The 1,139,806-nt window shown below is 40.8% G+C and overlaps 13 protein-coding genes, 2 long non-coding RNA genes, 1 other non-coding gene and 1 pseudogene across 34 annotated transcripts in view; 11 read left to right on the forward strand and 6 right to left on the reverse strand.

Annotated features, from left to right (window-relative positions):
- Positions 1-24,462: 24,462 nt before the first annotated feature.
- Cabs1 (calcium binding protein, spermatid associated 1) lies at positions 24,463-25,641 on the forward strand. The gene has a single exon (XM_021627310.1). It carries the CDS (start codon positions 24,463-24,465, stop codon positions 25,639-25,641), a length of 1,179 nt encoding a protein of 392 aa, XP_021482985.1.
- Positions 25,642-60,846: 35,205 nt separating this feature from the next.
- Positions 60,847-66,811, forward strand: LOC110540551 (submaxillary gland androgen-regulated protein 3A-like). The gene is made up of 3 exons (XM_021627308.2): positions 60,847-60,947; positions 63,044-63,109; positions 66,425-66,811. The coding sequence occupies exons 2-3, from the start codon at positions 63,056-63,058 to the stop codon at positions 66,704-66,706; spliced, it is 336 nt and encodes a 111-aa protein (XP_021482983.2). The 5' UTR covers positions 60,847-60,947; positions 63,044-63,055; the 3' UTR covers positions 66,707-66,811.
- Positions 66,812-104,145: 37,334 nt separating this feature from the next.
- On the forward strand, positions 104,146-104,252 carry LOC132653432 (U6 spliceosomal RNA). The gene has a single exon (XR_009591171.1). It is a non-coding gene; the product is annotated as a U6 spliceosomal RNA (small nuclear RNA).
- Positions 104,253-216,834: 112,582 nt separating this feature from the next.
- Amtn (amelotin) lies at positions 216,835-228,238 on the forward strand. The gene is made up of 9 exons (XM_021629277.2): positions 216,835-216,922; positions 217,027-217,095; positions 218,871-218,957; positions 220,482-220,547; positions 222,004-222,090; positions 223,736-223,771; positions 225,114-225,140; positions 227,289-227,562; positions 228,004-228,238. Exons 2-9 carry the CDS (start codon positions 217,042-217,044, stop codon positions 228,012-228,014), a joined length of 642 nt encoding a protein of 213 aa, XP_021484952.2. The 5' UTR covers positions 216,835-216,922; positions 217,027-217,041; the 3' UTR covers positions 228,015-228,238.
- A 29,612-nt stretch (positions 228,239-257,850) lies between these two features.
- Positions 257,851-270,403, forward strand: Ambn (ameloblastin). Of its 2 annotated transcripts, none has more exons than XM_021629462.2 (11): positions 257,851-257,969; positions 258,764-258,832; positions 260,324-260,389; positions 261,868-261,915; positions 262,623-262,733; positions 264,072-264,311; positions 265,571-265,609; positions 265,843-265,902; positions 266,006-266,050; positions 266,455-266,499; positions 269,317-270,403. In XM_021629462.2, the coding sequence occupies exons 1-11, from the start codon at positions 257,955-257,957 to the stop codon at positions 269,851-269,853; spliced, it is 1,275 nt and encodes a 424-aa protein (XP_021485137.1). In that variant the 5' UTR covers positions 257,851-257,954; the 3' UTR covers positions 269,854-270,403. The 2 variants fall into 2 exon arrangements, with proteins under 2 accessions (XP_021485137.1, XP_021485139.1); XM_021629464.1 differs by having other exon boundaries at positions 264,117-264,311.
- An 18,733-nt stretch (positions 270,404-289,136) lies between these two features.
- On the forward strand, positions 289,137-307,966 carry Enam (enamelin). 2 transcript variants are annotated; one of them, XM_060378737.1, is made up of 9 exons: positions 289,137-289,190; positions 290,270-290,338; positions 290,445-290,495; positions 293,264-293,305; positions 295,266-295,538; positions 296,483-296,545; positions 301,785-301,835; positions 304,568-305,196; positions 305,296-307,966. In XM_060378737.1, the coding sequence occupies exons 1-9, from the start codon at positions 289,137-289,139 to the stop codon at positions 307,964-307,966; spliced, it is 3,903 nt and encodes a 1,300-aa protein (XP_060234720.1). The 2 variants fall into 2 exon arrangements, with proteins under 2 accessions (XP_060234720.1, XP_060234721.1); XM_060378738.1 differs by having other exon boundaries at positions 290,451-290,495; positions 304,568-305,216; positions 305,769-307,966.
- Positions 307,967-320,402: 12,436 nt separating this feature from the next.
- Positions 320,403-328,817, reverse strand: Jchain (joining chain of multimeric IgA and IgM). Its single transcript, XM_060380901.1, has 4 exons — positions 328,662-328,817; positions 325,322-325,442; positions 322,275-322,355; positions 320,403-321,306 (listed from the first exon to the last, which is right to left on the reverse strand). Exons 1-4 carry the CDS (start codon positions 328,723-328,725, stop codon positions 321,093-321,095), a joined length of 480 nt encoding a protein of 159 aa, XP_060236884.1. The 5' UTR covers positions 328,726-328,817; the 3' UTR covers positions 320,403-321,092.
- An 11,451-nt stretch (positions 328,818-340,268) lies between these two features.
- Positions 340,269-344,757, reverse strand: LOC132653193 (uncharacterized). The gene is made up of 2 exons (XR_009590953.1): positions 344,412-344,757; positions 340,269-344,097 (listed from the first exon to the last, which is right to left on the reverse strand). It is a non-coding gene; the product is annotated as an uncharacterized LOC132653193 (long non-coding RNA).
- A 7-nt stretch (positions 344,758-344,764) lies between these two features.
- Positions 344,765-346,427, forward strand: Utp3 (UTP3 small subunit processome component). The gene has a single exon (XM_060380902.1). It carries the CDS (start codon positions 344,947-344,949, stop codon positions 346,363-346,365), a length of 1,419 nt encoding a protein of 472 aa, XP_060236885.1. The 5' UTR covers positions 344,765-344,946; the 3' UTR covers positions 346,366-346,427.
- An 8,903-nt stretch (positions 346,428-355,330) lies between these two features.
- On the forward strand, positions 355,331-425,423 carry Rufy3 (RUN and FYVE domain containing 3). Of its 8 annotated transcripts, XM_060380904.1 has the most exons (19): positions 368,012-368,889; positions 386,076-386,129; positions 394,298-394,471; positions 396,245-396,362; positions 397,159-397,260; positions 399,974-400,097; positions 403,334-403,395; positions 404,534-404,599; positions 406,102-406,171; positions 407,424-407,516; positions 408,900-408,983; positions 411,069-411,236; positions 411,682-411,779; positions 415,872-415,991; positions 417,110-417,206; positions 418,686-418,750; positions 420,552-420,579; positions 421,551-421,619; positions 424,150-425,423. In XM_060380904.1, exons 1-19 carry the CDS (start codon positions 368,712-368,714, stop codon positions 424,291-424,293), a joined length of 1,914 nt encoding a protein of 637 aa, XP_060236887.1. In that variant the 5' UTR covers positions 368,012-368,711; the 3' UTR covers positions 424,294-425,423. The 8 variants fall into 8 exon arrangements, 7 of the variants coding, with proteins under 7 accessions (XP_060236886.1, XP_060236889.1, XP_060236890.1 ...); XM_060380903.1 differs by lacking the exons at positions 368,012-368,889; positions 386,076-386,129 and adding an exon at positions 355,331-355,803; XM_060380905.1 differs by lacking the exon at positions 386,076-386,129 and having other exon boundaries at positions 368,015-368,889.
- A 6,031-nt stretch (positions 425,424-431,454) lies between these two features.
- Positions 431,455-444,940, reverse strand: Grsf1 (G-rich RNA sequence binding factor 1). Of its 3 annotated transcripts, none has more exons than XM_021628528.2 (10): positions 444,593-444,940; positions 442,551-442,707; positions 441,331-441,486; positions 440,377-440,520; positions 439,539-439,674; positions 437,014-437,195; positions 435,587-435,708; positions 434,651-434,786; positions 434,137-434,213; positions 431,455-432,681 (listed from the first exon to the last, which is right to left on the reverse strand). In XM_021628528.2, the coding sequence occupies exons 1-9, from the start codon at positions 444,938-444,940 to the stop codon at positions 434,164-434,166; spliced, it is 1,431 nt and encodes a 476-aa protein (XP_021484203.1). In that variant the 3' UTR covers positions 431,455-432,681; positions 434,137-434,163. The 3 variants fall into 3 exon arrangements, with proteins under 3 accessions (XP_021484203.1, XP_021484204.1, XP_060236893.1); XM_021628529.2 differs by lacking the exon at positions 444,593-444,940 and adding an exon at positions 444,351-444,493; XM_060380910.1 differs by lacking the exon at positions 444,593-444,940 and adding an exon at positions 442,879-442,899.
- A 41,107-nt stretch (positions 444,941-486,047) lies between these two features.
- Mob1b (MOB kinase activator 1B) lies at positions 486,048-513,065 on the forward strand. Its single transcript, XM_021626915.2, has 6 exons — positions 486,048-486,275; positions 494,387-494,553; positions 496,037-496,130; positions 500,750-500,883; positions 504,461-504,624; positions 507,315-513,065. The coding sequence occupies exons 1-6, from the start codon at positions 486,262-486,264 to the stop codon at positions 507,390-507,392; spliced, it is 651 nt and encodes a 216-aa protein (XP_021482590.1). The 5' UTR covers positions 486,048-486,261; the 3' UTR covers positions 507,393-513,065.
- A 360-nt stretch (positions 513,066-513,425) lies between these two features.
- LOC110540093 (large ribosomal subunit protein eL42-like) lies at positions 513,426-516,748 on the reverse strand (annotated as a pseudogene).
- Positions 516,749-516,827: 79 nt separating this feature from the next.
- Positions 516,828-539,612, forward strand: Dck (deoxycytidine kinase). 2 transcript variants are annotated; one of them, XM_060380912.1, is made up of 7 exons: positions 516,828-517,160; positions 522,550-522,665; positions 529,335-529,528; positions 530,621-530,768; positions 533,073-533,188; positions 534,544-534,634; positions 537,551-539,612. In XM_060380912.1, the coding sequence occupies exons 1-7, from the start codon at positions 517,070-517,072 to the stop codon at positions 537,575-537,577; spliced, it is 783 nt and encodes a 260-aa protein (XP_060236895.1). In that variant the 5' UTR covers positions 516,828-517,069; the 3' UTR covers positions 537,578-539,612. The 2 variants fall into 2 exon arrangements, with proteins under 2 accessions (XP_060236895.1, XP_060236896.1); XM_060380913.1 differs by lacking the exon at positions 516,828-517,160 and adding an exon at positions 518,146-518,218.
- An 8,832-nt stretch (positions 539,613-548,444) lies between these two features.
- On the forward strand, positions 548,445-974,960 carry Slc4a4 (solute carrier family 4 member 4). 7 transcript variants are annotated; one of them, XM_060381236.1, is made up of 27 exons: positions 548,445-548,461; positions 569,717-569,779; positions 675,413-675,486; positions 696,241-696,420; positions 765,068-765,203; positions 773,981-774,141; positions 781,559-781,738; positions 793,941-794,036; positions 823,359-823,435; positions 852,979-853,136; positions 861,418-861,505; positions 864,421-864,575; positions 865,185-865,298; positions 867,729-867,903; positions 882,334-882,467; positions 888,363-888,634; positions 901,908-901,978; positions 912,020-912,211; positions 936,780-936,893; positions 939,660-939,821; positions 949,811-949,989; positions 951,124-951,196; positions 958,623-958,691; positions 961,418-961,591; positions 963,954-964,115; positions 970,014-970,093; positions 970,750-974,960. In XM_060381236.1, the coding sequence occupies exons 2-27, from the start codon at positions 569,766-569,768 to the stop codon at positions 970,853-970,855; spliced, it is 3,396 nt and encodes a 1,131-aa protein (XP_060237219.1). In that variant the 5' UTR covers positions 548,445-548,461; positions 569,717-569,765; the 3' UTR covers positions 970,856-974,960. The 7 variants fall into 7 exon arrangements, with proteins under 7 accessions (XP_060237219.1, XP_060237220.1, XP_060237221.1 ...); XM_060381237.1 differs by lacking the exons at positions 548,445-548,461; positions 569,717-569,779 and adding an exon at positions 632,701-633,208; XM_060381238.1 differs by lacking the exons at positions 548,445-548,461; positions 569,717-569,779 and adding an exon at positions 967,663-967,759.
- On the reverse strand, positions 629,765-632,588 carry LOC132653241 (uncharacterized). The gene is made up of 3 exons (XR_009591021.1): positions 631,035-632,588; positions 630,400-630,518; positions 629,765-630,101 (listed from the first exon to the last, which is right to left on the reverse strand). It is a non-coding gene; the product is annotated as an uncharacterized LOC132653241 (long non-coding RNA).
- Positions 974,961-1,109,888: 134,928 nt separating the features above from the next.
- Positions 1,109,889-1,139,806, reverse strand: part of Gc (GC vitamin D binding protein) — a 31,202-nt gene continuing 1,284 nt past the window's right edge. The window contains exons 2-13 of the mRNA XM_021653867.2: positions 1,129,064-1,129,133; positions 1,128,026-1,128,158; positions 1,125,044-1,125,255; positions 1,123,092-1,123,224; positions 1,122,693-1,122,787; positions 1,120,353-1,120,482; positions 1,119,105-1,119,307; positions 1,117,257-1,117,386; positions 1,116,566-1,116,663; positions 1,114,065-1,114,197; positions 1,111,941-1,112,000; positions 1,109,889-1,110,038 (exon numbers count right to left, since the gene is read on the reverse strand). Coding sequence (XP_021509542.1) covers positions 1,111,965-1,112,000; positions 1,114,065-1,114,197; positions 1,116,566-1,116,663; positions 1,117,257-1,117,386; positions 1,119,105-1,119,307; positions 1,120,353-1,120,482; positions 1,122,693-1,122,787; positions 1,123,092-1,123,224; positions 1,125,044-1,125,255; positions 1,128,026-1,128,158; positions 1,129,064-1,129,133 — 1,373 coding nt within the window. The 3' untranslated portion in view covers positions 1,109,889-1,110,038; positions 1,111,941-1,111,964. The remainder of the gene's footprint in view (positions 1,110,039-1,111,940; positions 1,112,001-1,114,064; positions 1,114,198-1,116,565; positions 1,116,664-1,117,256; positions 1,117,387-1,119,104; positions 1,119,308-1,120,352; positions 1,120,483-1,122,692; positions 1,122,788-1,123,091; positions 1,123,225-1,125,043; positions 1,125,256-1,128,025; positions 1,128,159-1,129,063; positions 1,129,134-1,139,806) is intronic.

Genomic DNA, 1,139,806 nt, shown 5'->3' on the forward strand with positions numbered 1-1,139,806 from the left:
GAGTTGTGTAGGTGTTGTTTTCAACAATGAGGCTTTACTGTCAGTTTGTGGAGAGCAACCTACAACCTTGGCAACAGCCTGGGTTGCCACATACCATATTTCTGTTTCTGGGACAGAGATACCTCACTCACGCTCCACTTGTCTAGCTCCACTTGTGTTTACTTGCAAATATCATGATTTTATTTTTTTAACAGCTAAGTAATGCCCCATTGTGTAAATATATTAACTTTTTTTTACATATTCTTCTGCTGAGGGACACATAGTTCGTTTCCAATGTTAGATTATTAACAGCAGCAAGGAACATGGTATCTGTGGGAAGGTGAAGCATCCTTTAGAAATATACTCAAAAGTGGTACGGCTTGATGTTGGAGAAGATCAATTTCCACCTTTCTGAGGAGCACTGATTTCCACAGCAGTTGTGAAAGTTTACAGTCTCATCAGCAATAGAGGAGTGGTTCCTTCACTCCACATCCTCATCAGCATGAGTTGTCATTTGTTTTATTGATTTTAGATATTTTTATGAGTGTAAATGAAAGTTCAAAGTAGTTTGATTTGCATTTCTCTGATGGCTAAGGATGCTTAATATTTCCTTAATTGGGTTGTCTTCTTGATATCTAGTGGGGTTTTTGTTTTAGTTTTAGTTATTTATATATTTTGGATATTACACTCTACGGGATGTGTTGTCAGTAAAAATCTTTTCTCTTTCTGAAGGTTGCTGCCTTTTCCTAAAGATGGTGTCCTTACGAGCTCCCATTTATTAACTGCTGACCTTAGTGTCTGTGCTAACCACGTTCTGTTCAGAAAGTATTTTCCTGTGTCAATGCATTCAAGGTTATTTCCCACTTTCTCTTCTATCAGGTTCAGTTTATCTTGTTTTAAATTAAAGTCTTTGATCTACTTGAAGTTAAACTTTATGAAGGATGATATGAATAGATATATTTGTATTCTTCTACATGCAGCCATCCAGTTTGACCAACACCGTTTTTTTACGGTGCTATCTTTTTTCCAATGTGTGCTTCTAGCTTCTTTATCAAAATTTAGGTATCAACAGGTGTGTGGGTTTATGCCTGCATCTTTGATTTTTATTCCATTGATCAACATGTCTGTTTTTGTGCCAATGACAAGCTGTTTTTATTACTACAGCTCTGTAGTACAATTTGAGGTCAGGAATTGTGATACCTCTAGAAGCCCTTTTATTATTCAGCTTACTTTTATGGCATGAAGGTTCCCAGGAAATGTCTACTGGAGTTAGGATCTGGGAAAATAGGATGAGTGGGGAGGAAGAGTGGAGCAAACCTGGGTGATCTGCTGGAGATGGGGGTAGAGAGGAGGGAAAGGCAGATGATCTTCTACAGAGCTGGGGATAAGACTGCGGGGGGTTGAATTTGGAAGAGAGAAGGGATAGGCAAAGATCTGCCATTAGACTACTTGCTTCCCTGCCTAGAGTAAACCTGTGCATTTCCAGGGAAGGTCTTCTGAAACTGGAAGCTGAGATAAAACAATGGACGTAGGGAAGTAAGTTTGAGAAGAAAGTTCTGTGTGAACCACGAGAGGTGGGGAGAGAGAGGCAGGGGACAGGAGGCTGCAACAGGTGGCCTGCTCTAAAGCTGGAGATGAGACGGGAACTAAACTTGGAGGAGAGGAACATGAAGTGAGGATCTGAAGTCAGCCTACCTGCTTCCCAGGCAGGAGTGTTCATGCTTCTTTCTAGTGCATAGATACAGACATCTGTACTATTAGCACAAAGGTATAAAGACCTTTTATGCACTTGGACCTCCTTGGTTAAACGGATTTATGCCTTATTACATGTAAAATTTATAAAGGCAGAAATCTCCCTGTAGAGGCCAGGTCTTGAGGGCAAGAGGGGAGCTTTAAAGGTTGAATACAGAAACCAGTTATCTATGGATTCAAGTCACATTGAAATTTCCATCTTGTTTCTGAAAGCAGCCAGCTTAGCTTGACAGGTAGTGTATGCAGTTGGGTGGTATCTACTCAAAAACCAAGCTGGAGAGAAAAAGAGAACTAATTTACAGTGTCCTGTGCTATGCTGGGTCCCGCGTGGATTGATCCTGGAAACCTGACTGAGACAATGAGGGAATGAAGAAATGGCAGACACTGAAGAAACAACAGAAAACATACAGAAAAGCTGGGGCTGGCTGGGCTATGCTCACTCTATTAAAGGGCACCTACTATGCAACCCAGAAACATGGCAAGTTTATTTTGCACAGCACTAAGAAGAAGGGTTAGCTGAACTCTGTTGGGAGACTATAGAACAGCAATCCTAACTTGTAAAAGTTCTAGAGGAACAAGCTGGGGTTGTTTCTGGTCCAAGTTTTGCCATCTCCATGGATCAGAAGTATCAGGGTCCTTGACAATGTTTTGCTTCACCCACTCCTCACAGTCCTGCCTGCTATAAATTCCACTTTGCTTCTGTTTCTACCTAACTGAAAGTGGTATAACAATGCAATTTCTCCCAATGTTCTCTATAAGGTGAGGCTGGAGCAAGATCGTGAAAAGTGTCAAGGAACAACAGGGACATAGATAAACATCTCCAGTTCTTTTTCACCATTTAGAAACCAGGGAAACAGTTGTTTAGTACCATGTCAGCGTGAGGAAGGATATGTATAATATTGTCAAACTGAGTGAGATTGCTATTCCATAACTGCTAATTCCATGCTCATTCATTTCTGTGAACCACTTGAATGTGTCAAGCTTGTTTTGGAAGTTTTCATAAAGATTTTCTGAGCTACCAGTAGCTGCTATTTGAACCTTACATGGAGAGTATGTACTAAAGTCTATAATGTTGCCTTATGTCTTATATGTAACATGATGTTTCAGGTTGTTCCATGGTTAAAAAAAAAAAGTCATAGTTCCTCCTAAACAAAATGGTAGATCATTTCCTGAAACAAGAATGAGAAAACTAAAGTAATTGATTAATTATCTCATTTGGTCATATCTTCTCTTTTCCTGTAGTTCAGTGAGAGTCAGAAGTCATGGGAACAGGTAATAGAAAATGAAATCAACAGCCAACCCCTCCAAAGCTCTACTTCCAAGATATTGCAAAGCAAATTTCAATCTACACAGCGTGGCAAACATCGTTCATCCTTATCTCATGACTCTGCCTCCTCACCTATCAAGAGATTCTCCCAAAGGGTTTCCTCATCGCTCTTCAATGCTAAAAACTCAGAGAATTTCTTTTCTAAGGTTGGTACACAGATTAAAAATGAGGCTCAGAAGTGGTCTTCAAAGCTTAGGAACTTAGGAAGAAAGAAAAGATCAGATGACTCTAGACCTGCTAATAGACAGTTAAAGCAACCTATGATTAGATCAGCTCCTCAAATATCTGTTCCTAGAAAGAAATCTTTAGAAACCTCAGGAAGACTCTCATCTAGGTCATCCAAAGCACAACCATCTAAGTCCAAACAGAAGAGACTGAAGCAAAAGAAAAATCAGGTACGTGGTACAAAGGCTATAAAAAAGAAACTCAAAAAAAATAAATCATCCCTAAAACAACAACGACGTAGGTCCAGAAAAGAGAAACGAAAGCAAAGGAAAAAGCAGAGAGCTTCTAGACGGGCTATAAAGAAACATCTTAGAAAGACTAAGTCTAAACTGTCACTTCTGAACATACAAACTTCATCTGTAATAAAGAAGTTAGGCAGACCCAAAACCAGATACACCAAACATGACATGAAGAACACACTTAAAACCTTTGAAGAAGCGAAAAAACTACTTTCCTTAACAGAGAAATTGTTCAATGCCTCTATCGGTGAACAAGCAACACCTACTAAAAAATGTCTGACATCACCTAACCCAAAGATTTCTAGTACCAGAGCAAGTACTACTACTACTAAGAGGTCAAGCACAACCCCAGTGATTGCCACTACCACCTTAGTGGCATCAACCACTAACTCAGCACCAGAGACTACATCCATAGAGCCTCCAGGAGAATCCACGTACCAAGGGACTGTTCCCAATCCCACAACTTCCATGGACACAGTGACCACCAGTGCATCTGATTCTACCACACAGGACTTAGAACCTGAAGCAAGTACCAAAGATAGTGCTGCCACCCCAGCCGGGAATGATTCTACCACTGAAGCTGCCACTCAAACTTCAACAAGCACAAACACCACACTTTCTGTCACTGCTACCACCAAAGCTACAGTCACCACCTCTGTGCTTACTGGAGCCACAAATGAAACACGTTTCACTACTCTAGCGATGGATGCTACCACCAGTGGTAGCACATGGTCATCAGGTAGCACAGCCAGATCTCTTTCTCCTGCCATTACGGATATATCTGGAACTTCTCCCATTGTTCCTGTTGGTTCTGCCACAAATGCATTACAAGGCACCACAAGTGCACCAAATTCTACTAGTAGTGCATCTGTCACAGTCACAAATGCTTCTGCCAAATCAGTGACTACAGCAGTCACTCAAACAGCAAATAACACAAACAATTAAACCACAACACAAGTGCATGTGAGAACCACCAAGACAGCAACTGGCACAGCTCCTGTAGCTTTCACTATGTGTGGCGTTATCAATAGGCCTGGTTCCACTACCCCAAAGACAAACTCCGCATCCACAGTTACCACCAGCTGCTGAATCTGTGACCACAACACCTTAGAGAGCTATTGTCACAACCTCTGCAACAGACACAAATACCAGTGTGGCTAAAACTTCCCCTAGAGATACAAATGCTGCTGCCAGCACAACCCTTGTGGGCGAATGCAAACATCTGGGCAAATGCAAATTATCTCATGCAAAGGAAATAGATGAAGAAATCTAGTAGTGTTCTATGTGTCCTCAAACACTTTGAATCATTTCTGGTTACTAATAAGACTACATTTGACTTTGCATTTTATAAAGATCCATTACTCTGATTTTACATTCAAAGATGTAGGAGTGTCAGATAAGTTTGATTGCAGAATGCATGGTGACAAAATCAAGACTAGAATCCGCAGGTCTTAATACCTAAATCAGGTTTCAGGGTTTAAGAAAGGTGATCCCAGAAATGGCTGAATAGATTGCTGAAGCATAATCACTTAGTTTCTTCTTAAAAGAGTAATCACTGAGCTCTACCTACCATTTCAGAAACAATACTTTGAAGCCCTTGGAGATGGATCAACAAAGAAAACATTTGTCCCACAAGCATGAGGACTAAAATTTAGATCTCCAACACTCGCAAACAAGTTGGGCAGGTATAATGGTCCACCAACAATCTAAACATCATGGTGGCAAAGACAGGGGATTCCAGTGGCATATTGGCTGGCCAAATTGGCAAGACCTGAGCTCAATTGAGAGACCTCAGTTGAGACTCTCAATCAAGGAAGATGACACCTGACAGCAACCTTAGCTCTACAAACATTTATACATTTGCACACCCCCACAGATATGAGCCCACATATATACATGCATATGCACCATACATGTATGTACACACACACACACACATACATATATACACAGACAGACAGACAGATGCGCATACCTTATACTTTTCAACAATATTCCCATAGATAGGTGTTACCTGATGAGCTGCTAAATATAATAAGACTTAGGCTCTGGGTCTTCTGGGGAACTTCAGACAGAAAAATGCTTTTGTGTATATAAGCTCAAACACAAGAATGAGAAATTCACAGTAAAGGAATTGTAAAGTAGTTACTCTAGACAACTTTAATAAGAATTAGACCAAAGTTAATGTCAGATAGAAATGATGATGTGTAATTATTAATAAAGCAAATCCATGCAGAAGAAAATACAATCTAGGAAAATTTGAAGACTCAAGATACAATATAGTGAAGATCTACTCATTATAGACCCATAGTGTAAAGCTCTGAGATAGAACTACAGATGTGGCTTAGCAGTAGAGCACGTCCCAGGCAGGCATGAGGCTCTAGTTTCAATCTTAACATTAGAAAGATAAAAAAAAATTAAACTATTAAGATTAAGCTAGCAGCTCTACAACTATTCCAAAAGAGTATTACCATAAAATGTATCCACAAATTTTATTTAAGGTTTTGTGGTTGTTACTGCTATGTGGATATAGTATTCAAGATAGTAATCATCCTGGACAAGGCCTTTGATATGATGAGGTAGATGTTATATTCTATTTAGGCTATATTCTAAATATAAAACATGAGAAAGTATGATTTACTCTAACAGAATCATCCATGACCAGGAAGGTAGAGGGCCTCTTGGGGGCTAGACAGAACAGAATCCATAAGAAATAGAAGAAATAGACAATAGCAAGACTGAAACACTGCCTTAATGATTATGGTACTGTGACCTACTCTGATCATGTTTATGTCCTAAAATTTCTCTACATTTAATTGCCCACATAATGTTTGCCGATGTCGCTTCAAGAATGTATTGCCATCTTGCTGCAGAGTGAAATCATTCCAGAAATCCTGCTTCTTTCAGCCACTCACTTTCTAAATGTATTCGCTTTTACTTCCTCAGCTTCTGTTCAATAAATCATTTTAAATCATGTTTTTTCTTACATTATATTTATGTGTGTGTGTTTCTGTGGGTGTGTGTATATACATACGCACACACACAAGTATACCCCATAATTCAGGAATGGAGGGCAAAGGCCAGATGACCCCAAAATACCATGTAAGACTTCTCTTCGAAGCCTTTTCCCTGCAGTTTTTCCCCATCTCCATTGTCATATGTGGCCAACGGGTTGCTCGGTCTTCATATGGGGTACCTGGCAAGTGGAAGGGGGGATTCTAACATGGACTATATTGTCTTGCACAATGACTAGCATACCACAATCCAGGTGGAGTCATTGGTGCCCAATTTATTTTTCTAAAGACCTTAGGGTCACCGCTAGGAGCTGGGGTCTCTGTCATAGTAAGCTTTTTGTTGTTGTTTTTTTTTTTTTAATTAAACATTTAAATGCCATATTCAGCAGATTTCTGATGTGTCCAAAGACCATCTATTTTTTAAGTATAGCTGAGCCAAACTGAGTTTATACTTGGTCACCCATCCTGGGTTTAATCATGAATGCATTAATCAAAAGCCTAGATAAAGCTTAATCTTATAATGAACTGCATCAGTCCTTAGTATGACTTCATTATAAATATGCTTTTGAACACACTAAAAGATTTGATCATCTATAAGGTGACTGACCATCAGCTTGATTTCTTATTTATCCTCAACAGTCTATAATAATTTAGTTATTTTTATTTAAGTTTAAAAACAAATAGAGAAGGCCAAATAAAGCTCATATTGATAATCAATCATGCTCATAAGGGTAGTCATTAATATTCCAAAGAATACAATCATACAAACCAACAACCAACCCGTGTGTCTCAAACATCTGTAACATTCCAGAATAAAATGACAATTGCTGAACTGAAGTTCATTCAGCATCAAGATCTCTGAATATAAGACTGAAAACTTCCTTGGTTATCAAAGAAACATAAGTTAACTATATGACCCAGTTTATTAAAAAAAAAATAAACTAAGCAGTTCTAATAATGCTAGTAAAAACAAAGAGGTCAAACATATATCCTTAGCTTGAATAGACCACATAAGCCAGTGGTTTTTATTTTCCTTTTAATGTTGTAACTTTTTGTACATATCTCTGTTGTTGGGAGAGTTGCCAGGATTTAGTAATATTTGCAACCTCTACCAAGTATACAAGATTGATATGTAAGACCAATTGTTCTGTCAAGCATTTGTGTGCTTCTAGGGAACACAAAGAAACACAAAGCTGGCAGAATGCTTCAGTGTCCTAGGGAGCACCATGGTTTTTCAGCAATTGAGACACACATAATGCCCCAGGAGCCATGGACTCTAACCTGAAAAGCCTAATACATCTGTTTCTCCAGGCAGCTAGAGCAGACCAATCCCATGCTTCCCTGTGGTTTTCTTCCTTTATTTTTAATTTCAGGATATGCTAGTCAATCTTTAACGCATATATACAATATTTTTAAGGCTGTTATGCTTCCCAGGAAAGCCAATAACAAAATTATTTGAAATATTCCTACAGACCATAGTTTAGAAGTCCAACTAGAAACAGAAAATAATGATCAATATGATTTTTGCTAGGTTTTAATGTGATGATGACGAAGGCTGATTCATCTAACTTTGAGTGTTCAATAGTTACTATTTTGGCATGTAGAACCTGAACATCATAGTCAAATTGTTATATAAGCATCTTTGCCTAAGAAACAATAGAATCATGAACAGGGACATCCAAGTCCTAAAATATATTGACCTAAACATGAATATTATTCTCTTCCCAGTTAACAAAGTTAAGCATAGGAAGATCAGGCATGTAAGTCCAACATGCTTCAGAGGTAGTTTTTGTTTATTTATCTATTTCTCATGACCATATATTAATAAAGGCATTTATCCAAAGTATCTTTGGAGGCCAGTTTCTTGGCTTGGTCCATGCTACTTGTTGTTCAGAATGGCTCCAATCCTAAGTTACAAGTTTAAGTTAACTTTTTGTTATAGATTTTTAACCATATCAACTTATAATTTATAAGTCAGTAACCTATGACCAAGATATACAGAACATAGTAAATTCATACATTTAAGGCCAGTCAGAAACAAACATGTAATGGTCATATGTATATTAATATATTTACAACAGACTACTTTTTTCTTTCCCCAGCTGTAATTTTGAGGGAGGAGCACCTTGCTACTTCTTGAATCCAACTGTCATGGGCATAGAGTCTTTGTAGCAGGACTAGCTTCTTTCCCAGAGAAGCTGAGAAGCTGCTGGTACCTATTTAAGAGCTGCCTGTACAGATCAGGCAGCTCTGGACTTGCTGGCTGCTTGATCCAGGAGAAAGACAGGGCCTTCTCTAGCTGTGCTAGACTCCTGGCTGCAGGTACAGGACTTGAAATGAGTTAAAACTAAGTCAAGGGTTAACCAACCAGCAAACGAAGTTTGGCCCTTTTCCCAGAATATGAAGTACAGAGCAGCAATCATGCAGTTAAACGAAACTAAGATACAGACTGACAGGCTCAGACAGACCCAGAACCAGAACCATATGTTCCCCGAAAGGGAACCAGAGAGGGGCTGGAACATCTTCAGACCTCCTCAGACCCCAGAAGTTTTGCCTCATCCAGCTCTCCTCTTTTGGGTCTCAGATTGGTGCTGGTACAGTAAAACAGATTTCCAAAACACAGAATGGAGGTACTCAAAACAGGTTACAAGTTACGGATTTGAGCGCCCTCTAGGTTGGGATGGAAGCCAAGAAAACTCATTTCAGATACAGAAGCCTAAAATGAAAGCTTTATTTCATGAGCTCAGGAAGGTGGCCAGTTTGAGATAAGAACCTCGTCCAGCTGGAGAATTCGATACTACGATGGAGCAGCTGAGAGTGGCCATTGTCATGGTAAATTCTACCAGAGTGGACGCAGGACTAGCCACAGGATTATCATCATGGATTGCTGCAGCCATGAATCATCTGAAGGAATGGGCAGGCATGGGAGCGTTAGCAGGCCTTCTGGTGTTGGTCTCCTTGGTTTGCCTGTGGTATATATGCAAGATTAGAGTCTCACAACAGTGTAATGCAGCCATGACCCTTCAGGCCTTTACAGCCATTGAAGCAGGACAGTCTCCCCAAGCATGGTTGGCTACCATAAAAAGCCAAAATGTTACGCTCAGGATGGGAGGCTAAGCACTGCACTCAGGGTCAGCCACTTTGGACCCAGAGAAGAGCATGTCTGATTGCATGCGGGTTGATGCCCCAGGTCCCGCCTCTGAGAGAAAGGTATCGGGTGGGTCTGATGCTCTTTGGGTGGATGACACCTAAATGAACATCAGTACAAAGTCCCAATTTATTTCTAATATCAGAGATCAGACCTCTACTCTTGCCTGATGTGTCCAAAACAAAAAGGGGGAACTGTAGAGAGCTGCGTAATGCCGCGCCTGAAAGATGGAGCTGGTTTCTGCCTTCCACCTTCCCGATGGTGAGTGCTCTCTGTCACAAACAACTCCACATTTGGCTAAGGCTGGGGATCTGGCTTGCTTCCATGTATGTGGACCTATCTGCATTGCCCACGTGGCATGCTGAGGTTGGCTACCCAGAGGCTATTTAAAGTGGGCTGGCTTTACCCAGGGTCAGATGATTGTTCAAGGTTCCTGAATAAACTGCATTGAAAAAAAAAAAGAAAATTTGAACACAGGGAACTTCCCAGAGACACATACTCCAACCAAGGTCTATTTTTGGAGATAACCCAGAACCCCTGCACAGATGTAGCCCAGGGCAGTTCAGAGTCCAATTGGGTTACATAGTAATGTGAAGAGGGACTGCCTCTGACATAATCTGATTGGCCTGCTCTTTGATCACCTGCCCCTGGGGGGGAGCAGCCTTACCAGGCCATAGTAGAGGACAATGCAGCCACTTTTGATGTGAACTGATGGACTAAGATCAGAAAGGAGAGGAGAACCTCTCCTATCAGTGGACTTGGGGAGTGGCATGCATGCAGAGGGAGGAGGGAGGGTGGGATTGTGAGGGGAGGAGGGAGGGCCTTATAGGGGGATGCAGAATGAATAAAGTGTAATTGAAGAAAAAATTAAAAAAAAAATTTAAGAACCTTAAATGACTTTCAAAAGTGGAGGAAAACATGGAGTTAGTCAATTTACATGGAGCATGTCTCGCCCCTGGGGGCAATGGTCTCCTGAACCTACTCAGACCTCGGACACCATCACTGCTAGTTCTAGAACTGATGCAAGATGTTCCAACGAGGGGGTTAAGGCTTCTCATAATATTTCCTATAAGCCCACACCTGTTTGTTTATATCCCCCATTTTTATTCATTATTAGCCAGATAGAGCCAAGTAATTGTGGTGATGATACTTGCTTTTTTGCCCAATGCTGGAATGCTAGTGAATTTAGGTATGCCCTGGTTACTCGCATGCCTCACTGGGTGCCTGTGCCCGTTGATGCCCCTCACGCTATGACTCTCTTCAGACAGAAAAGGGATCTTGGAACTACAGCTGCCACTGTTACTGCCTTCTCATTGGCGGCTGTTGGAGCTACCACCATGGCATTAGCCATGAGTCATACTGTGCAGACTGCTCAGACCCTGAATAATCTTTTAGCCAATGTAGCTCATGCCTTAGATGTACAAAAAGGAATTAATGCTCAACTAAAAGGAGGCTTGATGGTGCTCAATCAGAGGATTGACCTCGTGCAGGAACAAATTGATACCCTATGGCAAATGGCTCAACCGGGCTTTCAATGAAAGTATGCTGGACTTTGTGTCACTAGCATACAACATGAGAATTTTTCCTGTGCTGCAAATCTATCTAAACAATTGTCTAGCTATATTTTAGGTAATTGGACTGGAGAATTCAATACTACGATACAGCAGCTGAGACTGGCCATTATCACAGTAAATTCTACCAGAGTGGACACAGGACTAGCCACAGGATTATCACCATGGATTGCTGCAGCCATGAATCATCTAAAGGAATGGGCAGGCATTAGCAGGCCTTCTGGTGTTGGTCTCCTTGGTTTGCCTGTGGTATATATGCAAGATTAGAGTCTCACAACAGTGTAATGCAGCCATGACCCTTCAGGCCTTTACAGCCATTGAAGCAGGACAGTCTCCCCAAGCATGGTTGGCTACCATAAAAAGCCAAAATGTTACGCTCAGGATGGGAGGCTAAGCACTGCACTCAGGGTCAGCCACTTTGGACCCAGAGAAGAGCATGTCTGATTGCATGCGGGTTGATGCCCCAGGTCCCGCCTCTGAGAGAAAGGTATCGGGTGGGTCTGATGCTCTTTGGGTGGATGACACCTAAATGAACATCAGTACAAAGTCCCAATTTATTTCTAATATCAGAGATCAGACCTCTACTCTTGCCTGATGTGTCCAAAACAAAAAGGGGGAACTGTAGAGAGCTGCGTAATGCCGCGCCTGAAAGATGGAGCTGGTTTCTGCCTTCCACCTTCCCGATGGTGAGTGCTCTCTGTCACAAACAACTCCACATTTGGCTAAGGCTGGGGATCTGGCTTGCTTCCATGTATGTGGACCTATCTGCATTGTCCACGTGGCACGCTGGGGTTGGCTACCCAGAGGCTATTTAAGCGGTGGCCTGGCTTTCCCCAGGGTCAGATGATTGTTCAAGGTTCCTGAATAAACTGCATTGAAAAAAAAAAAAAAAAAAGAACCTCGTCCAGGTCCAGTTTCTCTTTTCTGAGTCACCAAAGATCTAGACCTTACCAAGAACAAACCAAGAAATCAAGAAAAAACAAGATACAAAAAAAAACAAAAAACAAAAAAAACCTGACCTTTAATTTTATTGGTTCTACCATCAGGGGACTTTGCAGAGTGTCCACTTAACAAAGTATACACAGTTTGAGAAATAAAACTTTAGAGACATAATCACTGGGAGGCAGAGCCCACTTTCACCCTTTAATCAAGATAGAGACTAAAAATGGGGGGGTATACAATTATGCTATGTTAAAAGCTGAAGCAGGTCTCAACATTTTTTTGTATTTTATTTATTATTTTTATATTAATTACAGTTTATTTACTTTGTATCACAGCTGTAGCCCCCTCCCTCATTCCCTCCCAATCCCACCCTACCTCTGTCATCTCCTTCCTGCCCTCTCTAAGTCCTCTCTAGGTCCTCCTCCCCTTGCATCTGACCCTAGCTTATCAGGTCTCTTCAGGGCTGGCTGCAATATCCTCTTCTGTAGCCTAGTGAGGTTGCTCTTCCCGGGGGAGGGGGAGGGGCAGGGGCAAAGAGCTCGCCATTGAGTTCATGTCTGAGACAGTCCCTGTTTCCCTAACTAGGGAACCCACTCGGATACTGAGCTGCGATGGGCTCTGTCTGGGCAGGGGTTCTAGGTTATATCCACACTTGGTCCTTGGTTGGAGAAACAGTCTCATAAAAGACCCCTGTGCCCTGATATACGAGGTCCTTGTAGAGCTCCTGTCCTCTCCAGATCATAGGAACTCCTCCTTCTTTCATATGATTCCCTTCACTCTGCCCAAGGTTTGGTTATGAGTCACAGCATCTGCTTTGATAAACTGCTAGGTAGAGTCCTTCAAGGGCCCTCTGTGGTAGGCCCCGTCCTGTTACTTGTTTTCTCCTATTTCCAATGTCCATCCCATTTGTCTTTCTAAGTGAGGATTGATCATCTTACCCCAGGTCCTTTTTCTTGTTTATCTTTTTTAGGTGTACAGATTTTAGTACATTTATCATATCTTATAGGTCTAATACCCACTTATAATGAATATATACCCTGTGTGTCTTTCTTCTTCTGGAATACCTCACTCAAGACGATCTTTTCTAGGTCCCACTACTTGCCTGCAAATTTCATGATTTCCTTGTTTTTAATTGCTGAGTAGTATTCCATTGTGTAAAAGTACCACAATTTCTGTATTCATTCCTCCGTTGAGGGACATCTCGGTTGTTTCCAGGTTCTGGCTATTACAAATAAACTGCTACAAACATGGTTGAGCAAATGTCCTTGTTGTGTGCTTGAGCATCGTTTGGATATAGGCCTAGTAGTGATATAGTTGGATCTTGAGGAAGGACTATTCCTAATTGTCTGAGAAAACGCCAAATTGATTTCCAAAGTGGTTGTACAAATTTACATTCCAACCAGCAATGGAAGAGAGTTCCCCTTTCTCCACAACCTCTCCAGCATGTGTTGTCACTTGAATTTCTGATCTTAGCCATTCTGATGGGTGTCAGGTGAAATCTCAGGGTTGTTTTGATTTGCATCTCTCTGATGGAGGTCTCAACATTTTAAACATTTTTTCAGAAATTGAGCTAATCATAATCCTGCTCTTAGGAAAACAACAGTCTATAAAGTCTATTAAAGCATGAAAACTAGTAAATGATAGTACTCCTAAAATGCCACTAAATTTTGTCAAGGTCAGGAAAAGGAACAATTTTTAAAAAGGAAAGTGGCACTGGAAGCCAGAGAGTTGGTGTTTTAAAGAGTTCATAGTGTTTAAAAGTTGAGCTTTGCCTCTTTAAATTTGGAGATAGCCTCACTCTGTGTCTGCACCATGAAATTAAAAACCAGAAGGCACTCCCTTTTCTTTCTTTTGTTTTGGGATTAGCTCAGAAGCAATCTCTTAGACTTGACCCACAGCCCTGCTGCCCTGCCACACCACGCCCCACCACACCACACCACACCACACCACACCACACCCACCACACCCAATCTGTCATCCACCCTCCTTCCCAATAACAAAACCCAAGGGCCTCTGTTTCTTCTTCGAATTTACACTTTCTCAGTCTAGATTCCTCTTCGTGAGTTGAAGCCAGAAGTAGCTGAGGAAAAGGAAAAAATTAAAAATTAAAAAAAGGGAGTCTTTATAAGGTAAATACTGAATAAATCCAAACTTTTAAATCAATTATTTCTTCAAACATCCTCTTTTTCTGGTAACCCTTTTGTATAGGCTTTAACTCTGATTGAATATAGATTCCTTAATTTCTATCTAAGCGGTCTCTAAAAAGAAAATGCAACAAATAAATTTAAGATATTAACATGAAAATAAGTGTGAATTTATAAAGTGAGGATCTCCCTGAAGTATTTTGGTGAAAATGTGTTTGCAAGCCATACGCTTGACTCCTTGATATTTTTTTCTATAAAGATACAGAAACAGACAAAATCTCTTCCTCTCTTTGGCTAGAGGGTGTTCATCACAGCACTATACTCCCACACTGTCATTTCTGTCAAAGGACCAAAAGTACTTATGCATGTCCATGCTATTAAACATATATCTTACCTAATGTCAATAACAGTACAATATACATAAATTATTTCTGTGTTGGAGTTTGTTTGTTTTTGTTTTGGTGGTGGTGATGTACTTTTTTTATGTATTTTTTTTTATTAAAGGTGTATACCACCATCTCCTGACATATTTCTGATATTTTTAAGTTTCTGTTTATATATAAAACAACTCAATGGGAACTTCATTGCAGGGAGTTACTAGCAAGACGAGATGAATATCTTGATCCTGACTGTGACCACCCTGAGTTTTGTGATTTCCTTTCCAGTAAGTTTTATTTCAGTATTTAATATAACATTATTTTTTAAAACTAAAAATTGATGAGGGAAAATGAGCTTAGATTATAGGTTATCTTAAGAAAAATTTGTAAATAAAACATCATTGTCTCCTGTGCCAATGAATTCCAGGGTCTTCTCCACTTTTTCTTCTAACAAGTTTAGTGTATCGGGTTTTATGTTGAGGTCTTTGATCCACTTGTACTTTGGTTTTGTGCAGGGTGATAAATATAGATATATTTTCATATTTCTACATGTAGACATCCAGTTAAACCATTTATTGAAGATGCTATCTTTCTTCTATTGTGTGGTTTTGGTTTATTTGTCAAAATCAATTATCCATACGTGTGTGGGTGCATTTCTGGGTATTCATTTGATTACATTGATCCACCAGACTATTTCTATGCCATTACCACACAATTTTTTATTAGTTTCTCTTCAGTACAGCTTGAGATCAGAGAAGGAGATTGAGAGACCAAAAGATTAAAAATTAGCAGTTATTATTAATTAAGGCCTGAACTAGGTCCTTGAAGAAGTCCAGTAATGCCCTGAGGGGAAGGACCGCCTTACTGCATTCTTTCCCCACCCACTAGAGATACAGTTGCTAGGAAACTGGACCATCCCCCTAAGGAAGGACACCAGATCATTAATGGCCTGGGAACCTTCCTAAAACCAATCAATTCAAAATGTAGCATTTTGACCAATAAGAGCTTGCCAGGCAGGAATTGCCCCTGCCTTGGGCATGCTGGGATGGACCAGAATCTTTAACTCACCCAACTAACCTGGGCACGGTGCACTCAGCTCCCACCGCTTCGGTGGTGGGGGGTGTGGGCCCAAGCTGCAGCTTGTAATTTACAATAAAAAGAACCTCTTGTATTTACAGCAGAGTCTAGTTATTTTTGAACTGGGCAAAACACCCCAAAAGACCAGGAATAACTGCCAAAGAGGTGGGAGCTGAGCTCACTGCGCCCAGGGTTCGTGAACTGGGCAGAACAAATCCAACCTTTAGATCTATTATTAAGAAAAAAAGAATTTACATGGTAACCTTAAGGAAAATTTTGTCATTTTGAATCTTAAACTATCTCAGAAAGTGGCTAAACAATAGGAGTTGCTATCCTGGCTTTTATTATGTAAATTAGGCTGATCTGGAATTCAGAGATCTGCCTGTTTCTTTTAACTTTGTGTTGGGGTTAAATGCATATGCCCTCACTAACTTGTTCAAATATTTCTCAAACCACTATCATTGTAACTCAAAGCCTTTAAATAAAAGTCAAACAAAGAGACAAGAAAATTTTAAGTTTGGGTCAGTTGTGTCAATTTAGGTTGTCACAAGCAAAGCCCAGTTGGTTATTTTTTGGAATTTAGTTTTTTCAGTGAATTGGTTGACCCTTACCAGAAAGAGCTGACAAGTATCTTGCAACCAGAGAGCTTTGAATTTTAGCCGTTATTGATCTAATTTTTATTAGGAAGAGTGCCCTTTTTATTGTCTGTAACTTAGTGTTTCATTCCTTGGCTTTGCCCCCATTTTCTACTTGAACTTTCTCAGAGAAGGCATGGAGAAGAGCCATCACCATTAAACATATTGCAACCAGATCCATGACTATGACAAGCAAAACAAAGCCAAAAAGGATTAAAACACCCTCTGCCATGGCATTTTTATTTTAGATGCAGTTTAGGCCACGCTCTGTATAGAGAGGTCTGTCTGCCTCCAGTTCCTTTCTTTCCCACTATGGCTGCTGAGCTGAGCTGAGTCAGTCACAGTACAAGGAAGACATGCTCCTGCATCCCTCCTGTTAGACTGTAAGGCAGACAGTTTTCTTATTGTTAAGTCTTAGGTCTGCACACAGTAGGCTGTCTTTTGCTCCTGGGCCTCTTTAAGAATAATTGACCTGGGAGTTTTTAGGTTTTATATTTGGGTTGTATCACTGGGAGTTTATTCCTCCCACCAAATTATGACAAAGTATGATTTAAAGGGATACTTAGATTAGTTGGGCACCATTTGTTGTGGTGCATATTGATATTTACTATCAATATGTCTTTTAGTTAAGCAGCAGTTATTCCTAAACAGCTGTATAACCAAATCACCACACAGAGACTAGGATTTATTTAATTAACCTATAGCACAATGCTGAGCAACAGTTATACCATCCTAAACCTCCAAGCCTGCATACTTTCCTACCATTCAGATTTAACCCATTATAATTGCTTTTAGTCATGTCTTAGGTCCAGTTCATTTCTCCAGGTGGTTCCAAGACCTCTCCTGCCGATTCTCCCTTCTCCTTTCTTGCTTCCTTCCTCTTCCTCCTCTCTCCAGACCAGGATGTCCCTTCCTATATTTTCCATCGTACAGCATTGGCTAGTTAATTGTTTAATTGACAATATAAAGAACAAATGGTGGCATGTTTACACAAACTTGAGACAGGTGATGGTTAGAATAAACATCACAAAGCAATGTTGGGATTGAAACCAGGTAGTGGGGGAGAAAAATCAGCATTTGAATGAACAAGGGTAAATTCCCAAAAAAGATACCAGCAACCCCAACTGTCCTAGGGATGCCAATTGTGTCCACAGGGGAGCCAATGGGATCCACTGTCTGGCTGCTGGAGGGGAGATTCCCCAGACCTGGGGTTAAGCCCTCACTGCCTGGGCTTGCAAAAGTGCAGGGGGTTCGCAGTTCACCACTCCCAGACCGTGGAGATGTCCAAGGTTGGCCTGGGTCTAATCTGCCTAGCTCACAGGTTGTCTCCTGTATCCCCAGAAGCCTCAAAGTTCCTGCTCCATCTCCAAATACCAGTTTAGGAGTTGCTGCTCCAAGCACTCCAGTTCAGGAATTTCGGACCCGCTGCCCCTCAGATACGGTGCGCACTGGTCCCCGCCATCTTAGAGCCCCGATGGTACTTAATTCTAACAACAACTTCTCCTCAAAGAGATATTTTGTATTTTAACCTAATTAACAAGAAAACGATAAAGATACAAACAGAGACTTTCAGAATGATGTTTTATTTGATAGAATCAGTGCTGTGTATTGATATTTTTTTAGTAAAGTATCTACAAGAGAAATGTCACCAAAAAATATTGAATTTCTTTTCCTTCAGTATAATGGGAAGCAGGAAATACACAGTCAGACAAACCAACCTTTTCCTGCTAATCCACCTTTATACAAGACTATGGCAAGTAACACCTCACCCACACCAAAAACAGAAGAAAATTCACCCTCTTTTGAGGAAGATGCAACACTGAACTATGAAACTGATCTCCAAAAAAAAAGGAAAACATTAAATCAGAAGAGGAAGAAACACTTGAGGAAGAAAACATCAGAGATTACATTTCTGTTATACCCATGAAAGGTGATTTTGTTCTTAAAGAAAACATTCTGGCTGACACACATTATTCGACTAATGCTAGTGTGTATGACACTACAGCTTCCAGAGGGATCATCAAAACCAGGGCCGGCCAACCTGTTTTTGAAATTCTTGAAAATGCAGTCTCAAAACCTCTGCTTGGAAAATTTAATCCTGAAGTTCAAGGAAAAATGATTGCAACAAACAGTAATCATGACTCCAACAATGATGAACATTTTTGTGATAATCCCTACACAAAGATGGAGGAAAACATCCCAAACACTTATAGCTTTACCCCAGAAACAATGCCTACCTTTATAAGAAGAGATTCCAGCTTTCCAATGAAAGATAATATAAATGTTGATAAAGCTAGGAAGAGCATAAGCTAAACAAACTTAATAGCATTTTTAAATCTGCTAAATGTCACCAAAACACCACCAAACGCCACCATTATGTCTTCTGACGTCCCTGCCTTTAAATCTAAGGAAGGCAATGGCAGCAATACCACTGCTGTTCCTACTGGAGAAGATATCTGGCACATAAGACTAAAGTCTTTTTTAATCCCCAATCAGAAAATATTGAGAACTGCAGTTTCTCTAGGTGACAGTGACATGTTATCTGATACAGCAGTGATGTCAGAGGTATCAGAACCAACAGCAGAACGCTTGACTTCAATTGACCAGAACTGGGAAGTTATTAATGAGCCAAGTGTTGCTAAGCCCTTCTCCCAAGTCTCCCCTGTTCCCAGAGAGGAACCTATAACTTTTACAGAAAAAAATAATAAATGCAGCTAACATTCTCACCACTGAAAATGGAGACATCAGCAATGAAACTCAAAGCATGGCCCTCTTACCTAATATAGCCCCCCAAATAGCAACCTACACAAAAAGAGAGATAAATGAAGCTACTGAGTTTGTAAGTCATTATATCCAACAAACATATCTCAGTCAGTCTGCAAAGGAAAGTGCCATCTCAGGATCTGAGGCTAGTACATCTTTCAGTAGTGACAAGGCTGTCATGGAAGAGAAATTCTACACTTTTGAAAATAATAAAAAAATTGACTCAAAAGAGTTAAATACAACTAAAGCTACTCTATTCCTTCCCAAACTGGTAGTTGCTTCTGCTAAACAGAAAAGACTAAAACGTTCAAAAGAAACATTTTATCCTGGTTTCACTATGAGTACAGCAATGCTAATAAAGATTCAGGCCAATAACATGAAGCTGCCAACCACAAACTCTTATCTAGCTGATAGTTTTCTTAAGAATGTTAATCACCCTAATTTCAACTCCTCAAACCGAATTTTTATTCATTTTCATTTCCTTCTCAGAAGAATGTAGATGACATTTCTTGTTGGGAAAAGACCTCAGTATATTGTACTGAGGACAGTGATTGTGAATGTGATTCAGATAATTATGTCTTTGAATTAATATGTAAAGCAAAAAATTTCTTTATTAAAATGAGCGTACTTAGATATTCCCCTAAAGACACATAGATACCATACATAGCAGACCATGGCTGATGCTTTAGGTGTGCTATCGAAAGCCACGCCTTCAGTGATACAAACCAAAAGTGCTAGTAAGCTGTAGCTCCTCAAGAGGAAAACAAAAATGTTAATTATGATTCTGTGGCCCTCCAGGAACTGATGACTGTGACAGTACGAAAGATCGGAGATCCACTGTTTGTTTCCTAACTGATAGAAGTCAGAATTTTCCTTCTGTTTTTGCTTGTTTGTTTCTTTGTTACAAAACAGACTTTGGAGAAACTACAACAAATGTTAACGGTAACATGCAATTCTTTCTGAAAACTCACAGGATCCATTTTTCTTGTTTTCAGACACAGAATCACACTGGATACTTTTAATCATGCTTTCAAAAATAGTCATAACATCATAGCTTTCTTAGGAAATCCAAAGTGGCTAATACTTTATGCCCACAAAGTAAATACTTCTGTCTCCAATAAATCTGATTTCACTGAAAATCTAATACACAATGTTTCTCCTTCAGTTATGCTTTTCATTGATTTTTATAAAAAAACAAACTTTTTAATCAATACAGATGTTAATTCCTTTTTTATGAGAGATATCTTTCATTAATTCAAAGGTCTGTCCTCTCAATAAGAACAATGGTAACATTGACCATTCTTCTATAATCAGAAAATGCCAGGACTCTAAGGAATAGATGCAATCTATTTCCTAAAACTCCCATTGTAACTACTAACGAACTACTGGAGAAGTAGCTTTATATTTTAAAAGTTAAAAGCCTACACCACTTGACATATTAATACCAGAAGCATCAAAGCCTGTTTTCAGATCCAGTTTACTTAATTGTAATTGTCTAAACAAGAAAAAAAAATGCTATACATCAAATAATCTTAAAAGTTTTCCCCTTAGTCTACCCTGTTTCCCAAGCTGATGCCACTGGCTCTTCTAACAATAATGCTGATATTGAACCTAATGTATTTTCTGCTGCTGTTGTCTTGGACAAGCGGTTTGGTACTGATTTGGTTTGGTACTGATTTTCTAGCCATCATAAGTCAAAAGCAAAGAAAAACTTCATCAAGTTTTCTATTTTCTTTTTTTTTCTTTTTTTCACCTAGAGAACATGATGAACAAAATTCCTGTTATAACATAAGACACAATAAAGCTTCTACAGGGGAAGACACAAATACTGAATGTGAAGTATGTCGTTTATAGATGCAAATGTAATAGAAATGATAGTTATCTAAATGGAAGCAAAACCTCTATAAAATGTTGAGTCCATATCTTGAGAATAAAAACATTATTGCTAATGATAACTCAGTCAATAAAAATCCTATCAGTGCCTCTATAATTTAAGCTTTCATTTTCAAGAATTTGTGCCAGCTAGGTCTGTTCCTCATGAAACCAACTCCATGAGAAGAGTCACACCTCCTAGTAAAGAATCTTCATTTTACCCATGAGATAGTAGAAGATTCTCAGAAGGAATTTAACATAGCCAATCTTAAAAGAGAAAGTACTGAATTTCATGTACCGGGAAGTAAGAATATCATCCACGAACTCACTGTTGAGAAAGAAAACCTATGACTAGCTTTTAAGAAATCACTTCTGTACTGTAAGATAACAAAGACTTTGGAGGAAGACACGTATTAAGAGATTACATTCATCAGTTACAGAGAAAGACAATTACTTCAAATAGCTACACTGCTTCAGTGTATAAAGAGCTTATACATTTTATACAAGAAAAATGACATTTTTCTTGTGAACAAAGAAACAGTGATGCCTGAGAACAGCACATCCTTCCTGATACATGTGCCCCATATTCCAATTACTGAGTGAAAAGAGAACAAAAACATAGATGTTAGCAGACAATGCTCCAACTGGGATGGCTTTCCTAGTGTCTCTGAAGATGGGAATTGTTTTCTGAGTAAAGAAGACATTGAGCATCCATTTGGCAATTCTATATGGATGATAATTGATTCAGTTAAAGTTAGTAACTAAGATGCATGTAATGGTACATGCCTTTGATCCCGTCACTCACTTGGAAGGCAGAGGCAGGTGGATTTCTGTGAGTTTAATAACAGCCTGGTCTACATAGTGATTTTTAGAACAGCCGGAACTACATAGTGAGAGCCTGTCTTCAGAAAATAAATAAACAAAATGCAAAAAATTAGAAACTCATTTTTTTCTTTGCTGAGTCAAAAATGTATAAACTCCTTATAAACAGGAATTCTGTTGTCTAGTTGAGATCCTGTTTGTTGACCAGCTATTTGAAAACTGTACGTGCAATATCCCCTGATAGTTTTCAAGATAATCTCTGCATAAATGAAGTCTCAAAAATGGCCATCATTATGCTGTCCACCTTCCCAAAGTTTCAAAGTGTATCATCCTAAGAAACTATAAATATGCCTTCCTAGGAACTCATTAAGAGTACTCCCATTTTTGCTAACATATTCCATTTTTCACAGAAGAAAAAAATTTAATTATGAACCCAAAGAAGTTACTACTTAGAATACATAAACACTGGGCAAAATACCTCAAAATTCAAGCTAGTAAAAGAAACACATGCACTAAGCAAGCTTTGCCAAAATAAGACTTGATATAAGATATAACCTGAAAACGTTTCAAAGATCAAGTATGGATCAAATATGGATTCCAACTATGACATGGTTGTTATTAATATAAGATAAAATTAATGTATAGTCGTTAAGTCTGTCCTTAAGTTAGGTAATATCTGTGATGCCAATGATCTATAAAGAGAGAATCCTGTATTACCTGAAAAACAAAGATAGTCAATTTCAAGACTGTCAAAATTCACCAAGTACTCTGTGAACTTTGACGGATAATACACAGGAGAAAGTGCTCTTTCAAAATGAAAGGCTTGGAAGGTATGATTAATGACAATAACACTTACTTTTTAAGAGAAATGAGGGTGTACAATCAGTGTGACTATCTCACAACAACCCTTTTAACAGAATGGTTGGTGTGACTACAAAAACATTTCTGCAAATTAAATGCTTTTTGAATTTAGTATCAATGAAGATGGACTCTTGTCTTCATCTGGCATACTAGCTCATGAAAGAATATTTTCTACATGCTTCCAATTTTGTTCTGCACACAAATATTACATCATATAAGACTGTTATCAGTGTTCTCTTCCCTCTTTCTTTCTCTCTCTCTCTTGCTTGCTCACTCTCTTGCTTGCTTGCTCACTTTGACTTTGTATATGCAAAGAAAAAAAACAAAACCCAAAACAAATATTTTTCTCCAAAAGGGATCTGAGGTCTTCTCTGTATACTATACCTTATCCTGAGTTTAGACTCCCTCACAAACACTGAATGATTAGTAGATATTTAAAAACCCTTTCATTAAATGAGCCAATTCAGAGGATGACTTTATTCTGTGTCTTCCTCTAATTGATAATATTTCTATTTAAAAACAAATAACCCGAATTTAAACTATCTTACGACTTCTTTCTCTGCAACACTGACAACATTCCCTATATCAACAAAGACCCTGGCGTGTGGTATGGAATAAGCACCTATAATCCTCTCACTAATGAGGCCAAGGCAGGAAGATCAGAATTCAAGGACAACCCAGGCTATATGGACAGCCTCTGTCTCAATCGGTCAGCAACAACAAAAACACAAGAAAAAAGATAAGAACCACTTTCAAAAACAGCAGTGACAACCTCCTGAAGTACAAAAGAATTTCTGGAGAAATTATTCATGTTTTTAAAATGTGTACTGTCAAAACTATTCTTGTGTGTCTATAGAGCCTGGTATCATATCTATGCCATGCCAATTAACTGAGAGGAAGCTGTGAGCTCTGTGTCCACAGTTGATGCAAAAATTATTTTGTCCTTGGATTTAGACAAACACTCAAGCTAATACCCTAGAAGTTTTTCACAATTAATGTGTGTGAGTCTGAAACTTCTATTTTCTCTGATCCATGGGACAAGAGACTGGACTTTAAATGTTGACATTGACTTTCTCTCCCCTTAATCTAATACGATAAACATTAAAGTCAATTGTGCCATGATAATTTTTTCCTCTCAAAAGAAAAGAACTGACTAGTCTCTGCTACATAATTAGCTTCTTTATTTTTGTTTACTGTCAAAGCACTTTTAAATTTAGATATTTAAGCACTATGAATCTCAGAGAAGAGCATAAAACACACCATCACTTACTTGTAAAATAGTTTATTTCAAAAAGATGCTGATAGCTTTTAATCATTCAGAGTTTCCATCACTGACCACACTAAACCACAAAGTACCAAGCTTGAGTATGTCTGTGTCAAAGGGCATGAGCTCCGTGTCAGAAGGCATGTATTTGTAAGCAGAGATATGGTAAATCCCAGGTTTTCTAAAACTAAAATATTTAGCATGGATTTTTATTTTATGATCAGAGCCCCACATCCTTTCTTTTAATGTTAATATTCATTCTAATACATGCCCAATGATAGCCAAGAGACAGCCCCCAAGCTGAGCCCTTGTCATTACCTGGGTGATTGATGTAACAATCCCCATGATGACCAGTGCTTTAGTCACTGTACTGATCACTACTCACCAACCCAGGGATGCCACTAAGCCCAGAGGGAAGACCTGTGAGAGCGCTCAGTGTCCCTGTGCCCCATGGCTGATGATGGATCACCGAAAATTTATTCTCATCCCCCAAGAGAGAGCACTAAGACGCCAACAGAAGCAGATATTTTCTTTGGGGCTGACACTACCATTCCTAAATCAGAAACAACTATTACTTCTGAGGGAGACCACATCACTTCCGTGAATGACTGTACACCAGATGGTGATTTCTCAGCTACAGCCAACAAGCTCACACCTACAAAGGAAAAATTCAAATTAGAAGATGATATTGAGGCCAGTCTGAAGTCAACCACTCTTCCAGAGAAAGAAACGACTCCTCCAACTGAAACTACAAACTCCAAACCTAAGGAGTTGATTACTGAAAATTTCATTCCAGTGAAAACTGGAAACATCTCATCCCCAGTTGGTACTGTTTCTTTACTAGATTTTTCCAGTAACATGACAAAAGAAGACATCTATTCACCTACCATTGACACAGGAGACAAAGAAGTCCTATCCACTACTGAGCTCTCTGGCACAATAGAGGAAAGCGCTGTTGATGCAGAGGACACCTCTGCACTTCCAGATGAAAACACCAAAACTGAGGTTAGTTCCTCAATCAGTTCTTTCTTACCTGACAATGGAGCTGCCCAGGACATTGACTCCATTAGCCCTGAGTCTGAAATCTCTCCCCCTACTGAGAAAGAGGTCACCACCACCCCAGATATAACCAAAGTTGCAGAAGAGAACGTAACTGAAATTGACTTGATTGTTTCAGAAGATAGCCCCAAAGCTGTGACTAAATTAAGTGACTCAGAAGAGGAAAAATTTATCACTGTGTTTGAACTTACTAACTCTGCTGAAAAAGCCAAAGATATCCCAGAAGATACTTTAACTGATGAGGAATCGGCTGATGGAGTTGATACTTGGATGGAGAAAGAGAATGCAAATGAGGCAGAGTCCCATTCTGTTTTGCTTACTGCTGTTGAATCCAGATATGACTTCATTGTACCTGCCTTAGAAACCGATAGTGTCTTGCAGGAGCCAGATGATAAAACAGAAGGAGATTTGCCTGAAAATGATACAACAGACTTAGTAAAGGAGATCACAGAGGAATTTCCTTCAGCGACCTCTGTGGTAGATACCCCTAAACTCAAGGAGGATCTTTCTACTACTGACTCCGGCATCTTCAAACTGCTAAAGGAAGATCCGGATGAACTTATGATGTAAAACCAGCCACCTAGAACAGCACAATGGATTAAAAGATAGTCTTAATGTCTAAGAAGCCACTCAACAAGAAAAATCTTTAAAAGAAAAAACAGAAAAAAGAACGTGGGATTTAAGGTAAGTATTAGATATAGAGAATACAGATGCTCATAGACAGAGGTCACACAGCAAAATATATTCACTGGTAATTTTAAAACCAATAATCTCAATGTTTCCTAGGTATCACAGTTTTAGTTATGTAACGACTCACTTAAAAGATTCCATACTAGATTTTAGGGCAATGAATAGGGCAAGCAGTAAAGAAGCCCATTTCTTGCAATGTTTAATGATATGTTAATCCCAAATATTATAATTTAGTGAAATTAAGGACATAAAGAAAATCAAGTAACATCTAAAAATTTTTGAAGCCTTAAAAAGTTTTCTGAAACTCTTACTCTAAACATTTTCTTCTTAATATCACAAATGTGATTCTCTTCAGTTATAATATATATATTTGAAACCCTCATGAACAATTCAAGCTTCCTTGCAATTATTTAACATCCATGTGCAACATAAGAAATCAGACATACTTCTTGTCTCATATTTGATGCTATCTAAAACAAAATTTTAGTTTTATATATGTATTCAGTTGAAAAATAATACATAAATATGAACTCATATAATATTCTTCCTGTTAAGATTTATATCCTGAATTTTCTGTCATTTCTTTCAGATCTTAAACGCTGAATATTGTACTCTTCTTAGGCTGTTGGATAGCAATTCAAGGATTCATATCTCCATTCTTTTCTGATAGACTTTTCAAGTGTTTCTGTTGTCACTGTGCTGATTCTCCTCAATAAATCATTCTGGCAGCAACTGATTTACTGTGTGTGTGATATATTTGATATTCTGGTACAGAAAGTTATACAAGAAAAATTAAGATTTGTTGCTTAAACAAAAATAGAAATAGATCTTTTATAAAAAATCCATAATTTTCCTGATAAGCTAAGGTCAGATCAAAGGGGAGGAAGTACTCCCCTATCAGTGGACTTGGAAAGCAGTAGGGAGAAGATGAGGGAGAAAAGGTGAGATTGGGAGGGAATGAGGGAGCAGGATACAGCTGGGATACAAAGTTATTAAACTGTAACTAATATTAAAAAAATAAAAATTTAATTTAAAAAATCCATAATTTCATTTTAATAAAAGTAAAGAAATTAAAACAAGCCAAAACTGCATAAATAGCAAATATCATACCTGAGAGGGGGCATTTAAATAGACTTTGGCCTAGGATAAATAATACTGTGTTTAAACAAAAAAAAAACATTAAAATACAAACATTTAATATAAGACAAAGAATACTTGAGGTTATGGCTGTCATGATTACTTTCTCTCAAACAATCATGTACCTGGGGAAAAAATAAATTGGAATACTGTTTAAAATATATTCTAAAACTTGAAAAAAATTATATTTCCCCAAATGAGGTCATAAATCCAAATAAGTATAAAACAACAAAATATAAAATGAAAGATTAACATATTTGACACAATGAATAGTCAAAAGTATATAAAAAAATAATTAATATATAATCCCAAACAAATAACTTGAAGAAAATTGCATTATATTTTGGCAACAAAAAGAGTATTATCCTTGTTATGTAAGTAGTTCCCAAAGAGAAACACCCAGGAAGTCTCACCAACGTGACTGCCAAAGCATGAACTGCAACAAGAATCACAGCAGGAGACATTTCTGAGTGGACAGGAAAAGCCCACCATGAGGCCTCAACCCTACACAAAGAACTACAGGCAACTAAATGCTGAGGGGGGAGAAATGATCTTCCCCATGGAAGAGCACACCAGTTGGTTGTACCATACCAAATGGTCACCCCTGTTAACACACAATTATACAGACTGAGCTGGGTGTATTTAGGAATATATATGTATGTACCTATACATGTAGGTCTGTAACAATGAAAAAGAGCACATGAATTTGAATGAGAGTAAAAAGAAAAAAAAAAAAGTATGTAAGAGGGTTTGACAGAAGAAAGGGCAGGGTGAATTATTTTCAAAAATAAGAAAAATACAGGCCCTCCTATACTGGCAACACTTTAGAGCTGGCACTAGTGGAAGGGGTGCCAGGAGATCTGCCCCAGGGCAAGAGTGTGGCCTCACCACCCCTCTGTGGTGAGGTGGGGGGCGGCAGGGAGCTAACGCACTTTGTCACCTGCAGTAGTCAAAGAGCTGGGCCTGCACCTCTCCTGAGCAACGCAGTAGAGCTGGCCATGATAGTGAAGGCACAGGTGAGCTGGCCTAACCCCTAACAGACAGCAGTTCATGAAAGAATGGCCCTTGCAGCTTGACTGGACAGCACAGTGGAGCTAGCTCTAGAGGCATGGGTGTTGGTGGGCTGGTCGTGGGGGCAGGAAAGGAGGAGAGCTGACCCTGCCTGTGGTTCATGGCAGCATTGGGTGACCTAGCTACAGCAGTGCTGGAGAACTTGTGCTGATGGTGTGGATAAGGGAGAGTTGGCTCACTGACCAGCTTAGCTACTAGCCAGGCCCAGATCCAGGGCTCTGAGTTGGTGCACCTCAAAATCTATAGCATCTGTAAAGGGTTGGGATGAAACCGTATGAAAGGGCCAGTCCTGCTGATCCAAAGCTGCAGGAACTCCATGTCACAGGGCAAGGACAGGATAACCGGGGAGGAGTCCTGATGAGGATCCAATATTGATGTCACAGAACCCAGAGACCTAAATCAGACCAGCGGCACACTGCAATGAACATTTGCAGTGAAGATGTGTAGACAGAGGGGTATGCTGTGGACTACACTGGGACGTACTACAGCTTCCACAGTGAGATGTTCTCTGTGCTGGTTTTTGGTGTGTGTGTGTGTGTGTGTGTGTGTGTGTGTGTGTGTGTGTGTTTTATTTTCGGGGTGTTGCAAGGGTGAAGGGCAGATATGAGGGAACAAGAAGATGAGCGGCGGAGCGGGACTGGGGTGAAACTCACGGAGAATTAACAAAGTGTTTTAAAAACTGAAAAAAAATGTTATTGCATACTATGTTTAAGCATCTGACAACTGACCATTTGAAGGCGTGTGAAGCACCTGCTGCACAGGTATGAAGATATGAGCTCAGATTTCCAGCACCCATGTAAAAAGCCAATAATGTTTGTGTGCCCAGTACTAGGGCAGGGGAGAGAGGGCATGCACAGGCAGATGTCTGGATAGCCACTTAACCAACTGGTAAGCTCCAGATTCCCTGAGAGGCCCTGTCTAAGAGAGTCTGCTAAGCAGTAGGCCGCTTTCTATGAGTTCTAGAGCTGCTTTGCTGTTCCCCTTGCAAGGTTCCCAACACTCTTAAGTATGTACTATGTGCTAGGTACCTAGGTTTGGGTCTTTGCTGTCATGGAATTTACTTTCTATGGAGTGAGGCTTGGAATTCAGAAGACCACGTGGGTTGTAGGCAGAGGAAGACATTGTAAGGACCATGTCTCATACTGAGTTCGGATGCTCTCTTTATGACAGAGGGGAATCATGGACTTTAGAGATGAGTGCTTAGGGGCATAATTAATTACTAGAATGCAAGACCAAGTGAGACTGAGTTACAAGAAAACTTAAACAGGGGATTGGCAGTTCAAATAGAGGATGACAGTTGTGCATGCTTAGCTGGTGAGATTAGTCATTGCTCAAATAGTTCATAAGACTAAACATGGGCTTTGGTGTCATACCATGTCTGCAGAGGTGGGCTTTGGCAGTTACTACCATGGTTTCCTTAGACCAATGGCCAATTGCAGTTGTTCAAAGGTGTCTTGTGAAGTGTGAACGCTCAATAGATATGCCATACTCTCCTGTTTCATACAGTTTGGAATCAAATCTCTGTTTCATTCTTTGTTTTCTTTTTTGTTTTTTTGAGACTGGGTTTCTCTGTGCAGTGAACTAGGCTGGCCTCAAACTCAGAGATCCACCTGCCTCTGCCTCCTGAGTGCTGGGATTAGAAGCATGTTCTACATGCCTGGCTCTCTTTCATTCTTTAATCCCCAATTTGTTTCTCTCTCCCTGTCTCACCTGTTGCTTTATCTTCCTGAGAAGTGTTTAAGACCACACATCTTATAGACTTCCAATAAAGTTTCAGAGTGAGGGGAAACTTTTCTTTGAAGTAGAAACTTCCTCATCAGTGTCATTATGAAGACCTAAAGTGAGTTAAAAGTCATGCCTGTCCTGTAATAAAAGCTCTATAATTGTCCTATCTGTCAACATCTGACTTAAAATTAGAATTTCAACAGTGAAAATATATAAGGCAGTTAGAGCAAGCCTAGCTATTTTGTGTGGTGTGTGTTTGTATGAACTAGTTCATGTGTGTGCACATATGTATGCATGTGCACACAGATATGTATGTATGCGTGTGTGTTACATGTGAAGTTAGAGAAGTTTGGAAAAGAATACATAAGAGAAGCTAAAAAAAGAGAAGTTAAATAAAGAGAAGAAGCTTATTGGAATCTGCCTGCTGGACTCTGTCTTACTTCCTCATCAAGTGTAAGTATGTGTGATCTTTTTCTCTTCTTCTTCTTTTTTTTTTTTTCTTCTTACATGCTTTGCCAATACCAGTGAACATCTCACGCTAGAGCTAACAGCCTAGCCCACACTTACCATAATAGGTAGAAGCCCATGCCAGGAAGCTACCAGCACTAGCTGACACCAGCAATTTAATTCTGGCCCCTCAGTTTGCCACTCTCAGGGGAAGCCAAGGTTTGTAACTATCAATTATGCCCTGAAAAATTACCCTCAGAAAAAGTCCTTTGGGTCAACATCCAGCAGCCGGTTCTACACTCCGCATGAGTCTCCCCAGTTGAATATTGAAGCTGGTCTTCAATATAACAGAGGGTTGTGAATGAGGAAATGAGAATTTGGGTCCCCATAAAATTAACACTGTTGTAATAGATAATTGACCTCTACCATTTTTCATTGAGTTTCTAGCTCCTATCTGCTATAAAATTAACTGTCATATATTTCTGTGGTCATACAGCCCTTCTTTTTTCACACATGTGCACACATTTATGATTTAAGTGAGGTAGACACCACTTGTAACTCCAGCAGTGAGGCAGAGAAAGAGACTACAAAAAGCAGGAGCACAAATACCTAGGAGAGACACTGAATGCTTTTTGTACTGCTGATATGTTATTTTGACTGCATCACGAATCACAAGCGTAACAGATATCTACATTGAAGTTGAGAGGGGAATGGCCCTCTCTCATTTTTACCCTACTTGGGATTCTCTCAATGAAAGACAATATCTGCAGAGATGCTCAGTACAGGAACTGGGGATTCATTCACCTTCCTCCTTTGTCTCATTTTGCATACCCAGCAAATCTGAATTTTTTTTGTTATATAAAATGTTTTTACCTAGAGAGATGGCTCAATGGTTAAGAGCACCGCCTGCTCTTCCAGAGGACCCAGGATCAACTCCTGGCACCCACACTGCAGCTCACAGCTCTCTGTGACCCTAATTCCAAAGGATCTGACACACTCTTCACACTAATGCCCATAAAATAAAACTAAATAAATTATTTTGAAAAAAAAAAAGGATTAAGTCTTGAAAATAAAAATATCTTTACATTTTAAAGACCATAGGAATTAATCTGTCCCCATTCCTATAAACTTTTTAAATCCCAAGATTTTTTTTTTTCAATGCAGTTTATTCAGGAACCTTGAACAATCATCTGACCCTGGGGAAAGCCAGCCCACAGCTTAAATAGCCTCTGGGTAGCCAACCCCAGCATGCCTATCAAGTAATGTGACATTTTATAATGTGATTTGATGATTTTACATCCATTTCTGTGCCAGAGTAAACTCTGTAGAGAAGCAACACACTAAAATACAATGAGACAGAGAAAGACAGAGACAGACACACACTGAAAGAGAGGAAGAGACTATCTAGAAATCCAAGTAAGAGCTGTTGCTGCAGAATTGAGTCTAAAGTCTATAGGGACTGCCAATAAGTAAGAAATTGACAGAGTTCTAGTTCTGTATTATAGTCTGTGTTACAATTCCTTTCTTCTAGAAACTTTATTTTTATCCTTAAACCCATCCACATTATGATGTTCATCCTAGTTAAACACTTTGTAAATGATAATCAATCATTTTAAAAAGTCTTCATAGTAACCTAGGGGCCACTATTTAGCAAAACAATAGACTACTTGACACATAAAATTAATCCCACACCATATATAGATAGAGTTAAAATGTCATATATAGCTACTGGTTCATACACGTGAGCTAATTTCACTGGCACTAATGCACTGACTGGCTGATAATGACAGAGAGCCTACAATTTATTCACTATAAACGATAATTATCTCAACAGAAGTTAAACACACTTAAGATATCTTGGTCCAAGGGAAAGAACTGTGCACACCAACATAAGGTTCGAAGGCTGGATTCTGCAAATGCCTAGTCATTCATTGTACCAAGTCACAGTCACTTCAAATGCAGAAAGTCCGTACAAAGCCATGTCTGGGATGACATCTCAGTTCCATATTAGATTGTTCTCATCCCGGTGACCTTTTAAGAAGTGTTTTAAAGCTATGCATAAATTCAAAAGCTAACAGTGGAGGAGACACTCTGTCTAGTAGCCTCCATCTCACCTTTCAGATAAACAGTATGATGGTTCTTCCCTATGCTCTGATTCTTTATAGTCTGCAGTGATGCCAAGCGGATATGCTCTTCTTGAACAAAAGGCATAGAACCTCTGTCATCCACCAGGAGACCTTCCAGGAAAATGTTTCTGCTGATGATTGACATCTCCATGAAATTAATATGTACTAACATCAAAGGTCAAACATCAAAGAGAACAAAGGTCAAACTCTCTCAAAGGCTCTCGTTTCGTATTATTCAATACCTAGCACATGTTTGTGAGCAGGATGTAAAAGTCTATTATAAGGGATAATTATGAATCAAGTTGTAAAGAGGTTGTGGAGATAATTGCTATCATTATTTTTCTCACTTTTTTTTCCTGTCAATAAAAAAAGCCAACTGCCCTACAAATTAGTACAACTGCCCTACAAATCTAGACCTAATGAATATTCAGGTATTTAACTCTGGCAAAAAGAAGCGTGCTACATTGGGGTTTTGGGGTCCACAGTAGCACACACCCTTTTACATGCCTGAGGGGAGCCTGGAATGCCCTGGAATGTCAATAATGTTAAAGCTAGAGTAATTTTATAACCCTGAAAACTAATTATGAAAAATTGTTTTACCTTGAAAAGCTAAAGATGCACAGCTAAGAGGTGAGCATTGTTACATATTCCCTGATGGCTCACAGTCCGCATTACCATGCTCTCTCTTTTTTATATATAAATTTATTTTTTTTAAATTTATAAATCCCTTCTCTCCTCCAGGTCCCACTCTCCCATCCTCTTCCCTCATTCCCTCCCCTAGTCCACAGAAAGAGGGAGCCCTCCTCCCCTACCATCTGGCCTTAGCCTATCAAGTCTCATCAGGAATGCCTGCATCCTCTTCTTCTGTAGCCTGGCAAGGCTGCTTCTCCTGATGGAAGTGATCACGAAGCAGACAACAGAGTCCATGTCAGAGTCAGCCCCTGCTCCCCTCAGGCATGTAAAAGGGTGTGTGCTACTGTGGACCCCAAAACCCCAATGTAGCACGCTTCTTTTTGCCAGAGTTAAATACCTGAATATTCATTATGTCTAGATTTGTAGGGCAGTTGTACTAATTACTGTTTTGCAGTAAAATATTAAGAAAATATCTCCAATGAGAGAAAGGGATTGACCAATGTCCAGTGTTTAAATTACCATCAACAAGGCTCACATTTTCTGGTACACACGCATAATAAGAAAGAAAAAGACAAAGGTCAACTATACCACTCCCTGTGTTGCAGGAAATAATTTGGATTAGCCTGGAAGCAAATGGTAAAATAATAATTAAAATAATATTTTGCCTAGCAATATAGAAGGGATAAAAGAGAAAAGAAACCCTTCATTAGGCAAGCATAGCCTGTCTTCTTTCTGAAGCCTCCAGACTGCAGACACTGGGGAAGCTGACACAACTGGCCAAGAGGGAAACAGAACTACTTGGTAAGTTGTCATTCTTTCACATTTCAGAGGCTTCGCAGTCAGCCTTTTTTAGACTTTGATTATATCTAGTTTATAAATAATAAAAAATACTGTAAAATGTCAAACCTTGCTTTCTATAAGGTTTTAAGGTCATCAATTTCATTTTATTTTATTTATTTTTTAATATTCGTTACAGTTTGTTAACTTTGTATCCCTGCTGTATCCCACTCTCTCTTTCCCTCCCACCCTCATCTCCTCCCTGCCCCTTTCCAAGTCCACTGATGAGGGAGAACCTCCTCCCCTTCCATCTGATGATACTGGTTTATCAGGTGTCCTCCTCTGTGGCCTAGCAAGGCTGCTTCTCCCGGGGGTGGGGGGAAAGAGATCAAAGAGCCTGCCATCGAGTTCATGTCAGAAACAGTCCCTGTTCCCCTTATTAGGGTACCCACTTGGATACTGAGCTACTTGGATCTGAGCAGGGGCTTTAGGTTGCATCCATACATGGTCCTTGTTTGGAGAAAGAGTCTCATAAAAGACCCCTGTGCCCAGATATATTTGGTCCTTGTGGCGCTCCTGTCCTCTCCATGTCATATTAACTCCCCCCCCATTTTTTCTTTTTTTTTTTTTTTTTTTTTTTTTTTTTTGGTTCCCTGCATTCTGCCAGAGGTTTGGTTATGAGTCTTAATTTCTGTTTTGATACACTGCTAGGTAGAGTCTTTCAGAGGCCCTCTGTGGTAGGCTCCCGTCCTGTTACTTGTTTGCTCCTACATCCAATGTCCATCCCATTTGTCTTTCTAAGTGAGGATTGATAATTGTACCCTGGGACCTCTTTCTTGTTTATCTTCTTTAGGTGGATAAATTTTAGTATATTTATCCTATCTTATAGGACTATATGAATGAGTATATACCATGTGTGTCTCTCTGCTCCTGGGATACCTCACTCAGGATGATCATTTCTAGGTCCCACCATTTGCCTGCTAATTTTATGATTTCCTCATTTTTAATTGCTGAGTAGTATTCCATTGTGTAAAAGTACCACAATTTCTGTATCCATTCCTCAACTGAGGGACATCTGGATTGTTTCCAGGTTCTGGCTATATAAATAAAGCTGCTACAAACATGGTTGAGGAAATGTCCTTGTTGTGTACTTGAGCCTCTTTTGGGTATATACCTAGCAGTGGTATAGCTGGATCTTGAGGTAGCGCTATTCCTAATTGTCTGAGAAAGCACCAGACTGATTTCCAAAGTGGTTGTACAAGTTTGCATTCCCACCAGCAGTGGAGGAGGGTTCCCCTTTCTCCACAACCTCTCCAGCATGTGTTGTCACTTGAGTTTTTGATCTTAGCCATTCTGGTGGGTGTCAGGTGAAATCTCAGGGTCGTTTTGATTTGCATTTCCCTAATGGCTAATGACGTTGAGCATCTCTTTAAGTGTTTCTCTGCCATTCTGTATTCCTCTACTGAGAATTCTCTGTTTAGCTCTGTACCCCATTTTTTAATTGGATTCCTTGATTTGCTGCTTTTTAACTTTTTTAGGGACACACCTCAACAAGTTGTCACCTATAAATTGTATTCACTTTTGTTAAATAATAATAGAGATGAACACTGCTTGCTGTCTGGAATGTGAAGAAACTTTCATATGAGCTTTAAAGACATGAGCTAACATTTTACATTTTTTTCCTATAAAAATTAAAATGTTCTTGCTGACAGTACAGTGTTTCTAAGTTATACAAGAAATCATTGGGTTTGCTCCTTTTTAATCAGTTAATTGCTTCCATTCTTTTTACCTTGTTTATTATAAAAATAAAAAAGCAAGGAAATAGCAAATTATGTCTCATATTTTACTTGCTACTACAACTGTTTCACATAATACAGGATCACTCATTAATTGAGTTTTCTGTTGTTCTTGGAGCATTCAAATCTGACCATTCCACAAGATAATCACTTCATTTTAAAAGTTATAAAAATCACCCTCTGATAAATTTGGTAACTTGACTAGGATATGATAACTCAGCCAACTTTTGTCAGGAGGCTTTCCCTCATAATTACAAAGACATAACCAATAGAATAAAGTCACTGTTAAAAGTTCATTGTTTTTTGTTTTTGTTTTGTTTTGTTTTGTTTTTTTCCCCCAGTAAAGTTGTTCTAACATAAATGTTAGAAGTTTCTTTTGTCACTTTTTGCCTTTAGGAAAAGAATTGACTAAGTAAATGCTGGCAAAAACAAAAAAGGTTGATTCGTAAGAAGTGCCTTGTGTGGTTATGAAATTAGGAAGTATATTATATATTTTATAACAAGCTTTAAATAACTACATTTGGAAAATTGCAGAGTTTTTGTATTTGGCTAGGTTAAGAGAATCTCAGAATCATGATCATAATGGAAATTAAAACTTTCAAAAGTACATGTAGACAGTAAATGTAAGAGAGGTAGCAGAATGAGCACAAACCTTTCATATTTTTAACTTTACATATAGTCTTCAGATACAAACTAACAGAATTTTGTTTAGTGATTTAAGTATATACAAAAAATGGAGGCTGAAGGTAATTTCAATGGAATTTTCATAACGCTTTGTGTTTAAATTATTAAATCAACCAAAGACTACAAAATTTTTACAACAAAAAAAATTGATACCAATCATTCCTCAAGCCACATGTTTTCATGTTTGTTTATACTTTCCTTTCTTATACTCAGAAAAGTCAAGCACAGTGTGTTAGTGAGACATTTAATGCTGCGTTTTTAAAATTTCTAAAAATAGGGGCACACAACCATCAGTGCTCCCATTTTTCCCATTCCAGTGCTGGAATGAATGTCTTTGGGGTTTTTCCATTTGGGTAATGTGCTGACACTAAGATGTTTAGGTTACGGTTGAAAGTGTGAAGTGTTCCTCCTGGATCCTGTCATCAGCTTTGCAAGACTACTTCAACAGAAACAGACCTTCGGTGACAGAATGCCTACATTACCACATTTCCTCACATTCCCTGCTTGCTTACTTAAGGAATCTCTTTCAAATAACTGTCTAGTAACTACAAAATCATAGCTCCAAGGATTAATTCAATATGTGAATTGCGGACAATAAAACAAGAGACTTTTTTCTAGGTTTTCCATACACTGGTTTGTTTTTTTTTTTTTTAATTCCCAATTCTTGAATTTTTCTTATTTAACTTAGACTCAATATTTTTTTTACAAGTTGATAAATTCATTTTATATGATAAATGTATATAGGCTGTAGGTATGCCAATTAGACATAAATGACTTTTTCTTTGGCTAATATTATACAGCTAGTACATTTGTATTTGTCTCATTGCCAATGACTTGAATCCTTCTGTCTTGTCCTAGGGGACTCTTCAACAAGATGAAGGCTCTGTTTGTTGTCATCTTGACCTTGAATGCTTGCTTATCAGTAAGTGTAGAATACATACTCTCCTGCTACTCATCACAAAGTCCACATACAGCTTGTTGAATCCACAGATGGTTAATTTCTGTCTAATGACCTCATTTAAGCTTCGCTCCAGGCTTTCTGTCACCGTGAGAACGCAAATGTAATGTTTTCCACTTTGTCTCAAATATGAGTGGTTTCTTGAATTCTAAAGGTGTGTAAGCATAACACTATAGTGTTTAAAATTCTAAATAGGGTATGCAGACAGATTCTACTTCTCCAACAGAACTCCTACATAAAATTTAGTCCCTGTAGTTTCTTCAAAAGGAGAAATGTTGAAGACCAGGGAGATAACTCATCAGTGAATACTCTGCCTCACAAGCATGCGGGCCCCAGTTTAGATGCTCAGAACCCATATAACATGCCAGAAGGAGCAGCACACTCCTGTAATCCCAGTTCTGTAAGAGGGGGAGTGGAAGTGGAAGGTTCCTGGCACTCCATTGCCGGATGGCTCTGCCTAAATGAGACGTTTCCAGGCTATTGAGAGACCCTGTCTCAAACAAAAGGTGAAAGACACCAGACAACTAACATGAGAAATCATCCTCTGATACTAGTGCACATTACACACACATGCACCCTCTGGATTACCCATGCACATGGGCATAGATACATGCACACAAATATACTAGTTAATTAAATTCTTAAAGGAAACACCATAAGATTGTAAGCTATGAAATATTTTCATGTGGATCAACTAAGCAAAGAAACTCTAGGTGTGATAATAATTCCCTAACCATGGAGATGTCCTTAGAATCCTATAAGAGTTTTAGATTTGTTTACCCAAATACCATTACCTAATCAACTTATGGTATCGTAAAAATGAAAGATGCTGTTATAGTTCAGGCCATATAAAGCCAAAATGGAGTCCTTTATTAGCCATCAATTAAGAGCAGGCTCTGGCCTTAAAGAACTCTTAACATGAAAGCTCAGGGGTACCTGTGTATGAAAGGAAAAAGAAACCACAATGACATTATTGTAGGCTGTAGTCTGGGGAAGCCGGTAACTTGTTTTGGTTCTACATCTGGCCATTGTCAGGATCCAGAAAAATCTCAAATGTAGAGGCGATGAGACTGCTCAGAGGACTGGGGCTGAAAAGCAGAGTTAGGTCAAAGTAGAATCAGAGCAAGAAGAAGGCAATATATGGTGTTAGTTTGGTTACTTCAGCACCTCATTTAAGATTTACTGCTGCAAATACAACCCGACAAAGAACCACACTCCACTGCAGCTTCTGGAACACCGATTAATGGTAACTTCAACGGTTGTGGAGAGGTAGCAATGTTACAGGTCCAGAGCCTAATTACAACTTATCTTGGTCCTCTTTGGCCCCCTTCACAGCTATTATTTGTATATTCTGTGTATGGCTAAGTGGTAAAACCTTTTGGAACATACTAACAATCAAAAGGCTGATATCATCAGATAGCCTCTCTGGCCATAAGAAAGAGTTCACGTTTACTGTACTCTGACCACCTGTGGTTTCCACCAACTTATCATTTGAAAAGTGCTTCTAGATCTGTAACTTTCTTTGTTTTGTCACCATAAAAACTTTATGACATTTTTTTGCCACATGAGAACCTGTAATTTGGAGCAACTCGAATCTGTGACTACTGGCTATGACTACTCATATGTAGCCCAAAAATAAACTATCTCTTGTCCCCTTTGAGATGAGGGGTGTTGGATTGACAGTTTCATGAACTGTAGGCCTTCTCCACGGAAGGCATATTCCTCTGTGGCTCTGTGTTACAATGCAGCAATGGCTGTTTCCCATCCTCTGAGGGACCCTCTTTTGGAGCTTCTTTGGATTTCTGACAGGTTGCCTTTCGAATGAGCTAGTGAACCTATTGCTTCAATAACAGCCTCTAGGCTTAGCACATGAGTGGATGGGACACAGGATAAAAGGTCACCAAATCTAACACCACCTAGACCAGTGGTTCTCAACCTGTGGGCTGAGACCCCTATGGTAAACCTCTATCTCCAGAAATATTTACATTATGATCCATAACAGCAGAAAATTACAGTTAAGAAACAGAAAAAAAAATCTTTTATGGTTGGGGGTCACCACAACATGAAGAAATGTATTAAAGGCTCACAGTCTTAGGAAGGTGGAGAACCACTAACCCTGAAACTATAGAAAACTTCCCATCATACCTGTGTGACTGTGCAAGCAGACCCCTCCCACTCTAGAAGACCCAGTTAATCAGCTCGTGCTTGGAGAATGACCTGTCTACCCTTTCACCTGGCAACGGTTCTCTCAAGTTTAATGATGACATAAAAAAGACTGTATTCTGTTATGTGAGCAGTAATGCAAACATGTTTACACCCTCATAGAACACTCTCATGTTATGCACACTTATCTAATTTTATATTTGTTTCTATCTCAATTTAGCCTGCTGACGCACGCAGAAGAATAAACAAAAGAGTAAGTTTCATACTTCTGCTTTTCTTTCACATTTTCAATCATAATAGAAACCCAATATTGATAAGGAGTCGATACATACAAATATTTTCTATTATTTTCAATCAAAAAATTAAGGCAGAAAGCCAAAGAATCACATAGATATCAACATCTGGGCACCAGATGTTTTGTAACAAAAGTCTTACCTCCAGTTGGTCTTTGTGGAAATAGTTCTTTATCTACAATAGCAGTGAGACATGATTAGGTCTGTAAAATTATATCCATCCTTGAGTACCAAAACCTGCCTATGTTTCTTTGATGTATAGGTGTCTCTCTTTATAAATTGATGAGAAACAATTCCTGTGAACTTAAAATATGTATCCTACTTTCTCTTTTCATTCAATGATTCATTTCTCTTCTTCATTCCAGAAGAAGGAAAGAGTCATCTGGATTTTTCAAATCCTATGTTAACTCTGCCATTTCTAAATCACACAGCATTCACACAGCAGGAGGTGAACTGCACTGACTCTGTGGGACCTGCAAATATTTACCATGGTGTACTGCCACACCCATTCCTATTTTCCCCACCCCTAGATAATAAAGAAGCTCTACGGTACAAAATAAAAACTTTTCTAGATTCAGGCTTTCTAATCGAAGCTGTCTGACTGCTTAGAAGAAATAAAATAATAATTATAAATCCAGATGGAAAGTTCATGACAATTTTGACAACTTCCTTCTCTATTTTACTTTCCTTTTTTCCATTTCTTAAATCTGTCATCTTGTTATTTTAAAAGCATATGAATTCTGAGGAATGATCAGATATTTTACTTTATAAGAGTCCTCAGTTTCCAATCATAAAGTTAGATAGATTATGAAAAATATGTTTCTAGCAATTATTCCACAGCTACCCTAGAATCAGCTTTTCTGACAACATCTTCCAACAGTTGGAAGCATGGAGATGAGCAGGTGCAGAATATGTAGTCTTCATGACTCATTTAACTTGATTGCACCTTGTTGCCTTTGGTTTACTATAATCAAGATTGATAAAAATCTTGAAAAATAAAAGTCATTAGGATTTGAGAACAGCAGTGACATAATTTAGTTCTCTTACATTTTGCCAAAAATCATAATTCAAAGCCATATGAGGTAAGCACAGCATTCCATTAATTACTGAATCAAGTTAGAATAACTACATAAAGTTAGAAGTAATTGTTAAAGGCTGATTCCAGTTTATGAATCCCATCCTGACCAAAACTATTGTTGATTTTTGTTTTGTTCTGTTTGTATTCTTTCTCTCTGAGGCTTACTCACATTTCTAAAAAGAAATTTAAATCATCTAAATCCCAGTCTTCTGAAAATCTAAAAGCTAAAGAGAAGTAAAATCTAAAAGCTAAAGAGAAAATATCTGGGAACTCTAAAGCAGCTAACCATTTGGCCCATGCTTCCTTTCCTCATGGTTCCCAGTTAATTCCATTCCCCAAACTGCCAACCAGCAACCATCTCCCTCATGGAAGACCTCAGTCCTCTCTCGGAAGCATGAAGTACTGTTCTTCACATCTAGGCTCACAGTATAGACCACTATTTGGTCGTTTTCCCTTTGCCGTACTTCATCACCGAGTGGAGCAACATTGCAAATCATCCACTTCTGTTCCTCCAACTACGGTTACCATCACACCTGCTTCCACTACTTCTGTCAGCAAAAATACAGATGCTGACTCCATCACTCCTCCTGATGCTCCCACAAATGCTGTGGCAGCTGAGAACATCTCAAGTACCAAGAATAATGATACCTCATCTGAGGCAGATGAAAGCACCCCATCTGCTTCAAACAGCACCACCCCAACTGCTACAGGTGACAGAAGCACACATGTGACAGATACTGCCGCCCCAACTGCTGCAGGCGACACTACCACACGTGCTGCAGATACTGCCGCCCCAACTGCTGCAGGCGACACTACCACACGTGCTGCAGATAGTGCTGCTCCAACTGCTGCAGGCGACACTACCACACGTGCTGCAGATAGTGCCGCTCCAACTGCTGCAGGCCACAGTACCACAAACACTGCAGATACTGCCGCCCCAACTGCTGCAGGCGACACTACCACACGTGCTGCAGATACTGCCGCCCCAACTGCTGCAGGCGACACTACCACACGTGCTGCAGATAGTGCTGCTCCAACTGCTGCAGGCGACAGTACCACACGTGCTGCAGATAGTGCCGCTCCAACTGCTGCAGGCCACAGTACCACAAACACTGCAGATACTGCCGCCCCAACTGCTGCAGGCGACACTACCACACGTGCTGCAGATAGTGCCGCCCCAACTGCTGCAGGCGACAGTACTCCAAATGCTACGGATGTTAGCAGTCCTGCAACGACTGGCAACACTACAGCCAAGTAGGCTTTACAATTGTCTGAGATGACAAATATGCCAAAATACAAGGCATGGCAAACCAAGGTAAAACAATTTCTAATGTGTTTTCTAACTAAATGAGTGCATGCATACACAGAAACGTGTGTGTGTGTGTGTGTGTGTGTGTGTGTGTGTGTGCACGCGTGCCTGTGGGACAAGAGATTACTTGGCACAATCAATGCAAAGAATAGGATACAGTTAATAGGCGTGTTATCTGAATTAGAGGCTCTTACTCCCCTTTGTATTTAAAGAACTCTAGTTAAGCTCCTAGCAGTTTCTGTCCCATCTATAATGTACTGCTGGTTGGTTCCCACAGAAGGAATGAACAGAAGATTCAATGTGTGTGTGTGTGTGTGTGTGTGTGTGTGTGTGTGTGTTTTAACATTCTGTCCCCAATACTAAAATATACTTTTTTTTTAAATCTTACTTTTAATCAAACCTTTAGCAAATTGGTTACTTTGCACTACAAAGTTCATCAAATTTTTAATGTGTGCATTGTGCAAAGATGATGTTTTTCTCACACCTACTGAACTCTAAGAAGGCAAAAAAATAGTGTGAAAGATTTTAGGAAATATTACTGATTGAGAGCATAAATAGTGGCAAAATAAAAACCCGTGGAAACTAATGCAGCGTGACAGGATCTTTCAGAAGGAGTACTCAGAAGAAGGACAACACCATATATAGCACTTATTTCTGGGTACAGAGTTTCTACCTTCTAAATATCCATGGAAATATTTAGCCCCATTGTATAAGATGAAATTCATATTGATACAGTTCAGCACCAGCAACAGTCAGATAAAGTGCATTATATTAAGTCTAATTAATTATTCAAAATGATCTCATGAGCTAGATATCTTTGGGTCCCACTTTAACAATGAGAAAACTGAAGCTGAGAGAATTGTTGTGATGTTTTAAAGATCACAGTCTTAAATAACAGACCAGTCTCCAAACTCATTTGCACTTAACAGCAGTGTTCCAGCTTTGTATACTCTACTCTGCATTTAACTATTTTAAATCAATTAGAGAAACACTCACATATTTTTGAATAATGTTTTGAATAATGTAATTTCATTTTGTTTTGTTTCCACAGATTCTGAATATCAACATACTGCAATCACCATTCATGAATTATGATTACACAAAATATGGGAATGTGGATGGAATCGTGTCATTTCCTCTTTAGCCTTGTTTTGAAAATAACTCAATTGGCACATTTGATCACATGTATTTAGACACCTTTGTTCTCCTAGAGAACCTCAATATAATCAGCATGCTAATATACTATGTTAAGATTCAGATGATTCTACACACACGGATGTATTTGTAAGATGCTAGGAAGCCGTTAAATCACCCTCTGATACAGAACACTGATAACGTAGACAAAATGAAAAAATTCAGGTACACATTAAAAGGCTTATACATGCATATCAATGATTTATATTTATATAACAATTAAAACGTATATAAAACATAACTATATGAGTCTTGTTGTTTTGGAATCGATGGACAGTTTATTCAAGGACTTTCCAACAATACCTAACTCAAATCTCTTAAAGTGGCATGCTATGTGGCTATGTGACTATACATCTCTTCTCATACATTTCAAATTCTTACTAGACTACTTCTTAATAATAATTTCTATTTTTGTACAATTATCAATTCATTTTCACCCTTCTCCTCAGTATTGCCAAAGCTTCCCATATGCCCTTCCTCTGTCTCTTTGAAATTCATGGCCTCTTTTCTCATTAACTTTTGTTACGTATATTCCTAAATATACAAATACAATATCCTCAGTCCGTGTAATCTAACTTGTATGCATGCAATCTTAAGATTGACCATTTGGGACTGGTTATCCAATCGGGAGGCTCTTCCCTGGACAAAACTCTTTGCCCGCTCTCAGCCGTCCTTAGTTGTCTGTAGCTCTCTGTCTAGGAGTGAGGCTTCATGAGCTTTCACCTTCCATGTTAAAATGACTTGATATCATCCTTTCCCAGGTCTTTTTTAGACAGCCATGTTGGTGAATGCCATGAGTAGAACTTCTCTGATATTTCTAAGAGTCCCAATCTCTTCTTTCTTCTTCCTTTTTCCCAATGATCCCTGAGTCTTAGGCATAGGAGTTGTGCTGTATATGTTTCAGATGGGACTGGGAAACTCATAGCCTATTGTTCTCTGCATTTTGATCCATTTGGTTTTCTGTAATGTTCTCCATCAGCTGAAAAGAGAAATTTCTTTGAGGGGAGGTGAGAACTGCACTTATATATGTGTAGAGCAATAAATATTAAACATGTAGTTGGGGATTACTGTGATTTGATAAGGTGATTGTTGTAGGTTCTCCTCCAAGATCCTGACTTTTCTACCCTCGGGTAGTTGGCTAGATTTCCAGTCTGAGGCATTATTGCCCTCTTGTGAGTGGGCCTTATAAGTCCAAGTAGACGACTCTTGGTTACAAAGTATGTTTAGCACTATTGTACAGTCTGAGTTACCGTGGCTTGTTAATCATTGTTGTGGTTCATAGGCATCTTAGCTAGGTAAGACTGTTGGTTGCTCCCCTTCCTTAGAAGCTTGGACACCACTATGAAAGCTAGTCCCCAGGGAGTAAGCTCTCAGGTCACATCATTTTTAAAATCTAACATAGAATAAGTACTTTGAGAATAAATGTGCTGCTACTCAGAGGATAAAGACAAGAAGAAAGTCTTTGTCTAAATACTTAAAAATCTACAACTCTAGAACCCACAGAAACAGAATGTGCAGATGTGCAGAGTTGGTTGTATATAAAATTATCATCATGATAATAGCTACAATGAAGAGGTACAAATGCACCAGTGCTTTCTAATATATCATAATCTAAAAGGGTATGTGTATTTAAATTTATAGAGAAGAGTGCTAACTTTCTTCAGGTCCACATACATTCTCTTTACGACTATGTTAAATGCTATTTCTTCATTTGAAGTGATATTTTTCAAGAACTACTTAAAACTTTGTACTACTTGCTCTGTAGATCATTTTTATAGGTATTTCAGAGCAACCAATATGATAAGGTAGTGTATATACCCCATGGTAAAATACTTTGTAACCCTGTGCAAGGCCTTAGGTTCCAATCTCAAGTACTTCTGAAACAATTCACACAAATGATTTCACAAAGTTCCTTCAGTTCCAAGAACATAGCAATCTAAATACATTACTAATTTACTACTCCTCAAAGGTCATTAACAAAGACAGAAATAAGACAGTCAAAAGTAAATAACTATAAGTAATTTTATAAAAGAAACGATGGATAAATTTTTGTAAAATACCAAGCAATAATGATCAGAAAAAGCAAATAATTTTCTATTAAGAGAACAAATATGTAGAAAGGCATGGTGGCACACACCTGTAATCTCAGCAACTGGGGAGGCAGAGGCTGGCAGATCTCTATGAGTTTAAGGCCAGCCTGGTCTAAAAAGCAAATCCAGAACAGCCAAGGCAGGAACCCTGGAGAGAGAGAGAGAACAAATACTTATGGTTAAACTATTATGAAAAACTCTAAAAGGCAAATAATCACAATGTTTTGGTATTAATGAGTTGTTGAGAGCCATTCCATATAGTTTATTTTTAATTACTTGGTTGTAGCATTCCTGAACTCTGAGCAACTATGAGACCTGCAGAAGAACTGTATAAAATTAGGCTTAGCTACCATCAGAGAAGGAAAAACCTTCTCAATAGGTGCTACCAATGGTTAAAAGGAGATGGAGAAACATTTCCCCCAATGATACAGCCTTTAGCAAGTTGCTCCCACTCATGCTCCTGTAGGCATCCCTAATTCAACCCGTTAAAGCAACAGAAAAATAGTCATGGGTGAGAATATTTTAAAACTTCTCCTAAAAGACTATAAAGAAAATGGTTTAAGGTCCTGATGAGACCTAATAGGCTAAGGTCAGATGGAAGGGGAGGAGGACCTCCTTTATCAGTGGATTGGGGAAGGGTCATGAGTAGAGAAAAGGGAGGAAAGGTCAGATTGGGAGGGGACAAGTGAGGGGGCTACATCTGGGATATAAAGTGACTAAACTGTAATTAATAAAAAATAAGTAAATTTTTAAAAAAGTAAAAACGATGTATTTTATTCACTGTTTGACAATTTTATACAACGTATTTTGAACATATTTAACACCCATTACTCCTCATAAATATTCCTAGGTCTGCCTTCACTTTTCTACCACACAACCTAATGTCCTCTTTTTTTTATTATTATTATTATCATTATTATTATTTATTACAATTTATTCACTTTGTATACTGACTGTAGCTTCCTCCCTCATCTCCTCTCAGTCCCACCTTCCCTCCCTCTTGTCACCCCATGTCCCTCTCCTAGTCCACTGATAGGGGAGGTCCTCCTCCCCTACTATCTGATCCTAGCCTATTAAGTCTCTTCAAGACTGGCTGCATCATCATTCTCTGTGGCTACCACTATCAAAATAAATTTTATTGATACCTTTGCCCTATCTTAAGTGCTACCATTATTCTAGGCAACATCATAGCCCAATAAAACCTACCTACTAACTTTCCTCCATCTCTTCACCTCAAATGATCTTTACTGCCAGTGTACATCTGTACACAGATATAAACTCATCACCCAGCCATAAACCCATATGGCAATACATACCCAGCATATTATATTCACAGATATATCACTTGGTATTATCAATATAGTAATCATTCAAACATAAGATACCTAATTTCTTAAACAATATCTACCAATGCTTATATAATTTCCCCTCCTGTATATCTTGGATTTTATAGTTTGTCAATTCAAATACTAGCTAGCCAACATTTTCAATTTATTTTTCATTTTTTACTCTAATATCCCATAAAACCAGTAAAAAATATCCCAATGATTGCCAGAAACAATTGCTTCCTCAAACAAACAAACAAACAAACAAACAAAAAAACCTACCTTATGCTGCTGAAAACAGCATACAACTTTAGTTAAACCACATAATTCAGGTCCCCACACGTTCATCTCTGCATAGCAATCTAAATGTGTTCTCTGGTTTCTCAAATTTTATTCATGCACATATTCTCCATTTAACAAAACCCTAAGCTCATCTCATCCTCTTGACATTGAGATATTTGCAATGATTCCTACTAATTATTATAGCAGAACTTCCAACTGTTGCTATCTAACCCTGTCCAGTTTACCTTAGAATTCCCATTTGTGTGGTTCATTCATACCACTGTTGTCTACATCCACCCTTCAGTATAAAATAGTCTTCCATCCATTTCCTACTAGCTCAAGGACAGCTTAGTAGAGGGAAGTTTCAGGTAAAGGAAAGTTTAGATCTGGGTGTGGTGGTACTGTTACACCCAGTTCGCAAGCCCCCAAAAGATCTACAGGAATTGACTCCATTGCAAAACACATGAGGGTCTTTTTATTGTAAATTACAAGCTTCAGCTTGAGCCCACAACACCCACCGCCATAGCTGTGGGAGCTGAGCACCCTGGGCCCAGGTTACTTGTGTGATTTAAAGATTCTGGTCCCTCCCAGTATGCCCAAGGCAGGGGTGATTCCTGCCTGGCAAGCATCTATTGGCCAAAATGCTACATTTTTAATTGATTGGCTAAAGGAAGGTCCCCAGACCATAATGACCTGGTGTCCCTCCCTAGGGGAATGAGCCAGTTTCCTAGCAACCGTTATCTCTAGTGGGTGGGGAAAGAATGCAGTAAGGCAGTCCTTCCCCTCAGGGCATTACTGGACTTCTCCACCCACCTACTTCAAGTCTTAATAATAGCTGCTAATTTATCTTTTAGTCTCTCAGTACATGCCTTTAATTCCAGCACTCAGGAGACAGAGATATGCAGATCTCTTGAGTTCTATTTAGTTCTGTTCAGGCAGTTTGGTTGAGTCGATGAGTTGAATTCATAGCAGTTCATTTTGGTAAATTCAGAAGCAGTTTTACCAGGAGAATTTTACAGAGACAAGTTGAAGAGAGAACAGGCTAAAGACAGGTGAAGTCAGAATGAACCAGAATGAGGAGAACCAGAAAGATTAGAACAGGTTGCCGACATTAATATGAAGCCAGTCAGAACAATTCAGTTAGAGGCCAAGAGAGAAAACAGTTTGAATCAGTCAGCTAGGAGAGGAGTTTGAGCCAAGATAGCTGAGTTGAACCAGCCAGCCAGAGTTCAGAAAGAGCTAGAAACGGTGAGGTTATTCAGCAGTAAGTCTTAGAGGCTGAAAATGTTCTAGGCCTAGATTATATTGTAAAATGGCTAGAAACTTCCTAACTAGGCCTAGGTTAGCAGGCAAAGGCTATAAGCCTCTGGGACACAACTACAGCTGGAAAATAAAAATGATCACCAATCATACCTAGATATGAACCATGAAAGCTTCTATAATGTCTTGTCTCTCAAGACATGCTAACTGATGCAATAGTTATGAAGCATGAAGTTATAGGCATGAAGGTCATGGGAGTAACCCAACCACATCTTAATTAGACAAGATGAAACCCTGGAACCTTTAATGTGTCACCTATCGATTACTAAACGGGTCACAGACCCAAAGTGAGAACCCACTACTATTGTTCTGCTAAAAAGGTACATAATATTAAAATAACTTTTAATGAATTATCCATAATTAAGTCTTCTCTCATACTCATTGGAGAAGTTCCTGTTTGTAGTAGATGATGAGTAACACAGAGACTCACAACTGGCTGAAATGAGAAAACTAGAGACTGTGGAATGGTTAGCCCAAAATGGAACATCTGTATCACATATCCTCCTCCCAAGGCTTGGAGTTCTGATTACAGAAGAGGTGGTAGAAACAGGTTAAGAGCCAGGACAGTAAATGACTACAAAGGAACAGTGTCTTCCTGGCAGAGTAGGGCAGCTACACATATGAACTCACAGCTTCTAGGACAGCATGCACAAGACCTGTGCAAGCTTATTACAGAAAAGGTCCCATAATGGAAAGGGAATATGATCACTAAGTCTCAACCCTAGATGAAGACCTATTGACAACTAATAGTGTTGAAGGAGGAAGGGTCAGTTTTATTTTACCATACCCCAATGGAAGGCTACACTTCCGAGTATATATAGGAAACAGAAATTGGACTTAATGGGTAAAATAAAAGATGGAGATAAAATGTTGTCTGTACAAGAAAGGGGAGGTGGATCTGGGAAGCAATGATGAAGGAGTAAATGTGATTAAAATACATTGTACGAAATTTACCATTTCTAGAAGTTTTTTGCCCAATTTAGGGGATCTCTAATGTACATCATACCATCTGTAAATATGAATAGTTTGATTGCTTTCACTATTTGGATGCTTTAATTTTCTTCTCTTACCTTACTGTTCCAGCTAGTGTTTTAAGTGCAATATTAAAAAAAAAAAGTGGGAATAGTGGACATCTTTGTCTCATTCATGACTTCTGTGGGATTTCTTCAAGCTTTTCTCCATTTAGTATGATATTGGCCATGAGTTTTTCATATATAGCTTTCATTATATTGAGGTATGTCTGCTAAAATACTACATTCTCTGGGACATTTGTCATAAAGCTATGCTGGGTTTTGTCAAAGTTTTTTTTTCTGTATTCATTAAAATAAGCATGTAATTTTTTTGTCTTTTGATCCATTTATGTGGTTTATTATGCTTACCGACTTGTACATATTGAATCATCCATGTACTTCAGGGAGAAAGCTAACTTGGCCATGGTGGATAATCTTTCTGAATTATGTCTCTAATCCATTTGCAAATATTTTATAAAACATTGTTGAATCTGTACTCATCAAGGATACTAGCCCATGGTTTTGTTTTTATTGTGACTTTACCTGACACTGGCTTCATAAAATGAAGCCCTGTCTCTTTTTATCTTTCTGAATAGTTTAAGAATGATTAGCTGTAGGTCTTTAAAGTCTCATAAAATTCTGCTATAAATCTAAGTGGCCCTGAAATATTTATTTTTAGCTATAAAGCTTTTTATTACTTCTTCAATCTCATTGTTATGGCTCTGCTTAGGCTGTTAAATTTATTTAATTTTGGTGTTTGTCTGAATCTAGAAATCCACCCATTTCTTGCAGATTTTCCAGCTTAAAGGAGTACAGGTTTTTAAAAATGTTTCTTATCTCTTGTAATGTTTCTCTGACCATTTATTAATCTGTTATTTTGGATCCTCACTTTTCTTTTGGTTAGTTGGACCAAGGGTCTGTCAATCTTGTTTATCGTCTCAAAGAACCCATTCTTAGATTTGTTAATTCTTTATATTGTTTTCTTTGTTTCTATTTCATTGACTTCTGTTATGGTTTATATTATTTCTTGCCATTAACTGGGCTTAAATTTGGTTTGTTTTTGTTTTACCAAATTTTTGAGTTACATCATAAAGTCATGTATTTGTGCTCTTCTGATTTTTAATGTAGATCTTAAAGGTATAAATTTCTCTCATAGGACCACTTTCAGTGTGTTCTAAAAGCATTGTTCTGCTCTGTTTTCATTTTTACTTAGTACCAAGTAATCTTTCATTTTTTCAGTAATGAGTTGTTTAATCTTTATGAGTTTGCATATTTACTAGATATATCTTTGCTGTCAATAATAAGTTTTATTAAATTGTCACATAGGATACAGGAAAAGATTTCAAGCTACCTGAATTTGTAAACATTTGAGTTTTTGTCTCAGGATATGGTCAATTTTTGGAAACTTGCACATGCCAACAAATAGAATGTGCATTCGTTGTTTGTGTATTATATTCCATAGATATCTGTTAAGTCCGTTGTATGCATTATATCACTTACTTCTTATGTTTCTTTATTTTGTTGAGATGACCTACATATTTTGAAAAAGTGGGATATTGGCATCATGTACTATTAGTGGATTGATGTTAATCTCTGTTTAAATTGAGTAAATTTTTTTTTAATGAACTTGAGGTCCCAAATATATATTTGGTGCATATATTTTTTAGGATAATGATGTCTTTGTGGCTAACTGTTCCGTTGATTAGAATGAAGCACTATTCTTAATCTCTTCTGATTAGTTTTAGTTTGACATCTGTTTTATCATATACTAAGATAATGACAGAAGCTTGCTTCTTAGTCTCATTTGATTGAAGTACTTTTGTCTATTCTTTAACTTTTGTCCATCTAAAGCAATGCTCATTGTAAAACTAAGAAGTAAATTTTTTTAAACAGTGATCCTCTCAGTTCATGAGATAATCTCCCTTATTCCTTTGGTTTTTTTAAGATAAGATTTTTTTTTTTCTGTGTTATAGCCCTGGGTGACTTGGAACTCACTTTGTAGAGCAGGCTGGCCCAGAATTCACAGAGATCCACCTGCTTAGGCCTCCCAAGTACTAGGAATAAAGGTGTGTACCACCATGTCCAGCTAAAATGTATTTCTTGTAAACAATAAATAGATGGATTTTGTTTCTTGATTCCTTCAGTCAGCCTGTCTTTTGATTGGAAAATCGAAGCCATTGATATGTAAAGTTATTGTTAACATTTAAAGTATGTGTTAATTGTGGTCATCATGTTGATTTTGATCTTGTGTTTTCTGTGTTCCTTTGTGTTTTAAAAAATCATGGTTTTGTTACCATAGTCTCGTTGGTAGCCTCATTCATTTCTTCAGCCTGAAATATTGTTCCTTGTATTTTTTTAAGGTTGGTTTGTTGGGTATACATTTGTAAAATTTATTTATTCACTTTACATCTCAATTATAGCTCCCACCTTCCCTCCCTCTTCCCCTTTCCTTCCTTCCTCTTTTCCTCTCCTTCCTCTCTTAGTCCTCAGAAAGGGAATCCCCTCTTACCCACCAACTCCAGCTCACCCTCTTCTCCTGTGGCCTGGCAAGGTAGTCCCACCAGGCAGTTGAGATTAAAAAGCAGGCAACAGCAATGTAGCTCATGCCTTAGTTGTACATAAAGGAATTAATGCTCAACTAAAAGGAAGCTTGATGGTGTTCAATCAGAGGATTGACCTCTTGCAGGAGCAAATTGATACCCTATGGCAAATCGCTCAACTTGGCTGTCAATGAAAATATGCTGGACTTTGAGTCACTAGCATATAACATGAGAATTTTTTCTGTGCTGCAAATCTGTCTAAACAATTGTCGAGCTATATTTTAGGTAATTGGACTGGAGAATTCGATACTACGATGGAGCAGCTGAGAGTGGCCATTATCACAGTAAATTCTACCAGAGTGGACGCAGGACTAGCCACAGGATTATCATCATGGATTGCTGCAGCCATGAATCATCTGAAGGAATGGGCAGGCATGGGAGCGTTAGCAGGCCTTCTGGTGTTGGTCTCCTTGGTTTGCCTGTGGTATATATGCAAGATTAGAGTCTCACAACAGTGTGATGCAGCCATGATCATTCAGGCCTTTACAGCCATTGAAGCAGGACATTCTCCCCAGCATGGTTGGATACCATAAAAAGCTAAAATGTTATGCTCAGGATGCGAGGCTAAGCACTGCACTCAGGGTCAGCCACTTTGGACCCAGAGAAGAGCATGTCTGATTGCATGCGGGTTGATACCCCAGGTCCCGCCTCTGAGAAAAAGGTATTGGACGGGTCTGATGCTCTTTGGGTGGATGACACCTAAATGAACATCGGTACAAAGTCCCAATTTATTTCTAATATCAGAGATCAGACCTCTACTCTTGCCTGATGCGTCTAAAACAAAAAGGGGGAACTGTAGAGAGCTGCGGAATGCTATGCCTTAAAGATGGAGCTGGTTTCTGCCTTCCACCTTCCCGATGGTGAGTGCTCTCTGTCACAAACAATTCCACATTTGGCTAAGGCTGAGGATCTGGCTTGCTTCCATGTATGTGGACCTATCTGCATTGCCCACGTGGCACGCCTGGGTTGGCTACCCAGAGGCTATTTAAGCTGTGGGCTGGCTTTCTCTGGTGTCCGAGGATTGTTCAAGGTTCCTGAATAAACTGCATTGAAAAAAAAAAAAAAAGAAGCAGGCAACAGAGTCAGTGTCAAGAGACAGCCCCCATTACACTACTAAGGAACCCACATGAAACCTGAACTTCCCATAGGTTATTTGTGTAGGGAGCCTAGGTCCAGTCCATGCATGGTCCTTGGGTGCTTCAGTCTCCATATACCCCTCTGGGGCCTAGTTAGTTGGCTCTGTTAGTCTTCTTGTGGAGCTCCTGTCATCCTCCAGGTCCTTTTATTCTCCACCCAACTCTTCCACAAGACTTCTTACGTTTCAACCAACATTTGGTTCTGAGTCTCAGCATCTGTTTAGATCTGCTGCTGGGTGGAGCCTCTCAGAGGACAGGTATGCTAGGCTCCTATCTACAAGCATAGCAGAGGATCATTAATACTGTCAAGGGTTGACTCACTCCCATGGTGTGGGTCTCAGGCTGGCAGGCATTGGTTGGGCATTCCCTTGGTCTCTGCTCTAAGACAGGTTTCTGGAAGGATATGGGGTGACTAGCTGAGATTCCTGGTAGCAGGGGTCATGCAGACTGAAGAAAACACCCTCTATATGGAGCTCCTGTCCCCTCCAGGTCTTTCTATCTCCCCCTTCTTTCATGAGATTCTCTGCATTCTGCCCAAAGTTTGGTTATAAGCCTTAGCATCTGCTTTGATACCCTGCTGAAAAGACTCTTTCAGAAGCCCTCTGTGGTAGGCTCCTTTCTTGTTCTCTGTTTTCTCCCTCTTCCGAGTTCCAACCTGCTTGCCTTTCTGAGTGAGGATTGTTCATATTACCCAGGGTCCTTCTTCTTGCTTAACTTCTTTAGGTGTACAGATTTCAGTATGTTTATCCTATATTATATATCTAATATCCACTTAAAAGTGAGTATATACCATTTGTGTCTTTCTGCTCCTGGGATACCTCACTCAGGATGATCTTTTCTAGATTCTACTATTTGTCTGCTAATTTCATGATTTCCTTGTTTTTAATTGCTGAGTAGTATCCCATTGTGTAAGTGTACCACAATTTCTGTATCCATTCCTCAGATGAAGGACATATGGGTTGTTTCCATTTCTTGCTATTATGAATAAAGCTGCTACAAACATGGTTGAGCAAATGTCTTTGTTGTGTACTTGAGCATATATTGGATATACACCTAGGAGTGGTATAGCTGGATCTTGAGGTATCACTATTCTTAATTGTCTGAGAAAGTGCCACAGAATCAAAAAATCTGGGCCCAGGGTTTTTTTTTTCTGAAACTGATACTCCAACCACGGACCATGAATGGAGATAACCTAGAACCCCTGCTCAGATCTAGCCCATGGCAGCTCAGTATCCAAGTGGGTACCCTAGTAAGGGGAACAGGGACTGTCTCTGACATGAAGCCAGTGGCTGGCTCTTTGATCACCTCCCCCTGAAGGAGGAGCAGCCTTACCAGGCCACAGAGGAAGACAATGCAGCCAGTCCTGATAAGACCTGATAGGCTAGGGTGTGGTCTTCCCCTATCAGTGGACTAGGGGAGGTGCATCAGAGGAGAAGAGAGTAGGACTGGGAAGGGACAAGGGAGGGGGCTGCAGAGGACATATAAAGTGAATAAATTATAATAAATAATAAAGAAAAAAAGTCTGTTGCCTGGAGATCATCGAGGTAATTATCATTGGCCAACATTTCTACAAAAGGAATGAGAGCTACATTTATATATAAAGACTTAGAACTAACTGGCAATCATAATGACACCACCAGTTTACACACCCAAGTGGTCAGGGGAAATCCTACGTAATTCCACCAAATTAAGAGTTACAAGAGACCAATGGCTGCTGAAAGGAGGAGAATCTGTCTCCTGAAGGAAGAAGCATTCACATAGGCTGTCCAATCCCAAGCATTCATCTCTGGGCACATGTATTTATGAGAAATACTAAACAGACTCAGTAGGTTATATATATATATATGTATATATATATATATATACACATGAATGTATGTACATAGACACATACATGAGTGAACTTTTAACAAAAATTAGCAAAAAGAGCATAAATGTTGAAGCAGAGACACAGGCATTAGAAAGGGGAATAAGAGGGCAAACACAATAGACATCAAAAGCAGGAAAAGACAGGCAACAGGACAGGAGCCTACAGAGGGCCTCTGAAAGACTTTACTGATTGCTGTATCGAACCAGAGGCTGAGACTCATAGCCAAACTTTGAGCAGAATGCATGGAATTTTATGAAAGAAGGGGAGATAGAAAGACCTGGAGGGGACTGGAGCTCCAAAAGGAGACCAACAGAATGAAAAACTGGGACCAGGAGCCCCTGCAGAGACTGATACCCCAACCAAGGAGCATGCATAAAGAGGACCCAAAACCCCTGCTCAGATGTAGCCCATAGACTCAGTCTCCAAGTGGGGTACCTAGTAAGGGGAACAGGAACTTTCTCTGGCATGAACTCATGGGCAGGCTCTCTGATCACCTCTCCCCTGGGGGAGGGGTGTAGCCTTGCCAGGCCACAGAGGAAGACAATGCAGTCAGTTCAAATGAGACCTGATAGGCTAGGGTCAAAGAGAAGGGGAGGAGGACCTCCCCTATCAGTGGACTAGTGGAAGGGCATAAAGGGAGAAGAGGAAGGGAAAGTGGAATTGGGAAGGAAATTGGGGGGCACAGCCAGGACACAAAGTGAATTAAAAAAAAATAATTTTTTAATTTATTACAATTTATTCACTTTGTATCCCAGCTGTAGTCCTCATGTCCTCCCTCTCTCTTCTCTTATGCCCCATTCCCCAGTCCACTGATAGGGGAGGTCCTCCTCCCCTTCCCTCTGACCCTAGCCTATCAGGTCTTACCAGGACTGGTTGCATTGTCTTCTTCTGTGGCCTGGCAAGGCTGCCCCCCCATCAGGGGGAGGTGATCAAAGAGCCAGCCACTGACTTCATGTCAGAGAGAGTCCCTGTTCCCATTACTAGGGAACCCACTTGGAGACTGAGCTGCCATGGGCTACATCTGTGTAGGGGTTCTAGATTATTTCCATTCATGGTCCTTGGTTGTAGTGTCAGTCTCAGAATAGACCCCTGTGCCCAGATTTCTTTGTTCTGTTACTCTCCTTGTGGAGCTCAAGTAAGAAGAATAAAAAAAGAAAGAAAGAAATTCAAGACAATTTATAATAATAAAAAAAGGCAAGTGAGAGGGGTAGGCATGATGTACATGTAAGGGTTCATTATGAAATTCTCAAAAAAAAGGTTATTAAATAAAAATTAAGATAAATCCAGGAATACAACCTGAGAGAGAATTGAATTTGTTTGGTTTATATAACAGGATTAAAGAGACATTGTATATTTGTTTATATTCATGAACTTGGAACATTGAAGGTATACTCAAAGACCACTTTTCTGTTAGATATAAAGTATTTTGCTTCCTGTCTGAACATAAATGGGGATTTTTCTTATAGCTTTCAGTAGGAAGGAACTATGGCTCTCATAAACAGTTACTATGATTATACTTTGTTGATAATATGAATTTTTATCAGATTCATTGTCCTCTTCACTTTGGCTGCTTGAAAACTGCAGGCTAAATTTGTAATTAACATGCCAAGGGTTTTGAGCTTTTCATTATAGGAACCTTGCAGCATTTCTGCACCAGAAGTCAGAGGTGTTTGTTGACTCCAATCTGCAAGCCGCATCACTAACCACATCTTACAATGCTGGACCTTTACACTTCACTCACTGGGATCTTTCCAGCATTCCACAAAATTTTTTAAAGAATTCTGTAACTTCCAAAGCATCATAAATATTTAGGAAGGCATTAATCTAGAAACTAATTCATATTTATGAAAAATAAAATATAATCACATGTATAATTTTCTTATCAAAAATAATAGTGTTTGCTTCTACATTTCAACAGAAATAAGTATAATTCCACAGGGCAACAGATGTCAAGTATCAAATGTCACTTTATTGCTAGGTTTAATTTTGTTAACCTACTACGTTAGGGAAATATTCCCACCTATTACGTAAGTCTCTGTCTTAGCAATAACATGAATCTACTGCCCTTTGGATTTCCTATGGCAAGAGACAACAGCGCTACGAAAGCATTTTTCTAGAGAATATTAGGTCCAATCTTTGAAAGCCATGAATTAACTAAAGATAACCTTGAGTGATCATTTCTGTGTCTTGGTAGACATGTGTTTGCAGGTTTTGGTTTGTTTTTCTATTTGTTTGCTGTGTGTGTGTGTGTGTGTGTGTGTGTGTGTGTGTGTGTGTGTGTATGCTGCTCCAATACTTTTCTACTTGCAGCCCTATCAGAAATTATATGTCTTTATGTCTTGACAGAGTTGATCTGCTTTTCTTCAGAAGCAATGATCCATTACAGTGTACCTCACACCTGACTTAAAACACTTGGCTGACAACTCCATTAACATCAGAAGTAAAAGAGGCATTGATCCTGCAAAAGACCAAACTGTCAGAGGAAAGGTGTTTTCAGTGTTAACTCTGACACGGAATCATCCTCAGTGATATTTAGGCTTGGGGCTTCTCAGTAGCAGGTAAAAATGATGGTTTGCAAACCAATAACAGGAATTTTTATACTTCCTTATATTGTTAAAATCTTTTGAAAGTCACTGACACTCCAACAGCACAAACACTAAAATCAATAATTTATAACTAACATCCACTTGTGTTTATTCATGTAAAATCTGTGATTCTGAGAAGATTTTTCAGCTCTAAGCATCCATTCACATTTGGATGTAGCTACAACTGTTTTGTATCTTACATTCACTAGATAGATACTAAATGAAAGAAGAAAATGACAGCTGTAGGGAGAAGGAGATAAACTCAATGGCACATTTTTCGAAAGAAGAGATTGAGACAGTGAGACAGGAAAGGATGTTACATAATATCCATACAACCCACCTGATACAGGTTAGCCCCAGGAATTTTGAAGGAAAATTCACTTAATCTCTGCAAGTTACTATACTCCTACAAGATATATGGCACTTACTTCTATTTGAAAGGAGACAGGGAGAGCGTGTAAAGGTTCCAAACTTGAAGTGAGCAGACTTATCAACACCTGGATTAACCAAAAATACAAAGTTGTACTTTTCACTCAGTTTTTAAGTACAAATACTTCAGCAAAAGTCCTCCCTAATTAAAAGCTTCATTTCATCAAATTTTCATTTAAATTCCTCAAGTTACTAATGGAAAGTATTACATAAACTTTGAAACACAACGTGCTGTAGCTCTTCCCTTAAAATTTTTCTTATAAGGGCCTTTTAATGAATTTAAGCAAGCAGGAGGGGAGGCTCTTCCAAGAAGAGAAAATACAATGTATTGTTATGGAGACACAAAGGAGAAACTGGAATAGTGGAATTAAATAGGAAAGAGGATGAAAGAGGAAAAAGGAGGGACTCTAGGAAGGAACAACTAATATGAAAGGATATTTAAAAGCCATATAGAAGCCAGCACACACATATAAAATACACACACATATGAAAGTAAACTAAATGGAGTCACCAAATAACAGGGAAGACAATGCCTGTCTGCAGGTTTTGTGCCATTTAGTAAAACCTCCAGTGCAAGTATTGGGTTACATCTTGATGGGTTGTTGACCAAAGAGCCCTAGGGAAACATCCAAACATCAAGGGCTATTTCCAAAGCTATGGTTACTCCCCACAACCTGTTATCAAGGTCCTATTGCTGAAGAAAACATTTAAACAAGTCATCAAAAACAGGGAGGTCGAGCTGCTACCTAACTAGAAGTTCTGCCCCTACTTACAAGCATTTAAGGTATTGGAAGTTACTTTGTGTGCTGCTAAAGAAAAAACGAAACTTATCAACATCTCCTAGCTACAAATACTGGGACTTATAGGAGAGATTTACCTGCAAAATATATTGGTGCCATTGTGGTAAAAATGTTATGGAAGTAAACAAGCACTTTCTGACTAGATTTGAGGCCCGCTACATTAGACAGAACCCATACATGACACTGCTTTATTGGTCAAGAACCTGTGATTAGATAGGGCATGATCCAAAGGAAAAACCTACTATTATTATTCTGACAAAAGAAAATAGCAATAAAAAGATTTCTAATGACATACTGATATACTAATATTCAAGTGCCTCACTCAGACCTCATCAGAAAAGCTTCCTCTTGCAGTAGATTCTCAAACAGTGACCCATAATTGGACAATGTGCAAAGAATGAGGGACTTTGTAGCCCTCAACCCTAAGTAAGATCTCTTCATCAAAGCCCTCTTGTCAAGACTCAGAGAGCCATGCAGAAAAGACTGTAAGAGCCAGGGATTGATGACTCCAAGAAAACAGAGTCTTCCAGACAGAACAGGGCTGACACACATATGAACTCAAGGCAACACAGGCAAGGCCTACACCGACAGGTCCAAGCCCAATGTAGTTTTTGCACCGAGAAGGGGAAGTTGACACAGGCTCCCGTCCCTAGTCCCTAACCAGTATCTGCAATTAATACCTGATGGGAAAAAAACGTTTTCTCCAATGGTGGCTCACTGGGAATATAAGCCACACTTCATGGAATGCCCAATTCCCGGGAGTATACTGAAAACACATAACTAACTCAATGGAATTTTGTAGACTTTTGTCTCATTTTACTTTATTTGGGCTTTTTTTTTTCTGTCTGTCTGCCAGGTCTTTTACCTGTTTTGTTTTTGTTTTTGTTTGAGGGGGTGTCTACTTTTTGTTGTTATTGTTGATTTTTGTTTTTTTTTTTTTTTGGTTTAAAGATAGACAAAGAGCATAAAGTTGAGTGGATAGGGAAGTACAGAGAATCCAGGAGGAAATGAGGAAGGGGAAAATAAATAAATAAAAAGTAAATTTCTTAGGATAATCATACACCAAACAGATAAAATGTGAAATTCAAGAAACTACATGAGATTTCTGACTTTCTGATCTCTCTGACCAGTAGAATTATATTTCCTGCTCTTCCAAGTATTTAAGTAAAAATCTCAAATCAAGCACCGTCTGTGTGTGTGTGTGTGTGTGTGTGTGTGTGTGTGTTTGACTGATTCTTTAAAATTATTTGTTCAGCTCAGTTTGGTGGCACAGCGCTGCAATTATGGCCACTTAGAAGGCATCGTGAAAGAGCACCTAGAACAATGATTCTCAACCTGTGGGTCACAAACCCTTGGGGTCACATATCAGGTATCCTGCATATCAAATATTTATATTGGGACTCATAACAGCAACAAAATTACAGTTATGAAGTAGCAACAAAACAATTTATGGTTGGGGGTCACCATAGCATGAGGAACTGTATTAGGAAGGGGCAGAACCTAGACTAAAGATGATTTGCCTGAGCAACTTAATGACAAACAAACAAACAAAAAATTAAATCCAGTGGAAATAGTTCGTCCCAGACATAAACAAAAAATGGCTCTACTGAGTCAACAGTGTGTAAATGTGAGAATAAAGCATGGGACCACATATGTAGAAGCTTGTAAGTTGAAAATTACACAACTTCATTATTTCAGACTGAAACTTAAAAATGAAATCAAGATTATCTAAGCAAACAAGTCATTTATTTTAAATATCAAAGATGTTATTAGCATAGTGCCTTGTGTGTGTGCATGTGTGTGTTATTCAACATCTAGTGAACAGTGGTTTTTAATTCTCAGTCTCATTACTAAATTCTCTCAAGATCATGAGAAAAAAAATTCAACTCTAATTATTTCTACTTTGCACAAAGCATTTATTTTTGAAGTGAAATATGAAATACAATGAGATTAGCACATAATAAAAGATGTTGTATAAAAATAATCAGAATAAACAATTGATTTCATTTTCTTGAAATAGAGAATGTGCATCAGAGGTCCCCATGTATTTTTCTGAAACAAAAGAACATTTTGTCACCGTACAGCTTCCTAAGGAAGTGTCAAACACTTAGTGACTGATATGTTTGGAAATAAAAAGAATGAAGGAACACACTGCCAAATTGGCAAGGATGTTCCCTGTCCGTAAAGCATCAGCTGAAGTTGTTTTATCTTCCAACATGTGTTCCTTTGTTGCCAATGAAATTATATCACAATGTATATAAGAGCTGAGAGTTCTGGTCCTTCATCTTCCACGACTCAAAATTAACTGACCGGAGTGCTTCTGACCAGCAGATCAATCTGCTAAGAAGGTAGGTACCTAGAAATATGAAGCCCTTTAACTTGATAATAAATTTTGCCTGGCTTTCAAAGATAGCATTTTTAAAATTTTATCTATTTATTCACTTTACATCCTGATCGCAGACCCCCCCCTTCTCTCCTTCCAGTCTTTCCTCGCACACCCCTCCTCTAAGGGGAAGGTCCCCTATGGGTACCAACCAGGCACATTAAGTTGCTGCAGAACTAGGTGCATCCTCTCCCACTGAGGCCAGACAAGGCAGCCCAGTTAGGGGAATGAGATCCAAAGGAGGTATCAGAATCAAAGAGGGTCCCAGCTCTAGTTGTCAAGAGCCACATGAAAACCAAGCTGCATACATGTGTGCAGGGGGCCCAGGACCAGTCCATGCATGCTCCTTGGTTGGTGGTTCAGTCTCTGTGAGCCCCCATGGGCCTAGGTTAGTTGACTCTGTAGGTCTTCTTGTGGAGTCTTTGACCTCTCCAGCTTCCTCAATTGTTTCGGTAACTCTTCCATAGTATTCCCCAAGCTACGTCTATTGTTTGGCTGTGGGTCTCCATATCTGTTTCCCTCAGCTGCTAGGTGAAGCCTCTCAGAGGAGTTAAGCTAGGCTCCTGTCTACAAGCACAGCAGAGTAACATTAACAGTGTCAGGGATTGGTTCTCTCCCATGGGATGGGTCTCAAATAAAACCAGAGTCCTTGGTTGGCCATTCCCTTAGTCTTTGTTTCATCTTTGTCCTTGCACATCTTGTCAGCAGAACAGATTTTAGGTTGAAAGTTTTGTGGGTGGGTTAGTGTCCTTATCCTTCCACTGAGAGTTCTGCCTGGCTATAGGAGATGGCCACTTCAGGCTCCATATCCCCCACTGCTAGGAATCTCAGCTAGGGTGACCCCATAGACTACCAAGGGGCCTCCAATTCCACATCTCTGGCAAATTCCAGAGATGACCTCCACCTCTGATTTCCCTTCTGGAGATAGAATTTTAATGGGATGTTTAAGCAAATTACTGCAAGAGTAAGTGCCTACAAGAAATTATAAAATGTTTTATAAAAATGAAAACTTTATCAAGTAACATAAAAGTATTCATGTTGATCACCTAGGATTCTGAGTCCACAATTCCGTTTTCTTCTTCCTGTCCCTTAAGGGTCCTTAAAATTCATAATGATGACCTACTCTCAGATGTACTCTGAAAGAGACTTATTCTAAATTATATATTTATCACTAATTTTAATTGTTTTTAAGCTTCATATGAACTATATCTTAGTAAAAACCAATAAGTTACATTTGCTCATAATATATAGTGAAAAACTGTTGCTAATATTCTTTCAAGGTTTGCATTGTTTAGCTGCTACATTTAAGCTATCAACAAAGTTGACTGTAGGAGCTGACAGGCCACTAACGTGCAGTGGGATGAAAGAAGGATTCAGGCAATCTGGCTGCAGAAATTTGTCACAAGCTCTGAGACAACTAAAAAGAAAATAGACCTAAATAATTCTGTTTTCTTCTGTCCTAATTATTGATGGAACATAGCTGGATGTTGGAAAGCAGATTTGAGAACATTCATTGTGGACTGAAATGACCTAGTGTAGTGTTAACTCTAGTCTATATATCAAGTTATGCTTTGATCTTTGTGTCTAATGGGAAGATGTCTTCTTCATTTATCATGTGTCATGAGAAATTAAGTATGATCAACTTAAAGTGGAAATATCTCTACAACAGCTTACAGAAACTTGTTGCTATAGAACTGTTATATTTAAGTAAAACAAAATGTGCAAACAAAACAAATGCCCATTTCAAAATGATGACTGTTAAGCCAAAAGCTTGACTTTCAAAATTTTCTGTTGCTCAGACTCTTTAAAGACAATTATGTGGCATTTTATCTGCATCAGCTCACAAATTAAAAAAATGAAAACTAGCCCAATAGTTTACATCAAGTTTTATGAGGTGACCATACTACCCCACTAATACTGAGTCCAAGATAAGGTTTATAAAATTACTTTAAGATACAATGTACTACATATATACAGTGTATTGGGACATGTTCCAAATAATGCAATTTCTTTTTTTTTTTTTTTTTAAGATGTTAACCAGCCATCATGCTTACTTTTCAGGGGCTACCAAAGATGAAACCACTGTATTTGATCTTCAGCCTTTGGGTTCTAGCAGGATGTTTCCTGGTAAGTATCAACTATCCCTACCACATACCTTCATATTCTCTTGTGAACTTTTATGTAGGACTTTTTAGCATTATTTATCTGTATTTCCAAATACATAGAAGTTGTGAGTTATTGCTGGAACACCAATCTAGTTCTTTAATTTCTACTTTAAAATTCTGCTTTAATGTAATAGCCACAGACATTGGAATAAACTGTTAAGAAAATGATAGATATACCCAAGAAAGTTTACTGCTGCCTCATACGCAGATCAGTATCAGGATGGCCAAAGGATAACAATGTTCAGCTAATTCTTTAGTTTCATCAAGAATAAAATTAATGTGAGTTATTTTCAACACATTATCCCTAGGTAGTTAAAAATAAAATTCTGGACAAAATTTGCATGCAAAGTGTTCAACCTTAGAAATGGAGCCTCTTATATTTAATGTCTCCCATGATTCAATGAACAAATAAAGATAGAGCACCAGTGCCACAGATGTGTCTTGAAATAATACATTTCACCGATAATATAAATAAGAGTTATACTGGTATGTTGGAGGCAAGAGCCAAACAGGAATGTAACGGGACATGAGGAGTGAATATAGCAAACATGACTGGCATTCACTGTGGGGTCACAAGAAAGGAAAGAGGAAAGAGTCAAAGCCAGCAGCATAAAGATGCTAGAGAGAAAAAAAAGTTATAATGATACAAATAAGAAGAGATGAGAGCTGTTGATAACAGGATAGACCAAGGGGCAGGTGCAAAGCTGTGGAAGGGTATTTGGTGAATTGACATAGGTGCGGTCAATTTCTAAATGATATGTGCTAGTAAAATGAAGTGGCATACAGTTAAAGTGAGTAAAAGAAAAGAAAAAACAAAAACAGAGCCACATCCTTAGGAAAATCTCTGAAACCCTCAGACTTTGCAGGCTGCATGGCCTAGACTGGGGAGTTCACTTCTAGCTGCTGCGACCTCTTGGTGAAGTAATAGGAGAACCATGTGCAGGTAAACATGGGGCTCAGGATGAGGTAGAAAACTCAGAAAAGGAAAGTTGGTGTCGACGTGGAATGTTATAAGCCTCTACAAAATTGGAGAGGGCTGACCAAAGGACCTTGAGAAGATTACAAACCAGTGCTGAAGGCCTTAAAGGTCTGAACATACAGAGCCTATGGCATCTTCTACTATTGTTCATGAATTGAACGTGAGGGGACAGCCTAAAATTTGGAATTGGAAAGGGCAATGGTTCAGATGAACAAATTAGAGAAAGAAGTCAACGAATAAGTGAATGAATCTGTGTCCCATCAGACCACCAGCCCCAGGCTAGCTTGACTTAGGATTTGCAGCATGGGCCTAAGAGCACATACTTTCCCTCTGGTTGGCATGGCCCCTGTGTTTTATGTCATCCAACCTCATTGCAAAGACTGCCCTGTCACTGAAGCAATTCTTAACCTTTCATCTCTCTAAAACTAAGCACTCCAACTGCCTGATGCATTTGTTTCCTGCAACACTTCTCAGCTATTTTTTTTTTTTTATTTTTAGAGTTGTACCTTCAGAAAATCGCTTAACTAAGTGTTAGCATAGCAAGCAAAGCACTTAGAGTTCAGTGAGTACTGTCCCAAGCTTTGCAAGCACTGCCTAGACATCTGGACAATATTAAATAGCTCACAACCGGTGAAGTTATGAAAAGGGCTCAGGCATGATGGACAATATGGCACAACAAATCCGAAGACTTCAGGGTGTGGAAACATGTATGACTGTCATTTTCCCAAGGTGGAAAGAGTTTTACTTTCTCATGCAGTCAGTACCTGGCAGAGGCAGAACTCCAACCACAGCCTTTACACTACAGAGACCACAACTCTTCTCCATTTGGCCTATACTTGCACCACCTTGTACTGTATCTACTCAGGCTTCAGAGTCACATTAAACATCTGAACCTCCCTCTACTGCTACACTAACTTATTCCTAAAAGCACAAACACTGTAACATGTTTTGAAATTTATTGGAATTAAAACCTAGAAGAATCCTATACTCTCGAGTGATGAAGACATTTCCCAGTCCTGTAGGGCAGCAACGTAGATTCAGGATTGATTTCAGTGACCATGCCTATAAAAGACAAGCTTAAGATTTTGTTCATGATATTTTCCTTCTATTCAGTACCATCTAACTTTTCATTTAGAACCTAAATGTGCAGAACAAAAGAGAAACACTTTCTTTGATTGACATTGAGGATTTGTGACTCAGAAGCATGTAACAGTTTTCTGTTGCTACATAATAAATTATCACAATTAGGACTTTAAGACACATGTTTATTATAGCATCGTCTACACTTGGCTTAGTCATGTTCTTTTCTCAATTATCTCACAAACAAGAAAGAGCAGCCTGAATGAATGTCCATTCTCATCTCAAGGTTATTCTTTCTACAGTTCCCAGAATTACATACCTGTATTGCAGTGTTGAATGGCCCTGACTTTATTAATACTTAATTAACATAAAGTAACAGGTTTCAGTTGGGATTTTTTTTATTGAGGGGGTTTTCTTTTTGAGTCTTGGCTGTCCCTGACTCACTTTGTAAACCCAGCTGGCCTTGAATTCATAGAGATGCGCCTGCCTCTACCTCTGCCTCTGCCTCCCTGAGTGCTAGGATTACAGATATGCACCACCATGCCTGGCTTCAGTGTGAAATTTTTATACTTCATTTGGATGGCTTTTCCTTTACTCCATACTAGCCTCCCCACACCCAGATCCCTATTTGCCTTTTCTACACTGGACTCTTTTGTACTCAGTATTATTCCTTCTTTTTTGTTCTATTTTATTCTCAACATTCTCCATTAAAGTTTATTTTCCAACTTTATTAAATAAAATATAATTTCCAAAACACATACAGAACAAGAAAATGTAGTAAGTACAGTAACCCATCCTCAGAAAACAAATACCATGTATATTCTCTCCCATCCTAGAGGCTAACACATCAACATGTGTATCAAGGTCAGGGTACATACGAGTAAAGACTGGGAACTAGTGAGGGGCCTTGAGCTGAGTCCTTGGCCATGAGCCAACCCTGGTCATGAGCCAGATGCCACTCTGATCTAATAATAGTCCAGTCCAGTACAGAGACGCTTGTTATAAGTCAATAGACCATGTGCTGCAGCATGAAATCTCTAAATTCTCCTCACTGTGAAATTTGCTTTAAAAGACATATCTTATAAAGCCAGACCAACAAATGTTGGGAGAATAAGACTTTTAGGAGCCATCTTAAAATTCTGCCTAGACCAGAAAGAGTATGTGCTGCTTGCCTTTGGTATACCTAACTTAAACTTGTTTGTTTTCATTCTCTCACAGTTCAGTGAGTGTCACAGAGCCCACGGAAGACCAAACCATGGAAGACCGCCTCCTCCTCCTCACCCTCCCTTTTTCCCACCACACCGTCCCCCCCCTTGTATACCTGTAGTTCCACCTCCACATCCCAGACCTCCAAGCAACGCTACCACTCCACCTCCTCCCCCAGTACCAACAAATACACCAGCTCCCAGTGTCTCCGTAACTACTGCTACTGCCTCAAATTCCAGTGATGCTTTTCAGAACTTTTTGGAAATGATAAGATCTTTATTGCAGTCAGGATGAAATACTCCAAAGCACTGTGAAATTAGAGGAGAAATAACCTTTAAAAGGCTTAAGAAACAACATTTTCCCAAGCATTACACAAAATGAAAATAAAAAAGAACGTGAGCAGCATTATAAAGGATCTACTGTTTTCATCATAGTGACTACCGTGACATCTACTGTGTTAAGAGAATAAAATGAATCCTTCCAGAAACCTAACCTGGTACCATAAGGCAAAATGGTCATTAGGGGAAACACAAACCACAGGTTGTAATGTACAATCATGAAAACAGATGAATAGATAGTAAGATGCCCTCTTGAGTGTCAGACATCAAATAATTACAAATCACAGAACATGTTAGCATATGTTAAAAGTATTCCTCCACACAGCATGTTCCTGATTCTTTGTGGGAAAGGTGTCATCATTATATTTGACCTCACGAGGATTCTGAATCAATGGATTCAACCAAACATGTGTGGGAAATACTCAAAAAATATATAGAATGTATGCTGAGCATATGTTTCCAGCCATGATACCTTTAATAAGTCATACCAGGCATATTACACAACGTTCATATTATCATGAACATTATAACTAATCCAGAGTTTATTTAACATGTGCAGGAAGACTACACAAGTTAAATGCAAATTGCACATCATTTTAGAAGGAATATTTGAACATTCGCAAATTATACTATCACAATGGCCCTAGAATGACACCCCCAAAGTTTCGAAGGGTTGATTGTACTTATAAGTAAACTTTCAATTCTGAAGATGCATCTTCCAAGAAAATCGATGAGATAGATAGGGGACTATATTGGAATATTATTGATTTTTGTTGTGTTCTGTTTGTATTCTGTCTCTGAAGCCTATTCCCATTTCTGAAGAGAATTTTAAATCATCTAAATCCACACCTCATGAAAATCTAAATGCTATGGGAAGCAAGTGAACCAGAAAGTGTCTGAGAATTCTAAAGCCAAAAACTACTTAGCCTCAGCCATTAACTGCTTCCTGTTCTTATGCAAACATGAATCCAGTCCTTCACTCTTAGGCTCACATCTTAGATCCCCTTTCAGTCCTCCATTTCTCTTTTGCCTCCTTTCCTCCCCAACCACTCAAGCAACCAACTGTGGAAACCATCCAGACCTAGACAACCCTCTGAAAACCTGGTAGACACTTTCCATTCCTCCAACTATAGTTGCCATAACAACTGCTTCCATTTTTTTCTGTCAGCAAATGTACAGATGCCAACTCCATCACTCCTCCTAGCATCCTTCAGCCTGATGCATCATAATCACTGTGGCAGATGAGACTCTCTCAACTACCAAAGATGACTACCCCATCTGAGGCAGAAGACAATACTCCATTTGCTTCAGATAACATCACCCCAACTTCGGTAGACAATAGTACTCCATCTGTTACAACTGCCACACATATTACCTAACCAACTTCTACTGGTGAAAGCATTCCAAGGAATACAGATTTTATCACTCCTGCTGTCAATGGCAGCACTGCAAACTGTCTAAGCTGGTCAACATTCCAGAGTACAAGTAGACAACACAAACCATGGTTTAAAAGAAAACAAATTTCAAAATATTATCTAACTAGGTGTATGCATGCATGAATGGGTAGATGTGTGTGAGAGGCCTGTGTATGTATGCATGTGTGAATGTGTGCTTGTGTCATAGGAGTTTCCTTGGTACTATCAATAAGAAGAATAACAGACAGTTCATATAAATATTATCTATTTAGAAGCTATTACTATCCTTTGTATCTGATCAATTCTAGTCTTTAAAATTCATGGACACTTTTTCTGCATTAATTGTTGTTATGTACATAATTGTATGTGCACAAATAATTAAGGATTATATGAACATTAACTTTTTATATTTATGTAACAATTACATTGAATATAAAATATAACTATATAAATCATTTGTTGTTTCAGGATCAATAGAATGTTCATTCCATGACAACCCAATGATACATTACTCCATAGATTCAAATCTTTTACAGAATCATGTTACGTGACTATAAAATTATATATATATATATATATATATATGTACATACATATATTGAAATATATTTCAAAATTTTGCTAGACCACTTTTTAATAATAACTTTTTATTTTGTGCAATCATAATAACCTCATTTTCACCCTTCCTTTGACCCCTGCCAAAGCCTCCCATATGCCCTTCCTCCCTATGAAATTTGTGGCCTTTGTTCTCATTAGCTGCTGTTACACATATTCCTAAATATAAATACAGCCTCCTCAGTCTGTGTAATGTTACTTGAATTCACGTGATCTCCAGGCTGACAATTTAGCATTGGTTAACCAGTTGAGGTTTTTCCTTAGACAAAACTCTTTGCCCACTCTCAGCAGTCCTTTGTTGTCTGTAGTTCTCTGTCTAGGATCGAGGCTTCATGAGCTTTCCCTGTTCCATGTTAACACAACTATTGATGTCATCTTTTCCCAGGTCTTGTTTAGACAGCCTTGTTGATGAAACTTCATGATTATACCTTCTATGATATTTCTAAGAGACCCAATCTCATAAAAAATGTCCTGTTCCTCTGGCTCTTACATTATTTTTTTCTCTGTTTTTGCAATGATCCCTGAGTCTTACATCTAGGAGATGTGCTGCATATGTTTCAACTGGGACTGAACAACACACAATCTCTTGTTATCTTCATTTTGATCCATTTTGTTTTCTTCAATGCGCTCCATCAGCTGAAAGGAGAAATTTCTTTGCGGAGGGGTGAGAACTGCACTTATCTGTGTGTAAAGAAATAAATATTAAGCATGTAGTCGGGGATTACTGTGGTTTACTAAGGTGGTGGTCGTAGGTTCTCCTCTAAGATCCCAACCTCTCTAGCTTTGGGTAGTTGACTAGATTTCCAGTCCCAGGTATGACTGCCCTCTTGTGAGTGGGCCTTAAGTCCAAGTAGACAGCTCTTGGTTCCCAAGGTATGCTTAGCACTATTTTGTCCTTAGAGTTACAATGACTTGCTATTCATTGTTGTGGCTCATAGGCATCATAGCTGGGTAAGACTGTTGGTTTCTCCCCTCCCTTGGAAGCTTGCATGTCATTCTTGGGTACTACAAAAGCTATCCCCAAGGAGGAAGCCCTCAGGTAACATAATTTTTAAAACCTAACATAGAATAAGTACTGTGAGAGTAAATGTGCTGTTATGCAGAGGATAAAGACAAGAAGATATTCTTTCTAATGTCTGGGGCCAGCCCTGGCTATGGCCAGGTCCCACAGAGGAGATAAGAAGTCACTCAGGGAAGAGTTAGTCAGGCACAAGGATTGGGTATTCTTGCATCCTGACTGAATGACAATAAGAGTGCTCCTTTTATATATAATTTATTCACTTTATATCCAGATTATAGCCCCCTCCCTCAATTCCTTGTGTTCTAACCCTCCCTTCCTCTTTCCTTCTTTATTCCTCCCCTGGTCCACAGAAAGGGGGAGCCCTTCTGCCCTAGCATCTGACCCTTGCCTATCAAGTCTCATCAGTACTGCCTGTATCCTCTTTCTCTGTGGCCCGGCAAGGCTTGATACCCCAGGGGGAAGGGATCAAAGAGCAGGCTCCAGAGTCCATGTCAGAGACAATCCCTGCTCCCCTTACTAGGGAACATCCATGAAGACTGAACTACCTATCAGCTACATCTGAACAGGAAGTCTAGGTCCTCTCCATGCATGGTCTTTGGTTGGTGCATCAGTCTTTGCAGGAGCACCTGAGCCCAGATTTGTGAAGTTTGCAGGCAAATAGATAGAACTAGAAAAGATCATCCTGAGTGAGGCAACCCAGAACCAGAAAGACACGCATGGTATATACTCACTTATAAGTGGATATTAGCCATATAATACAGAATAAGCATACTAAAATCTACAGACCTAAAGAAGTTAAATAGCAAAGAGGTCCCTAGGGAAGATGCTTAATTCTCATTCAGAGGGGCAAATGGAAAAAATACCAAAAGGTGTTAAAGAGAGGTATGTTGGTATAATGTTCTTTTGAAATGTATACACCTTACCCTTGTTCATTCAAATGCTGATTTCTCTCCCCACTCTCTGGTTTCAATCCAGACATTGCATTGTGATACTTATTCTAAGTATCACCTGTCTCAACTTTGGGTAAACATGTCAAAATAAAACAACCAGCCACAATGTTGAGCAATCGAGAGGAAGGAGTAGGTGGGAGAAGGAAGGAGCGAGAGGACAGAAAAGAGTGGGAGGTGGAGGAGGAGGCAGAGACTGAGAGAGCAGATGCAGGAGAAGAGGTCTTGAAATGACATGGAGAATGAACCAGACCTAAGATTTCACAAAAAAAAAAAAAAAAAAAAAAAAAAAAAAAAAAAACACCAAGTATAATGGGTGAATCTAAATGTTAGGAAACTATGAGGGCATGGAGGTTTAGGATGGAGTAACTATTACTGAGTTTTAGGTTAACTAAATAAATTATACTTTCTGTGTAGTGATTTGGTTATACAGCTCTTTATCATTAACAGCAGCTTTACTAAAAGGTATAACAATAGTAAATATTAATCACCACCTACAACAGAGGTAAAAGGACTGGAGTCTGCCATCGTTGGCCTCTGAAAAACTCCACCCGGCAAGGGGATCTAAGCAGATGCTGAGACTCACAGCCAAACTTTGGGCAGAGCACAGAGAGTCTTATAGAAGAGTGGGGGCATAGAAAGACCCAGAAGGGACAGGAGCTCCATAAGGAAACCAACAAAGTACTTCTTTATTTATACAGAACTCAATAGACAGGAATAGATGCATGTTGTTCCAAAACATAGATTATATCATTTTGTCACTGGGCAGGTGTTTTAACTTTCTCTTGGTCATAAGTTTAGTGATCATTGATAAACCATGAAGAAACAGAATCATCATCAACCCCACAACCCAACTTTTAAAAATCTTGTGATTTCAAAGGCATTAGACAGAAAGAAAATCTTCAAGCCAGCCTGTACAGATTATCATGTCCCAAGCAGTGTATTATCAACTTTTAATGGTCAGACTGCTAATTGTCATTGGGCCCAAGAAAAAAACCTTCAGGCCAAGGCTACTATTATTTTATTTAATTTCTGGCATAATACACTATTTAAATTTTAAATATTTGTAGAATTTATTTATATTTCTAAACTTGGTATTCTTTTGTTCCTTGGTCATACAACACCACAGTGGCCCTGAAGGAGCTAAGTTTTCTAGGAAATGGGGGGAGGGTCTTAGTACTTTGTCCATCAGCATAAGAAAGAGGCTTTTAGCCATTTCCTGGGACTTATCCTGGACTGGGGACCTGGAGACCAGCACAGGTCAGGGAGTAGCAGTTCTTGGCCTGTGCTATTTTCTGGGACAACCTCTATCTATGGCCTCCAAGACAAGCATGGATCAGGGAGCAGCAGTTCCCAGGCCTGCACCATTCCAAGAGGACTGAGGCCATCAGTAGGAAAGTAGACCATGAGCTCTACCTACAAACCCAGAGACCTATTACTATCAGAGACCATCAGGCCTGCTAATAACAGAGTCAACCAAATAGCTAGAGGTCAGCATAAGAATACCAGCAACAGGACCATAGGATAACACCAAAACCTAGCTATCCTACCACACCAAGGCTTGAGGATCCTATCACACCAGAAGCACAAGAAAATTATCTTAAATATGAGTTTATGAAAATGATAGAGGCTTTAAAAAAACAAACTAAATACCTTTGAAAGACTGCCAGGAGCCTATCTAGACGGGGAGACCCCGCTTCCCAAGGAACAGCGAGACCAGCCTTCGGATGCAAGCCGCAAGAGGTTTATTTTGATACACGGGTACCCGGGGCGACCAAGCCTATCGGAGGACTTGCGCGCCTCTCGGTTAGGGTGACGGGTTTTTATAGGGCTCGGGAGCAGGAGGCGCGGTTACAGAAGCGAGAAGCAGTTACAGGGTTCTGATTGGGTGGTTTGAACAAAGCCGTAGTTAAGTCACGTACCCAGAACAGGGAAGGCGGGAAGGCAGATTGTGAGCAGGGTCACGTACCCACCCGGAACCGGAAGGCAGGAAAGAATGCAGCGAGGTAGCTATCCCCTCAGGGAACTTACCGCTACACTGCGCCTACTCTACATAGTGTTAACGATCGCTGCTATCTTTTGGTCTTTCATTTCCCCCTTTCCAATGATCATTTGAAGACCCAATCTTGGGTCTTCCAGATATGACCCCTTGTATCTTATAGATTATTTTTTATAATGGGATCTGGGGTCCCTTCAGGGTGGATATAGGGGTAGTAAGCCAAGGAGATTACAGGATCTCTCGAGGCTTTTAGCCCAGTTGCTGCAATATTAGTGTCCATTTCAGCTAAGCAGATGTCCAAGACAATAGCTAATGCCAGGGAGCCCCTTTTGACTTAGCATTTCAGCCTGCTAGGGGGGATTTGGGCGTAGATCCGTCTTCTGGAACTTCTTCGAGCTGACCATTGGACCGTAGGCATCAGGGGCTAGGAAGGCTGAAATGCCAGTCAAAGGCTGGGCAATGGGGAAGTCCCAAGCATCTGGTTCGTTGATCCACCCGAAGAGGCAGGGAGCAATCATGTCAGTTTCCAGGAAGTCCAGATCTCAGCTTGCAGTCCACAGCTGATCCCGGACAGAGTTAAACAGGTGAAGATCTGCTGAGACAAATTCAGACTGGAGACAGGAGTTAAAATTTGTCTATTAAATGGGAAAGATCAAGGAAAATCTCATCTGCAATCCTTTTGAGCTATGCCAGATCCAGGTCACATCCCTGAAACTCATGTGAAATTTTAGTACACAAAACGAAATAGACATAATTTTAAATACTCAGAAAAGTAACATATCAGCAAATCAAACATTTTGAGAGGAACAGGTAAAACTGCATCCCACTGAATGAGTATCAGTTAGCTGTTTGTTTTATAACCTTTATACACAACCTAAGTGTGTCCACAGTAACATTTTTTTTCTTCTGTGGGCATAGCTGTTTGTAATTAGTCACGAATGAAGCTTGGCTATTTTTATACACTCAGCATATACTTTTAGTTTTCACTTTTACTTTATGTTTACACTGGAAAGTTAGGCAGAAATACATTACTGGCTTTTAGTGCTAAACCCTGGATGCTTGGACTTTCCTTAACAAAGCAACTAGAAGGAATAGGTTTAGGACATTTCTGTGTCAAAATCTACCCCAGAAATGGCAGATATTAAGAATACCATACTAAAAGCTATGACTTTTGGGTCAGATACACACATTAAACAGATGTTTTTAAAATAACGAGAAGCACCTTTAGTCTATCTTTAGAAGCCAACAAAGGAAATTAAAATCTTAACCTGGTGACTGAATAATAAGCAGTTATTGCTCCATCAACTTATCAGAACTCTATTGATCAATGTCAACACTCTGAACTTTTAAAAGCACAACAGTAGCAAAGGGGAGAGAAATTTAAAATATTTCCCATTTTTAATCTGCTTTAAAATATTTCTCTTTATAACTTATAATTATATACCTAAAAAAACTACTTAGACTCTCCAATCTTTTGTATTTATCAACCCTGAAACATTTTTTTAACTAATAACACTCTAGATTTTTACAACCTAAACTCCTATATTCTCAGACCCTATATAAGCTCCACTTATTTATCTTAAGACATGAGTCCTGTGAGCAAGGCAAACCTGTCTTTTTTTCTAAATAAGGTATCTAGTACTCTGTGGTTCTAGCTAATGAGCTGATCAATGAGCTAATAGTCGATCTAATTGTCTTTTCTCTAGCTGCAAAGCTACCGTAAGCTTAGCATAGCCGTCAAGGTGTTCAGAGACCTGAGAAGGATAAATTATAAGCTAAATAAATTCCAATCCATGTGCCAATCAAAATGACAGGGATGACTAGTTAGCCCATTACCTAGGCAGTGTCCCTGGCTCCTGTGTTTCAGCATCCTGAACAGACGCAGTTCTGCCAGGCACATAAGATGAGAGACTGTTTCTGTGGAGAAAGAAACGAGAGAATGGCCTCACCTTGCCCTTAGCAACGTGAAACATTGACTCCAGGTGTCCACAGTTTTGGCTGGGCCTTAGCAGTGGGCCAGTTGAGGCAATATTGCCCAGTGGTTAGCATACCACAATCCAGAGTAGCATTCATCTGTCGTTGTGCCCAAATCTTCTCGGAGACCTTGGGGGACCTACTGCCAGGATTGCGGGACTTCCTGTCACAATAAGCTTACACATGTTAAAATGCCTAATTCAGATTTCTGACAAGCTTGAGGGCCAGCATATCCGAGTTACTCTGTTTTTATCATCTGCTCTAAACTCTGTCCTATAAAACAGAATGCTATGATCTCTGATTCTAGCATATTTTCGAGATGCATATCCTAGAAGTATATATTTTAAGACAAATAGACAAGAGACTAGGTAAGGCTCAACTGCAGTATTTAGCATGACTTTAAATCTGTTCTTTCTGAACTAAAATCAAAGCAAACCTTTTAATCGGATAAAGTTTATAGAGAGGCTAGCTAATCTTGCTGCTCCTACCACTTGCATTAAAATTGAACAGTAAAAAGCTTTGCATTTAGCACTAATGACTAAACATATCTCCGGACCAGCATGGCGGCTGGCCACGTGTAACCGAACTGAGCTGGAAGTCTCAAACAAATATGGCAGCCAAACTACAGCTTTATGAGCTCTCCATTGCTGAACCATCATGGCGGCTGGCCATGTGCTAGCATTAGCACAGGCTGTGACTGACAATACCAAACATGGCCATTAGGTGCTGATGATACAGCAAACACTTCGGAGCTTCCATAATCCCCCACAACTAAAAGTTCCCAGTAATCGAACAAGCTTTAGAACCAACTGCATAACAGAACAATTTTAAACTGTAATTATTTTAGCCATACCAAACCTATCAGCTAGAATTTTTCTTAAAAGAGCATAAAAAAACATTTTGTAATGAGGAATCACCAGCCTTTTAAATGAAGTATAACATTTTAAAATACAGTTTTTCTTTAAATCATATTAACTCTCTGGCTTTTTTATAACACATCCACTAACCTTCTGCGACATGCTATATACATTCAGATTTCTAGCTTTTCTTTTCTGGCTTAACCAGACATGCTTACTTTTTTGCTCTCGCTCTCTTTCTTGCTTTTCAGAAAAACTCTCACTAAAATCCTTTCCATTCTGACATGATCCTGCTGAAGCCCAGAGTCTACGTACGATTTGCTTTTTATAGGCAAAGCAAAAGCAAGTTACATTACTATAAAGAGGAGTTCTGAAACTGCCAATTTTTTTTTTAAGATAATTTTCCTGCATCTGATAACATAAAGGTAACAACCAAACTCTAAGGAACTTAGAACAAGCTTTAAGGAACTTGGTGAAACTTCCCCTTTTCTTTGTCTCAAGATAAAGAACAGGGTGTAAACATGTTTTTTATAAACAAAGCAGCTTATCAAACAAACAGCTCTCCATAAGATACATTTCAAAAACTGCAATTTTCCCAGTCATTGTCATACCCAAATGTCTGATAAACTTTAAACAATTTTTAAAACCCGTTTTTGCGATATTAAAACAAAGTACCCCTTTTGTAGAAGTCACAAGGCATAAACATAATCTTTAAAATTAAAACCAGATTTTAAAACCAGAATTTACCAGTGCAAGCAATTTTTAAAACCAATACCAATTTAAAATAAGCTATCCTTTTAACCTAGAAGGAAATGAGAATTATTTGACCAAGTTTTTTTTTTTTATCCATACCAAGATGGCGGTTACATTATAAAATCACATGGTGAAGTCAAGATGGCGGCGAGACACTGAGACACTTTAGACCACGTGGCAGCCTATACAATATGCGCTTATGGATCTAATAAGGCGCATAGGCACACATTTTAAACAAATTTCGTAAGGCCTTTCAGAACAGAAAACAAAAGGTAGACAGACAAACAACACTCACTACACTTATGACAAAAATCAAGCAGACAGCAGACAACACAAACCGCGCGGTACGAGATCAGCGCCAAAGCGAACACAAACATTCAGATGGAGACCTTGTCGGAGGTCCGGTTCCTCCGTCTCCCAGATGAAGCACGTAGCCTTCTCTCAGGGGCGTCGCCCCAAAGAGTCCCACTCGGCTCGTGTTTCCAGACAGAAGGGAACCCAAGAAGGGTTACCCTTACCAGGCACTCCTGAGACGTCTCCCAGGAGGCACGGAATAGAAGTACGAGCCCGTCGGCTCCTTCTAGTTTCCGTCTGATACAGATGACCTGGCCAAGTCCAGACCACAGGGGGACTCGAACCCCCTGGAAACGAACTCACACAAAGACAGACCGTTTAACACAACGATACACAAGACTCACAGAACAAAAAGCCGGCAGATCTTACCTCCCGATGCTGGGTCGGTGGTCCCTGGGCGGGGGTCTCAGATCTCGGTGGGACCTCCAAATGAAAGACTGCCATGAGCCTATCTAGACGGGGAGACCCCGCTTCCCAAGGAACAGCGAGACCAGCCTTCGGATGCAAGCCGCAAGAGGTTTATTTTGATACACGGGTACCCGGGGCGACCAAGCCTATCGGAGGACTTGCGCGCCTCTCGGTTAGGGTGACGGGTTTTTATAGGGCTCGGGAGCAGGAGGCGCGGTTACAGAAGCGAGAAGCAGTTACAGGGTTCTGATTGGGTGGTTTGAACAAAGCCGTAGTTAAGTCACGTACCCAGAACAGGGAAGGCGGGAAGGCAGATTGTGAGCAGGGTCACGTACCCACCCGGAACCGGAAGGCAGGAAAGAATGCAGCGAGGTAGCTATCCCCTCAGGGAACTTACCGCTACACTGCGCCTACTCTACATAGTGTTAACGATCGCTGCTATCTTTTGGTCTTTCACCTTAAAGAACTACAGGGAAAAAAACACAGCTAAACGAGTGAATTGAATAAATCCCTTAAAAAAACACAGAAAAATACAATCAAACAGGTGAAGGAACTAAGTAAATCTCTTAAATAAATTCAAGAAAATACAAGCAAACACAAGAAGGAATTAAATAAAAACTGTCCAGGACCTAAAAATAGAAATAGAAGCAATAAAGAAAACACAATCCAAAACAATCCTGGATATGGAAAACCTAGGGTAGAAAATATAGACATAAGCATCAAGAACAGAATACAAGAGATGAAAATAAGAATCTCAGGTGTAGAAGATACAAATGAAGAAGTAGATACATCAGTAAAAGAAAATGTTAAATCTAAAAGGTTTTTGACACAAAACATTCAAGAAATCTGGGACAATATGAACACACCAAACCTAAGGATAATAGGAATAAAAGAAGAAAAAGACTTCAAACTCAAAGGCCCAGAAAATATTTTCAACAAAATCATGGAGGAAAACTTCCCCAACCTAAAGAAAGAAATGCCTGTAAATATAAAAGAACCAGAAACAAAAATAAAAATAAATAAATAAAAATAAATAAATAAATTCTCCTGTCACATAACATGAAAACCCCAAATATACAAGAAAGAATATTAAAAAAACCACAAACGAAAAGGACCAAGTCACATATAAAGGCAAAGCTATCAGAATTATACCTCACTCCTCAACAGAAACTATGAAAGCCAGAAGGGCCTGGTCAGATTTCATGCAGACACTAAGAGAGCACAGACATCAAACCAGACTCCTAAACCCAGCAAAACTTTCAATCACCATAAATGGAGAAAACAAGATGTTCCATGACATAACCAAGTCTAAATAGTACCTAGCCACAAAACCAGACCTACAGGAGATACTGGAAGGAAAACTCCAACCCAAGGAGGCTCACTACACCCAGGAAAGCACAGGAAACAAATAACCTTACAGCTACAAAGCCAAAAGAAAGGAAGCACACACACACACATACACACACACATACACACACACACTGCCTCCACCAACATCAAAAAAAAAACAGGAAGTAACACCAACTGGTCATTAATATCTCTCAACATCAATGGCTTCAACTTCCCAATAAAAAGGCACAGGCCAACAGAATAGCTCTTGCATACAAGAAACACATCTCAGTAATAATTTTAGACATTAACTCAGAATAAAGGGCTTGAAAAAGGTTTTTCAAGCAAACAGATATAAGAAGCAAGCTGGAGTAGCTATTCTAATATCTAATAAAATAGATTTTCTACCAAAATTAATCCACAGAGATAAGGAAGGACATTTCATACTCACCAAAGTAAAAATCGATCAAGATGACATCTCAGTTCTGAACAAATATGCCCTAAATGCAAGGGCACACACATTTGTAAAAGAAACATTACTAAAGCTTAAAGCACACATTGAACCCCACATGTTAGTAGTAGGAGACTTCAACACACCTCTCTCACCAATGGATAGATCATTGAAATGGAAACAAAACAGAGAAATAAGGCAACTAACCAATGTTACAAGTGAATTGGACCTAATAGATATCTACAAAACATTCCATCCGAATACAAAACAATATACTTTCTTCTCAGTATCTCATATAACCTTCTCCAAAATTGACCACATACTCAGACACAAAGCAAGCCCAAACAAAATACAAGAAAATTGAAATAAAACCTTGTATTCTATCAGACCACCATGGATTAAAGCAAGCTTTCAACAATAGAAATACCTAAAAACAATAGAATGCCTAAAAATTCATGGAAACTGAACAACTTTCTACTTAATGACCACTGGGTCAGTCAGGAAACAAAGAAAGACTTTCTAGAATTCAAGGAAAATTAAGGTACAAACTTAATGGGACACAATGAAAGCAGTTCTAGGAGAAAAGTTCATAGAGCTGCCTTCATAAAGAAAGTGCAGAGAGCTCATACTAACAACTTAAAAGCTCTCCTGAAAGCTCTAGAAAAACAGAAGCAAATACAACCAAGAGGAGTTGACAGCAGGAAATAATCAAACTCAGGGCTGAAATCAATAATCTAGAAACAAAGACAGAGCTTTTGTTCTTTGTTTTGTTTTTTCTTTTTTTTTTTTAGAAAATCAACAACATAAGCAAACCCTTATCCAAACTAACTAAAACAAAGGAGAGTATCCAAACTGATAAAATAAAAAATGAAAAGGAAGATATAACAACAGACACCAAGGAAATCCAAAGAATCGTTAGCTCTTACTTCAAAAACTTGTATGCCACAAAATTGAAAAATCTAAATGAAATGGACAATTTTCTTGATAGATACCACTTACTAAAGTGGAATCTTTGGTAAAAACAAAACAAAACAAAACAAAACAAAAAAAAAAACATCTTCACCCAATGTTGCTGGTCTAACTGGATGTCTGCATGTAGAAAAATGCAGTCCCTTATCAATGACCCTGACATAAAACCAGAAACTCTAAACCTATCAGAATACAAAGTGTGGGGATGGGGAAGTCTAGAACTCACTGGCATATGAAACAACTTCCTGAACAGAACACCAACAGCACAGGCTGTGAGGTGAGGTCAACAATTAATAAATGGGATCTCATGAAACTGAGAAGCTTCTGTAAGTCAAAGACACTGTCAACAGAACAAAATGACAGCCAACAGATTGGGAAAAGATCTTCACCAACCCTATATCAGACAGAGGGCTAATGTCTAAAATATGCAAAGGACTTAAGAAACACCAACAAATCAAATAATCAAATTTAAAAGTGAGGTATAGAGCTAAACTGAGAATTCACAACAGGAGAATCCAAAATAGCTGAGAAGCACTTAAAGAAATGTTCAATGTCCTTAGCCATCAGAGAAAAACAAACCAAAATGACTCTAAGATCCAATCTTATACCAGTCGTAATGGTTAAGATTGAAAACTTGAGTGGCAACACATAATGGAGAGGATGTTGAGAAAAGGGAACACTCCTCCATTGCTGGTGGGATCACAAACTTGTACAACCTTTCTGGAAATCAATCTGTCCCTTTTTCAGAAATTTGGGAATAATTCTACCTCAAGACCCAGCTATACCACTCCTGGGCATATACCCCAAAGATGCTCCACTACACAACAAGGCCATTTGCTCAAATATGGTCATTGTGGCTTTATTCATAATAGCCAAAAACTGGAAACAACATAGATGTCCCTCAACTGAAGAATGGATACGGAAATTGTGGTACATTTACACAATGGAATACTACTCAGCTTTTAAAAATAAACAAATCATGGAATTCTCAGGCAAATGGATGGAACTAGAAACAATCATCCTGAGTAAGGTAACCCAGACCCAGAAAAATGCACATGATATGTGTTCATTTATACCCAGATATTATAAACCTATAGTACAGGATAACCTTACTAAAATCCACAGACCCATAAAAGCTAAGTAACAAGGAGGGCCCAAAGGAGGGTGCAGGAATGTCACTCAAAAGGGGAAATAGCAGAAGTGGAGGTAGAGAGAGAAATGGGCAAGAGATGGAATGGAGAGGGAAACAGTTGTGTGGATCAGATGTGGGAGGAATGGGGATGTGAGGTGAGAGGGCTGGAAACAAGAAGGGAAACTGGAAGGAGAGGCCATCTCTTTGTCAAACTAGAGACCTGTCATGGGGTAAGCTCCTGGAAAAATGTGGGTGTGACTCTAGCTGAGACTCCTAATGGGGTGGGGAGCACATGAAGACTGAAGTGACTACCTCCTAGCCAGGCAGGACTAGTGGAAGGAGGGGAACAACAACCCACTGACAAAACCTGTGATCCAAAATCTACTCTGCCTATAAGAAGTGTAGTGATAACAGGGGAACAAAAATTGAGAGTCCAACAGATAATTGGCCCAACCTGACACATACCCCATAGGAGAAAGCCAGTCCCTGACACTATTAATGATAATGTGCTATACTTGCTGATAGGAACCTAACCTGACTGTCATCTGGGAGGTTCCAGCCAGCACTGGATCTAGACAGATGCTGGGACTTGCAGCCAAGGATGACATGGAGCTCCAGGGGTCCTGTGGAAGTGTTGGGGGGGGGGAATGGAAGGATATGATGAGGTCAAGGAACCTCACCAGAAGACCAACAGAGAAAACTAACCCACTCCCATGGGGGCTTTCAGAGACTGAGACATCAACTAAGGAGCATACATGATGTAGACATAGGCCTCCTGCACACACGGAGCCTATGGGTGGCTTGGTATTCATGTTGGTTGCCTGGCTAACCCACATGGAGGTAGGTGTTGTTTCTAACATGGACTCCAGTGCCTGGTTTTGGATCACTTTTCCTTGGCAGGGCTGCTTTGCATGGCCTCATGGAATTAAGATATGCTCAGTCCTGATGTGACTTGATGTGCTGGGGAAGGTTGATACAGGGGGACTGAGGCTCCCATTTTCTGGAGTTAAAGATAGAGAGGAAGAGGAAGCAGGGAAGGGGAGGACTGGAAGGAGGGAAGGGAGAGGCACCTATGGATCAAACATAAATAAGCTGAAATAAAGGAAAGAAAGAAAGAAAGAAAGAAAGAAAGAAAGAAAGAAAGAAAGAAAGAAAGAGGGAGGAAGAAAGAGGGAGGGAGGGAGGGAGGGAGGGAGGGAGGGAGGGAGGGAGGGAAGGAAAAAAACAAAGAAATAAAGAAAATTCCCCAATTCTAAAATTAAAAAAAAATTAAAAGGAAGCTTTTAATTTGATCTGCTGCCAACTACTCTAGCCCACTAAATTTTTCTTACCTTTCAAAGTTTACTTTGTTCTGAATATCTTGTTCCTCAGGAAGTGCAGGAGCAGATGTTCCAAGAGCATCTTGGAGGCAGAGCCTTATAAGAAGATCTCTGGCATCTTTATTTGAGTCACAACCTCCAGGGCAAAAAATACGACCTTCAAGTAGGGCCATAAAATAAAAGCATAAGGGGCAATATACTGAAAACTTTCCTGGAAAAGCTTAGAAGAACTCATAGAAGAAGACATAAATGATTCATAAGAAATTTCCCATCAATCCAATACCCTCAAGTTTTACAAATATCAAAAGTCCCCCAAGCATGCAACATGTGGAGTTCAAGACCAAAAGTGAAAGACAGCATGACAGCAATTGCATCATTCAGCTCAGCTTTGCTGGATTTTTGTCAAGCAACTGTGTTGGCTTTATGACTTTTCCTGTTCCCATTAGATATGACTGTGCCAATCTAAATTTATACAGTCCTCAACTTTGGAACCCATGGAGACAAAACCTAAAGATGTGCAGAGTTTGTTGTACATAAAATTAACATCATAATACAGTAAAGAGGTACAAATGTACTGTTTGTTAAGGTGACCCACAAATATTGTATTTACTGGCTATGAAAAAGTGTGTTCCAATGTTTTCAATTGTTTATTGAGTCAGCATCAAGCTAGCAAGATATGTAAATGGTTGTCACCCCCTCAACTGCTCAAAATGAATGGGGCAAGCTGCTTGTGGGGAAGGTCATGTAACCCACAAAGCCAACTGGCTGCCTAAGGAGTTAGGCTTTTTTAATAATAAAATATATAATAATATATAATATACAAATAATAAATAAAAATAATAAAAAATAATAAAAAGTCCACTGACTGGAGCCAGGACAGAAAGTCTTGGCAGACAGAAACAGAAGGAAGACAGAAAGAAGGACAGGGTTGAGAACTAGGCAGTGAGAACCATGAAGGGAGACACAAAGGCAATGGAGGAGTTGGATTAAGATAGAGGATAGCTGAGATACTGCCCAAGAAAAAGGCCAACAGCCATAAAATATATAGATGTCTTTTTGTCTTTGCTTTTAAACCTTAAGAGGGATCCCTGAAAGCCCTGTAAAAATTCCTGCTCTTGAATCTGCATACATTCTCTTTATGTAGGTATGTAGAAAGAACATAATCAAAATATTTTGGTATCTATGAGTTATTAAGAGAATTTCATAATTTTTTGATTATGTGGCTGTGGCATTCTTGAAATCTCAGCGACTACGTTTACCTGCAGAAGACTGTAAAACATTGAGCCTAAAAGCATTCTTTCACAGAGGAGGGAGAAGCTAAGTAGGTACCACACCTTCCTTAAAATCTAAAAGAACTTAATAGGTGATGGAATATAGAAAAACATTTCTTTCAATGATATAGTGACCAGCAAGTTGCTCATGCCCTATTAGCTCATATAAGTCATGTCCTATTCATGCTACACTAAGCATTACCAATCTTCAAGACACATACACATACAAACATAGTCATAAAATAGAGGTGAGACTAACTGGGAAACAATATATGAATCTTGGAAGAGGAGGAAGGAATACACAGAGTTATAGGGAGTAAATGTGGAAAATACACCATATGAACTCATAAAAAATTCAGTGAAATTATTCCTGTTATACTCATAGACCTATGCCTATCCCATTTGTCATCAGAGGGGCTTCCTCCAACAGCTGATGAAAGCTGAAGCAGAGACCCACAGTCAAATATTCAGCAGAGCTCAGGAAACTCCATAGAAGAGAGGGGAGAAAGGTTGTAGGAGCCAGAGGGGTTGAGATAACATGGCCCACAGAATTAGTTAATCAGAGCTGATTATGGACCACAGAGACTAAACTGGCAATCACAGACCTATCATCGGTCTGACCTATGGTCTTGTGGTTGTTTACCTTGGAAGGTTTGTGGGAATCCTGCCAGAGGAAGTGGGGGTGTCTCTGATGCTTTTGCCTGCCTGGCTTTTGGGACCCTATTCCTCCTACTGGATTGCCTCTTCCAGCCTTGAGATGAGGGTTTGTTGTAGCGTTCTTTTTTTAAAACTCCACTTTATTTGGGGTATTTAGGTCTCAGAGTCCCTTCCAATTTCCTAACCCAACGCAGAAGAGAAAAGGTTAGTGGGGAGAGAGGGCCCCTTTACTTCTCTGGGCTGTTTAGGTTCAAAGGAACTTTGGGGGATTATACCAATCTCCCTCAACAGCAAACGCAGCAGGCAGTCTCCTTCAAGCCACTGTGCCTGAAGCATTTCTCTCCCTCTGTCTGTCTGCTCCAAACTGCTTCCATCTCTCTGGTCTTTCCAAACTGCTACACACCACATGCCTCCACTCCATGTGATGGCTTCTCTGCTCTCAAATCTATATGCTCAGAGTCCTAGACCACACCCTTCTTCTTTACCAACACGCAAAAGCCACACCCCACATGACACAATTAACTGTAGTGGACAAACTAAAGCTCAAACTATAATCCCACACTTGGGATATTTACGTATCATAACTAAGTTTAAAAAGGACCCAGAACTTCCATTACAGCTTGTGCCTAGTCTTATTGCATCTTTTAATGCCCAGTTTCATTGATATCCCTGAGAGGCCGGCTATTTCCTCAAAGAAAAATGCGGAGCAGTAAATCTGAGCAAGATGAGAGAAAATAAGAAAAGAAGGGTAGAGGAAGGAGAACAGAACTAGAGAGAGGAAAACATCATGAAAAAGAGAATGACAGATAAGAGTTGATTCATGAGAAAAACACACATAAAGCAAATAAACAGTACAATAGTTACAAGTGAGGAAAGAAAAAACTTCTAAAAATCCATGGAAAATATGGTTAAGGATGTTTAAGTCATTAAAGGAAAGAGAAGAAATCTATAATAATCAAGGGTCAATGACCAAGTAACAAATGTGACATTGCGGAGAAATTTTAATCCAGCAACATGGCTGTTCTGGCAAGGGATCACATCCAAAGACATTCTAGATCTATATGATCTGCTCAGAATGCACACACACCCACAGTAGAAAATTTTAATCCCTAACAATGAAGGTAGAGTTAGTTGGTAGAAGGAAGTAGCCATGTGTGAAAGTGACATCTAATTGAGGGACTAACAAAGTGATAACTCAGAGAAACATTTCACAGAGTCAGAAATAAGATGTTCCCAACTCTCACTAGAACAGCACAGGAGAGAGAGGCAGAAGGAGCAGCATAAGGAGAAAAGTGGTGTGTGTGTGTGTGTGTGTGTGTGTGTGTGTGTGTGTGTGTGACAGTTTTACAGGACAGTTTTACAGACATGGGTTGCAGCGAGAACAAGGTAGACACAGGTGAAGACAGAACAAGCTAGAGAATGGGAAAGAGACAAAAGATTTAAAACATATTGCTAGAATTAATTTGAGGCCAGGCTGGGTAAATCAGTCAGAAGCTGAGGGAAGTCAGTTTGAATCAATCAGCTGAAGAGGAGTTGGGGCAGAACAAATGAGTTGAATCAGCCAGGAGTTCAAAAAGGTGCTAGAAATGGTGAGTTTATTCAGCAGTAAGTCTCAGAGGTTGAAACATTCTAGGCCTAGGTTAGCAGATGGAGGCTGGAAGCTGAATCCTTCAGTGTTCAGGTTTGTGAAGATTAGATTGTACAGAGGATAGGAGCTTTCAGGACTAAGCCTATGAGTAGAGAGAACAGAGAAAATAAATGCTCTAGGCTCAGCCAATGCTGTGTAACCATACAGCTTGGGAACAGCTCTCTTCTCACTCCATCATTGGAGGAAATAACATTTACTTGACATACCAAGATACTTACAGAGACAGCCTGATGATTTCAGGTTATCAAATAAAAAGCACAGTTATTTGTTTGTTGATTGATTGATTTAAATTTGGGGGGGATTTTTTGTTTTGGTTTGGTTTTTGGTTTTTTGAGACAAGGTTTTTCTGCTCCTAGCTATCCCAGAATTTACTCTGCAGACCACGCAGGCCTCTAACTCTGAGATCCACCTGCCTCTGCATCCCAAGTGCTGAGACTAAAGATGTGCACCATCACCATGGTTTGGCTCCAAAAGCATAATTTTTATCACAGTAAATTAACAGAATTATATCTACTAAAAAGGGAAAGGTTAATGATTACAATTTAAGGAATTTTTTTCTTTTGATAGGTTATTCTAAATGATTCTTTTAGAATTACATTGAGTGTATTGGGACCAACTACTCTCCATAAACTCTTCTCAATCTACCCTCACCTTTTTGTCTCCCAACTCAATATCTTCTTTTTTATTTATAAATCACCCATTAAGCCTCATTTGCACTGTACAGATACTCCAGGGTGTGGGGTCATCCACTGGAGCATGGTCAATCTACTGGATGCCACATCCTTAAAGAAAATGAAATTTCCATCCCCTGAAAACACCAGGTGTCCATACTTCCTCAGCCAGGAATTGACTTGACACTTCTTCAAATCAAAGGGAAAAAGAAGACAGTCCTATTTGAAGTGGAAGTTTCAGGTTCTTCGGAAACTCATTTGTGTCTTGTGACTACGTTTTTTTTTTTTAATTGGCTCCCAAGTGTAGGATGTAGGAATGTCTTTCCCCTGTGAAAAACAGGCCCCTGAGGGAAAAAAAAAAAACCCAGAAACAGGAAAGTGATGTTGGTCAGCTGAACCCTCCCCTCCTCCCGAGAGGAACATGGATTTTGTGAGCTGCAAAACATCCTCCTGTGAACTTTGAGAAGGGATAAATAGAAACCCACAGACAGTCAGACAATGCTTTCTGCATCTCTTAACCTTTTGCTTCGCAAGGGCTGCATAAGTTGATGCTCTTGGCAGAGAAGCACTCCAGAGAATTGCTCATTGTGCTGTGACAGCGTTTTGCTATTTCAAAGGAGTTCCCCCAACCCACTGTTGTTGAGGTTAAATCTGCCATGGACAAGTTTGGCTTGGAAGAGCTGATAATGCAGGTGAAGTTTGGCCTGGAGGTTGGAAACACCTTGGGCTGAATGAAATCAGGAGGACAAGGGGGAGTAAGCTACACATACAGGATGTGTGTCCCAGTACAAATCTAGCTGGTGAGAGAGGCTGGATGTTACACAGAAGGTGCCAGTGAGTTTGGTATAGGCAAGGTAGGTTCTTAAAAATCATAGATTTGTTACATATATGAGTTGGCAGAATGAAATTTAGGACCTGGGCTAGATCTGGTGAGCTGGAAAGGTCACATAGAGAGGGTGGTCAAAACCTCACTTGGCTAGACATTAAATAAGAATCCAGAACCATTTTTGCTTCTCTTATTGAAAATATATTCTAGACTATATTAAATTACATCCTGATTATAGTTTTCCTTCCATCTACTCCTCTTAGTTTCTCCTTATCTCCTAAAACACAAATGACACCAATTCTGTCTCTTAGAAAAGAATAGGCTGCTACATGACAAAAGAAAATAAAGAAAAATGTCATATCAAAGTTATATAAAATTGTCATCTTCTGGAACCCTGTAAGGTGGCCTAGACTATGGGTATCTTTCTGAATGCACAACTGCCAATTTTTTAACTCCAATGGGCCACATAAGGAGTTTGAACACCTTGATGTTCTTTTCTGTAATGTGGCTTTTCTAAGGCCTCAAGGGTCATTTTTCTAATAGTGATTAGACAAATATAAGAGTATAGGGCTCAGTGCTCATGCTTTAAACCTAAGATTAAAACCTAAGATCTGTGGGATCCTTATGGCTTAGACATTTTCCTTTCCCACAGAAACACTCCAACTATGTGTGAAAGAATCAGACTAACTTTGTAACCTATGTTTCTTTAACTGCCTTATAACTTATATTTTCAAGTTTAAGGCCCATGTCAATTAAAGCCTCTTAGTGTTTCTCCAGAGAACTGAGGAATGTAAAAGTTCCTGACATTAGCCATCTGTCAGGGCAGAGATAAGGAAGAGAACAAGCAGAGATCTCTACTAAATGGAGAGAAAATCACAGGCTGGCACCTGTGAGATGAACTTTGTTTGCAAACTGGGCCAAATGGGCCCAATCCTTCTCCTGAATAGCTCCTGACCTTTGATCCAAAGCCTGTAACCCCCACTCCTCAAAAAAGACAAGGGATGAGTTAATCACTTGCCCACCTTTAACTGTGGCTATATCTTATATGGCAGGAAATTCCAAACTGACATGAAGAGCAGATATTTAAGACAGGGCTGACCAGACCTAAGGGTGCCCAGAACCAACCAATTATTTTAAAAGTTAAATACCTCATCCAATCCTGAATCGCCAAGATCACAACTCCAGGAGATTCCTGTGCTTTGTCTTTTAAAAACCCAAAGCCTTTGTCTCCTGGGGCCACTCCTTGCTGACCAGCATGGGTGACCCCATTGTGCAATGGTCAAATAAACAAACCTCTTGTGATTTTGCATCGATGATTAGTTTCCTGGGTTCTCTTCATACCTTCTTATATTTAAGCTCATGCTGGGCCTAACACGTGTACATTGGTTACTCCAAATTGAGCAATGTCTCAGGTTTTGTGGCTGGGGATATAGAGCTGCAGGGAATGATGGAGATGACCTGATCTAGCTACCTAGAGAGAGGCATTCAGGATAGGTTTTTGACCTTTGAGTCCCAAGCTTCTGGGGAACTCTGTACCCTTCATTTTTCTAAGTAACTGATGCTCTCCCTCAGGCAGTAAAGTATTTAGTGTTTCTCTCTGTCCCTATGAAGTCAACAAAGCAGGTAGAAGGTTGGCAGAACAATTAGTCTTAGACCTTAATCTTGTTTACACTGCATGGCTTGCAAATGTCATTCTATCAGGGCAACCTTAATGGATTCTGTTTTGATAAGAATAAAAAGTCTGATTTTTAAAATAAACTTGACTCAGCCTTAGTCTTTCTGACACACCTCCAACCCAACTGGTTTTAATTTGCACAAATGATATTTGGAGACCCTATTGGCTACATCTGTGTTGGGGTCCTAGGTACAGTTCACACATGGTCCTTGGTTGGTGCTACAGTCCTCTGTGGGTCCCCATTGGCACAGGCTAGTTGGGTCTGTTGGTCTTGTGAAGCTGCTGTCCACTCTGGGTCCTTCTATTTTTACCCCAAGTCTTCCACAAGGCTTCTTGTGCTTACCCCAGTCTTTGGCTGTGAGTCTCAGCATCTGTTCTGTTCCTTTGCTAGGTAAATCCTCTCAGAAGACAGCTAGGCTCTGTTTCCTTCTGCAAACAAAGAAGAGTGTATACTTGTTAACGTAAAGGGTTGGCTCTCTCCCATGGGGTGGGTCTCAGGTTGGGCCAGGGATTGGTTGGGCATTCCCTCCATCTCTGCTTCTTGTTTATACCTGCACATCTTTTAGGCAGGGTGAATTTTGGGTGGAAGTTTTTTTGTTGTTGTTTTGTTTCTCTTTTTTCTTTATTTCATTTCTTACAATTTATTCACTTTGTATCCTGGTTATTGCCCCCTCCCTCCCCTCTTCCCAATCCCTCTCTCACTGCCTCCCTCTTCTCCCCTTATGCCACTTGCCTAGTCCACTTATAATGGAGGTCCTCCTCCCCTTCACTTTGACAATAGCCTATCAGGTATCATTAGGACTGATTGTGTTGTCTTCCTCTGCAGGCTGGCAAGGCTTCAGCTTCCAGGGAGAGGTGATCAGAGAGGCTGCCATGTGGTTATTAGAGATATAATATAGAATAAGCATACTAAAATCTATACTAAAGAAGCTAAACAACAAGGAAGATCCTAGGGAAGATACTCAATCCTCATTCAGAAGGACATATATGATAGACATCTGAAGCAGGAGAAGATAGGGTAGATGTTGTTGTGGGTGGTTTGGTGTTCTACCACCCTCAACTAGGAGTCATGTCTATTTAGAGGGTGGCCTCTTCAGTCTGCATCACCCCCACTACTAAGGGTCTCAGCTAAAGTCACCACTGGAGCCTATCCTGTTGGAGGTCTCCAGCTTGTCTCAGACACACCACCTCACACAGTTTCTCTTCTCTCTGCAAACACTCTGTTCCCACTGCCCCTCCACACCCCCTTCTCCCCATATCTGATCCCCACACTTGTTTCTCCACCCTCTTGTCCCTCTGTACTCCCTCTCCTTTCCTATTCTGTCTTTTCAACTACTTCCCCTTGTGAGTGAATTTGAAGCATCCACCCCTGGGCCTTCCTTGGTACTTAGCTTCATTTGGTCTATGAATTGAATTATGGTAATCCTGTACTATACGGTTAATATCCACAAAGAGTAAGACAATACTATCTGCATCTCCATCTTTTCGCTTTGCAAGGGTTGCATCCTTTGATGGTCTTGGCAAAGAAACAATCCAAACAACTGTTGATGCTGCTTTGGCAGATTTTGCTGTTTCAGAGGAGTTTTTGATGCACTTTGTTCAGACTTGTGCCATTTAGGAAAAGTTTAGCCATTTCTACCGAATCGTTCTACTGCTACTGACACAGGTTGTGAGAGCTGCTTGCAGCTGACTAGACTGCTGGCTTCCTGGCTACTGAGTTGGGTACTCTCCTTAGGACCCATAGACCCTAATGAGCACAAAGTAGAGAAAAGAGTTCTACAACTCCTTTCCTGTCTAATCTTTTACCTAATGTCCAGGGGTTGGAAGCCAGGTAAAGGTGTTTAAGAACTTTAAATAAAGTAGATGTTTGAAAAACATATGACTACATCTCTTGGCTTGCCATGGCCTATGTGCAATAAAAGTCCAGTTATCCACTTGCACCTCCCTTATAGAGCATACATTCTGTATGTTCTCTGCTATACCCATTGATGTATAACTTAGATAACATCTTAACTTCTGGGAAAAGTGTGTCCTTTCACATTATTATCAGCCTTGGAAGTGCAATGTTCTTGATCCTTTGATTGGAGAAATATAATATGAAACGTAAAGTCAAGAGTAGAAAAATTGAAACCTGGAATTCCATAATGCATGCCTTTTATTTTCCTTCATGCTACAATATCTGTATGTTTAAATAGGCACTGGAAGGATAGGATACTCTTTTTTTGCCTTTTAATTAGTTTTATTATAAAACTATATCATCACATTAGCAAACACAGAGAAGGAACTCCCATAATCTCAAATCTTAAATACAACTGTTACCACTTCAATGTGGCTTCTATAGGCTTTTCCCACATAGGAATTTTGTTTTCAAATTAGGCTCATATTCCATAAGTGATTTCCTATCCTGCTTTCTTCTTTTTTAAATTTTTATTTTTTTAATAGTAATCACAAGTTATTTACTTTGTATCCCAACAATAGGCCCCTCCCTGACTCCCTCCCATTCCCACCCTTTTTCCCTCATCTCCTCCCTCTCCACTGATAGGGGAGGACCTCCTCCCCCTCCATCTGACCTTAGCTTATCAGGTATCTTCAGGACTGGCTGCAATGTCCTCCTCTGTAAGAGTCTAAAACTTGCTAACATTTGCACATGATAAGAGAGCAGGTGTTTTATAGAAGTTTCCTTCAAGATCCAAATCTTATGTCTTGCAGGAGACTTCCTAAGACCTAAGATGCTAGAAAAAAAGGTAAAATAACAGGATTATCCGAAATGACATGAAACATTATATACTACAGGAAACTCCCTCAGCTGAAAAGGAAAAAAAACTGAAAGGCATCATGAAGCCCCTTCGCCATTCCTCCAAAATAACTAAACACGCTAGATGCCTCAGGTATCTTACTGTTTTCACTATGATATGCCAAGTGCATTCTCTTTCCTGGACTTGTCTATTTGGTGTCCCATGTGCCGCCTGTACCTGTGTGGGTGTGACTTTCCTTAGTCTGGGTATTTTCTCTTCTATCATCTGGTTGCAGATCTGGTCTATGGTAGTGAGTTAGTATTCATCTCCTTCATCTATGTCTATAGTTCCGACAGCTGATCTTTTCATGGTCTGCCACATTTTCTGTATGTTACTTTTCTGCGACTTATTCTTTGTTTAATTGGTTGGGATCCTCTGTTTTATTTGTGACTTTTGATACTGTATTTATTCTCCTTGCTCCATTCTCTTTGTAAGCAGCTGAGAGTGGTCATTGTCATGGTAAATTCTACCAGAGTGGATGCAGGACTAGCCACAGGATTATCATCATGGATTGCTGCAGCCATGAATCATCTGAAGGAATGGGCGGGCATGGGAGCGTTAGCAGGCCTTCTGGTGTTGGTCACCTTGGTTTGCCTGTGGTATATATGCAAGATTAGAGTCTCACAACAGTGTAATGCAGCCATGACCCTTCAGGCCTTTACAGCCATTGAAGCAGGACAGTCTCCCCAAGCATGGTTGGCTACCATAAAAAGCCAAAATGTTACGCTCAGGATGCGAGGCTAAGCACTGCACTCAGGGTCAGCCACTTTGGACCCAGAGAAGAGCATGTCTGATTGCATGCGGGTTGATGCCCCAGGTCCCGCCTCTGAGAAAAAGGTATCAGACGGGTCTGATGCTCTCTGGGTGGATGACACCTAAATGAACATCAGTACAAAGTCCCAATTTATTTCTAATATCAGAGATCAGACCTCTACTCTTGCCTGATGTGTCCAAAACAAAAAGGGGGAACTGTAGAGAGCTGCGTAATGCCGCGCCTGAAAGATGGAGCTGGTTTCTGCCTTCCACCTTCCCGATGGTGAGTGCTCTCTGTCACAAACAACTCCACATTTGGCTAAGGCTGAGGATCTGGCTTGCTTCCATGTATGTGGACCTATCTGCATTGCCCACGTGGCATGCTGAGGTTGGCTACCCAGAGGCTATTTAAAGTGAGCTGGCTTTACCCAGGGTCAGATGATTGTTCAAGGTTCCTGAATAAACTGCATTGAAAAAAATAAAGAAAGAAAGAAAATAAAAAAAATAAAAAAGAGTTAAGATAAGGGTTTGAACTAGTCTCTAGAAAGTAAATTGGCTTTTAGTGGAAAAAAATATTCCCTCCTATTTTAAATTCTAAAGACTTCATTTATATTTGTATGTCTCCTGACTCTCTAGTGTATATCATCTAAAATGTGTTTCCTGATGTATATTATGTAACTTTTCTTAATAATCTAATCCTTTTTGTTTTTTTTCTTTTTTTTAAATTTAATTTAATTTTATTTTTTATTATTAGTTACATTTTATTAACTATGTATCACAGCTGTATCCGGTTCCCTTATTCCCTCCCAATCCCACCCTTGCTCCCTCATCTCCTCCCTGCCCCTTTCCAAGTCCACTGATTGGGGAGGACCTCCTTCCCTTTCATCTGACTCTGTTTTATCAGGTATCTTCAGGACTGGCTGCAAAGTCCTCCTCTGTGGCCTAGCTGGACTGCTCCTCCCTTGAGGGGTGGGGTAGTCAAAGAGCCTGCCATTGAGTTGCTGTCAGAAATAGTCCCTATTATACTGTATTTGGAGTACTATGAAGGATTACACATATATTATTTAAATAGGTAATACTACAGTCTAATTTACTTTTCCTTAGTTGAAGAGTCCTATCTTCATTCCTGTTCATTTATTAGCTAGAAACTAGAAAAGGCTTACGTTCTTCAACTACAATTTTTGATCTTTTATTAAATGTTTTAAGTCGATTTTGTACATTCTGTCTTCATTCTTGTTACATCTTCACTGCTTCCTTTGTTAGCTGCGAAATTGCTTGCTTTAAAAGTATTCATATATCCTTTATAGAAACATTTATAAAGTACAAATGTTTCATAACCAAATATACACTAACTTAGAAATACTTTCTAAGGTTTTTTCAATGATGGTTCCTGAAACAAATCTTGCCTCTGGATAAGACATTTTAAACATAATTTATTAATTGAGTGGCTTCAGTTGTTTATTATCTGCATAGAGTCATTCGTACAAAACAGCAATGACTATGACAATACTGAGTTATATTATTACATTTTCAAAGTTTATGTTTCAAAAACATTTTTGACAGAAGTATCACTAAATTAATAACTTTGCAAAGGAAAATGATCTTCTTATGTGGGTCACCTCTGTGTTCATCTTCTGTGTTTTATCTGTGCCATAGTGTTCCTCTATTATAATCCCCTGTTCTCTTACTTATGTATCGAGCAGTATCTGTAATATATACATACATAGAAAAAGAAATCATGCTCTCATTGTGTAGCACCATTCTTCTTTATATCAGTTAAAAGATGTATAAAATAGCTGTCACAGTATTTCCTGAGTAATTATTGGACACAGGGAAGCTGATCACTCTCCTACTCACATATACAATGTGATGCTCAGGCTGTGTCACCGGCTCTCAAAAGCCAACCTTCCTATTGTCTTGTAATTAATGTCACATCACTTTAATTGGATGTTCTACTTGTAAGCTTCCTGGATTAAGATTTGTATTGCTATGTTAATTAGCTTTAGTTACCAAGGATGATCTGTGCAACCAAGAACCAGAATTGCCATTCCAGAATCTCACTGTAATAACACTGGCATGAGGTAGTCTCTCTTGGAGACTATCCAAGCAGTTTTAATTATCGAAGTGTTTAAAAGATCATGTTAGAAGACAGTTTTAGCAGCGAGGCAGACAGTTGCACAGCATCGGTATTCAGATACACATTGTGGAGAGGTTTTAGTGTGATTCCATCATCATTTGTCATGTACTTAAATGTGCCACATAGTTTGTTGTGCTAAGTGCTTGGGGGCAGCATCTTTCTGTACATGGGCTTGAATTCTTTGAGAAATCATACTCACAGAAAGAATCACTGAAGAATAACTTAAGGTGTTCCCAGAACAGTTTCACATGAAGGTTCAAAAAAAATACTTAAGAGAAACATATCAAGGAAATGTGTTTGTACAGAATTATGGCTTTAAATGACATTTTTCCAGGTGTCAATATTTTAATTCTCAGAGGGTCATTTTTTCATGGAATATAATAAAGCTTTTATTTGGGAGCAATTAACTCAATGTTTCTACTTAAATTGGAACAATAAAACGGAGATGAAATTTGAAAAAAAAAAAGAATTTTCTTTGAGTTCTTTTATTGAAATTTTGGAGTTTTCAATTCATTCTTCATTTCAGCTTGAGTCCTCTTCAACCTTTCTATCTCCATATTAAATTCTGTTCTCAAGTACTGAACTGCCTTTGTCATTTCCAAGTTTTCTTGGGCATTGCTGAGGATTCATTCTCCTTAAACTCTTTCTCCTGTTTCTTTCTCTTTCCATAAAACTCTGAATCCTTTGATGATACTTGTGATTGCTTACTTAAATTCTATGTCCTGGAATTCTTGCAGGTAATTATCATTGGCAAAAATGTCTAAAAGACTAATAGGTTTTAGAACACAGATACTGGCTTGATTTTTCATAATGTGTTTTTTTTTGTGATCAGATCTGGACATGTGAAATTCTTTAATGTTGTTGTTAAGGCTAAATTTGCCATGGACAAGGTTGGCTAGAAGAGGTGATGTGCAAGTGGAATTTGGCCTAGATACTGGAAACAGCTTGGGCTGAGTGACATCAGGTACACAAGGGGGAGTAGGCCACACAAAAAGGATTTCTGTCCCACTACAAATCTAGCTGGTGAGAGAGGTTCAATGTCACACAAAAGGTGCCAGTGAGTTTGGTATAGACAAGGCAGGCTTTTATAGACTCATTGAGATTGGTTACAGCATAGATGGGTGAGCAAAATAAAATTTAGGACCTGAACGAGATCTGGTGATTTGAGAAGAGCACATAGGCTGGACAAAAACTCACTTGGCTAGACTATAAATATGAATCCAGAATCATTTTGTTCCTTTTATTGAAAGCATTTCCTGAATTTATTAAATCTCATCCTGATTATAGTTTACCCTCCCTCTACTCCTCATAGTTTCTCCTTACCTCCTAGCATTCCAACTCAAGCCATTTCTGACTATTATTAGAAAAGAACAGGCTTCTACATGACAAAAAGAAATATAAAAATATAAAGAAAACTATCATATCGAAGTTAAGTAAACTTGTGATCTTCTGGAACGCTGTAAGTTGGCCTTGACTGTGGGTACCTTTCTGAATGCACAACTGCCAATTTTTTAACTCCAATGGGCTACATAAGTAGTATAAACACCAAAATGTTCTTTTCTGTAATGTGGCTTTTATAAGGCCTCAAGGGTCATTTTTCTAATAGTGATTAGACAAATATAAGAATAGAGGACTCAGTGCTCATACTTTAAACCTAAGATTGAAACCTAAGATCTGTGGGATCCTTATGGCTTAGACATTTTCCTTTCTCACAGAAACACTCCAACTATGTGTACATTGATTACCCCAAATTGAGTAGTGGCTCTGGTTTTGTGGCTGGTGATTTAGAGCTGCAGGGAATGATGGAGATGACCTGATCTAGCTACCTAAACAGAGGCATTCAGGATAGGTTTTTGACCTTTGAGTCCCAAGCTTCTGGGGAACTCTGTACCCTTCATTTTCTAAGTAACTGATGCTCTCCCTCAGGCAGTAAAGTATTTAGTGTTTCTCTCTGTCCCTTAGAAGTAAGCAAAGCAGGTAGAAGGCTGGCAGAACAATTAGTCTTAGACCTTAATCTTGTTTACACTGCATGGCTTGAAAATGTCATTCTATCAGGGCAACCTTAATGGATTCTGTTTTGATAACAACAAAAAGTCTGATTTTTAAAATAAACTTGGCTCAGCCTTAGTCTTTCTGACACACCTCCAACCCAACTGGTTTTAATTTGCACAAATGATATTTGGATACCCTATTGGCTATATCTGTGTATGGGTCAGAGCTCAAGTCCATGAGTGGTCCTTGAATGATGCTACAGTCTTTTTGGGCCCCCATTTGCCCAGGTTAATTGGGTCTGTTGTTCTTCTTGTGAACCTGCTGTCCACTCTGGGTCTTTCCATATTTTCCCCAAGTCTTCCACAAGGCTTCTTGTGCTTCCCCCAGTCTTTGGCTGTGAGTCTCAGCATCTGTTTTGATCCTTTACTGGGTAAATCTTCTCCAAAGACAGCTATGCTCTGTTTCCTTCTGCAAACAAAGAAGAGTATATACTTGTTAACTTAAGGGGCTGGCTCTCTCCCATGGGGTGGGTCTCAGGTTGGGCCAGTGATTGGTTGGGCATTCCCTCCATCTCTGCTCCTTGTTTATACCTGCACATCTTGCAGGCAAGGTAAATTTTGGGTGGAAGTTTTGTGGGTGGGTAGCTGTTCTACCTCCCTCTACTAGAACTCATGTCCAGTTAGAGAGTGGCCTCTTCAGTCTCCATCACACCCACTAGTAAGGGTCTCAGCTACAGTCACCCCCACGGCCTCCCTGGAGCCTATCCTGTTGGAGGTCTCCAGCTTGTTCCAGACATGCCACCTCACACAATTTCTCTTCTTTCTACAAGCATTCCAAGCACTCTGTCGTCCAGCACCCATACTCCCCACAATGCCCTCTGTGGTAGATTCTTGTCTTGGTCCTTATTTTCACCTTTGTGATCCTCTGTGATAGTTCTTATATAGATAAATTAACAATTTGTGTATTGTTTACTACTTTTAGCCTTGTAGGTAGAAAGATCTATACATTTAATTCTGCAGATCACTGCTGGTGGTCATAGTCATTAATGTATGCTTATTTACTGCATTACATTATCATAGTCCCAAGGACCTGGAGGTTTTTTGTTTTGTTTGTTTTTGCTTGTTGTTTTAAATTTCTCTGCACAGTTTTCTTTGGTGGCCCAAAATTAAAATCATGGCTACTCAAAAGGCATTGTTAGTTCAGTGACAACCTACACTATTGAAGAAGTTCAGCCTGAGCTGCAAAAATAAAACAAACAAACAACAACAACAAAAGCATTAAGCCCAGTGGAAAATACAATCCTCAGGGTTAATTCCCCAGCAATAAACAAAGCAATCAAAGAAGTGTAAATGTGAGGCCACATGTATAGAAACATGCAATTCATAATTATAATACAACTTTTTTATTTCAGATAAAACATAAAAATGAAATCCAGATTATGTAAGCAGACAAGTCATTTTAGAAATCGTTGGTGTTATTAGCATGGTACATTGCGTGTGTGTGTGTGTGTGTGTTATTTAATAACATGTATTCAATAATGATTTTTAATTATTCTTCTCAATTTTGCTACTAAATTCTCTCAAGAGCACCAGAGAATTCAATTTTTAAATTATTTATACCTCCCACATGACATTTAATTTTTAAGATAAAATAGGAAGTTTGAGGCTAACACATAATAAAGACTGCCTGTGAAAACAATCAGAATAAACTATTCTGATTAAATAAACTATTTGCTTGTTTTTCATAAAATAGAGCATGTACACCACAGACCCCACTTTATTTTTCTGAAACAAAAGCATAAAGTAAGAGGTTTCTCTGTTTCCATTTGGGTGGATTTTCCTCTACCCACACATGCCTCCCTCGACCCTGCTCCTTGTCCACACTTTCCCTCACTGGACTTTGTTGTATTCAGTATTATTCATTCCTTTTGTTCTATTTTATTCTCAACATTCTTCCTTAAATTTAATTTTCCAACCTTAAAGCAAGTAAAATATGAAAATTTCAGAAACACGGATGTAACTAGAAAATGTAGTGAGAATGGTAACTCATGTTCAGAAAACATATGCCATGTATTCTCTATCACATCCTAGATGCTAACTCTTCAACATGTACATCTACATCAGGGTAAATTTGGGTAAAGACAGGACACTAGAAAGGGGCCATGAAATGTGTTGCTGTATTTTGCTAGCCTTGAACCAGCAGCCACTGTGGTCTAATATAGCCTAACGGCCATAACTTTCTGTTTTTATATAATGGAATTTATATAACAGACTGTTTGCTGCAACGTGAAATCTCAATTTTAATGTTTTCTATCTCCAGCCTTACAGAATTTGTTTTAAAATATGTATATATGCCTGATAAACTCGGGCCAGCAAATGTTTTGGAAGAGTAGGACATTTAGGAGCCATTTTAAAATTCTACCTAGGCCAGAAAATGTATATGCTGATACTCTTTGAAATATTAAATTTAAAATTGATTACTCTCTTTCTACCATAGTCCAGTGAAGGCCAAAGAGGCCTCAGAAGACAACAATATCCTAGAGTATGGATTTCTCCTTTCCCTCCCTCTGCTGGTGGAGCTGTTAATATACCCTTCAGTATTCTTCAAATTTTATTCAACCATACCATCTAATGAATCCTCTCTTGACCTCAGTACACGCAAAGACACACAGGTTACAATATCACCATAACTTCTGCTTCTGCCTCAGATCCCAGTGGTACTCTACTGAAGTTTTGCCAAAGATTAAATTTTACTTTGGCAATAAGAATCAGATATCCCAACGCACTGAAATGTTTGCAGAAATGATCTTTAAAAGCTTAAGAAACATTCCTTTCCCAAGCATTAAACAAAATGAAAATTAAAACCTGAGCATCATTATAAACCATCTACTATTGTCAACATAGTGACTACCATGCCATCTACTGTGTTACTTGAATGAAATTAATCCTTCCAGAAATCCAGCCTTACACCATGAGCCAAAGTGGCCATTGGTGGAAATTCAATACTGGAGCTTATAATATACAATCATGAAAATAAATGAATAGATAATAAGATGTCCTCTTGAGTGCCACCAATCAAAAAATTACAAATCACAGAACATGTTACTATATATTAAAAGTATTCCTCCACACAGCACATTCCTGAAATTTTATGGTAAAGATGTCATCATTATATTTAACCCCACTAGGATTCTGGATCCTTGCACAAAAATACTCCAAAAATATATTTCATGTGTATTGAGAAAATTCTTTACTGCCATGATTCCTTCAATAACCCATAGCACCTACATTACACAGTATTCATATTAGCCCTAGACCAGTGTCACAAGGCTACAATAGCACAATTGTGTTTATAACTAAATTTTCATACAAACTTTTAATTCTGAAGAAGAGGATCTTCCAAGAAAATCAATTTGACATTGAATACATATATTTGAATATTAATTGATTTTGAGTGGATTCTATTTTATCTCAGAAGCCTACTCCCATTTTGGAAGAAAAATTTAAATCATCTAAATCCACACATCATAAAAATCTAAATGCTATGAGGAAACAAGTGAACCAGAAAGTGTCTGGGAACTCTACAGCCAAAAACTACTTAAGCCTCAGCCACTAACTGCTTCCAGTTCTCATTAAAACATGAATCTAGTCCTTCACTCTTAGGCTCACATCTTAGACACCCTTCCAGACCTCCTCCTCCTCCTTCTCCTCCTCCTCCTCCTCCTCCTCCTCCTCCTCCTCCTTCTCCTTCTCCCTTTTCTCTTCTTCTTCTTCTTCCCCAGCTACTCAGGAAACCAACCCTGCAAAACATCCAGATCTAGATAACCCTCTGAAAATGTGGTAGCCACATCTTCTCCTCCAACTATAGTTGCTATAACAGCTGCTTCCATTTCTTCTGTCAGCAAATGTACAGATGCTAATTCCATCACTCCTCCTAGCAACCTTCAGCCTGAGGCATCACAATCACTGTGGCAGATGAGACTCTCTCAACTACCAAAGATAATACTACTCCTGAGGCTGGAAACAGTACCCCATATGCTTCAGATAACATCACCCAGCTTCTGCAGATGACAGTACTCCAACTGCTATAAGTGACAACATTACAACTGCTACACATATTGCCTTAAAAAATGCTACAGGTGACAGAATTCCAAAGAGTACAAATGTATCACTCCTGCTCTCAATGGCAGCACTGCAACCAACTAAGCTTCCCAACTGTCAAAGATGGTCAATGTAGTCCCTGAGCTGTGGACCACAAGAGCTGTCAAAGCAGCAACGCCTTCTTCCTACCTCTTCTTCAGGCTGTGCTGTAGCCACAGGAGCTGTCAAAATGGTAGCATCTGTCAAAATGGTAGTTCCTATCATGTCAGTGACAACTCTTCAGACCTTTGCAATCTTCAGATGCCACCACAGGAGCTGTCCTTAGTGTCTGCACCTTCTTTCCTGCCTCAGCCTACTGCCATAATGGGATGTCACCACTTGAGTTGTCCATAGTGCAGCATCTCCTCTCCAGTTTCTCTGAATGGCTCCCAGTGACAGTGCCTCAACCAAAGCCACCTGAGGCTGGAAAGGTCTTCCCATCTTAACCCATGGGTTCAGTTCTGGGAAAAGGGGGTCAAAATAAGCCACCAGTCCATGATCAGAAAAACCTACCAATTCCAGAGCTTAAAAAAAAAACAAAAACAAAAACAAAAAACCTCACCAATCACTGGGCATTTAAATTGCTTTAAAGCATGCCTTTAATTCCAGTACTCAGGGAGGCAGAAGCAGACAGGTTGCTATGAATTCAAGGCCAGCAGGACAACAAAAGCTACACAAAAAAAGCTCTGCCTTAAGAAAACAAAACAAAACAGAACAAAAAACAAACAAAAACAAAACAAAAACAAAACCCACCAATCCCTGAGTTCCCAAGCCCAAGAATTGAAATCCCACCAGTACCCATTCTAAAAATCTCTGCCCTGAAAACCTCTGCCCCCTAAGAAATCCTATATAAAGCCTGTTTGTATTCAGTTCTTTATTTTCCTCTCCTTGTCGCAGGGGTAGCCAACTCTAGGTCCACCCTCCTCTCCCAGAATTTTTCCCTACAATAAATCTCTTTTAAGATAGTTGCTGCCTGCTGTGACTCTCTCACTGGAAGGAGCCAAGAAGCAATGAAGAAAAGAAAAGCAAAGAAATGAAGTGACACTGAAGCTTCTGAGCTCCTTACCTCAGCTGGGAATACCCTCCACTGGGAGCTGCAATGCCTCTGTTGGTGAGGCCTCCTCTCAGAACTCTATGGCTCCTGGGCTCCTGTATCTCAGGATGTGACCCAGCCCGCAGGTCTGTCAATGGAGACCCTGAATGGGGGAGTGGGAAAGGAAAGGGACAAGAGACGCAAGAAATGAAGACCAAGACAATTTCTCTGATCAAGGTCTTAGTTTATTCGAATTTTTCATACAACTTTATAGGCAGGGAGGAAGGAATGTAATTACCTTTGGCAGGGTTACTAAGTTACTAAGAATCACAGGATGACCCACCAGAGGAGTCACAAGATGTGCTAATAATGGTTGCTTGGAAAGTTCCTCAGAAGTGTTACTTGGGAAGCCCTGAGGGAGAGGAGGATTTAAGGTATTTCAGGAAGATGATCTTATCGAAAATCCCAGGTCAGCCAGAAATGCACTATTGTATCCAAGCAGTAGGCCATTAAGCCAGGTCAGGCCAGATGCCAAGAATTCTGGGGGCAGCAAGATGCCAGAAGACCCCCCCCACAAGGATGTCCTCCCATTGGGACACCTTCCCATTCAGAGCTGTGTAGTTCTTGTCCCCCATGTTTCAGGATGCTCTACCATTGGGATACCTTCCTGCCTCTGACCTGTTTGGTTCCTGGGTTTCCCAGTACCAGGATACCCTTCCATCTGAGAAGGCAGGCCAACAGTTGATATAGCAAAGTACAAGAAGACAAGGCAAGCCATAGTTAAAAGAAAAAAAAAACTATTTTCAAAGTATTTTCTAACTAGATGTATTCATCTATACACACATGTGTTTGAGGTGTGAGTGTGTGTGCTCATGTGCTTGTATGACAAGACTTTTCTTGACACAATCAATGAGAAGAATAAAAAACAGTTCACAATATATTACCTAAGTTAAGAGCTCTTATTACACTTCATAATAGAGAAATTCTAGTCTATAAAATTTATGGCCACTTTTTCATTAACTAGTTTTGTAAATAATTGTACATTCACATATAATTACAGATTATATAAACATATCAGTATTTATATTTATATGTTAATTACATAATATAATTATAGGAATCATTTGTTGTTTTGGGGGAAGTGCTCTCAACATTGAAGACCCTGTGCTGTAGGTCTACCAGTGGAGCCCAGGCAAACAATTGCTGGAGCTCAGACAGATCTGAATACCAGGAGGACAGTATGACAGGCCTGTAGGCCACTGAGGTATTCAGGGCACCTGCACATGCACATTGTGCCTGCTAACAGTACCAGCACCTCCCCCTGTGCTTAAACTCCACCCTTCCAGGCATCTACATGCTCTAGTACCCTGTCCCTCAAGGCACAGTTACATGCATACAACCTTGCTTGCACACATGTGCCTGCAACCTTAGCTACAGCTGAAACACCAACATCCACTCTCAAACCAGTGGACCTCTCTCAACTTCCTGAAGAATACATCAGACACCAGAAACAGATGGACCCAGTCTAAAGTACAGACTCCAGGAACAAATAGCAAAGGTTACAAATAAGCAGATGGTAGAAGTCGGTGTAAGAACACATCCAACAAAAAGAAGGAAATCAAGGCTTCACCAGCAACCCCCAATATCAATGGATATTTTAATTATTTTGGAAACACAGGAAAATTATTTTAAAGCTGTGCTTATCAAGTTATGTGAGGCACATAAAGAGGAAGAGAACAAAGCTCTCAAAGAAATAGCCACACAAATAAAAGCAAATAAAGTGGAAATGAACAAAGCTCTCAAAGAAATACAGGCAAATATAGCCACACAAATAGAGGCACATAAGGAGGAAAAGAACAAAAAATTAGAGGTCATTATGGAAAGACAGGAATCCATATTCAAACAGATGAAGGAAATGGCACAAGACATGAAAATAGAATTAGAATCAATAAAGAAAACGTAAATAGAGAAAACCCTGGAGCTGGGGAACTTAGACAAAAGATCAAGAATCACAAAGAAAAGCATTACCAACAAAATACAAGAGGTGGAAGAGAGAATCTCAGGCACTGAAGATACAATTGCAGAAATTGATACATCTCTCAAAGAAAAAGTAAAATTGGAAAAGTTCCAAACACGAAACATCCAAGACATCAAGGACACAATGAAAAGATGAAATCTAAGAATAATAGGAATAGACAAAAAAGAAGATTCCAGGTTCCAAGGTCCAGAAAATATTTTCAAGAAAATCATAGAAGGTGCTCGCTTCGGCAGCACATATACTAAAATTGGAACGATACAGAGAAGATTAGCATGGCCCCTGTGCAAGGATGACACGCAAATTCGTGAAGCGTTCCATATTTTTGAAGAGGGACTGCCTCTGACATAATCTGATTGGCCTGCTCTTTGATCACCTCCCTCTGGGGGGGGGGAGCAGCCTTACCAGGCCACAGTAGAGGACAATACAGCCACTTTTGATGTGAACTGACAGACTAAGATCAGAAAGGAGAGGAGAACCTCCCCTATTAGTGGACTTGGGGAGTGGCATGCAAGCAGAGGGAGGAGGGAGGGTGGGATTGGGAGGAAAGGAGGGAGGGGCTTATGGGGAGATGCAGAATGAATAAAGTGTAATTGATGAAAAATTTAAGAAAAAAGGGAAAAAAATAATTTAAGAACCTTAAATGACTTTCAAAATTGGAGGAAAACATGGAGTTAGTCAATTGGCATGGAGCATGTCTCGCCCCTGGGGGCAATGGTCTCCTGAACCTACTCAGACCTCGGACACCACCACTGCTAGTTCTAGAACTGACACAGGATGTTCCAACGAGGGGTTAAGGCTTCTCATAATATTTCCTATAAGCCCACACCTGTTTGTCTATATCCCCCATTTTTATTCATTATTAGCCAGATAGAGCCAAGTAATTGTGGTAATGATACTTGCTTTTTTGCCCAATGCTGGAATGCTAGTAAATTTAGGTATGCCCTGGTTACTCGCATGCCTCACTGGGTGCCTGTGCCCATTGATTTCCCTCATGCTATGACTCTCTTCAGACAGAAAAGGGATCTTGGAACTACAGCCACCATTGTTACTACCATCTCATTGACGGCTGTTGGAGCTACCACCAGGGCATTAGCCATGAGTCATACTGGGCAGACTGCTCAGACCCTGAATAATCATTTAGCCAATGTAGCTCATGCCTTAGTTGTACATAAAGGAATTAATGCTCAACTAAAAGGAAGCTTGATGGTGTTCAATCAGAGGATTGACCTCTTGCAGGAGCAAATTGATACCCTATGGCAAATCGCTCAACCTGGCTGTCAATGAAAGTATGCTGGACTTTGTGTCACTAGCATACAACATGAGAATTTTTCCTGTGCTGCAAATCTGTCTAAACAATTGTCGAGCTATATTTTAGGTAATTGGACTGGAGAATTCGATACTACGATGGAGCAGCTGAGAGTGGCCATTGTCACAGTAAATTCTACCAGAGTGGACGCAGGACTAGCCACAGGATTATCAACATGGATTGCTGCAGCCATGAATCATCTGAAGGAATGGGCGCGCATGGGAGTGTTAGCAGGCCTTCTGGTGTTGGTCTCCTTGGTTTGCCTGTGGTATATATGCAAGATTAGAGTCTCACAACAGTGTGATGCAGCCATGATCATTCAGGCCTTTACAGCCATTGAAGCAGGACATTCTCCCCAAGCATGGTTGGATACCATAAAAAGCTAAAATGATACGCTCAGGATGCGAGGCTAAGCACTGCACTCAGGGTCAGCCGCTTTGGACCCAGAGAAGAGCATGTCTGATTGCATGCGGGTTGATGCCCCAGGTCCCGCCTCTGAGAAAAAAGTATCGGACGGTCTGATGCTCTTTGGGTGGATGACACCTAAATGAACATCTGTACAAAGTCCCAATTTATTTCTAATATCAGAGATCAGACCTCTACTCTTGCCTGATGCGTCTAAAACAAAAAGGGGGAACTGTAGAGAGCTGCGGAATGCTATGCCTTAAAGATGGTGCTGGTTTCTGCCTTCCACCTTCCCGATGGTGAGTGCTCTCTGTCACGAACAACTCCACATTTGGCTAAGGCCAAGGATCTGGCTTGCTTCCATGTATGTGGACCTATCTGCATTGCCCCCGTGGCACGCCTGGGTTGGCTACCCAGAGGCTATTTAAGCTGTGGGCTGGCTTTCTCCGGTGTCCGAGGATTGTTCAATGTTCCTGAATAAACTGCACTGAAAAAAAAAAAAAAAAGAAAATCATAGAAGAAAATTTGCCCAACATAAAGAAAGAACTGTCCTGAAACATATAGGAGGATTACAGAACACTAAATAGACTAGACCAGAAAAGAAACTCTTCATGTCACATAGTAGTCAACACACTAAATCTACAGAAAAAAAAATATTAAAAGCAGCAAGGGAAAAAGGCCTAGTAATAAATAAAGTTAGACCTATCAGAATCACACCAGACTTTCCAACAGAAACTATGGAAACCGGAAGGGCCTGGGCAAATGTCATGCAGCCTCTAAGAGACCACAGATGACAACCCAGACTACTATACCCAGCAAAGCTTTTAATCAACATAGACGGAGAAAACAAAATATTCCATGACAAAACTAAACTGATACAATATCTACACAGCGTACCAACCTTACCGAAGATACTAGAAAGAAAACTCCAATCCAACAAAATCAACTACACCCAAGAAAACACAAGATATAGATAACTTTACAATAAAAAATTAAAAGAAAACAATTAATAGAAATAAAATAAAACTACCAACTGCATAATAAAAGGAACTAACATTCATTGGTCCCTATGATCTAATAATATAATGGACTCAACTCTCTAATAAAAAGACACGGACCTAAAGAATGATTGTGGAAACAGGATCCAACATTATGCTGCATCCAAGAAACACAAATCTGCAAAAAGATAAACACTACCTCAGAGTAAAGGGCTGGAAAGATGTTTTTCAAGCAAATGGACCCAGAAAACAAGCTGGGGTAGCTATTCTAATATCTAATAAAATAGACTTTCAACCAAAATTAATCAAAAAAGAAGAGGAAGGACATTTCATTCTCATCAAAGGAAAAATCCATCAGGAGGACATCACAATTCTGAACATCTATGTCCCAAATAAAAGAGCACCTGATTTATAAATCAAACATTATTAAAGCTTAAATCACACATCGATCTCAACACCTTAATAGTGGGAAACTTCAGCACTCCACTCTCACCAAGGGACAGATCATTTAAAAAAGAAGCTAAATAGGGAAATAATGGCACTTAGAGAAGTTCTAAATCAAATGGACCTAATAGATGTCTACAGAACTTATTACCCAAACTCAAAAGAGTATCCCTTCTTTCCAGCACCTCTGGAATCTTCTAAAAAATTGATCATATAATTAGACACAAAGCAAGCCTCAACAGACACAAGAAGATCAAAATAATCCCTTGTATCCTATCAGACCATCATATCATAAAACAGGACCTCAAGGACAACAGAAATAACAAAAAATCTACATACACATGAAAACTAAATGACAGCTTGGTCAGGGAAGAAATGAAAAAAGAAATTAGAGACTTCCTAAAATTCAATGAAAATGAAGACACAACTTACCCAAACTTATGGGACACAATGAAAGCAGTGCAAAGTGGAAAGTTCATAGCACTAAGTGCCCCAGAAAGAAGTCTGAGACATCTCATATGAGCAAATAGCAGCATACGTAGGAGCCTTAGGGAAAAGAAGAAGAAGCAGACACACCCAAGAGGAGTAGAAGACTGGAAATAATAAACTCAGAGCTGAAATCAGTGAATTAGAAACAAAAACAAACAAACAAACGAAAAATTCAAAGAATCAATGAGACCAAGAACTGGTTCTTTGAGAAAATCAAGATAGACAAACCCTTAGCCAAACTAAGTAAAAGGCAGAGAGAAACTATACAAATCAGCAGAATCAGAATTGAAAAGGGGGACATAACAACAGACACTGAGGAAATCCAAACAATCATTAGGACTGACTACAAAAGCCTATATGCCACAAAATCTGAAAATCTAAATGAAATGGACAATTTTCTTGGAAAATTCCATTTACAAAAATTAAATCAAGATCAGGTAAATAGATTAAATAGTCCCATATTCCCCAAGGAAATAGAAGCAGTCATCAAAAGTCTCCCTTCCCAAAAAAGCCAAGGCTAGATGGTTTTAGTACAGAATTCTACAAGACCTTTAAAGAAGGGCTAACTCCAATTTTTTTCAAACTATTCCATAAAATAGAAACAGAAGGAACATTACCAAACTCATAGTATGAAGCCACAGTCATCTTGATACCTAAACCACACAAAGACCCAATAAAAAAAAAGAGAGAACTTCAGACCTATCTCTTATGAACATTGATGCAAAAATACTCAATAAAATACTTGCAAACTGAATCCAAGAACACATAAAAGATGTCATCCACCATGACCAAGTAGGCTTCATCCCAGGCATGCAAAGGTGGTTCAGTATATGGAAATCCATCAATGTCATCCACTATATAAACAAACTGAAGGAGAAAAACCACATAATCATCTTAGATAACAAAAATGCATTTGACAAAATCCAACACCCATTCATGTTTAAAGTCTTGGAGAGATAAAGGATACAAGGCACATACCTAAACATAGTAAAGACAATATACAGCAAGCCTATAGCCAACATCAAATTAAACAGAGAAAAATTTCAATCAGTCCCACTGAAATCAGGGGCAAGGCAAAGCTGCCCACTCTCTCTATATTTCTTCAGCATAGTACTTGAAGTCCTAGCCAGAGCAATAAGACAACTAAAGAAGATCAAGGAGATATAAATTTGAAAGGAAGAAGTCAAAGTATCACTATTTGCAGATGACATAACAGTGTACATGAGTGATCCCAAAAATTCAATGACAGAACTCCTTTAGCTGATAAACACTTTCAGCAAAGTGGCTGGATACAAAATTAACTAAAAAAAAAAAAAAATCAGAAGACCTCTTGTATACCAAAGACAAAGAGGCTGAGAAAGAAATTATGGAAACTATACCCTTCACAATACCCACGAAGGACATAAAGTGCCTTGATGTGAGTCTAACCAAGCAAGTGAAAATCCTGTTTGAAAAAAACTCCAACCCTCTGAAGAAAGAAATTGAAGAAGATATCAAAAGATACAAACATCCTCCATGCTCATGGATCCATAGGATTAATAGTGAAAATGGTCATCCTGCCAAAAGCAATCTACAGATTCAATGCAATTCCCACCAAAATATCAACACAATTCTTTCCATACCTTGAAAGAAAAATTCTCAACTTCACATGGAATAACAAGAAACCCAGAATCGCTAAAACAACCCTCTACAATAAAAGATCTTCTGGAGGTATGTCCATCCCTGATCTCAAACTGTACTACAGAACAATAGTAATAAAAACTGCATGGTACTGGCATAGAAATAGAATGGTGTATCAATGGACTCCACTTTGAATAAAAGATCCAGAAATAAACCCACACACCTATGGATACTTGATTTTTTACAAAGAAGCCAAAACCATACAATGGAAAAAAGACAGCATCTTCAAAAATTGGTGCTGGTGTAACTGGATGTCTACATGCAGAAAAATGCAAATATGTGCATACTTATCACCCTGCACAAAACTAAAGTCTAAGTGGATCAAAGACCTCAACATAAAACCAGACAGACTAAACCTGTTAGAAGAAAAAGTGGGGAAGAACCTAGAAATTAATGGCACAGGAAACAACTTCCTGAACAGAACACCAACAGGCTCTAAGATCAACAATTAATAAATGGGACCTCATGAAAATGAAAAGCTTCTGTAAAGCAAAGGACACTGCCATCAGAACAAAACAACAGCCTACAGATTGGGAAAGGATCTTCACCAACCCTATATCTGACAAGGGGCTGATATACAGAATATATAAACAACTCAAGAAGTTTCAAAGCAACAAATCAAGAATTCTAATTGAAAAATGGGGTACAGAGCTAAACAGAGAATTCTCAATAGAGGAATATTGAATGGCAGAGATATACTTAAATGCTCAATGTCCTTAGTAATCAGGGAAATGTAAATTAAAATGACCCTGAGATTTCCTCTTACACCCATCACAATGGCTAAGATAAAAAACACAAGTGACAATACATGCTGGAGAGGAGATGTGGAGAAAGTGGAACCCTTGTCCATTGCTGGTGGAAATGTAAATTTGTACAGCCACTTTGGAAATCAACCTGGTGTTTTCTCAGACAATTAGGAATAGTGCTACCCCAATATCCAGCTTTAGCTCTCCCAGGCATATATCCAAAATACACTCAAGTATACAACAAGGGTATTTGATCAACCATGCTCGCAAGAGCTTTATTTGTAATAGCCAAAATCTGGAAACAACCCAGATGTCCTTCAACTGAGGAATGGATACAGAAATTGTGCTACATTTGTACAGTGGAATGCTATTCAGCAATCATGGACATGGAAATCATGAAATTTACAGGCAAATGGTGGGAACTAGAAAAGATCATCCTGAGTGAGGTATCCCAGAAGGTGAAAGACACACATGGTATATACTCACTTATAAGTGGATTTTAGAAATGTAATATAGGATAATCATACTAAAATATGTACACCTCAAGAAGGTAATCAAAAGGAAGAACCTGGGTAAGATGCTCAATCCTCATTCAGAAAGACAAATGGGATATACAATGGAAGAGGGTTAAAACAGGGAACAAGGCAGGAACCTACCACAGAGGGCCTCTGAAAGACTCTATCCAGCAGGGTATTAAGGCAGCTGCTGATAGTCATAGCCAAACTTTGGGCAGAGTTCAGGGAATCTTATGAAAAAGCGGGAAGAAAGAAAGACCTGGAAAAGACAGGAGCTCCACAAGGAGAGCAGCATAACCAAAAAACTATGCCCAGGGGTCTTTGCAGAGACTGATACTCCAACGAAGGACCATGCAGCTACCATGGGCTACCATGGCAGCTCAGTCTCCAAGTGGGTACCCTAGTAATGGGAACAGGGACTGTCTCTGATATGGACTCAGTGTTTAGCTCTTTGATGACCTCACCCTGAGAGAAGAGCAGCCTTACCAGGCCATAGAGGAAAACAATGCAGCCATTCTTGATGAGACCTGATAGGCTAGGGTCAGAGAAAAGGGGAGGAAAACCTCCCCCATCAGTAGACTTGGGGAGGGGTATGGGAGGAGACAAGGTAGTGAGGGTGGGATTGGGAGGTGATGAGGAAGGGGACTACAGCTGTGACACAAAGCAAATAAACTGTAATTAATCAAAAAATAATTATTTTTAAAAGTATTGGTAAATTTATGTAAATATACAAACAATAGTAGTTACTATAAGCATTGCCAAATCTTTAAGATACACACAGACACACAGAGACATGATATAGAGATGAGAGTAGCTAAGAAAAAGATAGGGATCTTAAAAGAAGAGGAGGGAATAGACAGAATTATAAGGGGAAATGTGAAAACTACACCATATAAACTTACGGAAAATTCAAATGATTTCTAATGGTATTTGACTATACTCATAGACCTAGACCTATCCCAATTGTCGTCAGAGGGGCTTCCTCCAACAGCTGATGAAAGCTGAAGCAGAGACCCACAGCCAAATATTTGGCAGAGCTCAGAAACTCCATAGAAGAGAGGAAAGAAAGGTTGTAGGAGCCAGAGGGGTTGAGATAACATGGTGTGAAGAATTGATTAAGCAGGGCTGATAGGGGCTCACAGAGACTAAAGTGGAAATCACGGAACCATTATAGGTCTGACCGATTTCCTTGGAAGGTCTGCAGGATCCTACCAGAGGGAGTGGAGTAGTCTCTGATTCTCTTGCCTGCTCTTGGGATCCCAGGAGAACATGGCCCACAGAATCAAGTTAGAAAGGCTGATAGGGGCTCAAAGGGACTCAAGTGGCAATCATGGAGCCATCATGGGTCTGACCTATGTTCTGGTGGTTGTTTACCATGGAAGGTTTGTGGGAATCCTACCAGTGGGTGTGGGGTTGTCTCTGACTCTTCTGCCTCCTCTTGGGACCCTATTCCTCCTCCTGAGTTGTCTTATGCAGCTTTGATATGAGGGTTTATTGCATCTTTAATGCTGTGTTTGGTTGATATCCCTGGGAGTCCTGTTCTATTCTGAAGGGAAATGGGGAACAGTGTATCTGAGCAAAAAGAGAAAACAAAAGAAGGGTAGGGGAGGAGAGCAGAACTAGAGAGAGAAAACCCCGGGGAAAATGCTGGAGCCCTCCAGCATTTCAATACAAGAAAGAGTTCTTGGAACTGCCAAACTTGTTTTTTAAAACTACTTCCCTATATGGTCCATGGTCACACAAAAAAGTTTTAAGGAACTTGGTGAAACTTCCTCTTTTCTCTTTCTCCAGGTGAAGGCCAGGGTGAAAACATGTTTTCCAATAAATAACAAAGCAGCTTGACAAAGAAGCAGCTCTCCACAGTAAAAGAGAATGACAGATAAAAATTGTCTCATGAGAAAAACACACACAAACTGGACAAACAGGACAATAGTCACGGGTGACAGAAGGAAAGACTTCGAAGAGTCCATGGAGAAAATAGTTTATGGATGTATAAATCAGTAAAGGAAAGAGAAGAAAACTCTAATAAGGGTCAATGAACAAATAACAAGAATGTGACCATGTAGAGGAATTTTAAAGCAGCAGCATGGCTGCTCTGGCAAGGGATCACATCCAAAGACCTTCTAGGTCTATATGATCTGGCCAAAATACCAACACTCCCTTAGTACACAGTGAAGGTAGAGCTAGTTGATAGAAGGAAATAGCCATGTTTGAAAGTAGCATTTAATTGAGGGGCAGACACAGTGATAAATCAGAGAAAATTTTGATAGAGTGAACCAGAAATTAGATATGCCCAACTCTCATTAAATAGCATAGAAAAGAGGGAGTACTTAAAAGCAGCATAGGAAGAAAAGTGGTGTGTGTGTGTTTTCTGTGTGTATATTTGTGTGTGTGGCAATTTTACGAGAACAGTTTTAAAGAGACAGGTTGCAGAGAGAACAACATAACACAGGTGAAGACAGAAAAAACTAGAGAATGAGAAGAAGTCAAATGATTTAAAGCATATTGCCAGAATTAACTTGAAGCCAGGCTGGGTAAATCAGGCAGAAGCTGGGAGAAATCAGTTTGAATTAATCAGCTGGAGAGGAGTTGGAGCAGAACAGCAGAGTTGAATCCACAAGGAGTTCAGAAAGTGCTAGAAATGGTGAGTTTATTCAGCAGTAAGTCTCAGAGGTTGAAACATTCTAGGCCTAGGTTAGTAGATGAAGGCTGGAAGCTGAAGCTTTCAGTGTTCAGCTTTGTGAAGATTAGATTGTACAGAGGATAGGAGCTTTCAGGACTAAGCCTATGAGTATATAGAACAGAGAAAATAAATGCTCTGGGCTCAGCCAATGCTGGATAATCATGCAGCTTAGGAAGAGCTATCTTCACACTCCATCATCAGAGGAAATAAAAACATTTACATGACACACTAAAGAGACTAACAGAAACAGCCTGATAACTTCAAGGTATAAAATCAAAATCATATTTATTTATTCATTATTTATTTAATTATTTATTTTTTTTAATTTTTTTTTTTTTTTTAGACAATGTTTTTTTAGTGCGAACTATCCCGGAACTTACTATGCAGACCACTCAGGCCTCAAACTCAGAGATCCACCTGCCTCTGCCTCTCAAGTGCTGAGAATAAAGATGTGCACCACCACCATGGCTTGGCAACAAAAGCATAAATTTTATCACAGTAAATAAAAAAGGAATTATATCTACTAAACAGGGAAAGGTTAATGATTACATTTTAAGCTTTTTTTTTCTTTTGATGCAATATTCTTAATGATTCTTACTGATTTCATACAGTGTATTTGGAGCAACTACTCTACATAAACTCTTCTAAATCTACCCTCAACTTTTTGTCTCCCAACTCAATGTCTTCTTTTTTGTTTTTAAATCACCCATTAAGCCTCACTTCTACTGGACAGATACCCCAGGGTGTGGGGTCATCCATTGGAGCACGGTCAATCTATAGGAAGCCACATCCTAAAAGAAAACAGAATTTCCATCCCCTGAAAAATCCAGCTGTCCATACTTCCTCAGCCAGGATCTGGCAAACAATAACATTGTGTAAGGTAATAACAAATAAAATGTCATCCCAGAGGGTACTTCAAATGTAATAGCCTCATTGTAAGATATAAATAGGCTTCTCTCAGTTGAAAGCTGTTGACTTGACGTTTCTTCAAATCAAAGAGCAAGAGGAAGATGGTCTATTTTGAAGGGGAAGTTTCAGGTTTCTTTGGAAACTCAGTCGTATCATATGACTATGTTTGTTTTTTTTTTTTTAAATTGGGTCCCAAGTGTAGGATGTGGGAATGTTTTTCTCCTGTGAAAAACAGGCCCCTGAGAAAACAACCCCCAGAAGAAGGCAAGTGATGTCGGTCAGCTGAACCCTCACTCCCTCCCAAGAGGAGTATGGATTTTGTGAGCTGCAAAACTCCTCCTGTGGACTTTGAGAAGGATTAAATAGAAGCCCACAGACAGTCTGAAAATGTTTTCTGCACCTCTATCCTTTTGCTTTGCAAGGGCTGCATAAGTTGAAGCTCTTGACAAAGAAGCACTCCAGAGAACGGCTCATTGTGCTTTGGTGGAGTTTACTCTTTCAAAGAAGTTCCCCAAACCCACTGTTGATGAGGCTAAATCTGCCATATACAAGGCTGGGCTAGAAGAGGTGATGTGCAGGTGAAGTTTGACCTAGAGGATAGAAACAGCTTGGGTTAAATGAAGTCACGGGGTGGGTCTCAGTTTGGGCCAGAGATTGGTTGGACATTCCCTCCATCTCTGCTCCATGTTTATATCTACACATCTTATAGGAAGGAAGAATTTGGGGTTGAAGTGTTGTGGGTGGGTTAGTGTTCTACCTCCCTCCGCTAGGAGTAGTCTAGTTAGAGGGTAGCCTCTTCAGTCTCCATTACACACACTACTAAGGGTCTCAGCTAGAGTCACCCCCACAGCCTCCCTGGAGATTACACTATTGGATGTCTCTAGCTTGCCTCAGACACACCACCTCAGACAGTTTCTCTTCTCTCTGCAAGCAACTGTCCTCCAGAGACCTTATTCCCCCAATGCCCCGTTCTCCCCTTATCTGTTCCCCAGCCTTGCTTCCCCACCCTAGAGTCACTCTGTACTCCTCCTATCCTATTCTATCTTTTCAACTACTTCCCCTTCTGAGTGAAATTCAAGCAAACTCCCTTGGGCCCTCCTTGTTACTTAGTTTCTTTTGGTCTGATGAAGTAGGGTCAGCCCATCCTGTATGGCTAATATCCAACTATAAGTGAGTACATACACTCTGTGTATATTTTTTGTGAGCTGCAAAACCTCCTCCTGTGGACTTTGTGAGGGGTTAAATAGAAGCCCACAGACAGTGAGAATATGTTGTCCGCATCTCTATCCTTTCGCTTTTCAAAGGTTGCAGCTTTTGATGGTCTTGGCAGAGAAACACTCAAAAGAACATTCATGCTGCTTTGGTAGATTTTGCGGTTTCAGAGGAGTTTTTCCTGCACTTTGGTCAGACTTGTGCCATTTAGGAAAAGTCTAACCATTTCTACCGAATCATTCTACTGCTACTGACACAGGTTGTGACAGCTGCTTGCAGCTGACTAGACTGTTGGCTTCCTGGCTACTAAGTTTGATAATCCCCTTAGGACACATAGACTCTAATGAACACAAAGTAGATTTAAAAAAAAAAGTCTAAAGCTCCTTTTCCTACTAATTTCCTACCTAATGTCCAGGGATTGGAAGCCAGGTAAAGGCATTTAAGAACCTTAAATAAAGTAGGTGTTTGAAAAATAGAAGCCTACACCTCTTGGCTTGCCATAGCCTACCTGCAATAAAAAACCCAGTTATCCATTTGCACCTCCCTTATAGAGTATACATTTTATATGTGCTTTGCTATACCCATTGATGTATAACTTAGATAACATCTCTAACTCTGGGAAAAGTGTGTCCCTTCACATCATTATCAGCCTTGGATGTGTATTGATCTTGATCCTTTTTTTTTTTTTCAATGCAGTTTATTCAGGAACCTTGAACAATCATCTGACCCTGAGGAAAGCCAGCCCACAGCTTAAATAGCCTCTGGGTAGCCAACCCAGGCGTGCCACGTGGACAATGCAGATAGGTCCACATACATGGAAGCAAGCCAGATCCTCAGCCTTAGCCAAATGTGGAATTGTTTGTGACAGAGAGCACTCACCATCGGGAAGGTGGAAGGCAGAAACCAGCTCCATCTTTAAGGCACAGCATTCCGCAGCTCTCTACAGTTCCCCCTTTTTGTTTTAGACGCATCAGGCAAGAGTAGAGGTCTGATCTCTGATATTAGAAATAAATTGGGACTTTGTACCGCTGTTCATTTAGGTGTCATCCACCCAAAGAGCATCAGACCCGTCCGATACCTTTTTCTCAGAGGAGGGACCTGGGGTATCAACCCGCATGCAATCAGACATGCTCTTCTCTGGGTCCAAAGTGGCTGACCCTGAGTGCAGTGCTTAGCCTCGCATCCTGAGCGTAACATTTTAGCTTTTTATGGTATCCAACCATGCTTGGGGAGAATGTCCTGCTTCAATGGCTGTAAAGGCCTGAATGATCATGGCTGCATCACACTGTTGTGAGACTCTAATCTTGCATATATACCACAGGCAAACCAAGGAGACCAACACCAGAAGGCCTGCTAACGCTCCCATGCGCGCCCATTCCTTCAGATGATTCATGGCTGCAGAAATCCATGATGATAATCCTGTGGCTAGTCCTGCGTCCACTCTGGTAGAATTTACTGTGACAATGGCCACTCTCAGCTGCTCCATCGTAGTATCAAATTCTCCAGTCCAATTACCTAAAATATAGCTCGACAATTGTTTAGACAGATTTGCAGCACAGGAAAAAGTCTCATGTTATATGCTAGTGACTCAAAGTCCAGCATATTTTCATTGACAGCCAAGTTGAGCGATTTGCCATAGGGTATCAATTTGCTCCTGCACGAGGTCAATCCTCTGATTGAACACCATCAAGCTTCCTTTTAGTTGAGCATTAATTCCTTTATGTACAACTAAGGCATGAGCTACATTGGCTAAATGATTATTCAGGGTCTGAGCAGTCTGCCCAGTATGACTCATGGCTAATGCCCCGGTAAAAAAAAGGGAAAAAAATAATTTAAGAACCTTAAATGACTTTCAAAAGTGGAGGAAAACATGGAGTTAGTCAATTGGCATGGAGCATGTCTCGCCCCTGGGGGCAATGGTCTCCTGAACCTACTCAGACCTCGGACACCACCACTGCTAGTTCTAGAACTGACGCAGGATGTTTCAACGAGGGGGTTAAGGCTTCTCATAATATTTCCTATAAGCCCACACCTGTTTGTCTATATCCCCCATTTTTATTCATTATTAGCCAGATAGAGCCAAGTAATTGTGGTAATGATACTTGCTTTTTTGCCCAATGCTGGAATGCTAGTAAATTTAGGTATGCCCTGGTTACTCGCATGCCTCACTGGGTGCCTGAGCCCGTTAATGCCCCTCACGCTATGACTCTTTTCAGACAGAAAAGGGATCTTGGAACTACAGCCACCATTGTTACTACCATCTCATTGGCGGCTGTTGGATCTTGATCCTTTGACTGGAGAAATATCACATGAAATGTGAAGTAAAGAATAGAAAAATTGAAACCTGGAATTCCATAATGCATGCCTTTTATTTTCATTATGCTACAAGATCTGTACATTTAAATAGGCTTTGGGAGGATAGGATACTCTTAAGAGGCTGAAACATGCTAACATTTGCACATAAGAAAGTAGTTGTTTCATAGCAGTTTCCTTCAAGATTCAAATCTCATGTCTTACAGGGGACTTTCTTAAGACCTAAGATGATAGAAAAAAGGTGAAATGACAGGATTGTATGAAATGAGGTGAAACATTATATCCTGCAGAAAACTTCTTTCACCTCAAGAAGAAAACAACTCAAAGGCTTCAGAAAAACACACCCCAAATAACCAAACCCACTAGATGCCTCTGGTATCTTAGTGTTTTCACTATAACATGCCAAGAGCATTTTCTTTTCTGGACTTGTCTACTTGGTGTCCCGTGTGCTGCCTGTATCTGTGCGGGTATGACTTTCCTTCTTTTAGGTATGTTTTCTTCTATGATCTGGTTAATCTGGTCTATGGCAGTGAGGTCATATTCTTCTCCATCATCTATGCCTATGGTTCTAACATTTGGTCTTTCATGGTCTGCCAATTTTCTGTATGTTCCTTTTCTCTGGTTTTTAAAATATTCATTATTTATTTGTTTAGAATCCTTTGTTTTAAATGTTTCTCCTGATACTAAAGTTTTTCTGCTTAATCCATTCTGCTTGTAAGGATTTCCTTAGTTCTTTTATTGAACTTTTGGGGTCTTCAATTTCTTCTTCATTTCAGCTTGAGTGCCCTTCAATGTTTCTATCTCCGTATTAAATTCTGTTCTCAAGAACTGAACTGTCTCTGTCATTTCCATATTTTCTTGGAAATCACTGACTATTTATCTTCTTGAAGTTCTTTCTCCTGTTCCTCTCTTCGTAAAACTCTATGAATCCCTTGATGATACTTATGATTGCTTCCTTAAATTCTATGTCCTGGAATTCATGTAGGTAGTTATCATAAGGAAAAAATTTCTAAAAGACTAATAGATTTCAGAACATAATGTGTGTATTTGTGTGATCAGACCTGAACATGTGAACATTTTTGTTGTTGAGGCTAACTCTTCCATGGACAAGTTTGCTAGAAGAGGTGATGTGCAGGTGGAGTTACGCCTAGAGGTTGGAAACAGCTTGGCCGGAATGAAGTCAGGTGTAGAAGGGGGAGTGGGCTGCACATAAAAGATGTATGTCCCAGTACAAATCTAACTGGTGAGAGTGGTTGGATGTCACACAAGAGGTGCCAATGAGTTTGGATAGGCAAGGCAGGTTCTTATAGAATCATAGAGATTGGTTACAGCATCGATGTGTGAGCAGAATAAAATTTAGGACGTGGGCTAGATCTGGTGAGCTGGGAAGGGCACATAAAGAGATTGGGCAAAACCTCACTTGGCTAGACTATAACTAAGAATCCAGAATCTTTTTGTTCCTTTTATTGAAAATATTTCCTGAGCTTATCAAATTATATCCTGATTATAGTTTTCCTCCCTCTACTCCTCTTAGTTTCTCTTTACCTCCTAACATCCCAGCCCACTCCATTTCTGTCTCCTATTAGAAAAGAACAGGCTTCTAAGAGATAACCAGACATGTCAAATGAAAATATAATAGAATAAAGAAAAACTACCATATCAAAATTAAATAAAATTATGTTCTTCTAGATCCCTGTAAGGTGGCATACCTTTCTGAATACCCAGATGCTAATTATTTAACACCAATAACCTGCATGCAGAGTTTGAACACCTCAAAGTTTCTTTTCTGAATTGTGCCTTTTCTAAGGCCTCCTGTTTCTGCTAATTCTTTAGGTGTATGTGAGAGTACAGGACACTGTGCTTACACTTGAAATCTAATTTTTTCTCTGGGATTCTCTTGGCTTAACCATTTTCCTTTTCCTCAGAAACACTCCAAATATGTGTACATTGATTACATGAAATTCATCAATGTTTCATGTTTTAGGCGAGTGGATATGGACCTGCAGGGAGTGATGGAGATGGCCCTGTCTAGCTGACTAAAGAGGCATGCTTCACAGGTTTTTTAAGTGTTTGTTCTAGACTCCTGGGGCACTGTGTGCCCTTCATTTTCTAAGAAGCTGAGGCTCTCCCTTAGGCAGTGAAGTATTTTTTGTTTTTCTGTGTCCCTTAGAAGTCAATAATGCATGTGGAAGGTAGGCAGAACAATTAGTCTTAGACACTAACCTGTGTACACTGTATGGCTTGCAAATGCCATTCTGTCATGGCAACTGCCAATATATTCTGTTTTAATAAGTGTGTGAATGTTTGATTTATTTTTAAAATAAGCTTGTGTCAGCTTCACTGAGACACTTTCAGCCCAGCTGGCTTTAATTTGAACCATGGATATTGGGAGACTCTGGTAGGTTAAGTAAGGGCTGGTGCTTACTTACCCACATCAAAATTTCAGTGTCAACAGTTGTAAAGCCCTGTGACCCTAGACGGTTCCTAAACTTTGGGCTTCAATTTCCTTCTCCATAAAGTCACAAAAATAGCATCTGCTTCTTAGGGTGATTATGAGACAGAAATTTACCTTTAAGCTTGACCTCAGACAGAGATCACCTCTTAGGTTGACCTATAGGTTTTTCCTGTCTGCCCCACCTTTCCTAGGGTTATAAGCATAAAACACAACATATGGCATTTTTATGCAGGTTCTGGGAATCAGACTCAGGTCCTCATAACTTATAAGACAAACACTCTACGTACTAAGCTATTGCCCTAACTCTGCTGATTTTTAACTTATAGTCAACAAAACTAGCACTTAACCTACCTCAAAAGTTGCTGAGACTCTGGAGTACCAAGTGCCCAAAATAACTTTTTTATCAGAGTTAGGTCTCCTCACTACACCAACCTGTCTTTTATAAAGTAGCAATGATTAAAATCCCAGGATTTCCTATCAGGAAACACCTGTCATTGCAGGAATGTACATATCACTGTTCAGCTTCACCCATTAATATGTGCTTGAGATAAAATGGTTTTAATTGTTCTATTCCACATTCTACCTAAACACTCAATTTATTAGAGATATTTTTCAGAACCTCGGTTCTCTGTTGAATGAAAATTTTGATAAGATGAACTTAAGTGTCCATTTTTGTTATTTCAAGGCTGAAGTTTGGTCTAATTGTAACCACCATCCTATTGGCTATAAAGTCATGTTAAAATAGAAGTTAAAGATAACAAATATGAAAACTGGCCCAAGTCTTTTGTTACCTATTTCAAGCCAATACCTCCAAGTTTTGATAAGATCATTATGAAAAACAGTTTATTACTGAATGATACTGCTAAATTTTACTCGTAGTGAGCTGGAACTGATTATGTTGGTGGGATGGAGAGGACAGGCTAGTAGTTTTCAAGTAATAGATGACAGCTTGTACTGCTGCTACAAGGCATGTACTTATTACCTCCTCATTCAGAAGTAGTTGCTCCTTTTATGTGATGTAACAAAACTATACCACTAAACATTAATTGCAGTGTTTTTGTTTTGTTTTATTTTGTTTCTTTGCTTTGATAAATCAGTCTAGTGTTGTGAAGTCAAATGTGATAAAGTCTTATCAAATCAAAAGTGTAAGATGTATTCAAACTGTGCTCTGAAATGGGTGTTTGATGACCAGAAGGTGGGGGCCAACAGAAAAATTATTTCTCGGCGACCATGAAAACTCCTGAAGGTCCCATCACATTACCCGATATTCAAACCTATTTCTTATATTATTTATTTTCCTTCTTTTATCTCACCTCACCATCCCTGTACATTCCTGAAGCCTACTGTTGGATGTTTATGACTGATGTAAGATTCATCCGTACAATCCTTTCCAATATGGTACAACTTAGAACACTTTAAACTTTTTGAAAGAGCAACATGATCTGGAGAGTGTGAGCTTCTATCACTGCAAACTCAGCATCAAAGGAATCTCCCTGTGTCTCTTTTCCCTTATTTTCCACTTACAGCTTCTATAATTTCAACCAAAAGATCCTCTCTGATGGTTCTTATATAGATAAATTAACAAGTTGTGTATTGTTTACTACTTTCAGTCTTTTAGGTAGAAAGATGTTTGGGTTTGACTCTGCAGAACTCTGCTGATGGTCACAGTCATTAATGTATGCTTATTAATTGTGTTATATTACCATATACCCAAGTACCTGGAGGTTTTTTGTTTTGTTTGTTTTTGCTTGGTGGTTTGTATTTATATCCTTTAAAAATTCTCTGCACAGTTCACTTTGGTGGCACAAAATTAAAATCAAGGCTACTCAGGAGGCATTGTTAGTTCACTGACAACCTACACTACTGAGGAAGTTCTGCCAGAGCTGCAAAACTAAAACAACAAGTAAACAAACAAACAAAAATACAGTAAGCCCAGTGGAAAATACAATCCCCAGTGTTCATTCCCCAGCAATAAACAAAGCAATCAAAGAAGTGTAAATGTGAAAATAATGTATGAGGCCACATGTGTGGAAACATACAACTTCAAAATTATAATACAACTTTATAATTTCAGATAAAACATAAAAATGAAGTTCAGATAATGTAAGCAGACAGGTCATTTATTTTAGAAATTGTCGGTGTTATTAGCATGGTACACTATTTATGTGTGTGTGTATGTGTGTGTGTGTGTTATTTAGTAACATGTGTTCAATAATGATTTTTAATTATTCTTCTCAATCTTGCTACTAAATCCTCTCAAGAGCATTTAAGGGAATTCAATTTTTTAATTATTTGTACTTCCCACATGACATTTAATTTTTAAGATAAAGTAGGAAATTTAAAGCTAACACATAATAAAGACTGCCTGTGAAAATAATCAGAATGAACTATTTGCTTGTTTTTCATAAAATAGAGAATGTGCATCACAGATCCCACTATTTTTCTGAAACAAAAGCACATTTTGGATCACTGTACAGCTTCCTAAGGAAGCCTTCAAACACTTGATGCCTGAGTATATTTGGAAATGAAAAGAATGCAGGAACACACTGCCAAATTGGCAAGGATGCTTCCTGTCTGCAAAACATTAACAGAAGTTGTTTTATCATCCAAGTTGTGTTTCTTTATTGACAATAAAATTATATTACAACGTACATAAGAGGTAGAAGCTAACATATATAAGATCTGATCCTTCATCTTCCACCACTCAAACAAAACCGACCAGGGTGCTTCTGACCAGAAGATTAATCAGCTAGGGAGAAGCTGCTCCAAGGTAGGTACTTGGAAATGTGAAGCCCTTTAACTTGATAGTAAATTTTGCCCAGCTTTAGAAGATAGCATTTTAATGAGCTGTTTAGAGGATATTCTTTTTCATCACCGCAAGAATAAGCACCTACAAGAAATTGTAAGTCATAAAATGTATTATATTTTGAAAAATTTAGCAATTCACAGAAAAGCATTCATGTTGATCACTTAGGATGCTGAGTCCATCAAAGTCCACAATTCCCTTTTCTCCTTCCTATTCCCTATGAGTCCTTCACATTCATAATGATGGATTACTCTCAGATGTACTGTGAAAGAGAATTATCCTGAAGTATATGTTTACAATTTATTTCACTTGTTTTTAAGCTCCATATGAAATATATTTCAGGAAAAATCAATACATCACATTTGCTCATAATATCTAGTGAAAACTTGTTGCTAAATCAACTATTTCACAAATGACCAAGTATTAATATATCAAACATATATCTACATAAGCCCATTATTACAGAACAAAAGGTACAAGGGGAAATATCCATTTAAAAATAATTACTGTCGAGCCAATAGCTTTACTTTGAAACCTTCTGTTGCTCAGATTCTCCATAAACAAATACATGGCATTTTCTCCTGCATCAGCTCATTAGTCAAAACCAAAAACTGGCCCCATCCTTTCACAGTCAAATGTTATGAGCTGATGATACTGCCTTATCCCACTAATACACAGTCTAAGAAAATGTTAGGTGAGTTATTTTAAGATGCACAAGACTATAAATACATCATGTATTGAAACATGTTCCTAATAATGACATTTCATTGATTTTAATGATGCTAATGAGCCATTGTGCTTATTTTCAGAGGATTCCAAAGATGAAACCACTGTACTTGGTCTTTGGCCTTTGGGTTCTTACAGGATGTTTCCGGGTAAGTATCATTGATCTCTACCATACTGGGATATTCTCTTGTTAACTTTTACTTCAGCACTTGTATTTCTAGTTACCTGCATTTCCTGAGATATAAAAGTTGCAAGTTTTGCTCAAACACCATTCCAGTATTTAATTTCCACTTTAACATTCTGGTTGAACTGAAGTCATAAAAGGCTGATGATAGCCATGTTGGAAGCTCAGATCTATGACTTTATGCAGATTTTATTATGCAGATGCATCAGGTGTGTTTCCATACTCTAGCAACTGCATTGGGAGCTCTTCCTGACCTGATCTGAAAGCTGATTTTCATCAATTTCACTCCTCTGAATACAAGACAAAATGAGTCATTATTATGCGACTCATGTTTGTATTGTCTAAGCAATCTTTTTATAAAATTCATTTACAAAGCATTCTAATCCTACAAGCAGTTGAGTGCAATAGTATAAGTTGAAATATGTCTTTCCATGAGTTAGTTGCATGAGACTCAAGATGATTAATACTTGCTGCCTAAACTTAGGAAAGAATATTCTTACCATATGAGCAGAGAAATGGACAATCATCTCTTGAGTATTTGTTATATGTAATTTTCAGATGTCTCTATGTATTAGCTCATTTAACCCATAAAGCTAATCTGACAAAGAGACTATTATTATAGATTAAGATATAAACTTATATTCAATGAATTTATGTATTAACTATATTGTATTGAACCATAAATGAAAAATAATACCTGCAAAACCCTCACCCCAGACAGAATGGCTTTTCTTCCAAGAACAATCTCTTCATTATAATTAAATCCATTATATCAAATCATAAGTGAGATAAGATTCAGTCACAACAAGTGGATTAAAGCATTAAGAGAAGGATAGATATGTCCAAGAAAGTTTATCAATATATAATATTCAGATCAATATCAGGACATCCTTAGTAAACACAGGAATTTTCAGCTAATTCTTTAGTTGCTATAAGAATGATGTGAAATGCTTTCTCAAAAACAAGAATTTTTTTGGCAACCAAAATTAAAATCCTGTTCGCACACAGGACAACCAGCCTGTGAACTAGAACCCTTTTTTCTAATGCCTGCCATGATTCAATGAACTCCTAAAGAGAGAGAGAGAGAGCACTACTCCTAGAGATGGTCTAGAAATGGAGGTACGCTGGCTGGTGGAGAAAGAGACAAAAAGAACCATGATGGGACATGAGGAATGAATTTGGCAAATATGATAGACCTTTAGTGTGGAGTTGCAATGAATGAGAGAGGTGACAATAAAAGCCAGCAGTGTAAAGATGCTAGAGAGCAAGATTTTTAGAAGAGAAAATGATTTTGATTGATGTTAATTAATTTTCTGAGGAATGTTTTTAACTCTGCACTCTTTAAGGAAGAAGCAAAAATAGAGATGGTGAGTTCAAGCAAAAGAGTCCTTATAATGATGCAATTAATCATAATAGATTCAATATGTTGAAAAGGCTAAACAGAATTCAGGGAGCCGTTGCAAAGCTGTGGGATGAATAGAACATGGGTGTTGTCATTTTCTAAGTGATAGTAGTTAAATGCATACAATTACAGTGAGTAAAAGGAAAGAAACAGCATAGTTCTTGGAAACACAATGGAGAGGTTATTCTCTGAAATTATCAGTGACTTTGCAGGCTGCCTGGACTAGACTGGGAAGTACATTTCTACATGCTGCAACCTCTCTGTGAGGTAAAAGGTAAACATGGGGCTCAGTCTTTCAGAGGCCCCCTATGGAAGGCTCCTGTCCTGTTCACTGTCTTCCCCTACTTCCAATGACTATCCTGTTTGCCCTTCTGAATGAGGATTAAACCTCTTCCCAGCGTCCTCCTTGCTGTCTAGCTTCTTTGGGGCTGTAGATTTTAGTATGTTTATCCTATATTATATGGCTGATATCCACTTATGAGTGAGTACAGGGAGCTTCTAAAAGACTCTACCCACCAGGATATTGAAGCAGAGGCTGAGACTCATAGACAAACTGTGGGCAGAGTGCAGGGAATCTTATGGAAGAAGGGGGATATAGAAAGACCTGAAAGAGACAGGAGCTCCATAAGGAGACCAACAAAGCCAAAAAAAAAAAAAAATCTAGGCTCAGAGGTCCTTCAGAGACTGATGAATCAACCAAGGACCATGCATGGAGAGGAACTAGACCCCTTCTCAGATGTAACCCATGGGCAGCTGAGTCTCCATGGGTTCCACTCCATGGACTCAGTGGCCGGCTCTTTGATCACCTCCCTTTGGTGAGGTGGCCTAACTAGGCTACAGAGAAAGAGGATCTAGACAGTACTGGTAAGACCTGATAGACTAGGGGAGGGAAGAGGGAGAGAGGATGGGACCAAGAGGAACTGAGGGAGGTGGCTACAGCCAGGATACAAAGTGAATAAATTGTAATAAATAATAATAATAATAATAAAAATTCTTAAAGAATTTTAAAAAACATAGGGACTCGGGGTGAGGTAAAACAGGTTCCCTAGTAAGAGGAGCAGGGGCCATCTCTGACATGAACTCTGTGGCAGGCACTCTGATCACCTCCCCCTGGGGAGTGCAGCCTTGCCAGGCCACAGAGAAAGATGATGCAGCCAGCCCTGGTGAGCCCTGATAGGCTATGGTGAGATTGAAGAGGAGGAGGACTTGCCCTATCAGGAGACTAGGGTAAGGGATATAGGGATAAAGATGGAGGGTAGTTGGGAATGGGAATAGACAAGAGAAGAAGGGAGAGGGCTACAAAGTGAATACATTTAAATAAATAAATAAACAAACAAACTTAGAAAATTATAGTTGGTGTCAAAGTGGAATGTTATAAGCCTCTACAAAATTGGAGAGGGCTGACCAAAGGAACTTGAGAGGATTACAAAGCAGTGCTGAAGGCCTCAAAGGTCTAAACATACAGAGCCTATGGCATCTTCTACAATTGTTCATGAAATTGAACTTGAGGGGACAGGTTTTTTGCGTAAACCTAAAATTTGGAATTGGAAAAGGCAATGGGTCAGATGAACAAATTAGAGAAAGAAGTCAACGAATAGTGAATGAATCTGTGTCCCATCAGACCACCAGCCCCAGGCTAGCTTGAGTTAGGATTTGCAGCATGGGCCTAAGAGCACATACTTTCCCTCTGGTTGGCATGGCCCCTTGTGTTTTATGTCATCCAGCCTCATTTCAAAGACTGCCCTGTCACTGAAGCAATTCTTAACCTTTCGTCTCTCTAAAACTAAGCACTCCAACTGCCTGATGCATTTGATTCCTGCAACACTTCTCAGCTTTTTTTAATTTTTATTTTTAGTGTTGTTCCTTGGTAAAATCACTAAACTAGGTATTAGCATAGCAAACAAAGCACTTAAAGTTCAGTGAGTGCTGTCCCAAGCTCTGCAAGCACTGCCTAGGCATCTGGACAATATTAAATAGCTCACAGCCAGTGAGGTTATGAAAAGGGCTCAGGCATGATGAACAATATGGCACAACAAATTCGAAGACTCCAAGGTGTGGAAACATGTATGACTGTCATTTTCTCAAGGTGGAAAGAGTTTTACTTTCTCATGCAGTCAGTACCTGGCAGAGGCAGAACTCCAACCACAGCCTTTACACTACAGAGACCACAACTCTTCTCCATTTGGCCTATACTTGCACCACCTTGTACTGTATCTACTCAGGCTTCAGAGTCACATTAAACATCTGAACCTCCCTCTACTGCTACACTAACTTATTCCTAAAAGCACAAACACTGTAACATGTTTTGAAATTTATTGGAATTAAAACCTAGAAGAATCCTAAACTCTTGAGTGATGAAGACATTTCCCAATCCTGTAGGGCAACTTTTTCTATTCAGGACTGATTTCAGTGACCATGTCTAGTAGAAGCAAAGCCTACGATTTTGTTTATGAGACACAGGAGTGGCCATATCTGGTGTAGAAGGAGCTCAGCGACTATGGAGCTAGTGTGTGGCCATGCCCCTGCCTCCAAGTTGCTAGAGTTTGTGTTTCCCAGGTGACAGGAGGGATCTCAGGTGCTAGGGATGCACGGTTTCAGCCAACAGCCACTTGCCTCCCCAAGGATGTCTCCTGGGTCTCAGGGATGTAAGGTTCTAGGCTCTGGCCACCCAGACCCTTCCAAAGGAACGTTCCCAGGCTTTATGGACATAGTCCCAGCTTTGATCACAATTCTACCCGTCTCCCTGAGGAGACGGGCTGGACAACAGGATCACACAGGGTATCTTTCCAAGATGGTGGCGACCAGCACACACAGTGTCTGATTAGCAGGAGCTCAATGACTGCTGAGCAAACAAGTGGCCGTGCTGCTGATTCTAAAATGAGAGCATCTTTGTTACCCTGGCGAGAGGAGGGATCTAGGCTGCAGGTAGGCATGGTTCCAGCTTCCCATCCCCAGCTCTACCAGCCTTCATCAGGCGACCTGCTTGTCCTTAAGATCATACAAGTTAGAGAGCTCCACCCCTACCCCTGTCTCAATCCCCTGCCTATCGTTCCCACTGAGACACAGCCAGGAAAGGGGAGCTAGAGGCTATTCGCCAGGACCCAGTCTCCAGCCCACATTCCCAGCCACCACCCTGAGGAGGGCTACCATCAGACACAAGCCACATTGAGCCTCTGGCTTATTGCTCCTCATGCATGCTCAAGAAGCCCAGTGGGAACCAGGAACAACCAGCTAATGCCAGATACAACCAGATGTCTAAAGGCCAAGATAAGCAGACCATCAACAGAATCCGGGGCAATAGCCATTCAAAACCCAGTCATCCTACTACAGTAAGCCCTGGATATCCTAACACAGTTAAAACACAAGAAAATGACCCTAAATCTATGCTCATGAATATGATAGAGCTCTTTAAAGAGCAAACAAATAAATCTCTTGAAGAAATACAGAAAAAAAAAAAAGAAACAATCAAGCAGAGCGAGGGCTTTCAAAAGGAAATGAATAAATCACTTAGAGAAATGCAGGAAAATAAAATTAAACAGGTGAGGAAATTAAAATGATTCAGGACCTGAAAAAATGGAAATAGAAAAAATATAAAAAACACAGAGAAAATCCTGGAGATGGAAAACTTAGGGAAGAGAACAAGGAATTAAGGTCACCCACAGAATATAAAAGATAGAGAAGAGAATCTCAGGCACGAAAGATACAAGCAGTTATTTCTTTTTTTTTTTTTATCCATTGAGGTTTACTCTGTGACAGACTCTATGGTTAATTTTGGAGAAGGTTCTGTGCGGTACTGAAAAGAACATATATTCTTTTGTGTTTTGGTGAAAAGTTCTGTAGATATTCATTAGGTCATTGACATATGTTAATTATTTTTCAGTGTAATTTCTGTTTCAATGACTGTCTGTTGGTGAGAGTGGGGTGTTGAAATCTCCCACTATTAATATGTGGGGACTGATTTGTGATTTAAGCTGTGGTAATGTTTCTTTTACAAATGGGTCCCCTTATATTTGGGACATGAGATATTCAGAATTGAGATGTCCTCTTGGTGAAGTTTTCCTTTGATGGGTATGAAGCATCCTTCTCCATCTCTTTTGATTAATGTTGGTTGAAAGTCTCTTATCAGATGAGGAAGGAGGGGGCTATGATTGGAATATAAAGTCAATAACTAATAAAAAATATTTTGCACCATAGTACTTTCTTTCTATTCAATACTATCTAAGCTTTCATTTAGAGCCTGTAATCTCCGAACAAATGGGAAGCATTTTCTTTGATTGTCTTTCAGGACTTTTGACTTAGAAGCATGAAACAGTTTTCTGTTGCTACATAATAAATTAGCACAAATTAGGACTTTGAGAGACATTTATCACAGCACCCTCTACACTTGGCTTGGTGGTGTTCTCAAGTGTCTTACAAGGCAGAAGAGGAACCCAGAAGGCTTGTCCATCCTTATCTCAAGGTCATCCCTTTCACAGTTCACAGAATTCCATCCCTGTATTGCAGTGCTAAATGGCCTCGGCTTGTTTATCAATATTTAATTGACACAAAGTACAATGTTTCTCTGTGGGAATTCCATATTCCATTTGGGTAAATTTTTTCCTACACCACACATGTCTCCCCCGCTTTCCAGCTCCCTGTTCACGCTCTCCAACACTGCACCCTTTTATATTCAGTATCATTTCTTCATCTTGTTCTACTTCATTCTCAACATTCTGCATTATTTTTCCAACTTTAAATAAAACAAAATATGAAAAATGTCAGAAACACAGATGGGAACTAGAAAAGGCAGTAAGCTCAGTAACCCATGCTCAGCAAACAAATACCGTGTATTCTCTCCCACATCCCAGATGCTAACTCTTCAACATGTGTATCAAGGTCAGAGTAAATATGGGTAAAGAACATGACAGAAGAAAGGGTTCATGAGATGAGTCCACCAGATGCCACTCTGATCTACTATAGGCTGTCATAATTTTCTCTCCAGTACAGAGAAGCTTTAGTAAAAGTGAGTAGATTTTTGCTACAACATAAAAAAATCTCTAACTTCTTCTGTCCCCAGCATTACGAAATTTATTTAAAAAAATTTATAAACTCAGGCCAGCAAATATCTTAAAGAGTAGGACTTTCAGGAGCCATCTTAAAATTATATCTAGCCCAGAAACTGTATATGCTGATAATTCTCTTTTAAAAATCTAATTTAATTTTTTTTAATGTTTTTCACTCTCCCCTAGTCAGGTGAGTGTCACAGAAGACCCAGAGGACTACATGATCCTAGCGGACTTTCTCCTCCTGTTTCACCTCAGAGCAATCCTTCCACTGAACACCCCCTCAGCGTACAAGCAAATAGAACACCAGCTGCCAATTTCTCCCTGACTGCTGACACTGATACTTCCAGGGGCCTTTGGCAAGGAATAAGTTCAATTGACGGTATTAATGAAGCATTACAAGCCGTTCTGGAAATTTTGAATATATAATCTTTAAAAGCGTAAGAAACAATCCCTTCCCAAGCATTATAAAAATTAAAAATAAAAAGCTGAGCCGCATGATAAAGCATCTGCTGTTGTCATTGGAGTGACTACCGCACCATCTACTGTGTAAGAGGAATAGGATTAATCCTTCCAGAAACCTAACCTTGTGCTATCAATCAAAATGGTCATTCAGGGATATACAATACCAGAGCCAGTAATGTACAATCATAAAAATGAATAGATAAATAAGCTTGTTGTTCCCGATTCACGACACCCCAAAAAACCACCAGGAGTTGAGTCCACTGCAAAACACATGAGGATTTTTTATTACAAGATAGAGCTTGGGATCACACCCTCACCAACACACTGGTTGAGAGTAGAGCGCCATGCTCAGCGTAGGTAGGTGATTTAAGGGTCCCAGTCCTATTTGCTCAACCACGTTCACAGAAGCTTTATTTATATTAGCCAGAAGCTGGAAACAATCCAGATGACCCTCAGCTGAGGAATGGATACAGAAATTGTGGTACATTTACACAATGGAATACTACTCAGCAATTAAAAACAAGGAAATCATGAAATTTGCAGGCAAATGGTGGGATCTAGAAAAGATCATCCTGAGTGAGGTAACCCAGAAGCAGAAAGACACATGGTATATACTCACTTATATGTGAATATTAGACATATAATATAAGATAATCATACCAAAATCTGTACACCTAAGGAAACTAAGCAAAAAGAAGAACCCTGGGTAAGATGCTCAATCTTAATTCAGAAAGGCAAATGGGATAGAAATCAGAAAAGAATAAAAACCTGGAATAGGCCAGGAGCCTACCAAAGAGGGCCTCCGAAAGATTCTACCCAGCAGGGTATTAAAGCAGATGCTGAGACTTACAGCCAGACTTTGAGCAGAGTGTAAGGAATCTTATGAAAGAAGCAGGAGCTAGAAAGACCTGGAGGGGACAGGAGTTCCACAAGGAGAGCAACAGAACCAAAACATCTGGGCACAGGGGTGTTTTCCGAGACAGATATTCCAACCAAGGACTATGCATGGAGATAATCTAGAACCCCTGCACAGATGTAGCCCATGACAGTTCAGTCTCCAAGTGGGTTCCTTAGTAAGGGGAATAGGGGCTGTCTCTGACATGAGCTCAGTGTCTGGATCTTTGACCACCTCCCCCTGAGGGAAGGGAGAGGGCAACCTTACCAGGCCACAGAGGAAAACAATGCAGACAGTCCTGATGAGAACTGATAGGATAGGATCAGATGGAAGGGGAGAAGGACCCCCCCCCATCAGTGGACTGGGGAAGGGGCATGGGAAGAGAAGAGAGAGGGAGGGCAGGATTAGGAGGGGACAAGGGAGGGGGCTACAGCTGAGGTACAAAGTGAATAAATTGTTATAAATAAATGGCCAACCTTTGGGCAGAGTGCAGGGAATCTTATGAAAGAAGTGGGAAATAGTAAGATGTAGAGAGGACAGGAACTCCACAAGGAGAGCAACAGAACCAAAAACTCTGAACACATGGGGTCTTTCCTGATACTGATACTCCAACCAAGTACCAAGCATGAAGATAACCTAGGACCCCTGCACGAATGAGCCCATGGCAGTTCAGTGTCCAAGTGGGTTCCATAGTCATGGGAACAGGGACTGTCTCTGACATGAACTGATTGGCCTGCTCTTTAATCACCTCCCCCTGAGGGGGAAGCAGCCTTACCAGGCCACAGAGGAAGACAATGCAACCACTCCTGATGAGACCTAATAGACTAGGATCAGGAGGAAGGAAAAGAAGACCTCCCTATCAGTGGACTTGGGGAGGGGCATGCATGCAGAAGGGGAAGGAAGAGAAAGATTGAGAGGGGAGGAGCAACAGGGAGGATACAAAGTGGATGAAGTGTAATTAATAAAAATTTTAAATATATATATTTAAATATTTATATATATAAACATTATAAATTATAATATTATTAAAAATTATATTATATTATTAAATATTAATATTTAATATTAAATATTATTAAAAATTATAATATTAAAAATATTATAAATATATATAAATATTATATATATATAAATATATATATATATTTAAATAAGAAAGTCCTAGTCCCTCCCAGGATACCCAAACCCCAGGGAATTCCAGCCTGGCAAGCGTCTATCGATTGAAACACAAAAGGGGATATTGCATTTTAAACTGATTGGCTGTAGGAAGGCCCCCAAACCATTAAAGGTCTGGCTTCTCTTGTTTGGCTGTCCTAGGGGAAAGGTGCAATCTGGGCTCATTTCCTAGTAACTGTATCTCTAGTCTGCAGGAAAAGAATGCAGGATGTAAGGATGGTTCCTCCCAGCAGGTGGTTGAACATGTCTCCACCTGTCTGGACTTTGTTCAGGCTTATGCTTTAAACTTTAATCCAATAACCCAAAAAACTAATTTCTTTGGTCTCTCAAGATGATCTTTTGAGTGTCATCTGTTAAATAATTGCAAATCGCAAAATATGTTAGTATGTATTAAAAGTATTTCTCCACACAGGAAGAATTTTATGCATAAATTTTATGCATAAGGTATCATCATTATATTTGACCTCACCAGGTTTCTGAATCAATGGATTCAACCAAACATGTGTGGAAAATGCTCAAAAAACATATTGAATGTGTATTGAACATGTTCTTTTTGTTATGATTCGTTCAATTACCCATAACATCTATATTACACAGCATTCACGTTATCATGTGAATTGTAGCCAATCCAGAGATTATTTAACATGCGTAGGAAGAATACATAAGTTAAATGCAAATTGCACATAATTTTAAATGGAGTGTTTGAACATCCACATACTCAAACTATAGCACACACAATGGCCCTAGAAAGAGTCCCACAGAGTTATCAAGGGAGGATTGTACTTACAAGTAAACTTTCATACAAGCTTTTGAGAGAACCAGGCCTGACTCCCCCCGACACATATACCCCAAAAGCCACCAGTCCCAGAAACTAGGTCATAGGTCACCAATTCTAGAAAGAAGACAATCATTTCCTTACCCAAGGAATAGCCTGGAGAAAACCCAGTAATATTTAACCATCACCCCCAGGAATCAGTGAATACCTGAAATTTACCCAGGTGTTCTTTACAATAGGATGAGTTAAACAATTACAGTTTGGCTTCACCCTCCCGGGAAATAATTTCCTCCAGACCTGATATTTATTAAATGTCAGTTAATCACAAAACTACCAAGCTAGAATTTCCCAAACCTTTCTATAACCATAAATATAAACCCTTCTCCCCCTGAGCTCAGAGCTCTGTTCTAAACCACTGAATTGGTGATGGTGTGGGCCCAAGCTTGAGTTTATAATAAAAAGACCCTACTGTGTGTGCATCAGAATCGGCTTCCTTGTGGTCTTTAGGGTCCCTAGACTTAAGCATAACACTTCCAATTCTGAAGAGACATCTTCCAAGAAAATCAATGAGATAGGGGAATATATTGGAATATAGTTGATTTTTGTTGGGTTCTGTTTGTATTCTCTCTCTGAAGCCTACTCATCTAGGATGGCTAGATTTCTAGTCCCAGACATGATTGCCCTCTTGTCCAACTAGACAGCTCTTGGTTACCAAAGTATGTGTAGCATTGTTGCACACTGAGTTACAATGCCACACTAATCACTGTTGTAGTGCTTAGACATGTTATCTGCGTAAGACCATTAATGGCTCCTTTTCCTTAGAAGCTTGCATGTCACCCTGTGGTACCACAAAAGCTCATCCCTGGGGAGGAAGCTCTCAGGTCACATCATCTTCAAAACCTAACACAGAATAAGTACTGTGAGAATAAATGTGTTCTTATGTAGAGAAATAATGACAAGAAGAAAGTCTTTGAATGTTTTCAGCCCTCAAGTTGGAACCCACAGACACAGAGTCTTCACGTCCAGAGTCGGTTGTATATAAAATTATCATCATGATAATAGCTACAATGAAGAGGTACGAATGTACTCTTTGTTGAGGTGACCTACTAATATTGTACTTACTGGCTATGAAAAAGTGTGTCCCTGTGTTTTCAATGGTAAATTGAACCAATACAAGGCCATCAGGATATGTAAATAATTGTCTCTCCCCAACCTGTTCAATAAAAAAAAGCAAGCTGCCTATGGGGAAGGTCATAGAGCCCCCAAAGCCAACTGGTGAGTCAGGAGTGTGGCTTTTTGAATAATAAAAGACTGGTGGCCTGCAGAACCTCTGGGCAGACAGAAGCCAAAGGAGGGCAGAAGGAAGAGAGAACAGAGATATAAAGTAGGCAGTAAGAACCACATAGAGAGACATAATAATGGCTGCAGAGAAGTCAAGTTATTGGTTAGCTAAGATACTGCCGAAGCAAAAGCCAACAGCCTTAAACTATATAGATGTCTTCATGTTTTTGTTATTAAACTTCAAGCAGGATACCCGAAAGCCCTTTTATACCCAGTTCGTGAGACCCCCAAAGACCACCAGGAATTGACTCCATTGCAAAACACATGAGGATTTATTTAATAGCCAGGGTTGCAAAACTTTCTGTGGAAGCAGGAGAAGAATGCAGTTGAGTGGTCTAGGGGAAGAAGGTTTTTAAAGGGAAAAACCACAAGCAGTGGGTTACATACCTAGGCATTACATGATTGTGTAAGGGAAATTGACTTTTGAAATGATTGGTTTACTTTAGGTGCCAAGTCCATAAATGGTTCTGGCCTGGCCATCTGGGCTGGTTTCCTAGCAACTGTATCTCTAGTGAGCAGGAAAAGAATGCAGTAAGGCTAGTCCCTCCCTGCAGGTGGCTGGACATGCCTCTACCTGGCTGGCCTTCATTCAAGCCTGTGCTCCAAACCCCAAACGAATACCCCCAAAAAAACAATTTGCAATTCTTTGGCATCTCAGCTCCAGAATAATTCTTGACCTCTGGGATATCGTAATATAAAAGGGCATATGTTTTTAAATCATAGGAAGAAAAGTATTATCTTTCTTCAGGTCTACTACATACACTCTTTTTATGATTATTTCTAACACTATTTCTTCACAGAAAGTGATATTTTCTGAAGATTACGTAAATAAAACTCTGTATGCTTGCTCTGTGGATCATTTTCTCTAAAGTTATTTTAGAGCAACCAATATACATTTGCTAAGGCTGTTCATATATCTGTAGACATAAAGTTATCGTCAAATTCAAATGCTGATTCCTGTACCTCCCCTATCTGGTTACAATTCTTGTTCTGAGAATCTTCTGTCTCAATGTTGTAAAACACTGTTCCCCAGTTGTCCCCTGGTATGCCAAAAAAGCAGCTTACAGCCAATCACTGGGTAGGGGAGAGAACAGGGCTAGACTTCCTGGCAGACAGGGGAGAAGGGGCTAGAGAAGAAAGTAGGAAAAGAGTCTCAGTTATTAGTGTGATTTAAGAAAAGAGTGGAATGTAAGGCTTCCCCTCTTCTGTGACAGAATGTTTTTAGGCTCAACTTTTTACAGGGTTCCTGCAGGTAATCGTAGTTGCCACGATTGCAAGAATGCCAAAGCCACGTAATCAAAAAATATAAAATTACTCTTAATAGCTCATTGATTCCAAAAATTTGATTTTATGCTTCTTGGTTTATCTGCAACAATTTCCCCACAAGTGAAGTTTAAATCTAATTAGAATTTTTCTTCTAATAAAATATTGTTTGCATTCTTTGCTCAATACATCTTGAACCTTTATATAAATTTTCCATTCTTTCTTTTTCTTTTCTTTCTTTCTTTTTTTTAGTTTCTTACTGTTATTTCGAGTTTATTGCCAGTTTTTGTCTTTGTTATTTGAGCTACTGACAAATAATGAATGAATAATGCATACCTATTTCTATGTTCCTAGCTCTTAGAACCAAAGGAATTTTGTGAAACCATTAGTATAACTTGTTTCATAAGTACAGGGTATTGAAACCTATGGCATTTCACATGGTTGGAAAATGTGATACCATTGGGTATATGTTATGGTTATTTTTATAAGACCGTGTTTGTTTCTCTTAGTTTCTCTCTTAACCTTTCTATCACACAAATAATTGAGACTCTTTTATATTCATTTAATTATAAGCTTCCCAACACAAGAACTGAGAAGTCATTACTATATTCTTAACCCTCTAATTTAATCTGGTTTCCTCCCAGCGTACATCCCAGAAATACTTGTACTTTGCAGCTCCTATGCTTCTCCTTTTTCTTCTGATGTCTCTTGGGCCTCTTCCATGGCTAAACCTCCTACTTCCTTCTCCAGCACCCTCATTTTCTTTTATTCTATGAGAGCTGCACTTCCCAATAGGCCCTTGCAGGAAAGGACACTCTCAAGCAGCTGAAACATGTTACAAATCTGGTAGCACAGGATAGGAAAGTCAGTGTTGCATAGCACTTTTCTTCAATAACAAAATCTTACATCTTGCAGGGGAGTTTTTTTAATACCCAAGATGCTAGGAATGTTTTTCTAAGGGGAGGCAAAATGTTACATCCTGCAGGAAACTTCTCTAAGCTCAAGAAGAAAACAACTCAAAAGCTTTAGGAAGCCCCTAGAAATGACGAAACACATGACAACGTCAGTTGTCCTAGACATGCCAAGTGTGCTCTCTTTCTCGGACTGGTCTGTTTTGGTGTCCTGTTGTGCGGCCTGTATCTGTGTGTGTGTGACTTTCCTTAGTTTGGGTATGTTCTCTTCTATGATCTGGTTACAGATACAGTGTAGGTCAGTGAGGTGGTATTCTTTTCCATCATCTATGCCTATAGTTCTGATGTTTGGTCTTTTCATGGTCTGCCACATTTTCAGTATGTTCCTTTTGTGTGAGTTTTAAAAATATTATTTATTTGGTTGAGATCCTCTACTGTACCTTTGACTCCTGTCTCTTTTTTTCTGCCCGATCCATTTTATTTGTAAGGCTTTCCTTTGAGTTCTTTCATTGGAATGTTGGGTTTTTTTCAATTTCATCTTCATTTAAACCTGAATCCCCTTCAGCATTTCTATCTCTTTATTGAATTCTGTTCTCAAGTACTGAAATGTCTGTGTCATGTCCATGTTCCTTGGGCATCGATGAGGTTCTCCTTCTGTCTCCTTGATTTCTTCGTTATTATTGCTGTTGTTGTTGTTTACAGTTTATTCACTTTGTATTCCACTTGTAGCACCCTCCCTTATCTTCTCCCAGTCCCACACTCCCTCCCTCATCTTCCCCTATCCCTCCACCCTAGTCCACTGTTAGGGGAAGTCCCCCCTACTGTCTGACCCTAGCCTGTCAGGTCCCATCAGGACTGCCTGCATCCTCTTCCTCTGTGGGATGGCTAGGTTGCCCCAACAGGAAAAGTGATCAAGGAGCAGGCAACTGAGTTCATGTCTCTTCTCCCTTGCTAGGAGAACCACATGGAAACTGAGCTGTCTATGGGCTACATCTGAGCAAGGGGTCTAGGTCTTCCCTATGCGTGGTCTTTGATTGATGCATCAGTCGCTGCAGTCACCCCCTTGGGCCCAGCTTTTTTTTTTTTTTTTTTTTTTTTTTTTTTGGCTCTGTTGGTCTCCTTGTGGGGCTCCTGTCTCCTCTGGGTCCTTCTATCTCCACCTTCTTCCAAAAGACTCCCTGTGCTCTGTCCAAAGTTTGGCTGTGAGTCTCTACATCTGCTTCAATCCCCTGCTGGGTGAATTTAGAGGACATCTGTGGTAGGCTTCCATCCTGTTCCCTCTCTTCTACTGCTTCCGGTATCTATCCTGTTTTCCATTCTGAATGAAAATTAAGCATCTTCTCTACGGTTCCTCTTTTTTGTTTAGCTTCTTTAGAACTATAGATTTTAATATGTTTATCCTATATTATATAGCTAATATCTACTTCTAAGTTAGTATATATCATGTGTGTCTTTCTGCTTCTGGGTTACCCCACTCAGGATGATCTTTTCTAGTTCCCACAATTTGCCTGCATATTTCATGATTTCCTTGTTTTTATTTGCTGAGTAATATTCCATTGTGTAAATGTACCACAATTTCTATATCCATTCCTCAACTGAGGGACATCTGGATTGTTTCCAGCTTCTGGCTACTACAAATAAAGCTGCTACAAATATGGTTGAGTAAATGTCCTTGCTGTATACTTGAGCATATTTTGGATATATGCTTAGGAGTGCTATAGCTGGATCTTGAGGTAGCATGATTCCCAATTGTCTGAGAAAGCACCAGAATGATTTCCAAAGTGGTTGTACACGTTTACATTCCCACCAGCAATGGAGGAGGGTTCCCCTTTCTCAGGGTCGTTTTGATTTGCATTTCCCTGATGACTAAGGATGTTGAACATTTCCTTAAGTGTTTCTCTGCCATTCGATGTTCCTCTATTAAGAATTTTCTGTTTAGCTCTATATCCCATTTTTTATTGGATTACTTGGTTTTTGGTGTTTAATTTCTTGGGTTCTTTCTATATTTGGATATAGCCCTCTGCCAGATGTAGGGATGGTAAGATCTTTTTCCAGTCTGTAGGCTCTCATTTTGTTCTGTTGACTATTTCCTTTATTTTTCAGAAGCTTTTCAGTTTCATGAGGTCCCATTTATTGGTTGTTGATCTTAGAACCTGAGCTTAAGGTGTTCTGTTCAGAAAGTTGTCTCCTGTGCCAATGTTTCTCTTTGATTTCATTGTGCTATTTCTTTGTGCCTTTTTTAATACTTGGAATCGTTTGATGATACTTATGGTTGTTTATTTAAATTTTGTGCTCTGGAGATCATCTAGGTAATTTTCATTGGTGAGCATTTCTACAGGACTGATAGATTTTAGGGCAGAGATACTGGCTTGATTTTTCATATTTGTGTTTTTGTGATGATAACTGGACATGTGCACTTTTTTGTTTTTCCTAAATTTGATATAAATAGAAGAGGTGGGCTAGAAGACATGATGTGCAGGTGAGTTTGACCTAGAGGTTGGAAACAGCATGGGAAGCAGGCTTCAAATGCAGGATGTGTGTCCCAATTCAAATCTCACAGGTTAGAGAGGTCGATTGTGGCACAAGAGGGGTCTATGATTTTGGTATAGGCAAAGTAGGCCCTTGCAGATGCATTGTAAGACCTGGGGGTCTCACAGCTCAGGAGTTCAATCGCGCCCTTCCCAGAAACTCCCCCAGACCAAGACTCGTTGCAAAAGCAAGAGGTTTATTAACCATTGTACAATGGGGTCACCCCTGCTGGTCAGCAAAGAATGGCACCGGGAGACAAAGGCCTTTAGGTTTTTAAAAGAAAAATTGCGGGAGATTTGAAGTTCTAGTTTTGGCAATTTAGGATTGGATGAGGAAGCTATAAAGTAAGATAATTGGTTAGTCTTAGGAGCTTGGCCAGTCCTGCCAAGTGTGGATGCAGCTGCAATTGAAGGTGGGGGTGGTTAGCTCATCCTTGAAGATTAGGGCTGCAGGATCTTGGCTGGAGGTCAAAAGCTACTCAGAAGAAGTCTAGGTTTGTTGCTAAGAAACGCTATCTCAAGGACAAGGGTCTGGTCCTTCTTTTGCTGAGTGAAGGTCATTGCTTGCTTGCCCTTTTTTTTTTTTATATCTGTCCTCACAGATAGGGTCACATTCCTTCACTCTCTGGAAAGGTACTAAGAGGCTTTAGCTTAACCTGGACCTAAAACTCAAAACTATAGGCTTTAGAAGACATATAGGTTACAAAGTTAGCCTAACCCTTTCAGCATAAAGAGTTGTTGCAGCACAGATGGGTGGGCAGAAAAGGATGTAGGCTAGATCTGCTGTGTTGGGCAGAAACTCACTTGTCGAGTTTCTCAATAAGAATCCAAAATCTTTCTTGTTCCTTCTTTTGAAAGATTTTTTTCTTTATACACTATATCCTGATTATAATTTGCCCTTTCTATACTGCTCCTAGTCCCCCCTTCATTCCTTCCTCTCTCCTTCCCCTCCAGATCCACTCACTTTTGTCTCTTATTAGAGAACAACTGTCTTCAGAGAAATAACCAATATAACAAAACAAAATATGATAGATAAAGCAAAAAATATAAGTGTCATTATGGCTTCCTGGGCTTCTTGGAAGTTGGCCTAGACTGTGGGTAACTTTCTGAATGCCCAGTTACCAATAATTTAACACCAATAGGCTACATAAGGAGTTTAAAGACCTCAATTTTTTTTTCTGAAATGTGCCTTTTCTAAGGCTTCATGGGTCATGTTTCTCCTAATCATTTAGGTGTATGTGAGAGTATAGGACCCAGTTCTCACTTTAAGTTGTTCAGTGGGATCTTTTTTGCTTAGAAATTCCTCTTTTTCTCAGAAACCTTCCAAATGTACTCCAAAAATTAGCAGTGTCTCATGTTTTGTGTGGGGGTGGATATAGACCTGCGGGCAATTGTGGAGATGGTCTGATCTAGCTGCCTGGGAAGGCATGCCCCATAAGTTTTTAAGTTTGAGTCCCAGAATCCTGGGGCACTGTGTGCCCTTCATTTTCTAAGAAACTGAGGCTCTCCCTCAGGCAGTGAACTACTTCATGCCTCTCTGTGTCCCTTAGAAGTCAATGATGCATGTGGAAGATTGGCAGAACACTTAGTCTTAGACATCTTGTGCAGCCCGTAGGGCTTGCAACTCTCCTTATATCATGGCAACTCCAACATATTTTTTGTTGTGATCAGTGTATGAAAACTTTGATATTTTTAAAGTAAACTTGTCTCAGCCTAAGTCTTACTGAAACACCTCCAACCCAGCTGATTTTAATTTGCACCAACCATATTTGGAGAACTTTTGTAGGTTAAGTAAGGGCTGGCACTTACCTAGACCCAGATTAGGATTTCAGTGTCAACAGTTATAAAGCCCCGTGACCAGAGCCAGTTCTTAAACATTGGGCTTCAGTTTCCTTCTCCATAAAGTCACAAATAGAGCACTTGCTTCCACGGGTGAATGTGAGACAGAAATTTTCTTGTAACCTTGGCATATGACAGAGCTCACGTATTAGGTTGGCCTGAGTGATCAGCAAACTATAGGGTTGTGCTGTCTGCTTCACTAATGCTTTGGTTATAAGGCATAAAACACAACATGTGGCACCTTTCTGAAGGAATCAGGTTCAGGTCATCATACTTACAAGGCAAGCACTTCGCATACTAAGCTAGTGCCCTAACTCTTTGCTGAGTTTTAAACAAAGCTAGCACTTAACCTACCTCAAAAGTTGGTGAAACTCTGGAACACTAAGTGCCCAAAATAAAATTTTTATCAGAGTTAGGTCTCCTCACTACACCAACCTGTCTTTTATAAAGTAGCAATGATTAAAATGCCAGGATTTCCTAGTTGGAAACACCTGTCATTGCAGGCATGTACATATCACTGTTCACCTTCACCCATTAATACATGCTTGAGATAAAGTGGTTTTGATTGTTCTAGTCTTCATTCTACCTAAACACCCAATTTACTGAAGACATTTTTGCAGACCATGGTCCTCTCTTTAATGAAAATTTTGGTGAGAGAAACTTAAATGTCCATTTTTGTTATTTGAAGGCTAAAGTTTGAGAAATGTCTAATTGTAACCACAGTCCTATCGGCTATAAATTAATGTTAAAATAAATTGAAGTTACAGATAACAAATACTTGAGGAAAACTGGTCCAAGTCTTTGGTTACCTATTTCAAGTCCAATACCTCCAAGTTTGATAAGATCATTATGAAAAACACTTTATTATTGAACACTACCTCTAATTTTGCTCTTGGTGAGTTGGAGCTGATTATTTTCATGGAACAGAGAGAACGTGCTAGTAGTTTTCAAGTAGTAAACTACAGCTTGTACTGCTGATCCAAGGCATGTACTTATTACTTCCTCATTCAGAATTAGTTGCTCTATTTCCTTGAAGTAACAAGAAAATACCATTGAATGTTTATTGCTGTGCTCTTGCTTTGCTTGTTTCTTTGTTTTGCTAAATCAGTCTTCTGTTGTTAACTCAAATGTGATAAATTCTTATCAAATCTAAAGTGTAAAATGTATTCAAACTGTGCTCTGAAATGGGTGTTTGATGACCAGAAGGTGGTAGCCTACCAGAAAAGTATTTCTGAGAAATTTTAAAAGTAGGATCCTGAGAATCCCATTATATTCCCCAATATTCAAACCTATTTCTTCTTCTTTTTTTTCCTTTTTTAGCTCACCCCACCATCCTTGTATATTCCTAAAACCTACTGTTGGATGTTTATGACTGATGAAAAATTCATCCCATCTTTCCAATATGGGACAATTTAGAACACCTTAAAGTTTCTAAAAGAGCAATGTGATGAGTATAGTTTGAACTACTCTCACTGTTAGGGTCTGGAGCTTGCTGAAGAAAACGCCCAGATTCAAATAGTGTACAAACAGCAAAGAGCATTTTATTCTGCAGAAATCCAATGTGCCAGGGTCCCTGCCTATGCAAAACAAAATGTGAAGAACCCCGAATTGAGCTCACAGGTTTCTTTTAAAGGTACTCAGAGGGAATTTCAGGGTAGGTTAGGCAATCTTCAGTATGATTGGAGCATTCAAACTTATAAGCGTGGGGAAAAAAAAAGAACAGGCAACTTTTGAGTTGGTCAGCAAACTCTTGATCTTGTCATGAGTTAAGCAACCTTATCTTACCTGTCAGAAGGTCAGGCATCCTCTGATTGGCTGTGCATTTTCTGTGGTTTTTCCAGTAAATGTTAACTCACTTCAGGAAGTAGAAACTTAGGCCTGCTCTTTTTGACAGAGAACTGAGGCCTGTCATGGAGTAAGTCCAGACATTATGTTAGATTATAGTGGGGTCTCAAATGGGGCTTTTGTCAGGCCCAACTAAGAGCCTAATTACCAGGTAAGCATAGAAAGAAGACTCGGAAGCCGGATAGATGCAAACTGCAAGAGGTTTATTCAGACCATCGTGAAGTGGGGCTGCCCTACATGCAAGCAAGAGACAGCACCGAGAGACAAAAGCTTCCGGTTTTTTAAAGAAAAAAAACGGCTTGGCAACATTGGATTGGGTAGGGTAGTTGACTTTTAAAACGATTGGTCTATTTTAGGCACCAGGTCTGGCCCAGCCCTCTGGAGGATATCTGATCATGAGCAACACCTGAAATGTCCTGGGAAGGGGGAGCGATTAGCACGTACCCAGGACCACAGTCATGTTGCCCCACACTTGGAATGTCCTGCTATGTGACTCTGGTCATAAACCAGGGGCCATCTGGGTCAGTTGCTAGGTAATGGTATCTCACAATTGCAGGCCTGGTTACTCTACTGCAACAGGGTAAAGACCTTTAGTCAGTTGCTGGGCGATGATACCTCGCAAATACTGGCCTGGTCACTCTTTATACAGGATGAGCCTGCGGATCTGTCTCACATTGCCCACTCTCCCTTTTGTCCGTGTCCTTCTGCCTTCTACTGAAAGAACTAAATTTAACATGGGGTATAAAATTCATAAAGAAACCTGTAAATCTAGCTTGCTAATTTCAATTGGAGTCTCAAATCACAACAACTGCAGCATAAAAAGGGTCTCACCTGTGCCTCATGGCTGCTCAAAAGGCATGGTTAGTTAAAAGACCACCTACACTATTGAGGAAGTTCAGCCTGAGCTGAAAAAATAAGACAAAAACAAACGAAAGCATTAAGCCCGGTTGAAAATTGCCAGGCCACAGAGGAGGACATTGCAGCCAGTCCTGATGAGACCTGAGAAGCTAGGGTCAGATGGAAGGGGAGGAGGACCTCCCCTATCAGTGGACTTAGAGAGGAGCATGGGAGGAAATGAGGGCAGGAGGGTGGGATTGGGAGGGAATGAAAGAGGGGGCTACAGCTGGGACACAAAGTGAATAAAAAGTAACTAATGTAAAAACAATTAAAATTTGATAAAAAAAAAAGAAAATATAATGCCTCGGATTCATTTCCCAGCACTAAACAAAAACTGCTCTACTAAGTTAAACTTGTGTAAATGTGAAAATAATTCATGAGACTAGATGGTTGGAAACTTGCAGGTTCAAAATTATAATACTTATTTTAAATTATTAAAATATAATAATTATTTTAGATTAAAATTATCTTAGCAGACAAGTCATTTATTTTAGAAAGTGTGGATATTATTAGCATAGTACCCTATGAGTGTGTGTGTGTGTGTTATTTAGTAATATGTATTCAATAGTGATTTTTAATCTTGTTCTAATTCCTGTTACCGTATTCTCTCAAAATCACGAGAATTCAATTTTTAAGTAAAGATTTCAAACACTTCCTACAACATAACCTTTATTTGTAAGATAAAATAGGAAATATGTGAATAACAAATAATAAAAGATGATCCATAAAATAATCAAAATAAACAATTCATTTCTTTTGCTTAAAATAGAGAATGTACCCCACAGGTCCCACCTTCTTTTCTGAAGCAAAACATAGTTTGGCTCACTGTACAGCTTCCTAAAAAGCTTCGAACACTTTCTGAATGACTATATTTGAAAATGAAAAGAATGAAGGAACACACTGCCAAATTGGCAAGGGTGTTTCCTGTCTGGAAAGCATCAACCTAAGTTGTTTTTATCTTCCGACTTCTGCTTCTTTATTGCCAGCAGAACTATATAACAACATATACAAGAGCTGAATATTCTGGTCCTTTATCTTCCACCATCCAAAATTAACTGACCAGAGGATGTCTGACCAGCAGATTAACCAGCTAAGCTGCAGTTGCTCCAAGGTAGGTACCTAGAAATATGAAGCCATTTAACTTCTTTCAGAGATAGCGTTTTATTGGGCTGTTTGTAGGATATTCTTTTTCATCGGTGCAAAAATAAGTGCCTACAAAAAACTGTAAGTAATAAAATGTATTGCCTTTTAAAAACTTTATCAAGTAGCAGAAAAGTATTCATGTTGGTCACTTAGGATCCTGAGTCCGCCCAAAGTCCACAATTCCGTTTTCTCCTTCCTGTACCGTATGGTTCCTTAGCATTCATAACAAAGGGCTACTCTCACATGTACTCTGAAAGAGAATTATTCTAAAGTAGATGTTTACAACTAATTTTAATTGTTTTAAAGCTTCATATGAACTATATCTTAGTAAAAACCAATGCGTTACATTTGCTCATAATATCTAGTGAAAATCTGTTGCTAAGATTCTTTCAAGGTTTGCATCCTTTGGCTGCCACATTAAGACATCAACAGAGTTGACTGTAGGGGCTGACAGGCCACTGTGTGGGATGAAAGAAGAGCTCGGGCAATCTGGCTCCAGAAATTTACCACAAACTTGGAGACAACTTAAAGGAAAACAGTAACTAAACAGTTCTGTTTTGTTCTGTCCTGATTATTGATGGAACATAGATAGATGTTAGAAAATAGATTTTAGAGCACTCATTGTGAACTAAAATGACTTAATATAATGCAAATCTAGTATAATTAATAAATGATTTTTGTCCTTTAATTGTATATAATAGGAACACTTCTTCCTTATCTTCTAGGTGTCATGAGAAATTAAAGTTATCACATCTGACCAAGTTAAAGTGATAATATATCAAACATCTATCGACAGAAGCCTGTTATTACAGAACAAAATTCACAAAGAAAAATTCCATCTCAAAATAATTAGAGTTGAAACAATAGCTTTACTTTGAAATCTACTGTTGCTCAGACGCTCCATAAATAAATATGTGGTATTTTCTCCTGCATCAGCTCACACATCAAAAGTAAAAACTAGCCCCATCATTTTACAGTCAAATGTTATAGGCTGACCATTCTATCTCACTAATACGGAGTCTAAAAAAAGGTTAGGTGACTTATTTTAAGATGCAATACACAATAAATATACCATGTATTGGGACATGTTCTTAATAATGCTATTTCATTTTTTTTGAATGATGCTAATAAGCCATTGTGCTTACTTTCAGTGGTTATCAAAAATAAAACCAATGAATTTGGTCTTGGGCCTTTGAATACTTATAGGATGTTTCCTGTTAAGTATCATTAAGCCCTGCCGCATACCTTAATATTCTCTTAACTTTTATGTCAGGCTTTTTATCCTTAGTTATTCCCATTTTTTAATATATAGAATCTGCAATTTGTTGCTGAAATGCCATTTTAGTGTTATAATTTCCACTTTGAAATTCTGGTTTAATTTAATAGTCACAGAATACTAATGGTGGCCATATTGGAATCTCAGATCTGTAATCTTAAACAGATTCAATTATACTGATAAATCATGTGTGTTTCCATATTCCAGAAATTTTACAAGGAGCTTCTTCTTGCCCTGATCTTAGGGCTAATCTTTAACACTTTTATGTCCTCCAAATAAAGAGAAAATGAGCTATTATTTTAAAGACTAATGTATGGATTATCTAAACATTTTTTTCCTTTTAAAATTAATTTAGAGAGTATTCTAATCCTATAAACAGTTTGATGGAATAGTATAAGTTGGAATAACTCTTTCCATGAGTCATTACATTAAACTCAAAATGATTAACAATTGCTGCCTTTGCACAGTCTCCATGTGGGTACCCTAGTAAGGGGATCAAGGGCTGTCTCTGACATGGACTCTCTTGCCTGCTCTTTGATCACTTCCTTCTGGTGGGGATGCCTTGCTGGTCCACAGAGGAAGAGGCAGTCCTAACGAGATTCCACAGGCTGGGATCAGATGGTAAGAGAGGAGGGCTCCCCCTTTCTGAGGAATAAAGAAGGGAGATGGAAGAGAGAGGGAAGGAGGATGGGACCTGGAGTTGATGAGAGAGGGACTACAATTGGGATAGAAAGTGGATACATTACAAAAAATAATTTTAAATTAAAAAATAAAAATGAGCTGTCACTAGGGAAAAAGGCAATTGCTGCTTTCAATTATGAAAAAAAATTCTTTGCAAATAAGCAGAGAAATAGCCCACCATCTGAGTATTTATTAAATGTAATTTTCAGATGTGTGTATATTATCTCATTTAACCCAAAAGGAAATCTGAAAAAGAGACTGTTACTAAAGAATAAGATACAAATATATATCCAATGGATCTGTGTATTAGCTGTAACGTATTGAACCATAAATGAAAAATGTTTTCTCCAGTCTTATATCCCCAGACAGAATGGCTTTTCTTCCTAGGACAATCTTTTCATTATATTTAAATCCATTATCTTAAATCACAAGTGAGCTAGGATGAAATCATAACAAGTTGACTAATGCATTTAAAATGATAGATATATCCAAGAAAGTTCATCAACACATAATATTCAGATCAATATCAGGAAGTCCTTAGAAAACATAGGAATTTTCAGCTAATTCTTTAGTGGCATCAACTATAAAAATAACGTGAAGTATTTTCCCAACACCAAGAATTTATTTTTTGACATTTAAATTTGAAATCCTGAATTTGCAGCCAGGGTGATCAGCCCATGAAATGGGACACCTTCTATCTAATGTCTACCACTGAACTATCAATGAGCTACTAAAGTTGGAGAGAACACCACTCCTCTAGGTGGGTCTAGAAACACCCTATTTCAGTAAGAAAATCAATAAAAGAGTTATATTGGGTGGTGGAAGCAAGAGAAAATAAGAAATGTGCAGAGACATGAGGAGTGAATTTGGCAAATTTGACTGACCTTTAGCACGGAGTTGCTTCAGGTGCTTCAGTATGGAAAGAAAGAGGGAAGAGTAAAAGCCAACAGTGTAAAGACGATAGAGAGCAAGATTTTTAAGATAAGAAACTATTTTAATTGATGTTCATTTTCTGAGGAATGTCTTTAATCTTTGCACACTTCAGTTAAGGGAGAAGCAAAAATACAATGATGCGTTCAAATAAAAAAATATAATGATACAAATAAGAAAAGATTAGCGATGTTGAGAACACACTAAACAGAATTCATGGGGCAGATGAAAAGCTGTGGTATTGGGTGATTGGATGTAGGTGTGATCATCTTTTTGTTGTTGTTGTTTTTTGTTTTTTCAATGCAGTTTATTCAGGAGTGATCATCTTCTAAATGAAATGTGTTAGTTAAATGAAGTGACATACAGCTACAGGAGGAAAGGGTGGGGGGAGCCAAGTTATTCAGAAAACATTGGAGAAGTTCTCTGAAACCATCAGTGACTTTGCAGGCTGCTTGGCCTAGACTGGGGAGTTCACTTCTACCTGCTGTGAGCTCTTGGTGAAGTAATAGGAGAACCATGTGCAGGTAAACATGGGGCTCAGGATGAGGTAGAAAACTCAGAAAAGGAAAGTTGGTGTCGACGTGGAATGTTATAAGCCTCTACAAAATTGGAGAGGGATGACAAAAAAGGATTAGGAGGAAGTGCCAAAGGGCATAAAGGTCTGACCATACAGAGCTATGACATCTACTATTGTTCATGAAGTTGAATTTGAGGGGACAAGTTTTTAGGGTAAGCCTAAAATTTGGAATTGGAAAGGGCAATGGGTCATATGAACAAATTAGAGAAAGAAGTCAACGAATAGTGAATGAATCTGTGTCCCATCAGACCACCAGCCCCAAGCTAGCTTGAGTTAGGATTTGCAGCATGGGCCTAACAGCACATACTTTCCCTCTGGTTGGCATGGCCCCTGTGTTTTATGTCATCCAGCCTCATTGCAAAGACTGCCCTGTCACTGGAACAATTCTTTGATTGTCTTTCAGGATTTTTGACTTAGCAACATGTAACAGTTTTCTGTTGGTACATAATAAATTACCACAAATTAGGACTTTAAGAAGCATGTTTATCATAGTATCATCTACACTTAGCATGGTCATGTTCTCTTCTTAATTGCCTCACAAGGCAGAAAGAGCAGCCTGAATGAATGTCTATCCTCATCTTAAGGTCATCCTTCTCACGGTTTCCAGAATTACATACCTATATTGAAGTGTTGAACTGCCCTGACTTTTTTATTTATGTTCAATCAACATCAAGTAACAGGTTTTGGTGTGGGACTTTGATATTCCACTTGGATGGATTTTCTCCTACGACACACTTATCTCTTCCCACCTATATCCACATCCCTCTCTCCCACATTAGACTCTTTTTCACTCAGTATTATTCCTTCTTCCTTGTTCTATTTTATTCACAACATTCTCCCTTAAATTTCATTTTCCAACTTTAAAGGAAGTAAAATATGAAAATTTCAGAAACACAGATGGAACTAGAAAATGTAGTGAGAATGTTCAGAAAACAAATACTATGTATTCTTTCTCACATCCTAGATTCTCACTCTTCAACATGTACATCTAGGTCAGGGCAAATATGAGTAAAAACTAGAACACTGGAAAGGGGCCATGAGTACCTGATTTTTTGCTGTCCACAAGCCAGAGGCCACTCTGATCTAATATAGTCTAATTGCCATAACTTTCTCTCCAGTACAGAAAAGCTTTATTAGAAGTCAAGATATTTCTGCTGCAACAAGGAATCTCTAACTTCTCTGTCTCCACCATTATAAAATTTGTTTTTAATAAACATATTTAATAAAGTCAGGCCAACAAATGTTGAGAGAGTAGGACTTTCAGGAGCCATCTTAAAATTCTACTTAGCCCAGAAAGTATATGTGCTGATACTTGTCTTGAAATATGGAATTTAAAATTGTTTCTTTTCTTTCTTCCACAGCCCAGTAAGTGTCAAAAAGGACCCAAAGGACAACCTTATCCTAAAGGACTATCTCTGCCCACTCCTCCTGTTCTCCTCCCCTTCTGACTCTCCATGGTCCAGAATTTTATTGAACAATTTATTCCTCCTCTCAGTAGTCTAGAAATTAGTCAAACATCCTTTCTCCCTCTATTTGTTGTTGTTGTCATCGTCATCGTCATGTGATGACAATACCTCCACATCCCAGACCTCCAAACAACCCTTCCCCCCACCCCCACCCCCAATATAAGCAAATACAACACCAGCTGCCAATATCTTTCTAACTACTGCCTCAAATTCTACTGTTGCTTTACTGAACTGGTGGCAAATATTAAATTTCCTTTGGCAGTGAGGATGAAATATTCCAAAGCACTGTGAAATTAAAGGAGAAATAATGTTTAAAGGCTTAAGAAATAACCCTTTCCCAAGCATTATACAAAATAAAAAAAAAAAACCTGAGCAGCATTATAAATCATCTACTGTTTTCATCATAGCAACTACCATGCCATCTACTGTGTTACTTGAATGAAATTAATCTTTCCAGAAACCTAACCTTGCACCATAAGTCAAAGAGATACAATACTGGAGCTTGTGATGTACAATCATGAAGATGCATGAATAGATAATACCACGTCCTCTCAAGTGTCACCTGTCAAATAATTACAAATCATAGAACATGTTAGTATATACTAAAGTATTCCTCTCCTATGTGAATTCTGCACCCACGGATTCAACCAACCTTGTCCGTTTCTGTCATTATTAATAACCTATAGCAGCTGTATTCACACAGCATTCATATTATCATTCAAACCATAGTCAACCTGGAGAATGTTTTATGTGCACAGAAAGACTGTATAAGTTAAACGCAAATTGGACATCATTTTTATTGTAGCACTTGAAAATCCACCAATTATAGCACATACAAATGCCCTAATACCATTCCCCCAAGTTTACCAAGAGACATTTGTACTTGCAACCAAATTTTCACATAAACTTTCAATTCTCAAGAAGAACATCTTCTATGAAAATCAGAATGAGATAGGCAGCATATATTAGAATTTGATGTTATGGAGTATTTTCCAACATAATAAAATGATGATGATAGATGCTTTCAGACACACCAGTGACAAAGTAATGGCTGAGAATTATCCACTTTCTATTGTTTCTATCATTTGAAAACTTAAGAAAAAGAATTTTATTATGACTACAAAGCCAATGGATTTATTGCAGCATGAAATCTCTCTTATTTTTTTACTAAATAATTTGAGGAAACTGACCTCACATTGCCATAAAAACAAACACATAATCAAAAGTTTTCTATGCGTGTTCCATACTCTAATTCCGCAGACAACTGTTGGAAAACTTATCATGATTCTTGCATGGTCTGTGCTAGTACCTAAGAGACAGTAGTAATGAAGGCATCACACCTGCCCTAATGGAGCCAGAACTCAATCTTCATGAGAACAGTGACACTGAATGCCTCAGACACACATAAATGAAACATGAGGCTTGAGTCATTCCTGAAAAATTAAAGTGCAGGAAGAGATACAGACATGGAAAGGAGGTATTGTGCACAAGCTAATCAGTGAAAAACTTCTCCATTCCTATGAATTTTGAGGACCACCTAAAGAATGTCAACAAGGATGTCCTTTTCACGAAGAGATAATTCAAAGCAAGGGATCATACAAAAAGGTCTGAAACAGCTAGACATTTTAAGAGAAGTAGAATCCTAAGGATGCTGATATTGGTCCAGCAAGGGGCTATATAATAAAAGGGACTTGATTTTGAACATCAACTACCTATGATGAGACAAAGTGAAGGGTAGACAGGAATTCTACCATGTGCCTATAATCCACACTTTGGGGAGAATGGGCAGGAAGATCACAAATTTGAAGGTAACCAAAATTTGAAACCCTGTCTCAAAAAGGGAAAGTGTAAATTTTATCAAGTGTCTTGGTGAGAGAGAATGGCTTAGGCCAGGATAACATCAGTAGACACAGGAAGAACTGGTGAAATCTAGAACATAGCTTCCCAAGCCCCAAAATCCAAAACTATTTGACAAAGTGTTAAATCTGGGATATGAAGACTAGAATCTAGAATCACTCTGAAAATGTCTTAAACAACCATGTTAACAATCATTTCATTTAGTTTGAGGGAAAAACCCAATAAGCCTCAGAGCTCAAGAATGCAGAATATTTTAAGTTCTGCATTTGGATATGTTAAGATTGAAATTCCCATTTTATTTCTGTGTTATTTATTTCGTGTGGTAGGATAACATATTATCATTAACTTAACGCCTTACAAGACTTGCTGTATCTCATAATTCTTTAGATCAGATGTCTCTGCTGTAGCATGAACTGGTTCTGCTTGAGTTCCCAAGGCAGAAAAAATCATAAGGGTGTTCCTGGGTTCCTTCCTAGCTGAAAGCTGTGGGCATCATCATTTTGAACTGCATTTGTCTCTCCCACACATCTGACCAAGACTTCAGCCCCACCTCTGACTATAGCCAAACAAATGTACCAGTTTCTGAAATTTTCAATTCCTAATGACTTTTTAACAAAAATAGTCTAGAGTAAATGAAGTTTAATATTTCAAGTAGATACTTTGAGTCAGCGCAGTTATTGGGAATGACAATGTCTAAAGAATTGCTATGGGAGTATTCATGATAAGAAAATAATGTTGGATTTTAAGTTCCTACGCTGGAGGTGAGAAAGGAAAAGGTACTAAGAAGCAATGGTGTTGTATAAATAATTTACAGTGAAGCGAAAGTCACTTAAAGTAACGAATGTAGAGGCAATGCAGAAGGCCCATGTAATTATATGTCAATTAAAATAATAGCAAAGAATACACCTTTAAATTATTTGCTTTACAACTCATTGAGTGTCTGGGATATTTTGCTTGCTATCTTAAGCCTGGATTTGTTACCATTTAATAGCTCTTCTTTGTTAATATCGAGAATATATAAAGAAGCGAAGAAGTTAAACACCAACAAACAAAGTAATTCAATTAAAAATGGGGTACACAGATAAACGGAGAATTCTCAATAGAGGAACATTGAATGGCAAAGAAACACTTAAAGAAATGCTCAGTGTCCTTAGTCGTCGGGCAGATGCATCAAAACAACCCTGAGATTTCACCTTAGAGCCATCAGAATAGCTACGATCAAAAACTCAAGTGATAACACATGCTGGAGAGGATGTGGAGAAAGAGGAACCCTACTCCATTGCTGGTGGAAATGTAAACTTGTATAACCACTTTAGAAATCAATCTGGTGTTTTCTCAGGAATAGCGCTACCTCAAGATCAAACCATACCACTCCTAGGCACATATCCAAAAGATGCTCAACTATACAACAAGGACATTTGCTCAACCATGTTTGTAGCAGCTTTATTTGTAATAGCCAGAAGCTGGAAACAATGCAGATGTCCCTCAGTTGAAGAATGAATACAGAAATTGTGGTACATTTATACAATGGAATACTATTCAGCAATTAAAAACAAGAAAATCATGAAATTTGCGGAGAAATGGTGAAACCTAGAAAAGATCATCCTGAGTGAGCTATCCCAGAAGCAGAAAGACATACATGGTATATACTCACTTATAAGTAGATGTTAGACATATAATATAAGATAAACATCCTAAAATCTGTATACCTAAAAAAGCTAAGCAAGCTCTGGTCTCTGCATTCATATAATCATTTTTTTAATATTTTTATGATTCTTTGTGAATTTTATATCATGCATCAAAATCCCAGTCACCAGAGTTTGAAGTTAGGTACCTCTCTCCATTCTACTCCACTTTAGTCTGTTTTGAGACAGAACCCTTCAGTGAACTTGTAGCTCAGGGAATGTGGCCAACTGAATGATCAGAAATCTCCCCAAATTCTTCTACCTTTTCTTTTTCCTTTGTCTCATTTTTTGTTTCTATTTAATTATAATTATTACATCACTTTTTGATTCCCTTTTCTCTATCCAAAACCTACTCAAATACCCTTCTACACTCTATTTCAAAATTCATAGACTTTTTCATTAATTATTATTTCATGCATGTATGAAATGCATGTATATATAAATATATTCCTAAATATAACCCATTGAGTCCATATAATGTTACTTGTAAGTATGTTTTCAGGGTTGATTCTTTGGTTTTGGTTTTCTTAACACAAATGTGGTATTCTGTACCTGGCCTTTTATATGCGTATGGGGGATTTCACCGAAGGTCTAAAGGTATGTCAAAGTTAGGTGGTATGACTCTAATAGGCATTTAAACTGTGATTTATTTAAACTCTAATATTCATTTAAATGTTAATCAAGAAGCTGATTAACAATCCCAGTTGTGTGTATGCATATCTATATATAAATAAAAAATATTTCTCATCAAAAAAAAAAAAAAAAAAGCTAAGCAAGAACGAGGACTCTAGGTAAAATGCTCAATCCTCATTCAGAAAGGCAAAGAGGATGGACATCAGAAGAGGAGGAAAACAGGAAACAGTACAGAAGCCTACCACAGAGGGCCTCTAAAAGACTCTGCTCTGCAGAGTATCAAAGCAGATGCTGAGAGTCATAGCCAAACTTTGGCTAGTGTGCAGGGAAACTTATGAAAGAAGGGGGAGATAGAAAGACCTGCAGGGGACAGGAGCTCAACAAGGAGACCAACAGAACCAAAAAATCTGGACACGGGTCTTTTCTGAGACTGATATTCCAACCAAGGACCATGAATGGAGAACCTCTGCACAGATGTAGCCAATGGCTACATCTTGATTTCCAAAGTGGAAATCAAGTTTACATTCCCACCAGCAGTGGAGGAGGGTTCCCCTTTCTCCACATCTTCTCCAGCATGTGTTGTCACTTGAGTTTTTGATCTTAGCCATTCTGATGGGTATAAAGTAAAACCTCAGGGTTGTTTTGATTTGCATTTGCCTGATGACTAAGGACACTGAAATTTTATTTAAGTGTTTCTCTGCCATTTGATATCTCTCTATTGAGAATTCTCTATTTGTGTACCCCATTTTTTAATTGGATTACTTCATTTGTTGGTGTTTAACTTCTTCAGCTCTTTATATATTCTGGATATTAGCCCTCTGTCAGATATAGGGATGGTGAAAAATCTTTCCCACTCTGTAGGTTGTCATTTTGTTCTAACAGTCCTTTGCTTTACAGAAGCTTTTCAGTTTTATGAGGTCCCATTTATTGATTGTTGATCTTTTAGCCTGTGCTGTTGGTGTTCTGTTCAGGAAGTTGTCTCCTGTGCCAATGAGGTCAAAGCTCTTCCCCACATTGTCTTCTAACAGGTCTAGTGTGTCTGGTTTTATGTTGAGGTCTTTGATCCACTTAGATGGCTTTTGTTTTTAATATAAGTGTGGTTCTGCCTGCTTCCGACATTCTAATCTTTTGTTGCCTGTGACCCATGAAGAAATTATTTCAATTCTGACAGTGTCCATCCCTATGTCCTTCCCAATCAGTGATCCATACAATGATAAGTCACTTTAAAACATTTGGCTAAAAATGTAGCTAGTCATCAAAACAATGTAGACGCCAAGCACAAAGAACGGCTGTTTATCTTTTCAATAAAATGGAAGGCTCTTTATCTTTTTAATGAAGTGGGTGTTTTACTAGAGGACATACTGTTCAGGACATGCCCAGTGTTGGCTTAGAATGTCATGGAAACCTACAGCCAGGCTGTGCAAAATAATCTGCAAGCCAGAAACTGTGCTGGTGTCCCAGATGCCACCTTTCCATTAGCAAAGCGCCAGCAAGTCAAGAGAAGTGTGGTAACTGAAGGTCAATACTAACTCAATTCTTTCCCACAATAGTACCATCATTTTAAAGAGCTTGTTATGATGTCTCAGGAGATAAGTCTCCATGAGGTGCAGAGAATGGTCTACCACCTGGTGGGGCTGAACAAACTGTAGCCATTGGAGAACAAAGTCAAACACTCAGCAAAGAGGGTATTTTCTCCCAAGTGAGCAGACTGCATCACACACGCTTATGTCTCTTTACTACCTGGATTTCTTTTAAACATAAAGTTGTGCAACATACTAAGAGCTCTAGATGTGATTAAAATTGGATTGTGCTCCTTTTCTGTAACTACCCCCTTTTCTAGGCTACTGTGCATTGTACCCATTCATCTTGTTCAGATAATGAAAATACCAAGTGTTTGACATTTATTGTGCTTAAAAGTTCAGCTGTTCATTATTTACAAAAAAAAGTTTGCATTAATCCCTATATTATCCATTTTGGGGGTTCAAATGAGTGTGCAGAGTACCTTTAAATAAAATTACACCTCTAGGAAAGTAATACAAATAATAAACAATAAAACATCTTTTCTCGCTTTTTTTAAATACCCCACAACAAAGCATTTCCACTATTTTCAATGCTCCTTTTTTCCCAATCTTCAAAATTCTTCCTCCAAATTAAATGTTTTCACAAAATAAACAAGCCATAGTGTATAAATGTCAGTCCTGATACATAAATCTAGACATGTGGAAACTTCACACTCGACATCACATTCTAATAGAGCACAAATAAAAATTTAACTTGTAAATCTTGGGCTGTTTGTAAAAATTACTTTTTCAAACTCTTCTGGGATGGGGCTTGAGAATGAAATATTACAAATACCTCCCCCCAAACCACGGCAATGCCCACTCACACACAAACCCCTTGCACTGCACTGTGCTACCAGCTGGACAGCCCTTGGATCACAGTGCCATGGGTGAAGTTGCCAAAGTGGAAGCTGCAACTATCCCTTCTTTGTTTCAGTAAACATTCTCAATACAGCTTATAGTCCATCAATCTCTCTCTCCGGAAGCTAGGAATCCGGGGAGTTGTATTTAAAAAGGGATGTGTTCTACAAAAGTTCTCTCTCTTCTCAAATTTTCAAACTGTAGCCACCCAAACTGGGAATTTGGCAAAAGTAAGCTTAAGCAACAGTTTAGTGTTCGAAAGGAGAATCTTCTACCCAGGTGAGTCCTTACAAATATATAAGTACTTTTTTTTACTTTACAGTTCTGACTTTTGCTCTTATTCTCAAGCTTATTATTCTTACGACTGTTAAAAGAAAGAACCATGCTACCTCAAAATCACAAGTGTATTCTAACGACAAAGCATTGTGGGTGGTAGAGCATACTGAATTTTGATAATTTATAGAGGGAGAGAGGATATCAAAACCTCGCTAACTGTATCATGCACACCAATTTTGCAGTCTGTTCATTTCTCTGCTGATGTATTTTGATGGTCTCTACGCTAAATCACAAGTTAGAAAAACTTTAAAGATAGACACGAAGGAATATTTACATCACTGCTGTTTCTGTTTGAGTTAAATTTCTTATGTATTTCTAAGCTAATTTTAAGGTAGCACATTAGCAGTTTAAGGAGGCAAGACCAGCTGCTGCATCTTGGACATCTCTCCCTATGCTACTGAGGGCACAGAGGCCCCAAGAGCCCTTGTCAACATAATATTGGTAGTTGAGTTTTGAATTCCCAGAATCATTCCCACAATACTAGGATACATTCTGAAATTATTGTCAAATGTTACATACAGCCCTTTCTAATTCACACTCTGGTTAGTCATAAACACCTTCTGAGAATCATTTGAAATAAAGGCATATGAGAGCAGCAATCATTCAATAGACTGATTTAACAATCAGAGTGGTGATAATAATAATACAATAACGTTACTGAGATGTTATTTTTCACAATAACCTAGTCACATTGACAACATATAGACTCAAATATACAGCAATATAGTTTCAAGTAAACATTCCCTAAGTACAAACTAACAGCTATTACATCCCAAAATACTTGCATTAAATGTAACAAGGGTCGTCTTGATATTGATTTGCTTGAGAACAGTCCTTTTTCAATCATTATGAGTTATATTACAAAAAAATAAAGCAAGTACCATCCTGTTACACAAAGTCACAAACATAAAAACATTCTTGTATGTATACATTGTTATCTTCTCCAAAATGCCTGAGCATTTTGGTACTAGCATCACATTACATGACTAGGGTCAGAATGTCTTTTAAGTTTTCATTTTAAATTAGGAAAAATGCTATTAATTGACTTGACTAACTGCGGTGATCACGGACCTTCTTTCAGGAGCAACATTACAGAATGAAAAGGGAAACTGCCCTCTTCTGCCTGTTGGTTATTACTTTATATTGTTTGGTAAGTTCCCCCGGCGCCAAATATCCTTGATTCACTTATTGTTAATCAAAACTTCAAAAAACGTCTTCTTTATTTTTTCCATTTTTACTAGCAACAGCCTTTAACATGGTGTCAGGCTACTGCTCTCTGTGGACTCACTTTGAATTCTTTTTCTGTTTCATGAATGTATATAGATTATCAGATCAGGGACTATGGGATGAAAGGAAAAATGAGTGGTAATGAACAAGATAGGCCAAGTAAAGTTGGAAGGAACACTCCAGCTCTTGTCTAGAAATATCTCTTCTTTCTTTATTTTTTAATAGTTCAACTTACACTTCCTGGATGTTTTGAGACTACAGTAATGGTAAAATAAATAATTGAAATGGTAAAATAAATAATTTCTGATACCTTAAAATATGCTGGTTATAGTTAAAACATTCTTATTTATTTATTTATTTATTTATTTATTTATTTATTTGAGTAAAAAAAATAGAAACAAAAATCATTCACTTAATAAGGAAAGCACCTTACTGACTGAACTTTCTCCTCAGCACTGTCAATCACTTAATAAACAGTGCCAATTCAAACTTTTGAAACTTGGGTTAAGCTCTGCAAAACAAAAAAAGATACACTCCAAACACATAAGTAGAATGAGTGGCAGGTGCTAATGAAAACACAACCAAAAACATTAGTTGAGTTATATGAATCTCAGAGAACATTTCCTTAGCAAATGTTGGCATGAGCTGGAGTGTAGAGAAAAGAAGACCGAATTTTGAAGGCTGAGAGTTTGTTTTGCAGGATAGTGACTACTGACAAAGTATTGTGCACTGAGCCTAGGGCAAGGTAACATAGAGACTTTATTGTTGATTTTCAAAATGGAGATCTTTATAGATTCTTCATTCCACACTCTCTACCTAAGACAAATATTTCAGTGTCAGTCTGTATTACACAGTAGACAAACACATACCAAGTGCAGTCATATGAGCAAGCAGCACATGTTTTAAGATTTTCTGTGACAGTCACATGACTAAACAATTTTTTCTACATTCAGATTAAGTTAAAGTAGAAGAGTGTTTTATTCCATAAGACAGCTTTCTCAGAAATATTTTATTTACTATGAAAAACACACATCTGTGGACACTCTCTCAGACCTGAGGATACAAAGCAAGGCAACAGAGCAAGGCTGCATAGGTTTCTTATGTATACTGGAATCTGAGACTATTTGAATAAATTTTCCTAAAATTACGTTTTTATATTATGGAGTTACAGTTGCATAAAGCATAATAAGATATCTCTCAATATAGTTCAACTGAAAGCAATATATCAAATGAAAAATCAAAGTAAATGACTGCCAAATTTATTCTGCCAAAGTAAACTACATTTTGGTAGCATTCCTGAAAACATGAGTTGCATTACTAAATTTTGTTTGAGCTTCCAAAATGTTAACAGATCACAAATCAAATTGCCACAGACTACTAAATGGAAAAGCAAGGCATCCTGAAACACAGTTTCCCCAGAGTGTCGTCCAGATATCATAATAGAGAAAATGACAGTATTGTTTCTCTTTCTACCGCTGTCTGTTCCATGTTGTAGACAAACAGCCTCTGAGGAGCCTGGCACAGAGCATCAGTCTTGTGATTCAGAACGTGTATCTTTAATTATTTTCATCTTTAATTAGCATACAAAGGGACAGGTTTCCTTAAAACACTTACATTGTGTATTTTTACTCTGGAAACCCAAGCTACAAAACAAATACTACTTAAGAGCATGTGTTTCTAGTCTGAAAGATTATAGAACTCTGTTACACAAAAATCAAATTGTTCTATGTATTTAAAAGAATGAATTTAGAAAACGATTTTTTCATACGACAGTAACATTCTTTAATAAATAAAAATCCCAACACACAACTTTTAAAATCACTCTAGCAGCAATATCGTGTATTCATAGCTTCATGGGAAAGGGTCTCAGATGTCTGCACTTGTTAAGGTAAATCTTTGCCCCATGAGGAAATGCTGTTAGCCAAAAGTCATAACATAATCATCTTGACTCTTAGCCTAATAAACGAACTTAACTAAACTTAGCATTAAGAACATTCAACATAGCACAGAAGGCTATCTTTATGAGATCAGAGCTAGCTAGGATTTATAAAGTTCACATTTGTATATTTGCAATGTGTCATGGATATATAGGGTCATTATACACTTCACAAGAAATCCTAGCCAGGTGAGCCTTTTAAATGTTCTAATAGATGGCAGAGAGCTGGACCACAGATAACCTAAACTGGATAGAAGAAATGAGTGACTGAATCATTGTGCAATTGGTTCCCAAAGTTAAAAAACACCTTACAGATTCCTCTGTGCTATCATGGGAGAAACAGAGTATGAGAAATTCATATGGAGGTAGATTAAAAGAATGTGCTCAGTCCTGATGCAACTTGATGTGCTGGGATTTGGTGGGGGGGAGGGGGGCTCTCCCTTTCTGAGAGTAAGGATGGGGGAGGGGGAGAGGAAGGGAAGGTGGAACTTGGATGAGAGGAAAGAGGGGCCTACAATTGGGATATAAAGTGAACAAATAAATTAATTAAAAAATCTAGATTTCTTTATAGTCATACTATAGGATGGACTCTTCTCCAGTGTCAGTACTATTTGGATTCCCAATGACATGCAATTTCAGTCTCTGAAAATGGTAATAAACTGTGATCAGGGTTCAAAATTTATAGACACAAATGAAAACATCAAAACTCTAAGACTGTGTCATTAAACATTTTCCTAGTAAAAAACAATTAATTAATTTAAAAAAAAGAACCTGACATAAAGGTCAATAATACCAAGGATAATGAGTGTTACCCCCTGTGCTCATGAAATGGATAATGAATAATAACATTTGCCCAAATCCGAATCATATGAAAGAAGGGGGAGTTAGTATGACCTAGAGGGGACAAGAGCCCCATGAGGACCAAATATATCAGGGCACAGGGGTCTTTTATGAGACTGTTTCTCCAACCAAGGACCATGTATGGAGATAACCTAGAACCCCTGCTCAGATGTAGCCCATGGTAGTTCAGTATCCAAGGGGGTTACCTAGTAAGGGAGACAAGAATTATTTCTGACATAAACTCAATGACTGGTTCATTGAGCTTCCTCCCCACCCCGCCCCGAGGGAGGAGCAGCCTTGCTAGGCCACAGAGGAGGACATTGCAGCCAGTCCTGAAGATACCTGATAAACTAGGGTCAGATGAAAGGGGAAGAGGACCTCCCCTATCAGTGGACTCAGAAGTGGGCAGGGAGGAGATGAGGAAGGGAGGGTGGGATTGGGAGGGAAAGAATGAGGAGGCTACAGCTGGGATACAAGTGAATGACTTATGATTAAAATAAAAATAAATAAATAAATCAATAAAAACATTTGCCCAAATCCACCATCTCTAATGCAGACAACTCTTAGTTTGCAGCCCTCTCTCTTCACTAATATTCTGACCATTTTTCATTCCCAAAAACAAGAAATAGAAGCTTTAAAAAATAAAGTTTAAAGAAGTGGAGTATAATTGAAATAGAATATAGAATGAGCTATGTTTAAGAAAAAAAAAAAAAAGCCAGGCAGTGGTGGGAGCACATGATTTTAAGTTCAACACTAGGGAGGCAGAGCAGGTGGATCTCTGTGAGTTCAAGAGTTCAAGGCAGCCTGGTTCACAGAGTAAGTTCAGAACAGCCAGGGCTACACTTTAGTGAAACTCTGTCTTTAAAAAAAAAAAAAATTAATGAGGATTAAGCCCCTACTCTAGGGTCCTCCTTGCTATTTAGCTTCTTTAGGACTATAGATTAAGTATGTTTATCCTATATTATACAGCTCATATCCACTTATTAGTGAGTATATACTCTATCTGTCTTTCTGCTTCCGGGATACCTCACTCAGGATGATCTTTTCTAGTTTCCACCATTTGCCTGCAAATTTCATGATTTCCTTTGTTTTTAATTGCTGAGTAGTAGTCCATTGTGTAAATGTACCACAATTTCTGTATCTATTTCTCAGTTGAGGGACATCTAGGCTGTTTCCAGATTCTGGCAATTATAAATAAAACTGCTATGAACGTAGTTGAGCAAATGTCCTTATTGTATAGTTGAACATCTCTCAGCTATATGACCAGGAGTGGTAAAGCTACACTTTAAGGGAAGGGCAAACAGGAGAGGCATTGGAAGCAGAAGACAGGGAACAGGACAGGAGCCTACCACAGAGGGCCTTTGAAAGACTCTACCCAGCAGAATATCGAAGCAGATGCTGAGACTCACCGCCAAACTTTGGGCAGAGTGCAGGGAATCTTATGGAAGAAGAGGGAGATAGAAAGACCTGGAGGGGACAGGAGCTCCACAAGGAAACCAACAAAGCCAAAAAATCTGGGTCCAGGGGGACCTGTACAAACCAATGAATCAACCAAGGACATGCATGGAGAAGACCTAGACCCTCTGCTCAGATGTAGCCCATAGACAGCTCAGTCTCCATGTGGATCTCCTAATAAGGGGAGCAGGGATTGTCTCAGACATGGACTCAGTGGCCAGCTCTTTGATCAGCTCCCCCTGGCAGAGTTCTTAGGCCACAGAGAAGATGATCCAGACAGTCCCGATGAGACCTAATAAACCAGGATCAAATAGTAGGGAAGGAGGACCTCCCCTATCAGTGGACTAGGGAAGAAGCATGGGGAAGGGGGTGGGACCAGAAGATAGGGGAGGGGGCTACAGTCAGGATACAAAGTGAATAAATTGTATATAATAATAAATATTTTTTTAAAAGAATAAGAAAATCCCTTAGTATTCTGAACTAAACAAACAACCTAGTACTTAAACAACCTAGGCTATACAATATTTCTCAAGATTCTATGAATTCAATATATGCTAATAAAAATATTTTATTAAAAATGCTTTATGAACTTGCAAACCTCTGATAATCATCAGGGACTAGATTTATTTTTACTGGAATATTTTGTTTGTAATGGTATCTAATGACCCTTTGTCTCTTGTGGTATAAGTTTTAATGTTTTATTCAGCTCTAATTTTGTTCACCAGGGGGTTTCTTCTTAATGAGTATAGCTAATAGTGTGTCAGCCTTGTTTATAGACACAAAACAACTTTTTGCTTCATTGACCGTGTCTACATTTTTGTCTCATTCATTGATGCTCTCCTCTGTATGCATTTCCATCTTTCTACTAATGGGTTCAGTGTCCTCTTGCCTCTCTTGGTCCTTGATAACATATGTTTATCTTGTGTTTCTATTTTCACTTGTTTCAAGAAACATATTAATTTCCCTTTGATTTCTTCAATGAATTATCACTTGGTATATTGCATATTAAGTCTTGGTGAAGCTGAAAGTTTTGAAGTTTCTTTTATTATTTAACCCTATTATTGCAAAGTAGTAGTAAATAAACTGTGCAGTTCCCATTTAAGTATTTAGTAATGTGTGTGTGTGTGCGTGTGTGTGTGTGTGTGTGTGTGTGTGTGTGTTTAACGGGTTAAAAGGTAATGAATTTTAAAAAGAGCAAGAAAGTACATAATAGAGGATTTAGAAGGAAGGAAAAGAAATGCAAAATGACATAATTATCATCACAACAAATAAAAGAAAATTTTAAGGTAAGTATATATAATTATTATGTGTTGATTTTAAATGTAATAAAAATACTTATAAAGCATAGTTATATATAATAAAATAAAAGTTTATAATGTTCTATAGCACAGAGGTTACTGAATTCATAATAACCAAGTATATATTTAATGAATAACTAAAAGTGAGGAGCACAAACACTCCAAAACCAAAATAATGACAAGAGATAGATACCCAAATTACCTTTTTTGATCAATTTAAGTATTGAGGTACAGCCCATATTCCACAATATATTCTATATATGCAAATTCATAGGCATATACCTTGAGTTCATCAAAAATTCTTATATGTTTAATATGAAAATGTTAAGTATCCTTAGTTGACCATTATACACTATATACATGTATAGAATTATCATACTTTATTCCTTATTTCCACAGCCTGCTGAAAGTAAAAAAAGATATCCATACAACAGAAAATATAATCGAGATGGTTTCTCTTTTCCACTGCAAGGAAGAATTCGACATGATCGACCTTTTCAACGTCGATGGCAATGCCCTCCAGGAACTTCTCCGAGGTTTCACATATTCTTCGGTTACTCCGGTATTCGCAGATGCTTTCCTAACAAAAACAAAATAGAAACACCTTCTACCACTACAGTCCCAACCACCACTCCTCCCACAAAAACAGACACACCAGCACCAACCACCAAGCCTCTAGCACCAACTACCACCCCTCCCACAAAAGTATCCACATCAGCACCAACCACCAAGCCTCCACCACCAACCACCAAGCCTCCAGCACCAACTACTACCCCTCCCACAAAAGCAGCCACATCAGCACCAACTACCAAGCCTCCAGCAACAACCACCAAGCCTCCAGCACCAACTACCACCCCTTCCACAAAAGCAGACACACCAGCACCAACCACCACGCCTCCAGTACCAACCACCAAGCCTCCAGCACCAACTACCGCCCCTTCCACAAAAGCAGACACACCAGCACCAACCACCAAGCCTCCAGTACCAACCACCAAGCCTCCAGCACCAACTACCGCCCCTTCCACAAAAGCAGACACACCAGCACCAACCACCAAGCCTCCAGTACCAACCACCAAGCCTCCAGCACCAACTACCGCCCCTTCCACAAAAGCAGACACACCAGCACCAACCACCAAGCCTCCAGTACCAACCACCAAGCCTCCAGCACCAACTACCGCCCCTTCCACAAAAGCAGACACACCAGCACCAACCACGGCCTCCTCTACTGGACCTAAAACTTCACCTCAGCCTACTTCATCAACTGCCATACCTACACCTACCAAGCCTGCTACCAGCTCTTCCTCTACTACATTATCCACGACTACCACCAGAGCTACAGCAATCATGAATATTATCAGAGAGTTTTTTAGCGGGCTTTCGAATCTATTTAATCGTCAGAATAAATAGGCCTCAATGATGATTTTTTAAAATAATCAATCTAATCTAATTAGAAAATCAAACAAATAAAATCAATTTGAGCAAAGAAATGCATCTCTTGATGTCATGATGACTACCATACCACCCTATGTTTTATCACCTATCAACGGCTGAACAGGTTTCCTAAAAAAATCAGGGATCTTTTGTATGTATACACAGATGTGTGCATATATCTATTTTAAGTTGAATGAACTTAACTAAAAAGAAAAAATTACAAGAGCTATTGAGGTATTCAGTCTTGATCCAATGAAGGAGGTAAGTACGTAGGCATGGCGGGGCAAAGGGAGAAAATATAAAAATGAAATAAAACAAAGCCTAAATGAAAAGCAGAGGGGGACACGATCCTATAAGACTGTGTGTTGCACACAGATATAACTAATACTAAATAATATGGCTCACAGCAATGAGAAAGAAGACAGAGCTTCTACCACCAGCCCATGTAATTTATCTGAAAAACCTGAATAAAAACTCGCAGGCAAGGAAGGCCAAGTGTCATAGTTTGTATGCCATCCTCCCAGAATACAGAACGAACTGGAGAAGCAGGCAGTTGAATTGTTAGCATAAGTGAATATCATATGGACAAATAAGCAGTCAAGAAAAAAATACAAATGCTCTTCCACTTCTTGCGTAGAAAAGGTCAGTGATAAGGGGAAAAAAAATAAGTGATATATTTTATTGACATTTCCAAGAAGATTTATATAGCTTAGGAAAAACCAGATAATGAAAATGTAAGTAAATAATGTAAATTAAAAGAAAGAAAACTCCACAACATAAGTTTACTTAAATATAAATAATACATAAGCATGCAAATATAAATGCAAATAAATTGGAAATGGAGTATATTTTTATAGTTTTAATGGTGCTGTCTTGATAATATCATAATTTATAAATATAAAACACAAGAGCAGAGAGAGAAAATTAATTAAAAAAATCTTTCCTAAGTGCTAAAGAAATGATGTGGCCATCACAATATCTGAGTATAAAACAGATAAGAAAATAAATGTTGGAGGGGGCATTCCTGTAATCCCAGCACTCAGGGAGGCAGGGGCAGGCACATCTCTGTGAATTTGAGGCCAGCCTGGTCTACAAAGTGAGTCCAGGACAGCCAAGGCTACACAGAGAAACTCAAAAAACTAAAAACTAAACAAACAAACAAAGAAGAACCAAAAAAACAAAAACAGAGCACACAGGGCAGAGGAGGCACCTTTCTGTATCGCCCACAGTGCCTGTCTCTGGACTTCAGGCAGCTCGACGGAGAGAAAGATAATCTCCATTTGAGCCAAAAAGGAAATGGACACAGGACTCTGCCTTTTCCTCCGATCTTAAACCTGCCACATACCCAGTACCAGAACCCAAATTGGTATTCAGAGTAAGTTTCCAGACCTACCCTGCCTCTAAGCCAGTACTCATAGCTTTAGATCGGTACAGTGAACTTGATCTCAGCTTAGTACGACACCTGGACTAACTTCCGCAGCCCTGGATCCCTGAAAAAATGCTTAGCAGCAGCCCCTGTTACAAACTGCCGCTCGCTCAAGCAGATCCATGCAAGCAGAGCCAGGGCCACGGCCTAACCAGCTGCTGGGTCAGGCACTAGGGAAACCCGAGGGTTGGATCACACCAGATAGCCTGCTCAGAATCTCTGCATGTTTGAGTGTTAGGAGTCTTTTGAGGTGCTCCGAAAGCCCCACATATGACCAAGGAAGTATTGGAAACTGACAGTTTCTAAGGAAGGGAGAGTCAGTTTCCTTCAGTGATGTCACCTCTCAGAGGCTACTCATGATGAAGTAAACGGTCCTACATCCATGCTCATACAGGAAGCACCAAGTGGACTCACTGTGATTTTAAAAACAAATTAAAATAAAATAGCACATGAGCTTCGGAAAGAAAAGTTAGGAGGAGGCAAAGAAGGGGTTTGATCAAAATCCATCATATACAGACAGGCGACTTCCAAACAATAAAAACGCGTGAGTTTTTCTCACATTGAACTGGTCGGAGAAGGCTGGAAGAAGTACCCGCTTCTTCAGATGTGCAAACTACCAGTTCAGGACACAGGATCACGGATACATAGCAGATCAAGAGAGGAGTTGGGGTTGCCCAGTCATCAGATATGCCTGACATGCCACAATATTTTAGACCTTTATTTTTAATAATTTCTATTTTAAATTTTCATATTTGTGAGTTACAACATAATTGAATAACAGAATTATTCAAATTTATTCAAAATATTATAATAACATAATTATTCAATTATGTTTAAACTTCCCATTAAATTATTTAATTCAATACATATATAATGACCAATGCACATTGGTAACAATTTGTTCCCCTAAACATTACAATATATTATGGAGCCGAGGTGTACTGCAGTCTATTTCCTGAGCTCCACTGTAAGGCCCACAACTCTGCCTTGCATCCCAGGGATGTCTGGAGGACCCCAGGAACATCCATGTGCATGTGGGGCACAGCCAGCAGAGCGGAGCAGCAGGCTGTTTGCTGAGCTCCATCACTTGCCTTGAGGAGGCCTGCTGGGCCCCATGAACCTCCAGGCTTGCCAGAACCCAGGCAAATCCAGGTTGGACATCCCTGCACCCTGTGTGCCAGTTCTCTGCCTACTGGGCCTATCTGGCACAGCCAGCAGAGATGAGCTGCATGCTCATGAGCTGCTGTCTCCCAAGGCCTATTACCCAACTTTCCAAAGAGGGCCCCAGGGATATCCAGCTTAGACATCTCCTCCCCAGTTCCCTGCCTGCCTGGACCACCTGGGGCATATGCAGCAGAGATGAGTAGAGGGTTGTTTGCTGAGCTCCATCTTCAGGCCCAAGGCTCTGCTTGCCTCCCCAAGGACCCCTGCCGGGATCAGGAACATCCACCAAACACCAGGGATAACCATATGGCTAAAGGCCGGCTTTAGAACACAATCAACTAGAGCCAGGACAATATGGCACCACCAAAGCCTAGCTATCCTCCTACAACAAGCTCTGGATATCCTAGCACAACTGAAGCACAAGAAGATGAACGTAAACCAAACCTTATATAGATGATAGAGGCCTTTAAACAGAAAAATTAATAAATCCCTTAAAGAAAACCAGTAAAATACAATCAAACAAGTAAAGGAAATGAGTAAAACTGTTCAAGACTTGAAAATGGAAATAAAAGTAATAAAGAAGACACAAACTGGGGCAATTCTGAAGATGGAAAACCTAGGGAAAGGAACAGGAACTATGGATGAAAGCATCACCAACAGAATACAAGTGATGGAAGAGACTCTCAGTAATAGAAGATACGATTGAAGAAATCAATATATCGGTCAAATAAAATGTTAAATCTAAATGTTCCTGACTCAAGTATTCAAGAAATCTGGAACACTATGAAAAGACCAAACCTAAGAATAATAAGAATAGAAGTAGAAAAAAGACTCCCAGATCCTAGGCCCAGAATATATTTTCAACAAAATCATAAAAGAAAACTTCCCTAACCTAAAAAAAAAAAGATGCCTATAAACATACAAGAGGCTTACAGAACACCAAATAGATTAGGCCAAAAATAAAATTCCTCCTGCTAAGTAATAATCAAAACCCTAAATTTACAGAGCAAAGAAAAATATTAAAAGTAGCAAGGAAAAAGGCCAAGTAGCATACAAAGGCAGACCTATCAGAATTACACCTGACTTCTCAACAGAGACTCTAAAAGCCAGAAAGACCTGGGCAGATATATTGCAGCCTTTAAAGACCACAAATGTCAGCACTACTATAACTAGCAAAACTTTCAATCACCATCGATGGAGAAAGCAAGATATTCCATGACAAAACCAAATTTAAACACTATCTATTCATAAATCTAGCCCTACTGAAGATGCTGGAAAGAAAGCTCCATCCCAAGGAGCTTAACTACACCCAGGCAGACAGGGGCAGTAAAAATTCCACACCAGAAAAAGCAGAAGGGAAGCATGCACACACACACACACACACACACACACACAAAACCATCACATCAAATTTACAGGAATCAACAATCATAGTTCATTAATATCTCTCAACATCAATGACTCAATTCCCCAATAAACAAACTCGGGCTAACAGAACAAATGCAAAAGTAAGATCCATCATTCTGCTGCATACAAAAAACATACCTCAGCAACAAAGATTAACATTACCTTAGAGTAAAGAGATGGATAAAGGTTTTCTAAACAAATGAACCCAAGAAACAAGCTGAAGCAGCCATTCTCACATCCAAAAAATAGACTTCCAACCAAAATTAATCAAAAGAGATGGAGAAGGACACGGCAATTCATACTCAGCAAAGGAAAAATCCACCAAGATGATGTCTCAATTCTGAACTTCTATGCCCCAAGTACAAAAGCAACCACAATTCATACAAGAAACATTAGTAAAGCTTACATCACACAGTGAACTCCACACATTAATAGTAGGAGACTTCAATACTCCACTCTCACCAACAGGCAGGTCATTGAGGCAGAAACTAAACAGAGAAATAATGAAACTAATCGAGGTCAAGGAAGCTCATGAGTCTAATCTGGGCCTCCTGCATATACACTATGGCTGTATAACTTGGTGTTCTTGTGGGACTCCTAAGAGGGTGCAGGGACTATCTCCTATTCTTTTGCCTACTTTTGGGACCCTTTCTCTCATACTGAGTTGCCTTATATGATAGATAACATCTAGTCTTTCTGCAACTTGATATGCCATGTTTGGTTGATATCCCCAGGAGGCCTGTCCTTTTCTGAAGGGAAAGGAGGGAAGGTGAATCTGGGAGGGGAGGAGAGGAGAGGTCCAGGGTTCAGGAGAGGCAGGACTGGAAGAAGAGTAGGAAGGGAAGGCTGTGGTCAGAATGTAATATACGAGAGAAAAGGGAGGGAAGAAGGGAGGGTGAGGAAAGAAGGAGGGAACTCTGAGAATCTCTGGATCAGATTGTAATATGCCCAAACATTTACTGCTTTCCCAGTGTTTGGAAAAAATTTAATCCAGGTGTGACTGGACATCTCTTGAAATCCTATCAATTTTTCAGTTATTTACAAATATCACTAAGAGGATAGTACCTTAATGTGATTTGAAAGTGTTTGTAATGAAATGCTGTGTTCAGAAGAACTGATTCACATCAATACAAATTCTACTCCACAATCAATTTTAACTATGTAATGAGCATACCACAAATGTCAATTTTTAGAAGCAAATATACTCAATGCTACTTCAAATGATCCCACTCACTTTCAGGTGCTTCCAAGGCAACACCTATAGCCTTCTTTCTTAAAGGCACAGTCACAAACCCTGCAAATTACCTAACTTTTCACTATAAGAAAGATGCTGCTCTATTTTTTTAGACACAAACCTGAGACTCAAAGAAAAATATTACATGGTTACTAAGTTGAGAAACAGGAATCGAACTCAAAGCTGATAACTTCTGTGCTCACTTTTAAAAAAACAAATATGTAAGGAAACAAACTCTCTAGAAATGGAATCATAACAAAAAATTATACTCTGGGTTAACAATTTTAATGGTATAAATTACCAAATTATGAATACAAAGAGGAAAGTTGTTTTTATATTTCTTTCTAACAATAATTGGACTCATTGTTCAAACTTTCAGTGTCACTGAGAAAGAAAGATTCAGGTGTCAACTCTATGTTGGTATAATGCTTTGTTTTATTTTTTTTTAATGTATACACCTTACCCTTGTTCATTCAAATACTGATTTCTCCCCCCACACACACACACACCCAACACTCTGATTTCAAACTGATATTGCATTGTGATACTCATTCTAAGCATCCTGTCTCTTGTGTAAACAGGACAAGATAAAGCAACTAGACACAATGTTGAGCAGGGAGGAGCCAGAGGATAGAAAAGAGGGGAGGAGCTAGAAGGCAGGAAATGAGTGGGAGGAGAAGGGGGGAGAGGAGAGGTAGGAGAGAGAGCTGGAGGAGAGATCTTGGAGAACGTGGAGCATGAACCAGACCTAAGATTTCACAAAAAGCAAGTATAATGTGGGAAATCTAAATGTTAGGAAACTGAGGGCTTGGAGGTTTAGGAGGGAGTAAATATTGCACAGCATTGTGTTCTAGGTTAACTAAAAGCCCAGTCTCTGTGTGGTGATTTGGTTATACAGCTGTTTAAGAATAACAGCAAGCTTTACTACAAGATAAACCAATAGTAAATATTAATAACCTCTTACAACAACTCTATAATGAATAAATCTAGAGAGAGCATATAACAAATAGTAAACAATTGGGTCTCAGCTAAAAAGAAGTAACTATGAATGTTTTCTGACTAAACCAGGATTTTTTAAAATATGGACTGAACTTTACTAATATTATTAAAGATTGTTTCTATTGTGTTATAAAACATTCTATACATAAATTCTAAAATACTTTTACGTTACTTTTCATAATTTCTATAATCCATATTAAATTATTTCAACAAGACAATCTACTGGGCACATACAGTAAACTATAAACAAATGTGAAATCTAGGGTTGCAGCTGTTAGCTGCTTACTCTACTACTTTCTTCCCTGAATGGCATGTGAAAATATTTAAATAAAGCTAAAATTTTATAAAATTTTCCCTTTAGAAGGTTCAAAGTTCATTTCCCAGCTCAAGAGCAACTATTTATTACTAGCTTTTGACACTGTGCTATTTTTTTAATCTTCTGCCCTTTGCCAAGTTGTAATGATTGACACAGAGAAACAGTGCCCTTCTACTCTAAATGTCAGGGGCAATCACTCGGCTTACTTTGAAAGACCACAGGAAGGACAGAACATCTGTTCCTGCTTGGAAGACTTGGGCCTGGTTTGCTTAGACCTGCATAAGTGTTAACAGACACTATCATCCTTCTCATTGATCACATATGTTATTCATTGAGAACCTCCTGCTGTCACTATGTTCATCAGGAAGAAAGTGATACACACACACAAAAAAAAAAATGTGTCCCATAAATTAGGGTATGTTGTACCTTCATTTTCATTGAATTCTAGGAAGTCTTTAATTTATTTCTTTATTTCTTCCTTGACCCAGCTGTCATTGGGTAGCAAGTAGTTCGGTTTCCATGTGCATGTCGGCTTTTTGTTATTTCCATTGTTGTTGAGGTCCAGCTTTAGTCCATGGTGGTCAGATAGAATACAAGGGATTATTTCAATCTTCTTGTATCTGTTGAGGCTTGCTTTGTCATTGAAGCCCCTGCTCTGCAGATCCAACTGAGGAGTTAAGGTAGATAACGCCATAAATTGCACTGTGACCATCACCAGCGCCTACTACATATACAGTGCATGCCCCAGAAACCCATTAGAAGCCTGCAAGGCAGAGCCCCTCCCACACACTCAAGGGTTCAATGTTCTCTATCACTCTGTCCCTCTAGGCACACTTCCTTGCACACTTTTTGAGGCCACGGGACCTTTCTCAGCTTCCTGAAGAACTCTCCAGATGCCGAAAGAGACAGTACCAGTCTGAACTGCAGTATCCAGAAACAACCAGGGAAGGTTTCAGATAAGTCAATGGCCAGGGGTAGGCGAAAGAACACATCCAACATAAATCAGGACATCATGACTTCATCAGCAACCCCCAAAATTGACGGATACTGCAATTCATCAGAAGCACAGGAAAATGACTTTAAAGCTATGCTTACCCAATTATTTGAGGCTCATCAAGAGGAAACAAACAATTCTCTCAGAGCAATAGCCATGCAAATTCAGACAGTTAAAGAGGAAATGAACAAATCTATTAAAGATTTGGACAGTCAATTGGAGGCAAAGAAAGAGGAAATGATTAAAGAAACAAAGGCAAATATAGTCAAAAAAAATAGAGGCACAAGTAGAGATACAATTAGTGGCATATAGAGAGGAAATGAACAAAAAACTAGAGACCATCGTAGAGAGACAGGAATCCACATTCAAACAGATGAAGGAAATGGTTCAAGGCATGAAAACAGAATTAGAATTAATGAAGAAAACACAAATTGAGAAAACCCTGGAGCTGGAGAACTTGAAGAAAAGATCAGGAACCACAAAGGTAAGCATCACAAACAGAATACAAGAGATGGAAGAGAGAACCTCTGGAGCTGAAGATACACTTGCAGAAACTGATACTTCTCTCAAAGAAAAAGTAAAATCAGAAAAGTCCCAAACACAAAATATCCAAGAAATCAAGGAAGCCATGAAAAGACAAAATCTAAGAATAATAGGAATTGATAAAAAAAGAAGACTCCAGGCTCCAAGGTCCAGAAAATATATTCAAGAAAATCATAGAAAAAAATTCTCCCAAATTAAAGAAAGAGATGCCCATAAATATACAAGGGGCCTACAGAACACCAAATAGACTAGACCAGAAAAGAAACACATCATGTCACATCACAGTCAAAACACTAAATCTACAGAACAAAGAAAAGATATTAAAAGCAGCAAGGGAAAAAGGCCAAGTAACATATGAAGGTAGACCTATCAGAATCACACCGGATGTCTCATCAGAAACTATGAAAGCCAGAAGGGCCTGGGCAAGTATCATGGAGACTCTAAGAGATCACAAATGTCAACCCAGAATATTATACCCTGCAAAGCTTTCAATCAACATAGATGGAGAAAACAAAATATTCCATGACAAAACTAAATTTACACAATATCTACATGGCAAACCAACCCTACAGAAGATACTAGAAGGAAAACTCCAATCCAACGAAAACAAATTCACCCAAGAAAACAGGGCATACAGATAATATCCCAACAAAAATGAAAAGAAAACAAGCAATGAAACAGGGTAAGATCACTGACACCATTACAAAAGGAACTAACATGCATTGGTCACTATTATCTATCAATATCAATGGACTCAACTCACCAATAAAAAGACACAGGCTAAAAGAATGGTTGCAGCGTAATGCAGCCATGATCATTCAGGCCTTTAAAGCCATTGAAGCAGGACAGTCTCCCCAAGCATGGTTGGCTACCATAAAAAGCTAAAATGTTACGCTCAGGATGTGAGGCTAAGCACTGCACTCAGGGTCAGCCACTTTCGACCCAGAGAATAGCAAGTCTGATTGCATGCGGGTTGATGCCCCAGGTCCTGCCTCTGAGAAAAAGGTATCGGACGGGTCTGATGTTCTTTGGGTGGATGACACCTAAATGAACATCAGTACAAAGTCCCAATTTATTTCTAATATCAGAGATCAGACCTCTACTCTTGCCTGATGTGTCTAAAACAAAAAGGGGGAACTGTAGAGAGCTGCGGAATGCCGCGCCTTAAAGATGGAGCTGGTTTCCGCCTTCCACCTTCCCGATGGTGAGTGCTCTCTGTCACAAACAACTCCACATTTGGCTAAGGCTGAGGATCTGGCTTGCTTCCATGTATGTGGACCTATCTGCATTGCCCACGTGGCACGCCTGGGTTGGCTACCCAGAGGCTATTTAAGCTGTGGGCTGGCTTTCCCCAGGGTCAGATGATTGTTCAAGGTTCGGAATAAACTGCATTAAAAAAAAAAAAAGAATGGTTGCAGAAACAGGATCCAACATTCTGTTGCATCCAAGAAACACACCTATGCAACAAAGATAAACACTACCTCAGAGTAAAGGGCTGGAAAAATGTTTTTCAAGCAAATGGTTCCAAAAAACAAGCTGCAGTAGCCATCCTAATATCTAATAAAATAGACTTTCATCCAAAGTTAATCAAAAAAGATAAGGAGGGCCACTATATTCTCATCAAAGAAAAAATCCACCAAGAGGACATCACAATCTTGAATATCTATGCCCCAAATACAAGAGCACCTACATTCATAATTGAAACATTATTAAAGCTTAAATCATACATTGATCCTAATACCTTAATAGTGGGAGACTTCAACACCCACTCTCATCAAGGGAAAGATCAACTAGACAGACACCAAATAGGGAAATAAAAGCACTCACAGAATCCCTAAATCAAATGGACCTAATAGACGTCTACAGATCTTTTCACCCAAACTCAAAAGAGTACACCTTCTTTCCAGCACTGCATGGAACCTTCTCCAAAATAGACCATATAATGGGTCACAAAGCAAGCCTCAACAGATACAAAAGGATTGAAATAATCCCTTGTATACTATCTGACCACCATGGACTAAAGCTGGACATCAACAACAACAGAAACAACAAAAAGCCAACACGCACATGGAAACTGAACAACTTACTACTCAGTGACAGCTGGGTTGAGGAAGAAGTAAAGAAAGAAATTAAAGACTTCCTAGAATTCAATGAAAATGAAGGCACAACATACACAAATTTATGGGACACATTGAAAACAATGCTCAGAGGAAAATTTATAGCAATAAGTGCCTGCAAGAAGAAATTCATAACATCACATACAAACAACTTAATGGCCCAACTGAAAACCCTAGAAAAAAAAGAAGCAGATACACCCAAGAGGAGCAGATGGCTGGAAATAATCAAACTCAGGGCTGAAATTAATCAATTAGAAACAAATAAAACTATTCAAAGAATCAATGAAACAAAAAGCTGGTTCTTTGAGAAAATCAACAAGATAGACAAATCCTTAGCCAAACTAATAAAAAGCAGAGAGAAACTATCCAAATTAGCAAAATCAGAAATGAAAAGGGGGACATAACTACAGAAACTGAGGAAATCCAAACAATTATTAGTTCAAACTACAAAAGCCTATATGTCACAAAATTTGAAAATCTAAATGAAATGGATAATTTTCTTGACAGATTCCATCTATCAAAATTAAGTCAAGATCATGTAGAAAGACTGAATAGCCCTATATCTCTCAAGGAAATTGAAGCAGTCATTAACAGTCTCCCCTCCAAAAAAAGCCCTGGGCCAGATGGCTTCAGCACAGAATTCTGCAAGACCTTCAAAGAAGTGCTAACACCAATTCTCCTCAAACTATTCCACAAAATAGAAACAGAAGGAACACTACCAAACTCATTCTATGAAGCCACAGTCACCTTGATACCTAAACCACACAAAGACCCAAAAAAAAGAGAACTTCAGACCTATCTCTCTTATGAACATTGATGCAAAAATACTCAATAAAATACTTGCAAACTGAATCCAAGAACACATCAAAGATATCCACCACGACCAAGTAGGCTTCATCCCAGGCATGCAAGTGAGGTTCAATATACAGAAATCCATCAATGTAATCCACCACATAAACAAACTGAAGGAGAAAAACCACATGATCATCTCCTTAGATGCCGAAAAAGCATTTGACAAAGTCCAACACCCATTCATGTTTAAAGTCTTGGAGAGATCAGAGATACAAGGCACATACGTAAACATAGTAAAGGCAATATACAGCAAGCCTATAGCCAACATCAAACTCAATGGAGAGAAACTTAAATCAATCCCACTGAAATCAGGGACAAGACAAGGCTGCTCACACTCTCCATATCTCTTCAACATAGTACTTGAAGTCCTAGCCAGAGCAATAAGACAACTAAAGGAGATCAAGGGGATACAAATCGGAAAGGAAGAGGTCAAAGTGTCACTATTTGCAGATGATATGATAGTATACATAAGCGACCCCAAAAATTCAACCAGAGAACTCCTTCAGCTGATAAACACCTTCAGCAAAGTGGCAGGATACAAAATCAACTCAAAAAAATCAGAAGCCCTCCTGTATACCAAAGACAAAAACGCTGAGAAAGAAATTGGGGAAACAACACCCTTCACAATAGCCACTAATAACATAAAGTAACTTGGTGTGACTCTAACCAAGCAAGTGAAAGACCTGTTTGAGAAAAACTTCAAGCCTCAGAAGAAAGAAATTGAAGAAGATATCAGAAGATGGAAAGATCTCCCGTGCTCATGGATTGGTAGGATTAACATTGTGAAAATGGCCATCCTGCCAAAAGCAATCTACAGATTCAATGCAATTCCCATCAAAATACCAACTCAATTCTTTACAGACCTTGAAAAAAAGATTCTCAGCTTTATATGGAGAAACAAAAAACCCAGAATCTCCAAAATGATCCTGTACAACAACAGATCATCTGGAGGTATCTCCATCCTCCACGATCTCAAGCTGTACTACAGGGCAATAGTAATAAAAACTGCATGGTATTGGCATAGAAACAGAAAGAAGGATCAATGGAATTGCATAGAAGACCCAGAAATAAACCCACACACCTAAGAATACTCGATTTTTGACAAAGAAGCCAAATCCATTCAATGGAAAAAAGACAGCATCTTCAACAAATGGTGCTGCACCAACTGGATGTCTACATGCAGAAAAATGAAAATAGATCCATATTTATCATCCTGCACAAAACTAAAGTCAAAGTGGATCAAGGACCTCAACATAAAACCAGATACTCTAAATCAGTTGGAAAAAAAAAGTGGGGAACAGCCTAGAACTCATTGGTACAGGAGACAATTTCCTGAACAGAACACCAACAGCACAGGCTCTAAGAGCAACAATCAATAAATGGGACCTCATGAAACTGAAAAGATTCTATAAAGCAAAAGACACCGTCATCAAAACAAAACGACTGCCTACAGATTGGAAAAGAATCTTCACCAACCCTTTATCTGACAGAGGGCTAATATCCAGTATATATAAAGAACTAAAGAAGCAGAAAAGCAACAAACCAAGTAATCCAATTAAACAATGGGGAACAGAACTAAACAGAGAATTCTCGATAGAGGAACATCGAATGGCAGAGAAACACTTAAAGAAATGCTCAACCTCATTAGCCATTAGGGAAATGCAAATCAAAATGACCCTGAGATTTCACCTTACACCCATCAGAATGGCCAAGATCAAAAACTCAAGTGACAACACATGCTGGAGAGGTTGTGGTGAAAGGGGAACCCTCCTTTCTTGCTGGTGGGAATGTAAACTGGTACAACCACTTTGGAAGTCAATCTGACGCTTTCTCAGACAATTAGGAATGGTGCTTCCTCAAGACCCAGCTATACCACTGCTAGGTATATACTCAAAATTTGCTCAAGTACACAACAAGGACATTTGCTCAACCATGTTTTTAGCAGCTTTATTCGTCATAGCCAGAACCTGGAAACAAGCCAGATGTCCATCAATGGAGCAATGGATACAGAAATTGTGGTATTTTTACACAATGGAATGCTACTCAGCAATCAAAAAGGAGGAAATCATGAAATTTGCAGGCAAATGGTGGGATCTAGAAAAGATCATTCTGAGTGAAGTATTCCAGAAGGAGAAAGACAAACATGGTATATACTCACTTATATTAACCTTCAAGATATGATAAACATAATGAAACCTATACACCTAAAGAAGATAAACAAGAGAGCAGACACGGGGTAAGATGATCAATCCTCACTTAGAAAGACAAATTGGATGTGCATTGAAAGTATGACAGGAGTCTACCGCAGAAGGCATCTGAACAACTCTACAAAACAGTGTTTCAAAGCAGATACTAAGACTCATAACCAAACCTTCAGCAGAGTGCAGGGAGTCAGTATGACATGGAAAGGATAGGAGCTCCACAAGGACCAAATATATCTGGGCACAGGGTCTTTTCTGAGACTGACACTCCACCAAGGACCATCTATGGATATAACCTAGAACCTTTGCTCGGATGTAGCCCGTGGTAGCTCAGTAACCAATTGGTTTCCCATAGTAAGGGGAACAAGGACTATTTCTAACAGGAATTCAATGGAAGGCTCTTTGACCTCCCCACCCCCCAAGGGAGGAGCAGTCCTGCTAGGCCACAGAGGAGGACTTTGCAGCCAGTCCTGAAGAGACCTGATAAAACAGGGTCAGATGAAAGGGGAGGAGGGACTCCCCAATCAGTGGACTTGGAAAGGGGCAAGGAGGAGATGAGGGAGGGAGGGTGGGATTAGGAGGGAATGAGGGAGTGGAATACAGAGTTAATAAAATGTAACTAATAATAAAAAAATTAAATTAAAAATGAATAAATAAATAAATAAAAACTAATTTCCAACTCAAAAAATTACAGCTATTCTTTCTTTATCTCTGAAAGTAAATTCTTTGAAAAAGGTGATCTTATCTTAAATCTAGTAAGTTTCCTAATTTGACAAAGCTTGATAATAAAGATATAAAAACGCAGACACTTTCTAGTGCTGTCTATCCCTCTGCTTCCAGGTACCATCATAAAAGGATCATCTGAAGGCAGGTAATTGGATTGAACATCCTAAGAAGTCCCACATAGCACCAGGTGGGTGAGTATTTGGGATGTAGTCTCATGTAAACCAAACCACTCTCAAGTCATAGCCATGGTGAAGGAAGGAAGAGTAGGACTTGTTTTAATGGTTACTATCCTCTTAAGAAAGTATCTTCCCTCTCCCCTCTCTTCTCTCTACTTTTCCTCTATCTCTTCCTCTTTCTCTCTCTTTCTGTGTGTGTGTTTCTGTGTGTGTGTATGTGTGTGGTGTGTTTGTGGTGTGTGTTTTCTCCCCATGTGAGCAGAGGCCAGCGGTCAAACTTGGATTTTGTTCCACTCTGTCTTTCATGTTGGTGCTGTTGTGTTTGGCTTTGGATTGGCTTGGTTTTGTTTGGGGACAAAGTCCCTCACTGGCCCTGAATATTTCTGACCAGGCTGCTAGTCTAATCAGTAAAACCATGTCTCATGAGAAACCAGTCTCATCTCCTCAGTACTGGAACTAAAAGATCATGTCACCAGGTCTGGCTTTTTGGATAAGTGCTGGGAATGGGACTCAGATCAGGTCCTTATGCTTGCACAGTGCTGAATGAGTCATCTTCCCAGTACACTTTCTTATTGCTAAGCTTCCTCAGATTATGACTTATGTAGGCAGTGTTTATTGTTTAGCAAAAATTCTTATGCTTTCATTAAATAATATTTGGCTGTCCTTCACTGATTCCTTTCTGGAGGAACACACTTAAGGCTTGAAGTAATTGTGTTGATTGCTGATGAATAACAATGTAAGACAAAGTTTCAAACCATCAGTCTCTCAACCATTAATCCTAACAAAATAAGTCATTTGCCAAACTCCATCCTTTTCTAGCATCTAATAGGCCACTTTCCTGATTTCCCCAGAACCCAACAGAGCAAGAAAGATGAAAGCAATGCCACTGATTGCAGGCATGTGTATCCTAAGTGCTTATTTCCCAGTAAGTTCCCACTTTATCTGTCAGTTACCAATATTTAGTGTGTATGTCTAATTGAGATTTCCAAAGTTTTCAGGGCTAGAAAAAGTAAAGCGAAAGCAAAGGTGAGAAGATGTTGACCAAGATGTTCAGTTACAGTTAGATAGGAAAAGCTCTGCTGTGCCCAAGGGTGACTGTCGATAAGCATTATGGACAATGAGTTTCACAAAGCTAGTGAACATCTTAAATGTTGCCATTATTACACAAAATACACATCTGTGGGTATCATGTGGTACCCTATTGCTATGTCTGAGTCTATGTTTTTATGTAACTGTTAAAATGAAATTACCTTTAAAAATTATAACAGGCAAAAAAATTATAATAAGTAATCTCTAGATACTACAGAGAAAACATACAGCTCATGACAATATGTATCATATATGTATTATATAAAAGGACCAATCAGAAAGCTATAGCAGTGGTCAATATAAACTCAAAGGGTTATGGAGATGTATACAAAACTGCCATTGCTTAAAAGAGAATGGTGGTTCCCCTTTCTCCGAATCCTCTCCAGCATGTGTTATCATTTGAGTTTTTGATCTTAGCCATTTTTATTGGTGCAAGATGGAATATCAGAGTTGTTTTGATTTGCATTTCCGCGGTGACTAAGGACATTGAGCATTTCTTTAAGTGTTTCTCCATCATTCGATATTCCTCTTTTGAGAATTTTCTGCTTAACTCTGTACCCCATTTCTTAATTGGATTATTTCATTTGTTGGTTTCTAATTTCTTAAGTTCTTTATATATTCTGGATATTAGCCCTCTTTTGGATGTAGGGTTGTAGAATATCTTTTCCCAAACTGTAGGCTGTCATTTTGGAGAAAGAAGAACCCTCCTCCATTGCTGGTGAGAGTGCAAACTTGCACAACCACTTTGGAAATCAATCTGGAAATCAACCTCAAAAATTTGGGAATAGCACTACCTCAATATCATGCTATAACACTCCTGGGCATATACCCGAAAAATGAACCACCATTCAACAAGGAAATTCCCTCCACTATGTTCATAGCAGCTTTATTTGTAATAGGCAGAATCTGGAAACAACCTAGATGTCCCTTATGGAGGAATGCATCCAGAAACAAGTTTGAGAAGTCTCATACAAATAAGCTAATGGCACACCTAAAAACCCTGTGGGGCGGGGAGAAGCAGACCCACCCTAGAGGAGTAGACCATTGGAAATAGTCAAATTCAGAGCTGAAATCAATAAATTAGAAAGAAAGAAAACAATTCCAAGAATCAATGAGACCAAGAACTGGTTCTTTGAGAAAATCAACAAGATAGACAAACCCTTAGCCAAACTAACTAAAAGGGAGAGAGAAACTATCCAAATCAGCAAAATCAGAAATGAAAAGGGGAATGTAGCAACAGACACTGAGGAAATCCAAACAATCATTGGGTCTTATTACAAAAGTCTATATACCACAAAATTTGAAAATCTAAATGAAATGGTCAATTTTTCTTGATAGATCCCATTTACCAAAATTAAATCAACATCAGGTAAATATATTAAACAGTCCTATATTGACCAAGGAAATAGAAGCAGTCATGAAAAGTCTCCCTTCCAAAATAAGCACAGGGCCAGATGGTTTTGGCACATAATTCCACCAGACCTTCAAAGGAGAGCTAATTCCAATTCTCTTCAAATTATTAAACAAAATAGAAACATAAGGAATATTATCAAACTCATTTTATGAAGCCGCAGTCATCTTGATATCAAAAACCCAACAAAATAGAGAACTTCAAACCTATCTCTCTTATGAACATTGATGCAAAAATACTCAACAAAATATTTGCAAACCAAATGCAAGAACACATAAAAGATTTCATACACCATGACCAAGTAAGCTTCATCCCAGGCATGCAAGTGTGGTTCAATATACAGAAATCCATCAATGTAATCCACTATATATAAACAAACTGAAGGAGAAAAACAACATGATCATCTCCTTACATGCCAAAAAAGCACTTGACAAAATCCAACACCCATTCATGTTTAAAGTTTGGAGAGATCAGGGATACAAGGCACATACCTAAACATAGTAAAGGCAATATACAGCAATCCTATAGCCAACATCAAACTAAACAGAGAGAAACTTAAGTCAATCCTGCTGAAATCAGGGACAAGACAAGGCTACCCACTGTCTCCATATCTCTTCAACATAGTACTTGAAGTCCTAGCCAAAGTAAAAAGACAACTAAAGGAGATCAAGGGAACACAAATCAGAAAAGAAGAAATCAACCCACATACCAGCTCACAACCACTGGTAACCCCAATCCCAGGGGATCCAATGCCTTCACCAGACATCAGAGAACACATATGTAACAAATATTTACATAAAGGCAAAACACTCAAGCATAAAGCATAAAATAAGAATAAATAAATCTTTTAAAAATTCATATTTCTGTCACTTTCTAAGTTTTTATGATATCTTATAAAATATGAAATGTATATGAAAGAAAAAGTGGTTATGCATGAGAACGTCAAGGTTATTTTAATGTAGATGATGCTTTCCAAAATACAATAGTGTAAATCAATTAATAAAATTATTTTATAAATACCTTAAAAAATCAAAGTATCACTATTTGCAGATGATATGATAGTATACATGAGCGACCCCAAAAATTCAACCAGAGAACTCCTTCAGCAAGTAAACACCTTCAGCAAAGTGGCAGGATAAAAAATCAACTCAAAAAAAAAATCAGAAGCCCTCCTGTATAAGAAAGACAAAAGGGCTGAGAAAGAAATTAAGGAAACTACACCCTTCATAATAGCCACTAATAACATAAAGTACCTTGATGTGACTCTAACCAAGCAAGTGAAAGACCTGCTTGAAAAAACCTCAAGTCTCTGAAGAAAGAAATTGAAGAAGATATCAGAAGATGGCAAGATCTCCCGTGCTCATGGATTGGTAAGATTAACATAGTGAAAATGACCCTCCTGCCAAAAGCAATCTACAGATTCAATGCAATTCCCATCAAAACCAACACAATTCTTTACGGAGTTTGAAAGAAAAATTCTCAGTATCATATGGAAAAAAAAAAAAAAAACAGAACTGCTAAAACAATCTTGTTGAACAACAGATGGTATGGAAGTATCGCCAACCCTGATCTCAAGCTGTACTACAGAGCAATAGTAATAAAAACTTCATGGTACTGGCATAGAAACAGAATGTTGATCAATGGAATCGAACCGAAGACCAAAAAATCAACCCACATACCTACAAATATTTGATTTTTGACAAAGAAGCCAAAACCATACAATGGAAAAAAGACATCTTCAACAAATGGTGCTGGTCTAACTGAATGTTTGCATGTAGAAAAATGCAAATAGATCCATACTTATCACCCTGCACAAAACTAAAGTCCAAGTAGATCAAAAACCTCAACACAAAACCAGGCACACTGTTAGAAGAAAAAGTGGGGAAGAGCCTTGAACTCATTGGCACAGGAGACAACTTCCTGAACAGAACATCAACAGCATAGACTCTAAGATCAACAATCAATAAATGGGACCTCATGAAACTGAAAAGCTTCTGTAAAGCAAAGGACACCATCATCAAAACAAAGCGACTGCCTACAGAGTGGGAAGGATCTTCACCAGCCCTATATCTGACAGAGGGCTAATATCCAAAATATACAACGAACTCAAGAAGTTAAACAGCAACAAATCAAGCAATCCAATTGAAAAATGAGATACAGAGCTAAACAGATTTCTCAATAGAGGAATATCGAATGGCAGAGAAACACTTAAAGAAATGCTCAACATCCTTAGTCATCAGGGAAATGCAAATGAAAATGATCCTGAGATTTCACCTTATACCCATCAGAATGGCTAAGATCAAAAATTCAAGTGACAACACATGCTGGAGAGGATGTGGAGAAAGGGGAACCCTCCTCCATTGCTGGTGGGAATGTAAATTTGTAAAACCACTTTGGAAATCAATCTGGTGCTTTCTCAGGTAATTCGGAATAGTGCTACCTCAAGATCCAGCTATACCACTCCTAGGCATATATCCAAAATATGTTCAAATACACAATAAGGACATTTGCTAAACTACATTCATATCAGCTTTATTTGTAGTAGCCAGAAGCTAGAAATGACCCATGTGTCCTTCAATTGAGGAATAGATACAGAAATTGTGGTACATTTACACAATGGAATACTACTCAGCAAATAAAAACAACGAAATCATGAAACTTGCAAGCAAATGGTGAGATCTAGAAAAGATTATCCTGAGTGAGGTATCCCAGAAGCAGAAAGACACACATAGTATATACTCACTCATAAGTGGATATTAGACATATAATATAGGATAAACAAACTAAAATCTCTACACCTAAAGAAGCTAAGCAAGCAGGAGGACCCTAGATAAGATGATCAATCCTCACTCAGAAAGGAAAACAGATGGACATAGGAAGAGGGAGGAAACAGGAAACAGGGCAGGAGCCTATCACACAGGGCCTCTGAAAGACTCTACCAGCAGGATATCAAAGTAGATGTTGAGATTCATAGCCAAACTCTGGGCAGAGTGCAGGGAATCTTAGGTAAGAAGTGGGAGATAGACCCGGAGGGGACAGGAGCTTTTCAGTAAAGAATAGACAGAAAAAAAAAGTCTGCTGCCACGCCATGACTGCCGTTTCTTTGTGAGAATAAGCAGCAACAGTCACAGGGTAAAGTTCCTTACTAACAAGACACTATTCTGTCAGAGCTGGGCATGTGCTGGTGACCCACACAGCACGTGGAAGGCACCATCCTTTGACTCCGGCCCTCCTGAGAAAGCCATAGGACAGCAACTAGCCTGCAACTGTCTTCATCCTCATTTGACCTATGCTTGAGAAGTCATATCTACAGCCCCATAAAGGTAAGTTTGGGGGGGGTGAGTTTTTTAATTCAATTTTAACTTTTTTGTGTGCGTATTTTGTGAAAATCACAACTTAAAAATGACTGTAAGACATGCCCTGCCCAGCGCTTCCCATTTCCTCACAGAAAGGTCAAAAAGTGGTCTAATTAGTGTACAGACCGCATCTGCACCAAAAGGAACAATGTATGAGGGGTGCCGTCGGGTACAGAGCGGGAAGGGTGAGCACGCAGCGCCCCTCTTAGAGATGAAAGTGTGCAAAACGGGAAAAGACTTCGCAAGTGAGCGTCATCTGAACGAATGAGGCTCCTGTGGGATCAGAAAAGCTTTTCCGGAGGCGAGAAGCCAACGTTTTCACATTTTTAGAAAAAGAAGTGTTTTGATGTCAGTGAAAATGAGGTAAAATATCCCAACCATAAATTTACCAAAATCTTTACACACTATTTAACGAAGTAACGTAAGTACCTGCTTATGTGGTGGATTTATTTTCAATTCACAATGTCTAAGTTTTTGTAACTAAAGAATAATTTCATCATTTTTCTTTTCCCTTTCCTCCATCCAGCCTACCTCATATACCCCACACATTGCTCCCAAATTCATTCTTTTTCTTCAATTGTTATACACACACACACACACACTGAGAGAGACATTTAAACATATAAATACAATCTTCTCATTCCATGTAATGTTATATATATGATGTTATATATATAATGTTATGTGTATATATATATATATGATGTTATGTATATATAGAGAGAGAGTCATTTCACAAGATGAGTCCTCTGTGAGCATGAGAGATAATGATGTGTGATCCATGTGAGTATGAAATATGACTATCTAACCATTTTTAGGGTGTAACAAGAAAGGATGAAAGCATCAACCCTGACCCCTGCACTTTGGCTTCTGAGTTCTGGCTTCTTGGTAAGAACTGTCAGTCACAATGAGTGACTCAGACTATCTTTGCAGATTCAAACCTTTTTGTCATCTGCAAGCTTTCAAAATACTAGACATTTAACAGTCCATGCATCGAGCTGGCACTACACAGGTTGGTGTTGCTTTTGTAACATTTTAATAGCCTAGCCTACCAATCTCTCTCCTCAAGAAGCAAACTCGCTGATGCTCAGAAAACATGACCTTTCTTTTTTTTATTAATTACACTTTATTCACTTTGTATCCCCCATAAGCCCCTCCCTCCTCCCCTTCGGATCCCACCCTCCCTCCCTCTTCTTCATGCATGCCCTTCCCCAAGTCCACTGATAGGGGAGGTCCTCTTCTCCTTCCTTCTGATGTTAGTCTATCAGATCACATCAGAAGATGCATTGTCATCTGTGTGGCCTGGTAAGGCTGCCCCCCCCCTCAGGGGGAGGTGATCAAAGAACAGGCCAATCAGATTATGTCAGAGGCAGTCCCTCTTCCCATTACTATGGAACCTACTTGGACACTGAACTGTCATGTGCTACATCTGTGCAGGGGCTCTAGGTTATCTCCATGACTTTCTTTGAGACTGGCTAACCCCATTCCATCCCTCCTCTCATGACCCTAGATGATATTAGATGACAAAAATGTTTCACTGGCCAGAGGTGGTCTCTGAAAGCTCAGGCTAAGTCAAAAAGCTATTACTAAAGGGCCACTGACCGTAATGTTATTATTTTTAAATAAAATTTGCACTGCGATTTCCATTTTTCTTGCCCTTCTTTATTTATTTAAGAGTTTTATAAAAATTGCTTTCTCCTTAATTTTCAATCTATTCACGTATTTCAGTGTCCACAGATAATTACGTTGGTTTATTCTGAGGCTGGACAGGGTTTCCACATTGAATAGTACTTAATGGGTTAATGCTTCACATCCTTTACCTGCATCATCCTAATGTCTAGTCTTTCTGAGATCTGCATCCTCATTGTTAACATAAACTTATAAAGCTTCTTCAGAGGGGCTAGTCAATAATTCATTGTTGATAATTCTATATTCATTTACTTTCCATCTCCACAAGGAGCAAATGTTTGAGACAAGCTACCATAAAAATGTGGGCCACTTCACACTAGTAAGTTACATACAATTTCATTAAAAAATAACATTTTAAAAACAAGGAAATCCAGTTAGACCAGCACCATTTGTTGAAGATGCTATCTTTTTTCCATTGTATGGTTTTGGCGTCTTTGTCAAAGATCAGGTGTCCATAAGTGTGTGGGTTTATTTCTGGGTCCTCTGTTCGGTTCCATTGATCCACCATTCTGTCATTGACGGCTGTTGGAGCTACCACCAGGGCATTAGCCATGAGTAATACTGGGCAGACTGCTCAGACCCTGAATAATCATTTAGCCAATGTAGCTCATGCCTTAGTTGTACATAAAGGAATTAATGCTCAACTAAAAGGAAGCTTGATGGTGTTCAATCAGAGGATTGACCTCTTGCAGGAGCAAATTGATACCCTATGGCAAATCGCTCAACCTGGCTGTCAATGAAAGTATGCTGGACTTTGTGTCACTAGCATACAACATGAGAATTTTTCCTGTGCTGCAAATCTGTCTAAACAATTGTCGAGCTATATTTTAGGTAATTGGACTGGAGAATTCGATACTACGATGGAGCAGCTGAGAGTGGCCATTGTCACAGTAAATTCTACCAGAGTGGACGCAGGACTAGCCACAGGATTATCAACATGGATTGCTGCAGCCATGAATCATCTGAAGGAATGGGCGGGCATGGGAGTGTTAGCAGGCCTTCTGGTGTTGGTCTCCTTGGTTTGCCTGTGGTATATATGCAAGATTAGAGTCTCACAACAGTGTGATGCAGCCATGATCATTCAGGCCTTTACAGCCATTGAAGCAGGACATTCTCCCCAAGCATGGTTGGATACCATAAAAAGCTAAAATGATAAGCTCAGGATGCGAGGCTAAGCACTGCACTCAGGGTCAGCCACTTTGGACCCAGAGAAGAGCATGTCTGATTGCATGCGGGTTGATGCCCCAGGTCCCGCCTCTGAGAAAAAGGTATCGGACGGGTCTGATGCTCTTTGGGTGGATGACACCTAAATGAACATCTGTACAAAGTCCCAATTTATTTCTAATATCAGAGATCAGACCTCTACTCTTGCCTGATGCATCTAAAACAAAAAGGGGGAACTGTAGAGAGCTGCGGAATGCTATGCCTTAAAGATGGAGCTGGTTTCCGCCTTCCACCTTCCCGATGGTGAGTGCTCTCTGTCACGAACAACTCCACATTTGGCTAAGGCCGAGGATCTGGCTTGCTTCCATGTATGTGGACCTATCTGCATTGCCCCCGTGGCACGCCTGGGTTGGCTACCCAGAGGCTATTTAAGCTGTGGGCTGGCTTTCCCCGGGGTCCGAGGATTGTTCAATGTTCCTGAATAAACTGCATTGAAAAAAAAAAAAAAAAAAACAAGGAAATCATGACATTTGCAGGTAAATGGTGGGATCTGGAAAATATCATCCTGAGTGAGCTATCCCAGAAGCAGAGAGACACACACGGTATATACTCACTCATATAGACATATAATATAGGATAAACCTACTAAAATCTGTACAGCTAATCTGTCTAGAGGAAGGACTCTTGCTAAAATCCTCAATCCCTATCCAGAAAGGCAAAGAGGATGGACATCAGAAGAAGGCAAAAAGAGGAAACAAGTTAGGAGCCTGACACAGAGGACCTCTGAAAGGCTCCGCCCTGCAGACTATCAATGCAGATGCTGAGACTTATGAGTAACTTTCAGGCAGAATGCAGGAAATCTTATGAAAGAAGTGGGAAACAGTAAGATCTGGAGAGGACAGGAACTCCACAAGGAGAGAAACAGAACCAAAAAATCTGAGCACAGGGGTCTTTCCTGAGACTGATACTCCAACCAAGGACCATGCATGGAGATAACCTAAGACACTTGCACAGATGTAGCCCATGGCAGTTCAGTATCCAGGTGGGTTCCATTGTCATAGGAACAGGGACTGCCTCTGATATGAACTGATTGGCCTGTTCTTTAATTACCTCGTCCTAAGGGGGAAGCAGCATTACCAGGCCACAGAAGAAGACAATGCAGCCACTCCTGATGAGACCTAATTGACTAGGATCAGAAGGAAGGAAAAGAAGACCTCCCCTATCAGTGGACTTGGGGAGGGGCATGCATGCAGAGGGTGGAGGAAGGGAGGGATTGGGATGGAAGGAGGGAGGGAACCACAGGGGGGATACAAAGTGAATAAAGTGTAATTAATAAAGAATTTTTAAAAATAACATTTTAGAACTAAAGAAAGCAAGTGAGGCAAATAAATGGCTTTCTGGCTCTAAAGAAAATGTCACCAACATGTTAAGAAGGCCAAAGGATCACAAAAAGGTGTAAAACATATATAACAATTGAAGTTGTCAGAATTCTACAAATCGGCCAACCTAAGTTCACAATGAAAAAATTCTGCACCGATGTAGCCCACGGCAGCTCAGTTCCCAAGTAAGGGAAACAAGGGCTGTCTTTGACATGAGCTCAGTGGCCTGCTCTTTGATCACCTTCTCCTGAGTGGGGAGCAGCCTTACCATGCCACAGAGGAAGACAATGCAGCCAGTCCTGATGAGACCTGATAGGTTAAGGTCAGAGGAAAGAGGAGGAGGACCTCCCCATCAGTGGGAGGGGCATGGGAGGAGATGAGGGAAAGAGGGCTGGATGGGGAGGTGACAAGGAAGAGGGCTACAGCTAGGATACAAAATGAATAAACTGTAATTAAATAAAAAAATAGATAAATTTTTAATGGCAAAAAATTCTCAGCAGTATCACCAAATGCTAGAAACATCCTAATGGTCCACAATAATAGAACCGATGAATTTGGGCTAGTTTTCTAGAAGAGACTAGTTACTCAACAGTGATAGTAAAAAAATGTTACAGTTACATGAAGCAGTATGAATTGTGTTACAAACAACATTGAGCAAAAGAAGGCAAACACATAGCAAAATATAATACTTGATTGTGTTTACATGAAACTTACAAAGAGTTCTGTAAGTCAGGGTAGTGCTTAACTTAGAAAAAAGTAGGGACTTGGAAAGGTGTAAAACAGCCTTCCAGGGTGATGGCAAAGTTCTGTATCTTTGTCAGTGCAGTGGCTACACATGTATTCTCCTTCTTCACTCATTTAAATATGTATTCTGTTTTGTATAATCTTATAACATCTCACCAAAACATATGATATTCTCGTTTAGGTGTTTTGTTTTATTTAAATACCAATAACACTTTTGAATAAATATATATATATTTATTTTTACTTTTTTACAGGTAAGTGCAATAAGAAAACAGTACCTGGTACCCATTCAAAGAATGACTGGGCCAGCTGCTTTTCCCCCTCTCTCAAAACAGTCTATTCACAAAAGCAAGGCAGCCCCTCTTCCTACCCTGCCACACAAAGCTATGATACCAAAACATCCAACTTACCAAGAAAAGAAGATAGGCCAAAACAATTTCATCAACATAGAAAATTCCGTAATAAATTATTTCTAACTCCATTTCCATATCATGTGATTTTTCTGCCTCAAGTAGCCTTTCAAAGTCAATTTTTAAAAACACTTGAGAAACAATTCTCACCTCTTTCCTGCCTGATCAAGTCACTACTCGCCTTCAGCAGAAGCCCACCAGCGCTCTACTTACCAATAAAACTATTGCAGAAGTTCCGCAGTCATCAAGGAACCTCAAACATCCTCTGCACCCCAGAAAGTCTATGTGATGAACACCAAAGCAAGAACTATGCAGATGATGACGTCTGAACACCATCCAGCTGCAGTCTTTGAGCCTGACGTTGAACCAATAACCAACGCGGAATTTAAAGTTACCACACAGAGACCTCGCATATCCGAAGCCATCGCTGCCACCGCCTGAGGACAAGCATCTCAGGACACGACGGTCCAACCAGGAAATGCCACTGTGGGGCTAGAAGCAAAACACTCCTAAACTGTAAATCCGGCCACGGTCAAACAAACCACAGCTGCTCCCTCTCACACTGCCTCTGCTGCAACAGACACAGCCCTGCCTCGGAGGGCTTCAGCAACTCACTACAGAGAGGCAGCATCATACCTCAGTTGTGAAACATCATCTTCTGAAGCACTGGCTCATGAATTAAAGTCCTATTTCCTTTCCCAAACTAAAGCGCTACCACTAAAATTCATAGAATCAAGCGAGCCTTCAGTAGGAATTATCTAAAAGATCAAGACGCCAACTGCAATTTCTTCTCCTACTACCCCTGGCAGATCCAATCATAAATGTTAAGTGTCCGAACTACCAAAAGGGCTAAGTCAGAAATCTGTATTCCCAAGAGAGGATGAGCACCTCTTTGCTTGCTATCAGTCCTGTTTTCCATTCAATGTCATCAGCAATCAACACTGAATAAGTGTTTTCAGAAAACCACATATAATTCTCTACTAAAAAAAATTTTGAGCTGCCAGGTGGTGGTGGCACACACCTCTGACCACAGCACTCAGGAGGCAGAGACAGGCAGATCTCTGAGTTCAAGTCCAGCTTGATACATAGTAGATTCCAGGACGGCCAGGGCTCAAAAAAAAAAAAAAAAAAATTTAATAAAAATAAATAAATAAATAATTGTTGAGCTAGATTTCAGAACTACAATTTTAATGTTATCAGTTAGGAATGTGATTCCAACCCTGACACACAGGAATTTCTGAGCATGAGGTGCTCCAAAGCCTTCTGAATTTTTGGAATGATCTATTTGTTTGGCTTGAACATTGAAAATGGTATAGTCACAGGTAAATGTAATTTTCACCTCTTATCAAAGAAACCTCTCTTTGCAACAGATAGAAACCATCACATAAAACAACCAATCAGAAAGCAGAAAGGAAATCATGTAATGCTCAGTGCAAGCTGATACCTCTATAGCACAACGCCTCCATTAAAGGCTCAGTGATCATTGCAGAAGAGACAGAAAAATCGTGCAAACCAGAGAAAGAAAACATTTTCTGTGAGAATGTGTCTCCTAGAAATGTTGGAAACTACAACCATGAAAGCACATTTGCTCAACAATGTTCATAGCAACTTTATTCATAATAGCCAGAAGCTGGAAACAACCCAGATGTCCCTCAACTGAAAAACGGATACTGAAATTGTGGTGCACTTACACAATGGAATACCACTCAGCAATTAAAAACAAGGAAATCATGAAACTTGCAGGCAAATAGTGGGGCCTAGAAAAGATCATCCTGAGTGAGGTATTCCAGAAGCAAAAAGACATATGGTATATACTCACTTATAAGTGGATATCAGACATAGAATATAGGATAAACATAGTAAAATCTGTACACCTAAGGAAGCTAGGCAAGAAGGAAGACCCTAGGTAAGATGATCAATCCTCACTCGGAAAGGCAAACAGGATAGACATCGTAACAGGAAGAAAACAGGAAACAGGACAGGAGCCTACCACAGAGGTCCTCTGAAAGACTCTATTCAGAAGGATATCAAAGCAGATGCTGAGATTCATAGCCAAACTTTGGGCAGAGTGCAGGGAATCTTATGAAAGAAGAGGGAGATAGAAAGACCTGGAGGGGACAGGAGCTCCACAAGGAGAACAACAGAAATCTGGACCCAGGGTCTTTTCTGAGACTGATATTCCACCCAAGGACCATTCATGGAGATAATCTAGAACCCTGCACAGATGTAGCCCATGGCAGCTCAGTGTCCCAAGTGGGTACCCTAGTAAGGGAAACAGGGACTGTCTCTGACATGAACGACATGAACTCAGTGGCCGGCTCTTTGATCACCTCCCCTAAGAGGGGAGCAACCTTACCAGGCCACAGAGGAAGACAATGCAGCCAGTCCTGATGAGACCTGATAGACTAGAGTCAGAAGGAAGGGAAGGAGGACCTCCCCATCAGTGGACTTGGAGAGGGGCCTGGGAGGAGATGAATGAGGGAGGACAGGATTGGGAGGGAATGAGGGAGGGGGCTACAGCTGGATACAAAGTGAATAACCTGTAATTAATATAAAATAATAATAATAAATTAAAAAAAAGAAATTTCATCAAATATATCCTGAACGAAGACAACAACAGACCTACAGAAGAAATACCCTGGCCCCATGAGGGCTCACAGAGACTGACTCACCAAAGAGCATGCGTGGCTGGACCTAGATACCTTCACATGTGTAGCAGATGTGCAGCCTGTTCTTCACATGGGTTCCCTAACATTTGGAGCGGGGGATGTCTCTGACTCTGTTGCTTGCCTTTGGATCCCTCCTGTCCCTCAGTGAGACAGGAATTATTTAGTCTTACTGAGACTTGATGTGCCTGGGTGGGTTGGTCTATTTGCCTGTAAATTTCAGAATTTTGTTTTTCCTTCCAACTGAACTGAATGCCATTATGCATACGTACCACATTTTCATTATCCATTCTTCAGCTGGAGGACATTTCAGTAGTTTCCATTCCCTGGCTACTGGGGGCAGAAGACAACAAACATGTCTGAGCAAGTAGCTGTGGAGTAAGATGTTTTGTCTTTGGTGCTTTTCTTTAGCTGTGTGATTCTAACTTTTAAGATGAAGTCTGTTCACTGTTGAAACTATAGCAACAGGGATCCCAGGGAAAAGAAGTTTAAAGATGACAATGCCAGTTCAGAAGAAAATGAGTTGTACCAACCCGTCCCCCTTTACTACAGAATATTAACTCACCAAACAGTGCCTGGCATACAGAAGGAGCTCGATAAATACATTCCTCAATTGGTGAATGTAATCAGTTAACATTTATTAAGATCAACCCTTCAAGAAACCGATGGCTCCAATTAGGAAAACTATGGCTTAACATTGGCGCCCTCTAGTGTTCATTATTCTGAATCGCAGCATGTGTCAAGTTGGTTTTGGTTTGGCAGGGTTATGCTAGTTTTTGCTTAGTTAGTTGCCTAGTTAGTGGTTGGATCGGTTGGTTGGTTGGTTGGTTGGTTGGTTGGTTGGTTGGTTGGTTGGTTGGTTGGTTGGTTGGTTGGTTGGTTGGTTGACTAGTTTAATGGCTAATTTTTCAGACATTTTCCTTAAAATCTGAAACCCTGGAGTTCAGACGCTATGGTAAGAGTCATACTGCACCACAGTTTAAGTTGGAAATTAAGTGCTTTAATCAATTTTTTTTCAAGCATTCTATCTCATTAATGTGTAGGAGCTTTCAGAAAGAATGTCAAAAATGCTAAAACAGAAAGAGTCACCCGCAATAGCCTTAAACAAGAGAGAAAAGACAGTATCTATTGAAACATAACCTCTGAGGAAATATGCCTTTCTGGAGGCTGAAGAAGATCCCCCAGATCCCCAGTCTCCCACAGTGAGCAAATCTGAAAGCTACCTGGGACAAACCGTCTGTAACATTAGTAGTGGGCCACGGAGAGGAAGGAACAGGGAGAAGAGTCATGCACATCTGCTCTAGACAAACGCTCTTCCATGCGGCAACTTCCAGAGTATCCTTACAACACTCAGACTTTTTACCTATATTCCCCACGTCATACTGGGCACAGTATTCACCGCTGATTGGTCCATTTTATTCCTCCATTGAATTATTCTTGTACAAGGGGAGGATATATTTCATATTTATTGCCTGGGAACAAAAAATCCTTCGTAAGAAAGCACTGCTCATTCTTTTTTTTTTTTTTTAATTTATTTATTTATTTTTTTATATCATTTTTTTATTTATTTTATTTTTTTTATCAGTTACATTTTATTAACTCTGTATCCCAGCCGTGTCCCGATCCCTCATTCCCTCCCAGTCCCTCCCTCCCTCCCTCCCTCATCTCCACCGTGCCCCTTTCCAAGTCCACTGATGGGGGGGACCTCCTCCCCATTCATCTGATCCTGTTTTATCAGGTATCTTCAGGACTGGCTGCAAAGCCCTCCTCTGTGGCCTAACAGGACTGCTCCTCCCTTCGGGGGTGGGGAGACCAAAGAGCCAGTCATCGAGTTCCTGTTAGAAATAGTTCCTGTTCCCCTCACTTTGGGAAACCAATTGGTTACTGAGCTACCACAGGCTACATCTGAGTGGAGGTTCTAGGTTATATCCATACATGGTCCTTGGTTGAATGTCAGTCTCAGAAAAGACCCTGTGCCCAGATATATTTGGTCCTTGTGGAGCTCCTATCCTTTCCCCATCAGGCTAACTCCCCTTCTTTCTTATGATTCCCTGTACTCTGCCAAAGGTTTGGTCATGAGTCTTTGCTTTGAAAACACTGCTAGTTAGAGTCTTTCAGATGCGCTCAGTAGACTCCTGTCATACGTTCAATGCACATCCCATCTGTCTTTCTAAACGAGGATTGATCATCTTACCCCATGTCCGCTCAATTGATTATCTTTTTTAGGTGTATAGATTTCATTATGTTTATCATATCTTATAGGTCTATATAAGTGAGTATATCCCATGTTTGTCTTTCTCCTTCTGGGATATTTCACTCAGAATGATCTTTTCTAGATCCCACCATTTGCCTGCAAATTTCATGATTTCCTCCTTTTTGATTGCTGAGTAGTATTCCATTGTATAAAAATACCACAATTTCTGTACCCATTCCACCGTTGATGGACATCTGGGTTGTTTCCAGGTTCTGGCTATTACAAATAGAGCTGCTATAAACATGGTTGAGCAAGTGTCCTTTTTGTGTACTTGAACAAACTTTGGGTATATACCTAGCAGTGGTATAGCTGGGTCTGGAGGAAGCACTATTCCTATTTGTCTTAGAAAGCGCCAGATAGCTTTCCAGAGTGGTTGTACCAGTTTACATTCCCACCAGCAGTGGAGCAGGGTTCCCCTTTCTCCACAACCTCTCCAGCATGTGTTATCGCTTGAGTTTTTCATCTTGGCCATTCTGATGGGTGTAAGGTGATATCTCAGGGTCGTTTTGATTTGCATTTCCCTGATGGCTAAAGAGGATGAGCATTTCTTTAAGTGTTTTTCTGCCATTCGATATTCCTCTGTCGAGAATTCTCTGTTTAGCTCTGTTCCCCATTTTTTAATTGGATTACTTGGATTGCTGCTTTTCAGCTTCTTTAGTTCTTTGTATATACTGGATATTAGTCCTCTGTCAGATAAAGGGTTAGTGAAGATTCTTTCCCAATCTGTAGGCAGTCGTTTTGTTTTGATGACGGTATCCAGCACTGCTCATTCTTGAAGCCACTTTTTGAGCATGCAAAGATGACCTTGGGGGTTAATCCCGGCAGCAGTCTGCGTTGTCAGTAAAAAGAGGCAAAGAGAGCTGTGCAGATTAATATGCCAAAAACCCTAAGTTATTGCTAACAGCTTAAAAGAGGAAGAAAGCATAAACTTGGAGTTAGGTTATACAAAGTGATAACTAGCCGGCCACATCTCAGCGGTCCATATTGACTTGTGGTTTCTGCTCTAAGACACAAGAATCTGTAATATATGGATGCCTGGTATTAAAATGGCTGGTGATGCTGACATCTTTTAACCAACACATGTTTATAACTCAGGTTCACAAACCTGGGAACCCAACTGGCTCTGGGCACAGGAAAGAGAGAAGCTCTTTCAGCTACCATGAAAAAAAAGCAACATTTTATTACTTAATTGTGCTTCCATACCTTCCAAGAGGCCGGGTCACCACCAGGCAGGACCTGCACACTTGTCCACTGGAAGATCTGAGACTCCTTGGCCTCCAGGTGGAAAAGGATGAAGCAAGCGATCCCGAGTGAGCGTGAAACGAGGTCCGTGTCACAAGATCTTCGGTCCAGTTGGGGGTTGCGGGAAAATGAGATTTTTCTCCTAAATGTTACTGCTCTTTCAGCTGGGATGCCAGTACCAGGCCAGGTGGTAGCAGGGCTCTCGGGGCTTCAGAAATTGAGCCAGGCAGCAAGGAGGGCCTAACCTGACTTAGAAGAATCAGGAGGCTGATTGAGGAACAGGCAGCTAGCTCCCACAGAGGGGAACAGCAAAAGCTGCCTGCAACCAGGCAAGGCTCTAGCGGTGACCTTGGCGGCTCTGCTGAAACTGCCTAGCCGGAAGTCAAGTTCTTCAGCCAGTCTCAGACGTCCTTCGGTGAAGATAGTGATCGCCGTGTTATTTCATCTGAAGACTTACAAACCTCGGGCTGTCTGGACCAGATGGCTTCAGCGCAGAATTCTACAAGACCTTCAAAGAAGTGCTAACTCCAATTCTCCTCAAGCTATTCCACAAAATAGAAACAAAAGGAACACTACCAAACTCATTCTATGAAGCCACAGTCACCTTAATACCTAAACCACACAAAGACCAAACAAAAAAAGAGAACTTTAGGCCTATCTCTCTTATGAACATTGACGCAAAAATACTCAATAAAATACTTGCAAACCGAATCCAAGAACACATCAAAGATATCATCCACCATGACCAAGTAGGCTTCATCCCAGGCATGCAAGGGTGGTTCAACATACGGAAATCCATCAATGTAATCCACTACATAAACAAACTGAAGGAGAAAAACCACATGATCATCTCCTTAGACGCCGAAAAAGCATTTGACAAAGTCCAACACCCATTCATGTTTAAAGTCTTGGAGAGATCAGGGATACAAGGCACATACCTAAACATAGTAAAGGCAATATATAGCAAGCCTATAGCTAACATCAAACTCAATGGAGAGAAACTTAAACCAATCCCACTGAAATCAGGGACAAGACAAGGCTGTCCATTGTCCCCATATCTCTTCAACATAGTACCTGAAGTCCTAGCCAGAGCAATAAGACAACTAAAGGAGATCAAGGGGATACAAATTGGAAAGGAAGAGGTCAAAGTGTCACTATTTGCAGATGATATGATAGTATACATGAGCGACCCCAAAAATTCAACCAGAGAACTCCTTCAGCTGATAAACACCTTCAGCAAAGTGGCAGGATACAAAATTAACTCAAAAAAATCAGAAGCCCTCCTATATACCAAAGACAAAAAGGCTGAGAAAGAAATTAGGGAAACAACACCCTTCACAATAGCCACTAATAACATAAAGTACCTTGGTGTGACCCTAACCAAGCAAGTGAAAGACCTGTTTGAGAAAAACTTCAAGTCTCTGAAGAAAGAAATTGAAGAAGATATCAGAAGATGGAAAGATCTCCCGTGCTCATGGATTGGTAGGATTAACATTGTGAAAATGGCCATACTGCCAAAAGCAATCTACAGATTCAATGCAATTCCCATCAAAATACCAACTCAATTCTTTACAGACCTTGAAAAAAAGGTTTTTGTTTCATATGGAGAAACAAAAAACCCAGAATCTCCAAAACGATCCTGTACAACAACAGATCATCTGGAGGTATCTCCATTCCTGATCTCAAGCTGTACTACAGGGCAACAGTAATAAAAACTGCATGGTACTGGCATAGAAACAGAAAGGAGGATCAATGGAACCGCATAGAAGACCCAGAAATAAATCCACACACCTATGAATACTCGATATTCGACAAAGAAGCCAATTCCATTCAATGGAAAAAAGACAGCATCTTCAACAAATGGTGCTGGACCAACTGGATGTCTACATGCAGAAAAATGAAAATAGATCCATATTTATCACCCTGCACAAAACTAAAGTCAAAGTGGATCAAGGACCTCAACATAAAACCAGATACCCTAAATCAATTGGAAAAAAAAGTGGGTAACAGCCTAGAACTCATTGGCACAGGAGACAACTTCCTGAACAGAACACCAACAGCACAGGCTCTAAGAGCAACAATCAATAAATGGGACCTCATGAAACTGAAAAGTTTCTGTAAAGCAAAGGATACCGTCATCAAAACAAAACGACTGCCTACAGATTGGGAAAGAATCTTCACTAACCCTTTATCTGACAGAGGACTAATATCCAGTATATACAAAGAACTAAAGAAGCTGAAAAGCAGCAATCCAAGTAATCCAATTAAAAAATGGGGAACAGAGCTAAACAGAGAATTCTCGACAGAGGAATATCGAATGGCAGAAAAACACTTAAAGAAATGCTCATCCTCTTTAGCCATCAGGGAAATGCAAATCAAAACGACCCTGAGATATCACCTTACACCCATCAGAATGGCCAAGATGAAAAACTCAAGCGATAACACATGCTGGAGAGGTTGTGGAGAAAGGGGAACCCTGCTCCACTGCTGGTGGGAATGTAAACTGGTACAACCACTCTGGAAAGCTATCTGGCGCTTTCTAAGACAAATAGGAATAGTGCTTCCTCCAGACCCAGCTATACCACTGCTAGGTATATACCCAAAGTTTGTTCAAGTACACAAAAAGGACACTTGCTCAACCATGTTTATAGCAGCTCTATTTGTAATAGCCAGAACCTGGAAACAACCCAGATGTCCATCAACGGTGGAATGGGTACAGAAATTGTGGTATTTTTATACAATGGAATACTACTCAGCAATCAAAAAGGAGGAAATCATGAAATTTGCAGGCAAATGGTGGGATCTAGAAAAGATCATTCTGAGTGAAATATCCCAGAAGGAGAAAGACAAACATGGGATATACTCACTTATATAGACCTATAAGATATGATAAACATAATGAAATCTATACACCTAAAAAAGATAATCAATTGAGCGGACATGGGGTAAGATGATCAATCCTCGTTTAGAAAGACAGATGGGATGTGCATTGAACGTATGACAGGAGTCTACTGAGCGCATCTGAAAGACTCTAACTAGCAGTGTTTTCAAAGCAAAGACTCATGACCAAACCTTTGGCAGAGTACAGGGAATCATAAGAAAGAAGGGGAGTTAGCCTGATGGGGAAAGGATAGGAGCTCCACAAGGACCAAATATATCTGGGCACAGGGTCTTTTCTGAGACTGACATTCAACCAAGGACCATGTATGGATATAACCTAGAACCTCCACTCAGATGTAGCCTGTGGTAGCTCAGTAACCAATTGGTTTCCCAAAGTGAGGGGAACAGGAACTATTTCTAACAGGAACTCGATGACTGGCTCTTTGGTCTCCCCACCCCCGAAGGGAGGAGCAGTCCTGTTAGGCCACAGAGGAGGGCTTTGCAGCCAGTCCTGAAGATACCTGATAAAACAGGATCAGATGAATGGGGAGGAGGTCCCCCCCATCAGTGGACTTGGAAAGGGGCACGGTGGAGATGAGGGAGGGAGGGAGGGAGGGACTGGGAGGGAATGAGGGATCGGGACACGGCTGGGATACAGAGTTAATAAAATGTAACTGATAAAAAAAAATAAAATATAAAAAAAAAAAAAAAAAAAAAAAAAACCTCGGGCTGTGGAAAGTAGTTTTGAGGATGAATGTGTCTGATTGGCTGGGACTTAGGATGCTGGCAATGCTCTATTTGATGGGGAAAGATAACAGATGACTTTCTGCTTCCTGGACAGCTCACCCAGGATGATCCTTTCCAGTTCCCACCATTTACCTGCAAATTTCATGATTTCCTTGTTTTTCATTGCTGAGTAATATTCCATTGTGTAGATGTACCACAATTTCTGTATCCATTCTTCAGTTGAGGGGCATCTGGGACATCTGGGTTGTTTCAAGCTTCTGGATATTACAAATAAAGCTGCTACAAACATGGTTGAGCAAATGTCCTTATTGTGTACTTGAGCATCTTTTAGATATATGCCCAGGAGTGGTATAGCTGGATCTTGAGGAAGCGCTACTCTGAGTTGTCTGAGAAAGTGCCAGATTGATTTCCAGAGTGATTGTACCAGTTTACATTCCCACCAGCAGTGGAGGAGGGTTCCCCTTTCTCCACAACCTCTCCAGCATGTGTTGTCTCTTGAGTTTTTGATCTTAGCCATTCTGGTGGGTGTAAGGTGAAATCTCAGGGTCATTTTGATTTGCATTTCCCTGATGGCTAATGACATTGAGCATTTCTTTAAGTGTCTCTCTGCCATTCAATATTCCTCTATCGAGAATTCTCTGTTTAGCACTGTTCCCCAATTTTTAGCACGGTATATACTCACTCATATAGACATATAATATAGGATAAACCTACTAAAATCTGTACACCTAAAGAAACTAATCTAGAGGGAGGACTCTGGCTAAAATGCTCAATCTCCATCCCGAAAGGCAAAGAGGATGGACATCAGAAGAAGAAAACAGGAAACAAGTTAGGAGCATCCCACAGAGGGCCTCTGAAAGGCTCTGCCCTGCAGACTATCAAAGAAGATGTTGAGACTTATGGCCAAACTTTGGGCAGAATGCAGGGAATCTTATGAAAGAAGTGGGACACAGTAAGATCTGGAGAGGACAGGAACTCCACAAGGAGAGAAACAGAACCAGAAAATTTGAGCACAGGGGTCTTTCCTGAGACTCATACTCCAACCAAGTACCATGCATGGAGATAAACTAGAATCCCTGCACAGATATAGCCCATGGCAGTTCAGTGTCCAAGTGGGTTCCATAGTAATGGGAAAAGGGACTGCTTCTGACATGAATTGATTGGCCTACTCTTTGATCACTTACCCCTGAGAGGGGAGCAGCCTTACCAGGCCACAGAGGAAGACAATGCAGCCACTCCTGATGAGACCTAACAGACTAGGATCAGAAGGAAGAAAAAGAAACCTTCCCCTACCAGTGGATTTGGGGTGGGGCATGCGTGGAGAAGAGGGAGGGAAGGAGGGATGGGAATGGAGGTGGGAGGGAACTAGAGGGGGGATACTAAGTAAATAAAGTGTAATTAAAAATAAAATAAAAAGTTTAAAAAAAGTTAAAAAAAAAGATAACAGATGACAGACAAGCTCTGACCACCTGTAGCCACCTGGGGGTTGTGTCACCTGCTCCTGAGGTAGACACAGAAACAAGGAGGGGGCTTTGTCCCACACCTATCATTCTCAGGATGAGATTTTAAATCCTAAGTTTGAGGTCTCTGGGGTTTGAACATGCTCCATCTCCCTACTCCCATGCCAACTCCCCTGGAGGCACAAGAGAAGCATGTTCTTCCATAAACAGCAATGGACAATCTGCTTAATTTTGTCTCAGATCTCAAAGACAAAATTGACAGTAAGCACCATGAGGAAGCAAGAATCATACTAGGTCTCAAGAGATGTACACTCCTCAACTATAACATGAGAAGGAAGCCTATTTTCTATATGAAAAACAAAATGGTAGCAATATTTCAGAATTTAACTAAATATCTGACTACTAGATAGCAAGGCAGAGATTTAAGTGCAGATGTTTCTAACGCCAACGATCACTCAACTTCATGCATTCACTTGACAGTATTTATCACGTGTCCATTGCATGCCAGGCCCCAGGACAGCATTAAAAGAGACAAAGTCACACTTTTGTGAACCGTGCACACTCATCAAGACAGCTGTCAGGTACTCAATAAGCAATACATAAGCTTTTTATAAGAAGTGAGCACCACAAGGAAATGAACATGATGATGTGATGGAAAGTGACAGAGATCACTCCATGGGCACTAGAATGTTCTGAAAGGACCTTTCAAGAGATTATCTCTTGTAAGGAATGAAAGGGAAGCAGCCAGACAAACCAGTAGCCAAGAATTTCAAACAGAAGAAAAACCTGGGTCAAAGGATCTGCTATGTTTAAAGGAACAAGAAAAAAAAAAAGATGGGGACCAGGGACATTGTAGGACACTGGTATGGAGGCACTCAATTGGATTAAATGAAGGATTTTGTAGACCCTAATGAGCTTAAATTTTCCTCAAAGTGAGACCAAAAGCCATTAGTCATTCTAAGTGGTGTAAGATGTAACTGACCATTTTATGCTGGGATCCGGTTAAAAATGAACTGCAAGGAAATCTGACTGGAAGCAGGGGATTAGCTTAAAGACTATTAAAAGAAACGCTGCTCAGATAATGTAAAACCAGGAGGCAGAAGAAAGAGTTGGGAGACTAAAATGAAAACTGCTGCAGCAATCCACATGGGACCAACAGAGCCTGAGATTATTAGATCAGTGGTGAACAGTGAGGGACAATGTTTTCACCCAAACTTGGGAGACAGCTGGCAATGTCTAGAGACATTTTTGGTTGTCACACCTAGAGGCAAATAGTGTGTTTCTGGTGGGTAAAGACTTGAGTTGTTGCCATATCCCACAACACACAAGAGGGTTTTCCTGCAATAAAGAAAAAAAAGGAAGGGATTGGTAAGAGGATAAGAAAGAAGAGGAGGAGGAAGAAAAGGAAGGGAGAATAGACAAGAATGGAAAGAAGGAGAAGAGGAAAAAAGAAGGGGATATAGGGAGACAGGAAGAGAAAGGAGGGAAAGGGGACAAGAAAAGGGAAAGGAAGGTGTGATCCATAAACTCAATAACTAAATGAGACTAGAGGAGGAAAAAAATAATCAAAACAAATGTTGGGGGAGTGAGATATTTGAGTTGTATTTTAGAAGTAGTGCTGACAGGACATGCCAAGGCCTGTAAGATGAATTCAAAAAAGCAGAGCTGAGATGGACGTCTGACTTTAGACAGTTGAAAGAATGGTAGTGCCACCTACCAAATGGTGAAATTCTGAGGGGGGAAGTTAGGCTGTTGGAAAATGGACTGGAATCAAGAATTGGGTTTGGATATCGTGTTGAAGATGAGTTGTTAGATACTCAAGTAGAGATGTGAGGTAGACCATTATGTGTGAACACTTTTAATTGATAGGATCTACCTTGGCAAGACTAGACTTGAGGTGATGAAAATTTGAACTTTATGTTGTTATGCCAGGATCAATAGAGAAGTAGGACCCTGAGCCCTGAGTGAGCAGTGTTTTTAAAGGGAAAGACTGCAAGGAAGGGGTTTCCATGACAGCAAGCAGGGGGATACATGTTTCCATGACAGCAAGCAGGGGGGGTTCATGCCTTGATGTTACAGAATTGAATAAAAGCCATATGGGCAAGGTGACCTTTTACATAATCACAATTGCCATTCTTCTAAACTACATCTGGAATGCTGGGGAGAATTTTCCCAACCAATTCTCATTGATTATTGCCAGGGAAATTGTCTCTATTTTTTATTAAACATTTGTTCTGTGATATTTCCTGGAGGCTGTTGCTAGGAGAGCTAACTTTGTTTTCTGCCAGGTGCACAGTCTGTGATATTTCCTGGTACCTGAGTTCAGCTCCTAGTCAAGATGGCTCCTCATTTCAAAATGGAGTCACCCAGGCTAAATTAAACTCTTCAATGTATATATTTTGAACTGATTGAGATCACAGAGGAAGAGATCCTAGAAAAGAGATGTCAAGAAGTAACAAGGAAGGGAATGAAAAAGATACCAATGAAAGAAAGAGCAAAAGATGAAACAGTGCCCAGCTGGAGTAAAGGCAGCTAGTATCATGGATGCCAGAAGAGAAGAGGGTTGTATTTCAAAAAAAAGAAACACTAATTAATTATTTAAAAAAAAAAATGGCTTCCAGGGAGATCCAACATGGTGACACCGAGCACCCACTGTATCTGAGTATCAGGACTGTAGTGACTGGAAAGCAATAGAGAGCTGTACTTCAGACATCTGTGTTTCTCATCTAACCTGTGGCCCACAGGTTAGAGGGACCAGTAGTTCCAGCCTCTGGTCTACCCAGCTATTCCAGCCAGGGAAAGCTCCCAGATTCCAGAAACTCCCGGATCCAGCCCCTGCCCACCTGGCTATCATCACCTTCCTGAGGAAAACTCTTGGGTTCCAGAGGCACATGGTTCCAGCCTCTGGCTACCGAACCCCCTGAATACAGGGAAACAGTTCCAGCCTCCAGACTTTGGCTCTACCAGTCTCCTGAATTAACCTGCTAGACCTCAGGAGCATACAGAATCTCACTCCATAATAGCAGCACCCAGCCCACACAAAAGAGACAGCGTGAGCTCAGAGACCATGGAAAAGCAGCAAGTGGCAGGGCTGCTAACTCCAGGAGTTCCTCTGGGAAGAAGAGGAATCCTAGGTTCCTGAGGAAACCTGCCAATCCTAAGGATCATACAGGATAGACACCCTTACTGCAATCCACTGCCTGTGGATCTAATTGGGACAAAGCCACTTGAGGAGGACTGTGGGCTATTCCCTAAGACCCAGCAGCCAATCCACAACCCCAACCACCATCCGAGGAGGGATGCTCCAGGAACATCCCAGTCCCCAGTGAAGGGCTCTTTCCACACCCTGGAGATATCCAGCCAATACCAGAGACAATCAGATGGTTGGAGGCCAGCATAAGAACACAATCAACAAAAACCAAGCCAATATGGCACCTCCAAAACCGTTATCCCACTTCAAGCATTCTTGAATACCCTAATACAACTGAAACATGAGAAAATGACCTTAAATGTATGTTTTTGAAGATGACAGAGGTATTTAAAGAGGAAACAAATCCCTTTTTTAAAAAAATACAGGAAAATGCAATTAAAAATATGGCTGCCATAAGCTGAAGAGGAAGAAAACCAAGACACACCCATCAGCTCTGCCAATGTGGAGGTCATCAGTGACCATCAAAGCTCCTTCTCTTGTAAAAGCAGCTTTAGAGTCATGATGGGAAATGAAGCCATTGTAAAATGACTGAGAGGTGTCAGTCACAGAGAGAAAATGCAGGGTTCTTGAAATGGAAGTAAAAAAGGAATTCAGCCCCTTGAGAGAAATACAGAGTCAGTAGGGTTTGGGTTTTGTCTCAGAATATAAAGCACGTTGGTACCCAGAAAAAGTCTTCCAGCAACAACAAAAAAGGTGAACAAAAGGTAAGTCCTTTCAAATGTGGGAAAGAACAGAGCAAAGGTGTAAAGGTTGTAATTTACTAAGAGTAAGGACACCTCATCTATTAAGATAAGAACAAGTGTATATGGAAAGAGGCCGAGGCCTGGTGCTGGTGGTGCAATCCTTTAATCTCAGCACTTGGGAGACAGAGGCAGGTAGATCTCTCTATTTTCTTTTTTTCCCCCAATGGATCTTTTTTAATTTTTTATTTATTACAATTTATTTACTTTGTATCCAAGCTGTAGCCCCCTCCACCATCTCCTCCCAATTCCACCCTTTCTCCCTCGTCCCCTCCCATGCCCCTTCCCCAATCCACTGATACAGGAGGTCCTCCTCCCCTTCCATCTGACCCTAGCCTATCAGGTCTCATCAGGACTGGCTGCATGGTCTTCCTCTATGGTAAGGCTTTCCCCAACTCAAGGGGAGGTGATCAAAGAGCCGGCCACTGAGTTCATGTCACAGACAGTCCCTGTTCCCCTTACTAGGGTGACCATTTGGAGACTGAGTTACCATGGGCTACATCTAGGTTATCTCCATGCATGGTCCTTGGTTGGAGTATCAGTCTCTGTAAAGAGCCCTGGGCAGAGAGTTTTTTGGTTCTGTTGCTCTCCTTGTGGCGCTCCTGTCCCTTCCAGGTCTTTCTCTCTCCCCCCTCTTTCATAAGATTCCCTGAACTCTACCCAAAGTTTGGCTATGACTGTCAGCAGCTGCCTTAATACCCTGCTGGATAGAGTCTTTCAGAGGCCCTCTGTGGTAGGCTCCTGTCCTGTTTCCTGTTTTCACCTTCTTCCATTGTCTATCTATCCCATTTGTCTTTCTGAATGAGGATTGAGCATCTTACCCAGGGTCCTTCTTCTTGCTTAGCTTCTCTAGATACACAGATTTTAGTATGTTTATCCTATATTATATGTCTGATATCCACTTACAAGTGAGTATATACCATGTGTGTCTTTCTGTTTCTGGGATACCTCATTCAGGATGATCATTTCTAGATCCCACCATTTGCCTGCAAATTTCATGATTTCCTTGTTTTTAATTGCTGAGTAATAGTCCATTGTGTAAATGTACCACAATTTCTGTATCCATTCCTCTGTTGAGGGACATCTGTGTTGTTTCCAGGTTCTGGCTATTACAAATAAAGCTGCTACAAACATGGTTGAGCAAATGTCCTTGTTGTGTACTTGAGTATCTTTTGGATATATGCCGATGAGTGGTATAGCTGGATCTCGAAGTAGCACTATTTCTAATTATCTGAGAAAGAGCCAGATTGATTTCCAAAGTGGTTGTACAAGTTTACATTCCCACTGGTAGTGGAGGGGGGTTCCCCTTTCTCCACAACCTCTCCAGCATTTTTTGTCACTGGAGGTTTGATCTTAGCCATTCTGATGGATGTAAGGTGAAATCTCAGGGTCGTTTTGATTTCCATTTCCCTGGTGACTAAGGATATTGACCATTTCTTTAAGTGTTTTTCTGCCATTCGATATTCCTCTATTGAGAATTTTCTGTTTAGCTCTGAACCCCATTCTTAATTGGATTATTTGATTTGTTGCTGTTTAACTTCTTAAGTTCTTTATACATTCTACATATTAGCCCTCTGTCAGATATAGGGCTGGTAAAGATCCTTTCCCACTCTGTAGGCTGTTGTTTTGAAAAAGAAAAAAGAAAAAAAAAAAAAAAACAACTTCAAGTCTCTGAAGAAAGAAATTGAAGAAGATACCAAAAGATGGAAAGATCTCCCATGCTCATGGCTTGGCAGGATTAACATTGTAAAAATGGCCATCTTACCAAAAGCAATCTACAGATTCAATGCAATTCCCATCAAACTACCAACACAATTCTTTCCAGACCTTGAGAGAAAAATTCTCAACTTCACATGGAATAACAAGAAACCCAGAATTGCTAAAACAATCCTTTACAATAAAAGATCTTCTGGACATTTCTCCATCCCTGATCTCAAGCTGTACTACAGAGACACAGTAATAAAAACTGCATGGTACTGACATAGAAACAGGCTGTTTGATCAATGGAATCAAATAGAAAACCCAGAAATAAACCCATACACTTATGGACACCTGATTTTTGACAAAGATGCCAAAACCATACAATGGAAAAAAGATAGCATCTTCAACAAATGGTGCTGGTCTAACTTGAAATCTACATGTAGAAAAATGCAAATAGATCCATACTTATCACCCTGCACAAAAATAAAGTCTAAGTGGCTCAAAGACCTCAACATAAAACCAGCCACACTAAATCTGTTAGAAGAAAAAATGGGGAAGAGCCTTGAACTGATTGGCACAGGAGAGCACTTCCTGAACATAACACCAACAGCACAGCCTCTAAGATCAACAATCAATGAACGGGACCTCATGAAACTGAAAAGCTTCTGTAAAGCAAAGGACACTGTCATCAAGTAGATCTCTTGAGTCTTGAGTTTGAGGCCAACCTGGTCTACAGAGTGAGTTCTAGGAGAGCCAAGGCTACACCTAAATAAATAAATAAATAAACAGGTGGATGGATAGATAGATAGATAGATAGATAGATAGATAGATAGATAGATAGATAGATAGATAGATAAGAGAAGAGGATGACAATGACAAAGACAAGAGAGCCCTCTTACTAATAGCTTTTTCTCCCTCGATATTGCCTCAATTAAGGGAGGCAAGGACATGCATGAGCTAAAGGAACAAAAAGAAGATATTTGAAGAGAAGCAAGCCCTAAAAAGGGGTTCTTAGCCTGTTGCAGTGGTACCGTAAAGTTTTGATTTTCTTAACAAAACTACTTGCTCAGGGTCTGAAGCACTAAAGTCTTCCCACTGGAACCACAGCTGTCTAAGCACTGTCTTCGCGGCCTACTCTGAAGATGGCTGGAGACGACCATGCAACAAAGCAACTGGAATTACTGGAAGTGCTTGCCCAGACCACTAATCTCATGTTAGCACAGTCACTTACTCACAAGGTCTACATGATGTATTTTTCAGTCTCTTTCTCTTTTCTCCCTGCTCCTACTAAATGAATTTGTCTAATAGTTTAAAGAGTAAAAGGAAGATATACAATTGTTTCTTCATACCTAAAAAAGCGACTGCTCCTGTGCCCAATATTTTGCCTTTATTCCTGTTGTGGTGCCACAGTCAAAACCCATTGCCTCCATTTCAGCTCTTCATCCAAAAGCATCCTTCCTTCCCAGGACATTTGTTCCAGCAGACGCCTCGATGAGCCTTTCTTCTGTTGCTACTCCCCTTTTGGAGGTTCCCGATAATTATAAAAATGATGCATTCTAGCATCTTTAAGTTTCAAAGGAAGAAAAAGGGTGGAGCAGAAAGAGGGAAAGAAAGGAAATAAAATACAAAAAATAAAATACAAATAAAATACAAAAAAAAAGAAAGAAGCTATGCACCCCTTTTAGACAGCATTCAGCCTCACCACACAGATTTATTTCTAAGTGAAGTCTGATGTTGCTGCTAACATGATTTACCTGTGTTCACTGACTTACCTTCCGTTCACTTCTCACCATACTCTGATTCTGTTTTCATCCTCATGATTCTAGAATCATACCTATTCGGCTACTAAGTGGTCACATTTCAGTTATCATGCCTGACTTCTGAGAAACTCTGTGCTTTGATCTTTAGTTATCTTTACTTTCATATATGGTTGATATATTTACAACATTTGTCCCCCTCCCTTCCCTCCTCACAACTCCTCTTGCATTCTTTTTCAAATGCATGCCCCCTTTTGAAATACATATATATATATATGAAACAATGATTATATATAGTTACATGCATGAATGTAAGAGGCAGAGGACCCAGTTGTCTGCTGCTGCTGTCTTTTGTTGCTCCTGAACATATGGCTCCTTTACACTGTGTAAAGCTCCCCTCGCTGTGTGTCCCCTCAGTCTCTGCTCTTTCTCAATCTGTTGTAGTCTGCCTCTATACGCATTCCAAAATATTATTCTACTCAATAATGAATCATCTATTTTCACCTCCAATCAGTTGGTATCTTGTAGCCTATTGGATGAGTCTAAGAGCTGGAGAGGTGGCTCAGAAGTAAAGAATCTTTGTTGCTCCTGCACAGGACCCAGATTCAATTTCCAGCACCCACATGGTGGTTCACAACCATCCACAACTAGATTTCCAGGAGATTCAAAGCCCTCGTTTTTACTTCCTCAGGCATTCACCTAGTGTACAGACATACACTCAGGCAAAACATTCATACACATGAAATTAAAAAAATAATAAATCTTAACAACTGTAAGACTGGTGCTTGTACTCAAAAACATTCACATATAGTCAGTTAAGAATACCATCTACCAGATAAGTTCATAAAAATTTCGGCATTACATAATGCCATCTTTAAAATTATCTGATGGCCCCAAACATACAATTCTAAAAATCAACAAGACCCATGGACAAATTCCAGAATGTTTTTTCTTTTTATCTCTTCTGTACAAACCCACACCTGTATTCAACATTTTTAATGAAATTATTTTAGATTTATTTATTTATTTATTACAACTTATTCATTTTGTATCCTGGCTATATTTCCTTCCATCTCCGCCCATTCCCACGCACCCTCCCCATCTCTCCCTATGTACTTTTCCTAGCCCCCCAATAGGGAGCTAGGGAAAAAAGAGAAAACAATTTATTAATGGTTAGAACACAATTTATTAATGAAAACTGGAAGCATATTAACATATTTATTCAGTGTGACTAATTTTGACCAGTGATGAATATATAAGGTTATACTTTATCTTTCTTCCCACATGTGAAATTCGCTAATTGAAGGGATGATAAAGCATTTAATTGCAGGCTTATTGCAAACAGTTCTCAGAGGGTTCCCAGTTCCTAAGCAATAGGGCCATGGAAGTTCCCATGCAAGAGATGTGCATGTGGGCAAAGAGAAGTGTGTGGAGAGAGAGAGAAAGAGAGAGAGCAAGAAAGAGAGAGAACACACAGAGAGAAAACAGAAAGACAGAAGAAACACAGAAAGAAAGAAAGAAAGAAAGAAAGAAAGAAAGAAAGAAAGAAAGAAAGAAAGAAAGAAAGAAAGAAAGAAAGAAAGAGGGAGAGAAGAAAAGCATATAGAAGAAAACGAAATATCTGGCTCTATAGTGAAGAGCCTCTAAGAGGTCCATTCTACTAAACTGGAAAGTTAAGGGTAGAGGTGGGGTATGCCAGCCATGCCCTTTAGAGGGTGGGGACTGAGGGATGCTGGGAGAACCTGGAAGCCAGATCCCCTTCTGTCAACCTCAGCAGCTTGTCTTGGGTGTGAAGTACAACATATGGTAACTAATTCATCCTTTAGGCCTGAGATGCACACAACTAAGTAATCTCACCAAGCCATGTAATGAGAATTTTCTGCCTGTAAATTCCTCCCCCATTCTCAGCTTATTTCTCACCAGTAAGGTGTTCACATAATGACATAATGTTATTGAGCAGAAAAATCTCATCTAGGGGAACAGGTCTTTTCCACCAATGAGATTCCCGAGGAAATTAGAACTTCATGGAGTCCACTGATTTACCTAAGTAAGATATAGCTTCTCTGTGTCTACTCAGCTGTGGTGGGTCAATTCTCCAGTTCTTCCAATCTTTCTTTGTCTTCGCAGATATGTGTATATGTCAGTCAGAATACCATGCAGGCCGCCACTTGGTGGTCTCAAATTGGACCTTACATCTCCTCTGTCCCCATTCTGTCATGCCTGTAACCTCTCTGCCTGGCAGGAATAAGGATATTCTGAATAAACATTCCTAGATCTCACTTAGGTAAGTAGATGTATTCAAGATTTTTATTCCTAGGCTCTCATTCTAAAATATAAGCCATTGCTTCAGCTTTCATTGCCCTGCCACCGCAACTTCAAAACCACTTCTGCACCGCCATACTTGAACTCCAGATCTAACTGTAACATTCCACACCATAACATTCTAGTGACTGGCACTTACAATTCTGAGATGAGATAATCTCCCCAAAGTTAGATGTCCCTGCATCTAACTTTGAAATCACAGGGTCTCCTATGCCAACACAGAACCCCATCCTGGCCTACTGTTTGATTTTGAAACTAGGTATTTTTCTGATTAATTTCACAAAACTGAAAGTCACATCCATGACTGTCCACTGTTTCCTCATACCAGCAAAGCATCTTTTATCCTTTCCTTCAGAGTCTTTTCTTTAAGAACATAACCCTTTTTATTTATTTTTAATTTTTATTATTAGTTACATTTTATTAACTCTGTATCCCAGCTGTATCCCGCTCCCTCATTCCCTCCCAAGCCCTCCCTCCCTCCCTCATCTTCTCCCTGCCCCTTTCCAAGTCCACTGATTGGGGAGGACCTCCTTCCCTTTCATCTGACCCTGTTTGATCAGATATCTTCAGGTCTGGCTGCAAAGTCCTCCTCTGTGGCCTAGCAGGACTGTTCCTCCCTTGGGGGGTGAAGAGGTCAATGGCAGGCTCCTTCAGATTCTTGATTTGCCTTCTCTCTTCAAGACACCCTTTTCTGTTTTGAAAAACATGTGTGTTTGTTTTTGTTGTTTGGGCTTATAATTGATGTCTACTACTAAGTTGAAATTTTTTATTAATAGAGTATAACATTATTCTCTAACAGAGTATAATATAATAGAATTATAATGTAACAGTATAATATAACAATATTATACTCTATCAAGCTGAAGGCCACTGCATGTGGAAAGTTGATAAAAACATATTCAAAATTCTGTGCATCACCTATAACCAAGGGCTAACTTTCCTGGCCAAGATAAACTCTGAACAAAACATCAAGTAGTTAAAAAAAAATAGATCCATAGTTTTCTTCTGTTAAGTAGAATTTTAGATAAACAATTCCATTCCTAGTCAAGCCTCCACCCAACTACTTCATGGAAAACTATTTCTATTTCACATTTCTAAGCATATCTCCTACTCTGTTCTGGGATCCTATGAATTGGTCAAATATTTTTTCCTATTTTTATAAATGTAGAAACAGAAACAGGTGTATATTCATTCAGTTCAAGTCATTAATTAAAATCTGTCACGTACAAGAACTGTGTCTGGAGATACAGAGACTATAACAGTTGATGAAGACTCAGAGTGTTCCTTAAATCTAATATCTCAAAACAATAAAAAAAAAATGTATCTGTGAAAGTAGAATGAAGTAAGCAAGTCATAAATTCCAATAGGACCTCAGAAAAGGAATAGACTGACTCAAATAAGGAGAACAAAGACTGCCTTTATAAAGGTGCTAGAATCAAGGAGGATATTTGATGATAAGTGAAAGAAATGAGGAGGAGGAGGACTCCAAGCAGAGGAGGTATCATAAGCAAATGCAACAATATGAGATGAATCTGCACTCCAGCTGTTTGTTGATCTCTCGTGATACATCCGTTGTATGGTTCTTCAATATTTGCTGGGTTTCCTACACGAATATAGGATGTGTTTTGTCCTAATCACTTGGTTACCATAGTACCTACGACAGGTTCAACTTGTTTCTGCTTAGTAGATATCATTGTACTTATAGTATATTAAGATATCCTTGGTGTGATTTCCAAATATTAATGGATTTAACTTGTTAAATCACCATAATCAATAGGATTCATGCATCTAGCTAGCATCCTTTTGACACTGACAAAATGAGAAAAAGAGGATTTCCAGTCTTTCTTATGTTTTCATTGCTGAACTCTTGGACTGGGTTTGCTCAACAGTATCTTGGATAGTTCCAGCTTTTCCTGAATGTGTTGAGTATGGTAGAGTTGAAGAGATAATACATTTCTTGACTGAAAATTCCTACAGATGTTCAGAGATTGCACAAACCACAAGAGAATTCCATCAAGTTTCCTTTAAATCAGAGAATTACCTTATGTCGTCATCATTATGCTCTCAAGTCCCTGTCACTGTCTGGTATGCATTATAGTCATTGTTGTATATGTATTTTTCTAAGAAAATGGTATATAGACTGAAAGGGTTCAAAGAGTCCATAACCCATAAAACTAAAACCAATAAAAAAAAGTATCACGAAGTGCCTAGACCTTCAAGGTTAAAAGATGTCACTTGCAGTTCATAAACCTTTTAATGAAGCCTGATACCCTAAGTAATTTCAGAAACAAAATTATCTACCTGATGCACCTTGCTTTTGTACAATTTAGAAATTTTCCCCTTTCATACTATGTACTAGATACCCAACTCTGTAATTACATTGTTGGAGGTTATCTACTTTCAGACTTAAATTTTCTCGTCTAAGAAATTACTCAGCCCTCATAATGTTGCTTGCCTTTTTTTAGTCTAATCCTACTGTCTACTCGGTTTCCTAGCTAGGGCATGTCTCGTTTCAGCTTGGGGTTGGAGATATGTCTGAAACATGTAATGCCCTCATTGTGAGGTCCCTGAGTCACCTGAGCCCCAGACAGAAGCAGTGACTCAAATGAATGTCCTCTTCACTGGAGCCATACTCTAGACTGGAAATAGAACACAGGTTTTCCCGCCTAATCCCAGAGATAGCAATGGCATGAAATCCAATTTTTTCTCCGCACAAAAACAGTTAAAAATGACCTTCAGTTTATCCTAAAATAAAACCTAGGAAAAGTAGAACAAGCAGTGTCAGAGGGTCTATCATATGCTATGAAGCTGCTTGAAATCCTACCAACAAAATATAAGTTCCATAAAGGCAGGGATTTTTCTGCCTAGAAACTGAAACAATGTTCATGAATACAGAATGAATATGTTAAATGGTGAGCTGGAAAAAATAAATTAAGGAGGGCTGAAGAGCTGGCTTAGTGATGACGATCACTGACTTCTCTTCCAGAAAACCCAGGTTTTAGTCCCAACATACACAAGGTGGCTCACAATCACTCCAATGCCAGAGGATCCAATTCCCTCTTCTACTGGCCTCTGCTACTGGCACCAGCTATACACAGGGTACACAAAGATGCAGAAAAATATCCATGTACAATTTTTAGGAGCTTTATACAAATTGAACTAAAAACAAAAAGATGAACTTGCCAAGGAAAGGTTATAAGAACAAGAAGTTGCTTCAAGGGCCAGCCAAATGGCTCATCAGATAAAGGCACTTACTGCCAGTGCACACAGGAACACACACACACCACAAATAAAGAAGAAGAAGAAGAAAAAGAAGAAGAAGAAGAAGAAGAAGAAGAAGAAGAAGAAGAAGAAGAAGAAGAAGAAGAAAAAGAAGAAGAAGAAGAAGAAGAAGAAGAAGAAGAAGAAGAAGAAGAAAAAAAAGAAGAAGAAGAAGAAGAAGAAGAAGAAGAAGAAGAAGAAGAAGAAGAAGAAGAAGAAGAAGAAGAAGAAGAAGAGTTTCTCTTCATGTCCTGCAACATTTATAATCCATTAGTTCTGTGTAAACTTTTTCATGCCTACATTGTCTCACTCATCATGTTTCTTCTCCAAATCCATTTAGTGTATTCTATCTCTCTCCCCTTTGTGTGTGTGTGCACATGTGTGTCTATGTCTGTGTTCATACGGGTGGGTGCACGTGTGCACACGAATATGCATACTTGTGTGTGCACAGTCATGTGGAGATCCAAATTTGGTGTAGGATGACATTCTCCATGACTCTCCACCCTATTTCTGAAGACATGATTTCTCACTGAACCTGGAGCTGACCAATTTGCTAGACTATAGGCTAAGAAGCCGCATGGATCAGCCCCCAACTGCTCTAGGGTTCCGGATAAAAGCAGCTGTGCCCAGCTTTTATGTCAGTGCTGGTGAGCCAAACTCAGACCCTCATGCAGACATTTTACCCACTGAGCTATCTTCTTACCCCCTCCCCTTGCTTTTTGATGAACTTCTTTCCATCCTTCAAAACTCATCTCAAAGGTGACCTCCTCCCTAAAGCTGTGCCCAAAAAAAGCTTTTCTTCACACATGTGCGCACTCCTATTGTTGAACTCTCTATACATGTTATTAATGTTAGCCTCCTATACAGTGTTTCTCCATGGCGACCAGATTATCTGCCTGTCAGCAGTCAGCAGTAGAGGAGCAGAAACGTTTCAGGGAAATGCTTCATCATCTCAGCCAATGTTTCCATCAATAGAAGCCCCATGCTGAAGAACAGACAACACTGAATGTCATGTGGTCTTTGGTATAAAATTCTGGCAGGCAGATCCAACCCTGGCAGCTTGTAGACAGGTGTGAGCTGTACAGCTCGTAAAAAAAAAAAAAAAAAAAAAAAAAAAAAAGAAAAAAAAAAAAACCTCACTATATTCCTGTCTTTGGCTTATGTCATCTCATCTTTTTCATTATTTAAAAACAAACAAATTATTCAATTCCTAGAGGCATTTTTTCATATTCATTGCAATTGTAGATGTTTGTATCTTTTTAATATTCCCCAAAGTAACACCTACATATGCAAGAAATGTCTTATAAGAATATTCATTGTAACATGTTCATAATTTACAAATACAGTGATAATAGATTATCTATACATCAAAAAGAAAGTTTAAACATTAAACGAACAATTTAACCATTAATAAATAAAATTAATCTTTGTGCACTGACACATAAAGTTCATTGTTGATCCAGGAAGCATATTAAGTTTTAAAGAAATATACGTAATAGACTTTATTTTCATAAAGTATACAGAAAGCCCCATTTTTTTTGCTTACTCTTATATGATAAAAGAAGTAAACCAAGAAATATTTTGCCAAAGAGTTGGAAGTAAAGACAATTGTCATTTTTTTTCTGTCTGCACTTTTTAAAATTATACAGGTATGTCTACCTAAAGTACCTTCAGACTGTAGACATTGGGTAATACAATGTCTGCAGCTAATAAACCACCTAATGAAGTGTTGGGGAATGAAACCGAATGATTTCACAGACAGTTTAGCCCTGATTGGTCTCTTAAGTTGTCTGTCTCCTGCAGCTGAGCTTAAATTCCATCTACAAACACAAATCAGCAAAAGATAAACTTTGCACCAGCGTAAAGTGGAGAAGTCATCCGGATTTTGAGTATCATTTTGCCTGGTAGCATAAAGGTAACATTACTTGACCAGATTGTAAGCAAAATGGTCACTGTTAAATGTCATCTTCTCTCAAAGGTTAAAGAAAGTGAAAGAGTAACACAATTTTGTTCTTATAGGCAGCAAATTGGAACATGAAGACTACGATTCTGCTGTTTTGTCTTCTAGGATCGACTTGGTCGTTGCCCGTAAGTGCGATGTGTTTACTTTATGAACTGACCAGCCTCAGCCCCGGCCTCCTTTAAAGGCATTTCTCTCTTCATGCCTTTCAACAAAACCACTCTGCTCTGTGACCCATTTTTTTGAGCTTCCCAGTTTAACTTTCCAAAGTAAAAGATGGTAAACTAATAAAGTGTTAGTGCGAATTTCAATATTTTGCATTTTGAAATGCATCCACTTTATCATGGAAAAAAATTTCAATTGTTTTGGAAAAGCAATAGAGAAGACATGAGAGGCAGAGTGAATAACTATTCTATTTTCCAAAACAAAATTAAGATTTTCTTGGGGACTAATTACTTGCTCGTGACTAAAAGGGTAAACTATACTTTCTGATTTTTCTATGTGATAGACAATGCATCTAAGTTAGATAGGCTCTCAGCTATAAAACTGTAATGTGTGTTATAAAACAGTGAATTCTTTTTTTTACTTAACACATAGCATTGCAAAATATTTGAAATGGGGGAAGAGGAAGAGTGTTCATCCTTACTTCAGTTGTCCTAAATTATTTTGTAGACATAGAGATGGGATATTTTATCTGTGAATGGACTTTTCTCTGATCAAGATGCTTAAGATATATAAAAAAAATAGATTTACTATGAAAGAAGGACAAGAGCTCACAGTGCCACGTAGCACTTGCATACTCCCTCTGTTCGATCAACAGAGACTCCTTAGAAACTCTCTGGATAGCAGACTGTGATAAGAACAAAAAGAGGGGATAAGGGTCCCCCATGGAATCCGCAGTGACTACACTTATCAAATCATTATTTAGACAAAGCTTAGATTGTAAAAATTTCTGCGAAAAAAAGAATGAATAGGGAGGATGAAACAAAATAGAAATGACCAGCACATTATTAGGAAGTCCTCAGTACAGACAATATCTTTTAAAAAAAAAAGCCAAAATAAAGAGCAAATAACCCTAAAATGGCCGAAGAACTAGTAGCACTGGAGGAATACCCTTCCTGCCCTCTGGGATGCATCCATCAGCAAGTGCATTCTGGGGTCAGGCCGGAAGGAAGGGTTTATTGTATTCAGGAACTAGGATCACCGCAGAGGTCCTAGTACTGACTCTGACGCTCACCAGATGACCTTGTGAAGGTCTTTTCTTACCTAAAAGAAAAATGCACACAAGCAGATTGCTGGAATTGCAAGGGCATTTTCACCCTTAAGTTTAACAAAGCTTAATATACAGTAAATACTCTGACCAGGAAAGAGACTGAATTTCCATTCCATGATTGACATGTCATATGCAAGGCAAAAGTGGAAAACCTAAAAAGGAAGGAAGGAAGGAAGGAAGGAAGGAAGGAAGGAAGGAAGGAAGAAAGAAAGAAAGAAAGAAAGAAAGAAAGAAAGAAAGAAAGAAAGAAAGAAAGAAAGAGCAGGACTCATGGAGTTTTAATCCAAATATCGCAAGGGGGGAGCAAATTGCATACAACTAAGACTCAGGGTATAACACAAGTCCTGACAAAGGAGTGAACCAGCTGCAGTAAATAAATGGGGGCCAGGGACAACCAGTGGGGCCCCCTGTGTCCTGGCTTACCTTCCTCTTCTTCAACCTCTGGCAATTGCCCGGTCTGATTCTGTCTCCTGACAACCATAAAATATTTGAGGACTTAAAACTGCTCCAGAAGACGTGGAGTCAGAATTCATAGTGCTGTTCAGGGAACGGCCTGTTGCCTTCTGGATATAAATGGATCCAAAACCTCAAGCACATTCCTCTCACTTTATCAAATATTTACATTCACAGAAGCAGCTTAGCCCTGCTTTGGGACTTCCTCCAACAAAACCGACTCCAGATCAGGTGACACTACTAACCCAACAGCAACAAAATCAGGTAAGCTCCCAAAAATGGCAGGGGTTTATAAACCAGGAAAGGAAGCATGTTAAGACTGATGAATTTCTAAAAAGTCAAGATTTGCACAGTCTCGTATCTGAAGAGGCTTTTTCTTTGGGAGAAACAACAAAAGAAAGCCAAAGGACTTGCTTTTACATTTAAATGAAGAAAGCAAAACAGCCTCATTTCCCCCTCCCCCCTTGAATATGAGTTAAATGAGCAGGAATTTGGTTTAACAACTAAATCTAAACAGCTTTGAAAAGTGGATGGTATCACCAGTTTACAAAACTGTGACACTTAGTGTGGTTTGCAAACAAACAAACAAAAAAGACAGGCTAGGAGGTGCATAGAAAAATAACTATGGCTTTTCTCATGGCTCTCTCACTCTCTTCAGGGCCCCTGCTGTGTCTGTGCGTGCGTGTGTGTGTGTGTGTGTGTGTATGTGTGTGTGTGTGTGTGTGTGTCTGTCTGTCTGTCTGTCTGTCTGTGTCTTCATGTGTGTATATCTGTATGTGTATGTGTCACCATATGTCCAGGTGTCTGTGTGTCTGTATATGTCCGTGTGTCTGTGCATCTGTGTGGGGGAAGGAGTGTGTGTGTCCCGTGTGGTATGCATGTGTATGAATGTGTGGAGACCAGAGGTTGACATTAGATGTCTGCCTCTGTTACTTTCTTCTTCTATTGACAAGCCTGGCAGGCCAGTGAGCTCTTGAGATCCTGCTTTTCCTCCCCCAGCACTGGAATTACACATGCAGCTCTTTACCAGGGACCCCATGCTTGCACAGCTCAGGCTGTATCCACTGAGGTCTCCCTCAGTCCCCACATAGTTTTCTTAAGTCTCATCACTGCCAATGAACTGATGGGTTGCCTATGAACTGATGGGTTGCCGATGAACTGTGATGGGTTGCTGATGAACTGATGGTTTGCCGATGAACTGATTGTTGCCGTAAAGCCTGTTTATTCAAGGCATATTTAAATAACCTTGAAAACTATGTTATCTTTTAGCTTCTGTGTTTCCCACCCCTCCAACTCCTACTTTGCTATAAAGGACCCTGCCTTGCCTTCATCTAGACTCTGAAATATTTGTCAATAGTATTATAAGTGCAAGCTATCTCTTTAGTTATTGGACATTGCAAATCATTCAAGTTGAATCAATCTAACTCCTTAAAGAACCTGTAGCTTATACTATTCGATACATTCTTTAGAGAGAAAAATATAAAACTGGATGTGCAAAATTGAGTACTAAGACAAAATATTATAACTAAATAATAATCATAAATAAATCACCTGATAAATACCACAAACTTGGTATACAGCTAAGCCATCCAAAACAACACAGGAAACCCTGAGGCCTCCTGTAGACAATTCAAGGGTAGTGAAAGGGCCTGAATCTTTGCCTTCACTGATTTTAGTGGCAAATGTACATCTGTGAGAGCAGTATTAACTACCTAAGACTGTCTTCCATTGACACTGTAACAAAAACAGATGACCTCTTGTCTAACGCCCAGTTTCAATGCCCTGCAGGTTTTCCCTTCCATAAATCTAATACCATTAACACAGATGCTCGCTCTGGGATCAGACCTGCAACTGGTAAGTACTCTTTTACATCACCCCGCTCCCTTTTGTTTAATAAATAGGGCACCTGATGTTTAAACACGGAGGAGAGTCAAGACCATAGAGCAACGTCTATCCACAAGCGCATGCGCACATGCACTCACTGGCAGTGGGCTGGAAGAAGAGCAAGAGAAAATTGTTGAGTCAGGAGGCACTCAACAATTCTTTGAAATTTTTCCTGACGATTCCCTCTAGACAACTGACCTCATTCTTACCATTAATGTCCAGATCCTGAAATCGCCTCTCTAAGATCCCTGCCCTAGTTTCTGAACCAGACCTTCCTTGATGTCCCCTGCTAGACCCACGTGTCTCATAAACACTATGATTGCGATTGTCACCTGCTATGGTGATGAGAAAACACAGCTAGTTCTTCTCTCTGCTCACAGAACGTCTGGAAAGACCCACCTGTTTGGACAAGAAAAAAATGTTTCCCTCCCAATTCTGCCCAGTGTTCACATTTAAATATACTATTAATCAGTGTTCTGGACTAGGTATTTTATTCTGTGTCTCACAGCCTTGTCTGGAAGTACCTAGGAAATAATTCATTTCATAAGAGGGGAAAAAGGAATCAGAAATTGTCCAAGAACCATTTTGTAGCCAGAGGTGGGGGGAGGAGGATTATCTCAATGACCTTGGAGATGCCAAAGAAAAAAAATTTAATTCCTGGGGGAGGGGTAACAAGATGGCTCAGTGTGTAAACGCACTTGCAACAAAGGCCCTGAAGCCAGAGTTTGAAGCCCCGAAACCACATGAAGGTGGAAGGACAGAGCAGACACCAGCAGTTGTCCCTGACCTCCACAAACACAAACACGTACAGTGGCATGAGAGCATACAGACACTGCTATTTTTTGTTATTTTTTTTTAAGCTTAATGTAGAAGCTTGAGAGATAGCTCGGTGGTTAAGAGTACTTGAAGAGGGCTTGTATTGGCGTAATGTAGAGAGGATTCCATTCTGCACTTATAGAGGACCTGCCATTCAGTTCCCTACACCCACATAGTTCAGCTCACAACTTCCTCTAACTCCAGCTCCAGGGGTCCAGTGCCATCTTCTGTCCTACTTAGACACCTTCAGTCTCTTTCTCTCTCTCTCTCTCTCTCTCTCTCTCTCTCTCTCTCTCTCTCTCTCTCACACACACACACACACACACACATAACCTGACACACACACGCATGCATATGTGACACACATGCTTGCATGTAATTAAATACAAAGAAATCTTTGGAAAAACCAATGTAGCAGTTAGTCATGGACCTTGCTGTGCTAGGAAATTAAACAAGTATCTTCATTTCATCTCTGTGATTAATTACACACAGAGAACTTATGTAGGAAATTCTTCCTTTAAACGTATTTTTGCCTTTGATAAATATGTTTTAGGGTCCTAGGCGTTCAAACTGAAAGAAACATAACGAAAATCTTCTTTGATGCCCACAGTTCCACCCTGCTGCTGTAGCCCACGGTGCACAGACTCTGCCTTTCACACTGGGGCCGCTGAATGGACAGCCTCAGCCGCAACCCCAGGTAAACTGAGGAAAGGCTTCCCGAACTCTGAGGGCATCATCTCTCAGCTGAAGCCGCAGGGATGAAGGAGCCTATTTCAAAGTCCTTGGAAAAAATACGCAAATGATTTGCAGATGTTCTTTCTGCTAAACATAAAACAGCAGGAACTGCTTCCATGCCTGAAAGATTCACTTATAAGGTTGTTTTTCATAACTAACTGGATAGTATTCTCCTATATATTTAACTCCTTATGATGGAAAATCAAGTTTGTTTGGTTTTTTTGTTTTGTTTTCAAATTTCTGGCTTCTAAAGTCATGTTATACTGACATCCTTATAACTAATTGTATTGCTGTGTTGAGGAATGTTTCTTGTGAATGCATTCTTAGACTTTTGGGAAAGTATTTTAATAGCAAAACATATTATACATAACAATTGGCCATTATGACAGTCTTGTACATGCATAGGAAGTATTTTAATCATATAATTTCCTTCCATTACGTTCTGTTGTCCCCTCCTCATCCTCCTCCCACTGATTGCCTTTCTCGTCCCATCTAGTCTCTCTTCTTTCACGTGTGTGTGTGTGTGTGTGTGTGTGTGTGTGTGTTTATGTGTGTGTGTGTGTGTGTGTGCATGAAAAACAGTGTGCTTGATTAGGTTAGCTTACAGAATCGCAGGTGAGACATGATTTATAGGAACATGAGTGACCAACCAGTGGCTATGTGACTGGAGAAAATGTCTAACCCAGCGATCATTAACTGTACATAGATCCTCTATAAACAGGCCCCACCCCTGTCTGTGACAGAATGTTGACAGGTCCAATTTTATGCCGGACTTGTGCAGGTAATCACAGCTGCTGAGAGTTCAGAAGTGTGACAGCCAGATTCTCCCCATGGACAGAACTGCACAGCACTCTGTCCCTTCCTCCAACCCCTATATTCTTTCTGCCGCATTGCTACGGTTTCCCCTGAGGCTTGAAAAGGGCAGGCTAGGTGGCCCATTTCGGGCTGAGGATCCAATCGTCTTTTTTTTTTTCATAACTTAGATCAGTTATGAGTCCCTACCATAGCCTCTGCCCGTTGCCAAAAATAGAAACACCTCTGACCAAAGATGGTAACAGATTAATTTGGTGTCCTCCAAAATCCTGCCTATCGCTCCCTCACCCACGATGACAGTTAGTTGGGTCTGTTCCTGCTGCTTTAGCTGCTGTTATATTTTGCTGCTGGTAAACAAGAAGGTGGCTGGCTTTTCTAGAAAGATGTGTACTTGTCATTGTTGGCCTGACAGGCATTACTGTGTGCCACTGTGCCTGCTGAATGGGAAAAGAATAAGGTGGAGAGCCCATAAGATTCAAATCTTTCAGCGTGGTACATACCAAGTTAAAGGTCAATTTTGATGATATTTTTTCCAGACTATGAATTTTCTATTTTTCATAAATAAAAATAAAATTGTAAGTTTTTTTTTTCAGAGAGGTAGAGAATATCACACCACACCAAATCTTCCTCCATTTCAGCCAGCAACTGATAACACTAACCCCACCATCAGCACCTCTCACCTACCTGGAAGATCTCCACTGTGGCTGCGGGTTGCTGAGCAAGTGTAACCCATAATCCCCCATGCACACCCAGGATTATATTTTAACAGTGGTTTCTGTCCCTTTGTTTTTCAGATGTTACCCATTATTGTGGCACAGCTTGGAACTCAGGTAAGACCATCGCTAAACAGACTGTGATTTTCAATCACCCATGGGCAAAATATATCTCGTGTCCCAATTCACCAATCAGGCACCAGGAGTCTAACTCGCTTTGCACTGAGTGAGCACTGAGAATAGAAAGATGGAATTTACCTGGGCCTGGCTGGCTGGCAGATGCAGTCAGTTCTAAGTTCTTCGCAGTACCATTTCAGTTAACAATGGCACAGTGTCTCGTAGAACTCACGATTAACATCCACTCTAGAAATAAGTGACGTATAGTTGCTCATCTAGCCACACCCCCAGTAAACAAAGCAGCTGGTCACCCCTTGAACTACACTGCCGAGAAAGAGACAACTTCATGGGATGAGTATGATGACTTGTGATGTGGGGGGTTATTTTATCTACTTTAGCCACAAGGGTTCATCCCTAAATGTTCAACTCCTTTTCTTCCTCTTCCTATTTGCTTTTACAAAAGTTACTCTTGAGTTCACTGATAAAATCATCAAGGGCCAAGATCAGTGTCAGCATCAGATGGTGGCTTCATTCCTAAAATCAGAGGCAAATGTTAGAATAAAGTCCCTCAGAATCCTTAGTGTCTAAACAGGCCTGTGGATATTAGGCCATCCTTGAGTTTGCAATCCTTCTGCCTCAGCCTTCCCAGTGCTGGGATTACAGGAGAATGACATTCCCCACACCCACTCCTACCAGCTATTTCTTCCACTTCTAAGCGTATATCAAGAAAAAAAAAAGTCTGAAGTGCAGCAAAGACTTAAGTAAAACATACTCATCAGATATTTGTGGTATATAAAAATACAGCTAAACCTTAAACCAAAAAGAAAAATTATGTAAGCTACAACATAACCAAAAATAAATGCTACAGACATTTAAGATTACAGTTATTTCCATTTTGAGGTGAGACAACTAAGGGGTTGTTATAAAATAATAAGAGAAAAAGAAAGACAAACAACAGTATAAATAAAGGTTTCTATTACATGAAGAATAAATTTGTAGAAAACACCTAGAAAGACCATCATATGTGAATCATAGGATTGTTTTTTTGGTTGCTTTCTATATTCTCTAGGCTCCTTCCAATGTATATCTATCACTTAATAATATATATAATTTTCAAATAAAGGTAAGTTACATTATTCAATAATAAACATGAGCAGTCCTATGTCACATGCTGACATGAGTTTTGTGGTATAAATACCAGACCATTTAATAGATCATTGAAAGTAAAAACCTTTCCTTATACTACTTCAAAGTATTTAAAGTTTTTGAGTTATGTTATATACATTACATTGAATATATTGAAATTTTCTCTAATTGCTTCTGTTTATCATTTTGCTTTTAGGGCACTCTCCTGAGCTCAGAGGAACTGGTAAAAAGAAAACCTTTCCAGTCACTAACATTTTTAAGTTCTTCTCACAGTGTTCTCTGTCCTTCCAATTGGTTTTTTTTTTACAACCCCATCTCCTACATTCCGTACAATGTGCTGTGCATTTTCATACCTCCTTGAATTTGATTCTTCCTTCTCAGCTAAAAATTCTGTCATCTTTGTTCTAATATTTTCCATTAACTTTACTTTGCATTAGCTTTGTATATATTGCTAACAGATGCAGCATTCACCCAGAGGGCCATTGAACACTTTTAAACTTTATTTTTTATTGACTTTTAAACCTTTTGCTGGAGGTTATATACTATTCTACAGATGCAAACATAGATTAATATAATATTGAGTCTGCAGAAAGGATTAAATCTGCTGTGCTTTCCATTTTATAAGCTTTTTTCCCTACATCCTGGCAGTGATGAATGAATTGTTTCCTATAAGCACAAATAATTGAAGAACAGGAATTAAAATTCTTATTCCTGTCACTCATAATTTCTATGCAATAATGTACAGGTCAAGTTTAGAAACATCTATTTGGATTGTGTGATATCCAAACATAACAACAGAAATAAGGACTTGAGACAGGGTCATAGAACACAGTTTTTATATTATAAAAGGCATGCATATTATATTTGCTATACTCCCCTAAATAACGCTCCAGTCATGAATCAGCATCTCCTTTGCCAACACTGACAGATGAACATACACATTGTCCTGAGATGGGGGCATTTCACATCACATGCTTTAACAGACCTCTCTCTTACTCTACAAAGTACATGAAGGAGCTGTACAGATAAACTGAGGCTCAGCGAGCTTAAGTGAGCTAAGTGTCAAAGGCAACAAAAAAAGGTAGATTCTGATCCACAGCCACGTGTTCTATTGTAATAGTAGTTTTCAAATAATTCTTGTTTAGTTCAATCCATGGTAATAATGAAATGTTCATACAGCCCAGCATACACACATGGTTTCACAAAACAATGCTTGCTCTTATATGGAATGTGTTCTGATAACTTACAGTCTTCTCTGTTAAATCATAACTTCATATTTGAAAACATATGCCATGATCCTCAGCTTGGAATGTTCTGCATGGTAATCTGCCTTCCTCTCCTTGCTGAGATCTAGCTCTGCCTTCAGGAACTCTTAAGTCTAAGACAAAGCTTCCCTAGCTAGGGTCTCGGCCCTCGAATCACCGCAGGATGACTTTGAGAATTAGCTTAAATTCATATCACCAGGCTCTGCCCAGACCTCAAACCTAACCATGGAAATGTGAAAAATATGTGTTCCTTCAGTACTTTCAAGTACAGGCAGCTCGAAAACACAGAGATGCCTTTGGAAAGGACGCTGAAGGAAACTTAAAGGGACTCAAGCCATGAAGGCCATGTCTGGTTAATCAACTTTCATTGATTTTTCCATTAACGTGTAGTCTCCCTTTTTTTATATAGGAAAAAGAGAGGTTGCCTTTTAGATCAAGGATAGAGATAGAGCTTGTCAATATTTTGTGGATTTTCTAGCTACCACAATCTCCAGACATGCCTAATTGTCTTTTTGTTACGTGCATTCTGATTCCCTTTTTTATTAATTATTTATTACAGTTTATTCACCTTGTATCCCTGCTATGTCCCACTCCCTCACCTCCTCCAATCCCTCTCTCCTTCCCTCTTCTCCTCCTCTGACCCTCCCCTAGTCCACTGATAAAGGAGGACCTTCTATCTGGCCCTAGACCATCAGGCCTCATCAGGACTGGCTGCACCATCTTCCTCTGTGGCCTGGAAAGGCTGCACCCCGCAGGGGGAGGTGACCAGAGAGCCTGTCACTGAGTTCATGTCAGAGACAGCCCCTGCTCCCCTCACTAGGGAACCCACACTGATTCCCTTTTTAAGAAAAGGGAGCCCAGCACCAAACCCCAACACTGAAACCAGCATCAGACTTGGTGCTGACAGTGCACATTTCTGATGAATCCCTGGTCTTCGTGATTTTCGTTGACTTTAGCCTCTCTCCTCTGCCACTCCTATACCAACCTGCTGTCCTCCAAGTTGGAGGAGTGAGGGGGTCTAGTTTGGATAGCCTTATTAAAACGAGTTCTTTTTTTTTTTTTTTTTTTTTTTTTTACTTTGTTTTCTGTTTCCTTCCCTTTTCCAGCCACTGGCCTCACAAATCTTCACAGGCCTCCTTCTCCACCCCTTGTTCCCGGGAGGCATTCCCCCCTCCATTCAGGCCGGGGCCAAAGCAGACGCGCAGAAAGGAGCCCTTCCTGCAGGACAGGCAGGAGCAAGCCCTGCCAACCAGGGAACCACCCCGGGCCACGTCACCACTCCCGGGGTCACAGATGACGATGACTATGAAATGAGCACCCCTGCAGGCATGCGAAGGGCCACACAAACCACGGAGGGAACCACTATTGACCCACCAAATCGTAAGTTCAGAACATGCTCATCACCGAGAAAGTAACCTGCAGAGTGGCAGAGCGGAGTTCCGTGCCTTGCTCTGACAAATGCAGACCTCAGTAGTGGCAAGGGGCCTTCCTCATTTGCGAGCATCAACACGCATGAAGAAATAGTTTTACTAGGCTACCAATCCAATGGTAATAACCCTAGCAGACTACGCTGATAGAACATCCACTACACACACACACACACACACACACACACACACACACACATGCCTGCACCTGGAATAGTAACCAACTTAGAATGAACTTCAGAATTTCTTATATTCTTGCATAACATTGCAAGAAGCCACTGATAATAGTCTGAAATCAGCACCGTGAATAAACCACCTGTCTGCATTCCAGTTACCTAATGTGTAAGCACAGTAAGCTTTCAGCTGCATCTAACGGTCACTTTGTGTCTTCCAGGAACTCGGTGAGCTGTTTCAGATCCCCCCAGCTACACCACATCACATTTGGAGGTCACATGTGAATCGCCTTCAACATGACAGAAATGACTGAGACACAGTGAAAGGTCTTGGGAGGTGTAAACTCTTAGTTTACCTAAAACTTTTCTTGAAATTTCAGGAGATACATACTGAATGAAAACAATTCCGACTTCAAAAGAATTTTTCGTTAAATAGATCGATTTGTCTTTGAAATACTTTACTATGCCACTTCTGACCTGGAGGATGTGTGTATTAAAATATATTTTGAAAACTGACTTTTCTCTTCTTTGGGGCTGGAGAAAAGTTGGATGAGCTCAGAAACTGCATTACCTCAGCACACCCCCATGACTTTAAGCCTGGAACTTCCCTTGGAAGTGGGAAGGGTTTCCACCAAAGGAAAGGACAGATAACAATGTGGAGATAAACTCCACATTCCCAGCTACCTGGAAACATGCTCGTGAAGAAACACAGTTTAACTTTTAATAAGTAAATTATTTCTGATAATTCGTGGCAAACAATAGAAACCAGCCCGTGAACAGCTTTAGAGTGAGAGCCAGGTTTGTGGCATTCGGTGTTTAGTATGGGATAGCTGTAGGAAACAGCATTGTAAAAGCAACTACTCAGTCAGACCAATGTGATGCTCTCATCTTATCCTTATCCACCTAAAAGGCAGAAGTTAGTCTGGTTAAATTTATAACCCGACCACTGCAGTTCAGCAGAGTTAAAATAGAGCCCTCCCCTTCCCCACTCCACCTCACCCCACCCCACACATCAGGCTAACGGCATTTTTCAGTGTGTGTATCTGGTCCCATCCCTATACAATTGACCTAAATATACACCTGGCATTCCATACCAGGTCCTTCAGGGGTTAAGGATTTGTCACTCAGTGTTTCATATCTATAGCATCTCACAGGCACGCATATAAATTGTCACCTTTGTGTGGTCAAACTTTCAAAAAAAAAAGGCCAGCAAGAAGAATGACTTTAGTCTTGACAGCTCCTCATGTTTGATGTATGAAAAGATATTATGACTCATCTGCTCCTGGATTTCATGTTAGACATTTTCACAGTGTAAGATTCAGAGGAGTACAATTACAAAGTAAAACATTTGAATATTATTATAAAAATAGATTTACTTTGCCAATACACCCAAAGGATCTCAGAGACCTTCCAGCAATTGAAGGTTGAGTCACTTCTGTTTACTTTAATCCTCTTCCCGTTTACATATATTGATCTTCACACACAGAAATCTCACGTTTCTTTCACTGTTACACTGTTTGACTTAACAAAGTACTTCTGGTAAAAATCAATTTCACTCAACCCACACCAAAAAATTTAAAATTGTAATAAGCCTAATTATAAATGCTGCATATCAAATATATTCCTGAGTGGAATGACATCCCTGATAAATGAGGCATCAGTGAAAACGGAAACCTGTGCAACCAATTTTGCCATCTGATAACTGGTACCATTTTTCTTAGACTAGTCTCTGGCTTCAAATGTTTAGACATTTTTTTTCTTCTTCCCTTAATATTATAAATTCCTACTGTCAGTAAGCTCCATAAAATGCAGTCACATTGTGACTTTGACCTTTAACTTGGTGCAAGAACATACTGAGTGACAATTGGAGCATTCCTAGAAGCTATTTCTAAATGGGACAATTAGGAATAACCATTCACAAACCATAGGAAAATACTCCACTAAGCCCAACTAAATATATCCACAAATTTAATTTTCCTTAGGTATATCCAAAAATACCTATGACCACGTCAAAACCATCTGATACAAGTCATCGTAAGACAGAGAAAACTCAAGAGAGTTCAAGGCCAGTCTGGCCAACTTAGTTAAACCTTCTCACAGTAAAAACATAAAAAGGACTGGGGGCAGGTGGAAGCTAGCGAGAATGGTTCAGTGGTTAAAGTGCTTGCCATGCAAATACAGTGCCAGGTTTCAGATTCCCAGAATTCAGTATGAAATGCTGGTGGGCACAGTGGCCTCCTGGAATTCGTCTCAGAAGGTTCCCCAGAGCAAGATGAATACCAAGGCTTGCCCTGTGGGAAAGCTCTGGGTTTAGTTAAGAGATCACACCTCATTGAATATGAAGGAAAACCAATCAACAATGATTCCCAATAACTTTAAGCTTCTACGTGCATATGAACATCCACCCACACATGCAAAAAAATGCGTACATACACGAGAGAGAGAGAGAGAGAGAGAGAGAGAGAGAGATGGCAAAAAAAAATGCATAGACACAAAAACAACTGAAAAGATGGAGATGGGCTGGGTATTTAATTCAATCAAGTTCAATCCTCAGTATGGAATAAAACAGATATCTTTTGCAAAAAGTACAAAATATAGGCTCTTGTGGGTTCATTACTAGCGTCATCTTAAGGCTGTGGAAGGGGTTCTATCAGTGAAATTCAATCTTCACTAAAGTTTAATGTTGTGTTTTATTTTATACTCACTCTATTATGGCCTCTTTAAATGGCAAGGTCACACTAGTGCATCTTGTTTTCTAACTGACGAATTCAGCTTAAAGTTTCAAACAAAGGGAAATAGTATAAGTTCTGTGTAAGAAGTATAAAGTATCTTGACAACCCTGAATTATAATTTACATCTAATTTCACTAGAGCCATCAAAATTTGAACAAGGTAGTAAATGTAAACATCAAGAGAAATATTAATAAAATGTAATGCCAGCCTCATACATAATTTTAAAATTCCTAGTAAACACATGAAAAAGGTAAAAACAAGTAAATGAAATTCATTTCACTAATAATATTTTATTTAAGATAACTAAAATATAATAAACATTTAAAACAAACTTACTGATGGCTCACTTGCCTCTTTTTATGCTGCTAAATCTTTGAAATCTAATATGTATTCCTGTTTAAGCTACATTTCAAATTCTTAAAGACAACTTGCAGACAGGCAGCACCATATTGGAGAGCAGGAATCCAAACTTAAGGAAAGAATAACCATGGCTAATATGAAACATAAAAATGCTTGTGAAAACCACAAAACTTTAATAGAAGAAGTTAAAAAGTCATATAAATCACCAATGAGATATTTCATATATACTGGGTAAAACTCATCATTGTCAAGACATTGAATCTACAGATTCAATGCCATCTTATCTAGAACCCCAGTAAAATACTCTTTATATCAAGCCAGAAGTTAATGTGTATAACATACAACACGAGATGTGAACCCTAATGCAAAATACGTCATGCAGCTAACAGTGACATATTGATATTGGATCATCAATTGCATCACATGAACTGCACTGATACAAGCAGCGGATGATGGGATGACCTGTGCTGGGAAGAGAAAAGGGTAACTGATAACTGTCTACACTTTGTCCTCTATTTTTCTGTAAACTCACAACTGCTTTTTAAAAGTCTTCTGATTTTTTTTTAAACCCATACAAAAACCACAAATGGTGAGCATTTCAAAATAATTTGCCTCACATTTGCCAGTCGCTATGATTTGCTGGAAATTCCCTCCCCCTGGTGGTGCTGAGGCAGTAAAACTACAAGCGGCTCACTGAGCAGAGCTCGGAAGAAGCTGTCCCAACCCTGAGACCCAACAGTACTGAGAACAAACTAAATCTCAACTCTGACAGTCATCCAAAAAGCAAGCGTGGACCGAAGTAGTCATGACGGAAGATGATTAAGGGTGACCTGTGGGAGAAACCAGTGTCCCCACATATTGTAGGATTTGCTTTCAATTCCCTTAACATAATCTTAGCTGTTTAAAGCAAAATATAATTTTACTTATCTATACTTCATAGGGGTTTTTAAATATTTAATTAAATTTTAAATATTTTTTCTTCTCATTTTCTTCATAGGGTTTTGCCTGCTATCGATCGAGAGGTTCTAGGATGCTCACTGGCACTGCTGGGCCCAATATCTAATCGTTCTCTGAAACTCGGTCCCTATCGTCCCATCTGGGACTTGGCGGCTAATTCTGACAGAGAACCTCCCCACAGAGTGCCTGACTCCACCCTATGACAAATAAGAAGTGACTATTTCATAAGGATAAAGACTAACCACAAATCAAGTGTGAATGGTCCCCTCCTCTCTGAGAGGAAAAGCAAGGTGGCAAGGTAGGTAAAGGCACCTGGTACCAGTCCTGATGACATGAGTTCAGTCTCTGAGCGACACGTGGTAGAAGGAAAAACAGACTCCTGCAAACTGTTCTCTATTTCCGTACATGTGCTACACATGACGTGTGAGCCACACATATACACACACATACACACATACACACACAACCAACCAATAAATAAAAATGTAAGTGCAGTGTGCATGTGTGCGCACACTAAATTCCAAAAATATTCTAGTCATTCTTCCTACTTTATGATGTTTAGCTGTGGACCATTTCCACTAACACTTATATGTGAGTGCTTGGTCCCTGACCGGTGGTGATGGTTTGGGAGGTTTGTGGAACCTTCTGGACATGAGGATATTGGGTGCTGTGGGTTGGCCCTGAGAATTTTGGGCCATCTCTGCTACTAGTCCATTTCTGTTTCCTAATCTATCCCAGTGTGATCAGCTACAAGCTCCTTCCTCAGCAGCCATGATTGCCTGTATCTCCTCAAGTTATGAGGAAATTTGACTTTCCCTGTCAATTGCTCCTGTGGGTCCTCAGCCACAGCAATGAGAGAAGTAACTGTTACACTCCGCTTATGTTGAAAGTTTTCACTAGAAAACTAAAATATCACAGCGTTGCTATAAAGAATATGCACTATCATCTCCACTTTTAAATCCTTCTTGATTTTTCCTTTTGTGTATATGTGTGTGAGGTGCCAGAGAAGTAGGTCAGGGGTCCTGCTGGATCACTCTCCGAATTATCCCCCGTGTGACAGGGTTCCACACTGGACCTGAAGCTCGGCTGCCTCTGCCTCCTGAGCGCTGGATTAAAGGCACATGTGCTTCGTCTGGCTGCTAAAAGTTACTATATTTTCACCAGCATCTCCACAAGCCTTCCTAGGACCTGCAATATTTTTTAAGCTGCTGCGGCATAGTGAGCAGTAAGTCTTAGGTGAGTCACCAATTAACTATTAAGACTATTTCTTAATACAGAAGTAAATAAAAACAATCATTTAAAAGTCCAAGAAATAGAATTAGTGACCCAAGCCCCATCAGGTATGTGTTACTGCCATGTAGCCTTGGACGACTATTTTCTCAAACAACTTTAGTAATTGCATTCTAAAACACTTTATTGATTAGCCACACTTACCAATTTCCTGACATAGCTAAAGAACTTTTTTTAATTAGAAATCTCTATTTGTTTGAACATATCCAAATAGGAGTTGGAATTTCCTGTTACTTTGTTTTTTGCTTTTGGGTTTTTTTGTTTTTTGTTTTTTGTTTTTGTTGTTGTTTTGTTTTGTTTTTGTTTTTGTTTTTTTTGTTTGGTTTGGCGTGGTTTAGTTTGGTTTGGTTTAGTTTGGGGGGCGTTTTGTTTTTCTCCTTCTCCCTACCCCAAAACTCAGATTGATACAAGGATTTGATTTTTTTCCTTCATCCTTCTCCACTGCTCCAACATAAGTAGCCGGGGTGATAGTAAAAGTGCTAGTTTTTCAGAATAATGACTGAATACAGTGGAAAATCTGGCCAACTTACAAGCCCTCCCCTCCCAGGATAATCAGCCCTGGCCCAGGGGATACCAGATGGTAATAATAGACCTGATCTGGGTGTGGAAGGAGGAATTTAGCAAACATGGAGAACATTTAAATCCACAGGGAACTTTATTCCTCCTACCTGTATGAAGTAAGATTTATAGACAAACGCTCTTGTCTTGATGGAGGGTGGGCCGATGCCTGTCTGTGCGTGGAACTTATGAGGATGAGTGGAGGCAACTGTGCCCTCAGGAGTTTTGTGGGTGCTGCGAGCACCTACAGCTGCTGGAAGACTGTTTAGTAGCGCAGCCTCCTCTCACCTGCTTCCGCTCGTGGAGTGTCGACCGAGGAGATCCCACATACCGTGATAAGTACCAGCACACCTTTTTTTTAATCGCTACTCAAATCAGACTTTGTGTCAGCAAGCTTTGCCTGGTTAATTACCAATCATTTTCTCAAGTCCACACCCTGTCTGCCCCACACTATAACTGCGCCTCGTTTGCTTTTCAAAGGAATGTCTCACCAGACCATCTGAAACTGGTTATTCCGTCTGCAGAAGCATGCTCAGGGAAGCTTCACAGTGCTCAGCAAGCAGCTGCCACAGGGGCCTGCTGAGCATCGCCAGTGCACACCCTCATATCTGATCAAACCTCCGTCTTTAAGCCTTTATAACATGGGCCACATTTAACATGTGTCTACACTTCAACACATTATTCTACATGATTTAAAACTAAAACCAAGGAAAAAAACCACATCCACACATGACATGTTGAGAAATGAAATCATCTCCCTCATGCTCCTTTTTCTGTAATTTCTGTTTGTGTTAATCATCCTACCACAGTTCATAACCCCAAGGCTCGTCACCATCAGGAGCCTTTATCCTGCCCTCTTGCCCTCATGATCACATACAGTCAGATGCGAACTCTGTGTCTACTTCCACTGGCATTAGCTATTTGTAGACTACTTGTCAACCTCTCTAACACACTTTAAGAATGTGATGACCTTGGCTATTTATTGCTCATTGCATCACAAATAGTACTGTATGCGTGTGTACATGCACACAGTTAATAAAAAAACATCTATTTTTTAAAGGGAAACGAACAGTAGTATCACATTATTAACTAATCTACAACTTTCAACCAGGCGTTCCCGGTTTCCTTCCACTTTTGGTTGCAACATTTTTTTTTTTAACATCCTCTAGTGTGAAAGCCTTTTGCTTTTTCTTGCCCGGTGTGTGTGTGTGTGTGTGTGTGTGTGTGTGTGTGTGTGTGTATACAGGCCAGAAATAAATGTTATAAATCATCTTCAACCATTTTCTACACTGTCTTTTTTTAATTAATTAAACTTGCTCTTTGAGAACTTTCTGACGATGACTCCATTTGCCCAACAACTGACAAGTGGGACCTCATAAAACTCAACAGCTTTGGTACAGATAAGGAAATAATCCCTTGAGTGAATGAGAAATAAATACAGTGGGAAAAAGCATTTGACAGCTACACATAGGACAGAAAATTAATATCCCGAATATTCAAAATACTCAAAAAACTAAACTCAAGAAAACAAAAGAAGGGCTAGAGAGATGGCTCAGTTGTTAAGAGCACATGCTTTTTCAGAGGACCACGGTTCTAATAAATCATATATACATACATATACATGGATCAAGTGTACCAGACCCCACTTTAGGGTTAGAGATACATAAAAGCATGCTTTCTATTTTTATTGTTTCGGTTTAGTTTTTGTTTGTTTGTTTTATGTAAATACTAGGGATCCAAAGTCAGGTCTTCACTCTTATGCAAGAGGTCCTTGACTGACTGAGCCATTTTCTCAGCAACAACATTTTTTTCTGTTTTGTTTTTCTTGATTTTAAGTTTTTATGCCTATATTTCTCTTTGAATAAGACCATTAATAATTTGTTACAAATATCTAAGGTTGAAAAAATATTCATAGCCTATTAGAACAACCAAAAACCTACCCAACCCCCTTTAAAGGAAATGGAATGCTTTTCTCCTAAGGTTGTTCCTTGTTGGTTTTGAGATGAAGAAATCATAATATAGAATAAACATACTAAAATCTATACTCCTAAAGAAGCTAAACAACAAGGAAGACCCTGGGGAAGATATTCAATCTTCACTCAGAAGAACAAATGTGATAGACATCCGAAGCAGGAGAGGACAGGGAACAGGACAGGAGCCTACCACAGACAGCCTCTGAAAGACTCCACTGTTTTTTTGTTGGTGGTGGTAGTGTTTTTTAAGTGACCTTTACAGTTTGGAAGAGTATTGGCTAAGCATTTTAAAAGCTATCCCTCAAGAGGTTTTTCTGATAATTTCACACTATAAGTAACTGTAGATTTTGAGGAAGATAAACAGCAGTAATGTTCCTCAGTGTTGTCTATATGTCTTGTTACTGATGACATTGAAATGGTGTCTTATGGGTTTCTCTTGCACATATTTACTATTTTTTCCCTTTGGAATAAATATTGGGGGTGATGATATTAAATTATGCAAATATCCTGTTTATCCATTAAATTTTGACAACTAATTTTGAAATTCAGCCATGGAGCTTGAAAACTGTACCATTCTAAGGATGATTTCCTCTTCTTCTCATTCATTCTATAGTTGAAAAATCTTCTCTGAGAAAAAAGTTGTCTCTTTTCCTACAGGTAAAAATCTTTTAATTGTCACCAATAGCAATTATTATCAATTACCTTTGTAGCTTATGACACAAGTGTCCTACCTTACAGGACATGAAACATATCAACATATGAGAGTTCTGTATCTTCCACTGTGAATTGGCGATTCCTGAAGCAGCCCTGTCTGAGTCATCAGTTAGCAGCCCCTCAACTATAATCCATGAAACTTGTATATAAACTGCAAGCTCCCTTGCATAAAAATTTTTCATAGCATCAGTGCAAAATGATAAACAGAAAAGGCATCAAGTGCACAGACAGGCAGAAGACACCTAGAGGCTCGCCAACTCACATGGGGCACCACTAGCAAGTATGTGGTGGAGAGATGAGAGAAAGGGAAGCAGAAAGATGTGTGCGCTATGAGGAGAGGTGGGGAACAGCCTGATGTGCTGCCAACTGAGGCCATGGTGACATCCCAGTGCGGCCACAGAAAGCCATGTTTGGGTCCACGGCACTGAGGCAGTGAGGGAAGGGAGTGTGGGTTGTCTGTGTTGATTTTGTTGGCGATGTTACCACCAAAGACCAGGTTCCTCATCTAGGCTGCAGCCTGGGGCCATGTTGATGTGCAGAGCTGCGCATGAGAGCTGGCCTCTCACCATCTGTGAGAGGTGAGAGAGTGTGGAGAGTGGCCCAGACCTCAGCAGGGTGGTGCTGAAGAGCTGGCCCAATGGCAGATGTGCAGGAGAGCGGATCTTGTTCTTTGCCAGCTGCCGCAAGCCAAAGAGCTGAGCTGGTCCTGCTGTTTGCCTGAGCAAAGAAGGAGAGGTGGCCCTGGTGTCACGGGTGCAGGAGAGCTGGCAGGCTGACCACCTCAGCTAAAACCCAGGCCCTGATCCAGAGCTTTGAGCTGGCCCACCCCAACATCTACCCCATCTATGAACTGCTGGAGTGTGTTAAGGGGACAGTCCTGCAGGATCTCCTTGACACAGGGCAACAACAAGAAAGCCAAGAGGAGTCCTGGTGATGATACAGTATTGCTAGTGCATCAGAAGCCTGAAGCCAGAGGCCTCAAACCAAACCAATGACACATCGCAATGAACATTTGCAAGGAAAGCTGCTTGAGCAAAAGGGTGTCCTGTGAGACACACCGCAGCTTCCACAACAAGATGTTTCTTTTGTTTTGTTTTGTTTTGTTTTGTTTTGTTTTGTTTTGTTTTGTGGGTGAGGTTGCAAAGGCAAAGAAGAGATATGGAGGGATGGAGAGATGAGTGTGATAAGTGTGCATGATGTGAAATTCACAAAAAAATCAATAAAAAGTTTTTTTAAGGTCTTTAAATTTTTTTAATTAATAAATAAATTTTTAAGCAAACAAATAAATAAATGATCTATGTCTAAATCCCATTCCAGAGCAACGAAATCAAAATCCTTAAGGGTATAACCTACTAATAACTATTTGAGACCAAAACATATAATGAACATTTTGTTGAACAAAGCTGATTATATAATTAATGAACTACATAACTATTAAAAATATAACCGGAAAATATGATAGAATGTCAATATTAAGTAATCATAAAACTATTGGATTTAATATCATTAATTCAACAGCTTATTATTGCCAGTATGTACTAGTCTAACAGATACATGATATAATTTAGTAAATAATTTTAAGTACATTCATTGAGAAGCTTACATTCCACATTTTATGTATCTAAACATAAAAATAGATATTTCCAAATTTAAGTCTAAGTTGGTTCTGAGTAATCTTTATTTGCTCTCTTAAATATTTCTAGAGTTCTTTATGTCACAAGCAAATAAAAATGGCTGTATTTTCATCTAATGTATTACTCACATGGTATAAAACTAGCACTACAGAATCAATATTTTATTTAAAGACATAAAGCAAGGCCTCTTGCCAGGCTCTGTTTTCTCCCCTTTCTGACAGTTGGATTTCTCTAGCAATTGCTTTCGCCCTGGGTGTCTTTCTTCTTTCATTTTCCTTCTTTTTCCTTCTTTTTCCCTCACCCCCCCCCCTTTAATTCAAAAGTGGACCTTGGACTCCCCCTGTTGGCCAGAAGTAGCAAACATCTGAACAGTAGGAGGCCAGGAGAAATCATCACCCCAGACATTCCGCCTCTGCCTCCACTTCAGTCTCTCCCTCCATCAAAAGACGTTTACCATATCCATGTTATATGACATTATCATGCAAAAGAAATAAAATGTAATCCTTTCTCTTGAGATGCTCTATAGTTTTCTTCACGAAAAATAAATTTCTTGACACTATACCTTAAAAAAAAGAAAAAGGAGCAACTCTCTGCCAAGAAAGGGCATGTGGTATGTTTTCATACTGGATGGTGAAAATACTTTCTGTAGCCGTGAACAACAGGGAAGACTTTTCCAGGACACTTTCTGCAAAGTACCGTGATAGTTGACCATAAACTACTACAGTCTGTATACAGTAAAAGACCTGACAGTAAAGGAGAAAACTGATCCAAAGTTTAAGTCACAGATAAAATGTGATCTATTGTCCCAGGAAAAATCAGGCAAATTCGTATTTTTATCTTAGACATGGCGAGGGTTCGTATCATTACAAGACTACAAGATTTCCCTGGACAGAAATCCTAGCAGATTCTCTAGTCTCTTAGGTCGTTCGTTCCATAAACAGACCAGCGGTGACCTGTTTGACTCGAACAACAAGCTTGTGTCCTGGGAATGACATCCCTAAAGAGAACACTCACTTCTGACTGGTTTTCATTCAGACTCAGCTCAGTGTGGCGAGCACAATGACAGGAAAGCGTCGCCAGGGGCCTCTGAGCTTCTATCACTACACTTGTACTCAGGGCAGGTGCTGTTTTAGCAAAACTTAGAGACACTGTTAGCGTTCTTTGATATTCATAAAAAGTGCAGCATCCTCGTCATATTTTATTAATAATCCTCTCGGCTTAAATTTGTGACATAAGGAATCAGTTGTGAAAATCACATTTTGAAGTAATTTGTAACTGCCTATTGTCTTTGACCTCACATCTTCTACCTTTTTGATCCTATAATTCCCACATCTAACACAAAATTTCTCTTTACTGCTCTTGCTTTGTCCCACAGCTCTCCAGCCTCCTGATGACTGTCAAAACAGAGGCTCTCCATGGTTCTCTTAGGTCCAAGGGTCAGAAGAGTGCACCTCAAAGTGTGGTTTCAAAGTAAAAGCTGCTCTCTGGACTACCCTGTCTCATCCCCCATCCCACAGAACACAGGGGATTACTTAAACACATGCTCGTGAATAAGACCCAGCTCTTCGCAAGAATTCCTTACTTCCTCATTTTCGCATTTCAACAATCTATAATTTGTCTAGACATGGTGTTCTTACAGGTAAGGTCATGTTCCCCTTTCATCACGCGGAGACAGTTCTGACCTGCCATTACTGACTCTAGCAACGGTTGGTTTGTTGGTTCTTTTCCTAGTCTCTGCTGCACCTCTGATCTTTCAGCAGAGTTAGTAATTTGCTTCTTGATTCTGTCTAGCTTGGTTAAGTGAAAACATCTGACTAGGACTTTGACCACCTGCTGCCCAAGCATTATGGATTGAAATATGCATTTTATTGCACCTTTCATTCTCTTCTACACTGTACTAAGGACATTGTATCTTTATGGAATATAATTTAGTTTTGTAATATATGTACAAGTAAATTATACTAAAATTTAGTTTCAGGGAAAAAAAATGTTATGAAATGTTATAAAAACAGTGACTTTGGGTCTAAAAGGAACAATTTTTTTTCACTATTTTTCCCATCTTTATTCAGCCTCAGACTTCCTCCCTCTTCTCTGACCTGTGATCCAATCTTTGACCCAAGGTTTATTTCGGAGGCTTTCCCAGTAGTTTTCCATTTAGTCCTGTCTATGAAGAGCTCCTCTCTGAAAGGTCCTGAGAAGGTCTCTAAGAAACATGGCTCTAGCTGCTGTAGTTATCAACACTTAACTTCACACTTTGAACTACCACCACTGATTACCAGTGAGTGTATGCGTAATTATCTACCCAACTGTGCTGTATGTTTCTAGAAGCAAATTATTTGTCATGATCTTATGCTGCACTTTACATAAAGTTAGTTCTCAATAGATTCTGGTTGAATAAATTAACTATTTTTTTCCCATTTACTTTACATCCTGATCGGAATTTTCTCTCTCTCCTCTCTTCCCAGTTCTTCCCTCTCACTTCCTTTCCTCCTATACCACCCTCCCTTCCTCCTCAGAGAAGAGGAGACCTACCATGGATATTGACCTGACTTGGCTATCAAGATATTGAGGGACTGGGAACACCTTCTTATATTGAAGCTAGACTAGGCCATCCAGTTAGGGAAAAGGGATCCAAAGGCATTCAGAGTCAGAGACAGCCCCTGCTCCTGTTGTTAGTGGGCCCACATAAGGACCAAGCTGTTCTCTGTTACATATGTATACAGGCTCCATCCCATGCATGCTCTCTGGTTAGTGGTTTGGTCTCTGTAATTCTCTGGAGGCCCAGGTTGATCCTATAGGTTTTCTTGTGGTGTCCTTGACCTCTCTGGCTCCTATGCTCCACCATACCACAAGGACACTTTCTCAACTCGTTCACAGCGGCTTCAAATGCAATAGCCAGAAACCGGACACAACTTAGATGACCCTCAACTGAGGAATGGATAAAGAAAATGTGGTACATTTACACAATTACTTGACTGCTCAAAACAATGACATCATGAAATATGCAGGCAAATGCATGGAACTAGAAAAGATCATCCTGAGTGAGGTAACCCAGACCAAAAAGACAAACATGGTATGTGCTCACTTAAGGGTCGGTGTTAGCTGTAAAGTGCAGGACAACCATGCTACAATCCACAGACCCAAAGAAGCTAAGTAACAAGGAGGGTCCAAGGAAGGATGTTTAAATCTCCCTGAAAATCAGAAATAAAATAGACATCTGGAGTGGAGGGAGGGAGTGAAAAGGATGGGAAAGGGAATAGGGATAGGAACAGGAGTGTGGGAAGGATGGAAGGAGAAAGAACTGGGAGAGGGAACTGGAGTAGTGTGGGGGAGGGAGAGGGAACTGGAATAGTGTGGGGAAGGGGGTATCTCTAGGACAAGGTAGAAAGCTAGGACAATGGAAATTCTCAAGAACCTATGAGGATGACCCTAGCTAAAACTCCAGTCATAGGGGATATGGAACATAAAATGGTCACCTCCTGTAACCAGGCAAGATTTCCAATGGAGGGATGGGGGTATTTTTTCCTGCCTATTAGAGGTGCAGGGATAAAGACAGAGCAAAAAGGGAGTAGATGGCCAACCAATGTCTGTCCCAACTTCAATCCCATCCCATGAGAGAGAGCCCACCCCTAACACTTTTAATGACATTCTGCTGTACTTGCAGGCAGGAGCCTAGCATAACTGTCATCAGAGAGGCTCCACCCAGCAGCTGATGGAAACAGGTGCAGAGACCCACAAACATTAGGCCGAGCTTGGGGAATCTTATGGAAGAGGGGGAAGGAGGATTAAAGGAGCCAGAGAGTGAATTAACTTTTGAGCTTTATATGGTGGTGTGGTTCTTAACACATATGTTTACTGTAACACCTGATAGACCAAACATATGATCTTTTTACATACATGACTCTCAAACACTGGTAGCTCCCTGAGGAAGGGACCGTGCTTGTTCACCTTTGTAACAGCAGCATCTGGGCAGATGACTTGTCAATGGAAGCCATCCAGAGGGTGTTAAAAATGACTAGACGAATGCATTAAATTCATGAGGGAGAGTCTCATGTAACTATGGTTAGTATGAATCAACTCAATGGTAACGAATGCAATTAAATCACTGCAAACAGGAAACCTTAGGAAAGACGTTCCCAGAAGTTTATCATCTGATTCACACCACCCTTTTATTCTGACCTCATGTCTGGCATTCTATCCTCTTCAGAAAAGTCTTCCACTGGAATTCTTTTGAAGGGGTCTGAAAGAAAACATTTTTTTTTTAAGAGATTGATTCCACTCTGAGATTAGCAGGATCTTATTTTTATTATGTTTTATTATTTTTATTATGTTATTTATTTTGTGTGTATGTAGCATTGGTAGGTGGGTAGGTTGGTGTACCGATGTCACAAAGTGAGATTGAAGGTCAGAGGACAACTCGGAGGAAAATCATTCTCTCCTTCTACCATGTAGGTTCTGGAGAGTAAACTCAGGTTGTCATGCTTGGCCTTTTCCTGCTGAAGCATCTCACCAACCAGAGGTTTTATTCTTCTTTGAAACAAAGAGGAATTATAGATTCAGGGGATAGATTAGTTAAATTTGAAAACGTTCATAAATGTCTAAAGGAGTTTATTCGAATTCATTTTACCATATAAACATTACCAAAACATCAGCACATATTATAGTTCAAATTATACCTAATGTTTTTATTTTAAAAATAAAGTAAGTTCTTACAGAATTTTTGAAAAAGGCATTAAATAAATTAAACAAAAAGAACATAACAAAACTCATTATTGTATATATTTAACATATGCTACTAAAAGCAAAAAAACCACAAAGAATGAATATATATGAAAACACTACAATTACTGCATATGCTAATTTTAAAGCTGATAACTAAACAAAATACAATTCTGATAAAAAGAAAAAACAAGTATTCCAAATTGTCACCTCCTGTAACCTCCAATGGCTAGCTCTGTCTATAACCTGAATGGGTACCAGGCTGCGGAATTATTCTAGACAAGTCTTTAGGAATGTTCCTTGGTTGGAGTATGAGTCTCTGGGAAGTTCCCTGTGTTCAAATTTTCTTGTTCTGTTGCTCTCCTTGTGGAGTTCCTGTCCTCTCCAGCTCTTGCTATTTCCCACTTCTTACATAAAATTCCATTCACTCTGCCTGACAGTTGGCCATCAGGCTCAGCATCTGCTTTGATAGTCTGCAGGGCAGAGGCTTTCAGAGGCCCTCTGTGGCAGGTTCCTAGGTTAGGACTATTCATGGAGATAACCTAGAACCCCTGCACAGATGTAGCCCATGGCAGTTCAGTGTCCAAGTGGGTTACATAGTAATGGGAAGAGGGACTGCCTCTAACATAATCTGATTGGCCTGCTCTTTGATCACCTCCCCCGGAGGGGGGAGCAGCCTTACCAGGCCACAGAAGAAGACAATGCAGCCACTCCTGATGTGATCTGATAGACTAAGATCAGAAGGAAGAAGAGGAGGACCTCCCATATCAGTGGACTTGGGAAGGAGCATGCATTCAGGAAGGGGAGGAAGGGTGGGATCGGGAGGGGAGGAGAGAGGGGCTTATGGGGGGATACAAAATGAATAAAGTGTAATTAATAATAATAATTAAAAAAAAGAAAAAAAGAATGTTCCTGGATAGAATAAGATTAAAAGTTAAATCAGCTTACTGAGTAAGGCCAAATACCTTACCCTTCCTGCAAGGGTATTTGCAAGAAGCCCCAAGTTGAGCAAAACAGTCAGCCATCTGAAATGTCTCTTCCCCTGTGTATAAGATGTGGCATTAGATTCCCCCAGCCTCACCTCGCCCTTCAGATTTCACTGAAATATCAGCTCTGTGGGGTTTCAAGCTTGCCTGCATAGGAATTAGAACTAACTACACCATTAATTCTCCAGGCCAGCTTCAGATCTTCAGACTCATCAGCCTCCTCTTCAGCATATGAGCCAATTCTTTAAAACGAACTTTGGTATATATCTATACGTCCTATTTGTTCTTTCTCTCTGGAAAACCCTGGCTAAAGTGACGAATTACAGAGACCATCATTGGTAACGTGTAGCCAAATGTCAGTTCCTAGGAGCTTCTCCAAGTGATCCAAAGCATTTTTAAGTATGTTTCAATGTGCAGAATATGCAAATGTTTGAAGTTAAAGAATCCTATGTGTCCAGGACTAGTGGCAAGTCCATCCCTATCTTGACTTGTGTGTAGCCCTGATGTAAGCTACATGCTGACCTTTGCAATCTAAACAGTCTGTGTGTTTGCAGAGAACTGTGTGGTTATGGCTTGGCATCCGGCGTAGGTCTTTCTGCAGTGAGACACCATGAGTAGATGAGTACTCTGACTAGGAAGAGAACTGCCTGAACATTACAAATTAACAAAATAATAGTTTGAATAAAATTCCTTTTCAGATGCAGTTGTCTCAAGAAGCTTGTTTGAGACAACTCAAGAAGATTGGCAAACAATCATAACCCTTATCTGGAAGTTTTAAATGCCTGCCAGACCCATTTTCCTGGTAGAAGGTATCACAAGCATGTCTCATACTACCTTACCCAGCCTCCTTGGCAATAATGGGATGGACTAGGGATATTTTCTCTAGCCAGTAGTCTATGGGCTGCTGGGCTGCTCTAGTTCAAAAACTCTGCTGAAGACTGGCTTCTTTTAAGGAATGTGACCAGTTAAATGCTGAATCAGCCACACATTTCCTCTCAGGAAATTCAAATCAGAATTTTAGGGGGAAAAATGGTTTTGTATGACAAAACTTTCCCTCGGAAGGTTCAATATACATATCCACTCACTGCAGATAGGGAGTCCAGGACCGACCAAAGTACAGAGAGCACCAGAGAGCCCCACTTGGTAAGCCAGTGAGTTTTATTGGGGTTATTTACAGAAGTATTGGTTTGCTTACAGAAGCAGAAGCAACTCAAAGACAGTTGCATTACCAAAGCCCACTTTAGCATGGGTGACAGAGCACAAAAGCTAAGACTCTGGCACACACTGCATAGCCTGGAAGTTGTGCAACAGGCTGGAGAGTTTCTTTTCCAATCAACTGGATCTGTAGGTCTAGACCTCTTCCAGGCAGCTCAGTTGGCTTCTGCTTCTTCTGAGTGGCCTGGCTGGTCTGTTTATTGCTTATTCTGAGGGTTGGGGAGGGCTTTATAAATCCAGTCAGCTTCAGGGACTTCCTAAAGTGATTCTGATTTGTTTTCCTTCTGTCTTCCAGTGTTCCCTACAGGATGGAATGTTTCAATCTCAGAGGAAACTGCAACACAACATCCGGTGATAAGTGTGTCTTCCTAAGGGCAGCTGCCGTGATAGGGTATAATCGCCATACATGCCGAGACTTGAAGCTGAGGGCAAATAACACGGCAACTGCAAGGTCGAGGCCAACACCCTGCCTCTGCGAGGCCTGGGAGTACATTTGTCCCAATTTCATTCCCATTAACTAAGAACCTTAGTTTGTGCTTATGGTTTCCACCCAGAAAAGGTAGGTCACATACAACAGGCATGGCATAGATAAACCAGGTAGATAAATATGCAGAACATTTGGCCTCTTAAAAATAGCAATTGATTCCTAACTTTGGTCATATTTACCATTCAGGGCAGACACTGTTCAACAGAATTTTGATATCAAAAATGAAATAAAGCATGCCACATTCACAAGATACACCTGTCACATTGTAAAAGCTTGTTACTTTGGAGCTAGGGACATAGTTCAGTCAGTAAAGTATCTGTGTTCCAAGTGTGAAGAGCTAATTTCTGTGCCCAACATTCACATAAGAAACCAGACATATTGCCACATGCTTGTAATCCCAGCATAGAGGAGGTGGAAATAAATTGATCTCTGGAACTTGCTAGGGAGCCAGCCTAGTAAAATCAGTGAGTTCCAGGATCCAGTAAGAGATCTTGTCTCAAAACATGGTGAACAACTCCTGAAGAATGACATCTGAGGCTGAAGCTGATAGATGATAGATAGGGAGAGAGAGAGAGAGAGAGAGAGAGAGATGGATGGTAGATATTTAGATAGATAGATAGATAGATAGATAGATAGATAGTACATGAAACAAATATATGATAGATAGATGAGAGGTAGATAGAAAGTAAGTACATGGATAAATATATAAACAGATAATAGATTGATTAAATAGGTAGATATAAATAATTTCTAAATTTTGAAATTTTTATATTTTTTTACAATATTTATTTATAGGAATTATATGAAACTACTTACCCAATTTACATTTCTAATTTCTTAGCACACTTTTATCTCATAATAGTAAAATGTTTCTCTAAAACTAACTGGTCTCACAGCTGACTCATGACAACCCTAAGTCTTAAAGTATGCTGACTCTTGTGGTTTGCTTTCTGCTAATGAGTCACTGAATTAAAGGAACCCATTTCTGGGTATTTCTGACCCATATTTTCCCTGGATAATTACCTCCTACAGACACCTTCAGACATTGCCCGTCAGACAAAAATGCATAGTGGGAAAATATGATTTTCTCCAACCTGATCTAGGTCTCTAATCAGAGACTGCCAATTCTGAGTAACTCTTCAAAGTCTGAGTATACTTGTCGCTGGTGCTCAACTCACTGAACTAAGAAAAGAACTCAGAGACTATCCTCAGTCAATACAAACAGGAAGCACCACAACATGTTAAAGCACACGAAAGTCTCAAAGGATGTGATGCTATATTTGCAGAACCAAATTCAAATCTCATTTCCTGTTTAGGGAACATAGGAATAGGAAAGAGTGTATACAAATTTTGAGAGTATATATTAATTTTGAAGCCCAACTAAGGTGGATTCAAATTCTGGCATGGTATGACATTCTTACCTTAACTCTCTGAGTGTGTGTGATTGTCCCTAATGACTGAGACATCAATAGTATGAAAGTGAAATTACTTGACAATAAAAATGTTACTTGTTATTATTTAGCAGGCATCGAATAAAAGATTACTTTCTTGTTTCCATTCCAACTTCTTGTGGAATGGAAAGATTCATCAATTGATATACTTAATTAATATACAAATTTAATAGACAATATGTTTGATTATATAAGATACTTGATTAACTATATTAATCCCTATCTATGACAAGCACCGAAGATAACGAAAGTAAATGAGTTCTCTGACTCTGTGGCATTCACCTCTCAGGCTGTGCTAGACCAATCTTAAATATAATTTCCTAATGTCTGTTCTACAGAACACCAGTTCCACAGCTCGATAAGGGTTTTTTAAGAAAACTAAGTTTGAGGGAGAGTTTTCAAAATTTCATTACTGTGAGGATTTTAGAAACAGAGGTGTTCTTGGAGACATAAAATATCGAACTTATATCTGATCATGAACCTGTTCTCGCTTTGGGGTAGGTCAGCATATGCTTCACACAGAACAGATCTAGAGTCTAATGAGAAACTCTCCCGTGCCGCATTTCTGAAATCCACTGGGGGAGGGGAGGCAGGGTTTCTTCCCCAACAGCCACACTGCGTTAGTAGGTCAGCCATGGTCACTGAGCCCAAACTGAACTGGAAATCTGATTCTGCGACTCACCTGCCTCGCTTGGGCAGGCTGCAAAAGCTATTTTATCCTCATTACTCAATAAGGCTCATAACAATACCAGCTTCTTAAAGTTCTTGTGAGGAGTAAGTTCACAGGAAGGAAGGTGCACAGTCTAGTCTGAAGGTAGAGCTTACTAGACAGTCTCCCCCTCCCCATTCTAGGCTGGATTTTATTACATCCTGGAACGTACAACCAGTCAGAGATAAATACATCCCGCTTGCCTACAGAGCAAATGAGTGTGCTCCTCTCTGTCTGTATTTCCTCTGTTATTTTGCTTGCAGTTTTGTGGTCTCTGCACGTCTGTGTTTCGGCCGTAAATGCTGAGAAGACAGAAGGCAAGAAACAGGAATAAGAAATGCTGCCTGCCTTCTGAGAATTCTTATCTCTCTATATACATCACCTGGGTTAAAGGGACACTTTTTCAACGTGCACCAAGCATTACCATATACTATCTAATTGGGAGAAGCTCTCTAATCCCATCCAGGGTCTTAATGTTAAAGAAATTCGAAGAAAACAGGGATAAAGTTCTGATGGTGGTACAGTGTCTGAGAGTCATCATAATGAGTCTTGGGTCAATATTGTAACCCATGTCTATAAGAAATAGCTCAATATTAAAAAAAAAAGTTCAACTTTGATAGTTAAACCCAGATTTCCTCCTATGAGCTATATGCCTTAAAGCAAACTACTTAATCCTATTCAACTCACTTTCTTCATGTACAAAACTTAAATAACATTATTTGTCTGAAGAGTCAGTTGTAAGTAAGGATCAGATAAAATACAAAACCAAGGCTAGGAATATAGAAAAGACCATAAATAAAATGCAATAATGTTCATGTATATTTGAATACGAACATCAAATTTATACTATAGCTTAAAATCTACCATGTCAAGAAAAGCAAAGGAAGCAAATAATGAGATCAATCTGGCTGAAGAAAAAAAAAAAAAAAAAAACTACATTTGACGCATCTACTATATGAGAAATTAGTGTGAAATTCAAAGCCTTTTCATGGAGGCATATTCGCTTATACTTATTTAAATATTTCCCAAAAAAATTATAACAGGGGCTAGCAAGATTGCTCAACAAGTAAAGGTACTTGTTAGCAAGCTTACAACCTTAAGTTCAATACCCAGAATCCAAATGGTTGAAGGAGAAAACTGACTCCTGCAACTGTTCCTCTGACCTATATTTATGCACTTATAGAGGACAGGTACATACACACATGTACACAGAAATACTAAATAGATGTAAACATTTTATTAATTAAATAAAAGTGGTTGAGGTGATAATTTCTTTAGTAACGCAGTCAGGTATTGTAGTCACTTTTAGGAGCACAGGCAGAGGGGTGTTTGCTAGAGTCCAGATGTATCAAAGCAGTTGCTTCTTGAAAAGCCGGCCTCAACATAGACAAGTCAGGACTCAGAAACAGTGTTTTCAGGGTACAGCAGGAAAGCTGCATATATGAACTCCTAGAGTTAGTGGCAGCATGCACCCCACCTGTGAAGGCTCAAAGATAAAGCAAATCCTACAATGGAAAAGGGAGTAAATATAAAATTCCACCCCTCAGCTAATGTACTATTGGCAATTGCTAGCTTCTGGGAGAGAAGTTTTTGTCTAAAAGCATAAAACACCTGAGAAATTGACCATAATCCAGTAAAAGGCCATAGGTCCAAGAATATTTGGGTAGTACAAGTTGGCCTTGATGGAGGCAAATGACTAAAAAACAATGGGTGAAGAGGGAAAGGGGGTGAACCTAGGAGTAGTTAGGGGAGGGAGAGTCAATCCAATCAAAATTTATTTTATGGAATGTTCAAAGAACTAATAAAAATATGAGATAGCACTGTGATGCAATGAAATACAATGATTCATTAAAGATTATACTGAATGTCTACATTTAAAAACCGGGGCAGCTGTTACTAGCTGTCATAAGGTTCTTTTAGATCTAACCAACTTTCTGGATCTCAAGATCCAGCTTTACCACTCTTGAGCATGTAACAAAAGACTCTACATTCTACTGCTACAGATACTTGTTCAACCATGTTCATTGTTGCTCTGTTCATAATAGCCAGAAATTGGAAGCAGACTAGATGCCTGTCAACAAATGAATGGATTTTTTAAAAAAGCAGTACATTTATAAAATGGAATATTGCTCAGCTGTAAAAAGAAGAGGAAGAGAACTCATGAAATTTGCATGTAAATGAACTGAGCTAGAAACAAATAGTCTGAGTGAACTAACAACAGATCCAAAAACTGTGTTTGCATTCCTTTATATGTGGATGTCAGCTGTTAAGACCTTCAAAAAGCATGCTACAATCTATATAACCACAGAGGCTAGGTACAGAGCTAGAAATTAGCAGGGAGGGATGGATATCCCTAGTAAGAGAAACAGAATATACAGTTATAGATGGATGTTGAAGAGACTAGAATAGGAGAATCAAATGGAGGCTGGAATGGGAGGATCAAATAAAGAGAGAAGGGGAACAATATACCAGGAGGAACAGCTAAAACCAAGAGCCATTTGAGGGGTATATGGAAACCTAATACAGTAGAAGCTTTCTAATTATATATTATATATATGGAATCACCAAGTAACAGTAGAGACAAAGCCCCAACTAGTCATGTCTCACCACCTGATAAGGCCTCCAGTTCCAAGAAGAGGTTATAGTCAATGTAGCTATTGGCCAACAAGGCCAGTGGGAAGTCCCAAACAACTCAGACCATTGCCACAGATATTGATTCTTCTCAATAAATTGATGCTAAGGCCCAATCATTGAAGACAACACACATATATAACTCCTTGAACATGAAGAAGTCGAGCTGGTGAATGCATACAGCATTCACTCCCCTGACATGTTCATAGGACCAGAGGGTACTCTGTATTCTACCACAGGAAAAGGGTCAATACCAACCCAACTACAAACTTTTTCTCATTAATTAATTAAGTTAATTTATGTCCCAATTGGAGCTTTCCCTCCCTTCTTTCTTCCTAGTCTTTCCCTCTTATCTCACCTCCCCCTATACCTCCTCCCCTCAGAGAAGAGGAGACCTCCATGGATATCAACCTGCCTTGGCATATCACATTGCACATCTTCTATTGAAGCTAGGCAAGGCCATCTAGTTAAGGAAAAAGGATTTACACCATGGTGCCTTGCCTACATTGTATGCTGGTGCAATACAGGCACAGATCTCATGGGAGTAAACAACCAATATCTGATTTGATTTAAGAGCTAGAACCCATCCCCAACATTGCTTAGGTGACCAAGAACCTGTTAGTAAACAGGCCAGGATATTAAGAGAAAACCAAATATTCCTGTTCTGCTAAAGAAACACAGCAATATAATGACTGACTCCTAAGGACATTCTGTTATACTCATAGACCAGGGCCTTGCTCAGCCATTATCAGAGAGGCTTCCTCCTTCCGTAGATGGGAACAAATACAGAAAGACACAACTGTATAGTGTCCAGAGAGTCAGAGACTTTAAAACACTCAATTCCCAATGGGATGCCGCCATTAAATCCTTCTCTGCAGAAGAGGAGGCAGAAAGAATGTCAGAACCTGTGGGGATGGAAGATACTAAAGAAACAAGGCCTTGGAAATACAACAGCTCTTATGCACACGAGAATTCACAGAGAGTGTGTCAGCATGTACAGGGCCTGCACGGGGCTGGTCCTGATGGGGTTTCAGCACTGAAAACTGAGGTGAACATGAGCCCCCATTCTTAACCCAGAAGCTGTCTCCAGTTGATAACCAAGCACTAGTAAAGCAAAAGTTAGATTTCTCCAATGGAGTCTCACCAGGTTTACAAACCACACTTAGAAGTAGGCCCCGTGCCCAGTAGTAGATGGCCAACACAGAGCAAACTCAGTGATACTCAGGGGGATTTTGATTCATCATGCTTTGTCTGGGCTTTTTTTTTTTTTTAACTTTTTGCCTATATATCATGGTTTTCAATTTTCTGTTTTTACGAGATTTCCGTGTTTGTGCATGCGTGTGTGTGTGTGTGTCTGTGTCTGTGTGACTTTCTTGTGCTTTCTCTGTGGTTTTGTCTGTTTGATTTGTCCTGTTTGGTTTGTTTTTAATTTCATCTTATTTTTTACATGCCTATTTCATCTCTAAAGAGAAAGAGAGAAGAGAAGGTATGGCTTTGCGTGGGTGGGGAAGTGAGGAGGACTGGAAGGAGCCGGGGAAGGAGAAACTGATCAGAATACATTGTATGAAAAAAAAGTCTATTTTCAGCTGAGCAAGGTGGTGCATGCCTGTAATCCCAGCACTCTGGGAAGCAGAGGCAGGTGAATCACTTTGAGTTTGAGGCTAGCCTTGTTGACAAAGCAAGTCCAGGATAGCCAAGTCTACACAGAGAAACACTGTCTCAAAAAAGAAAAAAAAAAAAACCAGTCTATTTTCAATAAAAAAGAAAGAAATTAAAATTTCCTTATAACTAAATGAAAATAAAAACAAAACACACAAAGCCTCTGGGACAATTAAAAGCAATCCTAAAAAGGTAAATTTATAGTTCTAAGTATCCAAATTCTACTAAAATCTGTACACCTAAAGAAGCTAATCAAGAAGGAGGACCCTAGGTAAGATGCTCAATCCTCATTCAGAAAGGCAAAGAGGATGGACATCAGAAGGGGAAGAAAACAAGGAACAGGACAGGAACCTACTACAAAGGGCCTCTGAAAGACTCAACCCTGCAGAGTTTCAAAGCTGATGCTGAGACTCATAGGCAAACTTTGGGCAGAGTGCAGGGAATCTTATGAAAGAAGCGGGAGATAGAAATACCTGGAGGAGACAGGAGCTCCACAAGGACAGCAACAGAACCAAAATATCTGGGCACAGAGGTCTTTTCTAAGACTGATACTCCAACCAAGGACCATTCATGGAGAAAACCAAGAACTCCTGCACAGATGTAATCCATGGCAGCTCAGTGTCCAAGTGGGTTCCCTAGTAATGGGAACAGAGATTGTCTCTGACATAAACCGATTGGCCTACTCTTTGATCACCTCCCCCTCGAGGGGTGCAGCCATACCAGGCCACAGAGGAAGACAATGCAGCCACTCCTGATGAGACCTGATAGACTAGGATCAGATGGAAGTGGAGGAGGACCTCCCCTATCAGTGGACTGAGGGAGGGGCATGGCTGGAGAAGAGGGAGGGAGGATGGGATTGGGAGGGGAAGAGAGAGGAAGCTACAGGTGGGATACAAAGTGAATAAACTGTAATTAATAAAAATATTATAAAATAAACAAGATTGACTTACTCCTGTTTGAATTTAACTAAAAAATAAAAAGTAATCTCAAGTTAATACAATTTAGAGATGAACAAGGAAACAAAAGCAAAGAAATTCAGAAAGTTTCAAAGGAATATGTTGAAAACCTATTCTCCACCTGAAAATAAACACACACACAACAAAACTACAACATTATGTGAAGTGAGCAGGCTACAGTTGGGAATATGTATGTATGTGCATATACATATATGCATGTAATAACAATTAGTGGAAAAGAAGAGGCCATGAACTTAGAGGAGAGTGGAGAAGGGTATAAATGAGGGCTTAAAGGGAGGAAAGGGAAAGGAAGGGAAGGAAGAAATCTTGTAATTATATTACAATTACAATTTTTGAATATAATTCAAAAATTAAAGAACTATAGTCAATTAAACTAGAAAACCTGAAATAAGTGAATAAATACCTCGATACATTTGAATAAGCAAAATAAACCACAAAGAAAAAAAATGACTTAAACAGACCCATAACAAATAGGATTTTAAAAGTAACAAAAAGTCTCCTAACCAAAACAAAAAACAAAAAACAAAAAAAAAAAAAAAAACAGATGAAGCCCTGATGGAGTCACAGCAGGCATTGCCAAGGTTTTCAAAGAAAATCTGCAACCACTACTTCTCAAATTATTCCAAAAAAAAAAAAAAAAGTAAAAATGGAAGGAGCAGTTCCAACTGTCATGAAACCAATATCACGTGCATATCATAGCAGGTAAAGACAGAACCAAAGTGAGAGAGCAAAGGGCCACTGTCTCTTCAGAACGCAGATTCAAAATCTTTCAACAAATAATTGCAAACTTAATGCAGGCATATATATATCAAAATATCACACAACACAAACAAATTGGTTTTATCCCAGAGGTGCAAGAAAGTTGCTCATACATAAGTTGGTAAATATAATAAGCAATATAAATTGTGTTAATCACATGATCATCTTTACAGATACAAAAAAATGCGTTTATAAAATCCAACAAGACTTAATGATAAGAGTCCTAGAGAAACAGGACTGCAAGGATCATACCTAAACATAATAAAGGTTATATATGATAAACCTAAAGCCAAAGTCATCTGAGGGAGGGAAAAAAAAACTTCAAAAAAATGGTGCTGGAAAAACCAAATGACCACATGTAGAAGAATGAAACTAGATTCACAGTATCATCCTTGATGAATGAATCACAAATCTCAACATGAAATCTTATAGTCTGAAATCACTAGAAACGAACATAGAAAGTTCCCTACAAAACACTGGCACATGAAAGGACTTTCTCAAAGGGATTCTATTTGATCAATAATTAATGCCAACAATTGACAAATGGAGCTACATAAAACTAAAATGTTTCTGTACATCAAGGAAAACAATCAGGTGAAGAGAAAGCCCACAGAGTGGGAAAGAATCTTTGGTAGTTATATACTCAATAGAAAATTACTGTCTAGAATGTACAAAACTCTTAAAAAGAATCAAGAAAATCAACTGTCCAGCTCACCCAAAAAATGAGTTATAGATCTAAACAAAAGATTCAGAAAAAGGAGGAGGAAGAGGAAGAGGAGGAAGAGAGAAGAGAAACAAAGAAAAGACAAGAGGAAAGAAAAACAAATGATACATGTTCTCCCTTAGTTTTGGATCTTAGATACAAATTTTTAAGTTTATGTGTATAGTTTGGTGTAACCATATAAGTCTGGAAAGTAGAAATAAACCATTGGGGATGGGGAGAAGAGAGAGCTCTAAGGAGGAGGATAATAAGACAGGGGCTATGAAGTGAGCATGGGGCCTACCTAGCTGTAAATCCGAGAAACAGCATCACAGAGTTAGAGAGACAGATACAGAATTGTTTTGAAGAAAAAAGAGAGAAAGAGAGAGACAAGAAAAAAATAATACTTTAATTTTGCTGTTTATTCTCCTCAGGTAACTGGTTTCTTGGTGGCTTATTGACTCTTTCTGCTAACCTAGGCCTAGTCCTGGATGCTTCTAGCCTCTGTACTACCCAACCTAGGCCTAGAATGTTTTCAGCCTCTGAGACTTACTGCTGAATAAGTTCACCCTTTCTTTTTCTTACTGAGCTCTTGGCTGGTTGGTTCAACTCAGCTGTTCTGGCTCAAAGTCCTCTCTCTGAGGACTTATTCCATCTAGCCTCTCTCTGCATTGCTCTGTTTGGCCTCAAACTAACTCCAGCAATCTGCTCTAATCTCTTGGCTCCTTCTCATTCTCTGGCTCATTCAGTCTCCACCTGAGTTCTCTCTCTCTCTCTCTGCAACTCATCTCTCTATTACTATCCCAGTAAAACTGCCTCCTCCTTCTCCCTTTCCTCCTCCCCCTTTTTCTTCCTCTCCCCTTCTCCTTCCTCTCCCTCTCCTTCTCTGTTTCCTTTACCTCCTCTCCCTTCCCCTCCCCCTTTCTCTCTCTTTCTCTCTCTCTCTCTCTCTCTCTCTCTCTCTCTCTCACACACACACACACACACACACACATTGCCACTTAAGTATCCTCCCTTCCCTCTCTCCTCTTTTAGGAGATGGGTGTACCCTATTCTGTCAAGCTTTTCTCTGATTCGTCGCTCTTTCTATGAGTGCTTCCTTTTACAAACTAACTTTACCTTCTTTGGGATTAAAGGTGTGTACCACCACGCCTGGACCTAAGCTTTTCTTTATCGGAAACTTGCTCTATGCCAGGATTGCCATGAACTCAGATCTTCTTGCCTCTGTCTCCTGGATTAAAGGCACGTTTGCATTCCAGCCAGACACACAGACCTAGAAGGTCTTTGAATGTGATCTCTTGCCAGAACAGCCACATTCTCAATCAACACTCCTCTACAATATTTGATTTGTAACTATTCATAATTTCTTCCCCCAATTCCCCACATCCCCCTCTCAACTTTCATACATATATGCATATATAGATGTATATATAAAATGTGTGTGTGTTCACACATGCAAGGGTGTGGGTCATCCACCAAAGCATGGGCAACCTACCTGTGGGTACAACGCCAAAGAAAAATGACTATCTCTCTACAGCTGCCAGCAACTACCAATAGCTCCTGAGGGAGGGGTGAAGTCCTCATGAGCCACCCCACATCCATACTGAAAATCTGACCACTTGATCTTGTGCATCCAACCAAAGCTGCTGAGGATTCATGAGTGCAATGGCCACGTCATGTGCAGAAGGCAGTCTTTCACAGTGCTTCTCAACATTCTCTGGCTCTTACATTCTTTCTACCTCTTGTTCCATGATTCTCCCTGGGCCTTGGCAGGACACGGGGACTGATATCAATGCCCCATCTAGGGCTGAGCACTCACAGTTGCTTATTTTCATCACTTTGACCAGTATAAGAATCTGTATGAGCTACTACAGAAGGAAACACCCCTGTCAAAGGCTGAAATACCCTGTATCTACAGGTATAAACACAAATATTTCAAATGCAGTTTGACAGCAGGACAATTTAGCAAAATAACAATAGTAAGCTCCCTTCTAGGGCCTGTGACATCCAAAGCCAGGGGCTTTTGACTAGGTTTACAGACATAGGCATGAATTGTCTCCTATGGTCAAGGCATCAAATCCAATCACAAAGCCATCAGTTGTCCGATCGCAGTTATGCCACTAATACTCCAAGGAGCACTTCTTGCCTGGCAAGCACTTGGGGGTTCAGTACTGGATAAGTAGTTTTTTTTTGTTTTTGTTTGTTTGTTTTTTCATTCAGAGGTCTGAATGCCACCTTTTAGCATTATGAAAGCTGGACGACAGAGAGGTAGATTCCTGGTCGGCTTGAGACTAACCTCTCTATGTCCTACAATCAAAACCTGTAGTGGTGTCTTCAGTGATGGGATCCTACTATCTATTTATGATGAGCAACCAAAGAGTAGTAGCTCTGTGGAGTTTCTTGTAGGGTGTGTCCCATGCTACGCTCTAAGGTTTTCACCTAACAGTCTATGTCTTTGGGGAGCAGCATTGAGCTTCTTAAATAACATTATTTGAAGCTATTAGGTCTGCAGTTGAGTGTGAAGACATCTTTCTCCCAAAATACCAGCTTCCTCGATGTTCCCTGTAATTGGCACAATCTCTACTCTCCTAAAGCATATACTGAGTCATCCCTTCTTCATAAAGTAGTCTTAAATGGTTATCCCACGTATAAAATCACACCTTAGGAGAGCAGAAAAAAATGTTAAGCAGCTGGTGTTCTGTCTACATCTGTCTATATTCTGTCATATCATTCTTATCTGCTCATGGAGGGAAACCTATCCATGTTGACGCTGACTTTTTAAGTGACCCAAAGATACCTTATTAATCTGGTTTGATAATGATGCCTGGTAACTGACTCTCTAAAGAGGAGGGGTTGAGTTGTGATCTTAGATTTGTTTGGTTCCAGTAGAATATTCTAATTTTTTTTTCTTTCCCCACAGAGAACATGTACCAAAATTTTTCTGTAATTCTTGCAGAGGAGCCAACTTAAATTTCTTCTTTTTTTGGTTTAATGGTCATCTCTAGTCAATTATCCTGAGATGAAAACACCTAGGAAATTCTGAAAGAAAGAAAAAAAAATTTTCAGCATCTGGTCAACATTTTCATCTTCCCTTTCAAACCCTAGAAGGTAATTTAGTGTTTCATCCTAGGGTATGCAAGTTGGTGGGGTGAGGTGAGGATGAAGATTACTTTTACCACAGTAAACATGAGGGTCAAAATTTTAAGAATGCTGGCATTGGGTCACTAGCTTTATCTACAGATAAACCCTTATACAAAACAGATAATGACTTGTTTTCTACCTATTTTACATATATTTCCCAAAGCTCACCAAAATGATTGTCTTCAAAGCCCATGTCCATTATCCCTTTACTGTCTTCCCTGCAATCAGTTCTCTGAATAAATACAGGGGCTGAGTTACAATTTAAAATAATGAGACCCTACAGGCCCAATGTCCTCACATGCAGTACAAGGGTGTGGACTAATTAGCGGGAGCATGGGTTTTTTTTCCCCCTACATTTGCTTCACTTTGATTGGTGGATTGGTGCTTTAAATAAGGGTTTCTGATCTTTCCAGAATGAGAGACACAGAGAGAGCCCCAGGCACAGTCCAGAAAAAAAAAATTAATTTTCTTCTCTTAGAACTGTTTTGATTGGCATCATCAGGCCTGGGAGCACAAGTGAATGTCAGCATCTAAGGTAAAATGTGATTTTTATCATTTCCATGTGTTTGCTGTAAATTCTCTTTTCCTATCTCCAGATAACCTTTACAAAGAAAAGCTATCTTCCTTTATCACAAGGTGCTGAATAATAGCTTATTTCAACCATTAGAATGTTCCAGAAAATGTAACAATAACACTCAGCTAAGAAAATAAACTTATTGTACAACTGTTTAAAAATAGGTTTGTGACTATTAGTGACAGTGCCTAATTTATAATAGAATAGCACATCTATTGATCAGTGCTGCATTCATGCTAGAGTTGGGGGGCCTTTTGACCTTACAAAATACATCTTCAGAGTATTCATTGTTAGGAAGGAAAATCATTAATATCAAAGCAGATAAATATATTCAGCTTTAATTTGAAAGCTGAACATTTTGACATGATATTCTGATACAATCCTAGGTTGTATTTCAGACATTTTCCAGATTTTATCTGAATTTAAACAAAGAATAAAATTCTGTGAATGGAGGTTGCTAGATTATGTTATGAAGCAAAGCACAGCAATTTAAAGAATATTCCTGGAGCTCGTTCTGAAGTGTTCATTCAGATTGCAGCTTCATATAAATAAGTGCTCAGAAGTGTATTTTTAACTGCTCATCATTTCATCCTGGGAACCAGTTGGTTAGCAATATTTTGCTTTTATTAAGTTTTGGGGTTTTTACTTAAACCTGATTGTCTTAGAAGAACAGACACTCAGCCTTGGAAATGTACTTTGACCATTACTAATGCAATTCCGCCTGATGTTAATATTCCGACCCACCTGTGTTTTAGATTCCACTTTTCAAAATGAAGGGCTTGATCCTGTTCCTGTCCCTAGTGAAAATGAGCCTCGCCGTGCCGGTAAGTCTGTCCCACCGGGTTCTACCAGGCTCCTGCATCTGACAAAAGCAACCCTGGGGAAGTCTCTGTCTGAGGGGTTCAGGCTTGATTTAATCCAGTGTGTAGCTCCTGGTGCATCAAAAGTTGCAGTGGCCAGATGTCAGTTGTCTAACAGCAGCGAGGCAAACATAATTGTTCTACTCCAGACAATATTTTAGAATATTTCAAAGACAACTTTTACGTCTCACATCAACTCACGCAGACCAAGACCCTGTAGCGTAAATAAAAGAAGAAAAGAGTTACAATATCAGCACTAGGTATATGAGAATGTTCATGAAATCAAGGGTTCTCAAACCCAATTTTCTGGTACGCAAGATAGCTCAGAACTGATCCCGCACTTGGGAAGCTGGAAGCCTTGTGAATTATAAGCTAGCCTTGGCTACGTAACAAGTTCAAAGCCAGTCTGAGCTACTTACCAAAACCTTGTCTGAAATAAATATTTTTTTTTATTTTAAATTTAAGAGTCTAATTTCCCTAAATTCTACTCTCCAGTCTCCAGTTTCCACCCACCTTCAGACACTGGTATTTGTGCTTATTAACATATGAAAAATTAAAAAAATGTTTAGAAATAAAAGTATTTTATATTTTCAAAATGCTATTTGTAAATATACTTATGCTTGACAATAGCACAGTACTTAGTACTAGAATACTTTGAGGAAAACTATCCATTGCGTGGTCTAAAAAATTTAATGTATATTTTTATTATTTTTACTTATACATATGTGTGTGTGCCTGTTTGTGTGCACACATGAGTGCAGGCACCCAAGGAGGTCAGAGGCATAAAATGCCCTGGAGCTGGCATTACAGATGGTGGTGGGCCACCTGCCATGGATGCTGAGAACCAAACCCTGGTCCGCTGGAAGAAAAACAGGTGCTCTCAACTGCTAAGCCATCTGTCCATCCCATGATCTAAAATATTAAACACGGATCTGTGAACTTACGACCAAAGTAATCCTTAAATAACGGCACAGAGGGCTGGCTAAAGCCTTCTGAACGAGAGGCAGGATGGGTTCTGCACATGACTTCTCAATGTATAACCTCATACAATAGCCCGTAAACCAGAAGCACGGACAGTTATAAAAAGCACAAAAGAAAAATCAGCTCATAATTGTCCCCTTTGCTTTTTACATGTGATCATATGAAAGACTGTAAAGTACTCTTGTGTTTTGTTCTCTTGTTTTATTTCTCATTGTAAATGCATTCCCTCTTACAGCAACATAGTATTAAGATGGACACAAAAAAATTGATGTGGGAGCAAAATTACTAACTATAACAATTCCTCCAGACGATTTTAATTCTTCATTCTAGCCAAAAACCCAAGTCATTTGAGTGGTTAACCAATATGGTAGCCTCTCTGCTGGACGCACTCTTCTGCACTGACCTCTTACTCCAAATACACATTTAGAGAAGAGTCACAGCAAAGAACTAAAGATTGTTCATATTTCTACTTAGGCATTTCCTCAACAACCTGGGGCTCAAGGCATGGCACCTCCTGGTATGGCTAGTTTGAGCCTTGAGGTATGTATCATCAGAGCCATTATGTGTGTGTATATATGTGTGTGTGTGTGTGTGTTATGTAAAGTTATATTTATAAATTCATATATATATACATATAATTTCTATACTGGTATATCCTGATTGTACATAGATCTGATGTATTGTTTCTTACCCTGCCTAGCCCAGAAAACTTAAACTATCATTCTGAGAAACTGTTTAAATGCTGATGACATTTACTACAACTTTATCTCATGAGTCTACTTTAGTTTTAAACTCTGAGATATTTTAAGTTTTAGGTCATTTTTATGTGAATCAAAGCAACATTAACAAATAATCCTTACTGTAGTATATGTACATTAATTAACTATTGTACCTGTTGAAACACATTATTCTATAGTTGGAAACAACCTACATTCAGCTCTGCCACTTATATCTTAGATGGTAAAGTTCTCATGAAACAAATATACTTGTACAAAGTCTTGCTGCTTAAAAAAGTCCCACTATTAACATTATTTTATAATTAACATTATTCTATAATTGTTCCTATAAAGATCCCATAAATAAATTTGGAAGTGTAAATTTAGAAAACCGCAGTAAAATAGGAAGATTTTACAACGAGAAAGCGAACAGAACCACAGATAACTGTCCCAAGTTCTCACACGGCCCTGCAAGATTTCATCCAAGAGAGCCATCAGTGCGCATATGGGCCCATGACATTTCACACGGAGGCTAGCTTCACTGAGCTCTTCCCCCCCCCCCCGAGCCTTTAGCTCAAATTCAACGCAAGCAACATTAGTCTTCTCCCATTTAAAAAGCAAATGTAGGCCAGGTATGGTAGAACTCATCTTGTAATGCCAACATCGAGAGAGGCGGAGGTGGGGAGGATCATGAATTGGAGCCCAACCTGGATCCATCTCACACACACACACACACACAAAACAGTGGGGCTGGAAATGGAAATGTACTTTCTCTAGAAACAGCGGCGCTCTTGGCGATCCACCTAGATAGCACTTCCTACAGTGTTTAATAGCTATCATTTTGAGGTCTTTTTTTCCCCGGGGGAAAAGGAAGTGAGGGTTTATTTGTATTGTCTATTTTTCCAAATTCTTTTTCAAGCTAAATTTGTAAAAATAATTAAAGTAAAATGATTTAAATGAGGGAAAAGGAAGGAGCTTGAAAAGGCAGTATTCTCACAACTGTCTCTGCTGTTGTATTTGAATAAGATGTTTTCCTAAGTCTCAATGTGACACCGATTAACTAGTATTTTTCCTGTTCATTAATGGCAAGAAGGAAGCTCACTGCTTTCAGACTGGCCATGGCAATGGCAAAGCTACACTTTACATTTCTTCCCTTCAGTGATAATATAATTCTATGATTTGTGTCTATTTTAGCTTTACTCAAGATTTGTATCAATGCTGTTGAATAGCATGAGATATCAGTTGTGTCAGAGGGTCATCTAACATATGTTAGAACACTAATCTACTTTTTTTAAATCATAGACAATGAGACAGTTGGGAAGCCTGCAGGGACTCAACGCACTTTCTCAGGTAACCGTAGGAGATGAGTGAGATCTTCATGAAGACTTTTATTTTCAAAAATTTATTTCAAAATTTATTTATTTATGGTTGGTGGCTTTGACAGCAGTAGTACCATGATGTTACAACATCTATTTATTAATAGGTAATACCTAAATATTGAGAGAAGAAATGAGTGGTTAAGAAAGCCTGAAACAAAATAAAGTGTGCTAGCCCAAGCACAGGGCACCCACTCTGTAACCCCAGTCACTGGGAGACTGGGGCAGGAAGAATGCTGTAAGCTCAGAGCCAGCCTGAGCTACATTGTCAGTCTCAAAAAAACAAATTCTAATAATAACGATGTGTGGTGTCAGAGAAAAATTAAAACCATATTTCCTGTACTTAGAAGACTGAAGCAGAAAGGTCCCAGTCTAGGGACATGGTATAGTATAACCCTGTCACAAGACACCAACAAAATAAACCTTCAATATACGTGCTGAATCTCCTCAAGTAAGACAAAATCCTTTCTTACACTAATGATTTTGTTAAGTGGCCCCAAACACAAATTGCCAAAACGCTAAATCTCAAACAAGCTTACGGTAGGTTGTGACATGACCCAGAACATAAATCAGTTTTGTTGGAAGGGAGGGGTGACTTACCTGGTTTACATAAACCAGCATCACTTTTGCTTTTTGTCTCGGAACACTAAAACTTATGTGTGCTTTCTTTCTCCCTGTCAGTATTCGAGACTTGGCTTCGGAAAAGCACTTAATACCTTATGGTTGCACGGACTCCTCCCGCCACATAGTTCTTTCCCGTGGATAAGACCATCGGAACATGAAACCCAACAGGTAAGCTCATTACAGCCATGTGTTCAAACTTCAAGCTTTAAGATCTTTTCCTACTTTTCTTCCTGAAATTGATACCTAATAGCAGCAAATGCAAATTAGATACCAACAAAAAAAAAATTCCCCTAGTACCAAACAAATCAACTATCTATAACTGGTGTTACTTAAGGATTTCTTTAAATTTTAAAGTAAATTTGAATATTTATTTCACATAGCCTCTGAAATAAGAGGTCTACGTAAGAATGTCAGAAATGACAATAAACAACCTCGAAAGACAAACCGTGCTGCACTGCGCAATTTTCACTTTAATCAAAATTTCCTAAATAATTACCTAAAGACTAATTTCAAATGACAATAATCATCCTGATTGAAAACACCGCGAGCCAACTAGAAACCAATAAATACATCGAGCTGTCAACTGTCATTTATTAGAGTCCTAATAAGAATGCTATCCAAACTGTGGTTTGGGAGTAAAAAATCAGAACATTTTTGAATGGCTCAAGGAGACTTCAAAAGGCTCGTGGGACATCAAATCTGATGGGACATATTTCAAGGTGTTGATGGCAAGGCAGAAGTGATGGATGCGCTAGGATTTGATACAAGGGCAATGGCTGAAGACAAGAAGCAGAGTCAAGTCAGTATGAGAATTCCATATGAGATTTCCATACCTGGTCCAGGAATATGCTAGTAACCTACAAGCAATATGCAGCCAATCCGAGGTAGTTTCTAAAATAGCAAACAGAAAACCACGTGGTGGTTTAACGGTTGCTTTTAATTCTACGTGGACTTCCAAAACAGCATTATCTACAAGGCCACACTGATCATATAAAATTTGCTCTTAGTGGCCACTGCTCCACTTGATTGCTTCCAAAGCAGATCTCTGATGAAAGCATTTAAGTATTTTAACTACTGTCTTGATTAAATTACACACTGGGCACTTATTAGTAGCAATATTCATATGTTAAATAGGAGGGATATAAAGATATATAAGATACTGTTCTCTGCCAGTTGACTTAGGGAAAAGTTTTTTGACAAATTCTTATAGTCCAGAAAGGAAGTGGTGAATAAAGACACACACAGGTAGTGGTGGTTACCCAGAGGAGGGAATGAGTCACTCCATCAAAAAGCTCAGGTACGTAGCTTTCCACACCCCAACCAAGGCAGAGGGGTAAGTGCATTTGAAACTTTCTTGAGTACATTGCCTCTACCTCCTGCGCAAACTCTACTTCAAGAACCCTTCCTTCCAAACAGCAAGCATCCAAGCACTTTGCTGTAGAAATTCTAGCCACCATGGTTCAATGAACCATCTCTTCCTGACGTTCTTTTCAAATTTCTCTACAGTATGAATATTCTTTGCCTGTGCATCCCCCACCTCTCCCATCACAGCCATCCCTGCAGCCTCACCAGCCAGGAATGAAACCCTTCCTCCAGCCTACTGCTCCAACCGGTGTCCAGGGCACACCCCAGAAGCCAGGGCCTCAGCCTCCAATGCACCCTGGACAGCTGCCCTTGCAGGAAGGAGAACTGACAGCAGCAGATGAGCCGCAGGTGGTGCCATCAGAGAATCCACCAACAGCTGAGGTAATTTTTGGAGGTCCCCTTGAGGCAATTCTTTGAGGTCCCCCTGAGGTAATTCTTTGAAGTCAGATCAGGATCGCCCACTAACACAATGAAAGAAAAAACAACTGGCGGGATATGTTTAAATAATCCCTTCTCTTGGGCCTAATATACTAAAACATGAATGCTTTATTAATATTCTTTCATGAAACATAAGTATCCATTTCTATTTTTTTGCCATCAGAGACACTAGATTCCAAAAGATCTGTATCTCTCAACTTCGCTTGATGGAACCTTCCCTGGGGAATGGGAAATAGCTCAGAGAAGTCGAGGCCCACTACCTTGGGTTTTTCAGTGTTGGTAATAGTACAGTACAGTGACTGTGTCCTCTGCATAGCAAGTAGGATATTACATTATTATCTCTCTGCAGATAAAATACAGCTACGTGGTTCTGTAAAGAACAATGGATAGAAAAGGGAAGGTGCTACGTAACTATCAGTACTATGTAGCAGGCATTCATATCCCTTATATCATCCTGACTGAAATCCTGGAAAGATGAACATTATGAGCCTTTTTAAGCCTAAGAAGATGCTGGGCTTGAAACACACCTTTACTCCCAGTACTACAGAGGCAAAGGCAAGAGGATCTTTGAGTTGAAAGTTAGCCTGATTGGGGAGGTCCTCCTCCCCCTTCCCTCTGACCCTAGCCTATCAGGTCTCATCAGGACTGGCTGCATTATCTTCCTCTATGGCCTGGCAAGGCTGTATCCCTCAGTGGGAGGTGATCAAAGAGCCAGCCACTGAGTTCATGTCAGATTTAGCCCCTGATCCCCTTATTAGGGAACCCACTTGGAAACTGAGCAGCTTATGGGCTTCCTCTGAGCAAGGGGTCTAGGTCCTCTCCATATATGGTCCTTGGTTGGAGTATCAGTCTCTGCAGGCTCCCCTGGGCCCAGGTATTTTGGCTCTGTTGGAGGGGTACTAGGGAAAGAGCATAGGGGGAGAAGACAGAGGGTGGGTAGGACTAGGAGGAGAGGAGGGAGGGGGCTAGAGCAGGGATACAATGTGAATGAATTGTAATTAATTAATTAATTTAAAGAAGAAGATATTAAAAAAGAAAGTTATCCTGGTCTACAGAGTAAATTCCAGGAAAGCCAAGCGTACACGGAGAAACCCTGTCTCATATATATATTTTTAACTGCTTTATTGTAATTATAAGCAAGACAAGTGAGTACTCAGTTTGCCTGCTCTGACTGATAGTTTCAATATTTTCTTATGATACAGGTCCCAATAATGGATTTCGCTGATCCGCAATTCCCAACAGTAAGTATAAACCTCAATAAGGTACCTCTATATTTCAAAGAGTTTGAATGACTTTTTTTTTTTATTTTCTTACTTACCTGTGGTTGTAGAGTGTTTCTGATTTCCTTTTTCTTAAATATTAAGCACTAATTTTTCACACTAATCGATTAAAAAATGTCTCTGGGGCTCTTAAACGTGATGGCAGTGGAGCCCTGCCTGTGCCAGTTGACTCTTCTGCTTTCTGCCTCTTAAAGATGTTCCAGATAGCCCGCTCCATCTCTCGGGGGCCAGTGACACACAGCAAAGCCGCGGCTGTAAGTATCTGCTTCCAGCTCCCACTTCTGTGTTTGAGACTTACATAAATGGCTTATCTTGGGAAGATTCACTTTTTTTTTATAACTATTTTGTTCTGCTCAGTTTTACCCAGGAATGTTTTACATGTCTTATGGAGCAAACCAGCTGGTAAGTCTATATTCTGTAAAACGCACCAGTTAGATATCAGCATCATCTTGAGGGCTGAAGTCACAGAACCCATACCTAACACGAGATATTCCAAATGAATATTCCCTAAACACCTACAGTCATGATTTAAATAGTAAGGTGGCAAGCTTCTCTACCTGCATATTCTAGACACACACACACACACACACACACACACACAAATGTATTAAAGAGAAAGTTAATTTTAAATCTGTCAAACTGGCTCTGTTCACTCAATAATGAGTCAGGTCTCTGCTGTGCCTCTGGACACAGCACTGCCAAGTCTTAAGGAAATACTAACTGGCTTTTGGCTTTGTCTTGAGTTGATAAGAGAGTCACAGAATGCTGCTGACTCACACAGTGACACTCTGTTTCCTTTTGAACAGAATGCTCCTGCCAGAGTTAGCTTCCTGAGCTCAGAAGAAATGCCTGTGAGTACTACCTTCTAACTTCTTAAAACAATGGCCAGGGACGACCATTATGTCTGCAAGAGGCAATGACTATAAAAGTATGTGATGGAGAGTCTGGAGAGTTGGAGAAGAGCACTGGCTGCTCTTCCAGAATACCCAGGTTCAATTCCAACACCCACATGGCAGCTCACAGCTGTCTGTGACCCCTGTTGAAGGAGATCCGTCACCCTCACACAGACATACATGCAGTCAAAACACCAATGTGCATAAAATAAAGATAAATGTACCTGAAGGATTATAGACTCAGATTGTTCTACTCCAAAGCTGAAAGCTTGATTCAGAAGCAGTATCAAAAGATTTATAGGGCTAAGAATGATGGTGATGCATAGAATCCAAATCCTCAGGACATAGAGGGAGCAGGATCACAAAGAGTTTAAGGCCAGGCTTGACTGTATGAGACCCTGTCTCAAAAGATTTGTTGTTGTTTTTTATCATATTTTCCAATCATTTGTTCCTGAGTGATGGCCATATTTTCACCTAGGGTGCAACAACTTCTTGTTGACGTTCTCTGGTTGGTTGTTTGGTTGGTTGGTTTTTGAGACAGGGTTTCTCTGTGTAGCCTTGGCTGTCCTAGATTCATTTTGTAGACCAGGCTGGCCTCGAACTCACAGAGATCTGCTTGCCTCTGCCTCCCTCAGTGTTGGGATTACAGGTGTGTGCCACTGAGCTCAGCTTTGTGCCACTTCTTGTATGTGAGCAGAAGTCACCTCTCCTCAAAGAGAAGTCAGCATGATGAGATGCAAACACTTCAAAGTACAAAAGATATGTGGTTCAGACAGACATCCCATGCCTTTTAGGACTATTTAGCTTCCCCAAAAAATAGGGCAAAAAGTAACCCAAAGTAATTCAGCTCATAAAACTAAAAGACCAAAAAGGGAAAAGTTGAATTTAAGTTTTGATTATTATAGAGCATTTTAGGCCAATGAGAGTATATTATAAACCAGTGAAAGCCTACTGTTTTGTTACTGTTGGTACATATAAAAATTGTCAGATTTGAGATCAATAAGCTCACATAACTTGACCTTTTCTCCCAGAAATGTCAACTAGTTACATCTGTTAGGGTGTAAAATGAAACTAATGCTATAGCAAGTTAACAATTCGTTGCCAATGGCATAGCCTACTGAATTAACAAATGTACACACAGGCTTCCACTAAAATAAGACTGCTATCTCACCATTTGTTAGTGCCTTCTGTGTGCCAAAAACACAGAACATGCTATGAGGCTTAATGATCTCATGAGTTGGAAGACAGACACTGTGAAAATAATGTCAAATTCATGGGACAAGGGTAACAACCATGTTATTAGAAGAAAAGAGGAAGGAAAGTAAGACAGCCCAGCCCAGGGGTGGGTCACAGGGCCATCTCTAGAGATGTTATGAGACCGTGTAAAAAGCCAAGAAGAGTGGAAGGAGAGAGGATTTTATTTACATAATACCAACACAGCTGGCTAAAAGTAAACTCCTAAAATAAATACTAATTACCATTTTATTAACGTAAGTATATTTTTCCTCGTTCTCAAAAGATTTTGTGATTGTTTATGAAAAAAGCACAATAAATATAGTGGGAAAACTAAAAGTGAGATTTGAAATGAATCAAAACAGTGAGGAAATCACACAACTCTGCTCAAATACAAATAGTCCTAGACTTTGGTTTCCATAGTTGTGACAGCAAAAAAAAAAAACATGCCGAGTTCTAGAATTCTATATGTCCATGGGAAGTGGGGTATTTTGTGACTCCTGAGAAATCAGTCTTTTTCTTATACTTTATTTTTTTAAAATCTAAGGAAAAAAAGAAGGAAGGGGAGAACGGGAGGAGAAAGAAAGGGATGGAGAGAGAAGGGAGGAAAGGAAAGAGGGGAAAGAAAGAGGAGGGAGAGGGAAAGATGGAAGATAAGGGAAGGAGAGGAAGAGAGAGGTGAGGGGAAGAAGAGAGAAGACCAAAGGAAGAAAGGAGAGGAAAAAAGAAGGCAAGGAGAGGAAGATAGGGCAGAAGGGAAGGAAGGGAGGGAAACAGAGGAGGGTGGAAAAAAAGAGAGGGAAGGAAGGGAAGAGAAGGGAGGGGAAGGAAAGGAAAGGAAAGGAAAGGAAAGGAAAGGAAAGGAAAGGAAAGGAAAGGAAAGGAAAGGAAAGGAAAGGAAAGGAAAGGAAAGGAAAGAAGGAAAGGAAAGGAAAGGAAAGGAAAGGAAAGGAAAGGAAAGGAAAGGAAAGGAAAGGAAAGGAAAGGAAAGGAAAGGAAAGGAAAGGAAAGGAAAGGAAAGGAAAGGAAAGGAAAGGAAAGGAAAGGAAAAGGGAAAAGGGGGAGGGGAAAAGGAAAGGGTATGAGAGAGAAGAGAAGGGGGAAAGGAAAACTAGGAGGGGATGAGGAAGGAGAGAGAGAAAAGAAGAGAGGAGAATGGAAGGCTTAAATTCATACGTAGAGCTGTATTTGAGGGATACTGAAAAATGGCATGACAAGATCCCCAGAGCATTCCTCCTCAACTAAGACAGTTATGGACCCCACGGTTTGTTTTACGGCACCCTTCTTAACGGCTTGCTGTTTTCATAGTAGTGGTAGATACCTACCTGCCTTTCCTGCAAATGGCCTTTCTCTACCCAGATCAGTGCAGGATCCTCTCCCCTCTATTTCAAAGCTGGTTCTGTAAGAAGTGTGCTTTCACAGAGCAGTCAGCAGACTCCCTGTTTTGTTAGTGTTCATAGCTTCTCAGGGAACATAACCAGGTACAGTTGCATGGAATGAATAATTACACAGTTGTGTCATTGATGGATGTTTATTTTCCAGGGAGAAAGAGGAAGTCCCATGGCCTATGGAAGTATGTTCCCAGGATTTGGAGGCTTCAGGCAAACCCTTAGGGGACTGAATCAGAATTCACCCAAGGGCGGAGATTTTACTGTGGAAGTAGACTCTCCAGTGTCTGTAACCAAAGGCCCTGAGAAGGGAGAGGGTCCAGAAGGCTCTCCGCTGCAAGAAGCCAACCCAGCCAAGCGGGAAAACCCAGCCCTTCTTTCACAAATGGCACCCGGTGCCCATGCAGGACTTCTCGCTTTCCCCAATGACCACATCCCCAGCATGGCAAGGGGTCCTGCGGGGCAAAGGCAGAGGCTCCTCGGAGTCACCCCTGCAGCTGCTGACCCACTCATCACCCCTGAACTAGCAGAAGTTTATGAAACCTATGCTGCCGACGTGACCACACCCCTGGGTGTGGGAGAAGCCACCATGGATAGCACCATGTCCCCAGACACTCAGCAGCCACTCATGCCTGGAAACAAAGCGCACCAGCCCCAGGCGCACAACGCATGGCGTTTCCAGGAGCCCTGACAACCTTGAGATAGCAGCTACTTTGTGTGTGCACAAGCTTTCCAGCTCTGTCCCCATAGCGTACCTTGTTGCTGAAACACTACCCTTCCACGGTGAAGGTATTAAGAGCGCTAAGCATGTATTAATAAATACAAGTGGCTAGAAATAGCGTAGGTCCCTTCTTGCTTCCATTCTTACTGAAATAAAACGTATTAACTGTCTTCGTGATTTAGAAATACTATTAACGTTATCAGAGCAAGTCTGAGGCTCAGCACTTCATGGCCTAGCATATAGCTGTCTTAGGCATTGTAGGATTTCTCTTACTAGCATGACATCATTATACCCAGGAAATGTGACACTGCTTCTTTCCCTAAGCCAAAGCACTTAGTTTCAGAATTCTAAAGAATTTCAGTTAAGCCTTATTAAATGGTGATTGGTGGCGAACCCTGACTGCTATTACTGAATTTCATATATTGGATTTAAACATTCTTATTTGTAGAATATTTTATTTAATCTAGGAAAAGAAAAGGCAATTGGCCTATTTTAAATAAAGGATTTTTCTCACTGAAAATGTCAGGAATTATATGCTTATTATTCATATGTATTTAAATAGCTAAGAAAAGCATACTCACCCCTTGTTTGCTACTGGTTAACTTATTTAATTTATTTTATCCAAAGTTCTCTGAAAGGTCTACCTAAGTCGTAAGCACCGTGCAAGGCATCAGGTTTATGGTTCCACCCTTCAAATATTAGAACGGACACAACTGACCGATATCACAATAATAACAAAACAGCCAGTTTAAGGCAAGCTCCATTGCTGTGTATATATTATCTCACAATGCTGCAAAAAATAAAAATATGCTCAGACATGAGAAGACCAAGCCCTGGTGCTGTGGAGAAGATGCTTCTGAGGGCCAGCTGATGGCTCAGCAAGCAAAGACACATAACATTGGGTTTCATCCCCAGGGACCCAAACAGTGGATGAAGAGAAGTGACTCCAAAAAGTTGTTCTCTGACTTCCACGTGTGTACCATGGCACATGTGCACATGTATGCATGTGCACACACACATACGCACACACACAAAATGCTCCTTTTTAAATTAGAGAGCGTGAGGCTTCTAGTCCAACCGAAGTGATATGAGAGGAGCAATGAAGGAGCAGCTGTGTCTCCTTATATAAAGTAATATAAAGTAACATAAATGTTTTCAGAATGGTGCCTCCAAGAGCAAAAAACACAAGAGTCGTGTAGAAAAGAGATACCATGGGGAAGGGGGATACAGAAAACAGCACGGGCTGATAACCAGGGCTAGCTGTGTATCCATCAGAGTAGTCTGCCCAAATTAGGAAACTGTGAATCCAGTTCTGGGCATCGCTGAAAATGAGCCTCCTGCTCCTCTCTTCCCAAGTCTCCTAAGGTTCCCAGCCCAGGTTTTAGACTCTACCCCATCCCCGGATGAACGGTTAAGGATATGATCAGAGAAATTGGTGCCTGAGATGTTTTCTAAATTACAACACATCAGAAATGTTAAGGAGCCTATTGCAACAACTTACTGCCACTCCCACTTCAGGCAGGGCTCTGTTCTCCCAAGCTTCAGAGACTAGGGTGGGAAAGAAGCAGAAAATAAAAATGAAGTTTACCTCTCAGTGACTGGTAAAGGTACAAGGGATGGAGAGTGACTTCCATGGTGGCTCACAGAAGACACTCACTGAGACATAACCTTAACATTGAAGACAATAAAGAAAGCATAAAAAGACATAATTATATCTGAATCACATTCTTGACATGAAACATGAAATTAAATTCATGAAATATCAGATGTTCTTGATTCCAGTAACAGTGTCACTACCTACATCACAGGGTTAATGTCAGGAATGAGCTAAACACGCAGGTGAATTACTGAATCACCTCATTTTCTTCTTTTCCAACTGACCCATTTGATTGAAAGAGACAGCAGTAACAGCCAGAAGATGGATGGCTACAATTACCTGATGGATTGTTGCTTTTACATCCACACTGGACACAAAGCCCTTCCGCTCCTTCTTTGTCATTTATAGCCCTTGGGAGACCATATATACTGTAAATATCAGGTCATGGCCCTGTGCTTAGATTCTCAGTCTACCTACAGTGAAGGAAATTCTTGGATTTTGGCAGAATTATAACTGTTCTACAGGCTACATTTTTTTTTAATAGTTTGGCCATTTGACAGCAAGTCTTTTTTCATTATGAGCTTTTTCTGATGTTTAATTTAAATCTACTCTTGTGTTTTTCACTGTTGGATGTTAACTGTGGTTTAGGAAATAAAGATCTAAAGAAACAAACAAAAAAAAAAAGAGAAGAGAGTGTGAGGAGTATTTAGCACCAGTTTCTTCCTAAGGAGAAACTGCAGGTCATATAGCAGGTGGTGTCTCTTGTAAAGAGAAATCGCAGGCAATACTCCCTCCCCAGCAAGGGAGTTGCTAACAATGGTGTCCATAGATTGCTAGAGTCCTAATCTACTTGTGGTTCCCTTAACACATTTTCACAAATAAACTCAATAATAAACTCCACTCAATTTTCTAAAAAAAAAAATATCAGGTCATGGGTTCAAAGCTGGCCTCTGCAATTAGTATGCAAGGTGCTTAATAGTGGTAATATCGAAATCAATATTGGTAGGAAAAATATGCTGTTGAGCACTTCAGTGTCCTTACTCTTTCCACATAGTCATTTCAAACATTGACATGGTGCAAACAACAGAATAGCCATGGAAAAAGGTTAAACATCACTTGAAAGACATGCCATCTTAATTATTGAGTTTCATCTTTTCTCTCTACCAGGCATTTAAATGAGAAACAGATGTCCATCTTGACAGGCCTATTCACAGACTCACCTCACCACTTTTCTTTCAATTTTCTTTCAGTTTCCAAATTCCCAACCAGGAGACCAGTCTGAACCTTCCTGGATCAATATAATCCTGAATCTCAGATCATCTCCCTTGTCACACAAAATAGACCACAAGACACACCATTTAAGTGAGTTCAGTTCCCTGACAGTGTGTTTCCAGCTGACACCAAAACACTGTACAGAAACTTGTGAACACTCTCTCCTCTCATAAGCTGCTCACAGGCAGACTAGTCACATAGCTGATCCCTCTGAACTGGGATACATTTCACAATGAAAGACAGTGCCATTGACAGTTAAGCTAGGCAACAGGGGTAAACCAGTATTGCCTAAAGTAACCCTCAACATCTGGCTATTCTGACAAGGAATCCTTGTGATGACAGACCCATGGAAAGCTACAAGAGTTAAAAAGGAACAAGACTGTGGAAACCTGAGCCTGTTGATTCTGAAGTCTACCTGTGCTCTCCAGACCTGCTGCCATATTTCTCACTTTCACTGATATTCTTTGTGTCCTGTTTTACAGTTCAATGAATACCTATACCACATAGTCCAAGACAAGGAATTCAAATGACATAATCACTTAACCACACACAGAAAAGCACTTTGTCAGGCTGGAGAAGTGGATCAGTAGTTAAGAGCTCTGGCTGTTCTTTCAAAGGACTTGGGTTCAATTCCCAGCACCCATGTGGCAACTCGCAGCTGTCTAGAACTCCAGTTCTAGACAGACACCCTCATACAAACATACAGACAAAACAATGCACATAAAATAAAATAAATAATTTTAAAAAATCAAGTTATACACTTTTAAGTGTGTTTTAAGAAAGAGAGAGAGAGAGAGAGAGAAATGCTACACCCTCTCCAGCATCGTCAGTGTAGCATATCAATAGATGTGCTACTAGATGAGAGATACGTTTCCCTCGGGAATAGGCTCCCTGGAGGTCACTGGCAATGTGTTCCCCCTGGCCACCTAAACCAAAAAGACGTATTCTGAGAGTCCCATGCTTCCTCGGTTGCAGGATTGATGAGCTTTTTTGCTGTTTCTCTATGATTATCGGAACAGCACAATTAACTATTCAAGGAAACACATTTCTGATAGATTACTAAAAGCTTTAGCAAAAAAAGGTGGAAGGAAAATAAAATTTTAGGAGAGGTAATAAATCAGATTCAGTATCAGGAATTGCTTGTGGAAAAACCAAACATTGTAGGTAATAAAGGGGCAAGAGTTTTAGGTCTTTCTAAAGAAAATATTTAATCAAGATCTGTCAAGCTGAATGTTCTGGGTATTCTCTCTGCAGTAAAACTACTACAAAACCATTACCAAGCACAGGTGTTTATGATGAGGCAGAAAGAAGATAGGCAAACATAGGAGGTCAGAAGGTTTTATATTATACTATGAGTTTTAGCTCAAGCATCCTATCTCTAAAGGAAGATTGTAAATCCTTAGCAAGACAAACAGGAGGAATTCTCCTCAGTGCTTATCTCTAGGGAGGGTTGTAAATCTTTAGCCGACTTGGCTTGGAGGGCAATGACAGCCCCTGGCCTTCTCACTAATTAGTAACAATAAAACTGCATAAATAGTCACGAATTTAAAGTTTTGTATTTGCTTTGATTAAAAGCTTTTAGGCCAAGATTTTTTGTAGACACTGCTTTATATCAGGTTGCCCTTTCAGTTAAAATGTAAACTTTGTTTTGTTGGTAAAAGTCTGAATGTTCCGGGAAGTATGTCAACTTCAAGGTCCTTCTTTATGTAATCACTATGGAAGTGTTAGCTTGACTTCAGTAAATCGCAGCAGATTCAAACACTCTCTGGTGTGCGCGTCTGTCTGTCAAATCTGCCTAACCTGTGTCTACCTAATATCCAAACCTCTAATTTCCCCGTGGTTGTGGGACCCCGGCTGGATTGGTCCATGGCAGAGAAAGAAGAAAAAAGAAAGGAAGGAAGGAAGGAAGGAGGGAGGGAGGGAGGGAGGGAGGAAAGGAAGGAAGGAAGGAAGGAAGGAAGGAAGGAAGGAAGGAAGGAAGGAAGGAAGGAAGGAAGGAAGGAAGGAAGGAAAGAAGGAAAGAGGAATGGGGTTACTTTCCACAAGGAAACCCTTAAGATTGTATGCCTCTATGCTCTTGCCAGGGCTGGCCACAATTCCCACATTGCTCTAGATACTTCCAATATATTGAAGTCTTCTGTGTCCCAATATCTATGTGATAAGAGAACTTATTTTATAGGGTCCCCTTTCTTCTCTATATCTGACTCCAGTGCTTAGCCTTCTGAGATACACTGTATGTCTTTATGATGTCCAGGTGCCACAAGACTGCTTTCTTCCTCAAGGTGAGCATAAGAAACCGCAGCTTGCTGACACCCTCAGCTATCCCAGCATGCCTCAGAGCACTAGATTCTTGGAAATGTGATTGTCCCATGAACTTCTGCAGGGTTACATTCTACCTGAAGCTTGCTACTTCCTGTTAATTGAAAGTTGTAGTGCTGACTTCAATGTTCTAGGCAATCACAGTGCCTTATAAAGTATAAATAAACAAGGATTTTTTAGGACCGTACTAGGACTGTATTTGAACAGACAGCTAAACAGTTTATCTAGTCCTAGGGTGAATCACAAACTACTATTGATTGGGGGGGGGGTTGTTTTGTTTTGTTTTTCAAGACAGAGTTTCTCTGTATAACTCTGGCTGTCCTGGAACTCACTCTGTAGACTAGGCTGGTCTTGAGCTCTGCCTCCCAAGTGCTGGGAGTGTCACCACCCAGCTGCTCTTGTTTTTTAAAAGCAATTTGATTCCAACTTCTCAGCTGAACAACATAGAAAGAGTTTGCCAGATCAATAGCTACATATCAAGTTCCACAGTGGAAAGAAATATGAAACTACTAACACTACTTGAATAAGCTCACTTTAAAACGCCATGACAACCCAAGCAGGCGAACTAAATGTAAAGACAATGGTGCACCCCATCTGTCAGCAATTCTAATCTCTACTATCCTCTACAAGGAATGCTGAAGGAATGAAGTTCCAGAAGCTTCCTTCCAGCTGATCCTTCATCATCAGGTTTCACGTGGCTGGTGTAGGAAGCATGGAAGAATTCTACTCATGAGCAAGGATAACTATTAATACGACATACTGAGACTGAGGAAGTAGTTGTATGATAGAGTCATTGAACCTGCTGTTAGATAGATGTGGAACAAGATCCCATGGCTCGCCTGACCTCTAGGAGCATTGATTAGTAAACAACCAGTGATTTTTAGATTCTAAACCACTATATCATAGTTCCCCGGAAGTCTGAAGTCTCTAAATCTCTCTCTTCATTCACGACACACAATATGGTCTCCCCAGAAAAATGCCACAAGTACTTTCACTGAAAGCTTAAGGAAACAAATGGCATACAGGCGGCCATATTGCAAGATCATGCCCCACAGGGTTCTGGTATCATACTAACTAGGGAGCTCCAGATCTAGGAGCCAAAATAAGAGAACATGAATCCCTCTATAATAAGTTGAGTTAGGTTCAAGAATCCTAGAATGATTTAATAATTTTTATAGTTTTTTTGAGATTATAATTATATCATTTCCTCCATCCCTTTCCTTCCCAAGATCCCTGTTCTCTTTCAAATGCATGGCCTCTTTCCTTTAACTGTTGATGTGTGTATGTGTGTATGTTTGTGTGTGTGTGTGTGTGTGTGTGTGTGTGTGTGTGTGTGTTTCTGAATACGTAAGTAAAATCTGCTCAGTCTGTATGACGTTACCTGTATGTTCTCAGGGCTGACCCTTATGGTATTGGATAACCAGTCAGTGTTCTCTCTCCTGGGTGAGACTATTCCTCCCACACCCAGCATTCCTTAGCTGCCTGTAGTTCTCTGTCTGAGGCTGAGGTCTTGTGAGCCTCCCCCATCCACGTTAGCATGTCTGTTGATATCATTGTTGTTCAGATCATGGTCAGGCAACCATGCTGGTAAGGCTTCATGGGTGGAGCTCCTGACACTTCTATGAGCAAACTCCCTGTTAGCATGGATCTTACAGTCTTTCTGCCCCTCGTCTGCAATAATCCCTGAGCCTCAGGCGCAGAGGTTGTATTGTGGATGGGACTAGGTTCCACAACTCTGCATTTTGATCACTTACGGTTTCTTTGTAATCATCCCACTCTGTTGCAGAGACGTCCCCTTGATGAGGGGTGAGAACTGCATTTCTTCAGCTAGACCCTGGACAGTTATATCAGTCCTGGAATTCTGATGTGGAGCAACAACTTACCAAAATATCTATCTACAAAATAACCATCTACTTTTTTTGCTGGGGCTCTGTGACCATCTAGTATCATCACAAAACTTCTGCTATCCTTGTTAGAACACCCTGATCAGCATTATATCCTATACTTCATTGTGGTCATAGTTTCATCTCTGTGTCTGAGAGAAACACTGCTGCCTATCTGCTGTTCCTAACACTTATTTTTCCCACTGAACATTCAAAGCAGCTGCTTACATTACATTTGCTCATGGAGAATAGAACCATGGAGCTCATTTCTAACACCTTCAAAGAAGAGTGTTTTCAACGATCTTCTGGGGGGTGGGGGAAAAAACAGGGTGAATCCAGACTGGTAAATATAGTATCCCATTACACAAGCCCCTGGTATAGCACACCTACACAAAGGCAATTTCTAAGCAACACATAAACAGCATTATTTAACTTATACATGGTGTTTTTCCATTTACAGATGCAAAAAAAAAGAGGCATCTTTTAAGTTTTGTTTTTTAAGTGTTTAGATAAAAGAAAATTACAGCAAGTAAGTAGGACTAGTTGTCACAAACATAAATCATCTTGGGGAAAACAAAAATTTAATCCCACCAGGATTAGAACAGAGCATTCAAGCATATGTTTTCTCAAGATGCTAATGAAAGTTGTGAATGAATGACCTCACTCAAAAACTAAATGAGAAAAAGACACAAGATTCTGTATACAATTGCTCTCATTACTCTCATGACTTAAAGTCCATCCTTGGCTCTAAGGTTTAAAACGTTTAATATGATTGTTTAAACATCTAGCAGTATGATATACCCCATGTATGGTATGCTTGGGATGAAATATCCAAACTGGCCCAGATTAAGTGCGTCAATTTCATTAGAAATTAGAGTATTCTCTTTACGAAAACAAGTCTGGAGAACATGAATGCTATGAGCTTCAAACGGGCTCCTCTTTGGTTCAAAACCACCCAGCACTAAGCCCGCATGATAATTATTCACATCACTCAGAAGGCTGAGGAGGGAGGACAAACCCACCATGCACTACTGCAAGGCCGTGCCAAAAAAAAAAAAAAAAAAAAAAAAAAAAAAAAAACTATTCTACACTGAAAGGTTGCATCCTGTAGACAGCACGGCAGCCAGTCAAATGACATCTACAAACAGCCAGGGCTCCATCTGGTAAAGAGAGACCAAACTAGAAGTTTAGGTGGTTGCTTTCTTCCATAATAATCAGAGACAGGGAAGGCGGGAGAAGCAACAGTAGGCACAGCCCACAGAAGCCAGACATTAGAAACAAAAATTTCTAGCCTGAGATGGTCATTATAAAGCTGTTTGCCATAACGCCTTTGCTGATGCCTTCAGCTCACTCCCTCTGAACTTTCATCTTTCCTCCAGGCTCAGCAGCTTTCTACACAGAGATTCATCTAACAACCAGTTTGAAAATGACTTAAAGACAAGCTGTAGTGAGCACAGTGAAGGAAATAACTGTGGGCTGCCCGCGGTAGATGGGCATTTACATTCTAATTTATTCACAAGACAGAAATGTATGGGTGTCAAGGGTATGTTTTGGGAAAACTAACATTAAAAAGGTCAAACCTGGAGTTACATGTCTAGCACATTTTAGACATCATTTCTAATGGCTTTCTCCAGACATGAAACAAGGATAGATTCCCAAAGGACAGAAACAGGAGACTGTCTAGATGGCTCAGTACTGTTACTGCTCCTCACACAAGGAAAACGGAAGAGAAAGGGGTGGACGGGGGGAAAAAAATAGAGAGAAAGGAGGAGGAAAGGAAAGAATAGAAGGAGGGGAAGGGAGAGAAGTGGAAGAATCTAGAATGAAAAACTGATTATCTGGGCCCTCTAAGACTTTCCTTACCTACCTAATGCCTAAATAATGCCATTACTTACTTTCAAGCCAAGTTTAAAAAAAAAAAAAAAAAACTATAGTTCTCCTTTTAACAGCAGATTTGGGAATATTTTTGTCTCTTTTTTTTTCATCAGTTTTGTATTGTCTGTGTCAAGCGTGGTTTTGTGGAGCTGCCATGTTGTTCTAAGGATTGAAGGATGTTGCCTGTATTACTGTTTTAGAAAATGTGTTTGTTCAAAATGTGTTTGTTCAATAGAGATTCTAAAGACTACCATGTACCACACACTATTCTAGGCACTAGAAAGCAGTAACAAACAGAATACGGTATCTGTAGTACAATATCAGGCAGTGATAACCTTTATAGAAAAACTAAAGTAGAATGAGAGAAGGGGAAGGAATGTTAAGGTGAATGAAGAAAATTCACTGAGGAGCTGATATTTGAATATAATGATTTCAAAACAGAAATCCCTGAAATCCCTAGCAAACTTGTTAAACACACACATTTTTTTTAATGAATGCTAAATATGCTAAATAAAAACTTCCTCATGATTGTATCCAGAAAAACAATTAAATGCCAGAGAAATACTTAGGTATCTCTGACCTAAGTATTTCCAGTCTAGTATCTGTCCTAACTCCTGTCACCTCCTGAAGCACCTTCTTGGCTATGTGTTAGTACCAATGGGAGAAAAAAAAATCAGGCAACTTAACCTTGACTCCAACCTGATCTCATTATAACTTAAAAATATTCCTTTGGATGCAAACACTTTTAAGCAGGAATATATGAGTAGTTTAAGTCCCAATTCTGCTCTTCTTGGCTGGTGCCACTCTTTCTGTGCCACAGCTTCCATATCTAAAAACAAAATACTATTATAACTCAGTGCGGATCCAGCTTGCTGATGAAGTACTTACCAAGCACATATAAGGCCCTCTCTGGGGAAAAACAAAAACCTTAAACCAAATTTTATATTTAAGATTATCCTGATATGGTAACTCATACCTCTAAATCCCACAGCTGAAAAGCCGGAGGCAGGAGTATCAAGAATTCAAGGTCAGCCTTGAATATGACAATGAGTCCAGCTACGTGGGACTTTCTCTCAAAAAACAATAATAGGTAATAGGTAATAGGTAATAGCAGAACCCAGTATCCAGAATTGACTAATCAAACTCAACACTTAAGGGACTTACAACAGTGATCTATACATATTAAGAACTCATCAGATAACAGGAATGACTGTGAGTGTTTTATTTTGGAAGATTTTTGGTGTTGCTTTGTTTTGTTTTCTTTGAGACAGTCCCATTCTGTAGCCCTGACTGGCCTAAAAGTCGCTATATAGACCTAACTGGCCTCAAACTCACAGAGATCCACCTGCCTCTACCTCCTAAGTGCTGGGACTATAGGAGTTTACCGTCACACCTGGATATAACTATAGATTTTAAAGGTACTAATACATACAATGTCTTCTGTTTCACTTGTAAAAATATTCTTTACGCACTATCTGGGTTTAAAAGTCATTCTCACAGTGCATACTCTCCTTTGATGGCAAAGATACCATTGGTTATATTCACATCATTCTCCCAAGCCCTAGAACAGCTCAACAAATTAATTATTTAAGCACACATTTCCCATGGGCTTTGGATAAAAATCAAAAGCTAGTAAAACTTTTGCCAGTAAAATCTGCCAATGCACGCTGACTTAATTAAGGCTGTAACTTAAAACTCACAGTCTGTTCTCACAGAGAGAAGCTTATGCCACCACTAGCCTGTTTTTGTTTTTTTGTTTTTTGTGGGTTTTTTTTTTTTTAGGACTGCAGATAATTCCCTACTTCGTGCTTCCATAATCACCTACCATAGGAAAAAAATTCAGTTACTTTGATGCAGGTGAGCTATATTTGCTCAGCTGAGACATTTTTGTCACCTACCAAACCTAGGCCCTCTGAAGCCACTAGAGAAAATGGGCATTATGATCAATGTTCCCAGCAAGATTAGGACATACTGCCTGTGGACACACAGAGGACAGAAAGAAGGGCTCTGCCAGCAGGGAAGAGGAAATGTTCCACAGTGAAGAGAATTTTTAGCCTAGCCCTTAAAAGCGTGAAGAATTGTTCCAAGCAGAAGATTTAGGAGGGAAGTTACAAGTTCATAAACAACCCATACAGATGGGCAAATATGTGGAAACGTCTGAGGAACCCCGGAAGGGAGAGCAGAACACTTTGACACATATGTCAGACGTTAGGAGGGACCATGTGGTGGTGCATTGGTAGGACAGGAGAAGGTGACAGCGAGCTTACAAAGCCACCTAAGGTGTGTGCAGTGCGTGCTATACCTCCCAGTGGAACACCAGGGAGATTACAGGATCGTTTTGGGAGTGGGGGAAAGACACATGAAGATGGGACGGGATAGTGGAAACGTGAACCCGGTTATGACCATCATTTGTGTCTTTGTCTTTTTTCTTGTCTTTTTAAAAAATGTTTTTGTGAATTGCACATGAGTACTGTGTCTACAACATTTGGAATCAGAAGGCTCATCCCTGGAGAAAATGGATTCTCCCTCACTTGATGGCCATTGCTTCGTCGAGTGGAGGGACCTTGCGAAATCTCCCCCTCCACATCCGCACGTCAACTAGTGTGGTTGTTGTAGCAGGTCCTGTTTGGGCAGCCAGACCGCTACCCAGTGTCAGGGGTGAACTTTCCCTGTCATGTCCAGACGCATCTCAGTCCTCTGGCTCTTACAGTCTTCCGTGGTGTTCCCTGAGCCTCAGGGGTGGAGGCTGTGTTGTAGATGACCCAGTGTGGAACTGGGTATATTATAATCACTGATTCTCTGTGTTTGCATAGTTGTACATCTGCCTCCATCTGGGAAAAAAAAAAAAACTGCTTTGATGAGGGGATAAGAGCTACATTTATCTGTGAGTATAAGGATAATTATTTAGGATCTAGTTAGAGATTTTACCAGTTTAAGAAAGTGGCAGTAGCTGCTGCTCCTCTATAGTCTATGACCTCTTCAGACATGGGTAGTTGGTTAGGTCTACAGTACTAAGTATGGATTTCTTCCTATTGAACAAGCTTTAAGTCCAGTTAAACACCTGTTTATTGTTCCCCCCAAGAGATAAGTGCCACTCTTATGCCATAGGAGATATATTTCGTGGTCAGTCATTGTGTTCTGTAGAATTCGTATGTGGGTAGTCCTATTGATTTTCTTCTCCCTTGGCAGGTTATATAACACCTTCAGCTACGATGAGAGTTTGGACCCAGGCTGGCCTACATAGTGGGTTTCAGGCCAGCAATGAGGACATTGTGAGACCCTGTATATATATATTTCAGACTTAGTTCCTTTATCTACTCAAGAAGAAAATTTGATTGCCTTGTTTTACCTAAATACACACTTATTTCTTGATCACCTACTATGCCCCAGCGCTAAAGATATAGCAATAAGTATGACGAGCAAGTTTCCCTGCCTTTACAGAGCTTCCATTGTGGTTTAAAAAAAATTTAAATTATAAAATTTTGGGGAGTTGGAGATGCCTGAGATGGAGAAAATAAATTCAGGGAGGGAGAATAGGAGGGACCTGCAACAAAGAAGCACTCGCGTGAAGAACTGACAGTCTTAGGACAGAAGCCGGTCTGGCATGCTCCATGTAAAGCACGGAGGCCTATGTGGCTGGAACAGAGACAGAATCTAGTTTAGGGCTGGAGACCAGAAGGATAGGATCGGATCACATCTGGGCCTGTGGGACTACAAGCCCTGGTTTCAAGTCAGGCTGCGACGAGGAACCCCTGGAAGAGAGCTGTGGTCCAGCTTACACTTCAATGTATCATGAACCGCTGACTCGAAAAGATGCTGGAAAGGGGTAAGAAACAAAGACAATAGTAATGCTATTCTGTTGGCCCACAGCGGGGTGGAGACGTGTAACAGGGTCTCCTTCTGCGTCTGTCTTTATGATGGAGCTGACAGGACCACCTGAGAATGAAAACAGGGTTAAGGACTACCCCAAGCATATGGAGCTGGAGGAACGAGGACATGATTCTATAAGACTCAATTTTTGTCTTTCTTCATGGTAGAATTTACTACTTATTTAGAAACAAGTTTTGTAAAACCTAAAAGTATTTACTGTCTTTTAAAGCATCTCCTGTCTTCAGAAAGCCTTACAGTAAAGAAAAGATAACGGGAAGAAAAAAAAAAGCCTGTCTTAAAAATCCTACTGAAAGTAGCCAGGCACGGTGGCACACGCCTGTAATAATTCCGCCCTCGGGGAAGCAGAGACAGGCGGCTCTCTGAGTTTGAGGCCAGTTTGGTCTACAAGGCAAGTCCAAGACAGGCAAGGCTACACAGAGAAACCCTGTCTCTAAAAAAAAATAAAACCAAACAAACAAACCAACCTACGGAAGATGCCGCTGAAGAGTCGGCTCAGCAGTTAAGAGCACTGGCTGCTCTCAGAAGACCCCAGTTTGGGTCTGGCGCTCCCTCCAATGCCACAGACCACACACCCTCTTCTGGCTTCCTCCAGTACCCACACGCACTTGTGATACTCTTCTACAGACACATACACATAAATAAAGAAAAAAAACACCCAAAGAAAAATGCTCATTTTTTAAAGTCTCCATCTTTTTCCAGTTACTTATCCTTTGATCTTTCAATTGTGTCCCTCTGTGTCTTGTAAACGGGCAGATGGGGAATCGCTGGTGCCATTCTGAGCCTCAGAACAATCTTGTCACCAGAGGAAGACCCGAGACATGCGCAGAAATGGAAACCCCTTGCTGGTGGCACTTGAAGCGCCTAACCCTTGTGTCTGCATTTGCATAGGCCTGCGATGAAGGTTTCAGACCAAGCAAGAAATGGCAGCTGATAGTTCTCGGGGCAAATCCATTCCCTGTGAGTCCTGACCTCTATGCCTCTGAAACATACAGCACCTCAGCTTCTGCTTATTGCTCAGCTGTGAGGGAGGTACGAGTATGTCTGGTCTATAAAATTTTGGAGTCAAACATACTTAGTGGAGGTGGATTTATGACAGCCATTCTCTGTGAATGGATGAATCAGTTTTGATGCACACTAGTATAGTACAAAATCCATAAACAGGCTTGTAAATGGTCCTGGAATATAGGCGGGAGCTTGGAGTGTATGTGTCCTTTGAATATAGACAGTCTGTGGAATACTAACATTTCTGGGGAAAAAAAGTGATTAGGTGTTGTCTGGGAAGAGATGACGTTAAAAGACTAAATGAGCGCTGGCCTACTCAATCATCTAGTCTGCTCTAACTGTTCATTTAGAAGTTGATTCGTCTTGCCTGCCACACAACATACCCTCAATACTGAGAGCGTAGTCTTTTGCAGTCAAGAAAAGCAAGGCTCTTCACTTTTTCAGTTGCCATTGGGTTTTGAACATTCTTAATTCATGTCAGTATCTAGAACTGAGATTGTACAAACCCATTTCATGCAAGTTCACAGCCCACTTCGTTTTTGTCTAGAAGATCTTTATACAACACTGGGGCTTGTGTCTTGATGCCACTCATAAAAACATGCACACTGTGTATATTTGGTATATACGTACAGACATACAGAGAAAGAAACACACAGAGAGAGAAATGGTTAAGGGCAAGCAGATCTGATCCAAATCCCTATTCCAGGACTTAGCCTTTAACTTCATTAAGATTGCATTTTTTTCAACACTAACATGTTGTTGGGAGATCACAGTGCATTTCTGGCAGTGTTTTTATGAATACTAAATAGGGTATGTAAGGCACTAAGCCATGCCTAAGACACAGTACAAAAAGTATTCTTATACATCCCAAGCTGCTTGCACTATGAGAGAGGAGCATTTGGGGACATTTATTGTCACTTCTTTCTGTTTTCAATTAAAAGTTTTATATTTCTGCTCTCAAAACAGTTTATTAGACAGCTCAGAGTTAGCAATGGAAATGAACCTCATGTAAATAGAAGGCAGCACAAAGATCTCATGAAAATCCTCCACAGTTAGTTAGCATGGCTAATTTTTTTCCACTTCCATGTTCCCTCACTATTCTTCTAGAGTCAAATAGTGCTGCAATGGCCATGGGCACTTTGAGGAAGCTGAGCTGGGGATGTGTAGTATGAGTTTAATAAAACATACTTTTGTGATTTTCAGTACACAGTTGAAATGCTGCTATCTGTCTTCATGCAGGAAAGGCTTCCAGAGGTGTTATTCAATTGGCATGTGACCCAAAGATACAGTGAGCTGACACTCTAAACTCGAGAAGTAAAGACGGAGTGAGACTTCAAGTGTCCAGATCACAGCCCATTCCAGACATTGGAAAAAGTGTTCTGTTTTTTATGGTATTTGTACTACTTGTCACTCACTTCCTTAAAGCTTGCTACAGTTTTTTCTTATCAAAAAATGTATCCAAAATAAATAAAAATATATTACCAAAAACATTATTTAGTTTCTCACATAGCTTTTTGTTCTTTTCCTCAAAGAGATATCTTTGTTTTACTAGTTTAGAACTCACATGCCCTATGGCCACTGTTCATCCAAGTATCAAATACAGTTCTAGTTTCCTATTAATTGGGGTGAATGGGAAACACTCGATGGCACAGATTCTTACACCAACTGAGTAAATAAATGACAACAAAGGTATGGAAAGTGATCAAGTGTGTTATTTCCATAATGAGATGGCAGCATAAGCACCCCTGTGAACTGTAAGGAGTAAATACCCGATCCATGTGAACGCTCCCTGAGCCAACTGCTGCTTTTGGCGCTCAGTACAGCCAGCCTCATGTCCTGTGACCTTAGCCCTTGGGATACATTGTCTCCTCAGGACAGAGAGAGAATACGGCAGACACACTGACCTTCTGAAAGCTGATCGTGAATATATATACATAAAAGAGTTGATTGCCTAGATCTCCATGGAGTAACCACTACCTTTGAGGGCGGTCTGAATAAATGACTACCCTCCAGCAGTCAGGCCCTGGGCCATGTCCTCCTTGTGAACCAAATGCTGAATTTAGATAGGGCAAAATCTGAAATGCTATGCAGATCCTTGCTGTCCTTTTAACGGTTTCTTCTTGTGATAGTAGTAGATGTGGTTGATTCTATTTGCTTTTTTGCTTGTTTGCCTTGTTTGTTGGTTGAGATAGAATTTCACTGTCTAGCCAAGTCTGGCTTCAAACTCATGATATTCCTTCTTCATCATCCACATTAGTGCTGACAGAACAGATACGCACCGTCGTGCCCAGGTGTTATTCTTGTTTTGATGAATAAGTAATCGTGGTAAGGCGACATATTACTCAAAGAAAATTTAATGTGTCAGTGGTTGGTAATAAAGCAGCTATTGAGAAACCTATAACATAATAATAATGATGAAATATTTATTTACACATGATATTTATTTAAACTGGTATTAAAATTTATCTCAAACTCTCAGGAAATACTTAAAAGTTTACTTTCTCTCATTTTACAAAAGAGGAAACTGAGAATTAAGAAGATTAAATAACTTGACCAGGCTTTAAGGCATAAAAATTGTAGAAACCAGAATTTGAACCTAATGCCAAGTAAATTTCCCATCCTAAGACACTGTGAATACAGTGGGCACCTAAGCCAGGGCTTTGCATGACAATGTTGTAACTGTTTGGAGAATAAAAAGAATTATAAAATAACAAGTAATTCATTACCACGGAGTATATGGAAAAAAGTCACAGCCTGGTCCCAAAGTATTTTATACAGTTAAACACATTTTTATGTTTCTTCTGGAGGAAGGGGGATTTTTTTTATTTAATTTTATTTCTTTATTATTAGTTACATTTTATTAACTCTGTATCCCAGCTGTATCCCGCTCCCTCATTCCCTCTCAATCCCACCCTCCCTCCCTCATCTCCTTCTTGCCCCTTTCCAAGTCCACTGATAGGGGAGGTCCTCCTCCCCTTTCATCTGACCCTGTTTTATCAGGTATCTTCAGGACTGGCTGCAAAGTCCTCCTCTGTGGCCTAGCAGGACTGCTTTTCCCTTGGGGGGTGGGGAGGTCAAAGAGTCTTCCATTGAGTTCCTGTCAGAAATAGTTCCCCTTACCATGGGAAACCAATTAGGGATGTTTTGAAGAAAAAAAAAATTATGGACTTTTGCGATCAACACCCAACATTGTAGCACAGAGAACTAATACAAACAAAGTAAACTGTGGTAATTTAGTAGCAACACCTAGTAACCAAAGCATCTATAAAAAGCAAGATTTCTCATCCTGGGTTCAGAATCTAGGCATTTATATCTCCATAGGCTTTTCCTCCTGAGCTAGAACACATCTTCAAAGGCTGGAGAGCAGTAAGGTAAATGGAGAAAGCGATCGAGAGCGGAGTTTGGTGGCAACTCCCAGGAGGCTATCTGCTAAGGCTGAAATAAAGTGTCCAGATTCCATGGAAAGCACAGGCAGAGCTCAGGGCTGTCAATACCAGGTGTCATACTCCATCCCACTGGCCCTAAGTGACCAACTTCTTGCAAATTCATGTCACTGTAAACCCAGTGTTTTACTTGCTACTCAATTGCCATAGAATCAGACAAAGGCAGCCTGACACTTTGCTGACTGCCTTTATCCGAGACACCTTTGCAAATCTTGTGTACATACAGGTTGAAAATATTTTGAATTTACTTAAATACTGTTATTCTAACACTGTCTTATTCTTTGTAGTACTGAACTTTGGATTAGGGTTCCTGAAAACTGTAATGTTGTGTGAGACATTGAAACACTGTGCTTCTTATGCCTTGGAAGAATAGTACACATGCAAAGGGGTGGACAGAGACATTTAAAGTAGGAGACAGTCTTTGGCAGCAAACCCAGTCCTCTGTTTTTAAAAGCCAGCGGTAAACCAAGCAAGCTCACCATGGCACGCATGTTCTTTCAGGAAGACGTAAAAGGACCAGGTCAATCTAGAATGCAAAGCTTGCTCTTGTCAGTAGAAAGCAAAATTGGTGAAGTCTTTATTATGAAAAGTCAGTCTGCATAAAAAAATAATACTAATCACAACTCCTAGTAAATTTCTTGACTACATTCTGTCCAAACTTGTGTCATCATAAGCATCTGAGAGTTATTTGCCATTCTGGCCAGCTCCTCTAAAATTCTAAATCCCTAATGACTAAGCTACATTTCATTTTACGACAGGAACTATAACCTAGGCTTCTATATAATACACATCAAGTAAGTAAGCTTGTTATAGATATAACATTCCAGTTTAATTACATATTAACCACATATCAACTAGATCTATGCTATTCCAAAACCTTTTGATGGTGGCCAGTGATTTATGTCAGTAGCATATAGCTAATAGTCACTTTTGTTCCCAAAATATATTTGTATAAATGAAGTTTCTATACTTCAAAGGCCAAATTCACAAGGAAAGCACCTTCTAAATCTTACTGCTGTAAGCTTGTTTTTCTGAGCTGTTATTATAGATAATAAGAGACTTCATTCCTCAGCTTCTATAATAACACATTATAAATTTTGCACTGGATTTTTTTTTTCACTTTAAACTCTCGTGATGGCAAAACCATTTTCCTCAAAGCTGATTGGTTGCACATGTCTACAACAGTGCTTAAATGTGACCCTGCTATGAAGCCTCCTGACAAGGAGGGACCTTTTTATGTTAAGTCTTTTGGGTACTGAACATGACACCTTCTTGAAGAATTTTTGTTTTATTATTAAGAAATAAACGTGTCTTGCTCCTTGGCTCTTTCTGGCTTCAGCAGTTTGTAGTCATTTCTACCGTAGGCTATTAAGAACATATTTCAAAGACAGGTTAACAAGGGTTCAAGTTTACTTTTTATATAGTGCAGCTTCTAAGTGGCGTTGGGTGAGTATCAAAGATTAACAACATATGCTGTATAGTGCCAAATATTGACCTTGTTTATAGATGTTTGTTAACTTTCCTATCATATTCCGTGATATTTCTAAATCACTCTTGTAGACTAATCTTTTGATAAGAGTTCCAGCTCCTTGGTTCACTTGGTGTTTGTTTCTCTTGTAGGTTCTCTTCCAAACCACTCTGACCTCCTTTAACCCTGTACTTTGTACCTTTTCCCATGAAGAAGTCTTGTCAACAATGCACTAGAGGTGTCTCAGAATACGACGCCTATCTCATTTTCTCTCTGATTTAGCTCTCATCCTAATCCTAAAGCACCGAAGACTAAACTCGATTTTGAGGACCCTCTCATAAGGGTATGGTTGGATAAAATGATTAATATGACATGGGCTGCCTTTGGAGGTGATGCTTTGCTATTTGTTTCATTTATTTGCTTGCTTTCCAAATTTGAGTTTTCTCTCATGCAAAAATCCTTATTTTTTTCCCCAAAAGGCTTATGAACGTTTGGGCGAAAACATGTTGCTGCTTCAGTGCAGAGATACAGCCTCTCTTCCGAAGCCATGCAACCTGGTGAGTGTGCCACTGACTTGTCTAGTCTCTGCTCTTTCAAACTATAAGCTTCATTAAGTGTGCTTGAGAGGACCAGACCTCATTTAAATATGTAAAATAATGTGGAGGGTGAAAAAATTTACACCACTGTCCTTCAGAGCAGCCAGTAGTCTTATCTTCAAGCAAAAAAAAAAAATCGTTGGCTGTTGTTCAGTTATGTTTAGAGATAAAAGGACATTAAAACATCATCCAACATAATTTGACAGTTTAGCAAAAAAGGAAGACACTATATACACACAAAATAAACGGAGATGTCTCCTTTCCTGAGTGTACAAAATCTAGACTCACTGTGACTCCACTAAAAGATAGAATGGGTAAGGGAGTGAGATGGACACCCAGAGCTTCCCAAAAGCCTTGATCCACAATGTCACAGACATTTAGAAAGGAGACCCTCTACCCACACTCTCTTTTTACTTCCTCGTGGCTTTCTAACCGACACTGAACATGCTAGCCTCACCAGTTACTTTTCTAAGGAAGAGACAAGATGTACATTTCTGTCTCTCCATTCTTAATGTTCCCTGACAAGCCCTTGAGCAAGCACGCATCTTAGAGGTCAACTCATAACAGTAACAGATATAGAGGAAAAGAGGGAAAATAACAGTGAAAGTTTACAATTTATTTAATTAGAACATTAACTAATTTCTATATACTGCAACGTTAAAGATAGTAGCTTAGAAAACTTTTAAGTCCTGATTTTTGAAGTATACATTCATTGAAACTGAAGGTATGTAAGATGGATGTGGCTGAGCCTTACTATGTCTTTCTAAACCAACTTGGCTGACAAACACTGAGAATGATAAATACTAAGGCTTTTCAGGTTATAAACTATCTCCCCCCATTCCCACCCACCCCCGTCTTTCCTTCTTAATCTGACTTTGGTCAATAGTGTCTGCTGCCTAACACAAGATCTCAGTAGAGTCCCTTTCCATTTCTGAACTCTGCCTGATGGAAAAGTAAAGAGGCTAGCACATACGCTAACTGTAGAGTGCCCAAAGCACATTCATTTTGCTGTCCCAAGATAATATTGTTTTATATTCTAGGTACCAAATGTAAAAATGAAGATTCTCCTTGTGTTTCTGGGTTTGCTTGGTAGCTCTGCTGCCATGCCAGTGAGTACTTACTTTTACACTGTCCCTTTCCTTTGTGTCCTGTTGTCGCATGACTCGGGAACAGCTGACAGATTATTTCACCTAAGTCTTTGCATCTCTCTCTCAGTTCCAGATGCCGATGCCCCGAATGCCTGGATTTAGCAGTAAAAGTGAAGAGGTATGTATTATCCTCTACACTGGAGGAGACGTGTACCAGGGTCCTAACAAGGTCATGAAAAAGAGACTATTGGTATTTTGTTTTTAAGAAAATAAAATTTCTTATGAATAGACAAAGGAAGGTGAAGTTGAAAGTCTTGCGTTCAAATCAAAGCAAAAATTTTCTCCCCCACGAGCCTACTAATGTGTTTGAGTGACGATTTATGTTATAATTTCGTTGTTAGCTTTGGGGCCAGCTTTGTTCACTAGTAAAGAGCCATTTATTTGTAACTGGAGTGTAAGAAAGTGTTTCTCTTTAACATAATTCAACCTAGTTATCATTAGTCAAACTCTGTGTACATTAGAAACAAGAATCTTTGTATATTTGTTCGGATGTTTTGTTTTGTTTTGTTTTGTTTTGTTTTGTTTTGGAGACACGGTCTCTCTATTATGTTGCCCTGGCTGTCCTGGAACTCTAGTTTATTTATTTATTTATTTATAAATTACTGTTTATTCACTTTGTATTAAAGCTGTAGCCCCCTCCCTCATCCTCTCCCAATCCTACCCTTCTTTCCTCATCTCCTCCCATGCCCCTCTCCAAGTCCACTGATAAGGGGAGGTCCTCTTCCCCTTCCATCTGAACCTAGCTTATCAGGACTGGCTGCATTGTCTTCCTCTGTGTAAGGCTGCATCCACCTCGGAGGGGTGGGGGGAGGGGTGGTCAAAGAGACAGTCCCTGTTCCCACTAAAAGGGAACTGACTTGGAGACTGAGCTGCCATGGGCTACATCTGTGCAGGAGTTCTAGGTTATCTCCATGCACAGCCCTTGGTTGGAGTATCAGTCTCAGAAAAGACCCCTGTGCCCAGATTTTTTGGTTCTGTTGCTCTTCTTGTGTGACTCCTGTCCCCTCCAAGTCTTTCTATCGCCTCCTTCTTTCGTAAGATTCCCTGCACACTGCCCAAAGTTTGGCTATGACTCTCAGCATCTGCTTTGATACCCTGGTGGGTACTCTTTCAGAGATCCTCTGTGGTAGGCTCCTGTCCTGTTCCCTGTTTTCTCCCTCTTCCAGTGTCCATCCTGTTTGTCTTTCTGAGTGAGAACTGAGCATCTTACCCAGGGTCCTTCTTCTTGCTTAGCTTCTTTGGGTGTACAGGTTTTAGTATATTTATCCTATATTATATGTCTAGTATCAACTTATAAGTGAGTATGTACCATGTGTGTCTTTCTGCTTCTAGGATACCTCACTCAGGATAATCTTTTCTAATTCCCACCATTTGCCTGCAAATTTCATGATTTTCTTGTTTTTAATTGCTGAGTAGTATTCCGTTGTGTAAATATACCAAAATTTTTGTATCCATTCCTCCATTGAGGGACACCTGGGTTGTTTCCAGATTCTGGCTATTACAAATAAAGCTACTATGAACATGGTTGAGCAAATGTCCTTGTATACTTGAGCATATTTTGTATATATGCCTAGGAGTGGTATAAGGAGTGGATCTTGAGGAAGCACTATTCCTAATTGTCTGAGAAAGCGTCAGATTAATTTCTAAAGTGGTTGTGCAAGTTTACATTCCCACCAGCAATGGAGGAGGGTTCCCCTTTCTCCGTATCCTCTCCGGCATGTGTTGTCACTTGAGTTTTTATCTTAGCCATTCTAATGGCTATAAGGTGAAATCTCAGGGTTGTTTTGATTTGCTTTCCTTCTTAGTCTGACTTTGGTAATTATTGTCTGCTATTTAACATAAAATTACAGTAGAATATGCTTATGTTCTTGAGCACTGCCTGGTTAAAAAAAAAAAAGTAAGCAAACTAGTACCTAACTGTATAGTTAGGAAGACTAAGCTAGTCTTGAATTCACAGATCCACCTGCCTCTGAAAGTGCAGGGATTAGAGGTGTGCCAGAGAAACAGGTATCATTTTACCATAGAATTATCTTGATCTCAAATCCTGAATTCTAAATAAAAAGAACATTCAAAATATTCAAAGTAAAATATATTTATTTGTTTTCTATATTGATCTTCAAGGTAAAATATATTTACTTTCTGTTATTCTATATTGAGTCAATAGGAAGTCTGACTTCAAATTCAGAAACTCGGGGGATTGCTCAGTTGGTAAAGAGCTTGTTGTACAAGCATGAAAACTTGTAGTCTGATCCAAAAAGAACCCAAGTTTGGTGACACTCCCTTACAATCCCAACACTGGGGAGTGCAGGCAGGAGGATTCATGGAGCTCCCTGACCAGCCAGTGAGGAAGGAAGCCCCAAAATCAGGAAGCCACAGATACCCATGAAACTGTCTCAAAACAGAAGGCAGATAGCTCCTACAGAGCAACATCTAAGATGTCGGCTTCCATATGCACACAGACCAACACATATACAAACCTGTGCATAAGGGGCTAGAGAGATAGCTCAGGGGTTAAGAGCACTGGATGTTCTTCCAGAAAATAGAGATTTGATTCCCCACCCACATAATTGTCTGTGACCCCAGTGGCAGGAAGTCTTACACCCTCTTCTGGCTTCCGTGGACATGAGACACACACCGCAATGTCAAGATATACATGCAGGCAAACACTCACACACATTAATTAAATGTTTACAACTTTTAAAAACTGTACATATAAAAAAATTATGTACTCTAGAATTTAATGAATACAAATTTTAAACTCATATATTAATTGCCAAATTATGACTGTTGTGCTTCCAGACCCTAAATTCATTTCTTATGCTTTGTGACTTAGTTGGATTAAAGCTTTTCATTTTATGCCACATTAATAAATTTCTTTCATTTCAGATGATGCGATACAATCAATTCAACTTCATGAATGCCCCACCCGTAAGTTTTCTTATACTGCTTCTGAAACTTTCTTATTTATACCTGGAATCTGTGGTATGTTTTTCTTAGCTCACAGCAATGATAATCACCATTCACGTGTCTTTGTTAAAAGATAACCATTACAATAGTTTCGAGAAGAAAAATCATATCACTTGTCCCTACTGACAAACATTCTCCTTATTCATTTCTATTGTTTTTGTTTCTTCTACAAATGAACATCATCTAAATAATTACAAATAATCTTTGTGTCTTAGAAAACTTGGTTATGACCAAAGTTTATAGCTTTTTCCACAAGAAATAACAAGAGTAGTATAATAAATACTATTGGAGAAATGAATTCTATTTGTGTTATCTTAAACAACACTATCATTATGAACCTTTTTTTTCCCACCGGAGTGAACATGGGTTATTTTTGTGGTTGTATGCTAACTTTTAGAGCAAACTAAACCAGGAACATCAGCTGATCTTCTGACAAAATTGTGTAATAGCCCAAAAGTACATATCACTTTTCACTTTTGTGGCATTATTACAGACTTCATCAATTTTGTCTTAATCCTTTCCATTCTGTAATCATCTCTTAAAGTCTTTAACTAGAGTCATCATTTTCAATGTTCTCCTTCTAAACTTCTGGTTGGTCCAACTTCACTTGCTGTTTTAATGTTTGTCTATGAGTTGAAATTTTCACCAACACAAAATACTGCATGTGTTTCATGTGTTACTGCATGTGTTTGTTTGCTGTTTGGTTGGTTTGGGAAGGTCATTTTGGTGTTGGTTGTTTTGTTCTCCTTTCTCTCTACCTGGCCTTATATATAGCAAGTCACATGAGTTTTGAATTTGGCATAATTTTCCATAAAAATCTGTACACTTAGAAAAACCTAAGATTCTTGAGCTAGCTGTGGTAGTAAACCCCCCAAATCTCCACACTCTGCATCTCAGAGGCAGGAAGGCTGCTGTGTGTGTGTGTGTGTGTGTGTGTGCGCACAGTACATGTGCATGTGCATGAAGGTCAGAGAACAACTCAGGGCATCAGTCCTTGCCTTCCACCCTCTTGACACAGTGTCTTTCTTTGTTGCCTGCACTAAATATAGCAGGCAAGCGGGCCCAGAAGCCTCCAGGGATTCTCTTGTCTCCATCTCCCATCTCACCATAGGAGCTCTGGGGTTATCCGTCACTCTATTGTGCCCAACTTTGCATGCATGGTTTCCTGTGATCCAAACTTGAGTTCTCACATTTGAACGGCAAGCACTTTTCCCACTAAGCCGTTCTCCAGTCCGTCAAGTTCTTAAAATTGTTTATTGAAGTTTGCCTTTCATTAGCTTGACAGGTTTTCTAGAAAACTGAAGTCTCACTCAGTAAGACAAAATATGGTGCAGTTTTCATTAATGATCTTAGAATCCAATTCTACTGGACTTTTAAGCTTCTTTTTAATTTAATTTTATTTTTATTAATTACAGTTTATTCACTTTGTATCCCAGCTGTAACTGCCCATCCCCTCCCAATCCCACCCTCTCTCTTCTTCTCCTATGCCCCTCCCCCCGTCCACTGATAAAGGAGGTCCTCCTCCCCTTCCATCTGACCCTAGCTTATCAGATCTTCCTCTGTGGCCTTTAAAGGCTGCTCCTCCCTCAGGCAGAGTTGATCAAAGAGCCAGCCCCTGAGTTCATGTCAGAGACAGTCCCTGTTCCTATTACAATGGAACCCACTTGGAGACTGAGCTGCCATGGGCTACATCTGTGCAGGGGTGCTAGATTATGTCCATGAATGGTCCTTGTTTGGAATCTCAGTGTCAGAAAAGACCCCTGTGCCCAGATTTTTTGGTTCTGTTGCTCTCCTTGTGGAGCTCCTGTCCCCTCCAGGTGGGGTCCCCTCCAGGTGGGGTTTTGGAAGCTTTCATTTAGAAGACGGGAAAAGTCTGGACCCCAGCCCTCAATCGCCGTTACTGCTTCCGCTCCTCTTTCAGATGATGCACATGGGCCCATATGGAAACGGTTTACCGATGCCTCCGCACATGCCTCCGCCCTACCCTCCATACCACATGCCCATGTGGCCGCCGCCAGTACCCAATGGATGGCAGCAACCCCCAATGCCCAATTTCCCGAGCAAGACGGATCAAACCCAGGAGACCGCCAAACCCAACCAGACCAATCCACAAGAGCCACAGCCACAAAAGCAGCCTGTAAAGGAACCACCAAATGAAGCAGCCCGGGCCAAAGAGGAAGCTCAGCCACCTCAGGTGAGGCTTGACTAGGAAGCTTCCAGACCAGAGGCACAAACATGCCTTAAAACAGTTTTGGAGGTCCATTTCTTTCCGGCATGTGTACTTCCTCCACAATTCAGCACAGGTGTTGTTGTGTAAGGATATGATATTTAATTATGACTTACCCAGCAGGTCAACTTCAACTTTATTTAGTTCAAAAGTACACAAATATTGTTGCCTTAAAGATCCTTTTAAAACACAGAATCAAGCTGTGGGTTATGGAATATCCCTATAATTCCAGCAACAGAAAGGCTGATGTGGGATCATGAGTATAAGGCCACCATGGCTATGCGGTGAGATACTCTTCAAAAATAAATAAAATGTGATGAGAGTCTCATGACTACCAGAAGAGTCAGGAAAGGAAAGCCAAGCTCTAAGCCCACCTTCATTGGTCACACCATGTTGAGACTTGTTTCCCCATGAGTGAATTAAAGGCTTCTAAATCATTTCCAGACTTGTGCTTAGATGACATGTAACATTCTTCTGGAACTGCCGCTACTTTCGGTACTCCCAGGTGGCTCAAGCACAGTCATAACATACGGCAAGATGAGGCACAAACGGTTTCTCAGGATCTCCTGCTATGTAGAACTTCAGGAATGATGGCTTTTGGTTCTTTATTATAATACAATTATACATATAGGCAACACAAAAGTGAATGAAAGGGCACTCCTGGATTTGAAACTTGGCTTCAGTCATTCTGCCATTTGCGGCAACTAACTTCTCTAAACCTCAGCTTCTCAAGCAAAATGGAAATAATAATAGGGCATGGTTGTCTGAGGTCTGAAGGACTTTCAGAGAGATTTGATGCAAACAAAAGTATAAGCATTCCCTAGTTATCAATTGATAAATACTTATCAATTTCTTTCTTTTCTCATTTTCAATCTCACTGCCAAATAACTCTAACCTGTCTTTCTTCCTAGCCATTCCCACCATTTGGCAATGGGCTTTACCCCTATCCACAACCCCCATGGCCAGATCCACAGGTAAGAATTTCTTATGCTGTAAATTAAAAATAATATTAGCCTGTAAGACTAATACAAGTTCATATACTGACAGTAAAAAGTACAAAACAAAATCAAGTTAGTAATTATTCAGAAAAAGTGATTAAAAAACTAAATATATTTTTATTCATACCAGTTGGCAATGTGAACAGAGCCTAGATCACCACTAATAACATGAGTTAACAAATTAATTTTAAGTGGTTGTGCTATAATACCCTCACATAAGAGATTAAAATATCTTCAGTGAATATCATAATTTAATACAATAGTGAAGCTGACACAAAACAGAGTTTAAAACTAAGAAGCAAGCTATGATTAGATTATAATCTCTCCATCACATCTTTTTTCTAACAGATATGTCATAAGGAATTTTGCAGAATAACACATGCTTTCTCAGAGTTCTTAAAGTTTAAAACTAATAACATGAAATATAATTTTTAGCTTATTTGAATTAAGAGAACAGTAAAGTCAGTGGTTCTCAACCTTCCTAATCCTTTAATACACTTCATGTTGTGGTGACCTCCAACCATAAAATTATTTTCATTGCTGTTTCATTGTAGATGGTTCTGAGCCACCATGTGGTTGCTAGGAATTGAACTTGGGACTTTTGGAAGATTGGCCGGTGCTCTTAACCTCCGAGCCACCTCTCCAGCCCTCATTGCTAGTTCATAACTGTAATTTTGCTGTTGTTATGAATTATAACATAGATATAACATAGATTTCCCAGTGGTCTTAGGCAACTCCTGCAAAAGGGCCATTCAACCCCCTCCCCAAGGTTGTGGCCCACAGGTTGAAAACCACTGAGTAAAGGCAAGCTGTTGAAAACTTCATGAGTTCATCAAGAAGTACTCAATGACTGTTTGTTTGACTATGAAAAAGGTTTTTCCTGCTTACTATTCTCTGACCAAGAAGGTCTGAAACAAGAAATTATTTACTCTTTACTTTAGTTTGGTTTTTTTTTTTTTCCTTAAAAGGGTGGCTTTTCTTTTAATTGGTCACACTAAAGTAAAGAAACATAGGCAGTTCCAGGTAAACGATTTTAAAAGCAACATGATTTTGGTGTTAAAATGACTACTAATCTCATCTTCATTGACCTGAAAAGAAACAAAAACTTCTTTTCAAACCCTGGCTACTTTGTAAACATCCCTGAGCTTTCATTTCTTTAAATTTAATGTACTATTGTTTTTTAAACTTTTGACATTCCTATACAAAATAACGGTTTCATTATAGCACTTCCTGTGTTTGTGTGTTCCTGTTTTATGTGTGTTTGTGTAGGTATGTGTACATGTGCATGCCTATGTCTGTGTATGTATGTGGAGGCCAGAGGATGATGTCAATCACTCTCCACCTTATTTTTGAGGCAGGATCTCTCACTGAATCGAGAGTTGTCTTTGGCAAGGCTGGCTGGCAACCAGCTCCAGGGATCTGCCTATTTTAGAATAACACATGCACACCACCTCACCCAGTTTTTTTGTAAGGGGAGGGTACTGATAATCTGAACTTGGGTCCTCAGGCTTGCATGGAAAGCACTTTAACAACTGAGCTCTCTTCTCAGCTCCCTCAGAAAAGCACTTCCATATATGTATGCATTTTACCTTTCTTCTTATTCCTCCTCCTCACCAACTGCTTTCTCTTCCTGACTCCTCTCTTGCTGATCACCTGACTTGCTCCTTAAAGTTCCTACTTTTGGTTTCATGACACATATATTTCATTATCCCCCCCCCCCTTTGGTTCCTTTAATATATATTCATTCACTCTCATGGTCCCTCTTCTACTTTACTGAGCTGCATGTATGCGCACACACACACATCTAGAACCCACACATACAAGAAAATGTGGAGTTTTTCTTTTTAAGTCTCGCTTATTTTGCTTAACATAATGATCTCCAGTTATATCCATTTTCCTGAAAATGTAATTATCTCATTTTTGTTTATGGCTGGTTAAAATTCATTGTGTAAATGTACATTTCTTTAGCCATTCATCCAATAATGGATGTTTAGGTAGATTCCACTTGCCAGTCCTTATGAATATGTTCAAGTATCTCTATGATGTGTTGACTTAAGAACCCTGCAGATATAAGCGCAGCAATGGAACCCTGAGTCAAACAGATAGCTCCATTTTTAGTTTTGTGTGAAACTTCCACACTAACATCCATAGTGGCTGCAACACCCTGTATTCACCTGCAGTTTCTTTCTTTGTTACAATTTATTCACTTTGTATCCCAGCTGTGGTCCCTTGTCTTCTCCCAGTCCCACCAACCCTAACTCTTCTCCTCCTATGCTCCTCCCCTAGTCCACTCATAGGGGAGGTCTTCCTCCCCTTCTATCCAAGCCTAGCCTATCAGTCTCATCAGAACTGGCTGCATTGTCTTCCTCTGTGGCCTGGTAAGGCTTCTCCCCACCCTCAGGGGAAAGTGATCAAAGAGCCAGACACTGAGTTCATGTCAGAAACAGCCCCTGTTCCCCTTATTAGGGAACCCACTTGGATACTGAACTGCCATGGGCTACATCTGTGCAAGAGTTCTAGGTTATCTCCACGAATGGGTTCTTGGTTGAAGTATTGATCTCTGCAAAGACCCCTGGACCCAGATTTTTTTGGCTCTGTTGCTCTCCTTGTGGGGCTCCTGTCCCCTCCAGGTCTTTCTGTCTCCCCCTTCTTTCATAAGATTCCCTGCACTCTGCTCAAAGTTTGGTTATGAGTCTCAGCATCTGCTTCGATACCCTGCTGGGTGGAGTCTTTCAGGGACCCTCTGTGGTAGGCTCCTGTCCTGTTCCCTGTTTTCTCCTGCTTCCAGTGTCTGCCCCATTTGCCTTTCTGAATGAGAATTGAGCAACTTCCTTCTTGCTTAGCCTCTTTAAGTGTACAGATTTTAGTATGCTTATCCTATATTCTAATATCCACTTTTAAGTGAGTGAGTATATATCATGTGTGTCTCTCTGCTTCTGGGTTAACTCACTCAGGAATAGTGTTACCTCAAGATCCAGCTATCCCACTCTTAGGCATATATCCAAAAGATGCTCAACTATAGAACAAGGACATTTGCTCAACCATATTCGTAGCAGCTTTATTTGTAACAGCCAGAATCTGGAAACAACCCAGGTGTTCCTCAACTGAGGAATGGATACAGAAATTGTGGTACATTTACACAATGGAATACTACCCAGCAATCAAAAACAAGGGAATTATGAAATCCATTGCAGGCAAATGGATAGAACTAGAAAAGCTCACCTGCAGTTTCTAAGATTCCTCTTTCCCCACATCCTTGACAGCATTTCTTAGCATTTGTTTGCTGAAATTATAACCATTCTGACTACACTGAGATAGAATCAAATTAATTTTAATTTATAATTCTAATTAATTAATAAATCATAAGTCAATAAATTATTCATTTTTATTCATAGATTGATTTTAATTTGTAATTAAGAACGTTCAATAGTTTCATAAATGTTTATTGTGAATAACTGTCTCTCCACTGCTTTAGATCCCTTACTATTTCCTTTACTGTTCAATTTTTACAGTTCTTTCTATATTCTTAAATATAGATGGCAATGATTCCTTTCCACTCTGTAGGCTGTCTCTGTATCTTTGATGTAAAAAAAAATCTTTAATGCCACACAATCCTCCCATTTCTCGATTCTTGGGAGTCTTTACTGGGCTCTTGGAGTCTCTGTCAGAAAATTCTTACTAGGGCTGCATCTTGAAGTGTTTTATCTGTGTTTTCCTTTACTAGTTTCCAAATCTAGGTCTTATATTTAACCTTTCAATCCACTTTGAGTTGGTTTTTGTGTAAGATGAGCGATAGATGCACATTTAGTTTAATCCTTCTATAGGTGGATACAGGTTTCCCATCACCATTTGCTAAAGAGGCTGTCTTTTTTCTAATGTATTTGTTTGACACCTTTGTGGAAAATTAGGTGTTTTCAGCTCTGTGGGTTTAATTCTGGGTTTGATTTTCTATTCCACTAGCCAAAATGTCTGTTTTTGTGCAAATGTCATACTTGCTTTGTTACTATAGCTCTGTACTATACAGAGGAGTATCAGGTATTGTGATATCACCAGAATTTCTCTTTCTGGTTAGAATTCTTCTAGTTATTTGAGTCCTTCGTGCTTTTACATAAATTTAAGAAATTTTTTCCTATTTCTGTAAAGGAAATAACTGTAATTTTCATGTTGATTGAGTTAAGTATATAGATCACTTTCAGTAATATGATAATTTTTTATAATCTTGAGTTTGATAAATCCATGTACATGGGAAGTCTTTACTTCTTTGGGTAAGCATTCAAGTTTAGTTAGAAAAAAACACAAATGTACACAAAGCATGTTAAATATAGCATCACTGTTTAATCTCGTATTGTTGTGTGTTCTAATATAGTTGAAGCCCACTATCACTTTAATAGTAATATCTCTATCTTTCTCTCTTCCCCCTCTCCTCCTTCTCTCCGCCACCCCAAAGGAGATAGTGCGGTAAGGTGATTGCTAAGGCATATGGGAATTTTTAGTAAGATAACCTAGGATCCTCTTGAGGCCTTATAAAAAATAGCACTCACTAATGGATCATAAGCATCAGTAGGTAGGCAGTAAGCCTAATGACTCAGGAGCACAAAGTCCAGAGAACAGACATAACATTACTAAGGAAACGACTACACACACCTCCATTTGTGTGAGCAAACGTCATCACAGAAGGTGGTCTCCAGGGCTGAGGAGAGAATTCGGAGGACAAAGTGCTTGCTATACAAGCATAAAGACTTGAGCTCAGATTCCCCAGCACCTACCCAGTGCTGAGAAGAGGTGAGAGGGGAATCCCAGTGCTCAGCTGCTCTAGCCAACCAGTGAGCGCAGATTCAATAAGAGATCCTATCTCAAAAATGTGAAGGAAGAAAGATGAAGACATTCAACACCAGCCTCTGGCCTCCACACACGTGCACACGCACGCACACACACACACACACACACACACACACACACACACACGTTTCCATGAGCACATGCGCAGACACACATGCCCACACACCCATATGCACACATCTAACCGGGTTTAATTGTGCACATCTGAAATCCCAGCACTCAGAATGCTGAGGCAGGAAGATTGCCATGAACTCAAGGCCAGGCCATATACATAATGACACTGATACAAAGCAAAACCTTGTCTTAAAAAAAAAGAATGAATGAAAAGAATGGAAAGCGCTTTCTTCCTGTGTTCATTGTGCTTTTCATCTTTCAGAGGGGACCACCGCCAGCATTTGGACGTCCAAAGTTCAGCAATGAAGAAGGAGTAAGTAGGAGTCACTCTATCACCACACATGGGGTTTACAGTCTATCCGCTGCTGTCATTTAACCCAGTGTCTCAGAACTTAAACTTCTTTAACTCAGGTTCCTAAGAATTTTTCAAGTGAAATAAAATCAAGCCAGTAATCTAAGTAAGTTTGCTACATTGTTGGGCATGGCAGAGCATGCCTATAAGTCTCAGCCCAGTGCACAGATGTATGGCCTTGTGTCTAAACCTAGCACCATTTGAACAGGGTATAATTTCCACTACCTGTATTGAAAAATTGCTCACATATTCGCTGTGAAAACTATTCGGCTCTTTGCAAAGTTAATAGTGAACTCTAGACAGTAAAAACACAAAGAAATAAATTAAAGTCCTCTTAGAATATTCCCTTCACAGGAAATCTAAATATTCCAAATACTGAGAAAAAAATTAATTCTTCCTGTTGGGTTACAGGATATACTGGACCAAACCCAAGTCTTAAAATTATCACATCATTTTTACTATACTCCAGGAAAGTAATCAAATATACCCAACCAATTCTTAGTATAGCAACAAGACTGTGTCACTGAATAAACTATTCTAGTGGTTGTGAATCCACTCCTGGACTTTGCTTACTCTTTAGCCTTAAATATGTGATATGCACTCAGTGAAAGCAGAAATCAATACTTTTGCCAGAGAAAAAAGGAACAAGATGTTATTAAAGTAATGATAGTGAAAATTTTTATTTCAGTGATATCGTAGGGAGCTTTAAAATATCACTATAAAATACCCAAATAAGAGTGATTCAGATCATTGTAAACAACCTCACCTAGAAACTAGAACTTCATAAACAACATTAGCAAATAACAGAATGATCCAGGCTAACTAAGCATTAAATCTGTAGCCTCTTGGGAATACTGTTCAATTCCCTGTGTGAAAATAGAAGCATTTTCTCACCTGCCTATTTCATCATCTCTATCCCCAAATGAGAATAAAACTATTTTCCCCTCTATTTTATTTGTTTTCAAAGAAAAACTAAGGCTGGGGATATAGCTCACTGGTAGAAGACTTAACAATTAAGTAATTGAAAATTAATAAGCATTTCTTACTGCTGTAGAAAACTTGAATATCAAAAACAATATTTTTACTCAAAAATTTCACAAGGGGGAATCAAAAATAAGGAGCTAAAATTTGCTGCAATGATGATCACAGCAGACTGGTGAGGACACCAGGAGATCCAGCACTGCTAAGGAAAGTCAGAGCGCAGCCGTGAGGCTCAAGCTGGGTCTTGAAGGATAAGCCATGTGTACTGGGAGGGGTGAGTGTGAAGGCAGAAAGTCGTTAGATAGGAAGGAAGCCACGTGCAAAGACACAGACATAACGGCAGATGTCCTTTGTAAACACAGCAAGTTTAAGGAAAAGGAAAACATATTAAATGTCAAAGGCCATGGCTCAGATGATTGTAAAAATTTTAACATTTTTATTAAAAGATATAGCATTGGGAACAAAGTTTCGGATATGAAGAAATATATTATATTTATCCTCATTTGACTTTCCTGACAAATTGTGCAGACTATTCTATTACTGTTATTATTATCTCCATATTACAAGTGAACAAAATGAACTGAGTCAATAGTCAGAGCACTAAAAGTGGTAGAAAGGAACTGCCCGCCACAGCAGTCTGGCCTCAAGACATGCTGCTTTCTACGTTTTGATAAAGAACTTAGAGTTTATCCTCTAAGGTAAAGGCGATTTTAAGCACACATAAAGAGGGAAACCTTGTAATTCTCAGAAATCTATCCCTAGTTTCCATTACTCCTTTTGCAAAAACAAAAGAAAATCGGGGTGGGAGGAATAAGATTACAGCATACAGTAGTCAGAGAGGAAGCAACCGCAAAGGCTTGGGAGTAGTAGACATAAAAGACAGGAGAGGGATGAGAAGTTTAGATGCAATGATTGTTGTTGGTAATTAATCATCTGGGGAAATGAGAAAGAGAGAGCAACTGGAGGAACTGAGTTTGAAGGTAGTAACTGTTCCTTAGATACTCAATACTGGAGAATGACGTTTATGAGATGAACCCAGTTATGGGTGCCTTCAGTTGGAAGAGTCTACAGCCTACTGACTGGACCTTGGGAGAGAACTGTGGGACAGGCTTTTGCCTTTGCGAGGTAAAAGCATGCATCCATATCCAAAGTTCTTACATGCAACTGATTCCTCAACAACAGGTGTGTAAAATGAGAGCGCAGAAATGAGGATGAAAAACCATGAAATCAAAAAGCAAAAACTGCAAATCCAGATGCTATCCTACTGGTAATCGCAGCACTCTGAAGGCAAAGGCGAGGGGATCACTGGAGGTTTAGAGCTAGACTGATCTGCACAGCAAGTTACGGGCCAGCCAGGGTTATATGCCAAAACTCTGTCTCAAAGAGTAACTAGACCATTTTAATAACTATAAACGTCAACCTGGATATGGTGGCTCACATGTGTAACCTCAGTGTTCAGGAGGTTAATGCATGGGAGTTTCACGAGTTCAAAGCCTAAGCGACAGAGTAAGACTGTGAGAGCCTAGATCAAAAAAGTGTTTTAAGCCTGAGGTTCAGGATGTGGGCCTAAAGGCTAGAGAGAACACTCAGCTCGCAGAGAGGGAAAGGTGTAGGCTGCGGCGGCAAGAGAAGCCCGCGCGCGAGCTGTGCCTGTTACACTAAGCAACTCCAAGCAACAGAGTAATTCTCCGTTTCTGACTTCTTTCTTACAGAACCCTTACTATGCATATTTTGGATATCATGGCTTTGGGGGTCGTCCTTATTATTCAGAAGAGATGTTTGAAGATTATGAAAAGCCCAAAGAAAAAGATCCTCCTAAACCAGAGGACCCACCCCCGGACGACCCACCCCCTGAGGCCTCCACTAACTCAACTGTGGCTGAGGCTAACGCCACTCAATCAATTCCCGGAGGGAGTCAAGGCGGAAATGACACTAGCCCAATAGGAAACAGGGGCCCTGGGCCGAATGCTGGAAACAGCCCTACAGTTCAAAATGGTGTCTTCCCTCTCCCTAAAGTTAATGTTTCGGGACAGGGAGTAACGAGAAACCAAATTCCATGGAGACCAAGTCAGCCAAATATTTATGAGAATTATCCTTATCCGAATACGCGAAATTATCCTGCAGGACGACAATGGCAAACCACTGGTACCCAGGGGCCCAGACAGAATAAACCTGGTCACCGAAATCCACAAGTCCAAAGGGGTCCCCAGTGGAATTCCTTTGCTTGGGAAGGCAAAGAAGCTACTCATCCAGGAAATCCAACTTATCACAAACCTTCCCCTCCTACTTCTAGAGGTAATTATCCCAGCTATGCAGGAAATCCAGTAAATTTTGGAAGAAAATTACCGGAGCCAAAAAATCCCTTTGTAGGAACCAATCCAGCTTCAAATAATCCCTTTGTGGGAACCAATCCGGCCTCAAATAAACCCTTTGTGGGAACCAATCCGGCAGCAAATAAACCCTTTGTGGGAACCAATCCGGCAGCAAATAAACCCTTTGTGGGAACCAATTCGGCCTCAAATAAACCCTTTGTGGGAACCAATCCAGCAGCAAATAAACCCTTTGTGGGAACCAATCCGGCCTCAAATAAACCCTTTGTGGGAACCAATCCGGCAGCAAAGAAACCCTTTGTGGGAACCAATCCGGCAGCAAATAAACCCTTTGTGGGAACCAATCCGGCAGCAAATAAACCCTTTGTGGGAACCAATCCAGCAGCAAATAAACCATCTATAGGAACCAATCCCGCAGCAAATAAGCCATTTGTGAGACACAACGCAGCCTCAAATAAGCCATTTGTGGGGGCCAATGCAGCCTCAAATAAACCATTTTTGAGAAACAACGCAGCCTCAAATAAACCATTTGTGGGGGCCAATGCAGCCTCAAATAAGCCATTTGTGAGAAACAACGCAGCCTCAAATAAACCATTTGTGGGAACCAATGTGGCCTCAGTGGGTCTTAAACAGGTTACTGTTAGCCACAATGTGAAAACCCAAAACCCAAAGGAAAAGTCACTAGGTCAGAAAGAAAGAACAGTCAATCCTACAAAAGATACAGCCAGCCACTGGAGAGGCTCTCAACAATATGGAATTAACAAGCCAAATTATAATTTGCCTCACCCTGAGGGTAGCATGGTAGGGCCAAATTTTAATTTGTTTGATCAGCAAGAAAACTCCTACTTTCCAAAAGGAGATTCTAGAAGAACACCAAGTCAAAATATACAAATCCAAAGCCAGAATTTGCCCAAAGGAATTGCTTTGGAGCCAAAAAGAACCCCATTTGAATCGGAAACTAAGAAGCCTGAATTAAAGCACAGTACACACCAGCCTGCATACCCTAAGAAAATCCCATCTCCTGCAAGAAAACATTTTCCTGCTGAAAGAAATACCTGGAATCGCCAAGTAATCCCTCCACCATTAAAGAAAAATCATAGGAGGCAACAAAAAAATTTACTTCATCCTTCCTATGGCTCCAGAGGAAACATTTTTTACCATGAATATAACAATCCTTATCCTAATGAAAACTCACCATACATTAGACAAAATGCATGGGATAAGAGGGTTGGCTCTCCCCATATTGTGGGGCAACCAGAACATCCACAGTACCCCATGAATTCTCTAGACCAGAAGGAGACAGAGCAGTACAATGAAGAGGACCCAATTGATCCAAATGAAGATGAATCTTTTCCAGGACAAAGTAGATGGGGTGATGATGAGCTGAACTTCAAAGGAAATCCAACAGTTCGGCAGTATGAAGGTGAGCAATACACCTCAACCCTACCAAAGGAGTATCTTCCCTATTCCTTGAGTAATCCACCAAAACCCAGGGAAGATTTTCCTTACAGTGAATTCTATCCCTGGAACCCACATGAAACTTTTCCAATATATAATCCAGGTCCTACTATAGCCCCGCCTGTGGATCCTGGGAGTTTTTATGTTAATAATGCCATAGGACAAGAAGAAAGCACTCTCTTTCCTTCCTGGAACTCCTGGGACCACAGGAATCAAGCACAGAGGCAGAAGGAAAGTGAACCATATCTCAACAGAAATGTCTGGGATCAGTCAATAAATTTACATAACTCTAATATACCAAACCATCCTTATTCCACTAATTCCCCTGCCGGATTTCCAAAAGACCCAACATGGCTTGAAGGTGAGAATTTGTACTATGATTTGCAAACTACTGGCTTAAGTCCACCAGAGAGAGAACAGTTGGCTTTCCCAGACCTCATTCCTCAAAGTTACCCATCAGGCCAAAACGATGCACACTTATTTCACCAAAATCAGAGAGGTTCCTGCTGTATTGGCGGCTCCACGGGACATAAAGACAATGTGCTGGCCCTACAAGACTACGTGTCGTCCTACGGTCTTGCGCCAAGGGAGAACCAGGAAACCAGTCCTGTGTATACAGAAAACAGCTATACCAAGTATGCAAGACCTAACATCTCCCCAACAAGCATCCTACCGAGTCAAAGAAACATCTCAGAGAACAAACTAACTGCGGAGAGCCCAGACCCAAGTCCTTTTGGAGATGGTTTGCCTAGTCTGAAGGAAAACACACCACACTCTGGAAAGAACCAACTGGAGACAGGACTTGTGGCCTTTCCTGAAGCCAGCTCTTCTCAGCCAAAAAATGTACCCTGTCTTAAAAGTGACCTTGGAGGAGATCGGAGGGATATTCTCAAACAATTTTTTGAAGGCAGCCAGCTCAGTGAAAGAACTGCTGACCTTACTCCTGAACAGCTCGTTATTGGGATCCCTGATAAAGGCTCTGGCCCAGACAGCATAAAAAGTGAAGTCCAAGGAAATGAGGGTGAGATGCAGCAGCAAAGACCACCTACCATCCTGAAAGTACCATGCTTTAACTCCAAATTAGCAAAATTTCACTCTTCTAGCACTGGACCACCAACTAACACTGGAAAACAAAGCCTACTTAATGGTGCTCTCCCTATACCTACTGAAAATCCGAACAAATTGGTTGGGTTAGCTACTAGGGAACAAATTAAAAGTATAAATGTTGACCAACTTAATGCAGATGAACGCATTACCTTTGAATCTTTTCAAGAAACCAGTCCACAGGACCAAATACAAGGCTGCTTACTGCTTCAGGCTTAGGGATCACTTCAACTGAGCATTCTTGGGGGACAAAAAGACTAGCAATCCTATGTCAATGGTTCTGTAACTTTGTTCCGCGAGACTCGATTATCTGACCTTCTTAATGATCCCTAAATTTTTTACCCTCCCGAAAGTAGAAATAGCGGCCCAGGTAGAGTTCATGAGATTGGGCCTCCGGGGCTGGCTGGATCCAGCACTGTAACAAATTACTGCACACTTAAGAAAAAGCATGAAGGCCATGATCATTCCTGCCTTGAAACTTGGAAGCACTTCGTCTGATTGTCTGAGTTAGTTCCCTCTTTCTTGTTAACTTCCCCTTTTTCTCTCAGATTACTTATGATGTTGTCTGGTTCTGCACATCTAGCAGGCTCCTGAGTTTTCCATTTTATGCAGAGGCCTGCCCGCCAGTGCAGTCCTGTGCACTGTATGCCGCTTCTCCCTGTATGTTGTTTCTGTCTGTCCTGTTTCCTAGTTTAGACTCTCTTCGGCATTTTTCTTCCACTGTCTCCTCAATTACATTATTTGCTCCCTTCTTTCTCCTTCTGCCTTCCCTTCCTCCTTCCTTCCCTACTGAGCTTTCAGTGTTTCTTCACCAGCCTCAGTTCATCACTTTTCACATTCCTCACCACTGACAGCTCATTCCTCCTGTTTGACACCTCATTTATGTGTTTCTTTCCTTCCAATTTTCTGTTCTGTCCCCCCATTGTGTTACTTTGATCTTTTACCAAAATTAATCTTTCCTCTCTGACTTTTTCTCTTAAATTTCTCTTTTCTCCCCTACTTTATATGCTATTTTCATGCTTTAAGATTGATACATCACCTTCACTCAGTTTGAATCTACGCTGTGAATTCTACTCTCTATTTTTCTCAGCCAAACCCTCACTGAAGATAACGCATCTGAAATAGCTGCTTTTGTTGTTACTTTTCTTATGACCCTCCACATGGATAGCCTAGATAAAAGAGCAGATTCTAGGAAGATGAAAGACAGGCTACTTACCAGATCCAGGAAAGTGGGAAATGAAGAAGAGAAGAAACTGTTGCTCTGGGATCAAGCATCTAGAAAAAGAATGACTAAAGCTTGCTTTACCCTGTCATCAATTTGATTTCCATGATCTGCAGAGGACATTTCTACAAACATGACCTTATGCAAATAAAACATTCAATGTTTAGTTTTCTTTACTAGTTCAATATAAATTACTGTAGCACTATATATTATTACTATCATGCTTCTGTTTCATGTCCTTGTAGATTTTTCACAGACACAACTTCCAGGTATCTTGATTAAATAGTGTAAATTATTTTGTAAAGTAGATGTTTCTATATCATCTTGCTTAGAATATATTTGAGTTTTATTGATATTATTTTTACTGTTATTAAAGGCATTTTGTTTGGCCTGTCATCTGGATATTGCCTGTTTTGAGTCTGGGGTAAAATTTCTCTAAATTATCTATAAAGTTACTTTCTATTACTAAGGAGTTTCTTAGAGAAATTTTCCTGTGATGGATTTTTATATGACCTCAGAAATTTGGTGAAACCCTCCTGAGAATTAACCTTTCCCTTGAATCTAGTACAATGTCTTACCAACAGGAGATTCCCAATAAAAGTTTACTGCTTGGCTGGCTTTTGCTTGCCTTCATAAGCACTCACTGTGCCATACACTCTTCCTGTGGGAGTGTGAGGTCACAGCTTTCCAGCCTCGTGTGCAGCAGCCTCATGTGGTGGTGTGTGCACCACCACAGACTGTCCTACCCACTGACAGCTTCAGCGCCTCTCCACCAGTTTTACACCTTAACCATGTGTTAAAAGCCGCTGGCTGATTACTTTCCCCAAGATTTCAATGTAAATACTTTCACTACAAAATGTTCACTTTGTGCTTCACCGTAATCAATGGGTAGCACAGTTGTCATGCCAAGACTGATGAGTCCAAGGCACAGGGGTAGAAGTACTTGCCAAATCAGAGCTGGCACTGCGCAGAAACACAGTGGGCAAGCTCTCACACCCAGAGTTCCATCCATGAAAAGGAGTGATATGGTTCTATTATAGCAGTTAAGAGAGGTTGCCTGAGCTTGTTCCCTGGGCCATTCACGTTGGGTCGCACAGAGTTTGAGATGGCAGCTAGAGGTAACAAGCTATTTTGAGATAGTCAATTTTATATAACATCATTTGCCTGCTTGGGGTGAGGCTCCAGTGACCATTAGGAATGAGGCCCTGATATAAGGTGTTGTACGTTGCTGGGACTAGCTCTAAGCAGTAATGATCTGCCAAGTGAGTACTCTGCTCTTTAGGGGGCTTTGGTTTTTGCTTTTTTGTGGGGTTTTTTATTTAATTTTTTTATTGCTTTCTGGTGGCGGTAGTGGCATTTCATTTTTTTCCGCTTTGGTTTTGGCCATTTTGTCTCTATAAATACATTGGCACATCTACATCTATGAGATATTGTTACTGTCATCTGTAATGCAAAGTGTAAGAAGCACAGTGCGATGAAAAACAAATCTTTTAAACTTGAGAACAAAATAAAAAGATCAAAAACGTTCCTGTAGAAGGTGATGCTTCCTCCTATGAGCACAGGGATGCTTCCATGGGCCTGCCTAATACACATGAGTTTCTTGCATGAAATATCTTGCTCCCTCTGCCTAAGTTGTTCATAAAGCTTTTGAAGTTTAAAGTTAAGAGGCACATAGTAAAGGTTTTGATGACAACAAAGACCTTGCTTCTAACACCTCCACCCTGCAACTGTGGCCCACTTCTATAGTGAACAACTATGGCGCCCGCTGCTGACTCTCACCTAGCTAGGTACAGCCTAGGATGTCCTCAGACAATAACTTACCCAGGAGAAAAGCGCATCTGAAGGTTACAGTAACAAGAGATAGCCCAGAAGTCATACACACCGTGTGTCATAGCATCTCTGGGGACACAGGCTAGTTCTCTGGGGAAATCATGGGCCCCTGAAGCTAGAGATGGTGAAGCAGGATGATGAGGTACAGAGTCCAGCTGAGCTTCTGGAAATTTAGCCTGGCAGGCATTGCTGTGGAGACTCCTCCTCCGGGGTTCTAGAGTAACTGAAGATGTAGACAACACATTTAAATTTGGCCACTCAAACCAGAGGCACAAATTTAATACTTTTGTTTTGTTTTGTTTGTGTTCGTTTTGTTTTTTGAGAGAAGGATTCTCTGTGTAACAGCCCCGGCTGTCCTGGAACTCACTTTGTAAGCTGGCCTGGCCTCAAGCTTAGAGATCCACGTAACTCTGCGTCCAGAGCTGGAATTAAGGGTGTGTGCCCACCATGTCCAACTATTTACTACATCTTTAAAGAGAATGATGAGCTACTTTTATTGTTAATTTAGGCATTCCTATTCATTCCTCTTGTCTCATTTAACCCAGTTTCGGTTACTGTCTTCAAAATATAATTTTTCTTGTACTCATAAAACCAAAAGTCATTTCTAAGAGCCAAAGACAGAGCCAAAAATGTTGGACTTAAAACAGACAGGTCTGTTTTTACTTCATAAAACCTTAAAGGTTTCGCTGTGACTCAGGCCAACGGTTAGCCCCCAGAGGAAACTGAAATTGATAGAAAATAATCACTATTTACCAAAGGATATAACATTTGGTTTAACCCATCTGTATATCCTTCCCTCTCTGCCTCACCCTACTCCATCATAACCATTTGCTCTCTCTTTGAACACAGAGTTCACTCAATTTTGAAACACGAATCAGCTGATAGCAAGCAAAAGATGTGCTAGCAGAAGAGAAGACCCCAAAAGAAGCAAGGAACAAGCTAAGCTGTAATCTGATGCAGAGAGAAATGTTCAGTGAATAAGGCTATGCCCAATACCCCACCCCTGCACCACCCTGGTCAAGACCTTCTACTTTCCTAGAGCCTCATTTCACCACCACCACCACCACCACCACCACCCACCCACCCACCCACCCACCCCAGCACCCAGTAGCATGCACAAGAAGGGGCAGGATTATTACAGCTCCCTAATGCTTCTTCCTCTTCTCTGCCTTACATAACTCTAAAAGGTTCTAACTCTCCAAGTGTGAAAACCCTACTTGGTTAACATCTTTCCCAAGACGATCCCACCCCTAATGTCTCCAGCTTCCCTTATGGCTCACAGTGCATCTCATCTCTTACCTGGCTATATCTGTAATATATCGTGTGCATAGTTTTTCCTGTTAGTTTTGACTGTAGGAGAAATAGAAAAATTCCTAGAAAGTAAAATTAGCTGTTATTCTTTAATATATATCCTTCAAAGCAACTGGCACTTGGACTGGGCAAAGTAAATGCTTCAAAAACATCACTTTCCCTTTAAATGCTTGTGTAAGTACATAGAAATAAATAATTTCCAAAAAAAGATTATATTTTCCAGCTAATAATAATCAGCATTTTCTAAAATATATATAAATATATATACTAGTTACAGAAATTTTGAAAAAAGATGCAAAGTAAAAGAAAACAAAAAATATCACATTTTGACGTATTTCTATCAAATCTTTTGTCATGTGTGGATGTACAAAATATGTTGAAAAGGTCATTCTTTTATGTGATATCCTCCATTTTTCTCTTGTTGTATAATCAATTTCTGCGAAATTAAAATATTTAAAATTCATTTTTTTGTCTATAAAGTATTGTGAAGTATATCATTGTGATAGTTCTTTCATTGAAATAACAAAACACCCAACAAACACAGTTTATAGGGGCCAGCAAGATTGCTCAAAGAGTAAAAGTTACTTGCTGCCAAGCCTGGAAGCTTTGGTATGAATCTCAGGGTCCACATGTTAGAAGGAGAGAAATGACTCCTGCAAGTTTTCATCTGACCTCCAAACATGTACCATGGCACGTATATACACAGATACACACACACACACACACACACACACACACACACCAATAAATAAAAAAAATAACTTACAAGTAGAATGAGTTGAGCAGAAGGTAGACTATCAGAACTTGAAGCTTAAGTAGACACTCTAGAGGGAATATGCAAAGATTTTGAATTTTTTAAGCAAATGACAGGAATATGTAGAAAATGTGGAACATCTTCTAAAGACCAAGTTTTAAATTATAGTAATAAATCAGGGAGAAGAACCTCAGAACAGTGTCAGAGATCAGATTTTTAACAAGAACAGAGAATGGCACATCCATTCAGATATAAGAGGAACACAAACCCCCAACTAGACAAAACCAGAAAAGAAACACCGCATGGAATAACACAGTTAAAACATTTAGTAAACATTGCAAAGAGCAAAATATTCAAAGGTTCAAAAAAATACAAATGATATATGAAGAAAAACCTATCAGAATAGATTTTTAGAGGAAACTCTAAAAGCCAGAAGAGCCTGGAACAATACATCCCAGTTTCTAAAAGACACGACTACTGTACCCAGCAAGACTACCCACGAGAGTTGAAGGAGAAAAAAAAATCCCATGTTACAAACATCCTAAAAATTCATATCTAACCAAAAGAAAAGAAAACAAAACAAAACCTTAAACAAAATACTAGAAGAATACTTTGGGCTGAAGAGAAGGATAAGCAGAGAGCCAAGACTCAGGAGAAGAAACAAATGAAATAAAGCTCAACCAAGAACACAAACTGAACCACCCCTTCAAGTCTGGGATGCAGCCTACTTAGTCATGGTGGATGATATCTTTTATGTGCTCTTGGATAAGGTTTGCAAGTATTTTATTGAGCACTTTTGCACAATGTTCTTAAAAGAGATAGGTCTGAAGTTCTCTTTCTTTGTTGGGTCTTTGTGTAGTTTAGGTATCAAGGTGACTGTGGCTTCATAGATTGAGTTTGGTAATGTTCCTTCTGTTTCTATTTTGTGAAACAGTTTGGAGAGAATTGGAGTTAGCTCTTCTTTGAAGGTCTGGTAGAATTCTATGCTGCAACCATCTGGCCCTGGGCTTTTTTTGGAAGGGAGACTTTTGATGACTGCTTCTATTTCCTTGGGTGATATTGGACTATGTTATCTACTTACCTGATCTTGATTTAATTTTGGTAAATGGAATCTATCAAGAAAATTGTCCATTTAATTTAGATTTTCAAATTTTGTGGCATATAGGCTTTTGTAGTAAGACCTAATGATTGTTTGGATTTCCTCAGTGTCTGTCATTATGTCCCCCTTTTCTCTTCTGATTATGCTGATTTGGATAGTTTCTCTCTGCCTTTTAGTTAGTTTGGCTAAAGATGTGTCCATTTTGTTGATTTTCTCAAAGAACAGGAAGAGGGAGAAAACAGGGAACAGGACAGGAGCCTACCACACAGGGTCTCTGAAAGACTCTACCCAGCAGGGTATCAAAGCAGATGCTGAGACTAATAGCCAAACTTTGGGCAGAATGCAGGGAATCTTATGAAAGAAGGGGGAGACAGAAAGACCTGGAGGGGACAGGAGATCCACAACAGAACCAAAAACTCTGGGCACAGGGGTCTTTTCTGAGACTGATACTCCAACCAAGGACCATGCATGGAGATAATCTAGAACCCCTGCACAGATGTAGCCCATGGCAGCTCAGTCTTCAAGTGGGTTTCCTAAGAATGGAAGGAGAGACTGTCTCTGACATGAACTCAGTGTCTGGCTCTTTGATCACTTCCCCCTGAAGGGGAGCAGTCTTATTAGGCCACAGAGGAAGACAATGTAGCCAGTCCTGATGAGACCTGATAGGCTAGGGTCAGATGGAAGGGAAGGAGGACCTCCCCTATCAGTGGACTTAGGGAGGGGCCAAGGAAGGAGACTACACCTGGGATACAAAGTGAATAAACTGAAATTAATAAAAAAATAATAATTTTTTAAATGATTGCAGTTGTCTTAGGGTTACTACTGCTATGATGAAACACAATGACCAAAGCAACTTGGGGAGAAAAGGATTTCTTTGACTTACACTTCCATATCACTGTTCATCATCAAAGGAAGTCAGGATAGGAATTCAAACAGGGCAAGAACCTCGAGGCAGAAGCCGATGTAGAGCCATGAAGGGGTGCTTACTGGCATGCTCCCCATGGCTTTCTCAGCCTACTTTCTTATAGAACCCATGACCAACACAAGGTCTGGGCCTTCTCTAGTCAGTCACTAAGAAAATGTCTCACAAGCTTACCTAAAGCCTGACCTTATGGAGGGATTTTCTCAATTAAGGTGCCACTTTCCTATGGCTCTAGCCTGTGTCAAGTAGCTATAAAACCACCCAGCACAGCTGTTGGCATAATGTTACTATTTACTCAAATGTTAATTGTCTGTCCCACTACCGGGTTTCAGTCCTGACATGGCATTGCAACGTTTATTCTAAATATCTCCTGTATCGAGTCTGGGTAAGATGCCCATCATTTGTTTTCTCTTCTGCTAACCAGCCAATGCTGAACAATAGAAAATGTAGGGTAGGACATCTGGGTCAAAGAGGGAAGGAAGTAGGGGATTGTGACACGAGAGGACCAGGAAGCATCAGCAGAAATGATCCGGAACTAAGAGATTAATAAAAATGCAAATATGATAGGGAATTTGCCTGAGAGGAAGCTAGACTAGCTTAGAGGTTTAGGATGGAGTAATTATTGGTCAGTATTGTGCTAATTAAATAATCATGGTCTCCATGTGTCATTACCTGAGTAAACAGCTAGCTAAAGATAAGCTACCACAGCACTAAATTTATGATTTCTATCACATTAATAGTCACTCTACACACAGCAATCTACACACACTGTTTAACAATAGCCTCAACTCTCTAGTCAGAAGACAGCATGAAGTTTAATGAATTAAGAAACTAAATATATCTCTCTGTTGTTACAAGAAATTCATCTTAGCTTTAAAAATGGTCACCAACTTAAATTGAAAGGATGGAAAAAATTCCAAACAAATGGAATCAGGAAGCAAGATGGCATTGCCATCCTACTGTCTGACAAATCAGACCTAAAACTAAAACTAATGAGAAGATACAAAGAAAGGCACTTCATTCTAATTCAGGGATCAATTAATCAACAATAGGTAACAAAACCAAACATAAATGCACCAAACTTTTATTCACCCAATTCATTATGGAATTTAAGCTACAGCCAATTTAAAGCCAATAATAGTAGTGACTTTAACACCTCACTTTCTCCAATAGATAGGTCATCTGGACAAAAAGTAAACAGAGAAACTTCAAAATTAAATGACATCTTATATCTTACAGATGTCTACAGAATATTCTACCCAAATACCAAAGAACAGACATTCTACTAGCAGCTCATGAAAGCTTCTCTAAAATATATCATATGCTGGACACGAAATGTACCTTAGCAAATACAAAAAAAAATCAATAATCCCATATATACTACCTGTCCACTGTGCTATAGAAGTTAAAATTGACAGCAAAGTAAGTATAAAGCTTCATAAAGATTGCACAAACCATTATTCAGTGATGAACAGATCAAGGAATAAATCAAGAAAGCAATCAAAATACTCCTGGAGCTAAGTGAAAATTTAATTACAACACAGCAGAACCTCTAGGACACACTTAAAAGCAGTTCTAAGAGGGAAGTTTATAACCCTAAAGGCCTACATTAAAGAAATCAAAAATAGTATAAATAAATGAATTATGACACAATTCAAGAATTTATAAAAACAAGAAAAAACAAATCCAACCACAGTAGATGGCAAGAAATAATAATTTATTTATTTTTCATCATGAGTATATTGTGCATTTTTGTGTGTTGAGGACCTGCAGAAGCCAGAGACATCAGACCCCCTGGAGCTACAAGCCGTTGTGAGTCAGCTGATATGTGCGCTGGGAATAAAACTCAGATCCTCTTTAAGAGTAATAATGCAGCCAGGCAGTGTCACACACCTGTAATCCCAGCACAGGGGTCATCTCTGTGAGTTTGAGGCCAGCCTGATCTACAAAGCAGGTCCAGGACAGTCAAGGCTACACACAGAAACCCTGTCTTGAAAAACCAAAAGCAAACAAACAAAAAAAGTACTAATGTATTCTAACTACTGAGCCATCTTTCCAGCCCCACAAAAAATGATCTTTTTTATTAAATTTTTATGTTTTATAGTAATCACAGTTTATTCACTTTGTATCCCAGCTGTAGCATCCTCCCTCCTTCCCTCCCAATTCTATCCTCCCTCCCTCATCTCCTCCTATGCCTCTCTCCAATGATCTCTTAACTGTGCCAAAAAAAAAAAAAAAAAAAGTCAAATACTTCCAACATGCAATGGCACAGAATTCCTGCTCTAAAAGTGAGGAATGGAAGCACAGCAAGAAAGACTGAACCAAAGTGAAAATCCCAGAAGGGTAACTCGAAATCCTACAGCTGCATGTCTAGCATCTGAGCCTTTTGGTAACATCATCTGGGCTTCAGCACTGTTCAGCAGCACCACTGCTACAGCTTTACCATACTATCATGCCGACTCCACTCTGTGCATTCAACTTCCCTTAATGGACATCCCAAGATCCTGGCATCTTCGACATCCGGAGGTCTCCATTGCTACTAGGGTGTCGCCTTCACAGCTTCTAAGACTCAAGGAAATGGCGCAGGCCTCCATGACTCTGTAGTCCCTACATTTTGGGTTGCCTGCAAATCCTGATCCATATATACAGTGCTGCCGGGTTCTGGTGCCTGGTTGGATGTAGTTTGGTCCCCTTCTTTTATAGTTGTAGTGACCTCTATGTATCTTGGAGGCTGACCCTAGGGAGTTGTTTTCAAGAGACAGCCCTTCAGCTGTATTCTTGGCTTAACTGTCTCCTTTCAAATGAATTTACATTTCACAAGGTGGAGCCTTTGATGGTCAGGGCCATGCTCTCACTATACCTTTCCTATTGTCCCAGTGCAAAGTGTCAGGTCTCCCCTTAGTTGTGCTAACTCTCTAACAGTTAGAGCTGCTTTCTTTATTCTTTGTCACCAACTTTATAAACTTTCTCGTACTCCTTTCCTTGACAAAAAAAAAAAAAAAATACACATTTTTTTCATAGCTTTCTGTCCATTAGATATTCTTTTGTTTTGTTTTTTGGTTTAGTCTTGTGTTTGAGACAGGGTTTCATGTAGCCTTGGCTGTCCTGGACTTGATTTGTAGAACAGGCTGGCCTTGAACTCAGAGATCTGCCTGCCTCTGCCTCCCTGAGTAGTGGGATTACAGGCCTGTGCCATCACACCCAGCTCCACTAGATATTCTTGCTCACTGTGAACCTGGATAAAAAACACTAGTCAGTAAGTAAGCCACAGCCTAAATGATATGCTTGCTTGAAATTTCCTCTACCCATCAACTTAGTCTATTATTTTTTAATTCAACCCCATTCATATGCCAGTGCATTCTTCCAAGGCACTGGCAGAATGCACCACATTCTATTCTAAAATGCAGCATGAATAAACTCTATACCAGTTCTCAACAAAGGCTTTCCCCCTGAAATCTCATGAGAGAGGAACACACTGTTGACATTTCTCTTGGCAGTCTGATCTTCTCACCCCACCCCAGAGTAATCTATTACTTTCTCTGTACAGCATTCAAGACTTCTCTAGCCTGTAGCTCCAAACGCTTCCACATTTCTCCTGCTGATCAGTTCCAAAGGCCTCTAGATCACGGACTCAGAGTTATCACAGCCACAGCCCCGCTACTCAGTACCAATATTTTTGTATCTGTTATTTTTTGGTGCTCTGACAAAAGCAGTTTACTGGGTTCACAGTTTGAAAGCGCAGGCTTTCCTGGCAGGAAGAGCATGAGTCACGCTGCCTCTGCATTCAGGAGGCAGAGGACTATGAATGCTGCTGCTCAGCTTGTCTTTACTCAGTCTCTACGGTTCCACCCCATGGAACGAAGCCGCCCACATTAGCAACGCCCTCATAAACCTGCCTAGAGATTTGCCTCCTGGTGATTCTAGGTCCTATCAATTTGACAGTATTAAGAATCACAGCAATGGGCCAGGTGGTGGTGCATGCCTTTAATCCCAGTACTTGGGAGGCAGAGGCAGGTGAATTCAAATCCAGCCTGGTCTACAAAGCGAGTTCCAGAACAGCCAGAGCTTCACATAAAGAAACCCTGCCTTGAAGAAACAAACAAACACCAAAAAAAAAAAAAAAAAAAAAAAAAAAGACAGCAATTTAAGGAAGGAAGCTCATTCGTGGCTTGAGGGAGTACAGTCCATAGCAGTGGGGTGTTGTGGCAGTTACACTGTTTTTTACCAAAATAGCTAACCTAGGTGACATATAAGCACAGACATATATAAGAATATATCCTTGTTTTCATGGACACATACTAAATAAATGTAATCTTCAAAAACTTTAGGTGTGCTATCAGTAAAATGAAGATAGAAAAACTCTTTTCACAATTCTATGAAGGTTAAAAAATGCATATTAAAAACTCCTAGTCATTTTACTCCGTATCCAACCACTAGGTGGAAGTAGAGGCTCATGATGTTAGTGCTACTTGGAACTTGGGAATTTGTAAGAGCTTCCTACCCAAAAGCTACTTAATCAGCATCTTTGGGGGAGGAATTTAGTAATCTACTTTCCTAAATCCTTTGGGTTATTCTCTGAAGTTAAGAACCACAACACATATCTGTATTTTTCACTCTTTGTTCGCAGAGAGAAAGAGTCAAAAGAAAATTCACACACAGTAACAACTATAATGTACTGACTGTTGCTATCTATTATGACCACTATACTAAATGAAATATAAACACATATTCATATAAAGGATGTATCATCATTCTTATAAAAAATCTATGAGATAGTTATAATTCCATTTAAAAAAAAAGAAATGATCTTAAATTTAGTTACCTTGTCTGATCTTAATTCAGCCACTTAAGAATTCTGAATTTCAACTTGGGCCATTAGAATTACCTACTAAAAAATATACACTGCTACCATACAGGAAAGGCCTGGAGAGTCCACCCCACTTTTCTCGGGTCAGAAGTATCTACATGTCAGCCTCTGAAACAGCAGTTACTTTCCGTAGCACCCATAGATAGATATGTCATTTGGCCATGGCTTTATGCCATGAGGTTTCTTGTATGCGACCAGTTTGTACTTTGAAATAACCCTACCATTTAAGTGGAAGCTTTCTACTTAGATGAAGCTGGATAAAGTCTGTGGAGTTTGGTTTGGTTTTGTTTTGTTTTGTTTTGTTTTGTTTTGTTTTGTTTTGTTTTGTTTTTGAAAGGGCATATTTTGGTTTTTTATGTTTGCAGTGCTGGACATCATATTCAAGGCCTTAGGCATAATAAGCAAGCCACCTACCATGCCATACACCTCCTGCTTCCAAAAGGTGCTATGTGCTATGGACCCTGCCTTTGTAATTAATTTTAAGTGTAAAATGACAAATATTTCTCAAATATGTAGTTGTATAAGCTTAGGGAAGAATATATTATTACATCATACTTACAAACTGTTTTCCAATAATAAACTGTATTTAATTTACATATAAGAAGGTTAAACACAAGCAAAATTTTCCAATGAATTATTTCACACAGGTGTATGCTTATGAATCTATTTAATTGTTCACACTGTGCTAGAGAATACATATTTTGGATGACAAATTGCATTCAATTAAGCTGCAACACACAAGATTCCCCTAAGAATTTCATACAATAATCTGTCAAAAAAGTTATCCAAAAAATCTAATGCCAAGTCTTTTGTGTCCTATCAAAAAACATTTTTCACCTGTGCATCAAATCATATCACTTTCAGCAAACTTGTTTCATAAATGTTAGTAAATAATCCCGAAATGTGTCCTTTGTAACTTCTAGTGACGATATACAACTGCCCTGTGTTTAGTGGTATGTTTTCTCTACACAGTGAGATATTAAAGAAGAGTACAAAATGTGCAAAAGCTCAGCTCTCCACAGCGACATAAGAAAGAAAAAGGATTTAATTTACTTACTCTTGGAATTTTACTTTTTCTCCCCTTGCTTATGATTTTAAACACTAGAAAATGAACTCTTAAATTTGCATGTTTGGGTGGGCATGAGGATTTAATACTTAGAATTGAGAAAGAATTATATAATAATGGCAGTAGTGATGATATTCTAACTATTGAAAGGGAATGTTCGTTTTATACCATCCAAAATAAATCCTGGTTTAATTCTTTAGCAGGGAGTATAGTTTCTGGGTCTAAATGAAGAGCTTCCAAAGACAAAGAGCTGCGTAGTGAGCAGTGACTCAAACTAGTCAGGGTAGCAAGAATCGGGGGTCAAGGCTGTTTTCACCATTTTGGTCTCACCATGATACCTAAGTGGGACCATGGTTGTGTAGCACTTGTTTCTGTCATACGTGTAGCATGTCTCTGGAACAGCACTGTCTTCGTTGCAGATATTGCTCTGGGTGGCAGTAACAATGTGATCACCCAGCTCCACCTCCACAGGATCGCATTTCTTACAGCTGAAAAAAAAAAAAATAATGTGTGTTAGAAACCCATCAGCAAATGTTACCTCAACATACAAGTCACTATAAATGTCCACCTCATCTGTTAGTTCTTGCAGCTGTACCCTATAATAAATGATCATTCTTTCCAGACCTAATCATCTGCACCACAAGGCATACTTTACAAAATTCTTTATCTTCCATTTATAAAAGTAGATGAAAGTAAGCAATGTAATTAAAGATATGATGATACAATCATCTTACCTATATGGTACACCGGCTTCCAATGTGTTAGTTTATCATTAGCTGCAAACTTGTTTCAATAAATTCAGTTTTAGTGACAATAAATACATATATTTATATGTAGATATACATGTACATAGATATTTATTTAGGGAAAACAGTGTCTCACTGTGTTGCTCATGCTGGCCTGGAACCATCAGTACTCTTATTCCTGCACCATCCTCTTGAGGGAAGTTTGGGGGGTTTTTTTGGTTTGGTTTTTCAAGACAGTGTTTCTCTATGTAACTCTGGTTGTCCTGAAATTCACTCTGTAAAGCAGGATAGCCTCAAACTCAAAGACTGTCTGACTCTGTTCTCTGAGTTCTGGGACTAAATGCATGCTCCACCCATGTCCAGTAAGAGAATTTTTTTAAAACTATTTAACATCGGATTTTATCATCTCCAAAGAAACACATGCATGCTAAAAGCTAAATGCTACTTATTTAAATGTTGAGATAAATTGGCCCCTTCTGTATAAATGACAGTAATTTCTTCTTTAGAATAAATTTATCACTACTATCTTTCTGTGACCAAGTTTTATGAAGTTTTGGTACCTAATCATTAATCTAAGAATTACTGTATTCAAAAGGTCTGATATTACTCAATGTTTATAACCCAATGTGTTTTCAGAAATATTATTATTAACAAAGTTAATTAAAGCTTATTAACTTCAATATATACATAAGTATGAAGGAAATTCTTACAGGTCTGACAAATGGTACACAAATTTCGTTCTCACTGGAGAATTAGGATCCGAAATATTCTCCCTGTTGTTCAGAGGGACACTAGAAAGAAAGAAAACAGTAAAATAATTAATACAAATATTGCTGTTTCTGTTAGTAGAAGTCTTGATAGATTAGTATTTACTATTTAATTAGAACAGTAATTATCATGACTTTGCTCAGTTGTAACCATTACTCAGGTTTTACAGTAATTTGTTAAAAATCAGTTTCTTGCTTATAGACTAGTTTTTTCCTAGGCTATATAGAAACACATGTGTGGTGTGTAGGTTTTAGTTGCTTGTAGAATGAACAGATGAAGAGATATATGTTTAAAGATGTGTACATGATAAATTATAATGTTTATTTATTTGTCTTACTGTGTTGGTGGTTTGTCTGTCTATGTGTCAGTGTGCACCATACTTATGCAATTTCTTTGGGGATGTTCTATTTTATGGTTTTTTGGGAAGGGAATTTTTGTCTGTGTTTGAGAGTAAGTTTTACTGTGTTTTGTTCTTTTGTTTTAAGGGATTGTTTAGTTTAGTTTTATTTGTTTGAGTATTGAGATAGTGTTTTATATAGCTCAGGTTTGCTTCAAACTTACTTTGTAGCAAAGGATGACATTGAACTCCTGACTCTTCTGTCTGTATCCCCCAAATGTTGATACTACTCATGTGTGTAATCATCTCCAGTTCAGCACATAATTACACAGTTTATATTGTATTCCCAGTACTAACCCTCAATACTGACTATTCACATTTGTTTGTTTGTTTGTCTATAAATAAAGACTTTGAATAAATAAATTTATCTCTTGTTTGATTTGATTATAAAGGCTCTTAGGATGTTAGAAAAGTTTTAGCATTTATTTATTTGTTACATGTATATGTTGATAGTTAGTGTGTTCATGCCACAGAACATGTGTGGAGGTTAGAGGCTAACTTGCAGGAGTTAGTCCTCTCCTTCCACGTGCAGTGTCCTGGAGATCAAATATGCAAGTTGTCAGGCTTTGCAGCAAACACCTTTATGCACTGAGCCACCTTGTTAACTCCAGAAAAGGCTTTAAATAATGGGAATGACAGGGAAATAAATATAAGAATCTACTGTGAGCCAAATACTGTTCTTATATAAATTATTATATTATATAGGCAGAGCCCCAAATGTGTGTGTGTGTGTGTGTGTGTGTAATATCCTTTTTTCACAGCTCAGTAAGGTTCAAATTAGGTAAGAAAGTTCCATAAAGCCACCCCATTACAGTAAGTGATAGAGTTAGAAATGATGCCATAATGACACAGCAATGGCAATATACTTTCAGAAAAAAAAATCAGGAAACATCAAGAAAAGTGTCATGAAGTAACGAGATTATTTGATTTCAGTGAACAATACAAGTAAGAGATGAATTAGAAAATCATGGAAGCAATTGAAATAATTTTTCTCCTGGAGATTCAAATGTAAGTGGTTCTTCAATATTGTTTATGTGCAGTATCATGGACTAGCTCTCTCCAATTACATGTCTGAGAGAATCTATAACTTAGAGTTCTGTGGGCAGGGTCTAAGTGAAAAACTTTGTCTCAACGTCTGTAAAATTTCCTCAGCTTGTTAAACAAAACACAACTTTCTTTAAATCATGATTGAATCTCATTAAAGGTGTTACATGTCAAAAGTAGGTTAAAAATGTTCCATTTAAACAAGGCAGCTGCTTTCAAGACCCTTAAAGGGAACTGTTTCAGAAAGCCTTCTATAGGAGTCAACAACTAAATTTAGACACACAGACTGAGGAAGAAATAGCCAATTGGAAAGAGGTGTCAAAAAGAATTCTTGAACAGAAAACCCAGTCGATGTAAAAACAGAAAAGGTAGAAAACACTGAATGTGGGGAAATAAAGGCACACTGCAGGACACCTGGGTTGTTTGTTTTTCACACAGAGGAAACACAAGAAACAATCTTGAGAGTTATGCTAAGCTTTGTAGGGAGGCAGGACACATTTGTAATACATACTGATAACAATATTGAATAAAGCAAGCACCAAGAGCATTTTTTTTTCAAAACAATGATATAGTTAGTTATTATTAGTTAGTTAATAATCTCAATGATATAGTGAGTTAAGTTATTATTAGTTAATAATCTTGTTAAAATATGTGACAGGACCCATACAACATTAAAAACAATAAAAATTCTCAATTTTTTTACAATATCCTATAAAGTAGGCTCATTTTTTCCTCTATTTAAATCTGAGAAATTTTACGTTTGCAGTGAACAAATAATTTGATTATTTTTAAGAATACACAGTTATAAACTGATGCAGCCAGATCCTGAAACAAAAATATTTGAACATCATACTTTTCCCACTGACAGCTGGAATTGACTGCTATGTTCTTTTCCTACGAGAGGTATCAGATTGGAGAAAACTATTAAGGTGGGACTATTTAGCAAGAAAAACTTGTCACTAATTGGATCAAGTAAAAATTTTATTTTTCAAGTATTATCAGTATTCTTGATATTAAGAGCTACCAAGTATATAAGTCTGGGCTATATGTTAATAAAATTAATAGCTCTGAGTCCAGCTTATGAGTAGGAAATCAATTCATCAATTTTAATGTCTGTCTTTATGAAGACAAGTAAAATAGTCAATGTTTAATAAATAGAACAAGAGTAGAGTGTTTACTGTTATGTGCAGTTGCAGTTAAAGCTGATTAAGAATAGCTGAGAGTTCTGATTCAAACTGAAATCTCTGCATATAAACTAAATAGAAGCCTCTGGTTCCTTCTGTGTCTGCCCTCAACTTCTCTAAAATTTGCTCAGCTTGTTAACAAAACTCAACTTCATTTAAGCCATGATCCAATCTCATTAAAGATGTTCCACGTCAAAAGTGGGTTAAAGATGCTCCATTTAAACAAGGCAGCCGCTTTCAAGACCCCTGCCTGCTACAGAGAGCTGCTTTGGACAAACTTGCATCGTTGCCTTTAAAAATAAAAGAGTTTAATAAGACAAAGCATCTGCTTATAACAGAGAAAAGAAATGTGAATGCCACATACACAATTCGGATATTTCTCTCCACAATGTCTTCACTGGGATCCTCGGCGGATCGGATGACCCTGGAAGTAACTCGGGTACACATGCATTTGTTGTCAGCAAGAACGGTCTTTCCATCATCACCTTGGGTGTCAGAGGTAAAACATATCATGAAAAAGGAAAATAAAAGACTGTTTCCTTGGAATCATGGCATAGGCCTGCAATCCCCAGGCTTGGAAAATTCAGAAGGGAGAAGAAGAAATTCAAGGCCTACCTAGACTACCTACTAAAATTCCAGAACAGCCTGCATTATATAAAGAGATATTGTGTATGTATTAAGATGAGTGAATTTGTCTTCTTTACCTGAAGATATCAGACAGATGTAACCAGGCTGTCTGACAGTCACTAAACAGCTATGGCTGGTCCTGAACTCTCCACCCCGGCTTCTCCTCCTGAGGACTGAGTACCAGGAGGGCACCACCGTTCCTGGATCAAAAACTTTAATTTTTATTGTTCATCAGTCCAAGTCTTTCTATTTGTTTTCTTTTCAAATATAAGAGAACAAAGACAATCTAAATAACATCTAAAAGGAATTTTCTTTTTCTTCATTGGAAAAACTAAAGAGAAGCTAGACTGAAAGAATTCTGACATATCTAATGCTTTTAATTTTTTGTGACATCACCTAGTAAAAATGAGTGATAAACACCAAAATGAAGGGTAAAACACAAATCGAGACTATCCCTCAACCAAAGCAATCACCTGAAAGGGAACAATATGAAGCTTCAGTCTGTATAAACCCACTGGAAACACTGAGTCCCTCCCAGAACTCTCATTTCGTCTTGTGAAAACTTGTGTCCTTTAAATTGTATTGGAAGAAGCATCTTTTCAAGACTATGTTATTTTTGTAAGATTTTATATTCTCCACAAGAACTTTCCCAAACTATCTATATTGTTTATTATGATAATAATCACGGTACACAGATTCAACCAAAAAAACTAACAGGAGCTATATTAATATTTCTTAGAAAAACTCTATTAAAGGGCAGAGTTATATCAATGTAAAGTACTGCCTGCAAAGTTTTGCTGAAACAACAATTTAGAAAATATTGTTAGGCATAAGTTCAACTTAATGTACAATGTTACTACAGAGAAAAATTAATAAATGTCTAGGTATGTATTAGAGCTTTAACTCTGAGAATCAATTTTCACTGTCTGATCTGTGTATCACACAGAGAGAGTGAGTAAATGTTACAAAGAATAAACAAAGAAAATTCTAATTATCTGAAATTGACTAAATAAATGATAATTTAAGGGCCAGTAATAGGGTTATCTTATAGTTCTAGTTAAATAATAATGATGTGCAATATGTCTTTCCCCATAAACTCTAGGTAAACAACCTTTAAAATTTCCCTTATTGAGTTTCAACAAAAAAACTCATGAATAATTAGTACAGTCAAACTATAAAGGTTAAAGGATCAGAACATTTATCATTCTTCTCGGAGACCTAATTATTACTGAAGATTAGCTCACAAAACAGAGAAAACTTTACTGCATTAGTTCTGTCTTAATGATAATAACCATTACATTTTAAGTACAAAGTGAATAAATTGTAATAAATAATAAAAATAAAAAGTGAAAACCCAGCACAAAAAAAGATTGTTGTTATTGCACTTGTGTTTGAAGAACAATGTATTAGTGTGCTATTATTCATAAATTCTTAATAAACAATTTGCTACAAGTCTGCATAGTGCTGGGGAATATCGGATATAAAGATTTATAAGATATAAAGCTTATTAATGTTCTAAAAAGAGTAAAATAATTCAAATAGTATTCTCTTCCTTATATCTGTGTTCATAACTCTTAAATGCTTTTCTAAATGAAATCTACATGAGCATGTAAAGTCTGATAAAAAAAAATGCACATTAAGAGTCAAGAAAATAATTTAAATAGGAAGTATTTAAAAGAAAATAGCCATACTCTATAAGGGATATTTATGTCCTTTCTAGAAACATAAGAAGAGATCATCATTAGTATTCATATATTTTTTAAAATTAGGCAGTCTAATATATCTCCCAGAAAATACACAAATATGTTTGATTTACCAAGACCTAGACTGTAATATTTTCTTCCTAAAAATAAGCACTTTTCCTGACCAATTATTTCATTTAAAAGCATTCGAGAAGTGGTAGGTGCACAATAAAGTGTTTATTAACTTTGAGTTAAAACAAACAGAATCACATAGCACTGCACTGTGGCTATGGTTGCAATGGGTTCACTAAAAGGTGGCTCCTCGATACAGGCAATACCAGACAGCAGTTAGGAATGCAGGCCATACAGTCAAACTACCCAGGTTCTACCTACCACTTGCTCCTGTGTGCGCTTGGGTAAGTTATTTCACCTCAGTGTCAAGTGTTTCAACTTGTGGGAAATAACAATAGGAATATGAAGAAATGGGGATTGCGAACATTGAGAGGGCTATCAAAGGTAAAGCTCTTAGCAAAGTACCAAAACACACAGTTCAATAGAGATATCTGGGCAGTTACGATGGCACATACTTGTAATCCCAATATTGGGGAGGCTGAGGCAGAGGAATTTGAAGTTTGAGAGCAACCTGGTTTACATAGTGAGATCCTGCCTCAAAAACCAGAAGACAGAGAATAGCTGATTTATATATAGTTAAATCTATTTTATATAGATATGCCTATAGATATAAATATGTTTGTAACAAGTGTTTATATACATTTGTTTTGTTACTAGTATTTCATATTACTTTAAATATCATTTTTAAAATGTACATGTTATTAATAAAATATAAAGTGATTACTCTTAATACATCTCTGTTTGGAAAAAAGAATATACTTCTCTATTTAGAATATGTCCCTTAATAAAGTTGTCTGGAAGATGAAAAAACAAAATAACAGAAAAAACATCATGGAAAGCACTAAACATTTTTAAAGGGTCATAATGTAAGAAAATTGTTGAAATTGATTCCATTTCCCTGGGGAGATAAAATCAAAATATATTCTATATCATAATTACCATAGTTATTACTTAGCTTCTCTAGAATACATAGAGACCCAAGCAGAGGGCTATTGAGGTTTAAAGTTGTGCATGGAAATTTTTAAGTGTGGCTACATATAGCTCCCTCAAACTATTTGTTTTCTTATGCTATAGGCTGAAGTAGCCAAACAGAAGAAAAAAAGAACAGAGAATGCAATGAGCCCTGTCTGTGTATATACCACTGCCTAATAAGGTCAGAAGTAACTGTCTAGCTAAAGAATAAGTTTAAGTCTTTAGGCCTGAAACACATGTCTGTTCTATATTTTCCCTTTTATCTGGCTTTATTGTTTAGGTACCACCTACCTGTTACAAGAAGAGCCTTAACAAAAACGGCCAGGACTCCCCAGAAAACCAAGTGGGTCTTCATCTTGTCTTCACTTTTGAAACACTGAAGTCAAAAGTGAGGGCCAAGGTGTGTGTGTCTATAAGGAATGTGCAAATGATGCTGCTTCTGCTTTCTTAAAATAACACCCCGGGCACCAGAGGAGCTGCAAGCAGTCACAACCATGGTTTAGGTTTGAGCTGTATGCTACATTGGGTAGGAGCACATGGTTCATATTTAAGTGTTTCCTTTTAATCTAAAGTTTTCCTGCAAAGCTGGAATTTGATGAATCATCTGTGTTTTGCACTTAGGGAATAGCAGTGTATGAACCCCGACACTAACAAGAATGTCAAGTCAGGACCCTGCTGAGAATGATTAAATATGAGTTTTCAACTTCCTCATCTACATATAGTCTTATCAGTCTTCAAAACAAATATCTGACATTTTTCATGGCTGGCATAATAAATAAAGGAAAAGAGAAGAAAAGGAGCAATGAAGGGACAGAAGTAACAAAGGCCTTTCAGGTTCTTAGTTGTATTCTATATCAGTTTCTCTACTAGTGTTTAATTAAACAAATTATCATATTTAAGCATCGTGTGTTTACCACTTTCAGTTATTTCATAAGTTCAGAAACATAAGAAGAATTTGAAACTGACAGACTTGACCTAATGCTACATTTTGCTCTAATAGGACTGAGGCCGACGTTCTGCTTTTCTGCCTAGTGATTCCTTCCAAAGCCATGCACTAAAACATTTTTTGTGTGTATGTTGTCTCAACAGAAAAATCAGTTGCTGAAGTATTTGGCCTCTTTTTTTTTTAATTAATTATTGTCAGATGTAAAAAGATAAAAAGAAACCTAAGTTTTGGGGTAGAGTAACTCCTACCCCACATCCAACATCCTAGAATCTCCTGTCTTAGAAACAGGATGAGTACATTTGTATGTAATAATACCAAGTATGTATTATCTTGGTTCTTATCTCTAATTCTCTAAGAGTCTCCTAAAATTTTAAGAGATAATAAACAGTAGTTCAGGCTCAGAAGTAGGCAGCCTAAAAGTAGGAGGTGACAGATATGAAACCCTATCACATAATTACATTTCATCAAAGAATCTGTAGTAAGGGTCCAGAGTGAGGGCTCAATTGTTAAGAACACTGGCTGCTCTTTCAGAGGTCCCAGGTTCAATTCCCAGCATCCACATGGCAGCTCTCAACTGTCTGTAACTCCAGTTCCAGAGGATCTGGTTACCTTCTTGCAACCTCCACGAGCTCCAAACAGACATGTGGTGCACAGACATAAATACAGACAAAAACCTAAACACATAAAATAATTGTTAAAATGTTTAAAAAGAATCTTTAGTAAAAGTCCAGCAAAACAAAGTGTCTGGAATTAGAGCAAATGATGCCACTACATCATCAAAGTGCATCCTCATTTTAAATACTAGTCAATAGAACTTAGAAATTACTTAGGTTATGAAAATCAGTTCTCCTGGTTCTGAGGTGGTAGTTCATGCCTGTAACTCAGTGGTCAGAAGGCTGAGGTAGAAGGATCATGAGTTCAAGGCAAGCCTGCTTCTGCAGTAAGACCCTGACTCCAGAAGAAAAAAAAAAAAAAAAGAAAGGGGGAAAAGAGAGGGAAAGTGGGGAGTGAGGGCATTACCAGAATCAGAGAAGCAATTTTATCTGTCAGAAAAGCAAATATGTCTAAAAAGACATTTGCGGTAACTATGGAAATCAAAATAAGCATCAACCCCTTTACCGTTACCTACCCCAACTGTAGTTTCTAAATGAATCACTTAGTCTGTAACACATAGACAGGGAATACGAATGAGAATGAATTGGTGGTTAGGATACAGAAGAAAAAATCATGAGTTCAAGGCCATCCTTGGCTACATAGCAAATCTAAGGGCAGCCTGGGCTACATGGGACCTTGGCTCCCTCTTCCCCCCCAAGAAGTAAAAGGATAGTGTAAGTCACTAATTTCTTGAATATGTACTCAAGTCTCAACTGCCTCCCTCAAGCAACTCAGATACACCCCTGGAGTAAAAGAATATTTGCTCAAATCTTTTGTATTAAAGCAAAAAACATATTTGTGGTTACTAACATAGAGGAAAGCTCTGTATTTGGTCTTTCCATCTCTTCATCCAATGGCTTTTTTATTTTCTTAATCTTGTAACTAGTGTTTCTGTTGTGTATAAACTATGTATCTAACTGTAAATGTGATTCTGTGCTATACTTTTGCCACTGGAAGGGAGCGGCTTGGGCTGGCAATATAGGGTCTGAGATGAGTATTTGCCTGTGTAGTTTAGGGATCATCCACCTAGCATCACTTGAAGTATTAATTAGAATGGGATTTCCTGGTTACACTGAGCCAACTTATGGAGATATGGCCTAAGAATATGTGTTTTCAAAAGGTACCCAATTTGATGTGCTTTAAAGTTTAAAAAGTGGTGGATAATAAGCCTATAGCAGAATGGGCAACCGCATTAAGTATTTATGAAAGAGCCCAAGGTTAACAAAGATTAAACTTTTAAAATAAATAGTATCACACTGAAAACAAGTTAACTAAACTGTTGTTTGATTTCCCCAGGGAGGTTGCTGTTGTTTTGAAATAGGGTCTTTCTATGTAATGCTAGCTGGCCCTAGTGCTCACTATGTAGCCTGAGGTGTCCTTGAACTCTGAGTAATCCTCCTACCTCAGCTTCCCAAGTGCTGGAGTTATGGGGCCTATGCCATCACATTTGGCTTCTCCACATTTAATACTTTAAGTTTGGATTTGAGTGTGAGATTTGGCCATGGTCCCTAAGCATTGTCTTGCTAAGCTCAGACCAACATTACAATCTTTTTGAATCACTCTTTTACAGGCAAGCACATTAGTTTTTTCTCTCAATTTCACAATATTTGCAAATATGACACAGCTTTAAATTTCACTTAAATTATTAAGAAACATACGGAACTTATGGGGTAGTTCTGGGAGAGTTTTCTAAGATATACCTCTAAAGTCCTATCTATAACCCATTAATAAGTACATCTGTATGTATCAACGCATCTCAAGTGAGGTCATACATCTATACAACCACAAATACTGAAATTTTGTGTCTTCATTGCTGTTGCTGTTGTTGGAGACAGGGTCTCACATTGCATCCCAACTGGACTAAACTGTGTTGTATCTGAGCTTCAACTCCAGCCTCAACCTCAGAAGTGCTGGGCTTACAAGCATGAGCCATCCCAGCCAGCATCAGACCAAAATTTCCCTTACATCCATAAACAGTGAGTACTTAGCAATATTCTCTATCCCTCCTTTAGCCTCTATCTTCAGTACCTTTTCTCCCTGTGAAGGCCTCCTCTTACATAAACGGATCTTTGATAGCAGCCTGGCATTCTGCCACTTAACCACTTTAAAGAGGTGATATGTTAATAGCCTTCTTGGCTGCAAGTCTAAGCTAGAGCAGAAATCTCTTGATTTTCTTTATAATGGATAATGTTCTAAGTTTAGCGTAATGCTTCATATTTCCCACTTGTCCAACAATTGGAAGTGGAAAACACATTTCAATAATTAATAAAATTTTCCAACCTACCACAACAAATAGAAAAACAAGAAAGGCTCCATTAAATCTTGAACTAAATATCAATCTATAAATTTCAAGTAACCTAACAATCTTTTAGATTTTAGAAGTAACTTCTGGGGCTGGAGAGAAGGCTGTTCTTGCAGGACCTGAGTTCACTTCCCAGCATCCACATGGCAGCTAACAGCCATCTGTACCAGGGAATTTGACTCCCTTTCCTGGCTTTTTTGAGTACACAGCACACACATGGTACATACATATGCATGCAGACAAACACCTATATACATTAAAAAAAAATAAATCCCTCTTAAAAAATAACTTAACATTCCCAAAAATGCTACAAAAGTTACAATACATATGTAAACCCCTTAACATATTTGATAGTACCTTTGGTATTATCATAAAGGATACATGAAGTAAGAGAAAATAATTCTTCAAATTCGCTAAAAAAAAATATCTTCTTTCACTTTATCATCAAAATCAGTAACTGAGGTCAGAGGGCCTCGGATCCCCTGAAACCATAGTAACAGATGGTGTGAGCCACCATGCAGGTGCTGGGAATAGAGCCTGGGTCCCCTGGGTCCTCTGGGTCCCCTGCAAGAACAAGTGCTCTTATCTAGTAAGTCACCTCTCCTGCACAAGGCATGGACATTTTGAAGGTACCATTATTCTGCCTCATTAAACAAACAAACAAACAAACAAAAACACTGCTCCAAGAAAAGAAAAAGCAAGTTTAAGGCATTTGATGGGGAGGGCATGGACTGTGCAGGTGGAGGAGCAAGGAAGGAAACCCCCTAGATGCAGCAGAGTGAGGAGGAAAATGTAAATGACACATATGCTTCATTATAAGAGAAATGATAACAATCATTTTATTTGCTATTATTACCGTGTGTGCATAACTGTGTAAGCGCAGTCATGTGTGCCACAGAGCACATGTGGAGGTCGGAAGACATTTGGGAGCCAGTTCTGCCCTTCACTGTGAAAGATCAACTCAGAGGTTAGGCTTGTGTCCTAAGTTTCTCTACACATGAAGCCATCTCACTGAAAAACTTTTTTTCTCCTATTTAAATTGTGCAAGTTTTTCTAGGCATAGTGGCTCACTCCTATAATCCCAGTTCTTTTCAAGATAGAAGTAGAAAGATACTGAATTTGAGGTCATTTTTCAGCTACATAGTAACTTAGGACACAAGAGATCTTGTCTCATAAAAGAAAAAACAAAACAAAAATAAAGAAAATAAATAAAAATATATTCTAATTTGGAATTTTGTTTGTTTGCTTCTTTGTAGAGATGGGGTCTCATATATCCCAGGCTAGCCTCAAACATATTATGGAGATGAGGCTTGCTCTGAACTCCTGACTTCCCTGCCTCCAGCTCTGAAGTGCTGGAAGCACAGGCACACGGCACACACTCAGCTCTAATCTGGATTTTAGAATCAGCCTCGGGGATTCTAAAAATAAAGATGGAACCTGTGCCTGACTTCCAATTCATTTTACCTCATAGTACCAAAATCCTAAACACTCATTCTTTCCACATTTGTACGAAGAAATATCTTCTAATTGGCATTTTTAGCCTGAAATATTTCGGATTTTGCATGCAGAGATTAATCAATTTTGGTGTTTAATCAATCACAGTATTTGTCAAATTTGTATTTAGCTATTGGAAAGCAAAATCTTAAATTTAAAAATAATTCAAAATATAAGGAATAAACTTTAATACAAAATGTTTCTAAAAATTAAAACAACCAAAAAAACTGAATTCATTTTTTCCAAAAGCTTTCCACAGACTCTTAGGGCAGGTTTGTGGTTAAATGTTTATAAGGAGAGTCACACCTGGGCTGTGGTCTGTTCTTAAATAAACTTGCACCTGCAGTGGCTTTTCACAGAACTGCTACAGACATGTGCATGCTGGTTGACTGGCACCACCCAAAGCTTATTCTCACCCACAGGTCTCAATCTACAAGTGACCTGCTTTCAAACTTCATTTGAGGAAAAAAACAGAAAAGAAAGAAATAAGCTTAAGAGTTCATGGTCATTTTTCTGGAGACACAATAGCAAAGAAGGTCCCAAGAGAATCCCTCCAACAACAATAGGTTGCTTTTAGACCATCAACCCCAGGAGTCTGCTCTAGCTGTGCTTTAGGGAAACGTATCAAGTGTTTGGAGTGGAGGCTGCAACTATAGGCAAATACGGCTTCTTTCCTTTTCTGTAATATACGATTTGCTATTTGCTGTTTTAGAATCCTCTTTTAGTCTATCAGTTCCTTACCAGAAATTTATCTTTTTCCCACACAATCTTTATCAAAAATCCAAAATTACTTTAAATTAATCCTAGCAAGTCACTACTTAATTCAAGTCACCATTTACTCTTAAAATAAATTGCAATAAACTCCACTTGTGTCCCCACATTATCTTTTATATAGATTAGCATATTACTTTTTTAAGTCATTTTCTTCATATGTATATTCCTCTCATATTACCAAATGCTTCCTTGAAGAGTGGGGTTCTTAAAGAGCAGTATCAAATGGCATATGTAAAAAGAATATGAAGAGAAACCAAACAGGAGCCATAGGGCTGGGTATAGCTCGGTGAGTTGTACGACCATAAACACACAGGTAAACATATACACACAAGGGTACACACATGCACACACACATACATACACATACACATATACACTGCACACACACATACATACACATGCACACATACACCACACACACATACATACACATGCACACACCCACATACCCATGAGCCCACACATGCATACACATATATACATGCAGCAGGCTTATTTGAGAAAAGAGCCAGACTCACTTCTGTAATTCTGGTTCTCAGGAGACTACAGTAGGAACATTGTCGGAGTCTGAAGACAACTGAGTTAGTGTGAGAACCTCGAACAATGGTTCTCAACCTGTGGGTCATGACCCCCTAATCACAGTGGTCATATATCAGATATCCTGCATATCAGATATTTATGATTCATAACAATAGCAAAATTACATTTATGAAGTAGCAACAAAAACAATTTTATTGTTGGTAGTCACCACAACATGAAGAACTGTATTAAAGGGATGCAGCATTAGGAAGGTTGAGAACCAATGCCCTAGAGAGATGGAGAGAATAGGTCAGAAAACACATTTTTTCCTTGTTCTAATTATCTTATCAGTGTTTTACTTTGCATCATTATCATACTAAATATGTTTTTCTTAAGAATAAAGGAAAAAGAATAATATATGAGGAATAACCAGTTATTTAAAAAAATGCCAGATCAGGGTTGGCTCACTCAGTAAAAGCACTTGCCCTGTAAGCACAAGCACCTGAATTTGATGTCCAGAACCCGTGTAAACCTTCAGGTGTACTGGCAGTGCTTATAATCTCGATGCTGAGGACGTAGGAAGAGGAGGGCCTGGGCTTCGCATGGGCCAGTGTGGCCTAGTTGGTGAGCTCTGGACCAATGAGAGACAGAGGCCCTATCTCAAAGGATATGGACCACTCTCCTGAGGATGTCCCTCCAGCCTCCACAAACACATATGTGCATGCTATTGCACCCCTAACACACTCTTCTCCCCACATGAGCATACATACTCACATAACACAGAAAAATATGTAACAGATTCAACTGTAAAGATGTGTTGAAAAACATCTTAATTTTCATAATAATCAAAAGCAAGGGCTCTATAATCACATATTGTCTAGATTCAGTAGAAGTTTGGAAAGCTATTTAAAATTTATCTTCCTGGGCTAAGGGTATACCAACTTGTATGCACAAGGCCCCAAGTTTGATCTCTAGCACTGAAAAATAAAACTAAAAAAAAATCTACTCCTTGGTTTCATTTATAAAACAAGCATGTCTGAGGGATACATGTCATTAAAACTGATGATAATAAGTATAAACTACCTATAATATGACTGAAATGTAACAGCAGCTGACTCTTTTGGCATTTATTAACGTTAGTGAAAGACAGCCTTTTTTATTCAGATCAACATGAATGCTAAATATGCCCGTGTCCTGTTCTTTAGAACCTGTGAATAAGCTACATTGCACAGCAGTAGGGAACTTAGGTTGCAGCTGGAATTAAGACAGGCCAGAAGCATACCACAGAGGGCCTCTGAAAGACTCTACCCAGCAGGGTATCAAAGCAGATGCTGAGACTCATAGCCAAACTTTGGGCAGAGTGCAGGGGATCTTATGGGAAAAGGGAGAGACAGAAAGACCTGGAGGGGACAGGAGCTCCACAAGGAGAGCAATAGATCCAAAATATCTGGGCACAGAGGGCTTTCCTGAGACTGATACTCCAACCAAGGACCATGCATGGAGAAGACCTAGACCCGCCTGCTCAGAGGAAGCCCATAAGTTGCTCATTTTCCAAGTGGGTTCCCTAGTAAGGGAAACAGGGGCTGGCTCTTTGATCACCTCCCCCTGATGGGGGAGCAGCCTTACCAGGCCACAGAGGAAGACAATGCAGCCAGTCCTAATGAGACCTGATAGGCTAGGGTCAGAGAGAAGGGGAAGAGAACACCCCCATTAGTGGACTTGAGGAAGGGCACAAGAGGAGATGAGGGAGGGAGAGTGGGATTGGGAGGGGACAAGGGGAGGGGTTACAGCTGGAATACAAAGTGAATAAACTCTAATTAATAAAATAAATTTTAAAAAAAGAAAAATTATATATGCAAAAAAAAAAAAAGATTGCTAAGATCCTACATCACTGACTGAAATTAAAGGAAGGAGCCATGGGCTGGGGAATGTGACAGCACTGTCTCTAGAGCTCAGAAAGGCTTGGAAACAGACTCTCCCCTAGAGACTCCAGAAAAAGCAAAGCCCTCTCAACATCTTGATTTTGATCCAAAGAGGCCACACTAGGCCTCCTAAAGAAACAGTATTTGGTCTTGAGCTGTTGCAGTCCAGATGGTCTGCAGTTCCTTTCTCAGGCACAAACCCTAACCCAGATGTGGGCACACGATGGGAAAACTGCAGGCACTGAGGCCTGGGTGGATTGTCTCCTAAGGCAACACAAGGCCACAGGGCAGGGGAGTGCAGAAGCGGCAATTTGAATAAAGTGATTAAGGGACTGCTCAAGCCCTGCTTGCTATGCCATCTCTACTAACCAGCTAAACAGCAAATAAACAGCAGTCAGAAAAATAAAAGTTATTCATTGCTGAAGTGAACCCAGAGACCTGTGTCTCTGTCTACATTTGTCCTTTGCAGGTCCCTGTGTTGTCCATACCTCTGCTGGCTGCAGTATTATGCCACAAAGTTTGTGGTAATTATTATAGCACCAATAAGAGATCAATAGCTCCATCTTTGGGACTCATAATTTCCTAGTGTAATTGGATCGGACACATATTTTCATTTAAAATAATTTCTCTTTAGGACAAACTAAAACAGTGACAGAGTTGCTAGCAGTAAGGCCAAAACTGCTTTCTTGGTCTTTAAAGCAAATGGCTTTTGGTTCAGACTTTCTTTCATTAAATATACATTAAATGCATTTACTCTGTAAGGGAATGAAATACGACCTTCAACCGAATGTAAATACAGCCTAGTGGGTAATAATGATATTTTCACAATGGTGGAAGCAGTACAGCTTTGTGGGTAGGGGAATAGTTCAAACTATAAAAGGCCTCACAGAGGATAATATTGAGAAATAAGTAGAAATCAAGTAGAGGGACAAATACAGTCTAGGTATAGACTGTGATACCATCAACAAATTGGGAGTTCAAAGAACCCATGACCACTCAAGGAAATAAATTTCAGGATGTCAGTAGGAAGCCAGAGACTCCATCTACACTTATTTCAACATATATATCTTTGAATAAGACAATTCTGTGGAATACTAAAATATTCTTCAAGAGTATAAATTTGGATTTCACACAGATGATCATAATGTATATTGATTGCCAAGTTCAATTATCAATAACTACATTTTCAGCACAATATCAGAATATTATTAGGTATTTACTCACATCTAAAAGTAAACACTTAGGTATTCCATTCATTGTTATTTTTAATGTGTCCTGTGACACTAACTATACTAGTTAGCAGTCATAGTATGAAAGAATGCTCTAATATAGCAATCAGGATAAACAAACGTGCATTGAAAGAAAAAATTTACAGGAACTAGACATTTTTTATTTTTAGAAATAAATAGTTTTGTTCTTATTCTGTGTGATTAAAAAATATATATATTTCAGGAGTCTGTTCTCTCCTTCCACAAAGTTAGTCCTGAGGGGCTGGAATCCAAGCTGACAGCAGGTATCTGCCTGGTAAGCCCCTCAAAGGCCTTAAATAGACAATTCTATCAGGGCACAGTAGGACACCTGTGAAGCATATGAAAGATCTTGGATTCAACCTCCAGCACCACAGGGGGGAAAAAAGCTAAATAAATACATGCACAATTTTATCTTATTGAAGAACAAAAATAAATAAATAAAACTTCCCAGAATTAACTAAGGGAACAACAGACCAATCTCTGAATTATATCCTCAAATTACACTTTGTGGGGTTTGCCTGTATTGTAAGCATAGCTACATTTATGATTTCCAAGACAGCCAAACAAAACTAGAGAACAGCATCCTAGCCGATGCCCACGATTGTTCACGTTTGTCATCATATTGGGCATCGCTGATGGGTCTCCGAGTATTCTCAGTCATTTATCCTGAAGGTTCCAGTTTTTCCAGACAAACTGTCCTGGGGTTTCTCATGAATGATACAAGGCAGACCAGGAAACAATACAGTAGTTCAGAAATCCAAGTGGAAAAACAAGAGGTAGATAAAGGAAGGCACTGTGTTTTAAGCTGAGGACAAAGGACTTGCTTATTTTGTTTGTTGTTTGCAAAGAATGAGAAAAAAGATCAGGAGATAGAGCATAGTTGATGGAGTGCTTGTCTAGCATGGAATTAACCTGGGTTCATTCCCTAGCACCCCATAAGACTGTAAACCTTCACAGTCACCTTCAGCTATCTGGAGAGTATGGGGCCATCTTAGGCTACATATGATTCTGTCTCAAAAAAAAAAAAAAAATCAAAGCAGCATTTCATTTTGTCATTCAGGCAACCAAACCTACTACTTTTAAGATGTAAGCTTGGAAACTTTCAATATTTATCACACATTGCCATGGAAGTTTCATATATTTTACTTCCACTTCATGTCTAGGTTTTTGTGACTTAAAATAGATACAGACCTTATTTGCAAACCGTTTCTATCATCATTAGTCTCAGAATAAGCGGTTTCTAACAGAAAACAGAAAACAGTGGAAACTATACTTTACCTCTTCCATTTTCTCTTACACCTAAAAATAATCTTTTTTTTTGACCAAAAATAGTGAGCTGTGTGATCTTGCTTTGTCTCAATAAATTGGCAGTTATTAACACTAATAATTCACTTTCTTTTATTCCCATATCAAATTATTATTATTATTACATCATTAAAGTAAACAAAAACTACTTCTGACAACTTCAGTCATCTGAAACAAGTCTATAATTTTGGGATATAATTAAATACTCATTCAACTATTATCTTAAATTCATAAACCCATATTTAATATTTCCTCATTCAAATATAAATTACTACAAAAATTAAAAATCTATACTGCTGGGCATGACAGTAAATATTTTTAATCCCTACACCCCAGAGATTAAGGCAGGATCACAAATTCAAGGCCAGCCTGGGCTACACAATGACAAAATCTCAAAAAAAAAACATCAATGTGGTGTCAGAAACCCGTAATACCAGTACTCAGAAGATAAGAGTTGGATGAGGAATACAAAGCCAGTCCAGGAAACGTAACAAGTTCCAGACCAGCCAGGGCTGCACAAGCCTCTGTCTCCAAACACAAAAGCAAATATGCAAAGAAAAAAGTTGATGGAGGTATGACCCATTGTTTTAGAGCACTTGCTGCTCTTCCAAAGGACCCAGGTTTGATTCCCCGCACACACCCAGGGTGGCTCACAAACATCTATAATCTATAACTCCAGTTCTAGAGCATCCAACGCCCCTTTCTAGACATCACAGAGAACCAGGCAAAAGATTCATACATATAAAGTAATTTAATATATCTAAAAGAAGAATAAAATGAGAAAAACAAAGACATGACAAAGCCTGGTACATAAATTACTCATAATGTTATGTATCGTTATTATTACTTCACTTGTCCAGTAAGAAATAGTCTGGGAATGGGACAACAGTTTCAAAACTGTTGGAATCTAGACTCCTGAATGCCGTTCATAGAACCCTATGCTCTGGAAAAAAAAAAACAAAACAAAACAAAAAACTGTAAATGTCTTATAAAGCAAAAAAGGAGTTCTCTTGTTAACTCCTGAATCAAACATCACAGTAATACATATTCAAGGCAATGACAAATTGTAGTTGTCACAAATACAAAAGTGAAAAATCAAATATCAGACTAGCACAATGGCTTAGCAGGAAAGGCAACTGACAACCTGAGTTAAAACCCTGGAGCCCATATGCCATGGTGCACACCTACACACACAGAATAAATGATGTTTTTTCCATTTAAAGAAAAAACCAAGTGTATTTTAATAGTTGCTCATTTTCTTTGGACTCATGTTTTTCTTTTTAGTTGACTAAAGCTTATGTTCCCTAGTATCACTTAAGTCAACCTATATTTTCATTTTTATTTTGAGATAAAATAAAAATATTTTATTCATATTTACATTTTTTTTTTTTTTTAGATAGAGTCTGGCCCTATAAGCCAAGATGGCCTAGAACTTATAGTATGAAAAAGGATGTTCTTAAAAATCAAAATCCTCCTGCCTCAGCCCATGTTTTAAGATTATAGTATTTCTGGCAGAAATACACTATTCTTGTAAAAAAGTGCTCAATTAAGTGGTAAGTAATCCTAATATAAGATTTAGAAAAATGTATAACAGGCTGGGTGGTGAGGCACTCAGGCATCAGGGGCAGGCAGATCTCTCTAACCCTAACCCTAAATCTGACGCCAGTCTGGTCTACAGAGTGAGTTCCAGGACAGCCAAGGCTACACAGAGAAACCCTGTCTCAAAAAATAAAAAAACTTAAGTGGAACTACTGGAACTGAAGAAATTAATTAAAAGCTATTCTTTATTAAAAGAAGCTAAATGATATTAATCTAGTCATTCCCATTTAAAATGTTTGAAATAGTTTTTAACTTAAGCATAATATATGCATTTTCATCAAAATATCACTAATACTATTTCACATACTTTGAAATAAAAATTAACAGAACACACAATAATTTCACAGTAAGTAGAAATTTTAATACAGTATAATTATAGCCCAAGTTTAAATATGTCTTCACAAATACTTTCAAAACAAAAGGGTCTTTAGATGATCTCTCGGGCCTTTAATCTCTCAGTGTTGCATGTCAGTGACCCATCTGAGTGTCTTGCACCCGATGATGGGCTGTGAGGTCTTTTCTATCTGATGACACACTCCCTGTCTGCTCAGTTTGCCTTCCAATCTACTGTAGCATAAACTGTCAGTCACAGCCCACAGGCTGTTGACATTTGCTACTAGCAGAGCCCACAAGCAGTTGATACTGCAATCTTCTAAAGCTGACTCTCAAGGGTACCACTCAGTTTTTTCTCCATTCTCCTTAATAGTCTATGGTCATTTTGCCTTTTAAAAGGAAAACTTAAGATTCAAATATGAGGTTTATGCTTATCATCTGAACATGGGTTTCCAACCACATCCTATTTGTTAAATTATATTTTCTAGCTAAGTGTTGGTGGCTCACACCTGTAATCTCAGCACTGGTGAGGAGGCAGATGCAGGCAGATACCTGTGAGTTGAAGGACTGCTACTTTTAAAACAAAATCCCAAATGTTCAATTTTACCAATAAAGACTCAGGAGCCACATGCTGAGGTGTAAACCTGGTAGATCACGAGGCAGAGAGAGCACTCAACAGAACTTCCCACTCAGCTGATGTCCCAGAAGGAAGACCTTCTCTGTGCTGTCTTTAAAACCCTCCAAATTGAATGTCCCTCTTTTCTACTTCCTGTGTCTCTCTATTCTCCAAACTTCCTCTCACTCTCTATGCTTTTTTCCCATGTTCACTTCCTGTCAACTGATAACTTCTGCCTCTTGACCTAGGGTTAATTTTTTTTAATCCTATTTGCAGAAAGCTCTTGAATTAAAAGTGTGTGCTAGGGCTGTGCCATACCACAACCACCTGTTTCCAATAAACAGGAAGTTCTTGAATTAAAAGTGTGTGCTAGGGCTGAGCTACACCACAAGTAGAAACAGGTTTTCTCAGTACACAATTTCAGGGTTCACAGTGTGACCAAATATCCTGCAACAGAGGCCAGCCTGTTTTACAGAGCTAGTTCCAGCACAGCCAAGGGTACAGAAAGAAATGCTACTTTCTAAAATCGTGTAAGAGCTTTTAAAGGTTTCGGATAGACTTGGGCACGCACTGAAGGTACTGTGTACTTTAAAATACTGGTTTTCTGAAAGATGTATTAATGTTCTCATTTTGAAAGAAGAACATTTTATTACAGAATCTAAAACTATCATTTTAGGATAATGTAAGGCCTGTATAATGCTCAAATCTATATGGACATCAGCTAGCTTACAAGAAATCAACTCTAGTATGCACACGCATTTTTTTAAAACTATACATATTAGAGGGGCTGATAACAACTGGGGAGCCCTGGCTTGGGAGTTTCTGGCCCCGATTTTTCTAGCTGGCTTCCTAGCAGAATTGCCTGCAAGCACCTATTTCCACACGTGTTAAACTTCAGTTGGAACTGATGGTTGCTGAATTCATTCCAGTTCAGTTTATGTCTCAGAGATGCTTGCGTTTGTATACATCACTCACCAAGCTTTATAATAGCACCTAAGATGCAGTCAAATATACTTTGTATACATAGTCATTACATATTGAACATTCCTCTGTACCAAACTCAGGAAAAAAAAAAAAAACTAGAGAATTTTTAAAGTAACTTAAGCTGTTTTCAGTACAGCACAAATCCCTTAAATTTGGGCAGAAATACTCAACCCCCAATCCCTTCTTTTAAAACATGTTCTAACCGGGAACATATCGAATAGCTATTCATCTACGCTCAACCAGAGAACAAAGACCGCCCTTCTCCATCTGGGAAGGTTGTCTTCTTCAACCTGCTGTGACACCCTGCTTCGGGGAAAGATGCCAGTGGAGCAGTGAGGAAGGATACATAAACCTAGCCAGCCTGATAAGCAGAATCAACCCTAGCGATGAATGGAGTAACAGTAACAGGCAGAACACCTTCGGGTCCTTAAATACTTTTATGACCATGTGTGCACTTGGCTTTGGTTTCGTTAGGGTTGCGTTTGTTGTTGCTGATTTGTCTTATAAGAAAAGGCCTCATGTTGTGTGCATCATCACGACGACTTTGTATATATCCTTTTAAATATGGAAGCTGGCACAGAAAAGGACAGACGTTTGAGATGGCTTTAGCCGGTAAAGGAGCTTTCTGCTACTCCTGACAGGAGTTCGATCCTCCAGACCCACATGGTGGAAGACGACTATTCGCCCGCCAGCATTCTTATTTTAAAGACAGATATAAAACCCACGTTGGGTTTCCAGCACTGAAGGCAGGCTAACAACGACAGTGAGAGCCAGTCACTTCTCCCATTTGACGAGTTCTGTTTGGTGTAGCCGTGCACCGCCCACTGGCCGGTGACAAGATCTCCAAGCGGGAAAATCGTCTATTTTGGCCACGGTCTCTCTTTATGAGCATAAAACGCTGCCCGGCGTGGATGGCGCTTGATCAACCGTGTGTGAAACACAGCCCTCTACTGCGATCCGATGCTATACACAGGGGCCTGTCCTTTAACGGGCTCAGCCTTGACAGCTTCAAGGTGTTTCCCAAAACGTCTAAAAAAAAAAAAAAAAGAAAAAGAAAAACGAAGCTTTTCCAGCAGAATGAAACTGAGATCCCTTCCCGGCAGCTTCGACTCCCCGTCCCCTTCCTTCCCCCGCAGTGCGCCCTGGGGCTCTGCCTCCCATCACAGCCCTCGGGTCGCCAGGAGGCACAGACTCCCGTCGGGTGGTCCCAGGGCCGCGCGGGGTCTACGGTAGCAACCGCCGGGCTGTAAACCCCGCACTCGGGAGGCCGAGGCTAGCCTGGAAAACACGGCGAGACCCGGCTTCAAAAGTCAAGACAGGAGAGAAAAGTAAAATTAAAAGACCTGACTAGCTCCCGTCCGGACGAGCGGAGAACACCCACCGCGCAGTGGGACACTCGTTAGCGTAGCTCAGCCAGGCCCGGCGGCCGTGCTGGGACCTAGCGTTTCTGCGCCCTCTGTCGGCCGCGGGCTGCTTCGCGGCGTGGACGGGATTCCGGCTCCCTGTCCGAGCTCGCGAGAGGAAACCCGGAAGTGGCCGCAAAAGGCTCGGCGGAACGCAACGTCCGCGGCCGTGTTTCTACCCGGAAAGATTTTAAATTCTCCGGAACCGACTAGCTTTAGAAAAGGCACAGCGGGACTAGCTTTTCCGGGGAGGGAGGCGTTAAGCGGAAGTTCGGGCTCCCACGCTTTGCGCAGAGCACCCTGGGAGCGGAAGGAAACGGGCCTTTCAGACGCGGATCCGGTATTCGCAGACTAGCGTGCCGCGCAGCCTGGTGGTGTTGAGAGCGCACGCTTGCTGGATTTGGCGTTTCTGCGAGGAGGTCCGAAGAAGCAGAGATCGCGGCGTCGCCGGGGAAGCCGGGACGGCTGGTGAGCCATGGTGAAGAGATCCCGGCGACGTGGAGCGGCCCAGTGGGCAGCCGTGCGGGCCGGGGCAGGTCGCACCGCCACGGACGAAAATGAGGACGATTTAGGGTTGCCGCCCTCTCCAGGGGACTCCAGCTACTACCAAGATCAGGTAGATGAGTTCCATGAAGCGCGATCTCGGGCAGCCCTTGCTCAGGGCTGGAACGAAGTCGAGAGTGGGGAGGAGGATGGAGATGAGGAGGAAGAGGTGCTAGCCCTGGATATTGATGATGGAAGCAATGAAGAGAGTTCGGAGGAGGAGGAAGAGGCGGAAGATGGCGATGATGATGATGATGGCGGGAGCTCCGTGCAGAGTGAGGCCGAGGCCTCTATGGATCCTAGCTTGTCTTGGGGTCAGAGGAAAAGGCTTTATTATGATACGGACTATGGTTCCAAATCCCGAGGCCGTCAGAGTCAGCAAGAAGTAGAAGAGGAGGAAAGAGAGGAAGAGGAGGAGGCACAGTTAATTCAGCGGCGCCTGGCCCAAGCCCTGCAAGAGGATGATTTTGGAGTTGCTTGGGTAGAGGCCTTCGCAAAACCGGTGCCCCAGGTGGATGAAGCTGAGACTCAGGTCGTGAAGGATTTGGCTAAAATCTCGGTAAAAGAGAAGCTGAAAATGCTGAAAAAAGAATCACCAGAGCTCTTAGAGCTGATTGAAGACCTCAAAGTTAAGTTGACAGAAGTGAAGGATGAGTTAGAACCGTTGTTACAGTTGGTGGAGGAAGGGGTCATTCCACCTGGAAAAGGAAGCCAATACCTGAAGACTAAATATAACCTCTATTTGAACTACTGCGCAAACATTAGTTTTTATTTGATATTAAAAGCTAGGAGAGCTCCTGCACATGGACACCCTGTTATAGAAAGGCTGGTTACCTACAGAAATCTGATCAACGACCTGTCCGTTGTGGATCAGAAACTGTCCTCCGAAATCCGTCACCTACTCACAGTCAAGGATGGTGCTGTAAAGAAAGGACTGAATCCAAAAGAAAAATTAACCAAAACCAAGGCAAAGTCTGTGAAACAGGCTGCTGCTACTGCTGATCTGTCTGAGGACCCTGATTTTGATGAAGCTGCACTCCAATACTATAAGGAAATGGAAGATGGGCAAAAGTTAAAAAGAAAGAAGGAAGAAAATAGTGCCGAGGAGCAGGCTCTCGAAGATCAAAATGCAAAGAGAGCCATTACCTACCAGATTGCTAAAAATAGGGGACTTACACCTAGAAGAAAGAAGATTGATAGAAATCCCAGAGTTAAACATAGGGAAAAGTTCAGAAGAGCCAAAATTCGAAGACGAGGCCAGGTTCGTGAAGTTCGTAGAGAAGAGCAGCGCTATAGTGGTGAACTATCTGGCATTCGTGCTGGAGTTAAAAAGAGCATTAAGCTTAAGTAAAGTTCCTCTTTGGCCTAGTTTTTGGCAATTACTTTAGATCAATAAAAGGGTTTTTAATTAAAGTGACTGTGTTTGTATGTAATGCCCATTTTTATTTTAAGTTTAAAGTTTGTCAACAGGGAAATGGGGTTGTTGGTTTGGATTTGTTGGTCTTTTGTACTGGACTGGGTGCTAGGAATGTGAGCCTGGAACCTGTGCATAACTAGCAAAGCACTCTTAACAGTGAGCTCTGTCCCCAGCCCTGGGTTACTGCTTTTTTTTTCTGCCCGTTAACATCTAAGAATTGTTGAGGGAAAATACCATGTTGGAGTATTCCAATATTTTAGCAAATTTTGGCCTAGAAAGATTTCCCACCTAGCTGTGCAGTGTTTATAAGTTTTCGTGTGAAAAGACTGTGCCTTTGACAGTCCTGGTGTTTTGTTTTGTTTTGTTTTGTTTTGTTTTGTTTTTTTAACTAGCCTGCAAAAGGGACCTGACAGATTTCAGTCACAATTATAATTCTTGAGGCATATATCCTGCCTCAATTTATGTATGTGGGCTTGATGTTAAAATGGACTTAATATATCTGTGGTAAAAGCAGCTTTGGTTAAGTGTGACAAAATGGAAAAGATGCATTAATTACACCAACTGTATTTTTAATAATCTTTTTTATGGTAAATAAGGTAGAAATGCCCTATCCCTCTGCTGATGATTCACTGTGGTTGCTGTTTGTGCTGATTCTCAGTTTGCTGAGGATTTAAGGTTACACTTACTCTATGCAATTGTCTCACAATCCTTAAGTAACAAAGGTGGAGTGGTTATCTTAATATGGATGAAGAGACTGCAGTTCTTAAAGAGCTGATTCAGTGGGTTAGAGTCCTTGTTCTGCAAACACATAGACCTGAGTTTGAACCCCAATAGCAACAGAAACAAGGCTATTTGTGCCTGTAACCTCAGTTTTGGGGATAAGAGACAGGTTGGTCCTATAATTCACTGGCTGGCATAGCCAAAAGCAAGCTTCCAGCTCAGTGAGGGACCCATCAAGGCAGTGAAGCAGAGAAGAATAGAGGGTATCCTGCTCAGGTCTCCACATGCATGCATTTCACTGCCCTGTTATCCACATTTTGGTGTTTTGTGCATATTCGGGACAAAGAATTAACATTTTCAAAATCACAAAGCTCTTAAGCATCACAAGCAGGATTTCATCCCAGCCGTGCTAGCTTCAGAGCTTAACTCCTTTTCAGATAAAGTAGAAAAGCATATGTTTCCTGGATGAATTTTGTGTAAACTAATTTAGTTTCATTTTCATCTCTCAAGAGAACCATGTTTAAGAGCAGACTATTAGACCACTTGAATTCCAAACCAAAATTTTTTTTTTTTTAGTAGTTAGGACTTTAGACAAATAACTTGGTATCTCTGTGCCTCAGTTTTTTTTGGGTTTTTTGTTGTTTGTTTTGTTTATTGGGGGGTGAGGGTTTTTTTTTTGTTGTTGTTTGTTTAAAATAACAATGAGGCCTAAGGATGTAGTTCAGTATAGTGCCTAGAATGCATGGAGGCCTTGAGTTCAGGCCTGCATACTTCATAAGGTGGATATGGTGGAGCACGCATATAATCCCAACACTTGAGGTGGAACTATCAAGATTAGAAGTGGTTCAGGGATAGTCGACAGCTCAAGTCCAGCATGCCTCAAAACAAAAAGACCATTGCCTAAGAGTAGTGCCTCGTTTGGAGAGCTACTATGAGGATTAAGTGAACTAATACATGAAACTATTCAGAATATCTGTTACATAGGTGTCACCTAGTGAGTGTTGGGTTATCAGAAGTTAATAGCCTACATGGGGCCCTGTCTTCACAGAATGGTTCAAGGCTAGCTAGGGTGTATGTTTAAAATTTAATTATACATAGGTACATGGTCAAACACCATTAGGAGATTGGCCTCCGGTTAGATGAGTTTCTATCCACTTTTACCACAGCATGTGTCTGGTCTGTTTCACCTTTTCCTCAAACATTGTCACAGCCGTTTAAGTAACTTAAGTGACAGGTCATGGTTAGGTACTGTTTTGAGAGGTGGGACTTAAGAGAGGCTGTCCTTGAACTTGGTCTGTAGATGACACCGTAACGACGTCCCTGGACCATGAAGTTTCTTCAACTAAAATGCCTAGTCTATTGGTAAATTTACAGTGTGTGTTATTTAGCCAGCACTGTGAACCCCAGGTGTTCGAGTTTTAACCTGCACTCCAGGAAATTCTGATTCAGGTGGGACACTGCAAAATCCTAGGCTGAGCACTCTGCATTAAGTTTCTGCCAGCTTGTAACATTAGGCAGACGTTGAACTACAGGAATGAGGCAAGAAACTAAAACTGGATAGTCCTAGAGAATGTTCCAGAGACAATGGAGGCCTTTTCTAGTTTTGTTTTGTTTTTTCCTTTAGAACCACAGGATAGAAGTAATCACAGTTTTTACCTTGTCAGTAGTAGTTCAGTGTCATGGAACCAGAGGCCCCTGGAATTTGGTAAAACAAAGTGGTAGCTCAGTGGCAGAGTGCTTTTCTAGAAGTGCAATCAACCAAGAACTCCAAGACAACCACCATAGAACATGAAGGGCTGGGCATGGCAGCACTTGGGAGGCTGGGGCAGGAGGATTGCCGTTAGTTCAAGACTAGTACTAGTCATAAAGCCAGACCCTATATTGAAGGCCTAGGTGGTGGTGCACTCCTTTAATCCCAGCGCTCAGGAGGCAGAGGAAGGTGAATCGAAGTTCACGGCCAGACTGGTCTAAAGAGAATCCCAGGACAGCCAGGGCTACAGATAGAAACCATGACTCAAAAAACAAAACGAAAAGTTAGAAATACTATCAGAATGTACCTTTTATTCTGGGTTAATAGATAACTAAGGTAGTTTTGTGCTGTGGGTACATGAGGGGGTTACTCAAATCAAAAACAAATTCTTTTGTACTGAGTAGATAGACCTTAAAAATGGGAGTAAAAGCTGAATTATTCCTTAAATCTCAAGAATTTTAACATGTTTTAGAAGAAAGGAGTCTGAGAAAGAAAAGAAACTTTTTGTATATTACAAAATGGAAAAATAATAAAGATGTCAACTTTGGCAGAAACAATTATCATAAAAGTAATTGACTACTTATAAAAGATTCTGTTGGGCCTCAAAAGGTGGGAGGGAGCATAAAACCCCTCTAGGTTGGAATAGGAGAAAAGGTATGTATCTGTTGGGGTAAAATCCCGGGATTTAAATTCTTTTAAATTAAGTTGGGAGTAATAGGGATAGCAACCACAGAAATGCCAAGCATGTTAGGCCAAAGGCAAGAATAGGAAGCAAGGTGGGAGGTCGTGGAGAGGTAAGGAGGGGTTAAGTCACACAAGCACACCCTTACTAGTTACGCAATTACTAGCTGCTTAAAGGGCTTAGGTTATATTCCTGATTGGAGAAGCCAACCAAAGTTGCTGGGAAAGTATGCTGGCCCTGTGTAACAGAGGATTGAAGCCAGAGGCAGGGAAACCAGCTATATGAGTCCTTCACAATAATGCTGGCATGTAAAGATTTAAATTAAGGCACAGGACAAGTGAAACCATAGGCGAGAAATTCAGAAAAGAAAATGGAGAGCATGAGAATTAAGCAAGATAAAGTTACCAACCAAACATGCAGCCTCAGCAACAATAAGATGGGAGGTTGAGATAGGGCTGCCATGAATCCCAGGCCTGGGTACATAGTTCCAAGCCAGCTACCACAATCACCACCACCCCAAAAGATACTAAATGCTATGCACCAAATACAGAAAGCTCAGTTAAGGCAAAGCTCTGAATTCTACAGAATTCTGTTCTCCATAGAATACCCAAGGAAGACAATTTTACTGCTAATAATTAACTTCATAGAGATATCAGCAGGGCAGTGGTGGCATGTGCCTTTAATTCTAGCACTGGGAAGGCAGAGGCAGGACGATCTCTGAGTTCTGACTACCAGGACAGCCAGAGCTACACAGAGAAACCCTGTCTCAAAAATAACAAAAGAAGAAAGATAAGACCATCAAAGTAACAATTCAACAAGCTTTATTTTTATTATAAAATTAATATTAACTAGTCATGGGCACATTGATAATTCTAGCACTTGGAGACTGGGAAAGAAGGGCTGCCAGAAGTTTGAGGCCAGCCTGAACTAACCAGTGAGTTCCAGGAAGCCAGGGTTACATAGGCCGTTTCTCAAACAGTTTTAGCAAAAAAATCATTAAAAAGTAACATACCTTTTCAAAACTTTTAGACTGGCAATACAGAAAAGAAGAAAGCTATATCCATGTTTTTACCACCCAAATAAAACTAGCATTTATATTTAAGACAATATATAATAAGCAACAGATAGCACAATTTTCTAATATTTTTATACTAAGTATTTTAGAAGAATAAAGTTAGTGGAAGCCATCAAAATCAGTAATTAAGAAGTAAAGAACTAGATATATTATTTTCAGATATGGCCTCATATAACCCCAGACAGTTTCAAAGAAGCCTAGCTGGTCTTTAGCTAACCTTCCTTTGACTACCTCCTGAGTGCTCAGATTACAGGCCTATACTGCCACACTCCAGTAAGGACTGGGTTCTCTGGAGCTTTCAAATTTGAGACATATTAACTGACACAAATTTCTGCATTAAAACAAGTTTAACATGAAGTATTATATTGACGAGATTGCTTTCAAGTAAGACTTTATCAAATTACCACATAATGCTACACAGATAATTCAAGAAAATTATTATTTTAGAATCTCAATCTAGCAGACTGTTGAAGTTCACACCTTTAATCTCGGTATTCAAGAAGCTGAGGCATGTGCAGCTCTGTGGGTTCCAGGCCAGCCTGGTCTACCTATCAAGTTCCAGGACAGGCAAGGCTGTCTATAATAGAGAACCTGTCTTGAAAAATAAAGCAACAACAACAGTATGGGGAGATGTAAAGTAATAATTTATATAGTTAATCCAAAAGTGTTACTAACTTGAGGATTTCAATTTGCTTCTTAAAATATCTCCTCTTTGATTTTTAACATAAAAATAGAATAATTTATGTATTATGCTGAAAGATTATCAACTCTCCTCAAGTGCTGGCTTTTCTGACTCTCAGAATAAGAAGCTTATACTACTAAAAATACACTATCATCCATGGCATTAATCTCTAAAAGGCTTTATATACTGTATTATATAGATCTATTCTGAAGATCACCAGAGTATTTGAAACTCAAACATGGATGACTAGAACTGCGGATAAAATTGAAAGGCACTTTTCTGCTTTATTTCACAAAAAAAACAAAACAAAAAACAGAGCTAGATTCTTAATTACAGTGACAGTAAGCAGTAAGTCTCAGAGGTCCTTGTCACCTTTTAAAAGTGCAGGGAGTTGTTCTGTACACTTTCCAGAAGGAACATGTTCAAGCTTGTTTTTATAATCTTGGCCTCTGTAATTGTGTGTAGCAGCTGAATCAGCCCATTACGTAGATCACTAACGCTAATGCAGAGCTATGATTATATTATTGATCAAAAACATAAAAGCATATGAAAACTGAGGACTTGGAGTACCATCCACCTTGAGACAAAAAGTCCATAAATAGCCTTGCCTATACACTTTAAAAGACTCATATTTCAGCTGATTCCTTGTATTCATTATGCTGTCATTTTAATTAGTGGTAGCAAAACATAAATAGAGTTGCTATTAAAAGCAGAGAAGCACAAAAACCAATTCAATGCAAGACTCCGCAGCAGGTCACTGTTTTTCAGGTTAACAATAAAAAAAAAAGCTGGCATTTAAACTAGACGGCATTTCTTGTCTTTCTTTATACAGACGGTTATAAACAATACACGTCTTTCACAGGGCTGTCACTTGCCTTTTCCTTACTTAGTAGATGATGCTGTATGGTATTTCATGCTTGATTTTTGGAGAGGACTTTTATTCAGAACATGTCTGTTCTGGCAAGAGATCACATCCAAAAACCTTCTAGGTCTGTGTGATCTAGCAGGAATGGAGACACACTGAGCAGTGGTTTTTTAATCCCATGAAACAGAGGCAAGTAGATCTGAGTTCAAGATCTGGTATATAGAACAAGTATCAAGTAAAGAAAAGCTTAGATCCAAGTGTGGTGGTACACATCTTTAATCTCAAACAATGAAAGAAAAGTTAGTTTGTAGAAGGAAGCAGCCATGTTTGAAAGTGAAGTCTAATTGAGTAGCAAAGATTTGACAGAAAGGGTATGCCCAACTCTCACAAGGAGAGAAAAGGGAAGCTATTTAAGGGAGCTGCAGAGAATGAGAGAGAGTAAGGAGGCAGTTTTACTGAGAGAGTTTTACAGAGAAAGGTTGGAGAGAGAATGAGCCAGAGAATGAGAATGAGCCAGGAGACAGAAGATTAGAACAAATTGTTGGAGTTAGTTTGAGGTCAAGCAGAGCAATTCTGAGGCGGAGAGAAATGCCAGATTGAGTAAATCAGCTGGGAGAGGAGTTTGAGCCAGAACAGTTAAGTTGAACCAGCTAGCCAGATTTCATAAAGAACTAGAAAGGATGAGCTTACTGAGCTTAATTAAATAAGTCTCAGAGGCTGAAAACATTCTAGGCCTAGATTAGATTGTATTGAGGCTAGAAGCTTCCAGGACTAAGCCTAGGTTAGCAGACGGAGGCAGTAAGCCCCCAAGATGACAACTCGGGACAATAAAAGTCACTTTAACAGAATTTGGTCACTCTCCTGGTTGATTACTCGTCTTCTTAACTATCATTTGTGAAATTTCTGTTCTTCTACCTAGAGACTTGCATGTTTGTTTGTTTGCTTGCTTATGACAGGAGCTCCCTGTGCTGCTAAAGTTAGTCTCACTCCATCATGATCCTCCCACCTGCTAAAATGGCAGGTGTTTGCTGTCATCTGCCCCTGATATGCTACTGAAACATTGTAAAGCACCTTTGGGATGTGATCTGACTAAAATATGATTCTTAAAGAGTTTCTGCATGAAAAAAACAAGAAGCCCAGCTAAGGCACAGGCATTGGTTTTTCCTCTTTAATAGAATTTCCAATTTTTAGGAGGCAAATGTCTGTTTGTTTGTTTTTTAAATCAAGATTCTCACCTTCATCAAACGATTCAAATGGGTTATATTGGTGCATGTTTGTAATCGCAGGCCCTGGATCAAGAGCATTATTAGTTTGTGACCAAACCTGTGCTCACACCACACACACACACACACACACACACACACACACACCTCAGCCTTCTTTTTAATTAAAAAACAAACAAACAAAACAACAATAACAACAACAAAAACTCAACAAGAGGCTGGAGAGATGGATCATCAGCTAAAAGTTCTTGGCACTCATTTGTGAGTTGGGAAGCTCACAACTGTCTCTGACCAGGGGATGGGATACTGTCTTGTGGCCTCCTGGGCACATAAATTACATACAAACACAGACACAGACAGGCATATAAATTAAGTGAATAAATAATACATATTTTTAAAAACTCCAGATCATCTTGTGATGGAAACTCTCTTCCAACTCATCTTGCATTCGATTTTTCATAAAGTTACCTGTTGTCGCTAGGCTTGAGCCATCTGTGACCTGAGCACTCTGGAGGTAGGCAAATCTCTGTGAGTTCAAGCTCAGCCTGGTCTAAGTAGTGAATGACAGGTGAGACCTGTCTCAAGACCAACAAAAAAGGAAAATAACATGCTGTTTTGTTAAAACAACATACAGCTATTAACTTTTTCAAACTCTGTGTTACACTGTGCTGTAAAGGATCCTTAGACTTATTTACCCTTTACATCTCTATGAATAATTTTACAGAAGAGGGCAAATAACTTAGGCAGGACAAAGATGAACAGGTCAAGGAAATACCAGAAACTTAAAAGCTACTAGTTAATTCCCTAAGGGTGTTTAGAGTTAGCTCCTTGTAAACACTCCCTTTTGTAATGTTCCCTGTTATAAAAACTTGAACACTGGCATTAGAAGCCACATGATAATTTCTAGTGGTAACTCAAGAACGATTTACGGAAAGCAAAAATATTTTCTTTCTGAAAACGTTAAGGGAAGGGTGGGGGGTACTTAAAGGAGATGGTAGCAAGTGTACAAAATTTAGAGACTGATTTTTGATTGAGTTGGCATTAGCATTTTGACACTCAAAGCTAATCAGGAGGCAATCCACAAGAAAGAGGAACAGTGAGTCTAGCCTGTAAATCCCACCCTTTGGAAGCTGAGGCAGGAACCTCAAAGCGAGCCTAATTTGGGCTTCAAGTGAGCCCACCCACCCCTGGAATCGAAAACAAAACAAAAACAAAAAACTAGTAATTTTACTTTGGACACTTACTGAGTCAAATATTTGAAATAAAATAATAGTGCTTAACTTACTAGCAAAACACAAGCACCACTACGAAGGGGAAAACCATCAATCCGTAATAGACCAGTGCTGTACACGACCCACGCTCACCGGGAGTCCTGGAAAAACCCGGGAACCTTGAGTTGAGAGCAAACACATGGGTTTCTAAATCGCCCTCACGAAATGGAACAAAACCCGGTGGGAAGAATGTCGTCTCCTCTAGTTATATCGTGTATCTAAAGTTCCAGAATCAAAACCTTGAGGCAACGGTTGAAGGTCTAGTGGGTGAACAGCACATTAAGAGTTTAATACCTAGAGCGGGTCGGGGGCGGAGGGGAAAGGGGTGTCTCTGCGCCTGTCGCTCGCCCCGGGGAGTTGGCGGTTACCCACGGAAAACGCCGCGCCTGACCTGCAGGGTCGAGCAGGCAGTGTGACGGCGGAGCAGGCCCAGCGCACCGTCGGCCCCGGGGTCCCGAGCGGTCCGCGAGCCGCCGCCGAGCGGGAAGGCAGGCGCGGAGCGGCCGAGCGGGACGCTGCCCGCTAGGGGCGCCGAGCCGCGGCGGGGGGCGGCGAGAGGGGCGGAGGCCGGAGGCGGGGGCGGACAGGCCGCGCCGTCGGGCGGGGCGGTCCTCGGCAGGCCGGGCCCCGGCGGGGCGGGCGGAACGCGGCGCGGAGAGCGGCGGCGGCGGCGGCGGCGGCGCGGGCACGACGGGGCACCGGATCTTCGCCGTGAGCCTCGGGCTCGGGCCTGGAGAGGCGGCGGCGGCGGCGGCGCCGCGAAGCCACGAGCGAGAGGGATGGCCGAGTCGCCGCCGCCCGGCGCGGCTGCTCAAAGTTGCGGCGGGGACCCGGCGAGGGGCGGGGAGCGGAGACCCGAGGAGCCGGAGGAGCCGAGCGGTGCTGCCGCCTGCGGAGGGGCCCGGGAGGACGAGGCGGGGCCCTCGGAGCCGGACTCGCCGGTGGCCGCCCCCTTCTTCCTGCTGTACCCGGGCGATGGAGCCGCGGGCTTTGCAGCGCGCCCGCCGCCGCAGCGCGCCTGGAGGACCCCGCCGTCGCCCGGCTCCCCGCTGCCCTTCCTGCTGCTGAGCTACCCGAGCGGCGGCGGCGGCGGCGCCAAGCACCGTGAGTGTCGGGGACCGGGACGCCGCCGGGACCGGCTCGGCGGGCCGGGGGTGGGGTCCGCGCGCGGGGGCTGGGGGCGGGGAGGCCGGTGACCGTGCCCCTCGGTGCTGTCCAGCTCCCGGCCGCCCCAGGCCGCGGCCCCACCGGCGCGCTCGCCCCTCGGCCTCCACGTGCTGGGGCCGAGGCGTCCCCTGGCGCCGGCCGGCGGCGCCGCCGCGCACTGGCGTCCTTCCCGGAGGAACCGCGGAGCTGGCGTCCGGGACCGGCTGACGCGCCCCCACCGGTTCCCAGCCGCGGTCGCCAAGTAGGTGTGGCTGCCTCGTCGCCGCCCTGAGGCCTCGGCCCGGCGAGGGGAAGGTCTTTAGGAGCGTTCCCCAAGCCCATAAGTGAGAGTCATAAACCCCGAATCCCCCCAAAGTGAGAAAAGAAATGGTCCCTAGATGCGTGAGAGGAAGGGCAGGGAAAGTGTGGCTTGGCTAGGGCACCTCCCAGTGTTCTCTTTTGTCAGGAAAGGTGCTTCCAAGCCTTAAAGGCATGGCCACTCTCTAGCCCCCTAAATGCAGGGAACCCTCAATGCTCTTTTAGGCAACAAATATTTATTGCTGCTGGCCATGAGCTGGTCAATAAGAGTAGAAAAGAAAAGGGCTGAAATGGGAGGATGGTTTGGAAAGACAAGACCTTACAGTATGAAAATGTGGCTGACAACTCACAGGATGGTGTAAATACCAAAGACCTTGGTATAGTTAGGAGTTGTGAAATGGGAGGAAAAGTTGCCTGGGCTAAGTGAGGCCCCCTTCCCTCCTTAATTTTTAAAGCTCAACAGTGCAGATCTTGATGTGACGGCTCTCAGCTGCCAAGAACTGACTTGGCGATTTCTGCCTCCCCATCCAACCCCGTGGAAAAGATAAACATTTGTTGAATGTCCCCTATGTGTACATGCACCATGGCTGTCGCGGCTACCAAGTCTCCGTGAGCGTAATAGAGTACCCCGTTTTCAGATGAGGAAGTTGAAGATTAGACTAATTATATGATTTGCTTTCAGTAACCGTTTAGGAGAATTGAACGTGACCCAGCTTCCTTGTCTTCCATGATGGTGCTCTTTAATCAAACATCAGAGGTCCAAAACTGAGGTGGTGATTGTCAGGTTAGCAGCAAGGAACAACTAGATTCAGTCAGTGCAAGCCAGTGTTACCTCTCTTCTAACCTAAAAAGTGGTCCTCGGTGGACCTGGCTGAGTCTTAGAAAAACATTTTGTTTGAGTTCTGTGCTCTAATCTCCAGATAATGAGAGTTCTGATAGGAATCCTTTTGTGTGGCAGAGGGAGTAAAGATAAGAAAATTCTCCATGCTGAATACTTTTCATTTTCAAAGGAATTGGCTTTCTTTGTGCAGCTTGTTTTTTGTTCCCTTTCTATGTCTGTGTATTTTGCTTGTTATAACCACATCACTATAGAATGAAGGAAACACTCTTTTAACAGTTCTCCATGCAACAATTGTACATGATGTGACATAAATTTTCCTTCACCTGTTGGCTAGTATCAGTTGTAGGTATTATTTGAATTCCACTTAATTTGTTTCTTTCTGCTCGGTTAAGATTGACTTTATTTCTTTTTAAAGAATTAATAGAAATTTGGAGCTCAGTATGACCGTGATAGGAATGGAAGATTTAAGTTCCTGGGGTTGAACCTTGCACGTGCTGGGCAAGCTGTCTGCCACCTCGTCATGAGGGGGATGTTCTTCTGTGGCTTTAGCATACTAGCGCGTATATGGAGTGGCTTGTTAGCATATAAACATCTTAGAATTAACTCGTTTCTGAAGTAGTTCAAGATATATGACGTTTGACTCCCTCCTCTGTTTTTACAATCTAGTAGTTACTGCATTCTAGCAAAAACATCCAGGCTATATTATACAATATATATATATATATATATATATATATATATATATATATATATATATTTAAGCCAGTGTCTCACCATGTGGTTCTGTAGCTTTGGCTTTCCTGGAACTCTCTGACCTAGAGCTCACAGAGATCCACCTGTCTCTGCCTCCCAAGTTCTGGGATTACACCTTACTTTTTAATTACATATGTGGGTGTGTAGGTGAATGCCGTTGCCCACAGAGGCCAGAGGCATTGGATCCTCCTGGAGTTACAGACGGCTGTGAGCTGCCTCATATAGGTGGGTCCCTAACAATTGGAGTTGGGGCCATCTCTGACACTGTTGCCTTCCTTTGGATCCCTTTCCCCCAGCTGATCTGCCTTGTCTGGGCTCAGTGGGACCGGGAATATGCTTAGTCCTGCTGAGACTTGTGGTGCCAGGGTGGGTTGGTACTCATGAGGGGGCCTCCTCTTCTCTGAGAAAAAGAGGAGGGGAGGATGGTACTGGGAGAAGAGGAGGGAGGGGACTTCAATTAGGCTGTAAAGTGATTAAATAAGTTAATGAAAATAAAATATAAATTTAAAAAATGTATGCATTTTTGAGCCTGTCTGTGGTAGCTCACACCTTTAATTCCAGCACTTGAGAGGCAGAGGCAGACAGATCTCTGAGTTTGAGGCCAGCCTGCTCAGCAGTGTGAGTTCCAGTATAGCCAGGGCTACACAGAGAAATCCTATCTCAATAAACAAAAAGAACAACAAAAATTATGTTTAAGATGATGCCAGACAAAGAATCCGTATCTTGTTATTTTTCTTCCAATTACAGCAGTATATAAAGTATGTCTCACTGACAAAGAAGGTACTTTTTTCCTGTTTTTGTGTGTGTGCCTGTTTAGAGATTGAAAAAGAGATGGAAGAGGAATAAAAGGTAGTGCGAAGGGGAGAATCTCAAAAAAGACAGGGTCATTATGACTATCCATTTCAAAGAATATCCAACAGTGAGGACCGTGGTTGACTCCTGATGTGCTGAGGATGACACATGGAGATGAACTTGATTCTCTTCCATGCACTTGCAAATCCACAACGTGTAGGGAAATTCTAGGTTCACAATATCCCGGAGTGAGAGTTTAAGTGCAGCAAACCAATGTTGTGCTTACAGTTTCATGTACATATGCAAATTTTAGATAGATAAGTTTGTCTTCTATGAATATCTGTTATCTCTTCCTTCTCTTTTTTTATAAGATTTATTTGTTTTTATTTTAAGTGTATGAGTGTCCTGCCTGTATTATATCTGCACCATATATATGTGTGGTGCCCAAAGAGTCCAGAAAAGGACATTGGATCCTCTGGAACTGGAGTTACAGATTGTTGTGAACTGCCATATGGGAGCTAAGAATCAAGCCTGGGTCCTCTGCAAGAGCAGCCAGTGCTCTGAGCTGATGAGCCATCTCTCTAGCCTCATTTCTTGTTTTTTAACTGCTCATAGTCATTTTAAAATATATACCCTAATTAGGAGTTGAGTATGTGTTAATTGGCTATAATTCAAATCTGCTGTATACTTTTCTACATTTTTAAAGAATAAAAGTACTTTGTTTTATAATGACAGAATCATCTGCCTAAACCAGGGGTTTTAGAGGAACAGTCAACTCATTAGAACATGCATTTTTTTCTTGCTCATTTTTGGAAACAGGTTGATTTGTGACTTATTTTGTTGTGTTGAATTTTTGTAGACAGTGTCTCTTGTAGCCCACCTGGCTTGAACTTGACCCATTCCTGTCTGTTCCTCTTCCTTGAATGCTGGGGTTGTCTACAGGCATGTGCTCCCATGCCTGGCTGGGACCTTTTCAAGAATGGCTTCTTAAGAGTTCATTGTAGATTAACGTCCTGGTGGCAGTACTGTGATTTATTATTTCATTAGTTTTCAACTGTGTTAACAAAGCAAAGGAAAACTGTTTTCTGATCCATTAAATGCCATTTGGTGACATGGCATACCAAAGAGGGAAACTGAGTCCACTAGAGAACGGGTTCAACCCTTAGGAAAGTAGTGTGCCTGTGGCCCCTGTCCACACATACTGAAATGATTTGGGATATCCTGAACTTTTGAGGAAGGCAGCTAAACTAAGCCCCATTTCCTTCCTCTCCACCAGACTGCTGCTTGCCCTCTGAATGCTGCGCGTGCCTCTAGTTGTCTAAGTTGTAGCAGTCTGTCTTCCCAGACAGTCCCTCCTCCTCTCTTCTGCCTCTTCCTTTCCCTACTCTTTTCGTGTTGCTTACCAGTAAGGAGGTGTTTTAGAGTTACAGAGCCGTGTTACCGAGAGTGTATTTAATGATAATGACATGCGTTTGTAAGACAGGAGCCTGTTGTGCATTACAGCTGCCTTCAACTCACAGTCCAATTGCCTTATCCTTCTCAGTGCTGGGGTTACAGGCACGCACCACTATGTCATTTACCATGGCTATTTTTGAATAGTTATGGAAAGGTCCATAGGCTTTCTAAAACTTTCCAGGGCCACTGAGTAGGGAGGCATTCCTCTTGGGAAAGCCCATCAACAACTCCCTGGCTCGAATCTTGTTTGGTACCAAGTGGACTGGACACTCATCATATGTCGGAGATGGGACATACTGGGGATGGGGCAGACGTGGGATAGTTTGAAAGAACAGAGTGGGATCCTTTCAAGTGCACAAGAAAAAAGGAGATTGGTAGGACAAGAGGCATGGGAAAGCAGAAGTCATTTAGAATGTGATTCTTCTAACTTTAGAATCTTTAGGGGCTCTCCACAGATGTCTCTACTTCTGCTGTCTCATTTACAATGTTAATACTTGGTGAAATTCCCACCCATCGCTCTTCCTTCCTCACAACTTGAGACCATCACAGCATACCCTTTACTCACATCTCTTAGCTTTCTTCTGAGTCATTCTCAGAAACATCTATCCTTACAAATCTTACGTCATGAAGAGAGTCATGTTTTGTGTTCCGAGCACTCTCAAAAGCAGAAGCACTTAATGTAATGGCGATGGCGGACACCACTCTCTACTTGCTCCGTGCCAAGTGCCCTGCTAGCATTTTATTTAGTTCTGAAGTAGCTAACCTTGCTTCCCGTTTGCTAGTAAAGAAATGGACAAAGGCAGAGGAAGGTGGAGCTCTGTGAGTTCACGGCCAACCTGGTCTATAGAGAGAGTTTCAAGCCAGGCAAGGCTTCATAGTGAGACTGTCTCAAGAGAGAGAGAGAAGAGGGGAGGATGAACAGCAGACAAGTTAATTGAGCAATGTTGCTCATTTTCTGGGTGGGTAGACACAGGACCCCTGAGGATGTTCTGCTTCCGGAACCTTTCCTTCCCTTCTGCATCCGAATCATGGCCTAGGCTGGGCATGTCTTTTCCTCTAGAGTTTCTTCTCCATTCACTAAAACCCATATCTGCTAAGAATGAATGAATGAATGAGTGAGTGAATGAATGAATGAATTTCATAAGTCATAAATTTCATAGAATAGTTCTATCAAATTTTACACACACACATATGTATATGAATAATACTGACTAGTCCACATGGGAGAGGGTCTTTGGAGCTTGAACACCCGTGGTTGTTTCTTGTATTCCTCACTATTTCTTCACTATTTCCAGTAGCTAACATGCGCTGTACTTGCCCTGTCCATGTTAAATACCAAATCTTAAATATACGGGAAGAGGTACTTTGGGAAGCCATGATGGGAGGATCATAAGAAGAGGTGAGCCTAGGCCACACAGCAAGACCCTTTAAACAGGAAGGGAGGAAGGGAAAACCTGTTGGCCTCTTGTTTCTTAATACATATATTTAGTTTAATTTTGTAGAACTGAAAAAATATATAAGGTTGAATTTTTAAAACAGTGGGAAAACACCATTTTATGTACATAGAGTGCTTTGACGTTACATTTCTATACCACTAAGCATCTATTGAGACTGGTATTCAGTAGGTACTATTTTGAGCAACATTATAAATAATATGCAAAACAGGTGACTTTCTTCTCATGGGGCTCTGCTCTCTGCAAAGCTGGTAATATACTTTCATTTTAGAGCTGAGCAAATTGAGGTGAGGGAAGGACACATTTCCCAAAGACGTTTAGTGGAGAGCTGTTGATGGCTCTGTCTGTAAGCCAGCGCTTGCTGCCAATGAGCCGTGAAGCCAGTTCTGCATCCCAAGATAGAAGTTATTTCTGGTCTGAAGCCGGTTAATTTTAATAAGTAAAGATGAGACATTGCAGTCCTCTGGTGGTATTTGCTTCTGACAATCATGATAACTCAGCTTCCTGGGCATAATCATTCTGTAACTACTTATTGTCATGGTTGGCTAATATCTACAAATTGATGAGCCTGCCAAGTGTGTAAACCTCAGATTGAAGAAATCTGTCGACTTCAGACAAACCTAGTAGATTTTGGTTATGGGAAGAAAGATATTCAGAGGGAGTGGGCCATGTGAAATAATCATGATCTTGGCCAGTGTTGGCCTGATGATAACTAGTTAAAGGTACTCTTTCATGCCAATAGTCAATAGTGAAATAGGAAAACATTTTTCTTGAGTTGTGAAGCCATAAGCCCAGAAAGAAGTGTTAGGAAACAGAATTTTGTGAACATCTGCAAACTGATTTAGTTGCATATATTGACCATTTTTAAGAAGCCATTATGTGCAAATTAAGGAAAAACAGGAATCAGCTTACTTAAGAGTGAGAACCAGGGCTCAGTTGAGAGAGGGCAGGATTCGCAGGCACAAAGCCCTGGGCTCATCCCCAGCACAGTGTAAAGCGGCCACGGCATTGCATACCTTGAGCCTCAGAACTTGCTAGGTGGTGGCCAGAGGATTAGAAGTTCCGGGTTATTCTCAGCTATGTAGTGAGTTCAAGGCCACCTTGAAATACTTGCCCCTGCCTCCAGGGGAAGAGGGACAGCCTGGGGTTGTAGTTCAGTGGTGAAGTGCTGCCGCTCAAGCACGAGGACTCAGTTTTGATTCTCCAGAGTCCATGCAGAGAACAAAACAAAACTGGGTGTGGTAACACTTGCTGTAAGTACTGGAGAGAGATAGGTGGCTCCCTGGGGCTTCTGTCTAGCCAGCCTAGCCTGTTTGGTCAGCTTCGGGCCAAATGAGAGACCCTGTTTCAAACTAGGTGAATGGCACCTTGGGAACAACACCCAAGGTTGACCTTGGGCCTCCATACAGACATTCATTGTTTGGGGCTGTAGAGATGGTCAGTAAATTTGCCTTATAAGGGCAAGGATCTAAATTCAATACCTTGTAAAACAGCTGGGTCTGGCGGGGAGACTGAGACAGGTGATTCCTGGGGCTTGCTGATAAACTCCAGGCCAATGAGGTATACACACACACACACACACACACACACACACACACACGCACTACATACACATCTAGTAAAAATATAATATTGCATAAAAGGCTTGGGAACTATATCATGAAGCCCTTTTTATAAAGTTCATCAGAACCAAAACTAAATATATTGTTTAGTCATTCATGTATTTGTGATCCTATTTTTGAAGTAAGGTGATAATTTCTTTCTTAAAAAACAATGTCTCATGTAGCTCAGGCTGTCCTCAAATTTACTGTGCATGTTTTGGTCCTCCTGCTTGGGATTTTATGCATATGCCACCACACCTGGCTCTAGGGTAATAGTACACAGAATTGAGAAGAGTCTCAAATGGAAGGAAAGCAAGGACTGGAGAGATGGCTTAGGTGATAAGAGCACTGGCAGCTCTTGCAGAGGACATGGGTTTGGTTCCCAGCACCCACAAGGCAGCTCACAACCATCTGTAACTCTTAGTTCCTGGCATTTGATACCCTTTCCTGACCTCCTCAGAAACCAGGAACAAATGTGCCCACAGCATAGATGCATGCAAGCAAAACACTTATACACATAAAACAAATAAACATCTGAAAAGGAAAGGTTGAGAGCGGTTACTATTGCAGTTATTTCTGAAAAGCAAAGACAGTTCAGAAGTTAGAGGGAGTATGTAAATACTCCATTTCTCCAGTTGAGCAATGGTTTCATAGATACTGGTTTATTCTTTGCACAATTAAAATTGTACAGTGAAGTGGTTCTTTTTTCCCTCAGTTTTTTGACACAGGGTTTCACTGTGTAGCCCTGGCTGTCCTGGAACTCACTCTGTAGAGCAGGCTGGCCTCCAACTCACAGAGATCCTCCTGCCTCTGTCTCCCAAGTGCTGGGATTAAAGGTGTGCACCACCACTGTCTGGTTCAAGAAGTGGTTTTTAAGGGTCTGTAGCGTACCATTTTAGAAGATGATACACCATTTACCTTTTTCCTAGTTCTGGATGTATCTTATATTCTTAACCTCGATGTCTACCTGAGTAAAGGAGACCACGGTGAGGTGCTTTCCAGCTCTCTTTCAAGGGTGCTAGCAAAGGGAACCAAGCGGGACCTCCATCGTGGTGCCTGTGGCGTTTGGGTTAGTCCTTGCCACCACATAACCAGAAAAAATGGGCCCTGGGTTCTCTGTTTCTCAGAAAAATTCCATTTATGAAAAAACTGAGCTAAGAATGTAAGTTGAGGGGACAAGGTGAGGTGGCCAGATGGAAGAAATGGTTTGTGAGACTTTAGGGCATAAACTGAAAAGACTGATTTTTAAAAAGTCCTCCTCAGACACAGGAATTGAAGCTCATGTTTAGGTCTTTTGAAGGGCCTTACGTGAGCACTGAAGCTGCAGAGTGTTAAAGAGAACACAGCTTGGACGTCACCTAGAGAGCACAGTGTGGAGTAACAGATTGGCTACCTGGCCATTGCATATTCCTAGGCCATTTCCTTGAGTGTATGAGGCGATGCCAGTGTCTGCTTTACTGTGTGTTTAGGATGGCTCCATGTGGCATTTGGCAAGTCCCTAACAGAAAGCATAAACTCAGTGAATGACATCATCGCATTGAGTAACTTTTTCATACTATACAAGCAGGGGCATTGGATCTAACAAATGAGTCTTTGTCTCAGCATAGCTGCGTGTGAGTGTGAACCACGGTCTATTTTAAGAGACGTGTAACGTTCGACTGAGATGTGCGTCGTTAGCCTTGACTCACTCAGTGTGGAAAATCAGGTAGAACACAGTCCACAGTGTTTTGAGATCCACTCCCTTCGCCCTTCGCACAGCCACCTTACCAATATACACAGTCATTGACAAACAGGTTCAAATGAGAAAAAATAGTTCAATACAGCTTATATTTAGTGTATACATGTGATTTGTCTTTTTTCCTTTTGTGATGGTGGGACTGAACTTAGTACCTTGTGCATGCTAGGGCAGCCACCTACCATTGCTAAGTCCATTCAGAAGTCAAGATGTGTATGTCTTATGGATGGCTTCATTTTTTATGTAAAGCTAATATATGTACATATTAGTAAAGATCAAATATAAATCAGCACATTGAAATATTTAGAAGTGTTTTTGTTTGTTTTGGTTTTTCGAGACAGGGTTTCTCTGTGTAGCCTTGGCTGTTGTGGACTCACTTTATAGATCATGCTGGCCTCATACTCACAGGGATCTGCCCGCCTCTCCCTCCCCAAGAGCTGGGGTCCCACCTCACCGGGCTAGAAGTGTTTTTATTAACTTCTGTAAGCAGCACTGCTTTGTGATAATTTCATTGCTTATAAACAATGAGCAGTTGTGATGATGACTCAGTGACGGTTATCTGATGGGCAAGTGCAACTCATGCCGAAGGTGAGGGTACTCTCGCCCAGCTGCAGTCCTTGTGTTTGAAATCACTCCCATCCTGTCACAGGCTAACAGGTAGGGAGCAGGTTTTCTCTCCCTGCCAGAGGCTGTCCTTGCATTTGGCTCCCTCTCTGTGACCTCTAGCTGAACAGAACAGGCTTGGGAGGGACCAGAAGGGATCTTAGCTTCTTGCTCAGTAGCCTAAGCCCTAAGCGGTCCTCCTATGCAGACTTGTCAACAGTTGAGATCTCCTCGTGCATAGTAAAGGCTGACTGGTGAAAAGGTAGAATGCCACAGTTGTGACCAGTCTGAACAAAGGTTCAGTATTTGTCCCTTAGCCACAATTTCTTTTTTGAGGCTCACGTATTTGAAGTCAAATATAGTCTGAAAACATTTAGTTGAAAATTCCAGAACTGAGCAATTCATTACTTTTCAATTGCTCACCATTCTAACTGGTGTTCTGAAACTTTCTGCTCCTGAGCTGAGGAATGGATCTCTTTGTCTAGCGTATCCACGCTGTAGGTGCTAATGCTCCCATTGGCAGGTCAGCTGCCCAGGGTTCAGTTCTCATTATGCTGTCATCTAATACTATGTCACAAAGCCTCCATAATCCATCTTAGCAGGCACTGTTATCATCTCCTATCCCTGCAAGAAAAGACGTAAGTTCAGGGAAATAATGTGAGTTCAGGGTGTGTAGGTGTGTGGGCTAGCACACATGTGAGCATATGGAGGCTGTGGGAGGCATTTTTCCACTAGAGTGGCCTATCTTGGCTTTTGAGACAGTTTCTCCTTGGCCTAGAGTTCAGCATTTAAGCTAAACTGATTGCCCAGCAAACCCCAGGAATTTTCCTGTCTCTGTCTCCCTAGCGCTGCGCCCCAGGCCCAGCTGTTTTACTCTGCTGCAGTTGCATTCAGGTCCTTGTGCTTTCAAGTCAAGCGCTTCCCTGCCTGACTCATCTCCACAGCACAAGGTGTCTGAGGGGTGGGGGATATAGCTCAGCTGGTAGAATGCTTTCCTAGCAGTGCACAAGGTCTGGACTAGGTCTCTGGTAAAACATAAACCAGATGTAGTGGGAAAACTTATAATTTTAGCACTTGGGAGATGTGGGCAAGAGGATCAACAGATTAAGGTTATCTTCAGCTATGTAGGGGTTCAAGGCCATCCTGTGCTGTGCTCAGCTATGTAGAACCCTGTCTCCGAAAAAAAAAAAAAAAAGGTTTTTTTTGCAGCAAGCCACATTCATTTAACCCGTAGTACAAAATATCATGGTTCTATTTTATAGTTAGCTACTGATCTCTCTTTGTTGTTGGCTTGTTTTCCGAGACTGGGTTTCTTTGTGTAGCCATATTTGTTGTAGAATTTGCTGTGTAGATAAGGCTGGCCTCCATCTCAGGGATCCACCTCATGTCTGCATCCGGAGGGCTAGGATTAAAGGCACATGCCGCCATACCCAGCAGGTGTCGATCTATTAACTCTGTCTCATTTATACATTAAATTCTCATATGTATGTACAGTATAAAGAAGCAGCTACCCTTGGTTTCAAACATGTACTGGCAAACGTGGGATGTATTCCCTGCAGATAGTGGGGTACTCTGTATTGATCCCTAGACAGACACAAAGCATCCAAATTGCTATTTGTTCTGTGATTTTCAGTTGGAGATTATGTTGTTATTATTGTCCTGGATCCCTTTCTCTCCTCCACCCCCCCTCACCTATCTTTCTTTAAGGTAGGACCTCATGTAGCCTAGGCTGGGCTGCTGGTCGCCAACTTGCCATGTAGCTGAGGATACCCTTAACTTTATTACAGGCTCACCATGCCTAGCCCTGGCTGTCTGGGTTAGATTTTATGAAGAAGTATATTTCTCCTTTAAACTGAAATCCTTAAATAATAACAAAACAAAAAAATTTTTTTCTATCACTGAACATTTTAAAAAGTGTTTTGTTTTTGTTTTTGTTTTTTCGTCACTCAGAAAGCTGCTTCCTGTCTTTGTGTGGTCAGGGCATATATATTACCATTCATGAATTGTATGCATGTGCTCGAACACTGACTGATCTAAGAGAATTTAATGATGTGTCTTCAGTGCATTCCAGAATAGGAAGGTTTTTTGTTGTTGTTGTTGTTGTTTTAAGTATAACATGGTTTTAACTTCTTTAGAAATATATTTCATGCTATGGCAGAAGCTTGGTAAATATAGCAATACCAAAAGGGAAAAGCAGTTGCCATTGATCAGGAAGGATTTTACTTTTTTAGGTTTCTGGTGTATTTTCGTTTGTTTGTGTTTTCCTGTTTTGTCTTAAAAAGTTAGTATTTTGAAAAGGCAAATTATAAATGCCTGAGAATAAGATGCTTAGATTAAAAGCCTGTTTCAGCTTTTTCTAAAATGTCACCTTTTGTAAAGAATTCCGATAGCTCAATGTACAAGGATAGAAGTGACTTGTGTGGTTGGGAAATTATTCTGATTGTTTCTTATCAGAGTATTGTTGCCCTCTTAGTCCACCCTTCTGTCCCGGAGTGTGGAGAATTGATGAGGATCTGTGCATTGTGTTAGGTCTGCTCATAGTTTGACTAGCACAGTCTGGCAGTGGGTTGTGCAGGATGAGAGAGAGCAGCCTAATTGCTCTTCCTGCATCAGCAGCATCTAGAAAGCATCCTGGGAATTGCTTGCCCGGTGCTCAGAGCAGCTGGTCACATGAGCCTGAATTTTCAGTTCAGTTCATTAGTCAGCCATTTTGGTCAACACCCTGCTTACTGCGCACAGCCAATCCTGTTAGAACTCAGCATCCCGGCTCGTCAGATGGTCCTGGAGTGATTTCTGCTGCTCAGATTTTTTCGAGATAAATTGAAAAGAGAGGCTGATTTTTCTTTCATTTCTTTTTTTCTTTTGTATTTTTTTTTTCTGCACAAAGGAGGACTTTTTGTTTTTTCACTATTCATGCCAAGACCAATTTTTGAAAGACAGCTAAGGCAGGATTGGGTGTGTAGGATTTAAGCTTCTAGATAGCCCGGCTGGAATAAAGGAAAAGGAAGATAAAGGAGAGGCCGCTGGGAGAGGACAGCACCATCCAATTTTGCTGTTAGGAATTGCCAGTAAAAAGAGATACTGTAGAATTGTTTATTTTGAGCAGCTTGTTCTGGAAGGCACCTTTCTTTTCTTTTTTCTCTCTCTTTTTTTTTTTTAACCTCTCGAATCCCATTTTCTAAAAGCTTTATTTAAGAGCTTGGGGTTTGGGGTTTTTGGTGCAGAGATCTTATTTGTGTGTGTGTGTGTGTGTGTGTGTGTGTGTGTGTGTGTGTGTGTTTGGTGTAGTGTGGTGTGGTCCCAGCTGAGTCATCATGTCGGCCCTGACGCCTCCGACTGATATGCCAACCCCCACCACTGACAAGATCACACAGGCTGCTATGGAGACCATCTACCTTTGCAAATTCCGAGTGTCTATGGATGGAGAGTGGCTCTGCCTTCGAGAGCTGGATGACATTTCCCTCACACCTGACCCAGAGCCAACCCACGAAGGTATGGTCAGATCCCGGCTGCTAACGCTCATCGGCAGCATCCTCATTGTTGTAGGGACTGGGAGGGTCGGGGTGGGGGGAAGACCCTCTTGGTTTTTATTACTGTCTACATTCAGCGTCCTTGCACCCGCACCCCTTGTCTCTGCTTACTGAGGAAAAGACTTTTTTTCCTACCCCCTGAGGTCTCCTTTCTTGAGATGCTTGTGTTTTGTTACAGTTCTTTGTCTCAAAGCCCTTCAAAGGGAACATTTGAGGTCATTTAAACATCAGTTCCTAACCAATAGGGAAAGAGCTATCAATTGTGTTCCTACTTTAAAATATTATGGAAATTGTAATTATTCCTAACAGTAAATCAAGAAATCACAACTCTACAGTAATGGCATATAACAAATACCGTGGAAGAATTAGAGGAGTGCCCTGTCAACTGGACATTGTTAAACAGGCTATGGTACTCAGGAAATATTTGAAAAGTTACTCTTTTTAAATACTACTAACTGGAAAAGCAGTTTTAAATTTGGCACTTAAGAAATATAGACTTTTAAAAACGCATGTCTTATAGAGGTTAAACATTATAAGTATGGTCATTCCTGTGCATGGAATCTATGAGCCATTGTTTTTTATAAATGTATAGTGTGTGTGTGTGTGTGTGTGTGTGTGTATTTATTTATTTATTTATTTATTTATTTATATACTTGTGTTTACAGTTACAACTAATCTTTGTGAATTCTTCACTTTTTCTAAGAACAATTCCTAAGTTGTAAGGTGTTATTACAATTAAATTACAATTAATTATTACAATTATTACAATTAAATTAATACTTCTTAATTTCCCTGATGTTAGGCTGCAAATATAATAGCTTCTCAGCTTGTTGCTTGCACTTCTTCAAGAAACAAAGCTAAGAACACTAGGATGCAAGAAGAAAACCTTTATGAACATCTGCCTGGTACTTCAGCATACCTGCAGGACAGGTGGTTGTACATAGGTTGGAGTTAGGAAAAGTGACTCCACGCCCTCTCTGGTGCTGCAGTCCTGCCATGACTCAGAGTTACTCAACTATGTGTGATAAGGACTTGTTCTTTCCAGTCAGATTTGAGAAAGTTTTAGGGAGCACAAACATCACAACACAAAAGCAGTCATTTTGTATGTTTCATACAAACAGTGTTGTAGTGGGTTTAAAGATGTTTGGATCTGTTAGGTTGACTTGGTCAGGTGAGCATCTTCCTTTAGCTACATTGCAGACTGTGCACAAAGGTTAGAGGCCATTAGCTGAAATCTGTACAATGCCAGTATTGTTTACACGATCTCCAAAGCTTTGGCAATCTTCAGGGAAGAAAATTTCAGTTGGAAAAGGCTACCAAGAAGTCTTTCAGCTAGTGCTTTTGGCATATTTTATTTGAAAGAGAATCGCCATTCATTTTGAAAGTCATACTACTTTAGTTATACAATCTAGTTTCCCAGTTTTCTAAAGATAATCTTTAATACTTTTTGTACTTTGAGTATGTGTTTGCCTCCTGTGTAGGAGTTCTGTGGTGAGCACAAGTTTTCTGTTGGTTGGAGTAAACACTCATTACCATTTGCAGTCTTCCTTGAGAAATGTGGTCCTGCAGACACGAGCATGAAGGCAAGGAGGGAGAGTGTGAGAGTACAGACTCGTGGCATACCCTGTGAAGTAGGAAGTCAGGCCCTCTATCACTTATAGAGGATGTAGAACTTAGTAAGACCCTAACAGTATATTGGGGCATTTTGCCTTAAATTAGGTGAGAGAAACAATTATTTCACATGAATTTTTTTTTTTTAAGTACAAGGCCAGGGAAGCATGAGTATAATGTTTTAGACAACCAGGAGGTACTCCATGGCAGGGTTGTTTTCTTGGTCCATGGACCGTATCTAAACAGCCATTTAGATCCAAGAGGTGTCTTTAATCTTGAGACCGTTGACAAGTCAACTGTGTGCTCAGTGATTATATGAGTAACTGACAGACTGGTACTCCTGCTGCCTAAACTGTTTCCGAGTTGATTTATGCAGAAAAGGTCTGACCATTCAAATCCTAACGACCCTTCACTTTCACAAAAGAAAGTGGGCAGGATTGCTCTCTCGAGATGATGTGGTCTCCAAGTCTTATTTTCTGAATCAGTTCTTATACTTTACCATGAGGCCACCATGTAGAAAGGCCTGTCTGCCCACTGCAAGGCTTTGAGAACAAACGCTCTGATTCCTCATCTCTGTGCTTGTTGGCATTCGATATGATCCTTCATTCTTGGTTGTCCTCTCCTTAAGAACTAAAAACTAATTCAGTGGTCAGAACAGAGGGCTGAGTCTACTGGAAAAGAGTGGGAAGGGCCAGAGACGCTTCATGATATAAGGTTGAGACATAGCTAAATGATCACCATATGGTGAGGCAGGGCTTCTCAAAGACCTGGCATTCTGAGCTGTCCCTTGCCAGGGAAGAGCAGGTGTAAGGAGCCTGCAGGGCCATGTGGCACAGCAGGGTGTGAGGCCGGAAGGATAACACACTAGCACGGGGCACTGGGCTTGACTCTAGTGAAAGCTGCCGTAGCTTCATACCTAGGAAAAAATGAACTGAGCACAGAGTGAACACTCTTGTAGCAATGCTGGGGGTGGACCAGGAAGATAAAAGCTCTCCAGGAACCCTAGCCATGACTGTTAAAAGGGTGCATGTGAGAGATCACAATTCCAGACTCAAGTAGTGAAGGGTGGACACAGAGGGAAGGAAGCTGAGAGGTAGAGCTCACCTGCCGGCTAACTAGCTTCTGCAGTGGAGGATGAAAATGACACAGGGCCTGGGAGACTGCCCAGCTTTTTATCTTCACGTCTTGAGTTACTTTCACCACTAAAGAATGCAAAAATAAGACAGCGTTTGATCTCTGGTGCTAATAGACTGTGGCGAACAAAGCAAGATTATCATACCATCAGTTTAACCTTCCAGCCAACCCCACAAAACAGTGGCTCAAGTTGACTCTTTGCTAGTTATTATCCTGCCATATAAACTCTTGATCCTCCTGTCTCCACCTCTCAAGTGCTTTGATTGCATATGTGTGCTGATTTAGAAACACACCACACTGCCATTGAACAAACTATCGGAAATATTCTTTGGTTGTTTTTTTTTTTAAGTTTCTGGAAGCATAGTAGAAGTTCAGAGTAGGGCTAGAGAGATGGCTCAATGGTTAAGAGCACTGGGTGCTCTTCCAGAGAACCCTGGTTCAATCAGATGTACATGCAGGCAAAATACCAATAAATATAAAATAAAAATAAATTATATATAAAAATTCAAAGCTTCTAAAACTGTCGCGCCCTGCATGCCATGGGTCTGGAAACCTGACTGTGGCAGCGAGGACATAAGGACAGGCACAGGCACGGAGACGCTGGGCCCAGTGCTGCGTGCGCTTCCTCCAGTGCAGTGGCAGCAACTACTGCAGCAGTCTGGAACCTCAGCTGTGTATGTGTGCAGCAGAGAGAAAGGAGTTAGTCTCTGTAGGAGGTGTCTGTAGATGAGCAATCTCAAGCTGTAAACATCCAGAAAGCTGCAGTGGCAAGTTTTTGTGCACACTGATCAGTCATTTGTAAACACCAGACAAAGGCCTTCCCAGTCTCGAGCTGAGCCTATGTCAGACAACACACTTTAACTCAGGGCTTCCTCGGCCCCATCCATGAAGACCGTGTCCTTAGTTTTCACAGGAGTGGAAGCAAAAAGCTTTTACGCATGCTTATAGTAATTTAGAAATTATGTCATGTCTGAGACAAGGTGATATGTTTGCAATTATGTGTGCCTCTTTGCGCTGGATTTCTTGAAGCAGCATTCTTGAAACAAGTTTGTGTACTTGCTCCAGAACCAAAAAAAAAAAACAAGAAACAAAACTGTTTTCAGAAACTCTAGTAAGTGGCACACATGAAGGACAGGGTAGGTTATTGCTGTCATATTTCCAAGTGTTAACAACAACTTGGCTATGGTTGTGACCCCATTTATAATCAGGATACCTCATTGGTTACCTAGCTGACAATACATGTTTACAAATCTCTTGGTATATTAAAGAGAATCTTTAAAGAGTGAAGTCCAGAGCCTTTGTGTTTTATCTGTTATTAACTTAATTTTAGGTTAAAAGTCTGAAGTAGTATCTATTTCAAGAAGGAAAATGGTATGTTTAGGTCCATTGCTCTTATTTGTAAAATGTTGAGTTTTGGCTAGATATGTGATCTCACTGAAATCTCTAAATTGTTCTTAAACTAAATATCCAGTTTCTTAAGCTCATGTTCCCTGTACTTCCACATTCCTACCTTCTAGCATTTTGGAGATATTTGTATGGTTTTGATGGCTAATAAGTTTGTTTTTTTAATTCCTCAATTTAGAGTTGGAGAGAGGGCCTGAGGGCAAAGCGTTTACTGCAGAAAGCATGAGGACCTGGGTTCAGACACCCAGGTAAGAAGGGTGTGGTGACACAGACATGAAATCCCAGCACTGGGAGAACAGCAGCAGAGGAGGATTCTGGGGGCTCTGGCCAGCTGGTCTAGTGAATAATAAGGTGGAAAGCTACTGAGGATGACCCTGGATGTCAGTATCTGGCTTCCATGCTCACACATGTGCACAAGTGTATACATACATACATACATATACCACATGCATAATGGCATGCTCATACACAGAAGTTTAGGGGCTAGGTGTGGTGGCACACATCTGAAATGTCAGCTCCTTGATAGTCTGAGGCAAGATGATTAAACCTAGATTAATCCTGACTGCATTCCACGTCCCTGGCTCAAAAATAGTTAAATGATAGGTAAGTGAACCTGTTATCCCGAAATGTCTAGAGGTTGGTTAACCCTCTCAGAGACAGGCAATCCATCATTGAATAGACTGTCAGTTTACTGTAGTTAAAAAAAAAATGCATAAACTCTTTAGGTTGGAAGGTTTTGTGTTGTTGTTGTTTTGTTTATTTATTTTCAAAGACTGACTCTTACTGTGCATCCTGGGCTACCCTGGTCACTAGCTACCCTACCCTGGCCCCAACCTCCTCAGCACTGGGATTGCAGGGTTATTGACTTAAAACCCCCTTCTCAAATACAGATAGCAAGAAACATACTATGAAGGGACTGTTTATTAATTAATTAATTTATTTATTTATTTATTTATTTATTTATTTCAAAGTAGGGTCTCACTATGTAGTCCTAGCTGTCATGGGAGGAATTACATTTTTTAGGACATGTTGAGAAGTGAGCCTCTGACTTAGGGTTGTTGTACAGAGTTGTGTCTGATGGCACAGCATGCAGAGGCCTTGGCCTTGCTGGCCAGATCTGTACAGGTGAGTGGAGAGAAATAGCAGTGGTGAGCCCAGGACTTCAGACCAGAGTGTGTGTGTTTGTCTGTTAGTTTGTTGTTAGTGCTGGGCATCCCCTGAGGCAAAGTTTAGTCCTTGGGGCTAAACGTCACTGTGCTCTCCCAGACCTCATAATCACAGTGAAGGTGAGGAACATTGAAGATATCAGAGGCTCCTGAGAAGCAAGTGTGAACTGCTAGGCTGTCCAAGGACAGGCCTGTTTTCTTAGAAGCTGGAAGGTGGGATTCAAGCCCAGACAGCACTATGATTGATGACATTGCCCAAAAGACAGTATAAGTGCAGACCTGGAATAAAGAGTCTCTACCAGGGGAAACATACTGCTGGGCTGATCTCAAGGTGAGTGAGAAGGGTTTGTCATCAAGGACTGTACGACAAGTACCAAGATCTCCCTGTTGACATTAGGTATTTCCTGGTTTGTTGTTGTTGTTGTTTGGTTTGGTTTGGTTTCTTTGTTTTTTTTCCAAGACAGGGTTTCTCTGTGTAGCCCTGGTTGTCCTGGACTCACTCTGTAGACAAGGCTGGCCTCGAACTCAGAGAGATCCTCCACTACTCAGCAACATTAGGTATCAGTGTATGTGAACATAGCCCCTCTTGCCAGGGAATCACATGTGTTTTTAATGAAAAAGCACATATCCCAGAGTGTATTTTATAGGAAGAAGGCATCAGATCTTCTAGAACTGGAGTCATGGGTGGATGTGAGCTACCTATGGGTTCCAGGAACGGAACCGGAGTCCTCTGCCAAAACAGCCAGTACCCCAGCTATGGAGCCATCCCTTCAGCCCTACTGCTCTTATGATAAAATAGTACTAGAGTACCTTCCCTCTGACTGTTTCTGGTGTTTAAAGATTCATTTATGTACTTATGTGTATGTTTGTGAACCTGAGTAACTTTATGTGCACTCTGTGTACACTCACAGGAATCCATGAGACACAAAAGAGAGAGTGTGTCACATCTCTGGAAACTAGAGTTACAGGTAGCTGTGCGGTCATGTGGCTGCTGGGAGGCAGACCTGCGTCCTCTGCAAGAGCAGGGAGTGCTCTTAACTGTTTAGCCATCTTTTCAGCCCCCAAGGCAAAAAAATTACATTACATGTGTATTACAGTATTCTGGCTTGTGGTAGCAGAACCTCAAAAGGCACTTAATATAGTGTAAGAGAAAAACAGTGTAAATGTGCAGAACATCTCTATAACGAGCACTGAATACTGTTGTGAGAGAATATTTGGTAGAATAATGCTTGGAATATAATTTGTAGCTTCACACTTTTTATAATATATCACAATTATCCTATTATAGTATAGTATACATTATAGTATATTATTATAATTCTGTGACTATGTGTAGTTTATAAATTAACCTTTATTGTAGTTGTGTATGTATAGGAAGGTGCACGGTATTTAGAGAGGAAAACATAATATTCAAAGTGGGTTGATTACAGATTTGAGCGTCCATTGGCTTATCAGAACAGCTCTCCCATGGAAAAGAGAGAGCCCTGTATGTAGAGCACTCTCACTCCCAAACAGCACAATATGTACTTTTGTGAAGGCTTTAAAGAACATTCTGGAAAGTAAACCCCATTCTAAGCCTTAAAACAAGTTACATTCATTTGCTGTGTGTATTCAAACAAACTGCCACAGAGCTGTTACCCTAATGCAACAGAAGTTTATTCTGTACCAGTTTATGGATGCCAGATGTCAGAAACCTTTGTTTCTAAGCTAAGACTAAGGCTGCTCTTTCCAAGAGGCTTGGGAGAGTTCATTCCTTGTGCACTGGTACCTGCACTGGCCGCATCCCTTATGAGTTCATCACATGAATGACTGCCTTTATGTTCATTGCTTCTTTTCCATTTGTACCTTCTGTTACAAGGGCATATATGATTGAATTTTCCAAGGAAATCACAGAGTCCTTAACTTAAGTCCAGCTATAGAAACTACTTCCAGAGAAAATAGCATTTATATGCTCCAGAGAGTAAGACATGAATATCTTTAGGAGCCTTTTTTTTTTAACTTATCACAAAGTATCAGTGAACAGTAAACTCTTAAAATAATACAAAGTATATTTTATTTTTAATAAAAAGCTTAAATTTATAGTCAGATAAACATGAAAAAATACACATTTGGTAGCTAAAAACACAGGTTTCTAAGTAGCCATTAGTCAAAGAAGTCACAAGCAAAAATATCTCAGGCTGAATGGATATGAAAGCACAACATTTCAGAATTAGAAATTTGTAGGTTTAAGTTCTTGTATTTGAAAAGAAAGTTCAAAAAAAGCTTTTTACATAAACATTCTCAAAAAGTAGCAAGAAAATTGGGTGAAGTTACACACCTGTGACTTCCAAGAATGACTGTGAAAGAGCTTGTGCCCTTCATGTGCCATAGACACCTGTGCCATCACCACAGTTTTTAATACAAAAATATACATAAACATGCAAAAGAATATAAAAATTTATTTTCTCTAGGTAGTGAAATTGCAAGAGACTTCTATACTTTTTCTACTTCATTACACCTTCCAAGCCTTCTATATAGTCAACAATATGTGTAGTCTTCTAATCCAGAAATCTTTTCTTCCTTTGTTTTTTTGAGACAGGTTTCTCTGTATAACAGAGCCCTGGCTGTCCTGGACTCGCTTTATAGACTAGTCTGGCCTTGAACCCACAGAGATCCACCTGCCCCTGACTCCTGAGTTTTGGAATTGAAGGCATACGCCACCATGCCTGGCCTAAAAATCACGTTTTAAAAAAGGTCCTTTTATCATTTTAAAATATATTTAAATGACTATATATTTATGGGTGCATGTGCATCCAAGTGCACTTCCTTGAGGAATTCAGAAGAGGTGTCAGAACTACAGCTGGAGATATAGGCAGCTTCAAGCCACCTCTTATGGGGCCTGGGAACAGAACTCAGTTCCTCTGCAAGAGCGATACCTGCTCTGCACTCCAAGCCATCTCTCTAACCCAGAAAATTACACCCCCCCCAACAAAATATGTATGAAAACTTGGGCACTCATTCATCTCACTTGACCCCAATACTTCCTGTGGGAGGAGTCTCGTGAACACACGAGCAGGGACAGTAGCCCCAAATCTTATTTTATGTGTGTGAGTGTGGTGTCTACATGTATGTCTGTGCACCTCATGGGTGCAGTGTGCAGGGAGGCCAGATGAGGACATCAGATCATCTAGAACTAGAATTATAGCCAGTTGTGAAGCCACCATGTGGGGGCTAGGAGTAAACCTGGGTCCTCTGGAAAAACAGCCCGTGCTCTTAACCATGAAGTCATCTTTCCATCCTCAGATGTCTAGTACTTTTTTCGGTGTTTCTGTTAAAAGTTGCAATGTTGTGTTTCTTGGCTGCTGTATCCGTGAGCATGTCACTGCCATTCTGCATGCCAGCACACAGTAACCCAGGGTGTCCAGACCTAGATGCATTCAGCACAGCATTTCCTTCCTTCCCTTAACTTTTCTGGGGGCAGGAACATCTCATGTAACCCAAGCCAGCCTCAGAGTTGCCTGGCAGGGGAAGTCCTTTCTCTTTTGACCCATCCTCCCCATCATCCCAAGTGCTGGCATTATAGAAGCCTCCAGTCTGGGCTCACCGTTTTCCTGAGTATTCAGATCGTAACACTCGGGGGCTGGACGATGGCTCAGTGGGCGAGGTGCTTGCTTTGTGAGCCTGGGGCCCAGTCTGGGCCCCCAGAACTCGTGTTCTACCTGGGTGCGAGGGTAGGCATCTAATGCCAGCACTGGAAGAGCCAAGACAAGAGGATGGATAGATAGAGCTCGCTCCATCATTCTAGTAGAAACAGAAAAGTACAGTTCAGTAAGAGTCATTGTCTTAGAAAAGAAGGTGGAAAGCCGTAGAGGCCATCGCTCTGTCTTAGGTACACACACAAACATGAAAACAAAACCTGAGTCAGTGAAATCCTTTTTTACAGGTCCTTGTTCTCTGCGTTCGCAGTGACACACATGCAAAACACATTTTCTTTTCTTTTCTCTCTCATATACACACATTATCTCTCTCTTCCTTTCTCTCTCACTCTCTCTCCCTTCTCTCTCTCCCTCCCTCTCTCCCTCTCCCCCTCCTTCCTTCTTTCCCTCTCTCTCCATTTGCAATCAGCCCCAGTGGCAGTTAGTCTTAGATTATGGTCAGGTTCTCAGAGTTGTGATTATGTGAGCACAAGGCAGTCTTTATGAACTGCATGCAAGAAGACCAGGGGCAAAGTGCTCTCTGGGCAAGGTTCATCTTTTCTTGTTGCTTTGCCAGGAGAGCAGTGTGACTGGCCACCCTCCTAGGTGAGTTCTACTGTCCTGGCCTGTGGGATTCTGTAAAATCCTAAGTCTGTTAGAGAAATGGTAGTAGCTTTTACTTGTGCTGCTGTGGGCTGGGGAGATGGCTCGGAGGTTAAGAGCACTGATTGTTCTTCGAGAGGTCCTGAGTTCAATTCCCAGCAACTATTCTCGAATTACTCTAGGAGGGCCTGTTGTAGGGAGGTCAGCTCCTGCCCTGCTGTCTGCTGGGTCAGTTTTCCTCGTCAGGGACAGACCTTCTGTATTAATCTCTAATTCAGGCCCTAAAAATATAGTGTTTGGGTTGTTGGTTTTTGTTCAGTTGGTTGTTTTGTTTTGTAACAGGGCCAGGTCATGTTCTTCTGCCTCCACCTACAAAGGGATTACAGGAGTGTTTATATACCATGATGCTTGCTACCAGTGTGTCTTTAAAAACGTTTATTTCCTCTGTGTGTGTGTGTGTCTGTCTATCTGTGTATCTATCCATCTGGCTGGCTGGCTATGTGAGTGTATGTAATGTGTCTGGGCATGCACGGAACATAGAAGAGGATATCAGCTCTCAGAGACATTGGGGGCCACCAGGCTTCTTGCATGGACGCTGGGATCTGACCTCCAGTCTTCATGATTGCTCTAACCCATGGAGCCATCTCACCCACCCCAGGCCGAACCCCTGTGCCTTTGTGATGGAATGGAAAAGCCCACATGAGCCCTTCTTTGGATTGTCAGCTTCATTGTCACAAATGACTGAAGCCATCCACTCTAAACTTGGAAATAGGAATCATTTTTTAATTTTTCTAGCAGTGATGGCGCGTGGATGAAATTTAGTTTTATCCAGATTGCCAGGTTCCCAAGTCCTGGCTGGGAAAAGAGCGCAGTGGTTGAGTGTCCGCCCGTCCACTCTGCCCTTCAGTTTCATTTCTTTTTGACAAGGGCAGAGTTGATTTGCGTTTTTGTACTGAGGGATCAAACTGAGGGTCCCACGGCAATCCCATCAGCAGGCACTCTACCACTGAGCTGCATCCCTGGCAGAGAGCTTTTCTCATATGGTTTACTTAGCCCCTGCTAATTGCTGTGACTGTCAGGAAGTGTTGGGGAAGCTCTCTGCTGCCCAGGGGTAGCCTTGAACTTGGCATTCCCCAGTATGAGTAGCCTTCTGAGTACCTTTCAAATGAATGATTCCATTATATTGTGTATGTGCATGTGTGTGTTTGTTTGTGTGCGAGTATGCATGTGTGTGTATATATGTGTGTAGAATGTATGTTTGTACACAGTATGTGTAGAATGTGCACACATAATGAGGCCAGAGGTGAACCTCACTTGTCTTCCACTATCTTCTCTCCGTCTTTCCTTTGGAGAGACAAGTTCTCTCTGAACCAGGCACACAGATTGGCTGGACCGTCTGGCCAGCAGGCTCCACCCCAAAACTAGGCTTACAGACACAGATGACCGTGAGTTTCCGGGTCTATACCTCACACTTGCATTCCAGGCCTTTTCCCCAGTGAACCGTCTACCCAACTCCCAGTTTTTGTTGGTTACTGTTCTAAAGAACAAATAGGATTCTATGAGCTAGAACATATATGTAGATAAATGAAACTGTTCCTAAACAATTGTTTATATTTCACCATAATTAAATATTTCAAAAATGCACATTTCTGTGTCAATGTGTTATAAGTAATGGAATTTTAAAAATTGGAATGCTTTTAATATTGTTATGTATGTGTATTTTAATTGAAACAATGTTGTTGGTTATAGAAATGATGTATTTGTATTGTATAAAAGACACAGACTACAAAAAAGAAACCTCATAAAATAAAAGGTAACAAAATGTACCTCAGGTTCTCTCTAGATGCTCTTTTGAGCGTGCATGTCCAGCATTTGCATACACAGTCACAGTGCATAAATCTAAGCTCTTCGCCTGTATCACCTTTATGTTTCCCCCGAAGTATCTTTCCACATCAGCAAATACAAAACTATGCCTGCTCTAGTGATGCCAAACTGTAATTCCAGCTGCTCAGAAGGCTGGAGCAGGGGGAATCAAAGGTTCTGGGCCTGTGTAGGCTACAGAGGCCAGCCTTGGCAATTGAATGAGCGCCTGTCTCAAAATTTAAAAGAACAAAATTTAAGGGGTGGATCTGGGCAAATAACCCTTGCCTATCACGTGCAAGGCCCTGGGCTTAGTCCCCAGTATGGCTAATGATAAATGACCCAGCCACTCCTTTAGAATCTGTAGTAGACTGCACGTGCCGTGGTTTGTTTGTTTGGTCATTGCTGTATTGCAGATAGTTGAGTTGTTCTCAGTTTTCTAATGTGGTTTGGTTATCTGTCAGCGCAGCATGAACATTTTACCAGTTTTCATTTTTAGAAGCAAAATTTCTGAGCCAACCAACAATGTTTGAATCTTTAAAAATCCCTATCAGGATGCTTTAAACATGTAAATGTTTATTTTAAACTGGCTATCATAGTGTATTCCTTGTGTTTCCAGCACTGGGGAGGTTGAGGCAGGAAGAAACAAGTTACAGTCCCTGCTTATATGTAATATATATATTTAGAGAGAGAATCTTATGTAGCCCAGGCTGACCTCAAAGTCACTACATCATGGCGGATGTTTTTGATTCCTGATCGTCCTGTCTCTGCTTCCTGGTGCTGGTATGATAGATGTGGGCTACTCCATGCAGCTTGTAAGACTTATCTTTAAAGACAACAGAGCGCAATTACAATCTTTAATAATCTGCTATAGTGAAATTTTGTATGGGCTACTTCTTTAAAACTTGATTTTGTTGTTGTGTTATATCGCCAGTAACTTGTCTTTCCTCTCTCGGTAGCAAAATAAGGGCTTTTCAAATGATATAGTGGTAGTTTCATTCGCTAGGTTGTTGTCTTAGTTACTTTTCTATTGCTGTGATCAAACACCAAGACCAATATAACGTAAAGAAGGAAGGGTTTATTTGGGATTACAGTTTCAATAGGAAAAGAGTCCATCACTATTGTGGCAGAGAATGGGCAGCAGGCAGGCAGGCAGGCAGCAGCTGAGAGCTCGTGTATTAAACCACAAGCAAGAGGCAAAGAGAGCAAACTTCATAGCAAGGTGACTTTTGAAAGCTCAAAGCCTGTACCTCGGTGACACATTTCCTCCATGCCTCCTAGGCCTCCCCATACAATGTTAGCAGCTGGGGACCAAGTATTCACATGCCCTAGACTATTGGGGAACATGCCATTCAAACCACCACAGTTGTTTAGCATCTGCAAATGAGATAATAATACTTTTAGCTTCGCTTTTCATTTTTAAATGCCAACACAGCCTCAAATACAAGAGTTTTACGATTCCTTATGCTATGAAAAATTGCACATTAGACCCCATTTTGTTTATGTATATGTGCATGTATGCATACCACACATGTCACAGTTTACATACAGAAGTCGGGACTTGGTTCTTTTCTTCTGGGTCTTCGTGTCAAGGCTGGTGCTCCTGTATCAACGCATGCTGCCGCTGCTTTACTGTGTAGCTTAGGGACAAGCAGCTCACCATGCTTCCTGATTAAATATTCCCAGGGCTACATAATTAGCTGCATTATGCCTCGCCCATGAAAGAGAAGCCAGGAAGAGTTCAGTCAGCTGTGCTTCCTAATTCAGGGTCCTTACACAGTTGTAGCCTTACTGCTTGATTAACACAGTCTTTGCTCATACGCGCCTTCAAAATACAGGCCATTCAGATGCCTCCACACATAAAGGCCCTCGTCTCCAAGCCCGACAACCTGAGTTCGAGACCCACATGGTGGAAGGAGAGAACTGATTTCAGCAAGTTGTCCTCTGACTTCTACATGTATGCCATGACACATGCACTCACATGTGAGCACATGCACACACACACATCGCTTGCACTGGTACACGTGCATGTACACACACACATACAAATAAATTAATAAGAATATTATGGGTTTGGCAGGATGGCTCAGTAGGCAAAAGCAATGGCCAGGCAGGTCCTGAGGCCTGAGTTCAATCCCTAGAAGGCAAGAGTGAACTCCACAGAGTGGCCCCTGACTGCAGTGTCCATCCACACACACATATGTCATACTCACAATAGTAATAAATACCAATGATGTTAAAATGAGATTACTCAGTCCTATTAAGTGTTAAACATACAATCTAAGTGTTTGAGCTCAGTCATATGGCACTACCCAGGCCATGCGAACACTGACTTTCCTTCTGGTCAGCCTTAGAATGGAGCTGAAGCTGTTTAGCCAGAGAAGTTTCTGCAGCTCCGCTTCTCATGCTTAACATTTTCACTGTATGCCTGATGAGTTATGCATCTGTAGCAAATTCTTGTTGCTCTTTTGAGACTGGGTCTCCCTGTGCAGTCTCGGCTATCCTGAAACTCACTGTGTAGACAAGGCCAGCCATAAGCTCACACAGATCCAAGGACCTCTGTGCTGGGATTAAAGGCATGCCCCACCATACCCAGGCTATAGCAAAAAGTTAAGCCAGACCTGCCTACAGTGTTAGCTAGGAGGAAAAAAAACAATATCCTGGATCAGCTTTGGGTAAGAAAACGTTTATAACATACATGGAGCAGGGGTGTCAAGGCAGTGTAAACTGGTTCAAGCAGGAGCCTAGAAAAAGTAGCTGAAGCCTAGGCCATGGAGGAACACTGCTTCTGGGCTTGTGCCCTTGGCTTGCTCAGCTGCTTTCATATGTAGCTCAGGGCCACCTGCCCAGGAGTGTCATCTCCATAGTGGCCTGGGTCCTCCCACATCAGTCTTTAATCAAGATAATGCCCACAGGCCAGGCCTGAAGGCCAGTCTGATGGGGACACATCCATAACTGAGCCCCCTCTTTCAGGGTACTCTAGTTTGTGTCAAGCTGACAACAACTAACCAATGCAGACTGACACAGTTGTTCTCGCTATTTGTAAATGTGCATTTTCTTGTTACATTTTGTTAATGTGGTTGTTTAAAGCAGATGGAATATACTTGAGGCAAGAATGTACTTTCTTTAGAAAAATGAAGTGTTAGCAAAGAGGCAGGTCTTGTCTGTCCACTTCTTAAATTTAATGTATGGAATATTGCTATTGTTTTAATAATCTGAACATGTTCTAGAAGGTACAACTGAAAATATTTTATAAGAATGAGCATGGTGGCTCACACCTTTAATCCTATAACTGGGGAGGCAGAAACAGGTGGATCTCTGAGTTTGAGACCAGCCTGGTCTACATAGTAAGACCCAAAACAAAACTATTTTATAAAATTTTCATCAGAGTTTGGGTTATAGAAGAATATCTTATCTGCTTTTCTTTTGGGATGGAGTGCATGCTAGCCACATCCTAGCCCATTGTCTATTCTGAGTAAAGAGAAGTAAAAGTGAGGCAGCTCCTGACTTCCATGAGGAAGACACTTCTTGCTGGGTTGTAGTACCCACATACAGTTTTTAAAGAACTGAGCATGATGCTGTATTTCTAAAATTCAACCCCATAATCCTAGCACTCAAATAACTGAGGCAGAAGGGTTGTCCTGATGCCAGCCTGAACTACGGAGTGTTCCAGGCCAGCCTGGGATGGCAGAAACTGCTCTCCTTTGGACACACTGAAAGAGACATCAAACAGGCCCTTGGTGGACACTGCATTCCTACCTAGACATTTCATTTCCAGATCTTCTGCACGTGTTTTGGAGTTTTGCCTTCCAAAGGAGAGATTTAGTTTTATTAGGTGACAGCTATATTTTTTGTGACTAAAAGGGAAGATGGGATATTCATCCTGTTGACCGGCAAGATTCCATAATGAATCTGTAGAACAGTAATGTGAATGAACGGTTGAAAGCACATTTGTTTGAATGGGGCCTTCCGTGGTGTACGGCGGCAACACTAACACAGTCAAAGTGTAATAAGTAGAACAACATACTCAAATGTATCCGCACATACATGTTTTAGTCCCAGCTTACCATGAAATCATAGGAGTGATGTTGGAAGAGTACTTTTCTTTTTTTTTTTTTTTTTTTTTTTTCTGGATGAGATACTTTTTTTTAATGGACCTTTGCTATGGTTTTTAAAAGTCTTTCAGCACTAGAGAGATAGCTCAGGGGTTAAGAGCACTTGCTGCTCTTCCAGAGGACCCGAGTTTGGCTCCCAGCACCCACATCTGTAACTCCAGCTCCAGGACTCTGACACCCTCTTCACTAATGCAGGCACCAGCACATGTGGCATAAACACACAGAGACACAGACACATACACATAAATGAAAGTATTTAGAGAGAACAAACTCCTGGAAGCCTGAAGTAATTTTCCTGAACTCATTTGGTAATAAGCCATGCCTTTTACTTACTTGAGGCTGTATTAGACTTCATTATTTAATATGAATAGCCACTCATGTCTTGAAGAAACATTAATGTGGTTGTGGGGCGCTGCCCAACACCTTCCTAGGGCTTCATGATGAAGGTCATCTGACTTTATAGATTTTAGGTGCCTTATTTAATGTGTCTTCTGAATAGCGTTTTCTTTGTTCTGTGAGCAGGAATTACAAATTGTGCTTAGCTCTTTTAGGAAAAAAATCAATTATTTTCATTGAGATTTGTCCTTACCCTAAAAAAAAAAAAAAAAATTCTCAGGCTTTCAGCCTTTGCTGTAGTAAATAAAAGAAATGAGTGTTGGGGAATATAATATTATTTACTATTAGCCCTATGATTATCGAGGCAGTATCATCTAACCCACTATCACAATAGTAAGACACAGACACCGGTTAGAGTTTATAATTGCCTTATTTACCTTGGGCCGGGCAGACATTCCTACTTACACTGTGTGAATCACCTCACCATCCATCTCCCAGCCCCCATCCAATGCCATCCTCCTTAACCATCCTATCTTCCATCCATAATCTTATAAAAAGTTGCATTTATTCTTCATCTGGGCCTTTTCACGCCATTATTGGAGTCCCTCCTCCTGGCCCCATGTGGTTTCTTCTCCAGCTTAAGTCATTCTGGTGTCCTCTTCCTTCCTCTCTTTCCCGTTCCTCTGTTCCTGTGATTCTCCTCAAAAGCCCAGGAACCCTAGACATGCCTACCCCATTCTGCCCTGCCCAGGTATAGGCTGTTTAATCAACCAATCAGATATGTCTTAGGCAGGTTTACACGAACAAGGATGGTATCCAGCGGCAGTAACCAGATCTTCAGGGCGAGTAATTAGCATTAGACCAACCTCCAACAGGCCTTAGTGCTGTGATCAAAGTGCTGAGTCGTGTTTATGTGGCATACACGTAGTCCTCAGAGTCAACAGTTGGCTTTTAAGAGGAGGTCCATGTTGCTTGTTGAGGATATAAGCCTACTTGTTTCTTTCCATTGGGAACCTTGAAGCAGAGCTGACTTAACTTTGAAGCATTCAGTAATCACAGTAACACCTGTGCCTCCTTGGTCCCGTTCCCAGCCCCTTTTCACTGCTAATCTTTGTTAAACGAAAGAATCCCAGGCCATTTCCCATTCAGTTGCCCCTTGGGAAATCTTATTTTTAATCGCACTTTCCTTTCTTGGCTTGCATGACATTTTATCTTTCTTTTCCTTTCTTTTTGCCGTTTGCAAAGACTCTTGGGAGGATTTGACAGATTTGGTGGAGCAAGTACGTGGTGATACAGAAGGTGCGTGCCACACCAGCATCTTTCAGCTCTTTCTGTTCTGTTTCCTTTTCTTTTCCTTTTTTTTTTTTTCTTTTTTAATTTTCTAACCACCTTTCAATTGTCTTCCATAAGAAGGAGTGTCAGATTTGGGTGTATGTTTCATGGCGATAACTGACAAGTCCCTGTGCTTGGCTGCAAGCAATACAGCGTTCCTGTGTATATACAGCACTCCTTAGGATGTTTGTCAAAACATTTAAAAGGGACATTATTTTTTTAAAACACACAAAGGGTAATATTGTAAGATTACATCAGGTTTTTCAATGGCTTGTTTTTAAATTTACTTATGTATTTGTGGATTTCATAGCAGTCAAATTTTACAGCAATTTCTGAAAATTATTAAGAACCCAGGTCAGTTGGTTTTTTTGTTTTGTTTTGTTTTTGTTTTTTTGAGTGTTGGATCGCTAGTGTCTTTGTCTTAATGGTATGCATCAAGATGATAAAAATTACACATCACTGCCTCTTGAATCTCTTTAGTTTTTCCTAATGACAGCTTTATTGAGATGTAATTCACACACCAGGTAAAGACTACCATTTTACAATACACAAAGTGATTTCATGAATGCATTCACAAAGCTTTCATCACCACCGTCTGATTCTGTGTTTTCATCTCCCTAAAAAGAAACCTTCTCCCCATTATCCACCACTCACTCACTGTTCCTTCTGCCTCCTGTCTCCTAGTCTCCTTTTGTCTTTGTAGGCTTGCCTATCCTGGATATTCCATGTAAACACTGATGAAGTATGTGTCTTTCTATTCATGGTTTCTCTCGGCATGTTTTCAAGATCCATCAATGTCCTGGCTGGAAAACATTCTACTGTATGGACATAATGTGTTTTGTCTAGCATTATGTTGATGGATATTTGACATGTTACCACTTTGGGGCTAATTGTAAGGAATGTTTGTGTGAAAACACGAAATGTGTCCATACTGTTTCATATTGGGAAAATAGCCTGAAATAGAACTCTAGATGAAATGGTATTTCAGCAGTTCTGTGTATGAGTCTTTTGCTTGGAAGAATGCCTTTACACCACAGGTATGCCTGATGCCCACAGAGTCCAGAAAAGGGCATCATGAGGAGGTTGTGAGCCACCATATGGGTGCTGAGACTCTAACCCAGGTCCTCTGGAAGAACAGTCAGGGCTCTTAACCAGTTGAGCCAAGTCTCCAGCCCAGATCGTAATATTTTTGAGAAATGTCAGACTAAATGTCAGTCTAAAGCATCTGCACCATTTTACATTCCTACCAGCAGTGCCCAAGGTTTTAATTTACAGAAGCTGGAGGTGTCAGGTTCCCTGGAGCTGGAGTTGTAGGTGGAGTTATGAAGTGCTTGATGTGGGAGCTGGGAATCAAACTTGGGTCCTCTGCAAGAGCGCTGTGTTACCCACTGAACCATCTCTCCAGCCCCAGAGGTTGGATGGTTTGTTTGTTTCTTTGCTTGCTTGCTTTAAGAATTCTTCTGCATGTAGCTATATCTTAGAACCATTTGATCACTAGTGTCCCATTATTTCTGGACTTGGGTTCCATTTCATGGATCTACATATCTGTCTTGAGACGCAGTTCCTCACAGTCTTGATACCCATGGCTCTGTAATCAGTATGAGTTCTCCAATATTGTCTTCCTTTTTCAATATTATTTTGACTCTACTGAGTCCCTTGTATTCCTCTGTGAGTATTTTAGGATAAGCTTGCCAATTTCTGTAAATGAGAGAGCTGGGCTTTTGGTGGATTTGAATCTGTATTAACTCAAGGAGTATTACCATCATATAATTAAGTCTTCAAATTCATTGACATGGGATGTCTGTTTATTTTGATACTTTAAACTTTCACTGTCACATTATGTTTTCAGTGCACAAAAAACTTGCACCTCATTTGTCAACTTATTTCTAAGTATTTTCTTTCTGGCACCATATAAGTGAAATCATCTTTTTAATGTCATTTTTAAGCTGTTCATTGCTAATTTGGTTCCTTCTCATCTACAAGGAGTGTATTCCAGATCCACAGTTGATTCTTGAAACTGCAGCAGAATAAAGGCCATATGCAGTATTATTTTTATATACTTCTCAAGAGAAACATTCAGTTCATTATTAGGCAGAATGAGAGATTAACAATAATAATAAGTAACAATCATAACAATATAGTTTAGTAATGATTATATAGACATGACCTTATCTGCTTATGATACTGAAGTGCAACCATGGCATATTTTTCTTTCCTTATAATGCTGAGAATGTTCACCTTTTCACATGATGAAAGAACCTTACAATAGACTATCTCTTTGCATATCTAAATTTCCAGCATCACTACTCTTGCATATTTAGGACATTATTAAATAATGGCCATTAATAAATAATAGACACTTTGAGACTACAGCTAAGGCAGCTTCTAAGTGACTGACAGGCATGTAGCTTGTATGGCATAGAGATGCCCGGACAAAGGAGTGATTCATTTTTCATTGTGGGAAAGAAAGGATTTCCATTATACTGCATAGGAGGAAAACATGCAGTTTAAAACTTATTAGTTGTTTCTTTCTGGACTTTTCCATTTAATGTTTTTAGAACAAAATATTAATTGCAGAAAGCAATACCCCAGAGAAGAGACTGCTGTATAAGTCTGTATTGATCTTGTATCTTGCAGCCTTGTCAACTGTGTTTACTAGCTAATACTTCTTGTTTGTGTATGGATTCATTGGGATTTTTTAAATCTATAACATCATATTGTCTGAAAATATTTTGCCTCTTCCTTCTAATCTAGATGCCTTTTGTTTGGTTGTTATTGTTTTGTAGTTGCCCTGGCTAAACTCTCCTCTACAGCGTTGTTTAGAGATGTTAGGAGTGGCCATGTGTGTGTTGTTCCTGTTCACTAGAGAAGTCTTCAGCCCCCTTCATGTGTTGTGTTAGATAGTTTTTCCTGGCTGCCTTTTACCAGATTAAAGAAATTCTCTTCCCAGTTTGTTACATAGAAAATTAAACGTTGTTGGATATGTCAGCTGCTTTGTCTGCATCTGTTGAAATTGTAGTTTTTACTAATTTGGTGTATTGCATTGATTGACTTATATACATTGAACAAACCTTGCACTCTGGTGTAAATTGTATTAGCTGTGTTAATGGTCGTTTCTGTGTGTTGCCGGTATTACGTTGAGGCTCTTTGTGTCTGCATTCAGAAGGAATATTATAGTGTAGGCCTTGTTTGTTTGCTTCAAGGAAATACTGATCTGGTAAGTTGGGAAGCTCCATCTTCTATTTTTGGAATAGTCTGTGAAAGATTGATGTTAATTCTTTAAATGATTGATTAACTTCAACAATGAGGCCATTAGTTTCTGGTCTTCTCTCTGTGGGATTTGGTTTTTGCTTTATTACTAATTTAGTACCTTTGCTTGCTACATCTCTACTCATGTTTTCTGTTTGTTGGTTTTAATGGTTTGTATTTTTGTAGGAAATCACCTGTCTTACCTGTTATCTAGTACATCAACATACGCTTTTCCTTTATAATTTTGCTTGTTTCTATATGGACCATGGGCCCAGTGTCTCAAATCTCTCCTTTTTTTTTTTTTTTTTTTTGGTTTCAGTCATTTGACTCTTGTGTTGGTCCATGGATAAAATGTTTGTCAGTGTTTCTCCTTATTGTCGTTTTAGGGAAATGAGGGATTTTCTGGGATCACGGTGTAATAAGGGACAGAGCTCCTCAGGGCAGGGAGGCCTGGTAGCTAGAGTGGGAGTCGGTCACATTGCCTCTGCAGTAAAGAAGCTGTGGTTTTGAGTCAGGGTATTGCCAGGTAGCCCAGGCTGACCTCAGGCGCATGGTCTTCTAGCCTCATTCCCTTGGGCACTGGGATTACAGGCATGGATCAGTATTTCTAGCTTTAATATTGTTGGTCTTTATCAAAGATTCAGCTTTGAGTTTCATTGACTTTTCTTAAGTTTTGGGTTTTGTTTGTTTTCCCTCCATTATTTAGTTAATTCTTCTGTACTTAATTTCATTCATTCTGCTTTCTGGTGATAATGTCATATATATTATATATATTATGTCATTTATCATATCATATCATATTCATGTTACTTGCCTTTCTGGAATCATGGAGTTTTGACATGCTAGAGACAGAAGAATCATGTCAGTCAGTGTCTCTGAAACTTGAATGCATAAGCAGATTGCTAGGTGTTTCACTTCCTGGTGAAAGTACAAAACCTGATTCACTAGAACCACTGGGCCTCAGATCTCCGCTCCTGACAGCTTCCCTGTAGTCTGGTGCTGATGCTCCAGAACCACAGAGTTCATGGTATTTGATGTCAGAATAAGTTGCAGGGTTTTCTGAAGGGGGACATGGCCATTTCTCTCTGTTCCATGTATCTTTCCAGGCCGGTTCCCAAAGAGCCAATATCACAGTGTATCGTGGGGATGCTAACAAGGGAAGATAGCACTAAAGGTGAATGGATTTATGACTAAATGTTTTCAACCAGCCACTTTAACAGAGAAAGATCAGTGCTGGGTGAGCGCGTCCTCACTCCTGCTGAGTGCAGACATATGTGATATCATATAGCATTATGGAGAGCATACGGGTGGGACTGTAAATAACCAGGTTATCTTTGGGGCACAACACTGTGACTTTTTAAGTGATGAAGACAAATACAAAGTAGCACTCTTCATGCTAACCCTAACCCCCGCCCACAGGGTATTACAGCAATTTGCCTGCCCATGCCTCCTAAGCTCTGAGATCAAAGGTGTGTACCACACTGCACCTCACCTGTTTGTTTTTGTTGCAGTGTTACTGTTTTTATAACCCACCAAGAACAGTTAGTGCCACCCATCTATGTAAGGGTGTGTGACCATCCATTAGAACTTGGGAATCCTACTAGTGGCCACACCTTCAAAAGAGGATGAATTCCCTCCATCCCCAAAGCAGTTATCAACCACAGGTAGTGCCTCAGTCAGGGGTGGGAAGAGCGCTTTGCTCAGGTCTCAGGCAGGTGATCGCAGCTGCTGTGAGTTCGTGAGTGGCACGCTGTGTCATGTTCAGAAGTCAGCATGCACCACGCTCCTCTCTATCCTCTGGTGCTTATATTTCCACCTCGTCTTCCCAGATGTTCCCCTGGGCCTCGGTGGCGGTGGTGTTAATTTATTTTTTATTAGTGTATCAAGCATCAGATTTCCTTACGGCTTTTTTTAATACATCATTAGTTTTGGTTTACCCTCTCCCACTCCTTCCTGTCCTTCAGCTGCCTGCCCCTCCTCACTTAAACCTTTCCACCTCCAGTATTCCCCCTCCCACTTTCATAGCACAAGCATTCTACTGTCCTCCCCAGCTTAAAGAATTTTTCCCCTTTAATGGGCCCCTTTCTGGTTTCCTGATCTTTATTTCTACTCACTCCCACAGAAATGCGTATACACAGAAATTAACAGCTTAGGTCTGCCTTTGAGAGAGAACGTGTTTGTTTTTCAAAGCCCAAGTTACTTCCCTTAATATAATATTTTCTAGTTCTACCCCTTTCCTGCACATTTAATAACCTGTCTCTCTTTTTGGCTGAATAAAGTTACATGGTGTATATGTACAACATTTCCATTGTCCATTTAGGAGTTGCTGGGCATCTAGACTGGTTGCATTTCCTTGTCATTGTGAATAGTTATATTTCCTTGCCATTGTGAATAGCACAAAAATGCATAGCACAAGTTGACCTACAGGGAACAAGGAGAGATACCCCTCTCCTTGGAGAGAAAATGGCTGAGCAGTCAAGAGTACTGATTGCTCTTCCAGGGGACTCAGGTTCAATTCCCAGGACCTACATGGCAGCTCACAACCATCTGTAACTCCAGTGCTAGGGGATACCATGCCCTCTTCTGGCCTCTGAGGACACCAGGCACACACACAGACCATATGGTACGAAGATACACATGTGCATGCAGAACACCCCTATACATAAAAAAGAGAAATATCTCAAGGTAGCCTCAAAACATTTGTCAATATACTAGAAATAAGTAATGGTAGTATAGGCCAATTTTTACTTTCATATACAGTTTTTCTCTAAAATATTACCTAAGCCAAGTACAGAGGCGTGCATCTGATGTCCTAGCTGCTGAGGAAGCAGAAACATGAGGGTTGTGAAAGCAAGACTAGCCTGGTCTATGTAATAAGACACTGTCTCTAAAATAATTACTCAGGTGATTACAATATTACCTAAGAGAGCAGTACAAGAAATCAGGATTTTCATACTTAGGTCTGTGAATCTGTCAGTCTCTACAGTTAATGTAAATTGGCTTAAGATTTGGTCATTTTTGCTTTATTTACTTAATATGAAGACAGATATAAATGAAAACTTTGTATGACAAGATAGTCTGCTTTGTGTTGTTTAATTATAAGTGTAGTTTTAGCAGGCCTTTGGCCTTCTGGAGCAAGGATAAAATGTTTCATGGAGCTCTGGGCAGCTTTTACTTCATTACACAAATTTGCTGTGTGCTGATGATTAGGATATACACGCACAGGTTACATACACATAGCTTTCACGGCAAATCCAAGCACTGTTATATCCCTGCTCTGTCACTTGATCAGAAGAGGAAGTGGGAGGGCTGACACTAGCTTGTGCCCCCAACAGGCACCGCATGTGTGCCGGGTACTCACATGCAGGCAGAACACACATTCAAACGAAAATACATAGATCTTAAAGAAAAGGGGGAGTTCTTCACCAGGAGTAATGAGATGGTGAGTATGAGATAATCATGTTAGGACTGGAGGGTCAGGGTCATCTGTACTCGTCAGTTCGTTTAGAAGTAGATTGTAGCGGGGGAAGAACACAGGGTTGGAACTGAGTGAAGGCACTCCAGGCTCTGTCTGGTTCTGTCATTGGTCAGTGTGCTGTGGACCAGATGCATAGCTCATACAAGAAGCAAGTAAGCCCACAGTTGGATCTGTTTGGTGGCACGTGACTATAATCCCAGCATTGGAGGCTGAGGCTTAGGGTTGTTATTAGTTCTAGTGAAACCTTGTCCCTCAAAGAGGAAAAAAAAAAGGATCACACCTGTGAGAAAGACACAGTTCCCGGATCTTCTGTGTTCTGTTAAACAGACCGTGGTCCTGGGCCCCTATTTTCAATGAGAGTCACACACTGTGTGCTTATTGTTGAAATTTGGGGAGTTAATTTCTTCTGCCATATTGTATCAATAGCTTGTAATATGTTTGTGAACTTATAGTGATTGTCTTAGAGTTACTGTTGCTGTGATGAAACGCATTGACCAAAAGCATCTTGGGGAGGGAAAAAGGATATATTTGGGTTATATATCCTGAATCAGAGTCTATCGAGGGAAGCCAAGGCAGGAATTCAAACCAGGCAGGCAGGAGCTGATGCAGAGGCCATGCAGGAACGTTGGTTACTGGCTTGCCCCTCATGGGTTGGTTGGCCTGCTTTCTTACAGCTTCCAGGGGCAGCAGTCCAGGGGTGAGAGCACCTGCAGCCGGCTGGGCCCTTCCCAGCCAGCCACTAAGAAAATACCCTCCCAGGTTGCCTACAGCCCAGTCTTCTGGAGACATTTTCTCACTAGAGGTTCCCTCCTCGGAGGTGACTCCAGCTTGTGCCAAATAGGCATAAAAACGAGCAAGCACAGTAGTGGTTGGTATTAATGCCAGTAGAGTAAATAGTGTGCTCCAGTAGTTTGTAAAAGCACTCTCTCCTTCTCCCCACCTTGGTTCTCTCTTGAGCACACCATACACTATCAGACAGAGGTGTAGTGAGAAGAGCAGCTAAGCCGGGTGCCAGTGACACACACCTGTAATCCCAGCACTCGGGGAGACAGAGGCAGGCAGATCTCTGTGAGTTCGAGGCCAGCCTGGTCTATAAAGCAAGCCCAGGACAGCCAAGTCTACATAGAGAAACCGTGTCTCAGGAAAAAAAAAGAAAAAAAGACTTATGGGTTGATAAAATAATTAAAATTTGCTTTTAAAAGGATTAAACAGGAAAACTAACATCTTTTTCCACAGCAAGTACATGGCCAGGAAGAATACATCCAAAAATAATAGCTTGGCGCCACTTCTTTGGTGCCTGACAGGCCGCCAACAACCTTACTTACCATTGTTTATGGCATCAGTGCAGTGAAGTTATCCTGTCCTGGGGCGTACTCTCCCACTAAGCAAGCTCATCTCTTCCCTGCAGATCCTAATTATCTCATGGCTAACGAACGCATGAACCTGATGAACATGGCAAAGCTGAGTATCAAGGGCTTGATTGAGTCGGCTTTGAACTTGGGACGGACCCTGGACTCCGACTACGCTCCTCTCCAGCAGTTCTTCGTGGTGATGGAGCACTGCCTGAAACACGGCTTGAAAGGTGGGCTGTGGTCTCACAGAGCAGGTTTGTGGGCTGTGGTCTCACAGAGCAGGTGTGCCTAGCAGTGCCTAGCAGAGAGGAAGCTTCTTCCATGGAGGCAAACAATAAAAATCTTGGGTGAATAGTATTAATGGGCTTGGCATGGTGGCTCGATCTTTAACCCCAGCATTCAGGAGACAGAGGTAGGCAGATTTCTGTGTTCAGGACTATAGAGCAAGTTTCATGCCAGCCAGGGCTACATAGTAAAAAGCCCTATCTTAAAAAACAGTTAAAAAAATAAATATTAAAAAATGGTGGAAATAGGAGTAGAATTTTAAGTGACTTAAAGGACTTAAAGTACATAAAAGTACAGTTGTTAGAGTGGGAAGGGCTTTCATAAATAAGCAAATCTAGATGGCCACTCTGATTGACAGGGAAATAGACCCACCTAGAACAAACTAGTTAGCCGCCTTAATCACAGGTTGGGGCAGATCAGGCTCTGTACTCAGGTTTCCCCTCTCTTCTCACTTAATCAGCTTTGGGATAGGTCCTGGTCTAAGTCATCTTTGTTTCCTTCCTTTCAGTATTCAGTTTTTCTTTCTTTCTTTCTTTCTTTTCTTTTTTTTTTTTTTTTTTTTTTTTTTTTACTGTTAATAAGTTTTAACTTTATTTTAGCAAGCATGACAAATTGATACACAGTTCAGTCATATTTGGAAGAACATTTGAGTAGCATACTTTTAGTTTTGTTGTTGTAGATACCTTTCTGAAAAGAGATTTATGAAAATCTCTTTTTTTCAAAGAAAATAAATTTTTGGTAGACGTTGTAACCAAATTAATAACATGGCCCAAAAATACTTAAGGCTTTGGCTATAACCTGATATTCCACTATGTACCTAAAGAACAATGTAACGAACCTTTGTATGTCTTTATTTCTTATATATCAGTTTTTCATTTGGCTGTTTTCTTCACTAAAACTGCATGGTTTTAAGTATCAACTCATTAAATATTATTATAGGGCTAGATCACAAATTCTAATTTAATTTTCTTTTTATGTACATGGGTGTTCGGCCTGCATGTATGCCTGTGTACCCTGTTTGTGCCTGGTGCCCATGGAGGCCAGAAAAAGGCATCAGATCCCCTAGAACTGTAGTTACAGGCTGCCGTGTGGGTGCTGGGAATTGATCCTGGGCATTCTAGAAGAACAGCTCAGAGCTGCTGAGCCATCTCTCTAGCCCGGAACACAAATTCCTCTTAAAAAAGGAAAAAAAACTGAGTCATGGAAGTACAGAATTTTTTTTCATAAAAATTTTATCTATTATATAACATTATATGGTGTATACACATGTGTATATCTCAATGGAACACTTGTATGGGTGTGTGAAGGTCAGGGACTGATATTGAGTGTCTTTCTCCATTGTAGTTATTAGAAAAGGGTCTTTGGCTGAAACTGGAGCTCACTGTCTTAGCTGATTTAGCTAGGTAACTTGCCCGAGATTTTCTGTCTCAGTCTCCTTGTGCTGGGATCATGGGCCAGCCACCACACCCTCTTGATCTTCATATGGGTTTTAGGGATCCAAAGTCTGCTCCCACTTGTGTGGCAAACACTTTATTCATGGAGCCATCTCCAGCCTGCATGAAAATAATTTTTAAACTAATAACCTAGGATTGGATACCTAAAAAGAATGAGAGAGAGAGAGAGAGAGAGAACACCTACAAGCATTTTTATGTGTATGTAGTAGGGGAGTATTTATGTTGTGAAGAAAATTAAAATACTCTTTTGTTTCATTGCCTTAGCCAAGAAAACTTTTCTTGGACAAAATAAATCCTTCTGGGGTCCCCTAGAACTGGTAGAAAAGCTTGTTCCCGAAGCTGCAGAGATAACAGCAAGTGTCAAGGACCTCCCAGGACTCAAGTAAGTCTCAGGTTAAGTTCCCTTTCTCTCTTTGAAGAGTGGTGCTCACGATAACGTGCACATTTTGGTAACAATCCAGACTCTTAATGTTGTTATGGGCGGACTCCGAGGAACTGGCTTGTGTTCTTGTAAGAAGTGTGTGCTCTTGAACAGGGCCTTACCAAGAGAGGTTGTCTTCATGGTAGGAATACCAGACATCTCCTTTTTATTACAAAGTCAAGGGAGACTCTGCAAGCCTTAAGAAATTTGACCTAGGGAGATGTTATGCCTGGCTTGATTTGGGGAAAACAGCTGTATTCCGTAGGGTTTTTAGAGCCAAGATTATGTGATCCTCAGAAACATGGCCTGCCTTCAAATTTGACCAGAGAGAGAGAGAGAGAAAGAGAGAGAGAGCTTAGCCTGCCATGGGAAACTGGTGGGGTGCTAATTGAATGAAGGCTTATATTGCCTGTGTCCTTCAGAGTGTCCAGTTTCTTACATAGTCCACTCTCAACTTCGGCTTCTTCAAATACTGAACCGATGGGACATTTCCAGGTGGGCCAAAGAGTGCTCTGGTCTTCAGACTACGGCACATATACTTACTAATGCAAATACAAGAGTATTTGTCCTGAATACCCAAGTCTCGTGTCCCACACACAGTCACAGGATAGGTGCAAGGATAGGTGGGGAATCTCAAGAAAGGCCTTTGTGTTAGCACTGTAGACCACTGGAAGGAGCATGTGCATCTGCCCCCACTGGTCCGCGCCCTGCTGCCTTTGCCTGTGTTCTTAGTCATTCGGTTTCTGTGTTCTTGTAGGACACCAGTTGGCAGAGGAAGAGCCTGGCTTCGTTTGGCGTTAATGCAAAAGAAGCTTTCTGAGTATATGAAAGCTTTGATCAATAAGAAGGAACTTCTCAGGTATGAACACAAGGTGAACTTTCTTCTTGATATGTTCTGCCCATATCATACATAGTCAAATCGTAGAAACTTGCCATTGGTGCATATCAGGAACACACCTCACACACTCACTCCTAATCTCAAAAGGGTTTTGTATACAATATATGTTCTCTGTGGCTATGGCCATATGTAGTTCTTTGTAGGGCAGACCAAAACTTAGCACCACCAGGAAACAAGGAAGGTGTATGACCCCACAGCCTGTCCACAAGCTCAACAGGACAAGAAGTTGACATTCATTTTGTATGTACCATGAGAAGACATTCATAGGGATCCTGAGTTGCCTAGGCTGCATAGCAAAGCCTTGTCCACAAAAACAAACAGATACAACCATAACATTAAAAATAAAATGCAGTCCATAGAAGAAGATGTTTGGTTTAGGTTTTTGTTTTTTTGACTCAGGGTTTTTCTGTGTAGCTCTAGCTGTCCTAGTACTCACTCTGTAGACCAGACGGGCCTCAAACTTGGAGATCCACCTGCCTCTACCTTTTGGGTGCTGGGATTAATGGCATGCACCACCACCACCACCTGGGGAAGGAGATGTTTATAGTAGTAATTATTACACAGATATCTTATATACCTGTTCAACAAAGAATGTATTTAAAGAATTCTACTGGTGAGAATAGTGGTTCATGCCTTTAATCCTAGCACTTGAAGATAGAGAAAGGATGTCTGTGAGTTCAAGGCCAGCCTGGTCTACATAGCAGGTTCTGAGACAGCCAGGACTAGGTAGAAAGACCATGACTCAAAATAACAACAACAACAACAACAATAATAATAATTCTAAAGTAAAAAATAAATACAAACTGACATGAAAATAGACAAAAGAATTTAAGATTCAAAAAGGAAAAATTTAAGTAACTAGTAAACATAGAAAATGATATATAACTTCAACAGACATCATAACAGTACATATTAAAACAAGGTGCAAGGGCCAGCATGATGGCACAGTGGGAAAAGTCACTTGCTCATAGACTAATACCCAGAGTTTAAGCCCCAGAACCCCTGTGGTAGACAGGACCAGTTCCTGCAGATCATCTTCTGACATTCATCCGCGCACGCGCGCGCACACACACACACACACACACACACACACACACACACACACACATAACTGTAGTAAGGCCATCTGCAGGAGTGCTGCAAGTTCCAGGCCAATCAGGCTTGCATCGGGAGATTCCATCTCAAAAAACAAATAATATTAATTGTTAGTGAGGATGTGAAGTAACTTTGCTGATGGGAAAGTTAATTGGTACAGAAAATTTAAATAACCATTTGGTGGTATCTGTGAAAGATGATCATAAGCCCTTCTCATGCATCTTTTGATGTAGTGACCTAGTTTCCATATCCAATAGAAATGCAGTATGTCCAATATAATAAGCACATGAACAAAAATGTTCATAGGTTTGTTTGTAATAGCCACAAATGTGTCTATTACACGGTTAATCGCAGTATATCTTACAATACAGTGATCATAGTTAAAATATCCAACATAAACACATTATGTTCAACAAAAAACATGAACAAAAATTTTCATAGAGGGAAGCAAGGTAGCTCAGTGGTTAGGTTAAGGTGCTGGCCACCAAGCGTGAAGACATGAGTTCCATCCCTGGGATGCACGTGGTAGAAAGAAAGGCCTGACCTCTGCAAGCAGCCCCCTCACTTCCACAGCCTCAGATATAAACAGCAACATGGATCCTATTGCATATAATATTAGACTAATCAGTCATAAAAATACATGTGTAATACATGAAGCTCAGAAACATGAATAAAACCTTATCTTTCCTGATAGAAAAGAGACTACCCTTAGCCAGGTACAGTTGAGTAGTAAGAAACAAGTAGAAAGAGGCCTGAGGTGGCATCTGAATCTCTGATGTAAGTTGCTTACTCTGAGTGCTGGCTTAATCGATGTTCTTTTTATGAAAATACATCTGATGGCTGGATGTGGTGGGACATGCCTGTGATTCCAAGACATAGGAGCTAGCCTTCTTTGCAGGAGAAGCAAGAATTCAAAGTCACCTTCAGCTGCTTAATAGTTTAAGGCTAGCCTGGACTACACAAGAATCTGTCTCAAAACGTGTGTGTGTGTGTGTGTGTGGTGTAGCCACATATATATAAATAAAAGTGTATTGTATATATACATATATATAAAACAATTTGAACTTTCATGTATTTATTCACTCATTAAAGAAATGTGCTTAAAAATATAATTCAAAGAAAAACATGTTTAAAAAGAATGTTTTAAAAAGATGCATGAGCTGGGGGGTGGGGTGGTGCATGTCTTTAATCCCAGCACTCAAGAGGCAGAGGCAAGTGGATCTTTGTGAGTTCAAGGCCAGCCTGGTCTGCAGAGTACATTCCAGGACAGCCAAGGCTATACACAGAGAAACCCTGTCTTGGGGAAAGAAAAAAAAAAATGGTTCAAAGCTTACAGCACTGCCCTGCCGTGCAGCATGAACACAGTCAGTCAGTGGAGTCCGTGTACCAGCCTCAACCACAGAAGCTCCAGAACCTACAGGGTTTGCTCATGAGCCTGTTACGGAAAATGTCTACTTATGAAAGTACCTTCAGAGAGTTCCATGCTCAGCGACGAGGCGAGAGGTTTTCTTCTTGCCTCAAGTCTTACTGGGGTATCAAGGTTCTTATTGTAACAGCGCTCTGTGGGTTTCTGTCGCAGTGAGTTCTATGAAGCCAATGCCCTCATGATGGAAGAAGAAGGAGCTATTATTGCTGGTCTGCTGGTGGGTCTGAACGTCATTGATGCCAACTTCTGCATGAAAGGAGAAGACCTGGACTCTCAGGTTGGGAAGACTCAGCAGCCAAGGGGGTCTCCTGGCTGCTCTGCCTGGGTTGATTAGATCACAGCAGTGAAGTCAGACTGCATTGTGAGCGCTGTAAACAGGGTGTCATATGCCTTCCCACTCTGCACACTTAGACCTCGACAGAGAAAAAAGCTCTAAGTGTGTGACTGGGTATGGTGAAGCACAAAAGGGAACCAGCCTTGAGTAGAATATATATGTAGGCCCTAGGCTCTAGGCTATTCAAATTATGAATGTTCAGTACTCCTTCAGGTCCGAGCCCCAGGTTACGCTTTGAACAATTTAAATAGAGCTAGGAGGCTGGAAGTCTGGCCACTTGGGCAGATGGGAGATCTACACAGCACAGATATTGCCTGAATATTTAACCACAGCAGTGTTATTTCCAAATAGCTGTTCATGATGAGCCCAGGTTCATCTTGTCCACCTATCAGAATTATGCTTTACCTGGTAAGAGCACAGGGGACTTAACGACAAGCCCAGATTTAAGGTGGTTGTGACCCTCTGCCTTTCCCTGACCCCTTCAAGGCCTAGAGGAAGCTTGTAAATCAAGGTTGTCTCCTTTTGTTGTGGAAGTGGAGCCTAATTAGAGATCAAGCTTGGTAAACAAACAGTAGTAAAACTCTCTGATCAACCCTAACCTTCAATCATGACACACAGTTTTCTTTCTCAGTTTCTAACAAGCCCAGGTAGTACATTACTATCTTCCAGTCATATTGGAGGCAGAACCCGTTTAGATAAATTCTATATTCTATATTTCCTAAGCAAATTTATTAGTAAATCCTTCATAACATCAGTCCTACCTACTGCTTCAGGTTCCTCCTGCATCTCAGTATGAATGTAAAAAAGTCAGATATTTGTCTTCAAGTTTTTGCCTTGGCTGTCCTTTCTTTAGTATAAGGCTGCATATTAACAGCCAGGGTAGCATAGTAGTTCATAGTGACAGCCTTACCCCAGCTACCTAGTTTCAAAGCGTGTCTTTCTTATTTCTAGCTGGATATATCTTGTAGTTAGTTTTTTTTTCTTCCTGTGTGTGTTCATGCTTTCCTTTTCTTAATATATACAGATAAAAAAAGAGTACTTATTATGAACAGTAAAGGAGTCTGTAAACACAGTCCTTTGATCAGGGCCACGCTTCAGTTAATTGCCCAATAATACAGCTGTTTTCCCTTGGACTTCTCACCCCTTATGTAGGCAATCATGTGACGAGTTGGTTTCACTTTACTCAGGGAAATTAGGAAAGAAAATGTTGTTTGATTTGGATTTTTTAAAAGCATTAAGAGGTGTAATAAAGTGGCTGATGTGAAAAATGAAGAGATCTCTCAAAGAAAGTTGAAACAGACACCAAAATGTTGGCAGTGGTCATTTGGGGGGTGGTTTTAGATTGTATTTTAAATTGCTTTTTCTCTGATTTTGTGAAATGCACATAAGGGAATAGGTTTTGAAGGGGATAGGTTTTATTTTTTTGATTATAGCTATAACTTTTTATTATTTTTGAGATTATAGTATAATTGTATCATTTGCCCTTTTCTTTCCTCCCTCTAGACCCTCTATTAACTCCTTCCTTGATCTCTTTCAAATTTATAGCCTCCCTTTTAAATTGTTGCTCATATATATATATATATATACACTCATAAATATATATATATACATACATATATATATAATGTGCTCAGTCTGTGTAATGTTATTTGTATGTATGTTTTCAGGGCTGCCCTTTTGATACTGGATAATCAGTTGGTGTGTTCTTTCCTGGAAAGACTGTTTGGCTGCGGTTCTTTGTGTGGGCTGGGCCTGTTGGGCTTCCACCTGTCCACTTTAACATATCTTTTGTGGCTGTCCTTGTTTAGCTCAGGTTTAGTCACATAGATGAGACTTCATGGGTGTAGCTTCTGACTAAAGCTTTCTAAACTATAAAACTAAATAGATGACAAATGAGGACATGACATGCTGACAAAGATGGGGGAAGGCAGAAGGGTGCATGTGAGGTGAAAGTGCAGAGTAAGCTGCAGGGGTGAAATGGCATAAGAGAGGAAGCAAGGGAAGGAGCAGGGCACCGAGAAGTATGTACTGAAACCCAGTTCTTCGCAAGCTTGTAGAAACTAAGTTTAAAATAATTCTTAAAATAACTTCTATAAGCTGGACGTGGTAGCACATGCCTGTAATCCCAGCACTCAGGAGGCAGAGGCAGGAGGATATCTATGAGTTTGAGGCCAGCCTGGTCTTCAAAGCAAGTCTAGGACAGCCAAGGCTACACAGAGAAACCCTGCCTTGAAAAACCTAAATAAATAAACAAATAAATAAGAACAATAACTTCTCTATCTTTTAAAAAGTTATTCCTAGAAGAACATAAAAAGGTAGTAGCAGAATGCCTCAAAAAGGCAAAAAAATTTAAACCTTATTCTTTATGCTCAGTAATCTGAGGGCTGACATGAATTGTCTTCTCTTTTTTCTTATTTTTGTTGCTGTTGCTGCTGCTGCTACTGCTGGCAGTGGTGGTGGTGGCAATGTATGGTGCTGAGCACGGAAGTAAGAGTTTGTAAGGATCAGAAACCAGGGGAAGGGGGTGAGTGGTGATGGAGCCCACACAGAATCCCAGGAATCAGACTCAAGGATGCAGATCTAACTTTATTATCCAGTGTAACAGCCTTTAAATGATTGAAAGGCCAATCAGACCATCCCATGCTAGCCTCAAGCACCAGTTACAATCTGTCAGGTTGGTGAGACTATAAGGAAATGTGGGAGTTGGGGAAGGAGGGGGAGGAAGGTGACCTAAGAAGGCTTCCATAAAGAAGAAGAAAGCACTCACCATGCTAGCCTTGGATCCATTTTGAGACCTCACTAGTGTGCTAGGAGTCCCTAGTGGATCAACACTGTGTGCCATGGAGCAGGATCTTTCGAGGAGTCATAGGAGTGGCTAACGCTGCCCTCACCATTCCCTATGGGCCTCCAAAAGGCCTACCTGGACATTCCCCACAAGAGCTTGCACCTGGGAGGGGAATGCTCTGCTGGTGAGCCACACCCTCAGCCCCTATGACTTACCCTGGCTCTTCTACTTCCTCCCTTACCATATACTCACAGGACAATCTTAAATGTTCATCGTAAACTCCTGGTGAATGTTGTGGTTATGTTATTTTTTTTGAGTGCCTAGAAAGCAACTTTGTTTATGTCTTCAGAGAAGTACTAAATTCTCTATTAATTTCTGAAAATTCTCTCTGCAGGTTGGAGTTATAGATTTTTCAATGTATCTAAAAGATGGAAACAGCAGTAAAGGTAGTGAAGGGTATGTATGAAGAAATTAAGTTTCTTCTTTCTCTGATACAGCAAATTTGGGGCGAGGGTACTTTACAGCAATATTGCCTTAGCAGAAGACTTTTTGATTATATAACTTTAATAAAGTATTGACAAAAATATCTGATTATTGCGCATAGGATTAAAAAGATTTCTAAATGAGCGTGGTAATGCACACCTGTAATCCTAGCACTCTGGGAGGCAGAGGCAGGTGGATCTCTGTGAGTTTGAGGCCAGTTTGGTCTACAGAGTGAGTCCAAGACAGCTAGGCCTACACAGAGAACCCCTGTATCAATAAATAAATAAATAAATAAATAAATAAGGATTTCTAGGTAATAATTTTCCTGCTAGGTATAAAGATTTATAAAGTCAATCCAACTCTCCACATTGTTTTGTCCTTATTTTTTTTATATGGTCTCATACTATAGCCCAGATTGTCCTAGGGCTCACTATGTAGATCAAGCTAAACTTGAAGCTGAGGCTTTCCACTTGCCTCTACTTCTCAGCTATACAACAAAGGTGTGAAATCATCACACCAGCCAGTTCTCCATAGCTTGAAATAGGTCTTGAACATATAGACAATCTTGGCGTTGCTATGCCACACCCACATCCTACCCTGGGAGGCTGGGCCTGGAAGATTAGAAACTCACAATAAGAAAGAGGCAGGTCATCATGGTGCATGCCTTTAATCCCAGCACTCAACAGGCATCCAGTCCCACCAGGGATGCATACTGAGACCCTGTCTTAAAAAAAAAAAAAAAAAACTGGGACTGGTGAGATGGCCCAGTGGATAAGAACACTGTCTGCACTTCCAGAGGACATGAGTTCCTTCCCCAGCACCCATAGAGCAGCTCAAAACCATCCGGAACTCCAGTTCCAGGAGACATGAGGGCCCTGCACACATGTGGTACTTAAAATAGCTTGATCCTCATGAAAGCCTTAATAATATAGGTTCTTTTCCCCCACTTTTAAGCCACAGAATCTTGCTTGTTGATACGTCAAGATGATGATGTACCAAGTGTGACTTCTGATTCCATGTCTGTGCCCCAGTGCTCTCATCCTCTATGAAGGGCTGGGATGGGAGATGATATTCCTATCACTTATCTTACTTCCATTATTTTTCCCTCCAGGGATGGACAGATTACCGCAATTCTAGACCAGAAGAACTACGTAGAAGAACTCAATAGACATCTGAAGTAAGAATGAATACAATTCTTTTATTGGGGGTTTACTGATTGAGAAAGGAAACATAAAACAGTGAGCAGTAAGGACTCGCTCAGTCAGTATTCACTAAATGCATAGAAAATTCCTGTTTGCCGATCACAGAATTAAGTAGTGGAGGACAATAAAAGATTATCATGAAATTGTAACTCTAGAGGTTAAATAAGTATATTCAGTTAAGAATTATAAAACATTTGGTGTGTATGTTTTATATTGGCCATGGATAAAGCTACCTTCTACATTACTGAGCTTGGGTAAACTATCTATCTACCTATCTATTGTTGTTGTTGTTGTTATTATTATTATTATTATTGGGTTTTGGTTTTTAGTTTTTTTAAGGCAAGGTTTCTCTGTGTTTCTTTGGCTGTCCTGGACTCCCTTTGTAAACCAGGCTGGCCTGGAACTCACAGAGATCCCCCTTCCTCTGCCTCCTGAGTGCTGGGATTACAGGTGTGCACCATGCCAGTCATGGTTCATTATTTTAATGTTTTAACTGTCTTTCTTGTCCCCTTGCATTTGTCCCTTACACACTAATTGATACAGTAACTTCCTCTCTCTTTGCTTTCACTACCAGGTATTTCAAACTCTCCAGAATTACTTTGATATTCTTGTGTTAAAATCAGCTTAATAATTTTAGAAGAATAATTAACATTAACATAGCCATTAACTATTATCTTGTTTATAGCCTATAGAAGTTTTATAAATTCTGTTATTAAAAGCCATTAACCAACACCAACACCCCTCTTTCTCTTGAGACAGGATTTTACTATGTATCATTGGCTGGCCTGGAACTTGCTCTGTAGACTAGGCTGGCAGCTGGCTTTGAACTCATGAGGATCCACTTGCCTCTTCCTCCAAGTGCTGGGATTAAGGGTGTGTGCCACCATCGTGGCATAAAACCTAATTCTCAATTTACTTATAATGTAGTTATAAGCTTCTATAGTTACAGAGGCAAAGTACAGTATGCTTTGCAGGTCTTTGTTCTCATTGATAAAAATAAGTTTGAAATGGACTGGGGACTGGAGAAATGGCTCAACAGTTTTGAGCTCTAACTCTTCTAGAGGAGCCAGGTTCAGTTCTCAGCACCCAAATGAGGACTCACAACCATTTGTAACTCGAGTCCTAGAGGCTCTGATGCCTTCTAGCTTCTGCAGGCACAAGCACACACATGGTAAACATATATTTATACAGACATAAAGACATACGGTAAAACACCAGCAGCAAGCTGCAGATGATGACAGCTGCTAAACTGAGGAGGGGAACATTACATCTATAACACTATACAAGTAAAAAGCTAAAAGCTAAATTATATAGAATGCATGCGTGAATAATCACAAACTCATTCTGTGTAATTAATATGTACTAGTTAAACCTTAAAAGGTTGGTATAGAACGGTGTGATGGGGGTTAGGAAGGCAAATATAGGTTATTGTTTCATTTTTCAAAAGCAACTATTACGGTTTTTTTCTCCTTAATAGTGCTACTGTAAACAACCTTCAGACAAAAGTAGATTTGTTAGAAAAATCCAACACGAAATTGACAGAGGAGGTAAGTGTTTGGAAATTATTTGACCTATAAAATTTAATTATATATATTAGAGAAGCCAATCACTCCTATTACCTTGGACATGAAGGGTCTGACTTTTCAGATAAGAACTCCTATAAGAAATAACTTCTGACTGTGTGGTCAGGACCTCATTTTCCCAGTTGGATTATATAGCTGTTCTATATAATATATAAAGTTAGTATATTATAACATATTTATTGTTGTATAATTATATTAGTATAACAACAAATTAATATATAGCTAATTAAGTGTTCTTTGTGCGAGCAGTCTGTCTGGATGAGCCTGGAGGAAGTATTTAATATACATCATGGTACTCAGAATTCAGTAAGGACTTTGACCACTATTGATGTGGTACAACTAGACAACACACAGACACCCTTTTCAGACAGAGAGTTCTCTGGAGCACTGATCTGGGTTCCAAGCTGGCCAGCTCCTGACCCTACATCCTGTTTGCTCTTGAGCATGGTCAGCACGCCAGTGACCCCTGTTTCTGTGCTATGCTATGTACCATCATGTGCTTCTGAGTAAGCACGGCTTCCCCACTGGCAAATGAGCATACTTATACTTCCTCTTCCTGCTCCACAGTTACACTGAAGATTAGGGAAGAAGGTAAACGTGAAAGCTCTTAAAACAGTCTGTAGAATTAGAAGAGAAACTTAACCTCATGTTTGACATCTGATGAGTAGACTGAATCTGTAGCTTAGCCTGTATAGATGTTTTCATCAAGATCTGAAGTGCAGTGATCCATATTGCGAAGCTCATTTGATGTTTCTAATTGTCCTGTTAGGTACAGTGAGATAAACTTGGTTTAAATAAATTCAATGTACTAATCAGGAATATGCTAATTAGTTTTTCATCAGAACAAAGATAGATAGATAGATAGATAGATAGATAGATAGATAGATAGATAGATAGATAGATAGAATATATAGTTTGTATCTTTTTTGAAACAGGGTCTTTTTTTTAGCCCACTCTGTCCTTAAACTTAAAATCCTCCTACCTTGCCTCCTAAGTGAAGGAATTACCTATAAAAGGTCTTTTGGAGGATTCATAAGATGACCCCATGACAGGAAGTGAACATTTTATTAAACCCTTGTTTAGACAAGGATAGCTTCTTTTAGCCAAAGATGCCTAAGAATATTTCAGCCTGAAAATTATGTCTTAGCAGATCATAAATTATTCTACTTAACAAAAGAATAAAAGGGTTTTGGTCTTGTTTTATTTTGGTCAACAGCTTGCTGTTGCCAACAACAGAATTATTACCTTACAAGAAGAAATGGAACGAGTTAAAGAAGAAAGCTCCTATCTACTGGAATCCAGTCGGAAGGTAAATCCTCAGTGGATTGTAAGGAGTTTGTGGGGAGGACTCTGGCTGGGTCCTGGCCAGTGGCACGGTTCAAGCTCACTCTACCGGGAACAGGGTATAGCTCACAGACTCTCGACCTTTGAACTGTGGCAGCTGCTTAGCCTCGCCACTGCTTACATTTGTTTTAGAGAGTTGGAAAGGCTAACTCAAGCTCTTGTGTGTATGCAGTCAAGGTCTGTACTGTGTTTAGTGGTTAAACTTAATAATGGAGCTAGAGCAATGGCTCGGGTTAAGAGAGTTGTTGCTCTTCCAGAAGAACTGGGTTCAATTCTCAGCTCCCACAGGGCAACTCACTGCTGTCTGTAACTGCAGCTCTAGATGATCCAATTTCCTCTTCTTCCCTCTGGGGGCACAAGGTGCACATGTGGGAACAGATAAACACGCAGGTAGAACATTCATATACATAAAATAACTTTAACTGTTCATTAAAAAACCGTTATTTTATACTATATTACTCCTTAAAATTGAGTAGCCTTGTTAGCAGTAGTCACTGGGAAAGAGTTGCATGCAAATGAGTTTTCTAGATAACTTAATACCTTCAAAGACCAGGCTTTTTTATTGGTTTGTTTATGTTTTATTTTTTCAAGACAGGGTTTCTCTGTATAGCCCTGGCTGTCCTGGAACTCACTATGTAGACCAAGTTGCCCTTGAACTCACAGAGTCCTGCTTTGCCTGTGCCTCCTAACTGCTGGAATTAAAGCCTGGACCAGCACTACCCAGCCAAGTACCAAGCTTTTTATACAGTGTAGTTTTGAAAACCTATTTTATATTGCTCAGTGCTTACTTTTTGTTTTTGTTATTGGTATTCTTTGAGACAGAATCTCACTGTGTGACCCATATTTACCTCAGACTCTTGCCTCTGCCTCCCAAGTGGCAGGATTAAAGACAGGTCCCACTATCTCCAGGTTTATGAGGTGTTAGGGATTGATTGCAAGGCTTCATGCAAGCCAAAGCAGCACTCTGCTGCCTGCACTGTGTCTCATTCCCTTGTTTTATCTGTTTGTTTCAGTGGGTGGGTTTTTGTTTCTGTTTTTAGACAGTGCCTTAGTCTGTGACCCAAGCTGGCCTCAGACTTTTCAGCTGTCTTTTGTCTCAGCCTCCAAGTACTAAGACTACAGGCCTGAGCCACCACACATAGCTATGATAGTATTTTCCAAGACTGATTTGGGGAACTTCCACCACCGATCTTGGTAACTCACTTTAGGGTTGTAAGTAAAGATACAGAAAAGTTCCAATTCAACATAAACTTTTAAATATACTCACCTTGAGTTTCTTTTTTGTATTTACTAATTTGGTAGATAGTCTTTAAATCCTTAAATATCTACTCTTACGTATCTTTTCAAGGGTCCTAAGCAAGACAGAACTGCAGAAGGGCAAGCGCTGAGTGAAGCAAGAAAGCATTTAAAGGAGGAGACACAGCTACGGCTGGTAAGCTTCCTTACGTTCTACTAGCTAGGCCACAAGGTCTGGACTCTCAGTGGCACTCCCCTATGTTTTTACAAATCCTGTAAAACTATTTCTTGACCCTGCCCACATACACTTTTTGAGACAGGGTCTCAATGTGTGGCTCTGACTGACCTAGAACTTGCGGAGATCTGCCTTCTTTTGCCTCTCCAGTGCTGGGATTAAAGCTGTACACCACCATGCCCAGCTCCTTTGAACCTGTGTTCCTTACAAAGCTTTCTGAAATCGCTTTCTGAGTATTATCAACAACAATTTTGTTAGTCCTTCCCTTTCACTTTTACGGTTTAGATGGCAGGAACACTGGCTGACCTCAAACTTGCAATCCTCCTGCCTGTGGTCTTCGGAGATCAGGTGTGTGCTATGATATTCTGCTGGGCTTAACTATGCAGGCCTTATACTCAGACTTCTCTTCTGCAGATATTGAGGTATTTCCCCAGAGGTCACTGTCCTTTCACCTTGTGAATCATAGGTCAGAGTGTGGCACCTTTTTTTTTTTTTTTTTTTTTTTTTTTTTCTTTTGGTTCTTTTTTGACACAGGGTTTCTCTGTGCATCCTTGGCTGTTTTGGAATCACTGTGTTCCAGGCTAGCCTCGAACTCTGCCTGCCTCAGCCTCCTGATTACTGGGATTAAAGGCATGTGCCACCACTGCCTGGATAATTATACTTTTTTATTTAATTTATACTTATTGATTACAGTTTATTCACTTTGTATCCCAGCTATAGCCCCCTCCTTCATTCCCTCCCAGTCCCACCTTCCCTCCCTCATCTCATCCCATGACCCTCCCCAAATCCACTGGTAAGGGAGGTCCTCCTCCCCTTCCCTCTGACCCTAGCCTTTCAGATCTCATCAGGACTGGCTGCATTGTCTTCCTCTGTGGCCTGGTAAGGCTGCACCCCCTTCAGGGGAGGAGAATTACACTTTCAATTTTAGTTTTTATTTCTGAATTTATTCTTTTTCTTAGATATAAATGGAAAAATTATCCAGTATTATTAAACTATAGATGCATGTGTAGATATGTGTATACACAGCTCATAAATTATAAATGTATTTATAATGATTTCTAAAAAGGAATACTGTTCCCATAATAGATTATTAATATTAGTATATTAGTAATCCCTAGTAGTAATGTATTTACATCTCCTGAAAGTCAGATAATATGAAAAACCACAGAATCCCATTATAAGCTCTGCAGTGTCTCTAAAAATGTGAAAAGTTGAAAGTGAGGGATGCTTTAATTTGTACTAAGAAGTTTCTTTAAGTTAAGAGTACATGGCAGAAACTCAGGATTTCTGAAAACACCTTCTTAATGTGCTTAAAAGAACTAATATTTACTCTATATGTGTGTAAAAATTAGTTATTAAAATGTTTCCCGTGAGAACTATTCTAGGGCTGGGTGCGGTGGTGCACACCTGCAATCCCAGCACTCGGGGAGGCAGAGGCAGGTGGATCTCTGTAAGTTCAAGGCCAGCCCGGTCTACAAAGCAAGTCCAGGACAGCCAAAGCTATACAGAGAAACCCTGTCTCAAAACAAAACAAAAAGTATCCTAGGAATAAGGTCAGCATGAGATAGCATCAACCATTTTTACCATAACTATTTAAAGAGGGGACATACAATACAAAACTTGAAAGTTGTCATGTGTAGTATCACATTTTAAGAGACAGGAAACTAAGTAAGACGATCCAAGGTGTGCACTGGGCATGACCTGAATACAGAAAAATTCCAGTCAATGTGCCTGCTAAATAATGCTTCTGTGATTATGGTAAAACCAAAGAGTTTCATAATCAGTGATAAAATTCCACTCGGCCATATTGGCCGTTCCCAAAAACTGACCTCCAGGGACCCAGAGCATCTCAGCTAATATCAAGAACAGCCAAGCAAACTTTCCTCTTCTTAATCCTAATAGTTATTATTGATGTCTCTTAAAAATTTAGTCTTCTGTCAAAAAAGTCAACTATCTTTTCTTGTGAAATGTATGGCATTTACTTAATTGAGGAAAGAGTGCAAGCAGGTTTTTTTGTTTTGTTTTTGTTTTTTGCCTTTGGGGCAGGATGTTGAAAAGGAGCTGGAGCTCCAGATAAGCATGAGACAGGAGATGGAACTGGCTATGAAGATGCTGGAGAAGGATGTCTGTGAGAAGCAGGATGCCCTGGTGTCCCTGCGGCAGCAGCTGGATGATCTCCGGGCTCTCAAGCATGAACTTGCCTTTAAGCTGCAGGTAGGGGGACAACAGGGTAGACTCCCTGGCTCTCGGAACTCCTGTTGCTACCCTGAAGCTCTCTTGGTCTACAGACTCACTTTCACGGTCCAGGAGAAAGCGTCACAGCTCCCTATGAAGCCAGCTGCTCACAAACTCAGACTGCTCAAATACTCAGACTGTCCTAAAATTCACTGCTATTCTTGAAAATCATGGCCACCTTTTACATAGTAAAGGGAGAATCAAATTCCTTCTCTTCTCTTTTTTTCTTTTTCAAGCATCTGTGCTGGCTAGTTTTAGGTACAAGCCTTCCTTCGTGACCTCTGCTTCAACTCCTGCTTCTTGGCTTTCTTTTTCTACTTGGAAATTAACTGATAAACAAGTATAGAGCACTTCTATTTATTTTCTGTTTGCCATTATGATCAAAAACATGCACTATAAATAATTTATAATTCTTTTCTAACAGAGTTCAGACCTAGGAGTAAAACAAAAAAGTGAATTAAACAGTCGCTTGGAAGAAAAGACCAATCAGATGGCTGCCACCATTAAACAACTGGAGCAAAGGTAAAAGTGCTGTTTCGTAATGTCTTAGTACTGAAGTATTGAGAATATGTTCAGCAAATAAAAACAGAGGAAATTTACCCAACTTAAATCAGATATGTTGTTTAAATTTTATCAGTGTGTGTTCCACAATGTTCTGAAACACTGTCAGGAGTGGCCTACATAACAGACAGGCTAGCAGGGAAGGAATCTCAGATCCCTCCACCCCAAAACAGGAAACTACAGGCACCGAGCACCAGCTGGGAGAGGGAGAGATAGTCTTCCCCAGGGATGAGCCCCCTAACTGGGTAATGCCAGGAGGTCAGTTCTAAAAGCATGCACATATGAGCAACACAAAACAGACTTAGCAGTGTGTGGTATGTGTGTATGTGTGTGTGTGTAAGAAAAAGAGACAATGAGTTTGAGAGGGAGTAAGGGGGACACAGAGGCTAGAGGGAGCAGAAGAAAGGCAATAAACTATGTAACTATGTAATTATATTTTAATTGATTTTTTTAAGTTAAAAATGCTCTGTATTTAGTCAGTTTCGGGCTAGATTTGGTTAAAGGGTGAGACCATCTCTAAATAGATAGTGTTTGTAATTGTATAGTTTTGTTACTAGTCTTTAACTATTTTTATACTGGGTGAGGCAGCGATTCTGAGAAAGGCAGATGTCCTCCAAGAATCAGTCCTGGCTTTCTCCTTCACCTTTCACTTTCTCTAATGTACCCTTCTGTCTTTCTCCTGAAGAGGTGTGTGGCTTCCACTAACACCTGCAGGTGGAGTCTGTAGTTCTCACCCGCAAGACCTTACCCAACAGTACCTGCAGTCCTCCCCAAATATGTCTTGTGACATCCTGTTTCTTCTTACATCTGTAGCAAAAGAGAAATGTTTGCGGCATCACAGTGCAGCGCAGCGCAGCACCCACAATTATCTGACATTCCTGTCATTTCTCTGACACCTCCTCACCACCCTGCTAAGACCTTAGCAAAGCTAAGCCACCTTGGCCATGCTTGCCATGCTTTCCATCCCTCACTGTGCTGATAGCTCCACCAGTTATGAAAGCTCCTTTCCTGTTCCCTTCTTCAAATGAATTTTTTACACAAAGGTTCAGATGCCATCGCCTGACATTAGCTTCCTCTGATGCCCGCTAGAAATACTGCCCTGGCATTTCTCACTATGCACCTCACCTTGTAGTCTGTATAAGTGTCTTATCTTCTGAGAGTGTAAGCTCCTTGCATATCTGTCACTGTGCTTGAATGTACATGGCATCAATTGACATATGAATGAATGAATGAATGAATGAATGAATGAATGAATGAGATGGATGACTTCCTTCAGTGATTCTTCACTAAGGAGGAGTGTCATGAACAGCAGAGCATATTCATGTTACTACTAAAGTTAGTTGCAAACTTGTGATGTTGAAACCTTTGGAAATATTGACACTGCTCTGACTGATAGACGAAGGCCGATCTATTTACAGAGCAGATTATTCAACTGCTTGTTCATAGAGCTTACATGTTTATCACTTAATAAACATATTCATAAGTTGTGCTTTTGGAATGTTTGACACTGTTCGTCAGTGAGTTTTGACTTGGCATTTAAGGTCAGCAGAGCTAAAATAATGACTTGTCTGACTTATTTTCTTACTATCTTTGTTTTCTATGTATCCACTTTCTCATTACCCTCCTAATTCATTTTTATTTTTATTTTATTAAGTGAAAAAGATTTGGTGAAACAGGCAAAGACCTTAAATAGTGCAGCAAATAAACTGATCCCAAAACATCATTAGACATTTTGCAGTTGATCAACTCACAAGTCTGATACTACAGATTAACTATAGGGAGAAATCTGAAATTCCTACATTTAAGCTCTGATCCTATATAAAATATCACCAAAAGTTGACCCAGAATTTGTAGGACTTTACATACATAGTGGGCTTTATAGGTTGGGTTTTGTTGTTGCTGCTGCTGTTGTGTTCTCCCCGAGTTAGAATTTTTCGTATGGGTCCCTCATTAAATACCAAATAAACTTTGAGAAATATTTCTGAGTTGAACAGTAAATCAAGAGACCATTCCTAGGAAGCTGGGGAATGGAAGCACTGTACACGTGTGTGCTTGACAGTGACCATACGGTAGGAGCACCTGTGTCCCCACCTGTGAGCCTGCTCTCGGCAGTGTAGTGGTGACCCAGGACTCTCTAAAACAGCTCTGTCTCTTAGGTCATGGCCCCTTTTCTTTTGCCTTGTGTAGGTTTAATCCCTAGCCCAAGATAAGTACTTACTCTTTCATTACAGTTCTATTCCCAGTGACCAAGATTGCTTGCAATTTATTTTTGCCTTAGTGATTTTGGACCAAAAAAAAAAAAAAAAAAAAAAGCAGCATCTTTGCATTTCTTTAAAGTACTTAGAAACAAAAGTAGTGATTAGGTAACTCTTAATATCACAGTGTGGAAGCTTGAGAAACCCTCTTAACGTGTGTCATCTTCTACCTCTGCCCTTCTCTGTCATTCTACTTACTACTGAGGTAGCTCAAGGAGAACTTAGTACAAATACGATTTTCAAATCTCCCCTGCATTTCCTACTGAAATACTGAAGCCACAGTGCAGTCATGAGTCATGACTTCCTGCCCATCACCCTCACCCAGAACACTTACCCAAGAGCTTCTATCACTTATTCTGTAATGGGAATTTGCTAAAGGTTCTGGGAAACTAACCTAGTTACTAAAAAAAACATTTCCAATGAGAAATAAATAAAACACTGGCATTATTGTTTAGTATCAAAATAAAAATCCTCAATAGATAGTCACAAGCAATACTAGCAGGGCTTGTTTTTCTAAGTGACCACAGATTTAATCCTTTTTAGGCTCTACATTGTAAATAATCTTATAAATACTTTGATTTAAAAAAAAACAACTATTTTTGATTTGGGGAGGCAGGCTTTTATATACATGAGCCTTTACTCCATCCAGCTATTGGCACAATGCCCAGGGTCTTTTTCCATAGTTTCTGTCACTCCTCCTGGCATGCTATGTAGCATCGCCCGTGCTAAGGGAGAGGCAAAGATAATCCCTTTGCTTTCTGCTCTTCAAATTCTTTACCTTCTTGGCACAGCAGAATGAAGAGTATAGCAGAGTTCATGTGTTTCTGTGGGTCCTCAAAGGGCCCGTGTTAGAGGCAACTTCATGGTCGATCCTGTGCCCTTGAACTCATTTTAATTCTTATAATTTTGCACCTGTATAAATAAAGCTCCTACTGCATTCTGCTGTTCATCAGCCTTTTATGGTGATGAGTTGCCTTTTACATGAACATCTAAAAAGAATAATCAAATGAATAAAAGTTAGATTTACACATAGCATGCCTCTAAATTCTATTATAGAAAGCCTCAAATATTTTACCTTCAAAAACATGGTTCTCTATAGGTGCAAAGTTATAAGACATTTAGAAGAAAGCATCCGTGAGAATCTTCCAAAGATATGGTCAGGAGCCTTACGAACCCCAGTGCTGAGTTCTTCGTCTGCTTGGTCACACACCACCTGATAGGGATGGAAAGGAGAGAGACAGCCGGACTCTCACAGAGGCTTGTCCTTGTGGAATAATGTGAAGCCTGGGCAAGGCTTGCTATAGAATGTCCTCCAGCTTCCTGTGGTTCAGGGGAAGGATCAGGAAATCGTGAAAACCCCACGTGAGAAGGCAGCTGTGCCTGCATGCTCCAGCTGTATGTGGAAGACAGAAGGATGAAGTACCAGAGTGTTAGGAAAGAAAGACAGTGGCGTTGTCGTGAATAACTGTACTTGAGGGTGGCTCTGGATATGGATTTCCAAAAAGTGATGTCTTGTTGTTGATCATCTAATGGCTGTAAACTGTAGTACTAGAATAAAAAAAAAAAAATAGAAAATCAGCTTTTCCTCTGCCTGATTCACCTTCATCTTGCTTTTCTTTAGAATTTGTTTCTTCTCCATCTTTTTCCCCACCATATTTTCTCCCTGTGTCCTGCATTTTTCCCCTCTGTCTCACCATCCCTTCTTCCTTGGGTTATTTTATTTTGTGTTTGTGAACTTGGTCTTCCTCCCCACCATGGCTTTTGTTTTTTATCACAAGTTCGTATGGCTCACATCCAGATTACGCCAGGCTGAGCGAGGCCGCCAGTCTGCCGAGTTGGACAACCGGCTCTTCAAACAGGACTTTGGAGACAAGATCAACAGTCTGCAGCTGGAAGTGGAGGCACTCACCAGGCAGCGGTGAACAGGGGCAGCTTGACCAGCAGGGCGGTGGTGGTGGGCACCGTGGGAGCTGAGCAGCAAGGAGGGAGTCAGCTCTCAGGCCGCCTTGGCTTGGTCTTCCCAGTGTCCCTTATAAATAGTTGGGACTCCAAAAGCTTCACATGTATGAATAGTTCTGAAATCCACTGAGCGTCCTCGTGGTTAGATGATTAAGAACTGGCTGCTGGACACGGTGATGCAGGCCTAAAAATCTCAGCTGAGACAGGAGGAGCCTGAAGCCAGCTTGAGCTGCATTCCACATAGTGACACTCCTGTCTTCAAAAACTAAAACAAAAAGAGGATTAGAGTCCAAGTTCTCAAATATATAGTAACTAATATCTAACACAATTGTATGTTATGGTAATTTAATGTCTCCTGAATTCCTACAGTGTGTGCTATTCTTCACAACACTTTACACACTGATGTTCCTAAGGTCTTAACATTAATCCTTTTAATAGGTGACGTCATTCCTACTTTCAGGTGGAATGACAGCTTAGACGAGTTCAGTATGTCTCAGTTCACACTGTTAAGCTTATAAGTGGCTACACTGTCTCTGACTAAACCCTAAGTACTCTCTTAGGCCATCCCTCAAGGCACTGTGGTACCTACGACACTGACTGCAACTAAAGAAACATGGCTGTAAAGCAGGAAGCCACCAAGGTCTTGGCTTGGGGTATGTGGGAACTAAGTATATAACTATAGAGAACAGCCAGATAATATGAAACAGAAACGCAATGCCTGTCCTCTTGTGGCATATCTTACTGCAAACTCAAAAACCCTGCCGTTCAGTTGTAGGAAGTGTGTCGTCAGGTAACTGCCACTCCTCAGGAAGAGTTAGTGTAAAGTGACTGACTACTGGCACTGGCTGCTCCCTGCTTGCCGCGTTGCCATAGAAAGAGCGAGCATGTTTTATATCTCAGAGCATCACTAGTTTACGGTGTTCCAGTGCCTCACAGCTTGGTTGTCCAGATATTTCTGGTAACTTTCTCAGGCATTAAAACTTAATTGCTGAGCTTTAAGGGAAAGGTTTGGCATTCTTTAGAATATGTGAATACAGAAATCAGAATTTTCATCCTTTTCTTCTCTCACCTAACCAGGACTCAGCTTGAGTTAGAACTGAAACAAGAAAAGGAGAAGAGGTCACAAAACAAGGGCACCCCAGGGAAGGGGGCCCAGAAGCCAGAGTCCCGCATGGTAATGTGTGCTCACTTGCTTTATTCCACCCACATTTTAGGGGCTAGCTTGAAGGGTCCCTCGGGTCTTTCACAGTCCACATGCTTCGTTGCTGTGGTGCACAGTATGCAGACAGCAAAGCATGCTGCTTGGATGGAGGAGAAGGTGACCCTGAGCTCACCCCTAAGATTTATATTGTCAACTTGCTGCATTCTTTTTTGAATTATTTAGTAAAACTATTATATCGTAATAAACATGTATTTCTTGTAGTCCTGATACTTGTACAAGTATCCCTCCTAGCCTTAAGTTCCCCCTCAACAGAATTGCCTCAGCTGTGGATTTGTTTCTTTGGGGCCTTTTAATTTCATGTGGATTTCAGTGTGAATATAAGCACGTAGCTTCTTTTGAGAGCTAGAATTACGGAAGGGAGCGTTGTGTAGAATGGTAAAGGGATAGAATGGAACTTTGTGTATGACAGGCTTAAAAGGTCTCTAGCACCTGCAGGGACAGGGACAGCCTCTGGAACTGATGCAATCTAAAAAGCCCAACACACTTCTCTCTTCTTTTTAGAGAAGCAAGTGCCTCTGTGTGTAGTGCCTCGTAATGTGGGACTTAACTTTTGTAGTTTCTACAGAACAAGCTGTTAATTTGCTGCAGAGTAAAAAGAATGGTGACTAGACGTGAAGATGCAGCACACACTGCTGTTGGGGAAGTGCGGAGACCCACCGTGCAGTGCACTCTTCACTGCTGAATCGTGTGCACGGAAACCTGAAGGACGGAGGAGGCCGGCCTGCCGTGCTGTCCTTTCCCAGGCTGGCCTAATTTTCTTAGCCTTCACTTGCCCCGACCAGGGCTTCTCGGAGGGTGTTTTCCTGACCCCTCTTGTGTGATACTTGAGTGGTCTAAGGACTTAGTCTGCTTTCAGAAGCAGGTGGGCTGCTGTTCAAAGCAGGCAGTAGGATACACACACACACATACACACACACACACACACACACACACACACCCCAAAAGTTGACCTAAAAACTACCAAAGCTGCCTTACCAGCCTGGGTCTATTGCCCGTGCAAGCAGGAAACTCACTGAATACAGGCTGGAGTCACAGGGGTGGGGCAGCTACATGCGTGTCCAGTCAACCACACATCCAGCTGAATAGGCTATGCTGGCTTTGGCCAGCTTTTGAGAGAAAATCCGGATAGAGATACTTTCCCAAGAATCAGCTTACCTTGAGCCCTTTGAAGAGGCCATTCCTTTGGATTTTATTTGAATTTCAGAAAATAAAAGAAATGCTCCAGAAAGAACTAATTCTAAACTGTCTGATTTAGTAACTACTTGGTGGGTACAGTATGCAGAAACTGGTTTTAAAGTTCTTTCTCCAAAAGAGAGAAAAAAATCAAGATGCTCTCTTTCTTCCCAAGCTGAGACATACAGAAGAACCTGTGATGTCCTCACTGTTTAGAACTATGAATAATTAATTAATTGAGCTATTCTCTTTTCACAGGATGGGAAGCACAAAATTCAAGAGGAAAATGTTAAACTGAAGAAGCCGCTGGAAGAAAGCCACAGGTGTTTGTAATGCACGTTGAGCTATAAAGTCATTTGGGGGTGGCGGGAGGGCAGCGCCTAATGGACAGACAGTGACTTGTGAAGTAGGAAGACAGCTAAAGGGCAAGTTAGTAGATACTAAACCAAATAGCAAGCCAGCCAAGTCACAAGAGGGCCAGGCAGCCTGTCCTCTGACTCTTCCTCCATTATTCCTGAACTTCAGTTATCACTTGAAGAAATTATTTCTCAGCTGAGTGTACTACCTCACACCTGTAGTCCCAGCCCTTGGATGGGTGAAGTGGTAGGATATGAGGATATGAACATGTGATACCAGTACACATATGTGTGTGTGTGAGAGAGAGAGATGCCGTGTGTGTGTGTATTCCTCTCATCTTTTTTGAATTAGGATCTCAACTCGCCTTCATTCCTGTTTTTTAACTTTCATCTGATCTGCTTACAATGAAAACCATAGGCTTGTTAGGCACTAATGGTACACACTTTTAATCCCAGCAAAAAGGAAAAATCCCAGAAAAAAGGAAAAAAAAAATCCCAGTAAAAAGAATGGTGACTAGAAGTGAAGATGCAGCACACACTGCTGTTGGAGAAGTGCAGAGACCCACCGTGCAGTGAGGAGGCCTGCCTGCCGTGCTGTACTTTCCCAGGCTGGCCTAATTTTCTTAGCCAGAGAGGCAGAGGCAGGTGGATCTCTGTGAGTTGCAGGCCAGCCTGATCAACAGAGCAAGTTCCAGGAGAGCCAAGGCTACACAAAGAAACCCTATCTGGAAAAACCAAAAAAAAAAGAAAAAAGAAAAAAAAAGGCATAGGCACTAACTTTTACCAGTAATTTTAGCATGTTAGAAATAAAGCGTTATATAATGCTGTTGCATACAAAACAAAGAAAGTTCAACTATATAGCATTCTAGAAAAGTAGAGCCATAGAAATTCACTGTTTGCCAGTTCTAGGGGTTCAGGACTAGCCCCATGCTGACCGACACCAGACTCAGACTGATGGAAGTTTATTGAATGCTGAACAAAAACTGACAGGTCAGGGCCATAATCTGGACCCGGAAGCCAGATTATTATGTTGTTCTGCTCCTAAGGCAAGTCTTTTTTTCTCACACATACACACACACACAAAAAAAAAAAAAAAAAAAACGGTAACTAGGTAACAAAACTGTAACCAGGTGTAGGTAACAAGAGGCAGCTAGGTATCCAGCTGTAGGAAGCAACCATTTTGACTAGCTAGACAAAGTATTTCTAGGTGACCTTTAACTTGATTGGTTCCGCAGCTGGGGGACTTCATAGAGTGTCCGCATAACAAAGCATATAAAGTTTAAGAAGTGAAACCATAGAGACTTAATCAAAATGGATTTTATATGGCCATCTCGTGACTTACTCCTTTACTTCCTTGATTAGTTTCCGAAAGCTTCCATTTTAAGAACATTTGAGGAAGGTAGACAAATACATAGCGTATGATAATGGGTATATTCCTATAATGTCAGATATAGTAAAGCTTAAAAAATGTATGGTTAATGAGCCTTTGGAATTTTACAGGTTGTAAGACAAATGCTATTTTCTAGGTAATAAAAAGGAAAGGTAAAATATAACTCAAAATATTATTTGTGAATCAGAACTGTGTTGGATACCAAGGATCAGATAGTCTAGTAAAAGATTTAACCCAAATGTCCAGAATCTTGGAGGTCAGTTAATAATTACGCTGTTGTGAGCAAGTGAAAGGAGGAGCATTGCTTGGTCAACTGTCCTGAGCTGCCGAAAGGGCTGCAGAGGTGATATGTGTTACCCTTTGTATTCTCTACTGCAGGCTGCTGATCCACCCTGCAGGAGAACAGGTAAGGAAGACCCCTGTTTTAAATCGGCCTGCACACAGCTTGAGTGTGCCATGGCTAACCAGGACCAAGGTAACATGGGAGGAAGACAAGTGACACAGCCCTCTGCGTGGCATCTTCTTAACAATCCCGCACGCACTCTCATGTGTTGGAAAACAGATGTTTGATGGGTTCTTGGTGGTTAAAAAAAATGCAAATTATATCCAGTTTGTAAATGGGAATCATAATGTGGCTGCGGGGTCGCAGAGCAGCTCAGAGCACTCTGCTTAGTACACTGACTGAGCTCCCAGCGATTCTTAGTTTCAGTGTGTCGTCACCTCTGATGAACCAGCATCAAAGAATGCTCACTACACCTCTCATTTTCCTTACATAAAATAGGAAAGAAAAGATTTTTGATCACTTTTTTTAAGTATTTTTATTTTATTTTATGTGTACTAGTGTTCTGCTTGTCTGTGTGTCTGTGTACCACATGCATGCCTGGTGCCCATGGAAGCCCGAAGAGGGTGTTGGATCCACTGGAACCGGAGTTACAGACAGTTGTGACCTATCATGTGGGTGCTGGGAATCAACCCTAGGTTCTCTGGAAGAGCAGCTGGTTCAGTTAACAGCTGAGCATTCTCTCCAGCCCTTTCTGATCACTTTTGAACTTTTTTTTTTACTTCTAACCTAGAGAAATGAGTATAAAACACCTCACAACTACAGTATGTACCCCATGAGGAAGACAGGTACTGCTATGTCTAGGTCACCTTATGAGGTTTAAAATGAAGCCAGTGTTTTTATGCTGAGTGGAGTAATGGAACAAGGATGGGGCCATGCATGCTTGAGTTTTCTTGTTATAAATAAAATTCAGTCAGGATATAATGCAATTTGTTTCTTCACCTTCAGTGTGTAGTCTGGTTTTAGTGGCTAAAAATGTTGCGAAAGCATTCATGTTCCTTGTGCTTGAGGAGTTAATGACCTACTGTGTGTCTTAGGGTCAGCCTGCAGTCGCTGCAAAGCCGCAGGTGTGTCAGCTGTGCCAGGAAGATGACAGCCTGACCAAGGTGAGTACTTCTTCACAGAGATGGCCCGCAGTGCCAGCGTAAGGAAAACTTAGCTGTGTAGAACACAACATGCTTCTCCTGGTGCCTGGAGTGGGCTAGAAAACCAAGGGGCAAGCATTGTCAGGCATGCACTCTGCAAAAGAAACGCACACAAGTTCACACACAATTTAAAACACGGAAGTACAGTGTTTGTTGAGCACATAGTCAGGTTGTTTGTTTTTACTTTTTTATTTATACTGTGTGTGAGGAAGGGGAGGGGTAGGAGAGAGGAACATTAGTGCGCATGCATGATGCACCTGTGGAAGTCGGAGGACAGCTTTGAGGGCTGTTTCCTCGGTTTTTCACTTTAAGCCCCTTTCCCTGCAGAACCATCTCAGTGGACCCTTGTTTTGGTCTTGAGCCCTGGTCTCCTGTGTGATCCAGATGGCCTGGGACCTGTGTAGCCTGGACTATCACCAAACTTGTACTCCTTCTGTGTATACCTCAGGTGCTGAAGCTGATATACACCATATCTGTCTGTTTTGTGTTGATGGATTCCAGCCCCCAGCGTACACCAGACAAATGCTCTCCCCTGAGCTACACAGCTCAGTACTGCACAATGTATTATCCCTGTTCCCGGTGCTGGAGCATGCTAACAGCAGACTGCTGCACTCAAGTCCTCCTCTAAGGCTCATGCTCCTTCCAGGCTGCTGTGCGCTGGAAGAGAGTGACAAGCTCTCCCACTAGGCCCCTTTCCTATGGGCTTTTGCTGGTTTGCTGTCACAGTAGTGTTGGGATTCAGGAATAACCCAAATTGACCACTTGAATTCCAGGCTCAGATTGATAGAAGTTTGTTGAACACTTAGCAAAGTCTGTCCTGTCATGGACACAGTCTAGATTCAGAAATCATGACTGTGACCCAGAGCCATTCCAGGTGAGGTTTTAAAGGAAAAAAGACATAACCAAGCAGGAAGAATTAAGTCTATTCCAGGTACATTGTGCCTAGGAAGCTAGACAGAGCATTTTAAGCTGATTGGCTAGGATAAAGAGTAGGGGCACTGGGGGACTTTCCATTTCCCCCACCGTTCTGGGAGAAAGGAACATGGCAAGGTATTGTGATTTTGCTTAAGTTGAATATACATTTATCATCAGTTCAAGCAGAACATTCAACAAGTATTGAATTGTAAGTTAAAGGATATTCCTATGTCAGGGAGGCAGAGCCTGAGAACCTGAACTTAGTTTCACCATATGATCAAAATGGAGACTAAAGACAAAATGGCTTCAGTTATGCTAAAGACAAAAGCAGGTGTCAACAGAAGAGCTACACTTAGGCTAAAAATTAAAGTAGGTCTCAACAGAGGGCCTATAGTTATGCAAAAAGTTAAAGCAGGCCTCAATCGGTAGATGAAGTGAAAGACTAGATCAGAAAAGAAAACATTGTCTTTGATGGCAGGACTGGACAGTAGTATCCATCAGCATCAATATGGTGCCCAGAGATGCCCAAGAGGTGTTGTGTTCAAAGGAACTAATGAGTACTTGAAGAATTACAAGAAATGTGCCCAAATTCTGGGTTACATCACGCTGAATCTTAACAAAATTGCAGTATGCTCTAGCCTTAGAACTGCAGGACCAGGTAGCAAATGAACTGCCTTTATATAGTAGGAAATTCACGAATGTTCCGAAACAAGAAACTGCTAAATTCATCAGCCTTCCCTTTCTCATTAAAGGAAAGCTCTCCGACTTTCAAATAAAAATGACAAACCTATGCCAACAATCCTAGCACTTGAAAGACTGAGGCAGGGAGATTCAAAGTTCAAGCCTTCTCCATTACACAGTGAAGCGCTGTCATAAAAAGCAGCCAGGTATGATAGTGTACACCTTTCATCCCAGCATTCCAGAGGCAGAAGTAGGTAGGTCTCTGAGGTCAAGGCCAGCAAAGGCTATGTGGTATGAGCCTGCTCAAAAACAAAAGGGCTTTCCATGCACTCTTCAAATAAAAGCGTTTCACAGAAGCTATTCTTTGAAGCCTTATGCAGAGCTGCCTGTGTGACCCTGTGGCAGTTGCCCTGGTGGCACTGTAGCAACATACTGCTCGGCTGCTGAAGGGTCAGCATGTTTGTAGAAATTGGCTTCCCTGGAAACAAGACGAAGGTAGCAGGACAGAAGTTGTGCTTGGGAGCATCTGAGAGGCACACTAAGCTCATCAGTGCTCTGGGAACTGAGTTGATAATGTTCAGCACATTTTAAACCTTGGCTTCTCCAGACCATTGCTGGCTCGCTACCTTCTTCTGAGTCTCAGCATGCTCAGATATTTGCTAGATTTTAGAATTAGCCTGCCTGAAAGGGACTGTAGAGATCAAAAGTATGAAGAGTACTCCGGAGACAGAACACTCTTGGGTTTAGATTCTTTCATCGCTGACCTCAGGCTCCCCTGTGAACGTGTGGTCAGGGCCGTTTGTTACACAGCAGCCATTCCATACTTGCCTATGCGTTGAACAATTCTATATTTGACCCTTGCCGTTCTTAGTTTGTTCTTGTGGTCCTCTTACAGAGCGTGTGCACAAACTGCAGAGGAACCTTCTGTAATGCCTGCATGATGAATGAACTGCCTCTTCCTTCAAGCATCAAGCCTGAAAGAGTGTGTAATCCTTGTCACGAGCAGCTGATGAGACAGTATTCCACCAGCCCGTCCTAAGACTGGAGGCCAACAGCAGGCCAGCCACTCCCATGTGTGAGATGCAAGATCCCCTGGAGCCCACCATCTTAGAGCCAGCTATAGTTGGTAGGAAAGATAGAAGTAAACCAGGTCGATGTCCATGGGGAAGTCAGTGCTTGGACCTTTGCTCATCTTCTCTAATGAGTGTACAAATAAAGCCGCTGAGCCTTTCTCTTCAACACCTAAACAAGCCCATTCTGGAGAGTTTATAAGCCTGTCTTTGGGCTTTTTTACTTTTATGATGTGATAGTGCTGGGCTGTAGCTGAGTGGAGAAGCCTTGTCTAGCAAGTGTGAAGCCCCTCCTACCACAGTGTCCCTGCCAAAAACAAACGTTATATTTGCATCCTGAGGGGTAACACGAATGTTAATGTAGATAAAAAGAACAAGTGTTACTTGCCCAGGTGCTGCTGGACACAAGTTTCCTCTTGGCTTCACTACCTACCTCTTTAACCTACCAAGCTGTGAACGCAATCTCAGGGAAAGAAACTAAGAGTAATATAAATTCTGAATGTATTAATCACAATATTATAATGCGTTATGACTTCAGGACCAAGCTTTTAAATTTTTTTTGGTCTTACCTACAAGAGTTTTCTTTGTGTGAGCAAGAATATCTGTTGTTTCCCACATAACAGCCCCAGAAGTAAGTGTCTGCTCTTTCAGAATCCCCCTCTTCACACATACACACAGAGCAAACATCTCTCCTGCCCAGCCCCCACAGAAGATGAAAGTGAAGCTGAGCCAGCTACACTTGCCATCAGCTCTGATTTGCTGATGAAGAGAAGTCCTTATTCTGAAGTACAGACCAGCACCCCAGGCAGGGCTCTTGAACAGTATTCAAACATCTCTTCGTAACAATCCCTCCAGGGGAAAGTGGGGTGCACTGAACAAGAGATGGGAAGGAATGCTTTAATTACTATGATTATGTTGTGTATCTGGATTATTTGATTCCAATTAAGACTTTCGAAAACATGATTCGATGCAGGTTTGGAGTTCTAGGGTAAACCCTGAAAAGGGTTAAAGCCTGGGAAAGGCATTATTTCAGAAGTCTGACCTGCTAGTAAAGCTGAAGTTTAAGAGTATTAGGGGGAAATAAAATTAGTAATTCTAACCTATTGTGTTGGTTGTCATTTCTCTTTTTAAAAAAGTAAAACTTTTTCTGTGAGCGAGTGTGTTGCCTATGTCTATGTTGAGCACCATGTGCATGCAGTGCCCAGGCAAGCCAGAGGAGGGCGCCATCTCCCCTGAAGCCAGAGTTGGAGGCACTGGCACAGTTGGATGCTGGGAACCACACCGCAGTCCTCTGAAAGAGCTGCTAAAGCCGCTAGTGCTCTTGACCATGGAGCCTCCACCTTTTTCTTTTTTCAAAATAATGTTATGTGATTCTTTGTTCATGTTGTTTTTGGTCACCTACAGGAGCCAACATTTTTAGGCACTATGTATGTGAGGGCAAAATTATCAAAAGTTCTAATTAGTTTTAAATTAAGGAGGCAGCTGCACAGCACAAAGTGTAAATATTTAGGAGTGTGGTCATTTTGCCTTTTTAAACTGCTCCAAAGATTTGAGGCTATTATTTTGCACCCCCACCCCAAAAGCTAGGAACAATCACTCAAAAGTAATTATCCCTAGAGTATCTTCCTTAAAAATTGCTTCTTAACCTTTAACAGCAGCATTAACCAAATGAAGGTGAGATTAACTAGAGGCAAGCAGTTACTCTACTGTTACACAGTGACAGCTACAGGATGAAACGAAGACATGCTGTTTTCATAGGCTAAAAACATAACCCCTAAACACTGCAGAAGCCAGGCCCTGAATCCAGCACTGAAAGCCTGAGGCAAAGGGATCACAATTCATAAGAAGTTCCTTTAAATAAAATCCATAAATTGAACTATTCTGCATAAAAGTTTTGGAAATTTGTTTTCCAAATGTAAAAGTATTCTGAGTATTCAAGTATTCCTTGAACTCCCTAATCAACTCTACAGTTGACTGGTTACTACAGTAACCAGGTTAAAATGATAACGCATAAAGCACAGAGAGCTTAGAAATGAGCCTTTAAAAAGAAAAAAGAAATGAGCCTTTAAACACAAGGTCAGATTACCTCTGACAAGGTGCCAAGACCACTCACTTGGCAATGATTTTCTAGATATGACATAAAGCACAGACAACAAAAGAAAACCAGCAGAAATCAAGAACCGTATGTTCAGTTGAGCATGTGGTGCTTTGGTAGAATCTCAGCAAGGAGGAGGCGAGCGATCACGGGCAAGCCTAGAAGACGCCCAAACAGAAAATAAGTGCAAGCTACCCAGTGTGCTAGCTAGTCATCTGAGAGGGGGGAACTGAGAAAATGCCCATGTAGGACTGGCCTGTAGGGCATTTTCTCAGTGATTGAGACGGGAGGCCCCACCCATTGTCAGTGGTGCTGGCCCTGGGCTAGAGGTCCTGAGTGCTGTAAGAAAGGTTGAATGACCCAGTAAGCAGCAATTCCCCATGGCCTCCCTGGCCTAGTCCCTGCCCTAACTGCTTTTAGTGATGAACTGGTATATGGGAGTGTGAGGGAAATGAACCCATTCCTCTCCAAGTTGCTTTCTTGTAAAGGATGGGTATCCAGAATTCATGTTGTAAATGAGAAAAGTGAAGAAACCTACTTGAAAAGACATTTCTCACAAAGAAGATACACAGATGTTTGGTAAGCATGTGAAATATCAGTAACAGAGGTACAAATCAAACCCCAGTAAAATACCACTCACCCAAGATCTCCTTAGCCTCTTGTCTTCCTCCTCCTCCTCCTCCCTCCTCCGGCTCTGTTTTTAGGTTGGTTTGTTTTTCGAGACACAGTATCACTGTGCAGCCCTGTCTAAAGGCATGTACCACGTCCACAGTCACAAACTTTTGAAGTTTGCCTGTAGACATCAAATTATGATTGCTGCCCCCATCTGCTTGTTACACTGGGAATAACCTTATACCTTCCTGGAAATTTTTCTGCCAGGTAACATTTTAAGGCTGTCTTGGTGATCCTGTAGCCCTGAGCCCAGCCATATTCCAGTGTTTACCATGCTCCCCCACTTCATGCCTGTACCACGAAGTGTCTTCACAATCACTTCATTGAGATGTCCTGGTGCTGATTCAAAACCCAGAAACAATAAAAGGGGTAATGAAAGAATTAAGTCATTGGCCCCAGTGATGATGGCACACACTTCAAATCTCAGCACTAAGAAAGTAAAAACAAGATGACGGATCTGAGGCCAGCTCAGTGAGATCCTTCTCAAAAACATTCACAACAAAGGTGCATTCTGCTGATATCACAGAGAACAAAACTGAGCAAAAGGTAGTTATTAAGACATAACTCGGCAGGGCTGTGGTGCTGCACACCATTGATCCCAGCACTCGGGAGGCAGAGGCAGGCAGATCTCTGAGTTGAAGGCCAGCCTGGTCTAGAGAGTGAGTTCTAGGATAGCCAGTTTCTTTTAAAACCCTGTTTTAAAAGAAAAAAAAGCCCAAACTCAAAAAAAACTTGGCAATAAAAATCGGGTAACCAGAAAACTCAGGAGAATGTACAGATGAGTAGACTCGTCTTCAAAGAAAAATGAGCAGATGGGAAAACCCTATCAAAAAATACAGGTTGGTATGAACTCAGACCATGGCAGCATGCACTTGGCCTGCACGGATCTAAGCCACTTGGCGTCCTAGTGTTGAGAGTGGAGGTAGATTCAAGGCCCCATCCCCAACCCAGAAGCTCTCTCCAAGTGATAGCCACTTGCTGTCACAGGAAAAATTAATATCTTCCAATGGAGTCTCCCTGGGTAGACAAACCACATTTGGAGGGGCCTCAGCAGTAGATGGCCACCACCAAATGAACTTAATGGTATTTTTGGAGTTCTGGTAACTTACACCTGTAAGGAGAGTGACTGTCCACAGTGAAGATCTGTTTTAAGAGAAAAATGAGGGAAAGCTAAGACATTTCACAGAAAAAGAAACGGGAGTATTTGCTGTTTTTCAGATCTTTTGAGACAGGGTGTCTCCTTGTAACCATGGCTGTCCTGCAACTCTGTAGACCAGGCTGGCTGAAATCTCACAGAGACCCACCTGCCTCTGCCTCCACAGCGCTGGATTAAAGGTGTGCGCAATCACTGCCCACGTTAGTTTTTGTTAAAGAGCTGGAAGTTTTTAACTGTGAAGGAACGCTGGCACGTAACAGCATATTTTCTAAACATCAAGACTTGCAGAAATTGCAGCCTGTTGGCAGGTCTGCTGTGGTGCGTGGGAGCAGATCCTAATTTGAGGTGTGCACTCAAGTGCACGTTACCTCAGCACCTAGCCCACAGAGAAATGTACATCTATACCAATGACACGTGTGCACAAGGTAATTCATCTCAGCATGTTTAACACGGGAAGCAACTTAAACGTGTTCATCAGTACAGGGCATACACCTGTATTATACAACGTGGAGAAAAATGAGATGTTTTTTTTAATATAGATACAAAATAATCAGGCTGGTGAGATGTCTCAGCAGGTAAAAGCACTTGCTGACAAACCTGACAACCTGAGCTCAATACCAGGACTCAACATAGGAGGGGCCAACTCCTCAAAGTTGTCTTCTGACATACACACACACCATCATACGTGGATCACACACACAAACACACAAGTAACTTCTATCTTTAGGTTAGCTAAGCAGGCAAAAAAGTCACAGTATTATGTATACTAATAATTTATAATTTTAAATGAACCATGTGTCTAATATTCACTTATAGTTAAAAATCAGTGTTGGCGTAAGAAGCAGATGACCAGGGCCTGAGAACTGTGTGGCTAGTGCATTAATGGGAGTATACCCTTTACTGCTATTTCCTTTTTCAGAAAATCCACCATTCTCCTCATACCATGCAGCCTTTACATCGAAATCTTCCTATCACCTAACCACCAGTAAAAATCAATTTTAAACTTTGGCAAAAGATCTAAAACAGAGACTTCCACAATGACGATATAGAGGCAGGAAGTATATACAAAGATGTGTAATGCCATTATTGAACTGGAATTCAGACAGAAACACTAAAGACCCTAATAGAAAAGCTAAAACCCAAAAATAACACTACCAAACACCAAGGAAATGGAGCGGCAGGAACCCATTCACCAAGGTGGGAGCCCAGCCGTGCAGCCAGGTTTCCTTAAAAAGAACCCTCTCCCGGCCAGCACACCCCACAGCACTCATCCCAAGCTGACAGCATGTCTGCACAAACCACACAACTCATAGCCACATTATTCCCTAGAATAACAGCTGGAAGCTTATGAAAACACTTTCTCATCTAAAATCAGGGAGCAGGAAGTATTCAGACATTAGTTCTATTTGTCAAAAGCCTCCGAAACTTGATCTTGCCTTACCCATTCTCAGCTATTTTCACAATGTAGTGTTTAAATCTCCAGGTGATACCTGCTGAAGACTGCCGAGGGCAGAGGATGCAAACAGCAACGCTATCCTGACCAGGAAGCTGGGTCATGGCATGTCACCCACAGGCAGTGGCTTCCGCTTCCTCTCCCCACAGCGCAGCTGTCTGTCCCTTCCCAAGTGGCAAACGCTTCAGCATCTCAGCCACAGGACACTCAGCTTCAGTCTTTTCCAACACTTCAGTTTTTCTCCCTTGCAGCTCCTTTGTCAGACTGCCATATGCCATATCGGGTTTTTCTTTAAAAAGTTTGGGGAGCAAGATTTCACGTATGTAGCCCAGGTTGGCCTCTAACTCCTCGGCTTTCTTAGTGTTGGGGTTATAAATATGACCATCATGCCTAACTCCACTACCCCTTATGACAGCTCTACAACAAATACAAGAAATTCCAAACTAATGCAGGAAATCCATTACTGATGCCTGTGAATAGCAAATCAGATCTCGAGAAATAGATATGCCTCAACTCAAAATAAAAGTAAAAAGTAAATGAACTTTTATTCAACTATGTGATTCTTTCCCAGTAACTACACTTGCTCTATCAGCAAACAGTAATTCAGTGGCCTGTTACGAGAAATCCTGAAGTGAGAATGTGAGTTTTTAATTTCCCAGTGTTAGACTTGCTATGTTCAGGGAATTCAGCCCCCACCGAGGCAAGATATATCCCTTCAAGCTTACCCAACACACAACACTTAATGTTTTTCCTCTCATTCTTTTCCCAGAGATGGATAAATGAAACTCACTAACTGAAAATAAACTCAAATAAATAAATTCTTCAACAAGCCCAATTCCATCAGGCCCTGCAGATCTTTCCCACAGCAAACTGGAGACCAGCTGTAAAAGACAGAAAGCTCACACCCTAATAGATACATAACTCTAGACACAAGTTCTTACGGTCTGGTCAACCTCTTATGAAAACATCTCCATGTGAGCCGTATACTGTAAAGCTTGGTAACCCATGGACTGCTTTGTTTTTGAGACAGTCTCAACTACATGGCCCTGGTCGGCCCAGAACTCAACATGTAGACCATTCTGGCCTCAAATTGGATTTTTGGGCTGGAGAGATGGCTCAGAGGCTCAGAGCATCTTCCAGAGGTCCTGAGTTCAATTCCCAGCATCCACATGGTGGGTCAAGTTTAGATTTTCCCACCTTCCAATGTGCTGGGATTAAAACCTTATATGCTACCACACCTAACTCTAAGCCACTTTATTTTTTAATTTTTTAGATTTATTTTAAATGCTCTACGTGCATATACATCTGCAAGCCAGAAGAGGGCAGTAGAGAGTGTAGATGGTTGTGAGCCAACATGTGGTTGTGAGGACTTGAACTCAGGACCTCTGCAAGAGTAGACAAGAGCTCTAACCAGAGCCATCTCTCCAGCCACCACCACCTTTTTATAACTTATTTATATTTTATGTATATTGGTGTTCTGACTCCATGTATGTCTGTGTGAGGGTGTCAGATCATCTGGAATTTGAATTATAGACAGTTGTGAGCTTCCATATGGGTGCTGGGAATTGAACCGGTTCTTTTAATTGAACAGCCACTGCTCTTATCTGCTGAGCCATCTCTCCAACCCCCTTACTGATTTTTTTTAACACACCTGAAAACCATTTCATATTATTACATCAAAACTAGATATAATAAAAAATAAACTTAGTTGACTTGTATATTCTACTAAAAAACACTCTCAGGTAATACCCAACTTGAAACAAACATTCATTTATTGTCTACAGGACAGCAATCTTGCCCCTTAGCTGGTAATCAAAGATGGCTATGTACTAAGTGATACACATTTCTTCCAGGTTATCACATCTGAAAGTTCAGAAAATTCAATCTTGAGAATGAGACTTACTATTTCTTGGTGGCAGCTGTCACCCTGAGGATAGGAACAAGGTAAAGAAAATATACAGAACTTTGATTCTTCTACACAGGTATACATAAAGTTAAGTTTATTAATGACTATTTTTGAAGCCAGCCATTTTACCCAATATTTAAATAACAAGCTATTTATTATTAAAGCAGAAAGTACTGTCACAATGTGACAGAAATACAGCTCTATCCATAAATCCTTCACACAATTAATTGCTAGTTTTATTTAAGCAAGGCACCCCTACTTGTTCTAAAATATGGGATGGCTACCCCACTGGAAAGCAAATGAGGAGACTTAGATTGATTTATTCTGTTTTGTTTTACTATCTAAGCTGGTTGAATTCAAGTGAAGCTATTAATGTCTTTACCAGTCTGGACTGCTTTGATATGTCACAATTTCAAACCTAACAATAGCCTTAAGATTTGTCTAAAACCAAAAAAAGGTGAATGAAGCCTATACTTCCAAGACTTAGACAGGCACCAACGTTAAATGCCTTTAGGTCAAGGCTTAAGGAGACAAAGTGTTTCTAAAGACAAATCTGTCGAGTGATCACTTATACTCACTAACCTGTGGGTTTTTTGTTTTAATTTTTACCCCTAATTAATCAAATACAGATAAAATAAACTATTTGACCAAATCAGACTGGCTTATTAACATTCTGAAACCTTCCATTGCTTTGGTGAGTGTTTGGTAAAATACACCATTAATTTATTCCATGAGAATTTTCATATGTGGTGCTCTCAACCAGGGGCAAAAACAAGCGGGAAGAAGGATCTAAAGAGCAGCACTGAATGGAAACACCATCTTAGAGCTGTGATATAGCCCCTATGACAGAAAACCAAATTATATAAACCAGACTTTCTCAATCAGATCCTGGACTGTTTAAGCAGAATTTTAAATTTGTAGCTTATTTCATAATCCTAAGATGAATCTTTCTCAGTCTAAACACAGCACTATCTAATATGCTCAGATCCTTTCTCCAGCAGTTGCTGCCAATCAACTGGATCTTTATATCCCACGTCCCAGAGAGATGTGCAAATGAGATGCTTCCTGCTTCATCCTGAAAATAAGAAACAAAATGACTGCAATGCAATATACTGAAATATAGCATGGAAGAAATAAAGCACTTTACATTTACATAAGGGAACAAACATCAAGAAATTTAGCAAAATGTTAATTTAAACATGTCATGTATGTCTCTCTCTTTTTTGGTTGTCTGTTTTGGTTTTTTGTGGCAGGGTTTCTCTGTGCAGTTCTGGCTGTCCCGTAACTCTATAGGCCAGGCTGGCCCCATACTCAGAGATCCCTCTGCCTCTGCCTCTCAGGTGCTAGGATTAAAGCCATGTGCCACCACAGCCTAGCTCGTCATACGCTGACTAAGACAGAAACTTTTTTTTTTTTTTTTTACAGGCAGGTACAGTGTACATGCCTGTAATCACCAGCACTTAGGACATTGAGTTAAGAGGATTAAATTCAAGGATAGTTGGGGCTGTATAACACAAACTCTTTTTGAAAAAGCCGAAAAGAAACAATAGACACCAAAAAAAAAAAGATATGAGAAAAAAAAAAAATCAAACAGTGGCAATTAACTCTGAATCACGGATAGCCCATGTTAAATACAGCACTCACCCCTCAGAGAAGCTTTTACAGGAGACAGACTATTAGTGGGACCCACAACTGGCAAAATGCAAAGAATAAATGAGTGTGTCATCGGCCCATACACAGGTACAACACAACCCCACACCTATGGCTCAGAGAGCATCTCTGAGTGTGGGTGGGAAAAGGACAGGGCCAGAGGTTCAGCACACTGCTACAACAGTGCCTTCTGGACACAGGTGGGAGGCTGCAGACATGAAAGCCCAGGACGGGGTTGCCTACATGAGACCTTCAGGGTGACAACACAGACAGGGACATCTCCACCCTAGGTCAAGAGCTACAGGCAATCAATCGCTGCTGAAAGGGAGAATCAGCTTTCTGACACTCAGACAAAATATCCAATCCCAAATGCTCAGCTCTAAGCAAATACACACACAGACAACACTAAAGGGACTCAGCAGTGAGGGGGTGGGGGGAGGCGTGCACGTGTGTGTATGCTACTGATATGAGAGGAAGGGGGAGGAAGGGTAGGAATAATGTAAATATAGCACTCAAGTGTGAAATTTAAAAACTGTGTGTGTTTATATTATGTATCTTTCAACTGATGAAACATTTTAAAGGGAAGAACAGCTAATGTAGAATGCATTTTCTATGTGTTATGATTATAGCTGTTAAAGTAAATGTCACAATTAAGTTTCAGCACAGGGTATGATGTGAGGAATTATTTAAAAAAAAAAGATTTTATATAGAGATGATGCTTAAAGCCACTACACAATCACAATTTACTTTTCAGAAATTTTTTATATTGATAATTCACTAATCATTAATTTGGTCTTTAGTAAAGAGAATGGTTTCTTATAGAATAACAATTATTGAGTTTATTATTAATTAAAGTTTTTCACAGTTGTAGCTTAGTTACCTTATTATCTGGGGGTCTGTTGAAGTCTTATTTTCCTTTAGGACATGAATTTAGGAACAGCTCAATATACCTATGTTCTGAATATAAAGAAAAAGTTAGTTTTGCAAGTTTGAAAAAGATTAAAGCCCTTTTGTTACACTTCAGACAGCAACAGAAAGCCTTTCACCCTTCCTTAATTAACTAAAAACAAAGCAAAGTGTGCAGTCCCACACCTGCAACTCTGGTGCACAGGAGCCTGAGGAACGACAGCCCTGAGTCTAGACTACAGAGTCAGACTGCCAAGCTAAAAAACATATATAAAATTAAAACACTAAAACAGGTAAACAAAAAGAAAAACTAAATAGAAATATGCAAAATTATCAGAAGATAAATTTTGATAGTTTTTCCTTTTTTTTTACATTCACGTTAGCAGTACTAAAAGAATGTAATTGCCAAAGGAAAAATTCTAGGCTGATTCCCAAACAAATGAAAGAGCAAAGCACCGAGGCAGGAAAGAAGCAGTGGTCATACTTACGAACATGGGACCTATCCTTGAGCATAGCTGCAACAGCGTCCTCGTGGGTTTCAAAGTGCACGTCAGCTTCTCCAGTGGCCTTCCCACTAGAGCTGTATTCCATGGTGATCCTCACAGGCTTCAGGGGAGCAAAGAACTAAACGAAGCCAACCAAAACAAACAACTGAATTATGAACTGAAATTTGTTTATCACTGTTCTCTGCTAGTAATACACAATGGGTCAAGATGCTGGAAAAATGGCCTGTGAGGTAAATTAACCACCAAAGCCAATACCTGGGTCAGTCCCTAGGACCCACATGGTAGAAGGAGAAGTCAGATGTGGTTAGGTGACTGATCTCCATATACATGCCATGGTACACCCGACCCTGCCACCCCACCCCAAAATTCCACATAATAGTTTTTAAAAGATGTTGCCAAGTGGCAGCAAGCCAAAATTCCCAGTCAACCTAGAGAAGTCATTATTCCACAGACTCTGTGGCTAAGCTAGTTGTAGGTTAGCTGTCTGCAGTGCACGTTCCACCTGTGACGGGAGTATCAGGACACTGAATGTCAAGGAAAATGCAAGAGCTGCTGTCCTGGCACCCAAGTGCCTACACTAAGCGTACATGATTGAACCAACTCGCTCTGTTACTACACCTATGCCTCATTACTGCCTCTGATGTTCTTCTCTTTAAATTACAATAATACAAAGGCTTTTTTGAAGAAAGAGGGTCTAACTACACAGCCCAAGCTGGCCTCAACCTCCTGGGCTCCCACACCAGTCCTGTGACAGCCATACCCTGCACCTACAGAAGACAGAGCAAGCCCCTCCCTTCAGGAGATGCTGGCTAGCAAAGGGCACTGCAGAAATAGTGCTTTCCCCAACATTTATTAAATTAATACAAGTCCTATTTTACACTGCTCAAACCTATCAAAATGAAGCTTACTACCACGCACATTTATAATGTCTTGGGCATTGGCTTGGAAAGGCAATCCTCTCATATGAACAAAATGCAATGACGACGTAGTTCCAAAATCAACAGCCTCTGGAAGTTTTTCTGACATCTCTTTAGGCAATTCTGAGAAAGAACAAAAAGAGACACTGTCAAGGACACAAAAGCTTCCAGAGCTATTAGCAGATTATAATTAGATATGACCTTTAAAGCAAAGTCCTCATTCATCTTGAACCAGCGCACAAGGGCTTTAAAGGTCAAAACCTAAAATTTCTGCTCCTTAACAGCCATCACCTGAACAACCATTAAAAGCACTTAGGAACTCAAACCACTCCCAAATGAAGAATTTATCTCATGTGACAAGAAGATAAAATGGTCATTAATTAAATTGTAAGAGAAGAGAAACTCAGATAAAAATTACCATTAATCAAATTGTAAAACAGGAGAAACACTCAGATGTAGGTACTAAAAACAAAAAATAGCAAACATGATGAAAGGATAATCCCAGAGCACTGGAGTTAGATATGAAAGAAAACTAAATCCAGAGACAAAAAAAAAAAAAAAAAAAAAAAAAAAATTCCTTATCCAAGATTTCCACTCTCTATCCAAATCATTTCCCACTTTAGCTTAAACATTGACATTTTACTCTGGTTTGTTGCATTTGTACCACCCAGCCTTTGAGACAGTCCACAAAATGGCCAGGATAAAAGAGGAACAAAGGGTGCTGGGGTGACTGCTCAGTGGTTAAGAGCTGATGGCTCTTCCACCCCCAACACCCCCAACAGACAGGCTGGCTCACAACCGACTGTAACTCCCTTCCAGGGGATCTCATGGCCTCTTCTGGCCTCTGAAGGTACCACGTGACACACGGGGCTACACACACACAAACACAAATAAGTAATAATAATATTCTAGCAGAAGATCAGAGTTAAGTTCCCAGCACCCATATCAGGAGGCTCACAATTGCTTTTAACTCCAGCTCTAGGGAAGTCTTTTGGCCTCCATTAAGTGCTAGCACAATGTAGACACACATACATCAACTAAAAATTTTAAAATAGTAATTTAAAATCTAACAGCTGTCAGTCAAGCTTGTCCAGTTAGTAAAGGCACCCACTGCCAACTCTGACAACCTAAGTCCTATTCCTGGGTCACCTTGGGGACAGAACCAACTCTGGAAGTTGTCCTCTGACCTCCACACAGGAGCATGGCCACATGGATTCATACAGATAGACACACAAATTACATGCAATTTTTTTTAAAAACATGATTAATTAAACCTTTGTGTATAAACAAAGTACATTCTACACTTGTGTTCAATCTTTAACTAAACCCCCTGGTTCTGAATCTCACAATTTGACATAAGCTAGCCATGAAAACAGTTTAACAAAAGCTAAACATATAAGGCAATCTTCAGAAGAGGCAGGACCTCACCTAGCTCTTTATCACTTTCAAATGCTGTCATAGGCCGAATATCCTCATTTATTTCATGTTCCTCAAATACCACTTCTGGCTCAGTTATATATTTCGTGGAAGAAGATAACATTTTCTTTCCCTTATGAGATCCAACATGTGTTCGAACTTCATTCCTTCTGCTTGGGAATATCTCTATGTATCTAAAACAAAGTAAAACGAAAAGGCACACACGGTATAAAGTAACTTTACAGTTAACTTAAAATAATAATTAGATATGTGTGATAAGAGAGATGGCTCAGCAGTTAAGAGCACTTGCTGCTTTTCCAGGGGGCTATTGTTCATTCCCAGCACCCTAATGTGGCACGTCCCAACCATCTTTAACTCCAGCACAACGGACTCAAACATCCTTTCTGGAGTACTGGGGCACCTGCACACATGTGCAAACAAACACACCAAACAATCCTTTAAAAGAGTTACAATAATCACGTATGTATTATATTTTCACAGCTTATAAAACATGGATATCCAAAGATAAGATATTAGAAAGAATAAAAAAAAATCCATCTATACATTAGCTTATGAGAAAATGCTTCCATCAGGTCAACACACTAAATTTAGTCATTAAAACTTTTGCCCCCAAAATATCAAGCCAGTGAGTAAGCACTAAACCTGCTGAGTCATCCCTCCATACCCAGGATGTAATTTTTTTTTTTTATACCCACCCTAAACTGTTCTTACAGCACTCATGTGTAGGGTTAAGGGCTGGATCCCAAAACCTCACCACACTGCATTTTTAAGCATCTAAAACTTGGAACTAAATAAGCCTACTCTTTTATAAAGTTAGACAACCTAAATATTTCTTATACTAATGAGAAGACTAATACAAAGCTGCTTTTCTTTTCACAAATAACAACCTCAAGGGCTTACAGTTCTGTTTTGCATAGGCAAATCTATACAAAGCACTAAAACCTAGAAGAAATAACTTCTCTGGAATTTAACTAAGTGGCTAATGAGAAATTCAAGAACGATCATAAATACTATCAGGCTCAGTGGTATTCACCCATCATCCAGCATTTGGGGAGGAAAAAGGAAGATCAGGGGTCACTGAGATAGCCCAGTGGATAAAAGGCAGTTGCTGCCAAGCCTGCTGGTGTGGTTCTGATCTCCAGAACACACGGGGTGGAATAAGAGAACCAGCTTTTCCATGTTGTCCAAGTTGTCCTCTGACTCCACAGACAAACTTTGGCACATGTGTGTACACGTTATGTTCACACACATAAGAAATAATAAAATTTCTTCAAGTTAATGCAAATTCAAGGCCAGCAAGGGTTACATAGTAAGTAAATAAGAATGAGTACAGCTCTTTTGACCTTCCTGGGTACTCTGCACACAGATAAGCACGTGAGCAAAGCATAGGTAAATCTAGAAGCAGTTTTAAAGAACACAGCAAAACACTGATTTAGAAGTATGCATTTTGGAGCCAGTGTGTGGTGGTGCACGCCTTTAATTCCAGCATGTAGGAGGCAAAGGCAAACAGATCTCTGTACGTCCGAGGCCAGCCTGGTCTACAAAGTGGGCTCCAGGACAGCCAGAGCTACACAGAGAAATCATGTCTCGAAAACACAAACAAACATACATACATACAAACACACACAGTATGCATTTTTACTAGATCTCCAAAAATGAAGCTTAAACATACATCTCCTACCTCATTACACACTCTCTCATGATATGAGAGTTTCACATGAAACTCTGAACAAGACAACTGACCTGAATTCTTCAAAAGCCAATCACATTTTTAAAGGATGGGGCTAGGGAGAAGGCTTAGATGGCTAAATGCTTGTTGCACATGCATGAGGATCTAAGTTCAGATCCCCAGCGTCCATGTGAAAGCCAGAGGTGGTGACACTCAGGGAGAAGGCAGGTGGACTAAGGGCTTGCTAGCCATCAGTCTAGCTAATCTTCAAGGCCTGGGTTCTGAGCCACCCATCCAAGTAAGGTGGAGAGACTGAGGGAGATACAATGTTAACTTCTGGCATCCAGCCTCCATGTGAACAAGTACACCTCCAACATGCACACACATGAATACACCACACACAAACACATAAAACGAAGATGGACTAAACACGAGGGGGGATGTGCTCTAGATTAATAAAATTAGTGACATATCAAATGAACTGTATGAATTGCTTAGAGTCTGGTTCACACAAGTCAGTTATAAAAATATTTTTGTTACAGATGGGAAAACGTGATTATGGGCAGCTATTATGGGTGCTAATTTTATTATATGTAACAATATTGTGATTATGAAAGAAAATTTCTTTAAAAGCACATACTAAGAAACAAATACAACTACACTTGGACTTTCCAGGACTACCTTCCACTTAGCACTCTCACTCAACATATCGAGAAATGTATTCAAGTGATGAGCATTTAGCAGCTCACTGTGGTACCCTGGTGTTCCAGGTCTGGATAACCTGACTGCAGCAGTCCCGTGCGCCTATCCAAAGGCCTGACACCCTAGCTAAGAGCTGCCCACTCACCGGTTACCAATCTCTTCCCTGTGTTTTAGAAGCGCCTGGCTGGCCATTTCTGGTTCTTCAAACTGTACATAGGCTTCCCCTGTTTTCCTTCGCCCTCTATAGTCCATCACGAAGGTAATGTCTACTATGTTCAGTCCTAGAATACAAGAAAATTTACCAATTAGTGCTGCCAACATGAGCGTCCTTCACTGCTGTTAACACCTTCACTCATGCACTATGAATTTTAGATAAGTATGCCAGCTTCAAAGCTGAACATACTTAAGAAAATACAACCATTATGTAACCAAAAATCCCAACACTTGTCAGGCAAGGGCAGGATACGAATAAATGCAAGGTCAGCCTCTGCTTTACAGTATATGTGAAGCCTGGGGGTTTTTCCTCAGTCTTTTTTTTGGGGGGGGTGGAGGGAGAACCACTGGTTATATCTTAGGAGACACTATTTAAACAAGCAAAGTGACTGACAGGCTATTTTGCAGCTGGAAGTTAGATACTGCTTTTTCTTCCTCCTCCTCGCCTGGTGCTGGGATGATAGGTGTGTACCACCATACACAGATGACGTGGTACTGGGATCTAATACAAGGCTTTGTGAATACTAGCCTTCCAGCAACTACATCCCCAGCCCAGATGGTTTTAAATCATGTAATTACTGTTTTGGACAAATGTGACCACTATTTTAAGAAAACAGTTTCTTCATCATTAAACAAACGTCATGAAACTGTTTTGAAAGATGACACCCCTAAAGACCTGTCTGAAAGACCGAAACGTGTCAAAGCTACAAAAGGAAGGATAATGATGGGACAGAGACTGTGAGTCCAAACAAGAGATAACTGCCAACCACCTGCAAAGAAGTCTACAATGTCCTTCTCATTGCAGCTGTAAGGAAGTCCCCGGAGACGAACCACACCGTCATTTACCACAGGGGAGGGCTTGACCTGCAGGTTCTTCATTAAGGCATCCACATCTTCATTGTTTATCTCATATACTACAAACAAAAGGCATAAAAATGGTTTAAAATTTATTCGACAAAGAAAACCACCTGTAAAAAACAGAACAAAACACAATGTTGCTTGAATTCAAACATTCATAGTCTTAATCCTCAATAGTTTCTGTCAAGAATGTAAGAGGTAATACTTACTGAACATTTACTGTACTCCAGGCATAACCTATGTAATCCTTACAACTTTAAGACACACTTGGGCAATACTTTCATTCTATAGATTTAGAAACCGAGACTGAGTATGAAAGGTGGTTCAGCAGTTCCATGCGTGCTGGAGCCCACAACAGAAGGAGACCCAACTTCCTAGGGTTGTCCTTTGGTAGTCCCTGGTGGAGCCTACCACACATATCATTATACCCACACACACTCCCACACGCGCACACACATACTCAAAAAACTACTTAAAAAGAAAAAGAAACACAGCAGAATTGAAGAGATGCCTAATGGCTCATACTCTTCTTCCAAGAGGACCCAAGTTTGGTTCCCAGAAACTACATGAGGTAGCTTGTGCTCACTGCAGCTGCAAGGGACACGACACCCCACCACCCTCAGGGTACATGTACATTCCACACATTGCCACACACACACACACATGCATGCTCCACTTTCACAACATGTAAGATAATGCCTAACGTTTTGTTTGAAGAATGTTATGATGAACCTAACTCTAAGAATAAGCTAATTAACTCTTCAAGATGTGTAACATACTTACTCTATCACTGTTAAAGATTATGTGACAACTGCCTTGAAAGTGTAAAGACTAAAGGCCAGAAGTCGGCCCCTGAGCTCACACACCTTCGACATACCGCTGCCCCATGTACATCCGGTGCTTTTCTAAGGCCTTCTGGACATCCTCCTCGGACTCCATCTCAATTAAGGCATCGCCCCTCCGTTTCCCATCTCTATTTAGGAGGAAATGTATTCCATTCTTACTGTTTCGGATTTTGCAGTCTAAAAACATGATTAAAGTCATTTAAATCAAGTCAAAGTTTTGTCTCAATTTTACAACACAATAACAATGCAATTTTCCAACAATGCAGGAACAAACATGTCTACCAAATTCTTAATATTTTCAAACAATATATTTTTTTTTTATCATATTCTTTCCTCTCCCCCAATTCCTCCCAGATTCTTTATAGGAACCCAGTCACTGAAACCATCCAAATGCTATGAAGGTGTCAAGAGTCTAAAAATGCTCCAAGTAAAAAAGTGTTACAAGCCTTTAATCCCAGCACTCTAGAAGCAGAGGTAGCCAGATCACTGAGTTTGAGGCCAGCCTGGTCTACATAGTGAGTTTCAAGACAGGCAGGGATACACAGAGAAACTCTGCCTCAGGTGTGGGGAGAGGGGAGTGCATTAAAAACAAAAAAGTAAACCAAGCACAGAAGCGCACCATTTCCAACCATTAAACAGCAGCTCAGGTTTATTCTTAATCATAGTCCTTTAAAAATATATCCATAAAATACTTCCTACAAAAATAATCTAACTTCCCACCGCCTTTCCTTAAGCCAAGACGATTTTATACTGCCCATTTCCAAAACCGAGAGGCAAGGGGCGAGTGGCCTCACAAATGTCTGACTCAGATGAGGCCATGTTTACGGTAGTTGAGACATTCACTTTAAGAGGAAGATTTAAAATTACAGCCAGATAGCAGCCATAAAAACTGACCGCACACTGGGAAATCTCCCAAACATATTAAGAGACCCCAGTGCAGCTGGTCTTCTAAATGTATGGCATCAACAGCTGCTCCTCCACATTTTCCCACGGACAGGTCTGACCTTTGGTTATGCACACAGTAAAACTTGAGTGTTAACTGGTTTCACACTCTGTAGTTTTAGCATGACTAACATTTGTTATATTGCTCTATTCAGCCTTCAAATTTGTGGGCAATACATGTGGCACCCACAGTGGTGCATGGTATGTATGAAAAGGTAATCAGCCAGAATGGGACCATTCCTCACTCTCGAGTTGGCTCCCACTGAACTGGCTTCTTTAAAACACACGTTAAGGTATACCTGAGAAAAAGTTAAGAACGTCTTCCACAGTGCAGGACCAAGGCAGTCCCTGAGCGCGAATGAGATAGACATCATCCACCTCCTCGCCTAACTTGGACGGGCTCAACTCGTACTCAGGTAGTGGAGGCAGGTCCTCTAGGTAGGTAGTTTTGGACTCCTTTCAAGAAAAAAGAATGGTAGAAATAATTGAGAACCTGCTTAGAAAAAATGCTTACATCATTAACAGATGCCTTCCATTATCTCAGGGGGGAAACACACTTCTCCGTCCCGTCCTTTCTTTTTGGTTGGAGATCGACGCTTCATGTGGCCCAGGCTGCCCCCAACTCACCATCATCTCCTGCCACAGCCTCCCTTGTGCTGGCTATCAGCCTGCCACAGCAGCATAGCTTTAAGTTTGTATTTCGTATCCTTAGGCAGTACTCAGGAATATTCTGGTGGTACTGGCACTAACGTGGTCAAGTGCACTAAAGGCAGTCCTGCCTTGCAAGCACTGAAGGCCATACAGTGACAAATGTACCGCTTAAGCAAGTACTGTTGACTGACAATTCTTAAGGGCCCCAAACACACAACAGGCCACATCAAACATCATCTCAAAGCACTATCTGGAACAAGATGCTGTAAGTGTTACAATCAAAACACAAATACTGTAAATTAAAAAAAAAAAAAAACGGGAAAAAAGAAAAAGAAATGAGATGGCCTTGAAAAAGACATAAAAGATAGGACATTACAATCTCAGAGGTGAGGGGGAGTAATAGCATCTGAAAAATGGCAGTCCCGTTTGTCTAAATTAGACGGTAAAAATAAGAGCTAAAGACCAGCTGGCCAAAGGAAGTGGGTACCATGCAGTAGCTAACGGCCTGTGTGTTGGGCCCAATGAAAGGATCCTTCACTTGGCAGGCAAAGGAAGTTAATAAAAAGACACCGGGAGGTGGATAAACGCCTTGAACAGGTGACTAAGGGAAAGAGCATTAAAGGCAAAGGTGGCAGTGAGAGGCGGCAGCACATGCCTCAAAACACTGACTGCTACTTTCCCTGTTCTCCCAGAATCCCATAAACATCTCAGACTTCTACAGAAAAGTATTGGGCCGGGATTCAAAATCAATTAGCTCAGCGACTAGCAGACATCAGCCATGCAGACGAACGACCCAGATATCACTAATTCAAGCAGGCGCAAAACAGAACAGAGATCAACATGGCCTAAGGCATCAGGGGGTAGGTAGACAGACCAAAAGCGTGCGGACACTTCCCGGATGCCACGTAAGACGCAGAAGAGAGGAAAAAGCTTCACACACAGAGGACAAAAATATTTGCAACGTGAATCCTTAAAGTGTCTTTCTTAAAAAGACGGGAAACGGCAGAGAAAGAGGCCGTGGACTCGCAAGCGGACGCCCCCCGCCCCCCCCCCAACACACGTTCTCTTGCAATTTCCCACGGTCCCCCCACCACCACCACCGCTGTCCGCCTCCGCGGGGGACCGGACGCCCGAAAGGTCCTTCTGTCAAGGCGACCGGACTCGCAGAGGTGACCTTCAGGCAGGTGGACGAGAGTGAGGGGGCGAGCGGGGGGCCGTTCCCAGGCTAGCCCATGCGCCCGCGGGGCTGCACGTCGGTGGCCGGCCGAGGAGGCCCGAGCCGGGCCGGGCCTAGCGCTCGCAACGCGCAGCCGGCCCCGACCTTCCGCGGGCTCCGGCCCCTCGGCTTCACCTCCAGCGGGCGGGAGGCTGGGGCGGGGGGACGGACGGACGGACGAGGGGTGATGGTGGGGGTGTCGGCGGGACCCTCCCCCCCAAAAAAAACCTACCATGGGCCCGGCGGGGAACAAGGCCTCAACATTCACCCCAGCCACACTTACACTGCCCAACCGCCCAGCCTCGGAGGGAACAAAACAAGGAGAAGAGCCGGGGCCCGGGAGAGCGTCCCTTGTTCCCGTGCCCAATAGGAGGACGGAGCGGGAGGGAGGCGGGGGTGCGGCGCGTGCCACGGATCCCCGGGCGCGCCCTCGAGGCGCACGCGGACGGGCGCGGGCGCGCGGCCGCCACCTACCTGGCCGTAGCCCCGCGCGAGGCCCGCGGCGGGCGCCAGCGATCGCGGCAGGAGCCGCGGGGCGCGCAGGGCCGAGTAGGACGCGGCGGCGGCGGCGGCGGCGGAGGGCCGGGCGGGGACGGGACCCGCCAGCCTCCCGGCGGCCGCGGGCCCGAGCTGCAGGCCCCGCGTCTGGGAAGCGGCGGCCCCGAGGAGCAGCAGCAGGCGGCGGCGGCCGGAGACGCCCGACGGGAAGGCGCCCGCGGCCGAGTAGAAGGGCAGGCAGGCGGCGCCGGTCCGCCGGCAGCTGCTGCAGTTGCAGCCGCAGCCCCGGAGCAGCGCCCCCAGCACCCAGCGCGTCCCGGCCATGGGCTCCGGAGGCGGCGCGGGACCCGGAGGTGGCCGCTGTGGCGCGAGCCGAGGGGAAGTGGAATCCAGGGCGGGGGAGGAGACAACCAGGCACATGCGCCGCGCGCACCGGGGGCCGGGACCAGTGTGGAGGCGGAGGAGAGCGAGCGGCTCCGCCCGTCTCCGCCCTGGGGGCGGGGCCGCCTGGCCGGTAAGCGGGCTGAGCGGACAACCTGAGGGACTCTTAGCGTGGAAGCCTTTCCAGCCTCTCCTGCTCAGGGCTCTGCTGAGGTCTGCGGGCCCCGGGGGCGGGAGGATGCTTCCGGAAGGGATGTGGTACCTAACTCCAGAATGTGTCGGGACGATGCTAAGGGGGCATTGGTACCCTCGACCTCGAAATAACTGCAGAAGGGCAGCTTTGTTTTGAACCGAAGCACTGATTTTACGTCCTGTGTGTGTGAAAACATGTATTAGGTGTAATATACATTATAAAGCCTTCCTTAATGAGGCGGTATAGTCACGAGTGGACGTGCAGGGATTGGCAAATAAATAATGAGTGGTTGTGCAGTTTTCCCCCCTGTGGCCAGGACCTGTTAGAGGCAAAAAAATAAAAATAAAATAAAAAGATAAAGACAAACGGAAGTTCTTAGAAAAAAAAATGAGGGGCTGGAGACATGGCTCAGAGGTTAAGAGCAGTGGCTGTTGTACCAGAGGTCCTGAGTTCAATTCCCAGCAACCACATGGTGGCTCATAACCATCTATAATGAGATCCTGTGCCCTCTTCTGGCATGTAGGTGTACATGCAGGCAGAATAATCTATACATAATAAATAAATAAACCTTTAAAAAAAAATGAAAGAGAGGCTGATAGTGGCGGGGGGGTGTCTTTAAAACTGGGGTGTAGCTTGGTGTCAGGGCAATCATCTAGATCGTCCCAACCTTCTCGTGGGGTTAGGGAGACCAATAAAAAGCTCTCTGTCATGGAAATTTTTAACATATTTCAAACTTTTCGAAATTCAACTCTTGTTCAATTTCCAGAAGTAAAGAAATCGTCTGGATTTTTTCAGTGTTTCAATTTTGCCCCAGTGCCAGCTCTGAAACATTTACTTCTAAAGTGAAGTGTGTAATGTCAGTCAGCCTATGCTATTCATGGTAAAACAATACGGACTTTTTAATTGTTTTTATTTAAATGTATGTGTGTGCCCACGGAGACTAGACAAGGGCATTGGATTCCCCAGCACTAGAGTTAGAGCCAGTTGTAAGCCAGCATTCAGGTGGTGGGAATGGAACCTGGGTCCACTGAAAGAGCAGCCAGTGAGTGCTCTTGACCGGTAAGCCATCTCTCCCTCCACAGTGCAGACTTTCTAAAGGTAACATGGTTACATTTCAGATATTTAAGATTTTTGTGTTGAAACTTTGGCTTGTTTACCCTGGACTACTTTTAGATAAAGAAAGCTAAGTATTTCCCGGGTGAAAACATATGTCTGCCCCGGAAGATAGAACAGAAAACCTGATTGGTTTGTTCCTTTTATACCTGAACTTTGGAGAGAAGAGGCTCTTCCTTCCTGACGTCATCTGTGAGACGGAAATCCTAAGGCAGTGGTTCTCAGCCTTACTAACTCTGCAACCCTTTAACACAGTTCCCTATGTTATGGTGACCCCCAACCATAAATAATTTCGTTGCTACTTCACAACTGTAACTTTGCTACTGTTATGAATCGGAAAGTTAGTATTTTCTGGTGGTCTTAGTTGACCCCTGTGAAAGAGTCATTCGATGGGGGGGGAGGGGTACAGGTTGAGAACCACTGTCCTAGAGGTTTGTCTGCTGCCTTCTTCTTTTCTTTCTTTCTTTTTCTGTTTGTCAGGCTGAAGGCTGAAGATGCCTCCCAAGCCCTAGGTAAGAAATCTGCCACTGAGCTGTGTATCCCCAGCCAGGTTCTAGCAAATGTTTCTTTTTTCGTATTGCACCTATGCATTTATTGTGTATGGGGGAGGGTGCCATGGCCCGTCCAGGCTTCTGCTCCCTCCTTCCACGTGGGTCATCAGCTTGGAACTCTGTAGTCAGGTTTAGCAGCCAATGCTCTAGGCACTGAGCTTAACAGCCCCTGTTGCACTTTTCTTTAGAGAGAGAGAGAGAGAAAAAAAAAAAAAAAAACAGGTTATGCCTCCATGCAGATTATCACCCAGAGCACAGGCGAATAGTGTCCCTGAGGATTCTGTTTTCATTGTTTTCCCCTTTCTGTGTGTATGTGTGAGCCTGGGAAGGCCAGGGGTCAGCTTCAGGTGTCTTTGTCTTATTTTGGACAGGGTCTCTCACTGAGCCTGGGGTGCTCCCTCTCCCCCGACTTGGCTGCCCAGTGAGACTCCCCAGATGTGTCTCTACCCCAGCAGCACTGGGGTCATGGATGTACACTAATGTACCTGGCTTTTACCCTGGTGCTAGAGATCTGAACCCAGGTCACCATCTTTACATAGCACTTATACCTACTGACCCATCAAACCAACTCCTCTTTTTTTTTTAATAGTTGCAGCAATTATTCAAAATTACTAAAACCCAAAATTCCTAAAATACATGGAGCAACAACTTGTAGCTTTTTTGTTTTTTATGTATTTATGTATTTATTGTTTGGTATGTCTCTTTTTGAGACAGGGCCTCATTGTGTAGCCCTGGCTGTCCTGGAACTCACTAAGTAGACCAGGGCTGACCTCCAACTCACAGAGATCTCCTGCCTCTGCCTCCCAGTTGCTGGGATTAAGGTTATGTGCCATTACACCCAGGCTACCTTTTAGCTTTTAATCAGGAATAAAAAAGATTCAAGTAGAAAAGTTTTTTTTACTTAGAGGAAGTTGAGAGGATTATAAAGGAGGAAAGTAGCTGGAGAATTATTCATTTGTCTAACAAGCATGAACTCAGTTCTTTTTCCGTTCCACATATACTACTATATGTGCCTTGTACATTTAGAGCCGGCTTCCAAGGTGAAACATAATGTTTACATGGGTTTATGTCTAGATTAACAGAGAAAACAGCAAGTTTTGTAAATTCAAACTAATAACATTTTGGAACACCAGACTTTAAAAATTGTGGCACGTTCTTTTAATCCCAACACTTGGTATGCAGAAGCAGGAGATCTTTGTGAGCTGAAGGCCAGCCTGGATGACATAGCAGGTTGTGGGCCAACCAGAGCAGCCACAGAGCAATGCTGTTTCAAAAACAAAGAAATACATTATTTTAAACTTCACTATTAATGGCCCTCAAGCGTGTGTGCGCACACACACACACACACACACACACATCAAACACTCTTAATTCCTGGGACATCTCTACAGCCCATAGTAATCTTTTTCAAAATTGTTCGTGATAAAATGACCAGAACAAAGCTGAGATGAAGAAATGAAGATGAAAGACCCAAAAAGGTGGTTTGTAGACAAAGGGATAAAGCAATCCAAGAAGTATAGGTCAAAAAGCTGAGTTCCGGCTGGGTTAAACTTGATGCTATTGAAGTAATGCTGTTAAGGGGTTAGTTGGTGCAGATTAAGTAACCTGGAGAAGCTGGGCAGGCTTGATGTAGGATGAGTCCCAAGGAAGGTGAAAAGATGGGCCTCAAAGCTCAGGTGCCAAGATAATCCTTAAACAGAGAGCGCTGCCATCAACTCTAGCAGTTAATCATAAAACACTGTTTTCTGGCTCTGCTGTACCAACCTCTTAGGCATAGCACTGGCAGATAGCTACTCCTTAGCTACTTTGCAGGTAAAGCTAGTCTAAATTGATGGGAATACTAGTTGAGGGAGAGAAAGGAGAAAAACAGTGAAGCCCTCACAGCTCCGTGGAACACTTTAGGATAGGGGGGATTGGGAGGGATGGGGTGAGATGGAATGAGGTGAGGTAGGGGCAGTGGGAGGTGGGGTAGAGGTTGGGGAGATACCAGAAGGGGATAATTGCTTTGGAACTCTCCACTTTATTGTCTGTGCCCTTCCACTCTGAGAGGTGAGCATGCTTTTCCTCTGATGTGTAATGAACCCGAGTTCATCTCAAAGAACCCCCCCCATACACAACTCTGTTTGCATTTGAAAGAAACTAAAAGCCCCTTGCCACAGAAGCCCGAGCAGCAAGGCTGGGGTGGCAAAAGGAAAAGGATTGAAGTCAAGCACCATAAAGAAATGGTGCCCATCTGTGTAACCTTGGGGTGAGGTGCTAGGCAACGTCCAAGATTAAAGGAAGTTTATTGTGGTGAATGGATGCAAAACAGCGTTAAGAATTGAGGCTACCAGTTATTTCCAGGAAAAGACAAAGACGGCATTTGTCACCACCATCACTCTCCCCCTCCCCCGCCTCTTTTATCTGAGAGAAAACCTGAGCCTTTCTCAACCTGTGGGTCTTGACCCCTTTAGGGAGTCAGATAGCCATTTCACAGGGGTCACATAAGACTACCGGAAAACACAGGCATTTACATTTCGATTCACAACAGTAGCAAAATAGCAGTTATGGAGTAGCACCAAAAATAATTTTATGGTCGGGGTCACCACATGTATTGAATACACAACTGGATCAAAGGGTCGCAACATCAGGCAGGTTGAGAACCGCTGCTCTCAGATTCATCTCTGCTGCGGTGGGGTGACTCCACTCTCCCACTCTCCCACAGATCCCTTCAGCAAAGGAATAAAATGCACTTACTAAGGACTGAAGTCTGACGAACTAGTACATTTCCAGATACTGACACATCCCTGCTTGTGAAAAGTGAACCAGGCCTCTGGGAAAGACAGCAGATGACTGCCTATTTGAATGAAATGTTCTGTCAAGGAAGAATAACGTGAACAAAAAGTAAAAACAGATAGTTCATGTTTTGTTTTGTTTTCAATTACAGTTGGGGGAGGTCAGAGGGCAGCCTGCCAGAGTCAGTTCTCTTTCTGCACTCCGTGGCCCTCAGGGCTCAGCAGACAGTTTCCTAGTGAGGCCTCTCAGCTGCCCCATAGCTTTTCTTCTGGAGCCTGGGACTTGTTACGCAGTCACCAAAACTGAAATCCCTGCAAATGCTGAATCTGCTAATATGTGAAGTGCAGTCTGGGGATACTTAGAAAATAGAGTGATGGGGGTGTGATGTCTTCTAGCCCTGTGCACGAAAGCAGGGTGGGAGAGACGTTCGCTGTTCCGCTTCTGAGCAGTTATGTCTCCTGTTTCTCCCAGAATGCCAAACAGTAGTTTATAACTTTCTCCCCCCAGATACGAAATGTAGAGGAACTATGAACTCTTGCTCAATGGGCACCGTTCTCAATAATCAATACTATGTAGATAAGATATAAACAGGTTAAAAAAAAAAAAACAGTGAAACTGTGCAAAGTGTATCTGCACACATGCAAGTGTTTGCACACACTGTTCATGTCTACCTCAGCTTACTCTAGTGCCACCCAGTCCTAGAGAGATGCCGTTCCTGTTCTGTTGTGTATCCCTCTCAGGATGGCCTTGCAGTGTTTCTTCAGGTGCAGATTTGGTGATTCCTCTGTAAGGATGCAGACAAGTTTTGCACCTGCTGTGAAAGGGCCTGCTGAAGCTGCTGTGTGCCTAAACTGAAACGGAAAATGAAAGGGAAGCAAAATAATTAAGTGAGAGAGATCTTGTGTTAGACAGAACAGAGGACACTGAGGAAAACATGCAGCCGAAATCTGAAACACACACACACACACACACACACACACACACACACGCAGTAAATCCGTGAGTACATCTGGGAGAATGTTCTCCCTCATCAGCAATAACCTAGAATTTAACCTTAAGGTTGGTGCTTTCTTTTTCCGTATAACTTGCTCCCAAGGACAATTTATTTTTCTCAAGAAAGGAGCTGCTGTAAATCCCTTTATGGCAAGCTAAAATATACACAAATATTATAGCAGAGATGGAAGGAAGAAACATAAAAATAAAGCACAAGACTTTAAAATCAGAGATTTTATACCATATCAGATGTGATAAGTCTGCATCACATCTAGCTTTGTGACTTTGATCAAGTAATTGCGCTCTTTCTCTCTCTGTCTCCGTCTCTGTCTCTGTCTCTCTCTCTCTCTCCCTCTCTCTCTCTCTCTCGTTTCTGTTTTCCTAAGTTACAGAAGCTACCCTGGAGAGTGATGAGTGTGCCTCTCACACGGGAAGACCTGGTAACTGATGACTCTCATTCTGTCATTTTCTTAGCTGCTGTCAAATGGTAATGGCAGTGGTTTTATCCCCTTTCCCTCCAATTCCATCTCAATGTTGACTTGTTGATAATCTATCTTGACTCTGAAAGAGTATAAGGCAGCTGCTGTAAAAAGAAAAGAGATTTTCTTTGAAACAAGTTCTATGGAAAAAAAGGAACAGTCAAGCTTAAGTTATGCTTAAGCTGTTAACATATCCAGCATGTGGCGCAGGATATATGTGTGTCCACAGGATGGCAGGACACAGTAGGCTCTGGGGGTTGAATTGGTTTGGCTTTGGTTTTTTGAGACAGGATTTCACTCTTGCTCACCCACTTCAGCTTTCTGAGTGCTGTTATCACAGATCTGCACCACCATACTTAGCAGAATGACGGATTATCTCTAATATCTCTAGCCAAAAAAAAAAAAAAAAAAAAAAATGCAAACAGCCAGTGGGAAATTTGGCTCTGGAGAGGACATTTTTCTAATGAATATAGAAACATGATATACACTGTAAAATTTTCATTCCTTTACACGGGTGTCTGTGTGAGTGTATGCCAGTGCTCTCAGAGGTCAGAAGAGAGCATCGCATTTCCTAGAGTTACAGTCAGCTGTGAACTGTCTGGCATGGGTGCTAGAAACCAAACCTGGGTCCTCTCCAAGAGCAGCAAGCACTCTTAACCACTGAGCCATCTCTTCAGCCCCAACAACTATGTTTTGGAATAATCTTCCTATGTAGTTTTAACTGTGTTTGTAGGCCCCTTTTATAACAAACACTAGAAGCAGGAGGAAGAATACTTACAGCAATTTGACAAAAGCCTTACCTTTACGTCATAGGCTAGCATGCGACATGATCTGTTATATAACTCCACTATGCTTAGTTGAAGTCATTTTCACATTAGTTCATTACTCTCTCTGCTCTATTAGGGGAAATGGAGCAGCTGCACGGGTGCTACTGCGAGTCCTTAACCCCGGGCAGATGCAAGGCAATTGCTCCACCACAGAGCTACACCTTCAGCCTTTCTACCTGCTACAATAGCCCCAATTTAATCTAGATTTGGAGATGGGATCAGCTGGAATTCACAGGCCTAGCTTCTAGGTTTTGTTTCTTTGTTCACTGTTTTTTATGTGGGTTTGTTTGGTTGGTTTGAGGCAGGGTCTAACTCTGTAGCTCTGGCTGGCCTGAAACTAGCTCTGTAGGCCAGGCAGGCCTCGAACACTCTACATACATCAGGTTGGCCTGGCCGTCACAGAGATCCACCTGCCTCTGCTTTCTGAGTGCTGGCACTAAAGGCATGTGCCGCCACACCTGGCTAGGTTGATCTCTGCTTGTTTTGGTTTTGTGAACGTAAAATAGTTGGGAGCCTACGTTATCATAAGACCTGTCCTCAGCAACTTTCAATGAAGTCAGTTGTATTCCCCATCCATGACACTCCTTATACAGAGTGGATACGGCCTGACGTTCTAGGGTTCTGTCCATTAAGTGTGTACACTGGGGGTATTTCAATAGTCTGCCTTGTGGAGGTATGATCTGGCCCTTTGTAGTATCCCACACAGGCTTCTGTTGTTTTTGCCATTCACTGAAATTCTGTTACAGATGGTGAATCTGACCTAATCCTTTTTAACGACTATCTATTCTGAAATAACTCCTTCCAGAAATGACAATGCACACACTTTTTGTGGTAGAGCAGCAGTTCCCAACCCTTTGGGAGTTAAACAGCCCTTTTGTAGGAATTGCCTAAGACCATTGGAAAACACAGGTATTTACATAACGATTTATAACCCTAGCAAAATTACAGTTATGAAGTAGCAACAAAAGTGATGTTAGGGTTGGGAGTCACCACGACATGAGGAACTGTATTAAAGGGTCACAGCATTAGGAAGGTTGAGAACCACTGTACTAGGCAAATTTGTAAATGAAAATAGTGCTTTTGTTGCAGGTTCTTACAGTCTTGTATGGAAAACAGATAGGAAGTCAGCTGCAAAAGAATGCAATTAGTAATTAGTTGTTGTAATAAAGTTTCCTTAGGACGCCATTGGACTTCAAAGAAACAGCATTTCACATGCTTATGAAATGGAAGATGACAAGAAGCTGACTTCAAAGTTGGATTGTAAAGAAATAAAGATTAACAAAATAAAGGAGAGACCTGGGCTATTCAAAGCCCCCACCCCCACCCCATGAAAGAGAGCCTGAAGAAGTCAGTGAATTTCAAATGGTTTATAGCAGGATTAGGGACTGACTAGTAGAGGTAGGAAAATTAAAGGGCCTCCTGCATGGGCGTGAGCTTGTTTTCTTTGTAGCATTGGGCATCACACCCAGGGCCTTGTTGACGTTGGGTAAGTGATCTGCGACAGCAGGCCATCTTCAGCCTCTATGTTTAAAGCACTTGAACTTTATCTGGAAGAAGATGGGTTACATTTTGAAAGTGAAACAAACATATATTTAGGTAATGGAGGTAATGGATTAGAGGAAGGACTGTAGAAAGATAAGAGACCAGAGGTAGTCAGGGGGCTGAAGCAGTAACTCTCAGGGGAAAGCAGATACTGGACCAGGAGAGTGATTTCAAAAGCTGTATAGGCTGTCTCTGGAAAATCAGCATCCTGAAAGGAGCCTCCTCTAAGTGCTTGGACAACCTGGCCTCCCAGGTAGAGCAGCCAGCAGATGTGTTAGTGGGAAAGCTTTCTTTACTCCTTCCTCCCACAAATGGAAAAAAAGAAAAAGGTTCTTTTAGCAAAGTCATGAGATTATAAAGTCTTTGGGAAAGAAAAAGCAATAAAGATTATTGAAAGATTCTAATCTAAGCTTAATCCCCTTTACAGCACTCTTGCCCAATAGTGACCCAGTCCATGTAGAACAAAAGCAATAGGAGCAAACCTGTATTCCCTAAGAAAAACTTGAGAGTTTTTCTGTAATGAAGTTGAGGGAGCGGAGGAGAAGGGAGTGGAAAGGAGAGGAAAGGACAGGAGAGGAGAGGGTTTATTCATTAAGACTTGCAAGTCAAGTTCTCAGACGCTGTCTAGATTTTTCCATTGCTGTCATTTTCACTCTCATCAAATTTATGTCTGCATAGTGAAGCATGATTGTAAATGTAGGACAGATTTTACAGGAGGTGAAAGGAAGCTATTCCCTAAGGCATTTGTGGGGCGGGGGAACAAACCCTTTCTCCCTTCAGCCCCTCCTTACTCTAACCTCCTGTACCTCTCAAATCCACAATTAGCATTTCTGAAGAAATGGCACATTAAGTCACATTAAGGTGTTAATGACCCATCACATAGCCTTCATCCTGGCATTGGTGACCCCAGGAAGTACAGAACAACCAGCAAAAGCCCCAAAAAAGAAAAGAGAACACCCAGATTCCTAGTGACTGGCACAGGGGGCTTAGCTAAATGCATCAGGACCTAGAGTTTGTTCAAAATGCTATATGTAGGATTTCTTTTATTATTTTGTCTCGGTAAATCCAGGGTAGGTTACGAGGGGATTTTTGTCATGTAGGTAAACTTAGGAACTGTTAACTGTGGGGCCTCACCAACAAACACCTCAAGGACTCCACTTCCCACAGACACAGGAAGTTAGTGTCTTCGGGCTGCATACAGCCATCTTTGTTCATACCCAGCAATGTCATGCTGAAGTCTGTGAGGGAGATATTATGGTTAAAAAAAAAAAAAGGCACATTAGATATCTGATGAGATGTGTGGCTGACATTCAAAGTTTCTGAGTATACTTCACCAGTGTGTGTGTGTGTGTGTGTGTGTGTGTGTGTGTGTGTGCGTGTAATATGTAGTATATGTACTTGTTACTGTCTCTATGCAGGTGTAGAGGTCAGCTGCAGGGGAGCTGACATTTGTGGATATCCTTAAACAAGTCTGAGGATTAGGAAGGGGCTTTTGAACCTGTTGCCTGGTGGCAGTGTTCTGAATAGTCAAGATGAATATGAGGAATGAAAATAAATAAATATATATATATATTTATTGTTGTTATTGTTGTTTTCAATACAGGTTTTCTCCCTGTAGCCTTGGCTGACCTGGACTCACTTTGTAGACCAGGCTAGCCTCAAATTCACAGAGACCTGCCTGCCTCTGCCTCCCTAAGTGCTGGGATTAAAGAAAGGTGTGGGCCACCATACTCATTAATTTTTTAATTAAATACTAAATGCTCATTAATAAGTCAGTGGCTATAGAATGTGCTAATCAGCTGCCTATATAAAATACTATTACAATCTGAATATTTAGTATTACACAGTTTATAAAAATGCTTAATGTAAGAGCTCAGATATGAATTCAAGAAAATGATCAAGTTCTTTTATTGTTATTTTCCCCAAGGTCCCAACTGGCCAGTTGTGTGGCATTATGTAGTTCCTTCTGGCCAGTGAGACTTAGCTCTTCAAAGTCAGCTATGCAGCACTTTAGCTACAGCCCTTTGCTACAACGTAAATATTCATTCTTCTCATGCTTTACGTTAGAGCATGCTGTATGAACCAGGCGGTGGTGACACACACCTTTAATTTCAGCTCTTGGGAGGTAGAGGCAGGCAGATCTCTAAGTTCGAGGCCAGCCTGGTCTACAGAGTGAGTTCCAGGACAGCCAGAGCTGCACAGAGAAACCATGTCTCAAAAAGAACAGCAGCAAGAACAAAAGCATGCTATGTGTTTATATGTTTATGGTCCCGATTACAAAGTCCAGTCCCCAACTTTGTCATCACTAATAGGACAAGATAACTGTAATTTCTACTGTACACAAGATAATTTATAATAGTGTCAGCAGTATTCTAGGCAGATTGTGTATATTGAATCAGTGCAAGCCTTTTAATTTTCTCTACATTTGGTGAGCGTGTGTGTGTGTGTGTGTGTGTGTGTGTGTGACATAAAGAGGATGATTTACAGGAGTGCCTTCTCTCCTTCCACTATGTTTGTCCTGAAGATTGAACTCAGGTCGTCAGGTTTGGATGTAAGTGCCTTTGCCTGCTGCGCCTTCTCCTGGCCCCTACATATAAGCTTTTCTATTACAGGAAACACAGGCGTAGAAGAAGCTGACTTAATGCAGACGCCACTGGACAAGTTCTGAGTGGGTACATTTTGTAGAATATTTGATCTCTTCAATGCGTCCATGTCAGGAAGGCATAGTGGAGGTGGGAGGCCAGCAATCTAGATTTAAAGAAAACCAGAATATCCCACCTACGCTGTTTCAGTGTGGACTTTGGCCACTTGTTTGCACCCAGAACACAGCAGGGAAAGGCTGGCTGAAAACAGGGAGCAGCCCTCAGCACCTACATCAGCACTGTCTCCCCTGCGTCCCACCCTCCAGCAGCTCACCTTATGTGTGTGCTTTGTACACTGTGTCCTCTCCGGGGCTTTCCTGGGACCACAAGATGCTGGGTGCCCATGTGTTTGAAGCCCAGAAATACAGTATTGCTCGTGGCAGAAATCTTTGGTCAATAGGAAATAACAAGCACATGAATTCCTTCTTGTTCCATCATGGGCTTTCCTTCAAAAAAACAAAAACAAAACAAAACAAAACAAAAAGTTTGTTCATCCAACCTCCCAGAAGATGGCCCCAAAGGAACAAGCAATCAGTCACCCTTGATAAAAGAAGTAGCGTGAACACATTAACATTAAGCTCCGCACTTTGCAGAAATAGAAAAGGGAACCTGGATAGTGAGACGCCATGTACTAGAGGCTGGAAAAAGGCAAACTCATTGGGAAAACTTTCTCCAAATAAAGAGAGCATGCGGATGACGTGCTTCAACACCACCACTGAAGAAAAAGATTTTCCTGGTTTCGCTGAGTCAGCTCTGGGAGACTGCTCCAGTCATGGTCCAAAGCTACCACCTAAACCTCAGGCCCGGTTTTGAAGGAGACAGCACCACTGAGGTTTTCAACAAGATTTTAAAGAAAAACTGAAGAACCCGGGCAGTCTGTAGCAGGGTCAAGAAGACCCCGAACAGCCTTGTGCATAAAACTGCAAAGTGATGCCTAACTTGTAAAGCGGACCCCGGAGCGCGGAAGAGAAGCCACAGGAGCTACCGGTGCTACCGGTGGGCAGGACCGCAGGGTGACGCAAGTCCATTAAACATGTACAGGATGACGTCGTGTGCGTCTGGTCTAAGAGGCGGAGCTTCAGAATTCAGTGTTCCCCTTGCTGGGTTTTGGTCTAGCTGCTGCCTGGTCTTTTGTTGCTTGGCTTCTGTTCCCCGTTGAGGGTGGGAATGTTTACCCTGGGCCGTTGCGTGTTGGGGGTATGTAGCTTGTTTCCTGTTTTCATAGGGTATCATGGTTAAGGTTTTTGCCTAAGGTTTTAGAAGAGGCTTTGAACCTGGAGGTTTTGAACAGTTTAGTGACAGCCCTGCCCCCTTTAAGCTTTGCTTGGTTTTGAATTATGGGTAGATGTATGTGTCTGTGCACGTGTGAGTGCAGGTGCCCAGGTAGTCTAGAAGAGGGCGTGGGATCCCTCGGGCTGCACTTGTAAGGGTTGTGAGCCACTTGAGGTGGGTGCTGGGAACTGAACTCAGGTGCTCAGCAAGAGCAGACGCGCTCTTGATAACTGAGCCATCTCTCCAGCCCACAGATTTTGCTTAAAAAAAAAAAAAAAAAGCCTCCCCCCATTCGGGGAGGCAGAGGCAGGTGGATCTCTGTGAGTTCAAGGCCAGCCTAGTCTACAAAGCCAGTCCAGGAAAGCCAGGGCTGCACAGCGAAACCAAGTCTCAAAACAAAAAACAAAAAGAAAATGGAAACAAGACAAAGAAATTCACCCAGTCGGGGTTCGCTCTTAGCATTTGGTATATATGTGAATTATTTTACAGTGTAAACTTGTCATAACAAGATCTTTTTTAAATAGGAGAGACATTTCACTGAATAGGCCAGAGATAGACAGTTCTGGGCTAGCAAGAAAGTTCCACCATATTCAATATACGGTTCTTGTCTCTGGGCCTAGCTTGTTTTGCTTTTGCATCTCTGCCTGAGCATAGGGAAGAACATGTAAGTAAAAGGGTCGTATTTTGGTTTGTTTGTTTTGCTTTGCTTTTTGAGACAGAGAGTCTCATTATGCAGTTCATGGTAAAAGCTAATTTCTTTTAGGAAAATATCTAATGGTGACAGAAATAATTTCTGCTTATTCCATTGGCCAGAACTGAAGACAGCTAGCTCCAGATGGCTGTAATTAGTCAGGTTAGGGGCACAGCAAAAATTCCCATGCCGTTATGAAACAGCTTAATTATCATGAGTCTGAGCTTGAGAAATTTAGAATTGCACAGAAGAGTCCATCAGAGCTGGGGGAGGGGGAGGGAGAGGTCAGAGGTAGAGATTTGACCAGTTTATATAAAGTCCAGAGTTTGACCTCCAGCACACACACACACCACACACACAGAGTTATACAAGCTTTCTTGTATATTGATTACACTTACAGTCTACAGTTTCTAAGTCTTGATGACTCGTAGCATGGAAAGCATGGCGCCACTCATGGTAATGAGGGTATGTGATGGAGCTTCTTCACATGGCCATTGGACAGGAGGAATGGTACTAGAACCAGGCCCTAGGCCTAACATCCAAAAGCACTCCCAAACTGCGCTGCTCCCACCATCCAGACTCCACCTCCAAAAGGTTCCGCCTCACTACCTCGTAATTTTGTGCCTTTTTTTTTTCTGTCTCTCTCTGAATTTAATAACTCACTGGATCCAACTTGTGCTTCCCCTATACCCGTAGATGGGGACCACCTGTGGAAGTATGGCTTACCTTGCAAGGGTCACGACCTTAAAGAAAATGAAATTTTCCTCCCCAAGAAGCCAGCAGAGGTCAATAGTGCTTCAGAGGTAAGGACTCATGAGCCCCCTCCCCGTCCAGGACAGAGTGTTGACTGGCTTCATCTTGTGCAGGTTTTGTGCAGCAGCTACAGTTGGTGTGAGTTCATGCGTGTAGAGGTCCCGTTATGCCCAGAAATTAGTTTTCAATCCTCTTCACCGTCTGGCTCCTACAGTCTTTCTGCTCCCTCTTCTGTGGTGGTCTCTGAGGGGGGTGTGTGTGTGTGGGCATTGATCGTTGATAATATGTGTCACACTTATGGCTGAACATTGCGCCAGCACTCATTCTCTATAATTCGGCTGGTTGTGATTTTTCTGTATTAACCACCATTCACTGCACAAAGAAACTTCTCACACCAAAGCAACTTACAGGAGAAAGGGACAGTGTCTCTTATCTCCACCCAACTGCATATGTCTCTGTCACCTCTCTGTTATATAAAACAGACAGACAAACAAAAATATTCCTAGACATTGTTAATCTCTCCAGGAAGCAGAAGAAGAAGAAGAAGAAGAAGAAGAAGAAGAAGAAGAAGAAGAAGAAGAAGAAGAAGAAGAAGCAGCAAACAAAACCTACAAACTACCTTATTTAGAGAACTACTGATTAAAGGAAAATTTTAGAAAAAAATTCTAGTTTGAGAAAATAAACACCTAAAAATATTATGAGAAAACCTGAAGTTGGAAAATTTGTTCTAAGTAAAAGCTATTTGAAAAGTAACTCTAAAAATAAGAATTTACTGTTTATATATGGTTATTAACATACTCAAAGTTTCTTATCAAAACTAAAAGTATTCAAACTTTCAAGTGCAGGGCAGATAAATACATGGAATTCATTTTAATTTTTTCACCTCTATTTCCTTCTTTAATGCTGTTTTAAGAAAAAAAAAAAAAAAACCTCTGTGGAGATGGTGCAGCAGTTAGGAACATTCACTGCTGTTCCGGAGGGTCCAGGTTCAGTTCCCAGCACCCACATGTGGCTCACAAGCTTCTGTAACTCCAATTCCAGGTGATCCAATATCCTCTTCAGGCCTCTTTGGGCGCTGCACACAAATAGTGTACTGACACGCTCTCAAGAAAATAACTCATAAACATAAAAATAACATCTCCAAAATTTTAATTAAAATAAAATAACATTTTAATGTATTATTTTTTGTTTTATGTGTATTGGGCCTTTGTATGCATGTGTGCCTGAAGTTATTCAAGGTCAACAGTGAGTGCTCAGCCCCAGTTTATTCAGGCTTGCCTCTGGAGTTCATTAGCTACTGTAGATGGAAGCTGAAAATCACCTTGTTGACAAATACATAGTTCTAAGGTATCTTTTCTTGGAAGGCCCCTTTTTAAAGAGCAACAGTTCTATTTAGCCACACCATTCAGAAAGGGGTTATTATAGCAATGCTCATAGAACAATGAGAAGAAAATTATCAAAGAAATGCTAAAACCAATGCCTTGCTAAAGCCAAAATTGTCTCACATAGATTTGGTAAATTATCTTAGCTAGACTCAAGGCTACTTTGGAGAACTTAACCGGAGTTCAGAGTTCAACTACTGTGCTCTACCCTCACCTGCTTTAGTTACATTAGGTGTTTTTCCTTTTTTTTTTTTTTCTGTCCTGTTACCAACTGGAAAGTTATTTTGGCATCCGTCATTAAAACTGCCAGAATGATAGAGATGAATGGCTGATTGAGAACTCATAATTTGGGGGAGGGGAGCATCAGAGATAACTGACCAGCTTGTAGGGAGACTGCTTTTGGTCTCTGTGACAAATGTTTTTCAAAATCAATGTGAATCATTTCACACTACATTATTCATTCTGAAAAAACACAACATTGATTTAAATAAAGGAGGAACCATCATACAGAAATATCAGTGCTCCGCATCAGGGCGTGTTGCCACAAACCTGTGGTCCCAGCAGCCATGAGGCTGAATCTAAAGGATGCAGAGTATCCGTTTAACAAGAGCTTGTCTTAAAATAAGACAAAAATGATGCTATGATTAAAACATAAATTGTCCCTTTTTTAACCTTCTCTTATATAGCTGCTGTCAACCATGTCAATAATTCCTTTCTACTTTCTACGTTTTGAACAAAGTATCTCTTGTTACTTTGTAAGCAAAACAAACAACAGATTTCATGCAATCCCTAACAGGGCTGGAATTTTTTTAATTGTTTTAGTTTTTTAAGAAAGAAGGAAAAAGAAAACACTGGTAAGGATGAAAGAACAGGAATTCTTCTAGGCTGCTGGTGGGAAAGTGAACTGGTCCAGCCTCTTTGGAAATCATCATGAATGTTTATCAAAACAACTAAAATAGACTCGATGACCCAACCGTGCCTTTGCTGCGTATATACACAAAGCCCAACTCAACACTCCACAGAGATATGTTTGCCCTGATGCTTCCTGCTGGGAAGCTCGCAGCAGCTGGGAAGCTCAGGCAACGTAGATGTCCATCGATAGATAAAGTAGATAAAGAAAACGCCTGCTTTAGACACAATCAAATTTTATGGCCTGGGGGGGATAAAGAAAAATGAAATGTTGACATTTGCAAAAATATGGGTAAAACTAGAGATCATTATACTCAGCAACATAAACCCAACTTGGGACAACAAACACCCTCTGTTTCCTTCCATGTGGACCCTACCTTTTAATTTATGATGCAGATAATATATAAGTACACATCCATATGCGTTCGTCTGTTCGTGCTTGCGTGCATGCGTGTGGGGGGGGGTTGTGTGTGTGTATTTTTATCTTCTTTTTCAGGGCATCATACCTGCTAGATAGGTAAATGTTCTATCATTGAATTACTTCCTGATTCTGGAGAGAATTTTCAATAATCTTAATATTCTCCCTACCCCAAGACGGGGTTTCTCTCTGTAGCCATGACTGTCCTGGACTCACTTTGTAGACCAGGCTGGCCTCGAACTCACAGAGATCCTCCTGCTTCTGCCTCCCTGAGCACTGGGATTAAAGGGTTGCGACACCACACCCAGCTAATAATCTTACTGGGAAAAAAATCCTTTTCAAATTCAACATAATTCTAGAATCCATAAAGGTATTCAAAGCAGTTATCAATAAATTTGATATATTGTTAATGATGTGACGGGGAGTCCTTGCAGGTATCATACAGGGAAGCCAACTGTGCAAAAGGGAAAGAATGAAAACCCAGGGAAGACTAGCTTGTCAACTTGGATCAGACTTCAGGGAGTCTGAAGTAAAGTGGCTTATTTCCAATATATTTAAGCCCACTATTATTTGGGGAGGGGGGGAAGCTTCCTGGTATAATAGAATCCCTGGTGCACAAGGAAGCTTAATTGCATTGTAAACTCAATCCAGGGTAGTGTCATTTTTTTCCAAGAATATGGGCTCTAGAGATAGGCTACCTATCCTGGCTTAAGGGCCTAAGGGTCTGGCCTGGTCTTGGCCATACAGATAAGTGCATGTAGCACAGAGGACATTTGGCTATTAGCCACCTCTAGTGCTGGTTGTGGGAGCCTGGGGGATCCTCTGGCCATAAGGGTCATTTAGGTTACTAGGTATCTCTGGCCCTGATTGGAGGAGCTTGATATGGCCTGGCCCAACAGATAACGCAGGTCACCTGGCTGTTAATCACTTTCCAGTCTAAGCTTTCTGCATGGGAGAACAGGTTTTTCATCTTTCCCCATTAGAAAGACAATCCCGTGCATTTACCACTGCTGTTGTCTCTGAAGATCTGTGAGCACAAGGACCTTGGTACCAGGCTCCCAACAACAATGAAGAACATTAATTACAGAATTTTGTGCGCGTGCGTACCTGCTTACGTGTGCATAGGCATGACTGTGGTACCCGTGTGCATGTGTTGACATCTGTGTCTTCCTCAAGTCACTGTCTGCTGTATTTTAGGAGACAGGCTGTCAATTGGACTACTCTGACTAGACATGATATACTGAGTCGCTATGCTTGCTCTAGTTAAACTCCTCCCCCACTTCCCCACCCCCAATGTCTTCAGTGGTGTGGCCACTGGTAAGTAACCTATGCTCCAGTGCGTAGCTGTATGCCTGGGCTCAGCTATACTGCTCTGGTAAATACAACAAGTATTTAAGAAGAAAATAAAAAGCAAAGCAAGGCATGAAAGTGGTGGGAGAGGGGCAACTGAAGGGGAAGGAAGAAAGGGTAGGAAAACAAGTATCAAAATGCACAGACTGAGCTATCTCCTTAGCCCACTAATAGAATTTTAAAATCTACAAATTGGAAGAAATACTTGCAGCATTTTCAGGCTTAGCACTTATTTCTTTGGTACATAAGACACTCATAATCCAGTAAGTAGAAGACCACAATGTAGGTACTAGCTTTTCAAACACTTATTTATTTGGGGTTCCTTAAAGCTTGTACCTCCCTTCCAACCCTCCAACCCCAGGTAGAGGAAAAAGAAGGTTGTAAGGGAAAGGGATGTAGCCCTCTTCTTCCTGCTGGGTAGGGTCATAGGCTTCTTTGGGGGGGGGCAATACCAATATTCGTTGTCAGGAAGTTCAGAAGTCCAGATAGCCAACAAGTGCGGCAAACAGCCCTCCTTCATCTCCTCCAAGCCACTGCACTTTCTTCTTCATACTTATACCCCTCAAAGTCCTCAGATTTCAATTAATTCCAGCTGGCCAAGACCTCGCCTAGCACGAGACAATTAACGGGTGTGGACAAACTAAAATCCCCCACTTGAGATTATAACAATTTTGTTTACATATCAGAAACCAAAACGTCCACAATACCATAAGGCAACTTTTAAAACATAGCCAAAGTGTATAAACAGGATATTACCCAGCTGCTAAGTTATTAGGCAGAGCTGTAGAGACTGATTTCATTTGTTTGTTTGCTCTGGTTACTTTGTGACAAATCTTACTGTGTAGCCCTGGGTGAACTCAGTTCTCCGGCCTCAGTCTCCCAATTGATGAGGTTACAAGCACGAGGAACTCACACATGGCCTACCAACTCATCTTTTAGACATGACACTACGATAATGAACAAGTTATGGGTCTGGGAGGGTTCATGGGACCCTACCCCCTACCTGGGGAACTACTGGCTGTTGATGCATGCTGGGGGAGAAGTCACTGTCTTTGATGAGTCTCCAAAGCTCTGGTGGATAGTTTTGCATCCTAGCTCATTTACACCATCCTGGTCACACTCAGTGGGTCGCAAGACAAAATAAGGAACAAAATAATAGGACATGGAAGTGAGAAAAGGATTTGTAGGGAGGAAGGTGTGTTGATGTGAGTGGGAAGGGGTTGAGAAATGGTCGTGCGTAAATGTGACCAGAATACATTATATGCTTGCATGATAATTGTCAAGTCATACATTTAATTTTAAAAATTAAAAATTCTTATTCTAAGCAATAAAATAATCCATTAAAGTGGTTCAGTATAAAGTTAGTATGTAAGAAGCAATTCATCTAGCACCACTGTGTTAAACACTGAAAAGTATGGATATTCTCCATTATGCAAGAAAGCAGGAGAAGCTGGGTATAGTGTCAGATGCCTGTAATCCCAGCACTCCGGGAGGCAGCAGCTGGTGGATCTCTCTGAGTTCGATGCCAGCTTGGTCTACAAAGTGAGTCCAGGACAGCCAAGGCTACACAGGGAAACCCTGTCTTAAAAGAAAGAAAAAGCAGGAGAACTATTTTGCAGGGAGGGAAAACAGAAGAATTCAGGTTAATTCTTTTCCAATAAGTTCCTACTGACATCATTTTGGCAATTTTATAGCCATCTTCGGTGCATCAAGAAGTCTAGTCATGGGTCTGGAGAGATGGCTCAGAGGTTATGAACACTGTCTGCTCTACTGAGTTCAATTCCCAGCAACCACATGGTGGCTCACAACCATCTATACTGAGAACTAGTGCCCTCTTTTGGCATGCAGGTGTACAAGGAGGTATAACACTGTATACATAATAAATAAATAAATCTTAAAAAAAAAAGTCTTTCCATATCTAATTTGATCCTTTCTACCATGTGCTAAGGACCATTCATCATGGGAGAAATGATTTCACCAGTTTCACCTGCCCAATGTTTTAATAGGTTTTCTCACTGCCTGTTTAAAATTCTGTATTGGTTGCTTTGTTTTATGCCTGTTTATTATGTAGTACCTCTTTCCACTACGCTGTGCCTGGTGTTGGGAGGATTCAGTATGATCTTCTGAAGAGAAAAGAAGGATCCTCCTGCCCGGGCACTGGCTCTGGAAACAGAGGAAGCTGGAGCCCAGCAACACTTAGATCTAGTCACAGAAATATCCCTCAGAGTGGGGCAGAGCTTCAGTGACTAAAACATGCCTATTGTTCTTTGTGGTTTTTAACTGGAAGGAGTCCTCTGGTTTCTATCTCATCTTCAAGTCTTGCCCTCAGATTCCTGCTGATCTTGTGAGTGTCCACAAGGCTCTCTCTCTCACACACTCTCTCTCTCTCTCTCTGTCTGTCTTTGTAGATATAGAGAGATAGATTGAGCTCATATATGTACACACACAGAGACATGCACAAAGACACATTTGTTTCTATTTTTTGTTTGTTTTTCTTTTCTCTCTTTTGGTTTTGTTGCTGTTGTTGTTGTTTGAGACATGGTTTCTCTGTGTAGTCCTGGCTGTCCTGTAACTCACTCTGTAGACCAGACTGGCCTCGAACTCACAAAGATTTGCCTGCCTCTCCCTCCGGAGAACTGGTGTTAAAGGCTTGCACCATTATGCCAGGCCCCACATTCCCATTTCTTGCAAACAAAAGCTCTAACTCCTTTAAGCCAGCTTATTTTCTTAATTGTTTCTCTTTTCCATGTCATCCTCAGTTCTCACCTGTGTTCATCATCATTTCCCAAACCTGCTGACATGGCCTGGAAGTCCCCTCTAGGACTAATGTTGAAATTTCATTCCACTGTAACAGAATTAAGAGGTGGAACCTTTAAGGAGCGATTAGGTAAGGAGTCTCTGCCCTTTTGCATGGAGTAATGTACTGGTAGGGGCGAGTCCCTGAGAGAAAGGACAGGTTTAGCTGCATTTCTTCTCTGCCCCAAATGACTTCACTTGTCCTTCTGCTGCGATATGAACGTCCCAGGCCATGGGAATGTAAGCTAAATAAGCTCCTATTGTTTATAAGTTACCCAGCCTGGAGCATTCTGTCATAGCAGCAGAAAACACTCTCCATACCCATCCAGAACACAATCTGGCCCACAGAAAGAAGCAAATGCTTTCTGAATGTTACATATTTATTATTTGTTTGCGCACACGCACTTGAGTGCCACAGCACTTGCTTGGAGGTCAGAGGACAGCTGTGGTAGTCAGCTCTCCCCTTTCATGATGTGGACCGTGGCTTTGAGGACAACCTCCTTTCCTGCTGGGACATCTCACTGGCCCGTTTTTTCAAAAAAAGAAAACAGCTTTTTTATTAGTTGTGTGTGTGTGCATGGGTGTGATTCTTTAATTTTAAATATTTTATATGTTCTTTGACAATTTCATGCATATATACAATGTATCTTGGCCATATCTGCCCCCATTCTCCTTTCTGAACTTTGAATAACCACAGAAATCAACTATAATTCCTGCACATCATTTCTTCATCCTACTTTCTTTCCTTCTCTGATCTACAATCATAGTATTTATAGGATTGTATTTAAAGTATGTCATAAAACGAAGCATCCTTAAACATGCCAGGCCAACAAGGTCTAGACTAGCAGAGAGCACACCAAGTAAATGTTTGTTTAGTAAATGAGTGAGTTAATTTAATACAGTTTTGATCACTTAAGATCATTTTGATACTTTCTTTCAACTTTTTTCTGTCTCATCGATGATGTATAAAAATATACTGACTTGTTGAGAGGGCCAAAGAGATAATTCAGTGTTTAAGGGCACCTGCTACTCTTCCAGGAAACCAAGGTTTCTTTTGCATCACCCACATGGTGGCTTACAACTGTCTATAGCTCTAGTTCCAAGAGATCTGACACTGTACACAGAAAATAATCTTTATTTTTAAATATTTTTTTATTTTATTTTTATATTAATCACAGGTTATTCAGCTTGTATCCCAGCTGTAGCCCCCTTCCTCATTCCCTCCCTCATCTCCTCCCTGCCCCTTTCCAAGTCCACTGATAGGGGAGGTCCTCCTCCCCTTCTTTCTGACCGTAGCTTATCAGTTGTCTTTAGGACTGGCTGCCATGTGAAAATAATCTTTAAAATTTTAAATATAAAAATTATTTAAAATATATTGAATATATAACATGATTTTATATATTCTTACAGAGTTTTTCTGTTGTAGTCACATGTGAAAAATTAAAGTAATGGCTTCCAGAGGGATTAAACAGCTTTCCTAGGTTGACATAATGTATATTAATAATTAAATTAATGAAGAAAAACTAACATGAATTAAACATTTCCTATGTTTAAGCACTGTTTTGTTTTGCTTTGGTTTGTTTTTTGCTTGGCTGTGTTTGATTTACCACCACGATAGGAATGCCATTATTGTCTCTATTTTGTGGTCAGGGAAACTAGGGTCGCCAGTGAGTACCAGTAAAGCAGATGTCTGAGTAAGCTTGTGGGAATGGAATCAGTGTTCCAATCATTCTGCCATAGTTCATACCATCACTACGGCAGCTGTGGCGAAAATACCTGAAGAAACAACTTACAGGAAGAATGGTGCAGCTTGGAAGGTCAGAGTTTCAGTCTGTCACGTGGGGAAGGCTGTCACCGGGGTTCAAGGTAGCAGGAGTACAGGGCAGGAAGCAGAGCGCTTCTGAACCGGAAACAAACCTAAGCTTCATTCCCACGGAGGTTTCCAGCAGCCAGCCCCACCCACAGCCTTCAAAACCGTGCCATACGCTGGGGCCTCTGCATGCAAAACACGAGCCATTCAGATTGAAATCGGAAGAACCCCTTACTTTTTCTTGGTGTCTTGTTTCTTGGTCTCGGTACCGTGGATTAGACGCGGGGCTTCATGCATGCTAGCCAAGCACTCTGCAGAGGAACTTCTATCTGTAGATAGTGTCTCTCTAAGCTGCCCAGGTTGCCCTTGAACATGGGAACCTGTGTTAGGTGGCGCAAGTAGCTGGGATTCCAGGCATGCATACCCTACCAGGTCAGTTCTGTTTCAATCTCTCGGGCCAATAGGCTATTGCATGTTTATATGCTATGTTCTTCCTAGCATGCTGCTCTCTTACTGCTGCTACTTCTTACATGTGCTAGAAAACAAACAAATAACGTGTTTGTATTGTGTCTACATTGGGAGAAAACAAACTAGTATCTGTGGGCTCAAAATATCTATAGGGATTTTTTTCGCCCATTTACGTCTTCATTCTCTAACATATTGTTAAGTAGAGGCCCCATGGCCCATGCAAATGTCTTTTCTTACATAACTTCACTTGTGTCAACTTGTGTTAGCCCAAGCAGTTGACCAGAAAACAAGATTATCTGAATAATGAGAAAGTATTGGGACCCCCTGAGAGTGGTAACAATTTATTGTCACAGTGTTCTCAGCCCTTGGTTTTACCCAGCTGAGGCAAAAAAAGACAAAGGCACTGGCTAGTTCCACAAGCCTTCCATGGACTGTCCTGTTCAATGTTTAATGGCCGAAATGGCAAATGGTTATCGTCATGGTTTGCTTTTCGTTGCTATGGTAAAATATCGATCAAAACCAATGTAGAGAGGAAAGGGTTTATTTCCACTTCGGGGTTAGAGTCCATTACTGAAGGAAGCTGGGGCAGGGCCCCAACGCAGGAATCTGGAGTCGAGAACTGCTGGCTGGTTGCTCAGCTACAGTTTTTATACATCCCAGGAACACTTGCCTGCGGATTTCACAGCCCACAGGGGCCTGAGCTCTCTCTCCCACGTCTATTAGCACTTAAGGAAAATGCCTCCCAAATGAGGTCACATGTCAGTCTGAACTAGGTAATTGATTCCTCAGTTGAGTTCCCTCTTCCCAGGTGACTGGGTGGTGACAGTCTGAAGAAGACTACCACAGACACGCTCTGCTCAAGGAAGCAGAACTCACGACTTAAGACAAGCTGCTGAATTCCAGAGCACTCGCCGCCGGCTTGTCCTTCCTTGTCAATGTACCTGTCTTTACCGAACCTTACTTCTCAACATTTATCCATGACTATGTGTGGAACACTTGAAAGTTCAAGGTTGCTTACACTTCTGTCTGGAGAGAAATGCTTGCTCACTCATCCAGTCAGCACACCGATGACTTCTGATGCATGGATACCCATGTAGTGTCAGGAGACTGACTTCATTTACATCCCGTGCTAACCCACTGAACACTTAGAGTATGTCCCTGTAGGTACAAGACAGACAACACAACCAAACATAGTTTGTTCCATCATCTTTGGTATGTAGTCTCTTTATATAGCCAGCTTTTTTTTTCTATACAGTTTTGAGATTATAACATAATGGCATCATTTCTCCTTTCCTTTCTTCCCTCCAACCTATCCCATATCCCAAATTCATGCCTCTTTTCCTCTAATTATTGTTATATATACGTGATATATATTCCTAAATATAAAACTACAACTTGCTCAGTCCATATACTATTACTTGTATTTATATGTCTTCAGCGTTGGCCATTTGGTATTGAATAACCAACTGGTGTGCTCTTTCCTGGGGAAGACTATTTCTCATATCTCTCAGTGTTCCTTAACTGCCTGTAGTTCTCTGTCTAGGGTTGAGGCCTTGTGAGCTTTCTCTATAAAACCAGCTTTTATTTTTAAATTCAAAACCTCAGGTTATCACAAAGCATTGTGAATTGTCTGTGTGTGTGTGTGTGTGTGTGTGTGGTAGTGGGAACTGAACATAGGTCCTCACATATGTCCTATAGTCATACTATGGATGACCCATAGTCCCAATTCTGCATTATAAAATTTGCATACCACTGTGTGCGATAGCGCATGCCTCTAGTCCCAGCACTTGGGAGGCAGAGGCAGGTGAATCTCTGTGAGTTTAAGGCTAGCCTGGTCTACAAATCGACAGCCAGGATTACACACAGAGAAACTCTGTCTGGAAAAAAAAAAACAAAAAACAAAAAACAAGCCAAACCAAAACAAGATAAGATAAAAATAAAATTTACATATCAATATCAGATTTCCCAAAATATACTTTCTCAAAAATAAGAGGCCAGATACAGTAGTTGAATACTATTAGTACTACTAAAAATGAGAACTATTTGGAGGGAAAAAAAGAGAACACTGGGATGGGAAAGGGGAGAGTTGTGGAGGATGAATATGAGCTTCATACAACGACATAAAAATATCAGAGCAAACCCCTTCATTTTGTAATTTGTATTCCAACTAAAATGGAGAACGCTACTACTGGAATAAAAATTAAAGACAATATTTATTATTTTTGTGTTTCTCTGTGTTTATAGAGACAGGTGTGTGTGAGTTCCCAAGGAGGCCAGAGAGGGTGTCAGATCCCTGGACCTGGAGTTACAGATGGTTGTGATCCCAGCTCTGATGTAGGTGCTGGGAATCAAACTCAGGTCCTCTAGAAGAGTAGCCAGTGCTCTTAACCACTGAGCCATACCTTAGACTTCATGAGTATGACATTAGTTTCTTATTAGTGGCATAAAAAAAAATACCACACACTCATATCCTAAAACAGCTCAAATGTATTATCTCACAGTTCTGGAGAAATGTGACTGAAATTGTGCAGCAATGGAACTGCCTGTGCTAAAATCCAGACTTTCTCAGGGCTATGCTCCACCTAGGGCATCTGGGAGAGGTGCCCTCGCTTGTGGCCTCCTGCCTTCTTCACCTCAAGGCTCCATTCTTCCACCCGCAAAGTAACGCACTGCCGAGCTACACATGCCAAAATCATGGTGTGCCTTTAGCTTTTGTCTTTATAAATGTTTTCCTTATAGAAGGAAAAAAAGAAGAGCATGTCAGGAGTCTGCCAGTAAGCAATTTGGAAAGCTGTGCTATTGCATCTTAAGAAAATAGCCTGGATTAGTAGGAGTGGAGGCTATTTGGATCTGCCCGGGACAAAAAGAATTACCAATTTCATAGCCTGTGTAATACCCCGAGCTCCACTGAATGAACAGTGAGGCGACACAGCTTTTAGTTTGTCTTTAGAAGAACAAAATTGCTGAAATCTGTGCAAGGTGGTACATGCTTGTAATCCTAGGACTCAGGAGGCTGAAGCAGGATTGTGACTTTGAGCCCAAATCTGTGCTACGTAGGATGTTTCAGGATAGCCTGGCCAACACAGGCAGGCAACATCAAACAGCACAGAAACTGTAATGAGAAATTATTTTAAAAGATACTCTTTCGATCATTAAAAAAAATTAAAATAACATATTCTTTGTCTATGTGTTTGTTTCTTGTTGGGGACAGTATGTTATGTAGTTAGTCTAAGCTGGCCTTGAACTTCTAACATATCTGAGAATAAACTTGAGCTCCTGATCTTTGTGCTTTTCCATCTCCCAAGTACTGGGATGACAGGCAGATGCCACCATTCTATTTAATTCACTTTTCTTTTCTTTTTTTCAAGACAGGGTTTCTCCGTGCAGCCTTTGCTGTCCTGGACTCACTTTGTAGATCTGACTGCCTTTTTCTCCCAAGTGCTGGGATTACAGGTGGTGTGCTACTGCACCTGGTGTTTAATTCGCTTTTCTATGTTGTAAGGATGAAATATTTACTTTACATTCTCATGATTTTATGCTTGGAGTGTCTGTTTCTTGCCTAGGACAGAAGCACAGATGATAAAGGATATCTGCTTGGAACTAAAACATTGCTATGTCAAGCAAGCCAAATGCTCTCAATAGACGATTGAAGTGGAGTGGGAAAAGTTCCTGCCAGCTTTCATTATTCATTACTCTGGATGCTCTGCCACACGATACTTGAAAGTTCTTGAACTTTGGCCAGGGGGAAACAGCAGAGCCGATTCATTTGGTATCATTCTGATGTGGAGAACAGATTTTCAGACCTGGGATCCAGATCAGCAGACGATGTGGAGGAAAGGATTCACAGAGCGGAATTCCCTCTCTGTCCCTATCACCAGGCACAAAGGCCACCGAAAGGGAACTCCGTATTGTCTGTTTTACAGTAGTTATTAGATTTATTAGAGGTGAGCAAGGGGACTCTCAAACTTAAGAGTCCTGGAATACAATATAGTAACTGTGCTGGATATTTTACATCAACTTGACACATCTGAGAAGGAATCTCAAGAAAATGCCTCTACAATGAAGGGAAGAAGGGAAGCCTGTAGGACATTTTCTTAATTAATGATTGATGGGGAAGGGTGCCCATTGTGGGTAGTGCCACCCCTGGGCTGCTCATCTTGGGTTCTATAAGAAAGCAGGCTGAGCAAGCCACGAGGAACCAGCCAGTAAGGAGCACCGATCCATGGCCTCTGCATCAGCTCCTTTGTAGGCATACTGTTTTGGGCTACTTTATTAGGCTCTTTTCTCTACAACCCTTCTCCAACTCAGTCCCTTCTAACTCCCCAACACTAGGTAGGAGAGAAAGTAGGTTAGAGGGGAAAGGGAGCATAGACCTCTTTAGACTACTTCCTGCTGATTGGGGCATTGAGTTCCTTGGAGAAAGTCCAGTATTCCTAGTCAGAATATCCCCAGCCAGCAATCAGCAATTTAGCAATACTAAATGCAGCAGTAGGAACCAGCAGCAGGAGGGGAAGCAGCTGCTGCCAGAGGCCCTCTTGGGTTCTTGCATTTATACCCTCTCAAGAGTCCCCAGAATTCAAAACGTAAACTATCTGCAGCTGGCAAAAAATCATACCCCTTCCTAGAGCACGAGACAAATCATAGCGGCTGTGGACAATCTAAAGCAGCCCCGTATTTCACACCTGGGATTTAAAACAAAAGCATAGTCACATAACAGTACTGGGTTTTTTAAAGAAAACAAAAATTCTTGCACTCCTGTCCTCCCGCATCAATCACTAATTTAAAAAATGCCCTACAGACTTGCTTGCCTGCAGCCAGATTTAATGGAGGCATTTTCTCAATTGAGGCTTCCTCCTCTCAGATGACAGTAGCTTGTGCCAAGTTGACATAAAACTAACCCACACATGTCTCCTGGAACTGGAGTTAGAGACCGTTGTGAGCTGTCATATAGGTGCTGAAGACTGATCTCAGGTCCTCTGGAAGAACAGCGAGTGCTCCTAAATGCTAAGCCACATCTGCAGCCACCATATTTTCATAGAAACCAGTTTCATTGGAGTTAGCTTACACAATCAGTAATCTTCCTCCCAGAAACCACAGATTGCCAAATGAACAGGCTAGTGTCAGGTGTGGGATACCTTTCTTTGAGTTGGTGGTGAGGGGTGACCCAAAGATACCCTTCCTAAAACAATACAGTTCACTGCTGTCGCTTAGTTGTGCATAAGAATTAGATGGCAAGACCCCATAGCTAAAGACACCAACTACTTTGGTGCCAGGACATAAAGGAATCAAGCTGGCATGGACCAGAAAGTTTCCTTGCTGTTGCTTAGCTTTTATAGTACTGGAAAGTGCGATGCAAGCTGCTTGGGCTGGTGTGTGTGTGTGTGTGGGTGGGTGGATGGGTGGGTGGGGCGGCTAGTCATCAACATTCTTACCCGGCTGTGAACCATGTAGATTACAATAGTGACTATTGTGGCCAGATATGCCTTTGGGTCCAATAGTGGCATGAATGCTACTAAGGTAACCAACCACTTTCTGGTTGCATTTTAAGGCTCCCTCAACAGGAGAAAACACATGCCTGTCACTGTAAATCTGGCCAAGAAACCATAGCTGAGGACCTCACAAGTGTCAAGGGTAAGCTTTAGACTACTATTGCTATCTTATCATTATGGTATCCGAGGTATGACAAAAATGATGCCAGAGTTTAATTTGTAGAACCTACACTAAAGAAACAGACATAGTTATCAATCTTCCGTCTAAATTTGTATCTACCAGTCCATTTGGGCAGCTCTCACGCTTCATCAGAGAAGTTTCTTTTGGGCAGTAGGTGGTGGTTAAGGCAGAATCCCACAGCTAATCTAAGTACAGGGACCATGTGTCAATGTGCTCAGCCGCAAACAGGGCATCTCTGTCCCCACCACACGTGCAGCTCTGGAGCATTGCACAAGAGGGGTTAGAAAGACTCTAAGAACCAGAAGGTAGAGAGAATGGAAGAAAACAGTGTCTTCTGGGCACAACAGGACCGCTGCACTCACAGACTCCAGCAATGTGGTTGCCTGCACAGTATCCACACAGTCAACATTCCAGCATGGAGGAAGAATGGTTTTCTGAGCCCCCACCCCTGACTGAGACACTATTGACAGTTTTTTACTGGCGTAGCTCCTGATAGGTCAACCACGCTCCAATGAGTGACCCGTGAGTATGCGGGCAGCACACATTGGACTTTCTTTTTTTAAAGGGGGACTAGAGAGATGATTCACTGGTTTAGGCACTGGCTGCTTTTTCAGAGAATCTCGGTCTGACTCCCAGCAACCACATGGTGGATCACAATTGTCTGTAACTTTAGTTCTGGGGTTTCTGATAAGCTGCTCTGGGCTTTCAGGGCAACAGGCATCTTAGTACACAGACATACATGCAAGCAAAACACCCATACACATAAAATTAAACTTAATTAAATTAAATTTAAGAAAGATACAAAGTTGGTAGGTAGGAGGAGGCAAGGAAAATGAATCCAAAAGGAGTTAGTGGTAGTATAAAATTATATATTCGATATAAATTATGTTATATAATATATATTTTATATAATATTATGTATAAAATTACATATATAAATATATGTGTTTTTCTTTTTTTCTTTTTGAGACAGTCTCACACTATGTAGCCATGGCTGGCTTGAATTCAGTATGTAGTCCAGGCTGGCCTTGAACTCACAGAGAGCTACTTGTCTTTACATCCCAAGTGCTGGCATTAAAGGCATGCACCACCCATGCCTGGCTAAGAAATATTTGTTGAGGGCTGAAGAGAGGCACGAATGAGGACCTGGAGCTGAAGAAATGACACAGTGGTTATGAATATCTGTTGTATTTGCAGAGACCTACTTAGGTTTGGTGTACAGTACCCACATCAGACCATAACTCCAGCTCCAGGAGTGCCAGCACCCCTCTTCTGGCCTCCCACGGGCCCTTCACTCATGTACACCCACACCCACACACACCCCCCACACAAATAAAAATAGCATCTTCTTTTTTTTTTTAAACGAAGCCTGAGTTTAATTTGCAGGACCCACTAAAATAAATAAAAATAAAAAAATAAATAAAAGGAGGGAAGAGGAAGAACTGAGCACTGGGAAATTGGATGTGGAACTTTGGAGTTACTGGCCAATTGGTAGTTCCAGGCCAGTGAGAGATGTTGTCTAAAGTAAAAATAAATAGAATGTAGATGGCATCTTAGGTATCATAACCAGTGACGTGTGTGTGTGTGTCCAACTTCTACACGAATGTATTCCAGCCTCTACATGAGTGTGTACACATGTGTGCTGACCTGTGCCCACATATGTACCTGGACACAGAAAAGAAATAGTTGTTGACTGAGAGTTCACATTGTACATGATTGTGGTGGGCAGTGTTTTCTTTGCCTATACATGGTTTTGCATTTTACTTTCTTGAAATACCATCTGTGTAGCCCAAGCTGGCTTTGAACTCAATTCTCCTGGCCCAGTGGGTAAAGCACTTACACGGAAACAGGAGGACTTGACCAAGCTTGGCTATCCAGCACCTACAGGAAAAGCTGGCTGTGCTCACTTGTTTGTAATTAGAGCACTGAGGAGTTGGAGGTAGGTAGATCCCTAGGGCACGCTGGTCCAGTCTAATCACTGAGTTCCCGATTCAGTAAGAGATCTTGTCTCAGAAACTAAGGTTGAGTGCATCTGGGAAAGGCACGTGATGCTGATGTCTGCTCTCTGTATGCAGCTGTTTTGCCCCCAATACAGACAAATAAAAAGCCGAGGTTAGAGAGATGGCTCAGCTGTTAAGAGCACTTTCTTGCTGATCTTGTCAGAGACCCAGGTTCACTTCTCTCCCCCACACCCCCAAGATCAGCTAACTCACAACGCCTGTAACTCCATTTCCAGGAAACCCTACATGGTCTTCTGACCTCTGTAAGTATGTTGTGCACATAACACTCAGGCAAATACACATAGGTATAAATTAAAAATAACAAATAAAAAAATTAAAAAGATGTTTTGGTTTATGATGTGTAAACCTGATTTTGTTATAATCCCAGTGGGGGAATTTTAGTTTGTCCACACCTGTTAACTGTCTCATGCAGGGTAAGGTCTTGGCCAGCTGGAATTAGTTAAATTCTGAGGACTTTGAGGGGTATACATTTGATAGCCCAGAGAGGGAAAAAGGGCAGTGGCTTTGAGGGAGACAGAGGAGGACTAATTCCTGAACTTGCTGGTTTGCTGGTTACCTGGGCTTCTGGATTTCCTGATGACAAATACTAGGATTGCCCCCAAAAGAATCCTATGGCCCTACCCAGCAGGAAGTAGTAAAGAGGACTATGTCCCCTTTCCCTTACAACCTTCTTTCCCCCCTACCTGGAGTTAGGGGTTTGGAACGGAGGTATAAACTTTAAGGAAACCCCAAGAAAGTAGTGTTTGAAAAACTAGCGCCAACAGAAAAAGGAAAGAGAAAATTGAAAAAAATAATTGCTTTTTTTTTTTTTCCTCCTAGATCCTTCTCATATTAACGCAATCCCTTGTCCCATCTGGGTACCTATAGTCCTGGGTTTAGAGTCCTGTTATGAGGGATCATTGTGCATTGCGGTGACTTCTCTGTGTACCAGTTTCTGAAGATAGGAATGTTTATTGAGATGGTAATGCTGTGTCTCTCTCTCATGACCTCACTGTCAGGTGGTTATTGGCTTATGGTAGGAGTCTGTTAAGAGTCTGCAGGAGATTCTCCAGCAGGGCCACAGTAAGGTCGAAGCTCTCCAAGTGAATCACTACAAGGTTTGCTGCTTCTTCTTCTTCTTCTTCTTCTTCTTCTTCTTCTTCTTCTTCTTCTTCTTCTTCTTCTTTTAATGTTATTGCTTCTTTGTGAATTTCACAACATGCACCCCAATCCCCCTCATCTCCCTGTCCTTCCATGTCCCTCCTCCACCCTTGTGACCTTCCCCCGACCAAAGAAAACAAACAAACCCATCTCACTATAGAAGCTGCAGTGTTTCACCATGTCATATATACCCTTTTACTTCCTGGAGGGGCTGTCTGACTCCTGAGTGCTGCAACTGGCAAGGGGCGAGGCCTTTTTTGTTTTTTAATATAGGGTTTTGCTGTGTGATCTAGGCCTTAAACTTCTAATTCTCCTGCCGTAGCTCTGGAAGGCCAGGATCATAGGTGTATGCCATCATGCCTTCTGAAATGAAATGATTAGTGGGTAAACATAGACTATGGCATCTAAATTACAGAAATTTGAAAACACATTACAGTTCAAATGGGGGGGGTTCTTGGTAGGTGTTTTGATCCCATGGCATCCTCAGGCATAGTAATAGCTGGGAAGGATTTCTTCTGAGGCAAAGGGGAAAAAAAAGTTTGACTCTGTGTGATCAGATTCTTACAGGGGCAGGGCAGGCTAATTGCATTGTATAAGGTGGAATGAATATCATGTCTCCAGCTCCGAGAGGATTATAGCCTGCTCAGGTTGCTATAGTTATGACTATGACAACTAAAGAAAACACGCAGAGATGCCAAGAAGCAGGTGTAGCAATGGCCACTGGTGAGAGAAAACAAATGGCCAAGACGAGGGAGGGTCTGGGGTCCGTGGATTCCAGCAGTCTTCCAGGCAAGGATTCAAAACCGTATGCAAAGATGAATTCCTTCCTTTTCTTTCCTCCACTCCTCCTTTCTCCTCTCCCCTCCCCCCTCCTCTTCCCCTTCTGCCTCCTCTCCTCTTTCTTTTTCTCCTCCCTCTCTCTTCTTTGGCCTGGAACTCACTCTATAGCCTAGGCTCACAGCAACAATTCTCTTGTCTTTGTCTCCGGAAGGTTCCACATATCATTATTTAAATTTAGACAAACCCTTAAGCTCTCATAACTGATTCATTCACCCAGGGGTTGCTTTCTGCTATTCTGAGGTAGAGAACCGAACAGGAGGAACCAGCATCCACATAGGGCAGCAGCTCTGAGGACAAGTGCCGTTCTGCTCAGCCAACTTTAAACGTTCATGGTGCAGATGAAAGCAGCAGCTGCTGGTTCCCGGAGTATTTTTAAGTGGCACCCGGTTGGGATGTTCTTTGTGTCTATATATGGTCCTTCAGGCTACAGGACCTCGAGGAGATGATGGGCTTAAAAACACAGCCTCCTTGAAATGCCATCCTATCTCTTGATCTGTGACCCGTGCTATCAGCAGCCTCCTCTCTGCTGCATTTTTAACAAGGTTAAAAGTTAAGCACTCTCTGGCAAACTCAGCTGTGACTCCTCCATCCCCCACACTGTTTTCCAGGCATTTCTGAGAACCAAGGAGAGACTTGTTTAGTCTTCAGTTTCAAGCTGCTTAGTTACCGTGTCTTGTGCACACCAGGCAAACAAACTGTAGGAGTGGACTGGATTGAAGTAGGAAGCGAACCTAGCCGAATGAGTCCCCTGAGCCCATGTGTTATATGTAGCAAACCACATCACAGCTGGTAGAGTTAATTTTAGACTGCAGACCTTGCCAACAGCCTGCCCATTTGTGAAAGGTAACATTGAATAACTTTGGAAGTTACTGCTTTCCCATCTTGTGGGGAAGAGAATTGTGGGCAATGCTAAACTTTTTGACAGAGAAATAAAATTCAACATTTACTGAAAATGTACAAGGTTCATTTTACCTTACATTTTAAGGACGTGTGTGTGTGTGTGTGTGTGTGTGTGTGTGTGTGTGTGTGTCTGGTGTGTGTGTGGGCTGGTGTGGTGGTATGTATGCCACAGTGCGTGTGCTACATTGTGAGTGTGGAAGTCAGGGGAAAAAAAACCTTTAGGAGTTCTCTTCCTCAACCAGCTGGGTTCTGGGGATCAGGCTCAGGTCAGCAGGTTTCCTCACCCACCCAGTGATCTTGATAACTTTTTCCTTCCTGTTGTTGGGGATTGATCTGGGGCTTGGCCTTAACACTGAGTACAATTCCAGCTCACACGAAAGCTCTTGTAGCTTTTGTCCTATGGATGGAGAGTCTCAAAGTTACTCTAAAAATAACATGTCCTAAAAGATCTCATGAAGCTGACTCGTGTGTATGTGTGTGTGTTTGCGGGTGGGTGGGTGTCGGGGAGATTCGTGGAATCAATTTCCCTGTTGTGCTTCAAAACACTGTAACATGAACATGAGTTTCACTTTTTATTAAGTTACACTGTTTTTAAATGCAGCAGTATTTTTTTTTCCTCTGTGTTGCCTTGGCTGTCCTGGGCTCATTTGTAGAGCAGGCTCTTCTCACAGAAATCCACCTGCTTCTGCCTCCCAAGTGCTGGGATTCCAGGCATGGGCCACCTTGCCTGGTTTGCAGCAGTTATTTAAATGTGAGAAGTAGATTCATAGTATCCAGTCTTTTTAGGGGATTAAAGCCAGGGCCTGCCATGCTGGGCAAGCCCTCTACCACTCTGAATACAGGATCCAATACTCTGATCACCAAAACAAGAGACATCCTTTGTTTGAGAAAGGGGCTCACTATGTAGCTTTAGCTGGCCTGGTACACACAGAAATCCACCAGCCCCTGCCTCCAGAGTGCTAGATTAAAGGTGTGTTCCACCATACCTTGCAAGAGATACCCTTTAAATACAAACACAAACTTTTCCCTCAGGGTTTATTCCTAATCATTCCTATATACTTATATTTACCGTGAGACAAGCAATGTTTTCCATATTCTCCCCCATCTTTTTCACAGAAGCCCCTCATTGACAATAAATGCTTATAAAGTGGGCAAACATGGTTTGTCTTTTTTTTTAAAGATTATAAAATTTATTGTAATTCGATTTTCAATGTACCAATGAAGACATTTTACCTTTCCATATTAAAAAATAGTATTTGTCCCTAGTGCATAGTGTCTTAATCTCTAAAATCTAGCCATTTTATGCACAGACCCCATCAGCAAAGAAAGAACAACTTCACATAAAAGTATTTTATTATGGCTGTGATCAAGAGAAGGTTTATTTTCTTTCATCTTCAACAATGACATTTGAATAAGTTTTTCTTCTGCCTTACCATGTTTTTGATAAAGGCATCAAGAAACGCCAGCCTTTCATGCTTCATTCTTCATGAGTGTGTACATGTGTGTGCACATGCTTGCCTGTGTGTGCACGTGTGGAGGCCCCACGTAAACACTGCTGTTTTGTTAGCCTCCTCCTCTCCTCACTTTTTGAGACAGGGTCTCCCACTGATTTGGGAGCCAGCCATTTTAGCTGGATTGGCTAGAAAGCCAGCAAGCCCCTGGAATCTTCCTGCTTTCCCTCTGACCCCAGTGTTTTGGAGACAGACGGTGACCAGTGTGCCTGTGTTTGTTTTTCTGTTATTTGTTTGCTCGTTGTTGTTTTGAGACAGGGGCTCATCATGTAGCAATGGCCTGAGACCATCACAGAGATCTGCCTGTCTCTGCCCTGTGAGTTCTGGGGTTAAAAGGTGTGCACCACTATGCTCAGCTATATTTGGCTTTTTATGTGGGTGCTGGGCATCAAAATCAGGTCTCAACACAGAGTCACGTTGAATTGCTGGCTCTAAGAAGTAGAATTGTGTAACATGGCAAGATTAACTTAGAATATACTCATTTTAATTGAGTCTATTTGAGAGGTGGTGAAAAGGGAGAAGTGGAATTTCCTAAGTTCAGATTGTACTTAGTAGCTGGGCTCTTGAGCAAGTTACCGACTCTTTCCTTGTTTATAAAAAGGGGAGAACAACACATAATGTCAACCTCATGAAACATTATGAGCCATAAATAAAAAATAAATAATAAATAAAATGTGTGAAGATTTAAAGTGACTCATAGAAATATTAGATAAATGGTTAGTGCAAAAAACAGTATTATGTAATGAACTAATTAGATGGAATAATTACCATATCTATCTAAATATTATACAATCAAAACATTCCTGTAGGACACAGTGCATCTTATCCAGTTACTAAGGCTTTTTCACTAGACATCTATTTTCAGAATCACTGTTTAGATACCCATTCTACCAGAAGCAGATCACATTTCTGAATCAAAAGGGAGGAGTGACTCAAGGATTTTTAAGAATTTGGGCTGGGGCAAGCATTTCTTCCCTCTGACATTAGTAGTGTCTGCTTTTAGTTTTAGAGTTGAAAAGCTATCTTTAAATAGAAGCAGAAAGAAAGCTGACTTCTGTGGGGTGTTAGTTCGTAAAGCATTATTATTTCTAGCAACTTTATGAAAATACCTTTTATTTATTCATTGACAAGTCGCATCTGTATATAATATATCATGGTCATAGCTACCTCCAATTTCTTCCTAATCCCCCTGGACACTCACCCACCCCACATCTCCTTCCCACTTTCCTGACTTCTCATCCTCCAGCTTTTAAATCCTCTCCATTCTTTCTTCCTTGTTTTTTGAACTGTGTGTGTAAAAATAAAAAAGGGCCTTTCCCACACCCATTCTAGCTCCCAAATAATGACACAAAGACCTATTACATTTATTAATAAGCTTTAAAGCACTATAACTGGGCAGATACTCATCTATTCTAACCCGACTGTGCTGGTCTGGACTATTTCCCAGCTGTGTCGCATTACCTGCCATCTAGCCTCGCCCTGGCTGCTCCTGCTCGGTGCTTGTCCTCATGGCGACCTTCTCCTTCTCCTCTTTCCTTCTCTCAACTTTCTCTCCTATCCAGCTATTGGCTGTTCAACTCTTTATTAACCAATCAGAGCTGATGGAGAACATTTTTTTACATGTTGGGACAGGAGATTTTTTAATAGTGACAATGCCCATGTCTGGACTGCAACCAGATCTCTAGGCATAGAAGTCAGCATCTGAATACACAGTGCACAAAACCATCCCAACAGTGTGTGTGTGTGTGTGTGTGTGTGTGTGTGTTGAGTTGTTATAGATGTCTTACTTGGGCTGAGCTTTTACCAGTCTCCCCCACTTTTTTTTTTCTAGCACCTTAACCAGTTATGAGTTGCTAACTGCTTCCCACTGACAAGACTGAGAGCAGTGCTGTGGGTATAAACATAATTCAGCCTCACTGGGATGTTAGCAAGTATTTTGTCACAGTAATGGAAGGCTGACTACCAGTTTCTCCTTCAGTGCCTTTCTTTTCTTTTGTTGAAGGAATGAGGTCCAGCACGGTTTCCCTACAAACTGAATTTTGCTGATTTCATGTGGTATAATTTTATGTTTTTATTTTTATTTTACTTTATTTTTATTTGTTAACCAATCCTTTTCTCACCTGTATCTATTATGAGTTGGTAAATCAGATCTAGAGGTTTGATGAGATTCTGTTTCTATTTTGGGAAAAGAGCTAAAGAAAGAAGAAACAGATGTTTAAAGGCGACCCTTTGTTTGGTCTATTTTTACCTGGCCTGTTTTCCTATCTAAACCTCCTTCTGAGACTTTGAAAGTTGAGCATTTGCTGAAGACTCCTGCTCGTGTTTGGGGTTCAGACTTCTCCCAGGCATCACAGGGAGGCCAAAACATGACCTGGGTGCCTACCAGATATCTCAAAATGGACAGGTTCAAGTGGAGCCTTAGGTTGTACCCGCCAGTCTGTGGCCCACCTCTCCTCTATCACCAATGGTGGTACTACTTGCTAATCACCCAATGAAAAGCCAGAGCCGTCTTTGACTACTTTTTTCCACTAACCTCTACCACCAGTTCCAGCTGCCCCTGGGTTTGCTTCACCTCTCTTTCCTTATTTCTATGAATAATAACACCGTAAATAAAATATCAGTTACTGAGAAGCGACTGGACAGTTTTAGAAGTCTACAGGCTCAGAAATGCTGATACCTGCAGTGCCTTTCCCACAAGCAATGCAGACATCATAGTAAATGCTCATCAGGGTCAGGAGCTGATTGTGAGAGGCGTACTGATTTATTCTATTAACCTGTGGCCTTCTGTGTATGCTTACTATTTTAAAATATTCCGATTAAATTTACATTATCATTTACATCGTACTTACTGACTTCTCAGTGCTCTTGGATTAAAATCCAAATGTCAGACTGGAGAATCCAAGGGTCTCTTTGAGGACTAACAGCCCCTGACTGCCTTCCACCCTAATGTCCACCCTCACCTGATGGCACTCTTCTCCTTGCATACTCTTCTTCTTCTCTACAGCCTGACAGAATAACTTTTTTTTTTTTTAAATCTAAACCTTGAGGACTAGAGAGAAGGTCCAGCAGTTCAGGGCCCTTGCTACTCCTGTTCCCAGCACTCATATCAGGTAGCTGACAATCAGCTGCAACTACAATTCCAAGGATCAGATGTCCGCTTTTGAGCTGTGAGGGCACCAGCATACACGTGATACATACATACTCATACACGTAAATAAAACCAATACAAAATCAAAAACAGCAGGTCTGGGGAGATGAGTTAGTAGTTAAATGCCACTTACCAGCAAGTGTGAGGACTTGAGTTCAGAGCCCCGGAACACAGGTAAGTGCCAGGTAGGCATGATATTCCCTGTGGCTCAGAAGACCTGCTGGGATTCCCATAGCAAGCTGGTTAGATTGGTTAGTGAGCTCTCGGTTCAGCTGAGAGACCCTACTTCACCAAATAAGGTGGAGCACAATTGAGGAAGACTCCCCAAAACAGCCTTGTGACTCTACACATACGAGCATCCAGACATACGCTGGCCTACACACACACACACACACACACACACACACACACAAACGCACACAAACACAAAATTAAAATCGTCAGGGTATTCAAACCCCAGAATAGAAAAGGAAATTTTAGAAAGTGGAATTAAATATGTACCGTTAAAGGAGAAATTGTCATTAAAAAATATCTATTCAAAAGCAATTCTCTTTGATTTCAAAATTCCCAGTATTTCCACTATACTAAAGACTTTCATGTAACAGTCATTGTTTAATTTAAAGTCTAACTTTGCAGAGTTATATTCTGTATTATGAACAGGACCTTTCTCTGATTTTTAGGACCAATGTGTTTAGGTTTTCTCAGATGCCAATTCAAGGAGGCATTTCCAGTGGGGTGATAGAGCAGTACTCAGCAGTTATGCTCGAACAGTCTTTCTTTGGTTGGTATTTTTTCTGACTCTGAGGGATAGGATGTATAGAAATCATGTCAAACCACAAGCACGGCCACCTAAATCAAATCAAGGAAGCAGGTAAGAGCTGTGTGCCAGGATTTAGAAGGATGCCTCTGGCATGATAGGGCTTTAGAACTGAAAAGTTTCATAAAGATCATGTAATAGCCAGGCAGTGGTGGCACATACCTTTACTCCCAGCACTCGGAAGGCAGAGGCAGGTGGAGCTCTGAGTTGGAGGCCAGCCTGTTCTACAGAGGAAGTTCTAGGAAAGCCAGAGCTACACAGAAAAACCCTATTTCAAAAAACAAAAACAAAACAGACAAAAACCCAGACCAAAACAACCAACCAAACAAAAGATCACGTGATAATCCAAAGCTTTATTGTTCCGAGTGTCTGGCTATACAGTCCTAGGTAGGACTCACATTCACTATTTTCCTGCTTCTGCAGCCATTTTTTTTTTCTAAGAACACAGCCCTCTCTGGCTGCCAGGACCACAGTTAAAAGCGGTAGATACTGAGGCTCTGATGTGCCGCTTCAACTTTGCATTCTCAAATACTTTCTAACCTCTTGAGGCAAAATCTTCCTTTTGGAAGACCTTAATGGGATTATAAACTGGATGGTAGTATTATATCAAGATTTGAACACAAGGCCTTACATTACTGACCTATTGTTTTTATTACAGTATGTCATTTTTATTTTTTAACCAATCCTTTTCTCACCTGTATCTATTATGAGTTGATAAATCAGTTGTTTTTGAGATAGTGTCTCACTATGTATCTCTGGTTGGCCTGGAATTCAGTATGTAGACCAGGCTGGCTTCGGACTCATACACCCGCCTACCTCTGCCTCTCCAGTTCTGGGACTGAGGACATATACCACTGCATCTGGGCCTCTTATCTTCTGAGGCTGTCTCTTCAAATTATTATTTGCTGTTCCCAGGATAACACAAGGTTGTTTTCTATGCATCTAGTTTTTAAAAACTACCTAACCAACACAGCAGACAACTGGTATATAAGTGAAATAGGATAAATTTAATATTTGCATCACCTGCAAGTGTCTTATGTCTTTTGGAACGGAAAGCTCAAGTTTGGTTAACGTCTGCACATTGTTTCATTTTAAATTTCTTGAAAACTTGTATAGCCAATGGCCAGAGTAAAAGAATACCACTGTCTCCTACGTTTAAAAAGGGTGAACCTTATTTTCCCATCTAAGTTGTGTCCTACTGTAAAAAGCCCAGTACTTCCCACCCCCATCCCAGACCTTATCTTCCTGTGCAGTCCTCGCTTACTTCAAGCTTGTGATCCTTCTGCCTCAATCTCTGAGCTGCAGGGATTCCAGCAAGCACCACGTCGCACAACAGCAACCATTCTTTCTTATTCATTTGTGCATATGTGTGGAAGTCAGAGGACAACTTGTGGGAACTTGTTCTCTGTACCATGTGGGTTCCAGGCTATCAGGCTTGGTGGCTAAGCCATCCGGGGAGCCGCCTGCCATTCTTACATATAAAGCTTTGCCCTCAGCCTCCAAAGCATGTGAAAATTAAAGTTCCTCCAAGTGCGAGGCTGACAACTGGTTAATTCCTAGGACCATGGACAATCAGCTTCCCTGCCACTCTGGGGCTCATGATGTACTGACCTCAGCTCTCCTTGGCTCCCTCAGTTTCCCTAGCTGCTGTCCCCAAGTCATTCCAAGAAGGGGGGGGGATGTATCCTTGTTTATAAAAGTGGGCATAGAGGGACTGTTGACGTAGCTCAGTTTGTGGAATGCTTGTCTAAATGCAAGCGCACAAAGGGAGTTCTCTCGGACTGCGATTCCTTCCCTCACTACAAGACCCAGGCATCCTGGAATGGAACTCCACCTCCTTCCTAGGCTCCGAACACAGCCGGGCAGCTCCGAAGGCCGGGCCACGACCTCGGGCAAACTCCCGTAGATGGGAGGTCGGAGTGGGCTGCCGGGGTGACCCGACGGTGATCCCGAGGTGGGCTGGGCGCCCGCGCTCTCGCGAGACTTCGCTGCGGCGGGGCGCGGAGCCGCGGAGGACGCTGCGGCGGGCGGTGCTTTCTGGGCTGCCGGGTTTCCACTGCGCGGAGCTCGCAGAGTCCGGTTCTCCAACTTCCGCCGCTCTGCCCGCCGAAGCCGAGGAGCGAGGCCGAGCAAGTCGCCGCCGCCCCGCTGCCGGGGCGCGTCCTCCTCCCTCCCTTCCTCGCCTTTCCTCCGACTCGAGCCGGTCGCCCCGGGCTTCGCTCTGCCGAGCCCGCAGCCCGCAGCGCGGCCGACATGAGCTTCTTGTTGTAAGTAACCCGGCCGCGCCGGCTTTGTTCCGAGGCCCCGTCCTCCGTGTGCCGCCCGGCCCTGCCTCCCCGTCCTCCCGGGGCCCTGTCCTTCTCCTGGTGCTGCCCGGCCCTGCCTCCCTGTCCTGCTGGTGCTGCCCGGCCTCTCCCTCTGTTCCCTGTGTGCTGCCCGTGCCGTAGCCCCCAGTGTCCATGCCCACATTTCTCTACCCGGCTTAGTTTTCGCTCCTCGGTCGGTCGGTCGGTTGGTCTCTGTCTGTCTGTCTGTTTCTGTCTCTGTCGATGTTGACATAGGTGTGTGTGTGTGTTTGTGTGTGTTTGCAAGCTCACCTCCCACTCGTGGGTGGGCGTGTGTATTTTCAAGCTTACATTCCACCCTCCCGACTGGCATCCAACGCTTGCCACCCCCCTCCTGGCTCGGTGTCAGATGCCCGTTGCTGTTTCTGAACGCCAAGCGTAGGAAGATGGGTTGGCAGTCCCGGACCCCTTTAACATCTTCGTTAGGTCCTAGGGTTGAGAAATTGAGAGCCGAGTTCCGTAGAGATAACTTCAAAACCGGACCGCTTGCAGGCCTGGATCCCCTGGTGACAGCCTGCCGACTTCAGCACCCCACTTCTTACAGTGCTTTCTTGATTTGTAGGGCTCATATTTTGTCAATCACTCTCCAGATAGGATTTGGGTAATGTGTCCTGGTTAATGTAGCTCCGCGAGGCTGTTTTGCCAATCATTTTTTTAACACCAACTTTAGCCTTACTTTTAGTGCTGGTCATTATTTTATTTATCATTTATTTCCGACCAGTTTGAGGTGGAGGTGGGGGTCGGGGTAGAAAAGTGGGACAGCAAGAGTATGGAATTAACAGACAAACTTTAGGTCCCCGAGGTTACACCTGAAGAGTAACTTTTTTGAACGATTTCTTATAATTCACTCAAGTGTTTAGAAAGCTAGTTTAAAACAAGATTAAAAAACAGACTCGTAAAGGCTGTAATCTACCTCATCTGCTCTTTTACTGTGGAGCAAACGGCATTTAGCGATTCCTTTCTGTTCAGATTTCTCTTTCCCTTCTCCAAGTTTTAGGCATTACATTGGTAGCACCCTTATTTTCACATGCTCGTATATAGGATGCCATTTCTTTCTAGGTTGTTTAGACAAAGCTTAACTATCGTGAAAGGCTTACCCTGGACTGGCTTTTCTCCTAGGCCCAAGGTCTGGCTTGTGTCAACCTGCCTGACACCTTTGAACTTGTGCATGTATTCTAGGGCTGATTCTGAGTTTGTCAGTGGTAGATGAGAAACTTGGTGGTTTATACAGTAAGTTGTTTCATATTTTACCTTTAACCAACACACCTAAGCAACTCCCATGCTTAGTGTAATTTTACGTTGCTTATATTCTCGTCTCATGGATTTAAAAGCTGTAAAGTAGCTGTAACGTGGATGGCTGCTTCTGACAGGCCTGTGTCTCGGAACTCATAAGCTAAAGTGGTCGAAATGTAGGACAGCCATATTTGGCCGAAACTTGGTGATGTTTGGAAAGGTTCTAGTACTGTTTTCTGAATACATATATACTAGCGTCCTGCTTTTAGGTGGCGTGGTATTAGGTGCAGATAAGAGGTAGATTAGACAATATTGCTGTAACTAATGTGAGCATCTAGAGGGTTTGTACTGTTTGGTGAACATTTTTATTTTTTATTTATTTTTATTTTTAATGTACATTGGTGTTCTGCTGAATGTATGTCTGTGTGAGGGTGTCTGTTGCTCTGGAACTGGAGTTATAAACAGTTATGAGCTGCCGTGTGGGTGCTGGGAATTGAACCCAGGTCTTCTGGGAGAACAGCCATCTCTCCAGTCCCGCCCTCTCCCCCAGGGGAACGATTTTTTTAGCAAGGTCACAAATAGAAGAAGTTAATACACTCTCAACAGGTTTTGCCCATCAGTTTAATAGTCCAAAAAAGTTAATCTGGAGGGAAGTTAATCTGGTGGCACATACCTTTAATCCCAGTACTTGGGAGGCAGAGTCAGGTAGATTTCTGTGAGTTCAAGTTAAGCCTGGTCTACTTAGAGGGTTACAGGCCAGCCCAGGGTAATAGTGAAACCCTGTCTATAAAACAAACAAAATTTAATCCAGCAAATTTTATTTGATGATTTCTTGAGTATTATACAGGGGAAGCAGAAAAAGAAAGAAAAATTGAGTTAAAAACAGATATTTTCTGGTTCTTGGAACCTGTTTGGGAAGGCTGTTGTAGAGAAAAAGCAGAGGAAAGAGGGTAGCGAGAGATAGGATTAAAACATGATGAGTCATGTCTGAGAAGGAAAGCCTAATTGATGAAAAACCCCACAACTTTCCTGTGCTCCAGCACAGTGCAGACATTGAGTATCACGTATGATAAGATGGACAAGCTTCCTGCTCAGTGGAACTTAAGTTTCAGGCAGTGACCACAGTATTAAATGTCAGAAATCCCTTAGTATGGGAGAAGTGGGTGGGGAAGGAGGTGGTTGGGGTGATCCTGGTAGGTGAACAGTCTTCCGCAGTGATAACCTTTGGGTAACTTTTGCACAGATGCTCAGGATATGCTTTCCTCACCTTACGTGAAAAGGCTGGCTAAACTGTGGTGGTGCTTCGCACTGCGTGTCTGCAGATTAGACTGAACCCCCAGATGCCGATTATAGGAAGTTACATTAGCTTTGTAGACTCAAGTCCTTAAGTGCCTATGTGGCGATGTGGCTACTCCAGAGACAGTAGAAGGTATATCAGAGTCATCTCTAATGGGCATAGTACACTCCTGGAGTCCTAAAGCCAAGGAAGCATTTTGTTTTGAGGTTTCAAGGAGATTTATGAAAAAAATTTGGGTGATATTTAATGAAAGGTTAGTAAGAGTTTTCTAAGAAAGAAAGGGAACTAGTACATTTTACTTCTCAGTAAATGGGCTTTTTTCAGTAAGAGCCTGTTGCTTATTTTACTGGAGGAATAAAATCACAATTACCAGGTTAGGATTGCTGGTTCCATCCTTGGAACACAGGTCTCTTTACTTAACAGTTTGGTCCCCCTCCCTTGATATTTTATATATGAAAATGCAGAGAAATTAGGATAAACGTGATTCTTGTAATCATCAAAAAGTATGTTGAGTGTTCTCTTTGTTTCTAGCTTTTTAAAATTCTTTTGAGAAATAATGAAAAAATGAAAGTATAATTTCGTAACGTAAAGCTTTTTGATGGAGATAAAGCAAAGCAGTTAACTGGAACAAAGGTGTTTGGGAATGTGAATGAATATAAGTCAGTCTATAAAACAAACAAAATTTAATCCAAAATTTTATATTATTTATATATAGGCGAAACAAAAATGGTTTGGGAATGGAAGAAAGAAAGGAAGAAAATACGTATTAATTACTATGCTGGGTACCTTCCATTTTTCTTTTGTAACAGAAAAGAGACCCAGCTTTTCTTTTTGTTTGTTTTGTTTTTTGTTTATTTATGTGACCCTGGCTGTCCTGGAATTTACTGTGTAGACCAGGCTGGCCTTGAACTCAGAGAACCACCTGCCCCTGGCTCCTGAGTATTCTATCAGTGCCTTAAATCCTCAGCCTGTATAACATGTATTTTTTAAAAGGTGGTTTTCAAGTCGGATCTGTTTTCCAGAACAATCAGTGATAGCAGGTATTCTGCATGTATTTGTAGAATCCTTTCCTAAGGTTCCCCCACTAACACAGAGAGAAGACAAAGGAGAAACTTTAAAACAATATTATAACTCATTCTTACGTTAGTATTAAAATAGTTTCCTGGAGATATTACAAAACAAGAAAAGAAAGAAAATTCCTGGTGGGCATGCTGGTGCGTGTCTGTAATCTCTGGGAAGCAGGAGGATTGTCAGTTTGAGGTCACCCAGTGGTGTAATGGTGAGACCCTGCCTCAAAAAGTCAAAGAGTATAATTTACAACTAGAACTTCTCAGGTAACCATAGTATGTATTTTGGGTTATGACTTTGTAAATAGTTTCCGTCACATCACACAGATTGATAATTTATGACTGGTAAACAAATCCTTCCCATACATAGACAGGCTCTTCATGTGTCAGTTTCTTAGTGATGGTGCATAGACTTTTGAACCAATGAAATGGCTGAGCTGGTTAAGGGTGTGCATGCAAGCCGGATGAGCAGAGTTTGACAAGAGTCTCTATTAAGGGTTTCTCCACCCCATAATTGCATTGTCCTGGAAGCAGCCCTTTAGCAAATTAGCCTTTCAGGGGATACTGTCCATGTTCAAACTATAGCACTAATGAGCATAAGATCATTTTTATAATATCTCTAATTCGATAGTAAGCTGTAAAAATTACAGAAAAAATTTAATTAGAACCTTAGCAATCATTATAGCAATAATTAAGTATTATAACAACAATTACAAATTATAGCTGTAAAATCTTTTCATTTGCTGAATTGTTTCACATTTTATTTTAGTCAGGCATGGTGGTATAAACCTTTAATCTCAGTACTCGGGAAGCAGAGGCAGGTGGATCACTGAGTTGGAAGCTAACTGGTCTGCAGAGTGAGTTCCAGGATAAACAGGTTACACAGAAACCCTGCCTTGAAAGCAAAAACCAAACAAACAAAAAATTTTATTTTAAAAGTTTCCATCTTTGGAAAGACTGCACAGTGTTTCTAGATGTTCCTCATCTAGAGAGCCCATCAGTAACTTTAACTTCTTAGAGTAACACACACACACACACACACACAGTTCTATGTCTGCAGTATTTTCTCAACCCCCTGTATTGCTGGAGATCAAACCCAGTGGTTAATCAAGAAGCTCAATTACGAGCCCCATAGTTTTCTAACTAAAATATTTCTTCAGTCTTCATTGATTACTATTGGAGGTTGGCCTAGTGCTATGTATTCTGATGTTAATTTTTGACCCCCAAGATCTTGACCCTGCTCAGAGGAGCACTTTCTCATGTACACCTGTCCTTGTGTAAACCTTGCTCCACCTAATTTAAAGCTGATTGTTTAATAAAAAATGCCGACGCTTGGAATTTGGCAGAGGAAAGGGGGGAAGAGTTTGGGGTCCACAGGCCTTGGTGGAGGGACCACGAGATGAGAAGGAGATGACAGGATCGGAGGAGAAGGCAACGCAATGGACTGGCTCCATGGGTTAGCATGGGAAAGGAGCACATGGCTGGATCAGCGTGAATGGAGGAGATGGAGAACATTAATTAGTATTTTGGGACCGTGGATGGGAGGTCGCTCGAGATAGGGTTTGGGAGGTAACGTCAGTTTAGAGAGTTAATATCTTCAGTGCCCCAGATAAAGTTTCTTTTATAAAGGACAACAGGTTCTATGTCTTTGTTAGAATGATACTGGGTTAGAAAATGCCGCTGAAATGGTTATACCTAATAACAAACATTTATTAGGCTCTACCTTTTAAATTTAGCATAACACATGACCTTTACCATTTTTGTAGAATATCCCTTTCAGTTTCTCTGATGTTTGCCTGCCTCTGTTTCCTGATAGGATTAAAGGTGTGTGCCAGCACCACCTGGCTATTACTGGTGGTTTTAATTTTGGTGTTTTAAATTGCCTACCTGTAAATGTTTTTATTTCCTCAGATGAGAAGATGAGATGAGAGCTGTACCCAAGCTTTACAAATACATAGCTTGGGCTGAGCCCCCAACATTTCATCTAATATCCCCTAGGCCTAGGCCTGGAAGCTTCTAGCCTCTACACAATCTAATCTTTAGCCTGGACCTTGAAGGCTTTAGCTTGCAGCCTCTATCTGCTTAACCTAGGCCTAGAATGTTTCAGCCTCTGAGACTTACTGCTGAATAGCTCACCCTTTTCTAGTTCTTTCAGAACTCTGGCTGGCTGGTTGAACTCAGCTGTTCTGGCTTAAACTCTTCTCCAAGCTGACTGATTCAAACTAGCTTCTCTCTGAATTGCTGTGCTTGAAAAACTCCCTCTGAACTCTACTAACTGAACTGCACAAACTGACCTACACTTAAGTGTACTGTACCCCCAAACTCTACTGTACTGTCTCCCTGAACCCTCTTGCTCTTCTGTGCTGCTCTTAAGTAGCTTCTCTTTCCTGTCTTTTCTTGTGAGGGTCCTATCTGACTCATTCTGGCAAATCTATCTGATTTATCACTTCGTCTGCCCCGCAAGTAGATATTATTGTTTGTGTTTAAAGGTGTATACTAAATTCCAGCCAGATGAATTAAAGGTGTCCTGTGTCTGTATTCCAGCCAGTGGGGAAAAAAGCTTGTACTAAACGCATGTCCATATTCCAGCTGGGTCACACAAGCCATATTACTGGATTAAAATTCCTTATCAGAATCCTCCACTGTTGTCTTACCTTTTTGTTCCTCATAATTAACATTTTGTGAAGTATTTTGATTCTATGTAACTGGTTCAGTCTCCATTCCAGCTTGTTGTAGCTTGTTATCTAAATTCTTATTATTTTTAAAAGATTCATTTATGTATATGAATATTCTGTCTATGCACACCAGAACCAGGAATCAGATTTCATTACAGATGGTTATGAGCCACCAAGTGGGTGCTGGGAATTGAACTCAGGACCTCTGGAAGAGAAGCCAGTGCTCTTAACTGCCAAGCCATCTTTCCAGCCCCATCTAAATTATTTTTATAATAATTGCAAGAGTTCTAATTCTCTCATCACTTGCAAATTTACTTAAGTTTCATTGTAAGGAAAACTCAGCCAGTTTTAAGATATGGATGTTTTGTTCATCTAAAGGTGATAATTGAAATACGATCACCAAGGTATAGCTGCATGCATATTAGAAGGTGAGACCTGTGGGAGATGTAGTGCTGTTATGGCAGGTGTGAGCAGCCTTGCTTGTCTCTTACCACACAGCCTGTCTGCCACTTCCGTTACTACTGAGCTGTTCCTAATGTATTCACTGTAAGATAATACGGGGATGATACAGGCTGGGGAGGTGGCCTTATGGTTAAGAGTGTGAGGACCTGATTTGAAATCCCCAGCAGTCCCAGTAAACACCTAGCGGAGAAGTGTGGAAATGACTGGAACTCTCTAGCTAGCCTGCCTAGGCGATGATGCAGTGATTGAAGAGGACACTCCAAATCCTCCTGTGGTCCCTGCACATGCACAGCTATACACACATGTTCACAAGCACACATACACCATGTATACACAAACACAAGATAATCTAGATAAATGGATTCTTAATGTTCTTCAGTTAGGATCTGAAACTACTATCACTAACTTTGGAGCTCAGATTGTCCCAGTTTTCATTAGTGAAAACCCTATTCATGCTGGTTTCTGTGTCCTTTTCACTTATGCTGATCTCATTTTTGAAATACATCCAGACTTTTTGACACAGGATGTATTTGAGCATTTCAGTCATACTAACTACCTGCTTAAACCAGAATTCTATGTTAAGATTGATTGGAAATGTGTCTTATCATTGTGTATAGAACATTTAGCTTCCTTTCACCTGGCTCTAGGATTTTTCTGTTTTATTGATATAAAAGTGTGTCTACATCTTATAAGAGAAAATACTTCTGTATTAAAATGAAAAGCAGGGTTGAATAAGAAGTAAAAATAAAGCCTGGAGGTTGTCACACATGTCTTTAATTCTACCCTCAGGCAGAGGCAGACAGATCTCTGAATTTGAGGCCGCCCTGGTCTATAAGGAGAGTTCCGGGACAGCCAGGGCTATACAGAGAATCCCTGTCTCAAAAACAAACCAAAAAAAAAAACCAAAAAACCAAAAAACCAAAATAGAATTATTAATATTTATTATGGAAGTGCTTTTTTTTTTTTTTTTGGTAGATTCTAGTCTATAATCCAGAGTGATTAGTTTACTGTGGAGAGCTGGATTAGTTGCAGCTGAAAGTTCTTTAGCTCCTCCTGAGTTAAATTAGAGAACATAGAGGAATTTTTTATTTATTTTGGGTGGATATCATAGTCAAAACAGTAAGTATGTTATTGCTAGGATTAATGTAGCTAGTACAGTTTAGGTTTGGGGGTTGTAATTCCTATTTTTTGTTATTTAATATGACTTACTTAATGCAGAAATAAAATACAGATTTCATTGACAGTATTTATTTAAATAATCAAGTATTCTGCCCCTTTCCCTTCTTTTTTTCTTCATAGTGGTAGTCGCTCTTCTAAAACTTTTAAACCAAAGAAGAACATCCCAGAGGGGTCTCACCAGTATGAGCTCTTAAAGCACGCAGAGGCCACACTTGGCAGTGGCAACCTCCGGATGGCTGTCATGCTCCCTGAGGGAGAGGATCTAAACGAGTGGGTTGCAGTTAACAGTAAGTAGCCCTTCTGTTTCTCGGCAGACAATATAGTGATGATGCCACAGCCAGTCTTTGTTATTTTATGAAATGTCAATAGAATGTTACTGTCACACTTTCTTAATTATGTGATTAATTATTATGATATGCTTATAGTTTTGGACTACAACAGATCTGTTATTAAAAATAAAATGGTTTGTGTTTTTCATTTTATTGGTGAGAGCCATCTTACCTATAAGGTATCTCAAAGATAATCAGAATAAATTGGCCATGTATATGTACATTATTATAGGGTTTTGCTGTGTAGCCCTGGCTGGTATAGAACTCATGGTAGATTAGGCTGGTCTTCAATTTAGAGAGATCCACCTGCCTCCCAATTGCTGGGATTAAAGGTGTGTGCTAACATGCCCTGCTCTGCTTGGCCTTTCCTGTCCCCTCCTGTCCCCTCCTGTCCCCTCCTATCTCCTCCTATCCCCTCCTATCCTCTCCTATCCCCTCCTATCCCCTCCTATCCCCTCCTATCCCCTCCTATCCTCTCCTATCCCCTCCTATCCTCTCCTATCCCCTCCTGTCCCCTCCTATCCCCTCCTATCCCCTCCTATCCTCTCCTATCCCCTCCTATCCCCTCCCTGTCTGCTCTTCTCTCTTCTTCCTTTTAGCACTTGTTTGTGTGTTTGTACCTTTGAGAACTCAGTTATTAATTTATTTAGTTATTTGAATGTTTATATATTTATTTGTGTGTGTGTTTGTGCATGTACATGTGTGTGGGTGGGTGCACATGCCACATCAACTATGTGAGTCCTGGGGATTGAACTCAGGTTGTCAGGCTTGGTGGCAGGAATGCTTACCCACTGAGTCATTTTGCCAGCATGTGTATACTAGTTAAATATTAAGAATGGCTGTGTAGAACCCTGTGTTGTAGAGCACAAGATATTGTCTTAAGTATAGAAGCAGACAGTTCCTTTCTGTCTGTATTTTCTCTGTTGCTATAACAGTGTCTGTGAATTGGAATAGCAGCTGATGTCCTCTGGCCATTGCATACACACACAGACACTTTCAATGTGTTGGGTATTCTTGGCTTTTTACAATTTGAAGTAAGTTTTTAGCTGGGGGGGTGGCTTTAGAATGACAACCCATTATTTAAATTTGTGATTTCATTATTACCAACATTTTCTCATAGAATTTTATTATTATCTAGAAACTTTTTTTGTGAGGGGGCATTTTAAATTATTACATTTTCTGGTGTGTTGTCTTTTCTTACTCACATATAGTTCTTTGTATATTTTATATATGCATTTTTATGAGGGTTGCCAATAATTTTTAACACTGTCTTCTTTCTCTTTACTACCAGCTCCTAATTTTAGTATACTCAACAGTTGAGGCTTTGGTGTGAGCTTTCCACCTGCTTTTGTAGGGAAGAGGAACCTGGGATTCTTAAATAGTCAGTGTGATTTCTTTTTTTAATATTTTATTTTACTTATAACAGACATTTGCTTTGCAGCTGTGGATTTTTTCAATCAAATCAATATGCTTTATGGAACCATCACAGACTTCTGTACAGAGGAGAGCTGTCCGGTGATGTCAGCTGGACCAAAGTAAGATTCAGTTAATGATCAGTTTTCCTTGTCACTGTCACTCTTCGATGAGAAGGAAGTGCCTGGCCATGCATCAGGCCTGTGCCTGATCCACTTGTTTCCGCCTTGCCTTCCAGCTGCTTCCTGCCTTTCCTCTCCTTACACCCTATCTTTCCCCATCCACCTGAACCAGCTTCCTGGAAACTCCTTGCCAGTCACTCTGTTTCTTCTGGAAAGTTGCCTCATATATTCTTCTTGGACATTTTTCTTTTTTTTTTTCTTCTCTTTCTTCCTTTTGTAATTCCTTCCTCCCTCCCTCCCTCCCTCCCTCCCTCCCTCCCTCCCTCCCTCCCTCCCTTCCTTCCTTCCTTTCTTTCTTTTTCTCTCTTTCTCCCTTTCTTTTTTTTTTAACCTTATGTTAATATTTTAAAATGTCTCACCCTTGTTACAGACCCAGCTGAAAATTTCTTTCCTGTTGGAACTGCCTAGGATTCTTTAGTGTAGATGTGCTCTTTCTGTTTAAGTTTTTATTTTGAAAGGATTGTTGTTAATTTGTGCGTGCGTGTGTGTGTGTGTGTGTGCGTGTGTGTGTGTGCGTGTGTGCGTGTGTGTGTGTGCGTGTGTGCGCGCGCGCAAGTGCCCACAGTGGCCAGAGATGTCCTGCAGCTGCCTGAAGTTGGAGCTTATCTTGGGTCCTTTGAAAGAGCTTTGCATGCTCCATGCAGCTGAGGCATCTCTCCAGCCCTAGTGGTTTTACTTTTATAATGATTATATTTTCATTATGTTGTGTTTATCCTGTGATACTGTGTGTGTATATGTGTTCATGTGCGCATGTATCAAATCTGGGGTTTCAAGTATGCCACTCAAATTCTTTTTTTGTTTGATTTTGGTTTTTCAATATAGGGTTTCTCTGTGTAGCCTTGGCTGTGTGGACCATGCTGGCCTTGAACTCATAGAGATCTACCTGTGTGCTCCCTGAGTGCTGGGATCATAGGTGTGTGTCACAGTGCCCGGCTTAGATCTTTTCTGTTAGAATTGTATATGGTGATTTTCTCTTCTCAAGGAACTCCTTATGTTGGAGAACTGCCCTTTATGGAACTTTTGTTGTTGCTTTTTGAGATAGTTTCGATGAAGCTGGATTGGTCCTGGAACTCCCTATGTAGACCAGGCTGGCCTTGGGCTCACAGAGATAGATCAGCCTGCCTCTGTCCTCCCCAGTTCTGGAATTAACTACTATTCCCGAACCTCTGTAGATTTTTAATTGAATTGCCTTTCTTTATTAAATTTGTTTTTAAATTATTTAACTATCCTTTGGCTAAATATTGTGGTTTAGACACAGAATAGTGTCTTAGTTTTATCAAGTTTCTTACTGTAAAAGGGCATTGGAGAAATGAAATTTCCTTTTATTACATAATTCTTATTGGTGTTATTGGTGTTCAGATGTTTTAATTTCATGTTAAAATGGATGGTTTTAATTTTACTATACATCCTTTATCTGCTTTGGGGAAAACGTAGTTCTGCTTTCTAAAAAAGCAGATTCCTCTGTAGCACATTGCCTGCCCACTTGCTCCTCTGTCTCTCTTTCCTTTGAAAAATAAGACTTCGTCTTACCTATGTGACCCAGGTAGGCAGTAGACTAGAATTTTCCTGAGTCTGCTTCCTCTGTTAGGGTCGTAGCTGTGCTCACTGTGCCCAGCTCTTTTTGTTAGGGCATTTCAGCCTGTCACGGTGGTGAAGGTATGGAGATAGGTTGACGCTAGGCCGCGAGAGCTTACAGAGGATCCTTAGTGAGATCCTTACTAAAGGATCAGGAAGGATACTGGAGGATCAGAAGGCAAGACAGCTCTCACTGTAACCTTCAAGGTCAGTCCCCAGTGGTATACCAGCACCTGCTTGTAAAGGTTCCACAGTCAGCCCACACCTAAGCCTGTGGTGCGGCTCGAACTAAAACCATATCTTGATCTTAAATTATAAACATAACAAAGAAAAGATCAGGAAGTGGAGCGAGGTGGCACACACTTATAATTCCAGCAAGGGGGTTGGGAGACAGGCTGATCTCTGTGAGTTCAAGGCCAGTCTGGTTCACAAAGTGAGTCTAGGATAGCCAAGGCTACACAGGCTTTTCCTGTCTTGGGAAAAAAAAAAAAAAAAAAAGAAAAAATTAGAATCTTAGGTTTAAGCAAGATACAGTTGTTTCATTTTTTTGCGAGTGTTAGGATACTGACAGTTGAGATTATTTTTAAAGCTTCAGGACCCTGTATATGAATCTTTGATTTACTATGTTTGCTTTTGGTTTTTACATGTGGAAGTGAATGAACACCTGAGAATATACCAAGTTAACAAACATGACTGTGAAGAAAGACTTTCAAATGTCTTACCGTAGAGAAAGAATATGCATGCCTTTTGTTTCCTTTTTTAAAATACATTTTTATTTTATGTGCATTGGTGTTTTGACTACATGTATGTCTGTGTGAGGTACAGGTCCTCTCTAATTAGACTTACAGATAGTTGTGAACTGTCATGTGGGTGCCGACAGTTGAATCCAGACCCTCTGAAAGAGCAGCCAGTGCTCTTAACCACTGCCCCTTTCTCCAGCTCATCCTTTTTCTTCTTAAAGATTCATGTACTTGTTTATTATTTTATGTACATGTGTGCACCATGTGCATAAAGAAGCCCCCAGAGGCCAGAAGAGGGTATCAGATCCCCTAGAGCTAGAGTTACGGGTAGCTGCGAATTGCCATGTGAGTGCTGGAAACTGAACCCCGGTCCTTTGTAGGAGCAATAAGCACACATAACTGGTGAGTCACCTCTCCAGCCCGAAGTTCATGTTTTTTAAGTGAAAAGTAAAGAAGGTAAGGCCTAGTTACAGCCCCCATCTGTCAAGATGGTCATAGAAGAATAAACAGGCTTAAAATTGCACTGAGTATTTAAACTTTATAACAGAAAATTCTTGACTGTGAAAGTGATTAATCCCAGCAGGGTACCAGTTAGGTGCTTGGGAATGTCTTCTTTTTGAGATTTCACACTGCATTTGATGGTCTTCTCTGCTAAAAAATGATAAGGCTGTGGTTCTACACACATTTATCAGGGCATATCGCTGCTTGGGGTAGTTCTGGGTTATTATTAAGGTGTGGATTTGATAAATGGAAAGCATCCTCATCTATATATTGAAGATTACTATTTTTTTTTCTGTTATATTTCTATTTCCTTTGTTAGGCTAACTGGTCTATTCTTCTTTGAGGTCAAACTCTGCAGAAAAGGTTAAAAACAGTTGATTAAAAAAAGTGAAGTAGCCGAAGAAATGGAAACTAAAAATCTAAATGACAATTCAGTTTATAGATTTCTATATTTTGGAATTTTAGCTATATACTTAGTTCTTTAGAGCTATGTTGATGGACATGTCTATTGTACAGTTTGTAAGGAAAGTCTTATTATCTTAAAAATAAGGGTTTGTGTGTGTGTGTGTGTGAGAGAGAGTGAGAGAAAGAGAGAGAGAATATGAAGTGGATTGTTTAAGAAAATGACTTGAGGGTTTGGCCTGAATACAAATCAAGTAGCTTGTTTTACATTTGCATTTATAGGTTGATCTTTCAAGGGTTAGTTGTTCACTTTAGACAGGCAGTTCATACACATTTTTACTTATACATTTATGGGCATAAATTCTGCTAATCTTGTTTTTCAGAGTAGTGGAAGTGCATTTCATTTTAGTGTTCCTTGTCCTTGACCTTGTGTTTCTCACATGATAGTTGCATATTAGATGTTTTTTAAATCAAAGGGATGTCAATGTCCAAAAGATGAGCACTTTTGAGTTGCAAGTTTCCTTTTAGAGTGTATTAATTCCTCATCCAAAAGTACTATTTTTTAAATGTAGGAGTGCTCAGTCTGCATGTACACCTGCATGTCAGAAGAGGGCATCAGATCCCTTTATAGATGGTCTTGAACCAGCATGTGGTTGCTGGGAATTGAACTCAGGACCTCTGGAAGAGCAGCCGCCAGTGTTCTTAACTGTTGAGCTATCTCAGCCGCCCACTGAACCATTTTTATTTATATTAGTTTTACTTTGACTTTTCTGTTTTCTATATACTTAACCCCAAATTTAAAGCTCCCAGGTAAAAAGAATTGCTCTGCATTTTATGTAAGGAAGAAAAACAACTGTGAAGTTCAAAGAATGCCATCATAGAACAGAGAAGTAAGTTCTCCTGCTTCAACAATATATATTATTCTACTCTGTATTAGAGAGTTCTTTAAGAAAATGTAGGGGTTGCGCATGGTAGCCCATGCTTTAACCCCAGCATTTGGGACACAGAGACAGTGGATCCGGTTCAAGCCAGCCTGGATTACATAGTGATAGACTGTTTTTAAAATAAATAAATAAATAAAAGGAAAAAAGAAAAAAAGGAAAAGAGAAAATCAGACAGGTGAGGAAAACATCTAAATAGAAGATGAGTTTGATGTGATTCCTTAGGTTGGATTGTGGTAAATGGAAAACAGGCTACTGATAATTGAAAAGTGTGCACTTACTTGAAGAACAGATTGTTTAGAACATGTTTGTATATCATTTTATATGTACATATAAATGTATGTATGTGCACGTTTATACCTCTCTTTTGATGTTCGCTGTTTTCTATCTTTCCATTCAGATATGAGTATCACTGGGCAGATGGAACAAACATAAAAAAGCCCATTAAGTGCTCTGCACCAAAGTATATTGATTACCTGATGACTTGGGTTCAGGACCAGCTGGATGATGAGACATTATTTCCATCAAAAATTGGTAAAATTATTTTGTGTAATGGGATAAATTATGGACTACGGAATTTTACGTTTCTGCAGTTGCTCTGTCCCTTCCTGCCCTACCCAGGAGTAGTTCCATGGGACTGTGTTGATGAGCTTGTGTGTCAGGCAGTTTCTAAAAAGCACAGGAGCTTGTTAGCCCAGTCATGACAAAAGCAAGCTGTCTCATGGAAATTGATTTTTTCTTACTCTTGCCTGAAGTGTTTTAATTGAAAGGTTAGATTGTAGAAAATAAGTGATCTACTTCTTGACTTAATTTATTATTTGCTAAAATTTTTGTGATATTTCAGATTAAAATATTACTAACATTATAATCAAAGAAGGTTTTTAAAAAATGTTTTATTTATTATTTATGCAGTATTCTGTATGTACGTATGCCAGCAGGCCAGAAGAGGGCACCAGATCTTATTATTGATGGTTATGGGCCACCATGTGGTTGTTGGGAATTGAACTCAGGACCTTTGGAAGAACAGCCAGTTCTCTTAACCTCTGAGCCATCTCTCCAGTCCCCAAAGAAGGTTTTTTTTGTGTGTGTTTGGGTATATTTGAGTTATTTATCTCTCCCTTCCCCTCAACCAGACAGGGTTTTTCTATGTAGCTCTGGCTGTCCTAGAACTCACTTTCTAGAGCAGGCTCGCTGAACTCACAGGGATCCACCTGCCTCTGCCTCCTTAGTACTGAGATCAAAGGCATGTACCACCAAGCCTAGCTCCTTTTTTTACATTAAAATAAATAAATAAATAAGGAACTGTAAACAGGTAGTAGTTTTCCTTCTCCGTAGAAAGTCCCACATGGAAGTTTACTATTCTGGAGCCACAGCAGGTTACCACATCAATCAAAACATTTCTAATTTTATGCATTTCAAGAGCATTCTTGTGTCCCTTTCACACTAAATTTATTAAGGATACTTCCTTGTATTTTTAGGTGATGAACAAATGAGGTCATACTATAGGAAGGTAATAGAATCTGGTCTACCTTATAAGAAAAGGTAATGGATAATAAGACAGCCAGTGACACTTGACACACGTTTATTTTCTCTTCCTCCTGTTTGTATGGCTTGTATATAATATGTTTATGATAAAGAAGAGTGTGATTTTTTTATGGCTCATAAAATTATTCTTAAAAGCTGGGCGTGGTGGTACACACCTTTAATCCCAGCAAGTGGGAGGCAAAGACAGGCAAAACCCTGTGAATTTGAGGCTAGCCTAGTCTACAAAGCCAGTTTCAGGACAGCCGGGGCCACGCACAGAGGAACTCTTGTCTCGAACAAACCAGAAAAATAAAAATTATTTTTGAAGAGTTGCTTTGTTCTTCTGTTTTAAGGTAGGGTCTCCCTCTGTAGCTCAGGCTGGCACCAAACCAGTGGTAATCCTGGCTGAGCCTGCTGGGTGTGGCTCCAGAGAAGCACTGCCATAGGTCACATCGATTTTGAAATCAAGATGTGAGGAAAAAACAGACTTGAGGGTTTGGCCTGAGTGATTTGTTCGGCATACTTGTTTTTAAAGATAGATCTATCAAGTCTAATGTGTAGCAATTAGACAGTTCGTATGTGGTTTTACCTTTTTAAAATACTTGCAGCTATGATTTCTGAAAAAAATGGTTTAACAGTTTACCCCTAGAGTATTGTTAAATAACTTTTGGCTGACATTGTATGCTTTCAGTAGAGCATTGATCTCTGAAATCTTAGGTCTTCTTGGATCTTAGGTCTTGTTTGTGTTTTTCAGGTTTTCTAGTAAAGAGACCGTTGCTAATTGTTTTCATGCAGTGCTGTGTCCTGTTAGTCTCTGTAGTCCAGAATATGTGGACTTCAGTCTTTTTTCATCTATCATGACTTTGATATTTTAGAATGTCCTTTGGTTGTGGTGTGTTTGTTTCCTTGTGCTTTTTATTGGTGTAAAATGGGCAATAGAGTATGTCACTAAGGCAGTAGTACCAGTGTTTGGTTATCTTGCCAACATTTAGAATACAGCATTTTGTCTTCTTCCTTTTTAAAAATGTACTTAACAACTGTTGTGTTTATGTATGTGTGTGCATGTGTGTGTCTCGGGTCAACTTTGTGAAACCTGTTTCCTTCTTCACCCTTACAAGCTTTCTGGGAAGTAAATGCAGGTTACTGGACTCACCTAATAAGTGCTTTTACTTGCTAACTGTCTTGGCCCAGATTTTTTTTTTTTCAAGACAGGTTTTTCTCTGAGTGTCCTGGGTATCCTGGGCTCACTTTGCTTGATCTTACAGTGATCATCTGCCTCTGCTTCCCTGGTGCAGGGATTAAAGGTGGGCACCACCATGCCTGGAGTGGCCCAGATTGGTATTAAAAATTTTAAAGTTGTATATATTTGTTATATAGTATGATCCCAGTGTATGTATATACATACAGCTTTTACAGTAAAACAACTTGCATCATGTTACAGATCATGTTACACTTAAGCCATTTTATTTTGTTGTGAAAGCAGCTATAAATACCCAACTAATAAAAATTATAGTGGTGTTAAATGGGCAATAGTATTCAATAATATTTATTCAATAGTCTTATAATATTCAATATAATTTCTTACTAATTTTATTCTCATACTTTATATTGTATCTTTAGAGTTGACTATCCTGTATCTTTGCTATAGATCTATTTCTGACCTACATTATCTCATATCCTGCCCCCTTACCTTGGTAACCATGGTTTTATTCTCTATGTATTTCATCTTCTTTTTCACTCAAAATATAAGTAAGATCAAAGAATAGTTTTTTTGGGGGTCTGGTATGCATTTAGGATAATATCCTTCCAAGTGCAGATCTCATATTTATTTTTCTTTTTGCTTTGCGACAGGGTCTTGCTATGAATCTTAGGCTAGTCTTGAACTCACTGTCACCCTGCCTCAGCCTCTGAGGTCCTGAAATTGCTGATACATGTCACTATACCTGGATCAGAATCTCCTTAAGGCCAAGTGTCTGTGTGTGTGTGTCCATGTCCATGTCCGTGTCCGTGTCCGTGTTTGTGTATCAGTCTCTGTGTGTGTGTCTGTATGTTTGTGTGTCTGATATATTAAAAGCATTTTAAGCATAAATGAAATGGTTAATACAGTATTTATGTTAGCAGATAATTGTGTAGTGCTTACTGTTAACAAACCTCACAACCTGGGTGTGACTTTAGCTTCCCTACCTCTTAGGTATTTATTTGTAAAGTGGCAGTATGTTAAAGGTTCAGTATGCCGTAAAGAAGACTCATTCTAGCAGGGCGTGGGTGCATGCCTATAATCCCTGCACTCCGGAGGCAGAGCCGGGTAGATCTCTGAGTTGGAGGCCATGCTGGTCTACAGAGTGAGTTTCAGGTCAGCCAGGACTACACAGAGAAACCCTGTCTCGAATGACAAAAAGAAAAACAAACAAAAAGACCAAAGAAGAATCATTCATATTTAAAAGATGCTTTGGAGTTTACTTTCAGTATGTGCTTTCATTATTTACTTTCATTGATTATTTCACAATTTCATGATGGTGTACGATGACAAATCATGCTGCTCTGTGCTCTTTTCTTACTAACATAGGGATGGTTATCTCTTTACTAGGTGTTCCATTCCCGAAGAATTTCATGTCAGTGGCAAAAACAATACTTAAACGACTCTTTAGAGTTTATGCTCACATTTATCATCAACATTTTGACCCTGTTATCCAGCTTCAGGAGGAAGCACATCTCAATACATCTTTCAAGCACTTTATTTTTTTTGTTCAGGTAGGTTGGCTTATGAGGCTTTGTGCTTCGTGTTTATTTTTAGGATTTTGTGAATATACGAAATAAATGTTGCATATACACTGTCAGGACATAACTTATCATCTCTCTGTAGTCAGCATTCTGTTTTACACTCTCCGTAATGACAATGACAAGCCTCATTAGTCTCCCAGTTGATGGTAGGCAAGCCTAAAACAGTTCTAAGATGCCTTGCCTTGATTGGACCGCTTTAATGTCCTGGCCCTGTAAAGGGGCTACATAAGAAACCTGAATAGTGAGTCAGGTATTTGCCTATAATCTTGGCCTTGAGGATGAAGCCTAAGGATTATGACTTCAAAGCCAGCCTGCTACTTTGTAACCTCAGGCTGTTGTGGGCCATAAGATCCTGTCTCAAAAAAACAAACAGAAAATGGATAGACAACATTCAAAACCAACAGAAGCAAACAACAAACAGAAGCCACCCAAAGTAGGGAAAAAATGGAATTTGAATCTGAACTAAAATTGGGGGGGCATGTCATGAACTTGGTCTCAGATATTTTAGCATTCTTTCCCTAAACCTCTGCTGTAAGAAAAATCTCTGATTGTTATTAGTAAATTTTTTTCTGGACATATGCTTTGAATATCACATCCTTGTTTCCCATTTCTTTATAAAACCATTTTCTAAGTAGTTTTAAAGCTAATGACTCTCCGTCATGTGCGAGGAAGAAAAGGGTCAGAGTGATCTAGAGGTTCCTTTGAGTTGGAACTGGACTTGTTAGTTGATTTCCCCTTTCCTTCATCCTCAGAGAGCTGGCCTTAGAAATGTAGACTAATAGGTTGGTGGTCCCTACACACAACCCTGGTACTCTGGAGGCTGAGGCAGTAGAATCAGGAGTTGAAGGCCAGCCTGGTTTACGCATCAGTACTTTGTCTCAAACAAACAAGGAAAGAAAAACCACGTATGAATGTATTTTTATTTAATTTTCTAATTAGAGAAATAATAAAGTTGGAAATAGATGAGTCAACTAGTTTGATTCCTGCTTCTGTAGAGATTATAAGACAAAGATGGTGGTTGGAAGAAAGCAATTTTACTTTGTGTTGTTTTTCTTTGTGAGCATAAGTTTATAAATGTTGTCTTTACTTTTCACTGAAGTGTCCATTTTCATTAATACATACTCCTTACATTAAAGTCACACTTCTTTTAAAATATCTGTGAAAACCCATTTTAAGAGGTTGTAACTTTCTAAAACTTTCTTGGGGAGTTATTTGACAATTTCATCTACAGACCTATAGCACGAAAGCCCACTTTATTGTAAGATTTTTAGGTAGCAGACTATGATTGCCAAAGTTTAGCCTTTGCTAGTTCAGGAATATACTCTTCCTCTAGAAGTATTAGTTTTACTTTACTCTGTAGCCATAAAGTATACAGTGTGCCGTGTGCTAGCAAATAGTGCGGCATCAGGTTAGAGCATTTTGTACATTTTGCCCTACTAGCAACACTCTTTGATTAAGAAGACCACTTGTTTGGGCCTTTGGATTTAGATAAATCTTTCTATGACCCCAAACAGTCTAGACTTTACAGGGCTAACAACATACTTGTCCATGCAGTCTATCTCATGCAATTAAATGTGATCCCAGAATTCCCTATCCACATGCTCTCAGAGAGAGCATTGATGTTTATTTTTTGGAGACCAGGTCACATCTCCACTAGGTGTAACTTCAGGCATGAGTACCGAGATGGTAGCTGCATGTTAGAGGTATGTGGACATCATTCGTTCATGCCAGCCAACTTTTCTTTAATGATTTGTATGAGTCCCTTTTGCAGGGAGAAGGTGGGGTTGGAAAAACAGAAGGTTAACTGAGGGCCAGGACCCAGAGCTGGCCCTCCTCATTGACATCTGCATTCTAGTGTAGAATCCTGAGAGGTTTTCAGAATTCTAAATCGGGGTTTGCTTTTCTGCTCACTCTGAAGATTTGTCAAGGCAGGAAGATAGGACATCCATTATTTAAGGGTGTTACTTTAAGTGCAATACAAAAATGTAGGCATGTGGAATGTATTCCCATATGTTTTGCCCAGACTCCATTGACCCGAGGAGTAGGCTTGTAATATGGTGGCTAATGTTCTTCAGAAGTTCTATTGTAGTGCTTGGCATATGATAGGTGCTAATGATGGATTACATTGAAAGTTGAGAATAGTCTATCATACAGAAGGTTGGAAGTATATGAGACCTTAATTGAGTTTTTAAAAAAAATTTAGGTCAGGATAAATAATTTAAAAAGTCATTTTTAAAAGATATAGTATCTTACTTCTTGGCACAGTTTGAAGTATCCTGACTTCTTAATTTTTTCATGGTAAAATCTTTTTCTTTGCAGTGATATCAGATCTCCATTTGATTGACATATTTCAGTGCCACCCACTGCATTCTTTTCAAGAGGAAGCAACAGCTCTCACTTACTGACCGGTAGTTTGTCCATGAATAGTTAACACAGTTACTACATTTAGTCTCCACAAATATTTCATGAGATGTGTGTGTGTGTTGAATATTTTAAATGTGAAATCATAGCATTAAGGGAAGTTAGGTGATTTCCTTATGCTCATGAACAGTTTCTTAAAAAATGAAGTTTCCTTTTACTTACTCCAGAAGGTAATATCCAGTAATGTTCATGGTAATCTGCTTTGGAATTAGATGTAAATAATGTTCTGCTGTTTGTAGGAGTTCAACCTGATTGACAGAAGAGAACTTGCACCACTCCAAGAGCTGATTGAAAAACTCACCTCAAAGGACAGATAAAAGGATGAAAAGCTGTGCAAATCTTCCTCAATTGGAGCTGTGTGGAGTATATTTGGGTGTTGTATTTCGTTTTTATCTAGATTGTTTCTGTTCTAGGTTTGGGGGCTTGCTTGGGTTCCCTTTTCTCTTCTGAATATATAAAATCATACTCTGCTACTGGAGGAGGCCAAAAACCATTCTCTGTTGTTGAAAGGGCAGGTTTTGTCTTAGTGGAGTACAGTGTTTTTTATATCTTATTTTTATTAGCCTAGTTTTGGTTATTTGAGGACTTTCTATGATACTGTACGCTGGAAACAAGTAATAACTGACTGAAATGCTGACGGATTGGATACTGCGTTGTGTCAATTGTGGCCCACTTTCAAGTCCCTAAAAAAGACTTCGTGTTTTTAAGTGCCTTGATAGGCTCACTTCTGAGGTGCAAAGCACAGATACAGGACTGAACAGAGCTAGAAACAATATTAGAATTTCTCTCTAGGGCACTTACTTGTGCATGTTGTAAAGTAATCTGTTATAAAAGCCATAATTTACTCAAATTGATGATGTCCAGCTTTTACTACATTGAAAAAAAAACATAATTTGTAAAGTTGTGCATGTAGAATATCAATGTAAAACAACAAAAGTTATTTCTTAATTATTTTTGACATAATTTGTAAAGGTGTGCATGTAGAACATAAATGTAAAACAACAAAATTCTTAATTATTTTTGATATTGACTAATATATTCTGTTCAACAGATGTTTAAAGTTCTACAAGCAGGTCTTTTTCCATCTCTTAATATCTGTGATATTGAAACGTGAGGATGTTGAAATGCAATAGTTATTGCATTTCGGCTTCTTTCTACATGTAAGTGCACTGTAAGTGTAAAACTTCAGGTTATATATAAAATTGCCATCTTCAGAAAGGATGCTGAACTGTGAGGCTTTCTAGCAATTGCCAAATGAGCCTAAGTGCAGAGTCCCCTTGTACTTCACAGAGGAAAGGTAAATGGGAACGGTGGCTGCAGGCATTAGTTTGTTTGGGAAATTAGAGAAAGGATTAAGGTGTGGGAGTCGTATTCTAGAAAGTCCTGTTTTAAAACCCTGGAATGGAATGTGTCTATTACTTATAAACAGAGTCTTGGAGACTTCCTTTTAGAAATCAGCTTCCATGAGAAGTTAAAAATGAATAGTTTTAGGTACAGACATTAAACATGGAATTTAACAACTATTTGGGGAAATTAATCACTTTTTAGCATTTCCATTCAGTGAATGGAGCTAGTATTTGCCTGTCATTTTAAATGATATACTACCTTGATTATTGGTGCAGATTGAAGCATCCTGACTTCTTAATTTTTCACTGTGAAATATTTTTTCTTTTCATTGATTCCAAGTAATGAAAATGCTAGCTTGGTAGTTAGTGACAAAGTTTAGTTGACACAACATTCTGTTCTTTTATCATTATCAATTATAAGTTCAGGATTTGGTTTTTAGAATAACTATTGAGATTTGCGCCCTTTCAGTTTTGTTCTTGAGAAATACTCCTTTTCAACTCTGAGTATTAATTTTGTCAGTGTGGATAAATCTGTTTCCCTCAATTTTTTCATATTCTCTCTCTTGTTAGAGACACGTACTTTTCTCCTAGTAAATTAGAAATGCTTTCTCTGAATTTTTATGCAAATACTTAGTAGAAAAGAGTATAAAGATTAAGTAAATTTGGTTTTGTCATTAATAAGTGGACAGTGAGACAATTGAATGCCCTTGCGATTGTGATCACTAGGAACTGCCTTTTTCTCCATTTCCTTTCTGTAATGGCAGTTACTTACCAAGTACCAATTAAAAAAGGAACAAAAGAGCTTGGAAAAGGTAACATGGGCATTTATTAGTGATGCTTATTTATGAACTGACAGCCAGCTGATTTTCTTAAAATTATATTTTACTATCTAAATAGATAATGCCAATCAATATAGGTTGCTTCAGAATCCTGATGTTTGAGTCCTCTCTGTACAGGAAGTGAAACACTAATTAACTTATTGAAATAGTCTTCCATAGTATATTTGACTTCATACCCTGTAACAAGTGGCTTTCATAGCAGCAGCATGTGGAGAGAGGAGTGAGAGGTTGTTTCAGGTCTTTTAAGCCTTACATATAGTATGTTCTCAAAATGGAAAACTATCCTAGAAATTAGTGCTTGGTAGAAGGACATATCTTCTCACTGTATGTAGATAGGAGCTTATTTTCACTGTGCCAGAATCTCAGGTGCTTCGGTTTCAAGTATTTGCTCAGTTTTGGGGAAATAAGGAAATACATGTGGATGTACATGTGAGGAAGAGTGGGAGTTCTGGGGAAAGGCCTGGTAATTGTAAACAGGAGTAGATGGCTGTAAGTAAAAAGATACGCACCAGAACACAGAGAAAGTCAGTTCAACAAAAATTGGCTTTGAGAGTAAGATGCTCTTTTATATAAGGATCAGAGCTTGATTGTGCAGGAGAGCTTGCTTATAAGTGTTATCTGTTTTCAGATTGGTTAATTTATAAATAAGTAAGATAATTATCCCCTTTATCCCCCCACCCATTTTTATTTTATTTTTACTCTGTAGCCATGGCTAGCCTGGAACTTAATATGTAGACCAGATTGGCCTTAACCTCTAAGAGATCTGCATGCCTCAGCACCCCCACTTGCTGAGATTAATGGTTTGCTGCCTACCCCATTTTTTTATACAGTTATAAAAGTTCAAGTTGTTTTTCATCTTTCTTTCATAAGCTTTCCCATACAATTGAATGTAGTAAGTTATCATTATATTGTTACTCACAGTGCTTTGGTTAAATGTGGATATGATGAAGAAAGACTTAGGAATTAGGTAGTAAAGAGAAACTGAGGAATGACTTGTTTGCCCTTAGCCGTAGGTAGTGCTGCAGGCCTTGTTCATTTGCTGACCTGGTTCTTCCAACTTCCATAAAAGCCATGCAGTTAGACCGCCTCTGACAGAAAGCTTGTGTGTTTTGGTGGGTGGCTGTGGAGCCCTGTGTACCTTAAAATGAAAGACTTTTAGGTTGTTGCTTCTTTTTAATTGTTTTGTTAGTCATTGTAAATTCTAAATGGTTAACATAAAGTGTATTACGTAGCAGAGTATATTTTTAATGTGTATTTCAGACTGAATTACTACCTGTATTATCAGAATGGACGAAGCACTACAATCTCTTATCAGAAAATAGAAATATGGGTATTTATATTTTGCATATTTAATCACTAGATTCCATTTTATGTAATGAGCATTTTCCTTGCTTTTGGGGAAAATAGCAAAACAACAGATTTCTTTTATAACTTTGTCTACACCCTCTCCGAGAGGTTTTGCTAACCACTGAAATGGTAGATTATGTGAGATGCAGATTTCTAAGTTGTTGAACTTTCTTTTAAAATGAATGAGTATGTACATTACCATCCAAGTGAGAGGTAACTGTCAGAGCAGTTCTCTTTAGAGCACTGTTTATTTCAGCTATTTTTAGAACCTTGTGGGTCCTTTGAGAATTGGCTATGACTGTGTAAGAAGAACCAATTTTTTATTGCACAAAACCAATTTTTGAAGCTTAGTAGAACCTATATTAACTACAGAAACAAAACAGTATGGAACGCAAGAGACGATTTTAGGCTCTAATCTGTGGAGAAGAGGACTACAGACATTATTAACGGCATTGCGGAAGAGAAGACTAGGTTCATGATGTCTATTTAAACACAAAATAGAATTTCAAAACCCAGAATTTTGTTTTTATTTTTTTATAATTTGCATTATATTTTTTGCCTCCTTTTTCTTCAAAACTTTTGAGTTGTGTAGGATGTTTTGATTGAGAGGATAGATGGAACAGTGGATCCAGTACTTAAACAGCAGTTTAAAGACACAAAACCTTTATTTATCTCCATTGTTTTCCATTTATTTTGAACAGGCTTTCCTTTCAATTTGACATTAATGAAAGACGAGGTTGATATACAGGAAAATTGGTATGAATTTTATTAAATTTGCCAAGTTTTAGCATACATATCATGAATAGCATTTAAAATTATTTAAGTATTCAACACAGATCATTTATAACATTAAATTCTGATTGTCTTTTGAAAATATTCCAGACCAAAAGTTTATTTTTAATTTGGAATGTGACTGCATCCTAGGAAGACATCTTATTTTGGAACTGTCTTGAGCTATTAAAATGCATGTTAGGTGTAAGCTCAGCTCAGTCTTCAAGCATCCTTCCTAATGTACGTAGAGTGTCAGGGTTTTGCCATAATGCTGAGATGGACCACAGGAGCTCCTGTTACCAGTGGGACTATATGTGAGGTGATAAATGATTGATTAGAGGTCTGTTTCTAGATCTTATAGCAAAGTTCATTGTTAACAAACATGCAACAAAATTCTGAATGCAAATAACTTGAATTTTTAAGGCTTTCTTAAGTTATTCTGTAAGAATTCATTTGGACAATATGATTGCTCCCTGTCTACCACTCATATTGTATTTATTTGTATCTGACAGAAGAGAAAGAATACAGATTAAAATATTGGGCCCTCAGTGTGGTAGGAATTCTTCCCTTCCGCCCCCTCTTCCTTCCTCCCTCTTTTCTCTCTTGCATATAGTGCTACAGTAGAAAAATTTGGAATAAATTTTTCAGACATGCGGTAAGCAAAATCACTGGCCTTTACAGAGTTGTATATTTCCACTAATGTCTGTGTCGTATGCGCACACACCTACCTGCTCACATGCACTCACGGCTGATTTTACTGTTCATCGTGGTTAGAGACTCTGCAGCACTGTAGACAGACAGGTTTTCTCTTGTCTGGTTGACAGGTTCGTTATGTCACCAAAGTTGCAATTATTGGTGATGTAATGTGACAACTTTTTAATTTTTTCTTTCATTATTATTTCTGTAGGTGGATATTTCTTCTAGTTTTGCATAAATTATTTGTTTCTCAAACAGATGTATTGGTTGTAAAATAGATTAGTACATTTTCATTTGAGAACACTTTTCTTCTTAAATTGTCCTTCAGAAATGACTATTTTTAGGGAAAATAGTTTTTTACAGCTACTAAATTATATTTGTTATTTTTGTACATGTATAACCAGGGTGGTGAAATCACGAATATTTTAGGGAATACTTTTGTTATATTTGATTTTTTCCTATACATTTAAGTTATTACTTAAAACTATTGGTAGAAATGGTGTCATGAAGACAGCAAATATAAGGAACACTTAAAGTTGGAATAGAAATATTTCTGAAGATGGAAATCAGAAATACTGCCGGTGCCAAGTAATGGAAGCAGAATGGCAGCATTCGAGTTGTGCAATTGCTTAAGATACGCACGGAGACATGAGTCTGTTCTTGTGAAGGGGATAGGCTCTCTAGGAAGGTAGTTAGATGGGACAAAAATGGCCTAAAATATGAAATGCAACGTAGGCGCCATATTGTAAATTGTGCCAAGATTATGCAAAGTGTAGTTATTGATCAAAGCTTAATTGCTTCACTATTACTATTTTAAAGGAAATACTGAGTGTCAGAAAATCTGTAATATGGTTTTTTGAGAGATGTAAATAATGTGTACAGTCTTATATGTGGTGGAATGGGAAGTATTTAAATTCTAGGTTTTTTCTTTTAGAAGAAAATGTTTATAAGGAAAAAAAAACCCTAATAAATAGTTATGTTTGGCCATCAATCCTGACTTTGTATTACTGTTTATTTTTACTATAGGTATTTCTACACTGAACACATTCCAAAGCAGAAGTACACAGAATGTATTAAACCTTTCACAGTTTGGTAGGCATTACCTCTGTAATTCTCCCATCACTGGTAGTCACCGTCTGCGTACCTTACACACTAGAAAACTAAGCTGCAGTGTGCAGTCAGCACCCGGTTCTTAGAGAACTAAGGTTCAGGAGTCGGCTTTAGGGCTTAGAGGCTCTCATATGCCTGCACTTTAAAGCTTTCTTTCTGTCTCTCTCCCTTCTTTGGTTTCTTCTTTCCTTCCTTCCTTAACAAAAGCTCATGATTTTATTGTCTTCATAACCAAATTGCCTTAGAACTTGATCCCTTGGCCTTTTCTCTTCTTATCGCTGCCCAGTTCAAAACACTTGCATCTCTTAATAGCCAGCATTCTCTTAGATCTGCAGTTGGGCTCAACACATTCAAGTCTCAGCACAATCTTCTTTGTAGTTTTAGCTTTTTTGCAGAAAACAGGTGTAGTCTGCCCACCATAGCCACTCTGTTTCCTGTTGTAACGCCACTTCCCCTGGGCATACAAAGAATCCTTGCTCTTTTTGTACTGTGTCAGTTGTGGGGCTGGTGCTTGCTACATTTCTTGCAGAATGTCCAACAAGTTTTAGGAATGTTCACTATGGTCAGGCCAGCGATACCAGCTCAGAAAGCTAATGTTTTCTTTAGTGTTTAATATTACAGTGAAAGAAAAAACAACAGCGGAAAAAAAAACAGTGAAAAAAAAAAAGAAACAACAGCGGGCCTTTCAACTGAACTAAAAATGACCTATTTATTATAAATTATGAAATCATATTAATATACAATATTAGAGGATAGTTTATCCTAACTGATGTTGTAAGAGAAAATGTGTATTCTACAGTGTTATCAAAGTCTTACCATTTATGTTAGAGGCATTGTGCTTAGATCTTAATGGCTGTAGTTACCAGTCACTAATGGTGCACTGCCACACTACTCAGGGGACACTTAGGTGTGTGCAAGTGCACTCATGTCAGTAGACGGAGGCCAGAGGTCAGGCTCCAGTACTGTTACATGATTCTGTGTATGTGTGTGTGCCTGAGTGTACCTATGTGTACCATGTGCATGCAGGAGCCTATGGAGGTCAGAAGAGGCATTGGAACCCCTAAAACTTAGTAATAGATAGTTGTGAGCTGCCATGTACAAGCTGGGATTCGAACCTGGATCCTCTGCAAGGGCAGCCAGTACTCTTAACCCATGAGCCATTTCTCCAGCCTCTTAATTGAAAAAAAAAATACATTTTTTTTCTTTTTGTTTGTTTAGTTTTTCTAGATAGGGTTTCTCTGTGTAGCTTTTCTCTGGAACTTGCTCTGTAGACCAAGCTGGGCTGAAACTCACAGAGATCTGCCTGCCTCTGCCACCTGAGTACTGGGATTAAAGGGGTGCACCACCACAGCCTGCTAAAAATATATATTTTTCATAGAGTATATTCTGATTATGGCTTCCCTTCCCTCCAACTCCTCCCCATCCACCCAAATCCGCAGCCTTTCTCTCATCAGGATACAATCAGACATCTACAAATAGTAATGAAACAAAGCAAGAAAGAAACAAACCAGAATAGGTTGAAGCAAACAAACTACCAGGAGAAAAAGAACCAAAGAAGAGGCACAAGAAATGCATAGAGACCCAGAGACACACAGTAGCACACAGAGAAATCCCCTAAGAATACAATACTGGAAACCATAAGATACACAAAAGGAAGACCAGTAAGGGGGAGGAAGAAATGAACGAAAATAAATAAAATTGATTACCCAGACAAAACATTATGAACCAAGGAATCTCCAGAAATGCCACTGAACTTACTTTGTGTTGGCCATCTACTGCTGGGCATGGGATCTGTTCTTAGGAGTGGTTTGTAACCCTGGTGAGACTCAATCAGAGGAAACTAATTTTTCATTTGCAAGCAGTTATCAATTGGAGATAATTCCTGGGCTAGAGATGGAGTCGCTTCTTCTAGCTCTAGGACCCTAACTGGCTTAAATGCATGCAGGGAGGGAATGCACATGCTGCCACACTGTTTGAATTCATAACATGTTGGTCCTGCTGTGTTTGGAAGATGTTTTTTACTTCCCGGCCCCAAGCACCCACAAGACACAAGAGGCTCCAAATATATTTTCAGATACCTAGGACATATAGCTAGAGTCTTCTCTGACTAGCTCATAACTTAACCCATTTATTCTAATCTGCCACATGGCTGGTTACCTGTGCTCAGGCATGATGCATCTGTCCTCACATCTTGCTGGCTACATCTCCCATGTATGGCTCTATCCAGAATCCTTTCTTGTCTACTGGATGTCTTACCTTCTATTTCCTGCCTAAGCTATAAGCCATCATGTTTACTATGGATGTGCTACATCCATGAAATACACAAGATAATTCTCTTTACAAGAAAGCCTCGTTTCCTTGGTATCCTCTATCACTTCTGGCTCTTACACTCCTTTTGCCTCCTTTTCCACAAGGTTCCCTGAGCCTCGCTCTATGGGAGGTGTTTGATGGAGACATCCCATTTAAAGTTGAGTATTCATTCCAAGGTCTCTCACTCTGCACTTTGTTCTTTTGGTGGTTTCTGTGTTTGTTCCCATCTTCTGCAGGAGGAAGCATCTCTGATTCTGGTCAAATGAGACACTGGCCAATGGGTACAGCAGAATGTCATTAGGAGCCATTTAATTGCTAAGTTCCTTTAGCAGAACAGTATTTGGATTTCCCCTAGGTCCATGGCCTGTCTAGTCTCAGGACATCCAAGCAGTCAGGTATGGGCTCCATCATATGGTGTAGGCCTTAGATCCATTCAGTCCATGGTCTCTCTCTTTAATTTCTGCTCTTCATTTTGTAAAAGTAAGTAAGTCTCTATTTTTTCACTTCTAGGTCTGTTTTTAGGACATATTTGACATTTGGTCAAATGATAGTTACAAGCTAAAAAATAGCCCCTTAGTTTTTGTAGATAATTTGAATTTAACCTCCAGATTGGGTAATCTGTTTTACTAGGTCTTTAATCCGACTAAAAATAAACTGCATCTTTCTCTAGCTCAGGCTTCTAGATGAATGCATGTGTGTGTGTATACGGAGTACATCTGTATATAGACATAAGTATATGACGTTAAAAATTAATCACGAGTTAGGTGGACATGCAATGTTAATCACAGCCATGCTGATAAACAAGTGGAGAGCTCTGTCTTGCGTGGCTTGATACCTAGTTTTCCGTCTCATTTCCCTGGCCTGTCTTTAAACCGGTAGCCACTCCTTCCTTCTTGTCATTTCCGGCACTTCCTGTCATTCTGGGCAGTACCAATGATCCAGGATTCGCACTGGATCATTGGTTAACCAAAGGTAGCTCAAGACCTTGAAGGACAGCTACACGTTTCCTCTGGGAGACAACTTGATGAGGCTCTAACGTTTGAATTTAGCCCGACGGGGTCCCAAGGGCTCGTTCTGCAAAGCCCGCCCCCACCATCTCCGAGCGCGGAGCTCTTCGCGCAGGCCCCGCCCCTTTCCCTCGAATGAGCTCATCACGCAAGCCCCGCCCCTCCTTCCATTTATGGCACAAGCCCCGCCTCCGCCGCCCCGCGGCTGCACGCGCAAAGTCCGCTCCTCGCTCTCAATGGAGCTCATCGCGCAAGCCCCGCCCCTGCCTCCCCACGGCTTCCCGCAAAGCCCCGCCCTCCCTGGCTTCGCCTTGCAAGCCCGGGCCGCTACCTTCCGCTCCCGGCCCCCTTGCCGCCCTGGAGGAACCACTCACGGAGCAAGTCCCGCAGGCGAGGCAGAGGCGTGGAGGGTGGGAGTCGTGGTCACCAGGGACGCCAGGGCGTGGCCGCTCCTCAGGCCCGCCCAGCCGCCTGCGCCTTCGCGCGCCAAAGTCAAAGCGCAGGTCCCGCCGGCGGGAGACCGACCCTGCAAGCCCGGGCCACCCGCGCCGCCGCCAGCCAGCCAGCCATGGCCACCCCGCCCAAGAGGTTCTGCCCTTCCCTCTCGACCAGCTCCGAGGGAACCCGCATCAAGAAGATCTCCATCGAGGGGAACATCGGTAAGGCGCCCCCGCCCCGCTGCCCGTGCCTCCGCGTCCGCTCTCCGCCTCCCTGCCCGCGCCGGCGCGGTGGCTCGCCTGGCCCGGCGCCAGCCGGGGCTTTGTGAGGAGCGCTCTGGGCCACGGCACCCTCTTTGTTGGGGACTTCCAAAGGGGCGCTGTCCGTGCATGCTGCTTTTCTTGAGGTGTAACTGAGGTAAACGAAACCCTTTGTAGGTGTGCTCTTGGGCTAGGTTTCGACGAGAACAGTTTCGTCATCTCCATCTCCAGTCCCCTTCTGCTGCTTTTCTCCCTTCCCGTTCTCTTACAAGCCCTGGCATGCTTCCTTTTAATCTCTGCAAGTTTTGTTCTTCCAGAACCTGAGTGTCTGGGTCTTCTGTGTCTTGTTTGGTTTACCGGAGTGCTTTGAAGACTCACTCATGCTGTTTTTTTCTGTAGTGCTTTTTATTTTGAGATATCTGTTTGGTTTTTTGAGACTGGCGTTCTATGTAGTTATGGCTTTCTTTTAACTCACTATGTAGACCAGGCTGGCCTTGAACTAATATCTTAGGGATCCGCCTGCCTCTGCCTCTGAGGGCCGGGATTAAAAGAGTGCACCTCCACACTTGGCCCACTATAGTACTTTAAAAAACATTGTTAAGTATTTTATTGAGCGGTATATACACCGTCTATTCCACGGTTGTGGACATTTGGGTTGGCATTTGTAGCAATTCCTAAGACTAACGACAGACATACAAGGGAAGTAGTTTTTAATGATTTTGATAGTGTGGAATTTTTTAGTCCCTTTCCCACATACAGGTAAACCCTAAGTTATGGCTCAAAGACCATTAGCGTTTCTGTCCTTGACCCTAATGGAGGGTAAGCTACACTGTGCATGTCATTTTGCAAGGTGAACATGAACCCCCATTCTTTTACATTTCCTACTGCAGGAGACCAACTGACATTTCCTGTTTTGATACAGCTGTTATGTTTTGGGCTGCAGGTTGAGTACTGACTACTCATGTATGCAGCAGATGTTTTCATTTCTACCACATTCAAAGCACTGTCTCTTTATGAAGGTAAGCAGATGTCAGACTCGAGCAAGAGCAGAGCTGAAACACAGGCAAGTGGGCTTGTTTCACTTGCTCCACACTTAAAACAGGTCAGTGGAAGAGATCTTCGTTTCTTTCAAGTTCTGTGAGATGTCATGCTTATTAGTAAGAATCCTCCTAGCCTCTTAGTGGGTAAAAATGACTGTATGTGTCAGGGGAAGTGGCACATGCCTTTAATCCCAACAGAGGCAGGGGGATCTCTGTGAGTTCCAGGACAGCCTGGTCTACAAAGAGAGTTTCAGGATAGCCAGGGCTACAGAGAGAAATGAAACCCTGTCTCGAAAAACTAAAAAAAGGTGACCACATGCAATGATGAGAGAAAGTTCTCAGTAAAGTCATCTTTGAGGTAGGCTCCAAAGGACACCTCCTTGGATCAGAACCAATGGATTATCTCCCTTCTCTCAAACCCAGGTAGGCAACATACACCTAGACATTGCCTTCCTGCAGGCCTCCTGTAAACTTCCCAGGACTGCAAAATGGGCCACTCCATCTTCAGTTGACCTTCTTCCAGAGCTGTCTTTCTACAGATAAATCCAATTGTGTTTTTTAATGCCTAAATTTCCACCCTGACCCCCCCTATTGAACTAAGAAGAGCTGGACAATAATGGCTTGCATTTACACAGTATTAGGAAAAATTCATTACCAGCATTTACAAGAATTGAGATTTCCCTTAAGCATCTATGTCTTTGACAAAACAATGACAACAGCAAAATGAAGATTTAGCCTCATAGACTTACAGCTCTGTTGGAGGAACTGCCATTAAGTATGTTCTTGTCATTTGTTGTCTTTCCTACAGGGCGGCTTTCAGCTGCCTATTGCTCTTGTATGGTTGTTTACATCACCTTCCTTTTTTGTCAGGTCCAAATAACCTGTTACTGTAAAAAAATGGTGCAGTCTGTGAAGACTGGTTTGTGATTCTTATGTTCGTCCTGAAATTTTAAGTCTGCTTGCTCATTTTTAGTTGAGTAGTTTTGTAACCTTTTTTCTCATGTTCTGTGTGAGCTATTCCCATTGGTTATTATTCCCAGCTATTGGTTAGATTTATGGAGGCTTCATGGGTCCATTTCAGTGTGTTCAGAATGACATTTGGTTTGGTGACACTTGCCAAACATTAAGAATTCTGTTAGTTAACCATGACTTTTGGTTGTTGTTTGTGTTTTGTTTGAGACAGGGTTTCACTATGTAGTCCTGACCGGCCTGGAACTCACTGTGGAGACCAGGCTGGCCTCAGACTCACAGGATTCTACCTGCTTTAGAGTGTTTGGGATCAAAGCCTTGGGCCACTACCTCTCTTGCCATGACTTATAAAACTATTAGTAGGTGTCCGTGCTTCTTGTTGTCTTTCACGTTCATAGAATATTAGTTTGTTAGCTCTTTCCCAGCTCTGCTTTCCCTCCAAAAAGTTGGGGAAGGAACTGGGTAGTGACTGACTACCCAGTTGTAGGGGAACTACAACTGATGATTAATCAGCTTGAGGTAAGATTAACATTTACAATTTTACAGTGTGACTGTGCGAGCTTTTTCTGGGTGTAGTCAATGTCAGAAGCAGGCTTACTATGTTAGCCTTATGTGCTTTTAGACTCTCGACCAGCCTGAGATACTTTAGTGTGTTTCCTGTTCTCTCTCTACCTAAGCCAGTGAACGATGACCATTTAAATCTTTCTTCTCATTGTGGTACTGTCTGTAAACTGAAGTCTTTCCACACAAAGTTTTGGTCACCAGTGACCTGGCCACAAACTCAGTAGCTACCCAGTTTGTCTTCACATTTATTTCTTCTCTGATTTGGATGTAATGCACTTTCATGGCTTGCTTTTCACCTGCCCTGGTCTGTCAGCTTGTTGATCTCTTCGCTCTGCTCTATGCAAAAGTCCTTAAAGTCCTTCCTGATCCCCTCCTTGTGTGCTTCTGCAAGTCAAAGGTAAGTTCTTTTGTGCCAACCTTAAGCCCATTTTATAAGGAAGAGGACACTTGGCAAATATATTAAAGCTATATAGTTGTGTGTGTGTGTGTAGTAAGAGGTTGAGGAAGAAAGAACATGATTCTGGCCAGCCGTGCCTTATATAACCACATGTGGTGGCTTCTGATAGAAGGGTGTGGAGGTCATTAGAAGTACTGCTACACCCTGTGATACACACTGATACTAAAATGGGGACTATAGTATGTCCTAATTACACATAAGCTACTTTTGCTTTATTTCCCTAGATATTTCAGAAACTAGTGAACGACTGGAAAAAGTAAAGCATATCTTGTCTATTTTTTTTTTAAGTGTTTCATAGAGAACACAGAACCATAAAGGTGAGGCAGATTTCTACAGCTGTTAGTCCTAGGAAGTGCTTTGCAAGACTTAAAATAATTTCTCTCAGCTATAGGTTTATTAGGGCTCGATAGTCACCATCTCTTAAGCATTGGGTTCATGTTGATTTTATAGTTATTTCTTTTTTTAAAAAAGATTTATTTTTTGTATATGAGTGCTCTATCTTTATGTACATCTGCATGCAGGAAGAGCATTAGATCCCATTATAGATGGTTATGAGCTGCCATGTGGTCGCTGGGAATTGAACTCAGGACATCTGGAAGGAAGAACAGACAGTGCTCTTAACCTCTGAGCCATCTCTCCAGTTGTACAGTTAGTTCTTAATTGGCTTACTTCTTTTTTTTTTTTTTTTTTTTTTTTGCATTTTTGCATTTTTCGTGCCAGGGTTTCTCTCTGTAGCCCTGGCTGTTCTGGAACTTGCTCTGTAGACCAAGCTGGCTTCAAACTCAGAGATACACCTGCTGCTGCCTCCCAGTGGCTAAGATCAAAGATGTGCACCACCGCACTGGATTATTGGTGCCTTTTGTTGTTGTATTGGGGTCTCTAGGCTCCTTTTTCCCTCCTTTTTTTTTTTTTTTAATTGGATATTGGTTTTTTTTCTAATTGGGTATTATTTTTGAGTGGGTAGGGAGGTATGGTCTTGCTTTGTAGCCCAGGCTGCCTTAGCACTCACTATGTAGGTCAGTTTGAACTTGAACTCACAGTAATCCTGCTGCCTAAGCCTTCCAAGTGCTGGGTTATAGGTCTGTGTAACCACATATCCAGGTCACACCTGTATTTTGTTTTGGGAGACAGTGTCTCACTGTGTAGCCCAGGCTGGCCTGGAGTTCAGAATCCTTTACCTTTCGTCTGCTGAAGGCTGGAGTTACAAGTGTGGGCCACGAGCTCTTCAGACTGAGAAAGTCGAGGTAGGAAGGAAGGGAGGTTTTGAAAATACAAAAAATCAGAGGGCCTCTGAAAGGCTCTGCCCTGCAGACTATCAAAGCAGACGCTGAGACTTATGGCCAACTGTTGGGCAGAGTGCATGGAATCGTATGAAAGAAGAGGGGAATCTGAGATCTGGAGAAGACAGGAACTCCACTAGGAGAGCAACAGAACCAGAAAATTTGAACACAGGGGTCTTTCCAGAGACTCATACTCCAACCAAGTACCATGCATGGAGATAAGCTAAAACCCCTGCACAGATGTAGCCCATGGCAGTTCAGTGGTTCCATAGCAATGGGAACAGGAACTGCCTCTGACATGAACTGATTGCCCTGCTCTTTTTTTATCACCTCCCCCTGAGGGGGGAGCATCCTTACCAGGCCACAGAAGATGACAGTGCAGCTACTCCTGATGAGATCTGATAGGCTAAGATCAGAAGGAAGGAGAGGAGGACCTCCCCTATCAGTGGACTTGGGGAGGGGCATGAGTGAAGAAGGAGGAGGAATGGTGGGGTCCGGAGGGGAGGAGGGAGGAGCTTATGGGGGGGATACAAAGTGAATAAAATGTAATTAATAAAAGTTAAAAAAAAAAAAAACCCACAGCCAGACCAAAAAAAAAAAAAAAAAAAAGCAAAACAAAAGATTGCAGGAACTGTCAGTTTACTGGTCATCTTAATGGCCCCCTTCACAATCTAGTCTTTCTGTGTTATGAAGAACCAAGGTCAGGGACTTGTCCCAAACCTCACAACTGCCTGAAAGTTCTTTTTCTAATTGTTTGGTTAAGGAAAGCTTGGCTAGAAGTCACTTTTTTTTTTTTCCTCTTAACATTGCTTAACCTTGACCAGGTTTTTAATTCTTTTGGTAAACTGAAAAATAATAACAAATTTGTTCTATTGGCTAGAGACCATCTTTAAGTTGTAATTTATATAAAAGATGAAGAGAAAGGGCTTAGTGTTTCTGTATCTGTTGCTCACTATTAAGCTCGTAAAAGCTGGTGACCATTGCTTATGTTTTGCTTTTTTAACATGTTTTCTTAATTCTGTCTTTCTGTTTTACAACAGCTGCCGGGAAGTCAACCTTTGTGAATATCCTGAAACAAGTTTGTGAGGATTGGGAAGTGGTTCCCGAGCCCGTCGCCAGATGGTGCAATGTTCAGAACACTCAGGATGAATTTGAGGTATGCAGGAAAATTTAAGTGAGTACAGTAGAAACTCCTTAGGGCTGAAGATGGCTCCGCAGGTAAGAGCACACGATGTTCTCCAGGACCCTGTCTGTGGCAGCTCGTAACTGTCTGTACTCTAGTACGAGGGGTTCCGACACCCTCTTCTGATCTCTGGGTACCCAGGACATATATGTGCACAGACAATTCAGGGAAAACACCTATACATTATTCATAAAGAAATAAACCCATGCATTATGAATGAATGAATGGATGATTCTTTAGGTTAGAGAAGCAGTGTGTAGTGTCTCTTGGACACCCCTCCCCCAACCTTTCCAGCAAAACTTTCAAGTCTACCTGTGTGTGTAAAAATTCACCGAGCTGTATATTTAAGCATTTTGCGCTGTCATATCTAAGTTTTAAAAAGTTTAAAAACTGGAAGTAACTTAAAAACCTAATTATAGATTAAAAATTTTGAGCTATTTTTAAATGAAAACAAGAAAACCCAAACCGTCAGTAATTGAATTTTATTATTCTTTTCAGCCCTTTGTCACATGGAAACCCATTTATCTCTCGTTTCTTTGTACTATACCAGATTGCTTTCTTACAGAATCCTGAAACATCCAATCAGTCACTAATTAAGAAAATGTCCTACAGGCTTGCCCACAGCCACAAACTTTCATTCTCCACAAACTTTCATTTTAGACATTTCCTTTTAGTAGACCTTTTCAATACCTAAATTCCGTTTGTTCATAGTGGAAGTAATGGTTGTGTGTGATAATGATTGCTAAGAGTTTTCATTTCGGGAGAAGTGAAATTGAAAGTAGAGAAGATGGAAAGGCCAGCTAGAAACTTGTTCAGTCTGAAACAAGTTGAAAAAAATTATAGTTACTGATGTGAGGATTTCTGGGAATTATTAGATATTTAAAATGTAAATCATATTATAGAAGGAAAATCAGTAGCAAGGAACTCTGCAGCCTTTGTGGATTGTCCTAACTAGGGTTGCTATTGCTGTTGGGAAGCACCTTGGCCAGTAGGAACGCTGGAAGGAAAAGGCTTGTTTTGCTTACACTTCCACAGCACTGTTCATCACCTAAGGAAGTCAGCGCAGGAACTCAAGCAGAGCAGGATCACAGAGGCAGGAGCTGATGCAGAGGCCATGGATGGGTGCTACTTACTGGCTTGCTCATGGCTTGCGCAGATTGCTTTCTTAGAGAATCCAGAACCACCCCATCAATCGATAATTAAGAAAATGCCCTACAGGCTTGCCTACAGCCAGATCTAATGAAGGCATTTTCTAAATCAAGGCTTCCTCATATAACTGTAGCTTGTGTCAAGTTGACATAAAACTAGCTCACACAGGGATATATGTGACTTTTTTTTTTTTTTTTTGTTTTTGGTTCATCTAGATATAAGGTTTTGATAACTAAACTTGTTTTCTCACACTTTTATTTGCAAAGCTTAGTTAACTTTAAGCCAGGGGCACAACTAAATATATACCAGTTCCTTGAATTTCAAGTACTAAATTTTAACGGGACATCTCCCCATATGGAACTCATTGTCTTAAATTTTTATGTATGAGTCGAAGGCTATGGTCTTCTCTACTTTAGGGTTCACAAAATATGGGAAACAGTATTACGTGGATAATAGGAAACATGAAGTATTAAGTAGGGGATAGCTTCTCTGTATGTTTGGGTATTGTTTTCTCTTCCCAACCCCATATTACTAAACTCCAAAAGAGGGCGTTTTAAGAGCTGGTATGTAGTCCAATAGTAGGTCACTTGTCTTGCCTGCTTTAGCAAGGGCTTGGGTTTAAACCCTAGCACTGCAAAAAAGAATGCAAAAGCAAAATGGGTTTTACTCTACATGGAGCGCTTCTCCAACTGATTTTTGATCCGTTCTTTGCAGTGATAGTATGAATTACCCACTGTCTAAATCTTAGCTATCTTAGAACGCTGTCAGCAGTGAGAAACGGACCGTGTGGAGACCCGTCTGGCCAGTCCTCCCTTAGATTTTGTATTTCTTTTTGGAGGTTGGAGAGTTGGAAGAACCTGGCCATTAGTGCCTTTCCTCTCTTCCCTTAGTAACTAAATGTGTGCTTAGCGTACTCTGTTCTAGCTGTTTTAAGTTTTTTCTTTCCCTGCCATCTAGTGGCTGAAATGTTACTATGCTACCGATAGGCTACCCCCAGCCTTGTCAAACAAGACATGGTAAAGCACAAAGATTCTATGGTTTCCTTCCTCATTGCCTAAATTCTGGGGCAAAAGTGATTTTGAAAACCAGCTGATGATTATGAATCTTTGTTTTAAAGACATTTGAAATGGTAGGTTACTCTCTTTGGTGGTTTACACGATTGAGTCCAAAGCTTTGATGTACTTGCTTCATATGTATTATTGTGAATGATCGTTTTGTGTTTCTGTTTGTTTTGGCTCTGGCTACATTTCATATAGCTGAGGCTGGTCCTGACCTTCTCATCCTTTTCTGCCTCCTAAGTGCTAAGATTATAACAGTGTGCTATAATTTACACTACACTTTACACCTTAAAGGTGGAGGCCTGACAAGGTACCTCAGCAGACAGAAGCATTTGCCACAGTCAGCTAACAACCTGACTCTTCCTGGAGCCTAAAAAAAGTCAGCTGTCAGGGTATGCACCTGAAAGCCAGCATTTCTAGGATGAGGTGGGAAGGCAGACGGGGTCAGCTGGCATCTTATGGGCCATAGTATGTGGTGCTGCAGATAGAGCAAGTGACCACTCCTCAAAAAACACAGCAGGAGAGACCCAGCTTCTGAGAGTTGTCCTCTGACCTCCGTACAGACTCTTGAACACACACGTACTTTTAGGCAGACAAAACATTTAAGGGTTTAGAACATAGTGCTTTGAAGTTATATGTACACCTAGTAGAATGGCTCAGTTAAGCTAATTTGCATGCATTATCAATACTTTGCTCTCATTTAAAACGTCTTGCCTTTGAGAATCCACTTAGAAATTAGAAGCTGAGGGAAAAGATGTAAAATACATGTTTCATTTACTGATGAAACAGCAGCATAGTTTTCTGTTTTATTTTTATACTTTTACTTATAATATCAATAATCTGTACTTTCTACAAAATAGTGAAGTCATAATAAAAGTGACAGTCTAAGTTATGTAGAAAACAATGAAAATTATCCACAATTACATTATCTTTTATGTTCTATAGGTAATTTGCTATGTTTAGTTTTAGTGAGAGGGTATTTAATTTTTTTCTTTTCTTTGTGTATATGCATTTTTGTTTGCATAATTGTTTGCCATGTATGCATGAAGTGCCTGAAGATGCTTGAGGAGGGAATTGGAACCTCTTGGAGCTGGCGTTATGGGTGGTTTTCAGCTGCCAGGTAGGAGCTGGGAACCCATCCCCGGTCTTCTGCAAGAGCAGCAAGTGTTCTTAACCACTTAGCCATCTTTCCGGCCCTTAACTGTCCTTTGTAAGTGGTAAATGGACAAATTCTGTCACATATTTTTGCTTCAGTTTCAGTTTGCACATTTATATTTTTAGAACTGTTTGATAATCACCATAATTAGATGATGACTAAAAGTGTGCTTGTTGAGAAAAGCAAATTTAAAAAGTATTTTTTGTTAATTTTTTTGTCATAGTAAAAAAATTAGAAAATTTGCTTGTTACGAACTTTTTAAGTGCACAGTATAATAGTAGGTATTTATATAGTTGTAAAACCGATCTCTTGAACCATTGCATCTGTGAAAACTAAACTATCAGTTAGTTTCCTCAGATTCTGGTAAACTGCTGCTGTGTTTGCTGTATCTGCGAGCACGCTTCACATCCCTGAAGAGTTTTGAAGGTTGTAGGTCCGAACGGAAGTTCAAAGTGAGTGGCTGTTGAAGGGATAAGGGAGTCCCTAGAGCATCCCGAGTTTTCAGCCACCATCAGTCTGCAGGATTTCTGTAGGTGAAGGTTTCCCATTAGATTTCAGTTACTCCTCAGAACCATTGTCCTTCCCATTGTCTCCATGCATTTCTTCTACAATATGTCAAAAGCATTAACCAAAAAAGATTCACATACTGCATTTTCTTAGTGTTTGTTTACATTTTAATCTGTTGGTTCCCTCTCTCCTCTTCCAGTTTATTTACCAGTACAGTTGAGACTATATAAATAAATACATATATATATATATATATTTGCCTCATTTTGTTTTTGACTGAGTGTATCTTTGTAGTAAAATTTAGTATGTCTCACTTCTCCTATTCCTTTTAACCTTTTAGGTAAGTCATCAGAGGTTTGATTAGATTTATTTCCGATTATTTTTAATATGATTCTTTGTTTATATTTTTGTTTACTGTTACATCTGGATGTCTTTTTTAAGTTTAAAGTCAGTAGGGGTCTGTGAGATGCCTTAGGGGCGAAGGAGTTTCCCATGAAGCCTGACTACCTCAGTTCAGTTCCCAGAACCCGTGTCCTGGGAGGAGAGAACTGACCTTCCAAGTGGTCTTCTGACCTCCCCATGCCATGATATGTCTCGTAAATACACAGTAAATGAAGAAGTGCAGTAAAATACAAATAAAGAAACCAAACAGATCAGTTACTGCAGGTGTTTTAGCCTTATTCATGCAGTAAGAGTCAGGCACACTTGCTTGTGCCAGGGACTTGGGGCCAACCTGGACGGTTGTCTTGAGAAAGGAAGAAAAAAAGAAATCCCTATTTGTTTTCTCAACACCTCTTAATATCATAATGTAGAAAGTAAATGAATTCTAAATGCCATTTGCAATTCCTATTTAAAATGAAGGAATTTTAACCTAATTTCTTATTTTGTGCATTTTTTACTCAATGGTGAAAATATTGGTCCTAACAATATCACTATTGTAAGTTTGGAGCATGATTCTGTTCTGTCATATTACAAGATTGTAGCCCTGGCTGCCCTGGAACTCACTCTGTAGACCAGGTTGGCCTTGAACTCACAGAGGTCCTCCTGCCTCTGTCTCCCAAGTGCTGGGAGCTTGTACTGCCCAGCTTGTAAAATGTTTTTTTATGTTTTGTTGTTTTTTTTTTTTTTTAATTTTTATGATGTGAAAACATGGACCTGTAGTAGATGTATTTTGATTTTTTTCCCTGCAGGCTGGAGAAATATGCTGACACTCCCTTGTTCTGGATAGCAGCAGTGAAATCAAAGTGGCTCAGAAAATCAGAAGTTCACCACAGTGTACTATGCTTTTAAGCTATGATGTGTTTTCACTTCTTGATTTCAGTTTAGGATATGTTTAGGACGAAAGCCCCACTGTAAGTGGAGGAACACCCTGAAGTTAGATCTCTAGAAAGTGGGGAATGATGAGAGCTGATAAACAGCGTATCTATGTCACCTGAGAAAGGCATATGTGACTCTGCTGTAGCGGACTGTTTTAGAGATTCCTTCATTTTATGTTTATGAGTGTTTTGCCTGTGTGTAGGTATGTGCACCATGTGTGTGCACGTATGTGCACCATGTGTGTGCTTGGTGCCGGCAGTGGTCAGAAGAGGGTATCAGATTCCCTGAAAGGAGGTACAGTGAGCTGCCATGTGGGTGCTGGGAACTGAACCCGCATCCTCTGCAAGAGAAGTAAGTGTGCTTAACCAGTGAGCCATTGTTCCAGCCCCCAGTGTAGCTGATTTAAAAAAATATATATATGTGTGTATGTGCACATAGGTTAGACACAGTAGTGTGGAGGTCAGAGGACAACTTTTTGGAGTTCGTGTTTTTCCACCTTTGCGTGGGTTCCAAGGGTCAAACTTGGTGTCATAGGGGCCTGAGTGGCCACACTTCCTCTGAGCTTTTGAGCCTGTAGCTGATTATTTTGAGAAGAAAATATAAGTACAATAAACACTTTTTTTTTCATCTTAGAAAAGAATACATGAATCTGAATATGTTTATTTAGCCTTTAAGTATTGACAATTTCTTCTGTAGATTGTCAGTCACCTGTGAGAAGGATCTAAGGATTCTTTTAGACATTAGATAACGTAGGACATTTGCTAGAAAAGAGTGAGCAGAAGGAACTTCATTGTCTTAATTTGCTAATAATTATATGTTTACTTATGAAATGTCTATATTTTTAAAAGATTTGTTTATTTTTCTCACATGTGTGTGGGTGTTTTGCCTATGTATGCCTGTACCACATGCAGTGCCCATGACGCAAGTAGAGGGTGTTACATATTTTAGATTGGAATTACAGTTTTGATTTTTATTTTTTTTGGGAAGGTTTTGTTTTGTTTGTTTGGTTTTGGTTTTTTGAGACAGGGTTTCTTTATGTAGCCCTAATAGATCAGGCTGGCCTTGAACTCACAGAGATCCTTCTGTCTCTGGGATTAAAGGCATGTGCTTCTATTGCCTGGTTTTGAATAACAGTTTTTAGTTACCATGTGGATGCTGGGAACCAAACCTGTGTTCTCTGCAAGAAAAGAGCAAGTGCTCTTAACTACAGGGCCATTTTTTCCAGCAACTTTCCCCTCATTTCTCTTTCTGAACATCTTAAAAACTGAAAGGAGATGAGCACATGCGTAGCACTTGGGAGGCAGAGGCAGGTGGATGTCTGTGAGTTCCAGGACAGCAGAGCTACATATTGAGACCTTTTCTCAAGAGAACACAAAACAAAACAAAAAAAGGTAAAGTAACTCTTTTGGCAGTTATATTGTTTTCTCGTTTGTTTCTCTTGCCAATTTAAAATAGGAATTGACAACGTCTCAGAAAAGTGGTGGGAATGTTCTTCAAATGATGTATGAGAAACCTGAGCGGTGGTCTTTTACATTTCAAGCATATGCCTGTCTCAGTCGGATCCGAGCCCAGCTTGCCTCTCTCAGCGGCAAGCTCAAAGATGCAGAGAAGCCTGTGTTGTTTTTTGAGCGATCTGTGTATAGTGACAGGTATGCAAATAGCTTATATTTGGCTTTTGGAGTTTATAACCAGACACTTTCTTCTTATTTCCTGGTAATCAAATTAGAGGCTGAGCTGGAGGTGTTAGATAGAAAGTGACATTTAAAAGTAACTTTAGCGTTGACATTAGGACAGGGACTGGAGAATGAGATGGTCATCTAATTCGACTTTCCAAAGAAATCCTTCCTTCCTTCCTTCCTTCCTTCCTTCCTTCCTTCCTTCCTTCCTTCCTTTCTCCTTCCTTCCTTCCTTCCTTCCTTCCTTCCTTCCTTCCTTCCTTTCTCCTTCCTTCCTTCCTTCCTTCCTTCCTTCCTTCCTTCCTTCCTTCCCATCCCTTTAAAATCCTCATCTGTTCAGTTTAGATCTGGATTTATATCCTCGACTCTCAACTAGGAAAAGGAGATTAAAAATTGAATATTTCTGAAAGTGTTTTAGAATTTTCCTGTTTATACAAGGAGCCTTTTCACCTTCACAGTTATTGCAGTATAGGTGGTTGGAAAGATTTTGACCTTACGATCCCTTTCCTTTAATTGTTGACCAGTCTAAAGAAGTTTGTCATTTGCTACATATGCTATTAGTATTTAAGTTTGAGAATCAATATATAAACAATATACAAATATAAAATTAGAGAATCAATAATAAACATACATTGTATTAACATAGGTATAACCTGCTAAAAATTTTTTAAAACAAAAATACAGTTAGAAGGGTAGCCTTACATTTTAAAGTTCTTTAATGCCTGACTCAGTAACAGTGGGTTTTCACTCATGCTTGTGTGTTTATGTTATGTGTATATATATATATATATATATATATATGTGTGTGTGTGTGTGTTTTGAGTGAATTACAGTAGTATGTGAGGTAAACTTGCTTCTCATAGAACTGGAAGGAGATTGGGTAATTCCAGGGCTCCTTAGCTAGCATTTTGAAAGCTACTGGCAAAGAATACATTTCCTATACATTTTGTGTGTCCTTTTCAAGATATGCGGTGATTTAGGGGCATATTTTATGCCCATTCTTGTTCCTGTTCTGTGTGTCTGTGTATGAAAGGATGCATCTGCTGACAAAAGATTCTCTTTCAGGTATATTTTTGCCTCTAATTTGTATGAATCTGACTGCATGAATGAAACAGAGTGGACAATATATCAAGACTGGCATGACTGGATGAATAGCCAGTTTGGCCAAAGCCTTGAACTGGACGGAATAATTTATCTTCGTGCTACTCCAGAGGTGAGACCAATAAACAGTTTGTTTGTGCCACTGAAACTTTAAAGTAATATCAGAACACAAGAGGGACGTAGTAATGGCAGTTTAAAACCAGTTTCCAAGCTGGAGAGCTATCTCAGTGGATAAGATAACTGGCTGCTCTTCCAGAAGATACAAATTCAATTCCCAGTTGTCACATGGTGGCTCACAAGCATCTGTGACTCCAGTTCCAGGGAATCTGATGCCCTCTTCTGGCCTCTGTGGGCACTGCGTATGTGGGTTGGCCAGACATACTTGTAGCCATACATGCATACACATAAAAACAAATAAATAAAATCAACTGTCCAGCTCCTTCCCTGGAATCTCACAGCAGTACAGATTTTCTCAGCAAACTAGGAACCTAGATGTGTTGAGTTTGGTCTTCTTTGCCCTTCACCAGTCTTGTTTTATTTTTCTAATTCCTAACTTACTCAGATTCTCATATTCCCTTGGAGCGAGAATAAAAAACTTGCTAAAGCACCTTCTAAAACATAGGCTTAATGAAGTGGGGCTTTGCATAGGGATTTTAGCTGTTGTTGGATTTTAGGGCCAGAAGTTCTGGGGACACAATTGAAACAGAATAGATGCTTGCTTTATTAATAGCACAACTGCTGAGGTTCACTTTAAGAAACCTTTTATGGTTACTTGTGACTTTGTACAAATGGAGAGCGGCACACTTGCAAAGAGACTCAGAGATCTTGTCATCTTCAGCTAAGGGAGAACCCCTGGAAATAGGCCTTGTGTTAGGTAAATTTCTCTTCTATTTATGTGCTATATTACATAATGAATCCAGAAAGGTCAAGTCAGCTAGATCTGACTGGCTAAATCCTCTATTCCTGTCCTTTCCCCCTTTCCCTCCTCTCCTAACTTTTACCATGTCCTCATTTTCAAAATCATGGCCTCTTACCTCTTTAATTATTAGTTTTGCATATATGTGTATATATAAATTAATAAAGACAGCCTGTTGAGTCCCTTCAGTTACTCCTGTGAATAGAAGTTTAGGGTTGGCTGCTCGGGTTTGGATAACCCATCACCCCACTTGTCCCTGGAGATGATGGCTTCTCTCTGCCTCAGCATCTTATTGTTTGAGACAAGATCTCTGAACTGGAAGCTCACTGGTTGGCTAGAATGCCTGGCCACCCAGCCCGGAGGATGTGCCTACTTCGTCCCTTCTCCCCGATGGTGTGTGTGTGTGTTGAGCACCGACGTTAGGTCCTCCTGCTACGTGGTTAGCACTTTACTGACTGAGCCCCAGTCTCTCATTTATGGCATCTGTTTTGTTTTGTTCTGTTTTGTTTTGATACAAGCTCTCTCTGTGTAGTTCTGATTGTCCTGGAACTCACTACATAGATTGGGCTGGCCTCTAACTCCTAGAGGTCTGCCTGCCTCTGCCCCCCTGGCTGCTGCTATATAAATGTGTGTGCACATTTATATCTCTTAATTAAAGATTATTGAAAAACGACTCATAGCAGGCCGTGGCAGTTTACGCGCTGCCGTAGCTCACGATTGTTATTTGTTGGAGGTTCCTCTTCGCTTCCTTTCTTCAGCGCTGGGGACTGATCCGGGACCTTGTACACGGCAGACAGGTGCTTCGCCACAGAGCACAGTGTGGCGGATCTTACATCTGAGCGTCTGTGCCCTCCCACAGATTGTATGAACTTTCATCTGTATGATACTGTTAGAGAAAAATGATGTAGAGTCCCACGGTCCAGTGTGGCTGTTGAAGTTTATGTACAGTTGGAAAATTCTCTTCCTTGGTGACCATATTAGCCGTGCTTCAGGTGCTGGAGCCGCAGTGGCTGGTGGTGGCTCTGCTCAGTAGTACAAATAGAGGACAGATGTAAAGCACCTTGTGTTCTTTTAGGTCATGGCAGTTGAGAGCTTCTGCCCAGTGATGAGTCGTTCTTACAGGATGGGGCACAGATAGAACACAGACATAAGCATGTTTGCTTAACAACCAATTAGGATGGATAGAATGACACACTAAGTTATTTTCTAAAAGCAAAGTAGGTAAATATTTAATGAACTATTAACTCCCCCCACACATCCTTCTCTTGTACTGAAATTAGTGTATTTCATGTGTGGAGACTGATTTATTTTTCAAAGTTCTGCTTAATTTAGAACTACCATCTGGCAAAAATAAGGCAATTAGAGGGAAAATTAACTATTTCAGTTTTCTGGAAGAAATAAGTACAGGTTTTTGGCTAATGTAAAGACAGCAGAAGATAACGTTTTCACAGCAGCAGACACAAATAGTTACCTGACTTTTTTCTTACTGCTTGCTTTCAGAAATGCTTAAACAGAATATATTTACGAGGAAGAAATGAAGAACAAGGCATTCCTCTCGAATATTTAGAGAAACTTCACTATAAACATGAAAGCTGGCTCCTTCATCGAACTCTGAAGTAAGACTTTCTCATGCTGCTTGCTGTCCATTGTGATATCTTTTATCTAGACATGAGCAGAAACATGTACAAATGCTTATTTTTATCCATGTGCTTGTTCATATTTCCAAGACACTTGTTTGAGATCTTGTAACTGGTTTATTCTAATGGTGTTTTTACTTAAATGGTAAAGTAAGTGTGTCTGTGTTGTTAAGATACACTTAGAAATAATTTAAGGTGCTGTAGTCTGATGTTATATACTGTTTTAGTTTTTATACTTCTAGTTATACATTATTAGCCTTAGTCCAAAAATATTAAATGTGAACTATCAGAGAGAATTCATAAATTTAAAATTGTTTGCTAAGATGATCATACCTCTCTCTAGTCCTGTTTCCTGGGAGGCCTGAGCTCAGAGGCTTGAGACCATCCTAGACAAAATGGCCTTCCATTCTGAGTAGTGTCGAAACACTGTGTTGTCCAGCTCTATGCGTGCCACCCAGGAGTGTCCAGGAGATGAGTGGTCCTTTTGTCCAGTTCGTCTAGGTGCCTACAGGACACGCTCTATCATTCGTTTCATAGCTTTCCTGTTTTGAGAGCAGCCGTCACCATCTGGCAGTGTTATCACCAGGGCCTCCCTTGCCTTGGTAGTGCTTCTGAAGTGCTAGAGTACCGCGTGACACCGGCAGCTTTATGCCAAAGAGAAGCCATGATACGCTTTAAGTGGGAAAAGGAAAATTCTCAACCCGAGGAAAGGGAAAGGCAGTGTTGAGGTGGAAAGCGCATTTGTTTGTATATGTATGTGTGTAAGAGAAAAACATAGTTTCCATAGAGCACATGCCACCTGTGATTTCAGACTGGAGACCTTGGGATGCCCTCCCCCACCCCAGGGCTAAGGGGAGCTACTGGGATATATTTTAAATCTGTGTCTTCAGTCAGATTTGGGAGGTAGAAGCCTAGTCAGTGGCATGAACCAGCTCTTGGACAGTAGCTAACTGCATAGCCCCTTGAGGCTCCGAATGGCTTTCTGTTCGTTTTCTATCTTTTGGCAGTGCTGGGAGCAGAGCCCACTGCCTTAGACATGCTGGGCAAGCGCTCTACGACTAGGCTCTACCAGTAGCTTTCTCATCGCTAAGTTGTGAGACCTCCTCCTCATGTTTTCTGCTTCCGAGGAATGACACACCATAACGGCTAGTTTTACGTAGTCCGTACCTGAGATTGTTGTAAATCTGCATGTAAAGTGGAGACTGCCAGCTGTGTCAGCGCAGGAGAACATTAAGATAAAATGATTGGCAATATTTTGAGTGTTAAACGATGGAAGTTTCTAGTATTTCCCCTTGATTTAGTGCTTTTCTGATTCTGTTCGTCTTCCAAAACAGAACCAACTTCGATTATCTCCAAGAGGTGCCCGTCCTCACGCTGGATGTTAATGAAGACTTTAAAGACAAACATGAAAGTCTGGTTGAAAAGGTTGGTTTAGAAAAAAGCTAGTGTTTGTTTTATCTTGTCTAAGACAGTTCTGTTAATTTGTGAAAACAGCTTACAGAGAAGCTTCTATAAAATTACATTGAGAGGGCTTGGCGTATATTTTTGGGTTCAGATGTTTCTAGGCATTCATGAAACCCTGGGTTTGAGCCCCAAGATCACACACACACACACAAAAGAAAAAGAAAAAAGGAAAGTTACTTAAGAAACTAAAATCTGAGCTGGGTGTGGTGGTACACACCTGTAATTCCCCCCACTTGGGGAGGTGGAGGCAGGCAGATCACTGAGTTCGAGGCCAGCCTGGTCTACAAAGCGAGTCCAGGACAGCCAAGGCTACACAGAGAAATCCTGTCTCGAAACAACCTCCCCCCGCCAAGAAAAAGAAGAAACTTAAAATCTGTAGAAAACTTTAGACTGTTTAAGATTGAGTCCTAGTTTTGAATTCTAGCTCTGACCTGAGCTAAAATCATCTTTATATTTTCTTTCCTTTTCTAGAAGGTAGGGCAATTGCAGCATTATGTTTTTTCTCATTCTTTTTTTTTCTGTTTTGTCCCAATTTTTCCTTCACATATCATCAATATGTAGATTTTTTAATATAAACTGCTTAGAAAACTAGTTTATCTTTTTCGAGGAATTCCTTATGGAGGGTGTTTAAAGTTAGGTTTAAAGTTGTAGTCTCATTCATTTTCAGCTGACGTTTGGAAATTAGGCAGTGCTAATTTAAATCTTTGTTGGAGACCATGTCAAGGATGAATTGGCTTTATCCTAATCATTGAGTCATTATATTAACAAAGGTTAATTTAATCCTCAGATAATTGAGTTGATCATTATCTGAGTGAGTAATGTCATTTATACATATATAAAGGAGAGACTTACTGATGAGCATTAAGATGGTAACAGGAAGAATTGTATAATAAATATCCACATTAATTAACTTGGTGATTTCATGTCTAAAGGAAACCACATATTTGTTTAGATTTGAGAGAAACTTAGGGGCTATTTTTTTTTTTTTTTTACTTCATGAAATGTCTGGATGTTTACTATAATAAAATCCTGACTGTATCTCAAAAAAATGAAAACCTCAACATTTGAAACCCTTTACAGTATATGGTTAGTTTCCCTGTCTTATAAAATAATACATGTGTGAAAAATCCAAGTGACTTACTATTTATGATATTAAAACATAAGGCAGAATTAACTTACAGTACTTTTAAAATAAAATTAGTAGTAGATGTAACAACACCAAATACCAATTTAACCAAACCTATAAAACCACTTTCTTTTTTTTGTTTTGAGACAGGGTTTCTCTGTGTAGCTCTGGCTGTCCTGGAACTCACTCAGTAGACCAGGTTGGCCTCAAACTCAGAGATCTGCCTGCCTCTGCCTCCTGAATGTTGGGATTAAAGGCATGTGCCACTACTGCCCGGAAAAAAAATTTTTTTTAAAGCTTTATTTATTTATTTTATGTAGATGTGTGTTTTGCCTGTATGTCTACACACTAGAAGAGGGCATTGGTTCCCATGGGTCTACAGTAGTTCAAGATGGTTGTAAGCTGCTGTAAGAATTGAACCCAGGACCTCTGGAAGAACAGCCAGTGTTCTTAACTGCTGAGCCATCTCTCTAGTCCCTATTAAAATTTAGTTTATTTTTTAATGTGTACAAGTGTTTTTTCTGCGAGCATATAAGTGCACCACAGGTGTGCAGTGCTCCCAGATGCCAGAAGATGTCAGCTTCCTGGAACTGGAGTTCTGGTGGTTGTGAGCTGTCGTGTGGGTGCTGGGAATCAACCTGGGTCTGCTGCAAGAGCAGCCAGTGCTCCTAAGCACCGAGTCATCTCTCCAGCACCACATTTCTTAGCTTTAAAGAAACACTTTCCTTTCTTAGACCTGGAACCATTCCACATTATTCTTTTCAAAATTCATAATCCTGGAATTTGGGGCAGTATTTTTTTTTTTTTTTTTTTTTTTTAGATTTATTTAATGTTTATGAGTACTCTTATCTGCATGTACACCTACATGCCAGAAGAGGGCACCAGATCACATTACAGATGTTTGTGAGCCACCATGTAGTTGCTAGGAATTGAACTCAGGACTTCTGGAAGAGCGGATCTCTTAACCACTGAGCCATCTCTCCAGTCCTTGGGGGAGTATTTGTACAAGGCACCAATCTTTATCTTCTAAGGAGAACTTTGTAGTTTAGAGTGGAGAATGAAAGTCTTGCACTGTAGTCTTCATTTGTTGGTAGGTTTATTCAGAACTTACACAGCTTTGCCTGTACACTAACATTCCAGAAATTTATGCCTTGGGACTAGAGTGATGGCTCAGCAGTTAAGAGCACTAACTAGCTCATCTTCAGAGGAGTCTGATTCCCAGCACCTATATGGTGACATACAACTGGCTGATGAAACTCCAGTTTCAGGGACTCTGACACCCTCTTTTTGACACCTTCTCCTGGCACCAGGCATGCAGACAGAATATTCTCACATAAAAATATTAAATAAAAAGAAATTTATGCCTTAATACTGAAGATTTATATGTTTGAATTGCAGGGGTGTTTATTATCTCATAAATAGCAGTATTAAAGCTATCCATATCATTGATCAGTGTTATTTATTTAAATGTACATATGTATATAAACATAGAGATCATAAAACTAGTGTTACAGGTCTTTTAGAATTGCATCAATCTTTTCTAATCGTATCCGCTTAAATGTAAATTAATAATTTTAGGCTGTTCATCCTGCCACTGAAATACTTAGTCTTTGTTTTGAAAATAAACTACTGTGGCATTGTGATAGCTATTTATAAAGTTGAGGTGTTCTGCTCTGTGCTCTTAAATGAATATGAGTATTAGATATCAGATTAATTGAAGGAATTGTATTAATTTATCTTTCTTCCTTCAGGTCAAAGAATTTTTGTGTACTCTGTGATTGCACAGGAGACTACTAGCAACAAAGTGTTTCCAGATACTTGAGTTTTGTGTGTCCTCATAGCTTGTCCGAAAATCTTGACAAGTTCAAGTTTTTAAACCATTTTTGTTTTAAGGAAAAAAAAAACCCTTTCTTTATATATATATATTTTATTTAATGTTTCAGGATCTTCTGTAAAACTGTGTCCCTGCTACTTCCTCCACTTCTGTTCTTCCAACAGTTTTAAATCAGAGGTGTTTATCTCTCCTAACAGGAGGTCTGGGGTACATGACTAGAGTCCGGAAAGTGAGTGTCTAAACTATTGTAAAAGGCCCTGCCTTATTCTGCCTTCTCAGTTGTTACCCTGCTCAGGTTAACATGGTTTCACTGTGCCTCTGGCTTTACTGGTACCAGTTCCTTAAGTGGATACCCTGCTGTTAAGTGTAAAGGGCATGTGTCTTCTGGACGCCAGTACACCTGTCACAGGCTGAGAAGGGAGTCTGGGGAGTCCCTAGCATAGTGCTGCTGAAGCGCTCCTTTTGTTTTTCTTCCTGTTCCCTTTGGGGATGCTGGAGATGGAAGCCAGGCCCTTTCATGCTAGGGAAGCTCTCTGCAGTACCTGTCCCCAGCCCCTGAGGTTTAGTTTTCATCAGGTGCCCCTCCCTCCAGCCCACCTAATGTTGGAGGTAAGGCCACGTCAGCATCACCACATGATGTTCTTAGTGTGTCTGTGGGCCTCCGTACAGGAGGTGGTTAAAGTCAGTTCCCAGCCTGGTAACAGTACAGCTGCTTTATGCATCACCCGATCTTTACCTGTTTCTTCATCTGTGATGAGTGCTCTATTTACCTGAAATTTTGGACTAGAAGAAATCTCTATATTTAAGAGGTACCTAAGAAGTGTATTATGTACAAGACTGCATTAAGATAGCCACTGCTCTTCTCAGACTACAGTTAAAATGCTTCTTTAAATTATGATTTTTCTTTTTTCTTTTTTTCAAGACAGGGTCTCTACATAGCCCTGGCTGTTCTGGATCTCACTGTGTAGACCAGGCTGGCCTGGCCTCGAACTCACAGAGATCCACCCACCTCTGCCTCACTTCCCACACTCGGTGGAAGCATCACCATCCCAAACTCTGATACTCTGATTTCTTTGAAATCCTTTGAGGTGCGAGTGCAGTTTTTTTATGTAAAATGATGATAGAACATGACAAGGTTCTCCATTCTCTCCCCCCTTCCCCCATTGGTGCTGTATTAATAATGAGTAGTCTCTCTTTAGCTTTATCTGTGGCGAGACATTGTGATAAACCAAGCCAAGGGGGAACATTTTAGCTTTTCGGTCTGTTCGGTGCGCATCTCCCCATCTGCTGAACATGTCTGCTTTCTATCTGGATTTATCAGGAAGTTTGCTAACTTAAGATTGAAGGTCACACGTTTCACTGTGAAAGGGCCATGATCATGCTTTGCCTCCTGGTTTGCTTTGCTTTGTTGGATTTTCCTTAATTTTTTCGTACTCACAGAAATTATTGATGAAACAATTTTGCTTTATGTTATAGTGTATCGTGGAAATGTTACAATTTTTGTTGAACTAGGAACTAAAATTAACAAACACAGGGAGCCTTAACGCTCCCATTAATAATGCACGTCTCTAAACTACTTTCATGTTTAGCTGTAAAAATTTGCTTGGATTTATCCTAGGCCTATATATAATTAAATAAGTACTTTTTTTTATTGCCTTTTTTCCTCCCACTGGAGTTAAGTTAAAATGTGTGTTGTTTTTACCGAGTAATTAACCTTTCTATTTCACATTAGGAAAAATGTATAATTTCTTGAAAAGAACGCGTTTATCTTGAAGCTATAATTTTCCTTTCTAAAATGTTATCTTTTACTTTGGGCTTCTTCTTCAGAGATGTTAATTCACTGTTAACCGCTACAGTAGCACTGATCTTTGAAATGGGGACTCAAGTCTGTAACAACCATAAATAAATTGTCTTGTGTTATATCTGACTTTTTATTTTTGTTTGAAATAAAGTTGCCCACTGAAATATTTGTCAATAAATGAATTAAAATTTCTTGGGCTATAGGGGGAGAGTTTAAATTTTCTTAACGAGAAATCATCAGGTTATTTTCTAGGAATTTTATGGCTTTGCCCTTTCCATTTGGATCCATTTCATGAAACTTTAGGTTTGTATGTGGATTTGTGTGTGTGTGTGTGTGTGTGTGTGTGCGTGTGCCTGTATGCCTGCTCCAGCACTGTTTCTGTTTCCTTGTATTGGCTTCCGCTTTGTTTTCTAAGATCAAATGATTATCTTTATCCAAACCTTTTCCTGGGCTCTTTATTCTGTTTGGTTGATGTATTTATTTTTTGTCAACACTGTTTTGATTATTTATTGTGGTTTTATAGTAATTCAGTTAACTAGTGTCAGTCTTCCGATTTGTCTGTTTACAAGGCTTTGCCTTCCAGCCAGGCTGTCCTGGAACTCATAGTCCTGGGCCAGTGTCCTCAGTGCCGGGTTAGAGCTGGGTTTAGTTTCTTCCTTTTAGTGTTGCGTTGGGCATTTGCCTCCCTGTGAAACATTAGACTCGGTTTGTCAATAGCCACAAAAGAACATGCTGTCGGTATTAATTGGCATTTTGTTTGGTCTGTAGAACAAGTTGGGAAGCTCTGACAAGCTGAGTACTCTGGGGTTCTTGGTTGTTGTTTTACTGTTGGTGAGCATGGATATCATTTATTTAGTTCACTGACACCTTTCTTCAAAGTTGTGTTGTTTTCTTCACGTAGACCTTGTATTTATGTTACCCTTAAGTGGTAATGCATTTTGTTGTATTTACTTTACATTCTGCAAGATTGTTGTATTACTTATTCTAGATTTTTGTTGTTTCTGTTATTTTTTTTTCAAAAATATTTATTCTTTATTTTATTTTATGTGCATTGGCATTTTGCCTGTGTGTATCTATGTGAGGGTATCGGGTCCCTAGGGACTGGAGTTACAGACAGTTGTTAGCTATCATATGGATGCTGGGAATGTGAATGTGGGTCCTCTGGAAGAGCAGCTACTGTTCTTAGCCTCTGAGCCATCTCTCCAGCCCCTGTTTCTGTTAGTTTTCAACATGAAGGATCTTGCCAGCTGTGGACAGACTCTATAGACTCTATCATTTTTTTTTTTTCCAATGACGATACCTTTTCTTTTTTTTGTTTTATTACATTACGTAGCACTTTGGGTGTGATGGTGGAAACAAGCCTTGGTAAAAGGAGATTGTTGAGCCTTTTCCCTGATCTTACCAGGGGAGCATTAGTTTCTTGCCATTAATGTAATATTAACTTGCAGCTTTAACAAAAAAGGAAGGAAATTCATCTGTGATAGCCTGTATAACCCTGGAGGACACTCTGCTAAGTAAAATAATTTAGTTAAAGAAGGATAACTACCATGTGATCTCCTTCATACAGAATCTAAAGCATTATCTGGATAATGAAGTAGTAGACAAAGGGTACAAAATTTGGTGAGGAGGAACAAGTTTTGTGAGACGTGTCACAACATGGTGACGAGAGTTAACGTATTCTTAAAAAAAAAACCTTATTTTCTCATAAATTACATCTGACCAGAGTTTTCCCTCCCTCTATCTGCTGGCTATTTCCTGAACCCCCCTTTTAATTTTAATTGTATAATTGTATGTATTTAATGATATATATTATATATTTTAATTACATATATTTGTTTTTAAAGTGTATGTGTGTGAGTGTGTGTTCCTAAATGTGTATTGGTGTTCCATGTGCGTGTAGGTTTTTGAGAAGACCAGAAGAGGGCATCTGACTTCCTGGAACTGGAGTTACAGGCAGCTGTGAGCTGCCAGATTGGATGCTGGGAGCTGAACATGGGTCCGGGGAACTAAACTAGGTCCTCTGGAAGAGCAACAAGTGCTCAAAACTGCTGAGCCATTTCTCCAGCCCCAAAAATGTATTTTAAATACTAAGTAAATGGTGTTTTCAACCACCAAATTGATGTTTGAGGTGATAAGAATATATAATAATAACAAAATTATACTTCAGGAGTAAGTATATATATATATATGTATAAACATATGTATATATATATATATATAAAATACTTAAACTTCAGTAGTTTCCTCCCCAGTGCTGCTATTACAAATCTTGGTGTTTGTTTAGTTTTACCCCGGGTTCTAGGGATCAGAATAATGTCCTCCAGGCAAGGATAGGACTTTACTGACTGAGTTATCGCGTTAACTTGATGGCTCATCTAGGTTGTCAGTGTAATATACTAGGGCATTGGTAAAGGGCACTTCTGGTGTGCCTCTGAGGATATTTATAGAAAGAATTATAATTTTAAAAAGTTTATTATTCTTGTTACTGTTTTTTTAAGACAGGATTTCTCTTTGTAGCTCTGGCCGTTCTGGAACTCAGTATGTAAACCAGGCTGGCCTTGAACTCACAGAGGTCTGCCTGCCAAGTACTGAGATTAAAGGTGTATGCCACCACCCACCGGGTTAAAGATTTATTTTAAACTACGTGTATCTATAAAAGTTTTGAGTGTGGGTATTTAGTAAACACCATCATTAAGAATGTGAATAAGCCGGGCGTGCTGTCGCACGTCTGTAATCCCAGTAGCTGGGGAGGCAGAGACAGGCAGATCTGTGAGTTCAAGGCCAGCCCGATCTACAAAGTGAGTCCAGGACAGAACCCACTGAAAATGAGATGTGCCAATGAAGAATTAAAAAAAATATATATATACTGTGCTTTTATGTTCTGGTTCCTGATTTTTGTTTTTAATGGGTTTTCTCTGTGTGTGTGAGTGTGTATCTCAGTGTGCATGTGCTTCTTGTGCTTTTTCGTTGTTTGGCCTTGCCCCCCGCCATTTGTTTCGTTCTGTTCTTGCTTCCTTTTTTTAGTTACCTATTTGTTTTCTAAAGAGAAAGAAGGTGTGGAGCTGGGTGGGTAGAGGATGTGGGGAGGATCCGGGAAGAGATGAGGGATCTCATGGAAAGCCCATGATCAGAATATATTGTATGAAAGAAAATTTACTTTCCGTAAAAAGAAAGAAATGCCACCAATATAGAAAATCATCAAATTTACAAGATACATAGAAAAAAGGTACTTGAAGAAAATCAGAATGAGATGTAAATTTATATGGCAAGTGTTGGAACAGCACCTATTAAAAAAAAAAAACAAAAAACAGAACAACAACAAAACCACTGCCAGACATCAAAAGGATATTTAGTCCTTGGTGTAACGGGGTGATTTAATACCAAGAATAACTTTGCATTACTGGAGCACAGAAACCTTCAAACAGCCAAGGGAACCTAAGCGAAACCATATTGGAACCAAAATAAGACGTAAGGAAAACGTGTCAGGATATCGGCACAGGTGGATTATTTTAGATAAGACTTCATAGAAAAAACAAGAATTGAAACCTGGAGCGGGTCTCTGTGCTCTCTGCCTGCTGCTTATGGTTTGAAACATGAGCTCCCAAGAAAGTCCTGATGTCATACTTTTCGCTTTGAATCATGGATTCTAATCCTCTAGAACTGTAAGCCCAATTAAATGTTTTATTTATTAAAGATTTATTTTGAAAACTTGTATGCCTGCAGTTTTGTGGGTGTGTGCACAAACATGCAGTTTCCCGGGGAGGCGAGAAGAGGGCAGCAGATTCCTGGAGCTGGAGTTACAGATAGCTGTAAACTGCCTGCTTCCTTGAGGGTGTTGATTGAACGCTGGCCCTCTACTTGAGCAGTATGTGTTCTTAGTGTTGGGCCATTTCTCCAGTCCCTCCTGAGGAGGTTATTTAAAGAGGAGAAAACTCTGTCTCGGGTGTGGGCAGCACCATCTCGTTTGCTAAGCTTTGAATGGAATAAAAGGGAGAAGGAAGCCCTCTAATGCAGAATTCTCTCAGCTCCTGCCTTCCATGATGGCAGTATGTGTCTACCATGCCCTCATTCTCAGCCAATGGGCTGAAAATACAGGTCAAAGGAAAATCTTGAGTTGTTTTGCTCAAGTAGTTTGTCATGGAGACCAGGCCTGTCTAACACAGATGGGGGCTCAAGGTAGCCCATGCTGGCTGGAACCATTCTGTACTGGCTTCCTTGGTGATGTGAGGATTGTAGTCATGCCCTATCATGTCCAACTCTTGTATTTTTTAGCAAGGCAGATAGATATTTTTGCATTCCTTTTTAGAAGATAGAGTAAAATAAAAGTAACTCCCAATGCCTATACACTTATATTTGTTTTTCTTTTTTTAAGTATGTTTTTGTAAACTAAAGAAACCATTTTTTCTTACTTGGTTAAAAGATTACTATGATAATGAATCCACTCTTCCTGTTGAGATAAAGGGGACAGTGCAGGGGACACCTGGGTAAAAGGTCATGCAATAGGGACTGAAAGGAAAGTAAACCTTTTGATAATGTGAGTTTTTTTCCTTGCTGTCTTGTAGTTTTTATTTTCTTTTTCTCCTGGTTAGCTTGAGCTGTGAACCTGACACCGCCAGAGTAATCTGAGGAGGTTTCAGGTAGCTTTGCCTTGACCTGCTTGGCCTGTGGGCCATTTTCCTGATTGCCAATTGATGTAGAAGGGTTTGGGCCACTGTGGGCGGTGCTACCACTGGGTAGGAAGCCCGGAAGCAGCAGAACAGAGTTCCTGCCTCAATGACGGTTTGTAACCTGGAGTGTACTCCAACCAAAACTCCTCAAGTTGCTTTTGGTCATGGTGTTCATTACAGCAGCAGAAAGCAAACCGGGACAGCTGAACAAGCTGGTTATGATAAGGAAGAGAGGGGAGACATTTCTAAGTTAGTGAGCCCTAAATATTTACCAAAGAACGTTAATCTAGACAATTATAAGTAGAACAGTGGTGTCTACTGTAAATCCAGCCACATCCTTGCATATCACCGCTACACATTCTCATGTGTGTTCATACAGTAAATGCCCAGACTACATTTGTATATGCTTGGTATCCTGGGCAGTCTTGTTTTAGATTCACAGGCCAAAAATAATGTTTTTATATTAAAATTTAGTTATTAGCAAAATTTCTTGACGTTTAAACGAAAGATACCCTGTGCCTAACTTAAACTGAAAGTTTAGTAAGGTAGAGTTTGAGTATATCATTATTTTCCTACTGGTTTATGATTTCAGATTTAAAGAAATTACTTCCTACTTCATAAGGACAGTGAAGGCAAGCAGTTCTTGCTCAGTTGATAAAGTGCCGGTTGGGTGACCCTGAGAGCCTGCCTGAGTTCGGACCCACAGCTGCCACTGTGGGCCTTAACCCGAGCACTTGGGGGTAGGAGAGATGGGTGCTTCTTCAGAGCTTGCTAGCCGGCCAGTTTAGTTCATTAGTGAGCTCCAAATTCAACAAGAGATTTAACTCTGCCCCCCCCCCCCAAAAAAATAGAGTGACGAAAAAAGGTACCCAGTGTCACCTTCTGGCCTCTATGTGTGTGCATACACACATGCACACACAGGCACACACCAATAGAATATGTCCTTTAAAAGAATGTAATGATTGAAGCAATAAGAAAATGGCTCCACAGTCCTGCTGGGCCACAGAGGAGGACTTTGCAGCCAGTCCTGAAGATAAAACAGGGTCAGATGAAAGGGGAGGAGGTCCCCCCCATCAGTGGACTTGGAAAGGGGCAGGAAGGAGATGAGGGAGGAAGGGTGAGATTGGGAGGGAATGAGGGAGCGGGATACAGCTGGGACACAGAGTTAACAAAATGTAACTAATAATAAAAAATAAATAAAATTAAATTAAAAAAAAGAACTCTAAGACAGGACTTATAGAAGAAACACTGTAAGGTTCTTTTGGTATCCTGGAAATAGTTTTTGGCTTATAGTACTGAACTGCTCAGAAAAATAAAAACATCATTCAAACAAACAAACAATAAAAAAAAAAAAGAAAGAAAGAAAGAAAGAAAATGGCTCCAGCTCACAAAATGCAGAGGAACCGCCATCCAGCCTCAGGTTCTTGTATCTGCTGAGAAGCATTGTTCTATTCTTACCAACCTAAGATCATTTTATAGATCCAGTTCCATGCACCACTTGTTCATCTGTTTGCTTGTTTGTTTATTCATTTTGAGCAGGGGTGTCACCACATAGCCCAGTTTGCTGTATAACTCACAGCCCTTTAGCTTATCCTGTGCTCAGGATACAGGTGTATGCCACCGTGGTCTGGCTCTTCTAGAACATTTTTTTCCCGCCTAGTCCATTTCACTGTGTTGCTTACGGTGGCCTCGAACTCCTGGGCTGAGCCCACGTACTTGAGGTGTGCGTCAGGCCTAGCTTTGTAGAGCTTACGCATTGGCAGAGTAGCGTTTCCTCCACAAAGCGCGCGAGTGTTAGAGTGCTAGCATGTGGTTTTTGATGTATTGGGGGCTTAGCCTAAATCGTTCATGAGTCTGACATTTCACCCTTTGCATTTAACCTGAAGTTTCTTTTCTAGTTGTTTTTTTGTTTGTTTGTTTGTTTGTTTGTTTGTTTTTCTCTTCCGTTTTTGTTGATCAGCCGCCAGTAGTTGCAGCTTTTCCTTTCTGAATTATGGAGATTTAAGGAAACCCTTCCCTCTCTCCAGCCTCTCCTACCCACTTCCTGCTGAGTATCACACCCAGAGCCTCACGCTTGCTTGGCAAGTGCTATCTAACCACCAAATTATACCCCAACCTTGGAGCACAGGCTTGCCTCAGACTCCTAGTCCTCCTTTGGTGTTTTGAATGAGAATGGTACCTAGTGGGTGGAACCGTTGTTTTTTTTTTGGGGGGGGGGGGGAAGGATTAGGAGGCGTGGCTTTAGGGGAGGAGGTGTGTCACTGGTGGGTTTTGAGGTTTTCCCCGTGTCACGCCCAGTCTCTCCCTCCCCTTCTCTGCCTCTGACTGCCCCTCCATAGGGGTGTAGCTGTCAGCTGCTCCTCCAGCACTTTGCCTGCCCGCCTGCTGCCATGCTTCCTGCCATGCCGCTCATGGACTCGCCCTCTGAAACCATATGCAAGCCCCCAAAGAAACGCTTTCTTTTGTAAGTTGCCTTGGCCCTGGAGCCTCTCCGCAGCAGTAGAACAGTGATTAAGACACCTCCTCGGCCTCCTGAGTGTCCCTGTCACATGTGCCTTCACACCCAGACTCATTATTTCTTAAACCTGCGTAATATGACTAGCAGGTGACAATGCACTAAGGCACAGACACCACTAAGTACACTTGATAAATTACTTGCTCGCTCTCTCTTCCCATAAATCCTGGAGTTAAAACTGTACTCCAGTGAAATCATAATTCATTCTTATGAAGGACCTTACGAGTGGCCGTTCAGATACTAAAACTTTAAAATGTTCAATCTTTTTTTAATTTTAAAGTATTATTTTATTTAGGAAGTTTGTATAAAAAATGCCATCTTAGATTTTATCTGAGAATTTTTTAAAATGAAAAATGTTTTAAAAAGTCAGAATATTGCAGACATTTCTACCTCCTCTTCTGCTTCCTGCACATTGCCACAGATAACTCTCTAGGCAATCCTCTCTCCTGCTTTGGTTCTGGCTAACACTGGAATCTTCCCATTTGCTTCTACTACATTGCTTTCAAAGTTGAAGCAAGTTTTGTTTGTTTGTTTGTTTGTTTACATATATTGCAGTATTTGGATTTAGTATAGGAACTTAGTACATTTGAAAATCAGGGGAAAGAATTCTGACAAGGTTATATTGCTATTTTATTTCAGACAATGAGAAGATTTTATTGCTTCCTCAGAAGTCACTTCTTAAAGTTTTTATTGCAAGCATGAACAGAAAGAGGAAAGGAGGACGAGCAGTAAGAATCCCACAACTGCATGGACGTAACTACATAACGTCTTAAATCCTAAATACCATTTTATCTTAACATCTTTAGGGAGATAGTGTGTCTGTGTGTATCTGTGTGTGTGTGTGGTGTGTGTGTGTGTGTGTGTGTGTGTGTGTAACAAATGTAGAATTTAAAGACAGCTCTCTGTGCCTTGGCCAAGCTTTGAATTCTGTGAGCTTCAGTTTCCTTACCTGTGGCAATAGAGCCTTTCCAACCTACAGGCTATTTTAAAGAGCAGATAGCATAAAATCTGTGAAAGGCTTTTGTTTATTAGGATACACACCAATATGATACACACCAGTGTTAATAGTTATTGTTCAGAAAGCTCCAAGAAAGAGAAATAAAATGTTAAAGACAGCTCATGATTCCCAACTTGTGTTTTTTTTTTTTTTTTTTCTTCAATAACAGATGGGAACTGGGCATGAAACAGCAGTAGGGCCTGGGAGACAGCTCAGCCATGAAAGTAGAGGGGGCTCAGCCTGACAGCCCAAGTTCAATGCAGAATTTGTGTGAAAGGCTAAATGTGCAATCCTGGTATTCCTACAGTGAGGCAGACAGGAGAACCGCCTGGAAGCCATGGACCAGTTAGCATGGAGCATGGACGTGACCCAAATTAGAACCCACATAAAGGTGGAAGGAGAGAACTGACTCCTAGGGTCGTCCTCTGACCTCCATACACACACACACACACACACACACACACACACACACACACACACACAAAGGCAGAAACAATAACTGCTATGGTTTTCCTTACTCTAATTTTTCCCAAATGACCTCTTCATACAGAAGAAACATAAATGTGTTTGTGTTGCAATAATTTTGAGCAAGAATGGTTCCTAACTTAAGAAAAGAGAGGTGGGGTGGGGAGCAAGGGGATGGCATGTTTGTTGGCCATGGCCTGCTGATTTTAGATTGGCTAGGAGTCGCTGCTTGGCTGCCTTTCCCCATCTCATTTGGCAGCTCTTGAGCCTGCATCTTTCAGAAGATACAAGGAGCTTCAAAGGTGGGAAGGTGGATTTCTTTGATTTTTCCAGGCATCACTGCAGAAAAGGCATCCCTACAAACCATTTGAAGGACACAGGCTGTAAGTAAAACCATAGGTGTTTTTATTGAGTGTAGTGGACATACACAGCAGGAAGACATGGTATATTTCTACCTTTCTGCCTTAACTGGGAATGGCCAAATGATGAACCTTCTTGACTTGATTTTCATGTGTTATCGAGGGAAATAAATTTAAAGAAATATGAAGATACTTTACATTTAACAGTTCTAATATTGCATGTGTCATTATCATCTTTCATGATCAAATACATAGAGAGAAAGGGAAACACCATGAATGCCATGCAAGGAATGCCTAAGGTCCAATTTTAGGATTAATGTGTTAAGTTAGATGAATTCAAGCTAAATAAACAGAAGGTAAATAGAGAAATCTAATAACCACCTATTTGCATAAAGAGCTAATATAGCACTGATCAATTTTATTTGTAGTTTATAAAAAATGCTTTGAAATATTTTTCTTATAAGCCAAAATATCTATTACCTGCTTTTTTTCCACCAAGTCAGTGGTGCTATTTGCCTATGTTGTTTTATTATTTCACTATTTTCCCATACTAATTTTTCTTCCCTGAAAAATGGTCATATTACCATAGCTGAAGAATTTTATTATACAAGTTAATTAAAGTTCAATGCTCAATATTTTTATTATAGTTAATAATATCTGGTATTTTAATATGCACACACATTTGTTAATTTAAAACCAGTCCTAATTTAAGCTCTATAATTATTTTAAATAATTGTGCATTTAAGCTTTCTCCAAATTGGTAATTTTCTTTCTCCTTCTAAAGGGTTTGAAAAGCCTCACTCTATAAGCTTAATCTTCAGTGTAGTAAAACCATTAGGTGCAAAATATCATCACTTTATTTAAATTTGTTATCAAGAATTCAGTGACATATAGAGACATAATCTATATATAAAGGATATATAAAAGAAAAACTTAAAATGATGTCAAAGCAAAGATATACTTTCAGGTGTACTTGCTTGTAAAGAGAATACAGGGACCATTTATGAAGTATTTTATTTCTTAAAGCACCTTTATATATTTTGTCATTTAGTCCTTAAATATTTCCTCCTCAGCTAATAAAAATACATGATCTGTTCTGTCTGTGTGTGTGATGACATATAGTATTAGGTCTTTAAATATTGGTTTGACAGAAAATGAATTTCATGCAACTGTTTATACTGCCTAATGTGCAAATAACAGTCTCAAGTTATAGTGGCATTTTTATATTGGTTCTCATCATGATCTTTCCGTATTTGATCTTCAGTTACATTGGTTAACCAATCGTTCAAGTAACATTTAACTACATGTTGTTCCTGTTTAATTGGGCTTTAAGATCGTGGTAGGTATGGGTGGCCTTTGTCCACCATCTAGTCCATTGTTATCATCAGGGTATCGCTGGACGGGATTGGGAGTTTGTACTGTGAATAACCAGAGGTTTGGATTTGACTGATGGATACAATTTATGCTTGACTATGGTAGGATTTTGGCTGAAGACAAGAAGGTGTTCCTTTAGTTGCTATTGTCAGGTGAAAGGCTGTGTGTCATGATACTTATGGTCAAGGGCAAAACCAGAAAGATCTATAGGAGAGTATGCTGTATTTCCAGAACAAGGGTATGTCTTGGTGGATATTTTGAGGTAGTCTTTGGCGAACATAATCTCTCCCAATTCTGGGCCTTTCCTGACCTCCTGTGCTTCATTTGCTGACTCACTCAGTTTTCAACTATAATTTTCTTTAAGAAACTCCTATGGGAACAGCCTAAGGCCGAATGAGATGCCTCTCTTCTGAGTTATCACAGGGCCAAAATACTTCCCTTCTTGACATACATTATAAAATTGTGCTGTAATGGCTTCTTTTTTCATTGTTGTGTTTATTTTATTTGTATCTGTATGTTTCCTACTAGATTAAAAACTGCGTGAAGATGGGAGTCGCATGCTTTGCTCGCCACTTTACTGCGAGTCACTGACTGGAAATAAGCGTTTGTTCAATACATGAATGAAAAATGAATAAGGAGAAAGCAGAAAACTGAAAATAATCGTCGTTTACAGAGTGTCTGTTAAGTGACTTGGCCTTCATAGATGTTAATATTTAATCCTTGTAACAATCTAGAAGCGGTGACTGAGGTTCAAAGGACTTAACCTGGTGAAAACAGTGCTGCTTTGATTTGTTTGAACCAGGGTCTCAGAAAGCCTTTGTCTTTCCACTGGAAACACTGCCTCCCTCACCTCTTTACCTGTGTGAGTTGTTACAGGCCGAAAACCGCTTTTATTCTTAGTAATAGACTTCTAAGCTAGGCGTTGTCCCCTGATTTAGATCCAGATTTTAAATTAGATAACCTAGGTGCAAGGAGAGGACTCACCTTTTGCAACACTGAGAGGAAAAAAGTTTTAAAGTAACTAAGAGTCTTTAAGTATAGAAATAACCTCAGAAAGATATATTTCAGAAGGACTGGAATAATTTCTGTGGTGTTTTGTGTGTGTGTGTGTGTGTGTGTGTGTGTGTGTGTATGTGTGTGATTTTTCCTCCAGTAAAGTTTATAGCAAACTTGGGAATAGTTGCTCTTAATACTATCAAGTTCTTTTTTTCCCTGTGTTGTCTGATTATTGCGTACTTTCTTATCGCTCTGAACTCATTCAGAAGCCTGTCCACAGGGTGGATTTGGGACAGGGTGGTACTGTAGCACGGATTTGATACGTGTCCTTCTGCTTCGCTGTTGGCGCTCCTCAAAGCCCTTTGTTTACTAGCAACTTGGCTTTCCTATACTCCTTGAACTGCAGCTTCTGGCAGGAGGTGCTTAATGGGTTTCCCCCAGAGGTCACTGACTTAGGCGGCTGTTGGCCTGTGATTTTCCTCTGCTCTTTACCCTCCCACCCAGTCTACTTCTGTTGAGAGGGGAGGGGCCTGGCTTCTGATGTCAGTGAGGTGTGTCTGCTTTTGACTGAAACCAGCACACTTGGCCTGAAAAGGAATATAAGTGTATATTCTAAGTGATGTCATCCTGGTCTGACAGCTGCTTTAATATTTAAACATCACTGGTGTATAGGACAATCCTAACACAAACTCATAAAAAATTATTTTTTTTTCTAATTTCAAAAATGTGCTCCAAGCAGATTTCAGTTTCCTGAAACCACAATTAACCAAAATTTTATTATAATTTCTTACCATAATGTTAGACTTAAATGCCAATTGCAAATTTAAGAATAAATTGCTCTAAATCAAATACAGTCCTCACATACATCTCGGTCATTGCTTACTTTGTTCTGTGTCTTGGTGTTCTGCAAATGTTTGACGAAGCCACAGTTCATTATTGACTTTTCTTTGATCTTCCCACGAGTTAAAAATATTTGTGTTTCTGCTTTCCTTGTGACTTTGCATTTGTGTTGTCTGGCGTTGGAATTTTGTGAGCTTGTGGGGGAGAAAGAGAGAGGAATGTGGATAATGTAGGCCCAAGTAGGTTGCAGTTGAATAATAATAATAATAAAAATTGTTGGCTGGCTTTTTAAAGGTTGACATATAACTTGTGTGAAGATTGTGAATTTAAGCTGAGATCATTGATACATGCCTAAAATCACAGCACTTGGAGGCAAAGGCACAAGGATCTATTGTTGATGCCACAAAAAAAACCAAAACAAAACATGAAATAAAAGACTGAGTGTAGAGCAGATTTTACACACACACACACACACACACACACACACACACACACACACGATCACTCAGCAGAAGATAGTATCAGAAAGGTACCCAAGGCATCTTCCCAGGGACCCTGCACTGCCAAGAACAGCTATTATGATGATTTTTTTCTTTTTTGTCACTATAACTTGATTTTGTTAGGATTGCCATTTTTTTCTGAATTAACATTTTAAAGATCACATTTACTTATTTATTTTGGAGCTGGGTGGGGTACATAAGTACCCCAGCATGTGTGGGGGTCAGAGGACAACTTGTGGGAGTTCTCTTCTTCCACCACCTGGGTCCTGGGGATCAAACTCAGTTGAGGCATCTCACGGGCCATCCTTTTGTATTAAACAAACAAACAAAATTAGCTACACAAAAATAACAGGTTTATTATTATGATATTTTAAGACATGTACATCATTCATAGCTGATTTCTGCTGATCATTTGTTCATTTCCTTCCTGAGGTAGGCTATTGTGACTTACACTTCGGCTTTCTTTTTTTTTTTAAAGTTGTGCATATTTATTCAGTTCTTTCTTTCTTTCTTTCTTTCTTTCTTTCTTTCTTTCTTTCTTTCTTTCTTTCTTTCTTTCTTATAATTTATTCACTTTACCTCCCTATTGTAGCCTCCTCCCTCATTTCTTTCTGGTCCCACCCTCCCTTCCTCATCCCTCCCATCCCTCTCCCCTAGACCACAGAAAGAGGGAGCCCTCCTCCCCTACTATCTGAACCTAGCCTATCAGGTCTCATCAGGACTGCCTGGATCCTCTTCCTCTGTGGCTTGGCAAGGCCACCCTGCCAGGGGGAGGTGATCAAAGAGCAGACAACAAAGTCCATGGCAGAGACAGCTCCTGATACCCTTACTAGGGAACCCACAGGGGGACTGAGTTGCACCTCTGCTACATCTGAGTGGGGGGTCTAGGTCTTCTCCCTGCATGGTCCTTGGTTGATGCATCAGTCTCTGCAGGGGGGGGGGGCAGTTTTGTTGGCTTTGTTGGTCTCTTTGTGGAGCTCCTATCCCCTCCTGGTCCTTCTATCCCCTGATTCCCTGTACTCTGCTCAAAGTTTGGTTTTTAAATGTTTTGTTCCAAAAGTGACATATAACTTTTTTTTTTTTAATTGGGCAAAGTAAGTTGCATGGCCAATCACCCGTGCAAAGGGACGTTCAATACTTTTCTGAACCCACATAGAGGAAGATTCGCATTTAAGCAGACTAACACGGAAGAGGGATTCTGACTTGCAAGTTTGATTTCTAGGAATATAATGAGGTAGATATTTGGGTTCCCCATTGTACTAAAAAGCAACCAACATCGTGACTAGAATGTAAAACAATTAATGAATGTTTAACCAACCAACCGACCGACCGACCAAAAAACCCAGTCAATTGAGAATGAATGATGATGGGACGATAGAGATGAGTTACTCAGAACTGCCTTTGAACTTTGGTGATGAAGGAGAGACTGAGGACAAAGTTATGAGAAGGATGCAGAAACCGTTATTTAAAAAAATCCTGTCCATGCTCATGAAGGGTTCTCCTTTGTTGTCTCAGTGAGTCAATAAGTTTCAGGTGTTCTGTAAATAGGTAAATAATGGAAAAATTTGACGAAGAAATTAGATGAGTGAAGATGGATAGAGGCACATTGTATGCATGTATAAAACTTAAAGAATGATTAAAAACATTAAAATAACTGGTGTATGTTTTTAAAATTTTGTAGAATGATAGCGATGAAGACCTAGATTTTAATGTTCTCACCTAACAATTTAAGAAACAGGATTTCTTTATTTCCATAGTTTGGGGTTATTAGTAAAGGCATTTCAATAAACATTAATCGTAAAAATTTTAAATGCTACTTTCTGTACTATTGAATAAGCACCATATACATATATCCTAAAGTAGAAAATCTGTAAATGGACGTAATATAACATGAACCAGCTCTTTTTAATTTCCTGGTCATTGTTGCCTTCCCTGAAGCAGTTGCTGCCACCATTAGTGGTGTTACCTTAGGGTGGTGCCTCTCCTGAAACGCGTTAGGATGTACCTTCCCACACAGACACGTAGAAAGGATGCCCGGTGAAAATCTGTGTTGGCACGAAGGACATGGCATAAAAGCCTCTCATGGAGGCTCCTGTTAATTGTTTCAAAGCCTCTTTACAAGTCACTTTTCCTCACTGTTGTGGAATGCCATCTTTACTTAAAACCAAAATTCCCTCTTCTATCTATTTCTTTAAAAAAGTTAAATACTGGACACATCCCTGTGCAGGCAGCATGCTGTGCCTGTGGAGGTCGGAGGACAAGGTACAGAGTTCCGGTCTCTCCTCTACCACGAGGGTGCTGGGGAACTGAACTCAAGTCAGCAGGCTTGGCAGCCAAAGCCGTTACCCACTGCGTCATCATGCGTGACCCTTTTGCCATTACACCTAATTTCATATATTTACTGAGTGTATTGGTTACAGTTTTCTTCAGAATTAAAGAGATTAAAAAGCTATATAGTAAGAGTGTCTCTGCCCCTCTGAGTGTGTGTGAGCGTGTGCATGCAATGTGCATGTATATTGCATGCATACCTATGTATAGCTGCCATGTTTGGAGCGCGGGGGATAATGTACAGTGTTTTCGTTCTGTCGCTCTCTGACGTCTCTTGAGATAAGGAGTCTCACTGACCCAGGGGCTGCCAATTTTTGGTAAGGATGGTGCCAGAAATCCCAGGAGAAAGTCCTAGTTCTGTCCCAGTACAGAGGCTAAAGTTACAAGCTTCATGCCTGGCTTTGTTGCTGTGGGTGGTGGTGCTAGGGGTTCAGCAAGCACTCTTCTTCCCTAGCCACCTATCCAGTACGCATCTTTAAATCCCCTCAGAGGGGGTTGTAGAGAGAGATGCCTTAGCCAGTCAGAGTGCTTTCTGCTTCTGCAGAGGACAGGAGGCCACCCACACTCCATGTATGCGTAATAAGAACATAATCTTTAAGCTCCCCGCAGGGAAGCTATTATTAGTAAGGAAATGAAGTCACGACCTGAAGGGATGTCTTACACATTCGAGTGTTTCAAATATTTGATCAAATATGACTTTCCATGAGGATTTATTTACTCTGTTTCTGTGTAGAATTATGCCCCACTCCTTTCCTGGCTCATTTTCCCTCTATAACAGCTATCAGCATTTCACAACTTGTCTGTTTAGCTGGTCTGTTTTTATAGTGCATATGCAACTCGCTTCTGGTAGGTAAGCTCATTAGAGCAGGAGTCTTACCCTTTGAGGTCTTACTGCATCTTTAGCCTAAAATTATACCTTATACATAAATTACATAAAATATGCAGTTATCAACATCACACATTAAACAAAACCTCAGTACTTTATGGGTAAAATTTTCCCAAGATGATGTAAGAAAGGTGCCTTAGTAGATTTAAATGGAGGACAAGAGTGAATGATCTAAAGCCCTTGGTGGATGCTAAGCAATTATGATCTAACACTAAAATCTCTGTTACCTGTCATCTGTTCTGCTATAGTGATAGACCACATCTGCGACTCTTCACAACTCAGATGGGGGATAAGGACCCAGGAGGCAGTGGCTCTCCAGAGGAGAGCAGGCCGGAAGTTAACAGTTAAAGGATGCACTGGTAGAATTCCCACGTGTTCCCCCGACTAGCATCTGTTTCGAAAAACAAAGTATTTTTCATGTGTTTACAGAAGTGACCGCAGAAGTATTTCACTAGAAAGAGAATTCCCTAGAATATGAGCCCTGTGGAACAGCCTTCATATTGTTGAAAACAGAGCCTCTTTGTACCTAATTTACTATCAAAATGCGCCATTGTGGAGACACTGGCTAACCTTGTTCCCAAAAGTTTTAGGCTCGGGATGTAGCAGCGATTATTTAAATGATGAGAAGAAAGAAAGGAGGGAGAGAAGTTGGAAGAGGAAGACAAAAGGAGAGGGAGGGAGAAGAAGAGATAAAGAAGGAGAGCGAGGGAGGAAAACAAGCTGTTTTGGAGACTTCTCCCAGTTCTTGACTGGGAAAGGAGGTCCTGCTGAAAATGCGGGCCCTGCAGGAGGAACTCATTCCATGCTGACACAATTATTGCAAGAGAGGGCCTGATCTCAACCCGGAGGACTTGCAACCAGGCTGCAGAAGGAAAAATCTGGGGATGTCTTGCTAGTAGCACCCCTAGTGTTTGTGTTGTTCCTAGCCCATGATTGGGCAGCATTTAGACCAGATTCCTCTTCACCCAACGAGCAAACTGGAGCTTACTGCATTTAGACAGAATGTCCGTCTGCTATTAGCAATGTTTTTTGGATAAAAATGGCAGTAGCCACATGTTTTGGTCTTACTGTGGATTTTGCAATCTGGTTCACCAGGACTCAGCTCTTCTTTTCTTGCAACTGTCAGGTCTGTTGGCATATTCTGCTCCTTCTGCTTCATGCAAGGTGAATAAAGGACTCCCACACCAAGGCAAAGGAAATGTGATTTCATCCTTTGTCTTTCTTTTCATTCAGACATAAGACGGTACTTTAAGATCCTTTATAACCTCCAGCCTCATTTCTTACTGCCTGTCTCCTCCTACTTAATGACTCTTAATTTCTTCCAACAAAACTAGATTATTGACAGTTTTCTGTACATTCACAGGCAAAAAGAAATATCTGTCAAGTATGTCAAATGAGTAAATGCATATTATTAAGAAAAAGCAGCACGGATATCTTTGTTAACCAAATGTGTATCAAGCATGGATGTCCAAATAGGCTAGGTGTTTTCATTCCATTGCTTGGAAAAATCTGAGATCCTAGAAACTATAAGAAAATGAGAAATATGTCCTGTATAGAAAATATAGCACTTGCCAAAAAGAGTCAGAGTAAGGGGTATTGTGGTATGGAGTTTTGACAATATGTTTTGGTCCTTCAAAGTGTGTTAAATTATTTTAAATATACTTTTAGAATTCACTTATGAAATTTTTATTTCCTTCTTTAAAAAGAGTTATTTTGTTATTGTATATGTGTGTTCCTGTGTGCTTGTGTGTTATTTGTGTGCACCATGTGCATGCATGTGCCCCTGGAAGCCAGCAAGAGCCTTGTGTAACCTGGAACTGTAGTCACAGGCGGCTGTAAGCCACCTGAGGTAGGTGCTCTGGGAACCAGACCCGGGTCCTCAGCAGTGAGTGTCCCTAACCACTGACCCATCTCTCCAGCTCCTTCTCCTTGTTCTCTTAAAACAAACAAACAAAAACCATATATAATTGTGTATATTCCTATGTGTGTGTGTGAGAGAGAGAGTGTGTGAATGCTGTATGTGTGTGTGCCCATGGAGGCTGTGTGTGTGTGTGTGTGTGTGTGTGTGTGTGTGCGCGCGCTCGTGCCCATGGAGGCTGTGTGTGTGTGTGTGTGTGTGTGTGTGTGTGTGTGTGTGCGCGCGCTCGTGCCCATGGAGGCTAGCAGAGAGGACTGGAGCCCTTGGAGCTGAAGTACAGGCAGAACATGGGCTCTGTGAACTGAACTCAGGATCTCTGGAAAAGCAGCAGAGAGCACAGTCTACCCTCAGTGACCCATAGATCAATTTTTTTTTTTGGTAACATAACAGTTGTACATGTTTGTACGTTTGTGGGGCATGATGTCCTAATTCAAAACATGTCTGTATTGTGTAATGTTCAAATCAGGGAAATCACGTCAAATGGGATGTTTACCATTTCTTTGTATTGGTAATCTTCCTTTCTTCTGGTCCTTAATAAAATATACTGTAAGTGAGATATAATGGCATATGTCCACAATGCCAGAATTTGGAATGGGAAGCAGAAGAATTAGGAGTTCAAGGCCAGCCTTGGATACGTAGCAAGGCTGAGAACATCCTGGGCCACAGGAGGCTGTCTTAAAAAACCAAACAAGCAAACAAACCAAGCAAAGCATAAATTGTGAACTGCAGCCACCACCTTGTGTTGTGAGGGGGTAGAGTCCATTCCTCTTATCTAACTGCATTTAGAAGCCTAACCTCCCAACCTTTCTTTTTTCTCCCCTCCCCTCCTACTGTTCCTAACGGCCAGTGGTCACTGAAAGTGACTGACTCAGGTGACTCTAACGGTACGGATGTAAGTTAGTATGGCCATTTGGAAAGCACTTGAGGTTTCTTTAAAATCTCAAAATAGAAGTACCACATGATCCACATCCAAAGAAAATTAAATAAATAAATAGATACAGAAGCTCCCATTGTTATCCTAGAACTATTTACAATATTCAAACTATGGAATCAGTCAAGGTATCCACTGATAAATCAGTAATTAAAGAATATAATAGATATACATATATATATAAATAATTTTTATATATGGTTTTACATATGTATGTATGTTTAGATATACGTGTGTGTGCTTGCGCGCACGCGTGCGCGCACACACACACACACACACAGTGGAACATTATTTGGCAATTAAAATGAAATTCTTTCATTTGTTGCATGTGTGAAACTGAAAGATACCAGAGTAAGTAAATCAGATACAGAAAGACAAACACTGTGTTCTAACTCCTACGTGGACATGTTATTTATTTTCCAGACATTAGGTAAATTTTCCCCTCTGAAAAATACAGAGTTAGATAACAAGCGTTATCCTGCAAGTTGCTCCGAGCTTTTAGAAGATCTTTTACGCTGAGTAAGCTGCTTAGACATCTCCACAGTTTGTAGGGGGAAAGGATAGAGGTGGCTCCTAGAGGTGGGTGATCAGTTTGAGCAGGCAGTGCTAGAGCGCAGCAGAGGGTACAGGAAAGGTTGGAGAACATATTTCACAGACATCAAATAAGACTTGAAATGCTACCTTAAAACCTGAATGGTGAAATAAAATAAGATGAATTACTTTGACTTAATAAAAATAAAAAGAAACACACTTCTGTGCTTTTGTCGAAATACGAAAATGTTTTTATTTTGCTATTTTTGAAATAATTTTTTTTCATACAGTATATTCAGGTCGTGGTTTCACCTCCCTCATCTCCTCCCAGATCTTCCCCATCTCTCAACCCATTTATCTCTATGCGTTCTTTCTCTCTCTCTTTAGAAAAAAACAGGCCACTAGAAAATAAACAAAAAAGAATCAAACAAGGCAAACAGACAAATAGAAAACAACAACAACAAAGAAAACAGGAAAAACACATCCACCCACAGAGGCGCGCATATATACACACACAGACACAAACACACAAAATCCAAAATAACACAAAATTGGAAACTATAATAGTTAAGCAAAAGATAAGTAAGGTTTAAAAATGTCCAAACAAAGCATTCTGAGAGAAAACGCCTCCAAAAATTCCACTGAGTTCATTTCGTGTTGGTCGTCTGCTGTTGGACATGGGGAGTCCCTTAAGTGTGGTTTGTATACATAGTACTGCTTCTTTGGAGAAAACTCATTTTTCCTTTGCAGGCAGTTGTCAGTTGGGGATAGCTTCCGGGTTAAGGCTGGGGGTTCATTTCCACTTCCCCTCTCAGTGCTGGGACCCCACCTGGCTTGGACTTGGACTGGCGCTGTACATGCTGCCATGGTCTCTGTGAACACATATCTACCCCAGTCCTGTTGTGTCTGGAAGGCACGGTTTCTTTGGTGTCCTCCGTCCCCACTGGCTCTCACTGTCTTACCACCTCTTCTGTACAGTTCCCTGAGCGCCGAGAGGAAGCCCCAGTAAGGGCTGTCTGTTCCAAGCTTGCTCACTTCCTGTCTGGCTGTGGGTCCCCTCGCCTGTAGGAGGGAGCTTCTCTGATGCTTTCCGAGCAAGGCACTGACCTTGTCATCATGGGCTATTTTACAGCCATGTCCTTGAGCATAACAATAGTATTTGGATTTCCACCAGGTCCATGGTCTATCTCATCTCAGCTTCTTGGCCACTCAAGCAGGGTCAGGGATGGGCTCCATCTCACGGAGTGTGCCTTCATCCTAATCAGATATTTGTTGGTTACTCTCAGAACTTTTATGCCACTATCGCATCAGTGTGTCACGCAGGCAGATCAGTCACCAGTGTTTATTGGTTTATGTTCCTTGTACACAGACATGGGTCTTATAAAGACGTTTTTATAAAATTGTGTCATATATTTTGATTGTATTTACCCCATACTCTCTTCTCACCCACTCCATTTCCTGCTATGTCCATCCCTTCATCCCCTCAGACAGTTTCAGACCTCTTTTTATGATGAGTTTACACAGATGATTTGATATGTCTATATAAAGTCAGGTCTACAAATGAGAGAAAACAAAAAAAAATACTTGGGTTTGACTCGTTTTGCTTAATGTGACTATCTCAAGCTGCATCAATTTTCCTGTAAATAACATCTTTTCACTCTTTTGTTGCTGAATAAAACTCCACACGTATTTCCTCATTTGTCTGTAGTTGGACATTTAGGATGATTCTACAATCAGCCATTGTGCAATTGCTGCTACAAACATGGACGTGCAGGCATCTCCCCTAGGACTCTCCTATCTTCCCTCTTGATGTTAGAACAGAGTGGATTGCCATGTTTGTTGAACTTGCCCGTTAGCATTTCTGATGTAAAGCCATCTCAAAGATCTCTCATGTCTGTCACCCCAGAAACATGGCCTCTGGCTTTGCCGAAAGAAGTTGATGAATTGCCATGCTCCCTCTCAGTGGCACAGGGAATGTAGATACTGCTTCCTGTGCGTTCAGTGCCAACGCCCAGGGATGAGTCCAAGTACTTGATGCTTTTGACCCTGATATTTTCATGTACTCCATGTTATTAGCATGGCATTCGTCCTGGGGGCTGCAGTCTTCAGGGCCACCTAATGCCTGTGTGTGCTATGTCCTCCATGCTCAGGCCTGTGCCATCAAAGCAGGGCTCGTGAACCTCATACGACATTCCATACACTCAATGGGTTGTCCCATGTGGATAATGGGCACATTCATGTGCTCCACATTAAAGCTGGTGCTGGCAGAATCTATCTATCCGATGGTCTGACCCATATGCTCAGTGTTAGAGGCGCTGCAGTCAGCGCTGGAGCCCATGTACCTGACTGGGCCTGTGTGGTCCCAGGCAATCCACTGTACTTGATCCATGCCTTGGTCTAGACCTCATCCATCCATTTCATGCCAGCACCCCTAATGTGGTTATTGCCAAAGTCTATCCTCTGGATTCTGGGTTGCTGTATCTGCCTGTCCATCTTCCCTGCTCTGTCATTATCTCTCCTTGTTTCAGATTCCTCTCTGTTCAAGGGCTTGCCAAAGCTTGGAGAAATTTCCATCTTATTTCTGGCAATGTCTCTCACATCCTTCACCCACAACACACTCCATCTTGTTATCTAGCCCAAGCTCATCCAAACAGCCCTCATACTGTCAAGAGCACCATTTTAAGGTCTTTCCATATCCTCAGTTTATTTATTCTAAACCCCATGCTATCCATTCTTGTTTCTGCATGTTGCCCTTACCACGTGCAGGCAGTTTGAACCAACAGGCTGCCCCTTGCCTAGTGCCCCACCCCCGCCTCCCATTCCTAACCAAAGGCCGGTGCCAACAAGCCCATAGGAAGTTGCTGTGGACATTCAGGAGGGGAAATAAAATCATCCTATCTTAGGGTCCGCTCATCCTCTGTGATGTACATTGGTGTATCAACTAGCAGTTGGCTATTAAATGTAGATACATAGTGTGCACAGCTGTAGTGGACTCTTCAAAAGTCACAGTTCCTATTTCTATGACTTTTCCATCTTTCAGAATATCTCCTAGGGCCACCATACCAACCATTTAAGGACTTGCTCAGTTTCTTTCAGAACAGCTTCATGATCTGAATCTGCTGCAGATCCCATCCTTCCAGTCCCTCCAGCCTCTTGTGCTGCTTTCTTGTCATGTTCCCTGGCAGAATGTTCTTTCACTCTAGTGTTCTTCCATTCTGACACTACGTGCTTAGACCTTCAACAGCTCTGCTGATGCCTTCCTCAATCGTGAATTCCAGAATATACATCCCTTTGAATTTCTTCCAGCATCTACTAGAGAATTTCTTCCATGCATGCTACTTCTCTGAGGCTTTCTTTAATCGGCATTTAGAAAGTCACTGCCATTTGACATCATGAGAAGTTTGTTTTGCCTGTATGTATATCTCACATGTGCCTGGGGTCGGTGGAGGTCAGAAGAGGGTGTTGGATCCCTCGGAACCAGATTTACAGATTGTTATTAGCTCTGGCATGGGCGCTGGGAATCAAACCCGAGTCCTCTGCAGAGCAGCACTCTTAACTGCTGAGCCACCTCTCCAGCCCAAGACCTGAATGTTTTAATTAGCCTGGCATGTGGCTGAAACCAGCTGTCTTCTCATTCTATGTTTTTTCTCCTTTCTTTTCTCCTTCTGAGTAGGTTGCACTTTACCCTTGAAGCCAAAGCTTGGGTACCACTCAGCATGCTCCATGCCTTCAATTTGGGGCCTTCCTGGCCACCATCTCTATCACCTCTGTAGACCTTTGCAGCCATATTTTCCATGTCTGGGTTTTGTCTTCTGTAACAATTTCACACCGAGGTGTGAAATTATGACATGATGTTTACTCTTTGATTATGCATGGGTGCGTCTATGGTAAGGCTGAGAGTCTCTGAGTCATCCCAGGGAGCCAGAAAACATTTTACTGTCCACTAGCCAAAATATCCCGTGACCGTCATTCCTTGTGAGACTCCTCCTGGGGAAGAAAGGACAGTTGAGGACTTTTAATGGAGCCAAACTCTCCTCCTGCAAGCTTAGCATTTATCTTCCTCAGCCGCGTACAAAGGACACACACAACTGAGTAAGAAAACCTATGTCTGATGGAAAGAACATGGCCATTATTGCTTTGAATGTACGGCATCCTACTTCATTCAAAATTTCATAGTCAGGATGACTGTCAAGTGTAGTTAGATCCTCAAATACTGTGATAATAGGGTTTGAATTACTGGAAGGAAATGCTTCAGTTTCTTTATGGCTCACTTTTCATGAAGACCAGGATGCCAATAAGTTATCCGTGGTCACCGTCTGGAGGCAGACAGCCCTGTGCATAGCCAAGCATTTACTGGCTGCAGGAAGAAAGGAAATGTAAGGATTATGGGACTGTGGCATTCACAGCAGAAAAATGCCGAAAATATGCTGCACACTGCAGCAACACCCCTCTCTGGAGGGACCAACATACTGACCAGCCCTTCAGAGGCCACTGACCTCCCAGTGGGAGAGTCTTGTTAATCCCTTAGTGTCTCCGAGGGCAGGCCTAGCAGGATCCTGTTGCCAGGGATTGAAGATAGCTGTTACCTTGACAGCAGCAGCACAGCATGCACGCGTCTCTCCTGGTCCCCATGTGATCCTTGACTGTGACGCTTCCATGTTTACACCTGTGCGCGACTCAGGAAGACAGCCCATGTGTCCCCTATGCCCTCGTCAGGAGACGGGTGCTGAGTCAGCCGGGTCAGCTTGCACTGGCCCTCTGCTGCCCTTCCAGAGCTCAGCTGATGGGAGCTCCTCAGCCAGTGGGGGCTCTTTCAGGGAAGACAGCATAATCCCTGATATGGACGAGAAGCCCGGTAAGTGAGGTGCACCTGCGTCTAAGCCGAGTGGGTCACTGAGTGCTGCCCGGAGTGAAAGGGTGAGGATTTTCAGGCTCCTCGCTGCTGGACGGCTCTCAACAGTGCCTCAAAAACGATGACAGGTGACCCCCACCCCCCGCCCTGCCATTGTCATTCTGGTTATTTTGTCCTTATTTATATTCAAATAAGTTGGAGATTGCTTGCGCTAATGGATTTACTGATCAGCGCGGGAGCAGTTTAAGGCCAGCTCTGGGGTCAAACAGTGAGGTCACTGCCCAGCTCCTCCTGACCTCACCTGGATTTAAGAGCTTAGTAGTTCCTGCTCTGAGCGGCCTGTCACTCCCCTTTTATACTTTTTATCTGCAGAATAAAATCCTAGTTACGTCACAAAGTTCCTCTTAAAACCAGGCTGGAGTATGACACGCTTATCATTGGTTATAGTTAAAGACATTGTTATAGCATATTCGTAAGTTGATCATGGGTCGTTTGCAGTTTCTAGAACAACCTCCCTCTCCATCCCTTTCTTCACTATAAACTCTCCAGGAGTCCATTATCTTAGAAGGATATAAGTATGTTGGGAAAATGATATACTTCAAACGTGTATTTATTTTGTTATGTTCTTTTCTACCTTTGAAGTTCTGAGTCTTTCACAAACACTATTGTTCACAGCAGCAAAGAGCCATGATTTGAGCATCTTGGCCTCTCCCACCCTGAGAGCACAAACACAGCGGTGTCTAGCTTGCTCAGGTCTCTGCCCACTGAGAGTTTTCTCCCCCGTCCTGTTTGTGGAAATTCTAACAAATTGCTTTTGTTCATCCACACCGAGCCTGTTCCGCGGCTCACCACTTGTCCCTTCGCAAACCCAGAGGACACAGTTGCCAACTCTGCAGCTGCAGATTTCAGAGGAAGGTTGCTCACTGCCCGGCTGAGCCCCAGTGCTGCTGCAGCTCCTGTCTCAGGCATCTCAAGGAGCCATGCTTCAGCAAAGCGAGAAAAGGATGTTTCTTTTTTCTAGCTTCTGACGATAAAGGGTCCCAGGACAGGATTTGTTAGCCTTAAAGCACAGCATGCAGCAGCTGCTGCTGAGTGGTATACATCGCTCCTAGCTACAGCATGAGGTAGCCCGGTGCCAGTCCGGTTAGAATTCTGATCTTGGAGTCGTTTCAGTCTAGGAAACTTGGACTTTGCTACTGCCAGCCCTATCTCTTGGGCCACTTTTTGTGTTTGTAAACAACATTGTTTCTTCCTTTCTGTGGGCAGTGGGAAAGCTTGTGTCCTAAATGTTGTAGGTTCAGACACACGGAGCTCAAACATACTGCTGGAACGCCCAGCCACTACCTTTACTGCCTCTAACCCTTAGATCCTCTGGCTGAATTTGCTACACCAGACTCTGTGCTCCCTTGGATAAATGTTCTCTTATTGCTCTTTATCTGTAGCTTATTTGGAATTTCTCCAGTGAATCAGAGAGAACCACATGTATGTAAAACAAAATTGGGGTTAGATTTAATTATTTTCTCAGGATGATTTGCAGTCTCAAGGAATCTAAATTTATTCCAATAGATGATATCTGATAGCTGGGATCCAGGGATATGGGTCCTTCTAGTCTTCTTATGTGGGTTTGTTTAACTCTCAGCTCCAACCTAGCTTGACACTTGCTGCTAGTTGCCACAGCTCAAGCTTCACACACTCTATTTGCAAATGGATCCCTTCATCTGTAAGGACATCTCATTCCTTCACCATCTCCCTTCTCCCACTCTCATCAATATCTTCAATATCTCTTTTCCCCTACCTAGACTGCTGACAACAGCCACCACACTGCACCTCCTTCACAAAGTGAGTGGACAGTGGTGAGCATGGAGGACTCTACTGCCAGCCTCTTTCCATGCTCTGTTTCTTTTCCTCAGTGAGCATGAATGTTTGTGTGTATATATGTATGATCTATCTATCTATCTATCTATCTATCTATCTATCTATCTATCTATGCATCTATTTATCTCCATTAAACATCAGAGACATTGCATTGAAAGAAAACACGTTGAAAGAAAACTTCCAAGAAATTCATGCCCTATAAATACCACCTATATCTAATAAAAGGAAGCTTTTTAATGTCTTTCCTTAGTATTTTTATTTTTAAGATTTATTTGTTTTAGTTTAGATGTTTGAATGGAACTGTAGTTATGGATGCTTGTGAGCCACCACGTGGGTGGTGAGAAGTGAATTCAGGTCTTCTGCCAGAGCAGCCAGTGCTCTTAACCATGCACCATCTCCCTGGGCCATCCTTAATATTTTTAAATTAACAATGTTCTTTGTTTACTTATTAGAGCCATAACTCTCTAATTGCCCTATGAATAATGATTCATCCCCTAATGTGGACTTTCCCCCACCCATCAGTGCTTTAATATGTTTTACCTGAGTGGGTATATCCATAGTAAGCACCATTATTTCATGCAGTTAAAACTTAAATGCATGGTATCATTCATACATACTCCAACAACATACTCCAACTTGATTTCTCCATTCAAACTTTAAGTTTTTTTTGATGTTCACATGTTAAATTAATCCATCCATTTACAACTCCTATCAGGACTGTGTTTGACAAGGGGCATGGCTCAGTGGGGACAGCACTCGCTGCTCAAACCTGAGCACTTGAGTTTGGATCCCTGGAATCTCGTGTAAAGTCAGACATAGCAGCAACATCTATAACTTCAGTGTCCCTACAACCACATGAGAGATAGAGACAGAGTGTCCCCAGAGCCCCCAGCTCAGCCAGCCTGGCACTCACACCAGAGAACAAAGACCTTGTCTCAAGCAAGGTGAAAAACAAAGCACAGAGGTGGACTCCTGATCTCTACATAGGCTCTGTGGCACGCATGGATTGCTCATACCTGCACACCCCCATAAACCAGAGACTTAGAAAAAGAGATTACACTCCAAGAAATATATCCGTTTTCAGTGATAAGCCAGATAGATAACTTTAAGTTCTCTTCCCTTGGAACCTTTGCTTTATTACCTCTTTAAAAAGTTACGTTATTAGTTACTGATTCTGATCACTCCATGGTTCGATTCTTTGGCTCTGATGTTGAAGGAAATGAATTGATATTTGAAATAAAAGCCACAGCAGCTTAGGGAGACAGAGGGCACAGTTATGAGCTCTGAAATAATGACTGAAGAGAAGATTTTTAAAAAATGGGTTGATAAAGATGTAGTGCTTAGGGACAGCAATGGTATGGGGCTTAGGGATAAGAATGTGAACCCACCACTCTTTTCCAGATGCACAGATTTCTCTCTAACCCCTAAACAATAACAACAACAAACCAACTCTGAGTCTCTGGGGGTGGGGCATGATCAAAATATATGATATAAAAATTTTAAATAAAAAATTCTCTCTCTGAGTCTCGAGTTTTTAATGTAGAGTCTATAGAGTCACCCTGAGTGCTGAGCGAAATAATTGTGTAAGGCTTATCCTGCAATGCCAGGCATATGGAAAGCATCTTTGTTATGACAAATAGATCTTAGCTTAGTGGAAGGCACACTCCTGCACATGGATCTACTTTTGTCTCCACTGACCTTCCACTCCTGTGTATGTGTGTGTTCAAGAAAAGAAGGGAAGGGGACTGCTGGAAATTATCTAGCTCCTGTTTCACAAGCCAGCTGGACTTCTTGATGTACTGAGATTTCTGTATTAGTTCAAGGGAATTGTGCATTCTACATTAGTTAGCATCTCCTAAGGTCATGATTAATAATGGGCTGTAAGGATTACCCTGAAATATAATGTATAAGAATAAATCGAATGATTCCCCTGACATTCAATACAATTTAAACCAGTCTGTTCATATGCCTGTTTTACTGTACCTGAGGCCTTCATGAGGTCTCTTCAGTCTCTATGTAAAGAACCAAGTCTTTATTCAAACCCCAAATACTTAGCTGGGTATGGCATTGGACTGCGTTTAAGCCCAGCACTCAGGAGGAAGAAGCAAGATCTCTGAGTTCCAGGCCACCAGCACAGCAAGCCCTTGGCTAGACAAAGTTGCATAGAGGTACCCTATCTCAAGCAAATAAACAGACAGACAGTCAGACAATAAAAAGTTCCCCTAAATGGAAGACCTTTAGCAAGTGAAAGTTTATGTGCATAAATAAAGGATGGGGGACAGTTATTAGTTGCAGTGGGAGGACTTCGTAGCTTGAGGGATTTAGTGGCTTCATTTTCATTCTTGTAAAAACTGTTTCATACTTTATTTCATATTATTACTTAGTTAGACAGACATAGATGCAACTGAAAGAGATAATGCTTGTTTCTTGCTAGTAAAGCACTTGGGATGAAGGCAGAATGATATGACCTAAAGTAGAAGCTCCTCAGAGTAGCTTCCCCCAAGCTTGAGAAAAATAGCATTAGAGATTGTTTATTTTGAATGATTCTACTAAGACAAAATAGTTACTGTGATAATCGTAGCCAGCAATACAGGAAGAAGTGGGGCCAAGCGAGAATGCTGAAAACAAGGGAATCTACACAGCAGACTGTTCCCATTGAGGAAAGAGTTTCAAAGCCTCTAAAATGCATTAATCCTGCAGATGAACTGAGGGGGCTGTGTTGGTTAAGGTCCAAATTCTCACGTAGGCAGCAGAGAGGCCATGGCCCGCTCATAGGATGATTCTCCGAGTATTCTCAGTTTCATTTCTTTCACAGAAACAGAACTATAAAGAGGTAGGCTTTGGGAAATATAGCATACCCCTTTCTTCTAATACCAGCTTTGTGATTATTCCTATATTTATATACAGCATGTAGACTTCTCCTAAATATATCTGTAATAAAGACTAAGCAACATGAACTTTGCTTCTCTTCCTTCCTTCCTTCCTTCCTTCTTTCCTTCCTTCCTTCCTTCCTTCCTTCCTTCCTTCCTTCCTTCCTTCCTTCCTCTCTCTCTCTCTCTCTCTCTCTCTCTCTCTCTCTCTCTTTCTTTCAACTGCACTTGCACAGTAGTATTTTGTGTCTTTGGGGACCATTAGTGGACTGACTGTATGTGGAACTACCTAGCATTGTTGCAAGAGAAACTTTTATTCAGGGATACAGGATATTGCAAGTTTCAGCTGAAACTCTGGCAAGGACATTCCAAATATAATTTCTGGTCAAACAGTCATTTTAAGTATCAATTATTTTTATAGAGTTGAAATACTCATGGTTGATGGGTTTCAGCAGGTTTGTATTTTATGATCTCTATACATTTTTCTTATAGTAAAACTTCCATTTTGACAAATGTGAAAATGGTTATTTGTATTTCTACATTTTTAGTAGAGACATTTATAGACTTTTTTTCTTTTGAGACAGGATCTTCCAAAGACCAGGCTAGCCTTTACCTCACTGTGTAGCCAAGGCTAGCTTTGAACTCTCCATCCTGCTAGCTCTGCTTTCTAAGTGCTGGGACTGCCAGGATGTACCACATGCCCAGCTCATTTGCAGACTCTCACAAGGAGAGGTTTGCAGAGACAAATCTCCCATACATTTTCATTTCATTCTTCCTCTTTAGGAAGGAGAAGAGGGAACAAGAGGAGGTAATAGACCATATGCCATCAGACAGATAGATGAGGGAGCAGGAGACCTGTAAAAGCAAGTTTGGGGACAAGGAAATATGGTGGAGAAGCAAGTTAAAAACAAAGTGTAATGATCTGTATATATATGAAAATGTCACCATTAAACCCATTGCTTTGTATGCTAACTAAAAATTAAAATGATAACTAAGATATTTTCATTCATTAGTTAATTTTTTGCAGCAGGGTCTCACTATGCAGACAGACAGGGTCTGTCCTGGAGCTCGCTATGTGGACCAGGTTGGCCTCAACTCACAGAGATCCTCTAGCCTCTGCTGAGTGTTGGTATTAAAGGCGTGCTCTTCTATACCAAGCTAAAATCTTTGATTTTCAGATCTTTTTTTTTTTTCCTCGTGAATGGGAACTTGTGCACTAAACTACATTAGCCACAAAAGCAGAGGAAATCAGGAAATAGACTCCTGAGACTAGAACCTGGGAACGGAAGGAGGGCGAGACTGCGATCTAGATTTAAGTATCCCTGAAAGATCTTCAGGTTGTTTGAAGTACCTCACACCATTATCCTTCTGTCCACAGGTCTCCACAGTTGCTTTGTGACCTCCTCTGGCTGCAAACCTGAGCACCAATGCTTGACCTATTGTAAGTAAGAAAGTTCTACGCGACAGTCTTGCTTTTTGAGTGCCCCCCCCCTTTGTCTTTACTTAAGGAAGATTTAAACCATAAGCAGGTGGAAACAAAAGCAGCTTTTGTGTTTATAAGCAAGTGCACCACCCTGGTTCGGAACTGGTAAGCAGTGCCAGTCTCCTTCTGTTCATTCAAGCTCCCAGAATCTCTTTGTGATGCTGCTGGGTGTTCAGGAAGTCATCTAGGTTCCCTGAAGATGATCATGGACATAGTAGTACAGGGATGCGTTATGTATGTACCAACTCCCCTTGGAGGTTTGATACAAAAGTCTCTACCTCATCCGTTATACGCACACTCCTAGTTGGTCTTACAGTGGTTTGTCATTTGTGTATCTTATCGAAATTTAGTCCAAATATGATAGTTTTTCATCCCCAAATAGGAAAAAAAAACTGGAGAGAAGTAATGAGACACCATTTGGGATTGTTGGCAATTTTAAATGTTCAAAAACCAAAATCACACAAGCGAGGGAACAGTGAGCCCCGTCCTGCTGACTAGATGATCTACCCAGCAGTTGGTGCTGGCACCAAACTATTAGCCAGACTGGTCAAAAAAAAAAAAAAAAAAAAAAAAAAAAAAACAAACCAAAACAAAAAAACCCACCACACAGGTGCTGGCAACTGTTCTCCGTGGGAAAAAGATCTGAAATGTATCTCTCATTATACTTTTCAGTACACAGATTTTCCTAGTAGATTTTTCATTATAAGAAAAATCCCAGGATAGGACATTACAAGGAAAGACAGGATTGGAGCCAAGTCTCTCGAGATGTGGTGGGAGTTTTTCCATCTCAGGTTGGGGGAGTTGGAGAATCAAATCCTCTATTAACAGGGTGTCTCGTCTGGCCTGCATCTGTGCACACTGGTTCGCCTATTGATGGTTAGTTAGCCAGAGTGGGCTGGGTAGGTCCTCGCAGTAGCTGTAAGATCTTGTGTGGTGTGGGACTGGCATGCCTGAATCCTCTCCCAGACAGGATGGGGCATATACAGCTATTCCGGCCAGCACACTATCAACAGGGCACATGCTTTCCATGCTGCAGAAAATGGCTTTCATGGATACTTGCATGCCGTTCTACAATGCTATGATATCCAAGGCTGCTTTTATGACTTTATAGATGGTGTTCATTTCCTAGCCTGCCTCTTACCTTTCTGGGTTTCAGTTCTTTGTAGGTGTAAGGAGAAGAAATGTTGTGGATTCCACCATGCTAGTGGGCTATTAACCACACACAGCGTGGTTGGCAGCATTCTCTAGGTCTTGTTTTATTTTTAAACTTATATATTGCATAGCAAATTTAGGGGATGACAGGAAGCTGAGTGTTCTGTGCTAAAGTCGGTGTCCAGTTGGTGTGAGAGTCCTCATTTTCCCAGGCCCAGGGCTTTTTCTTTTCCCACAGTCTTCAATGAAGTTCCTCAGAGCTGAGCTGTACATTAATTAGCTTTGTTCTGTTGACCTTTATTTTGTATATAGCCACAGTGTTCAACAGACAGGTTGAAAGTTAAACAGTGATTATTGTTTAACTAAGGGATTTGGGCATTTTTCCCCCCTTCAATTGTTGTCTAGTCTGATCCTTTTGAGCTGTTTTGACTCACTGCATGAGCACAAGCATTTCAGAATGCTATGAGCCTCTGTTGAGAAGGGCTTCCCAAATATTTATGGTGCACTTTTGGAACTGGGAAAACTTGAACCTCTTCCACATAGGGCTTGCAAAGGCATTTGGTATTTACTCTTTGATGAGATGCAAGAACCAGCGAACAGCAGGTACAGCCTCACATCCTGGAAAAGATCAATGACGAAGCATTTGATCACAGAGGAGCAAAAATGAGCTTTAGGGGGCGATGCTAAAAGCCAGATGGCCCTGTAGGGTCTGCCAAGATGCCCGGAGGCCCTGAGATAGCTAAGCCAACAAACAGACTCTTCTCTGCCTGTTACACAAGCAGGACTTGGTTATGACTCCAGGATTAAGAAAAGGTGGGACTTGCAAATTAGCTGCTTCCTAGTCATGGCTGGAGGTGAGATTTCTCTGTCTGCTGCCTTTCGTTTATCGGCTCAATTGTCCATTGACTGTAAACTTTGAATGGTGTTTAAAGTTCACTGGCTGCCCTCCATTATTTAATTACTTAACAGGGGTCTGGTGAGTGCTGGGTACCACGTCACAGCCGGATATATGACAGAGAACAAAATGAAGCTATCTCTCACCCTCGTCTAATGTGGGGAAAAAACAAACAAACAAACAAACAAACAAAGAGTGAGTAGTTACAATAATAATGCATAACAGAACTTTAAAAGACAAGATGCCATTGAATTTATAGTTGCACACAGCAAGGGAAGCTTATTACAACCAAGATGCCAGAGAAGGGCACTGTGGGCTATGCACAGGTGTGAGAAGGTACAAGGCTGAGGGACAGAGGAGAAATTTGAAGTGATTCAAGGAAAGAGTCCACTTAATAAAATGGCTTGGCGGAGAGTGTGAGGTTGAAATGTTGCCACATGTGAGTGACTGGAGGAGACAGTGGAAATGAAGATGAGAAGGAGGTCTTGGGAGATTCCTGTCACTTTTTCTTTCTTCCTGTACCATAGGCTACAAGGTAAGCTTCAGAGATGCAAGGCAATGGCTTTGATGAATCCATATATGAAAATTTGGCAAAATAAAGCATTCCCCTGGATGTGAAAAATAGTTTTCTGCAAATGCAGTGCAGGAATCGGTAACTTCTAGAGGGTTGGGTCAGACTTGGGGACTGTTCTCTCCTACAGTGTGACTGGAGGGTGAAGTGGGGAAATGCAGTGAGAGATCAGGAGATGAGAGAAGCAGCTAGGGTGATGTGGATGGTGTGTGCTCACAGTGAAGACCTGAAATAGAAACCTGGAAAGCACTGACACTGTCCAGACAGAGAGCAGAAGAGCTGCAAGGATGGGTGAGGAGAGGCCCTACAGAGAAGAACTAGTGACTGTGGTACGCTAGAAATGAAAGAAAGTTAACAACAGCAAAAATCCATGATGAACAAAACATCATAAATTTAAGTAAATGGTATCAGAATTCATTCCTTCCTACCTCCCCCCACTTTCTTTTTTGAGACAGTATTTCTCTGTGTAGCCCTGGCTGTCCTGGAACTCATTCTGTAGACCAGGTTGGCCTCGAACTCCTGCCTCTGCCTCCCGAGTGCTGGGATTAACTTTCCAATGTGGCTGACAGGAGATTGTTACACAGTCTTATTTAGCGGTCATATCTTTAAAGCAATCACTAGCAGCAACCCAGGCTGAAATGTCAGTCAAGAAAAGGGCTAAAATGAGTTCACTGGTTGTAGGAACAGGCTTTTTGTCACTGAGTCTTTTGATAAATCAGAACAGAAGTTAACTTACAGAATCTGCAAACATAATCACCACCTCTAAAATGCTGTCTATTTTTTTGTCTTAGACAACGAATAAGTCAAATACATATTTGCATTCTTTCAAATTTTTATTCTAACAAAATGTGCTTAACATGAAATTTGACATCTTAATCATTTTAAGGGCAAAGTTTGAGGATGTTAAATAAATTTATATTATTGTACGGTGATCACGATCTCAGAATTCTCTTAACCCTTACAAAACAGGCTCTACACATTAAAGTCTTTCACAGACTTACACCATCTCTGTGTGACATTAGGACAGCCGTTCTTTTTAGAAACCATCTATTTATTCGCATGTGCACACATATATGTGTGCCTGGGAATGTGGGCCACACACTGGAGTTAGTTCTCAGTCCACTCTGTGAGACCCCAGGCTAGAATTCAGGTCATCCAAGGCAAGAGCGCTTCCCTGCTGAGCCGTCTCCCTGGCCCATTTTCTTCTTTTTTCTCTTCGGTTACCATTTGCTTGCACTAGGTATTTTGGGATCTTTGAATATACAGAGAGTTTCTTGTACAGGGCACAACTGGGAATCATAGAACAACTTTTGAAAGTTGGTCCTCCCATCTGCCTTGTGAGGCAGGGTCTCTATTGTTCTGCTGTGCAGTGTCCGCCAGGCTTCCTGGCACCTTTGGGAAACTCTTCGGTGTTGTTGCGCAACCCTGAGATCACGGATACTACTGCGTCAGGCTTTTATGTGGGCTGTGGGCACTGCACGCAGGTCATCAGTCTTACCTACCAGCACTTCTACCCACTGAGCCGTCCGTCTCCCCAGCTGTGGTAAACTGGATTTCTGATGAGAAACAGTCTGATAATTTTTTTGAGGCTTCCTTGTCCTTTGAAGGTGTGGTTGCACAGTGTCTCAGTGTGGAGTTTGGGAGTTCATTCTACTTGGAGCTTGTTAAACCTCTTGGATGTTTGTAATGAAGGCTTTTATTTTATTTTATTTTATTTTTTTTACCAAATTTAAGGAATTACAAATTTCCATTTCTGTTGCATTTTCTTTCTTTCTCTGTCTCTTTCTCTGTCCATTGGTCTGCTTGATCATATCTCACAGGTCCCCATGCTCTTTTCTATTTGTTCAATCATTTTTTTTTTCTGCTTAGACTTAACTTTTATCACCTGTCTTAATTTTGAATTCATAGATTTTGTTTTCTTCCTGTTCAACTCTGTTGGGAAATTTCTTCTGTAAATTGTTCATTCCAGCCCTTTTGGTTCAAGATTTCATTCTCGATTGTTCTGAGGTTTTTCTTTCTCCTTACTGACACTTCTGTTATTTTCCTGATGTCTCTGTGTCTTGCTTTCATTGTCCTTGAGACAGTTGTGTTTTTGTGTTCTAGGGGTCCTAGAGTTCAAGCCAGATCTATACCTGACACACGCTGGCCAAACAGTCTAACACCGAGCTTCACTCTCTAACCTAAAGCAACTTTTAAAATGCCCCTGTCAGATTTGTCCTCATGTCGTTGCTGTTGCTTTTCTTTTAACATAGCATATTTTCCTGTTTCTTTCTGTGCTTTGTGTTTTGTTCTTGTTGAAACACGGATGTTTGAGATAATATTGTGGCATCTCTAAGAAAAGTCAGATTTGTTTTGCCCTTCTCCTGAATTGGCTGAATTTATTTTATTTTAAAGACTAAATCTCACTGTGTAGTTTAATCTGGCCTCAAACTCATTCCGTAGACGAGGCTGACCTTGAACTCGTGGTTCTCCTGTCGGCTTCCTAAGTGCTATTGTTAAAGGCATGTGCTACATGGCAGTACAGCTTGTCTCTGTGCTTGGAGTCAGTCTGAGCTGTAAACTTCTGGTCTCTTCTGAACCTGCCCCTCCCCTAGGCATATGTGATGATTTTATTAGTTACTTCACTTTTTGCAGAGACAAAGCAACCTTTGGGAGGAGGGTTTATTTTAGTTCATGTTTTGAGGGTATGGTACATGTAGGTAGAGATGTCAGGAAGACCAGTAGCCAGTCACAGTGCATGCTCTGCCAGGAAGCTGAGAGAAACAAATGCGAGTGACCCCAGTCCACAGACTGGTATCACTTAATCCTAGGGAGGGGAGGGTCTTTGTACCGCAGCCAGCCAGACTTCCTTGGAAGTGAGGTTTGTTCTCTAGGCAATTACAATCTTGTCAAGTTGACAATCAAGATTAACTGTCACCAGCCCAACCCTTATCAACATGACATCCTAGTGCATCACTTTTAAATCATAATAATCTACTCTTTATCATGCCCCCATAATCTTTAAAAGTCTAAACACTGTTCAAAACTCCAAAGTCTAATGTCTCTTCTAAAATTCAAAAAAACATCATAAATGTGAGCCCCTGGGAAATCAAAGCCAAACACATTGATTGTAACAGCAATATTCACTTTCCATCACAGACACGGTTCTTTTTTATTTTAACATTTATTTATTTATTTATTTATTTATTTATTTTACAATTTACTTATTGTAAATACCAATTATAGCCCCCTCCCTCATCTTCTCCCACCCAACTCTCCCTCCCTTTCCCCCCATCCCCTTCCCCTAGTCCACTGAAAGGGGGAGTTCTCCTCCCCTGCCATCTGCCCTTAGCTTATCAAGTCTCATCAGGACTGCCTGGATCCACTTCTTCTGTGGCCTGGCAATGCTACATCGAAAGTGATCAAAGAGCAGGCAACCGAGTTCATGTCAGAGAAAGCCCCTGTTCCCCTTACTTGGGCACTCATGTGGAGTTTGAGCTGCCATGGGCTACATCTGGGCAGGAGGTCTAGGTCCTTTCTATGAATGGTCCTTGCATATCTAAATGGTCAGCAGAAGGTGGGGAAGGAGCAGGGATGCCCCAGCCTTTCAGAGCCTCAGGAAACCTTCCAGAGAGGTGGAAGGCTTGATACAATGAAAGAAGATTTAACAACAATGGCAGCTGTTTCTTTGCTGGGTTTTCTGAGACTAGAAGCATGAACCAATGATCAGAGGAGATTTCTGGAACTTGGAGGACCTTGCCTCTGGGAACGCATGCACAGCTGCGTGCTAGCAGATGGGTGTGAGGAGGACAGGCCGGGCTGGGATTGGTCAGAATTGATAACAGTTTAATCACCCAGCCCTGGAAGCTGCAAAGCTTAACCAACTGGAGCTCCAGCACTGATACATCACTCATCCTGGTGCAACTATTATTTGGGGAAGAAAGGATACTGATGCCTCTCACTCAGTTTCCAAGACTTCTCTCATCACTGTGCGCTTTAAGCTTCACAGCATCCTTCGTGTTAGTAGGTGCTAGGTATAATTGCTACATAAAATGGTGTTTACTGTAGAAAAGGTCAACTGGATTTGTGTGTTTGTATGTGGTTGGCTCTGTTTGGGAGACACTAGATTCTTTTAAAACAATTGGGTTCCCGATAGGCTTTTCAGTTCGAAGTACTGCCATTATCCAATTTTATGTACAAGAACACCCTCACTCAGGTTCCTTTCTAATGAAGGGATCTCTCTCCATTCCTTCTCAAGTGCTCCAGCCTTTTATTCTCAGATTTAATCTCCTAACCATGACTAGAATACTTCAGAAGTTTGGAAGTATTTGGATAGCAGAGGCAACAAAGTATTTGGGAGGTTAAGGAAGGGGAAATATTTAAAGTCTGTCTGGGCTACAGCATGAGTTCAGGGCCAGCTGGGTAACTAGTGAGAACTATGATAGAAAATTAAAAAAAAAAAGAGAATAAAAAGGCCGAGGATATAGCTCAGTGGAAGGACACTTGTCTACCATGTGGAAGGTCTTGGTCTTGGTCCCCAGAACACACACACACACACACACACACACACACACGCATGTAAAAGTTTAGAAGTAACTTTTTTTTATGTCCCATCAGCATGGAATTCTAAATCACCTCTCAGTGTGTAAAGAGATAAACTGTATTTACAACATTAAAAACTTCTCATTTATACTTTGTGAACTCAGCCTCTTTCTGTAGGATGCCCAGTGGCCTTGGGTGGCCTTGCACAATGCAGTTTTTAGCACTGTCAACTCTGTAACCTAGAAAACCCCTCAGTACCGAGAGAAATCTGGGCAACAATTCACCCTATTTGGCCCAGAAACCTTCACTTCTTTTTAAAAGTCACATCATGCTTCTGTCTGAGGGTGCCTGCTAATTTTGCACATTCATCAGAAGTAAATTTCTTAACATCCATGGACTGTTGGCAGTTTCAAGTAAGAAGGGAGTTGAGAGAGCTCGCTCTACAGGCACCTCATTTTACAGATGAATAAAAACCCCAATTGCATTGGCAAGATGACACTGTCTTCTTCCACCCTGGCTGCCGTGGTACTGAGTTTCTGTAATGTCTTCAAACAGCTCCTTTCCCCTAATGAAAAACAAAACATAACATTGGGAGATCAGCTACAGTAACAGGGAAGAGTAGCAGTTAGTTTGAAACTGTCCAATAATCCTTTTTCTAATGCCTCTATTTGCGTCAGAGGCATCTTAACTTCCCTTGTGTCTGAAGTTCTGCGTCTCTCATGAATTGCTTGTATTATCTGAGTGTGAAAATAAATATGGTCAGGTTAATTAGCTTGAATTTTAATAAGATCCCAAAGTAATTTTACACAATGTCTCCTGAAGAAAAAGAAGTTAAACTTGATGATGGCAATGAGGGGATAAAACAGAAGCTATTCGTGAAGGAAAGTAAACATAGCAATGGGAGAAAGACAGTGGGCAGATTATATATGACGTATCAAAATGGGTTTCTTCTTAGAATCACACAATCACATGTTGTCTCCGAAGGAGGTCAAAGTTTTGATTCTCAAAAACAGACTGACCTTCAGGGCTCACTAAACTTCAGACACCTGGATCTCATACTTAGCGACTGAATCAACAGAATCAATAGGAACTCCATTCTGGAAATGTGTGTTTTCAAAAAACTTCCGAGGTGATACTTCCGAGGCATTTGTTCAATGGAGTGATGTCTAGGTGCCACAGACCTGGGCTTTTTCAAACAGAAGAGTCTTTAATTGTGTTAAGTACGTGTATGAGGGTGTTGATCAGCAGACAGATTTGTACACAGGATTGTAGCCACCCACAGAGTCCAGAGGCATCAGCTGGACTTGCAGACAGGCCTGAGCCACCTGATGTGGATGCCGGGAACTGAGCCTGAAAGAGCAGCAAGTGCTCTTTTTTTTTTTTTTTTTCAATGCAGTTTATTCAGGAACATTGAACAATCCTCAGACCCCGGGGAAAGCCAGCCCACAGCTTAAATAGCCTGGGTAGCCAACCCAGGCGTGCCACGGGGGCAATGCAGATAGGTCCACATACATGGAAGCAAGCCAGATCCTCGGCCTAAGCCAAATGTGGAGTTGTTCGTGACAGAGAGCACTCACCATCGGGAAGGTGGAAGGCGGAAACCAGCTCCATCTTTAAGGCATAGCATTCCGCAGCTCTCTACAGTTCCCCCTTTTTGTTTTAGACGCATCAGGCAAGAGTAGAGGTCTGATCTCTGATATTAGAAATAAATTGGGACTTTGTACAGATGTTCATTTAGGTGTCATCCACCCAAAGAGCATCAGACCCGTCCGATACCTTTTTCTCAGAGGCGGGACCTGGGGCATCAACCCGCATGCAATCAGACATGCTCTTCTCTGGGTCCAAAGCGGCTGACCCTGAGTGCAGTGCTTAGCCTCGCATCCTGAGCGTATCATTTTAGCTTTTTATGGTATCCAACCATGCTTGGGGAGAATGTCCTGCTTCAATGGCTGTAAAGGCCTGAATGATCATGGCTGCATCACACTGTTGTGAGACTCTAATCTTGCATATATACCACAGGCAAACCAAGGAGACCAACACCAGAAGGCCTGCTAACACTCCCATGCCCGCCCATTCCTTCAGATGATTCATGGCTGCAGCAATCCATGTTGATAATCCTGTGGCTAGTCCTGCGTCCACTCTGGTAGAATTTACTGTGACAATGGCCACTCTCAGCTGCTCCATCGTAGTATCGAATTCTCCAGTCCAATTACCTAAAATATAGCTCGACAATTGTTTAGACAGATTTGCAGCACAGGAAAAATTCTCATGTTGTATGCTAGTGACACAAAGTCCAGCATACTTTCATTGACAGCCAGGTTGAGCGATTTGCCATAGGGTATCAATTTGCTCCTGCACGAGGTCAATCCTCTGATTGGACACCATCAAGCTTCCTTTTAGTTGAGCATTAATTCCTTTATGTACAACTAAGGCATGAGCTACATTGGCTAAATGATTATTCAGGGTCTGAGCAGTCTGCCCAGTATGACTCATGGCTAATGCCCTGGTGGTAGCTCCAACAGCCGTCAATGAGATGGTAGTAACAATGGTGGCTGTAACCACTGAGCCTTTCTTCTTTCCGCCAAGGAAACTGCACAGAAATAGCAATTTCTCAGACCCTTTTGTTTTCATTTGGTTGGTTTTGTTTTTTTTGAGTCAGGGTTTTCCCTGTCTAGCCTTGGCTGTCCTTGACTTGCTTTATAGACCAGGCTGTCCTTGAATTCACAGAGATCTCCCTGCCTCTGACTCCCAGAGTGCTGAGGCTGCAAGTGTGTGCCACCACGTCCAGGCTTTTTTTTTTTGTTGTTGTTGTTTTTACAATGTTAGGGACCATGGTTGTTACTTTGAAGAGGACATTATTTGAAGAAAGCAGAAGTTTACTAATAGAAAATATGAGAAATGAATATTTTTACACTGAAATTTTGTTTTGAAGTTCTAGTTCAAGGTTCTGAGAGAAAACCCGATCTGCACATATGAGGGTGAATTCCTTCAGAGGGCAGCGGTCACGTATAAGACAACCTGGGCACTCTACACTTGAGCATAATAAAGGCAGCGACAGCTGCTAGAATCTTCCCAGAGTCCAGCGTTTGCCAATCTGAATCTGACTTGGACTGTCTCCCCCAAAACGGATGGAGAAGAAATGGCTGCTTGTCTGTAATGGAAACACTTCTTATTAAGTGTGTGTTTGTGTGATAATGTACACATATCTGTGTACCTTGAAAGATCCTCTGGGAAACTAGTACAGGTCCCCAGGTTCTTAATTAGCAGAGTGGATTCCCCAGCTCCTTTACCTAATGCTGTAGCAGAAGATGTGCTTGGAAATTAATTGGACAAACTGTAAAACCAGAATCCTGACCACTTGTGGTCATTAAAAATCCCAGGGTACTTTCAACATGGCAGGTGGAGTTCTGGACAAATTCCAGCTCTGATAATTAAATTATGTTCTGCCCAGCCTCCTTGTACACTTCCCATTGGACTCTGTTCCCTGTCAATCTTTAATTGCAGTAGATCTGTGTATTCACAGAGAACCAATAGATGCCTACAGGACAGTGAAAAATCACATCTGGGCGAGAAAGTGAGAGGAACCGCATTAGTGGTTGGAAGGCACATTTTTGTACAAAAAAAAAAAAAAAAGAAAAAAATTGTTGGAGTGGTCTCTGAAGCTACATGGTTCTACTCCTGAAAAATTAAAACAAATAAACATTCTAGTACATAATAAAAAGTGTATGCCTTCTAACCTTAGGGGAAAAAATATCTGTGTTAGCCTGGGTTGAACTCTAGATCTTCTTGTCTTAGCACAGGGATTACAAGGCATGTGCCACCATACTGGGCCCAACAGGTTTTGGCCTGATCCTTTTATGTAAGATGGCATTCTGTAATAACTGCTGCTACAAAGAGCATAGACAAACTTTATTATCAGACCAACATTATATGTTCAAGGAAAACACACACACACACACAGATGAAGTGACTAACCCTAGTCCCTGCCCCTAGAAGCAGGACTGATGACACTGAGATGCACTGAGAATCTGTTGCAGGATTTGAGATCTGATCAGAATTTGCCTTCATGTGACTCATTATAAATAATAAATCTCATTTTAAAATTAGATTACTTGGTTTGTTGGTATTTAACTTTCTGAGTTCTTTAGATATTCTGGATATTAGCCCCCTGTCAGATGTTGGGTTGGTGAAGATCTTTTCCCAGTCTGTAGGCTGTCATTTTGTTCTGATGACAGTGTCCTTTGCTTTACAGAAGCTTTTCAGTTGCAGGAGGTTCCATGTGTTGATTGTTGATCTTAGAGCCTGAGTTCTTAGTATTCTGTTCAATAAGTTGTCACCTGTAGCAACGAGTTCAAGGCTCTTCTCTACTTTTTCTTCTGATAGATTTAGTGTATCTGATTTTATGTTGAGGTCTTTGATCCACTTGGACCTTACTTTTTGCAGGGTGATAAGTTTGGATCTATTTGCATTTTTCTACATGTGGACATCCAGTTAGACCAGCAAGATGCTGTCTTTGTTTCCATTGTATGGTTTTGGCTTCTTTGTCAAAAATAAGGTGTCCATAGGTGTGTGGGTTAATTTCTGGGTCTTCAATTTGATTCCATTGATCCTCCAGTCTATTTCTATGCCAGTATCATGCTGTTTTTTATTACTGTTGCTTTATAGTACAATTTGACATCAGGGATAGAGATACCTCCAGAACAGAGAATTCTCAATAGAGGACTATCAAATGGTAGAGAGAAACTTAAAGAAATGCTCAATGTCTTCAGTCATCAGGGAAAGGCAAAGCAAAACAACTCTAAGATTCCATCTTACACCCATCAGAATGGCTAAGATCAAAAACTCAAGTGACAACACATGCTGGAGAGGATGTGGAGAAAGGGGAACCCTACTCCATTGCTGGTGGGAATGTAAACTTGTACAACCACTTTGGAAATCAGTTTGGTACTTTCTCAGAAAACTGGGAATAGTGCTACCTCAAGACCCAGCTATACTACTCCTGGACATATAACTGAAAGATACTCAACCATACAACAAGGACATTTGCTCAACTATGTTTATAACAGCTTTAATCTGGAAACAACCTAGATGTCCCTTAACTGAAGAATGGATAAAGAAATGGTGGTGCATTTATACAATGGAATATTACTCCACTATTAAAAACAAGGAAATCATGAAATTTGTAGGCAAATGCATGGAACTAGAAAAAAAAATCCTCTTGAGTGAGGTAACCCAGAAGCAGAAAGACACACACAGTATATACTCACTTAGAAGTGGATATTAGCCATATAACATAGGATAAACATTCTAAAATCTACAGACCTATAAAAGATAAACAACAAGGAAGACCCTAGGGAAGATGCTTAATTCTCATTCAGAAGAGAAGCAAAAGAAGAGAGGGAACTAGATGTAAGCCTACAATAGATGTTCTCTAAAAGACTGCACCCAGCAGGAGATTGAAGCAGATGCAGAGACTCACAGCCAAACTTTGGACAGAGTGCAGGGAGTCTTATGGAAGAAGGGGAATATAGAAGGATAAGGAGGGGACCAGAGCCCTACAAAGAGAGCAACAAAGCCAAAAAAAAAAAAAAAAAAAAAAAAAAAAAAAAAAAGCTGGGCCCAGGGGGGACTGCAGAGACTGATATATAAACCAAAGTAGCCCATAGTCAACTCAGTCTCCATGTGGGTTCCCTACTAAGGGGAGAAGAGACAATTTCTGACATGAACTCAGTTGTCTGCTCTTGGTCACTTTTCCCTGAAGGGGTGACCTAGCCAGCACACAGAGGAAGAGGATCCAGGCAGTTCTGATGAGACCTGATAGGCTATGGTCAGACAGTAGAAAAGGAGGACTTCCCCTATCAGTGGACTAGGGAAGAGGGATAGGGAAGGAAGAAGAAAGGACGGTGGGATCGGGAGGAGATGAGGGAGGAGCTACAACCAGGAAACAAAGTGAATAAATTGTGAAAAAAATAATAAAAGAAAAAATAAATAATCAATCTCTTTTTTTAAGGATGGTTGTTCCAAGGTAAGGAAGTTTTGGGTAGGGGAAGAATATGCTTTAATGTGACCATTTTATTTTGTCACAAGTTTTTTGATAAAGACATTCAGAAAATTCTTTTAATTGTGGTTACTTATGGCATAGAGCATGACGTTACAGACACATACAGTAAAATGGTCACTGAGCTGAGCTGAGTGAACGTAACTCTCATCTCACGTAGTCAACCATTTCTCCTGCAGCAAAGAACATCTGTAACTTCCTAATTTCACAAATCTCCTAAGTGTAATACACTATTTCTAATTATATCCAAATAGTGTATACTAAGGCTTTTGGTTTGTTTATCACACATATTTTCTACTTTCTATCTTTTGGCTAAATGTCTTGTTTTCATCCAGGCAGGAATGGCCACTGTTTTACTCTCCCTCTGTATATATGACTTAAAAAAGATTCCACGTATAAATAAGCTGAAATGAGAATTTCTGATAGCAATGGGGAAAGGTTTCATCATATTTTGCTCTGTTCACAGTTCAAAGGGTACAGACATATTTTAAAGTTTTAATTATTTAAACTATGCAAGTTTAAATAATATTTAAATATCATTTAGTATTTAAATAATAATCAAAAATAGTTAATATTTAAAAACAACAAAAGTAATTTTTAACAGCTGTGTCTAAAAACTAGCCGGTAATGTCTTGACATGGCTCACTGGTGCCTATTGATACAAGCAAGCTACAAGCATTGGGTATATTTCTTTCTGATGGGCTTGGGGGGTGATAAGACACAGGGAAATCTTCATTTCTTACTCCACGAGGAAGAAATACAATTAAACATGTTAAGTGAAAAACGTCCCATTAAAAAAAGAGATTTTTTTTTTTTTATGTTACCACTGAATTAGTGATGTTGCGGGGGTATTGGAAGCTAAGTAGGCAAGTTAGAGATTTTATTTGCTTTTTAACACAAAGTATGTTCTGACATATTAAAAAAAATTAGCAAAAGTGAAGTACTTCAGTGTTGAAAAGTCATTTTAAATACCATACACATTTTAAAAAGCAATGACGTGGTTGCGGGTTGGATTCTCAGTTTTTCAACCTCAGTCTTCTGGTCTGTCAAAAAGAATGACCTAGCTCATCCGGGGATTTTAAAATGAAGTTACTTTGCTCATCTGAATTCCTTTTAAAGTGTGGATACTAAAGACTTCGCTGAGCTTTGAAGAACAGGGTCCCCTGAGAGCCGGGGGAGGTGTTTCCGCCCTGAGCGTGTCTCCTTTGCTCTGTTCTTCTGGTTGGCTCCTTGGAATCGGTTTTTGGCACTTCCGTATTTTAATTAGTCACCCGAATCCCATATGTTTGTGCACACTGCTTCCGTTTCCAGTATGCAGTATGTTTATCTGACAGGCTGTGACACTGCAGCTCCCTGTTTTCCCAGCGGACGCGCGCAGTCTGGTGATTGGGTATGCCGGAGCGTCTCACACTCCCAACACCCACGCAAACCCAAGGTGTTAAGGAACACCTTGCAAATTCACACATATTTATTTTATGTGAATTGGCGTGTTGGGTCTCCGGGAGCTGGAGTTACAGTTGTGAGTGGCCATGTAGCTGCTGGCAACTGAACCCAGGTGAACCCAGGTCCTCTGGAAGAACAGCCAGTTCTCTTAACTACTGAGCTATCTCGCCAGTCCCTATTTTTAAAGATTTTAAATTCTGTTTAGGTATGTATATATGTATGCATGTATGTATGTATGTATGTATGTGTGTATGTATGTTTGGTTTTTTCGAGACAGGGTTTCTCTGTGTAGTGTTGGCTGTCCTGGACTCCCTTTGTAGACCAGGCTGGCCTCCAACTCACAGTGATTTGCCTGCCTCTGCCTCCTGAGTGCTGGGATTACAGGGTGCGCCACCGCGCCGGGTACATTTTATTTTATTTTTATGTTTATATGTGTTTGCCTGTGTGAGTTTATGTGTACCGCGTGCATGCAGGAGCCCGTGGAAGCCAGAAGAGGGGCTCGGATCCCCTGGAACTGAAGGCATTCCTAAGTGGTTGTGAGCCTCCTCATACGGGTTCTGGGAACGGAACCTCGGTCCTCTGCAAGAGCAGTGTAAACTTCTAACTGCTGAGCCATCTCTGCAGCCCTGATTGCTTCTGTTTCTGAGGCAGGTTCCTACTGTAGCCCTGGCTCGCCTGGAACTCATAACGGTCCTCTTCCTTCAGCCTTCTGAGAGCTCAGCTTTGGTTATGGGTTTACTGATTATATGGTTTCTGGCATGGACAAACATCTTAAAAACATTTCAGCAAGAGAGAATAAAAAAATAGTGTCTTAGTTTGGGATTCATTGCTGTGAAAAGACCATGAAAAAGGCAACTGTAACAAAGGAAAACATTTAATTGGGGCTGGCTTACAGTTTCAGAGGTTTAGTTCATTACCATCGTGGTGGGAAACATGGCCACGTGCAGGCAGACTTGGTGCTGGAGAGAGAGATGCTCTTAATCTGTGTAGGAATCTGTGTGCCTCACCGGGATTAGCTTGAAAATAGGAGCCCTCAAAGCCCGCCCCCACAATGACGCACCTCCTCCAACAAGGCCACACCTACAAGGCCACACCTACTCCAACAGACCACACCTACTCCAACAGGCCACACCCTCTCCAACAAAGCCATACCTACTAATGGTGCCATTCCCTATGGTCGAGCATTCAAACACAGAAGTCTAAGGGGTCATTCCTGGTTAAACCACCACAAAGAGTAACTGTAGGTGCAAGAGAACAGTAAGTCCAAGCGTTTATTCTTACCACAGTTACCTTGTGTGTGATCCATGGTGCAAAACAATGGCAATGTGAGTCATCAGAGCTGACAAAAACTTTGCCAAAATTTTTCAAAATTACTGACATGCCCATTTGAACCATGAATTTCACATCCTATTTAACAGCAGATTTCACTGTGGATGTGCATTGTGTTTGAAACAAGTTGGTATCAGGGCACTGAATTAGCAGAACATTTAGAAGACAGATTCATGTTTTGTGATTCTTGAAACCTTGTTTAAGAGAAAAAAAAAATTACAAAGCAGAATATACAAAATCAGGCCAACATTTTTACTCACCCTGAAAAAAGAAATCACTACATGTTAGTCATGTTTTACATATATTTGTGTGTGTGTATATGTGTGTCATGGTGCATGTGTGGAGTAAGCCAACTTGTGGGAGTCAGTTCTCGCCTTCCACCCTTAAAGTTCTGGGGATGGAAATCAGGTAGTGAAGCTGGTGGCAAGTGCCATCATCCACTAAAGCATCTCCCTGGCCCATAGTTTGTTTGTATGCTTCTCTGTGTAACAACTCTGGCTGTCCTGGAACTTTCTTTATAGACCAGGCTGTCCTTGAACTCACAGAGATCTGCCTTCCAAGTGTTGGGATTAAAAGCATGTGCCACCACACCTGGCCTCCGTAGTCACTTTTGAAAATCAGGAAATTTCATAAATGATGCAAGAGTTGAAAAATAATAATTTTGCAAGCCAATTGCTGATACATATCTACAATGTCATTTTCAAGTACTTTTAGCTGCATCTCTTGATTATCTTTTTATATAACAACTGTTTTGAACATTTTTTTTTAAAGATAGAAAGGTAACTCATACTTTCTTCAGGATAGTTGATTAAAGTTTGTTTTTTATTACTGAAAATATTTTGCTACTGATAACATTATGCAGGTTTTTAGAATCATTGTCAAGTTTTGAAAAATTCCTTTGGTTTTTTTCATACATTGCATTTTGTCATACATTTGTCCATATACAGGATTTGTCCATACATTTTATCGTGCAAGGGTGAACTTAATTTCTCTTCAAACTAACAGGACTGAGTAATCTGAGAAAACTGAAGTGTATTCAAGAATTAACGTTGCTGTAGTGACCTACATAATTGTGTAATCTAATTAATATTATGAGTTACTGATGAATTTTGACTCACCAATAAATATGTGTAGGAATTCTGTCATAGGAACATATGTCCTTTGTTTGCTTTGTTTTGGTGGTGGCTGTTTCATGTGTTATATTATCTAGACATATCGGATCTCATCTCAGGATATGGGAACAGGCCAAGAAGTTCTCTGATAAGTTAGGGTACATAAAATATGTGATAGTGAGCACACACACAGTCATTGGTTGTATATTGCAAGAGGTTTGTGCTTTAGAAGCAGAGGGATGGTAAAAAATTCTATTTCACACGATAATGATAATGATAACGATAGCGTACGGTTTGGTTAAAACACACTGGTGGGCATACTTTCAAGCAGAAACAAATCCCCCACTTGTGATTAAAAATATTAATTTTTTGAGATTATACTATAATCATATAATTTCTCTCTTCTCTTTGCTTCCTCTAAACCCTTCCAAACACTCCTTCTTGCTCTTTTTCCAATTCACGACCTCTTTTAAAATTAATTATTGTTAACACATACATAGGTCTATATGATGTATATGTAGATGTAGAGAGTTTCCTACTGACCATCACCAGGTCTCATAGATCCAAACCTTGCTTCCGCCCCACTTCCACACTCATTTTTACGTGTCACACTCGCATGAGACACGACCTTCAGAAAGAACCTTCCTGGTTAACTGGAGTTGACTGAGACGGTAAAGGACCCGCCTCTTTGGCCAGCCTGCACTATTTCCAGCCCTTCAAACACATTTTTGTGAGTGTCTTTTATCCATTGAGGAAACTGCGCTCCAGTTTCTGAATTGGAATGCTCTCTCTTCTGTTGTTTTACTCAGTTTTCTCCACCTCCCAGGCTCCGTATCCGTTTACTTACTATCAGTATGCTCTAGGGTCTATGGCAGATCACACTTTAATACATTTATTTTCTTTGCTGTATTATTTCTTTTATATATAATGTATCTCAGCTTTACAGTTTCTGGAAACCAAAGCCCTTTTTGATACTTTTGTATGCCAGGCTAAGCCTGAGTCTATGAGAATATGAGATCTTCTGTGAATACTTGGGAGATCAATACCTTTTTTGGAGAAAAGTCAAGTTGAGGGAGATATCTTTGGAGTTCACAGAACCCTCTGTGGGAGGAGGGTGTGTCAAGCAGTTACAATGACAGGGCTTTACCCCCTCAGTGACACAGTGGGAGAACATTCTCCCCTTACACATTTCTCTTATGCTGAAAATGCTATTTCTTGATGAATATCATGTAAGTGTTCTACACTAGCCTCCTAAACTATGACAGTAAAGGGAACGAATGACATTCCTTGGAGTTGCAATGCAATTAACACATTCCCCTTTGCAAACTAGATAACTCTGTCTTCTCATCCTCTTGCTTTCAGCCTTATTCATCATAAGACCATGCTTGCTAGGAATAGTGGAGAGAAGGGATTGTCTGCCTGTCTTCTGCTAGCTTGGCACTTCTGTGCAAAGGAAACAAATCAACAAAAAGAATACTTTTTTTTTTTTTAATATCTTTCTGGTCGCTCTTTTCCTCCAAAGATGATGGTTCTTTTTTTAACAGCAGAGGTCCTCCTTGCTCAGGAAGTCTCCGGGATCCAAGAACTTCTCATCCTAAAAGCAAGAGCTAGTAAAGGCACCGTGTGACTTAAACAGATGATTACAAAACCATTGTCTGTGCTGTAACTGGCTTTATGATGTCTTTTCATCTCAACACCTGCCAACATCTCAGGGAAAGGCTCAGAAGAAGCAGCATTGTGCCTGGAATTACTATGTGGAAGTGTATGCAAATTTCTTGGGTGAGAGATAAGAAGGAACCCGTGCATTAGAGAAACGCTATACTAATCTAAGTGTGTTACTGACCATGTTGTAATTCCAGGCAAGGTGATACCTGATCCAGAGACAGGAGAGACACTGGACGCTGGTAAGACATGATGGCTCTGGTTTGTTCTGTTTGAATGGCAGGGAGTAGAAAGAACGAAAGCCTACACTAATCTGAGCATGGCTAGGGTCCTAAGCCCATGGGATCAGGACGAATTCTGCTCATGCCACCCACCTTTTCCCATCTGTATCTATCACCCACTGTGTTATCAACCACTCCAGATGGAGCTCCCCGTGCACTGTTAATTATTATTATTATTTTTAATCTTTTCACCCATGATGTCTCCAAGTCTTCTGGCACTGCAACTGTCTTTGTTGGAAAGAGATGATAGGCTTAGTTGAAATGGTGATGGTGGCACTTGCTTTGTGAGCTCCCAGGAGCGATGCGAATACTATTTAAGTTTAAAAAAAAAATAATAATTATGTCCTGACACTTTGCAAAAGTAAATTTCTTTGTAATTAGTTGTAGTGTTTCAGACTGCTTTGAAATTCACCAGGGTTCTTCCTTTGAACGAGGAGAAAAGATTCAGCCTGTTTCCCTTGTTTTAGGATGCTTGCGGATAAAAAGGCACTATAGAAATGTAAGCTATTATTAATCCGCCCCTTCTCCAGACACATGTCGACGGGGCTCGAAAATGTGTTTCAGCTGACGGTGAGAATCAGCTCGAAGGAAGCTGCAAAATTATTTTTAAATTTCCCCAAATCGTCGTCTACTTCTATGGTAACGGAAGCAGCATCCTGAGTTGGTTTTCATACTCGCTGCAGCTTCGACTGGACACGATGCCGCCCCTTGGACAGTAGTTGATGCTTTTGTCAAAGTGTTATATACAGCCAGGGCAGGGGTAGGTTAGGATCTGCCTGATGCAGAGGGACAGACAGTACAGCTGTCTTAGAGCATGGAGTTCTCGCAAGAGCTTGATAACTGTGACCTAACATCTGTAGCACCAGGCGAAAGCCAGCAGGTCCTTTCCGGGTCTGCCACCTTATCAGCTCCCCTTAGCTGGAATTGTCTCAGTAACGTTACTTTTACAGCTAGGCTTGACAGACCCTAAGTAATCCGCAAATCATAGCTTCTGCTACTTTTTGCCCTCTGGCACGCACATTCCTGTGTAGATTACTGCATCTGTAAGACAGAGAAATGGCTCAGGCCGCCACAGTGAGGATGCGGGGATGTGTAAGTGGGGAATGCACCAGGCTGATATCCCTTGAATATCAAAGGGACAATAGAACGTTTTCGTTACGGTACGGAGATGAGTGATTTTTTTTAAGTTCTTTGTCTTCCTAGCCCTGGAAGACATGGAAGAGCCTTAGGACAGTGGCAAGTGATCCAACTTGTGTCCCGTTTCCTGACTAGATTAGCCACGTGCTTGTTATGGGTTCTCTTCAGCACCCGGTGGTTCAAACAGCAATCACTCATTTGAGTATGATCAAATGAGTTGGCTCTTACACAGCACATGAGTATGACTCTGTCTTGTGTGTTGCTAATTTCTGAGATGGCTCATGTCTCAGGAGTTGGTACTCTGCTGGAGCAGGCAGCCAAGGACACTCAGCTGGCAGAGTTTCTAAGTCCTTCTCCATGTGGTCTCTTAATGGGACTCCTCTGAGTTTCCCCACAGCAAGGAGGTATAGAGAAGTTACGTTTCTTATATTATGGACACTATTTCCCAGAGTCCAGAAGTTGAAGGCGGTTGGACTTTGTTTTAGGCTTTGCCTTAAAACTAGAATGGTACCATTTCTGTCAGGGAAAAGACGCAGCTCAACTTCAGGATTCAGGCTACACGAAGATGAGAGGACCAGGAAGTGTGCTGTACTGGGTATGTTCAATTGGCTCCCTAACTCTCATGGATGTCCCTGCCCTCACACCAACACAGAAACCGCATTGCTTAAACTTCCTCCTGCCAGACTTGGCCCTCTTGACACCTACAGAATGCCTAGCCCTGCCTGTTGGTATGTTATTGATCTCCCCCATGACGTTTTCAGGAGATTGCCTCCCCCACCGCCCGGCCCTCCTTATATTTCCACTTCTCAAACAAAGACCTGAATGCATCTCAGGGTGTGGACACATGTCAAGGTGTTTGGGAGACCGGCGAGACATAGGCACGATTCATCTCTGAAAGTAGATTTCACTTGAAAGTACAGGTTAAAGGGTTCGCATTCCCATTGCAATCTTTTTTTTTTTTTTTTTTTTTTTAATATAAAGGCTTTTTCTCTACATAAGCTAATGTGAATATGTTCTTGGCTGAAGTGTGGCATTCTACTGAAACTTAGTGTGGTGTTCCCCCATGTTACCACAGGCTGCTCTTCGTTACCAGAAACTTTCCTTTAGTCTGGTTTCTCCTGCTACCCAGACAGGCCCAGGTTAGGCTTCATCATGACATGACCCAGAACACGCTATCTGTTCACACTGATTGCTGTTCAGACCAGGTCTCCCGCCAAGGGGGACCGCCACTTGGTGAAGGAAGAGCACCTGCACACTTTACATCTGCGTCTTCTTTGTGGGACCCAGAAAGTGTTCTAAACATTACGACCAGCACCCGCGATTTCCTGCTGTGTTCCTCCCTCACTGATTGTCCTAGCCTCTCAGTCTCATGGATACGACAGAAGATTGCTTTGACTAGCAGCCCAGAAGCTGCAGCTTTCCCCTGCTCTTGCTGTTTGCGGGGCCCAGGTGCCCTAGCTCTGCTGCTGGCAGTGTAAGCAACATCTTAACTCCATTCCTTGTTTTTTAATTTTTGTGAAGTCTAAGGTTGCACTGTCCCCAGAGTTGAGTCAGTAATGGTGGGCCCTAGTCTCACTTCCCAGATCGGGATGACTGTGTCTAGACAGTCATCTAGACACAGTCGAGATGTGGCGGTAACTTTAGACAGGGCCTTAGGAATAAATGCTACTGGGCCTTACCACCTCTGTGTGCACACATAGTGTCTGCACACACACTAGGGCATTCAGCTTGAAAACCAGGATGATGGAGCCCTTTCCTGAGCAGGAGATACGTGTTAGGACACCACGGTAGGAACTTCCTAGGGGATCACAGTTTCTGTGAGTCCACTTCTGAGTTCCAGGGAACCCTAAAGCCAACATAGAAAACTAAGATTGTTCTTTAATGCTTCTAGAATCTTGGCCTGATGAGGTTCATGGTATCTATGTATTCTCTTTTTATTGATTCTTTAATTGACAAAATTAAATGTTATATAGTTATGTTATAACCATATAACTATATAACTCTAACTATATAACTATATAACATTTTGTTATATATATAACTATATAACTATATAACATTTTGTTATATATATAACTATAACTATATATAACTATATATATAACTATATAACATTTATATATATATAACTATATAACTATATAACATTTTATATATAACTATATAACATTTTATATAGTTATATAGTTATATAGTTATACATAGTTATATAGTTACTGAATGCATCATGAGGTTTTGAAATAGGCAGATTGAATGTTTATAATGTCTGTAAAGATATGTATTGATTGTGGAATGGCTAAATCAAATTAACTGACATAAATAACACATCCTCTGACACAGGAACAGTTTTAAATCCTTAGCAATTTTCTTTTCTTTTTTCAGGGTTTTTCTGTGTAGCCTTGGCTGTCCTCGACTCACTTTGCAGACCAGGCTGGCCTCAGACTCACAGAGTTCCTCCCTGAGTGCTGGGACTGCAAGTGTGTGCCTCTGCATGTGCCTCCTTCTCAGCAATTTTCAAGGGTGCATACTTTTAGGTTAACTATAGTCACTATGCTGCACAGTAGCTCTCTAGTACTTATTCCTCCCGCCTAACAGAATCGCCCTTTGACCAGCCTCTCCTCCCTCTCCCTTCTACCCCTGCCCCAGCTCTAGCTCTAGGTAACTCCTATTCTATTCATTGATTCCACAATTTCACGATTCCTAGTATGATATAAGCATCTCATCCTACTTTAATCCAGTCTTACCTAGACTGAGTCCCACAGGTTAATACAGTAGGTATCTACTTTGTGGTGTTGAGGTATTGAGGCTCACGTAGTCTCCTCAAAGAACAGGGTGATTTTGACATAACAGAGACTATCTGCACTTTTGATGTCATTTTGGTTAAAATCTCAAACCTAGTATTTCTTTCTAGTGGTTCATGGAGCTGCAGAGGCAGACTTGCGGGGTCCATAAGATTCTGAAGTTTCTTTGTAGTCTTGTCCCTATGGATGTGCAGCCTTAGGTTGGTCCTTAAGGTCCTTAAACCTTTTGTGAACACAGGCTCAGATATTCATTGCAAACCCCATTTTAATGCTTCAGTGTTAGTCTCATCCCAGGTCCTTTGACTGGGATCTCTGTGCTATAGAACTCAGGGCTGAGCACACCTTTGATGGACCCAGAGACCAACAACTGGTTCCAAGTCCACTGTGGCTAGTGCATAGGTAAATGCTTCGGCCTCAACTTGTCTGTGGTATTGTGTGCTTTCCTCTGAGAGACAGCCAGAAGGTCACTGGCCACTTGGAATAGATCAGAGCAGAGCTCTATCTTCAGAATAAAGAAGCAGGGAAGACTAAAGGAGCCACAGGCAAGGTTGGCAGTGTAGGGAAAGACTCATGTTTCTTGTGGATTAAAGGCGAAGGACTACTTCTGTGAGAAGTTTCACTTGCAAAACAACTTTATGGACTCAGCCCTAATTCTTTAGCCGAAGAACTTGGCTCCTCACACCCAGATATGCTCCTTTTGCTGATAATGGGAACATACTAAAAAGTTCTTGTTAGAGTTTCAGAAGGAATGTGGCATGGATATACTTGCCAAACCCATTTTTTTTTTCTTTAATCCAGCAGCAGCGTAGCAGGGCTGCTAACGACAGACTTCCTGCTTTATTAGTATGTCCTTGGAATGACAAACCAGGTAGTTAAGTTGACTAATGGGGGCTATTGTTTATTCATCACTGCGAATAAAATGAAGTCAGAGGGGTCAGAACATGAACTCTGTGGAGGCCAGTTATCACTCCCATTGAAATATTAACATTGTTCATTCTCGGACGGCCTCACTAATCAATTCTTTTTCATCGCCATTCAATTTTCAGGCTAAGTTCTTTCCCAAGGCTTGTCCCGGGAAACAAGATAAATCACAGGTGTGACAATCACATCAAATGATGGTCATGATTAGTATCAACTTTCTTGTAACACTTTAGGTGGGGTCTACAGGAGAGAACACACCCCACCGGGTCAAGAAGGGAGCGACCGAGGTCATAGCAAGCCTCTCCATCTTTCCTGCCAGAGAAATGACTGCACTGTGAAGTCTTTACTCTGTTCGCATTATCTCCAAGGAGCTTGTACAGCCAGCGAGCAAAGTTCTCTTCTATAGCTAATCTCAAGGTCCACGCATTATACAAACACCGTTCCCGTTTTGGACTGGCTGTCCTTCTACCTTTGTCACAGTGCTGGAACTGCCAACAGAGCTGGATTTTCTGTTTGGCAGGAGAGCAGGCTGGTGGATTTGCTGAAGGCCAGAGGAAGGGTACAGACAACGATGCCAATGGCTGATCCATTTCTCTTTAACCATAGTGGATTATCTGGTTGGCAGAGCGGTGGTGGTCAATACAAGTCTTCCAGCTAAATTGCCCAGTGAGTGCGTTTCTAGCTCTTATGGAAAACAAGGCCAAATTCACTAGATAGCCTCCATTGCTGACTGCTATGCCTGGTCCACGGCAGCGGCTAACACGGTGTTTCTCAACCTGTGGGTCGCGACCCCTTCGGGGAGCCTTTCCCAGGGGCCACATCTCCAGTGTCATGCGCATTAAGCATTTACGTTAGTATTCATAACAGCAGTAAAATTACAGTTATAAAGCAGCAACAAAAACAAAAATAATTCTATGCTTGAGGATCACCCCACCATGAGAGACTGCATGAAAGGGTCGCAGGAATAGGAAGGCTGAGAACCACCTGGTAACAGAACCATGCTTCCTCGCCGCTGGAGCCCGAGGTTCGAGGGCATTCATTTTCCCAGCAGAGCCTGGGTGGGAGTCTATCAGACCAACTTACAACTTCTGACAACGTGTGGGCTCAGCTTGGAGAGGCTTCTTTAGCGGATATGGCTGGCAGGCCGTGCTCAGATGCCATTCACCTTTGAGGGCGCTCCGGCGCTTCCCGCATCAAGTTTTTCTAGCTCTGTACTTGAAGGCGTTTTGTTTTGCTTTTGGGGGAGAAAGCAAAAGTTCTGCTTTTCCGTGTTTCCAGTATCTTCCCTTAAAATTGTCTTCTAGTGAAATTATTTTAAAATACGTGATTTTGGATGTATTACTGCATCTAACAGGAATAAATGCTATCTAAATAAATTAAATAAAATCACTGCTGATTGAGTTGGGATAAAGCTGAATTTTGATCCATAGAGCTGACTAAAAAGTTTATAACTAGTGACAATGTGTTTTGTATCTTTGATTTTTATTTCTTTGTGACCGCTATTTAATTGCTCTCTGTTTTCTATTAGATTTTTTAATAGGCACCACAAACACACCATTTTGATATTTTTTCTCCCCTGTGCAAAGCCGACCCTGCCCACTGCCCCAACGTTCCTCTTTCATCACGCAGTTTCCACTTTACAACTGCTCGGATTCTAGAGCTCACTCTGGATTCCTTTCGGCCTCGGAGCATGGCAATCTTACTTTCAAAATAAGTAGTAAATGCGACCAATTTTCATCACTTGCGCTGTTATCCACGTAATTCAGGACACCTTACTATCTCTGCTGTGGACGTCTTCCTGGGATGGATGCGCGCACCTCTAATCTTGGTATGCTGGAGGCTAAACAGGAGGATGTACTGGGGACTCATCTAGAGTGAATGAGAACACTAAGGCTCTGTAAATCTTTCAAGCTAGGGTTCAATGTTTGGAGAGAAACAGGACAGGGAATAAGGGTGGCTATAAACGTGGCTGCTTTCTAACATTTCCCTCTTTTCATAAAAAAAAAAGCCTACACTGGGAAAACATTTATTGGTGTATTTTTTTTTTTTTTTTGTCTATTGCATGGGAAGGGTAAATAGAAAACGACAGAATACATGCTGCTATACGCTCCTAGCTATGGAAGAGCAGGAACTGACTGGGAATCTGCTGAGGTAACCCTGTTGGGTCCTTGGGCCATTTCTAGCTACCTATGACAAAGTAGTTGGTCTTGCTGCTTTCTCTTTTAGGGGGAACTAGGACCTCAGTTGTGCCATCAGGATGAGGCACCGCCCATGCCATAGCAGGGACTAGATGCTGGTACAGGTGCTTCACCAACCTGAGTCTTGGCCTCTTTGTGGCAACGTCACATTGTTTTGCTCGGAGACGATCCAAGACATTGAAAATAGGTGGAGTGGACTCAGCTTTCTCTAGCCATTTTAAAAAGAGAAAGTTTTACGTTTTGAGATTTGCCTGGAGGAAAGGGAACTGAGTGGGTTTTGTTGTCAGCGAGAAGCCTTTTTCTCCTTTCAAACTTCTCCTTTTTACAACCTTCATTTCTTTCCCCCTTTATGTTTACTTTTTGCCTTTGCCTCTGCTGGCTTCTTGTGGTCCTCCTCGCTGCTGCCTGTCTTTTTCCTAACTCTGCCCACAGGTCATAAGCGCTCAGAGAGACGAACACCTGCCCACAGAGGTTGTCTGTGGGAAGCCACACCAAAAACCCCAGGGGTGCCTTTCTCTCCTACCCCCTGCCACTTCTTCCCGGGATGTGCCAAGGACTTGAGGGTTTTTTTTTTGCCAGTGTATTATCATGAGATGGAGTCAGAGAAAGTGGAAATAGGAAACAAATGGGGCTTGAATTCATCACACCGGGAGTTCAGTTGTCAGAAGAGCTAGTTATATTTATCACATCGTGAAACATTTCAGCTTATGGAATCAAATCAGGTTAGATCTCACAGGTTTTCAGAAGGGTACTTAAGGAGGCCTTACACCCCCCTGCCTATTTGTAGCCACACACGAAAAAAACAGTAATAAAATAAAAAATTTAAAATGCCGTTTTCTGAATCTCTCAGGCTGGGTTTGTTTTGGCTGAACTCCATGTGCCCTTGTGCCCACGAACAGACTGGCCTGGCCTGGCTGTCCTGAGGGCAGGTGGAGAACTCTCCACAGCAGTGATTCTAGAGGGAAGTGATTGGTCTCAAGAAAACCAGTGAGATGCTCAGAGCTCTCTCTGTAGTGAGGACTAGTATTCAGGGCACAAAGCCTAGTCTGGAGCTTTCTTTTTGAGTGAAGGGGTTCACGGAATCACAGAGCCTTGGGACTGGAAAGGACTTTAGAAGCTGTCAGTCCTCATCGTTCTTCTATCTTTTCTTAATTTACCCTACCTGAGTAGCGATAGGGAACTTCCAAGGTCCTGACTGACTCACTGAGGTGTGTAATTTTAGGACAAGCTCTGATAATAGGAACCTCCTTCTTCCTATGGAGCCAGCATGTCTCTTTCCTCTTGAAGGTTCTCTCACTGGTCTCTCGGGGCTCTTTGAGAACCCTGGAAAACAAGCTTCAGACCAGTCTAATGGAACTGCATCTTAAAACTCTCAGGACCAAAGGACTCAGACCCTTAAGGCTGATGTAAGAGTAACTGTTTGAAGCAAGGTGTACCTCAAAAGCAATGACTTTGATCAGAAGGCATGCTTTTCTTTCTTGAATGTTCTCACTATTAATCCTTCAGGAGTTGGCATGGAGACACTATCATTAGTTTAAAACTAGGAGGCTAAACATAGGTGCTACTACGGAGGAGGGCAATAAGAAGAGATGCTCCTAATTATTGGAAAGCTCCCAAATGATGTCTTTCTCTCAGCTCCTTTCTGATATGACTCCAGATCATTGCTTCAAAAAGGACATAGGAAGAAGACAGCCCTTTTGAAATATGTTAAAAAGACCTTGTGCAAGAGAATTAAAGACCATCAGCTCCTGGATCAAACTAGGGAGCTTTCCAGTCAGTCCTCTGTTAGGCAAGGATCTGAGCTGTACAGCTACCTGTAAATATGGAAAGCCTTGCTACTCTGTTTCTTATCATTTGTTTACTCCAAAATTGTCTGTTTATTTTCAGTCACAAGTCAGGCACTGCATTCCATATGGATGGGGCCTGCAAAGGGCCAATGCTCTCATTTTACCTTCTGAAGCTTAATGTAGAGTTTGCGTTATCAATTCATTCTGCTGACAGGTCTGGATGAAATTTGCTGCTCGCTAATGGCTTTTCTCTTCCTAGCACTACAAAGATGCAGGCAGGGCCAGAATTTTACTGGCCTACTTTCAATAACAGCATTATATTTTTGTTCCATCAAATAGAAACCCTAAATCCAATTAGCCATCTGGCTTACCCGTTCATCGATTAAGTGTGAATTCCTATATTAATATGTGTACATATCTTAATAAATACCCATCTAATGTGTGTGTTCAAAGACCATTTTTAATGCTTCAGCATGCTTTGAATTTTATGGCAGGAAAAGAAACACATTCTCTTGTTATATTATGAAAATAAAAGTTGAACCCTGAAAATCCATGGCGTGTACAAGCAGTGAATTTCAGGACATAGCCATGTTGCCCTTGGAAACACAGTAGCTAGAAACAGAAATCAAGCTGGAATCTGGGGACTAGGGAGGTAGCAGCTCTGTTCATATAGGAAAATGTAGCTGGGGAACCAGGTGCCTTTCTGGTAAGGGGAGGTGGTCTTCAAGCCTCTTTCCTTTGGGAGCCAAGGTTTACACGCCTATGTGAGGTCCTCTTATATGAACAGAAAACACAGCCTGAACACAAAGAGCCCTTTTTAGTCAGCAGAAGGCAAATAAAAGCTCAGGATGTGTGTTACCTAAATGGAAGGATAAATTCAATTTGCAAAATGTTACAAAGGTCCTGCCATTTAGCACGACAAGCAGAAAAGATGATTAAAAAAAAACCCAAACAAACCCTAAATCCTTTGTCTTAGCTCATCAACAGCATCCAATGAATGAGCTCTTTTTAAAATTTTATTATTATTATTATTATTATTATTTTATTTTTTACAATGTATTCACTTTATATCCGGATTGCAGCCCCCCTTCCTCATCTCCCTGTCCCACCTTCCCTCCTTCTCCCTACCCCTCATCTCCCTTCCTCTGAAACGGGGGGGGGGAGTCCTCCTCCCCTGCCGCTCTTTGGCTCTTTGATCACTTCCTCCCTGGTGGGGGTGACCTTGCCAGCCCACAGAGGAAGAGGATCCAGGCAGTCCTGCCCAACAAATTGTTAAAGTGCACAGAGATCAGCAGGGGAGCAGGCTGGGATCTGAGTTAGTCTTTGAGATGACACTTTGTGTTTTAGATTGCCAAGTGATCGGGTCCACTAACCTCTGGGTTGGCCCTCCCGTTCCTTTTCCATTAGCTTGCCTCGTTTTCCTTCTGTCTTCTCATAAATTTGAAGGAACCCCGGGATGGTGGCAGAGAGTTCCGGTGGGATCAGGAGTGTCAGGGGAAGAAGAGAGGCTGCTCTGTGACAGTCCATGCCTCAGATTGTCCTCAGGTGACTTATCTCATTCCCAGAAGTGAGGAGGTGATCCCGCACTGCCCACTGCAGCTGTCACTAACCGTACGCGACCATTTTCTTTTAAAGTAATTAGCATCGAATTGAAATCCAGTTTCTTCGTCACACCAGCCAAGAGACTGGAATAGTGAATAGACAGGCATTTCTGATGGGTAGTGCTGCCTTGGTAGTTTTCTGTTTACCTTCCCCATTTCCTGATAGACACTCTGAAATACCCATCTGCCTGGCTGCTTAGCGCTTTGCTTTAAAATGACACCCCTGTAACTCTTTCCTTCACAAGTGGCAAACACAGGCACGCATGGCGTCATGCACACATTTGTCTCGTCGGCACACACACATATACATGGAGCACGTTCTCTTGAGACTCGGCAAGCATAGGCTAGCTCAGCTCCGTGAGTTTTCCAGGGGCCGCCCCTCAGCCTAGGCATGTGGGCTAAAAGAGTGCTGCTCTACCCTGTTCAAGCCAACCAACCCACAAACAAACACTGTGGTTCTCAAACCACAGGGAAGACTCAACCAGAAGTACCTGAAGACTTTTAACACATGCCCTCTATCTTCTGGTGTTTGCCTCACACATGCCTTCTTAAGAACAAACATTTTCCTCCCTGCGACAGCAAATCAACTCTACTAAAAGGCTATTTTTGCAGCCTTCGGATCCTGCTCCCTAAAGTACCGGCCAGCAGCGGCTAGAGCTCAATTTCTCTTGCCTGGAGAAATTCAGGCAGAAAGCTGCCAACTCTTTCGGTAATCCCAATAGAGCGCGCACGCGCGCGCACACACGCGCGCACACACACACACACACACTCAAGCACACAGTCTCTCCAGGATAGCTTTTGTAAAGTATATATTTCGCCTTTCTCCTAATGCCACTGCCTTTCTCCTTGCTTAACTCCCTTCTTCCTCCTCTGTAGCCCCCATCTCTATTCCTTCCTGTGTTTTCTTGTGTATATTCTTCACATTTGTGGCAAATTTCTTTTTGAAAAAACTTTAAAACTCTGAAATATGTGTGAAGGGCATAAGTAAGCTACAATATACAGAGTTTATGAAAATAAATGCTATTTCCCACTACCCAAAGAAGAATGCCCAGGCAGGTGTTTCTTAAATGTCCCTCTCCACAAGGCAACCACTCCTGATGAGACCTAATTGACTAGGATCAGAAGGAAGGAAAAGAAGACCTCCCCTATCAGTGGACTTGGGGAGGGGCATGCATGCAGAGGGTAGAGGAAGGGAGGGATTGGAACGGAAGGAGGGAGGGAACCATGGGAGGGGATACAAAGTGAATAAAATATAATTAATAAAGAAAAAAAATGTCCCTCTCCTACTTCATAAAAAAAAGAGTATTTAGATTTACTTGGTGTTTGAAACACACACACTCTCTCACAATACACTCATACACACACACACACACATTCCTACACGCTTCCACATACACACATATGCTACTGACACACACATTCACTCTCACAAACACATTCTTTCTCACAGTCACAGTCACATTCACACACACACATACACACATACTCTCTCACATGCCACACACACACACACACACACTTACATATACACACTGACACACATACACTCTCTCTCTCATACACATACTCACATATGCTTTCTTTCACATACACACAGAATCACAGTGTGCATTTTTTCTATTACTTCCTTCTTTACTGAACATTCTGTTTATGGAATTATTCATTAGTGATGTGTTCTTCAATAAGAATGCTTATGCTTCAAATTACATTTTTGAGACTAATTTTTAAGATATACATATGTAGTTCATAATATTTATATCCATATAGGAATTCATTATTTGAATATATTAAAATTTATCTACTTGTTTTACTCTTGATAGGCATTTAGGCTCTTTCTATTGTTGCTTTTGTTATTGTGATCAAATAAAGTATGGACAAGCATATATTTCTTGTACCGGATGTTTCCAGATACTCACTTTAGGGTACATTTGTCTCACAATTTATTTGTGCATTCTTCCATGTTCATTTCACATTTATTTTCTCCCTCATCTCCCTATGGTAATCTATCTTCTCATCTGTTGAGTGCAAATGCTAATTATTTTATTCTCAGAGCAGGGTCATTTTAGAGAAAAAGGGCAGGCTTCTTGGACATATGAGGAAGGGAAGAAAAGACTGATTTGCTCTAAAATTCCACTTCTTCTACAAGAAGTGTGCCCACGGCAGTGTCATTCAGTGTAATGAAAAATGGTATCTTTCGTAGAGATACGGACATCCAACGAGAGACGCCTGTTCGGCTTTCAACACTTGGCATGGAAGATGGTGGGCAGACAGAGTGTCTTGACTCCTTTTCTCCTTGTTAGAGATAAAACAGCCTATTATCTGCACCACACCTTATGGAAAGAAAGTCAGAGCCTCATCCATGCCACGGCTCAGTAGACAGTAAAGAGACGGAAACATTTCACTCACTCCCAGTGGCTCAGGTGGACACTCTAATTCACGTCCTCATCTGGCCACCAGTCGTCTGGCATCGGGGCGTGTGGCGTGTGACGTGGGACACCAACTGAAGTCGTACACTCTCGGCGCTTTTTCAGACTCACCGCAGTCCGTCCAGATGTGGGCTTGAACTAGCGCTTAACCAACATATGCCTTTCAGGAGAGGTGGAATCTCATGGGTCTATGTTAGTCTGTAATCACGGGGAAGAGCCAAGTGAAGGGCATGTTCAAGGGTTAGCGTTTGTGAAGGTGGAGTGCCACAGATGCCCTTTGCTTTCATGGTCTTGATAATAACCTTTCTGTTGCCCTGGAGATGAACTTACTCTTTTGGTTTTTCAAAGACTTGTTATCACTGGGTTATGATGGTGGCTGGTAGAGAGCATCGCGCTGCAATGGAAAGCACGCCTCACAACATGCCATGAGGGGAGAAAGAATGCCGGGTATAAAAATAGAGCAGGCTCGCTAGAAATATGAGAGGTGGGGCAGCAAAATCCTACACGATGTAGGAGTTCAAAGCTGAGCATGATGCTATATGTCTGCAATGCTCGGATCTAGGAGGCTGAGGCTGACAGGAAGACGGCAAGTTCAAGGCCATCCTAGGTTATAGTGCGTTCCAGGATAGCCTTGGCTACACAGTGACATCTTAACTAAAAAAGAGAGAAAGAAATGGAAGGGAAAAGCAAACTGCTACTCAAAGTCATGATACATTTTACAGGAGGGAGGAGAGAAGATACGTACTTTCGTGGCAGGGAGGGGTACAGCAAGAAATTATTATATGAGAACCCAGTTTACTGGTGCATAATGGAGAATTCCAGTTACCTTGATTAAAAGGTGAGATCGAGAGGAATCAGAATCATTATAAAAATATGTACTGGACTTGGCTCTGAAGAAAACAGGAAGAGAAGAAATAAACACTCTATAGTAATATAGAAATTCACAATCATATTAGTGACAAAATCAGGACAAAGGCCAAAAAGGTCAATAAGCTGAAAGAAAACAAATCTATGATAAATTAAGAGTGGCTAATAAGTAGTTGGTTATTTTTCCTTAAGTTTATGAGAGAAAATGTGGTACAGGTTAAAGATTAATGCGTAAAATAAGTCAGTGTTTTGTTTTGCAATCCTCCTGCCTCAGCCTCTCAACAGCTGGGACTATAAGTGTGTGTCAATAGACATGGCCTGTTATGAGTCCATTTTGTATATCATTGTCAAAAGAAAAAATAATTTTTTGTCCATGAACCATTTTATTATTATAAATTGCTAATGGTTTCATTATGGCCTGAACTGAAGCCTACCTAAGGAGTAACAAAATTTATTCAACACTTGAAAATTCAGTAGAATACAAAGTATTAGAGTATGTTTCATATGGTAAGGGGAACTACCATTTTGTGGCATTTGTTGTTATTGTTAATGAAAATAGTAGAAGTGTGTGTGTGTATGTCTGGCATATGTGTATGTTTGTATATGTGTATGTTGTATGTGTATGTGTGTGTTTGTGTGTGTATACAGTTTGCAGGAGGCTAAAAAGTTTAAAAGGCATCAATACAGGTGACTTCTCATGGGTTGTTCCAATTATTCACTGCTAAATAATTTGTGTTCTGTAGCTGGAAATAATTTTTGTTCTATTTCAACAAAAGTTCCATTACAGAGAACATTGCTTTCTATTGAGTGAAATTTGAGTTGTAGTATCTACATTTTACACTTCAAAGAAAAGGGAGTTTAAAAGCTGAGCGTGATGGCACACACCTTTAATTCTAGCACTTGGGAGGCAGAGGCAGGCAGATCTCTGTGAGTCGGAGGCCAGCCTGGTCTACAGAGTGAGTTCCAGGACAGCCAGGGCTACATACTGTGACCCTGTCTCAATGACCCCAACCCGCCAAAAAGAACAACAACCCCAAACAACTACAACAAAACAAGAAACAAAAAACAAACAAACAAGAAATAAAGAAAAGGAAAGAAAAGGCATTTAATTACTGAATATCGAATAAAGCTGAAATGCCATTGGTCACACTCCTAAGGTGTTCCTAAGGTCTAAAGTTAGCAGTAACAAGGGGGTGCATGATGACGTAGAAATATTTTTTCTTTCTGCATTTCTGCTTTATTATTTTAAAGTTTATTAGAATCACCTGAGCCAGGCACGGTGATGCATGGCTTTAATCCCAGCACTTGGGAGACAGAGAGAGGCAGATCTCTGTGAGTTCTAGGCCAGCTTGGTCTACAAAGCGAGTCCAGGATAGCCAGAGCTGCACAAAGAAACCCTGTCCTGAAAAAACCAAAATAAATAAATAAATAAGTAAATAACGTAACTAATTTGAATGTACAACGTCAGGAATTACGACATGCCTATTACAAATGCTTATTTGGTGTTGGATAAGGTGGCAGTTACAGCACAGCGCTAAGGAGGTGGAGGTAGGAAGAGCTTGAGTTCAAAGTTAGTCTGATCTTGTCTCAAACATCATCATCCACAACAATACATTCATTAATTTTATGGATAGTGGAAACATTAGTTTGGATTTCTTGGGTGTCTAAGTTAGGATTTCATGGTATGATAAAATACCATGACCAGAAGTAATTTATGGGGAAAAGGGTTTACTTAATCTTATAGTTTGAAATAATCTCTTCAAAGAAGTCAGGACAGGAATGCAAGGCAGGATGCTGGATGACGAAACTGATGCAGAGGGCATGAAAGAGAGCTGCTTGTTTGCTTGCTCCTCTGGCTTGCTCGGCCTGATTTCTTATTGTACCCAGGGGTAGAACCACCCACAGTGGTCTGGGCCCTCCCAAAATCATCACTAATTAATGAAACACCCCACTGTCTTGCACGCAGGACAATCGTAACTAAGAGTCCATCCTTCCAAATGACTCTAGTTTGTGTTGACATAAAACTAAGCAACACAATCGACCCCTTGTCATCTTAACTCACGAACATATTGAGATGCAACTAGAACCTTTCCTTTCTCACTTGTCCCCGACATGACATGCTAACGCTTTTAAATTTCCGCTTTATTTTTTGTGTTTTGTGTATGGGTGTTTTGCCTGCATGTTTGTGTACCACTTGGGCACCTGGTGCCTGTAGAGGTCAGAAATGGGTGTGCATACCCTAGAGCTGAGCTTACAAATGATTCTTACAGATGACTCTTTAACCTCCATGACGAGTATCAATGGTAAACAAGGGTTACACTTTAGAGGTTCTTAATTGAAAATATTGGATGACCTCATAGACCCTTTGCTTCCCTCTGAAACGTCACAAGCTAGCTCTGCATTGTCTGCATGCCTCTTAACATTCTCACCTTCCCAGCTCCCACAGAACAGCCTACTCAGCTTTTGACACTCAACAGCTTTTCTAACCCAAAGTTTCAAAGTCCTTCCAAATCCTCACTAGAACAATAGTCCACTCTCTAATACATCTCTGTCTTGTTGCTGTGATTAAAAAGTATGACCAGAAGTAACTTGGGGGGAAAAATGGGTTTATTTCATATTACAGCTTGTACTGTTTTATCCAGGGAACTCACAGGAGGAACCCAGAAGGAAGAAGCCAGGTGCGGTATGCTTGCCTGTAATCCCAGCACTCAGGGAAGCAGATACAGTGGCAGAGGCAGGCGGATCTCTCTGAGTTCGAGGCCAGCCTGGTCTACAAATGGAATATAGGACAGCCAAGACTACACAGAGAAAGCCTGTCTTGAAAAACAAAACAAAACAAAAAAGGCCGTGAAGGAGTGCTGATTTCTGGCTTGCCTCCTATAGCTTCCTTAGCCTGCTTGCTTGCTTCCTTCCCTCCTTCCTTTCTTTCTTTCCTTATGGATGTATTTATTTTTTTACTTTACATCCTAATCTCAGCCTTCTCTCCATACTACTCTCCCATTCCTCCCTCCTCTTTTCCTCAGAAAAGGAGAGAGCCCTTCCTCCCAACCAACCTGCCCCAGCCCATCAAGTCTCGTCAGGACTAAGTGCATCCTCTTCCACTGAGGACAGACAAGGCAGCCCAGCTAAGGGAAAGTGATCCAAGAGCAGGCAACAGAGTCCATGTCAGAGACAGTTCCTGTTCCCTTTACAAGGGGACCCACATGAAGACCAAGCTTCCCATCAGTTATATGTGTGTTGGGGCCTAGATCCAGTCCATACATGCTCTTTGGTTGGTGCTTCAGTCTCTGTGAGTTCTCATAGGCCTAGATTAGTTGATCCTGTTGGTCTTCTTGTGGAGTCCTTGTTTCCACTGGGTCCCTCTATCCTTTTCCCAACTCTTCCACAAGACTCCCCGAGTTCTGCCTACTGTTTGGCCATGAGTCTCAGCATCTGTTTCAATCTGCTGCTGGCTAGAGCCTCTCAAAGGACAGCTTATGCTATTAGCTTGCTTTTCTTCTAGTGTCCATGACAACATGCACAGGGGTGGGACTCCCCGCAACGAGCTGGGCCCACCCATGTCAATTGCTAACTAATAAAATGCCCTGCAGGCTTGCCTATAGGCCAGTCTTAGGGAGGCATTTTCTCAGTTGAGAGTCCATCTTTCCAAAGGACTCTAGCTGGTGTCAAGTTGACATGAGACCAGGCAACATACTGGGTAATAGGCATGCGCATCAACTTCGCACACCACAGTTGTTTTGTTTGGTTCTGAGGCAGTTTCTTTCTTTGTAGGCCCCGAACTCAAATAATCTCCTTGCTTCAGCTTCCCAAGAACTGTGATCACAAGTGTGTGCCACAGTGTGCCCCGCACCTCATGATTCTTTGAAGAGCAGTCAGCAGTCAGTACAAAAGTTATGAGAATGCATACAACCTTTGCCAGCTTTTAATAAACAGGGGCCCCCAAGGGGGAACAGGGACTGTCTCTGACATGAACTGACTGGCCTGATCTTTGATCACCTCCCCCTGATGGGGGAGCAGCCTTACCAGGACACAGAGGAAGACAATGCAGCCACTCCTGATGAGACCTGATAAACTAGGATCAGAAGGAAGGAGAGGAGGACCTCCCCTATCAGTGGACTTGGGGAAGGACATGGGTGGAGAAGGGGGAAGGGGGTGGGACTGGGAGGGGACGAGGGAGGGAGCTACAGGAGGATACAAAGTGAATAAACTAATTAATAAAATAAAAAATAAATAGAAAAGAAACTGACATTATCAAATATTAATTCTGAAATTAATAAATAACACAACTGTAAGCATAAAAAAATAAACAGGGGCCCAATCTGCTCCTCCTTGTTATGCTCCTTTGTTCCTTTGCTATTATTCATAAAGGCCCATTTGGGCCCCGTGGGAATGGTGATGCACTGTCTCAACAGGCTAACTCCATGGCAAGAATTCCACAGAGTGTTGCCAATGAGCTTTTGTGGTGGGGAGAGAGTTAGGCTTTCTTACACTCTGTCTCTTCATGCATTGGTCAGAGACTTTGGTGAGCCTCAGAAAGGAATCTTGAAGTGTAATCATGGGATGATGAGGAAAATGTGTGTGTGTGTGTGTGTGTGTGTGTGTGTGTGTTTCCTCTCTCCAAATCTATGGCTCTAACAACAATTTCATTGCTATGATATTTTTTCACTTAGTGCATAGTTGCATGTATACCATGTGTACAAAGAGCTTGATTTTTGCGATTTTTTAAAAAAAATACTCTGAATATCCTATATTTAACATTTTATAAGCAGAGCTCCTAGAGCTTTAATCATAACTGACTCATCTGATCAAACTTATTGGTAAAACTGTGTTTTGATAGAAGTTGGCACGTATCCAAAAACATATCCATTGTGATTCTTGGAAGGGAAATACTGTATTAAAAAGGCATAACAGGGCCAGGTATATGACTTAGTTGCTAGAGTATTTGCCTAGCATATATGAAGCCCTGGGCTTGATCTCCAGCACTACCCAAAACTTACATATATATGCCTGTCCTCTCAGAAGGCAGGAAGATAAAAGCTCAAGGTCATATTTGGCTATATAGCAAGTAGGAGGCCAGACTGGACTACATCTTAAAAACAAACAAACAAACACACACACACAAAAACAACCAACCAACCAACAAACAAAAAACAAAAATAGACATATCTAACAACTGAAGCAATTGGAGGCTTGGTGTGTGGCCATCCTTCCACATCTATTCTCATGGACATCTTGTTTTTTATCCACAGCAATGATGAGATAACATCATCTTTCTGCTCTAAACCCTTAACAGGTTTAATTAAGAGCGCTGATTCAGCCCATGCTTAGCAATCTTAGTTTTGCAGAGCGGTGTATAATCGTTTCTATTTCTTACTCTAAATTGAGATTTAGAATGGCATGTCATAAAGAAAATGCTTCATGTTTGTGAATGGAAGCTCTTCTGACCCAGCATTTGTCCAAATCGCATAATTATGGCTGCATTGATCATGCATTGTTTAATTACTTATTCCTTAATCTGTAGATGTAAATACAGCACTCTAACGTGTAATTATGAAAGGCCTGCAAACCTGAGTTGTGAAACATAACTGTCTGATATCTGCTAAAGTATACGAAGCTAAGATAAGGATGTATCCTTAGATGAAACACTGTTAAAGGAAAAGGAAGTTGAAGTGATTAATGTAAGTTATTTATGTAGGAATGACAGTTTGTTCAGGCCACCTAAAATCAAGACTATCAGAATGCTGCCATCATTTTTACATCTAAAGGTGAATGATGACTAGAATATGGAGTGTGTCTTTCTAACAAGACCAGCCTGGCACTTTAAAAAGTATCTTTATACTTAACATAACCAAAAATTTTGTTAGAATGTTTACTTTTGAATTGAATTTTTTAGACTTTGTATACTAAAAAGGATGAAAATGGAGCATAAATAGTGTTACATGAAGGATCTGCTTATTGTTTCTGTATACATTGCATGTATACATTACACTAGCCATGTAGAGGCCTTGAGAAGTACTTAAGCATCATTCTGCTTCCTGAGCTTCCTGAGGAGGAAGGCAATAGTGTGAAGAAGAAACTGTAAATTCCTAAAACCCAGCACACTAGGAAATGCCAGGCCTGACTTAAAGCCTTATTTTCAGGACTTAAATATAATTTTAAAATCATTAAATGATGAAAAACGGATTTCATGAGAATGTTCCCTGGGTGTTTATAATGGAGGAAAACCATAAACAATAACCTAAGTTTATGGGAAAAGACCCAATTAAAACTCAGAATTTCAGTCAAGCACACCTTTGGCTCCGTCTCTCTCTCTTTTAAGGGAATGAATGATACAAACAACGTAGCCCCGAATCACCTGCATAGATATTAAATGAGATAAAAAGATTTCCGAATGTACAACTCTGACCTGAATGAAAGGGCATGTCTAAACACAGTGAATCTAATTTTCTGCTTACACTGGCAAATAAACCAACTACTGTGCCTAAAAAAACAGTTTAGTTTTATTAGCTAAATAAACAGACTAATCAACATGGCCAATCCCCTGCGCCCGCTTACCCAGAGCTTTTGTGGAAGCTGGCTAGTTCTCAAAGGCTCACTAGAGACTTCAAATGCTGAGTTGAAACCTCTGAATTCAAACCATGGTTTCCCTGGTACTTTGGTACCAGATCCACAAGGTCCCCTCAGCCTTGTAGCAACGTCCTGAAGAAGGAACGGTTGCTTTGAGAAAGGTATTGGCGTTTGACAGATACTTACAATGCTGATGATATGGATTTTGATTCCTCATCAGACCAGTTCCTAGGCCTTCTACTGGCCCTCCTGCGCTCTTTGCCACCCATGGTGTTTGGGTTCTGGTGGGGGAGGAGGGGGAGTAGACGGAAAGCGTGGGTGGGCCAGCGAGGGATGAATTAGCTTGTGCGCGCTTTGCAGATTGCAGCTGTCCGAAGGTGAGTGTGATGGGAACTGGAGAAGAAAGTGCTGAAGTGGCAGCCTCATTGTTTTCACCTCAGATACAAAATTAATCTTTTTATCTGCGAAACAGCTGGGTGAATTTCACAGTGCTCTAGATGGGCTTTAAAAATTTTAAAATACAGCTGGCTTATCAATTAGCCTAAAACTTTAAGTTACAAATGAACATAGATGTGAAATGTACGTTAGCAATGTGTTAGGCAGCCATAGAAAGGACATAGAATTATGCTTGACAGCTTTTCTGCAAGCTAATACTTTCTCATAACATTGTGGATAATGAAAAAGAAAGACCATATGGTACTTCACTAATACGCGGTTGCTTTAAAATTTTATTTTACCACTGTAAGCAATGATGAAGAGCACACCTTTGTATGACCTTTCCCTCCCTCTTTTGGGCAGACTGCTTGAAGGGAGTTAACTCTTTGAAGGGTGTTGCCTTTGTTATCATTCTTTGCACTTGCTAAGAGGACATGGCCCCTTCTGTGCAGTCCTGTGTTCCTGATGGTGATGAAGGCTGTGCCATAACCTGTACTAAGTTTTCCAATGCATTTTAGTTGTTTGTATACATTGTTAAGATTGGGGGGTGGGAGTGGATTTCTGTAGTTTGGAGTCCGTCCTATTGGCAGCTAACATGTATTGACCACAATGTACCAGGCTTTCTGAACGCTTTACACCCATTTAATTCATATACTTTATATGACATACTGGTAAAGTAGATACCTTTTATTAACATAGAAACTGAGTCTAGAGAAGTTAGCTCTTACGTCAAAGGTCACATTGCTAGTAAGTGAATGGTTTAAACCAATGCACTGTGAATCTTGAGTAGACCATCTTAATTATGACCTGATATGCTCTTTTCCTTGATGATGGTCTGTAGTTGGAAGAAGCTGAACTCACTCCTTCCTATTTTATCTTGCACATATGTCCAGGCAACTGTTGACTCTAGGCCTTGTTTTCAAGAACACGGGACCTACAAATATAAATGCACACATGTTTTTAGTGTTATTTTTTGGTGATGGGTGAAATTGTGATTATTATTCATACTGAATTGTTTACTCATGGAACACCTCTGTATTTCTACACTTGACCTTTGCCAAAAGAAGTGTTAGGAAAGTGATTCCATGTATTTCTGCAACAATTCGATGAAAGGCAAAAGTATGTTCACCTTATAAATTCAGAAGTCGGCTTAAATAGTGAGGATATGAAACCAGAGATGGAGGGAGGACACACACGTTGGAGAAACGGAGAATGTTTACCATCCAGATCAATATAGAGGGCTTAAGAATGCATTAAACTGCAATCCCCTCTTCATGGTCTGAGTATTGTTTAGGGCTGTATTTCTCAGCAAAGTGTGTGTCTTGGACAAGGATGGGCTATTTGGTATTTCTAGCTTGATTTTCATTCCTTTAAGAACATGAGTGTCAGTCTCAGAAAAGAACTCTGAGCACATATTTTATTTTTAGTTCTGTTGGTCTTCTTGTGGCGCTCCTGTCCAGGTCTTTCTATCTCCCCCTTCTTTCATAAGATTCCCTGCACTCTGCCCAAAGTTTGGCTATGAGTTTCAGCATTGGCTGCGATGTCTTTCAGAGGCCCTCAGTGGTAGGCTCCTCTCCTGTTCTCTGTTTTCTCCCTCTTTGGATGTCTATCCTGTTTGCCTTTCTGAATGAGGATTGAGCATTTTACCCAGCATCCTCTTCTTGCATAGCTTCTTTAGGTATACAGCAAGGACCATGCATGGAGATAACCTAGAACCCCTGAACAGATGTAGCCAACTCAGTCTCCAAGTGGGTTCCCTAGTAAGGAGTACAGGGGCTGTCTCTGACATGAACTCAGTGGCTGGCTCTGTGATCACCTCCCCCTGATGGGGGGAGCAGCCTTGCCAGGCCACAGAGGAAGACAATGCAGCCAGTCCTGATGAGACCTGATAGTCTATGGTCAGATGGAAGGGGAGGAGGACCTCACCTATCAGCGGACTGGTGGAGGGGAATGGGAGAAGAGGGAGGGCAAGATTGGAAGGGGAGCAGGGAGGGGGCTACAGCTGGGATACAAAGTATATAAATAATAATAATAATAATAATAGTAATAATAAAGAACATGAGCCATTAGTGATCTGTAGTAGTCTAGTAGAGACACCAACTTGAGCCCTTCAACACAAAACAAACAGGCCACTCACTGTGCAGTAAGCAAACAATTTGTGGGATTTCCCTACAGGCAAGTTCAGCGTTACAGGCTGAGAAAAATCGTCATGTGACGATATGACTATTTCATTGAGCTACTCTACAGGAACATTTGTTGCCTCACCCAAACAGCATCATCCCTGTCTCATTGTTGTGTTTTACTGGGAGATGATGTCAGTGTCAGGGAATGCGGAGATAGAAAGGTTGTCTCCTGCTGTCATCCCTGTAGGTATCAGGCACCGACCTCACCAGAATTCCTAGAGTTGGTCTCCAGCTATTCCTTTTCAAAGATGACTGCTGTCCAACCTTTTCTAATTGACCACTTCGTAATTACAAGTATTTATAATTAACAAGTTGCCCATTTCTATGTTCACTTAATCTTTTGTAGCAACCTCTCAGTAAGCTTTCTGAAGACAAGGACCACACCAAGGGTTGTTACCTGCTCCTACCTCTCAGCATACTGTTCACACATCATTAACTCTGTGCATTGTTGAATAGGTGGATGCTGGAAAACAATGGAGGAGCACTGCAGGAGACAGCAAAGCATTCATTATTCTCTCCAGGCCCCACACCGTGTTCTAGCTTTGTAATCCTTAAAGGAAGGAAAGAAAGTAAATGAGATTCAGCAAGGAGAAATAATGGATTCTTACTTGAGTTGACTAATTCTGCTTTCAGAGTTTAAAAATGGAATGAAAAAGTGCCTGAAGAGAAGTAGGTCTGCTCCTTGATGTAATTTTGATTGTTCTCTCACTGCATCTTCTAATGCGTGTAGGATTTGGTGAGATTACATTTGTAGGAAATAGGAGATGACTTTAGTAATGAGGACCATTTACTGTGCTCATTTTCATACCAAGCAATGGCCTCAACTCAGTCAACATCGCTGAAGAGATAATAGTCTTAGATTCACAACTGAGCACAATACAGATCAAAGCACTAGATATTTTTGATGTGCTGAGAAGGCTTTGCACCAATATTTTAGTTCTGTGAACTGTGTCTTTATGTGGTCACTAAATTACTAGTCACACTGCCCAACAACCAGCACTGGACATTACTATGACCACAATAAAAGAAGTTACTTGAGAGGGTAAGTAGAAGCAGGCTTTGAATCTGGGATGGGCTGGCTCTAAAGCTCAATGCTTTGTGTTAAATTCGTAAGACAAGTGAACTCTTCATACTTAGGTCCTTCTCAAAGCAACAGGGATAGCTATGTCCCATTTTGACTACCGTTGTCAGGAAAGTCAGATGCATTTAGCTGGAAATCAGATAATCCCTAGTTTCAGTAGTCTCAGTTCGACCCTGGACCATAGATGCACTGCCTGAGCTTAGCCTTCGTTGCTCTTGCCCTCTCTCTTTGCTTTTTTTGTCCTTATCTTTCAAGTGTCCTTATCTTTCTAGCGATAGTTCACTGGAGTGGGGTGTGAATCACTAATGAATGGAGAGCACAGGAGAAACTGGACTTTGTGGATTAGTTCAGGAAAGAACAAAGGATCAGCAGTGTCAAAGAACATTTTATGCTTGATTTCAGACCTCTTTGTGTTCAATGTTGGAGTGATCTTAAAAAAGAAAAAAACAAAACAAAACAAAAAAAAATAACACCTTATTTCTGCCTAAGGTATATGGCTAGAATTGGGAATCATGTAAGGTTAGAAAAACAAGACACCCATTTACGACTTACTTGAGAACCTAATTTCACCTACTCAGAGTTCTTGATTTGTCTGCCTATAAACTTTTTTTTAAACATCAGTCTTCTTTAAGACAGTGTTCTAGGTACTGTGGCTCCCTATCGGGGATAATTTAATCTTTGGCAAAGGCCAAGGTTCTGGGGAGCTTGAAAGTGATTGGTAATACAAGCTGGAAAGGAAATAAACCGTTCAGGGCAGGTTGATAACAGATGCCACTCATCTGGCCATTAGGAACACAGGATCCTTTTCTAGGAGTGTGTAAGAAGGAAGTCATTAGATACTTTATAAAACCTTATAAAGTTAATCTTTCAATCCTTTGTGCCTCTCCCTTCTACCTGATGTATTAGGAGTGTTTATGTTTTGGGTTTTACTTTTGTTACGTTCATTTAATTAGATTGTTTAATGAAGAAACTTAGCACTTAACTGCTGTCTTTACTGAGCGTGATGCTCATGCCTTTGGGGACTGTGTCTCCCCTCCCCCAACAGCCATATTTTAATTTAAATCTGTTCAAGGTGCTAGGATGCTTTGTTAAAGATTCCACGTGAGTCTTTTACACATGTTTTCTATTCCAAAATACCACATATAGTCTGTTGTTCTGTTTCTCCCTGCTCTTCTGTCCCAGAGGAGTTCTGTAGTTCCAGCTGCTATCATTGGATGATTGACTTATCTCAGACCTCCACAGTAGGTTGGACTGAGTAAGGAGACATGGTGTAGTCTCAAATAAAATGAAAACAATTAATTTAAAGCCACATTAAGACACCTGAAAGGTAGCTATTGGTAAAAATGTAGCCTTTTGGTCAAATCTGGCCACACTCATTTGTTTGCATATCAGGTACAGCTATTTTTCTCAAAACACTGACCAGCTGAGTAGCTGAGAGAGAAAATATTTGGCTAGCAAAGGCAAACAAATTTTCTGCTTGACCTTTTATAGAAAGAGATCTGAAATCTCTTGTTAAAAATAAGTTCTTTTTTCTTAACTTAAAAAACTATTTATTTACTGTGTGTGTGTGTGTGTGTGTGTGTGTTTATATGCATGCGGCACACATTGCCATAACACACATGTGCACATCAGAAGGCTTCTTGCCAGGGTTGATTCTCTCCCCCAACCCTGTGAGATCAGGAGACAGAACCAGGTCATCAGGGATGCTGGCAAGTGCCTTCACCTGCTCAGCCATCTCTCCAGATAAAAACCGAAGGTTTTATCTCATTTCTACTGTATACACATTTCTGAAAGAAAAAAAAAGCCTCTTAAATCAGACTCTTCAGAAAACAATAACACATATAAACATACAAACACATTTGTTTTGTGGTTCTTTAAAATATGTCACCCCAATAAATAGCAATAAAATTTTTCTCTATTATATCTGGAGCATTACTTCAACCCTACTATGGGTTACTTTATTTCTTTGTAAAAAAAAAAAAAAAAAAAAAAAAAAAAGAAAAACAATTTAAATACCAGGAGCAGCGGCACACACCTTTAATCAGGAGGCAGAGACAGGTAAATCTTTATAAGTTTAAGACCAGCCAGGGCTATATAGTCAGTTCCAGGATAGCCAGAGGTATGTAATAAAAGTTCCTATCTCAAAAAACACTACACAACACAAAGCAAAACAAACAAACCCACAAAAGTTAAATGCATAGTGTTACTATGGTATGTGAGTGCTTGTATATATACAAGTGTGTGCTTGTATATGTATATATGTTTGGCAGGGTTAGCTTCCATAATTCTAACACTCTTGAGTTCATACTAATCCATAGGACATGGTGCTGAAGGTTCAAACAGAAAGCCCAGAGTCTTGAGTTCAATTAATTTTGTTCACAAAGGATAAAAGGAGAGGTGGTGTTAGAGAGATAGCTCTGCCATTAGTAACAACTTTTGCTCTTGCAGAGGACCTGGGTTCGGTTCCCAGTACTCCCATAGCAGCTCCCAGCCGTCTTTAACTCCAGATCCAGGGAATCTGACACTTTGTTCTGGCTTCTACAGTCACCAGTCATGCCCGTGGTGCACATACATGCATAGAGGCAAATACTCACTCAAATGAAATAAAACTAAACAAAAAGTTAAATATTTAAAAAAGAAATAAAAGATAAAGTATTGATTATGGATTCCGCAAGAGTAATAAAATCCTACTGGGTTACTACAAAGTAAATCATTACTACGGAGTAGTCAGAGCTAAGAGCCAGCAGCTGAAATGACGGCTGTCCCGGGGGTCACTGTTTACTCTTGACACTTGCTCTCTGTGCACGCGCTGGGTACTCACTCGGTCACTGTTTCTGGTTACCATAGAGAAAAATCAATTTGATTTTATTCGTTGATGAGAATAATGAGTCCCGATGTCTAGGGACGTAATTTAGTCTCACAAGTTAACATTTCTTAAGAAAGTTTTTTTTTATTTAAATCAAAGTATGGGTTTTGAAAAACATATTCTAATAACCCTATCCAAATTTTTATATTTTATACTGCGTCTAAGGAAGGTGAGAAGAAAAATATTGGGTGCCAAAAAGAGAAAAAAAAATATGGAAAGGGTTGTTTCTGAAAACAAAACAACTTTGTGCTCCAATTTCCTAGCCCATCGGTCATGCCTAGGAATTTTACCCATGAGCAGTCTCTTCTATTTGGAGCCCCACTTAACGTGGACTTAGAGATAGCTTCAGGAAGACTGCTTTTGGAATGTAAGGGAAACAGAGGTTTGAAATATGCATCAGGGCTTTAACCCCAGCTTTTTATCAAACTTGAATATACTTTACTATTAAACTTAGCGTTATTGAGAGGCATTAAAGTACCAAATTTATGTCTGAATCTCAGATTCCTTGTCTGTCTGATAGTTATTACAAATACAGCTCTTCGGCCTTCGTTAGAGTGAGTAAAATGACATTAAGTTTAAATATCTTGTTGATCATCGTACACACCTCTACTGTTGATATATGTATTTGAATTATATATGGCATTTATATGACATGAATATATGCAGCATGTCGGTGATATTTCAACTTAAATTAATTTATTATTTCAGTGTTTGATAAACAGCCAATCTAGATATTTCTGCCACTAAATAAATTATTTAAGGGTTTACTGAGGTAATCATTCTATTATATTCTTCGTTTCTGTGGGTTAGGAAAAAAACAGTCTTTTCTGTAGTGTTTAAAATTCTAGCTCTGATGTGCGGGCTGGGTGGATTTCATGCTTGGGGGTTTGGGCACATGTAGGGGCTCCTCCTTCACTCACATAGCTGTGTTAGGAAGATGCGCCAGCCAGACTGTCCACAGACAGAGGCTCCTCCAAGGGACTTGGCAGCCACCATGGTAACGTTGGGGTCATTGGCTTTCTTATACTGCAGTCCTAGCTTCAAGCACGACTATCCTAGCAAACACCAGCTGAACTGTCATATACTGTGCAATCTATGTGGCACAGCCTCACTTTCCCTGTGCTGTGTGGTCAGAAGAGTCCCAAGCTCATAAAGATTCAAGGGGGATAGGATTAGACTGCCCACTTGCTATTGGTGTTGGAGGATGTGGGGATGAGAGAGGTTGCTGACAGGCTTTGAGAAATAAAATACCGTAGCTTAAGAAAAAGTGAGAAGAGAATTGGAAGACTGTGGAGATTAGCAAAGGAAAGAGCTGCCCCTCATATACACCAGACCTGGAGAACCAGAAGAGACTACAGCAGAACAGTAGTCTCCCCTGAGCAGAAGTCTCCCCTCTCCTCATGCCCAAACCCAATGAAAGCTGAGACTTCAGAAGAAAACAGACAACACAGAGGCACAGGGATCAGAGAGCTTCACCTTTCAACTCTGTGTAGCTGTGCTGGCTAGTTTTAAGTTCACACACATTAGCGTCATTTTGGAGCCTCAGTTGAGAAAATGCCTCACCAGATTGGTCTGTGGGCAAGCCTGTGGTGCTATTTTTTGACTGATGATTGATGTTGGAAGTGTCACCCCTAGGCTGGTGATGCTGGGTGCTGAAAGAAAGCAGGCTGAGCCAGCTGTAAAGAACAGCCATAAGCAGCTCTCCTTCCCCAACTTATCCACTCTCCCCAAGGCCTCTGCATTAGTTCCTGCCTCCAGCTTCCTTCCCTGGTTGAGTTCCTGCCCCGACTTCCCCCAGTGATGGACTGTTACTTGGAAGTGTAAGATGAAACAAACCCTTTCCTCCACAAGATGCTCTTCGGTCACGGTATTTTTCATAGCAATAGAAATCCTAAGATAGTAGCTGTACCAACAACTCAGTCTATAAGTCTTCTTTTTATTCCTTTTCTTCTATTATTTAATTTTTGCTTTTGCATATGTGTCTCACGGTGCTTTTGCTTTTGTTTATATGTTGCTCAGCTAGGTTTCAGGGCTGATATTTTATGTTTTTTTTTCAGCCAGTTTTCTATACCCTTCACCCACATCTTACATACTCCTCTCTTATTCCTGTCAGTTTTTCTTTCTTTTATCCTTAGTTCCTCCTCTTTTTACTTGATTTCCATAGTTTTAATAATCTCTAAAACTTGGGTACCATAACAGTATATCAACTTTCCCCTTGCGGTTGCTTTACCCAGCTGTCGTGTGACAAAACATATTTTGAGAGACACAACACACGTCTACTCATCCCAGATAGGGAGCCAACGACAGGCCAAAGTATGGATGCCACCAAAGTTCAGCTTGGTGAGCCAGTGAGTTTAACTGGTGCTCCTTACAGGAATATGGTTGGGGGCGGCTTATAGGAGCAGAAGCGACTCAAAGACAGCGATACAAAAACCCATTCCAGCATGGGTGACAGCTCACAAAAGCTGTGAACCTGAACACATTGCACAGCCTTGCAGGCAGCTCAGCAGGTTGGAGAGTGTCCTTTCCAAGTTACTCTTCCAGGCAGCAAAGCTGGTTTCTGCTTCTTCCAGGGAGCTGGTCTGGTCCCAGAGTCTTTTTTGCACCTCAACTCTCTCAATATCTGAGGGGAACTCTCAGCTTTTATTGCTTACTCTGGCAGGGAAGGGCCTAGTGATTCTGGTCAGTTTCAGGGATTTCCCATAGTTATTTTGAGTTGTTTGAAGGAAACTGTTACACAATACTCACTGCCTTGACTTTTTTTCTTTTTCTTTTCAGAGCTGACCTAATATTTAATTTTTTTTTTTTTTATCCTTACCCACCTTACCTCACGTTTTTTTGAGACAGGGTTTCTCTATTGTAGTATTGGCGGTCCTGGACTCTCTTTGTAGACCAGGCTGATCTCAAACACATAGAGATCCACTATCCTTTGCCTCCCCAAGTGCTGGGATTATAGGCATGCGCCATCCCAGTTTACATCTCACTCTAAATCTTAGTAAGTAAAATCTGAGTATACTACGCTTGATTGTTTTTTTCTCCCACAGTTGTTGAAGTTGAGGGGGCTATATTATTAGTTAGAGAATACAGTATTTACCTAGTGATAATACCAAGTTGCTGTGATTGCTTTCACAGTTATATCATGCAGGTAATAATATAGAGTTTGCAACAGGCATCCTGAGCTCCTGGACTGAGGAACTATTTTCTGAACTACACATTCAGCTCCAAGTCCCACATGAATACAGTTCATCTAAAATAAATAATATAGTTGATAAAAATAAACTGAGCAAAGAAATAATACTAAATATGTAAACCCCAACATAGTAACACAAGACATTAGAAAAAAAAAAACCCGAAACACAGAACTACTTCAAAAATTACTAACCCTACAGTAGTGATATCTAGTGAGAGTGACTCAGATGAAATACATAGAACTCAATATAATGGTGATAAATGTATAAAAAAGAAAGAAAGAAAGAAAGAAAGAAAGAAAGAAAGAAAGAAAGAAAAGTGCTCATCTCCTCTTAGGGGGTGGGTGGCCTTAGTAGGCCACAGAGAAGGATGTTTGAGGCATTCCTGATGAGACCTGATAGGCTAAGGTCAGGTAGAAGGGGAGAAAGACTTCCCCTATCAGTGGACTAGGGGAGGGACATGGGGGAGAAGAGGGAGGAAGAGTGGGACCAGGAGGAGATGAGGGAGGGGGCTACAGCTGGGATACCAAGTGAATAAATTGTAAAAATAATAATAATAATAATAATAATAATAATACAAAACAAAAAAATAAAAAAGAAAGAAAGAAAAGAAAAAAGAAAGGAAGGAAGGAAAAATAAAAAATAAAAAAAAGGAAAACAAGCTTCTTTTGAGAACACAATCAGTTGAATTGAAATGAGGACGGTAATGTAAAATACAAAAGAGGAAATCAACAAAGAGGTTGAAATACTAAAGAATAATAATAAAAAAAAACCATTCTGAAGTGCCAGAAATTAAAAACAACAACAACAAAAAATACAGCAAATAAAAGCTCTGTGGAAATTCTCACCAGCAGAACAAATTAAAGAGAGGTCAGAGTAACTGAGCTTGAAGACCACATAAAGGAATCAGAATAATCAAACAAGGATAAAAAAGGCAAAAAAGGTCCATTTCAGGTTTCTAAGAAATCCATGATACTCTGAGAACAAACTCCATGGATAATGGGTGTAGAAGAGATTGATTATCCAGAAGTAGGAGAAGACATGTCATTCTAGATACAGGAGACATTTCATTTAAGACACCAGACAGACATGACCAGAAAAGAACTTACCTTCTTCTTATTACAAAGAAAACTCTAAATATATAGAACAAAGAAAGTATATTGAAAGAAGCAAGAGAGAAACACCAAGTTGGGTGTAAAGTAGGTCCATGAAAATATTATTTAAGTGAAAAATTAAAATACAATAGAGCTTAGACTGAAGTGTTTTAAGTTCTAAAAGTCAATAACCATTAAGGCAGACTATTATTATACCCAGCAAAGATGTCATAATTTCAGGGGAAAAAAAAGTTTTCAAAAAAATAGGCTAAAGGAATTTAAAATCTACCAAGCCAAATCTATGGAAAATACTTGAAGGAATCCTACAGACTGAAGAGAAAATAAACTTATTCATGAGGACACAGTAAAGAACAAACCATGCTAGACTAATAGTTAATCAAGTAAGAAAGCGAAAAAATATAAACACAATAAATTCAACAAAATGACAGGAATCAGCACACAACTTTCAGTAATAGCTCTGAATATTAATGTTCTCAATTCCCCAGCTAAAAGACACAAACTAGTAGTTTAGATAGAAAGCAGGAATCATCTATCTGCTGCCTCCATGAAATAAGCCTTGCTAGAAATAACGGACACTGCCTTAGAGTGAAAGGGCAACAGGGTGTTCCAACTAAATGGACATAGGAAACAAGAAGTTGTCCCTGTAAATACCTGTCAAAGTTCACACAAAGACTACTGAGTAGAAAGGCTATTTTTTTTTTCTTTTGAGACTGTGTTTCTCTGTGTAACAGCCTGACTGTCCTGAAACTCACTTTGTAGACCAGGCTGGCATTGAACTGAAGAAGTCTGCTATTTTTTTTTTCCTTCTTAAAATAGTTTTTTTTTTTTTTTTTTTCTGTGTAGCTTTGCTGTCCTGGAATTTACTCTGTAGAACAGGCTGATCTCGAATTCAAGAGGTCTGCCTGCCTCTGCTTCCCAAGTGCTAGGATTAAAGGCTTGTGCCACAGAGGTCTTTTATGAGACTGTTTCTCCAAACAAGGACCATGTATGGATGCAACCTAGAGCCCCTGCTCAGATGTAGCCCTTGGTAGCTCAGTATCCAAGTGGGTACCCTAATAAGGGGAACAGGGACTGTTTCTGACATGAACTCGATGGCAGGCTCTTTGACCGCCCCGCCTCCCTCCCCCCCCAGGGAGGAGCAGCCCTGCTAGGCCACAGAGGAGGACTTTGCAGCCAGTCCTGAAGACATCTGATAAACCAGTATCAGATGTAAGGGGATGAGGTTCTCCCTTCTCAGTGGACTTGGAAAGGGGCATGGAGGAGATGAGGGAGGGAGAGAGGGTGGGATTGGGAGGGAAAGAAGGAGCAGGATACAGCAGGGATACAAAGTTAACAAACTGTAAATAATATTAAAAAAAATTAAAAAAAAGGCTGTGCCAGCATACCTTCCTTGGTCACTTCATGCTTATTAAAGGAGCAATCCTTGAGGAAAACATGATTCCCAACAGATATGCCCTAAACAGGTGCACCCAGCTTGATAATATATATATATATATATATATATATATATATATATATATATGTATATATATATGTATATATATATATATATATATATATGATTAGGTATAAAGCCATAAAACAACCCTAGTAAAATAATAGTAGTGATGACTCCACTCTGTCAATTGACAGGTCTTCCCTATAAAAATATGAATACTAAATGTCATCATAGGTCAAGTGAACTTAACAAAATCTGCAGAGCATTTCATTCAAATACTGCAGAACACACATTCTTCTCAGCAGCTCGTGGAACTATCTTCAAAAGAGATTGTCTATTAGGGCATAAAACAAACCCCGACAAACAGGAAAAGTGAAATGACTCCTTATGTTCTATCTGATTATATTGAAGTAGAATTACAAATTAACAGCAAAAGAAATTCTAGAACTTTCACAAATTCATGGAGATTAAACAAAGCACTATTGGATGATGAATGTGAAATTGAATAAATCAAGGACATTTAAAAAAAAAATCCTAGAATCAAATGAAAATGAAAACACAGCAAACCCAAACATATGAGGTCCAATAAAAGAAGTCCCAAGAGGTACATTTATAGCCCCAAGTGCCTACATGAAGGAGCCAGAGAGATCACAAAGAAATAAATTAATAATTTAATAATAAAATCTAACAACAATAAATTAATAATTAATAATAAATAAATAAATAAATAATGTAGAATCCTGGGAAAAGAGCAAGTCAAACCTCAAGTCACTAAACCATTTAAGATCAGTTTAAAAAATCAATAGAATGGAAACAAACAAAAAGAGAGAGGGGAGAGAGAGAGAGAGAGAGAGAGACTCTTGTTTTATAAAAGCACCAATCCCCTGAGGTCTCAGCATTCTTTTGCAGTCCTAACATCTTACTACTTTAGCAGTGGCAGTAAGAGCTTTATAGAGACTACAACACTCTACAAGGCAAGCCATTCTTCTGCTTCAATCTTCTTCACTCAGTTCTAAAAATAAACTTTGCAGTGTCTAAATGTGGCCACGTGTCATCCCTGTTTACAGCTTTTCAGTTACTTCCGATTGATCTTGTAATGAGATAATTCCTTCCTGGATCTGTAGCTCACTGTGAGATCTGGCATCTTCCTCCAGATGTCATTCATTGTCTATTTCCTTTGGTCACTGTGCTCCACCATTACCCATCCCTTTCTGTTCTGCTGTCTTCAAGCGTCTTTGATTTTTCTGTTTTGTCTGCCTACAACTTCGTATGCAGCTGCCTCATTCAATTAGCTATTGCCATGTTAAGGTTTTCTGGAGCAGTGAACTTCAATTATTCCATCTCAGGGTTCTTTCCTTTATTTTCCCACTAATTTAGGTGATAGAACTTTATGTTTGCCTATTACTCATTGTCTCTTTTCCCACTAGAATTTAAATTTCCTGTAGTCACTGTCCTGCTCATCTGTTTCTTCAATACTTGCTGGGTCTTGAGGAAAATAGGCACTCCATAAACACTTGTTTGAATAAATGAGTGCAAAATGGTTAAACACAGATGAAGTTGTGTTTCTCAGTCTCCATGACTATTTACCCACACTTTACCCAATCCTACAACTTCTCAAAAGATGACTTTTATATAAAAGACTATGAAAAATAAAAATGTCAAGTGCTTTCTGGGCTCATTCTTTTTAAGGGGTTCTTAATATATTCAACTTGCAGGTTTTTTTTTTTTTTGCTTTAACCTTCACTTATTCATTGCTTCATTTATTCAGCTTTTAGTTTACCAGTTTTAAATTATTATTATTACTGCTGCCGCTGCTGTACGTGTGAGCACATGCACGCATGGTGTACACGAGAGTGGCACATTAGCCGCCATGAATGTGGAGGTAAAGAAGACACTGGCTGCGTATGTTCCCTCCTTACGTGTTTTCTATGAGCTGTGGGGATCAAACGCATGTCTCTATGCTGATATATTGGGTGGCAAGCATCTTTGCCCTTTGCGTCATCTCACAGGTCTGATTCAGTCTGTTGTAACAGAAGTTTAGTGTAAATGTGGGATCATACAAAAGATATAAACAACACGTGTATTTAAGACACGTGTCTTACTTTTACAACCAACAAGGTTTTTTTTGGGGGGGGGTGGGGTGGGAGGGTGGCAGCCAATATGTAGTGATGGAGGAACAGTTAAGTGGCACATTCAAAATGCTCTCTATGAGGGGAAAGAGAGGGAGGGGAGAGAGAGAGGGAGAGGGAGAGGGAGAGAAACAGATCTTTAATAACTGATTAGGTATAGGTCTTTTTTGTTTGTTTGTTTGTTTGTTTTTTCAAGATAGGGCTTCTCTGTGTAGCCTTGGCTGTGCTGGACTCACTTTGTAGACCAGGCTGAAGTTACAGTTCTTATTGTTGTGACAAATACCCTACAAAAACCAAGGAAGGAAGGAAGTGTTTGTTTTGGCTCACGGGTGGAGTGTACTCTCCATCATGGCAAGGAAATCACGGTGGCAGGAGTGTGAGTTGGCTGGTCATAGTCATCCAAAGTCAGGAAGCGGATATGGAGATGAATGCTTATGCCCAGCTCTTTTTAGTTCGTTCTTTCTTTCTTTCTTTCTTTCTTTCTTTCTTTCTTTCTTTCTTTCTTTCTTTCTTCCTTCCTTCCTTCCTTCCTTCCTTCCTTCCTTCCTTCCTTCCTTCCTTCCTTTCTTTCTTTCTTTCTTTCTTTCTTTCTTTCTTTCTTTCTTTCTTTCTTTCTTTCTTTCTTTCTTCAGTCCAAGACCCAAACTCATGAAAATGTGCTAGAAAAAAATCACTCACAGATGTGCCCAGATGATCATTTCCACAGTGATTCTGAGTCATGTCAACTTGAAAATAATGATTAGCCATCACAGGCTGAACTAATGAGTGATGACAATAAGGTTGAAACAACATTTGAACTTGGAGGTTTAAAAGTCAGGCTTTCAATGGGTAGAGCCTGAAGTGGAGGAAACAAAAGCATTTCCATTAGCATAAATGGCCTGAGAAAGGGACTGAGTCCAAGAAGATAAATGGCATGATTAGGAAGTAGGCTGAGTGGAACACTGAGCTGGGTGTGGGATCCATGGCCACTCCAGCCGGTTGAAGCCAGGTCATAGAAAGCTACTAAATCCAAGCAGAGTAACTTGGTCTGTCTTCTTTCAATGGCTGGTGAAAAACCAATGGAAGCTTCTTGTTTTTTTTGTTTGTTTGTTTTGTTGATGGAGGTGGGGCCAGAAGTTAACCACAACAGAGCCTTTAGACGCTGACACTGTATTTCTAAGCCCAAGTCTTCAGCCCAAGTCTTTGTTGCATAAAGTTTCTGTGAAGATTAGAAAGGAGGTGAGAAGAGCAGCAATTATTTATTATGGAATGTAGCATTGGCTTCATTGGGTTCACCATGTTAGTATTACCCTGGCCCGCTTCCATCCTTTAGAATGATGGTCCATCAGTTTGTTAGCACAGCTCCACTGCACCTTGTATGGAATATTTTCTTGGAGATTCTCTGAAATATCACCCCCATCTTCTTGATTACTTTGCTCTTTACTCCAAACAGGAACTGCAGTGTCAGGGGAAGCTTTGAACAGCTGCTTCTTTAAGTGGAATGTCTTTTACTCTTGCCAGCATGGATGAAGTCTTAAATAAACAGTCAGTATGTCACACTTTCAATTTAATCAAAGAAACAGGCATAGAATTTGAGGCTCCTGAACTGGGCAGAGAGAACTGTCCAGCATGCTCCTGCTTTGTTCTAGTGACCTCTTTCTTCCTTTTCTTTGGGTCTTTCTTTGTTCCTTCCTTCCTCTCTCCTTCCCTCCCTTCTTGCCTTCTTTCCCTCCTTTTTCCTTCCTTTTTCCTTCCCTCCTCCCTCCTTCCATCTTTTTTTTTCTTTTCTTTCTTCCTCCTCCTCTCCCCCATCCTCCTTGTAAGTTCTTTAATACTTCCTCTGGTCTAGGACACCAGGCTATTGGTTCCACATATACTAAACACGTGAAGAAATAGGAACCCTGAGAGGAGGGTTGATTATGTCCTTAAAGGGACCAAATCCTATTGTTTCAGCACTCAGAAGAAAACCTCCCAGGAAGAGAATTTACCTACCAATAATTTGGGCAAATTCTCCATATTCCAGTTTATGATACATTTTCATTGAAAGCTACTTTTTTTTTTAGGTTTAAATAAGAATTGTCCACTGAAAGACACATCTTGAAACTCTTGAAACTTATCACCATTTTCTGTGTGATTTATGGTGAGATATTATTTTTTTTAATGAGTAAACAAATATAATGTAGGGTTAAATATTGCTAGGCCCAGGCTCAGCCTCTAGATACCAAATCATCAAACACAGCCCTGCCACACCAGTACCCAGAAGACAAGTATCTCCCCCGTCTCTCTTTGAAAATGAAAATTCAGAAAGCTGAAAGTCACAGCACAAGCGAACACTGTGGTCTAACCAGCCCATAGGCCAATAGCCATGGCTTTCAAACATGTAGCCCAATGGAAGGGGTGTGGGCAGGAGATACATATGTGTAACTGGACTGAGAAGCAAGCACCGCAGAAGATCTCACTATAATTATTCACGATAAAACGTAACCATCTAGAAGTAGCCCCGGCTGACCTCAAACGTAGGGATCCTCTTAACTTGCGGGGTAAGTGCTGGTATTACAGATGAGTGCCCTCCACCATGGCTGGCCTGCAGTCATGCTAAAAGAAAAAATAAACCCATGCCACAGCATCATTTCCAAACTCTGAACCTCTGCATTTGGCAAAACGGAGTGTTCAGAAACCCATGTAGAGGTTGATGTGGGGCTGTGCATGATCCAGCAGGCCCAGCTAAGTCTGAGAACTGGATGGAGTTGAGATGTGGTCCTTGTGTGGATTCCTTCAGCAATTAGCTGATTCTTCTGGATCAGATGCGTAGGTTCCCAGAAAAAGACCAGCTCCCACTGCAAAACTTGCTTAGAGTTCAGGGAAGGGTGACAAGAGCTGGCCATAAGCTAGGGGGTTTTGGAAGCCACACAGCTTCTTCTCAAGGGAGGAGTGATGTCACTACCAACAATGTCTTAGAACATTACACAGGCTAACTTACTGAGCAGTCCTTGGGACGTGACAGCAGCTGTGGGCTATTAATATGACTGTTGGTGAGGCCATCAAGATTTTTTTGTTGCCAGATAGTGGGCAGTGTCAGTGGAGAACCCAGACTCTAAGCGGGGCAAACCTGAAATTGCTGAAATGAATGAAGGGCAGTGTTCAATGACTCAGAAAGATGGGCCATCAGCTGAACCCCCTTACTTCCTGGCCTTGTTTTTAGAAGCTTGTATCACGTGCTAAGACTGCCCTCAGACAGAATTAGCCTCAAAGCCACACCATTAAAGAAAACATTGTAATTTGATCAAATAGCTGGAAACCACAAATGTGAATTATGCAATGAAAAATGTATAAAATTATTAGTGGTTTTCTCTGAGAAAGGTATTTTTTTTTTAAATTACCATTCCATCTGTTTCATGTGTTTTTTTTTTTTGTTTCAAAATAATGATACTTTATTGCTTTAATAATGGAAAGAAAGAATAATTTTTTCAAGTGAAATTACTCTAATCTTGATAAATTTGACCTTCAAATTTTATAGTTTATTTGCACACACAAAAAATATCCACATTGATGTGACTGGAGCCCAAGACAGCACAGTCACTGGGGACCAGGGCCTGTTGTGTCACATTTTGCCTCTAATATGTGTATTCATTAAAGCATATACTAATCATATAGAAGTGCCATTAGGCATGTAAACAGGGTTATTTACATGCTTTTAATTCCAACTTAAGTTAAAAATCAGCAACCTGCTTATATGGTTAAAATTTCCCCTAAAGCACGAACAATTCAATGAAAAGGCTTCCTTCCACACTTGCTTCTTCTCACCTAATTGCCTTCCCTGAAGGCAAATGTGGCTCTTATCTGTTCTTTTTCTCCTTTACAGTGTATTTTGTGCACAACAGATATATTGAAGTAGTCTAAAAGTTACTGTGTAAGGAGGATGTTGTCTTGAAGATACTGTGGTCTTTGAAATGTTTCAATCATAAAAACATGCCGTGGTGGAGTAGGCATCTTTGTTTTTAATGTTCTAAGTAAGAAGGAGCAGGAGCACTTATTTTATAAGCCACTGGGTATTAAGTTCCGGCTGCGTGACGGACACTGCCACACGCCATGTGTCTTGGTGAGCTGCTGTTAAGCTTTGCCGTTCCTTACATCCTCTTGTTGAGATCCAGATGCAGCTTCGTTTCTTAGCAGGCTGCTCCTACACTCACCAGAAAGCAGCCCTCTCTTGTTTTGTGCACTCTATCACATCTCTGGGCTTTAGTGATGAGCTTCCAGCCAGTGAGAGTCACTGTTCCAAAAGAAAAAAGGAGGGCAGTACTTGAGACACACACACACACACACACTCACAATTAGTTGTGTGGGTGACCTGTGTTCTGTTGGGAAACAAATAGCCTTTGCTCTGGAGTACAAAACTGGACACCATAAGACAAATCTTCTCAGAATGTTCTTTCCCGGGGGAGGAGGGGAGGGTGAGCACAATGTTAATGTTTATTTTTCATCTTGCAGCATTTGCTACATGAACATCTGGCAGATGTGAACTTGCAATGCTGTTAGTTACTGGAAAGGAGACCTAGGTGCTTTAGGGACGTGAATGGGTTGGGGCCAGTTCTATCTAGTGCTGGGTCAGTCTGCAGGGGAATGTGCCTCTGACTGATGGCACAGCTGATCCACACTGGTCAAGCCACAGGCAGAAAAGGAAGGGCAGCTCTGAGGTAGTCTGGCATCTGGACTTATTCATCTCTCAAGGAGGTGGGAGGCCTGGGACACAAGGGACAAACACCTGTGTGTCTGAGTCAAGGCTGGAATGAACACACACACACACACACACACACACACACACACACACACCGTATCAGGGTCCATTTGGCAGGGAAATCTGACATAATTCTCTATTATGTTTGTTGCCCAAGAACAGATAATCTTTAATCACAGCTGTAGGTTTTAGTGGCTTGGTTGCTTGTTTCAGGGTTTTTCCTTCTCCCTTGAACAGAGAGGCCAGTGTCCTGTGTTATTCTGATCTCTGAGAGGATTCCTGTAGGAGGGAGAGGCTAGGAGACTCGCCTGAGGTTACCAAACAGTTCGGGATGACAAATGCGTCAACAGCATTCTGGAGGATTTGCATGTTTCTCTATCACCGTATTGTTCTGATCTCATCAGAGGAAAGCATTCTAGTGTCCCTAATGGAGTTACTACACTTTGGGTAACTTGCACCCCTTAATTTTACTGCTAAGGGAATCCAAGCTAAGAAAGGCTGAATATCTTGCCTTTCACTTTAACAGAGATCAGATCCTGTTTTTAGCAGCCAGAGACTCTTCTGATATTTGATTTTAGGCATGTGTTCTAAAAAAATGATGGTTGGATACGCTCTACACGTTAGCTGTTAAAGCTGTAAAGCAACTTATGACACGTTTAACCAAATAAAACCATTTTCCCCAGCTCATGCCATGCTGACAGTTTGCAAAAACCATCTTCACCTTCCTCCTTGCCTCATAAAAAGGGGCTGCAGCTATTTTTAAACCCAAGGTTTGTAGAAGGGAATGCAGATTATAAATCTAGGTTAGTTGAATTTATTCAGGAATTTGTCACATTGAGTCTGAGTAAAAGAAAAATGGAAGATTGATTAGATGACCCTAATTGTCTATCTCTCCCCTTCCCTCCCCTTCCTCCCCTTCCCTGTCCTTCCTCTCTTTCCTTGCCCTTTCCTCTCCTCCTATTCCCTCATTCCCTCCTCTGATCCCACCTCCTCAGGTTTTTTTCCAGACGAGTTGCAGGGCAAGGCTGAGTTTCTTGCTCTCACTTGAGGCAGTGGCTACCCTGACCTAGGAGTAGGAACTTCAGCGAATCTTTGCTGCAATACTGTTTACTGGAAAAACAACTCTAAGTGAAAACAAATACCAGCACAAAGGAAACCGCAATTTCGTGTAACAAAATACTTGTCAAACTTGTACAAATGAGTGGCCTGTTTAAAAAAAAAACAAAACTAAAACCAAACAAACTCCAAAGGAGGAACTTTTAAAAATCAGCTCTTAACTTCTGGAGGCAACAAGATACAGTGTATCTACCACGACCTCTCTGTTTAGCCCCTTGTAAGATGTGTAGAATGTTACAGTTTTTTTATAATACTGCTACCTTTCTGTCTTGATACAATGATGAAACGATTCTAATAAAATGTGTTTATAGGTTCCACTGTATAGTGAATAAGTAGCAATGAACATCACTTTTTTTTTATTTTATGAAATGAAAGCAACTTAAATACTTTAGGACGTAGTCAAAGTTACACAAAGACAGAAAATCCTACGGTGATAATCCTAGGTGCCGGTCAGCTCTGTGCCCTACTTCCACTCGATGATTAATAGCAAGCTTACGAGGTGTGTAATGTGAGTTTGAACTTCGAACCGTTCTCCTTTGATGGCAGGCATCTATGAGCCCAGGTCTTAACTCTTCAGAAACTTTTATCTGTGTTGTCTGAGGCGGGCCGCTTCATCACCTGCTGCCACTAGATGGTGCTTGTCATTGAAACAGAGCTTCCTCCAGACTGTTTTCTCTGTGTCTCCACTAGGACCATGGATGGATAGGAAAGAAACTTGATTAATAAAGAAAATAGCAAATGGGTAGCTCAGAGGGCTATAAAGCACAGGGAATTATTGGTCAAAAAGCAAACACACCACTACCAGTTAAGATTATATTAATTGCACCGATCCTTGTTTTTTTTCTTGTGGCTCTTTAACCCGGACCTTGCTCCCTGCCTGAAGGCACTCTACTACTGAGCTGAACTGCACTCCCCACCCCACCCCTTACTGTGGTGCTATTGGGACAAGCCTTGCAATATATCCCAGGCTGGCTTTGAACTCACGATGTAGCCCAGGTTGGCTTGAAACTGTGTGCTCCTCCTGATTTCGCTTCCAACATGTTGCGATTACAGGTGTGTTCTATCACATTCAGCTTTTCCTGTTCATTCCTTTCATCCTCAAACTTTGGACACCATAAGACAAAATTACATTTTTGAACAAATTAATATTTCTTTGACTCTATGAGAATCAAAGGAGACTGCATATATTTTAGGACAGGTGTGTGTGTGTGTGTGTGTGTGTGTGTGGGATAAAGAAAAACAAAGCCCTCCGTTTTTACTGTCCTCGCTCAGAGCAGCAAAAGCAAAGGTGGCTGACCACACACAGAGTTAACAGAAAGTTAATCATGACCTTTCCAAGGAAAGCACACGAATCTCAATTACTGGGCAATAATCAATAGGAAAGGAAATGGAACATGATTTTTTAATTGTGGGATAGCAAACACCAAGTGGAGAGTGATAACAGAGCTGGTGGGCTGTCTGCCAAGGCCAATTCTTTTCTCATTAATTTAAGACACATACCAAATTTCACCCACAGTACTCCCATTCCCTCCTCCCCCCCTCCCCCCCTCCCCAGCTCTATGCCCCCTTACAGGGCAAATTCTTGCCAATCTTGATAATAAAATGCCTCCAGGGGTTACCTATCAATTTTGCATGAAGGGCATTTTGACATATTTTGCAGCCAAGTACATGGGAAATGTTTTTTCTTTCTTTCTTTCTTTCTTTCTTTCTTTCTTTCTTTCTTTCTTTCTTTCTTTCTTTCTTCTTTCTTCTTGGACCTTTCCTTTCTCAGACAGTCACCAAAGCTGACTATTCATGGCTGGTTCACGACTATAATGAGAAATTGCCAGCTATGTTGAAATACATAATCCACAGCATGAAAAACTGCTGATCAGCAGTGGCAAATTCTTAATACAAAAGTGATTTCTTTTTGCTCATGAGCCTCGGGGTTGCTGATTCTTCCTGTGTGCTTAGGAGTGACAGTTCCTTTACACATAGTCTAGAGACAAAAGCGTCCTTACTGGGGTGGGGGGAAATTTAAAGGCCGCATGTTGTTGTCCCTTTGCTTCTCGGTTGCCCCTATCGCTGCAGTAGGTTGGGTAGAATGTGTGCCAGATACGGCAACAGCCAAACGCATGACATTAGTGCATTTTAATTTCAGACATTAGGCAACTTGGGGTGGTTCCCAGAGCTTTCTGAGTGTTGAGTAAGGGTTTTAGACACACCAGCTTTCCCCAAACACAAGCTCTGTATCTCTGCTTCCTCAGCCCAGGGGAGACACTGTACATCTAAAGCAGTTCTAGATACTGAAGAACAGAACAGAAAGAAAAAAAAAAAGTGCCTCTGCTGTTAAATCTATTTCACCTTCTCCACCCACTGTCCCCCTTCTCCAGCCTCTTATTCCCTACTTTGGAAGCAAGAGTCAGTAAGTGACTTCTCCCGGGCTTGCGTGTTTGGGCGGCTGTGTGGAGTCTGACCAGTGATTTTTCCATGTTATATGCACGAACAGGAAATTCATACATGTTTTCACCATATACTGTATGGCTCAAGCCCATTAAATAGCCACGCTATAGCAGTCTCCAGAACATTAGATGGTGACCGCGCTGCCATCCGGTTCACACCTTTAAAGGGTTTCCTAACTGATCACAATATGGGCCGCCGACATATTGTGATTCACCTCATTAGCTCCAGCAGCGTAGTAAACACGAAGGATCATTTTACAAACCCAAGAAACCCGCCTTGGATGCCTAAGAGTGTTTCCCTAACTCCAGACAGAGCCACCGGTGACATAATGAAAGGCAAGGCGAAGGTCCACGACGACCCCAGACGTCCTTTGCCAGTAAAGATGAAGTGAAGGTGGCTTGACACTGAGAGCAACTTTTCTTTACCAACAACACACACGCCCCCAAGTTTTGCAGAGCAGCAGACAGAAAGACCTGGGCTGGGAAGCGCACGCAACTTCAGGTTCTTTCCCAAGTGAGGGAGCCGAGGCCAGCCGGATGGAACGCTGAACCTTGTCTGCGGCTGGTTCTAGGCGCGAGAGGAGCCCCGGCCAGGCGAGGCTTGCGGGGTTCCGAGCCAGGACCCCCCACCCCGCCCCCTACTTCTTTCCAAGCCCGCTCGGGGCGCGGCGTGCCGAGCCCCCCGGCGGGGGCGGCGCGGCCCGAGGCCCCTCCCCGCCGCCGAAGCCCGGGCGGCTGACGCCGAGCGGCGGCCGGGAGCCGAGGGGGCCGGGCGGGCGCCGGCGAGGGCAGGGCAGGGGGCCGGCCGAGGCCACTCGCCGGCTTTAAATATGGATCGCGGGCTCGCGCTCGCCGCACAGCTCCGGCCGCCCAGCCCAGCCCCGAGCCCGGCCCCGGCGGCCGCAGCAGCGTCGGTTCCCGGCAGGCACACGGAGAGCCGGGCGCACACGCGGGAGCTGCGGGTGGCAGAGTAGCGTGGAGCCGCCCGGCTGCCGCCCTTCCCTCCCCGGGGCCCGCACCTCCGCTCGGCCGCCGCCTCCCGGGCGCAGCGCGCACCCGCCCACCGGGCCACCGGGCCACCCACTCACCCACCCGGCAACAAAGTTGCCACTGCTGCCCCGCGCGCGCGCGCACGCCCCGCGCCTCGGCCGAGCCAACTTTCCGAGCCCACGCCGCCCGGGTCCCCGCGGTCCTCTCCCCCCCACCCCCCGGCGCGCGCGGGGCAGAGCTTAGGTGGCGGCGGCGGCCGAGGTGGCGGCGAAAGGGGCGGCGGCGGCGGCGGCGGCGGCGGCCGCTGCAGCCTCACACTCGGTCGCCAAGCTGGACGAGCGACGGAAGCCCGATCCCAGGAGGTGAGTGGCCGGAGCGGGCGGCGGGGAGGGCTCGGCCACGTCCCCAAGCCTCGCCCGCGCGGTGGGCGCTGGGTGGCGGGCGCGGGCCCCGGGGCTGGTCCCGCAGGGCGCGCTGGCGGCCTCGGCGCGTCCAGGGAGGGACGCAGCGAGCGATCGAGAGGTCAGTGGCGGGTCGGGCATCCCCGGGGCTGGGCGCCCCACGAAGTGTAGACGCTGCTGCTGCTGCTGGGGGTGGGGGTGGGGTTGGGGAGGAAAAGTACTTTTTATTCCGTCTTAGCGTTCAGATGACGAGTTCGGGGTGGTTCACTCTCCCACGCCGCTGCAGAGCCGCCTGCATGTAACCGGGCGTTGTTGCCACGACTGTGGGGCCAGTGGACGCCCCGCCTGGGCTCGGGAGCGGTGACGCTTGTGCTCCCCAGAGCCCGAGTGGTCACAGTTTGGCTGGGAACCTGCCTGAATTGGGGGTGGGGGGACACACCCCCAGATCCTTAAAGCTGGGGAGGGGGCGGGGGAGGTTGAGGAAACAGCGCCATCCAGGCCGCCGTGCCCACTCCCCTGTCAGCTCCAGGACCCGGCAACTCACGTCTCTCCCTGGCAAGCCGGAGGCGGGGGTGAGTCAGGCAGATTCTCTGCAAGTGGCACACATTTGTTTGCAAGGGGGAGACAGAGGTTAGACTGGGATTTCTGTTGGCTGGCGGTGGCGGCGGAGCTCTGCACAGGTACTGGGCAGCGTGTGCGTCTTGGCAAGGACAGGTGATTTCCTTTAAGTGCATTTCCCTCAGCCTTTGCCAGTCTGTCAATAACGGCCACCGAGCGAGCGACAGCAGCTAACTGCAGCAAGCGCCACAAAGAGGAAAGTTCTCCAAGAACCGAAGGGGTGGGGACGTGGCTGGGGGGCGGAGTGGGGGAAGGCGGAGAACCCCCAACTTGGGAATCGCAAAGGAAGCGTTTCTGCTCAGGCTCCAGCGCTGTCGAGCGAGCGCTCGCTCCTCGGTCCTCTGTGGTTTTGCCTCCCCTCACTCCTGGGAGGCTCCACCTTCCCTGCAGGACTGCCTGCAGCAACTTCTTCCAGTCCGAAGCTGAAGGGCTGACAGACTTTCCTCTCCCGCTCTCCGCTCACGCCTCTCTCCCCTTTCACTTTAGTACCAGACAAACTTGCTCCCGGTGAGAACTCCCTGACACAGTCTCAAATCCTGGAAAGGCTCTTTCTTGAGGCTGCACTGCACCGAGCTTCCGCTTTCTTTACCGGGGACTTAGAGCTGCAGGATTATCTGAACTCAAGTGTATATTGCTCGCTAGTGGTTATTTTCATTTTTATTGGAATAGACTCTCTCTGGTAGCCAGACCAGTACTGGTCGGCTTAACAACTCTTCACAAGAAAGGTTTCTAAGACCCCTGGCCCTTGTTTCTGCCACCGTAGCGTTAAATACTTTCCAGTCATTATTGCACCTAGACTGAGTTCATTTGTACCTCATTCAAAGGAAGCCTGCCTGCTTTCTAAAGCTTTCATAACAGGGGAAAACTTTTACTTTCATTTTAAAGTTAAATCTAAACAGTATTCTGATCTAGAGTATTCTGATCTAGAGAATGTTAAGTTGTGAAATTCAAGAGTTTTACCTTTATCTCCAAGTGTAGTCGAGATGGCACAAAACTCCGAAACACAGGTAGGGCAGAAAACTTACTACTGCTATGAATTTTTGAGGCATTATACAGACGGGGCATGAGATGGAAAATGGAATATTTTGGTAGTGCCAGGTATATTTGAGAAAGCAGAAACCCTCAATTCTTTGCATTGGTTTTACAGCATGAAAATTTCAGTATCCTTTATCTGTATGGGGGCTGTTTGTGAAGACTGAGAAAGACCTACAAGGCACATGAGCCTTTCAGGTGGTCAGAAGTATGTTCAATTTATTAATGTATTTCTTTTAGTTCACTTTGTCAACACTAAAGAACTTGCAATGCTTGCGTGCCAAGTGCCATTGTTTCACATGATTAGAAGACATTTGGATTTATAGAACTACTGTATAAGAGGAAGACAGGCAGTTGTAGTAGAGGGAAAAACGTGCTAGAAGCCAGGCAACCTTTGGGACATCTCCCAGCTCACTCTGGTGTTACTCTCATTTTTCACCGAGCTCCAGCAAGTACCATTTGAAGATTCTGATCTCTTGTTCTGATAACATGCGTGGCAGTCTGGCCATAGCTCACAGCTTAAAGGAAAACACAGCACTCAGGGAAGGGAAGGAAACACACTTCAGTGTGAATCACTGCCGATAATCAGGTTTCCCTGGCTGCCTCTGAGGGCGCTGCAGTCCATGAGGACTGCTGTTGTCAGGGGAGCCAGGCCTAGGCGAATTCACTGCTGCTGAAGTGTGGAAGGATGCTCCATCAGCCGCTTGCTTCCCTGGCATTCATTTTGAACAGTGGGAATAAAGTCCTAAGTCTGGATTTTATGCATAATCAGGTCTGTATTGGAAAGAACAAGTGGAGAACAGGAAAATCTAATGATGAGTAAGGTTTCTAAGTATTTTTTTTTTAAGTTGCAGATTTGGAAGGGATCACCATGGTACATAACTTGTTGGCCAGAGGAAGCTGTAAGCAGAGCCCTTACCTTATTTGCTCTTGGTTTTCAGGGCAACTGAAGACCTGTGAAATTTGTTTTTAATGGAGTCCTTTGGCAAAATGAACAGGGAAAGGATACCCAGGAACCAAATAAGACCTTACCAAGCTAGTTATTACTACTTCTGCATATAGGGATTTTAGGGGGTAAACTGTTTCTTTGGTATAATGTCAGAGGTAAGTTGTGTACATATGATTCTTCCCCGACTCCCAGTATTTACATACTCAGTACATTTTTATCATGAATGCTGGCGTCCTAACTTGAAGGTATTTCATATACCCACCACTACATGTCCTTAGCTATTTTTCCAGCCATAGAGGTGGATAGTGCTTTACATAGCACTGTTTAACCTGCCTATTTATGCACAAAAACAAACAAATTCAGAAGTGGCTCATTTATCCTCTCTTAAGCCACAGTGACTTGGATTGCGTTTCTCTGGCCTCAGCAGAGAGTGCAATGACAGCTAACAACGCACCAGGAGGAGGAGGAGGAGGGTATGCAGGGCCATGTCTTTGTTTACCTTCTATTAGAAACAAGAGAGAAAGCACTTCTTCCCGTCTTCTACACGGAGCGGATAGTGGTGTATTCTGTAGTAACGTCTTCATTGCCTCTGAACTAGGAGCTGTATTAAAAAAAGATGGCAGTAGAAGTAGTGATAATAGTAATGGTGGAGCATGTGGGAGAGGTTGTTACGCATTATCTGGAAGACTGGAAAACCAAGACCGAGAACTTTACCTTGGAAAAACATCCCGGGAAGTTATTGGTAGAGGCCGGAATGAGCGCCGTGTCTGCAGAACGCTGCTACATCATCATTGAGTGACTGTGGTGAAGTGGACGGGTTGTTATTGTAGTCACAGGAAGAGACAGTTCTGAGTGCAGGAGGAAAATGAAGCCGATGAATGAGAGTTCATTCAGCTTCCTGTGGTCTTCAGGGCAATTCGCTTGTTTCGACTTTGAGGTTCTAGAGTCTACAGTGCTAGATGTGATGCCCTGGCAGATTTTCATTTTAGGCACATCAGTTTTAGCTTCATTCTTGGGAGCCATGTTTATCTTTGAAGCAAAGACTTCAGAGGACATAAGTCATCAACAACTTACATCTTGGAGTTTTTTTTTTCCTTTCTTCTTGTTTTATTGACTTGAGGGTGGGGTTGGGAGGGAGAAAGGGAGCGGGATACATCAGGGATACAAAGTTAACAAACTGTAACTAATACTAAAAAAGTAAAAATTAAAAAAAAGCTTAGAAAAGCTTTAGACACTAGAGTTTCTGGGATTCTTTTGGGAGGCATTGAAATAAAACAAACAGAAATGCAAAAAGAGAAAAGGCTATATTGTGTTGAACCCTGCTCCTTTTTGAGTGGCAAAGTAGGAAAGCCTTTCCTAATATCACCAACAGAAAGTGGGACATTTTTTTTTTTTTGCCTTTGTAACTATTCTTCATGATGAATAGCCTGCTCTGTACTGTTTTCAAATGAGTAAACCTAATGAGTAAGCCCTAATGGTTGATGGGATCTAGTAATATGGCTGTCTGTTTGGCAGGCTGTCTCACAAGAAAGGCCCTGAGCAACAGAGAGAAGACATATATTGAGGAGGATTCTCATCACTCAGGAGATCCCTTTGAGTCTGCCTAGGTGAAGCACGTTTGACTTAGGATTGCTATACAACCTCTAACATCACAGGCAACTGTGAACCAGAAAGCAGATGAGAGAAATGGGCTGAGATTGGTAGGTACATAGCAGACGCTGAGCCGGGAGCAGACAGCCTGTTAGTAAAGGAAGAGGTGGACCAAAGGCCGCAAAAGAGCTAAAGGGTAGAACCTGGGGTCTGAGAATGTCATGTGTAGCACCCCTACCTCTCTTCTCCTTTCCTTTTCTCCCTCCTTCCTTCTGCTTCATGTATGTAAGTTTTTACCAAGGTGCAATGTGTAGTCAGGGCATCACAAATGTCAATGAAACATCAGCAAATAGCTCAGTAATCTACTTGACTGAGCCCATCCGTGGAATGGATATAAGCCAATGGCAGCGTCAGAAGCCTCCCATGTTCTCCCCTGTAAGCTTCTACCTCCCTTGACAGTAATATCTCACTTCTGAGGCTGGAGGCTGCTTTACCTGTTGCTCAGCTTGTTGTGAGTGAACCAGGATGCAGTGTGTACTTGCAGGCCTCACCTCTTTGGTTAGGTGCTGTGTTTGGGAGATTTGTCCTTGGTTCACGGTAGCAAGTTTGTTTATTCTCATTGTTCTGAGGTGTTTTACTTTTCACGAATAGCATGATGCGTTCATCTGTTCCATTCTGGATGGATACTTGGGCTGTTCTCAAGTTTGTCTATTATGTCTATTATGAATTGTGCTGACATGGGCATTCTTGAGTACATCTTTTATAAATGTGGGGAACTCAGTGTGTGTTGAGTTCAGTTGTTCAGTAGATGATGTCTTCCCTCAGAGCTGGCACAGATTCATCCTCCTATGAACAACGGGCCCCATGTACTTCATTTATCTTACCTGGTCTGTGGGTGTATGAGTCTGTCACACCATGGATTTCATTTACATTGTCAAGTACACTTCTTTGAATGTTCATCAGGTATACCATTGGTTCAATTATTATTGTTATTTTCTTGCTCCTGAAGTTTCTGCCCAATACATTATCCCAAGTAAGGAAGTTTTTAACACCTGCGACACCTGTGTCTACTTGTTTTGAGATCACAGTAAGTCAGGCAGATTCGCCTGTCAGTGCTGTCATCTGCTCAGTATGTAAAGAGACTATGAACATTTGCAGTTGACTCTCCCCAGAGGAGGAGTCTGAAATTCCATCCTTAGAGAACAGCCTAAAGTCCAACTTCAAACCAACACTCAAAGGCGTGCTGCACTTGCCTTGTCCTCAACAGCAGCTCAGCCTGACAGTCACTCATCTTGCAATGTGCCAGCGTTTGGTGGAGGTGCAGGAGTTGAAGACTCCGGTCGCTTCTCACTCTACTCATTGTTTGATTTGGGAAATTAAAAAAAAAATGTCATTTTATTTTATTTTACTAAAGTCACTGTTAAACTCAACTCACAGAAGAGTTTTCAGGCCCTGACAAAAAATGAACTTCATTAAGCTTTGCTCCGAGTTTTACATATGTTAGCTATTATCATCATTGTGTTCTGCAGTGTTCTCTGTTCTTGACTGGGAGTGTGCCGGCACCGAACGAGAGCAGTTGCAGGCATATTAATCGATGTTTGGCTGCATGAATGAGCAACACATTTCATTATCTTCCTCAGGTTCTTACTCCGAGTAACTGAGACTGTGTTTTGCATGTTTTCCTCTAAGACTTTTGCTTTCAGTTGAGAAAGCTGACTTTTGAACAGTTTATCAAACTTTTTGTTTGGAACTGAGTCTAACAACCAGCAGTTTGAAATCACCCGTCTCATCATGTGGGTCCTGTGAAGTCTGTGCCCCATGTAACACAAGCCAAACCTAACGTGCCCTTGAAAAAAAAAAAACCCAAAAACGATTAAAACGTTCATCACTCTATGGAAGACTCCTCCAAAGCCCACACACTATATATTTTTAGCTTCTCTAATTAGAGTGCTAGGCAACAAATTTCCAGATCTAGAACACTGTAGTGGCTCCTCCGGTGTGGAAACTTTGGAAGCCATGTGGCACCCAGAACTGAACGTTTAAGGATGCATGTTGACTGACAGCTGGAGCTGGTAAAGAACCCTTCCCACTCAGCGTGGGGTCACCGCTCCTCACCTCTGCCAGCTGTGACACTGATGTCAAGGTGTAGAGGGCCGCCCTGCCGGCATTGTGAGCCGCCAGCCCGAACTCTTGCTTCTCAGCTGATGGATTCACTCTGAGACGCCTTTCCTTTGCTTGAAGGGTGGGCTGGTGGCGTGTTATTTTTATTGTGGTATAAATAGAATGAGGATTTGTGTGTGTGTTTGTTTTTTGAGAATCACAGGTTACTTTTAATCAGTGGTAGGATTCACTTTGCAAATCAGGCTGGCGGTACAAGGAATATGGATTTTTATGCGGACATTGAATTACATTTTGTTATCCAAAGTCTCTCTTTATTTTCCGTTCTTTCTTTCATATTGGGGCTTATTTATTTATTACTCGCTTTATAGGGCTGTTAGTCACTCTTGGTGGCTTTGTCCTCATCACTTAGGTGTAACTGTTTTGTGGTTCTCTACTGAGGAAGTTACACACGACTCCAGGATCACGTGCCAGGTTATATTTATAAGGATGCTTACATGTTAGCTGCATCCTTCACGTGTGCTTGACCTGAATGGGCTGACTGAATGGGAAATGGACTTTGCTGGTATAGTAGGGAGACCTTGTTTTCTGGTTCAGGCATAATGTAGTGGGAAATAGAAATAAATATGAAGGGCAACCGTGTGGCCTTGGACAGTTGATCTTCATACTTTCCTGCTCTAGGTGATTTCTCGTTGTGAGAAGTTAAACTGGGAGTTTGAATACCAATAAATGCAGGCAAATGTGGATGCTGCTATGTTTATGTAGGCAACAGGGTCCTCCCTCTGGTGGCTTTTCAGCACTTGGGGTTTTCAAAAGATATGGATTAATTTTTGAAGGACAGTGGTGTGTGTGTGTAGTTTTTTTAATTAAGGTTTATTACTTTAAAATTATGTATAGATGTGTGTCTGCATGTGAGTATGTGCACAGAGGTGCAGGTGCCTAAGAAGGCTAGAAGAAGGCCACACATCCCTTGAAACTACAGTTAAAGAGACTTGTGAGCTAGCATATGGGTGCTGGGAATAGAACCTGGGTCCTCTGGAAGAGCAGCCAGTGGTCTTAACTGCTGAGCCATCTCTCCAGCCCAGGGGCTAACTGTTTAAAGAACTGGATTATGAACCACTCTGGTGTCTAAACTGGTGTAAAAGAAAAGCGAATGTTCCTAATGTTCTCAGCAGGGAGATCTGTTGTCTACATGGCTTGGCGGAATAGTCCTGATCTCTTCAGGACACGTTTCATAGGAACTTGAGGATTGATGGCTGCACCCCGAGGTCCTCGCCTTGGGTGGTGCATGTTCACAGCCACAGCAAGACAGCAGTTTGGCACATTCCTTCCTTCCCCTGTCCTCTGGAGACTGTGTCCTTAGGAATGTGAGATTAGTGGAGAGTCGGGCCTCTTGGTAGGGGGCTTGCCGAAGTACTGATGATCGCAATCAGTCACCTCTGGAAAATGCTGAGCAGTAACAGATTGAGCGGGAACACACGCTTCACACATTTGTGCTGTTACGAGTTGGGCTGCTTTGCCAGGGAAACAAGAGAAGGCAGAGAGGGATGTGTCAAAGGAGTTAGATAAACGAGATCAGAGAGTTTCCCGTGAGAATGCATTATTAAGAAATAAAATGAAATCTCATCCAAAAGCATCAGAAGAAAATAAAGCTCAAGCATGCAGATTTTCTTTTTCTTCTTTTCCTGCTAGATCTTTTTTGGCTCTGAGTACTAATGGATCACTCCATTGTTTACTCTTCTGCCCTGTGCTTTAACATGCCCACAGGGAAGCATGCTGTTCTGTGCTGAGTATGTCCTCAGTCTGAGGCGTGCAACTTTCACGCTGTGGCCCATGGCTGCACAAGCTAGATCAAAAACTACTTAGGATGCCTGCTGTCTCCGAACGAGGCTTCTAGAGGAACTGTCTGTGGGTCATAGCTGCGGTTCATTGCTGTCCTACCCCCCCCAGTACACTTCTTGTGAAATTTCTTATTAATGAAACTTCTTGTACGTTTCTTACTCTTCTTACTAGTAACTTTGGGGTAAAACTTCACTAGAAGTATTTGTTTTCTGTTATTGCTCCTTGGAAGACAACCTGTTTTGATATGGCCGCCTTATTTGTTCTCTGTATTGTACTTATTTGAGATTGAAAGTGTTAAAAGCATTTAAAAAGTCTTTCTTTTTTTACTTTAAAAAGATATTTCTGTATGTACATGTGTGCATGTGTGTGCATGCGTGTGCTAAGATCCAGGCTTCAGCCCCCATTGTTGAGCAGCCGCCACTCTGAAGCACCAAGCCACCTCTCTGGTCCCAGGTTTTTCTTTTGGAATCATTATAGGCTAACAAGAGGTGGTAAAAATGTAGGGCAGAAAGCTTTTTTTTTTTTTTAATGTTTTTTTATCCAACTTCTCCTACTTTTAGGACTCCTAAAAGATGTTCTAACTTGGTGCTTCCTCATTCAAACCATTTTTTATGTTGATCATATTTTGCATGTTGAATTAGGAGTTTCAAATTCAGATGTTTCTACAAAATCTTTGAAAAGATGTTATGCAAATATAACTGAATGGGAGTAATAGTTTCAGGCAGAAGAATGTTATTGTCTCTCTGTGGTAGGTATATATTAACCCGCCTTATGGTGGAGGTAAAGGCATGGTATATTCAGGTGCTTTCTAGCTGATCTTTGGTTTGTATGTATAGCATTTCTAGTAAAATATTAGCATGTTTCAATATTGCTTAGTATGTTGAAAATAATATACTTGGGTACACATATTTGAATTTAATTATCTCCTACTGAGGGCTTTCAAATACTCTTTGTCCATGGGTTTGACTGTATGAAATGTCGTCAAGAGTGTTCCCTTGAGGGGCCAGAGGGACGGCACAGTGGGTAGGGAGCAGTGTGCTTGCTCTTGCAGAGGACCCTGCTTGAGTTCCCAGCACCGACATGGTGGCTCACAACCATCTGTAACTCCAAGTGCCCTGTTCAGGCCTCCCCAGGCACTGCACACAGATGGTGAATATACATACATGTAGGCATGCACATGCAAGATTAAAATGAATATTAGGAAAAGAATACTCCCTGGAGAGTATGTGTAATATCTCTGATAGGCATAGTTGGAAAGGAGTGGAGAAATACAGGGCACATCCTAAGTGCGTGAGAACAGACCGAGTGGGGTGAATGCTTAGAGTCATAACCCAGGGTTCTCAACCTGGGTGTGGGCGGAGACCCCCTTGAGGGTTGGACGACCCCTTCACAGGGGTAGCATATCAGATATCCTGCAGGTCAGATATTTGCATTATTACTCACGACAGTAGCAAATTTCCAGCTAGGTAGTAGCAACCAAAAATAATGTTATGGCTGGGATTCACCACAACATGAGGAACTGTCTTATAGGGCTGCAGCATTAGGAAGGTTGAGAACCACAGTCAGAACCAATGGCATCTAATGTCAGAAGGAAATTTCACCGAAGCCTGTGAGGCTGTGCACGCTTTCCCTAGCTCTAAAAGCACGGACCAGCAAACACCACGCATCACAGAATGAAGGTTACCACAAAAGCCCTTCAGAGTCTTATGTAGCAGATGCTTATCAGAGCTGCTTATCACTCTGACACTGTGACACTGCCTTCTACAAAAGGAGAGATGATCCGGAGAAATCTCCAGGGGATTCGTGTGTTCATATGATCAAAAAGAGAAGGTGGACCTACTTGGTAATAGGTTTAATCTTCTGGTGACCGTTCTCTCTTATTCCAGCATATTACCCAGAGCCATTCTCTTTCCAAAGAACTTTGTTCACTCAGCTCTCTGGACATTGTGTGGAATACCTCTCCATTCTTTAGTGCTTCCGTAAGACGATACTGAACCTTGCTCTGGAAGACAGCGGGTCTAACTCTACATGATTGTTTCCAGGAAGGTGTCTTTCCCAGCACGTCTTGTCTCAGCTCTTACCTTGACCCTAAGGCACTGGCGTGTGTGCTGTGTTGCCCACGGGACTATAAAAGGAGCACGTAGACCTTGTGAAATTTCTCTGAACCCAGTCTCTTCTCTGCTGCCGAAATCATTGCATATTATTTCTTGATTTGAAATGACTCCACCGGTTAGAAAGATTGTTTGCTTTCCCCAAACCCATGAGGTAAATTTTATTTTCTGAAAGCTTAAGGATCATTGACAGGAGCTGGGAGGTTGGCTCAGTGGGCAAAATTCTTGCTGCACAAACGTGAGTACCAGAGGTTGGATCTCTGGCATCCATGTAAAAAGCCAGGTATGGCAGGGCAAGCCTGTAATGCTGGTGGGGAAGTAGAGACAGGAGGATCATGGAAGCTCATTGGTCACCCCCTGTAGTCAATTGCTGAACTCATGGATCCGAGACAGACCCTGTATCAAAAATAGAGGTAGTGGAGGGTGATAAAGAAAGACAACCAACGTGGACCTCTGGACCTACATGAACATGCATGGATGTGTGCACCTGTATAAGTGTGCGTGTACACACACACACACACACACACACACACACACACACTGTGTTCTGTTTCTTCTTGTAGTGTAACAGCGTGTTCACAGGTTAGAGCTGGGGAAGGCCTGTGCCACATCTTCCCACGTGGCTGCAGATTCTAGCTTCTGTGATGGATGGACACATGCGCCCAAACAGTCTAAGATCTTGATATCAAAGCCAGAGCATGTTGGCTCCCCCCGGGCTCTGTCTGGAGTGCGGCTCTAAGCATAAACTCGGGGATTTGGTTCTCAGGTGGTGGGCAGGGATGTAAGTGCTTAAGGAGTGCCTGGGTAGGAATGGGATGGAGTGGGGATGCACAGTCTAAGGCGTCAAGGAAGGGCATGTGGTGTCTTGAGGAGCTGGTTCTGAGAAATTGTGGACCTGTCTGCTTGAGTTAACAGGAGCTGCCCATTTATCTACTATCGTCGCTTAAGTAGAGTTTTCTGATTACTGAAGCCTACGTAATTAGGGTCCAAACTAAAGTTGTCTTAAAGCCTTTTTGATGTTCGTCATTGTAAAATGAATTGCATGCCCTTATCTCCCATCTTAATGACACATTGAACCTTTTTCCCTTTTGCCGGCCTCTCTCGATCTTCATTACGCAATCGCAAGGGCCTGTCCGGGGTGGAGATGTGTGGAGTGATTGCTGCATTGTTACTAACCAACCAATTTGTCCGTGCCTTAATATCTCATTAGATAGCTATGGCATTTTTTTTTTTTTAAGAAAGTGTGGATAATTGCATCTTGTAGAGAAAAGTGACACCCTCACGTGGACACTGAAAACAACAGTCTGTATCAGGGGCCTGAGAGGAAGTATGCAGAGCAGAACGGGCAGAAGCTGGAAGTAGGGGGGGATCCTTGGGAGGATGGTGAGCTCCTGCCTATCAGGCTGTTGAGGCTGCTGGAAAATTTCCTGGATCCAAAACTGTGGCCTCTAGAGCTGGCGGGCCTGGGCTCGAATCTCCCTTGCAGCTGATGTGTGTACCTTGAGCAGCTTCTGAGATTTCATGGATAGTCTCTCGGGTTTGCGCTGAGGGACAGGACTTGGCTGAGAGAAACATGGGAGTGAGCAGGGAGAGAAGCTGGAGTGTAAGACAGGAGCACAAAGGCTTCAGCAGGTCCCCCAGCGGCCTCCGGAGACTCCTGAGGTGCTGTACCTTGAAGTAAGGGGAACAGGCCTCAGAACTTTATCTCAGCCGGTCCTGGGGTCCCGCGCAGCATCTGGAGGGGCTGTGGCTGGTGGCTTTGTTCTCAGCTGAGCCTCACTCAGTTCCCATGACTTACTTAAGTTAGCGGGGATGGAGAGCTTTGAAAAGTGCACGGGAAGTTTCATTTGGTGTTTTCCAACCCTCCCCCTCCCTCGTAATGTGACTCTTGTGAGTCTGAAACTGAGTGTTCTCATTATTAATGTTTCCTAGTTCTTCCTCTAAGAAGAAAACACATGGCAATATATTAGGGACAATTTAATGCATTATAATGCATTGCATGTCTTATTGATATTCATATATATTTACGGGAAAGATCCAGGGCGAATAAGAACTGACGTTAAAATTTGATCACATGGCAGGTAAAAATTTTAAAAGCATGTTTGTGTGTGTGTGTGTGTGTGTGTGTGAGAGAGAGAGAGAGAGAGAGAGAGAGAGAGAGATCTTAGCCTCCATCGAAGAGATACAGATAGCACTCTCTAAGCTGAGGCGGAGTCATTTGTGCAGATCTCAAGAGAGTTAGAAGGAACTTCAGCACGTGGTGGGTCTGGTCTCAGAGTCCTCAGGGGCTTGGTCTTCACTTCCCCTCTTGCCCTGCTGCTCCATGAAGGTATTAGCACCTACAATCAGTGAATGTGACACCGACAAATGATTTTGTTCCTTAAACATTCCGGGATAATTTTTTTGTTGTTATTGTTGTTGTAATTTTCAGTACTTAAACTACAACAGTACAGAAGAGATCACCTAGAGTGTTTTAGAAATTTGGTTTTGAATTAAATTAATGTTCTTGTGGGCTGTAGCATCTGCTAGTTCATTTCTCGCTTAATGGAGGGCACGGTTAATTCCCTTGGTCAATTTTTATATTCTCATTGGTGACATGAGTGCAAAGAACTCTGAAATGGGCCCCTTACCCCATATGGTCACTGTCATATTCTTTTTTTTTTTTTTTAAGGACTGTCCGATTGCACTGTTAACATTAAAGCAAAAGTAACAGTAAAATGTGTGAAGCATGGATCAATACATAATGACTGGCATATCCCCCTGAAGCTGGCAGAGCAGAAGAGGGTGTAATACTGCTTCCGAATGAAGCTTTTAAAAAGATTTACTTCATTTTTAATTGTGTGCCTGTGTGTAGGTGAGACTCTTCAAGGAGGCAAAAGTCCATATGCAAGAAAGTTATGCAGGCATAGCTTTTAAGTTTCAAAAACAACATCATGACTTTTGGGCAGGTAGTTTCTTACTCTGCAGGAGATAGATAGCAGCAAATGGCATTGCCTCCAAAGGTGATATAGGGGCAAATGACTCCTGCCCTTGTGGCTTTAACCAGGTGGAGGGCAGTTACTGTATGGTGGCTTTGAAGATGTGTGGCTCATAACTTCTGCTTGAGAACTACTTAAACAAACAGAAAAAAAACCCCACCCCAACAACCCTACTTAATGTCTTCTCTTCTCTCTGCTTTTCTCTTCCCGTTCTTCCTTTCCTAGTCTTTCTTCAGTTCCTTTTCATACCTGTGAGTTTTAATATTCATTTAATTCAATTTTTATGTATTTACGTTTATATGTAGGGGGTTTTGCCTGCAAATGTCTGTGCTCCACATGTTTGTGGAGGCCAGAAGAGGGCGTTGGATCCTTTGGGCCTGGAGTTCCATATGGTTGTGAGCTGCCATGGCGGGTGCTTGGAATCAAACCCAGGTCCTCTAAAAGAGCAGCCAGTGCTTTTAACCTCCAAGCCATCTCTCCAGTCCTACAAATTGGTCTTTAAAACGTGGGTTTTAGTTATGCGTTGCTGAAAAAAAATAAGTTAATCTTAGTAACAGGTTGTAAAATGAATAAATACGAACCAGAAAAGGTTTCAATTAAGGAGAAAGTCTTCATCCAGAGCTCTTTGATAGTTAGACGGATTTCTTTATTACTTCCATTAGAATGTAAAATGCAATCAGTTCTTAGACTGTGTACCAGCACAATCATGGACACATGTGTGAGTGTTTGCTGAACTGAGGTACCAAAGAAGCGCATTAAACCAGAGTTTAAACTACTTACAAAGTTTAACGAGTGAAACATTTTAATAACATCGCCGTGTTGCATAACTTTTGTAAAACGCAGAAGAGAAAGGGTGCCTAGTAAGTACAGATGACGAACCTCAGTAAAGCCACATTATTAGGGTTTATATTTTCTCTGAAAATCAAGGGGCAGCTCTTATCCACAAGGCATTCACAGTTAGGCTGGAGAGAAGGAAGATTCCATACGGGCATCAGCTCTTTGGTCTAATGGTCTAAATGCAAGGTAAAAGAACCACACAAATGGTTTGGTTCCAAAAGCAAGCCCAGTGAGATCACTTTCAGTGTGGTTTGCTGAAAATTGATGATGATTTTTAGCACTTAGTGTCTTATTCTCAAAGCACTTTCCAAATGTTGAATAATTAATTGCCGCAGCTCCCATGTGGGGGTAGAATATCAAGCATGTCTTTCTGTGTACCAGGAAACCATTATGTAACAGCTTGGAAATGTTGACTTTTTAAATTTATTTTTTTCATTTTATTTTTTTATTTTTAGAGGTGTCTTTGCTTTCCAAGGTGACCAGCATTTTCAGGGTTGTCCCGGTTTCTAGTCACAGGGTCAAGGGAGAAATAATCAAGGGCGCTGAAGACTTGAAAACTTTTTTCCCTTCTCACCGTTGATGCTGACCTCCCTTGTGGTGTGTGTGCCCATGGATGTGTGCAGGCCTGCGCATGTCACAACGTGCACGGGTAGATCAGAGGCCGACCTCATGTGTCAGCTCTCATTCTCTACCATGGTGGAGGCCAAGCCTGCCTGCCGCTTTACTGCCGCAGAAGGCAAACTAGCTGGCCTCTGAGCTTCCAGAGACCCCTGTCCTCTCCCTCCTGTCTCCCTCGTAGGCACATCCAGAGTGCAGACCCTTCACTCTGTGTCCCAGTCGGGTTTCTATAGGCGTTCTGGTGATTCACACTCAGCAGCTCACACCTGCGTGAAATGGGCTGTAACCCCTGAGCCATACCCCTGGCCCAGATTTCTCTTTCGCTCGCTCAGCATTTTGTAGTACTAGTTGCTTTTGAAAAAGGAATAGTAAATATCAGTAAGTCTAGTGCTTGCGGGAGGTACAGTTACCTCTTACCCGGTAGGTCCACAAGATGGGAGACTCAGCGAGCTTGTGAGGAACAACTGTTCCAAAAGAGGTTGCAAAAGAGGTCCCAAAAGAGTATGTTTAAGGAAAGGATGAATCTTCTACACAGTAGTTCTCTCTCCCACTAGCTCTCACTCAAGCGGGGTAATCAGAGTAGACCACGTGAGTCCAGCAGCGCACTGAGGGCCGAATCTGGACAACTCGTGTTAATGATGGAGTGAGAGCAAACAGTTACTGAGCTAGAAAGACTGAGTGTTGCTGGCTTAATTGTACTTAAAATCGAACCGGTGCGTGATGACTGTGGATACTGCTGGGGAGAGTGTCATTGCCATCCTGTAATCCTTGTAATGGAGTCGGGCCATGCCTCTTCTCCTTACATTCATTTCTTGTTGTTGGGAGCATCTAGAATGCTCTCTCTCTTACGTGCTCTGAGACCTACCATTAGTCACAGGCAAACACTCGTTACGCTGCTGGCTGCAGTGCGCTAGAAACCATTTCTCCCGCCTAACTGTCCCCGCGAACTTGTTGACTGTTTTTCTATACCTTCTTCTTCCTCCCTTGCCAGATGAGATAGGGCCAACAGTGACCCTAGGTAACTGTGGTGGTGACGTGCTTGACAGGGGTTTGAGAAGAGGGAGGGACCGTGAGTGGAGTGAGCTAGGACAAGGGCCTGGAGGAACACAGGTGGGTTGGAATTTGCATGAGCAGTGACTCTGTCCTCCCAGACAATACCTGCCTTAGCCAGGCTAATTCCAGCCTTGTTTGTGTTGCCAGCGTCAGGAAGTCTACTGATTAGCTCTCCGGGGAGAATCAGGATGAAGTCACCTCGGACCACGTGGAAGGCCATCCATAGCTCAGGTTCTCAGCCTTCGAGATAGGAAAGAGCCAGGCTCCTGCTCCGGGAGCAGCTAATCCCCTTATGCTTTGAGCAACTTACCACACAACAGAAAGAATGCTGTGGTAATTATTTCTGAGGAGGGCTGAGCATATAAGTGCCTTTAAAGGCGGAGTTAGATTCCTCGTCATTTCAGAGAGGTGAAATGCTAGAAGTTACTCAAGTGTCGACTCACACTTGTTTACCAACACAGGCAGTATTTAGTAACCCAGAGGTCTCAGGGCCTACAATGGGCTTCAGGAAAGTCCATGAGCTGCCAGATATTGAATACAGTGTGTGTGTGTGTGTGTGTGTGTGTGTGTGTGTGTGCTATGTGGGAGTCTTTATAGGAGAGAGATGCATTCAGGGGTATTTGTGATGGTACTAAAGTTTCAAAACGCACAAAACGTTTAATGTTTGACCCAGACTAGTGTTCCTTAAGAATATTTAGAGCTCCCCCACCCCATCCAAATGACTGCTCTGTACTCCTCCAAAATCTGAACGGAAAGGAAGCGAGAGCCAGCTCACTCCGGGACACCACCTCTGAAAAATCTGGCGCTCTTAGTTTTACCAGAAAAATGTAATGATGAAGTCGAAAGCAGTGCCCACCTTTAACCACAGGACACCTGAAGAGGCAGAGATCAAATGTGTTTTCATCTGCCTCTAGTCATGGAGTCGGAATAAAGTGCACCTCGGAGAATAAGGCAGCTTCAGCGTACACTCATAATTCAGCTTACATGTAGACAAAGGGTCCTTTGATGGCACACTTATGAATTCAAATTTGTCAGGTGTGTTTCTATATTTCTCTTAAGGTATTTTATTTTTAATATGACATATTTTGATTATGTTCTTTCCCCTTCTCCGGTTGCTCCCAGATCTTGCTGGAGAGAGAGCGAGCCATTAAATGCTGGGTTCACAACTGTCTCCATATTCTTAAGGGAGAGTCTGTGTACAGGGCCAAATGTGTGTACAGGGCCAACGCTGACATCAGATATCCTATTTGATAGTTTGGTGGGTGTTGACCACTCTTCTATTTTTGTTTTTCAATGAAAATATTTAGCAGAGACCCCTGGTTCAAAGTGCATTTTAAAAACAGAAGAGGGCCATTTGGTGCATCACCTGGGATCACCACCCTCCTGAGTAGGTAAGGAAGCTTTGTGAGGGCGGGAGACACAGTGGACCCCTACGTGCCCTGTGAGCTGCTTTACCGTCTTCCCGGCAGTGTTGTGGGGCTAAGAACTTTGTGACGGCCGAGCTTGTGAAGAGAAAAGAAATTAGTGCCTGAGCTCCGATTTTCCCCTTCATTAACATGTCGGGTTGAGAAGGTTTGGGTTCGCTTCCGTCGTTTGAAAAATTAAAATGAGAGAAACTGGGGGACAGTGGGGGAAAATGAGCTGGCTAGCTGGACTTTTGAAACCTCAAAGCCTGCCTCCAGTGCACACCTCTCATCACAAGGCCACGCCTCCTAATCCTTCCCGAGCACTTACACCAACTGCAAAACAAGGATTTAAATACAGGAGCCTATGGGAGCCATGCTTCATTTGTGTTATTGAATACAGTATTTTTTAAAAGTAGTTTTACTTTATATGGATGGGTGTTTTGCCTGCATTATGTATGTGTACCATGTGTATGTATGCAGTGTCTGAGGAGGCCAGACAGGGCATCAGATCTCATGGAACTGGAGTTACCGATGGTTGTGAGTTGCTGTGCGGGTACGTGGACTTGAACCCAGGTCCTCTGCAAGAGTCCTCTTAAAACGCTGATTCATCTTTCCAGTCTCACAGTGTGATTTTAACTGTGGAAATTAATTGTTACATTTTAATTCAACAGTTCCGTATTGTTTTGAGGCCTCTATAGCATGTTGGGAAGAAACGTGTGTAGTCCGTGCCGCGCCGTTCCCTACCACAAATGCAGAGTGAATTCAACAGCTGCTGCAGCAGTTCTAGACTGCCCTCTTCTTTCACACGGACAGTAAAGGCGGACCCCAGCCCTCAGTCACCCCTAAGCTCCATGCGACTCATTCTGTATGTTCTCGTTTTATTCTGGCGTCTCTCTTGAGATCTTTACAGGAATTTCAGCCTCTCAGTCCCTTCCGCAGTGATGCACACTCAAGTTGGGCAGTGTCTGGTTTTCATATATACTCTTTCTCTCCCCTAAGCATTGTGGGAAGCCGCAGCAGATTTAGGTTTTTAAAGATAGCTGACTTTTCTGTTGTGGTTAGTGATCTGAAATGAAAATGCTTTTAGGAGTGACGGAAATTTACGGGTGCCTGGAAATAAAGACAATAAATTATGATTTTTTCCCCCTTTGGCCAACTATTATTTACAGTTTTTAGGAGATTCTGGTGTTTTGTTTCATCATCATTATTATTTATCATTAATATCATTATTATCATTATTTTGGTTTTCTGAGACAGGGTTTTTCTATGTAGCCTTAGCTGTCCCGGAGCTCATTCTGTAGACCAGGCTGGGCTGCATCTCACGAAGATCTGCCTGCCTCTGCTTACCAAGTGCTGGGGATAAAGGATTGTGCCACCACTACCCGGCTCACTATTATTTTCCATTGTAATTAGTTTAAGTTTTTCTGTTAGTGCATGCTAGCTGTACACAGTGAGGTCTATTGGGACCTTTGCATACACATGTATAACACATTTTAACCATTTCACCACCAGCACCCTCTCTCATCTCCTCCCCTTTCCCACTGGTCTCTTCCCTCTTCCCTTATCATCACCTTTCATGTCTTCCTTTTCCCCCTCTAGATTTTTAGATATGAGAAAATACACATCAATCGTCTTTCTAAGTCTAGCTTTCTTAACTGAACACAATGGTTTTCAGTTTCATTGATTCTTATTGCATTTTGCCATTACTCCTCCTACTATTTTGTTGTTTTGTGTTTCATGGAGGGGTGCTAGTGCTTTCTGCACTTTCTACTCAGTTTCCTAAGGCTTTTGCAACGGACCGTCTCTGAGAATCTAGTACTCATGCACCCCCTCTCACCGCTGAACTCTGCGGCCTTGTTTATTTCTTTATTTCTGTCTATGCCCTGCCATCGTCTTTTTAAGTCTGTTTGTCCTGCAATGCTTTTACTCACATTTTGGATTCTCTCTGTAACCTCCGTCACGGAGCTCATCTGCTGTTCCCTCGATGTCCTTTGGTTACTTACCTGGGAACATGGATGGTTGGCACTCTTGCGAGCCTCCGATGGCTGGTCTGGACAAGCAGCCGCACATATCTGAATCTCATAACCTTTCTCTGAACAGTGAACGAGGTCGTGGTCAGCATGGTTTGTCTTTAGACTGATGAATAACCATTATTATCTGGCTGAAGGAGTGAACTGTGGCTCTCACCGAGACACTGTGAATGAGAAATGACTTCAGCCTACTCAGTAAACTCCCAGAACCCAGCTGATGGTTTCAGGAAATGCTGTATCTTCCTTTTGCATTTAGTTTACATTGTGGCCAATATATTGTGTTCATTATTATTATATTATTATATGATATGCTGTGTATATTATTATTATTGTTGTTGTTGTTGTTGTTAAAGTAACCAAAGGCCTTCAGAGATGGCATAGTGGTTAAGTGCACTTGCTGCTCTTGTGGATGACCGGAGTTTAGATCCCAGTACTGAGGTCTGGGAGCTCATGACAGCCTACAATTCTAGCTTGAGGGCATATGATGCTTTCTGACTTCCCAGAGCATCTCATACCCCTGTGCTCACGTGAGAACACACAAACACACACACACACACACACACACACACACACACACAGGCCTGCACACATGCACCCAAATAAAGGAAACATTGGAAATGTCTTGCAAAACATCGTGTGTGTGTTCTTTCTCACAAAAAGCATGCTTTTTGTGATCCCTCGTTCTTCTTCATCTCTCCTACTATCCGCTTCTAGGCCAAGCAAAAGCCCTGCGAAATTGACTCAGCTAAGATTTCCTTCTTGCCACGGGGAATCCTATACTTTTAGATAAACAGTCAGAAGATGTTGAATCCTGAGCATGCGTATGCCTTTTTCTGGAGTCAGAAGCCCTGTAACACTACCTGGCAATGTATGTCATCCCAGGATCTCTACAATAACATAGCTATATTTTACTCTTTTTTTTTTTTTAATGTCACCAGCCTCTGGCATAGGTACTTACTAAAACATTGTCCAAGTAAGCTGTACTGGAGTTAGGAAGATGAAGAGCTGCCAGAGTGATAATGTGTGATTGAAACGTGTCTGAAGAGTTTCAACACACTTCAAAGTGATATATGAGAAAACTCACAGTCAGAATGTTTTAAAAACTTCATTTATTTTTGGGAATGTTTATTCGTTTGTAAATCCTCTTGGCTTTTGTTGTTTTCAAATAGAATCTTGTATTTCAGTATATACAAGTATATTCACCATATACTTTTTACCAGAAAACTTTTTTCACTCCCTTTGTGTCTCTGTGAGCACATCTATTTTAATGTGTGTGTGTGTGCATGTGGTCATGTATGTGTGTGCATGTGCGTGTGCATGTGTTTGTGTGTTGTGCTCGTGAGTTTGTGTGCACATGCATGTGAAAAGAAAGGTAGAGGCATTCCCTAGGGTTGTTCCTCAGGCAACACGAAAAATTTTTCTGAGATAGTGTCTCTTACTGGCCTGGAGCTGGACATATAGTCTAGGCTGGCAGGCCATGATCCCCAGGGATCTTACTGGTCTCCATCTCCCTGATTCTGCGGATACTAGCAAGGGCCACTAGGCTTAGTTTTTGTTATGCGAGGTTCTCAGGTCTTTGTTCCAATGGAGATGTCTCTTCCAGCCTCTCTGTTTTTACGACTCCCTGTTCCTTTGCTTGCTCCTACAAAATTTAGGCTTTGGCTGGTAATTTAAAACAGATTTATCATTCATTTGCTTTAACGACAAAACCGCACAGCGATTCTCAGAAGATTCTAAAGGCTGATAAAATTAGGACTGTCATTACCATGCCTTATTTACTACACAGAAGTCTTTATCTCTAACCCCTGAAACTGAAAACAGTGTGTAGACTGTGATGCCAGGTGATAGATCACCAGTCCAGGGGCGCGTTAGGCAGGGAGATGGAACTACATTCTGAGTCTTAGCGCACACATCCTAAGAATTAGTGTTCATGCTGCTGGAAGGCAGTGCTGTTTAGGAGCTTAATGTGGCTGTGTTCTGTAGTCTTGTACACACAGAGGTATGTTTCACATGACTCCCCGGTGCAGGTGGGCGTGAGCCGGAGGAGGTCAGCCCTGTCTTCACCAGTCATATTCTTCAGGCACGCCAGTGGCTGACAAGGTGGACCATGAGACAGTTTAAATCATAAATCATGGACTCTGATAGTTGGGAACAAATACATGCAAATGCACGTGTCACGTGAATCTGTTTGATGATCTTTTCCTGTAGCAAGGGCTGGACATGCTTCATGGATCTTACCAGGACCACATAGCATCTCTGACCTTAGGTTGGACACAAGTAACTTTGTCTGTTGCACTTGAGGACACAGGCACAAAGAAACCAGAGACTTGTTTGTGTTACCTGTGTCGGGGTTTGTAAGATTTATAGCTAAACTCATGGGTGTGATGACTGTAGTGTGACGTCATCAAAGAAGTTGGCTCACCGCCTGAGGTCTTGCTGGCTGCCCACACAGTCAACATGGACGCTGTGCAGCCTTTGCCTGTACAGTGTGTCTGCCACCATAGACTCAGCCTGGATCCTGTCCTCCATCTGCCGTGAGAACTCAGGTCTAATTTCAAATTTACCTAAGGTTCTTGTTTCTCTAATTTGTAGTTTTGGTTGGAGTTCCTTGCTTTTCCCCTACCAGCCTATGTTTTCAGCCCAGGTTTCTCACTTGAATGGGTGCAAGGTGGTTGTGATACAGTCAAATCCTCATAATCAGGGCCACATCTGGGCAGAACTATGTCTGACTGGGATAGTGGCAATGAAGACGCCTAGTCTTCTGAGACTAGGAAGACAGGGGCCTGCCCATCAGAGGGGAGAGGGTACATACCAGTGCTCACCCGCCATTAGAGGAGCTGAGCTGAAATGAGTCAGAGAAGTATGGAGGAAGGTAAGTAGGGCCAGACCTGGGGCCACAGGCTGGAGCTGCATTTTGATTTCTTTGAAGAGTCATGGGATGCAGAAGTTTGAAGCAGAGGTGGCAAGCCAGATGAGTAAGCTGGTGGTTGGCTGTTTCCAAAGGAGAGAGATGTGCTTTTGTCATTGTGCATTGGTACTGTGCATGTCTGTCTATCTGTCTGAATCTCTTGGTCTCTCTCTCTCTTTGTGTGTGTGTGTAACTGGTAGCCATTTTGGGTGGTAGTAAACTCATGGGTTTGGACAGATATTAGGAAGCCAAGCAGAGTGGTAACTATCAGACAGAAACACTCCCCACGCTGGGAAAAGATGTGTAAGAATAAGAAAGAGCTAACACTTGATGAAGTCTAAGAGACTGCTTGCAAACATCCGGGCCTTATTCACTTTTGTTTTCCTGTCATTTCATATTATTTATTTTCTCTTTTGTTGAGACAAGTCCTCATATAGCCCTTCTATAGCCCAGCCTGGCCTCACATTCACAGTTTTCTTGGTTCAGTCTCTGGAGTGCTGGTATTATAGGTACAAACCACCATTCTTGGCACTATACTTTGTAGTTGCAGTCCTGTATTTTGCCTTATGAAGGACTGACCGATGATAAGCGCAGCTCTTGACGTCTTATGAAGCACCAATAAAGCAGAAATAGGGTGGCCTCTGTTTTTTGCATTGGATCTATAAGAAACCCTACTTACAGATTGCTGGAAGCATCAGTACATTTTGTCACCATGTTGGTCTGTCCTTACCATGAAGGACTTAGCTTTCACTGTATGCTATTTTCCCTATTTTATTTTAAAATTAATATATTTTGCTATTGTTTTATTTTTTGTTTCCTTCCTTCCTTCCTTCCTTCCTTCCTTCCTTCCTTCCTTCCTTCCTTCCTTCCTTCCTTCCTTCCTTCCTTCCTTTCTTTCTTTCTTTCTTTCTTTCTTTCTTTCTTTCTTTCTTTCTTTCTTTCTTTCTTTTTGAGACAGGGTTTTGCTACATAAACTGTCCTGGGTAGAATCCATTGCATAGTCCAGGGCATCCTTGAACTTGTGAAAAAATCTTCATGTCTCACCTTCTTGAGTGTTGAGACCACAAGCATGTGCTGTCATACCTGACCTGATTTTAAGTGGTTGTTTCTGGGGCTAGTATTATGATTGTGAACCTTTCTGTATGTTGGGAAATAAGTTAAATGGTGAGAACCAAGAAAGCTCTCCTACGTAGACTGGATGTTTGCAGAGCCTCCATTCTTGTCCTGGAGATCGGATCCCTGGTGGTCAGATGGTGTTTGAGGTAATTGGATCATGAGTGGGCTCAATGTTCTTGTAAGAAGGCATATGAGAGGATCCGCTTCTGCTCTGGAGTTTACAGTGAGAACATGGTCATCTGCAAACCAGGAAGAAGACCCGTACCAGTGCCCTGATTGGCCAGCGCCTTGATCTTGGATTTCCCACACACCCTCCAGAACTGTGAGGACTCAGCGTTGCTGTCTTAAGAGCCCATTACGTGGGATCTGTTGTGTCAGCCTGAGTTGCTCATCTTTGTACTCTTCTCACTGGTCACACTGTCTTTCTCTGACAGCAGCCTTGTGACTGTTGCCTTGACGCTTATGTGTTAGTCCTTCTTTGATGGTCCCCTTGGGTCTCTGGGGTATTGGGTTCTGGTGACTGGACAGGTAGAGAGCTGAGCACTGGGTTCTTCATCTTTGGCTCGGTTGATTCTGCGGTAGGAGATGGAATAGTGCTCCAGCTGTGTTCTTGCTGACTTTGTTCACACATCGCTGTGCACAGTACCTGAGAAGGTAGGTCAGTCTGGGATGTCATTGGCCAACAGCTGTTAGAAGATGATAGCTTTGTGGAGAGGTAAGGGAAGGAGGAAGAGCGGCCAGAAAGAAAGCTGTGGGTAAACTGCGGATTTTCTGGCCTGTTAGCGTTTCCTGATCAGGAAAGTTGGTGAAATGATGCATTCATTCATTTATTTATTAAAAAAAAATCTTTCACATCACACAATGCTCATGAAGTGATGAATGTAAGGCACACTGGTTAAATAATCTGAACAGCTTGTGGCTGGAGGTCAATGGCCTGAGGCTGTGGCTGTGCCTGGCCCTGTCTGTTAGCACGTAGAGTGAGGGCGGGTACCTCGGGCCCCTGGAAATTATCCCCAGTGCTGGCCGTCAGCACCCACCCGTCAGTCACACAGTACGGCTCTCTCCAGGGAAACAGATTACGTTCTGAGAGTTTGGCTTCCCCTTTTGCTTCTGTGTGATTTCTTAACATTCTTAGAACCTGTTGTTCTCCTTGTGTGACCCCTAACCTAGACTCAGTCTGATACCTGCCTTCATATCTGTTACACATGTTGGGAAAATAAACAGAGGATGTGGAATTGTTAGTGTGCTCCGAGTAGTACCTGTACTCCCACCACGGAGTCATGGAAGTTTGGAAGTCACTTAGTGCGTCCTTCTGTCCTCTGTCTCAGCGATTGTACCGGACACCCTTTAACACACAGAGGCCTGTGTGCTTCGGGGTTATTTGTTTTCCATGAGTTCCTCAATTTACTTCTGACTGCGTTTTTCTGGATTACAAGGAAGTTTTCGTTCTGGTGCTGTGCAGGTCGTGGTGCTTTCCAAAGCACCCTATTGTCATAATAGCACCCATTTAAACTAGTCATCCATCCCTGCTGTCAGGCTTACCAGTGTCAGCTTCATGGATCTGGTGCCTGAGGAGGTGACGCTTGAGCGCAGCGTCTCTGCGTCTGATCCTTCATAGAGCCCCCACCTTCTGGCTCTTTCTGCAGTCTGCCCCCCTCCCCCAAAAAGAAGCCAGCAGAAGCCAGTGAGCCCTGAGCCAGGCCCCCCTAGGTGAAGTGGGGCATAGAAATACTACAGGGTTGTGGATCATTGTGAAGATCGTGAGTGATGCACCCAAACAGACCAGCAAACCGAAGCCCAATGTGCACACGCACCGATTGTTAGGGACAGTTCCCTGGCTTTGTTCAGAGTCAGTTTTCTTTCTTACACAAGATAAAATGTTATTTCTCATCTACCCAGCTTTTCACTTCTATTTTAGGCACTCGTGAGCTACAGAGAATTAGTTATTGCTGAAGATAAATTTGTGAAGACCCTGGGATACATTCCTCCTCCTTTTTCTTGCGTCCATTTCTGTTATTTATCTTTACTCTTTTTATATTCTGATGGTAAAAAAAAATGGTGTGTGGGATCATTTTCAAGTTTTTTTTTCCTCCCTAGCTATAAACATTATACAAGCAGTGTGTGTTTCCCTGGGTGACCACCTTTCAAAAATACCCGGCTGGGTTGTGGCCAGTCCTCAGCCACGTTCCCTGTCAGTCCTCTGAGTATTATCAGTGTGTTGAGAAATCTGACCTCTGCTGTATCAGGAGGTATGTTCTTGTGCTCGGTGGCGTCTTTGCTTGGTGCCCCACTTGGTGTATAACATTTAGAAGAAGGCTCTCTTGTTCCTGTATTCCTTGCTGCCACCTTGAGATGAGTTCTTGGAGACGACGTTGGAAAAACCGTATAGTTATTTCTTCTATTCTGTGCTGTGGAGGCAGCATGGCATGAGCGTTTGAGCCAGGCAGTGGGTTTCAGTCTCCTTGTTTCCAGTTTAGCAATGTGACCTTCACGAACTTGGGCCTGTCTGGGACAAGCAGAAGACTTTGGTGCATACCAGTGCTACCTGCTTGTGGTTTCTACCAGCTCTGTGCCTCCCACCTACCACTCAGTCTGTGTTTAAATCTCATCTCATGGCCTCTCTCCTACCAAGAGATGTGAATTATACTAAACTAATTTTTTTTCAGAGTTATATTCGTTTTATAAATTTCCATTTCTTTCTTTTTTTTTTTTTTTTAAGGAAATTTAAGCAAAAAGATAGGACGAAGATATTGGTAGGACAAGGTGGAGGGTGGTGGCTCTGGAACTGGATGAAGAAATGCCACTTTTGGTTTGCCAAGACATTACAGTTTGTCTTTGCAGTGGCTTGATTCTCATTGAGTCTGAATGACGGTGTTTCTACTAATGAAGGAGATGTCAGCCCTCACGTCAAAATGCAGCAAATCAATAGCATAATGGAGCAATAATTGATTTGGTTGCTAACAAAGGGACGTTTGTATAGCTTTGGGAGTGGGTGCTTGTTATATGCTGGCCTCTCAAGGGTCACTCTCAACAGAAAAGATTCTGCAAGTCTTGAGAGAAATGGACAAAACACTCCTATTCGTTGTGAGGGGCCTTTAGATGTGCCTCGCCGGGGCTTTGGGAAACTGCAAGTGCAGACTGGAAGACAGAAGTCAGAATGGTCTCCCCTGAGGCGCTGGGCTCCTGCTCCTTGGCAGCTGGGCTGCAGGTAGAAAGCTGGGAGGAGTGTGAAAGTTCAACCAAGTGGAGACTGGAGGGAAAGTAATCTTAACTGCTTCCGAGACTATTCTTGGCAAAGGGCGTTTTCCTCCGATAGTCCCATGAAGAAACAGTTTTTCCATTGTCGTGGCCTGTGAAATGGATTCAACTTGGTTATAGTTCACAGCGCGTCCCAACACTCCGGAAAGGCAAAGTCAGAAGGCTCAAGAGCTCTTAGAGAACTGAGTGAGATTTTAGTCTGGTTTTTCAGATGACTGTGTTCACCCAGGTAATGATATTTGAGATAAAAAGAAAAGATAGTGCAAATGGTTACCTTGGACAAGTCTGTGTGTAAAATTTCTTCTTAGAGTAGGTTTTTCTCAGTGGATTGTGGTTTATTCTGTTTTGGAGTGCTTATTGGAGGCAATGCTGGTTTTTATCCGGTAGGCTCCATTACTTGGGAGTTTTTCTGACCCAGTGAATGCTGCTCCCATCTTATTTTTGGAATGCCATCACAATGTACTTACTAGTTGTTTGAAACTCAAATTTACCCATAAAAAGCAATGCTGGAGTGATGCTTAGGGCTCCGCTTTCATACAAACCCACATGAGATCTGTTTCCCTCCATCTGTATCCCAAACAATAGTATTAGCACCACGCTTTTATTGGTAATTATGGTGTGGTTAGCTGTCCCTCACTCAGCAGCTATGTGGCTTTGACCACTTACTTCTATTCTATTCCTAAGTTTCAGTTTTCAGGCCATAAAATGAGGCAATAGTAGTACTGGCTTCATGAACTGCTAGTGAGGGTTAGATACTTCATATAAAGTGTTTAGTTCATTGTTTTTACTATTGCTATGTGTTTACCTGTATTACTCTGTATTTGCATATAAATACAGTAGTATTTATTATTACTGCAGTTTGGCTACATTGCAGTAAGTAGGATTTCATGAGCTGACTTTGGAGCCTAACCAACACTTGTAATAATATTCCTCCAGGAAAAATCTGTTTCCTGTGCTTGACGAGAAGGGAATATGGTGTCGCTGAGAACATGCTCTTCATCTTTGCCAGAGCCGTCATGGACTTGCGTAGCCAGTTTTGACTTAGGCTAAGCTTCCGTGCAACCCTTGCTTTGGTCTGTCAGAACCCTGCCTGGCTACCTGGCAGCCTTTTGTACTCTTATATGTCTGCACAGAGGCAAGTTTGCAGTGATTCAGGGTGGATTACACACTGGTTCAGTCTGGTGAGCGTTGCTAGGATTATTTGTGCTTCGGTGTTTGATACTGCAACTATTTTCATCATTGTTGTTGTGTGTGTATGTGTGTGCTGGCATGTAGGTGCCATGGCATGTGTGTAGAGGTCAGAGGACCACTTTCAGGAATCAGTTCCCTCCATCCCCCTTTACATGAGTTTTAGGAAGTGAACTCAAGTAGGCAAACTTGTGTAGCAAGTGCCTCTACCCACTGAGCCATCTTGCTGACCCTGCCATGTTACTTAATTCAAAAGAGGGAGATAATCCATAGGCCTTCACTGCTAAGAAGTCTCCTAGACTTTCCTAAAAACTTTTAATAGATACATTTGTTTGTTTTCTTATTCCTGTGTGTATTAATGTGTGTGTGTCCACATGCACGTGCCATACAGTGTATGTGCAGAGGTCAGAGGGCAACTTGCAGGATTCTGTTCTCTTCTTCCACCATGTAGGTCCTGGGCTCAAATTCAGGCCATCAGGCTTGATTGCAAGTGACTTTACCCATTGAGCCATCTAGCCAGCTCTTCTGGGCTTCAGTTTGTTTGGCATGAGCATAGATGAGGGCCTGGGTATGAGGCACGACAGAAGAGGCCACGAGTGAAGACACTGAGGTGGTAATAACCCTCTTCTTTTATCATGTCTTAAGTTAGGACTATGGGGCTACGGGCGCAGGCTCTACAGGTTTTCATATTTCCGAACAGAGCCACCTTTGAAACATGTAAGTGCATTTGTTAAGATTTGTATTCATGCATTCTTTTGCGCTGAATTTGTCATAAGGAAAAAAGGAAGGTGATTTTCAAAATTTCAAAATCAGGGCTGTAGCACTTGCTGGTCAAATGTGAGTGCCAGATTTTGGATCTCTGGAACCCACCAAAATGCAGGGCGGGCTTGTTAGCCTAGGAGGTAGAGATAGGATCTGCAGAGTGAGCATGCTACATCAGTGCGCTCTGGATTTGATTGAGATATCCTGCCTTGTTGAGTAAGGTGGACAAGCAATGGAGGACGATTCTTGATAGCAATCTTGCCCCCTTATGTCTAGGCACCAACATACACCATATCCACATACGCAAACACGAGTTTATACATATACATACCATACATTATGTGTGGAAATGTTTTCCAAAATATTTTATTCTGGAATATTTCAGACTTGAATGGAGGAAGAGAGAACGGTATAGCACACTCACCCCTGGCTCTAGCTACGCTCACAGTTCACCCATCAGCTTCCACATCTGGTCTCATTCCTTAATTCCCATATGGTTTTCTTCCTTGGGATATTTTAAAGCAAGTCCTAGCTCGCACCATTTCACCATTGGGTGTTTCTGTGTATGTTTCTAGGAAATAAAGGGAATAAGAATGTTAAAGCCAGGTGTGGTTCTCTCTCTCTCTCTCTCTCTCTCTCTCTCTCTCTCTCTCTCTCTCTCTGTGTGTGTGTAAAACCCTAGCATTAGTATGTGAGGACAGGTAGAAATTGGGAGCTCACTGACCAGTCAGACTAGCCAAAACAACAAACTTCAGATTTAATGAGAAATCTTACACAGGGGGAGAAGAAAAGGCAAGCCACGGAGGAGAAAAACACCTGAGGTCCCTCTGGCCTCTTCATGTGTGTGCATGGGAATGTGTGTATGAACCCTGGCACACACATGTACATCTATCATACACACTATCATTAATGGGGGAAAACCAGCAAATAAACTTCCATCACTACCCTCACACCTAATAAAATCACCAGCAGTTCCTTATCCTTAGTAACAACGAATATCCCATTAATATTCCAACTTTCTAGATTGTCTTCAACTCTTTACAAAGAAGTTGACCTGTACAGATTAGGACCTCAACTCACACATTGCATTTGTGATTAGGTATGTCTCCCAAGAGTTGGAGTGTTGTTATTATTATTATTTGTGGGAGGAGCCTCTTTTAAAGCATGGGATACTCTTCTAGCCACCAGAGCCAAAGAAATCTTCATTCCACCATAGTATAGGGAGGCCAGTCCTGGCAACCCCCACTTCCAATCCAGCCAGGTTTAACAGTGGAACCTGTAATTCCCACACACCCTCTGCTCTCCTAAAACTCATCCAGAAAACACATTATTGAAACCAACTTGAAAGCGATTCTGTTATTATTTAAGGTATAGATTTCAGTAATAGGCAGCAATACCGACAGCTTCCATTGTATTCCCACGATGTCTGTGTGTAAATCGCTGGCATTGGCTTCTTCAGACACTAGGCATTACATTGCTGGGACAGATTCAGGGAGCTGAGGGTTTAGGGCTCTCTCTCTGAGTAATGAACGGCAGAGATAAACAGGCAGACCTTAGTGACAATGCAATTTAATACAAGCTGGTACAGATTGCCCTTTGTGGCAGGCACTTTCACTGTACTGGTGTCCAGGTAAAGATGCTGAATTCTTGAGGCTACATTCTTTTTCTCTTTTAGTTGAAAATAGGTTCTTCTCTCATACAAAACGTTCTGACTACAGTTTTTCCTCCCTCTACTCCTCCCAGGTCCCCCATCCCCCCTCTTCCTGAGATCTACTCCCCCTCCCTTCAGAAAAGAACAGGCCTCCAAGAGGCAACAACCAAACATGACGAAACGAGATACAATAGGACAAAAGCCCTCATATTGATTGGGGCTGGACAGGGCAACCCGGTAGGAGGGAAAGAGTCTCAAGAGCAGGCCAAGAGTCAGATACATCTGCTCCCACTGTTAGGAGTCCCACAGAAACACCGCGCTAACAGCCGGGGGCCGAAGGTCTTTAAGGGGTCAGCGCACTCTTGGATTGCTGAGGGTGTTGTGGCCTAGCTTCTGCATGGTGTAGAAGGAAGCTGACTCACATTCTTGCTTGTAACCTCCTGGCTAAAAGGCAGAGGCCCCAGGAGGTCTAAGTAGGTCGGGGCAGCACCTTAATGGAAATGTTTATGAAGTGCAGGACTGTACTTCATAGAGAGTAAAGGAGGCTGTCAGCTTGGGGACAGCACTATTGTTGAGACCCTGTAGTGGCCTTCTGAATTTTCAGGGTCGTTTTCCATCTTTGCCAGCATTTTTTTTTTTTGTTGTTGTTGTTGTTGTCTAATTTTTAATGATCACCATTTTGACTGGAGTGATACGGAATGTCAGAGTAGTTTTGATTTTACTAATGGCTAACAATACTGATTTATTCGTCATATATTCCATGTATATTTATTTGTCATATATTTATTAGTCATACTTCTACTGCATTTGAGAAGTATTCAGTTCAGTTGTTTATTTATTGATTGGAATGTTTGTTCTTTTGGTGTTCAGTTTTTTGAGTTCTTTATGTATGCTGGATATAAATTTCCTGTGTAATAAATAGTTGGCAAAGGTTTTCTCCCACTTCTAGTCTGCCTTCCTCACTACTCTATTTTTTTTAAGTGTACAAGGCCCCTGGCCACTTAATTTTCATTTGTGTTTTGAGGCAGGATCTCACTGTGCAGCCAAGGCTGACTTCAAACTCAGGATCTTGTTCTTTTAGCCTCACACATGAGCGCTGGGCTTGCAGACATGTACAGAAGCCTTCCACGTGATACAATCTCATCTGTCAATATTCCCTGATCCAGCTACTATAAAATCAATATGGAGACTCCTTAAAAAAATAAAGATAGAACTATTACCAGAAACATTTCTTCTGGGGATACACCCTGTAGTAAGCATCAAAGCCCGCTTACTACTGAGCCACCTTTGTTGCCCACGTTTACTGCTGCGTTATTCAAAATGGTCAAGTTGCAGACTCAGCCTAGGTGGTTCTAATCAGATGAATGGATAGAGAAAAATGTGGCGTGTATACACAGTGGAGTTGTTTCGGCCATAACAAGAACAAAATTACATTCGTGCTAGGAATATCAGGGGAGCTGGAGATCTTGATAAGCGAAACCTGCCAGATGTGAAAAGACAGGAACCTCACACCTCTATGCATATGTCGAACTAGGGTTGCGGGAAGGCATAAGGGATGAATATGCTCAAAGGGCATCACCTGCGTGTATAGAAATGGTACAGTGAAGCTTTGTATGACTATACACTAAAGAGTACACAAAATAGCATGGCTAGATGAAGAGTAAAGTGGGTTTCTGTAAAGATTGAATTAGCAGAGTTGTACTTTGTATAGGGCTCGTCACAGAACTCGGTGGCAAGTATTTAAAGCATGACTGACTTAGTAGATAACGAGAAGATCTCAGGTTAGGACACATCACTGTCACTCTGCTAAACAGACATTAAACCAACTCCTGATGACTTACAGTCATACCTATAAATGACTGAATCTCTCAGCTCTCACCAGAGAAGTTTCTATTTTCAGTTGGTGGTAAAAAACACAGAGACACGCAACTGTTCAAGGTGTAGAGAATAAGAGCCTGAAGAGTGTTCAGCCCTAAATGGAACATATACACCTTAGTATCCCACAGGCTCAGGGATTGTTATGGGAGAGGGGCTGGATGAAACAGTATGTTCTGCAGACAACAGGGCAAGCTGCACGTATGAATTCACAGTGGGTGTGACAGCATGCACAAGCCCCGTGTAAGCCTAAGTCAGACCACATTCTGGCATGGAGAGGGGCATGAAGTTGTACCCCTAGCCCCACCTGAGCCATTGGCAGTTGTCAGATGTGGGGAGAGGAAGAGTCAGGGTTTTCTGTCTTTTTTTAAAATAAGAGTTTTGTTCCTGCTTATTCAGCCACACTCCAGTGGAAGGCCACACCCACATCCAGGAGTATTTGGGCAACCCATATTGGCCTTAGTAGTGATGGGGGTGGATTTGGAAAGAGTTGGGGGATATGGGAGTGAATATTATCAAAACACATATGAAGCTGTCAAAGAACTAATTGAAAATAAGGCATTGAGGAGAGGTAATCCTCTCAGAAGTGGTCAAATAGCATGCCATGCCATATAAACACAATGGTACAAAACATCTGAGATCCAAGAGGTATCTTTATTTTTACCCCTGTAGACCCTATTTTATTGGTAAACCCAGTCAAGATTTACCTTCGTCAATACTACAGGAGGAGAGGGAATAAGAGCAAAGGATAGACTCTTATGTGTATGAAAACGTCACAGTGAAACCCATTATTTCATATGCCAACTAAGGAATTTAATATTAAAATGTTTAAAATAATGAACAAGTTGAATGTTGGTAATATCTGCTTCTATATTGTTGCTGGTATTAAAATCCTCCAGTTAGAATCTTTAGCACCGTATATATAAGTCGGTTAGACAGACTGTGCAGTACCCCAGGTTGAAGTAATGCATGTATAATGGTTAACACATTGACTGGACCATAGTAAGAACTTAACCAAATGCCAGCAGCCTCATCTTTGCCAGTTGGGTGGTAGTTCAGGGTGGAAGAAGGGAACTGTGTGGCTGCCATATTGGTGAGAGAGGGGAGGAGAAACACTTTTGCTGATGTCAGTTCTCTGTGTCAGAGGTGACCAGGTCATAGGCTATCCCAGATCAGGTGCTATGCGGCTGACTCCCAGCCTGTGTCTTGACAACAATTTCTGCCTTTGAATCCCTACCCATCTCCCATCTTGAATCTAATCTGAGATTAATACACATTAATCTAAAATAAGCGTGTACAGAATCATAGACTAATAAGAATGCCAGCGTGGCTTATTTGTGGCATTTAGTTATCAATGCTGCCTGTGGACTACCTGCTCTAGATAACTTATCACCGACCCATTTCAAGTCTCAGTCCTATTTGCAAGTAGCTGCTGTCTAGCTTCTTTGTAGTTTTATTTATACACGTAATGGGATTTTAATTTGTCTAGCTGTAGGTCTGAGGGGCAGGGCTGAGCTTCCTGATGTCTTCTTATGTGGCGTCTGGGTACCTGATTTGCTAATTAGAGCAGCGCATACCACGCAAAGCTAGGGAAGGCAGCCTGCTCTTCTCTGCTGAGTAGCTTATACTTACTACAGAAGATTCTTGTGGAAGTGGTTTACCCTCAACACAGAGGGCTCCTATAAGGAAGAAATAAGGGATGGTATTCAAGATGAGGTGGACACCGAATTATTTCATAAATGAGTGGGTTTGAAGGGAAATGCTCTAGAAGCCAGTGGCATAAACTGGAAAGCACTAGTGGGGGTAGGTGGAAAGGAGCCACAAACTCTTGCTTTAAAACCTGCATTGTAGAAAGCTCCCTTGGCTGGTAGATGCCTTCTTTATGGTATGGGTGTGCGGCTGTGCCTGCCTGTCTATATGGGGTAGCCTCATTTCCCCCTTTTTCTTTTTCTTTCTTTCCTTGGCTGCTGGCTGTGGTCGAGTTGGCCAGAGAAGGGACAGTAGAGGACATGCCCACTGCTGTCCTTGCCCCTGATTCCTTTCATGGAGCAATAGTAGCTATGTCATCTTGCCTGACTCCTATCTTAGGAACCTTTTTGTTTTCACACCAGACTTCTCAAAGAGAGACAGCTGAAAGTTAAGAGTTTAGAAGGAAGGTTCTGTCTCCTGTCTACAGGATAAATCCTAAGAAGACATTTTGAGAGTAGGTGCTTTAAGCCACATGAGATTGTTGTGGGAGATCCAAGAAACCCATTAAACATTAAATTGTATGCAACCACGAATGTAAACTGAGTCAGGGGAATGCCCCCAGTGCCGGGACATCCGTCTGTGGTTAGCATAGTGTGCCCTTCCCAGCAGTCTCTCTGTTAGAATGCCACATCCTTGCAGATGACTCTCCCTTGCTTTGGAGCCTCGTGGCTTTCTTATCCCCAGAGCCCATCTGTGCCTCTTGCCACTTCAGGCCTTGCCTTTTGCTACACAGTCTGCGCCAGCCAGTCAGAGCTCAGATGGCAACCTGGGCACAGAGCTGGGGAGGCTCTGCCCCAACATGGAGAAGATTGAAGGGGAGAGTTCAAAGGCACTTATGGGAAGCAGCTCAGAGTCATGGGATTTCCTCATGGGATTGAATTCTAGCATTTGGGTTTGTAGGATTATTCAGATCTTAGTCTCTCATATGGTCCCTTCAAATTTTCGATGTAGATGCAGTGAGGTTGATTGGATTTGGTTACTTCAGGGACTTATTTAAAACCAAGCCTGAACTGTGTCAGGCTTGTTGGAAAGATGCTGAAGTGAAAGTTCACTGTCCCTAAGCACAGTTGCTAAAGGGGTCACCCTCAGCTTTGCCTGATTCAGTCTGTACCTGACCACCGTGTAAAATAGTATTTCCAGAATGGTGAGGAAGTTACTTTTTAATTTGAAATTTTGAGTCAACTGTAGATTTGAAGGCATAGTTGAGAAATCATAGAGAAATTACTTTTGGGGAACAACCCCATACTTTGCCAGCTTTGCTCTGTGCTCGTTAGCATTCTATAAAACTATAGCATAACCCATGTTTCCACTTCTGCAGTTCTCAGAACTCTTCAGATATAGCCAGTTTTACCTGTCATCTCCCTTTTCTGTCTACTTTCTGTAAGGCTTTACTACCTGTGTAGATCTGTGTTTCTGCTGCCACGGATGATCAGAGCTATCACTGTATTACCCATTTCTTGCCACCATCCCTCTCATCTCTGACCCCTGGAGACTTCAAATCTGTCCCTCATTTGTAAAAATGGCCACTTCAGAAATGTTGTCTGAGTGAATTCCACAGCACGTAGCCTTTGGGGCTGGCTCGCTGTCCCTGCATAATCCCCTAGAGTCACACTGCCTTAGTGTGTGGATCAGTGGCTTATCCTTGCTTACTGCTAAGCCATATTCTGTTGGTAGGATGGATCGTGGCTTTTTTTTTTTTTTTTTTTTTTTTTTTTTTTAGATTTGGGAATGGATCGTAGCTTTTTAACCATAAGCATTCACCTGTGGAAAGGCACTGGGGCCTGTTCTAGTTTTTAGCTATTATCAACGAAGCTGCCATGAACCCTCATGTGCAGGCCTTTGTGTGACGATAAATTATCGTTTCTCTGGCATAAGTGCCTAAGAGCACAAAGAAACTTTTAAAGCAGTTCGTAAGTCTAGAATTATGTGCAGCGTGAGCCTGAAATGGGTTGCGGTTTTACCCTTTTTTTTTCAGCCTGAAATCAGACTTCATGTGGGGCCATGCTTCCCTGGCTCTCGGCCTGTGTCAATGACCAGATTGATCAGGGAGTTCCTGAAGCGGGAGGGAGGTTTTCTGTACTTTGTGGCCTGCTGATCTGTGGCAGGCAAGACTACGATCAATCGTGCCCTGTCATGCTGTGTTAATGTCTCTCTCTCTCTTTTCCTAATACATGCGTCCAGGGCTTCAGCACTATGTGTGGTTAGGCCAATGACCGTGTTGTTCCCTCTCACTTCCTGTGGGGATGTGTGGCTCTCCCTCAGGGACTCGGGTGAACTTTTGAAGGGAACTGTTACAACTTTCCCTAGTCCTCTTCCTGCAGTGGGCTGCAGTGAACACATGTTGCCAAAAGGTGGCAGTGCACTTTGCCGTGCTGAGCCGTCTCTGTCACCTGTGACTCTCAGTTAGTTGTATGTTGTTCTCTATGCTCACGTTGCAAATATTTATGGACAACACATTTTGCAGAGCAACAGAAGCAGCAGATAAAATGCTGTTGGTTAAAACAAAAACTCAAAAGGAAACATCCTGTTGGCAGAGAACTTCTTCGGAGAGTGATTCTCTATCAGAAGTGACAAGGACAGGGAGCAGCTTAGGAATGCATGTGTGAGTGGACAGCTCTAAATGCTGGAGCAATTGTTGTTGCATTTTGTGTAGTTCCTGTGACGGGCTGCGTTCTACCTCTCATCTGACTTAAGACAAGCCAAAGGGTAGGGACAGCCCAGTTTTGAGCTTTGAGACTTGCAATACCTTTTAGACTTCAAGTAAGCTCCTGGGAAACACGGTTTGCATAATGGTCACAACAGTGGTGGTTAATATAAAAATCTTCACTCTCAGTATTTTTCCGCTCCCTATACATGTCTGTGCCTCGGGGCCTGTGAGTGCAGAACTGTTCAGCATTTGCTGTGGACAAAAAAAAAAAAAAGCTTTTATAAAATGAGAGGTGACGGGGTTCGTTAGATGTCATAAACAGACCAAGCTGGCGAGGATAGAATAGAATGCTTCAATAGAAGGTTAACTAATAAAATTGAAGCTGCGTGCACAAATTGAGCCAGTAATGTCAAACTCTAGTTTGGACATGTTGACAGCTGGAGTCATCCTGTTCCCTGGTGCCACCTCTGGAAGCAGCCAGAAGTCCCCGACAACGCTGATCTCTGAGCAGCCTGGCTCAGGCCCTGGGGGAGATGGGCCGTTTCTGGATTCTGACCGCAAGCCCTAGCATGGCCCCCCCAATTCCACGGATAGCATGCGGAGCCTAAGATGTTTGTTCTGCACAATAGATGCCACGATCCGAGAACACACAGCAAATTTGCCATCCCGGGGTGACAAGGAGACAGGTGGCTCCGACCCAGGCAGCAGCCTTTTTGCTAGTGCACCCCTTGGCAGAAGCCCCAGGCTAAGAGACAACTGTGCTGCATGGAGTTCTAACTCTGAAACCAGATGCTGTTACCATAGAGACAAGTGAACTGCTACCGTGGGAGGCGCGACCGGGAAGGATGGTAGAGGGAGGCAGGAGGGCAAGTGAGGCGAATCTAAAGGCTAGCATACCCAAAGACCTTCAACCTTTAACGGCACTGTGACTAGCAGGCTGGTGTTCTTGAAACTTGTGTGCTGGCGGCCTGCCACTTGCTGACTGGCTGAGTGGCAGCTGCTTGCGCTGTGAGTACTAGTTGCTGAGCACGTTGGCAGTTGGCGCAGGCTCAGGGGGGTGGGGAATCTCAGAGGGCTGGAATGTGGATGGGTACGCTGGGCCCAGTGGTTGACAGTTTTGCACAAATGTTTCTCGTGCCGGACTTAAGTCACCCTCACAGGCCTTCTCAGTGATTAGGACCGGCTGGAGAGAGCCTGCCCATTTGGCAGGCGACTTGACATGTGTTCCAGTTAAATCATTTTTGCTATCCCAGAGTAATGGGGAATTAGAAAAACCCCCACTGTGGGTCTGGACTTGTATAGAAGAAGTCTAACTTTTCTGATCAGAGGCCAGGTGGAGGAGGGCAGTGTTGATTCAAAGTGGATTGTTCACTGGCTGGGTGACTTTTCCCCCCCTCCACCCCCCACGCTGGTAAGGAGCTTCCAAATCTGTTCGGAGTTTTGCCTCGTGTGAACAACAACTGAAGCTGTGTGGAAACACACTTCCTGCCCTGTTTTCAGCAAATGCAGGGCACGTGCAAAGGACATTTTAAAGGACAGCTTTGGGGGCCTGATGAGGGACTGGATGAGTTAATTTCTTCCTACTGATTTATAGAGGGAAAAATGGTCGGGTCAGCCACTTTACATGGTATCTCTGTCTTGCTAATAATAGCCAGCGACTGCTAAGAGGATATAAGACTGAATAACTGATGTTTGTCATGTAAAGATGGGAAGAGGAGGGAAATTTCTCTGGTCTGTGGAGAACGCCAAGTGCACCAGCACAACCTCACTCTTTGAGGAAGAGCAAGGGCTGCCAGGCTTCATGCTTTCATTTTCTTTCACTTGTCCCTTTTCGGGTGGAGAAGAGGCCTGCTTGCAGAGACCTTGCATGATCCATCAGAAAGAATGAAGTTCTGATGACTTGCTATGTATAGTCTTGAAGGGAATGTGAAATATGCGTCAAAGAGCCAAGGAATGCACAAACCATGACCCCCATTCCCAGCTCAGACAGTGGGGGTGGGTAGTTTTCTCGACTTGGACAGAGGGCTTTGGGCACTGGCTTTTCTACCTTCCCTTGCTGTCATCTCTGGCTTTCTTGCTTTCCGTTTGCGGTACCTTGTGACAGATAATTTTGGAAAAGGCTTAAGATTTCTAGGTTAAATGTTTTCTTTAGAGACAACCTGATGGGTGAGAGGGCACAAACTGATGTCTGCATTTAGTTATGTTGGAGTCAGCATGCTGCCTGGCCTGGGGTTAGCTCTGAGAAGGAGTGAGGGACAATCTATTCTGGTTTCCAAAGGGAATTGGCACAGCTAGGGCGCATGCTGTTGCACTCTGGGATTTTGCTGTTCTTCTGAGTAGCTTTAAGAAAATGTTCTCTTTAAGCCGTCATCCTTATCTGTGTGTACAAATGCTGGGTAACTGGTGGCTCCTTGCACTTTGGACTGCTCCCTGACCTCCAGGGGAAGTCTTTGAGGTAGATATGATTGTGTGTTCCTGGTGTCTCGAAGTGTGCAGGGTCTGCAGTATTCACTCTCCTCTATGGAGGCAGGTAGGACAGAGAAAAAGGAGCAGGCGTACACCCTCTCTGTTCCCCTCTCCCTCAACACTGAGCGTGGCCTGTTTCAAGTGCTTCTGTGCTAGACAACCGTATCCACCATATTGCCAGAATCCAACTTTGGCTTCCCAGTCTCCATCTTTCTCAGCTTTCAGGTGGGGTTCTCTGCTCCCTCAGGCTTCCCCGATGTCACTCACACCCACTGTACACTTCCTCACTTCACTGCCTGCCTTGGGAATGTGGATGTGTTTTAGCAGGTAGTCTCAGGTCTACTTCCTTGGACCCGCTCTGCTTTCCTGCATGATTGCATCTGGTAATGACGTCAGCACCAGCTTGGTGCACAGATTTTGCCACATTTAACATCAGCCCTGAGTCCCTACTTTCCAACTCAGGCAGTTGTGATCACATCAGCAAGTATATATACAAGTATACACACACACACACACACACACACACACACACACACACACACACACAATGCTCATCTCAACCTTAAAGTGTCCAAAATAGACTCTCCATGCCTTTCCAACAGCCCATTCATCACACAGTCCCCTTGATTATTGTGGTGGTTTATGAGTTTCTCTCGTGCCCTAACCATCTGTTTTCCACATCACAGGTTGAGTGACCCCTTGAAAAGGGAAAGCAGTAAATGCCGGTCTCCATCTTACTGGTCTTCAGAGGCTTCCAAATGCCTTCAGTTCTGACTCCTTCTGGCTTGCATGAGCTGGCTCCCTCCCATATCATCTGCTGCCATCTAGCCTTGCTGGACTTGTGTCTCTTCCTGGGCGGTGCTAAACTTTTCTACCTGAGGGCCTTGGCACTTGCTAGTATTCCCTTTGCTTGGAAGGCCTTGCTGGGCATTTTGACTCAGTGACTTGTTCCCAAATCATGTCACTTCCTTGGTCAGCACCGCCCTATGCTAGGCAGCCCCTGGTGCTGTTTACAGTGCCAAGCCTTCAGTGCTCACTCAGATTATCTCGTCACTCTGCTCATTGCTAGTTTCGTCTTATTTATGGATATGCTCCCCTTCCTGGGAAGAGTAGCAGGAATAGAGAAAGCAGTAATTAAATATTTGCTGAATCCACAAGTAACGGCTGTATTATTTAATCTTCCTGGGAGCCTAAGGCTGGGAGAGAGGTCTGTAAATGGCGTGACTTATTAGCCTTTAGAGAATTCCTTTCCCACCGTAATCCTGCTGATTGACCCATATCTTATTTTATACATTTTTCGTTTGACTGCAGAGAAGAAACATCTTCTGGCATGTATCAGGATCATCCTGATACATGCCAGAAGATGTACACAATGCTCATCTCACTATTTGGATGGGAAGAAACTCGCAAGTGTCCAACAGGAATGAGTTTCTTCCCATCCAAATAGTGCTCAGCCCAATCCTGCTTAGTTTCTGAGACCAGACAAGATTAGGTATACTCAGGGTGGCATGCCGGTAGACTAGTAATGAGTTTCTTAGTGACAAAAATAGAGAAACTTATTTTATTGTTGAATGTTATTTTTCATGTGTGTGTTCTCCCTGTCCCCCTTTGTGTGTGTGTATGTGTGTGTCTATGTGTGTGTACATGTGTATGCCACAGCACATGGGTGGAGTCACTTGTGTCTTTCTACCATGTGGGTTCTAGGGATGAAACCCAGGTCAAGCACCTTTACCTGCAGAGACACCTTACTGGCTCAAGAATCACATTTTTAAAACAAAGTAATATGTGCACAGTTTGGTGCTGAGCGCTTGCTTTCAAGTTTGGCCCCTCATTCAAGTCTCAACACAGTCAATGCAGAATTGATGTTATTGTGTTGAATCATTGTGAGACTGATATTGTTACTCTCATTTGATACAAGAAAGAAAATCCCTGCAGCTCAAAAAAGTTAAGTACTTTGCTCCAGGGGGCGTAAACTACTAAGTTATCAAATTAGATTTTTTTTTGAAGTTTTGCTTCTGACCTTTTTTGCAAAGGGGATTGCTTGCTAAGGGAGATACATTCCTAAAATAGGAAGAGAAAAACTGAATTCTGTGCACCTCTGCCTAGATTATAGCAAATATCCAGAGCACCAGAATAAGTTATGCAGACAGTATGGAAAACAGACTCAACCATATCCAGTGCCTGGGCATACGATTGGATGCCTAGAATACACAGGGAACATGTGGGTCTCTGGCAGAGCTCACATAGAGGGTGACACGGAGCAGCTGCGCCCAGAGAAAGTTCTTTGTTACAGGACCACTCTACAGCAGCAGCAGCAGCAGTCGGGCAGTTCAGGGTTTCTTTCTGTTTCCACTGTAAAGAGAGTTCATGCAACTGTGGATATGAAAGTTAATGCAACGGGAAGGAGCTGCAGAGTAAGAGAATAGAGCTGCGCTCGTTCTGTAAACTGGAAACAGGTTTGGCGCCGGGAGACTGAAAAAAAAAAAAAAAAAAAAAGGAAAGACAAAACAAAAACGCTGCCACTCCTTGGATAGATTCTGAGGTCTTATTTAGCATATGAAATTGCAGAGTAGATCCCATTATGTAAGGAGACAGGAGGACGGCATAACGTGGTTACAAAATGAAGAACTCTGTGCCCTTCAGTGAGGAGTTAACAGTGCAGATAGCACACAGAGAGACGCGTGATAGCAGCGTGGAAATGAATGGACGGGTGGCATGTATATGCGCCTCTTGCTGAAGCCGGGTGCTGGCTAATCCTCAGATGTCAGGTTTCCGTAAGGCCAACATGTGACTCAACGCTCGCCACTCAACACAGAACACTGGTCTGGTGTTAAGAGGCTGGCTGCAAGCTAGGCTCCCACTGTGCATTAGCCCAACTCCCCGTCGCTCCGTGTGTGTGTGTGTGTGTGGGTGTGCATGTGCTCGTATGGGGGTATACATTTTGTGCAGTGGGTGTTTAAAGAGCTAAGCACTGAGTCTGGATTTCCACATCACGAGCACTTCAGACACACCAAACTTCCTCTCTTGGTATTTTTTTTTTTTAATTTTGCTTTCTCCTTCTGCAAATCCCCGGAGGGAGAATCCCCCTCAACACCCAGCCTACAAGATTGGGATGATTTTCTGTTACCTATCCATGTGGCTACCCGCTCAAGGTTAGAACCGAAGCTATGTGGGGCCAGCGCGTTCTCCAGCACCAGATGAGAAGAGCTGTGTGAAGGAGTGACAGCCACCAAAGGAAGAGGGACTCTGCCCTGCAAACATGAACAACAGCTTGCAGGTTAACCTGCCCAGAAGCTGGGCTGCTTCAAGTGGCTCACTTCAGGAGAAGTCTGAGCATTCTTTTTTTCTTTTCTATTACTACAGGATGGAGGATGAAGCTGTCCTGGACAGAGGGGCTTCCTTCCTTAAACATGTGTGTGATGAAGAAGAAGTAGAAGGTGAGGCCTTTGGGTCTGGGGGAGTGTGTCTTTATATCCGTGTCTCTAGATAATGGCATTTTTAAAGTTAAATACTAGATCTTGCCTGGGGATTTCTTTAATCTCTACATTTTGCTTTAACACAGGAAGTAATTTTAAGAACTCCATCGGACCCTCGGAATTGAAATCAGCAGGGTGTTACCTGTTAGATTTTTTTTTTTAAAGTGTTATTTTAAAGCAGGTGCTTGTGTTACTTTTCCTCACCATCAGAAATGAATGTTTTACTAGATAATTCCAGGAAGCTGACATATCGATAGAAATATGGTTGTTAGTGCTTTCTACTATTTCTTTTTTTATTTTTATTTTTATTTTTTTAGCATAGGGGAGAGAAACAGATGTTGCTGAAAGAGAGAATGATAATCGTTGTTGTAGGGAAACAGGTCTAAGCTGAGTGTGATGAGAATGGTTGTCATGGATGAGACTTAGTTAAGAAAACACGGGCAAAAATTTTCGATTTGAAAGCTCATCAGAATGTCTTTCACTGATGTTTCCAGTGTCTGTTTAAACTGAAGAGGAGTTCCAGTTTATCTAGTGCCAACATACTTCAGTGTGTGTTCCCTTGACTTACCTCCTGACTTATCAGAAATGCCAGGCGAGTACTCCTTGATTGGTAGTGAGAAGGCAGGGCTCCATTACTATTTACAGAAGTAATAATGTGAAGGCATCAAGAATGTATAGTCTATTATTGGTATTTAAAAGTATGAGATTTCATATGGCAGTCAGGGTTATAGATAGCATCAAATGGAGCTCACAGATGAGCGATGTGACTGGTTCCTCCTGTGAATGTCACTTGAGAGACAGTTCTGTGCTTTGGAGGCTGTGGACTGACTGGTCCTTTTGGTTAGTGTTTCATGCCTCCCAAAACCTTGGCACAGAGGACCATGGCATTGGGAAGAGGAAAGTGGATATTGTGTGCTCTGGAGTGATTCTTCAAGCCGATGGAACACCAGGTCGAGGGTATTCCTGCTCCTGTGATACCGGTGACAGCCCCAGGATGGTGATTGCTAGGCTGTTTCTCTTGTTTATTTAGTGAGTTTCTTCTGCCCTGTAGTGTGGACAATTGGTGCTCCCTCCGCCCCACCCCCTGCTTCCCCCAACTTAAACACTTGAAGAAAAGAATTTGATGCCTAAGTTCCTTAGAAAAATGGAAACTGCAGTATTTTCTCTCATTGTTTTATGGGTTCCTTGCATTTTTATAACATGACTATGGAAAATGTCAAATTGTGGAAGGCAAAAGAGTAAAACTTTCCTTCAGTGATGAAACTTTATTTCAGTCACTGTCATTATCCCTGACTGTAAAAGGAGATAAAGTCATCAAGTTAGTGCATAAGGAATAATGTAGGTTTGATTGAAAATTCTAAAGTTTTTAGAAGAATTAAAGTGAAAAAAAAAAAAACAACAAAAAAAACTTTGGGAACGGGAACCTACAGTATGCCCACATTCTCCTGTGAGAACAGGGCCCTAGCTGAGTTCTCAGGGGATGTAAATCCAGAGTCCTGAAGGTGCTTCAGATCAACAGCATAGTATTGTAGTCAGATTCTTAAAGCTTTGGCTAGGAACTATATTTCCTGAATTATTTCCCTTAATTTTCAAGCAGAAAAGTAATCTATCGATCACAGTATAAACCATAATATAAACAGCACACAATTCTGTAACCATATTTCTCTGGGAGAGAACCAGAGGTTTCAGGAAGTCAGAAGTGTGTTGGTTTAATGGCAATAAAACTTGCACTAGCCCATTCTCATAAGACATCCACATTAGAGTCACCCTTTCATGTTGTGGGCCAGTGAGTGCCTGATCTGATCCCACTATTTCAAGGCAGGCAAAGTTGTCGCCTATTGAAGCCAGGCCATTCAGGATGGTAGTTGCTTATGGTAGATTTGGTGGAGATTTCCAACAGTGGAGAACAATCTACAGTAGACAAGGTGGAAGTTATAAATCGGCTCTTTCTCCTTCAGTACCCTTCCATTTGGTCCTCCTCTCTCTCACTGGCTTCTTTAGGTATCGGGAGGACTTAAATGCAATATTAGTTATGGGTGGGAATATGAAGAAGCTGAAACTGACCAGGGCGTGATGGTGTATCCGTGCACCCTGTGATTGACTGAGGAGAGGGACTGTGATTGTCTTGACTTTTGATGAAGATGGCCTTCTAAGTGAGGATATGTTTCTCAAGGTTGTAAGTGCATCTCCTATTTATAATTTCATAAAAAAAGTGTTACCGATGGGGAACGACATGCTACTTCCCAAATAGCTGCGTCTTTGGCACACGTAGGCAGATGTTCTCCTGTGCTTAAGGATTGAGAGTTCAAAGGACAAGGAGCTGGAGCACCTTCCTGTCAGTTATCACTTATGTTTCCTTTGACCCCAGAAATTATTTGCTTTTCTTCTAGGATGACCGTAATTAAAGTATATTACAACACACCTTGCAAAAGTAAGCTAGAAACTTTGTTTATTTTGTAATTACCATAGGTTTTAGTACCTGAGGTCTAGTAGCTATAGCTGCTTTGACATGTTCAGGCAGTAACCCTGAGAATCCCCAAGGTGGGCTGCATGGGTTCAGTGTCATGAGGCCAGAAGAGCTAGGTTCTCTCCTGGCTTCTTCCAATGAGGTTCTTGGGCTGTAGAAACTGAGACCTCAGACTGTGCCCCCACTTCACCTTGTTCAACCTTATTCTCAGTGGGCGGCATGGCACTTACTCCGCCTCCTAAAATCTCAATAGAGAACCATCAGCCGCAAAATGCAGAGAACAAACTGAGTCAAGACAGGAGTCATCTTTTGTTTGAATAATGAACTTCTCTGCGCCGCATATATTTAAAGACTTAAACCTTGTTTTCATAAAATTTCCCTCAGTTGTTAATGGCTTAGATGTAGCATTCCAGAAAGGAAACCAAGTGCCAGTTTCAATTTTGACAATAAATGGAAGCTTTTGGATCCATTCCTTTGCTGGTTACCTTACACTGTGTGCGCCTTTAATATTGCTAATATTGAGTGCCAAGTGTATCAACTTGTAGAAAGAGTTCAGACACAGATCTCAGCTCTGAATCAAAAGGACTAAGCTTATCCTTGAACACTGCTGTATAGAACTGGTCAGTAGATGACAAATTGATGCTGCTACAACAGCCTAGACCAGGGGAAACAACTACTTGGATTTGATTTCAAACATAGAAAGAGGAAATTGCCAGGTTTTGTTGGTTAAGCCAAGCTTGAGATAGTTTTTTTTTTTTTTTCACCAGATGAGAGGAAATTGTATGGGTTAAAAAAGAAGTCAGCTTGGAGATGGGTATAGTGGTTGTTATCTATAATTCTAGCTTGAGAAGTGGAGGCAGGAGGAGCAAGAGTTCAAGGGTAGCCTGAAGACTGTGTCTCAAAAAAATAAAGCCAGCTTGGATTTTGTAGCTGTGTGATATAAACAGATTACTTAATATTCTCATATTTTGCAATAGGGGAAAGAGCAAACTCCACCTTATCCTTTGAGATAAGGCCTTGGCTCTGCTGGGCTAGGTAACTCCCCAGTGGCCTTGGCAGCTCTCACTTCATGAGGAGGGGCCTGTCCTTAACTTTGAGTCCAGCTAGCAACTCAGGAAACATAAAGAACAGCAGGACAATATGGCCTGAAATGCCTACGTTTCTGAAGCTTGCTCAGTGCTCTTTCAAAGCTGTTAGGGTATACTGTGGTGGTTTCCCTCCACTTCAAAGCTGAGCCCCAAAGGAAGTGCGTTCTCACCTGTCAAAGTCAGGAATAATCCTAGAAATTCCACTGCCCTCTGATGGCCATTAAGAAAGAGAGTATTGTTACAAATTCTGGGACTTCTCATGAGGGCTTTTCAGGGAAATACATTTTTGGAAGTGTATGGCAGTATTTGGGACAGAGTTCCCAGTCACCAAATATCTGTTAAAACAAAGGACACATTCATCAATGTATAATATGTATTAAGTAAAGCATGTGCAAAATTATATGGTTCTCATATCTCTGCTCACATTTTTACTTAGTATTTCATACTTAGTATTTACAATCAAGTGGTATGATATGGCCTCTGTCTTTTCTTTGGTGTCCTGTTTGATTTTACAAGGATCATTTTTAATTTTATATTGCTTAGATATTTGTAGTGATAAGAAAAAGCAGCCACCGAACCTTCTCTCTCTAAGCCCCTCTGGTTCTATGTTCTGAAACAGAGAGACTGAAATGGTAAAATGGTGGGTTTTGTCTTTTTGGAGGTCAGGACCTCAACATTTTACAGACATGAAATCATAATGACTCAAGCTTGTCTTCCCTACAGGCTATTGTGATGCTCTGTTTATACATACTAGAGGAAGGTAGCTGAAAAAAAAATGGGCCTGGTAGACATTTCCTAATAATTAGAGTGGTCAAAACGATAATTGCAGTGAAGGAGTGAATGAAAACCTATCGGATGGGACAGGAGGGGCCACGTCAGGGCTGGGGCTATTCTGAGCTCTGGCCCTAAGTGTCCGGTTGCATTGTGCTGGCCTCTTCTGCGCTGTTCACTCTAACTGCTCAGAAACAGTGTGTACAGAGGAAACACTTGGGCAAAGACTGCTGAAGGAAAAGCCTTCTTAACAGAAACAATGCACCGCCACATTGGAAAACCTTAAAGAGACACGGCAAAGCTTTAAACGTTACTCCTTGACTAGCAGCTTGGTCCTGCTCTCCTGCAGCGTGAGCCCCTGTAGATCTTTCCAAATCCCTCCTGTATTTCTCCTTTGGTCTCAGCTAACCACTCCCCAGATGCCCTAAAGCCTACAGCTCATATCTCCAAGGCTGCCTAACACCTCCTGCTGTTAGAGAACGGAAATCTTTATCCCCAGATTTTGTCTCCAGTGAGGAAATCTGATGTGGTTTCATGGGGTTTTGAAACAGGAAACGGGAATCATACCTTCCCAGAGCTTTCCTCTGTCAAGAATTCCCTGGTAATATGTTACCCAGACTAAAAGCCCCTTGAAGCCATTTCCTGCTCTAAGTGTTGACATTCTTTTATGGCAATAAGCCTCAACAAATTGAACTTGGTACTTTGTGCTTTGCAAGGATTCAGACATTCTGAAACAGTACTCTCGGTCAGTTTTGTCTTAGATGCAGCTTTTTATCTGGTCCTGTTAGTGAGATGTTTCATATTTACTTTGGGAGTACCTACCGTTTGCTTTCATCTCGTGATGCTAAACTAGAGTCATTAAGCATCGGTTGGAGAATAAAATTCCAAAACTGAATCCTGTTACCGAATCATTGCACCAGTGAAGGAAGCCACTTAGAGCAGAGCTTGGGTTTCTGTCTCCATTCAATGGAAACAGGGAAACATGCTTTTTATAATATAGCGTGTGATAATTATCACAAACAGTTGTGCCATTGATACACCTGGCAGTAAGAAGAGTAAGAATCTTACCCAGGGTCCTCCTTCTTGCTTAGGTGTACAGATTTTAGTATGTTTATCCTATAAATGTGTCTAATATCCACTTGTGAGTATATACCAGGTGTGTCTTTCTGCTTCTGTGGTACCTTACTCAGGATGATCCTTTTTAGAGCCATCTATTTGCCAGAAAATTTCATGATTTCCTTGTTTTTCCTTTTAAAATTATTATTATTATTATTAGTTGTAACCCCCTCCCTCATCTCCTCCCTGTCTCACTCTCCCTCACTCTTCCTCCCTTATCCCTCTTACCTAGTCCACTGATAGGGGGAGTCCTCGTCCCCTACTGTCTGACCCTAGCATATCAGGTCCCCTCTGGACTGCCTGGATCCTCTTCCTCTGTGGGTTGGCTAGGTTGCCCCACCAGGGAGAATGGATCAAATTATTATTTTTTTCTTGCTGAACATCTTGAGCATCCCATCTGGTTAACTAATACATTTAAAGAAGTAAGAAAATTCATAAAAGTGAAATAGACAATTATCAATAATCAACTATATATTTCTTAGCTGTTTTAAACATTTTTTGTCTATATAATATACATTTTCCCTAACATCATGGAAAGTTCACTGTAATCTCTTAAAAGCAGAGTTTCTGAATCTGAAAATAAAATACAGTTGACGCCGCATACTACAATTATGAATAGCATTGTTCATGGCTCTTAGTTATGGAATACCTGGTCTTGCTGAAACATGGATGTGAAAGCCTTTAAATAAAATGGATTTAGAACTGAAAATTCAAACAAGAGGAATAAGCCTAATTGTATAACATGATAACATTAAAGAAAAATATTACATCAGTAACATTTTTTTAGTTAAAATTTTATTGTTAATATTAATTACAGTTTATTCACATTTCTTTGCTTTTAAAGCTGAGTAGTATTCCATTGTGTAAATGTATCACAATTTCTGTGTCCATTCCTCTGTTGATGGACATCTGGGTTGTTTCCAGATTCTGGCTATTATGAATAAAGCTGCAGTGAACATGGTTGAACAAATGTCCATGTTGTATACTTGAGCATATTTTGGATATATGCCTAGGAGTGGTATAGCTGGATCTTGAGGAAGCACTATTCCTAATTGTCTGAGAAAGCACCAGTTTGATTTCCAGAGTGGTTGTACAAGTTTACATTCCTACCAGAAATGGAGGAGGGTTCCCCTTTCTCCACATCCTCTCCAGTATGGGTTATCACTTGAGTTTTTGATCTTTGTCAATCTAATGGGTGTAAAGTGAAATCTCAGGGCAAACAGGATAGACAATGGAAGGGGGAGAAAACAGGGAGCAGGACAGGAGCCTACATAGAGGGCCTCTGAAAGATTCTACCCAGCAGGGTATTGAAGCAGATTCTGAGATTCATAGCCAAACTTTGGGCAGAGTGCAGGGAATCTTATGAAAGAAGGGGGAGATAGAAAGACCTGGAGGGGACAGGAGCTCCACAAGGAGACCAACAGAACCAAAAAATCTGGGCCCAGGAGTCTTTGCTGAGACTGATACTCCAACTAAGGACCATGCACAGAGATAACCTAGAACCCCTGCACAGATGTAGCCCATGGCAGGTCAGTGTCCAAGTGGGTTCCCTAATAAGGGGAGCAGGGTCTGTCTCTGACATGAACTCAGTGGCTGGCTCTTTGATCACCTTTCCCTGAAGGGGGACATCTTTACTAGGCCACAGAGAAAGACAATGCAGCCAGTTCTGATGAGACCTAATAGTCTAGGGTCAGATGGAAGGGGAAGAGGACCTCACCTATTAGTGGACTGGGGAAGGGGAATGGGGAGGAGAAAGTAGAGGGAGGATGGGACTGAGAGGGGATGAGGGAAGGAGCTACAGCTGGGATACAAAGTGAATAAATTATAATAAATAAAAAATTAATTAATTAAAGAAAAAGAAGAGTAAGAATGCTTTTAGAGTGAGGAGAGGCAGAGTATAAAGAACTTGTTATTGAAGGGTTTGAGGCCCTGAACCTGATTCCTCAGAACTCTGGACTTGGGGTGATAAATGTCTGTAATCACTGTGTTGCTATGGTGAGTTGGGAGACGGAGGCAGGAGTATTTGTAGAAGTGGATAGGCCAGCTAGCCTGGTGTACATAGTAACACACGGTAAGGAGACCCAGTCCCAAGCAAGGCAGAAGATGAGAGCTGACACTTGAGGTTGTCAGCTTACTTCCAAATGTGTTTCTTGCCATGTGAGTACACGCACGCACACACACACACACACACACACACACACACACACACACACACACATTATTATCTTTCTAAAAGTTCTAGATAAGACTGAGTGCAGTCAGGCCGGTGTGGCCTTACGCATCATTCTGAAGGTTTTAGTTGGCCACAGTGCTGTTTTGCTTCCTTAGTTCATTACCCCCAACACCCAGCCTTTGCCCTCTTAGCTGTGTTTCCCTGCAGCTTTCTCCATTGGAGAGATCAAGAAAGAATGGACGAGTGAAGTTTCCCAAGGACTACCGTCCGCTTCCCTTTGGGCTCATTCTGTTTTCCTTTCAGCTCTGGATATCAGATTTAATGTTCACAGTTAGACTGCTGATATACCTTGCCTCTAGTTTATTAAATTGTCTCATTTTCTAGGAAGAATCATGTCACATTGTCTATGCACCCAGGGTAAACGACTTGCCCATTGTCCTCTAAAGCCTGCAGTGTTTTCCCCTGGAACATAGAAGTGTTCTGGTGCATAGTGTTCTGGCAGTGAGGAGGATGTGTGAGTGGAACACGTGAGCATACCATATGAACGCTCACGAATCTTCCCCTGCTCCAGCATAGACTAGAATAATTTTGTGCCCTATGTGCTACTATGTGATTTAGGTGCCAATTAAATGAGACCGTGCAACAGTATAGAGGTACTAAGTATTCCTGCCTGAGTTAAGTACTTCTTTGTTTTTAATCATTGCAAAAATTTTGATGGAGGGGGGTGATTAAAAGCTAGGCCTGATGAGTATAAGCAGAGGAAGACAGGACTAAAGATCAGCTGAGGTCCTTTTGTTACTGCGTGAGCCTGTCTCTGTTTTACTTTACTCTTCGGCTAATTCCGAAAGGACTGGGTTGGGAGCCTGTCGGGACAAGGTTCATAGGAGGTTCCGTACGCTGCGTCCCGACACCGCTGATTGCCAGGTGGGATGACAGGTGAAGGTAGAGAGGGTGGTGAGTGACACCCATTGAATCAGCAGTATAGGTGACTTAAATAATTTCTTTCTCTGAATAGCGAGAAGGCTTTTGAGTCTGGTAATTGCTTTTACCTTTCACAGGGTTGGAATGAGAAGACAGCTGTCCTAAGATACTCAGTGGCTTCACCTTTAGACTCCGATGATTTCGAAAGAGCTCTGCGAGATGTTATTTTACTGAATATTTCCAAGGCTGAATGCTCGGTACCTTTTACCAGGCTGAAACATCTGGAAATAGAAATAAGGGTGAAATTTCAGAAATATTAGCCAATAAATCTCTTGCAGAGGATCAGACTTATGTATTTATAGGTTGTTTAAGTCATCACTCAAGTCCTGGGCGGACTATTAAAATTTCACTAAGAAATTCGATTTGTATTGCAAAATCAGGGAAGTGTCTTTGACGTCCAGTGAAGGGCTAATTGAATCCAGAGGATGTGTGTGTTGGGCAGATTTGATCAGTATCTGATTATTCAGGGCTTTACCTGCTTTGATTCAGTCAGTGCTGTGGCTTGGAGGACATGGTGGTGTAACGGGAGTATCTGGACCTGTTTCTGTGCACTGTCTTTCTTGGTGACGTGATACAAATCATCAGTGCAGATAATGGCTGATTTCTTTTCTCCTATGCTTCTCAGATTCCTGGTTACTTTGCTATTTGTAGCAAACCACTGTGAATTACTTAATTTGCAGTTTCCGTGATATTTCCCCTTCACCCTGTTGTTTATCTGTGTTTTTTTTTTTTTTTTTGTGGTACCCAGTGCCCCACCCATACTTGGCAAGCATTCTACCATAGATCTTCATCCTGGCCCTCTGTGGAATCTTTTCTTTTCCATTTTATTTTATAGATAGAAAGAAATACCATTTATAGCCCTGTCCCCTGGGTTTGCTAAAAATACAAGTAATGACATGTGAAATCTTGAAGATGAACCTTATAATTTAAAGGTATTACCTCCTGCAGATGTAAGCCTGGTGTGAAATTTATCTTTCTGCTCAACACGATCTTGCCAGTGGTTGCTATGACTGCAGAACACCCCCTGACTGAAATGGAAATACTGATATTCAATAAGTTGTTGATTAATACCCATCTTAACTTTCTCTTCTGGGGTTGTAACTGAAGGATAATGCTTCCACCTTTTCAGCCTATTGAAATGACAAGAGCAGTTGCATGGATCAACCTCAGTACTGTTGAATGTGAAACATATTCCTACATGGACATAGTTTCTGATCAGCCAAATAAAGGAGGCATTATTTAAGAGCACAACTTTATTAATATAATAATTTGGAGATTGTACCATATACATGAGTGAGTTTTCATACCGTATAGGTGAGAACTCAGGGGAGATATCTCGTGGGATATAATGGAGACCTAAAGGATGGGAAGGACTTGGCAACACATAGGTTGAGAGAGGAATCCAGGGCAGGCATGTCTGTAGATTTGGAGGAGAAGAGACAGGCAAATTGGAGAAACAGAAAATAGGTTAGTGTGCCAAATCATGACCAAGCAGATAATGGTCTGAAGCAGGCGAGACCCAGATAATTTGTTGCATTTATTTATTGCATGATGTATAGGCGTGGACGTATTCATGTATATGTACACGTGTATGCTTGTGTGTGCATGTGAGTGGTGTGTGGAGGGTAGAGTTCGAGGTTAGCTTCCTCTGCTGCTCTCTACCTTATTATTATTATTTTTTCTTGAGATAGAGTCTCCCACTTAACATGGTCTTCGACATTTGGCTAGCCTGGCTGGCCTGGGAGCTCTGGAGATCTGTTTGTTTCTGTCCCTCCTGCCCCCAGTGCTGAGATTACAGACACATGTTCCTTGTCTGGGCTTCACATGAACACTGGGGATCTGAGCTTAGATTGTCATGCTTGCACAGCCAGTGCTTCTACTACTGAGCCATCTCCTCGGTTATTGAAGTCAGAGTCTCACACTGTGGCCTGGGCTGGACTGGAATTCATTATGTAGCACAAGCTGGCCTCAAACTCATGGCAGTCTTCCTGCCACAGCTTATAGTTATGACACACCAGGCCTGTTTTTGTGACCTTTTATTCTGATGAAAGTTTGGGATTCTGTTGAGCATGTTGGGAGCATGTGTAAATGGTTTTAAGCAAAGAAGTGACAAGTGACATTTTGCAAGAAGGGTTTTTTTTGGCTGTTGGATGGAAGGAACTCCTGGGGGGGGGTGCTCACAAAAGTCTGATTGAACTGAGAGATGATTTTGTGTTGGCCAACTGGGGACAAAAGAGTTGGAGAGGCATGGCTTAAATCCCCAGGAGTTACGGATGTATGGGTGGATAGATGGGTGACCGCTATACTGAATTTTTGCTACGAGCTGCTAGGAGATCTTTTGCCATTTTGTAAGATGATTAAAACTGGGTGGTTAAGGTGGTGGCTATGATAGGAACTCAACCACTTGAGTCTGTTCAATACCTGTGAAATACGCATGTATAACAGTGACATAAATCGTTGTCTGTATAAGCTAGAACCAAGAAGAAAGCACAGGGATGGAGATAGTAACCTGGAAGTCCTAGTACATTACAAGAATGATGACAGGAATGATGGTGCTACTTTAATAGAGAACATTTAAAGTCCTAGGCAGACATCCTGCATATCAGATATTTACAATATGATTCATAACAGTAGCAAAATTACAGTTATGAAGTAGCAATGAGATAATTATGAAGTAGCAGTGAGAGAATTTTATGGTTGGGGGTCAACATAGCATGAGGAAGTGTATTGAGGGATCAAAGCATTAGGAAGGTTGAGAACCACTGCCATAAGGCATTGGTGGAAAGCAGTTAGCTTTTCCTTCTGTATATTTAGTTGTACTTGACTCTTTTAAATGTTTGGAATTTTATAGAATTTACATAACCAGAAGGCATCTTACAAAAGATCCAGCTTGATGTTTTTACCGTTCAGATGGCTATACGAGCCTGGAAGAAGTGGAAGGATTTTGCTCCAAGCACTGGATAGTCATTGGAGTAACCAGGAGAATGCCTTTCTTGGTCTGTGTTCATTCCCAGAGGGTATGCTGTGCTTGTTCCCTCTGGAGGGGAGAGGATTCTGTGGCCTGGCAAGTCTGCCTCACCTGGGGGAAGTAATTGAATAGTAGGCAACAGAGTTCATGTCAGAGACAGCCTCTGATCCCCTTACTAAGTAACCTATATGGAGACTGAGCTGCCTATTGGTTACATCTGAGCAGAGGGCCTGGGTTTTCTCCATGCATAGTCTTTGGTTGGTGCATCAGTCTTCCCAGGGCTCGCTGGGCCCAGATTTTGTATTTTATAGATATGTTGGATGAGAGTAGTTATAATGGACAAATAGCATAGTCATGGAGAACAGGGAAGAGGCTCTTCTGTAACCTGTGGAACAAGAGTAGTGCCTTTTAGCTGGGCATGGTGGTGTAGGCCTTTAATCCCAGCTGTGGGGAGGCAGAGGCATGCAGCCCTCTGTGAGTTCGAGGTCAGGGTAGTCTACAAAGTGAGTCTAGGACATCCAGGGCTACACAGAGAAACCCTGCCTCAAAACAAAAACAAAAACAAAAAACAACCAAACCAACAAAATAAAAAAAATAGTAGTGTCTGTCTCTGTTCATTATCAACTGGTTCTTTGGCTTTAGTGGGCTCATAGAAATGAAGCCACTAAACCAAAATAGTGTCTGTGGTCCCTGACTCTCAAAGCATGACTGTGGGTGAGGGGAATATGGAGTGCATATGGAAAATCATAATCATAATGGTTTGGGAGTCGGTCATAGTTAGGCCAATGTGCCCTTTGTGGCATTTTCTCTAGTTTTTGGTGAGGGTTGTAGTCCTATGGGATCCCTTGCATCTCACTTACTTACATACAGAATGCTAGGGAAGAGAATCATACAAAACAATTCGAGATACTTCATTTGTGATTAGCTGTGAGTACATTGACTATATTGTGGATTATCTGTCTATAGAAGCAAAGACTAATCTTCCTATTGCCCGGCCACAGTTAAGCCGCTGCAGACAGAGAAGCCATAGCAGAGTCAGGGATGGACAATGTATTTGGAATGAGGGTATGAATGTGTGCATTCTGGCTGCCTCTCTGGCTGCAGTTGCAAATCCAATTATCAATGACTGTTGGATTAGCTATTGTTTCGTGTCTTGCGGCTCTACTTGCCATTCAGTAGTGTACACAGCGATGGCAAGAGAACCATAAAGCTGTTAGTTCTCTGTGTTAGGCTTACAGGTAGGTTTAGTCCAACCACATATATACCGCGCATTAAAATTCAGGGGCTGTTGGCTGTCAAGATGAGTGCAGGGGTTCTGGCCGGGCAGCGCCAGCCTTCCCAGATCTTTTAAGTCTATTCAACTCTTCTCAGTGCAGTAAAAGGCCTGGCAGCCCCGGCTCCTAGGGATTGGCAGTCACTTGTGAGAACACTAGGGAAGCTGTGCCCAGAGTGAGTGAAGGTTGCCAGGCACTTGCTTCTGGGCAGGGTGAGGGAAGGCACAGTTATGGAAGGTGTTGCCTCTGTTGACCCGCTATTTTCCGTTCAGTGCTTTTAAAGACCATTAAAGGGACAGGTTAAGACTAGGTCTAAGTCGTCTCTCCTGCTCTCGAGAACAGAGGGAGTTCACACGCCATTATCAGGGATCCAGGTGGGTGGGAAAAGGAAAAAGATATATAGTTTTGGTTTTTCCCCTTTGGAAAAAGCAGGGTCAATACTTTTGGAGTACTTTGCATACTGGATACAGTGAGAGGCAGTTGTTCATTAAGACTGCGCAGGAAAATCATATCTAGATTTCTGGATTTTTTTTCTTTTTTTTTTTTTTTAATTTGTCGTTAAGGATAGGAAATAGTTTGCTAGATCAGCATTAAAATGACTTTGGAGAATCAGCTGTTTTGATTTGAGGCACTTTAGGAACTGCAGTTTATGTTGGGTGAGCTGAACTCACTTTTGCTTGTTCTTTAGGGCAAGGCTCCTAAAATACCTTTAAAAGGGAATTCTTGCCTTTTTAGCATCGCTATTAAAAATAACAGGCCTACTGAAAACGAAGGAGTTGCACGTAACTCAGGTTTATCCCTGTTTTCAGCTGCCAGTGATGGAGATTATCATGGAAACTAGATTGTTACTGTGTGGCCTTGTGCCTTCACCTTTCTTTAAGGCTAGTTACAACTGTTGGCTAACACAGACAGTTGGAGGCAGATACACAGTTTTTCTGGACTATGGGCTTGACATCCAGCTGAGAAGCACCCAGCTTGCTTTCTCTCCTGCCTTCTTTATAGCTGTTTGTTCTCGTGTACATATGGCTACTGTCATCATCGCCTTCATCTCTACTGTCACCACCGCCGGATATTGAACGCGCTGCTCTCAGTGAACACAAAGATGACAAGCTGAGATTTCTTATCAGTCCTGCTAGGTCTTAAGATTCATGGGGGTCCCATGCAGTTCAGGGCAAGAAAGATACTTCCCCCCTTTTCTGTATGTGAGTGTGTGTGTGTGTGTGTGTGTGTGTGTGTGTGTGTGGTGTATTCCATTTTGTCTGAAGCAGGGGCTCTTCTGTTTCTGTCATTTAGACCAGCTAGTTGACCTCTGAGCTTTTGGGGGGGTTTCTCTTGTCTCACTATCCCTTTTTCCCCAGGAGTGCTGGAATTACAGATGTTCATTTATTCATCTGACTTTTACCTGGGTTCCAGTGATTCAAACCTTGTTTTTCAAGGTTGCACAACAAATGCTTTTATCCACTGAGTAGTCTCCCCAGGCCCTCCCTCTCTTAAAAAACAAGCAAGCAAGCAAGCAAGCAAGCAAGCAAACAAACAAACGTATTATTATTGTTGTTGTTTGGTTTTTCCAGACAGGGTTTCTCTGTGTAGCCTTCGCTGTCCTGGACTCACTTTATAGAGCTGGCCTCAAACTCGCAGAGATCTGCCAGCCTCTGCCTCCCCTGAGTGCTGAGTGCCTCCCACTGTTCCCAGCTACAAACTATTTTCTATGTATTTCCTTGTATGCATGGTCCTAAGTGTAATTGGTAGTGTTAATATTAAAATAAATTTCTCACCAGTATTCAAAGTTATCTATAAATAATTTATATATGTAATATATAATTATCTGGTAATAAACATTTGTGTTATTTTTCCATGTAAAAATGTTGCCCCTTTCAAAAATATAAAAATAGAAACCACCCTGTCCCAAGAAGTCATGTGTTTGAAGTCTGGACCTTCATTCAAACATAAAGGTCTGGCTTACCCCCTGGTAACTGCAAAATTATATCATGGCTTCTGGAAATGATTTTCTCTTCACGAGCTGGTATTTATGCCCCAGTAAATTGGCCCTGTTAGTTTGTTACCTCTTATTAGAGCTGACTGTGGACATTCTTTTGGACTCGTGTAGTCTAAACCAACAATTTATTTGTATTAATTTATGAAATATTTTGATTATACAGGCCGATCTGCTTTTTGTTATACAGAGTGCCACACACTCACCTCCATGGTACCTGGACTTGACATCATAATTCTAAATTTTCTTATAAAAGTACTGCCAACTGAGGCTATTTGCTTGTAAAGGCCTTGCAGCATCTTTGCTTATAATTGAGCACTTATCCAGGATCTTTGCCTCCTCTCCTATATTTTTTTCTTTAAAGATTAAAAAATAGTAAATCTCCATTTTGCTTCCTGACATTCTTCTTGGCAATAGCTACCAATTTGCTCTAAGCATCTTGACATATAACAGGTTTATGTAAGATCAGGACTTAACGTTTTAGGAATGTTTCTGGTCAGTTTGGAAGGGAGTGTATGGAGTGTTTGGGTTGTGGAGTCCTTGCTTTAATTTGGAGAGAACAGAAATGTGGTTGATTGTAGAAACATCAGCAGTGGAGAATAGGAGGCACAGCTGGTGCGGATGTGTGCGTTCCATTAGAGCTGTGTGTGGGAGGCCGGAAGGAGGGCTGCAGGTAGGAAAAGGTGCTTCTCGGCGGAAGATTGTGTCTGTCCTTCGGCGATCCCTTAGCTCGCTCATGGTACGGAGACTTCAAGTGAAAAGAAAAAAAAAGAAAACCAAAAACATATATACTGCCTTCTTCCAAAACAGCTCAAGATGAAGTGGAAACAACAGTTGAGAAATGGGAAGAGGGCGGACAGTGTATCAAATGTGTGCTAGGAAGTGCTGTTCTCACCGCAGGGTGGCCTGCTAGTTGTTTCTTTCCTTTCTTACCATCAGCTTGAGAAAGGGAGCCTAGTTATGTGATTTGCAGAAGACATGTGTGCTTTGCTTGTGTGTGTGTGTTTGTGTGTGTGCCAGTGGAAGATGTTTGGTGTCCAGCTGCATTACTTCCTACTGTATCCCTTTGAGACAGGGCCTCTCACTGAATCTGGGGCTTGCCAGTTTTTAGGTAGGCTGGCTGGCTGGCCAGCAGTTACCACAATCCTGTTTCCACCGGCCCTACCACACCTGTGTGTGGTTATAGGCAACCCAGCAAGCCATCCTCTTAACACTTTAAATGTTTATTTTTATAAATCTCCCCAAAACTGGCAGTCAGCTAATGCTCACATTGATACCTGAGTGATGGTTCTCCTGTGGGATGCTCTGAACAGGGCATTTGCTTATCGGTTTCGACTTCGCAAACTTTGCTTTCCTGTGTGTTAATAGGATCACAGGAGATGCAGGGCAGTGAACATGCTTAGAAGCTCTTGTTGAATGGTTGCTGTGCCTGTACATATAGGCTGCCTCATGTTTCCGAGGAGCTAATAGTTCCATCCTGTGTATGAAAGCATGGGTTGTTTTCTGTCAAGCCGTCCATTGAAGTTTTCATTTGGCTGGTGAGTTTTCAATGTGTGGCTTGAGAGAGCATTTGATTCTTCCAACTTCTGAATCATCCTAAGGAAGCAGTATCTGCGAAAGCCATCTTTACTTGACTTGGCTACCCAGTTACTCAGTGTTTTCCCTGAAAATGTTGTAGCAATAATCATAAGTTCGCAGCTAGGTTAGCCATTTCTCAGGAATTTGGGAGACCTGGGCGCCAACACCTCACAGAGCTTCCTGTTTGTAACTAGGGTGGGAAGGTAAATAAACACGGGAAGAAAGAAGACTCAGTAGTGATGGTTCTGACATTCAGAGGTAGCCAGCAGAGCTGTTTTCTTCCCAGAAGTCCTGGCTGTAGTGTGGATTGTGAGGTATTCCTGAGATACTTGGAATGTGCTGGGAACTCCCACCATCTGTCAGAGAGAGGCATGTAGGGTATTTATTTGAACACACGATGCTGAGGTTCCTGCCAGATTGAAGACACGACACCCTGTGACTACACACCTCAATGAACACTGTCAAATGTAGGGTCCAATACTTTTACTTTTATTGGTCTGCCTCACGTAAATATGAGCTTGATTTTAATATTTTAATTGAACAATTATATCTTCTCTCTTAATTAAAGCTTTAAATTAAAATTTAAAAAGTTTTATTCTTATTTTCCCATCATTCTTAGAAGCAATTTTCATGAAATTGATAGCAGAGAAGTTTGTTTGTTTGGACAGGATTCTCTATGTAGTCTTAGCTGTCCTGAACTGGCTTTGTAGACCAAGCTGGCCTTGAACTCACAGCAATCTGCCTGCCTCTGCCTTCCCTGAGTGCTGGAATTAAAGGCATGCACCACCATGCCTGGCTTAGCAGAGAAGTTTTTTGAGCCTGAAAGTTTTCTTGTAATGGGTTAGTAATGATCCCTGTTTTTTGAGCATCTCACTGTTTTGTAGACTCTTGTGGGGTTGGAAAGCTTGTCTGACAAGTTCCTCCTTTTCTTTTTAGATGTAGAACAATAGCTGCACCCTCAGCCTTTGCAGTTCCCCTAAGAGGAACCATCATGACATATATCTGAAACACTTAAAGATATTTTAATAAAAACACTGAGAGCCACCTCTGATATTCTCACCACCAACAGACTCTTTCCAGTAGTAGTGCCATTTCTGTTGACCGTGACGACTGGAGTTTTGTGGGGGCTGTGAGAACACTTCCGTTTCAGCTCACATTGCTTTTGGTGTTTGATTACTTGGTAGAATAGCTTATTAGATATTTGGTCATCTTTGTGTAAAAGCGTGCCCATCTAAGCCAATTCCTCCAAAATAAGACTGTCTTATTGGCCTCCTTTCCTGGGCAATGGAGCTGAAATAGAGAGAGATTATAAACAATTAATGAAGTAAGAAGCACTGTCTCAAAGCTCCCAATGATCCACCTCACCCAGATTCACATTTTCCCCCCTTTATGTAAACACAAGACCAAAGGGGAAGATTTGGGTGCCAATAAGATGTGAGAGGAGGAAGAGGAAGAGGAGGAGGAGAAGGATGCTGTGTTCAGCTCGGGGACTTGATATCATGGGCATTTCTTGGGAGACAGCATCTTCCTCACTGGGAATAAATATTCTGTTTTACCTTGTAAGAATCCCCACAACTCTGAGCACTAGAGGATCATGGCTTCATAGATGCCATCACCAAGAAGAGTATATGAAGTGCCAAAGAGTGGGTATACAGGATGGCAGAGGGAATACAGAGCAGATGCAAATGAGCCTGAGAGATCTCTGTGGATTGGTGGAAAGGTTCTAAAATTAGATGGTGGCGATGGCTGTGCCACTCTACATAAAATCATTGAATCATGTCCTTAAGATGAGTGAGAGTTACAGTTTGCAGATTATACCTTAATGAACTAGTAAAAATGCCTGAGGTTTGTGATATGGCTAAAGGAGCCCCCTATCCTCTCAGCCGGATAGGTGCTACAGGACTCGGAAATGCAGCATCAAATCTGAAGGTTTTCTCACCAACTTTCAGGCAGAGCGGGGAAGGTGTGGGAGGAGGGGTTGGACCGATGCAGGCAGGCTAGACAAGCCACCAGGACAGGGCTGCTGTCACCAAAATGAGCAAAATGGTGCCGTGTCGGCAGTTATGACAGTCCGGCTAAGTTCTCAGGCGAAGGTACATCCTTCTGCAGAGCTCGAAGGCTCGCTGCCTGAACTGCTGCAACTTCTTCATTGGCTTGAAAGCACTATGTCAGAGTTAGAAATCTGACTTTTAAATCAGCCCTTACAGTCTGTCTTTTACATGACGCGATCAAATGTGCTACAAGACTTGGGTTTATCTAGTAAATCTCACCGCGTCACGCCAGCATGGCTCATGTACATTGGTTACCAACCAGTTTTCTAGTGACTATCATTTACTAATGTGCAGAAAACATTTACTTTGACATTTTAGAATTTTGACCCCCGCTGTGTGTGTGTGTGTGTGTGTGTGTGTGTGTGTGTGTTCGTGTGCGTGTGTGCGGGCGAGACGGTTCCATGAGGCTCTGCTGACTTGTGTTGCTGAGAGGAGATAAAGCTGCAAGGCCTCCCTCAGTAAGGGGCGTGCAGGAAACAATTGACACTGTTTCTTAATTCACATTGTTTCTGAGACATTTCCTACTTCCTGGTATAATATAGCTTTCCCATGAGAACAATTTGCTTGCAAATGGGTTAGACATGATAAATTTCTCATTGGCACACGTCCTGTGGGGAGGTTGTTCTCTGGGCTTTTGGAGTAAGCTTGTGAGTGTTGGGGTGGGGTTCCTCTTCACGGGAAGGGGCTCCAAGTTGGTTCCGAACGTCAGCTTTCTGCGAAAGACTACCCCTGAGAGTTCTTTCTCCCACAGTTGAAGCAGCGTCTGATTCATTTAAACTGTCAATTCAAAGAAAATCTTGTGAATTATGGTGTTTTTAGGGGTGTCTGGTGAGTTCCATGGAAAGTAGTTCATAGCAATCGATACTCAGCAGGCTGAGCTACACGGCAGTACGTGATATTATCTCTGGGGCCGTAAAGCACCTTCAAAGACTCATTCTAGAGATTTTAAATGAAGCGCTTAGGTGAGCGAGCCTAATCTAATTTGCAATAAAAGAATGTTCAAATTACTGCGGAAATGATGGTTCCCGCACTCAGAAGTTACGCTGTATGTAAAGTGAAAGCGAAAGTTTTTCAATAAAAAAAAAAAAGATGTGGAACTTAGGGTTTCTTTTCCATATTATCAGATTTTGTAAAATGATATCTTGTCAGTCTCACAGCGCCTTCCCTCCGGAGGCCTGGAAGCAGTTAGATCTGTTTTTTTCTCGTGTCCTTCTCTTAAGGCAGTTTTTTTTTTTTTTTTTTTTGCTGGCCCGAGTCTTATTTTTATCATCGCAACAACCAGTTTTTAGAAACTTTTGGAAATGAAAAAAGCAAAATGAGAATGGCGCTGTAGCTGACATTCGTTTTAGGGTTTCCTAGCATGAACATTTGAGTACTTCTAAAATCTTCTTTCCAAGTGTGTCTTATTTTTCCAGTCTGTCCCAGTTCTCCATCTCTGTTCTGCTGATTGGATAAAAAATAAGAAAAAAAAAGTTACAGTGTAAAACCTTGTCCCCAGCAGAATGACTTTTTGAACTTTTGATCTTCATTTTTGCAGCTCAGCGGCTTCTTTCCCTTCATTCTAGTCAATATAATCACAGGTTGTGAAGAACTAGAACTGGGCAGAGCCCCAGGGCTTACCCACCTGAAGCTCCTCGTCGTATAAATGGCTGACGCTCTGAGAGTTAAGGGGCTGGTAATGTCACTCATTTAGGTAGGGCATTTGCCCAGTGTTTGTGAAGCCCTGGGTTCCAGCAGAGAATAAACCAAGCATGGCGATGCATGCATGGACTCCCAGAACTTGGGGGATGGAGGCAGTAGGGTCAGAAGTTCAAGTTCATCCTCTGCTCTATATCAAGGTAAGGTCGGCCAGGTCTACATGGGACCCTGTCTCAATAAACTAAAACAAACAAACAAGGGAAGTGTAATGAAGGCGGCTCAGAGAGTGGATGACAGATCGGTGACCAGAATCGATAATGCTTAATTTCTTGTTTGGTACTCTCTGACTTTCATGAACCTATGGCCTACACCTTACGCCTATGGGGAAAGAACTTGAGTACACTCTCACAGAGCCAAGTGCCAGGCAGTGGGTGGAATTATACCCAGTGAAATCTGAAAAGGAATTCTATTTTTCAAGAACTTGATTCCTTAAGGTAGTCGAATACTGAGCGATAACGTCACGCTTATAGACTTATCTGGCATGCTGCTCTTTTGTAATCGTGTGTAGAGACATCATGAGTTAAAATGACTGTTGAATTGTCTACTTTTTATTTTAGGCCACCACACCATCTACATTGGGGTCCATGTGCCCAAGAGCTACCGCAGAAGGAGACGTCACAAGAGAAAGGCAGGGCACAAGGAGAAGAAGGAAAAGGAAAGGATCTCTGAGAACTACTCAGACAAATCAGATGTGGAAAATGCCGATGAATCCAGCAGCAGCATCCTCAAGCCACTCAGTGAGTAGTCTCGGCTCAGCATTGCTCTGCCTCACTCATCCCTGGAAAGACGTTTTCCGGATTCTCTCGGCCAATGTGGAGGGAGTCGGGGATGCTGGGGTTGTGTGTGTTTGTTGGGGAAGGTCTGTGGACATGCTTCTCTCGTGCTGACAAGTTGATCTAAGAGCGCATGTGGAAGATTCTGAGCTGATGGGGAAAGTGCAGGCACAAATGGCAGTTCTTCACCCTGATGCGTGAGGTAGGGCAGAGCTGCACAGATGATACACAATTTAACCACGTTAGCCAACAGTTAGAGGCTCTTTGGGTTGCTTCTGCGTAGGGGTAGGCTCTACTGAGACAGTAGGGTAAGGTGAGGGTGCATGCATGTGTATGGTCATGTTGCAGATGTCACCGTCACAGTGATGTTTAGCTGGATTGAGGGTGAGCTCAGGGATGTAAAGAGGAGTATCAGGGAAGTGCTACACAGTGCTGAGAGGAATGTTGAGTAGCACAGCTTGATAAAGGTTGAACGTCATAGATTTCATGCATTGTATAAAATGTTAAGATGGAATCTCAGGAGATGAAAGGACACCCTTGGACTCAAGTGTCAAGTAGACTGTGGGTTTAGGCATGTGTCTGTGCTCCGCTGTGTTTACTGAGTGTGGAGATGCTTCAATATATGGGAAGCTGTTTGGCTGGAGCAGGAATGAATCTGCACGGGAGAAACACATGCTAGTTGTGGAAGGTTCCCGAAGAGGACTTTCTTAGTGACAGCTTTCATGCTGGCAGAGCTCTGTACATTCTTCATTGCTTGCAGAAACCCAGACCCTGTAATAAAATGCATTATGGGTGGCACAGATAAAGATCAAGTTCAAGTCACTGCAGGTGATGACAGGCCAAATTAGAATGAACAGCTCAGGGGTGTTGAAAAGTGAATTTACAGCATTAAATGAAAGAGGGTGTGAAGTGTACTGATGTGAGTCTTTTATAGTCTCGGTGCTGGAATGGAGCAGGTGGCTTAGGAAGCCAGACAAGCCTTGTTCTAAGAGGAGCAACACAGATGGGCCACAGGATTAATATTAAGTGGTGCAGAATTTGGATATGAACTTCTGAACTGAAAAGGGAATAGAGTAAGTGTGAGATGTAAGGAAGAATAGAAGACAGGTGACTAAAGCTGTTTCTTTTTTTCCCATTGGAATGCCAGGGGGATGTGTATATATATATATTTTTGCAAATCCTTTTTCTAAAACGATTCTTCATGACATATCACCCAAAATAATAGTATCCGTTTTAAGCCAAGTCCTTGAAATCCATATAAAATGGCTTACAACTAGTGGCTTGGAAAAAAAAACACCATAATATCCCCTTCCAAATACATTACTATAGTTTCTCGGTATTCACTGTCTATTTTGAAACCAGTCAGTATCAAAGAGGGCCTCTGCTGAGCACATTTGAGAGAGGTCTCTTCTTCTCCCCTTCTCAGTCCCTCCTCTCCTATCCTCTCCCCTTCCTTCCCTTCTTCCCTCCTTCCCTCCTCTACTCTCCATTCCTTTTCCCTCCCCTCTCTTCCTTGAACCACCTTCCTTCTCTTTTTTCTCTCCTTCCCCTCCACTTTTCTTTTCTCTCTCTTTTAAAGACATATCTCATTTTTCAGTTAATAACAAGAGTGTGTTATTACTATAATAAAAGGAGAGAGAGAGAGAGAGAGAGAGAGAGAGAGAGATGTTCACCTAAACGAAAATGCCAAGGAATTTAGAGGTGATGGTGTACAAACATTTTTGGAAAGGCAGTGCAAATGGCGCTAGTAGCACTCAGGTAAGAGAGACTTAGCTAAATGTGTGCTAGTCATGGGATGCTGTTGTTCTCTGTGGCATTCTGGGAGTGATCTGAGTACAGCATACAAAAGAAGTGATATAATTTGTCCTGAGGGACAATCCTCAGAGGTCTCTTCCTCTGGGTTTATTGTTTTATGTCTTAAGTCAGATTTTGGAAACATAGACATGCTATGGACCAATTGTTCAATGATTGTAGGTGTTCTCATGCAGCCCAAGTTGGCTTTGAGCTTGCTTACTTGCTATTTAGCTAAAGAGGACTCTGAACTTCTGATCCTTCTGTTTCTACCCTTGAGCTGGGATTACAGGCCTGCCCTGTTTTATGTGATACTGAGCATCAAACTGAGGACTTTGTGTATGCTAGCCAAGCACCAAATGAATTATAGCCCTAGTTGAAGGATTTTTTTTTTTGACCTCTTTACCTCCTGCTGGTCATGAAATTTTTTTTGGCTTTAGTCATCCAATTTGATGTGAAGGTCCTCTTTACAAACTGCCATCAGCTTCTCTGCTGCTTAGTTTGGAGGGTAGGTAGACTGGGAATTGCCTGGCCTGGTGTAGTTTTTGAGAGTCAACACATGTGCATTTAAATACAGAAAGGCTAGCACCAGTGTGCCAACCTTTTTATACAGAAGTGCATGCAGGAAATACGTGCCTCATGTGTTCCATTGCTGTCTCTCAAGAGTGGCCATGTCTTGACTTTAAGCCTTCTGGGTTCCTTACATCTAAACACCCTTCGTGTCCTTCGTGTCCTGAAGACAAGATGCTTACACGTGCTGGGAATCATGAGCTGGTTGTATATTTTGAGGAAAGAAACCAAGCAACTGCCAGATAAGTAGTAACTTGATGAGAGGCATCCCTGAGTCTTACTCCGCGTTCACCTCCACAGGCAGCTCTGTTGGCTCTCTGTATAGACTCTGCCCGACCTTGTCCACTTTTCAGCCTGGCTGCCCTGGTTTGGCCCAGGGCATGGCTATGTCTTGTTTTGCCTCGAAGTCTTTCTCCACTCAGAGGCAGCACTGGTTGTGGTGAAGTATGAGCCAGGTCATGCCATTGCTGTGCTGACGGTCTCCTGTTGATCTTACAGCAGAACCTGTGCTGTGCATTCTGGCACACAGCGTCTTTCCAGCTGGCACCATGCCATCCTCTTTTCACTCACTCACCTCATTTCAATCATGCTGATGTTAATGGTCCTTGCTTCCAAGCTATTTCCTACTTCAGAGTCTTTGCATGTGCAACCCCAGCTTTCTGGAATGGCCAAACCATTCTTATCTCCATTGGCTTTCCCCTTTCTTCATCTTCCATTCTTAAAATGCCGCATCTTCAGAGGGGCCTTTCTGGCTCCCCAGTGCTGCTCCCTCAGTGTTAGGGCTCTTCTTCCCCCATTTCTTTCCTTCCTGGTACATGTTTCAACTAGCACTTTTATTTTGAGTGACTGTTAGATCGTAAGTTCAACGACGACAAGCGAGGGTGAGGTGTCTTGTTCTTATTCCACATCCAAACAGTGTTTAATACACTCTCACTGAAGAATATTTAAATGATTGAGTTACTAAGGAGGGAAAACATAAGCGCTGCTTTTATTGTTCTGGTCTCTATCACATCCTAAGTGAAGATCCGGCTGATTTTCTTGCATTCAGTCTCAGCACATCATCTCTCTGCCTTGCCTCCCTCCACTGCCATGTAAAATCTCACACAGACTTTTAATTATTCCACTTTAGAAAGCACCTCATTATTTCCGCTGTTACCAGAATGGTGTTTTGTTCTGAGGCGATGACTCCCAAATGTGTAGTATAACCTGTTGGCTGTAGGTGATGGAAGAAATGGATCCACAGGGCACATACATTCATCACGTATACATAAAGATGCCTATCAACACACATGGAAGCCAGGGAGCTCTGCTCAGAAGCCACTGACAAGAAGCCCGGAACTGTGAACCTTCAGGGTCACTTTTAAGGAGAATCAGCCATATATGCAGGCACGTTAAGAAGATGACATAATTGACAGGTTCATTCAGCTTAGAATAGACACGTGTTTTCTCTCTCCCATCACTTCTGGGATCAAGATAGAGTTCCTAAAAAGTTGCTGTGTGTTTCATCCTTACATGTTTGGAGCTGTGAGGATGAGGCCCGTTGGCTTCAGACCTACCCGAAGCTCTGCAGCCCCCAAGGCTTTCCGTGACTCCTGTAAAGAGTCATGCGTGGTGTCAGAAGTGATGTCCCAGCCGGGGATACAGGGAAAGAATCGTGTGTGTGATTGTGGCACACTGTGCAACGGGGAGAGTGGGGCTGTGAAGAAAGAAAAGTGATGTGAGGAACAGGCAGGAGGAGAGACAAGAGAATGAGGAGGTGGCACGGAGTGGGTGGTGGAGAGAAAAGTTAGATTGTGCTCCTTCTTAAAAATAACCCTTTTACCTCCTCCTCCACCATGCACTTTTCCCCCCCTAAGTTAGCAGCTGCCATCCTCCTAGGCGTGCCCAGAATGCAAGGGAAAGATGGTCCTGGCTGCTGGGCTCCAGAAATCCAGCTCAGCTCCCCGCCATGAATGGCTTCTGCCTCCACGCTTCACATTTTGTTAGTGCCCTGCAAGCTTCCTTAGGAGCCATGCTGGGACTTCAGGGTCTGCAAAGCGGTGTCCTGTCAAATGTCAGGAGACACGGGTACCCGCTGAGCATCACGCTCAGTGTCTCGACGTGCTGTGAGGCATGTTTCTGGACCCGCCGGACCCCATGTCAGCGCTGAGGTGCCGGCTGCCTCCCATCTGCAGGGCTGCCCAGGACGACTGCACGGTGCTTGGTCCGTGGGTGTGGACGGACAGTCTTGTGTTCTTTTCTAACTCTTTGGATGTGTACCAGCAGGGACGGATTTATGCTAGTGGACATTGTTCTGTGAGCCAGGGACAATGGATGCCAGTTGGTGATCCAGCTACATTCAGGAAACTGAAACAGAGAAACGGGCAGTTGCTTTTGTCTGGGGCATCCGGGTAAATGAACAGAGAGGCTTTTTACCAGAGCCAAGAATATTTGGTTTTTGCCACTTGACTTCCCTGTTCCCAGCACAGCCCTGTGCCCTTCTCCAGCCTGACCATGTACTTTCTTGCCATATTTCTACTTTTTCTTCTTTTTCCCTTTCTTTTTTCATTGTAATGTTTTTAGGCACGTTCCTTAATTTTGCTATCATAAAGTGAAATTTCTTTAATTTTCTGGATGCCATTGGCATACCCCACAAACAAACTGGTCCTCAGGAAAGACATTAGTCTCTGTCAAGTGTGTAAGGGGAACTAGCCCCACTCTTGTCTGAGGATCACAGACAGAAGAATCAGGCTGCCTCTTCCATCATCTTTCTCACTTTCTAGAAGTAGGAGGAACATTTTATCTTTAGGTCTGAGAACAAGAGCTTTTTATATTGAAAAATAATTGAGAACTTACACTTTATTTTTTTCGGAAGGAGGCCTATGATAGTGCTTTGTGGAAGGGCTTCCCAGCTAGAGCACTTAACAGGCTTGTAATCCACCTGCCTCAGATCATCAGGGTAAGTCCAGAACTAGCTTTTGCCTTGTGCTCCACTTTCCTCATTTGTTGAGGAAAATGGTAGAACTGACTCCCAGTGTTCTGAACATCAGATGAGCTCTGCATCTTGCTAAGAATATTCTTTAGAAAAGTGTGTGTGTATGTGTGTGTGCGTATGTGTGTGTGTGTGTGTGTGTGTGTGTGTGTGTGTGTATACTTGCACACGTGCTCACACTCTTCTGCTTGTGGCACAGTATGGTATGGATGCCACAAGACAATGTTTGACAGTCAGCTCTCTCCTTGTACAGCATGGGACCCAAGGATCGAATTTGGGTCGTCAGGCTTGACAGCAGGCAGCCCTGCCAGAAGAGCCATCTGCTGTCCTACCAGTAAATGCCTGGAGCCATTCTGCTTACCTTCTGCAATCTTATTCCCCGCCCCCATCTGCATGCAGATCATGACCGAAGCTTTTGGTTGGACTCGGTGGGGATTCTCTATACTTAGCTGTTACTGTTCCTTGAGCCTTCTCAGACCTTCCTTTCACAAGTTCTCCATACTCTTTCACTTGGGAACTTGCCTCCCAGTGGATCCTTGAACTTGCCAGTGGGTGTTGTCAGTCTGGATGTTGGCTGGCAGGTAAAACTACCAAGGACGTGAGTATTTCCAGGGTGGAACAGGCAGCGACAGAGCTGCTTGGATGTGTGGAACACTGCCAGGAGGTAGTGCCTGCTTACCATGTTCTCCTCAAATTTAGGCAATAGTTGGGTTGTTCTATACCCTGCGAATGAATGGGTTCGCTCCTTTTCATGAGAAGAAGGCTCTCTCTTCCTGTTTCTCAGTGATATTAAAATGTGTAGGAATCTGAGGCAGTGTAGTGCTAAAAGGAAAGAGGATTTACACATGATGCTGAGTTTGTGCAACAATAGAATGCTTTGTGTGGTGCCAATAATCATTTATCCCAGAAATACCAGTAGGTATAAGATGACCACACTACAGTGCTCTGTCTTCTTGAGTATCTCAGGAAGCCTAGACGTCCCGGTCCTGAAGTATGGTTCTCCCCTTGATGTGCCCTCCAAATGGCAGTTCTTCACTTCCTGTTGCCTTCACTTCCTGTTGCTATTGGCTATTCTGTTCTAATAGTTAATCCAAGTCACTATGCCACGGGATGAGCTGTTATGAATAGTGTGTTTACGTGTTATGGGAGAGCTGATGCTGTTGCTATTTATAGTGCCTCCTGAGTTCAGGAGGCCTCAGAGGGTTCTAGCATACTCCAGGTGCTGGGGGATGTAGGGCTAAGAGGAGCTTGTAACTTGCAGTAGGAAAAGGGGACAGCCAGAAGAGTGTCTGGTGGAGCTTAAGATACAAGATCTCTTTAGAGAGGTAAACAGTACAAATGACCGATCCAGGCCTTGCCACCTAAGCAGAAGGCAGGATGTATCCTGTGGTTCGGGGTTAAAGTTTGCAAGGCAGGAAGCAGGAGTGAGCGCATGTGACTGGAACTCGGTTGAAGAGTGACAGACACTGAGCAGAATCTTCTTGGAATGGTATTCTGTTTGGGAAACTTGTCACACAGAAGGGAGTCACTTCTGAAGGACACCTGTGCTTAATACCGGGCATTTAAATGTAAGGGTCTGTGAGTGTGACCTGCAGAAGCAGAATTAACTGGGGTCGGAGACAAGATACACTCTACAGCTTCTCCAGCACCCTCTCGTGCCGCAGCCTGGATGTAGGCGCCAGGCTCTTTTAATGATTTTTCTCAAGGACAGGCGTCTTACTTCATACTTTACAGAGGTGATGTGAACACCTAGTCCTAATGTTCCCAGTCACATCTGGAGTCAAAAATATTTGGCTCTTTCCTGTTCTTTTTCCTCCCTTCCCTTTGGTGTGTCTATGGCTTCTCCACTTCTCCAGTTTCTCCTGTGTTTCCTTCTTGCTCTGAATTTATGGCCAGTCTCTTTTTATTCAAATGTATTTTCTTCCACTGGGCTCCTCCTTGAAACAGAAGGATGCCTTTTAGGACTGGCAGCCACACACCTGTAGGACTCATTCCATCTATGAACAGAAACTCTTACTGTCTTCATTCCTCAGAGCAGGCCCCCACCTTAGGGCTCCTAGATATTTAAGATGAAATTGGCTGCAGAACAGGGTTTACTACTTGTATTCTTTTAAGTAGTTTAAAGTTGTAGGCTCACCTCTCACCTGTAGAGCAAACCGTCTTTGACTTAGTTTTTTTTACTCACCTGCATAGTTTTCCTGTTTCGTGAAACATGTGCTAGTACCTAAGTATATCATACAAGCTGTCACATGGACATTGTCATGCCCGGACAGCGACTTCCTCTTTTCAGATGGTTTTCATCTCTTCCAGCTGTATCATGTACGTATTCTGTAATAACGTATCCTTTGAATGGATGATTAAATAACATGGCAAAGAATTATTTATTAGCCAAATAGTATAGTCTATTTGGGAAAATGAAATGTGAAGGTAAGGGTTGCATGTAGTCGTCAGTATTAACAATCATCTTGGTAAATAGGAAATGGTTACCAACTTACTCCTGGTAGATAGGAGTGTGATAGGATAGGTTCAATATGGTGAAATGAGAAAAGGTCAGAAAAAGTCTAATTATGCATTATATTGTACACAGTTTTGTTTGGCAATGACTAATTTGCATAGGAACAAAATATTTCCATGCTTTCAAAAAGTGGATAAAAGTGCTACCCTATATATATTTTCTCTTATAAGGAAAATATTAAAATGTGAAAATCTGCAGACCAATATGAGTATGCAAAATACTCATATTTGTGTGGAAGGCTGTTTAGTTAGTGTTCATGTTCCATGGTGAAGAGTGAGGATTATACACGAAAGAGGCGACTTGTAGTAAGTGTTGTGCATTATCAATGTGTCTCCAAGGCTGTGTGTGTAGGGTTTCTTACACAGAGAACATTAAGGATTGCCTTTATAGTCTCAGTGGGTACATTTATAAAATAAACCCCCTAAGGCCTAGGGAATGTTATGGAAGGAGGGGCGGAAAGATTGTAAGAGCCAGAAGATCAGGGAGGTTTGCTGTAAGATTATGTCTGCTAGCGGTATCAGAAGCTGCCCCATACACTTTACCAGCATGACTGCCCAACGATGAGCTGAACAAAGGATAATGCCAACGGGCATGATAAACTGTATAGGGAAAAGTCCACGAGGCCTCAACCCTACTCAGAGAACTATAGACGATGAAGGAAGGCTGGGAGCATTAGAGATATTCTTCCTCAGGGAAGAACACGCCGATCGGTTGTCTTATAGCAAAGGGAAAGCCCTGAAAACATACATGCAAGTAACATTTTACAGCATGAACTGGTTTAGCGTAGATGCATGAAGTAGCAATTAGTGAAAAATAGTACCTGAATTTGAGGAAGAGTGGGGAGGGGTATGTGAGAGAGTTTGGAGGGAGGAAAGAAAAGGGAGAAATGTTACAATTATGTTATAGTCTCAAAAATTATACAAAAAGAATTGGCTCTGTGTATATATCTGGCTTGCAGATTATGGTTTGTGTTACTAACTCCTTTCATCTTTACACCATGCTATTTCTTTGTACTGGTTTTCAAGTCATCAGAAAGACCTTTCTGCTATCATGAGCGGAGGCCTGCCTTGTAGCTATGCTTTTCTGAGTACTTTAAAAAAATTTTTTTTTCAGTTAGTACCAGTACAATATCGGATGATAAAGAACATTAACTTTTAAAAGTTTCCTTGTAGCTATGCTTTTTTTAGTACTTTAAAAAAATGTTTTTTTTTTTTTTTTTTTTTGAGTTAGTACCAGCATACCGTATGATAAAGAACGCTAACTTTAAAAAAAATTCCTTTAAAATTTCCCTCACCTTCTGCCTGGAGACCTAGCTCAGCGGTGGTACTTGCCAAGTACACTTGAGGTGCTGGGTTTGCTCCCTATCACTGGTTAAAGACGCAGCAAAACCAAACAGCCTACCTGTAGTCCTCCAGCAGGCCACTGAACGTTCAGCCCTGTACAGGTGGCTTCTCCGAGGATCAAGGTGTTCACATCTCGCAAGCTGTAGAGACGCTGCCCCTGGCGCCCACACCAGTTGGCAATCTGCCTGATGACAGTGGAAACTCAGAGTGAGGCAATGGGACTTTTTTTGGAAGGCAGCTGGTCCTAGGCGAATTTTTGTAGGCAATGAACCACTCTTTAATTGAAACCACTGGATGCGGTTAGTGGTTTATTTTAAAAACACCATATGTTAGTTCATTCCTATAGACTGTGACAATCATAGTATAATCAAAAGCTGTTTGTGACATTTCTGTTTAGTGTTCATTAGACACTGGCTTGCTTCCTTGAAATCCTGAACCCTGTGCCAAATGCCAGCACACTGACAATTACAGTTTTCCTCTCAGGCAGTTGTGCAACTCTTAGAATATGTGGTAGGTTTTTACTTATTTTTGTCACTTTCACTAATTTGTCATTTTCTTAAGTGGAAAAATATTTTTTTCTCAGCTTTTTGTTAGCTAAACAGAACTTTTCCTTCTTTCTCTACGGCTCGTTCCCCTGAGAGGAGGAAGCAAGCTCATGGAAGTGAAGCTATGTTTTGTGTCTCCCTTTTGGCCAGAGAGTGAAGCTAATGCATGACCTCACTGATACATGATCTATTTGTATGAACTGTAAGCTTGTGGGCCTGTCATCATCCTTCATGGTACTGGGGCCATCATCCGGTTAGCCACCATAACAGTGGGAAAGAGGCAGCCAGATCCCCGAGCCTTCTTTTTAGCACAGTGCAGCGCAATTCAATTGAGTTCCGTCTAACCCACTTAGATATCAAGTCCTAGAAATATTCACAGAACACGTTTGTCCGTGTGTACCAGGGTATGGGGGCTGCAGAGATGATGGCGTCTTAAAAAATATGATGGTTTATGGGGAACAATGCACGGCGAGATACCTAAAGCAGTGTGGTAATGGCTACAGTGGTGTGGTGAGAGTATAGAAGGAAGTGCTAAGATCGGTGAGGGATCTAGATCTATAGAACAGGGAAGGACAGGAGCTGGCTGTTTTTCCTGCCTTTTCATCCAGGAATGGACAGCTACCCCCAACCCCAACCCCCACCTCACAGTAGGCGATGAAACTGAGAGGTTTCTCCCATAGTGCTCCTCTCTTTATAGGATGAAATACTGCAGTCATTTACTTTCTATTGGTTCCCCAGCATCTGTATGGCTGAGGGGTTTCACGCAGCTCGGTTCTGACCAGTAAGATATCAGTGTAAGTGTATTGCTTCATTCTTTGGAGATATGTATCAGCTCCTGACTGAGATAACATTCATATTTCGCAGTAAATGTTGCGGATGAACATTTTAGGTGGATTATCTACTCCAGAAGTAAAAACTTGTCACTTCCAGGAAATCTTAACCTTGTCAGTATTGATGGCTAACCAGAATAATTCGCTGCTTATATTTTGTGAGTCAGTTTGTGTATGTCGACTATACTGACAGATTATCTGTTTGTCCTCTCTTTCTCCATATGTAAAGGAGGAGTATAGGAAAGAATAAGAGTGAATCTGTGAATGAAATGGCTTGAATTTCACGGATACTATCTTGCTGTTGAGAATAATATTCATTGAATACAAGCTATTGTCTAGTTGCCAAGTCAATACCTAAAAGTCCATGATCTTAATTTTCCTCACGAAATTCATGCGGGCAACAATCTCTCTTGGGTCTTGAGGGCTCTGAAGTTCACAGAGGTGGTGACTCAACTTTATACAGTTGGTGAATGGATTGCTAAGAGCCAGATCAGACCTCCTTATGACTCAGAACACAGGCTAGGACCCACTGCACACCACAGTGATTGTGCAAAAGGTTTGATCATTACTGTTGCTCAAGCACATGGCAGTTCTGTGCTGAGTAAATGAAATTCGGGGGGAGCACGGTGTGTGTCTAAATGCATTTGGAATTGTTACCACTGGTTGCTGACTTGTACCGTAAGAAGGAGCGATACTGACCTTAAGCAGAATGTATGAAGATGCCTCCCCCCCTCGACAATACTTTCCAACTTTCACCCAGCCTAGACCCTGAAGTCCTAATGTGGGTCTTCTTTTGGTAGCAATTGTGTTTACTCTAGGAAAAAGTGACCTGTAAATAGAATAAATAAAACAGATGAGATGAAATAGCATAGGTAGATATTTTACTATGGACTAATAGTTTTTTTTTTGTTAATATCTGTCTGTCCTTCTTTATTTGTTTATTTGCTCATATATATTTTTTAAATTAAAAATTTCATGTTTTAAAAATTGTTCAGTTACTCTCATTGTTTCTCTGGCATATTTTGAAAATATTCTGAGTAACTTTATTTAGTCACTCATGTTTTTCTGCCACAGGAAAATCCTTAGCCCTCCAGTTTGCTCCCATTGAACCAAATGCAGTCAGAAGTCATGCTGTGAGGACTCTGGAGCGACTCCCAATAGATCCAGTGAACCACAGCATCATACCAGAATCAGAGAGCACCACATGCCTTGTTAGTATATGGAGGGCAGTAGCTTTGAACTTCTTAGTGCTGTGACCCTTTAATACAGTCATCATGTGGTGACCTCTAGCCATAAAATTATTCCATTGCTACTTCGTTACTATAATTTCAATACTGTTATAAATTATAATGACCCACAGGTTGAGAACCACCAATCTAGACCATTATCTAGAATATTCATTGCAGGTATTCCAAGTGTTGTGCTATGGTGGTGTTATCATAGTGAGCAAACTTAGCTGTAGCCTGTCGGTTGCTAATCAGACACTTACAGAGGTAGATGGTAAAGTCTAACTGTGGGTAGGGCTGTGACAGTCTGTGGCTCATGGGGCAGTCAGACTTATTGGTAGAATTTGTTCAAAGTAAGGTGGTTAGAGAAAGATGCTGTGAGACAGCCAGGGTTGAGCTTAGGAAGAAAAAAAGCCCTAGACAAGGCTGTGGACAGAGGAAGAATGGAGACTTGGAGTAGATTTGTATAAGATCAGCCACAGCACTGAGCAGGGAGAAAGAGCTTGGTCGAGAAGAGCTTGGTTTGGAAAATAATTGCATTACCTTTGGCTAGTGTTTGAGAAGATTTAGAATTTCTACTGCAGATAAATGCTTATTGCATAACGAACATGGCAAGTTAAATGCCAATTTTAAGCCTATGTTGAAAAGAAACTTCTATATTTTTAAAAAGATCCACAGGATGACCTTTAACCTCATGTGGAATCTTCCTTCCCACAAATACCATGTCCTGAAACTTTAATGTGCCAAGTAAAGCATCTCCCAACGAACTACTAGTGAGTCTAGCAGAAGCTTTTGTCATCAGCCCGTGAGGTAAGACCCTTCTTTCTCTAGTGCAGCTGGAGTCTTGTCTATTTTGATGGAATACTCAACTGGCAGCCAAGAAAAATCCGGTGGGGTACCAGTTCTACCAATCAGAAACAGACCACCGGGGGAAAGGACATTCCCAATGAAGACAAATGTTCAGGAGAATGGACTAAGTCATACACAGACCTTTTCCATCTGTGACTCACACATAGATCAAGTGACAGGTCGAGAGGACACAAAGCCTTGGTCTCGCATCAGCTTACGCAGTGACTCCCTTCCAGAGTCGCTTTACATGTATCAGCCAAGTGTAGAAGGGTGTCTGCCGCGTGATTTATACCGGGGTGTGGGGTTTGTGAGTTTATTCTGTCACCGTCAGGCAGGAAGAGAAATGGGTGACACAAAGAGACAAAATGTCCAACCAGAGAAAATGTGGTTTGTTGTTTCACTGTGCTTTTGAAGTCTGTGATCAGGAAAATGTTTTTTCCCAAAAAGAGATCATGAAAGCCCCCAGGGGGTCCTGATGGCCTGGAAGGGCATGTTTGTAATGGAGCTTTTCATGCTTTACCGCATTGCTTCCCCACCACCCTGTCCCCTTCACTCCATTTCCCACTTTTCTTGTCCATTATTTTGGAAGGAGCTGAAAGATTTCTCGGAGTCCTTTGTGTGCCGTTCAAAGCCCATTCCGGGAGTCAGTTGAGCTGAGTTTGACCATACACTGCACAACATTTCATTCCACTTTCGTGGTGTAAGTGACCCAGAGAGGCTTCCATACGTAAAACCCTAATTGTTCTGTAGCTCCAAATGCAGAAGTTATCCCCGCCGGTAGATATAAAGTCACAAGCTCATCACCTTGCCTGGGATCATGCTCTCTTATTTGGAGGAGTGGGGATTTTGATGAAGTCAAAACATCAGATATCAAAAGTCAAAAGGGTCAGACACCCTGCAGATGTTAACTATAGTTACGAAGTAGCAATGAAAATTATTTTATGTTTGGCAGTCACCACCACACAAGGAACTGTGTTCGAGGGTCACGGTGCTAGGAAGGTTGAGAACCACTGCTCTGTCTCATGTCGTGAAGCTGAAATACTGGAGTGAGCGGGCTGAGAAGAAGCAGCATGTGTTAGGGGCAATCACGGATGACCACAGGATTCATTTCCTCAGAGCCTGGCGTATTCAAAGTTAGAAAATCACGGCTAGGAAGATTAGGTTTCTCCTCAGTTGAGTCAACTGAGTTCTAGAGAAGACCTTTGGAGACATGTTGATTGGAGGTGGAAATGCATAGCGGTGTAATAGCTTTCGCCATGGTTGAAATTTCAGCAGTTCGGTGGCAGTTGTGTCTTGGTGAAGGGTGTGGGCACGTTTTGCAATTGGGCTCTTCCCATTGCCGATCAGGCTTGCCCTAGCTGCACTTATTACAGCAGTCACCAATTTTCCCAGCTGCCTTTCAGACATCTCTTGTCATTCCATTCTTTCTTTGAGCCCAGAATTTGCAGAAGCCATCTCAGACATTCTGTGTTGCAAACGCACAACTTCTGAGTAAGGGTTTAGGCCCTGTAAAGACAGCTACCTCTGTGATTGTGTCTGGCTTTCTTAATAACCTTAGGGCAAAGACAGTGTTAAACTGTTCTCTTACAGCTGCGCTATTGAAGGAACATAATACCATTCTCTTACAAATGAAGAAAATAGTGTTTTTAGAATCATTGTGTGAATCCAGATTCCTTTATTAATTACTCTTTTCCTTCCTTCCTTCCTCCCTCCCTCCCTCCCTCCCTCCCTCCCTCCCTCCCTCCCTCCCTCCCTCCCTCCCTTCCTTCCTTCCTTCCTTCTTCTTTTTTCTTTTTGAGAAAAATCTCATACAACATGTGCTGTCATAAAACTCACTATGCGGATGAGGATGGCCTTGAACTTCCGATGCTCGTGCTTTCACTTCTTGAGTGCTAGGATTGCAAACATGAACTACCATGCCTGGCTTTTGTGGCTCTTGGGATCAAATCCATGGCCTTCTGTGTATTAGGCAAGCTCGCTGCCAGCTGTGCTGTATCTCCAGCATCTAGGTCTTACTTTCTGTAATGTATAAATACGGTGCAAGAGACATGCAGCATGAGGTTGCCGTGAGGTTTGACAGAGCTCTCCTACTTCCCAACAGGACCGGCAAGGAATAAGGCTCTGGGCACACGAGTGATTGTACTGAGTTACTTGGTTTTATTCATATCTAGCAAGGAGCAGAGCTGGGTCTTTGAACCCTAGCTCCTACCTCATCACCTTCCTAGACAGCAGCAACTCCCTTGTTTTTCTTCTTTATGGGGAGGCATAGTTATTAGTTGTGAGTTATTAGTGAGTGAGAGCAATGGGGTTTTGAACTAAAGATTCAGAGATTTTGTAAGAGCATTTGAATTCCTAGAACAAGTCAACAAATTATTCAAAAAATGGAGAAACACCCACCCTCTCTATTATTAAGAGCTGCTTGGTTCTAGCCCAAATTTAACTTTAAAAAGAAAAGGGAAAAATACCCAGCTTTCTCTGGATCACATTAATAGGATTCGGGTACCTCGGGATACGGAAGTAGACGTGTTGTATACAGTTGTGGGGAACATGTAGCATCTTCTTTCTTGTTATCAGTGACATGAAAAGAGGGTGGGAACCCAGACCACAGGCTTGCTGGGTAGCAAACCATTTGTGCTGTGGCCTTACAGGTCAATCGGTTTAGACTAAGTGATACAGTGTATTAAAAATATGAACAAATACATATTCTCTGGGTTGGAACGATTCCTTGAAGACTATAGTTATATTCTCATGTCTCTTCTTGCTAGAGCAATCTAGAGAGCTTGATATGGGAGGGTGACTGCCGCCATCCCCTCACTATGCATTCACCAATCTTGTCTGCAGGGGTCTTCATAGTTGTACCTCTTCTTTGATTAGAAAAGTAATAGTACTTGGCCTTGATATAGCCTGTGACAGGTTCAGAGTGTAGTCGAATGCATACATTATTCTGAGATGTCTTCAGAGATTTCTCCTGCTCTCCATGAGAAAATGCAGATCTGAATGGTAAAGTGAATTAAGCAAGGAGAAAGGCGAGCATGAAGATACTCAAGCCCAGTGCTCTTTTTATAATACTTACATTCATATCTTCCACTGAAGTTGAATTAAGTAGTTGGATAGCTAATAGCATCTCATATTGCACAAAAGGTTTGAGATGACTTGTACTTTTATTATGCTAAAGTATGGTGCAAACAGAAATCAAAACCAAGGGGGACACAGACTATGCTGGACCATTAGGGCCAATGTTGTTCCTGGAGTTGAATTTAATTTGTCTGAGATTCCTGGCAGCCAGCATGAGAAGAAAACCATAATCAGCTGTATGTTTCATATCATAAAAGGAAAACCATGCTAAGGAGATGTACAGGTTTTACTAAGATTATATTCTAGAGGGGTGGCCTCACTGCGGCTTTAGATAAGAGTCAACAAGAATAGTAGTAAATTAGGGTCTTGTTCTGGTTGCCTTCCTTTGCTGTGACAATACACCCCAGGAGAGGAGTGGATTTGTTTCAGCTTGCAGGGTATAGTCCATCACTGAGGGAAGGTAGGGCAGGAACCTAAGCAGGAACCATGGAGGAATACTGCTTCTTTCCTCATCCATGTGTTAGAGCGCTTCTTCAGCCCAGGATCACTTGCCTAGGGAGTGGTGTGACCCTCAGCTGGGTGGGTCTTTCTAGAACATCGATGAATCAAGACAATGCTCTGTAGATATGTCCACAGGAAGTCTGATCTGGGTGATTCCTTACTTGAGACCCCCTTCGGGTGTCTCTAGGCTGTGTCTCTAGGGCAGTTCTCAACAACATTTTAAAGCTGTGCAGGAACATAAAATTGTTTCTTAAGGGATCTGAAAATTGTTGGATGCCCCTTGGGAGTTTGGTACTCTATTAGAAACTCTGGATACCTTATTTTATTTCACTTTTGTAGACATCTCATTGCTATGAGTTACCATTTAAAGGATCATTTTAGCTGTTTAATGATAAGGACATCCATTATCAGTGAGTTCATGTTACTTCCCCAAGGCCACCTAGCTAGTGAAAAGCACTCTGGCAACTAAGATCCTTCAAATTATACACTGGCCAGGTGTGAATCCCAAACTCATACAGTTTGTACTCTCTTGGGGTGCTTTTAATGTTTTAGTGAGACAAGCCAACTTGGTGTAGGTCCAGCTGGCCCTGCATATCTGTGGGTTCTACATCCCTGGATTCTGGATCAGAAATACTTAAAAGAAGACCGTATCTGCAGTGAATATGTGTAGACCTTTTTTTGGCCAGTATTCTCTATGCAATATGGAATAGCTACACTGCCTTTTCATTGTGTTAACTATTATAAATAACCCAGAGATGGTTGAAGGGGAGATTATGCTACTGTGCCATTTTATATAAGAGATTTGGGCATCTGTGAATTTCAGTATCCATGGAGATCATGGAAGCAGAAGCCCTCAGATACTGAGGGACAGACTGCGTCTCATCTTCTGGTGGTTATGTGTTATCCAGGAATACATTTTAGAGGGTGGTCTTTGTAAACATCAGTCTCACATCCAGGCTTTGGTAGGAGGTGAGTAGTGGGAACGCTCATATTCTGGTGCTTTTTAAGAGCATTTCTGGAGACTAGCAAGCATGACTATGTGTTGTGGCTGTTTAAGACTAAGTGCTTTGAATGCATCACCATCTTTAGTCCTCCTCAAAAGCCAGGAAGGAAGGCACTGTTGTTACATTCCCATTTGCAGATGAAGAAAATGAAGCTCACTGGTGTTAAATCACTCCAAAGTTTACACATGTCCAGCCTCAGGATTCAAATATAGACCAACCTCGCTCTGTTCAGCAAAGCTTCACCAGTTTTCCTACAGGACTTCTCAAATAAATACGAGATAAACTTAATAACTTCTTGAGAGTCAGTTAGGTCCTAATCTGGAATATTGCCTGCCTGGAAGAAAGACCATTTTGCTTTATAGAGTACACACACACACATACACACACACACACACACACACACTGTAAGGAGACTTGAGTGCCCCTCTGGTCAGGTGGAATTTTCCATCAGAGGCTGCTGAATCAGCTTTAACGTATGCTGCACTCTTAGTGGGGACAGTCCTGTGCTGCGGAACATGAATGCTGTGATTTTGAATGTTGGGATTCTAAGGATAGTGTCCCTCGTGAGTTTTATACAACCCCAGAAAGGCATTGAAACTCTTTCTCTGGATTTCATTTCATGGGGTCTCTAAGGAGCCCACTAGGGTAAACCAAATGCTAGAAATAGAGATGTCAAAAACTGATATGAACAAGTTTAAATTTAGAGAATGGAGCAAATGTAATCATTTTAGTTTAGAACAGTTAATTCAGAGCTGTTCTTTTTGACAGCCCTTAAATACTGTAATCAATTATGTAAGTAATGACACTCCCATCTTATAATTATCCCAATAGTAATGACGATTGCTTCTAGCAACACTGAAATAACAATGGTAGGTGAGTATTTTTCTGAGGGTTTGGTAGGGCTGACTCATTTAATCCTCATAATTACCCTAGGCAAAGTTGGTAATTCTGCAGATGAAGAAGTATAGGTGGATAAACAAATTACCACAATCACTTAGCTATTGAACAGCAGCCGATTGGATGTCTCTTCATGGAAAATAGATTGAAGGTCCTTGAACTTTGATCTGCTGAAAGGTCAAATGCAGATAGGTCATGTGCAAATGCTTCTAAAAGTAGGCACGGGGATTAATGGGGCAGGAGGCTTAAAGGAGGGCCCCACTCCCAACTTCTTTGCGTAGTTGTGCTGACACTATCACCGTCTTATGAGAACAGGAGATGTTTCTGTTGAACCCATGAAATCACAGTGGTGGCAAAAAGTTCAGAAAGTTGTGATTGATCATATGACATTGTTTTTGACATATTTCCTCACCAGGAGATTGTTTGAATTATTGACAGCAGGGTGGTTTTGCCTAAAGCTTGCCTTCTGAAGCTGAGTGTTGAGCTGTGCAGTCCATATAATGATTAGGTGTGTGACCATGAACCAGTTTGCTAACTTCTCTACATCTTAGTTTTCCCATCTGAAAAGTGGGGACACTGTTTACTGTCCCCTGGATTGTCATGATATTAAAAGTCCTTAGCCTAGTGATCAACATGCTATGAACCTTCAAAATATACGTGCCATGGGAGATTGCTCATCATAAAATGAGATAAACTACGGTTCAACTCCATTCAGATAGAGTCACACAGAAAAGAATCAAGCAAGCTCTGATGAGGATTGGGGTTACCAAGTGGAACATTCCTAAGTGATTTTGTTGCTTGAAGCCAAGTCCTCAGATACAGTTAGTGTCTTTGAGGGGATCTTTCCAACCTGAAGGAGACAGAGAGGGTCCTGTGGTAGCTCTGAGGAAGTGAGCAGAAGGAGCTGTCTATCCTTTGTCTCACGCTTGGTGTTTCAAATCACCAAATCTTTGAACAAAGAGTTGGTGTGGGTAATCCCAAAGTTTTCTTCAAGCTTTCATATTCTTTTACTCAAAATTATTTTAGGTCTTATGAAAGTAGATAAATTAGTTTAAGAAGAGTTACCAGAAAAGAATGTAAAAAAAAAAAATTCCCCATCATTTCAAATAGTCATAAATAGACCAGGAAATAAATGTAGGATAAATAACTCCCAAGTAGGTTGTGGGGAGGGGAGGTTGTTTTTCTCTCTCTTGGGGCCAAATGACCCTTTCATTTTCCCATCGCTGATGCCTTTGGAGAATCAACTCCTCATTCACAGGCCTAGAATCTTTTGCTTCCTTCCTTGATTGAAATAAAAAAAAAATTCTTTTAAATTCTTTGCAACAGCAGGAGTGGGCCCTGGAGGAACAGGCACAGGAAATGTCTTTGTTTTAGCTGTTGCTGCCTGGACAGCCCCATTCCAAGTGGCTCTGAGCTGTCACTGAGCAAATGCATGAATGAAGTGAATGAATAGGGAAGAGCCATCCAAATAACACATTTCTCCCCCCCCCCCCTTAAAGAACCAGTTTGTTGTGAGCAGAGGGTCATTTAAAGTGACTACGGGGTTGGCAAGGTGCCTTGGAATGTGTTGTCTCTTTCTTTCTGTAATACTTCCTAAAGAATTTCCCTTTAATTTGGGACTTACACCCAACTTCGCAATTGTAAATCTTCTTTTTTCCCCTTAAAATTCGCGTGACGGAGAGATGGCTTAATGTGGGATATTGTCTTAACCTTGTTTTTTCTGTGTTTTAAGCTTTCAAGGTGATAGTCAGAACATTGTTTTTGTCTTCCAAGTTCTCTCTCTCTCTCTCTCTCTCTCTCTTATTTTCTTAGAAAAGTAGCAAGTTTCCTCTGCGATCCTGTCCTCCCCCACACCTTTCCACCTTCTCCTTTGCCTGATATGGACTTAAACATCCCCACTCCTGGTAGTTCTCTTCTATTTTCATGTCACATTTGTTTTCTTAATCTTCCCACTCCTCTCCCTTGAGAGCAGAGAGACACATCATAAAATTGCCTTCTAAACCCCTATGGTGAACAGACTAGGCCACTGAGGGCAAAGTAACTCAGTCAGAGTGGCACAAACAGTTAACCTAGACGCTGAAGCCTGGTTTTTCTCCACCACACCACACTTCCTTCCTAGGCTGGGCTGTGGCTTCCTAATTCCTACATCATGACTTGCCTGGACCACAGCATGACCATCTTTCACCAGGATCAGAACCCGAGAAGAGGGGAAGGATTTTCCCATCATTCTTGTGCATGCTTCTCAGTGGAGCTGAGGGTGGAATTTTCCTCTGTCAAATGAGGACATGGCTGGTGGCCTCTCCCGAAAACGAGGACCCCACTAAAATATGCACACACATGATGGAGCTGGAGTTTTCCAGGGAGTTAGAGTGAGGGAGTGCAAAGTATACATGAAGGACCACAGGGAGGGTGCAGAATTGTGGTTCTGATATTGCAGATGACTCCTGTGGTCCTTCTTTTTCAGTTATACTCTCTTCTCTCACACCCAACCTTGGCAATTGTAAATCTTCTTTCCACCCCTATTATTTTGTCATCTCATGACTTCTGTGTAAATTAAATTATATGGTATGTGAATTTTTTTCACTCACAATAGTGCTTCTGAGACCCATCCAGTTGTGGGAAGTTAAATTTTATACTTGAGGGGTAGTGCGCAGCGTGTGTTAACCTCCATCAGTTTACTAAGAGGAATTTTGCTTGTTTGTGCTTTGGGGCAGTCACTGACCAGGGAGCTCTGACAAATTGTCTGCAGGGCTCAGAACAGTCGTTCATTTCATTTCTTTGGAAGATGCGAGAGATTGCCAGGTAATATGTCAGTGCATACTTAACTTCCCAGGAACTTCCAAAGCCTTCTTTTTCGAAGTAACTTGTGTTACTTTGCTTTTAGCCAGATTGTGTGAGTGATCCAATTTCCCTCACCAGCACTGGACGGATCCCTCTCTTGTTTGAGGCAGGGTCTTGCTATGATGTAAGGCTGGACTTGAAATCTCTATGCAGCCTTAGCCTCTAACCTGTGGTGATCCTCCTGCCTCAGCTTTTTGAGTGCCAGGATAATAGATATACATCACTCTGCCTAGCTAATTTTTTCTTTTTCTTTTCTTCCCTTACTTTTCATTGTGTATTTGTGTGGTTTGGATTGAACTTGAGCGTGTAAGGTGTTTACTCTGCTACATCCCCAGTTCTCATTCACTGTATTTTAAATTTTCATTTGTTTTAGTATGCGACTGTAGGTAATAGAGCCATAGTTCTAACTTGTATGCTACTAATGGCTAATGGCATTCAAATCTTATTTTCTGTCTGTATAACCTTTCTGTTAAACTGTCCCATTATGTCTTTTGTTCATTTTCTCTTGAGATTAAAAAAAAAAACTGTTAAATTTGGAGAATTCTGTACATATTCTCTATATAAATTCTTTGTTAGATATGTGATTTGCAAATATCTTATTTTTGGCTGTAGCTTATTCTCCACAGCTTTATTTGAGCATTAATAGCAAAATTATATAAATTAAAAAAATACAGTAGGATGATATTCTATGTAAGAATTGACATAACCATGCCAGGTAAGCTATCACCTCACCTAGTTCCTGCTCTTGCTGTGTTTGGAATATTTGAGAACTATTTCAAAACTGAACATTTGTACTCTGACAAGAACCCTGGTGGCCAATACTCTATCCTTTGTTTCATTGACTGTTTTAGATTTCACATAAGAGAGATTTTATGAGACTTGTTTTCTTTAGTCTGTTCCACTTAGCACAGTGTCTTCAAGTGTCCTTCATGATGTCACAGTGTTAAGATTTTCTTTTTCTTTTTTATGGCTGAATGGTTTCCAGTTTGTGCGTGGTGTGTGTCTCTGTGTGTGTATACATACATGTATTTGTGGGTATATAAAAACACACCACAATTTACCCATTCATTTGTGCTGGATATCTTGGCTCTTCCTGTGTCTTGGCTGTTTAATAATATCACATTGAACAGAGATAATAGTTCTTATTGCCTTCGGATATTCAGAAGTGGCATTTTTGGATGCTATAGTATTCAATTTTCAACTTCTCAAGGCAGCTCTATTACTTTCCATAATGGCTGTACCAGTTTACATTCCCACCCAAACACATAGGCTCCTTTTTTTTTTTTCCACATTCGTATCAAATTCTTATTATCTTTCTATCTTTTTCAAATGTCCTAATGGGTGTGTAGAAGCATCTTAGTGTGTTTTTAATTTGCATTTTTGAGTGATTTGTGCTCTTTCATGTACTTTGGGTTATTTATGTTTTCTTGTGAGCAATGTCTGCGCAGATCTGTTTATCTCCCCTCAGTGCTATTGAGTTGCCTGGGTTTATTTATTTTTGGATGTTACCGTATCACATAGACAGCTTATAAAATTTCCCTGTTCAAACAGAATATATACTGGAAGTGGTTGTAGAGGGGGAGCAGGATGGGAGCCTACCATAGATGTCCTCTGAACAACTCTACCCAGCAGGGGATCAAAGCAGATGCTAAGACTCACAGACAAACTTTGGGCAGAGTGCAGGGAGTCTTATGGGAGAGTGGGGTGGGGAGGATAGAAGGAATAGGAGATGACAGGAACACCACAAGACCAACAGAGCCAACAAACCTGGGTCCAGAGGGGCCCTTCAGAGACTGATGCACCAACCAAGGACCATGCATGGAGAGGACTTAGACCCCCTGATCAGATGTAGTGAATAGGCAGCCTGTAGCTCATCTTTACATTCTCCTAACCGAGTTCCTGGTAAAGCAAGTGGTGAGCTTTAGTGAAGTCCAGTTTATTATTTTCTTTCATATTTTGTCTAAGCCCTCTTCACCTGTGTCTCTGGTGTTGAAGATTCTCTCTCTCTTTTCATCATATCAAAGTGTTGGAAGTTGGGCATGTGGTTCAGCTGATAGAGTGCTTGCTAGCATGCACAAAGCCCTGGGTTCCATCTCCAGCTTTGCTTGTTTGGTTTTGCTTTTGTTACACATGGCAGTAAGACCTTACAGTTGCTAATGAAATGGGAAGTACTGATTTGTCTTGAACAATGTGTGGCTTGGGTGGTAGAGATGAAAAGACATTTGACTGATATTTTTCACCCCTTCTTTGGGTTGTTTTGATCTGCCAAATAAGATAACTGTATGAAACAAATGATTATTTTCTCATGTTACTTATTTGTAGGACTGGATTTTTGCTCACCAATAGAAATTCTGAAAAAGGAACATTTGTTTCTGTTTCTCCTCCTCCTCCTTTTTAACCAAAAAGTTTAAAACACTTTGAAATGTTTGGCTTGTAATTTGCACATAAAAGGACTGAGAAGAATTATCTGAATTTTTAGGAAAGAAAATGTAGCTGTTGCTTTGGTAAAATTACAAGGAGACTCCATGGAAAGCCAGGGAATAATACATTTAGCCAGTGCCTTTTTGGCAATGGACAGGGTCAGAGTTCATAAGAAGGGCAGTCCTGACACTGACTGACAGGTCAAAAACTATTGGAATCAGAATGAAGAATGTGTCGCCTGTGACTTGTGCCTGTACCTTTTTTTTTAAGTTGGATTCTTTATTTATTTTTGTTTTGTTTTTTTTATTCATTTTTATTATTTATTACAATTTATTCATTTTGTATCCTGGCTGTGGCCCCCTCCCAATGCCACCCTCCCTGCCTCTTCTCCTCCCATGCCCCTCCCCTAGTCCACTAATAGGGGAGGACCTCCTCCCCTTCTATTTGAACCTAGTCTATCAGGTCTCATCAGGACTGGCTGCATTGTCTTCCAATATTCAAAGGAAAAGGGACAATTACATTTATAGCTGAGTTGTCTGCCTTTTATACATTTTCGAAAAGGTATGCTGCTTCTTGTCTTTCATGATATCCCCAAGCTGTTTACCTGTCCAATGCAACATTAAACAGTTGCCAAGACTCAGAGCATTTGTGCACCTCAACATTTTTTCCTTTTTCCAGTTCTGTTTAGTTGTCTTAGGAGATCTTTGAGTGAAAACTCCATTTTTGTCCCTGTGCAGTCCTTCATGGTGATATTTCTTGGTCTGCAGGGACAACATGGGTCTGGAGTGTTTGCAGTGGCTAGAATGTGTGACATTTGACTTACAAGGGAGCTTCTCTTTCTTGTCGTCAGAGTTTCAGATAGCAGGGCAAGATCTGCCTCAGTTGCGTTGAATGCCTTGGCCTTTTCAGGTGAGAAGCCAGCAGAATGTTGGCAGGATGGCAACACCTCCCCTCAGACATGTAAGCCCAGAGCCTCATTACCTCGTTTCCCAGGGAAGGAAATGTGAGGCCGTTCCAGGAGTGGCTTTGACTCAGTCTTATTGCTCTATGACCCCCATGTACTTTCCTTAAGCCGCATCCCTAGAGATCATGAATGTGCTCATTAAGGATTTATTGCTCTGTACAGAAATGAGAGAGCAACTCAGATTGAGTCTGAAACACTGATTACTTTCCTTCCACAAAATTTCCACTGGTTTTGTATGCAGTCCAGGTCCTGGGAACCTCCCTGTAGAACTCAGTGTAAGCTGATCTCACCCTGTTCTACGGTGTCATCCTTTCTTACCAAGAGCTTGGTGAGCTTTTTATAGTCCCCTCACTGCACAGCCTCTTCCTTCTGCTTCCTCATTATGCTAAATGGGGAGACTGATCAGTTTAGAATCTTTTTAGCAGTCTGCTTTCAGGAACTTCGCCTTTTCCCCTTCTGTTTGTCTTGACTTCTGAGGTCTCTAAACTTCTGCTGGAACTGGCCCACAGCGATAAGAGTAACAGGAGAAGTGCTTGTAGTAGTGTGATGTCATAGGTAAAAATAAGCCTATATCAGCTTTATTTCCCAGAATGGAAGTAGAGGACTGCTATTTGTAATTTAGACTGGGGTCACCGTAACTGCTGTGTCTCTGCCAGGTCTTCCTTCTCCCTTATTGGTGGGAAGGCTTGGTTCTATCACAGATTCTTTCTTTTCTTTCTTTCTTTCTTTCTTTCTTTCTTTCTTTCTTTCTTTCTTTCTTTCTTTCTTTCTTTCTTTTTCTCTTTCTTTCTTTCTCTCTCTCTCTCTCTCTCTCTCTCTCTCTCTTTCTTTCTTTCTTCTCTCTCTCTCTCTCTCTCTCTCTCCCTCCCTCCCTTCCTTTCTGGAAATTGTGGGGGTAGAATTTAAGTGCGAAAGGAGTCCGAGAGCCGGCTGATCTTTGCCCTCCTGAAGCAGAAACTCTTGCTATGGTTTTTCTAGCTGATATAATTTATACTCCCAGGGCCAGAGAAAGCATTGCTTCACATGGTGGTCCACTCCATTTGTAGACAGTTTTAATTGCTAAAAAGCCTTTCTACATATTGACTCAAAGTTAGCCTTCTTGTGATTTTTGACCCTTTGGTCTTAGTTGTGTGCTTGCTGATACAATTAATCCTCTTCCTACATAACAGCCCTTGAAAAAAAGAATGAATTATAACATCTCTCAGCTTTGGGTGACTTGATGGTTTTGTGAGCTTCTATTTATTTACATTCCCCAATCACTTCTAATACTGTCAGATCCAATGTTCCTTTTTCAATTGCATATTGAAGTCACTCATTTTTTTCCCAATCATTCTAGCATAATGAGCCTACCTGTGTGTCAGGTTGTGGGCTCCTTCGCTCCCTGAGATTCTCCTTGTACACAAGTTAATTTGGATTCTTACACTTGCAGTGTTGTTTCTTATCTCTGATTTATGCTCTTACCCTACTTAGGGTTTCTCTTACTGCCATGAAACACCATGACCAAAAACCAAGTTGGGGAGAGAAGGGTTTATTCAGCTTTACATTTCCACACTGCTGTTCATCACCAAAGGAGAAGTCAGGACAGGAACTCCAGCAGGGCAGGATCCTGGAGGCAGGAACTGATGCAGAGGCCACGGAGTTGTGCTACTTCCTGGCCTGTTTCCCATCGCTTGCTCAGCCTATATTCTTATAGAATCCAGGACCACCAGCCCAGGGATGGCCCCACCCCCAGTGAACTGGACCCTCCCTCATTCATCACTAATTGTTAAAATGCCTTATGGCTGTATCTCTTGGAGGCATGTCCTCAACTGAGGCTCCTTCCTCTCTGATGAGTCTAGCTTGTGTCGAGTGGACACAGATAACCAGCCAATACAGCTGTCCTGTTTTCACCACTGATTTTTCTGATGTCTCCTGCCTTGGTCACTTTGGATAGGCTCCTACGAACCTCGATGCTTTCAGTGGGGAGTGTGATCAGGGGAGTGTGATCAGACGAGTGTGTAGCCATCAGCAGCATGCCTTGGAATGCACTTTCCAGATGGTGGAGGACCAGCTGATGTGCAGAGAAACTATCTCTACGTCTCTACAGGACTTTGATGTGGCCTCAGTTGACTCAGTTGTTAAGGACCTCAGTGTGCCACGAAGATGCCATTCCACTGTGGGCAAGAGCCATACTCACCATGATAGACTTAACACAGGATGCTGCTGAGGCAGTTAGGGGATAAGGCTAGTTGCTTTGCCTAAGTCCATGTGAATGATGCAATCACTTAATCAAAAGAGGAAATAAAATTTCTTAGCACACCAGGTTCTTTATGGACCCATCCCAGCCCTGCTCCTTTCTGGGTTACCCTCCAGGTTGAAAAACTGGTGTGAATGTAGCTGGGTGCTGTAGGCACCGTTCTGTGCTGTATAATGACTAGTTATAAAACAATTCTTGCGTTATCCCATGAGATGGTATTGGGAAGGTGTATTTGAAGGAAAAGTTAAATATTGATTTCGTTGAACTTTGTCTACTGTGTTTCAAACTTTAGTGGAGAGAGTCTTTTCTTTCCTTGTTTTCTGCCCCCCCCACCCCATAGTGACAAAGTGTTAACCCATGCTGATTGTGACTTCTCTTAACAAATCTTTGAAGCGGCAATTCTTAAATATAAGCAGATACCAGAGTCATCTGAAGGTCTTGATCAAAGTTAGGCTTCTGAATCTGATTTTTGCTTCTGTAAGCTGGGGTGGAGTCCAGGAAAATTCTGTAAAAGCACCCTGGATGCCCTGAATGGATTCTCCTTGTTCAGAAGATCAAGCCTTCAATGCCATTGGGATGGGAAGGATAATGATTTTCTAGCTAACAGGTGCGATGGTTCTGTTGTCAAAGGGTCATTTGCTTGGACACTTTGTTTTCCTGGGGCGTGTGTATTCCCCTCCTGTTCTTCACAGATATATTTTTATTTTTGATTATGCTCATGTGTGGTTTATATGCCTATGAGTTCAGGTATCTGAGAAGAGCAAATTGCATCACCCGTAGGTAGAGTCCTATGTGGTTCTGAGCTGCCTGACTTGAGGACCTGGAATGGAACTCTGGTCTGCTCTTACCTGCTGAGCCATCTCTCCAGCCCCAAGGTGTCTCTTCTTGAGCTGCATTGAAATAGGGAAACAGCCAATAAAAAGTGGAGTCATCACAAGAGATTTCTGTAATGATGTGCAAAATTAGCTCAAACATGCGCTTTGGTTACAGAATTCAGAAAACAATGTAAGATAGAGTAATATGCCTTCTTCCATTTGCGCGTAAATATTGATACTGCCATTGAACCATATTTTCTCCTGACATAGTCTCAGTACGTCTTCATAACAGTCTTGTGTGTGTAGTGTGGCTATTTTCATCTTATTTCTCTCTTACAAAGGTCATACTTGTAAGTAGCATCTTAGCCTGTATTATTAGGACTTAAATTTAGGCAGGATTCATCATGTAAAAGGGAGTGTGTTTTTAATTGTGAAATTTATTTTTCCTTTGCGTCTTTGGAAGGACATTGTGAGGTGATCATAGTTTTTATTACTACCATGAGGTTGGTCTTTTTTTTTTCTTTTTAAGTTGGCTTTTGATGAGGTTAGGTAATGCAAACTTCTCGAAGCCATGCCTTCAGTGAATGGCAGAGCCAAGATTTGAGCCAGGCTTGTTAGACAGACAGCAGAGTTCACGCTCCTGCTCGGGGTAGCACAAAGGCAGATTGCCTGGGCTGATTAACCGTTCTCTAATTAGATGTCTCTGTCCTAAGGACAGTATTTCTAGGCAACTTAGGAGTAGGCATTACAACAGACTGCCAGGATACATTGTAGAAAGCAACGGTACAGTTCACCCTAGAAATCATGGAAGAGAAGGAAGTGTCTGAAAGGATCTTTAGTGTAAAAATTAAAGCCAAGTTACAGAAGGTAGAATTACACATTTTTAAGAAAACCTTGTGAAAACAGGGCTTTATATTTTACAGTTTGGAGCTAGGAAGGTCTGTGCTTGTCATGATAATGTAAGCCATTCTTCTCTGAGACACTCTGAGTGTTGTGGCGTCTTTCATTTATGGGATCGTGTTTCCATTACTAATACCAGCTGGCATTTGACCTTTCATGCTGTGCCCTTGGCTGTATTGTATTTGTAGCTGCAGTCTACAGTATGGCCTTTGTTTTTTACATCGGAAGTTGACCTTCATAAAAAAAATATTTATAGTGCTGTGTTCATGCTTTCTGCCCATTGATAGAAAAGACTCATTGATAGACTTTTTCTGAGTTTCTTTCAGAAATTTACATTTCAAAGTTTTAGTTCTGGTAGTTTTGGTTTTAATCCAGTAATGATTATCTACACAGATGAAATAGAATCATGATACTTCTTGCTCTGAACCTTTTTACATATATATTTTCTTTTTAAAGCCTGTCCTGGATTATGAGTCGAAACAAGATGTTTTGTATTAATTAGGTTTCATAAAGATTTGCCATGAAGCTAGGTAATGTTGTTTACCCACAACTCAAACATGAGGAGGCTGAGAGAGGAGAATCATGAGTTTGAGGCCAGCCTGGGCTACCTAGCAGAAGTTTTATTATGAATAAATTATGAATCAATTGCTTTGCTCTGACACCTAATTTCCTCTCTTTCAAAATGCACCATCAGTTGTTTATGGCATCTGAATTCTAGTCCCTATCAACTGCATATTAATATCTTTTTTTTCCTTTCCATTCTGGGATGTAGAACAGTTGTAGCTACACAGCAAGCAGCATGACCCTTTTCTTGAATTGATTCTATCTTTCCACGCTCCCATTCTTAATAATTATGGGTAGCAGACCTAGGTTAGATCTGTTCAGGTCTGTGTTTCCCAAGTGTGTTTCCTTGAAGACAGAAGCCCTGAAAAAATGTCAGAGTCCTGGTCTTTGATAGAGATTACAAGCCCTGAAGGGTTTCCATTTAGCCTGAAGATAAGGTATTAGAGGGAAATGTAGTGGCGATCTTCAGAGGACCTCTGGAGGATGTCTTGAGCCATCAGGGCAGTTGCCTGTCATATGAGGGTTTTGTGTAGTGCAAGTATTTATCCACTCTAAAAAATGTGGATGTGATATATACCTTCTTGCTCTCCCTTTGCCCCCATTTCACCCACAAGTTAGAAAAACCCAGAGTTTCTGATTTTTGTCCTTGGCATCATAACATGCAATGGCTCCATGCCTCACAGTGAAATGCAAACAGCTCCCTGGCTTGCTGAGTGGCTGCAGGTTGTCAGTCTTTGGGCATCAGCCCAGGCTGACCTTGGGAATGAGCTTTGTTTTACCTCTGGGAATTGTATTGAGCAAAGCAGGTTGCTGAGCCAAGGAGTAAGTCATTAGGTTAGGTAAGAATTATTCTCTCTCCTTCCAGCAGGTGGACAAGCTACCTAGGAAAACTCAAGAAAGGTCATAAAGTTCATTTAAAGAAAGGAAGGCTCTAGCACGGAAAAATGTGAAGCTGTTTTGTTTTGTTTTGTTTTTTTTTAATTGAAGAGAATGAGACAGTGTTTATTGGTTAAAGCACATTTTACATGTATAGTATAAAAACAGGATTCGGGGCATAGGATTATAATATTGGTCTGTTATGTTAACAAGTGACTATCTGCTGGTATTGTACCATATCTAGTACCAAAATAGCCCACATATTCTCATACAAGAACTAAAATATAATTTAAGAGGCTCCTTGACTCTAGAGAGTTTTGTAATATATCAGAGAAGTAGACCGTTTGGCTCAGGTTGAGAACATTTGCAAGGTGATTTACAAAGAGTAGAGGAGAAATCTCTTGCGCATTGAAAACGTGAGTATTGGGTAGTAAAAGGAGTTATGCTAAAGCTGGTAGAGATTGATCTGAATTTTTAACAGGCTAACAAAGGGAAACCTAGAAGGTCATAGGGATGTTAATGACATTTTCATGGTGTCTCAAGTGTGAAGGAAATTTTTTTCCAAGCACATTTGGTTGATCAACAGTTTCCGTGATCTCGGAAAGTTATACTGAATTTGATTACCTTTTTGATGCCATAGACAATAGGAAAGAGCCTTAGGTTCTTAAGGCCGTGCAATGTTCTGAGAATGGTGGATTTGACGGTTGCTCAGATAGCTATGGCTAGAATACAATGGAGCAGTCGAGTCAGATGTGGGAAGGAGACCTTTTGTGGCTATTTTGTAATGTTCTTAGAAAATAATGAGGGTTCAGAGTAGGATGTTGGGAATGTCTACACGGCTGGAAAAAAATGAGCCCAGTTTCTGACCTGTTGCCTTTGAGATGTGAAGGGTCAGAGCTCAGGTGACCAGCTAGTAGTTGTAGAGAGGATCATAATTTGAGATGTATTTTTGAGAAGCCCGTGTAAGATCAGTTTAGGACGTATTCAGTGTATGGTGAATACTGAGAGAGAAATGCCAAAAGCCAAGTTTTGAACCTTAGGAGCTATTGCCAGCCAAGGGGGTGGAGGCAGACAAAAAGGGTAGTCAGCAAATGAGACAAAGAAGCTGTAGAAGAACACAGAGAACACCCAGGGAAACCATGCGAGGAGAGAATTTCAACAGTGCTAACTGAAGCATAGAGGTCAAGGGATTGGAGGCTTGAGAAAGGCCTAGCGCATTTGTGAAGAGAAAGGCCTTTGGAGACTTAGACAAATTTGTTTCCAGTGAATTCTCAGTGCAGAAGTGTGTGGGGGATTTTCTGGATAGTCTGCATGACCAGGAGATTAATGTTTAATAAATAAATCCCTTCTGTAATTGCTTTATCACATGTGACTGGGCATCTAGGTCTTCAGTCTTTCAAGGGAAATTGTGAGGTCACCTCAGGAAGGAACAGGGGTTAGATTTCTCATGGTATGCAAATAAATCAGGTGACTTGGTGTAATATGTGGGAGAGGAGATGAAATCTTTGGCTTATTTGACTCTGTGGAAAGTCTTTGGGAAAAACATAACTTAAGGAAGCATTTGAGAGCTTCCTCGTCGACTCTGTTATTTAGCGTATGCTACAGGATGAGATTGGCGTGATTGTTACTGCTATATGTTGACTTGGTGAAAATGAAAAGAACCAGGCTAAAGTTTACTATTTCAAGTAACACCAGTTTATATGCAAATAGAAGCTCCACATAAAATCTGGTCAAATTTGAATCAAACCTTCAAATGTAATGACCTACAATTAACGTCATGCCAAAAGAACACAGCTATTTATTTTGTAAGGAACTTCAGGCTATCTGAGTAAGTTGAGGTGGTAGGTAAAACAGTGAAAACTGAGAGTTTCAAAGGGAATAAGGTACTTTCTCATGACTCGAGGAGAGGTGTTTTATATATAAATATAATTCTCCTTGTTTAATAATTAGCAGTATTCTCAATACTGCTGTGAAGCCATGCCTGAAACTATGACACTCACATGACCTAACAGGTATATTTAGATGAGTAGTTTTTGGTAAGCATGTGTAATTTCGGATTTATCATATCACAGGAGACTAGTTGAGAAGGAATGGGGGCAAATATAGGATTAAAACACTATTTAAAGCTCATATTTGGTATGGTCTCATGTGATGTCCACCACCAACCATGGGCTAATTAATGTCACCGAGGACACAGCTTTCGTGCTCTCACAGACATGGAAGCATCTGCAGCAAAGCATGAGTTGCCCATAGCTTCTCTGATGCAAAGTGTAATTTTCCGTTACTTTGTAAAAGTTACGTTAGACACAGAAACTTTGGACTGTGATTTTATTTGGATTGCATAGGATTTCTTGGTCATCTACTCAAGTTGATCCGTAACTAGTTAGTTCGAAAGTGGGTTGCTCCTTGGACTTACTTAAATGATGTTGTACAGTTAAGTTTGTATATTGCATTGAACCAATACTTTGCAAGAGGTCTAAAATCAACCTTAATTTTACTTGATTTTATTCTATCGCATGATTAAAAAGATTTAAGGTGATGCACTTATTATATAAACTAAAATATAAATTGGTTAGGCAAATGGGAGAGAAACAAGAGACTTTCAAAGAGTCAAGAGAGAGCAATGATGGGGTAGCTGTGATCACAAGCTGTTTGTGACCTTCAGTGAGGTCACGTGTGTGTATAATGTTTTTTCTTCTTGATAGACAAAATATAAATCTTACCTAATCTGTAGAGACAATGACTTAGCGTCAGTCATTTCCTTAGGAGAAGCACAAGTGTCACCAACATAAAATCCAGAATGCAATATGGAGGACTGTATGTGACATGACAAGTCATTTCCTTGCTAAGGTCTTGCTGAGCACCAGACAACTTCCCTGACATCTGAGCTGGCTTCTTACGTCCCTGGTCTGCTGGGGCCACACAAAGAAACCCTTCTGCCAGTTTAAGGCTTGTTCTTCAGGGTCAGTTAGATGGCTAATTGGCCTAACTTAATTTTTTTTTTTTCATCTTGGTGTTTTGAACTTCCAAGACAGACGCCATGCTGCTGACATACCCCTGTCACTCAGGCTGAGCACCCTTATTGAAAGGATTCCCTTGGTAAACTGCAATTTTACTGATGGTCAGTAGGAAGGGTAAAATCTTTCCGAACATCACTTAATGCTGAGGTAATTATTACACAATCACTTATTATAGCACACGATAAAAAGATTCCAACGAAAAAAGTGAGGCCCAGTGGACACAAAAGGGATTTAACTTGTAAAGGATCCCCAGGCATTTCTACACCCAGCATTTTTTAAAACAGAAGTACATTATATCTTTCTGAAAAAAAGTAGATGGAATAGTCAGGAAATTAGGTAAAATGAGCAATAGTATTTCTACGCAGTTCAGGGAGAAGCTGGTGTCTCTGGTCAGAAAAGTGTCTTTTGTTTGTTTGTTTGTTTGTTTTTGTTTTTTTTTTGTTTTTTCCCTGCAAATCTGCTGTGCTGCTGTGGGGCAGATTCCCATCAACAGGTGTGGGATTTATCTTTGCAGAATTGCCTGTTCATTGTATTTTCCTTGGCATGGAATCCAGGCTATTGGAGACATTGTTGAACTCATCACATTAGATCATGGGTTAATGTTAGTTCATGTTTGGCTGTTTTTTCTTTTTCTTTTTCTTTTTCTTTTTCTTTTTCTTTTTCTTTTTCTTTTTCTTTTTCTTTTTCTTTTTGAATTGGTTGAGACCTGGTTGGGGGAAAATTTTTTATGTCTACAAATGACCCTGAGAAGGAGAAAGCATGTTTGAGGTATGTTTATGGTGGTGAGTTGGTTAGCGAGTCTTCTTTTGCAGAAGGCTGGTGTGTGTGCCTGCTGCAGAGCATTCCTGAGCACACAAAGAATCAAAGGCCAATTGGCTTAGTTTATGGAAGGCACCTGGAAGCTGCTTTAAGGGAGATTTTTGCCATTAATTTTGGAAAACGCATGAACTGATAATTTGATCTGAGGGTGTAAAGACAGGGGTTGTCCCTTACTGAACTGGAGAGCTTGCTGTTTTGAAAGTAGTTGGCTTTCTTCTGCCAGTGAAAGGTAAATAACAAGTGGTACCCAAAATGTTTATAAATATTACATGGAGAATATATTTAATTTAAAATATGACAGGTTGCCAGGGTTTTTTTTTAAGTCTTTTTACCTCTGTCATAAATTCAGTTTCATTCCACTAAATAAATTATGTACAATTTACTCCTTTTCTGAGACCACTTTCTGTAAATTGAAGCTTTTAGGCTTGCTGAAAGAATAAGGCATGCTTGTTCAAATATAAGCATTTAGCTGGAATGGATTGGGGGTAATGATGTCAATGATAGGAGCTGTGAGCAGCGCTCATGTCTCCACAGGTTGGAGACAAAGGACTGAGGTTAGCAAGAGTGGGCCTAGATTTTGAAATTGAGGGCTGTACTTCTTTCCACAGTGAGGTGAATGGTTTTCTCTTGTTCTAGGAGCTAGGACTGACTCTGGAGCTATGAATCCTAGGTGTTTTCTCAGTGATTCTCAATTGCCTTGCTGTTTGCTGTTTGTTTTTGGAAACACAGATCCTTCTTAAAACTTCCCTGAGAGAGTTTTAGGAGGCTTAAGTTGGATTTTCCTAAGATAAGAAGCAGTCATAAAACAGAGTCATTCTTTCCCATAATTTTTCAAAATGGATGACACTGTTTGCTGACCCTCCTCTCTACCACTTTGAGAACGCTTCAGTGAGGTCACGTGTTTGAGCTGGAAGCCTGGTCACCCGTTGTAGCATCTGCAACAGCCTCCGTTCCTGTGCTACCGAGTCATTTGGTGGCTGTTTCAGGTCTTTGATGTCTCCGTGTCCTTTAAATTTGTTCTTGTCCATTTCTTCATCTGACTCAAGTAAAACCTTAATGTGTTTTTATTTCCACAGGTTCAAACTGTATGGAGGAAAACTAGTATAACATAGAGTAAATGACGGAGACTGGAAATCCCCTTCCCCTCAATGCTGCTGTAGTTACTCTCTGTGCCTTCCTCTGTGGGTCCACCTGCACGTCAGTGTACATGTAGAGAGACATTAGCTTGTGTTCTGCAATAGAAGTAATTAGAAACTGATGATTCTCACACATAAAAGATCAGTCAACTGTCAGCTTAAAAGTCCGATTTTGTTACCTTTAGAGGCGGGCCGAATGTTGGTTATAGGCAACGATAGTGGTATGCTGGGCCTTCAGGGTTGCTTTTACTCAGAGTTGTACGCATTCTCTGTTTGGGACGGTTAGTGACAATGAGTCACATTGCACCAAATTATACTGTTTTAAATATTAAAAGGTTATTGTGAGAGGCAGATTTGATCTGACTATTTTTGTGGGTTATGTGTGGTATCTCTTTTATGCTTTCTTATTTGAAGAAATGGTTTTGTCATATGTGCCTGGAACTTTTTAGAGGTGATAATCACAAGCAATTCTTCACTATTGCACATTGAAAATTGGGAAAAAGAAGCAGTATGTCCTCGTGGCACTACTGTTTTACAGACGGCAGTTTTTCTTACTGAAAAATAGTGCAGAGAGTGAGAAACTCCCTTCTTGGTTTTCTCATCTGATTTTAAAGCATTACTAGAGGCAAAAAAAAAATCTCTTAACCATTTACTAGAGATAAAGACAGGTTCTGACAAAGTATAGGTTGTTTGCAGGACTGAGGAGCATTGGGAGTAAGTCTTGGCTCCACTGACTGGCCATGGTTAGAGCCAATCAGCCAAAGTGGCTCAGCTTAGTTGCACTCAGTGGCAAGAGACATCCTGAGGTTTCCCATGTATTGGGAGGGGGCCTGAGACAAAGAAGGCCTTGTAAAACCCAGCCAGAGGCTTGGCTGTGGGACAGAGGCCTTGAGGAATCTGCGTTAACCATGCTTTGCCCGGGGGCTCGCTGGTACAGCTCTTGTGCTGGCAGCCGTTGGCATCAGGGACGGGCCTTGCTTCTGCTGGTGTGCACTCCGAGCGTTCCTGCTTACCGACAGCATCACGACCCTAAAACAATGAGCTGCTCCCATAGCTCCGTGCACCCCCTCTGGAAAAGCGTACACCCCACGTATCATAGGCTAAGACTGCTGGCCTGCCCCGTGCTTTCTAGCATGTGGTTGTTCTTGCAGAAGATTATTACTTATCCTCACCTTCGTATTTCTCATTTGATTTATAACTAAGTAAATATGTACACATATGTGCACATGCAAATATGCTTTGACAGAAAAATGATGTTTGCGACCACCGTAAGGATATACAGAATATGTAAGTTTAAAGTCCACAGTGTTTATAATCAGAAGGACCTTGGGTCAAGTTCTACTTCTGTCAGTTATGAGTACTACAAGCAAGTGTAATGTTTCTACTTCCATTCTCTGTCCTGGTGGGCTGTGTGAGTGAGTTTCACGTGAGGCCACATATTGAGAAGTATTCTGTGAAGTATGAACAACCTTGTAGGTGTTAACTGCTGTCACTGTTTGGAATGCACTCTTCGCCGGAGAAGTAAACTATTGACGTGATGCCTGACTTTTCACTCCAAGAGAACTCTTATCAACCTATACGTGTCCTACGCTGGTCATCAATAGCGTCCTTGTATAGGATCCACTGCAAAGTAAGGAAACTCACAAAGGTTTTGCCTTCTCTAGTTGGTCCTTGGTGCTTGTGTTGTATTGGCGATGATACTGCTCAGCAAGACGTTATTATTTTATTTCAGCTTTAAGACAGAGCGATGAAGATGGCTATAGAAGTGCAAGGGTGTCGCAGAGACGAACTGGGGCTGTGCCTGGGGTTTAGAAATAATAATGAGTTTTTCAGTCTTAGGAAAGAAATATTTAAAAAATTGAAAAACATATATATATATGTGTATTGTCTGTGTGTGTGTGTGTGTGTGTGTGTGTTTGTGTTTAGGTATACATGCCATGGAATGCCTATGGAGGTCAGAGGACAACTTGCAGAGTTGGTTCTGTCCTTCCAGGGGTTTTACTCAGGTTGATGAAGCAAGTGCCTTTACCCACTGAGCCGTATCATGGGCCTTTAAAAATATATACTTAGAAAACTTTGGAGATAACCAACTTAAATTGATAAAGCATGTTGTCATGTTGGAAAGATTAATGTACTGTGATGCTGACAATGGTTTTCTAATCTTGGCTGAACCTGGAGAACCCTTCTGAGTCTTAGTCTGTTTTCTTGTTTCCAGTGATATTTCTGTATTATTTCCCAGTGTTCCTTCCAGTTCTGAAATTTGGTGACTCTGGTTTTTCTGTTTGGTTATGACGGTGTTATCTCTGCTCCATCACATTTGTAGGAAACAGGTACTCCTTATTAGTGAAAAAACAAACAAACAAACAAACAAACAAACAAACATGTCTTTTGAAAATACAAGGCACTGGACTCTATTGCAAGGGGGAATTCTGGGAAGTGGGCCCTTCACTCTGAGGCTCTGGAAGGTTCACATGCAGTCTTGAATACGATGTAGTTATCTGTCCTAAATGCCCCTGCAGACACTTAGGTTGGCCTAAGCAGGTGGCTGGAGGGGATATGTGATACCCAGGGGCCACAGAGGCGTGATAGCAAGTGTGCACAACCAGGTGTGACAGTTGCCAGGCTTCTGTCTGCAACAGAATAGACGGGTGGGGGGTGGGCCCTTACCTATTTTAACACAGGATACACACATTTTGGTGGTGGCCTTGTGAGGTGACTGTTTCTCTCTCAGTCTATGATGCCAATAATATTGGAACTCAGGAACAGCATAAGAGAAGAAGACGGTGCTATTGTTAGGCTTAAATAGGGTATTTGAAAAATAGAAACTTATATTCCATTCGAGCGTAGATCTCAGTAAATGGATTTTAGACAGATTGTTTCTTCAAGCTCCATCATGTTTCCTGAAACTTTGCCACTCTTTGTAGTAATCATTTTTTTGATGTTTGCAATACATCATATAATAAATCACGCCTACCATCTGTCATAGAAGGAAAATGTAAGAACCAGGCTAGGTCATCCTTTTCTCTCTTCTGCTGTAATCTCCACCAGACCTCATTTGCCTCCGCTTTCCTTTTGCCCGTGAGTGCTGTGTGATCTGCAGTGACACAGCTCATGCAGGAGAGGGACACTACAGACAGGAGTCTCAAGATTCAGCAGAAGGGAAGGAGACAGGGCCTACATTGGCTGGGGCAGGTCAGTGATTCATATCCTGCTTCTGTTGAGTGAAGAAAAGCCATTTCATTGTTAATAAAAACTGTAGAGTTCAGATGGCATCTGCACAGTTGTAAGGATCATGTCACAGGAACGTGATATGCCCACTAAGGTTTAAATGCATCCTTGTTGCTATGTTAGAATGTTTGCTGATTGCTTTTCTTAAGCGTGTTTTGCAATTTCTGGCCTGTATCCCACGGACCACTTCTTGGAAAATCGCTCTCTTAATAGGACTGCGTAAAACATGGCCTGATGATCATCCCATTTCACTTTTAAAAATTGTCATTATATTTTAATTATACTTATTTTTGTATAATTGTGCGAGTGTGTGCATGCATGTGCCCTGTGCTTACATATGCTTGTGGAGGTCGGAGGACAAGCTCTGGGGATTCAGTTCTTTCTTTCTGCCTTGGGGAGAACTCAGGCCATCAGGCTGTAGAGCAGATGCTGTTACCCTCTGAACCATCTTACTGGCTTCCACTTCACCTTTGTTATTATTAGGAGAGAGAAGAGAGCGGGAAGCCGTAGTTCCACATTGTAAACCAGGGTTGACATCACAGGGTTGAAGTCTCACCGTTAAAACTCACTGATAAAACCCAGATCACAGCTAGAGCATTTGAGGTGAGTGTTCTTAATCTGCATTTCTCCTCCTCATTTCCTTCCTTCTTTCTTTGTTTTGTATATCTCGTGCCTACAAGGAAAAGTGCATCAACAGGTAGTCCTGCACTTCGAGCTTTCTTAATTTTCTGGAGGGTTCCAGATTCAGTCCCTAATGAAAGCCCATGGCAAGCGCAGGGGAAGTTTGTTCCATTCCCATTTCATCAGTGACTAACCCTTGATTCATGGAGCTAGTGTGGCTCTGGACCTGCATCTTAAGTTAGGTCCTCAGATGTTTGCTCTCCCGGGTAGAGATTCTTTTAAATTGGAAGTTGTGTTAGTCAGGGTACAGAACTCACAGTGTGTGTGTGTGTGTGTGTGTGTGTGTGTGTGTGTATTGCACATGCACATATGCACATACATGTGTATTATGAAAATTGTGACAATCAGGAGCCCCATTCTCTGCTGTGGATAAGCCACAGCAGTGATCATGAAAGCCAATGGTCTGATTCAGCCTGATCTTAAGGCCTTGGAATCTAGGGGTGGTAGTGGTGAGGGTGATGTAAGCACTAGACTTGGCCCGAAAGGCCAGAAACCAGTAATTCTAGTAGTTCGGGGCAGGAAAAGAGGAATGCTGTAGCTTGAACAGAAAGCAAATTTACCTTTAACTCACTTTTTCATTGTATTTGGTACCTCGATGGGTTGGATATTGGTTAGGTAACTTTGCTGTTTGCTTATTCAGATGTTAATTTTTTTCTGAAAATGTCTTCATAGACATACCCAGAAATAATGTTTTATCAGTGCTCTGAGTATCCATTAGCACATGGAAAATTAGCTATCACAGAAATGCTTAGAAATATGCTTAGTGTGCAGGCAAGCATTTGTATCGTGTTCTCAGTCAGTCATCTGGTTCTAGACTACCAATGAGGGATTCTGTCTTTGGCAAGGTGTTTGTTTGTTTTTGTTTTTGTTACTTTAATGTCTACTATTTTATTTTAGTTCTTTTAAAGGATTTCTTTCTTCAGTTATTTTCTCTCTCTCTCTCTCTCTTTCTCTCTGTCTCTCTCTCTCTCTGTGTGTGTGTGTGTGTGTGTGTGTGTGACACCTTTATGTGGGTGCTCAGGGAACCCACATAAAGGCCATTGGACATCCTCCCAGGACTATGTTATGGATGGTTGTGAGCCTGACATGTGTGCTGGGAACGGAGCTCAGGCCCTGTGGAAGAGTAGCAGGAACTCTTGAGATCAGGTTTGAGAAGTAGCATAGGTTGCCTTCCGACTCATGAACCTTCTTGCCACAGCCTCCTGAATGCTAAAATAAAGAGGTGTGTGCTGTCCTGCCTTGCCCTTAGTGTCTGTACTAACTAAGCAAGGATAGTAAGGGCTGCCTTAGAGAAATGGTAATCTGTATCTATTTGCATTCACAGTCATATCTTAGCTTCATATGTGCTTTAATTATGTGGATATGGAACTTCATAACCAAGACAAAACATTCCAACATAGTTGTCTTTTTTTTTTAAGTACAGTGTTTAAAATAAAATTTATTGCCTAAATTAGTTGTTAGTAAATATGCTGAATTATGGTTGACTAATTAATGAACTAACCCAAATGCATATTTGTCAGATATCTGTTGCATAACTGTCATCACCTTGCTTTCAGTTCTCATTTAGTCCTTATTGCTGTGAGTTCTCTACCATTTAAATGCCTTGCAGATGACAAAAATGCGTTGTGTGGGGAGTGAAATGATGTCCCTCCCCCAAGGCCAAGTGGGTAGTAGATTGTAGAGATTAGATTTGGATTTGGATTAGAGTGTAAAAACAACAACACAACAACAACACAACTAGTTGCCACCAGTATGGGGATGTTGGAGCGGACATCCCGGATCTGTTTCTTTCTAGCTATGCAACCTTTGCAAACTTTCACTTTTTTTTTTAATTTTATTTTTTTCTTATCAGTTACATTTTATTAACTCTGTATCCCAGCCGTGTCCCGATCCCTCATTCCCTCCCTCCCTCATCTCCACCGTGCCCCTTTCCAAGTCCACTGATAGGGGGGGACCTCCTCCCCATTCATCTGATCCTGTTTTATCAGGTATCTTCAGGACTGGCTGCAAAGCCCTCCTCTGTGGCCTAACAGGACTGCTCCTCCCTTCGGGGGTGGGGAGGCCAAAGAGCCAGTCATTGAGTTCCTGTTAGAAATAGTCCTTGTTCCCCTCACTTTGGGAAACCAATTGGTTACTGAGCTACCACAGGCTGCATCTGAGTGGAGGTTCTAGGTTATATCCATACATGGTCCTTGGTTGAATGTCAGTCTCAGAAAAGACCCTGTGCCCAGATATATTTGGTCCTTGTGGAGCTCCTATCCTTTCCCCATCAGACTAACTCTCCTTCTTTCTTATGATTCCCTGTACTCTGCCAAAGGTTTGGTCATGAGTCTTTGCTTTGAAAACACTGCTAGTTAGAGTCTTTCAGATGCTCTCAGTAGACTCCTGTCATACGTTCAATGCACATCCCATCTGTCTTTCTAAACGAGGATTGATCATCTTACCCCATGTCCGCTCAATTGATTATCTTTTTTAGGTGTATAGATTTCATTATGTTTATCATATCTTATAGGTCTATATAAGTGAGTATATCCCATGTTTGTCTTTCTCCTTCTGGGAAACTTTCACTTTTAGGTGGAGCTGCTTCAGAGGACATTCTTAAAAAAACAAAAACAAAAACAAAAACAAAAAACCAAAAAAACAACTTTATTTATTTATTTGTTCCATATCCCAATCATATAGCACCCACCCTCCTCTCCTCCTGGTCCTATTCTCTCTTCCTCTTTTCCCCTCCCCACCTCTTCTAGCCCTCAGGAAAGGCCCCCAAACCCCACTAACCCACCCCAGCATTTCAAGTCTCATCCCGACTGAGCACATCCTCTTTCACAGTGGCCTGGCAAGGCAGGCAACAGAGCCCATGTCAGAAACCTCCCCTGCTCCCCTTACTAGGGAACCCACAAGAAGATCAAGTTGCCCATTGGGTATATATGTGTAGGGGCCCTAGTGCCAGTCCATGCATTGTCCCTGGTTGGTGCCTCAGTCTCCACAGGCCCCCGTGAGCCCAGGTTGTTTGGCTCTGTTGGTCTTCTTGTGAAGCTCCTGTCCCCTCTGGGTCCTTTCATCCTTGCCCGCACTCTTTCACAAGGGTCCCTGCACTCCATCCAATCTTTGGCTGTGAGTCTCAGCATCTGTTTTGATCCTTTGCTAGGCGGAGCCTCCCAGAAGACAGCTACGCTAGGCCCCCAGAGCTTCGAGGACCTCTTCAGCAGCAGTGGCTTGCATGCCTTTAGCATATTAAATGAGAGCAGAAACAAGAAAATGCAATGTGAACAAAATGTTGCATCTTGTAACATATGAGAAGACATTAAATCATGCGGTTTTAGCCAAGGAGAATGCTAAGAGCATGGGGCTGGAGAGATGGCTCAGCCGCTGAAGGCTAGGCTCACAACCAAAAATATGAGAATGCTAGTGTGATGCATGCTGCGCCCTAGATGGAACTGTGGAATAGACTGCAGTGGTCAACCCTTTCCACACCTTTCCCTGCACTAACTACGCTTCGTGTCTCAGAGCAGAGTATTCTATTTCAGTACGCCATGTGTTTGTGGGTGTGCGTGTGCATGTGAGTGAGCATGTGTGTGTGTGGGGGGGTAGGTGTGTGTGTGGTATGATCTGTTCATGTTTCTTACTGTCACTCCTGTCTTTTTCAGGCCTTTGCTTCTAGTGTCAGTCCACCAGGGTGATTTAAGCCCGGGGCTCTGAGTCAGATCGCCTGGTTTTAATTGGTGGTTCTGCTACTCACTAGCTGTTTGATCTTAAGTGGGTTCCTTAGTGTCTCCATCCAGGCCTCAGTTTCTTTAGCTGTATAATGGGGATGATCGTGGCACCTGGCATTATTAAATGGCCAAAAATTCAGAGACCTTGGAATGGAACTAAATACCAGTACTATCCACAACTTACAGCTGCTAAGAACTTTTATTTTTCGTTTAGATAATATTTTGTTCCTAGGTGTTTATCAGTATTGCCAAAACTCATTTTTATCTGCAAAAATAGATTTTTTTTCCTGTGTATCTTCTCCATGGCAGTGGCGACAAGGAAGGTTCTTCTTATAGGTCGGAGGTTGCTTCCCATGGTCCACTCTTGGCCCTGGTTAATGCCACAAGGAGCTGGGCATGCTTCTTGGCAGCTCCTTTAACTTTTGAACTGACCTCCAGATCTTGACTTTCCTTCCTCCTTTATTAATAGTTAACAAGCTATTTAATACGCAGCAGGAAAGGCAAGCAAGCCTGAAGACTTGAGAAAATGGCTTGTGAATTAGTTGTAAACTGTTTCGGTAAACACTGAATGAGCACCAATTACTTAAAGTGATTGCTTATGTTTCATTTAAGTATTTAAGAGAAAAATGTGTGCTAGATTCTATTTTAATTGTAAGGAACTCATTGGAGAAACTTCGCTCTAGGGGTTTCCAATCTAGTTTAGTTTGTGATTCACCCACGAGCCCATTTTTCCGTGTGACAATACTGACTTTCGGCCATCCTCCCTTTGAGAGTCAGAAACTTGGGAGATCTGTGTTTTTATTTACTTAGAAAATCAGATCCTCAAGCCTGGCTAGGTAACACTACGGGGGTGCTATTTGGATAGTCCCTTTGCCTTGGATGTTGCCTTTGGTATCTGGAAAATGTAAGACACTTCAGTCTGTGACTGAGGGTGAGCAGCAGGTGAGTGTAGGGTGAGAGAAGCTGAGGACATGGGGCTCTGTGCCATCTGCTTGGCCTGTCCGGACATGGGGCTCTGTGCTGTCTGCCTGTCCAAGCCACTCCCAGGAGCAACAGTGCGCTGATTGGGATGCGGCAAGAAATGCTGGGTTTAGATGTGCCCCAGGTTAGCTTTGCTTGTTCGGGTAGGTGAAGATATCTATGGAAGCAGGCTTCTTGGATGTTGTCTGACGCATCCGTGACAGAGCTGCCAAAGAATGCTAAGAACGCTTTGGAAGGAAGAGAGCAGCAAAGCTCTCAAGATGTGTGCAGCTGAGAAAACAAAGTTGTGGAGATGCGGAGAACAGTCTTTGTGAGGTGTACGCCAGTGCTGACCGCAGCTTACAGGTGCATTCACTGTGAGGAGAGGACCTCTGAGGTATCTTCTCCCCTGCCAAATCAAGTGCGGCACTGTCCTAGCAGAGTTCTAAAACATGTGTCTGTTAGTGGTAGTTAACACCTTCAGCTGGTGAATGAGCTGGTGTAGGCTTTTCTTATGCCCTTTTCATAAGATGTGCCATTGTACTTAGTTCATATTCCCTCCATCACCTTCCCCTGTTCCTCTTTTCACTTTCTAATTCTCCTCCTCCTTCTACCTAGACCCCCTTCTGCTTTCATGTAATATATTTCTATATCATCTCTCTGTCTGTCTATCATCTATCTATCTATCTATCTATCTATCTATCTATCTATCATCTATCTATCTATCTATCTATCTATCTATCTATCTATCTGTCATCTATCTATATCTGGCAGTCATTTAGTCTATTTATCTATCTGTGTAGATAAATTAGTAAAACACATCTATCTTATTTTTTCACCCCCTTACTTGAAACTCTCAATACTTCCCTGTTGGTAGTGCCAGATAGATTCTAAATGCCTTACCAAAGTATATGGGGCCATTCACAGAATATTTTCATGCTCTGTGCTCCAGCATACTGAAACCCACACATGTAGCCTTCCCAAGTGCTTTGAGTAAAATAAATCTGGCAATATTATTCTCTTATGGGACAGTGTGTAAGGGATCAGCACATAATGAATATTTATTATATGTTTGTTAGAAGAATAAGTAAATTAAAACACAAATGTAGTTAGATTCATACATATGGGTTTTCCCTTTTTGAAACACAAAGGCCTTGATCTCAGAGCATTATAGTATGTGCACATATTTTTTCGAACATTATTCATTAAAAATATACAAATCAACCTTCAAGACCCATAGTCATCTCTTATTCATCCATGGAATTGAATGGCATTGGATAGCCAAATAGATTAAATAATAATGTTAGATTTTTCTTGGAATTTATAAAATTATCAAGCCAAACAATGACTATCTTGAGAGACTGGAAATTTGGCTGACTTTTCTAGGTTTCTCCCTTTCCCACAGAATTCTTTGTTTTTTTGGTTTTTTTTTTCTTTTTCCCTTTTCCATGTCCATTAGTATCAAATGTAAGACCCACGCAAATACCAGTTACTTAGACCAAAATTACTGACAAGATCATTCTCCTAATACTTCAAACCTCACCTAGGTAGAGAAGGAAATGAACTGTTTTGAACTGGTAAAATACTTCGGGTTTAGTTGTGTTTCCAAGAAAAGCAGAAAAACAGAAAGGAGATATTGACTAATCATTGCCCTGATTATGACAAGAAACTGAGAGGAACGTGTGAGAGTTAGTCACAGGGACCCGGACTGAGGTGCGGTCATTGTAAATCTGTGGTTCGAACACCAAGGTGGACCTTCTCCAAGAGAGGTGGGAGCTTCCCTTTGCAGATGTGACCCCAGCCACTCCTGGGTGGGACATTTGACAGTTTAGCCTGAAGTGACCCTTTCATTGGATATTCAGAAAGTCGTAGTTTAACAATAAAGTAAGTGTAGAACTATTGTAACTGAGAAGAATCAAGTTTATAGTCAAAGTACAGAGATTTTTAGAGATTACTTTGAGGTTAGGTGTCTGAGCTATCTGAGCCCACACAATACATACAATAGACTAACAGAATGGTTTGAACCTGCCAGATTCAGTATAGATATTTTCAGCTGAAAGTACTCAGTTGATAAGGAAGACCTCGGATGCCCTAGCTTTTAGACTTCATCACTGAACCAAATAGTGGCCTTTCTCCACTTTCTTTGCATGAGTGACGGTTGAGGAACCAGTGAGGACTGAGAGCTACAGAGAAAGACGCCTTTAAGAACAACTTAAACCAGAATTTGCCAGTATGTTTACCAGTTGGAGGTGGCATTTTGCTAGGAATTCGAGACCATTTGAAAAACAAAAGTTCTGGTCATGAAGTGTTGGAGCTGTGAAAGCATGGACCAACATTGTAACCTTGTCTGCATCTCAGTAGGAACTGCTTTCGGCTGAGCTCTGCCAGAAAATAAACGTTTGCACATGTTTTGATAGAATGTCATCCACAGGCTTCAATTTATTAACTCACTGCCTTACTTTTTGAAATGGAGAGGCAGCTTTTGAAGTCCTACCCACCAGACATTCTGGGTCTTAGCAAATAGCTCCATTTACAAGCATTTGTAATGTAGAAGTGCAAACATTTTCAACAGGAAGGGAATATGTTTCCAAGAGATGTCTCTGAACATCGTTGGACATGGCTTTACCATGATGGAGATTAAGGATGGATTCCTGTAAGCAGGCTAGTTAGCTCATCTCCATGGTGGCAAATGGCCATTTGAAAATACAGATCTTTTGTCTTTTTAAAGTTCTTTACATGATACTGTAAAGCACTGTCCAGATGACACATGTTTTACAAGGTGTCATCTAAAGTGAATCTGTAATCTCCCCTTTCATCCTCCTAAAGGCTGGGTTATATGTGACTCTCCCTGGCTCAATTGATCTTGTTTTATTTATTTATTTATTGCTCATACCAATCACTGAAGGTTAGGCACATGTAACCAAATGGTTAGTGTGTTACCTGGATTCCCTATGGTGTCTTTTCTGTACCCTTTGAGAGTTGATTGCTGCATCTGGAGAAAAACAAAAAAACAAAACAAAACAAAAAACAAAAAACCCAACTCTTTTGCAAGTCAGTAACATCATTTTCTGGCCAGCTCTGCTTGTGTATGTGTGTGTTTCTGTGTATTTTATTTGATGGTTAAACAGATTTTTTTTAACCCTCTAAGTTAAATCTGACAAGTTTATAGGCTTAGTTATTTGAGCTCAGGCATGAATTTAGACAGCTTCTCAGGCTATTTAAAGCCTGAGAAAAGTAAATTAAGAACATTAGAATGGATGGCTTGTTGAAAAGTTAAGGAATAATGGCTCAATTCCAAACAGTGCCAAAAAAGCTTAGACCTCATTAGAAGGCAATTGTAGTATGTCCTTGGATTCTTAAAAGAGGAAAAAGAAAAGTGTTATTACGGTTTCTAACATGTCTCAGTTTTGAGGAATTCAAACTAATAGCAAGACTGGTTTTTAAAACATGGAGCAGAGCAGGGGCTTTCGAAGAGTTTTCTGTGTTCATAAGCTCATTAGGGAGAGCATGGGTATCATGCCCCACAGATACTCATTCCAGTACCCCTCAAAGTAAAACCCGGGCCTCAAAGGAAAGTCCCCTGTAGGTAGGTATGTGACTCAAGTGGTGTGTGTAACCTTGAACACACAGAGATGTAGAGAGCTTGTGTCTGGGAGTGCTTGAAGGATTTATAGAGGTAAGCTTACAAGTGTTACTTACTAACACAGACTTTTGTTAAGTGATGTTTCCTTAACAGAATACCTCAGCCACTGCAAAGGTCATAGTTTAAACTGGTTGACCAAGAAAAAGAAAAAGAAAAAGAAAAGAAAGTCAGTGGAAGATTCTCTTCAGTGAGCCTTTTGAAAAGGCTTCCGAGAAGTGACAAATAGACCAAAGTCTAAAATCTGTGACAGTGGAAAATAGAAGTATGATAAGTTTTGTAAGAAGAATACTGTCAAGCGTATATAGCCCAGTCAGGCCACCCTTCTAAGTAAGAGTGGACACAAATTATTGTTTTCGAAGTCTTAGATTTAGGACAGAGAAAGACTCACGTCTGAAATGGCGTAGGTTTGGGCATGTGAATTTTTTCTTTCTTTCTTTTTTGATTTATTTCAGGACATACTAATTTCATAGGTAAGTTAAGTAGATGTCCATGGTCACACAGGAAAGGTAGATAACTAGTTAACAAGTTTTTTTCCCCCTTACATCATAGTGTAGACCCACTTAAGTCACTTTGTGTGTGGCTTGGTTATTCTCACCATGTGTTTTGTTTTTTTGTTTTTTTTCCCCCCGTGAGTCTTGCCGTGCTTTATCCCTTCAGTGTTTCCTTGTAAATACTCAGTGCTGACTTAGGAAGTTATGTGGCAATAACTCCTTAGTAAAGTCACTTTAACTGGGGTTGATTTTTGTTGGCCACAATTGATGAGAAATTCAAAACAATTTATTTATTCTGCAGCTCCTCTGAGTAGTGTGTATCTAAGTACTGCTACCTTGTGCTTACTATATACCTTTTTTGAGCAAATAACCAGGTGAATATATAGTAAGTTTCGCTAAGGATTACTCTCTCCCTTCCACCTAAGCCCAATGATACTCAGATTCAATTCTGTCTTTGTACCAAAAATCAGTTGGTAATAATTCTCAAAGGAGAGACACCGAGTACAGAACGGATAGTGCGTCAGTAGACCACTTAATGAAATGGCAGTCGCATATTTTTGAGTGGGATTTTGACAGTGTCAGAAGTGCTACATCTGACAGAGGGCTGATATCTAGTATCTATAAAGAACTCAAGAGGTTAAAAAACAACAAATCAAGTAATCCAATTAAAAATGGGGTATGGTGTTGAACAGAGAGCTCTCTGTAGAGGATTGTAGAATGGCAGAAAAACACTTAAAGAAATGCTCAACATCCTTAGCCATCAGGGACATGCAAATCAAAATGACCCCGAGATTTCACCTTACACCCATCAGAATGGCTAACATCAAAACCTCAAGTGACAATACATGCTGGAGAGGTTGTAGAGAAAGGGGAACCCTCCTCCACTGCTGGTGGGAATGTAAACTTGTACAACCACTTTGGAAGTCAATCTGGTGCTTTCTCAGACAATTAGGAATAGTGATTCCTCAAGAGCCAGCTATACCACACTTAGACATATATTCAAAATATGCTCAAGTACACAAAAAGGACATTTGCTCAACCATGTTTGTAGCAGCTGTATTTGTAATAGCCAGAACCTGGAAACAACCCAGATGTCCCTCGGTTGAGGAATGGATACAGAAATTGTGGTACTTTCACACAATGGAATACTACTCAGCAATTAAAAATGAGGAAATCATGAAATTTGCAGGCAAATGGTGGGACCTAGAAACGATCATCCTGAGTGAGGTATCCCAAAAGCAGAAAGACACACATGGTATATACTCACTTATATAGACCTATAAGATAGGATTAATATACTGAAATCTATACACCTAAAGAAGATATACAAGAAAGAGGACCTGGGGTAAGATGATCAATCCTCACTTAGAAAGACAAATGGGATGTGCTTTGGACGTAGGAGAAAACAAGTAACAGGACATGAGCCTACCACAGAGGGCCTCTGAAAGACTCTACCTAGCAGTGTATCAAAGCAGATATTAAGACTCATAACCAAACCTTTGGCAGAGTGCAGGCAATCATATGAAAGAAGGGGGAGTTAGTAAGACCTGGAGAGGACAGGAGCTCCACAGGGACCAAATATATCAGGGCACAGGGGTCTTTCATGAGACTGTTTCTCCAACCAAGGACCATGTATAGATATAACCTAGAACCCCTGCTCGGATATAGTCCATGGTAGCTCAGTATCTAAGTGAGTTCTCTAGTAAGGGGAACAGGGACTATTTCTGACATGAACTCAATGGCTACCTCTTGGCCATCTCCGCACCCCCCGCTCCGAGGGAGGAGCAGCCTTGCTAGGCCACAGAAGAAGACATTGCAGCCAGTCCTGAAGAGACCTGATAAGCTAGGGTTGGATGGAAGGGGAGGAGGTCCTCCTCTATCAGTGGACTTGGAAAGGGGCAGGGAGGAGATGAGGAAGGGAGGGTGGAATTGGGAGGGAATGAGGGAGGGAGCTATGGCTGGGATACAAAGTAAATAACCTGTGATTAATATAAAAATAAAAAAAATAAATAAAATCTCTAACTAAAAAAAAACAAGTACACATTTTATAATTTCTTCATTCTTCCTGTTATTAATGACAAGGTGATGGAGAAGTTGAGCTGGAGGGAAAAGAGGAGCTTTACTCAGGCATGCTTGGAGCCGGCAGCCACTGGACCCAGGTCCTGTAGTTCAGATTCCATCCCTCTCCCCATGGGTACTTTTGACTTAGGGTTGAGTTGTCTCATGACATGAAGGTCTTGTGCCATCACAGGACAGGAAGGCATGTGCAGAACTCTACACTTGAGAACACAGTCTCTCCAGCTGTGGAAGGATCTCATTCCCAGAGTGATGAGAGCAAGCTACAGCAAACACTTTTTGGAACCTTTAGGGAAGTTTCACCACACCACCTCAGTGAGGTTTGGTCAGTGTTAGAGCAATTCCGTGAAGCAATCACTTCCCTTTCCATCCTCTACCATAGGGGTCACATTCTTTAGTTTGTTTTCATATTAATAGATACATTGAGCATAGTTCATGAATGCCTTATCATTAACGACTTTGCCTTACCACATTCATCAGGCCTGAGCACCCTTCACAGTCTTGGTAAGAGGTCCTAGGCTGACTGTTTATACCATTCTTTATGGTATTTGCCATCAATAATTCCTAACTTTGTAATTTTATTCTCAGCTTGCTTTTTCAGTATCTCTTTCCTATCCACCCTCCCTCCCCAATAAAAGGGCAAATTCCAGATGAATGCCTAATTCCCACTTCAAAAAGTTCATGAGGCTTCTTATCAATGTAAGTCTTAGAAAGATAAATCCAAGCTTATTCAGATCTTGAAGAACACTATAAATATATTTATGACAAATACAGCTCTAAATAAAACTGATAGTTGATGGATCTGAAGAGGGGATTGTCTTAGAAAAAAGGCAAACTCTAAGTTTCATGACTGACATTTAATTAATTGGACGTCCTACACTTAATTAAAGAGTAGCCATGCCTACCATATTACCATAAGCTTCAGAAGTCACTAAGTACGTTCTCAGCAGGTTCATTCTGAAGAGGAAACTGTTAATAATCAATCTCTTTTGAAGTGGAATCCATTTACTCACTCTGATGAGCTGAACCTACCTCCAGATGACTAGAAATGATATACATAGGCTTTTAATGTCAGAAAGTAGGAACTGATTCATAAAAAGATTGCAGTGAAGATACAGTGTGTGGAAGGAAAGGTTTTTTTTTTTTGTTCTTTTGTTGACGTTACTTGTACATGCATTTTCTGTAGCATGCTTTAATAGGAATTTAAAATCTCTAGCCAGCTCACTCTAATCTGTTTCTAATCTGCTTTGTATGGTTTAACAATATGGATAATTTAGAATGAAGCTTATTTCTCTAACGGGTTACAATTCTGTACCCTAAAAATGCTGCTGAAAATGTAGCAGATCCCGCTTAATCGTCTACTGAAAGTGAAGCTAGCAGACCTCTGTTGAATAGTTGGGAGGATACTTAATGAAATAGCAGAAGAGTTAACTGACACTAGACTCTTGTCTTTCCTGTGCCGTTTCTTCATTAGTCAGGTGTTACAAACGGTCTCTATGTTTCGCCTTAGTTTTGATTTCTTTGTTGATCAGAAAACACGTGCTATGGGTTGGCATCCTGAGTCTTCTCGGTAAATGAGCCAGGTGTCTTAGTGTGTGATGGTAGAACACGATGCCATGGACAGGCTTGTTTATTTATTTCCCCTTTTATTATTATTATCATTATTATTAATATTAATTACAGTTTATATTCACTTTGTATTGCACCTGTAGCTCCCTCCCTCCTCCCCTCCCAATCCTACTCACCCTCCCTCTTCTCCACCCATGCCTCCTCCCCTTCCTTCTATCAGGTCTCCTCAGGAGTGGCTGCATTGTGTTCCTCTGTGGCCTGGTAAGGCTGCCCCCCCCCCCCCTGAGGGGGAGATGATCAAAGAGCAGGCCAATCAGTTCATGTCAGAGACAGTCCCAGTTCCCATTAGTATGGAACCCACTTGGACACTGAACTGCCATGGGCTACATTTCTGCAGTGGTTCTAGGTTATCTCCATCAATGGTCCTTGGTTGGAGTATCAGTCTCAGAAAAGACCCCTGTGCCTAGATATTTTGGTTCTGTTGCTCTCCTTGTAGAGCTCCTATCTTCTGCAGGTCTTACTATTTCCTACTTCTCTCATAAGATTCCCTGCACTCTGCCCAAAGCTTGGCTATAAGTCTCAGCATCTGCTTTGATACCCTGCAGAGTAGAGTCTTTCAGAGGCCCTCTGTGGTAGGCTTCTGTTCTGTTCCCTGTTTTCTTCCTCCTCAGATGTTCATACTCTTTGTCTTTCTGAATGAGGATTGAACATCTTACCCAGAGTTCTCCTTCTTGATTAGTTTCTTTAAGTGTACAGATTATAGATTTTAATATGATTATCCTATATTATATGTCTAATATCCACTTATGAGTGAGTATATAATCTGTGTGTCTTTCTGCTTCTGGGATACCTCACTCAGGATGATCTTTTCCAGTTCCCACCATTTGCCTGCAAATTTCATGATTTCCTTGTTTTTAATTGCTGAGTAGTATTCCATTGTGTAAATGTACTACAATTTCTGTATCCATTCCTCTGTTGATGGACATCTGGGTTGTTTCCAGATTCTGGCTATTACAAATAAAGCTGCTGCAAACATGGTTCAGCAAATGTCCTTGTTGTATACTTGAGCATCTTTTGGATATATGCCTAGGAGTGGTATAGCTGGGTCTTGAGGTGGCACTATTCCTAATTGTCTGAGGAAGCACCAGATTGACTTCCAAAGTGGTTGTACAGGTTTACATTCCCACCAGCAATAGAGGAGGGTTCCTCTCCACATCCTCTCTAGCATGTGCACTGGCTCATTTATAATGGATAGAAATTTATTGACTCACAGTTATGGGGGTGAAAGTTCCAGTATAAGATGCCTATATCTGGTGTTGGCTTCCTTGATGGTGGAAGGGGTTATGTGGCAGGAGGGTGAAAGAGAACAAGGCATTAGCACTGGATTTTTGCCATAACAGTATTGGTGCATTCTTGATGGCAGACTGCTTAGGGCCTTAACCTTGTCTAAAGGACCTATCTCCCGATATCAGTGCAGCGGCACTTAAATTTAACATGAGTTTTGGAGGGAGCAGACATTCCAACTCTGATGTGAGGCAAATGATAATACTGTTTGCAAACAGCAAAACTCTAGATGAAAAGTAGGAAGTGTTTCAAAACCTGTTTTGTTGTTATTTTTGTTGCTGAGACTATGATTAACTTCATAGAAGTTGAGAATCACTGTCACTAATTTTGGACCCTTGACTCAGGACGATCATAAAGCAGACTAGAGTAAAAGTTTATTGTATTGACGTTTCTCTTATTACAACCAGAGAGTTCTATCAAGAACCGCAGAGTAGTGTCTTGGTGAAGAATGTAACTTCTTTTAAAAGAAAGAACAACCATATACCTAATATTTTTTATGCTTTCATCTCCATTATCCCTTTTAAATAACTTGTTTATGTTTGAAAATAATAATTTTCTTTTTATTTTGTGTGTGTGAGTATGTGTGTGCACGTGTGTGCATGTACATGTGTGAAATCAGGAGACAACTTGTGAGAGCCAGTTCTCTCCTTCCACTGTGTAGTTTTAGGGGATCAAGTTTAAATGGTTGGGCTCGGTGGCTGGCTCCCTTACCCACTGAACCAAGTTGCTGGCACTTAAATATGTTATTTTGAACCATATCTCTCAGTGCTGCTATCTAGGAAAGATGGGTAAAATTTTCTTAGCCACAAGGGTAAGAAATCATGAGGATTCCTTAAGGCTTAGTGCCTTTCTGCACTCACACACTTCCAAAGAGAGGCTGCAGGAAGGGGGATGTTTTCTTTTTATCCAAGTGTGAAAAGGCATCTAAATGGCAGCACTAGCAGGGTGGTTGTGGCTCTGTTGTTGGAGCTATAAATTTAGCTACCTGGTGTAGAAAGTAGCCGCACTTGAGTGAGTCTGTAGAGCTTATTTTGGAAATCTTGAATATTTCCTAATGTTGATGAGAATCGAATCTGACTTTAGAAACTCCGGGGTATAAATTGTGCTGATAATTGGTCTGAGTTGACCCTGGAAAAAGTGCTGATGTGTTCACTCTTAAGCAGAGTGATTCATCATCTAAACCTTATCACGGACAGTTTTGGCAGAGCAAAAAAGAAGCGAACTGTTGAAGAAGGGAATTAAAGGAAAATCTTCACAGTGGCTGAGACACGTGCAAGGAACTTTGGATCTTTCAGGGGAGGTTTGCTGAGTGGCCATATTCTCAGCCATTTGAATCACAAAATGGATCCTATTCTGTTTACTGGGAACCCCTTCGCTTTTCATGCCATATGCCTTTTACCCTTAGCCCATTTTTCTGTGTCCACAGCTTTTTATAGCTGCTCTGTCCACCAGCTTTAAGTCTTGTGTGTTTTGAATCTGGCTATTCCAGTCCCTAGATAGCAGTAAAGGCAAGTGCAAAGGGGATGTGTTTGTGTTGGCTGTTGGGAGGATAATTGAGTTATGTACTCTCAACTACTTTAGGGGAGTGTCTGGTACTAATTTGACACAAATGTTCTCAATTTAGCCATTTAAAACCTAATTGGTTTGCTTTCTGTATAAAAATGACATAAATGTTAATTTAAGGGGAGTTAGAACTTAAACATAAAAAATGAGGAAAATAAGGAACATCAATAATTTTACATTATAGATGTGATAATTGTTAGCATGTAATGTACGTCCTTTGGGTATTTTTTTCCCTTACACTAAGAATTAGGAAATTCTGTAAGGACATGATAGCCAGTTATAATTGGGATAAGCAAACAACAACAGAAATGAATTTATTGGTTCATGAAAGGAAGAGTCTGGATATAGCTAAACCTTTGGGAGAAAGTTAATTTGATCTGAATAAAAGACTAGAGGAAGTTCCAAACAACAACCAGAAGGAATGATTACCCAGGCATGTAAACACTTAGTGCCTCATAATTTTAACAAGGCCAGCAGCCCTTAATACTTAAACATGCAGGAATGATGGTGCTCATAAGAAACCCCATTTTGAGTTCCTACCCCTACCCCGTTTTTTTTTTTTTTTTTTTTTTTTTGGAATTTACCGGACATGTTGCAGGTATCAAAAGAAATAACTTAGGACTCTAGGAGGGACAGCCCACATTCCAAGCTCTATACTGACCTATTAATTCCCTGTTTGTCATGATCATTTAGAATCTCTGGTCCTACATTTGCTCTCACTTCCTGGATGCTTGGTGCCTCAATATTCCATTCTTGGGAACTTTGGGACTTGAAATCCTGGCAGGGTATTGAGAGTGACATGCCTGGCTCCATTGCTACAGTCTGAAATGTGGTATCCCCATCAAGAGGTATTTTCAAATGGAGAACATTACTTGGGCCTACTTTTGGAGTCCAAAGGATGAGTATGTGTGAAACATCCCTTGGGGACCCAGCAGATACTTGGGAGTTGGATTTTTCATGGGCTGTGATGTCCAGCTGGGGCCAGAGTCAGTGTCTTCTCTTGCGTAAGAGATTGATAAGATTCTGAAACCCACATTCTTAGGCTCCTATCTCCAGATGAATAATACTGTCATCGAATAATAAAATTGTCATGACTGACAGCTTTCTGTGAGTGGGAGTTTATTAATACCTGGACACTCACATGTGTGTAAAGTGATCTACTTTTAATGAATGCTACTAGGTGGTTTCAGCTTATTGGGTAATTTGAAATAGAAAAAGTAACCATCTAGTTTACCTTTCCAGAACCTGTTGTTATGCAGATAGTAATTATTTTAGATTGACTGAGGGTACAGTAGTTTTTAAGGAGTAGATTACCCCAAAACTTCGATTCCATAAAATGTAGTTCAAATTACTTATTTTGCTTATGCATCTATTTAATGGATTGCATAGTAGCTGACTTGAGCTATGACTTGATTGCAATGTATAGATGGTAGCTTCAGGAAGCTGCTTTTACCTTGATTCTGCATCCTCTCATGTTTGATTTACTCTCACGCAGCCTGTTTGAGGGATGCTTTGTACTTCATAGAGTTTAATCCTATGGAGTCTCCTAGCCGAGAGTGAAGATGTATTCCCTGACGGTTTCAGCAAAAGGCTGACACTAGCTTACTCCGGTTGATTTGTATTAGGTAAAATGCTCACTCAAGAACAATAGCTATGCTTGGAGTTTGGCTATATTCATTGCACAGACCTGGGTCATAAGAAAGTGTGCCCAAACCAGTGAAAGAGCTTAGAAGTATAAATATGATTTTTCCCAAGAATATTGGAGTACTGTTTTCAGAAAAAGAAGTTAAAGGTGCTGAGGGAGCAAGACTAATAGCCACTGACATTGGTGTGTTTTACCCATTTGTAGATTTATAAAACTTTATTGATTTAATTATTTCTTATAAATGTGACAATGAAGAAGATGTATATATATATATATATATATATACATGTTCATTCATTCATATTCATTCATATATATGTATATCTACCTACCATATCATCTATCACATCTATTTATATAAATGTACCTTTAGAGTTCCATAAATAATGGCCTGGCAGTTAAACAGCTGTGGAAGCTTTAATGACAATGATATCTACCTTTAAATGTTAATCTTAGAAGGAGGAACAAAAATGAATACTTCGAGCTCTATAACTCAGAAGGCTGAGGAGAGGATTATCAGCTAGAGGCCACTTAGGCTCGTAGAGAGGCCTCATCTCAAAACAAAGAAGTCAACTAAAAAACAACAAGAATGAATCTGAAAATATTAACTGCGGAAGCCAGTTGGTAATAGAACACTGATAACTTAAATTCTGATTTATTGCCTTTCATACTGTGGTTTGAGAACTGAGACTTCACTTCAGATTATAGACTTTGCTCAAGAGAAAGGGTGAATTCCAGAAGTCCTCATTTAACCCACAGAAGGAAATTTGTCTGTAGTCCTGCCCTTCTCAGAATGAATTGCTTATTATGACCATTATTCCCATTAGAAACATTTTTTGGTAGCCCTCGGGGTAGCCACAGTGGGATGCTTCCCAGCCAGATAATAAAAGGCACATTCACAAATTGTTTTTGGTATATAATGAACCAAATGTTCAATTAACTGACTTTAGGACTAGTTTCTATGCCAGGGTGCTTTCTGCTTCTTCTGAAATCCAATTCATTTCTGTCTGGGCTGCTCACGCGGCACTCTGACCATGTTTTTCTTTTGATTAGTCTCATTTTAAAAACACGAGTGTGGTGGCTAGGAAGTGGGCTCAGAGTGGCCTGCAGTGGGGGACGAGGCTGCATCAGGGACTCCCGTGATCTTAGTAAAGTCCTTTATTAGCTACAAATGGCTTCCCTGGGTATCATACAGGCTTATGTAAAGAGATTAGTGTAATACTATAACGCCTTGCGTAGTGTAACTGCTAAAAGATATTAGTTATTGAATGTTATGTTCAAATGGTCTTAATGTTTATTTTTGTTTGTGTATGAGTAGTTTGCCTGCAGTGTATATGCATGCCACATGTGTGCCTAATAGTCAGGGAGGCCAGAAGATGTATTGGAGCCTTTGGGACTAGAATGACAGACAGTTGTGAGCTGCTATATGGGTGCTGAAAACTGAATTCAGGAGGTCCTCTGCAAGGACAGGCAGTGCTCTTAACTGCCGAGCCATCTCTCCACCTCACCTGGTACATTTTTACTGATAGCATTTTCTCTGCCCTTTATTATGGTCTTATCTTTGAATTCCTGAGGACAAAAAGTTTATTATAAAACACTTTATAGTCTTTTAAGAAATATTATAGCATGGGACATATATTGGAAGATAATAAATATGGTCATCCCTTTATAGCCACAGATTCTACGATGGGATTTAGCCTCCGTGTATTGAAATTACAATGCCTGTGATAGTTGTATCTGATTAAATGTGTACAGACCTTTCTCTTATTTCCTAAAGAACACAGTGTAACAAGTGTTGGCATGTAATTTTCATTGTACTAGATATTACAAGTAATCAGGGTGTGAAGGAAAATGCTGGACGGGAGGATAAGTGTAGCGTATGTGCAAACACTGTGCTGTTTTATGAACGAGAGTTGAGCACTGTTGGATTTTGGTATCTGGGAAGCGGAGAGCCTGAAACCACCTTCCTCTGAACCCTAAAGGGTGATTGTGTTTATGTTACCGAAGTGGCGCTACATTATTCTATGTCTAAGTTTCCATTAGCTCTGCCACATCATTTCTCAGGAAGCACTTGGAAAATAAAACAGAAGAGTCATAGACGATTACCTCTTCTGAGGAACTGGGTTAGGTCATATATTGTCTTACATGTTTCTCCATCTTTTCTTTCTTGCATAACTTGCTGTCTCGCAGGTAGGCTTCAAGAGCTGTTTGGGTGAAGAATGGCCAGCAGGATTTGTTTGGTTGAGGTGTGCAAAGACAAAATGCAGCAGGGATGGAAACACTGTGGAGATAGTGTGTAAATACTCCAGTAGAGTCATACACATTGATACGCCTTGTATGAGGGTAGGCCTGCTTCCAGCAGAGGAAAACCACTCACTCATGGTGTGCTTTGTTTAATTTGGGGCTCATTGAACATCAATAACTGCTGTGAATTCACTGTAGCTAATGCACAGGTAGATCCAGGGGAACGGGAGATAAAAGTCAGTCTCCAAAACTTAGTTAACTTCACTTGGAATAGAAGTTTACAGATTGTTGTACTTTTATGTACTTGGACTTAGTCAAGGCTTAGTCAGCCATATCTAGCTTATTAATTCAATGTAGAAAGTAACAACTATGTGCACACTTCTGGACTGATCTCCGTGGAGGGCACATAACTCAGAGCCTGCTATCCAAGAGGTACGCTGGATTGGCAGAGAAGACACCTCTACAAAGCTAGGCAACACAGGGCAGGTTGTGTGCTTGTTCTAAAGAAGGGACTTGTGTACCAATTGCTACTGGGGCTAGGATAAAGGAGAGTCCGTTTATATTGGTTTGGCTAAGTAGGGTCCCAAAAGACTCAAGTGTTTCAATGCTTGGCCCAAAGGGGGTGGCACTATTAGCAGGTGTGGTCTTGTTGGAGCAGGTGTGGTTTTGTTGGAGGAAGTTCATCACTGTGGGGATAGGCTTTGAGGTCTCCTATGCTCATGCTCCACCCGATGATACAGTCTCCTCCTTGTTGCCTGTGGATCGAGATGTAGAACTCTCAGCATCTTCCCCAGCATCATATCTTTCTGCATGCTGCCATGCTTCCCACTATGATGATAATGGATTAAACCTCTGAAACTGTAAGGCACCCCCAATTAAATGTCTTCCTTTATAAGGGTTCCCTTGATCATGGTGTCTCTTCACAACACTAAACCCTTAACTAAGACACCCTTCTTCTGAAAAAGGATTATATGGGGTATTGGAAAAGTTAAAATTATTTTTTTTATTATTTCCAAGATAATATTGTATTTTTATTTTAAAATTTATCATACAAAGTAACAGATTTCCACATAGGATATCCAAATGGTGGGATATTTTCATTTATTCTTTAAATTTTATAATCTTTTCTTTCTAATATTAATTTTTTTGATATTTGAGAATTTCATAAAAGCAGTGAAATGATCATATTTCCCCTTCAGCTTCTCCTAACTTCTCCCAACATGGTGCTCTCCCAAATTCATATTCTTTCTCTTTTCATAGAATTCATTAAGTCCAACTAGTACTGTTCATATATGCATGGGTAGAGGGCCCTCCACTGGAATATGAGATATCTACCAGTGCCCACACATTAAGAGAATAAAAAAAGAAGAAGGGGAGGAAAAAGAAAAACATTTCTTTTTTGCCCAGCAGTTATCAGTTGCCAACAACGCCTCACTAAGAGGTGGGTCCTGAAGAGCACTCCCCCTGTTCATGCTGAAATTCTGGCTGGATTGATCTTATGCAGATGTTGTTCAGGACACCCCAGCTGATGTACATTCTTGAGTGAAAAAGCCTTAGCAAGTCCAGAAGTTTATATTTCACAGAACTCCTCATTATCTGACACGCATGCGTGTCACACACACACACACACACACACACACACTAAACTTCATTTGAAAACAACCCTTGAAATAAATAAAAACATTACAAACTAATATTATTTAGTCCCAAAGTCTCTGCAAATACAAAGTCTACCTATGCTACACAACTTAATGAGTTTACATACAGGTAGAATGGGCATTTGAATTCCAATTCCAACTGGCTCTTGCATCTTTTTTCCATCGTCTCCTACAAGTTTCCTGAGTTGTTATGATGGTGGTGGTAGGGATGATGGTAATTGTGGTAACGCCATGTGGTGATGTGGTAGTGGTCGTGGTGGAGATGGTGGTAGTGGTGATGATAGTGGTCGTGATGATGGCGGTAGTCGTGGTGGTGATAGTGGTGATGTCACCTGGTAGGGGTGGTGGTGGAGATGGTGGTGATGCCACACGGTAGTAGTAGTGATGCCATGTGGTCACGATGGCATGTTGAGAAGAACAGTCCGTTTAGGGATGAACACTCAGCCTCTTATTCTCAGCATTTTGAGTAGTTCTGCACCCCAGCGTTGACTGTTGCCCACTGCAAAAAAGAAGCTTCTCTGATTAAGGCTGAGAGCAAACAGTGTTTATGGGTACAAACCCAAGTATTTAGAAGGCAATTTGATAAACATGGCCATTTAGCCAAATAACAATACCTTCTCAGCCAGGCTGTTGACCATGATTATAGAGTTGTTATGAAATTGTCTCCTCTGGAGCAGGCCTCAAATCCAGTCAGAATAAAACTACCCCATAATAAAGTTGGAGCCATTAACTGAAAAGTTGAGAAAGGAGAGGGAAAGTATTCAAATATTTCCTCTAAGAAAAAAAAATAACAGAACAGATCAAGTGGGGAGGAGGAGGGACTAAGAGAAGATGGGGGAGAGGAAACCTATAGCCAGGATATAATATATGAGATAGAAAAATCAAGAAATAGCAGGCACCCTCAGGAAAGAGTTCTGAGTTGTAGGAGACAAGGTGGACATATGTACATACATACATACATATACTACATACATACATCACATTTACACATACATATATTACATACATAACATACATACTTACATACATTACATGTATACACACATTACATATATACATTACATACAGACATAACATACATACATTACACACACACATACATAACAGGCATACATACATACATACATGTATACATGCATGCATACAGAGACCAGTGTGGTATGAGATACAAACTTAAGCACACATGGATGGTCACTCTCCCACAATGTCTCTGACTGGTGCACACTGACTGCACAGATGAGCCCTGAGGCACACTTCAGGAGCATCAGGCAAGGATGTGCTGACACGTAAGCGACCTCTGTTGTGGTAGCATACCTGCCACGTATTTTCCTGCCTTCCCATCACAGAGGGCTCGGGAGCACTGGTATCCACCAACCCTGACAGTCAACTTAGCACTCTGCATGGAGGCTCTGGTCAGATGCAGACACAGTGATGGAGGAAAGGCTGGGATACTCTGCAGTTGCCCAGAAGGTAGAAGTGTGTTCTGAGCAGAAGACAGAAGTCAGTGGAAAAGGGATGCTGAGCATATGTGCTGATTTCACTTCTACAGTCCGAGCAACTGAGCTATTTGTTACTTTTTCTCCCCTCCTTCCTGTGAGCCTCTCTCTGCCCCTTTGCTCTCTTTTACGACGACGTTACATTAGTTATTAGGATCACAGTTGCTTGGGATGAAATACAGGATGGCGTTCTGACATATATATGTGCGTTCTGCCTGGGTTCTAAAGGCTGCTGCTCTCTGTTGCTAATAAAGCAGGTACACTTTGGGTTCTTATTTTGCAAGCCTCTTGATTTGTTGAAGCAAGTTAGGCACACCTTTGGCAGCTTTCTTTCCTGCTTTATATATTTACAACCTGGCATGGTTCATAAAGCCAATATCTATAAGGTATTTTGGTTTTTGTTTGTTTTTCCAGTAAGTATTGGCAAGTGTCAAGATTAATTTTGGCTCCGTAATCACCACCATCATCCCATGCTGCAAGTGAGGGATTTGAAAAACAAAGAGGTTAATTAACATGCCCGGGTCACAGGGCTAAGAATTGTGAGATTCAGATACAGGTAGTCCGGCTCCGGAGTACTCTCACCTCAGTGCAGTGCTGTTGCTTGTCTTTATTCCATATTCCTACATGCTAATATATGACACAAAATTTTAGAATTTTTCTTCCCAAAGGCTTGTTATCCTGGTTGTTCGTGGATCTATATTTAACAAATAAATGAACTTAGTGCTAGGCTTGGTACCTAGAGACTAATGTAGGTATATGTGACGTTCTCCCATCCATTCTGCCAAAGCCTCTGTGAGTTGCTGGCTATGACTTGGTGTTTGCCTACCCTGACAATGCCAGTCTTGAGCGGTGTCCTGTGAACAAGTGCCATACAGGAATGTGACCCTCAGTGCAGGAGACTGTCATTTACTCTACAAAAACATCTATTCTTCTCTGCTAGAAGTGAGGGCACAAACAATTCAGTCAATTATCTAAACCTAGATAACACTCCCTTCCTCAATGCTATATCTACCTTTTGAGAGGAATCTCTCTCTCTCTCTCTCTTGTTCTCAATTGCTGACTCTCTCTCTCTGAGACAGGGTCTCACTATGTAGCTCTGGATATCTTGGGACTCTCTATATAGGCCAGGTTGGCTTTGAACTCACATAGATCCACCTGCCTCTGCTTCCCAAGTGCTGGGATTAAAGGCGTGAGACACTCCTTGACCCTTGGCTGCCTTTGGGATCGTTGATGTTGAACGATGTTAACAAGTTGGCCAAATTTGTGATCACCGGTGCTAGAAGCACTGTTCTGAATAAGGCTGCTAAACCCTTAGTAGTGTGAACATCCAATTCCTGAGGAGTACTGTTCAGATTCCAAGCTCTGCCTTTCGTTTCTTTGTTAGCATTCCTTCTCTGATCTTCTGTAGTAATACCTCCTCCAACTTTGTGTTTAGAAAGGCATCATAAATGTTTTACATAAAAGTCCTAGGACTTTTTTTTTTCTTTTGAGGTATTAAAAAAGTCCAAAGCCATTTTGTTCTAATTTTAGAAATAAAACTCTGTCTCAGTGTGCATTCAATTACCTGAATTTAATGTCCAGCAAACACTTACACTTAGCAAATCTTTTTTTCTGGGTTCTTGTGTGAACTTACTGATGTGCTTAACAAAGTAATCCATTGCTTAGCTGATGTCTGTGTCCCCTACGTGCGTGGGGAGAACAGGGATCTTTCTATCAGAGTTCTGTTTAATATGTTGAGCCTGAGGCTAAGTCCACAGAGAGCACAGACAGTGTTTAGTAACCACCAGCTGAAGAACAGCACCAGCAGTAATGGATACTTTCTGATTTAGGAAAAAGTAAACGGAAGAAAACAAGTGCGAGGAATAAACCATGTAATATCCAAAATACACTTGCTAAGTGTAAATATGTCTGTAGCGAGATCCAGTGTTTGTACAGTGGCGTAGGGGCATACAACTGGAAAAGATGCAGTGGGAAGCTGAAATGAACACAAGGCACCCTTCACCATCTAGGGAAAAGCTACTTTTGTTCCTTGGCCCTAAAACATTTTTGAACCATTAACGTCTCTTGGTGTTTGCTTAAAAGGTACCGGAAGTTTGAGTGGAAGCTAATATTTACTTAGTCCTCAGTAACTTGAAACATTAGAACCATCAAGAAGGCGGTGGGTTGTTCTTTCCTAACACCTAATCCAGTTAGTGGAATAATGCTCGCCTCCTCACGACGGTGCATCTGAACAGCAAGTCTGTTCTCTTCTCCTGGTGGCCGTCGTCATGCTCTCGAAGTTTGAATCAGCATCCGGTTGTTTAGTCTTTTGCGCCTTGTGTGGCAAGACATGGCTTCTTGGCTTTCTTTCAGGCAGGCTCGTTTTAATACAACTCCTTTCCTCACGTATGTTGACGAGCCTACCTTCACTGAGGTTCTGTGTATACTGAGAGCCCCTCGTGTGGTGACTGCAAGCATTGTCACTGTTCCACTGACCTGCGTGTCTTCTTTCTACTCATTACCATTGGTTCAGATTTTTCTTCTGATGCTGCCATCTTTTGTTTGAGTGTTCTACTTTCAGTTCTTGTTTTTGGGTTATCTGTGCCAAGTGGATTTATCATGAGGGGACATGACAATGACATAACCACATATGCTGCTGTCTCTGTATGAACAGTCATGAGTGTTCAATGGCCAGTCACTGGCAGATTAAAGAAATACTATGGTGGCCAATGATAAAAACTCCCAATTGTTAGTTATGCAGTGATTTATGGGTTGAAGAGCTAGCAGCAAATTTATACTTTATAAATCTATAATTAATATACTGAGTTAACTGAAATGTGAAGTGTTGAGGGACTGGTGTTATTTAACCAGACCATGGAGACTGCAATACATGCATGCTGGCATGAGCAAAACCTGTGCTGCCTAACTCCTAGGCTCTATCTTGAGACATACATTTTTAAGTTAAATTTTTATTTTTTATATTAATTACAGTTTATTCACTTTGTATCCCAGCTGTAGCCCCTCCTCTTTCTCTCCCAATCCCACTTTCCCTCCCTCATCCTCTCCCCTTCCACTCTCCACATCCAGTGATAGGGGAGGTCCTCCTCCCCTTCTATCTGATCCCAGGTATCATCAGGCTTGGGTGCATTGTCATCCTCTGTGGCTTGGTAAGGCTACTCCCCCCTCTGGGGGAAGGTTGGTCAAAGAGCCAGTTCATGTCAGAGACAGTCTCTGTTCCCCTTACTAGGAAGCCCATTTGGATAATGAGCTGCCATGGGCTACATCTGAGCAGGGATTCTAGATTATATCCAGAAACATACATTTTAAAAAACATTATTAAAGTAGGATTAGTTTTTGCTTGTGATTGTTTTTTCATTTAACTTCATGTGTTTTACATGTCATAAACTGGAAATCTTTACGTTTTATTTTCAATGGTATTTTAATAGCAATGCCATACTAGGATCCTTTACTTTTACTTTATTCGCTTCTCGTCTTGTGGGTGGGTGTGTTCGTTTCTTCACACGTGTGCACCTGTATGTGAGGGTGTGCTCACTCATCGGTATATGTGTGTGGAGATGAAAGGCTGACATCAAGTTGCCATCCTCAATTGCTTTCCATCTTATTTTTTTGAGACACAGTGTCTCAGAAAACCCTGAATTTTCTGGTTTGGGTAGACTGGCTATCCAGCAAACCCCCTCCCCCAAGATTTGCCCATTTTCGCATGCTGGAGCTAAAGTCACAAATATGCACTACCACTTTCAGCTTTTTATTTGGGTGTTGGAGATCCAAACTCTGTTCCTCATACTTACGAAACAAAAACACGATCCATCAAATCATCTCTATCCTCACTTTCTTTTTGCTTTTAATTTTTAAAGTTAATTTATTTATTCACTTTGACATCCCAACCATAGGTCCTCTGTTCTCTCCTTCCATCCTCCCTCCCACTTCCTCCTACCCCCTCTCCCTGACTTCTTAGATAGGGGGAGCCTCCAGCCTACCAACTTAGACCAGCACATCCCGTTGCATCAGGACTTAGCACATCTTCATCTCCTATGGCCTGGCAAGGCAGCCCTGTCTGGGGGAAGTTCTTGAAAAGCAGGCAACAGAGTCCATGTCAGAGATAGCTCCCACTCCCCATTCTAGGGGACGCATATGTTGGCCAAGCTATCCCTTGTCTATGTATGTGTAGGGGTCCAAGGTTGAGCCCATGCATGGTCCTTGGTTGATGCTCTGTAATCACCCCTGGGCCCAGATTAGTAGGCTTTGTTGGTCTTTTTGTGGAGCTCCTATTCCCTTTGGGTCTTTTATTCTTCCTCAATTCTTCCTCAAGACTCCCTGAGCACAGTCCAATGTTTAGTTGAGAGTCTCAGCATCTGTTTCAATCTGCTGTTGGATGGACCCTATCAGAGGACAGCTATGCTAGTCTCCTATCTGTAAGTTAATAGTGTCTGGGGTTCAGTCTCTCCCATGGGGTGGGTGTCAGGTTGGACCAGGCATTGGTTGGACATTTCCTTCAATCTCTGCTCTCTCTTTATCCCTGCATATCTTGTAGGCAGGGTAAATTTTGGGTCAAAGTTTTTGTGGGTGGGATTGGTGTACTCCTCCCTCCACTAGGAGTCCAGTCTAGATAGAGGGTGGCTTCTTCAGTCTCTATAACCCCATATACTAAGAGGCTCACCTCAAATCACCTCCACATCCTCTCAGGAGCCTTTTGTAAGTCTCCAGATTGTCTCAGAGATGCCCTGGAACACGGTTTCTCTTCTCTTTGCAAGCCCTCTCTCCTCAAGCCCTCTCTCCTCCTGCCCTCTCTCCCCAGCCTGATCTATACCCTCATTTCTCTCCACACTCTTTCCCTCTCTTCAACCGCTTCTGCTATCTGTTCTGTTTCTACTTCTGAGTGATATTTAAGCATCCTCCCTTGGGTCCTCCTTGTTACTTATCTTCTTTGGATCTATGAATTGTAGTATGGTTATCCTGTACTATACGGCTTATATGTACTTATAAGTGAATACATACCATGTGTGTCTTTCTGCTTCTGAGATACCTCACTCAGAATAATCTTTTCTAGTTCCGTCCATTTGCCTGTAGATTTCATGATTTCTCTTTTTTTAAAAAAATATCTGAGTAGTATTCCATTGTGTAAATGTACCTCCATTTCCTTTTTCCATTTTTCAGTTGAGGGACGTCTAGGTAGTTCCCAGTTTCTGGCTGTTACGAATAAAGCAGCAGTGAACACAGTTGAGCAAATGCCCTGGTTGTATGGTGGAGCATCTTTCAGATATATGCCCAGGAGTGGTATAGCTGGGTCTTGAGGTAGAACTATTTCCAATTTTCTGAGAAAGCATCAGATTGATTTCCAAAGTGGTTATACAATTTTGCACTCCCACCAGCAATAGAGGAGCATTTCCCTTTTTCTACATCTTTGCCAACATGTGTTGTCACTTGAGTTTTATTCCTGGCCATTTTCATAAGTGTAAGATGGAATCTCAGAGTCATTTTGATTTGTATTTCTCTGATGATTAATGACATTGAGAATTTCTTTAAGTGCTACTCAGCCATTTGATATTCCTCTGTTGAGAATTCTCTGTTTAGCTCTGCACCCCATTTTTTAATTGGATTACTTGATTTGTTGCTGTTTAACTTCTTGAGATATTCTGAATATTAGCCTTCTGTCAGATGTAGGGTTGGTGAAGATCATCTAATCTGTAGGCTGCCATTCTGTTCTGTTGACAGCGTCCTTTGCCTTACAGAAGCTTTTCAGTTTCATGAGGTCCCATTTATTAGCTGTTGATCTTAGAGCCTGTGCTGTTGGTGTTCTGTTCAGGAAGTTGTTTCCTGTGCCAATGAGTTCAAGGCTGATTCCATAGTTTTTAAAGACAGGCTTTCTCTATGTAGCCATGGTTGTGCTGGACTCACTTTGGAGATCAGGCTGGCCTCTAACTCCTCTGCCTTCCTGAGTACAAAGGAATTGAAATGTAGATCTTAAGCATGCTAGACAAGAACTCTACATCTGAGTCACATCTCCAATGCCTTTTATGTCATACTTTATGTGTACATGGTATTTTGTTGTATATTTGTGCCATGCTTCTTTTAGATAATCCTCTTTTTTGATGTTTAAGATTTAACTTTTTCCTAATTATAAATAATACAATCAATTTTATTCTAATATCTTTGAAACAAGTTATGTTTTTAAATGAATGTAATTTTAGTAGGTGAACTTCTGTCTTATAAAATATGCTTTTAAGATGTTTGCAGATATTTCTAAATTTCCCTGTAGAGAGTGTTCTGTTCATGATTCTACCAGCAACCAACATCTGGAGATATCATTGTATGATTTCTAAATACTGTCCAATGTCATTATTTTATCGTTTTTATTTTGTTAGATACAGCATGAATTTATTTAATAATTAGCTTTTATTACTGTGTTGACTACTTGTGAATTTATTTGTAGTGATTAAATTTTGTTTGAAGCTATCATATTCTATAGATATTTCTATAGATTTTTAATAGATAATTCTATAGCTCTATATTTCTATAGATTTAGATGGTAGGGACTTGCAAATGTTCCTAGGCTGTTTGATATGTATATTTATGCATATATTCATCTGTGCATAATATATATGAATCTTGCTTTCACATGGATTTGCCATTCTTGGTGTTACTCACTGGAAGTATGCATGAGCTTTAGTTTTATAATTGTGACTTCCAAGTGCTTCTTGTTTCTTTTTTTCTTTTCTCTTTTCTTTTCTTTTCTTTTCTCTTTTCCTTTCCTTTCCTTTCCTTTCCTTTCCTTTCCTTTCCTTTCCTTTCCTTTCCTTTCCTTTCCTTTCCTTTCCTTTCCTTTCCTTTCCTTTCCTTTTCTTTCCTTTCTTCTCTTTAAAGAGTATACCTCACAATCTGGATGAAATTCTAGTTAATTTTTCATCAATTATTTTAGGAGACAGGGTCAAGAGGAGCTAGTAGGGCATTCAATTATGTGCTTAAGTGTGTTGGAAAAATGTTCTTTTCCCCCTCCCTCAAGTGTACAATATTTTACTTGGGCTTGTTTTTCAAGTGCACTGAAGTGTGACTAAACATTTTTGGATACTGCCATTATGCGAAGAAGAGATCCCATCTTGTTAAATATTTCTTCTCAGCTTTACAGTTACCCAGTCACAGGCGAAGAGGGACTGGCGAGGGCAGAGGGAGGGCAGGAGGTTGGCCTGAGGAACCTCAGATTGGGGTGCTCTATTGTCACTCCCACTGCTACTTGAAGAAATGATTGGTTCAAACTGATTTCTGTCTCATAGTCTTGGATAGGTCATGAGCGAGGAGGAGGGGAAGTCATGAGGTTGGACATCAGCTCATCTGAGGGCTCAAGGTTCTTCCTCACAAACCATACAAAACTAGACTGCTGTCCTTTTGAAAGGGGTGGAGGACTGAGATATAGTTTGACTCAAAGCAATAGAGGGAGGCTCTGATTTCTCTTTGGCTTTGTGTTGAAGATAAACGATGTCCACTGAAAATGTGGAAGGGAAGCCCAATGATCTTGGGGAGCGAGGAAGAGCCCGAAGCTATACTTTCCTCAGGGTTTTCCAGCCAGTGTTTAACCACAGTATTTTCACTTCTGCAGTCTCTCCTGCCGCAGAACGCATCCGATTCATCTTGGGAGAGGAAGATGACAGCCCAGCGCCTCCTCAGCTCTTCACTGAACTCGACGAGCTGCTGGCTGTGGATGGACAGGAGATGGAATGGAAGGAGACAGCGAGGTGAGGCATGGCTGATTCAGTGCAGTGCTGGCCTGGGGAAGGAAGGGTACGGCAAATGGATGAGCCTTGAGTGCTGCCTTCTCTAGCCTCAGCATCAGGTGGCTGATGGGGTGATGCTGGGTTAAAGAAATGGGTAATTATATCCTTTTCTTGTACATTGATACGGGTGCAGGGTACCTCTTTTTCACTGCTGGGGAGTATTTTGTTAATCAGGGATATAGGAATCTGGCTTTTGTTTGGGAAGAAGTCAATGTCAACTTACTTGCTATTTAATGGTAAAGCTGAAGGGTGATAATAAACTCTAGCCACCAAAGCCCAAGAAACATTGCTACACACATCTATGTGAGAAGCACATCTTGTCGATCTTCTGTGACATTGTCTTTTCCCAGATAGAAGGAGTACTGGGGAGAAACTGTGGCTCTAAGAAAAAGATGGTATAATGTCAAGTAAAAACTCCATTCTCTTTTAAATCTCCAGATGAAAGCAAGTAGAAGGTTTATCTGAATTTGGACATCAGACACCTATTTCATTTATACTCTGTCTCTTGTTAACTACATGACCCTGTTTCTTAATAGAATGAATAATAGCATTTACTACATATGATATGTTTGTAGGAATGCAAAATATACACCGTATAGATATTACACAACATGTTATAATCATATAACATGAGTATTTATGTGGATTTGTAAATTGGTCAATGCTTTGCAAGTTTCTGAGGCTGTAGCAGTCACACCAGAGGTTTTCTTTCATAGAGATTCAGTTATGTATATTCCAGACCAAATCTTCCACAAGTTGTGGTAACCCTGTGCAGGATGCCCCTTAAGTCTATAAAGTGTCCTCCAAAAGGAGGACCCTGGAGCAAAGGTTCTTTCTTACTAACCATTTCCGTGGGTTCCTTTCTTTACAGAGTGAGGCTCACGCTCTTACAGGTTGAGCAATCCCAGTCTAGCGTAGGCTCTGCTGCTTGCTTGTTGGCTCAGCACACTTTGTGGGCTTCCTGAGCCTCGGTCTTCTAGTCTGCGAAGAGAGGGTCTGACCAGATTCCCTCTTTGGTGGCACCACGCATATTTTGTTGCCCTAACATTGTTTTCCCGTGTGTATGTTGGTGTAGTCAGCAGGGTCTCTAGTGGCTCCTTTGATTCTTCTTTGTGTGTTGAAGTATTTGTCAATGGCTACCATTGACTAGAACACAGGGACGGCTTTGTCCTTTTGTTCCTTGTCAGGTGTTGACTGCCCCTTACCTTACATGACCTCTGGTCTCAACAAGGTGCAAAAGTGACAGTTCACTGTATAGCCAGCTCAATGTTGAATGAAATGGTTATGACAATTCCGTTGTTGATTCGTTTTGGTCCAGAGAGGATGCCAGGTGTCACTCTGTAGGCCCAGTTGGCCTTGAATTCATGGTGATTCTCCTGCCTCAGTCTCTTCAGTACTGCGATAACAGGATTGAGTTATGGTGCTTGGTCATATAGGATTCTAAATACCAAGATGACCTTACATTCTTTACCATCCTTAAGGTATATTTTAGGCAAATAATGTGCCATTTTGGTGATGCAATCCTGGAGGGACTATGCTTCTAAAAGAGAAGCTTCTAAACTTGTTGGGAAGCTGTGTAGGTAGAAAAGTTGGGATAACTTCTATTTGGGGATCACTAAAATTATTATTAACTGTATTTCTGATATAATTGCTTTCCTTATTACGTTAATTTACTTAAAGTCAGAGACAGAGTACCACCCTCTCCTTCTGTTTATTATAATATACTCACAGTCTTGAAGTGCCAGTTTATAAAAGGTGTTCTTAAGTATGTGTTGAATATGTTACCAGTGGAGAGCTTATTGCTTTAAAAAATAACCATTCTTTTGATATTTCTTTAGTTAACATACAAATTAATAGTGTTCATTATGACATTTTCATACTTGTATAAATTGTACTTTGATACAAAATAGTTGTTTTGAACATTATAGCTATTATCCCTTTCAACTGGCTCTGGCAGACTCAGGGTACCCAGCACATCTATGCTAAATCGCAGAAGAGGCCCTTTTTCCAAATTTCAGGCTATTTCATCAATATGCTGATAGCTCTGCCCTAATATCTCTAGGCTTCCTTCCTTATTTAATTGGCACCGAGTAATTGCAGGGCTATTAACAGTCATATAATTCATATATCTAGACCTGTTCCTCCAACAGATTTCTCCATCTCAATACGTAATTTCATTTCTTGGGTAGTTCATCCAGAGCACCGGAGTCTTCCCGGTCTCCTACCATACTTAGACCTGTCATCCAATCAATTGTTTTCACTCTCTGAAAGACTCAGATATTTCAGCATATCACCACATTTTCCGTTCAATATGGCATCAGGCCTGGTTCAGGATCCCACTGTCTCTTACCTAGATTACTGAGAAAACCTCCAATTAATCGGTCCTTATATATACCTTTATTTTGTGTATAAACTATTTACCCTGAATAGCCTTGTGTCTCTTTTCTCGTAGTTTAGCCTGGTAGAGCTCCAGTGGCCAGTTGCACCACTCTTTAAAGGGCTCTGTACTTGCCAACCCCTGGTTCCCCGTGCACCCCTCAGTTACCTACATGACTTGCCTCGAGTACCTCCTTCAGGTTGTTATTCATACATTTCCAGACTTTTTAATGGAAACACCCACCTATGCATCTCATCCCAGACCCTCTGTTATGTTTTTGACCTTTGTACTCATCACCATCTCGCATATTACCTACCTTGTTATTATGACTTTCACTAAATCTGTGAGGGCAGGGGTTTTCACATATCTTGTTCAATGCCCTGTTGCCTGTGCCCACAACTACCTGCTGCACATCCATACTCGAGGAACAGGGGATGACAGAGTGAATGTGCAGAGAAGGCAAATCTCGGTTCTCCGTGTGCGGCGCCACCTTGTTCCTGTGGGAAGGTTTGGCGGTGACCATGCTTCTGGGAATATTTAGATTTCCAGTCATCTGTACTCCTCGTGACTGCTCCAGCATGTTTTTGTAGTGATGTTTGACTTCCACTTGCAATGTGCTTTTTCCAGCCACACTACAGTTTCCAGCCCCCTGTGAAAAGGCCTCAGACTTCCCTTCCCAGATGAATAAAACTCAAGAGCATAGAAGAGAGTTACTTCATATGAGATGACAATCGTGTGAATTAATTTCTTTTTCAGTTTAAAGACCATATTTGACCTTTCTTTTTTTTTTTTTCCTCTGAAAATTCCAGTTGATAGACATTTGTTTGGGCTGTGTGTTAGGGAGCTGTGAATCCAGGGTCTCACAGATGCTAACTAAAGGCCTTACCACTGAGTTAAATTCACTCCACCGTGCACCCGTGGCTAGTTGACACTTTTATTCCAAAGAGAGCTAACTCTCCAGACTTTTCAAACTAGATGTAGTTTCTAGTGTGGGCCTACATAGGTTTTGTGCTTTTCAGTTAGCTAGTGATATTACTTAACTAAGAATCCTCTACAGTGAGCTTTGACATTACTGTGGTTTGAGACTCACTTTGGGAGTTTTAGGTTGGTTCTATTCCTCATACAATGAAACTGTTTTTTTGGTAATAGAAGAGATGGTCACTTCTGAGAAAGCAGTCATGAAATTTTACCAGCAAGAGAAACTTGTACGTCAGTGGGATTTAAAGTGGCCGTCAGCTCTGTTGTCCTCCTTTTCACATTTTTCTTGTTTTGTCTTTGCTATAAGGTAAGGTTAGAACTTTGGAATTTCCAGTGGCTTTTCCAAAATAGTGCACCAACTGAAGGTTGTGCAAAGGGTAGACTTCTTATGCTTGTTGAGTGTGTCTGACTGATGAAAAGACAGTGTTAGTCTTTCTAAAGGGTACTTTCAGAATCTGTAGTCATTAGAAAAAAAGAACATTGAGTAAGACCTCAGTAATGAAAATGGAATCACTTGAAATGGGTGAAGAAGCCTGTAGTCTTCATTAGAGACCCATTAAGTAAACTGAGATTGGTGGCCCATGACTATAATCCTAGCACTTGAGTGGTCGAGTCAGGAGAATCAGAAGTTCATGGCCACATGGTGAGTTTGAGGCCAGCCTGGAATTTGTAAGATCCTGTCACAAAACAAAATAAAACAAATAAACCAAAATCAAAACCAAACCAAAACAGGTCCTATTAGAATCAGTTCACAGGCACTGAAAGCAGACAGATTAAGGGTGACTCTCAGCCTTGCTTTGATGGTGGACCAAAGTCACGAGGAAGGGATGGACTTTTTTTCTCTTCTTCCTCCACTTCTTCATTTGAGTTAGCATTAGCTCTTCCAAAGCAACCTCCTCATTTTCAGTTTGCTCTTAGTGAGTTTGCAATGGCCAGGGCTGAACACCATCACTATTGCATGAATATATGTTAAAGATCACCCACTCAGCGTAGTCTAACCTACACTGCCAAACCCGGTAAAAAAACAAGGCCGTTAGAAGTTTTCAAGAACATTAGCCAACAGAGGGAAAGGGCACTGGCATGTCAGATCCAGGAACACAACGCAAAGTAATGTTTATTTGTTTCTGTTGGGCATAGTGACCCAGCTGACCTCTGGGAAACCTCTTTTAAGGTCATGGACCCAGAACAGCGGCTTACACTTTACACTATGACTTTGCCATCTCCATAGTCTACAGTTCTTTGACTTTCTCTAGGAGATTGCTCTGGGAAATTCCTTGTTGGACCAAGTTTATTTTATTTTATTTTCTGTAAAAAGATTATTCAAGGAATCCAATCACCTGGATAATTAGGTGTCGTTATATCTAGGTAATTATGTGCAGTACCTACCACAGTTGATCTAGATATTTATGAATTTTCCTTAAAATATCATTTATCCCAGGTACATACTAGCATTGACTTCTTTTATGTGTAACGAAGCATTTTTTTAATTAGCAAGAAATTCATTATTATTACATCAGTAGTTTTACACAGTTGGATTATGGTCTAGTGCAAAGGTCGTGAGGATTTTCCACTATGAAACTGGCAGGTTTTAAAGATAGAGGTCTTGTCTTTACTTAATTATGTTTAATCATATGATTGGAAAGTTGCAAAATGCAGTGATTCCCCGTGGGTCTTCTGTTTCTTCAGCGATCCAAGGAAATGTTCTTCGGTTGGCAGCCACTCAAAGTATATTAAACTGCAGAGTACTTTATCATTACTCTTCTAAGACCTTGGAACAAATAAGATTCACCTAACAAACTGCTCCTCCAAGGGTACAACAGTTTTGTAATCACAAGCATTTAAAAAGTCGACTTCTAAGATTAGTTTTCCTGTAGCATTTCACGTACTGAAACAAGAGAGAAAAAGCCAGAAACGCATTGCAACCGTGTAGCTATTCATAGTTACTGTGAAGGGTACTCAGTGGTTTTCAGTACACGCCACAGTGAAAGTGTCTGTTTTGTTTTGTTTTGTTTTTTTAGACCATAATTACATGGGTCTAAAGCACCTTTGCAGAATGTCTGGCACTTGGATAGTCTGAACTTTGGTCTCTCTGCCTTAGCCTTCCTTTTAATGGATGTTGATTTGAGCTGAGGAGCACAGGCTCTTTGTTTTTTAAGTTTGTCCTTGATGTGTGAGGAGCGTAGACAGAAGCATGTACCAGTTTTGGGATGAAAACTCTCTACAAACCGTTGAAAGGGACAAATTGGTATTACCATCCTCTGAACAATTAGTGCAGTGGATTCATTTGGCAGGCATTATGCCAGAGTTCCCGTATTCTGTTAGCTACGCCTTATGCCATGATCACAACATTCAATATTTATGGAAGTTGAAGTGAAATAGATGCTAAAATTAGCCCCGAGATAGCATACATCCCTTAGGGCTGGAACTGTAAACAGTGGGCTGGCTGAGAGACTTCACCTCCTTTCCTGTGGTGATCTTTATCTGCAGGGTTGGTGGGATCTGTCAGGGGAGACACTGCTCTTCTGAAGATCCAGCCCAGTTGGAATTTCTGATTTCTTACTGCTCTTGAAGAGCTTGCCCTGATTCCTGCTTTCAGTCAGCCAGTTACTTGCTGTGTAAGCCGCAGAGAAGACTAAAGGACAGGCCAGAAAGAGATTCAGTGAATGATGCTCTTTTTTTTTTTAAGTTTATTAAACTTATGTTGCTTAGGTAATTGAGGATTGTTTCAGCTTTTTTGGGCTGCAGTGACAGAATACCTCAAACTAAATATCTTACAACAGTAGAAACGTACTTTTCATTGTATGTGAAGTCCAAGATTAAGGGCTTGGCAGAGTTGGTGTGTGGTAGGGCCAATATGCTCTTGATGGCACAACGTTGGGCACTAGAATTTCAACATATAAAGCTGGGTGTGGGTGCTCTACCTGTAATCCCAGAACATGGGAGACTACAGCAGGAAGATTGCTATGAGTTTAAGTCTAACCTGGGCTACAGAGTAAGACTATCTGAAAAACCTAGCCCAGCAACAGCAACTACCCCAACCCCAAAACCCCAAGATTTCAACACATAATTTGAAAATATTTATTAACTCATATTTTATTGTATGCATGTGTATGACAGTAGTGCTTAGTTATCTTTCAAGATACAAAGTTAGTGATACAGATGGATAGCAGCTGATAGATGGGAGCTCATTTAAGAAAGAAGGGGAAAATGAATGAAGCCTGTTTGAAACATTTATAAATTGCAATTTCTAGTTGACCCTTGTCATTTATCTTGGGTTTAAATTCTGTGATCAAAGATTCTAAGCTAGTGAGAATATTTTTAGAAGTTCTAAACAGCTACCCACTGTATTTTTCATAGATGGCATATTTCTAAGTAGCCCTGATCTGATAGTAGAAGAGTACTATAGACTCTTCTATCTTGTGGAGTCTGATCTTGAGCTATAACTTAAGACAGATGTAGTAAAATGGCTCAGGTAACAATTACCACAGCATGTTTAAAGATTCTGAGAGCAATCAGGAAAAGGTGCTACCCAAAGTTAACAGCATCATAATAATCGTATGGTTATTTTGAAGTAACCCAGTTTCCTTGATTGTTTATTATTATTTTGTTCATAGCCATAAGGTGCAGGATATAAAATTATCATTTACTTACAGCTCCTTCTATTTCCTGGAAATAATTCCAACCAAAAAGGAAGAAAATGCCAATTCAGATATATAAATGTGGGAGGGGTATAATTATAATAGAAGTTTCTCACTCTGTTTTGAAATATGTTTCAACCGCTTCTAAGTAAGTAAGCCAGGTCCAGCTTAGAAAATGTAAAATCTGTTTGGTGATATTGCTGGCTTCGCTCTTTTATTTATTTATTTACTGAGAGTTTTCTACTGGAGTAGAGTATTTACATCATTTCTTCTTCTCCCTCCCTCGATTGCAGCTCTTCCTGTATCTACCCCTACTCCCTCTCTACTTCATGATCCTATTATCCTGCTGAGTCTGTTTACATTTGCTTATCCATACCCATGCTTAGAGCTGCCACTTCTAAACTCTAGCGATAAAAAGGTAAACATTTAGAAGTCGAGGCCACTTGCTTTTTTTTTTTTTTTTTTTTTTTTTGTGGGTAGTATACACAGGGTAAAGGGACTCTAAGGGACTCTAGTGATTGAGAGGTTGGCGACAGACATTACCATTGACATTATGCGCTTCCTGGGAGGAGAGTGGAGAGCCATGGGAAGATGCTTCTGAATCAGATGAGTGCTGGGTGTGATAAAATTCCTAGACTTTCCTCGACACTGCGGCTGATCTCTTGCTCGGTTTCACTCGTGGTCCTCTTATCTGCTTCTTCCCCTCCCTGGAGGTTGATAAGTGTCCTATGAACAGTAGCTTATGCAGTACTTTCTCTGATTCCTGCCCTTTGTTCTCATCTGCAGTGAGTTAGGTGTTTTACTTGTTCTAGGGAAATGTTTTTCAATCATTAAACCCTTGGGTGAATCATGTAGGGAAACAAAATTTAACCTCGTCATTACCATTCCAGCATCATTCAGAGGTTGGATGGAAAAGGGCAAGGAATGCAATTTCCCTTAGCTGATTCAGGAAGTCTGTGTGATATAAAACAGGAGTTATGAAGGCCTCAAAATGTATTTTTTTTCCCTCAGACTTTGAAAACTGTCTTTGCTTTCTCTGTTTTCAAAATGTCTACATGTCTTGGAAAGCAGAAGCGATGGATGAGAGTTGTCTGACCCAATGCAAAGATTACTAGATGTATTGTCATCACAGTGCATCTGTGGTCCACTGAGCTTGGTCTTTTGCTCTTTTTAAACTTATGTGGAGCCTGGTTTGAAGAGTAAGATTTCTATTAGCATCTCAGTGAGAGGCACACATACCAGCTGAGACATAGACATCAAATGGAGACATGGCAAAACATGGACCTCATTAAGCGTCAGAAACTGGTCATTTTCCATTTGAGATAAATATTGGTTCATTGTTGCCACTTAATCTTAAACAAGCCTACTCTGTAAGGTCATAACAGAATACTGGCAACGGTGGCTGGTTGCATCATTACAGGGTCTACCTACATGGAGAATTTTGAGATGTAGGTTTTTCTCATCTAAAAATCACTTAAATAATCATTAAATAATTAAATCATTAATCATTAAATAATCACTTTTAATGATTTCATGGTTACACGGGGGAGGTCCTTTTTTTTTTTCTTTTTTTAAGAGATGGAGTGATCAGATGACAGAGTTGATGTTACAATAAGCTATTAAGACTGAGTGAGAGGAGACATTCTGGAAGACCTGGTCCGGGATGTGGGTGGGTGGGGGTTGGTCCTGCCTTCAGGGAGAGGTGCCATTCTTTTAATTGTGTCTCACTCACCTCGTCTGCCTAGGTGGATTAAGTTCGAAGAAAAAGTGGAGCAGGGTGGGGAGCGATGGAGCAAACCCCATGTGGCCACCTTGTCGCTGCACAGCTTGTTCGAGCTGAGGACGTGTATGGAGAAAGGCTCCATCATGCTTGACCGGGAGGCATCTTCTCTGCCACAGCTGGTGGGTGAGTATGCCCCTTCCGGTTCCTCCTGGTGTTTAGGCATGTCCTTCAAGGCAGAAGCCTGCTAGCGTAAGCAGGGCTAAAAGTTTCTTCATAATACTTGTTCTTAGGGTCTTGTGTCATGAAATGAGTGATTTATGAAAAAGTTGACAAATATTGAAAAAAAAAACATTAAGAAATAATATCCAGCCAGTCACAGTGGCACACGCCTGTAATACCAGCACTCAGGGAGGCAGAGGCAGGCAGATCTCTGTGAGTTCTGGGCCAGCCTGCTCTATAAAGCGAGTTCAGGACAGCCAAGGCTACACAGAGAAACCTTGTCTTGAAGAAACCAAAACCGAAACCAAACAAGAAATAATACCCATCTCTGGTAAATGGTCATTGCTATTATTTTGGAATATCTGGAATTTCTTCCAAATTTATTTACTAGTCTTTGATTTTGTGCTTTTCTTTTATCCTCTATTTTCTGTTACAACTAAGATTGTATTTAATCTGCATAAACATATTAATTTCTCTACTTATTAGTGTAAGATTGACATTTTCTGTATATGTGTGTGTGTGGGGGGCTGATATGTGTGCATGTGTGTGCATGCATGTATGTGTATGTTCCTGTGGATGCCAGAAGTAAACCCTGGTTTCATTTCTCAGGGACCATCCCTTGTTTCCTGAGACAGCATCTCTCCTTGACCTGGAGGTCACTGAGTAGAATAGATAGGCTGGCCAGTGAGCCACAGTGATCCCCCTGTCTCTACCTTCCAGGGCTGCTATTATAAGTACATGCCACCATGTCTGACATATTTTTTAAAACATAAGTTCTGGGGATTGGAGTCAGGTCCTCCTGTTTGCATGACAGTTATGTACTGAGCCATTACCCCCACCCCCGATTAATATTCTGAATAAAGATTCCTCTCACCCTTCCAGCTTAATTGGCAAACTGGACACTAAGCTTTTAGACCTCTTTGACTCCAGATGGTTCGCTGAGATTTTCTGCACCTCAGTTTCATTATGTCCAAAACAGAGTTTATATCTTACAGAAGAATGAAAATCCTCTTCTTCCAGGGCTGGTAAATGTCACGTCATTTAGCAGCATAGACAGATGTTGTGGGCCAGTGTGCCAGCAGCAGGCCCTTGCGTTCTAGTTGTCTGAGTCAGGTTACATTGGCGCAGGGATTCTTGCGTATCACCAGAGCCTGTGTAGTTTCTCTGCACGAAATTTCTTCTAGCATTTATTTCTTCCACTGAGTGGATGTTTTGCTATGAAAATAAAGAAAATTCCTGGAAGGAGTTTATATATTTATTCCATGGGATACCCATGGTTTCACAGGAGGAATGCTGGGATTACAGTAGGCTTTAAGTGTCTTCCTCTGCTAGTATCGATCATCATGTTCAAAGCATGCGCCTTACTCTTGGAGACTTGGTTTGCAGGTCTGTGGAGGTCGTTGTATTAAGAGCACACATTCAACTTTCCTTCCCTGACGTTTTCATAAAATGCCTCCAGCTTAGGGGAAGAAACGTTTATGTTAGCTCAGGCTATGGTCCATCACAGATGGGAAGTCAGAGAGGCAGCCTCTGAGAGACCTGGTTACATGACATCATCTTCAGGAACAGAAATCAGGGAATGCGTGGACACTTGTGCTCAGCTTGCCTCCTCTCTATCTGGTCTGGGGCCAAAATCCACAGAATGGTGCTGTATGCTTTTAGGCCGGGACTTCCCACATCAGTGAATGTAAGAGAGACCATCTCTCACATGTCCACAGGCCAATCTAATCTCCATAGTCCCTGAGGAGGTGGTTCTCGGTTGTGTCAGGTTGACAGGTGAGACTAACCATCACTGTATACCGTTTGGGGTTGCTAGGAGATTTATGTAAGGTCACCAGATCTTCTGGGTTTGTACTTTCCCCTCTATGTAATTAGCTAGCTAGGTTTTCCATGTTTCCTGCCGAACTGCTGCTTGCAGTCTCATTTGAGTCTGGAAGATAGATGCTTGGGATTTCATGAGCAGAAGGAAAAATTCCAAAGAGTGTGGCCTGAAGAGATGGAAGTAGTGGAACCCACATTCTTGCATTCATCCATTCACTCTTCATTCATTTACTTATTTATCCATTTATTTATTTGCTTGTTTATGTATCTATGTATGTATCTGTGTACGTATCTGTGTATGTATGTATGTATGTATCTATCTATCTATGTATCTATGTATCTATTTTTTTATTTATTTTTGCTAGTCTCAGAACTGATCAACAGGGTAATGAAAGTTTCAGACCTGAGCTGTCTTGCAGAGCTGTCTTTGCAGTCTACAGTTCTAGACCGAACTACCTTAAAGAGTTTCTAGTCTCCAGCAACTCCATGACTGTGTATACACAGCAGAAGAGAGAGCCCCATATTAAATCAGACACTCTTTAGCCAATGACCAAAAAGGGACGCTCTGACATCTGCTACATGTAAGAAAGATTAAGCGAGCATTTGATGTTCTTGCTTAATTCCCAATAACTTTTTATTATCGGCTGCAGACTCTTTTCTAACCTTCACGCATTTACTTTAAACATTGTCATTTCGTGTTAAAATTAGACAGCACTAGGTCACTTTGAGGTATCATCACTCACTAATATGTTTGCTCCACAGTCCTCGGGGCAAGGAGGCAGAGTGCCAGGGCTGTCATTCTGGTGCTGATAATTCAGAAAAACAGTTCAGAGCAAACCACACACCATGAGCAAAACGAAGAGAGGGGGAAAAAAAAAGGTCAGCTTTGCTGAAGAGAATAAAAGAGTGCAACCTGATAAAGAAACAAAAATACTCCAAAAGAATTAAAAAAAAAATCTGTGGGGAATAAAATACGAACAAAAGAAAGCCTTTAATTCGTTGTAGACGGCAGAAGGCAGCACAGTAATTTGAGGGGTCCTAGTAATTATTTCATTACTAAGACCATCTTCTAGCAGAGGACGAAGCAGAGATGCTATGTCCTGCATCTGCTGGTAATTCTCAACTGAGAGCTGAGCGCTCCTGTGGGATGTAGCTCCTCTTTGTAGCCCAATTTTACTTCAGAGAATGGGAAGAAAGAGAAAGAATAGCACGTGTGATTATACCCCAAAAACCAGCAGGGTGATTTCCAGCTACCTTTGTGGTCCTCCTGCTATTGTTCTTCATCTGCCCCTGAGCGGCAGTTCACCTGCACATCACAGGTGAAGGCGCGCAGCTGGACGGGACACCACCATCTTACACTAAAATCAGCTTCCTTCTGATTGTTTTCAGGAACTCGCTGTGCTTTTATTTTATTTTATTTTTTTGAAGAATCCCTTCTGTATTTTAATAAAAAAATTGTCTTTGAAGCATTACAGAGGATAAGTCATAATTCTGAGGAATTATTTTAATAGGTGTGTTATTAGCATCACCATTGTAATCCTACATTGAAAAGGTGTCATTCACACACTAAGTCAAGTTCATGGAATCTTCTTCCACTTTTATGTTTAAAAAAAGCTATAATCCATTTCAGGTATGTAGCACAATGTGAAATGGATGAGAAAAATGTAGCTCTATTTTTGGAGCTCATTCATCCGTACATACATTTATGTGTATATAAAGGTACCCTGAGCTCTGTGTTGGCAGATGTAGTAGTTCTGCTCTTTCTTGTTTTTTCTTAAAAAACTTCACCTTTTATATCTTCAAATTTTGTATTTTTTTGTTGTTTCGAGTTATAAGATTGATATACATCCATTAAAAAAACCCATAAATCTTTTACTATAAAAATAAAACTTTCCCTAATTTTACCACAAAAATAAAACATCCCCTAATCTAATTTTGTCTATCTAGCCTCTCAGTGTTTTTTTCTTGTGCAGCTCTTTTTATGTTTATGTGACTTTTTCACAGAATGGAATTACAGCACATTGTGTGTGTGTGTGTGTGTGTGTGTGTGTGTGTGCGTGCGCGTGTGTGGGCATGTGCATATGTACATGAGTGTATGGGTGAACACACATGTGGACCCTAGGGCGGGATGTTGGGCGTCTTCTTGATCACCTTTGCTCTTAATGCCTTGAGACCGGCCTCCTCACTAAAGCTCTCTGCTCCGCACCGCAGCTCACTCTCCTTATCAGTTAGGCTGGATGGCGGTGAGCCCACAAGGCCCATCCACAAGGTCCATCGTGTCTACCTTGTAACGCCAGGGTTATAGACACGCGCAGCCACGCCCGGCTTTCACATGCATTCCAGGATTTGAACTCAGGTCCTCATGCTTGTCGAAAGCGCTCTTATGTGCTGAGACATCTCTCTGGCCCTATGGTTCATTGTTTTAACTTGTATTTGCTTAAAGATAAAAACTAAAAAATATCAGTATTTTCCTGTCATTCTATAAATAAGACACAGTGGCCACAAAATAATAATCTAATAGATGTTAGGTGGCCTTTAGGTTTTTATGAAAAGGAAAAGTGCATATTTTTGTAGTAGTTTAACAAAATTATTTGATAATTACAGAGTTCCAGGGTAGAAGATTAAAAAATTTTGGACATTTTGAAAGATTTCACACTAGGATAGATGATTTTGATAGACCTATGAAATGTCTTCATTGGCCCTATTTACACCCACTTGTATTTATTATTTTTACCAAATTTGAAGTTAAGAACTATGTATTTGGCCCTGTGTGTCTTTTTTTTTTTTTTTGTCTGAATCCTCCCTTGTCCTCTGCTGTTTCCACAGTCCGGCCACCTTTCCGCTGGTTGGCAAAAGCTCTGTATGTGTCTGTCACTTCTTTCTCTGTCTAGAGCTCACTTTTTTAAAAATTATATTTATTTATTTATCTATTTATCTATTTATATATCTATTTATTTATTTATTTATTTATTTATTTATTTATTTATTTAGAGGCAGAGTCTGGTTGTGTAGCCCAGGCTCAAGCTGGCTTTGAACTCGCTCTCTAGCTCCTGCCGCCGGGGACTCACAACCCTTCCGCTTCAGTTTCTGAGTACTAGTACAGCAGTCATGCACCATCATGCCCGGTGGACCTTCTCTTTAAATAAAGTGCTGTGTCGAGTGGAGAAAGGTCTCAGGTGTGCTTTAGATGGGTGACCCTGCTTTTAAAAGCTGGGGTTCTGCCTGTAATTAGTCTGTGTGGGGCCAGTCACTTACTCACCCCTTTTTCTCCTGTGTGTAACGAAAGTTGAACTTGAGGCTCCCCAAAGGCAATTCTGTCTCCATCTATGCTTGGCACATTTTCTCCCACTTGGTTGTGTCGGTGGGATCCGAACACCGAGGGCTTAATTTCGGTGTAGTTGTAGAAGTTAATGCCCCCGCTTTCCTTTGACAGGTTTTGTAGTTGGTGCTTAAAGAGGTCCTATTTTGTGGGCCATCATTTTAATGGAAACTTCATCAAGGCCATAAGCCACACAGATGTTTTAACCTGTCTAAGTAGTGATTTCCAGGCCTTAGTAACGGAGGCCCGGCTGTGCATGCATATGTGTTGGGAAGCCTTGCCAGGCAGGCTAGATAAGAAACTCTTTAATCCAGGGTGCTGGCATTAGAATGAGAGTTTGATAATACTCGCTGCAGATATGCGCGGGCTGTTTATTTTTCTGCTCCTTCTGTAAATGGACTTTCCATGTGGAACGGGGCTTAAAGGGAGAGTAGATGGTTGGGTTCCGGAGGCACCTAATTACTTGACTGTGGAACAGAGGCCTAATTGTACTTCTCGGGTCATTCCGAGGGTTTTACTGAGTGGGGTTTATGTGGTTAAAAATACCCAAAGCTGAAGGCCACTTTCAAATCAAAACACTCACAGGAGAAAATTCCTGCCTCCTCCAGGTCCCTTACCAAGCGGTTTGCTTTCTGTACATTTATGGCATCTGTGCTGGGCAAATGATGGAAAATCCTTGATTTAGGCTCTGATTGGCTCACAAACAGCTCATTGTCCACCGTGTAAATTGCTGGCTTCTAGATGCAGACTCCGAAACTGAGAGCTCACTGTAAAGATGGACGGATGATAAGTGAAGCCCCAGCAAGGTCCTGGGGTCAGCTGCACCTTCTCTTTGCAGGGTGGGAGGCTGGATTTCTTAGGACCTTCTGTTGTCCCACCGCCCACTGGTTTTCCTGTCCGGCTTTTGCAGAGGAACAGGCTTCGCTTCCTTTTGTACTTCCCTACTCCGAGTGGTTTCCTACGAGGAAGTTGCGCATCCAAGTGCCCTGCACTGCACATCTCATACAGATTGTGGGATGTGTCCATCCTTGGTCTCACTCTGAGTGGAGGCACAGGTTGGAGGCTCCTTTCTGTGCGTGCCTGTGAGAAAGAAGATATTCCTATTGGAATAAGATTTGTTGTCCATCAGGACAATCTGTGGATCACTGTGAAGCAACTGTTGTTGCTTGCATGCATGTGTCTGAGTGTGTGTGTGTGTGTGTGTGTGTGTGTGTATGCATGTACCTGTGTGCCTGTGTGTGTCTGAGTGTGTGTGTGTGGGTGTGTGTGGGTGTGTGTGTGCTCACCTGTGTGTGTAGGCTACAGGTGCTGTTGGGTGTCTTTTTTAATTCCCAGCCACCTTCTTCTTTGAGATAACCTCTCTCACTGGACTTGGATTGTCGTAAGCTCCAGGGTTTTGCCTGTCCTCACCACATTCCATCCTGCAGGAGGTTCCAGGTGGACAGCACTGCCCGCAGCTTTTTATGTGGATGCCGTGGACCTAAACGCATGCCCTCATGCTTGCACGGCAAAACGATGGAGCCCCTGAGCCACCTCCCTAGCTCCCAAAGTCACTTTTTGAAAAGTTAAACAGTAAAGAAGAGAGTAAATAAAAACTATTTTTTTTTTTGTAATACTAAGACGTTTAAATTTTCTCAAAAGTAGTTGTTGTGTTTGGAAACAATCAGTGGAGTAGACTGGAAAGGTTTTATCTGGAGTTGGCCAGAAAGATTAAATCTTCCATCTCAGAAAAGACTAGGGTGTATATAATCTCATATCTTAAGTTTTGTTTTGTTTTTTCTAGTTACTCAAGTGGTCTGATACCTGGAAATGTGTTTTAAAGAAAATATAACTGCGGAGATAAACTTTAATAATCACTCATGACTTCACAATGTTCAGCTTCTATTTTTATTTTTTTCCTGCCTTTGACATTTCTGATTCGTTAATGCAGGACATAGAACCTGACCATTTTAAATTGAAAAATGCAAATTACTGACATTGTGTTACTCAGAGAAACTGAGATTTAGGAAAATTCACCATAACTGGGTTATTAAAAAATAAAGAAATTAAGACAATCAAATCCTACTTTTGGAAAGAACAATTAATGCTAGAATAGCTATGATTCTCTCATTCATGTCAGCATCCCGTCCCTTCATCTAGAGTGGGAAGTTGGAGTTCTGGAAAGTAATGCCGTGTTGTTAAATTTGGGGGTGACAGCATGGTTTGGTGACTGACATTCTCCTCACTTTACTTTCATGTCAGAGATGATCGCTGACCACCAGATTGAGACAGGCCTACTGAAACCTGACCTTAAGGATAAGGTCACGTATACTTTGCTTCGGAAACACCGACATCAAACCAAGAAATCCAACCTTCGGTCCCTGGCTGACATCGGCAAGACGGTCTCCAGTGCAAGTAGGATGTTTACCAACCCTGATAATGGTAATGCAGAGCCGGCCGGCTGCTGCTTTCTCCTGCTGTGTCTCGCCTTCACTCCATTCGCATCCTCTTCTCCTCCTCTTCATATTTCTCTTCTCAAGTTCGTACGCCACAGTCTTTTAACAATCCCTTTAGCACAGCTGGGCAGGTGTGCAATCTTGCTGGAAAGGTTTCCCTGTTGCTGTAGGTTACAAAGCCACAGTGCCTGCCTGGCTTTTCCATGTGTGTCTGGGCTGATTGACTGAAATGGTTCACTAACAACTCTGTGGTGAAACCACTGAGTATCCCAGATGAAACAGCAAGCTTGCAGATAATAGTGGGTGCCCCAGGGGATAGGTCTTTAACAAGTAGGAAGATCCAATAAGATCAGATAAATGCCTTGAAATCTCATATCACAACATTTTTGTCTTAGGACGGGAATCAGTGTCTACTCTATTAGTGATCATTTCACCAGTGCAAGACTCAATATCATTTTTACCCCTTGAAAAGGCAGCTGATATCGTGATAAATAATCATCATGTTCAGATGGAAAGGTAGTCACTCAAGATGGGATATGAACCTATACAACAAAAGAAAAGGCACTGTGTTCTTGTCACATTTATTTTACTGCACTGACCACAATTTTCTGCCAAGTCTCTGTCTCACACATCGTTCTCTTTGCTGGAAGTAAATTTCGTGTCTGGGTGCAGTCTGAGAAGGGGAAAGCACATTGCCATGAAGCGAGCGAGACGAAGATGTGTTGGGCAGGGTGGAGTGAGCACTGGGTTGATAGAACCAGCTCTAGGCTCCACAACCTTCCACAACCCTGCACTCTCTTAGTAACAAGAGGACGAGGGAGACTGTGACGCAGCGCAGTTGCCTGTACCGTCGTAATGCTAGACAACTCTCATATAGTATTCTCAGCCAAAAGGCAAGTTATGATGATTACGTCAAGCGAAATTTGATCCCAGCCACTCCATATCCAGAAATGTGATCTTTTTCTCACTTAATATTCAAAACCAGAGGTGTGAAGGTGGATTACTGTCAACAAAATTTCATATTTTTTAAACCCAAACTGCCTATAAAAATAATTAAGACATGAATGTTTTCATAAAATACATTCACAAGTGAGTGAGAGACAGAGAGAGTTTAATTTAGAGTGCTTCTTGTATAATTTGGTGCTTCTACTGTTACCAGGAACATTGCTGTCAACAGAGATATATTCGGCTTTACATTCCTGTTGATTTATTAGTGAAGAGAAGTCTGTGTAGCTGGCCGGCAGGCAATGCCGTTGCTTAAGTAGATTGCTTTAACTCAGCTTACAAGCATTTTCTTTTAACCGGCACCTGTATTTGCAATTATGGCAGTTAAAGTTCCGTCTTTCCTTTTCATCTTAGGCAGTAATCTTCTTGCTCACATAAAAGATGGTTCCAAGAGCTAGAGGTTCAGTTTGCTTGCATTAAGTCATGGGGTTAGTAGTCGTACACAGAAGATGCACCGTGTCCCCATCCTGCAGTAGAGGAACAATGACCGTGGCTGCCGGGAGGCTGTCTTCCCAGCAGGCCACAAGGCCCTTTCATGCACTGTAACAGAGCAAGGACTCTAGAGAGATGAGCCAGCAGCCAGGCTTTTGGGAGAAGGTATTTGGATGTGAAGTACAATGAATGAGCTGAGATGGCTCTTCGGCTCTTGGTCCTGTCGGTAGATTCTGTTCTCCAGAGGAAGTTGAACTTGCCTCCACTGCTCACCTTTCACGTGTGCCGTGCTGTGCCCGCAGGGCAGAAAGCAAATGGGAGAGGGTAGAGGGTTCTCTTTCAGCTCTTCAAATGATCGGCATACACCCTGCAGCAGGGGATGTGACTAGTTCGTTTCGAACGTGTTGTGATTGGCCTTCGAGTTACCTAACTCTTTAAATATCACAGGCAAGATTTGGCTTTGCCGGATCCTACAGCGGTGACTTACATGTGCCTCCAAGGCACGTGATCATAAATCACGGGGTGCCAAGTTTTTTGGCTTTCTGCAGGTGCTTGTTCTTAACCTGCAAGTTGACACAGTTACTTTTATGTCTTAGGGCTTAATCACTTAATATACTTAAGAACTATGTAATGTTCTTTGAATAAACATCTAAAGTAAGGAATTATATGCCCTTCACTACTCTATTAATAAACAAGAATCTCGGGTCAACTGTGCTTGGAGCTGGATTGTAATGGCCTCATGCAAAGCCTAGTTAAATCTAAGTCACCTTGGCCTTAAATATAAAGAACAGACTCCGTGTCATAGACAGCTTTGGGAAAACCAGCAACAGCATGACAGGTAGCTGAGTGGTGTGGAGACCCTTGAGCCAGGGGTTGTTTTAGTTCCCAGAGGTATCCTAGACTCAGTTCCTATCAACTCACAGGGTCCCACAGGGAGGGAAAATTCTTCAAGCAGTTTGTCACATGCAGCTACTATGAAACCCCATACAACTGAATAATTTATACTAAAAACAATGGCAACACATACTCAAAATGCCCAGCTTCCTTGTTTGAAGACAGTTTAGTATAATCTGTGCGCTTGAGGTGATTTCCACCTGTCTGTGCAAGTGCATAGATACTATGAAATGATTGCTACCATGCTTTGGGTCTGCATCTGGTCCCATCATGCACTGGGTCCCGGTGCTGACTCCAGTAGGCTCAGGGAAGCTGCTGAAGTTGGCCACCAGGTTGTTGTTTACACCACAGAGATCAGCAAGTGCTACAAAGCAGAACTTGCTTTATTATTGTTTACTATTGTTATTATTGTTAATAATGCAGAAAATACCTATAGCACAAACTCAAAGCATGTGCTTACTGTGTTCAGCCCTGAAAATGCAAACAATCCCCTAAGACTGAAAGTTTGTTTGTTGTTTTTTAATGTTTTTTTTCTTTTGGAAGGTAAAACTCCTATATGATTTAGTAAAGACTGGCCGAAACACAACTGATGAATCAGTAAAGCCCGAAAGATATATTTATTGTTTAGTTTGTCTTATTCACACACACGATAATATTATAATTAAACATGGATGGTTATTGCTTACCAGTTGCAACCATAATTGGTTCCATATGCAAAGATTCCTCAAATATCAACAAAAGCATTCAGTAAGCACCAACTGGCTATGTGTAACCTACAGGACTAACGTGCATTTTACATTTCACAGTGTTTGCCCTAGATCTTTTATGTCAGTAATTTCACCCTATTTCCCACACATATGCTTGGACCCATACACTCTTTTCCCAAGTAGCTGGTTTTCAAATGTTTCTATCAGCAGTGTACACACGTCTTTACACACAGCAAAATACTAACTCAGAATTTTACAGTGTTCTTGTGTGGTTTGGATCCCAGATGATGGTCTATGCCTATTATTATTATTATTGTCCTTTAAACAAAACCATTTTTGACATTTCTTTTTTTTTAATGGTTAGTCCATTTATTTTTTAAAATTGTTACATCTTTTAAAAAAATTCTTTATTAATTACACTTTATTCACTTTGTATCCCCCCTGTGATTCCCTTCCTCCTCCCGTCCCAATCCCTCTCCTCCTCCCCCCTCTGCACACATGCCCCTCCCCAAGGTCTGGAGAGGACAGGAACTCCACAAGGAGAGCAAGAGAACCAAAAAATCTGAGCACAGGGGTTCTTCCCGAGACTGATACTCCAACGAAGGACCATGCATGGAGATAATCTAAGACCCCTGCACAGATGTAGCCCATGGCAGTTCAGTGTCCAAGTGGGTTCCAATGTAATAGGAACAGGGACTGTCTCTGACATGAACTGATTGGCCTGCTCTTTAATTACCTCCCTCTGAGGGGGAAGCAGCATTACCAGGCCACAGAAGAAGACAATGCAGCCACTCCTGATGAGACTTTATAGACTAGGATCAGAAGGAAGGAAAAGAACAAAACATTTTTAAAAAAGGATTTTTATTAACTGCTTTACATCCTGATCCCAGCCCCCTCCCTTAACAAAGCCATTTTTGGCTGTAAAACAAAACAAAACAATGACAACGACAACAACAACAACAAAACCCCAGGAAAAATGAGGGCAACTTTCATGAGGTTTATGATTGTCAAATTTCCCTTTGGCCAACATATATATGAATTCTGCAGTTGTGTTTCCTGTCTACCAAAGAATACAGAAACTCCATCATTTCTCAATGTACTAACTGAGGAATTTCAGTAGTTAGTATATGCATGGAAAAATGAATGAGAGTTTGACGTTAGTGATAGACTGTCCTCTCTCTCTCCCTGCTGTGTTAGATTCAACTATATGACTGACTTTGTGTATTAAATAAAATTGACAGCTCACAAATCCATATGACACTGTCTGATAATTGTCTGAACAACTTAAATAATAGATATATATTATTTTAGTTTATTATTAAAGAATAATACTTAAGCCTTGAATACTTTTTAAAAAAACCAAGCATGATGTATTAAGAAGTAAAAACAGTTTTTATGTATAATTGCTAGTCACTGTTTAAAGATTTCAGAAGATGTTCATGAGGCTGATGAACATGTTTAAAAGAAATGTGATCTGATTTTAAAAGTATATAATTTCTCATCTTATGGATGGAAACATGGATACTTTAATTCGTATTATCTTACCCAGAGCTCATGAAAGGTGAATGAACCCTCATTAAAGGACCAAGACCAACTAGGAATCCTAATTTGAGGAGTCAGCTTTTACTACTTTTGTGAAACTTATCAGGCCATCTTTTTATTTTCTTCTTCTTCTTCTTCTTCTTCTTCTTCTTCTTCTTCTTCTTCTTCTTCTTCTTCTTCTTCTTTTTATCTGAGCTGCTCCACTTCTTCCCCCTTTACTGTTATAAAGGCCAGTTTCTTGTCCCCGGTGACCTGGTAGTGCAAATGTCCTTTGTTGAGAAGTGGTTTTGCTCAATCAGTCTGACCCATACTATGAATTCCTTTCTTTCTTTGTTCATTTACATAAACCGTAAAATTGAACTAATTTCAATTAGTAAAAAGTTACTTATTTTTCCTACCAAAATTTTTAAAAAATAATGTAGTCCACTTTGATATTTGTAAAACAGAAATAATGAAATATTCGATGGGGGTTGGCAAGTGCTTAGAATGGTAACTGACAGTAATCACTCAACAAGTGAAGTCAGTTATAGGCAAGGTGTTTAAGCACAATTACACAAGAAAAGATTTCAGGTGATTAGAATGGCTTCTGGACTCTTTGCCTCAGCAGCTTACTCTTCAGGAAGAAACTCATGGAACTAACTTTCATGTATTTCTTCAGACCTTTTGGTAAGTGGTATCAATACCCTCTGTGTAGCAATGGGAGGGGAGGAGGCCCTTTCTCCTCATAGTCTGAACTTGTCCAGGTTCTGCTTTCCGTTAAATGACTGTGAGGAGAATCCCGATCCACCTTGGGAATCCACAGCTAAGAAGTATCGTGTCAGGCAGTGAGGAGCTGGTGAAGATGGTGAAGCTGGTGAAGATGAACCCCAAGCAGGCTACCCCCAGAAACTGGCTCCTGGGGCGCACGCAGCTTTCCTTATGCTTTTGATGGTGTCCCAGGGCCTCTTCTGCCTTTCCCACCTTCCCCTTTACCCAGCTAAGCAAAATGCACTCAACAGGTTTTCGTAACTCAGTGCAGTCCTGGCTTCAGCATCTGGACTCCCCTTTTGAGGTTTTCTACCAGTCAGGAAGGTTAGATCTAATTATTTTACATGTAGCTGCTTTGACACGAGCACAGAAAAGCTTCTTGGACATCCTGAATCGTAGCATGTTATTGTTATACACAGGAACCTGGGCAGCGTTAACAGTGCAGAACAATCAATAGAAAGAAATCATTGCTGCTGTTAATATTAGTTTTAGGATCTAGAGGAATATAGGTAGGATTAGTCAGGCTCTTATTGCTCTGAATCTGACTTGAAATTAGACCCACTTGAACTGTGTGGTCTGAACATAGGTAGGCTGCCTTGAAGTGGTGTGAATGAGCTCTGGCAGAACCACAGCCAGGGTTGGCAGCTTTGTCAGCCCCTTCAGCAATTCTTTGCTTTTTGTCTGGGCTTTGGATTCTAATTTGCCCACCTGTCTTTCGTTGCATTGTTCTTCCTTCCCCTGGACGTGTTAGACAATTCAGACATGATCCCTGCAGCAGTAGGTGGGCAAGCACTCCCTCAGCCTTCCTCAAAGATTCCATCCCTCCGAAGGAGGCTTCATGCTTCTGTAGGTCTGAGCTAGTCAGGTGGTATCTTTTCTCCTTAGGCATGAATCTCTTTCAGATGAGCATGGCATTCCAGGTGTCTTTCTGAATGCAGCCAGCTCGTTCCAAAACCCAGCAGCATGCAGCCATCTGTTTTGTTGTGGGCCCTCATTCTCTATGCATTTGCACAGCACAAATGAATGCCTTGGCCAGAGCTCAACGAAACCATGCTCTCCCCAAACAAGGCAATCCATGGAAAGTTGCTAACAAAGTATCTGAATGGAGTTGCCTGCTAATGATAGCTGCTACTATGGCTAACTCATCCACAAGGCGCCAGCTTTGTTTCTTCACGCCAGGTCTTCCTTATCTGTAAGATTCAGACTTCTCTCATCCCATTTTAGTTCTTACTAGCCCATTCTGCTTGTTCATGACACTGAAAAGTCAGGCTTACGAGTAGAACTCAGTGAATCTTTAGGTTTTGGCATTCAAGGCCTGTTTCATAATCTTCTTGAAGATGCAATGCCATCTCTTCCAAAGTGCTGGTTTCAGTTGTGGCTAATATTTAGTAGATACATGATTTGAGAATCACGAGGTCCCCTTGAATCTTGTTATGTCTATAACATAAGCATAGTAGGGTGTTTTCCTGTTTATGTTTCCAGAAGTATGTGAGATGAATGATGGAAACACTTTACTAATAATGTAAGTTACTGGAATCAGGAACGTGTTATTTAGAAGTATCTAAGAGGAGTATCTTCAGTAGCTTTCAGGTTTAAAATTGAGAGCAGAGAATCAACTTGCCATGTTTATGTCATATTCTGCTATTGCCTATACTTCCCAACCCCCATCCTTCCACCACTCTAATGGGGAAAGGCTCTTGAGGCTTCATTTTTAGAGCAACATTACTTTCATTATCAGGGTTACGGTTGTCAAACAATACTTAATGAGTCACCACACATGGACAGTGTAGTGTTTTAAACGGATAGACAGCTCAGCATATGTGAATGCTGACAGGCTTTAACTATCAGGATGTTGCCATGAAATGCAAATATGTATATTTTAAATATTACTAATTGACCTTCTTGTCTATGCAACCGGAATGTAAGGCAGAATAAAGTCATAAATGCTTCTCTTCATCTTCTGGTGCCACGAGTGAGTAATCGGTTCTTCATGCTTTCTCTCTAGATAAGGCCACATGGTGCTGCAAGGCTGAAGAAGCCATCCAGGGCATGAGATGCTTAGTGGAGCCACCATTGCAAAGCCTTATTCGCCACAGCCTCATGCTCGGAGAGCAGATGGGAGGGTGGGTGTAGATCTGGGACTGTGCCCTGGTCTTTGTAGAAGAGAATCAGACAAGAAGGAAGGGAAGGCATGGAAGAGGAAAAAGAGGAGTCAAGTTAGAAGAAGTGAGTGTGACCCACTCTATTATGTACCCCAAAGGAAAGAGGAGCAGAGAATGCTGAAGTCTTGTAAGAATCACCAAGCATTCCCCAGTCTGCACAAGCTCTTTCACTAAACTACAGGACAAGAAGAAATCTTTGCCAGTTCTTGAGTTTAAAGCCAGATGTATCCATTTTATTAGATATTGATAAAGAGATACAATTAGGATTTTATTTATAGGATACCAAGTGAGTCCCTCTGTATACAATGTAGAGTAACTGAATTATGCTGTTAACATACACCCATTAACCCAATATTTACTGTGTGTTCCTCATCTTGAACTGCAACATTGTAACATTGTAACTAACATTGTAACATCACCAACATCTTATACTGTCATCCCTAACTCTGCAGTCTCAGGGAACCACTGGTCCTCTTGTGCACTCAGATGCTGAAGAATACACGTGTAAAAGTCACATTTGTCTTTCTTTATGCAGCTCATTGTATGTGAGGACCGCTCCACTCCTCCATATTGGCACATATAATTATCCTCATCTTTAGGATGGAATAATACTCTTCTCTTTATACACACCACATTTCTATTGACATTCATAGGGATTCCACATCTTGGCTCTTGTGAACTGTGCTACGTTAATACAGAAGTGCAGACATATCTTTTAAATATTGATTTCATATCCTAAAGTTAATTTCAATTAGGTCAAGCTGCTGTATTTAGCATTTTCTAATATTCTTTATAATGTGGACAAAGCAGATGTCGTCCGATGTTTGAGTATTAGTAGTAACAGCACAGTGCTAGGTTGCAATATTTGAAACACCTGTTTTACATCAGACAATATGGCCTATAATAGTTCTAATACAAGCAACATCTCCATTTGCAGGTGAAAGTCTTGAAATGCAGTTATAAAATTAACAGACAAGCATAATTAGTGGAGGGACCAAATGGTGCCTGTTTGCTTTATAGCAGTATGCTAATTCAGTTACAGAGAAATGAGCTTCCTCTGCAGTAAATTTATTATCCAGTCTTCAGTGACTTCATGTCTCTTATTCCATATGACAATATGATATCTAAGTAGGACCATACCAAACAAGGGAGTCACTTGAGTCTGTCTTCAGATTTTCCAGTTGATATTTCTAGGCAGCGTGCCTCATGTGTGCTTATAGGTGAAATGCTGCTGTGCTCAGGTTCTATGTCTCATCTGAAAAGCAGTGAGGAAAGAGTAGTACTTCAATAGTTATTTAAACATCCAACTCTGCATTTCTACAAAGAGCTCTAAAAGTTCAACACGAGTAAAGTTTATTTTCTCCTTAACAATACATCTAATGCAAGATTAGAGTCTCACAACAGTGTGATGCAGCCATGATCATTCAGGCCTTTACAGCCATTGAAGCAGGACATTCTCCCCAAGCATGGTTGGATACCATAAAAAGCTAAAATGATACGCTCAGGATGCGAGGCTAAGCACTGCACTCAGGGTCAGCAGCTTTCGACCCAGAGAAGAGCATGTCTGATTGCATGCGGGTTGATGCCCCAGGTCCCGCCTCTGAGAAAAAGGTATCGGACGGGTCTGATGCTCTTTGGGTGGATGACACCTAAATGAACATCAGTACAAAGTCCCAATTTATTTCTAATATCAGAGATCAGACCTCTACTCTTGCCTGATGCGTCTAAAACAAAAAGGGGCAACTGTAGAGAGCTGCAGAATGCTATGCCTTAAAGATGGAGCTGGTTTCCGCCTTCCACCTTCCCGATGGTGAGTGCTCTCTGTCAGGAACAATTCCACATTTGGCTAAGGCTGAGGATCTGGCTTGCTTCCATGTATGTGGACCTATCTGCATTGCCCCCGTGGCACGCCTGGGTTGGCTACCCAGAGGCTATTTAAGCTGTGGGCTGGCTTTCCCCAGGGTCCGAGGATTGTTCAAGGTTCCTGAATAAACTGCATTGAAAAACAACAACAACAACAACAACAACAACAAAAAAAAACAACAATACATCTAAAGAAGAATTTTGGTAGAGAAACTTTTGTGGTCCATTTTTTTTTTTTTTTTTTTTTAGTTCTAGTAGAAATGGTAGATTTTGGATTGATGGCTTTCAATAAGTTGATTCCCAAAGGGAATATGAATCATCACATTTTTTTCTCTCTCACAGCTCCATTTTCTGCAATCTAGATATTGGAAACCATCACTCAAACTTCTTTAGAACCATGTATTTTCTCATCAAGTTGTAATGGTATAAGCCAATTTCTACCTTGTTTATGCCCGAAGTCAGGGAAAAGTGATTTAAAAGAAAATGTTTAAGATATTAGCCAAGACAAGCTGCTTATTTTGTGACTAAAGAGAGAATTGATACAGCAAAAGCATTACTTAGAAAAAGTACACATAAAGTATCGTTACCTTGATCTAATTATGGAAAGTTATCCCCTCGATTCCAGAACAACTCTTGAAAAGTTGTTTGTTAGAGTAAAATGGTGAATAGAAAAACAAAAGCAACCTAAAAGGGTTTCATCATTTATATCTCCCTCTGCATAGAACACAATGGGTCCAACAAATCAAAATGTTGGAATTTGCCAACGTAAGTAATGGATGCTGTGAGCCTCCCGGTTTTCACTAGGGTAAGCAGCCAGATGGCTCCAGTAAGGATTCTGAATCACAGGTGCCAAGGCTCTATGGGCAGTTACATTCGCATGCCTGCTTTTGGAACCAGGTTCTTGGCTGGTATCTGCCAGGCTCCATTCCACTGTCCTGTTGATGGGGGAAGCTCAGCATTCATGGAGGCTGTGTATGAAAGAGGAATCTCTAGGATTAGTTCCCAACAAGTATCACACTGACAAATTGAGGCAGGTGAGGGAGGGTGAGGGGAAGTCACTAGCATCCAAGGTTTGGAGCAGCTGCTAGTCTTTCTCTCAGGAGCAAGCCATGAGATCAGAAGGGAAAATTTGGCCAACTCCATCCTCTTTAATGCCTACAGGACTGGAAGGCTCTTTTGAGCTTACTTTGTATTCTTACTCTGTCAGTTTGCACCCACCTAGTATCCTAGTGAGGTGTGTTTGCAGCCAGACAAGTAGGTTACTTAGATAGTCATTTTGTATAGCTAGCCCTGTAGGAAGATTGGCTCTTTAAGCAGGTCTGTAAAGAGTCAAAAGAAATAGGAGGTGAGACGTGGCCAGTAGGCCAATGAACATCTCCAAATGCTTCCCTCTTGACAAAAACAATTTTGCGATAATCTCAGCTGGTTCATTTTGCGTTTTCATTTTTCTCAGTGCAATAAAAACTTGCAAAGAAGTTCAATTATGGGAAACAATTAAAAATTCAGATTGCAAGAGAGAAGACATCAGATTCGCCTCAAACAGGTGCTAGCACAGATGGTCTGCTTACAAGTCCTGGCTTTATTTACAGCTTTTAAACACAGACAGATAAATTGACAAAAAAAAATATTTCTGGATTTTATAACGTGCTGAATGCCCACATTTGGCCATAAATTTATATTCCTTTGTAAATGGTTCAAGTTAAAGCCTGACCTCTCCAGTCACCGGTAGTCTTATGAAGAGACCATTTGCCTGCCCTGTCTTCTGTACGCAATGTGAATGGGTTGATGTTTATGTTTGGTAGAATATGTTAAATGTATTTCTTTGATAACATAATGACTATTTTTGTTATTAAGGGAAAAAAAGACCTCTCAAGTCTAAATTGCATATTGCCTCATGGTAATGTATTTTCGACATCACTATTGTTCTTAAAAGAATCAGGACACTGACCAGTCTTCACTAGCCCTGTAGCCTGGTCCTCCATGAGACTAAGCAAAGCAAGGGACACGAGGTTCTAAGACCAAATGGCACAACAAGCCGGTTGATAAAATGTCCCCAGGGGAACTTGACTGAACATTCAGCCCGTATCTTTACCTCTGATGTTCCAGATTTGGAACGGGCACACCAAGGGTTAAAATCCTAGTAAGATAGATCCTGGCAGGCACTGGAAAATGAAGACCAAAACTGCATTTCAAATAGGTTTGTATCACAGCACCGATTCATCCATGTCCCAGGGGCACGTTACTACAGGGGTAAAAAGCAGAAAATTGAGAGCCAGTCTGTGTTCATCAAGGAAAAAAAATTCAGACAAAAACATCTGACATGTTGATTTCTGCACTTGTCTTCGAGCTCCATAGCCAGACTCTTGGGTAGATCACTTGAAAGCCACTTACTAATACGACATCTCAGCCCCCATGCTTTACAAAACTGTGCGCTGTGTCCCTCTGTGTGTGCTTAGGTGGTGGACACTCATTAACAGTACTGACATCACATCTTCAGATTAAATGTTCGTTATCTAAATCTGTCTTCTGGATATAATCCATGTTTTGTGCATTAGAACTGCAGGACGAATCATCCATTCCTGTTTGGGGAGCTATAGGCGTTGAATGTCATTTTCCCCAAACCTTTTTCACTCTTGGTTTGAGATTTGTTCCATTTAAGGGCTCAGGGTCCCGGGAGGAGGTGAATGTCATTGTAATATGTCGTTGTTCTCCTTTAACCCACTTGTGTGATTTGCTTTAGTATTTTTTTCCTTCCTAATCAATGCTACCATCTTCATCCTTGCTGTGGCTGCTCATGTGTCCTCCTTTTCCTGTCTTCTGCTTCTGACACTAAAAGCCCGCAGCCCGCTTGAGAACTCAATGCCCTGCCTAGCAAATTGCACCTTGGACGATGACCCCCGATTGCGGCGCACTCCCAGCGTGGGATGGCTCAGTAAGTCAATGGGTGGGGAAAGGGCAGAGATGGTGGTGGTGGGAAGAGGGAGGACGACGGGTTACCTCAGCGGAGTGAAGAGCGTCCCCGAGAGTGCCTGCAAGGGAAACATGTAAGGATCCCTCAACTGGGATGACTAGTTGACTCTTACTGCCAAACAGAATTTTCTCTGTGACTTGATGACCTGAGTTAAAGTCAAGTACGTTGTCAGGTACTGGAAACTATGCAAGAGTAAGGGTCAGGATTGGCATGGCTGCCTCCCTCTAGGCATCATGTTTCTGAAACTTGTTTTCCTCATTTGATGCTGGTTTGTTTCTTGTCACAGGAAAGTAGGGATGGACTTGACAGGGAGGCTTTCCTTGGTAGTTAGGTAGTTAGTTCAGTACTAAGCTGATGACTTAACCCTGCAAATGCTCATTACATGCCTAAAAGACAGAAGGTGATATGGACAGTGACCAAGAAGCTTAGAGCTTAAAGGAAACCATTGCCCTTTCCAAATACAGAACTGTGCTAGAGAGACAGGGGCAGACAGTTTGCAAAGACTACTCTTTGGAAACTCCCCGGGCCCCAAATTTTCTACATTGATTATGTAGACTTCCCCCTCCACCCCCGATGTCAAGAATCTCATCTATTGTAACATCATTAGGCCTCTGTCTATTATTTCTTTTCATATGCTAACACTGTTGAGTTAATCCTTTTCCTATTTTAGCATTAGAAAATTTCACTCAACTGAAGATGTCTTTTTCAGCTGACTTAGTGGAAAAAGGTTTAGTTCATCCTAAAATAGTGCTTGTTGAGCTATATTCTTTCAGGGCTTCTCTTGCTGTAAGTTTTATGTTTTAAGAAGCTATTAATAGTCTCTGTGCCTCTGATGGATATAAATAAACATGTTCCATATCACCACACAGCAGGCACGCTTGGGCTCTGTGCACTCAGAGATGGATCAAGTGGGCCTTTGCCCTCAAGGGGTTTCTGTTCTAACAAGGGCAACAGGACTCAGGTGGCTAATGATTGTGTAAGAGGAGACTGCTGAACACACACACATACCTACACTCACCCACACAGCCACCTACGACTACAGAAGCAGCTTGGTCCGAGGGTGTTCAGAGCAGAAGGCTCTTTGAACAGTGGGGACTTAATCTTGGAGGGAAGTATGAATTTTGTGATGGGAGAATTGAGGAAGGAATAGCCTATTTTTGAAGTATTAACTTTGCAATCTTTTTTTTTTTCTTGCTAGAAAGTAGGTCTAATTGAAGAACAATAAGAAGCGGTGAATATCAGTTTATCACTTTTCATAACCTCTGGGCTCAGTACATTTTTGGGATTCCCTTTAGCTTGCTGAGCTGCCTATGTGGTAGCTATTTCTATAGTCTACACTTCTCAGATGAGACCACCAAGACCTAGCGAGGTTAAGTAACTTTCCAGAACCACACAGCTCATCTGTGTCTAGGGCAGAGTTAATACGTGGTGGTTTCTTCCATCATCTGGTGGTTGTAAGGGTATCTTACTTAAGGGTGGGAATTTGCACAGTTGGCTTGCTGCAAAGGTCTATTGGCTATACAGTACAGTTCCACCCCTCACATGATTTCCTTTGCAAGGTTCATACATTTTTTTCCTATAGATCCATGTGTTTCCAAGTTATTCTTCCTGGGAAGCAGTCTGGGCTTTTGAATTTAGAGTCAGGTTGTCTGGGGTTTGAACCTTGGCTCTACAGCTGATGGTTGCGTAACATTGGGAAAGCTACTTCTGTACTGTCAGCTGAGGTTCCTCATCTATAGAAGGCATGTCAATCTTGCCAACACTGGGTCTTTGTGAGAATTAAGTAGTGTATGTAGCACAGTGCTCAGTACTCAGGCATCCAGGGGATGAGGGTTATTTCTTAAGCAATTTCATTTTTTTTTTGTGCTTAAAAAGCTAATCTATATTCTCTATCAGACACCTAGCCATCAATGCATCAAGGCAATTGATAATAGTGGTGTTTGTTGTTGATGTGTTCATGGCTACTATATGAAAATCAGCCTGAAGTAGCACTCAGGGCTAATCGAAGAAAACGTCTCTCAGAAATGAGTGAATCCTTTTTTACTGTCTATGTCTATTATCTCCTACTTCTATTCTCCTTTTAAACTACTGTCTTTGATGTATAACCTCAGTCACTTTCTGAGGGGTCCCTATTATTTACCATGTCAGTTCAGTAAATTAAATATATACCTATTGAACAGCCCAAGGCGTGTAAATTAGGATTAAAAGCCATTGGCTTCACCTTCCTACCTAGCTTCATTTTTATCTACTCTCCTCATCGGCTTGTCCTTTGCTTTTTGATCTCTAAGATGGCGAGACCTGCCTGTCTGTGCTTCAGCTGAACTCCCTGCCTGACCACTGGAGCCTCTTAAAATAAATGTGCTCCAAAACATGCGGTAGGACCCGCATAAAACACCATCTTCTTCATGAAATAGCTCCTGTAATCACAGACCTTTCAAGTACTAGAATGCAACAGCCTCTATCATCTGGGCATCATAATGGCAGATTTACTGTAGATTGTTTTCCGCCGCTCTCTGATATCTCACTTCTCTGTACTTTCTTATCTCAACTCCATCACTCTCAGGACTGGGTCTTGGGCTTTGTACATCTCCGTGTGTTGCAAGAATGATGCTGTATGCTCCGGCACAGGATTTGTACTGTACGTGCTCCGAAATGGTTTTTGATGCCGCATCCTTTCCTTAAAAGCAACCAACAGCAACACTCTTCTCTAGTAGCCGCCTTGGGCACGGTAACCCATTAACTAGAAGTGGATATTGTTTACCTAAGAAAGCTCTTTCACTATTTTTTTTTTATATCCTGGTCTGATGAATTGATTACAATTCATGCTGGTGATTAACACAGAACTACTTTAAAAATGTTGCCAAAAATATCAGCCAAAAAAAAAAATCAGGATTATAATAAGATTCCATCAAGTGAATCTTTCATTATTCTTAGCAAGGTATTTTGAGGCCCTGTGAGTTGAAGTAACTACCTCTCAAAAACTGCTTTGAAAGGTGTTTTGGGGAAGTAAGTGCTCATCATTTCAGAGCGTTTCTTATCTTAGTTGTCACCTGAGGCAGATGTGAGCTTAAGGCTCTTACCCATTTCAGATGCCGCCAAGGTATTGAATTAGAAGTTGGAACAAAACCAAAAACGATTTCCCCTCACAGATCTCTCTCAGACAGTTCTGAAGCCAGCCAGGGCCAATGAGAACAAAAGAGAAGCTTTTCACCTCCACGTTTCAGGACGGGTTAATACCAGCCTAAACGCTTTGCCATTCCGGGAGCGTGAGCTGGCCGCCCGTCTTGGGAGAGCGAGAATGGCTCTTCACTCTGAGCGCTTATCTGCGAAGTCAGTTTGATGGCTAACAGCCAGCATCACTTGAGCCTTATAAAACACCCGTGTCCCTTCCCTGTTAGCGGCATTAGGTCAGCTGCTTCAGAGTCTGGGTTCCGAGCGCCTGGGAAGATGAGGACGCTTGGAGCTTTTCTGCCATCTCCTTCACCTTCCTCTTTAGTGTCCTCTGCTCTGTGTCAGTCTGTCTGTCTGTTTCCTGTGTGCATCCACTTTCTGAGACTGTGTCCAGCACAGTGCTCTGTTTCCAGGACTTACCTAGTATCTGCTGCTGTTCCTGTCCTGACTCAGTTAGCATCACTCTTGAAGAACTGAAAACCCAGTGGCTTGATTCAAGAATTTTGATTCATCCTACAGTCTGACCACATAGTCACCCCCCAAATTAAAACAAAACAAAACAAAACAAAACAAAACAAAACTGAACGGTTAAGTGAGACTTTTATTTCTTATTTTTTTTTAAATTATTTTTTTGAGTGTATCTGGAATTCAGCCCTTAAATTCTGTAGAATTTGACGAAATGAAATATGTTCTGTGGCTCTAATGTCCTCTCAAAAGGTTTAGAACTCCTTTAGGAAAGTGGCGGATTTTGATAGCACACTTCAGCAAGTCTAATTCCAAGGCTGCTTCCTGAACTCCGGCTCTCAGTCCATTGTACAGATGCGGAAGGGATGAAGGAGCCCGCAGACAGCGATTAGAGAGGCCATGGTAAATGCTGCCCGGACAGTGGAAGGAAGACCTGTTTGTGTACAGCAAGTGAGGTAGTAGCCTGCGTCACACGTTAGAAGAAACTGCACTTGTGTGTACCAGGAGAATTGGGAAAATGGATCGAAAGTCAATGATAAGACAGGGGAAAACCACTGCAGAGTTTGTTTGACATCCATAGTTAACAGTAAAGATGTGAAAACTTGACACTGAAGAGTTAAGGTAAAACAATTGAGCCCGTTTTTAAGGCTTGGGGAAAGTATTTTAGAATGGGCAGTATTTAGGATGGGCAGAACTGTGGGTCAGGGGAATAAATGTGTGGCCATTTTGGGGCTTTGACCAGGAGAGAATTGGGCATCCATTGTGGTAGGTCAGAGATGAAGGGAATTAGGGACTGGGCTAGGATATGTCGAGGAAAGGAAGTGATAAGGCAGCATGATGTCATGGTGGACATCAGGAAAGTGAGGGAGTCCAGGGTGGGTCAAGTTTTGAACTTTAACCGCAATGAAGGTAAGAGAATATTCCTGGAAAATGGCAATGGGTTTATAGAAACATGGTGGTGGAAAACTCTCCCTCCACCATTCATTTTGTGGCCATCTTGGAAGATTTATTTCACTAGGGGCTGACATTATTAAATTTCTGCAATGCTATCGCATTTTCACTGGAGCCCCTTCAGCCTTTCTTTGGCCTGGAGAATAACAACCAGGATAGAGCTGTTTATTACTTCACGTTCATGTTCTTATCTTGAGGCCAGCGCTTCCCTTTTCACACTCTGGTCTTTCTTCACTAGGGTCAAGGTATTAACTTGTTGTTGAATATGAATATTATTTGGGCCACTTACTGTGTTGGATTACCTATGTTTTTCTTTTCTTTTCTTTTCTTTTCTTTTCTTTTCTTTTCTTTTCTTTTCTTTTCTTTTCAAAGCTAAAAGAAAATTCAAGTGTAACTTTAAAATTTTAATTGTTCCTAGGCATACTTTTCAAAAGACTGCAGGGAATAAAATCTTTCAACAACCTGACATCCATCTTTAGCTTCTTCAGTTAAGGGAAGACGTTAGAAATTTTAAGTGGTATGCAGCAAGAAGTTATGAAGTTCTAAAACTACAGCCAGCTTGAGCTACTTTTCTCAAACGGAGTTTGTTACTGTTTATCCTGAGTTCTAAAAACAATCTCAGGGGTTATTTGATTGACACCTCATATAATATTCACAATGGACTAAATATAAATACCAATTCTAAACAGTTTACAGAACAATGATGGAGAAAGAAGAAGAGTTTAGGAATTCTGCTTTATTTCAGAACACCGGAGAGTTGGACAAGGCTTCAAGAGGCACAGATCCTGGGGGTGGGGGTGAGGGATCTGACAGCTTGTGAAATTATGGAATAGTTTTGCTTTCATTGCTTTTATTTTTCATAAAAGAGGGATTTGGAATTGGGACGATTCAAGCTGGTGCTTGACAAAAATGATATGTTTATAACCGGACTCTATCTTTCACTATCAGAACTGTCCCGCTCTTCAATTTCCCTGCTCTTCAGACTTCTTCTCTTTTCTCTGACTTGGAACTGTGGAGCCCACTTTGTGAACCCCCAGATCTATTCAGCATCACCTCTGTCATGTGGCCTGTCTTTTTGTCTTACTCTCCTTGTTCAGGATCTTGCTTCCTCCAGCTTCTTCCCATGTCTGATATGAGAAGCCTGATCTCTGGGCTAAGTGTTTATGGTTGCTTCCATACCAATGCATTGCACTGAGATGCCTCCCACTCATCTTCTTATGCTTGGCTGATGAGATACATCCTTCCGTGGGAATCCCCAGTGGTTTCCCTGTGCGCCTTGAATGGCATCCAACCCTCTGAGCTTGGCATTCAAGGCCCATGGCACAGCCGCCTGCATTTGTATACACACTCTGTATCTGTACTTCTCTGTATATGCACTACAGTTTAGCACATTTTTACCATCACTTGAATGTTCTAGGTGCTTCTCTCTACCCATGCCTTTGTCCTGAATAAATAACCTCTTTGATGGAATACTCTCTTTCCTCCTGGAGCTTTCTTCTCGAACTCCGCATTTTCATTACAGTCAGTGCTGTCCTTAAAGTCTCCCCCACTTACAGTATTTTTTACTGACCTTGAATGCTAAACTTCTTTTTTTATTTTTTGAGATTTCTTACCAACATTAGGTTTGGTCTACTTTGTGGCACTGAGTCATGTGTTTCTTTAAAAGAAAGAGGGTTGTTTGTTTTTATTCTTAATTATGTGTGTATGGCTATGTGTACATGTGTGTATGTGCTGTGGAGGCCAGAAGAGGGTGTTGGGCCTTGGCTTGGAGTTATAGGAAGTTGTAAGTAGCCTGACATGGATGCTAGGAGCCAGACTTTGGCTGCCTCAAGAGCAGTATGTGCTCTTAACTGCTGGACTGTTTCTTTGGCCCTTACCATGGCTTTTTTAAGGAGAGGACTCATGTCTACTGAGATATTTTCTAGCTCAGGGGTCAGCAGATTAGACCATGGATGATTTGTCTCACAAATGTTTTATTGGAACAAGGCCATGCTCATTAGTTTATATGCATTTCTTGTGGCTGCTTTCATGCACTGATGGCAGAGTTTGTTAGTTGCAACAGAGATCACAGGGCCTACAAACTTGAAATAGTTATTAGCAGCTAGCAAAGCATTTCCTGACCCTTGCACTGAAGTCTTGGTTTCCAAAGTGGGATTTCAGGAACCCTGGATATTTCTAATATCCATTTACGGAGTTTGAAAAGTACTACTATTTTTTTTTCATGTAGTGTAACCAAAGTAGTATTTCTCAGCAGACTGAACACAGACAGAAGCAAACCTAAGAATCCAACTGCATTTGATAAAGCCATGTAGTAAACAAGTTTATAAAAATTTAAGTGATATTCTTTTACTGTTTTAGAAAAATTATTTTATATGAAAGAGGTTACTTACATAATATTTATCATTTTATAGTTAATTAATGTATACTATTATTGTTATTATTAATTATTTACATACTGATGTGCTAAATGTTAGTAGTTAGGGTAAAGGTAAATAAATACTTTTTTCTTTTCCTTTGTGTGTGTGCTTGTGTATGCTTGTGGACAACAGGTTGGTAGGTGCTGTCTTTTTCTATTGTTTTCCACTTCATTTTTTCTGATAGGGTTGTTCAGTGATCCCTGAGCTCACTGTTTGGCTAGGCTGGCTGGCCAGTGAGTTCCATGATGTGCCTTTCTAGACCCCATCCTTATAGCTCAGGGATTATAGACATGTGCCATGACACCTGGATTTTACAAGGGTGCTGGGGATCAAAACACAGGTTCTCAAGCATGCACAGCAAAGCCTTTGCCAGCAGGGCTGTCTTTCCAGCCCTCACACTCTTTAATGTTTAAATGTATAAAGATATTTTGAGTCCAATAACTTTGGTAGCTGCCACTTTGTTGTATCTAAGAGAGTACATTATGTATAGCAATAAATCAATAATGTAGAATGAACAAAGTAGCCAAATAAAAATGTGAAACTAAGGAAAGCACAGTGATAATAAATAACAAAAATAAATAAAAGGGAGAGAAACTAAAACACATTAATATGATATCTGTTATATGTTTGTGACATTGCTCCTCTTAGGCCCTCCAGGGGTATTAATGAGAGACTTTGGGGGTGGCATTTTGAAGGACTTAGAAGCAGGTCTTCCTGATCTTTGCTGAGTTCATGACGACTCATAGTCAGGATGAATTGGGTTATGCAACAGTGAGAACTAGACCTTCAAGTCTCAGTTGCTTAACCCATCAGTTTTTTTTTTCTTTTTTTCATATTCATGACACTATGTCTCTAATGTAGACCTTCAGTGGCGGTACTGAGTGTCCTCCCACAGGGTCCACACTGAGTCTGCACTTCCGTAATCACTTTGACAGTATGTAAGATACACAGAAGTGCACTAAGCGGCTCCTGCTTCTAGCCAGCACTGACACGTCACGTGCATTCATTTGGCATCATCGTTATGAGCTGTGTGTCTCTACCTAGCTTTAGAGAGCGCTTACGCTATCATGTTCTCAGAAGCTGCAGACTCGCATACTGTGCAGTGGGTGTGTATTGCGACAGCCACTCAGTCACAACAAGAGTGGTAGCCTTGACATTGCAGGTGTCCTTCTTGGCACAGCCGAGTGCACCGTGAAGCTATAGCAAGCCAGTGTGCAGAGATCTCCTGTGTGTTCTTGCAAAGGGTGTATGTTTGCTCATACTGAGGGAATAAGTACCAGGTGGAGGGCCACCCTAGAGCCAGTGTGACTGTGGCTTTACAGGGGCCGTGTGAGGTAGACTATATTAATCTGAAACTGATGGAGAGTCTCCCATGCAAATACACAATAAAGTCCTCTTATTAGGCCAAACAATGCCTGGATTTAATTACTGGAGACAACAGAAAACCTAACTACCTGAATTAGTATGTGTGTGCCCACGTGAGTGAGGGAGACATTAGGAAAGGCAAATGCAATACTCTAGTTGCGGATATCAATTTCAAAGTTAATAATAAAATTTCTTCTTGGCAGCAAACAGTGGAATTATACTTTGATGAAAATTGCTGGCAGATTCTTCAGCAACAGGGCTTTTCTCCTTGTGGTAAGCTGAAAATCTGTGATGTTTTCAGTTGTGCTTGTGATTCAGATTTCACTTCTGCTCCTTCTTTGGATGCATCCTCTACCTCTGAAGACCTTCATCCATCCTCTCACCAAACCCTCAAGATCTTGCACAAGGGAGGTCTGTTTGTCCACCATTTTCCAAAAGTTTCTGCTTCTTTCCTTCCTGGAACTGAGATCTGGATGATTAGAACCACTGTAAATGTAAACATTCAACTGGCCACCTGAAGGAAGGCCGCATTTCTGAGGTCTCTGCCAGCAATTTTCTTCTTCTCAGTCCTTACCTCCTGTGGGGACCATTTCAGTAGCCTCTTACTTCCCCTTGCCTTTGTCCTCACTTCACAGAATTCACCTCTCCCATTAGCCTTTCACAGTTACCACACGCTTCGTTACTTTAGCCACACGTGTGCACACAGCAGTTTGCTCAGAACCCTTATTGCTGTCCTATCATTTACAAGCCCAAGCTCACATTTCTCAGTCCAGGAAGTAATACTGGTCAGATCAAGCTTGAATTCCCCAGTCTCTGTGGAGCCCCTCAACTTGATCTCTGTTCAGCTCCGAAAATCATTTTATTTTTCTGCTCTTGCGTTATAACCTCAATATAATTTAGATTCTCGAGAGCTTCGATTTTGGGCTTTTCAGCCTATCAGTTACTCTTCTCCAGCTGCCCCCGCTGATGTGGTTAGGCTTATTCTTTTACTAGAAGTCTTATTTGCTGCAAAAACACCCCTTTCTCCACACCTAGTTCTCCCTCACTCATGCCCTTACGCCCTTGCCCCACCTCTGCTGAGCTTTCATTACATCATAATGTTTACGCTTCCTTCATTGCTGACAAAGAGCCCAAAGAGCCCGAAACACATCCCCTTTATCTTTGTATGCCTGCTGCCAACCACGGTGTCGGTAAACGTTGGACTGGGCCAGCGTACCCACCTGATTCTTGCGTGACTAAGTTACTTGTTAACCGTGCACTTTCCATAACACCTCTCCCTCTGTTGTTGCCTCTAAGTAGGTTTAGAGAAGATCTTTTCCGATGATCTCTAAAAGCTTACTCACACTGGAAACAAGAAGGGAAGTAGACAGTAGATAGGCAGCATGTATTTAGCCAGAATGCACAGTATCCCTTATCTAAGGCTAACCTGTTAGTAGGTCCACTTTTAGTTTCAGCTGTTCTAAAAAAAAAAAACAACAACACAAAGCATTATAATGAGTAATGACAAATTTCTCAAAGCCATATAGATTTCCTTGTTGATACATGCTAGGTTACATTTAGTTCATGGTCATGGTAGGGTGAGAGCTGTTATTGGACCATGTGTTATGATTGTACTGTATCAGTTGGAGGGTTTTTGCTTTTTTAATTATTGAAAGTTTTTTGAAATGAAATATAATTACAATATTTCTGCTATCCTTTTTATGCCTTTGTATTATCCACCTTGCTTTCTCCCAAATTTATGGCTCCTTTTTTTTTTAAAAAAAAATGTGGTTATATACATATACTCTTATATATATATACACAGAGCTTTCGTTACTTGCTCAAGATGTCAGGAAGGCAACTATGATGAGTATCATTTACACAACATGGTTTCAACAAAGCCCTGGTGCCTCAGCGAAGCTAAGTATTTATGGCAGTCATGGGGTCTTTGCAAATAAATATTCCAGACCCCCCTTTTTTTTTTCCTGAGCACATATGAGGACTTGCCTTCCTTGCCCACATAGAGTTAGATGTGAGTGAGCCTGTGATGAGAAAATGTAAATGGAAGTGACCGATGTCCTTCCCGGAAGCTTCCAGGGCTGGTACCTGCTTGGCTGGCAAGTGCCCTTTTGCCAGAGCAGGAGTGATCTCTAGATGCATTTTGCATCTGCCTAGGACAGGTGTGGAACTGAAGCTTTTACCAGTCTCAAGTCTCTCGGTGTGAGCAAGAAGCAAGTTATTCTGGTGGCAGCCCATGAAGATCTGAGTTGTTCCTTAACTGTGCCTGATCTGGGGGGAATGTCTGTGGTCACCCTGCCACAGAGTTGCAGAGTCCTGATGGTGCTTTTTCTGTTCACTGCTCCATCTGCTTGTCTTCCTTCAGCCACAGGTTGTCCTGTCTGTCGAGAGCTGAGCTCACTGAAGATTCCGTTTTGCTGTTTTGAGTTAGGAAACAAGATTCCTGGTCTTTTTAAAAATGATAACCATCAAAAAATAAAAAAAAAATAAAAATAAAAAAATAAAAATAATGATAGATAACCATTCAAGTGTAATTTTTCTGGGATGCTTCTGTTTTTGCTTTGTTTGTTTGTTTATTTGTTTGTTTGTTTTTTAAGGCTCATACTTCACATTTCCAGGAAACTATTGGAATATGGGCCACTGTAGGCTATCGTGAGCTTTTACTTTAGAAAGTAAAAAACTTTCTAAAGGTGTTCTGCAGGTGTAACTATGTTTAAAAAATAGGCAAACAGTCTACATGAACATACTGGAAAAAATAACACCAGCACCCCTTTTGAGGAAGAACAGGGTAAATCCAATTATAAAGGACTGCTTTTTCTTTGAGGAAAAGCATTAGTTTGAAAATTGATTCTTCTAGCACACATTAACTCTGGCCTCTTGGTTTCAGGAATCACTGTGAGTTTTGAGGCTTAATGCATTTACCCAACTTCCAAAGGCTAACTTTTCATATTTTTCTCCATATTTCTAGGGAAGAGTGTATAACCTGCAAGAAAAAAAAGCATACTGATATTGTCTTGTGGTATATAGTAATTTATTTAGGCTGCCAATTCCCTGCTGGTAGGCACAGTGCTTGTCCCCAGGGAGGGGAGACCTGTTTGTCACAAAGAATGATGTTTGGGGTAAACTTGTCCTATCCTGAGCAGAGTGAGAGTTGCTGATAGCTATGCAGCCCACACCTGGAGGAGGATGAGGCCCCAGAAACCATTGTAGAAGTGAACAGATAATGGGTAGTCTGGACTTGCCCATATTTGGCTGGTTCATGAGACTTGGCTTCCTATAACTACGGAGAGAAAGGCGGGCTTTGCTTTGCTGCTTTAGAAGAGAACTCTAGTTTCTCTGAGCATTTCAGTGAGGGAAATATTGGCTTTAGACTCCTGGTATTTTTGGATGAGATTGGAGGGTATTTTTTGCAACCCAGTTATTTTCCAAGAAGGTCATGATCAGATACAGGCTTCAGTTATCTTACTTGAAAACCATAAGGCCGCTAGGTAAAGATGTGGCCCTTTGAATGACGATGCATGGTATGGTGGCCTTTGTTCACTTGATTTTGGAAGGGATGGGAACATTAGTGACTAGCTCTCAAGTGCTAGAGGTTTTAAAAACACAGCAAAGGCCTCTGTGTTTGAGAAGATGCACATGCCTTTAAAGAGAACCAGTAGATGTTATGTGTAGTTTGGTGGACACGACCTCTTTAGGAGGACGTGACTGCTTCAGTTGATGTTTTATTCATCCTGACTCTTTAGTCCATGCACATTAGAGTGTAGCTGGAATCTCGCAGCCATAGACCACCATGGATGGGTCACTTCATTAATTTTCATTAAATTCATAAATTTTTCTGTCACCAAAAACATATAAGCAGATATTAGGAAGTTGGCAATATCTAGATAGAAGAGAAAAATCATCCTCTTAAGAAATGGTGACATGATCTCTGTTTGCCCTTTGACCTGGAGCCTATGAGCCACGTGTATAATTATGTCTGAATGTATTGTACCCTCTGTACTGTATTCCCAATCCCAATAGTGAGCCTATGTTGAAATTCTGGTACTTGGTGAGAGGAAATTTTCAGCTTGAAGGTTTTTCACATTACTCTTAATATGTTTCTCTTTTCCTCTCCGTTTCTTTGTCCTTGTTCAGCAGAAAACGGAGTTCTTAGAAATTACCTTTGTTCACTGGTTTAAGCAATCTTTAACGAGCATAACTAGACCCGGTGAGGCATTCTCAAGGTCTCTGCTGCTTCTGGTTTTTATTTTTGTGTGATGCTTCCTGTGTTCTACCCCTTGCTCTTTTGCCAACCACTTTGCTCTCCTCCTACCTACTTCAGTAGGAAATGCAGTCAGTATCAGCTGCTGAAGTGAATACCAGCATCTCCCTGCAGAGGATATCAGCAAGTCATTAAAGGACTTTCTATTCCTGTGTCTGGGGATGTGGCTCAGCTTGCAGACCATTTGCCTGTTACTTATGAAGCTCTGGGTTCTATCCCCGGCATTACATAAAGCTTAGTGTGTCAATGAATGTCTATAATTCTAACTAAATGTACTAGTGAATGCCTATAATTCTAACATTCGTACATGAAGGCAGGATCAGAAGTTGATGTCATCCTTGGATACACAACAAGGCTAGTCTGCAACCTCACAGCCACAACACAACCAAAACTAAAAACAAACCCCTGAAGAACCCTTTAAACCTACAATGTGTTATATGGAAGCAAGTTAAGTTCATCTATGTAGACTTACCTCTCCTTCCTTCCCCTCTCAATCCCCTTCCCTTCCCTTTCTCCATCCCCTCCTTTCCCTCCTCCTCCCCCACTTCTCTTTCCTTCTTTCATTTTTTTTTCTACTAGGGATTCATTCTATACCTTACACATGTTTGACAAGTACTCTGGTCTGTATTTCCCAGACTCCTCCACACCTTTATTTATTTATTTTTTTATTGTGAAAAAAGTTCTCACTGTGTTCTGTGGGTTGGACTCAAATATGCTCTGTAGCCTAGAGTGGCCTCAAACATGTGGTCTTCCTGCCCAAGCCTTTTCAATAGCTGGGATTAGATGTGTCCCACGTGTGGACTCTATGCTGTTTTCTTTAACAAATAACTACCAATGACTTCTGCCCTCAGTGAGGCATCTGTCAATTTGTTAGAGCATGTATCACACAGATGCTCTCTCTGTAGTCACACCATCAGTCTGATGTGATACTGGACAGCTTCTTTGGACCTCAGTGCTCATGTTCTGATGACTAAGACAGTTTCAACTCCCTCCTCTTGATATTAACTAGAGGTGCAACTTCCTTGTTCTTTGTACTCGTCTCCTAAGACTGGAAAAATCCAACTGATGAGTTGATATGGAACCCCAACAATGGCCATTTTATTTGACAGTTTCACTTGAAGTCAGTGGGGATCATAGAAAGAAAAAGAAAACTACCTGTTACTGAAAACATGAAAAGGATTCATTTTTTAAATTATTTAAATTTTTTTTAATATTAGCTACAGTTTATTAACTTTGTATCCCAGCTGTATCCTGCTCCCTCATTCCCTCCCAATCCCATCCTCCCTACCTCATCTCCTCCCTGCCCCTTTCCAAGTCCACTGATAGGGGAGGACCTCCTCCCCTTTCATCTGACCCTAGCTTATCAGGTCTCTTCAGGACTGGCTGCAAAGTCCTCCCTTGTGACCTAGCAGGGCTGCTCCTCCCTCAGGTGGGGGGAGGGAGGTCAAAGAGCCAGCCATTGAGTTCATGTCAGAAACAGTCCCTGTTCCCCTTACTAGGATGCCCACTTGGATAATGAGCTACCATGGGCTACATCTGAGCAGGAGTTCTAGGTTATATCTATACATGGTCCTTGGTTGGAGATACAGTCTCACAAAAGACCCCTGTGCCCAGATATATTTGGTCCTTGTGGAGCTTCTGTCCTCTCCAGGTCATACTATCTCCCCCTTCTTTCATAAGATTCCCTGTATTCTGCTGAAGGTTTGGTTATGAGTCTCAGCATCTGCTTTGGTACACTGCTAGGTAGAGACTTTCAGAGGCCCTCAGTGGTAGGCTCCTGTCCTGTTACTTGTTTTCTCCTACAACCAATGTCCATCCCATTTGTCTTTCTAAGTGAGGGTTGATCATCTTCCCCAGGGTCCTCTTTCTTGTTTATCTTCTTTAGGTGTACAGATTTCAGTATGTTTATCCTATCTTATAGGTCTAGTACCCCACTTATAAATGAGTATATACCATGTATGTCTTTCTGCTTCTGGGATATTTCACTCAGATGATGTTTTCTAGATCCCACCATTTGCCTGCAAATTTCATGATTTCCTTGTTTTTGATTGCTGAGTAGTATTCCATTGTGTAAAAGTACTACAATTTTTGTATCCATTCCTCAACTGAGGGACATCTGGGTTGTTTCCAGGTTCTGGCTATTACAAATGAAGTTGCTACAAACATGGTTGAGCAAATGTCCTTGTTGTGTCCTTGAGCATCTTTTGGATATATGCCTAGGAGTGGTATAGCTGGATCTTGAGGAATCACTATCCTATTTGTCTGAGAAAGCACCAGATTGATTTTCAAAGAGGTTGTACAAGTTTGTATTCCCACCAGCAATGGAGGAGGGTTCCCCTTTCTCCACAACCTCTCTGGCATGTGTTGTTACTTGAGTTTTTGATCTTAGCTATTCTGATTGGTATCAGGTGTAATCTCAGGGTCATTTTGATTTGCATCTCTCTATGGCTAAGGACATTGAGCATTTCTTTAAATGTTTCCATGAGTAGGATTCTAACTCATGTGTTTCCTTATTTGTTGCTTCATGAAATATTGTCCTATTAAAAAAAAAACAACCTTTTCTTATGCTAGCTTTGTCTTTTTCCGTTGTACCTCTTTAATAAATATACTTTTGATGTACTGAATAAACCCAGTAGGTATATCCCAGAAAAGTGAAGTGTGAACCACCATTCAAACTCTTTATCTAGCCCTCTCAACCCCTGGGCTACTTGATAGTGTCAGGCATGTTTGGGTCATAGAGTGAAATATTCACATACCTTTGGAGATTCTTAAAACTCTCCCTCCCTTTCTATATGTATATCTATCTAGCTATCTATCTGTATGTCTATCTATATAAATATAGATATGGAGATAGATAGATAGATAGATAGATAGATAGATAGACACTTCCAAGTGAGAGGAGCAAGCAGCTCAGCAAGGATAGTGATGGTGTTTAGCATGCTCAAGGGCCTGGGCTCAGTCTTCAGTAGTATGTACACACATTCATGCATGTACAGTGAAGTCAGCAAATAATCCAAGACCCACCTTATTTGAGATTAGAATCCCCATGATTGTCTCTAGAATCACCAAAAGCCATGAGGTTGTCATACCTTTGGAGCCTAGCTGTCACTTCTGTTGAAAGCTCATATGGACATGTGCATACCAGGAATATTTGTGCCTGACTCCATCCTTTTAGATTTCAGGCACTTTAATCCACAGAGCCTCCAGGGCCATGTGCAGCTGAAGGCATTTGTGTGTTCTGTGTCCACCCCTAGCATTGTGGGTGACTTGTATTGACTGGCTGTACCCTGAGATCAGTTAAGCAGAATGCAGTTAATAAGGCCACGGAGAGTGACTGTATGTGAAGGTCAGTATCAGTGCCTTACCTAGGTTTTGTGAATTATAAAGCAGAGAAGAAAGTGTAGGCCCAGAAAGTATGTGTTACTTACGTATTAATTTGGCTACAGATGCAGGATTATGAAAATGCCTTGCTTTGCATATATGCATAGACTTCTCATCTGTAAGGGATTTTGCTGGCTAATGATATAGATTAGAATTATTGATAATTCAGACAGATCTTGTGGGAAAAATATCCCTAGCTATTTTTTAAAATTATGTAAACAGTATTTCCTGAAGGATGCTTAACTATTTAAAATGTAATTTTATTTTCTATAAAATTTTCAATCTCCATGTTTGATTTAATTTACTGAGATCTCTTGAAGTTGGCCAATAGTCTGTGTTCCTACTGGCTTTCATAATACCAGCACATTTAGTAATTACTTCCATAAAATATGCTTGTGATATACTTTTATTAATGTATTATATCAAAATCTTATCAAGTTGAAATGTACAGAAAGACCTCTCCTTTTTCTTCCTCCTCTTGGTTTTGCTTTTGAGGCAGCTTTCACTGTTCAGTACAGGGTGGCCTTGAACTTGTAGATCTCCTGCCTCAGCCTCCCCAGTGCTTTGTTTGCAGACATACCCTCATTCCCATGAAAATGAATTAGTTAATTCATTTTACATCATGATCTGAGCCCCTTCCCTCCTCTTCTCCAGTCCCATGTCCTACCCTCCCTTCCTCTTCCCAGTTCCCTCCTCCCCTATTCCTCAGATAAGGTGAGCCCCACCCTCACCCACCCACCCCAGTTCATTAAGAAGACTGAGTTTGTCCTCTTCCCCTGTGGCCTGTCAAGGCAACCCAGCCAGGGGAGAGTGATTACAAAGCAGGTAACAGAGTCCAAGGCAGAAACAGCCCCTGCTCTCCTTACTAGGGTACCCACATGAAGCCTGAGCTGCCTATCTGCAACATCTGTATAAGGGGCCCAGGGCTAGTCTATGCATGGTCCTTGGTGGGTGCTTTAGTCTCTGCAAAACCTTCTGGGCTCTGTTTAGTTGGCTCTATTGGTCTTCTTGTAGAGTTCCTGTTGCCTCTGCATTCTTTTATTCTTCTTCCCACTTTTCCAAAAGACTCCCTATACTTCGTCCAATGGTTGGCTGTGAGTCTCAGCATTTGCTTTGATCTGCTGCTGGGTAGAGCCTCTTAGAGGACAGCAATGCTAGGTTCCTGTCTGTGAGCACAGCAGAATATCTTTAATAGTGTTAGGCGTTGGTTCTCTCCCATGGTGTGGCCAGGCATTGGTTGTACATTCTGTCAATCTTCGCTCTATTTTTATCCATGCACATCTTGTAGGCAGGGCAGATTTTAGGTTGGGTTTTTGTCGGTGGGTTGGTGATTCCCTCCCTCCACTAGGAGTCCTGTCTAGTCTCCATGATTCTTGCTACTAGGAGTCTCAGCTAGAGTCACCCCCATATCCTCCCAGAAGCTTACCTTGTCCTATTCTCCAGCTTGTCATAGACATGACTTCACCCATGGTTTCTTCCTCTCTGTAGGCCCTCTGTCCTCCCACCCCAGATCTACCCAGTTTAGTCTCCACCTTCATTTCTCTCTGTGATTTCTCTCCTACTTTGTTCCCTCTTTTTAGCCACATCCGTTGTCTATTTGATTTCCCCTTCTAAGTAAGATTTAAGCATCTTCCCTTAGTTTCTCCTTGTTACTTATCTTCTTTGGGTCTGAAAATTATAGTATGTTTATCCTGTAATATATGGCTAAAATTAGCTTCTAAGTGGTACATACCATGTGCCTCTCCCTGGGTTCTGGTTACCTCACTCTGGATGATCTTTTCTAATTCCATCCATTTGCCCACAAATTTCATGATTTCTTTGTTTTTAATAGATGAGTAGTATTCCATTTTGTAAATGTACCATAATTTCTTTATCTGTTCTTTGGTTGAGAGACATCTAGGTCATTTCCAGATGGATACTATGGGTAGAGTTTCTGTGAACATAGTTGAGCAAATGTCCTTGTTGTCTGGTAGAGCATCTTTTGGGTATTTGCCCAGGAATGGTATAACTGGGTCTTGAGGTAGAGCTATTTCTAATTTTCTGAGAGAGCACCAGATTGATTTCCAAAGTTTGTGCTCCCATCAGCAGTAGAGGAGAGTTCCCCTCTCTCTACATTCTCTCCAGCATGTGTTATCACTTCAGTTTTTTTTTTAATCTTAGCCATTCTGATTGGTATAAGATGGAATCTCAGAGTTGTTTTGATTTGCATTTCCCTGATGACTAAGGATGTTGAACATTTCTTTAAGTGTTTCTCAAGCATTTGAGAGTCTTCCTTTTAGAATTCTCTGTTTAACTCTGTACCCCATTTTTAAATTTGATTATTTGGTTTGTTGGTATTTAATTTCTTGAGTTCTTTATATATTTTGAATATTAGCCCTTTGTCGGATATAGGATTGGTGAATATCTTTTCCCAAACTGTAGACTGCTGTTTTGTTCTATTGACAGTATCCTTTGCCTTACAGAAGCTTTTCAGTTTCATGAGGTCCCATTTATTGATTGTTGATCTTAGAGCCTGTGCTGTTGGTGTTCTGTTCAGGAAGTTGTCTCCTGTGCCAATAAGGTCAAGGCTCTTCTCCACTTTTTCTTCTAACCGAGTTAGAGTCTCTGGTTTTATGTAGAGATCTTTGATCCACTTGGACTTGAATTTTGTGCAGGGTGATAAATATGAATCTACTTGCATTTTTTCTACATGTAGACACCCAGTTAGACCAGCACCATTTGTTGAAGATGGTGTCTTTCTTCCTTTGTATGGTTTTGGCTTCTTTGTCAAAAATCAAGTATCCTTTGGTGTGTGGGTTTATTTCTATTCCATTGATCAACCTGTCTGTTTGTATGTCTGTACCATGCAGTTTTTATTACTGTTGCTCTGTAGAATAACTTGAAGTTAAGGATGGAGATCAAGAACAGCTCTTTTTTTTTTCTTCCTGCTTCCTAAGGCTGTCTGTATAAGAAGTACTTTTAGCTCTAAGTGGCTTTTTATTTTGTCTTTTACCTTTTTTATGCCTGTTTTCATATCTTTATATCTTTATAAGGTTTTTCAGTCATAGATATTGTCTGTTAATATATTCCACAGGAAAAATATTATTTGTTACTTTGTTCTTGCAATTAGCCTATTACTATTATTTTTAGTTCCATTATAGATAACTCGTAATTTGCAGTAAAGATCTCATGCTTCAGTTTCTTTATGTGGCAAGACTGACAGAATGTTTTGACTTCTTGTCATGCATATGTATACATTTGAGAAGGAAAACTTCTCACCACTGATGTTACTGGACTCTGTCATTGCTACTCTTTCTATTGTCAATATTAATCAGCTCTATGTTTTTTCTCTCCATTCAGAGCTGTGCTTTCTGTCAGTTGAATCTAATGCTCAGACTCCCTTAAATAGAATCCCTATTATGCCTGCATTAATATGGTTCTCTTTGGTGATCTCTGTAAGTACATTTTTAAGAAAAAGAAACTGTACTTATAGTTTTAAATTTAATTAAACTAAATTAAATTTTTAACTAAACATTTATTTTAAATTATAGTTTTAAAGTGAATTTAAAAGCCTCCATTTTCTTCATTGAAACTTCCATTTTTATCATATTGTTTATGTATATATATGTGTGTGTGAGCATATATATATATATATATATATATATATATAGTGTGTGTGTGTGTGTGTGTGTGTGTGTTAGGGGAGGTGTGGGGGAGGTGTGCATGTGGAGGTCAGAGGGCAACTTTGTGGAGTTGGTGCTCACCTTTCTTCCACCCTTGTGTGCAGGGACCGAACTTAGGACTTCAGGCTTATGCTGCAAGTACCTTTAGCCATTGTGGCAGCCTACTGGCTCTTAAACTGATAAAGAAAAAAGAAACAGCTCCATTATTATAGTAAGCTTGTATCTCCTGGATACTAATGACCCGAAGGATGCTTGGATAGGTACCTCTGGGGTGTTCGGCCTCTTCTCATTGCTCCCATGTCCCACGCCTTTGTGCTATAGCTGCCAGATACTGTGTTTGCTGCTTGGTTAATAGTCATTGACTCTGCTGCATGGTTAATAGTCATTGACTCCCCTTGCTCTCCTGAGTGGCGAGGATAGCTCCCCTTTCTTTAGATTATTTCTTCATTTTGTTAAATTATACTATCAGGAAATACTAGCACTTTTAGAACAGTTTAACCCCAGATTTTCTTTATCTTTTTTTTTTTTTTTGTTGTTGTTCCCAGTCAATCTATGAATTTGGAAGAGTGTAGAATTCTTTTAAAAGCCTCATATTATCTTTTACATGAACCACTCATGTAGCTGCTTAAGAAAAATCCAGGGTTCTGATTCTAGAAAGCGAAGGTAAAGTTTTTTTTGTTTTTTTTTTTCAATTTTGGTGTTATGAAGTTCTATAACAATTCAACTATATGTGAGACTGTTTTCAGCTATTTTACTTTTCAGCTTTTGTGTGTGTCTTGAGGAGCCCTTGTGATCTGCAGAAGCATTTCCATTAGCTTAGGGATAGTCTTAATGATGGAATTTTCTTCTTTATCCTTATTCTGGTTTAATAACATTTCCTATAATCAGATTTTGACATTATTGAATCCATTCTCTATGCCTTTGTATGTTCTGGCATTGTCCTTATAAGATTTCTTCTTCTTCTCTAACCCATGTTGAGGGGTTCTTTTGGTGCTCATGTGAATGTGCACATTGATGAATAAAGTAATTGTTTTTTTTCATTCTAGACTTTTTTTTGATCTCTTCTTCAGAGCATCTTGCCTGTGTAATAGGTATAAAACCATGTCAACTCTCTCTATAACTTAGAGTTTTTAATTTTTCTAAATTATGTTTCTTTTTTTCAAGTTTTCTTTATTTTTATGGAGTATATTTAAGTTTGGGGTTTTCTTTTAAATTTCTGGTAGACCTCAATTGATTTTTTTGTCTTTAAACAGAGTCTCACTACAGTGCAGTGAGCTTACTGTGCAGCTAAGAATGTGAGAATTCAGGCGCGATCAGGCAATGAGCCAGCATCAGGGTACCATTGTCCATTCAACTTAAGAAGGAGCATTTGACTTAGAGTGGGTAGGAAGTCTTGTCCCCAAGTCTTCTGTAGGTTCTGGGATTTGGAGGGCTTTTCCCTGAGGCACAGACACCTGCGTTACTTAGCAAGGGGCATGGCAGTGTAAATGTGCCTGCAGCTGCTGCTTAGCCTTCTGTCCGATAAGGGAGAGTTCAGCGTGGTCATGGAACATCTCCTAGCCTGTCCCTTTCAGCCTGGACCTTGCGTCTTTCTTCTGAGGGACCCTACCTGGAATGTTTAGTGTCTGCTCCTCGGGGATGTTCAGGATGTCTCTGCAACTCTGTGTCCCTCTTCACATACTTGATTCTGCCATTTTGACACAGCGTGAATAGTGTTAGCTTGACCATACTAGCTGTGCTTTTTCTTAGAGCATTTTTGAAGTCTTTTTGTGTGTTGATATTTCCCCATTTCTTTTCATTGATCTGGCTTTCAACTTTTTTCCCTAGGCTTTTTTTTTTTTTTTTTTTATCTATGAAGGACAAAAAGACAAAGACACCTGTCCATTTAAGACATCTGCTGAGTTTATCATCTTGAGTTGGTGGCTTTCCTAAACATTTTAATCTTAGACATTTCTCCAGATTACAGAATTCCTCTGATAATCTGAATGGTGGCATTTTACTTTCTCTTGGATCTAGTGTCTATCTAAGTGCAAGAGAAAAAGGCCACACTTGGAAGGAAACCATAGTGACAATCCTCTCCTTGGAAAGGCAGGGCTTCAGGAGCCTGCTGCAGTTCCTCTCTGCCTTGGCTTATGAGAACTGAGTGGAACCTGCTTTGAGGCAGAGCCTGTTTGAAAGAAGGCGGCAATCTCATCATCATTTCTCTCCTAGCCCACTTTTTCTGGTCACCCTTTCCCTAGGTAGCGCATGCTTGCTGGAGGGTTTCTTCCTGTTTTTCTGAGAGATGAAGGTCACACTTGTTGTACATACTTTTACCAAAGTTTTTTGTGTGGATTTATTTTTATTTTTATTTTTGTCCATTGTTTTCGGTGTGCATATGGGTTGTGCCTCTATGTGTATGCACAGTTATGTGTGAATTTATGAATGTGAGGCACACAGAGAGCATTGCAATGATGAATGCTGTGACTGCAAAAACTGCAGGCTCTTGAAAGTATATGCAGTGGGTTTCCTATTCGGTGTGGTATCTGATTGTATCAGTTTCTCATTACTTTCTCACCTGAGTAATGGTTTTATAGTGTGTGTGTGTGTGTGTGCTCTTGTGTGCATGCACACAAGATAGAGACAAAGCATTTGAAAACTTAAAAGTCTACTTTAGATCACAGTGGAATGGAAATATTCATTACCATTATTAGAACGGAGTTATCATGAGTTAGAGGAGTTTTGCTCTTTCTGGCTGTTTATTTGAAATTGGAATGTCTAAGACCTAACGTTGGACCAAGGGGAAAACTCACAAGTAGTCTCAGAGTTTAAACAGGAGAAGGCAGAGTGCAGGAGCTGAGGTTAAAGAGATCAACCACGGGGTTGGGTAGCAGAGAAGGAGTAGAGAGTGGTGTGTGAAAGCGAGCAGGACTGTGAATGCAGGTGTCTGTGGCACTCTCGTGTGACCTCTGCACCCAGCCAGCTCTCCACATACATTTCTCTTCCTTGCCTCATACAGTAAGAACGACTTCAGCTTTTGGCTGAGCTTCACTCCCGTTTTGGTAGTTGTGTGAGTCTTTTGACGTCTTCTTTCTACCAAATCTACCCCACCTTCCACACTGGTCACACGCTTTGCGTTATTTCAGTTTCCCTGGCATTTCTCTGCCCCAGGCTCTCTTGTCTTTCAGATGGACTTCCCCCCACCCCCAAATCTGCCTTTCCCCTCACTTCCTTGATTTTCCTTCGCAGGTTTCTCTTCTGTTCTTACTGCTTCTGACTTCTGTTGTGTTGCTGGCAGACAGACTTTGGCCAGCTTGGCGCCACGTTTCTGCCCTGTGGCTTCTGGGTATTGACCCCAGGCTTTCCAAGTTTAACAGTGCTTGAGAATGCAAACAGCGAACAACTCCCTCGACAGGAAACGGGTTTAGCACAGGTGCCTTTATAGTAGCTTTCCAAAGGGAGGTCAAACAACCCACTCATTTTATTTAGGAAAAATATTTATAAGTACAGTTATACTCTGGGCCTAGACCTGTGAACAAGACAGAACAAGGACCTTGGCTCTGGGCTTAAGATGTTTGTTAAATCACAAACAAACAATAAAGTTGCATAGATAAAAGAGTTAAAAATCAAAGATATCAAAACTTCTTTTTTAGTGATGAAAGTCCTCCAAAGGGCTTCAATGGCTTCCAATTTTCTGCTTTTCTTAGTCTAACATTTACACTCTACAGATTTCTATGTTTTGTATAGGTAGGGACTAGAAATGGAGGGCGTAGAGACCTTGGTTTGTGTTTTGTTTTGTTTTTAATAACCTGTTTTCATAGAAAACAAGAACATTTCTTTTAGATTTTCTTAGTTAACCTGATATAAGTGTGCCCGTTTATTCAGTAGTTGAAATGAGAAGCTATTGCAAATGTAGTAACTTCAGTGTAGAAAACTAACACTAAGGAATTGGTTGTATTTCCAGCATGAGCTTTTTACCCACTAGACTGTGACTATGAATAGGGCATCCAGAATCATGTAGTTTTATTATTTCACAATCATATTGCTATTGCTTTTAGTATCTTGACTGCTTTGTCAGGGAGAAAAGGGATTATTTGGCTTACACTTCCACACCGCTGTTCATCCTTGAAGGAAGTCAGGACAGAAACTCAAACAGGGCAGGATTCTGGAGATGGGAACTGATGCAGAGGCCATGGAAGGGGGCTGCTTACTGGCTTGCCCAGCCTGCTTTCTTATAGAGCCCAGGACCACCAGTCCAGGGAATATACCACCTATAATGGGCTAGGCCCTTCCTTATTGATCACTAACTAAGAAAATGCCTCATAGCTGGATCTTATGGAGATGTCTTCTTTCCTGAGGCGCTTTCTTTTCTGATGACTCCAGCTTGTGTCGAGCTGACATAAAACCAGAATGGAACTGGAATATACTCATTGCCATGTTGTACCGCTTTCCCTCCTTGTCAGACATGATGAAACTCATGTGTTTACCCAGGTAGTACAGAGACAAGTTTTCTTTCCGGGGCAGGTGGGATTCATATTCAAAGGACCAAGTTTAAATTACGGTTTTTCCATTTGCTGTGTGGCCACGAAGTTAACATCCTTGAAGTTCATCTGTGTATGCGTAAAGTGCGGCTACTAATGTCAGCGTCACAGCACTGATGTGAAAGTGAAGGAATAAAGTCCCTGCTCTGCAGGAAGTGGCGGGTCGGTGAGCATTCAGACTGCCTTAGCCAGAGGTTAAGAGGTTTCCATCCCTGCGACATCATACTTCAAAGGAAAAAAAAACTATAAGGAGGGAGAGGCATTAGGGCCCAGCCCACCAAGTCCCTAGGCTCTTGCACCCATGGTGGCACAGACTCTACATCATGGTGAGAGATTGTGACAAGTGTGCATATCTCCTACAAAGATTTTTTTTCCCAAAGAACTAATTTTCTTTGGCTCTTCCCTCCCCTCTAAAAGGTTTCAGCACTTTGCAGTAGTTCTCTACAGTGGGGACGAAACTACAGCATAGACTTTAAAAAAAATAAACTGTATGCCACATTCTGTGGCCCTGAGCAATGTCAATCAGATTCATACATCTGAATTTTTGATAAATTTGGGACATTTATGATTACCTAGATCCATTTATATATCTGTTGTAATACATAGTTACTTATTTTTTAAATTGTGTTAATTTATTTGTTGTACTGGAGATTGTATCCAGGTAAAAACCCTACTGCTGAGCTACTGTCCCAACTTTCACTTTTTATTTGGAGACTTCTCATTATATTGCCCTGGCTGGCCTTAAACTGGGAATTCTCCTGCTTTGGCTTCCTGACAGCTAAGATTGCAGCTTCTGTGTTTTTGTTGTTGTTTGTTTGCTTGTTTATGCTGAAGTTGTTATTTGGTTGCTCATGAGAATAGAGAATTCAGAACGGTTCATAAGCCATGACATCCTTGTGTTAGCTTGTCCTCTGTGCTTTTTTCATTTATTATGTAGGTGTGAGGTAAGGCGGGAGTTAATCCTCTGTTCTATTATACGAATATTTGCATCTTATGCACACATTTAAATATTTCCCTATGCTGTGCATTTCTTCACCTCTTTTTAATGTATCTAATAGATATAATTGCAAAGGACCTTTTAAATTGCTAATCATACCCTAAAGAATAACAGTGATTTTCAAACAGTACAGAGTGTAATTATTTTTTATAGAAACAGTATGTACCTGCCAAATGGGTACTTTGAAAATGAAACCACTTTAGACTGTGAAACTGCTTAGAAATGTGATTCTCCATTGCTCCCTTTTTCTTACAGCCAGAAAACAGTGATGTGGACATTAATTATGACTGTGTACCCAAGACTGGTTCTTCCCCTTTTAAAAATCACACTTTAGAAGCAAAGTTTCCTTTTGGCCAAGAGCAGTCTGGAGACATTTGAATGCCCTGGCTTGTAGCTGGAAAGAGGATTTGAATGGAGCCTTGGGTAGGTTACCACCTGTCCCCAGAGGTGACATACTGTAAGAAACGCCTCTGATTCACCGTTGGTGCAAGGCAACAGTTTTCTCTAGTCCTCTTACTCACTCAGTAGTTCAGTGTAGTGAGTTTATATTGCAGCCTCCAACTCTAAATACAGATCACTGATTTATTCTGACAACATGTCCTATTGCACATCTGTTGCAAAATGTACACAATACTTCATTGTTAGGGGCCCGTTGGTTGTGTAACAGCTTCCTGGGTTTGTTAGAATCCACACACCGAGTTCTGATTCCCACATACAGCCTAATTTGTAAACTCTTTTGGCTCTTGTATTGTCTTCTTTGGTTTTGGTAATATGCTTCTGTGGTCAAAGTGAGTTTCCAAAGCGAAGTTTTCTATTGACTTGGTTGTATAGGTGAGGAATCAGAAGAAAAAAACCAAACATTCTTTTGCGTGTGTTTATGTAACAAGGTTGCTAATTTAATGCTTTTCTTGAGATAGGCAAGGTGACGGTGGTGGCTTGCAACAGGGCAAGTTGCCAGGATGCCTCTGACTTTCCCAGCTTAGAGGTGCCTATTAACTCAGATTTCCAGTAGTACACTGCCTGCCAAGATGGTGTTTCATTTTGAGTGGCGGTTCTCCATATTTACCATACTGCAGTGTTACTTGGAAGGGTTGATAAAACTCCTTTTGTTTTTAAAAAAAAAAAAAATGTCCCATGCCCAGAGTTGTGTTAGGGCTAGTGCAGACTGAGCCTCAGAATTTGAGGCTAATGGGTGCCTCAGTGATGTGGGTGCTGCAGGTCCTGGGCCTTCATTTGGTTACCATGAGCACTGGGAAGCATTTTGTTGTCTGGGCTTTAAGCGCTAGGTAAGCTAGGTGCTGCATTTGATGGGGAGAGAGAGAGGAAAAGATCAAACAGTTTCAGGTGTCTTACCTGGTGTCCTGGGTTTGTTAGCCTCAGAGTTGTTACAGTGTATGTTACAACCCTGAGCATTCCTATTGATTGTTTCCATTACTAGAAATCAAATGGAATTTAGGAGAGGCAGTGGGTTTGATTGTTAACACCAGCCTTCTCTTTCTCCTCCGGTTCCCAGCCTGTGCCTTCCTCTGACCCCCACAAAGAGGTAACCAGAGATTAGCCACAGGCTGGGTGTTTTTGGAAGGGACAGAATGAGGCAGGATTTATTTGATTGGCAAGATTGTTACCATTATATTAAAAGCCCCTTTGTTTTGGCTTTTAACTAGGCAGCCTTCGTGGCAAGAAGGACAGTGATTGGTTCAAATAAACCTTCTAGTGTTTATTGAAGATTTCCAAAGCAAATCCATTTATTTAATCTGTTACCCAAGAAATTAATCTATTTAGTTTTTGAATTATGTCATTGCTACCACTTAAATAAAATGAATGTACCAAATAGAAATCAGTCTGATCTGCTTATCAGTGAAGGCTATGTTGAACCTATGTGCTTGAATTAGACTGCTAGGCCTTCATTGATTAGGAAGATGTGATTCATACTTTGCATTCAGGAAGGACTCTCATCCAACTCATGACAGTGGCTGGTTTTGCTTTTTTTTTCAAATTAATTTTTTATTTTTTTAATGTTAGTTACAGTTTATTAACTTTGTATCCCAGCTGTGTCCCGCTCCCTCATACCCTCTCAATCCCACCCTCCCTCCCTCATCTTCTCCCTACCCCTTTCCAAGTCCACTGATAAGGGAGGACCGCCTACCCTTTCACCTGACCCTAGGTTATCAGGTATCTTCAGGACTGGCTGCAAAGTCCTCCTCTGTGGCCTAGCAGGGCTGCTCCTCCCTCAGGTGTGTGTGTGTGTGAAGGAGGTTCAAAGAGCCAGCCATTGAGTTCATGTCAGAAATAGTCCCTGTTCCCCTTACTAGTGTACCCACTTGGATACTGAGCTACCATAGGTTATATCTGAGCAGGAGTTCTAGGTTATATCCATACATGGTCCTTGGTTTGAAATACAGTCTCACAAAAGACCCCTGTGCCCAGAAATATTTGGTCCTTGTGGCGCCCCTGTCCTTTCCAGGTCATACTAGCTCCCCCTTCTTTTATATGATTTCCTGTACTCTGCTGAAGGTTTGGTTATGAGTCTCAGTATCTGCTATGATACACTGCTAGGTAGAGTTTCTCAGAGGCCCTCTGCGGTAGGCTTCTGTCCTGTTACTTGGTTTTGCTTCTTAATGAAAGGACAAAGTTAAACCTCCACATCATCTTTGAATAGTTTCCATCTCAGCATTATCTGGGGGTGTTCGAGTTTGTTCCTGACACCTGTTGAATTGAGTGGATGCTAGAACTTTAGAATGCAGTTCAGAGCATGAAATGCTGCCTTCAACAGGACTCCTTTAATTTTGCTTATGAAACGCTTTGTCAGATGTTTCTTTTAAATAATGCCCTGTCCTCAGATTTTTCCTAGAATGAAACACGCTGCCAGGTAAAGGATTTAAGAGATCTAGGCCATGCTTACTCAATGAAATGCAGCCGAGTGGAAAATACCCCGTCTTCCTGGCTCAGAACAGTAGGTCCTTTCTGATATAGTGGTTCAAGGAGATTGTATTCTTAAAAGAGCTGCTTTTACACGGAGATGGACTTACTAGGAGCAGGTTTTTGTCTTTTGTAAGATTGTGTGTTGGAGTTGCTTTCTGCAGGAATTCATGTCTGTTAAAAAAAAAAAAAAAGCCACATCTCCTCCAGCCAAGGAGAAGCTGTTCTTGAACTTGGTGCTGCTTTTCAACCTTCGCCCTCCTGTTGGGAAGACTTGTCTGAGTCAGATCACTGAGGATTAATAAGGAGTGCATTGCTCAGCACCCTGCAATGGTTCGGTCAAACACCTTGGCCTTGAAGAGTCAGTTATTCTTTTGCTTAGTAAGCCCAGAAATTTCAGGTCCCACTGCAAAATGCAGCCTGCCAGCCCGTGGCTCTTCCGCATGTCTCTCCCATTATGTCTAACAGTGTCACAAATAACCGGATAGATTACTGGTGCATTTGATCTCTGGCTGTTGGAGGAAGATTGGTGCCCTGTGCAGTTCATCCTTCTACTTGAAGAAGTTTGGTGTCTTACAGAGGAAAAATGGAAGTGTTTATTTTAACCTGTTAGGAGGAATAGCAAGTGGTCAGAGAGCCCATGACAAAATTATTTAGAGGCAAGGACAGAGGATTCTGGGTCAGATACCGACAATGGGGATCTATGGTGTCCAAAATGTCTGCCGGACAATGGAGGGCTGTGACGAGAAAGAATGGTGCTTGGAAGGGACGCTGAGGCCAAGGGTAGAAGGAATCTACTGGTATAGGTAGGAGCTTTGTCTGTGGGTGAAAAGCAAAGGAAAAGGAACCAGTAGACTAGATGTGTATAAAATACAGCGACAGAAGTGATCACAGCAAGAGAAACAGGTTTTTATACTTACTGGTTTAGACATTTTTATGATTTAACTTAACATGAGATATAACCAGCAATAAGACCAAATATTTGGGGTTTTACATACTTTCCACTTAGCTCTATTTATGCTCCAGCCTGGACTCAGTAAAACACCCCAAGGAATTGATATGGTTAAAAACCTCCTCACCATTCTCATCACCATATCCCAGTGTTTACAAAATACTCAACCAAAGCCTGTGCCCTTGAAGAGAACTCTCTAATGAGAATTCACTTGTGTTTCTCCAGGTAGCCCAGCCATGACCCATAGGAATCTGACATCCTCCAGTCTGAATGACATTTCTGATAAACCAGAGAAGGACCAGGTAAGCAAAGACTTTTCCTCTTTCAATTTTAACACAGACTGTATCTAAGGAATGCTGGCTTGCGTTAGAGATCATGTTTGTCACCACCAAAATGGACTGTTATGTGCAGAGGGGAGTTTGCTCTTTTTCTAAGGAAGCAAGATGAGTAGGGAGCAGAGAAATCAGGGTTGGCTTTCGCCTTTGTGATGCATTCATCTGGCTCTCTTAGCTTTGGAGCTGTAAGTGCCTGAGCCTGAACATATTAATGACCTTTACTGTGGGTTTGTTGTAGGGATTAAATGAGGTATTTTATGAAAAAGTGTTTTGGTGTAATATAAAAGGCTAAGAGGTGATGGTAATTGCCAATTTGTATGTGCGTGTGTGTATGTATCAGGCAAAGGTAATGGCATCTGTCTGACTCATTCTCTCTGTAGTTGTTTATGAACCCACATTGCAAGTGCCTGTTTGTAATAGAGAACAGAGATTTTGAACCTTTGCTATTTTTTTTTCTTTTGAAAAAAAAATGTGGTATAAACTGGGCCATCTTCCTAGTTGGCTGGGTATCTAACAGATAGATTATATTTCAACAACATAATATATTGATACTTCCTGGTGAAAAAAATATCTCAGGGCATCAAAGAAACGAAAGTTCCCCATTTCAAAGACAACACAGGGGCCATTTGGTAAAGCTTTTCCTGTTTTTCAAACGTGATGATGACCTAAATTCTATCTTCAGCACCCACATTGAAAAACAAAACCAACCAACCAACTAACCAACCAACCAAACAAAACCAAAAACCCTAAAAATCCCCCAAAGCCAAAAATCAAAACAAACAAACAAACAAAAAACCAAAAAGGAATAAACAAAAACAGGTGCTGCTGAGCACACTTGTAATCCTAGGGCTGGGAACATAAAGACAGAGTATCCCTGGGAGGTTCTGGCCTTCCAGAGTAAGATCAGCAAGTTCCACCAGAGAGAAACCCTGTCTCAAAATAGCGAGTGATTGATAAAAACATCCAGTATCAATTTGGTCTTCACACATACACACACCACAATACAAACATCACATACCACAACACACACACACACACACACACACACCTAGCCTGCTCCCAGAGTTACAGGATAAGCAGTAAGGGGTATGCATTGAGAAAATATGGTTTGGTACTTGTTTCAAAGCTGGCTAGGTATGTGACAGGCCCAGCTTTCCCCTCTGTTAAATGGAAACGATAGTACTTCATGTAAACATCAGAAAATCAAGCATCTGATTCTTGCTCTTTTAACTTCCTTTGGTATAGCACAGAACACAGTTCTAGCTGGCTTCATGCTGAGGACACTAAGTGGGTATCATTTGCATGGCCTTATTCTTTATATCTGTCTCTTTAAGTAAGGTAGCTTTGACGATTTTTTTCATACTTTGCTATTTTTTTTTTTCCCTACAAAAAGCAGTATTTACGACCGTGTTCTTTTCTAACTGGCAGCCCTTGTAGTAATGACAGAGTTTTATAGGCCTTGTTTGAATGCTAAAAAGTACAGGAAAGGTGAAATTACTCTCTTACTTATGAAACAGCTCTTGGATTCTCTCAACCTTCTCGTTGGCACTTCCTTAAAAGGGCCTTCATTTGCCCAGAGCAGATCACCACAAGAACCTTTGGAGATGATCTCTTGTTCCCACTTTCCCTCAGTTCGATATGTTCTCTGTAGCACTGCACTCCTTCCCCTGTGGATTAGAAGCACGATGGGTTTCTAGAAAGTCAAGTTTGACAGTTCCCTGAGATCTGGCGTCTTCCTTTGTTCGCTGGTGTTTCTGCAAGAGGCCTCTTCACCAGGACTGATGACCTTGATATTCACAGTTCTTTCTCCTTCGAGCCTTCTGCACAGTGTGAGGGAGCAGAGCATTTGCTTGTGAGTGTGTTGGTGGGTTACACACCCGTGTTGGAAGAGAACTTGGACCCTTAGAGTGTCCTTCAGAGCTGCTGAGCTCACTGGTTCCAGTCAGCTCTTACCAAACTGCTAATTATTCACACCCTCTGATAGGGGGCATGGAGTTGGATAAGACAACACCAGTTAGAGTTAGGCATATCTGGCTGATACAGTTTTGAGTAGGTCTTCTTTTATTAGGGGGGCTGTTATTAGCTAGAAATTTGTGAACAGGCAGCTGGCAAATCTGAAAGAAATTTCTTATTTTATTGGGTCTCTTCAAATCCGGGCATAGGTAGAGGGTGTTTCATGGCTTACAGCATGAATTATATCAAATTTAACTTCAAAGATCAGAGTACATTGGAGCATCATGGGGTTTGGGTTGACTTTGCTATAAAATGTGTGTGGTTTGGATTATTGAAATCCTCCCAAGAACATCTGATCGTCTCTGAGGTTGATGTTAAAGTCAAGATAAAAGACCCAGCTTAGGGATTTTACTTGTTCTGTTTGCAAAGCTAGCAAATGAAAGCTAATGAGTATATCTTAGGAGCAATTATCCACCCAAATACAGCTGTCACTGGAGCCAGATAATCCAATGAGGTCTGTCTTCCAAAGGGACCTCTGTTCTTTGCTTCCTTCCAAAGGCTGGAAGAGGAGCTTAAACTGACCCTCAGTCTCGTATACCGTCAGACATGGAGGAGGGGTAATGGGGTAAAAGCAAGCTAATTCTTCACACACAAAAGTACTTGGAACCTTTTAAAGCAAGAAAAAAAATGGACTTGCAAGTAGATGAAAGCCATGGAAACTCCAGGTTTTATTTCTGTAACCTGTTTTAATACCATAAACCTGGCCTTTTTCTTTTTCTTTCTTTCTTTTTTTAACCTATTTTTCCTCTGTCTGGATGGGGAAAGCAGGTTGCCAGGCTTGAAGTTTTTTGAAAAAGCTTTTATAATTAATTAGCCAATGTCCTGGAAGTGAGTTTGGCAGTAAAGTCAAACTCGTCCTGGGTGCTTTTCCAAGTTGGCCTCCCAAACTTCCATCCAACTGTATCTGAAGTTTCTGATTGACTGATGGTTCTGACTGGATACAGTCTGAACAGTTGTGACCCAGCCTTGTGGCTTCCTGGAGCTATATAACTTCTACCCAAGAGATGGGTTTTATGTTCGAAGTGATGAAGAGGAACAGAATGGCCCTTTCTGACAGCTACAGGGTGACACAATTTGAGGACATATTTTAAGCGAGATTCTGTTTTGGAGAAGCAGAAGAAACAAATCTGCGGTGCACTTTTTCTTCCTCGCTCTGCCAAGCCCATGCACTTAGGATTTCAGCAGTGGCTGCCCAATTGAAAAATAGCTCAGAACAGTTAAGAGCAGCAGAAAAGCCTACCCCCAGGGGAACGATGCAGTGTCCCAACCACATCCCTGCTTGGATGTGATGTTTATTAAGCAGAAAGACACCTGTGTGGAGTACATTAACAAACACATCTGGAGCTCGTGGAGTTGTACATCTACATAAATTATGTGGTTGCTTCTCTGCCATGTGCTTTTGCATTAGCAAATTTTCCCAATTGTCTTTGCTTTGCCCTTTTCTATTCCTTTGTTCCTTCTCTGAGAAGCATAGCTGCTTGAGAGATGCTATGCAGATGCAAGGCTCAGATATCATTTTTCACGAATGAGGCGAGAAGACATGGCAAGGGGTTGGTGTTTTTCCTTCCTAGCATTAGGGATCACATCTAAGGTTTTATCTAGAAGATGCAAGAACTGAGCTACATTTGTAGCCCTGGGATGGCTGTCCTCATCATTCCTTTGTTAGCTTTAACTCGTAGAGATGCACTGTGCTTACAGCTCTTTATAGGGCTTCACTCTACAGACTGAATGGTGCAGTGTCATCTCGCATGTACAGGGTCAATGGTAGGGGAAATTGCAGCCTGTAGATCCACAGTGCATGCAATAGAGATGCAAGCACTTTGCAGAGTCCCAGGAACACATGCAAAGATTCACGTGATCTGGTAACATCTTATCTGGTTGCTTCATTTGACAGAGTTATCAGACAATGTATCATAATAGGTCTCCCGGAGGAATTTGATCTAGGACTAATCTTTAGAAGTGCATCAGGATCATTTTAAGGATTACCTACTAGCTGTTATCTTTAAATATACTTGGAAGCCTTGATCTTTAATTTTGAAGGGTTGGTCGTTTATAGAAATAGATGTAAATTTAAATATTTTGTCAGGGAGTAAGGGGATAAACCATTAAATCATGTCGGAATTTGAAGTTGCTGTCTTGATGACTGTAAAATGGAATCTAGAAGGACACAGTCTACAATCGACTGACTGCTATTCTTGTTCTTCTTCTACATACACAATGTAGGACTGACTCATCATAGCTGAGCTGGTGTGACATTTTCATGGCTTCAAAGCAGAATTTTCATCCTAGGGCCTTTGCAAGGATTCTTTCATATTCACAGAGATGGACATGCACCAAGACAGTGCCTTTTTTTTCCCAGTGGGTCTACTGATTTTGGGTGGTCTGACTTTACTTCATGGAGGAAGTTGCAGTAAGGACTTGTGTGAGATTATAATCTTGGCCTTCAAATGCTCGCAGGGACCTCCTGGACACTGCTCTGCCAAAAAAGCCCCAAACAGAATCACATCTGTGAAAACTGGAGAACAAAAGGATATTGTCAGTCCTTGTGTGTCCTCAGTCACTCCAGATATGGTAGCAGCCATGAGCTTCCTCATGGTTCTATGGCCACAGCTTTTCTTCAGCTGTGTGTTTTCTTAATTTTTAAAAATGTTTTATTTTTCAATGCACTTTAGCTAAAATAGAATTGTACCACTTCAACCTTCTCTTTCTACTCTCCAGCTCCTCCCCGGACTCCCCTCCAACTCTCAAACCCATAGCCTCTTTTTCTTTGATTATTATTGTTACACACACACACACACTTATAAAAATACAATCTGATGAGCCCATTATTTTATTTATTTATTTATTTATCTATCTATTTATTTACTTTACGCCCCGATCTTAGCCACCTCTCCTCCTGATCCCACCCTCCCTCCATCTTCCCCCATCCCTCCTCTCCTATTCTTCAGATAAGAGGAGGCCCCTCCCCAGCTCATCACGTCACATCAGGACTGAGCGCATCCTCTTCCTTTGTATTATGTGTTTGAACATTGGTTTCAGGGCTGACCATTTTGTAGCGTATAACCACTAAAGGGGCTCATCCCTGGGAGAGGACAACTCTCCCTTCCTCAACAGTCACCACTGTTCTTTGAAGCAGGGGTAGAACCCTGTGAGATCCTCCCCTTCTCCATTAGCAAACACATTGCTATTGTTTCTGGTTTTGTGAGAGACTGCTTCACAGCAGACATCTTGGGATTCTGGTTCTTCGAATCTCTTGCACACTCTTTCCTGAGCCATAGGTGAAGGGACTGTGATATAGATGTTTCTGTGGGGACCAGGCTCTGCGTAATCTCATGACCTCTCTATTGTTTCCAGTTGTCGTTTTCTGTGATGGTCTCTGTTTGCTATAAAAAGAAGCTTCTTTGATGCAGCAGGACAGTAGCTACACTTACCTCTGGGCTTAAAGATATAATTTAGAATGCAGTAAGGAATTCTGCCAGTCTAGAAAAGTGACAGCAGTAGATTCTTTCCTATGGTGCGTGACCGCACTAGCCCTGGAAGTTGGCTAGGTTTCCAGTACCAGGCATGTTTGCCTTCATTTTTATTTTTATTTTTATTTTTTTATTTTGGGGACTGGGATGGGGGTTTTGGGAGGTGAATAGTAAGATACAGGTGATACAAAGTGAGAAATGGAAAAAAATGGGGAGATGAATGCCAACTGAAGAAGAGGGAGGGAGGTCAGTACAGAAGGAGAAGGAATGGTGAGGGACAGATTATAAAAGTTGTCTGATAAAGTCTCGGGAATCATTTTATATTTGTCAAAAGTTATGCACGCTGTGTGTGTGTGTTTCTTAAAGGAAGTTTTGCTACTTGGGTTGACAGTGTACCCCACAAGAACCGTAGACTAACAAACTCCCCAGTACCAGGCACAAGAAACTCTTTTTAAATGGTTGCAACTGACTCCCAAAATAGTATAGTCTGTTGATGTAGCTCTTGGTTGTTTCTCAGAGGTTGAAGGTAAGTTCCTTGTATTAGTCAGGGTTCTCTAGGGAGCAGGACTGACAGAGTGAATATATGTGTATGTTTGTATGCATGTATGTGGGATTGACTAGAGTGGTACACAGGCTGTGGCCCAGCTAGTTCAGCAATCGCTGTCTCCTGATGGAAAGACTAAGAATCCAGTGTGTAGTCAGCAAGGCTTGGTATCTCAGCCTGAGTCGGAATCCTGAAGAGGTATGTTTTAATACCAGGGAAGGAATGCCTCAGCAGTAGGACAGATGAACTTGCCAATGAGAGAGCGGGCAAACGGGAGACAAGCAAAGCTTCCAGCTCCCACCTCTTTTTGTGTAGGCTGCCATCATGTAGCCCAGACTTTGGGGTTTTCTCCCCTCCAATGATCAAGATTTAGGTTCTCCCCCCTACAGGGTCCCATAAAGAAAATCAGGAGGAGTACCCAGCCTCTTGGGTTTTAATGCATTCCAGATGCAGTCAAGCAGACAACTAAGATTAGCCACCGCACTCCTACTGCTGAAGATACCAGACACTTAAGACACAGGACTTGGGTGCTCTGAGTTGTATCTAACCTGTTCTGTGGTATAGTTTCCATGGTACCTGAACATCCTGTGCAAGCCGTGATGGGATGGGAGCAATCAAACAGTCCCTACCAGCTGTAGCACCTGTGTACCACAAGAGTGTTTGGCATGGCAAGATATCCACACAGGGCCATAACACTGACACGTGGGCAGTAACCAGCCAGTGTCTAATGGGCTGTGTGTATTTGAAAGGGATGTGGATGGCCGTGCAACACTCATCCTTAAGCTCATCCTTAGCATCAGCTTGCCCTGAGACAATTAACCATGTCACGTCTGTCTGTCATCATCCTTCTCTTTTCTACTAGGAACCAGACTTACTGTAGTTTCCTGTCTCTGCTCTGTGTCCTCTCCCATGTTTCAAAAGCTTTAACCATTCGTGGCTGTTAGAGGTTGAGGAATGGTGTACCTGCTAGTTTAAAGTACTGACTTAGAAGCCTGGACGCAACAGAGAAGGGGTAGTATGTTTCAGTTTCAAAAATCATGCCACGCATGTGCTATTGTGGTTTGAATGGATTTCACTTATTTATCACGCATACCCTTGATGGTAGATTCCAAGAGGTGAGTGAAGTTGGTTTGTCTTTTGAGTCATAAAGCTCCCAAATTTGGGACTAAAGTTAGATTAGATGCACCAAAAACCAAGTAAATACACAAATAGGATGATTTCCTACCACAAAGAACACTGTCCTGACAACACTGTCCAGGAGTTTCAGAAGGTAGGGAAGCAGAGTAGGTAGGAGTGGATCAGGAGAAGCCTTCTTTCCTAGGCTGAGAGAAAAGCAAGTGTAGAGGCCCCGAGGCAAGAATGAGTATGTTTTATTTAAAAACAGAAGTCCAGAATAAGTGGCAGAAGCAAAGCCAGCAGGTGTGCAGTGGTGAAAGGGGCCCGGGAACACAGTCAGGGAGACCTTTCTATTTTATTATAAGTGCAGCGAGACACTATTTTTATCTCTTTACGTGGAGAGTTGCATGTTCTGATTTACATTATAAAGCAATCACTGTGGATACTGTGATAGGATGGAGGAATTTGCCAATGTTCCAGACCACCTGGTGGTGTTACTATATAAAGCATTGCGTGAGCACCTCTGTGTATTAAATTGAGAGCACAATCACCTAACCAGGCCAATTTCTTAACAGATTAGCCATAAACGCGAGGCCTTATTAGTACCAATAAAGGAAGTTCTTCTGTAGAACAGAACTGTGGGAAATAACGAGCTTTCCTGGTCTAAAGAATTGCCTATGAACCCTGAAGCAATTATTCCACACTAATGAAAACATTTAAAAATTCTAATGCAGTGTAAGTGGGCATGGGCATGCTATGAGACACGAGCGAAAGTGTTTGAGTGATCACGTTCATGCTGGCTGTCCCCTTTGTGTCCCTGTGGCTGAAATCAGTCAGGCTATGCAGTAACAGGTACATGACGAATGTTACCAATGCCGCGTATACTGGCATCTTTGCCGAGGAGTGGGCCAGCAGAGGAGGTTTTATGTTTGGAAAGCAACAATGGCGTGCACAGGAAGATAACACCTGTTCTCTGCTACAGCCTTGCACTTTTTTTTTTGTATTTTTTTTTTGCTCACTCTCTGTCTCTCTGTCTTTCTGTCTCTTTCTCTGTCTCTGTCACTCTGTGTGTGTGTGTGTGTGTGTGTGTGCGTGTGCATGTGTCCAAGGCAGAGGTTGATGCTGGGTGTCTCTCTCAGTTGCTCTCTGTCTTACTGTTTGAGGCCTGGTCTCTCGTTGAACTGTAGTTCACTGACTTGGCTAGCTAGATTCTGTGATTGGTGAGCTGTAGGGATCTGTCTCTGCTTCCCTTTGCTGGTGTTAGTGACACCTTGCCACACACAATTTTACTTGATGCTGGGGAATCCAAATTCAGGTCCTCATAACCTGAATGTTTGTGCTTATAAACACTTCATTGAGCAAGCCATCTCCTTGCAGCCCATGTCACACAGTCTTGACTGAACTTGGATTCTGAATGCTCGGAGCACTGCACCCCTGTATTATACATTTAATAAAAGAGTTTGCCATGATGGCATATCTTAAATAATAAAGTGGCGTGTATGTATTAGATATTTCCTTTCCTTTTGTTCTCTTCCATTTGCATCACTCTTCCTGTCTGCTATGATTGTGCAGAGACTATGTTGTGAAGAGTACTGGGATGGCATTATTTGTCATCTTCTAGATATATTCTCATATCACTAGGGACCCTGTTTACTATGACCTCATTAAGCAAAACTTGGAAGTGGGAAATTGCTACAGAGCCAACAGCAATACCTTTTAGGCATGGTTAGTTTATCTAAGGCCATGGTTATAAAGCTTTATAATAGTTATTATATCTATATATGTATATATATATATATATATATATATATATATATGTAATCACTGTTTACTTACTGTGGTGACACTATTGTCTATGATATTTTAAAAGCTCACAGTTCCTCAATGAGAAGCATTCAAGACTGCTATAAAATGCAAGCAAGGCAAATGTAAACAATATATTTTAGCTCTTGAAAGTAACCACTGTTAGCAGCTGGACGTAGAGCCCATGGTCTTTCTGGATGAATGGATAGATACTTCTACAGTTACACAAGTAAACAGGACTTCAGTGCAACCCACTGTATTCTTTTTGAAGGTCATATGGTATATATGAATCAAATTTAGTCAAGTGATCTATTAGTTAACACCAAGCTGTTATTTCCTTACAACTATAAAGCATACCTATATGAAACACCAAGCTGTTATTTCCTTACAAATAAATACAAGCATACCTATAAGAAACAGCCTTGTTGTAATAGCCTTCATGACTATTTATAAAGACGTTTTTCTAGGTGTGGTTACTGGGTCACCATGTATTGACAATCCAATTAACTTCCCAAAAGAAATACCAGTTGTGTTCTAGATCTTTAAAACATGTTTATAAGCCCCTTTCACTGCTAATGTACAGTCTGCCAGCTAGACCCAAGTTTATCCTTTACGCAGTCGCTTAAGGACCAGGTGAAGCGGGGACTTTCAGGGCTCCTGAATTTTCCTCTTAGTTCACCTTGGGGGTTTCTTCAGAAGTTTATAATGTAGATATTAAGATGGAGTTTATGCTCCTAGTTTGAGTGGATGCCCAGTCTGGCTCATTTCCTCTATCCCAAGGTACAGATATGAGAAGTGTAATGGCTGTAGCCTTGGCCACTTGTTTTGTTAGCTTTGGCTAACAGCAGCAGGAGTTCTGTTCTCAGCGCAGAGACAGCCGTAGAAGCTCCCTGGGAATTTCCTTGGCAATCAAGAGATGGCCTCTCTTCAGAGGTCCTTCTTGGTGGTCTACCCCTGGAACAGAAAGAAACAGTGCAAGCTGAGTCTGACAAGACCTCTGTGTGAGGTGCTACTGAACATATCTGCAGTGTGGCTGTGCTCTTCCTTTCTCCCATTCCTTGGGAGAGTTTTAAAGAAACTGAGTTTTAAAGAAACCAAGACTCTTAGCTTGGTCTGGGGTAGGCCTCCTCAGGAGCTTGAACGGAGAGCTGCATGTGGGGGAGTTAACAGGCGTGTAGATCACCCCTTTGCTGGGTGCCATAGTTGTGGCCTCTGCTCCCCTCAGTAGGGAATATCAACAGAGCAGAAGTATGAAGAGGTCACGGCATCCAAGGGTGTTTGTTGCTCTGCTCTTTTTCCTGGGAGGGGGTGTTGAGGACTTCTTAGTGTTTCTGTGTCACTTGCCTGTTGATCTATAGGCCAGTTGATTCCTCAGGTTCCACAGTTTTATTGGCCCCTCACAGAGCTTCCTGACTTCTCCATGTGTTAGCAGCAATGCTACAGTTTTACTCAGGGAGCTGAGCTGATGTGAAAACAATGTTTCTTTTTCTTCTACAAACACATTAAAAGGCCAGCAGTAATTTCTTTGATGATCTGAGAGCCAGTGGCCATCCACATAGACATTCCTGCCTGCGTAGCTCTCTGTGCCTGTATACTAAGAATGATTGCATGGGTAGCCATTGCGAACTTTGAGCTTCAAAGCTGACTGCCCTGTTGCTCACTCAGTGGTTTGATTTGATAGCACTGAGATGAACGTCCCATTCATAAGAGAGCTGATTGAGTTTGTTCCTGTGTAAGGAATCATTTACAATTGACATAGGTAGGATACTCCTTTACACTGATGCTCTGGAACGGTTAATGTCAACCTCATTTTACATTTACATATACTGGCAAATTTGAGATTTTAAGAGATTAATTTTCCTAAAGTTAAATTTAATTAAGCAGCAGAGCTGAATTCTGGTCTGCATGCCTGTACTTTTAATCTGCAGTGAGCTCTGCCTGTAAATATTAGGGTCGCTTTTAGGTCTGAAACCACAGTGAAGTAGACAGGTGTCCAAGTGATCACTTCTGGACTCTGAGGCACACATCATGTTGAACGAACTAATTACTGAATTAGTATCTTAGAATCCAAGGAATTCCTAAGGCTCTGATGGTGTCTAGTTGGACAATTCCGCTGCCATGGTGTTTAAAAGATGTCACCCTATGTGTGTGTATCCTCGACTGGATTGATGGAGGTCAGTGAGAAAAGGCTCATATATATTTATTTTGGTGTGTGTGTCTGTGGTGTGTGTGTGTGTGTGTGTGTGTGTGTGTGTACATACATCTGTGTGCAGGTGTGCTTTCTCATTTGTGTACATGTGCCCCACCTTTTTTTGTAGACAGTGGAGTTTGCTGTTTTGGCTAGACTGGCTGGCCAGCAAGCCCTCAGTGCCTGCCTATCTTGACCCATTCAGCCCCAGGGTTGCAGACATTGGATACCTATCTTTACCCTGGGTCCTGGCGATCTGCTCTCAAGTCCTGTTGCTTGTACAGCGTGCACCTTCTCCACTGAGCAATCTCCCCAACGCCACAGCACTATGATTTAAAAATGGTACGACGTATGGTCTAAGGCAGGGTGATTCTAACTATCCCCTACATAGACTTCAGGGAAAGGAAGGCACCAGGGCAGGCCAGAGAAGCCAATGAAAGACAAATGAGTACGCTGGGAGCTATTGGCCATGTAGAGAACATAAATAGTAGAAGAAGACAGGGATGGTAGCCAAATGAGACATTCGTCCTTAGGTGAAAAGTCAGGTAGAATGTGGGGTAGCCAAAATGCGACTGCAGCTGTTGTTTAACAATACAAATGAATGACTTCTTCTCCAGCCAATGAAAAATAGTGTGGCCTTTCCTGTTCTTTGAAACAGCGGTCGTACATGCTGCCGTCCTGATGAAATGCCGTCTCTGTGGCTGTATCTCTGCAGTTAGTGTCTTGTCAAGTTAGCAGAAGTAGATTAGATTGACAAGTTGACATATTCATAGACCGTGGTGGATAATCCGGTTAGGACCCATTTGATTTATTAATCTTCACCTGCTCTGCTAAAATGCCTCACGGTTCTTCGACTTTGGGGTTTTCAGGATCAGTCCTCGCTGTGGACAGAGTCATCTCGAGGTCATCAAGTCTGATATGTACACATCCTTACAACTTTAAATTTTTTTTTGTTTGTTTGATAGTAGAGAAAGCACTTGTAGTTAAACTTTGACTTTAGGCTCATCTCAGGATTAGCACTGAAGACAGTAAGTGGATTAAGTGTTACGTCTTTTGAATTTCAATTTTCTGGTTCACAGTACAGAATTATAATTCACTCATCACTGCCTTGCCCGTGAGGTGCTTGTCTGAAAGAGAGAGCGTTTAATATATCTTAAGGTGTGATACAAATCTCACTGTTGTGGTCACTTTTATTAAGTGAGCTATTGCCTTTCAATTTTAGTTGGTTTTGCTGTAAGGTTGGGTAGGATGCGAGTCAGTTTTCTATCATCTATCATTCCTCGCCTTTCACATTCACATTGCTAATCTGGCTCTTAATATTTTGTACTATACTGGTTTACCCTCACTGTCGTGAAATGTGCCTAACAGTCTGTCTTGAATTTATTATCATAACCACATTGATACTGGACTCAAAAGTACACTTTCCTTTATCATTCTGAGACCTATCTTTCCCTTTTAAATTTTTATTTTTAAGTGTATGCACATATGTCTGATCCCCTTGGACTGGAATTACAGATGTTTGTGAGCCACCAGTGGGTGTTGGGAATCAAACCCAACATGCAACTCTTCCCCCCGGGAGAGTAAACAGTATTGTATCTGCCGAGCCATCCCTCCGTTCTGGGCGTTTCCTTGGGGATGTTTTGGGAGCGTGTGCCTTGAGCCCCACCATTAAATATCCGAGCAGGTGTAATTGCTTCTGTTCAGCATTTCCAACACTACCTAGGACCTACTGTGTACATTGCGATGTTGTCACATGGCTGTCACGTGCTGCTCATTGTTTTAGTGTGTCTACCTGCAGCGCTGTGGGGAGAGTTCAGGGGTCTAGCCCGTTGACTTCTGGTGGTGATGATGATTATGACTCACTGGGGAGGATGATATTTGTGTTAGGAATTTCTTCTTTTAAGTCTAAGTAAAGGAACATGAGAATGTCTCACAGAAAAGAGGTTTCATAAAATGTTGCTGTGCTCTTATAATTTCATTCTGGTGGAATTTCTTATGTTCACTGGCAGTGTATTTTAATACATGCTTGAAACATACATTCGTGCCTATCTCATTCATACATTTATGTACTTTTTATTATTTAGGACAGTCATCTGAATGCTGGCATTTCAACAATAGTTTGTTGTTTTATTTGTTAAACTCTGTTTGCACAATTTTCTTATGAAAACTATGAACTTAGTTAACCAGCTAACTGGTGTAATTTAAAAAAATCTTCACAGAATATTTATTTATGTTTATTTAAAATAAAGGATACTATATCTCAAGGATATACCGGAAAGCCAGCTGTCAGCACACAAAGACATTCTGTTATATGTTATGTACTGTTGCTATACTAGCCATGTAGAGCACATTTCAGATCATGGAGCACACAACTTTTGTGGGTATAGAATTGTATGAAATTGGAGGGAAGAAAGATGAAGCTTTGGAAGGCTTTATCATTGACTCGAATTTATTCCTGTCCCTGCTAGTTCTGTGTTTGTACCTCTTACTTGGCGCATTTTCATATGGTTGGATTTCCAGGGTAGCATCACAGTAATTGTCAGTGTGTAGTATCACAAACAAGCAGGAGAAAGTCCAATTCAAACCCAGCTGCTATTCAGGACAACCTGCTTCAATAAAACTTCATAGCCAAAGACAAAATGTGTTTTGTGACAAAACTCTCACTGTGCTTTCAGTCACATGGCTCATTTCTCAAATGAAACTTAGAGCCAAGTTTGTTTGTTTTTAAAATCGTTATCAATATCAATAGATCAGAGACTCTAGAGATTTTAGTACATACCTTTGTAGAGGCTGAGCTTGAGGACAGAGCGGGTATCTCAATAATTTGATGTGCTATTGAATCATGATCTCAAAGAACACATTTCAGCCACTGCTTTTTAGCAGAACTCATTTGAAAAAAAAATAACAATGGCTATTAACTATTTGCAATGATTGTGAAGCTCCCGTTCAAAATGGGGAATTTTTGCAGACTGGTCGTTTTCATCAGGACTCTGTGAAAATATGTGTAAGAAAGTATCAGGAGGGCTTTTTCATTGAGAGATGGAAGCGCTGTTCTGACGCTCCCTGAAGGACAGCTTACTAATACAACCCAACAGTGGGCACACCTGAATAACCTGGATTTGTGTTCATAGTTTTGTGATCACAGACTTTCAGTGATCTTATAAAAACCCATGTATGCATTAAGTTTTTAAAAGCAATGTCAAATTAGTACAGCATATAGCTTTTATTAAAAAATAAAAGTTTAAAATGAGAAAAAATCAAATAAAAGATTTACTAGGAAATTCTCTACTCATGTTTTCTAGTCTGGCTTCATTTCTGTCCTTCCTTCTTGCTCTGAGCTCTGAGTTTCCAATACTTCAGTGTGGAAAGATAAGAGGAAATGATTCAAACTAGTGGGGAAAAGGTCAAGAGTCCCTCCCTAGTTTTTTTGTAACCAGATATGTGTCTGTCGGGCTGGGTTTTTCTCATCCTAGGGATGCCAATTCAAAGCCTGGTGTCTACTGATCACTGAGTTTGTGCAATTGTTATCCCTTTGAGCTTTACAAACACATTAGTTAAGAATAAACCGTTGTGCTTTTGTGTCCTTGTAACAATAAAGGGTGATGAGGGTAAAATGCGGGTGGGATAGGGCTGCATGCACGTTATTTCGGGGGTTGGGGCCGTAGCTCATTATAGACCATTTGCCTAGCATGCAGGAAGACCTTGGTTCCAGCCCCAGCACCAAAGGAAAACAACAACAACAACAATAACACCACCCCACCAACTGCTTATCTTCAACTCCTGCCCCTACTCAGGTGTGCCAGCATATCACAGCAGTCCAAGGCTGTTGACCATTTGACTAGGAAGTAAAAGGTGCAATATAAGGGAGCTGTCTCTAAGCCTTCCTCTGAGAACCCCGAAGATCTCCCACTACCTTCTGCCTTTTACAAGCTCTCTCCAGAGATTGGGGGCCAAATTTTTAACACATGGGTCTTGGAAGGAAATTTAGGGTCTAACCTTTAACATTTACGTTCAGCAATAGGTTTCAAAATTGAGGAAATGGTATTTAACCCCTGGGCCATAGCCTGCCAGGAGTCTGTCTTTACCTGTCTGGCAGATTAAGAATGGTTGCCATCATGATGCTATTAAACATGTGGATATGTAATGGAGTTTTTCTGTCGCCTGAAAAGCCTCCATTTGGCTTGTCACAGGAAAAGCTTGGCACCTAGTGTCATCACCTAAATCATCACTCTACATGTCAATTTGAAGAGCTCAAGCACATGTGTATACCATGCTTTCTTTGCTGTGAAGGGCCAACAACAGTCATGAGACACCGATAGAGTTCTCATGCTCATGGCATGTGACAATCAGAAGATCCGAAACTTATGAACAGTTACGTTCCCTGTGTTAGGAATGAAGACTTCAGAAACAACTGGGGTCCAATCCTTGCTTTCAGATCATAAACTTAGGTAATAAGTGTTAGATAGCCAGAGAAGGGGGTTGAAATTCTGTTAGAGACTGTGGTAAGGGCAAGCGCGATATGTACCCTGACTCTTGAGTTGAATGCCTTTTTCTTTCAGTAGATTGTTTAAGAAGAAATGAAAATTGGACTAGTTACCTTTGAACTCTCTAAGAGTTTCTGTTTTGATGAATGGCCTAGGGATTGACAAAGAGAGGCGGGGCCTGAGGGGGTGATGACTCAGGGGGTGAAGACCTAAATTGGACCAATTTATAGATGGGCTTGATTAATACGTATTTGTAATCCCAGTGTTCCTATGGTGAGATGGGAGGCAGAGATAGCCGAATCAGTGGGGGTTGGCAGCCAGCTGGTCTGGAGTATGCAGTGACAAACAGTCTGTCTCAGATAAAGTGGAAGGTGAGGACACATGCACAAGGGTGTCCTCTGACCTCAGTCCTCACACACATGAACACACACACATACATACATAATGAGAGGCACATACATATTCAACACACAAAATGAAAGGCACACACATTCTCACATACACAGTGGGAGTCGAACACACAGAGTGAGGGGCACGGACATTAAGAGGCACACATACAAACACAGTCACACACACACATGCACACACAGTAAGAGGCAGAATTTAAGGTTGGAATATGCTCTGGAACAAAAGAGTAGAGGGGACTCTCAGACTCAGTGTTCATAGCCTCAAGGGACTGTCACCTATGATAGCTTTAGTTCACAAGTGCCAAAGAATAAGAAGCTCTTAAGGAAACTCCTGTAGAGTTGGCCTGGTTGTCAGAAGTATATCTTTTCTCAATGCCTCCTCTTCACTTTGTTACTATTCTCTATTGTTCTAATTTGGTACTTGTTCTTAGAGACCTCAGTAAAGAGTACATGAAAAAAAAAAAAAAACACCCTGCTGAATAAATAATAGCATGACTACTACAGATTTAATTATAGCCATACAGCTGCCTGTTTGAAGCTGATCTAGCCATATGGTCACTTGTACATCCAAACTCTGGAAGGACCTGGCTTCAGCGCTTCCCAGAGGACAGTATTGAATTCTCAGAGAACTGATAGTAGCCATTTGGAAGTCAATAGATAGTATGTGTTTCTTCTCCCACCTTTCCCCCCCTGCCATGCCCACAGATGGACTTTTGATTGACAAGTTCTTGTTAGACTCAAGTCTTTAGGTATTGGAGCATCTGTTCACACACATTTTGGGAGTTGGGTTGACTTGTCAGCCCAGCGGCTGATTTTTGATGCCACAAGTGATTCAATGATTGGAATTACTTCTATGTTTAACCATTTTGACCTCTTTTAAAAAGCATTTTAATAGTTTATAATTTCAGTTACTTTCTCTCCCAGGGGCACGAGAAAGGAATGGAGGTGGGCTCAAGAGAAAGTGAGCCTGCTGTTTTAGGAGTGTGACTTTGAAGAACATGTCCTTAGCCTCTCTGGGTCACAGGAGAGCCAGGCGTGAGCTCTTCCAGGTCTCTTCTAGTTCCAGAATCCTCCTAGTAGGAGTTAGCTGGGAAAGATGCTCTTGCCATTGACACATCTGGAGGAGACAGGCAGGTTTTTCAGACCACAGTGTTCTGTGTCTCCCATTCCCCAGTGCTTAAAAGACTCACATATTTTTCCATTCTTTGAGGTACAAAACTCTTATAGATTGAAGTCTCTCTAAGAGCTCAACCTCAAAAAGGAGCAGTTTTGGTTTTCAGTGAGTATGTTTTTAGTTGGAAGACTATCTAATGCTTTGGTATTTAAACGTTTCATATGTCAAGGATCCATCTGAATTTGTGATAAAACTAAAAAAGTAAAATAAAATAAAAACGTGGAATGAAATGAAGGCTCAAAAATTGCTTGTCACTTGAAGGTGTTCATGACCTTCAACAGGGACCCCAAGTTTTCAACTACTGTTCCTTTTCGTTCTGAGTAAGGGGTCTGCCAGGGAAGAGATGTGAAAAAGTAGTTGTGAGGTCTGAAATGTCAGCCCTCAGGTTTATGTGGGGCTCAACGCACAGCTTTATTGGATTTGTGGGCTGCACTGGGGTCATTCAAGGTTAGGTGGGATGTGGGGACAGTGTTTTTCAGTTTCTTCACAAGAAAAGCATTCTGCATGGGTGTTCGTTTTACTAAGCCATTAACTTTCAACTCTTGGTTGCCTGCGTTACCTCTGATGAGTCCGCCCTCCCACTCCTCATGCCTGGAACTTCTTGTTTTTGAGAAAATAGACTGTGCGTTTTATTAGTTACCCTGGCTGAGGTATGTGCAGAGGAGAATATGAGTAAAACGTCTCTCTTTAAACTATAATTTTCTCCGAAAGTCACAACCCCCACAATGCTAATTGTGTTTGTTTGTTTCTTTGTTTGTTTTGACTTCATCTGGTTGCCCCCTATGCAACCTTTCTTCCTTCATGGCAGCTAGAGGTTGCTGAGCAATGAAAGGAACCCAATGTTTTAAAACTTTCTCTTGAGGGTGGAAGAGGAGAGACTATTAACAAATGCTGCCTTTTAGATATTAATAGGTAGATCCAGAATTAGATAGAAAGGATTTTTTCCCCTTTGCTTTGCTGAGCACAGTTGTTCAAGGACATGTCATTCTGAGGGAGTTCAGATGAATATAATGGTGCAGTCATCACGCGGAATTATATTTATTTTATACAGTAGTTGCATTCAACCACCCACAGTCCCTGCAGTCTTCTGCCCATCTGATGTTGAGGCTTCACCGTGGGTGAATCTCTGCAATATTCTCTAAGTCGATGCTCATGAGTCTATACATTTGGCGTGATGAAGTCGCCTGGGGTAGTCTCCAAAGGTCTCCCATCTTTAAGTCTGAACTCCAAACCGAGGGAAGAGCTTTCTCTTCAAAATTTGGAAGGTTTTGTTTGAATTTAAAGTGGGGTGTATAAGCAAGTAGTGAGAGAGAAAAGCTCTGTTTTGCCCATCACCTTTTTCTGCTTTGGGGGTGTGTGTGGCTATATTAAGACAATGCTGCAGTTACAAAGTCACCATTTCTTGAGTACCTACTTTGCTAACTCCAGTACAATTACTGGAAGATTTCCCATAGTAGCATAAAATGTGACTTGTCAGTGTTGTCTGCAGAGAAAGAAGCTACATATGGAACCTAGCTGTATGGTTTTATTAGCAACTGTCCTGTAGATTAAATAAGGGCACAGGTGTGCTGAGTCCCAGTCAAACTCTCTCCAAAGTGTCTGCTAAAACCTGGTATGGCTGCAGTGTTTGCCTTTGTTACTGAGGGGTGGTAGGGGTTTTGAGAACCCCAGTTTCTGTGCTGTGATTCAGTCAAGGCTTTTTGTGCTTCATCATCCCTCTACCAAGGCACTTCAGCCAGTGTGCCTTTTGCTTTCTCTGTAATGTTTTCACTCTCCAGGCATCGCTGAGGATATCTTGATTCAGAGCTTCTACGCTTCTTCACTTAATACATTTATTGTGCATGGTTATTCAGAAATCACCCTCTGCCCCATGACTCCCCTTAATAGCTCTATGATATAGTCCTTGGTGATCCCCATTTTACAAATGGGAAAACTCAGCTTAAAGAAAGGAAGTAATTTGTCCCAGGTCTCATGCCTTGTGTAAAGCACGGTCCAGCTTCGTTGTCAGCCCTGTCTGATTACAAAGCCTGCCTTCTTCACCGTCCTCTGAGTTTAGAATAATGGATAATGGTTCCCAGGCAGCCGCAGAAGCTTAGATGGTAGATAGCCAGCCTTTGGCCTGAGTGTTGGCTTGTCCTTTTCTCCTCTCATGATATCATTCAAGTTACTGTAATCGCTACATAACACTTTCTTCACGGGCAAATGGAGCCAGAAATGATAGCTTGTTTACAAAACAATGTGAGAATTTGTCATGATTCATGAAGCGTCCCTGGCTCAGAGTATGGCCAGCGATCACTGATAAAAATGAATATTAGCAATCATTATCATTATTACCATCAGTAAATTAAAAGTAATTATTGAAGTCATTTGTGCCTTTTGATAACAAAGGCACATTTCCATCTTACTAATACAATATTTAAACCTTAAGTGAGGAAGGAAGTTATTGTGCAGCTCAGCTCCAAAAGGCAGGAATCTCTTTCTAAAGCTTGCAGAGAACATGCCAGCAAAAAGGGTAGCGCCACCAAGCATCTCTTCAGAAGTTAAAGAAAGGTGCCAGGTAATGGTGGTCGGCAGGGCATGGTTGCCTGTTTTGGAACAGCAAAAAATGCCTTCACTTAATTATCAAAGACTTACCTTTGCAGTTTGCTGTCATGGGGAGGGGAGGACCTTCCACAGGGTTCCTCATTCTACGCCTGCTTCTGGGGAGGATTCTGATGGTAGCCTAGGATTTCGTGTTAAATGTTTGCTGAGCACCTCCTGGAGGGCTTGTACTACAAGGCATTAGGGAAACAAATTTGACTAATAGGTGATTTTTTAAAAAATCAATACTTTACCACCTTCGTTAAGGTCTAGTATTTATGGTCTAGTAAAAGTCCCAGACAGTCTGTCAGAGATGCCTTCTGCCGAATACAGTGGCATCTGACAGGTTAGGGGATGTCAGAGGAGATGGGGGGGAACCAAGGCCAGACTTACCCTCCCTAAAGGGCCAGGCCAGAGTGAGGAGGTGTAACTGGAAGTACAACCCTTAAAGAGAAGGCAGGGCTTGCAGGCAGAGGGAACTTCCTGCCCCACAGAATGGTGAGGATTGTAAGTCTCCTTCCTTGATACGTGGAGTGGGTGACCTGAATGTAGAGTTGGCAGGGTTCATGACATAGAGTGAAGGGAAAGAACTTGAGAAAACTCCGTGCCTGGAGTTTGCAGGTTATCCTTTTTCTCTAAGCCCTCTTCTCTGTATTCTGGCTTACTTCACCCCGGTTTCTCTCTCAGAGCCATTTATTTTTAAATACTGCTAATATTATTAAACCGTGTTCACTGTAATTCTTATTCCTGCAAGTGTTTTCACTCCGATTTGCTACATAGAAGGATCTTTTTTTTTTTTTTTTTTTTTTTTTTTTTTAGGTCAAGAGCTTCTAAAAATCGAGGTAGTCAAATGTAGTTGTGAGACATATAAGAATTTCACAGTGCCGTGACCTGAGCAGATGGTCTGAGTTCAAGTCCTGGCCTAGATGTTTACTTTGCTCAGTGAGGTTAGTGGAGAGCCTTATGTTTTTGGGACCTCAGTTTCCCTCATCCTTAAAATGACAGGATACTTTTTTTTTATAAGTTAGCTATAAGAATTTAATTAAAGTAGCATATGTGAACATGTTTTAAAACAACTAAAAGCCAAATGCAAGTTTAACAGGTTTTTGTTTGTTTGTTTGTTTGTTAGTTTTATAATATCAGACACAAAATGTGGCTTAGGGATTTAGATTCTTAAAGGAAGCCATTGCTTGAAATTCCATCCTGTTTGGGAATTTAGACCCACCTACTGTAATATTTAGCTTGACAGCCATTTGTAAATATGTTGCTTTGCACGCTCATTTGCATTAATGGTGGCGAGATGTCTAAATTTGGAAAAAAAATTGTAAAATCAGTTTTTCACCTTCAGGCAATTGTTTTCACGTTGAAGTTGTATTTCTTTAAAAAAGGAAAGGCAGAAGTTGGGGAGCGTTTTGCAGAGTAAAAATGGAACCACAGAGTCTTCTGTCCTCTTGTCTAAATGGCTTTATGCACACTCAAATTTTGTACAGTTTTGAAACCTCAGACCACGTTGCAGATGGAAAGTGCCAGGAACACTGTACGCAATGGAAGCAGTTTATATTTTATGGACTCTCAAGAAATGGTTTGTTTTTACCGCCTTAGACAAGTGAGGTAATTCCTATCAAATCATAAAATGTAACTGCTGGGCTCTTATATACTTGCTTGTCTTCCATTTTATTGATTTTGAAGTATTATTTATTTCCTTTTGCCTTCTCTAGGGTTGATATGCTAGCTTGCTTTTTTTTTGTTGTTTCATTTATTAGTTGTATGTATGTATCTATGTGTGTGTGTGGGGTCTAGGGCTTTGTGCACACTAGACATGTAGTCTATCATTGAGCCACACGCCTAAACTCCCAGGCATTGTTTTATTCCCCTCATTTGTACGTATAAGATCTTTAAATTTTAGCCCCCTTTTTTGTATAAGGCTTGTAGTTAAGGCCATAAGTTTTAGCAAATGCGCAGGTTTAGCTACATTCTGCATTTGAAAATGCCGTGCGTTTTGGTTATGAGAATATTGTGTTTAACAGCCCAGTGGTACATTTAATTTCTAAAAAAAAAAAAAAAACCCATTTTGCCTTTAAAATAGATGGTGCTGAAATCCAGCGTCTTATAATCAATATTTGAAGATGTTATAAAGTCTTTTTGAAGCTTGTATCTAATAGCTTTGCTGGGTAACTCTGCCTTAAGGTTGTGGCTAACTTCTGATCATCTCTGTTGCATACAAATCAGTTGATCTGGTCCACTAATAAGCCTGATAATTTTTTGACCAAATGTCACCATGAAGAGAGTCTGCTATTACAGATGATGCTATCTTCCTTCTAGATACTATTTATTTTACTGTTGGTTGACACGTAGGTTTAAGATGGACCATGCAAGTATTTAGTCTGAAATCTTGCTGATTGGAAGACATGCCTCCGTGTAGTCAAGCAAGCCAGCAGCTGCCAGCTTCCCACATCCACACAGAATCTAAATGATGAGAGTTCACAGGTTCACAGACAACTGTTATGACAGAGACATATAACTGAGGCTATATGACACAGAGAAAACAGTCATCAGTCACGTAGATGACCGTGCCGAGTCTCTTCTTTCCAGATTGTTGCTTTGTTGCAAGACAAAGCAGCTAATGTGCCCATTGTCTTCAGGGCACCATGGAGCTCACATTTGAAAACATTCCCATTTATTTGTCAAGCTCTCATCTGGCCGTGTCTCTTTATGCATAGAGAAGGTAATGGGCAGAGGTAGAACACAGTAAGAAGATTAGATGGTAGGATTGCTTTTTTTTCATACCAATTAATATCATTTGCATAAAGTAAGTAAGTAGAAGCATTCTCAGAGAACTCAACTAATTTACAAGTGTCTCTTTTACCTGGGCTTTCCCCCATACCTTGATATCCTTTAAATGTTAAATTTCTGTAACAGCAAAGTATAGTATAACACAGTAAGGTTTTTCTTAAGAAAATCCCAGCGAGATTCAAATGTGGAGGGATTATATAATTTATCTTTTAAAGCAGGACACTTTTGAGATCAAAAGAAGGTGCTTCTAACAAGTATGCTACAACAGTGTGAAAAGTGGAGAAAATCAGGAGTAAATCAGTAGGCACGGTAACTACCGGACCACACAGAGACCCTCTTCAGGGAAGGACATGGTACCAAGGAAACCAGCAATGACACCGAGTTTCTTAGATGATTTTGCTTGGGGAAGAATAGCAGCTGGGAAATCCCAAAAGAAGACAACAAGACAAGGGCCTAAAAACGAGAAAAAGAGGGCAGAAATGGACACACTAACAACAATTCCAAGAATAATCTATTTAGGTAGACAGGACTGTCTTAGTATGCGGACCTGAGGACGGGTGAGTTAAGACGCCGGACTTCACTGGATATAGTCACTTCAATGCAATAATGATGGAGGAGAAAGAGAAAGTTTTTAATTCCCGCCACCTTCTGAGGGATGCAGTAAGATCTACTCAGTGGTGGATCTGTTAGGTGTGAGTGCGGTGGCGGTGGAGTGGGGGGGCTATGAGCGCAGGCTGTTCATCAGTGGTTCCACTAGTTAAGATTAACAGAGGTTGCACTGTGATGGGTCCCGTCTGTGAAACCCTAACTATTCAAATTACGTTTCCTGCAAGAGGATGGAAAAGCCTGAGATCTAAGTGGGGGAATGAAAGGTTTGATTGTTCCAGTGAGCTGTGGGCTGCTAGCTTAGGTGGACGAATAGCTTTCTGATTTTGGAACACAGGGACAATCTCGCCTCCCCTGCACTCAGTTCTGCTTTATCCATTTAGAATTTCTGGTTTCTTGACGTACCTGTGCCACACCCACTAGGTTCCTAGAAAAGCACCTTGGAGGGAAGGCTGCCCAAGACACTGCATGAGTGAGCATTCCTAGCACAAGGCAGGCTGCATAGGTCTAAGAAATTAGAGAAAGATCTTACTCCGGATGCCAGAACACACTGGAAAGGAGCTCAGAACGTGCACATCTAGATGCACAGCTTGCGTTAAAATCTGGTTTAAGAAAAAAAAAAAAAAGTCACAAAATTGCTGAGCTAGCCAAAGTATATTTTGGTGATTGTAGCGCCAAAGACAGCTGCTTGAAATCCGTTTCTATGAAATCAAGGTTGGCTAAAGGGATTTCTCGGCACTGTGTGCGTTCTTATATTTGACCCTGCACACGGTCCAGCCAGGGCATCCCTGGGAGAAAGCACTGATGATCTAGAGGGAAAGGATGTGTCACACTTTATCTCTGGAATCCAGTCCAGATGATTTTACTGGGAGGCTTTCAGCCGGATATATAAGCCTTGTATTTTGTTCTTATTCCCATGATCTGATATTGCACTTTGTGATGTCTCACAAGTTAATCTGTGCAATTTTCTCTCAGTATTTTATAATCGTTCAAAAGTTTATTGTATAAGCCCAGAATTGGCGGCCATATTTTAGCCATTATATTTTTCTCTATTTTTTGACAGCTATTTCTGAATTTGCTTCTTCGGTGCACTGTGATTTTCAGGAGTGTAGCACCTGTCTGTTCTCCACAGTGCCTGCAGCTAGACCTTGAACATTGTAGGCCCCCATACATTTTGAGGAAGAGAATTGGATTGGATGAAAGAGGAAAACATTTGCATCCACAGCAGCTTTCTGTGGGCCAGATCTCATGCCATAATGTGCTTCTTTTGGTGGGAAGTGAAGCCTTCAGAGGCATGTGGGCTCAGTAAAGGCTCTGAGAATGGGTCTCATGTGGAGCTTATTTGGTTTGTCCTGGTGCTCCTCAACTCATCTTTGAATATACTATTGTAGCTGGCCTCTGCAGTGGATAGGAGCACACCCCAAACCTCTTTAAGCCTGAAGGGAATACGCTGGTTTACTTAACTGAGACAGACCTTTTCTTGGGGTGGTTTTGTTTTTTTGTTTTTTGTTTTTTTTTGAGACAGGGTTTCTCTGTGTAGCCTTGGCTGTCCTGGACTCACTTTGCAGACCAGGCTGGCCTTGAACTCACAGAGATCCGCCTGCCTCTGCCTCCCTACGTGCTGGGATTATAGGCATGCCCCACTGTGCTCTGCTCTGAGGCAGAATTCATAGAGGGGCTGCAAGGACATGCAAGACTGAGACTAGGGCCTCAGCCCTCCCTCTCTCCACCCACTTACTCTTCTGCTTTTGTGTGGCTTTGGGTCCTGACCTCACTCTTTCCTGGTATGATAATCTTGAGAAATTCCTTCTAGCCTGAGGAACAACCACTACTGAATGGGGGGTTGTTTTTTTTTTTTCACACATGAATACACGTTTTTAAGGAAAGAATTTGTTCTCTCCCGTGGATCATGCCTATCTCCTTTGTGTCAAACATTCTCGTTAAGGAAGTTGTTTACTAACAGTGGCCCATAGTTAAGTCTTTTATTTACTTATGTGGCCAGATGAGATATGGGTGGCCGACTTCTTTAAAGTGAGAGGAGGGATGGGGAGATAGGTGGCTCGATGGTTAGACATTTTCCGTAGAAGCGCGGAGACTAGAGTGATGAACTGGTGAAGAGGTGGCTGTGGCAGCCCACCTACTATTCCACGCTAGGAGGCGGAGATAGGGGATCATCAGAGTAAGTTGCAAGCTCTGGATTTCACCGAATGACCCAGTTGAGGCAGAGTTGCTTGGATCATGTGGAAGAACAACCAAGGAGGATACTCAACCCCTCAGCCTCCACGGGCATGCACACCCTTTTATATGCCCATATACATTTAAAACAAACACGGTACATACGTGCACACATGCACAAAATAATGAAAAGAGGTAAAAAGAAGGGCAAGTCTTGTAGGGGAGAATAGAGGTAAACAATTGCCTTTCATTCATTCAACAGCAATTGGCCTTTCTGGGAGGTGTAGGGATCCTAAAACTGAGCACATTCGATGACCATCTCACCCATACAGAGCTTACATTGGGGTGGGGAGGAGGGGACTGAAGATAAGAGGTCCGTATGGTATGCTTGATGGGGCATAAGTACAAGGAACAAAACCCAAGGCAGAAGAGAGGACTGGGAAGTGTTTGTGGAGAGAGGGATGTCTTGACTCATATGAGTAGGGAATTTCTCTCCAGTGAGAGAGTGACTTTAGCAGTTGGTGAAGGACTGAAGAAGGGAACCCTGCAGGCATTCTTGTAGAGGAGAACAGCAGCTGTGGCAGAAGGACCTAAGCTAAGCAGACCTGGGGCATATGGGTGAGGACACAGAGGCTGGAATGGTTGCTAGAGCAAAGACCAGGAGAAATGGAAGGGTAGCAGGGCCTGGAGCTTATGGACTCTAGATGAGGCTAGGACTTGGGGGTTTTCATAACTGTGTTGGCTTTACCTCCTCAAATGGCAGGCAATAGAGGGTTTTGAGTACAGGGATGAAATGATCTGGCTCCTGATACACCTGACCTGGAAGCTTTCATTAACAGTTGGAGAACAAAGGCAGAAAATGACAACCCAGGCAGGAAGCCAGTGCCACAAAGATCACAGCATGGCCCAGGGTGGTGACAATTAAGGTGGTAAGAAGCAGTAGGGTTCTAGATATGTGGTGATTATAGGTCTAGCAGAGTTTGCCGACAGAATGGACCTGGGTGTGCAGGAAGGAATGGTTGAAGAACAACAGCTGAGTCTTAGGTCTGAGCTATAGAGGAACTGGTGTTGAACAGGCAATGAAGAGCTGTTAGGGTGTGGAGTGGGGAGCAGAAAAAGGGAGGGCGCCATTAGAAAGTGTGGAATGATATCCAGATGAAGGTGTTGCAAGTCTGGAGTTTCGCGAAAGGTCCTGGCTGAAGATAGGCCTTTGGGAGTCATCTGTGTGTGGGTGGGTTTTAAAAGCATGGGACCTGATGAGTTCACTGTGTTCAGGTAGGGAAGATTCAGTGAAGCGCTGACTTACAGGAATACAGTAGTCTCGGAAAGTGCGACAGAACTAGGCAGACCCTGTCGGCCACTTTGAGGACTTACTATTCCGCATGCCTTTTGAGCTGTAGAGCGGTTGCAACTCCCCTAAAAGCTTCTATAACTTTTCTGGACAGTTTGATGCTCTATTGATCTGATTTTCATTTATACAAATTCCATTTCTCCCCGTCATAGTATTTATTACAGTCGAATTACAGGTAGAGTAGCTATTGAGCTTATTTCCAATGAGCTGCTCTTACCTTCCTAGACACGCGTAACGTAAGTGTGACTCAGAAATGACTGCTGTTTGCAAGGAAGTGGGCTGAGGTGGTAGAACAGGCTGCGCTGAACATTGCTGAGCAGCGATGAAGGCAGCTCCTTGGTCAGAGTGTGTGGCCCCTAAGTCCCGTAACCGTAGGGGATTGCAGGAACTTGGCTGCTACCTATAGTCAGGAGTCCAGGGAAGAGAATGTACAGCCAGATTCTTACATACTTTGCATTCTGTGTCCATAAAGACTTTCCTCATATTTCGCGCCATAATTTCCTTTGTCTTTCCTCCCTCCTTGGCAGTGTCCTTCCCACCCTCTGTTTATCCTTCTTTGTTCTTTCATGTCGCTACGTCACATATACGTCTCTATGTGTGTATGTGTGTGTGTAAAATCTACATTGTGCGTGTGACAAGAAAATACAAATGTTTGTCTCCCTCCAATTACATTCTCTTATTCCCTGTTTCTCTCTCTATTTAGACCCCTTCTTTTTCATATTTTCATAAATATATGCATGTTTCTGTGTGTGTTATGTGTGTGTGTGTAATTTAGGTCAAGATTGCATACATGAGATATGAGATAAAACGTGTAATATTTGTATTCAGTGTCTGGTTTTTATCATTAAGCAAGATGATCTTCAGCTCCATACAGCTTTCCTATAAGCAACATCATAAATATAATTTTTAGCATAATTCTTGAATGGTGAATGGTAGAAGTTCTGGAAAATTCCATACTGCTTAGAAGTAGCCACATTGTTGATATCTGCGAATACATACTGCACTTTTTCTTTTGATGTATTTATTTGGTTTCCTCTAACATTGTAATCCTAACATTTTTGCTTTTTAACCTTATAGCCCTTTTCTCACATGGGTGGTGATGGAAGGTGATGGAGGGTAATAGAGATCAATTTTTGTGCCATTTATTTTCCCCGGTTAAGAAACTTTTAAGTAGAAGTTTGAAAGGAAAATGTTGATACCAGCCTCTGTACTAATTGGGGATATTGAGCCATGTCGGCTGCTTCCTGTCTTAGCAATAATCTATGGCAGAAATGATTAAACTCATTGGGGCTTTTGACTCGAAGGGTCTGTGCCTTTTGTGTGGTCTTATAAAGTTCTTATCTTTATCCTTTCATTGTTACTGAAATATTTCCCTTGAATTGTACAAGGGAAAAATACCCGTTAGACAAACTTTCAATTCGACTGTGTCCCGCAGCCTTCACTCAGACAAAAAACAGCTTTCCACTCTCCCATCTTTCCTTAATCCTCCAAACACTTCCCTCCCCCTCACCATCAGCTCACTTTTGGCTCACTGCAAAAATACAAGTCCTTAGAAGCCCCCATCACCACCTAGCACGTCTCTCAAATCACCCACGTTCAAACCCATCCAGTCTGCTCTCCTGGTAGGATCGTAAGCGGTGTCCCTGTGTACCGTGGACTCTTGTGTCTGTGATGTGGATACCACCCCTGCTCTGCAGTTCCAGGATGCTTGGTCTGCAGCTATTTTTATAGCTATTCCCTACGGTTCCTATAGCAGCAATCTGCCTCCATTAGCTCACTCTGTTCACTTTCTAACAGGCTGAAAGGAGATCTACATTTTTAAACTTTGCTCTGTTTTTGCTCACTCTTCCATCGACCTCTATTTCTCCTCTTTTTTTTTTTTGTAGCAATATTTCTCAAAGTAACAGTCTCTGCTTCCAGTCTCCCCTTCCTGACTCACTGTGGTACCCTGATGTCCTCTGTACTTACTCTTGTCAAGATTTCCCAGCATGGCTATTGTGCCAGGATCTTGGTTCCATCTTAAGTTCCGCTCTTAAGTTCCATCTTTTTGGAGTCTCCAGTAGCCTAGGATAGAACTTCTAACACATGGTCATCATTTCAGCCTTTCTTAGCTTTCCTCTTCTTTACTGCTCTTTTCCACCGTCCTCCACTGTGCCTTCCATGACGTGGTCCCCCATCAGACATGCAGTGTCAGCTTCTTCTCTCAGCTTTGCCTCTTAGCTTCCCACACTTGGCTTCTTCTTATTCCTTTAGCCACCAGCCTCCTTCCTGTTCCAAGGCTCTCCATTGTCCCTTTGCTTGCAAAGTGTTTCAGTCTAGTTCTCTGCCCATGGCTTGTACACTTTTCTCCACTGTCAAATGTGTTTCTCAGGTGCCTTCCTTGTCAATTCTGAAAAAACATTGCTTTCTTATCTGTCTTATTTTCCTTCTTAGCATTTATCTTTACATTATATTTTATTTCCTCCAAGGTAATAATCCCTCAGGATATGAAATGAGTCTTTCTTTTCTGCTAGGCCAGTGATTTAGACCATGGTTTGTCTTATAGTAAATTCTCAATAGTGCATTGAGTGAGTAAGTAAATCGCTTAATGGAGATATGTGGCATACCGATATTCTTGTATCATATGTTATTGTATCCTTAGTATTTTTTAAGGGACAGATAAAAGTTTACTACAGTGTAATGGTAAATCGTAACATAAAAGTGTCTGGTCAAGTACTGCCGTGTAAAGAGTCATTTAAACAGATTTCCCATGAGTAATATATCTGGTATATTGTCTCACTCTTCTCTCTTGGACCTCTCCATGCAGCTGAAGAATAAGTTTATGAAAAAACTGCCACGTGATGCAGAAGCCTCCAACGTGCTTGTTGGGGAGGTTGACTTCTTGGACACTCCCTTCATTGCCTTTGTTCGGCTGCAGCAGGCTGTCATGCTGGGCGCCCTGACTGAGGTCCCTGTGCCCACAAGGTAAGCTGCTCTCCCACCTACTCAGGCGCACAGGGTGCTCATGGGAAAATGTCAGCCCTCTTAGGGTCAGGGACTCAGTGGAATGAGGATACACTCTGCGTTGGGGCGTTTTCGTTTGAAATAGTGCCCAACTGATGTCTGTGCTCTTAAATCACAAGTCACTTGAACAGTAATAATAATGGCAGTTAGAGTGATTTACTGGCTCATAAGCTGGTTTCTTTTTGTGGGTTATTCTTTTTAAGCACATGATAATCTTTTAATATGCAAATTCTAGTATCCATATTTAACACGGAGACACTGAGTTTAAATACCCCATCCAAAGTGATGCAATTAGTAAGTGATTCAGAGGTCATAGATGTTTTCATTTCCTCTGTGTTATCAGAAAATTTTTACTGTGTGCACGCACAAAGAGGCACCAACACACAGACGCATATACACATGTAAACGGGCATCTTGGTAGAAGCATTCTCATCCCTCAAAGCACTTAAATTGGTACACTTTACATTAAGTGTGCCATTTACCATCATGTGTCAGCCTATTGCTCTTCTCCCAGAAGCCAGCCTAGAAGCTGTCCTGCTGTCTTTCCCTGAAGCTATGCTCAGTGGTTCAGATGCTTGACCTAGGCACACGGTTAGCCAAGGACATGCTAAGACCACGCTTGGACTTGTGCTGAGAGAGACGCTAAAGAGGAGTTGTGGCTTCAGGTTGACAGGGGGAGACATGTGCTTTCCTGTGCGTCTCAGGACAGAGTTAGGTGACTTCTTTTTTTAGCTTCTAAAAAAAGCTAAAAAATGAATGAGAAAGGCTGTAGAGGCCCCCTCGGTGGACTGAGTTGGTCTGAGCATGGTTAACCAACAGTGATGAGAGGTTCAAGGTTTGTTCCGAGCCAGGTTAGGAAGAACACAAGAAGCAAGCATCCCCGAGCCCTTTTACTTCTTTTTGATCTCACAGGTGATTGCCTCCCAACCATCGTTTCTAAATATCTGGGGCAGACACTGGACGTGTAGTGTTGGAAAGGAGGTGATCACAGCTGGGCAATTAATGAGATGTTTGTGATTGGTGTTGTCTATAACATTGCAGAGGAGCCTTGCGGTTCTGTCTGAGCGATCACCTGGCAAGCCGCTGACTCAGGATGGCTGGAGTCCAGCTCGGCGCCCCAGTGGCTGTATTTCTGTCTATCTCTGCACTAACTTTACTGGGGCTTGAAAGAGAAAACATGCCAAGAAGTGTTAAAAAAAATTGCTCTTGCCTTTTCATTTTTATTACCAATTTTTTCCCTCTGGAAGCCACAAATAAAAAAAACAGTTTAAAGGATTTTTGTTTAACAGTAATAACACACATATAAAGTAGGAAATCATGGCCCTTTGTGTGTCTTTCTTCCTGTCTCCTTTGTCTGCCTCATTCTTTTCCTTGTTCTCTTCTGCACCAGAGGGAAGTATTAATTTAGAGTTGAAATATGGCATCAGCTGAAGAGGAAGAGGGGCAAAGCCATTCATTTCAGAGAAGTGAAGGGGTGTAATTCAATATCATAAAACTATTTCAGGGCTGGAATTGGAATGATAGACCCTCAGATATTAATAATTTTTCAGGAAATATGTTATCTGTTTCCTGTCTTCTGGAACAGGGTACATTATAATCATCTATTAGAGAGTCTCCTTAGGTTTTCTGTTTGTTTGGTGGTGGTAGTGTGTGTGTGTGTGTGTGTGTGTGTGTGTGTGTATGTATGTGTGTACGATATGGGGATATTTACAATGGTTGCTTCCTCTGATCAACAATAAGGGAAATCCACAAGGAGTGTGCAGTCACTGTGAAGGACACAGTCTGTACTCTGTGTTGGGCTTTAACTTGTATAGCTCTGTTGCTCTCTGGTCATACTTGAAAACTTTCATCAGCACGTCTTTTCATGGTCGTGTTTTCCTCTTATATGTAGAGGAAAGTTATGCTGTGAGTGCGATGATTACTCTTCCTGAGAAACAGTTTTGCTATCTTAACTCTAGCTCAGTTCACAGCTAGAGTTTTTTTCTTTGCTTCTTGTGGTTTACAATAGCCTCTACTTGTAACACCTTGGCTGTCAGTGGCTGGGGTAGGTAGGTGTCTTTGTAGGGATGGGTCTGACTTTTCATATTAAAGTGAACACACTAGTCTTTGATGGCTGGTGACTTGGTAGGATGTGTTTACAATGTTTCTAGTATCTTGAAGGTGCTCTTCTTGCTGTGGCTTTGTGTCTGTTCACCAAGCTGCGATGTGGTACATTTTCTTATTACCATTTAGAAGCCTTGGAAAGGAAGCAATGGGAAGATTTGCTATTAGCTACAGGTAGAACATTGAATTTCTGACTCTAGGGCCAAAGTTTGAGAGGTATCTAGAATGGGTTAGATTAAGACTCTCCAGGACTATTAAGAAGTAATAAAAGTATAAATCAGTTTGTCCCTTTTGGATCTTGAAATAACACAAAAGGCTAGTCAGTGAGCTTTAGTTTTCTAAGTATTGTTTTTCTTCAGAATTTTATAAGTTAATACATATTGTATGTTAGAATCACTTGCCTGTGAGAAATGGTTTGTAATCAATTATTTTACAACATGACAATATTTTAGAGAGGTTGGGACAGCATTTCTGCTATGGATTCTATCTGTGTCTTGCACTGCATTTAAGGTGGTAGTCATGGTGTGTGGTCCTCTGTGTCTATTGTAGAAGCTACAGCTTGGCCATATCTTGCAAAGCTGCTCATTATGCATGGTGGGTTGTTTGATTCACTGCTGTTTCAGAGAAGGGAGTAAGGGGTTGGTACATGCTAAGCTTATTCTAGAAATAGTTATGATCTATCAGGAAGGGGGGTGCATGCTTTCTAAAAAAGACTGAGTGGTTTAGGGAGGCTGGGTCCTTTTCTGATACTGTGCTTGTTCTGCCTATAATTATTTTGTGAACGTGAGTATAGGCCACTGGTTCTGGACATGAATCATCTGGTTTTTCTTTCTGTTGTGAAGTGTGCCAGGGGCATCTTCTGCAGGCATAATTAGTTACTAGAAAAAAAATTCACAGAAGTAGGGAGGGGACTTCTGGAGACAACTAGGAACCATTATAAATTCTACCTCTGACATTTGTAGTTGTGCGAGGATAGAACAAACCCAGTAACGAGTTCATTTTTTTTCTCCATAAGCTGTCAACATGAACTGTTCACTTCCAGCCACACAAATGTGATGTTTACTCATAATTTGTTAATAAAGAAAAAGGCTTCTGGTTAAAAATAACATCTGTCCATTGACAGAAACCAGCTTGTATCATGAAAGGACTTTTCAGTGCATTGTAAAGCTGAGTTTTGCAGGCTAGACTTCCATCATAAAAGTCGAAACAGCATTTGCTTCTTTGAGGATGAAGGGGAGTGGGGTGGGCATTAGGCAGAGGGAGCGTCCGCTTTCAGGGTTGTTCCAGCTGTGGTTTTCTCAGATCTCCCATCTCCCCATAACCATTGTGGTGGTGCTGTGCATTAGAAACTGCTCCTGCTTTCTGATCCTACAGCTGAAGCTCTTAACTTACAATAAGGCCCCTATTGTACACTTAAGCCCAGAGTTCCTCCTATGCTGCCCTTAGGGAGTAGATCTCTGAATGGTCCTTAACTGCGATAATAAAAAAAAAACCTTTAACTGTCACCATGTTGTTTCTACTCAGCACTTGGTGACATTTCATAATGAAGAATGTCTTTTTATTTTAACCTAGATACCTTTCCATCTGGGTTATCGAGGCAATATAATTCTCGTACTCGGGCTTATTGTTTTAGTATATGTTACAGCTATCACTAACCTACTACTTCCTTTTATTCTTTGGTATTATGGAGCAAAGACCAAACAGTAAGTGTTTTATAGAGAAAGCATGCCCTTTGGCTAACTTAGTAGCTCCGTTACTCTGTCAGCTTTTAGACTGTTACCTACCCTCTGCCTAATTTTATGTTTGGGGACTATTACTTATCAAAAGTGTTTACTCACAGAGAACACAATATTGACTTAGGTTTTATTGCCATATGTACAACCTGATAATGACTCTATGTATCAGTGTTTTCAGAGTTTTTATAAGCTATATTTACATGAAAGGGGTTCCTGGAGAGAAGAGAGAGAGGCACAAAGTGGCCCTGGAAAAATTTTAGTGATTTGTGCATTATTTGAAAAGTTAATACTTAGGTACAATAGAAAGGGCCAGGCAAACAACCCAGATGTCCCTCAGCTGAGGAATGGATACAGAAATTGTAGTACATTTACACAATGGAATACTACTCAGCAATTAAAAACAAGGAAATCATGAAATTTGCAGGCAAATGGTGGGATCTAGAAAAGATCATTCTGAGTGAGATATCCCAGAAGCAGAAAGACACACGGGGTATATACTCATTTATAAGTGGGGTACTAGACCTATAAGATAGGATAAACATACTGAAATCTGTACACCTAAAGAAGATAAACAAGAAAGAGGACCCTGGGTAAGATGATCAACCCTCACTTAGAAAGACAAATGGGATAGACATTGGTTGTAGGAGAAAACAAGTAACAGGACAGGAGCCTACCACTGAGGGCCTCTGAAGGTCTCTACCTAGCAGTGTACCAAAGCAGATGCTGAGACTCATAACCAAACCTTCAGCAGAGTACAGGGAATCTTATGAAAGAAGGGGGAGTTAGTATGACCTGGAGAGGACAGGAGCTCCACAAGGACCAAATATATCTGGGTACAGGGGTCTTTTGTGAGACTGTACTTCAAACCAAGGACCATGTATGGATATAATCTAGAACTCCTGCTCAGATGTAGCCCATGGTAGCTCAGTATCAAAGTGGGTACCCTAGTAAGGGAACAGGGACTATTTCTGACATGAACTCAATGGCTGGCTCTTTGACCTCCCTCCCCCCACCTGAGGGAGGAGCAGCCCTGCTAGGCCACAGAGGAGGACTTTGCAGCCATGTCTGAAGATACCTGATAAGCTAGGGTCAGGTGAAAGGGTAGGAGGTCCTCCCCTATCAGTGGACTTGGAAAGGGTCAGGGAGGAGATGAGGGAGTGAGGGTGGCATAGGGAGCAGGATACAGCAGGGTACAAAGTTAATAAACTATAACCAATATATAAAAAAAAAAGAAAGGCCCAGCGAAAGATGTACTAATCGGAGGGTCCAGTATCAAGACGGTTTTCTTTTATGGTACCACATCTGCTCACTTAGCTCCCAAACTGCCATTTCTGTCATGCCTGTGTATGGGCAGGCAAGTAGAATTGCCAAAAGTAGTACTTTTTCTCAATGGGACTTGCTTTAGGAGCTAAATATTTTTACACTTTTTGTTCTAAGAACAGTGACCATTCCCTTTAGGAGAAAACAACAACAAACACTTTACTATCAAGAAGGACTTTGTGTCACTGCCTGTGTTGGCCCATTGCTGTTGATGATGTGTTATTTCCAGGGGAAGAAAAATCCAGGCATCAAAGGAAGTACTGGAAGAACTGAAGTGCAGTCCTTAGTGAGCCCTTTCACCCTTGAGCAGGCTTTCAGAATCGCCAGTTGCTTTTGCTGTTTGCTTCACTGTGGCAACCCTTGACCTTGGAGTCTCACCTCCACTACAGGACAGGCCCTGAGCAAATAAGTGCTGTATGGCTTTATGATTTACTCTGCTAACAAAATCTGAGTATTCAAACTTTTAAAGAATGTTTGTTACAGCTTTAAACCCTGATACTCTTTTTAAAAAAATTTTGGTTTTTTGGAGTGAATTTTACAAATGAAGAAAAGTACTCATGTCCTTAGCATCGTTTTGGAATGGATGGTGACATTTATTTACAGAACATTCGATGTCAGCCCTTTTCTTTTTAAAGTGAGTTAGGGAACTCAGTGAGTAGGAGTAAGATTCAGTGAAGTAAAGTGCTAAACGGTTCCTGGTGCCTTCAAACTTTGTCTGCTCTTTCTTGTCTTTGGCTGTGTAAGGGTTAGGGTCAGGGTTGAGGTAAGAATCCATGATTCTTTTCCCAAGAGCGACCTATGAAAATGATTGCTGGATAGGTTTTTTCAGAAGTCCGGGTGACAATGGAGAATCCCTAAGGGAGGAATGGAACATGAGATGCCCGTGTGCCCATAGCCTGCCATCCACTGGCGTTGTCTTGATGCTGCAGGTTAGAGCAGAGTGTCACTCACAGTGGCCACAGGTTCTGTCTCTGAGCTCGGTGTTCAACTCTGTCTTTTACTGGACACCAGCCTTGGGCTCACCTGGTGTCGCCTCCGCCCCCAGATGTCCTGGTGTTAAACAGGATGAGCTTTGTTTTGCAGAAGGCTGTGTGGGAATCTGAGTAAGGCGATGACTGTGCCTTGCAGGCTTTCTGAAGCTGTGCAAACATCTGATGCCATCATATGTGTGTCTCCATTTTCTCCCTGTTAGGTAAGGCATGAGCTATAGCAGGGCAGAGATCTACCTTGTGTCACCTTTTGTACATCTTTTTCTTACTCACTTATCAGGCTCCTTCTTCCTCAGTGGAGAAACACATCTTCACCTTCCTGGCAAGTGATGAATTTCTTCCAAAATGACAAGTTTGTCATTGCTTATTTTAGGACATATTTGCTCTGGAGCAATGATTTTTATACTATCAAGGGATAGTATAAGGGAGGTCTTCCTCCCCTTCTATCTGACACTAGCCTATCAGGTCTCATCAGGACTGGGTACATCATCTTTCTCTGTAGTCTGGCAAGGCTGCTCCTCCAGGGAGAAGTGATCAAAGAGCCAGCCACTGAATTCATGACAGAGACATCCTCTGTTCCCCTTGCTAGGGAATCCACTTGGACACTGAGCAGCAGTGGGCTTTCTATGAACAAGGGGTCCAGGTCCTCTCTATGCTTAGTCCTTGGTTGGAGTATCAGTCTCAGAAAAGACCCCTAGGCTCAGATTTTTTTGTCTCTGTTGGTCTCCTTGTGGGGCTTCTGTCCACTTCAGGTTTTCTATCTCTCCCTTCCATAAGATTCCCTGCACTCTGCCCAAAGTTTGGCTATGAGTCTCAACATATGCTTTGATACCCTGCTGGGTATAGTCTCTCAGAGGCCCTTTGTGGTAGGCTTCTGTCCTGTTCCCTGTTTTCTCCTGTTTCCATTGTCTATCCCTTTTGCCTTTCAGAATGAGGATTAAATGCCTTCCCTAAGGTCCTCCTTGTTGTTTGGCTTCTTTAGGACTATAGATTTTAGATTTAATGTTTATCCTATATTATATGGCTTAAATCCACTTATAAGTGAGTATATACTGTGTGAAATGAGGGAACCCACAAAGGATTTTTAACTGTTTGTGAACAGTACTTTATTTTACTTTAGCTTTTATGTATTTATTTTATGTATAAGTACTCTATCCGCTTCCATGCCAGAAGAGGGCATCATATTTCAGTATAGATGGTTGTGAGCCACCACGTGGTTGCTGAGAATCAACTCAGGACTTCTGGAAGAGCAGACAGTGCTTTTATCTGTTGAGCCATCTCTCCAGCCCAGTACTTTTTTTTCTCTCTCCTATTTCTTCTTTCTACCAGTGTGTGGCTCACTTGTGAAGGTTTGGTTTCCCTGAATCCCACTCAGCTGAATAGCAGTTTTTCTTGAAAATATAGAGAAGAGCACTTGTCAGCATCCATACTGGGTACAGAAAAATCAGAGAATCCTAAAATGTACTAAGTCTTTGGAGTTCATGTCCTTAACACACTTGCACCATAGACTCCAATGTCAGTAAAAATGAAGACAAAGAAAAGTTTAAAACACAGAGATCAGCGATTTGTGAAGTACATAAGTAAACTTTTTCATGCTCAATGAAGAAGGCTCTCACATTTCTCCCATTCCTTCAGATTCCTTGTGGTAGTGTGAAAGAGTATCTTTTTAAAAATCCCTTAGAATTATGCCCTTCTTTGTTTTAAAGGTGAGTTCTAGGGGCAGAGTAGATTACTTAATCCAGTAAGTGCTGCTTTGCAAACATCAGGACCTAAGTTCAGCTCTCTAGCACACAAGCACACAAGGACACAAGCAGAGGCAGAAGCGTCCCTGAAGCTTGCTGGCTTGCTAGACTAGCTAAATCCCTGATCTCCAGATTAAGTGAGGGACCCTGTCTCAAAACCCAAGGGGAAGAGCTGTTCAGGAAGACACCTGACCTGTGATCTCATGACATGCAGTCGACTATGAATGCACACACTTGTGCACACACACAATGAAGACAATCTCTAGAGGTGAACTTGTAATTAATTAAGATAACGATTTCTCAGTTTCATGAAGTGTGTATTACAACCTTCGCTTCTCTCCTTCTCCATTAGGTTCTTGTTCATTCTCTTAGGTCCAAAGGGGAAAGCCAAGTCCTACCATGAGATTGGACGAGCCATCGCCACCTTGATGTCTGATGAGGTAGGGAAGCTGGGTAAATGGATATGTGATCATCTTGTTTGTGTTTATCTAAACTGCACACTGACTCTCATGGTTTATTCAGTCAGAATGAGGTGGCCACAAAGCTCTTCACAGAGTGGCCTACAATCATTTGTGGCCAATGAGCTTCCTTATGTAGGACAGCCTCCAAAAAATATGGCAAGTGTTGTTCTGTTTTTGTGTTAGATTCAAACTATATGTGGAAATAAAATGCATTTTCCTGTTTTTCTCAGAAAAATTATTTAGAAAATATTCTCAATTTCTTAAAAATTAAGATGAATGAGTAGCATATAGTTGTCCTATTTATAGGTTTCTGTGTGGTATTTTGATTCAGCTATATATTTTGGAATGATCTGAGGCACAGCAGAGCATGATGATTAACAGCAATTAATTATATGCTGCAAAAAATAGCTAGTGGAGAGGATTTTGAGTGTTCTCAACACCAACAAATTGTCACTGTGTGAAATGACCACTATGCAGTTAACTTGATATGATCCTTTTGGTTAAAACTGATGTTTAAAGATTGTTGAATAAGTTCAAGGTCGTAGTATTAACTTTGTGTCTTAAAATGTCTAATTTATCAACTTTCTGACATCCTGTGTCCATATACTATGTTATTTCAGAAATGATGACTTTATAAAACACCATGTAACAGAGTAGCTGATACATTTTCTTAGGTAGCAGAATGTATTTGTTTTTGTGGTTTATGTCTTTTGGGGATTCACAATGTACATTTGTGGTGCATTAGATACTGTTCCTAACTGGTGCCTTGGAGCTGACATCTCGTCTCCACTTCGAGGAACTTTAGTGTTAATAAGCATATTTAGTTTAGATAAAGCTCTGCACTGGGCTTATGGTAGAAGAAATACTGTTGGAATATGGTAATATCAGTTTATTGCTCTTTTAGTCTTTCTACCTTGCTGTTTCTTAAATATTTTACTTGTGTGTTGTGGCTGGTTTTGTCAGGTTTTCCTCCTTCAGTGTAGAGTTGGAGGATCTTTCTCTCTGTGGAATAGACATTCTACGTGGTTGTTGCTCAGTTGTTTGCTTTCTTCTGGGTCTGAGAGCATCAAAGCCTAGCTCTGCTGTCGCCCTAGAGAGAACATTTATTTTCCATTTCAGTTGGCTGATTAATTTTGTATGCTTATAGTGCCTTCTTTAAAATATCTCCTAATATAAATTAGGGATGCTTTTAGGCTGCGTGTAACAGGTGTAGAGTAGCTTTCTGATATTGATGAGGGCCTCTTCCAACAGCTATTTTACAACTTTACTTCTCTTACATCTCATTGGTTGAAACTGCCAATATTTACTGACAAGGTTGGCTCAGAAAGTATATTCCTGTCTCTCTATCTGCCAGAGAAAATTAGGGAAGAGATGGTATGTCTGTTTTAGAAGAAATACTTTCACTGTGTATTCCCTTGCTCTCAACCCCAGAACTCCCAAACCAGTGTAATTTGCCTGATAACGCTTAAAAGTTATTTTCTTTTTTCAGATTTTTTAAAATTTACTTTTTACATTAACTACAATTTATTCACTTTGTATCCCAGCTGTAGTCCCCTCCTTCATCCCCTCCCAATCCCACCCTTTCTCCCTCATCTCCTCCCATCCCCTCTAAAAGTCTACTGATAGGGGAGGTACTCCTCCCCTTCCCTTTGACTCTAGCTTATCAGGTTTCATCAGGACTGGCTGCTTTGTCTTCCTCCATGACCTGGCCTGGCTGCTCCCTCCTCAGGGGGAGGTGGTCAAAAAGCCAACCACTGAGTTCATGTCAGACAGTCCCTGTCCCCATTATTAGGGAACTCCCTAAAAGTTATTTTCTAGAAGAGATATAGCAGAATGACTTGGTTTCAGCTAAAGGTGTTGAACAGAGGCAACATTCTCTTCTGGATGATAAAAAAAAATTAACCTACACAGATAAAAGTTTTGAGTTTGTGAAGTCCTTCAGATTAGCTCAGCTAGAAGAATGGGAAACTGAAGAAAAAGATTGAATGCCCTTTCGAAACCCCTTCTTTGATGTATAGAAAAGACATGAAAATTTTTGTGCCTATAGGAGTTGCCTTTCTCTCACTGTGATAAACATCATGACTAAAGCAACGTATAGAAAAATGAAAAAAATATTTAGGCTTATAACTTCATAGGGAAAAGAATCCATCCATCACCTCCATAAGTGGAGAGACATAGCAGTAGGTGGACAGGCATGGGAGAAGAGCTCACGTCATCAAACTCAAGCACAAAGCAGAAAGAATAAGCTAAGAGTGAGACTTTAGTCTCTCAAAGCCTACCCCCTGTGACACACTTCCTCCAGGAAAGCTGTTACCCCTTACACTCCCCTAACACTGTCACCAACTCAAATGCCCAAGACCTTGCTCATTCAAACCCCTCTACTGCCTTTGGTGAATTAGATATTACCTTGCTAAAAGAGAGAATCGTGAGCACTTACTTCAGTCTTCTTCCTTCCTGCCACTATAACTCAGGCTTTCTTCTCTCTTTTTGAATAGCTTCCATTGTAAAAGGACTGCTGTGTATGTCTGTGTCTTTTATTCTGATATTAACAGTCAATGTGGACTTGCTCTTACCGGACTTTCACAGTCAAAGGTCATCCAGTAGTTTTTAATTCAGAGGCTCGCTTTCAGCAGAGATCTTGAAAACATTTGCAGCTGGCTCTCACAGCTACTGTGAGAGTTTTGACAGAAAACCATGCTTAAAATTCTATTTCTTCAAACCTCTCCTTAGACACTGAGATCATAAGCTACGCCCCTCAATAGATGAATAGTGGGAGAGATGGGAGTGCAGTTACAGGAATGTCGGGGCACATGTGGGTTATGATACTCAGCTGTGATGTGTGTGAGGCATTCAGAAAGTTTGCCCGATGGCTCAGCACATCTCTCATTACTCAGGTGTTCCACGACATCGCTTACAAAGCGAAGGATAGGCACGACCTGATTGCTGGCATTGATGAGTTCCTAGATGAAGTCATTGTCCTTCCACCTGGGGAATGGGACCCCGCCATTAGGATAGAGCCTCCAAAGAGCCTCCCATCATCTGACAAAAGGTAAGTTGCTATGTACTTGGCAGTGTTTGGGGATGTGTCAGGATGTGCCCCTGACCTGAGGAGGTTGTGTTTGCAAAAAGTAGGGCCAGGCTGGGTTGTGAGATCCCCGTGCATGTTTTGCCCCAGATGAGTTGCTGATGTGCCTTGCCTTTAGATTTACTTGACACTTTAAATAAATGTTATGTGCTTTGATGCCCTTTAATGATTGCTCTTAGTTCATGGTGTTGGAAAGTGTCACAGGTGTTCTTTGGGGATGCTTTGGGGACTTTCTCTTTGTGTCTGTGCAAAGATCACTTTACTCAAAAATAGCCCTTGTAGACTAAGCAGGTTAAAAAGTTTAGTAGAGAAGTTGAGAAGAAACTGTTTCTTGGAAATCTGTTATTCCCCAGGAGGAACAGTTTCGTTCCTCTATGTGTGCAATAAGTCAAAAATCTTTGTTCACCCAGCCATTGGCCTCACCTCTAGACAGAACACTTCAAGATTTAATTCTCTGTTAGCAAAGAGTAGGAAACAGTGGTCTTCATTCTTTGTCTCTGTAAGCACACTACAGCCATGAGAGCAAGTGAACACAATAAACTGATACCTTCTTGCACCTCTTGTCTTGCTTAGAAAGAATATGTATTCAGGTGGCGAGAATGTTCAGATGAATGGGGACACGCCTCATGATGGAGGACATGGAGGAGGAGGACATGGCGATTGTGAAGAACTACAGAGGACTGGCCGGTAACTGAAGGAACCTTTTGCCATTCATGATAAGGTTTTCCTTAGATCTAAATTTCCCTTCCTTGTTCTCAATTTCAGTTTCAGCATTTTATTTACTAGTTTGTTCATTTGTTCAGCCAACAAATATTCATAGTACATCTATTAATCACAGGCACTGGGAATGTAGCAGTATATTAATGCCCTGCCCTTTGGGGCCTCACTTTGTAGAGTTGGGAGAGAAATCTTAAGCAAATAAGTAAATGCACCTATGGGATTATAAGGAAAATGGAGGAAAAAAATAGGGACTTTGGTGATGAATAGTATTAAATTTCTAGGCAAAGTGATCTGAGTGGACCCTGTAGATAACAGGGTCCACTTGCAACAGTCCAAGGAGGTGTTAAAGCAGGTGAGAGACAGTCTGTATAGGTGTGAGGTAGGAAAAGGGACGGAGGCACAGAGCATCCAGGACAGTGACACCCAGGCAGTGTGTCTAACAGAGTGGCTGATGGGATGATACAGAGAGGGCTAAGTCTACGGCAGCTGAGAATGGGTGGTAGGGATGACTGAAGACTGACGGGGTTTCCCGTGCGGCTTTCATGATGCCATTCCTTCCCTGTACATTTACTCCAAAGTGTGTCACATGTTGTGGAAAGTGTGTGTGGGGGCGGGGGGTACTCTAGGCCACTGCCCTGTCTCCTTGCCCACAGTTGAGGATTCTGATTCCCAAGAACCTTTCAGTTAACTCCTTATTGTGATTACCTCTTCTCCACTATTAGATAATTTTTTTTTTGGGGGGGGTGGTAAGTAGAATTTTTAGTAGGATACTCATTTCATAAAGATGCAGAAATCACTTCAGGGTTAAAAAAATTGTCATCTTAAATAGGCAATTGAATTTGAGTGAAATGAAATTATTTCTTTTTGCTGGTGACCCACTTGGGTTTCTCTTCTAATGTAAAAAGGAATTATTTCCCTTCCTCTGAAAGAATCAAGGATGAAAACCTCCCCAGCTTATGTATTGCTTAATGATGGGGTATGGCCTAGAACTCTGCAACCATAATGGAGAATATTTAGACAAATCTAAGGGCATTAGCCACTTACTCAATGTGGCCTCTTGTAGTCAAAAGACAAGATAAATATGACATGTTTGTGGCCATTGGAGGTTTAGCATGCATATTGTTTTACAGTACACTTTAAGAAGTAGGAGTATGCACTAATGTAACCCAAAAAGGTATAGTATAGCAAATACATGAGCTGTCAACGCAGCTATGTATGTGTGTAATTATATGCTTTTATATACCTCCCAGTTGAGTAGGTTTACCTATGCTAGCATACCACCATGGCACGCAAGGAGAGAATTGTACTGGAGAATATTATCATATCTAATGATGCTTCTATGTGATAGCCACGTTAGTTCCATTATCATCTTGTGAGGCCGCTATCACACATGTGATCTGTCGTTGAACTCAATGTCATCATGCAGTGCGTGGCTACAGTTCCTTATAAATTAGCTTTGTCACTTTTTACTGATAGCCCAGAGATGAGTTATGGAACTGAATGTGTTGACTTGCGTCAGACTGTTACTTCCTTCTGTCGCCTCTCCCTTTCCCACATTCGTTCAGTGGCTGCACAGTCCTGTGTGTTTCAAGGGTTCAGAAGCAGGGTGCTCAGTTCCCTGACGCTGAGATGTCAGGTTTTAGAAAGGGGCACTTTGCGCAGAAGTCACACTCTGCGTAGGGAAGGCTGGTTTGTGAGGTTGTGTCAGAAGGCTGGCATGTGGGCTCAGCCCATACCTTTCCCCACCACACAACTGCGTGCCTTCTTCGCTTCACATCTTTGGGTCCTTATTCCAAATTAACTCTTTTTTTTCTGGCCATCCATGTATAATTTTCCAATGCCTCTTCTCTAGAACTGGGTAATTACCACCTCCATTTCATTTTTCCTTGATTTGTGTTTCTTATCTTGCCTTCTGTTCCGTAAAAGTGAACTCCGTCAGGGCCCGTGTTGTTCTGTGTCGTTTCCCCAGCAAACAGAATAATGGCAGAGTGTGTGTCTCTCCCAGGTCTCACCCTCACAGAATGGGGTGACATGACATTGTGACAACATCTTACGGGGCTTTATGTGATGTGCAATGTATTTGGATGTTTGCTTTTGGAGAATGGAAAATTATAACTTATCTTCTCAGTGCTCTCATGTAAGGACCAACTGGGTGCTCTTCAGAGAATGTTGGACCTATTCTGGTAACTGAAAAAGAGAGGAAGAGAGAGGCAGAAGATGTGTTTCTCCACAATGTTTTTTCTGTCTCATCTAAATGAGACTATCTTAAATAGTATCTTGTCATTGACTCAAGCATTTTAAGTCCAAATTTTTTGTGGTCTAGTGAATTATGTCTTGATGAATTTGATGGCTGTTTTATCTTAGACTTGTTCACATGTTTGCTTTCCTCCTGCCCAGGTTCTGTGGTGGATTAATTAAGGACATAAAGAGAAAAGCACCATTTTTTGCCAGCGACTTTTATGATGCTTTAAATATCCAGGCTCTTTCGGCGATTCTCTTCATTTATCTGGCAACGGTGACCAACGCCATCACTTTTGGAGGTCTGCTCGGGGATGCCACTGACAACATGCAGGTGGGTCTGATTTGAGAGGGGACGCAAATAGTCCAGCGCAGATTGTCCTTCTCACCCCTGCAGCTCTGCGTGGAGCAGATGGCCTTTCAGTTACTCAGCGTGATTTTCTTTCTTTTGCTGGATTCTGCATTTTACTTTGCTTCTGGCTCACGGCTGTATTTCCAGCATGTTAGTAATTACAAAAATAGCTCGATGAAATCTGGCTTGAGTCACAAGTGGGGAAACGAAGGGGAGGAAATGAGGATCTACAATTCTATTTGGGCAAATGCGTATCAGCTGCCTGGGTTCTGTAGGGTGCACAAGGCTTAGAGCTTCCAGGATCTGGAATGTATGGGCCGTCCTTGGTTTTTACTTGGTGTTCACAATCTTTGGGGATGTGTGATTATCTGACTCTTTGCCCTTGTTCTAACATGAGCTAATCTAGGCACCAAGCAATGGAGTGGGTTGCTGAACGCTGGACTTGCATGTCTGCCAGTAGAATTCAGCTTTAGTGAATCCTAGCTGAAGTTGCTTCTTCTATTCCTGGACTGTCTCTCACTGAGCTGCAAAGAACCTGGCTGGGTTAATGTTATAACATTAACTGCAACCACAGTTTGTTGGTTTTTGTGAAGGTAGTATTTGCCATCCTTTCGCATCAAAAATAGCTACAGTTTTAATGAGAGAAAAGTTGTAAGCGTTCCACCAGTCAACTAGAACAGTGTGTGAAAAATGACTTAAAGTTGATACAGGCATTGGAAACAGTAGGGATTGTACTAGGTACTGAATGTACAGCGACTGGAGCCGAACCTCAGTTGAAGCCCTTTCGAACTCTGTTCTTCCACTTCTTGCCCAGTGGTGTTCAACCCATGTGGCATTCACACATGCTGCCAGCCGGCTCCTCAGCTTGTAAATGCAACCAATTTCCCCAAATTCCCCCCCTTTTTTTTTTTCACATTTTTGCTTTGGCTCTAGAGTCATATATCTATGCTCTTGAGTCCTTTCTAAATGCAAAGATAAGACAGAGACATTAGCCTTTTTGTGGTATTGAGAACGAAGGGGAAAGTTACACAGTCCTGTTTTAGATTAAGTATGCTTGCCCATTATGGAAAGCTGCTCTTTCATATTACATTTATCTCACTGATGTGGTGGCCATGGGCCCAGCTGAGTGGTCCTTTGTTTCGACCCTTCATTACATTACAGTTAGAAGGCACCAGAGTTTGAAGTTGTCTTAATGGCTTCTACTCACGCAGTGCCTGGACTGGAGTGTCTGGAGCAGCTGGGTTCTAGGGACGATACGCATGGCTTCTCTACAAAACTAGCTTGGGCTTCCTTGCCGAATGGGCACCCTTAAAAGCTGAGGCCTCAGGAAAAGAGGCAAGTACCTGTTACTGTTTCAACTCATGCGGCTATATACCTAGCATCGCTTCATTTTCTGATGTCCAAAGGCTCACTGAAAATTCAAACTCTCAGTGACAGTTTGTAGCTCTTAAATATTACTATTGATTAGCCTTTAAAAAACTAACATTGTAACCAGGTATGGTGGTCCATGCCTGTAATCCCAGCACTCGTGAGGCAGATTCAAGCAGAGCTCCAAAAGTTGGGGCCAGCCTGGTCTACAAAGCAAGTCCAGGATGGCCAAGGCTACACAGAGAAACCCTGTCTTGAAAAAAAAAAACAAAAACAGCCAACCAAACCAAACCAAACCAAACAAAAACTAACATTATGCTAGTCAAAGAACATGAATCTCTGTGCTACCCTGGGCATAGTTTTCAGAGACCAAATGTGTTTTGCTGCCACCACTGCCATGGATACCCTCAATCATAAGACAAGGATAAACAACTAAATTGTAACAGCAATAAAACTTTTATAAACTCTGACCTAGATTCAAGCTGGGCAGCAATTCCTCATCCAGGTTACAACATAATGCTCCCTAAAGCAGATCATTTGAGAACCACTGGGAAAAGAAACCATTGAGGAAACACCTTGAGGCCAGTGTAAAGCTGGCATGTGCAGCCACGTGCTAAGGAGATCAAAGAAATCTTTGGCATTTAAGAAATGTGTTTGTGAGGGCTTCAGCTTTGGTATGTAAATAATATTTTACCATTAAACACCTATCACAACATTCTGTTTAGTTGCTCTTCATTTGCTTTTTAGTTATTTTTGATTCTTCAAAAGTGCATACACTGCATTTTGATCATATTCATCCTTTCCTCTTCTCAACTCCTCACAGATTCACAGCTGCTATTCACCCCCAACTCCCCAACTCCATGACCTCTTTTGAAAATCACCCTCTAAATCCAACTTGTGCTGTCATTATACTCAAGGGTGTAGGCCATCCAATGAAGCATGGTTGACCTACCAGAGGTCACTTCCTTAAACTTAACTAGCTCTTCCTACCTGAAAAACCATCCCCTGTGAAAAACTACTCAGGCTTGAGCCATCCGGTCTCCATGATAGCCTGCTGAATGGTTTGATCTAATGCAGTCATAGAGCAGGCAACCACAGCTGCGGTGGGCTCAAGAGTCCAGCAGTCCTGTCATTTTCAGAAGACTCTGTTTTACTCCAGTTCTTCAGCCTCTGGCTGAGAGTCTTTCTTCCCTCTTCTTGGATGATTCTCAAGTCTTTGGAGGAAAGGATGTGTATTGACACAGCATTAATAGCTGATTACTCCATCCATAGACACTTAATTCTCTATACTTTGACAAGTTGTGTGTTTCTGTGTTGATTGCTATGCACCAAACAAAGAAGCTTTTCTGATAATGTTTGAGGGATGCACTATCTGATTTGGAGCAGATGGTCAAGAACAAACCCAGCTTTTGTTAGGGGACACAGAGGTGTGCTTGTGCAGAGACAAATAAAAGAATTATTTTCATGGACTTTCTTCTCATTGAAATGGTGACATTGTAATAACTCCTATATGTACATTTAATGCCTCTTTGAAAGACAGTCTACAGTCTTGTGAGATTCGGCTTTAGGGTGTTATGTATGTCATGGGGGGAGGTGAGGAAATGCTGCGGAGTAAACATAGTGAGTGTTCATAGTGTTCAGTGAGTGAACATAATGAGTGTCCTAGTTAGGGTTTCTATTGCTGTGATGAAATACCAGGAGTAAGGAAACTTGGGGAGGAAGGGGTTTATTTGGTTTTCACTTCCACATCACGGATGATAACCGAAGGAAGTCAGGACAGGAACTCAAACAAGGCAGGCAAGAGCCTGGTGACAGGAGCCAATGCAGCCACGGCAGAGTGCTACTTCCTGGTGTTCTCTCTCTGGCCTGCTCAGTCTTCTTCCTCACAGAACCCAGGACCATCAGCCTAAGGATGACACCACCCACAATGGGCTGACCGTCCCCCATCAATCACTAATTAAGAAAACACCCTATAGGCTTGTCTACAGCCAGGTCTTCTGGATGCATTTCCTTAGTTGAGGTTTCTTCCTCTCAGATGACTTTAGCTTGTGTGAAGTTGACATAAAACTATCCAGCACACCAGATAAGTGCTCTAGCACTGAGCCACATCTCTATCCCGGATTCAGCTTTAGAACGTAGCTTCTAAGACCAGCGGAGAAGTTTGCCTAAGTTTTTTTTAGGTAACATTTGTATGAATCAGTTTTTATTTGAATGAGTGCTTGTGATAGTAGGCTTTGTTGTATAATATAAACAAGTATCATGGGGGTCTCCCTCCCCCATAGGTATACTGCCTGGGCAATTCCCAGGTTATTTTCTGATTTTGAAGATATCAAAGAAAGCATGAATGAGTTAGAGCATCAGCATGCTAGGCAGTGCCCCAAACATTTGTCAAATATTAGTCTGGTTAAGTTGGTAATTCGAACTTATACAGACTTATGAGAATATTTTTGGACCTACTTTAATGATTTTATTAATACATTTTATTATCACCATCAGTAATTTTGTTGTCACTGAGCATAGGTAGAATTTTAAAGGTTTCTGTAAATGAAAATACTGAAGAACATATTTTACTTCTCTTGTGTATGAAGCTTTCCCCCTTTTAAGCTATACTGGCAAAACCCTTCTGCTAGACAGCTTGCAGGAATCACAGTGGGTGGCAGAAACATTGAAAAGGAATTATAGAAAATGAGTGGTTATTAGTACTATTTGTTGAACTGAAAAATTAACTCGTAGCTTTTTTGTTAAGAGCTAGGGAGTGAGTAGGTTTGACTTGCTGGATTGTATCTTATGATGAGAATGTGTGCACTTTGCCTGTGAATGCTTTCATCCTCTGGCAGAAGTCTTTGTGACTTGGCATTAGGACAACAAGATATTTTGTGGATTTGATGATATGTCTCAGGTCGTTTTATGGGTATATGACAGACATTCATTTATGTCTTTGCAAATATTTATGGAGTGGCTACCATCAATGAGATAGATACAGTTGTATGTGCTGGAGGTAGAGAGAGTAAGATGGGTAAGAACCCTAGGCTGGTGGGATTTATATCTAGAATAGTGATGCAAGCAAACTTCTTCTGTGTCTGTTCAAGGTACCAGCATGGTATTTTAATAGGCTTACTTAAGGGTTCAAGTACTCTTCCTCCAAATACCTGTGTTATTAAACACAGACCAAAGACCTTTCAGAAAGCCCTGGGCAAACCTGAGTGACATCCATCACAGGTAAGGCAGCAGGTTAGTCTCCACGGCACAAGCAGCTCAGTGAGTCAACTGAGAACAACGTCCTTGCTATGAAAGGCAGACAGCTCAGCGGTGGTTTGGATAGGGCCTTTATTGTCAGGCCACAAATTGACATGGGTGCTGGGGAGAAGCATGTTGTGAAAACACAGATGACTCACTGCATGGCTGTGATCTGAGTACGCGCTCCTGACAGCTTCTGCTCAGGAGGTCTGGCTTGCTTGAAGATGAGAATTTGCTTTCAAGCACTAATTCCAGGGATGATGACATCTATCCATTTATCTATGGTGTCTATGTATCTATCTGTGTACCTATCCATCATCTATTCATCTATTTATGTATTATGTATCTATCTATATATATATATATATATACATCATCTATTTATATATGTATTGCATGCATGTATGTATGTACCTACCTATTTACCTAGCTATCATCTGTATGACATCTATTCATCAAACACACACATATGTATCTTGTCTATTTATGTGCTTTTATATATATTTGTGTACATGCATGTGTATGTGAGAAAGAAGGGGGGAAACAGATCATCTTAAAGCAACAAAGATCATTTCTCACGGAACTGTGTTCAGAATAAAGAAGTTGAGGCTGCAGTGTCTGCCAGCTTGATTAGATTATAATACCAGCACAATTGACTGCATACATTCCCCAATGTTAGCAGATATATTTTTCTAAACAGGAAGCTCTTAGAAGATGCTGAGGCTTACAAAGAGGCCATTTACAGATTTCTTATAAAGATAAATGTGGTCAATGTTAGTTTAGCTTAAGTTTCTTGGAGCAACTCTCACCCTTATAATCTTATAGACTCCAACCTCAGCTCGCAGGTCATGCCCATTTCTCTTTATTAGAGTGTAGAGAGACACAGATTCCTGAAGCTTGAGTATGGTGTATCATTTATCCTTCTTGGTAAAGCCCATCAAGCTGATCCTTACCACATAAGAAAGAGTTTTCAGCCTCGCTGGTCTGAACTCTCATCCCCTCCACAATTATACCGTGACACCACACATGCTAATGTCATATGTACATTCTTGGTTACCAGACACGTATATTGCTCTGTTCATTTTGATGCTTTGAACTTAATTCTTAAATATTGATATATAAATACATACCACTAGAATTTATTACAATTAAGAGTTTTTCACTCCAAGAGCTATTTTATGGGTTTGGGACTAATGGTACAGGTTTGTAATTCTAGCTGTTCAGGAGGCTGAGGCAGGAGGATTTCAAGTTCAAGGCCAGTCTATGCAACGTAAGACTCTGTCTCAAAGCAGAAGTAAAAATAAGAGTTGAAGAAATAGTTCAGTGGTAGAGCGCATTATTGACATTTGACAAATCCCTAGGCCCAGTCTACAGGCCTATAAAGAAAATACTACTTTGGTAACAAAACAAGTCATTACTTAGTCTCTGAGGAAGATCTTAGAGTAAGGAAGACTCTGATGGTTTGTGGCAAGTCCTGTGTTATTTAAAAATTGTTCTTCTGTAGCATACAGAAAAAGTATTTCAGTGTAAGTCTACACTTGATTGTGAATGACTAAGCATCGTCTACAGTGAAGACTGAGTGAAGAAAGTCAATTTTTTTTTTTCCAGGAGTAAATATAATCCTATTTTCACAAACCCTTCAGCCAAAGAATGCAGGAAGATTTTTAGCATTCTGTGAATTTTGTGATATTTATGGAGCCCAACAGAGCACATTTTCAGAGAGCTCGTCTCATAATAAGGAACGTTTATAGCTGGCATCTCCAAATTTGCGGCTTTATTTTAACATTCTGCTGTGCTGAGACGTTTTCATCAATCTGCTCAAGTTGGAAAAGTATAATTTCCTATGCTGGTGAGAAAGGTACTTTTTTGCAATGCCTTTCATGCATAGTTATAGCAGCAGAAGATTGATGTGAATTGATAATTTACTGAGAAATGGACAATAATTTCTGTCTGTCTCACTGTTGCTCTTGGGCACCAAAATTCTTTTCTTTTAGAAGTAGGAAACACAGAAGTGTATTAATCCGTACAGCAGCGTGTCTTAGCTTCAACACATGGAACAAGAATAGCTGTGGGGATGATACAGCTTGATATTTTAATCGGTCACAGTGAGCAAGCCTGTTTATTGACAAAGTAAGGAATCCATCTTGCTTACCTGTGGTTTCAGAAAGGAGCTTTACCTTTAAGAACACGTTTTACAGACTAGGGAGATATCTCAGTGGTTAAAGCCTGTGCTTTGCAAGTGTGAGTCTTCATGGAAGACTCCTGACAGCAACTTTGGGCCGCCACACACATGTATATGCAAATGCATGCATGCCCCTCTTACCTGAACATACATACATATGTGAACACACAAAAATAAGAATGTGCTTTACAGGCTAGAGAGATGGCTCAGTGGTTAAGAGCACTGTCTGCTCTTCCAAAGGACCCGGGTTCAATTCCCAGCACCCACATGGCAGCTTACAGCTGTCTGTAATACCCATTCCAAGGGACCTGATACCTTCACGCTAATGTACATAAAATAAAGATAAATAAATATTAAAAAAATAATGTGCTTTACAAGTTCTCAGTTAAGTTTATTGACAGAAGTTAGGTCATTTGTTAGTGTTAGTGAAGTTAGTGTTATTTTTGTCAACTCTGTTTTGTTGGTGATCAGAAAATTAAAATCATTTAAATAAAATTGGGAGCCCCAAATGGTGCTAAAGTAAAAAATGTGTATTTTTAGCTTGTGGTTATTTTAAAAATAGCTTCTCCAATATGACATTTTCATTACACCTTTTAATACATACTGCAAAATGTTCATGCACAAGTAGATAAACATATAGGATTTTATATAAATGCGATTACATATTCATACTTTATAACAATTATATTTTGTGGGCATTTTCTATTTTAATAGGTTCTTTAACATAATTCTAGTGACTATCACATGATATATGCACTATAATTTATCAAAAAAAACTTATATTTTCAGTTTGTTCCAGTTTTCTCTTTTATAAGGGATACTATGGTAATTAAATATACATTTATTATTTATAATTATCTCCCTAGAAAAATACCTAAAAATATTGTTCAATATGTTGATTATAGTTGTTATTTATTTCAAATTATACACACAATGATTATACTAAATCATATTTCTACTAATAGTGGACAGGAGTACCCATTTGCCCACCCCTAGTGAAACAGATTTTTCCTCTGGATTCTCATGTTTGTTAGGCAGTATGTTTGCTTTAATTTGATCCTGTTCCTGTGGTTTTAGTGAGACAGAATATCAGTCCATGTTCATACTGACCATCCGTCCCTCTCCACACTTATGTCCTTGCTGTATTCTCATTTGGGGGAATTTAGTTTTTCCTTATTACTCTCTGTTTAATAAGGGTATTTTCTTTTACTTGTTAGAGAAATATTAACAAAATTTTTTTCTAGTTCCATCATGTCTTTTAACTGTGTTTGTGGCTTCTTTGGCTATACAGGTTTTAACTTTAGCAATCAAGCCTTCTGCTTTTCTTATTTCTTGTTTGCATCTTATTTCTTGTTTAAAGCGGCTTCTCCTCCCCAAAGATTAGAAAAATATTTACCCACATACTTCTGTTATTTTATGTTTTCGTTTAGTGTTTTATCCATCTGGAATTGATTTTTTTGTGTAGTGTTAGACTGGAATTGGGTGTTTCACATACATGGTCACAGCTCTTCAAAGGATTTAAGGCCTCTGAATCTTGCCCTTCATTTTATTTTAAGAGAGTTCAGACTCTCTTGCTGGGCTCATGCTTTTCTCAAACAGATGTAGTTTAGTTTCTGCTGGTGGTGTGGCTTGAAATCCTGTTTGTGGCACACAGCAAACACGCCACGAGGATCTGGTGCTTCCTTTGGACAGGACAGGACAGAAATGTTGCAGGATGAAGCCATATTGTGGAATTAAAACAAAGGCTCAAGAGGCAGCATTACCCCCCCCAAATGTGGATGTGTGGTGTGTGTGTGACAGCTCTTAATGTTCTTGTGAAGGAGGAAAGGAGATGTTTGAATGGGTGTACCTCAAACTTGGACCAGAGAATCACCTCTGGACACTATTCTTTAGGCCTCCTCTCCTGGTCATTTTCAAAGATGCCGATTTAATTGCTCTGTATGGATATGAAGAATTAGTATTACAGGAACAGACAAACACATACATACCCTTCTCCAGTAATTCTCGTGTGGATTTTCTTCACTGTCTCTCGTGACACCATCCGCCTCATTTTTCTTGGTTGAGCATCAGATTCGAAGACTCATCTACCTAAATTTAATTTTATTATTCAGCAAGCTGCACAGTTCATGTAAATCATCCCAAGCAGGAGCTAAAATTTTCCCTCTTTACGAGTAGAAATTAAAAAAAAAATGTTTTTAAAGCTTGTCATGTCACAGTGATATTGGCGAATGCACTGTCACTTAATGCCACTGAAATGTTTTATTTCCTAAGTCCTACTAGTTTGCAGATTGTCCAAGACATGGAAAAATCTGGTGTTTGTCTTTGCCTTTGTGTTGTTTTGCCCCTTTTCCCTTACTGCTGCCAAGCAAGCCCTCCTAAATAGGGTAACAGTTATTAACCCAAACAATAAGGTCCTCACTGAAAAGCATCTAGAGTCACAAGAGTTATTTTGTGGTGTTATGTGAAGGTAAATTTCAGTGAGGTTGAAGGCATATATTATTAATGTCTAATGTCCACTTCTCTTGCGTCTGCCTGGTTGACATTGCTATGGGGTGTGTGTGTGTGTCACAGTTCTTGTTCCAAGTAGCTTAAAAATCATAATGCAGCTATTTCAAATACAGCTGCAATGTAACATTTCTTGACTCTTCCTCCTATGGTTTAACTTTCTGTATGCTTAACATAGAAGTTTTGAGACTTGTTCTACTTTTCCTGGCTGTTTTGAAAAATAGGAAATCTTGGGTTAACTTTCACACCCCAGGCAAGCAGAAAAATGGTCACAAATAGTTTTGGGTGAGCGTTTTGATTTCAGTCCTGTAACATGAAATAGACTATTTTGTTTTGCTACTAAGAATCATTTTTAATTTATTTTTAATATAACTTTTTTATTTATTACAGTTTATTCACTTTGTATCCCAGCTGTAGCTCTTCCCTATACCGCCCTTTCTCCCTCATTTTCTCCTATAACATGTCCCCAGTCTACTGATGGGGGTGGTCCTCCTCCCCTTCCATCTGACCCTAGCCTATCAGGTCTCATCAGGACTTTGTTTCATAGTCTTCCTCTGTAGCCTGGTAATACTAAGAGCCAGTTACTGAGTTCATGTCAGAGACAGCCCCTGTTCCCCTTACTAGGGTACCCATTTGGAGACTGAGCAGCCTTGGGCTACATGTACAGGGATTCTAGGTTATCTCCATGAATGTTCCTTGGTTGGAATATCAGTCTCAGAAAAGACGCCTGGGCCCAGATATTTTGGTTCTGTTGCTCTCCTTGTGGAGCTCCAGACCCTTCCAGGTCTTTCTATCTCCCCCTTTTTTCATGAGATTTCCTGTATTTTGCCCAAAGTTTGGCTATGAGTCTCAGCATCTGCTTTAATACCTTGCTGGGTGGAGTCTTTCTGAGGCCCTTTGTGGTAGGCTCCTGTCTTGTTCCTTGTTTTCACCTTCTTCCAATGTCTATCCCATTTGCCTTTCTGAATGAGGATTGATATCTTAGCCAGGGTCCTTCTTCTTGCTTAGCTTCTTTAGGTGTATATATTTTAGTATGATTATCCTATATTATTTGTCTAATATCTACTTATAAGTGAATGTATACCCTGTGTGTGTTTCTGCTTCTGGGATACCTCACTCAGGATGATCTTCTCTAGTTCCCACAATTTGTTGCAAATTTCATGATTTCTTTGTTTTTAATTTCTGAGTAGTATTACATTGTGTAAATGAAACTGAAAAGTTTCTGTAAAGCAAAGGACACTGTCATCAGAACAAAACGACAGCCTACAGATTAGGAAAGGATCTTCACCAGCCCTGTATCTAACAGAGGGCTAATATTCAGATTTTATATATATATATATATAAAACCCAAGAAGTTTAACAGTAACAAATCAAGTAATCCAATTAAAATATGGGGTACAGAGCTAAACAGATAATTCTCAATAGAGGAATATTGAATGACAGAGAAACACTTAAAGAAATGCTCAACATCCTTAGTCATCAGGGGAATGCAAATCAAAACAACCCTGAGATTTCACCTTATACCCAGAATGGCTAAAATAAAAAACTCAAGTGACAACATATACTGGAGTGGATATGGAGAAAGTAGAACCCTCCTCCATTGCTGGTGGGAATGTAAACTGGTACAACCACTTTGGAAATCAATCTGGCCCTTTCTCAGACAATTAGGAATAGTGCTACCTCAAGATCCAGCTATACCACTCCTAGGCATATATCCAAAGGTGCTCAAGTACACAACAAGGACATTTGCTCAACCATGTTTGTAGCAGCTTTATTCATAATAGCCAGAATCTGGAAATAACCCAGATGTCCCTCAATTGAGGAATGGATACAGAAATTGTGGCTAAGCATCAATTTTAATGACAGAAACAACTCTTCAAGCCAAACTATTGCTCCCAAGTTGTCTATATTTTAATGCAGAATTTAAGAGCCACTACCCCCTTCCCACTGAGGACTGGTCTTCCTCTTTTCATGCCACCCCTTGCACCTTCTGCCTGTTTTGAAGGAAAAAGAAATAATAGTTTCCTTGTGGGATGAGGGGGATGAGAAGATATGAGGGGAGACGCCTGATGTTACATCTCTACTTGGTGTTCTACTGTGCTCTTTTTCATTTAATCCAACAGTTCTCAACCTATGGGTCATATCCTCTTGAGGCTCATATATCAGATATCCTGTACATCAGATATGATTTGTAACAGTAGCAAAATTATAGTTATGGAGTAGCAACCAAAAATTTTTATGGTTGAGGGTCACTACAACATGAGGAAGTATATTAAAGGGTCACAGCATGAGCAAGGTTGAGAACCACTGCTCTAAACCAAGAGATGCTTGGCTCTAGGCAGGAAAGTGGAGGAGCTGATTTAAGTTCAGGTAGCTCTGTCTGCAAGGTTTGTCCCAGTGCTGAGCCATCTGGCTGAGACTTTAGAGCTCATCTAGCCCGGCCTCTTTATCTGATATCCAAATGGGCATGCTGCATATGAGAGGTTGCTGTTATTCAAATAGCTCTCTCTGCCATCAGAGACCATGCTAGACATGTTCCGTACACTGTCTGATCTAATGTGCAGATTAGAGATCACACTGTGGATGGACGTGATACAGCCTGTAAGCCATCCCAGGACTGGGACTCTCCCCAGCCCATTTCCCTGCTGTGTCACCATTTGCTTTATTGCTTGAAAGAGGTGAAGTGACATTCCGGAGATCATCGGGTCTCTTGTGACAGAACAGTCTAGACTTTGGATTTCCTGATTGCCGGCTGTCTGCTTTTTCTACCGTTTCCTGGTAGGTACCCTCTGACAGCAGTGAAATAAGGTGGGGAGCCAACCATGAGTGTCAGGGCACTCTGCAGTCCCTGATGCCACCACACCCCCAAGCCCAGCCAAGAGTATCTTGGTAAAGTGCTAGGACAGTTGTCCCTTCTAGAAGTCAGATGTAGAAGTATCTTTGAGACTCATGGCTCTTGATAAGACATGATTCAATGCAGTTGTCTTTTAAAATTCAATACTGGTGAGCACTGGGTGTGATAAATCAGAAGAGGTGTTTACAATGATTTCTTTTGTAAGTTTCATTAAACTCTAGTCACAGTTAAAGTTATTCACTCCCTGAGATTATTTTAAAAGTTTCTGTGTTGTGAAGAGGAACATGTCAAAACGTGGTGAAAATAGTTCTTTTCTCAGAAATGCTGGAAGCATCTTTCAGTTTAAGCAAGTTTCCAGTGCAGTGTGTATAATAAATCACCTGTCTGTGCTTCAGGACTGTCAGCCACAGAATGGAAAACTAGCACTTATGAAAGGATCAAGTACTGAAATAAAAATAATCTGCCTTTGAATCATCACATGGCTTCCATAAATCACAGTGGTTTTCTGGAAGAAATTGGTTGCTATCTTTGTTGAATGAGCAGCAAGGGCTCTTGACCTTTGATAGGGGAACGGAGGGTGTTGCTCCCCTCGGCACTTACTGAGAACCGGCAGAGCACGTGGAGGGAAGGTGGGCAGCATAATGGGAGGAGAACCAGAAGATGCAGGAAGACCTTGTCCCTGCCCTCATGGAGATTAATGGCTATGGCAAGCCAAGCCAAGGATCCTAAATCTCAAGTTCCTTCTTTCCAATTTCACACCCTGCCTCACATCCAGTCTGAGCTGTGTTTTGGTCCTGTGCGAAAGATAAGACATAGGGATTCTTCAGTATTTGATGGAGAACGATGTGGTGTTTCTGTGCCTAATGCATGTACTTAGGCTGCGTTATAAACAAAACATCTTTTACCACCCTGTCAATGGACTATCTGGTCAGCTGAAACATTCAGGGTTGCTAAAAATTAAAGATAAAATTGTAAAAGCCCCTATTTATGCACAGGAGCTGGGATTTTGCCTATCTAGAAAAATCCAAGCTAAAGGCACATACTTAATACTTGCAAAGAATGACGCGTGGTTACATGGGGACACATATCCAAGAGCTCTTGCCCAGAGTTCATTAACATCATTTAACTTACCTGCGTGTCACAGTGTCACCAGTCACAAAATCAAGACAATACTGTTTTGGGTCACAGGGGGATCCCTTTTGGTCTTGTCTGTCTAAATATATCTTGATTGTGCTGTTTCACTTCCTGTTTGAATTCTTTTCTATGAGATGGTTATAAATAATGGGTGCCACCCTTCGAGATCTGCATTGGTACTCACGTGGGTAAGTGGGGTCCTCTCTGTGCCCCTCCTGCTGGAATCGAACCTGTGCTCTCCATGACATGATTAAGGAGGGTCATTTTGTAGGTTAGTGATTCTTTTGGGTATTGTTTCTGGCTATGCTAAAGGAAAAGAATGGGTTGGTGTCCAGAGATATGAACAAAAGCTTTAGCTATTTATATCTCTGAACATTTATTTTTTTCTAACAATAAGGTTCCCTGAAGTTTTTGTGCAGTTTGCATTGGAAAATACTTAAGCATGAAATGAGAACTGTCATTGGAAAATGGATTGGCAGGGAATGAAAATTACCACCATCACCACCACCATCACTAACACCGTCACCATCATCATCACCACTTTCACAGTCAGTGGCTTAAAGATTGCAAATGGCCAGCTGAGCACTCTTGGCAGTTGATGGACACTGGGGTAGGAGGAGTGAGTTTTCTTCAGGAATGCGGCTTCCTGAAAACGTTGCTCACATTTTCAGTGGATGGCCCGCACCACATGTGTACACACATGCAACCCAGTGGGTTATGAAGAAACAAAAGAGAGGGGGGATATTAAGTGGGGAAGTGGATATGGGGATGATGTGTAGGAGCAATTAACTATGGTGAACAGGAGTGGATATGATCAAAATGCATTGTCTACATGTATGAAATTAAAATAGAGATAAAATAATTTTAAACATTACATTATTATTATTATTGTCTTCTTTGTTCTCCTCTCATGTTCAAATCTTCTCTGCTAAAAAACAAAGCTTTGTGCTTAAATTATAGCCATTTAACAGTACCTACTACGTGCAAGGTACAATTCCCCTGAAACAAACACTGGAGAACCATGACAAGAAACAATAGAAGCAGCTTCATTCTTTGGCTAACATCACAAGTAGGAAGAAGGATGTGTGTTTGGTTGGGTTTTGCTTTACCATGTGAATATTCTTTCTTGTAGGGAGTGTTGGAGAGTTTCCTGGGCACGGCTGTCTCTGGAGCCATCTTTTGCCTTTTTGCGGGTCAACCGCTCACCATCTTGAGCAGCACGGGACCTGTTTTGGTGTTTGAGAGACTTCTGTTTAATTTCAGCAAGTATGTGTTGGTCTGTGTGTCAGTCTGTCTATCTGTCTAGTTATTTGACCTCCTATGTTGTTCCATCTGGATAAAGCACAGAATAGCAATGAAATAGACCCAAGAATCTGCCAAAATATACTGGGGTGATAAGATTTGGAAGTCAAAAGTGCCTTAATGATTAAGTTGTCCAGAGCTTAGTTCACAAGAGGCCCATCTGTTGTGCTTTCTGCTCATTCCTTCCCAATAATTCTCTTCCTTATTGCCTTGCTTCATGTCTGGAGGGATGACTCCCAAGGACTAAAAGCCCCAGATTCCTTTGCCCTCCAGGGCTTCCTGCTGGCTTAGATAATGAAGAGAGAGCAGAGTTTCAGGATGTCTCTTTCTCCCATCATTCCCTGCTTTCAGCACAGCAGCCTGCCTTGCTTGCTGACACTGGTCCCTGTCAGGTGGCCTCTCTAGCCTAGTTTTAGCAACCCAGGCTCTTGTAACTCCATTCCCTGTCTGACCTTTACAAACCCAAGATTGATCATGGCTTCCTGCTCTAGTTAGCTCTGAGTGCCTCCACATTGCCATGTTAAGGGTAGGGGGAGTTAGGCTTTTGTAAGTAGACTGATTATTTTGTTTTCCTTGGATCCCAACTAAAAATGTCCTTTTCTGCCATGATACTGAATCAGGGAAGAAACGAAATAACTTGTGCTAGGTCGCATGGTTTGTTAATGAAAGAAACTTGATATTCTTAGTCATTGGTTCTGAACTCCAGTTCTCCTGTTCTTCACTATAGATAGCTTCCAGTATCCAGATTAATAATTTCGTTTAGAAATTGCATGATCATTTTAAATGAGGGATGGAATATTGAGATAAGTCAATTATTTAAATTGTTATTTTAGCACTGAATAGATTCAAAGTAAAAATCAGATATTCTTGTCTCTTTCCATATTTTGTATTGTTACATATTGCAGGATTTTTTTTGTCTGTTTTTGTTTTTGTTCTTTTCAATACAGGGTTTCTCTCTGTAGTCCTGGCTATCCTGGACACACTTTGTAGGCCAGGCTGGCCTGGAACTCACAGAGATCCACCTGCCTCTGCCTCCTGAGTGCTGGGATTAAAGATGTCAGCCACACACACAGCCTCCGGGATTTGAATTTTAGAACAGCCAGGGTCTACACAGCAACTGTATTAGTTATTTTTCTGTTGTTGTTCTAGGATGCTCTGACAAAATGTAACTTAGGAGAGAAAGGCTTTGTGCTGGCTTCCAGTTCAGAGGGAATAAAGTCAATCACAGCAAGAAAAGCATGGTGAAAGAAATGTGAGGGGCCCCTGGCAGTCAGGAGGAAGGGAGAAAACTGGAAATGGGGCCGTGCTGTACAACCCCGAAGCTTACCTTCCTAAATTTGCATAACTTTCCCAAATAGTGCTACCAGCTGGAGAGCAAGTGTTCAAACCCACAACTCTAGGGGAGATATTTCATAGCAAACCAAACCATAACAGTACTTGTAGATTTAAGGGCTCTCACATAACTTTTGAAGTTGCATGTGTCATTGAAACTGATTATGAGTTAAATGAGACAGCGAAGGTTTGAAACCTTCTTTTAAAAAAATCTGGGCGAGAGAAATTGGTGAAAGCCTTCTGAGTACTTGAAGTTGCAATATTAAAATTGTGAGTTTCCTGTAGACCATTATTATAGATTTCTCCTCCACCACAATTCTGAGAAGGCCATGGAAAGAATTTTGCTCATGTCAGTTTATAGAGAGAGTCAAACAGTTTTTATATGTTTAAGAAAACATTTTGTGAGACAAGAAAGGCTTCATGGGAAGATTAAACAAGCGTGTGCTATAAACAGGAACAAACAGACAGAGCCTTGCAGAGAGATTTATTGGCTGAAATGTGATCAGAGTCTGAATCTACAGAAAATGTTTGTGTCTTGGTTTGTTTTACTTATTGTAGGCTACAGAGTATTTCCTTCCACCGAGTGAGTTCCTTTCTCACTTTCCCTTCTGTTTCATCGTAATTGGTGCTGTTACATAGTTTCAAGCAACTTATTTGAAAACAGTTGTAAAGCAACGAGAAACATTTGCAAAACTGCCTTCAAGTCAGCATTGCCTATTATGTGACAAATGGTACTTTTATTCATGATGCTGTGAATGTTTTCATTTGCTTCCTTAGAATGCCAGTAATGCTGCTTTTTCCTCTGGATACAAAGTGCTTTGTGTCTCACCATTTCCCGAAGCTGGTTTGACCCAATATGCAGCTTATGAGATGCTCCATTGGAAAAAAGCCTTCTAGTGTGTCTTAGAAGTACTGTGTTACAGTCTCCGTTTGGTCATTCTCTTTCCTCTTTCATACACTGAAGAGTTATGCGACTATTAGTTCGTCTTGCCCAGTTTTGCCACAATGTAATTTTCCCTTTCAGGAGCTATAGTTGAGTCCTTGTGAGTAGGATCAGGGATAGTTATTACAGATTGCCAACTGATAATGCTACAACGATTCTCATCTTCTGCTTCTTCTTGAAGCTGTAAACATTGTGGGCTCATAACCATGCCATTGTTTTAGTTAGTGATTTTATTTGAGTCATTCTCACTAAAATACCCTGGCAGTTTGAAAGTCTCTTAGAATAGCTGGTTTGGTGTATACTGTTTAGATTTAAGCTTGTATGTGCATTTTTTCCTTTGTGTCCAAACTCATGATGTTTTAATTGCTAACAATTAATGGATTTGTTTCTTATCCTTTCTTGCAAACATCAATTCTGTAACAACCTCTAGAATTCTTGGAACAAATCTGGAGTGGTTTAGCTTTCAGTCTGGGCATGGTGGTGCACGCCTAATATTTCAGCATGTGGAAGGCTGTGGCAGAAGTGATCTCACTTTAAAGCCAGCCCGGGATATATGTTGAGTTCCAGGCAAGCCTGAACTATTGAGTGAGCCCCTTTCTCAAAAAAAAAACAAAAAGAAACCAACCAACCAACTAAAAAGGATCATTTTATTTTCATCTTCTTAGGGAAGCGAAGCTAGATAGTTGTTTTAGAACTTTTAAGAAAAACGCTCAAACGGTAGTAAAACATTGCTTAGCTTGGTCTGGAGCTGTCTCTTATGATAATGTGAATCACCTCAATTCTTAGGGCATGTTTTTTTTTCTTCTTCTTCACTTTGCTTATCTTACACAGACATGTATAACATTAATTAGCAGAGATGTAGGTATACACAGAACTGTAGTAGGAGGTAAAGCTATTACCTCTGAAGATCTATAGAACATAACTTCATACTAAAGTGTTCATAATTTTTTTGATCTGTTCTACTTTTCACCTAATGGGATGAAGCCTATTCCCATTTACCCAGAGTCCATGAATTTAAATGTTAATCTCTTCAGAAACAGACCTGGAGAAACACACAATAATGTTTCACCATACATCTGGGCACCCCATAAGCCAGTCAAGTCAACAAAAAATTTACTACACCAGTGTGTAAGAACCTTTAAAATCTAACATTCTGCAGTTATTTCCTTATTCTGTGTGGTAATACACAGGCCGCTGTCAGTCACTGTCTTAGTCAAGACTTGAGGTACAGGCATGCTTTCATCCATCTATTATGAATGTATTAGGCATTCTTTATGAGCAAAGTGCTGTTCTAGGTGGAGGATTAGAATCTGTTCTATGATCAGTGGGAAGTCATTGGAAGGTTATAAGCTAAGGTATATGATTAGCACTTACAAGATCATGGTGGCTCTAGTGTGGAGAATGGATTTGAGCAGGGCAAGCATGGATCATTAGTAAATGAACGAGTTAGAGGTTTTTATCGTCCAAAGATTTAGCTGCTCAAACTGAGTTGATGATTGGAAATGATACCTTTGGGAAAGAGTTAAAACAGTAGTTAACAGTTATCAGAAACCAGTTGCCTAGAAGCAAGATGGAAAAATGTCAGGTATGCAGGATCCTAGGTTCTTAAGTTCTCTCTCCTTTCTCACCAGGTTATGAGATAGGACGATAAATGATGAACTAATGATCATTTAAAAGCACTCACTTTCGACATAACTTAAAGATAGTCATAAAATGTCAGTCCTTGACCCATCATTTCCTGTCTGTTTTGACTTAGAAGGAATGGGAAGGACATTGGAAGACAGCAGCCTAATGAGATGACAATGGTCTGTTCTAAGTTGTCTCTGGAACAGACCCAGGCAGAGCAAGACAGAGCAGGTGTTTCACACCCGGTCGCGGTAAAAGCGAGTGCTCGATGAGAACCTGTAGTGTTTGGCCGCGTCATGGCAGGGCAACCTCTCTTGATGTGATAACAGCCCATGTTTCCCCTCCTGAGCTCTTGCTGATCATGCTCTGTCCACACTGCCCTTTACAGCCTAAACTTTATACCATGGCTCTTTCGAACAGTTCCTCTGCTTCCTAGCCTGGCTCTTCCTACTCAGTCTGGAAAATTTCTTCATGCATGTTCTCCAGCACTTTGGTTTTCTTTTCTGCAACTTCATTTCCTCCCAAACTTACTCACCCTTTTCCCTCATGACTTGGTCACTTAGCATTGTATAATATGATTTCCTGTATCATTTTGTCTCCCTTAGGAGAAGACAGTCCTGAGCTGAGCACACAATTAACCAGTGAATTACCCTATATGCACCTGATATCAATGCTTTTAAATAGTTTACACTGCTCATTAAAATAATACACTTTTTTGAACTTAAGCTTATTCTTTAACAATTTCATATATGCACTATGTTAAACTCATCCCTACCCTCTCTTGTCTCCTCTCACCCCTATGACCCCTCTTGTCACCCCCAGAAGACCCTTTCCAACACTGTTATCCTTTTTGGTGTTTTGTAAACCACCTGGTTCAACCAAGGTCATTTGTGTACCCATGCTTGGTATTAGTCATTGAAGTCTGGTAGGTTTGCTAGTAGATAGGCAAGCGAAGGCAATAACCCACCATCCTTCAGAATTAAGCTGCAAATAGTAGGTTATCAATGAGTTACAGGGCTCTGTTCCCCACAAATACCTGACTATTTCTGGTCTCCTTTTATTTTTACACATCTTGTGTAATAAACTACACTATGATGTGAGTTTGTGATTGTAATTTTGTCTTCCCCCAAAGATGGTACAGATGTCTTCTGTCTCTAATGTTATTTTTACCCACTTTGCTACAGTAGTCCTTGAGCATTGCGAGAGATAATTGTCAAGAGATAAGTATAAGTATCTGTGTAGGGCTGAGCAATCAATTACTTATTATCCCATCTTGAGAATTCATGAGTCTCTGATTTCACTGTCATTCACTAGCAATGGGGGCTTTTGTGATTAAAGTGAAGATAGCCTTTGTCTATAAACACAGAGATTTAGTAGACATTTGTTAATTATTATCTGTTTAACTAAGCAGCAATATTAATATTAAAAGCTTGTCTAGAGCCTGTGATTTCACCAGCCATGGTTTCTTTTCTTCTTTTCCTTTTCTTTTATTATTATTATTATTATTATTATTATTATTATTATTATTTTAGCAGATTAACAGGACTAGGCATGGGGGGTTCTCTGGTACACGGGCCTCAGAGAGTAATTGGTTTCCTCTGGAACAGTCAAGCCACTGTTGCACAACTGTGCATATGTATTGCTTGTCAAGTTGGCATTGTGGTTCATAGGGTTTGCATCTGGGTAAGACCGTGGATGCTGTTTCCTGCTAGCTGCCCTCATAGTACCCTTTGGTTCTGTGGAAGCCAGCTTAGCAGGGTGGAAGCTTCCACCTCAGGAGTTATTTTTTGAAAGCAAAATTTTCTGGGCAAAAATTGAGCGTTATATGTAGTTTCTGAAAGTGATCTGTATTCTTAGCAACCATTCTATAGGTATTTTAGTGGTTTTATATTCTGCATGTTTCCTGGAGAGCTATCAAAATACCTGTTTTATTTGTTTGTTTGTTTGTTTGTTTCCAGGGACCATAATTTTGACTACTTGGAGTTTCGTCTTTGGATCGGTCTGTGGTCGGCCTTCATGTGTCTCATTCTGGTGGCCACTGATGCCAGCTTCCTGGTTCAGTATTTCACTCGTTTCACAGAAGAAGGTTTCTCCTCTCTGATCAGCTTCATCTTCATCTATGACGCTTTCAAGAAGATGATCAAGTTAGCCGATTACTATCCCATCAACTCTGACTTTAAAGTGGGTTACAACACTCACTTCTCCTGCGCTTGCCTGCCGCCCAACCCAGGTATGGAAACCTTGGGTTAGGGCTTGTACGTTCACTCTGTGTAGGAAGGCATGAACTGGTGCTTGCCAAGTTTCAGTGTTCCTTACAAAAGGATCTTCTGATTTTCTCTGAGAAATCATAATACTCTATTCAACATATTCGGTACCTGAGCATGTTATTCAATGAGGAAATGACACCAGGATCACTGCGATGGGAACAGAGCCAGCTCGGTACTTTGTGATTACCTCAAACTGTCATATTTACAAGGAACCGATGTCTACATTATTTGTAGTTTTATGAGGTAATTGGAGAGGCACAGGAATACATATAATGAGTCTAAAGATCAGATGAACCCAATTCTTTAACTTCTATTTCACATTTTATTGATTCTCGATTGCTACGAGAATCTCTTCCTTTAAATGATATTTAAGTAGCTTATCTTAAACCGTAGAAGAAAAAAACAAATGATAATTCAGTTTTCATAAGCTGAATCATGAAATTAAAAAAGGAAGTTCAGGTTAAAGACCTTTATTGCATAAGTGGGACCTTTCAGTTTAACTCTGCTTTGCAATGTCAGTAGGAAGGGTAAGGCCAAACATAAGCTAAGAAGGAAGGAAAGCATACATACTAGTAACAGATTCATAGTGAGGGCAGAAGAGATTAAGGTAACATCTGTGAGATGAATGTGATGGCATATTCTTACTAATTTAATATCCTTCTATCCAAACTCAAGTCAATATCAGGGTTTTTTTCTATAAAAATGTGTTCAAAGTCTTATGGAATATGTTTCTTAGAGTAATTCATCATGGATTTAGAGAGCACAAGACTTATGGAAAGAGGACTCACCCTGAGCAAGGTACTCTAGATGTGCAATGATAGACTAATGGGTTGGTGTTGGTATTATACAATTTAATGACAACAGAATTGTGGATGCCACAATATATAACTAGCTATAGATTGCTGCTACTTAAAGTAAAAATTGATATGTATGTCACACTTTCTGAGTACGGCCTAGTGGGTTGGGTCCAATAGAATCCTGGGATGGGATGAATCTGGATTCTGAGGGTAAGCCTTTTCATATTTATAGTAAGTAAATATGATTGCACTATGGGCCAGATCTAAAATGCATATGGATATAAAAGTTAAAGGGTTTTTGTGCTTGTGGGAGGCTGTATGTGATTATTTCCAGATATGCTGGTGGTGTAACTCACCCCCCACACCCTGGGAATGGGAGACCAAGAGACTAGGAATATTGATTTTCATCTCCACGGTGAGGAAAGAGAGTAGCACCTCCTGGGTCATCTGTCATGATGCTGATGAGACAACTGGGCATCTAGGACTTCACACCTACAACTACTCTTGTCTAGTTTAGGGATAATGAACATTCGTTAAGATAAGCCCACACTTAAGATTAAGGCAGGGAAATTCAAGACTGAGATTTCAGTACTCAGATGAGCATGAGTTTTGTAGAGTTTGAACAGCCTCGAGGTCGTAGTACATGAAATAATTCACAGATTAGAAAGAGGCTTGAGTAGGACAGGTTAGTACATGGCCAGTGAGTCGGGGACCTCTAGAGAAACAGAACTAATATATTCATTGTATACTACAGATGGGGTTTATTAGAATGGCCTAGCTAGTATAACAATGGCTACCTACTCATGGCAAGTCCAAGAATCCAGTAGTTATTTAGTACACGAGGCTAGGTGTCTCAAAGAAGTAGGCTCAGATGCCAGTAAAGGAATGAACTGAGCAGTGAGATCCAGGGCAAACAGGCAAAGAACAAGGACTGTCTTCCTCAATGTCCTTTTTGGAAGCTACTACCAGAATGTGTGGCCAAGATTAAATGTGGATCTTCAAATCATTTAACTAAGAAAAATCCCTCACAAGTGCACTCAGCCACTGGATTTTAGTCAGTTCTAAATGTAGTCAAGCTGATAACCAATAATAGTCATCACAGCCTGTAATTCCAGAACTCAGGAGATTGAGGCAGAAGGTTTGCCACAAGTCCAGTTCGAATACAGAGTGAGAATCTGTCTCAAAACCAATGGCAAAAACTGGCCCGTAGCCATGACACGTTATTAAAGTAGATCACACCTGCTCCGCGTCAGAGAAAGACAGCTATAGGAGCTTTTCTTAGGAGTATGTCTAAAAGCCATGGAAGCCATCATTATGGACTCAAGAGAAGTCTCAACAGTGAAGAGATTGGATTCAGGGGCTAGGGACAGAGTTCAGTAGTGCAAGAGCTTGCCTGGTATAAGCATAACTTTAGGTTCAATCCTTAATACTACAGAAAAACAGAAAATTTGTAAGTGTATTGACGATGGGATTTTGAACCTTCTTTTCCATTTATTTATGTGTATTCATTTACATAAATACATTTATGTGTTTATGCAAAAGCCTGTAAGCTGACTTGTTACACATGCCTGAGTAGTCAGTCATTCAGCAAGGTTTTCTAAAAGAAAATAATTACCACTCATGTTTTATGGTTTGAGGTGTTTGTGAAGCTGGATGAGGGATTTGTCAGCACGCTTGTCACACACAAAAGATAGATCTGCTCTTGGCCCATTCTGCCTATGGCTAATGGAAACTCTCATTATTTCTTTTAATTGGATGGTGACATACCAGTTAATATTGGATTAAGGAAGGCATTGCTGAATGTGTTCAAGGAGAGAAAGAGAAATGGGAGAGAGAGACAGACATAGGAAGAGGGAGAGAGAAGAGAAGGGAAAGAGGGGTTGGGAATACAGAACCGGGAACGTTTCCCTTCCAGGATGAATCTTTGTGGGAAAAGGTGGCACTGAGGGCTGAGCCAGCTTCAGATGTGCGGTACAGGTGCAAGATGCAGGATACTAGTTCCTGTCTACCTGTGTCCCCTAGGTGATGTGAAACCCCAGTCCTGAACTGCTGTCACGACATCCACAGTTCCCACTCCCTCTACTTGGTACCAGTAAGGATCTTATGTCTCAGTACCAGTTGACAGATGCCAAAAGCATGACTGGATGAAGTTCCTTCTTCCCAGGCAACTTGGTCTCTTTTTTTCCTTCTTTCTCTTCCTCTTCCTCCTCCTCTTCTTCTTCTTTTTCTTCTTCTTCGATGTGCTTCATACCAGTACATACCTTTTAGAGCCGCGTTAAAGAAGGTAGATAGGCTGGTGTATGCCTCTAGTCAAGAACTCGAGAGGATGAGGCAGGAGGATTTCAAGTTTCAGACTAGACTGAGCTATTTAGTATCAACCTGTTTCAGCTCCTCTTCTAATAAATTAATTCAGATAAGGGCTTAGAATATTTTCTAGCATATAATGACCATTTGAACGTTACCTACTTTATTATTGTTGCTATTACTCATTACAGTTTAACCTTTGGTATGAGTGACAGCACAAAGAAACTGTCAGGTATCATTTTTCCTTCTAACCATATACCATTGGGTGTCAGACTCTTCTGCCTCCACATTGTTGTTACACTTATTTTTGTGGCTGGTGGCACTCATGACATATGTATAGGAACTGGTGAATGTCTAAGCCTGTGGAGTTGAAACCTGCTCGTGATTTGGAAAAAGGTGTGCAGATATGTCTTAGTCACTGTCCTATTGCTGTGAAGAGACACCATGACCAAGGCAACTCTCATTTTTGAAAGCATCTAACTGAGTTTCAGGGTTTAGTCCATTATCATGATAGCGAGGAGCATCTTGGCAGGCATGTGTGGTCCTGGAGAAGCAGCTAAGATAAATCCTGATGTGTAGGCTGAGAGAGTGACTCCGGGCTCCGCTCAGGCTCTCGGGACCTCAAAGCCCAGCCCTAGCGACACACTTCCTCCAACAAGTCTGAACCTCTAAATCCTTTTCAAATAGTATGACTCCCATGACAAAACATTCAAATATATGTCAGTCCTATTCACATCACCACAAGATATATACATCTTTGGTAAAAATTTCACGTTTTCTAATTTCTGTAATTTAGTAACTAGAGGAGGGGCATGGCAGAATACACCCTTAATCCCAGTGTTTGGGACATATAGGCAGGTGGACCTCTGGGTGTTCAGGGCCAGTGAATTCTAGGCAAGCCAAATCTACGTAGTGATACCAGGCTTAGAGAGAGAGAGAGAGAGAGAGAGAGAGAGAGAGAGAGGTAAATGACTATGTAGTTCCTCCTCAACACTTTGCCACAACCTTTATAGTTGTGATAGCAAACTGCAAAGACTCGTCATGAATGTATCCCTTCTGAAGAGCAAGATGAAAACATGCTAGGGAGAGTGGCACACACAGCTCAAGTATGACCTCAAAGAACAACAAAAGGCTGGTCTTTCACCACAACATGCACTCCTAGTAAAAGAATTCAATCAATGAGTCAATAATATTTAAACTGGCGGATGGCTTGTTTTTCGACCCTGGGGCAGTATATAACAACAAGCCAGCAACTGCACAGATGGAGCCGTGATCCTGCAAACTGAGGAGAGTCTACAGAAGTGGAAAGAGTCACTAATCACTAGGAAGACTCAATTCATGGTCACAGTATTTTATGGCCTTTTAACTTTTAAAATTGTTTTGAATATTTCATGCATGTATTATTCTTCCTTCTTTGAGGATTTCATAATACATATAAAAATGTATTTTGGTATATCCTTCCCTTCCCCAACTTCTCTGAGAGTCTCCTACCTAATCCTTCTGCCAGCTTCTTGCTCTCTTTTCTCTTTTGAAAATATGACCCATTGAGTTCACTTAATGCTGCCCACACACTTGTGTTTGTAAAGCCATCCTCTGGAGTTTGGGCAATCTACCAGAGGCCACATCCCAGGGGAAAAATAAAAGACTTTCCTTCCCTCAGAAGCCAACTCCTGCTTCTCGGTTATGGTTGGGGTCTTGTGAGCCCCTTCCTCATCCATACTAGAATTTTGACTGGCTTAGTCTCGTGCAGGAAACCACAGCTGCTACAAATGGATGTATCTGCGGTATCAGGCTAGATAGACAAGATTTCACAACACTCTTGCCCATCCTCAGGATCTTACATCCTTCCCATTTCCTCTTCTAACTTTTTTCCTGGAGAAGGATCATATCAGAAGAGTAAACTGTGCGTCCTGTTTGCAGCTGAGCACTTATTATCGGCACTTTAGCTAGTTATGTGTCACTGCATTAATCATTACCCACTCTACAAAGAAGCTTCTCTGATCGTGACGAAGAGTAGTCCTAATCTAAGGATGCAGACATAAATGTTTAGAAAGGAGTTTGACAGCAAGACCATTTAGCCAAAACAATAATAGTAGGTTTCTGCCTGGCACCTGTGACTTCCCCAGCCATGGGTTTTTTGACTAGGCCTGATTACTGTCCTGTGGGGCAGGCCTCAAACCCAATCAGAAAGTAGTTGGTTATTCCCAGTAACAGGCATGGCACTACTGCCCTCATGGTCACTTTTTTCTTGATGTGTCTGTTTTGTAACACGTGTGGCTCAGTACTGGATGGGGTAGCTGATGTCTGCTCTCCCTAGGCTGCCTGTCACCTCCAGGTACAATGAAAGGTAGCCAGATGGGAGAGAAATTTCCATCATTGTTAGGCTGATTTCTCCATGTCCTTCAGTGTCTTCAGAAATAGGCTCTTGCCATCATTGCAACCAAGAGCAATGGCAATAGCCTATCTGGGTGTCTTTATGGCCTCTCTGACCAAGAGCTTGTATGACGGTAACCCATGTTTGGCTTTGAGATTTTCATTGAATAATCCAGAACTTCTAGGAGCACTGTTGTCTACTTATAGAGGATGCCTCTGTTCAAAACCCCCCTTTTTTAAAAAAAATACATTTTTTTTTAGTTTATTTATTTATTATTTTGAGACAGGGTTTTTCTGTGGAGCCCTGGCTGTCCTGGATGGCCTTGAACTCAGAGATCTGTGTGACTCTTCTTCCCAAGTGCTGGGGTCAAAGACACGCATCACTAACACCTGGCCTTAACATACTTTTTAAATTAACTTATAGAGTGTTTTCATCTTGAATTGCCAGTTTTGGCTAAGTCACCCTTTCTTCTCCCCTTTCCCACATCTTTCTACCCCCCCCATTCCTGATTTCACTGTTAATCCCCAGTACATACTCACCTGTGTAGTTTTGTATCACGTACTTTAAATTTTTCTTCGTGAAGACAATTCTTCCTCCTTCTTACATTCCTCATTCTTTTGAAAGGGATTTTGTTGTTGTTGTTTTTATGTTTTAGCCGCATGTATCCATGTGCATTACCTGTGTGCCTAGTACTGTAGAGGCTTTGGGTCCTCTGGGACTGGTGTTATGGACAGTCATGAGCCACCATGCGGTTGCTGAGAACCTCGGGTCTTCTGAAAGACCAGCAAGTGCTTTTGCCTTCTGAACCATCCTCTGGCATTGCCCCTTCCTGATCCTTCTTGTTCTTGAAAGTTTTTATAAAATCTCATCACTTCCTGACTGTCCTTTTTCCTTGTGAGCCTTTGTTCCTCTCTTTTCACTTCTGTCATCAATCGGCCACTCAAAGCATAGGTCTTGTTTCGATGAGGGATTAAGAAGGAAATTAGCCAGGAAGTTCGACATTCATCTGTAGACACATGGCTTGCATACTAAAATTCTTTTTTCTCCGACGTGATGCTGCTAATTAGTGTAGAGACAATAGATTCACTACTCACCATGCCTGGATGCTCTCCTAGTAGAAGTATGTAAGAAAGAGGATAGATAATTCAGGAGCCCAAAGTGAAAACAAAATTGTCTATTTAGAAGCTATGCACCACATCTTAGATCAGTACCAACCTCTCTGTGCAGGAAGTCATCAGTGGGCTAAAACAGGGATGAGAGCCTTGGAGGAAAAGTTGAACTCTGACTTTGGGCATGACATAGCAGTATGGCCATGAGATATCACAACTAATTAACTAGTTCTTTGCTCCATAATCCATGAACTGCATTCATAGTGTGAGTAAAGGTTTGTTATTAACGTTGCTTAGCATCAGTCAATACTGAATCAAAATTTGTCCTTTTTTTTCATAGTTCTCATTTTCTTGCATAAGAAACTCCCTTCAGTTTAATTTTATAATGTTCTTTAAAGAGTTTTAAACATTTCTTTTTCCCCTCAGTAAGCTTCTACTGCAAGCTGAGCCTGGAGAGTCATTAATAACCAGTGTGCTGTTTTATACAAACAGGAAACACTTGCACCTGTATCTGAGGGAAGAAAAGTGGATTTAGTTCAGTACATGTAAAGTATTTATTACTATTATACTGAGACCAAAGCCATAAAAATATTGTACACTGTATTCATAATCAGGTGGCAAGGGCTTTCAAGTGTTAGGGGGGAAGGTGTTCAGTTCACCTCAAGGGAATCTATATAATTCATCCAGAAACACGAGTGCTAGGATTTTTTAAACTGGATACAAAACATGGACATCTTTCCTTAAACTCACTTTCAATTCTCCCCGCCCCCAACCATATTTTTTCCTCCTTCATCAGTCATCAGGAAGGTACTGGGAGTCCACTTCATTGATTTTTAAAAATTATATTCCTTGAAATGATATGGGCTTGTGCACACGCAGAACCACACTTTTTTTTTTTTATTGAAAACAACTTTAACAGCATGTTCTGATCACTCTTGAAAAGGTATTATATTATAAATAGTGTTAATTATTTTCCAGTGACCAGCGGTCCAGTTTTATTTGACCCAGACTTTAGAAATATATTTTTTACTCTAGTCACTCTGATTATTTGCATAATGTATAAAGGTTATGATGAACACGTGCCCAAGGCTGTGTTAATAGTTTAGAAAAGGTCAAAATGAATTTTCTGACCAGGTGTGAGTCTTTTATCCGGAGGAGAAAGAAGCTTTGCTAAAAATGATAAATTATAAAAGGAAGAAAAATAGCCTCAGGGGAAAGACACTGTGTTGCTAACAGACGGGTTATATTTTATTGATTCGTTGTTAACTGTTCCAGAGAGAACGTGCTTAATAATGGATGAGTGATTAAGAGGAGAAAATTCTTTCTCAGACATCGAACGCATCTCTGTCTGTAATCTCTCAGAGTAAACGATGGCCTTTCTCCTGGTGTGAAACTATAAGACCAAGCCGAACCGAATTAGCAGTGCCTCCCATACCCTCCCCTTCATTCTGTCCAAGCATGGCGAGACAGCTGAATGCTCGGGAGCAGTTGTCACAAAGGCAGAATTTCACTGTCATTTCTTTTTACATGATTTTTCTCTCAGCCTAATTGATGATAGCATGTTGCTGCCTTTGAAAAGCACTGCTTGCTTTGTGTTGAATCCTGCCACCCAACAGGGCAGTCAATATGTGTTTCATAGCCCAGGTATAGAAAATGAGGAAGTGCAGTGTGATCCTGATTTATCTTTTACGAATGGTGCCATATTAAATGCAATTTCTCTTTTATTGCAGGTCATTTCTTCTTTTTTTTTTATGAAGTCGTTTAAGTCATAAAGTAATAGCAAAACTTAAAGTATACGTTGTACTGTACTTTTCCTCCTGCTTGCCCTTGGGACATGGCTTCATTCGCACAGTTGATGTTCTGTCATTGATGGTCATGGCGGCTCCTGGAAAAGCCACACGTGACCAGAACACCCACCATTGCAGTCTCCTTTCACTGTCCTTACCTATATTTCAATAGCTTCCCCATGATGCCTGTAGAGACTGGACAGGGAGAAAGAATGATTTTGGATTAGCACCAGATCTAGCTTTGTGCTTTTATAAAATATATGTTTGGACAAGTTTCCCTGGAACACTGTCTGTGGCACATTGGGAACGTGACGATTGGTAGAGATGGAGGAGGCATTTTTTTTTTTTTTTTTTTTTTTTGTGGAAACAGTGACTAAACGTTTTCCACTTGGCACATCTGCTGTAGCTCCGCTCTCTAAGAAAGCATGCAGCTTCGCAGGCATGCTTGCAGGAAGAGAGTCTGCCGCTCAAGACCGGCTAACTAACTTGCTAGTCACAGGAAATCTCAAGCTTTGGGTTTGGTAGAAGTACTTAGGAAAATGAAAACAGTAACCGAAAAAGTTTAGAAGGCTGCCTAACTTTCTTTTCAGACTTAGAGAGGAGACTGTGGTAACCCGTAGCTGTTTCTTCCAGAATTTGCCTGATTCACCTTGCCATCGCCTACAGAAGCTGTTTTTGTTTTTGTTGTTGTTGTTGTTGACCTAGACTTTTAAAGCTTAGACTCGCTTTACTAAGCGAGGTGGTATAATCAGGTTTCCCTGGACCCTGAAATCAATGACATGCTCCTGTAGCAAGATCAGTTTTTTCTTATATCCAGTATTCTCTTACTTGATTTCCTTAAGTTGATGCTAAGAGCAGAATAAACCACAGAAGCCTGAAAATTGTAGAGTAGCCTTTCAGATCCTCCTTGTTCGCAGCTCCTTGTTACTGTAGCCGTGACAAGCTGTTGTGACACTGATTCAGATTAGACGGATATTTGGTTGGCACTACACAAATGGTAGGCATCTACCAGGGGGTTTTAGCAAACCTGTGTTTAAATAGCACAGTATCTGGGTTTAATCCTCATAAAACCTTTGGGAAGTAGATGGCATCTCCCCAGGTCAAGCTCTGCTTTCTGCAGGTTCTAGAGCTAGCAGTGATCTCGGCACCATTCACTTAGCTCTGACCTGTGCTAACAGTTTTGCCCATATTCCACTGTGGAACCTGCTTTGCAACCTTATAGTGTGGTTGGATTTCAATGCAGCGACACAAATGACTTGGACAAGTGAAGTAACTTCCTTAAGACCACGGTTAGGGGAAGGAGTGTCAGAGCCCCGTGTTTTGCATGTGGCACAGTCGGAATTGAGGCCAGAACTATCATGCCCCTCTCTGGTGTGGAGTCGAACCCGCCTACAGGAACCAACTGTTGCTCACATTTGACCGCATGGCCCTCAAGTGAGCTTGTACCTCTTCCCATTGCTATAATTCCTGCTCCTGTGTAAAGATGTGCCATGTGGAGCCTTGGCATCAGGTCCCTGGAGAACTGAAGAGGCTGAGCTCCTGCAGCTGAAGCCATTCTATCCCCTGGTTCTTTTCCCAGACTTCTCCACAAGCACTTAAGGAGGAAGGGGCCACCTTAAGATTGAAAAGTGACACACTTTCAAAATGTCTGTTTCTGACAACGTCCGTTCCTCTGTTCCGGACGTGGATTTAAATGGTGCTCAACTTTGACACACACACACACACACACACACACCCCACACACACACACAAAAGTGAAAACTCCAAATAATGGAAAACCATAAACCTGAGGGGGCTGCATGGGAGAGACTGTCCTGGTGGTGGCTGGCTGCATCTAAGTTACCCGCATTCGTAAAGCAGAGAGGTGGACCTTTCCCCTGAGCCTTGATGCCGAGCTGAGAGTGAAGACAGAGTGCAGCGTGTCTGGGCTTTTCCTTTTGACCTTTCCAGAATCCTAATTAAGGATATTGCAGATGCCTTATAAATGGATCAGTCTGCAATTGGATGCCAAAGTGTTTATACTCTGTCTGGACCTAAATGGTGCCCAGCGGCCCTTGTAGATCAAGAGCCCAGCTGTAATCGATCATTTTCTCATCAGTGAGCCTAAAGAAATTTACTTTTAATCTCATTTATGGACTCTACCATATCCTGCCAATATGTATTTATAGAAGTGCTTATATATACATATATATGATTATTAAAATAAGCAGAGAAAGTGTTGTATACTTCTTCCCGTTCTTTAGATACTGTTCTTCTGGGATTTTTTAGGGCCAGTGTACTTTACTCGTTTATCTCAGGTGAACACTGAAAATGTAAAGAAATATAACGGAGTGGAATTTATGCATTCCCAATACGTGGGAGCAGTTCCTGAAAGTTCAGAGTCTTATTTTAATTTCTGTATTGTCTATAAATGTCACAGAGTTAGAGTCTTGAATGCCTCCCCCCACTCTCTAGCCATTGATGGAATGCAGAGAAGTGTGTTGCAAGGAACACTTCAGCATCCTGCCTTAGGAGGCTGGTGAAGTTGCACTGAAAAGCTAGCTGAGGAAGAGCAGCCTGCTACACACGGAACAGTGCCTGTGAGCTCATGAGTGCTGACTCATTAGTGAGCACCGTCCCACCTTGAATTCTTGGCGCATACACATCATCATCATCTTGATCTTGATGATGGGGAACACTGGTAGAAAAGAGAGTGAGGAATTTAATAAAGTCTGACCTCAGGTGCTGCTACTGACTGCGCAGTTAGAGAAGGCATCTGTCATGGCTTGTTTCAGTCTTGCCCAATATTTAAGTCACGTGAGAAAGGTTACCCAGGGTGTGCTCTACGATGCTTTATGTATTTATTTACTAAAAAGTGTTAGAGTTGAAACCCAGGGTTCCATGTTTGCTAAACAGATGTTCTAGCAAAGGTGATAAACCTTTAGACCTATACCATGTTTTTAAATGAACAAACTGAGTATTGTAAGATGTCTTCATCAGGGTTTCCTTTGCTGTAAGGAGACACCCATGACTAAGGCCACCCTTATAAAGGAAAAAATTTCATTGGGGCTGGCTTACACTTTCAGAGGTTTAGTCCATTATCATGGCGGGAAGCATGGCAGCATGCAGGCAGACATGATGCTGGAGATGCTGAGTTCTACATCTTGATCCGCAGGCAGCAGAAGGGGACTGTGTCCCTGAAGTAGCTTGAGTTTTTATGAGACCTCAAAGCCTGCCTCCACAGTGACACTCTTCCCCCAACAAGGCCATACCTCCTAATAGTGCCACTCCCTCTGAGTCAAGCATTCAAACACAAGACCAGGCTTATTCAAACCGCCACATAAAACAATGCACTTTGTCATTTTTCAAGAACGAATTACTACTAAAATCCTAGCTTTATTTATAATACTTCACTAACTTTTTTTTTTAAGGATTCTTGTCTTCTTGCGTGGGCCAGGCATTCTTTAGCTTACTTGACTCTCTTGGATTTGTAATGAAACAGAATAAGAAAGCATATCGTGTGTGTATGTTAGGGAGGCTGTGGTGGGTAGCACCTTCTGGCTAATACTTTCATAATTCCTAACCTTCAGAGACCAGAGTAGATTTTAATGTTGACTCAAACTAGGGCCCTGACCAAACATTTCTTTGCCTTTAGGTTCTTTTTCTTGTCCATTTCCTTTATCTGTATTTACTCTCATTCATTTCCAGTGAGGAAACACTGCTCGCCCAGCTTTGTTAACCTGAGTCAACACATTGAGTGCCTGAGAGTTCAGATTAGGACTATGTAAACTCTAGGGAAGAGCAGTGAGGATGCTATTCTTGTCCTCATAGATCTCCTAGTTCATATTTTAACCAACACTGCTACCACATATTTCTCCTCAAAATTTTATATAGGCAAGATCCGAAGAAATACAGAGAGTGAAGATGACAGTTTGGAATTCGACTGGCTAGGGAGAACCAAAGAGCAATTTATGTTGAATAAATGATAAGATTCTCAGATAAAAGCTTAATAGATGCTGTTTCCTATCACCATTAGTTAAGTATATTCTCTGTATAACAATTTAAAATGCAAATTTCCTGTCAGTGGAGAAAAGGTTTTATCTGATAAAAATGAAATATTTTAAATGATATATCATATTTTAATTTTTAGACCCCTAAAATAAAATAACTAGCAAAATGTTTTCAAAGTGAAGGTTAGTTTAATTCTTCTGCAAGGTACATCCTAAATCTACAAATGACACCTTACTATATGAAAGTGTTTTAAGCTTAATTATATATTCATCCTCACTATATTTATATCATCTTTTTAGTGCTTTTTCACACATTTTGCAAAGACAGACTTTATCATGTGCAGTTCAATGTTCTAAACACTACAAATTACTTAATACTAAGTAAAGCACCACAGTATGAGGTTTTCACTGTGTATGAATCCAGTAATCAGCTTAATAACTGGCAGGCATTCCTTTCATGAGACAAATGTGTATCGAATATGCACTAGAGACAGAATTATAGATAGTAAAGGCACTAATATAAGATCCTGAACTTTGAGTAACTGCCTCCAAGTTTTGAATATGCATCAGTTCTTCTCAATTAGGTTTCTTTACCTCTTCATTTTCCTCTATGATAAACCAGTAAAGCACTAGTACGTTGTTGATTATGAAGAACAAAATGAAATTTAATATCATCTCTTAAATATCTGCCTTACAAATCTGCCCAAATCATTGTTTTAAGTATAAGAAGAGCATGATTACAATATATAGAATTTCATGGTGCTCTTAACATTGTTTCGGGAACTCTTAATGCCCCTTCTCTGTTTTAAAGGCCATTATACATTTAGTTTGTTTCTATTTTATTTTTCATATTAAAAAATTGTCCTTTTCTTACAGTTAATCTCTCAGTATCTAATGATACCATGCTAGCCCCAGAGGACCTGCCAACTGTTTCTTCCACTGACATGGTAAGTTACAAGACTAATATTTCAAACTGCCTGCAGTTTGTACTGTATGCATGGTGCTCTGTGGTTTTCATTTAGCATTGCTGATCCTCTTTGTCTGAAGAGAGAAAGAAAAGAATACCTGTCATCACCCTGGCTGGCTTTTCATCCCCTTTAGGAACTGTGAAATATCTGGGCACAGGGGTCTTTTCTGAGACTGATACTCCAACCAAGGACCATTTATGGATATAACCTAGAACCCCTGCTCAGATGTAACCCATGACAGCTCAATATCCAAGTGGGTACCCTAGTAAGGGGAACAGGGACTGTCTCTGACATGAACTCAGTGGCAGCTTTTTTACCATCCCCCCTAAGGGGGGAGCAGCCTTGCTAGGCCACAGAGGACAATGCAGCCAGTCCGGATTTGACCTGATAAGCTAGGGTCAGATGGAAGAGGAAGAGGGCCTCCCCTATAGTAGACTTGGAGAGGGGCATGGGATGAGATGAGGGAGGGAGAGTGGGGTTGGGAGGGAATGAGGGAGGGGTCTACAGCTGGGATACAAGGTGAATAAACTGCAATTAATATAAAAAATAAACATTTAATTAAAAAAAGAAAGAAAATGTAAAGCCAATATTTATTCATATAACATTTTGTTTTTCAAAATCTTCTTAAGAACTTAACTGCCATTTATTGTCACCTTGACATTCTTTTCCAAGGGCAAGGAGAGTGTAGAAAACAAGAACTAGAGTTGTCTGTTGCTGGCCTGCCTGGGGTCTTGTCTGCTTGACCAGATGGTGCTGTCCTCTCTTCACTAAGGGTGACGGTAGCAGATCATTTCCACCATTACTTAGAAAGGACTAAGTTTCCATCACATGCTGTCCTTTCCCATGGCTTGTAACCAGGCACCTTTAAAGCCCTGGAATTAAGTTTGTAAAAATGAACTGTTTTTCACTGAAGGTCACAGGCTAGAAGACAACTTTTATATTGGAGAAAATGGGGAAAGCACCATTTCAGACTTCTGATTGTTTCTTCTATGCCAAATATGGAAACCAACCAAAGAATATCAATCTCTTGATTACAAAGACAGAGAACATAATACCTTGTATTGAGAGAGTGCCCATCTCTCAGGAGACCAGAACACTTCTGCAGATATTGTGTGGCAAGTGCTCACAGCATCCTTTCAGAGATACTTTGTGTCCTTCCTGGCAGCTCTCACATGACCCTGTTTTTCTCTTGTCTTTGTGTTCTCTAGCTTTCTCTGACTTTTTTCAAAATGTATGTCTTTACTTCTTTATATTTCATGCTGTGTGGGTATGTCTGTGTATGTGTGTGTCTTTATCTCATTCTCTTTCTGTATGTGTTGTATGTGTGTAAGAACATATTTTTTTTATGTTGAAAATCCCTATAGAAGAATTCAAATTTTCATCCTTTTGCCAGCCAACCCAGAAGGACTTGCCTAAAATAGAAGAGAGAATGCTTTCTTCTAGTTTTTAAGGTTTTTAATTAAAATTCTTTTTGTGCTTTAAAAAGAAACCAATAAAAACCTAAGTTTAGTTGAAAAAAAAATTAAAGACATTCACTTTCACATTGCTTTCTACCTTCACAGGTACCACAGGGGCCAAGCCAACAGATAGCCAAGTCCTGAGCAGGGTAGTTACTTGCAGACAGTGTTGCTCTCACTGTCCCCAGTGTTACTGTCCCTGCTGGCCTGTGTTCCCTCAGTAACTGACAAATAGTGGAGAAGAACTGGAAACCATTCCTTCTGGGACACACACATTTTCCGTTTCCTGGGCTGTGCTGGCTCTGCTTCCCTGGACTTTTCCTGGGACACAGAGTCGTCAGGACATAATTTCCTTCTCTTTCTTTCATCCGTAATTAAGTTATGAGAGAAGGTGAAGCAAAAGTGGCATGCCACCCCTGGCCAGTAAGCCTTCCTCTCCTGAGGCCTCCTGCATCAGGTGGTAGAGGAGTAAAGGCCTCATCCTTCATCCTCATTAACATGAAGACAAGGGGCCCTCCTGTGCAGTGGGCTTGTCTCAGGGGAGAGGGTAAGGGAGAGGGACATTTCAGCCTCCAGGGGGATGGGAACTGCAGGGGCATTTCCCCTCCTGAGGATAAGGGCGGTGTTTCCAGTGTTTCCATTTGTTGCTGGAATCATTTCATCCTCACCTCTGCCACTTTTCGTATTGATACCTCGATGCTTATCTCTCTCTACCCTGCAAACAAATTCTTCACATGGCCACAGAAAAGAAGCTTTGAGAGGAAGTACAGCTGGCAGACACTGATTCTGAATGATTTAGGATCTGATGGCTTCCAGCTTCAAGCTACAAGAGACCAAAGTCAAAGAATTGCTTAGCATTTGCTCCTTAAATGAGAGTGCCTCTCATTTTAAAGTTCCTTTGAGACATCCTTTTAATACACAGTCCTGACATGCTAATTTCAGTGAGTTTCACAGTGGCATGCTCCATGCCACAATGAAGACAGAGATCATTTCCTGTATATAGGAAACCCCGTGGAATAGTCTGTTAGTTATCTTGTTTACATGCCAGGTTTCTGAGCCAAGAAAGATCATCCCTTGCTTCTCTGCTACATCTTCGGCTTCAAGAAGTCACTGAATAAGGCAGGCACTCACTAACTACTTATGGCTATCTTTTACTATGAGGGACTAGTCTATCTAAGTTTCTTTGCATCCTTATCTCTGGTGGATTTTAAACTGAATTTTCAAGTTACCTAGCTTGCTTTGCATGTTCCTCTGGGAGCAATGATCTCCATGGTTTAGAAATATAATCTTAGTCTCAAGCAGGGTAACCACTAAATTTCAATGTTTCATGAATGTACAAATAACTGCCGCTCCAATATATGTACATGATAAAGCAAGATTGGAGATTATGCAAATAAAGCTTGCCCATGGTATGGAAAGCCCTAAAAGAGAAGATTTACTACTCCTCCTTGAAGAAGAACACGTATTTTACAGGTCTGCATATATGGAAGGAAGAGTGCAGACCAGGGGTTCTCAACCTTCCTAATGCTGTGACCCTTTAATATAATTCTTCATGTTGTGGTGACCCCCAACCATAAAACTATTTTTGTTACTTCATATATGTAATTTTGTTACCATTATGAATCATGATGTAAATGCATGTGGTTTCCATGGTTTTAGGCAACCCCAGTGAAAGGGTTGTTTGACCCCCAAGGGAGTCATCACCCATGGGTTGAGAACCACCAGTGTAGACCTTTGTTTACTCTTTGCTTGTTACACTACCCAATGGAATTCACAGTGCTACTCTGGCGATTCTGTGAATCATAGGACGAAGAGCAGTCACACCATTCTACTGGATGGTCTGACATAGAAGCAATAGTAGTTTGATATGATATACCTCCCGGGTGAAGAGAGGAGTTAACATTCATTTTCATGGGAAGCATAATGTCATATTAATCTTCTCATACATGGCATCCTGTGTTTTTTCTCTCATTGAGAAATGTAGATGTAAAAAGCAAAACAAAAAACAAATCCTGTCCTTAAGTACTTTTAAAGATTCACCTGTTCCAACGTTAAAAAACATGTTCTAGAAAGCTTCAGCTATGTGCTGAAATCAAAGAGAAAAATGGACTGCCATATCCATGTCAATCAGGCTCAATGACTGCCCACACTTGCCTAGTCTATCTCATGTTTCATACCCTTTGGAGAGGAGATAGTATGATACTTTATTTTTTTAAGTAAACCCTTACATTTTTGAAGAATTATGGGTGGATCCACTTAGAATAAGCAGGGTAACTCTCTTGAAAACGATACTCAGAAAAAAATGATTTGACATGTCATTAAGAAAATTCTTCTTTATCAGAATCCTCAGTTGCTTGCTGCTCCTTTCTTTAAACTTTTTTCTCGCTAGCCTTTTGCATGCTGTGGCTTAGCCCATCTGATCACTTGTGGCGTGGCTCTGTGTGTCTCCAAGGGAGCATCTCTGCCCACACTGTCTAACCCTTCTGCGTGTCTGCTGAGGCCGAAAGAAGTGCATATCAAAGTCTGCTGCTCATTTTCCTCATCCTCTGGTTTTGTTCTCTGTCATTTCTCAGCTTTGCTCTCCTGCCTTTTCTTAATACCTTTGGAGAAGGAAAGCACTGTGAGACCTTTCCTGCTCTCAGGGCTCGGCCTTCTCTGTACTCAGTGAAATAGATGGCTTTCCCTTCTGCTCTCCTAACTACACATTTACACACGCTTTTACTGCCTTATGTTATTAAGGAATTTTGAAGCACACAGTTTATTTCTCTAAGGAAACTTGTAAACATTGTTGCTGTTTCTTTAATCTCTCTCTTTCTCTCTCTCTCTTTACTTCTTTAAAGCTTATATTAGTTCATACATGTGTTTGGATTCAGCACATTCTCTGTTTGCCTGTGGGAGCTTGTTTTAATTTTCCACTGGCTGTTGTTACTCCAATATCCTATAACTAAATGAAGTAGCATTGCCAGACTTCACAAATAAAATATGGAATATTCCATTACATCTGAATGTCAGGTGAATATTAAATAACTTTTAGTATATCTTCTGAATGTTGCACAGGACATGCTTACACTAAAAATAGTCATTGTTAAGGCTGAGTGTTAGCCGAGCATTTTGTATCTTACCTGAGCTTTCTAAATTGAAATTTTACTTTTTAACTTTACCTTCCTGACAGAGTGTTGACAAAATGACCCATTTCTTCTTTGAATATATCAATTATTCCAGACCTGATGAAGGGTTTTATTCACTCAGTTTACAAGACTGCTCTGGCACCTGCCGTACCCTAAAGTGAACTCTGCTCTGTATCTGTTTGTTCTGTATTGTTGTGTGCACAGTCCTATTGGTCCTTTGGCTGTACAGCTGACCATTTGTAGCTCTTACCCAGCCTCAGTTCAAAGTCAGTGTCTGTGTCTGTCACTGTCCTCTTTCTTTATTCTTGCTGCTCTCACCACCCATTTTTCCTTTTCATCTCCACAAGTTCTGGTGGTTTTTATTGTTTTATTCCTCCTGCACAACTCTTGTGTTTACCATCCCTGAGAAACTGATATTAACCTTTCGATAATCTACTGTCCTAGAATATCTTTTGCGCCTGTATTTTCTTTTAAAAAGTCTGTAATTGCTGTTGAAGCTTTTCACTCCCGCTCACTTCTCAGACCATTGTGTTTCTTTCCCTGAGCCACCCATAGCCTTTCTTGGTGTCTGACCTTCCCCGTGGGCACACTGGATGCTCTGCACATTTCTACTCAGCATGTTGTGTTGAGCCATTTGTCCCAGATCAGCAATTTGTGGTCAGTGTCTTCAACCCTGACATCTCCCCTAGATCCTGAGCCATTAGATGGTTTCCTGAGGATTTTCAAACTCCTATCACTAAACAAGAGGGTGGGCTACAAGTATGCAAAGTTATAGGCATCTTTTCATAAAGAGGTCATATGAGAATTCTAAGATCTCTGAGATTATATTCCCGTTTGGTTTGCCCGGCTCCCAAAGACCAGAGAGTATTTCGCATAAGAAATAAAGATCAAAATCATAGACCTACAAAGAGATAAAAGACAGTGGCAATAAGGTGCTGAGTCTCCCGCGTTAACTAACCCACAGGAGACAATGGTGACTTGAACTCAGGTGTTAGCCTTGGCTCTGGATATATTTCTTTATGATGCAGATCCTGTCTGAAGTATTAAGGAATTAACCTTCACTTAACATCATCTTATATGAAATAGTGGAAATAATGCAAACAATTCAGATGTGTTTTCTGAGGTCTTTAATTAGAACTGATTGTCAGCTACAATGTAGGTTTTAGGAAAGCCATAAGCATTTTATTTCTAAAAATTACCTGTGTTAAGATACATGCTGGTCACGTAAAGCCTTTATACGTGAGACCTTAGTTGTAGATGGGTATTGGAGACAAATCTTTTCCAGACAACAATAACAGGTTCATCTAACACTTTAAAAATATTGGTGTTGCCATTTTGAACTATCTGAGAAACTCGTCAAGCTGAGCTGCCTCCCTTTGCATCTGTACCTGGGCCATTTTTACCTGAATCTTGAAATGGATAAAAATTCCTGCTGGGGTTGTTCCAGTGCACCTCATGTCCCTGGGGAGATTCCCACTCTAGAGAAGGACTCTGCTGATGGTATATTGCTGATATGAAATTAGGGCACAGTTTTGCTGATTTTAAAACAAAGAAATATGTTCCCAATTATGCCCTCTAAATGTTAGCTCCATTCTCCTGAAATCATCCATATGTGGAAATGTAAATTAAAAAAAAATCAAGACATGATTAATTACCTTGCAGAGTCCGATAAAAGGGCAGTTATGCAGTTCAACTCTATACAATTAGAGGTAACAGTAAAATATTTCAAGTGAAGCTCTAGGGTTATTTCTTATTGCCTTGGACAGGCACCTTTTTTTTCAATGCAGTTTATTCAAGAACCTTGAACAATCATCGGACCCTGGGGAAAGCCAGGCCACAGCTTAAATAGCCTCTGGGTAGCCAACCCCAGCGTGCCACGTGGGCAATGCAGATAGGTCCACATACATGGAAGCAAGCCAGATCCTCAGCCTTAGCCAAATGTGGAATTGTTTGTGACAGAGAGCACTCACCATCGGGAAGGTGGAAGGCGGAAACCAGCTCCATCTTTAAGGCGCGGCATTCCGCAGCTCTCTACAGTTCCCCCTTTTTGTTTTAGATGCATCAGGCAAGAGTAGAGGTCTGATCTCTGCTATTAGAAATAAATTGGGACTTTGTACCGATGTTCATTTAGGTGTCATCCACCCAAAGAGCATCAGACCCGACTGATACCTTTTTCTCAGAGGCGGGACCTGGGGCATCAACCCGCATGCAATCAGACTTGCTCTTCTCTGGGTCGAAAGCGGCTGACCCTGAGTGCAGTGCTTAGCCTCGCATCCCGAGCATAACATTTTAGCTTTTTATGGTAGCCAACCATGCTTGGGGAGACTGTCCTGCTTCAATGGCTGTAAAGGCCTGAATGATCATGGCTGCATTACGCTGTTGTGAGACTCTAATCTTGCATATACACCACAGGCAAACCAAGGAGACCAACACCAGAAGGCCTGCTAATGCTCCCATGCCCGCTCATTCCTTCAGATGATTCATGGCTGCAGCAATCCATGGTGATAATCCTGTGGCTAGTCCTGCGTCCACTCTGGTAGAATTTACTGTGATAATGGCCACTCTCAGCTGCTCCATCGTAGTATCGAATTCTCTAGTCCAATTACCTAAAATATAGCTCTACAATTGTTTAGACAGATTTGCAGCACAGGAAAAATTCTTATGTTGTATGCTAGTGACACAAAGTCCAGCATACTTTCATTGACAGCCCAGTTGAGCCATTTGCCATAGGGTATCAATTTGCTCCTGCACGAGGTCAATCCTCTGATTGAGCACCATCAAGCCTCTTTTTAGTTGAGCATTAATTCCTTTTTGTACATCTAAGGCATGAGCTACATTGGCTAAAAGATTATTCAGGGTCTGAGCAGTCTGCACAGTATGACTCATGGCTAATGCCACGGTGGTAGCTCCAACAGCCGCCAATGAGATGGCAGTAACAATGGCGGCTGTAGTTCCAAGATCCCTTTTCTGTCTGAAGAGAGTCATAGCGTGAGGGGCATCAATGGGCACAGGCACCCAGCGAGGCATGCGAGTAACCAGGGCATACCTAAATTTACTAGCATTCCAGCATTGGGCAAAAAAGCAAGTATCATTACCACAATTACTTGGCTCTATCTGGCTAATAATGAATAAAAATGGGGGATATAAACAAACAGGTGTGGGCTTATAGGAAATATTATGAGAAGCCTTAACCCCCTCGTTGGATCATCTTGCATCAGTTCTAGAACTAGCAGTGGTGGTGTCTGAGGTCTGAGTAGGTTCAGGAGACCATTGCCCCCAGGGGCGAGACATGCTCCATGTAAATTGACTAACTCCATGTTTTGCTCCACTTTTGAAAGTCATTTAAGGTTCTTAAATTATTTTCCCCCTTTTTTTAAAATTTTTCCTCAATTACACTTTATTCATTCTGCATCCCCCTATAAGCCCCTCCCTCCTCCCCTCCCAATCCCACCCTCCCTCCTCCCTCTGCATGCATGCCACTCCCCAAGTCCACTGATAGGGGAGGTTCTCCTCTCCTTTCTGATCTTAGTCCATCAGTTCACATCAAAAGTGGCTGCATTGTCCTCTACTATGGCCTGGTAAGGCTGCTCCCCCGCAGGGGGAGGTGATCAAAGAGCAGGCCAATCAGATTATGTCAGAGGCAGTCCCTCTTCACATTACTATGTAACCCAATTGGACTCTGAAGTGCCCGGACAGGCACCTTTTGAGCTCTATGTAAACCTCCTCCCTTTCTGGCCAGACTGGATTGCTGACATCAAGAGAATTCTTAGGATGGTAAAAGATGTTGATTTGTTTGGTGTGACATAGAACTCTTGCCTTTGAATGACAGGAGAAATTGACCATTCCACACTTCTTTGCAAGGTATTTCCACATAACTATTATCATACACTCTCTTCTTAGTCCAGAACCCAAAAATACACAGTTTATGAGGTATCTAGAGGCTTTCTCAGATGAGACACCAGTTAATTCCACCAACCACATGGACATTCATTGAGGCAGCGAAAATTCCAGAAATATGTGTCTAGGAAACAGCCACTGCTTTCACGGTGTCAACAGATGCTCTTTGTACAGCAAAACCAACACACTTAAAGGATGATTGATGAGTGAGGCTCAAAGGCGAGAAATAGCAGCACAGGAGTTCTTTTACACAAGGGATTGAGTGACCAAGTAACTTCGTCATCGACAAGAGTCAAGCAGAGGAGAAGCATTCATGCCCGCATGGTTGAATTCTAAGGGTGAGACGCCTGCTCGGATGACATAAGGGCATCCTTCACAGTACATTCTAGAAAACGTGCCTTAGACTTATAGGCTTTTAATTTTAGCTGTACTGTAAGTAAATTAAGCTGTTTTAGAAGAAGCTTCTAAGACAGGAATTTCAGTTGTATGTCACTAGTCGAGAGGGTGGCCTCAAAACCAAGAGAGAGAAACAGGACAAGGACACCATGAACAAGACTGTGTCTCGGCTAAGTTTAGCCTCCCCCTGATTCAGTGTAGATGTAATTTGTATCACGCCGCTGCCTCCTCTTTAGGCAGAAGCAGGTAGCTCATACCCTGCTAGTGTTCAGGGGCTGTTGGATGACACAATTGTTGCTGGGTACAAGCTGGATGTGGGTGCCCAGGTCTACCCAGGACACTAGCAACAGAATTTGCAATGTATTAGATACGGAAAACAAGAGAAGCTGCCAGAAAGAAGCACACTATCAATGGCAGAAGAGCACACGTGAAACTGACCTGTTTGCTTGAGATCATGAAACACAGAGCCGGAGGGCTCTCACCCAGCTGCTGGGGTGTAAAGGCATCACAGCCATTCTACTCATGGGTGTTCCAAGTGCTGACCTGTAGCCCTCAAGACAAAAGGGATGCTGTATTGAGTTTTTCACCGAAAAGTCTGGGACCCTGCACACTTTGATGGCATAATCTCTTCAGTTGCTAAAGTGTTCTTATTAAGGTCAGAAAATACCAACATGCGAAGTACTGGGTTAGTTATCTTCCTATAGCTTTTGGAGCATTGATGTACCATAAGGTAGGTGAGCATGGACCCGAGTAAACATTAGTAGGTACTTTCTGAATAATAAAGTTATTTCTGAAGTCTGACCTTTTGAGATTTAGGATAGTAACATACCTCATTCAACCCACGGGAAGGCTGGCAGGAAAGAAGGACTCTGCGGTCTGTTTCTGTTGAACAGTGGATGATTGTTAAGGTGGAGGAGCCAACTGTGTAACACACTGCCTCCAACTCATTGTGTCTTTCATCATTTCCGGCCTTGTTACCCCTGTCACTCTAGTAAGGCGTATGGGGTTTCATTCTTCAGTGGTTATCTTCAGCTTGCTTTATGGGTGGTCCTAATGAAGGCCATTTGGAGTCTACCAGGTATGAAAAGCTGTTTTAGATGATGTCGGTAGTCTCTAAAAGAACATCCCTGTTTTATTTTCAGTACCATAATGCTACCTTTGACTGGGCCTATTTGTCGAAGAAAGAATGTTTGAAGTACGGAGGAAAGCTTGTGGGAAACAACTGTGATTTTGTTCCTGATATCACACTCATGTCATTCATCCTCTTCCTGGGCACTTACACCTCGTCTATGGCTATGAAAAAATTCAAAACCAGTCGCTACTTTCCAACCACAGTAAGTACCTGGGATATAAATAATTTTCATTGGATTTGCCCTGTATCACCACTAATGCAATGATACAAGATGAAAAAGGGACCTGCATTCCACTTGTCCAATATTACTTTGTACATTTAAATAAAGCATCTGGTCTTTGTTCATGTGAATACACATTTAACACAGTTGTAGTCCTGCTGCAAGAAACCTCCCAAAGATTTTGCTTTCACAATTGCAATCATAAGTTCTGCCCATAGTACTTGTTAGTGTACTGGAAGGGAGAAATGTGAAGTGATCCATCTTGTGTGATGAAAGAAAAGGCCCCCTTACTTCTACAATACATAAGCAAAATCTTTTGATATTAGTCAAGAACTGTGATGGTGCGGAATTTTGCAATTGTTGACTATATATGTGTTTTAATACTTGAATGCAGTCTATATGATGCACTAGGATTGGTGTAAGAGATGGGTGACATTTAGGCCAACTTTTCCTTCCCATAATACTGAACGTTGTAGTACCCAGAGTACATAGACTTCTGCTACCAAGCTAGTGTGCTTGAGTGAGCTTAAATTCAAAACTACTGTTCTTTGAGAGACTAAAACAAACATTGAGCTGTTAAATGTTTCTTTTAAAAGCTGGGAAATGAAACGGAGATACTCCTGTGCCATCAGTTCACAGCATTTAAGAGGTCAGTGTCCCCAGGTAGTCTGCATTGAAGATTTATATCAGTGACATGTTCACCTCCTGAAACTGCTCCACTGTGTTTTATATGGGAGAACTTTAGCAGACAGAAACCCCTTTCTAATCCCTAGAAAATAAAGTTTCATATATTCACTGTCACACAGGAAATTGCGAGCTTTCTGATTTCTTCTTATAAAATAGGGAATAAAAGAAAGAGTTGATAATGAGGAATTTAAAAGAAATGAACATTTTTCATAAAGAGAAACTGGGAAGCAGCTTACTTAATCTGATTAAAATAGAGGTCATAGAATGGAGTTTGGCAAACTCAGGGCCAGTCTTTGTTTAGTGTACAGTGTGATAACAGATGTAAACACACACACACACACACACACACACACACACACACACACCACAGATACACATACAGAGCAGAAACCTTACTCAACTACTTCTTCAGTGGATGAGTTTTATATAGAACACATTCTTGGGTAAAATGTTTAAGAATCCGATTGGCCTGCTCTTTGATCACCTCCCCCTGAGGGGGGGAGTAGCCTTACCAGGCCACAGAAGATGACAATGCAGCCACTCCTGATGAGACCTGATAGACTAAGATCAGAAGGAAGGAGAGGAGGACCTCCCCTATCAGTGGACTTGGGGAGGGGCATGCGTGAAGAAGGGGGAGGGAGGGTGGTATGGGGAGGGGAGTTGAGAGGGGCTTATGGGGGGATACAAAGTGAAAAAAGTATAATTAATTAAAAACAAAGTTTAAGAACAATTTCTTCTGGATTGTTTTTTTTTTTTTCTTTTGTAATTACCAGTTCATGGGATCTTGGGTTTTGTTTGTTTTTGTTGAATTTTGACTTATACTTTTCAGATCAATGCTTCTTGTCAAAGTCTAATTTGTTTTGAGCATAGTCAGTGGAACTGTGGAAAATTTGAAAAGCTCTTAGACGTTGTCCTTTGTAGAACAAACTTGGATCAACCCTCAGATGGAGACTATCTTTTCTATCTTTATTTTAATTGACAAATAATAATTGTATAGATTTGTGGATCACAATGTTATATTTTAGTATGTGTTTTCATCGTAGAATGTTACATTAAGCTAATTAACATTAATACTGTAATTTCATGTGGTTAAGTCATTTCTGCAATGAAAACAAAATCTACTCTTGACAATTTGAAATATACAACATATAATACATATAGCCTATGTATGTGTGTGCATGTATATGTATCATGTAGTCAGCATGCTATACAACTGATCTCAGAAACTTACTCGTGCAGTGTAATAGAACTTTGCAAGCTCAGGCCAACATCTGCTCTCCTTGTCTCCTGCTATCTTGGCCTATGAGCCTCACTTTTTAAGTTTCCACATATGAATAAAATCATGCAATGTTTGTCTTCTATATCTGGCTTATTTTATTTTTCAAAAATACCCTCCAGGTTCCTTTATTTTTTTCAAACGATAAAATTTTCTTCCTTTAAAATTCCAAATAGTGTTCTAATTATAAGTAGAATTATATAATAATACTGAAAATGAAAATATATATATATATATATATGTACACGGATATATATGCGTGTACTTCATGGTGACACTTTTGAATGTTACTATGTGTTGGCTTTTGGGAATAGTGCTGTGATGTAGGAAGCACACACAGTCTGTGCTACAGTGATTTTATTTTCTTTCATTATATGTTGAATAATGGGATTGTTTGATCATATGACACTTCTCTTAATTATTTTGGGGAACCTCCTCTGTAACAACTAAGTTAAGTTCCCAACAATGGAATGCAAAGGTTTCACTTTCTTGCAAATCTGTGCCAAACCTTGTTATCACTTGTCTTCTTGATAATGGTGATCTTTAACATAGGTGAATTCACAACTCACTGCAGATTGAATTTGCATGTCTCTGACAGTTAGTATCACTGAGCACTTTGTCACATTTCTGTTAGCCTATAAGTCTTTTAAGATATGCCTCATAAGCACGCTGTCCATTTTAAGTTTGCTTATGGGTTTACCCTTGAGTTCCTTATACATTCCTGACATTACCCTCTTGTCAGGTGAGCTGTTGGCAAATGTTTACCCACTTTGTACTTACTGTGTTACTCTGCTAATTGCTTCTCTTGCAGAGCAGAAATGTTTTAGTTTGACACAGTCTGACTTGTCAGCTTTGCCTTTTTCCTGTGTTTTTTGGAATCAATTCTTGTAACAAAATTAAGTATGATGTTAGTTTCTTTCTACTTGAGAATAATCTTTGTCAAGCTCAGCATCACACCCTTGTTATGTATTCTTCCAATATTTTAATGGCTTCAGACTGTTCAGTTAAGTAATCAATTTGTAGTTGATTTTTGCATGTCCGAGGTCTATTTTCATTCTTCTGCAGGTGACTATCCAATTTTTCTAACACTGATCATCGAGGAGTCTTCTTTTTTCTTCATTGTATAGAGTTGGTACCTTGTTGAAAATCACTGCTGATTTCTGGGGTCAGACCCTGCTTTGCTAGTTTATCTGCTGTTCTATTACATTTTAATGCATTTAGAAGAAATCATTTATTCTGTAGCTTTTTAGAAAGCAGGTATTGTGTATTCTTTGCTCAAGACTGCTTTGGCTATATGGGATGTTACGTACTTCTATACAGATTGTAGAATTACTTTTCTCAATTTCTTTGAAAAAATGTCATTGGGATTTTTTTTGTATTTTGTATTTTTATTTTTATTAATTACAGTTTATTCACTTTGTATCCCCCTGTAGCTCCTTCCCTCCTCCCCTCCCAATCACCCTCCCTCCCCCTTCTCCACCCATTCCTCTCCCCAAGTCCACTGATAGGGGAGATCTTTCTCTCTTTCCTTCTGATCCTAGTCTATCAGGTCTCATCAGCAGTGGCTGCATTGCATTAGATTTATTGAAGTACCGTAGACATTTTAACATCATTTATTCTTCTAGTCCATGAACATGGGATATCTTTTCATTTATTTGTCTTTCATTAATTTTTATACTTTATACATTTAAATATATATATAATTTATCTTGATTAAATTTATTGCTCAGTTTTTTATTTTGCAGCTAGTATAAATAGAATTGTTTTCCCTTTATTATTTTACTTTTTGAGAACTTCATGCATAGAAACATTATATTTAAATAATTTTCACACCTCTCTCTTCTTTCACAACTCCTGTGACCTACCCCAACAATCCCTGCTTGACTCCATGACCTCTTCTATAATTATTGTTGTGTCTCGCATACATACATACACTCATACACCATACAGAGTCCAAATAGTGTTGCTCATATGCACATGTGTTTATGATTGTCCATTTATGACTGAGAAACCTATCAGGGAACTCACCCCTGAATAAAACTGATGCCCCCACCCTTCAACAGCCATTGTCTCCCTGTAGACCTTCATCTAAGGGTGGGTGAACTTGATTTGATTTTTGGAGAGTCTGTGATAGTGTATAGAAACACTTTTGGTTTTGTATATTGATTTCACATCCTTAAATTTACTGGCTTTAAGCAGTCCTGGTTTTTGTTTTGCTTTGTTTTGGTTTCTAAAGTTTTCTTCCAGTAAGGGAAGTATCTTATCTTCCTTCCCTACTTGGCTAACGTTTCGTTCTGCTATGGACTGGGAATTACAATAGCCTGTAGTCTGGAGACACAGAGGCTGGGCTGGGGCTGAGTAGACCTGGAGGTCAGGACATCAGAGGGGCTGAGTCCATCGTTCCTGACCTGGTACTGGGGGCCTTTGTACTCTACGGCTCTGAGGCTACTCTGGTGTGGAGTCCACAAGAGACTGAATTGCAGAGACGTTACAGAACCTTGGGCTGCTGGGCCAGTGTAGCTCTCTGCAGTGCTCTGTACCCAAATAGAGGTGGAAGTGATGGGATCCCATCTGGTCCTCACACTAATTTTCCTGAGTCATGTCCAGCATTTATGTATGGGGGCATATTCCCTATCTTGTCTCCAAGCAGAGTGTTTCTGCCTCCAAGATGCCTTGCCTGAGGTTAGAGAGAGGATGATGAGCATATGACTTTCTCTCTTACCCTCTTCATTGTGTCTTAACTTTCTTGTAGGCTAGACAGATGCATTGTGTAATCACTCATAGGGCTTTCTTAGGCCCAGTGAAGTTATTTCTAGGGTGGATAGTTGTTCAGTCTGATGCTTCTGTGAGATAAAGAGCATCAGAAAGTCCTGTCCCACCATCTTACTAACTTACTAAAGCCCAGTGGCAACCACCTTAATTGTACATGTAAACATCACTTTTTCCCCAAGACTGGGTTTCTCTGTGTAGCCTTGGCTGTCCTGGACTTGCTTTTAGACCAGGCTGGCCTCAAATTCACAGAGATTAGCCTGCCTCTGCCTCCCTGGGTGCTGGGATTATAGGCGTAAACAACACTTTCATCTTGCAATAGTAACTTCCAAATTTAGACTGTGAAAAAATATATCACATATGCGTAATTGTTAATAAGGATATATATATACATATATTGCAATTAACAAATGCTACTGAGAAAGTCAGAAAACTGAGAAAATAAAAAAGTTATAGCATTCTAGTTATGATTTCTATTGAGATGCTTTTCAATTGTTCTGTTGTCTTTGCTTGCATGCATCTTATACAGTACATGTAAATAATAATAAAAGCATAATTTAATTTATTATAATAAAGTAAAATAAATTATTAATAATGCATGCACATTCATAGGTGAATAATAACACTGTTTATCTCTCACTTGTTAAAGTGTCTTTAATTAAAGCTGTCATTTAAGTGGGTGGCTTCTGTGGGTAGAAGCAGACACGTGTATAGGTTGCTTAGCTTGCATCTTAACAATTATAACTTACATGCTTAACATGAGGGAATTGTTTCATCTCTATATGTCTGTATGACTTATGTCAGTTAATTCTGTGAACTGTTTGAAAATCATTAAAATTTTATTTGTTTCTTTATATCAACTTTACCCTAGGTGCTTGGTATTTTCTGACTTGTGGAAATCACTCAGCAGTTAATGCTGCATTTCGTGAGAAGAGTATGCATGTAGGAAACCGGGTAGATTCTCAGAGCAGCACTGCCTTTAACCAACAGTGTGCTCTCTGATGCCCAACTGCAGCAGTGACCTCGCCTACAAAGGCAGACCTGAGCTAGACAGTAGACAATAACCAAGGTTATTTTAAGTGCAAGTATATTTGTATTTTTAGGTGGAGCTTTGAGGCTTCATCTCTAAATGGAACAAATCCTCTGTGTCCTACAAGTCCTTACAGTGATGATCAAATCTTACCAACTTCCGAAAGTTGGTGATGCTCTCGCTGTTCAGGCCAGACCTTCATTAGCAGCTGCTGGGAGTCTGTCCCTATGGATGATTCGCAAGCCTCATACAGATAATCAGAACATGGTTCGCTTTTTGTGTACAACTGAACTTTTTTCCTTCCTTATGTGTTTTCTCAGCTGGTTAAACAAACAAACAAATAGTCCAAACTATTCTCCTGGCCCCATGGTCAAAATCTTACAGTGATATTTGATGTCCAGGTCTCAGTATGAAGCAAATAATGAACTCAAATTAGGATCATTTGAAATGATCCTTTAGGATGATTTGGTGAAGGTATTATTTACGAAGTTGAGGTTAGAGAAAACCCAGACACTATGGTTTCATGGTGCTAGTAACAGTGAAATTGCTACTATCCTGGGCACATAGGATGTGGAAGGGGATGATGGATGGAACTTAGAAAGAAGGAAAAGAGCATAGAAAGATCTTGGGGAGTGATGTGAATGTAGGTTGCTTTAGGATTCAGTCAGTCAGGTCTTCTCACAAGGAACCAGCTGGCACAGTCAATACCCTGACTCCACCCTCCTCTCCCCACTCCCTGCCCTCACCCCCTCTCTCTTCCTCCATCTCTTTCTATTTTAATTCTCCTCCTGAGCTATTACTGGCCAGAGCCAGATGGAATCCATAAATCAAAAGAACCCATTGGTACAGAGAGGTAGATAATGGACCATTGGAGCAAACTAAGATGTCTATTCCATGCTGTGTTCCAAGCTTTTCATTCTCATATCAAACTTCTATAGGTTGCTTGGCTGTTCTGCCACACTTCTTTCCCTTTACACCAAAACTTAGATTTATCCTCGGTGTGGTCTCCCTTGCCTTTGAGTAGAGTAGGGTCAGGGACTCAGTCCCCTTCTGTATCTCATGGATCCAGTTGTAGTCCATCAGCATAAGCACTCTGGATGGAACAGAGTAGCTTTGCTAGCCTAATGACTTCATTGGTACAGAGGCCTGCTACAGAGCCCTGACACTTGGTGGAACATGACTAGAATGACAGAATTCTGCTGGTGCCTGATGCTCCCCATTCTTTTCAGAGAGGCACCTCGGTCCTCTATTCTGCACTGTGACTGGTTTATTAGATCATCGTCAAAGTCAGAGCCATTTAGCGTCAAACTTCTAGGAGGACCATCACAGCCTAACGTGTGATTGTGTGTGGCAGCTGGCTCAAGGCTTTCACATGAATGTTCTTCCAGAGTGCCATACCAGCAAATGAGTGCCGGCATGGAATGAGGCTGCTGTTGCTGCTTACTTGGAACAAAAGAAAAGCGGAGCTTAGAGGTGCAGCGGGATCGGATCACAACAGGAGACATTAGAAAGCCTATGAGTTAGGCAAAACTATTGGTCTTTCATGTGGCCACATTCCATGTGGCTGGCTCATCCAAGCAATAGGCACAAGGATGCCTTCTTTCAGGAATCACTCAATTATTTCATACTCCTATAGGGAGGAGTCTCAAATCTAAACCTGGGTTACTCATAGTCTATTTTTATATTAACATCCCAGTTATTAAAAAAAATACTGTCTATTCCAGCTAATATCAACACCTGTGCATTATATGTAGGTGATGCAAACTATTCATTGATGCTCTTTCCTAAACAAACTACCATTGTATATCTCATTAATTATCGTATTCATCCCATATGGAGCAAAATGATGGTTATTCAAATGTGTGCTTCACATTACCCTAGGTGAAGGACACCAGGATGAGTAATTCAAGAACCTGACACATGATGGGCACCTAATGTCTTTAACGCATTGTTAAATGAGCTTTATTTTCTCCTCTCAAATAAAAATGACTTTTGCTTTGTCATTTATCTCCATTCATACTAAAGATCTCCAGGGAGATCACATTTTAGTGAGGTTTTATGGCCTAGTCTGATAGCAGATTTCGAGGAACTGGCATTAGGAATTAAAACAGAGTGTAGTGTTCCCGAATGTAAATGCAAACATAATGAGCATTTTAGCTCTGTAATACATTTTGATTTCATGTGCATAAACCACGGGAAAATCTAAGATTCCATGGGTAGTTATGTTTTTCAAACCGTGATTCTTGGTTGCCAGCTTGGCTCTCACTGTCTATTAAAATTGGTTGTTCAGAGGTAAGGGTCATTTATTCTGTAAACATTTCTTTCTAAGAGGTGGATGACATTCCACTTCTGTTTTCTTTTCTTTTAGAATTTTCTTGTTGAAAGGTGAAAACTGTCAAACTAAACAACTAACATAATAAAAGTGAGTAAGAAATAATAGATGTATATTCTGTGTCTCATTCTGACATTTGTATAGTTCAAAATATCAGGCCATATCACATCATTGAAGTTCATTAAAATATGGTTGTTCTGTCTCTGAACATATTGGATTTTTTTCCTCAGTCCTTTTGATATTTTGTACCTTTGAAAGTCAAGTTTGCTTTTGTCTCAATTTTTTTTCATGTTTATTTTACAAAGAATGACAAAAGGACATTTAGTTATAGATACAGTTCAGTCTGTCATACATTTTTACACTCACTACAAATTTCAGCTCCTAGAAATTTGTGACCAAAAAAATTACAGTTAGCTCAAATTGAGGCCCAATTAAAGTTAAGCTCAGAGTGATGGTTGACCATAGTATTGAAGTGGACTTCTCATAATGGCACAGGGCTATAGATAGAAGTCATCCCCTCAGACCATGGTGGCTTCTGGGGTCAAAGCACATTCATCTACCATGTCCATCATAGGAGAGTAGACAGCTTTCAGATCTATGTAGTAAAACAATAGTTTCCTGTTTCTAGATTATCTAATTACTAATTAGTCATTTAAAGTTAGGTTCTTATATTTTAATATAAATTCTGAAATTAACTTTCTCTTACAGACCTGAACCCCTTTATTTAATGGTTTGAGTTATATCCAAGGAGACTTTAGGAGAGTGTTGGGAATTTTGGGCAGTTGAGTCCTAATGGATTTTAACATTTAGTTGATGCTGTTGATGGAGTCAAATCTTGCCTCTCCATTTCTAGAAAGCTGTGGTCTCCACGTTTCTTGAGAGTGTCTGGGACAAGAACACAGCATCCCTCCGCCATTCCTGGTCAGACACAAATCTATCCTTTTCTCTCACAAACCCTGTCCACAGGGTCCACTCCCACTCCCAGGAGTTACAGAGACAAGCTGAGGTTTCCTTTCCTGTCATAGATTGTGAATGTTGGAAGACAGTCTCACCTCAGCTTTTCAGGAAAGCTGGGGGAAAAAAAAATCACCATTTTTCTTCTGATACTTCTCCTAAATCTTGACTCCTCTGGTTTCCTTTCTCTAGATCAGCCCAAGATTTTTAAGTTTCAATCTCAGGGAAGAAGATTGACCATAGTTTTCCCCATGGAGTTTGGTTATCTGTTTCTGGGATGTGCTTATTTTGTTCCTTCTTTGACTGCCCAGTTTTGATGCAGGATGGGGAAAATATTCTGTTAGTGATTGCTAACTTCTCAGTCTCCTCACTGGAGTACTTCACCAGGCCTACTTAGGAAAGTCCTACTAGCAGGCGGTGAGCTCCACCCTGAAAAGTTATCCTGCCTACCTCCCATTTCCCCCAAATCTTCCCGACTTGAAGTTTATAGAATTGAAACTCTACAGTTTGAACCAGGCTTTTCTTTTATTGGATTTGGAATAGAGTAGGTATTATTGGATCAAAATACAATGAATTAAGATCACGGCTATGAGTAATGTTAGTACTTTTTTAAAAGCAAGCTTTATAGTATTGGCTACTAGGGAGATCAAGTTTCAAAACGATCATGGCCGTGACTGCCAAAAGGCACATATTTGTCGAGTGTCCTTTTTCTCTTCTGGAATAAATGCTTTTTTTATACTATTGTTTAGAACTTCCAAGCACCACTCTCATTAGAGGACTTGACATCACAGATTAATATTTACTGAGGGCCCACAAGGTGCCTGCTGTGCTTGTCTCTCTGTTGCAGCTCCATCCATTGGGGATGTCTCTGCAGGCTCACAGCAACCACCCCCACCCCAGTTAATTTAAGAGCAGCTGCGGTCCTCGCAAAGTGAAAACTGAATGTCCTCTGGGGCTTCCGAGGAACCAAATTTATTTATTTTTTCCCTGTAAATTAACTGGCTTCTCGCTGTTGGTGTCTCTATGATTATGACTCCCTCAATAATTAATATGGTATCATCCTTCATAAAAAGTGCATTTATAATAGATTTATTAGGTTGTTTTTGCCCAAGAATAAAAGAACAGCGTATGATTATTGGAATTGTCTTTCTCATACACTTAATTTCTTCTTTACTTTGGTAGCTTAAATATTTAATATGGTTGCAGCACGCTAGCGTAATTGAGATATTTTATAATTAATTTTGCAGAGGATAGAAAATCTTTTTCAATTAATTTTTTCCAATATAAATAACAAAAATTGTCAAAACTAGTCGCATTACACAAACATCATTATAGTCTCATTTTAGATATTTCTCTTCCATAAGTTATAGTGACACATGTTGTAGCATATCCATGTACCATGAAAAACAATTTTTAAAAATATCAAGGTTTCGCTCTCTATAAGTTATCTTTATTTGTTTTTCTCTCACATTCGGATAATTTATATCCATAAGCTATTGAAGGTTAGCCTAAAGACCCTTAGAACTGGATTTGGATGGATGGTTGTAAATGCCCATCCTAAGTAAGTCTGAGGTCCCTGATCCAAAAGATTGGCCATAAGATCCTGTAAAAAAAAAAAAAAAAAAAAGTCAGATTTTTTTTTTTTCATGAAAACATTTAGACCTCTCCTGTTATTATCACTGATAGTCACTACTAGAGAATTGCAAACTATGAATTTCTGGGTTTATTTTTATTAACATGTTGACTTACATAAATATTGTTTTGAAAGAGAAAACAATAAAAGGAAAGAATATACTTTTTTTTTTTATTTTCTAAATGTGTTCCGAAGTGTGAGAAGGGCCCAAAGAAATCCTATCTTCAAATGAGTCCTGCAGATGCTGAGGCACAGACCCTAGGCTGTTTGTCATCTAGTTGACTTGACATCTTCAGGAGGCATCCTGATTATGCCAGTTTTCCCCAGTTAATCTCAGTCGAGAGTAAGGCCTGAACACCCTGATAACATAGCACCCCACCTGCCTTTCCGTATTAGATTTAGTGTTAAATATAGAAGTGATCTGGGGAAGAGCAATGTCCCTGACAAGAATGTTAAAACTGGGTCCTACATCTTAGACATGAATTCCCTAATCATAAACATCCCTAGGAGTGATTTCTGCAGTTCCTCAACTGTATACCGTATGGCCTAGGAGAGAGGACGGTAAATACAAGTTAAGATGTTGCAGAGAATGCCGTAGCTCTGCCTGAGATTTTTGGTGAGTTTTAGCATCATTAATAGGGTTGCTTTTTCATCCTCTATAAATTTTAAGAACTATAATTCTGGCATGTATTAGAATTTGTATCTTCAGCAACTTTTGCACCCGTGTTCTAACAGTGCTACTTTTGACAAGATGGCCATTGCCCAGGAATTCTACCAGAAAGAATGTATCTGTACCCACACTCCTGTTATTCTTATATGTGTGTGTGTGTATACACATGGATAATGCATATATGTGTAGTCCCACATTCAGAATACTTATTTATCTTATCAAACCACCATAAACATAGTGCCTTAGAACAACAAAAGAGACAAAACTGGAGGTTTAAATTAAAATGTGGAGGTAAGGAGTGTGCAATTGGTCTCAGTGAACTGAAAATCAAGGCGTGAGAAGGACTGTGTTCTAGGGACAATGCATTTCCTGGCTTTTATCTAGGCATTGCCTGCATTCATTGGTTCTTGGGCTCCTTCATTCACCTTTAAGGCCAGTAATGGCTGGTTAGGCTTTCTCCTGCTTTAACACTTTGACATAGCCCAGGTTGGCCTGGAACTTGCTATTTATTCAGACTTGGCCCAAGTTCATCACAACTCATGACAGAGGTCCTGAAGGCATACAAATGTGAAAGAGGGAAACCATGAAAGCTGCTAGAACAGCAAACCATATGACATAAATATGATCTTATGTATATTGTCAAGATAACTGCTATCTTGTTAAATACAAGATATTCTTAGTGGGTTGAAAAAGGTATTTTTTTAAAAATCCCAAACAATATGTAAATTAAACTGCCATCAAAAGGAGAACACTGGTTTGGGCATCAGTGGTCAGGAAGGCTTGGCTGGAATGATGAACCAGAGGAGTTTAAGCACTTAATTTTTGACATAATTTTTAGATACCTCTAAGTATACTCTCTAGGTACCTCTAAGATATTCCAAGTGGGAATATCAAATGGATAGGTGGTTCTGGAATTTAGAAGCTAGAGGCATGATCAGCCCTGAAGAGATGTTTTTTTTTTTTTAAAGTATCAATTTCAATTGAATAAAATCATTATGGCAAGAGTCTAACTAGAAGAGAGAACATGAAGAGATGGGAGGAGTTGAAAAAAGAAGCCAGCAAACAAGTCTAGATGTAACCATTAGAGCAGCCTAGGAATTCTACTAAACTCAGTTTCCAAAATGTCTTCAGAGTATCCTAGCATCCCTAGATCAAACACAACTATGAAAAATGACTTTGGTTGTCTGGTTGTTACCCGTGCAAGTACTGTGCTCTTGGAAGGAGCTCCAAATCACTTAGAATTCTGCCTTTGCTTTCTATCTGTGTAGTGTTGGCTTTGTTCCATTGAATGAGATACTTCTGAGAATAAATGCTAAAGTCATTTTTAAGGGGTGATACATCTATATCGAATCTATATAAAACACGAGAATCAGAATGAAACAAGAAATACAGTTGTTCACTAAGCCACATAAAAGGACAGTTTTAGGAGATTCGGCTTTTTAATAATCTTTTAAATATTTTCAGGGGCAGCAAATTGTTTTCTTTTTGTGTATGGATTTAACTTTTTACATTATCCAGAGTCATTTGTATGTTAGGTAGAGTGAAATTGGTAAATCAATATAACATTCTGAATGGTAATTTGGCATTGTGTCCCAGAGCCTTAAATTTTTATATACACATTGACGGGACAGTTTTGCCTAGAGTAATTTATTCCAAGTAAATAGCCCCAGGTGTTTGCAAATATTTCTTTCTGATATTCTTCAGCATTGAGAGAAGTTAGAAGCAATCTAAACAGCAGAATATTAGAAAAAATTGATTTTTTGATATCCGTTCGGCATAATACTTTGACATCACTAATGTTGCTGTCACAGAAAATATCAAATGAGATAGGAAAGACTGTGGAAGGGACAGAGAAAACAGATTCTCTACTGAGTGTGCGAGCACATGCCTATGGTCCTAGCACTTGGGAGACTGAAGCAGGAAGATCACATTTTTGAGGCCAACCTGAAACTTCATAGTGATCATATCTCAAAAACAAAACATCCCCCCCAAAAAAAAAATCAGAATATCAAAGGTTAATTGTTCACATACCTGTGAGTAGACTTACATACAACAGGAGGATGTGTTTTCATGTATTTCAGATATTAATTTATTTCTATATAGAGGAATTAGGAAACACATTTTTAAAATTTTTTTCTAAGTATTCTACAAGGACCATATACCACTTTTTGAAGTGGGAAAATAAAAAATAACTAAGTAAATTGAAATAAGAAACAATCATGGTATTTCAGACAAATGTCCGATAGTTAATATGTGTAATCCAGCTAATGTCCATCCATTTAATAATAAAATCATAAAAGGAATTTAAAAATTATTTGAAAAAATGGCAATACCATTGAAATAATCAAATCCCCCCAAAACAAAACAGGTGGAGGATAATTCTGATTTAGATTTGAAATTCTAGAAATATTTTTTGAGAGTAGGCACTTATTTTAAATTGAGTTATTTAGCCAGGTGTAGTGCATGCCTTTAACTTCAGCACTTGGAAGGCAGAGGCAGCCTCTGAATCTCAATGAATCTTAGGCCAGCCTTATCTGTGCACTAAATTCCAGGGGATTCAGGGCTATGTAAATAAACTCTGTCTAAGAGCTCCACAAGGACCAAATATATCTGGGCACAGGAGTCTTTTCTGAGACTGTTTCTCCAACCAAGGACCATGCATGGATATAACCTAGAACCCCTGCTCAGATGTAGCCCATGGCAGCTCAGTATCCAAGTGGGTACCCTAGTAAGGGGAACAGGGACTGTGTCTGACATGCACTCAGTTTCTGGCTCTTTGACCTCCCCCACAAAGGGGAGCAACCTTGCTAGGCCACAGAGGAGGACATTGCAGCCAGTCCTGAAGAGACATGATAAGCTAGAGTCAGATGGAAGGGGAGGAGGATCTCCCCTACCAGTGGACTTAGAGAGGGGCAAGGAGGAGATAAGGGAGGGAGGGTGGGATTGGGAGGGAATGAGGAAGGGGTCTACATCTGGGATACAAAGTTAATAAACTATAACTAATATAAAAAAATTTAAGAAAGCAGTTTGATTTTAGCAAAGTGATCATAGTTTCATAGCTCAAGGAATTTTGGGGGAATATTGTATATTCCATGTTTAAAATATAGTTAGAATTTTTACAAAAAAAATTACATAGAGAAAGACTTTGAATAGATTCTTAGCATTGTAGAGGGGATTTCTTTTCTCATGGTAGTTTCCATCTTGTGCCTTGATCTGTCTACCTGAGTATACAGGTCCATATCACCCATAATGGATGAAGCGGTTGATCTGTCATGGTTCAGGGATACAGCCCCTCATAACCAAGAAGGCACGGCTGCTGAGTCATCCCTGTCTCTTGCTGCAGGATCAGGTGTTGTGCCTTCCCAAATGGCAACTAACCGGAATCAGGACCAAGATGTTACATCCTGTGATCCACCCCAGAATTCCACCCCCTATCAAATGGAGCCTCACATCTTCCCAAACAGTATTATCAGCTGGAAGCCAGGTGGAAAGCATAAGCCTGGGCAAAGATTTCTGATGCAGGGCATGACAAGGGCCAAGTCAGAAACCCCGCAAGGAAATTTAGTGATGATATCCAGTTCACCATGTTGGACTGACAGGGTAGTCAAGTTACAAAAGACCCAAGGCACTGCCTGTGCTCTGCCAGGTGCAGTAGTGACTGCGGTACAGCAGGGCTCCCACAGGTAGACCTGGAGAGCTTGGGAACTTAGGACCATGGAATTGCAGATTAATTTCATTAGCATCCCTTCTCTATTACAGAAAAAGGAATAATCTGTATTTTAAAATAACTGTTCCCACCTCTTTGAATAACTTATAGAATATCTGAGTTGCTTGCTTAGATTTTTGTTGGCGAGAATTGGGGCAATAATGAATATTAGTAAGAACTACTGGACTTAAGTTAACTCTGGCTGTACAGGGATTTGTGGCCTCTTAGAGCAAAGATAGTTGTAACACCCTAACATAGTACTGAAACTGCTTCCTAGGACCAACCTTTGCCAGACTATCCTGAATTGCTGTCATCAACACTACTTACATGAAACTTAAGAAATTAGTTTCATCCAGTAGTGAAGCCCTGGGAAGCATTAATTCTAGGTATTTCCAATCAAAATAATCTCTGTGCAGGAGTTCAATATGATTATTGGGCTTTGATATTCTTGCTTCTTAGAATTAAAGATTCATGTCAGAGACTTCTTGACAGTAGACAATTTATTTTGCAGTCCAGGCCTCCTAGAACACAAGATAGCAATAATAATTTATCCAGAAGTTATGTTGAATCCTCTCATGGTTAATCATATTTAATTCTGATAAAGAAAAGCAGTGTAAAGTTATTCTGACTCTCTTCTGCAAGTAGAGAAGTTGAAGCTAACAAAAGCTTTGCGTTTATATTGTGAATAATGAGAGTGAATGTTCGGCCCACATCATCTGCCTACAGCAAGAGTAGTCATAACTGTTTTTCCGTGTTTCCTTTATTTGATTCCTGTCATCTGTTTGCTTTTGACACCATCGTGTGTAATTAAAGTGAACTTCTTCCCGATAGCTGGTCTTCTCTTCCATGGCGTGTACTTCTTAAGAAATCCAAAGCTAACATGATCTGGCCTTCTGGAAGACAAAGGTTTCCCAGCCAGAAGTAGTATCTTTGATCCCACTGCTAGCTAGTGGCATTGCTCCTGACACCTGAGCTCTTTAGAGCATGCCACATCACCATGTGATTTCCAGTCCTTGCTTCAGCTCTTACAAAACACATGGAGATAGTTTTAGTTTCTGGAGCCCGTTTACCTTGAGAACCATGCACTTCCTGGGCCCGTCTTTGTCATCCAGTGGGTGCCAGAAAGCTGACCATTCACCTTGAGATAGCTTGACATTGAAATGAACCCTAATTTCACATAGGAGCCAGCTTTGTTGCATATAACATGGCTTGGGGGCTTCTTGAAGTCATGGATTATATCTGTTTTACTCACTAAGGTGTTCTTATCACAAAGCAGAACATTAGGAACTGGATAGTGCTTAATGAACAACCCAGTGATGCACTGTTGTGTTCCCCCCGCCAAGAGAAGCTCAGGTGTCTGCTCTAGTTAAGCTGTTAGGCCCCTAGTATTGTCTCTAGGAATGACAGAGGAACTGTAACACAACCAAAAGTCCCCTGTCCCACTTAATGACTATTTTTTCCTCATTCCTTTTTTAAATTTGTTTTTTTTAATGTATTCACTTTATATCCCAATTGTAGCCCCCTCCTTTCCTCTTTCTCCCTATTCCCCTCCTCTAGTTTTCAGAAAGGGCGAGCCCTCCTCCCCTAACTCCTGACCCTAGCTTATCAAATCTCATTAAAACTGCATGCATCCTCCTCCTTTGTGGCCTGGCAAGGCACTCCTACTAAGGGAAGTGATCAAAGAGCAAGCAGCAGAGTTCATGTCAGAGACAGCCCCTGCTCCCCTTACTAGGGAACCCCCATGGAGTCTGAGCTGACCATTGGCTACATCTAAGCAGGAGGTGTAGGTCCTCTTCATGCATGGTCCTTGGTTGGTGCATCAGTCTCTGCAGGGATGCCAGGGCCCAGATCTGTTGGCTCTGTTGGTCTTCTTGTGGCTCTCCTGTCCCCTCCTTGAGGTCCTTCTATTCCCTCACTCATTCCTATGTTTTCCTGTGCTCTGCCCAAAGTTTGGCTGTGAGTCTTAGCATCTGCTTCCATCTCCTGATGGGTGGAGTCTTTCAGAGGCCATTTATGTTAGGCTCCCATCCTGTTCATTCTCTTCAACTGCTTCTGATATCTATTCTTTTGCCCTTCTAAATGAGAATTAAGCACCCTCTCCAGGATCCTCCGTGTTATTTAGCTTCTTTAGGTCTGTGGATTGTAATATGGTTATCCTGTATTATATGGCTAATATCTACTTATAAGTGAGTATATGCCATGTGTGTCTTTCTGGATCTGGGTTGCGTCAACTCAGAATGATCTTTTTTGGTTTCATCCATTTGTCTGCAAATTTCATGATTCTTTGTTTTTAATAGTTGAGTAGTGTTCTATTATGTAGATGTACCTCAATATCTGTATCTGTTCTTCAGTTGAGAGACATCTAGGTTGTTTCCAGATTATTGCTATTATCAATAAAGCTGCCATGAACATAGTTGAGCAAATGTCCTTGTTGTATAGTTGAGCATCTTTTGGGTATATGCCCAGAAGTGGTATAGCTGGGGCTTGAGGTAGCACTATTCCCAATTGTCTGAGAAAGCACCAGATTGATTTCCAAAGTGGAATACAAGTTTGCACTCCTATCAGCAATGGAGAAATGTTTCCCTTTCTCTACATTTTCGCTAACATGTGCTGTCACTTGAGGTTTTAATCCTGGCCATTCTCATGCATGTAAGATGGAATCTCAGAGTCGTTTTGATTTGTGTTTCCCTGATGACTAATGACATTAAGCATTTCTTTAAAGATTTCTCCATTTGATATTCCTCTCTTGAGACTTCTCTGGTAGTTCTGTACCCCAATTTTAAAATGGATTATTTGCGTTGTTGGTGTTTAATTTCTTGAGTTTGCTTTATATATTTTGGATATTAGCCCTCTGTCATATATAGGGTTGGTGAAGATCTTTCCAAGTCTGTAGACTGTCATTTTATTCTGTTGACAGTGTCCTTTACTTTATAGAAGCTTTTCAATTTCATGAAGTCCCATTTATTGATTGTTGATCTTAGAGCCTGAGCTATTGGTGTTCTGTTCAGGAAGTTGTCTCCTGTGCCAATGAGTTCAAGGCTCTTTTCCATTTTTATAACACATTTTAGTGTGTCTGGTTTTATGTTAAGGTATTTGATTCATTTGGACTTTAATTTTGAGCAGAGTGATAAATATGGATCTATTTCCATTTTTCTACATGTAGGCATCCAGTTAGACCAGCAGCATTTGTTGAAGATGCTCTCTACTTGCCATTGTATGGTTTTGGCTTCTTTGTCAAAAATCAAGTATCCATAGGTGTGTGGGTTTATTTCTGGGTCTTCTATTCAACTCTATTGATCCACCGTTTTGTTTTTATGCCAGTACCATGAAGTTTTTATTACTATTGCTCTGTAGTACAGCTTGAGATCAGGAATGGAGATACCTCCAGACAATCTGTTGTTGTACAGGATTGTTTTAGCAATTCTGTTTGTTTTTGTTTGTTTTTCCATATGAAGTTGAGAATTATTCTTTCAAGGTCTGTAAAGAATTGTGTTGGTATTTTGGTGAGTATTGCATTGAATCTGTAGATTACTTTTGGAAATATGGTCAATTTTTACTATATTGATCCTAACAACCCATGAACATGGGAGATCTTTCCATCTTTCTGATATCTTCTTAAATTTCTTTCTTCAGAGACTTGAAGTTTTTTTTTATATAAGTCTTTCACTTACTTAGTTAGGGTTATACTAAGATACTTTATGTTTGTTTGTTTGTTTGTTTGTTTTTCTGGCTATTTTGAAGGGGGTTGTTTCCCAAAATTCTTTCTTAGCCCATTTGTCTTTTGTATATAGGAGAGCTACTGACTTTTTTTTTTGGTTAATTTTGTATGTAGCCACTTTGCTGAAGGTGTTTGGTGTTTATCAGCTGTAGGAGTTCCCTGGTAGAATTTTTGGGGTCACTTACATTTACTATCTTATCATTTGTGAATAATGATAGTTTGACCTTTTTCTTTCTAATTTGTATCCCCTTGATCTCCTTTAGTTGTATTATTGTTCTCACTAGGACTTCCAGTACTTTATTGAAAAGAAATAAAAACTGAGCCCTGGGTCCCCTGAAGAGAATATTACCCCAACCAAGGACAATGCATGGAGAGGACCTAAAACTCATTCTCCAAGTGAGATCCCTAGTAAAGGGAGCAGGGACTTTCTCTGGCATGAACTCAGTGACAGACTCTCTCATCAACTCCCCCTGGGGCTGGGGGTGCAGTCCTGCCAGGCCACAGAGGAAGACAATGGAGACAGTTCTGATAAGACCTGATATGCTAGGGTCAAATAAAAGGGGAGGAAGACCTCCTCTATCAGTGGACTAGAGGAGGGGAACAGGGGGAGATGAAGGAGGGAGGGTGGGATTGGGAGGAGATGAGGGAGGGGGCCATAGCCGGGATACAAATTGAATAAATTGTAATAAATGATAATAATAAAAAATTTAAAAATAAAGAAAACTACAGAGAGAGTGGGCAACCTTGTCTTGTCCCTATGTTTAGGTATGTGCCTTGTACCCATGATCTCTCTAAGACTTGAAACGTGAATGACTGTTGGATTTTATCAAATGCTTTTTCAGCATCTAAAGAGATGATCATGTGTTTTTTGTTTGTTTGTTTTTCCTTTCAGTTTGTTTATATGGTGGATTACCTTCATGTGTTTCCATATATTAAATCACCCCAGGGGTGCCTAGGTGGGTCATGGTGGATAATACTTTTGATATGTTTTTTGATTCAGTTTTGCAAGTATTTTATTGAATATTTTTGTGACAATGTTTATAAGAGAAATTGGTCTCAAATTCTCTTTCTTTGTTGGGTCTTTGTGTGGTTTGGATATCAAGGTGACTGCAGCCCCATAGAATGAGTTTGGTAATGTTGCTTTCATTTCTATTTTATGGAATAGTTTGAAAACTATTGTTACTAGCTCTTTTTTGAATGTCTGGTAGACTTCTGTAGTAAACCCATCTGGCCTGGGCTTTTTTTGTTTGTTTGTTTGTTTGTTTGTTTGTTTGTTTTGGTTGGGAGATTTTGATGACTGCTTCTATTTCCTCAGGGGATATAGGACTGTTTAATTTGTTTACCTGATCTTGATTCAACTTAGGTAAGTGGAATCTATCAAAATTGCCCATTTCATTTAGATTTTCAAATTTTGTGGCATATAGACTTTTGACCCAAGACCTAATGATTCTTTGGATTTCCTTAGTGTCTGTCATTATGTCCCCTTTTTCATTTCTGATGTTGTTGATTTGGATAGTGTCTCTCTGCCATTTAGTTAATTTGGCCTAGGGTTTGTTTGTCTTGTTGATTTTTTTCAAAGAACCAACTCTTAGTTTCATTGATTATTTGGATTGTTCTCTTGGTTTCTAATTTATTGATATTAGCCATGAGTTTGATTATTTTTGGCCATCTACTCCTCTTGGGTGTATCTGCTTCTTTTTTTTTCCTAGGGCTTTCAGATGTACTATTAAGTTGCTTGTATGGGATGTCTCCAATCTCTTTATGAAGGCACTTAGTGCTATAAACTTTCCTCTTAGCACTGCTTTCATTGTCCTATAAATCTGGGTATGTTTGCCTTCATTTTCATTAAAATTTAGGAGGTCCTTAATTTCTTTTTTCTTCTCTGACCGTGTTGTCATTGAAAAGGGAGTTATTCAGTTTCCGTGTGTGTGTAGGCGTTTTGTTATTTCTGTTGTTGTTGAGGTCCAGCTTTAGTCCATCGTGGTTTGATAGGATACCTGTATTATTTCAATCTTCTTGTATCTGTTGAGGCTTGCTTTGTAAGCTATTATATGGTAAATTTTAGAGACAGTTTTGTGAGATGCTGAGAAGGAGGTATATTGTTATGTGCTTGGGTGAAAAGTTCTGTAGATATCTGTTAGTTCCATTTGATTCATGACATTTGTTAGTATCATTATTTCTCAGTTTAGCTTCTGTTTCATTGACCTGTCCTTTGATGAGAGTGGGGTGTTGAAATCTCCCACTAGTAATGTGTGGGAATCTATGTATAGTTTAAGTTTTATTAATGTTTCTTTTACAAATGTGAGTACCCTTGTATTTGGGGCATAGATGTTCAGAATTGAGATGTCATTTTGTTGTAATTTTCCTTTGATGAGTATGAAGTGTCCTTTCTCGTCTCTTGAGTTAATTCTGGTTGAAAGTCTATTTTATTAGATGTTAGAATGGCTACTCCAGGTTGCTTCTTGGCTCCATTTGCTTGGAAAACCTTTTGTCAGCCCCTTACTCTCAGGTAATATCTACCTTTGTTGTTGAGGTGTGTTTCTTGTATGCAGCAGAATGTTGGGTCCAGTTTTTGCATCCATTCTATTAGTCTGTGTCATTTTATTGGAAAGTTGGTTCCACTGATGTTGAGAGAGGTTAATGACTGGTAATTGTTAGTACCTTTTATTTTGCTGTTGGTTGTGGTAGTGCATTTGTGTGCTTGTCTACTTTTAGTTTTGCTATAGTGAAGTTATTTATTTCCTGTGTTTTCCTAGATGTAGTTAGCCTTCTTGGGTTGGATTTTTCCTTCTTGTATCTTCTGTACAGCTTGATTTGTGGCTAGGTGCTGTTTAAATTTTTTTTTTTTTTTTTGTCGTGGAATATTTTGTTTTCTCCATCTATCTTGATTGAGGGTTTGCTGAGTACAGTAGTCTCAGCTGACATCTGTGCTATTTTAGGGTCTGCATGACATCTGTCCAGACCCTTCTGTTGTGATAGTCTCTGTTGAGAAGTCATGTGTGATTCTGGTAAGTTTACCAATATATGTTACTTGGCCTTTTTCCCTTGTAGATTTTAATATTTTTTCTTTGTTCTGTACATTTAGTGTTTTGATTATTTTGTGGCTTGAGGATTTTCTTTTCTGGTCTAATTTTTAGGTGTTCTGTAGGCATCTTGTATGCTTATAAGCATCTCTTTCAGTTGGGATAATTTTCTTCAATGATTTTGTTGAAAATATATTCTGGGCCTTGGAGATAGGAATCTTCTTTTTCCTCTATTTCTATTATACTTAGGTTTTGTCTTTTCATAATGTCCTTTATTTCTTAGATGTTTTGTGTCAGGAATTTTTTATACTTAACATTTTCTTTGATGAATGCATCTGTTTCTTCTGTTGATATTCTACACCTGCAATTCTTTCCTCCATCTCTTGTATTCTGTTGGAGATGCTTATCTCTGTAGTTCCTGTTTTCTTCTCTAAGTTCTATCTTTCCATGATTGTCAAAGTTTGTGCTTTTTTAAAAATTGTTTCCATTTACATCTTCAGATCTTGAACTGTTTTATTGATTTCTTTCCACTTGTTTGTGTTTTCCTGTATTTCTTTGAGTGATTTATTAATTTTCTCTCTACAGGCCTCTCTAATGGCCTCAGTCTGTTTGACTGCATCTTCTTGTATTTCTTTATGCATTTTATTTGTTTGTTCTGTTCATCATCTATGTAAGTGTATACTTAAGGCTACTTTCTTGTATTTTAATTGTACTAGAATATCCAAGGCTGCTTGCCTTGGGATAACTGGGTTCTGGAGATGCCATATTGCTTTGACTTTTGTTGATTGTGTTTTTATGCTGCTCTTTAGCCACCTGGTTGCCTCTGGCATTGGCTAGTTTCAGATGCCCACTGGATTCTTTTTCTTGGGGGGTGAAGGGGAAGTATGGAAGAGCCCTGAGCAGGATGCTGGATGTTGCCATAAAATCCCTCTTCAGATTGGTGGATATGGTCTCTGACTGGCAGACAGTATTCCAGGGATTTGCTTCATCTCTCCTCAAGATGTATGATCCTGTGGACTAACTGGACTCCTTAGGAGCCTAGGGGTTCTTCTCACCAGGGAAAGTGCTGGAGACATCTGTCTCCACCACTGGCTTTCTTGCTCTGAGGTTAATGAGCTGCAGCTGCCCAAACACTATGCTCAAACACTGTGTTTTCTGGACACAGCCATCTTGGAGAACCAGGGAGCCCATAGGTTTGGGTGATCTTCCTAGAGAGACGGGTTGAGGTTTGGATTGGCATCTAGGGCTGTTCCCATGGCTCCCAGGTGTCAGGAGGCCTGAAATTGGAGTTGTGTATCCTGGAACCCAGAAGGTATTCACTGGCCTGTGAGCAAAGTATACAGCTGTGTGGCTAGACACTGGAGACCAAGTATTTACAGGAACTCAGAAACTTTTATGGGGATTAGTCAGGTGACCTGCATTTGGACCACTTGTTTTCCTCACTGTGATCTCTTCTCTCAACTTGGAGATCCAGTTTCTGATATTTTGAGGCCTACAGTTTAGTCTGGGGTGATGAGCACAGTGCACAGGCATGTGGCTAGGCTCTGGGAACTGCCCACCTGCAGGAACCCAGGAACTTTTTTGGGGATTAAGTGAGGGACCTGAGGTCGGACCCACTTGTTTCTCACACCATGGCTCTTCCTCTTACCTGGGAGACACAGTTGCTGGTGTCTTGGGGGCCCACAGTTCAGTCTGTTGGTATCTGTGCAGTCACTGCTTACCTGCTAATCACACACTGTGTGATCTGTTCACTGTCTTGGATCCTCCCTCCCCTTAGTGGCTTTTAAATAGTGATTCTGCAACTGTTTGTGGGAAAGCACAGGATTTAATATTCAGATCTTGTCCTGAGCAGAGGACACACATAGGATAGTGGATGCCCAAATAATGGTGATCACACTTTCACAATGAAGAGATTCCTCATATCAAGGAGTGTTCCATGACTAGCCCAACAAGTGATGGTTTCTTAGAAAAAGCTTGTGCAGTCTGCAGTTTCTACCATATCTGGACTTTACTGTGGAGTTTGATACTGACATTGCTTGGTGGGCTAAACTTGGAATCTTCTCCTGATAGATTTGTGCCATCCTCAGGCTACTTAATGAGATTTCCTCTAGTGGTTGTTTAGATACAAATGGCCCCCATAGGCTCATATTTCGTCACGAAGAAATGGAACTCTTTGAAAGGATTATAAGGATTAGGAACTGTGGCCTTGTTTGAGGAGCTGTGGCCATATTGGAGGAAGTGTGTCACTGGGGGTGGGCTTAAAAAGTTTCATGCCAGGCCCAGGATCCTTCTTTCTCTCTGCCTACAGGTCAGGATGTAGACCTCACATCTCCAGCACCAGTCTGCCTGTGTATCACTATGATAATAATGGACTAATCTCTGAAAGGATAAGCAAGCCCCAAATTAAATGCTTTCTTTTACAGTAGTTGCCTTCATCATGGTGTCTCTTAAAGGCTGGTGAACAGTGACTAAGACACTGATGTTTTATTTGTTACTTACAGCACTGCTTTCCAGGAAAAACTGAGTTCTATTTCCTAGTGCAATGTGTGCTTAGATTTTATTCTTACCCAAATGCCTTTCATGCTGCTCATAGGACAAAGGATATACCCTGTTTAAGTGACCTCTCCTATGTCTGGCCAGAGGATAATTTGTTGATAAATTGTTAGACTAAATATAAAATTCTTTTTTATATCGAAAATAAACACAGGCCTATATCTGGTACTAAACAGTTCTTTTTTTTTTTTTCTTTCAGGCAAGAAAACTGATCAGTGATTTTGCCATTATATTGTCCATTCTCATATTCTGTGTAATAGATGCTCTAGTAGGTGTGGACACCCCAAAACTAATTGTGCCAAGTGAGTTCAAGGTGAGTGAATATCTCTTTTGCTTGTTCCTCAAGCTCATTGGCTTTAGTTCTTTTCCTTTATTGTGGATCTTCAGTTTGTTTTGCATAACTACCCATTTTACCCTCAAAGAAATCTCCTATTAGGCTCATTTATAGTTAGTCTAATTTCTTCATTAAAATTAAACACTACAGTTACGATCGAATTTAGGGTTTGTGTTTTATTGACTTCTATTTTCAAATAGCATATATCATCGACTAACTCTGCCTTACATATTTTAGAATATTTCAGACAGTGTTATAGACCGAATCAGCCTGATTCATAGAGCAGTTCCTACGAGTCCACACATAACTAGCATTATATTTGTTAACCCACTAATGCTCTCAAAACTTAGGCAACATGCCCGTCCTTCTTAAATAGTGGTGGCAGGCAGTGAAGTTAGAATTCAAGCCTTCACGTTCTAACTTAGTGTTCTTTTCTTCCTACCAAATTACCTGCCAGGAGCATTTATAAAGTTTAATTGTTCCAAAGAAGACAAAAGAATTATGTATTTTCTGGATGTATGGTATATGTAGGTATAAGAGATAAAACTTACATGTCAGTCATTCATAGTTATAGATCTATGTAGTTTTCATTGCAAAACTTTAAGCAGTTTTCTAGAAAAATACTGTTTTCTCTGCTACTGAAATAATAATGTCAAACACTATTAAGCTGATTGCAATTTCATAAAACTAGTTAATGAGGAAGAGCTATGCATGCACACATTCACATATATGACAGTAAAGACTATCTTTGGCATAATATCATTTTCATTAGCAAAGATAAATTTTTGTTGATTCGACCACTAATGCATTTGAATCAGTATTTTCTAAATGTTTTCTTGGAGCCAGACTTCATCCTCTCCAGGGAGAGGGGGTTGAAATGCTTTAATCAGCAAGATGAGATGTCTTGCCTTACAAGCTCACAATGTGTGGTACAGGGAATGTTAAGATGGAGTTTGTTCCATGATGGATTTTTGGGCAAACTGAGAGGAAACATGCATCCTGGGTTTGTGGCTTCTGCCTACCAGCCCAGCCCTCAGGAGACTGAGACAGGAGGCTCTCTACAAGTTCAAGGCCAATCTGGGTTACATTGGGAATTTCAAGCTAGCCTAGGCTATAGAATAAGACCCTGTCTCGAAAAACAAAAGAAGGAACAAACTCATAAGTAGTATTACAGTTACATTTATTTGTTTTTCGTGTTTTTTTAAATTTCTTCTTTATCTACATGGAGAAGCAATCGTTTTTTAAATTTTTTTATTTATTATAATTTATTCACTTTGTATCCCAGCTGTAGCCCTCTCCTTGATCCCCTCCCAATCTCTCCCTTCTTCCGTCTTCTCCTCCCATGCTTCTTCCCCAGTCCACTGATAGGGGAGGTCCTCTTCCCCTTCCATCTGACCCTAGTCTATCAGGTCTCATCAGGACTGTCTGCATTGTCTTCCTCTGTGGCCTGGTAAGGCTGCTCCCCCCTCAGGAGGAGGTGATCAAACAGCCAGCCACTGAGCTCATGTCAGAGACAGCCACTATTCCCCTTACTAGGGAACCCACTTGGACACTGAGCTGCCATGGACTACATCTGAGTAGGAATTCTAGGTTATCTCCTTGCATGGTCCTTGGTTGGAGTATCAGTCTCAGAAAAGATCCATGGGCTCAGATTTTTTTTGGTTCTGTTGTTCTCCTTATGGAACTCCTGTACCCTCCAGATCTTTCTATGTCCCCCTTCTTTCATAGAATCTCTGCATTCTGCCCAAAGTTTGGCTATGAGTCTCAGCATCTGCTTTAATACTCTGCTGGGTAGAGTCTTTCAGAGACCCTCTGTGGTAGGCTCCTGTCTTGTTCCCTGTTTTCTCCATCTTCCAAGGTCTTTTTTCTGAATGAAGATTGAGCATCTTACCCAGGGTCCCCTTGCTTAGCTTCTTTAGATGTATTCTAATATGATTATCCTATATTATATGTCTAATATCCACTTACAAGTACGTATATACCCTGTGTGTCTTTCTGTTTCTGGGATACCTCACTCAGGATGATCTTTTCTAGATGCCACAATTTGCCTGCAAATTTTCTTGTTTTTAATTGCTGAGTAGTATTCCATTGTGTAAATATACCACAATTTCTGTATCCATTCCTTAACTGAGGGACATCTGGGTTGTTTCCAGATTCTGGATATTACAAATAAAGCTGCTACAAAAATGGTTGAGCAAATATCCTTGTTGTATACTTGAGCACATAATATTCTCCTTCTGTAACACACATGTATGTTCTGCTGAAAGTTGAAGAATGGCAGCTCTTTCTCGTTTTCTGACATAGTTTTGTAGATTTACTCACATCTGGATAATTTTCCCATGTGAAACAAGAGATATGAATATTTCCCTTAGTTCAATTATACCATGTAAAATAGTGTTTTATATGTTAAGAAGCCATTTATTTGGCAGGAACAGAAACAACTTCTGTTGCCTGCTAAAATTCAAACAAAATCCATGGAGGCTTTGTAAGTTTTTGCTACCTCTTCTTAGAATATTTCATTTAGGATTTACTTCTATGTCCCTTAATGTTAATTTTTTCTTTTTTTATTAGATGCGTTATCTCAAATAATTTCTCTTTCAATATTTCATATTTTCCTTTCCTTTCCTTAATGATCACTATAATTGTTTCTATTTTTAATATGTTGACCCTCCAAAACTTGAATTGTTAAAAACCAAGTAGCATGTATTACCCATGTTGTGAGGTCCCTTATCTCTTTTATTTAAGCCAACAAGTCCTAACCGAGGCTGGTTTGTCCCACCGTTTGGAGGAAACCCTTGGTGGGTGTACCTTGCTGCTGCTATCCCGGCTTTGTTAGTCACCATTCTGATTTTCATGGACCAGCAAATCACGGCTGTGATTGTGAACAGGAAAGAACATAAGCTCAAGGTAAGTGCCCCAAAGTGCTTACCATTGCCTGTTACAGTCTCCTTAGTTCTTGGTAGTATCTATCGCTTCAAAAACAAGTGAGCTTTACTGAGAGTTACACACTATAATGTAAAGTCATAGAAAGATCATTGTAAGGTCCTCGGTGTAACATCTCAGGGTGCACTCACTTAAACAAAAGGAAAACGTTTCAACTTGTACTTCTGTCACTATGGAGGAATGGGTACAGACTTAGTCTCTCAATTTCTGATTTAAATATGGCAACCATTGTCTATCAAGAACCTGTAATCAAAGATTTAATTAAAGTACCTTCTCTCTGTTAAATAAACAGAGTTTTATGATTTGTTTTTGTTTTTTTGTTTTGTTTTATTTTGATTTTTTGCTTTCCAGAAAGTTTTTAGGAGCTGGGAGGTGCGTAGTTAGGTGACAGAGTGCTACCTACATCGCAAGGCCCTGAGTTCCATTCTTGCTACTGTACACAAAAAATGAATTGCACCTGTTTATAGGGTTACTGTGACAGTTTGAAAGTTGTGTGTGGAGTGTATGAAGGCTGGATTGGGTCAGACTGATTGCCATTTCTAACTCTTTAGTCATATTGATTCTTAGTCCTGGGAATGAGTAAAGATTTATTATTAAAGATTGTTCAAAGATCCACTTAGGAGTTATTAGTAAGTATTCACACACCCCCTTACTTAAAATATCTGTCTCAGGATATTACATGTCATAAGGTATGGAGAAGAGTTTCTATGTTTATATTTTGAGGTTTGCAAACATTGGCTGAGTGGCATTGTCATGAACCTAAAGAAAATGGTTTAATGGTATAACGTTTCTTTCAAGAGCCTGCCGAAATTATTAATAAATTATATAAAGTTTTCTATATCTAATGACATTTTAGGTCACTTAAGAAACAAATGATTTTTTAAAATACCATGTAGGGGATGAGAGATGAATAATAACAGTAAAAAGGACTAAAATTTAATGGTTACTTACCATGAATCAGGTCATTTTCTAAGCATTTTATATTATACATTAATCATCTGTTCACAATCACCAAATAAGAGAAGCATGAAAATGTATTAGAGTCACATCCAGAAACAAGAAAATATATCACCTAAAATGAATTTAGCCAAAAAATAGCATACAGGAAAGATCCAGGGAAAGCAAAGCCTTTGACTGTTGAAATTTACTAGGCAGATGAGTATTTTAGACAATAAACCATCCAGTCAGAACTGCATATTATGGTGAGAAAGAAGTAAATCTCATAACTCGTAAAACTAAGAAAAAAGTCACTGTTTTCATTAAAAAGGTGCTTCAGTTGCTTCAGTCTTGAAAGTTTGGGGGGACGGCAGGCAGTAATGGCCCATGTACAGTATGTGTCATTCCTGAAGTGTGCTGGGTAGGGCATCCAACATGTGGAAAACCTCTGTGTGGCTGTTCACACAAAGTGTGGTCAAGAGGAAACTTCCCAGACAGTTCCCTAAATCCTAAGGGAAACAGTGATATGGGATGCAGTGATTTCCTGGCATTTTCAGTGATGTGGAAGTGGAGAAAGAACACTGGCTTGTGTGTCTAGACAGGGAAAATTATGGGAGCTAGAGGATTACTGGCGTATACTCCCAATGAATGCTGAGTCAGAAAGAATTTTACAGAACAAAAACTTGAGGTAGTCACAGGTACAAAATAAGGCACCAGTTTTCAATTATCATAAGGGAATGATTAAAACTTACATTACAATGATTGTGTATTTAATACACACCAGGATCAGATAAAACGACACAGTTTCAGGTTGAAGATTGTTGTTTAACTGCTAGTGTATTTATGCCTTACTTCCACAACAGACCTGCAGCCTGTTTTTTTAGGCTTTTGTTGGAAGGCTTTACAGTGTGCAGCTCTGAGTCTCATACGCTAACCTATTAGTTCTATGAGCAAACAGTTAGCTCATCCTCTTCCACTGAAGCCAGACAAGGCAGCCCAGCTAAGGGAAAGTGATCCCAAAACAGGCAACAGAGTCCATGTCAGATAAGACCCCTTCTTCACTTGCTAGGGAACCAACATAAAGACAAGGCAGCCCAGCTAAGGGAAAGTGATCCCAAAACAGGCAACAGAGTCCATGTCAGATAAGACCCCATCAGTTATGTATGTGTTGTGGGCCTAGGTCCAGCCCATGCAAGCTTTTTGGTTGGTGCTTCAGTGTCTGTGAGCCCCCATGGGCTTAGGTTAGTTGACTCTGTTGATATTCTTGTGGAATTCCTGTCCTCTCCAGGACCTTCTATCCTTGCTCCAATTCCTCCAGCAGACTCACAGAGTTCTGCCTAATATTTGGCTGTGGGTCTCAGCACCTGTTTTGATCTGCTGCTGGGTGGACCCTCCCAGACGGAAGTCATGGCAGGCTCCTGTCTACAAACAGAGCAGGGCGTCACTATTAGTGTCAGGGGTCAGCTTTCTCCTATTGAGTGGATTTCAAGTTGAGTCAGTCATTGGTTGGCTATTCTGTCAATCTCTGTTCCATCTTTACTCCTGGACATCCTATAGGCAGGGTAATTTGGGGTAAAAGATTATGTGGGTGGGTTGCTGTTCTCCTGCTTTCACTGGAAGTCCTGCCTGGCTAGGACTTCAGTCTCCATGTGCCTGCAGCTAGGAGTCACCCCCATATCCTCCCAGAAACCTATTCTGTCACAGGTCTCCAGCTTGTCTTAAGATGCCCCCCCTCAGTTTCTCTTCTCTCTCTCAGCCCTCTTGCCCCCCACCCCTGATTTCCGCCCATCTGATCCCCATTCTTGTTCCTCTCACCACACACTCTCTCATCCAGTTCCCTCTTTTCAACATCTATACTATTTTCCCTTCTGAGTGGGATTTAAGCATCCTCTCTTGGGCCCTCCTTATTATTTAGCTTCTTGTAGTATGGTTGTCCTTTTCTATATAGCTAATATCCCTACCTCCAACAGAGGGCTAATTTCTAAAATATATAAAGAACTCAAGAACTTAAACACCAACCAACCAAATAACACAATTAAAAAATGGGGAATAGAGCTAAACAGAGAATTCTCAACAGAGGTTTCTAATGGCCAAGAAGTACGTAAATTGTTCAAGGTGTACCTTCCATGTGTTAAGGATGCTCATGCAAGTCAGAGAACAATCTCAGGTGTCATGGAGCCCACGTTGTTTTTGAGACAGAATCTATTACTTACCCAAAAGTCAACCAGCAAGGGGAGATTGACTAGTTAACAGGCCTCAGCGATCAGATGTCTGTACTTCCACAATGCTGAGGTTGTAAGCACACGGTAAGTGCATGCCACCATGCCTTGTCCATGTGGGTTCTGGGTATTGGATTCAGGTCCTCATTCTTGCATGACAAGCATTTCACCAGCCCAACATAATAAACTTTAAACATATGGTTTATTTGTTTAAACCAGGACCCACACAGCGTTTGCTCATTTAATAGATTTTCCCTCCACCCCTCTGCTTTTCTTCCCTTTGAGATTTGTCCCGGACAAGAGTGCTGTTTCTTGTTCTCTCTGTAGCATCGTTTTGCCACTAACAAGCCATTAAACACCTCAGTGGCTTAAAACAACAAACCGTTAGCAGCTCTTGTTCTGTGGATTCACTGGTTCTGCAGGGCAGTTCTTACCTGAGGTCTTTTTGGAGCTGGCATTAAATAGTACTGATGGCAGCATCTAAAATCTCAGCTGGGCCGATTGTCCAGGGTTGCGTCTTCACTTGTGTACTTAACTCACTTTTAGCGTGTTGCCTTTCCATGAGCTGTCTGCCTTATCTCTGTCACCTTTGCTCCATGCAGCATGCTCATGCACCAATTCACATGTGTGATCTATATGTCTCTCTCAATGCCACCTCACCTCACCACTCAGCCTCTTACCTCCCGGGGCCTTTCTATGGTGCTTGAACTTCTCATGGCATGCTAACTGTTGTTTGCACCTGTTCCATGGCAGCTAATTGCCATGAACTAAGAAGTAAGAGATGGCAATAAAAAAAAAAAATCCCGGTTACACCTACAGCTCTCAGCTTTGCTTCCTCACTTGACCATAATCTATTGGTTAAAGAAGTCATAATCACTTATTCTAGGGGGTGTGGAAGGAATCCGCCTTCCATTGTAGAAGGGCAAGGCCTAATTAAGGACAAAAGTAGCAGTACACAATCCATCCATTCCTATCTCTGTCCATTCATTCCTCAACATACGTGTGTGTGTGTGTGTGTGTATGTATGTGTGTGTGTATACATATAAATAAACATATGGATATATATATATCCATGTATATACATACATACACAGTGGAAGAAGTAGGGGCAAAGAATAAAGCCACAACCACTTTAAGCTCAGTTTTTTTAGCTTGGGCTCTTCAAAGCCACATAGGTAATGTGAATTCCAGTCACAAATTCAGTTGCAGGGTTATGCTTAAGAATTTCCTTGGGGATTTTTTTTTTCAATCTGGCATTGTACTCATTGGCAAGACTAAGAGAGGCAAGGCTCTCTGTTGACTCTGTTTAGTATGAGGAGGAGGGGTCTTGGTGTTGGTTTTGTTTATGGAAAGGCTAAATATAGATTTTGACTAATACATTTTTAATCTGAAAGTATTGGAAACCCAGTTTAAATTTTAATCTGTCATTGCCAAAAATTTGCTGTGTACTTTTGGAGGTGAGTTTCTGTTCCTTTACTGCTTCTCAAATTTCCTTACTGATAAAATTTTAAATTTCGAATTAAATGTATTTAGGATTGATAAAATAGAGAATCATTTTTATTTCTCTTTGTCTTGTAGGAAACATTAGAAAATTGGGAGTGTTAGTGTTTGCCCTGAAAATGAGAGGTGAATGTGCAAAAATGAGTTTCTGTCCCTTTTCGAATTGTTTATTTGAAACTATTTGAAACTATTCTTTTTCATAATGATGGTAGTGGTGTGAATGCCAGTCATTTGTCACAAATCTAACACCACCAGTGGACATTTTTTTTGTGTGTGTGTGTGTGTGTGTGCATCAAAGGCTGTGCACTCTGGAAATTGTTTTGTTCTCATTTTGCTAGAAAATGAGAGCTGTGGAATATATAAATCAGAGATTCTGCCTAAAACTGTAAAAGACACTAAAAGCTGTGAACTTAGTTCAAAAGAGAAACCTGAGGTGGCAAGGGGATGCACCACAGTGCTGAGAGCAGCATGCTTGGGGTGGCCTCTGCGTTGGCTGTTTGTCACGTGGCTCTGGCTGTCTGCTCTGCTGGGGTGGCATCCACCATTCCATTCTGTCCAACAATCCCACACTGATATAGAAGCACCAAGACTCTTGGATGTTTGCCGCCATGTTGGTTTGCTATGCAGCACTACCTTCAGCACTCAAGAACAAAGCAGGCTCATCAAGGTCAAGTACTTCCCCCGAGGTCATTTCCTGAGTCATTGTCAGGCCGGAGCAGAGCCATCTTCAGAGGGCAAAGGCAGAGGTATTCCTCCCAAAACAGTGGCTTCAAGAGTCTCCTGGAGAAGGCAAAAATCATTTAGGACAGATACCTAGAGATAAGATATGAGATAGATCTGGCAGCCATTTCTCTGTGATATACTCTGCAGAGAATCAATCTAAATATGATATTTTCACTGTTTATTTTTAATTAAAAAAAACAGTTTCCAAACTCTACCTTGCTCTGTATTTTTTCACTTCTGTCCCTATTATCATAGTCCTGGATCTAGTGCTCTTATTTCAAACTAGATTTTTGTAATATTTTAGCCAGTCAAGCATAATAATCAATATTTCTTGCTTCACTTCACCTGCATCATTTTTTTGTTTTTAGGGTGACGTTCTCACACGTTGGTCCTATGTCTAAAGCACGTTGGCTGTCTATATCTTTGCACCTTAACTGTCTCTCCCAGCTTGGCATTTAAAAAACCTTGTGAAACAACCTCAACCTAGATTTAAAACACTCTGCCGCAAAGTGCCAGCCAGTGCCCCTTGCAAATGGCCTTTTGGTTTTTTGATTCTCACAGTTCTGCTGTTGCTGTGACCGAGAAGGTCCACTCCTCAGACATTGCTGTTCATCAAAAGCGACTCCATCCTTTAAGCGTTTCTAAATATAAACCCCCGACGTCACCTGCCTTCACCCCTAATGTAATTTTTATTGCCCTTGCTTTTTTGTTTTGTTTTGTTTTTTTTTCTTAGTGATTTATATTATTCTGTGCCACCAGTCACATGATGGCTCATACAGTGCTTTCTGTAATTACTTCATCCCTGTTTCTTAGCCAACATGTTTTCAAAGTAAACCCCATGGCTTATGCTAGCCAACTTGGGTGCGGCCCACCCCAATGCCATGTTAGCCTGGATAAACACATGTAAGTGAAAGGCTTCATCTGGTCACACGGTTCTTAGGTTTACGACACTGCGAGAGAAGAGAGACAAACTGAAGAATATGCAAACCCATCCCCGCTCCTCCATCTGTGGCTGCCTACATGGAATAAAGCCATTTTTAGACAAGACGTACTCAAACGCTCCATCCTCGGTGTTTTTAGTATCTTTTCCAAACTTATGTGAATTTGGCTGTTTAGAGGCCATTTAATTTCCACTGGGATCTGAGTTCTCTCCTCCAATTGTGAGCTCTTGGTGGAATGTCCTTAGTGACTCAAATCCTGTAGGCTCGTGGCATGATAAACATTTACTCCATTTGTGTATTATTCACAACTCTTCCTTTCTTGTATCTTTGTACCATGTATACACATTAGGCTTCTAGCCTTTTTCTCTTTCCTACATTTTGATTTTTGTGCACATAGTCCTAAATTACTTTTGTTCTTTACTAGCAAGGGATATGCAGTTTCAAAGAGATAGTTTCGGTGTTTGTGCTTAAAATACTTGGCTGTTTCAGAAGATTGCATATGCTTTGGGTTTATTATAGTCATGAACTCAAGGGCAGTTTTAGATTGTTTCCTATATACCGAATGTTTGTGGTAAATGCTGAAGGTAAAACTGTTTTAATATCTGGTCTCTTTCCTGAAGGAAACATCAAGGTTTGAGCTGACTCTGTGACTCGTATCCTGTATGTATGTTAGGTCACTCGTTCACCTGCCTGACTTGAGCTGATAACCTGCGTGGGTGCTTGTCTTACTGTTCAATTGAACACAGGGCCTAGTACAAAATAAGTCTTCAACAAATGTTTATTACATAATAGCTTGCCACTCAATGGCCCCAGAGTGAGAAGAAGCCTGTTGTTGAAGAAGCAGAGAGCAGGCCAGGGGAGCAAGTGACTCAAGCTCAGGCCAAAGCGAGTGGTAGGCCAAGTCACACAACGCAAGGTTTGTTACTTTCAGCATATGTGCAAGTTTGAAGAGTCCAGTTGGCAGTGGTTGCCATGTGTACCAGCAGCCATGTATGTCTGGTTTCTGTCCAGGATTCTCTTAAGTTGTAATACCCAGAAATATCTCCAGATGCTGCTAGAAGGTGGCCAGGGTAGGGAGTGGCCAATGAATAGTTATAGGAATAAATGTTCATGGATATCTTTAGAGGTGGTTTTACACTGTTTAGTTTTTTACTATCATGGTATTATGGGTGAAAACCAGAAGCCACTGAAAGGTTTTGATCAGGGAAGTGCCACATATTGATTAAGATGTTTCAAGATTAGTCTGTGAAGACGGTGGGTTGTCAGGGGCAAGAGTAACACAGGGACTCTTGTGGTGGCACCTCTATGGCACCATAGAGGGCTGAAGGAGTTGGTCCTTTTGAAGGAGAAGCAGGATTTTGAGTTGAGAATGGGAGAGAGAAGGTGGACTGTAACATTTTTTGCCATTTTATTTATTTATTTAAAATTTTTTATTAATTACACTTTATTCACTTTGTATCCCCGCTCTAGCTCCCTCCCTCCTCCCTTCCCAATCCCTCTCTTCCTCCCCCTTCTCCATGCATGTCCCTCCCCAAGTCCACTGTTAGGGGAGGTCTTCTTTTCCTTCCTTCTGATCTTAGTCTATCAGATCACATCAGGAGTGGCTGCATTGTCTTCCTCTGTGGCCTGGTAAAGCTGCTCCCCGTTTAGGGGGAGGTGATCAAAGAACAGGCCAATCAGTTCATGTCAGAGGCAGTCCCTGTTCCCTTTACTATAGAACCTAGTTGGACACTGAACTGCCATGGGCTACATTTGTGCAGGGATTCTAGGTTATCTCCCTACCAACAGCCAGATCCCCAATGGCCCTGCCGCAGCAGTGTAGACATACACACTGGTAGGAGAGGGTAATTCTCAATTGCACGGTCAGATTCTAACCACCTCTGTCCTCATAACCATAATCTATTGTAGTGTCTGCCTCCTAACTGGGCCTGCCGTCCTTGTCCCTGTTCAATTTGTCCACAACACAGGAGCCACAGTGCTTAGAGCAGAGCAGTCACATCACTCTGTTCACGAAAAGTCCTCCCCTGGTGGCCCATCTTATTCCCAATGCAAACTCGAGTTATTCTGGTTCCTCTTAGGACTTACTACCAAGTAAGATGCTGTATGCTCTCAAAATGTATATTCTTTAGTTTTCTCTCACATAGCAAGGGGGAAACTCCATGAAAGCAGGGTTCTTTTTGTTTGTTCACAGAGCCATAGCTCGAATCCTGTCTGGTACTAAGTTGCCAGTCAATTATTTGTTAAAAAAAAAAATCAAATGCCTGATTTGAGACCCCAAATGCATCATGATACTTACTTCTTTGATTGTTATAGAGTACATTTATTTTAGCCCAACCCATATTTACCTTCCTCTCTCCTGCCTTATTCCACTTTCAAGTCACATAATTATGCATTCCTGAAGGGAATGGATTCTATGCATGTATATGAACATCTGTCTCATGAGCAGACACATTGCCAGTCACACCCGGCTTTCTGAGAACATGCCTTTGCTACTATGTCAGCTCCCTTGCCTGCTGTGCATTCTCTGGGGACATGGAGCTGATGTGCCAGCCTCGGGTAAAACCTTGGTGATTCTGTCAGAGGAGAGCAGAGTTCCGGCAAACTATAGCAGGATGCGAATGCTAGCACTCGCTGGGTTGCTGGTTAAAGCACACCCTTGCTCTCCAAAGCCAGCCTGTCCATTCTCCTGGATCAGCCACAATCTGACTGCTGGTACTGCTCCCTCATGCTGTGAGAATGGAGAGCTCTGGTTTCCCAGGCTCCACAAGGGTCTGAGCCCTTGATTTCTTCCTAAACAGAGCAGAGAGATGTAACCACAGGAGCACACTGGGGACATGACAGACGTTTATTTAGTGAGTAAAGGAGCTAAAACTTTTGTTGCATTGTCTACTCATCCAGTCAGCAAATGTTATTGTGACCAAAGGGTGGCATTTGAAATCAGTCTCTTTTGATTAAGGGAGTATTCTTTACCTTAATGACGGTGGCTAATAAGGGGCTAAACAACACGTCTCATTGGCAATGAGGAGTGAGAGTGGCTCTTCTACATACCATGTCAGGATTGTTTTTGTGTGTGTGTGGGGGTGTCTTTACATACATTAGTGCCAACATGGTGAGTAGCACTCTGTCAAATACTGTCGCACAGAAGAGATGGTGTGCTGTTCTGCAAGTGTGGGTCATGCTCCCTTAGCAACGACTGCCACTCCGACCACCTGCCTCCCTTAGCGAGCACCAGCTATGTAACAGCCACACCCTTGCGAGTTGTTACAAGGCCCATTGTTGCGGTGACCTCATTGGCCGCAGTAACTCTCCAGACAAGGCCCCTACCTTCACTGTTTGGGTTACAAAATTGGATGCAGAGAGGTTAATGTATAGTGAGTATATACTAAGGGATCTCAATTAATTATTCAGGATTGTGATAGTGTTAGGATCTGCATAGGTGCTGGAGGAGAGAGCTTTCTGTTTAACACCGGGAGAGTATCATGAGGAAGGGAAAGGCCCTCAATGCACTTGCTCATGAGAGATATTTTTATCAAGCAGGACAAGTTTCTTTCGTTAATCGTAATTCCCGTGCCTCGCCGTAACAGATGACGAGTGTGAGTGCTTTCTGTACATGTGCTGTGACTTCTTTCTGCAGAAGGGAGCTGGGTACCACCTGGATCTGTTTTGGGTCGCCATCCTCATGGTAGTGTGCTCCTTCATGGCTCTTCCCTGGTATGTGGCAGCTACTGTCATCTCCATTGCTCACATTGACAGTCTGAAGATGGAGACCGAGACTTCTGCGCCTGGCGAACAACCGAAGTTTCTGGGAGTGAGGTGTGTTGTCACAGGATAATGGCCCTAACAAAAACAACAACAACAAAAAACACCCAAAGAGCATGCATACATCTTTGTGCCAGTCATAAGGAGGTGGACACAGTCTGGGGAAAAGATCGATGGTGATAGTCAATTCATTCCTAAATTCTCTTCTCCAGGAAGGACTTTAATAAAAATCATAGCTAATAACTTTTAATTCATGTTGTAGGTATGTCAGTTTTCTTGATTAGTGCAATATTAAATGCTGCAACGTAAAAATGTGAGCAAGTGACCTATTTTTTTTTTAAATCTGCAGCTGAGTGCTGTAGATCATGCCTTACCTCAGTCATGTGGAAACCTTTGAAACCCTTAAGTCCTCCATGATTTCCAGCATCCTGCAAAGGAGTAGGAATCTTTCTTTTCTAACCCATTTCTGTCCCCTTAAAAAATCTGAGAACCTTCAAATATTAAATTAGAGTATTTGAGAAGGTCAATGGTAGAAGACCTTTGCAAGCTACTGTCTTTCTTTTTTGTTTTTTTTTTTTTTGTTTTCATTTTTGTGTTCTGGAAAGCTTCACTCACAAGAGCTAGGGTGCACAGCTCACACAAGTGAAGCGTCATTTCCCACATCTCAACACTGGGCGATTCTTTCTGGGAGGAGCAGGGTGTTGGACAGGGTCATATTTGTTAAAAAGTACTTCTGTTGTTGCAGATTCGGAAATTAGACTGGTGAGATTTATTGAACTCATGAAATTTCCCTGAACTGTTTGCTAATTAGAACATGGGACAATGTAATATCTGTCTCCTGTGAAAAAAGGTATAATTATACAATAGGACAAGTTGTTTGAAAAATAAGGGCTTCAAAGATGCTAGTAATTGATGGACCAAGAGCAAGTGATTTTTCTTTCTTGGTTCTGAAAGGAGCAAAAGCTTTAGAAGAATCACTTTTTTTCTTCATGAGTTCAAATCATAGATCATGATAGTTTTAAGACTTTTTTTTTAGTTAATACTTACATTGAATTTATGATATTCTTGAGATTTGAAGTGCATTATATGTCAACACTTTCAATGCTTTAGCCCAACACTGATTTGGCCCTTCTCGAATGCTCCTGTGGAAACAGGCATTAGATTGACGAACTTTGGATTTTGTTTCAGGGAACAAAGAGTCACTGGAACGCTTGTGTTTATTCTGACTGGCCTTTCGGTCTTCATGGCTCCCATCTTGAAGGTAAATATATGAAACATTCATGCCTCCCTCTTCTTTAAAACAGAACACAGGAGTGTGAAATACTTGCAATATTTCATAGTACATGAAAGCAAGGGCTGATTAGAAAAGAAACTTTTAAAATATTTGCCTTGATTTTCCCTCCCACTCCTGCATTCCTTCCCTCACGGTTATTTTTGTGGTTACTTGTTTGTGCCCTCTGACATCACCAATACGGAACCCTCTTCTGACCTCTAGAAGGGCGGTGCCATACGTGTCCCTATGACCTGCCTTCTTCCTGCCCCATACATGCTTCTTACTCTTTGTTTTCTATCCAGCCTATCCATGTGCTTATCCCTAAGTCCTGCCTCTTGCCACACTCCACAGACCTCTAGTGATTCACATGAGCAGTGTGCATTTCTTTCCCCTCTTTTTAATTATAAACATGTTTCTGAGTTTTTTTTTTTTTTCCTTTTCTTCTTCTTGAATCAGAAGGCCTATTAATCCTGAAAGGGAAATGAGACTAAAATGGCTGCTGATTTATAATTGGAAAACTTTAGCAATGAACTTCTGAAGAATCCTTACATGGTAGAATATTTAAAAGGTCACATATCAACATATGGATAGATCGATGGATGGGCATCTGTGTAGACAGAGCAACATACATTCAGTGGCTCCTTTAGAAAAATGAACCAAAGAAGAAAGTTCACGTTTCTGCTTATGAAGCTTCCTATTTTTGTGATACAAGCTAGCTTCTCTCTCTCTCTTTTCTATTTTAAAAACACCCCTAACCAATTATTGGTGATTTGTATCTTATACTTTGTACTACTGTATAAAAGCACAAAACTCCACCCAGATCCAAAAACCGTGAGCAACCACTGTTAACAATAGCTTACCATAACAGAAATGTTTTTATTTTTATACAATTTAATTTTGCTAGGCAGTGGTGGTAACACCTTTAATCCCAGCACTTTGGAAGCATAGGCAGGCATATCTTTGTGAATTTGAGGCCAGCCTGTTCTATAGAATGAGTTCCAGGGCAGCCAGGGCTACACAGAGAACCCCTGTCTGGAAAAATGTAAATCAATCAATAAATACAACAATACAATTTTTAAGTCTTTTGGTTGCTCATTTGGTTATACGAGTAATGGAGTGATTGTACATGATTCTAAAACATTCATTGATGCTCAGTTATAACAATGCGGAGCAAAAGCTCTCAATTTCTCTCAGATTAACACGTTTCCATCAACCAATGAGATATAGAAAAGGGAGCTATAACGTCTGAATCTGGAGATTGGTTTTGCCTTTTAAGTAGCTAGACTACTGCCATACATTTGGTAGGAAATAACTGGTAAGTAGTTAAAATACTTGATGATCCACGGTTTATCCTTGGTCTCCATGGCTTCCATTTTGAGGTTAACTCCATGGCTTCCGTTTTGAGGGTAACAAAGACATGAAGGACTGTGTATCTCAGGTGACCCACAGAGGACCTTGGGTTTAAAATGATGTCAGAGAAATTGTTTCTGGCCTGTTTCCCGTAGGGACAGAGGGGAACCCATGGTCAGTTCTATCAGTGCAAGGAGGTGGCTTTAAAGTCTTAGTAGACTTGAAGTGTTGAACCTTCTGCCAAGGGCTTCAGGCGTTTCTGTTCCCTGGGCAGGTCCCAGCATATGACACTGGTGGAAATGTTTGGAGACACCTTTACCACCAAGGCAGGGAGAGATCATCTGGAGAGGTCACTGTGGGCAGAGTAAGGCCCTGTACGGTAGGGAGCACCAGTGCCCTGCAGCTGGGCTCACACAGTGAATTACTACACTGGAGCCTTGCTTTTATGGGACCCTCTAGAGAGAAGTTTATAAGGACCGATGGCAGGCAGAAATCTTTTCAGCCTTCAAATTTGCTCACCATCACCCAGCCCTCCATTTTGTCTTATATATGATTTGTTTTCCTTAAAACGGTATAAAAGCTTGTGCTTCAGAAAAGGCAGCTGCATTGAAAACCCCTATGTTTGTGTTATAGAAAATTTGATTTTAATCATGGGGAACCTGCCATGTACATATGGTTTGGAAGGGGCACAGTAAACAAATACTGTGTAAATTTTTACCTTTAGAAAGATTGACAAAACTCAGACCTGGTGAAAGGTTTTCCTAACTGTTCCTCACCCTACAGAGAAGTTGAAGCTAAAAGCCCTTGGATTTTACAGTGAACCCAAATGGGTTGTCTCATATGTAGGTGATGTACCATAGTGTGTACAGGTCAAGGTCAAAACTCATTAAGAAGAGACAGGGAGCCCTGAGCAAAACTTGTACTCCCCTGTGGCCGTCCTGTGCCAGCGTAAGCCTTGGCTTGATTTCCTGGGCTGCTAGGATCCATTGTCCTGGCTGCTTCTATCCAGAAACTTTGATTAATCTGAAGAGTCATTGTAAAAAAGTAACTCAGCACACATTTTTTAAAGCCATGGTTTTCCCAAACATACGGAATGAAATTGTTTTGCCAGTCTAGCTCGCAATAGACTGTGGAAAACCTTATGTAAAAGCATCAGGAGTGAAGAGGCCTTTGTTCAGGAGCCTTTATTCCTCACCTGAGTAAATTAGTAGTTCCTTACTTTAGGAATCGAGTCTCTCAGTAAGGCCATCCATTTCGGATCACATGCCTTTCTCACAACTGGCGTTTGGCAAGTTATGTACTCATAGGGGAGATGCCTCATTAGGGTTTACAAAATCAGTACAGGAAGAAGCAGATGCTGAGGGTACAGTTTAACCAAAATGGTAAGCCACAGCTAAGGAAAAGGTACAATTAATAATTAACCTCAGAATTCACACAGAAAGTGGTGTCACCGGTTGACCTCCAGGTGACCGTGTCTTTTTTTTTTTTTTAAAGCAACAGGTGACAACTTCAGAGAATGGCTTTACTTAAGATTCTGCCTTTGAAAGTTAGATCAAATGTATAGGAACAAGAGCTATAAGTGACTTAAAAAAAAAGAAAGAAAAAGAAATGCTTCAATACCTTCTGTGCCCAATTCCTTGTTCTCCTTATAAGTTTAGTGGTCTCAGATGATTTGAGCAATTTTCTTGCATCTATGAAACAACATAGGTGGTTGCCTATTTATGCAACATCTCTTTGAACATGAAGTTTATGGCCTCTGTTTTGATCTCTGTGCCGAAATCCATCTTTCATGTGGAGGAATGTCAGGAATTATAGTGTACCAGCTTTAACTTCATGAGGATACCCCTTGACCCTGGCTAGCTACCGTCACTGATACCTCAAAGCACCGAATCGCATCATTGCTTAGCACAGAACTGCTGGGAAGTAGGAATAACTGGCTTCCCAGGCTGGCGACGTGGCGTCCCCGAATAGCCCAAGTGAAAACGCTGCCTGCCGGTTGCTGCTGGTGTTCGCCAAGTGGTGATCACAGAGCGGCGAAGAGATGAAAGGCCATTCGTTCCCTGAGCTGACTTTCCCTGTTTTCCTGGCAAGACTCAAGAAATAAAGATCAAGTAAAGTTCACTGCTGTTTCTGTTGCCTTCGCTTGGATTAGTTTATCTTTAACATGAGGTGTGGCCAGAAGTTATCTTTAAGACTTGTTTAGTGTACTAAAGTGTAGAAGAGAGCCTTTAATTTGTACTTGGCCGACAGCTGTTGATTTCCCCATGTAGCTGGACCCACGGAAGCAGGAGAACCATGGTGGAGATGGCGATAGTGATGATCGAAGCTACTGTTGAGTTTGGCCTCAGGTTAAGGAGGCATCACAGAATTTAAAAAATTTAATCTTCCACCAGTACCTAGAAGAACTATATGAATAATTATCTCCACTTTAGAGATATGAAAAAAGTCACTAGACTTCAAAAAGCTTAGGTTATAGAGGCAACATTTGAACTCTGGAAGTTCTGGCATAAAACTGCTTCCATCAGCTCGTATAATGTGAGCCCTTCAAAATGAAACATGGGCCTCAGCCTTCAAAGAATCTCTACTTTCTTTCCCATAATATTATCTTTCCCAGATTCTTTGATCTCATTTGGAATCCTTCTTATGTGGGGAAACTTATGCTTATGTAACTTTCATAAACTCCTCTTCAGACCTCATTCCAGGCTGAGTACCAGTGGCTTCTTTATCAGTGTAGACGTTTAAGGCTTAAGAGAGTTAGGGCATTATGTCAGTAGCATATTGTCGAACACAGGTTAGCTAAAAGAGCAATATATTAGGGATTAAATAAAGCAGGGCTTCGGGTCGGACCTTCTAGCCAACCTTCCCTATACCCCAGCCACCCCGAATCCCATCAGTGCAGAAACAGGAAGACCAGTGGTTGAGAACTGCAGAGCTTCAGGATGAGGATGACATCAGCACTTACATTTATCGTCTATTAGTTGCCTTATTAATTAATTGGTAAGATATTTTCTGTTATGTATTCTTTATCGTAGATGCTTTCTAGATAAGAATGAATAAGAGAAATGAACCAGAGTCTCAGTATTTATTCTACAGCTGGTAGCTAGAATCCAAACTCATGCTTGTTCAGCTTCTGTCACCCATGTCTTAATCAGGACCTTACTTTTACTTTTAGGCACACCCACACACATACACGCCTCTACACACATACACAAGCGTGCGCGTGCACACGCGCACTCATGCACACACACTTTGACCATAAAACCATCAAGAGATCTTGATCCTTATTGAATTCTTATGCAGTGTTTGACAACTACAGTTTTCCTCTTTTACAAGTATCCTTTTCACGTCTTTCCTTCTGGGAATGTTCTACTACTATTGGTGAATTACCAGAAGATACAAGTGAAAAATATAGACACATTTACCAGAATTTGAAAATTTAGTGATATTTTATTAAGATGTTAAATCTTATTTTGATTTTTATTTCACTTTCATTATTCTATATGATTATGGAATCAATCATTTAATTTTTATATTTAGTGTTTATTGAATATTACATTTTTTTACAATTATCCTTTTTTGCTTCCTGGGTAGTAATGATGAAATAATTGTCTACATAGTTTAACATTTGGCTATCTTGATGTGCCTTTGAAATGGGTAGTTTTAATTTCTACCTCCTTGCTTTGTAGAAATGATCACCTACTATTACGGTATTACCCCACTTTAATTTAAAATGGAATCTCAGTTTTAGAGACTTTTGGTAGAATTCATTATTTATTGATATTGGCACACATGCTAGCCTATGCTGGCCTTGAACTTGTATACTCATAGCAATCCTCCTGCCTCAGCCTCCTAAATGCTAAGAGAGCAAGCATGAGCTACCATACTCTGGGTGGCTATCTGTCTTAAAAGCATCCTTTCTCTTCCTTTGAGAACTTTCTGTTTGGATGAGTTATTCTAGTGTGATTAACTTTTAAACTTTGACCTTCTGATATGATTCATGAACTAAATTCTATAAAATATACCCTCTAACCCCAACAACTATGTCAGGTTTTATTAGGAGTTCCACTCTGGAATTTGTACTGATACACACTGTTGTGAAGAAAATGAGAAAATCATAAGCATTTGTATCATATTGAAGCTGACCAAAGATCAACTCCACAGTTTTTCTTATATGTACTGTTTTCTTCCAACTTATATGTGTGTCTACATATTTTCATATCCCTAGTTATTTCCTTGTGTCCATCCATCCATGCCGTTCTGTGTTGTGGGTCTGGTGAAATTTGTTAACATAAGTTCAGAGAATGGATCCATGGTCCCAGGCGCAATGTTTCTCTGCTATGGTAGTGGAAACACATTAGAAAAACAATGTAAAACAAAACAAACAAACAAACAAACAAACAGACAGACAAAAACCGTTTAGTTAAGCTCAGGTCAGGAGAAACCCTTTCTGACACTTCCAGTCTGAAGAAACGTTTTACCCAGATCAAAAAATAACCACTGAAGAAACCCAAGTAGCTTCCCATGAATCCACTATTCTCTCCCACACTCTTCTTCCCCTTCTCCCCCTTCTCCAGCATTAGAAATGTAAGAATAGATGGAAAAGACATCATGACATAGTGAGTGAAAATAGATGTTTGGAAATGCATCAGAGACGTGGATTTGACCCTTTGCTAGTCTTATTATTTATTTCCAGAAACTGTACATGAGGAGGCTGTCAGTAGCGTAAGAGGCATGGAGGCTTGTGTTTGGGCCCAGGTGGCTTGAGTGTGATGTGTCTACCTCTCTGTGGCCACTGCTGGGTATTGCATACAGCATACAGCATGCTGGCTTCCTGCCAGCCTGGCCCTCCCACCCACTTCAGCCTTCAGTTCCTTTTCACTCCTATCCTTTCCTGAGCTCATGGTTAATATTAGTTTATGATAAAACGCTAACGCCCGTTAGAGAAAACATTTGTCAGTTTCTAGGGATGTGTATTTTCTCCATTGAGATTTGAGCATTTTTGTGACTAACCAGTACAAACTGGAGGCAGTGGCAATCCATTTCAGGATTCGCCGGTTCTCTGATGCGGCCTGAAGGTCTGAGGCAGAGAAGCATCCGGCAATAGCAGTAAGATGGTTCTAGAAACCGTGCTTCATTTAATACATGAAGTAGCTTTAGCATTCTACTTTTTAAGAAATACTTCGTCTTTTGGTTAAAATGGCCTCCTGCATGTAACTGGTTTTCCAATTTAGTATTTTAGCTTTGAAAAGCCCTTCAGTTGCTTGTTCAAACCCAAAGTTGATACTTTGATACTTTCTGTCATCTAGACAAAAGACTTCTCAGAAGTAGAGTTCTGATTCTCAAATGTGGTTGCTCAAATTTACATTTTTAGGGGAAAGTAAAATGTTTACACGGAATTAGAACTTCTCATTGTTAAAACACTTCATGTTGGTGTAAATGATGTTTTACTAAATAACGCATAAATATTAATTGTTTCAAAAGATTTGCATTAACCCATATGTGTAATTAATTGCTTCCAGGTGCTTCATACTCCTTGCAAACCATTTTTTTAATTAGTTGGTATTCTTAATAGTCCTGAGAAGAAAAGAAAAGGGACTGTCATTTGGTGTTTTTTACTGAAAGAGGCATTTACATACCAAACTGATACATCATTTGGCAAAAATTCGTGAGGAGAAAACTAAGAGACTATTACAAAGGGATCCTGGGTCCAGAGTGAGGCAATTTGCTACCTCTGCCTGTACTTCATAGCCCACACAAACATCTGGGTTGCATAGTCTACTGCTTTTAAGAGAAAAGGAAAGCCAAAACAGTTTCTCCATTTAAAAGGTATTGTTGAGGTCATGTATGCCCATTATCTAAATAAAGTGAAATTTATTTGAACATCCCCTTTGTCTTCATTTGTACAAGGCTTAGAATTTTATCAATTGATGAGTTAAATGCACTAATTTGAGGTTGCTGTTGTATGCTGAGCTTCAGTTTCAGATCTAGCCATCATTTAAGTTATTCCTCTCCCTAAATATTTTCACTGTTGTTTTTAACCTGTTTCCACTGTTTTCCTTCCCAGTTTATCCCTATGCCTGTTCTGTATGGAGTGTTCCTGTATATGGGCGTGGCCTCACTCAATGGGGTGCAGGTAAGCCTCCACAGCAAGAGAGAGCAAGCCATGCCTCTCTCAGGGCAGAACTAGCCCAGCAGTAGCTCTCTGATGAAGGCAATAATCTTTAACTACGGATGCTTTAAAATACATTTATTTCCTACTTCTGTTGCCTTTTACCTGCTTCTCATTTCTGATGTAATGAGCAAAGCTAGCTGGTGTCAACAAATGTTATCCTGAATGCCCATTACTGAAAAGGGGTGCTAAGGATCATCTGGTGAGGAAATGAGCTCTGTGCCACTGTCCCCATTACCACCACCACAACTGCTGCCTCCCCTCCCCCTTCCCTTCTTCCCCTCCTCTTGATTTTTTTTTCTCTTATTCTTTTCTCATCTCTCTCTTCTCTTTACCTTCCCCCCCCCTTTCAAGATGGATATCCCTGTGTTCCCTGAGTGGTGGTTTGCACTTGCCTTAACCCTTACAGACAGCAAGCAATTCTGCACTACACAGCCCTGAGCTCAGTGCTCATAAGTTTTGCAGCAACAAGCAATTAAAATTTATGTGTATTAGGTACTGCTTTCATCAAAATTTTTAACTTTTCATAACTTCAGTTAAAATGATCACCCTGCCCCCTGGCCCACTTAAAAAAAAAAAACTGACTAGGGAAAACTTTGTGAGGGACTTTGTTTCTCAATGGAGGTTTAATTTAATTGGCACCAGGAAACTGGAAGTTCCGCCGTGCTCTGGCACCCTGTTAATTGTAGCCTTATTTAGCACTCAGTAATGTTTTAATGGGAAAAGACTGCGTGTTCTGTGGACATCATAAGAATTCATTTGAACTCCTTCAAAATAGCCCTTGCTTTCATTTATTGCATTTGTATTAACTTGGTTTTAAAGTCAGATAGATCTGGGCAAGTGGCCAGACCCCCCAAAAGCAAAGCAAAGCTACTTTACTATTCCTGGTCTTGATCCAGTGGAAGAGTTCTTCCGTCCTGGGATGTCTGTTATGAAACACAAAGTGGTTCTTCATGGGCTGCACTAGGTGACTGTCAACGCGAGTGTGTTTGTGCCAACCACGTGTGTAGGAAGTACCACTTTGTAACACAGTTTATTTTTTGTCTGCCATTATACTTTCTCTTCTCCCAAATGGGAATATATGAGCATTAGATGCCTAGAATTAATACTTACTATTTTTTGTTTGCCCTTAAGGATCCACTCTAAATCAGTGGTTTGTTTGGGCGTTCTTCCCAGGGCTTTATTAACGGCTAGAACTGTCCACAAAAAGAAGGAAAGAGCCGACCATCGCATAATGATTGGTGGTCGGGGAGGGAGCATTGTATGGACAGCTTGTGAACTGTGTAACTCCTGAAGTATTATTATTGCCCAAAACGCCTTTTTATTTTTCCTTATTTTTCTCTTGATTCTTTTAGACCCTTTTGAAGAAATTGGTTTAGAAAAAAAAAAAAAAAAAAAAAAGAAATGAAATCTAATCTTTGTAGATAAGGAATCTTTCCTTTTTAAAATTTATTTATTTATTTTTATTTATTACAATTTATTCACTTTGTATCCCAGCTGTATCCCCCTCTGTCGACCCCTCCCAATCCCATCCTCCCTCTCTTTTATCCTTCCCTCCCCAAGTCCACTGATAGAGGAGATCCTCCTCCCCTCCATCTGACCCTAGCCTATCTGGTCTCATCAGGAATGGCTGCATTGTCTTCCTCTGTGGCCTGGTAAGGCTGCTCCCCCCTCAGGTGGAGGTGATCAAAGAGCCAGCCACTGAGTTCATGTCAGAGACAGCCCCTGTTCCCCTTACTGGGGCGCCCACTTGGACACTGGGCTGCCATGGGCTCTTTTCTAATGGGAGGAAAAATAAACCTTCAAATAGACAGTGGGCTCCAAAGATAGTATCACTGCTTCTCCTTCCTCTTGTTATTTATGAGCTCTTACAATTAGTCAGTAGAGCAGCTGCCCATACAGTGTCTTCCTCTGAAGGCCCTGGGATGAGTTATCAATCATTTCATCCATCTTCATCGCTGTCAACTCAGCACTTTATCTTTGAGGCACACCTGACAAAAACACACACAGTCCTCCTTTCAATTCCTGGCTAATACATGACTGTGTTAACTTCTCTCGGACTCCTGTGTCTTAATGTCAGCATCTGGAAACTCACCATCATGTTCATGGAGCTTTTCTCTGGAATGAAATGGTAACACACTGGTGGATATGGGTGTGTCCATCAAATTGTAACCTAAAGAAAGTAGGATTTATCAGCATGATCTACACATTCCCATTTTTTAAGGTGGGTACTTCCTATATATCCTTAGAACATCTCTGACGTGCCTACGATGTGTGGTCCTTTCACATAACTCACCTGAGGCAGGAGTAGATGCATAAGTTGGATGTCTTCTCTCAGCACATCATCCCAAAATAGGTACAAAATCCTCTGTGTTGAGAGACAGAATAGAAATAGAAGGTAGAAGATGAACACTTAGAATTTCTGTTTGCCTTCTAAGTTTAGCCTTGGGTGCCCACTTTATCTTATATACCTGCTAAGTATCTCTGAAAAAAAAATTAGAAGACTGGTAATATGATGTGACTGTGCTAATATAAATCCTCTACTCCCTAACCTGTGCTTTGTCCCTTGAAGAGGACACTGCTTGCCTGACATATGCAATAAAAATCACTCATGGCTGGTTAAGCAGAGTGGAAATGACTCAGTTGGCTCTTCAAAGAATACATTGGATTTTCTTCCCCATTCCTCCCAGTTCATGGACCGTCTCAAGCTGCTTCTGATGCCCCTGAAGCATCAGCCTGACTTCATCTACCTGCGCCACGTCCCCCTCCGCCGAGTCCACCTGTTCACCTTTCTTCAGGTGTTGTGCCTGGCCCTCCTCTGGATCCTCAAGTCAACAGTGGCTGCTATCATTTTTCCAGTCATGGTAGGCTTTCCTAATTGATATACTCGAGGGCTTTGTGCATATCGTATAGGTATTATGACATGGAAAAAACACAGATCATGTTGGCCAGTTGGAACAAGATTCTCATGGCAACAGCTCCCTAGAATCTTGCCTACCTGCATTCAGATACTGGTTCAGGTTCCTGCTGGCCAGCAAACATCCTCGAGCCACCATGAACTCATCAGTGGGAGGTAGCATTGTTATTGTTCTGAGCATTGATAAGGAATGAAAAGTGCATAACACAATGGCAGGCAATAGACACCAGACTGCGTGATTTTTAAAGTACTAAGTAATAGAGCCAACCTAAATAAGAATAAAGTACACTTCCGCTTAATAAAAGCTTTTGTAAACTTGTGAGAAAAGGCCCGCCCCAGCACGTGGGAAGCTGGGAATTTGGAGCACATCGCGCAGCCTCTAGGCCGCTCAATAGTTTGGGCAGTGCCCCTTCCAGATACCTGGGTTGGTCTGAGGGTCTTAGAGTCTTCCTTTAGCTTAGCTCTTTGGTCTGTAAGGGACTCTCAATTTTTTATTGCTTACTTTATCTGAGAGCAGCCTAGTGAATCTGGTCAGTTCCAGGGACTTCCTGAAGCTATTTTGAATCGTTTACTTTCCTGTTAAGGGATTTTCTCTGCAGCATGGAATGTTTCAATCTTGGAAGAAACTGTTACACAACAGCTCATAAGAGAGACCTTAAAGCCATCTCCATCCTGGTCTATCATTCCTACAATTCTAAAAAACATATCTTTATACTATACACTTATTGTATTTTGTTTTTAAAGTCAACTTACTCATAACAAAGATTTTTTATTTTATTCTGTGTGTGTTTGCTGTTCATAATTGTATTTCTTTACAACCCCCCCCTTGAAAAAAACTGTTTAAAATATTGCTACCCTTTTTATTTGTTTGCTTTTGTTTTGCACTCACTTTGTAGACCAGACTGGCCTCAAACTCAGATCCACCTGCCTCTGTGTCCCTGTGTGCTGGGATTATAGGTATGTGCCACCATGCCCAGCTAATACTAGCATTTTTTAAGCAATATTTTTTTCATTGATGATTTCTTACATACTTTTTCTCCATTAAGCTGTATTAATGCATTGTAAAACAAAACGAAAATGAGAAGTGACTCCCATTCACCTATTAGGGCTTTCTAATTATCCATTAATTTGTTAATAGCAGGAAAATGAAGCCACCCATAGTAAATTTCAAATATATCCAGTGAATTACGTATCACTTATACTAAATATAAGAAAACACTTGATTTTTTAAAAAGTGTTAATTTTCCAGGGACTTCAGCTCAGAAATTGTAATGCTAGTAGGGGCAGATGTTATTGATTTCTTCAAGAGATGGATGCCTCAAGTGTGGAGTGAGTGTAGATAGAGGCCACTGTCAAGTGGGAGGCCAATCCACTAGTTTGGGGACTTGGTTGTGTATGACTTTTATTGTTGAGCAGCTGGTGTTAATGAGCCTCCATGGTGGAAAGGCAAGAGGGGAAGTCACACATTATATAGCAAGTCACGTAATGGAGTTTGATATTTGTATCCTGACTAAAAAATTAACAAAATAGTTCATACAATCAAACCACAGAGGCAAAAACTGTTGGCCTGAGAAGCAGAAAACTGGAGCCCAAGAGAGTAAATATACAATAGGAATCCCTTGTACCAAACTGATATCTCATTAATTAAGAGAGCTCTCTGCATTTACTACTGCCTGTAATTCTGACACCCTCCTCTGTCCGTACACAGGCAGACATATAAATACAAATAAAATAGAATTTAAAAAATCAGATAGCAAACTTTGTATTCTCTGTTGACTGGTATTGTGGCTTTGGATAGCACAGCATTTATAAGCTTCAGTTTGTTCAACCGTAAGATGGAACTAATGTATTTCTGGGGTTTGTTGTAAGGAATAAATGAACTAATATTGCTTGAGTATTCAGTGAGTATCAAGAACATGGTAAGCAGTTAGTTTCAAATAGTGACTAATTTTTAGAAACCCGTATAATTTTTAAATGTTCAATAGTTAGGAATCATATAGGAGGTTATTTTTACTTTTAAGCTTTTAATTATTTTATTAAAAACTTAACATGGGAGGAAATGGTTTTTGAAAATAATTACCTGTCATTCACATTCTGATTGAATGTGGCCATACATCTCTATGAACAAAACAAGATTGATTCTGACTGAAAGGTTCATCAAACAGCTTCCCTAGGAAGACTGAGGGCCACTCAGTGAGCCATTCTGTCTGACTCTGGGCCTATGTGGATTTCTGATGGTGACCATGGACAGCATCATGAGCATCCTCATGATGTCATCTGACATGCCTGTTTGTTCGTTAAATTTCCAGATCCTGGCACTCGTAGCTGTCAGAAAAGGTATGGACTACCTCTTCTCCCAGCATGACCTCAGCTTCCTTGATGACGTCATTCCAGAAAAGGACAAGAAAAAGAAGGAGGATGAGAAGAAAAAGAAAAAGAAGAAAGGAAGCTTGGATAGTGACAATGATGACGTAAGGAATACTCCACACTCTCCGTGGAAAGCCACCTAAAGAGACAGATGTGGAAAATGTCCCTTTGATTCCTAGTGTGAAGCTGAGTGCTGAAGACCCCAAATGTTTACGTGACCCAGCACTCATCTCACCCAGTGCACCCTGTGTTTTTTCACGCTCATGTTTTGATTTTTTTTAAACATTTTCTAAAGGCTCTCAATAACTGTTAATACATCCATAATGACAGAATGACTTAAAACAAAACCCAGGACACCACATTTAAAGGACCCATTCGCATAGATAAAGGGCGTTTGGTTTATCAATGCTGCCAAATAGATTATTTCTAAAATTATAGCCCATTTGAAATAATAACTCAGTTTCTAAATAACGAGAGCCTAGTATAGGCAGGAGTCAGTGATTTTGACTGAGAATTTGATCAAACAACTTTCCCCGGGAGAATTGTGTGTAGTTCTTCCAGACCCAGGACCTCTATGGATTTCTGAGGATGTTGCATAGGCAGCATCGACAGTACGCCTTAGGACTTCATACCATTTGCTGTGTCACTCCAGTCCTAAAGCAGGAATATAGTTAATTTTTAATTACTTAATGACTTTGCCTAAGAGTGCCTTATCTCCAGCTGTCATAACAGTTCCTTAAAGTTCATTTTATAGGTAAGAAAATTTAGAATGTTAAATGCTTCCCTTTCATTTTTCAGAAACTAATGAAGAGAATTAGCCTGAGGTATTACTGGCAAGTGAAACTGTGTCTGTTTAAAGTGTATGATGTGATGCTTTGATGCATATGTTAATATCGTTTTTCTAAGTGTGCGCAGCAGAGAGCAGCGAAGCCAGAGTGCCCGTCTAAGCTTCTCTCTGCGTCTGTAGTTGATCGGGCTGTCGGTTTGTATTCTTCTTGGAGGACATGGATATAGTACAGCGAAGGGAAGCAGCAGACAGAATTGGATTTCAGATAAATTGATCCAATAAGAAAAGGCTAAATATATGACACACATTTAGCTATAGAGAAAGGGAGTCTGAGAGAGCTTCTTCGGCTATCCCATCCATCTTCCGAGAGAGCCGGTGGATAGATTTTCTGTTCCCAGTGATGAAAGAAAAGTAGAGAATGTGTTTAAACTGCAGCAGGGATTAACGTGCTGTGTTAAGAAGAACAATATACTTGAACATTGTCTAGAAATCAAAGCTTGAAGTGAATTTTTGGACCACTCAAGACAAAAACCAAAGGTCGTCTGAGATATTGAAATGATTAAAGCAGAAGCCAACTCTTGAATTTTTAAGATAGACACCTCAGTTTGCACTCATAAACACCAAACTTAAAAAACGCTATACATTACTAATGTGGAGACTAATTTTGTAAAATGTTCTCTGCTATTTAAAAATAATATACAACCTTTGGAGACTTTTAAATTTACTTCTCTCTCCTGCTAAAAGTTGGATCAAAATGAGCTCCTTAAAATGATTCCAGAATTCTTAGATATATTTCTGATAACTTACACTCACATAGTGCTCTTGATTTGATAATATTTCCAACTTTCTTCTGCATGTCACAAATAGGATTTGTGTGTTTGTTTCTTTGAAATTTCTTGGATGATGCTGATTTGTGCTTTTTCTTCTCTACCACATCTATTCTAAGACAGCAGATTTATGCATTCTTTCATACATAGTGAACATGCTTGCCAGTGTAGAGTATATCAGGGCAGTAGGTTCTGTACGTTGAGCACATTATTTAAAGACTATGCATTGGAAAGCATCTTTTGATACACAGGGGATGTGGGATCTGTGGCCATATAGGGACTCCAGGGTCACAGTTTCAATACGTATGGGCAGATGTTGTGAGAATCATGTCTTGCAACATTTTGATCTGCCTATGTCACCTCTAAGCCTGCCTAGTAGACTGTGATTAAGAGTTCGCTGCCCAGGTATCTGTGTGTAAGTGCTATTGTTTGGGAGAATGTTTGAAAGGAGATTTCTGTTTGAGACATAGTGACGAAGAACGGTACCTGTGGCATTTTAATTCATTTCAATTTTCTCAGTTAGACAAATCATCGTATTTCCCAAAAGATATCATAATTTATTATCCTCTGTATATTAATCATGAAGGAATTTTCATTGGAAGCAATAGATTTTATCTCAGAATTTGTTTTCTGACTACACCACCCCATACTTTTTCTTTCTGAAGTCCCGATGATTGAGCACAGGAGCTCCCACTGCTAGAGAAACCCTTTACTTCTGAGACATATTCCCAACCCTCTTCCTCCACACTTCTTCCCTGTCCCTCTTTATTTCAGATAAAGATTGTGGTTAAGGAATAAATTGGATCTCTTCACTCAAAAATAGAGTTGGAATCAATATGTTGATTTTTTAATTAATTAAATATTAAAGTTCCTGTATGTTTTATTATTATATGTCAAGCATATTCCCCTTCATAGCCCTCTTCTCTCTGTGCTCTCTCTGTCAGTCCCCTTTGTCTCCATACATAGTTTTATCCTGTGAGTCTATGTATCTGTATACAATTTAAGGAAGACAAACATAATATTCATCTTTCTGAGACTGGTTTCATTCACTTACTATGATATCTCCAGTTGCTTTGATCTTTTTTCTAAACAACATGAATTCCTTGTTCTCTATGGCCAAAATAAATTTATTCATGTGGTGTGTGCAAGTGTGTGTGTACATGTGTGTGTGTGGCATTTTCTTTGTCCAGATTCTGCTGTTAAAAACTTAGGTTACTTCTATAATTAAGCTGTTGCAATTAATGCTGACAAGGTCATTGAAACTTTAAAAAGTAAAGATTTCCTATGGAAATCTATGATTGTTTAGGCTAGATGGCATGTTCTTAAGTTCTATAGCTACCTAATTTTATCATTTTCCTGGTTATGATTTTCTACTTATTTAATCAGCATTTTGTTTATTCTCTCTCTCTCTCCTCTCTGTCTCTTTACTCATGTTTAAAGATATTGTTGATACAAGCAAGTTGGAATGAATCTTTAATCATAAAATAGTTTCTGAGAGTATTAAAGTAAGGAAAGGAGACTTAAAGTCTGTAGAGGTTTCCTTGCTAGTAGACGTTAAAAAAAAAAAGTTTGAACATTGTTTTGGGCAGGAATATGGGTCATGATTTTCCTGGAGACAGAATCAGAGAACTCTGTAAAACAAAACATGAATTTTAAGACCATATATAGTTTGGAAAATTTCCTGGATTTAATCTGTTTTCACAGGGAGTGTTTTTACTTCACACGTATAACAACCAAAGTTTGCCAATTGTGGATCCAGTTGTGGAACACTTTATGGTTTGCTGATTCAGAATCCAACCATGGAACACAGCTGTAGGGCTCTTCTTGCTGTGGTTTGAGCCTCCATGAACTCAGAGGAGGGGAAAACAAATGTGATGGTTAAAGGTGTGGTGTGCTGGCAGAGTTAGTCAGTGGGAAATAATACCTAATGCTTTCTCTCTCTCGTAGCTGTACATGATAAAGGGTAGGTTTGGGTAAATGCTGGGAAGCTGGAAATTAGAAGACATGCTAAAAAACTGTTGTACATTTTTTTCACAGTCTGACTGCCCATACTCAGAAAAGGTCCCCAGTATTAAAATTCCAATGGACATCATGGAACAGCAACCTTTCCTAAGTGATAACAAACCCTTGGACAGTGAGTAGAACTAACCTCTTGCATGCTTGCCTGACAACAATCCGCGCTTGTTCCCAGGAGCCTCCAAGACTGCCTTCAACTTAACCTTCCCCTACACTGTCTTTCTTCTCTTCTGGGTGAAAATTTAAGCATCTTACTTCTTAGAAAACTTTATTTTTTTTCTGTTCCTAAAGCTTTACCCCTCTTTTTTTATTCATAACCTATTACATTTTTGTTTGATAGTCTGTTCGCTAAGTCATTGCCAGGGTTCTTTGTTTTGTTTTTATTGTTGTTGTTTTGTTTTCAAGAGCTAAACCATGTAACCATGTTTTTTAGTTGATTTTTTCCACTTATATTTAGAACTGCAGCTTATAGAGTATTACATCACTGTCTGTTACTGTTTATCCTCAATAGGTTCCCATCCATCATCAAATTAATTAAAAGAGAGAAGTAATACCCAGGGGACTCTCTGATCAATGAACTGATTGTTAAGATTTAGAATTTGGAATACTTTCAATTAAATTGGGAGTTGTAAAAAAATATAGCTAAACTAGATATAAGTGATATACGTTTTCCTTCCCAATTTCTTCTTCTTCTTCTTCTTCTTCTTCTTCTTCTTCTTCTTCTTCTTCTTCTTCTTCTTCTTCTTCTTCTTCTTTCCTTCTGTTTCTTCATATTGACATTCATAATTGCTCTGGTCTTTCTCCAGTAATAGGTTGGCAGCTACAGTGTAATAGCATGTGACCTGTTATCTTTTCCCCTGTGATTGACAATCCACTCTGTAGTAACATCTGTAGCCATCTTCAAGCTTTTCCAGTAGCATAAAGCAATTGCCTCCAAAGCATGTCATGCTTTGAGTTTTCATTTGAAGAAAATGTGTTACTTTGGGTCCAAATGTGCACTTCAGAGCACACTGTGAGTGACAACAAGGACACTTTTATTTCTGGTGGATGATACCACCCATTGTCAGTAAGAGGTTAGGGTTACCAAGAAAATTTGAAATAAATAACTCTTGATAAAAATATGGGAGCTATATAGTTATCAATTTCTCAGTAACAAATTACTCCCAAAATATAGCCCAAACATGTATTTCTTCTCACAGTTCTTGACGTTGAAAAATTTAAGAACTAATGAGTTGGTGATTCTGGTTTAGGGTATCAAGAGATTGCATAGTCAGCTGTCAGCTGGTCCTAAGGCCCTGAACACTTGACTGGGCCTGAGGCTCTGTTTCCAACCTGGGGCAGGAAGTTTCCACTCCGTGGTCTATGAACATTTCTATGGACCTGCCATGGCACAGGGACATGGTTGTCCCACAGAGGTAGCTGGCAATCTAAGCAGAAGCTGTGGTATTTTTACAATAGAATCCAAGGTCTAACAGTTCAGAGCCTGTGCCGTAGTGTGTTAGCTGTGAAGACAGCTCTGGAACGGTGTGGGAAGGAAGCACACAAGAACATAAACACCAGGAAACAGGAATCACTGGACAGCATTCTGAGGCAGGGTAACACCCCCCGCCCCACACACAAAACTGCATTTAAAGAGTAAGCTGCCTTATAACAAAGCTCACTTTAAACAAAGCTAACTAAAAACAAGGCTAACTTTATGCCTACCCTTATCAACAGAAATTAGCTAAGAATTTTATTTACAATTTCAGTTTCACTATCATATCCATTTCACTTTTTCTTTCTAGATAATCAAAGGCAAAGACAGCCTGTAAAGGTTACTTTAAAAAAAAATCATCAAAATTTAAGACTTGTGATAAAAATGTATGTACCAGTTGTTTGCCCTGTCAGAATCCCTTCACAAGTTAATAGATGGTTGACATAGAAGCTGACATATGGCCATTTTGACTGAAACTTTTCTAATAGTGTGGTAATCTTTGTAGGCCAAGGAAGAACAGAACTGATGAATTGATTAAACTGGAGTTGTAATACAAGGACCTCTAAACTCTCCTTTTCCTCTTGAATATCAGCAGGCAAGGCTGAAGTTGAGCACGGAGGGAAGGCTAAGGACATGCATGAGACATACAGAAGCTATTTTAGCCCCATGGCAAGGATTCCCCTCTGGCCTTAAAGGAGGAGGAGGAAATGATTTGGGCTCCATCAAGTTTCTTGCATGCTTAGCTTGATACGATGTTTATGGACACTGTCTAAACGTGATTTTCCTACTCTTTTCAGTTCTGAAAGGTGCCTTGGTTTGCATGGAGATTTTCATATTCGCTCTAATTTTACATTTTTACAAAAAGATTGACTTCCTTTCAATTATCTCCCCCCCCCAGGAGAAAGATCATCAACATTCCTTGAACGCCACACATCATGCTGATAAAATTCCTTTCCTTGAGTCGCTGGGTATACCAAGGTAAAGGAGAGTCAGCATTTTGCCTTGTGCTGTGGGAGGGGGCAACAGTGGGGCTTATGGGCAGATGCCTTGCACTCCTCTCTGGGACTTAAATAAATTACCCAGGGACCAGCACTCACCCCCGGCTTTGCCAATCAGAAGGATTTTAAAAGACCCGAGCTTTACTCTTAAGAATAATGAAAAATTTTCACTTTCATCAAGTTAACGGGTAGGATCCACATTAGTCCTTATGGTTTCCTTGTCCTGAGGTAACTGGGGTTTTCTGGTAGCTTTCTTCAGTGGTTCACCTCTCTTTAACAAGGGTCTGGAAATGACAGGTTCTCTCTGAGTCTCAGAAAGGGGACTGTGAATGTCTTCAAGGGTGCTGGTCTTGACCCTTGATTTCTAACAATATTATCCGTATGGTAGTCTCATTTATTTTTCTTTTGGGAATTTTTGCTATATATGAAATCTCAGGCAATTTCTGCTTGAGTTTACTATCATTTTACTACTTGCTTTCATTTAAAAGTCCCTGTTCTTAATCCACACGGAAGAGGTAGCATTAGAATGGAACAGAATGATGCATTTTAAGTATGCCCAGTGCATAAGCATTTCAGAGATGAGAATGAAAGTTGTATTTACTTCATGTTTCTTTTTTTTCTTTTCTTTCTGTTTAGTCCTCCTAGAACTCCAGTGAACGTTGTGCCTCAAATTAGAATAGAACTTGAGCCTGAAGACAACGATTATCTTTGGAGGAGCAAGGGAACAGAAACCACATTGTAACCTGTGTGTCTTTCTCAAAACTGATAGTTCTGTTGTTAACTGTTCTAATTTTTTTTCCTTTTTATGTCTATGTATCTTAAAATCTTTGTTCGGTCACTGGCTGAATAATACAGTCACTCTCTCTGCTTCTGTCTTGCATAGGTAAAATCAAGACAATACCGTCCCTTTTCTTAAAAAAAAAAAATGGCAACTGAGGGGTCGCATTTCTGTTTCCATGCATTCAGGTGTGTCCTCTGACCTGTAAATTCCTGTCACTCATGACACACAGAAACCACCCCTGTCAAGCAGAGATCAAAAGCATTAAGGAAATTTGCACCACCTTTTATGAAACTATTGAAGGAACTTACAACCTAAGCTTCGAGCTGTGCTTCCTGGCTTGGCTCTGTCTGGTAAGGCAGCCCTTGTACTGCAGACAGAATCCCTTCTTGCTTACAGAGCCCCCAAGACTGGAAAAGTGCTGCTACCAACCTGCCCTTGCTCGCCAACCCTGATCTTAGAGTTATCAAAAGCTGAAAACACTAAAGGTACTTTGCTCCCTGTAGAGAAACCTTTGCCACCTTTGTAGCAAGTGCTGGAATGTCCCTTTTCCTATGCAACTTTTTTTAACCCTTTAATGAACTTATCTGTTGAGTACATTGAAGAATATTTTTCTTCCTAGATTTTGTTGTTTAAATTATGGGGCCTAACCTGCAACTTATTTTTTTTGTCAACTTTTTAAACTTTTTTTTAATTACTGTAAAGAAAATGAATTTTTTCCTGCAGCAGGAAACATAGTTTTGAGTAGTTCTACCTCTGACCTGTAGCTGCCAGGCTTTCTGTAAAAATTGTATTGTATATAATGTGATTTTTACACACGTGCGTGCATACACATCCACGCGCGTGCTCTCACGCACACACACACACACACACACACACACACACACACACACACACTAGGGTAAGCCAGAAGGCTAGAACAAATGAAAAAGAAAAACAAAACACCATGTTTCTAAGAATCTGTTGGGTCGTTGGTTTTTGGGTTGTTTTCTTTTTTTCTCCCTTTCTTCAAAATAAATGTAACTGTTCTGTGAAGGAATTTGGGGAGGAGAGAGAGAAACGTGGAAGAAGGGTAACTTCTGTTATAGTGATGGTCATGCTGGAACAGACTCTGCTGTGTTACAATATTGATGTCCTACGCAGTATTGTTAGGGATTTCCTCATCTGAATAATTTGTGTGTTTGTACACGGACTCTGTGTGTGGCTGTTGCTCACTTGTGCAAAGCCAGAGAAAGAATGAGAGCAGACAGAGGGCAAAGTTGTCAAGCTCCTTGTGTCCATTTTTATAAAACCTCAACCACTCATGAGAAATCTGTCGGGGGCCAAAAAAAAAAAAAACAAAAAAAAACAAAAACATGTATCGTGTAACTTCAGGCGAATCTATCTTATCACTCAGATATCAACACCAACGTCACAGATACAGCGGTCCATACCTACAATACGAAAGCCATCAGAATGTCAACAGCCCAGTCACACAGCTACATACGTGGAGTAGGTGTGCACCATAGATCTGCAAAGAAAGCTTCAAGTGCTCATTGCCACGCGCTCAGAGGGTAGGGTTGTTAGACCACTTAGGCTATATGTGTGTGTGTATGTGTGTGTTCCGATACGCCATGTTGAAAATTAGACCTTTGTTAGCCAAATTGAGTGTGGCATTTGATTGCAAGGTTTCTAGTAAGCTACATCATATGCTACACGGATCATATAATAACAGTTTAGATGTGGAATCCATACTTTTAGACTTGCGGAACAGCAGTTGGGATACACACTCCCTGTAATAGGTTGCTGGAGGATAATAGAACCACACACTGGTTCTGGGGTGTGTTCTTATGGACACCCACTTTCTTACGTTAACTGAAATATAATTCTGCCCTCCTGAAAATTTGAGGATAACGATCTTATTATCCTAAGTTAACTGTTAATGGTCATAGCGTTCGGTCATCTTGAAACCTTAGATTTTATAGAAATTAGGCATGAATTGACCCCAGTCTTTTTCATTAAAATGATAGCAGCAAATAACATGTTGTCTGCTAACATCTCAAGTGATACATTTTTTTACATCACATTTGTATTCAGAACTGTCCTTAAAAATGATTATTATGCGGTATCTGGCTTTCTATTGAACCTTGTACATTTTTAGTGATAGATCCATCAGTGAAATGTTTAAAAGCATGCATAGCAAATGCAGTCTAACCATGATGTTAAATCAAAGCCGCTTGGATCACGTTTATGAAATCTCTGGTTTTATATATATATATATAAGTTTCAAATTATGAATCAAGTTTATGTAGGGATTCATGATCCTCCTCTTACTTTTCAGAGAGCTCCTGGAGTAATTTATCATTTCAGTGTTTGAGGAGCTCTTGAGGTTCTCTCTCGCCATTTATGGTCCCTCGTCTGTGGCTGGGGTGGGTGGTTAGTGTTCACGGAATGAACACAAAGCCACCCCTCACATCTGCTGCAGGCACTCTCATAACCACTGTAGTTCCCATGCTAACAGGCAGAACACCAAACCTCCATGGCCTCACCCCAGTGTCTGAATCTGGCTGAATTTGCTTAATTGGTTGATAGCTAAGCAGCTTTCATGGTGGTTTTGTTTCTATGTAAACTGGACACAAATACAGCAATGAATTCTTTAAAATGCCTTTCTACCCTTCCTCCCTGGATGTGAACTTGGAGATAAATGTTTCTTGAAGACCCTGAGTTGTTGACCAGAAATACTGTGGTTGTGCAAAACTGGCTGTGAGAGCAAGATGGGCAGGCTGAGCCTGCCTATCCTTGAAGCGTCGAAGCCTCCAGTTTGCAGAAACCCTTAAGATACTTGTCTTTTTCTACTGTGTGCAGAAACTACTTGGAATCCTAGCTGTTTTGTGTGTCAGAGGCCGTGTTGTTTCTGCTTCTTCTTCTTCTGGAAAAGTTGAGGGGTGGGGCTGGGACGTACTTACTTGAGAAGAGGCAAACTAAACCTCGCTCCTCGTCCCCAACCTAAGAGAAGCAGGGAGGGGTCTGCTGTCAATAACTCAGCTTATGTGCATTTTGGGCACATGTAAGAACACACACAGAGGAAATCCTTTGTCAGCTATGTGTTGCTGTTTAATATAGCAAATGATTGTCTTCCATGTTTTTGTTTCTTTTTTTTTAAACTGTGTTAAAGTACTTGAAATGTATTGACTGCTGACTATCTTTTAAAAACAAAACCATTTGAGTTATATTACAAAGGTTGGCATTGATCAGGAATGGGACAGAGTTTTCTTCACTCTTTTTCATGCCGCTTCATGATTTTGGTGCAAGAACCTGAGATTTTCTTCTTTATATTCTGGGATATTTCCCATCTGCTTTCCCAGCACGACCATGAAGCCCAGTTGGTACGAAGTGGCTGGGGACAGTCGGAAGACAGCAGCACTTCCCTGTCACAACAGCCTTGGGAGTTGTCAGATGACCCCGTGGAGCTTCATGGCAGCTGGGAATGAAAACCCTTTCATAATATATGTGAATCTGGCAGGCTGTGTTTTAACCAGAGATCTGGATAGATCTTATTCCTGGCTCATTTCATTGTGCTCTATGGATACACACAAGAATCCTGAATTTTGTTTCCTAGGCAAATACTGCAACTCAGGGCTAAAGTCACCCAATGAATCCTTAGAGCCTGAAGTCACTTTGTCCCAGGCCAACAATGTACAACAATTGCTGACTTGCCTCCTTGCAGCCATTTTCCTGGCTGGCACATATCCGTACACATCACTTTTCACAATCAGTACGCACTTTCAGATATTCTTATTTTTATTCTCTTAAGTCTTTATTAACTTTGGAGAAATGATGCTTCTTTTTATTTTAAATGAAGTAGATCAACATGGTGGAACAAAATGATAAAGAACAGAAAACATTTCAATATATTACTAATAATTTTTTTCCAATATGAAACCTAAAATTCCTATAACATAGTATTTTGCAGTTTTATGAAGCTTTCTATTGTGACTTTTATGGAATTAAGAGATGAAGAAGATGAGATATTTTAGCATTTATATTTTTCAAAATTAAATGTATACTTAAAATAAAGTAACTTTATGCATTTATGAGTGTTGGGTGCTTCTGTTCAACTCTGACTAATTGCTGTATTTTTTTCCTTTGGGTGCTGTAAAAACAAGTAGAAATATGAATGAATGAGAGCAACTGTCTGCAAATTGTGGTAATTTCTCTAGGCAGAAGGATAAAATAAATGCTCATATATGTGTGTAATATTAGAACATATATTTTATATGTTCTTGTTCGAGGTTCAAAGTAAATTCATATCAAATAAGGATAGTGAGAGTAGTTTCATGAAAAAAATGCTGTCTTTTTTTAGTTACTGAAATAAAAAGTATCATTTTCTTGAGTTTAAGGTGATATATACATATACACATGTATATGTACTCAATTAATTTTCAAAGGAAACCAAAAGGCTGTGAAGTGTAAGCATTCATTAAAACATAATTACTCAGATGAACAAAATCCAAGAATGATTTTTTTCCCCTCAAAAATCGATCCCCGGAAGATAGATTGCACACACTGCTCTCAGGCCAACTTGAGCTCTCATCTAACATTTAAATGGTTCTAGCAAATATCAGTCTGGCCCTAAGTTGTAGTCGGAAACTGGTAATAATGGCAGGTGAAAAAGATGGTGGGGAAGATGAGAAATAATTGTTGGGAGCAGAGAAAGGTTACATTGGGATGCAAAAGCAGTGAGGCAAAGACATTGTCCAGAACAGTCATTTAATCTGGAAGTTTCATGAAACGCTTTGCACATCTGGGTACAAGGTGAGTTGTGGTGCCATGATAGCACCCTACCTAGAAGAGATCAACTATGCAGGTGTTTTAGCAATTCTCTAAGAGAATCCATTCACTGTTGCCATGTGCACAACAACCAAATCAAGAAATCAGGATAAAAGCATATTCTGTGGACTGTCATCAATTAAGTAGCATTCAGAAAGTCTCCAAAGAATAATGATATGTTCCCAGAGAGATCATAACACTGCAGTATTTATGTAATAATAGACTGCTTGCGTTAAAAGAAATTGATATCTAGGGAAGTTTGTTAAGGTAGACTTGTGGAAAGTTACATAATGTTTGAAAAAGACAATCCTTTGACACAGTGATTAGGAACAAGGTAGCTCCAGCCTGAAGTGGAACCAACAGTGTCTCCAATGATGAAATAGCTTTTGAATGAGGTCTCTGCAGCAGAGGCTCGAGGTGGGGTTGTCAGCAGAGTCATTTGTGTAGCTGCCACCGGACCATTTTACATTTTTGTTAGACACGCCTTATTTTTACTGACAACATTTACACTGTGAAAAAGCAACATACATTTATATTCCCACATGTTTTCAGTATGCAACCTGGGATTCCCTACCTACTGGAGAACTAAGAAGTAGATCGTAGCTGTCTGAGTAGCCACATTGTATCTCAAGGTTAGGCAGGAAAGAAGGAGCATCTGAGTCTGGGTGGAAGCTCCACTCATCCTTCAGATTCTCCTCACCCTTTCTTTCCTCAGACTATCAGTCAGCTTATTTCTTTATTCATTCTCTATAGATACCTAAGTATCTAATTATAAAACACATAATTATCTATTTTGTATTCCCTGTAGATATATGGAACATAGATATGTAATTGCACATATGATTTGTGATTATCAGGGCATTTAATAAAGCATGCTGTCATTTATATAAGAAATATGTGTAAACCAAATGGAGTCTGAAGTGGAACAAGAACATAGGAAGAGAGGAGCAAGGGGAAACTAGTGATAAGAAGACTGATCTAGCAAGCATTAATAACTGAGTTCTGGAAAGAAATAAAAAGTTATAAAAGTAACTATAGAATGTATTCAGGGACTTAACCAAGTTTTTGAGTCTAGAGGCCAGGATGTCACAATAGATCTTAAAGGCAAAAATGTATTGATTCAATAATGATATAATCTGCTGATTAAATGATTGAACTGATTGTTTTAACAGCAAAACAAAAATGAGTTGCAATCAATGTTCAAATAATAACTTTAATAACTTAGAGACAGAATTAACAAAGATAAACCTGTATTCAGCTTGTTCATTAACTTTTGGAATCTGAACGGAGTGATCCAGTAATTTACTGAAAAGCCAAATGGGACATAGGAGTTGTACTTTCAGGTAGCTTACAGCCAAAAGGGGAAGGAAGTAGTGCAGCGAGAAAGCAGAGCCAGATGATCATGACAGCTGCTGAGAGACTGTGTCTCCTAGAACTGTCAGGGAAGCTACACCAATGAAGTCTCATCAACACGGCTTGCCTACACAAGAACAAGGATGACGCCAATAGGAATGCTGAAATAGGAAGAAAATTATCTTCCCCAGAAAAGATTCTCCTAATTGGTTGTCCGGTACCAAACGGTCAGCCCTTAAATCATAGGCATACAAATTACATTGTAGTGACCTGAGCGGATGGTGTATTTAGAGGTGTGTTTGTATGTAAGTGTGTGTGTGTGTAACAGTTAAAGAAAAAGAGCCCAGTAGTCATGAATTTGAGAGGAAGGTGAGGGAGGTAAATGGAGAGATAGGAGAAAGGATAGGGAAATAATATATTTTAATTTCTTTCTTAAAAATTATGTGTGGTTATAGAGATGGCCAAGTAGTTTATAGTAATTGCTGCTCTTGCAGAGGACCCAGGTCTGCTTCTCAGCACCCACATGGTGGCTCATAACCATGAGTACTCCAGCTCCAGGGGATTCGATCTCCTCTTGCAGCCTCTATGGGCACCTCAGCATATGTGCTCTCTCCAAATAAGTACTTGCAGACAAAGCACTCATAAACATAAAATGAAAGTGAATCTCTTTAAAAATCATAAGTGATGATAGGAATGTGTGCTGGGTAGAGTGGAAACCAAGTGGAGATGCTGATTGTTCCTTGTGGCAATAAGATGTTGGAAGGGACCTTGGTGTCATCACAGAACACACCCAGACACCAGATTCTCATCACAAAAGAGATTCATTACCGGGAAGAACAAGCAGAGGGCAGGGAGGGGCCTCCCCAGGAACCTACAAAGACAGACAGCAGGTGTTTCTGCATGATTGTTTTTTAAGGAGAAAAGGGGAAGACTGTGCCAAGGTGAGTTGTTAAATCCTGATTGAACAGGTTAGCCAGTGTGGCTAAGTAAACCTTGAAGTTTTGATAGTTGGACCTTGAAATTTTGGTTTTAAAGAAGGGAATATTCTGCAGAGGCTGGCTTTAAGAAATGTAATCTAACCATTCAACAAGGAAGAGGAAAGGAAAGAAGGCAAGACTGGGCAGTACCATGTCTGCAGTGCTTGGGTCTGGTAGAGAGCCCTTCAGATATGTAATTACCTGGGCAGTTTCTAAAGTACCCTGGAAGCTGTAAAAAAAAAAAAAGTGGGTGCCAAACAAATGGTGTTTGAAGTGGAATTACAAAAATAGATAAAATATGGAAGGTGAAAAACAAAAATCACGAAGGAGAGACTATTCAGTGTTTTGATGTCTCCTCCAAAGTTCACATGGAAGGTCAGGCTTCAGTGCAATGATATTGACAGTGAGGCCTTTAAAAGTTGATGGGGTCAGGAAGAAGTCTGGTGTCACGACTAGATCAATGTGTGTGCCATGGAGGGACCTGCTTAATTCGGGAACGTATTCCTTATGGGGATGAAACTGACCCCGGATGTTTCTTTCTGTTTACCTGATGTATCTCGTCTTTCCAGCATGTTAAAAGATAGCAAGAAGCTCACACCCACCAGAAGCCACACATCTTAGATTAGCCTTTAAATCTATAAGCCAAAATAAATCCTTTTTTTGCATTTATCTATCTAGCTATCGTCTATCTACCTAATCTAACTCTCATGTGCCTGTGTGCACAAATGCTGTGAGGCGTGTGTCAGAAGGCAGCTCTTGGAGTTCGTGCTCTTCTGCCGCCTTGTGGAATTAGGGATTGGATTTTAAGTCTTCTGGATGGAGCTCAGGTGCCTCTACTTGCTGGCCAGCCGTCCTGTCAGTCAGCCCCCTCTTCTCATTATGACTTACCCAGTATGTAGTGTTTTGTAATGACAGCAGAAAATAGTCTAAGGCACAGTGTAATTGTTCAATCAATTAATCATTCCGTAATTATTGGATACTGACCGTTGTCAGATTTTTTTGTGCAGATAAAACAGTGAAGAAAAAAAAAAAGGAGGCATAGTTCCTGCTCTCATGAAATGGGTGATTTAGAAGAAAAGATATACAGTGACTGGTTGAACGAATGAATGAAAGAAAAAGAATTACTGTGTTATAAAGGAAGAATGATGATAACAGGACAGAAGTATAGGGATAGCGGTAGACGGAGAGATGAGCGGAAAGAGACCCGGGCTGTGTATAGGATGGGTAGACTGTAAGGAAAAGGTTGGTGTAGGGACAGAGGAAACAGCATGGTGATGAGGAAAGGAGATCAAAAGAGGAACAAATGGAATTCATGGGATGGGCATTTAAGGAGTTTAAGTATCCAGCTGAACCTGCTGCAGGGTGGGAAGTTGTGGGCTTCAGAAAGACCTGAATAAGGCTTTTCAGTGATTGGAAGCCTCTAAGGAGGACGTTCAAGAACATCTCCAGGAGATGGAAGTCTTCTGTGGTGTTTCTCCACCTTTGAGATTCCAGGCTTACATTAAGGGGCAATGGAAATCCTTTAAGAGCTTCTGAGAGGGAAAACGATTGGTCAGATCTGCCATGAGGGGGCCTAGCTTAAAGAGACTCGAAGCAGAGTGGTCAGTGGAAATACTCCCAGTAAGGGGTGACAGTTGGCCTGATCCTCATCTACCAGGTGAGTACAAAGGATAGATTTAAGAGCACGTAAAGCTAACTCTGATTTTGTCATTCTTTGTATTCTTCCTCAAATAAGTAAGACTTCAGGAAGTTTTTGTTTCTGGTTGCTCCTTCCCATCTTTTGCTAAATTATTGTTTTCCCAGATTCTCCCTCAGGCTTGATTCTATCTCTTCATTTTCTGTCAAAGAAATCCCATCCCTATCCATGGCTTCAGAGAACATTTTTTTTTTTTTTTCTGCTTAGCAACTGCCAGTGCTGCATCACCAGCCCAGTTCATTCTCCTGAGCATTTCTGTACAATTGAGTTTTGACCACTTGGGGTGAGAAATACATGTTCACAGATCCAGATTGCATATAGCCATCTATTCCACACTGTGCCACAAAGGAAACCACTCACGTTGTAGTTGTTCATGATGGACACTTAAATGTCATCCGTTCAGTCTGCTTCTTCTAATTTCATTCAACAAATCACTACCTGTTCCCTACTTCCTAAGCAGACCTAAATCATTAACTGTTTTAAAATGTCTCCATGTCCACTGCTCTATTCTAAACATCCACTACCCATTACCGATATACTGAGTGCCTCCCACTCCTCCTGGGACTCTGCCTAAAACCCATTTTCCATAGGCAGTCCTATCTACCCTCTAAAACCACATATTCTTTAAGCTGTAACATTGCATTTTATACAAAGTGGTAAAGTAAGACATCTCCTTTCTGGGAGTCTGTTAAAAATAGATCTTAATGAAAATATGGAAAGTTGCAAGTGCCCCAAAGACTCCCACCCAGTTCTGAATGATGGAGGTTAACCCAAATTTAAGAGATGAAACTGCCTTGTTAATGTCCCATGTAGGCGCGGGGAAAGCTTTGTAGAACGGCAGGAAAACTCATTAAGGTTCAAGTAAGATTTTGTAAGGAACAGGATGTGCAGCTGGCTGAGGAGACTGTTAAAGAGAATGTGCACCTGGGAACTGCCTCACCCACTCCTGCTCCTCAGTCAGCCAAATGCAAAGTTATTATCTTGAGCTAAAAACTCAAGAGAGTCTTTCTCAAAAATAATTGAACCGGTTTCCTTGGGAGAAGGTAGGAATTTATGTAGAAAAGTTTTTGACTGTTTTGCTCTTCTGTGCATCAGATGACAGCCTAAATATCAACAAGGCTTTCCCACAGACATGATGCTCCCTGACAAACATTTGCTTCACATCCTAAAGTGTATGGATAACAAGAACCATAAAATATTTGAAGATGTTCTTTAAGCACTACCAAGAAAGATTAATAAAATACATACACCATGAAAAAGATTTCAGAGACTAGAAGGTAATTTTTAAAAATTCTATTTTTTTATATTTGGGAATCATTACCTGCATAAAATTTAAAGAACATTCTAAAATAATGTCAAGGAACTCTTCAAATCTAAATATCATTCTTTTTTAATTAAAGAATAATATGAGGCTAAAGTTATAAAATAGCTTAATACAGAAAGTCAAAGTTTGGGGGAAAAAACAAAAACAGAGAAAAAGAAAATATAAAGTAATATTTCCAAAAGGAGCATGGCATCAGTCCAGGAGATTGAGTTTTCATCTTAAAATTCTGTGGGTGAATTAGGGGATAAGGAAGAAATTACATTATATTTTTTAAAAATTCAAGAGTGAAGGGAGGTATAGATGTTCAGATATAAATCTGAGTGCTCAGAAAAGAAACAGTCTAAAATATGTATAAAGATAATTGTATAATTTAGGTTATTAAAAATAATTTTTATAACACTAAAAAAGGATTTCTGAAGTTATTAAGAACTACCCAACAAAGAATTCAGAACCAATGTGTAGATATGTGTTTAACAAGATTTGATCGATACAAAGTTACTAATACAGTGTCTTAGAATTTGTACGATTTTTTAAACTAACTTTTATAATTAACTAACCTATCAACAAATTGTAGAGCCAAATAATGTAATCAGAAAACTTCAAGTTGCCAACTGTTTGTCTTGTATTTACCTCCTATTATATAATTACTCATGAGTGAACCTCAGAATAGGGATTTAACTGGGATGAAGAGTTAAACTCACAAAAAACAATTGATTCAATCTTGTTGAACAGTAAAATCAGGGCTAACAGTTGAGCATCCTGAAGATGTTAGAGAGATGAAAAAGTCGTTATGTTCATATTCACAGAAAGAAAACACACATAATCAGAAACTCCGGGAAAACTAACGACTCCAAATATGTATAGACAACTTTAACTTATTGATAGAATATAACAAAGAAGAATTTATTTGATTTTGACATTCTTTGGTGGCTTAGTGTGATTTAAATTGTGTGTACAACTATTGCTGAATACTTGGTTTAACAAAAATACAAGTATAGCCATAATATTGACATAAATATATTAATGTTATGGTAGTGTAGGCACTTTATTGATTTCAACATTTAGAAAGATAAAGGCAAACAAACAAACAAACAAAATTCCTCCGAACACAAAACCTTAAAAAAAAAGGATTAGAGAACTCTAGACAACAGAAAAGAAGGTATAGAGCTGAGAAGTAGAAGTGGGAGGAAAAAAATGAAGTGATGCTATGTCTATCAGTGATGATTTGGAAAGAACTGATGTTTTTAATATGGCCTTGGGTACCAGCTTCTGTTTTTTGTTTAGTGTTTAGCTATTGGGAGATGACATCTCTCACAATTATTTTGTCCTTTTGAGACGATGGATTTTTATGGTTTCTACCACTTGATGGAAACAAGAAGCTGTAAGACCAGCAAAGAGCTTTCTCTTAACTAGGATTTGCCTTTATATTCAGAAGGGAACTTCTCCTGGGTAGATCTCCCCTTAGATCTCACTGAACAGGTAAGGATTTTCTGAAGACCCTTGGATCAATCACCATCAAATGGAATTTGATTAGTATCTTTGGGGATATTATGGGGTTGGAGTCTATCAATTCATAGTTCAGGGTATCTCAATACCTGAACAAAATTGGAGTTGGAGTGAGAGTCTGGGGAAGACACTGAAATGCAAAATTGCCTGGTAGTGTTTGACCATATGTCCTCTGTGTCCAGAATGTTTTCGCCATCTTTTACCTTATTTCACCTTGCCTCTGTCTCAGGCTGACATGGCGAAAATTGAGGTTGGTTAGAATATTGTAAACATGGAGATTTCATGGAAGAATTGTCAAGGGAAGATTGCATTAGTTGAGCATTAGTCTTCTTGGGGCTTCAATTACTAAGTTACTCAACTGGCAGACACAATTGCTGACTTTGGGAAGAACTAGAAGTAACTATGAATTACTGGATTAGTGACTATGCATAAGCTGTTTTTAAAGGATCAGCTTTTCCAAGGCTGAAACTGAGATAAGAGGCTATGATTATGGAGCAAAAGCACACTTTTGATTCCGTGATTCATATCCTCACATTGAATGTGTAATTTAATACAAATGTATTTTTTATAAAATATTTTCTGAATATAATACACTAGTTTAGAGAGTCTCAAAGTGGCTTGTGTTAAAGGTTTAGGTCTTGGGGTAGACTTTTAGTTAGTGGTGAAACCCTTATGGTAGTGACGCCTTATGAGAGGTCCTTAGCTCATTAAAGCAGTGCGCAAAGTGGGAATTGTGGGACGGCAGCCTTTTCCTCTTTTTCCATCTGCCACTTAGCTAAGGAGATGACTTTGCTGTGACACATTTATGCCATGACAAAAGGTCCAGAGTGAAGGGCCCTGCTGATCATGGACTGGAACGGCCAAGACCATAAGCTAAAATAAACCTTTTATCTTCACAGGGTAATTAGCTCAGACATTTCATTATCCTACTGCAAAGCAGACAAACACATGGTGTGGGCTAATATGATCCATACAAGTCAACTTTATCATCTCAATATTTTTACATATCATCTGAGTCGGGATGCTTATCTCTTTTATTAAGAAGATTCAATGTGGTGTTTATTGTTACAAAGCTCTGTTGAGGATAGTATTAGCGTCTTCTTTGAGTTTAAAATCATTAATCAATCAGCCACTTTGAAGACCTGGGCAGCTAAAATAATTTGGAAAGAAGTGGAGGCAGAGAAGTCAAGCCTTGATGCTTTGGAGTCTGTCTATAACCACGGCTTTGCAAGCTGCTCTGAGTGTTTCCTTTCTCTTTCGTTCTTTTACCATTCTTAGTATTAGGATTAAACCTGGACCTCATATATAGGAAGGCATGTATGGCTCCAGCCCTGTGAGACTCAGATTTTTCTTTGTGCCTGAAAGTGTTACCAGTGTGGACCCATCTCTTAAGACAGTCATAATAAGGAAGGGAAGAAACTCAAAGACAGAGGAGGACTGTAGTTTGTCCAAGGTTACTTTATAACTATGAAGCTTAGCACTCCTTCAGGTCCTAGGCTTTCACTTTCTGTATCAATGGCTGCCAAAATAACAAATGACTCCATTCCTAGAAATTTCCTCAAGCCACATCGTCAACCAAGGTTATTACCCTCCCTAAGAAGAGTGATTCCTATCTAGTGCCCCTCTTGCTTCAACTCAGGGCACCTCTAAAAGGCCATTCTACCACTAAAGCTCTTCGCGGGATCACCTGAGGTCTCTAGCAACTGTGTTTCAGTTCAGCTTTTTCTTGCACTCAAGCCTGTTGTTCTCATTCTCTCACGAGTGTGACTCCCTAGAGTACAGCCCCTCAGGTTATGCTTCCTGCAGACTTTCAGTTTGCTGGAGGCATACAGTAGCAGAACACACGAGACAAGGTGTGTCCTTGTATACAAGGTGTTGTGGCCCCTTCTATACAGAAAGCTTCTCTGAGGGTTTGAGGCTATGAGTCCTTCAGGGAAGGGCACATGTTTTTGAGAAAACACAATCAGTCCTGATCACTAAAGATTGTCTCAAAACCACATACTCTTATCCTCATGCTATCCTTGCACTTTGGACATTTTTTTTTTCCTTCTCTGGTGAGAAAGGTGGGTATATGTGTAGAAGACAGCCAATTTTTTCTTTTCTTTTTTTTAATGGAGCCTTTTTTGTAGCCCCATTCCTGCACCACAGCTGAGACATCGCCTCAAGCTTCCAGCCCATCAGAGCAATTGTACCTTTCATCATAAAAGATAACCCAGTCTCCTGTTCTCAGGGTTGCATGGGCTCGGTTAATGCATAGCCACAATTTCCAGAACAGAGCTGACAAGGTCCCTGGCATCTTAGAGACTCAGTCAGCTGTGACACCTTCTGCTCCAGGTCAAACCACTGTGGTACCTCACCCACTAGAAGCGGAGACTGGATTGGTATCAGCTGCGATTGTTATGTACTACAAAGCTTTTGCAAAACCTTAAAACTAGGAACCCAATGCTGCGACAGCTCTGAAAACTATGCTCTGGATCACACTGCTGTTGTAGTTATGAACCATGTTAGATGTAGCACAGGGAAATAACTTCGATTACTGAAACTCTTCACTCCAATAAGAAGCAGATTAAGAGAGTCCTAAATGCTTTACTCCTCCCTGTGTAGCCACTGATCACTGCCCTAAACTTCTGTGGCTGAGATCATAACAGCTCACTAATGACTGACTCCAAAGATGACAATTTATGAATTTTGAGAAAGAATTTAAAATGATGGCCATAAGGATACTCACAGAAAACAGACAATTTAGTGAAAATGAGAAATTCATGTACTTGAACTGAATTAAAAAGTCAACAGGGTTGAGTGAACTCTTTGTGAGCTGTGATCAGATGTCTCCTTGCCCCAGATAGGGCATCAACAACAGAAACCACCTTTGTGCAGCTTGGTGAAGCAATGAGAATTTTAGGGTTACATACGGAAGTCTAAATGAAAGACTACCTACAGGAACAACATCATTGAAAACAAAGCAACAATGCTACCCCAGAAACTGCTGACTTTCTATAAATCCCTGGGCAAGGCCAATGCCTGTGAGCACCCTTCACTGCCTGTATCCTGGCAAGAGCCAACACCTCCTGAGCCTTCTCTTCTAGTCACCATTAACTGCCTGTAAATCTTGGGAAGGAGATCACCCCATCTCACACCCAGACTTCCCATGTCCCTCAGGGTCTAGCCTGGTGAGTAACCACTCTCTGAAACCCACCATATCTAGCCAGGTCCCACAGCTGGTTCCCTGACTTAGTGTAACACCCCCACACTCTTGCCTGTACCACAGCTAAGCTGCTTCCATGACCCTACTAGGTACCTAGACTACCATGTCTTCCTTCAAAACCCTTGTCCTCCTTGTATATTCCTTTCCCAAAGCCCACCAGATTTACCTTCATTCTCACAGCAGTACCTCCGCCCAGTCTGGCCTTCCCTTCCCTCACTGCAAAGGAGCTGTAAGCTTGGGCCAGGGTCCTACCTAACCTATCCCCTAAACAAAAGACCCTCCCATGTCATAGTCAACCTTGCTGCTCAAGCCAATCTACCACCATACTCCCGACTTAGAGCAGGAAGCACAACCCGTATACAGTCCAGTCCCCTATGTACATGTGACTGCATCCCAGTCAAGCCATTTCTAACCTTTAGACCCAACACACCCACAGCTCTTCTCTTCTTCCCCAACTGGCTTAATCCACAACAAACTCAAAACTAGCATAGGAAGTCACAAACCCAGACCTCATTAAAAGAATACTAACAATATGAAACATCAACATAACATCTTCTCTCCAAAACCTTCCAGTCCTATAGAAGTACTTGCCAATGAGAATTACCCAGATGAACTTCAGGACACAGAACTTATCATAAATCTTATCAAAAGAACAAAAGAGTTTAAAGAAGATAAAAACAGCTCAATGAAATCAAGGAGAAAGAACTTATGGAGAAGAAAGCCCAAGTAATGCCCAAGTAAAGACAAAGATGATGGATGAAATTGATATAAATAATCTGAGACTTGAGAACAGAATTTAATCATGAGATAGAAGCATTAATGAGGACTAAGGCTAAAATGAAGATGGAATTGGAAAAGCAAGGAGCCCAACTAGAAAATTCAAAAGAAAGCCTTAGCCTTACAAGTAGAATGAATCAAGCAGAAGATACGCTACAAGGTCTTAAAGAGGATCCAGAAGAAATAAGCATGACCAAAACAAGACCCAAGAAACAAAACAAAACAAACAAACAAACAAAAGCTAGAGGATGGGTAAGGCCTCATGACAGCCCTCTCCCCTAGCAACCCTGATCAATGACTGTAAACCTTGGGGAAGGAAATGGAGCCTCTTGAGCCCCACTGTCCCTTCTATGTGGACTCTTCTCTTTTGTTGGTCTCGTTTGCATAATCATGCCTCCTAGTAGTTCAAGAGAGCACAAGCCATGTCATGTGTGGAGAACACTATTCTACCACAAATAGATACAAATATTACAGAGAAATCAAATCTTGGAACTAAAGAATTCAGTCAATAAAATTAAGCACACACACACACACACACAGAGTCTTAACAGTAAAATGAACTCAAACAGAAAAGAGAATCTATGAGCCTGAAAAAAAGAATGTCTGAGATGGATCAGCGAGAGGAGGAATAACAAGAAAATTGCAGGCCAAGTTCTCAGATAAACATTGATGCAAAAATCTCAGTAAACCAAATTCAACAGTGCATAGAAATAATTACGCATCACGAACAAGCGAGGCTTTTTACCATATGCAAATTAATTAAAATGATATAGTCATTAGCAGACTGAAAAATAAACACATTTGATGCTCTCAATAGTTGCAGGAAAAGAATACAAAGCACAATATCCTTTCTTGTTCAAAAACTTGTGCTACTTTCAGTACAGGTAAATAGATCCTGGGCATTGTTTCTGGTAGTAATTGGATATTACACCGATAAAAGGCAAAAAGCAAAAGCAGATGAATTCTTAATAAAATAAAAATCACCACAGAAACTGAAAAAAATATTTGTAAACTATATGTATAAAGGGGATATGTCCAAATTTTATAAAGGACTTACACCTAGCATAGAATCAAAATGTTACTTAAAAATTGGCAAAAGATCAACAGAAATTTCTTCACTGATACGTAAAAATGGCCAACAAGTAGGCACTCAACACCATTAATCACCAGGGAAATGCAAACAGGTACTCCTATGAAATACTGCTTCACATCTGTTTGAGATGGCATTGTGAAAACAGAGGTAACAAATGATGAGGATGTAGAGAAAAGGGAACTCTTGCACAGAGGGGATGAGATCATCGGGATGGTTGATCTGGAGTGGCAGGATGATGGGATTTGCAATCACCGTGGAAACACATCTCTGCACACATGTGAGATGGGAGACTTGCCAGATTAGGTTAAAAGGAGAAGACCCACGCTAAAATGTAGGCAGTGCTGTTCCATGAGCGTGGGTTTCAGACTGTGTAAAAAGGAGAAAGCTAGCCAAATTAGCATCTATCACTTTCTGCCTCCTGAATATATAGACACATGTGATCAGGTGCCTTAAGCTTCTGATGCTGTGATGCCTTCCCCATGATGTAGCCTCAAGCTGTGAGCCAAGTAAACCCTGCCTTTCGTAAGTTTCTTTGACCAGTATTTTTTTTTCACAGCAGCTGGAAAATTAATACCGTGTCATTGTGGCATTACTCATAATGGCTGATATATGAAAACAGCCACAGTGTCTGTCTTAAGTATACATACATGATTAAATTGAGTTTTAAAAAGTGAGAGAGCAAAATCCAAAAATCTATTTTAAATTCAACCACTGAGCCTTTTAGGAGCTTTTTAAGTCTAAGCCTTATATTTAGTGCTATTTTCCTTTTTAAGTTAAACTATGTGCATAGCATTAAAAAACACAGAAGGCTCAGTAGTATCATATTGATCAACAATTGTTCCAACAGCAGACAGCAAAAGATAGTATGAAATTTGGGTCAAGATAGACAAATAGATCAGTTGAACTGAATATACTCTAAAAACACACACACATGCCTTGCTCAGTTGCTAAAAATTGATGATATATGTGTGTGTCATCATTTTTTTGGAGTATATTCATTTCAACTGATCTATTTGTTTATCTTGACCCAAATTTCATATTATCTTGCTTTCTATAGCTTTAGAATAAGTCTTAACATTAAGTAATATAAGTCTTTAAACTCTGTTCTTTTCACAAATTTTCTTAGTACTCTGAATTTTAAAATGCATTTTGGAATTAACATCTCAATTCCTAAAAGAAATTGCTGAGATTTTAAATTGTAGATTTTACTATCTACATACCAGATAGTAATTATACTTCTAGTTGCATGTACAAGACAAATTCATGTTCTTGTGTATCAGGACACATCCACTAGAATGATCATATAAGTATTTTTTATAGTAATCCCTGTTTGGAAGCAAAATAAATGCCTTAGAATATCAACATAGAGAATTGTATGCAGAAATGGAAATTAACAGACAAGGACATACATCAGCATGAATGACTCTCTCAAATACCATGCCTAAAGAAAGAATCTAGTTACATAAATAATATATTCAGCACACAAGTTTATATAAATTTTAAAGCAGGAAAAATAAATTATAATTTTGGGGAATTAACATGCAGTGTGTATCATGGTAAGGGGGGTCTTAAAAAAGATAGGATGGTGTTTGTCCCTAAAACAAAGGGAAAGAAATATAAATCAGTGGCTTTTTCTCATGGTACTGGTCATTTCTATTAGCCTCAGCGGAAGATATAAAATAGTTTTTAATGTTGTTTCCTATATATAAAGATATGTCTTTGTGTAAATGTCACACAAAGTCTTTATGTTTGATACCCAGGCGGTAGGAAGATGTTACTGCACATTTATAGAAACAATGTTACAGTTACTCACCTGGGGCTTCCCTTGCAAGGTAGAGCTGGGATATCAGCTCTCAGCACCAATGGTGGTTTTATCTTTGTGTGGCCAATGTATCCAAGGAGGAGTGCTGCCATTAATTGACAGTCCTCCCTGGAACAAATGAACATGAGCTGACGGCTTCCACTGTTTCAGAGTGTTTCATTGAATTTCTTGTCCTTAACTGAAGGTCACCATTGTTAGCTGAGATGGCTTTCCCCAAGCTTTCTTGCTGAACTTCTTTGGATCATAACCCCTCCCACCCCACCCCTCAGACTTGTGCTGGTGGGGGAGGACTAATTTCCTGGGCGTACAGAATGTGGGAGGGGAACTAGACTTCTCATTACAGAGGTTTTTCTCCATGCTTGTCTCTCTAACCTACCTGCACGCCTACTTTCAGAGCTACTTTGTGCCATCTTCTAAGACTTTCTGAGGTTCTGTGGGCACAAGTTGGCTTGCTTCTCTGTTTCCAAGATTGCTGCTTTTGCTTCTCCTCAGTCTGTTGATTCGCTTTCCAATTGGGAGGCTGCTCTCTTGCTTCTGTTCGTTTTAATGGCTATCTCCTTTGTTCATTCTTGTGTTTTATTGTAGCATCTAAACATGTTATATAAAAAGAAAATCACACCCATGCCCATACCTCAGCTTCCAAACACTATTCAAAACAAACAAACAAAAAAACAAAAAAACAACAAACAAACAAAAAACAGAGCTCTCTAAGAAAATAGCTTGAATTTAAGGCTGGTTTAGGAATCATGCAAGATAACCCTGAATCATCCTATAGCTGAATTATCATGCCCAAACAATTTAGTAAAATGAAGGAAACGCAGGGCAAAGATATGAACTTGAAAGAGTTTTCCATTGGACGAAGCAGGGAGAATATAAGTAACCAAATAAAGAGTAATGAATAGGAGTATACAGTGTTAAATAAATACACGAGTCCAAGTGATATAAATAAGCGATTGAACAGAGAAAGAATAACCTGTAGCAGAAGATTTCTAAGTAATGTAAGTAGCCATTTCTCCACCTGAGAGGCAAAGCTGTAACCTACCTCCCTGTGTGTATTCTGAATGTACCCACTCCTTTTCAAAGAGAGCACATGAAATGGTAAAATTAATAATTTTTAAAATTTTTTAATTTTTTACACTAATTACAGTTTATTCACTTTGTATCCTAGCTGTAGACCCCTCCCTCAATCCCTCCCAATCCCACCCTCCTCCCATGTCCCTTTTCAAGTCCACTGATAGGGGAGGTCCTCCTCCCCTTCCCTCTGACCCTAGCCTATCAGGTCTCATCAGACCTAGCATGGCCAGCTCATGTTCATTTGTTCCAGGGAGGACTGTCAATTAATGGCTGCATTGTCTTCCTCTGTGGCCTGGTAAGGCTGCTCCCCCGTCAGGGGGAGTTCATCAAAGAGCCAGCCATTGAGTTCATGTCAGAGACAATCCCTGTTACTAGGAAAACCACTTGGATACTGAGCTGCCATGGGCTATATCTGAGCAGGGAATCTAGGTTATCTCTATGAATGGTCCTTGGTTGGAATATCAGTTTCAGAAAAGACCCTTGTGCCCATATATTTTGGTTCTGTTGTTCTTCATGTGGAGCTCCTGTCCTTTCCAGGTCTTTCTATCTCCCCCTTCTTTCCTAAGATTCCCTGAACTGTGCCCAAAGTTTGTTTATGAGCCTCAGTATCTCCTTTGATACATTGCTGTGTTGAGTCTTTCAGAGGCCCTCTGTGGTAGGCTCCTGTCCTGTTCCCTGTTTTCTCCCTCTTCAAATGTCCATCCTGTTTGTCTTTCTGAGTGAGGATTGAGGAATGGATACAGAAAATGTGGTACATTTACACAGTGGGATACTACTCAACAATTAAAAAAAGGAAATCATGAAATTTGCAGGCAAATGGCAGGATCTAGAAAAAGATCATCCTGAGTGAAGTATCCCAGAAGCAGAAAGACACACACAGTATATACTCACTCATAAGTGGATATTAGACATAGAATATAGGATAAATATACTAAAATCTGTACACCTAAAGAAGCTAAGCAAGAAGAAGGACCCTGGGTAAGATGGTCAATTAATAACTCCTTTGTGTCTATCAAGCAACCAGTTACTGGGGTGCATACCAATGGAGCGCCCCTGATTTCATGCACTGAGCAGAACGCAACTATGACATTTCCTCATGAATTCGCAGCTCTTACCACAAAAGAATCTAAACGAACCCAACTTGTTTTACAAACTACCTGTTATATTTGTTTCTTTTTATAGTACTAGAGATTAAACCTAGGCTCCCAGCCATGCTAGACATGAGCTCCACCACTGAGCTGTCTTTCCAGCCTGCTTTGGTCATCTTGTGCGTGTTCCTGCATAATTTACACCGTTGAAACCGATCTCAATAAATGCACATCCTTAGCTATGGTATTTGGGAGGCCTGAGGGAGAGTGCTGGCATCTTCTACCACATGAGGATGCACAAGAAAATGTCACCTACGGAGCAGAGGGCAGGCTTTCAATAGCACCCGCTCTACTGGTGTCTTAATCTTGATTGAAGATGCTTTGTTTATAGAAACTTAAGTGGACTACAAAATATCCTGTGAGTTAGAACTCTTAAATAAGGCGATCATAAGCTGTGAAGACACTGAGAAACTGCCATAAATTGGAGGACACCAAGGACAGATGGCTGCTGAAATCCTGAATTAGGAATGTTAAGACACCAACCTTCCTAAGGCTGCGACCATTTAATACAAGTTTCTCATGTTGTGGTGACTCCTAATCAAAAGCAAATTTTGTTGCTACTTCATGACAGTAATTTTGCTACTGTTATGAACTGTAATGTAAATATCTGTGCTTTTTCATGGCCTTGGTCATGCTTTGTCATGACCCTGTGAAAGGGTCATTTGAACCCCAAAGGGGTCGCACCCCACAGGCTGAGATCCGCAGCTCTGGTGTGAGATGTGGTAAGATGCAAATAATTTTGGTTGTTTAACAGTTCATGACAATTTCTTAGTTTTGACAATGTGCCATGTTATGTAAGCTCTTGACCTAAGGAGAACTGGGGAACCCTTGTTTTTACCTTTGTAATTCTAAAACTTTATCCAAGTGGGTTCCATTGTAATAGGAACAGGAACTGTCTCTGACATGAAATGATTGGCCTGCTCTTTAATTACCTCCCCCTGGGGGGAAGCAGCCTTTACCAGGCCACAGAAGAAGACACTGCAGCCACTCCTGATGAGATCTAATTGACTAGGATCAGAGGAAGGAAAAGAAGACCTCCTCTGTCAGAGGACTTGGGGAGGGGCATGCATGCAGAAGGTAGAGGAAGGGAGGGACTGGGACAGGAGGAGGGAGGGAACCACAGGGGGGATACAAAGTGAATAAAGTGTAATTAATAAAGAATTTTTAAAAAAAGAAAAAAACTCATTGGGAAAATCTCTATGGTAAAGATCCAAGTAGTGACTATATTTTTCCAGGGTTGGGGGCAAGTTCATACTCATATATGCTTCTTCTAAGACTTACATGTATGGGGCTGACTCTAGAAACCTCCCCTGACTCCCTTAGACACAGGGCTTTTCCATTGTGCCTTGAACCCCCCTTGATATTACAACACTTGTCACAGTGACTCCCCAATGGACTGGCCAGTCTCCAGAGCAAGTCCAAGGTCTAGATTCCTTATTTTGTGTTCAGTAACTAGCAAAAATACCTCCTAAACATCTGTACATTTGGTGAGCACATTTGTTTGAGCTGTTTTAGTTATGACCACAGCACAGCCACGGCAGTGGAGACCCATTTCCGAGAACATTTGTGGCGCATCCTTTATGTTTTGGGTAGTAGATAGAACCCAGGAATGGTGATTCACCTGACAGGGAACTATAGCCACTACGGCGGCCAGAGTGGAGCAAGACATAGGTTTCATCAGCCTTGTCCTGATGACATTTTCTCAATAGTAATCTATGGTCTTTGAGAACATCCTCTTATAATCGCAAGGAAAATTATACCTCATGGAAGTAGACGCTACTCAGACGATAGCAACTGAGCCTGGAGGCATAGGGTATTTGACCTTGGGAGCCTTTTGTTGTTGTGTTTTGCTTCTATCATTGCTGGTTTCTTTTTCCATTAAGTAATTGGGAAATTACCATGACTTTATTCCCATAGGCTGAAAATTAGCCTCCTAAGCTGGAGCCCAAATCAGATTCTGATGACTAAGAATTAATCTATTCTTGTGGAAGTGTGCCTAATGGAAATCAGTCCAGCTCTTCTCTTCCATGGAAGCGTCGTGGTTGCTGTCACCACTGATTGATAGGCAGTGGCCAAATGTGGAACTCACTCAGGCCTGAATCCCTGTGTTTTCTAACCAACATTGATCAGATTCTGTTTTTCCGGAGTGCATCTGTTCATTGCCTTGCTGTTGCAAGCCTAAGAAAATCTTCACTTTGAAGGTTAAAAGATGTGTTTCTTGAAATTTTAAAACCCTGCTGGTATGGCTACATGGAGCTGTGATTTCTCAATCCTGACTTAGTAATTCTAGGCTACTGTGACTTTAATAAATGACAAGAATTTTTTGTGGTGTTTCAATGCAAGGGTAACATCTTTCCAATTACTTTATAATTTAATATATCATAGAAAAAGGTGGCAAAGGGAAAAGCATATGATGAGCTGTAGTCTGGAGAAGCCACATACACAGTTTTTTTTTTTTAAATTTATTCAAGGAGGCAGCAAGATAGCTCAGCATGTGAGGGCATTTGCTGCCAAGTTGATGACCCTGAGCTCAATCCCCAAGACCCATGTGGTAGGAGAGAGGCAATTCCTCCCGCTCTCCTTCCCACCACATGCTTGTGCATACATAAATAAATATGTGTATCCAGTGTTTACCTACCAAGCGCTTACAAGCATCGTGCTGTATGCTTAGCACAAGTTAGAAATAGAGGAGCTGCTCCCTGCCTTCCGACAAACTTCATTCTCAAGAGAAACAAATGGCGAACGATGGCCATGGTGCATTTGTAGCTGCTTTTGTTCAAATAAAAGCTAAGTCCGGGAACCAAAGCATTTGGGTGGCAGGGATCATTATCAACTCATAGCATAATTTGACTTTACACACACACTCACTTTAAGTAAACAGAAAGTAATCTTTCCCTGTGGCCTTTTCAAATTTCCTTAGTATTATGTATTCCTTCCCTCTTCCTTCTCCCTCTGTATTACCCTTTCTTCCTCCTCCCCACTCCCTGTTTTCCACAACTTCCTCTTCGAAGCACCCATGTCCTATTCTTCCCCTTTCTCTAAAGGTCTTTCTTTCCCCCACCACTCTCTTCCCTTTTGACTTTCCTGGTTTCTGCTCTTACTCCAGGTCATATACTCACATCTAAATATTCAGAACTACGTTCCAGGAATAAGAGGTTTCTGGGTCTGAGTTGCCTCACTGTGTATGGCATTTTCCATTCAACCCATTTACCTGCAAATTTCACTTCATTTTTTTTTTTTTACAGCTAAATGGATGACTATTGAGCACGTACACATTTTTATTACCTATTCATCAGTAGAAGGAAGATCTATAGCAGGGTCAATGGTTACAAGCCTGCTACAATGATCACTCAAGTGCTCTTTCATCAAATGTGAGCCTCTAATTTGCCTGTCCATACATGCTTGTCCCATCATTACTTTGGGAATAAGGGAAATGGTGGTCTTAGATTGTAATTTGAGCAAACATTTAGTCTGAAGTAAATTTTGAGTTCTGTTCTGTTACATCGTTATAGGTGGCCCATTTTTTTTTTAAAATAGAATTTGCCTTAGAATGCATTTCTTTTAGTAATGGAGGAATATGCTTTTAGCTCTCTGTTATAGGTTTTATAGTGCTTGTGCGTTCACTGAAAATGACCTGGCACATTAACCGCTAGGTAGGTCAATAGATTTTATAGTATCACTGTCTAAGAAATGATTGTAGACCACACAGCTCTGCGAAGACTCGGTGCAAGAAAGGTTATCTACACCGAGAGAAAATTTCCTGCCCATGGTGTTGGCTTGCATCTTTTCAGGTCCACAGCCAACATAGACATTGTCATACCTTCAGCAGAGCAGAGTCCTGCCCATCTCCCTGCTCCACACCAGTAGTGACTCCTCAGCTGAGTGTATTTTGGTCCATCTTTATAAAAATGTATGTCTACTATGTAATCAAAGGGTGTATATATCTGTTACTTGAGTCTGCATTCCGTGTCTCTAGCCTCCCATCCATAAACCTGGGGATCAGAAATTAGTGTAAGGAAGCAAATTTAGTCAAGACCAGCACTGAGGAAAACAGATTTCTCTGGGCACATCAGGGACATGGCTTTTCCAGGGCATAGAGGCATTACACATTGCAATGAGGCAATGAGGCTCTGCTTATCACATGCCTGTGATGTTGAAGTAGGATTTTTCTCTCTAAAATGCACTTTACTTCTCTTTGGAAATCTGTCTGGACCTAGGACTTTGACCCCCTAGAGTCCCCATTTGCATTTTTTCCAGGAAAACATTGCTTTTCTGTGAGTCAATTCATACACACTTAGAAAAAAGAAGGGGGATAAAAGGACAAATGTATAAAAGATTGTGGAATCCAAAAGTACCTACATTTATTATGATAAAACTATAGGCTGCCCCCAAAATAATAAAAATCTACTAATTTCATTATATAGAATCATTAATAATGTAGGTGCCTAATGGTTTATTTCTTACTGACTCAGAAATCTGTTATTTTGGAAGAGATGTGTGTGTGTGTGTGTGTGTGTGTGTGTGTGTGTGTGTGTGGTGGTGTGTGAATGCATGTCCAGGCAACCTATTTTAAAAGGAAAAGCAGGCATCCACAGTACTTAAGTACCTGATCATATCACAGAATAGACATGCCTGTGATTACTTGCAATCCTTAAACCCTAAGCTGCATGCCAGTGTTTAACTTCTCTTTATTTCGTTCATCAAAATTGGCTAAGAAAAGTTTGCATCATCTCTTGATCAACTGTCATGTGAGAGAGAAGCAGAGAGAGGGAGAGAGAGTTTTGTGGTAACAAATCAACGAGGAATAACACCTTAGACTCATATACTACTTAGGGCATGCCAGACACTCTTCTGACCGCTTTTCGTACATTAGTTCACTTGATTATCACACCATCATCATAAAATAGTATTACTATGCCTCATGAAGCACAGAGAGATTAAATGAATTGCCCAGTAAAGCATGCTTTGTAAGGCAGAAGGAGAAGAGAGCTGAGGTTCAATGCAAGCAGTAGAGGGTACTACAGGTTCTGATTCACTAATCTTTGTGAACCCCAGGCAAAGGAGAGGACAAACACACTGAGGTTGGCAGGGTGAGCATATTGTTTTGGATAAGGAGGTCTGAGCTTTCGCCTTTGGGGGACATGTGAGAAGATGGAGTATGGTATCTGTTTCTCATACAGAAGACATTGTAAGGCCTACCATCACGTTTGTTCTGTATGTTTCAACCAGACTGCTTTCATAGCTCCCTCCAGTTAGTGTCTTGGCCCTCGGTTACCCCTTGCTCAACTTGCTTTCGTGGCTTATTTGCTTATCTGTTTCTCACGCTCTCTGTCACGAAGGTGCTTCTGTTCACTTGTAGACTAGACTCACAGCACCTTGAATGGAATATTAGAGAATGAGCAAATCTACACTCTGACCTGACCGCAGAAGTGTTGTGGTTCCAAGAACATGTGCAAAATGCTTTTCTGATTAGGCCACTGAGACATAAGGTGGGAGGGGGCAGCCACATTTCAGTTCCTTTATATTTCTGCCAAAGAAATATAAAGGCTCTTCCATTCATCTTGGGAGGAGTCATGTCTATATCATGGGACTCCTCATGCCTTTGTCATGGGGCCCTGGCTGTTAAGCTGGAGTGAGGAGAGAGACAAACAGGCAACAAAAGTTAAATCAGGCACCTTGTTTCTCAAGCAACAAATTACTTAAAAACGGTACTTTTCTGATGTCACACTACTGTGTCCAAAGGGGAAAAGGGGTGCCTATATAGGAATAGAGGTTTGTCACTGTTCTCCTAGAGTGGGTCATTTTAAGACTAGTTAGGGCAATACAAACTTTATAAAAGTTTATAATATGTTGAATCTATATTGACTATGTATATATAAAATGTATATATATATAAATGTATATATATATTCAATAGCTCTGCCTACTATTTGTAAGCACTTGCTATATTGGGAGATCTCATCAGTGGAGAACTCCTAGTCTAGTGGTGTTTCATGGGCCTGGCCACACCATAAATAATGGACACTTCATCTACTTCTCAGTCATAGACCTTTACCTTAGCTTTTATCTCAGGTAGAGTGAGGGCACACAGAATAACAGGACAGGCAAGTTTAGGATCTTGGCAGTTGGTAAGAAGATTAGAGTCTCACAACAGCGTAATGCAGCCATGACCATTCAGGCCTTTACAGCCATTGAAGCAGGACAGTCTCCCCAAGCATGGTTGGCTACCATAAAAAGCTAAAATGTTACGCTCAGGATGCGAGGCTAAGCACTGCACTCAGGGTCAGCCGCTTTGGACCCAGAGAAGAGCATGTCTGATTGCATGCGGGTTGATGCCCCAGGTCCCGCCTCTGAGAAAAAGGTATCGGTTGGGTCTGATGCTCTTTGGGTGGATGACACCTAAATGAACATCAGTACAAAATCCCAATTTATTTCTAATATCAGAGATCAGACCTCTACTCTTGCCTGATGCGTCTAAAACAAAAAGGGGGAACTGTAGAGAGCTGCGGAATGCTATGCCTTAAAGATGGAGCTGGTTTCTGCCTTCCACCTTCCTGATGGTGAGTGCTCTCTGTCACAAACAATTCCACATTTGGCTAAGGCTGAGGATCTGGCTTGCTTCCATGTATGTGGACCTATCTGCATTGCCCACGTGGCACGCTGGGGTTGGCTACCCAGAGGCTATTTAAGCTGTGGGCTGGCTTTCCCCAGGGTCCGAGGATTGTTCAAGGTTCCTGAATAAAGTGCATTGAAAAAAAAAAAAAAGAAAAAAAAAGAAAGAAATCAAAGACAGAAAGAAAAGGAGAAAAGAAAGTTACACTGAGTTAGAAATCAGAAGGCCAGCAGCGGGAGTTTGGGAGCTACCACTCCTGGACATGCCCCCCTCCCCATGGGACAGTTATTTAAGAAGATTTTATATCATGTTTGTTTTTACCTTTCAGCTTTGGGCTGGTCATCTTGAAGTTGTAATGCAGGATTTTTCTTTTCAATGCATAAGGTGTCTTACTTCAAAGGAGGTTCTAGGCAAGGCCAAAAATGAGAGGTACAAGGTGCATGGTCCTTGTCTGTGTATGTAAAACTTCTTATGGGTGACCAGCTATGCCATTGGTAAAGAGTGTTACTGATAACCAACCATGACGTTCATGATAGAAGATGCCAACTTGTCAACAACTCATGGAAGACATCTTATGCATAAAAAACAAAACAAAACAAAAAAACCTGTATTACAACCTACGCCATGTCTTCATTAGAGGCTTTTTCTTTGCCTACTTCCCCAAACACCTTCCCTGCAAAAATGACTGAGCCCTACCCTACCTACTGAAAGCAAACTGCCATTAGATTATTGAAGTTCTGACTGAAATAGGGATTTGCTGGCAGCTGACACTGTGCAGGGACTGGCAATTGATTCTGCTTTACCCTACATTTCTTTGTTTCTTTGTGATGTCGAGTTTTTTTGTTTGTTTGTTTGTTTTTGTTTTTTTTTTTTTTACAACAGTTAAAAGTAGCCAAGCTGCAGGCCACAAGAGGGCACAGGATCTCCTTATAGATGGTAGTGAGCCACATTTTGGAAATCAATCTGGCGCTTTCTCAGAAAATTGGGAATAGCTTTACTTCAAGACCCAGATATGCTTCTGGGTATAGACCCAAAAGACGCTCGCTCCACCATACAACAAGGACATTTGCTCAATTATGTTCATAGCAGCTTTATACTTAATAGCCAGAATCTGGAAACAACCTAGATGTCCCTCAACATCTATGGAGGGACATATGGATAAAGAAACTCTAGCACATTTATACAATGGAATACTACTCAGCCATTAAAAACAAAGAAATCATGAGATTTACAGGCAAATGGATGGAATAAGAAAAGATCATCCTGAGTGAGGTAACCCAGACCCAGAAAGACACATGGTGACATAGAGGATCCACGGGAAGAAGCATAACTCTTACTCAGAAGGGGAGGCAGAATAGATGGAGGTAGTGGCTAAAGAGAAAGAATGGGATAGGAGATGGGGCATAGAGAGTTAAGAGGGTGGAGAATGGACCTGGGGAGAGCTAAGGCAAGAGGACAGAAGGCCTGTAGAGAAAAGAGAAATTGAGGGTGGGGGTATCTCTGTGACAAGCTGGAGATCTAAGTCAGGGTAGGCTCCTGGGAGGATATAAGGAGGACTCAAGCAGAGACTCCTAGTAGCAGAGATCATAGAGACTGAAGAGGACAACCTCTAACTAGACCAGTCTCCTAGCAGAGGGAGGGGAATATTAACCCACCTACAAAAACTTCAACTCAAATTTACCATGCCTACAAGATGTGCAGAGATAAAGATAAAGCAGAGATTGATTGAATGTCCAACCAATGCCTGGCCCAACCAAAGACTCACCCTATTGGAAAGTTCCAACCCCTGACACTATGAACCATACTCTGCTAAACTTGCAGACAGGAGCCTGACAGAGTTGTCCTGAGACAGCCAAACATTGGGCAATGCATAGGGAGTTTTGTGGAAAAGTGAGAGAAAAGAGAAAAGGACCTGGAGGTGACGGGAGCTCCACAAGAAGACCAACAGTGCCAGCTAACCAGGGCCCAGAGGACCATGCATGAACTGGACCTAGGTCTCTTACAAAGAGGTAGCTGATGGGCAGCTTTGGCTTCAAGTGGGTCCTCTAGTAAGGGAAGTGGGGACTGTATAGGACATGGACTCATTAGCCAGCTTTTTGATCACTTTTCTCTGGCAGGACTGCTTAGCCAGGCTACAGAGGTAGAGGGCAAGCTCAATCGTGATGTAACTTGATGAGCTCCATTTTTCTGAGGAAAAGAAGAGGGGGATGGGAGAGGCAGGGAGAGTGGGACTGGGAGGGGAGGAAAGATGGGGCTACAACAAGGATGTAAAGTGAATTTTTTAAATTTTCAAAAAGGAAAAAAAGTAACCAAGGTGTTTGGTTTCTGTGCATATTATTTGCTTTAAAAGAATGCATTCTATTTCCTTTCACAAAAATATTAATATTGCTATAATATTTGTGGTGGTGGTGTGTGTGTGCATGTGCGCATGCATGTGAGACGGGATCTCACCACACAGCTAGGCTGGCCTGGAACTCATTCTGGCTCAGCTTTGAATTTATGGCACTCCTCCTACCTTAGCCTCCCAAATGCTGGGATTACAACAGGCATGAGCCTCCACACCCAGCTAACGTCTCTGTGATGTTGAGTCTAAGGAATGTGCTGTGCCTTTCCAGTTTTTTCAGCTCAACCCATTAGTTCTGATTTCCATGGTTTCCTTCCAAGCATGATAAGCATGTGTGGCAAGACAATAAAGATATGCACATGATTTATTTCTTAGAAGCACCCTAGGGAAGCAGCTTTAACAACAACACACTGGCAGGATTCTGAATCTGCCTTCTTCCCTGGAGTTCAGAGAGTCTAGGTTCTAACAGTTGTATTTTCTCACTTCCTGGTGTCTGTTATTGCCCTATATTGGAAACCGTTTCCCTAAATCCTGCTTTCCCTAAAGCACACCCCATGATAGGTATCTGTGATTTTCTTCCTAATAATCGTTTATTGGTTTTGCATGTGGTTTTCATACTATGTGGCCATTATAATAAGGAACTGGTCCTAACATTGAGATGATTAGGAGCTGAACCCATGCAGAGTGGCTTTGATAACCCACTCATTCAGCTTGCTCTAACCATCAGGATTAAAGACTATGAATAATTCTAGACTCTGCCTGTTTTCTCTTCCTTTTATCGAATTCTGGCTGGTTGGTACAATGCCTCCTTGATTTATTGGTCCAACACCTTCTGTTCCTGCTGCCTGGGGTTGATCAATGGTTGCTGCTCCTGCACTATAGATCCCTAATATGATATTTCCTTTCCACAAAGAGAAGCTGGAGCTTGAACTCAGGTTTTTGTGCTTGTGGAATAAGCATTTTATCAATTGAGCCATCTCTATAGTCCAAATTTTCTTTTCGATGTCTCAATGTCTTCAAATATTAAATGTTGACAGGACTTCCTGTATCAGAAGGCTGTTTTATGGATTAAATAATTATAACAAATATAAATGATTAAATACTACGTAGCAAGGTGGTAAATATTTAATAATATATGGAATTCCATGATTTTGATAGTTGAATAATTCTAAAGTTACAAAATTTTGACAAAAACAAACCCCTCTATGAAATGAAAATTCTCTTGAGATTAAAAAAAAATCAAGCAGCATTATAGTTTATAATATTAGGAAAGACTAGATTCTGCTAGCTAACCTGATTTCATGAGTAAATTACAAATCTTATGGAAATCAATGTGGAGAAAGACAAATTGACCTTTGTCCTCTTTCTTCTTTGCATTAAGATGACACCAATGACTTGACTGTAGATGATGATAAAATAATATTTGCAAAAAGAATTTTGTATAGTATGTTGAGTCTGAAAAAAATTAAGTCATCTTTCGAAATATAAATGCATCAAAGGTAGCATTTATCAAGGCATGATGATTTCCTGCACAAATAAATATCTGACAATGTCTTTATTTGGCAAATGGCTTTTGAAAGATTAAGAATGAATGAACATCAAGTAAGACAGGATCACCTGCGAGTAATGCTTTTATGGAAACACTTAAATTTAGAGTATACTATTATACAACTTAGATTATACTATTTTTTTCCTTCCTGGGAATATGTTAACATTATTTTCTTGGATTTGAGCACTGCTAAGAAAATTACTCCAAAACTCTGGCTTCAACAGTTTAAAAGTTGAAAGCTAGAATTTGTAAAAGCCATCTTATCTTAGCTGTCAGTTAAGAAAAACTTATTGTAAGGTTAATGAGTCATCCAGCTTTATAAATATATTTTATTAGTTCGATGCAAGAAAAAACTGAAAGAAAAATAAAAAACACTAACCCATTAACAACAACCAAAATAAATCAACAAACAGAATGACAAATGGATACAATTATATTTATTTTATGTTCCTTGTATGTGGGTTCAAGCCCTTGACGCCAAACTTGATGTTCTGAGTTTGACCCCCAGATCTCATATGGTAGAAGGAGAGAGCTGGATCCTGCAATTTGTCTTCTGACCTCCCCACTCACTCTACGGCACGTGTGCAACCTTCGTATACACTTCCGTATGCATGCAAAACAAGTTAAATGCAAAAGTCATCCTTCTGTTGGAGAAATGATTCTTTGGTTGTATGCTAATTCTAAAAATTATGACACTCTTGTAGATGTAAGATTAACAAAAAAATCAGAAGGCTATGATGTTCTTGGTTCATCTTAATGTAATACAGGAAAACAGCTTTGCCCAGGCTAGTGTATCTGGGACAGAGAAACAGAATAAGCTATCTAATGGAATTTACCACATACCTTCTCTTCTTACATCCTCATTGACAGATCTTAACATTTATTTCTAAAATGTGCTCATTTTTGGTAAGGAAGTGGGTGTTTCACAGGGAAATCATGTTACTATTAAATCTTGCTGGAACAAAACTTCTCTTAACACAGGTGTGTTCCTGGCGGCTCACCTGGCTTGACATGCCATCAAGACTCTTTTCATGCCACTAATTAGCAAGTCTCATTGTTTACTACTATATCGTGGACACAAAGTATTTCTGAAGATGCTGGCTTTTAAAAGCCCATGCATTCATCTAAGCTCTCTCTTCCTAGTGATGCTTTACTTGTCTCTGGGCTGGCTAGTTTTCTGTCAACTTGACACAAGCTGGAGGAGGGTGCCTCAACTGAGAAAAATGTTTCACTAAGATCAGGCTGTAGGCAAGATTGCAGAACATTTTCCTTTTTTGCATTTTTTATGAATTATTATTATTATTTATGATAATTTATTTACTTTGTATCCCTGCTGTGGCCCTCTCCCTCATCTCCTCCCAATTCTTTTCTCCTTCCCTCTCTCCCTCCCTCTTCTCCCTATATGCCCCTCCCCTAGTCCATTAAAGTGTCCCAGTGGGTTCCCTAGTAAGGGAAGCAGGGGCTGTCTCCGACATGAACTCAGTGGCTGGCTCTCTGATCACCTCTCCCAGGCCACAGAGGACAACAATGCAGACAGTCGTGATCAGACCTGATAGGCTGAGGTCAGATGGAAGGGGAGGAGGACCTCCTCTATTAGCATTTTCTTAATTAGTGATTGATGAGGGAAGGCCCAGCCCGTTGTGGTGGTCTCACCCCTGGACTGGTTGTCCTGGGTTCTATAAGAAAGCAGGCTAGCAAATCATGAGGAGCAAGCCAGTAAGCAGTCCTACTCCACAGCCTTTTCATCAACTCTTGCCTTCAGGTTCCTGCCCAGTTTGAGTTCCTGCCTTAGTTTCCTTCAGTAGTCTGTGTCAGGATACATAAGTCAAATAAACCCTTTCCTCCCCAAGTTGCTTTTGGTCACGGTGTTTGAGTACAGTAATAGTAACCCTAACTAAGACAGCCTGTCCTCTTGAAAATGACATAAATAAAATGTATTGAACATAAATAAAATATTGAATATAAATAAAATCATTGAACATGATGGTAGTGATAGAATGTTTTAGGCTTTCTTTTACTAAAGTAATTTTGCAGCAAAATTGCAAAATAATTATATGTTATATCCATAGGCCAAAAAAAAATTGCTTCTAATGATGGCTTTGAGACTTATGAAATGCTCTATGTTGAGGTCTTTAGTTTAACTCCCTCTATTGGGTTCACCTTCACCTAAGAGGTTCTTATTTAAGCCTATGAACTCTGACAATAGAATTCAGCCCACTTATGCTTTGTGATTTGAAAGGCAAAAACATTCAGTTTTTAGGTTCCTGCCTAAGAGTACCACACTGAACAGCATGCCTTTAAACCTCAGATAAGCCAGAAAGAATTGATATTGTCAGAGGATTCTGGAAGAATCTTGTCAATGTATGCCGTTTGATTAGTGTTTTTGGACTGTTTTTCTTTTTTCCTGGATCCCAGAGGGAGATAAGATTGTACGTACCAAAGCCAGGTGTGGTGCCACATACCAGTAATTCCAGTCCTTGGGAGGCTGAGGCAGAAAGATAATGACTTAAAGGCCCCCCCAAAGTCATAGACATATTCCATCTCTAAACAAAACAAACCCTAATAAAACAAAACTTCACTGAGTATTACTGTATACATAAAAAGCAAAATTATCACAAAGTATCCTTATACCTACTTTCTGTAGTACCCTCTAATATTTACCACACTGTTATTTTATTACTTTATTATAATAAATACTTTATACTCTATTTTAGAGTAATAGTTTAATGTTCTTCACTTGAATACTTTTTTGAAGCTGCCGTCTCCTTAACTATCCTTGAAGAAGTTAGCTCTTTAAAAGTTCCTTTGTTTTTGTTTCATTGTTTAATAAATTCTTTAACAAGAACTCTATATATTTTCATCATATTCAACTTCCTACCCCAACCTCCTCTCTTCCCTGCCTACCCAATTTTGTGTTCTCTCTCTGTCTTTTTTTTCTAAACAAAACAAAAATCACGCCAATTTGTTCTGTTCATATATTGTTAGATATATGACCTTCCACTGGAGCTTGGTCAACTTATCAAGGGCCACACCCCTACAGAAAACCAACTATCCCACTCCCAGCAGGTAAACATTGCCAACAGCACTTCAGTGAGGGTTAGGACTTTGTGCTCACCTTTTATCTCTATGCTCGGATTGTGTTCAACTTGTGCTTGCACGGGTCATGTACGTACTATCGCAAATGCTGTGAACACATATGTGAAGCTTCCCCTGTCCAGAGAACACTGTTTTCTCAGAGTCATTTACTGCTTGTGACTCTTATAATCTACCTGTCCCTTTCCACAAGGAATCTGAGCCATGAGGAGAGGGTTTATAATACAGATACCCAATTCAGTCTAAACATCCTACAGTCTCACTCTCTGCACCTTGGCAAGTTGTGTGTCTCTGTGTTAGTCACCATATACTGCAAAAAGAAGCTTCTCAGATAAGAGTGGAGAGATGTACCAATCTATGGGTATAACAGGAAGCCATTACAATTTCGGTTAATACTATATCATTTAGCAGAGTGACCGTAGTAGACTGTGCCTTGGAGTCTGTGATTTATTTCGCCACAGGTTCTTAAACTTAATAGTGGCACTGGGTATGGTTTTTATCTTGTGGAGGAGGTCTTAAATCCAACCAGAAAAGGATTGTTTACTCCCATGACATTCATGCCACTATTGCATACATGGACCTGTCTAGCAAGAATGATCATTGTAGTTCTCAGGATTCATAGTTGGGTAGGATTAATTATTATTATTTTCCCCCAGTAGTTTGTATAGCGCCTTCCTCAGCCGTGCTGGATTCTGCTTCCAGACATTTGTGATGCTTTTCTTTCACCTGAAAGATACTCTTCTCTGTTTGAGTATCCATCTCTGCCCCACACAGTGTCTTTATTAGCCCTTCCCCTTCACTCCCCAGACACCTTTTTTGTTATGCTAATTGTTACCCTATATTATAATTACCCGGTTCATTGTTTTGTTAGTATAGAGAACATACATTTATTATTTACACTAAAATCTTCATATTCTTGGCCCGGTGACTGATAATTTTGAGTTATTATGCAATAAAAGAGTAAACCACACAAAGTCCTGTACATAAAGACTGTAATATAAGATTTTACTACCCAAAAATTCTCTCTCCTTAACTAGAGAATAAAAATTTACAATCAATAACAGTAATAAATTCTAAAATGTGTTGATGATAGAATAGAATATCTGGAGAAGAAAATTACTCATATAATATTAAGTGATCAAGAAATCCCGAGGAGATATTTTTAAATATTCCTGATTAAAGTTATTAGTTTGTAAAACTTGAAATGTAGAAAATGATCCGAAGGAACCCTTCTTCAAATGAAGACTACTGGCTGGCACGTTGAGTCTTGTCGGCCTGACTGAATTTAGAATCAGCATGGAAATGCACCTTTAGGGGTGTCTCTGAGGATGTTTCCAGAGAGACTTAACGAAATAGGGGAGATCTAACCTGAATGTGTGTGACACCATACTATGAGCTAGAATTCCAGACTCATTAAAGAAAAGAGCTAGCCCGGCGTCAGTATTCCTCTCTCTCTGCAATTTGTCTGTGGGTGCAACCCGCTCCTGCAAGTTCCTGCCACCATGCCTTGCATACCTTGACGGACTATTCCCTAACTGTGAGGTGTGGCCCTGCTGAAGGAAGTGTGCCACTGTGAGTCAGCTTTGAAAGTTGAAGACCTCACCCTACTCCCAGTTCACTCTCTCTGCTTCATGCTGGCGGTGAAAAGCAAGCTCCCACCTTGGTGTGGCTGCCGCCATGACTGCTGCTTCCTGTCATGCTTCTCCATCGTGATGGACTCTCAGGCCTCTGGAACTACAGGGTCAAGTAAACACTTTCTAAGTTGCTTTGTTGTTTTAACACAGCACCGGAAGAGCAGCCAATACTGCTGTCTACGGTTGGCCAACAACAGCATTTTATAGCTCCATCCCACCAACGGGACAGCATAGATTCAGAAAGAATTAGCAGATAGGATAACTTCCTATGAATTAGAGTATTTGCCTTGATTTTAGAATAAGACATATTAGTGAATCTCTACTCTAGTTCTGGACTTTCTTAAAAATCAAACTCAAAAGTAACTTCTTGCTATTTCTAATTCATTGTGCTGTGGTCAAAAGTTTTGAGGTATTATTCTGTAGCTAAGTTAAGAATGGCCTCCAATTTACAATCCCCTTGTTTTATCTTCCAGAATTGTGGAATCACAGGTATGCCTAGCTATGTTTCATATCTTGACTGAACATGAAATATAATAATGTTATATTTTAAGCTAGAATTGCCCCAAGTCAGGCTTTTGCATCATCTATAAAGAGAGTGGGGAGAGCTGGAATAGGCTCATTTGTCCAGTCATTAAGATGCCACTTTTTAATTCTTGTGATATAGTTTCAATCTCACCATGTGAGGAAAGAAAAGAAGTTAGGATCATGCTCCCTCCTTCATCCTTTTGGAGCTAGAGGGAGTGATGCCAAAAGACTAAGTCAAAGAAGTGATTAAAATTTGAACAAATGATACCTACTCAATCACCGGGAATGTCTGCATTTCATTGTACAACTCTTGCATTTACTTCTGTAAACAAACTTCACAAAGTGGCGATTGTTCACCTAAGATCAAAGTGTAGCCCTGCTCGTACTCTTCTTGAACTCTCAATTTCCGAGTGACATGACAGGTTGCTCTTTGTGTCTGCCATAAGATCCACAAATATTTGAGCTTCAAGAGGGCTTGAGAACCGAAACAAACACCATTATTAGAAAAGCACGTGCTGTGTTATTGTGTAATTGCTTTCCTGCACGGATCATGCATGGGAACTTAGAAGTTGAGGTTATGGCTGAGATAGAGCTGAAGCCGATGGTTTTCTCGATAGTGTTTACTCTCTGTTTACACTTCAACCCTGCCATCTGAATTGTTCTCCATCCTACTTTCCATTTTTGTGTTGAACGGCTAGTTCTGAAATACCAAGTATGTTAAAAAAAAAAAAAGCCACTTAAAACTCAGAGAAGGTCTGCTCTTCCACTGCTCAGGATACTTGAAGATTTTAAATCAGAACTAGGAGGATTACTTCAGATCAGGAAAGCTGGCTCCTGTCTGCATGTTTTTCCTGCATATTTTCCAATGCTCAACTATGAATTTTTTATCATGCCACTGTAATTTAAGATGAAAGGTTGAGAGTCAAGTGTTTTTTAATTTAATTTAATTTTTTGGTAACTTTTGCCTGTAAGAAATTACATATTTAACATTTAATTGAGCCAAATTGTTTGTACCTGAGCCTTAGAGACATGTCTACCTGACTGTCCCCTCTCTGATTTGGGGTCTGGATCCTATGCTTATTACTCTTATACTTTTGTGTGTATACAGTAGTTCAATAAAAAATGTTCCTCTTATAGGAAAAAATAATGAGGGTGGGAGATATTCGTAGCTCCTTTTCTAGGTAGAGTAAAGTAGGTACTCAGGATAGAGTAAAAATGTCCAACTATTTGATGCTCTTTGCCTATGTGGTTATTGATTAACTCAACTTCATATTTCAGTATGCCATGATTTGAGTGTTTGTCTTTTACTTGTTCAATACTGAGTTTGGTACAGCAAAAAATAAGCAAATGTATATGAAGGAAAAATAAAAGATGGATAGTCATATTTTTCAATTATAAGATAGTGCTTTGAGTATATATTTTTTTACTATACGTTTGGAAATAATTTGCAATAATTTTCCTGATTTAAATTCTCTTAGGGGTGCATGTAAAATCTATACAATCATTAATATTTCCCTCTGTAACATCCGATATATTCACTTTAGCAAATATCTTTTTGGACTTTCATCTAGTGCTTAGAAATATGCAAATGCAAAAACCTAAAAATTAAAGGCAGCCTAATCTTTTGTCATGAAGAATTCAAAAAATACTTGTTAAACTTACGAGAGAGAATAGTAGAAATAATTACTAATTTATGTAGAATATAAATTATGGACAGAATGTGGGAGCACTTAAAGGGTTACTGGTATAAAAAGTGGCAAGAACGATGAACCATTCAGAGAGTAGGCAGGGAACACACAAGTCCCCATAAGCAGAATGCTTGGCTAACAACTGCTAGCATACTGGATGATTGCTTTCCCCTCCCTTTATACTCCATCAAGAATGAAAGCCTGGGAAAAGATCACACAGCTGGCCAGGCTTGAGTTCCAGGACTGTCCCTTGGCTGATCTGCATGGAAAGGAGGCTGGTTCCCTTTGGTTTCCTTTATGGAAAGACCACACACAGCAAGTAAAAGCCGAGGTATGTGTATCTGGTTCCTATCTGCCCAGTGGAGTCAACTGTTAAAGCATTAGCAGTTTTATAATTTGGATGTTAAATATTATTACCGGTTAATTTATGATGAAATTTACCTTTTAAAAGACAATAAATCTACAAGGAGAGCAACAGAACCAAGAGATCTGGGCACAGGAGTCTTCTCTGAGACTGATACTCCAACCAAGGACCATGCATGGAGATAACCTAGAACTCCTGCACAGATGTAACTCATGGAAGCTCTGTGTCCAAGTGAATTTCCTAGTAATGGGAACAGGGACTGTCTCTGACATGAAATCAGTGGCTGGCTTTTTGATCACCCCCCACTTCCTAAGGAGGAAGCAGCCTTATCAGGCCATAGAGGAAGACAATGCAGCCACTCCTGATGAGACCTGATAGGCTAGGGTCAGAGGGAAAGGAGGAAGACCTCCCTTATCAGTGGACTTGGAGAGGGGCATGGGAGGAGATGAGAGAAAGAGGGTGGGATTGGGAGGGAGTGAGGGAGGGGGCTACAGCTGGAATACAAAGCAGATAAACTATAATTAATATAAAAATTAAAATTAAAAAGACAATAAATGATCAAAACATTTCTTCCTACCACTTATGCCACTGAGCAGAGAGAAAGTTATGACATAGGACTCTGTTCACCTTGCCTTAGTCATTAACATCACATATCATACTGACCAATCTTAGAAGGAGAACTATGTTTATACTATATTATATGGCTAATATCCACTTATGAGTGAGTATATACCATGTGTGTCTTTCTGCTTCTGGGTTACCTCACTCAAGATGATCTTTTCTAGTTCCCACCATTTGCCTGCAAATTTCATGTTTTCCTTGTTTTTAATTGCTGAGTAGTATTCCATTATGTAAATCTACCATGATTTCTGTATTCATTCCTCTGTTGAGGTACAACTAGGTTGTTTCCAGATTCTGGCTATTATGAATAGAGCTGCTATGTACATGGTTAAGCAAATGTCCTTGTTGTATAGTTGAGCATATTTTGTATATATGCCTAGGAGTGATATAGTGGGATCTTGAGGTAGCACTATTTCCAATTTTCTAAGAAAAATGTTCAATCCTCATTTAGAAGGACAAATGAGATAGACACTGGAAGCAGGAGAAGACAGGGAACAGGACAGGAGCCTGCCACAGAGGGCCTCTGAAAGACTCTACTGATCAAGGTATTGAAGCAAAGGCTGAGACTCATAGCCAAACTTTGGGCAGAGTGCAGGTTATCTTATGAAAGAAGGGAGAGACAGAAAGACCTGGAGGGGACAGGAGCTCCAAAAGGAGACCAATAGGGCCACAAAACAAAAACAAAAACAAAAATAAAACAACAACAACAACAAAAAACTGAACTGAGCTGTGAGGTCCCTGCAGAGACTGTAGACAATGCATGGAGAGGACCTAAAACCCAGGGGTCTTTTCTGAGACTGATATTCCAACAAAGGACCATTCATGGTGATAACCTAGAACCCCTGCACAGATGTAGCCCATGGCAGCTCGTTCTCCAAGTGGGTACCCTAGTAAGGGGAGCAGGGACTGTCTTTAACATGAACTCAGTGACAGGCTCTCTGATCACCTCCCCTTTTAGGGGTGCAGCCTTGTCAGGCCACGGAGGAAGACAATGCAGCCAGTCCTGATGAGACCTGATAGTGCAGGGTCAAATGGAAAGGGAGGAGGACCTCCCCTATCAGTGGACTAGGGAAGGAGCATAGGAAAAGAAGAAGGAGGGAGGATGGGGTTGGAAGGAAATGAGGGAGGGAGACACAGCCAGGATAGAAGCTGAATAAATTGTATTAAATTATAATAATAAAGAAGTTTTAAAAAGAGAACTATGCTCTGCCAATGTCAGCTACAAATGGCAGCAAGACTCTGACAGCATCTGGTGAGGACTAATTTGCCATTTGGAAAATAAAATAAAGAGAAAACAACATACGTGAGTCTTTGCAAATTATCTGGTACATGTTCTTGATGTAAGGTAACTATGATAAATGTGTGAGCGCGCAATGCACGTGCGCATGCACTGTGGTATGGGGCATGTGTGTACCCTTATCTCTGCCCAAGGAGCCAGCTGTTAAACATTTATCAGGACACCATGGCAGTAATTTCCCCAAAGGACATCAGAAGTCCGGGCAGCCAAAGGCAAAAAGAAAAGCTGTTTCCCAAGGCAGACATATCAGTAGGCAATTACCAAACAACACCTGGAGTGTGTGTGTGTGTGTGTGTGTGTGTGTGTGTGTGTGTGTGTGTGTGTTGGGGGGCGGTTAATGAAGGGTTCAAACAGTAAAATCAAGCTAAGTGGGGAAAAAAAAAGATTATGGACAGAGTTAAGGGGTAAAATTCAAGGTCAAGGGAGGTACTGTATTGAAATGCAAGTTTATGATTTATCCTTTGGAAATGTCCTCTGGACATTTATCCTTTGGAAATAGCCGAGGGTTGAAGGTGATATCAAGGGATATCTTGAAGGATACTACATCTTATTCTCTGTAACTCTAGATCAGACTTACAGTCATATCAACCAACACATGACTGACTATATCAGAGTGACTCTGTTCTTGCTATGAACTGGCACATTCGTCTCTAGGCCCCTTAGCTTTCTGACCCACAAAATGGAGATAGTATTAGCTACTCCGCAGTATATCTTTGAGAACCTTTGGGTTATAACATCCTGCACTGGGTGAGTCTTGAACCTATATCCTCTTGCCAAGCTATTTTTGCCTCAATTTCCCACATCAGGCCATTTTTCTCATTCTCATCCTGCCTGGGCGTTGACACCTTGTGCCGCATGCATGCCTCTCTTAAGATTTCCTTGTTTCCCTCCTTGAGCTCGATATGCTGCTCAGAGCCATCCCTGTGGACACGCTCTGCTGCCATTGCCTGGCTGTCTGACTACTTATCTTGTATGACACAGACATACTGCACTAGGCTGCCTCCTGGGCGGGGTGGGTACTCTTTTTCACCCTGATCAGACTCTGACCCATGTGGTCCTCCATGAGCAGAGGTGCTGGACACATGTTCAGCCACAATGATTGCCTAGAACCGAAATGTCCAGGAGCATAAGTGAAGGAAAAAGGAAAACATCTCAGTATGTCTGAAATACCAAATTCCTCATGTTTTTCTTTGAATCCTCTGTCTTAGGAGCCATGAATGTTAAGGGTCTTGTTTGTTTTGTTTTGTAAATCTTACAGAACTAAAATTTTAAAGTAATGTATGCCTGTATCCTGATATCCCATTAGGTGCAGAGAATAGTTCTTATTTTACATGAAAACCACACATGGTTTTGTCTTCTCTCAGGTTAGGTTTAGTGGAGGAATTTCCCAGTTTGGTTCCAACCTGTCTGTCTTGCCTGCCCTCTAAGTTCTTTGTACCTTGTGACCTAGCATGTTGGCTCTGCTGAACTTTTCACCTACCACAAATATGTCATGCTCTTTAGCACATTGGCAGGCTTTTTCCCTCCTTCCTGGTGAGCCCTCACCCTGGGCTGTACCTAGAAACTGCTGACTCATTGTTTAGGACTCTGACTTGCCCCTCTTGGTGAAGTCTTTCCCACTGGTAAGCCGATTCTCCCTGCTTCTTCAGAGAGTGCTTGAACATGGGCAGATAATATTCTGCTATTGGCTGGCTGTATAAAGTTCAGCCAACTGCTTAACCTATGCGTGCTTCAGCTTCTGTGTGAAGTGGCCCTAATAATTGTACAACTTCATAGACTTGGACAACTTCCTAAAGCTGAGAGGAGACCAGCACGAAGCTAAATTTTGCTGCTGTTTATTATTATTACTACTACTAATTATATTATATCTCTCATAAAAGAGTAAGCTCTTAATTCCAGAATGCAATTCAACATCAATGACATGATATACTATCAGCATTTTCTGGAGGAGCTAATTAATTCTGCAAATACTTTTCAGGTGTGTGCCACTCTGTTAGGCAATGCTGTGACTAAAATAGTGATGTTTTGTGAACTCACGGAATAGAAACGCTGGTGGGGAATGAGAAGCTTTTGCAAATAATTACACAGGTGAATGGCTGAATAAGATAATAGAAACCGTGATAAGTCTATATAAAAGGACAATGATTGTCACAGAAAGGAGTGTGGTCTTTGTGCCCACTTCCTGACACAGGGCTTCTAAAGCCTGCAATTCCGTGAGGGGCCGGCCACAGGAGCACCTTTTGTTCTGATGAAGCAACATTTGGCTGACCCTGGAATTTCAGGGCAGGACTGGAGGTTAGAAGCATGGAACAGTTTGCCCAATCCCAACCCCTAGGTAAGTTACCACAAATTCAATCATTCACGGCCACCTAATGAAAACATCAGAAGAACTTTGGAGTACATACAGGTTGATGAACACATCAAGGTTGTGGGACTGTGGCAAGTTCAGATAGGACAGGGGACTCTATGTTCACCTCCCTCATTTCTGGTTCTATGTATATGTTTCGTTTGGCTGTTTATTTAGTTGTATCGTTTATCATACATCATTAATAGTTCAGTGCTGCTATAGATTTATAAGGCATATTTTCAAATTGTCCAACATTTGACAATCGAGGGTCGCAGGAACCCTGACTTTGTGGCCAAGACCAACAGGAGTACATAACTTGAAGACTTGATTCTTATGACTGGCACTTGAAGGCAGTCCAGCCTTAGGGGTCTGGAGCCCTTAAAATTTGCTGAGTCTGTTGCTAATTCTGGGTACTTCAATTGTATTGGACTGAATGGTATGTCTTCAAGTTGGCATCATAGTTGGTTGGGTTTTCAAGAAAAAAAAAAAAAATAAACAAAACTTCTAATTTTAAGGTCAGAGATAGTATAAGTAAAACTTACTTAATCAGACATGATTGAAGTGGGGTGATAACTTATATTGAAAGATATGACATATTTTTGACGATGTAAAATTTGTCTGAGACTCAAATACTGACTAGAAACCATAAAATAGAAATTCTGCCTGTGAAAAGTGTGTGTTGAGAAAGAACTTGGCTTCATTATGTTCAGTTTACAGATGTGGTGAGTGGGGTTGTAGGCAAGAAGAGTACAGAGTGAGATAGAAGAGGAAGGCTGAGCCAGGCCATAACAAACTTAAAGGACTTTGGATATTACAAGACCTATGCTGGAAAACAATTGTACTTTCTGGTTATGGTGGTGAGGCTCCACTACAAAATAATGTGGTTATGCTGGAAACAACTGAGAGGACATGAAAATCCCAGGGAGATGCAGAACAGGTGCTGTAATGGAGCAAAGAGGGGGGAGAGGGAAGGGAGGAAGAAAAGGGGGCGGGGAGGGAAGGACACACCTGGTGATGGTTTAAGTGTCATGGGAGTCTGTCATGATGGCCAAGGTTCAAGGTTATGCATTAGGAAGGGCTGAAGTCTAGGGATAGTTCACTAAGCTAGGAGAAATTGGAGAAGGTGTGGTTTTCCAAGAAAAACAAAAACAAAAACAATATAGTTTTGAACATGTCCAGTGTATCTGGGATCAATGCAGGAAGCGTAAGTGGCAATGTCAAGTGCAGTGCTGACTTTGGCAGGCTGGAATACAGAGGGATCTCATCTCCATATGTAAATGTGAGAAGAAATTGTGAGACTAGAGGTGAGATCTTCGTCCCTTCTTTCTCTTGATTTCATTATTGACAAAACCCACGAGTCTTATTTGCTATAGTCTTTCTGAATAATTGCCCACCTAGCCCTCATGTGTAGGTGAGTGGCAGTTGTGGTTTGAACATGTGACCATCACAGGCACATATGCTAAATTTTTAGTCCCCAGGCTACGGTACTTTTGCAGCGATGGGGATTAAGACAAGGAATTTAGATCACTGGGCACACCATTAAAGAAGGTATTGGTGCCCTGCTTACTTTCTGTTCCTTCTCTTTTACTTCCTGGCTACCAGGAACTTTCATGGTGATGTACAGCCTTGCCACAGACCACAGATGCCAAAACAATGTGCCATCCAACCACAGGCTGAAAATTAGTTTCTAAGATTAAAAAAAAAAGCCTTTCCTCATTGTAATTTAATGGTCTCAGTTACTTTGCTGTAGTTACAGAAAGCTGACTGATCCAGTTACAGTTGCACAGATCTAGGATTCACTGAAGAGTAGAGTCAGTCTGTAGCATTTACATGTTCCTCAAAGTGGAAACCGTTAGGTAATACTGCGTAACTAAAACTACTGAGCTTATGGGGGAAGTGGGGGTACAATACATAAAAGCTTCATTAGTGACATGCAAAAAAATTGTAGACAGCAAGCAAAAAGTAGTGACAAAGTTTTACACGTGTTAAAGGGCTGTGATAAGGACAGTTAGTTACTAACACAATTAGAACCTGACTGTAGATGTGAGCAGCGGAAGGATTGCAGCAAAGTCATCTGGGGTGTTGAAATATCACATACAGACAAATGCAGCTCTTTAGGCTGGACCAGAATATCAGTCATATGATTTGCATCTTTAAATCCCAGGGCATATTGTTCTGCCTTTGAATTGTAGGTCCTTCTGGTCATACCATTTTAATGGACTTTCATTTCTCCAGAAATACGTAACAATGCAACTTGTCTTCAATTCACCTTTGTATTACTGCTGGCTATTTTTTAAGGGTCCACCATATTTGGATTTCTGGCTTCATCAATAGCTGAAATCTTTGCAAAATTTTCCATCAAAATGCCCCTCTTATCACCAAGAGGAGCCACGTCTGTAGGTTCTGTTGATTCCTGCTTAAGGTCTTTGTATACTTCCTCTTTGATTGTGAGAATGCTTCCATTTTTCCTGCCGTTTAGTCTTCAAACCACACGGTGACCAGGCTTGTTATTTATTCTCTTTTAGGACTAACCAACACTTGCTATCATTGTAGCCGCTGACTTCCTATTCTCTTCCATTCTGCCTCTCCTGGTTGATATTTTTAAGTAGGATACATAGAAGACTCTAATGAATATTTTTTAAACACAAAAATTTACAAGTACAAAATGTGGCAAGGACAAAACCTTAAAGTTTAACACCTTGATGTTGAGTTGGGATAAATTTAGTGTGTGTGTATGTTGGGAGAGTATTGGCTGGTTTTATGTGTGAACTTGACATGAGCTAGAGTCATCATAGAGGAAGAAGGCTCAGTTGAGGAAATGGCTCCATGAGGTCCAGCTGTAAAACATTTTCTCAATTAGTAATCAATGGGGGAGAGCCCAGCCTATGGTGGGTGGGCTAGTGGTCCTGGGTTCTATAAGAAAGCAGGCTGAGCAAGCCAGTAAGAAGCACCCCTCCAAATGGTCTCTACATCAGCTCCTGCCTCCAGGATCCTGTCCTGTTTGAGTTCCTGTCTTGATTTCCTTCAATAATGAACAGCAATATGGAAGGATAAGTTGAATAAAGCCTTTTTTCTCCAACTTGCTTTTTGGTCATGGTGTTTTGTAGCAGCAATAGAAACTCTAAAATGCTGTGTGTGTGTGTGTGTGTATGTGTGTGTATGCATGTGTATGCTGAATATTCCTACTCAGCTCAGTTTATTTGCATAAAGGCTTTTGAAAATATTCACATAGTGCTTTTAACAGATAAAGTCATGCATAAACTAATGCATGTAAATTTTCATTATACTTAATTTTTTTCTTTAAGCCTCAATTATCTTGGAAAAATTTGCAAATTTGTATTTCCAAACAATATTAAAAGTTCACTGTAAATTTTTTTTGGCTTTTATTTTCAGTATTTTCAAGTAAGTCATGTAAGTTGTGGAAAATAGAAAGAAGATTGCAAAATGAGTTTCTGGCTGCAAATTTGCAGTAAATGATTTCTAGGTGAGAGGGCAAGTAACGAAGTGAGCATTAAGTGGCTTGACTATTTGACTTATAGTCTCTATCATGAGAAACTTACAGTTTTGTTTCCTTTCTTTTCTTTTCTTTTTTCTCTTTTTATTTTTCCAGAATCTCAGTTCTGTTTCTCAGATTCTTACTAGGATTGCTTAAAGGAAAATGGCTACTTGACCAAATGGTCAGAGAGAAAACTTTTCATTTCCCATTGCTTTGTCTGGGCAGTTACAGGTTTTAGAAAAGAAAGAAAAACCTGGAAAATTTGTACATGGAGATTTAATGCCAGGAAAGTCATGGGAACTGTGAAAAGTCTTTTCTGGGAGCTGAGGTCATTCTCTGGTGTCAGAGCTTTAGCCTTTCATTCCCCCTGCGTGCAGTTTCCTGGAGAACTTTTGATGGCTTTTAGGGCCATTCTTATAAGCCATGAAGTAATTTAATTGGATTCTAAGAAATGACAATTTTTGTTTATAAGCTCCTCTTGAAAATCCATAGTTCCCTTTATCTATGTGTCTATCTGTCTATTTCTATCATCTGTCTGTTTGTCAGTCCATCCATCATTCATCCATACTTCCATCCATCTATGTATCTATGTACCTATGTATGTATGTATGTATCTGTCTATTATCTATCATTTTTCTACCAATCATATGTCTATCAATCATCCATCTATCATCAAGTTACTACCTGTCTGTATACTGCTTTCTCATCTATCTACCTATTAACTTATCTCTTCATATCTGTCTACCAAGCCCATCACCTGTTTGGCTTATGCCAATTCCTTGTGACTATAGATGCATTTATGGCACATATCAAGAACACAAACCATTAATTTTTATCACTTAAAAATTTTTAAATTCCAGTTTTAATTATAACAAAATTGATCTGTGCATGGGCTTGAAAATCGACTAACTATAGATGGAATATAAGTGGATATCTGCTAATCTTCATACTTATATTAAGTATAATTATATGTATAATTATATGTATAATTATACTTAATATAAATATAATTATATAAATATAATATATAATATATAAATAAATATAAATATAATTATATAATTATATATTTATATTAAGTATAATTATATAATTATACTTATGATCTTTATACTATATACTTTATACTATGTGCTATTATAAGTATAATCTTTAAATTAAGATTTAGATTAATCTTTAGATTTAGATTATACTTATAATCTTCATATGATATAAATCTGTTTATACTACAGATTTTCATCATTTTTATTGAGTTTTTTCTCTGACAGTTTCATACATTTGCAAAGTATGCTTTGAATATTTTAAGCCCAATTGTCTCTAATCTCCATTCCACCCCTATTGCCTCCCTGTATATCCTTCCCTGTTATTCATGACTTTGTTGTTGTTTTGCTTTCTTATGTTTGTTTGAGACCCACTGAGTTTAACCAGGTTTGGATCGTCTGTGTAGTTGGCCTGAAGGCTGGCTATCAATTGGAGACTGGTGGGCTCCTCGGTGGGCATACAACAGAAGATGATAACTGTGTCTCCCTCAGAATCCAACAGCAGCCAGAAGTTCAACAGGGAGCTGTCAGGCTCTGTAAGCTCAGTCAGTGGTTGGGTATTGATGAGCTCAGCGTTGTGTATGCCATTGCAGGCTGCCATAGTTACTGTGAGTTCCTGGTTGCATCAGCTGTACCAAGCCCAGAGGACATTTTTAACCTATATCCTTCTCTTCTAGCCTTATGACAGTTTTACCACAATGCCTTCTGTGACGATCCCTGAGGCCTAGAAGAATTATGAGCATGTCCTACCATGCCCTGGTCATGTGGTACAAGGGATTGAACCTAGGGCTTTATGCACTCTGGGTAAGTGCTCTACCAATGGAGCTCTGTTCTCAGCCTAAGAAACTTTCTATTTCTCCCTCTTTTACTTGTTTCCCTTATCTGTTGAGTGGTTTTCAGCTGTTACAGTGTAATAAGGATAACTTTCTAAATTTTTCTTAGAAACCTGCTGTAACTACTTTTTGATTGTTACTTCCTTGAGTGATGTGATTATGTCATTGCATGTGTTCCTCACCCCCACGTAAATAAATAAATACATAGATAGATACATTAATTAATTAAGGTAATTATTATGAAACAAAGAGAAAGTCTGACAAAGATATTAAAAATCAATATTTATGATGATAAGATTATAGGCGACTTTAGTTTGTTCCTTAGATTTCTTTAAAATATTTTTAAATACCTTCAATTATTGTTTATGTTTTGTATAGATGTATATATGTAATATGTTTAGGGTTCCTACTGAGGGCATTGGATACCCTGGAGTTACAGGCAGCTATGAGCCACCAATCATCGCTGCTGGGAACTAAACTATGATCCTATGTAAGAGCAGAATGTGCTCTTAATCGCTGAGCCATCTCTCTAGCTCTCATATTAATGTATTAATATTCATTGTATATTTTCTACATATACATATATCTTGTCTACTAGTTTTCTTAAAATGTGTTAATAATTTTTATTATAAGGGATAGACTTCAATGTTTAATACAAATGTAGATATTCAGTAAATCTATGTAATCATATTCAGGCCTAATGAATAATCTTTAAAGTCTTTATATGTCTATAGAAATTACTTGCATTTCATTTTCTGTGGCTATATTCAGTTTTTTAGTATAAAAAATTAAAATCTTATAATCAGTTATAGATTATTTGTTTTCACCCTAAGCTGGATTCTCTGCAAGAGCAGCAAGTGTTCTCTATAGCTCCCAAGTGTCTCCAGTCCCTCCACAGATTTCTTTTTGTAATAGTCAGTCTAGTTGCTAAGCATATCATTTATAATCATGAAGCGGCAATTATTGTTAAACGTGATTATTGAAAAGAAATTACACTGTTTTTTTTTTTTTTCATGAGCATGTTGTGGGTCAAATAGGGATTAATTGATAAACAGTAGAAGCTGGTCCCAAAATATTAGTGTGTTCAAATCTACATATTTATGAGAAAAATTATGTGACATAACAGCAATTTTGAAATAAGAATATGTCCTTCAGCCAAAGTACTCTCACATTAAAGTGTCTTTGACCAGGTTTGGTGGCACATACCTATAAGTTCCAGGCCAGCCTGTCTCAAAACGAAAACAAAACAAGAAATGAAAATCAAAGGCTTCAAACTGGACAAAGGATCATTTGACCCTTTCCCTGGCTCTCCTTCTCCAAGCTTTTCTGTCAGGTAGGGGCCCATCCATGGGCTTTTTGACTAAGGGTGGGAGAGCAAATTCTACTGTGTGATTTCTTAAATGGGAAATAAGACAGTCACCATTCTGAAAGAACAAGACCCCACCAGGGACATCATTTCGATTTATTGGAACCCACTGTGTCCCATCAAAGCCTTTAACACCTCTGATCTCCCCATGCGTAGAGACTTAGGAGCCAAATCTCATTTTTCTTTGGGCCTGTCATCGAACAAATCCATTTAGTTCTAGTAAGTTCTAGCTTCATTTAATTCTAGTAAGTTCATGCAAGAAGCATGAACCGCAGACTCTGGTGATCACTTGAGCTCTGGTTACATGTACAAGGCTGCATGGGCACAAATAAAGTTTTATATGTCCTTTTCATGCCACTCCTGCCAGGTGGCAATATTCTTGATATGTGACCAGCATCAGAGGAGAGACCTTTGGGGACTTTGTCAAGATCAGGCATAATCCATCAGCTTCCCTGTATCTAGTAGTGCTAGCAAGCTGCTGTGGGCCCTTTTGAAATGGCCTGGGCTGAAATTATGTAACAGCGCAGTGTTTTAACCTATGTGTGTCATGTCTTGACCAGGCACCAAAAGTTTCTGGTGGATCTTTTTTAGTCAGTCAAGTAATTCAGAGTAATTCTAGTCTTGCTGGAAGGAGCCCTTGAAGAGTCTGAATTATTACAAGGATAGGGTCTCTCATGCATCTAGACCTTAAACCTGAGATGACTGTAAGAGTAGAGCTACATTAGCAGCCCTCCACAGAATGGCGGGTCCCTTAAGGCGGTCATTCTCAACCTTCCTACTGCTTCAACCCTGCAGTATAGTTTTTATGTTGTGGTGATCCCCAACCATACAATTATTTGGTTGCTACATCTTAACCATAATTCTGCTATGTCATGGATTGTAATGTAAATTTCTAATAAGCAGGATATCTGATATGTGACCCCTCAAAGGGGTCCTTACCCGTAGCTTGCTGTCTTAAGTGATTTGGCACTTCCATATACTGTGGACTTCATATCCGTCTTGCAGCAGACACTGCATGTGTGCACAGAGACTGCGTCAGGAGCATCCTAGGATGTGAAGGACACTGTTGTAAATGTCATTTAAATGCAAATTAGATGCACCAGCTGTTGTTGTTATTAGTGCTGGCAACTTTAAGGAGACATCTTATCCTAGCAACCAGAGGAGAGATGGATAGCTAACATCTTGTTCACAAGAAAAACAAATGGCCAGACAGCTCAGGATCAATACTTCACCCAAGTTCCTCTGCTGCATACTCAACAGCACCCAGTACAGGAAGACTGCAGTCGAGGCTTTCCAAAACTTTAGGAAAGTGACTGTCATCTCCAAAATGACCGTGGTTTTGGTAGACTCTATTGTAGGCTGTGAATCTGTTCCCTAAGTTTGTAAAAACTGTGTTAAGTGGAATCAGCAATTGAGTTCTCTGAAGTAAGCTCATCAGTGTCATTTAAGTCAGATCTCCGTGGGTTGTCTGTCACCATGATTATTTTTAAATTTTTATATTGATCTTTCGCTTTATATGGCAAATATTGATTTTATGGGATTATGTTCTTCCAGGAAGTTATTAGCATAATATTTTCAACTTTGCAGTCTCAGACAAACCTGACCTTGTGACACGAGGTGTCTTCTTTACACCTGTTCAGCACTCAGCCTTCTTGTCTTTGTTTGTTTGTTTGTTGTTGTTACATGTTCTAGGTAAAAGGATACTGAATTTAATCCAGATATTTCTTGATTTAGCATCAAACTTTAAATTTTACGTAGGTTATTATTTAAAAATATCTTACTTCCCGGAATACAAAGCCTAACCATTTCTAATTATTTAACAACAAAGTTTTCTAAAGATATCAAGAATATGAGAAAACCATTCTTATTTGGAATTTCTAGAAGTATTTTCTAAGTGTATGTAAATATATTATAGCTATGTGTTCTATAAAAGTCTAAATCTCATTGCAAAATTTATGTACAGATATATGTGTTCATAAACATACATACATATATACTACAAATGCATACCTACATGTAAAATAAATGGATGTGTGGTAGGCAGTAGTCCAACCATATGTATTAAGGCTATATTTCTGAGCCCTCAGTGGCTGTTAAAAACTGAACTGTTCTAAACCCCATATGTAAAAGGTTTCCCTGGACATTCATGCAAATGACAAAGTGAAATTTATAAGCTAGGTACAGTAAGAGGTTAACAATAATAACCTGTCCTAAGGGGACCAGAGAGATGGCTCAGTGGTTAAGAACACTGACTACTCTTCCAGAGTACCCAGGTTCAATTCCCAGCACCCACATGACAGCTCACAACTGTCTGTAACTCCAAGATCTGACACCCACAGACATACATGCATGCAAAACACCAATGCACATAAAATAAAAAAAAATTTTAAAAATAATAACTTACCCTAAAATGAAATGATTACAGCAGTAAACTGTACTAAAAGTTATCAAATGTTCTCTCTCTTCCTCACTTTGAAATATCCCTATAAAGGAAGCGCTTCAGGGCCTCTTAGGCTGCTGCACAACACTGCTACTCTCTGTCTTGTGGCCTTTATTAAATAAGCTGAGGTTCCCCTGACCCTAAGCCCTGTGGTATTGTGACTGTCAGCCTGATAACTGAGAACAGGTAAGAGGCTGATGGGCAGGAGGCATACCCAGCATGTATATGCGATGGGAGAGGGTGTGTCCACATCTCAAGCTATGCAGATCCTATTGTGTTGCTTAGAACAGGGCTCAGTCTAAACACCATGGATTGGAGACTGAAGAGACAGCTCAGCAGCTCTTGTAGAGGACCAGGCTCAGTTCCTTGTAACCATAGGAGAGCTTACAAACATCTGTAACTCCAGTTCTGTGGTGGCTGGTGTCCTCTTCTGGCCTCCCTGGGTACAAGGCATGGATGCAGTTCACTGATGTATATCCAGGCGAAACATACATAAAATAAAAATAAATAAGTAAATATTTTAGAAGTCCTTTAACTGCTTATTCCCATAATTTGCCACCTCATATTTTCTAATGATGGTTGAATTTGTGTAATGAAAATCATGGAAAGAAAAACTTGTGACAGATAGGAGCTACTGACTATACGAAATGTCTTATACACGAAATATTGCATTAACATAATATACGAAATTTACAACTTTAATATTTTACTAAAATTTCAGAAGTAAATATTATGTCTTAGAACATGGCTTTCCAGAATCGTTTATATTCCATGCTTCCCATATGAAATTATTGCTAGATGTTTTCTGAGTTTACTGTTCCGGATATCAGTTTAAACCAAGCAAGAGATCAATGTTTGAGTGGCCCCAAAGTTTTCTTTTGTTGTGAAAGTATATATGATTTATTATAATTTCTCACTTATCCATGCTGGTCTAAAATAAGGTGAAATTATTGATCCTATCATTTTATTTTAATCAATATTTCCAATGTCTTTCTAAATTATTGTTTTTGTCTAGTTGTTATCCCTTCAGATATGAGAGCTAATTTGATAGTTAGGGTTTTTCTCCCTCTGAATCTATCTTGTATAGGTGAACCACAAGAATCGGGGAAAGGGAATGGGTTTACATACCCCACACAAGGCGAACTCTGGCCATTGTCTTAACTATCTGAGGTGTGTAAATGATGACAAAACTAGCATGCTATGGGCACCTGATACAACTTCGGCTTGTACTCTAGAGCAGGCACTCTCTCTAAATAATGTAAACAGTCTCACCTTCAGGCCAGGGTGATGTTCAGAGCCCCGCATTTAAGACCTTGTCAGTCAATGCACCACTTTCCCACAGTTCAGGAACTGATTACCCACTTTTAAGTTTACCCAGCCAGGCAGTTGGTTCTGCCCTGAATTCCCCCAAAGAATGCTACAAATTCTAAATGGGCTTTGGCTTTAGGACTCCATAGGGGGTTAATATATTTATTAGAGTTTTATGAAAAGAATATATTCTCAGAATATATATTTCTACGTGATTAAATTACCACCGTTATTTAAGAGAGACTTGGTGTACCTACCTGAGTTTCAGAGGTCTGCTTGATTTGCTTTGGTGTGTGTGTGTGTGTGTGTGTGTGTGTGTGTGTGTGTAGACACATGTCTGTAGTTCAGAGGTTAATGTCAGGAGTCTTCCTCTCTCTCTCTCTCTCTCTCTCTCTGTGTATCTTATTATCTGAGACAGTGTCTCTCACTGACTCTGGAGCTTATCAGTTCAGCTGGACTGATCAGCAGTGAGCCACAGGGATCCATCTTTTGCTTCCTCCCGGTTTCTGAGATTACGGGTACTTGCCACCAAGTCTGCCTTTCACAAATGTGCTAAACTGACTTTGACTGCGTCATCTCCTCAGCTCCCCATTGCCTCTTAAAACCTGATTGCTTGCATCATTTCTCAGCAATTCAGTCAGTAGCTTGAAGCTGGCTGTAGTGAAAGTATTAAAACTATGGCAATCAGTGAGTGCAGTGAATCCTGGCTTTTCTTCCTGAAGGATGAGCTTGTAAATACCACTGTGATGTTCATTGGACTTTACTTGCCATAGTAACTGCTACACCTCCTCATTCAGAGAAAGTGCCTCTCGCCTGTAAAATAGCCACTCTGCAAATATTTGTTGAGTCAACAAAAGTCTGGATTAAACCATTATTTAAAACATAAATATATATATTTATTTATGTTAAGACACATATTTGGACTTTTTTTTCTCCTTTTTTGAGAACAAAACAAACAAAAACAAATCTCCATGTATGTGTTGGATGTGTTTTGATCAAATCTACCCACTCCACATTTTCTCTCCTCAAGCTTCTAAAATCTCCTACAAATTTTGTCTCCCAACTTCATGTCCCCTCTCTCTAGCTCTTTTTTTTTTTTCAAAACCCACTATGTCTGCTTAGTGCTGCCTTTCTGTGCATGTACGCAGGACCGTTTACTGAAGCACACATACCCTTTCAGAGGCTGCACCCCTGAAGAAAACCTACTCCCTCTCCTCCAGTAACCATTGGTTGTCAATAGCTTCTCGTCTGGTCTGGGAGGGACTTCCTGAGCCTCTTTCCCTGTCCATACTAGAATTTCATGTGGTTGATGTGTGCCACAGCCCTGTCAGGTTCAGCAAATAATGTCTTGCTGCAGCTGTCCACTACCTCTGGCTCTTAGAATCTTTGCTCCCCCTCTTCACAATGACACCTGAACCTCGAGGGACGAGAGCATGACATAGGCGTGTCCTCTGAAGTTGAACACCCTAGATTATTATTTGATGCACACTGAGGAAGTATGGCTCTCTGTGTTAATCATTATCTATGGCAAAAAGGAGCCTCTATTGTGGTTGAGAGATTCAGGAATCTATGGGTGTAAAGATAAGAACTTAGTAGGATGTATGTTTTGCTAAGTAATAGCATTATGTCCTCTCCTAGAGCCTATGACCCAGAGGGTCATGGGTTGTTTATTCTGCCCTCCTACTGCATGTTCCCTGTATTCCTTCCAGTTCTACTATTCTTCCCTTTCACACTAGATGCATCCTATCTCCTTTCCCTCAAAATCTGTCATCCCGCCACCATAACATCCTAATAGTTGCCTCAGTTTTATGGACACTTCAGCTTAAATACACAAACCACAAATTTTTAAATTTTTATTATGAAGAAACTGGTAAGGTAGGGGACAGGAGCTCTAAAAGGAGACCAAAAGAGCCAAAAAAAAAAAAAAAAAAAAAGCCTGGGCCCTGGGTACCCTGAAGAAACTGATACCCCAACCAAGGAAAATGCATGGAAAGGACCTAAAACTCTGGCTCAGATGTAGCTCACAGACTCAGTCTCCAAATGGGCTCCCTAGTAAGGGGAGCAGTGGTTTTCTCTGACATGAACTCAGTGATCATCTGATCATCTCTCCCTGGGGTGGGGTGGGGGTGGGGTGCAGCCTTGCCAGTCCACAGAGGAAGACAATGCAGCCAGTCCTGATGAGACCTGATAAGCTAGGGTCAGATGGAAGGGATGGAGGACCTCCCCTATCAATGGGCTAGGGGAAGGGCATAGAGGGAGAAGAAGGAGAGTGGGTGGGATTGGGAGGAGACGAGGTAGGGGATTACAACGAGGATACAAAGTGAATAAATTGTGATAGGTAATAATAATTCATTTTAAAAAGAAAAATGAAAGAAACTGGCAAGGAAAAAAAGGTGCCTTCTGTATGAAAGAAACTGGCAAGGAAAAAAAGGTGCCTTCTGTATATGTGACTTGTGAAAACAAATCTGCATGCAGAGTTGGGAGAGGAAGCCTTTGCTGACAGTAGCATTGAATCAGTCTCTCCAGCTGAAGGAAGGTCCCACTGCCAGCTGGTATTAATACCAGAGCAAACAGGGTGTATCATGTTGAGTTTAATATGTGCCAGTGGTTGATTGATTTATCCTCAACCTGCCCAGCTTCATTCTGGTGCCTCTTGGTTCATTCATCCCATGCTTCCTAGAAATAGGGGGTAACGCTCCTGTTTGGGCACTTGGCTAAGAATTACACATGTTTTCTCTCAGTCTCCTTTTCCTGGAACACATTCCCTCATAAGAATGGTGTTTGACAATGGTTCACATGTCTTTTGGCTTTTTACCACAGCTCTTACTAGAACTCTGATGTACTCTTCAAGTTCTAGATTTATGACAATGCAACCTCATGAGTGTCTGTAAAGAGCCGTTGAACACCTAAAACAGATAACATCCCTGGGGTTCTCACTCATAGGCCAGTTAATGAGACTCGGAGAAAGAAGGAAAGAAGTCAAGTAGAGTCAAAGAAGTCTGTACCTGTGTGCTTGGATCAAATCATCTTTCATAACTTATGGCATTAGTTTAAGCACCAGTATGAATGATGCCTCCTCGCTTTGTCTGAGGAAATCTATAACTCTTTTCCACTTGGTTGCTCCAAGGTGCTAAACTTGCATGCCTGAAAATTAAGAAGGGTATTAGCAATATTATTGCTCCTCTGCTCCTCCAATCTCCATTTCTCCCTCCCCACCGGCTTCACTAACCCTGGTCTATCTTCCTTTGAAGATGTCACATCTGTTGCACAATTATTCTATGCATTTGTATGCATAAATCATAGCTCTTTGGTGTTTGTTCAGTTTGGTCATTCCCAACCTGTGAATACATAGTGCTGATGGAGCAAAACTGTACAAAACAATCATTTGTGAATCCATTTTAGTGTCTGTATTAAAATGTCCTTGGCACCTCCTATTTATGTCAAAGGAGGGAGGGTTTTGTCCCATGGTTGTAGAACAGATGGTGCAAAGTCTTGATTCACATTCCTTTTGTCCATCTTAATTTTGGTACACATTTTCTCTGGATGGTAAAGATCCAGGATTTCTGCCTAACTGGCACGGCTGGTGTGTACTTACACAGCGGTCCTGAATGGGAGACTTACCTTCTTTTGCAGTAACCAATGAACACAGTGACTCTGAGTCTGTGGACAAAAATCTCAGCTTCCTTGCTCCGAGTTGAAACTCTTTCAAGTGGAACCAGAATTTCCTTATAGACTGTCCCATGCCCTCTGGGACAGCATCCTCCAAAATAATGAGTTTATTACCTTTCCTTTAATCTCTTCATAGTTCTTCAACCCCCTAGCGTTCTTCCTAGTATTGCCTCCCAAGATGACTTGTAATAAAATCTCTGATTCAAGAAGTCCACTTTCAAACATTTGATACAGAAGATAACCTTAGAAAGGAAAGAACTGAGATGAGAGTCTGAAATTTGATCATTTCTTGGTTGGACCACAGAACCCCTTTCTGATGCCCATTGTGCTTGGTAGTGCCAACAAATACAGCCTTGATTTATCCAGGTTTCTAAGACTTTTTGGGGTTGATGAAAGCCACAGCTTTTATTTAGATGGTGTGTTGATTAGCCTTTTCTGTCAACTTGACACAAACTGGGATCATCTGGAAAGAGAGAATCCCAATTGAGAAATTAATCCCCATGGGACTGGCCTGTAGGCTAGTTAGTATGTGAGGCATTTTCTTGATTAATGATTGATGTGGAAAGGCTCAGCCTTGTGGGCATTGCCATTACTGGGAATCTGAGTCCTTGGCTGTATAAGAAAGCAGACCAAGTAAGCCATGGAAAATAGACCAGTAGCGAATGTTCTTCCATGGTTCCTGCCTCCAGGACCCTTGCTTGAGTTTCTGCCCTGACTTCTTTCAATGATAAGATTGTGATGGGGAAATGTAAGCCAGATGGATCCTCTCTTCCCCAAGTTGTTTTTGGTTAGTATTTTGTCAAAGCAATAGAAAGTTTGCAGCCAGTCCTGAAGATACCTGATAAAACAGGATCAGATGAATGGGGAGGAGGTCCCCCCCATCAGTGGACTTGGAAAGGGGCACGGTGGAGATGAGGGAGGGAGGGAGGGACTGAGAGGGAATGAGGGATTGGGACACGGCTGGGATACAGAGTTAATAAAATGTAACTGATTAAAAAAAAAGAAAGTAAACTCAGATAGCAAGCTTCTCCAACTTCCTGAAACTCAGCTACTTTGCTTGAGTTTGATCAAGGCAATGCTTTCTTTCTTCCATACCTACATCATTTCTAGGTCAAGCCCTAGAGTTAAGCCTTAGCATGGAAGATCGAGGAAGCCTTGCTAATGAAAAAAAATGGATTATTAACTAAAGGGCTGTAGTAACAGCTAATACTGAGAGATCAGGTTTGTAGATAGAGTAGATTGGAAATATTTGGAAAGAGGAAGTTGTATAGTTTAGGAGACAATTCATATAGTAATTTTCTCCTAGTCTAGTAAAGTAATTAGATTCCGCTGCTATAGCAATTTATTTAAGTAGGTAAATAGAATTGGAATCCAAAGAAAATGTGGGGAAAGTCATGAGCTTTGAGTATGTAAGTCGAAACTCACAAGAAGGCTCAGCATTGGCAGAGAAACTGAGAAAGAAAAAAATTTGAGCTGAAGAGACTCGGAAATCATGTGGCTTCAATTTTTTATTTTGTAAACAATAAAAAAAGAGGTAGGTAGATTATATTATGCGGGCATAACAGAATTAGAGGCAGAGTTTTAGGACTCCTACCCAGCAGCTGTTTTGGTATCTCCTCCCTCCACCCATTTCTCTGTTATTCCCTCATTTCATTTCTCCAATTTTTTTTTATTTTTAGTAGTTTATGCATTGATTAAAATGAAACTAACCATTGTAGTGATATCATTTATCAATCACTCATCTTATTTTAAGGGGAGAACATACAGCTGGGTCCCAAAGAAAAACCCATATATTGTTACCAGGCAACTGGCACCCCAAAGAGGCTGTTGAACCAGCAGTATAGACATTGACATATTGGGTACAAGTGAAATTAAAATGTATATAATTATCATGTAAAAATTAGCACTAATGAAGTAATGTATCCATACACTAACCATTCCACGGATTCTGCATCTTTCAAGTCATCAGTATAACCATAAAGAGAAATGATGAGGATTATTGGTAAAGAAAGAAGTTCGAGGGTCGACTCTAGCCCCACTTTCTGGGCTCTTACGCTCTTCAGTATTTTTAATAGTATCTGAAAAACCTGGGGCAGCTAATGTCTGAAAACTAATATAATGGGCTAACAGTTTCTAACACCTTTCTTTTTGATTGAAGTAAAAATTTTACAAAGTTGATGTATAAAAATTTAAGGAATGCATAGGTTTTGTCATTGTTCATTTTGTTTGTTTGATACAGTAGTCCAGGATCCCTTGAACTTGTTATCTTCGTGCCTCTGCTTCCCTAATGCTGGGATTAAAGGCACGCACTACCATGCTTGACTATTTTCCTTTACTTAAATAGGGTCTCAAGATCCTCCTACCTCAGATTACTGAAAGCTGAAGTTAAGGGCATGACTCATCCACCATACCTACCTTATCAAAGCTCTTTTTTCTTAAGCATTGTATAGAAATGGTATTACTTATTGACATTAAATGTCTATATTTATAAGATAACTTGGAATGTTTTTTTGAAAATTACATAAAGTAGTTTTATCAAAGAAAAATGTAGGTTGAGAGATTTTTTTTTCTATTTTGATGCAGTATGGTGTTTACAGATTAGGAAAGCAATTGTTTCAAGACATCAAGGATGAACAACTGTTTCCATCAGCCTCTGCTTTCATCATTAGACCAAGATAGAACTTAGTCCAGATGGCCATGCCATGTTAAAGTTCATAGATTTGAATAATCCTTCTAAAGTAACACATTAAAAAAAAAAAAAAAGATGTGATTTTTTTCACTGGAGAAAAATTTGTGAAAGAAAGGAAACCATTACTGATGGCGCAGCTCTATGAAGGTCTGACTCTTCTGTATGACTTATTCAAGTTAACTCAGCCGCGATAATGGCATAACATTAGGAGCAGAAGGTAGCATGCTCTGTGAAGAGCTTGTTGACTGACCCAGTCGGCTGCATTTTCTCTCCCAACTTCTTAGTGCTGGTAAGAAGGTCACTGAGCCCATCCCTGCCCTCACCTAATTATTCAGCTCAGTTTGGGGGGGGGGGTTTATGAGTCTCTGGGCTTATAAATCCTCTGAGAATTTTAGCTTTTTGTAGAACAGACAACAATTTCCATACCATTGAATAATTATGGTGAATTTTCTGATTCTATTTCTATTGAGGAAATATTTGGACATTATGCAGGCTAGTAATTTGCCAGATGCACTGCATGAGTCATATGCTATTTAAAGAGGCACAGATAAGTAATTTAGAAACAAAATAGAGGTGAACATTTCTGTATGGAAAGATGAAACAGAAATACACATCATCTTTCAAAAAATAACCTAATATAATCTATAGTAATTTCCAAAAAGATTATTACAAGAAGGTACGTGGTCCATAAGACTCCAGTATAAACTCAAGGAACCAATATGGAAAATGAAATAATTCTCCTTATGTTCTGTGATTTGCCATTTGCCATTCTAAGTATGCCACAGCTTTACTAGCATCTCAGCCACCACAAAGTATAGTTGATGGCAACATTAAACACCGTAGCACAAGAAAAGAAATTGACAATCTCTAAGGATTCTTCTTAGGAATACTTACAAGAGCCAATGTGTCTTCACAGCCTCTTTGCTCCTTTAGCTTTAATACATGTTCCTTAAGTACCAGCCATATAATGCAGCACGTTAGCTGCTTTGAAGGATTTGAAGAACAGGGAAAGCATTCTACTAAAGCACTCACGATTTAGCACTCACCAATATTAAGAATGCCTAGAGCTGTGAATCAGTGGGGAAAGACTTAAAGTTTCACAAGAGTGGTAAAATGATTGAAATGTTTGTCAAGATGACTTTAAAATTATGGATGTTAGTCATCTAAGACTGAACATGGCCTCAAGACCCATACAGGTCTTGAGAGTGGATTTTGTAGTTGGTTTAATTGGTGGTATATAGAAATGCTGTTCCATGCTGGAGAAACAGAACCTTTGTTTGTTTAAAGTATTCATATAGGTTTAGAATTTGGTATACAAGTCTTATCAAACGAAGAAAGCTTCAAATTTTCTGTTCATACTATCACAAGACATTCTACTCTTAGTTAAGTGATAGACACTAGAGTTTATAAAATATTTTCTAGATTTGTAGAAATTTATGCAATTATTCACTCTATAATTCAGGAATTATAGAGTGAATATACTATATTAGCATTTTATATATTAATCATATATTTTATATATAATTAATATGCTATATTAATTATAGAGTGAATTCCTGCCATTCAGTCATTTTTGCCATCTTGGAATATACCATTGTTTTAAAATATACTGTTGGGTTTGATAGTTTAACAGTTAAGAGCACTTGATGTTCTTGCAGAGGACCTCGGTTGGGCTCCCAGCAGCTTACAATTTTCTGTAAGTCTAGCCACAGGGTTTCTGATGCTCTCTTCTGGCTTCTGAGGCCACCAGGTATGTACATGGCACACATACAAACATGCAGGCTAAACATTCCTAACACATAATACAAAAATCAATCTTAAAAAGATGTAGGTTTGCAGGTTAGGCTGGTGGCTAGCTACTTGGGAGACTGAGACAGAGGATCACAAGTTCAAGGCCTGTTTGGGCCACAGAGTGAGTTAAAACTCATTCTGATCAACTTAGTGAGACCTTACCTTGAAACTTATTCTCTAAAGATTTAATAGGGTCTGGGGACATAGCTACGAGAGAGAGAGTTTACCTAAAATGCATGAGGTCCTAGGTTCAATTCCTGGTAGTACAAAAAGACTTTTTTTTTTTTTTTTTATCCTGCTGAAGTTCAAAAAAGCCCTTTAAGAAGAGATGGGATCATATATATATGTTCCTGGAGTCTCTGAAAGAAGGAGATGCCAAGAAGGTTTCTTTCTCTTCTATTTTTGTGTGGTAGGTGTGTGTATGCACACATTTATACAAACAGACTCCCAAGGAAGACTTTGCGTATCTTCCTCTATTGTGCCTTGCCTTCATCCTCCAAACAGAATCTTTCACTGGAGCTGAAATTCCCAGGATCTGCCTGGCTCAGCCACCAGCCCAGCTAGCATACACATGGAGAGCCATGCTTGACTTTCACATACATGGTAGCTATTCAAAGTCAGGGGCTCACACCTGGATAAGCACCCTTACCCAGTAAGTTAAACTCCCCAGTCCGTTTTCCTTCTTAATTGTTTAACTGAATAATGGTTGGTTTGATTTCCTATAGTAAGACTGAATTTGTGGAGGAGTAGCGTGCTGATTCACAGGGCCCCGATGGAAAGGTTGGTGATGAAAATGGCTATGAGAAAAGAGGATCGATACAGGAACAGTTTGACTCTGAGTTAAGCACAGATATTGGAATTAAGGTTTGAGGTTTTAAACATTCTCTTTGTAGTTCATCTGCTGAGAGTTGGCGGTGGTGGTAGGAAATAGTTTGAAGTTTACAAAAAATACTAAATGTTTTCAAAGTTACCATGGCATCCAAGTTGAAAAAAAGAAAATAATTTGGGGACAGTTATGCTCCTTCATGGCTTTAGTTCGTTAATTTAGGCCAGTGTCAGTCTGCCTTGAGCTATGTGAGTTTTCAGTGGAGTCAGCCATACCGGTGCCAGTGAGGACAATGGCAGAATCATCTAACTTAAAGACAAAGCAGAAAGCATCAAGTGGTTTTACTTATTGGAAATACTGAAAGCTTGTGCTAGGGACCATAGGCTGATTAATTGAAGGTAGTAAGTCTGAGGTGAGTTAGTAATAAAGAAATGTATGTATAAACCTCTTGATTCATCCTGTACAAAATTTTAGTCAGTTGGAGCAAAAGAGGGAGGCGTTAGACGATTTCCATAAATCCAAACTACTGAGGAAATTGGCAAAGTCACATTCAGACACACTATTTTCATCCAGTTTGTAGCAGGACTTCATTATAGAAGTTTCAACTATAAAGCTTGGATGGAGTCAAAGGCTGTTAGTAAAATAGGCAACACTGACCTTGCTTTCACAACAAAAGATATTTATGATTAGAAGAGTATTTTGTACTTTGTCCAGATTTGAATTTCAAAACATTTAATTATGCTCTGGTAAGTCAGAACGAAATCTGGGGTTAAACTTAGTTCACCTTTATTAGCAAGCTCTCTTCCTGAAATGGCGGCCAACACTCACCCAACAGCTTTGAAGCTGCCTAATAGATCAATTCGTCCTTAGTGAATTGTCCTTTGCAAACTTTCCTTTTGTTTTCTTAACCTGGGCCAGGCATTATAAATTGTAAGAAAAACTGTACCTGAATGACCAAGATATTGACTGCTAGAGTCAGTTCTTCCAGAGAGAAAGCTCAAGAGGAATAGCTATCATAAAATCTCCACATTATCAATCTTCCTTTGGATTTATGGAACCCATAGCTTCTGGTGACCTTTAGATAACATCAGAGTGTGTGTAAAATATGGATCATTGCAGAACTGGACACATCACTGCTGGCCCAAAAATAGATTTCTTTAAATTTCCTTCATGAAGTTCTTCATTTGTAGTTGTTGGAGGAGATAGATGGTCCTTAGGTAAAAATACGGCTATTTTTTCATCATCTAGTTCAGTGTTTCTCAACCTGTGGGTTGTGACCCCTTGGGGGTCAAATTACTCTTCCACAGGGTAAGACATTTAAAAAACGAATAATTACATTGCGATTCATAACAGTAGCAAAATTCCAAAGAGTAGCAACAAAAATAATTTAAAGATATTGGGGCACCACAACATGAGGAACTGTATTAAAGGGCTGCAGCCTGAGGAAGGCTGAGAAGCACTGCTCTAGTTAATTGTAATTATAACAAACCACACCTTGCTTCTTGACTTCCATCATGCAGCAAACCAAGCTTTTGTGGAGGAACATTTAACAAAATTCTTGGGGACTTACCTGCTGTTTAGATGTGTTTACTTAAAAGCCAATGTCAAAATGTATGAGCAACTCACTGCAAGTACTTCCCACTGGTGAGTCTTTGATCCTTGTGGGGAAACATTTCTTTTTAATTAGCCATTAAACTTATTTAAAACATAAAAGAGGTAGTTGAGGAACCAGAGAGCAACTATTCACTTTGAGAATGTTTGGCTGTTCTTCTGACTCAGGAATGATTGACCTCCCCACTCAGGAGTGCATGATGGTATGAAGGAGAACTCAGGGCAGGGCTGCAGCTCATTGGCTATACTGGCAGGGGTGTGTGAGACCTTGGGTTCACTCTAGCCACCAGCACACATCACTAATAGGAGACTTGTCTGGCAGCGATTGCTTTGCTCCCACCACACCAGAGCGATTCCACATTCTTTATGGTGGCAGCTGGTAGTGTTATAATGCCTGTATCTTTGCCTCTTAGGCATCTCTGCTCAGTGGGCTCAGTGGGCTCAGTGGGTCAGAGATTGAGAGATTTCTGTTTCTGCTCTAAAAAGCACACAAGAGTTAGCTAAAGAATTGGAGAGCCCCACTCCACTTGAAGAATGCTTGGCTGTTCCTTCTACACTCCTAGTGTGGTCAGAAGTGAATAATAATTATGAAGAGGTTGAACTTATTCTTTTTTTTTTTCTTGGAATAGCTGACTTTGAGGGTTAATATCTCAATCATTTAGATTTTTTTAGTTTATGATGCCCTGGCCCAGGATAAGAAAACAAAACGGTAAGTTTGCGAAGGACAATCTACTAAGGACAAATCGGTCCCTTAGGAGGCTTCAAAAGATATCAGTTGAGTATTGGCTGCCACTTCAGGGAGGAGTTTGCTAATAGGGGTGAGCTAAGTTTAACCCCAAATAATTAGCGTGTGCTTACCTTCTCTCTTCCTGCTTTACAGCTCCTCCTGGATTTACTGCTGGGCCCATTCCCTACCATCCTTGGTGAGGCATGGTTGTCTTTTGTATAAACTTAATTACTCAACTACACAGTGCCACATGGAGAACATTGAAGAGTTGAGGGTCTTTACTGCATGATCACGAGGCTGACCACGTGCTGAAGTTTCCTGCTCAGCATTTCACGATTCCGTTCAGGTTATATGTAACCTCCCTGGCGGCAATCTCTTCTTCCTGGTTCTCAATCCTGCTTGTAGCCACATTCCTTATGGGTTCAGGTAACTTACACCCAGAAATGGACCCTCAGGAAATCCCCCTAAGACTGTGCACAACTATGACGTTTGCTTCCTAGACAGATCTAGAAGGCTGTTATCTTTATTTACACAGAAACACACATGTGTAATGGGGAATCACTGAAGCAGCAAGCCACACTGTTGGAAACCATGCCTGTGACTGTGCAGAGGCATGCACAAGGTAAGAAATAATATGTTCCTGCTTCCACACGCAGATCTAGCTGATGGGTGGCTCCTACTCTGGCTCTCTTGCAGGTGCAATCCTCTCTGAGACTGAAGTCTTTGGGGAAGAATTCCCCTTATACCTCCACCTTGCCCTGCCTTTTACCAACTCACCCCTTGTCCAGTGTCCACAATTTTGCTCTGGATATATTAGCGCTGGACTTTCTCATCTCAACATACGTTGTCACATTTCAAGTTCCTGATTTATTTTATTTTTATTTAGTGTGTGTGTGTGTGTGTGTGTGTGTGTGTGTGTGTGTGTGTTGATGGGTGGGAGTGATGGAAAAAGGCTGGTGAATTGGATAGAGCAAGGGAGGAGGGAGGAGGTGTTTGGTCTGAGGACTGGAGCTAAGGAATGCTATCATTTTGTTTGTGGGCCTTGCAGCAAAGAAACTATGGGCAGGTGAGCGTTTTGAGTTCTGGCCCTTTGCAGCTTTTTAACCCTCAGTGTTTTTCAGCAGCAAGTAGCACCAGCAGGAAGTAAAAACATCAGGTTGGAGCATGCTTTATCATTATAGCCTGTGCACAAGCCTTGGTGTTCAGAGCTCTAACTCTAAAAGTAGTTTAGGCTCTTGGATAAGTATAGGATACCATACCATGACCTTCTTGGCCTGGGGTGTCTAACCTTTGACCTGAAAGATGTGACAGATCTCTGAAACCCCTTAGTGATCAGGGCAGGCACTTTATCTTCTCTGGCTCCTTACAGCTTTCTAGTCTTTAGTCTCAGCTCTTTGCTCCCCTTCCTGTTTTTCTTTGTCCCCACCATTCTTTTTCCTATCTCTTGAATACATCCTTAGCATCTAGAATTGACTAAGGCTTGAGATAACTATCTAGCCCAAAGTTTTTGTACTAGACCTGCCTGAGGCTGCACCTTCAGGACCCGATTGTAAGCAGCTGTTATAGTTGTGTAGTTTTCTCATGGTGACTGGAATGATCAAAATCGCTGCCGGCATGAGGGCTTAACTGACAGATCTTTTGCTCAAGGCAGTCAAGATGGCAAGAGAGACTCCAACAGGTGCTATTTAGGGACTAAAACTACCCCATCTTCCAAAATCGTTGCCTGGTTATTAGATAGTAAACATCAGAAGGCATGATTATGATGAGGGTGTAAGAACCTAGTAGTAATGTGAGCACCAATGTTTAACAGTTAATTTCACAACGCTTATCATCTATCTGTACAACACCCAGGAAGAGGTGGGGTCCCCTAATTTGTCTCAGGCCTATAGCAGTTCTATTTTGTCACAAGCTTTGGTGTAAACCTCCCCCCTAAGAATTCCATAAATTCTCAAACTTTCTTTTCCAGCTTCAGATTTCTTTAAGGAAACTAAACCTGATAGCAATCAGGGAGGGGTAGGAAACAGAAGTTGCCCATCCTGGAGGGGTAGAAGAAAAGCTTCCATCTCTGTAGAAAGACCCCTAAGCAGAACCAGACCTTTGTCTTTCATCTTCTTTCTGTTCTCATAGTAACCACTGCCACCGCCACTAAAATTATTCCTCAAATCTGTTCCCTATCAGATGCCAAAATGACCTTTTACTCAAATGATTTAAATTATATAAATTATTTAAGCAAATAATTTATCTGTAAGTCAATCGCTGTGTACTGTAAATACAGGCAGATCTTTCTCCCATATCATAAGGAACATGTCTATCCTAAAGACAAGAGAAGAGCATACTGAAAGTCTGTTTCCAAAATTTTATGTGTCATAGGAACCTTCAGAAATGAAGACCCAGAAGCCCAGGGAAAAATATTTCTTGTAGTAGGCTTCATTGAAGAATGCTCAGTTGTGGAGTGAGACAGGCAGGCCAAAAGGTTTGACCTCATGGCTACAGACAATATGGGCTGTCTACATTCTTCTGTAACATTCCTTCTCCAGGGTAAGGGGCTGGGCCTGTCCAGATCAAAGTCCTCAAGGAGAGTTGGAAAGAGAAACAGTGAATTTCCTAGGTTTTGGGACTTGCGGTGGGAGGGGTTCTAGTTTCTTTGAGAGGTAGAATTCTGGTTTCTATGGTGGAATCAGGGACTTGGCATAGAGCGTAGCAGTGGGAACCAGGAGGATGAAAGGGCAGAAGTGCTTCCACGGTCCTTCCATTTTCCTCCAGACCAAACTGCTAAACATGTTAAACAAAGCCCTGCACCTTCAGGACTCACTTCTAAAGTCCAACCCTACTTTAATCAAGACCATAACATCTTTCACTTCTTTTGGTAATCGAGTGATTTGTCATGACTTTAAGAACATTTTGTGGTCTGATAAGTTAGACTCAAGTGGCTCTTCACCATTCTGAAATCTCAGTGGTCAGCCGCTTCAAGCCCACATCTCCCCCATCTGAGACTTCAAATAACTTGTTTTGATAGAAAAGTTTCCAAACTTTTCTGTATCTTTTTAACATCCTCTGACAAGAAGACTGCCTCGTCTAGAACTATCAGTGGTGCTCTCCAGAACTCTCTGCTTAATTATCACCAACAAACTACTTTATATATTCGGTCTCTCCTATGCGCACAGTAGCTGTCTTCTTTACACTTTATTGTACTTTCAATCTCTGTGTGCATGATGTATGTGTGATTTGTGAGTGCATGTGCACGCATAATGTCCATGACATCTGGGACATGTGCGTGTGTATGTATGATGTGTATGTGTGCATGTATGTATATGCGTGTATGTGCATGCATGTGTGTATGCAACCTGATGGCAGCCCCTCTCCTTTCAGTCCCCCCCCCCCACATCCCTCTCCTTATTTTCCCCTCTCCTTCTCAGAGAAGGGGGAAGGCCCCATGCATACCAACCCTCCCTGGCACATTAACTTGCTGCAGGACCAGGTTCATCCTCTCCCACTGATGCCAGACACGGCAGCTCTGTTGAGGGAACAGGATCCAAAGGCAGGCATCAGAGTCAGAGAGCCCAACTGCCCATCACCCCCGCTCCAGTTGTTGGGGGAGCCACATGAAGACCAAGCTGCACATATGATACAGATACAGGCCACAGTGTGGTTGTAAGGGTCGGAGCACCGTTTCGTGTGTCAGTCCTGAGATAGAGTCACTGCTTTGCCGCTGTGTACATTAGGCTACTGGGCCCATGAGTTTCTGGATATTCCCTTACCTCTGCCTGCCATTGGCTATAGGAGTGCTGGGATCAGGTGTGTACTCTCATGTTGGACTCACACGGGCTCTGGGATTCATACATGGGGCCTCGCGCTTAAGAGGCCAGCAGCACTCCTGGCACTGAACCATCGTTCAGCCCCTAGTGCTCTTCATACTCTAGCTACGGACCACCCTGAACGAGCTCTTTCTCAATGAGTCATGCTCACACAGACCCCCTGGACCTGCCTTGCAGTGAAATCATCTTCCTCACTCTCCTCAGGGTCTTGCCCTTCTCTCATTCACACACCCGATGTGAACTCCTCGTCTCTCCCTTCCTGGGGTGTGCTGCTGGATTGCCCCCAATCTGTGCCCACAGTACAAATTCCATTTCCATGCTGGAAATCCTCCCCTAGCCCTCTATAGCTTCCAAGGATAAAGTTCAAACTCATTTGGCACAAGAGGCCTTTTGCGACCCCGTTTCTCTCTGCAGTTTCAGCTTTATTATTTTCTAAAGCGAAGCGTATGGCACGTTGACCCTCCTTGTGGTTCTCTGCGGGATCTCAGACCATTCTCACAGTCTTTTTATAAGCGCTGTATCAGCCGTCCGAACACACACAGCCCGTGCCCTCCCACCATCCCAGCACCTCCTGCATGGGGCCCTGCACTTTTGAGAGCAACACTCATATCCTAGGATTCTCACATTTGTTGAATCAGGAACTAAAGGAAAAGTATCTAAGCTGTCCAGCCGGTGGATCTTAGAAGATGTTTGAGTTCTTTCTCCTCCTCGGGAGTGGAATCAGTTTCTGTTGACTAGTTTATTTTCTTTCTACAGGGTCCTAGAAAGTTGTGTGGTATGTGTGGTCGGGTGGTGCTAGTGTGTGTGTGGGGGGGGGGAGTCTACATTTGTATGCTGTGCATTTGTGGATGAAAAGGCTATGGACTGGGTGGGGGGAGATAAAAAAATGAGGATACCCCTAAAAGTCCAGCTTGTAGGAACCGTGGAAAATAGGAAGGTGGGACTAGCTGTTGGATGAACTCCCATGACTGCCTGCCTGTCCTGGAATGTCCTATGGGCTCAGATTAGTGTACCCTAGGATTCGTCACCCTAGTTTCTCTGTGCATTCTCTCTTGTCAAGCCATCAAATTAACAGGAGCTTCTTATTACCATTAAATATAATCAACCAAATTCACCATTCATGGGAATAACCCTTGGGGATTTGACATAGGCGAAACAGTTGATGAGGATAATGGGTTGCAGAATAAACTGGCCAAGGTGTCTCTCCTGCCCTTTCTTCCCTTTGCCTGGAACGTCCTCTCCGTGATTTTCTGCTTGGCAAACACTGACTTGTTCCCTTAAATTTTGCTGAGTTACCCTGGCTGACGCCTGCATTTCTCTGCAGTGTGATGCTTCATAGCAGAGACTAAAGGGGACCATTTTAATGTGCGCCAGCCTTCTGTACACTGCTAGGAACAAGAACTATCAGCTTTATGTTTTTACATTTATCCCTAACACTGTGCCTGAAATACAGTTAACATTAATGAAATCTTTAAAACTTGAAAGAAAAACAAAAGAAAACAAAAGACCATTTGTTTGGCTTGGCCAGAGAAATTGCTTGCATGCCCGGCAACTATATTCTTTTTAAAAGGAAAATGAGAGTATTTCCAATCCATAGAAACCTAAAAACCTAATTTTAATTTTCTGTAATCTTTAAACTTGCCCCACTTTAGTTTCACTGTAAAGAGTTTAAATGCTTGGCTTTGAATCTATAAAACTTTGAAGGTCTATATTAAATATTTATGTCCATCTTAAACATTTAACTTAACTTTACATCAAATCAATAATCATAACACATGAAGCACTCCTAAGGGATCAAACTCTCCCTTGAGGCATAGCAGTTTCAAGGAGAGGACGAACATTTGAGATTAGAAAAGGAAGTTCAATTTAGTGAACCATTTAGCCTTGAAGGAGCTATTTATCCTGTGAGAGTGAGCAGTTTATACTGAAGCCAGATTTTATTTGTATGCGATTACATCTCCCTCCACACACAACCCTTCCACACCCCCTCCCCAGTTAAAAAACTCACTTTATAAAGATTGACGAATCTGTTACCACAACCTGAAGGGCCATATTTACCCAGTTTACAAGATAAGAAAGGCATAATTAGCAGCCAGGAAAAGAACATGATTAAATATTGTCAAATGTTTCTCTGAGTGAATGTCATCAGTCTTTCTAAATCTCTGGCTTGATCCCCAGGGGCTGTGGCGACAGGATCTCTGTCACCTTCTGTCACTACTCTGGCCCTGCTACTACAGGAGAGGCTAAAAGAAATGGCTGTCCTCTTGGGAAACTGAAATCCTAAGTTTTCAAGTTTCCTTTAAGTCAAAGTAGATGTGGCCTGAGGATGTCTCTGTACTTTGAGTTCTTACATAAGAAAACATAACCTAACCTAGTAAGTAGACTCACAAAAAGCCTCATTTAGGAAGGTACTTTTGTAACCAGTCACTGAGTGTCATGGACACCCTACATCAGAAACAGGTGAACATGTTTGTATCTTTTCACAATGTCAGAATTTATTGAGCACCAGCAAATCTCATGGCATCACAGTTGATGCCTGTTATCATCAATTTGCCAGGCTCTCCTGCTTTCCCTGTTTCCCTGTCTAAGGCAAACACAGATCCTTTAAATTCAAATATTAATTCCTGACATTAATTCTTGGATCACACATTACGTGTGTGTGTGTGTGTGTGTGTGTGTGTGTGTGTGTACTAGTAGATTGCAGAATGTCTACACAGGGTTATAGAAGCAAGAAGCTTCAAAGATACCTGAGTGGGCAAAGCTGGGAAACTGATGAGGTCCCAGGAGACATTCTATGTGTAAGGAAGCTGTGGAAGAAGCTGGAGAAGCCCTTTTGGCTACAGACCAGAGTGCCAGGCTACAAGGTCAGAGATAAGTCATGGAAACATGGTGGAACAAAGGGGCGGGCCAGTCGCAGTTAAAAAACATGTGGCTGGATAGATGGCAGGTTCAGACAGGTATCTCGGACATGGACAGTAGGCAACTGGTATAGACCCCATTAACTATGTGAACGAACCAAAGCTAAAGACCTTGGGATAGTCAGGAATCCTCTGTCTAACAGACCTTTGATACACACACTGAATGGCCAGGTAATGCTGTTGCTATCCCTGTGTTGGTTTCTGAGGCTCGGTAGTTACACCATGTGTGTGTCTGGTAAGTTCTTAGGTGCATTTTTTTTCTGACATAATTTTAATATGCACCTGTGCTCCTGTAGCCCCTCTTCGTCCTGATAAATTTATAAGGTGGCACTTTTTCTGGTACAAGAAATAAATCATTTTTCAGTGTGTGCCATGTAGGTGGTGCCTGACAGATGATACTATTAATATGCCCACCATCCTATAAGTGAAGTCAAAAGCTACTTGTCAAATGGGATCCCTAAGGACTTAATCTTGCACAACCACTGTTTTGCACAGTATAAGGTATCATAGGCCAAGACACAGCTAGTTTTCAACACTGAGCCTCAGTCATTACAGGAGGCAAATTTTAGTCAATGACTAAATGTGAACACCTGTAATCGTGTTCAGACTAAACTTCATTGGCTGATTGAACATCCTTAAAAGCCATGTGGACAAGTTATTGTTAAGTTCATGTGAAAGATGAGAAAGTCTAGGAACTAAATAGAGCTTTTGACTTGGTAGAAACTCAGGACACGAGATTTCAAAGCATAGTGCTGATGTATGCTGGGTACTTTGAACTAAAGGAAAGTGTAAGGCTTCAGAAACATGATCTTTCTGACCTCTTTCTCTTGTCTCTCACTCACCTTTCTTCTTCAATATGTGTTAGAATTCAGAGTTCTGCTTTCCCAAGGTGAGTAACAAATGCCATTCTCCCACATGACTTCTCCCTGGAAAACCTCATGCCATGACTGAAAGGAAAGGATGCTTCCTGCAGATGCCAAGGGTCTAAACACAAAGGCTTTCTTGGGAACTTTCTCTAGTCTGGGACCTTTCTGTCAAACCCCTTTATCTATCTTTCTACAACAGTGGCCATTCTTTCTTGAATTTAGGCAAGGACTAGACAGTTTTCTCTGGATCATTTAAGACTTTTATTTGTTCTTAAAACTTCCTAGTCTGTAATTCTCATTAAATAAATTTGTTATGAAATTTGTTAATGGAATGTTGGCTGTGAACCTTTTGATGAGTGGAGAAAGGAACCACATCTTTCTGCTCTTCTAATTGTCTTGCAGTCCCTTCAATTCTTGTTATTATAATGTAAACTTATCTAGTGAGTGGACTAGGCTTTAGCTATTAGTATTTTCTTGTCTTAAGACCCACCTTTTGCAAAAGCTTTGACTTTTGAAATTTTCCTGTCAATGAGAGACAAGTGTCTGAGAACTCAAGATCAAGAATTTGGAGACTTCTTTTTGCCACTGTGCTACTCTGTCATTTTGAAGTTCTATTTCACTTCATTCCAGACCTGGGTGTAATTGGAGTTTTATGCTTTTAGCTATGGAAAACCTGATTAGAGGCAATATTTTATTACACAGAATGTATAATAGTAAGTTCTGTGGAGGAAAAAATAGTGTAGATAATCCGAAGAAATGAATCTCGTTTTCAGAACAAACTAGGTTTTGAAATTGTCTTCAAAACTACTTTTTTCCTGGTGTTTTTCTTCTGTTAACATTAACATTTACTTGTGTTTCACTCATGGGGACGGGGGGGGGGAAGAAGTTGTTGATGTACTTTCTAAAAACTCTTTTATTTACAATTCTTATATCTCTTTCTCCCTGCTCCTCCCCAATCCCTTCCAATACCCCAACACCACAGAGGGGAAAGGGTTAATGGGAGAGGGGGCATAGTTCTCTTAGCTGCTTCCTGCTATTTAGGGTCCTCAGGTTCCTTGGAGCCAGTCTAATACTTGCTTCAAGAGATTTCCATTGTATGGTGTTGGCTTCTTTGTCAAAAATCAAGTATTCATAGATGTGTGGGTTTATTTCTAGGTCTTCTATTCAATTTCATCAATCCACCATTCTATTTCTATGCTAGTACCATGCAGTTTTTATTACTATTGCTCTGTAATACAGCTTGAGATCAGGGATGGAGATACCTCCAGATGATCTGTTGTACAGGATCCTTTTGGCAAGTCTGGATTTTTTTGTTTTTTCCATATGAAGTTGAGAATTGTTCTTTCAAGGTCTGTAAAGAATTGTGTTGGTATTTTGATGGGAATTGCATTGAATCTGTAGATTGCTTTTGGCAGGGTGGCCATTTTCACTATGTTAATTCTACTGATCCATGAGCATGGGAGATCTTTCCATCTTCTGATATCTTCTTCAATTTCTTTCTTCAAAGACTTGAAGGTTTTTTTCAAACAGGTCTTTCACTTGCTTGGTAAGAGTCACACCAAGGTACTTTATGTTATTTGTGGCTATTGTAAAGGGTGATGTTTCCCTAATTTCTTCCTCAGCCCTTTTGTCTTTTGTACACAGGAGGGCTACTGATTTTTTTTTTTTGAGTTAATTTTATATTCAGCCACTTTGCTGAAGGTGTTTATCAGCTGAATAAGTTCTCTGGTTGAATTTTGGGGGTCATTCATGTATACTATCATATCATCTGCAAATAGTGATACTTTGACTTCTTTCTAACTTTGGGCAGAGTGCAGGGAATCTTATGAAAGAAGGGAGAGATAGAAAGACCTGGAGGAGACAGGAGCTTCACAAGAAGAGCAACAGAACCAAGAAATCTATGCTCAAGGGTCTTTTCTGAGACTGTTACTCCAACTAAGGACTATGCATCGAGATAATCTAGAACCCATGCACAGATGTATGTAGTCCATGGCAGCTCATTCTCCAAGTGCATTCCCTAGTAAGGGGAACATGGACTGTCTCTAACATGAACTCAGTGGCAGGCTCTTTGATGACCTCCCCCTAAGAGGGAAGCAGCCTTACCAGGCCACAGAAGAAAACAATGCAGCCAGTCCTGATGAGACCTGATAGTCTAGGGTCAGATAGAAAGAGAGGAGGACCTCCCCTGTCAGTAGACTTAGAGAGGGGCATAGGAGGAGATGAGGGAGGGAGGGTAGGATTGGGAGGGAATGAGAGAGGGGGCTATAGCTGGGATACAAAGTGAATAAACTGTAATTAATATAAAAATTAAAATAAAAAAGAGATCTCCAACTTCTTGTTTCACTACATCAACAGCAACAGGAGCCACATCAGGGAAGCAGCAGCAGCCTTGTTCTTTCTTGGAGCTCTTCCACATTCTCTGGGCTCTGGCATTTATTCTCTCTCCAGAGTCCTCAGATTTAAACTATCTATCTGCAGCTGGCAAAGAGCTCCTCTCAGAGTCTGCACGAGGCAAATAGTTTGCTGCTGTGGACAATCTGAATCAGTTCCACAAGCTACACCTGGAATTAAAGCAAAAACATGTTCATATCCACAACAGGAAGTTGCTGACAAGAAAACAAAACAAAAAAACAAAACAACAAAAACCCATATCTTTGTAAACGTAGAAAAAAATATGACTTGGTAATAAATTTTGCTTCAGATAAATGCTGGTGTAAATGACAAGTAAATGAATAATCTAAAGTTAATGTTATAAGGCTTCCTAAGAATAAGTGCTTAAAGAATCAGAACACTTAGAATTCACAGTGCAATTAGAACTCAATAAATTTAAAACCCAGCCATAACTAAATTGGATAAATTTAATTCATACACATATACTATGCAGTGAGAATTTTGGTTTCTTAACCCAGTTATGTTATGTGAATATCTTTTTGTTTTAATAGCAGGTGTGGGATATAAGCTGCTTCATATTATTTACAGCAGCTAATTATATTTTGCCTAGTGTCCCGGGATAGGGATGATTTTTCCAGCTAAAAATAGTTTACATTTGGAAATCTATGAACTCTTGAGAGGGTATAAAAAAATGCTGCTGCTTGTTCTTGCTACTGGGGTTCCTGCTGCTGCTTTTGCTGTTTGCTGATTGCCATTTGCTGTCTTCTGGATTCTTAGTTGCTGGTTGAAGATATCCTGGCAATGAGGATTGGATTTGCCAAAATGAACTAGACACCCCTAATCAACAGGAAGTAGTCTAAAGAGATCCATGCCCCCTTTCCCCTCTATCCTCCTTTCTCTGCTACCTAGTATTGTGGGAGTGTAGGGGAATAGGGGAGGTGAAGGGAGGTAGAAAAAAGAACCTAATAAAGTAGCCAAAAGCCCAAAGTTTAGCCATAAATCTCAACATCTGCTTTGATAGTCTGCAGGGCAGAGCCTTTCAGAGGCCCTCTGTGGGAGGCTCCTAACTTGTTTCCTATTTTCTTCTTCTGATGTCCATCCTCTTTTGGGATGGGGTTTGAGCATTTTAGCCAGTGTCCTCCCTCTAGATTAGTTTCTTTAGGTGTACAGATTTTAGTAGGTTTATCCTATATTACATGTCTATATGAGTGAGTATACTGTGTGTGTCTTTCTGCCTCTGGGATAGCTCACTCAGGATGATTCATTCCAGTTCCCACCATTTATTTGCGAATTTCATGATTTCCTTGTTTTTCATTGCTGAGTGATATTCCATTGTGTAGATGTACCACAATTTCTATATCCATTCTTCAGTTGAGGGGCATCTGGGTTGTTTCCAGCTTCTGGCTATTACAAATAAAGCTGCTACAAACATGGTTGAGCAAATGTCCTTATTGTGTTCTTGAGCATCTTTTGGATATATGCCTAGGAGTGATGGGCAGAATGCAGGGAATCTTATGAAAGAAGTGAGAAATAGTAAGATTTGGAGAGAACAGGAGGTCCACAAGGAGAGCAACAGAACCAAAAAATTTGAACACAGGGGTCTTTCCTGAGACTCATACTCCAACCAAGTACCATGCATGCATGGAGATAACCTAGAACCCCTGCACATATGTATCCCAGGTGTGGCCTTGATGAAGGAAGTGTGTTAGGCCAAGTGGCTCACTCTCTCATTCTGCTGTCTGCCAATCTGGATGTAGAACACATGTTGCTATGCTTCCCACCATGAGGATAATGACCTAAAACTATGAAATGTAAGCCAACCCCAATAAAATGTGGTTTTTGTTTGTTTGTTTGTTTGTTTGTTTGTTTTAATAAGAGTTGCTCTGGTCCTGGTGACTCTTACAGCAATACAAACTGTAAGACAATTAGAAAAATGAATCTTATCATTTCAAAGATCAATGAAATTTGTTTTTTTTTTTTGAGCTAAGTAATTGCATCAAAGTCTAGCTTTTTGGGGAAGAACTGATGTTAAAAATTAGAAATTAGAATTTAATCATAGTATCCTCCCTCAACTTCCTGTTATACTAAAAGTCAAATAAAAGCTGGAATTTAGCTACCAAAGAAAGAGAAATAATGAAAACAGGAAAAAAAAAAAAAACAAAAGGAAAAGAACTTATCCAACAAATGTATTTTACATTTAAAAATATGAACATTTGGTGATTAGTTTTCTAGCACCAAAGTATATTTACTTGATAAAATTACGATTGTATCACCTTAGAGACTCCATATTGTTTTAAAGAAGCTTTAGGCAGCTATTGTTCACTTTATGAACCCCATTTTATTAAAGTTGCCTAGAGAATTTTCTTAATGTCATTTATTAATTTTGATAATCTCATATGTGTATATAATATATTATGGTCATATGAATCCCTCTTTTCCTCTCTTATTCCCCTCACACCCCAGCTGACCTTCTTTCCAACCAGCTCCCTTCCTATTTTCATTTCTTTTTGGGGGAGGGCATGTGATCTCGTTCATATAGTTCCAGCTGCTATGTCTTCATGACTGATTGCAACAGCCATGTCATATCCAGAAGATATCCATGCATGGTACTCCTTTCCACCCTCTATCTCTTAAAATTATTCTACATTTAGATAGATAGATAGATAGATAGATAGATAGATAGATAGATAGACAGACAGACAGATAGCTAATCCCCAAGTCCTAGAGAAGATGGTGTGGATATCCCATTTGTGGTTGAACACTCAACAATCACTTCTTTTCAGCATACTGAGTTAAGTCTGTGATTTAACTCTATAAAAGAATCTGCTTTAGCGAAGGCTGAGAGCCACACTTGTTTAGAGGTATAAACATAAATATCAACAAGGCAATTTGGCACATCCACTTAGCAAACAGGATGGTAGCATTCAGGAGCTTGTAGAAAGAGGAGAGGGCAGCTACTATTTAATGTGTTTAAAGTTTGAGTTTGGAATGAAGACATTTTGGAGGTGGGTAGTGATAGCGCTGGCACAGTAATGTGACTATGTTTAATGTCATTGAATTACACTTCTATAATTGGTTGACATGGTGAGTTCTATGTGAAGTCATATGTAACAAGCTTTTTAAAGATGTAAAAACATGAATGTTGAACATTTAAAGGTCATCCTCAGGCCATGGTGTAAGGCTGAACACAGAAATTGGTAAGCGAAGAGAAAAACTAGAACTGAAGTCAGAAGACCTACCGACATAGCTTGGGTTCCATGTCATGTATGAATGCTCAGAACTATGGCTCATCTGCTGAGATATCATTATAAATATTAAGACTGAGCAAATGGGTAAGAGCAACTCAATAATTGGTTTTTATATAATTTTAATATTTTATTTAAAATCTGTGGCTTTGGTTAAATATTTAAGCTTTAATTTCAGTTGCAAGGTTTGTCAATATTGATTACTCCATTAAATTTTTTTGTTTATTTTATTTTTTTGATAATTTCATATGTGAGTACATTATTTGCATCACTTCTACTCCTCCATCTCCTACCGTGCTTCCCATACTCTCTTCATATTCATAAACTCTTCTTTAATTATTATTGTTACAAATGTATATACATATGAAAATATAGATAAATGTATATATATAAATTTAACCTGTTTATACATTTAGTTGCTCATATGTTAAAGGTTGAACACTTAGTATTAAACAGTGAACTTGTCCTTGGAGAAGACAGATTCTCTCTGATTTAGCAGCCATTAAATGTGTATAGATCTATCTTTATTTAGGGGGCCTTGTGAGTTGAGGAAGTGCTATAAAGAAAGTCCAGCCAGAGAAGAGAAACAACCTTGGGCTGTGCCTCTTAGGATTTATTTGTAAGTTGTTACTTATAGAAGCCATTTGATAAGACATCTCATTACTAGGAAATTATGGATTATTATGGAAATTATGAACATGATCCACTCCAAGTTTCATTCTAGAATTCTTGAATATGAAGCTATCAACATCTTGACTAATCCGTAGCAAATAGGGTTTATACAAAACATATATGTTTTCTAAGATTTTTTCAGAGTTAGAGTTGGGAAAACCAAGGCAGGCTCATCATTCTGCACATAAAGGAGATGTATGGGCTAGTGCGTGGCCTGTATTTCCTGCTGAGTCAATGGAGGACATTTCCTGACAGAAAATGGAGTACCTAGATGGTCATCTAGACTCATACTGGTGGAGGAATTCTGGAAAAGGGGACGAAAATGGGAAGGGGTTTCCTGATGGCCTTGCCAATGTATTTCAGAGATACTGCTCTTTACAGAGAGCTTGCAGTTGAGAAGAGAAGTTCTTACATTTGACATAGATAGGCCTCATGGTGCCTTTATTTTTCACTAGTACCCTGGGAATTAGACAGGAGACCATGAAAATTATGTCAGGGGTAAACTGAGACATGGGCTTTGCAAGCTTTTGTAGCACTGTTTTTCTTGTTGACAGTGAAACATGTTTCTTAGATCAAACTGAGTGATTGATAGCAGTGTTCTGATAATGGAACATTCTTTGTCTAGAAGAGTGGGTTTCAAACTGTAGATTGAGACCCCTTTGAGGGTCACATATAAGATATCCCACACATTAGATAGTTATAGTAAGATTCATAACAGTAGCAAAAATTAGTTATAAAGTATAATGAAATAGTTTTATGGCTGGGGTCACCACAACATGAGGAACTGTATTAAAGGGACAGAGCATTAAAAAGGTTGAGAACCACCGCTCTAGGAAGCCCTTAGTTCTATAAGCAGATGAGCTCTGCTAACATATGCCCTAGTTCTCTAGTATATAAGTCATAGTAGGTACCTCAGGTCAGCTGCATATGACCAGACACTTTCCCCAGCTTTTTGCTTTTTAAGGTGTGTGTGTGTGGGGGGGGTTTGAAGTCAACCTTTGGGAGTCATTTTTCAGAAGTTTGTTTTGAGAGAGACTCTGACTGAGACCTGGATCTCACCAGTTTGGGTTGTCAGAGTGGTCAGTGAGCCTTAGAGATATGCTTGTCTCCATCTCCCCAGTACTGGAATCACAAGCATGTACGTTGCCTCAGTCTGGCTTTTTACGTGGATTCTGAGGATCAAACTCAGATCATCATGTTTGCAAGACAAGCACTTTACTGACTGAGCTATTTCCCTAGCACCCAATTCTGATTCTTATCTCTAAAAAAATAAAAAATAAATAAAAAGAAACAACTACATTGACTTTTTTAAAAGTTTTATTAACCTCCTCAAATGCCCTTTGTATTTATTCTCAGTCTCTTCCTAACTTCTCACTCAAATGCAAGAAAGAATTCTTGATAATCATCATTCTGTTCAAAATAGACCATGTCTTATTTCTTTTCTCTTATCCTAGGCCTGCGACATTCTGGGAAGGTGTGTTGATAAGCTTCAGTCATAGCAGAGTTAAGGCAGGCCATTTCTTTCTAGCTGCTCACCTCCAGATAATATAGGAAAAAGGCACCCATGTTTAATACCATCTATTAAGTAATGAAGACAGAAGCAGTAGCTATGAGGATAGCTTCTAAAACCTGATGTGCTGATTAGTTTTTGTCAGCTTGACATATACTGGAATCACCTGGAAAGAGAAAGCATCAGCTGAGAAATTGCCTCCATCATGCTGGGGGCATGTTTGTAGGGACATTTTCCTAGCTAGGTGGTCTTGGCATGTATAACAAAGCAGGCTAAGTAAGCCGTGGGAATCAAGCATTTCTCTATGCTCTCTGTTTGAGTTTCTGCACCCAGTTTTCTGCCTTGACCTCCTGCCCTGACTTCCCTCAATGATGGACTGATAAACCCTTTCCTCCTCCTGTTGCTTCTTTATGGTCATAGTGTTTACCATGGCAACAGAGGGCAGAAAAAGAACAAAAGTAAAACAAAGAAAAAATCCTAGGACCATGAAGTCTTAGAAATTAGGTTGTACTTGTGTGGTTTTCCTAGTACTCTTGAAATTTATTGAACACAGTTAACACACTCAACGCATTTCTGTCTTTAGAGGTTGATAACTTAGTGCACAGTGAAAAACTTAGGAAGCAACAATAGGGCTTAAGGGATTTTGACAAGCTGAGGTAAAAGGATAAGGAGAGCAGGTTTAAACATGGGGAATGATAACTCACTAGAAAAGGGAAGTGCAAAACCTCACATTCAAAGAGGGCTAGAAGCCAGTCATTTGAAGCTATGACAGAAAATATTTTGGAATATTCATAGGTACTAAGGCTGAGTGAAGAGAAAATACTGGTATAGGGTGCTAATGTCTCTCAAACTGTGTGAGTTTCCATGATAAAACCTGGGATAAGTCTTCAGTAAAACATTGAAGGTGACCCTAGGCTACCCAAAGCAACAGCTCTGAGTACTTGCCTCAGTGTTGGCGGAGACCATTTCTCAGTCAGCTTGGCATTCTCCGTTTCTCCATAAAAAAGTAGGAAATCTCCTTTGATTTTAAGAAAATCTTCTGCATCCCCCCATAAGCCCCTCCCTCCTCCCCTCCCAATCCCACCCTCCCTCCTCCCTCTGCTTGCATGCCACTCCCCAAGTCCACTGATAGGGGAGGTTCTCCTCTCCTTTCTGATCTTAGTCTATCAGTTCACATCAAAAGTGGTTGCATTGTCCTCTACTATGGCCTGGTAAGGCTGCTCCCCCCCAGGGGGAGGTGATCAAAGAGCAGGCCAATCAGATTATGTCAGAGGCAGTCCCTCTTCACATTACTTGATGAAAAATTAAAAAAAAAAGGGAAAAATAATTTAAGAACCTTAAATGACTTTCAAAAGTGGAGGAAAACATGGAGTTAGTCAATTGGCATGGAGCATGTCTCGCCCCTGGGTGCAATGGTCTCCTGAACCTACTCAGACCTCGGATACCACCACTGCTAGTTCTAGAACTGATGCAGGATGTTCCAACGAGGGGATTAAGGCTTCTCATAATATTTCCTATAAGCCCACACCTGTTTGTTTATATCCCCCATTTTTATTCATTATTAGCCAGATAGAGCCAAGTAATTGTGGTAATGATACTTGCTTTTTTGCCCAATGCTGGAATGCTAGTAAATTTAGGTATGCCCTGGTTACTCGCATGCCTCGCTGGGTGCCTGTGCCCGTTGATGCCCCTCACGCTATGACTCTCTTCAGACAGAAAAGGGATCTTGGAACTACAGCCACCATTGTTACTGCCATCTCATTGGCGGCTGTTGGAGCTACCACCGTGGCATTAGCCATGAGTCATACTGGGCAGACTGCTCAGACCCTGAATAATCATTTAGCCAATGTAGCTCATGCCTTAGTTGTACAAAAAGGAATTAATGCTCAACTAAAAGGAAGCTTGATGGTGTTCAATCAGAGGATTGACCTCATGCAGGAGCAAATTGATACCCTATGGCAAATCGCTCAACTTGGCTGTCAATGAAAATATGCTGGACTTTGAGTCACTAGCATATAACATGAGAATTTTTTCCTGTGCTGCAAATCTGTCTAAAAAATTGTCGAGCTATATTTTAGGTAATTGGACTGGAGAATTTGATACTACGATGGAGCAGCTGAGAGTGGCCATTGTCACAGTAAATTTTACCGGAGTGGACGCAGGACTAGCCACAGGATTATCATCATGGATTGCTGCAGCCATGAATCATCTGAAGGAATGGGCGGGCATGGGAGCATTAGCAGGCCTTCTGGTGTTGGTCTCCTTGGTTTGCCTGTGGTATATATGCAAGATTAGAGTCTCACAACAGCGTAATCCAGCCATGACCATTCAGGCCTTTACAGCCATTGAAGCAGGACAGTCTCCCCAAGCATGGTTTGCTACCATAAAAAGCTAAAATGTTATGCTCAGGATGCGAGGCTAAGCACTGCACTCAGGGTCAGCCGTTTTCGACCCAGAGAAGAGCATGTCTGATTGCATGCGGGTTGATACCCCAGGTCCCGGGTCTGATGCTCTTTGGGTGGATGACACCTAAATGAACATCAGTACAAAGTCCCAATTTATTTCTAATATCAGAGATCAGACCTCTACTCTTGCCTGATGCATCTAAAACAAAAAGGGGGAACTGTAGAGAGCTTTGGAATGCTATGCCTTAAAGATGGAGCTGGTTTCCGCCTTCCACCTTCCCGATGGTAAGTGCTCTCTGTCAGGAACAATTCCACATTTGGCTAAGGCTGAGGATCTGGCTTGCTTCCATGTATGTGGACCTATCTGCATTGCCCACGTGGCACGCTGGGGTTGGCTACCCAGGGCTATTTAAGCTGTGGGCTGGCTTTCCCCAGGGTCAGAAGATTGTTCAAGGTTCCTGAATAAACTGCATTGAAAAAAAAAAAAAAAAGAAAGAAAATCTCAAGTCTTCTTTTGGTTTAATTCGAAGTTGATCTGGAAATACCTGCTTGCTTGGATGGAAGGACTATACCAAGCAGAAGAAATTCATGCCTTCTTGTGACAGTGTAGAAAGAGCTTGATGTGGAGATGTAGACCATTTCCTGGGACCTGCAGGGAGATTCTGAGCGTCCTGAAGGGTTGCTATCGCAGAAGGGAAGCTTGTCTCTCGCTACAGTTCTGGTTTCTATGGCTGAAGCAGGGATTTCTTGAATCTCCCCAGGATTGTCCCAACTTCATTTTAACTTTGTCACCCATCTGCTATAGCTCTCTGTAGAACTGCCTTTGTTTCAGATTGCTGTTTTAAAAGGTTCGAAAAGAATGGAATCCTTAATCTCCAGCTATCAAAAGAACCTTTTTTTTTTAATGGGATTCCAAATCTCTTCTGAAAAGTTTATCATTGTGTGGTTATAGCGATAAACATGAAAACATCAGGGAAAGAACTTACAGTCTGAGGAATATGCACAAGAACAAGGTTCTAGAATGGCAGCAGCGAATTCTGAAAGATGGAGAGGTAAGCAGGCCACGGAGAGTCTGAGAATGATGAGATGGGAGCAGACTGGCTTCTCTGGGCCAAGCAGTACTTTCGGACCAATGTCCTTTATTTGATTCCTGTAAACATTTTCATGTGTTTATTATGGAAGGAAACGTGAGGCAGCAAGAGGAGAGAACTTGAAAACCAGGTAGGATGCGGCTACAGACAATTGCCTATTAAAATTTGCTTTGGACTCACTACGGGAGACTAGGCATAGTTTGTGGTGCTTGTGGTCAAACATAATTTCCTCGGGGATGCTTTGGGTTTCAAGCAGTGCCAAAACAAAAAAGGGAGCTAGGGTGAAAAATGATTAATAATCCTCTCTGTTATAAAATGTCCTTTTCCTTCAATTAATCTAAGCCAGCCTTAGGAAATCCTGTTCATCTCTAAAGCCACCCTATTAGGGGTGTTTCAGTCTTGAAAGTTCTCCCATTCTGTTTCATGAAGACAGTCAGAGAATGGTCCATTCAAATGTATTCCAGTGCTCATCGTATGCCGGGCATCATGCAAACGCTAAGGAGAAAAGAGTGAATGGGATATGTCCCTGCCTGCAAGACACAGGCCTGCCAGGGCCTCCAAAAGAGCCCACAGTCTGTCCAGAGAGGTAAAGATTATGAAATGAATTGTGGTAATAGTGGGTGAGAAGGCTAATTCAGGATTACTGTGGTCTTAAGTGAGTCGGTGATGACACCTACCTGTGTAGATCAGAAAGGTTATGAAGCGGAATCAAAGCCAGCTCTAGCATGGAAAAGTTCACCAGAGAATAAAGGTGGACATTTCAGTCAGAGGACAGAGGGGGGATCTGCAGGTGGCTCACATCACAGGGCCCCTTGTGTCTGAGCTGTGGAGTTTGGACATCATAAGCTGCAGGAAACCATAAAAATAATGGAAAGCAGGTAAATTACGTAACAGCAACCATATGTACAATTTAGAAAGGTCACTCCAGTGAGCTTCAAGAGGGAGGATGGCTGGCACATTCTAGATGATTTGGGGTGGGGAGCAACTGTTATTTGTTACTAAAACAGTGCTGAGAAACAGTATGGATCTCAATTCTGGTCTTTAATTTCTGTCAGCAGTGTTTGGTCATTTTCACTAAACAAGTCTTGCACTCTGAAAATTCCGTGTCAGCATCAAATGTTTTTGATAAGTGGAATTATTCTACAGTGCACTTCTAGTATCTAGTATAACTAGCTGCTAGAATATACAAATGCAAAAGACTTCTGTATATTCTCGACTTCTTGAATTCTTGATTTTGCTAAATTGAAATGTAAATTCTTCTAACTTTTAAAGGTAGATTTCTGAGAGATTATATAAAGTGGTTATGATTTCATCATCCACAGAGTTTAACCTTCTTTTCCAATTTCTTTCTTTTCCTTTGCTCTGTTCCCTGACCATCTATGATGCAGTTATGAATGGCTGCTGGAATGGCGTGCCTGGCATCCCTTTACCACCTGAGTGGGGGGCAGTTAGCCTTTTAATGTTAACCCAGCTGGAGCTGCTGTGTCTTCACAGAAAAACCATTTTTAGTTTGAAATGCTATTCCTAGCTTTCAGAGAGCTATGTTGAAATTTATCTGTGGCTTTTCTGCATCTATCAAAACGAGTATAATGAATTTTCTTTTATTCTGTTAATATGAGTTATATTGAATGATTTTTTTTTTTGGAATGTTTAAGCAACTGTCCATTCCTGGAATCCACCCTGCTTGATTCTGATGTCTCATTTTTATTATGTGTTTCTACATTTGCTTTGTTAAAGATTTTCAAGCCCCAGTTTCTGGGGAATATTGGCATGTAGTTTCTTTACTTGATGAGTTACTCTGGTGTGGGCACTAGAGTTATTCTGGTCTCTTAAGTACTAGCATGGGAGCTAGTACTCTTCTTTTTATTCTGATGGAGTCTGAGGTGCATTGTTTGTTTGTTTGGGTGTTTTGTAAATTTTAAATGTGTGCTAGGAAATAGCATTCTCTGGGTCTAGTCAATAGTAAACATTCTCTTGTTATTTCCTAGCCATTGGGCCTAGAGTTCTTTTTAGTGACAGATTTTTAATTATACATGAAATTCCCTTGATACAGCCATAGAGATCAAAATTTTTTTCTATTGTTTCTTTGCTCAGTTTTGGTAATTTAAACCTATCAATTTTTTTTCCATTTTATCTATATTTGTTATTTTTTTGTTGAATTCTTATAAATTCTAGTTTATTTTTGTAAGACATGTAGTAATATTTTATGCTTACTTCTTATAAATAAAGAATTTATTTTTCTTTTTTTCCTTGTATAAATAGAAGTTTATCAATCTCACTGTCAAACAACTGTCCGGGTTTAAAATATTTCTATTTTCTTCATTTTTATCGTTTTCCAATTTTTTATTACTTTTGAGAATTTAGTACATGCATGCACTAAATCACATCTAACCCTCCCCATTTCTCCTCTCCAGCTCCCCCCTGTAGTTCCCCTTAGTATATCCTGTTCACAGCTCTATGTCTTGTTTTATAACCCACTAAGTATGGTTAGTGCTGCACATATGTGCACGGGTGTCAGGCCATCCACTGAAGTCTAGGAAACATACCAGTGGCTCCTCGGTAGGGGGTAGGAGAGATCTTCTGTCTACCCTATGTATGCCAGAATTTTGTTGATTTGATCATGTGCAGGTAACCACAGCTGCTATGAGTTCCTGATTGCCATAGCCATGCCATGCCCATGAGACAGCATTTTGTAGCATTTCTTCACGAACACCGACTCTCACATTCTTTCCCCTTCCTCTTTCATGATGTTCTGAGTCCTGGTGGGGGTGTCGTCATCGTCATCCATATTGTCTTGTCTAGGGCTGAGTACCCAGTCTCTGTTTTCAGGACCTTAGCCAGTTATGCATCTCTCCATTGAAAAAGAAGCTTCTCTAGCTAAAGTCAAGAAAAGTCCAGGTCGAGGGCATACACACAAATATTTAGAAGGATATTTGGCAGCCTGGGCATTTAGCAAAATAATGGTAGGTTCTACCCTAGGACTTATGACCTCATTAGCCACGGATCTCTGTGATGACTTGAATGAAAATGGCTCCCAATAGGCTCATAGGGAGTGCCACTATTAGGATGTGTGGCCTCGTTGGAGTAGGTATGGTTTTGCTGGAGAAAATATTTCACTGGAGGTAGGCTATGAAGTTTCAGATGCTCAATCCAGCTACCTCTCTAGCCCCACATCTGCCTGTGTATTGCCATGCTTCCCATCCTGACAATAATGGACTAAACTTCTGAACTATAAATCAGCCCCAATTACATATTTTCCTTTATAAGAATTGCTGTGGTCATGATGTCTCTTCACAGTAATAAAAACCCTAACTAAGACAACCTCTGACCAGGATTTCAATACCAGCCTTGAAATTTCCTTCTTTGGAACAGGTCTCAAATCCAATCAGAAAGTGGTTAGTTACCAGTTAACCCATAATAGTCTTGCCATTGCCATGCCCATGGTTGTATCTTGCCTGGCGAGAGACCAAAGAATTAAAAATCAGTGGGTATTGTTTTAAAGTTTAAAGCTCCAGCCACCTGGGAAAAGAACCTAGCTTTAATGCATTCTTTCCCCACCCACTAGAGATACAGTTGCTAGGAAATCTCAGATGGCCAAGCCAGAACTGCATATGGTCTTGACACCTGAAGTGAACCAATCAGTTCAAAAGTCAATTTCCCTTACGTAGTCATGTAACGCCAAAGCATGTACATTACAAAGCATGTAAGCTTGTGGGTTTTGCCCTTTAAAAACCTTGTTTCCCTAGACCACAGGGCCACATTCCTCTACTGTTTCAGCAGGAAGTTTGTGTCTTGTGTTCAAACACATATACAGCAACAACAACAACAAAACTCTGGGTGTTTGCAGCAGAGTCTATTCCTGGTCTTTGGGGATCTCACGAACTGGGCACAACACTGGCAGGTTGGTGTTGTAGCATGTAGGGTCCACTGACAGATAAGACCATTGATTTTTTTTTTCTTCCATAGCAGCTTTCAGCACTATGGAAAGCTAGCCAACTGGAAGAGAGTCCTCTCCTGTTTTGTGATTGATTCCTCTATGTCCTACAACAAAGTGTCTTCAACAAGAGGGTCTTACTATATAGCTGTGGTGGGTGACTGTGGTAATTTCAAATGGCGCCCATAAGCTTTTATGTTTAAATACTTTGTTCCCATTAATGGAACCATCTGGGAAGGACTAAGAGATGTGGCTTTTTTGGAGGATGTATGTCACCTTGCTAAAGGTATTTATCCATTCTAAGAGATTTTTTAGTGGAATCTTTGGAGTGTGTCATGTAAAGAACCATATCTTCAGCAAATGAGGGTACATTGACTTCATTTTCCTCTTGTATCCATTTCATTTCTTTGTCTTATTTTATTGCTCCTTTGAAGGTATAAAGAACTATACTCCCTTGCCTTATGCCTGATTTTAGTAGAAACTCTGTTTTTGTTTTTTTTTCCATTTAACACTAGGCAAACAATAGGATTGTCATGCACAGCCTTTATTATGTTGAGGGTTCTTCTCTGTGTCCCTGGCATCTCCGTCTTTTATCACGAGGGTGTGCTGGATTTTGTCAAAGGCCTCTTCCCCATCTAATGAGGTGATCATGTGATTTTCAGGAAGGAAGGAAAGCTGACAAAGTGGTTTGGCATGGTTAGGTCTTCAAGGCTCTATCAAAATTTGCAGGTATCGACAGTATCTTCAACCATGTGGTCTCCAGGTAGTTGCCTTTTTAAGTGCGTGGAATCTCCATACAAGGCTGCTGAGGTTTTCAATAAGGATTAGTAATCAATCATTAAAAAGATGGTTTCTAAGGAACTGAATTCCCACTGTTTATGTAGTCACCAACTGTGCCAGTTGATTGAGGTAGTCTCTATCTGATTTTCTGAACTACTCAGAAAAACGTAACTTTTCCTTTTCTTCTATCTCTTCTCTCTTCCTAACACTTTGGGCTTTGTTCTTTTTCTGATTCTCCTTTTCCCACCATATGGCTGGGGAAACCCAAGCAGCATAGCTTTCCCCCTCCTTTATTTTTCTTCTTTAGGAAGCTGCTGAGGTGTGGAGATTTACAGCTTGCTTTTCTTGGGTGTTTCTTTTGAATGCCAATAAAACTGTCCATGAACTTTTTCAGTTTGTTCTTAGGTTCTTTTATTAACATGACTAAGAGCCCCAAGAGGGGATCTGATTTCCTCAGTAACTAACATGTGGTGACTCAACTGAGACTGCCCAAAACTTCTGGTAATAATGTTCTTGAAAAGATGCATGTTATGTGTTAAGTGGAGGGACCTACAAAGGTCAATGGCTCTGATTAGTTGATTGTATTGCACAAGTCTTCATACCCGAATATACCCTTCCTCTAATTTTTCAAATAACTATTGAGAGTAGTATTGTTATCTCTGATCACAGTTTTATGGCATTGCTTTTTTATGTTTTAAAAGTTTTATTATAAGTATACATAGTTAACTTTTTTATATTTTCCTCATGAAGTGATTCCTTATTCATTATGAATTATAGATCTTCAGACAGATAACATTCCTTCATATAATGTTTTCTTTATCAGATGCTAAAGTATAGCCAATCTAGCTATATTTTATTCCTTCATATAATGTTTTCTTTATCAGATGCTAAAGTATAGCCAATCTAGCTATATTTTAACTAATGTTTTTATCATGTCTTTCTTACATATAAGTTTCAATATACTTTTATCTTTAAAATAGGTTTGTGTAGAAAGTATACAGTTGGTTGCTACAGGTTAGATTCAGAAAACATTTCAAAGGCCCACATATTAAAGGATTTGTCCCCAGCTGATGGCACAATTGAGAAAGAGTGGAATTTGTTAGGTCCAAAGTGGCCACCCAAAATGGCAGTGCTGCTGACAATATTTCAAACTCTGGCCAGGTAAACAGAAGGATTGTTATTGAGTAAACAGAAGTCCAAAGGCAGAGTTTTTGTTTACCAGGGCTCTCCCTCAATAGACCCCTAAAGGTCAACTGCCTCAGACAAGGACATCTAGTTCCCAGTCAATCTAAACAACCTGTACCAGCTCAAAGATCCCACCCTGCTAGCTGTCATATAAAATCTGCTTGCTTTTCTGTCATTTTGTTTCTCTTTGCCTCCCTTCCACCTACTCAGACCTAGCCTTGGCAATTTAATCCCCAATAAACCTTCCTCTCCACCCATGGAGTAGTCTAGCTTTGTGGTTTCACTGTACCCTCACTTACAGAATTTAATCAGTAGGGCTTACTAGGAACCTGTAGTCTTAAAGTTTTTGTCCCTAAAAGGGATATTGACCCTTTTTTTTTCTTTCTTTCTTTTGTTCTCACTGTTTGGTAATCTCCACTACACACTTCTCAACCAACCGGAGCATAAAAGCAACGGGTCTGCCAGGTCAGAGGTTGTCTCCTCTAAACCCGTGAGCCTTTCTTTTCCTGAATTTACTAGCTCAAGTATTTGTTGAAAAAAACAGAAACCTGGATAATTCAGTTGAGTCATAATTAGATCTTATTATAATCAAGTCTGATTATCTCTATATTTTATCAAACTAAACTAATTATAGTACTTACATATAAGTATAGAGATACTGTTGAGTTTAATTTTACTATCATATTTTCTGTTTTTTGTTTTTCTCATCTTTGTGTCAATTTATATCATTAGAGTTCTACTTTATTTATATTAATGTTTTATTTATTGGAGTCTCTCAAATTTATATTTTGTGTGAAATTTATATATTTTTTTCTTTTCTGCAAAGAATATTTTCATTGTACATAGATTATTATATGTTGATAGTTTTTATTCTCTGCATTGTACTTTGGTTTACATAGTTTTTGTCAAGAAGTCTTTGTTTTTTTCATATTTGAATAAGTTTATTGCTATTTTCTGAGTTTACAGCTCTTACAGTGTTCAAACTTAATTACCTCTATTTAGGTTTCACTTTGACTATATTAATTCTCATTTCTAAAGGCTCCATTTATTTTTTATATATATCTTTTATTACTTTCATTATAATTTTTCTTTTATCCCTTTGTATAGAGAAAATATGAAACATTTTAAGCTTCAGAATTTCTACTTAAATATTTATTGTTCTATATACATTTTCTACTGATTGAATGTTCTAGGCATTTATCTATTCCCCTAAGACATGTTATGACTTGTCACTGGTCTCTTTTGTGGCTGAATGTTGTATGTTTTGGTGTTCATTTAAGTTTTGAGTTTTGCCGCATAGAAGACCCAGAAATAAATCCACACACCTATGAATACTCAATATTCGAAAAAAAAGCCAATTCCATTCAATGGAAAAAGGACAGCAACAAATGGTGCTGGACCAACTGGATGTCTACATGCAGAAAAATGAAAATAGATCCATATTTATCACCCTGCACAAAACTAAAGTCAAAGTGGATCAAGGACCTCAACATAAAACCAGATACCCTAAATCAATTGGAAAAAAAAGTGGGGAACAGCCTAGAACTCATTGGCACAGGAGACAACTTCCTGAACAGAACACCAACAGCACAGGCTCTAAGAGCAACAATCAATAAATGGGACCTCATGAAACTGAAAAGTTTCTGTAAAGCAAAGGATACCGTCATCAAAACAAAACGACTGCCTACAGATTGGGAAAGAATCTTCACTAACCCTTTATCTGACAGAGGACTAATATACAGTATATACAAAGAACTAAAGAAGCTGAAAAGCAGCAATCCAAGTAATCCAATTAAAAAATGGGGAACAGAGCTAAACAGAGAATTCTCGACAGAGGAATATCGAATGGCAGAAAAACACTTAAAGAAATGCTCATCCTCATTAGCCATCAGAGAAACGCAAATCAAAACGACCCTGAGATATCACCTTACACCCATCAGAATGGCCAAGATGAAAAACTCAAGCGATAACACATGCTGGAGAGGTTGTGGAGAAAGGGGAACCCTTCTCCATTGCTGGTGGGAATGTAAACTTGTACAACCACTCTGGAAAGCTATCTGGCGCTTTCTAAGACAAATAGGAATAGTGCTTCCTCCAGACCCAGCTATACCACTGCTAGGTATATACCCAAAGTTTGTTCAAGTACACAAAAAGGACACTTGCTCAACCATGTTTATAGCAGCTCTATTTGTAATAGCCAGAACCTGGAAACAACCCAGATGTCCATCAACGGAGGAATGGGTACAGAAATTGTGGTATATTTATACAATGGAATACTACTCAGCAATCAAAAAGGAGGAAATCATGAAATTTGCAGGCAAATGGTGGGATCTAGAAAAGATCATTCTGAGTGAAATATCCCAGAAGGAGAAAGACAAACATGGGATATACTCACTTATATAGACCTATAAGATATGATAAACATAATGAAATCTATACACCTAAAAAAGATAATCAATTGAGTGGACATGGGGTAAGATGATCAATCCTCGTTTAGAAAGACAGATGGGATATGCATTGAACGTATGACAGGAGTCTACTGAGCGCATCTGAAAGACTCTAACTAGCAGTGTTTTCAAAGCAAAGACTCATGACCAAACCTTTGGCAGAGTACAGGGAATCATAAGAAAGAAGGGGAGTTAGTCTGATGGGGAAAGGATAGGAGCTCCACAAGGACCAAATATATCTGGGCACAGGGTCTTTTCTGAGACTGACATTCAACCAAGGACCATGTATGGATACAACCTAGAACCTCCACTCAGATGTAGCCTGTGGTAGCTCAGTAACCAATTGGTTTCCCAAAGTGAGGGGAACAGGGACTATTTCTAACAGGAACTCAATGACTGGCTCTTTGGTCTCCCCACCCCTGAAGGGAGGAGCAGTCCTGTTAGGCCACAGAGGAGGGCTTTGCAGCCAGTCCTGAAGATACCTGATAAAACAGGATCAGATGAATGGGGAGGAGGTCCGCCCTATCAGTGGACTTGGAAAGGGGCACGGTGGAGATGAGGGAGGGAGGGAGGGACTGGGAGGGAATGAGGGATCGGGACACGGCTGGGATACAGAGTTAATAAAATTTAACTGATAAAAAAATAATAAAAAATAAAAAAATAAAAAAAAAATTAAAAAAAAAATTTGAGTTTTGCTTAAAGAACGTTAAGCCACTGGTAGATTAGATTGACCCACAGTCCTACTCTGAAGCTTGTTTATTTTGGTCAGGTACAAAATAGCTTTGGTTCTAGAGTTTAGTACATTTTTTTCTCCTTAGTCATGGCATTGCCACATTCAATGCATACTTTGCACCTTCAGCAAAATCTTTCCATTCAGGCTGAAGGGAATTCAAATGGTTTCTTAGTGCAATTTTAGCTCCAAGAGTTGTTCATCTTTTGGCTCCCTGGTAATTGCTTAGCTTTTTCCTTTCTCAGAAATTGTTCTTATCTGTCATCCTTAGGACTTTATCTTGAAACTGGACAGATTGCTCCTTAGTCGATCACTTCTGGAGACCTCTCCAGAGAATTCTGGAGTTCTGTATTTAAGAAAGAACATTGTCTTGAAAGTTCCGGCAACTCTAGCCTCCCTAAACTACGTGTCTGCCATACAAGGAATACTGAGGCATTCTATGCTGACCTTTTCTGTATCACCTGGACATGGCTAAGGTTTACCTAGCTTCCCATCACTAATCATTAAGAATCAGGATGGTTGTGATGCATGCTTTTTCATATTCATTATAGATGTAACATTTCTCTCTGTTCTCAGTCTTTTCCAATTGCCTTGCTTTGCCCATACCCTGGTCCTCTAGTATTTGTTTTGTTCTTTCTTGTTGGGTAGTGAGACTGAAGGAACTCAGACCTTGTTCACCCATAAAGAGGAATAACAAAAGGGAGAAGATGATCTAAAGGGAAAGATGATCAAGGTTCCTTGTCATTGTTTTGATGATAAATTCTGTCCTTTTTGTTGATGTTGTTGTTCATCTTACTTAATCAGTGTTGCAATAATGGCCCCTCATTAATCTGATGTGTTACTAGGCTAAATGAAACTCTAATCCTCACAGTATTTTAAAAATTTTGTTCATGTGTGTGTGTGTGTGACAGTGTGTGTGTATCAGAGAGAGGAGAGGAGAGAGAGAGGCTTGTTTGCTGAGTGTGGGTGTACATATACCACAACATGTATGTGGGATACATGGGTTCATTTGAAACGGGGTCTCTTCTTTTTTGGCATGTTCTTATGCCAGGCTAGCTGGCTTAGGGGCTTCTGGGAATTCTCTTCTGCTTCCTATCTTACCATAGGATGCTGCTGTCACAGACACACCCCCAGGCCTCGATTTTTGTGGGTTTGGAGATTCAAACTCAGACTCTCAGTCTTACTAACAGAACAGCCCCCCAGTCTTTTCTCCACTTTTTAAACAAACCTTATTGCTGTTTTGCTAGTTTGAGGTGGGGACTGGGTGGGAGGGAGACAGGATGGGGTGAGACAGTGCTTTTGAAGGAGGTAAAGTGTAGCAAAGACAGTGCAAAGTCACAGGAGTGAGGAAAAAACCCCAGGTTCAGGTGCTATGGTTACAAACACATTCTTCTCAAAGTAAATGTTCCCTTCTCATGGAAACATAGTTTAAATGTCTGCCCATAGTCATTTATCATTCATATTTCTACCTGGGAGAATATTTACTTAAGAGTCAGAGAGGCCAGCACAAACACCCCGGAGAATGAGCCCAAAGATAAAGTAGATTCTTCCCATCTGACCTGATTTTCTATGTTATGAGTTTGGCAAAACTGGTTCTTTCTGTTACTTATTTCTACAGATACAAAAGTTATTCCTTATAGGCTCTATAAGAGCCTATAAGAATGAATCCACTTTGATAATCTAGTTAAGCACAGCACTTAGAAATGTGTTCCTAACCATAGGATAGAATTTTAACAAGTGACATTTTATATTAACCAACCTCATTTTTTATACTGTGTTATAATGTAATTTCTAGAGTACTTAGTATGCATTGTACTCAATTGTTCCTCAAAATTTGATTCCTTTTCTGTACATGCTACTCTGGTCCTGCCCTTTCCCCCCATTCATGTCCTATTCTTTCTGTCCCTGCTTTTCTTCCCTTGAGGCCAGTCTTCACAAATGAACTATCTGTCCCTCCCTGCTTGATTTCCTTGTCTTAATGACTATGTGCCAGAAAATGGGAATCCCAGGAGGGGTCAGAAGGAGAAAGGTAGGAAAGAAAACTTATTTTGATCTCCTGTCATTTCCACAGGGTGGCAGTATTCATAGCTCTCCATAGATAAGAGCTCTCAGGAGACAGTGTCCTTGGCTTCTATTCCCCCAGGGTGTCACTTCCCCCTCCCTGAGGAGATGTAATGAAGAAGCGATTCACCCCTGATGGGGCGGGTGACATCCAACAAAAGACAGGATTCCATCCAAGTCCAGTTTTGTGAACCAATGAGTTTATCGTGGTTACTTACAGGAGCACAAAGGTTGATACTCCACTGGGAAATCACCTGGGAACATATGGACAGGGACACCACTGAAGGAACCCATCCACAATATGGATGATCCACACACACAAAAAAAAAAAAAGAAAAAAAACTTCACAGTTGAAGAGTTGACATCACCCATGAATATCTCACAAAAAGCTATCTTACTGAAAACCCCCACTAGGCGAGATATAGACAGCTTCACTGCTGAAGTTTCAAGCCTGTCACCAGTTTACTGCATATGTAAGGGAGGAAACGGGTTCTGAGTGGGTCTCATGAAGGCTTATGGACCCCATGACTCTTGAGAGAGCCACGTGCCTCATGAGCCTCCCTACTCAGTCGATAAGGACATATTAAAAGGACGTGGTAACATGAGTATCTCATGTGAATGATCACAGTTGCTTTGCATGAAAGTGACTAGGATCATCTCCAACCTGGAGGAAACATACATGAAAAGATGGCTGAAGGATCGTTGTCCATTCCAGATGGCCTTCAGGCTTTGAAGTGGCTGTTATAACTTACGCAAGCAGTGAGTGTAGAAGGAAAGCTGAGGTGAATTACTCTTCAGATGAGCTTTGTTAAGTTGCAGCATCATGGTCTGAAACTGGAGATCAGGCTTTAGGTTTGAAGAACATTAGGAGATACAGCTGGCGTGGATACCATGTCATGGGTCTCGATGGGAGATAGCCTTCCATTTCCAGAATCTCAAGAAAGATATAACATCATCCAATAGGCAGCATGATGGGGTCCCCAAAGAGAGACAGATATTCAGGTCTGAGGAAAGAAAGGGGTATTTCTTGCTGTTACAACTTTGTGGGGTAGAAAGTTATATCCATGTTATATGACTTGACTGACTTAATTTACGTGATCAAAGCTGCAAGTCAGGAAAGTGCTAGATATAATTTAAGGCAGTCTTGGATCTTCCCATTAGGCAGAGTGAGGCAGCTGCAAGAGGGAGGGAGAAACCTCTGACAACTGCAGGGTCATAGCACGTATGTTTGTCAACTCTCTTGAGAGGAAAAGGCTGGATTGTGGATGGCCTGATGTGGGGAAAAGAAGGGAACAGGTAGAAGATCCTTGATCCACTCATCACAGCTTCCTCTCTCAACGATCCCTACACTTGTCTAACTCATGTTGGATTTTGTTCTCCTCACCGTGCTGATGTCCATAGTCCTCCACATGTCTGTTTCTTCTTCACTTTGACTAACACCTGAGAAAGAGAACTTAATGAAAGATTTAGTATAGTCCATGGTTTCAGAGCTCTTGGCGCACAGTGTACTATATTGTTTCTTGCGTAGCGAGGAAGAGCATCACAGTGGAAAGACATTTTGGATCACAGATGTTTGTCTTCATGACATCAATGCGGCAGAGGGAAAGCCCAGAAAAGGGTCAGGAAAAGCTCTATCCCCCATGATACAACCTCCTCAGCTAGGCACCATCTCTAAAGCTTCTGTCACTTCTCCAAATAGGCTCTTAATCTTCAGTGCATGAGTGTGTGAGGGTCATTTCGTACTCAATCTACAAGTCCCTCCTTGGATCTGTTTACTGAAATCTTTTGATTGTGACTTTTTCTTGTTAGGACTCTAGCTGATATAAATCCCTTGCCACCTACTGCCCAGAGAACTTTTAAACAATGCAGCTCAAGAGAGGTCCCCACTGTATTCAAAACTCCTCCATCTGCCTTTAGAATCAGGATCAACTGAAAATACCCATAATCTTAATTCTCCAACTTTGTGTACTTCTCATCTCTCCCTCTCTTACTCTGTTTTGTCACATTTTTTTCCATTTCTCAGACACGCTGGCTGAGCTTTTTTGTTCCTTTTGGTTGGGCGTTTGCTGTGTTCTCAGGCTTGACACGGCCTTTCTCTAGACATCGGTGCACAATTGTCTCCTCCTTATTCATGATTTGCCTCAAGTTTCACTTCATTGTTGGGAATTTCAAATCAAACTAATTCAGTCACCTTCCTGAAACTTTATATCTCATTAACTCCTTTTTGCTTTCAGACTGCAATTGCTACTACTGGAAATAATTTAATGGCTTTCTATTTATTTATTGTCTGCCTCTTTCTACTAACATGAGAGCAATTACATGGAAGGCTGCTTGCTTCGTTCACTACTGCCTCGTTAGTATTAAATGGGTGTCTAGAACATGTGTAGCCTCAATAACTGTTTATTAAAAGACCACTTAGATAAAATAATGGTTAATTTAGTAGAAAGTCTAAGAAACAAACAGGACTGAGAAAAACATAGAATTTTTAATCTTCAGGAAGGCGACCTGAGGATATGTTTATTCTTAGAAGATGTATTTTATTCCATTTATAATCCTGGATGAGGGGCAGATCCTGCTGGTACCAGTGTGAACAAGTTGGATTTGGAAATTTAAAAAATGTGGGGACTACATCAGAACTGAGCTGTGCCTGCAAGAGAATACTATGAGGAAAGTGAAGATCATGAAGAAAGTTGCTCTATTAGTTTTTAAGTTTTCATTTTTCAAAATCTTATTTTATGGGTATGAATGTTTTATCTTCATGTATATCTATGTACCACATGTGGTACCTGATGCCCTAAGATCTGTAGAGGGCTTCGGATGGAACTGGAGTTAGGGATGGTTATGAGCCACAGTGTGGGAGCTGAAATCAACCCTAGTCCTTTGCAAGAGCAACAAGTACTCTAAACTGCTAGGCCATCTCTCTAGTCCCCAGATTGCTGATTTTAGAAAGAAAAATAAGGCAGGAAATAAGTTCTGTCAGCAAAGGGCTGTCTTAACAAAGGCCAGGAAGAACAGAAGACAGAAACAAACTGATGGGAAGTGGGTGATACAGCTAAGGTCATGGAACATGAGGGTACTGTGATACCTGTGGACCACATTAGATGAACTAAATATAGCCATGAGAATCTCTTCTTCTCTAATTCAATGTCACTTCTTAGGTGGTCAAGCATAGTGACCTCTGATCACCCAGGCATCAGGGCAGACTTTCTCAGCTGAGCCTGTCAGTGATTTCATTTTTCTTCTATTCAAGAGAATTCTTACAGAAAGAACTTTTTTCTCTTAAGATGCTGTTCCTCCATTTACAGCTCAACAGCCTCTATACATTTGGAACAGGGTTATGATGTTTCTGAAGAGGATAGTGGGCAACGTTTTCATTCTGTTGGAAACCTAGTGCCTGACCCCAGAATTGCAAACACTGGTAGTTCTTGGACAGACTGAAAACATACAGACTCTCCTATTCATAATGCCTTTCAGCAATGAAGTGGTATGTTGAATTTTTTTTTTTTTTTTTAGGCCATTGCTTACTTATCTTTTAAGCCTGGTAAGCCACTAAACTATCCTAAATGACCTCAATGGGCAGTGGCCTAAAAAACAAAAAATAGAACTAAAGATTTCAGTGAAATATCTTGGTGACAGATCTTCATCCCAGATGAAACTAGTCTTCTTTGTGGATCTTAAATATCCCCATAGACTGAATAATAGTCTTTAAACTGTTTAGTGGGTGTGAGAAGACCTTCCTCAGTAGCTCCACTTTCTCCACAGGAAGTCTGGCAGGATTCTTTTTTAAAAAGTTGGGTAATACTCTGGAAAGCTATCTGGCGCTTTCTAAGACAATTAGGAATAGTGCTTCCTCAAGACCCAGCTATACCACTCCTAGGTATATACCCAAAGTTCATTCAAGTACACAAAAGGGATACTTGCTCAACCATGTTTATAGCAGCTTTATTTGTAATAGCCAGAACCTGGAAACAACCCAGATGTCCATCAACGGAGGAATGGGTACAGAAATTGTGGTATTTTTACACAATGGAATACTACTCAGCAATCAAAAAGAGGAAATCATGAAATTTGAGGCAAATGGTGGGATCTAGAAAAGATCATTCTGAGTGAAATATCCCAGAAGGAGAAAGACAAACATGGGATATACTCACTTATATAGACCTATAAGATATGATAAACATAATGAAATCTATACACCTAAAAAAGATGATCAATTGAGCAGACATGGGGTAAGATGATCAATCCTCGTTTAGAAAGACAGATGGGATGTGCATTGAACGTATGACAGGAGTCTACTGAGCACATCTGAAAGTCTCTAACTAGCAGTGTTTTCAAAGCAAAGACTCATGACCAAACCTTTGGCAGAGTACAGGGAATCATAAGAAAGAAGGGGAGTTAGTCTGATGGGGAAAGGATAGGAGCTCCACAAGGACCAAATATATCTGGGCACAGGGTCTTTTCTGAGACTGACATTCAACCAAGGACCATGTATGGATATAACCTAGAACCTCCACTCAGATGTAGCCTGTGGTAGCTCAGTAACCAATTGGTTTCCCAAAGTGAGGGGAACAAGGACTATTTCTAACAGGAACTGAATGACTGGCTCTTTGGTCTCCCCACCCCCAAAGGGAGGAGCAGTCCTGTTAGGCCACAGAGGAGGGCTTTGCAGCCAGTCCTGAAGATACCTGATAAAACAGGATCAGATGAATGGGGAGGAGGTCCCCCCTATCAGTGGACTTGGAAAGGGGCACTGTGGAGATGAGGGAGGGAGGGAGGGACTGGGAGGGAATGAGGGATCGGGACACGGCTGGGATACAGAGTTAATAAAATGTAACTGATAAAAAAATAATAATAAAATAAAAAAAAGTTGGGTAATTACGCTGTCTTCAGGGAATTCTTCTAGAGCAATGTTGCTTAAAAGAACATCCTTTGATTTTCTCTATCTGTGCTGCTCAATGCAGGGACCACTTGTTTCATGTGGTAGTTAAACACTTAAAGCCTAGCCAGTTTAGTGAGGAGCTATGTTTTATATATTCAGATTTAAACAATTAAATTAACTTATTTTTTTTTGTTGTTGTTGTTTTTTATTTTTTATTTTTTGCTGCTGAGAATTGAGCGTGCCATGCTTTGTGCATGCTGATAGTGTGCTCTGCCACTAAGGTATCATCTCAGCGCTAATACTTTAATTTTACATGCAGTTAGTAGATGCCATATTGAACATTGGGCTTGTTTACCAATGCTCAGGTCGAGATGCAAAATTTTCAACTTCCACTTGCCTGTGAGGTGTGATCCAATGGGAGACTACCAAAGTTCAGACTCACTTTGTAGGGGTACCCTATATAAAAACTATGTCTTGTTTAGGCACCGGACCGTTCATCACATTATTTCTTGGTCTACTCACTCTAGAAATAACAGTGAACAGAGCTGATTAATATATTTTGAGTGCCAGTCATCAACTACTTCATGGCATGAGTGGCTACAGAAGCTACAAATATTTCATTTTGGTTTAATACTGGAAGTTCATTCTCAGCTAAAGCTCAAGTCAGTCTTTCCCTAATACTCATCATTTTTGAACAGAGAACTTTCTGACAAATCTAAGTGCTTCATCTCTGACACACAAAATCCATCTATTAAAGTGCAGGGCTACTTTGCATTGGACACGGGATTATATCAACAATTATAAAGCTTTAGATAACTCAGGTTTTTTTTTCTCATTATATTATAAAGTTTTAAAAATGCTTAGTCTCTGGATCTTTTCCAATGTGAATGGACTCTGCTTTGCTATCTGTATAACATTCTCTTATGGGACCTCTAAAGAGGGTTCCAAGAAGAGATGTACATTTAAAGGCCCCTTCAGAAGATGTCTGCCAGAGGATGCACAGCCAATCATGATGCAAATCTAACTTAAAAGACTCAGAGAGCAAAAGTTAGGTGGAAATTTTCTTTCTCTTTCTCTCTCTGTCTATCTCTCTGTCTCTGTCTCTCTCTCCTCTCAGTAAAATCATTATAGAATCTGGAAGATAAAGTCCTGTGTCTCTTTGTAATGTGTAATGGCCCTGTGTCACTGCTACCGGGGAAGCAGACTGGCAATAAATACATGCTCTCTACCTGAGCTGTATTCCCAGCCCTAATTACTGAACTTTGCACTGGAAGAGCAAGTCAGCAACCACCATATCAGACAGCTATAGTGACTGCTCACCAGCATGGTGGCCCAGATGGCACATCCTGCACTGAGGCGTGATGTCTGGGGTGTGATGTAATGAAGGGAATTGAAAGGCTCCAACTTTTTTAGAAAGAGTACTACAGATAAGAAAAACAAATCTTACTCAGTCACCAAACTGTTTTCTAAACTGGAGTGCTTGACGATTATGTCTTTAGTTGTAGTAATAGGCCAAACATTTTTTTTTAATTTTTAGTTAAAGTTTAATATGTAAGTTAACTTACAGAGTGTTTAGCGTGTCATCTCTAAAATACATGTTGATGAACATTGAATATTAAAACAAAATGTAAGTGGACTGAGCACAAGTGAATACAAGTGTGCCTTCTCCAGAGACATTTTCAATAGCTTCATGATGAATAAAAGAAAAAAAAATATGAAAAGAAAAAGAGTTAAATGACTGATAAGATGATGGCTAGGAAAAATAAAATTCTGAATGTTAATTTGGAGGTTTGAGAGTACCCCCCGGAAATGCATGTACTAGAATACTTGGTTCCCATTTGGGGAGGTGGTATGGCCCTGCTGGGGAAGTGCCTCACTCTGGGGTGAGATTTAAGTGTCTGGTCAAATTTCCAGTTGGTTCTCTCTGCTTTGTGCTGGAGGTTGAAGTTGTGTCCTCAACTTTCTGCCCTGACCCTCTGAAGACATCTCATCCCACCTACCACTGTGGACTGTCCATCTGGAACTATAAGCCCCAATAAACTCTTTTGTCTTGCTCATAGAGTGTTTACCACAACAATGGAAAAGTAGCTGGTACAGTTACCTAGAAACTGTTTCCTGCCCCTTAGAGTCACTCCTACTTGTTCTTTTAATGTTAAGTTCAATTCATTTAAATTCAATTAAAAACAGAATTTTCTTCTGTTTTTAAAGTTGTCTTGGAAGCCATCTTGCTACCTTTATGTTCTTTTGCAGTTAAAATGTAAATTTGCCCTGTACATATGGATCATGCAAGATCTTGCCAACCAGAGCTATATTAGTAAGACTTGGAGAAGGAAAAAAAAAAGTGAACAAAAATAATTTCTGTAATCCGCTTATGTCCCATTCTAGATGTTTATTCCCAACATATGGCTGAAAGAAGCATGTTTTTCTTGTACTTAGTTTGTAATACTGGCATCTAATCTGACATCTGAGTTGGCTTCCTGATGCAAAGTCTACAAGGTGGAGGTGAACTACAAAGCTTCCTTGGCTCCAACATAAGGCAAGTGTCCTTTTCTCTAAGTACAGACTCCACGCAACTTGGGAGGTGTGTGCATTTCACTGAAGCATTTATGTTGTTCCCTCAAATTTATCCATCAGGTAACATTGTTTGTGTTCTGAAACTGTTTGAGGGAAAGAGAGATAGACAGAGGGTTGGGGTGGGAAATCTGCTAAAGGAAAAACTGGTGGTTGAGAATACACATAAGAGACAAAATACCAAAATTGCACATCCATGGGAATACATAGGGTCAGAATGAGATGAAGGAAAATTATTCTGTTGGTTCAGAATGGCTACAAATGTATTTTCAAAATGCCAAATTCAACTAACAGTTGTATTTTACATCTCCTTCTCTTTAGACATTTTTCTGCAGTGAAAATGAGCCCAGGTCCGTCATGTATGAAGTAAAGGGCTCTACTCTTGACAATGGTTACATTGTCAACCATTCCTTGGACTCTTGAAAAATATGTTCTTCTTTTCTGTTTTGGTTCAAATTTTTAAAGAACATCTTTTAAAAGTTTTGGTTGCCTCCTTCAAAAATATATATACAATCTTAATTTTTGCGTTAGGGACTAAACAATAGATTGTATTTTTTTAATCCTGACTCAAAATTTAGGATTCATTTATATACTAATTCTATCTCCTGCTTGTAAGCGCTCACATGTACACACGCTTGTGCATGCAATGACTCATTATTGGACTTGCAGTTTTGAGTGCTCTTTTTCTCATTTCTACTCTCTTTAGTTCACTTGAGCCTAAGAAGCCCAAATCACTGTAATCCTGACTTTTGAACTTGGGGAGCTTATGTGAAATGGCCCATAAACTCATTCTAAGAAAAGATTACTCAGGGCATTTCTGTATTCCTGCAGATGTAAATCCCCTTTCTCAAACCCCCTTTTATATTATCTTTCTTAGATCGAAAGCTCAACCTGTATTTCATATATTTTAAGAAGAATTTCTGTAGTGGAACCATGCTTTATCATGAGGTGAACAAGGCACTGGAAATATATTTAGGTATTGGGGTCACCACCGCTATTTCCCCATCCAAGCCCTTTGACTCATGTTTATCTTAAGCTCTCCACACTAATGAACACAATTAACAGGGACCACGTATGACAAGAATCAGAGATAATGTGTTCAAGGCTTTTACTGCGATGTTTGGTATACAACAAACAGACAATAAGTAAAAAGTATTGCTATTATTATTTGTATTTAGCTTTTTGTTATAATCATCTTTCATAATAGCTGGCATAGAGCAATTGCCCAAGAAGTGTTTACTAAATGAATGCCTAGGACATGTGTACTTGTCTTGGTCCTTCTACGCCAGAGAACAGTACACCTTACTATAATTAATGTCACTGTAGGACAATGGTTCTCAACCTGTAGCTCGTGACCCCTTTGGGAGTGGGAAAACCCATTCACAGAGGTCACATGAGAACATCCTGCATGCCAGATATTTACATTGGGATACATAACAGTGGCAAAATTACAGATATGAAGTAGGAAGGAAAATAATTTTATGGATGGGTGTCACCACAACACGAAGAACTACTTTAAAGGGTCATAGCCTTAGGAAGGTTGAGAACTAGTGGTATAAGCTGTATTTCTAAATATGCCAGTGCCTACTTCTTACGTGGCCAGAAGAATTGGTCCAAAGGTCAGTAAATGTGATCACTACTTAATAGACTATCTATAACATTCACATTTATTCAAACATCTTATTTTCTAGGATAAATCAAAATAGTCTCACTCAATGAACATACTTGCTAAGATGCTCATCACAAAGACTCTTCATCTGTTTGTAGACAACTCCAAAACTAACTGTAGCTGTTCAGAGTCAGAAGCCAAATAATTGACCTGAGATCTTATTAAAACCACGCTTTCTTTTTACAAATATAGGTAGACAGTTGTATTTTGAGATTAACCTACCTTATCTCATAGATTATAGATAACTCTCACCAAACCTCTCATTGTTTTGTAGGTCACCAGAGTTTTTCACACTGGGAAATGCAGGTTAAACAAGTATTTGCTTCATTCCTGTGATGTTCTCTCTCACATGATTTCTCTCATGCCTTCCTGGACAGATAGAATCTTAGGACGATGTAAGCTTGCCAAATAATTGAGATTCTTTTCAGTAATATAGAACCCAAATCAAAAACATTCTTGGAGAATAGCACTCTTACAAGTGTTATTGCTTATCCAGATGTGTGCTGGAATGGAATAGAATGTTAACTATGATAACAGCAAATTATAGAAATATGAGGCTGCCTTCAGGCACATGAATATATACATGAGGAAAGATAATATTTGCTTGGAGTTATTACCAAGGATGTGGGATCTTTGAAATAATATTTGGGACAGAGCAGTCCAAGTTAAAATCAAGGAAGTCAGCCAATAAATATTTCTTGAAAGTGAATTGTGTGCCATCCACAGGTCTAGGCACAGAGATCATAGCTGGGAGTGGAATGGTACCCACTCCTGCTTACAGCCAACTGAAGACAGACAATACTTCAGTAGTCCATAGTCCTTTGACGAGTGCAGAATCTTAGAGAATTTATAGTAAATATAGGATGGAGCAGAGAAGAGGCTTGCCTGGTTTGAGAGGTTAAGGGAGTGTTCTCCTTGAGGAATGTTATTTACAGCCAAGCTTAAGGGTAGCTTGGCTAGGACAAGGGGAAGAAAGTAGCTCTATTACATAAGTAAACACTGTGGGCAGAGATCCACAATGAAAGTTGAGACATTCGGTGTACTGACTGTCTAGGGCTGTTGTGACAGTTTCCCAAACTAGGTAGATAAGATAACGAACATTTATTTTCTTAGGACTCTGGAAGCTTCAATTTCAAGATCAAAGTGCCAGACAGGTTCGTTCTTTCTGAGCCTGAGGAAGAATTTGTTCCACCCCATCCTTAGCTCCTGGGGATTTTCTGGCAATCCTTGCTGCTCTTCAGACTGTAGAAGCTTTTGCTGTAATCATTGCTGGTGTCTTTACATCCCTTTCTCCCTGTGTGTGTCTATGCCCAATTTTCCTCTTTTACAAGGACAATGTTTTTTTTTTCCCTTTTTTTATTTTTATTTTTTTTTGATTGGGACTCATCATTCTTTAGAGAAATCCCATGTTATCTATTTATCCTTAAGACTTTAACATATGACTTATTTATTCATTTGTTTTTTGCAAGAGTGGCACACATAGTTAAACTCAGAAGCCCAGGTCAAACCAGCTTAGACAGAACAGTGCGATAACATAGCATAAAGGTAACAACTTCGGATCTTGTTCTATTGCCATGGTGAACCGCTATAGACTCATGCAAAGAGAGGAAAGTGATCAGGTTTGTGTCTATGTTGATTATTTCCACTCAGTGAAGAAGATAGGTATGTAGAATGGAGGCAGATAAATGAGGTATTGTATTGCATTCCTCTGCTTTTCCTTTTCAACTTCCTTAGTCCATTATGTATTGCTTCTCTCTATCCCAAGGCCATAAAACCATTTCACTTGCTTTGAGAACTTATGCTCCTAAGTTCTGTCATACATGTATTTTTTCCTTCAGTCACCAACAAACACTAAACTATAAATCCACACACACACACACACAAAAATCAGTTTAGTCCAAAAACTCTCTCTTGATCTTTCCTTATCAACAAGACTTCTTATCAAGATTCAAATAAACTGCGCTTAGTGTCTCACACCTGGAATCCCAGCATTCAGAATTAAGAAAAAGGACTGAGGCAGGAGGATTGCTTCCTTTTGAGGACAGCTGGACTATATAGTGAGTTACAAGGCATCCTGGGCTCAAAGAGAAATAGGGAAAGATGGAGGAAGGAAAATCTGGAGAGAGAGAGAGACACACACACACAAAGAGACTTTATCTTTAAAAATAATTAAAATAAAATGATTCAAGAAATGTCCTTGCTGATAAGAGGTTTGCTAGTAAATGAAAGGATGGTGTGTGGCTGTAAATTTTATTTAAAACCAAGTACTAAAAGATGCATGGAGAAGGGGGGGAAGGGAGGGATTGGGAAGGGAGGAGGGAGGGAACTAGAGGGGCGATACAAAGTAAATAAAGTGTAATTAAAAATTAAATTAAATTTAAAAAAAGAAAAAAAAAGATGTGCATTTATAAACTGATAAGTTTCTCTGGGTTCACTGTTTGAAAATGGCTTGCAGAAGCAAAAACAACTCCGAGTCCAGGGCAGTTGATTCTCTCAGAGTCCCTGTGGGCTCCCATGTGAGCAGAGGGCTTTAGGTTCCACACCTCACATATGAAAACCAGCCCACCCTGCCTGCTCCATGCCAGCCCAAGGGTGGTGGTGGGGCTCCTTTTAGTGATCTAATCTCCTCAGAGGATTATCCCTGAGGATAATGAAACTTTACTTAATTCCCTGTGGGAATTTGAAGATAGCCTTTGAAATGAAGGCAAGCCATTGCCATTCTGCCTGCTAGCAAAATGGAAGGCTATTGAAAGTAATTAACAGAGCGATTAAAAGATAGAAGAGGCCTTTCTGCCAGAGGTCTTGAGAAATAGGGGGAAGATGATCATTTAAAATTGATCTTAAGCTTCAACCTCTGTGTTTATCTGTGATCATCACTGGCTGAATAAGGAGGCTACCTTTCTTGTTTTCATCCCAAGTCAAGGCTTTTCCATCCATTACATAGGGCACCATTCAAAAGTGGTATATTCTCTAGAGCTTATTTGCTCAACACTTTCTACATTAGGTATAATTCAGATAAAGCTATGCCAATCTTATGCCATTAAATAAGATGCAACTCTTTCTTTTTCTTCTTCTTTTGTAAGAACCCAGAGATGAGTGAGGCAGAGTTGATGGGACTCCTGTATTCAGTGATGTCCTTCAAGCTCATGGGAGTCTCTGGCGTCCTTAATAGGGCTCATATCTTCAGATCTATGGTGTTTGTCATTTCCAAACTAGTGGAAACAGAGAGAATCCAGGCCACCCAACTTCATATTTAAGAAAACAACAAAATGCAATGTAATCTTTACTAGTCCCTGTCTCTCTTCCCTGTGAGGATAATATTCAGTTTCTAGCTGAGTACCCTTACATCTACCTAAAACTTAGAGGGTTTATAGCTAAGAGCATCCCTGGGGTGATTCTTGCTTTAGGTCATGCTCCTGGTCTTTGAGAAAAGAATCAAGATCCTGAGAACATAGTTAGTGCCTAAAAATCATACCTTTGCTGGAACAAAGATTTCCTGATGTCTGCTACCATAAATTTTATTGAATACCTGTGGGAATTATCCCAAACTTTGTTACTTCTGTACTTCTGCTCTTGTAAAGATCAAGATTTTACTTTTGAAATGGCAAAAGTTTGTCACTTGATTTTTAGAGAGTTCTATTAATCAAGTTAAATTTGATGACTAAATTAGAGAAACATGGATGGGTTTCCCTGAAGAAACTCTCCTCATGGAATTTGTTGCTTTCAAAATCAAATCCATTTTTTTCCCCATCTTTGCTTCTTTAATGAATTTTCAGATAAAAGAAATACAGATTTCTGAGGTGCCTGGCACTCATTATCCTAGTTAATCTTTTTCATGTATCATCCTTCAGCTTGAGACTGCCATGCATGTTTGTTTAGCTACCTATACAAACTGCATACAGGATGACATATGATATGACTACTCAAATTCTGTAACTAGAAAAATTTATTTTAATAAACATCTTCTCTACCATTTCATTGAGGGGGAAAAATGGGCCAGGCACACAAAATAGGCACTTGAGTCATACATGTAAGATTGTGTGTTAAGCGTGGAAATTATAAGAATAATACTTTATTTTTACAAAATGTTAAATGTGGTTCTTCTTAGGAAGATCTTTGGTGTTTTTGTCTTATTCTTTTTTTTTTTTTTTCAATGCAGTTTATTCAGGAACCTTGAACAATCATCTGACCCTGGGGAAAGCCAGCCCACAGCTTAAATAGCCTCTGGGTAGCCAACCCAGGCGTGCCACGTGGGCAATGCAGATAGGTCCACATACATGGAAGCAAGCCAGATCCTCAGCCTTAGCCAAATGTGGAATTGATCGTGACAGAGAGCACTCACCATTGGGAAGGTAGAAGGCGGAAACCAGCTCCATCTTCAAGGCATAGCATTCTGCAGCTCTCTACAGTTTCTCCTTTTTGTTTTAGACGCATCAGGCAAGAGTAGAGGTCTGATCTCTGATATTAGAAATAAATTGGGACTTTGTACTGATGTTCATTTAGGTGTCATCCACCCAAAGAGCATCAGACCCGTTTTGTCTTATTCTTAAGAGTCGTATGGTTACTGTGGGAGTCCCTGACAACATGTGAAAATCCTTCTGCTTCAAGGCTGTGGGATCTCTGGAATTGTGTCACGTGACAAGACTTTAGTGTTCACTTCCCCCTTGACCATTTCAGGGTAAGATTGCTTCCCGTTTCCAGGATAGCAGTGGGTTAGCTCTGCTGGGGAATCGCTGCTTTTTCTGCTGCTCTGTTTTCTGGTAGGCTGCTGATTAAAGGTTAGGTCTTTACCACTCCTTCAGGAAAATATGTACTGGGACAGCATTCGTTTTGTTTAAGCATAGGAAAGGCACTCTTTCCTATTCTTGCAGTTTCTTAACTCAGAATGCACGTGAATAACACATAGATGTTCCCTGGGGTAACAATGCTTCCATTTATGACCTTTTGACCTCACCATGGCGTACAAGAGGTTTTCCCTCACTTGTCATCTTTCCCCTTGCTAGGACATGTGATAGGTGTTCTCTTTTGACATTGCTGTGGCTGTGGTCAGCCCTAATCATGAAGATAAACAATCAACACTATAGTAGACTGTTGCTAAGTCATGGTGATTCATAGCTCAGCTGTATTAAAGGTAGTTGGCTTGCTTAGTCTACTCCCAGGGAACATGCTGGGAGGCATCTGTACAGTGAGGGAGTGAGGGTATTTATACTCAAAATAATGCTCATCCTTAAGTCCAAGTATTGGAGTATTGGATGCTTTGTAATTTTGTTTGCTTGTTGTTTTTGATTGTTTTGTTTTTAAGGCAAGGTTTCTCCGTGTAGCTCTGGCTGTCCTGGAACTCGCCCTGTTGACTAGGCTGGCCTCAAACTCAGATATCCTCCTGCCTCTACCTCTTGGGTGCTGGGATTAAAGGTGTGTGACAGGAAACCAGGCCCAGGCTTAGATGCCTTGTCTTAATCTCTGGGATCTATGCAGAAGAGAAGGCAGAAAGACTGTGGGAGCCAGAGGTGGTAACAGCTGCAAACAAAACAAAACAAAACAAAACAAAACAAAACAAAACACCCCAGCACTTCCCAGACACAAGGAAACTGATGCTTACACGTACTCACATACTCATGGAGACTGTGACAGGGCCAGCACAGGCTGAAACCAGACAAACCCCAGGTGATGGAAAGGGAAGTGGACACAAAGTCTCATCCCCAGTCAAGAAGATACTTGTAACTGATAGCTGTTAGGAGGAGAAAAAATTCATTTTTCTGCAGTTTAGTGATACCGGATAGGTTAACCACTTCCTGGGGCAGAGCACATACTAGGGAATCACCGGACACCACAAGGTAGACCTCACGGCTTAATCTTGGCTCTTGTTTTTTTTTCTCCCAGAGAAATGTGCTCTGTTCTTCAGTTATGCTCCCTTCACCTTAAGACTGCTCCCCTCCACCCTCCCCGACATCTGCCCCTCCCCCCCCGTTACCCTCCAATCACTATGTTCACATGTAGACACACGGCACTGGTTTGTTTCTGTTTTGGCAGGAACCACATAATCCCCAGGGAATGTGTCAGGAGGTTAGTAAACATGTGTTCTGCTTGTTACTGCTTTCCAGGACTGGTACCTAAATTCTGCCCATGTGTTCAGCCACTGGGACTTGAGATCCTGTAGCAAGCCCTGTCGCCTGCCTCCTATTGCTTTCATTATATGTGTGTGTGTTCCTTATATTCTAAGTGTGTGAAGTGCATATTTAAAAATACTTCTTTTATACTCATACTTCATAGCACGTATGAGTTCAGAAACAGCGCTACAAATGTTGACTTCTGGGTGTAAATCACAGTTTGTGCTCTCAACTGAAGTATGATTGACACCTAACAGGCCAGTAGTGAGGTGATGCTAATACTCTCAGTCACAGGGTGCTTTGCTTGGGACATTTAACCAAGTAAAATAAGTTAGAAGAGACCTAAAGACCCTTGTGAATAGGTTCAGTGAGGAAGGTGTGATGCCTGTGACTCTATAAGGAAACACATTTACTCCTGGCTTTCTCACTCTGGATTACCTGCAATTGGGAAGTTGTTTTATCAAAGCAGTAGAAATGTAAAACTCCACGACCAAATGCAGCTTTGGAAGCATAGGGTTCATTTCACCTTACAACTCCTGATCACATCCCATGACTGAGGAAAGCCAGGGCAGGAACTCAAGACAAGCCCAGATGCACAAACAGAATCAGAGACTATGGAGGAGTGCTGCCTACTGGCTTGCTCTCCATGGCTTGCTCTGCCTGCTTTCTTTTACAATCCAGGACCATAGCTTATCAATCATTAATTAAAAAATGCCTTACAGGCTTGCCTACAATCTAATTGACATGTTCTCAGTTGAGGGTCACTCTTCCCAGACCACCCTAGCCTGTGATATAAAAACTAGCCAGCACAGAAACACTTACCAGCTTTTCTGTTTTCAAAGATTGCTGTGTACACGCAATAAGGAGAAGGAAGGGCGCCAATCTGGATCCTTTGAAATGTTTCAGGAAAATACCCTGAAACATCAACATTTTTATTGGTTTGCCGCTAAAAATGGATTCCCTATCACTTTGTAGATAGGGGTTTGGGGCTTGGAAGTAAGCACTTGCCTTGCCCAGACATGAAATAAAATCCTGTGCTGGAGCCCTCAGTTGGAATAAAGAAAAGCAAGTTCTGTTGGAAGCTATTTAAAAGGCTGTGTTTTCTGTGGTCCCAGCAGCATTTTTGAAAGGTCACGATAGGATTAACTGGCTCATTTTCTCAGAGCCAGCCAGAATAAAGTGAAATTGAGGTTTTTCTGAGGGATGAATGAACAGGTTCTAAGAACTTAGTGGTGGCAGTGTTAAAGAATTGCTGATGGGTTTTGGGGAAGAGGTTTCTGCTTCTCTGCATGGCAATCAACATATGTTCCCATAGACCTGATTATCTGACGGATTCTTACTGAGCATATCTTTGTCCAGGCAACAACAAGAAGGAAAAACATGCATGACCGGGGTAGCTTGAAATCTAGTGAAATTATTGAGCAAAGTCTTTTGAAGAACAAAGACTTGGGTCCACTATGATAGGGCAAGAGGAGGAGATGCCCACTTTCAGAGTGCAGCAGAGCTGGGGTAATGGTACCACATAAAGTTCTTACATATGACTGGGAAAGGAGGAAGTGGGCAGGGAATTGGCAAAGCCCTGGCCGGGAAAAGGTAAGACCTATCTGCAGGTACCCAGAAGAAATCTGAACTTTAGGACCTCACACCTGAAGGAGACCCAGATGGTGATAATTATGTATTAAAGTAAAGGGTAACTCAGGGAGCTTGAGGGTCCTGTGACATGACTGAAGTAAATACATCAGATTATCGAATTACTGTCTACATTTCCATAAATGGAAAAGAAAATGATAGCATCAGAAATGCTACACAGGGAATTGAGCTTAAACCACAGTTGCATATTTTGCATATATGAATATCATCATATCACAAATGCTTCTGAGAAAGAAAGGATGATACCCATTGGTGTGTCTTCTTAGTTTTAGCCTTAGTACCTGGAATTCAGGCACCAAGAAAGTGACTTTCCCACGTAGTTCAGTGAAAAGCATCACAGACAGCTGATACCTAAGGGACTCGTGCTGCATATTTCTCATTAGTCAAATGTAAATGGTTTTCTTTTCAATCCAAGTGTACAGGCCTGGTAAATATTTATAGCATATGCTATCAGTTATATGATTGATCAAGTGATTTTTCTTGAAAATAAAAAGTATGTATCAGTCAGGGTTGTCTAGAATAATTGATTGAATGAATATAGATATGGGATTTCTATATTAGAGTGGCTTATAGGCTGTGGTCCAGCTAGTTCAACAATGGTTGTGTCCCAGAAGAAAGTCCATGAAGCTGGATGTCTCAGCTGGTCTTCAGTCCACCTCAGGATCCCAAAGAAGTAGTCTCTAATACCAGTGAAGGGATGCCTCAGCAGCAGGACTCTTAAGCTTGCTGGTGCGAATTATGGCAAACAGACAAAACAGTTTTTTCCTTCTTCCATGTACTGTACATAGGCTGCCAGGGGAAGAAATGGCCCAGATTTATGGTGTGTTTTATGGCCTCAACTGACCTGGATTTAAGATGGGTCTTTCTACCTCAAATGATTTAATTAACTGGAGTTCCCCCAAAGGTGTGCCCACCTGCTCCAGGTTTTAGTTAATTCCAGGCGTAGTCAAGTTGACAGCCAAGAACAGCCATCACAAAATAAGAATAATTTTGACTGTTAAAAGGTCCCCTTCCCCACATTCTTTAGTCTATTTTCTTCGCAGAGTTACTTTTTCTACTAATGAAGTTATATTCATTTTATTTTAGGTAAATCATTAAGTATTCCTTTTCTTTGCTCTCTGCTTACATTTATCATGTTACGGTGCACCATCAAATTCATTTTACATTTATATTTAATGTATGTCATGTATTCAGGTTTCTAAAGCACATAATATGTCAAATTTTAATTCACCCCTGTATTTATGACATTATTTACCTATAACATATTGCATAATCTTCTGGATAATATCAATAAGATACTGAGCATATAAAAGAATAAAATAAAAAACATTTCAACTTCCAGTCACATAAAAACTAGTTTTCTATAGGGGAGAAAACTACTTTTTTGTGCACTGTGTAAAGATTGTCTTTGTATATTCAAATGCTGATTCCTGTCCCAGAGCTGAGTACAGTATTGTTAAGCCTCACCTGTCTCTCTCTGTTGGTCTTCTTGTAGAGCTCCTGTTCCCTCTGGGTCCTTCTATCTTCCCCTTCTTCCATAACACTCCCTGCTTTCTGCCTAAAGGTTGGCTGTGAGTCTTAGCACCTGCTTCGATACCCTGATGAGTGGAATCTTTCAGAGGACATCTATGGTAGGCTCCCAGCCTGTTCCCTCTCTTCAACAGCTTCCAGAGTCTATTCTATTTGCCCTTCTGAATGAGAATTAAGCATCCTTCCTAGGGCCCTCCTTGTTATTTAGCTTCTTTAGGTCTGTGGATTGTAGTATGGTTATCCTGTATTATAGGTAAGTATGTCTAATATCTGCTGATAAGTGAGTACATCCTATGTGTGTCTTTCTGGTTCTGGGTTACCTCACTCAGGATGATCTTTTCTAGTTCCATCCATTTGCCTGCAACTTTTATGATTTCCTTGTTTTTAATAGCTGAGTAGTATTCCATTGTGTAAATGTACCATAATTTCTGTAACCATTCTTTCAAAAAATCTGGGCCCAGGGGGGCCTGCAGAGACTGATGCACCAAATAAGGGCCATGCTTGGAGAACACCTAGACCCCTGTTCAGATTCAGCCTATGGGCAGCTCAGTCTATATGTGGAATTCCCTAGTAAGGGGAGCAGGGGCTGTCTCTGACATGACTCTCTTGCCAGCTCTTTGATTGCTTCCACCTGGGTGGTGGTGGTGGGGTGTGCCTTGCCAGGCCACAGAGGAAGAGGATGTAGGCAGTCCTAATGAGACTTGATAGGCTGGGATCAGATGGTAGGGGAGGAGGGCTCCCTCTTTTGAAGGACTAGAGGAGGTCATTGAGGGAAAGAGGGAGGAAGGTGGAAATATTAAAAAGAAAGAAAGAAAGCATCACCTCTCTCAGTGTCTTGTAAACATCCTTCTCCATCACCTTCGGACTGGCTGAATAAAGAGATAAACAGCCTACAGCAAAGGCAGGAGAGAATAGGCAGGACTTATAGCAGAGACAGGAATTCTGGGAAGAAATGGTCTGAAAAGATTGGCCTAAAAGACATGAAGGAAGTCGTACTATGAAACTGAGGAAAGATAAAGAATCATGTGGCAGAACACAGAGAAACATACGCTATAAGAGCTAGTTGGGAACAACAGTAAGCCTAGGCCTAAACCCATTATAAATACAGATGTCACTATTCAGAACTTCAGTGGTCGTAGAAAGTCTGTATGGTTTTAGTTTTAGTTTTCTTTCCTATTTTGCTTTGTTTAAACATAACAACACCATTTTCTGTCCTATGTCATACTCCTAAGATTCATCAACTAAACATTTCAGAGCCTCTTTTAAATGCTGTATTATGCCCCTATCATTCAATATCTAGTCAAAGTAGTAGCCTCCCACAAATGTCCACATTCAAATCTCAGTAGAGTACATGGAAAGAGGACTTTAAAGTTGATAAACAGCCAACTTTAAGACAGGGGGACTAGCAGCCTGGCACACACCTGTAATCTCAGCATTCAGGGAGAAAGAGGCAGAGAGGCAGAGAGAGGCACAGAGAGAGGCAGAGGCAGAGGCAGAGGCAGAGGCAGAGGCAGAGGCAGAGGCAGAGGCAGAGGCAGAGGCAGAGGCAGAGGCAGAGGCAGAGGCAGAGGCAGAGGCAGAGGGATCTTTGTGAGTTCAAGGCCAGCCTGGTCCAGAAAGTGAGTCCAGGACAGCCAAGGCTACAGAGGAACCGTGTCTCAAAAAACAAAACAAAACACAAAAATCAACCACAACAAAAAAAATCCTTCTGCCATCACAGAGGATCGTAAATGTGGAAGAAGCAAAAGACGCCATTATTTCTGGCTTTGAAGGTGAGCAAAACGGACCAGAAAACAAGAAATGTGGGTTGACTCCCAAAGCTAGAAAGAACAAGGGCATGGATTCCATGCACTGGCGCCTGGATTTTTACCAGTGAGGCTTAGCACTGGACTTTGGAACTACATGTGGCTGATAAGTCACTGTCTTCTTTCAAGGCTTTAAGTGTGTGATAATTTTTTGCAGCAGCAAAGCACATAACAGACTGTCATCTGCATTATTGGATGGCCACTGCTTCAAATTATTTCAAAGTCCTTTGGTATGTTGACCTCTGTTTTCTGATGATTCTACCTTCTACCCTAGGAGGTTTAGATAAGTCTGAGTGGACTAGAGTTGGAGTCATGGCGTCACTGTGCTAATGTTCTATACACGTGCCCTGGTTGCCATTGAAATCTCAGCCTGTTGAATAAGAGTGATGACACACTTCTCAGCATTAGATTCTTTTCTACACACACCCTTGAGTTCACAATGGACATACTAAACAGGACCACCCAATTTGTAAGCACACTGAGTTCTACCGTCTTACTGAGAATGGTTCACCAACCAGTGTTATAGGGAAAATCAGCATTTTCTTGAAAGAAAATTTTAGGAGCCAAAGTTGTAAATGTATTTAAAATTTCACTCAAGCCCCAAAATCCTTTAAAAATGTCCTCAATTCTTTATTATCTATTGTCATCTAATAGTTACTAGTATAGGTCAAAGGACAAGTTGTTCTTTTATATTTTAATCTTTGAGATTTGCATACAGTAAAATTGAAAGTTTAATGTACAAGTCCATGAATTTTAGCTGACACATTTATGTCAACTTCTAAAAGTTTTATGATTGTGCATAATCAGTTTTGAGGTAATTGATATATGATGTATGCAATTTAGGTAGCGGTCATTTTGCCCAGGAGACAGGGTTGTTTCAACACCAGTTGATCCAAACTATCTTTTCTCTAGTGACTTGTATTTACTTCACTGAGAAGTAATTGATTGTGTTTGCGTGGGTTTACTGTTGTGCTCTCTTGAACACACTGATTTATGATTTTGCCGACACCACCCCGTCTTGCTGATGATAGCTTTGCAACAAGTCTTAAAAACACTGTGGTTCCTTAAAACTTATTTTCTTCCTTCAAAATTAGCAAAGATGTTCTGATGCCTTTTCAGATAAACTATACAGTCAGCAAGTGAACAGAAAATGCTGGTGACGTCTTGATTATAACTGAGTCATATCTGTATTTTCACATGGGACAGTTCACACATTCAGTACCTTGAGTTTTCCAATCAACAAACCCAACCTCTTTCTAGTTTAAAAATGTTCTCTGCTACCTTTTGCTAGCATTTGTTATAATCAGTTTCTAGGTCCTGACACACAATATTCATTTCTTAAAGTCATTATAAATGTTAGTGCCTTAGAAGTATGCTTTTTAAGTTGGTCATTGCTGTAAATAGAAACAGAACAAATATTTACATGCTGGCCAGGTATACTAAAATTACTCAAAGTCCCATAGTAGTTACTGGAAACTTCTCCTTTGAACAGATTGTTTGAGGTTTTCTGTGTAGACAGTCATGTTACCTGCCTAGAGGAAAAGCTTTGCAGTACTGCACTGTCAAGGACTTCCTTTATGGTGTTGTGTAAGAGTGGGCAGAAGTACGAGAAGGACGTGCTGGCTTTGTTTCCAACACCAGGAAAGAAAGCATTCAGTCTTTGACAGCTAAATATTTTGTTACTGAGATCGCGCCGAGAAAGTTTTCTATTCATGGTTTCCTGTGAAATGACAACTAATTTGGTCGGCTATTTTTAAAACTTGGATTGATATTATATTGTGATTTTTTTCTTCCTTATAGACTGTTAAAATGGAGGAATACAATGATTCAGTTTTGAAAATGGAACCAACCATGCATTTCTAAGATAAACACTGTTGAGTCATGGTGCATTTGAGAGAAAGAGAGAGAGGGTGTGTGCTGCTGCATTTAATTTGTTAATATTTTACTGAGGAATTTTGCATCTAAATTCATGAGGGACGTTGGTTTGTGTTTTTGTTTCTTATGTTACCCTTTTTTCTTGGTGAACCACTGGGTTTACTGGGGATGCTTTGCAGGAACATGGGTGTGGAGATATTTACAGAAGCAGGAGTGATTCCAAAACAGTATCACTGAAAAGTTCCATGGCAGTGTGGGTGATGACAATGGCCCCCAGCGGTACCACTGGGGTCCCTCTTCTGCGATCCTTACTTGATTTTGATAATAAGGTAAAGCTGGCCTCACAAAATAAGGTGGGAGGTCATCCCACCAGCCTCTAGCTTTTGAAGACGTTACATAGCTCTGTAGCTTTTCTTTTTAATATTTTGCAGAATTTGCCAATAAAGCCATCTGGGACTAGGATTCTATTTTTATTAAAATGTTTATCATTAAAAATGTAATTTCATTAATACCAAGACCCATTTTTAACTTCATGCTACATTAGTTTAGATCAGTGTTGATCAACCTTCCTGATGCTGCAACCCTTAAATACAGAAATACAGTTCCTCATGCTGTAGCGACCCCAAACCATAAAATTATTTTTGTTACTACTCCCTAACTGTAAGTTCGCTACTGTTATGTATCTGTGTTTTCCAATGGTGTTAGCTGACCCCTGTGAAAGGGTAGTTTGACTCCCTTTGACTACCCAAAGGTTGAGCCTTTAGTTTAGAAAGTTTATAGGCTTAAAGTAATTGGTCCACATATTTCATACATGTTGTCGACTTGCATGACATGGACTTCTTAGTGGTACTCGCTCTTCTCTGTTCCAATGTGTTTTATTCAGCCCAGGATCATAGCCCAGGGAATGGTGCCATCCAAAGTCTTCAAACCTCAACTAGCCTTATCAAGACAATCCTCCACAGGCATGCTCAGGAGCCCTTCTTTCAGGTGTTTCTAGATCCATTAAGGTGAGAACTGAGATAAATCATCAAAAGCTATTTCTGTCCCTGCTGATCCTATTTAGAGATTTAGGTTGTTTTGGGTTTAGTATGGGGCATCAGTGGGGAAATGTGAGCTACAAACTGGTGGTCCAGGGGCATTTTGGAGCCCCCCCCCTCTAATCTGCCTGATGCTATGTGGTTTTCAGTCTTCAAAATTTACTTGTGGATTGAAGGTTTTATGCTATAGTCTGTGGGAGATAAAGGGTAGGATGTGCTTATTCTATCTTACTGGAACTAGGTAGAAATTGTGTTAGATTGGAGAGTGGTGTGCTTTGAACTGAACGGCCCTGGCAATTACAATTTTGGCAGAGAACACCGAGTAACCCAGGAATGGTGGTGCTGATGGGATTATTTAGGGATCAGAGCTAAACAGCTTCACTCACGGCCACCCCAACTCCCAGACACCTCACCTCCTGTCACTACCAGGCTGTCCTGAAAGTCTTACATTAATGAATTGTGAATTCCTTTCTCAGACTCAAGAAAAATCGTTAGACTCAAGAAAAATTGTTTTCCATAAACCTGAGTATTGCAAGGCTGCATGGCCCACCTCACAAAACTCTACTTTGATGAACCTCTCTTCACAAGTCAGTTGTCTGTTGATGGTTTGCTCTCTCATTATTTCATGTAACACCTGAGCCTCAAGGCTATTTCAAGTAAGATTTTCTTTGGGGGCAGGGAGGGGGTGAAACAAAAAATGCTCTGAGTTTCGTGGCTTTACTCTAAGTTGCTTGATTTTTTCTTTTTGGATTGTCACTTAGCCAGCCCAGGAGGATGGGAAGTGGTGAGCGTCTACACGGCTCTGATGTGCACAAAAGATGATTACATGTAATTTTCTGGAATCCTTCTTGCGTTTATGTTACCAGCAAATCTCCTGTAAGCAGTTTAGTTGTTCACACACTGAAAAGTATGTGGATTAGGGTGGGAAAACTCTGTGTGGGAACTGGCGAAGATCAAGGACGCTGGCTGACCCTGTTGAATCTGATTTTCTCCTTCCAATGATCAGCTTAGAGTGAGAAAATTACCCTGAAATAGACTTTAGAAACAATTAACCTAACCTGTGAGTAAGAAAAATAAACGGTAAATGAGCTGTTCCAGGTTTCACAGATAGCATATAGCCACTGTAGGCCTAGAGTATATGTCACCTGTCTTCATACCTGTTGTGTCATGTTTATTGAACGATTCTGAAGCACTCACGACAGCTGGCATGATGATCAGGGTATTCCAAGAGACCAACTCTGATAGATATACAGGAAAATTACAATCTTTTGGGGCCTGCCTCCTCACTTAGTTTCTATTTCAGGCTGTTGAATTCTTTTATATACTTATACACAACTTCAGCTTGAGGACCGAGAGGGACTGAAGGCAGAGTCTCCATCACCTGATGCTGTGGTCATGTGGCAGACCATCCCAGGCTTTCTCATTGCTCTGTACCCATTTGTATGGTCCACGATAGTAACAAAGAAAGACATTCCCAGGGACTCTATGTGGCTAGCTCTGGGATGACCACAGGATCTGTCTGGGTCTCTGTCCCTGGTGATCCTGTGAAACAAGTAACTGGTAACATACCGGTTTTATAGAATTTCTTCCAAGCTAAAGAACACATAACCAGAGGTCAGCCTGCTCTTTCTCTTTCTTCTACTTTGCATTTATTTCACTTTCTAAAGATGGCGTAAACCCCGAAAAACTAGTATTAAAAATCCTGTCTGCATATCCGAAGCGTCTTTTGACAAAACCAGCAATGTAAGGGCCAGCGACTCACTAGTGCCTCATTAGATAGTCCGGTACATTCTCCTCCTGGTTTCCATCCCTCCAGCCAGCCTCAGATCTTGGAGGCCTGCTGAATCTCCAGGTTCTGCCTTCTCTATGGCATCTGAGGATAAGAGGTGTGGGATGTTTTTAGACTCAGCTCTTGCCAGTTTCTGCTTTCTCACGACCTGAGCAGTCTTGAGTGTGCAGGTTGTGTCCTCACCTCATTTGCCCTGGGCTTGGCCACGTTCTCCGGTCACCACTCCCTCTGAGCCCTGATATCTTGATGTGGGCTCACCCTGTTACACAGAACATGATATCTTCGTGCACCTGTGTCATTGTTGAATAACTTACATGCTTAGCACCGAATCACAACAGAAAAAGAGGACAAAAAGATTTGTTAAATAAAGTTTTGTTTTGTTTTGGTAAAGGAGGGGGTAGCATGGGTAGGGAAAAGGTCTTGTTGGTAAAACTATGGCCAGTGTTTGCTCAGTCCTTCACTTTGAATCCTGCTAGGTTATCATATCAAGTACTTTAAAAGCGATGACAGCTTGCAAGGACGAAGAATCAGGGTGGATCCTAGGAATTTTGTTTCCTTCCAAGTCCTGGTTCTTCAATATTTTATATCTAGGCAAAACCAGTACTCCAGGATCTGGAGAAACAGTTCAGCGGTTAAGGGTACTTGCTTCTTTCACAGGACCCATGTTCACTTCCCAGCACGCAGGGTAAGGGGCTCAGCCACCTGTAACTCCTTCTTCTGGCCTCTATGGGCACCATGGGGCAGACAGACATGCATACACACACAATATTTAAATAAACATAAGAAGACATGGAAATTTTCTTCAAGCTATATAGCAATATATTTTTCTTTTTATAAACAGTGTAATTGATGAATATGAATAAACAGCCAATTCAAGGACCAACCCTGTGCCCGTGTACATTGCTTTTTGTATTTGTGATTTATTTTTTATTTTTATTATTTATTTATTTTTGGTTAAGAATGGAAGCTCACTATTTGTTCCTTAAGATCTTGAAGGGACTCCAGCCTTCTTTGATGGTAATCTACAGGCTGAAATGTGTACCAAACATCCTGGAGAAAAGAAGTGATTTTAGTAAGGATTGGCTAACATCAAGACCCAGATCTGGGCTCCCGGACTTACAGATTTGATAACTGAAGTTTTTGCAGTAGTGTGTATTTAGAAAGGATCCCATGAGGTATTTCGGGATTCACGTCTTTGCTGTGTACTCTTTGAACATACAAATCACTCTGCAGCCACAAGTTTACGACCACAAATACCAAAAAAGAGAGAAGGCCAGTACCATGAGAGAGTCAATAGGCTATAAAAGAAAATAATAACACACACATACACACACACACACACACACACACACACACACACACATTCTGAAGCCACCACCACCAAACATAGTGAACCTTTGTTAGCAGCTTTCCTTGCAGTGTTTTATTTAATTATAATACATTTTAAGAAACAGACACTGTTACTTTCCCATTTTATACACGAGGAAACTAAAAAATGTTAACAGCCCAAGAGCGCAGATGAAAAATTATGCTTTTCTTTGTGTCGATGTCAGAGTGTTTAAATGACTCGGGAAGGAAAAAGGGCAGTCCTATTTAAGTGAGACTTGTTCTTGTTATGGTAATAGTACTTAACACTATAAGAGACTCGATTTCATGCTGGGATAATTAGAGATGTTGACAGACTTATTTGCCAACGATCATAGAAGTGCTTAACGGCAGAGCTAGGAGTGTAACTCAAGGCTTTGATCAAATGTGGCAAAATTCCTACTACTGTCTTTCTGAAGGCAGCCTTCAAGATGCCCAGCAAGACATTGACTGGTGGAATCATTCCGTTATCAAGAATTTGCTTCCATCTAGTGGATAAACTGAGTAATTTACTTTTTTTTTTAAGCTTGCTGTCTTTAGACTGTCTCTGTCTCTGTCTCTCTGTCCCTCCCCCATATGGTTTAGTGCTGTCAGTGAATGTGGTAACCAGTGGAGAGAAATTTTCTCCTGGAATTACCACAGTTTTACTTTACACATAAGAAGATGCAGAGACTGACTGACTGTCTCCTAGCTCACATAGTGTACAAACGTGGAAGTGAAACTCCAGCGTTTACAGTGATGCACTGTTGTCTTTCCCAGATAGTCCACAAACGGGAAATGAGGCACTTTCCACTCGCAGACCCAAAGCTCAAAGTCTTTCCTGAAGTATTTCATGTCCTCTGGCATAAACATCATTACGCACGCATATTGGTGTTTGGCTGCTGGCTCTCAGTTAGACTAGTGGAAGGAAAGAGGCTTGTGCCCAATGTGAACGGATACGTGTGTCAATATCTGGGTATATTTAGTCTTGGATTTGCTTGTCTACTCATGTGCGCAGTCTTCTAGGGTAGTCTAGATATTGTTTCCATTTCTTGGGCACCTAAAAATAGTCTCGATGGTGGTAGACTTCTGGTGAGAATTTTGGAAATTATAATGGAAGAAAAGAACGTTAGAGAATAAGTAATGGAACCTCATACATGCAGTGTTCAACATGCATGTAATGCACCACATAATACATACAATACACAGATCACAGAGTGCATATACGTAATACATATCGTATACAAATGTACATAGTATGTACTCATAATACATACAGTATACACATGCACAGTGTTGTTGCAATCAGAGCACAAGAATTTTGCAACCAGATTCAAAGAAGCTTGTTTGAAAAAATAGGTCTTTTTATTCCTACCTTTGAAAATTCATCATGCATATTAATACCATTGCAAGATACAGTCAATTAAAATATTTTAAACAACAGTTTAACAATAACAATATTTTAAATATTTAATAAAATATTAAATATTAAATATTTATTAAAATAACAATATTTTAAAGAACAGTTTTGTAATATGGACATATAGAGATAATGACATGAAATAGGTAGACCTCTTTCTTTTGGTCACATTTTTTTTTAATATTTATTTATTTATTTATTTTTTCAATGCAGTTTATTCAGGAACCTTGAACAATCCTCGGACCCCGGGGAAAGCCAGCCCACAGCTTAAATAGCCTCTGGGTAGCCAACCCAGGCGTGCCGCGTGGGCAATGCAGATAGGTCCACATACATGGAAGCAAGCCAGATCCTCAGCCTTAGCCAAATGTGGAATTGTTCGTGACAGAGAGCACTCACCATCGGGAAGGTGGAAGGCGGAAACCAGCTCCATCTTTAAGGCATAGCATTCCGCAGCTCTCTACAGTTCCCCCTTTTTGTTTTAGACGCATCAGGCAAGAGTAGAGGTCTGATCTCTGCTATTAGAAATAAATTGGGACTTTGTACCGATGTTCATTTAGGTGTCATCCACCCAAAGAGCATCAGACCCGTCCGATACCTTTTTCTAAGAGGCAGGACCTGGGGCATCAACCCGCATGCAACCAGACACAAAATTATCCAGAAAAGTAAAACCTAATTATTTGGTGGTCTTTTTAAAAAAATTACAAGGGAGTTTGGACAGAGATGAACATAGGCTCCTGCTAGGGGACAAAATCTTTTGGGGTAGATGAATTCTACTATATGAGGGGTTTTCTAGAGTTCACTAACTGTATCCCATGGCTGTGCCTCTCTGTGTGCATCTCAGTTATTCTCGCAGGCAGAAGTCATTCCACAGCATCTTTAATGCCTTCGTCTAACATCATTGTCTTCGTTTCTGTAATTCTAAGATCATTAAAGTCTTCTAAAACATTTTTTTTAAATGGGGTAAAGGAAACCCCTTTGGAACAAAGTCGCACAAAATATAAGAACCTGGCATGGCTATGAGATTTCTCTCTAGGAATATGTTTGACCAGACTGGACCAGTTTATTTATAACTTCAGCCCTGCTGGAGAGATGCTGGTCTCTGGTAACTACTGTGTCCAGTAAAGAATAGCAGGGAGAGGTTGTGTTTCCAGGCTTCTAAGCAGATTGCCCATGTTTGAGTACTGAAACTCTGGACTTTACTAATGGCTGGCCTTTATCCAACCAATTAATTCCAAACAACATAATTATCACCATCTCACAGGCTATTTGTGAAGATATATGTGTTTAGGACTATGCTTGGCATATGGTAATGATTTTTTTCTTTCTTAGCTAGTACAATAATTGTTTTTACCCAGCTCTAGTTAGTGATCTTGAAATTAACTAAGATTAGGCTGAGCTACGAGTGACCATGAGTCAGATAACTTAACCTGTCCCAACCCATCCCTCATTCCAGTCATTTGGAAGTAATTTAGTGTCTTGAAAAGAGCAGTTTTTTCTTTGAGACAAACTGTCAAGTCTGTCTCTGTTTTATCCTCTGTGGGCTATGCTGCCGTGGCAGAATGGAAGTTAAAGTCAGGCAGGGAAGACAGCAGTACTTCTCTTGTGCAGAACATTTTAGAAACGGCTCACCTCGCCAGAGGAAAAGATGAAGTAGGCTGCTCTTCGGCTGAGTCAGAACAGTGCTAAGTTCCTCCTAGTCCTTGCTTTACTAAGGACTGGGCAGGTGACTTTAGGCAAAATCGCTCTCTGACAGAGACATATATGTAGTGAGCTCATGAACATGTGTTCTTACCTACCGAGCCTTCAGCTGTGTGTTTTACATTTATGTTGAGGGTGATATCTAAAGAGTCTCAAAATTCTTATTGTTTTGTTATTTTAAATTGTCCATAAATTATATATATATGTATGTATGTATATATATATATCCATCTTCTGATGTATTTTAACTATGTCTAATGCATGGGATGTTGTCTTTCACATTATAGTTGTATGCTTTAGTGGACATATAGTGTTTTATTCTGTCTTTGAAAGCATTACCACAGTGCCAGGGGCTTTTCCCAACATCCATCTATTGTTTATTTGTATGTTCTCACTACATTCACGAGAATCTCTACTCTGACCACATCCACGGACATTAAGTGTTTAATTTTAATAAAGACCAATGTCAGTAACTAGTATGTAGTGATCATGAGAAGTTTCTTTGGCCTTTAGTCTTACACACATTATTCATTTTTTTGTTTTTATTACAATTAATATTCTTATTAATTCTTTGAGAATTTATGATGCATGCATTATATTTTTGATCATATGCCCTCTCCATTCTCCTTCTAATTTCTCCTAGAGCCTTCACAGCTAAGAAACTGCTTGTCCTATTTTTTTCCTTTGTTTTCATAAGCAATCAAGCCCAATTCAAACTGCACACACTGTCATTATTCACTCTCGGACCCCCAAGAAAATGTTTGCCATCAAACATTACTCCTGCAACAAAGTAAAGATGACATAAGGATCATGAAATAAAGAATTCAAATCTGAACTTGCTCTTGGTTACATGCCTCCAAAGAGAAGTGCTTTGTTTTCTTTCCTTAATGAAGCATGGACAAATATTGATGACTCAGCGTTGATCACTAATGCATTTAATCCACCCATCTGAGGAACAAATAAGACTGAATTTAAATGTATGGACTAAGTTGTCTGAAGGAAGGAATTTCTCAAGATAAGGGAGCTTTCTGTTTGTTTCATGGTGTCTTAGTTGCTTTGCTAGTGCTGTGAAGAGACACCATGTCCAAGGCAACTTATAAAAGAAAGCATTTAACTGGGGACTTGATTACAGTTTCAGGTTAGTCTATGATCCTCATGGCAGGGAGCATGTCAGCAGGCAGGCAGGCATGGTTCTGGACCAACAGCAGAGAGCTTACTTACATCTTATGAGCAAGTTGTAAGCAGAAGAAGAGGAGGGTGAGGGAGAGAGAGAGGGAGAGAGACTAGACTAGGCATGGGCTTTTGAAACTTCAAAGCCAATACCCAATGACACACTTGTAACAAGGCCACACCACCCGATCCTTCATAAACAGTTCCAACAAACAACTGGAGAGCATTCAAATTTCTGAGCCTGTGTCTACCATTCTCATTCAAACATCTCACACAGGTATGCTTACTTCTCACTCTTCTTACTCAAGTCTACGGTGAAAGAAATACAGAGCAAGAAGATATGAAAAGATGTGGTTTGATGAGATATGTGAGCACGTTTAAAGATTTCAATAAGGAGAATGTGGGTGACAAAGTATCTGTAATTTTTAAAGAAATTAACACTATTTAAGAAAAATCTTACTCTTCTCATTGAAACCATAGGAAAAGTGCCCTTGGAACAAGACCCTATCCACGGATGGTTCAGTCTGGAAACTGAGAGCCTACACTGAGAATGCCTCTGAAGCAATTCTTCCTCAAAAACAATCACACAGGGAAGTGTTTTCTCAGGGTGAGCACACAAAGGCCAATGGAACTGTAGCCCAAGGACGGCAGGTTCCACCACAAGTTGTTAGGAGAATGTGGCAGCTTGTCTCCATGGTTTCAGAGGTGTTGTCTACTAGTTTTGTAGGTATGAAAGGTGCAGTATTGAAGGGGTCACAGAGAGTCTTATGTCATGTTCCAGAGCTGCTGAATCTACATGATATGTAGCAGGATGTGGACAGTATCTAAAGTTCCTGCAACAAGGCCCTAAGTGGCAACATCAAGAAGTTGTAAAGGTGAAAAGTAAGGCTCAGAGGAGACTCCAGGGTATTGAAGATATGAGATACGCAGTAGGCTGCAGAGCAAAGCAGAAAAACAAACAGACAAACAAACAATTTCAACTTAAAAAGAAGGAAGGGAACAACGTAAAACCTGACTTTTAAAAGAGATTTTTTTTTTAAAAAAAAGGACAAAAGAGAAGAAGGAAGCTACAAAAATATAATAAAACTTTACACGTAAATATTGAAAAAACCACCATTTGTTTTTAAAAGTCTTTGTAGGAAAGGGGACAAACGTCCAAAAGCACACCACCAAAGGGGAAGGGCTAAAGTATTTTTTAAGAGGAGATGACAGGTTTGCAGTGCCCTGAGGCCCTCCTTGTGGGAAGTCGGTCTACCCACATGAACACCCTCTCTTCTGTAGCTGCTTGGCCTCTGAGGCTCCGGGTGAGAGCAGTTTCTGTGTTACTCGGCATCTTGTTTCTTCTTTTGTAGTGTTCACCTAGCAACTCAGAGGTCTCCTTGTATGCAGCGCTGAATGCCGTCTCTCTGGGCTGCCCTGATTTTAGGCCCCAAAGTGATACAAGCTTTCTAAAAACCAGGCCTCATCTCCAGTACACCCAAATAGCTAGAGGCGGAATTGGGTGACCCCATGAAGACGCCGTGCTCAGTACTAAGACAGACTCTCCTACGCACCAGGAGGATCTTCAACTTAGGAGCCTGGAAATCACTTGGCAGCTTTTCTGGCAAGCTTCCAGACTTGATGAAGTAGTGACTTCTATCTCACCCCCCTTTATATTTCTGGGCATGGAGCTCTCAGGCTTCCAACTCATAAGTAGCTAGATTAGCTTTGCATGCCATCACTGCTGTGTCCTGCCTGACCCTTGCACAGACTTCCAGAGGGAGGAGAGCTGAGGGATTTTTGACTACTGAAACCAGGCCTCATAGTAGAGACATTCAAAATAGTTTCTTGGGACAGTACTGCACAATACCAGGCCTCAGGATACCAGAACTCCCCAGTACCCGTGTTTCTCAGTTCTCACCCCTGCCTGGCTAGGCTTCAGTTCACCTCAGTGATGGGGACACGGATTAGTTTTCTGTGTCTCTCTTTCCCGATAGTTGCCATCTTTTGCTGCCTACGTCTCTTAACTCTGTTCATAGAGGTCCATTTTCTCACCCTCCTTCCACTCCATCCATCTTCTCTGCTTTTCATTGAAGGTTCTATCTGCTCAGCTGAAGCTCCTGTTGTTTTTTAATTTGTTTCTTCCTCAGTCCCCTCTTCAGCTTCTGCATACTCCACCTGCCTCACACTGACTCCAACTTTGCTTTGGCCCTCGCTCCAAATTCCCCAGTGTTTTAAAATGGTCCTATCTGTTCATTGCTGAACTCCAGGCTTTTCCACTGTCACCCACCTCAAAGGGTAGCTGCCTCATCTTTTAACACTATATACCCTTGATATGATGGCAGTAGGTAGGTGCAGGAGAGTCAGTATAAAGGCAGAGAAAATCGGAAGAATGGGAAGCAGCTCTGTTGAAGGCACCAGCAAGAATTTCAGCAAAATGAACAATTGCTTAAGGCCTTTTTCCATGGCTAGCTATAAACCTGCAATTTTTTTCTAGGGATTTTCAGAATATTCTTCACAGGACAAGGACAGACCAGCCCTCCTTTTCACCTCATGGTTACACTTTAGCAGATTCCAGAGAAGCCTGAGTCATCTCACTTATCAAGAGAGAGAGGAAGGGGGAAAGGTTTCTTTGCAGCTCTTTAAGATGTGATCTGAGAGCCAAGGAAATGCTATGTAGATGGTGGATGCTGAGACAAACTGTCGCGCTCCTTTGAGGACCCAATCTCCTTTCTTGGGGGTGTCTTATTCCCTCCAGCTCTCTTAGAGAAGCCCACACTCCTGTTCTCATGTGTGTATGCTTTCTCCTCGAGCACCCTTCGCTCCTAGCCCTGTCCTTAAGCCTATGTTGAAATGTATCCAATAAAAGCACCTGTTCTGCTTCAGAAACTGGCTCATTATGAGATGTTTCCAGTGTCAAAGCCACATATCCACAGTTGTCTCAGCCCAAGTTCCCTAAAACTCTGGAACAAGCCACTGAAGGTGGCAGTGTGGAGCTGTGTTTCTGTCCCCTCACTGCTGAGGCCACCCATTAATCTTTTTTCCCTGACTTCTTTCTGTTTTTCTCAATCTGGTCACACATTAAAGGTATTAAATGCTTTGCCATCCATACTGTGGTACAGTATTCTACATATATGCATTTGCCTGTGGGCATTTTTCTTATGGTCCTTGGTTGGATAGAACACTTCAGTTTTTGTATAATAGAACTAATCTGAATTTTTAAGGTAGGTGTTCTTGCACACATGTCACAGACACAATTTTCTCATGAGCATTTATCCTTTAAGTTTTCAATTTATCTGTACTCTTTCAGCATGCATTGTGCTATCCCATATTTCTTTGCCTTTTCTTTTCTCTCCTTTCCTTCCTCCTTCCCTTACTTCCTTCCCTATCTCCTTCTCTTTCTTCCTATACTCTCTTTCCCTTTTCTTAGTGCCTCTCACCTCTTCTTCTCTGACCAGTAGTGAGGCAAGAATTCCCACAAATTGAACAAGTGCTTGAGGTCTTTCTGCTTACAAACAAACTGCTAGTTTTCTAGGAATTTCACCAGAATCCCCTTTATGGGGCAAGGACACAGACTAGCCTTCCTGTGTAATGATAGGTTTTCATCTTATCAGACCTCATTTGGATTCTGTCCAAAGCATGCCCAGAACAATCTCACTTATATCACTTATCAAGAGAGAGAGGAAGGAAAAAGTTTTCTTAGCAGCCCTTTCAGAAGTGATCTGAGAGTCTCGGAAATGATATGCAGATGGCTAATGTTAAGACATCTGTAATCTCCATTGAGGACTCTATACCCATTCTTGGGTGTGTCTTACTTCCTGCAACTCTCTCAGAGAAGCCCAACCCATGCTCTTGGATTTCACCCCTGGAGGTTTAACTTAAGGGCTAGTGTATTCAAAGGGACAGCTTTGTTATTGTTCTGTATGTGCTTCTTTATAGGATTTTGGGGATAACCAACCACTTTCTGATGGGATTCAAGGCCTGTTCCACAGGAGGAAACATGCCTGTATTCTAAACATGTACTATCTGAACAAGAACTGATGGTTTGGGAGTTTACAGGCTCCACACGTGATCCCACTCTTATCATTTAAGTAGACATCAGATCAAACTGCCCTCTAAATTAGTCTTTCTCTGTTCATATATTTGTGCAGTTCTTAGATGTCATCAGAGGAGTTTTCCTTGTGCAATGTTGGTGGTTAATGCAGAAATTCCCAACTGATCAAAATGCAGAGGACACGTATCAGTATGGTGCTCAGCCACAAATGGGACATCTGTATCACAAGCCTCATCCCTAAGGCTCAAGAACCATTTTAGAAGAAGAGATAGAAATAATGTAAGAGCCAGAGGTCAAGGAAGACCGCAGCAAAAACATTATTTTCTGGATATGACCGCTCTACTCATTAATTCATAGCAGCTATGGCTGCCTATGAAAGACTATGAGAAGAAGGCAATCAGCAAGGATCAGTAGGATCATAAGAGGACTATGGACAACTGATGGTTTGGCGGTACATGGAAAGAATCAGTTTTAAGGGTGTGGCTTCTAGTGGGCCTCACTTCATTTATTTTTCTAAGGCTGAAATTGCCTCATATGTACAGTGGTGATAACCACTACACTGAACAATTTCTGTATGTAATAGAGTCAATATATTTAAATACTTAGCACTATCTTTAACATATAGATTGTACCAAGTCAATAAGAAATGTTTTAAACTTGAGGAAAAGAGAGAAAGCGAGGCAGATAGACACAGAGAGAGAGACAGAGAGACAGAGAGAGAGAGAGATGATGATGATTTATTTACACTGGCAGCATTAGAGTTAAACAAAAATAATACATCGATTTAATTATGTGGGTACAAATGAAAGTACATAACTCTGCAAATCTCTCCATCATCCGTGTTCTTTACAGTTTATGTAGAGGATGAAAGGAGTCTTTTCTTAATGAGTATGACAGGGATGGAGTGTGAAACTTGAACCTCATTCCGAATTTGCTAAATCCTGTACTGGAGCATAAGGTGCTCACACTAGCTTTTGACTGGCTGTGATGACAGTGCTGTATTTCAAAGCAATGAAAAGGAAAGGCTAGGATTTTCTAGGTTTTCAAGTTTAGAGACTGTGAACTCTACAGGTTTTCGTTTGTTTGTTTTGTGGTTTTTTTTTTTTGGTTTTGTTTATTTTTCCCCAGACCTCTGATTATTGAAAGGTGATGATTATGAGTGGATATTCACTGTTGGCACCTTGAGAGACCTCCTTTCCCATTCATTTGTCATCCCCTGTAATGCAGAGGCTAGAGTGACCAGTGTTATAGACAGGCTCCTGAGAGAACTGGTAATTTTTTTATACAACTATTGAGATCACAGCACACTTCAGTTTCATAGTTGTGTTTTAGGGACAACAAGACATGAAAAATAAATAGCTGTGTATCTCCCTTGGTAAATTGTATCTCCCTTGGTAAATTTGGTACCCAAATTGTGATAGCAACACTTTAAAGAACTTTTACCCACCAAGAACTTGTCCACTGTGTCTGATCAAGACCCCTGGAAATGCTTTGCAATGCAGCTGTGCCATTAAAAGCTGACTCTGGGATAGACAACGGATTAGAGGGATGAATTTATTTGAATAAAATCAAATTAAAGTTACTCACCACTTTAATTATTACTGGGGAATCATTTCAGCATTTTGAGCCAGGAGCTGAAGCCTGCTCAAACTCTGAGTCTCTGTTGTTTACCCGGAAATAACTCAAGTGGTGGTTGTGACTGACGGTTGGCTTAGCTTCAAACTTCATAGCTGGAAACTTACAAATGACAACAAACTGTGTGTTTGTGAAGGTAGGTTAGAAAACTTACAGATTAAAATTAGTTTTCCCCTCTAAGAACAAGTTTGCCCACCTTTGTTTTTAATTTGAACTGGTTGTTTATTTGAATTGGATGAATCCTATAGTATTTAAGCTTATTTTTAAAGCTGCTTTCTAGATTGCTGACGTGGGACATACATTCTTGGAACTCTTTAGAAGCTCTTGTTTGAATTCAAGTGTGTTTAGGTTAGCTCACCTGCAGTAGCAGTGCTCTCTTACATTTGGAACTTCAGAATCTAAAAAGGAAAGTGTTGACTTAGGAACTTCCCAAGCGAGTAAAGGGTCTGAGACCCTCCTGCTTTCTGTCCTGCCCTCTTTCTCCAAGGATTTCTCCAGCCCCTTTAGCCGTTCTGTTTCCCAACAGCCTTAGTGTTCAGCCAAGTAGCCTCCTTATGACTGAACCAGTGGCTCATGGTCATCATGTCTCCTAATTCGTGGCACCCTACTCTGATTAGTGAGGTCAGATGCCATTCCAATTGCTTAATATTTTTGAACCTCACTCTCATCCTTCCTGTCTCAAAACAACTTAAAGTATTTGTTTTTCATTTGTTTACATGTTTCTACGAATTGACATCTTTAAGGAGAGTCAAAATTGACATCTTTCAAGCCTTGGAGAGCACTTGAAAAAATTCTGTAAGGTGGAAAAGATGCCAACAAGGTTGGCTGAACAGAAAGGACTTGTGCATCTCTTGGGAGTTGGACTTTGGGAGAGTGTCCTGGTCTATAATAGTTTCTCCCATCTATGTTCAACAAAACCTTATAAGATATTGATTCCTTTGGATTTTTCTTCTAGCCCATGTGGTATTTTCAAAAGCAAATATTTCTGGGAAAGAGGACAATACATTAGACCAAATCTGGACATTAAGCATATGAAATGCTGTGACACAAATGCATTGAAAGGTAATATGAAACTAGGGGACCATGACCGTGTTTCAGAGCCTTAGAGCCCTTCAGGAAGGTTTGTGTAGAAGTAGGATGGCCAACAATATAAGGATAAATCCAGAAATGGAGGTAGAGATCTGTGGAAGCCACTATATGCCTCCTTTCCTGTTGGCCCAGGTCGATTTTCCTGAGCCTGGTTGAGTAGATGGTGGCAGCATGATTTATTTTAATTATGTGATATGTCATCTTCCCATTCATTATTAAAGTTAACCAAACAGTGAACCAAACAACTAATAGTGAGAGACCAGTGAAGGAGGAATTGTTTTTCTGGTCCTGAGCTTCAACTCTTAAATGGAAAGTTGAAAGAACTGACTTAGCTGGTAAGATGCAGGAGGAGAAGGGACAGCTGATGGACTCCTGGAACCAGACGCCAAGGTGATTTCCTTGGAGCTGACTGGACAGCAGAGAGAGAGAATACCATTCCACCCTAAAGAGCCTGCCCCTCTATTCAAGTCTGAACATTGAGGTGGGCCGGTTTCCCCCCTTATTTTACCCTCAGTGCTTCTCTAGCTGCTTGTGACATCCGTTCTCTCCTCCCTCCCTAGTTCATTCATCTACATGCCTTCCTGCATAAGGACAGTGCATAAGCCATCTTAATACCTAGTGCTAAGCTTGATAAATGCTGGTTAAAAGCCCCGGAAATGTTTAAAGATCTGTATTCTGCAAGACATAGCCTCACAGGATCTCATTTTCTTGAGAAGCTTTTACGTTATAGTTGTACTGGATGTCAAAACACTGCTCAAAATTGTCTGCGTGTATCCAGCATCCAGTTTCAGTGTTGAGAGGTCATGTGTAGAACTTAAGCTCATCATGCTCTGGTATGAAGCCCCAGTGCATCCTACTGTTGTTTGTGTTTCCTAGCAATTAACCTTCAAAGGGCTAATTAGCCCCTTTGGTGCCCCAGGGTCTTCATCTAACACCTGAGTTACTGAGCATATTGTGTGTTTCCATTTTAAGACCACAAACTGTTTGCTACTTCGCTTATCAAATTGCACAGCCAGTTTCTCTTTCCCTTGACTTGAATTAGTCTTTGGACTTACTTGGTGACTGGAATAGAGGTGGAAAGAACACAATCTGAGGTCTGAAACTCAACTAGAAAGGAAAACTGCTGTAAGAAGCTTACTCTGGAAGCCATCAACCACCATGTGAAATGCCTGGCTGGCCTGAGGCTGCGATGGGAAGAGACCATCATGGAACCATATGCTTTCCAGATACTACCTGCTTGACTCTCCCCAGCCTCAGGGATGAACACGTGACTGGAATGGTGTCTAAGAAGCTTCGGCTGATCACACTGTGATCGCAGCTAGAGCAGGCATGCTGGCCCAGCCACCCTTGGATTTTGCTTGTTGCTGTTTGCTAGTGCATTTAACTGTCCATAGCTATTACTGACCTAACTGCTCTTTCCAGGTAGCAAGCTGCTAGGTGGAAAATTCACAGCACAGTTACAGAGGGTTGAGTAGTTTTCTGATTCAAGTTAAAGTGCTGAATGGGCTCTCTGATCAGTCTTTGCCGTCTACCAGCTTGTGCCATTGTTATCTCACTGATAACACAACCGCCTGGAAGTTCCATGTGATAGGACCTAGGTTATCTTCCAGTGATTTTGTTAAATATTAGATGAGGCCACAGGTTGAAAAACTGCATATATATATATATATATATATACACACACACATACACACATATTTATATATGTGTGTATATATATGCCAATAAAGTCTATAAAATGAAGTGTTAGTATTGTTTAAAAAACATTTTTTTTATTGACTTATACTGGCAAAGAGTTTTGTGCTTGTGTTGGGCATTGAACCTACAGCTTTCTGCATGCTAGGAAAATTCACTTCCTCTAGCTAGCTCCTGTCCCCAAGAGCAGTATTATCATTTTTTTTCTCAAAAAAAAAATTTTTTTGAGACAGGGTTTCTCTGTGTAGCCTTGGCTGTCCTGGACTTTCTTTGTAGACCAGGGTGACCTGCCTCCCAGGGTGCATCTGCCTCCCTGAGTGCTGGGATTACAGGAGTACACCACTGCACTCAGCTAAGCAGTGTTATCTTTTAAGAGACAAAAGGGATCTAATGATTTATAAAAATTTGAACAGCCTTAGAAACAGGAAGTAAGTAAAAAAACAATCTGAGTGGAACACATTTGTTTTGTGTGTGAAAAGTGGTCAAATTGACAATATTAAAAATTAATCACAGAGAATAAAAGTGGGGAAATTTCTTTCTTGTTAGCTGCTTTTCATGCTTTTGTAAACAGTTACAGTGCAAAATATATTTTAGATGGTTCAGTGTTGACTATTAAGATCTATTTTAACATTCATGTTAAAATTATAACATGTTATGTTATTTATTTGTGTATGCATATACATGCAATATATATATATATATATATATATATATATATCATATCTTAATAAAATAGTCAACACTAAACCATCTGAAGTATGTGTGACTGGGTACAGGCAATGAAAGTGAAAGGGGACAGTGAGATGGAAAAGAGAGTTATTGAGGAACTGGGGAGAATGGACTATGTATGACATGAAAGGCAAAAGGAGGCAGTAAAAGAGTATTAGACAGGACAAAGGGACTGGGAGAAGAGGAGAGACAAAGATCAACAAAACAAATTAGTATAGCATGATACTTTGTATAGTAATTTTTAAAAAAATTCAATTTTATTTTTATTAATTACAGTTTATTCACCTTGCAACTGAGCTGCAGTCTCCTCTTCCATACCCTCCCAATCCCACCCTCCTCCCTCCCTCTTCCTCTCCCATTCCCCTCCCCCAGTCCAATGATAGGGGAGGTCCCCCTCCCCTTCCATCCGACCCCAGTCAGTCCATCATGTCTCATCTGGACTGACTTCCTTGTCCTCCTCTGTGGCCTGGCAAGGCTGTTCCCCCTTCAGGTGGAGGTGATCAAAGAGCCAGCCCATGAGTTCATGTCAGAGACAGTCCCTGTTCCTATTATTGAGGAATCCTCTTGGACACTGAGATGCCATGGGACACTTCGGTGCAGGGATTCTAAATTATCTCCATGCATGGTCCTTGTTTGGAGTATCAGTCTCAGAAAAGACCCCTGAGCCCAGACTTCCTGGTTCTGTTGTTTTCCCTGTGGAGCTCCTGTCCCCTCCAGGTCCCTCTGTCTCCCCTTCCTTCACAAGACTCCCCACACTCTGCAAAAAGTTTGGCTATGAATCTCAGCATGTTTTGATAACCTGCTGGGTAGAGTCTTTCAGAGGCCCTCTGTGATAGGCTCCTGTCCTGTTCCCTGTTTTCTCCCTCTTCTGATGTCCATCACATTTGCCTTTCTGAATGAGGTTTGATCATCTTACCCAGGGTCCTTCTTCTTGCTTAGCTTCTTTAGGTATACAGATTTTAACAAGATTATCCTATATTATATGTCTAACATCCACTTATAAGTGATTATATACCATGTGTGTGTTTCTGCTTCTGGGTTACCTCACTCAGGATGATCTTTTCTAGATCCCACCATTTGCCTGCAAATTTCAGGATTTCTTTGTTTTTAATTGCTGAGTAGTATTCCATTGTGTCAATGTACCAAATCAGTAAACTTTAGAATAATGGAAAAGATGTTATTTCAGAATCCTTTTCTGTAGTTACCTGCAGTTAGACATGTCATCCACAGGGTGGAGGCAAAGGGCTTTATTTGAAATAGGTTACGTTGCGAGTCTTTATAGTACAGCATACAACAGGTATAATAATCCATTCTGATCTCGAAGACTATGAAGCCAAGCATTTAATTTATACTTCAAAAAAGCTTCTTTATAGGTTAGAAAAATATGAAAATCTCTACCTCTCATATACAGACAGGTAGCAGATGCTTGCCAGTAAACTTAAGTTATGAAAGTAGGAGCACATGAGCTAGAGAGATGGTTTGGTTCACAACCAAAATGACTGACTAACTAACAAACAAAGTAACGAAAGAAAGAAAGAAAGAAAGAAAGAAAGAAAGAAAGAAAGAAAGAAAGAAAGAAAGAAAGAAAGAAAGAAAGAAAGAAAGAAAGAAAGAAAAGAAAGAAAGAGAAAGGTGGAAAAGAAAATATTTTTTATATTTGATTACCCATGATTGGGAATGCTCAGTGGAAGATGAAAGTGTCAGTGTGTCACTAAGGACAAATGTTGACAGCACAGTGGCAGCTGTAGATAATTCTGCTGTTTGCACTCACCCTTGCTGAAGTATGACCAGCCACTGAGCCAACAGGTGAGAGCAATGAGCTGGCCGCTCTCAGAAATTTCCCCTTTTCCAGTTTGGCTAAGATAGGTGGCACACTGGGTCTTGCTCAAGCCTGATCAAATCTGAACCTCTGAGGGGAGGCTTGTGGGGGAAGAACTTTGTATTTCAGAAATCTAATGTGAGGCAGAGCTCGGCTGCAGACAGGGCTCTCTGAAGGAGGGCCAAAGACCTAATGAGAAACCATCCTAACCTCTTTGGTTCTTTCTAGCTATTTCGTTCCCAATGGAAATTGATAAATGTCAAATATGATCAAATTCTTGTGTTGCTTTAGATTATTGCCCTTGAATTAAAAATGTATAAAAGCTTTTCCCATGTTTTAAAATTTAAATCTCCAGCCTTGCTTCTGAAGAATTTCATCCTGAGGATAATAATAAGCTAATCTTTGTGGAGAGTGTGTAAGACCATTAAGGCCACGTGTGAGAACTTCCGGTGTTATGATCTAAGCGTGCAGAGAGCATGGTAAGAACTGCAATGTAAAAGACTTTAAACTCTCCGAGGGATGCCAACAGAAAGCTCTGTGCCTGCTGAGTTTCATACATCAGCCTGAGCAGGCTTTGGTGAGAATTTGGTAAAATCACGCTGTAGTGTGATTTAACATTTACCATCAGCCAACTTCAAGTAAAGGAGGGAGACAGCCAATTCGTTGCACATCCTGAGAGATGAAACAGAAGTTTCCGGGCAAGGACGGATTCTATCTAAAGTCTGTGCTGCCAAGATCCTTCCCCAGTGTCTATGTTGTCAGCCTGCCCTAAGGATGGTAGACTTACCAGCTTCACAATGGGATAAGCCAATACCTTAAAACAAATGTAACCACTGTCATCTCCTAGAAGAACCCTGGTGTAACTCACCTCCATTCTTAGAAACACAATCATCTCTCCAGCAAGGATTTGAATAAAGTTGATCCCTGAAGTTATAAATTAGTGAAAGCTTATATAAAACAAATTGCCTAGTGGAATCATGTATGGTTGACCTTAGAGGAAGATAGGAAATCACCCCTTAATGTTGGGCAGCACTGAGGGGTTACCCTATCAAAAGACACCTGCCTCATAGGAGTTGAAACAGCATGGATGTGATTATGAACATAACAGCTATACCTACAACTCATGCTAAAATGCTGGAACATTCAAGTCGGTGATTCTTAACATAAGAAAACACAGTGAAGATGAGCGCAATAAAATCTACCACTTCAGTTAGTTATGTAAAATTTACCGGCCACTTGGTGACAAAAGTGTTCAGTTCTACCTAATCAAGCAGAGAAAGAGCTGACTAAACAGAAGCTGTTTGCAGTAGTTCATATATGATTTGTGAGTGCAATTTCTCATCTAAAAACAGGGAGTGATTTCCCCCAATTTGACAGAGCAATAATTCTGGTCGGTACTCACACAAAGGGGCTAGCAGATAAATAAATCTGGGGAATGGCCACTTATATACATTAATTATGGCTCTCCGAAGACAAGGTATATCTTCCAGGCGAATTTGATTCAATAATCTGTCCTTCAGATATGCCCAGCAATCTTATAGGCAGTGTTAATTGGGAGGTCAATCTGTCCTGCTTTCTGCTTCCTATGACCTTGAGCACTAGGTCCTTTCGAAGTCTGTCCTCTCATATTTAATCAATGATCTACTACTTGGAATTATTTGGAACCTTAATAGGGCCTTGTTTTTATGAAAAATAATTTTTTCAAAAGTCTGAAAGGTTGCCTAGCTTTGTAGTAGATAGTTGGTTTTTGACCTTGTGGCACCTCAAGGATGCCATTTGAAGTTATTTTCTCCATTTGGAACCTTTGTATCCCACAAATCTGGGGTACACACTCTACCACAGAGGCCGCTGACGTTCCATCCCGTTGGCAAAGGTGCAGGCACTTCACAGGGTTTGATTAAGGAGAATCGTGGAGAATGGCAGTGTTGATTGTGCTTACCTCAGTTTTTATTGTACATGCCATATAGTCCATCTCATTTTTCCCGTGTAACTACATCTGCCATGAGATGACTTCAAGTCCCCTACCACAACGAACTCTATATAGAGAAGGCATTTATTGGCTTCACACACTTATTTGTTTCAAATATATATCTGTCTTCCAGGAAGAATATAGAATCAGGGGAACTTTCATTTTCTCAGACCAAAGAACACACACACACACACACACACACACACACGTACACACACACACACACACGTGTACACACACACACACACACAGAAATTCATGCATATTTTAAGTACATGATAAATCAAGCTAAACTGAAAATTTGTGATATTCCAGAACTTACCTTGCTATATTGTTCTTGGGAGTCACTAGCAAAAGTAAAAGCCCAAACCAAAATTAAAGCAAAGCAAAGCAAAAATCAAACCACAAACCTCCCCTCTCCATTCATGCTCAGGAGAATTTTCATTTGCAAGGTGTATAACTACTATAGAATTAACTGCTGCAACTCCCAGCAGGACACGAGAGGGTGCTCCCATGAGGTATTTTGCTTTTAAGAAGTGGTATGTTCCAGGCTGTTTGTTAGCAAGCAAACTAACTTTTTCTTAATGGTACCTATGAAGTCTGAAAAATTGTCAGGGAATGGAGCTGAGCCTGCTGGGGATTGTAGAGTTGATGCTGACACTGGGAGCCTTTTACAGAAACAGCAGAGGTCTAGTGAGAAGCCTAGCTTCTGTGCCTGGCTAGAGTTGTGTGGATCCCTCAGCAACCATTCCGAAGGCGAACGTCACTCTCCGTTGTACTTAGGGTTTGCGCTGCATTTCAATTTATTTTTAATAATTTATCACAAACATTGTAGCTTGGGAAGATGTAATCATCTTGGTGATCCTCCTGCGGTCTTGGGCTGATTTGACTGTCAGTGGCAATTTTTCAGAGCGGTCCAACTTCTAGGTCTGTGAGAAAATGGGAGTAAATGGTGCATTAGAGAAATGTCAGGTGCCTTCAAGGTCATATTATTTTTGTTTTCATGGTAAAGATAAACCTGTCTAGCATGACCCATATAACCTTTATAGCCCTCGTGGATGGGATATTTAGAATTTAAAGGGAAGGAGTTCCCAATACCCAGAGCAAACATTGCTGTGCCAAGTACATGATTGAGTGAGGCCTGTCTGCTCTACAAGAATAGTTGCTGTCAGAGAAAAAGAGACACGATAGGGAACAGCCCTTAGTGTTGTTTGGGTTTTGACTCTCCCACAGAGGTCATGTGGTGGTACGCGGGATAGTTTTAGGTCAGCTTGCCGCAAGCTAAAAGCTTCTGAGAGGAGCTTCCATTATATTGAGCTGTAGACAAGCCTGGAGGGCATTTTCTTAGTGATCAATGGGGGTGGGCCAGCCCGCTGTGGGCGGGACCATGCCTGGGATGGCCATCCTGGACACTGTAGGAAAGTAGGCTGAGAAACGCCACGGGGTACTGAGCCAGCCAGTAGCAGTGCCCTTCCACGGTCTCTTCATCAGCTCCTGCCTCCTGGCTCCTGTCACATTTGAGTCTCTGTCCCGGCTTCCTTTGGCGATGAGCTACAATGTGGAAGTGTAAACCAGATAAACTCTTTCCTCCCCAACTTGCTTGTGTTCATAGTGTTTCATCACAGCAGAAGAAACCCCGAGAAGGACAGGCCCCAGGATGGCTTGTGGGGTGACGGTCAATGAGGATCAGCGCGCCCTTAAAGCAGAATATGGGACGCCAGGCTCTTCCTCTTTCTCTCTTTTTTTCTGATCATGAGGCCGGCAGTTTGCTAGGCTGTGTGTTCCCCATTGCTGTCATATGACACCTGAACAGAAGCCTAAAAGCAGTGGAACTACATGAAATTTATTGGACAGGACACCTCAAATAGTGAAACGAAACGGACCTTTTCTTTTAATAACTTGATTATCTTGGGTATTATGTTAAAATTATGGAAAACTGAACACTAATGCCCCTGGTCATAGAATTGAGATAACAGTTCAGTGTTTTTTACTTTAGTAAGACACCATTTTGGATATGAGTTTGTCGGGGGTTTTTTGTTGTTGTTGTTTTGTTTTTTGCTGTTATTTTGTTGTTAGGTTGTTACTTTTGTTTTGGCTTTATTTTTGTATATAAAAATTTCGTTTGCATTGTGGCAAAATACATTTGCCCTTGTTCTTTTTTTCTTTTCTAAAAATACTCAGAAAAAATCTTCATCTCCTACTACGAACACGGTTTTATGTCTTGGCGAGAGGAGGAGACAGAAGATACGAACATACCTAATCTAAGTGTTATTTCTTGGGTCTTTGTCACATGGTGAACAGTCTGTGCAGGCTGTGATTCTAGTATCTAAAATATTTTCACCTATAAGGTAAAGAAATTCTTTTGTCTTGGCACCCCAGCAAACACTAGTTTGATTTCTTCCAGGAAAAAAAAAAAGCCTGGCTTTATAGGATTGAAAAACTTACTCCTTGTCCAATAAATCATCAGTTTGTGGGTTTTAAGGCTCTCCCAAGAACATAAATGTCAAGATAACAATTCCAGTTATGATACCATTTTAAAGTAGGAAATAGAATGGGCCTGTTAACTGTATCAGAGATAACTCAGAAGACAGATTTCGAGATGACAACTCCAGTTATGGTAACACTTTAAAGTATAAAATAGAATGTGTCTGTCAACCGTATAAAAGACATATCAGAGGTGGAACTGGGGATGAGAATATCCAGAGACAAAAGAATTCAGCTTGTATTCAAGTCTCTCACTAGAGACTGGTGGGTTTTCTCTGACAAAGAGTTGCATTCTGTGACTTATAAAATAGGTGATACAATTCTAGATTCTTTGGTGATTTACTTACCCAAGACAGTACATCCGCACTGTGTCAGGACTGTGGCGTTTCTCTCATTTCAGCATCGATCTGATGAGGAGACAGAATGTTCTATGGTTTATCAAGCACTTTCCTTGTAGGCTACCGGATCATAAAAGGTGTATTGCATTTTGAAACCTCGTCAGGGAATAAGATTCTTGCCCAAATGGGTAGAAACCAAACATAACTGCAGTTTGTCATCCTAACTCCCACTTGGCTATTGGCAGTTGTTCCTGTTTGCTAGATTTTAGGGAACAACTCTATCAATAGCGACCATTTTCTGACTCCAAGGGGCAGATGTGTTCTGTTGAATTGTTCTCACCATGGTCCAGAAACGGAGCAGGGACAACGACCAACGTCCCAGAACTGTTATACATTCAATTAAGGTCAAAACAAAATGCAGTGCTACTCTGACCTTTGGTGCCTTCTAAATAAGTTAAATGGCTGCTGGAGGGCAGTAGGCACAATGAGTACAAGTGGGATTCCTGTCTTCTGACAACGGCCAACACACATCTGGGGGAGTAAGGCAGGTACAAATTTGTCAACTGAGATATGAGAATAATCCTTCAATATCTTGTAAGTCAGTATAGGCCAGGTCTAACATCAGTGAGGCTAAACTGGACTCCCTTCCCTCAGATTTCAGTCTCTATAAATAAATGTGTGTGTGTGTGTGTGTGTGTGTGTGTGTGTGTGTGTGCGTATAGGAGACAACCAACACATCTTAGTAGTGGTTAATAGGGAAATGCTGCATATAAGATCATCTCTTGTACAAAGTAAAAAAATATATTGATGCAAAAGCTGTGGCGATGTGTTTCAAGGAAAGAGAGAGGAGGAAGGGGCAGAGGAAGAGTGAGAGCCAACTGATAGTGTTTGAAGAAAAGGTTGATATTTAAAAATGATTACCACTTTAACATTAAAAAAAATCTTTCTTTACAAAGTAATTCTTATGGTGAATAAGCACCTATGTGTCTATTTCCTTATTATACTAAAACATATTAAAGGTAGCCCTTTATAGTTAAAATATAAGATGCGGGGTTGTCCTGCTTCTCTACAAGAATTTCTGTTAATCAGGCTACCTTCCTGTATGTATATGTATATAATAGCTACGCACACACACACACACACACACACACACACACACGGACATGAAAGAAATGCTCATAAAGTGATGTGTTCCGCACGTAAAGTGGCCTGTGACATTTGCACTGTTCTTCTTCTCCTTCTTTTCCATTTTTAGAGCCCGTTCCTGGGTTATAACCCACAGATGGCAAATCACTTCCATGTTCCCTGTATTGACTGCATTCACAAACCTTGTCTTTATTTTTCAAAATGTTTTCTTAAAATTTTTTCATATATTTTAAGTATATTGTTTCCCCACCTCCAACTTTTCCCTGAGTCCCTAACAGCCAATTTCTTTCTTTCTTTCATTCATTCATTCATTCATTCATTCATTCATTCATTCATTCTCTCTCTGTCCTCTTTCCTCTAGGGAAAAAAACAATAAAAAAACCAAAAATCAAAACCAACTGCAAAGAATCAACAAGAGAAAAACAAAACAAAACAAAACAAAACAAAAAGCGCACAAGAGAACATGGAGTCTCTTTGTGTTGGCTAAAGACTCCTGGGCATGGGGCCTTCCCCAGCCCTTATACATCCCCCTGGGGACTCAGCCTCCCGGTGTTGACTCGGAGTCTCCCAGGTTCTTCCTGTGAGTTCTCTCAGCCTTTTCTTCTGTCCCCTCTAGCCGTTTGTGACTCCCCTTACCTGCAGAACAGTTCTCAACCAGGGGTCCCACACCCTCCACCCTTGGCTGGGTCCCAGAGTGGACAACCACAACCAAAGAACCCACACCCATGCAACAGAGACAAGACAAACCTCGTCTCTCAAAGCTTGCAACACTTCACACGTTTTGCAGACATCTCCCTTTGCTTCTCAGAGAGTACAACCTGGAAACTGTTGCCCTGACTCTTCTTTACCAAGGCGACCAGCAAGGTCACCACCACTCTGCAAAGTCTGTCACATGGGCTCACACTTCGGGAACATTCAGAACAAGTGATGGAGCACCGGAGTTCTGGAGTGCTCTCGCCCTGAGAAGCAGAGGCAAGGCTTTCCTACCTGTGAGCTGCAATACAGAGGGGGTGAGTTTACGGAGCAGCACTTGGAGGCGAAGTCCGAGCGCTTGTCCACCAAGTCTTTCATCTCTGCTGGAGAGGCATTGGGCATTTTTGTCCTCAGTCGCTCTGCCAGTCTGAAAACAAAACAAAACAAAACAAAACAGTTCTCTGTAAGGCTGAGCTGGAGGAATTGTAGAGACATCGCTTAAGCAAAGTGACCGCTCTTTCAGATCATGTACACTGGAAACAGAAATACTTGCCTGTCTTAGGAAGCCCTGTTTGTGGAAGGGATTCTGGGTGAGCCACACTGAGGTTAGAAGTGAAATCTATGCCTTGTTCAAAGTCGTGCAAGCAAACGGAAGTTGCCACTGAATCTGAAAGCGAATCGTTCCCCTTTTGGTAGCTTATTATTTCAACACAGGTGATGCCTTTTTCTATTTTCCCTGGCTTTTCACTTCTCTCCATCGTTAAATTTCAAGCTCCTTTAAAAATGTGTCCTTCGGTGGACTTGGTTTCAGTTCATGCTTTCGCTTTTATGTGCCTCAGTTTCCCAACTTTGGAACTCAACTACATGAACACACTGAAGTAGGAGTGGAACCCATTGGCTGCTGTTCCCAGGTGTTTCAATAGTCTACTTTCAAGATGCTGACAGGACTCGACACCTCTTGCTGTTTTCCAGCTTGAACTATTTATGATCTTGGTGCCACTTTCACCTTCTCAGTGGGCCACTTAGCTTGGTTTATCACTTTCTCCAAGAAGTGGGCTCTTACGCCCATAGTGAGCAGCACGGGGTAAGGAGGGAAAATGCTTTCAAGAACAAGATTCACACCTACTAAGGAGGATCTCACAGGGATCCCTGAGGAGATAACCTGTTCTGTGGCTCCTTAACAAAATCTTTTTGGGAATCTGTGTGTTTGCTTGAGTCCTATACTCTCACTGATTTAAAGTGGACATTTATTAAACAAGATGGAAGACGGCACAGTCTTTCTAGAGATTTTCTCCCAAGAACCCGTCACTATGTCTTTCATTTTTTTATTATTTAATTATTTTTATTTTTATTAATTACAGTTTATTCACTTTGTATCCCCCCCGTACCTCCCTCCACCCTCCCCTCCCAATCTCGCCCTCCCTCCCTCATCTCCTCCCATGTCCCTCTCCCAGTCCACTGATAGGGGAGGTCCTCCTCCCCTTCCATCTGACCCTAGCCTATCAGGTCTCATCAGGACTAGCTTCTTTGTCTTCCTCTGTGGCCTGGTAAGGCTGCCCCCGCCCCCCATGGGGAGATGACCAAAGAGCCAGCTACTGAGTTCATGTCAGAGACAGTCCCTGTTCACTTTACTATGGAACCCACTTGGACACTGAGCTGCCATGGGCTACATCTGTGCAGGGGTTCTAGGTTATCTCCATGAAGAGTCGTTGGCTGGAGCATCAGTCTCAGAAAAGACCCCTGTGCCCAGACTTTTTGGATCTGTTGCTGTCCTCCTGGAGCTCCTGTCCTCTCCACGTCTTACTATCTCCCACTTCTTTCATAAGATTCCCTGCACTCTGCCCAAAGTTTGGCTATGAGTCTCAGCATCTGCCTCGATACCCTGCAGGGTAGAGTCTTTCAGAGGCCCTCTGTGGTAGGCTTCTGTCCTGTTCCCTGTTTTCTCCCTCCTCTGATGTCCATCCTCTTTGCCTTTCTGAATGGGGATTGAGCATCTTAGCCAGAGTCCTCCTTCCTGATTAGCTTCCTTAGGTGTACAGATTCTAGTATGTTTATCCTATATTATATGTCTAATATCCACTTATGAGTGAGTATATACCCTATGTGTCTTTCTGCTTCTGGGATACCTCACTCAGGACGATCTTCTCTAGGTATCACCATTTACCTGCAAATTTCACGATTTCCTTTTCCTTTTTTTTTTTTTTTATCGCTGAGTAGTCCCTCAGTTGAGGAATGGATAGAGAAATTGTGGTACATCTACACAATGGAATATTACTCAATGATAAAAAACAAGGAAGTCATGAAATTTGTCTTTCATTTTTATGGCCAGTTATTTAATTGTTAATTTCTACTTACAGTGAAATGCTTTCTCTTTAATTGAGAAAAATAACTGTTGCACCGTGCTGTTGACAGGCAGCGTGTTTATTTCCAGTTCATAAGGAACACATGCCGGTGATGTGTTCAGACCAGCATGAAACCTCAGTTCTTGTCAGAGAACAAACATTGGCTGATAACTCCCGATAACATGACCAACTATACGCTAATGTTGCCATTTTGAATCAAGCCCCTGCAGATAGTTTATATTCTTGTGGCCATGTTCTAATTGGCCACTCACCTAAGGCCGATGACATACCCTGTGCCCTGGAAACATTTAAAATTTAAAACATTTAAAATTGCAAACCTTCTTCATCTTTCCCTCACAGCATCCTAAATTTTCACCTCTACTTCTCTATCACAGAACTGGGCAAGCACAACAGACACATTTGGAGGATGAAGCCACAAAGCCAGCCACTTACTTTTTCTTGTACTCAGTAAATGTGTTCTCAGAATAATCTGCACACATTTCCTGCCCCTTTTCAATGAAGGAAGTTAGTTGGTTCTTCAGCAGGGGACTCTGTAAAATAAATATTACTCATTAACATCCGTTGTGTATAAATACTGTCCCATGAGGCCATTAGATCAGAATTACATCTCCCTGCCCAATGTATCAGCAAACACTCTTTCTTTTTCTTTTCTTTCTTTCTTCCTCTTTCCTTCCTCCTTCCTTCCTTCCTTCCTTCCTTCCTTCCTTCCTTCCTTCCTTCCTTCCTTCTTTCTTTCTTTCTTTCTTTCTTTCTTTCTTCCTTTTTCTTTCTTTTTTTGTTTGCATAAAGCCAGTTAGTAAAATATTAGCCTTTGTAGACCATATATGATCTCTATTACAGATATCCTTCTCTGCACAGTAGCAGAGAAAAAAAGCACATATGACAAACAAAGTGCATGCTGGTCCTCCAATGCATTTCGATGGCCACTGCAAATTGAATTTTACTTAATTATCAATCTTTCTTTGACTTTTTTTCCACAGTAAGCACAAATATACCATAAGCCACGTTTTCATCATAAACGTACAGGAAATATATAAGTAGGCAGTAGACCAGGTTTGATCCGTAATCTTCAGTATACCAATCTTGGCCTACATTATGGATAAAGAAACTTAGCAAAGTATACCTGAGTGCTGAAACAGGCTGCGGAGTCCGGACTGTCACAGCACTCCCTCAGGGTCTTCAGCGTGGTCTCCAGCACTTTGCTGAGGAATACTTCTGGAACCTGAGTGCTTCTGCTTAGTTCAAATGTATACCTGGCAGAAGAGGAGAGGACACTTTTCAAGGTGTGCCTGGGGTCCAGAATCAGAAATGAAATGATCCAGAGGCAGAAGGAACACCTTACTTCTGCTTGTTGTGTGGTTTTGTTTGAGGCAGTCTTACTCTCTATAGCCCAGTTCTTTCTGGAGCTCACAGCACAGATGACAGGTCCTTCTTCATCCTGAGACTTCCTGCTTCACTTCCTGTCCCAATCTTCCTAGTGCTAACATCACAGGCATCTACTGGAATGCCTGACTTTCCTTTATTTGTTAACTTTTTTGAATTTTATTTAAAATGTAATCCTCCTTCTCCTCCCTGAAACCGTTCCCATGTCTGCTCTACTCCCTCTCAAGTTCATGTTCTCTTTTTCTTTAATTATTATTGTGTTATATACGCAGGTGTGTGAATAAATACGTAAGTGCAACCTGCTGAGTCCATTTACTGTCGTTTGTAGAACATAATTTAAAAAATGATTTAATACAAGCTGACCCCTTGTAAAGTAGCTCTAAGACAACATTTTCATGAATATATTTGATTAATGCTTGGTTTAATAACTTTACCATCCATATATACAATAGAATACATATAAACATATCATACTACTTTAAGCTCATATGGACATGTCTTTTCTGTGAGTATAATGCTCACTCCCCCACACAGCTCATGTTAGCTGGGTACTTTTAAGCAAGTTTTCTGTACAGAAATTTATGCAAAGTCTTCCATTTCAGCTTATCTAATTGCTATCTGTGTATTTATCAAATCAGTTAGTATTTAGAAGAAAAACGTGTGCTAGTTTTACTTCTGTCTAAATTCTGCTTTCTTACATGGGCTACTGACATTCTAGCTGCCTTCTTAAAGCTGTTTCTAAATTATTTTTATGCTACAGGTATGAAGATATTTATAACATATGTAACACATTGTGTATTTGTTTTGTTTCTCTTTTGTTAGATAAAAAAAATTAAGTTTCACTATTTCTTTCTATTTAATCTCTTTTTAATATCAATACTGCTAAGGAAGGAACATTCTAAGTTTTACTTGTTATCAGATGGTTATTCTCCAAAAGTTTGATAAACTTTTAGGGTTTTGTTTGTGACTTGGGATAGAATATAGTCAAACTGGGAGATAACACGACACATATTAATTTTATCATGATATGTATTATATGTATGGAACATTATAAAACATTTTATAGTAGAAATGTTTATTTCTTTCCTTTTTTCATTTTTGTTTTCTTTCTTTTTTTTTTTTTTCAAAATAGGCTTTCTCTGGCTGTCCTGGCAATCCTTTGTAGACCAGGCTGGACTGAAACTCACAGAGATCTACCTGCCTCTGTCTCCTGAGTGCTTAAAGGCATGTGCCACCACTACTCAGCTTTAGGTGCCTTTCTTAGTGGCCACCTCTGCACTCAGTAAGTCATTGTCATTCTCAGGTCAGCTAAGGAGCAAACTAAGTCAGAAAGGCTGAGTCCCTTTTGCCTGTGCACACTAATCTCAAGATGCAGATTAAAGAACCATGGGCTCCTCCTTCCTTAACCAAGTTTAAGGACTTGGTGTTGTTTAAACTCATTAACAGATGTTTAAACTCGATAGAACCATATAAGGAGACTTGTGTTTGAAAAGGGGGATGGCTTATTTTCTTTCAGTCTGCCCTCCTGTGGAGATGCCTTCATACTGGTATAAAGGAAACACTTCACACAAACCACAACTCAACTTACTGGTCCATGGCTTGGGTGGCACCCTGACCGCACAGTTCTTTGCTTGTGGGCAGCTTGATGGCTGGCAATTGAAGTGGTTCGGCAGCTGGCATGAAGTAGGTGCACATAAAAACATTCATCGGTGTTTGTTCTTGACAGCACTCTTCAAACTTAGAGTTCTTTTTGGATAAGTTTTTGCAGATTTTTATTGTGTGTTCAGGAAGCTACAAAGAGAACGGTGGATCTGTGTGATTAGTTTTCTTATTGGTCTAGCTAAAAAAATAAAACCTAGGCATTCAATCCCTGATATGATATTGATAAATAAAACTGGGGATGCTCTTAGAAAACAAATTGAAGCAATACTTGGGAGGGGAGTTTTTTAATACATAGGAGTTCATAAAGTCCAATTTCACCTCCGAGAGAGTGTGTGTGTGTACATGTGTGTGCCATTTACAAAAAATTCACATTGAACCCCAGAACTTCATGCTAATTAAAACGAAACAGAATAAATATGCTTAAAATAATTAGAGCTATAATGATAGAAAGTATGGCATTGCTTAACATACTGAAAAAGCCAACCAAATATAACCACTGGAGATTAGTTCAAAATATGATGCACCTCAGGATATGATGTAATGCACAGAACTGACAACCCAGTAGGGTCCTATTGGCCATTGTACATCAGCAGAACAGAGCATCTATTCATACAATTGTGTATTTTTATTGGAAAATGACTACACAATTTTACACATCTACGCTAAATGTCAATAAGGCTTTGAAGACTGATCTTCATATAATGTAATCATCTGAATTCGTATCAACTTGAGAATATTCTGCAAATTTGATTTGCTTACCCAATTGTACAAAGTATAATAAAAACATTGCAAACGTGGATAGTGTCATCACTGATAAGACTTTATGCCTTAAGTGAATTTTAAATTATGTTCAATTTGAATATAATGCTGACAACTCTAATTAAATTTGAATAACTGTGTGTGGGTAGTGGATACTCCACACAGTACAAGGCTTGGGAATCTGAGAATCTCGTCCTTGAATGTATGTGGATTTTGTCACTGGTTGAGGGGTCCCAAATACCCCCATTAATCCATTTCCTAATCTGTGAGTCAAAGTTGGGGATGTATTTATATTTTGTAAATGCCCGTAGGGACACTAGAATAACACACGTGAAAAGCAGCTGAGAACACTGTCTGGCAGTCAGTTCACAGCGCTCAGAGCAGCACGTGATGATGATCACGTGGACCACCTCACCTCTTTGGCCATGCAGTCCTCTGACGTAGACTCACAACATCTGGACAGCGTTTCAGTGAGGTCTTCAGCTAGTGGTCTAACGTCCTCAAGGTTTGCAGTTGGCACTTTTTGGGCCAGTTTTATGAGATGGCTAGATAGTTTAAAATAATAGAAAATATTGTTAGCGAGCTAATATACTTAGTTTTCTAGTTTTCATTGCAGACATACTGCTAAGAAGAAGAATGTAGCCTTTGGCATCAACACGTGCGTGGAGCACACCTGCCCTGTGACCTACGCCACACACTACAGTTACAGTATACTCAAGATGAAGCCGTCCTCAGGGAAGGTTTTCAGATACTCAGCACTGAGACATAGCTTCCCTTCCAGCCAGATCTTCACATATCTTGGACTGAAAGCAGTTCACAATGCGAGTGTTATGCTAGCATGGCATTGCGCTGTCTTTTAAGATGTTTTATAAAATCTCCTTTAATTCAGCATTTTTGTCACTGAATTATAGAATCTTTATGTATTCTGAAGATTACCTTCTGGTTAGATATAATTCACCAGTGTTTTTTTCTCGTCTTTTTTTTGGTGATTATATCCTCTGAATAGAAGTTATAAAGTTTGATATAGTTACTCTTGATTTTGCTTTTCTTACTTCTATTTGAGCATCATATTGTCAAAGCCAATGCTTTGAAAATTTCCTCCTGTTTTCTTCTATGAGTTTTAAAATTATAGATATTACATTTAGAATTTTAATGGCATAGGGTAAGGGTCCAGCTTCATTCTTTTACATGTGGATATCTAGTTTCTCAACACTATAACAGAAATTAGCTTTTTCTGCTGCATACTCTTAGCACCTTTGCAGAGAATCATTTGACCAAATATGCTAGTTTAATTCTGGGCTTTCTATTCTGCTCAACTTGATTATTGTTGCTTGACAGATGTTGTAAGCCTCGCTCTTATTTTTCTCAAGTGTTTTCTTTATCTGGAGTCCTTTGAGGTCCCCTTATGAAAAATTATTAATTTATAGATGGTCATGAAGTCTGGTTCAGGGCTGTTTGAACTCAGGTGATGGTGTTAGAAAGTGGTGGAATCCTTGAGTGCTGGGCCTTCCTGGGAAGTCTTTAGGTCATTTGGAGTTGACTTTTAAAGGACATAGTAGAACCTCCTTCACCTCTTCTAGCCATTTACTTCTAGCTAAGAGGTAGTGGTTTGCTCTACTGTATGCTGTCATTCAATGTGCCAACAGAGGCCAAAATAACGAGGCCAACCTACTATAGACTGAAACATTAAAAGCTGTGAGGAAAAACAAACCATTCTCTTTATAGGTTGATTACCTTAGGTGTTTGTTACAGTAATAAAAGTTAACTAATAAATACCCTTTTCTTTAAAAAAAATGCCATTATGGCATTAAGAGATTGACTTGACTATGTACATTGCTTTACATAGTACCACAATTTGTTTTATATTATTTTTACTAATTTACTTTTTGAGACAATGTCTCACAATGTAGCCCAGTCTAGCCTGGCACTCACTATTTAGCCTAGGCTAGCCTTGAGCTTATGACTACCCTCTTGCCTCAGCCTCCCAAGTTGCTGGTATTATAGTATATTACTTCACTTGGCTAGTATGGCATTTTAACAATTTTAAGTCTTCAAACCACAAGCACGGAGGGCCTTTCCATTTACTGTGTCATCTTTGATTTCTCCAAACAATGTATTGTGCTTTTCATTGAGCATGCTTTTGCAGTATCATTTTGAAGCACTGGTATATTTTATGCTTATATAGTGCAGTTGAGATATTTTCCATTCTAGTTTTCCTTATTAAAAATTGATCGCTTTCCCCTGGTAGGGCGGCCTTCCCAGGCCACAGCAGAAGAGGATGCAGTCAGTCCTGATGAGACGTGATAGGCTGGGGTCAATTGGTAGAGAAGGAGGTCTTCCCCCTTTCTGAGGACTAGGGGAGGAAAGCGTGTGTGTGTGTGTGTGGGGGAAGTGGGAGGGTTGTTGGGACCACGATGAGATGAGGAAGGGGGCTATGATCAGGATGTAAAATGAAGAAATTTAAAAAAAATTAAATAAAAATTATGGCAGCACGTCAAATGCTAATCCCTTGGAGTGGATTCCTAGACACTAATTCGAGCATAATCCACGGTTAATTATGCAATGTATATGTGATATGTGATACTTCAAAAAATACAAAGTTGTAAAAGAAAAACGAAGGCCAGCCTAGAGGAAGCTGCTGAGTGTTCATATGACTTGATAGTGGACTGTATTCTACAGCTTCTTTCACACGCGTATTACAGGTACAGAGCTAAGGAACAAGCTTCTAACTATGGAGATGCTGTGGAGTCCTTACCTGAGCCTTGATTTCTCCTTTCCGTATGCAGCATACTGTGAACAAACTCTGTTTGACATGGTGGTGAGAAGTGATAAATGTTTAAGCTGCAGTCGCTAGAAAATAAAAGGGAGAATTGTATTAGATAATCAAAACCAATGGAATTTTCTGTGCATGAATAGCAGAAAGGGATATTTTGGTTGCTTGACATTTTAAAATCAATGTAATGCTGAGCTCTAGCCACTGTTATTTATTGCTCTCTCCTTCAAGGCGTAACTATTTTCCAATTAACAAAATACAATGAAGGTATTTTAGAAACTTTTGATAATTTCAAAATATCAACTTCTCCCGTTATTGAAAAGAAATAGCATTTTAGGATGGAAAAAAGATACATTGCAGTAATAAGGTAATGGAGCCTACCTCCCTCACAAAGCATTTGGTCGGGTTTTCAGAAGTACAGCAGGATCCAACCATAGAGAGATAACTCTTGGTGTAGCCAACTAAAAGTGGCAGAGGAGCTTGTCCATAATTACTGGAATATTCATATAAAAACCTGGGAGAGAAAATGGGATTGATTAAAAAATTGTGTGTGTTTGGGTAGATGTTGACATCAGATATCTTCTATTGCTCTTTGCTTTAGTTTTTGAGACAAGGGCTCTCACTGAGCCTCGAGCTTTCGTTGGAGTGTCTGGGCAGCAAGCCTCAGGGATCTGCCTGGCTTTGCCCTATCCCAGTAGGTGGATTCTGAGGATCTGCACCCAGGCCCTTATGCTTACACAGCAAGGGCTGCCGCCTCAGCCCATCAGGTCATGAAATCACCATGACTTTAAAGAAAGAACAATAGTACTGACAACTATAAAGTAAAATATTTATTTTGAAAGCAATGGGTTCTTTAATTCCCATGTTGTCTGTTTCCAGTGTGAGACCATCTGGCTTGTTTGTTTGTTTGTTTGTTTTTCTTATAATTCTCTTGTATCGCCAATGGTAACCGCTTAGGAAGCTGCCTGTTGAATTAATGATAGTGCACACTGTTAAGGGACTTACTCCTCACTTTCTATCTAAGTGTACTATCCTAGACAATCCCCGTGTATACTTAGTTAACTTCTGTGAAAGAGCAATCATTTTGGTTTTTAGCAACACAAGTAAGTTCCTGAGTCTTCAGACAACGTTCTGAGGGCTGGAGAGATGGCTCTGTGGTTAAGAGCGCTTCCTGCTCTTTCAGACCTCAGTTCACTTCCAAGCAATCAAGTCAGGAGGCACACCTATAATCCCAGCCTTGGGGGACGTGGTGGCCTCTGCAGGTACCAGTCTACACATAAAAATGAGGGAAGCTTAAAAAATGACGAAAACACATTTGAAATCTTCAATAAAGTATCTAAAAACTAACAAAAATTGGCATACCAACCACATTTATAGTTTTCAATTTTATTGTCCTTTCTCTTTGCAAATGGATATTTTTCATCATCACAAGTATCCTTTTCTCCTATGTTTTGTCCTTATTTATTTTGTTCTGTTCTTTGAGAGAAAGTTTCCACATGCAGCTTTGACTGGCCTGAGGCTTGCAGCAATCTCCCTGCCTTTGCCTCCAGTGTTTTCTCTGAGGCAACACAGGTATTCGCGATCAAGTCTAATTATATATGATCTGTCCATTTTATAACCTTCTGAGATGAATATGATGAGAGCGTAATGTGTTTTCTCATATAGATCGAACAATAAAAAGGTCTGCATTACATACTGATTTGGTAATATGTGTCGTGTTCACAGGTAGTTCTAAAGATATATAGGAGTGTTTGGGAGTATTTATTTCTGTGCTTCATTGAAAAGTATTTAGGAATGTGCACAGCAGTAACATTGCTTCCACTCTCTGCATGATGATCACTGGCATAACCGCTCTCTCCATAGGCACCACTAGATGTCAGAAAATAAGCCATGTGAAAGGGGTTCCATTGATGGTGGGTGGGGGTCTGGGAGAGCGGGTGAATATTACATACTCCCTACTATGTAATGTTTCAGTTTTTAAATAGATATTACTTTTTTCATTATAGTAAGTGGTCTTTCCTCATACATTTGCTTTCCCTTCCTTCCTTCCTTCCTTCCTTCCTTCCTTCCTTCCTTCCTTCCTTCCTTCCTTCCTTCCTTCCTTCCTTCCTTCCTTTCCTTCCTTCCCTTTCCTTTTTCTTCCTGTCTGCCTGTTTGTCGGGCTGTCTGTCTTTCCTGCCTTCAACCTTCCTATTTCTGAGAGAAAGTCTTACCATGAGCACTGACTACTCTGACATCCACCCTGATCGCCCTGCCTTTGCCTCCTCCGCAGTGGTAGGCATCTGAACTGATACAGCAGAGCTGTAGTTTGACTTATTGTAAAGGTCACCTACTGATCAGCAAATCCCTTTGGATCGCTCCTGAATGCCTCACAGATCTCATCATTTGTCGGTTCCACGTAGGTTGGAAATTCTTGTGGCTGGTGACTGAGGGTAGCCATGCAGAGTTTCCGCTCAAGGCCCTCCTTGGTGCAACACTCAGGAGTCCCAGGGTGCACGGGAAAAGGGGCGTCGCTTTCACAGGACTTAACAGACAGCTCTGAGGTCTGAAACGAAAGAAGAAGGCGAAAAGGAAAACTTGTACGGTGCATATGAATCTCCATTCAGTGTAACACATACTTTGTCATTTAAAAATTCTCATTGTTAATCAAGCTTCCATACTATGGCTTATGAACACGCAAAGTTGCATAATTTTGGTTATAGGCAAGTATAGAATCTTGTTTATGTTAATCAGTGTCATCCCACACTAAACATGGAGCAACTCTCATTAATGAGTAGACAGTTCTTATTGGACTGTAGTCATTTTGCCTTTATCACATAGCCTGGTGTCTCTCATGGAAGGGTTTTGAGTGTCTCTGTGGCAAGGGACACTTGGAGAAGTCCTGGCGGTGGCTCTCATCTTATCTTCCGCCTCCTTTTTTTTTCTTTTTGCAATTAGACCCAAAGCTTGGAGGACCTCCCTCATGAACCCCTTCTTGACATTGTCAGCTTTAGCTTCCTGCATGTTGCAGTTGCCTAGCATTTCAGCAGCATGATTTCACATCACAACTACTTATCTGGCACAGAAAACAATAAATGCTTGCACAGTATGGGTCAAAGATGGGGACTGAGAATCTGTGTTCCTCTAAGCTTTAGGCCTTATTCTTGGCAAGAGCTGGAAACTAGAGGTCACTGTGATTTATAGCCTCAGCCATGTGACTCTCATTTGTGCTGGTGGATAGAACACCACCAAAGTCATTGTAGGGAAAAAAAAAGGAAGAGGTTTGATACTTGAAATAAACTGGTACAAAAGAATAGACATAATAAAGAAAAAGAAGAAGAAATTACCATGGAAAAGTCACTTTGGTGTTTATGTAGGAAAAAGTAAAATATTATATATACGAATCATTCTTTGAAGGTAAATTTTCTCAAGACTTTTCCTAAAGTAAAGGAAAGCAACATGCTGAATGAGTCATTCAATGAATGAGCCGTAACTCATGCCACCTTCCTTCCACGACTCTTTAGAAATTAAGAATTGGGTTTTCCTTGGAAGATCATCTCTCTTTTCAACCAATCTCCTTTTCCTTTTCATTAATATCCCTGGGAAATCCTCTGCGTTCCCCTGTTTTCAGTTATCCCAAAATGAAGCTAGGAACTGAACGAATATTGGCATGTTGCAAAGAAAAATAAATGAGTGCTTAGAGTGAGTGGGAGTGACACACAAAATCCCTTAAACTCCAGTCACATCTCAGCAAGGCATGCAGCAGCCAAAAGATGGGGTGAAGAGAGAATGTACTGTGTTGTTCTGAGTGTGGTTGACAGTATGAAGCAGATTCAGACTGATGTGGTGTAGAGTAGGTTAAAATGATGAGTGATGAACTTGGTGGTGAAAGAAATAATAGAGGCTAAAAGGAGGCAAATAAAGGAGTCAATGGGAAAGCATACTCACTGTACAGAATCTATTACAATAATGGCACTGAACATACACTGATCTTTCTGTTGAGGCCTTTAGTCAAACCCACCTACAGTCATTTCTGTATGTGCTGATGACTGCGTTAGTAAAGCTCTGTCTACTCATTACTACCATTATCAGTACCGTTATCAATTGTACATTGAATTTTAAAATTCTAATTGAATTCTAATTCCTTCAGAATTTTAATTTCTATACTAATGCTATAGGAGAGAAAACACATGCACACACAAATGTGTGCACACAATATGTTATTCTTTATATCTGGAACCAAAAATATGGTTCCAGATATAAAGAATGGTGATTATATAGCAATATTTGAGTGACTCAAATAATTTGAGACCAATTATTCTGTCACCATTAGTCCTAACCCTAGAAGAGTAATAAAGATATAGTCATAATTTTAAGCTTTACAACGTAGGTAAAAATTATTTGAGAGTTTCATGAGTTTGTGATATAGGAGGTTCAAATTTATAGTGATTTAAAAGTTTATCTATGTATTTATTTATTTATTCTCTGATATATTGTACCCCAGCCATAATTTCCCCTTCCTACTCTCCTCTCAGTCCCCCTCCATCTACTCCTCCTCCATTTCTTTTCAGAAAAAGGAAGGCATCCAAGGAATATCACCGAACATGGCCTGTCAAGCTACATGTCCACAAAGACTAGGTACCTCTTCTCATATTAAGCTGGATGAGGCAATTCGGTAGAAGAACAATGGTCCCAAAAGCAGACAAAAGACTCAGAGACTGCTCCCATTCCCACTGTTAGAAGTCCTACAAAACACCAAACTACACAACTCTAACATATACACAAGGGGTCTAGGTTAGACCCAAGCAGGCTCTCTGGTTGGCGGTTCAGCCTCTGCGAGCCACTATAAACCCTGTTTAGTTGATTCCGTGGATCTTCTTGTGGTGTCCCTGACCTCCTGTCTCCTACAATTCTTCCTCCCCTTCTTCTGCAGGTTTTCCCAAGCTCTGCCTAATGTTTGGCTGTGAGTCTCTGCATCTGTTTCCATCAGTTGCTGGACAAAGCCTCTCTGAGGACAATTGGGCTAGGCACCAATCCATGAGTATAACTTTTAAAGTTTTTTTAGAGTCCAGCCTGGATTTAAATCCTATTCACACTTCTGATTATCAGTGTTTATTTAGTAAGTCATTAAGTTACTTTATCCCAGTTATTTTTCTTTGGAAACTTGCAGCAACAATGAGTAAAAGGAACAGAGTACTAAAATAAGTGTGGGAGCTAAAATGAATAGTCTATTTTCCTTTGCAACTGGGAGTAGTTGGCTTGGCATTTGGAGTGTCCTGAAAAGGTGACATAAAGGCCTCTGGCAGTTCCCTTCTCTGGGCCACACACACTCTTACCTTGGTGTCATAGCAGTTAGGGTCAGCGCCTTCAGCACAGCATTCTTCAGTCAAGGAGACAACTTCCTTCACAAGCTGGCTGACCTGTTCAAATGTGCCACTGGAAAATTTCCTGCTGTACAGGATTACTGATCTGAGGGGGATAGAAGTGATTCTATTAATTGGAGTTGAATTGTGTTTTGGCATTTTTGACTCATGCCAAAATAAGGTATCTATTCAACTTTTAACTGAAATATTTCATACATTTTTTTTTATTTGCCTAAAGGTGTGAATATAAGGTTGTAGGTAACATATTTGTTCTATGAAAATTTATCTTATATAAGTTATGGTGTTTTGAAAGAAAATGGCTCCCGCAGGCCCATAGGGAATGGCACTATTAGGGGGTGTGGCCTTGTTAGAATAGGTGTGGCTTTGTTGGAGGAAGTGTGTTACTAGGGGGTGGCTATTGAGGTCTCCTGAAGCTCAAGCCAGTTCACTACCTGCTGCCTGTCAATCTGGATACAGAACTCTCAGCTCTATCTCCAGCACCATGTAGCCTGTATGCTGCCATGCTTCCTGCCATGCCATGATGATAATGGACTACAACTCTGAAGCTGTAAGCCAGCTGCAATTAGATGTCTCCCTTTATAAGAGTTGCTGTGATCATGATGTCTCTTCACAGCAGTAGAGACCCTAACTGAGACAACAGTAAGGACTGGATTTGTCGTTCCCGTCAAGGCAGTCTGGAGTCTGTTTTGATCTTCTCTGAAAGAACATGTTCTGGAGGTCATTGCTTGTGTTTTCTAGAGTCCTAAAATGGACAATTCTAATTTACCACAGAAACCTGTATTTACTCTCTATTACAGACTCCTTCACGAAATTTAGCCGTGACAGTTTCTTAGACCACAGTCACCTGCTTGACCTGTTGGTTCAGTGTGGCCCAAGGGTCTTCTTCATCTCAGAGACCACTTCAGCATTCTGAACAGTGCGGGAGCTAGCTTGTGCTCAGTTTGTTTAAGGTCAGGTTCCTGGGAAAACTTCATGGACACTGAAACTTACAAAGATCTGAAGTCCTCTTTCCCCAGCATGGCGAGTTCCTTGCAAACTTTATCCTTTTCATAGTCTCGGCCTAGGAAGCAGATACAGAAAATAAGCATCTTTTTTCTTTTAATGACCATCACAGTATAGGTGTGTGTGTGTGTGTGTGTGTGTGTGTGTGTGTGTGTGTGTTGCTGTTCAACACGATCTGTGGTAAAGACATTTCTTAATATCTGTGTATAAATCCATTTAGAGGTATTTTTTTTTTACCTTTTCCAAATTTTTAATTTTCTGTTAACTTTTACTGTGTAGCAAGAAAAAAAAAGTAAAAATCCTAAAGTGATACTAAAGCTAAGCCAAATGTTGCATGCCAGCTAGTGAGTTAGAATCACCAACACGAAAGCTATTACCTTTGGCTCTTCTGTCTAAAACACTGAAAGGGATTGTTCCTTCTCTCTCCCTCCTTTCCCTTCTCTTCATTCATTCTCCCCCTTCCCTCCTACCTTCTCTTTCTTTCTCCTCCCCTTCCCTTTTATTCTTTGTTCTCCCTAAGGATTTAACCAGACAAAGAACAAAAGCAAATGACGACACTTCTGTACCCTCAGGTGACTTTCCAGTTATATTAAGGTTGATCTGAAAGAGGCCAGTGATTGCAAAAACTGCTGCCCATCTCCGTAACCACCCCAGACTCCATAGGAATTCAGCTAGGGAAATGGCTACTTTAAGGAATATTGTGGAGTACGTCCTTGCTCTTCAAGTGTAGTGAGGGAAGTTTCATAATCACTAGTTCTTGTTAGGTTTCCTTTAGGATTTGGTATACAGTGGACAGGTGATTCAGAGTTTAGAAATCTAAATGAAATGGGGCAGGGTTAGGGAATGAAGAAGATAGCTTTGGCTAGGATCCAGTGATCCACAGATCTGATACCATACAAATAAGAGAGCTGGGAGTCGTCTTTTATAGCTTGACCCTGTTTCTTTCTATTTTTTTTTGACCCTGTTCTTGAACAAAAAGAATGACAAAAGGGCTTTCTGGAAAGCAGTGGGCAGCCAACAGTGAACCACCTCTGTATAGAGTGAGGTGATTTGAACCATCAGTCCCAAGGGGAGTCATTATATGCCAGGCAGATGTGAAACATTTCTAGGGATGATTGAACAGAATTTAAAAATAAAATAGAAGTCCCACAAGGAGTGTACACCTTTAATGCTAGCACTCAGTGACAGAAGCAAGTGACCTCGAACTCTGTGTTTGAGGCCTGGTTGGTCTACATAGAGTTCCAGTCCAGTTGGGACCAATAGTGAGATCCTGTCGCAAACAAACAAAACAAACAAAACAAAATCAAGGGGTACCAGTTTACTCTGGCACCTCAAGTCACAACAGGACTAAGTACATCCTCTCTTTTTCTGAGAAGAAGGAGAGGGGGAAAAGAGAGGAGTAGGGCATGATGGATGGTAGGACTGGGAGGAGAGGCGGGAGGGAGCTGAGATTAGGTTGTAAAGTGATTGAGAAAGAAAGAAAGGAAGAAAGAAAGAAAGGAAGGAAGGAAGGAAGGAAGGAAGGAAGGAAGGAGGAAGGAAGGAAGGAAGGAAAGAAAGAAAGAAAGAAAGAAAGAAAGAAAGAAAGAAAGAAAGAAAGAAAGAAAGAAGAAAAGAAGGAAAGGAAGAAACCCGTACAAACAAACAAAAGTAAAAGAACACATCGGCTCAAACTGTCTCTGTAAACAGGATCTACTGTTTTCTAATGTTGACTGCTGTTAACATCTTCCTGTGTTAGTTCAAGAGATATCAGAAGTAGCTTGGATAGTGGGCGAGGAAAAAAGGGAATGAGAGAGAAAAGGAGCAAAAGGTTCATTCTTTTTTCCTCCACAGGCCTGACTGGGAAAGCAGCTTCAACACCAATGGACTAACGACCTGAGTTTAATTTGCAACTAGATGTCCTATGCCTCGAATGACGTGAATCTTCAGGGTTCAGAAGTACAAGAGCACCTGTCTGAGTTTGAGAAGAGAGAAATGTGAGACCTGGTCTAAAGTCCACTTGAGCTACAGGAATAGGCAGATTGCTGAGGCACATTTTTTTTTTTCCTGTGTGATTACGAGACCCTGTGCACATTCCGCATATCTGAAGGTAGACACCAGAAATAATCCCATTAGTATGCCCTTCTGACACTCATCATGTATAAAAGTGAGTCCAGGAGATTTCTCAGCACACTGGACACAACAACTTCGTGTAATTGTTAGCAAGTATAGAAATAGTCTCGTCTCTGTTCTAAGTAGCCTTAGGTGACTTTTCCACTTGGCTTAAAGTACTAGGGAAGTCTTCTTAAAGGTTATCACAATAGTGTGTTTCATCTTAAAGGTGGCCTTCCCCGCTCAGACAGTCAAAGTTCTGGTTAGATTGGAGGTACTTGGCAAGATATGTTTGTGGTGAGTGTGTGTGTGCATGTCTGTCTGTCTGTTTTTTTTTTTTAATTGAAATGGCACTGATGATGGATGGATATAAATTTGAGAGTTTATGTGTATGTTTAAAAGTTATTTTTATTTTTAATAGTTTTTTTGATGAAAATAACATGTATAAGCTGTTGTGCAGTACATTTTCCAGATGGACAATCCAAAATAGATCAATGGAGTAAGAAAGTCAGAGTTGAGAGATACCAAAACCTTCTTTGAGACAGGAAGGGTCTTTTTACATAGCCCAGCTGCCTCCAACTTCACAGTCTTTGGCCTCTCAAACCATCTTACAATGAGGGGCAAAATCACAAGCCATTAAAATTCCACACAAGATATACAAGAACCGGTAGTTTCTATTTGATGTTAAATTCTGAAAATGAGGACAGAGCAGTAGGATGGTATAGTCAGCGGAATACAAAAGGCCCTGCCAAACAACCTCTGCTCTGGCTAATGACCTTCACGTCGGTCCACTGTCTGGAACTTGTCACTCAGTTTGAAAAGCTAGATATTGCGACAAGTTAGAAAAGTTAAAGCACGGGAGACCATGTCCATTATTCTTCAGTGGAGGCGGGAGCACAGGAGGAAAGATACGGTAAAGAACTGTTCTCTGGTGGTGATGAGCTACACTCTAGGACACCAACGCTGCTGTTCTATGTCATTCCTAAGACAATATTCGGAAGAATGGCTGGTGGTTGTATGGCAATGTAAGCTAACTAACCTAAAAACCCAAACTCAAAGCCCGGCTCAGGAATAAATGAAAGGGTAGCAATTTGAAGGAATGAGTTTGTTTAGTTTGTTTGAAAATATTGCGATGGCTTTGAATAATCATGTGCATTCAAGGTTTCATATTTAGTACAAGACTGTCCTTATGATCTTTAAGATCCCTTCCCAGAGACAAGAAATCAGTCACATGTACAAATTGTAAGTTTGGAACATTTCTCCTAAATCTCTAGTATCTGAAAATCACAGAATAGCTCTGTTAATTTTTTTCCTTTTAATATACATCAATCAAGTAAATGTTTTAATAAGCTCCCTCTATCAAAATAGTCTTGTTTGTGTTGGTCCAGTAATGTGCAAGGTGAACCCTATATGAATGTGGGTTACCACTGATGACGATTTTGAGAAATGTTTCATTTCCAGCTTTTCAGTTTCAGGATTCTCATTTCACTAAACATGTAGAGCTTCATTCTTCACGTTAAATGAATGCAGTATGCATGGGAAGGTATTATATAAAAGCATTACGCATTAACCTATTTAGTAGTTTTGAACAAATCATATACTTGTTTTCACACAAGTGTCTTATGTCTCATAGGAATTATGAGTTAGTTTTAGTTAGGCACAATACTGCTGAAAGAAAAGTGGAAAATGAGACTCTGTAAGAATGAAAGTCATTTTGGAACCATCTTTGTTGGAGAATTTAGCCTTGGGCAGGAGAGGTCATAAAGGAAGTCTCAAAGGGTGGCACTGACATGACATTAAGATACAAAATATGATTTCTTTATGATTATAAAGATATGAGACACAGAGGAAAGCAGTACCATGTTCTTTCAGATTCATAGCCTTGGATGTATTTTTTATAAAATTAACTTATTAGTTTATACAGGATACAATATCTAGAGTGGATAGTTAAATATGTTAGTCCTTTTCTCATTGCACAAAAAAACAGCAAATAAATACAGAAATTGATTTGTAATAACTAGTGCAGATCGATTTCTTTCACTAATGGAACACTTTCTAAAATTAGGTTTATTTGTGTGTGCGTGTGTGTGTGTGTGCGTGTGTGTGTGTTACATGCATTTGGGTTGACCGAATCTTCAAGGCAGTTGTGCTCTCTATCTCTCAAGGAGAAGTGGATGCTCAGGATGGACTTGGGTCCCCGCAAGAGCGGTATGAACTCCTAACCTCAGAGCCATCTCTCCATCCCCCCCAAATACTTTTCGACTAAACTCATTTAAACTCAGTAAAAATTTATACCTCAAGTGAACTATAAATATTATGTTTTGTCCTGTGTGTTTCACTTTGAAAAGGAGTGATTTGGTGTTCAGTGTGGTGACAGAAATTACTGGCATGAAGTTAGTGACTGTTGTGAAATCATGTTCACACCAGGTGACCTCTCTGTCTAAATGTTTACCAATTTCATTAACACTTTTTAGCATCTTGTCTGATTTAATCTACATTGTGAAATAGTCTGGTAAATCATCTCAAATCCTGGGCATTTGAAACTGAGATGTACTTACTTTTGGGAAATCACATTGCTTCATGCACATTACAAGCTCTTCCAACAAATCTGACAAAATTCACTCATGTGTGCAAAATTCACTCGGGTGTTCTGTGAGACGTGCTTTCTTCCAGACATGGGGTTTACACTGAATGTGAGATGCAATGGAGACCAAAACAGGTACAGCCTGACCCCCATGGGCTGCTCATTCTGAGAGGAAGAGCCAAGGAAAGCCTCATGATCTTGGTACAAAGCCTACAAAGAAAGGTGCTTTGGGTGCTTTCAGTGTTGTGATGACTTTCACTAACCCCCGATTTTTGTCCCTTTGGGAGAGTTACTTTGTCACATGCAGAGAATGAATGTATTCAAGATGACAGTGACTTGAGTGGATATTCCTACAGAATGCTACAAGATATCTCGTGATGATCTTTTCCTATTTTCTATTTTTATGATGCCAAAATTTGCTAACATTTTAATCTGAGTTAAATGTTCAACCCAAACAATGATAATTAACATCATGATCCTAGCTAATTTATGAGTACCAATGATTTGGGTAGTACTGTAGTAAGTATTTAATTTATAGCATGTCATTTAGTCTTAATTCAAATGTGGTAAGATGTGTAGTTTACAAAGGTCACTTCACTGTTAACTATACTCTGTGTGTGCAGTATGGATAGAACTTCGTCTTTTTAAAAGATTTTAAAAAATTGATGATGATAATGATGGTCATGTTGTTGTTGGTGGTGGTGGTGATAGGGTGTGTGTGTGTGTGTCTCCCTCTACTACTGAAAGAGGGAGTCAGACCCACTGGAGCTAAAGTTACAGGTGGTTGGAGCTGCCAGATATGAGTTCTGGGAAGCAAGCCCTGTTTCCCTTTCAAGAACAGTGATACAGACCTTGAAAGAACAATTCTCAATTTCATATGGAAAAACAACAAATGCAGAATAGCTAAAACAATCTTGTACAATAAAAGATTTTCTGGAGATATCTCCTTCCCTGCTCTCAAGCTGTACTGTAGAGCAATAGTAAGGAGGAGGCTACAACTGGGATACAAAGTGAATAAACTGTAATTAGTGTAAAAAAATAAAAATAAAAAAAAGCTACATGGTACTGGTGTAGAAGCAGACTGGTGGCTCAATGGAATTGAATCAAAAGCCCAGAAATAATCCATACACTTACAGATGCTTGATTTTTGGCAAAGAAGCCAAAACCATACAATAGCAAAAAAAAAAAAAACTTCAACAAATGGTCAAATGGTACTGGTCTAACTGGATGTCTACATGTAGGAAAATGCAAATAGATCCATATTTATCACCTTGCACAAAACTAAAGTCCAAGTGGATCAAAGACCTCAACATAAAACCAGGCACACTAAACCTGTTAGAAGAAGAGTAGGGAAGAGCCTTGAACTCATTAGCACAGGAGATGACTTCCTGAACAGAGCACCAACAGTACAGGCTCTAAGATCAACAATCAATAAATAGAACCTCATAAAACTGAAAAGCTGCTGTAAGGCAAAAGATACTGTCGTCAGAACAAAACAACAGCCTACAGATTGGGAAAGGATAGTCACTAACCCAATATCTGACAGGGATAATATCCAGAATATTTAAAGAACTCAAGAAGTTAAACACCAACATACCAAGTAATCCAATTAAAAAAATGGAATACAGAGCTAAACGGAGTATTCTCAACAGAAGAATATAGAATGGGATAGCAACACTTAAAGAAATATTCAACATCATTAGTCATCAGGGAAATGCAAATAAAAATGACCCTGAGGTTTTACCTTACACCCATCAGAATGGCTAAGATCAAAAACTCAAGTGACAACACATGCTGGAGAGGATGTGGAGAAAGGGGAATGTTACATTCCCACCTTCCATTGCTGGTGGGAATATAACATTGTACAACCACTTTGGAAATCAATCTGGTGCTTTCTCAGAAAATTAGGAATAGTGCCACCTCAAGATCCAGCTATACCACTCCAAGGAATATATCTGAAATTTGCTCAACTATGCAACAAGGACATTTGCTCAACTGTGTTCATAGCAGCTTTATTCATAATAGCCAGAATCTGGAAACAATCTAGATGTCCCCCCAACCAAGGAATGGATATAGAAATTGTGGTATATTTTCACAATGGAATACTACTCAGCAATCGAAACCAAGAAAATCATGAAATTTGAAGGCAAATGGACAGAACTAGAGTGATGTAACCCAGAAGCAGAAAGACACACATGAAAGTGGATATTAGGCATATAATCTAGGATAAACATACTAAAATCAATAGTCCTAAAGAGGATTAACCAGAGAAGGACCCTGGGTAAGATGCTCAATCCTCATTCAGAAAGGCAAACAGGATAGACATCAGAAGTGGGAGAAGACAGGGAACAGGACCGGAACCTACCACAGAGGGCCTCTGAAAGACTCTACCTAGCAGGGTAATGAAACAGATGCTGAGACTCATAGCCAAACTTTGAGCAGAGTGCAGGGAATCTTATGGGGAGATAAGAAGATCTGGAAGAGACAGGAGCTCCACAAGAAGACCAACAGAGGCAAAAAAAAAAAAAAAAAAAAAAATCTCTGAAGGCTAATTTTCCAACCAAGGAACATGCATAGAGAGGACCTAGACTCCCTCCTTAGGTGTAGCCCATAGGCAGTTCAGTCAAGTGGGTTCCCTCATAAAGGAAGCAGGGACTGACTCTGACATGAACTCAGTGGCTGGCTCTTTGATCATTTCTCCCTGTGGGGTGCAGCCTTGCTAGGCCACAAAAGAAGACAATGCAGCCACTCCTGATGAAACCTGATAGGCTATGGTCAGAGGGAAGGGGAGAAGGACCTCCCCTATCAGTAGACTAGGAGAGAGGCATAGGGGGAGAAGAAGGTGGACATGGGTCTGGGCATCAAGCTACAGCTGTCATAGAAAGTGAATAAACTCTAATAAATAATAAATAAAAATTTTAAAAAGAACAGTGAACAATTTTAAATGCTGACCCATCTCTGTAGCCCCTAAAACTTCACCTTTGTGTGTGATATGTTTTAGAGAAAATTATATATAGTAGTTAGCATAACTTTTGTTACACTTGTTTCTATAAGTTAGAGAATCACTTTTAGATTTTGATACTGTTCTCTTTATGATATAAGATTCATTGTTAAAAATGACTTTCTGGCAGAAAAAAATATGCAAGTTAACAAAATTAGAATTGAAAAGTGAGGTATAAAAACAGACACTGAAGAAATCCAAGGAATCATTAGGTCTTGCTTCAAAAACCTGTACTCCACAAAATAAGAAAAAAATGAAAAATCTAAACAAAATTAACAATTTCATGATAGATGCCACTTACCAAAGTTAAGTCAAAATCAGGTAAACAATTTAAATAAACCCATAACCCTTAAGAAAATAGAAGCAGTCATTAAAACTCTACCAACCAAAAAACAAAACAAAACAAAACAAAACAAAACAAAACAAAAAATAACCAGGGCCAGTTTTAGTGCAGAATTCTACAAGACTTTCAAAGAAGAGCTAATACCAGCAGTTTTCAAATTATTCCATAAAATGGAAAGAGAAAGAACACTACCAAACTTATTCTATGAGGCCACATGAAAGTGGATATTAGGCATATAATCTAGGATAAACATACTAAAATCAATAGTCCTAAAGAGGCTAAACCAGAGAAGGACCCTGGGTAAGATGCTCAATCCTCATTCAGAAAGGCAAACAGGATAGACATCAGAAGTGGGAGAAGACAGGGAACAGGACTGGAACCTACCACAGAGGGCCTCTGAAAGACTCTACCTAGCAGGGTAATGAAACAGATGCTGAGACTCATAGCCAAACTTTGAGCAGAGTGCAGGGAGTATCAGAGTCATCCTGATACCTAAACCACACAAAGACTCATCAAAGAGTGAATTTCAGACCAATCCCCCTTATGAATATTGATGCAAAAAATTCAATAAAATACTCCTTAACCGAATCAAAAACATCATCCACCATGATCAAAGAGGCTTCATCCCAGAGATGTAGAGATGGTACAACACATGGACATCAATCAATGTAATCCACCATGTAAACAAACTGAAAAAGAAAAACAAACAAACAAACAAACACATGATTGTCTCATTGGATACTAAGGGGGCCTTTGTCAGAATCCAGTATCCTTTATGATGGAGCTCTTGGGGTGAACAGGGATAAAAGGCATATGCCTGGACAAAGTGGAGTCAGTTTACAATGGGCCAATAGCTGGCATCAAATTAAATGGAGAGAAACTTAGGGCATCTCTGCTAGGATCACGAACAAGACAGGGCTGTCCACTCTCTCTGTACTGCTCGGTGAGATACTTAAGGTTTAGGCTGGAGTCAAGGGACGGCTGGAGGAGATGGGGAATGCAGATCGGAGAGGAGGAAGACACAGAAATGCTGCAGATGAAATGATGGTGTGCATGTGTGACCCCAGGAATTCTACCAGGGAACTCCTACAGTTGATCAGCAAAGTGGCTGGATATAAAGTTAACCAAAAGAAGAAAAAAAAATCAGCAGTTCTCATTTATATGGACAATAAGTGGACTGAGAAAGAGATTAAGGAAAAGAAGCCTTTCACAGTAGCTACAAGTGATATAAAATATCCTAATGTAACTAACCAAGCAAGTGAAAGACCTGTATGATGGGAACTTTGGATGTTTGAGAAAGGAAATTGAGGAAGATATCAAAGGATCAAGACATCTCCCAAGCCCATGGGTTGGTGGAATTGGTATGGTGAAAATACCTGTCTTAAAAGCTTACAAATTTAGTATAATTACCATTGGGATTCTGACACAGTTCTGTACAGACCCTGAAAGAACCCGGGAGAATTAAAACAACCCTGAATGGTGGAAGAGCTTCTTGTGGTATTGCCATCCATGATTTTGGGCTGTATCACAGAGTCATAGTGGTGGAAACCATGTGGTACTGGCATAGAAACAGACCAGCTGATCAATGGAGTTAAATCAAAGACCCAGAATGTAAAACCGGTTGTCGTGCGTGCATACCTTTAATCCCAGTACTCAGGACACAGAGGCAGAAAGATCTCTATGAGCTTGAGGCCAGCCTGGTCTGCAGAGTGAGTTCCAGGACAGCCAAGGCTACACGGCGAAACCCTGTCTTGGAAAACAAAACAACCCAGAAATAGACTTCTGCCTATGGACACTTGATTTTTGACAAAGTGGCCTAAACTATACAATAGAAAAAGATGGCATCTTCAGCAAATGGTGCTGGTCTAACTGGATGTCTGCATGTAGAGGAATGCAAGTAGATTCGTATTTATCACCCTGCACTAAACTCAGGCCCCAGTGGATTGAGGAGCTCTGCATAAGCCTGGATATGTTGGAGGAGACACTGGATCTGATAGGGGAACAGCCTTTAACACACCGCTACAGGAGACAACTCCCTCATCAGAACCCCAACAGCTCAGGCAGTTAAGATCAACAATTAATGGATGAAACTGAAAGGCTTCTGTAAAGCAAAGGCCACTGTAAAAAGGACAAAACAGCTGCCTGTAGGATAGGAAAAGATCTTCACCAACCCTACTTCTGACAGAGGATTGATATCCAAAATATATGAAGAACTCAAGAAAGTAGACATCAACAAACCAAATAACCCAATTAAAGAACAGGGTGCAGATCTAAATAGAGAATTCTCTACAGAGGAATCTCTGATAGATGAGAAGCACTTAAGGAAATGTTTGGCATCTTTGGCCAACAGAAAGGTGCAAATCAAGACAGCTCTGAGATTCTACCTTGCACCTATCAGAATGGCTAAGATCAAAAACTCGGGTGACAGCTCATGGTGAGGATGTGAAGCAAGGGGAATATTTCTCCATTGCTGGTGGAGTGCAAACTTGTATAATCACTTTTGAGGTCAATTTTGTGGTTTCTCAGAACTTTGAGAGTGGTTCTTCCTTAAGACCCAGCTATACCATTCCTGAGCATATACCCAAAAGATGCTCCATCATACCACAAGGACATTTGCTCAACTATGTTCATAGCAGCTTTATTCATAATAGCCAACAACTGGAAACAACCTAGATGCCCCTTGATGGAAGAATGGATAAAGAAATTGTGGTA

This window comes from Meriones unguiculatus, chromosome 3 (assembly GCF_030254825.1).
Source record: "Meriones unguiculatus strain TT.TT164.6M chromosome 3, Bangor_MerUng_6.1, whole genome shotgun sequence".
NCBI lineage: Eukaryota > Metazoa > Chordata > Mammalia > Rodentia > Muridae > Meriones > Meriones unguiculatus.

Bases quoted from the DNA above. Each gene is read 5' to 3' on its own strand.
- Cabs1 (XM_021627310.1), top strand. From the start codon at position 24,463: ATGGCTGATGATGGATCACCGAAAATTTATTCTCATCCCCCAAGAGAG.
- LOC110540551 (XM_021627308.2), top strand. From the start codon at position 63,056: ATGAAACCACTGTATTTGATCTTCAGCCTTTGGGTTCTAGCAGGATGT. The intron at 63,110-66,424 runs GTAAGTATCAAC...ATTCTCTCACAG, and splicing joins TTCTAGCAGGATGTTTCCTG to TTCAGTGAGTGTCACAGAGC.
- Amtn (XM_021629277.2), top strand. From the start codon at position 217,042: ATGAAGACTACGATTCTGCTGTTTTGTCTTCTAGGATCGACTTGGTCG. The intron at 220,548-222,003 runs GTAAGTACTCTT...TGATGCCCACAG, and splicing joins TGGGATCAGACCTGCAACTG to TTCCACCCTGCTGCTGTAGC. The intron at 222,091-223,735 runs GTAAACTGAGGA...TTTGTTTTTCAG, and splicing joins AGCCTCAGCCGCAACCCCAG to ATGTTACCCATTATTGTGGC.
- Ambn (XM_021629462.2), top strand. The intron at 261,916-262,622 runs GTAACCGTAGGA...TCTCCCTGTCAG, and splicing joins GACTCAACGCACTTTCTCAG to TATTCGAGACTTGGCTTCGG. The intron at 264,312-265,570 runs GTAATTTTTGGA...CTTATGATACAG, and splicing joins AGAATCCACCAACAGCTGAG to GTCCCAATAATGGATTTCGC.
- Enam (XM_060378737.1), top strand. From the start codon at position 289,137: ATGTTGCTGCTTCAGTGCAGAGATACAGCCTCTCTTCCGAAGCCATGC. The intron at 289,191-290,269 runs GTGAGTGTGCCA...TTTATATTCTAG, and splicing joins TTCCGAAGCCATGCAACCTG to GTACCAAATGTAAAAATGAA. The intron at 293,306-295,265 runs GTAAGTTTTCTT...CTCCTCTTTCAG, and splicing joins ACTTCATGAATGCCCCACCC to ATGATGCACATGGGCCCATA.
- Jchain (XM_060380901.1), bottom strand. From the start codon at position 328,725: ATGAAGACCCACTTGGTTTTCTGGGGAGTCCTGGCCGTTTTTGTTAAG. The intron at 325,443-328,661 runs GTAGGTGGTACC...CTGACACCCAAG, and splicing joins TAAGGCTCTTCTTGTAACAG to GTGATGATGGAAAGACCGTT. The intron at 321,307-322,274 runs GTAAGAATTTCC...TTTTTTTTTCAG, and splicing joins GTGTACCATTTGTCAGACCT to CTGTAAGAAATGCGATCCTG.
- Utp3 (XM_060380902.1), top strand. From the start codon at position 344,947: ATGGTGAAGAGATCCCGGCGACGTGGAGCGGCCCAGTGGGCAGCCGTG.
- Rufy3 (XM_060380903.1), top strand. From the start codon at position 355,479: ATGGCCGAGTCGCCGCCGCCCGGCGCGGCTGCTCAAAGTTGCGGCGGG. The intron at 397,261-399,973 runs GTATGAACACAA...TTTCTGTCGCAG, and splicing joins AATAAGAAGGAACTTCTCAG to TGAGTTCTATGAAGCCAATG. The intron at 411,237-411,681 runs GTAGGGGGACAA...CTTTTCTAACAG, and splicing joins AACTTGCCTTTAAGCTGCAG to AGTTCAGACCTAGGAGTAAA.
- Grsf1 (XM_021628528.2), bottom strand. From the start codon at position 444,940: ATGGCCGGGACGCGCTGGGTGCTGGGGGCGCTGCTCCGGGGCTGCGGC. The intron at 440,521-441,330 runs GTGTGTGAGCTC...TTTTGTTTGTAG, and splicing joins GGGGCAGCGGTATGTCGAAG to TATATGAGATAAACAATGAA. The intron at 439,675-440,376 runs GTGGTTGGCAGT...CTTGTATTCTAG, and splicing joins CATTGTAGACTTCTTTGCAG to GACTGAACATAGTAGACATT.
- Mob1b (XM_021626915.2), top strand. The intron at 494,554-496,036 runs GTAAGTAGCCCT...TTTGCTTTGCAG, and splicing joins CGAGTGGGTTGCAGTTAACA to CTGTGGATTTTTTCAATCAA. The intron at 496,131-500,749 runs GTAAGATTCAGT...CTTTCCATTCAG, and splicing joins GTGATGTCAGCTGGACCAAA to ATATGAGTATCACTGGGCAG.
- Dck (XM_060380912.1), top strand. From the start codon at position 517,070: ATGGCCACCCCGCCCAAGAGGTTCTGCCCTTCCCTCTCGACCAGCTCC. The intron at 522,666-529,334 runs GTATGCAGGAAA...AATTTAAAATAG, and splicing joins ACACTCAGGATGAATTTGAG to GAATTGACAACGTCTCAGAA. The intron at 533,189-534,543 runs GTAAGACTTTCT...CTTCCAAAACAG, and splicing joins CTCCTTCATCGAACTCTGAA to AACCAACTTCGATTATCTCC.
- Slc4a4 (XM_060381236.1), top strand. The intron at 867,904-882,333 runs GTGGGTCTGATT...TCTTTCTTGTAG, and splicing joins ATGCCACTGACAACATGCAG to GGAGTGTTGGAGAGTTTCCT. The intron at 958,692-961,417 runs GTAAGCCTCCAC...CATTCCTCCCAG, and splicing joins CCTCACTCAATGGGGTGCAG to TTCATGGACCGTCTCAAGCT.